Source organism: Balaenoptera ricei, chromosome 5 (assembly GCF_028023285.1).
Source record: "Balaenoptera ricei isolate mBalRic1 chromosome 5, mBalRic1.hap2, whole genome shotgun sequence".
Classification (NCBI taxonomy): Eukaryota; Metazoa; Chordata; class Mammalia; order Artiodactyla; family Balaenopteridae; genus Balaenoptera; species Balaenoptera ricei.
In genome coordinates, this window is record NC_082643.1 from 68,631,094 (window position 1) to 69,784,526 (window position 1,153,433).

General features: G+C 41.4%; 6 protein-coding genes, 3 long non-coding RNA genes and 2 other non-coding genes across 51 annotated transcripts; 5 read left to right on the forward strand and 6 right to left on the reverse strand.

Annotated features, from left to right (window-relative positions):
- Window positions 1-79,556: 79,556 nt before the first annotated feature.
- On the reverse strand, window positions 79,557-80,075 carry LOC132366242 (SCAN domain-containing protein 3-like). Its single transcript, XM_059923835.1, has one exon. The coding sequence runs from the start codon at window positions 80,004-80,006 to the stop codon at window positions 79,557-79,559; it is 450 nt and encodes a 149-aa protein (XP_059779818.1). The 5' UTR covers window positions 80,007-80,075.
- A 161,950-nt stretch (window positions 80,076-242,025) lies between these two features.
- LNX1 (ligand of numb-protein X 1) lies at window positions 242,026-462,717 on the forward strand. Of its 5 annotated transcripts, XM_059922988.1 has the most exons (12): window positions 242,026-242,208; window positions 298,070-298,155; window positions 328,970-329,462; window positions 413,652-413,890; window positions 414,393-414,545; window positions 420,589-420,791; window positions 423,444-423,815; window positions 444,392-444,526; window positions 451,008-451,185; window positions 453,076-453,307; window positions 460,728-460,886; window positions 461,297-461,882. In XM_059922988.1, the coding sequence occupies exons 3-12, from the start codon at window positions 329,071-329,073 to the stop codon at window positions 461,430-461,432; spliced, it is 2,199 nt and encodes a 732-aa protein (XP_059778971.1). In that variant the 5' UTR covers window positions 242,026-242,208; window positions 298,070-298,155; window positions 328,970-329,070; the 3' UTR covers window positions 461,433-461,882. The 5 variants fall into 5 exon arrangements, with proteins under 5 accessions (XP_059778971.1, XP_059778970.1, XP_059778972.1 ...); XM_059922987.1 differs by lacking the exons at window positions 242,026-242,208; window positions 298,070-298,155 and adding an exon at window positions 311,895-312,169; XM_059922989.1 differs by lacking the exons at window positions 242,026-242,208; window positions 298,070-298,155; window positions 461,297-461,882 and adding exons at window positions 312,179-312,651; window positions 462,101-462,717.
- On the reverse strand, window positions 459,741-528,116 carry FIP1L1 (factor interacting with PAPOLA and CPSF1). 30 transcript variants are annotated; one of them, XM_059922991.1, is made up of 19 exons: window positions 527,766-528,115; window positions 526,530-526,574; window positions 526,387-526,426; window positions 522,529-522,586; window positions 521,314-521,417; window positions 516,638-516,702; window positions 515,984-516,094; window positions 515,155-515,285; window positions 514,795-514,863; window positions 507,475-507,584; window positions 500,444-500,551; window positions 493,095-493,188; window positions 490,867-491,023; window positions 482,119-482,145; window positions 480,027-480,081; window positions 478,573-478,628; window positions 471,288-471,501; window positions 463,815-463,952; window positions 459,741-463,053 (listed from the first exon to the last, which is right to left on the reverse strand). In XM_059922991.1, the coding sequence occupies exons 1-19, from the start codon at window positions 527,848-527,850 to the stop codon at window positions 462,906-462,908; spliced, it is 1,815 nt and encodes a 604-aa protein (XP_059778974.1). In that variant the 5' UTR covers window positions 527,851-528,115; the 3' UTR covers window positions 459,741-462,905. The 30 variants fall into 30 exon arrangements, with proteins under 30 accessions (XP_059778974.1, XP_059778975.1, XP_059779001.1 ...); XM_059922992.1 differs by having other exon boundaries at window positions 515,984-516,091; window positions 527,766-528,114; XM_059923018.1 differs by lacking the exon at window positions 471,288-471,501 and having other exon boundaries at window positions 515,984-516,091; window positions 527,766-528,116.
- A 7,909-nt stretch (window positions 528,117-536,025) lies between these two features.
- On the forward strand, window positions 536,026-929,703 carry SCFD2 (sec1 family domain containing 2). The gene is made up of 9 exons (XM_059923024.1): window positions 536,026-536,984; window positions 551,551-551,719; window positions 582,470-582,597; window positions 600,941-601,116; window positions 698,116-698,365; window positions 889,746-889,891; window positions 903,194-903,328; window positions 917,520-917,639; window positions 927,981-929,703. The coding sequence occupies exons 1-9, from the start codon at window positions 536,147-536,149 to the stop codon at window positions 928,071-928,073; spliced, it is 2,055 nt and encodes a 684-aa protein (XP_059779007.1). The 5' UTR covers window positions 536,026-536,146; the 3' UTR covers window positions 928,074-929,703.
- A 6,370-nt stretch (window positions 929,704-936,073) lies between these two features.
- Window positions 936,074-940,906, reverse strand: RASL11B (RAS like family 11 member B). Its single transcript, XM_059923025.1, has 4 exons — window positions 940,562-940,906; window positions 939,894-939,950; window positions 938,324-938,400; window positions 936,074-937,538 (listed from the first exon to the last, which is right to left on the reverse strand). Exons 1-4 carry the CDS (start codon window positions 940,701-940,703, stop codon window positions 937,068-937,070), a joined length of 747 nt encoding a protein of 248 aa, XP_059779008.1. The 5' UTR covers window positions 940,704-940,906; the 3' UTR covers window positions 936,074-937,067.
- Window positions 940,907-942,007: 1,101 nt separating this feature from the next.
- On the reverse strand, window positions 942,008-972,199 carry LOC132366508 (uncharacterized). 2 transcript variants are annotated; one of them, XR_009503448.1, is made up of 3 exons: window positions 972,092-972,199; window positions 943,259-943,481; window positions 942,008-942,066 (listed from the first exon to the last, which is right to left on the reverse strand). It is a non-coding gene; the product is annotated as an uncharacterized LOC132366508 (long non-coding RNA). The 2 variants fall into 2 exon arrangements; XR_009503449.1 differs by lacking the exons at window positions 942,008-942,066; window positions 943,259-943,481 and adding exons at window positions 966,848-967,107; window positions 971,290-971,468.
- Window positions 972,200-1,022,593: 50,394 nt separating this feature from the next.
- Window positions 1,022,594-1,041,096, forward strand: LOC132365946 (uncharacterized). 6 transcript variants are annotated; one of them, XR_009503314.1, is made up of 4 exons: window positions 1,031,312-1,031,838; window positions 1,032,134-1,032,271; window positions 1,034,798-1,037,509; window positions 1,040,234-1,041,096. It is a non-coding gene; the product is annotated as an uncharacterized LOC132365946 (long non-coding RNA). The 6 variants fall into 6 exon arrangements; XR_009503316.1 differs by lacking the exon at window positions 1,040,234-1,041,096 and having other exon boundaries at window positions 1,034,798-1,037,343; window positions 1,037,453-1,040,227; XR_009503313.1 differs by lacking the exon at window positions 1,040,234-1,041,096 and having other exon boundaries at window positions 1,031,316-1,031,838; window positions 1,034,798-1,036,050; window positions 1,036,743-1,040,227.
- LOC132366801 (small nucleolar RNA SNORA26) lies at window positions 1,032,539-1,032,660 on the forward strand. The gene has a single exon (XR_009503527.1). It is a non-coding gene; the product is annotated as a small nucleolar RNA SNORA26 (small nucleolar RNA).
- A 16,146-nt stretch (window positions 1,041,097-1,057,242) lies between the features above and the next one.
- LOC132365947 (uncharacterized) lies at window positions 1,057,243-1,062,173 on the reverse strand. Its single transcript, XR_009503317.1, has 3 exons — window positions 1,062,111-1,062,173; window positions 1,061,709-1,061,809; window positions 1,057,243-1,060,985 (listed from the first exon to the last, which is right to left on the reverse strand). It is a non-coding gene; the product is annotated as an uncharacterized LOC132365947 (long non-coding RNA).
- LOC132366799 (small nucleolar RNA SNORA26) lies at window positions 1,061,319-1,061,440 on the reverse strand. Its single transcript, XR_009503526.1, has one exon. It is a non-coding gene; the product is annotated as a small nucleolar RNA SNORA26 (small nucleolar RNA).
- A 21,507-nt stretch (window positions 1,062,174-1,083,680) lies between the features above and the next one.
- USP46 (ubiquitin specific peptidase 46) lies at window positions 1,083,681-1,147,003 on the forward strand. Of its 2 annotated transcripts, XM_059923027.1 has the most exons (9): window positions 1,083,681-1,083,933; window positions 1,110,291-1,110,371; window positions 1,112,856-1,113,069; window positions 1,114,495-1,114,724; window positions 1,129,082-1,129,158; window positions 1,136,802-1,136,885; window positions 1,138,980-1,139,177; window positions 1,142,421-1,142,499; window positions 1,143,347-1,147,003. In XM_059923027.1, exons 1-9 carry the CDS (start codon window positions 1,083,898-1,083,900, stop codon window positions 1,143,446-1,143,448), a joined length of 1,101 nt encoding a protein of 366 aa, XP_059779010.1. In that variant the 5' UTR covers window positions 1,083,681-1,083,897; the 3' UTR covers window positions 1,143,449-1,147,003. The 2 variants fall into 2 exon arrangements, with proteins under 2 accessions (XP_059779010.1, XP_059779011.1); XM_059923028.1 differs by lacking the exon at window positions 1,142,421-1,142,499 and having other exon boundaries at window positions 1,143,347-1,143,433.
- The last annotated feature ends 6,430 nt before the right edge of the window (window positions 1,147,004-1,153,433 follow it).

A 1,153,433-nucleotide genomic window follows, 5' to 3' on the forward strand; every position in this document is an offset into this window, starting at 1 on the left:
TCTTAATCGCCCTCCACACCCTGTTGCAATGGTAACGAAATTCCACCTGGGCAACAGGACCTGTCCCAAATAAGGAAAGGCATATGCCCTGTCCCACTCCCACCCTATAGAAGGAAGGTATATGTGCCCCGACCAATCAGTAAACGAAATTTTCGCCTTGGACCATTCTTTTGTTTTCTGGCTATAAAAAATGGATCAATAGCACATGTTCAGGCTTGGCTCTCCCAGACTACTAGGAAGTCGGGCCTGCTGTTCTGGCAGCGACCCTTTCCTCTAACAAATTCTATCTTCTTTACATTCTGCCTTGTGTCTGGAAATTCTTTTCCAATCCGTGTTCGGACCATGACAGAAGGTACGATTGTAAGTGCTTTGCATGTAGTAGCTCATTTAATCCTTGCAAGAACTCTGAAGCAGGTATTACTATCATCATTTTACCAGTGAGGCAGATGCGGCTGATGGGGTTTTGTGACCTGCCCATAGTAACTTAACCTGGGATTCTAACCCAGGACTCCACATCTACAGCATGGAAGAAAAATGTTTAGGCCTGTCCTAGACCTAGCTCACTCCCTGGCGGCAACATCACAAGGGTTCCCAGAGCCTGGTTTGAGGTCTGGTCCCTGTGACACCCTTCCCAGGGTCTTCAAGTGTGGGATGGATATGGAAGTGATCCCTGTCGCCATCTTGGTACCACTGGAACCATTACTCTGGGCCTGGAAGGCAGAACTGTGCCTTGAATCATTTCCTGGGATGGCCTGTCTAATGGCCTCAAGCCTATTTGTGTTTCCTTTTTGGGGTGGCCACTTAAAAAAGCTTCCCAGTGGATTTCTGGGAGCAGCTAAGCCCAATGGATGAGGTGCAGGATAGAACTGCTCCATGCCTTTCTCAGAAAAAGGAAAGCTGTGTCTCTGAAGCCCTTGGTTTCCTTCTAGTGACATGACCTTTGTGGTCAGACAGGGGCTTCTCTGTAGATTTGAACAGCGGTGGCACTTTCCGGAGAGGTGAAGGTCTTCTGAGAGGTCAAGGGGCAGGCAGCGCTCAACTGGACTTAACGATTTCTGAGAGTTTGTTGAAATAAAAATCTCTTCTCCTCCCAATACATTGTTACGTATAGACTATAGTTAACCTGAGGGCAAGGATGGAGTCTGGCTCCAACACCCCACACTGCCTGGGTGGACGCAGAGTCACAGCAAAGATCTGGCATTGAACCGTCTCGAATTCCCTTTGGTTGGCTGTCTTTTCACTTTATGCCATTAGACGTTCGTTTTAACTTTAAACTTTTCTTCATTGGGTGTTTTTGCAAAATCTCTTAAACACTTTAAGTGAATTGCCCAATAGTGCTGAACTATTTGTGTGCAAGTTTACAAAGTTAAGAGACTTTACAAGGTTCCAGGGGAAGCCACTGTGGTGGTCTCCCCATAATCATTTGTTGACAAAATGGATGAATGGATGTTTTCATCAATTAATGTAACCATCACGAAGGTTGAGATATGAGTCGAATATCATGGAATTAATTCTTTTCCTAATAGTGATGGCTAAAATTTATGAGAAAAAGGGACGAATCAAGGCAAACTCTTAGGTTTGGGGTCCGAGCAGCTTGTGAGTGATGGCGCCTTTTACAGAGAGAAGAATGGATTTGGGCCACAGAAAGCAAGAGTTCTGTTTTCAGGGTTTCTCAGCCTTGGCATGGTTTGAATCGCATAGCTCTTGGTTGTGAAGGCTGTCCTGTGCACTGAAGGATACCTAACAGCCTCCCTGGCCCCTGCCCCCTCGGTGCCAGTAGCATATCTCCTCCCTCAGTTGTGACTCCCAAAATATCTCCAGATGTGGCACAATGTCCCTGGGGCAGAGGCAAAACTCCCCTGCTGGAGAAGCATTGGGTTAGGTGAACACCCTATGAAATCACCACAGTCGGCGGGGAGAGGGGTGTCAAATAGGCAGGGAGAGGTGATGGAGAGATGTACATTATAGCAGATGAGATTTAAAATAGGTCTTGAGAAGAACTTTCTGACACATGATAAGATCCTGAAATGGATTGCTTTTGGTCTCAGAAATTATAGGGAAAAGGACCAAGAGCTGACTGGAACACCCCAGGAATGCTGAGTCTGGAGCCAGATGGGTCTGGCTGGAACCAGATTCAGGCACGTGGCGATGCTTAGCAACTCTGGGCCCATTTCCTCGTCTGTTAAATAGGGCTAATAGCATCTGCCTCCTGGAGCTGACAAGATTAGAGGCATGTGTAGAAGATACCTAGCGCAGTGGCATGAATTAGGGCCCTCAAAAAGAGTAGAAATCGCTGTTACTGTTACTACTCGGGTTTTATGTGGGCTCCTTCCTGCTGGGGCTCGGGAACTAATAGCGGGCCACCGAAAGCCTTTTTGAGTCTATCATCTTCATTGAAATCTGTGCAGACCTTCCTGTGGCAGTTCTGGGGACAGAAAATGCAGTTGTCTAGAAAGCAATTACCACTTAAATGGTCACAGAAGAGGTTAGAACCACACGGTGGATATTTTGATATTCCAGTCCAAGTGTATCTGAAGCGGTTACCTCTTCCTGGCAGGTAGCACTCAATATGTACTTAACAGCTGACAGGACCCACTGAGGTAGGTACTTTAGGTTTTTCTAGGGGAAAACCTCCTTTCTGTCTAGAAATGTTTTATTTGTTATTTTTTATATCTTGCAAACAATGGAAATGTCATGTACCCTGTGTTGGCTGGGTACCCCACCCACTGAGGAGACAGTTAAAACACAGCGAGGTCAGGTATTTACCCAGTCACACAGCTCAAAAGTGGCAGAGTAAGAATTTGAAACTAGACATTCTGCCTGCAAAGCCTGAACTTTTAACCACTACACTGCATAGTTCAGTTGAAGGTTGAAGGGAAAACTTCTGGAGACATTAACAACATCTAGAGGACTGTTTCCTCATTTATTATCTACTTGTCCGCGTTCCCCATTTTATTTTCTTACACACACACATCTGTTGGCGTTCCATTTCATTTCAATTCTTTTCATCTTTTTTTTCCCCCCAAGAACTATTTTATTCTCATATTTTATTACTATATTTAAAACACCCGGCACAAGAGGACCCTTCAAAAGAAAAAGCACAGAGGCTGTCGGGAGCAAATACCTCTGCAGTGGTCTTTATCTCATACAGCTGAATGTAATTTCCCCCCCAGATGTGACTTTAGTAACTTATTAAATTAATCCTTAGTGTTTCAAAACCAATAGTAACTCCACCACGATCTGAGCTAGCCAAGGGGACCTGCAAACCTGGGCAACTGATGAATTTGTAAACATTCCCTTGGGCCTGTTTGATCTTCATGCACAACCTCTTAGTTAAGCTGATTGAGGATAAGACAATTGGAGTCTTTGCATATTCAAACCTTCCAACCTCCTCTTCCTTGGTGTGAATGAGTGGGACAGTGGGAGTGATCCAACTGTCTCAGCCAGAAATATTGGGTGGGTCCTTTCCTGGGGCAAACACGTCGTCACCACTGTTCGCAGGGCTCTTGACTGAGTGTCCATCCCTGCTGTGCTGGAGCCCAAATGCAAGTCCATACGGTTGGGGCACGTAGCTGCCTGGGGCTGGTTGGTGTGTCAATGGAGACACTTTGCTTCCTGTAAGGCCCTTTAGCAATTTTGTGGACCGGAGCTTCCTGATTTTCCGAAAGGAAAAGCCACTCCCCAGGAAGGCTCCCAGGAGAAGAATCTGCTAGTCCGATAGAGGGACGGATTGAGTCCCTGCTGATCTCTGATAGGACCTTGGCCCTTCTGAATTCACAAGTCACCACGACTCGTTTCTGTCCTACACGTCGGTCTTTTGCTTTTTTAAGGGGTTGCCGAGGAAATTATAATCGAGGACTTTGGTTATGGCATCGAGAAAACGTCGACAAGAAAAAAAAAAAAAGAGGGTTTACAGGGATCTTCTTCTACCTTCTCTGCCCTGCTCACCCCCACTGCTATAAACAGACTCACAAATTGTCCAGAGCCCGAGCCCTGGCTGGGGTTCGGCCCCCTGGAGCCTGGACTCATCACTCTCCTAAGGTGGCCGAAGTCCCCCCAATGGGAGGTGCTAACAAGCTTTGAAGAGGAACCAAACAGAAGCAGCTCAAAAGCGCAGAAACTGTCAAAGGGGCTATTTTGGGAGGCTTCTGCTGGAGCTTGTCTCTCGTGTTCACTAAGAGCTGTTCAACTTTTAAATGTTGAAATCATTAGCCCTATTATTGTGTCATTCTGCCGCATTTACTTCCATCCTTCCTTCTCTCCCCACCCACCAGCCACCCCTGCTCCCCCCACAAGCTGAATAACACCCTATTCAAATCTTCTGAGACAGAACTCCCTAAAATATGCTCTTCTTTCAAAATATGTTGATATTCGAGTCACTCAGGGGCTCTGTCGCTGAGTCAAGGACTTAAAGACGTTTTAAGGAAGAGGAGAGAGATGGGAACTAGGGCCTTTGGTTCAGTGTCTGTGTAGTCCTCTGATTCCTCATTCGACCCCTGCCCATCCCTCCATCCCACCCCTTAGTCATGGCTCTTGGCTGTTCCCTGACGCAGGGAGCTCAGAGGAACACAGAGAGAAGCTGGGGTGCACAGTCAGACCAGAGGGCAGAATTAGCAGGAGCCAAAAGGTTCAAGACGCTGAGTTTTGCTGGTGTTAGTCGGGACCCTAGAGAGACCCCGGAGCCCTTCTGCTTGGACCCTGCCTCAGCGCAGTGCTTCTCTCCTCTGGCAACCCTCCCCCCCGCCCAGCCCAGCCAGCCCTCTGTTCTCCCAGGGTCCACGCCCTGACTCTGAGCCAAGGCTTTGGAGTCATCTAGCCCCTGGCTTCAGGTCTGACATCTGTGTGACCTTGACCAGGTCCCTTACCCTCTCTAGGCTCAGGTTTCTCACGGGAATAACAGCATTAGTACCTAATTTGTAGGGTTTTTGTAAAGACGACATGAACAAATGTAGGCATGTGATTTTTACCAAAAAATTGAGTTGAAATTCACACAGGATAAAATTAACCATTTTAAAGCGAACAACTCAGTGGCATTTAGGACACTCACAATGTCATGTAACCACCACCTCTACTTCGAAAGCACTCTCCCCGCCCCAGATCAAGCGCATACTCATTAAGCAGTCAGGCCTTCCAGCATCTGGCAACCACCAATTTGCTTTCTGTCTCTATGGATTTAGGGGCATTTCCTATCAGTGGAATCATACAGTATGAGACCTTTTGTGTCTGGCTCCTTTCACTCAGCATAATGTTTTTGAAGTTCATCCATGTTGTAGCAGTTATCACAACTTCATTCTGCTTTACGGCTGAATGATATTCAATTGTGTTTATGCACCACAATTTATTTATCCATTCATCTGTTGATGGACATTTGGGTGGTTTCTACCTTTTGGCTATTATTAATAGTGCTGCTATGAATATTTGTGTGTATGTGCTATTTTTTTTTTTTTTAAAGAAAGCAGTAAGCTCTTTTTTTTTTCACCTCTCTCTCATTTTATTACAATGAAGTTTAACAGTATAGGTAAGTCACATGACCTTGGTGGGAAGAAAGTAGTAAGCTCTTAATAAATGTCAAAGAAGCAAACCAAAGCCCAGGGTCCTGTACTGATGACTAGAAGATTCCTTGTCTCCTCAGCATCCCACACAGAGGTTACTCACAGTGTTAATTTTCATGAATGCCAGCGCTTTTCAAATCTGTGCTCATATAAGATCTAATCTCCCCTCACTGCCGCATTATAAGTGGGTGTGAGTGTGAAAAAAACATGCTGAGTCCTGCTCAGGTACACTTGTTTGGCTGAATGACTTAACCAGGCCAGTGCATGGCTAGTACTTCTAAGGAATTAGAAAAATTAGAATCTCACCAAGCCTCAGTTTTCCCACTGTAAAATGGGGTGATAGTAGAAATGACCAATTGTTCTCGTTTACATGGGAAACTAGCCATCAACTCAGGATAGGACTTGAACACAGATTTCCTCTTCCTTACCTCCTACTAAAAACAAATATATATTAAAATAATAATTCCCTAAGAGAGAAAGATAACATAATACACTTTAATTGACACAGCAAATATTCTTTGAACCCCTGCTATGTGCCAGGCACCGTTCTACCCTCTGGGGATACAGCAGTGAACAAACCAGAGAAAATCCCTGTCCTCATGAAGTGTATATTCAAGTGGGAGGGGATGGACAGTATATAAATAAGTTAGAAAGATGGTCGTTTATTAGAAGGTGGTAAGTACTTTGGAGAAAAATAAATCTGGTGGGAGAGGGACGGGGTATGTTGGCCAGAGGGTAAGAGTGGAGCTTTGCAATTTTCCAAAGAGTGGTGTGGCCAGGATTGATTTCCTTGAGAAAGTGACATTTGGAGAATGATTTGAAAGAGGTGAAGGGGAGAGGTAGGTGAGTGTCTGGGGGACAAGCAGATCATGCTGAGAGAGGCAGGGACATGGGCCCTGAGGCAGGAGCAGGGCTGGAAGCGTCGAGAAAGGGCAAGACGGCCACCAGTGAGCAAGGAGGCGCCCCGCTGGGGGAGGTCAGAGAGGTGATGGGAGCCGGATGTTGTAGGTCACGCAGTCAGGACTTTGGTTGTTGGGTGGAGAGAGCTGGCAGGGCTGGGGCGAGGAGTGGCAAAGTCTGCCAGAGGCTCTCCAGCTCATTTGGACGAAAGCCAAAGTCTTTGCGATGGCTGCCAATAACTTCCATTACGTAGAAATCAGAACTCATGATCCAATCCCCAGCCCAAACGTGTCCCTCCTTTCCCATCTTCTTCATCCCAGCCGCTCAAACCAAATGTTTCAGAGTTGTGTTTTGATTATTCTCATTCTCACACACCTCCGTCCATTCTAGCAGCAAGTTCTGCCAACCCTACTTCCCAAACAGATGCCAAATCTGCCCGCTTCACCTTCCCACGGCTGCCAGCCTCATCCGAGTCACCAGCTCTCTGACCCGGCGTGCTGCTGTGGCCTCCCCATACTGTCCCCACAGAGCGGCCAGAAGGATCATTTAAAACATGAATCAGTCGTGCCAGTCTCACTTCTTAAAGAGGCTGCAGAGGCTTCCAACCTCAGGGAAAAGTTCAATCCCCTTACTGTGGCTGACGAGGCACCTGTCTGGCCAGGCTGCCCCCCTGATTTTGTCTGCCTGCCCACTCAGTCACTCCAGCCACACGGACCCTCATCCCACCACAGGGCCTTTGCATCTGCACTCGCCTTTGCCCTCTGCCCCAAATGCTCTTCTCCCAGTTTCTGTGTCACTCTGGTCCCAGCTTGAATGTCACTGGGGTTTCCAAGACCACCCAGTCTAAAGTAAGCACCCCTCCTCAACAAACCTGTTACGCTCTATTAAATATCCCGTTTTATGGTCTCTACAGCACTTAACCCTCTTAGACATTATCTTATTTATTAGATATAAAAAGGGTTTGTTTATAAGGCATATAAACTACTTGAGAGCTGGGACCTCGTCTGCCTGTCCACTCTTGTGCTCCCCAAATCTAGAGCCGTGCCTAGCCCATAATAGGTGTTCAATAAACACTTGAATAAATGAAAATATAGTGAGTTGTAGAGCTTACAAAGCATCCTCTGGAGTCCCATAGCACCCTGTCTTTCCCTCATTAGAGCTCGTACTACCTTATGTTGTGATGACTTGTATATGCCATGTCTGCCCCTCTGGTTCTCTAAGGAAAGGAACTATTTTTTGCATCTGTCTCAGCACCTAATATTTCTGGCACGTGATAGGTACTCAATAAATGCTCTTTGTACCAATGGATGAATGAGGATATGCCCCAAATAAGTGGCTTAAAAAATGTTATTTCCCTCTCATACACAACTCTAAACTGGTACACTGGCTTTGCTATGTAAGTGTTTAAGAGCTCACTTTGTGCCTTCCTCTGAATGGCCTGAGATGGCTCATTACCTTCTCTGCTTCCAGTGCTCAGGAAAGGGAAAGGGGAGAAGGGCACATCCCTCTCTCTAAGGGTAAGACCTTGAAATTGCCCTATCACTTCAGCTCACATCCCATTGGCCAGAATTAAGTCACATGGCCCCTTCTAGCTGCAAGGGAGGCTGGGAAGTGTAGTCTTTTACTGGAAGGAAGGGTGTGCCCAGCTCACAATTGTTTTTGTTGTTGTTGTTGTTGTTTTTTTTTAATAAATTTATTTATGTTTTATTTATTTTTTGGCTGCGTTGGGTCTTCGTTGCTGCGTGCGGGCTTTCTCTAGTTGCAGGGAGGGAGGGCTACTCTTTGTTGCTGTGCGTGGGCTTCTCATTGCGGTGGCTTCTCTTGTAGCGGAGCACGGGCTCTAGGCGCACGGGCTTCAGTAGTTGTGGCGCACGGGCTCAGTAATTGTGGCTCACAGGCTCCAGAGCGCAGGCTCAGTAGTTGCAGCACACGGGCTTAGTTGCTCCGTGGCATGTGGGATCTTCCTGGAGCAGGGCTCGAACCCGTGTCCCCTGCATTGGCAGGTGGATTCTTAACCACTGTGCCACCAGGAAAGCCCTCACAATTGTATTAGAGTGGAAGAAGGGAAGATTGGCTACTGAGGGAGGACTCAGCATCTCTGTTGCACATATCCATTACTTCACTGGATCCTCACAACTGTCTTATTATAGCAGCAGTGTATGCATTATGACCTCCATTATACTGTTGAGAGAATTGACACTTAGGTTAAGTGACTAAGTTTATTATAATATAATATTACAATATATAATATGTAAATGGTTATGTAAATATAACCAAGCTCATAAATACAGAACAGATTGGCGGTTGCCAGACACCAGGTGTGGGGCGATGAGAGAAATGGATGAAGGGGGTCAAAAGGTAAAAAAAAGATAGTTGCCTCAGCTCCCCACTTTGCCTGTGTAGACACAGACTCCACATTCTATCCACGTGAAGATGTTTAAATCTGGAACTCGGTTTGGCAGGAGGCAATGGCTAGGTGGGGAGTGGAGAAAGAAGACAAAGAGGGAAAACGTAGTAAAATATCAACGAGAAGGCAAATAAAGAGCAAAGCCCTAAAAAACAAACTGAGTGAAATACACTGAAAACAACAAAATTCCATTCAAGCAATGTGATTCTTGTAGAAGCAGTGAGTGAAGACTTGGGTAGACATAATCAAGTCTGGCATGTGCTGGGAGTTGAGTACATTTGCAAATGTGGATTCCCAGTGAGTTAGAAAGCTGAGGGATAAGGCAGAAAGTTCAATAAATAAGATGAATCCATCCCGTGGTCTGAAAATATGTACGTGCATGGCTGAGTTAGATGTATTAAAAAATAAATAAACATAAAAAGATACCTAATCACACTATTACTCCTAGACATGCAAACTAAAACCATGATAAGCTGTTAGTTCACACCCACCAGACTGGCAAAAATTTGATAATAAAACTATAAATCATTACCTAATAACACTGAATATGCACATATTGTCTATCTTGACAATTTAGCTCCTACAAGTCTATACCCTTGACAAATTGAGGGTGTCTAGCAGGCAGCTCTGTTCATAATATCAAAAACTTCAAAAAATAGTAAATAAATAAGTAAATTGTGAATATAAAAATATTACACATATGTGGAAATGAATAAACTACAAGTTCTCACAGTAATGTGGTTGCATCATAAAAGGGCAAAAAAAAGCACTAGACAGGAGGGGCCCAGGATGCAAGCAGGGAGACAAGGTAGAGGCTGTTGTAAAGGGTGGTGGCTTGGCCACTTGATGACATTAGTGTCTGGGTGCCAGGCTGGAGGCAGACAGGCTGGCCCACCACTTAGCAGCCACAGACCTGGCTCCGGCTTTCCTGGAACCCTGTTGGAGCAGACTGCAGCCCCCTTGAGAAGCACAGTCTAAGAAGCCTCGGCCCGTGTAGGCACGCGCCTCCCCCACCCATGGAGGACAGTATGCCTTTGCCCTGTGATAACACTGTAAGTCACCATCCACTGAGCATGTACTGTGTGTCAAGCCCTCCAGTAAGCCTTCTGCATACCCATCTCTTTATGCCTCACGTGAGGAATCTCAGAAGGAAGCTGTGACTGAGAGAGCTCAGTAACTTGCCCAAGACTGCACTGGGGCAAGTGGCAGAGCTGGGAAGCAAAGCGCGTTCATCTCACTGGGGCCTGGGCTCTTCACCACCGTGTTATGCCGTGTCTTCCTAGAAGGCACCCTAGGGAAGGAGGAGGGGACGGCTGAGCTCTGCTCCGAGCTGTTAGTCAAATTGCAAAGAACAAGCCTCCCCCAGCTTGATATGAATCTCTTCCAGGCCTTTGCTTTCTTGTCTTCCAGATAAGTTAGCCAGACAGGCCGCTGATTAAGAAACCGTCCTATTTTTAAAGAGGAGAACGTTCCATAATTTCCTCTGGTAACTCAGTTGCTTCTGGTAAACAATGACTCTACTAAATGTCACCCAGTGGGTTGGAGCCATATCTTTTCATCTAGTGCCTAACAGGATGCTGACTCAATTAGTATTTGCCAAACAGATAATTGGAAATAATGGGGTTATCAGAGAATTCGACTGAAGATGAGTGAGCCCCGCAGAATGGACTGGCTCAGAGGTGAGAGCGCGGTAAATCTGAGACTGATCCCAATACACAACTTTCCTGCAAAACCCGACCTTTAACCTTTTGGGGGGGGGCAAGAAGGGAAGGAGGGGGATGAGCGGGACAGAGGTAGCTCCAGCAGGGAAATTCTCAATGAAAGAGAGGGAACAGAAAGCCCTTTATTTTGCTTTCTCTTGATCAAATTATGTGTGGTTGTATTTTTCAAGAGTTCTGGGTTTAAGCTCCAGCTTTGTCATTGAAGGCGTGTAATATCGAGCTGGTGCTTAGCCGTTTTGAGCCTCGGTTTTCTCCCCGGGAGAGTGTGGGTAACAGTGCACTTTTAGAGTGTGTACTTGCTGTGTCGCAGGCCCTGACCTAGAAGCTTTCACAGTCATGTTCCTTAAGCTCTGTGATAACTGATGCGCGGGCGATACTTCCATTAGCTCCGCTTTACAGAGGCAACACTGAGGCACAGAGAGAGCAAGTGACTGCCCGGGGCCACATGGCTAATGAGCAGGGGAGCAGGGATGTGATCCCCGCAGGCTGTGCCTTGTTAGTTTCTCACAGCCTTGTCATGGGGTTCAAAGAAAATATTGCTCCTGAAAGCACATGCAATCTAGGATCCAGAATAGTGCCATGCAGACTGTTAACGCTTAGTATTAAGTCAAGATTTTGAGGATGGTCTGACTCTTTCCTGGAGGCCAAGAGAATAAGGAGCGAGGAAGGGCCCCCTCATCTGGTCCCGGAGTATGGGGAGAAGGGTCTGGCGCCATTTGGAGTTCTGAGCTCCTAGAGGTAACGCCTCTGGTTCAGGTCTGAAGTGCTTGTCCTCTAGTTAAGGGCAGGACCTGCATTCCATGTTATTGATTTAAAAAACCCCAAACCCCAAAACCGAAAATACTTACAAGAGCGCAAAGCTCTGAAGAAGAATCATGGCCTGGGGGAGATGGTGTGTCCCATGTCACTCCGCAAAGATGGGAAGGAGACAGAGGGGACGCACTCATTTTGGTACAAGAGAGGTTTCCAACTGGACTACACAAGGAGGCCTCAGGTCTTTATTAAGCAGCCCCTCTGCGCCAGGAACTGTGCAAAGCACTTTCACATGAATTGCCTTGGGTAATGCTCGCTTTGGGCAGAACATTCTATTTTCTTATGTTTGTGCTCACAAAGCTAGTAAGGGGCAAAGCCAGGTCTAAACCTGATTCCAGATCTTTCCGTTGTACCATAGTGCCTCCTAATGTCCCATCTTCATTTCCAATACCATTGTTTCAATTTGCCCCAGGAATGAAGCAGCAAGGCTGTGTGAATCACTAGAATATACCTTGCTTTCAAACGAAGGTTTGCCTAGAAGGCTGTGTTTAAATTGATTATATACGGGCCAGATTATATTTTTAAAATGCCTTCAAAGCCCTTTAATGGGATTCAATGATAAAGCATTTTCTATCTGAATAATCCTTTTGTAAAGAAAATAAGAATTTCCTTCCCTTTTTCCAGGACTAATTTGCATTTCACATTAATCCTTTTATAAACTGGGCTTCCTTAGGATGCTGTATACCAATATCAAGACAAGTAGAAACCAAAAGAGATGCAAGAACGCAACATTCCCAAATCAACAGCACCTTGAGAGAGGTCTGCAAACTGCCTTAGACCACGGTTTGGGGTATCAAGAGGGTGGAACCTTCTAGAATGGCAATCTTCAGACATCACCTTGGTTTACTTCAACCTGGAATGTGCTGTTCTTTTGACCTGTCTCTGAGAACCCGTCCTGGTTTTCAGCCATCCCTTGGACATCTCGATATTGATATTTTGTAGGAGTCTCGTAGTCAACACACCCAGGCCCAAGCCATGATCACCTTCCCCCAGACCAGCTTCTCCACCTTCCCTTTGTGCCTCTACTAATGACACTTTCACTGCGAACTCACTCTGGCCCCCTGCCTCTTGCCCTGCCTTCCCCGCTCAGTAGGTACGTTGCTGCCAAACCTTTAAGGCCACTGTCCCCTTCTTTCCTTTTGCACTGGCTACCACAGCATTTCATCCCAAGTGTTTCTGCAGTAATAGTGCCTTAACTGGTCTCCTCGCTTCCTGCTACCCTCCTTGAATCCCCTCTCCTTCTCCATATCAGACTAATTTTCCTAAAATTAACTCTAATCCTGGTCCTGCTCGCCTCAAACCTCCTAATGGTTTCCTATTATTGCCTTTTGGAATCAAGTCCACTGGCCTAATGCTGAAGCTCTCCACGGTGTGGCTTTAGCTAGCATTTCCAGCCTCTTCTTTTACCTCTTCTTTCTACAAGCATTAGCAACGGGCTGTTGGCTGCTCGGGACTGGCCGCATCCCTCTCTGCCAACCTGCCTTTGCTCAGTCCTGGGTTTCTCTTCTCTGACCATCCATTCATCTGCCTTGGGAAACCTACCTATTCTTCAGGGTCCCATGTAAAGGCTCTTTCTTTTATGAGGTTTCCCTTCAGCCTTCCGCTCCAGATGAATACAACCTCTCCTTTTGCTATTTGTTTGTATTTTTCTTCTACGTGAACTCCATTCTGCCTTGTTTCATGGTTATTTATGGCCTCATCTGATTATTCTAACCTGATTTTAGCCTTTAGTCTCTTAAAGGCTAGAACAGTGTCCTTTTCACCTTTGTGTGTCCAACACAGAGGCTTACACACGTCAGGAGTTCAAAAATGTGCGTAGAAAGGAGTGAATTAATCTGGGATTAAAGAGTACTTTCTTATCAAAAGAGAAGACAGTAGGTATACATATAGTTAAAAAATAGGTGGATATGTTGGTAAAATGTGCATTTTTGAATGCTCAGGTTGTAATCCTTTATTAGGTAAAATAGTATGTCCATGGAAACTCTTTCTCCAAAATGTAAATCTAGTCCAACCCAATAAGGTGCCATCCCGGGCAGGAGACAGGATTCCCTTGTTAGGTCCTAGTTTCTTTACGCCCAGGGCATACAGGAGTCTTATTTTGAAGTGACTGAAATTCCTCTAAGTACCTCCGGGAGGAAAATCCGACTCCCTTTCCCCACATGCTGATAATAAAATCTGAACACAAAGAGAAGCAAATGATAAATGTCCAGACCTGGTCCTCGTCTTCAGAAGGAAGGGTTGGAACTCAATGAGCCTTTATGAGATGTTACAGTTTGAAAAAGACGACCTCTTCCTTTATTTTCTTTGAGAGGTTTAGTCCATCTGAATAAAAAACAAGACCAAAAAGCTCTCCCTGGGTCAGAGGGGGAAAAAAAGGGATTTTTACAAACGCACTGCTCATTCTGCGGTGACTGCAGAGTCCAATATCTAATCTACTTCCCCACTTCCTGTGTTATGAAATGCTGGGCATAGTTTTCTCTTGGCTCAGTTGCATTTCCGTACAGAGCAAAGAGCCAGAATGAAAGACACAGCGAGCACTGCCCTCTTTTGTCCACCCGGGGTCTCTGCCGATTCTTCTGGATGAGGGTGTATCAGGCAGACAAGAGTTAAAGTCAGGCTGAGTAAACCTTGGAGCTGAATTTCGTTTTAGTTGTTCCCTGCGTGCCTCTGAGGTTTTAGCAGCGTGGAACCTCTTTATTTTGGTGTCACAAACATTTTAGCTTACCCAAGGCCGCTGCTTTGCACCAAAAACCATTTAATAATGGTTGTTCTGTGCTGACCCAAAAAAGTGGGTGTAAAGCAGAAAAGAGGCTCTTTTGTTTGAGGTTTCCTCACTCCGTTTGGATTACTAGGGAGCTAAAGATAAAACCCAGGCAGAAAGAGATGTGTCAGCAGGAATGGAAGCAAGATTCCCTCTCTCATTGGGTAACCCCTCGCTTGGAAGAGACGGCTTTGTCTGAGTGGCCTGAGAAATTCTTCTCAGATAATTTGGTTATGATGTTCTTGTAAGTGTGTCGTGGGAGATAGGAAGGAAGGGACTTCGTGAGCTGAATATATTGCCAGAGAGCTTGAACCGATTGAAGCAGTACGGGCAAGGAAGAGCATTTCTGTTTGTGGAACAACTTATACATTTTTCGGAGGCATATGTAGAAATTAAAAATTTATATGACCTCCTTTCTTGGTTGAATCACACTTGACAGTCACTTCTTTCTTGTGAGAGTGCATATGTATTTGGAGGGGCTGCTGAGAGCACCAGGGATAAAGAAGAAGGGCCAGGCGCACTGTTTAGGAAGATGGTTTAGAGTCCTCTTGGCTCGGTGCCCAAATGCAAATCACTTCCTTTGGTCTGAAAGCTTTAAAAGTCATATTGCAGAGGTCTCAGTGCATCAATTAATCATCTACTGTGTCTGTACATCTGTTGTGTATGCAACCAGGCATCAAGGTGCATAGGAAAGATGTGTTCTGATGGCAAAGGGAAGATTTAATTGCGGATTCGAATTCAAGGAAATCGAGTTTGCAGTCCGCACCCCATCTCTTTGTTCTTAAATTTTAGCCCGAGTTCCAGCAACTTTGGGTCCTTCATTTCCCAAGAGAGTTCTGGGGACAGATATTCAGCTCCATTGTGCTCCTAAGGGAACTTGTGCTTTTGATGGGTCATTTGGAAAACATGGTGAGATAAAGTCATTATCAGCGCAAATGGAGCAGTCGGGGAATGGGTCCCAGGGAACTTTTTCCATTCCTGTTGCTCTTTGAAAAGCCCTGCAAAGATGCTATTGCCAATTCCGGTCTCATCAAGCCAGGATGTTACCTTTACAAAAGCAATGTTAGGACACTTCTCATCCATGATATCCTCTCAGCAATGGTAGATCTCTAAATTATCAGGGGTAAAGTATATTTAAGAGTAAGAATATATTCATCGAAGAACAAAGTCAGGAAACATCTATTTAGTTGTTTTCCTTCTGCTAAAGGTCTTTGAGGAAGCACTTACATTGGCTTATGCCCAGGTGTCTAGAATCAGCCAGACACAAGTGGGGAATTTTCAGCCGGGTGGTGGTCAGAATGCTTCATCTATATGAGAGCTTCCATTCGGATACACGGAGCTGGAATCTCGAACTCAGATCTTTAGTAACTTAATTGTATAGAGCTCCACAGTAGCCTGGTCAGGAATGGTTAATGTGTTGAAATATTTTGAAAATACTGACACCAAAAGATTTTATTCTGAAAAATTATTATCCAATGAGGAAAAAGAAAAGGGACAAATTACAGAAAATTCTAGAGTCCCTGCGGATCGACTATAGAGCACATCATTTAAATGAATGCTACTTAAGAGAAAAGCAGTACTGGCTTTACATGCTTTCTTTAGGAAATACGAATTCTTAGTCCTTGTGTCCAACACAGGCAGATTAGAGGGAAGGAAATGTTTATTAACAAGAAAATGTACATTTGCTTCAAAAGCGAAGGGGATGTTTCTTTTATAATATCCTTGTAAGTTTCTCTATTGGCAATGTGAATGAAATACTGAATACTGATTTTTTGCATTTATATAGCACTCTGCTTGTCGGAGATCTTTCTCAAGGATGGGATCATTTGGTAATAGAGATGAGCCGTGGGGGTAAGATTAGGAGACAAGCCAGTTTACAGTGTTAGCTCATGAAGCAAACTGGAAACAGAAACGAAAGAATGTTATTTTCCCTCATTTGAGTAACAGACTGGCGTTTGGCAACCTGTCCCAGGAGATATTCAAGAGAAGAGCAAGCATCCTCATTAAAGACTTCTCTCGCCTCTTTTCCTCCCCACACCTCTTCTCTGACCACAGTTTGAACACATTTCAATCATCAGCAGCCCCAGCTGGGCGAGGCTGCCACGTGCTCGCTAATAGTGTCCCAAAGGCGGCACCCCAGGGGCTCTTCCCGGAAGTGCCGCTGTAGACCGGCGAGTTACCGTATTTCCCCTGCAACTGCCGCCTCCAACACTGAAACAGCAGGGCTGGTCTGCCAGCCGCTGCTCTGCGAGGGCGCTGGATGTACCACACTTCCAGGCCCAGCCTGGTAGTCCAAAATAATAAAGGGCAAGCAGGCACCTATAAAGTGTAACGACTGTTTAGCTGGAATGGGCTGATTTAGAGCTGGTCTGGGAATCCCCCCGTCCCTCAGGTCCCAGTGTTCAAGGGCTTTTCCCGCAGACTGGCTTAAGCCATTGCAGCATTAAATAAATAAATGAAAGCACAGTGCTGCTAACTTCTCGGGAAGACGGCAGATTCTTCTGGGCATGGGGGAACATAGTGAGCTGTGCGTGGAGCCTCCCTGAACCATTCGCTGCCAGCTTCCCATCTGACAAAACAGATTTGCTAGCCTGACTTTGAACTTAAGTCAACAAAGACAGAAAAAGGGTGGGAAATGCAGTCATTTAAAAGGAGGGCCCAGTAACTATTTTGCGAACTAAGGAAGGCTCTTTACAAAGGTATTAGTAGTTTATTTTTCAGAGACTTCCAAAAGACAATACATATGAAAGTATTCTGTAAACCGTGGAGTCTTTCAGAAATGGCAGCTACTCTGCTGAGACATTTCTAAACTCATCAGAGTGAAAGTACGAAGAATATCAGACAAGAGTGGACAGAAGCGCAAAAGAGACATTGACAAGTCCTTTCTAGGCACACAAGACAGCATGTTCATTTTTAGAGGTCTTATTAAAGAGAGTGAAGAGACTAGAACAATTTAGAATACAACCTCTACCCTCGTAGAAGCTGATGCAAAATTATAGAAGACAAAGGAGGAGACCTTAATGTTTTAGCCATTCTTCCATACGGTTCCCGTTACTCTATAAATCCTCTCTTCCCTTTGTCAGATCAACAGTTCTTTAAAATGGGGGAAAAAAGCCTTACTCAGCCAAGAAGAACCTGGCGGATCCCCTTGGATTACTGTCCAGGCTTACCCGATATTCTCCAATTTGCTCACTTGGGATCGTGAAGCCGGCCAAGGAAGGGTGACCCATCCCAGTTTGGGGGAGAGCTAAGCTGTGGGATCCATGGCTGTCTCCTCCACTCATCAGCCATTAAGCTTGTCACCAGCTGCTGACATCTAAAGCTGAAAAGAGGGATGTTATGGCACAATAAAATGGACAAGACCATAAACCCCTCCTTGGCGATTGGTCATGCTCTTCAGCATCCTGCCTGGCCTTTGGCCATTTTTATCACTGGGTACATGGCAGTCCTCCACTCAGAGCTTGTCCACAACAAAGGCGCATTCGTTCCAGACGGAAGCATTGCCCCTATAGCAGCCCCTACTTTCTCTTAAGCAAGAAGACCAAGGAAAAAGCAACAATAACAGCAATAATAACAACAGAACAATTTAAGACTGCATGCTCACTAGCAACCCCTTTGTCTGGGGAGACCTCGTCTGGGGTGAGCTTGGTGCTGGTTCCTATGAAGGAGTGTTTTGCATTGGCATCACTGTTGCTGGAGATGAGGGTTCTCTGGGGTGCCCATGCCATGTTTGTTTATCTTTGGAGACTCAAGCCCCATGTGGAGGGAGTGCAAGACTTGGAAGGAGCAATTCACAGACAGACTAGCCAGGCCCTAAGCCTTCTGTGGAATGGTCCACATTCGTGGCTCAGGGAGATGCTGCCCAGAGCTGAGTCTTCACTGCCAGGAAAGGAGAGATCTCTATGCGGTCATATCAGCTATTGTGGCACGTTATAATGGTTCATAGAGAACTTCTACCTAGTCCTCAAAACCTCTCAAGATGGCTGTTTCCCTTCTCAGCTGCAAATGTGACTCTCAATCATAAAGCCTTTGTTCTTGTGCCAACCCTGCCACTTTATAGATATGTGCAACCCTGAGCAAAACACAGGTGAGAAAACCAAGGCTCAAGAGAGTTAAGTGACTTGTTTCTTCCTGGCAGAAGAGAGAGCACGTGCAAAGGTCCTGAGGTAGGAACAAGCATGGTCTATTGGTCCCTATTCTCAGAATGAACTGGTGTTGGTGCCTGACCAGATCTCACACCTGCTTTCTTCTCTTCATTTAAGTCTCCTTAGTGAAGAGTTCTCTGGTACTCCATTACATCTCTATCCCATTCTCCTTCCTGATGGAGTTTTTCCAGAACACCTATCTCCTTCAGAAATGATCTTGTTTGCTTCTGTGTTATTGCCTGGTTAGCTGGAAAGCAAACTCCATGACAGCAAGGACCTTGATTTTATTCCACCCACCATTGTATTCTCAGCCCCTACAACAATGCCTTATACACATCCAAACAGATACACATCCCAAACCCCTTATCTGAAACCCGTGGGGTCCAAGTGTTTTGGGAATTCAGAATTTTCACATTTTAGAAAGGTCACGGGGTCCAATCCACTAAGTTATGTAACACCCCCAAGGGCCTGGGGTGGCATCCTATGATCAAACACATTTGCAGATCTGCAGTGAAAGGTGCAGAATATACGAATATTCACATTAAGGGAGATCAATAAAGACTTTGAATAGCTTCATGTCTATTTAGGTCAGGAGTCCCTACCAATGAAGCTTGCCATCCTTTTCAGGGCTTTTTGGAGTTTGGAATTGCAAATAGCGGACTGTTGATCTGCATTCAATTGATATGTATCAGATGCATAAATTAACAAATACGCTTGCATGGCTCCTGTGTGTCCAGGCACTGTGGCAAAGCTGGCTCTACAGCAATTAAATAAAACAGATTTGATCCCTTCCAGCTCAGACCTGCAGAGAAAACAGGCAGTTGAACAATGAATTTCCACACCACTTCAAATAAGATGCCTTTTCTAAGGAGAGCAAACCTGTAGTTTTCACAGGCATCAGAGAAAGTAGTTTACTAATGATTTCTCTCCCCACACACATTGATCCTATCTTGGATCCAAGCAAAGGCAGCCACAGGCTTTTAGAGTCTGATCTTAAAATGTATTCCTTAGTATGACAATATAACCAGGGGTGGGAGAGGGAATTTTCACCCCAGATTCCAGTGTTTCTCCGTCCCTTCCCTCCCCATTCTCTCCCCAGCAGGTCACAGTGTCAAGCCATTCAGGGTTTGAACCTCCTTTAGGGATTACTAATGCCAGGTAGAAATGCTGATATGCCTACAGGTGTGGTAGAATGCTCCTCTGTCAGGAAAAGGCATTGGAGATGCCAGCAGCATTTGTCACAGAGGCAGGAAGCTGATTCTCTGATTCCACATTGCCAAGGTCATCCATCTCATAAGGCAAAGGACTGTTGGCCTTTTTTTCCTTGATGGTCCTCTGAGAAGCCCTCCCTCCCTTCGTCCCTCCCACCCATCCACCCACCCACCCACCAAACCAACGAGTATTCATCGAACACCTGCTCTGTGCCTGGTCCTGTCCTGGATATAATGGCAATCTGGCCAAAATTAGAGCACGTAGATTATAGGAACAAAACACCATTGATTTCACTGCCCCTCCTAAAAGGGAAAACTTTTGCTGAGTGACTTTGTATTATGGAAATTTGGGAGACTGGAAGGTGCAACAGTTAGGGGACTTTGCAGACCTGGATTCAAACACTAGCTCTGCTGCTTACTAGCAAGTTTTTAAACTTGAAGTTACTAAGCCTCAGTTATTTCATCTGTAAAATGTGGATTACAATCCAACTACATGGGACTGTTGGGATGATGAGATGGGAAAGATCACGAGTAGGAAAACAATGAGCGTAGCGTCAGGCACATGATCAATACACAGTCATCTGCTCGTTGAGTGTCCACTCTTGTGTCAGGCTCTACGCTGGATGCTGAGGACACAGAAATGAGTAAGACAAGACCCCCATCTTCCAGAATCCTTAAGAGCCTACACTAATTAGATTTCCTAAGTATTTAAAGTGGAGTTTGAATTCAGGTAGGCAGATTTTTTTTGTTGTTGTTTTGTTTTGTTTTGTTTTCTTTTAAAAGAATAAACATTGTTACGATTATGATAAACGAAATCCATGCTCATTAAAGGAAAATTGGAAGGAAAATAGAAGTAGAAATGCACAATGGTTATTCACTCATGTTCAATGCACTCAACAAATTTAAACATCAAGCACCTACTATGCACCAGCACTGTTTCAGGCACTGGGGACGTGGCAGTGAAAAGCCAGAGAAAACCTCTGTGCTCAATATTTTGGTGGGAAGAGAGGTGATAAGCAAATAAATAATTCCTGATAGTGATAAGTGCCACAGAGAAAGAAAGTGATATGTTTAAGAGGAGGGCATGGGGTTGAGTGTCAGGGAAAGAGACTCCGAGGTGGTGACAATGGAGCTGAGACCAGAATGGCAAGGAATCGGCTGAGTGAAGGTTTGGGAAAAGTGTTGTTAACCAACTCGAGTTTTTCCAGTGGTTTTTCTATCCAAACATCCAGCTGTTCCTCATCTACTCCCAGAGGAAAATGACATAGAAAAAACTGTGTTGCCAAAGATTTATAATTTAACCTTTCTGGCTCTAGAGCCAGTTTTTCCAGCAGCAAAGAAATGCTCTTAACTCTTTAGTGCCTTCTGCTATTCAGAATTTGAAAATCCCTCTGAGAGGGGATCAGATGGGGTTGGGCTCTCGACCGACATGGAGACAGTGATTTATGTTTATAGGAACATGACACACAAGCCTCAGGATCCTTCTCTAGACTTGGCATCCTCCAGGCTCTTTTCCAAAGTTTTATGTTCTCGGCTGGTCTCTGGAGGGATTGGGCCGTAGCCAGCAGAATGTGGCCACTCCATTTAAAACAAAGTTGAATGGTATCCTCAGATATATGAAGATTTATGAAAAGGGTAACACTGTGTGCTTCCACTGAGACGAGAGGGTGAGCGCTCCAGGGAGGATTTGCCCAGACAGATGGTCAGTCTTTATCTTGGCTGTCCAACACAGCTCTGATTTTATGAAAATTAATTCTTTTCAATAAATGGCATTTATTTATTAAAAGCATAAATAAGTGTGATTTAACTTTTATGCCTTTTTGCAAGAGTTTTCAAAAATCCTTTGTCATAAAAAGTGTTTCCATGTTAGATTCTAAATAGATGGTCACTGTAGTCAAAGGAAAGCAGTCTACTGTGGATTAAACTTTGGAAATACAACACTTAAGGCAGTTATTTGATGGCAGTTATAAAAAAATAGGGTTGGTAGACATACCCCTTTGCCTTCATGGAGGAGATGTAGTTCTGCCTTCGGGTAAGGAGACTTAGAGATGAACTCACTCTCCCCATCCCCAACAGTACGGCAAAAGCAACATTAAAAGAAAGTTCCAGGGACTTCCCTGGTGGTCCAGTGGTTAATATTCCGTGCTTCCAGTGCAAGGGGTGCAGGTTCAATCCCTGGTTGGGGAACTAGGGTTAAAAAAAAAAAAAAAATCCCATCATCTGAGCAAAGCAATGTTTCATGCGTCCATATTATCTTCTATCACATTTATCTTTTTTTTTAATGTCAATTAACTGAATTATACAGGAAGCCATTATTTTAATGTATTTATTTTATTCATTTATGGCTGTGTTGGGTCTTCATTTCTGTGTGAGGGCTTTCCCTAGTTGTGGCAAGCGGGGGCCACTCTTCATCGCGGTGCGCGGGCTTCTCACTATCGCAGCCTCTCTTGTTGCAGAGCACAGGCTCCAGACGCACAGGCTCAGTAGTTGTGGCTCACGGGCCTAGTTGCTCCGGGGTATGTGGGATCCTCCCAGACCAGGGCTCGAACCCGTGTCCCCTGCATTAGCAGGCGGATTCTCAACCACTGCGCCACCAGGGAAGCCCTAGATAGAATTTTAAAATAACAAAAACACTCATTTACTACTAGTATGTGCCAGGCTCTGTCCTAAGCTCTTTAAATACATTAATTCATTTGATTGTTAGAATAACTCTCTGAGACACGTACTGTTACTGTATCACTTTACACACGGGGAATTAAGGGAGTATTTTCTATTATCTAGTCTACATTTGGCTTTAGATTATAGTATTTTTCTCAAATTTTCATTTTACCTAGTCTTTTCCCCCTCTATCTTCCTCTCCCTCCCTCCCTCCTCAGACTATATCTATTTTTCCCCATCCTGTTTTTCTCACCTAATAAATGCATTGTAGACATTTCTTTAGATAAATAGATGTGGATCTCACTCTTTCTTTTTACATTGCTGCTTAATACCACATAGTACAAATGTTACACGTATATCCTTATATACTGGGTAGATTTATTTCTAACAGATAGATTTCCAGAAGTGGAAATGCTGGATGAAAGAAAATGTATGTTTTTAATTTTAAAAGATACTACCAGATTCATTTCCAAAATTGTGCAACAATTCAAGTTCCTGCCAACAAACTATGAACATGTGTGTCCTTGTATCTTTGTCAGTTTCAGTGTTTTGATATTCAAATGGGTGAAATGGTATCAAGATGACAATTTAAATTTCCTCCAGCTTTGAAATATTATAGTTTCAAAATTTTTTTTTTATTATAGAGGTCAATTTAAATGAGTTTGTCACCATATGATAGAATCATCAAGAAAACAAAAATGTGAAGAGTAATTGTAAGGAGTTTTCATGACAGGTCTTAGTCTGGCACACTGAAGGGACAGTGAGATCCACTGATATTTGACCTGAATGCTCAGGGCAGACGAAGGAAGATTTTCTGAGGGGATAGAGTTCTGGTTCTCAGTGATCATTCATTCCCCGGCTGGCTTGGGCCTTTTCTCTTACTGAGGAATCACTTGCTGTCTGAGACAACTGCCCAAGTCCCATGTAACTTTGCTTTTTCACTTCAATAAGGTGAACCATGGGATCTCTTACTCTCATTTCTCTTTAAGTTGTTATCTTCCTGGTGATGCTTTGCACTCAAGACAAAAAAATTGTTTTTTAATGGAGTGGATAGACAAATGGAATTTTTTAAAAGAAAATTCAGTAAGGAGGAGACAGGATTTGGAGATGGCATGGTAGTACATTGCTTATGCCTTCAACCTGAATAAGCTACTGAAACAGTCACACGCAACGACATCCTGTGCGTGGCCTTCTACCCATACTAGGTTTTGGAAAGATAGGTGGATATCAGTGAACCATTAACGTGTTGCCTGTAAAGCACTTAATTTAATGATGGTTTGAGAAAATATTTTCACCACTCACTCAGTGGGTCATATCTTTGCTTGCGTGACTATATGATACTAGCTGTAGAGTATCTCTTAAGAGCATAGGTTCAAGAATCAGACCTGGGTTCAAATCCTTGCTCTGCCTTTTCCTGTATGATTTTGATGTCTATGCACCTCAGTTTTCTCATCTGTGAATGGGGATAATAGTCAGATTTCACATGATTGTTATGATGATTAAATGAGTTAATTTGTATAAAGTGCCTAAAAATTAATACATGCTTATGGTACTGTAGGTAACATTTTTGATATGGATTTAATTTTTTCCCAATAATAAAGAGTAATCATGTACAACATGTAGTATATTCAGACAGAAATAATCTTATGACTAAATTCTGTAGAGAGTTACAGATTTAAAAAATTCCTTATAACAAAGTTGGGTGGTTAAAATCTGGGCATTGGGGGGTCACAGAGATTGGATTCAAGTTCTAGTTTTCTCACTTATTAGCTGAGTAACTTTGGGCAAATTACTTAATCTTTGAAAGCCTCTGTTTGTCTGTAAAATAGGATTTATAATGTTTCCTACCTCATTCAATTGTTTTGGCAATAAAATAAAAAATATTTGTAAAGGGCTTGACACAAATTAAAAATAGTTGGTAGCTCTTATTCGATTTGGTTTTGTTCACGTTGGCATCAGAATTTAGACAATGATTGGCAGGTAGAGTGCCCCTAAGCACAGCAACCATAACTATTTTCGAGGGGGTTCTTTAAGTCAAGAACTTTATGAAGTTGACAACAGTTTGGTTGAAAATCATTGACGTTTAGCGGATGTACCAGCTCTATTTGCTCCTCCCTAGGGAAAAACAGATCCTCCAAAAAAACTAGTCTGGGCCAGCCTGGATTAAGCTAGTTTTAGTTTTAGTCTGTTTTGGGGACACACATGTAGATGGCATTTTGCGTCAGGCCATATAGTACCATTAGGAGGCCTTCATCTAATATCAGGGTTTTAAATGCTCATTGTAGAAAGTTCTTCGACTTTACATTTCTTGAGAATACAGTCTTCAAGTACTAAGTTTTTAGCAAGTGTTTTCTTTGGAAGGCATGGTTTGCCTCACCATGCTATGCTAAAGGCTATCTTTTTGCCTTAGCAGCTGAGTAGAAATGGCTGTGTTGCTTCAGCTGTCTCTCTGCCTCGGCTGACTCATTCTGTAACTTTGCATTCTTAGGTCTCTCACCTCTGCCAAGATAATTTTAAAATAGCATTTTTGGTGTGTTCTGGTAATGGGGAGGGTATTTTAATCTCTTTTGAGTGGAAAAATCCACTTTTTGTGGGAGTCAGAGGCCAAATTATTGCCACCCTGGGGTGGGCTCTTACACTTCTCAGAAACATCAATATCCACTCTAACCTTTTCCTCACTCCTGTAGTCCTGTAGTTCATTTCTTTTTTTAATTTATCTATTATTTTTAAAATTTATTTTTGGCCGCATTGGGTCTTCATTGCTGCCCACGGGCTTTCTCTAGTTGCAGTGAGCAGGGGCTGCTCTTCCTTGCGGTGCTCAGGCTACTCATTGCTGTGGCTTCTCTTGCTGCAGAGCATGGGCTCTAGGCGCACGGGCTCAGTAGTTGTGGCACGCGGACTCAGTAGTTGTGGCTAGTGGGCTCTAGAGCGCAGGCTCAGTAGTTGTGGCTCACGGGCTTAGTTGCTCTGCGGCATGTGGGATCTTCCCAGACCAGGGCTCGAACCCATGTCCCCTGCATTGGCAGGTGGATTCTTAACCACTGCACCACCAGGGATGCCCCCTGTAGTTCATTTCTGCTTAATCACTTACTGTTTAATTTCTAACACCATGTAAGCAATTCATGCTTATTGTAGAAAACTTGAAAAAAAGGCATGAAAATGGAGATAAAAAATTACTCTCCAAAGACAACATCTGTCACATTTTAGCATATTACCTTCCAGTCCTTCAGGGTTTGATTTTTTTCCCCCTTTTTATTATTGTTTTAATATATGAAGTAGAGAGCATACTGCTTACATAATTTCCTTACTGATTCTTTTTGCTGGACATTACAATAAGCGTTCCTTTGTGATTTGTGACATTCTTTGCAGAGATAGCTAAACTGATCGTTACTGGGTCTTTACTTATTCTAAGAGTAAAACATGTTTTTTATTAAATTTGAAAACAGATAAACTCAAATTAGAATTCCATTAAAACCAGGCACAATCCCACCACTCAGAGACACCTTCTGCTAATATTTTGGTGTATTTCCTTCTGTATTTAGATTATCTATATTTTAGATCTACATAGAGAACATATTCTACATTCCATTTTAAACATGTGTTAGTCACTTAAAAATACCTGGGCTCATCTTTTTAATAAAACCTTACAATTGTTGTGGAGGAAGGAGGTGGGCAAAATGGGTGAAGGAGGCCAAAAGGTACAAACTTAGAGGTATAAAATAAAGGAGTCCTGGGGATGTAATGTACAGCATGGTGACTATAGTTAATAAACTGTATCGTATATACAGCTGCTAAGAGAGTAGATAGATCTTAAAAGTTCTCACCACAAGAAAAAAATGTGTAACTGTGTGTGGTGATGCATGTTAACTAGACTTACTGTGGTGATCATTTTGCAATATGTACAAGTATTGAATTATTACGTTAGACACCTGAAACCAATATAATGTTATATGTCAATTATGCCTCAATTTTAAAGAAAGACCTACAATTCTACCAATGTTTGTATAGAAGTCTATTTTATGGGATTATTTTTTATTCGAAGAGTTTCTATTGTTGGACTTAGTTTGAAATTATTGCCTGATGGCCCAGTGTATCCTGTGGGTACCTGCGGTCTCTTCCATGTCTCTTCTATGAGCCTCGGGTGCCTGGAGGTCAGAAAGAATTCCTGAGTCATCTTAGCAACATGCTGCCCAGCACCCAGCACCCAGCACATGGTCCACACGATAAATGTTGGCTGGATGAATGAACTCTTACTATGCTCAGATGGCCTGGGAGACAGCGCAGTACAGAGTTTATGAAGTTCAGAACAGAACAGGTTGCTGGTCTTGGGGGAGCTGCCGTCCTGGGACTGAGACTATCTTCCTCCTCTACCCCCATTTGAATTTCCTCCATTACCATGCAGTTTACACACGTTTATTCTTTAATTATGTGCCACTGGGTGCTATCTGCCTCTTTCTAAAGAAGAGAACCATAGTGAATTCTCATTATTTGGAGAAAGCATTTTGGAAGACGATGGAAGGCCCCATAGTAGAAAGAACTCTGATTTTGGAGTACAAAGACCTAGGTTCAATTCCTTGCTCACCACTCAGTTTTGCAATCTCAGGAGTCTCACCCAACCTTCCAGGCTTTAGTGTCCTTCTTTATCAAGTGGAAAACTATGAATACACACTCTTCCTCTGCATAAAGGCTTATTGAGAAGAGCAACCATCCTGTAGATGTGAGCTGGGCTGAGTGGGTAGACGAATGGGGTGGGGAGGGGAGCCAAGGAAGCCCTTTGGCCTCACATTCACAAATTGTCTCAAATTTATATTTTTGAAAATTATACACACACATGTATGTATATACACTATCAATGAGATGCAGTTGTGTTGCATTGAACGGCATTTGTGTATGCACATTAAAAGTAATAGTTGCCCAGTATGAATGTTTTAACAGTTCCATAATTTTTTACAACTTTCTTTTGGTCTTTTTCCCCTTCATTTTGAGTATGCTGGCAGCCTCAGTCAAAGGAAGTGGCTTTGGTCTCCTAACTTGTGGGAAACCCTGTTTGCCAAAGCACCTCATAAACTATACACCACTCTGACAACGCTGGAAACAAAATAGGGGAGGGATGAGTAGGGTTGTTCTTTGATGGGAGAGGCGTGATGATGGAGAGAAAGTTGGAGAATGAATAGGAGATTGTGGACAACTGGCTCCCCTAGGGTTGTCTACCTCAGGCTACTCCAACTGGAAGCAGAGTTGGTAAAGTGATAGCAGCGAAGAATTCATTTTGAACGTTGCCTTTCTTTCCCCAGAAAGACTGTTACTTTTCAGTTAGCGGGAACAGGGATTTTTCAGAGTAAAAATTGTGGCATTAAAAAAAAAAGAGAGAGAGAAAATAGAAAACACCCAAAGGCCGTTAACTGCTACTCCCAGGGAGTCACTTAGGACCCCTTGAAGGTACTAACTGTAATGGTAACAATGTTACTGTGGATGAACTCCGTGTTCCAGGCAGCAATCGGCAGTGGATCCAAGGTCAACAGTTTTCCTTATGCCATTTTACCCACAGCTCATTTTATGCCACCATTTATTACAGGGGACAGTTTGTATCACAAATCTCATAAATTTGCTGCAATTCCAAGTTTAATCATGCAATCAGAAAGGAAGTTACCTCACAATTTAATAAGGAAAAAACAAACATTTTTACCATTATCATGTGTTTTATATTTGGCTCGAGTGAACAGTTCTCCCCTTTCATTTATGGAAGGTGGGCCTCGGCTGTCTCACATTTCGAATTTTCCAGAGCAGTCCTGCTTTTGAATCCTCTGTACTGGTGGTCATTGGGCATGGACAATGGTTTATGTTGGGCCTTCACATCCTGGTCTGGTTCTGGAGCGATGGCTGTGCCCCTTTTTGTGTGGGAAGCGGAGACCAGTTCTTCCCTCAGGCAAATGTCTATCTCCCACTAAGTCACTGTTCCCAGGATCTCAAACTTGTTCCAAAGGAGGAGGGGGGCCCAGAATCCATGATCCTCTTTTGCAGAACATTCATCTTAAGGTGCTGCTCTATTTTATACCATAGTTGGAATTAGAAATGCTTTTAATGGGGATAAACATGGCCTTCCTATGAAGGTTTTTTTTTAAAATCTAAAATAATAATAGCATATGCATGGTTTTCATAATATATTAATACAAATTGTTAGAAACTATTGACTAACTTTGCAGGGTCACCTGTGACCTCCTCACTGGCCAGATCTCTGAGCTAAGTTTCCTGAAATCAGGTGATGAGCAGCAGTAGACACAGTTGCCAATCTTTCCCTGAAGCGTTCTCTCATCATAGCTCCCGGGACACCTACTCCACCTTGGTCCCACCTGGCTTCACTGGCTGCCCCAGGTTGGGCAGGACGTGTCTGTCTCCATGGTGGACATGGGAAGGAAGCAGTTGTCCCCTTTCCTGAAAGCACATCTTGCTCTTCCTCTTGTCCCTCCCCCACCTCCCCAGACCTCTACAAGTGAGATCGGAGATGGTCCAAGCGACTCTTCTCCAGCTTTGTAGGTGGGGCAGGTACAGGCTTGTCTGGTTCCCTCACTTGGCTGCACAGACGCTCAGCCTCTTCACTTCTAAGATGGGAATATCAGTCGTTCCAGCCTCACCTGTTCATTGTGAATATTAAATGCTCTAAGCCAGTGGTTCTCAATGGGGGATGATTTTGCCCCCCAGCAGATATTTGGCAACATCAGGAGACATTTTTGAGAGCACATCACAAGTGGGGTGGGGTGAACTGGTCGCCACTGGCAGCTAGCCGGGAGAAGCCAGGGAAGCTGCTACACATCCTACAGGGCACGGGATGGCCCCACAATGAGGAAGGATCTGGCCCCAATGTCAATCGTGCCAAGGTTGGGAAATTCTGCTGTGCGACTTGAAGGGTGCTTAGTTCAATGCCTAAGAAAAGTCATTATCGGTGGTGGGGAGTCAAGATGGCATACTAGGAGGACGCAGAATTCGTGTGTCCGCACAACTAGGGCACCTACCAGGCACCAGTGGGGGACCACAGATACCTAAGGGAATGGGAGGAACCCGCAGCGACTGGCTTGCAGGATCTTGGTTCCCAGGCCAGATGTTGGCCAGAGCTCCTGTGGTGGGAGCTCCGAGTCCAAACCACTGGACTAACAGGGAACCTCAGACCCCAGGGAATATTAATCAGAGTGAGACTTCCCAGAGGTCCTCATCTCAGCACAAAGAACTGGTTCTATCCAACTGCCTGCAAACTCCAGGGTTAGAGGTCTCAGGCCAAACAACCAGTAAGACAGGAATACAGCATCACCCATCAAAAGAAAAAAAAAAATGAAATGACAAAAAAATATGTTACAGATGAAGGAGCAAGGTAGAAACCTACAAGACCAAATAAATGAAGACGAACTAGGCAACCTACGTGAAAAAGAATTCAAAGTAATGATAGTAAAGATGATCCAGAATCTCAGAAACAGAATGGAGAAAATACAAGAAACATTTAACAAGGATCTAGAAGAACTAAGGAGCAAACAAACAGTGATGAACAATACAATTACTGAAATTAAAAATACTCTAGAAGGAATCAATAGCAGAATAACTGAGGCAGAAAAACAGATAAGTGACCTGGAAGATAAAATGGTGGAAATAACTGCTAAGGAGCAGAAAAAGGAAAAAGAATGAAAAGAATTGAGGACAGTCTCAGAGACCTCTGGAACATTAAACGCACTAACATTCGAATTATAGGGGTCCCAGAAGAAGAAGAGAAAAAGAAATGGTCTGAGAAAATATTTGAAGAGATTATAGTCGAAAACTTCCCTAACATGGGAAATGAAATAGTCAGTCAAGTCCAGGAAGCACAGAGAGTACCATACAGGATAAACCCAAAGAGAAACATGCCAAGACACATATTAATCAAACTATCATAAATTAAATACAAAGAAAAAGCATTAAAAGCAGCAAGGGAAAAGCAACAAATAACATACAAGGGAATCCCCATGAGGTTAACAGCTGATCTTTCAGCAGAAACTCTACAGACCAGAAGGGAGTGGCAGGACATATTTAAAGTGATGAAAGGGAAAAACCAACAACCAAGATTACTTTATCCAGCAAGGATCTCATTCAGATTTGATGGAGAAATTAAAACCTTTATGGATAAACAAAAGTTAAGAGAATTCAGCACCACCAAACCAACTTTATAACAAATGCTAAAGGAACTTCTCTAGGCAGGAAACACAAGAGAAGGAAAAGACCTACAAAAACAAATGCAAAACAATTAAGAAAATGGTAATAGGAACATACTTATCGATAATTACCTTAAATATAAATGGATTAAATGCTCCAACCAAAAGACATAGACTGGCTGAAAGGCTACAAAAACAAGACCCATATATATGCTGTCTACAAGAGACACACTTCAGACCTAGGGACACATACAGACTGAAAGTGAGGGGATGGAAAAAGATAGTCCATGCAAATGGAAATCAAAAGAAAGCTGGAGTAGCAATTCTCATATCAGACAAAATAGACTTTAAAATAAAGACTATTACAAGAGACAAAGAAGGACACTACATAATGATCAAGGGATCAATCCAAGAAGAAGATATAACAATTGTAAATATTTATGCACCCAACATAGGAGCACCTCAATACATAAGGCAAATACTAACAGCCATAAGAGGGGAAATCAACAGTAACACAATCATAGTAGGGGACTTTAACATCCCACTTTCACCAATGGACAGATCATCCAAAATGAAAATAAATAAGGAAACACAAGCTTTAAATGATACATTAAACAAGATGGACTTAACTGATATTTATAGGACATTCCATCCAAAAACAACAGAATACACTTTCTTCTCAAGTGCTCGTGGAACATTCTCCAGGATAAATCATATCTTGGGTCACAAATCAAGCCTTGGTAAATTTAAGAAAATTGAAATCATATCAAGTATCTTTTCTGACAACAACACTATGAGACTAGGTATCAATTACAGGAAAAAACTGTAAAACATACAAACACATGGCGGCTAAACAATATACTACTAAATAACCAAGAAATCACTGAAGAAATCAAAGAGGAAATCAAAAAATCCCTAGAAAAAAATGACAATGAAAACACAATGACCCAAAACCTGTGGGATGCAGCAAAAACAGTTCTAAGAGGGAAGTTTGTAGCAATACAATCCTATCTCAAGAAACAAGAAACATCTCAAATAAAAAACCTAACCTTACACCTAAAGCAATTAGAGAAAGAAGAACAACCCCCCCCCCCCGCAAAGTTAGCAGAAAGAAAGAAATCATAAAGATCAGATCAGAAATAAATGAAAAAGAAATGAAGGAAATGATAGCAAAGATCAATAAAACTAAAAGCTGGTTCTTTGAGATGATAAACAAAATTGATAAACCATTAGCCAGACTCATCAAGAAAAAAAGGGAGAAGACTTAAATCAACAGAATTAGAAATGAAAAAGAAGTAACAAATGACACTGCAGAAATACAAAGGATCATGAGAGATTACTACAAGCAACTACATGCCAATAAATCGGACAACCTGGAAGAAATGGACAAATTCTTAGAAAAGCACAACCTTCCGAGACTGAACCAGGAAGAAATAGAAAATATAAAAAGACCAATCACAAGCACTGAAATTGAAACTGTGATTAAAAATCTTCCAACAAATAAAAGCCCAGGACCAGATGGCTTCACAGGTGAATTCTATCAAACATTTAGAGAAGAGCTAACACATATCCTTCTCTAAATCTTCCAAAATATAGCAGAGGGAGGAACACTCCCAAACTCATTCTATGAGGCCACCATCACCCTGATACAAAAACCAGAAAAAGATGTCACAAAAAAAGGAAACTACAGGCCAATATCTCTGATGAACATAGATGCAAAAATTCTCAACAGAATACTAGCAAATAGAATCCAACAACACATTAAAAGGATCATACACCATGATCAAGTGGGGTTTATCCGAGGAATGCAAGGATTCTTCAATATATGCAAATCAATCAATGTGATACATCATATTAACAAATTGAAGAATAAAAACCATATGATAATCTCAATAGATGCAGAAAAAGCATTCAACAAAATTCAACACCCATTTATGATAAAAACTCTCCAGAAAGTAGGCGTAGAGGGAACTTTACTCAACATAATAAAGGCCATATATGACAAACCCACAGCCAACATCGTTTTCAATGGTGAAAAACTGAAAACATTTCCTCTAAGATCAGGAACAAGACAAGGATGCCCACTCACCACTTTTATTCAACATAGTTTTGGAAGTTTTAGCCACAGCAATCAGAGAAGAAAAAGAAATAAAAGGAATACAAATCGGAAAAGAAGAAGTAAAACTGTCACTGTTTGCTGATGACATGATACTATACGTAGAGAACCCTAAAGATGCTACCAGAAAACTACTACAGCTAATCAATGAATTTGGTAAAGTAGCAGGATACTGAAATTAATGCTCAGAAATCTCTTGTATTCCTGTACACTAATTATGAAAAATCTGAAAGAGAAATTAAGGAAACACTCCCATTTACCATTGCAACAAAAAGAATAAAATATCTAGGAATAAACCTGCCTAAGGAGACAAAAGACCTGTATGCAGAAAACTATAAGATACTGATGAAAGAAATTAAAGGTGATACCAACAGATGGAGAGATATACCATGTTCTTGGATTGGAAGAATCAACAATGTGAAAATGACTATACTACCCAAAGCAATCTACAGATTCAATGCAATCCCTATCAAACTACCAATGACATTTTTCACAGAACTAGAACAAAAAAATTCACAATTTGTATGGAAACACAAAAGACCCCGAATAGCCAGAGCAATCTTGAGACAGAAAAGCGGAGCTGGAGGAATCAGGCTCCCTCACTTTAGACCATACTACAAAGCTACAGTAATAAGACAGTATAGTACTGGCACAAAAACAGAAATATAGATCAATGAAACAGGATAGAAAGTCCAGAGATAAACCCATGCACATATGGTTACCTTATCTTTGATAAAGGAGGCAAGAGTGTACAATGGAGAAAAGACAGCCTCTTCAATAAGTGGTGCTGGGAAAACCAGACAGCTACATGTAAAAGAATGAAATTAGAACACTCCCTAACACCAAACACAAAAATAAACTCAAAATGGATTAAAGACCTAAATGTAAGGCCAGACACGATAAAACTCTTAGAGGAAAACATAGGAAGAACACTCTTTGATATAAATCACAGCAAGATCCTTTTTGACCCACCTCCTAGAGAAATGGAAATAAAAACAAAAATAAACAAATGGGCCCTAATGAAACTTAAAAGCCTTTGCACAGCAAAGGAAACCATAAACAAGATGAAAAGACAACCCTCAGAATGGGTGAAAATATTTGCAAATGAAGCAACTGACAAAGGATTAATCTTCAAACTATACAAGCAGCTCATGCAGCTCAATATCAGAAGAACAATTAACCCAATCCAAAAATGGGCAGAAGACCTAAATAGACATCTCTCCAAAGAAGATATACAGATTGCCAACAAACACATGAAAAGATGCTCAACATCACTAATCATTAGAGAAATGCAAATCAAAGCTACAATGAGGTATCACCTCACACTGGTCAGAATGGCCATCATCAAAAAATCTACAAACAATAAATGCTGGAGAGGGTGTGGAGAAAAGGGAACCCTTTTGCACTGTTGGTGAGAATGTAAATTGATACAGCCACTATGGAGAACAGTATGGAGGTTCCCTAAAAAACTAAAAATAGAACTACCATATGACCCAGCAATCCCACTACTGGACATATACCCTGAGAAAACCATAATTCAAAAAGAGTCATGTACCACAATGTTCATTGCAGCACTATTTACAGTAGTCAGGACATGGAAGCAACCTAAGTGTCCATTGACAGATGAATAGATAAAGAAGATGTGGCACATATATACAATGGAATATTACTTAGCCATAGAAAGGAACAAAATTGAATTATTTGTAGTGAGGTTGGTGGACCTAGAGTCTGTCATACAGAGTGAAGGAAGTCAGAAAGAGAAAAACAAATCCCATAATGCTAACGCATATATATGGAATCTAAGTAAAAAAATGGTTCTGATGAACCTAGGGGCAGGACAGGAACAAAGACACAGACATAGAGAATGGACTTGAGGACATGGGGAGGGGGAACCGTAAGCTGAGATGAAGTGAGAGAGTGGCATGGACATATATATACTACCAAATGTAAAATAGGTAGCTAGTGGGAAGCAGTTGCATAGCACAGGGAGATCCGCCTGGTGCTTTGTGACCACCTAGAGGGGTGGGATAGGGAGGGTGGGAGGGAGATGCAAGAGGGAGGGGATATACACACGCATATAGCTGATCCACTTTGTTATACAGCAGAAACTAACACAACATTGTAAAGCAATTATACTCCAATAAAGATGTTAAAAAAGAAGAAAAGGCATTGTCATTGTTGTGGCCATTATTCTTTTATGCAGCTGCTCTCTGTCAGAGCAATAGCTGTGCCTTCTATTAGTTTTAGGAAGAAAATTTATTTTAGTCTTTTGATCTGTGATGCAAGAATGCTACTCTATAGTACAAACATTTGTGGAAAGACTGTGCATGTGCATTGAACAACATGGCTAGGTGAAACAAGAAGAAAGCAAATGGTCTGTATGCCTCAATTAAACACTAACCAGGGAAAATTATAGATTATAAAAATAACTATACTTTTTACATATTACCACTAATCCTCCCTGCAAATTAGGCGTGTTATACTCCCATTAGAGAAGAGAAAGCCTCTACTCACAGAAGTTATGTGATTTGTTCCAATGATAAAGGCTGGTGACTGATGAAGCCAGGCTATGAACACAGGTATTTTGACTTGATGAGTTTTCTACCTGACTGCTCTTCCCCTGCCCCCCAAACCACCAACTCCTGCACCCAGGCTTGACTGTGTTCTGGAATCAGATCAGATAGAGCATATCCAGGCAATATGTTTCACAGTGTGAAAAGGACACGAGGACAGAAAAAGAGTCACTACCTTAATGTGGTGAGTTGATTAGTGCTTACTTGAAAATTTTTATTTTTATAAAAGCCCATAGTTGATCTAATCATAACAAACTTAAGAAAGAGAGTCATACATAGACCCACGTCCCATTGACTTCCAATCCTGGTGCCCATGCAAAACTCTTAAAGTCAAGATTAGATTAAACCCAACGTGATTATGATTTAATCAAGCAGCTAGACTGGTGATTCCTTGTTTTGTGAAAATGCTGCCAAAATATGATTCTAATCTCCCTGCCTACTCTCTGCCTACCACAACCCCAAACACGCGTGTGTGCATGCGCGCACACACACACACACACACACACACACACACAGGGATGTCTTCACAATCTTTCATTCTTTCTGAGTCCATTTACCCACTCAGTTATCTCTCTCTCTTCCCTCCCCTCTGAAACAGGTTAGCATCTTAATGGAGGGTAAGTGGTTCCAGCAATTCCATTAGGAGAGAGCCTTTTGGCTGGGCAAGGTAAGTGAGGAGAAAGTTTAGCAAGGAGAAATGCCACCGTTCTGAAATGAACGAGTGTTTTACATCAAAAACAGTCCTCTTTTTTTTTTTTTTTGGAAAGAGAACAGCCAAGTGGTGGGTTACAGAAAAGTGTCCCAGAGGCTGGGTCCTCCGCAGTGTTTCTCTGAACGAAGACAGTCACATAAGCAGTAACATCTGGATGGGGGGGAAGTCCACTTTGAAATCCAAATATAGACGAACAGTGCTTATTTAAACATCGCTTGTGTTTGAATAATGGCAAGAGTAGAGTCCATGAGGGACTTTGTTTTTCAGGTTTTTGGAAAGAGGCAGAGAGAACTTCTGGCAGTTTGAGGTGATCTGCAGTTGAGGTTGGGGGTTCTGTGAGGACATGGGACAATGGCGAATTTGGGCAACTTGTTCACAGTCATTTTGGGTTGTGTTTAAATTTCTCTTTTCTTCTGCATTCAGCAGCATTAAAGCATAAATCCCCAAGAAAAGAGGCAGACCAATCGGCGGGAGGTGGGAGCTTAGGTGAGGCTTTGTGGCTCTGCTTCAGCAGTTGAGGGGTTGGCAGATCCGGCGACAAGCTCTGTGTGTCCTGTGAGCTGAGGCCGGCACTGACCGTGGGAGCTGCTGCTGTCCTGTTCATGAGATGGGGCTTTCCGGAACACGGGCGTCTGCCCGGCTCATAGAGAAGACTGCACACTCACCTTTGTTTTCCTGGAGGGGTTTCGTGCACTGAAAGAAGGAGCGTGATCACAGCAGACCCTCTGCCTGCCCCTCCTCCCCCCACAGTGCACCAATCTCTGTCAGTGCCGCACACAGGGCCACCCCAAATGTCCTTGCTGGGCACCCCCAGGCCTCCTTCCCGCATGTGCCTGTACCCAGTTGGCCACTTGCCTTTGCATTTCTCCTACCAGGTTGTATGCTTTTGAAGGGAGGCCACAGAAGGTGATAGGCAAGAACCAAAATTCTGGAGTCAGGCTGGGCTTCCCTGCTCATAAGCTCTGTGACCCTGGGCGAGTCTCTTAACTTCCCTGGTGCTATGGACTGAATGTTCCTGTCCCCTTAGAATTCCTATGTTGAAATCTTAACCTCAAACTTGATGCTATTAGGAGGTGGGGTCTTTGGGAGGGGATTAGATCATGAGGGTGGAGTCCTCATGATGGGATTAGTGCCCTTATAACAGAGACTCCACAGAGTCTCCCTCACCCCTTCCATCATGTCAGGACACAGCAAGAAGACCGCCATCTATGTCTATGGAGCAGGAAGTGAGCCTTCACTAGACACCAAACATTCCAGCGCCTTGATCTTGGACTTCCCAGCCTCTAGAACTGTGAGAAAGAAATTTCTGCTATTTATAATACCACTGGTCTGTGGTATTTTGTTATAGCAACCTGAACTGACTTCAGTTTCATATCTGGGTCAGGTATATGGTTGACAGATGCTTAATAACTATTTGCTGAATGAATTCCTATCTTTTAGAATCATTGGGATAATTACATAAAATAATGTAAAACACAAGCTCAGTGCCTGACACATGGTCACGGTTCCATAGTTGCTAGTATTATATATATAATAATAATATACAATGTATAATAACATACCATATAATAAATATTTTATAAAAGGATATTTGCTTATATAATAATATCTAATATGTATACATAATGCTTACTCTATACCAGGTATTATTCTAAGTGCTTTATATATATGAAGTAATTTATTCCTATATGAAGTAGCTGTATTATTATCCCCATTTTACAAATGAGAAAACTGAGGCATGAAAAGATAAGTCATTTGTTCAAGGTTTCACTGCTAATCAGTGGCACAGCTGTAATTTGAATGAGGTAACCTGGCCCAGAGTCCTTGCTCTTAAATGAAGCAATAAGTGTGCTTGAGAACCGAGAGATGTCTTTCAAATAGTGCTAACCATCAAGGGCCATGAGGTCCATCCCACACATCTCATGGGCTTGTATGTGAGTTGGGCAGATAAGACACAGAAAGACAACTTACCAGGTCATGGAGCAGTTTTGAAATCTCCCTGGGTGATTCCAAATTTTAGCCACGTATGAGATCCAGTGCACCAGAAGAGTGCTTCTCAAACATTAATGTGCATTCATATTATATGAGGATCTTGTTAAAATATAGATAGTAATGCAGGGAGTCTGAGTTGGGGCCATAATTCACCTACCATAAAATTCACCACTTAAAGTGTAGCATTCAGTGATTTTTAATATATTCACACAGTTTGTGACCATCACTACTGTCTAATTCCAGAACATCTTCATCACCCCAAAGAGAAACCTTGTACCCATTGGTAGTCACTTCCTGCTTCCCCTCCCTCCAGTCTCTGACTAACTCTAAACTACTTTCTTTCTCTGGATCTTTGCCTATTCTGGATATTTCATATAAATTGAATGGTCCAATGCACTGCCTTTTGTGTCAGGCTTCCTTCACTAAGCATAATGTTTCCAAGGTTCATGCATATTGTATCATGTATCAGTACTTCATTCCTTTTGATGGCTGACTCCATTGTATGGATATTCTACATTTTGTTTATCTATCCATTAATTGATGAACAAATGGATTGTTTCCACTTTTTGGCTATTATAAATAATGCTAATATGAATCTCTGTATACAAGTTGCTGTGTGTACATATGTTTTCAATTCTGGTGGCTATATACCTAGGAGTGGAATTGCTGGGCCATATGGTAACTCTATGTTTACCTTTCTGAGGAACTCCCAAGCTAGTTTATAAAGTGGCTGCGCCATTTTACATCCCCACCAGCAATGTGTGAGAGTTCCACTTTCTCCACATCCTTGTTAACTCTCGTTACTGTCTGATTATTTTTGTGTGTGTGATAACCATTCCAGTGGGTGCGAAATGGCATTTCACTGTGGTTTTGATTTGCATTTCCCTAATGACTAATGATGTTGAGCATATTTTCATGTGCTTATTTGGCCATTTATATATCTTCTTTAGAGAAATATCCATTTAAATCCTTTGCACATTTAAAAAATTCGTTGTCTTTTTACTGTTTTTGTTTTTGTTTTTTTGATTGCACTGTGTGGCTTGCAGGATCTCAGTTCTCCCACCAGGGATCAAATCTGGGCCACGGCAATGAAATCCCAGAATCCTAACCACTAGGCCACCAGGGAACTTCCCTGTATTTTCATTGTTGAGTTGTAAGTGTTCTTTATATATTCTGGATATTAGATCCTTATCAGATATATGATTTGCAAATATTTTCTCTCATTTTGGAGGTTATCTTTTCATTTTCTTGATAGTGTCCTTTGAAGCATAAATTTGATGATATTTCCTTTATCCACTTTTCCTTTTGTAGCTTGTGCTCTTGGTGTTATATCTAAGCAACCATTGCCTAATCTAAGGTCACAAAGACTTTCATTTCTAAAAATTCTCAGCTGATGCTGATGCTGCTGGTTCAAGATCTACAGTTTGGGTAGCAAGGGGATAAGGCATTTTTTTTTTCTCTTCAGTGATCTAATGGAGTAGGAACTGCTGCTCTGTTTGGATGGCTTAGTAATTGACTCCGATCCAGCCTGAATCAAACTGGAGTTTTTCTTAGTCTGTCAGGGCTCTCCCACAGGGTTGCAGGTGGGAATGAAGGATAATGGTAGGTTGTCTTTTCTTTCTGTTGGAAGCTCTGAACTTAAGAGCTTGGATGGGTTCAAACTCAGTACTATAAACTCTAGGTAAAGAATGCTTTCACCATACTGGAATTTACTTGTTGAAAGTGTAACTTAAATGAATGAACCTTTGTCTGTAGTTCTGATTGTAGACAAGTTTCTTGTTCCAGCAGCGCTTGCTCTAATGAGATTTGAGATGCAGTGGCAGGCAGCACTGTGTCCAAAACAAATCACAGGGCATACGAACAATACAATTCTGTGATTCTCTCAGACAAGGCCCCATTTCAGAGCATAATACTCCCTTAAATTATAAGATCATTAGCAGAAAGGTTAGCTTGGATTCCTCTGCTTTATTTTGTTTTATTTTTTTCTTTAAATTTGGTTGGTGCTTTAATGAAACCTCCACTTTCAGATTCAAAGCTCCAGAAAGAATCCTGGGGTGTTGATGACTCTCTGGATGATGGTCTTTCTTCTTCTGGACCATTTTCTTTCACAGACTAAGTAAAGGTGCCCCCCTGCTTGCCGGACTCCACAGAGCCCTCCTCGTGGAGCCTTTGCTGGCTTGGTCAGCCTGGCCGCCAAATGGGAAACACTTGACTGTGGACTCTCCAGAGGGGAAGTGGGAGTTCGTGGGTGGCACTTTCCTGGCAAAGTCAGAATGCATCCAGCTCTAGGGGCTGCAGAGAGGAAGGGACCACAGCAGGTGGGGCTGTCAGAGGTTCACTCCTCTGCCTGCAGGCTGGACCTCCACCAGCCTGCCTTCCATCCACACCGCTGCCAGTGCTGTCTCCCAAAGTCCTTTCCACTTCCGCCTTCCCTGAGCCGCTTCTCCTTGGAATGTTTGCGGTCTTCACTCAGTTTAGTAAGAAAGTGTGGATGGAATTCAACTCTTCATCATTCATTCATTTGCTCCTTGTCACATATTTATTGAGCCCCTACTATGTGCAGAGTGCTGTGCTTGTCGTGGAGGGATTTCAAAGATTGTCTTTGCCCTCACAAAGTTTACAGTCTGATGGAGATACCCATTCTAAGTTGTTCGTTCAGCAAATATTTACTGAAGGCATACTACATGCCAGGTGCTGTTCTAGGGGTTGTAGCTAAATCTATGACAAGAATAGGCCAGGTTTTTGCCCTCATGACACTTACAAGGGCAGCTAATAGCTAGCTGTAACACAGGGCAGTTCAGTTAAAATGGTATTGACTATAAGTCTGTGATCTTCATTCATTCACTCACTCATTCATTTCAGAAGTAGTTAACTAGCTCTTACCAGGTACCCTGTTAAAGTCTGATGAGCAAATAAGGACCAGATCCTCTCTTTCTCGGTACATACAGTCTAGTGGGAATTCAGGCATGAATCAAGCAATTGTACTAGTGAATCAGTAATAACAAACAGACTAATTGTTTGAGGAGCAATTAAAGCAGAGCTGAAGTAATACATACTTTTCTGCTTTTAAAAGCAGAATAGTTGAGTGTAATTTAATCTTATCTTGATGAGTAGGCTAATATTTATAGAGCTGACTTCACCCCATATTTTGGCATCTATCTTTCCTCCTTACCTGAATCCATTATTAAACTGGGAGTAGAAAAATAGTGATTTTCTTATTTCATCATTCTTTCTATGTTTGTTGGCTGACATTCTTTTGTAAAGAAGAGCCCCCATCACATTTGCTTCCTCCTACTTCTCTTTTTCTCTCTTTCTCTCTTTTTTGGTGTCACTATGAACTCATGGATAATTTTTTTTTTATTCTATCCCATGCCATTACTATTTCTTTTCCTGCACAGATTGTCCTAAATTTGGACAGTGGAAGCCCACTTTAAGTCACTGCTTGGGTTTTTTTTTTTTTTTTTGACAGCTTTATTGAGATATAATTGAAATACAGTAAACTCCACGTATTTAAAGTATACAATTTGGTAAGTTTGGGCATATGTATACACCTCTAAAACCGTCATTACAATCAAAATAGCACATTCATTGCCTCCCCACCAAGGTTTCCTTGTGCTCCTTTGCAATTCCTCTCTCCTATTTCTCCTTCCTCCTCCAGATCCCTCCTATCCTCAGGCCCTCAAGGAAACATAGATCTGTTTTCTTTTACGGTAGTTTGAATATTCATGAATATGATATAAATGAAATCATACAGTATGTATTCTTATTTTGTCTGGTTTCTTTCACCCAGCGTAATTATTTTACAATCCATTCAAGTTGCAGAGTGTATCTATAGTTCATTCCTTTTTAATGCTGAGTAGTATTTCATTGTATAGCTAACCACAGGTTGTTTATTCACTTGTTGATGGACATTGGGTGGTTTCCAGTTTGGGGCCGTTACAAATGAAACTCCTTTGAACATTCATGTATAAATCTTTGTGGGATATATGTACTCATTCATTTCTTTTGAGTAATTACTTAGGAGTAGAATGGCTAGATCATATGGTAGATATATGGTTAACTTTTTAAGAAACTGCCAAACTGTTTTGCAAAGTGGTTGTGCCATTTTACATCCCCACCAGCAGTGTAAGAGAGTTCCTATTCTTCTGCATCCTCACCAACACTTGATATAGTCAGTTTAAAAAAATTTTAGCCATTCTAATAGGTGTGTAGTGGCATCTCATTGTGATTTTAGTTTGCAATTCCCTAATAACTAATGATGCTGGGCACATTTTTATCTGCCTTTTTGCCATTTGTATAGATTGATAGATTAGAGAAGTGTCTGCTCAATTGTTCAATGTTTTTCTCTTTTTAAAATTGGATGGTTTTCTTTGAGTTTTGTGAGTTCTTTAGTACACAGAAGACTCTTGCCTTCAAAGTGGGAAATAATTAGTTGTAAAATGAGCAATCTCTGCCCCTAGCTAAAAAATCTTAAAGCAAGAACCCAAAAGATCAAACTCTTTCCATCTGACTTAACTGTGCCCCCAAACAAGCTCAAGATATTTATAGGAGTATAAAAATATTCAGCACCCAACAGGGTAAAATTTGCAATGACTGTCATCTAAACAAAAATTATCAGCCATGTAAAAAAGCATAAAAATATGACCCATAATGGGGAGAGAGAAATCAGTCAATTGCAATTGACCCAGGACTGACAAAAATGTTAGAATGAACAGTCAAGGATATTAAGATAGTAATTATAACACAGAACATATGTTCAAAAGTTAAAGACATGGATGGTATAAGAGACTCAGATAGAACATTTAGAGATGAAAATTACAATAAATGCTAAAAGTACACTGGGATTAATAGCAGATTAGATGTTGCATAAGAAAACATTTGTGAACCTGAAGACATAGCAATAGAAACTATCCACAATAAAACACTGAAAGATAAAATAATTTTTAAAAATGAAATAATCATCAGAGATCTGTGGGAAAACTTCAAGAAGCCTAATATATGTGTAAATGGAGTCCCCAAAAGAAAGAGGGGGAAAAGAAAACGTATTTCAGTAAACAGTGGCTGAAAAATTCTCAAATTTGACAAAAACTATTAACCCACAGATCCAAGAAGACCAGTTAACCCAAGAAACATGAAGAAAACTAGACCAAGTAACATCATAATCAAATTATTCAAAACCAGTGTTAAAGAAAAAACATTTTAAAAAGCCAGAGAAAAAAGAGACATTATGTACTGAGGAGCATAGGTAAGAATGACAGCAGATATTCTTTCTAAGAATTACAAAACTGAAGGAATTTATGAGCAGCTGTCCTGGCACTACAAGAAATGTTAAAGGAAGCCCTTCAGGCAGAAGGAAAATGGTACCAAGTGGAAAAAGGATATACACAAAAGAATGAAGAGCACCAGTAATGGCAACTACGTAAGTAAATATTAATATACAGGGATTTTTTTCTTGTTTAAATCTCTTTAAGAAACAATTGGAAACTTCCCTGGTGCTCCAGTGGTTAAGACTCCATGCTCCCAATGCAGAGGGCCTGGGTTCAATCCCTGATCAGGGAACTAGATCCTGCATGCTGCAACTAAAAGATCCTGCGTGCCACAACAAAGATCCCATGTGCCATAACTAAGACTCAGTGCAGCCAAATAAGTAACTAACTAACTAAATAAATAAATATTTAAAAGAAGGGAAACAATTGATTGTTTAAAAAATAACAATGCATTAACATGGGGATTAACATAAGTAAAAGCATAATGTCTGACAACAATAGTATAAAAGTTGGGAGGGGAGAAATGGAAGTATTCTACTGCAAGGTTTTTATACTATATGTGAAGTAGAATAATATCACTTGAAGGTAGAATATGATAAGTTGAAGATATATAATATAACCTCTAATGAGCAATTACAATAACACAACAAAGAGTTATAGCTAAAAAGATGAAATCCAAAAGAAGTAAAAAAAAAAAAAAAAAAAAAAAAGAGCAAAAATGAAACAAAGATCAGATAGGATGATAGATTTAAATCTAACCATATCAATTATCACATTAAATGTGAATGGTTTAAATATCCCAGCTAGAAGGCAGAGGGGAAAAAAAGACCCAACTATAAACTTCCTACAAAAAATGTAGTTTAAATATGAAGAAAAAAAAGATGAAAAATAAAAAAGATGGAAAAACGTATACCATGTTAACACAAATCAAAAGAAAGCTGGAATCATTATATTAATAGTCAGTAAATTTCAGAGCAAAGAATATTTCCAGTGATAAAGAAAGTCACTTTATAATGATAAGGGACTCAATTCATCAAGAGGACATAACAATTTTAAATGTTTATTCACCTGATAACATACTTTGAAATACACAAAGCAGGAAGCTGGAGGGAAATTTTGAAATCATTTATCTAGTCCAACTGCTTTCTTTCTTCTTCTTTTCTTCCTTCCTATTTCCTTCCCTCCCTCTCTCATTTCCTTTCTTCTCTCCTTCCCTCCTCCCTTTTTATTTCATCCTCCTCTTTCTTCTTCTCCTTCTCCTCCTCCTTCTTTCACTAATGAAGAAACTGAGGCCAGAGGTGAAGTACACATCCAGTCAGAAGCAGAGGGGTGTCTAAGACCCAGGCCCGGCCCTCCAAATTCTTATCTAGGACCCTTCCCTCCTCACTGCACTTTACTGAGCTTGAACAAACATTGTCTTGATACATTAACAACTCTTAAAGTGAAGGTATTAATGATGCATAAATAAACAGGTGGAAAACAGAAGTGTGACCTAGGCATTATTTCTCATTTGTTGACAGTTGATTGGCATCAGCTAGCACAGAAGCCAAACAAAAGGTCGAAAAGAAAACTGGGGAAACTCCTGTCCTATTACTTGGGAATTGCTCATTGAATTTCTGCTTTCAGGAGAAGTCTGGGAACCTTGGGATATGAATCCTTAGTAAGCATTTTACCTTCCTGGCACTGGGTGGGCAATGTCCCCTTAAGTACAGGTCTTTATTTGAAGTCAATATGCCAGTGACCTGCTCTAAAATGGTGGATGCCCTAGGCTGCCTCCTGCCTGTGCTGTCAATGTGCCCAATGGCCCAGTTCTGCCAACTGGCCCATGAATTCACATAAAAATCAATTACCAGCTGAGCAAGAGCTATGGGAATCTCTGAGTGCTGACCCGTGCACTGGGATGAAGGCAATCAAACACAGGGTCACCTGGGGTCAAGCCCATGGCTTTGGATAGCCATTTGTCACTTGGAATTGGGCAGAGAACCGTAAACACAAGAGACAGTGAATGAAGTTAACTAATTATACACAATTGTGGCCACAGCTTGGCCTGATCAGACAGGGCAAGACAGACAGTTAAAATGCAAAAGTATATTTAAAAACATAGCCTTCCCCAGCCAGAAATGGTGCAGGCAGTGTTGGAAAGACACGAGTAGGAGTTAGAGTGGCCCAGTCTTCAATTTGGAGGCCGTGAGACATGATCTTGGAGAGGAGTGGGGGGTAATTTTAAGGCTCCCTGACAATTAAACCAATGAAAGCTGCATTACGTCAGCCTCCGGTAACCACCATGACAGTTGGAGTCAAAAACAGAAGGCTCCGAAAAATGCTTCTCCACCAACTACTAACTCTGGGGTAATGTAATCCACAATTCCATGGAAGAGAGGTTGGCTGCTGGACAGTCAATTCAGATTGGCTTAGCCATCTGGTTTATTTTTATAAATAGGGTGAAAAAAAGAAACATATCCAACAGTAGTATGAAGACTTTGGAGTTAAGCAGATATGGGTTCAAATCTCATCTCAACCGCTAGAAACTACGTGACTAGGATCAAATTAATCAATCGTTCTTAGCCTGAGTTTACTCAACCATACGAGGAGGATGATTACATCTACCTCATAGGATTGTTATGAAGGTTAGGAATCATATATGCATGTACACGTAGCAGGAGTGGGTAAAAGTGTCCTCCTCCTCCTTCTCTTCATCATCGTCATCATCATCATCATCACTTGGATGTCTTTGGGCAAGCCACCTCCTTTCTTTGCCTTTAGCTTTTTTTTGTCTCAGCATAGAAAAACTATGAGCATAATCCTGGTCATCAGACCAAGCTGTGCCACATTAGGTGCTAAGCCAGAGCTATGAGCTGGGAATGAAGACCAGAATCCTCTCTCCTCTGTGGGTCATATAACACTGCCTTCCTCTCCACCCAGGTGGTAAAGGGTGCTCTGACACCTGCTATTTCTGGGATTAAGTGTGACGTTGCCAAGTCCAGGCCTCTGTATTATACACACACACAGAGCTAGTTTCTCCTGCCCTAAGCTATGTATCTGTCCTCTGTTTGACTAGAAGTACTGAAAGTAGCCACAATTAAATATATTTATTTAAATATCTATCAAAAAGCAATAATATGTCAGCTAGTCAGTTGCAACTCAACTCATCTATTACATAATTATTTTACATACATTATATTTGATTTTGATGATGGATTTTGGAAGCAGTTAAGGATGTCTGCAAAGGAATCCTGCCCAACAAGGATAGTTTGCCCTGCCTGTAATTTCCAGTAGTATCCTATCCTCCTCACATAAACATAAACACAATAAATCTCAAAATAAGCCCCAAACCCCAAGTGAGAGATATGATTACCACTTCCCCTAGCCCTTGCTGCCTTGTTTTTTCACACTTCTATTGGATTAGGTAGAAACTATTATTCTAATTCTGCCAGCTAAAATTTGGGCTGGGCATCTCTCTCTTTTTTTTTTTTACATAAAATAATAATACCATGATTAATGCCTCATTTTTTTTTTTTTCCTGAGAGGAGAAAGGAGTTGCAGTTGGAAACCTTGCCCTCCAGATACTGCTTCCTGACATATGGTGTTTGCAGAAGTCCTATAGCAGAATGTGTTATGAGGAGAGACTGAAGGCTTGGGGTATCGTATTAGTCAGAATTCTTCAGAGAAGCGAACCTATAATAAAGAGATTTATTATAAGGAATTGGCTCATGCAATTATGGAGGCTGGCAAATCCCAAGAGCAGTAGTTGGTAAGCCAGGGACCCAAGTGAGCGGATATGCAGTTTTAGTCCAAGTTTGAAGTCCTGAGAACTAGCAGGGCCAATGGTGTAAGTTCCCATCTGAAAGACAGCAGGCTCCAGACTCAAGAGCCAATATTTCAGTTCAAATCCAAAGGCAGAAACAAAAAAGTCCTAACTTGAAGGTAGTTAGGCAAGAGGAATTCCCTCTTATTCAGGGGAGGGTCAGCCTTTTAAATTCTATCTAGGTCTTCATCTGACTGGATGAAGCCCGCCTACATTAGGGAAGGCAATCTGCTTTACTCAGTCTATCAATTTACATGTTAATCTCATCCAAAAACACTCCCACAGACATATTCTGAATAATATTCCATCAAATATCTGGGCACTTCATGGCCCCATCAAATTGACACACAACATTAACCATCACAGGCACATATGGGCCTACCTTGTCTGATGATTTTAGTACAAGAAAGTACCAGACAGCATGGTGAAGCAGAAAACGTGTGCTGTGAAGTCGGTTGGACCAAGGGTCAAATTCACCTGTGCCTCTCATTATTCCATCAGCCCTAGTTGTCTCATTAGTAAAATGTAGATAATATTTATTGCGTAAGGTTATAAGTTTAACTGAGATGATATATACAAAACCTCTAGTAAGCAGTAAATACTTATAAGGGGTAGTTGTTATGATTGATAATAATCTATGATGATGATAATAAAATCAGATGTGTAATCTTTACCTCATTAGTTATATTCTCTTCCATATACAGTTTTCCTTACCCTAAGATGAGCAAAATCCCACGGTAAGTGCAAATTTACCATTTCTAAATGTGCAGTAAGTCCCCTACATACAAGAGTTCTGTTCTGAGAGTGCATTCATAAGTCCAATTTGTTTGTAAGTCCAACAAAGTTAGCCTAGGTACCCAACTAACACAATCGTCTATATAGTACTGTACTGTAATAGGTTTATAATACTTTTCACACAAATAATACGTAAAAAACAAATAAACACAAAAAATAAAGAAAACATTTTTAATCTAACAGTACAGTACCTTGGAAAGTACAGTAGTGCAGTACAACAGCTGGCATACAGGGGCTGGCATCGTGTGAAGAGGCAAGAACAGTTACTGACTGGAGGAGGGAGAGGAGGTGGGAGATGGTAGAGCTGAAGGATCATCAGCAATAGGAGACAGAGGGCAAGCTGCAACTTCACTCATGCCTGACGCTGATTGGCACAGGTTCTGGTCCTTTGCTGGATTCAATTCTATCTACCTTCTTGAAAAAACGATCTAGGGGTGTCTGGGTCATAACTCTTTCTTTCTCATCATAGATGAAGAGATTGCATTCTGAACAGTGACACTGGTTTGCGTTCTGAACGGCTGCTGCAACCTTCGTGTACCGTTCTGCATTCGGGTCCTGTGCCTCAAAAACGAACAGGGCCTCCTCAGATAAAGAAAATCCCCTTGCCATTTCCTGCGTCATGAATTTCTTCAGTTCTTCAGTTACTTCTTCTTCCTCTTGTCTCTCTTCGTCCTTTCTCTGGGCATATTCGCATCTTTGAAATTTCACAACTTGAAGGTTCGTATGTAGGGGACTTATGCACTGCTTAGCTTCCCGAACTATAGGAGATTGGTTGGCTTTCTAGCCACTGCCTTTGGTTGAAGAACAGGGCCATTTAATCTACTACAGGCACAATATCTAGGGCCTATGAGATTTTCATAGGACAGGAAAAGTGTTTTCCTTTTGAAAAAAATTCTGGTTCCAAAATATAAAAAGAAAGCTGCGAAATTGCAATTAAAATGTTTAATTAAATATCTATAAAAATTAATCATATGTCAGTCATATGCAACTCAATTCATCTGTCATTAAATGGAAATTATATTCAGTGATGGAAGTGGATGCAGTTTAGGATGTCTGCTTTGATGTGGGGTGAAGCCTCCAGAAGTAAGAATGCTTAGGGTCTCTGAAGGTCTTAAAATAACCCTAACAAAGGCTGGGAAATGTGTATTGGCCAGCAATGCAGAGCAAATGGAAGATATTTGGAGAGAGGAATATGGGGGAATTTGAGACTGACCGGGTGTGCAGGCCATGGCCAGTGAGGCTCATGAGTGCCAGGAAATGGGATGGTTCTGGAGACCCAGTGGGAACAAAGGGGGAGTAAAGGAAGCCCTCTGATGGTCCTACCACCAGCAGATCCCCCACTTCAGCATCTAAGTCAGTGGAGAGAAAGATTCTCTGCCCAAGCATCTTTCAGCAAGTAGGTCAGGGAAAACCATCAGATGGAGAAGGAAGAAGTAACTGCTGACAGGCCAAACCACAAATACTTCTAGCTAAATAGGAACAATCAAGCGGGAGCTGATGCCAAGAGCAATTCTAGTTCTAGTAATTCACTTGTCCTTTCTCATATCACCATTGACATTCCCCCTTTTTGTTCCCTTTCTCTAGCCTTCGTGCTACAATCCATCTTCATTGAGCAGAAGGCTAGAATATGCCAACAAAAACCAGAGAGACTGAGCTGGCAGGGACTTTCCATCCTTGAGTGATGGCTGGAGCACGGGCTCCTTGGAAAAGGAGGCATTAACCATGAGCCAGGGAGATTCCCCTGCAGCGGGGCGGCTGGGCTGCAGTTGCCCACATTGCCACCTGTGTGCCCATCACCAAGGGAAAAGGACATCCCATTATCAGGGGAGGCAGGAAGTGAGTGGCTGAGATGGTAAAAAGAGAGAAGGATGGAGCCCATAAGTATGCCTGACTACCAAGCAACACAAAAAAATGACCAACACACGGAGTCCCCAAATCTGAGGGGGTGGGGCTGTCCCCTCTGTCTGTGTTTTAAGATAGCTTGTCATTGCGTGGACCAATGGGCCAAAGCCTCATTACCCTTGGGGGAGGCTTATCCTCCTCTTCTCAAACAAAATAAATAAGGGTCAATTGATAGAATTGACCCCAAACAACCATGATACAAAGGCCCTGTGGGCTGATTTCCTTTGATCCTCTTCTCAGTGTCAAATGGCATGTGGTTAGCTCGGCAAAGTTCATATTTGCTATTGAGAGGTTTTCTTGTCTTTTTTGAAAGACTTCCTCTCCAGGCTAAATAAACCACCTCAGGTTCCCAACTTTGACTTAGGGGAAACATTGATTATTTATTTTAACAAACCCTTATACGGCCCTTGCTATGTGCCACACACGATTCTAGGTACATTACAAATACCAAAATATTTTATTCTCGTAACAGCTCCATGAGATAGGCATATGTGTTATTATCATTTCCATTTTAGAGAGGGGGTAAAAATGGAACAGAGAGGTTAAGTAACTTTTCCAAGGTCACACTGCTCCTGAGAGGCAGAACAAGGCTTTGGGCCCTGGCAGTCCCTTAGCCACACTCCATGCTGCCTCACTTCTCTCACTGTGGCTTTCCTCAGATTGTCTTAAGGTCGGGGAGTGTAAAGTTAGTCATGATGTGCTAATGACGATTTGGCCTGCACTAGTTATGAGGGAGCGGCACTGCTTAGCCCCATCTCTGTTCTTAGATTCTGGTAGCAGCTTGGCTTTAAGCCTGGATTCACCTTATGCCCTTGTCTTTCCACAACTCCCTGTTCAGGGGCCCAACAATTTTCTCAGATTGTGTCAGAAAACTCACAGAAGCAAGCAGGGTAGGCCAGGGAGGGGAGGTCAACATCACCAAGAGCAACAAGGGTGCAAGACACCTGTCCCCTTCTATGTAACTAGACCTTAGGTAGATGCCTGGATCGTTTGCATTTGCCTGTTTACTTATAAGCAGCAGAAATGAACTTTGGTTAACTTTTGTTTGTTTGTTTGTTTAATAAATTTATTTATTTTTAGCTGCGTTGGGTCTTAGTTGCTGCACATGGGCTTTCTCTAGTTGTAGTGAGCGGGGCCTACTCTTCGTTGTGGTGCGCGGGCTTCTCATTGCGGTGGCTTCTCTTGTTGTGGAGCACGGGCTCTAGGTCCGCGGGCTTCAGTAGTTGTGGCACATGGGCTCAGTAGTTGTGGCTCACAGGCTCTAGAGCGCAGGCTCAGTAGCTGTGGCACACGGGCTTAGTTGCTCCGCGGCATGTGGGATCTTCCCGGACCAGGGATCAAACCCGTGTCCCCTGCATTGGCAGGCGGATTCTTAACCACTGCGCCACCAGGGAAGTCCTGAACTCTGGTTAACTTAAGAAAAAAAAAAGAAGAAAAGAAAATAGAAAAAGTAAAAGAGAAAATATTGGAAGGATTCTGGGTGGTTCATAGACTCAAGGGAAGGTTGATTTATCAGAGCAATTAGGCCTCCGAAAGGACTGAAAACAAGGCAGCCTTGGAGATTTCGGTAGCAGGACTCAGGAATGGTCTTTCAGGGTGCTCTCTAGAAATATATTCACCCCAAATATTCCCCATCCTTGTGTCATTCCAGTAAAGATTTCTACTCCCGGCAAATGGAATGTGATTGGACTAGGTCCGGCCACAGGGAAAGCGCTTGGTTAGGCTGTGGGCATGGCGCACGCAACAAGGGAGCGGCGAGCTCCTCCGGAGGAAAGCCGGGAAGGAGGACTGGGGGCTGGGCAGGCACAACAGCAGCTGTCGGTTCCATGCCCTGGGCCCTCCGCGGCTGACCCCCCGCATCTCTGTGTCCTGGTCCTGTTGAAGGCCTGGACTCCCCGCCAGCCCCACATCTGTGTGTCTCTGATCCAGCCCGTTGATCTGGTCCTGATTCCTCTCTGTTTCCTCCCTTGATGGTTTGGTGTTGGTGCTCCGCCCCGCTACCCACGGCTTCCGATGGGTTCATAGTGTCTTTGTAGGAGGGCCTGGCACAGATTTCATTTCTCTTCCTGTATTTGTGCCTATGGATCATTACCAAGTTTTATTCTGTAATTATTAATGTTTGAATGACATTTTCACTTCTGTCATCTCATTTAATTGTCTCAAAACCCCTATGAAGTCGGCAGAGCGGATATTATTTCCCCCGTCTTGTCGATGCGCGATCTAGGGTTTAGACAGACTGGCTACCTCAGTCACGAAGTAATTATGAAGCAAGCAATTGCACTAAAATTTAGGACTTCCAGTTTTGCAATTCTGAGTTGCTGTCCATTTCTCCAAGTGTTATGGTTTCCAGGTTGCTATGCACTTCCCCCAAATAGTGTCTTTGATTAATTTAATAAACATCTCTTCTTTTTGAAAAAGGAAACAATGAGCAAGAAAATGGTAGAAGGAGAGAGGCAGTTTCCTCTGCTGACCAAGCTCTCATGGTCAAACAAGAACGATGTGTGTTCATGTCTGGCTGTTCAGAGTACCCAGTGCTTTGTTCACAAGGCATTCCTGTTTTTAATCCCTTGAAAAGTAACAGTCACAACTGACTCAGTAGGCGAGCAGGACCCAGCTCTCATGGTGGCCGTTCTTCAGCTAACACCCGCAGCTCCGTCGTATCTCCCTCGGCTGTTGTAGGAGAGCCCCTTGCCATCTAGACCTCCATCAACGCCAGTGAAAAGCCAAGCGCAAATGACAAATAGGTTGTGATTATAAGCGCTGTCAAACCTCAATCCCCACTGAGTCAGTTCACATGTGCTGTATTTTAGCAGATACAGCAAGCTGTCTGGGTAGCCAGGGGCCTGGCTGCAATGGGTGTTCAAGGATCCTTAGTGCTACCTGGAGATGATCTCGGGGATTCCTCTAGTGCCAAGTTCCTGGGGTTGTGACCACCTCTAGGCTACCTCTTAAGTTACTTAGGGAAACATCTGTGAATTCATTTATTCATTCAAAAGGTATTCATTAAGGGCCAACTGTGTGCCAGGTGCTGTCCTGGGGGCTGGAGGGAACAATTTAAATTCCCTGCCGTCACTTAATAATCAGATACCTATAAATGAGCGTGCGTGAGTGTGTGTACACATGTGCCCGTGGAAAGGGTCTTCGATATCTTAAAGTGAGAGGCACAGACCCAAGTGCTTTCATAATGCAGGTGTTAAGGTAAGTGAGTGAGGCCCAGGGTGGGTGTGCTATCAGTTAACGTAACAAAGCACCTCATCTAGTGGCTTAAGGCAATAGTGATTTAATAATAGAACTTGGTTTGGGCTCAGCTTGGTGTCTCTCCCTCTGGTCTCCCCCGGGCTCATCCATGCGACTGTGGTCAGTGTTGGCTCGGCTGGGGCTGGATGGTCTAGCTTGGCCTTCCGGTCTGGGGTAACCCTGAGTTACCAGCCAGAGTGCTCGGTTTGCCTGCTCACGGCCCCTCCTGCAGGCTAGCTTGGTTTGTTCACACGGTGGCCTCAGGGTTCTCAGAAGCCAGGGACACAAGCCACCACGTGCAAGCACTGTTCAAGCATCCGCTTGTGCTTACATTTGCTCTGGTCCCACTGAGTGAGTCACACGGGCAAGCCCGGAGTCATAGGAGTGTGAAGATGATAATGAAAGGGCACGGTGCCAAAAGGCACGGACACCTTGGCCATGACCGCAGCAGTCTACCCAGATATCATGCTGCAGGCGGAGGGGAGCACGTCACAGCGTGCCTCTCCAGCACGGGGCCGCCACCACCCAGCTCCACGTTCCAGAGGGAGTGGAGACCCGGTGTAGCCAGATCCCTGGAATTGTAAAGAGAGGCCAGAAATCCAGATTTGTACATAAATTCTCCTATTGGAAATATTGTCAGTTAACGTAGAATGTTAAAATCCACTGTGACCAAACCGAAATACCTCTGTATTTGGGCTGAATTTGACTCAGGAGCCCCCAGTTTGCAGCCTCTGTCATTGGGGGTGGGGCACCGTGGTGCAAAGTGCCTTGGTTCTTAAACATTTGGAGTTTTCAAATAGTAAAACTGTAAAAGGGAGGACTATCAGTTCTTATTTTTGCCAAGGATTTTTTGAAAAAGCAACCATCATCTCTTACCTTCTAAGTTTATAAAAGAAAGAGTTAAACACGCAAAACTAGGAATGACATGAGCTGAGAATAAGTGCACAATTCTTATGTTATGACAGAATCTCACCAACTCTGTGTTGAACGTGCCCTTTCCCCACTCTTTGCTTATGCCCTGTTTGTCGGAGCTCTGGAGGAGAAAGTGACACTTGGTGGCACCAAGCCCAGGTGTACTGTACTCAGGGGTGTACTTAGCTGTATGGCTCTTGGTTCAGCTCGGTATTAAAGGGTCCTACCCTCTTCTTTCTGTTGGCAACCTCCTTCCCCAGTCCTGCGTTGTTCCAGGGGTGCCATCCTTACCTTGGCTGGTCTTGACCCCTGGGGTTCCTGGTCTTCACCTGACAACTGGACTGACTTTCATGGGTTCCTATCTGTGGTCCGAAACACTTCACCTGATTTAGCTCCTTTATGTCCCTGATTTTACTTCCTGTTTTCCTTGTGGAAAGAAAGCAGTGAGGTAGAAAAGGATGGAGAGTTCAGGGTTTGACAGACTTGGGTTCCACTGCTGTTTACTAGCCCTGCGATGTTGCGTAAGTTAGCTTTTCTGGGCCTCAGTTTCCTCGTCTGTAAAATGAGCATGACAACACCTGCCACTCAGCACTGTCGTGAGGATTAAATGTGATGTCATATGATGTCATCATCATGGAAGGAGCCCAGCATGATGCTGGGGGCAGAGTAGGCACTTAGCTTCTGAGCAACAAGCATCTATTCAGCTTTTGCTCTGTACCAGGGGGCATTTCAACAGTGGGAGGAGACGCAGAGCAACGCATATAACTTCCTGCTCAAACCAAACTTACTTTCTAGAGGGGAGAAGCAGACACAGACAAGGAAACAAATAAAGGAATAAAAGGCGAGATAGTAAAGTGCTCTGAAGAGAATATATGAGGGCAAGGGGATGGGGAGAGATTGGGGAAGAAGATCAGCCACAGCCTCGCAGAGGAGGAGATGGCTGAGCTAAGACCCAGTTGACGAGAAGGAGCCAGACATGGGAGGATCTGAAAGAGGCACTTTCTGAGCAGAGGAATTGGCAGATGCAAAGTCCCCATGGGCCAGTGGAGCCCGGGTGAGTGTGGGAGAGAGAGCAGCGTGGCAGCAGCAAGAATGGGAGGTGGAAGACCCCAGGGGAGGAAGGCAGTGCTTTGGAGGCCAGTGTGGTATTGTGTCTCTTTCTGCCCTTCCTCCCAAATCTGACTTCAGGCTGGTACCTTGTTATCTCCTCTGCCTGACAGTTCAGCTTGGGAATCTCAGCCCAGGACCAAATCTTGACCCTGTTCCCAGTGGCTCAGTGTTAAGGACTTAAGGCTCTTCCCTCCCACCCCCCCCCCCCCGAATCCCCCAGATACAACCAGATGCACAATTTATCCGCAGCTGCTAAGACTCATCTTCTTGAGACACCTGTCCTTCCTCACTGTCGCTTGCCCTGATCACGGCTTTATGTCCTGTATTTCCAGGTTTGCATGTAGGTTTTTGCATATTCATAATTTCTTCTGAACTCTTACATACTTCTCTCACCTCTCCAGCTACACATAAGGTCCTTCAAACAGAATCATCACTCCTCTTTCTTTGGTAACCCCCCGGGCCTCCTACCTTGTTTAGCTGCTGAGTGAATGAAAGCTCCCCTCTTTCCACTCAAACTAAAACTGCCATCACTGTTGACACCACCTTCCTGTTTTATGTTCTTTATAGCTTTATTGCTACTTGAGTTTATCTGGTCCGTTCACTGGCTGCCTGCCCCAATGAGAATGTCAATGCCAGGAGAGCAGGGACCTCACCTGTGTTTTCACTGTGCCTGCCCCCAGGAGAGGCTCAGCGAATGGACCAATTTGCACCAGAGACTGGGCCTCTAGTGGGTGCATTGTTCAAGTTAGCACCATTGGTCAGGTGATCCTGACTTCCTTGTGCAATGGAGAAACTGTCCTGGAAAGGCATTTTATGCCTTTCCCCTGGGTCTACTTCTTGGAACTCAGACTCTGGGGCTCTGCCAAAGGTACTCTGCTTTGGGTCAGTGGCAAAATCGTTAATGTCCTGTTATGTCCCTGTGGCCTCTCCCTTGGTACTTGATCTAGAGGTGGGGAGTTTTGGAGGGTTGGAAGCAGCTGCTCTGGGGTATACACGTTCCCTGAAACGGTGACTTCATTTATTTAATTCATTTCAACCATCTCCTTTTTAATTGACCATTTACAATCCGCTAAGACTATAGCGATGGCCTGTAGGGTTAAGAGAAAATAATGGTGTGTCAATGACGGAGGCTGCTCTCTGCCCTCTAACACCCCCCTCTGCCTCCCCCATTGGCTCAGGGAAGATGTGGTTTATATTAGTGACCTGGAGAAAGTTCGTGCCCTCTGGGAAAAGTATGTCCATGAAATGGCAGAGTGATTAATGGTTTATTTGCAGCTCTGACATCCATGCTGTCAGGACCCTTCAGTGGCCTTTGATGTAAAACACACCGAGAGGCCTTGGGTCGTCCTTATCTCCTCAGAGGAGAGAAATCAGAAATGAAGAATGGTGGGCTGAGGCTCTGGACGTGAGGCTTCAGGGGTCCGAATGGTGAAAACAGACAGGGGCCAGGGATGGGGGGTGGGCAGCACTCAGCAGGGTGCCCTGGTGTCTTTCTCTGGGCGCTCATTTTTCCTTTTTTTCCTTGTATCTTCTTCTTCCTTGGGCACCCCTACGTCAACCCAGATCCCTCAAGTCACACAGGGTAATGATTTCACAAATTACGCATGGACGTTCCCAGGAGTAATGTCATGGATCTTTGTATTTCTAAGGGCAGGTGGGTGGGCAGGTAATGGCTATGCCTCGGTATTGAACCATTAATGATAATTTAAAACTCTCTGGCCTCTGATTGAAGGAGCCATGTTTCCTTAAGAGAACAAAAGAACCCCAAATGATCCCCAGTTGCCCAGGACAGAGGACAGAGTTTGCAAACAGCCTACAAGCTGAATCCAGCCCACAGCTGTATTTTGTTTGGCTACAGAGAGCTGAAAAACTTTTTAATAGCTGCCAACATTTAACAATAAGATTTCAATTTCACATAAAAATTTGGATTTCTGCTTTCTCTTGAAAGACTGGAGATTTAGAAAAACTGGGCCTGGGCACCCTCACAGCAAAAGGGGCTGAAGTTGAAGAGAGGTTGCTCCCCTTAATTGGGGCAAGGTCTCCTTTCATTTGGGGGGCCCAAATGGTGCTGTGTTCATTGCCATTTATCACTGTGTTTGAACTGTTGTTTCAAACTGTTGTTTCATTTATTCCTAGGTCACTTTATGCATGTCTTGTGTGAGTTATGTAATGCAAATTCTTTGAATCTCAGTGTTTTCATCAGTAAAATGGGAATAGCAGAACCACCCTGGAAGGGTCATTGTGATGTTTACAAGAGATAGAGCAAGTAAAGAGCTTAGCACGGTGCCTGGTATATAAAAAATGTTTAACAGATGGTAGTGATTATCTTATTGTAGACATGAATTTAGGCCTTCCACTCAGTAAAATCCCTCTGGTAGTCCCTTGTTGGTTTTGAAGCTAAATTATTCAAATCAACGCTTTAGAAAAAGGTTCTGCCGTACTTTATCTATAAAGAATCCCCCGAGGTCAGTAATATTCCAAAGCAGCCTGGATTCTGGAGTTTTAAAGAATTCTTTGGAGACACTGATTGCAAACATTCCACCTTCTGAGGTGAGAATTTAGGAAGCACCAAGTGCCTTATCACTTCAGGGTAAATTGGTATTGAGCTAACCAGAAATGCATCTGGCCAAGAACGAATTCCAGATACAAGAGAAGAAACAAATAGCCCATAAAAAAAATATTAGGATATTCTCCAGCAGCTTTCCTGCTTCTATTTCTCTGTCCTCCTGTGGAAAAAAAAATGAGGCAAGGGAGAACAGCAGTTGGTCTAATGAGTCATGACCCATAACGAGACACATGTGGCCTCAAACACTTGACTTCCAGCAGACCTTCTGTTTGCCTTCCTTATTTTCTAATTCCTCCTGTGGTTCTTCCCAGGCTATTACCTACAGCATGGGAATCTGGAGGCGATGGTGTTTAGTACAATTTGATGTATGGTTACAAGTAATCCTGTTTATAGCCATGAAACCTCACTTAGATGCAAGGGATAGGTTTGTTCATTTGGAATGAGGTCCACACTAAGGAGATCACCAAGTCTTTTCTTTTTTTTTGACCATGCTGTGCAGCTTGTGGGATCTCAGTTCCCCAACCAGGGATTGAACCTGGGCCATGACAGTGAAAGCCCAGAATCCTAACCATTAGGCCACAAGGGAACTCCTTTGGAGATCACCAACTCTTGATTATTTTTTCCACATTATTTCCTAACTAGAATGAGCTATGTACTTCTGGATGTGTGCCTCCAAGATGTTATTTTCCATCATGGTTGCTGTGGTGTGCTTAAATTTGCATGAATTAGAATGTTTTTGGCTGCAAGTAACAAACAGATAAAGATATTTTGTTATTTCACTCATCAAGAAGTCTAGCGTGGGTTTAGTTCTTTCCTACCAACAGGGCTCAAGTTTTTTTTTTTTTTTTCTCTCTCTTTTAAAAATTTTTTAATTTTTTTTTTATTGGAGTAAAATTGCTTTACAATGTTGTGTTAGTTTCTGCTGTACAATGAAGTGAATCAGCCATATGTATACCTATATACCCTCCCTCTTGGACCTCCCTCCCCCCTCCATCCCACCCATCTAGGTCATCACAGAGTACTGAGCTGAGTACCCCAATGTTCATTGCAGCACTACTTACTATAGCCAGGACAGGGAAACAACCTAAATGTCCAATGATAGATGAATGGATAAAGAAGAGAGGGCTCAAGTTTTTGCAGATAGTTGAGATACGTTTCCCATGGCACCCATGGGAGAAACTTAGAATAAAATTCCAGGAATAGAAAAAAAATACTCTAGTACTAAAGCTCTGTTCTATGTCACAGATAAAATCTTACATTGAGAAACAGTTGATAGTTCATGGATGAACTGCACTGGGGCCTCATTTAAAGATTTTTTTCCTGCCACATGTGGGAGAAGAAAAGCCATGTTGAGAGTTTGTTGACATCCATCAGTCAAAGGAGAGATTATCCATGAGCTTGTGTAATGTGGCAGACATCATCTGAGATTTCTGGCTGCAGTGGTAGTGGGATGGCAACTGGATGAGCAAGGAATGCAGTAACATGCTCTGTGTTGGGTGGTTCAGGGCTCTGGTATCTGGAGCAGTAGCTGGCACATGGTGAGGAGGCCTCTTGGGGGTGGTGTTAGAAGGTGCCCTGACAGCCAGAACAGCATCTGAATTCACAGCAGTAATTGCAGAAGGTACAAAGTAAATTCCCAGATAGAGATGGTACCATGAGGGAATAATAGGCAAGTATCTGGGTCAGTATTTCTCAACAAGTAATCCCTAGTCTAGCTGCATCAAATCATCTGGCAGATTTCTTGACCTTGCTCATCAGCCTTACATTTTAAGAATCTTTTGGGAGCATGGCCTGAGAACCTGCATTTTAATCAAGATCTCCTAAAGGATTTGAAGGCATAGAGAACTGATGAGGCAAAGAGAACTGTAGGACTCCAGAGAGGGGTGGCTTCAGAGAAGGGAACTGACTTCTGCATCAGATTTAACCCTAGGAGTATTTGACATTTCTGGCCTCAACCTGAAGGCTAAGAATCTCAGGTTTATACCTGAAGAGGGTTGCATCTTTTGGAAGAGAATTGAAGGCCTCAAGCATATGATCAGCTTTTGGCTCAGGACTTTTGCATAATTTGGGGGCTGTACTGGGTGGGAGGTCACAGACATAGGTCAAGAAACTTTGAGAATCAGAGCAGAATTTTGGCAATCTTTTTTTTTTCAAAGGATGTAGTCTTTTATTTTTTTATTTTATTATTTTTTTAAGATTTAATTTTATTTATTTTTGGCTGTGTTGGGTCTTCGTTGCTGCTCACAGGCTTTCTCTAGTCAAGCAGGGGCTTCTCTTGTTGCGGAGCACAGGCTCTAGATGTGCAGGCTCAGTAGTTGTGATGCACGGTCTTAGTTTCTCCACGGCATGTGGGATCTTCTGGGACCAGGGATCGAACCCATGTCCCCTGCACTGGCAGGCGGATTCCTATCCCCTGTGCCACCAGGGAAGTCCCAGAATTTTGGCAATCTTGCAAAGCAAAGGTTGGTGTTCAAGACCTGCCAGGAAGAGGGATTGTGTAGAATATACCAGGGTCTCAGTTGAAAATCCAATAGGTCAGGGGAAAACAAGAAATATATTAAATTACAAGAGCCACAACAGAGTTTGATATAACACAACATTTATAGACCTAGTGGAACGTAGGGTTTTGAAACCCTCTTTGAAAGAAGTTGCCATCATCTGAAGCCCCGACACCCTTTAATATGCAATATCCTTCATTCATTCAGAAAAATTATTAACCATGGCAAAAGAGAGGATGACAAGAATAAAAACCAAGAAATAAAACAGATCATAGAAATAGTCATTCATTGAAGTTAGCTAACAAGAACTTTTTTTTGGCCGCACCACGCGGCATGTGGGATATTAGTTCCCTGACTAGGGATCGAATCCATGCCCCCCTCATTGGAAGCATGGAGTCCCAACCACTGGACCACCAGGGAAGTCTCAACAAGGACTTTAAAATAACTGTGACCACTATGTTTTAAAAAATAGAGGAAAAGGTAGAGAAAAATATATGATAAAAGAATTTCACCAGAGAATTGGAATCTGTAAGAAAGAATAAAATCAAATTCTAGAAGCAAAGAACAATATCTGGAATTAAGAGCCCATTAGATAGACTTAACAGCAGATTAGATAAAGCAAAATATGGGAACAGAGTAATTGAAAATAACCAAACAGAAGCACAGAGAGAAGAAAAGATTGGGACTGCAGGAAAGATTATTGAGATATGTGGGGCATATGTGTCATTGGAGTCCCAGGAAAAGAGGAGAGAGAAATAATGGGTCAGAGAGAGAATAGGACAAAAGAATATTTGAAGACATAATGTTTAAGAATACTTCCCAAACTGATGAAAGATATTCACCCACAGATTCAGGATATTTTTGCAAACCCCAAGCAGAATAAATACAAAGAAAACCACATATAGATACATCATAGTAAGACAGTTGAAAATTAAAGGCAAAGAGAAAAGTCTCAAAAAGAGCTAGGAAAACACACACATTACCCTCAAAAGAACAAAAATTAATCTGATAATTTACTACAAGACAATGAAAAGATATCTTTAAAGTGCTGAAAGAAAAATCTATCAACCCAGAATTCTATACCCAGTGAAAATATTCTTCAGAAATCAAGGGAAAAAAGGATATTTTCAGAAAAGAAAAATGAGAGAATTCATTGCCAACAAACCTCAATTAAGAGAAATTCTAAAGAGAATTCTCAAGACAGAAAGAAAATGATCGCAGAGGAAACCCCAGAATTGCAAGAAACAAAGAGCAACAGAAATGTTGTTATACACCTATGGGTAGGTATAAATGAATATTGACTAAATATTAATCATATATTTATATATGATTATATATAATATTTATATATAATATTAATCATTATATATATTCCCTCTATGTGTGTATATATATAGAATTAAAACACAGGACAACATTAATGCAAAAGTTGAGAAGGTTATAAATGCAGTTAAAATTTTCTAAAGTTTTGGCATTGTATGGGAATTAATAAAAATAGTAATTTAGATCATAGTAAGTTAAGGAAATATTTTTTAACATGTAAGTGAGCACTAAACGAGATGTAAAATGTGCATAAGAGAAAAATGGAATAATAAAAGATATTAATCAAAAAAGGCAGGAAAAGAGACAAAAAGAAATATGGGTTACATATAAAATAAATGGTAAGATGCTAAATAAAAACACCAATATATCATTAACTACACTAATTATAAGTGGACTAAATACTCTAATTAAATCAAGTGACAGTGTTTTAGTAGTCAGATGGCAGGCAGTGATATTGGAGGTTGGAAGACAGTGATCCAAGTTTTGCAGTGACAAACACATTTGTTAAAATTGTGCCTGAGCTCATGTGTCAGGAAGATCAAGTAGCTATCAATTCTTTAACTTCAAGGAAAAGGTTTGGAAGATAGAATGTTAATAGTGTGTGTTGGTTGTGACTGGATGTATTATTAGAAGAAAGAGATGAGTTCAGACAAGGATGAATCTAAGGAGTTCAGATATTTGGGTACTGAAAGATTTAAAAAGCCATCTGCTTCTAGACTCCAAGCAGTAGGAAATAAGATGGAGAAACCCTTTGAAAAACAATGGCTTATTAAGATGCAGATTTATAGTAAAGGTCAGATTATACAGCTTTTCTATCCAGGCTGGATGGCCTGAAGTTGGTTGCCATTAAGTTAAGAGAGAGTCATGAGGGCAAGAGAACAAAGAAATGTATCAGGCTTTAGAATCATATCTAAGAACTGACATTTGCAACTGACTGGAGGCAGATAGATGGGAAACACACTACATTTTTGAGGAAATTTTATTACCAAAGAAATATGAATAAAGAACCATGAAACTGGACTAAAAACCGACATTCCCTACTAGTCATCTCCTACATTCTTTGACACCCTTTAATTTGTATTACACACCAATGGTACAGAGAGCCAAGAATGAACTTTGATAGCTGGGTAGCCAATAGTACATAAAGAAGTAGATTGTCTTGCTGGATTTGGACATCCTAGAGAATTGAAAAGGATAAAGCATATGGTCATGGATCCAACCATTGGGTGGAGTGTCATTTTACAATCTCATTTCTGAGCCACCCTCCACGGTCTTAAAACTCTTTTCACAATTCCAGTCATTGAAGTGGTGGCAGGGATTGTGGAGAGAGCCTCCTCTTAATACCATTGAAAGTTTTATTCTGCAGTGGGTATGCTTACAACATGTGCCTCTTAGAGCAGTTTTCTGCAATGGGGTCAACATATTTTTCCACAGAGCGAAATCCTGGAAATGTCTGACTAACTCTAGCATCATGCCTTAAGGGGGTAAAATAGTTTTGCTATCTGACCCCAGGAATGTAGGCCTCCTAATTTCAAGTAATTCATCTCATAGAGGTGTTTTTGTGTGTTTGCATGTTTTTCTTGGTCATGCAAACTGTATAGTTGGTCAACTATACAGTCATCTCATTCTGCAGCCAGAAGCAATTTTTTTCTCTGAAACCATCCAGCTTACACATTTTGCTTTCCAACCAGGAAGGGCGTTGTGGGGAACAGTCCTGTCTGACACAGACTGATTCATGGTTACGTTAGAGAAATAGTTACGTGTCATCCTATTAGAATATGAACTTGGCAGCTGGATAAGGCTTCAGTTCAGTTTGCACAAGAACAGGGAAGAACAAGGGTGTTATTGAGCTCACGTGTGACTCTGTGTGTCTGTCTTTTATTATGCAATGAGACAAATAAAAATAAGCGGATTCTTAGAGCCCTAGAGCATGCATGATTTGTCATGAGAACAGGAAGCAGGTTTTCTGGGAAGGCTGAGTATAGGCCCAGTTCAACAGTTTTGAATCTGATGATTTATTTAGGAAGTCTGATGGGAGGAAGCATGACCCTAACTGGCTGAGTCCAGCATAGGAGAGCTGAAAACAGGAGGTTGTACTTGATTTTGTCAATAAGAGGAGTCCTCACTCCTTGCCTCACACCTTCTGAGAGTCTGAGGAAGTAACTTCAGAGAGACTGTGTCTTGGATTGTATTATGCCATTCATCTGAGAGATTCAGGAGTGAGAATTTGAGATTTGGGGATCTGGTGATAGAATCTTGCCCTTACACTTGGCAACAAGGCTGAGGTTGATCCACTGACTGATCCTTTCCTTCACTATGTATTTATTGAACAGCTGCCATGGTCGAGGTTCTGAGCCAGGCCCTGGGGGTACGGTGGGGAGTGATGCAGAATTCCTGTCCCTGTGGAGTTGACAGCCAATGAGGGAGACAGATCAATACAGAGACTCACAGTGAGGCGTAGGGAATGCTGTGAAATGGGTAGTATAGCTGCTAAGGGAGGCCAGAGAAGGGTCAGCCAAGCCAGCTTTGTGCAAGTGTCAGGGAAGGCTTCTTGGAAGAAATGATGTCTAGACCATGACGTAAGAGATGAGGGGGAAGCAGCTAGGCATAGGGCTGGGGGCAGGGAAATTGGGTGAGGGAAGGGAACAGGCTAGAGCAGGGGTCCCCAACCTTTTTGGCACTGGGGGCCAGTTTCGTGGAAGACAATTTTTTCCACAGGACGGGGGTGGGGGGATGGGGGGGATGGTTCAGGCGGTAATGCGAGCGATGCGGAGCGGCAGATGAAGCTTCCCTCTCTCGTCCGCCGCTCACCTCCTGCTGTGCGGCCCGGTTCCTAACAGGCCATGGACCGCTACCCATCCGCGGCCTGCGGGTTGGGGACCCCTGGGCTAGAGAGTTTTGAGAGAGGGAGTCACAGAGACTGTATTGTGGGAACTGGGAGCAAGTGGCAATTGACTAGATACTAACATGTGAGGCAGGAAAAGTTGAAATCTGAGTGAAGGCAGGAGTCAGATCTTTTTTTTTTTTTTAATTTGTCTTATTTATTTATTTATTCATTTATTTATTCATTTATTTATTCATTTATTTATGGCTGTGTTGGGTCTTCGTTTCTGTGCGAGGGCTTTCTCTAGTTGTGGCAAGCGGGGGCCACTCTTCATCGCGGTGCGCAGGCCTTTCACTATCGCAGCCTCTCTTGTTGCGGAGCACAGGCTCCAGACGCGCAGGCCCAGTAGTTGTGGCTCACGGGCCTAGTTGCTCCGCGGCATGTGGGATCTTCCCAGACCAGGGCTCGAACCCGTGTCCCCTGCATTGGCAGGCAGACTCTCAACCACTGCGCCACCAGGGAAGCCCCAGGAGTCGGATCTTGCTGAGCCATGTGGAATAAAGAGGCTGGCCTTTATTTTAAGAGAGATGGGAGCTATTGAACAAGATCGATCTATCTATCTATAATTCTTTTCCATTATAGGTTATTATAAGATATTGAATATAGTTCCCTGTACTATACAGTAGGTCCTTGTTGTGTATCTATTTTAAATATAGTGGTGTGTATCTCTTAATCCCAAACTCCTAATTTCATGTGTGCATTTTTGATGTAAAAGAGTATTTTCCAGGGTACGTTCCATGCAACTCCAAGTTCTTCGATTTTCATGAGATAATATTGAAAAATGGGGTTCCAGGTTAAACAATTCCGGGTAGCCTGAGGTGAAGTTGAATTTCTTTATTAAGAAATTGAATATGCTAATGTGCATTGTGACTCTGAGAAGGGAACACGATTTGCAACATACTTTAAAATGTTTTCCTAAGATTCTCCTAGCCTGCCTGACCACAGAAACCTTTTAATTTTTTGGTGGAGCAACGTCAAGCACAGGGCTGATTGTAAGCTGTTTGGAGAAAAGACATCGTGTCTCTGTGGCTGAGAGCTGCCTCTGGGGTTGGGGGATTCCAGCCGTCCCCCCTCCGCAGCTTGTGATTTGCATGTGTATCTGTGACAGCAGCACAGGGTGGCAAACACACTAAGGGCTACTGGATTCTTCTCTCCAGGAGAGACAGTTTGTCGGTTTGCTGAATTCTCCAGGGAAACATTCAGAGAATGAAGGAACGGGACTTGGGGAACGGCCATTCCTTTGTCAAAACAAACACAGGCGCCCCTGCGTCAGCAAACCCCATGGAGAGTAACTTGCTCAATATTTGAAATAGATTTTAAAGGAGGATTTGGGATCTTAAACTTGACATTGGGGAGAAGAAAAATCTTTGTTAAGAAAGAACATACGTGAGACAAATGTTGGGCAGCTGAAAATCCTGGGTAACTTTGACACATCTTAATTTTTAATCGAAAATAAGATATAGAAAACTCTCTCTTAAAAAGCTCACCTTTCAAAAAAAAAAAATCCTGTTGAAAAAGGCAAGCTGCACTGGGTGACATCTGCCTAAGGACGTGAAGTTTTGAAGACAACCAAAATGTGAGAGAATTCCTAGGACACATTTGTTGAAAGATCTTAAAGAGCCACAACCGCGATCCGGAGTAGTTTCCTGAAATGTACTTTCTCAAAATATTCTTATCAATCCATATAATTTTCACCAGCTCTTTGGATCTTACCGATATCATCGGAAGGGGGTGATTCAGATTAAATGAACAGATAGACACATGATTTAATAAAAATATTAATAGTAACAATACTCAAGGAATAGAAAGATTCAACTGTTTACATCAGAAAATCACCCCCAAATCTACTATGAATCCTTGATCAGGCTTTTGAAAATTGTAAGAAAATCAGTTAAATGCAGGCCGGCTAAAGCAAAAAGATAAAGGCTGAATCTTACCAGGAAGAGAATATTTTTTCCACCACCAGACTATCTGCCAAGTACTTTCCACAATAACTTTTATTAATTTCATAACCCTAAGAGGTTCGTATCATCCCCAACTTGCTAATGAATAAATTGAGTTCAGAAAACTTAAGAAACTCTCTCAAGCCCTTACAGTTGAGTGTTGAATTCATATTTTAACCCAGATTCTTCATGTAATGAATGCATGATCTCTGTTCAATGTTTCTGCTTCCAAAGGCAAAGTTGTCCCCACCTGAATAAATTTAATTTGAAAGACAAAGATAAAAGATCTCAGACAAGCAAGAAAACTTCTAGTACTGTTTTTAAATGAAACAGAATCCCTGGATGAAAAGAGGTGGCACCAGAAATGAAATCGTTTCTGCAAATCTCTTCATTTTATTCAGCATACATTGATGTAAGAGTGACCAGGCATAGGTTTAAGCACTTTGCAAATGAGGGTCCTCCTACCATCTCTATGAAGTAGGTACAATTAACATCACCCTTTTACAGAAAAATAAACAGAGAGGTTAAGTAATTTGCCCAGGGTTCCCCAGCTCAGAAGTGGCAGCGCAGGGTCCAGATCCAGGCAGGCAGGCTCCCAAGTCCTTGTTTTTAATCTCTCTGTTAGGTCGCATCTTTGATGCAGCACTCCGGGTCTAAGGACATGCCACATTAGGGTGCCCGGTAAGATGTTCAGCTTTACAGGGTGTCTCCTTGCCTAACGTCAGATGCACTTTAGGCCAAAGCAGATTTTCAAAGCTTTCCTGACTCCTGCCATGTCAAGGAGCATGAGGTCTGCATGTCTATATCTGGTGAGGATCTCGTGACCCCGCACAACCTGTCTGTGCTTTTCTCAGGGGTGGTCCAATTTCCATGGCCACGGCGAATCAAAACCCCACCGGCTTCCCATTTGGGTGGACAGTGGGTAGGGGGTTTGTGTCGCCCGTGACATCGAGACCATCTTATTGGCACAGGGTAATGAAGAGGATCACTTTGTGCTCTCCATGTTCCAGAAAAACCCAGATTAAGAGTAACCCTTGCCACTACTAACACACACACACACACACACACACACACACACACACACACCCACAGCTGAGTCAGGATCCATATGAACAAACATCTGTGCAGAGGCCTAATAGAGCGGTATTGTGCTTGGGATAAGGGCTGAGAGCCCTCCCAGAAATGGTTTTAGCAGAGTCAAGCCTGCAACTGGCCCTATAAATAATTATGACATTGAAAAATAAGGGGAGGGTGGGTAATAATACAGCACTTTTGAAAAGCAGTTTATTGACTGACAAAGTACTTCATGATGTTAAAATCTTCCCACTGAAGTCCCTTCCCTCTGTCTAGGTCAAGGCATAAATAAACAACGTTTTTTCCCTCTGCTGAAAGACAAATTATGCAAGCTATGAAGCAAAAGATAGGACAAGGTATAAGTACAATTCTCTTTAAACTGTGAAGTAGACACTTCTATTTGCTTCAGCTGACCATTTTCTTTTATGTAAAATAATGATAAAAACTTCCTTTAAGTTACTTCTATTTTCCATTGGTCTTCTAAATTTACCAAAAGTCCATTTGTTTCTTTTTCATAATTTTCCCTTAGGCAGGTCTAAGGCACAAGATTTAAATTGTCAAGTTTAATCGATTCTTAAAAGACATGCAAAGTCTTGGAAGAAAACATTTTTTCAAATGGTCTATTTAATCTAGGGAGTATTATTTAAAAATATGTCTCCTGCCTCCTGTGACCAGAACCTAACAGGTAGCAGATCTACACAGGTCTGGATTTTTCCAGCCGAAAACATTGGAAAATTTCACCTTGTGGCCTGAACCTGTAAACCCATCCCTTTTTCAGTGAGTTGGTTGCTGGAACGCCCAGGGCGTCTGGAAAGAAGAACGCTTGACTGCGAGGTATGTTGAAGTTTTGCTGAAGAAGAAAATGACCACAATGCTAAGAATCATAACTGACCCTCAGCATTTCCAGATGTGGAACCAAGTGTCAGCATAAATTTCCCCAGATTTGTTTGGAGTCCAGGCTTGGCTCTCAGTGCTGCCCGGAACACACAGGCAGAAAGCGCCAAGGTAGGCCTGTGCTGCCCTGTTTCCACCCAGCATATATCTTATGTGGAAGCCAGCTCCGCAGAGAAAAGCAGAGCTGTAGTATTGGCTGCTTTGGAAGGCACTAGCTACCTCCAATACCAGAATAAGAAATTCCAAGAAACTGAGGAGCATAGAGACCCAAGAGAGAGGAATCCATCCCTCCCCCATGCATCTTAAGCTTTGTTTCCAGACAAAAATATTCAACTTTCTTCCCCAGACTTCTGTTCCTGCACATATCCGTGTGTATAGATCGTTATATAATCTTTTCAATCATAATTTATATTATTGATAATATTCCTTTGGGTAGCTATCTTGTAACTTAATTCATCATTTTCCTGCTCTTGGAAATCGGGCTTCTTCTAATGGTTTAACGTAATAAATAATCTGTAATTAGTATTTCCATGGATATGGTTACCTTCAAACCATTTTGTGACGTTTCCTAGTTTTCAGAGTCTCTCTTTCAATGGCACTTACAGGGATCATTGGTGTATGTAGCCCTTTAGCTCTTTAGTCACACCATCACTTGGAAATCCATTAACAGGAAGCCAAAAAAAAAAAAAATCTGAAAAAAATGTCCATTTAATGAAATATAAATGTAAATCTGTTGTGAGATCTACACAAGCCTTTAAAAATCAAAATGATTTTTTAAAATGCAAAAATGGAAAAAATAGTCAAAAGTTCCCACAATCTTAACCATCCTGATGTAATATTTCCACAACCACATACACCAGAATGATACTGTTGTGTTATTTTTGTCCAGCACTTTTGCATTTGCAGAGATAAAACAGCACAGCAAACACTTACATAAAGTGCTTACTCTGTGCCAAGTAGTTTAGTATAAGAGTTTTATGTGATAGTAACTCATTTAACCCTTAGAAAAAAACCTGTGAGGAAGCTATTATTACTTTTCCTACTCTACAAATGAGGAAATCGAGCATCAGAGAAGTTAAGTAAGCTACCCAAGGTCACAGCAGGTAGGTGGCAGGGCTGGGACATGAACCTAGCCAGTTTAGCCATGGAATCTATGCTCTTAACCACTATACTTACTGCCTTTCTAGAATGCACATCTAAGTCTGTATTTGGCTCTCTTCAGTAACGTTACATCATATACATACTTTTGTATATATATGTGGCTGGATAGATTTTATAACAATCATTTTAATTATTGCATAGTACTACCATAAAGTTTTCCATAATAATTCAATGAGCCATTCCCCCACTGTTGGAAACTGAGTTTCTCTAATTGTTTAAGGTTTTCAATAAATTATTCCATGAACATGATTGTTCAAATCATTTTGCAGAATTTTCTTGGCATACATTCCCATAAATCGTATTTCCAAGTTGAAGAGTAAACATTTTATGACTCTTGATACATATTTCAAGAATGATTTCCAAAAAGTCATTCCAATTTACATCACCAACATTACTATATGAGAATACTAGATTATTTGAAACCTAGCCAGAGTTGGATATTATCAGTTATATTTGTAAAATTCATCATTTTCAGATGTATTGTTTTTGGCAAATGTTTATAATCATGTACCCCCCTCATCTCAATCAAGATATAAAATATTCTTCACCACCCCCAAAAGTTCTCTTTGTAGACAATCTTCTCCTTAGATCTCCAGCCCTTGGCATCCTCTAATCTGTTGTCTGTTCCTATAGTTTTTCTTTTTCCAGAATGTCACATACATGGAATCATAAAGTACGTGTGGTTCTTTTGTGTCTGGCTTCTGTCACAGCATAATGATTTTGAGACTTCGTGTTGTTCCATATATCAGCGGTTGTTCCTTTTTCTAGCAGTATGATATTCTATTGTACGAATGTGTCACAATTCGTTTATCCATTAGCCAGTTGGGTTGTTTCCTCTTTGGACAACTATGAATAAAGTGGCTATAAATATTTGCAAACAAGTTTTTTAAATCTTCTTTTGGGAATTTTTGTCCAAGTAATTTTCTTTACCAGTGTCTTAGGGGTTTTGTTATCTATTTTTATCAGCTCAGGATTGAAAATTTTTTAACTCTTTCTCAAACATACTTTCAACATCTGTTTATCTTAGCCTTTACAATTATTTTTTATCTTTAGTTCTAAATTCTGAAATGTAGTGAAACCAATTAATCTCTTCCCTTCCCTTATTATTTCTTCTATTACTTCTATTTTTTTATATAATTTTTTTCTTTTTGGCCACACCGTGTGGCTTGTGGGATCTTAGTTCCCCAACCAGGTATTGAACCCATGCCCTCGGCAGTGAAAGCACAGAGTCCTAACCACTGGACCGCCAGGGAGTTCCCTCTTCTATTACTTCTATGTTTAGAATTTTGTCTTTTGTCTTCTATGCTTAAAAAATTACTTAGAATTACTTAGAATTTTGAAAAATATTACATTTTCTTCATTAGTTGGTGGCTGGGATTTTTATATTAAATTTCTATTCACTTGGAATTGATTTTGATTCATGGGATAACATCTTTAACGTTTAACTACTCTATGATACTATTTGTAAATATCATCCTATCACAGAAATCCATAAAGGGCAGTAAGTAAAGTAAGTCTGTGCAAGAGTTGTGTGTTCTTCCAGGCTTCAAAGAGATGGAATTAGTAAAGGATACAGTTTCCGCTCTTGAGTAGCTTTTAGAGGAGTTAAAGATCAGATGGTGAATTAGTCAGGGTTCTCCAGAGAAAGAACCAATAGAAGATATGTATATGTGTGTGCACACACACACACATATGTGAGATTTATTTTAAGGAATTGGTTCACCCAGCTATGGGGGCTGTGAAGTCTTACGATCTGTTGTCTGCAAGTTGGAGACCCAGGAAAAGTGGTGCCATAGTTCCAGTCTGGGTCCAAAGGCCTGAGAACCAGGTGTAAGTCCCAATCCCAGAGCAGGAGAAGACCAATGCCTCAGCTCAAGGAGTCAGGCAGAGAGCAAATCCTCCCTTCCTCCACCTTTTTGTACTATTCAGGCTCTCAAAGGATTGGATGGTGCCTACCCACATTGGGGAGGGCCATTTACTTTACCCAGTCTGCTGATTCAAATACCTTTTAAAAATATTATTTATTTATTTTGGCTGCACTGGGTCTTAGTTGCGGCACATGGGATCTTTAGCTGCAGCATGTGAACTGTTAGTTGTGGCATGTGGGATCTAGTTTCCCAACCAGGGATCCAACCCAGGCCCCCTGCACTGGGAGCATGGAGTCTTACGCACTGGACCACCAGGGAAGTCCCTGTTGATTCAAGTATTAATCTCATCTGGAAAGCTCTCACAGACACACCCAGAAATGATGTTTAACCAAATATCCGGGTTCCCCCATGACCTAGTCAAGTTGACACATAAAATTAACCGTCACAGATGGGTAGTTAAGGTAGAAGGATAATTTAGGTGAGATATTTCCGTTTGTGTCAGTAGTTATAGTCTCTGTAGTCCCAGAATGTACAGCACAACTAGGAGGGCTAGAATGTTGATTTGGAATTTTAGACCTTGTCAAAATTGTGTGCTAATTGGACTGATTGCCTATCAGCCTGTATCAGAAATAACCAGGCCAAATCTGCAACTGATGGACTTTGCCTGATCTTCTAAATGTGATAACAGTCGACCAAAAAGGCACTTTAGGAAAGTTCACTGTCTCAGCTAACATCTTCAGCCACTCACATCCTCTCTGCTCTCTGTCCAGACTCATAGAGGAAGGAAGTTGAAGGAGCAGAGTAGGTACTAGCTTGACTTGTACACTTAACTGCTTGAAGAGAAAAGGCAGGAGCAGGAGAGAGTGGAAAATGGTGCACCAACCATGCCTACTAGTCACAGTGACCTAACAGGTGCCTTGGTCTCTCCCCATTCATGTTAGCAGAATATCCTTCTTTGTTTGGAAGGAGGGTGGGAGGGAAGTGAATAGGGAGGTGGGGAGAAGGGAAGGAAGATCCTCTCTCCTTTTTGTGTGGTTGGCACTTGGGTTTTCTGAACGTAATATCCCTGAGTCTTCATTGTGGCTCTGGAGTCAGATACAGGTTCAAATCTTAGCTCTACCACTTTGTAGATTGCAACTGTGTAAATATATTTCTCTCTGTGTGTATATACACACACACACACGTTCACAGGAAAAAACCCCACTGTAAATCACTAAAGGAGGGAGAATTACCACTCTCTTGGGAATTACTGTGGAGGTGGCATCAGTAACAGTGATCAAACCCTAAGCAGAAGATGACCCTGTCCTAATAACACCAGTTGACATCCAGTGACTGCTTGCCTTGAGCTGACACTGCATGCATACTTCACATGCCCTAGTTCGTGAAGACGTTATTAACTGATTTTACTAATGATGAAGTTGAGGCTCAAGGGACTTAGATAATTTCCCTCATAACCCTACATAGTGCTGAAGTGGAGCTGGGATTGGAATCTAAATATGTCAGATTCCAGAACATGAATTCTAACCTTGACACTGTACTTAGTGGCACTAGTGGGTCATTTCGCCTTCCCCTCTTGGGGCTTTTGCTTCCAGTGTTAGACTTTAGAGGGTCTGTGTTTTGTTTTAATAAGGGCGGTGATTCCTCTAAAGGCTCCCAAATCCCCATGAGTATGGAGTCTCTCTGTACGGGTCCAGAAACACTTAGTTTCCTCTCATTTCCTCAATCATATGATGTTTCATTATTTTCATTTACTCTTTATAAAAGAAATCAGCCTAAGGGTATGGAGGCTTTCTCAGGACTAATTCTTATATGGTTGCAAGACAGGCCTCATGGGTGGTTCCAAGGCTCCTGCTATTATAGTTGATATCTCTTCTAGTGACATTGGATCCCATGCTCAAGAAACTTTCCTGAACCTGTTTAGTGGCTGGACAAATTGAAAGGCAGATCCTCTCTCTATGGAATCCCAGGGCTGGCCTGACCACGAGAGAGGTGTTTAAGTGGAGGGCTACAAAAGTAACTTGGGGAGAAAGGAATGGAAGGTATTTGACATCTTTGATCTGTTGTCAGATTGGGGCAATGAGAAGTGAGATAGGTCAGCTGTCAGAGTGGAGAGACCTAAATGTGAGTGGGTGGAGGAGACTAGGAGGCTTGCAGAGAGGTGGTGGGTTACTTGCGGGGGAGAGATTGAACTTCTCAGGTGTCATTTGGTAATTTAATGTTGGCCGTGGAATCCATTGACCATCGGTCTTGATGAGCTGCCCTGGCCAAAGAGGTCACGTTTAAGCTTCCCAACCAGAGCTCTTCATGTGCTCTCTGTGCAGGAAACCAGGCAGTCTGTTGGGCTCATTGTTCTTTGTTGTTCCTGCTCCCGCCTGCCCATCCACTCCCTCTTGCTTACGGTAGAAGATTCTAAGGCAGGCAGGGGTCTGGGGCTGCTGGTTTATATCAGCATCTGATGTCTGAGTTGAGTAATCCATGGCTGTCAGACTCCCACAAGAACTATGATAATAGATTTAGGAATATGTGGGAATATGTTCAACTTTACATCTTTGTAAAGATGGTTGCCTCACTTTAAAGGGCAGAGAATTTGAGCCAAAAGATATCCAGACGTGGAATGTGTAGACTTGCTATTTACTCGCTGTGTGACTTGGGTATGTTGCTTAACCTCTCTGAGTCTTGGTTTTCACTAAGGTTAAAAAAGGAACTCAGGTCTCTAGGAACCAGTTCTGTAAAGTTCTGTCCAGGCCCTTGGGAGCAGTAGCTGTGAGTCTGTTACTGATTTACTCAAATTTACAGACTCAGAATAGGTGTGTCCATCACCCTTAGGTAAATTGATTCATTTTCTAAAGAAAGAGAGGAATTCACCACTTAAATGAATCTTCTGGTAACTCCTCTGGTTAATCCAATGGCTATAATAATATATATATTGATGTTTAGCCAGTGGTCTTATTTCAACTGAGAAGTTATGTTGGTCGGCTAGGCAATTCTCTTCCTACCCTGAGTATTCTCGAAGGATGCACCACTAGACATGAGCGTCCCCCAGTGGGTCTCCCACATTTATCACCTTTGGGATAACTTCCTTGGCCATCTCCTGGGAAAACAGGAAAGGTGCCTCCAAAAGTCAGGTTTGTGCTTTACCTTTAGCCCCCTTCAAAGCTATTGCCATGACAACCAGCCTCATCCTGGGTATCCGGTCAAGAGTAAACTGACATCTAATCCAGTGTGAGAGAGCTTAGGACCACGGCCTCCATATTTAGTGCTGAGTGAGACTCAGTGACAGGATGAACCTCTGGACAACCTGGGCAGGAGAGTGAGGGGCCAGAAAGGAGTACCACTGTGGCCTAGGTGTGTTGACTGTAGCTGGCAGATTTGTGAGCCTGCGTGAAGACACCTTTGAAGACTCCCCCAGTAAGCTGAGGAGACTTTGAAGTGGGTGAGGACTGTTGTCTTGAAAACGAGCAAGTGGGGACTCTAATTTGGCTTTAATCTTAGTGTGACGACTCGGGAGTTCACCAGTTGCAGAAGCCCGTAATAATACGATGGACTCTTCCCAATTTCCTCCCAACCAGCAGGCTCCAGCTCCGACCCTGGAGTCCGGGAGCTCTTAGGTCCCTCACATGTCATCACTCTACTTCCACCCTCTGGGCCAGAGTCAGCTTTTTCTCTCAGCATTTTAGGTCCCTTGAGAAAAATATTTCCTCAACCCGGGCTCCACGCCAGCAACTGATCAAAACTGCCCTCCTCACAGCATTTAATCCAACAATCTAGTTCGTGTCCCCTGGTGTCTATCCCTGGAGGCATTTTAATTTTTAATGTAGTTTTAAAAATCAAGGTTATACCGCACAGCATTTAAAGAATCAAGTGCATCTACAAAGCTTTCAGAAAACACAGCAGCCTCTCCCCATCCATTTACCACTCCTCCAAAGCCCCTGCTTTCAACCCCTTTGGCCTTTCTTGTGGTCTTTATCCTTAACATGGTTCAACTGCAATTCTTGATTTTTCAGTGTTAAACATCATCTATTGACTTCCAACTATGGAAGATGAGGATTTATCCTTCTTTCCCATCCGCCACCCAAGTCTGCTACGCATAGACTTTTTTTTGTCCCTTGTCTTTTATAATTTTGGTTAGATTGATATGTAGTACTTGATGACTTTGTAAACTCCATACCTGAGTCATGTATGATTACCTTCCCAGCACAAACATTTGTTGTCCTAAAGTTAATAATGGCTTTGTTTTTACATGTGCTTAGTTTTCTGTGCAACTGTCATTACCATATTCCTTAACTGTCCCCCAACTGTGTATCTCTTTCCGCATCTTCACATACGTTAGAGAGTCTATTAATTTCATATGCTCTGAAGAGGTCCCTCCTGAAGCCTGCCCTATAGGCCTGTTCACAGCTGTCATCTTGGGATCTTCCTTCATCATTTTCCTGGACTTTCTCTTCGCCTCCCCTTTTCGTTGGGTCTTCTATTTCCTGCATTCTATGTCTGCCTCTTCCTGGGTTTACTTCCTTGTTTTGGTGAAGTATGTCTGAGAAAGAATGAAAATGAGATAGACTTTTGGAGATCTTTGAGTCTGAAAATCCAAAATCCTTTGATTTCCTCTTTCCCTTCATTATCTTGGGTACTCAACATCCAATCCTATATTGGAAATCATTTTCCTTCAGAATTTTTAAGGAATTGCTCCCTTGTCTTTCAGCTTCCAGTGCTGAGAAAGCCGATGCCATTCTGATTTTTGAGATTTTGTATAATGCCTGCTTTTGACTCTGGAAGCTTTTAGAATCCTCTTTGTCTTCTATCACCTTAGGTTGGGTTTCCTAGAAACTGCGATTGAGACAGGATTTTGAGCGCATGTGACTAATTGAGGGATTAATCTCAGGAGAAGGTAAATGAGGGAAGGAGGATGGTTCTGGGGAAAGAGCTAAGGACGTGGTTTGGCTGGAAGCTAGTTTGGCCTGATACCCTGCTCTGCTCTGGAGCACAGATTGTACCAGAGTTGGTTCCCCTTTTGGGACAAGACTCTAGACATTTCCCATCAGTCATTGGTGTGAGCTCTCCTGTGCAGGAGCTGGAGTGGTGGGTGGAACCTCCCAGGAGACACAGCTGCCCTTTGGCTGAGGGCAGTTCCCCAGAGAAGGGGGCTGTGAGCCCAGAGTGGTCAACAGTTGGATGTGCTGGCCCCATACAGGGAATCTGGACAAGGTACCAGTGATGTCTTCTAGACACGTGTTCTGAAGGTCACAATGATTGTTTTTCACTCTGGAAACATATACTAGAGTTCTGGGAAATTTTCTTTGATAGTTTTGTTGATAACATCGTCTTCTCTGGAACTCTTTTTATTCAGATTTGGAGATGCTGGAATGGTTTTCTGTCATCTCCTTATCTGTCCTTTCCTATTTTCCTTCTCTTTTTCTTTTTGTTTTTTTGAATTTAATTTTATTTATTTTTTTTATACAGCAGGTTCTTATTAGTCATCCATTTTATACATATTAGTGTATACATGTCAATCCCAATCTCCCAATTCATCACACCACCACCACCACCCCCCCCCGGCTTTCCCCCCTTGGTGTCCATACGTTTGTTCTCTACATCTGTATCTCTATTTCTGCCCTGCAAACTGGTTCTCTTTTTCATTTTGTTCTTTATCTTTCTTCTGAGTTTTTACATTTCTGCTATCTTGTTTTTAATTTCTGAGACCTCTTCTTTGTTCTGAGTATTCTTCATTTATTTATTTTTTTATTATTTTTTAATTAATTAATTTATTTATTTTTGGCTGTGTTGGGTCATCACTGCTACGTGCAGGCTTTCTCTCTAGTTGTGGCGAGCGGGGTCTATTCTTCCTTGCGGTGCATGGGCTTCTCATTGTGGTGGCTTCTCTTGTTGCGGAGCACGGGCTCTAGGCACGCGGGCTTCAGTAGTTGTGGCATGCAGGCTCTAGAGCACAGGCTCAGTAGTTGTGGCGCATGGGCTTAGTTGCTCTGCGGCATGTGGGATCTTCCCGGACCAGTGTTCGAACCCATGTCCCCTACATTGGCAGGCGGATTCTTAACCGCTGTGCCACCAGGGCACAGTGAGTATTCACAGTGAATACACTGTGAGTATTCTTCATTTAAATAGTCTCCTGCTTCTCTTTTATGGCTGCAATATCTTTTTTTTTTTTTTTTAGAAATTCACGTTCTTTTATTTATTTATTTATTTATTTTTGGCTCTGTTGGGTCTTCATTTCTGTGCGAGGGCTTTCTCTAGTTGTGGCAAGCGGGGGCCACTCTTCATCGCGGTGCGCGGGCCTCTCACCATCGCGGCCTCTCTTGTTGCGGAGCACAGGCTCCAGAGGCGCAGGCTCAGTAATTGTGGCTCACAGGCCCAGTTGCTCCGTGGCATGTGGGATCTTCCCAGACCAGGGCTCGAACCCGTGTGCCCTGCATTGGCAGGCAGATTCTCAACCACTGCGCCACCAGGGAAGCCCTGCAATATCTTTTTTCCCAAAGATATTATAGGGTTTTTTTTTCAGTTTTTCTCTGCCTCCAAGTTATTTTCCTCTGTGTATTGGTTTTGTTCCTAATCTTTATAATTGAGATTTTCCCCTAATATGTCTGGCTTGGCTAGATGCTCATATTTAAAAGCAGGATGCTCAAAGGCTGATTGGAAACTCTGAGTCAGTGGGGTTATCGACTGTGAGCTTCATGGTAGGGTGAGCTGGACAAGCCATTTTCTGCAGAACCCTAAGATCTTTAGATCTTTTCCTGTAAGCTGATCAGATTCCAGTAAGAAGGCTCTGTTAATTTTCTGTGTGGAGGATATAAACTTGATTTCCAGTGTTTTGCGAGCCAAGTAGAGGGAGAAGAATGTCTGAGTTTCAACATTCAGTAAGTATTCATTTAATCCTCCTATTTTTATTACATCATCTCCACCCTCAGCTGTGGCTGGTGTCCTCCAGTCCAGAGACTATGATTTATCTTTTCCAAAGACCAACCCTCTTTCTTCTTCTAGGGTGGCGGGGGAGTCTGTCACCTGGCTCCATGGGAGAGAAGGGATATGAAGGGTCTCAGTGCTTCTTAAACAGACTTTTACTCAATACCACCTCTTGTAAGCTTACCTCTCCCCCAGCTTCTACAAGTACCCCCAATTCCTAAGACTTTTGTGGGTTCTTCACTATAAATTGTGTCTCCACTTCCCTCAGTTAAGATTTATCTTTGTTGAGATAATCAGTAACTATGCAGGCATCTGCCTTCCAACTTCCAAAATTTCATTGCTATTGTATCCTCTCTGGAATTCTTTGTTTTTATATGTTTATGCCTTTTTGTTTTTTAATCCTTTTACTGTTATTTTAGTGGAATTTCAGGAGGGACTAGACATTAAGACATGCGTTCAATCCAACATCTTTAGTTGAAATCCCCAACAGGATCTTGTAATCTTTCTGCCAGGAGAAAGAAATTTTCACTGAAATTTCTCTCTGCTCCTTACTATTCATTTTAACTGTGTTGAGCCTGCCTTCTTCACTGGTAAGGTCTGTCCTCATAACTGAAACCTTTCCTAGAATGTACTCCATAACAGGTACATAATAATAATAAATTTTTTGTTAAATATTTATACAACATTGTATACTCAACATTGTACTAGATCCTCAAAGAGCTTATCTAGTTGGGGAAACACACACACACACAGTACAACAAAGGGTTGTTCTAATATGTTAAAGAAACAATAATCCATTCAGAGATTCTGCAGCAACAGATTTTTATTTTTTTTTATTTTTTTTATTTTTTTTATGAGCCGGCACAATTTCAGCATTATATTGACTTATTTCCCTATTTACCAATCTCATATGAAAGATTTTGCATTCCAGAGAAACATATTTTAACAGATCAGACTGTATACATACAACGTTCATATTCAAAAAGAGTTCAGATAAATGTATAGATAGTAACATTATAGAAATGTAACAGTGTTTGGCAATATCCATAATGTTCTAAAATTACAGTCATAGAAAGCAAGTATATTCTCTTAAAAATAACCTCTAGTGTAATGGTAAAAGACAGAATACTGGCTCACATACCAACAACTGCAAGTACTGAAAAGTATCTTGAAAATGATGCAATTAATCTCTTCACTGTACAGATGAAGTCATCAAAGTCCAGAGAAGGTGTGTGCCCAAGATTATACAGCTAATTAGTGACAGAGCCTATCATAGGACCCAGATCTTATGATTCACCATTTCCTGATATTTCCATTAAATTAGACTACTTTTCTATTTGTCTCTCCTAGAAGGTATTCCTTATATTCCTGCACTGATTTGCTTTCATATATGGTAAAAGTAGCGGGGATCGTAAGAAGAGATAGCTACTTTAATCTCAGTCACTAAATAAGAGATATTTTTCATTTGCAAGCAATAGACCAAGGTTTCCCATTTGGTTAAACCATCTCCTTATTAGGATCAGCTATCACTGACATGAAAATTGTTATCCCAGAAGCATGAATCTATTCATCTACACCAGTGATCAAATAATAATGCCCAGAACCAGAATCTGCAGCCGTCAGTGTGAAGTTAACCCCACTTACTCCACCTTGGACCCACGCACTCAAACTCTTCACAGAAGATGGCCCCTCCAGTTTCTCACCTGCTGTCTAGGTTCATCAAGCTCCCTCTCCAAATCTTCCAGCACAGTCACCACCTCCTCTCCACTCTCAGGATGATGCTCCCGCACCCAAGCCTGGAGCTCCTCAGGCAGGATGGTCAGGAGCTGCTCCAGCACCAACAATTCCAGGATCTGCTCCTTAGTGTGTATCTCTGGGCTCAACCACTGACGGCAAAGTTCCCTGAGTTGGCTCAGAGCTTCCCTGGGTCCGGGAGTCTCCTGATAGCAGAACTGCCGGAAGCGTTGACGAGAGAGTTCCCTGGTATGAGACAAATCCTTCTGTAGACAAGATTCCTGATCCCAAATAGGGTCTTCTTCTTTAACCTTTACTTTGATAATCTCCCCTTGTTCCTCTGAAGCCTGGCCAACCAAGGCTGGGAGGGCCCCCGGGGCTGCCGCCATCCTTAGCTTAGCTTGGAGAAAGGCTCGCTCCAACAAGGGTCTAGGCAGATTTTCCTTGAAGGCCCCACTCAATTCTTGGTCAGGAAAGTTTTCGATATAAGAAAACCCTGGTCTGTGGATCTCCCATTCTTTAAGGAAGCTGAAGGAATCTCCGTGGATATTAACAAGGACTCCCTCCTTGACCAAACTTGTGTCAAGCTCCTCTGAGCCCTCTTACAAACCATCTTTTCAGCAACAGATTTTTAAAACAGCATATTCAAAAATCCACATTAAGATTTCACTAATTCACATGCATAATCCAATTTATCTCGATCCACAAACACTTACAACAGATGGAGTTTTCATCATGTGCTTCTAAGTTATGCTCCAATGTCAAGGAGGTGACTAGAGCTGTAGCATCAGGAACAGATGTGGTCGTGGAATACAAAGCTATTTCCACCTTTCACCTTCCCCTCTTCACTCTTGAAGGTCATGAAAAAGACCAGTGCCTAGAATCAGAGAAAGAAATTTCAAAAGTTGAGAACCACGAAGACAATAATCTAGCACACACCACTTGCCATTTGCCTTGGCATTCGCCTCTACACACCCAAGGCTGCTTGCTGTGAACATTGACAACTCTGTTCCTGAAGACTTTCTACCTGATTGCAGGATCAAGCTCCAGTTGTACACAGGGGAGCTTGTGTACAATCTGATATTAATACCAGAGTTTAATTAATACCGGATTCCCTTAGGAATCACCCTTGAATCAGTGGCAGATTGGGGATGTTATTGGTGGGTAAATTCCCCAGCTTCCTAATCCTTCAGTTGGGATAACTCTGAGACATGTTCTACACTATCTCCCAGAGCACCCCAGCAGGACTGAATTCCAGTTGCCCACCCTGCTAACTGGCTCTGAAATGTACCCTTCATTGGCTTCCTTCCATTTCCTGTCCCACTTCTTCAGTTCCTTACCAGTGCTTCCCATGGTCACCCCCTAAATAAACAACTTGCACTCAAATTTTTGCCTGTAGTGAAACCCAGACCTAGACCAAGATCTTCCCTAAAGAATAATGTATCTCAGAGAGGTCACACTCTTACTCTGAACTTTAGAAAAGTAGAATGAACCCAAAAGATATACCAGGAGACTGTTACTCCAGATGCACAGAACAGTAGAGTAACTCAACAGCCAACCAATGCTTACACAGTTAAATTTTGGAGCCGGAAAGGGTTCAAATGGTAATTCAGTACAACTCCCACTCAAAGCTAGAGCCTCTCTTCTAAAGATCCCTGACCAGTGATCATCTCAAGTCTCTATTCGAATATTGCAAAACACAACAGAAAACCCAAAGAAACTCAGCCCTTCATATTTAAGTTCCCACTTTGGGTTGACCTTGGTAGACCCTAGAAAAGAAGGAAGATAACAAAAGATGTCCAAAATACATGGGTGGTTTTTGAGTGAGAACAATTTAGACTGTCATCTACAAGAATACCAGTTAAAAATGGACTTTATACACAGTCCCAAGCCATTAAACCAAGCGTTAAATTAAGTTGTTTCTTTGGCAATGAATTTCCAAAAGATTTCCTTCTCTAGTTTCTAACCCATCCTTATTTTCCCTGGATAGAACATTTCTTCCTCTCTCTCTCTCTTTTTCTGTCCTTCTCTGTTTGAACAAGCATCTCTTGGCAACCACACAGTGGACCCTGTTGACACTCAGTAGATGGTAAATAGTTTTAGCAGCAATGTCCACTCCTAGTCACATAAACCTCATTAGAGACTGCTTATCACAAAGTCTCACCCCCTGAGGGAACAAAGAAAGGCTAAGTAGTAGAGTGAATACACAAATTATTGACCAAAACAGGAGCTGCTTACAAAGCGCAGTGGCAAACCCAGCCTTCCATAGAGGATGCTAGAACACTGGGCTGTTCGCCATAATTCTCCTCCTCTCCCCCAACACAGAAACACTCTCAGAACCACTGAACGTTTTCAAGAAATATTAACATGAAAGTTTCTAAACAGAAAGCAACCAACCAATCTAGGATGTATTAGAAGCCAGTCACAAAAGTTTAGGAGCTGAGAGCAATTGACTATAGCAGCTAGATGGATGCGAATGTGTAGGGCAGTGTGGTGGAAAGAGAATGTATTTTGGAGTTTGTTAAGATTTATATTTCAATCACCAATTATGTTAGCCGAGGCATGAACTTAGGCTCTCTTAACTTCATTTGCTTCAGCAAAGTGGGAATGATACTGATATTTAAAAGATTCTTTTGGGGAGTAAACAAACATTAAAATATGTTTGGTAAAATATCAGATTATAAGGCAAGGTACCCAGATTAGTTATTATTACCTTTCCTTGCTGCTATACTGCTTTTGGTGGCAACAATGCCCTATTGCCATTTGAACGATCCAATCTGAATCAGGTAGCCTTAGTTAATCCAAAGCAATTATCAATTTTAATTAAAATAATCATTAACATTGTTAAGACTATGACTTACAGACCACTTACTGCATGTAAGGTACTGTTAAGCGCTTTTCATTATCATCTCACAGAATTCTTAAAATAGACCTATGAGATGAGATACTTTTCCTGTTTTACAGCTGAGGAAACTACACTTCAGGGAAGTTGAATTACTTTTATGAGGACTCCAACGAACAAGTGGTAGAGCCAGGGTTAAAACTCAAGTCTGTTTGACTATAAAACCTGTGTTCTGAACTATCAGTAGATACAAGGTAACCCATGGTGATTGGAGTTGGTGAGAGTGAGAGCCAGGGCACCCCCAAAGGAGAGGAAGCGGAGAGGGGGGGACACAGAGGAAGGCATTGGCCAGGGGCAGCCTGGAGGACCAAATTTTACATTCTGTTGGAGCTAAGTGAAGAGTTTGGCCAAGGAATTAGGTGGGTGGCCTAATGGTCACGTTGTTAGATGTGTTCCGTGAAGGGGAAAAGCTCTTTTTTTTTTTTTTTTTTTTTTTAAGGGCTTGGGTGCTCTTATAGCTACTTTATTTATTTATTTTTGACTGTGTTGGGTCTTCGGTTCGTGCGAGGGCTTTCTCTAGTTGCGGCAAGCGGGGGCCACTCCTCATCGCGGTGCGGGGACCGCCCTTCATCGCGGTGCGCGGGCCTTTCACTATCGCGGCCCCTCCCGTTGCGGGGCACAGGCTCCAGACACGCAGGCTCAGTAGTTGTGGCTCACGGGCCCAGCCGCTCCGCGGCATGTGGGATCTTCCCGGACCAGGGCTCGAACCCGTGTCCCCTGCATTAGCAGGCAGATTCTCAACCACTGCGCCACCAGGGAAGTCCCGGGAAAAGCTCTTAACATGAAACATCTAGCTGCAAGGAACCGAAGACTCAACTACCAGTGGCCTAAGCAGAATGGACTTTATATCTCACCACGTCCAGAGGAAGAGTGGTTCCAGGGTCAATCTGGCCATTTGACTGTGTCATCAAGGATCCAGGTCATTTACATCCCGCTGTTCCGCCATTCCCACAATGTCTACAACCCTCTCCCCATCTCCTGCCGAGCTGCATGATACTTGTGGTAGTTCCTGATATGTCACACAGAAAATCCACACCCAGCAAAGAAGGGGGTGTTTCTTTCCATGTGTCTGCCTCTTCTTATTATGGAGAAAAATCTTTCCAGAAGTCCTGAAAGGGCCACCCCTCAGGCTCCATTTGTCAGACTTGTGTTACGTGGTCGTGCCCAACCAGTTCATGGCAACAGGGGAGAAATTACTATAATTAGCTTAAACTAACCAATGTTCATCTTCTGGGGTGAGGTGTTCCTTTCCCTGACAACTTGGGGGTGGGGCACCTAGACAGAACCAAGAAGAAGTGTGTGTTTGTGTGTATGCACACTTGCATGCGTGTGCAAGTGTGAGCTCTAGGAGAGGCAAACAACAGGGTCGGCCACAAGCAGGCTGCTTGCAATGTCTCCTGAAAGCGATGAGAAGGGAGAAAACGTCCCTGGAATTACTCCAGTAAAAATTAGTCTGCACCGAACTCTCCAAGCCAGAGGTCTCTCTTTTCTCCCTGAGCATTTTCCTTTTATTGTTCGTTGACCCCTTTTGCCTGGAGCTCACCTCCTTTCTGCCTGGTCTGCATCAGGCCTGCCTTGGACATCGCATTTCCATGACTGCTGTAACCTTTACTGCTTCCTATGGTTGGTCCTAGAGCCCTTGTTCTCCAGATCTTTATTTCCCCAACTTTTTTCTACATTTTTAAAAAGAAATATCTATTGACACCATGGATCCCTGTTTAGGAAATGCTAAGCCAACAATGAATTCAGCAGTAAATTATTATTTAAGGGAAAAATAGAACCATAGAGACTGTTTTGGGGAAAGAACATCCCTCTTAAATATTCCTGTATTTTTTAGTTCCCAAAAAGCTGCTCTCTGTCTTCCATTAGATACCAGAGAAACAAATCCCTCCTCGCCACTCCCAAGGGTACATCCCTGTGGCAATCTCCAGTCACTTTGCTTCCTTGGCAGGCGCTGAACACGATGGGCCCATCCTTCCTCATTCAGATGGCGGCCGGGGTGGGAGGATTGGCCTAATATTAAACAGACCTCCATCTAGCCCTGCAGTGAGCAGTGGCCAGGAGCCCAGCGTTAAAGACATAAATAAGCTGCAGGTTTGCAGAAACCTGCCAGCAACTCTCTGAAACAGGAAGAGGATACTTAGAGCTGTCTTGCTAACTCTCAACCGTGGGCCTGCTGCTCAGGTCTGAGGCTCCCTGGCTGCCGAAACCACCAGCCTTGGAGTTGACTCCAAGGGCACCAGTCTGAGAGGCCGCCTGAGATGGCAGGGACCGCTGATCGGGGAAAGAGCTAGATAACCCCTCCATTTGCAGCAGCAGAAGGGGGTTATAAATGTCATTCCTCTTCTGGGAGACGTGGTATCTGACTCCATTAGACTTCCAGGAGAGCCCAAAACAAACAAACAGAAAAGGAAAGGGCTTAGGATAATGGAATAGGATCAGGGCTGTCGTTGGGGAGCTGCTCCCAGGCACCCTGCGTTCCGGGCCCCCGGCTTGACTGCCATTGAGAACTATGCTGCTGACGTGGAGATGGGGCTGGAACAAGGCTTTGAAACTCTGATGCAATCAAACTAGGCTTTTCTGGGGGTCAGTTTTCTCAAGTCTGAGAGCCATTAGTTTTGTATGAAAAGCCATTATGGATGAATCCAGTCAATACAATTAAAACAGATTCCTTGTATGACAACAAATGATAAGCAATCAGAATGTAGCTGATGGCCTACTTAGTCAAGTAATAATTGATACCGTAAAATTTCTATCCAGTGGAAGACTGGAGATCATTCCTTAGAGTTCATGGCAATTAGAGTCAAGCCTAGGAGGTAGAACTCTAAATGTCATTATTCAATAAGGAAATATTTATCAAGCACTATGTGTTCATAGACACAAAAGATGTGTCTCCTTCAAAAGCATCACAGACACATATGAAGTTAAACGATGATTTAAATAATAGAACGAGAGCACGTGAGGTGTCACAGGCACTATTTGAGAAATTAGAGTGTGTATAGGTTAAGACGCTCATAGGTGGGTTCAACTATGATGAGGTGGAGTGGGCTGAGAAGGCCTCTGAGAGAAGGTAGGACTTAAGCTGGGGCTTAAAGATGAAGGATATGGATAGATGAAGGGGAAGGAAAAGGAGGGGTATTAAGAAAATTGCAAGGAATAAACACGTGTGAACAGTGTTGTTTATACTGGAGCTTTCATGTACGGGTATACCCGTCCACTTATAATCACCTGCCTGAAAATCATTATTATGGTCTTTTTGTTGCTGTTCTCCAAGTGAATTATTTTCCTTTTTAACTGCTTTATTGAGATGCAACTGAAATGCAATACACTGTACACATTGAAAGTATATAATTTGATATGTTTTGACATATGTATACAACTCCACAATCAACACAGTGAACCTATTCATCACCCCTACTGAAAAGCTGTAATCTCCTTTTCAATTTGGAAAGCCAGATATATGGCTTCAAGACACGCATTCTACGCAGATTCTAAAAGCCAAGTCTTCTCCCTTCTTTGACATGAGGGCCCCTTTCTCTTCAACCCAGAACATAGGTTTCTCCTTTTAGTAATAATCAAAGGAACCACACTTCGTTGAGGGCATTTGGCAGCCTGGAATCGGCTTATTTCTTTATTATTCCTAAGCACAATCCCAGTGAGGAAGGTATTAACTTTCTTCCCATTTCAGAGGCAGAGAAAGCAAAGCTTAGGGGGTCAGTCACTTGCCCAGGTCTGATAGGTTGATAGTCTGCTATCAGTAGATGGCAAAGCCACTGTTGGATCTCAAGGCTGCCTGTTTTTCAGGCATACACTCACATGTATGTACTCTGAGACCCTTATAAACCTTTTCCAAGACAAAGGATCCTGCTAGCCTGGCACACAGGTAAGGAGGATATTGAGGATAAAGTTCTAATCACTGAATCCTGACCATGGATAGGACAGTGAACTCAGGTTAGCTCATTCAGCTTTCAAAAGTATCAATTTACATTCCCTCCAAGAGTGCATGAGGGTTCCCTTTTTTCCATATCCTTTCCAACACTTGTTATCTTTTGTCTTTCCGATTACAGCCATCCTAGCAGATGTGAGATGATATCTCACTGTGGTTTTACTGGCATTTCCCTGATAATTAATCTACGCTCCCATGTTCAAATCAACATTATTCACAATAGCCAAGATGTGGAAACATGGAAACAAACTAAATGTCAATGGATGAGTGGATAAATATATCATATATATATATATATATATATATATATATATAAACATTTTCTTGATATAGATATATATAAAGGAATGTTACTCAGCTTAAAGAAAAGGGAATCCTGCCATTTGCAACGAGGTGGATGAACCTGGAGGACATTATGCTACATGAAATAAGCCAGACACAGAAAGGCAAATACTGCATGATTCCACTTACATGTGAAATCCAAAATAGTCAAACTCATAGAAGCAGAGAGTGGAATGGTGGTTACTAGGGGCTGGGGATTGTCAATTATACCTAAATAAAGCTGGAAAAGAAGTTAGACTGTGACTTCCCTTCTGTTTCCTATAAAAGAGCTTTGGTGGTCCTGAGTGGGAGTGGGTAAAGTTTCCTCCATCTGCCGCTGTCCCTGCAATCCCACCCAGTCACTCATCCTTCCCAGAACTCAACCAGGCTCTCTTGTAACGGACAGAAGAAGCCCATCTCAGAAAGAAGAGAAAAGATGGGCGTCTTGCTCTCAGAATCTCCCCTGCTGACCTCTGGCACACCGGGGAAGGAGTGTTCTGCTCCGACTGCTGCTGTGTAAATGTCCTGTCAGGCTGTCTATACTCACAGTGCATTTTCTTGGCTTCCCCAGATCTGTTAATTGCCACCAGTTCAGGAACCTTTGAAGGGAAGAAAGCCAGATTGCAGAGACATACCAGTGTTTATCATGAGCGACTTTCCAGGGATTCCTGTAACAGCAAGGGGCAGGTCCTTTTCTTCAGAAGACAAGGCTTTGCTGCCTCAAGTCTGAGCCTGACTTTCGCTCCTGAGGGTGCTTCTGATGCATAGGAGATGGTCGATTCCTCTTCACGGGCTCTCACTCAGAAACTTGTATAGAGTTGCGGCTCATGACGTGGAACGGCTGTGCTGGGTAAATGGTTTTTTGATCATGTGTTTCTGCATCACAATATCCCATCCTCCAAGCCCTTCCAGATAAGGGGCTACCATATGACCCAACAGTTCCACTCCTGGGTATTTATCCAAAAAACACAAAAACACTAATTGAGAAAGATACATGCACCCCATGTAGTGTACATGTTCACTACAGCACTATTTACAACAGCCAAGATATGGAAGCAACCTAAGTGTCCATCGACATAGAAATGGATAAAGAAGATGTGGCACATATATACAATGGAATTTAACTCAGCCTCTGAGTACTGATCTCATCCTCTCTCTTTCTTCCCAGCAATGTTCGCTCCTGGGCTTAGGTACTTCTTTGCTGCATTTATAAATACTCAAGGGGGGTGTTTAAGAGCATATAGTTGCAAAGTACTGTGTCAGAAGGACCCTTCTTTTTCTTCCCTTTCTTTCATTTATTTTTATTTTTTAAATGATGTATAGTTGATATACCATATTATATAAGTTACAGGTGTACTATATAGTGTTTCGCAATTTTTAAAGGCTATACTCCATTCACAGTAATTATAAAATATTGGCTATATTCCCCATGCTATACCATATATCCTTGTAGCTTATTTTATACCTAATAGTTTATACCTCTTAATCCCCATACCCCTATATTGCCCTTCCCCCCTTCCCTCTCCCCACTGGTAACCACTAGTTTGTTCTCTATATCTGTGAGTTGCTTCTCTTTTGTTATATTCACTAGTTTGTTGTATTTTTTAGATTCAACATATAAGTGATAATATACAGTATCTTTCTTTTTCTGACTTACTTAGCTTAGCATAATGCCCTCCAAGTCCATCCATGTTGCTGCAAATGGCAAAATTTCATTCGTTTTTATGGTTGTGTAGTATTCCATTGTGTATATATACCACATATTCTTTATCCATTCATCTGTTGATGGACACTCAGGTTGCTTCCATATCTTGGCTGTTGTAAATAATGCTGCAGTGAACATTGGGGTACATGTATCTTTTCGAATTAGTGATTTTGTTTTTTTTGGATATATACCCAGGAGTGGAATTGTAGGGTCATATGGTAGTTCTGTTTATACTTTTTTGAGAAACCTCTATACAGTTTTCCACACTGGCTGCACCAATTTACATTCTTACCAACAGTGTACGAGGGTTCCCTTTTCTCCACATCCTGGCCAACATTTGTTATTTGTGTTCTTTTTGATGATAGCCATTCTGACAGGTATGAGGTGGTATCTCATTGTGGTTTTGATTTGCATTTCCCAGATGATTAGCTATGTTGAGAAGATCCCTTCTGTTAAGGAAAGTACTATATATATAACGACAACTAGAATATAAGAGAAAGTGTGACAAGTTCTTAAGAAAGACTTAATGTAATATGGGTCTTCAAAGGAGGAAGAGAAAGTACCCAACTGGGGTGCAGTAGCAGAGGTGTGTTAATTAAGCATATTTCAGAAATTGTATTCCTTCATCTTCACAGTAATCCCATTAGATAAGAAAACTCAGGCTTAGAGATATGAAGTAACTTAATCAAGGTTCCACAGTGAGCAAGCAGTAGAATAGAGATTTGAACTCTGGAAGCCTGGCTCTTCTGCCACACTGCAGAAGTGGAACTGGAGCTGGCCCGTGGAAGATGAATCAGATTATGATTGGTAGGGTTGGAAGAGGGCATTCCCAGTTTGGAGAACAGGAGGAGAAGATTAAAAGATATGTAGTAAGAATATTGTTAAAAGCATCCCTAGGGAAATTTATTCACTCATCCATCCATCCATCCAGTCATTCATTCAATAAATATTTGTTGAGAACCTGTTTTGTACCAGGCACTGTACAGGCTCATAGGAACTATCAGGGTACAAACAAAGACCCCTGCCCTCATGGAGCTGATTCTAGAATGGAAAGACAGATGATAGAAATAAAGTATGTTAGAGGTTGTAGAAATAGAGAAATACAGCTCGGTGAGGGAAAGTTGGGAGTACGGGAGGGGGGGCTGTGTGGAGTCAGTAACAGTTTACAGTAAGGTGGCAGGGGGTAAACCTGTCCCTCTCTGCTCCCTCTAACTCCACCTTCTCCTCCTCTCATCCATCTGTTTATCCACCTATCACACCAGACTCAGAAACCGTGAAATTGTTGAGGTGGCATCTTAGGACAAATTCTTCCTGCGGCATTGACAGCCCCAAGCTGCTGGAACGATCTTGGAACCGGCCTGGGAGGTATTGCAAACTCAGAAGCTTGTGATCCGGGCCCAGGGCTGAGCGTGGTCCCTGATGTTTCCTGCTCTCCAGGCCAAGTAGGGCTTGCTGCCTTCCTGTTTACTATATCCCACTTTGCTTTCTTCCACACAAGAGGGTCAGCTGCTAGGATAAGGTTGGGTACAAGCCCTCCAGGGGCTGTGCAACCAATAGCTTTGCTGCCCAGTGACCCTTCAGCTCAGAGGAGGCACCGAAGGAATGCAGAGTGTGACTCAGGAAGGGGCGTGCAGAATTCCACTAAAGAAATACAACCCATCCGCAGCACCCTGGCCTGAATTCGGCAGTAAAAATTTCAGACGGAGAGTAACATGTTGAGAGGATGTGTGGAGAGAGACGCTGTCTCAGAGCAGAGACTGCTTCTTAGAGAGCCATTAGGGAACTCAAAAGGAACCCGAGCGGCTTTGAAGAATGTGTGGGTGAGCTCAGAGTGGGGGGTCTTTCTAACGACTCAGTAACAAGGATGCGGAGTAACTCGGTTTTGGTCTAGACCAGCAGCATGTGAGCGCACAGAAGGTTAAGGCAAGAGAAGATGACTTCTTTAGTCCTTTGTCTCCCCGCCCCCCCCCCCCTCCGCCAACTAAAACATCTCCTTTTCTGACCTCCAACTAAGTAATGAATCGGATCACAGACATGTAGATACAGTACCCTCCCTGGCACTATTCTTTCCGAGTGGGCTCTGTTGACTCCACCTCAGTGTTTTCCAGCAAGACTTCATTATTTTTTCAGGGAGGAAGTAGAGGAGAGGGTTGAGGCTGTCATGGGCTGGTTGAGACAATGTTAAGGTTGGGTGTTGAAAACTCACAAAAAACAAAGGGCCTTTTGTAGTCAGATATTGTTTAATTTCAAAGACCTGAAGATCCCTCAAACTGGTTTAAGTAAAAGAAAAGGGTTGGGGGAGGTGAGGACATATTTTTGGAATGGTACGGAGGCATCTCCCACGCTTGGGTTGGGGGCAGAGCCAGGCTTCGGCAGTGCCTGGTCAGGAAGGCTTGAGCTGAGCCACTCTGAAGGCTTGTCTCTGCACATCTGCCTCTTCCTTCCTTCTCTCTCTGCAACTGGCTTTCTCGATTTCCCATGTACATGCAGACCCTGTCCTAGCTTCACAGGATGCCCGCTTCTGCAGGGCACCGACCAGGGTCTCTGGATCTCGATTCTAAATGCCTGCGGGACAGAGTTGGCCCATTAGTTCAGCTATTTAAACTTTCTTCAATTAGATGAAGCCAGGGAGGACTGAAGTTATTTATTACAAAAGTGGTCACAGAAGTTCCCAGAAAGGAGAGGTGGGGCAGAGGTGGAGAAAGGGAAATTTTCCAAGAAAAGGATTTAGTTGGGCAATTATTCCAGAAAATGGCTACTGCAGGGTCTTCATTAATTGGAATAATGTTTCCTAGAATGAAACAAATACTATCAATTAGAATACAGGTGTGGCTACTCTAATGTACACCCTGCCTTAAAGAAGATGAGCGTTTATTTAACCTCCCCTAATGGTTGTAGCATAAACAGACCAGCAAGGAGAGGGCAACTCCATGGTGTCAGGACCCATGGCAGGCAGCCTCTAAAATGGCTCCTGGTGACCCTCTCCTCCTGGTCTTCATGCCCTGGTGTAATCACTTCCTCTTGAATGGAGGCTGGATCCTGTGATTCCCTTCTAACAAACAGTGCATGGCAGCGGTGATGGGGTGTCGCTTCTGACACTGGGGTACGAAAGGACTGCCTTCCATTTTGCTGGCTCTCTCTCAGTCTCTTGCTTACTCTGGGGGAAGCCATCTGCCTCGTTGTGAGCTGCCCCATGGAGAGGCCCACAGAGCGAGAAACTGACGTCAGAGGTCAACAGTCAGCTGGGACCTGACGGCTGCCAACAACCACGTAAGTGAGCTTGGACATGAATCCCACCTCAGTTGAGCTCTGAGATACAGCAGCCCTGGCCAACACCTTGGCTGCACCCTTGGGAGAGACCCTGAGTCAGAGGATCTTGCAAAACCGTACCCAGATTCCTGACCCAGAGGAACTGTGAGATCATAAATGTTTGTTACTTAAGCCACTATGTTTTAGGGTGGATTATTATAGAGAAATAATACAACAAGTACAGGGTACCAGGCTTCTTCCATCTTGTTTCTCTGCTATCCTTCCCATCCACATGGTACAAGATGACTCACCACCTTGCTTGCATCCCAGCCAGCAGGAAGAGGGAAAAAGGAACGGGAGGGCATGGCTTCTTATTTTTCAGGGCATAATTCAGAAGTTGCATACATCACTTCCACTCACATCCCACTGGCCAGAACTTTGTTGCTACCAAGGAGGATGGAAGGGGCGGCCTTGTGCCCAAGTGAAAATCAAGGATACTATACAATGAAAGAACAGGAGAATAGATACCGAAGAACAATTAGCAGTCTCTGCCACAAACACCCATGCCCATGTTTGTTTGCTTTGTGTGTGTGATGAGATTACAGCCATATCTCTCTGGTCCAGAGAGGCCTGGATACCTAGAGCATCAGAAAGACTACAAGAAGATGAGAGATGGAAGCCAGCTCCACAGAGCTAGCACAGGGCCTGCATGGCAGGTGACAAATGCCCATTTGCTGGAGGAATTCATGCACCAGAAACCTTGGTGCAGGAGGCACTCTTGTGCAATATTCCTTCAGAGATGACCCACCACCAGCTCCCTTCCTCAGGGTCCACACTTGGCCCAGGAAACGTGAATGCATCCTCACCCTCCCCATCCCAAACCCGGCAAGCACTGACCTTTCTTAGGCAAGCTGCTACTCCACTCCACACTGGCTTTTAGACATTTTACGTGAGAATACCAGTCTCCCCAAATTTCTTTCTTTTTTTAAAAATAGTTTTATTTTATTAATTAATTAATTAATTTATTTATTTATTTTTGGTTGCGTTGGGTCTCCGTTGCTGCGCGTGGGCTTTCTCTAGTTGTGGCGAGCGGGGGCTACTCTTCCTTGTGGTGCGTGGGCTTCTCATTGTGGTGGCTTCTCTCGTTGTGGAGCACAGGCTCTAGGCGTATGGGCTTCAGTAGTTGTGGCGCGTAGGCTCAGTAGTTGTGGTGTGCAGGCTTAGTTGCTCCGCGGCATGTGGGATCTTCCCGGACCAGGGCTCGAACCCGTGTCCCCTGCATTGGCAGACCGATTCTTAACCACTGCGCCACCAGGGAAGTCCCAGTCTCCCCACATTTCAGGGAACATAGGTTGTGGGTTGCTTGAAGTACCCTACCATGGAGTCCCTGCAAGTCTTTTTACTTTGTGCTGAACAAGAGAAGGACTAGGTGCACGTGCTCTCCGCAGAAATCCTGCTGAGGGCTGGTCCTCTGGTTCATTTCTGACCTGGCCTCTCTCTGCAGAGGTCCCCATAACCCAGCAAGGTCCCCAAGGGCCATTGCCCTAAAGCCCTTCTTGCTTGTGGAGGGTGTCAGGCAGGATGTTGGCAGCAGCCTTGTGCCCAGCTGCGTGGGCTCAGGGGCAGGGGCTGGATGTGAGTAGGAGAGGCCTCCCAGCCACCCACTGGACTGGGCCAGCCGTTAGCAAAACCACCAGCAAACAAGCAGCGTGCCAGGCCCCGGGAGTTCCGTGTGGTCCGACCAGCCTCACACAGAGCTGCGGCTCCAGCCCTGGGATGGTACAAACACAGTCCAGTGAGGAGGCCCCAGTAAGCCACCAGGGCCTTTTCTGATTTACGGCCCACTAGACTCCCACCAAATTGAACACATGTGTCATAAATGCTTGGTGATTCAACCACCATTTATTTTTTGTTTTTTGTTTTTTAACCTAAGCACCTTGATTATTTCATCTATTGATAATAACATCTTCTCTGAGTTGTGGCTGAGAGTCAAGCTGGGTGAACTTCTGTGGCTCCTTTTAGATCTGCTTTCTGTTGGTGGCTGATGTAGGGGTCAGGGGGACTCGGGGTACACTTCTCTCTGCAGCCAAACTCCATTTCAGATCCCATTAAAGAGGAGGTAGTGTTGTGGTTAAGGGCCCCAGACTCTGGAGCCAGACTGCCTGAGCTTGATTTCTGGTACCATCAGTCACCAGCCGTGTAACCTGGAGCAAACAAGACACGCATTAACCGATATACATTCCCATTTCCTCTTCTGTTCAGTTAGGATAACAATCCGTGATGTGTTCAGAACAGGGCCTGGCACACAGCAAGTTCTCAATCAATGTCAGCTGTCAGCATAAGCAGAGGATGCTTGCATACTTCAGTTATGGCGTATTTTCCATCGTGTCACACTGTACTGTGGTTCTGTATCGGCTTGCTTGGTCAAAGATGCCCAGAGCCCAGCATAGTTGCTGTGTGTGGTGCGTGTCAATCTGATACAGATGCTGATCTTCAACACACTATCCCCAACTGCATCCCATAAAGACCTGGCAGCATTATTTTAGGGATCTCCAATTGTTTCAGCGCAGCCTGCTGTAACAAAACACCAAAACTGTGTGGCTTATAACGGTAATCATGCATGTAAAAGCACTTAGCACAGTACCTGGCAAACAGAAATGTTGAATAAATGTTGGCTATTAGCATTGTGATCATCCTTAAAATGCTTATTGTTGAAAATGAGTGGTGCGATGGTTTTAGGCAATGAGGGTCACCCTGAGAATCACCTGGAGGGCTTACTAAACTATTACTGGTTCCTGCCTTCCAGGTTTCTGAGTTCGTAGATCTGGGGTGGGGCCTGCAATTTGCATTTCTAACCGGTTACCAGGTTACTGATACTGCTGTTCTGGGGACCACACTTTGAGAACCACTGATTTAGACTCTCTCCACGCGTAACTACATCATCCCCTTTCTTATTTCTTTCAAGGGAAATCAGGAGCACACAGAGTGGGCACTTTCACCTTGGCCTTAAGCTTTGTGCTGAGTCTTTTAATGACGATGAGGAGTAGATTAGCCTTTGAGCTCTGTGTGGACGACAGAAGCTCTCACTCTGTAGGAAAAGAAGCGGCAGCTCCTAAACTTTGGGGGAGGAGAGATGGGGCCTCCACGCTACCCTTCCTCCCACTGACAGCCACATGTTCCAGGCAGGAAAGTTTGCCCAGTTTTGCCTGGACTTCAAAGGAGGGTCTGTTGGCCAAATGTCTGCACGTGCTGAGCAGTTGCTCTGTGTTGGGAGCCCCTGGACTTGCTGCAGCATCAGGGCCTCGTCTTACCTTGGCGGAGTCTGGCTTGAGCATTTCCAGGCTGTCCTGAAATGCTGTCCACGTGCAGCAGTGGAGACGCTGTGCTCCTCTTGTGCAACTTTTGCGATACACCTGCGATCGCTCAAACTCACAAGCAAGTCGGAATTTTATCTGAAGTACTTTGGGGGCTCACGGACAAATATTTTCAGAATGATTGCTGGGAAGGGCCCAGCTGGTGGGGGGATACTGGGATTGCGGAAAGGTTCCCGGTCACTGCTGTGTCTGCCCTTGTCCCTCAGCCCCCGGGCTAGGCTGGGCAGGAGAAGGCAGCTGATTTCTCCTTGGGGTTGGCCCTCACTTGATTTAACTACTTTGCCTGATGGGCGGTTTGGAGATGGTTGGTCCCATGAATGTTGAATGAATGTCTGGGGATCATCTTCTGATTCCACCCAGGATTGGACCCTTGGCTGGTGCTTCCTTTAACACCGGTAGACATTGACGATGGGAACTACCCTCCAGGTGGCAGCGGGGCCGGCTTCCTGTGTGTGACACCCGAACAGTCACAACGGGTCCCACACTCAGAAGAGTCCACACCAGGTTTAATATTCTATGGTTACTGTCTTGAAATTCTGAGTAAATTTTGAATGGGCCCTGAATTTTCATTTTGCACTGACCCCTGCAAATTATATAGAGGTCCTGGGTGGCAGTCTGAACCATAATGTAAGAATAGAGACATCAGGAAGGAAATGGATTTCAATTAGAGCTACTGCATCAAGTGAGCTTTCAGCTTTGCCCTCCTCAAACCCTGCGAGCCACTAGTGAAGAAGGACTGCTCAAGGTCACTAACTCCAAGTCAATCCACTCAGCTCTGGGGGCTTGGAAACTTCTGTGACGAAGGGTTGTTGGGTGTAAATACTAGGGTGGTGGGTAGAATCAGGAAGAATCTTTTCACTTTAAAGTTCTTATTTCTCAATCAGTGTGCCCTGAAAGAAATCTAGCCAGTCTGAGTCAATTCAGATGGAATTGCATTCAGACAGCTTCTCCCCTGATGGAGCAAAGAGGAGACCGCAGTCCAGGCTACAACCTGTCTGCTGAGCATCCTTAGTGAAAGGAGCTTATCTCTTTCCTAATAATATCAATGAAAGTCTAGGAATTGAGTTTTATTGGTCTAGCTTGGGTCACGTGCACATCCTTGAACTAATCACTGTAGCCAAGGAGAGTGAAATGCTCTGATTGGCTAGGTCTTACTCCTATATCTATATAGTGTCAGGGGGTGGTCTCAGCCCCTCCATCCCAGGTTTGGTCTTGCAGTGGGATCATAGCTTTTCTAGAGCTCTGGTCCTACTATACACCTCTCAGAGTTTCCCCCAGCACTGGGTGTACAGTAGGTGCCCTCAACATTTGCTGTTTACGATAATGGTACTTAAAATGAACACAAGTTTCACCTTCACCTCTCTGGATTCCCATGAAGCTAGGGCCACCTGTCACCCAGAAAGATCCCTCCTACTGAAATTGCCACTGCTTATTCTCCAAATTGCTTTCCTCAATTCAGGTAGGAGTCAACCCCAAACAAACCAAACCAATCCCCCAAAGATATTTATAGCCCCTGACTGTATTGGTTAGCTCTGTTACTACACAATGCTGCTTAAGAAACCACCCCAAACTCAGTGACTTAAAACAGCAATTGCTTCTTCTCTTGAGTCTATCAGTGAGCTTGGCTGATCTAAGTTTGGTGTGTCTGGGAGGCTCTGCTTCAAGCTGTGGGTCCCGCCAGACTTCTCTGGGGAGCTCTGCTCCAAATGTGTTCACTTTGGGCCTGGAATGAAAGGTGGCAACTACTCAGGGAAACTCCTCTCAGTGCTTTGGCAAAAATGTGCGAGGGCAATTGGAGATACAGAAGGTCTCTTAAGGCCCAGATTGAGAACTGGGTACTGTTGCGTCTGTCCACATTCCATTGGCCAAAGTAAGATATATGGGCAAACTCGAAGTCAAGGCGTGGGGAAGTATTCTCTGCCAATATGAGGTTAAGGCAAGGATGTGTCTCTGGAGATGAAGAATTGGAGCTAATTCAATTTACTCCACTAATTCTATTATTTAAAACACTCCATCTGTACTCTAGTCATGACCTGGGGCCATTGTTTCTTGTGCATGTGGTGTCAACAAGATGTCAACTAACCAGGTGCTGAGCAGATAGCAAATGGAATTAAATGGAAACCTTCACCCCATGGTGTAAAATCCCCAGATTTTACCATGTAAGCCAGTTTATTAAACATTTCTTGGAGAGTATGTGAAAATGCTGATATCCTATTCCCAGATGGCATGATAAGGAGGTCTCTGCCCCAGGATTCTGCACTTTTATAAGCACCTCAGGTGAAACAGGGCCCGTGTTTGGGATAAACTGTCTTAATCGTTAACTATGCCGTTAGGTTAATCAATACTGGGCTGCTAGCAAATTTGAGCAGATCTGGTGAAATTCTTAGTGATGGGCATTTAGTAAACTTCTACACAAATGAACTATTTTCTTTTTTTATCTCCCCCATCCTCTTAATTTCTCGGCATGTCACTGACTACCAGTTTTGCAGGTAGCTTCTGGTCTCTAGATACTTGTTCAGCACGTATATCTTTGTGTCATCTTTAGAATCTGAAAATGAGCTTCTTGTGATTGTGCATAACTGTGAAAGGTATCCATCATTTTTACTCATTCAGTAAAGTCCAGCTTTTGCTACTTCACTCAGATTTTTTTCCAGGAGCCACACCTTTTCCTCTTTCAATCTATGGGGTCACATCACAGCTGACCCCACTCCCATAAGCGACCCCTGTTTCCAAAGGAAGGCACATGAAGTCACAATGATGGTTGTGAATAGCCACATATCCCAGTCTGAACTAAATCTCTGTCCATAGTTTTGCTGGTAGAAAAAAAATTTCTGGAGCTTCTGGGGCTCATCTTGGCCACCACAAAACTAAAACCTGCCTGAGAGTGAAGTCAATACAAAGGAAAGCAGAGCAAAGGATTTTAGCAACGACTCTGAGCACCCGAATCCAGCTGTGCCTGAAGGTGTTCTCCTGGACCTTTCCATTATGTAAGCAAATGCATGGCCTGTGTAGTTTAAGCTAGTTGAGTTTGGTTTCTTTCATGAGCAACTGAAAGAGTCCTGAATGATATATCATAGTCTGATATTGAGCCCAATAGGACCACAAGCAAATGAGACTGGTCAGAGCTTAGCAAAGTCCAGAATTCACTCAGCTAGTCACACACACACACAGAGCTTATTCTGATAATCAGACCAGACTTGGGACCAAATCTTATCAGTAGTTATTGAGGTATTTTAAAGCAAAATAGATTGAAAAATGAATACAACTAGTAAATATATATGTGTATTTTTAACAAGGTCTAATTGCATTTTAAAAAACTATTTCCTTGGGCTTCCCTGGTGGTGCAGTGGTTGAGAATCTGCCTGCCAATGCAGGGGACACGGGTTCAAGTCCTAGTTTGGGATGATCCCACATGCCGCGGAGCAACTAGGCCCATGAGCCATAACTACTGAGCCTGCGCATCTGGAGCCTGTGCTCTGCAACAAGAGAAGCCGCGATAGTGAGAGGCCCGTGCACCGCAATTAAGAGTGGCCCCCGCCTGCCGCAACTAGAGAAAGCGCTCGCACAGAAACAAAGACCCAACACAGCCAAAAATAAATAAACAAATAAATAAAATTAAAAACAAACAAACAAAAACTATTCCCTTTTAGGACTTCCCTGATGCAGTGGTTAAGAATCCGCCTGCCAATGCAGGGGACACGGGTTCGAGCCCTGATGGGGGAAGATCCCACATGCCACGGAGCAACTAAGCCTGTGCTCCACAATTACTGAGTCTGTGCTCTAGAGCCTGGGAGCGACACCTACTGAAGCCCGCGTGCCTAGAGCCCGTGCTCCGTAACAAGAGAAGCCACCGCAATGAGAAGCCCGCGCACCACAACAAAGAGTAGCCCCTGCTCGCCGCAACTAGAGAAAGCCCGCGCGCAGCAACGAATACCCAATGCAACCCAAAATAAATAAATAAAACTATTCCCTTTTAAAGGCATAACTCATTTTATTAGCACTTTGCTTTATTGCGCTTCTCACATACTGTGTTTTTTTGTTTGCTTTGTTTTTACAAATTGAAGGTTTGTGACAACCCTGTGTTGTTAGATGATGGTTAGCATTTTTTAGCAATAAAGTACCTTTTAATTAAGGTATATATATCATTTTTTTAGACATAATGCTATTGCACCCTTAGTATAGTGTAAGCACACCTTTTATATGCACTGGGAAATGAAAAAAAATCGTGTGCATGCTTTATTGGGATAGTCTTTTTATTGTGGTGATCTGGAACCAAACCCTCAATATCTCTGAGGTATGCCTGTGTTTGCATCTGCTACAACAGTTACATTTTCTCTCTCCCAACTCCCACTAGTAACATTTTCAGTGGCTTCCTCCCAGGTATTGCATAGAAGGATCTCTCTGAAATCATTTCTTTTTTTCTGCTTGGCTGTGGTAGAAAGACAGAAGCCTCACTCTGGACAGCAGGAAATAATGCATCACTTTGAACAAGTTGTCTTTTTATTATAAATATGATGATATGGCTAGGTGGGATGGTTTCAAAGAGACAGGATGTTACCTTAAACATTTACAATGCTGTGGTTAAAACAGTCTCCTTAAATTACCTTTTCAACCCATGGAGCTTACATAAATATTTGGCTGTTGGTGACAAGCCTAATAAATCTGTTTAGGATGTTGCAGCAATATTTACTTACAAAGTAAAAGCATAAGCCCACTTTGGCCAATAATTTTAAGAGGGAGAGATGCTACTTTTTAGCACCTTGCATAAATATTTGCAAGACCCATAAATCCAAGATAACCTTGCCTCTTCCCTAAAGCTATTTACTACTTCCTATCATGTTCCACCAAAATGCCACTTTTAAATGTCTTTCGATTCACTTGGCAAAGCTTGACATTTACTTGAGATGTATTGGAAGACATCAACTGATTCTGGGCTGTAATGGAGGAATTCTTAGATTTCCTAATGGCCTAAAGTTCTTTCTTTTTAATTAATTTTTATTGGAGTATAGTTGATTTACAATGTTGTATTAGCTTCTGCTGTACAGCAGAGTGAATCAGTTATACATATACATATATCCACTCTTTTTTAGATTCTATTCCCATATAGGTCATTACAGAGTATTAAGTAGAGTTCCCTGTGCCATACAGTAGGTTCTTATTAGTTATCTATTTTATATATAGTAGCATGTATATGTCAATCCCAATCTCCCAGTTTATCCACCCCCCCACCCCTTGGTAACCATAAGTTTGTTTTCTACATCTGTGACTCTATTTGTGTCATATTTTAGATTCCACATATAAGTGATATCACATGATATTTGTCTTTCTCTGTCTGACTTACTTCACTCAGTATGACAATCTTTAGGTCCATCCATGTCACTGCAAATGGCATTATTTCATTCTTTTTCATGGCTTAGTAATATTCCATTGTATATATGTGCCACATCTTCTTTATCCATTCCTCCGTTGATGGACATTTCGGTTGCTTACATGTTCTGGCTATCATAAATAGTGCTGCAATGAAATAGTGCTGCTGAAAAGATACATGGGATACATGTATCTTTTCAAATTATGGTTTTCTCTGGATATAAGCCCAGGAGTGGGATTGCTGGATCATATTGTAGCTCTATTTTTAGTTATTTAAGGAATCTCCATACTGTTCTCCATAGTGGTTGTACCAATTTACATTCCCACCAACAGTGTAGGAGTGTTGCCTTTTCTCCACACCCACTCCAGCATTTATACTTTGTAGATTTTTTGATGATGGTCATTATGACTGGTGTGAGGTGATACCTCATTGTAGTTTTGATTTGCATTTCTCTAATAATTAGTGATGTTAGCATGTCTTCATGTGCCTCTTGTCCATCTGTATGTCTTCTTTGGAGAAATGTCTATTTAGGTCTTATGTCCTCTAATGGCCTAAAGTTCTGCATGATACTTTCAGGCTAGGGGAAGAGCTGAACTTCCTTTGCCTCTAAAGCTTGCAAATCAGAACATGAACATTTGGGGAATACATCTCATCATGTCTGACCAGGAACTGAAGGTCGCTCTCTTTATTTGACCTCCCACATCAGAGGGAGTATAGAAAGTACTTGAAACAAAAGTAGACAGGATGGTGGCTTTTTGGGCAACTGTTTCTCTTGGAGAAACTAAGATGTGACCTCAGTGTTTTGGGCAAGGCTGTTGCACAAACTGGAAAGGATTCTGGTCTTTCTGAAATAGAAATGAGATGCCATCTGACTTCTCTCCAACCTGTTCAAGAGATGAGTTTCTTCTTGATTTCAAGAGATGATTCCCCAGGGGAAAGATACCAACAGTGACAAACATCTCTATATGGAGGTCAAACAACAAAATAACCTCTTGATTGTCCAACACATCCCTATACTGTTGTTTTTTCATGGTTGAGTTTTTCAAAAACTTTAAGAGCTATTTCCGTTTACTACATGGTTGAGAAACAGGCTATGGAAAACTCATCCCAAGCACAAATACCAGAGAATTCCAAAGTGCCCGTCATTTGCATATTACAGTTATGTTATCAGATTTAATTTCCGGTGAGTGTTAACTAAGCAACTGGTAATCATTCTGTTTTCTTATAAACTGCTCACAGTTTACAAGAAAACAGAATGATTGACTTAGAAAAATAATATTTCCAGGTATCATGAGAAATTGCTTTTTTTCCAAACTTATGTTGAGGCCTCCTGGTCTGAACATTTCTGAGGAAGGAGAACAAAAGAGGTTTGCTTTGGCATTTACATTATCTAGGGGTGGAAGAAAAGACTACGACCAAGACTTTGATGTTTCTGAGGAGGACGAGATGATTTTGTATTTATCCCTTTTTAGTATGTGAATTTATACCAGATGGTCCATTTAAAATAGACTCCATTCTAAACCACTTTTGAATTAAGTGGGGCCATCCAGAAAGCTCTCATTTCCTCTCTGACAGTAGCTGGTGTGAGGTCAGCCTCCTAGTAGTGGCAGGGCTGCTACACTTGCTTCTGCTGCCAGCCTGCAGGAGCTCACCTGCACTGCCATCCACTAGTAACAGATGGCCAAAAGTAACTGCAGTGAGAGAAGTCCTAGCCAGTGCCTGCCAAATGGGTCACAGCATTTTCTCCTGTCTCTGGGAATGGTGGAGGCTAACGGTACTTTCTTGTTGTGTTTCATTTATTCCTGGGAGAATTGGGAAAGGTGTCACAGAAGGTTCAAGGAGTAGATTAGTCAGGTTGCGCTAGGTGCTGTAACAAGCATCCCCAAGACATGGCACTAGGCTCTGGGGACACAAAGTAAGCAGAACAAAGTCCTTGCTCTCACAGAGCTTCCATCTGAGTGTAGCTTTCAGGGTTACACTGAGTGTCTAAAGTGAATAATCCTTTCCATCAAATATTGGCTCTGGACTTTTCCATATCATGGTCACTCTCTGTAAGGGGTGGACCTGGATGAATGGATGCTATTTACATACAGAAAAAAGGGAAGGAGAAGCAAAGAACTCAAGCAGCTCTGTTTCCTGCCCCCTAGAAGAAATACCTTCCAGTTCCTCTCACTTGATCCTCCTTCAAACATCTTAGCCTCTTCTGTGGTTTCTGGTCCTGGCTGCACATTAAAATCACTGGGGAGCTTTAAAAAATATGGGAGATTTTGACTTAGTTCGTCTAGGAGTGGGTACTGGAAATGAGGTGGTTTGTTTTTGTTTTTTAAACTTTCCAGGTAATTCTGATGGGCAGCTATGGTTGATAATCATGGAGTCAGCATCCTTCTTAGGCTGGTGGCAGTAGAGAGACCAGTTTTTATTATCGTGGATGCAAAGCATTAAGCTAAAATGAGCTCAGATGTTAGGGAGCTGGAAAAATAATTTGAACATTTTGCCCTGTAGGCCTCTGTCTCTATGCACAAACCAGCACTGAGCATCTTCCATGTGCCATATATGTGATGAAAGGCAATGGAGAAATCAAAATAAATAAGCTGTAATCTCATCCCTAACCTCTAGCTACTCACGGTTTATTTGGAAGGGATAATACAATTAAGCCTACAATTACTGTCCAATGAGAGAGATGAAACATGAAGACAGGAATAATTTTCTCTGATTTGTTCACCGATGTGTCCACAGTACCTAGATATTGCCTGACACAAAGTGGTGCTCAATAAATGTTTGTCGAATGAATAAATTTGAACAGTTAGGGATGACATGACAAAGGATTGACACCTTTATTAAGTATGTAAACACAAGCAAGAAATGAATCAATAGTTAAAAATAGACAACTCTATAAAGACTCAAACAGAAAATTAACCAAATTGAAAACAGGAGTAAATAATAATACAGAGAAAAGTTTAACTCAATTAGTAATAAGTAAATTAAAATACAAATAAGTTCAATCTTTCTTTAATTAAATTAAAGATAGTATAAATAATCTATGGGAGGATGCAGGAAGGTGAACATTGTACACTTTGCTCTTGGCACCGTACATTAGTACAACAATTTCTAGAAAGCAATTTAGAAAAAAATACAATCATCCCTTAGTATCCATGGGGGAATTGGTTGCAAGACCCCCACAGATACCCAAACTCAGGGATGCTCAAGTCCCTTATAAAAAATGGTGTAGTATTCACATACAACCTATGCACAGTCTCCTGTATAATTTAAGTCATCCCTAGATTACTTAATACAAATGTAAAGGCTGTGTAAATAGATGCCAGAGTGCAACAAATTCAAGTTTTGCTTTTTGGAAGTTTCTGGATTTTTTTTCCAAATATTTTAGATCTGCAGTTGGTTGAATCCTTGGATGCAGAATCCATGGATGGGAAGTCCTACCATGTTAAGCCAATAAAAATATTCGCACCAGTAAACTCATTCCTGAGAGTCTATCCTAGGAAAATGGACCAAAATATGAAAAGCTATATTTTGAGGATATTCACCATATTTTTATCTATAATAAAACTAAAAACAGTCAAATGCCCCAAAACAGAGCAATAATGAAGTAAATTACAGCCAACCCATTTAATGCAATATTATACACTCATTAAAGGTGATGGTTCTGAGGAATCTCTCAATGTAGAAAAATGCTTATGCCGTTATATGAAGAGAAAATGTGAGATACAAAATTATATATATCTCTACCTTATAATAATTTTTGGAGTGAAACAGAAATAAAGATTACATTTTAGAAATATGCTGTGTGTGAGATTGTTTCAAGATGGTGGAGTAGAAGGATGTGCCTCACTCCTTCTTGCGAGAGCACTGGAATCACAACTAACTGCTGAATGATCAACAAAAAGACACTGGAACTCAACAAAAAAGATACCCCACATCCAAAGATAAAGGAGAAGCTGCAATGAGACGGTATGAGAGGCGCAATTACAATAAAATCAAATCCCATAACTGCTGGTTGGGTGAGTTACAAACTGGAGAACACTTATACCACAGAAATCCACCCACTGGAGTGAAGGTTCTGAGCCACATGTCAGGCTTCCCAACTTGGGAGTCCGGTAATGGGAGCAGGAATTTCTAGAGAATCAGACTTTGAAGGCTAGTGGGATTTGATTGCAGGACTTTGACAGGACTGGGGGAAACAGAGACTCCACTCTTGAAGGACACACACAAAGTACTGTGTGCACTGGGACCCAGGGGAAGGAGCAGTGACCCCATAGGAGACTGAACCAGACCTACCTGCTAGTGTTGGAGGGTCTCCTGCAGAGGTGGGGGGTGGCTGTGGCTCACCGTGGGGACAAGGACACTGGCAGCAGAAGTTCTGGGAAGTAATCCTTGGCATGAGCTCTCCCAGAGTCTGTCATTAGCCCCACCAAAGAGCTGGGTAGGCTCCATTGCTGGGTTGCCTCAGGCCAAACAACCAATAGGGAGGGAACCCAGCCCCACCCAGCAACAGACAAGTTGATTAAAGTTTTACTGAGCTCTGCCCACCAGAGCAACACCCAGCTCTACCCATCACCAGTCCCTCCCATCAGGAAGCTAGCACAAGCCTCTTAGATAGCCTCATCCACTAGAGGGCAGACAGCAGAAGCAAGAAGAACTACAATCCTGCAGCCTGTGGAACAAAAACCACATTCACAGAAGGACAGACAAAATGAAAAGGCAGAGGACTATGTACCAGATGAAGGAACAAGATAAAACCCCCCCAAAACAACTAAATGAAGTGGAGGTAGGCAACCTTCCAGAAAAAGAATTCAGAATAATGATAGTGAAGATGATCCAGGACCTCAGAAAAAGCATGGAGGTAAACATCGAGAAGATGCAAGAAATGTTTAACAAAGACCTAGAAGAATCAAAGAAAAAACACTTATAAGAATTAAAGAACAAAAAAACAGAGATGAACAATACAATAACTGAAGTAAAAAATACACTAGAAGGAATCAATAGCAGAATAACTGAGGCAGAAGAATGGATAAGTGACCTGGAAGACAGAATGGTGGAATTCACTGCTGCAGAACAGAAAAAATAAAAAAGAATGAAAAGAAATGAAGACAGCCTAAGAGACCTCTGGGACAACATTAAATGCACCAAAATTTGCATTTTAGGGGTCCCAGAAGGAGGAGAGAGAGAGAAAGGACCTGAGAGAATATGTGAAGAGATTATAGTCGAAAACTTCCCTAACATGGGAAAGGAAATAACCACCCAAGTCCAGGATATGCAGAGAGTCCCAGGCAGGAAACACCGAAGGAGAAACACACCAAGACACATAGTAATCAAATTGACAAAAATTAAAACAAAGAAAAATTATTAAAAGCAACAAGGGAAAAATGACAAATAATATACAAGGGAACTCCCATAAGGTTAGCTGATTTCTCAGCAGAAACTCTACAAGCCAGAAGGGAGTGGCATGATATATTTAAAGTGATGAAAGGGAAGAACCTACAACCAAGGTTACTCTAGCTGGCAAGGATCTCATTCAGATTCGAGGGAGAAATCAAAAGCTTTACAGACAAGCAAAAGCTAAGAGAATTCAGCACCACCAAACCAGCTCTACAACAAATGCTAAAGGAACTTCTCTAAGTGGGAAACACAAGAGAAGGGAAAGACCTACAATAACAAACCCAAAACAATTAAGAAAATGGTAATGGGAACATGCATATCGATCATTACCTTAAATGTGAATGGATTAAATGCTCCAACCAAAAGACACAGTCTTGCTGAATGGATACAAAAACAAGACCCATATATATGTTGTCTACAAGAGACCCACTTCAGACCTAGGGACATATACAGACTGAAAGTGAGGGGATGGAAAAAGATATTCCATGCAAATGGAAATCAAAAAAAAGCTGGAGTAGCGATACTCATATCAGGTAAAATAGACTTTAAAATAAAGAATGTTAAAAGAGACAAGGAAGGACAAAACATAATGATCAAGAGATCAATCCAAGAAGAAGATATAACAATTGTAAATATTTATGCACCCAACATAGGAGCACCTCAATACATAAGGCAAATGTTAACATCTATAAAAGAGGAAATTGACAGTAACACAATAATAGTGGGGGAATTTAACACCTCACTTACACCAATGGACAGATCATCTGGACAGAAAATTAATAAGGAAACACAAGCTTTAAATGACACAATAGACCAGATAGATTTCATTGATATTTACAGGACATTCCATCCAAAAACGGCAGATTACACTTTTTTCTCAAGTGCGCACAGAACATTCTCCAGTATAGATAACATCTTGGGTCATGAATCAAGCCTCGGTAAATTTAAGAAAATTGAAATCATATCAAGCATCTTTTCCGACCACAATGCTATGAGATTAGAAATCAATTACAGGGGAAAAAAACGTAAAAAACAGAAACACATGGAGGCTAAACAATACATTACTAAATAACCAAGAGATCACTGAAGAAATCTAAGAGGAAATCAAAAAATACCTAGAGACAAATGACAACAAAAACACAATGATCCAAAACCTATGTGATGCAGCAAAAGCAGTTCTAAGAGGGAAGTTTATAGCAATACAAGCCTACCTCAGGAAACAAGAAAAATCTCAAATAAACAATCTAACCTGACACCTAAAGGAACTAGAGAAAGAAGAACAAACAAAACCCGAAGTTAGTGGAAGGAAAGAAATCATAAAGATCAGAGCAGAAATAAATGAAATAGAAACAAAGAAAACAAAGCAAAGATCAATAAAACTAAAAGCTGTCTCTTTGAGAAGATAAACAAAACTGATAAACCTTTAGCCAGAGTCATCAAGAAAAAGAGGGAGAGGACTCAAATCAATGAAATTAGAAATGACAAAGGAGAAGTTACAATGGACAACACAGAAATACAAAGCATCCTAAGAGACTACTACAAGCAACTCTATGCCAATAAAATGGACAACCTGGAAGAAATGGACAAATTCTTAGAAAGGTATAGCTTCCAAGACTGAATCAGGAAGAAATAGAAAATATAAACAGACTAATCACAAGTAATGAAATTGAAACTGTGATTAAAAATCTTCCAACAAAGAAAAGTCCAGGTCCAGATGGCTTCACAGGTGAATTCTCTCAAACATTTAGAGAAGAGTTAACACCCCTCCTTCTCAAGCTCTTCCCCAAAATTGCAGAGGAAGGAACACTCCCAAACTCATTCTATGAGACCACCATCACCCTGATACCAAAACCAGACAGAGATACTACAAAAAAGAAAATTACAGAACAATATCACTGATGAATATAGATGCAAAAATCCTCAACAAAATACTAGCAAACAGAATACAATAACACATTAAAAGGATCATACACCGTGATCAAGTGAGATTTATCCCAGGGATGCAAGGATTCTTCAATATATGCAAATCAATCAATGTGATACACCATATTAACAAAGTGAAGAATAAAAACCATATAATCATCTCAATAGATGCAGAAAAAGATTTGACAAAGCTCTACACTCATTTATGATAAAAACTCTGCAGAAAGTGGGCATAGAGGGAACCTACCTCTACATAATAAAGGCCATATACGACAAACCCACAGCAAACATCATTCTCAATGGTGAAAAACTGAAAGCATTTCCTCTGAGATAGGGAAAAAGACAAGGATGTCCACTCTCACCACTATTACTCAACATAGTTTTGGAAGTCCTAGCCATGGCAATCAGAGAAGGAAAATAAATAAAGGGAACACAAATTGGAAAAGAAGAAGTAAAACTGTCACTGTTTGCAGATGACATGATACTATACATAGAGAATCCTAAAGATGCCACCAGAAAACTACTAGAGCTAATCAATGAATTTGGTAAAGTTGCAGCATACAAAATTAATGCACAGAAATCTCTTGCATTCCTATACACTAACAGTGAAAGATCAGAAAGAGAAAATAAGGAAACAGTTCCATTCTCTACTGCAACAAAAAGAATAAAATACCTAGGAATAAACTTACCTAAGGAGGTGAAAGACCTGTACTCAGAAAACTATAAGACACTAATGAAAGAAATCAAAGATGACACAAACAGTTGGAGAGATGCACCATGTTCTTGGATTGGAAGAATCAATATTGTGAAACTGACTATACTACCCAAAGCAATCTACAGATTTAGTGCAATACCTAGCAAATTACCAGTGGCATTTTTTTTACAGAACTAGAACAAAAAAACCTTAAAATTTGTATGGAGACACAAAAGACCCCAAATACCTAAAGCAATCCTGAGGGAAAAAAACGGAGCTGGGGGAATCAGACTCTCTGACTTCAGACTATACTACAAAGCTACAGTAATCAAGACAATATGGTACTGGCACAAAAACAGAAATACAGATCAATGGAACATGATAGAAAGCCCAGTGATAAACCCACACACCTATGGTCAACTAATCTATGACAAAGGAGGCAAGGATATATAATGGAGAAAAGACAGTCTCTTCAATAAGTGGTGCTGGGAAAACTGGGAAAAATTTCATAAAAGAATGACATTAGATCACTCCCTAACACCATACACAAAAATAAACTCCAAATGGATTAAATACCTAAATATAAGAGCAGACACTATAAAACTCTTAGAGGAAAACATAAGAAGAATAGTTTGACGTAAATCACAGCAAGATCTTTTTTGACCCACCTCCTAGAGTAATGAAAATAAAAACAAAAATAAACAATGAGACCTAATGAAACTTAAAAGCTTTTGCACAGCAAAGGAAACTATAAACAAGACAAAAAGACAACCCTCAGAATGGGAGAAAATATTTGAAAATGGATCAACAGACAAAGGATTAATCTCCAAAATATATAAGCAGCTCATGCAGCTCAATATTTAAAAAAACAAACAATGCAATCAAAAAATGGGCAGAAGACCTAAATAGACATTTCTCCAAAGAAGATGTACAGATGGCCAAAAAGCACATGAACAGCTGCTCAACATCATTAATCATTAGAGAAATGCAAATCAAAACTGCAGTGAGGTATCACCTCACACCAGTTAGAATGGACATCATAAGAAAATCTACAAACAACAAATGCTGGAGAGGGTGTGGAGAAAAGGGAACCCTCTTGCACTGTTGGTGGGAATGTAAATTGATACAGCCACTATGGAGAACAGTATGGAGGTTCCTTAAAAAACTAACAATAGAATTACCATATGACCCAGCAATCCCACTACTGGGCATATACCCAGAGCAAACCATAATTCAAAAAGACACATGCACCCCAGTATTCATTGCAGCGCTATTTACAATAGCCAGGTCAAGGAAGCAACCTAAATGCCCATCGACAGATGAATGGATAAAGAAGAGGTGGTACATATATACAATGGAATATTACTCAGCCATAAAAAGGAACGAAATTGGGTCATTTGTAGAGACGTGGATGGACCTAGAGACTGTCAAACAGAGTAAAGTAAGTCAGAAAGAGGAAAACAAATATCGTATATTAACACGTATATGTGGAATCTAGAAAAATGGTACAGATGAACCGGTTTGCAAGGCAGAAATAGAGACAAAGATGTAGAGAACGAATGTACGGACACCAAGGGGGGAATGTGGCGGGGGTGGGGTGGTGGTGGGATGAACTGGGAGATTGGGATTGACATGTATACACTAATATGTATAAAATAGATACATAATGAGAACGTGTTGTATAAAACATATAATAAAATAAAATTCAAAAGAAAAGAAATATGTGTGAAAAATATGTGTGTACTAAAGACAGAAAGGAATTATACAAAAATTATAAAAGTTATTGCTAAAGTGATGGGTTTATGAGTAATTTTTAAAAACTGTTTTCCAAGCAGTCTATGATATTATTCTATTAATCCTATCATTAAAAATAACATTAAAGTTTTTGTTAAGAAGACAACACCAACAAAGGCTTATGAAAATACCTAGAAAGGAGTGTTAAGGGCAACTCATCAAAACTGATGGAAATTGATACTTAGCTGCTGTTCAAGAATGAATATATTAGTCAGGATAAGATAATGTTGTAACAAACAGTCCCATCTCAGTGACTAACACAACACAACACAATATTTTTTTCTCACTTCTAATTGAGTATTGGGTATGTGGGCTTCCATATGGTGATTCTGGGACTCTGGATCTTTCATCCCACAGTCCTATGGGATCTTGAAGTCTTCCACATCCAGCCATCAGATGATGGGAGAGACAGAGCATGCAGAATCCCACAGGACATTTTAGAAGCCAGATCAGGAAGTGACCCACATCACATCCACAAGGATACCATTGGCCAGAACTAGACATATGACGCCATCTAGATACAGTGGAACTGGAAAAATGTAGTCTTCCAATGTGTCCAGGAAGAAATTGAAATAGTTTGGTATTCATAAATTATTGTCTCTGCTACAATTAATGATACAATAGAGGGAGGAGAAATGGTGTGCTGCAGGTGAAGAGGCTAGCATGTTGGGGGTTATTGAGTACCCCAGTTTGGCTCAAGTTGAAGACTGAAAGAACATGATGCCCTTGAGGCATGCAGCATTTGAGGGTGGAAAGATGACAGATTAACCTACAAGGAAGTTTGAAGCCAGATTGTGAAGTCCTTTCCATGTTTTGTCCCTTAAGTGGCTTTCAACTCTGGCCTTTATACAATGGAGAGCCAATGAAAATATTTAAGAATCATTACATTTACGTATTAGAAAAGTAAGTCTGGCTATAGTACAGAGTATATATGGGAAAGGGAAAGGCTGGGAAAAGGAGGATTTATTAGAATTTATATTTCTAAGAGCATTGTTGGCCTCTTTAATTCATGGAGGTCATGTGGACTTTCTGTTTTATGGTCAGATGGTACATGAAACATGAAATCAAGGTGTCCGGAGGACCACACTTCCCCTGGAGGCTCTAGGGACTGTCTTTTCTTTGCCTCTTCCAGCTTCTGGTGGCTGTAGGTTTTCCTTGATTGTGGTCACATCATCCCAATCACTGCCTCTCTGGTCACATCACCTCCTCCTCTTCTGTCCGTCTTCTCTTCTGTGTGTCTCTCAATTGGACACTTATCACTGGATTTAGCACCCATCCAGATAATCCAGGATGATCTCCTCATTTTAAGAGCCTTAACTTAATTGCATCTGCAAGATCCTTTTCCCAAGTGAGGTAACATTCACATGTTCTAAGGATTAGGATATGGACATATCTTTTGGGGGCCATCATTCAACCAAGCGCAGAGGCAATACATTCATTTAGACATAAGTTCATCAACTCCTCCATGTGAAGGGGTACATGCAGCCATTTTTACTCTTTCCTGCTTGGGGACCCACACTGTGTCCCTACTGGACTGAGGAGGCTGAGGGGAGGGAGAGACACTGAAAGTGGTGGAAGATGTAAAGACAACTGCAGTTGCTTTACAGTGTAAATCCAAATATTAGGGAAATAGGTACTGACTTTCACCTTTTCTTATTCTCTCTTTCTCTGTTGTTATAGGTGTGCTTCATTATTTAGCTTTTTTTTAACTTCCACTTTGCCATTGTAGAGTTTCTCTCTTAGCACAAATTACATGCTGTCATGTTTCTCAGTGAGTTTACATGTTGCCCTTCCCTTTCATACCATGAAATAAGGACAGAAACACCTATTCCTCTCCGCATCCTCCGCTATAGCATGCAGAACAATCCTCTATGGAGTACAGAATCCCGCAAATGGTGGTGAAGCTTTGTGCGTATGATGGGAGTCAGAAAGGGTGGCTGTCAGGTTTGTTTCAAAAAATAATCATTTTCTGGTTCTGCTGCACCTAGGGGCAGGGCAGGAATAAAGACACAGACGCAGAGAATGGACGTAAGGATGCGGGCTGGGGGAAGGGTAAGATGGAATGAAGTGAGAGAGTGGTATGGACTTATATACACTACCAAATGTAAAATAGATAGCTAGTGGGAAGCAGCCGCATAGCACAGGGAGATCAGCTCGGTGATTTGTGACCACCTAGAGGGGTGGGATAGGGAGGGTGGGAAGGAGACACAAGACGGAGGGGATATGGGGATATATGTGTATGTATGGCTGATTCACTTTGTTATACAGCAGAAACTAACACACCATTGTAAAGCAATTATACTCCAATAAAGATGTTAAAAATAAATAAACGCAAAAAACAATAATCATTTTCATTTACCCAACCGAGTTGAAAACTTGTCTACACAAAGGCCTGAATGCAGATTTTTATAGCAGCATCAGTCATAATTGCCAACACTTTGAAGCAAACAACACATCCTTTAGTAGGTGAATGGATAAATAAACAGTACTACAACCAGACAATGAAATACTACTCAATGCTAAAAAGAAATAAGCTATCAAAGAACGTAAAGACACGGAGGAACTCTAAATGTGTATTAGTAAGTGAAAGAAGCCACTAAAAGGCTACATACTATATGATTTGAAATGTATGACATTCTGGAAAATGCAAAACTATGGAGACAACAAAAAGATCAGTGGTTGCCAGGGGTTGGGGGAGAGAGGGGTGAGTAGGTGGAGTGCAGAGAATTTGGGGGGCAGTAAAACCACTCTGTCTGATACTATAATGGCAGATGCATATCATTATACATTTGTCAAAACCCACAGAATGTGCATCACCAAGAGCGAACCCTAATTTAAACTATGAACTTGGAGTGATTATGATGTGTCATGTAGGTTCATCAATTGTAACAAATGTACCACTCTGGTCGGGGAAGTTGATAATGGGGGCATATGCGGGGGGATAGGAGTATACAGTAACTGTATTTTCCACTAAACTTTGCTATGAGCCTAAAACTGCTCTAAAAAATAAGATCTGTGTATTTTCAAAAAGCCAATCATTTTTTTTTCCTCCCAGAAAATGTCAGTGTTTCATAATTACAAGATCCAACTCGGAGACTGCCTCTTGAGCAAGTTTTGCCGTCTTCTCTTTTCCCCTTGAGGATAAAAACCAAGGTTGATATTCAGACCACTAGATAAATAATATTTCTGGATTAAAATGTAACACTAAGAAGTCATTGAACTAGCATTTCTTCTGAAATGTTAGTCCCGGGCAACTGAGAACACTGCCCTTTTGATGGTGTTCATTGGAAAGGAGAGGATAATTTCCCAGCCCATCTCTTAAGGACAGCCCACCGAGGGAACAAAACTGCCTGGGCCTGAGTGTTACAAAGAAGGCCGTTTTCCCCTACAGGGCATCATTCCCCTGGCTGCTGGACAGAGTCCGACAGACGTATTCTATGGTGAAAAACTTAAGTGTTTGGCATCCAAAAGTGATGTCATACCCACCTAACTTTTGGTAAATGTGGGTTTAGTTAGATTGGTTGCATTTCAAGACTAAGAGGAAAACTGGAGGATGAAGTTGGTTCCTTTTGATCACACCCTGGTGCACACAGACAGAAATCAAATAGAAAAACCAGCTGTCATCAAGTGGTGAAAATATTGGGATAAAAAATAGACTGTGAGGCATCACAAAGAAATTCTGCAAGGCTGAGTTAGCTGCAGTCAGCCATGGGGGTCTGTTAAATGCCTGCCAGCATTTCCCTCTTCTGCCCTCTTCTGAGTATTCCAGTACTCAGTGAGGTTGACCCAGGGCTAAAGGATCTTTGAAACCACCTGATGCGAGAGCAGCCTGCCCTCTCATGGCCTGAGTGGCCCCCCAAGGCCCCCAAACAGTCAGGCACTGATGTGCTTGCCAACTCAAGGCCGCCCTACCCTGAGAGTCCTGACAACCACACACACATACACGATAGATTTCCTCACCTTGTTCTTTAAGGTTTAAAAGCTTTAAACTTTTCATAGGTGTTTCAGAGATAGAATCTTCATAATATAGGGACAGGTAGCAAGTAATTTAATAATAAACCCCTTAATAATTTATTAATAATAAATAATAAATGAATAATATCATTCATTTAATAATAAGCCTCATCAGTGCCAGCCACAGTGTTTGGTGTTGGGAGAAATCAGAGATGTCGTAGACACAGGTAATACATCCAGAGACTCCAGGCCCAGGCAGGTAATGTGACGTACTCCCAAGTAGCAATAAGGCAAGGCAGACGAGATGGTAAACGCCATGAAAGAGTTTTACCTGACAAACGGCACGGGCATGAAGGATTACTCCAGCTGGGGGAATGGAGGAGGTAATGCTAGTGATATTAGAAGTCAGTCTGGGAGGGCAGGATTGGGTCTGCAGGCAGAGAGATGACAGGACAGAAAGCATCCTAGGTGCCATTTTATCACAAGCTCCAGGGGAGGAGATGGCCTGCGTTTGTAAGCGTGATAGGAGGCGGGGCCGGGAGACGGAGGAAAGTCAGCATTAGCCCCACGAGGTGCTGCACCCTAAGTGGACACCTCAGACACAGAGCCAACAGGGGTGGGCCTCGCCTCTGGGGGGACATGTGGGGACATAGGAAGGAAGTGGGAGGAGTGGTGAATAGGTAGACTCTGGTCGGGAGAAGGATTTTTTTTAAAAAAACTCTTTTCTTTCTTCCTTGTAAGTTAGAAGAGTTCAGAGTTCTGGCCACGTGTGTAGGCTGAGGTGAAGAAACAGGGGAAAGGAAGGGATTGGAAACTCGAGGAGAGAATTGACGAGGAAGGGCGTAAGGAACAAGCAAAGACTTGGACCAGAATGTTCACAGTAGCTGTATTTGGAATAGCCCCAAACTGGAAACTCAAATGTCCATCAAAGGGGGAATGGTTAAAGAAACTGCAGCGTATTCATTCATATGGAAAGGAAAGCTAGAATACTGGTATTTTATGAACAACCTGGATGAATCTCACAGACTCAATGCTGAGTGAGAGAAGCACAAAGTTGAAATAAAACAGACACAAAAGAATTCCTATTGTATGACTGCATTTATATGAAGCTCAAAAATAGGCATAACTAGTCTATGGTGATAGAGGTCAGAATAGTGGTTGCCCTTGAGGGGGGTGCTAGCTGGGAAGGGCCACGAAGGAGTCAGCTTGGGGGGCTGGAAATGTTCCGTATCTTGACTGGGCGGGGATAGAACAGGTGTGCACCTATGTACAAATTTATGGCACTCTACAGGTAAGACTTGTGCACTTGATATAGGTTATTCTGAGAGAGAGAGAGAGAGAAGAAATTGGGCAAAGCAAAGAGGTGGATGAGATAAAGATAGGAGGAGAAGGGAGGGTGTAAGGACAGGGATTTTAAGGTAGAGTGAAGACAAATTGCACTGTTGCCTCCAGCTTCTTCATCCATCCAGGTGCGAGCAGATAAATGCCTCACCTGGAGGGGTGGGGATGACGGGCCTGGGAAGACAGGGATGGGTTCTGCAAAGGAATAGTCTGCAAGACGTGGTAACTTAGTATGGGACTTGACTGGCATCTGAAGAAGAGGAGGGGATCTCAGGTGCTCCCGAGGCCCGGAATCTAGATGTGTGGCCTACATCGTTGTGTCCAGTAAATGGTCGTTGACTTACCTACTAGGCGCTTATCCCATTTATGGAACGTGACTACACATCTATTTCGTAGGCTGAGTTGCCAGGAGCGTTCAGAGGATAAAGAAATATCTCAGGGAATACTTCAGTATAACATCAGCTCTCTGTCTTATCCTTGATAAGACTGAATGGGGTGGAATTTGGAGTTTTCCCCAAAATCTGTTAAATGCAGTCACTCACAATGGAGCTGATGTCACTGTGAATTGACGGGGTGCAGTCACTCGCAATGGAGCTGATGTCACTGTGAATTAAGGGGGTGCAGTCACTCGCAATGGAGCTGATGTCACTGTGAATTGAGGGGGCCTATGTATGGGTTCACAATGTACACACAGCAGACACCTGCTCTTCCTGATACCGATTGGTGAAGCCAGTTCAGAAGCCCTGGGCAGAAAGCAAAGGTAAGGAGAGGCAGCGAACCCACTGTGGGCATAAGGCTTCACCTCCCTGGGCATCATCAGAAAAGCCAGGGTGGTACAGTGGGGTTGGCCCTGCCCTGCCATCAGCCTCATGTCCTTCCTAAGGCACCTGGAGTTCCACTTGGATGGAGTTGTTATTCTAGGTGACAGTGAGACTCAGAAAGTCAAGAAATTGGGCCATCAGGGATACTGAGAGCTGGGGCAGAGATGTTGTCCAGCTGGCATCTTCTGGGCACTGACCCTGAATTCTGATCCCAGCTGAGGATATGGTCTCATTGGTGCTGAGTCCAGGTCAGATCCAGGAGAGCTTACTGCTTATAAACAGTCCCACAGACGCAAGTACATGGGTTGTTAGTGTAAGTTCTTCCTGGGGTGGGGTGAGCCACCCCAGGGTGGACTAAAACGACAGTGGCCGAGCAAGCCTGGGTTGTTTTGTCAACTCTGGCAGAGCCCCATCTGCAGAGTGCTGCCGGCAGCTGTGTGTTGCAAGGGGACCCAGCAGCAAAGGAAAAACCCCACCAAGAAACACGTTGCATCTGCTCCTGCCTTGTGTGACCACTTCCCTTCCCTTTCTCTCTGTATCTTGGCTACATAAACAGGATTGTCACACAAACATGTGCATGCAACACGCGAGAGTGCGTAAGAGCTCTTCAGTGAGCGTGTAACTCGCTGAAGCAGTGCTCTAAGGCATTGTGACCGCATCACAGGCTTCGGAGAGAGGTGGGCATGAAGGGCTGGGGTGTGGAGGACTCAGGGGACATGAAAAGCATGAGATGCACCACCGGCCTTTGGAAAACATACGGCTTAAAATATGTGCCACCCCATGTGGGCCCAAAAGACAACTCCAGGCCAAGCGAGTGGTACGAAAAAGAGGTGTTGAGAATGGACAGGGGTCGAGAGAGAGAAAGGACAGGGGAGGGGAGGGGACAGGAGAGGAGAGAGCTGTCAGCAAGGGCAGTTGGAGAAGGAAGACATCGTGATAAAAGGACACTTGATCTGGGGTCTTAGAGGAAGCAGCTTACATTTACAGTGAGAGAGAGAGAGAGAAAGGAGAGCATTCCAAAAAAGGAGCTGGTAGGTACAAAGTCCTGGAGGTAGGAAAGTGGACAGAATGTTCAGGCAGAGAAGGAGCAGAGACTTCGTGCCCTGGGAGTTAGCTCTGTCGGGCAGAGTCCGACTTTGCAGAATCAGCAAAGTGTAACTCAAATATTTTATATACATGTGCATCTCTCTTTATATAATATAATTCATATATAATCCTATATATGAATATAGGAGGCTATGGGGTAAGTAGAAAGTGGGAAGATTAAGAAATTTTTTTTTATTGGGGTAGAGTTGTTTTACAATGTTGTGTTAGTTTCTACTGTACGGCGAAGTGGAGTTCCCTGTGCTATACAGCAGGTTCTTATTAGTTATCTATTTTATACGTATTAGTGTATATATGTTAATCCCAATCTCCCAGTTCATCCCACCCTCCCCCTTCCCCCCCTTGGTGTCCATATGTTTGTTCTCTACATCTGTGCCTTGCAAACAGGTTCATCTGTACCATTAAGAAAAATATTTTTAAAGGAATAGTGACATATAACACCGATCGTCGCCAAGTCAGTATTGCACGCCTAGTTAATGCAGCAAAAAGAAAGGCAAGGGACTTCCCTGGTGGTCCAGTGGTTAAGACTCCACGCTTCCAATGCAGGGGCGCGGGTTTGATCCCTGGTGGGGGGAACTAAGATCCCACATGCTGTGCAGTGCAGCCGAAAAAAAATAAGAAAGATGAGGCAGCTCTGCGGCCGTGCTCCCTCAGTTACTATCCCACGGGGGTGACCTAAGCCCTCCCCTCCAGCCTCCCCAAGGTCTCAGAGCATCCCAGCCTGGTGGGGCAGCCATCGTGGAACCGGGGCTATGCGACAGGCACATCTGGTTCAATCCTGGCTCTGCCACTTTCCAGTCATGTGATCCTTGGCAAATTACTTGCTCTAACTGAGCCTCAGTTTTCTCATCTGTAAATGGGAACAGTGCAATAGGACCAATCTCAGAGGGTTGTTGTAAAGTTTAATGAACCTGGGAGGAACAAAGCCCAGTGCTGGGGACCCCTCAGCAAATGTTAGCTACTTTTATTATTATTACAAGTTAGAGGCGGTGACAGTGTTCTCTGCTTCTGCCTCTGTTCTCTGCTCTCTGCCTCTGCCGCATGAGTGCTAAGACTTGTGTGCTTACAAGGACCCCATGGTATGAAGCTCTGGTTGCCCACCCAGTAGCCAGTCTCTCCTTCTTCCTTAGTGATTGACCCTTCATTTTATTCAACATAGCAGTGTGCCTAGATTAAACACACACACACACACATACATACACACAGACATCTATTTTCCTTGCTTCCTTCGCAGCTATGGCCCATCCTGTTCTGACCAATGAGAGGTAAGCACTAGGTGTATCCTCTATGAAGCTCTTTAAGTGAGCTGAGTCACAAAGCATATACCACTTTGCCCTTCCTAATCTTCCTCCCTCTTCCTGCCTAAAATGTAGATGTGATGGCTGAAGCTTCAGCAGCCTGGCTGAACCATGTGGTCATCTAAGGATGGAAGCCTTGAACTAAGGCTGGATGGGGAGACAAGGAGCAGAAGGGTCCCAGATGATGATAGAGCAGCATAATAGTCTTAGGATGTCTATCTCTTAGCTCTCATTACATGATAAACATAAACACCTACACTGTTTGAATACTGTGTCTATGATACTCACCACTAATTGCAAACTGGAAATGATACATTTCCCCATGACTAAAAAATGGGATTAGAGGCTGGAGCTGGCTGAATCGATGCTGGGATCCTAGGGTAGGCAACTGGTTTCTTCCGTGCCCTCGCCTCTCTCTTTTCCTCTCTCTCACGCTAGTACACACCTGCAGTGGACTGAATGGTGGACCCAAAAAACTTATGTCCATGTCCTAATCTCCAGCACCTGTGAATGTTACCTTCTTTGGATGAGGAGATCATCCTGGATTATCTGTATAGGTCCTCAGTCCAGTGACAAGTGTCCTCATAAGAGACACACAGAAGAGAAGACAGAAGAGGAAGTGATTGTGACCATAGAGGCAGAGATTGGAGTGATGCAGCCATGAATCAAGGAAGCCATCAGCCACAGAAGCTGGAAGAGGCAAAGAACAGACTGTGTTCCCTAGAGCCTCCAGAGGGAGTGTGGCCCTGCTGACACCTTGATTTTGGGTTTCTGTGTTTCTCTCCAGAACCATAAGAGAATATACTTCTGTTGTTTTAACCAATCCAGTTCATGTTAATTTGTTACAGCAGCCACGGGAAACTAATACATACCCACTGGCACACTGCACCCAAGCTTGCATCATGCAGGGTGGGAGCCTTGAACCCTTTGCAACTCTTCAATAAATTCTTCTTGAAACAAACGGGCATGTTCTCACATCAGAAACTTGCAGGCCAGGCTGCTCTCCCTTCCTCAGGGATAAAGAAGCCAGCCCACAACTCTGACATTCCCCGCATACTCCCCTGCACAGACTCTGTAAACAGCTGTGTTCCAGTGGCAGCTGCATCCCTATCGTACACAGAAGAGTAAAACCATTTGTAACCATCTGGAGGACACAGCCTGATCCTCTTTCCTCTGAAATGTCTCCGAGTTTAGAAATCTAAACACATATTCTAGTTTGTCAAACTTCCTGAAGGACTGGGATCTATTACACGGTTGCATAATACAGTTAAATGACCGCCCTGCCTGCGCCTCTCTCCACCCCCGCGCCAGGACCAAGTTTAGGAGAGGAAGTAGGCTGGAGAAGATGGGCCGGAGGATGGGAAACACAAGGGCAGAGAAACATGGGCAAGCATGTTCAAGAATCAAGAGCCTTCCAACGGACTGTGGAAGGAAAACCTGCCGCACTACGTTGGTCAGAACCGGAAAGCAACATAGGGTGGTGGCATGTAAGGTGACAGTCATGAATCTGAGCCTGGGTTGTTCCTCTAACCTGCTATGTATCCTGGACCAATTTGATATGTATGATTTCTCTGACTTATCCACAAACCGGGGTTAGTAACTACATCTTCCTCATGGCGTTGCTGTGGAGATTAAGTGGGATAAATGTGTGAAAAGTGCTCTGGGCAGTACCTGGTAAGTATACGCACTTACCTGGTAAGTATGTATAATTAACAGAAACCCCTAGTGTTTCCTTTTCAATAGAATCCATGGTAATCAAGACACTAGGCTTCTCCCAGTCACAGAAGTCTATCAACAGTGCATCCATTTCCTGTGGACAAGTTGCTCAACTGCAATCTTTCAAGGACTTCTCTTTGCATCTTTATTTTTGTTTTTAAACAAAGCTGGCCCAAGCCTCATACCACAAAATTCCTCCACCCCTCACTCATGCCTGTAATTCCCATTGCTAAAGGCTTTACTCCTCTAGAATCCAGAGGGGTCAGCAAACTTTTAAGGGCCAGAGAGTAAATAAGCTAGGTTTTGTAGGCTACCTGTGGTCTCTGGATTTGGCCCAAGCGCCATGGTTTGCCGACTCCTGCTAGAGGAAGGTTTAAAGAGACTCACAGTTTTCTGATTAGATTAGCCATCTGCATAAAGGAGGCTCTGGGAGGTATCTAAGAGAGAAAGGAGTTTTCTGTCTTCTCTCCCTCTATCAGGAGAGGAAGAGATGGCAATGGTGGCCCCCAAGGGAAAGGACTCATTGAAGGGATTAACTGGCTATAGGACGTAAAGCAGACCTGGAAGACAGAGTCAGATCCTGACACTGCCTGATTCTGCCTGAACCCAGCCTGTTTCAGAGTTTGCCGCCATTAGTGAAGAACAGGTGAGAACCAGACTAACATCTGTGCTTCAATATGGCTCTCTTCTCACTACTCAAAAGTGCTGTCATTTTCCAGCAATCCAACCCAGTATGATGCTCAGAAATTAAAATGCCAAAACCTGATTTCATAAATAATTCACTCATGTTGATAGGTTCTCCTCATCCCATAACCTTTCATTCCAAGCAGCAGAAGACAGGGCTACAATTTTAACTCTGACAACAGCAAAGGATCCCCATGGATGATAGAATGAGATCATAGATACAATCCCCAGGGCCAGGAGACTCCCATCTACAGTTGGTAGAAAACTGGCTCGTGAAAATACTGGCCACCGGGCCAGGTTCTAACAGATCCGACATCACAGAGAGGAAAAGAAGAAGGCTGAAGATTAATTAAATTGATCCTGGAAGGAATGTAGACTACTTTGTGATCAAAAGAGAAAGTGGAATAAATCAAGTTTTTCTTTATCCAAGAATCACACACACAAAAAAATAAACATGCTTAACAAAATCTGTAATGAAAATCCTTAATGGTTTCCCCTGAGGTATATATATCAAGGGTCTCTGTTTCCCACTAAGAGTTTATTCTTGGGACTTCCCTGGTGGTCCAGTGGTTAAGAATCCGTCTTGCAATGCAAGAGATGCCGGTTTGATCACTGGTCGGGGAAAAAAGATCCCACATGCTGCGGGGCAACTAAGCCTGTGTGCCGCAACTACTGAGCCCACACGCCACAACTAGAGAGAAGCCCGCATACCGCAATGAAGATTCCCGCATGCTGCAACTAAGACCTGACACATGCAAAAAATAAATATATTTTTTAAAAGTTTATTCCTTCCCTGAGCTTCTATATACACAATATATTAGTCATGGTTCTCTGGAGAAACAGAACCAATAGGATACATGGTTCTGTTTCATATATATATGTGAGAAATTGATTGATTTTAAGGAATTAGCTCCTATAATTATGGGGGCTGGCAAGTCTGAAATCTATAAGGCAGGCCACAGGGTAGAAATCCAGGGAAGAGTTCATGTTGCATCTCAAGTCCAAAGGCAGTCTACAGGCAGAATTCTCTCTTCCTTGGGGAACTTCAGTATTTCTCTCTTAAGGTCTTCAACTGATTGGATGAGACCCATCCACATTATGGAGGATAATCTGCTTTACACAAAGTCTACTGGTTTAAATGTTAATTTCATCTGAAAAATACATTCACAGCAACATCTAGATTGGTATTTGACCAAATAGCTGGATACCATGGCCTAGTCAAGTTGAACACATAAAATTAACCACCATACCCATTAATCTACTGTTTTTTCTTTGGACTCCCCATATCAGTCACTGGTATTGGATCATCTAATTGTGACTGTGCCATCCTTATCTGGGATGATAAAAGGGAACAATAGTAGACTATTCCTGAATGGCAGATTCTATCCATTAGAAGTGGATTTGACTGCAAGTGATATAAAATTGAAAGAACAATAGCTTAAAAGGAAGAATTAACTTTCCTCCTGTAACAAGAAATCCAGTGACGCCATGAGACCCATATTCTTTCTATCCTTTGCTTTGCTATCTTACACATGTTGGGTTTTTTTCCCCCCTCATGCTTATGGCTTCCCTCACGCTCATAGTTTCACGTTAGCTGCAGTAGCTCTGGATGTCACATCAACATTCAAGGCACAGAAAAAATAGGGTGGGAAGAAAGAGTAGTATGGGCTATGCCTTTTCCCTTTTATTAGGAGAGCAAAGCTTTTCCAGAAACCTCCCTGGCAGTCTTCACTTGTTTCACTGGATAGACCTGTCACATGGCCACCTTGAGCTGCAAGAGAGGCTGGAAACATTGCTGCTCCAAACAGAACTAGGGTTCTGTTAGCAAGAAAAAAGGAGATGTGATTATTGAGTGGGTAACTTATAGTGTCTGCCACAAGGACAGTATACAATTATTTTTATCTGGATTTGAAAAGTGTTTCTTTAGTTCTGCATTCTGTCATTCATTTAATAAACACTTACTTCTATATGATAGGTCTGTGACACCACATTTAATACAACAATGTACTTGCTCTTAAGAAAATTAAGTCTATACTGGTTTCCAAGAATAAACCGCTTATTTTGAGAGAGAGGTGATAGAAGAGGGATACACAATTCATTCTTCAGGAAGAAGTGGGTGGAAAACTGGGACAGTTTCAAAGAGGAGGTGATGGTAGAACAAAGTCTTTTTTTTTTTTTTTTTTTTCCAGACAAGGCTTTACTGGGGCCCCTGCTACAGCAGGGGGGAGCGAAAATAAGTAACAGGCTCCCTTGCTCGCTCCCCAAGGAGGGACGAGCTCATTCCTGTATGGGGTGAGAGTAGGGGTGTGTCCAGGGGTCTGGCTGGAGGGATGGCTTAGGTGCTTTGCCCACCCCTTTGGTGGTGTAGAGTACAGGGGGCATGCACAGTACCCTGCTTTTGCTCCCAACATCTTGTTTTTGCTCCTGGCTCTTCAGAAGTAGAAGTGGGATTTGGTCCTTCTGTATCTGAACAAAGTCTTAAAGGATGACTAAGAGTAGGCCTTGGGGATGAAGAGGCACAGGTAGAGAATAAGCAAAGGCCTGTGGTGGGAAGGCAGGTTATGTGAATCAGTCAGGTTTCTGCAGGAAAACAGACACCTCCTCAAGTATTTACAACAAAGGGAATTTAAAGCAGGGGATTGGCTGTATGGTGGAGAGAGATTCTGAGAGTTAAACATGGGATAATGAGTCCATGCAGGAAAAGGCATCAGCAAGAAGCCGCTACAGTAAGTCCCCTACATGTGAACGAGTTCCGTTCCGAGAGCGCGTTCGTTAAGTCCAATTTGTTCATAAATCCAACAAAGTTGGCCTAGGTACCCAACTAACACAATCGTCTATATAGTACTGTACTGTAATAGGTTTATAATACTTTTCACACAAATAATACATAAAGACAAAAAAGAAAACATTTTTAATCTTACAGTACAGTACCTTGAAAAGTACAGTAGAACAGTACAACAGCTGGCATAGAGGGGCTGTCATTGAGTGAACAGGCAAGAAGAGTTACTGACTGGAGGAGGGAGAGGAGGCGGAAGATGGTAGAGCTGAAGGATTGTCAGCAATAGGAGACGGAGGGGAAGCTGCAATTTCACTCATGCCTGATGCTGATGGCACAGGTTCTGGTCCCTTGCTGGATTCAATTCTATCTACCCTCATGAAAAAATGATCTAGGGATGTCTGGGTAGTAGCTCTTTTTTTCTCCTCATAGATGACACAGTAGCACTGGATTGCATTCTGAACGGCTGCTGCAACCTTCGCGTACCATTCGGGTCCTGTGTCTGAAAAACTAACAGTGCCTCCTCAAATAAAGAAAATCCCCTTGCCATTTCCTGTGTTGTGAATCTCTTTGGTTCTTCAGTTACTTCTTCTTCCTCTTATCTCTCTTCATCCTTTCTCTGGGCCTCCAATTCCATCAGGTCTTCATTAATAAGCTCCTCGTGTTGCACAGCAACAGTATTGTACAGTAAAGTACACAAAAGCACAACCACTTGTAGAGGATGCATGCACGTGACAATGTACGCCAGACACGTGAATTAACTTATGTGACTGGACATATGAATGCACGTTTGCATCTTTGAAAGTTCACAACTTGAATGTTCGCGTGTAGGGGACTTACAGTATCACCTCTCCTAGAGGGAAAAAGAAGGGACAAGAAGCTGAAACCACAGTGCGCCTCTTTGGTAAGAGCTGGAGCTATAGAAGAGACATAATTACTGCTGCAGAAGCCACCAAGACAGCAAGGGGAGCAATATCCTATTCTTCCCATCCTCTGTTATTTCACCAGTGCCTCTCACTGGCCTAACCTAACCAGCTGGCCATCTGAAACAATGCAGCCTGCAAGCGTCAGCCGTGGTGGATAATAACAAAGCAAGGGGAGGGTGAGGTTGGACTCAGGGCAAACAGGCCCAGGACCAGTGATACATCTTCGGGGAACTACGAGTTTCAGTAATGTGCAATAGTGAGAGCCAACGTTTATAAGCACTTATTAAATGCCAGGAAGTATGCTAAGTGTTTTATATGCATTCACCTATTTACTTAGTGTAGGTTAGGTACGTAAAGAGGAATGGCAAGAGATGATGCCGCAATATGGAATTAAAAGCAAGGCTCACACAACTAAGGGCTTATAAACCGTATCAGTGTTTTTGAACTTAGTCCTGAAGGCACTTGGGAATCAATGAAAGCTTTGAAGCAGAGGAATGATATGATTCGATTTGTATTTCTGAAAGATCATTCCATGATTGTGTCTGAAGTCCTGAGCATTGATAATTCATCAAGGTAAGTAATGGATATATGACTAAGGAGACTTGGGAGTGTGACCAGCTTGTCTTCCTGTTTTCTCTGTTCATCTACTTGGAGCAGAAAGCATCACTTCTGAACACTTGTGTCATCTGTTGACATACTAGGATCTTTGTTTACTTTAGCTCAGCAGAACTGGAGCAGTAGACCTTTTAAAAGCAAAATATTTATTACCAATCTATACAATAGTTACAATAGTTAATGTATTAGTATATTACTCACTTCATTAACATAGTTCTGGAGAAATCTACATCCTAGTAACGTTTTAGAGATGGTCTTGCTCTATCTGCTAGTCCCTTAAAGCATATGTAGTCCTTATGATTTGGTTTTTAACTTTTAAAATAAATCAGTGTCATTTGTCATTGGGTATGGAGGTGGCAGTTGGAGACAGAATCTCAGATTAACTTGAAGTGTTGACACAATGTTATCACAGAGCCGAGACTTACAGCCCTCGAAGAGATATTTAGAGTTTCTTTCTTCCAACAACCTCTTTTAGATGAGAAAAGTGAGCCCATGCAGATAAAGCCACTCGCCCAAGGATTTGAAAGTAATTAGTGGTGGTAGCGCTACAATCCAGACTCTCAGATCAACTCCTTTTCAACTTGCCTTTATTGCCAAGGTGTCTAGAGCTAATACGAAGTTGCTATTTTCAGAAATATTGCTCAGGTGATGAAACTCTCACCTCAATGGACTTGAGTTAAAAAGAGGGTTTACTGGCTCAGGAAACAGTTTAGGGAGATTCCAATTTTAGGCTTGGGTCAGTCTAGGGGCTTACTGCAGTAGTCAGGACTCAGCCACCTTCCATTTCTGCTTTCCTCTGAGCAGGTGTCATTTAGACAGGCCCCTCCCATGATTGGGCAAGGAGGAGACCAAAGTCCAGGCTCACAACCTATCTTCTCAGCATCCCTAGTGAAAAGAACTTGTCTCTTTCCTAATAATATCAATGAAAGTCTAAGAATTGAATTTTATTGGTCTAGCTTGGGTCATGTGCCCATTCTTGAACCAATCACTGTAGCCAAGGGGAATGAAACGCTCTGATTGTCTAGGTCTGACTGGTATGTCTATATAGTGTCAGGGGCTGGTCTCAGCACCTCCATCCTCAAATTACATATTTGGAGAATGAGGGCAGTAAGATTCTTCAAAGAAGATCAAAGTTCCATCAACCCAAGAAGAGAGAATAGGTGCTGGGCAGGCACAAAACTGAGATGTACTCTAGACGCTGAGACTTGTGTCAGATAACAGAGTGGATTTCTAGATAATATATTGGTGAGGTTTTCCTGTTGGCTATTACCCTGCTGTAGGAAATAATCCCCTTTAGGTAAAATGAATTTCTCATGTGCAAAGCACATGTACACCCACGGAATTCCGAGAAGTCAGTTGTTTCTGAGGCTTTGAGTCTTTGGAAAGATGGTGATGCTGAGTAGGGGACTTCACCCCCCTACCCCTCTCCTACCCCCATGGATTGATCGCTTTTGAGGCCTAAGCAAGTCTCTGGGAAACTCTCCCTTAACAAAGAGCTCTTGCCTTGGCCCTGCTTTAGAGGCAGTACTCCAACAAGTTTAACAAACTGAGCATTTAACACATTAGGTGCTCAGGGGTGAGAAAGGAGTTCGAGGTAAGGTGAGTGTGCCTGCTCAGAACTACCCCCAAAGAAAGAGGGTTCCAAATGAATCTGAGCATTCAAATGAAGAAGCAGCATTCCTTTGGGCATTATTCTCTCTTGCGGGGCTCTGCTGAATTTTCATGCTCTGTGTAAATAAGCAAAAGCAAGCCAACTCTTGTAAGCAAAAATATATGGAATTTTATTCCACTGTAATTTAAATTCACTGCCCCTCTGTTCTTTTTGTTTAAAAATGCATAAAGGATAGCCATGGAGGTTTGATGAGGCATTGTCTAAAAGCCTCCATCTTCCCTCCGAGAGCAGAGATAAATGGAGAACTTTGTAAGCATGATTCCAAGGCAGAAACCTTTTTATTAAAATCTGAAAAAACTTTTAAGTATATGGCAAGCACTATTAAAAAGCTAAAGGGCAAATGACAAACTTTAAAGAAATGTGTAACTTGTATTAAAAGCTGATGACGAATATCTTTTACATATAAAGGGTTCTTATGAAGAAAAAGAGGAATACTGTACCACAATAGAAAAATGCACTAAGGGCATGAATAGCAAGTTAATGAAAGAAAAACAAGTGGATAATACACATATGAAAAAAATTCATTTTACTAGTAATTAAAGAAATGCAAATTGAAACAACGAGACACCACTTTTACACGATCAGATTAGCAGAAGAGAAAAGTGACGCTACCCAGAGTTAGCCACGGGTAGAATAGATAGGAGTGAGGATTGATAAAACTTGGAGTGGAAGGTGGGTGAGTGGAAGGTTGCAATTTGGAAACAACCATTCTAGGAAGCCTCACAATATGCACAGTTTTGACCTGACACCTAGGAATTTATCCTAAGGAAATAAGGAATTTGCACAAAGATTTAAGGCTACGGGTTGTTTATAAGAATAAAATACTGGAAACAACCAGACTGTCTAATACAGGGGAATTAATTAAACATACTATGACATGTTCATTGTAGTGGGAGAAACAAGTAAATTATTAAAAAAAAGAAGTTTAGTGTTATCTGTCATTTGGTTTTCTGTGGAAAGCTTTGGAAGAATATTTAAGAAAGTGTTAACAGTGGTTTTCTTCTTTTTGGCCCATTTGTACTTTCTCATTTATCTTAAATGAACACAAATGAAGATTGTAACATTAAAAAAGAAAGAAAAGACTGAGGAATGGTAAACTGCCTAGTTGAACAGGGACCTTTCAGGGACCTTAGGCATCCCCTCCCAGCTGGGAGAGAGACGGATACTTCTGCCTCCTTTCTGGGGTGTCCCTACAAATCTCTTGGGAAGACAGAACTGAAACACCCATCTGCCCTGCTCAGGGCAGCTTCTAATTTCATGGTGCGTGTCTGTGCCCGGTTCTACTGCATTGGGGGAGTCCCTGAAGCAGGGATAAGCGAGCCTGGCCAACACCAGGGGATTTTGATCTTTATGCCTTGACAAGCGATTCCAAGGCTTAACGAAGCCTTGCTCACTATGCCAACGTGAAGGAGAAGGGGCTTTTCACATACTCCAGGGCCAGTTTTTCTTTTACTTTAGAAATATAATGTTTCTTGAATTCTCTACTGTCATTGCACGCAGACGTTTATCAGCTTTTACAAGAGAAAAAGAAAAATGGAAGGAAAGACAAAGGGAATTCAAGTCAGCTCAATTTGTCCTCAGATCCTACCTTGTGTATGTTTTAAGTCTGCTTGTTCGTATCTCCTTCTGGATTCTAAAACCCCTTGATAAGATTCCCTTTTGGTATCTCTATGCTTGTCAGGGAAAGAGGCTCAGAGCTGGTCAGACCCTTTCATCTCTAACTGATAAAGCTGTGTGTTTATTTAGATTCGGTCATATTGAATGAATCTCAACAATTACACATTACACCCCCATCCCCTGAACAATAGATGTTCCCTTTGCCCCTCCCCTTAGGCCTGGACTTCCAAGGAATTTGAGAGATGTGAATCAGAGCTCTGAGAGGGAATAATAGAAATATTTCTGAGGTCCAGGAGTATTCAGAACTGACATGTTTTCCAAGGCGTCTATCCTTCCCAATCCCTCACTCTAACCTCAACTCATCTCCTTTGATTTCATTTGGTTTTGTTTCACTTTTCAACGTAGACCCTTCGTGGCTCTGATCATGCCTCATCTGGATAGAATTGCGGGATTATCCTCTCCCACCTGATGGATAATTTCCTGCACTGAACGTTGCAAGACAATCTGGTGAACACTCCTTCCCACCCAGCCAAAACGTTTCATAATTCTTCAACCCTTCACTAGGGGATCCAGCTCAGAAGCTGCAGTGAATCAGAAGAGGATGAATGTTTCCTTCAGTCTTATTTTTTTTTTTTTCTTTTAGGTTAGTTTCTAAGTGTATGTCTTGAGCTTTATCTAGGCCTGTTGGATCCTGTGGGTTGAATTCGGCTTCAGAAATCAAGGGACTACATCTCCATGACCATCCCCTTCACTGCTGTCTTTCTAAGTGACTCTAAAAAGGTCACAGAGAGTCGATATACTTTCTTTCCCATCTGTTTATAATAAGGCCTCAGACAGCCCCATCGGGTTGGATGAGCCTAGTTTATGGAGTGTTTAGAAATCCCTGAAGGACACTCGTGCCCCAAAAGCCTTTTTCATAGTTAGCAGACCTGCAGCTAGGAAAGCAGAGAGTCTCCATAATGGGGTAATTAGTTCCTCTTACAGCTCTTACAGTCAGCTTTGTAATGGAGTTTTCATCCCATTCCCAGCTCCTCTGCCCAGGTTCCCCATATGTATTAAAAATCTTTGCTTCTAATGATAAATAAATAGTGTTTTTGTTTACCCTAGAAAAATTGCACATATTCTAGAGGAAGGGGAAAGAGACATACAAACTCCAGGAATTTCTGGCGGTGACTTATATCTTCTTTTTTGTGATTGTGATGATGGTTTCACAGGTGTATACATATGTCACATCTTATCCAGATTGACACTTCAAATGCGTACAGTTTATTATATGTCAATTATACCTCAATAAAGCTGTTGAAACAAGAAAAAACAAAACCCTGTATCCAACATTCCCCATTTCCAATGCCAAGAGTCCTCTGTACTGCCCTGCATTGTTACTAATAAATAGGTGTTTAAGTTAAAAAACCAAAAAACTCCACAAAGAAATAATGTTGGCCCAGGCAAAACTTTCTAAAGTGTTACATTTTATCCAACTATTATTTTGCCTACTTTCAGAATCTAAGAGAACTTAAAACAAGATTCTGTTTCTGGGGAAAGAGATTTAAGAGTAACTTGCCATCAGAAAGAAAGCAAAGTGATAAAGTTCCACCAGAAATTATGGAAGACCAAGCTGGCATAGGACCAGCTCCTGGTATACACAGGAGACAACTGGGAATCCACTCTCAAACAACCTTTAACATTTTCAGCCTTTGCTCAGGCACCACCTTAATTGTTATCATAGTGTTAACTTCTCCCCAGTTCTCGTGGCCTATGATTTAGGCAGTATTTATTGGTCATTTTTAAGGCTAAAATTTCCAACAAGACTCTATGGATCGGAACAGGAAGCATGAAGCAGGAAAAGAGAAGAGTCAACGATCATTTAAATGGTGAGAAATTGCCTTTTCTCTTTCACTATCAAATGTATACTAGTGTTGCTAATTTACTTAGATCAAATGTTAAAACTGTTTGTAGTCGGGGAACGATAAAGGGGTTCTTAAAGTAACTGAATATTCAAAAGTAACACGGGATTACACTCACTGGAGAGGGGTAAACAGCAGGGCTCTGTCTCCCATTGGGTCTTGGTTCTCTCTCCATGGTGAGGGTGCAGGAACGGGGCCAGGAGTTGTAAAGCAAGGACATTTCCCACCTGATGATGGCCAGCCTTGTTGGTTTGCAATATACTGTGCTCTGTATGTGTTGTTTTTACCTATACCTCACACTTTAAAATAGGTGTAGCACTCCCATTTTATGGAGAGGCAATCTGAAGCACAGAGATGTGAGGCAACTCACCGAAGGTCACATAATACTAATACTAATATTAATAGTAGTACTAAAAAAACCAAGCAACTAGATAGCATTTACTGTGAGCCAGGCAGGGAGTACACCAATTGCTTTACATATATGAACACATTTATGTTCCTATGAGGTATGTTCCTAATATCGTTATTCCCACTAAACACTAGGACATAAGAAGGGGGCAGTAGCTCATCCAGTCACACATTTGATAATCGATAGAGTCTGTTCTTCACTAAACACAACATTGTGTGTCTTTCTAGTATATTGTAGGCACTCAGTCAGTAGGTGTTTGTGTATGTGACTTTTTTGTGTGTATCATTGGGAGAGTAGGTTCTGGACCATAATAAAGTAATTTTCCTATTTCTAGCCCAAATCCCCTATTTAGCTCAAATGATTAAGGCTAGATTGGAGTTGACCTTCACTGCAGTTTATGCTCTGCCAGGGCCACAGAATGGCCCATATGACACTGACCAATTTCTATTTACATGTTCTGACACCCCCTGGGGCACTGCACCCACCCCCTCTCCCAGAGGATCTAGAAAGGCAGTTAATCACAGCACTCACATCTTGACCATGGAAGTGAGCATGTGTTGGATACTCGGCCAGTCTCAAGCCTCTCCATGGCCACAGGAACTGGCCCAGCATTTAGCATTTGATCAAACAAGAACCAGTTAGGGTACTTTGTTGGATTGCATATTTAAATGCTCAGAGAGAAAACCTCTCTGTTTCCTCTGGAAATTTTCATTAGGAGTGATTATGCTCAAAGCTGTAAGAGACCATGTTCCTCTTCATGGCAGAGGTTCAATCATCATGGGAGGAACTGAGGCCCGAATACCAAGAAAAGCAAAGACCGGCAGTGGGGACAGAGAGGGAGAGAGAGCAAATGACATCATTTGAGTCTTAAAGGATCCTCAGGCCCTCTTGATTTCTAAATTTCCTAGTTATATGAACCCATTTACTTCATTATTTAAGGTGGTTTTATTTGAGTCTCTTTCATTTGTTACCTTAAAAGTACTGACAAATACAGGAAATATTCTTTTTCCTTTTTCTTAAATATTAAAATTATACCCACTCCAAAGTTACTTTTGATAATAATAAGCATTATACCTACCATATTATGAGGGAAAGTAATTGCAATTCTTTAAATACTCATTGTGAGAATCTTATTCTATTTATTTTTAGCTAAGTCCTTCTATGGACTGTAGTATCATTAGGGAGGAAAATAGGATCAAAAGATCAATATCATCCTCTCTATCATAATTAGAACAGAATCAAAAGAGTGGAGACATGATTTGGATACCAGTAGTGAAATCCTCTGGGCCTGAGAATTAAAATAGACTCTGTATTGAAAATGATTCCCTTGGGCAACATGAAAGATTAACCGGGATCAGTAAAAATTGGGGCAACAATCGAGAATTTCCCTTTAAACCAGAATGTATTTGAGAGTTTTCCTGCAAAATCTATTCCACTTGAATAGATTTCAAAGACTAGGGACTACCAGAGATAAGAGTCCTTTTTAGCCCCATATGCTTCCTTTGGTCCCCAACTACCTGAGGGTCCTCCTTTAGGAAGTCATCCTTTTGATTACCATTCCCTCTTTCTCTAGTTTTCCTTGAGAAAATTTCTTTGCAGGGTAATATTACATCACTTTCGTCTTAAGACAGTAACTTTATAGTATTTAAGTGCATGGATTTAAGCCAGACAGCTTGGGGTCTCATCCTAGCTGCACCATTTACTAACTATGTGACTTTCCCTTTACTTTACCACCCCACACCATACCTTATTTTACACCTCTGTAAAATAGGGATAATAATAATAATAGCTACCCAGAGGGTTACGGTGGGATTAAAGAAGATAACACACGTAAGGCTCTCAGCATGGTGCCTGGCACATAATACCTGTTTGATAAATGTCAGCTATTCTCCTGAGAGTGAAACATCCTGGCTGTGTGCAAAGGGCACTGAGAAACCAGCCAGGAGCACTGATGCTAAGCCTGCATCTCCAAATACTGTCGACGTGACCTTGACCAAGCTCACCTTGGTTTTTCTCACCTGATAAAAGGCAATACTAATGGCCCTCATGCCAAGTTACCAGGGATGGCAAACCCGAGACCGGTGTTTGGAGGACACAATGAAGTAACAGAAATGAAAGAGGTTTGGAAAGAGTAAATGGATTTTACAAATAATCAGTACTATCAGGGGGATAGTTTATTCATAGTTTATAGTTTATTCATTCAACTAATATTTAAAAAGTGTCTACCAGGTGCAAGGACCAAAAACAGTTTTATTTTCAAGGAGGTGGCAAATCTTGCTCTATGATGAAAGAAAGTCAGACAAGAGACTAAAATCCAGATAAAATTAGGGAAAATATAAGAAATGGGAGATGAGGGAAAGACCAACCTCGCCTTCTCCACACTTTTGCAACAGGCTAACTCCACAAGGTTTTCCTGAACCTTCCTCAGTGTGGCCAGTCCAGAGCCACTTTAATGTCATCTGTTCTTCAAGCCAGTCCAAGGCAAAGTTAAGTTGGACACGTATTTCTAAACAGCTTGGAAGGGAAGCTACTTCCACACATCATGCCCTTGGCTCTGAATTAATGCAAGTTGCTCTCCAAGGAGCAGAATATATATACACACACACACACACACACACACACACACACACACATACACACACACACACATACACACACACACACACTATATATAAATGTATATAAGTATGTATTTATAACTTATATAATATAATTATATATAAATATATATGTATATAGATATATTTAATTGTAGTAAAATGCACATAAAATTTACCATCTTAACCATTTTTAGTGTACAGTTCAGTGGTATTAAAGACTTTCATAATGTTGTCCAACCATCACCACCTTCCATTTCCAGAATTCTTTTTATTTCGTAAAACTGAAACTCTGGGAATTCCCTGGCGGTCCAATGGTTAGGACTCGGCACTTTCAGTGCTGAGGGCCGCAGGTTCGATCTCTGGTCGGGGAACTAAGATCCCGCAAGACGCATGGTGCGGCCAAAGTTTTAAAAATAGAAAAAATGTTTAAAAACTCTACCTATTAAACAACATTCCCCATCTCCTCTATACTCCCAGCCCCTGGCAACCCCCATTCAACTTTCTGTGTCTATGATTTTGACTGTTCTCTGTACCTCATATAAGTAGAGTCATGCAGTATTTGTCTTTTAGTGATTGGCTTATTTCACACAGAGCTTTTTTGGAAAAGGTCTGAGATCATTGTCCCTGGAAGTTTGGGATGTGGCCACATTCCTTTCCTTTATTTGTGGGCCCACCAGTTTATGAGAAGTTCTCTCTCTAGGTTTCAACGACAGCCAGGCTTCAGTAAAAGCGGGAAAGGGGATGTATGGCTTTTAATCCAAGCGGCAGTGTCTGGTTCCTTGAATTTCACCTTTTTTGGCTGCTCTCCGTTTTCCTTCACTTTCCACGTAAACAAGGACTTGGGGGCTGGGGTGGCTGGTTTGTGAGCTGAGGCCCCTCGAACACTTTTGTCCAAGGAGTTTAATGGAGGCTTCTGAAGTCTGTAAAGCACAGTGAGAAACAACAGCTGCTTGTTCGCCCCGAGCCCCCATTAATAATGAGATGTGCCTTTGTCATAAAGGTAAACACACTGAAACGGGAACGTTACCAAGAGGCCCTGCGAGAGGCTTATCAGCAGGGGGAGAGGCCAAAGGTAAAGGTCACCAGGGATCCAGAGCCATCAGACAGAGGTCTGATGCCACTGTTGCCTTGGGAACAGGGCTCCGCACCCAAAACCTGGAAAGAACACGGGGTCTGTGTGTCCTCATCTGCTACATCTGGGCTCCCAAGACATGATCTCAGCTAAGCAGAGCCCACCTCCTTCGTACAGCTGACTTTTTTAAAAAACATGCATTCCAGAATTTATGCTTCCACATGGAGATTGCCCTCAAAATCACCACGCCATGGGAACGTCATATTGTCCACCAGGGCCACCTGGAATGCTGTTTTGCACAGGCCTACAAGCAAAGACAAAGTCCTGTGAGCTTTCTCAGTGGTGGCAAGTCAAACTTTGGCTTGGATTTTGAGACAGATGGTGAAATCTGATAGGGGAAGCATGTGATCAACACAGTCATTTTATATGGGGCGGAAAATAAGGCATGAGGGCTTCCCTGGTGGCGCAGTGGCTGGGAATCCGCCTGCTAACGCAGGGGACACGGGTTCGAGTCCTGGTCCAGGAAGATCCCACATGCCATGGGGCAACTGGGCCCATGCGCCACAACTACTGAAGCCCGCACACCTAGAGCCCGTGCTCCGAAACGAGAGAGGCCACCACAGTGTGAAGCCTGCGCACCGCAACGAAGAGTAACCCCCCTCACTGCAGCTAGAGAAGGCCCGCGTGCAGCAACACAGACCCAATGCAGCCAAAAATAAATAAATTAAATAAATAATTTTTTTAAAAAAAAGAGCTTATGGTTTCTTTGTGAAAAAAAGAAAAAAGGAAAAACAAGGCATGTGTTCATATAAAACAATAGCTGATGTTAATTGAGGCAGGCCAGGTACTAGTCTAAGTGTTCTGGATAGAATGTCCTATTTAATTCTCACCATAACCCCATGGGCTGAATAGCATCATCGCAATTTTACAGAGTAGGAAGCTGAGATACAGAGAAGTTAAGTAATGTGCCCAAGTTTACGCAGCCACCGAGTGGTAGAGCCAGAGTCCAGGCCCAGGCTCTTAACCATTCACTATGCCAACTCCATGATTTACTTGAGTCACTTCTTTTTTTTTTTTTAATTATTTATTTATTTATTTATGGCTGTGTTGGGTCTTCGTTTCTGTGCGAGGGCTTTCTCTAGTTGTGGCAAGCGGGGGCCACTCTTCATCGCGGTGCGCGGGCCTCTCACTATCGCGGCCTCTCTTGTTGCGGAGCACAGGCTCCAGACGCGCAGGCTCAGTAATTGTGGCTCACGGGCCCAGTTGCTCCGCGGCATGTGGGATCTTCCCAGACCAGGGCTCGAACCCGTGTCCCCTACATTGGCAGGCAGACTCTCAACCACTGCGCCACCAGGGAAGCCCTTGAGTCACTTCTTTACTAGAATTGCTGAATTAGAGGTTACCAAAGGGACTTGTGACTCAATCTCTTACTCTTCCCCACGTCCACAAGGCCTGGAGTCTCTCTATTAGAGTTATTCCTCAGGCATTTTGTTTTGACCACGGCTCCTGTTAAAATGCATGTGCTTTGCTCTGGAGAGCATTTATTCAGATGTGTCTAAAAAATTAAAAAGACTCAGAGAGCAAGGAGATATAAACATGGAAAACAAGGCAATGCATTTTGATGGGACAGGAAGTAGTGAGAGATCCTAATCTTAGAGTTCCAGGGGATGATAATAGTCTGGGTACCCCATCCATCCATCCATATATCCATCTCTTCATCCCTCCCTCCCTCCATCCATTCATTTAACAGATATTTATTGAAGTCCTGTGATGTTCTAGGAATCATGCCAAAAGCTGGGATACAATGTTGAGCAAAAACAGACTGAGCCACTCTGAGAGTTTAGAGTCTGGAAGGGGAGAAGTAAAATTTGAATTGTGATAACATCTGGGAAAGAGAAATACAAGGTGCTATGAAAACAGATAACAGGGGGCTGGAATAGCATGATCTGAGGGCACTGGGTGTTTGGGAGGAGACAGAAAGAGATGTCAGATGAGAGGCAGGGAGGGGCTCAGCATGGTAGGTGGTGATGAATGCTCGACACAATTCAGCTAGATCCCCAAGTTAACTCTGCTTCAATGTTTGGTGATGGACAGGTACACATATGTGCACACTGCCTTAGCCCCGTGAAGGAAGTTATGGTCATACAGTGTGCTATTTATAGAGGAAGAATTAATGACTTTGAACATGCACTCAGCCTTGACTCTTTTCCTCCCTAACTTTACAGCTATGTCACTTTGACATCCTCCACTGTAGTTACCTCGTGGATAAAATGAAAAGGTCAGACAGACATTGTCTCTAAGCTCCCTTGAGGGTCTGCGTGTGGCTGTGATAGGAGCCCAGAGGGCAGCCACCACTGTCTGTCTTTGGTTGTCCTGGTGTCTCTGTGGAAACTGAAAGACATGAGGGGCATCCAAGGCAGCATGGAGGTCAAGGCATTTGGTGCCAGGGAGTCTGAGATGGGGAGTGGGGGGAGAGCAGAGATGACTTTCTTCCCTTTGTTCTTGGAAGGGGGAGAATCAGGTGAAAAAGTCTTGACACTTAATATGCTATAATCTGAAAGCTGGGCTCATTTAACAGGGGCCAAACCAATTCATTTTGGAAACATCCCAGAAGACACGGTTTGTGTGGCAAATTCATAATATATGGAAGAGTGCAATCCAAACTCTTGCTAAGAGTCCATGTTTCAAGCACTCATTTATTTATTAATAATGTTAATAATAGTAATAATGTTCATTGATTGTTTACTATGGGCTAATTCCTTCACATTCATTTTCTCATTTCTTTCTCACATTAACTATAAGAAATAGATACTGTGTTGTTATTATCCTCATTTTACAGATGAGGACACAGAGGTCTAGAGATGTCATGTGACTTGCCCAAGATCTTACTGATGTTAGTGGTACAACCAAGGTTGGAATTGAAGTCTGACTGATTGTGAAGTCCAGGCTCTCAAACACTACTCACTACTGACTCTGTGGCAAAAAAGATGATTGATATCCAGATGTTTACCAACCTGTTACTTGTTCATTAAGAAAAGGAGGTCTCTAAAGACGCTGAGGCCAACATTGCTAGATTTTACAGATGAGTAAAATTCTAAAACTATTTGGGAGTCAGACAAAGGGGTGTCAAATTTTTGCTTTGCTAAATGAACAAGTTCTTTATTTTTTTTTAAAGCCTATTACATCATCATTTCTTGAAAGAAAAAATAATTTAAAAATCAAAACATAATCCTGCAGCCTGTGGAACAAAAGCCACATTCACAGAAAGATAGACAAGATGAAAAGACAGAGGGCTATGTACCAGATGAAAGAACAAGATAAAACCCCAGAAAAACAACTAAATGAAGTGGAGATAGGCAACCTTCCAGAAAAAGAATTCAGAATAATGATAGTGAAGATGATCCAGGACCTGAAAAAAGAATGGAGGCAAAGATCGAGAAGATGCAAGAAATCTTTAACAAAGACCTAGAAGAATTAAAGAACAAACAAACAGAGATGAACAATACAATAACTGAAATGAAAAGTACACTAGAAAGAATCAATAGCAGAATAACTGAGGCAGAAGAAAGGATAAGTGACCTGGAAGACAGAATGGTGGAATTCACTGCTGTGGAACAGAATAAAGAAAAAAGAATGAAAAGATATGAAGACAGTCTAAGAGACCTCTGAGACAACATTAAATGCAACAACATTCACATCATATGGGTCCCAGAAGGAGGAGAGAGAGGGAAAGGACCCGAGAAAGTATTTGAAGAGATTATAGTTGAAAACTTCCCTAACATGGGAAAGGAAATAGCCACTCAAGTCCAGGAAGCACAGAGAGTCCCATACAAGATAAACCCAAGGAGAAACATGCCGAGACACATAGTAATCAAATTGGCAAAAATTAAAGACAAAGAAAAATTATCGAAAGCAGCAAGGGAAAAATGACAAATAACATACAAGGAAACTCCCATAAGGTTAACAGCTGATTTCTCAGCAGAAACTCTACAAGCCAGAAGGGAGTGGCATGACATATTTAAAGTGATGAAAGGGAAGAACCTACAACCAAGATTACTCTACCTGGCAAGGATCTCATTCAGATTCAATGGAGAAATCAAAAGCTTTACAGACAAGCAAAAGCCAAGAGAATTGGGCACCGCCAAACCAGCTCTACAACAAATGCTAAAGGAACTTCTCTAAGTGGGAAACACAAGAGAAGAAAAGGACCTACAAAAACAAACCCAAAACAATTAAGAAAAGGGTAATAGGAGCATACATATTGATCATTACCTTAAACATGAATGGATTAAATGCTCCAACCAAAAGACAGAGCCTTGCTGAATGGATACAAAAACAGGACACATATATATGCTGTCTACAAGAGACACACTTCAGACCTAGGGACACATACAGACTGAAAGTGAGGGGATGGAAAAAGATATTCCATGCAAATGGAAATCAAAAGAAAGCTGGAGTAGCAATACTCATATCAGATAAAATAGACCTTAAAATAAAGAATGTTACAAGAGACAAGGAAGGACACTACAGAATGATCAAGGGATCAATCCAAGAAGAAGATATAACAATTATAAATATATATGCACCCAACATAGGAGCACCTCAATACATAAGGCAACCGCTAACAGCTATAAAAGAGGAAATCGACAGTAACACAATAATAGTGGGGGATTTTGACACCCCACTTTCACCAATGGACAGATCATCCAAACAGAAAATTAATAAGGAAACACAAGCTTTAAATGACACAACAGACCAGAGAGATTTCATTGATATTTATAGGACATTCCATCCAAAAACAGCAGATTACACTTTCTTCTCAAGTGCGCACAGAACATTCTCCAGGATAGATCACATCTTGGGTCACAAATCAAGCCTCGGTAAATTTAAGAAAATTGAAATCATATCAAGCATCTTTTCCGACCACAGTGCTATGAGATTAGAAATCAATTACAGGGAAAAAAATGTAAAAAACAGAAACACATGGAGGCTAAACAATACATTACTAAATAACCAAGGGATCACTGAAAAAATCTAAGAAGAAATCAAAAAATACCTAGAGACAAATGATAGTGAAAACACGATGATCCAAGACCTATGGGATGCAGCAAAAGCAATTCTAAGAGGGACGTTAATAGCAATACAATCCTCCCTCAAGAAACAAGAAAAATCTCAAATAAACAATCTAACCTTACACCTAAAGGAACTAGAGAAAGAAGAACAAACAAAACCCAAAGTTAGCAGAAGGAAAGAAATCATAAAGACCAGAGCAGAAATAAATGAAATAGAAACAAGGAAAACAATAGCAAAGATGAATAAAACTAAAAGCTGGTTCTTTGAGAAGATAAACAAAATTGATAAACCATTAGCCAGACTCATCAAGAAAAAGAGGGAGAGGACTCAAATCAATAAAATTAGAAATGAAAAAGGAGAAGTTACAACAGACCCTGCAGAAATACAAAGCATCCTAAGAGACTACTACAAGCAACTCTATGCCAATAAAATGGACAACGTGGAAGAAATGGACAAACTCTTAGAAAAGTATAAACTTCCAAGGCTGAATCAGGAAGAAATAGAAAATATGAACAGCCCAATCACAAGTAATGAAATTGAAACTGTGATTAAAAATCTTCCAACAAACAAAAGTCCAGGACCAGATGGCTTCACAGGTGAATTCTCTCAAATATTTAGAGAAGAGATCACCCATCCTTCTCAAACTCTTCCAAAAAATTGCAGAGGAAGGAAAGCGCCCAAACTCATCCTATGAGGCCACCATCACCCTGATACCAACAACCAGACAAAGATACTACAAAAAGAGAAAATTATAGACCAATATCAGTGATAAATTTAGATGCAAAAATCCTCAACAAAATACTAGCAAACAGAATCCAACAACACATTAAAAGGATCATACACCATGATCAATTGAGATTTGTTCCAGGGATTCTTCAATAAATCCAAACCAATCAATGTGATACACCATATTAACAAAGTGAAGAATAAAAACCATATGATCGTCTCAATAGATGCAGAAAAAGCTTTTGGCAAAATTCAACACCAATTTATGATAAAACCTCTCCAGAAAGTGGGCATAGAGGGAACCTACCTCAACATAATAAAGCCCATATAAGACAAACACACAGCAAACATCATTCTCAATGGCGAAAAACTGAAAGCATTTCCTCTAAGATCAGGAATAAGACAAGGATGTCCACTCTCGCCACTATTAGTTAGCATAGTTTTGGAAGTCCTAGCCACAGCAATCAGAGAAGAAAAAGAAATAAAAGGAATACAAATTGGAAAAGAAGAAGTAAAACTGTCACTGTTTGCAGGTGACATGATACTATACCTAGAGAATCCTAAAGATGCCACCAGAGAACTACTAGAACTAATCAATGAATTTGGTAAAGTAGCAGGATACAAAATTAATGCACAGAAATCTCTTGCATTCCTATACAGTAATGATGAAAAATCTGAAAGAGAAATTAAGGAAACACTCCCATTTACCATTGCAACAAAAAGAATAAAATACCTAGGAATAAACCTACCTAGGGAGACAAAAGACCTGTATGCAGAAAACTATAAGACACTGATGAAAGAAATTAAAGATGACACCAACAGATGGGGAGATATACCATGTTCTTCGATTGGAAGAATCAACATTGTGAAAATGACTATACTACCCAAAGCAATCTACAGATTCAATGCAATCCCTATCAAATTACCAATGGCATTTTTTACAGAACTAGAGCAAAAAATCTTAAAATTTGTGTGGAGACACAAAATACCCCGAATAACCAATGCTGTCTTGAGGGAAAAAACGGAGCTGGAGGAATAAGACTTCCTGACTTCAGACTATACTACAAAGCTACAGTAATCAAGACAATATGGTACTGGCACAAAAACAGAAATACAGATCAATAGAACAGGATAGAAAGCCCAGAGATAAACCCACGCACCTATGGTCAACTAATCTATGACAAAGGAGGCAAGGATATACAATGGAGAAAAGACAGTCTCTTCAATTAATGGTGCTGGGAAGACTGGACAGCTACATGTAAAAGAATGAAATTAGAACACTTCCTAATACCATACACAAAAATAAACTCAAAATGGATTAGAGACCTAAATGTAAGAGCAGACACTATAAAACTCTTAGAGGAAAACATAGGAAGAACACTCTTTGACATAAATCACAGCAAGATCTCTTTTGACCCACCTCCTACAGTAATGGAAGTGAAAACAAAAATAAGCAAATGGGGCCTAATGGAACTTAAAAACTTTTACAAAGCAAAGGAAACTACAAACAAGTTGGAAAGACAACCCTCAGAATGGGAGAAAATATTTGCAAACAAATCAACGGACAAAGGATTAATCTCCAAAATAAACAGCTCATGCAGCTCAATATTAAAAAAACAAACAACCCAATCCAAAAATGGGCAGAAGACCTAAATAGACATTTCTCCAAAGAAGACATACAGATGGCCAGGAAGCACATGAAAAGATGCTCAACATCACTAATTATTAGAGAAATGTAAATCAAAACTATAATGAGGTATCACCTCACACCAGTTAGAATGGGCATCATCAGACAATGTACAAACAACAAATGCTGGAGAGGGTGTGGAGAAGAGAGAACCCTCTTGCACTGTTGGTGGGAATGTAAATTGATACAGCCACTATGGAGAACAGTATGGAGGTTCCTTAAAAAGCTCAAAATAGAATTACCATATGACCCAGCAATCCCACTACTGGGCATATACCCAGAGAAAACCATAATTCAAAAATAGTCATGTACCACAGTGTTCATTTAGCACTATTTACAATAGCCAGGTCATGGAAGCAACCTAAATGCCCATCGACAGACGAATGGATGAAGAAGATGTGGTACAGATATACAATGGAATATTACTCAGCCATAAAAAGGAACGAAATTGGGTCATTTATAGAGACGTGGATGAATCTAGAGACTGTCATACAGAGTAAAGTAAGTCAGAAAGAGAAAAACAAATATCATATATTAACGCGTACGTGTAGAACCTAGAAAAATGGTACAGATGAACTGGTTTGCAGGGCAGAAATTGAGATGCAGATGTAGAGAACAAACGTATGGACACCAAGGGGGGAAAGTGGCGGGGGTGGTGGTGGTGATGGTGGGATTAATTGGGAGATTGGGATTGACATGTATACACTGATGTCTATAAAGTGGATAATTAATAAGAAACTGCTGTATAAAAAATTAAATTAAATTAAATTAAATTAAAATTAAAACACTAAGAATTAAATAATCTCAGAATTTGAAAGCTGAATAAATTTAAACCCATGAACAAATCACTGCACAATTCTTGCTTTTCTTTTTGCTTCAAACCAGTGAAAACAGGGCCCTAAGCCACTGACTGGCACCAGTGAAGGAACTAATATTGGGAGTATCTATCCATTGGCCTCTTATTAACAACACTTTGATTTTGAATCTAGCTTAGAAAAAAATAAGATGGTATTTCTTAAAATCTTTTACAACTCAGACTTTCTACTAACTTCATCTGGTTTCTGTCCTCCCCCACCATATAATTAGTCTGAATATTTGAGGTTTTCCTATTGTCTCCAGTAAGGTTCTTGGAGACGAGGTCAAATTAAGGGCAAGTCTCACAGGTCAGAGTATTGTTTTGAGCCATATAAATGTGTCTCTTAATAATTTTTAAAAAATAAAATCACTGAGTTACTGAAGTTATTGAGTGTTCAAACCAAATGGGCGAGTGGGTTTGGGGCCAAAACCAAAGACCATATTTTAAAGATGACCAATGATTTAAAAATGATATTCCATCACAACTCAAATAGGCAAAGAGAATTCACTTCAGCCATGAAGTAGACATGGGTCTGATCGACGTTCGGGTGAGTCTGATTTGTTTGGGGCCAGTGACCTTTCCCTGCTCTGGTATTTTTTCAGGCCTTTTTTGACCATTCAGCATTACACAGTTCTTAGTTTATGAGTCACAGGTTATCTTGAGTGCAGCATCTCCTTTTCTGGGGGTGTACATGAAATTTCAACCCTGTAAGCTGTGTGCCATCATCTTACTTCATTATTCGTTTCTTTGACACTTTGGGAACAATCTGTCGAAAGTGTGTGAAACATCTGAACATCTTCCTTTTAAAATAAAGCAAAGCAGATGAGGAAATACTATCTCAGTGAAACTTTTTAACATTAAAAATAAAATGCTGCACTTGATATAAGAGAATCACTAATCTTAAACCCAAGTCTTCATATCTTCAAGTCACCCAGATAATTTGAATGGTGCAGACATCATACTTCAGGATTTTAACCTTTCATTTCCCCCTTCAGTTTTCAGAGTGATTCAGAAGACAAATAAGAGTAAAGATAAGGGCTTTGAGATTTTTAGTAAAAAAATTTCCCATCAGTATAGCCTAGGGCTATGGACTTCTGGAAATAGACATATATGAATTCCCATGTGAGTTCTACCACTTACTTTTATTTGACCGTGGGCAACTTAAGCTCTTAAGTCTCAGTTTCCACATTTATTATAAAAGAATGAAGCAAGACACTATATGTAAAGTTCTTAGCCCTATAGCTAGTACATAATGAAAGTTCAAAAAATGTGACAGAGACCCTCATAGCTCAGCAAACATTCTAAATGCTCCCCTACATTTCCCAACTACCCTTGATGTTAGTTGGAACAAATGGGTTATGAGCATGTTGTCACATTGGGTTTAGGCAGTTAAAAGCTGGGTTGTATGCTCTTTCTCTCCCCCTGCCATGGTGATCTTGAAAGGCTCGTTTTTAAAAATCTATATATTTTTTTACTGAAGTATAGTTGCTGTACAATATTATATAAGTTACAGGTGTATAATATAGTGATTCACAATTTTTAAAGGTTATACTCCATTTATAGTCATAAAATATCAGCTCTTTCCCCCGTGTTGTACAATATATCCTTGTAGCTTATTTTATACCTAATAGTTTGTACCTCTTAATCCTCTCCCCCTACACCACCCCTCCCTGCTTCCCTCTCCCCACTGGTCACCACTATGTTGTTCTCTATATCTGAGTCTGCTTTTTTATGTTATATTCACTAATTTGTTGTATTTTCTGGATTCCACATATAAGTGATATCATACAGTATTTGTCTTGAAAGCCCCGTGCTGACATGGCGGCATCACAGGATGGGGGGATCCTGGATCCTTGAATCGAGGAGAACTCCTGCTGAGACACATCTTTTTTTTTTTTTTTTGACTGCTTTGGGTCTTCGTTGCTGCATGTGGGCTTTCTCTAGTTGCGGCGAGCAGGGGCTACTCTTTGTTGGGTGCACAGGCTTCTCATTGTGGTGGTTTCTCTTATTGCGGAGCATGGGCTCTAGTCGCGTGGACTTCAGTAATTGTGGCACGTGGGCTCAGTAGTTGTGGCTTGCAGGCTCTAGAGTGCAGGCTCAGTAGTTGTGGCGCACGGGCTTAGTTGCTCCACGACATGTGAGATCTTCCTGGTCCAGGGATTGAACCCGTGTCCCCTGCGTTGGCAGGCAGATTCTTAACCACTGAGCCACCAGGGAAGTCTCCACATCAGTTTTTATTGTAAAGACACATCAAACTTTTTCATATAAAGACTCTAAAGTTTTGAAGTAGCTTATGTTAATTATCTTAATTCACCTAGTGATTGAGATACATATATACTTTCATTCAAATCTTCAGACCACATTTCTTGTACCAGGAGGCATGTGCATGGGGCTATGTCAGCTCCCCTGGGTAAGAAACTCAGAGAAGCCTCTCCAGCTCATGCATAATCTGTCCCTTCCTCACCTGTAACAGGAGAAGCTCATTTTAAGAGTATGACTTCCAACTGGTCAGTTACCAAGTCCCTGGCAAGAATCTGCCTACGTGATGGCTATGAGTTTGCCAAGATTTCCAAATTCTCTTCACAGGTGATTTCTACTCACTACAAGCATATGTCACTTTTACAGTCCAGTGTATTATTTTTTTTTAGCTTAAATAGTAAACTTAAGACCTGAATGAAAGTTGAGTGTATTAGTTTCCTACAGCTGCCATAACAAAGTACCCCAGACTGAGTGGCTTAAACAACAGAAATTTATGTTCTCACAGTTCTGGAGGCTGGAAGTCCAAGATCAAGGTGTCAGAAGGATTATTTTCTTCTGAGGCCTCTCTCCTTCCCTTATAGATGGCCATCTTCTCCCTGTGTCTTCACACGGTCTTTCTCTGTACATGTCTGTGTCCAATTTTCCTCTTTTAATAAGGATGCCAGTCATATTGGATTGGGGTCCACCCTAACAACCTCAGTTTAACTTAATTACCTCTTTTAAGACCCTATCTTCAAATACAATCACATTCTAAAGTACTGGGGGTTGCTTCGGTGTATGAATTTCAGGGGAACACAATTCAGCCCATCACATGGGGCAACCAGGATTTCAGTGAGAGGTGAAGCCCAAACATTGGTGCTCTTGGTCTTTCAGCCTCCCATGTGTGAATCTGAGATGAAGGACTCATAAAAAGAGTAAATGCACATGTTGTGGCCCAACAGTGAGATTCTTGGACCCAGTTACCAGGCAGTAGCAGCTGGTCAATCTGTACAATTTTTACTTGAGCTAATTTGGATAATCTCAAGATTGATCATTGATCTATCCAGAGCCAGTTAGAAGAATATACAATTTAAAAACTCATTTAAGGTAGAAATACGAGTGGACTTTTCACTAGTTTCTCTGCCTCAAGTTAGTAAACAATAGCAGAAAACGTAAAAGCAAAAGAACAGTCGGTTCCCACTTTGCCCTTTAGCGTTCATGCTTTTGTTTAGTTTGTGTTTATCAGTCAGCTGGAACAGGAAAACTGGATCAGCCTATTTACTGACTTAGTCTGAGTGGCTGGTAGTGTGCCTTCCTCGGGGGCATACTTCCAATTCTGCCGAGGAAAGACTGTATCTGAATAAATAAAACTTGGTCATAATCTTTCCCAGTGAGAGGAAAATATTTTCTTTTAAATTGATTTTACTCCACTTTTTGAACATGCAAAAACCCAATTTGAGATTTCATATATGCTTTAGGGTCGTTTCACCGTTTCAAACTCGTGCATAGGAGTGAAAAAATAAAAGGAAGTTAAACTGAGACTCTTGGAGCAGGGAGATGTGATTAATTGCGGGCCTTTTTAAGACAAGTCACTACACAAAGCAGAGTAATAAATTAATAATGCCTCATATCATGAGTTAATAAAGACGGCTTTGCCTAAGGGGCAGGTGATAATTTGTAAAGGCCTGTGCAGGCAAAATGTCTCAGACAGCCCTTGGGAGGTAAAACAATTGGGAGGAACATCCACCCTGACAGCCTTCTCTTTTGCTGTAAGAAATGCAACAAATGAATCTCAGATCCCAGAGCTAACTCAGTTTAGATTAGAAAGAAAACTGTTTCTTTTGACCTGCACGGACTTAGGGCAGGGATGGGGGGCTGATTGGCGGCGGTATTGGAGGGTCTCCAACAAAAGCCTCAGTGATCTGAGCCAACACACCAAGTATTTGCTGATGGCCCAGATGTCTGCAAGTGGGCACTGTGGAAAATAAAGGTGGTCAGTCTGTCAGGCCAGCGGGGTGGGTGATGCTGCAGGGGTCTGCGGCCCAGTTTCTAGCGGGGAGTGGGCTCGGCTGCAGTCTGCCGGTGCTCAGTGACACCCGCCGTCACCCAGTCCGGCTTCTTACTGGACTTATTTGAGGAAAACAAGCCGAGAGCACTGTGGGAAGAGCCCTGTGCTCAGGGTCGGGGTACTGGATTTGAGTCCTAACTCTCATCCATGGATCCAGTGTGTGCTGGCAAGTCCCATCACTGCCAGGGGCCTCTGTTTCTTCATTGGTAAAATGAGAGCTGAGGGGTTGCTTTCTAATGTTTTTAGCTGTCTGGCTTGTTCCTCAAACCAAAGCTTAAGTGGAAGCCCAAGGAGCTGAGCCTCTGGTTGTAGCAGGAACGAAGGTGACCCCCTCCCCAGGCCCACGCCACCCCAGGGACGTGCTCAGAGACCACGGCTTAAAAGCCTCAGTCCAAAGCAGTGCTTCTGAAATTTGAACGTGCAGTAACATCAAACACAGATTCTGATTCGTCAGTTTGGGGGTGGGGCGGGGTAGTGGGGTAGGAGCTGAAATTGTGCATTTCAATCAGGCTCCCCTCTCCCCCGACCCAGGGTAAGCTGGTACTGCTGGTGCACGAACTCTTCTTTGACAAATGAGATCATTTCTGTTTAGCTCCAAAAGGCTACGAATTCTTCTGACCCCTGACCCAGTGCCCATCATTACCCCTCCAGTGATGGAGAGGTACCAGGAGCAGGTTCGCTCTCTGTCTCTTTCTCTCTCTCTCTCTTTTTTTTTAAAGACAATCAGATGTTTTTATTTATTTATTTTTGGCTGTGTTGGGTCTTCGTTTCTGTGCGAGGGCTTTCTCTAGTTGTGGCAAGCGGGGGCCACTCTTCATCGCGGTGCGCGGGCCTCTCACTATCGCGGCCTCTCTTGTTGCGGAGCACAGGCTCCAGACGCGCAGGCTCAGTAATTGTGGCTCATGGGCCCAGTTGCTCCGCGGCATGTGGGATCTTCCCAGACCAGGGCTCGAACCCGTGTCCCCTGCATTTGGCAGGCAGACTCTCAACCACTGCACCACCAGGGAAGCCCCTCTTTCTCTCTTAATAGAAATGTGGTGGGGACACTTGTGGGCTCCACAGCCTTTAGGGGTGTTATTGGCATTTAGTAGATTGAAGCTCAGGAAGGGCTAGATGCTCTGCAAAGCATACAGCTGCCTCACATGGCAAAGAATTATCCCCCATACTGCATAACTTTGCTTTCTTTAAGCTCTGCAGCCAACAAAAAGCTTTCCCCCTTCTTCAGCTTTTTTTTTTTTTTTTTTTAAGAAAGCTGCGTTTCATAACTACTTTATTTATTTATTTATTTATTTATTTATTTATTTATTTTTGGCTGTGTTGGGTCTTCGGTTCGTGCGAGGGCTTTCTCCAGTTGCGGCAAGCGGGGGCCACTCTTCATCGCGGTGCGGGGACCGCTCTTCATCGCGGTGCGCGGGCCTTTCACTATCGCGGCCCCTCCCGTTGCGGGGCACAGGCTCCAGACGCGCAGGCTCAGCAGTTGTGGCTCACGGGCCCAGCCACTCCGTGGCATGTGGGATCTTCCCAGACCAGGGCTCGAACCCGTGTCCCCTGCATTAGCAGGCAGATTCTCAACCACTGCGCCACCAGGGAAGCCCCCTTCTTCAGCTTTTTATTTTGGAAAATACATTTGTCTCTCAGTATCCATGGAGCATTGGTTCCAGGACCCCTGTGGATACCAAAACCCACGGATGCTCAAGTCCCTTATATAAAATGATGTAGTATTTGCATATAACCTAGCCACATCCTCCTGTATCCTTTATCTCTAGATCGCTTATAATACCTAATACAATGTAAATGCTACAGTTACCGGTATAAGGCAAATTCAAGTTTTACTTTTTGGAAATTTCTGGAATTTTTTCCCAAATATTTTTGATCCATGGTTGGTTGAATCTGCAGATGTGGAACCCACAGATACTGAGGGCTGACTCTATTCACACCTACAGAAAATATGCAAGAATATTCCAAAGAACACCTGGGTACCTTTCATTTATATTCTCCAACTGGTAATATTTTGGCACTTTTGCTTTATTATTTTCTCTGTGTATATATAAGAAAATCTCTTTCTCTCTCCTTGGCTGAATCATGTGAGATTTAATTACAGACATCCTAATACTTTACCCCTAAATATTTCACCTTAACTTTTCTAATAACAAGGACATTCTCTTACATAACTGCAGATTATATACTCAGGAAATCTAACACTGATACAATTCTCTTTTACATTAATAATTTGCAGTCCATATTTATAAATTTCCCAAGTTGTACCAATAATGTCCTTTTTAGATTTTTTTTTTAATGCAGAATATAATCAAAGATCTTGCCCACATGGCTTTCTAACACCCACTGGACATTCAGGTGCATAAAAAATTAAATAAATCTCTTTGCATCTGAGCCTAGGATCTAACTTTATATGTAAGTACAAAGCAATTTTTCCATAGTTTTAATAAATATTAAATGTTACACAAATGCATTTCCTAGGTAACAAAATAAAGAACACGCTTTGATTTCTCTGGAAATTTAGGTAAAGTTGTTCACCATTTTGGTAAGTCACATCACTGAGGGCAGTGTCGCTTATGGGGTTTGGGTTGCCAAATGACACACCTGCATTGATCTGCGTTTGTCATTGGAGCCCTCACAGTGACTCCACATGCATGTGTGAGCATTTGACTACTTAATTATGGCTTCTAGTTTATGCCCACCTATTTACATACCGAAACACACAATATTTTATTAGAAAAATTTTTTTTTAAATTTCTCTTTCACTTTACAGTTAGGGCATTGTGTTGACATTTTTGTAATTACTCATTATGGGTAGGTATAATAACAAATTTTATTTCTGGATAATACAGGGGGTGTTGCAAAGTATTTATTATAGAAAGAGTTGTTGACCTCTATGAGAATGTGTAACATTAGAAAGATTATCAAGTATTGGTGAAGATGTGGAGCAACTGGCATGCTGAGACACCATTGGCAGGAACCGCTGTGGAAAACAGTATGACAGTTTCTTAAAAGAGTCAGGGGCTTCCCTGGTGGCGCAGTGGTTAAGAATCTGCCTGCCAATGCAGGGCACATGGGTTCGAGCCCTGGTCTGGGAAGATCCCACATGCCGCGGAGCAACTAAGCCCGTGAGCCACAACTACTGAGCCTGCACTCTAGAGCCCGTGCTCCACAACAGGGGAGGCCGCGACAGTGAGAGGCCCGCACACCGCGATGAAGAGTGGCCCCCGCTTGCCGCAACTAGAGAAAGCCCTCGCACAGAAACGAAGACCCAACACAGCCAAAAATAAATAAATAAATTTAAATTTAAAAAAAAAAGTTAAACATATACCTACCACATGATCTGGTTGTTATCTTCCTAGAAATTTATTCAAGAGAAATAAAAGCCTCTACACAAAGATTCATGGCAGTTTTACTTGTAATAGCCCAAACTGGAAACAACCCAAATGTCCATTAACAGATGAATGGGTAAACAAATTGCAGTTTATCCATACAGTGGAATACCACTAAGCAATAAAAAGGAATGAACACGTGATACACACAAATCATAGGTGAATTTCAAAATAATTTTGCTGATTGAAAGCAGCCAGAAAAAAAAAAGAGTACACTTTGCATGATTATTGACAATTATAGAAAATTCTAAAATTCTAGAAAATATGAACTAATCTATAGGGATGGAAAGTCAATTAGTGGTTGCCTAGGGGCAAAGAGTGGGTAGGAAGGGGCCTGAGGGGGGGTTGCAAAAGAACAGGAGAAAACTTTTAGGGGTACTGGTTATGTTCATTATATTGATTGTGGTGATCTTTCACAAGTGCATACATGTGTCAAATCATATCAAATTGTTTACAAGTATGTGAAAATTTAAATATATCAATTATACCAAAATAAAACTGTTAGAGAAAAAACGGGGCTGCTGTAAACACCTGCCCTATAAATGCAGTTTATACAGCATCCTCTGCAATCTGGGCCCTTATTGTCTTTGTTTAGGTAACTACTGTTCTCTTGGGTGGTGGATCCCTAATGCACTAAGTTAATTATGGGTTTTTTTAAATCCCTTTTTCCCCTAATTATGGTGTATTTTTTCCTTTTTTGGATTAGGTGTGGGGATGAATAGCCATTCTGGACAATGAAATATGAGGGAAAGTGTGTAGGTCAGGCTTCTGTGAAGGATTTACTTCCTTCAAAGAAAGACAGAAAGAGAAGGACCCTTACCTTCTTCTTGACATGTGTATGTCCAGATGTGATGTCTGGAATTTCTGCAGCCATTTTATGACCATGAGGGATGGTGGTTTGGAAACACAGCTAACATGTTGAGGTGGGAAAAAGAGAGACATGGAAAGAATCTGGGTCCTTGACAGTCTCTAGACTCTATATTATGTAGTATAATAAGTTCCCCCATCTTATGAGACAGTTGAGTTTAGATCTTTTGTTACATGCAGCCAAAGGCATACTACTTGATATATTCCTTATCTTTTAAGACTCAACTCAAGCACTACCTCCTCCAGGAAGTCTTCCCTGATACCTGCTCCCTTCTGGGCCTGGACTGTGTTATATACCTCTACTTTGTGTTCTCGGGATATCCTTTTAATGGCCCTTTTTTACACTGCATGTATTATCTAATTACAATTCTCCTCCTGCATTGATTGAACTAGGAACTTCTCAGGGCAGGGCTGGGTTTCATTTGTTTCTACTGCACCAGAACCTAGAGAGTAATTAGCAAATAGTAGGCATGTAATAAATACCAGATCAGCTGAATTGAAACTCTCCTTTTCATGTACTAGCAAATGAGTCTCAATGTCCTCCAGTCATTACCAACCTAATTAGATTTCTCACACCTGAGAATTCCTTTCTTCTGTTCCTCAGTCTTTTGTGGTTGCTCTTCCCTGAGTATCTTTAGAAACTGGAGTTATCTTTGAAGTCTCCCTGCAACTACAAAAGGCCACCTTCCAGGTGTGCCCTTGCAGGCTGCAAAGGAAGGAGGAAAGGGGTTCCCTTTCTCCACTTTTGGGGCACTACCTCTCCAATTTCTCCCTACTGTGGCCTTGGCTCTTTGGGGAGTGTTGGCTTTCCTGTCACAGAAGGACAGTTGACCTAAAGACCTGTGCCTTCCCTGCCTCTCCCCTGTCTCCTCTCCCGAGTGTGATTTGGATTATTTTTCTATAGCTGTCTTGGCCCAAGTGGGCCAGGATTTCTGAATTCTCTCTATTAGAACATTTCGTGCATCCTTTGGGGCCCTTCCCTATAGCACCAGCTCCAATGACACTGACAGGTAATGTTTTTCTGTTTCCCAGATCATTACCAGTGAAAAAGATGTAAACCCAGAGCTGGCCAACCCCCTGCCCCTGGGGGCTCCTGCTGAACATTTTTCTTCCCTTCCTTGGAGCCTCAGGCTGGAGGCAACATTATTCATCATTTCTTTGGCTGCAAATTGTGCAAGAAGATGGATTCCATTTTTAGAAAATGGAATAAATATAAAATGGTATCTTCTCTCTCCTCTCTCCTCCCCTCCTCTGTCTTCCCCTCTCCCCTGCCCTCTCCCCTCTCCCTCTCTTAGCATTTCTTCCATATCTTCCCAAATTAGTGCTTAAGCACACAGACTCTGGACTAGACAACCTGGTTGTGGATCCTTGTTCCATCACTTAATAGCTATATAGTCTTGATGGAGAAACTTAACGCTTCTGTACCGTGATGTCCTCATCTCAAAAGCAGTGATAATTATGCTTAATTGGGTCATTTTAAGTATTAAAATGCAGTATGTACAAGGTTCACAAACATACCTAGTAAAGATAAATTCAATACAGGTGTTAAGTATAATTGCTACTACCACCTCCACTGATACTACTACTGGCCAGCATTATTGAGCACAGACTATTTATTATGTGCTTGGTGTTTACTATACTAAACTTTAATAACATAGTCCCTTTTAAGCCTCATGACAGCCCCAAGAGATGGTTCCCAAAAAACCCACAGTTTTTGAATGCTCTGTGACAGACTCCTTTCTAAGCTCTGTACACTTATTTGATTATTTAACTTTCATAACAATCCTATCAGGTAGCTACGGTCAAGGTCCAGCTGACACATGGGAAAACTGCAGCTGGGCTTAAAAATCTTGCCAAAGTCACACCGATTTTAAGTGGAGAAGCAGGGACTTGATTTCAGGTCTGTGTAAACTTGTGACTCTCAAACATTAATACGCATCAAATCATCTGGGGTTTGTTAAAACACACGTTGCTGGGGTCTCTGATTTAGTAAGTCTGGGGTGGGGTCTGAGAATTTGCATTTCTAATAAGTTCCCAAGTGATGTTGACACTGATGGTCTGGGGACATATTTTAAGATCCATTGTATTAGTGGTAGGCACTGATTTATCCTTAGTATAGGCGTAATCCTTTATTTGGTGTCTTGAATTTTGCTATGGAATCTTAACCGAGAGATATAGTTCTCATCATAGGAACAGAGGGGAACATTTCATGTTCATCATCCCACTCATGACGTTCCAGGGACATTATGACTTCAGCTCAGAATCTTATTTACAGGCTGGTGGTTTCATGTTAGTAGTGCTCAAGGAAACAGACTCTCATCTGCATCCCGTGCTCTGGTTAGGCTGGTCTCCTTGTTTAGATTTATATTCTTTTATTCTGTCTTTTCCCACAAAGAGGTCATCAATTCTGGAAGTTTTCCTTGCAAACGAACCATAAACCTGAGCACCAAGAGATGCTGATGTTGTAGATTTCAAATGCCAATATGTGGAGAAAATCAAGCACCAGATTGAAGGGGTGTGATGGTTAATTTTATATGTCATCTTGACTGGGCAGTGGGTGCCCAGATTAAACAGTATTTCTGGATGTGTCTGTGAAGGTGTTTCTGGATGAGATTAGCATTTGAATGGTTGGATTTAGTGAGGTGGATTGCCCTCCCCAAAGTGAGTGGCCATCATCCAACCCATTGAGGACCTGAATATAACAAAAGGTGGAGGAAGAAGGAATCTGTTCCTTTTTCCCCTGCCTCACTGCTGTCCTGGGACTCCAGCTTGCAGGCAGTCAGGGAACTTCTTAGCCTCCATAATCCCATGAGCCAATTCCCCATAATTAATCTTTCTCTCTCTTTCTCTCTCTATATGAGCTTGAGTGCAGTGATCAGCTCCTTGCCAAGGGGAAATGGATCCTAATAATTCATGGCATTTGGTGGCTTCATAATTAATCAAACTAGGTGGCTGTGATGACATACAAATGGAAGCAAGGACTGTGGTGCTGGATGGATTCTCCTGAGGGCACCGGAGCATCTACAAACAGCTAAGGTTCTTTCAATCTCAGCTCAAGTCATGATCTGAGAGCCAGGAAGTTTCCATGGCAGCCCTAAAAGAATCTTTTATTTATTATAGCCACAGGCTCATATTGCTAAAAATCAAATAAAATGTAACTGGGAGGGTTGCAGAATTGCAATGTCAGTTGAATTCACAGCCTTACCAAGTTTCTCATGTAAAAGTCAGGGAATTGATTGGAAAAGAATGAGACACTGAGACCTGGAAGGGGGACGTTATGTTGGAACAGATACTCTAGCACCCCCACGTCACTCTGAGCCCCCCTTGCCTGTACAAGTAGCTCATCCTCCTGTGTCGGAGGGGACGAGCCTTCCTGTGATTGAAAGCCCTGTGGTGACCTCACCCAGGACAGAAGGCTTGCAAGGGGAGGCTCATTCTCCTCAAGACCCACCACAGATACCCCTTGTTGTCACTAAAACAGTAACTAGGGTCAAATCTCAGTGTGCCCAGCGGTCCGGAACATATAATGACCTAGGAGGAAAAAGCATATATACATTGTAAGATTTTGCTGACCTAAAACCTGAAGGATATGTATGATAATGGGCTTTGTAAAATATAATACTATGTCTTTTCTTTGGAGCATAACCAAGTGTCCTTTAAAAACAAAAAAACACAAAAAACCTTCATTTTATGAAAGAGTTATGGAGAGAGTAGCCTTCATAGAAACTAAAGATGTATTATAAATCTACAGTATTTGAAATAGAATGCTGCTAGTACATAGGTGAACAGAATAATCAGTGGAATGAAATAGAGCTCAGGGAAATACCCAAGTATGAAAAGTAATTTGATTCATGGAAACAGTAGCATTTTATATAAGTGGTCAAAGAACAAATCAGTCAATCAATCAATAGTGTTGATACAATAGGCTAGTGATCTGGGGAAAAAAAGAAAGAGAGAAAAAAGAGAGAAAGAAAGAGAGAGAGAGAAAGGGAGAAAGAGAAGGCTGAGGCCCTGCATCGCACCTAAAATAAATTCCATTTTGGTCTGTTATTTGCAATATGTAGAAAATCCATAAAAACTTTAGAGTAAAGGTAGAATTTTATCCTCTGAAGCGGTGAAGCTCTTTCAAACAAGACATAAGACCCAAAAGGTATAAAGAATAGATTTGACCACACAAACGTTTTAAACAGAAAAACAAACACAGAAAGCCAAGAGACGAAAAACAAATGGGAACATATAACTGCCACTTATATCTCAAAGATTCATTTATTTAATTTACAAAAAAACCTGCTATCATCCAACAAGAAAAGGTTGAAAACCAAACAGAAATGTGGGGAAAAAAAGATTAAAACAAGCATCTTACACAAAAATAATTACAAAGAGCTATTCACAATATAAATGGATGCTTGACTCTACTCAGAGTCAAGAATATGCATGAAAACAGCACAAGGAAAAGAGCAGAAAGATGGATGCTATCCAGTGCTGATGAGGGTGTAGAAAAAGGGGAACTGGCCTACACTCTTGATGGAAATACAAATTGATTCAGTCTTTGAAAGTTAGGCAAATCTATCAAAATTTAAAATGTGTATGCTCTTTGACCTAATTTAAAATATTTATGAGAGATATGCTCATACAGGTGGATAGGGGTATTTGAACAAGATGCTCATTGCTGGCTTGTTTGTATTAGTGAGAAAAATGCTGGAAGCAATCTGAATGCCCATCATTAGGGAACTCGTTAAGTAAATCACTTTTCACCGATGTGATGACACTGTAGGGCCACTTAAAACATTGAGGTAGATCTAGAAGCATCGACACGGAAAGATGAATAGAATATATTATTAAATCAAAAAAGTAAATTGCTGAATGATATTTATTGTATAATCTCATCTGTGATCAACCAAAAAAATATACATATAAATGTATAGAAAAACTCTGAGTTTTTACCTCGGGGGAGCAGGATGAGGGAGGCTGTACTTGACAAGTGGCGTGAGATTTTTACTTTTTATTTTATACAATGCTCATTTTTGTAAGCATATATCAATTTTATATTTAAAAATGCATTCCTTTCTCTTCTTCTTGCTCTCCTGCCTTTTTTTAAAAAGAAGCTTCCTTCTCTTTCTTCTTTGGCAGTTCCCTGCTTCACAGGGCCTTCCCTCTGCTCCATTCTGGATTCTGCCAGAATAATCACTCTCAAGCTCCAACAAGGTCGGATGACCCCAGGAAACAAGGAGAAGGCACTGACAGGTTGAGAGGCAGGAGACCCGAGTTCTCCTTCTTAGTTTTGTCTCCATCTAAGGAAAAGATCTTGGGTAATTCATTCAACCTCTGTGAGCCTCAGTTTCTTTGGGTGATGCGACAGTCGGAAGGTTTCTTCCAGGGTCTATGTCATATTGATGACCTGAGCAAAGACCTGTTCCAGTTCATCAGTTTTCCAGACCCCGCCCTTGTCTCCTGGAGAGCCATCTTCTGCCTTATATGGGAAGCTCCCAGCACCTTTCACACGGAGGTGCCACTGACACTGATGGGCAACAGAGGGCTTTTATTCCACCTCAGACCTGCTCTATTTCTGGGCTGCTATCAGCTGTTTCCCATCTCAGACTTGCCTCTGTTATCTAAATGGCCTATTGGGGGCTGGGAAACAGATGCTTCAGCCATCAAGGAGAGCCGTCTTTGTCTAGGTTTGAAGTGGGTTTCTCTGAACAATCCTGTCACTCAAATGCCCGGGTGGCTCCTGAGTTGAGTCTAGAGACATTGCAGGTTGGGTCACCTGTATATGGAAAGACTGTAGCCCCAGGCTTTATGACCAACTCTCTAAATGTGACATAAACAACGCCATAAAAATGACACTGGGGGCTTGTGTGTGTGTGTGTGTTGAGTGACTACCTTGTCCTAAGCACTCCCTCCGTGCCTGCCAGCATGCTTGGTGCTTTACATAGGACCATACCCTAGAATCTATGTGTTATTAATCCCATTTCACAGATAAAGAAAACTGATTCTCAGAGGGAGAAAATAACTTGTAAGCACATCTATAAGAGACACTTTGGTTTTAAGAAGCTGAATCAAAGGGTATGCACAAACACTTTCTTCACCTCTATCAAGCCTGCCCCTTTGTTTTGCTTTTGGCAAGGATGTAAAAGGTCCCCAGACACCCTAGTGACTATCGGAGGAGAATGAAATGCATTGCTGATCTTTTCTCAACTCTTCCCCCACTGCCACCTCCACCCCCCAAACACCACCAAAATTTGCTTATTTCCATTTTCTTTCTTCACCAGATATTTGTTTACATAAATAAAAACCTTATGGTTAGCACTATCGGCCAAGTTGTGACGTGGCAGCTGGGTGGGGGAGAAGAGGACCAGAGCTGAGGAGACAGGGTACAAAGCAAATGTTTATGTGTCATTTAAAATATGGCCTGTGCCTGTGTCAGACGTTTGCACAAAGCTCTGAATCAATTTTGTTGATTCAGGCACTTTTGGAAGGATAACCAACATATCTTGAAATATGAAGCCAGGAAATATGAGCTCCAACTTCACTGGAGCTCATTTTCCAGTGACAAGTTCCACCTTATCTCAAGTGCCTCCATTCCTAAAATTATAAGCGTATGTCCTACCGCCATTGAAAATTAATTTGTTGAGACAACAAGCTGGCATGGAGGGAGACAGCGTGCAAAACAGGAAACCACGGCAAGTGCTTCCATACTTCTCCAGCAGACACATTACTTTGCAATTTTCACTCGAAACAACTATAGAAGTTAGTATTTTATTTCCTGGACCTATAAAAGCCTAATTGGTGCCCATATGTCAGACTAATATTTCTTCCAGCCCTTTAAACTCTGCAGTAAGATTAGGATAGGAGAAAAAAAGAATAATTGAGTTCTCCTTGGAATGAGATGACATCACCTGAAAATGCCCAGACTCCACCTATAAACTGTTGGGGGTATTTCCTTTACTTTCTCATGTCTCCTCTCTTTGTTCACAAGGAAAATTCCACCTAGCCTTTGCACGCTCCCTCTCTGTGATTTAAAAGCCCCAATTGCGTCTTTGTGGACCTAAAGATTATTCTAGAGCCCCTGGTGAGTTTGGTAGTATTCCCAGAAGAAGATACACGTAAGCGTTTTAAGAGAACACAAGAAACTGCTTCCTCATTCTTGAATGCGAGGACCTTCTGGGAGAGCAGAGATTTTTGTCTGCCTTCTTCAGTCTGCATGCCCATTGCCTAAGATAAGATCAGGCACATTCTTGGTGCTTCAGTAAATATTTGTTAAATAAGGAATAAATTATAGTAGACATCTGCAGCTGTTGCCTGCCTGTATTCATTCCCCTCTTTCTGGGAAGAGCACCTGGAGCTTTTTGGGAAACCTCACCTTTCCCAATCTCAGTGCACCTGGCTCAGGTAGAGGTGAACTATCCCCAGCTCCAGGGGTGGGCACATGTCCCAGGCCTGAATCACTGGCCACAGTGATTGGTTCAGAGATGGGCACATGATCTAATGAGTGTCCAATGAGAGTGAACCTTGAGGATTTTATGGGAACTCTGGGGATAAGAGTATGTTTGTTTGCTTGTTTGTTCCCCACTGAAACTGCTCTCTCTAAGAATACAGTGAGCCAGGAACTTCAGCCTTCACATCATAGAGAAGTCCTGCTTGGGAATCAACTCAATATAGAGAAAAGATGGGCCAAGAGATAGAGAGAGGGATTGAGTTCTACAGACATTGTTTAATCCTTAGATCTAACTATACCTAGGGCCCCAAATCCCCTGGAATTTTTAATCATATGATCCAATAAATTCCCTCAAACCAGTTTCTAGAAATCTAATATTTTAAAAAATAAAATAAAGAACTGAATTAAGGAAATGTCAATGATTTTACCACCCCGGTAACTTTGGTTTCTATTAGAATGTGTCCATACTTGACTCAACTAGTCAAGAATCAGGCTGCTATTTCTACACAAAATGCAGCAACTGAAACAATATAGACTTTTTTTATTCCCCCATGCAGAAGTCTGGGAGGCAGTCCAGGCTGTAATAGTGGCTTAACTAGGATTCTATCTTGTTACTTTGTCATCCTCAAAATGTAGCCTCTCCTTCATGCTCTCATGGCCCAAGATGGCTGTTTGAGCTCCTGCCATCATGTATCTTACCACCAGTAGGAAGAGAAAAAGGAGAAAGCGGAAGACCATGTTCATCCCAAGGCACCATCAACTTGGAGAAAGGTACAGGTGGGTGGATCAGAAGTGAAGCTGAAAATAATTCCTCCCTCCCTCCTTCCTCCTTTGCTTCTTTCTTCCTTCCTCTCTCCGACCCTCCCTCCCTCCTTCCTCCTTTGCTTCTTTCTTCCTTCCTCTCTCCGACCCTCCCTCCCTCCTGCTTCTTTCTTTCCTTCCCTTCCTCCCTCCCTTCCTCCCTTCCTACCTTCCTTCCTTCCTTCTTTCCTTCTTTTCCTTCCTTTCCTTTCTTTCCTCCTTCAAGCATTCATTGAGCACCCATTATGTACCAGGTACTGTGATGAGTGCTAGAGAGACAACAATGAATAAGGTAGATTATTAAAAATACCACAGGTCCAATTTTAGGAGGTAACAGCTCTCAGAGAGAGATCTGGGACTTCGTTTTTACAAGATTGAGAAAGCCCAGCAACCCCCAACTTCCAAAAGCCTGGGGACTTCCAATCTAGCCCATACCTACCAAACCAGGAAAACAGCTCTTACCTGCATTTACCATTTGAGTAACATTACTCATGTGTACATATTAATTTTCTCCATCACATGCATGTTATAAACTTTTGATGTTTAATCATGTTATTAAAGACTTTGTCTCTTTTCAAAGGAAATTCAGGCAATCACAGAAAGATGAAAAAGATATTTCTTTCTCTATAAAATGGAGACAATAATGTTACCTGCTTTGTAGATGTGTTGTGAAAATTAAATGAGATAATTCATATAAAATGCTTAGCATAATAAAGATGTTAACAGTTTTTAAAATCATTTTTATTATATTTTCTGATCAGAGAACATTCTTTCTTTCTCCCTAATTCTATTTGGGGCACTTGGTAGTGAAAGTGTCTGGATTTTTTTCTAAATGAATATATATGGCTTTTATGTTTAATAATTTAATATCCAAGAAGAATGACTATTCTGTGTTTGTAAAAATGAAACATGCTCATTATGAAGTATTTAAGCAATGGAGAAATGTACATGTTTATAATAACCCCAAAGAATTATCATTCGATGAATGATATTTCACATCTTTCTAAGCAGATGTATTAATTACAATGTTTTCCGTTCCAAAAAATATATAAAATCTGATTCAAATTGGTTTAACTCATATGGAAATGTGTTGACTGCCCTAATTGATGTTCAGAGACCGGGTAGTCTGACCCAGCTTCATTTTTCTGTGACTCTACCCTCTGTCTGTGGAGGTGTAAGCCTCAGGCTGGCTTCACTTGTGGTAAAAATGGCTGTAGCTGTTCTAGGTTTTGCACCTTCCCACACCAAGTCCACAGGGAGAGAAGGAACCTCCCATGGTGAACGTGGTGGGTGTACTATAAAAACTAGGGTACCTTTTTCCCCAGAAGTCCCCAGAAAACCTTCCCTAAAGCTACGTTGGCCTTACTTAGCTGGGTCACAGCCCATTCCAGATTCTGCGGCAGGACTATGCCACGTTCTGGCTGCCTTCGCCCTGAGCTCCCTGGGATAAGGAGAAATGGGATTATCCTGGTAATTATCCACCCCAGAGCTGGAGCTGGGTTCAGAGTCCCCTGAAGGACATACATTTTCTGGTGGAGAGATGGATATCTAAATGAAAATCAGGGTACTATTTGGAAGGGAGAAGAGAGGAGAGGGGAAGGTATGCTAAAAAGAGACTGGAAGACACAGACCTAGAGAGGAAGAAATATTTTTACAGAAATATGAGCATTTTACACATGCTATTTTAAATAAAATAATAGATTTAATATTACTTGAATTAAACATTAGAAAAGTAAAACTAAAGTAAAACTGGAGGAATTGCTGCCCTTTCGTTAAATGTATCTTTACCACAAAGGTTATTATTTCCTTAAAATAGCCTCTTGGGGAAGTAAGGTTAAGAAAAGAAATTATGAAAAATGTTAAGATGTTGTAATCATTATTATTATTATTATTTTTTAGTGATGATGAAAGCTTGATGGTATTCACATTGCTTAATTTGTGTCATGCTTTACTTATTTATTTATTTATTTTTGGCTGTGTTGGGTCTTGGTTTCTGTGCGAGGGCTTTCTCTAATTGTGGCAAGCGGGGGCCACTCTTCATCGCGGTGCGCGGGCCTCTCACTATCGTGGCCTCTCTTGTTGCGGAGCACAGGCTCCAGACGCGCAGGCTCAGTAATTGTGGCTCACGGGCCCAGTTGCTCCGCAGCATGTGGGATCTTCCCAGACCAGGGCTCGAACCCGTGTCGCCTGCATTAGCAGGCGGATTCTCAACCACTGCGCCACCAGGGAAACCCCGTAATCATTATTTTTTTAAGAACAGTTTTCAATTTTAAACAGTATGGAATGACTTGTGTATATGAAAGATGCACTTCCTCCCATCTCACCACCCCTCACCTCCCAGGGCTGACCCTGCTACTGGTTTTACAGTATCATAATTTGCAACATTCACATTCTGTTGTGGAAACATTACTCCCATAATTGTGTCATATCATCAGTTCGGTATTTAAGTGAATTATATGTTCATGATACGTCCGTTTTACCCCAGCTTGTCTCTTCCCAAATGCTTTATTTTGCCTCATCTTTAAATTGACTGAGTCTCATCACTGAATAGTTGTTTCAAGAAAGACCCATGGGTGTGTCTTCTCTTCTCCTTTTCTATGCCAGAATATTTGTCTCTGGCTTTTATACTAGAACTCCTCTTGGATGGGTGAAATATTATCGAGTCACAATTTCCCTCAGAATTTCTAGATGGTGCTTCATTATATTCTGGCATTGAATATTGATTATCAAAGTTAGAGGCCAACCCAATTGACTTCCCTTACTTTTAATGTCAGTATGCCAAAGGACTTATTTATTTATTTATTTATTTATTTATTTATTTATTTATTTTTGGCTGCGTTGGGTCTTCGTTTCTGTGCGAGGGCTTTCTCTAGTTGCGGCAAGCGGGCGCCACTCTTCATCGCGGTGCGCGGGGCTCTCACTATCGCGGCCTCTCTTGTTGCGGAGCACAAGCTCCAGACGCGCAGGCTCAGTAGTTGTGGCTCACGGGCCCAGCCGCTCCGCGGCATGTGGGATCCTCCCAAACCAGGGCCCGAACCCATGTCCCCTGCATTGGCAGGCAGATTCTCAACCACTGCGCCACCAGGGAAGCCCCAAAGGACTTTTTTTTTCCCCTTTAAGTCCTTGATGTTCAATAAGTTAAAGAGGCTGTGTCTCTGTTATTCAGTATCTCCTTTCCTGGGTCCTGCTGTGCCCTTTCAGTCTGCAGATTCATTTCTTCATGTGTCAGAGAAATTTTCTTATTTTATATCTTTGCATATTTAGTCGGTCCTATTTGTGGATTCTCTACTTTAGGAATAACAAACAGGCTCAAATTGCTTTGTGCTTTTCACATACATTCACTATGTTTATCTCAAGCATTTTTTTCTGTCTGTAATTTTATTTTGAGCTGCGTTTATTCAGCTTTTTGCTATTTTTATTTATTTATTAGTTCCATAAGAATGCTTTTTTGGTCTTTGATTTGTTTCTATGGAATCGAAATGTCCATTTTTTCCAGATCTTTGTCTTGTTTTATCATTTTCCCCTTGGTCCCCAGTACGTTGAATTCATATTCTTATTAACCTGTTCTATAACCCAATATAGCCAGCTAGTTTGCTTCTTACCAGATTTGGAGGTTTTAATGAAAATGCTCAAGATTTTTGATAATTCAAGGTTTCCAGGGTGAGCACAGGGTTAGAGCCTCTACTCCTCTAAAAGCTCCCCTTTCTTTCCTTGTCCTCTCCTTGTTGAAATGCATGACATCACTTCCTTATTTGTACCCATTTCCTTATTTGCTTTCTACTGCTAATTTCCTTTTCTTGTTGGTTTTCATTATTTTGGTTCATATACTAGATATCAAGGGAGGAGAATCTCTACTTTGCCTTCATTCAGCCATCTTTCTTCAGAAGTCTATATTATTTACACTCACTTACACTTATAAAGTCAGAAAGAAGTGATCTCCATTACTTAAGAAAAAAATCAGTGAGATCGTGTGAGGTTTATCAAACACTTTGAAGTCCTATGCAAATATTATTTTTAAAAGATGAGATCATAGAATCTTAAGGTTGGAATAGACCTAGGATCTTATGTTTTAATCCCACATCCAACTAAGAAATCCTCCTACAGCATTCCTGATAATGGCTTCTCCTGCTCTCTGTGATGGGAACTCACTGCTGGGCAAAGCCAAGTGGATTTAAGCAATGGACAGCTCTCAGTGTTGGTAGTTATCTCTGTGTATTAAGGCAAAATGTGCTTTCCTGAACTTCAGCCTAGAGATTCTAGTTCTGCCCTGCTCACCAGGTGGCAAAACGGGCATCATTTGAAGTTGTCACAATGTGGAGACATCAGCATACTGAAAAGAAACAAATAATAAGGAAAAGATTTAATGGGGGACTTCCCTGGTGGCGCAGTGGTTAAGAATCCACCTGCCAATGCAGGGGACGCGGGTTCGAGTCCTGGTCCGAGAAGATCCCACATGCCACGGAGCAACTAAGCCCGTGCGCCACAACTACTGAAGCCCACGTGCCACAGTTACTGAAGCCCACGCGCCTAGAGCCCGTGCTCCGCAACAAGAGAAGCCACCGCAATGAGAAGCCCACGCACCGCGACCAAGAGTAGTCCCCGCTCGCCGCAACTAGAGAAAAGCCCGTGTGCAGCAACAAAGACCCAATGCAGCCAAAAATAAATAAATAAAATAAATAAACTTAAAAAAAAAATTTAATGGGCTGTATAGGAACAACACAGATCACAATAATTTGTGTGAACTGTTTTCTACTTGTGCCCCTGAAACATACAGCAGGAAAAAAAAAAAAAGTATTTTAACTGTAAAAATCACGGATTAACTTTGTAGCAAGGTAATCTGAATTTAACTGAATCCTACAAAATTTTGTTAAAGGCTCATAGGTAGGTACTCTTACAAATGTTGGCAACCTTAAAAAAAAATTAGAAAGATTGCTCCTGATATGTGGCCATTATCACCTCTCTCCGCCTCTCAGGCTGCTGAATAAGCACTTGTTGAGTGAGAAACACATTTCCCAGTGGGTCAAACCACTTCTCAGGAGGAAACAGCCTGAGGACCACTTCCTAATCTGCACACTCCTGCCAGGTAGTGCCAAATGACCCATTTGGAAATATTTTTTGGACAAATCACTGCTCTTGTAGCCAAATGTTTTGAAAGTACTTCAAAAAAAAATCTTTTCAACAATGTTGATTCTAATCTGTAACAGAAATGTATTTATATTTTACAGATTTTTGTTTTTTTTTGCATTTTGCATCAGCTCAAATCTCCCTTGAAAATGCTTAGGAGCTTCTGATGGTCTTTTGTTCTCCTTTTGAGAGTAAATGTGTCTAAGGAATTTGCGTGGTACTTCAATACTGACACTTGGGCGTTAGATAAGAGGCAGATGGAGGGTGGTGTAGAGATCCAAAGTGGTAGAGGTTAAGAGACCCCTGACTCCCCGCAGTCCCACCCCAGCCTGCTGGAAGGCCCATGTGCTTTGCTGATTCTCCCCACAACCTCCTAAATGAGGCTGACATCCCTGTGCTTGAGAACTGTGGAGTTTCATTTTTCTTTTTCTTTTTAAATTTTTTATTGAAGTATAGTTGATTTACAATGCTGTGTTAGTTTCTGGTGTATAGCAAAGTGATCCAGCTATATATATATATATATATATATATATATATATATATATATATATATATATATTTCTTTTCACATTCTTTTCCATTATGGTTTATTACAGTGGAGTTTCATTTTTAGATGATTGCACACAAACTTTAGGTAATCCTCGCCCAATTCTACATTTTCAAAGGGACTTTTTTTTTTAACATCTTTATTGGGGTATAATTGCTTTACAACGGTGTGTTAGTTTCTGCTTTGTAACAAAGTGAATCAGCTATACATATACATATGTTCCCATATCTCCTCCCTCTCAAAGGGACTTCTTTAGAATGTTATTTGTTTATTTATCTTTCCTGAGGACTGGGTCAAAATCTCTTCAGTTACAAAGGTGATGACCTCAGGGTTTTTTTTTTTTCATCCTCCTTCTCGTTTTTACTTCTGGGAAGGGGCAGGACAACCCTGATGGGTTATCCCTCCATCGCTGGTCTGGTGTGTGAGAGCTTAGAGAAGAGCCTCCCCAGCGCAGGGCCTTTCCCTTAGACTAACAAAGGCTCAGAGAAAGAGGTACTTGTGGAGAGATACTGTGTGCCGGGCCCTTTGTGTACAGTGCTTCATCTAATGCTCTCGGCACCTCCCTGGAGCGAGTTCTACTCTTATTCCTGCTTCACATGTTGGGAAAGAAGGTGCAGAGAGGTTAAGTGGCTTGCCCAAGGTTACCCATCTTGGCAGCAGAAGAACTCGAACTTGAATCTAGTCAATCTGAATCTAGAGCTGATTCTAGTGCTCAGAAAACTCCCCCCACCCCACCACGGTGCTTCTTCCCTACATATGAGGGTATCGAGTACCTACACGGAAAACACTTTATCAGCAGCCTCTGCTGTGCTCTCCTGGTAACTCACTCAAATGATCATCTCCAGCGAACCTCTTGTGAGGACCTCACGGGGTGCTATTCTAGGGGATAAAACAGTAGCAGAGGAAGATGTCTGCAGGTGGCACATGATGCTGCCAGAGTCTTACACAGGGTATCGGGGGCCTAACGGGCTTGCTATTTCCGGCAACATGGTGGATTGCATTACAGAAAGCCCTCCTGCTATGAGACACCTGGAAAGGCGATATAAAATAGAGCTAGCATCCTTTTAAACGTCAAAATGGGCTCAAAAGAGAGAAAAGGAAATTCCAGGGACCAAACATGAAATGGAAACTGAAAACCAGCGTGCAATCTGCAAACTGAAGCTGGGGCTAGCTGGGGGGATTTGATGACCTCAGAGACTGAGGAGTTGGGGATTTAGAGGTGACTCTGGGACAGCAGGAAACCTCAAACTCCCATGTAAAGTTCTGACTCCTAGTGAAAGGGTAAGGAGAAAAGAAGGCCCCCAAAAGACCAAGGAAAATGACAGGCAAGCTCACGTTTCTCGGAGTGAGCGCTCAGCGGGGGGAAAATTTGAAACCCCAGTCCTGCCCTCACTAGCTTTGGGCTTCAACGGTGAACTCCCTATATGGCTCCTGGATATTAAATTAGCTTAGAGACAGCTCTTAGGTGCTCCCAAAGTTCCTGGCAAAAGCAGAGGAGAAGCCTTACTAGAGAGACATCCTCAAACCTAGAGCCCCAGGGTTCCTGTGGATAAAACACTAGATGAAATGAATTCACAATCCCAGATGTTTAAAAACACCAAATGCATGAGCCAATGCCAGCAGGCAGAGCCCAAGAAGTATCAGTCTTTCCAAAACCAGATCTCAGATAGAGACTATAAAATAAGAGCATATAAAGTGATTAAAGGTGAGAAAGAAGTAATGAGAAAAAAGAAACCATCAGTTTTACATTTGGTAGTGTATGTATGTCCATGCCACTTTGTTATAAAGCAGAAACTAACACACCATTGTAAAGCAATTATACTCCAATAAAGATGTTAAAAATAAATAAATAAATAGAAAGAAACTGTCAAAAAAGACTAAGCAGATTGTGCTAAATAGAACTTTGAGAAAGGAGCAAGGTTACAAACTTAAGGGCAGCTGAAGGGAGAACCAGGGAAGCACTTGATTCGATTCTGGCTGACATCTGAGACAGATGGAAAAATTTCCAGAACGCTGTACAGGGAAACAAGTGGTCCCAGGAAGGCAGTCTTGGGCCTTTTACTGGAAACAATGGACAAGAATAGCTCTTTTTTGTACTGGAACTGCCCTGTCGTTGGCAAACCCTTTTTGTAAAGGTCCAGATAATAATTATTTTCAGCTTTGCCAGCCATGGTTTCTGACTGTCACATAGTCTTCTTTGCATTTTTTACAACTCTTGAAAATGCAAACATTCTCCTTAGCTCACAGGCCTCAGGTGGGTTTTGACTCAAGGGCTATCGTTTGTGGACCCCTCTACTGAGCTAATAGTCTGTGGCTCTCCTGGACATCTGCCACTGCGTGGGAAGAGCCTGCCTGAGAATGAAACCACTCAAAGGAAGGCCTTGCCAGGAAGGGGACGAAGAGAACACAGATTCCTGATGGCAGGGTTTGAGTGTCTGGACCCACCATATACAAAGATCCAACCAGGAATTTTTAGTTATGTGAACCAATAAATATTCTTTTTTAGAAAGCCACTTTTCCTTGGTTTTATGCCACTTATAAACAAAAGAGCAACGTGCAAATTTAGCAATGCCCTTGAAGCTCATTTTAAGAGAATCTCTAAATCCTTTGTGTGTGATAGTCTGCTTGCCTTAATATTATCTAAACAGCAATCGATTTTGTTCAGGAATTACTGAAAACCAGATGACTGCATCATTATTTTACAATCAATTGCTATGTGGACAGAAAAAGAGAAGAGAGGAAAATAGTATTTTTGTGTGTGTCCAGCACCGTACTGAGTGTTTCACCTGTGGGCTCATTGAAGCGTGACAACAGTTTGGTGAAATATACACTAACCCTATTTTATAAATGAGAAAACTAGCCTTAGAGGTGAAGTAACTAGTCTAAGGCCACACTTAGAAAGTGACAGGCCCACTGCTTGGATCAGGACTGTTTGACTTCAAAATCTGTTCTTTTCTTAAACCCCACATTGCAAATATCTTAGATAGGGGTCAGCAAACTTTTTCTGTAAAGGGCCAGACAGTAAATATTTTTGGCTTTGTGGAAACGACTCAACTCTGCCATGCAGAGCAAAAGCAGGGTTGCAGAAAGATCTAATACATGATTCTAAGTTGTTTGCTCTATTGTATGCAATGTCACCCCTCCCTGTGATCACTTGGTCTTTAGGAAAATGCCTTGTTCTCATGGTTGCTTTCGGGGTGGGGAGAGTCAGAGAAGAAGTTGTATGTTATATAGGGGCTGATGCCAGAGCAGAATTGAAGAACTAGCTACAAGACATAGAGCAGAGCGAATTTTGATGAAGTCAGGACATGAGAACTGAATTAATCAGAAGTCTATAAGAACTTCTCCCCAAATTTGGAGAACCCTTGGGAAGTGCTTTAGGTTTCCTTAATCTGTGCAATTGGAATTGGATCCACCTTATCTAGAGTTTAAAGGCCCAGGTGACCCTAGCTGATAGCTGAGTTAGACACTTACTCAACAAGTATTGAATAAGGCACTCTCCTTGCTTCTGGGAGCTCACACTCTGTGGGAAACAGATTTAGGAACAAATGTGTAATAAGGGCTCTGACAGAAAGATGCTGTGAATGCCTGAAGGCAAAATGATCCATTTTCCCTGGGGTGTCAGGGAGGGCTTCCTGTAGGAAGTGACCTTTGAAAGGTAGGCCTTGAAGGATGAGAAAGAGTTAATTGCTCAGAGAGGCGAAGGGAGGATCTTCCAGCCAGAGGGAACAGGGGGTGCCCAAATGGGAGTCAGGAAGTTTCCTGTGAGAGAAAATGAGGAGGACTGAGCATGCAAAGGTGGGTCAGGGCCAGGTAATTTTGTGTACTTCTTTTTGTCCTCTGTAATGCTTATTATATGAGGAAGGTGCTCTCAGGTGGGTTAACATCTATTATTTAATAAGAATTTGGATTTGATGAGGTGTCCCTTTCCTTTCTTGTTGCTCTCTGGAGTGTTAAATATTTGGTGGCCTTAGTGACATCATATGGTATTTGTCTTTGTCTGGCTCACTTCACTTAGTATGACAATCTCTAGGTCCATGCATGTGCAAATGGCATTATTTCATTCTTTTTTTATGGCTGAGTAATATTCCATTATATATATATATCTCAATCTCACATCTTCTTTATCCATTCATCTGTTGATGGACACTTAAGCTGCTTCCATGTCTTGGCTATTGTAAATAGTGCTGCAATGAACATTGGGGTGCATGTATCTTTTTGAATTATGGTTTTCTCCAGGTATATGTCCAGAAGTGGGATTGCTGGGTCACATGGTAGTTCTATTTTTAGATTCTTAAGGAATCTCCATACTGTTCTCCATAGTGTGTGTACCAATTTACACTCCTACCAACAGTGTAGGAGGGTTCCTTTTTCTCCACACTCTCTCTAGCATTTATTGTTTGTAGATTTTTTGATGATGGCTATTCTGACCAGTGTGAGGTGATACCTCATTGTAATTTTGATTTGCATTTCTCTAATAATTAGCAATGTTGAGCATCTTTTAATATTTTATTTATTTATTTATTTATTTTTGGCTGGGTTGGGTCTTTGTTGCTGCACACAGACTTTCTCTAGTTGCGGCGAGCATGGGCTACTCATCGTTGAGGAGCGCGGGCTTCTCGTTGCGGTGGCTTCTCTTGTTGTGGAGCATGAGCTGTAGGTGCACGGGCTGCAGTAGTTGTGGCTCGTGGGCTTAGTTGCTCCACGGCATGTGGGATCTTCGCGGACCAGGGCTTGAACCTGTGTCCCCTGCATTGGCAGGCAGATTCTTAACCACTGCACCACTAGGGAAGTCCTGTTGAGCATCTTTTCATGTGTCTTTTGACCATCTGTATGTCTTCTTTGGAGAAGTGTCTATAATTGATTATTTATGCTGTCAAAGGTTGTGTGTTAAAAAAAAGCACAGGCTTGAGTTTAAAACGTGACCTTGATGCTTCTTAGTGAAGCACAATTTATTTAATCACTCAGTTTCCCCCTCCATAGAGACAGGATAATGTTATCTATGTGGCAGAATTATGGTGATGAGCAAATGATGTGACGTAAGTAAAATTGTCAACCCAGTGGCCATCACATAGTTGGTACTCCATAAACATTCCCTATTTTCCAGCTAGATGGGTTTTCTTTGTACATGATTCTTTTTTTTTTTTTTAAGTATTTGTTTATTTATTTATTTATGGCTGTGTTGGGTCTTCGTTTCTGTGCGAGGGCTTTCTCTAGTTGCGGCGAGCGAGCGGGGGCCACTCCTCATCGCGGTGCGCGGGCCTCTCACTGTCGTGGCCCCTCTTGTTGCGGAGCACAGGCTCCAGACCTGCAGGCTCAGTAATTGTGGCTCACGGGCCCAGCTGCTCCGTGGCACGTGGGATCTTCCCAGACCAGAGCTCGAACCCGTGTCCCCTGCATTGGCAGGCAGATTCTCAACCACTGCGCCACCAGGGAAGCCCTGTACATGATTCTTTAATGATTGTTAGAGGTTTGGCATTTTCCAGTAGGGTAGCCCTAGCCACATGTGGCTACTGAGCACTTGAAATGTGGCTCGTGAGAACTGGATGTGCTGTAAGACTTAGTGTGAACTTAAGAACTGAAAATATCCCATTAGTATACTTGCATATTGATTATACATTTAAATGATACTGTTTTGGATATATTAGGATAAATAAAATTCTTAAAATAATCTCACCTGTTTCTTTTAAATTTTTTAACATAGGCTAATAGAAAATTAAAAATTACATTCACGGCTCACCTTATATTGCTGTGGGACAGTTACAAGTCCAGAGGAGTGATGGAATTAAATTGCAGGGCTTCTCTAAAGCTCAGATGATCAATTAAATTTTTCAATGTTTTTCATCTTTTGCTGTAAATATCTAGTTGCCTAAAATTCAGTGGAGTTTTGAAAATTGGGTTAGGTACTTAGCCATTAGAGTACAGGTTAAATGACTGATGAAAAAAAAATTCAGTTGTTAAACCTTTTCTGTTTTTTCATTTTCACCACCATCTGTGTCATCTGAATACCCTGTCCTCTAATGCAAGTGTGAAGTTTCAAGCACTGTCTCTCTGTCTCCGATGGAATCCCAGAGCCCAGCTGCGTGCTCTACTCTCTGTCCCTCCTGCATTGCACACAGAATTCATTTTCTCTTTATGTGTGACAGTGCCTTCACTTTTTGAACTCCTCATCTTTCTTAGAAACCACACAGGGATGTCCCTGGACTATGGGGGAGAGTTTTTTGAACTCTAAATCAGCAGTAGGTCTCAGGTTTGACATTAAAATCATTTAAACACACACACAAATGAGGAAACCCAATATAGGAGGTATGGTTTATATCAAAAAAAAAAATCCAATGCACTAACTGTCTTTGGGCTACAGAGAAAGGCTGAAGGATTTCTTCATACACTGTATGTCCTCTTCCTTGCCACCATCTGTCCATTCTTTTGCTGGGGGAGGCAGACGAGTTAATGAGGCTCCCATTAAGCACTTATGCAGGTGGAGGTGGAGAGACAAAGCAGAGGGAAGTCAGTTTTCACTATGAGGCCACATCGACTTCACAGTCTCCATTTCCTTCTCTTCCCATCCTCAACTCCCCTAACCTCTCTTCCAACCCTAATACCCTTCCACGGTGGCTGCCTCTTCCTAAGGACACCCAGGATCTCCATATCACTGAATCCCATAGATGCTTTCAGCCATATCCAGGGATAACCTTAATGCCCACATCACTTATCCAGCATTGTCCTAGGGTACCACAGCTGTGCTCACTGTCTGCCTTTCCTCATCTCCCAACCAACACTCTCCAGTAGGCTTTCTCCTTCCAGGCCCAGCAGTCTTCTAAATGGCTCCTTCAGAGGTCACCCATGACACACACAATGCTACATCAACGGTCTCTTTCAGTTCCCCTCTTTCTTAACCTCTCACCAACATATCACTCCTTCCACCTTGAGACACTCTCTTCCTTGGCTTTCCAATACAATCCTTACCTGCTTTGCTCTTGGGTCTTTGGACACTCCCTCTCTATCTGCTTTGCAGGCTCAATTTCTTCCTGGCTATTAAGTGTCGGCTTCCCAAGACTCGGCCACGAGCCCTGCTGTCTTTGTCTATTCCATACTATCTCCCTCAGCATCCAGCAACCATAACCATTTCCAGGGTTTAAACAACTAAAAATTCTGATAATTTTCAAGTTTATATCCTCAGCCCAGAAAGGTTTATCCAAACCCATATACCTAACCTCTCACTTGACATCTCAAGTTGAATGTCTCAAGGATATTCAAAATCAACAAGGCCAAAACAAACCCCCAAAGCCAGGTTCCCCCTACCTATTTCCTCTTTCAGGGAATGATAGTGCTATTTATATCTTGCATGAGCCAGCAGTCAAGTCATCACTTTTGAAACCCTCCCTTTCCTTTACCTTTACTGTTTTTTCCATTATATCATCCAGTCCCAACACTCTTATGTGCTAAAAGTCTCTCAGATCCATTCACTTCTTTCCACCCTCCCTGCCAACCCCCGGGCCACAGTTACCATCATTTCTTGCTTTGGATTGCTTCAGTAGCCTCCAATCTTCTTCTCACTCCTCCCCAAACACAGTCACCGGACTCATCTGGCATATTGAGTCTCAGTCCTGTTGAGTCTTCCCCAACTTGGTGTCTTTCCAGAGTATAGAAGCCCTGGGGACTTTGGGATATGGCCTGGGAGCTCCATGACTCCTAAAAGCACGAGGGTTTACCAGGAGTTCAGAGAAGGAGAAAGTTACTTCCAGCAAGTGGGTCAGTGGAGGCTTCACAGAGGATGGGTTTGACTCTGAAGGATGGTTAAGTCCCAATCATGTGGATACAAGAGAAGGTCACTTTAGATCTAGAGTGGAAATATGAACATAAACAGGGAAGTGGCAAAACACCAGTATTGATTCATTGCTTCATTGAACAATGAATTATTGAGCATTCTTTATGAGCTAGGCACTGCTAGAGGGGCTGGCAATAATTTGATGAACAAAATAGACATGGCCTCTGGCCTCGTGAAACTTACAGTCAAGAGGTGCTGTGTGGGGAGTGTTTGGGGCACAGGGCACACAGTGGGGATAGTGGGAAGTTATGCCAGAAGAAAGGGCGAAGGCCAGATTGCAGGAGGGCCTTGAGGAGCAGACAAGGAGTTTTAGACTTTAGACTTTCAGTCAAGACCCATAACCTCAAATGCTGCCAGGGGATGCTCAGGCAATGTAAATCAGGGAAGTGGTCTGGGTGTGAGGCAAGAGGAAGAGTAGGTAGGGATTGGGGCAAACTGGAAATCCCAAACTCTATCCAAAGCCATAAGTGATTACTCAACCACAGCTAATTATTGCTCTTCAGGGGTGTGGGCCCAGAGCCTCTACTATTGAAAGAAATAAACATAGGATTTTAGAGAGATTTTTGGCTTGTTAAATTTTGATAAGTAATTCAATTCACTTATTTTTCAAAATACCACGAAGGTCAATCAAACTGTGTCGGCTGGATGCAGTTTGTGAGATACTTGTTTGTGGCTCTGCTTGATGCAGATGGGAACCACTTAACATCCAGAAGACTGCTCATGGGTAAAGTGGGTTGAAGACAGGAACCTTTAGGCAGAGAGCCCACAGGAAGTGGCGCAGGAGACAAAGAATGAGAGTCTGGGTTAGAATCTGGACAGCGAGAAAGAAGATGGACCTATCCCGGCAGGATTTGGTCTTAGCAATCGAACCCCATGCAGTGTGCCAGCCTCCCTTCTAGCTGGGGCTGGGTGGCCATGTGAATCATTCTGGCCGATGTAATGACAGCAGGTTATTGGATAGGGCTTCAGGAACAGTTTTCAAAGGAGTACACCTTTTTGTCCTTTCTCCCTTCCACCTTTCATCTTTCTGGGATGTGGACGTGATGATGGCTGAAACTCCAGCAACTATCTGAAGCCAGAGTCAAAGACGATAGAGAAGACAGATGGGAAGACCAGGGTCCCTAATATCCACAGAGCAATCACCTCAGCCCTGGCCTGCCCACTTCAGGATTTCTACTTGAAAGGAAAATAAGTTTCCTCTGTTTAACACCTGCTATATATTTTCTGTTATATACAGTCTGACCGAATCCTAACTGAGAAAGCAACTAACTGAATGTAGAGAGAGGGATTGGGGGGGGGGGCAGTGGTGGGGTGACAGGAGTCTGGATGTGGGTATAAGATATTGGAAAGACAGGAGTGGCAGGAAGCTGGACACACATTAGGAAAGGCAGGTATGAAGGCGTAAAGGACCAGTGAGTACTCACAATGTTTCAGATGTTGCTTGACACACATTAACTCATTAAAATCTGACAACCACTCTATAAAGATACATTCTATAACCATTTTACAGATGGGAAAACTAAGGCACAGAGAGACTAAGTAACTTACGCAAGATCTCCCGGCTAGTAAGTAGTAGAACCATGGGTGTCCAAGTGGCCCATTCCAGAGCCCACACTTATAACCTCCATGCTGCGCCACCTACACTGGGCATGTGGTCTGTTCCTACCATCACTCCCAAAGCAACACCTCCTCCCTCCCTCTTAAGTGCTGCTCTCCAGCTACACTGCTTCCTCTTGTCCTTGGAAATGCCAAGTCCTTCTTGCCTCAACTCAAAGCCTTTGTCCTAGCTGAACTCTCTGCCTACAAGGCTCTTCCCTCTGATATCATTGTGTGACTGGCTCCTTCTCCTAATTCTCGTCTCAGCTCAAAGAGCCCCTCCTCAAAGAGGCCTCTGTATCAGTTGTTGGAGTACCCTTGCAATGCATGTTTCTTGTGCAGAATTATAAGCTGTATCCACATTCTCAGACATCTACAGTTATGTTTCTGCTTTTAAGCTAAAGAGAGTGATCTATTTAAAGAAAAAGCCAAAACAAAAAAAGAAACTTGGGACTTGAGTGCCAGACAGTCATCCATGCCCTCAAGGAATTCTCGGCCTAATGACGAGGCACACAAGAAAATCCACATGTCTGGTGCATTATCAGTGCTCCGAGGGACGTGCGGGTGAGATGCACACCAAGGGCAGAAAGACCAGCTTCTGCAGAGGCTGCTGCAAATAATTGAGAATGAAAGTATCAGAGTTTGCTACTTGTCCCCAGTTTTTTGTTGGATATATGACCACCAAAAACAGTGACTGCATTTCCCAATCTGTTTTGCAGCAAATGTAGCCATGTGACAAAGTTACGTGGAAACTAAATGGAGTTTCCTAAGTGGAACTTCTTAGACGGGACCATCAGGGGAAGAGTAAGACTTTCTTTGGTTCCTCCTCCTTCCTGTGAGCTAAAATGTGCATCTGAGAGCTGGATCTCAAGAGAGATCATCATCATCTTGGCTGATAATGTGGAAGCCATGTGATGAAGAAAATGGAACAGTGATAGAGGAAGAGCTTGAGTTTTAGAGACTTGGAAAAACATATCTGTCATATGAGAAGAAGGAAAATCAACTTTTTATAGTTTACACCACTGTTAGTTTTAGTTTTCTATCACCTGTGACCAAATCTAATCTTGAGTCAGGGAGTATTAGATAGTAAATGAACCTGGAAAGATAAAGCCAAAACAATAAAGTCATTTGAAGGAATATCAAGAAACTTGAAATTTATCCTGAAGCAATGAAAAGAGAATGAATGTTTTCTAGCAGTAGATGAACAAGATAGGATTCAGATTTTTTGAAAAATGACTCTTGGGAGTGAAAACATCTTTGGGAAGCATGGATGGGAGGGGGCAAGCCTGGAGTCAGAGAGGACAGGTAGGAGGCTGTTGTAAGTAATGCAACGAAATGGTGAACTTCTGAACAATAGTAACAGACATTGAGTAGGAGAAGATGGGTTGCAAGGAAATGAAAGGGGTAGAACCTCTAGAACTCGATCTATTGGTGTTCTGGCTGAGGAGAAGGGAGCACCTTTACTAACTTCCAGGCTTCTGACTTGAGCAATTCCATCACTCACGAGTGGAAGACATTAGAAGGAGCAGTTCACCAGGCTGTAAAAGGGAGACCATCGCTAAGGACATGGAAACAAGTGGTGGCAGATTCTGGAAACAGAGTGTTATTAACCCAGTTTCAAGATTGCAAGTCTGCAGAGTCAAAAGCATGAACCAAATGGATTGGGTTCAAATTTTGGACAAACTACGCCCATGTTGCTTGACCTTAGACCCATTTATTTAAGCTCCCAGATCTTCTCAGCTATAAACTGGACAGGATCACAAAGACCTCACTGGGTTTTGTGAAGAATAAATGAAATTCCTAGCAGAGTGTCCAGGCATACTAAATGGTATGTCCATACTAAATGGTCAATACATGGTAGGTGTTGTTATTTGCTGCTTGTTAAATAGTCAGGTCATCCTCGTGGGAGTATTTTTCCTTCCCCATGCTGTGGATTGAATATTCGTGTCCCCCCAAAAGTCATATGTTGAAGACTTAATCCCCAATGCGATGGTATTTGGAGGTGGAGCCTTTGCGAGGTGATTAGGTTTGATATGGTCATGAGGGTAGAGCCCCCATGTTGGGATTAGTGCCCTTGTAAGAAGAGGAAGAGACTTGAAACCTCTGTCGGTGTCTCTCTCTCTCTCTCTCTCTGTGTCATGTGAGGATATAATAAGAAGACAATAACCTGCAAACTAGGAAGAAGGTTCTCATCAGGAACATAATTGGCTGGCACCTTGAACTTACCCTTTCCAGCCTCCAGAATTGCGGAAAATACATTTCTGTTGTTTAAGCCACCCAGTCTCTGGTTATTTTACTATAGCATCTTGAGCTAAGATACCTTACGTAGTCTCTTAAAGGTTGTTAGTACATGGCAAAGCAAGCAGGACCTTCAGTCTCAACTCTGAATATACAGTACATTCTCAATAAAAACAAAGGGAATAAAAGAGCGAGTGTGTCCTTGCTAGTCCAAGGAGGTAGTAATAGGTAAACCTATTCAGGTTTACCTTCACTTTGATTCTCTTCCTGCCCTGAGATCTCTCTCATCTTCTCCCACTGGCTGTATACACTCCGCCTAGAAGTTCCAGCAAAGAGTTTTTTAAATTAAATGTTCCTGATAAAGATTTTGGTAAATTTCTTGATATCTTAATGTGGTATACAAATGATTCCTTCTCTTTTATAAACCATTTTTTTCTTTGAACGAATCTCAGTTGACATTATAGGACCAAAAAAAAAAAAAAAGAATCAGCATGGCGTATATAATATTAACCAGCTATGAGTCTGGAAGAAATTCAAAAACCAGACAGAAGTCTTTGATTTTTAAAGCATATTTAATCATGTTTTAAAGCAAAATGAAAGACCACAAATCTATTCAGACATTCCAAACAGTGAAGGAATAATTTTTATCAAAATCTGTAACCTTACTCCCGCTGAAAGAAATTGTCCCTAAGCAGTGCTGAAAACCCTGTCTGAGACGTGAATCTGAAAACACTGTGTATTTTTTCAATTATATTTTGGAAGCATTGAATGTGCTCAATGAAATTCCAGAATTAATCCACGCTAGTTTCACAATAGGCACTGACTCATCCAAAACTCTTCCCCTCTTTCCTTTTGGCAAAGTCACCCTTCTTCCTCACCCCCCTTCAACACACACACACACACACACAAATTCAGTTAGAACCAACGGCTATGATACATCAAAATATTCACAGTTAATCCAATAGACTTTCATTTCTGTTTCCTGCCTCTGTTTTCCCCTCCCAGATGGAGGGAAAACATCTCATTTACCACCTGGACCATCTCCCAGATGAGTCGAGATGCAGGGCACCTCCCCATCTAAGGGGGTAGGTTGGCTCTTCCTGCCCATGAATTCAGGCTGCTCAGCAGTCTTTCATGGAACGCCAAGAGAGCTATGTGCTACTGATTCCCACAAAAGCTGAGACTGCAATGGGTTGACATTTATTGTGCCATGATCAGAGAACAAATGATTCACCTAGAAAGAGACACAGTCTTCCAAAGAGATGGATCATTTTAATTCCAGTGCTGAAGAGGTAGAGAGTCCATGAAACAAATTAGCTTCAAAATCCACGGTTTTAGCTCATAAAAGATAGTTCTTTTAAAAAAAAATTTTTTTTTGAGATATAATTACATATATAAAATTTATCCTTTTAAAGTGTACAATTCAGTGGGTTTTAGTATATTCACCAATTTCTACAACCACCACTGTTATCTATTTCCAGAACATTTTTGTTATCCCCCCAAAAGAAATACCATATCCAGTAGCACTCAATCCCAATCCCTCCAACCCTCCAACCCTAGGCCATCACTCATTTACTTTCTGTCTCTATAGATTTTCCTATTCTTGACATACATTTTGTATAAGTGGCTGCATGTGGCCTCTTTTCTGGCTTCTTTCACCTAGTGTTTTTAGGATTCTGGATGAGAGGTTTTGATGATATGCTGAACTTCTAACAGTCTTCCAATATCGAGTGCCTCTCCATCTTTAAGTGCTGTATATGCATAATCTCACTTCATCCTCACAACAGTGGGATGAGGCATATACAACTATATCCATTTTACAGATAAGGAATTGGGGCTTAGAGAGAAGTCAGGTAACTTGTCCAGGGTCAGACAGCTAATAAGCAATAGAGCAGGATTTCAATCCAGATCCATTTGACTCTAAAGCTGGAAATCTTAACCTCCAGCCTCCAGGATTTTTAGAGACGAGTTCTGATTTTGCTGCCCTTTCCAGTCTCTTCTTTTAAACACAAAAATGTAGATTGCAAAGATGCTTGAGAGTTAAGGCAGTTCCCTAGGGCCTGGGCTGGGTGGGATGAGTCTGTGAAACGCAGCACAGCCAGTCAGCGAGCTGAGTATCAGCGAATGGTGGCTGGAAATCTAAGGGCCCAGGAATCCCAGAAACTATAAGGAGAATGACCCCAGGGCTTCCAGCATACCAGCCGGGCAAACAGCTTGGGGTGTCTGGTTGAAGCTTGGAATGCTGCTAACGTCTCTGTTTGGGTCTCCAATTGGTGGACTAATAAATCAGATTATTCACCAACAGAAACTGATCTTCTTGTTGAATCTTGGAGAAACATAAGAGTCCTCTTGCCCATCCCATGGCTATGATCCACAGCAAGGCTCAACCTAAGAATCTGGGGATGAGATTCAACTTATTTTTTTTTTAATATTTATTTTATTTTATTTTTTAATTGAGGTATAGTTGATTTACAATCAACTTATTTCTGAAGACTCTCCAAAGAGTAACAAAACATCCAAGCAGAAATCTGTCAAAGGCTGTCAATTTTCTTGTCTCTCAGGGAAGAAATGACATAAATTATAACTGAAACCCACAGCTCAGTCTTTAACCTCCTTTCAAGTCTTTGTTCCAACTCCTCCTTTGAAATTTCAAGAACCAAATGGTCAGGAATTATCAGCCTCACTTCTCCTTGTTTCCACCTCCCGACTTTGAGAGACCCTGACATCCACAAACTGTGACATGGCTCAGAATGGGCTGCATTTGAGCAAATTAGAGGGTCTAAGTAATTCTTCCTTAAAACACTGGACCCTGGATATGTTTTGAATGCAGGTGCAGAGGAAATGGTCTTCAAATGATGATAGATTATTAGCCACATGGTTAAACGAAGCCAACCAAACTCAAATGTTCAGCTCTTCATCCTGGTGCAACTTTAGGCTTGAGTTGAATCCTTTTTTTTCTTTCTTTCTTTTTGTTTTTTTTAATTGAAGAATAGTTGATTCACAATTTTGCATCAGTTTCAGGTGTAGAGCACAGTGATTCACTATTTTTGCAGATTATACTCCATTACAGCTTATTACAAAATAATGGCTATAATTTCCTGTGCTATACAGGAGATCTTTGTTGCTTATCTATTTGATGTATAGTAGTTTGTGTCTGTTAAGCCCGCACTCCTAATTTCTCACTCCCTGTTTCCCTCCTTTAAAGGGGAGAGAGAACATCGCTCTCCCCTCACTCCAAAGGGAGGGACAGTCCTGCTGCCTGGTCCCCGCTGTCCTTCTGCTATTTCTGGCCACAGGAGCTTTTGCCTCAGGCTGAACCCGAGTCCCCTGACATCACACCTAGTTCTGTGGTCAGAGAAGAGCGCCTCTGACATCCTAGTCTGCGCATTCCTAGGTGCAAGGCAAATTCCTTAACCTCTCTAAGCCTGTGTTTCCTCCCTTATTCAATGAGACTATTAATACCCACCTCTTAAGGGTGTTAGGAGGATTAAATGGAATAAAATATGTGAAGCCCTCAGCAGAGCGTTTGACGTGTAGTAAGTCCCTATAAATTCCTCTTGGATATTTGGAAGCACATCCCAGTGAGATACTTATACTGTCTTTATTTTAGCCTGCAGGACACACATATGATTTAGAGAGGCCGGGAGGGAATAAAAACGTGAGCTAGCTCTCACAGGTGCTTGCGGGTATGAGCACTGAATCTCGAAGGGAAAAGCTTTCGGAAGGCTTGGAAATGGAATTGTTTTTGTCATCTGCCCTCCTCCTCTTGGTGGAAGAAGGAATTAAGGCGGAATTAAGGAGGAGCCTAAACAATGGAAGATTCTGAGGCTAGAGGTGAAGGCCTCACTTCAGAGTGCGGGAGAGAGGAGAGGAGGGAAGCAGGCCGTGAGGGTAGGGCCCGGGGGACAGCCTTGGCCACTGCCAGCCCTGGGCTCCAGGGAGCCAGTTAGGGACAGGCACCCCTCCTCCCAGGACCCATGATTTGGTGAGGGGAGCACAAGATGATTTCAGTCCCCCACCATTTCCCTCACATCTCCGCAGATAAGTCCTTGACCAGGACCCAGACTTCACAGCCTCAAGCAGTGGCCTTGGGCTGGGGGTAGGTGTCTGAGTTTGCATTTGGACCAAGAGTCCAGAACCAGGAAGATAAGAGCAAGTAGGCTGATATCTGTGGAGGGCAGGAGAGGAAGAAGGGAGGGTCTTAGCAAAGTGTTTCTCTATATGGAACTGAGAAGGACCCTATCAGGCCTTCCCAGGACAGACACCACCCCCACCCCATGTCCTCTGCCTGCCTCTTGTCCATAGAAAAACTTTAGCCTCCTAGGCATTCCCTGAGTTCCAAATAATAAATTTAATCAGAGAAGTGAGAAAATGCAGAAATAAAGGAAGCAAGACAAAAATAATAATAGTTGAGCCATTAAACAAAGTCAAGGACCTTTAGTTCCTCCTCAAGGGCTATAGACAGTATTCTGAGCCATGTCCTGTGAGCTGTTTTGCAGATACTAAGATCCCCACCAGGTGGGAGGAGTTAACTATATACTGACCATGAGCACGTAGACCCCAGACCAGTTGAAACCAGGAGGTTAATGATGTTGATTCCTAATTACCTCACCACCAACCAATCCGAAGATTGCTGATCATGCACCCCACAACCCCCGTCTTTAAAAGCCTTTCCCTGAAAGCCATTAGGGAGTTCAGGTCTTTTAAGTACTAGCTGCCTGGACCCCTAGCTTGGTACCCTGAAATAAATGCTGCACTTTCCTTCACCATAACGCAGTGTCAGTAGGTTGGCTTTACTGTGCTTGGGCAAGTGGACCCAAGTTTGGTTAGGGAATGCATACTTTGCCGAATTTGTGAACCACCTTAGCAGGTTGGGTTCTTCAGAAATTGAAGCTGAGATGAAGACCGGGATATAAGACATTCCCTAGGTATCAACACCTGTGAAGCACAGGGGAAGAAGTAGGATTGGACCTAGAGGAGCTGCCAGCTGAAGACTCTTGACCATAGTCCCTGAACCTGGGCAGCAAGGCCTTCCTTAAACGGTGATCTGGGTGACGCCTTTCCGAGTGGGCCACAACTACCAGTCAACTAGCACTGAATTAGCAAGTAGTGAAACTTTGCTCCTGGGGAAACGCAGGGGTTAGGTTCCTATGAGCCTCTGATCACAACATTGTCACCAACAGATCAATACGTGACCTGGTTTGATGTGTGTTTCTTTTTAAAGACACCTTTTAAACTATATGCTATTGATTCATAGACGTTGAATTCAAAGTCAACAGGACTACAAATCAGGCCTGAGCAAAACTTATCTAACACACATGTTTTCTGCATAAAGCTCATCACAGCGTTCTAGCACTCAGGAACACTAGACCCGCTTCAGAACTGCACCTGGGGGCCATTTTATTTTATTTTTTTTGTGTGTTAATGTTCTCTTTTAATCTTTTTTTTTTAACATCTTTATTGGAGTATAATTGCTTTACAATGTTGTGTTAGTTTCTGCTGTATAACCAAGTGTATATACATATACATATATCCCCATATCTCCTCCCACTTGCGTCTCCCTCCCACCCTCCTTATCCCACCCCTCTAGGTGGTCACAAAGCACGGAGCTGATCTCCCTGTGCTATGCGGCTGCTTCCCACTAGCTATCTATTTTACGTTTGGTAGTGTATATATGTCAGTGCTACTCTCTCTCTTCATCCCATTTTAAACAGCAAAGTCATCAACAAGAAGCACAAAAAAGTGGCACTAAATAGACCTCGAAAAGGACACGTTTACAGTGTGGGAGCTGAAAAAAGAAGGCAGCGAGTCACCTGTCCAATCTCAGCTGAGAATTTGAGGGTTGGGCAACCCAATTTTTTGTCCCTCTGCACATCTGCAAATGACCGTGGAAGCATTGTAAGTATTGGCTTTGGGGTCACAGATAAATTTTAGCAAGTAGGTGAATTCACAAATTCAGAATCCATGAATAATGAGGATCAATTGTGCTTACTGTTTATTAATTGCCTCCCTAATAATTTAAAATGTTAGTCTACTCTCATTCTAGGTAACATTATTGCTGAAATCATGGTTTAATTTTGCAGGATATATTTTTTCTAACATATATTAAATGGAATACATTAATGTTACAATTGTTCATCTTTACACCTCCTAAAATCATCTCACACCTCCCCCCCAGAGTGGTGCACAGACCTCAGGGGTCCGCGATTTTTGAGGCTGCATTTTTGTGGGCAAGGATTTGATATGTACATGGTTTGGTCTGACACAATCTCAGGAAATCCTTCTCTCTTCGGGGTTTCTGATAGAATCATTCTTTTGTTCCAGGATCTCTGGGCTAAGAGGGAATTCTCTTCCATATTCCACTCAGCATAAGTTATGTTTATCCTTTACTTGCTCATAAAACAACAGCTTGTGTTTAATGTGGATTGATTCAAATAAGAGAATTCAGCAAATTTCCAAATCCACCAACTTCTTCCTGTGTGGTTAAACGTTCCTATATTTGGTGAAAATGGAGAAAGGAAATGACAAAGGATTTGGATATTATCCTGAAAGCTATTTGTTTGCTTTAAAAATCATTTCTCCAATTTATTTTTCATAACTTCGTGGGAAGCAAAAATAATTTCTGTGAAAGAGCTGGTTTTTAGGCAAAAATGCCATTTAATCTCCAAGTACACTGTAAATTACTTTTAAGTGTTACCTGGCATTTGTAATCTAAGATGTCCAGAGTCAATAACATTGCAAAGATTCTCTGATAATCACGGGAATGCAAGTTTATTTCCTTCACTGGAGAGTCCATTAAAAACATATGAGCTTTTTAATCAGCCTCCAGCCTCTCTGCCGTGATGTGATCTACCTACATTTTTCCATAATTTGTAAGCATCAACTGAGGCTTTATTAATAGATGAAGCTAAATATTTGTTAATTGAAAGTGGAGGTGATTTAAACCAAACCAAAGATAGCATGTATAAGTTTTTTTTTAACATTGAACCTATGTTCAATGTTCAGGAACCTATGTTCTGTTTTCTTCTCCTTCATTGTGCTTTTCTTTTCTTTCTTTTTTTTTTAAATTTCAGCTTTATTAAGGTATAATTGACAAATAAAATTGTAAGGTATTTAAGTGTACATTGTGATGACTTGATATATGTTGTGAAGGGATTCTCCCAATCTAGTTAACTAACATATCCATCACCTTACATATTTTTATCCTTTCTTTTTTTGTGTTTTGAGAACACTTAAGTACTACTCTCAGCAAAATTCAGTCATACAGTACTGTGTTCTCAACTATAGTCACCATGTTTTACATTAGATCCTCAAACCTTATTCATCTTACAGCTGAAATTTGGTACCCTTTTACCAACCTCTCCCTATTTCCCCAAGCCCCCAGCCTCTGGCAACCACTGTTCTACTCTCTGTGTCTATGAGCTTGACTGTTGTTTTTTTTTAGATTCCACATATAAGTGATACCATGGAGTATTTGTCTTTGTCTGTCTGGCTTATTTCACTTAGTATAATGCCCTTAAGATCCATTCGCAAATAGCATGATTTCTTTCTTTCTCACAGCTGAATAATATTCCATTTTGTGTGTGTGTGTGTGTATATATATATGTGTATATATATATATATATATATATGTGTGTGTGTGTGTGTATATATATATATATATATATAATGTATATATATATGCCACATCTTCTTTATCCATTCATCTGTCAGTGGACATTTAGGTTGCTCCCATGTCTTGGCTACTGTAAATAGTGCTGCTATGAACATGGGATGTAGATATTTCTTTGATATCCTGTTTTCATTCCCTTTAAATATATACTCACGATTGGAATTGCTGGATCATATGGTAATTATATTTTTAATTTTTTTGAGGAACCTCCATATTGTTTTCCATAGTGACTGCAGCATTTTACATTCCCATCAGCAGTCACAAGGGTTCCCTTTTCTCCACACCCTTTCCAACTCTACTATCTCTTGTCTTTCTGGTGATAGCCATTCTAACATGTGTGAGGTAATAACTCATTGTGGTTTTGATTTGCATTTCCCTGATTAGTGATGTTGAGCACATTTTCATGTATCCAGTGGCCATCTGTTTGTCTTCTTTAGAAAAATGTCTATTCAGGGAATTCCCTGACAGTCCAGTGGTTAGGGCTCCGTGCTTCCACTGCAGGGGGCATGGGTTCAATCCCTGGTCAGGGAACTAAGATCCCACATGCCGCACAGTAGTATGGCCAAAAAATTTAAAAATTCAAAAAAAAGAAAAAGAAAACTGTCCATTCAGTTCCTCTGGCCATTTTCAAATTGGATTGTTCTTATGCTATCGAGTTGTATGAGTTCTGTACATATTTTGGATATTAACCCCTTATCAGATAGATGATTTATAAACATTTTCTCCCATTCAATAGTTGCCTTTTCATTTTGTGGATGGTTTCCTTTGCTGTGCAGAAGCTTTTTGTTTGATATAGTCCCATTTGTTTATTTTTGCTTTTGTTGCTTTTGCTTTTGGTGTCACATCCAAAAAATCACTGCCAAGACCAACGTCAAGGAGTTACCTCCTATGGTCTTTTCTAGGAGTTTTACAGTTTCAGGTCTTACATTCAAGTCTTTAATCCTTTTTTTTTTGTAGTTATAAACTGTTATTTATTTATTTATTTATTTTAACATCTTTATTGGCATATAATTGCTTTACAATGGTGTGTTATTTTCTGCTTTATAACAAAGTGAATCAGTTATACATATACATATGTTCCCATATCTCTTCCCTCTTGTGTCTCCCTCCCTCCCACCCTCCCTATCCCACCCCTCTAGGTGATCACAAAGCACCGAGCTGATCTCCCTGTGCTATGCGGCTCCTTCCCACTAGCTATCTATTTTACGTTTGGTAGTGTATATATGTCCATGCCACTCTCTCACTTTCTCACAGCTTACCCTTCCCCCTCCCCATATCCTCAAGTCCATTCTCTAGTAGGTCTGTGTCTTTATTCCCATCTTGCCCCTAGGTTCTTCATGACCTTTTTTTTTCCCTTAGATTCCATATATATGTGTTAGCATACGGTATTTGTTTTTCTCTTTCTGACTTACTTCACTCTGTATGACAGACTCTAGGTCCATCCACCTCACTACAAATAACTCACTTTCATTTCTTTTTATGGCTGAGTAATATTCCATTGTATATATGTGCCACATCTTCTTTATCCATTCATCCGATGATGGACACTTAGGTTGCTTCCATGTCCTGGCTATTGTAAATAGAGCTGCAATGAACATTTTGGCACATGACTCTTTTTGAATTATGGTTTTCTCAGGGTATATGCGCAGTAGTGGGATTGCTGGGTCATATGGTAGTTCTATTTTTAGTTTTTTAGGGAACCTCCATACTGTTCTCCATAGTGGCTGTATCCATTTACATTCCTACCAACAGTGCAAGAGGGTTCCATTTTCTCCACACCCTCTCCAGCATTTATTGTTTGTAGATTTTTTGATGATGGCCATTCTGACTGGTGTGAGATGATATCTCATTGTAGTTTTGATTTGCATTTCTCTAATGATTAATGATGTTGAGCATCCTTTCATGTGTTTGTTGACAGTCTGTATATCTTCTTTGGAGAAATGTCTATTTAGGTCTTCTGCCCATTTTTGGATTGAGTTTTTTGTTTTTTTGATATTGAGGTGCATGAGCTGCTTGTAAATTTTGGAGATTAATCCTTTGTCAGTTACTTCATTTGCAAATATTTTCTCCCATTCTGAGGGTTGTCTTTTCGACTTGTTTATGGTTTCCTTTGCTGTGCAAAAGCTTTTAAGTTTCGTTAGGGCCCATTTGTTTATTTTTGGTTTTATTTCCATTTCTCTAGGAGGTGGGTCAAGAAGGATCTTGTTGTGATTTATGTCATAGAGTGTTCTGCCTATGTTTTCCTCTAAGGGTTTGATAGTGTCTGGCCTTCCATTTAAGTCTTTAATCCATTTTGAGTTGATTTTTGTGTATGGTGTCAGATAGGAGTCCAGTTTCATTCTTTTGCATGTGGCTGTCCTGTTTTCCCAACACCATTTATTGAGGAGACTGTCCTTTCCCCATTGTATATTCTTGGCTCCTTTGTCATAAATTAATTCACCGTATATGTGTGGGTTTATTTCTAGGCTATTCTGTTCTGTTGTCCTTCATTGTATTTCCTGTTGGGTATGAATGTCCATGTCTGGGTTTCTTTTGTAATTCTCCCCCAGTTTATTACTTTACAATGGTCAGGTGGCCCCCTGGAGTGGTTAGAGCCTCTTGAACTCTCACCTCTGGCCTTGAATAGCCTCATCTGTAGTCTCATACACAGTACACGAATGATCATTTTCTACATGTGCCAGGACATGAATAAGGTTGGGAAGCTCCTCTCAAGATCAAGGTTCATCTTGGCTTTGGGAATCTTGAAGGGTCCCTTACTGCCTCTATCCTCAGTATGTTTGCTGGACTCTCTCTCTAGTACCTGGTCACCAGTCCCCAGAACAACTGGCCCATCTTTAGACTTGAGACTGGCTTGCTTCACTCCTATGGCAGAGACTGACTTGGTGGTCACCCAACCTGCTTCCTCTCCTGGGCTTAGATACAAACTACGTCTCCCAGGCCCTTTCATCCAGGTGGGAGTGTGAGACTAGCTCTTGCTGATGGAGTGGAAGTGAAAGCGATGTGTCACTTCTGAGTCAAGGCCGCTAAGAGTTGTGTGCCTTCTCCACGTTTTGCACCTAACTTCTTCATCCAAAGTGTCCCTTGCATGTTGAAGATGGTTGCTAGGTCCCTAAATGACTGCCCTTTGTCCAGCTACCCCACAGCCTCTAACTGAATGAAACAGACTTTGATGTGGATGAAAATAATTTTCTTATGGTGGTAAGCCCTAAGACTTCAGGATTTGTCTGTTATAACAACTAGCATTACTTACAGTAATCAGTGCAATTTCCTTGTCATAGACATTCATGGTGTTAGGAGCTGAACTGTGTCCCCTGTAATATTCATACATTGATACCCCTGGTATCTCAGAATGTCATTGTAAGTTCTTTAAAGAGACAATTAGTTTAAATGAGGGCATTAGAGTGGGTCCTAATCCGACATGACTGGTGTCCTTATAGGGAGAGAAATAGACCAGGGGTGCTAGTGCACAGAGGGACAACCGTGAGAAGAGGCAGCAAGAGGGTGGCCTCCTGCAAGCCAAGGAGAGAGGCCTCGGAGGAAACCAAGCCTGCCAGCTCTTTGATTTTAGGCTTCCAGCCTCCAGAACTGTAGGCAATTAATTTCTGTTTTTAAAACCGCCCAGTCTGTGGGATTTTGTTACGTCAGCCCTAGCAAACTAATAGACACAGTCAAGCCTCCCCATGTACCATCTTGTTTCCTTCTTATTTCCCAACAGGTTTGCTCATTAAAAATACTGTGAGCAACTGTGGGTCCTCAAAGATGCTAGTCTTCCCAGCTTTCCTGTCTCTGCCATTATTATCTCTTATGACCTGCGATCAATTTTGGTAATTCCTGTTCTTACATAAATCCAAACACACACACCACACATATTGCTTTTGCTTGATATTTTCTAATTTCATAATGGTCTTGGTACCCGAGGTTTATTCAATACAAGTCTTTACCGAGGGCCACCCAGGATTTGAATTTAGCCCAGTCTGACACCCCACAAGGAGCTAATGGGTTAGATGAACACCAGTTCCAAACATTTCTGTAAGATTCTCCTATTACTGTCTCTCCTCCCCAGCCACTGCCTCCAAAGCCAGTCGCCAACAAACCTCCTAAGTGATAGGTTTCTCTGGCGCAGGATCTGTCTCTGGAGACCGTGAACATGAGCACCCCTGCCCGGTGTATGAGTGCAAAGTCAGCGGAATCACCCATCTCCCTCACTACACTGGAGCCAGGCCCTGCCTCTGGAATCTACAAACTTGTCGAATTGTGGCAACTGTCATGTTAAGCCAAAACCAAGTTTTGCTGATGGAAGCAAGATGCACAATCCAGGGCAGCCCACAAACCCCAAGACACCGCCTTGCAAAAGCTTTGCTCTGGCTCAGAGCTTTTGTCTAGGTAACCACCTATTGATAAATGAAGCTTCCAAAATGTCCACAGGGGCCACCTGCTTGGCTAACTGCAAGTATTTTACATTCAACTTAGGGAAATTGTTTAACACAGCTCCCTCTACTGGGCTATTAGTCACTCTGAAGTTTTTGGTGTCATAAAACCTGGGAGAAAGGAACCAGCCCAGTTTCCAATTGAGGAACCAGCTGATAGAAACAATGAGGAAAGGGCATTGTCTGATGTGAGAATACTAGGGTGTGTATAAGTGGGATCCTCTGGGTTTTTGCCAATGCTTTTTGGGTGGTCTGCCACATTGGGTCCCTCTGCATCTCAGTAACTTGTCATCTGAGAAAAAAGGGGGCAGTAATCCTGACAGGCCTTCCAAAAGGTACAGGTTAATACGATTACAGCATTTTCTTCTAGGAACAAATATGTTTCCAAGTTTAGCTCCACAGGAAGTCAACAAGCATGAGAAACAACAGGGCAAAGGTGTTCCAGAAAAACAAGCCAAAACACATTCACAAAAGGGACCCTTTCAAAATAAAGGCAGACTGAAAGGAAGGCAGGCAGTTCTTCCAAGAGTCTGATCTGGGACATCAGTGGGAGTTCCAGTCTTGGACCAAAGGCCATTCATGACCTTTGTCCAAGTGCTACAGACTCTTAAACAAGGACAGTCCTGATCTGCCTCTTTCATCCTGTAACAGGAAGCTCTAAAGCAGGGGATGAGGCAAAGAAAGTCACTGAAAATGTGTCTCCTCTCTCTACAGAGCTCAGGGTCATCCTGGTCTCATTTGGCACATGGAGTGAAGATTACTCTCAGCCCAGCCCGAGTGGAGTGTCCAGCCCCCTACACACATCTACATGTCTGCCCAGACTCCAAGTAAGCATTGCCTGTGTTGGGGTTTGAGAGAGTCCAATAAGGCAAATGGAGATCAAAATGACAGTGCTGATAAAAGCTGGGTTGGTGAGCGTGGCTTTAAATATATGAACCAAGTGGCTTTCTGATCACCCCCTCTGTGCTGAACTTACTTCCTAGGCGTTTGCTGGGAAGGTTACAATGAGTAAGTTCCTGGCAAAAGCCTGACTCTGTAAAGTTTACTGCACAGGAGGGCAGAAGGAACAGTCCCCGCCAAAGAATGACTGAGTCACTCTGTCCCAGTTCCCTCTCCTGAACTCAGTGATCAGATAAGTCATCCCTCTCCCCTACCCAGGGAGATGAATAAAGGGGTGGTAAGAAGCCAGGAGCAGTGCTCTAGCGAAGGTGTCCACGTGGAAGGAAGCATCAAGACAAGGAAGTAAGTGTCCCCAACAATCTCCTCTGGAAGCCCCCATATATACTCACCCTCCCTCCCTGTGTGAGGGCACAGGCGGGCACAAACACACACACACACACACACACACACACACACACACACCACTAGCACCTCCCAAGAAGACTGAGTCTGGACTCCTCCCCATGCTTTCATAGCCTGTGATGATATCTATCACTGCCCTTAATATTCTGCGTCACCACTATTTTTCTTTTCTACTTCCTCCATTAGAGCTTGAACTCCTGGAAGTCAAGATTGTATTGCATTGCTTTTTTTTTTTGTTCCACTTTTATTGAGAAATAATTGGCGTACATAATTGCGTAAGTTTAAGGTGTAAAGCATGATGGTTTGATTTCCATACACTGTGAAATGATTGCCGTGACAGGTTTCGATAACTTTAACCATCTCATAAAGATACAATAAAAAGAAAAAGAATTTCTTCGTGGGAGAAGATTCATCTGGATTTTTTCACTAATCATGATTTTAAGATTCTTCCATATTGTTGTATATATTAATATTTCATTCCTTTTGCTTGCTGAGTAATATTCCATTGTATGGACATACCAGACTTTGTTCTTGGGTTCAGCAGGTGATGAATATTTTGTTTCTTTTTTCTTTTTTTTCTTCTAGTTTAACTGAGATATAATTGAGATACAGGACTGTGTAAGGTTGAGGTGTACAGAATAATGATTTGACTTACATATGTCATGAAATGATGACTACAATAGTGTAGTGAACACCCATCATCTCATATAGATACAAAAAAAAAAAAGAAAAAAAATTTTCCTTGTGATGAGAACTCTTAGGATCTACTCTCTTAACCACTTTCAGGTATAACGTACAGCAGCGTTCATTCTATTGATCATGTTGTACGCATTACTGATCTCTGTCTCCCTGGTACTAGCACATAGTAGATGCTCAAGAAATGTTTCTGGAAGGGAGGGAGGAAGGAAGGGAGGGAGGGAAGGATGGATGAATAACATGAATAAAGAATAAAACTGTGGGAACCCAGAGAGGAAGGGCTTTTTTCTAGATACAAACTAAGGCTTTGACTTGGTCTAAGGGCACAGCTGCCTCAGTCCTGTGGTTATCCTAGAGCAACCCTGGAACCAGCCAGCCTCACAGAGGCTGCCAGAGTAGAGAGGATCTGAATCTGAACTAAAGTCCTCCGAATGCCCGGGTTTCCCGGGTTACATCAGCCCCCTGATGGATCTCCATGTCCTGGCACTGGTCCCTCGGCCTGAGTGTGGACCTTTCCTGTGGATCTGGTGAGGTCCCTCCCACCTCCCCATATGCTTCCCACCCTCCCTCCTCCAGGCTGACGGACCTGCTAGTTCCTGGCTGGAGACCTGGTTTGAGTATCTCCGACTTGGGAAATGCAAGACCCTCTCACAACTGAAGTACAACAGTTAATAAAATATGAGCCAAATATTCACATACTATACATCATACTTTTTTCTTTTTTTGGCCTGTGTAGACTCAAATACCATCTTGCCTAGAGAACATAACATACTGAATAAGTATTGGTTGGATAATTAATTGATCAATGTAATTACACTGATAACAACTACACTGATAGCAATTACAGTGTAATTAAACATTGATCAATTACACTGATAACAGGTACAGTAGCTTAGACTTTGAACAAGGAAGACTGTGGAAAAGAGGTGCCATAAACCCCTACTGACTTTTCTGGGAAATGTGAGGCAGTGGTTAAGACACGAAAACTACCCCAACAGGCTTGTGTATGCGTTCCACCTCTGCCGCATCTTTGGCATGTCCTATAATATTTCTAAATTACAGTTTGCTCTTCTGTAGTCTGGAGATGATCATTGTACCGACCTCATAGGACTATTCAATGAGAAATAAAATATAACAGCATAAAATGCTTAGTATTTTATCTGGCACATAGTATAATATTTAACAAAATGTTTTTAAAAATTGTAGGTGTTTTGTTATTTTTATGACTTAGGATTCTGGGGCAATGCAGGGGGCCAGGATGAAAGATCATCATGAGTTCAGGGGCCTGTGTCAAGGTGGTAAAGCCCAGGGTGACCCCATGCTGTGTCACAGCTCTGTGAATCTCCAGATGTGCACAGATGGAACAGTTTTCTGCAAAATGAAGCGTAAATGGAGTCACGGGCGCTTACAGGAGCTCAGAGAAAAAGTTAGGAACAGAGGGTTCAATCACTATAGCAAGCTCGAAAAGAAACCCTGACGAGGAAACATCGTGCTCTTACCTGGAGACTTTGCTCTTGGGCTCTCAGTCAAACTCCATCCTGTGAAGGGGAGTGGGGAAAGAGACAGAGACAGAGAGAGACCAAGAGAGACCAAGCCAGCCCCTCTCATGCCTGCTGCCGGCCAACCCAGCTGTCTCTCAGAACCTGCTTCCCGCCTTGCTGGTGAGGAGAGATGTGTCCCTTGGCCCAGTAGCCATCAAAGGTCTTAGGGCGTGGAGGGATGCCTGCCAGGGAAAACAAAAGGACCCCGCCTTTTGCTGCCCGGGGAAATCTCTTGGGGATGCTGTAGAGTGATGTCCGCCCATGTGGTCATGGAGGGAAGAAGCTCACCCACGCTGGGGACCTTGAGGGATGGTGAACTGCAGAGTTGGGGGAAAGCCTGTGGGCTATTTTAGGCCAGGTCCAGACTGGAGTCAATGGAGGTTTTGTTTATGTAACATCTGCAGAAGGGCCTTTGGAGAAAATGACCCCGGTCTCTGGGCCAGGGCTGCAGCGAGCAGGGGTGTGGTGGAAGCTTCCTGTTGTTCTTGGGCAGGCTGACCAGCTGGTTTTGCAGCTCCTCTCCTGGAGCCATGGCTCCTCACTGCCTACTCCTTCCAGTCAGCCTCGCTTCAGCTACCTTCCTATGGGGTAGCACAGGCAGGGTGTCCCACAGAGGGGGAAACTCAGGCTCTGTGCCCCACAGAGCTGCCCTCCTAACCTCAGGCCTCCCTGCCTACTCTGCGGCCTTGGATGCTTCAGGGTGTCCTTCCTGCACATTCCCTTGGCTGAATGGGTTTACTATCAGATGCAGTGGTTAGGGAAAGGGGCAGGACCTGAATCCAGCTCGACCATTTGGTACTTGCTCAATCTAGGACAAGTTGTATAATCCCCTGTGTTATTTATTACAGGCAAATATGTATATAAATACACCAGACATAAATAATATATGTCAATTTCCTTCCTACCAGCCTTGCTCAAAGGCATTAGGACTATATTGGTATCTTTTTGAAACGCAGATTCCCTTGGTACTAACGTCTGAATGTCGTGTCCCTCCAAAATTTGTATGTTGAATTCCTAACTCCCAAAGTGATAGGAGTAGGAGGTGGGGTCTTTGGGAGGTGATTAGGTCATGAAGGTGGAGCCCTCATGAATGAGATTAGTGCCCTTATGAAAGAGCCTCCAGAGAGATCCCTGGTCCCTTTGCCATGTGAGGATACCACAAGAAGTCTGCAACCCAGAAGAGAGCCCACAACATTTATATTGGCACTCTGATCTCAGACTTCCAGCCTCCAGAACTGTGAGAAATCCACTTTTATTGTTTATAAGCCACCCAGTCTATGGTGTTTCGTTATAGCAGCCTTAACTGACTAAGAATTAGGAAGGACTTTTTGAAGTTTAAGTAAACTTTACATACATAAAAATGTACAAACCTGAAACAGTTTTGTAAATCTGTTTACCTATGTATCTACCCATGTAACTACTAGTCAGATCAAGATACAGACGGTTTCCTTCACCCTTGTGTGAAAAGTTCCTTTGTGTCCCTGTCTAGTCAGTGACTTGCTCACAACCAATCTACCCTTCTTAGTCTGCTCAGGCTGCCATAACAAAATAGCCCAGACTGTACGGTGTAAACAACAGAGACCCATTTCTCACAGTTCTGGAGCCTGGAAGTCTGAGATCAGGGTTCCAGCATGGTTGAGTTCTGGTGAGGGCTGTTTTCCTGGCTTGCAGATGGCCATCTTCTCATTGTGTGTTCACACGACCTCTTCTTTGTGCACCAAGAGAGAGATCTTGAGAGAGAGAGCTCTCTGTTGTCTCTTCTTACAAGCACACTAATCCTATCAGATCAGGGCCCCACCTTTATGAGCTCATTTAACCTTAATTACTTCTATAAAGGCTCTGTCTCCAAATACAGTCACTTTGGAGGCTAGAGCTTTAACATATGAATTTTAGGGGAACAGAGTTCAGTCCTTAGCACAAACACCACCCCCCTCCTCCCCCAGTCCCTGGCTGTAGCCAATACTTCACTTATAATACTTCAAATCTGAAAGCAACCCAATGTCCATCACCACAAAAATGGATAAGTAAACATTGTACAAGTAAAGTCACACAGTGGAGTATTCTGCTGCAATAAAAAAAGCATGGCTACTGGTACATAGGATCCATTCTGGGTATTTGCCTGATCAAGGCCTTTGGTACTTACATTCTGATCTCTGCCTCCACTGCTCCAAAGGCTGGTTTGTTCAAACCAAGTTTAATTATTCCCTCACATTCGAAAGCAAAATTTCAAGTCTTTCAGGACCTTGGCTAACCACTCACAATCCTCCCACCATGGGGTAATGATGGAGACCCCTGCTCATAGCATGAGTGGTTTTCAGTAGAGCCTTGTTAATATGAAACATAGCTCTCTTACGGGAGAAATTGACTTTTAATTTGGAATTTCTGTTGTTTTTATTAAAGAACAATAGGGTACCCACTTGACCAAGGAAAAAGCAGTTGTTTCAAATTAGGTATACTTTTGAATTAAGCCAATATTGGCTTAATGGGTTTTACCCAAGATGTTCTTCTATACATTGGAGGTCTTATTAAGTCTGAGAAAGATTGTGGTAGATTTCCACATGCATTGTTATTTGGCCTTACGCATTGTAAAGTATCAAAGTCAGTTTATTTTTAACAGTTGTGTTTTAACGGATTGAGCTAAAACTGTCGAAGAGGAGAAAAGATTTTTATAATAATCATCCCTTTTGAGGTGGGGAGTTTTAATGCACCAATATAATTTATTTTAAAGTGAAGGCAGCTAGAAGTTGAGATCTGAGATAACAAGCCAACCTGCTTGCAACTCTGCAATTCACACCCATTTCCGAGACTGGGTTTTCTATTCCTGGAGGTTTCATTCTGGTTTCTGTGAGTCTGGTTTTTTATCCAGGGATCTTGCTTGCCTGCTGTCCCAATTTGCCTTTGGTTTTTTGCACTAAAAGGATATTAAAATGGCCAGCAGCAGAGAAGCCAGTGAAGTATAGAGGAAGGGTCTGTGTGTTAACACCAGGGAGACCCATGTTTTGGGTCCTATATCTTCCCCCTGCCTGGCTATGTGATCTTGAGCAATTATTCCAAGTCTCAGTTTCATTATCCATAAAATGGGGATGTTGATGCCTACCTCTGATTTGATAAGAATTTGGAAATAATATCTGTGGTGTGCCTGGCACATGGTGGTTTATTCATTCAAAAAATATTTATTGAGTACCTAACACGTGTCAGACTCATTAACAGTGGGGACAGAGCAATGAACAAAATGATCTCTGCTCCCATGGAGCTCATGGTTATTCAATAAATAGCCACTATTCCAATTGGTACATGAAAAGATGCTCAACATCATTAATCATCAGAGAAATGCACATCAAAATCATGAGATATTGCCTCACACCTATTAGCATGGCTATTATATTTTTGAAAACTTAAGTGTTGGCAAGAATGTGGAGAAATTGGAATTCTTGTTGGTGGGAATGTAAAATGGTGCAGCCACTATGGAAGACAGTATGGAGATTCATCAAAGAATTAAAAATAGAACCACCAAATGATTCAGCAATCTCACTTCTGGGTATTCATCCAAAAGAATTGAAATCAGGATCTCAAAGAGCTACTAGCATTCCCATGTTCTTTGCAGCATTATTGACAATAGCCAAAATGTGGAAACAACCTAAATGTCCATTGATGGATGAATGGATAAGGAAAATGTGGCATATACATACAATGGAATACTATTCAGACTCAAAAAAGAAAGCAATCCTACAACATGCAACAACATGGCTGAACCTGGAAGATATGCTAAGTGAAGTAAGCCAGTCACAGAAGGACAAAGCCTGCGTGATTCCACTCATAGAAACGGAGAGTGGTTGTCAGGGGCTGAGGAGAGGTGGAAATGGGAAATTGCTATTCAATGAGTATAAAGTTTTAGTTCTACAAGATGAATATGTTCTAGAGATCTGCTGTGTAACAGTACCTGGAGCTCACAGGACTGTGCAGCACATATGAAAACTGTTGAGGGTAGTTCTCATGTGAAGTGTTCCTACACAATAAAAAAAGAAAAAGAAAAAGAAAAAGAAATGTTCTAAATCTGGATTATGGTAATGTTTGCATAACTGTAGATTTACTTAAATTCATTGAATTTTATGGTATGTAAACAATACCTCAGCAAAGCTGTTTTAAAAAAAAGTCGATGGAATATTATTCAGTGCTAAAAAGAAGTGAGCTACCAAGCCGTGAAAAGACATGAAGCAACCTTAAATGCATATTACTAAGTGAAAGAAGCCAATCTGAAAAGGCTGCATCCTCTATGATTCCAACTATAAGATACTCTAGAAAAGGCAACGTTATGGAGACAGTAAAGAAGATCAGTCGTTGCCAGGGGTGGGATGGAGAGGAAGGGTGAATAGATGGACCACAGAGGATTTTTAGGATGGTGAAACTACCCTTTATGATATTATAATGATAAATACATGTCATTATATATTTGTCCAAGCCTACAGAATGACAACACCAAGAGTGAACCCTAAGGTAAACAGTGGACTTTGAGTGATTATGGTGTATCAATGCTGGTTCATCCTGGGACAAAGGTACCACTCTGGTGAATGATGTTGATAATGGGGGAGGCTACATGTGTAGGGGGGCAGGGGGCATATGGGAAATCTCTGGACCTTTCTCTCAATTTTATCATAAACCTAAAAGAGCTATAAAAAAATAGTGTTATAAAAACTTAACAGCCCTATCTCCTTAAAGACTGTTCAGTGTCACCACTCCGCCCAAAACTTCTTTGCCTGCTCCGCTTTTGTTTCTCATAATCACCTAATATACTATATAATTTATCTACTATAGGTAATCAATTCTGAGTTGCACAATTTTTTATACATTCTAACATACATGAAATCAGGATTTTTAAAAATAATTGACAGCGAGTGTTAGCGTTCTGTCTTTTTTTCATGGCACACAGAATAATGGTACATCTTATATCATTGCCATCTTAGAGATGATAAACTATGGTGTTATGTTATTGTTTCTTGGTCTTTTCTGCCCTCTAGAATATCAGCTCCACAAAGGTAGGGGTCTTTATTTCCCTGCTGTATTCCAAATCCCTAGAACAGTGCCTGGTACATAGTAGATCCTCAGTGAACACTTGTTGCGTGAATGAATGAATGATTGGATGTCGTGCCTGTTGTTAATAAACTGATAATAAAACAAAGGAACTGAAATGAAAAGACAAGATGAGTTATTAGTAGAACAATCTATTTCCATTATTTCTTCACTATTCTATCCCCCAGATACCAGGAAAAGAGCCTAGTTAGGAAGAATGTTAACGAGTCACCAAGACTTATCCTCCAGGGCAATAAGAGACTTCCAGAGACCTTTGGGAGGGTTGAAAAGAAGGTTACTGTGGTTAGTTAGCTCCGTGCCGGAAGCTTCTGTCCATACTGTCTCCCTCTGAAGCACTTATTCATGACATTCCCTAGAGATGCTGGGAGGAGTCCAGTCCTGCAGGAAAGTGGCTAGAGGGTCCCCCTCGGTGGGCAGTTCATCTCTTCTGACACCCCCCAGGGGTCCAGGAATCACCTATCCCCCAGAGAAGGCTCAGCCTTTTGGTTTTGTTTGCCAGTCACGGCAGCTGGCTCTCAGGAGCTGTGACATGAGGCCCCTGAGGTTGGGTTGCGGGTGGGTGGCTTCCTGGGCGTCTGGAGGGGCTGCGGGCATTCATTCCTGATGCCCAAGGGCAGAACTTACACCAAGGCCTGGGTATGCGAGCCTGGGAAGAGTTCATTCCTTGTTAGATGAGCCTTTGCTCTGGTTCACATTAGCTAACACTTACCGACCCCATTACAGGCTGCCTCTTTATTTTTCCTTTAGTTTCAAGGGAGAGAGCTGATATTGTCCCTCCCCACGCCAGCCCTCTAGAGCGGATGAGGGGGCTGGGAGTGGGGAAAACCCATTTAGGGGACGGGACGAGTACAACTTCCCATGGAATCAAGACCCCCTTCCTCATGCAGCTTCAAGCTGCTTTCCCTTTTCTCTCTTTCTCTCAGCCACTCACCCATTAGGCCCAGCAGCTGAGGCCCACGATGCTCTTAGGGCCCACAAAAGTGTTTTCATTTCTTTTATAATCAAAAGGAAAAACAAATGAAATTTCAGGGGTAAAAAATGTTTTTGTTTTATCTCACAGCAGCAAAAAATGGAAATTTTAGGATTTCTAAAAATCGATGACATTTTGCCTGAAAGAAAAAATAAATAAAATGTTGCAGTATTCAAAGCTCTATCAAAAATTTTCATTTTGATATTGTCATGAGGAAGGAGCTCATGAAGGTCATATGGTGGCCCTGCTTGTTATGAAATCAGAAAAGTGATGTTGTCATTTCTGGGAGGCCAGGTGGCTTGAGAACATTTGAGGCTGCAGCAAATAGTGGGGACATTTAAGGGAAAAGGCAGGGTGGGACAAACATTTCTTGAGTGCCACTCTGTGGTAAGCCTGATGCACGGTATTTTAGGTACATTATATCATTGAAGCCTTACAACTCTGGGAGGACATCTAACCACCCACTTTTTTTTTTTTTTAACATCTTCATTGGAGTATAACTGCTTTACAATGGTGTGTTAGTTTGTGCTTTATAACAAAGTGAATCAGCTATACATATACATATATTCCCATATCCCCTCCCTCTTGCGTCTCCCTCCCACCCTCCCTATCCCATCCCTCTAGGTGGTCACAAAGCACCGAGCTGATCTCCCTGTGCTATGTGGCTGCTTCCCGCATATGTCCATGCCACTCTCTCATTTTGTCCCAGCTTACCCTTCCCCCTCCCCGTGTCCTCACGTCCATTCTCTACGTCTGCGTCTTTATTCCTGTCCTGCCCCTAGGTTCTTCAGAACCATTTTTTTCTTTTTTTTTTAGATTCCATATATATGTGTTAGCATACGGTATTTGTTTTTCTCTTTCTGAATTACTTCACTCTGTATGACAGACTCTAGATCCATCCACCTCACTACAGATAACTCAATTTTGTTTCTTTTTATGGCTGAGTAGTATTCCATTGTATATATGTGCCACATCTTCTTTATCCATTCATCTGTCGATGGACACTTAGTAACCACCCACTTTTATAGTGAATTTAATGAACTACCCAGTTCCCCTGACACCTCCCTGTGTATTTCCCCTTTCTTAAAAAAAATTAGTTCACAGGTTCATGAAGCCTTCTCAATGATCTTATCCAAATACTGTTTTGGAATCTTTTGAAAAATGCCTTTTCCTTTTTGATCCTTAAATTAGAACCAGCAAGATGGGTTTTGACAGTCCGAGGTCTGCCTTAAGTTCCAAACAAGTTTTGACTGTATTCTAAGATGCACCTGGCATCTTGCGGGGGCGGGGGGGGCTTGATTACTTAAGGCAGCCTGCCTTGGAGAAATGTGTGATTTTTACTGATCTTTTTAAAAAGCATATTTCAAATGTCCAAAGGTAATTTTAAAAACAATTTCACAATCAGATTTTGGTGGTGTTGGCCCCCATGCAAACACCCATACTGTCCACAGAATGTGGCCTACGGGCCACTCAGTTAGGATAAGCAGAAAACAAAGCCTACCCACTGGAAACGAAATCCTGTAAAATTTGGCCCTAGAAAAACAAACAGTGCTAACTCCAGGAGCTCTGGTCTCTTGATCGGACAACTCATTTCATCTGTATACAGAAACCAGGAAGGCTGACTCAAAGAGGTGACTTTGCACTTAATCTCAAAGGATAAGTAGTAAGTAGCTAGGTGAAGAAAAGGGGAAAGGTACTCAAGTACAGGGAACAGTGTAAGCAAAAGAACATGCCTGTTTGGGACCTACAGGTAGTTAGGGTACAATAGGAGAAACGGATGCATGAAATGAGGTTGGAAATGTGGACCAACTCCAGCTCATGTCCAGCTAAGGAGTTTTGACTTCCTTCTTTGGGTGATGGGGAGCTATTGAAGCCTATTAAGCAGAAGAGAGACATGATGGGATTTATGTTTTAAAAAGACCTCTCTGGAAGTCCTATGGGGAAAGAAGTGGGTTGTCGGGGAGCTAGGAAGACCAGCTTCAGAGGTTGCTCAGTAGAACTGTTGAAAGATGACAAAGATCTATAGAGTGACTCTGGGTGTGACAAAGAGGAGGGATTTAAGAGACATTGGAGTAGCAGATTCTAAAGACTTGATGACCCGTGGCGGAGGGTGGAGAGGGGACTGACTTGAGCAGAAAAAGATGAACATGACTCTCCCAAGTGTCTTTTGGGTAATTAAAGTAAATATATAAATTCATCCAAAGACTATTTATTGAGAACCTCCTATGTACCAGGCACTAATCTAGGCACTGGGAATATGGCTTTGAACAAAATAGGAAAAGCCCAAGTGGAAGAGGCTCTAAATAAGTAAACAAAGAGATAGTAGAATTTCAGATTGTGTTAAGCCTTACGACAAAAAATAAAGCATGGTAAAAAGACGGAGCATGATGTTTATTTTATGCAGGAGACAAGGACTGATTCTCCAAGAATCATTAGGGCACAGGAAAGCCACGTGAAGATCTGGAGGGAAAGACATTCAAGCAGAGGGAAGAGTGGGCATAAAGATCCTGTGACTGAAACAAGGGGGGGCTTGTTTGACAAACAGTGAGAAGGTCAGTGTGGCTGGAGCTCAGTAAGTTAAGTCACAGGATAAAGGAGGGTAGCAGGGGTTAGATTCTCACAGCTTTGCCCACCGTGACCGTGAGCGTGGATTTCATACGAAATGTGATGGGAAGCTATTAGATGGGTTTGGGTAAGGGAGAGACATAATTTGACTTATGTTCTTCTTGTTGATGTTGTTGTTAAATTATTCTGGTTGTGAAGTATAGAATGAATTTTAGAGATGCATGAATGGAAGCAGTAGTCAAGTCAAAAGAAAGCGGCAGCTGAGACTTGGGTTGTAGCAGTGAGAGTGTTGAGAAGTAGCTAGCCTTTTTGTTTTTTTGAGGGTGGAAAAATCAGGACTTGCTGATGGATTGAAAACAGAATCAAGAATCACTCCTAGGTTCTTCACCTGGAAAAACAATTGAATGTTGGTACTCTTTACTGAGGTTGAGAAGAGTTGGGAAGCAATAGGTTTTAAGGCAATGAAGGAGGGAATCAAAGGTTTTGTTTCAGACATACTTCACTTGGAAAGCCTATTAAACATCCAGGAGGAAATATGGGAAGACAGCTAGACACACAGGTCTGGAGTTCTTGGGGAAGGTTTGGGTGCAGATAAAAATTTGAAGGTGTTTGATGTCATGAGATTGAATGAGGTCACAAGGGAACTGAATACAGATTGGAAAGAGAAGGTGGTCCAGGATTGATTCTTGTTCACTCAGGATGATAATAGTTGAGTGGAGAAGAAGCAGCCAGTAAAGGAGGTTGAGAAGGAGATGACAATGCCGATAAAAGAAACTTCAAGGGTGGTGTCCCAAAGGCCAAGTGAAGAAATTCGTTTCCAGAAGGAAGGAGTGAGTTTCTATGCCAGATGCTGCTGAGAGGTCCAGTAAAATGAGACCTGAGAATTGACCACTGGACGTGGCAAGATGGAGATGATTGGCAACCTTGACAGAAGCTGTTTTGGCAAAGTGGTGGTGACGAAACACAAGGAGACTGGGAGGTGAGAAAGTGGAGAGAAGGTCCATCGACGATGTTTTAAAATGATTTTCTTTAAAAGAGTACAGAGAGATGAAGTGAGAGCCGGATGGGGGCAAGAGGTCAAGGGGATTTGATCTTGTTTTGTTTTCACAGCATATTTACGTACAGATGGGAATTATCCAATAGAGAAGAGAAAGCTAATGATACAGGAGAAAGCAGAGGAAATTGCAGGAGTCAAACCCTTGACTAAGCAGGAGGATGGGATGCAGTGCACAGTGGAGGGGTTGGACTTAGGAACAAGTATGATCCCACCTGTTGTAAGAGGAGGAACGGCAGAATGTGGAGGAACAGGTGCCTGGTCCTACCAGGAAGAGTCCTCTCGGGTTGGTTTTACTTTCTCAGGAAAATAAAGCAAAGTATAGTAAAACAAAGGAAAGGAAAGGAAAATAAAGCTGAGAGTAAAGAAGTAGAAGGGATGTTGGAATTTTGAGAGGCCGGAGATGGGTAGGGGGAGTATAAAGAGTAGCCACGATATTTTTTTAAATTCATTTATATTTATTTATTTATTTATTTTTGGCTGCGTTGGGTCTTCGTTGCTGCGCGCGGGCTTTCTCTAGTTGCGGCGAGCGGGGGCTACTCTTCATTGCGGTGCGTCGGCTTCTCATTGCGGTGGCTTCTCTTGTTGCGGAGCACTGGCTCTAGGCGCGCAGGTTTCAGTAGTTGTGGCACTCAGGCTCAGTAGTTGTGGCTCGCAGGCTCTCGAGCACAAGCTCAGTAGTTGTGGTGCACGGGCTTAGCTGCTCCGTGGCATGTGGGATCTCCCCGGGCCAGGGCTCGAACCCGTGTCCCCTGCATTGGCAAGCGGATTCTTAACCACTGCGCCACCAGGGAAGTCCCTAGCTGTTATACTGAGAGAGCAAGTTGGGTGGCAGTTGTATTAGGATTGCCAGGCAGTTTCAAGTGCTCACCTAAGAGATATACGGTCCTTAATTGTTTTCTACCTTTTTTGAAATTTAACTGACATATGACATTTTATAGTTTAAGGTGTAGGACATGTTGATTTGATACACTTATATATCGTGAAATGATTACCACAGTAACCTTAGTTAACACCTTCATCATGGCACGTGTTTCCCATCTCTTTTTTTGTGGTGAGAGCGTTTAAGAGCTACTCTCTTAGCAACTTTCAGGTATATACTACAGAGTTGTTAACTGTAATCACCACGCTGATCCCCAGAACTTGTTCATCTTAGAACTGGAAGTTTGTACCCTTTGACCAACATCTCGCCGTGTTCCCCATCCCCACCCCGTCCCCCAGCCACTGGCAGCCACCATTCTACTCTCTCTCTCTCTCTCTTATTTTTTTAAATGAAAGATTTTATGATGTGACTTGCAAACTGGACAGTTCCAAATTACTTCAAAAAACTTTTATTGCCAGCATTGACAATAAATTAAGTGGATAATGCAACAAGACAACTATGGGGAAGGACAGCTTAAAATGGATACATTCTAGTTTCCTTTAAAAAAAAAAAAGGTTGTTATTCTTTTTTTTTTTTTTAAACATCTTATTTATTTATTTATTTTTGGCTGCATTGGCTCTTTTTTTGTTGTGCACGGGCTTTCTCTAGTTGCGACGAGCAGGGGCTACTCTTCCTTGTGGTGGGCGGGCTTCTCATTGCAGTGGCTTCTCTTGTTGCGGAGCACAGGCTCTAGGCATGTGGGCTTCAGTAGTTGTGTCAAGCAGGCTCAGTAGTTGTGGCACACGGGCTTAGTTGCTCCGTGGCATGTGGGATCTTCCCAGACCAGGGCTCAAACCCGTGTCCCCTGCATTAGCAGGCGGATTCTTAACCACTGCGCCACCAGGGAAGCCCCAAAAAGGTTGTTATTCTATATTCACATAGCTCTGTGTATCTTCCTATTTTTTTCCATTCCTGATCACCTCCTGCACGTTGCCGAGAGCGCAAAGTTAGGAGCCAGGAGGTACTCACAGGTTTTAATATTCTTGCTGCCCGCAGCTCTCCGGAGCTCTACTCTGTTTCTAGGAGTCTGGCTTTTTTAGATTCCACGTAGGAGATCATACAGTATTTGTCCTTCTCTGACTTATTTCACTTAGCATAATGCCTGCAGGACCCACCCATGTTCTTGCAAATGGCAGTATTTCCTTCTTCCTCGTGGCTGAATAATACGGTCTCAGGTGAGTTTAGTCAGGCTGGTTAACTCCAGCCAGTTTAGCCACATGGGTGCAGGTGTAATGTAGGAAGAGAAAAAAAAGAGATGACACTTCGGTGGAGGGAGACATTATGTGGTAGGAAGACAGAACTCAGCTTGGCCTGTGTTGGCTTTAAAGTATCTAGGGAGATACAGGTAAAGCTGTCTGGTAGACAGTTGGAAATGAGGAGTTTATGTTATAAATAAAGGTTTGGGAATCACTCACTGATTCAGCAAACATGTAGTGAGTGTGTCTGGTGTGCCAAATACTGTTCTAAACCATGGGATATAGCAGCAAACAGACAGAATCTTTGCCCGCATACAGAGCTCGCACACTGGTGAGGAAAATCATCCTGTGTAGTTCAGAGGTTTCCCAAGAGAGAGACGTGGAGTCCAGGGATGGGTGACATGGTCCTTTGGTATGTGGCTAGAAAATATTTGAACTTCCACTTCTATATTTCTTATCTCCTTAAACATCTAGCTTTATATGTGTCTTATTTTATAATATGTTAACACAGTAGTACATCTATTATTACATAATAAATATGGGTATGTTGGGAGATGCATGCTCAAAAATTCTTTACTGACAGAGGTGCTTGATCAAAAAGACTTGGAAAACACTAGCCATATGTGAGATAGTAGAGGAAGAAGGATCGTAGTTAAGTTCCTTCCAAACTGACACTATTGAGGATGTATATAAGGAATTAGATTCACTTTCTACTGGGCCAGGTCCCCGAATATCCCACCATGTGTGGGGAATTAACATTCCTAAGTGATGAGACTTCCAGAAATGACACAGGATAAAAATATCAAAAAGAACTTGATTATGATTGTGCTGTTGAGAAACAGGACAAGCTGCCGTGTGACACGGTGGACACCATTCGGTGGAGGCAAGATGATCATTGGTGAGGCTGGCTGTGGATGAATGTGGGCCTTGCGGGACCCCGTAGATTTGACAGAGAAGATTTGACCATGCAACCCTCAAGTGCCTTGTAACTCTAAGCGTCAATGGGTATATGAACAATGAGCTGTGACCTCGGAATTATAATAATCTCTTTATGCAAAGAGTTGGATAGAAGAAGGGTGAATCATAGCCTTACATCTACAAACAGAGGGGAGAGGCTCTGCCCAGACGGCAGCCAAGGGAGAACTGAAGAACACGTTAGCATTTCCAGCTGACTTCACGAGAGAGGGTACCTGAGGAGCAAATGTGAACATTTTGGTTTCTGTGGTTGTTATTTTCCTATAGTGGAGAAGGGTGACTCATGGTGTCCCCACGGCCTGATGAAAATCACCCTGGAGAGGCAGCTCAAAGTAGTGGAAAGTTACTCCAGGTTTACAAATAGGAGACTGAAGCTCAGAGAGGCTAAGTCACTAGCCCAGAGTCACGCAGCTGATAAGTGGCAGAGCTAGAATTAAAGCTGGGGCTATCCAACTTAAAATCCCACGTTTTCTCTGCTATGTGGTAAATTGAGGACATGTCCTAGGAAAAACACCAAGGGCTGCAGGAGGAAGAAGCAAGAATGCATTCATCGGGCTTCCCTGGTGGCACAGTGGTTGAGAATCTGCCTGCCAACACAGGGGACACGGGTTCGAGCCCTGGTCTGGGAAGATCCCACATGCCGCGGAGCGACTAAGCCCGTGAGCCACAATTACTGAGCCTGCGCGTCTGGAGCCTGTGCTCCGCAATAAGAGAGGCCGCGATAGTGAGAGGCCCGCGCACCGCGATGAAGAGTGGCCCCCGCTCGCTGCAACTGGAGAAAGCCCTCACACAGAAACGAAGACCCAACACAGCTAAATATAATAAATAAATAATAAATAAATAAATAAATAAATAAATAAATAAATAAATAAAGAATGCATTCATCTAGAAAAGGTGGGCTGCTATAATGAAGAGAACCAAGAATTACGAAAACCAAACAGTGGTTTAAACGAGATGGCAACACTTCTCTCTCACACATAAACGTCCAAATGTAGGCAACCCTGGACTCATATGCCAGCTCCATTGTGTTGGGGACCAGGCTCCTTTTAATTCTTGGCTCTGCCATCACTTGTGGTGTTGCCTTCAGCTGCATGGTTGAAGATGGCATTGTGCCCACTGTATCCACTGGGTCAGCATTTCATGCCATAGGAGGAGAGAGAAGGGAGTCCCTGTGTCCTCTCAGTTGTGACCATCACTGCACACTTTGCTTCCACTCCCAGACCCTTGGCCAGAACGAATCACATCGCCACACCGAGTCATGCGAGAAGCGAGGAAACATCTTCCTTCCAGGGACCTATGTGCCTAGTTAAAGCTCAGAGCCTCTCTTTCTAAAAGAAGAAGGAGAATGGATATTGATAGACAACCAGCAGCCTCAGACCCAGAAAGCTACATCTGTTAGAAGAACAAGAAAAAGAACACAGAGGAAGGATTTAGACTATTCTAACACAAAGTGAGGGAGGGAAGTCCAGGCCTGGGAAAGAGCCTGGGCAAGGGCAGAAGAGACAGGCCTCTTACAGAGAAGGGCTTGTAGCCAAGTTGGATGAAGACTTTAGTAGTGCACACAGGGAACGTTCAGAAACAAGGCTGAAAATTTTTGTCACGGGCCTTCAATAGATCAGGTGAGGAATTTGTACCACCTCTTTGTAGGCAAGATATTGCAGGAGTATAATCAGAAAAAGTTATGATTAAGGTTGCACCTGTCAGAGATTTGTTCTAGCAGTTGTGTGCAGAGTGTAGATAGAGCAAAGGCAAGATAGGAAGCAGGGCGGGACCGTGGAAAAACGCTGGACCGCGTTCAGGAGGCCTGGCCGCAAAGCCCAGCTCTGCCACTAAGCAACTACTGTACCATGGTTATGCATCCAGCTCTGGAGTTAGGTCCCTGTGTTCCATCTCAGCTCCACCGCATACTGGACACGCAGAGAAACCAGATGTCTACTGAGTGTGCTTAGCACACGCTGGGCACGTGGTGAGTGTTAGCTTGGCTGTGACCTTGAGTAAACCTCTCTCCTTAGTGAAACACAGATTCCTTAATTAAATGTTTAGTTGATTTCTAAAGCTACTTTTTGGTGTAAAATTCCCTGATTCTAAAAAATAAAATGAAATAAAATAGCAATCAAATAGAATTCCCTGATTATATGAGTGTAATACAACTATTTAACACTGGCTGAAGATATCTGAAAATAATATTTTAGAGCAGTTTTCTTTCCCTTGGGTAACATGTTAGTATTGATAAATTGACCTTCCCCCCAACCCCAAACTGAATTATAATGATCTGTTGATTAGAGGAAGAGAATTCTATTCGAATCATATTTTACTCAATGCAAAATAATGCTGCTAGTCCGGGACATTGAGGCAATAGTGCCACCCAGCTTTGTGCCTCTGTCTCCTATCTTAGAAGAGGAACGAGAATTCCATATAACCCATTAGTTTCCTGAATCAAATTGGGAGGTATGTTCTTTATCACATTCTTTTGAGGAAGCTACTAAAGAGATCGCTAGGTCCAAATGCACCTTCTAGATAGATTTTCTGCTTCCCAGGATTGGGAGAGCAGGGTGTGCAAAGGAGCGACACCGCTGTAGCTAAAAGGGGTGGATGGATAAAAGGGAAACACAGGCAGCCAGTCTGATATTGTTTAGTCCATGGTAAGGGTTAAATTGTGTCCCCCAAATTCATATGTTTCAGTCCTAACCCCCAGTACCTCAGAATGTTCCCTGAGTTGGAGATAGGGTCTTTACAGAGGTAATCAAGGTGAAATGAAGCCATCAGAGTGGACTCTAATCTAATACAAATGGTGTCCTTATAAAAAGGGGAAATTTGGAGACAGGCGTGCACATAGGGATAATGTCTGTGAAGACGAGGGCAGAGGTCAGGATAGTGTTTATAAGCCAGAAAACACCAAAGATCACCAGAAAACCACCAGAAACCAGGTGAGAGGGACAGAACAGATTCTCTCACAGCCCTCAGAAGGAGCCAATCCTGCCAACACCCTGATTTCGGACTTCTAGCCTCCTGAACTGGGAGACAATACATTTCTGTCATTTAAGCCACCCAGTCTGTGGTACTCTGTTACAGCAGCCCTAGGAAAAGAATACAGTCCTCATCACAGAGAAGGGGAAACGACCAGCACTTGCAAAAGTGCCTGGCACATATGAAGTGTTCAATAAATACTTGTTGGATGGATAAATTCATGAGGAAAGTTTTGAACGAACCGATGACCTGCTCTCTCTTCAGGAATCCTCCTTCTGTTGTAAATTGCACACCCGGCACCCTTTCTGGAGAACGAGAGAGGGGAACGGGGGTCATGAGAGCAGGAAGAAGAAGAGGCGATAACCTCCATTTTTTAGCAATTCTTCCCAGGCTGTGGGACTCTGGGCTTGGCCAGTCATGCTCAGTCCAGGGAAATTGCCTAGGAGGGTTGACAAGCTACCATTTATTATTTACTATCAGAGTTCAGAAAGTAGTCATCTCTATAAATCCCCTTAGTTATGAAAATCAGCAAAACAGCTTAAAAAACATTTGGAAGGTTTGCAGACTGAGGGTAACCTCCGGTGTGTATTTTCAGAGCAGTTTTCCACTTCACTGTGAAAGACATCTGAGGTTCTGAGAAAATATAATCCATATGTTTCTGGCCCATTTATCCTGAAAACCTCAGGAAGTCTTGCTTTCTAAGCACCATGCAAGAGAAATGCTGGAGACCTTTCAACCCGTTCTCTGCGAATGAGTTCTATTTCCTGTCGCCATCTTCACTGGCAAAATCTTCTGATTCAGTCCTAACCTGTTTCCAAATCTACTCTCAGAGCTCACCTGTGAATTTTCTAGTTGTTCCTTTTTCAGAGCACAGACCCATCTCCCAAAGGGTCTGCCTTGAATGAACTTCACACACAGGTGATACAGTTCCAGCCCTAGGGCATGCTGTCATTTCCTAAATAGCAGAGATTTGCTTCATTTCTCTGACCACCTCTCCTCCGTGTATCACTTTACGGAAGGTGGTAGATGATTTCTTTTAGGCTTTTGGATATTAAAAAAATAATGCAAAATAGTAACACACCAAAAAGTTGGACAGGGTAAGAACTTGCTCAGTGTTATTAGAAACAAAACGTTTGTCCCATGCAGGTCAGAAGAGGAGAATTTCATAATAAATTCTTATGTCTCCTGTTCAGAGACACGTGAAGCTCTATTCCAGGAAAACTCCAGATTATATGAACCACATGGGACTGAGCGCTTTCTGTTTAATGCCTCTTACAACTGGCCTCTTTGGGATTTGTTATATTCGGTTGTTCATTGTTTTGCGTAGGTAGGTAACTTCAAAACTCTCAAAAACCCCATCATTGTTTGTAAGCAGCAAAAAAGAAATTTAAATGAGAATTGTGTCTTTGAATTGAAAACATTTTATTTGTAAGAGATATAAGAGGGAGAGAAACAGTGAATGCTAAGGGCAGAAAACATGGGTCTTGGGACAAGCTACAAAATGTGAGTAAACCAATTGCAGAGCCGGCTGACTCAGCTGCATGCTCACCGTGCCGTCATTCCCTTATAGACAAGGGGTATCACACCCCTGAACAAGGCACAGAGCCTCGCAGTCTAAGGTCTTCTCAGGCTTAACTCCTGTATCGCTTGCCCACCCTGAACTGCACGTTCCCCACTTGTGGAGTGAAATCACAGTAAACACTCTCTGTTCTGATTTGTGACAGTGAAGAGCAATTTGAGTTAGCAAAATAGCTGAAGTGCATTATTTTTTTAACCTCCCATGCCTAGTGTGGAATTAATTCACATTCCTCATTTCATGATGTATTATTGTAAGTTGTTCTTCGGCAGTCTCTTCCATTCTTTTTCCTTCCTTCCATTTTCCTTTCTTCCTTACTTCTTACCTTTTATCTCCCTTCCATATCACCATCCATTCTAACATGTTATATGTGTTTTTGTATGTACGTGTGTTTGCAAAATGAATAATGTGCTTTTGTACATACGCATTTTAGTTTTGCACGTTGTATTGTGTTATAGATCTTATGATACGCGACATCAGCATTTAGTCATCTGCTGTCCCAGGGATGGATATGCAGACTGCCTTCAACAATTCAACCCACAAATAAGCCTGCTATGAATTCATTTATTCAACAAATATTTATATGAGTCTCTACTATGTTTCAAGTGTGGTTCTAGGTACTTAGGATATATCCCAAAAAAAAGGCAGATTAAAAATTCCTCTACTTTTAGAGTTTATAATCTAGCAGAGAGAGAAAATAAATTAAAAGATAATAAATAAGTAAATTACATAATATGTTAGAAAGTGATAAATGTGACATAGAAAGAGAAAAGGTAGATCAGGGTAGGCAGGATTAGTGCTGTGGGGAAGGGGCGGGCAGCAATTTAAATAGTCTGTCAGGGTAGTCATTTGAGCACAGAGATGAAGGAGATGGGGGAGGAAATCATGCAGAGACCTGGGGGAAGGGAGATTCAGGGAGCCGGCACAGCCATTGCAAAGCCTTCAAAATTAGAACATGTTCAGGGTACAGCAGGAAGGCAAAGTGACTGGAGCAGAGTGAGCAAGGTAGAGAGCAGTAGGAAATGAGGACAGACCATGTAAGGCCTTGGAGGGCACTTTTGATTTTGATCTTAGGTGAGGAAACTTTGGAGTGTATTGAGCAAGAAAGTGTCACGATCTGATTTGTATTTTAAAAGGATTGCTCTGGCTGACATGTTCAGAAAAGACTGCATGAAAAACAAGGGTGAAAGCAGAGATTCTGGTTAGAAGGCTTTTGTAATAATATGAGCACAGGATGATGATAGATGAGATCAGAATGGAAGCAGTAAAGATGGCAAGAGGTGGCTAGATTTATTTTTAAACATCTTTATTGGAGTAAAATTGCTTTACAGTGTTGTGTTAGTTTCTGCTATATAACAAAGTGAATCAGCTATACGTATACATATATCCCCATATCCCTTCCCTCTTGCTTCTCCCTCCCACCCTCCCTGTCTCACCCCTCTAGGTGGTCACAAAGCACCGAGCTGATCTCCCTGTGCTATGTGGCTGCGTTCAACCAGCTATCTATCTTACATTTGGTAGTGTATATATGTCCATGCCACTCTCTCACTTTGTCCCAGCTTACCCTTCCCCCTCCCCATATCCTCAAGTCCATTCTCTAGTAGGTCTGTGTCTTTATTCCCGTCTTGCCCCTAGGTTCTTCATGACCGTTTTTTTGTTTTTTTTTTAGATTCCACATATATGTGTTAGCATACAGTATTTGTTTTTCTCTTTCTGACTTACTTCACCCTGTATGACAGACTCTAGGTCCATCCACCTCACTACAAATAACTCAATTTCGTTTCTTTTTAATGGCTGAGTAATATTCCGTTGTGTGCCACATCTTCTTTATCCATTCATCTGCCAGTGGACACTTAGGTTGCTTCCATGTCCTGGCTATTGTAAATAGAGCTGCAATGAACATTTTGGTACATGACTCTTTTTGAATTATGGTTTTCTCAGGGTATATGCCCAGTAGTGGGATTGCTGGGTCGTATGGTAGTTCTATTTTTAGTTTTTTAAGGACCCTCCATACTGTTCTCCATAGTGGCTGTATCAATTTACATTCCCACCAACAGTGCAAGAGGGTTCCCTTTTCTCCACACTCTCTCCAGCATTTATTGTTTGTAGATTTTTTGATGATGGCCATTCTGACCAGTGTGAGATGATATCTCATTGTAGTTTTGATTTGCATTTCTCTAATGATTAATGATGTTGAGCATTCTATCATGTGTTTGTTGGCAATCTGTATATCTTCTTCAGAGAAATGTCTATTTAGGTCTTCTGCCCATTTTTGGATTGGGTTGTTTGTTTTTTTTGTTATTGAGCTGCGTGAGCTGCTTGTAAATTTTGGAGGTTAATCCTTTGTCAGTTGCTTCATTTGCAAATATTTTCTCCCATTCTGAGGGTTGTCTTTTGGCCTTGTTTATGGTTTCCTTTGCTGTGCAAAAGCTTTTAAGTTTCATTAGGTCCCATTTGTTTATTTGTGTTTTTATTTCCATTTCTCTAGGAGCTGGGTCAAGAAGGTTCTTGCTGTGATTTATGTCATAGAGTGTTCTGCCTATGTTTTCCTCTAAGAGTTTGATAGTGTCTGGCCTTACATTTAGGTCTTTAATCCATTTTGAGTTTATTTTTGTGTGTGGTGTTAGGAAGTGTTCTAATTTCATTCTTTTACATGTAGCTGTCCAGTTTTCCCAACACCATTTATTGAAGAGGCTGTCTTTTCTCCATTGTATATTCTTGCCTCCTTTATCAAAGATAAGGTGACCATATGTGCATGGGTTTATCTCTGGGCTTCCTATCCTGCTCCACTGATCTATATTTCTGTTTTTGTGCCAGTACCATACTGTCTTGATTACTGTAGCTTTGTAGTATAGTCTGAAGTCAGGGAACCTGATTCCTACAACTCCGTTTTTCTTTCTCAAGATTGCTCTGGCTATTCAGGGTCTTTTGTGTTTCCATACAAATTGTGAAATTTTTTGTGCTAGTTCTGTAAAAAATGCCATTGGTAGTTTGATAGAGATTGCATTGAATCTGTAGATTGCTTTGCGTGGTATAGTCATTTTCACAATGTTGATTCTTCCAATCCAAAAACATCGTATATCTCTCCATCTGTTTGTATCATCTTTAATTTCTTTCATCAGTGTCTTATAGTTTTCTGCATACAGGTCTTTTGTCTCCTTAGGCAGGTTTATTCCTAGGTATTTTATTCTTTTTGTTGCAATGGTAAATGGGAGTGTTTCCTTAATTTCTCTTTCAGATTTTTCATCATTAGTGTATAGGAATGCAAGAGATTTCTGTGCATTAACTTTGTATCCTGCCACTTTACCAAATTCATTGATTAGCTCTAGTAGTTTTCTGGTAACATCTTTAGGATTCTCTATGTATAGTATCATGTTATCTGCAAACAGTGACAGTTTTACTTCTTTTCTGATTTGGATTCCTTTTATTTCTTTTTCTTCTGTGATTGTTGTGGCTAAAACTTCTAAAACTGTGTTGAATAATAGTGGTGAGAGTGGCCATCCTTGTATTGTTCCTGATTTTAGAGGAAATGGTTTCAGTTTTTCACCACTGAGAACCATGTTGCCTGTGGGTTTGTCATATATGGCCTTTATTATGTTGAGGTAAGTTCCCTGTATGCCTACTTTCTGGCAAGTTTTTATCATAAATGGGTGTTGAATTATGTCAGAAGCTTTTTCTGCATCTGTTGAGATGATCATATGGTTTTTATGCTTCAGTTTGTTAATATGGTGTATCACATTGATTGATTTGTGTATACTGAAGAATCCTTGCATTCCTGTGATAAACCCCACTTGATCATTGTGTATGATCCTTTTAATGTGCTGCTGGATTCTGTATGCTAGTATTTTGTTGAGGATTTGTGCATCTATGTTCATCCGTGTTATTGGTCTATAGTTTTCTTTTTTTGTGACATCTTTGTCTGGTTTTGGTATCAGAGTGATGGTGGCCTCATAGAATGAGTTTAGGAGTGTTCCTCGCTCTGCTGTATTTTGGAAGAGTTTGAGAAGGATGGGTATTAGCTCTTCTCTAAATGTTTGATAGAATTCACCTGTGAAGCCATCTGGTCCTGGGCTTTTGTTTGTTGGAAGATTTTTAGTCACAGTTTCAATTTCAGTGCTTGTGATCGGTCTATTTATATTATCTATTTCTTCCTGGTTCAGTCTCAGAAGGTTGTGCTTTTCTAAGAATTTGTCCATTTCTTCCAGGTTGTCCATTTTATAGGCATATAGTTGCTTGTAGTAATTTCTCATGATCCTTTGTATTTCTGCAGGGTCAGTTGTTACTTCTTTTTCATTTCTAATTCTATTGATTTGAGTCTTCTCCCTTTTTTTCTTGATGACTCTGGCTAGTGGTTTATCAATTTTGTTTATCTTCTCAAAGAACCAGCTTTTAGTTTTACTGATCTTTGCTATTGTTTCTTTCATTTCTTTTTCATTTATTTCTGTCTGATCTTTATGATTTCTTTCTTTCTGCTAACTTTGGAGGTTTTTTGCTCTTCTTTCTCTAATTGCTTTAGGTTTAATGTTAGGTTGTTTATTTGAGGTGTTTCTTGTTTCTTGAGGTACGATTGTATTGCTATAAACTTCCCTCTTAGAACTGCTTTTGCTGCATCCCATAGGTTTTGGGTATTCGTGTTTTCATTGTCATTTGTTTCTAGGTAGTTTTTGATTTCCTCTTTGATTTCTTCAGTGATCTCTTCGTTATTTAGTAGTGTATCATTTAGCCTCCATGTGTTTGTATCTTTTACAGTTTTTTTTCCCTATAATTGATATCTAGTCTCATTGCGTTATGGTCGGAGAAGATACTTGATACGATTTCAATTTTGTTAAATTTACCAAGGCTTGATTTGTGACCCAAGATATGATCTATCCTGGAAATGTTCCATGAGCACTTGAGAAGAAAGTGTATTCTGTTGTTTTTGGATGGAATGTCCTATAAATATCAATTAAGTCCATCTTGTTTAATGTATCATTTAAAGCTTGTGTTTCCTTATTTATTTTCATTTTGGATGATCTGTCCATTAGTGAAAGTGGGGTGTTAAAGTCCCCTACTATTATTGTGTTACTGTCGATTTCCCCTTTTATGGCTGTTAGCATTTGTCTTATGTATTGAGGTGCTCTTATGTTGGGTGCATAAATATCCTCAATTTTTGTATCTTCCTCTTAGATTGATCCCTTGATCATTATGTAGTGTCCTTCTTTGTCTCTTACAGTAGTCTTTTTTTTTTTAAGTCTATTTTGTCTGATATGAGAATTGCTACTCCAGCTCTCTTCTGATTTCCATTTGCATGGAATATTTTTCTTCCTTCCCCTCACTTTCAGTCTGTATGTGTCCCTAGGTCAGAAGTGGGTCTCTTGTAGACAGCATATATATGGGTCTTGTTTTTGTATCCATTCAGCCAGTCTATTTCTTTTGGTTGGAGCATTTAATCCATTTACATTTAAGGTAATTGTTTTTTTTTCCAAGTAGTATCATTTATTCATATGTGTACTTTTTGTTTATGTCTAATTCCTGAATTTCTGGAGGGACTGTACATTACTGTTGTTAATAAAAATAAAACAAAAAATATCTCTCATGAATCATGAAAACTCTCTGATGACTTCTAGAATAGAAGGTTATATAGCAGAAAATTAACTATAAAAATAAATTTACTGGCAGAGTCAAAGTTACACAGAGTTCTGCCAAAATCACAGCTCACAGTGGATGTTCCTTTCACATAATTACTTATTTCAACTCTTGCTAGAAATGTTCTTGATGTATAAAGAGCTTGGGTCCTAAAGTCAGAGACTCGTATTCAAGTCCCAACTCTGCCACATGCTGCAAGACCCTGAGCAAGTTATCTAGCCACTCCGAGCCTCAGTCTCCTTAACCATGAAGTATGTGAAACAGACCCCACCTCTTAAGAGTTATGGGGATTAAAGTGAAATAAAGGTGTACAGAACACATAGAAGTAAGCTTGGCACATGGAAAGCAGTAACAAATGACTGCAGTTGTTACTATTATTATTGTTGCTATCACATATTAATCAAGAAACAAAATCATGAGCACTTTAAGGGCAGTGAACATGTCTTATTTTTGTTCAGCCCTGGATCCCCGGCACCTAGTAGTGGCCTTAAATGTTTGCTGATTAAGTATACACTTAATTAATTACCTCCTTGCACCTCAATCTCCTTCTAAGGTAATTATTGATATGTGTGTTCTTATTACCATTTTCTTAATTGTTTTGGGTTTGTTTTTGTAGGTCTTTTCCTTCTCTTGTGTTTCCTGCCTAGAGAAGTTCCTTTAGCATTTGTTATAAAGCTGGTTTGGTGGTGCTGAATTCTCTTAGCTTTTGCTTGTCTGTAAATGTTTTAATTTCTCCGTCAAATCTGAATGAGATCCTTGCTGGGTAGAGTAATCTTGGTTGTAGTTTTTTCCCTTTCATCACTTTAAGTATGTCCTGCCACTCCCTTCTGGCTTACAGAATTTCTGCTGAAAGATCAGCTGTTAACCTTATGGGGTGTCCCTTGTATGTTATTTGTTGTTTTTCCCTTGCTGCTTTTAATATTTTTTCTTTGTATTTAATTTTTGATAGTTTGATTAATATGTGTCTTGACGTGTTTCTCCTTGGATTTATCCTGTATGGGACTCTCTGCACTTCCTGGACTTGATTGACTATTTCTTTTCCCATATTAGGGAAGTTTTCAACTATAATCTCTTCAAATATTTTCTCAGTCTCTTTCTATTTCTCCTCTTTTTCTGGGACCCCTATAATTCAAATGTTGGTGTGTTTAATGTTGCCCCAGAGGTCTCTGAGACTGTCCTCAATTCTTTTCATTCTTTTTTCTTTATTCTGCTCTGCGGTACTTATTTCCACTATTTGTCTTCCAGGTTACTTATCCGTTTTTCTGCCTCAGTTATTCTGCTATTGGTTCCTTCTAGAGAATTTTGAATTTCATTTATTGTGTTGTTCATCATTTTTTGTTTGCTCTTTAGTCCTTCTAGGTCCTTGTTAAACGTTTCTTGTATTTTCTCCATTCTATTTCCAAGATTTTGGATCATCTTTACTGTCATTACGCTGAGCTCTCTTTCAGGTAGCCTGCCTATTTCCTCTTCATTTGTTTGGTCTGGTGGGTTTTTACCTTGTTCCTTCATCTGCTGCATATTTCTCTGTCTTCCCATTTTGCTTAACTTACTGTGTTTGGGGTCTCCTTTTCGCAGGCTGCAGGATCATAGTTCCTGTTGTTTTTGGTGTCTGCCCCCAGTGGATAAGGTTGGTTCAGTGGGTTTTGTAGGCTTCCTGGTAAAGGGGACTGGTGCCTGTATTTTGGTGGGTGGGGCTGGACCTTGTCTTTCTGGTGGGTGGGACTGCATCTGGTGGTGTGTTTTGGGGTGTCTGTGAACTTATGATTTTAGGCAGCCTCTCTGCTAATGGTTGGGGCTGTATTCTTATCTTGCTAGTTGTTTGGCATGGGGCATCCAGCACTGGAACTTGCTGGCAGTTGGGTGGAGCTGTGTCTTAATGTTGAGACGGAGGTCTCTGGGAGAGCTCTCACTGATTGATATTACATGGGGCTGGGAGGTCTTTGGTGGTCCAATGTCCTGAACTTCTCTCTCCCACCTCAGAGGCTCAGACCTGATACCAGGACAGAGCACCAAGACCCTGTCAGCCACTTGGCTCAGAAGAAAAGGGAGAAAAAAAGAAAGAAAAAAATAATAATAATAAAATAATTTTTAAAAAATGTTTTTAGTTATTAAAATTTTTAAAAAGTAATAGAGAAAAAAAAGAAGAGAGCAACTAAACCAGTAAACATATCCACCAATGATAACAAGCACTAAAATCTATACTAAGATAAACATAAAAATTAGAAACAAGTCAGTCACAGACAGCAAACCCCAAGTCTACAGTTGCTCCCAAAGTCCACTGCCTCAATTTGGGGTTGATTCGTTGTCTATTCAGGTATTCCACAGATGCAGTGTACCTCAGGTTGGTTGTGGAGATTTAATCCGCTGCTCCTGAGGCTGCTGGGAGAGATTTCCCTTTCTCTTCTTTGTTCGTACAGTTCCCGGGGTTCAGCTTTGGATTTGGACCCACCTCTGCGTGTAGATCGTCTGAGGGCGTCTGTTCTTCGCTCACACAGGACGGGCTTAAAGGAGCAGCTGCTTCAGGGGCTCTGGCTCACTCAGGCCGGGGGGAGGGAGGGGTACGGAGGCGGGGCGAGCCTGTGGTGGCAGAGGCCGGCGTGACGTTGCAGCAGCCTGAGGCGCGCCTTGCGTTCTCCCCGGGAAGTTGTCCCTGGATCACGGGACCCTGGCAGTGGCGGGCTGCACAGGCTCCCGGGAGGGGCGGTGTGGAGAGTGACCTGTGCTCACACACAGGCTTCTTGGTGGCTGCAGTAGCAGCCTTAGCATCTCATGCCCGTCTCTGGGGTCCATGCTGGTAGCCGCGGCGCGCGCCCATCTCTGGAGCTCATTTAAGCGGCGCTCTTAATCCCCTCTCCTCGCGCACCACGAAACAAAGAGGCAAGAAAAAGTCTCTTGCCTGTTCAGCAGCTCCAGACCTTTTCCTGGACTCCCTCCCGGCTAGCTGTGGCGCACTAGCCCCTTCAGGCTGTGTTCACGCCGCCAGCCCCAGTCCTCTCCCTGCGATCCGACCGAAGCCCGAGCCTCAGCTCCCAGCCCCGCCCGACCCGGCGGGTGAGCATACAAGCCTCTCGGGCTGGTGAGTGCTGCTAGGCGCCGAGCCTCTGTGCGGGAATCTCTCTGCTGTGCCCTCCGCACCCCTGTGGCTGTGCTCTCCTCCGTGGCTCCGAAGCTTACCCCCTCCACCACCCGCAGTCTCCGCCCGCGAAGGGGCTTCCTAGTGTGTGGAAACCTTTCCTCCTTCACGGCTCCCTCCCACTGGTGCAGGTCCCATCCCTATTCTTTTGTCTCTGTTTTTTCTTTTTTCTTTTGCCCTACCCAGGTACGTGGGGGAGTTTCTTGCCTTTTGGGAAGTCTGAGGTCTCCTGCCAGCGTTCAGTAGGTGTTCTGTAGGAGTTGTTCCACATGTAGATGTATTTTAGATGTATTTGTGGGGAGAAAGGTGATCTCCACGTCTTACTCCTCGGCCATCTTGAAGGTCCCCCTCAGGTGGTCAGATTTGAGACAAATTTTAAATCTAAAACTGATAAATTTCTCAAAGTTCCATTTCTACTTAGGTTGTAGAAAACCACAAGAGTACATTGCTCCCGTAGTAACAATGAGAAAAATCTGGAACATCTATAAAATCATAACTTTTCTTAAGTCCATCAGAGAACTGACATCTCAAGGCAACCAAAGAAGTGGAATTCAAAAAAGTGACAAGATTATCCTAGGAGAAACAAGATATACAGACTGTTCCCCTTTTGGCAAGACTCAGGGAGAAGAGGTGGCTGCCATAGAAGAGAGTTGAAAGAAACAAGCTAAAATTTTACCAAATTCCTAAAGGCTTAACGAGGCTGTTGTACCAGTATAGTATAACTGGGAGCTATAGACACAAGGTGAGTTTTCACTCAAGCTCTTCTCCATGAGCCTCTAACAGGTATTCACAGGAGTTGAGGGCAGGGCAGGGGACCAGAGAGAGCACCCCTCAGTAACCCAGGTGTGTAGGAAATAATTAGATGCCATTGTAAACAGGTAAAAACCACTGCATGCTTCCCCAACCTTTCTGTCATTCAAAGCAAAAGCCTTATGCTGCTGGGGGAAATACAGCAAAAAAATCTCACCTCCAGAGCTCCTTGGGGAGGGGTAGAGGGAAAACCCATCTGCCTTTGGGGGAGGTATATAAAAGCCTCCTTCCTGCCCCCCAGGAACCAGGCAGAGATCCACTGCTTCTAGGGGAAGGGTAGAAGCAAAACCCATCTTCCCTGGAGAAGGGGCAAGAAAATCTCTTGGTGCCTGGATCTTGTATCAATACAAAGCAGAGGTCTACTACTGCTGGGGAAGGGACAGAAAAATATCTCCTGTCCAACAGTACACACCAATATGAGACAGAGTGTTGCTGCCTTGGGGGGCGGGGAGGGGAATAGCAGGAATGGTGAGAGGCCCTCCCTGCAAGGCCAAGTGCACAGTCCCTGCCTAAGATTGAGGCTGGACCAGGAGAGTTGAGAATCCCCTCCTGCCCCAGATCAGAAGCTTAGCACCAAGCAACAGACACCACTGCAACAAGTCCACTGCAGGAGGAGGAGCAGGAAGAGGGAAGGAGAACCCTTTTATCGTGACTGCATACAGGGACTGCTGAAATCTGAGGGTGCAGCAGACATTCAGAAAAAGTTACTCTGGTGCCCGAGCCCTCTCACCAAGCAGAAGGTAAGACAGGGTACCACTGGAAGAATGTGAAGTGTATGATGCACTGAAGGTAACGACAGCAACAGTAAACCCCAATCCAGCTCAACTACCAAATAGATTGACTCACTTCCCCCCCAATAATGGCCTGACAGAAGAAGAGGTATGCCCACTTCTGGGATTGAATGCTACTTATCTCTCCTGTTCTTCAAACACAATGCCTGGCAGTCAATGAAAAATAATGAGATACAAAAAAGCAAGGGAAAAAAAAAGCCATTGTTTTTTGGTTTTGGTTTTGTTTTCCCTAGTTTTATTGAGATACAAATGACATATAACATTGTATAAGTGGTGGGTGGAGGTGGATCTTGTCCCTCTGGTGGGCAGGGCTGTACTCGGTAAAACTTTAATCTGCTTGTCCACTGATGGGTGGGGCTGTGTTCCCACCCTGTTGGTTGTTTGGCCTGAGGTGACCCAGCACTGGAGCCTACAGGTTGTTTGGTGGGACTAACGGTGGCCTCGGAGAGGGCTCACACCAATGCGTACTTCCCAGAACTGCTGCTGTCAGTGTCCTTATCCCCACAGTGAGCCCCAGCTGCCCCCTGCCTCCGCAGGAGACCCTTCAGTACTACCAGCTAGGTCTGGCCCATCACTTATGGGGTCACCGCTTTTCTCCCTGGGTCCTGGTGTGCACAAGACTTTGTGTGAGCCCTCCAAGAGTGGAGTCTCTGTTCCCCCGAGTCCTGTGGAACTCCTGCGACCAAACTAGCCTTCAAAGTTAGATTCTCTGGGGACTCCTCCTCTCGTTGCTGGACCTCCAGGCTGGGAAGCCTGACATGGGGCTCAGAACTTTCACTCCTGTGGGATAACTTCTGTGGTATAATTGTTTTCTAGTCTGTGGGTCGCCCACCTGGTGGGTATGGGATTGAGTTTATCACGATTGCGCCCCTCCTACCATCTCGCTGTGGCCTCCTCTTTGTCTTTGGATGTAGGATATCCTTTTTTGGTAGGTGCCAGCGTTCTTTTGTCGATGGTTGTTCAGCAGTTAGTTGTGATTTTGGTGTTTTCGTAGGAAGGGGGTGAGCTTGTGTCCATCTACTCCGCCATCTTGAGCTAATCTCCCACCATCACTATACTTGTATTTACATTCATTAGCCGGCTGGTCACAAGGTCACCTCTAGCAGCAAGGGAAAGTGGGAAAGCAAGTCCATTTCCTCAGCAAACAAAATCTAGGTTCTGTAAACAAGGAAGAAGGGAATATGTGATATTGGATAGACAATATCAACAGAATCTGCTCTGTGAGTATTCACTGTGACAGTGTATGCAAAAGAAGCTAATATGACATCTGGCACATAATGGATGCTCAGTAACTGTATGTTTTTAAAAAGCTGAAGAGATGGAACTTACTTGAGATGGAATGATAGGAGACGGCCTCTATATCAGAGTGAGTCAGGTTCTCACACTTCAAGAATGACAAATTAAAAGTTTGTACTTGATTTTGTGAATCCTTAAAAATACTCAGCAAAAATAGTGCCATACACTCGAAGAGCAGAATTAAGAGTTGGAGAGAGGTTGCTGTCTATATATCCTTAACGGGTGGGATGGTTATTGTAAACCTAAAGGAAAGATACTGGGCCAGATGCAGAGAAATAGCAAATGTCACAGGAAATAAGCAAATGCAGAGGTAGCTTCGGTTCTGAAGAGGACTTTTGAGAGGTGGAAGACAAATAACGTACGGAGTCTGTAAGTGTATTGTATATACACACATGTGCACTCTATAAAGATTTCACAGGCCGCCAAGCCATTCTTCAGAATCATGATATAGGAGAGGCTTCCCTACACGAAAACAAATTATCTCAACATATCCCTTCTATCAACTCTGCAAAGTTATTACAAGACGATTAACTTTGTTGCTTTTAAGAAAGTTTAAGGCATAACTTTTAGAGTCTGTGTCTACATAGTCTAAGCAAAGAGAGGAACTGACTTAAACTCTGAGTTTTTTTTAACATGATAACCAACCAGTATAATGAATTTAAGCTTACCACAAAATCCTTTCCATAATAATAAATTCTTTTTGTGACATTTCTGACGATAACAATTATAGATCATAATTTTCATCTCTGCTTAATTTCTTGAGGGTGCATGAGTCTACAAGTCAGAAGTATCACAGACACCATGGGTACCTAGCCCTTTTCTAGAGACCATTCTGAATCCCCAATGCCATTTCCTTTTCTATCTAATGGAAAATGGCGGAGCAGGGTAACTACAAAGATATACCAGAACATCCCTGTAGGGATAGCAGTTAGGAGAACATATATTTAGTTGATATCATCTTGTTTCAAATAGTTGTTTTCAGTCAATATCCAGTTAGGGATCTTTTTTTTCTTTTTTTTTTTCCAGTTAGGGATCTTAATCAGGTTGTAAGACAAAAAAGATATGTTTGAAATGATATCTTCACTATGGATGAATTATTAACTGACATTACCATACAGTTAAACATTATAACAAATTACAAACATACAACATAGGAATGTTTCACTTTGACCACCAATCCTTCTTTACCTAAGAGGGTTACTGTATTAGTTTGGATACAAGCTTTGATGCCTTAATAAAGATCCCCAAACAACAGTGATTTCACAGAAGTTTGTGCTTTCTCATATAGAAAATCAGGAAGGTGATCCAGGGCTGGTATAACAGTTTCACAACCACCATGAACCCAGGCTCCTCCTAATCTTATTGTCCTGTCGTCCTCAACATATGACTTTTATCTCATGGCCTGTATTAGTCTGATAGGGCTGCCATAACAAAATACCACATACTGGGGGGCACAAACAACAGAAATTAATTTTCTCACAGTTCTGGAGGCTGGAAGTTCAAGATCAAGGTTCCAACATTATTTGCTGGTAACTGCCTTTTTTCTGTGTCCTCACATGAACTTTTTTCTGTGTGTGTGCATATCCCTGGAGTCTCTTCCTCTTCTTATAAGGGAACCAGCCCTATTGGATTAGGACCTTACCCTTATGACCTCATTTAACCTCAGTTACCTCCTTAAAGGCTGTCTCCAAATACAGTCACGTTGGGAGTTAGGGCTTCAACATATGAATTTTTGGAGGAAACAGTTCATCCATAACATGGCCCAACATAGCCGTTCTAGCTCCCACCACAATATCCACATCTCAGCCAGAAGGCAGAGAAGGACAAAAGGGAAGGGCACAAGTCCTCTCTTTAAGGGCATAGTGAGAAATTTAAACACATCACTTCCACTCAAGTCCCATTGGCCAGATACTAATCACATGGTCAAACCTAACTGCAAAGCATGCTGGGAAATAGATGCTTTAGTGAAACTTCCATGTGCCTGGCTTAAATTTCTATTCAGAAGGGAAGAATAGATGTTAGGAGACGACCAGCAGTCTCAGCCACAATTGGAAAGGTTCTGTTGTCCGGTATAATCATATCAGCATCTCCATTTGTCCCTTCTGTCTCCATTTCCCTTTTGTACCCCTCTGGTTCCCCCCAGAGTGTTGGTTCCACTCAGTGCAACATGGGAGAAGCCTGGTACATCCTTAGAACTGAAGGCTTCTTTATGGCATCCATAGAAGACATGGAAGCATCATTAAACCAAAAGTTGTCTTTCCCTTTGGGTGTGAGGAGATAAAATATAGAAGGGGATGATGCAACCAGCAATGTAAGGGTAATTAGGGCAGAAGGCAGGGTCAAGGAAGAGAACTGAGGTTGGAAATATTAGAGCACTGTGTCTGCTGGTGGGAGTGATAACCCTTTGTCCTATTTTTAAATCTCTCCAACAAGAACAGACCATTTGTGGGGGAGAAGACATTTAGAGCCAGTTGACTTTCTATACTGTTTCACTCTGAGCAAGAACTGCCTCTTGTCTCCTGCTTCCTGTTTCTTGAAAGTGGAATGTCTCCTTTCGTTAACATTTTTAATCTGGTTACTCCAAAAATTGTGCAATTTCCTGCTATTTCTTCTGTGGTAATCTAGCCAAGTTCTGCTTTGGAGGACTCTCCCCTCTTGCTTTAAGGTTTCCCAAAAGCCCTCCATTTAGCCTTTTACTCTTCCATGCCTTTGTGGGAACACTTTGTTCTGGCACTCATGCAACAGCTAAAAGTGCATCTTGTTACCTTGGCCCCGTTTCAGTCAGCAAGTATTTATTGAGCGCTATCTTTGCTCCAATGCTGTTCTAGATCCTGTCGAATATAGACATAAAAGAGTCTGAGGTCTGGAAAGCACCTTAGAGATAGCTGCTCATTTTCCAAATGAGGAAACTGAGGTCCAAGAATAAACAACTTGCCCCAGGGTCATGAGGCTGTTTAGAAAAATAACCTGCTGAGTTTTCCCATTTCCTATTCTCATTAGGATTTATCCTTTGACTGGGAAGATGAAAGAAAGTGTGTGGAACATTATGGCACCTTTTCTAAGCCAAGCTTCATGTTTTCAGTATGTTATGTAAATTGCATCATCTCCCAAAGAACTTAGTAAGATTACTCTGTGAGAATTCAACTAAAAAAAAAAAACCCCATAAAGTAATTAAATTATGCACAATAGCTTGTCCTACCCCATGGCCCTATCTAGATGAACTAATAATACAAATTCTGGACATGCAAAGCTAAGGACCAGATCCTAGATCCACCAGGTGCTGATACTTTGTAGGGACTCTTGGAGAACAATGAGCCAGGAATCTAGGGGTCTGCCTTACTCTTGGCCTTATGTAAATTGCTACATGTATCTCATTCTACCTTCCAAACAGCCCTGTGAAGTGAATATCACTATCCCCATTTTATAGATGAAAACATCCAGGCTTAAAAGGGGAATTCCCGGGCGGGAGTCTGGCCTGACTGCCAAAAGATTGCAATGGAATTCAGGTTTTATTGATGTGTCTTCTTATCCTTAAGTGCTAGAATAAGTCACATCCCCCTCTTCTTTGTACAGCTTTCCAGCACAGAATGGTGCAAGAGCGTGAGACAGAAGCACTTAGGTGGACAGAGGTTTGGCCGTCAACATGAACTTGATGGTGAGTGCTGGCCCTCAAAGCTGATCTTTCCTTGCAGCTCTGAGGCTCATGCCCTTCCCTGCACAGGAAGAAGAGCTCTTTCAGGATGAGGCAGGATAAGACCCTAACCCTCCAGAGTGGATCTGAGCCCTCTGGAAACAAGCAGGGGCTAGAAAAGACTGTGGGAATTGTGTGGGGATGGGGAGAAGAGGGAAGTAGACCAGAGAAGATGCTTGGGCCAGGTTCCCGCCTGAGATGGCTCTGTTTGCCTGAAATGCGATTCCAGGGGAAAGGCAACATTTTGAACCATCTTCTGGACCCATATGATTGCTCTCTTTATGGAACTGAGTTCTGCCTTCGTAACCTTCCAGACATTGCAAGCCTAAGAAAGGAGTTATATATTTGTGTGTACATACAGAAAAAAATGTCTAAAATAATATTCATAAAAAATATGCATGATTAGCTGTGATTAGAGTGGAAGGGTTTGGTGCTTTTTAATTTCTTCTTTCTACTTTCTGTGCTTTTAAAAATAATAAGCCAGAATTATTTTTTAATCGGAAAAAATGAGGTATTTTTTTCATTTTTCATTGTTATTTGGGAAACAGAAACCACCACATGTATCCACTAGCTTCAAATGTGATTGCTGCCTCAGGGATGCTTGGAAGTTTCAAAACGACTTTGTGTGTAAAGTAATATCCTCTGGCCACAAAAACAATTTGAGAAGAAATAGAAGAAAAGAAGATAGAAACCCGGTTTTGAATTTGAGAGTGTGTCTAGGTTATACCAGTCACACATCATACCCTTTCTGGTTCCAAGAACAGGCTGTCTGGTATTTTATGTCCCCACGCAGCATCACCTTCAAACTTTCCCACTATTTGCTCACTGAGCAGTTTACAGCTAATTGTGATTAGCCAGGATCTAGTATAAGAAGCTCACAAAACAAATAGGGAAAATGAGTGAGGTTTTCCCAAATCGGAATCCAAGAAGAGAGATGATGATTACTCCACAGGGAGGACCAGGAAGTAGACAAGAATCAAAACAGGTAAGAATCAAAATGCCCCTGAGTACTTTAGAGTGAGGCCAATTCAATTTGGCCTGGAGAACGAAGGCAGGCTGGGGATTTCCTTCTTTGCAGGCCTCTTAGCAGTAAACATGTGAACATCTAACAGGATTTATTTATGTGGTTGTCCTAATAAAGGCACAGAAATGGACTTCATCAATTTCCCAATGTGTGGTTACAGACAGTTCATATTTTACTTTATCTCAAGAGGAAAACAGCACTGGGGACCAACCCCATCCTCCCTCTCTACTTTGACTTCCAATGAGTGTGGCTTTTTAAAAAATTCATCACCTATATCTAAAGGTTGTAGTTTTCAGAGTCCAAATTATGTAATGGATCAGGGCTGGATCACTTGAAAAAGAGACCAGGTAGAGGGAGCTGGGGGACCTGGATCAGATTCCTTCCATTTTTGACGAATTGGGTCTTCGTTGGAGAAAGATCACTTTCTTAGGTCTGTGTTGTCCCACAAGTAACCGCCAGCCACATGTGACTATGTAAATTTATGTTCATTAAATTAGGTATAGGAGTCTCTGGAGGCACACAGACAAAGACAGGAAGTTCCTGAGCTTGGACCTTCTCCTGTTTTCATCTTTCTGAGATGTTCGAGAGTGGTAACAAAAAGTATTGGTTACCTCAAAAAAATGGGCAATGAATTTTTCTCTTAAAAGAGTCTACTTTCTTTTCGTGTGCACAGGAAAAAGTTTAGAAGGAGACACACTCAATGACTAACAGTGGGACTCAGAGTGGGACTATCCCTCTACAAGAGGGATGGGACGGCCACGGGGCAGAAGGAGAATGGGGGTTGGGGAAGGAGACACTGAGGGACTTTCATTTGTTCCCTTATCTACCTCTAGGTTGTTGAGTTTTTTTTGTTTTTTTTTTTGGCTGTGTTGGGTCTTTGTTGCTGCGCGGGGGCTTTCTCTAGTTGTGGTGAGCAGGGCTACTCATTGTGGTGGCTTCTCTTGTTGCAGGGCACGGGCTCTAGGCATGCAGGCTTCAGTAGTTGTGGTCCACGGGCTCAGTAGTTATGGCTAGCGGGCTCTCGAACACAGGCTCAGTAGTTGTGGCACATGGGCTTAGTTGCTCTGCGGCATGTGGGGTCTTCCCGGACCAGGGCTCGAACCCGTGTTCCCTGCATTGGCAGGTGGATTCTTAACCACTGTGCCACCAGGGGAACCCTGGCTGCTGAGATTTTTTCTTTCATGGGGATGCTATTAATTTTTAATGGGAGAAAACTAATAAAGAGACCTAAAAATAAATAAGCAAGCAAACAAACACATGGATCCAAAATTCTAACCAATCTCATTTTTCTTCTCTAAGAACAAAGATTGTAAAGAATAATAAACAAATGTTTAGGAGGAAATCTTGTTTGTTTTCACCCTCCATATGTTTGGCCTGGTCCAAAGCAGCTGGCGTGGCGTTGTTTACCCACGATGTGTGCGTGACTTTGGTTGGCTTCATGTCCTGGGCTCTGCAATTCTAAAATTAATACAAGGCTAGCTGGAAACTTCCCCTCTTTCAATGCTGTAGAGGCAGAGATTCGAGTTCTTTGATTTGTTTGATTAGTCCTTCCTTGCATTTAATTTAAGAGATAACTCTTTGTCTTATTTAGGGGTCAAATTCACTGAGATGCTGAGTTTGCTCTTTATCAATATGGTAAATAGAAACAGAAATGTCCCACCCTGTAAGGTTTAGCTGGCCCATTCTCCTGCCTCCAAGTACTTAACACTAACTTCTACCAATAATATGCCAATATGTGTTACCATTCCCTTGGTCAAGCTGTCGATTTTCTTATTTAAAGGAAATTCGTGAAGTCATTAAGCTCAGAAAATGATACTCTGAGATGTTTTCCCAACTCTTTGCCAACTGCCATTTGTATTTGGCTTTTGATGAATTATGATGTTCCATATACACTAGCTGGGAAGCTTTTAAACTTATTTAACAGTAAAAAGACTTGGATGGTTGAAAATTAGATAGATAGATAGATAGATAGATAGGAAGAATATATCTCTATGATATATACCTATGTATGTCTATATGATATATATATAGTCTATGAAGAATAAAGTAGGAAGTTGCTGAAGAAGGTGGAGAGACCCTTAGACAGCACAAGTAAAGTGTAAAACCTGTGAAAGAAGAGCTACATGGAAGGAGGATTGAGTAGGAAGAGCTTCAGCCTACAGTGAGGTCCAGAGAAAGTCTCTGCCAGGCTGATGAGGAGGCTTGAGCAATGGCAGCCCATTAGAGGATCCCACGTTGGGCAGGAAAGCCCAGTTCCAGTGCCCCCCACTGCTCAGTCATTGGCAGGGAGTGGCCCGGGCAGCGTGGCCTTGGTGTGAACGCTGCCATGGATCTGATGGTGGGAGCAGGGGGTTGTTGGTACACAGCGCTCCCCATGGCAGGTTCTCTTGAGGGAGATCTGAACAGTGCAATGTATGGGTCTGCTAGGGCTGCTATAACAAATACCACAGGCTGGGGGGCTGGTACAACTGAAATTTATTTCCTCCTAGTTCTGGAGGCTAGAAGTCAGAGATCAAGGTGTCAGCAGGGTTGGTTTCTTCTGAGGGCCACGAGGGAAGGATGTGTGGCAGGCCTCTCTCGTCGGCTTGTAATGGCATCTTCTCCCTGTGTCCCCACGTTGTCTTTCTCTGTGTGTTTCTGTGATCACAGTTCCCCTTTTAGTGAGGACTCTAGTCACTGGATTAGGGCCCATATTGGATGATGACTTCATTTTAACTCAGTTACCTCTGCAAAGACGCTGTCTCTAAGTATGGTCACATTCTGAGATACTGAGGATTAGGACTTCAACACTTGAATGGTGGAGGGGGGAACACAATGCAACCACAACGTGCACCTCCATGCGACCACGATCCACCCCTTACACCACAAAGCTCTGCTTCTCCACACTGGTTCAGGAAGCAGCTCCTCCACATTTCCCACTGGCCTCTCTTCCTGAGGGAAAACTGAGAAGAGGGAGGTTAGCAGGACAAACCACGGCTCCTTTGGCTGCAGTGGTCTCAGGGCAGCAACAGTTACTCCGCCTCTCCCTCCACCACTATCCATCCTAAACTAACCCCCTCCCAGCAATCACCTCAGCCATTATTGGCGGCTCACCAGATGGTGTGAAGTTTGCCATGCTAATCCCCTACTAATTTACCTGCAGTGAGATTACCATTGAGGGCAGTACAATCTGAAGCAAACATTTTTTTGTTTGCCATCAAAACTGCTTTCAAGATTTCATTCCCTTAAATAATATCCTTTCTCAGAACATCAGAGAATAAGGATCCTGTTTTCCAGTGGAGACTAGCAGAAATTGGAGCCATTTTGAATTTTTAAACTTTCCAAATATAGATGACCATTTCTTGATGAATAATTATATAAAAATTTGAAAACTGGTCATGGTAAAAGGACAGGGCAGAATATAAGTTTCCTGGTCCATAGTAGGGACACTTCCAATTAATATTTCTGATTCCCTCTTATTTCAACAATAAGTACTTGGCCTTTGCACAGCCAGTTACGTTGGAGAGCACTTTTTAAAACCAGGATTTTCCATCACTTAAAAAATGAATTAGCTTTTTCCCTTTGTACTTGTCGCTAATGAGTCATTTTAAAATGTTGAAACTTGTCATTAATAACCTTTCCTGTGTTTGTAGCAAAAAGAGTAGAATCAAGCAGGAGTTCCATGATTATTTACGGAAGCTGTGCTCTGGATTCTTCTTTCAAGATTTCTTAGTTCTGTTTAAAATACAATTTTAAAGTACCTGGGTTACAATTATTAAATTTTCTGGGAGGCAGCATAACGGAGTAATGTTTTAGTTCAGTTGCTTTCAGCTGCAAGTAACAGAATACCTCCACTGAGGGTGGTTTTAAACAGAAAGGAATTTAGTAATCTCACAAAACAAGAATTTGAGAGGTAGACGGGCAAGGACAGGGTTGGATCAGCAGATCAGCAGCATCCTTAAGGATGGAAGCTGTTTTCCTCTCTCCACTCTGACATCTTCAAGGTCGGCAGCATAGGTGCAAAAAGGCTGCCACATTCTAGGCAACACATTTATACCCCACAATATCTGGAAGAGAGAGACAATGAAAAAGAGAGAGAAACAGAGATTTCTTTCCAGGCATCTTCTTTTATTAGGAGGGAAAGCCTTCCCCAGAAGTTCCCTCAGCTGACATCTCCTAAGGTCCCATTCGTCAATACTGGATCACACGTTCTAGCTGCAAGGGAGGCAGGAAGGGACCACATCTCCAGCCTCTTCCAGGAAGGAAGGATGGCAGCCAACAGGTTGACCATGCCGAAGTTGATGTGATCGGAACCTCTGGGAGAATGCCGGTTCTTCCACTTAATACCACTATAAACTTGAACAAGTTATTGATACTTAGTTACTCAGTGCCTTAGTTCCTTCCTCTGCTGTGTGAAGTAAATTCAATGATACATGTAAAGCCCTTTGAGAAAAACAAATATCGTATCTTAATGCATATATGTGGAATCTAGAAAACTGGTACAGATGAACCAATTTGTAGGTCAGGAATAGAGACATAGACATAGAGAACGGACATGTGGACACAGGGGTGGGGGTGGCAAGGGGAGGGTGGGACGAATTGGGAGATTAGGTTTGACATAAATACACTACCATGTGTAAAATAGCTAGCTAGTGGGAACCTGCTGTATAGCACAGGGAGCTTAGCTCCGTGCTCTGTGACGACCTAGATGGGTAGGATGGGGGGTGAGGGGTGGGAGGGAGGTCCAAGAGGGAGGGGATATAGGTATACATATAGCTGACTCACTTCATTGTATAGCAGAAACTAACACAATATTGTAAAGCAATTTTACTCCAATAATAATAATTTAAAAAGCCCTTTATAGTATCTGCCATATGCTGCCTATTAGGCATCATGGCTATTTGCTAGAATCACAGAGGGTCTCCTGGGGCCTGGGGTTCATCCAGATGCTCTGCCTGAAAATTTGACAGACATGTCGGATTTAAGCTGCTGTAATGTTAAATTTTTATAGGACCCTAACCACGATGGCTGTCTTTAATTCTTCAGACTTAATGCTTAATATTGTCATATATTTTTAAAAGCTTTTAGTTGGCAGCCTTGTCTATTAAACTTATTTCCAAAAAAAGCCCTCAGAGACGGAAAAAGTGTCTTTGGGTCCTATGGGAGGTGCCAACCTCCTCCAAGATTCCGTCTACTCCTCTCTCACGTTGCTCCTGCGTCTGACTCCTTGGTCTGTTCTCACTACAGCTTAAAGCAAGTACTAGTTTCACACAGTCCTATACCTCATCTCAGCTCTGTTTCCCAATCTCCTGGCTTCAAACTAGGGCAAATTCAGGAAGAGGACGGAAAGTAGCTATTAGGATTTTCCTTTAAAATTTGATACACTGTTAAGTGGGATGGAAATTGGCATTCTGAAGTGCAATTTGACACGTGAAATATTTAAATACATAATTCTCTTGACCCAGCAATTCCACTTCTGTGAACGTAAGCAAGAAATAAAGTTCATAAAGCATTGCTTGCCTTAGCTAAAAATTTTTAACAGCCTAAATGTCCATTAATAGTAAATATGTTAAATAACTGTGGCATTTCCATACTATGAAATTTCTATATTGGAACATTTTTTAAAACATGAGGGAGATCTTTATGTACTGACATGAAAGGATGCTTACCGTATATTGTTGAGTTTAAAAACAACAGAATACGGACTGTTGTTTATCATATTGTATCAGTTTTCTACTGCTGTTTAACAAACCATCCCAAAAGCTATAGTGCCTTAAAGCAACAATATTTATTCATGATTCTGTGATTTGGCAATTTGAGTTGGGCTCAGCTAGGACAGCTTGTCTCTGCCGTATGTGGTGTTGGCTGTTCTCACTCATATATCTGAGGCCTAAGCAGAGGTGACGGGGACAGGGCCCTCCACCTGGCCCCTCTCTCCTCCTGTTCTCTCATCCCCAAGGAGGCTAGTCCGGGCTGTTCACATAGCAGCAGCACTCCAAGAGGGTGAGAGCAGAAAAAGGAAATCTGGTAGCTTGCCTCAGGACCCTGACAATGTTATTTCCCCCAGTTTCTATTGGTCAAAGCAAGTTGCAAAGCTAGACCAGAATAAAGGAGTGGAGAAATAGACTTCACCTCTTAATGGGAGTTGCTGTCTCAAAGCTGTCATCCTGAATGCCCCCTGGTCATCCTCACTTCCTGAGATCCATGCCTCTGTATAGTCCCTCCCTTATTGAACCTGGACCAGCTGTGTGATAACAGAGCTTCTGAGGCTAGATCATACCACACCTTGCACCTTCCACCTTGCTCTCTTGGACCTCTCCCTATAGAGGAAGTCAGATGCTATTTCATGAGGAAATTCAAGCAGCCCGTGAAGAGGCCCACATGAAGAGGAAATGAGGCCTCCTGCCAACAGCCGGCACCAATATGTCAGCTGTGGGAGTGAGCCATGGTGGAAGCGAATCTTCCAGCCCCAGTCAGATCTTCAAACAACTGCAGCCCCAGCCAACACGTGACTACAACCTCACGAGAACCCCCAACCCCCCCGGAACCTGGAATCACTTGGTCAAACCTCTCCCTAATTCCTGGTCCATAGAAGCTGAGAGATAGTAAATGGTTAGTGTTCTTTTAAGCCACAAAATATTAGAGTGATTTGTTACACAGCGTTAGATAATAAGAGATGCAAATAATTTATGACCTCTGTGTGTGTGTGTGGGTGTGGGTGTGTACACACACATAAATATACACATATACAACACAAAGATAAATATTATCTCTCTATCTATCTATCTAATGATTATCCCTAGAGACTGGGAATAAGGGTGTGTGTGTGTGTACACACATAAATATACACATATACATACACAAAGATAAATATTGTCTGTCTATCTATCTATCTATCTATCTATCTATCTATCTAATGATTATCCCTAGAGGCTGGGAACAAGTGAGTGTGTGTTTGTGTGTGTTGTTGATGTCAGGCACTAAGAGGCAGAAAGACATATTTTTTAGTTGAGGCCCTTTTTTCTTCAGACTTGTTTTGAGTTTTTTCCCTAAGAATGTTTTACTTCTATAATTTTTTAAACAAAAATAATTTCTCTTGATATTCAAAGCATTTGTATGTACACATGAATATGAGTAACTGGGCTGGGGAAAGAGGTACAAATCCATTTAAGAGTCTTCAGCGGCCCTCTGGCACGATTGTTCTGGACATTTCAGTTCTAATAACTGTGCCGCATGCCCCCAGAACATCAGCACAGGCTTGGTGTACCGAGATGAAGGCTCTCTGACCAAGGATAGCATCGAGACTACAGTAATAAGGCAACAACAATGAGATTTAAGCATTCGTTTTCTTTTTAAATGAGGTTTTCCCGAAAAGACAACATCCAACCTAGTCACTGAAATGCAATTAGTACATACAGCTGGATCAAGTTTAGAACACTAAGAATCTGTTTGAAAAAACAAACACAAAATGGGGTCCAGCTGTCTGAACCAGTTTAGAGAACGTCACATTTGAAGACAGAATGCGTTTATATGTTTTCCAATCGCTTTTTCATTGCAATGTGGTTTTAAAAATCAACCGACCCAATCACTTCATCAGTGCAGTTGACCAGGCCTTTTCAAAATAAGGAATCTAAAGCCTTTTGTCCCCTGAAAATAGAGATAAGTGTCATAGGATCTTGGGATTTTTTTTTCCTAAAGTCTGAGATAACTCCACAAATTCCTTTCTGGATTGTAAGAAATCTGAGTTCCCCTTACATTATTATCTTCATTCATAATAGTTATTATTGTGATATTTATTTATTATTTATTAAGTATTTACAGTATCCTCAGGGCTGGAAACAAAATTCTAGAGGAGACTATAGTCTTTGCCTAATAGATTACAGTTTGGTCCTCTTCTCTATGACTGTCCCAGAATGTACAATATTTAGTCTCATGGCATATCACACAGTCCTGAAAGAGGCAGTTTCACCTCAAAGGGAAATATCCTTAACTTTAAAAAAAAAAAAAAAAAAAAAAGCATCTAATAAGAAACTAACAGAACACTGTAAATCAACTATACTTCAATAAAAAAATTAAAAATTTAAAGCTTAAAGAAATATATATGTAAAGACATCTTTCATGGAGCTCATAAGCGGACTGCTCAGAATTTCTAATATTTGTGACTTAGTGGAAGAGTTCAAATCTATGTGTTCTTCCTACTCTGATTAAAAACTTACAGACATTGCAAAGAAAACTGGATTTTTTTTTGGTGTAACAACTCGTTTTATTTTTCTTTATTGCCCAACCTCTGCCCCCAAATCCCCTTCAAGACAGTAATCTGGGGCACCTAATGTGTATAAATATGAAAAAGACAGCCTTTCCCCAGAGATTGCAAACAGTTTTCCCAGGAACCTGTTAGGAGAAACTGCAGCCCCTGAGAATTAATTTGGGGTTCCTGGCATGCAGGTTTGAGAGCTGGATATCTGATTTGTGTGCCCAGCACCAAGACTCACTGTGGTTTTGAGCAATCCCCTACATCCTTCTAGGCCTTTTCCCTTCAATGACATGATACCGATTTGTGAGCAAAGCATTGTAAACCTATTATTACATGGATGACGAAAGTGTAGAACAGAAATCCTAGGTATGGAGATGGGACGCATGGCTGTGTGCATTTGTTTGGGTTGACTCAAGGGCAAAGCCGCTTTTTTTTTTTTTTTTTTCCTCTTTTTTGGCTGTGTTGGGTCTTCGTTGCTGCGCGCGGGCTTTCTCTAGTTGCCGGGAGCAGGACTACTCTTTTTTGAGGTGCACGGGCTTCTCACTGAGGTGGCTTCTCTTGTTGCAGAGCAAGGGCTCTAGGCGCTCGGGCTTCAGTAGTTGTGGCACACGGGCTTCAGTAGTTGTGGCTTGTGGGCTCTAGAGCGCAGGCTCAGTAGTTGTGGTGCACGGGCTTAATTGCTCCGCGGCATGTGGGATCTTCCCGGACCAGGGCTCGAACCCATGTCCCCTGCATTGGCAGGCGGATTCTTAACCACTGCGCCACCAGGGAAGTCCCCAAAGCCGCTTAATATAAAATTCCTCAGGGAGTTTTCCTGGGTTTTGTTGAAAAATCTAGGCTACAGAAAGACTTCATTTTACCTCTGGTATCGGAGACAAGGCAAACACCTGATTTACACACTTTCTAACTCCAGTGTGAGATTTATTTTCGTGTGCATTTTATACATAGGTATAGAAAAGATGTTTATGAAAGAAACAAGTTAAAATACAAACACAAATTACCGACGTTGGGGGGAAGCGGATGTCTCCTTCTGGTTGAGGACAGAAATCTAGAGCAAGGGGGACTCTTAATACAGCATCTGCGTTCTAAGGAGCTGGACGGAGACCAATGCAGAGCTTCCTGCCACCTTTCCTGAACTATAAGACCCACGAGAGTCTGACTCCTCTAACCAGTGAGGGGGAAGAAAATTGAAGCAAGAAAGCAGAGGCTGGTGTCCTCAGGCCTGGCGTCCCCACATGGCCTGCCTATAACGGGGAGACAAGGGCCACACAGGCACGCCCTCCCTTCATCCGAGACTCACCAGACAAAAGCCAAGAGGCAAAGGGAAAGGGGCCCTTGCTTTTCAGTGCAGCAACCCAGTACCTCGCATAGGGGGCCCAGGGAAGGACCTGCTCACCCTGTTTCACCAATCAGATTGGTCATTACTTCTCCTCTTGGGAGCAGCAAGATGGGAGCTAGGGAGGTGGCTGGAAGTGACGTCCCAGATTGCTCCTTCCTGGGGAATGAGCAGGAAGTTCCTTCAGAAATATGGACAGGAAAATAAATGTTTCCGGGCTGTGCCTCAACCCAAATAAACACAACGCCTGTGTGAGTAAATTATCTCATGGGCCTCCCCAATGCCATCCAACACATGCTCACTAGGAACCAAATTAAGATGAGCAGTCAGGGAGGACGTAGCTGGTGATGAGTCACCATATATTTGACGATTCATATGAAACACAAAACGGGCCGCTCCCGCTTAGAAAGAATTTTTGTTCTGAGAGGTCTGGTTTTTCATTTTGGGGGGTTTTTTGGTATGTTGGCTGTTAGAATTTGGAACGCATTTTCCCCTATAAACTGATGTTCTAAATCTAAATGGTGTTTGGTTTCCCAAAGCTCGTCCCCCAAAGTTTTTATAGCAGTACAGTCTCTGCTCTGCCTTAACTGTTTTCGTGGGGAACGAATTACAAAATCCAACACGGAAAGTCAGAAATACATCAGTCCTGGGTCCATAGCAGTCCGTCCCCCTCTCCTCCCCCCACGTTTCCCTGGGCTGCGGGGTGGAACTCCCAGAAGCAATAGCAAGTGGTTCCTTGGAAGGGAGACCTTGGTTAGATTCTCTAAGACCACAGTTATTTGCTAATTCTCTACATCTACACAGGGAAAACTATATCTGCCTATGAATAAGGACAAGTAAGTACCTCTCGACAACTATTTAAGAAACTCTTCCTTAAGTGATCTGAATTGAGAGAAAAACAATTTTTTTTCAATTACTCATTCCTTCATTCAACTTAAAAAAAAACCAGGAACCTGGTAGGTACCAGGCCCTGGACACGTAGCTGCGAACAAAATAGACACAGTTCCTGCTTTCATGGAAGGAAACCTAGCTGTAGGTGGAGGGGTGGGTGTGGGAGGGTAAATTATATAAGTTCTATATTAAGCAAATAGGCAAATAAATAATATACTTACAGATCACATCAAGTACTACAAAGGAAATGGGTGTGGGGGGAATATGTCTCTAGGAAATGACATTTGAGCTGAGACCTGAAAGATGAGAAAGAGGCAGGAAGAGAGTGAGTTTGTATGCTTTTGGCAGGGGAGCTAAGGATGGGGGGTGGAGATCAGTACAAGCCAGCCCAGGAATAGCAAAGCTGTGAGATGGAGAAAAGCTGGGAGTGTTCAAGAAACTGAAGCCAAGCTAGTGTCACCGAGGTAACATTGGCGAGGTGAGCGGGGATCAAATTATGCCAAGGCTAGCAGGCCAAGTCGGGGATTTTATATTTCCTCCTTATTGCACTAGAAAGCCTTGAGGCTTTTAGATAGGCTAATGGCATCATCTGAATTGCTTTTGAAAAAGTCTGCTCTGGCTGGAATGTGGAGTACAGATTTGGTAGACAGCTCAGTAATCCAGGTGAGAGTTGAAGGTGGGTCGGCAATTGTGGTAGTGGAAATAGAAGCAGTGGTTGCAGTTGATGTCAGTTTTGGAGGTGGAATTGTCAGAACGGACTCATGGATTGGCTGTGCCACTGGAGGGAGAGGCTGCAGCGTTGCTTCTATTTCCACTACAATTGCCGACCCACCTTCAGCTCTCACCTGGATTACTGAGTTGTCTCCTAGCTGGTGTTTGAAAGGACCATTGGCTGACATGGAAACAAGAAGAGATGAAGCGTTGCTTTCGAATGGGTGGAGTTGGAGATGGTAGTGAGACTCTGAGAACACGGTCGGAAACTCAGAAAAGAGGTCTGAGCCAGAGATACAAATATGGGAGTTGTTGGCATGGGAGATGGGATTTAAAGCCTCTGGGTGGAGCTTCGGACTCCTCACTGCCTCTCCCATTTGTGGGCACGGGTGGGCAAACTATCAGTTATGTGCTTAGACGAGGAAAAGAAAAGCAATCCATAATGGTTTAAGGAAACCATTTTCTACCTCCTATTTTGATAAATCCATGTTCACCCTAAGCATCTTATAAGAGTAAAAACAAGCCTGAGAGAAAGCTTGCTCAGGTTCTGATTTCTTGATCACAGAATACTGAAATATGGGGGGGGGGGGGAGCGATAAATTAGGAATTTGGGAGTAACATATACACACTACTATGTATAAAATAAACAACAAGGGCCTATTGTATAGCACAGGAACTATACTTAATATTTTGTAATAACCTATATGGGAAAAGTATCTGAAAAAGTATATATATATATATGAATATATATATATATATAACTGAATCACTTTGCTGTAAAACTATCACCTGAAACTAAAACAACTATACTTCAATAAAAAATGAAATAAAAATAATACTGAAATAGCTCCTCTAGCATTTTACATAACTCAGATTTAATATCCCTCCTTCAAAATGCACCCAAAATGAGGACATTTTCTCTGCATATAACTGGGCATGTTACTTTTGTGGGACACTCTAAAAACGGGCAATTTTTCCTTGCATGGCAAAGTTGCATTTGCTTTCCCATGATGATTAAAATACATGAGGATTTAAATTTCATCTAGAGGTTTCTGCTGAGTTGGAGCCTGTCATTCATCTGGAACATCCCACACCACATGGAAAGGACATTCTAAAGCCATGGAGTTTGAGTAGACCCAGGTCCCCATGCTGTGAGCTGCCAGGGAGTGAGTAATTCTGGCTTTGGAAAGGGCATATTTGTAAAGCTAAATTAATACGTCCTGTTTTTCATCTGTGACTTCTCTCTGTTTCCAATAGTCAGCTGTCTTGGTTACATGACCATGCAAAAAAAGTTTTTTGGAGGTTTGTGTGTTTATTGTTTATCCCAGAATGGACTCAAATCTTGGAACCAGTTCAATCAGTACTGATCTAGATGCTCAAAGGAGAGGAAGGAGAAATAAAATCCATCTACCTTACTTACCTTTCTTAACGGAGACCCCCAAAGTGTCTGACCGTTCCCAAATCTACTGTCTTTATCCCCTGCTGGTGAAAAGCTGTGAAGCAGATGAGGAACATGAAAGCCTTCATTACATCAGGTCCTTTCCAATATTTTGGTTTTCATTTCATGCGATAAGGTTGAAAGGCCCATTTGACTGTTATAAATTGCCTCTTCTCATCAAAGAACTCCAAGACCAGATTCTATAAACATATCTGGACACTGTGTTTAGTTGTAAACCACTGGGGAAGAAAAATGAAATGACATCTAAACTAAATGCCCGGCCCCTTTCCAGTCTTCTTTTTTTTATTGCCATAAATCCAGTAAATAAGTCTTTAGTTTCTGTTGAGAATGAAAAGCTGACCAGCCTCAAGTTTAAAGGCGTATGTGGACCCAGAGCAAAGTACCCCCAAGCTCCACCAAACCAAATGCAAACGTCCCAAGGGCAAGCAGCTGCCCTGATGTTGCAAGTCATGTATTTACAAAAATGGACAATTTGGACTTTGCTGGGAGGCATCTCCCTGTCTCCTAATAAAAGGTTTTACTTTCATTTGACCAGCGGCCAGCTGCCCCGGGTAACTGCACAGGAGAGCTACATGCTAACAGTTGGAAGTAAAGATGAGGCGAAAAAAAAAAAAAAAGTTGCAGTAGGACCTGAGGACTGAAAATACACATGCTGATTTCTTCTCATCAAGCAGAAGTTTCCAGGCTGGAACTTAGAATCGTTCTTCCCCTGGATTATTGATTAAAAGAAGCCTGTAACTGTTAGGCTGCTAAAGTCAAAAAGACAAATTTGTGATCAGGCCATAACTGAAGCGCACACAGAGGCCAAGAGATTTACAGAGCACTTCCTGTGGGTAAATCAGAATCACAGTGGAGAGCCGGGTGACAGCAGTCAGCAGTAGCCCCTTGTATTAAAGAGAAGAGAAGGCTCTGGGCTAGGTGTGTCCTATGTACAAGTTACATAAAGGTAGCACCAATTCATAACTCCAGGGAAAGACCACTTAACTAAACAATGAGCCATGTTTCTGTTTAGAATTCTATTCCCAGACCTAAGAGTTTATTTAAGCAACTCTTTGGCCATCACTGGAGCTGTCAGTCCACAGAAGTGCTTAAGCTGACTGTTGGGAAAAGCAAGGCTCAGAAGAGCATCCTTCCAGAAAGGCAATTTCTACATTTTTAACTAGCCGGGTCGCTTTGCAGGAGTGACTTAATCTCTCTAATCTTCATTTTCTTCATCTACAAAATGGGAATGAGAATGACAGTATTATGTCAAGAATTATATGAACTAACACAGGTGAGGTCATTAGCCCAGGACCTGGTGGACAGTAAGTTCTCAATAAATGCTAGGGACGATGATGCTGCCGATGATGACCGTGACATTGAAGAGTAAGTAGAAGAAATCTTTATGTAAACAATAATCCTGCATCTTTAGAGGATACCTTTATTTCTTTTTAACATCTTTATTGGAGTATAATTGCTTTACAATGGTGTGTTAGTTTCTGCTTTATAACAAAGTGAATCAGTTATACATATACATATGTTCCCATATCTCTTCCCTCTTGCATCTCCCTCCCTCCCACCCTCCCTATCCCACCCCTCTAGGTGGTCACAAAGCACCGAGCTGATCTCCCTGTGCTATGCGGCTGCTTCCCACTAGCTAGCTATTTTACATTTGGTAGTGTATATATGTCCATGTCACTCTCTCACTTTGTCACAGCTTACCCTTTCCCCACCCTATGACCTCAAGTCCATTCTCTAGTAGGTCTATGTCTTTATTCCCGTCTTACCCCTAGGTTCTTCATGAGCTTTTTTTTTTTTCTTAGATTCCATATATATGTGTTAGCATACTGTATTTGTTTTTCTCTTTCTGACTTACTTCACTCTGTATGACAGACTCTAAGTCCATCCACCTCACTACAAATATCTCAATTTCGTTTCTTTTTATGGCTGAGTAATATTCCATTGTATATATGTACCACATCTTCTTTATCCATTCATCCGATGATGGACACTTAGGTTGCTTCCATGTCCTGGCTATTGTAAATAGAGCTGCAATGAACATTTTGGTACATGACTTTTTTTGAATTATGGTTTTCTCAGGGTATATGCCCAGTAGTGGGATGGCTGGGTCGTATGGTAGTTCTATTTTTAGTTTTTTAAGGAATAGGGGATATCTTTAAAAGTCTTATCTGTATCTTTAAAAGTCTTAGCTAGCGTCAGCCGTAAACTTGCTCCTTCTTTTCCTTTGTCTACAAATGTTTGCCAGTGTTCGGTTACGAGAGAGGCTGCCTATGGAAAACCTTTGAAAGATTTGGCAAGACATTGGAGCGGTCAGGATTGCTTGATTTGTCCGATACAGATCTCACACTTCTGATATAAATGCACACTTCTTTACATATATAAAAATTAAAAGATGTCTGGGACTCTGAGGTCCATCCCGGCAGCAGCCAGCTCCTGCCTCTTTAGGAAGTGGTCCCAGCACGATGATGTCCCAGTCTGGTGAGGACATGGAGGGGCAGTGACCCTGTGTTTATTTCCTTGTTAATTTCCCTTCCCTGGCTCCAAGCTCATTTTCCCATTGCCTGCAGGAAAACAACATCCAGGGGTGCGGTAGGCCTGACTTGGCAGCCCTAAAGGTGAACAAAAGGATCCCGGCTTTGGCGAGAGCGAAAGGAAGTTGGAGGGAGCCCCGGCCCCATCCAAACCAGAGCAGACTTGTCGTCGATGCTCCTGAGTGGCTGCCCTGTGGGGGCCGCTCTCCCTGGAAGCTCCCCAGAGGCTGCTCTCAGGTTTATGCATCAGCTCTGTGCACAGCCTGCAGCAGGGCCACAGGACCAGCTGATTAACTCCAGGGCAGAGTGGTTCTCGTGCATGTCTGGAAGACGGGGCACAGGAAAGAGAAGGGAAATTTTCCTGGGCTACTGCTGAGTCAGAAAAACGCAGCTCCCAAATGGACTTTACCTGGAGGCCTCACGCGGCTGGAAACTGATCCGCAATGCGGCAAAGGTAAGAGGCCTGCCTCCTCCCGAGGGTGGTATCTCAGGCAACTGGGGAGAAGTTTGCCCCTGACTACCGCAGCCCAGCCTCCACCCAGCCCACTACACACACACACACACTCACACACACACACACACACACACACGCACACCCCAGCTTGTTGAGAAGAACCTAGGAATATCTAGTTCTGTCTTTTTCAAAGCACTCTAGAAAGGCCTCAGGACATTTGCTCTCTTTATGTTCGATTTTTTTCTGCATTCTTCATGGACACCTCTTCCTTTACTTTCAAAAATAAAAACTACGTTTTTATTTCATTTTTTACTGGCCAAAACAGGTCAGTAAAAGCGTAAGCAATCCCACTAACGGTGACTGGGTTTATATAACTTTATTCTTCATCAGTATTGAAAACACATTCACAGGTTTTGTCCCATTTCTACCGGAGAAATGGGCATTGCCGCTGCAATTTTACCCTCGGAGACACTTAGGTCCAGAGAAATCGTGCTTTGCCCAGCAGCACGTAGGGAGGTGAGTGACAGACCTCTCACCTCGTCTCCACTCCTGCCTCTTTTCAGTAGAATGGTGACTCTGCTTTCTAAACCAAATACCAGACTACACTCTCTGCCACATATTCTGGCAAACGATCTGATGAGAGGATGGGATTTTAGCAACTGGAACTCTCCTAGATAATCCAGATGTGGAGAGTCACAGTATCCAGGACTACGCCACCATGTTACGTATCCCTGTTTACTTCCATCCCTGGGCATGGATGCCAGTTCAACAAATGTCGCTAAGTGATGGCCCCAATGCCCAGCTCTGGGTCACATGTCAGGGCGTGGTGCAGACCGTATGCCCAGGAGGTGCTGAAGGAGTACAGAGCGGGGCCTGAGAGGGGAGGTAGTGTGTGAGAAGGCTCTCCACAGGAGGGGAGCTTCACACTTGGGCTTAGCATGAAGTACGGACTTGTACTGAAGGAGAGCTTTTCAGATCAACACGGCCCCCCCAGGTAGGGAGGGAGTGGGCATTTACAGCAAGACTGTGACAGCAGGGCAGGGGTTGCAGAGCACGGACCGGGGAATTAGACCACCTGGACATGAATCCTGGTTCCACCACCTACTAGCTCTATGTCCTGGGGTAACTCAGTTAACCCCTCTGACCTCAGTTTTTTGATATGTAAAATGGGAATAATGGCAGTACCTACCTCAAGGAGTTGTCTTCAGGTTTAAATGAGATAATGCATGTAAAATCTTTGCTGGCACGTAAGTGCTCAGTACATACTAACTACTTAAATACCATGTGCCTGACTCCGTGGGACATGCCGGGGATGCAGATGAAGGGAGCCCTACTCTCAATTTGATCACAGTATTGTGAGTTAGTTGTGTGCCACTAACTCTATGCAGTGTGGTAAGGGCTGTGGGACGGCAGAGGAGGGATCTGCTCAGTCGGTGAGATTTTGGATGGTTGTTCTGGGCGGCCTGTTGGAGGAGGTGGGAAGAATTTTCACAGCAGAGGCCCTGTGTGTAGGAAGGTGACATAGAACAGAGCTACACGGATTTGATTTTGAATACCAGCTTCATCTCCACCAGATGCCTAGCATAACCATGCCAGTCTGCTCAGGCTGCCATAACAAAATACCACAGCCTGCATGGCTTAAACAGCAGAAACGTATTTTGTCATAGTTCTGGAGCCTAGAAGTCCAACATCAGGGTTAGGCCACTCTCCTTGGCTTGCAGACAGCCACCTTTTTGCTGTGTCCTTGCATGGTCGTTCCTCTGTGCACCTGTACCCTCGGTGTCCCTCTGCATGTCCAAATTTTTTTTTTTCTTCTAAGGACACCAATCAGTTGGATTAGGGTCCACTCTAAGGACCTCTTTTTAACTTAATCACCTCTTTCAGGGCCCTATCTCCAAATCCAGCCACATTCTGAGATACAGGGCTTCAGCACATGCATCTGGGGGAATACAATTCAACCCATAACAATGAGCCTGTTACTAAGCCTTTCCAAGCTTGATTTCCTCATCTATAAGATGGGGACAATACTTTAAAAGGAGAACCATTGTGATGATTATAAAAAGAACACATGAGCCACCTATCCCAGTTTCTGACCCTTAGAAGGTGCCCAATAGGCAGTGGTGTTTATTATCAGCATTTTAGGCCAAGCCTCAAATGAACATGGGATCCCCTGCACAATCCACATTCCAGATAGACACTAAAGAACTGGGCCTTAGTTATCCCACAGACTTCCCCAGAGGACAGACAGGCCCTCAATGTTTCTACTTCCTTGGTTCTGGCAGGGAGCCCATCATCAGATAAGTCAAGTGGCCGGCGTGATCAGCCCTATAGATACTGTGTTCTCTCTCTCTAGTCATTCAGGAATCTGTCCATTCTTTACTAAATGAGTGGGGTGAGAATGCCCATCTCCTTCACCTCAGCAGAGAACCAACATGTAGTAGACACACCCTGATTCTACTCTCGGGGCAGCCACTCCAAGCTTTGTCCTCCCAAAGCAGCCTCTGGGTACCTGTGTCCTGGCAAGTCTGAAAAACATTATAATTCCAACCTAAGGTATCCATTACATGTAGATGTAGCCATAGGTATAGATATAGGTATAGATTATTTTGAAAAATCTCAAACTTACAGAAAAGTTTCACGTATACTACAAAGAATTTTATACTATATTTTTCCTGAACCCTTTGAGAATAAGCTGCCAAAATGATGCCTCATCTTCCCCAAATACTTTAGTGTGCATTTCCCATAAACAAGGACATTCTCCTACACAACCACAGAATCAGGAACTTAACGTTGATACATTACTATTATCTAATCCTCAGACCCCAGTAAGTTTTCATTGTCATTGGATCCTCAGATCAGTTCAAGTTTTTGTCAGTTGTCCCAATAATAGCCTTGATAGCAAAAAGAGTACTTTCGAATCAAGCACTGCATTTAGTTGTCACATCTCCTTAGTCTGCTCCAATATGCAACCTTTCCTCGGTATTTCTTTCACTTTCATGACCTTGACACTTTTAAAAACTACAGGCTAGTTATTCTGTAGAATGTTCCTCCCTTGGGGTTTGTCTGAATTTCCTCACGTTTAGATTCAAGTTCTACAACTTTGGCAAGAATATCACAGAAGTGATGTTGTGTTCTTCCCATTGCATCCTATCAGGCGGCAGATGATTTTAAATTTCACTGAGATCACTTGATTAAAGTGGTGTCTGCTAGGGTACTCCACTGGAAAGTTACTCTTCTTCCTTTTTTAAAATTAATAAGTGTTCTTAGAAAAGGACCTTGAAATTATGTAAATATCTCATTCCCAAGCTGTCAGTGTGCCCTTTTGACATGTTCCCATCATCATTTGAACACTTCTTTACTTCCTGTTACAATAACATGTTCCAGCTTTTTTTTTTTTTTTTTTTTAATTTATTTATTTAGTTAGTTTTGGCTGTGTTGGGTCTTCGTTTCTGTGCGAGGGCTTTCTCTAGTTGTGGCAAGCGGGGGCCACTCTTCATCGCGGTGCGCGGGCCTCTCACTATTGCGGCCTCTCTCGTTGCGGAGCACAGGCTCCAGACGCGCAGGCTCAGTAGTTGTGGCTCACGGGCCTAGTTGCTCCGCGGCATGTGGGATCTTCCCAGACCAGGGCTCGAACCCGTGTCCCCTGCATTAGCAGGCAGATTCTCAACCACTGCGCCACCAGGGAAGCCCTGTTCCAGCTTTAAAATTAGCTATTTCTCCAAGGAGCTCTGGTTCCATTATGTGTGGGATTATTTAGAATGCCAATTCTGACTGCCCGGTGTGCTCACTGCTAATTTAGGTATTGCTGTTCCCTGAGTCTTTCAGTGGACAGAGCTAGTGTGTGTATATATACATCTATATTATTTCTGTAGATGATCCCTATATACTGGAAACCATAAATTCACTCTGGTACTTCCAATTCCAATCCAGCACCACAGGGCTCATCCTAGCTTTCTCCCTTTCCATATTGTAAGTTCCTTCTCTAACACTTATGGAGCCTGATTTCCATTATCCTTAATACACTTGCTTATTTGATCAGTCCCCTGAATGTAACCAGCTGCTATCATGACCCCTGCCCCCTTCCCCACACACGTGCCCTCCTCATCCCGCTTGGATTCTGACGCTGCCCATCCAGGCTCCGGCCCTTGTGTGGGTCAGCCCTTCTCTGTGGCTGATCTCCTTACCCTGTCTGGGCCACCATATCTCCTCCACCCCCACACAAGGGTGACTGCCTTACTCAGCCCACATAATAGCTTTTTTTTTTTTTTTTTTTAAAACATCTTTATTGGAGTATAATTGCTTTACAATGGTGTGTTAGTTTCTGCTTTATAACAAAGTGAATCAGTTATACATATACATATGTTCCCATATCTCTTCCCTCTTGTGTCTCCCTCCCTCTCACCCTCCCGATCCCACCCCTCTAGGTGGTCACAAAGCACCAAGCTGATCTCCCTGTGCTATGCGGCTGCTTCCCACTAGCTATCTACTCTGTATGACAGACTCTAACTCCATCCACCTCATTACAAATACCTCCATTTCATTTCTTTTTATGGCTGAGTAATATTCCATTGTATATATGTGCCACATCTTCTTTGTCCATTCATCCGATGATGGACACTTAGGTTGCTTCCATGTCCTGGCTATTGTAAATAGAGCTGCAATGAACATTTTGGTACATGACTCTTTTTGAATTATGGTTTTCTCAGGGTATATGCCCAGTAGTGGGATTGCTGGGTCCTATGGTAGTTCTATTTTTAGTTTTTTAAGGAACCTCCATACTGTTCTCCATAGTGGCTGTATCAATTTACACTCCCACCAACAGTGCAAGAGTGTTCCCTTTTCTCCACACCCTCTCCAGCATTTATTGTTTCTAGATTTTTTGATGATGGCCATTCTGACCGGTGTGAGATGATACCTCGTTGTAGTTTTGATTTGCATTTCTCTAATGATTAATGATGTTGAGCATTCTTTCATGTGTCTGTTGGCCATCTGTATATCTTCTTTGGAGAAATGTCTATTTAGGTCTTCTGCCCATTTTTGGATTGGGCTGTTTGTTTTTTTGTTATTGAGCTGCATGAGCTGCTTGTAAATCTTGGAGATTAATCCTTTGTCAGTTGCTTCATTTGCAAATATTTTCTCCCATACTGAGGGTTGTCTTTAGGTCTTGTTTATGGTTTCCTTTGCTGTGCAAAAGCTTTTAAGTTTCATTAGGTCCCATTTGTTTATTTTTGTTTTTATTTCCATTTCTCTAGGAGGTGGGTCAAAAGGATCTTGCTGTGATTTATGTCATGGAGTGTTCTGCCTATGTTTTCCTCTAAGAGTTTGATAGTGTCTGGCCTTACACTTAGGTCTTTAATCCATTTTGAGTTTACTTTTATGTATGGTGTCAGGGAGTGTTCTAATTTCATACTTTTACATGTACCTGTCCAATTTTCCCAGCACCACTTATTGAAGAGGCTGTCTTTTCTCCACTGTATATGCTTGCCTCCTTTATCAAAGATAAGGTGACCATATGTGTGTGGGTTTATCTCTGGGCTTTCTTATCCTGTTCCATTGATCTATATTTCTGTTTTTGTGCCAGTACCAAACTATCTTGATTACTGTAGCTTTCTAATATAGTCTGAAGTCAGGGAGCCTGATTCCTCCAGCTCCATTTTTCGTTCTCAAGATTGTTTTGGCTATTCGGGGACTTTTGTGTTTCCATACAAATTGTGAAATTTTTTGTTCTAGTTCTGTGAAAAATGCCAGTGGTAGTTTGATAGGGATTGCATTGAATCTGTAGATTGCTTTGGGTAGTAGAGTCATTTTCACAATGTTGATTCTTCCAATCCAAGAACATGGTATATCTCTCCATCTATTTGTATCATCTTTAATTTCTTTCATCAGTGTCCTATAATTTTCTGCATACAGGTCTTTTGTCTCCTTAGGTAGGTTTATTCCTAGGTATTTTATTCTTTTTGTTGCAATGGTAAACGGGAGTGTTTTCTTAATTTCACTTTCAGATTTTTCATCATTGGTGTATAGGAATGCAAGAGATTTCTGTGCATTAATTTTGTATCCTGCTACTTTACCAAATTCATTGATTAGCTCTAGTAGTTTTCTGGTAGCATCTTTAGGATTCTCTATGAATAGTATCATGTCATCTGCAAACAGTGACAGCTTTACTTCTTCTTTTCCGATTTGGATTCCTTTTATTTCTTTTTCTTCTCTGATTGCTGTGGCTAACACTTCCAAAACTATGTTGAATAATAGTGGTGAGAGTGGGCAACCTTGTCTTGTTCCTGATCTTAGTGGAAATGGTTTCAGTTTTTCACCATTGAGGACAATGTTGGCTGTGGGTTTGTCATAGATGGCCTTTATTATGTTGAGGAAAGTTCCCTCTATGCCTACTTTCTGCAGGGCTTTTATCATAAATGGGTGTTGAATTTTGTCGAAAGCTTTCTCTGCATCTATTGAGATGATCATATGGTTTTTCTCCTTCAATTTGTTACTATGATGTATCACGTTGATTGATTTGCATATATTGAAGAATCCTTGCATTCCTGGAATAAACCCCACTTGATCATGATGTATGATCCTTTTAATGTGCTGTTGGATTCTGTTTGCTAATATTTTGTTGAGGATTTTTGCATCTATGTTCATCAGTGATATTGGCCTGTGGTTTTCTTTCTTTGTGACATCTTTGTCTGGTTTTGGTATCAGGGTGATGGTGGCCTCGTAGAATGAGTCGGGGAGTGTTCCTCCCTCTGCAATATTTTGGAAGAGTCTGAGGAGTATATGTGTTAGCTCTTCTCTAAATGTTTGATAGAATTCGCCTGTGAAGCCATCTGGTCCTGGACTTTTGTTTGTTGGAAGATTTTTAATCACAGTTTCAATTTCAGTGCTTGTGATTGGTCTGTTCATATTTTCTATTTCTTCCTGGTTCAGTCTTGGCAGGTTGTGCATTTCTAAGAATCTGTCCATTTCTTCCAGGTTGTCCATTTTATTGGCATAGAGTTGCTTGTAGTAATCTCTCATGATCATTTGTATATCTGCAGTGTCAGTGGTTACTTCTCCTTTTTCATTTCTAATTCTATTGATCTGAGTCTTCTCCCTTTTTCTCTTGATGAGTCTGGCTAATGGTTTATCAATTGTGTTTATCTTCTCAAAGAACCAGCTTTTAGTTTCATTGATTTTTGCTGTTGTTTCCTTCATTTCTTTTTCATTTATTTCTGATCTGATCTTTATGATTTCTTTCCTTCTGCTAGCTTTGGGGGTTTTTTTGTTCTTCTTTCTCTAATTGCTTTAGGTGCAAGGTTAGGTTGTTTATTCGAGATGTTTCCTGTTTATTAAGGTAGGATTGTATTGCTATAAACTTCCCTCTTAGCACTGCTTTCGCTGCATCCCATAGTTTTTGGGTCATCGTGTCTCCATTGTCATTTGTTTCTAGGTATTTTTTGATTTCCCCTTTGATATCTTCAGTGATCACTTCGTTATTAAGTAGTGTATTGTGTAGCCTCCAGGTGTTTGTATTTTTTACAGATCTTTTCCTGTAATTGATATCTAGTCTCATAGCGTTGTGGTCGGAAAAGATACTTGATACGATTTCAATTTTCTTAAATTTACCAAGGCTTGATTTGTGACCCAAGATATGCTCTATCCTGGAGAATGTTCCATGAGCACTTGAGAAAAATGTGTATTCTGTTGTTTTTGGGTGGAATGTCCTATAAATATCAATTAAGTCCATCTTGTTTAATGTATCATTTAAAGCTTGTGTTTCCTGATTTATTTTCATTTTGGGTGATCTGTCCATTGGTGAAAGTGGGGTGTTAAAGTCCCCTACTATGATTGTGTTGCTGTCAATTTCCCCTTTTATGGCTGTTAGTATTTGCCTTATGTATTGAGGTGCTCCTATGTTGGGTGCATAAATATTTACAATTGTTATACCTTCCTCTCTGATCGATCCCTTGATCATTATATAGTGTCCTTCTTTGTCTCTTGTAATACTCTTTATTTTAAAGTCTATTTTGTCTGATATGAGTATTGCTACTCCAGCTCTCTTTTGATTTCCATTTCCATGGAATATCTTTTTCCATCCCCTCACTTTCAGTCTGTATGTGTTTCTAGGTCTGAAGTGGGTCTCTTGTAGACAGCATATATATGGGTCTTGTTTTTGTATCCATTCAGCCAGTCTGTGTCTTTTGGTGGGAGCATTTAATCCATTTACATTTAAGGTAATTATTGATATGTATGTTCCTATTCCCATTTTCTTAAATGTTTTGGGTTTGTTATTGTAGGTGTTTTCCTTCTCTTGTGTTTCCTGCCTAGAGAAGTTCCTTTAGCATTTGTTGTAAAGCTGGTTTGGTGGTGCTGAACTCTCTCAGCTTTTGCTTGTCTGTAAAGGTTTTAATGTCTCCATCAAATCTGAATGAGATCCTTGCTGGGTAGAGTAATCTTGGCTGTAGGTTTTTCTCCTTCATCACTTTAAGTATATCCTGCCACTCCCTTCTGGCTTGCAGAGTTTCTGCTGAAAGATCAGCTGTTAACCTTATGGGGATTCCCTTGTGTGTTATTTGTTGTTTTTCCCTTGCTGCTTTTAATATGTTTTCTTTATATTTAATTTTTGATAGTTTGATTAATATGTGTCTTAGCGTGTTTCTCCTTGGATTTATCCTGTATGGGACTCTCTGTGCTTCCAGGACTTGATTAACTATTTCCTTTCCCATATTAGGGAAGTTTTCATCTATAATCTCTTCAAATATTTTCTCAGTCCCTTTCTTTTTCTCTTCTTCTTCTGGGACCCCTATAATTCGACTGTTGGTGTGTTTAATGTTGTCCCAGAGGTCTCTGAGACTGTCCTCAGTTCTTTTCATTCTTTTTTCTTTATTCTGCTCTGCAGTAGTTATTTCCACCATTTTATCTTCCAGGTCACTTATCCATTCTTCTGCCTCAGTTATTCTGCTATTGATCCCATCTAGAGTATTTTTAATTTCATTTATTTTGTTTTTCATCGTTGCTTGGTTCCTCTTTAGTTCTTCTACGTCCTTGTTAAATGTTTCTTGCATTTTGTCTCTTCTATTTCCAAGATTTTGGATCATCCTTACTATCATTATTCTGAATTCTTTTTCAGGTAGACTACCTATTTCCTCTTCAGTTGTAAGGTCTGGTGTATTTTGACCCTGCTCCTTCATCTGCTGTGTGTTTTTTTGTCTTCTCATTTTGCTTCTCTTACTGTGTTTGGGGTCTCCTTCTCACAGGCTGCAGGTTCGTAGTTCCCGTTGTTTCTGGTATCTGTCCCCAGTGGCTAAGGTTGGTTCAGTGGGTTGTGTAGGCTTCCTGGTGGAGGGAACTAGTGCCTGTGGTCTGGTGGATGAGGCTGGATCTTGTCTTTCTGGTGGGCACGTCCACGTTTGGTGGTGTGTTTTGGGGTGTCTGTGGCCTTATTATGATTTTAGGCAGCCTCTCTGCTAATGGATGGGGTTGTGTTCCTGTCTTGCTAGTTGTTTGGCATAGGGTGTCCAGCACTGTAGCTTGCTGGTCATTGAGTGAAGCTGGGTCTTGATGTTGAGATGGAGATCTCTGAAAGATTTTCGCCGTTTGGTATTACATGGAGCTGGGAGGTCTCTTATGGACCAGTGTCCTGAAGTTGGCTCTCCCACCTCAGAGGCACAGCCCTGATGCCTGGCTGGAGCACCAAGAGCCTTTCATCCACACGGCTCAGAGTAAAAGGGAGAAAAAATAGAAAGAAAGAAAGAGGATGAAATAAAATAAAGCTATTATAAAGCAAAGCTATACAGACAAAATCTCACCCAGAAGCATACACATATACACTCACAAAAAAAGGAAAAGGGGAAAAATTAATATAGCCTACTCCCAAAGTCCACCTCCTGAATTTGGGATGATTCGTTGTCTATTCAGGTATTCAACAGATGCAGGCACATCAAGTTGTTTGTGGAGCTTTAATCCGCTGCTTCTGAGGCTGCTGGGAGAGATTTCCCTTTCTCTTCTTTGTTCATACAGCTCCCAGGGTTCAGCTTTGGATTTGGACCCGCCTCTGCATGTAGGTCGCCTGAGGGCGTCTGTTTTTCCCTCACACAGGACGGGGTTAAAGTAGCAGCTGATTCGGGGGCTCTGGCTCACTCAGGCCAGGGGGAGGTAAGGGTACGGAGGCAGGGCGAGCCTGTGGGGTCAGAGGCCGGCATGACGTTGCACCAGCCCGAGGCGCGCCGTGCGTTCTCCCGGGGAAGTTGTCCCTGGATCACGGGAGCCTGGCCGTGGTGGGCTGCACCGGCTCCCAGGAGGGGCGGTGTGGACAGTGACCTGTGCTCGCACACAGGTTTCTTGGTGGCGGCAGCAGCAGCCTTAGCGTCTCATGCCTGTCTCTGGGGTCCGCGCTGATAGCCGCGGCTCGCGCCCGTCTCTGGAGCTCGTTTAGGCGGCACTCTGAATCCCCTCTCCTCGCGCACCAGGAAACAAAGAGGGAAGAAAAAGTCTCTTGCCTCTTCGGCAGCTGCAGACTTTTTCCTGGACTCCCTCCCGGCTAGCTGTGGCGCACTTGCCCCTTCAGGCTGTGTTCACGCCGCCAACCCCAGTCCTCTCCCTGCGATCCGACCGAAGCCCGAGCCTCAGCTCCCAGCCCCGCCCGACCCGGTGGGTGAGCAGACAAGCCTCTCGGCCTGGTGAGTGCTGCTCGGCGCCGAGCCTCTGTGCGGGGATCTCTCCGCTTTGCCCTCCGCACCCCTGTGGCTGCACTCTCCTCCGTGGCTCCGAAGCTTCCCCCCTCTGCCACCCTCAGGCTCCACCCACGAAGGGGCTTCCTAGTGTGTGGAAACCTTTCCTCCTTCACAGTTCCCTCCCACTGGTGCAGGTGTCGTCCCTATTCTTTTGTCTCTGTTATTTCTTTTTTCTTTTGCCCTACCCAAGTAGATGGGGAGTTTCTTGCCTTTTGGGAGGTCTGACGTCTTCTGCTAGCGATCAATGGGTGTGCTGTAGGAGCAGTTCCACGTGTAGATGTATTTCTAATTTATCTGTGGGAAGGAAGGTGATCTCCGCGTCTTACTCTTCCGCCATCTTGCCCTATCTCTCCACATAATAGCTTTAAGGACTGAATTATTTAGGAAGAGAAGGGAAGGTAAAGAAGATATTCATTCACTTTTAACATTTTTGAAAAACTCAAAAAAAGTCATTCTGTGACCCATGGTCAGCATTTGTGTATGTGTTGTCACTGTCTTTGCTTTGTGGGGAGCAGTCTCTTCCGTACGAATTGGGCATATGTCCCCAGTACCAGGACTGAAGGCATGAGGTTCACACTACTGATTCTATTCCATTCAACACTGTTCCAGTCTATATGGACATGGGCTGCTCACTGTCTACTCAGGGTACCAACAATATTTCCAGGTTGAAAACTACTATTTGGGCAATCACTGCTCCTTTTTCTATTCTGAGTCCTAGTCTGGGCTCTGCCTTATTTATTTATTTAAAACTAGATAGTAAGCACTTACTCGAAACGAGGTACTTGGCTAGGTTGGAACATAAAGATTTAAAGCCTTGGTCTCAGCCCTCAGGGAACTCTCAGTCCACCGTGAGATGCAGACAAGAGTCAGACAGTTATAAATCTGTGCAGCAAAGTGCAATGTGAGCTGTCTGAACAGCCTGCACCTATCCTAGAGGGCACCTAACCTAGATGGGGTGGGCAGAGAGAAGATGCCCGAGGGGAAACCTGAATGGGCAGGGATTAACAAGGTAAGGCAGGGCAGGAGAGGAAGCATAGGGAAAAGTGTGTGGAAGGGCCAGAGGCAAGGGGAGGGGCTGAAAAGGCAGGTGCAGGTTGGTGGATGTGTGTCACACTTGCCAGGTTAACATGGTTGGATTTTTTTTTTAACCATCTTTATTGGAGTAAAATTGCTTTACATTGTTGTGTTAGTTCCTGCTGTATAACAAAGTGAATCAGCTATATGTATACATATATCCCCATATCCCCTCCCTCTTGCGTCTCCCTCCCACCCTCCCTATCCTACCCCTCTAGGTGGACACAAACCACTGAGCTGATCTCCCTGTGCTATGCGGCTGTTTCCCACTAGCTATCTATTTTACATCTGGAAGTGTATATATGTCAGTGCCACTCTCTAACTTCTTCCCAGCTCACCCTTCCCCCTCCCCATGTCCTCAAGTCCATTCTTTACATCTGTGTCTTTATTACCATGGTTGGATTTTAGACTTTAGGACATGAAGCTCTGGAGCCCAACTTTCTCGGTTCAAATCCTGACTCTGCCACTTACTAGCTGTGTGATCTTAGGCAAGTGACTGTTTTGTGCCTCAGTTTCTTTCACTGTAAAACTGGAGATTATAATCGTACTTACATCATGGGATTGACATAATGATTAAATTAGTGATTTTACATAGTGCACAGAAAAATACATAGCATATAAAAAACATATAACAGAGAGGGCAGACAGCAGAAGCAAGAAGAACTACAATCCTGCAGCCTGTGGAAAGAAAACCCCATTCACAGAAAGACAGACAAAATGAAAAGGCAGAGGACTATGTACCAGATGAAAGAACAAGATAAAACCCCAGAAAAGCAGTTAAATGAAGTGGAAATAGGCAACCGTCCAGCAAAAGACTTCAGAATAATGATAGTGAAGTTGATCCAGGACCTTCGGAAAAAGAATGGAGCACAAATCAGAAGATGCAAGAAATGTTTAACAAAGACCTAGAAGAATTAAAGAACAAACAAACAGAGATGAACAACACAATAACTGAAATGAAAAATACACTAGAAGGAATCAATAACAGAATAACTGAGGCAGAAGAACAGATAAGTGACCTGGAAGACACAATGGTGGAATTCACTGCCACAGAACAGAATAAAGAAAAAAGAATGGAAAGAAATGAAGACATCCTGAGATCTCTGGGACAATATTAAATGCAACATTATGGGGGTCCCAGAAGGAGAAGAGAGAGAGAAAGGACCCGAGAACATATTTGAAGAGATTATAGTCGAAAACTTCCCTAACGTGGGAAAGGAAATAACCACCCAAGTCCAGGAAGCACAGAGAGTCCCAGGCAGGATAAACCCAAGGAGAAACATGCCAAGACACACAGTAATCAAATTGACAAAATTGAAGACAAAGAAAAATCATTGAAAACAACAAGGGAAAAACAACAAATAACATATAAAGGAACTCCTATAAGTTTAGCTGATTTCTCAGCAGAAACTCTACAAGCCAGAAGGGAGTGGCATGATATATTTAAAGTGATGAAAGAGAACAACCTAAAACTAAGATTCTACCCGGCAAGGATCTCATTCAGATTTGACAGAGAAATTAAAACCTTTACAGACAAGCCAAAGCTAAGAGAATTCAGCACCACCAAACCAGCTCTAAACAAATGCTAAAGGAACTTCTCTAAGTGGGAAACACAAGAGAAGAAAAGAACCTACAAAAACAACCCAAAACAATTCAGAAAACAGTAATAGGAACATACATATCTTTAATTACCTTAAATGTGAATGGATTAAATACTCCAACCGAAAGACACAGGCTCGCTGAATGGATACAAAAACAAGACCCATATATATGCTGTCTACAAGAGACCCACTTTAGACCTAGGGACACATACAGACTGAAAGTGAGGGGATGGAAAAAGATATTCCATGCAAATGGAAATCAAAAGAAAGCTGTAGTAGCAATACTCATATCAGATAAAATAGACTTTAAAATAAAGAATGTTACAAGAGACAAGGAAGGGTACTACATGATGATCAAGGGATCAATCCAAGAAGAAGATATAACAATTATAAATACATATGCACCCAACATAGGAGCACCTCCATACATAAGGCAAATGCTAAGAGCTATAAAAGAGGAAATTGACAGTAACACAATAATAGTGGGGCACTGTAACACCTCACTTACACCAATGGATAGATCATGCAGACAGAAAATTAATAAGGAAACAGAAGCTTTAAATGACACAATAGACCAGAGAGATTTCACTGATATTTATAGGACATTCCATCCAAAAACAGCAGATTACACTTTCTTCACAAGTGCACACAGAACATTCTCCAGGATAGATCACATCTTGGGTCACAAATCAAACCTTGGTAAATTTAAGAAAATTGAAATCATATCAAGCATCTTTTCTGACCACAATGCTATGAGATTAGAAACAAATTACAGGGAAAAAAAGCCATTAGAAACACAAACACATAGAGGCCAAACAATACATTACTAAATAACCAAGAGATCACTGAAGAAATCAAGGAGGAAATCAAAAAATACCTACAGGCAAATGACAATGAAAACGCAACAATCCAAAACCTATGGGATGCAGCAAAAGCAGTTCTAAGAGGGAAGTTTATAGCTATACAAGCCTACCTCAAGAAACAAGAAAAATCTCAAATAAACAATCTAACCTTTCACCTAAAGGAACTAAGAAAGAAGAACAAACAAACCCAAAGTTAGTAGAAGGAAAGAAATCATAAAGATCAGAGCAGAAATAAATGAAATAGAAACAAAGAAAACAATAGCAAAGTCAATAAAACTAATAGCGGTTCTTTGAGAAGATAAAAAAAATTGACAAATTTTAGTCAGACTCATCAAGAAAAAGAGGGAGAGGACTCAAATCAATAATATTAGAAATGAAAAAGGAGAAGTTACAATGGACACCGCAGAAATACAAAGCATCATAAGAGACTACTACAAGCAACTCTATGCCAATAAAATAGACAACCTGGAAGAAATGGACAAATTCTTAGAAAGGTATAACCTTCCAAGACTGAACCAGGAAGAAATAGAAAATATGAACAGACAAATCATAAGTAATGAAATTGAAACTGTGATTAAAAATCTTCCAACAAACAAAAATCCAGGACCAGATGGCTTCACAGGTGAATTCTATCAAACATTTAGAGAAGAGCTAACACCCATCTTTCTCAAACTCTTCCAAAAAATTGCAGAGGAAGGAACACTCCCAAACTCATTTTGTGAGGCCACCATCACCCTGACACCAAAACCAGACAAAGGTACTACAAAAAAAGAAAATTACAGACCAAGATCACTGATGAATATAGATGCAAAAATCCTCAACAAAATACTAGCAAACAGAATCCAACAGCACATTAAAATGATCATACACCATGATCAAGTGGGATTTATCCCAGGCATGCAAGGATTCTTCAGTATATGCAAATCAATCAATGTGATACACCATATTAACAAATTGAAGAATACAAACCTTTTGATCATCTCAATAGATGCAGAAAAGGCTTTTGACAAAATTCAACACCCATTTATGATAAAACCTCTCCAGAAAGTGGGCATAGAGAGAACCTACCTCAACATAATAAAGTCCGTATACGACAAACCCACAAGAAACATCATTCTCAATGGTGAAAAACTGAAAGCATTTCCTCTAAGATCAGGAATAAGACAAGGCTGTCCACTCTTGCCACTATTATTCAACATAGTTTTGGAAGTGTTAGCCACAGCAATCAGAGAAGAAAAAGAAATAAAAGGAAAACAAATTGGAAAAGAAGAAGTAAAACTGTCACTGTTTGCAGATGACATGATACTATACATAGAGAATCCTAAAGATGCCACCAGAAAACTACTAGAGCTAATCAATGAATTTGGTAAAGTAGCAGGATACAAAATTAATGCACAGAAATCTCTTGCATTCCTATACACTAACAACAAAAGATCAGGAAGAGAAATTAAGTAAACAATCCCATTCACCATTGCAACAAAAAGAATAAAATACCTAGGAATAAACCTACCTAGGAGGTAAAAGACCTGTATTCAGAAAACTATAAGACCGTGATGAAAGAAATCAAAGACGGCACAGACAGATGGAGAGATACACCATGTTCTTGGATTGGAAGAATCAATATTGTGAAAATGACTATACTACCCAAAGCAATCTACAGATTCAATGCAATCCCTATCAAATTACCAATGGCATGTTTTTGCAGAGCTAGAACAAAAGAATCTTTAAATTTGTATGGAAACACAAAAGACCCCAAATAGCCAAAGGAATCTTGAAGGAAAAAAACGGAACTGGTGGAATCAGACTCCCTGACTTCAGACTATATTACAAAGCTACAGTAATCAAGACAATATGGTACTGGCACAAACAGAAATATAGATCAATGGAACAGGTTAGAAAGCTCTGAGATAAACCCATGCACCTATGGTCAACTAATCTATGACAAATGAGGCAAGGATATACAATGGAGAAAAGACAGCCTTTTCAATAAGTAGTGCTGGGAAAACTGGACAGCTACATGTAAAAGAATGAAATTAAAACACTCCCTAACACCATACACAAAAATAAACTCAAAATGGATTAGAGACCTAAATGTAAGACCAGACACTATAAAACTCTTAGAGGAAAACATAGGAAGAACACTCTTTGACATAAATCACAGCAGGAACTTTTTTCACCCACCTCCTAGAGTAATGGAAATAAAAACAAAAATAAACAAATGAGACCTAATGAAACTTAGAAGCTTTTGCACAGCAAAGGAAACTATAAATAAGATGAAAAGACAACCCTCAGAATGGGAGAAAATATTTGCAAATGAATCAATGGACGAAGGGTTAATCTCCAAATATATAAACAGTTCATGCAGTTCAAAAAAACAAACAACCCAGTCAAAAAAATGGGCAGAAGACCTAAATAGACATTTCTCCAAAGAAGACATACATATGGCCAAGAGACACATGAAAAGCTGCCCAACATCATTAATTATTAGAGAAATGCAAATCAAAACTACAATGAGGTATCACCTCACACCAGTTAGAATGGGCATCATCAGAAAATCTAGAAACAATAAATGCTGGAGAGGGTGTGGAGAAAAGGGAACCCTCTTGCACTGTTGGTGGGAATGTAAATTGATACAGCCACTACGGAGAACAGTATAGAGGTTCCTTAAAAAACTAAAAATAGAATTACCATATGACCCAGCAATCCCACTACTGGGCATATACCCAGAGAAAACCATAATTCAAAAAAACACATGCACCCCAATGTTCATTGCAGCAGTATTTACAATAGCCAGGTCATGGAAGCAACCTAAATGCCCATTGACAGAGGAATGGATGAAGAAGATGTGGTACATTTATACAATGGAATATTGCTCAGCCATAAAAAGGAACTAAATCGCATCATTTGTAGAGATGTGTATGGACCTAGAGACTGTCATACAGAGTGAATAAGTCAGAGAAAAACAAATACCATATATTAACGCATATATGTGGAATCTAGAAAAATGGTACAGATGAACCGGTTTGCAAGGCAGAAATAGAGACACAGACATAGGGAACAAAAGTATGGACACCAAGGGGGGAAAGCAGAGGCGGGGGCTGGTGGTGGTGGTGGTAGGATGAATTGGGAGATTGGGATTGACATATATACACTAATATGCATAAAATAGATAACTAATAAGAATCTGCTGTATAAAAAAAAGCGTATAATAAATATTAGCTGCTATTATTATTTCCCAATAGGTGGATCAAAAACAGATTAGGTCACTGGCAGAGCAGAGGCAGCAAACATACCACTAATTAAAAGAAAGAGAAATTTAAAAGAATAGATTTGGGCATTTCAAAAGAAACTCTGAAATTGTTATTTTGAGAAAAATCAGAACTTTATTGCCCTACTGTAAGCTCATTTTATGGCTTACTGTTGTTTTACTTTTCATATATTTGGAGGAATGGGAGGCCATCACAATCTTTTCATTGTTTTGGCCTCTAAAGGTCCTAGCGTTACAGAGGAGACAGACTATGGAGACCTCGTCTCTTCTATTGGTTTATTCACCAAGACCTGTTAGGACTGGCTGTTATACACACCCATTGAGGCCCAGGCCAATAACCATGTCACATTGTTCTGACAAACCCAGCACCAACCAAGGCCACCCCGAAGCTGAAGGGGGACCATCTTGAAATTCAATTATTGTTAAAATAGTTCTACACCCTGAATGTGTGTTGGGGGTGGAAGGGTGGAGAATGAAGAGATTCTTGAAACTGTCCTGAAAGTCTGTTTGAAAAGGAGTTGGCAGCATTTCAGCAGTGGCCTTCTAGCCTTCTGATGATGGAGCTGTGAGGCCGTCCTCATTTCCCTACAATTCACATCCGCTGAGATCCGGTGGAACCAAAAGTGGAAGCTCAGAAATGTCAGTAGTGCATCATACTTTAAAACTTCTAAGCATCAAAAGACACAATCAACAGAGTGACAAGGCAACCCATGGCATGGGAAAAATATTTGCAAACCATATACTTGATAAGGAGTTAATATGAAGACTATATAAAGAACTTCTACAACTCAACAATAAAAACAACCCAATTTTTAAAAGGGCAAAACAGACGTTTCTCCGAAGAAGATATACAAATTGCAAATAAGCACATGAAAAGATGCTCAGTGTCACTAATTATTAGGAGATGCAAATCAAAACCACAAGGAAAAGGAAATACCACCTCACAACTATTAGAATGTCTGCTATCAAAAAAAAAAAAAAAATTCAAAAAAAAAAAAATTCCGCAAAATAACAAGTGTCAGCGAGGATGAGGAAAAATTGGAACCCTTGTGCACTGTTGGTAGGAATGCACAATGGGGCAACCACTGTGGAAAATGGGAAATTGGTATGGTGATTCCTCAAAAACTTAAAATAGTACTACAGTATGAACCAGCACTTCCATTTCTGGGTATATACCCAGAATAATTGAAAACAGGAACCCAAACAGATATGTGTATACCCTTGTTCATAGAAGCATTATTCACAATTGCCAAGGGATGGAAGAAACCCAGATGTCCATGGACAGATGAATGAATAAACAAAGTGGGGTATAAACATACAATGGAATACTATTCAAACTTTAAAAGGAAGGGAATTCTGACACATACCACAGATGGATGAACGCTGAGGACATCATATATTAAGTGAAATAAACCAATCACAATGGGACAAATACTGTATGATTCCACTCATATGAGGTACATAGAGTAGTCAAATTCATAGAGACAGAAAGTGGAATAGTGGTTGCCAAGGGGGAGGAGGGAATGGGAAGTTTTTGTTTAATTGGTACAGAGTTTCAGGTTGGGGAGAGAAAAAGAGACCTAGAGATGGATGGTGCTGATCGTTGCCCAATAATGTGAGTGTACTAAATACCCCTGAGCCGTATGTACCCTTAGAAATGGTGAAAATGGTCAATTTTATATTATGTATATTTTACCACAATTTAAAAGAATAATTAAGAAATGCCAGTAAAGCCTGGCTTTTTTTCCTTAACAAAGGGATTCTGGAAAAAATGGTTAGGCGAACTTGTAGAAGGAAAAAAATCCTATAATTTATAGAGAATTTTCCACATCTCAGAGTTTCCTAAAAATGTTAGAGACCTAAATTTCAATACTGGACTTTTATTTTAAAGCTTTTCTCTGAGAAGGTAAATACATAAGAAAATAAGTCTTGGTCAGAACTTGGGCATGCTCTCAAAAACGAGGTATTGTCTGCTAGATCACAAAGAACCTACAACTCTACCAATGATATAAGGAGATTGTCTCCTAAAACAAATAAGATCAACATCATATTGAAGATACAGAAATGAAAGAGGCACTGCAAGGTGTGTTTGGTTATTCAATTGTGTGTGTGTGTGTGTGTGCACACTCGCACACGCTCCTAAAACATTTTAAGCTTATAGTTCTTGACTGGAGGCAGGGGAGCCAGGTATGTGAAAGGAGTTTAAGAAACATCTACACTGATGGTCCCTTCTGCCCTGAAAGGCAGAGAAACAGACCCAGCATGAGGCTGACTCTGAATTCGAGGTCACAGCCTGTGTCGGGAGAAGCATCTACCTAACCCCTGGTTCTAGGACAGGAAGAAAAGAGGAACTGACACAAGAAGGGGCTCTTCCTCCTTCGTTCCTGAATATCTGACCAGGAGGCCAGCTCTGACCCCGGAGGAGCCCTGCCTTTCAAAGTCTCCTCCACCTCTAAGCTCACCGGTTCACTTTATCCCCTCAGGGACTTTAATTTCCTCATATGTAAAATTAGAACAATAATGAAATACTAGAGGGCAATGGTGCTTCATTAGCCATAAAATAGATGCGGGTTTTTATTTATTTGTGTTCTACTTCATTCCACAGAGAAACTGGTGGCTACAGCTGGCACATACAAAGTAGAACAGTGGCTCATGCTAACATGGCCCGTTTCTGGCCAGCAGAGGGTTTTTAATTTTTTATACTTGCCACCAACATCTAAAAATCAGGAGATTTCATATAAAATCCAAATTTCAAATTCTGTTAAAATGTAGTAAAAACCTAGCCACACTGGTCCCATTTTCATGCCTTGATTCACCCACCTAGCAGATGTGGATTGGGTGACAGTTCTGTGCCAGGCACTGTTCTGGGTGCTAGGGATATAGCAGTGGTAAGAGAGAGTAAACAGATAAATCAGATAATTGCAGAAAATGATAAATGCTATGAATAAGCACGGTTAGGGGCTAGAGATTGACAATGGGGGACGGGGACAATGCTATTTGAGTAGAATGGCCAGGAAGGACCTCTCTCTGTTTGCCACAGTCCACTCCATGCCCTATTACCCCACTTACTTCAGTCATTTACTGCTACCTGCCTGGCAATTAGAGGCATCTGAGGCTAAGAACTCTGCAATACAATGACGGGAAATATAATCAAGAATTTAAATTAGGAACAGGGGAAATGTAAATAAGATTAGGATAACAAGAGCAGAGGAAATAAGAATCAAGTGTGCATGCCACAAGAGCCTTCATCATTGGTAGAGCTGGGCATCAGATTTAAACCTGAACTTCCTGGCAACTAGAGCAAAAGGGAGATATGTTCAACGACATCATCCTCATTTTCAGAAAGGAAGAAAGAAAGCCATTCCTTTATAGGTACAAAGCTTTCCTCACCTAAACTTGGAGTAGAAATTGACCACATCAGACTTTAGAAAGGGAACTGTGAGTGATATAGTGATCAATATCCTCACCAACACATGCACAGAAGTATGGTATTTCCCACTGATCAGTCATGCATTCAAAACCCTTTTGTCGAGACACTAACATAAGCACTGGCCATGCAAAAATGCCTGTTGTTTTCCCTTTTTTCCCTGGTGTCCATATATAAGAGATGAGGGCGTCTCTTATGAGAACATTGTTATATGAAAGGTCAAGATAATGCCATGCAGACCTCTTGCTCCTGCTGATTTCAATTCACAGAGTATCAGAAGAATGGACAGAGTGCCTGTCACTCAAACTCCCTTCCTTCCATAAATCTATCTTCTTTCAGCTGGCTGGACAGAAGGAAAGTAAAGAGTAGAATTAACAGTTCTTTGTGACATTCCTCAGTGACAGCCACTCCTATTACTAAAAGACAATTTCTGTGGTCCTTGAACCTCTTGACTTAAGTAAGTAAATCTCTTTCTTTTTATGGACTAGCCCAGCGGGGAAATGCTAATGTTACACATTCTGACCGCTTAGTACTGAGACCAGCCCACGTGAGGAAAGGAAGTTCCTACATCTATTCATTCACGCCCTGCACAAGAAGCCTCTGCCACACTCCTAGGCTGGTGACCAAACACTGGGAAATCTAGCCTGTCTTCTAGAATGTTCCTAGGCAGTTCTTTCATCGCTTCAGTGTCCAAAGCTTCCTAAGGGTTCCCTTGCCAAAGGAGCCCAAAGGATTCTTGCTTTGTGTTAGCTCCATTGTGTATGCCCCAAGTGCAGAGCATACCTATGTTTTTAAATGTGTCAACCCCCCCGCGAGAAAACACACAGGCAGAAATATAGTTAAACCAAGTTTTCTGCCCTTATTTTTTGGCCCGGGGGCTGCCTGGCTGAGTCCTTGTCGCCGGGATTGTCTCCTGGCTCACTGGCGATTTTGTGGGCTCACTCTCCTGCAGTTGGCAAGAATCGAGGCATTGTCTGAGGGCCAGGGCCAGGCATTACTTCTCCCTCACTCTTTTGAAAGCTGAGAAGAGCCTTTTGACTGGGCTGGTTATAATCCTTACCCAGACTTCCTCCACTCCATTACCATACCTCTCTGTTACTCTGACTAAATATCCCCTTTGAGCCAACCTCACAGAACTGGTTCTCTGGGTTTGCAACAATGACCTTCCAGAAACACCCTGAGCTCAGTCTGGCTCGAGCCTCACAGTCTCTGCTTGGCCATCTGGCAAAGAGGCCCTTCTGGTGCCAAAGTAACTGACCCCACGTGAGATGTTATCCAAGTCACTTGACATGGAATCCTGCTCCGTCCTGGAAGGGGACAGCCCAAGAGTTCCCAAGGATTTGCTCCAAGAGTCCCAGCTAGTGCTGTGCTTCTGACAAACTTCATTGTGTAAATTTCTTTCCATGGACCGTAAACAAATATTTAGGCTTGCATCTACACACATGCATAAATACCTCAATGTAGACTACATTGTTTTTTTTAATTTAATTTTTATTTTATATTGGGGTATAGTTGATTTACAATGTTGTGTTAATTTCAGGTGTACAGCAAAGTGGTTCAGTTATACATATACGTATATCCATTCTTTTTCAGATTCTTTTCTCTTATAGGTTATTACAGAATATTGAGTAGAGTTCCCAGTGCTATACAGTAGGTCCTTGTTGATTATCTATTTTATATATACTAGTATGTATATGTTAATCCCAACCTCCTAATTTATCCCTCCCCCTACCACATATCCCCTTTGGTAACCATAAGTTTGTTTTCTATGTCTGTGAGTCTGATTCTGTTTTATAAATAAGTTCATTTGTGTCATATTTTAGATTCCTCATATAAGTGATATCACATGATATTTGTCTTTCTCTGTCTGACTTACTTCACTTAGTATGACAATCTCTAGGTCCATCTATGTTGCTGCAAATGGCATTATTTCGTTCTTTTTTTATGGCTGAGTAATGTTCCATTGCATATATGTACCACATCTTCTTTATCCATTCCTCTGTCAATGGACATTTTGGTTGCTTCCATGTCTTGACTATTGTAAATAGTGCTAAGACTACATTGTTTTAACTTAAATCATTTTTCATTCATTTCTTTTACCACTAAAGTGAAGTTGAAAATACAGTGCATCCAACACACCCATCGGGCTTTGTTTCTGAAGGCTAAGTGTTATCGTTACTAAGACTTTTAGAGTAAATGCTTTGTAGACTAACGAAAACTTGTCACCAACGTGCACTGAGTGTCCGGGAAACACCTGGAAAAGGTGCGTTGAGTTCAGCAGGTGCTCAACTTGTGAAATAATAATAATCGGTGACTTACTGAGTTCTTCTCATGTGCCAGACGCCATCAAACTCTTTACATGGCTTGGCTTATCTTGTTTAATTCACATGATTGTGAAAGGTACTATGATCATTTCCATTTTTCAGGTAGAAAAACTGAGGTTTAAAGAGGTTAAGTAATTTGCCCAAAGTCACCACGCAGCAGGACTGGGTTTGAAACCAGGTCTGTTATACTTCAAAGCTCTTAACAGGAGGTAGAAGGGAAGGCAGAGGAAGGTGGTGAGAGGGTGAGAAGTCTTGGGTAGCCCACCCTTCATGACCCCTCAAGCTTCCTGATCAACTCTCTACGTCCATACTGTGGTGCTTGTCTACTTAATGGACAAAGAACCGCTTTTTCAGAATCTACATCAGTCATTTTCTCTGTTCGTTCTGATTGACACCTGATTAAATCATCAAGATTGAGGTTTCCCAACCTCGCCAACACTGGCATTTCGGGCTGGATATTTCCTGGAGGTGGAGAGCTGTCTTGTAACATATTTAGTAGCATCTCTGGCTTCTGCTTACTAGATGCCAGTAACATCTCCCCAGTTTTGACAATCAACAATGTCTCCAGAAGTTGCCAAATGTCCCCTGGAGGGCAAAACCACCCGATGCGGAGAACCACCACCGCACTTGATACAACGAGAGGTGAAAGGAGATTAAAGTTCCAGAGGTGATGGTGACATTCCCCAGAGGGCAGGAGTTTCTGTGGGTCTGGCTGGGAGGCCTCTGGGAATTCTTTAGGCGAAGCAACCCCACTCCTAGTCACCTTGCCATTCTGACCTCAAGCTAAGTGGAAAAGGCCAAAACTAATCACCCAAAGGAAGCCTAGGGCCCCATAGGCTAGCAGGCGGGTGGAGCAAGGGGGGGTCCCTCCAAAAGGCCCTGATGGCCATGATTAACCTTCCCAGTGTCACCATTCTGGCAGGAAATTTGTGTCTAGCTGGGAAATGGTCCTTTCTTCCATAGCCACTTCTGTGGCATTCATTTAATCCCAAGCATAAATGACCAAAGAGTGATCATGCCAGATATGACTTTAGGGTATACAGGGTATGCGGGAAGTGCCCAGGCTGGTGCTGGTGTCTCATGGCTTATCACAAGGTGGCCAGTGGGACACCAGAGTCCTTTGTCTGAGGCCCCACATTGGGCCTCAAATTTAAAATTTTGACATCCTCTCCCATGTTATATACATGCTGAATTTTTGCACGTGGTCAAAAGCACTAATTTGTTCAATATATACATTTAAAATATATCACGCTTTTCACATGTCTATTTTGGAATTTCTTTTATTTTAAATATCCCAAGAGCCTCAAAAAGTGGGCATGGCCCAGGCCTGTCTTAACTTCTGACATAGCCTGCTTTCATCATTATAAGGCAGAGCAAGGCACATAGGGAGAGTGATCTCCAGGGGCTAGAAGGCCTTGGGCCCCCAAATTGTTCCACATGTGCTCTTAAGTGCTGAAAATTCCATGAAAACTGTCTACGCGATGTCTTACATTCCAGGATAATTCTTTAAATAAAAAATATCCCTGGGAGAATGTATAATGACCTCTCAAAACTAAATCATGAGAAAACAGACAAGCCAATTTAAGAAATGGTCAAAAGATTTGGACAGTCACTTTGCCAAAAGAAGATTTACAGATAACAAGTAAACACATGGAAAAGATGCACAACATTATTAGTCATTAGGGGAAAGCAAATTAAAACCAGATTGAGACACCATTACATACATTTTAGAATAGCTAAACCTAGAAAGGATGACCATACCAAATGTTGGAAAGCATATAGGAGCTGCAACTACTGGTGGGAAAAAAAATGGTACAACCACTTTGGACAACAGTTTGGCAGTTTCTTAAAAAGTTGAACATATACCTGCCGTACGATCCAGCCGTTGCACGCCTCAGAATTTACCAAGAAATGAAGGCTTATATCCACACAAAGTCTTGTACACATATATTCACAGCAGCTTTATTTGTAATCACCCCAAGCTAGGAACAACCCAAATGCCCATCAACAGGTGAATGAATGGACAGACCACCATGGAAAACTACTCAGCAGTAAAAAGGAACAAACTTTTCGTACATACAATATGAATGAATCTCAAAAGTATTTTGCTGAGTGGAAAAAGCCAGACAAAAGAACATTCTGTCTGATTCCATTTATATAGGATTCTAGAAAATGCAAATAATCTATAGTTATAGGAAGCACATTTATGGTTGCCTGGGGATGTGGAGTGGAGAGACGAGCGAGAGGAGGGATTATAAAGGAGCATAAGGGAACTTTGGGAGGTGATGGACATGTTTGTTATCTCAACTGTGGTGTGGACGAAGAGTGTCACCTGCCATATCAGTAAACAAAGGATGTTGCGACCATCCAGCGAGCAGCCACTGCAGCCCCCCCAAACTGTGCACCCTGAGGGCATTCAGGATGGAGAAAAGCAAGATCCAGGCCCTAGATAGTTAAGGTGCGTATCAAAGGAATGATTTCAATGAGCCCAGAATCTTGCATCTTCTCATACATAGAAAAGTGCTAAATTTATTAACTTGAGATGTCAGGTTTTCTTTAATTAATAGCAACCTTTTGATGTTCCGACTACCCAGTTTTTGTTGCAAAGCTTCTATATGTTCTGGCCCCTCCCTTACCTCTGCGGAGCAGTCCCTCAGAGGTACCTGAGAGGTTATCTTCTGGGCTTAAGTCCTCAGTTTTGTCCACCAAGTAAAACATAATTCCCAACTTTTAGGTTGTGCACTTTTTTCAGTCAACGGTGGTGATGATTTCGTGGGCATATCTGGATGCCAAAATTGATCAGATTGTACACATTAAATATGTGCATTAGGATGGAGCTCAGGCACTAGGGTGCTTGAGGGTGACAGAGGCACAGTCATTAATTAAATCCTCCTGGGCAGTTTCTCCGTCTCCCTCTCCTCGGGCTGAGCACAGAGGCTGTAGCCATGGTTCTTGAGCGCTGCCTGAATTGTGTTACTAGAGTCAAGTGTGAGAAACTCATAAAAAATGCAGCAGCTTCTGGGTGGGTGAAAGCCCGGCTGTGACACCCTCTCATACTACCTGAAGGGCACCTTTTATCGGGGTAAGTTCTCTTGGGGCCAGAAGAGATTAGATCAGAATACACTGGATACACTTGCAGGGCTGAAAATCCCTCCTTCTTAGACAGGAGAGAAAAGAGGGTCCCTCCCAACCAGAGTGGAGAAAGTGGCTTGGATCCTCTCCAGCCTATTTAGGCCAAAAAACCGTGCAGTGTCCCAGTGTTCATTGAGAAAATCAAACGCGCACGCACACACACACACACACACACACACGCACGCACACACGCACGCACGCGCGCACACACACCCACACACAGCGGCACCAGAGCCCAGCCGCCTCCGAGGCTGCGGTCTGCAGGTGCAAACTCCAATTAGAGCAGCCGGCCTTCCAATACCTTTTCATCCCGAACAAGGACTGGGTCTCAGCCCCCGCCAGGGATTGAGGAAGGTCCCGGAAGGACTGCCGACCAGACGGGAGGAAACAAAGACTGTCCAAAGAAAAGCAGCTCATGTGAGTCCAACCTGAAACCCTCCCTTCATTCTAAATACTCTTGTGAGAATTAGCCAATGCACATTTGGTGAAAATCTGTCACTGGCCGCAAGGAAACAAACCGCCTTCCAAGGCCCTCCACTTCCTCTGCTAAGTTGGGGAGTTTTCTTTTGCAAACCAGCGAGGCGCAGTATTTCTATAATGGCACAGTCTCCTTGCTTGTTTCCACCATTGACAACAGTTCCCCCTAAGCTGATGTGTTTTTCAGAGTTACAGATGCAGGGTGGTCCCTCTGTAACTGGTGGCTCTTTATCCTCAATTTCACCTCAAGGCTTAAAAGGCTTGTGCCCCTCATTGTTAGCAAGTAAGCGTGTGCTTGATATGCTAGCCAGTGCTCTATTCTCAGCAGAAAAGCACTAAGACCACAGACCCATTTTCTCTACTCCTCCTCTTCTCCCTCCTCATGTTTCTTTTACTGACTTTTTAAAGAGAAGGCTGAAAGGTCAAGAAGCTGATACGGAGCCCTGTGCCTCCTCTATAACCAAGTCAGCTTGTTCCGCAGCCAAGGAAGCACTCCAGAGGGAGAAGGACATCTCGGCAGGGGAGTTAATTCCTGCTGAGCTCTCCGTGCTGCTCTGCCGCTGCCCCAGCCACCACCCTCTGTCAGGGGCTGTTTCCTCCCCTTCCCGACCATCTGGCTTGTTTTCTAATGTCTAAATCTCCAAAGGAGTACCAACAATTAGAAATGTTAACAAAAGAATGTTACAAACATTCTCGACCTTTCTAGACTTCTCTTTAAAACTTCAAACATTGGTTTCAGGTCAGAAGGTCTGAGTTTGAGTGCTGCTTCAGGCTTCAGTCTCCATCAGCAGCCTGACCTTGAACAAGGCATACATTTCCTCCTCTGTAAAAGGGGAAGTCCAGTGTTCATCAGTCCTGAGACACTCATTCTTTAGCATCTTAACATATCTGAAACTGCATGGTCTTTTTGTTTTGTTTTGTTTTACAGTTGATTGTGTGTCATCATTTAACAGGCAACATACTGTTTTCTTTCTGGGTGGTACATAAAATAAACGTGCATATTCCACCCTTTGGCATCTTAGAAGTGATGAAATACAAGAATAATGATACTTACCTCATGTTATCTTGAGGACTGGGCAATGCTACAGCTTCACAGGGTTGATGTGAAAAAGTAAATAGAGTGTGAAAAGATATGAACAGTGCAAAGCACTTGCAAATTAGGGGATTATTATCAGGACTGGGAGTATTTTCTTGCTCCTGGAATAGATCAATCTTTTACTTTTGAAATTACTCAGGAAATTTCATGAAAGTTGCACCCACGATCTTCTACGACTATATTTTTCATGCAATGGTTGGTACAAACAGATTAGTTTAGTGGATCATGAAATGTTTTTGTCATTGGAAATGGATTCCAAAAAGAGTTTGAGAACTACTGCTTTGGGAAAAGCAAAACACAAGTTCTTGGGAGGCCAGAGCATTCCTTTCTCCATGTCTATGATGTTGCAAATGTGAGGTTACATGTGACTTGATTATTGGGATTCTCCCATTTGCATTATGAGATTCTTTGCCAGTGGAAATTGGATTTCCGCTCATAAAACTTCTTTTGCATATGTTCTGTTGTCTCAGTGGTAAAAGGGATGTGAAAAAATTGAGGCAATAATTCAGTCCTAAGTTATTAATACAACCCAAGATTCTTCCATGTAGGTCATCCAGATTATTACCTAAATTGCTTTTTTTTTTTTGGAAGGGGTGGATGGGAGAAGGGTTACCTAGATCCTGTGTATAAGAGAAAGCTTACAACACCTTCACTCCAAACAGGAGTTTTAAACAACAGATCTTGGCCTTGTTTCTTTATGCATGTTGGTTCGTTCCTTGATATAAAGGAACAATAGAAATCCAAGACATTTCTCTGGAGTCTAAATATAGGCTATGATGGGATCCGCTGGTTGTGTGTGTAGGACTGAATGTCTGCTGAGCATTTGCTCCCTGAGAACAAAATATAGAGATCTGCTGTCCTATTACCAAATGCTATCAAAGTAAATGAATAAATGGAAGTGGGTAGAAAACCAGGGCTGCTTCTAATTGCCATTTCGTTAGGTGCTTGTGTATAACTGTTTCAACACACCTAAATATGAGCATTATTTCCATGTTTCTAGTATCAAAACCTGGCACTCGAAGGTGAGACGATTTCTGTTAAAGTCACAAGAGTGAGGAACAGAATCACCTTAACACCCAAATCCTGTCTCAAAGCCCTGCTATTCCATTCTAAGGGGCAAGAAGGACCAACCAGTGTCCCTGAGATGTGATGACAATCGCCCTGCCATCCACTTTTCCTACCACCTTCTCTGAGGGGAATTGCAAAACTGGCTACTTTATTCACATGGTTGTCTTCTTACCACACAGGGACATGCAGAAGCAGATGCTCGCTAATTTTTTTGAGACAATGAAGTTTTGTCTTTCGCAAGCCTGTCAAGGATACATCCCTTTCGCCCCACCACTCCTCCTCCCTTAAAGAGAGAAAAAGTAATAGAAGTGCGGTCCCAATGAGATACCTCTTCAATTTCTGTTCTGAATAGCAGGTATTGTCCTCAGAGGTTATTGCTTCTGGAGAGCTGGCCAATAAAGATTAGCATCTTCTTTGCTTAAATGCAGTGCAAGAACACAGTTTTTAATTGGCCTGCCCAAGGTCACACAGGAATGAGCAGTGGAGCCGGAAGTGGGGCCCCAGTGCTGTAATTCTCCTTCATTGGCCGTAGCAGCCCACACTGCTGTTTTATATACACTTAGTAAATATTTACAGCCTTAAATATCTTCCCCATCACAGTTAGGACAAGAAGTACTTTCACATACATGCATGTGCATGCGAAACAGATGTGAGAAATATAAACTTGAATTAAATGGACACAGCACCCCTGATAGTAAAAGTACTAGACTAAAACCCGGGAGACCCAAGATTCAAGACGACTGCTTTGCCCTTTCCCATCTCTTGGTTGTTCTTTAATATTCTGAGCAGAGAGTACACCTTTGACCAAGAGACCTAAAATCTGTGCCCACCTAGAAGTGCACTGATGAAAAAGGATGAGCAAAGTCTTCTTTGTGTTGCAGCCTTCCCAGGCTCATGATGCCCTAAAACACCCTATGTTGGAAAAAGTAGTAAAAGCCCATTATAAGATGTCTGGGTTTTGTGTTGGAAAGAATATTGATCAAATTATGCCCCTACCTCCCAAGAGACTTTTTTTTACATTAAATCATATATAACTTACACCAAGATATTGATTCTACTTCTCTTTATAATAATATTGAAATACAGTTGACCCTTGAATAATCTGGGGGTTAGGGGCATCAACCTTAACCAAAGTTGAAAATCCATATATAACTTATAGTCAGCCCTCGGTATCCACGTTTCCCCGTATACACGATCCACATCCTCAGATTCAACCAATGTTCAATCGTGTAGCACTGTATTTACTATTGAAAAAGATTGCATATAAGTGGAACCACACTGTTCAAACCCATGTTATTCAAGGGTCAATTGTAATTGCAATATATTAACACTGAATGGACCCATTCTATTCTAATCACATATATTCTTTAATATAAGATACTTGAGGAAGGAGAACATCTATCTGAATGGAAGTTTATACTTTTAAAATTAGATTTTTTAACTTTGTAGTGAGTTATGTAACATCACCTCAGTTCAAACCAACTAAAGAAAAAGAGAGATTTCATTGGCTCACCTAATTGGGAAGTCCAGAGGGGGGATCCGGTTCAAAGAATGTCCGTGTTCTCTTCTCTCTCCACATTTGGCCTCTGCACATCTCTCGTGCTTCCGCGTGTGTTGGTAGCATTCTGTCTACCCCCACCCCATGTGACAGGAAAGATGGATGACAGCCCTCATCCTAACAGCTTGTTTTCAAAAAGGTGGCGGATGCTGTCCTTCTGCCTCTTACTCCAAAATGCTGGAGAAGGATTCCGATTGACTTGATGAACCATCTACCCCTTGGACCAAGGCCTGTGACCAGAGAAAGTGGATTGTGCTCAGCAGAGGCTGGGTCCTGTGCCCACCCGTCCTGCAAGGGGGCCGGGGTGAGCCAGTGGGGCAATGAGACGCCCTGATCACAGCCCCACTAGGACCAAGGGGTGGAGACGGAGATCCCAAGGGGAAAGGGAGTGCTGATGCCAGAAGGAGAGGAAAATGTAGTTGGGCAGACACAGAATATTGCTCAGCTCAGACTGTTCCATTAGACTTATGATAATAATTATTATTATAAAAACCCACTTGAGCAGCTGGTATTGGGCGCTCCAGGCTAACGTGTGACTTTCAGATTTCCCACCCTCTTCATTGGAGAGTGTCATCATGACAGACATGATTTACCATATACTCCATGCCCTGGAGAGATGAGTTGCAATGGTTTCATAATGTTATTAGCAAGAATATTTGTAACAAAATATATTGTTCTCAATCAGTTTCTGCACAGGGTTCCAGTGCTTCCCCAAAAAAACATTTTATGAATTCCAGGAGGTCCCTTGTGAAGTAGCTGGCACGTATTTTGCTATAGAGCTTTCCTGGTGATGGAGAAACTAGGCCCTAAGGAGGTTATGCAATCTCCCCAAAGTCCCACAACTAGTTTGTGGCTGAGCCAGTAAACTCTTGTCTCAAGTCCTGACTGTGGGGATCAGCTCCCTCTGCTCCACTGTTGGGTCCAGAAATTGAAGACTGAAGTTGATGAGGGTTCTTTATGGCAAGCACTAGTGTAATTGGCTTTTAATGGCCTTATTTTCATCTTACAAGGAAAATAGCATATCCTTTCCTGGCTAAACACTGTCTCAGAAAAAGCTACAAACCAGCCTCCTGAGTCCTGTTGATAAAACTGAACGCAGCCTAATTCTGCTGAGCTGGCAAAAACGGATAACTTCACTGCAGCTTCCCTGGCCATGGCCCACAGAACAAGGATCTGTATTTCTGGATATTACTGTATATCTTTCTTAGTCTATCATGGCTGGAGGAAGTGGAAAACACTACAAAAAATGAGGTGAGAAACCTGGGAAAGGGAGATAGTAAAAGGAATGTGTAGAAGGAAAGAAAGAGAAAGAGAATGGAGAGACTAAGAAAATCATCATGCATGGGGACCAAAGAGAACAGTGGAGAACCAAGTTTAGAGGGAGATGGCAGGAAGGTTCCAGGAGGCAAGAAAACTTGACATTACTGGATCCCTACTATGTGCCATGGACATTCACATCCATTCTCTTGTTGCATGTAATGTCATCCTCACAACATCCTTGCAAGGGATGTGTGGCCATCCCACATTGTAAAGAGAAGAAACAGAGGATCATAGCTTCCAGGTAACTTGATAGATTCTTGCAGCTGAGAAGTAATAACATTGGTGCTGAACCCAGACATATCTGACTCCCAAGTTCATATTCTTTCTGCCCCAACCTCCCCATCACCCACATACTATCTAATCACTATTGTCATAAGACAGGTTATCTAGAGGCAGACCCTGAGACAAGGATTCTTGTACAAAGAATTTCTTGAGGTAGGGCTCTCAGGAGAAGGGGAGTTAGGGAAGCAGGATAGGGCAGTGAAATTGTAAGCAAAGATAGAGCCACAGTTACTCTAGCTTTAGCCTGATCTGACAGAGAATATGGATTACCCTTCAGAATTCATCCCACCTTGAGGCAAGGGAGTCAGACTCCGACACCCCTACTAGTCAGTCATTGTCTGTGGGCCGTCTCTCCTGGCCAGGGTAGAGAGGGGTATGGGGGGCATAACATCTCAGGGGAGCAGCTGTGTAAGAGAAGGGGGCCCTGAAGAGAAGAAACCACTGCCCCAGTGGTCACTGGAGACCCATGCTGAGTGCCAATGTCAGTTCCAAAGGCCTGGCCAACTGCAGCAGCCAAACTGAAGGTAGTAGACCTCACACTGGGGCAGCTCCTGGATAATATGGCCCTAGATCTGCCCCTCCCAACCCCCCTTGGTCCCCTCAATGGCCCACTTGCCTCCCCTCACAGGTGAAGATTCAATAGATTAGAAGAATCAGAGGACCAGGATCTTTGAAGGTACCCAATGCCTGGCTTCACTTTCACTATATTCATATATTTATCACATTCAAATATTTCACCACATTCATATTTATCACCAGCACTTTCTGCACTCTCTCTTCCTCGCTTTTCTCTAGCAGATTTTATTTCAAACATGTGGTAACTATGGCATCTCACTAAGCCAGGGATTCTCAAGGACTTTAAAAAAATATATACCAGTGCCCAGGCTTTCTCTACCTGCAAGGGGGTTCTGAATCAATTCACCTGAGATTTATTTTTGAGATTTATTTTAAGTCCCAGAGTGATTCTAATTGCAGGCAGGATTGAGAATCACTGTACCAGGCATACCTCAGTCACTTGGGGCCAATATATTAGAATCATGTGGGCACTAAAAAAAATACCCATGCTCAGGTCCCATCCCCCAGAAATTCTGATCTGGTCTTAAGTGGGGGTCTGACATCAGGGTTTTTTAAAGCTCCCCAGATGCTTCAAATGTGCAGCCAATGTGGAAAGTTGGGGGATTTTTTTGAATCGTGCCATGGGGAAGCATAGGGTGGTTTGGAACTGTGCTGGGATCAGAGTCCTGATGAAAAGAAAAGAGGCCTCCGTGGACAGTAGCAACAGAAGTGAAAGAAGAAACTCACCCTTTTAATTTGACAGCCAACAGCCAGTTTGATTAGATTTCCTATCAAATATAAAGTAAAACTAGATTTTTCAGGAATCTTTTTGTGTCTTCAGGTCTTCCTGTTGGAAAGCTTTCTGTTAGAAGTTTTCTGTTGGAGGTCCACAGGAAGATCATCCCAAAAATGGTGCGAGGAGAAGGGGATTATTGTACCTGAGATCAGGCCCAGAATTAATTTATCCAATCAAGATTGTTCAGGCGCCTATATTATCCCACCTGGCTCCTGATCGTTCACCCCCACTGGATATACAGACCCCATGAAAACCAGCCACTGGGTACTGAAATTGTTTCCAAGTGGCTGCATCCCTCACATTCACGGGCCTCTGCCCCCTCCCCCAATTCTCCATATTGACCCAGTCCATAGTACTGCACTTCTAGCCCAGTGGGCCTCACTGCAAAGTTCTCACCTAGTTCCCCTCACTGGCTTACCTGGACTGGCCTGCTCGAACTGGCCTCTGCATCCAGGTAGGCCCTGACCCACCCAGGTGGGCTCATGTCCTATCCTGATTTGCACCTCCAACTTCTAAAAGTGATACAGTTGATTCTCCATATTCCCAGTAGCTATATTCCATAAAGTCACTGCAAATACTGTATCAGCAAATACTGAACATTGTTCCCAGGAGAAATATAGGGTTAGCTCCCTGCAAGCTTCTGGACACGTTCTCAGCAATCAATCAAGATATAACCTTGTTTTATACGTGTTTCTGTTTATAGACTCCTTACTTAATGTATAGTATTGATTCATTAACATTGAACTCATGACCAATAGCACCGTAACTCGAGCCTGAATGAAGCTTATCTAACACACCTATGTTCTCTGCAAGGCACATCACTGCCTGTTATACTTAGGAACACTAGACAGCACTTCAGCACTATGCTTGGGGGCCATTTTAAACAGTGAAATCAACAATGGAAAGCACAAAAATGCAAAAAAAAAAAAATGTGGCATTAAACAGACCATGAAAAGGACACGTTTACAGTATGAGAGCTGATAAAAGAAGGCAAATGTGTCTGAGCGTGTCCATGGATGACTGAAAGTGCCACAGCATTGAATTTGGGGCTACAAATACATTTTAGTAACTAGAGGAATCCACAAGTATGGGATCCACAAATAATGAGGATCGATTGTGTAAGCATCCTGTTCTGAGTGACAGGATGTTTTAATGCCTCGCTATTAATTTAAAAGCTTATGTTCTAAGCAAGAGCTCCTGAAATATTATCGAGCTCAGGTCCAGAGAAAACTCACACAGTGCTGTTACCCTTCTTCTTTTTCTATTTTTTTTTTTTAAGCAAGAAATTATTTCTGTGAAAAAATACTCATATTTGCAAAGATGATTGAAGGTTTTTTCCCCCTAACCAACGAAACATAATAGAAAAAATCAGTATCGGTACATTGTGTAGATTTTGGCTTTTCGCTAGAAGAGTGTTTTGCTGTAATGGGAAAAATAGATATATTTGTGGTCTTTATTGTGGATTCATAGACAGGATCTTTTTTTTTTTCCTTTGTTCAAAATGGTATCATTCATTTAAAAAAATCAAACCGTGGTGTCTCTGTCATGTAAAACAAAACAAAAGACTCCATCCAAGCCAGGGGTGTTGGCCTCAGTGTTGTCCAGCTGAGATCTGTTGGGAAGGGGCACAGACTAACCACCACCACCCTGATCACCCCAAAGATTGAGCAGAAAAGGGAAGTGGGTGTCTTTTTCCTCCCCTCCCAGGTCTGAGCCTGCCTCTGACCTCTGGTTCCGTTCTGTTGCAAAAGGCTTTGCTCCTGGTTCAGAGCACCCTTGGGCTGGGCTGCAGCCTGTGTGCAGATGGGCCACTTGGAAGGCACACTGCATCTTTTACAACACTCTTTCTTTCCAGGTCTGGGAGAGAAGCCACGCTTTGGCACTGCCTTGGACATATTTGAAAGGATGGGCCAACACAGAGCAGAAAGAGCCAGAGCAAGCTCTTAGCACTGAAACTCTGTCCCTTTGCTAGAGGTGGTGTGAGCTTGGTCTGTTTCTTGGTGGCCATTATTCTAGTTTCCAAGGGCAGCATCTAGTCCTGTTTCATTTGTGGATGCACCGAGGGATGGCTGGAGGCAGGGAGGAGGGGGCTTCCCCACCCCTCCCATCTCAGGTAGCCCCCTAGCCAGCCCAAACAAACATTCTAAACCTGCGCCCTTGCCCCGTGCACTCAGCTTCAAGAAGTCTGTACTTGCGCCATCCTTCCAACCAAATGGCTGCCTCCAGGCTTTGCCTAATGGAAATCCTGGAGATGATTCTGTTCCCAGTGAATTTAATTTTCACTCCCACTTGAAAACGTGAAGGGGCGCTAAAGCAAAATGCCCTCAGGTTGGAGCACTGTGAACTTGACACCCACAATCTTCTCTTTTCGTGGCTTCCTAAATGCAGTTTCCCTCAAAGGCTTGTGAAGTTGGAATTATGTAAATCCTGGGTCCACTTGACCCAGGGGAGCTGAGCACTCCCATTGAACACCCACCTGGAATCCTCCCGTGGGAAGTGCGGAAGGAGGACTGGCTAATTAGGAGGGCGCAGGCTCCTTAAAAACCACTTCCGGACCCTTCAGCAGGGCAGCAATGGCAGTGGAGGCTTTGACAGGTTCTGGGTCAACTCAGAGCATTACATTTTTTGAAAATTTTAGTTTTTTTATTTTTAAAATTTTGTACATTGTTTCATTTTTACACAATTCTAAACGTTATTTTCCATTTACAGTTCTTACAAAATATTGGCTATATTCCCTGTGCTGTACACTGCATCCTTAAGCCTACCTTACACCCAATCGTTTGTACCTCCCACTTCCCCACCCCTATACTGCCCACCCCCGGCCCCACCGGTAACCACTAGTTTGTTCTCTGTATCTGTGAGTCTGCCTCTTTTTTGTTATACTCACTAGTTTGTCGTACTTTTTAGATTCCACATATAAGTAAGATCGTACAGTATTTGTCTTTCCCTGTCTGACTTATTTCACTTAACATACTGCCCTCCAAGCCCATCCATGTTGCTCAGAGCATGACATTTGAGCAGATTATGGCATCCATCTTCAGAGGGGTGCTAACTCAAGACCGACTTACCCATTGGCACATTTTAGAAAGAGAAATAAATTACTTTGCTTCCATACAGCCAACAGTTATTTGATTCCTTTAATGTTTGAATTTGCTTTAGGTTGGGAGCATTTATTTGGGGATTATATCATTTTATTGGAGTCAAAGGAAAAAATCAATTCAAAGCAAAAAAAAAAAAAATCTCATTTTTTTGATGGAGTTGTTTGTAACTGAGTTCTTTTCAACGTAAGAGCTCACCATCCGTAGGAATTCTTATGGAAGTAATGTGAGAGTCAACCAAGCTATTTGGAAGCAAATTAAACTTTCAACAAGATGGCTCAGCTCTGTTAGAATCAGTTTAACAAAACTTGATTGGGCTTTTCTTACAAATGTTAATGAGCAGTTCACGGTGGGAAAGATGATGAATACAGCCTGAGGACCACTCTGTACCTTCAAGGACAGTGAGAAGAGAGTTAATAGGTAATCAATAACTCCAAACCCGGTCCCCTTCACACCATCTAGGGGAGTCTTTTTTTTTTTTTAATTTTATTTATTTTTGGCTGCATTGGGTCTTTGTTGCTGAGCGCAGGCTTTCTCTAGTTGCAGCGAGCGGCAGCTACTCTTCGTTGCGGTGCGCGGGCTTCTCACTGCGGCGGCTTCTCTTGTTGCGGAGCACGGGCTCTAGGCGCGGGGGCTTCAATAGTTGTGGCACGTGGGCTCAGTAGTTGTGGCTCGCGGGCTCTAGAGCGCAGGCTCAGTAGTTGTGGCGCACGAGCTTAGTTGCTCCGCGGCATGTGGGGTCTTCCCGGACCAGGAATCGAACCCGTGTTCCCTGCATTGGCAGGCGGATTCTTAACCACTGCGCCACCAGGGAAGTCCATAGGGGAGTCTTGTTACACTAGGTAAGCTTTCCTTCTCCCTGAAGACACCACTGGCCTAAGAGACAAAGTCTGGGTACGAACTGTCCCGTGCCACACAGCCCCATTAAAACCTATGAATGTACCTGGGGCGAATGCGGTTGAGGGAACAAGAAGGAGCCATGTTGGAGCAGGTGGTGTTTTCACATGCCATTCTTGTCCAACCAAGCTGGCCTCGGCTCCTTGGCCACTCATTATATACAGTGTTTTTTGTCAACGATGTGTGAGGAATGAAGGTCCAGTCCTCCAGACCACTTGCCGCTCTCCTAGCTTCACTTTTCACTTCAGGCTCTTGGCAAAGATGGGCATATGGTGTGTTTTTTATTCGATTTCAAAAGTAAAATTAATATTCAAGTCTGGTTTTTATGATTATAAAGCTCAGTTCTGAAGCCCCTCAGACACCATGGAGCTTTCTTTGGAGCACAAAAGAGCTGAAGAAGAGCTTGTTCTCCTTCCTTGGTATGTCTACTTATGGTAAAAAGAATGTAAAGAAATGATTTTCGACTGAGAAGCAATGTGATTCTCTGTATTGGCTAACCCCCAATATTGTCACCTGTCCATATGGCTCTTGGTGCCCTTCCAATCTCTTCACCGTGAATCTTTTTCCAAATGCTGTTAGGCCCAGTACCTAACGCAATCCCTTGCTCAAGGGATGTTCCACAAATACTTGGTAAATGAATGAATGAGGAAATGAACACTAGCTTGCAGGTAGCTAATCCCTACTTATTTTTTCTTCTAAAAAAGCTTTACTGAGTTATAATTCACATACTACAAAATTCATCCCCTTAAAGTGTACAATTCATTTACAAGGTTGTGCAACCACCAACACTATCAAATTTCAGAACATCTTTGTCACCCCAAAATGAAACCCAGACCCAGTCACGTCCCTCCCCATTCCCCGCTCTGCTCAGCCCCTGAAAACTTCTAATCTATTTTCTATCTCTATGGACTTGACTATTCTGGACATTTCTTTAAAATGGAATCATATGATATGGGGCCTTTTGTGTCTAGCTTCTTTCACTTAGCATAATGTTTTCAAGATTCATCCATGTTGTAGCATGTACTTCATTCCTTTTTATTGGTGAGTAATATTCCATTATATGGATATACCAAATTTTGTTTATCCATTCATCAGTTCATGGAAATTTGAGCTGTTTCCATTTTTTGGCTATTATGAAGAATGTTGCTATGAACATTTTTTTTTTTTGGCCATGGTATTCTATTTATTTATTTATTTATTTATTTATTTATTTATTTATTTATGGCTGTGTTGGGTCTTCGTTTCTGTGCGAGGGCTTTCTCTAGTTGTGGCAAGCAGGGGCCACTCTTCATCGCGGTGCGCGGGCCTCTCACTATCGTGGCCTCTCTTGTTGCGGAGCACAGGCTCCAGTCGCGCAGGCTCAGTAGTTGTGGCTCACGGGCCTAGTTGCTCCGCGGCATGTGGGATCTTCCCAGACCAGGGCTCGAACCCGTGTCCCCTGCATTGGCTGGCAGATTCTCAACCACTGCACCACCAGGGAAGCCCCGCTATGAACATTTGTGTACATATTTTATATGGACATATATTTTTAATTTTTTAGGGATATATATTATCTAGGAGTGGAATTGCTGGGTAATATGGCATCTCTGTTTAACATTTTGAGAAACTACCAAACTCAGAAGTGATTGTACCTTTTAACTAACTAATCTACTTATTTTATTTTTGGCTGCATTGGGTCTTCGTTGCTGCACACAGGCTTTCTCTAGTTGTGGTGAGTGGGGGCTACTCTTCCTCGCAGTGTGGGGGCTTCTCATTGCAGTAGCTTCTCTTGTTGCAGAGCACAGGCTCTAGGCGCTCGGGCTCAGTAGTTGTGGCATGCGGGCTCAGTAGTTGTGGCTCACGGGCTCTAAAGCACAGGCTCAGTAGTTGTGGTGCACGGGCTTAGTTGCTTTGCAGCATGTGGGATCTTCCTGGACCAGGGCTCAAACCTGTGTCCTCTGCATTGGCAGGCGGATTCTTAACCACTGCGCCACAAGGGAAGTCCCGAGTGTACCATTTTAAAAACTCAGCAATGTATGAGGTTTCCAGTTTCTCCATATCCTTGCCAATATTTGTTTTTTGTTTGCATCCTTGCCAACATTTGTTTTTTTGTTTGCTTGGTTAGTTTTGTTTTGTTTTTGCCATATTTAAGTAGTTCAGTGGCATTAAGAACATTCACTTGCTGTATAACCATCACCACCATCCATCTCCAGAACTTTTTCATCTACCCAACATGAAAATCTGTACCCGTTAAACAATAACTTTCCATTCCTCTCTCCCTAAGCCCTTCACAACCACCATTCTACTTTCTGTCTCTATGAATTTGACTAATTTAGGTACTTCATATAAGTGGAATCACACAGTATTTGTCCTTTTGTGACTGGCCTATTTCACTTCGCCTTATGTCTTCGAGGTTTATCTATGTCATAGCATGTGTCAGAATTTCCTTCATTTTTAAGGCTAATATTCCATTGTATGTATACACCACATTTTGTTTATCCATTCATCCATTGATGGACACTTGAGTTGCTTTAACCTTTTGGCTATGCTGTATAATGTTGCTCTAAACATGGTGTACAAATATCTGTTTGAGTCCCTGCTTTCAATTCTTTTTGATACATACCCAGAAGTGGGATTGCTGGATCATGTGGTAATTCAATGTTTAATTTTTTTTGAGGAAATACCATACTGTTTTCCACAGTAGCTGCACAATTTTACATTCTCATCAGCAATGCACAAGGGTTCTAATTTCTCCTCATCCTGGCATGACTTATTTTCTGTTTTGCTTTTTTTAAATAATAACCATCCTAATGGGTGTGAAGTGATATCTCATTGTGGGCCAACATTTGTCTGTCTTTTTTATTTCAGCTATCCTACTGGGTGTGAAGTGGTATCTCATGATTTTGATTTTTATTTCCCTAATAAGTTGTGACGCTGAACATCTTTTCATGTACTTATTGACCATTTGTATATCTTCCTTGGAGAAATGTCTATTCAAATCATTTGCCCTGTTTTCAACTGGCTTGCTTGTCTTTTTGTTGTTGCGTTGTAATAGTTCTTTATATATTCTTTTTAAAATTATTTCCACTTTATTGCTCAAGCACAGAAATTGAGGCGAACCTGGAGAGTTCTTTATATATTCTGAAGATAAGTTCCTTATCTGATATATGCTTTGCAAATATTTTCTCTTGTTCTGTGGGTTCTCTTTTCATCTTCTTGATGGTGTCCTTTGGAGCACAGACGTTTTTAATTTTGATGAAGACCAATTTATCCTTTTGTTGTTTTTTCTTATGTGTTATATCTAAGAAATCATTGCCTAATTCAATCTTCAATTCATGAAGATTGACTCATGTTTTATTCTAAGAGTTTTAGCTTTTGCTCTTGCATTTAAGTCAATGATCCGTCTTTTAAAATTGAAGTATAATTGACATATAACATTGTATTCGTTTTAGGTATACAACATAATGATTTGATATATGTGTATATTGCAAAATCACTACCATTAAGTTTAGGTAATATCCATCACTACATATAGTTAGAAATTTTTCTTTTTTATAAATTTATTTATTTATTTTTGGCTGCATTGGGTCTTCGTTGCTGCACATGGGTTTTCTCCAGTTGCAGCGAGCAGTGGCCACTCTTCGTTGCAGTGTATGGGTTTCTCATTGCGGTGGCTTCTCTTGTTGCACAGCATGGGCTCTAGGCGTGTGGGCTTTAGGAGTTGTGGCATGCGGGCTCCACAGTTGTGGCACACGGGCTTAGTTGCTCTGTGGCATGTGGGATCCTCCTGGACCAGGGCTCGAACCTGTGTCCCCTGCATTGGCAGGCAGATTCTTAACCACTGTGCCACCAGGGAAGTCCATTACAAAATTTTCTTAATGTGGTAAGAACTTTTTTTTTTTAAAGAAATAGTCACAAACTTTATTATGTTAAAGGGGCAGATTAGAAAACAGTATTATGGTATTATCTAATTTTTAAAATGTTTATGAATATATTGCTTTTATAAATAGCTCGAATAGACATACACTAAAACATTACCATTAAATCCAAGGAAGAAGGGATATATGTATACGAGTGGCTGATTCACCGTGCCATACAGCAGAAACCAACACAACATCGCAAAGCAACCACACTTCGATCAAAAAATTTTTTTTAATTAAAAAAAGTTGTGGTAAGAACTTTTAATATCCACTCTCTTAGCAACTTTCAAATATATAATACAGTATTGTTAACTGCAGTCACCATGCCAATGATCCATTTTGAGTTAATTTTTATATGTTATATACCTATCATTTTTAAAATATTAATCAAATATATATAAATCTTTTAAAATACTATTGAATTTATTCCTTACTCTGCAAAAGAGGGCTGTTGTTGAAATGTTGGGCAGTTTCCTTAACTAGAATCATTTTCTTATGAATTCTTTAAAAATGTAGAAGGATGTTTACATGTAAAATTTTTTTTCTTGTTTTTAATCATATATACATTGTATTTAAGAATTTAGAAAATCTTTGAGTATATTTTTAACCAATCATTTATTAAATTTTTGTGTGTCCAACGTGCACAAGCAGCTCTCCAAGTGTTGGATGATCTGCAGGACCAAATGCTGCAGAAAGGTCAAGGTGAAGGACAACAAGGAAAGGCCTTTGGGTTTGGTGGTTAGAGATCACAAGTGCCCGTGAGGATGCAACTGCAGCAGGGTCAGGGGTGGGCAGTGAGGGCCGGAAAGTCTCAGCAAAAGAGACCACTTGTTGAGGAAAGGAGAGAAATAGAGTAATTATTAGAAGGTACAAAAGAGTCAAGTAAAGAATTATTCAAGACAAGGGAAACTGGAGCATGAGTGTATTGAGAGGAGACAGTCAGTAAGAAGGTGAGCCTGAAGATCCTCAAGAAAAGGAGAAACTGAGAGTCTACTTCTCAGAGGCAAGCAGAAAGGATAGCGTTAAAAGCATAGGTTACAAAAGGAACTTGGAAATCAGAAAAACCTATATTCCTTTAAGGAGTAACTACCTATAAATGTAATCGATTTTTCAGTGCAAGGTTGTCATTTAAACTAAAAGAAGTTCAAAGCGTAGAACTTGAGCTCCAGGTGCAAACAGACCTGGGTTTACATTCTGGCTTTGCTACTCATTAGCCGAGCAGCTGTGGGCAAGCTATTGAACTCTTCTATAAAATGGGATCAATAATAGACCTACCTCATAGGGCTGTCTGTGTGAGGATTCTAGGAGGACTACATATAAATTTCTAGATAGTTACACATTCTCTGTAGCTCTAGCAGAAATGAAACACATCCATGTTACTTCAGTTGAGAATTCAGTTGGTTGAAATGATATTTTATTCTATCCTAACCCTCTTCCTACCATTTAGTCACAGTACTCTTGACGAATGCCTGAGAGGCACGTACGGTGTGTGTAAGAATGGCTCTTGACTCATTTTCATTCATGTTCTATGGAGTCAAACCTCTGTCCCCTTCCATCCCCTGGAGTAAAGGAGATGAAGTTAGCTCTCATTTTAGTCAAGCAATCCACAGTGGCGGACTTGGATGTATTCTAGCCGTACTGCGTGCTCAGTCTAGGATGATGGGTCCTGAGTGACAACATCAGCACTAGATTTCACTGTTTTGAAATCTCTTCCAGCCCGAGCTAGGATAAGTTATTAAAGCTCTTTATGACTACATACTGCCGCATACCATTTTCCTTAATCTCTGGTTAATGAAAAGACAAGCTCTTTCCACCTTTCTTGTACAACCATATTCATTTCTGGGCAAAACTCATGAAAACTTCCCCCTCAAAGAGTAATAGTTTACTTCTAAGAGAAATGGAATTGTGAAAGAAAATGCCATTGACTTCCAGTTACTGAAGTTAGATTTTAAAGTCCTGGGACATAGACGAAGGTGAGCGATCTTTCTGGCAACATATGTATCAGCCCCACTCATTCTCTCATCTCTCCAGAGATGCTGTTTTTCCCCAGCAAGTACAAGTAACTGCGCTGCGTTAGGGGTATTTGGTTTTCTCAGAAATTTTTCGTTTTCTCAAAAATGTTTTGTTTATACTTTTAAATCTTTTCCCTCTCATGAGCATCGTTCTTTGTTTTCTTTACTGTATCCTGTTGTAATAAGAGGATTTTGTTTTTATACCGATTTGGAAAACTTCCTTCCTGGCATTCAGATTCTCTCTTCCGATGTCAGAATGAGAGATAATGGTCCTTTGCCAGCCCTTGGGTGGGGGAGTGATAGAGAAACAAGGGGAGCCCTAGTCTCCCCAGGCCGGCCAGGTTGACAGTCTCCGTGTGTGAGAGCTGCCCAGTGTGTGCCAACAGGGCTTCACTGTTCCCTCCCGCGACACCAGGGCCTTAACATGCAAGGCTAGTGTTGTGAAAATTGTCAGTATTTTCTAATCGATGCACTCTTTGAGGCATCAATGGGGTTTCTAAAGTACTGAATCACTGAGAACAAAGTTGGGTTTATTGCAAATGCCAACTTTCTTGATCAAAATCCACTCTTCCTGGCTTATGACACGCCTACATCTTTCTGAAGCAGGTTCTATTCAATAGTTTCCTTCTCATGAAAAACTTAAAATACAATATACCATTTTTTTTTAAATGTCTACGGAATTAAGGGAGGCATATAGCTTAGTGTTACTTGCCTATGAAAGAGATTTTGAAAGCTGATTATCCTCCAGAGGCCTGTTCAAATAAAACCTTAATTTCCCAAAGTTGCCTACATTAGCTTACAGTAATATCTAACAAATATTAGAACTTTAGTGTTTAAAGCGATCTATGATGGGGTGGGGGGAAACCTAAGGGACTGCTTAGTCCAACTCCCTCACCTGTTAATGAGGAGACAGAGCCCAAGGAGGTGAAATGAAAGGACCAAAGTGACTCTCCCCGGATCAGCGCCGTGTTCAGAACCCAGCTCTCGACCCCACGCTCACTTCCTGTCACGTCCCGGTCTCTGTCTTTTGAGGTGGGATCTGGTAAATCAAAATATAATGAGAAATCATAAAGCAATCTTTTCAAAAGGAGAAACTAGATTTTCTCTTTTAACCCCTGGCCACTTCCCAGTCCCCAGTTGCCCTAAGTTTCTGTCTGGTTCTCTCCGATGCTTATGAACCAGAAAACCGACCAGAATTATGTGACTGAGACAGAGGGGAGTATAAGTCCCGAGGTGAAATTCACCCAAGACGTGGTGTCTGCATTGAGTACTTGTCACATCTCATTCATCCACACGTTGTTTCATCAAAGGAACATTGACTGAGCACCCATTATGTGCAACGCGGCAAGTAAGTCCCGAGTCCCTGCAAATTACAGAGGAAAACAAAATGATCTCCCTGACCTTGAGATGCTCTCAGTCTAGTACTGAAGACAGGTAAATAAACAACCTGCAGTCCGGGTGCTGTCATGAAAGGATGTCCAACTTCTCTGGGGGTCAGAGGAGCCAAAGGAGGGAAGGGCATTCTGGACAGAGGGTGCTGCACAGAGGTTATAATTGGGCAGTTTTGGAGAATGGCTCGGTCCTTCCCAGTAGCTAGAGCTGTACTTCTGAAACTTCAATATGCATGCAGATCACCTGGGGTTCTTGTTCAAATGCAGATTCTGATTCTGTAGGTCAGGAGTGAGCTCTGAAATTCTGCATTGCTAACGAGTTCCCAGGTGATGTCAGCGTGCTGTGGCCCTCCCCACCCTCTTTGAGTAGCAAGGAGCTACAGAGCAGATGAAGTAGGGAAAGAAGTAGGAGCCAGTTAGTAAAGTATTTTGAAGGTCATGCTCTAGAATTTGGATTCTCTCCGGAAAGTCACAGGAGTAACAAATAGACTTGAATAACCTGCAACTGATGTCGGCTTTCTAAGTTTATTGGAAGCTCAATAAGGCATTTCCTCCGGGAAGTTTTCTCACCCGTCCCTGGGCGGAGCGTCACGTGCATACCTTAATTTAGAGCCAATCACACTAAAAGGTAATTCTGAGCCACCCATCTATCAAATTCACTTGACTCTAAGCACTGAAAGGACAGTAATGTCCTTTTCAGTGTTGAAGCCTCAAGACTGAATGCATCTAACACCTGCCACTGTATCTGACTCATAGGGGTTTGTCCATAAACTGTGATCCTATGATATTCTTGCTCTAGATCAGTGGTTTTCAAATGTTCACATACATAAAAATGACGGAAGGCTTGTTAAGACAGAAATTGCTGGATCCCACTCTCAGAGTTTGTGATGCAGTAATTCTGGGCTGGAGCCCTAGAGTTTGTGCTTTAACATGTTCACAGGTGATGCAGATGCAGCTGTGATTACTTCCTACCAAGCAGTGTTAACAAATGAGATAAAGTAAGTTAATGGCTTAAAAGCATGGACCCTAAGCTGTGGAATCTTGGGGAATTAGTTAACCTCGCCAGGCCTCAGAATGCTCACCATAAAATGAAGGTGGTAATTATAACACCTATCCCCTAGGGCCAATGTGAGGATTCAACGAGCTAATATATATAAAACACCGGGGAATTGCTGATAAGCATTAATTGTTGTTGCTAAAAAACTCACCTCAATGGCTGATGGCACAGAGAGAATAAAACAGCTTCCTAACAAAGCTGCAATGTGTTTCTTTACAGGTAAACTTGGCAAATGTGAGCCTAATCGTTAATTTCTGAAATCTGTAGGAATATCATAGCCCCTGTTGCATTTTTGTAAGCACCGTTTTAATATTTTTTAATCTGTGAAACACTAGCTGACTCCACATTTGTTAAAAAGTGGCTATAATAAAAAAGATAGACAATAACAAACAGTGGTGAAATTGGAACCTTCATACACTGCTGGTGGGAACGTAAAATGGTGCAAACACTTTGGAAAACAGTTTAACGGTTTAATAAGTTTTTCCTTAAAAAGTTTAACACAGTGTTACCATTTGACCCAGCAATTCCATTCCTAGGTATATACTCAGTAGGATTGAAAACATATGTTCTCTCAAAAACTTTTACATGAATGTTCATAACAGCATTGTTCATAGTAGCCAAAATGTGGAAAGAACCCAAAGTCCCATCAACTGATGAACAGTTAAAATGTGGTATATATCCATACAAGGGAATAGCATTCAACCTTAAAAAGAAGTGATGTACTGATACGTGCTACAACATGGATAAAACTTGAAAATATTATGCTAAGTAAAAGAAGTCTGATACAGAAGGCCACATATAAATGAGTCCATTTATATAAAATGTCCAAAAGGGGCAAATCCATAGAGACAGAATGTAGGTTCGTAGCTGCTGGGCCTAGGGAAAGAAGAGAACTGGGAGTGACTGATAATGGCATGGAATTTCTTTGGGGGATGATGAAAATGTTTTGGAATTAGACTGCGGTGATAGAGAGTGGTGATAAACAGTCTTGTGATGATACTAAAGACCACTGAATTGTACCCTTAAAAAGATGAATTTCATTGTGTGACTTATATCTCAATGTAAAAAAATTACTTAAGACCCTGTAATCCTACTTGGTGAGAATAACATTTTCATCTTAGAGTTGCACTGTCCAGTAAGGCAGCCACTAGCCACGTGTGGCTCTTGAACTCTTGAAATGTGGCTAGTCCAAAGTGAGCTGTGCTGTAAGTGTAAAAAAATATACACTGCAATTCAAAGACTGTTTTTAAAAAAAGAATGTACATTATCTAAATACCTTTCTAATACTGAAGTGATACTATTTTGGATATATTTAGTTAAATAAAATGTAGTGGTAAAATTTACTTATCTGTTTATTTTTACTTAAAATGTGGCCACTAGAAAATCTAAAATTCTGTATGTGGCTCACATGATCCTTCTATTGGCCTGATCTGCCTCCAGGTCCTCCTTAGTAGGTTTGAGTCTTTGTAGAGACACATGAAAGTGTTTGCATCTGGGGTTAGTGAATCTGAAGCTGGTCATTTTCCTTTACATAAAGGGCTTTGTACCCAGCGCTTGATTAGCTCTCTTCCATTAGCATGACTCAACACATGTAAACAGGGCAATTCAATGGATGCTTCCAGTTTTTGTTCTTTGAGCAGAAGGCCACCTGCAAAAACAGAGCCTTGTTATCTCAAAGAGCAAGGTTCTGGACCATTATTTTAGAAAGTACTTCTTGTGTCTCTTGCTAATGAACTACACAGCAAGTCATCTGAAAAAAAAAATTTAAGGCGTAATTTCTTTCCTCCTCACAGTAATTTTTTTCCAAGGCTCAAGTCTGTGTCAAAGTTTTCTTAGCCTTGGCATAAATTTCTAGGTATCAGTGAAAATTGATCATAAAAATTCTTCTGGAAGGGAAAATTTGTTTTTTCCACATCTTTATTGGAGTATAAATTCTTTACAATGTTGTGTTAGTTTCTACTGTACAACAAAGTGAATCAGCTCTACGTGTACATATATCCCCATATCCCCTCCCTCTTGCGTCTCCCTCCCACCCTCCCTATCCCACCCCTCTAGGTGGTCACAAAGCACCGAGCTGATCTCCCTGTGCTAAGCAGCTGCTTCCTACTAGCTATCTATTTTACATTTGGTAGTGTATATATGTCCATGCCACTCTCTCACTTCGTCCCAGCTTACCCCTCCCCCTTCCCGTGTCCTCAAGTACCTTCTCGACGTCTGCGTCTTTATTCCTACCCTGCCACTGGGTTCATCAGTACCGTTTTCTTAAATTCCACGTATATGCGTTAGCGTACAGTATTTGTTTTTCTCTTTCTGACTTACTTCACTCTGTATGACAGATTCTAGGTCCATCCACCTGGGAAAATTGTTTTTAAATAAACTGAAGACAAGGATTTATTTGGTAGACAAAGTAGTTAAGGGCAAATTATTTGAATACTGTAGAAATGTCTATCAGTAAGGAAATTAAGTAGGTTGATTGCTTTTAAAAAATCAATATCTTTTTGTTATAAAAACAATATATGCTATTTTGAGAAATTTCAAAAACAATGAAAAGCAAAGAGAAGTAAATAACCAACAATTCCTAATCATACTACCAGAAATAATCATTGTTAATATATAGAGGCCTATCCTTCCAGGGACAGAAAGGTCAAAATAATCCTATATAGAGAAAATTGGCCCCAATTCTATTAACTGTTGGTCAGAAAATAGAACAGTTATTTTTCACCTAACAAAAATAATTCTACCGGCACTAAATTTTGAGAAGATAAATCAGATTTTTACAAGTTTGTTTATAATATCCCTATGTTACAATTTACTAGGTGGACTTAACGTAATCCTTTAGCCTTTACTTCAATAAAACAAGAAAGATATTTACATTACACACATCAAAGATGTGGGTGGGCACGTCTCTCTACATTTTTCTCTTCTCTTCACCAACAAGGTTGTATAAAAATATTAACTGCTTCCCCATAGGCTCATGTATGTTGTGTAGTATCCACGTCATGAGGCAGAAGGATGGATTTTTCACTGGAGTTTTTATGGACCCACATTCAAGTGTTTCCCCAGCTGTGTTTTCAGCTTTGGGTTGCTAAGCTTCTTGAAAAGTAATCAGTTTTGATCATCTTAAATCCCAAAGTAAATTTTCTTTTCTGGAGATTACTCTAGTTGCTAACACAGGTTAGTCTGGGCTATTGAACCATCTTTTAGTGCCGTGACATCCAAACATGAAAGCTGTGGTTTTGCTTCGAGGTGAAAGGGAGATTTGAAATATGACTCTGATTCTTCCCTGCAAGAGGTGAGGTCTCAGAACTACTTTGCTCTTTTTTCAGTTGTATCTTGTCTTATTCTTTGGCCATTTCATCGTATAAGTCTGCTCTCTTCAAAATAGTGTAAATGCCTTTAAAGCCAAGATTCTTATATGATGTTATTTTTTGTATTTGTTTATATGTTTTATAACTTTCTGTGTACACACACAGACACATACTCTCAGTAATACTTGTTTCTTGACTAATGAGAAATACAGTGATATTTAAAAGTTTTGGAGATTGTCATTTATAGGTGATTTCTTGTTAGATAACTTTTATAAATGACTATGTTTAATAGTCCGTAGTTTAAACCTTTCAGCTGTAACCATACAATTAGCCACGAAGAGTCAGAGTGTTTGCTAAGCACTAAGGCTCTGCCATGTAACCGTGCTAGCTTGGGCAGATAAATTAGCCCATCTGTGCCTCAGTTGCCTTATGGAAATGATAGATTACTAATTAACTGAATTAGTTAATTCATGTAAAGTGAATAGCGTGATGACTGGCATATTGATAAGGTGTCAATAAACATTAGCTGCCGCTTCTGCCACTAGTAGTACTATAATCAGTACACTCTTGACCAGTGAGATCAGTTCCTCCACAAGTGGAGAGAGGCTCTCTTCTTCCGTGCTGGAATCTTTGAGAGCTTTCTATGTGGAAAAGTGAGGCAACAAGGGAACATCTGCAGAGCTGGCCAGCTAAACCAAATCAACAACAAGTCGCTATGCGTTTTGTGACACATGCAGATATTAAGAAAATGAGATGAGGGCTTCCCTGGTGGCACAGTGGTTGAGAATCTGCCTGCCAATGCAGGGGACACGGGTTCGAGCCCTGGTCTGGGAAGATCCCACATGCCGCGGAGCAACTGGGCCCGTGAGCCACAACTACTGAGCCTGCGCGTCTGGAGCCTGTGCTCCGCAACAAGAGAGGCCGCGATAGTGAGAGGCCCGCGCACTGCGATGAAGAGTGGCCCCCGCTCGCTGCAACTAGAGAAAGCCCTCGCACAGAAACAAAGACCCAACACAGCGAAAAATAAATAAATAAATTTAAAAAAAAAAAAAAAAGAAAATGAGATGAAAGCAGCAACAGGTGTCCCAGGAGACACTTAATTTGGTCAACATATGCTAACCTCCCACCAGCCATACGGTGCTATCCTGGGTATGGGATACTGAAGAGTAGATATAAGATGTAGTGCCTGCCTTTGCAATCTTCTATCTCCCAGGAGCTATTAAATACAAGATATTTAGGAGTTAGTTGTGTCCATGCAGAGAATGTGTTTTCCCAGATTTCTAGGAAAAAAATTAAAAAGGAGCCCTGTTATACATGAAACACTAGAATAGAGAAAGAAAAGACAGATACTCAATTAAAACATCCAAGCCACTCTATTAATCAGCTATTGCTGTATGATAAACCACTTCAAAACTCAGTGACTAAACCAACAACCGTTTATTATTTCTCATAATTCTGGGGGTTGGTTGAGCTACTTCTCTGTAGATTTTGCCTGGGATCACTCGTGAGGCTGCCTTCAGCTGGAAGGTCCAAGATGGCCTCACTCCCATGTCTGGGAGTCGGTGCTGGCCATTCCTGAGAGCCTCCATTCTCTTCCAAAGGTCTCTCATTCACCAGTAGACTTGCCTGAGCTTCTTTACAGCATGGCCATCTCAGGGTTCCAGGAGGGCAAGAGTGGAAGCTGTAAAGTCCCTCAATGCCTAGGCCCTGAAACTCCCACGGCATGCCAAGGCCAGTGCAGGCAGAATCACAGGGGTGGAGAAATGGTCCCTAATTCTTATTGGGAGAAGCATATCATATGGCAAAGGGGTTGGACACAGCATCAGTTAACTAATTCTGCATTAACAAACCATCCCAAAAGTTATGGCTTAAAACTAATCTCCCACAGCCTATTCGCCTTCCTTTAACATGTGTCATTTTCTCTTTAGTGACATGTGTCATTATCCCTCCTGTTTCTGCGGTTAATCAGTTTGAAATGGCATGACAAAGCTAGGGTCAGTGACTTGAGGAAAAAAGAAAACTACATTTCTTTCTCACTCTCAGAGTTCAAAAGCAGATGAATGAATTGAGGAATAGCTCCAAAAGTCAACTTGGGATAAGATGAAGAGAGGACATGTTTCATTAAGAAGAGGAGCCAGATTCTGAGGGGGGGCCACACCCCTTGGGTCCTCCCTGCACCTGGAGCTTCCTTTGAAGTGAAGGAAATTGCTCCACCACAAGGAGGCGGAGGGAAGCAGGTGGATGTGAGCACGGACTGTGAAACTAGTAAACATTCTGTAAACACCGAGGGGGCGGTCAGCAGCGTGGGCTGACCAATGGTATCTCGAGTTCGTTTTCTTGTCTTCTTATATTTTACCTCATATTTGATCCTGAAGAAGTTCACAACTTAGACAACTTTAAAGTTCTTGGACTTATGACCTAAAGAGCAACAGGTCATTATCCAGGTACCTTCACCTTCTGGCTTCTCTGTTGCTGGGAGAGAAGAACCATGACCCGACCCCCCTAGAGAAGCTGCTCCAAATGGTGTGATTTGCTTTACTTACAAAGGTTAACCTGGGAGTCATTTCACAGAAGGAAGTATGGACAAGAAGGGACAGAGGTAGAAAGGCCAAAAGATATTCATTTCTAGAAAGAAGTTGGAGCCTTTCTGAGCGCTGTTTCTGAGATGAAACACTATGCCATGGGAAAGTAGGTCTTAGAATTAAGAATGGGAATCCCAGAATCAGAAATTCTTACCTGGGGAATGTTTTGGTACAGGGGTACAAATGGAATCGCAAATGTTCCTAGAAAGGAAGAAGTTATCTGGGAGGCAGAGCCCTTTGAACTGGCCGGGTGAGCTCTTTATGTCTGAACAATACACATTCATACATTTTCACAAATGCATGTATGTGATGGATTTAAACATAGGTACATGTGTGTGGTCATGTGTGGGTGGTCTTTTTGTTTGTTTTCCTTTTTTTTAGGCTTGGTGCCTACTCTTCTCTTACAAGCATATCAATTCCCAACCCACCACCTACCCAGATAACCCTTATTAATAATCTAATAAGTATCTTTCCTATTTTTACTGATGGCTATATAATCATATAAAGATGCACACATACACACACAGGTGCTTTCTGATCATTGTTTGTTTTACAAAACAGAAAAATATTACCCTTTTTTTTCTGCACTGTGCTTTACTCAGTCAACAATACCTTCTGAAATTCCTCCTGTCAATTAGCAGAACTCTATGTCATTCTTCTTGATGGCTGTGTTGTTCTATCATAGGCTATGCCATAGTTTATTCAGCCATTCCCTATTGCTTGAAACATTGTAGCTTTCACAGACAATTTGAAAAAAATAAAATAAAACAACTCCCTCCTTCCAAAAAAACACTTTATATGAACCCTTATATTCTAGTGACTTTATTTCTATTGGAGAGTTTCCCAGGAAAAAGATTTCTGGCCTAAAAAGTATATGTATTTTAAATTTGAAGTAGATATCGCCATACTGCTTCCCCAAGAGGCTGTAGCATTTTTCATTCTGACCATGAAAGTGATCCCTTTCCTACAACCCAGCCAGCAAGAGGTGTTTCATATCTTTTAAATTTTAGACAATTTGGTAGGTATAAAATGATATCTCATTGTTAATTTGCATTCCCCTCACTTTGGGTAAATTTGAGGATCTCTCCTTGTTTCTCAGACATTTGGATTTGCTTTTCTGTGAATTGCCCATTCACAGACTTTGTCCATTTTCCTACTGGTTTGTTCTTTTTTTTTTTTTTTTTTTAATATTTGTTTATTTATTTGGCTGCACCGAGTCTTAATTGCTGCATGAGGGATCTTCGGGATGTTCGTTGCGGCATTCAGGATCTTTTAGTTGCGGTATGCAGGATCTAGTTCCCTGACCAGGGATCCAACCTGGGCCCCCTGCATTGGGAGCATGGAGTCTTAACCACTGGACCACCAGGGAAGTCCCCTGGTTTGTTCTTGTTTCTCTTGTCAAATTATAATAAATATTTGTATATTATAAAAATTAAATATACTATGCACGATATGTATTTCTGCAAACCTACTATGGTCAATGATATTTTTATGATATCTTTGCTTTAAAAGTTATAATTTTAGAGTCAAATATGCCTATCTTTTCTCTTGTAGCTTTTGACTTCTCAGTTTTGATCAGGAAAGTTTTCCTGCACAATATAGTACATATAATCTACTAGATTTTCTCGCAAGAGCTTTGCTTTATCTTTATATTTTTACTCATATATTTGTACTATATCCTTGGATGTGCAATCAAACTGGGATCAAATAAGGTACTTATTTGAATACAGTGGCTTTCTACAGAGTTCTAATAACTGGTGAGGAAGTCTCTGCCCCATTTTTACTTTTCTAAAGTTACTTAGATTTTCTTTAGTGTTTAATTTTTTTCTAGAAACTTTAAGATCACTTTATCCAATTGCCAAAAACAAACAACCAAAATACCCACCTTATTGTGAGTTTTCATGAAATCCATACACAATTTGAGGGAACATTTTTATGGCATTGAGTTTTCTCATCCAAGAATATGGCATGTCTTTCCATTTCTCCGTTTACATATTTTAGTATGATTTTGTTATTTCCTTTTTTTGTTATATCCAAATATTCCATAGGGGTTGATTTTAAATGATTTTTTTCCATTCCTATTTTATTGCTAGAGTAGAGAAAAGCTAATGATTTTTTTTTTTTTTTTTGGCATATTTTTGGATCCATCTACTTTACAAAATTCTCTGCTTAATTCTAGGGGATTTTTACTAGATGCCTTTGGGTTTTCTAGGTTTACAATCATATCATCTGCAAAAATAGATCATTTTTCCTCTTCCTTTCCAATGTTTTTTCCAGTTTTCAAATTTGTTGCCATAAAGTTTCAAATTATATTTTCTTTTAATATGTTTAGTCATTTTAATATCTGTTCTTTCTATTTCCTGATCTTTTATAGTTTTGCTTTTTCTTCTTTTAAAAAATTAGGTTGTTTATCAAATGTATAGATTTTTAATACAACAAGATTTTAAATTTATTTATGTATTCAACTACTTTTTTCCTTTCTATTATATTATTTTAAGATTTTACCTTTATTATATTATATTATATTATATTATATTATATTATATTAATTTAAGATTTTACCTTTATAATCACTCTTTATTGTTCTTTTTCTCATTTCTTAGAATGTGGATTTAGTTTCTTTACTTCTCATATTTATTCTTTCACAAGGAAGGGCTTTTGGCTGTAAAATTTTTCTAGTATAATTTCATAGAGTCTTAGAGTATTTTACAAAGGTTGCCTTTTCATAGCTTTCAAGATGGTTGGTTATTTCCCTCTTGATTCTTCTTTAAGCCAAGTATTTTCTAAGTATTTCCTAATTTTCAAGTAGACAGTTTTTGGTCATCTTTTCATAATTTTTTTTCTTATTCATTGAATTAGGATCAGATAATATAACCTATAAAATCTTTATTTTTTGAATTTCAGAAGTTTTCTTTGTAGTCAGCTACATGATCAGTCTTTATAAATGTTCTGCAGGCATATAAAAAGTAATGAAAATTATCTTTATTTGAAATGTAGGGTTTTGTTCAATTATTGTATTGGGAAGCAGTATGGCACAGAGATTAAAAGCAAAGACTTTAGGGAAAATATGTTTATTTTCAATCTTGAACTTACCATGTGACCTTGACCACATCTGTAAGATGTAAATAATAGTATCTGCCTCATAGGGTCTTTGTGAGGATTAAATTATTTAATATTCATAAAGTACTTAGAACAGAAATAAGCACATACCAAATGCTATATAATTAATTGTTTGTAAACAAAAAGAATTAGTCAGTTCATATGTCCTTATTTCCTTCTTTCTCCAGAATTGTCCAATACAGTCAAAGAGATATATTGGGTTAGTATAAGTTTTTTGGTGTTTTTGAGGATGGCTCGTGTGTCAGAACATTATTCTGGTACTATTTTCTTTTAATATAAGTTTTAAATTATTAAAGTGATAGATTTTTAAATGTAATCCTTTTTTTCTTTAGATTTTCAATGCTCATTTTACTTCCTTGAATTTTTCTTATCTCCATTACTTTTTTTTTTTTAACATTTGACCACACAAATTAGAATTTCTTTGCCCTTTAATAAACTTAATCCCAATCTCATTCTTCCTTAACTAAGTTGCCTTTTCCCCCAAATAGTACATAAATAACCATTCTCATTATACTTTAGAATGCTGAATTTCCTTCAGAGCAGTTCAGGCAAATTAAGTAGCCTGTATAATCACAATGGATTACAGATGTGCTCCCAAAATGATGTTAAATGTACTGAGTTCCACAGTCCATTCATTCTTACAATTTCCAGTGCCATTCATTTTTTGTGTTAATCCAAGTTTCTGTCTCAAATCATGTTCCTTCTCCCTAAAGAAATCCCTTTAAGATTTCTTGTAGTTCATGTCTATTAGTAATAAACGATCTAGGTCTTTGTTTATCTGAAAAAGTCTGAGTTTCACTTCATATTTGCAAGGCTCTTTCACTGGGTGTAGAATTTGGGGTTGACAGTTTTTCCCTTCCAGCATTTTAAAGATGTTCCCCCATTGCCTTAGGCTTTATTCCTTTCTGACCAGAAGTCTGATCTTTCTTATCTTCCTTCCACAGGCCTGATCCATGAGGAAGCATTTCTCCCACCTTCTACCCTGCACCAGTCTTTCTCAGGAGGTCTGTGGAGAAGAGCCTCTGATTAGGTATGACTCCTCTTTTTACCTGCGACTCCCAGGGTGTCTATACTCTCATGATAGCCCAAACTTGACTTTAGAAATTTACTACAGATTTTAGCTGAATTTTTCTTACTTGCTTTCATGGCAGATCTGCCTTCTTCCCATGCTCTGCTTCAGATTAGCTAGTACTCATATTTTTTCCTTGGAAGTGCCTATCTTCTCTTAGATTTCAGGCTAGCTGGTTGCCCTACAACTTCAGATCACTAATGGGCCCCAGAAGAGTTATGATTTTGTAGATTATTCTACTTTTTCTTAGGGTGTGAGTGATGTTCTTTCCAGTTTTTTATTTTCTAAGAAGAATCCACCTACTTAGATTTTAAGTGTAATTTTAAAACATTATTATATAATTTATAAATCTAGCGAAAAAAATATATATATATATACACACACACATATATATAATCCCTTCTTAGGGTACTTTTATAACTTAACTTATTAAATTTTTTAACATGTTCAACTGCATGGTAAATTATAAAGATAATATATTAAAATTTCTTTTTAAATATTCCAATTATCTGTTGTAGTAGATTGTATTTTCCAAAATGGCTACCACACCACAATTCCCATCCCATATGCTCTTCAATGTGACCTTGACACTTCCCATCATGATATAGAAAGTATTTTTTCATCCCTTTGAATCTGGGTGGCCTTGTGACTCTTTCTACCATTAGAATATGGGAGAAGTTATGCTATACAAGTTCTGGTCATAGACCATAACTGACCTGTCAGCTTCCACTTCACTAGGCTAATGGAGACTCCAAGTCTTGCAGTGATCTTGTGATCCAGGTTCCTTGGATTCTCCCTTAATTCTCTGATGAGTATGTGAGGAGAGAGAAGTTGTTTTAGCACTTGTTTACAGCCTGTTCATCTTTTTGTTACTTGATTCTATTCTCAAGTATTTTTAGATCCTTTCAACAACTCTTATAGATCATTACCTCACGTTATTTTTGTGCATCTCTTCTGTCTTGTCTGATTTTGTGTTCACAATTCCAAGGTCATTCTAATGGCATCCTAAAGTTATCCACCAGAACTGTGTTTCTTAAAAATCAAGTTGTTGTTATATTTCTAAAAGTGTTTGGTTTATAGTTAGATGTTTAACGTCTGATGCATACTTTGGTGTTTGATGCAAATGGGATTATGACTGTTATACCTTCTTTATAAAAAGTATCTTTTATCATAATGGAATATCTTTTTTTTGTCCTGTTTAGTGATTTTAAACTTAAATTTTACCTTTGCTGATGTTAATACGCTTCTTCAGGTCTTTTCATCTTTTCATTTGCCTCCTTTCCTGCCCTCGTTTCATCACGTTAACAGCATTTAGTTAAACTTTGTGTTTGAAAGCCTCTGAAATTTACTTATTCCGCAAATATTTATTGAGCACCTACTATGTCTTAGACTATATCTGGGCATTGGTGTAAAAAACAAAGATCCCTTATCTTAAGAAATATTATGGGAGGAGACAGACAATAAACAATACACTAAATAAATAAGCAATTAACATAACGTGTTAGAAGTGATAATGATGTGGAAAAAAGTAAAAGTAGAGCAGGGTATGTAAGATTGGGAGTACAAGGGGGAGGAGTTTGTAATTATAAATAGTGGTCATGATAGACCCCACTGAGATGGTGAAATTTGAGTCCGAATTAAAGGAGGGAGGAAGCAGTCCATGTGGACACCTGGAACCTGGAAGTGTTCCAAGCAGGAAGAACAGCCAATACCAAGTTGTAAGGAGGAGGTATGCTTGCTGTGTACGAGGAAAAGCCAGGAAGCCAGTGTGGCTGGAGTAGAGTGAAAGGGAAAAGTCGTAGATGAGGACTGAGAATCGGCATGGATCTGGCAACAGGACGTCATTGGTACCTTGGCTGAGGGTGTGCGGTTTTGATGGAGTGACGGGGAAATGCCATGTTCTTCATGATGGTGGATATGCTTAATTCTACTTCTCTCCAATTCGTTTATGATTGGTTTGATTTTATTTTATAAGCTTTTTCTTTTTCCTAATTTCCACAAGTTTGATCAATATCTGAGGTGGGATATCTCCAGTCTAAATTCCTTGAGTTTTCCGCTGCCCAGCCGTAAACTCATTTCTGTCTTCACCTGCCACAAGAAGAGGCAGGGATTTTTAGCTATTCTTTCCTGCAGACCTTTGGTACAGAGGAAAGAAGAGGGCTGTGTGTGACTTTGGGCCACTGTATCAATCTGGGTGGCAAACAGGTGCTGTAGTCAAATCCAGTCATTGAAAACAGCTTATGAAAAGGGGCCATTTCCAAAGGTGAGGAGAGGGACAGTGCAGACTCAGGGCTACTGACAGTGTGTGTTTTGGTGGGTGGGTGAAGGCATTACCACGCAGGAGAAGCAGTGGCTAGAACTCTGAGAGAAAGAGAGCTTGTGCCCTGTGTCAGAAAATGAAAGCACTCTATTACTCTGGAAGGGGAGTTTAAATGCACGTAAGAAAGCATGTCACTTCCCTCAGAATTCTATACCTCCAAAGCGTCATCTTTTCCAGTTTCCTGCTCCTGCATTGCTCTTTTCTTGGTGACCTGTGACCTGCTATTCCCACCCAAGCGGTTCAGCCCCATCCCAGACATGGGCACAGATTTTCAGTCTTGGAGAATTATATGAAAGCCAAATTAGTCTGTCTCTGACTTTGGACTGATACTCATAATTCATTTCTGGTTACAAGAAACAACAAATCCAGCTAGCCTAAGTACACCCCAGATACCAGGTGTACCCCCTTATCTACTCTTTGGAGCTCTAGTTCAACTTGGCCTAAACTCCAATACCACCGCCCATGAGAGTTCAGAGTCCTTGGTACAATCTCCGGGGGCTCCTGGGTTCCCTTCTCTTGCTCCTCCCTGTCTCCAACTCCCACATCCTCATGGGATCTGTCACTTCTGCTTCTTGTCAACCTGGCTTTTAAGTCTAGACATTTCATCAGTTTGCCCCCCAGGTATTCCCATTACTTCAGCATGTTGTGAGTATAAAAACTTTAATAACAGGTCACATTTCATTTGGTCTCAGTTTATTTTTTCTTCAAATACTCTCCAGTTTAAGGAGGCCGTCCTGTGCTTATGATAAGAGAACAAAGAAGTCCACAGCATTGGTTGCTGGTATATTTTTACTGGGGCGGGGTGGGGGGGGAAGTAATATAAATTCTTTCCTAGGGAGAGTAGAGCAAAAATCAGCAGCTCCTCAGAAACTTGGAATGGACATAGCCTCAATTTGATAAATTGCCCTCCATCAGATTCACAGAACAACAAATGGATTTGGGTGGCTCCCCTGATTATGGCACCACCACCATCTGTGAGAATTGTTAGTATGTGTGGTGGCCCCATGTTTCAGTGGAATGGCCATCAGAAATAAGTAACTTTCCGTTTGTGAAAACATCGCCAAATATTCTAGGCGATATGACAGTCCATGTAACTAGGGATGATTTTCAAAATATTTAACAATCAGTACAGCACGGGCATCAACCAGTCTGAATAGACCTGAACAATCAGAAGAGATGTCAGGAGTAAACACCCAGTACAGCCACAGCTGAATATCTACCCTGCCTATGACTTAATATCAACTCTGCTAATTCACATCATTTTGTACCCAGATGCTTCCTTTCTCCTTCCCTTTCCAAACTATACTTTGCCCATTCATTCATACATCCATCCATCCATCCATCCATCCACCCATTCATTCAACAAACACATGATTAAGCTTTTCCACGTGCTTTCCCAACCTTTCTCAGCTCCTGTCCTGTTGTCGCTCACACAGGTATCTTCCCTAATTAAGTCCTTGCGTGCTTAACCTCATCCGGGCATCTGTTTCTCACAGGACCCAGACTAACTCCTAATGGTGGTGTCAAGATCATAGACAGCAGAGCTCGCTTGTTACATTTGGGTCAATCCATCCTTGGATCATTACAGAGGGTAACTTCACTTCCGTTACTTTGGGCAGGCGCATTGACAGACCCTGATTACTCTTTCTCACTATGTTCCTCTTTCCATTTAAGCAGGGATGAAGAGGGTAGGTAGTATACAGTTTCTATAGAACAAGGAGATTTGTAGGAGGGGGGATGGGGACAGGGAGGAATAATGGCAATCAGTTTAGAACATTTGGCTTTGAGATGACTAGCACTTGGGACTGACCTGCTGGTGACCTGTGGCATGTGGTTCCTGGTTCCTTTATTCTGGAGACGATGCTACCTTCAGATTGGTAGAGGGTAGATCAGAAGACTCACAGGTCTTCTTCCACCTTCAAGTTCAAAGGAGTTGGTGTGTGCAGCGTCCCCCTGGGGCAGAGATGAGGAGGGGACATGCCCAGCATGACTGCTGTCCCCTCTGCCAAAACTGCACAGCTATATGACATGAAGAACAAGCATCCAAAGTGGGAGAAAGGACTGAAGGCCAGCCTCTCCCCTGCCACGTGGATCATGCCACTTCAGGGGGACAGGCTGAGCTGAAAAGACCAGCCTCGCCGCCCTAGGCTGATGGCCGGTACTGACATTGACAAAGCCTCAATTAAGGCAGTACAAACAGAGAACTTGGAGATCTGGGGCCTCTATTACCCAGGCCGGTTTATAACACTGTTCCTAGCTCTTAACTCTCTGCAAATGTTCATCGAACTGAGCTGAATGGATTTGAAAATAAAATGCAGGCATCTTTCAGACAGTCTCATACCCCAGGGAGAATGAGCTTCTGCTGTCTGCGCTTTGGCGCCTTGGTTGCAGTTGAGGTCAACATTTCCAATGCAGGATTAGCTGAGCCACCCAGTAATGGGGGACTCCAGGAAAGGTTCATGATGGCAACAACCCCACATTCTCATAATTGGCGAGGGAGAGTAGGAGGGGAAAGTATTCATTACTCTGGGATAATCTAAACTTCGACTGGAAGTGCAGCTTCCACGCTGAACTTGGGAGGAGCTGGCAGCTCCTGGAGCCACAGTGACCAGAACTGGCCATGGAGATGCCTTCGTCCACATCACCGGAATCCATGTTCACTGCTTGCTGTGGCTTCAAGACCACCGGGAAGCGTCCTTGTTTACTCCAGGCACCTCATCATGGAGTAGTGGCAGGTGCCCAGGGAAATTCAGCTCTAAGAAGGGCTGAAAAGAGAGGCAACCATCCAGGTTCATTGTCCGAGCTGAGAGGAGCATCTTCACCTGCTCATGACCTGAGAACAGACAAACGAACTTCCCTTTGCTGAGACTCTGTTAGTCAGAGTCAGACCAAGAGCTGTCTCCACATTAATGGTGAGTGGTTTTCCTGATATCCCTTCTTATACTCTTTGACTTAGGAGAACTGAAGGACAGGATTCTTGGCAATGATCCCCGTTTTTGAGAACCTGCCCTCTCTTGGATGGAAGCAGAAGTTCAGTGGGAAGGAAAACACTTCCCTACCTAGAAAGTTAGCTTCTTCTGTGCTTATCACACACGAAGGAACCAGCAACGTTGATTCCTCTCTTGCTTTTGCCTTTTCCACTCCATCCCTTATTGGGCCGTTTTGTGTGTGTATCTGTGAGTCATTGTACGTTACTAGTTATTATGAACTTTCAACTTTCTCAGGAAAAAGTTTGAAGAAGTTGGGCTCTTAGGCCTAGACAGAACACTCCATTAGACAACATAAAAGACAGCAAGTATATGGAGGGTTTGTGAAGAGAATGGTCATATGGTCTTCTTCACTGAGGACTGAGTATACAAAACATAGAATTAAGTGGGATTTAAATTATACAACACTGAAAAAGCTTATGAAGTTTGAGGTGAGGATTTTAACTAAGGTTTACCAAAGTCGTCAACTCCTCTTTAAAGGAATTTCAATTCATCTAAATATCTACAGATGTTACTGTCACCTGAGAGCACAGGTCTTTTTCAAGTTCTTCTCAAGGTGCCAGCCAATGCTGACTGTGGGCATGAAACTCTGAGACCACATTTGAGAAGTTGCTAGTTTTTCTACCCACTCAGAGAACCCACCTCTACATTCGTGAAAATTGTTAAGGCGTAAGAAGCCTCAGGTTCTCTGGAGTGACACACACAGAATCTAGAAGCAGGACAAGACCCTGTTCCCATGAGCCCCCTTCTTGGCTAAGGGCCAAGGCGAGGCTATGTGGAGCCTGGGAAAGCTACAGGCTCTAAAGTAAGCAGATCTGCACCCCAGTGTCAGTGCCGTCATTTACTAGCTGGGTGAACTTGGGCAGAACTCTTTAACAACTTAAAGCCTTTACATGAGAAGAAACAAGCTGACTTTCCTCTTTCCTGCAACTGCACAAGCACCCGGTAATTTCCACTTGTGCTTTAATCCTTTGTCTTTAACTCTGCTTCTCCATTGATTATGGGTTCCTGGAAACAGAGATTCTTCTCAGCCTTAACAGTGTTTAACAATTTTTTTTGAATAAGTGAATGAATGAAGAATGAATGTCTAGAATGTAGTATTACTGTGAAAATTAAATGTAATAAAGTTAGTTCCCTTCCCAAAGTCTACAAGCCCAGACTCCTGGGAAAAGGAAAGAGGGATAGTTCCAAATTTAACCTAACAATGGGCATTCCCTCCCTTCCCTCATTCCTTCCCTTGTTTTATAGTCATCTTTAGTTCTTTTAACTAATATTTATTGAAGGCACTGGGCTGTGTTCCTTCCAGGCACTGGGCTACGTCCTGAAGGTCTAGGAAAAGTCGTGTTCACTAGCTGACTGTCTAGAGAGCAGACTGTCTGTAAAAAATTACAATCAGAACAATAACTGCTGGACTAGGGCGTGAGGAGAGCACAGCGCAGGCGCGGATGTCGGCTTGGGAAAGCCAGGGGAGATTCTATACAGGAGGTGGCATCTGTGCTGAGACATGAAGAGGGAGAAGGAGTTACCCAAGCTGAAGGAGGAGAAATACCTGAGTGTCAGGTTTGCCTGTAACCTGCTGGGCATGTTGGACAAGTTACTATACCACTCAGAGACTCAACTTCTTCATCTGCTAAGTAGAGGTAGCTCATGGGGTTTCTGCCAGGATTCTGTAAGAGAACATATACAAGTGCATAACATCAATCCAGGCGATGGTAAATGAGCAAGAACTGTCAGGATGGTGCTGCATGGGTAAGAGCCTAGCAGTGAGAGGCACTGTGCTGTTATGGGAACCACACTCATGTTTGTTGGGATATCCAAGGGGACCCCAACAAACAGTGACTCTCCTAAGTTTGGAATAATTGGAGAAAAATTCCAAAGAGTAATCATGGAGGCCAAAATATCGCCTTTCAAATGGTAATAGCTAAATTGGAGAACGAGGCCTGGAACAAGGAAAAACAGAGCTTGAAGGCACCCGGCCTGAGCAGATCTGGGCACGGCAGCTTCTCAAACAGAAGCCTGCCTGGGGAAGCCTCAGCACGTGCAGCAGCAGAGGAAAGCTCGGGCTCACTCCCAAGACAGAAAGGGGAGGAGAGAAGCCAAGCTCGCCTGTGGTTTTTTTCCATTTTTCCAGTGATGGACTTGCAGGGGCAGAATGAGTGAAGGGCGAAGCATGGTCGGAGTTTGCTTTGGAAACCACTCTCCTGTGGAAATGGGGGTGTGGGGGGGCAGTCCCTCTAACACAGTGTTACCAGGGCATGGGGGCTGGGGCGTGGGTGGTATTCTGTGGGTGGAAGGGATGTGGAGGTGTTGATGAGGTATGATTGGCAGGCAGGGGCCAGGTCATGAAAAGCCCAGCGTGCCAGGCAAGGCAAATGAACTGAAGGTGGGATGTCTGCAGAGAAGAGTCTCAGACCAGGACTGCCGAGGAGACTTGACTAGCGCGGCTGGCATTGCAGAGTGTACAGATATGGTGGCACCAACCATTGTGCTTATAGGAAGAAAGAAGGCTGGCACCCTGGTTCTGCCAGGCCATTAGGAAGCTGAGGATGCAGGCGAGGAAGTGGGATCTGGACCAGACAGGCTTGAAGTGAAAACAGTAGGGAACAGTATTCTTGGGCAGCCTCTAGGAGTCAAGAACCAGGGATCACAATCAATTCAAAGAGGAAGGTAAAATTTGGGTAGGGGAGTGGAAAATCTGAATGGCTAAAAGAATATAGGCGAGAGCAGCATTCTCAGATTTTTTTCTTGAAATTGAAGATTTTTGCATGATAAGAAGATCCAAGCGGTGGCCCCGAAAATGGGCAGCTTAAGAGGAGTAGTGATAAATGTCCTTAGAGTTGACAAGGTCAAGGATGTAGAGGGGTTGTCTACAAAGACATGGAAGCCCCCAGGATGAGGCCAAAGTTCAAAAGGAGAGGAGACATTTTACACCTTTGGCACATGGTATTGGGTCAGTTATAGTAGCTATATATGATGGAACCAAGAAAGAAAGATACGAAAACCTTCAAAATAGCAACAACCATCAGCAAAAAAATTGAATAACCCACCTGGTTTATGCAAGGATGGAGTCATAAAAACATAGATATTCACATTTGTGGAATATAGGCCTTGTAACATTTACAGAGAGAGCAATAATGATGTCTTTTTTTGTTTTTCTACTAAAGAGGAGTGTGCCGTGCTGGCCGCAGGTCTGTGTAGGAAACGGTCACAAAATGTGTGCCACCTCCAGTGACCAATGTACTCCCTCTCCCGCCAAAAGCACACAACCCAGAGAGTGCTCCCAAACTGTACATCCATCAAGTATCCTAGAAGCTCATCTGCAAGCCAGATAACACATGGGCTGTGAGTTTGTGAGAGAAATGCAATCTCTTCCGCATACACAGAACCAGACGGCATCTATCCCATCAGCTGATATCTGTGATTATCACTATTATTTTCCATAATTGGCCTTCTGGGTTCTGCTTACTTGTAACTTGCTAAGTACTTGTAATTATCCAATAAAAGATTTGGAGCTAAGCTAGTTCAAAAAAGAAACTGAGGCCAACATGATGCAATATGTACAGCAATTCCATCTCATAATGCTAAATACTTTCAGCTAAAGAGATGCCTTTTATTACAATCAGATGGAATATGTTCACTTTTGCTGTGGCATTCAGTCATCTTAGACAACTCTACAAATATGCTGTGGGGGAAGAAAAAGGAAGCAAAGAGGGGCTAAAGTAGTTCTGACAAATCTTGAGGTACGGTCTTAGCAATAGTTCATTGCCGGGAAGAATCCTTGAGAATGCCAACCTTCATTGTAGTGATCTAGAAGGAAAGAGCTTTGAAAACAGACCTCCTTTCCCCCCATAGATTTCCCTGTCAAGATACATAAAAGAATTCAGACTAATCAAAAAGCCCAAGTGAGCTGGCTGGCTAACTAGGACAGGCGCAACCTTGAGTTCAGAGAGCTCTCTAATGTATTCCACCTGTCTCTCCAAAGAACAAAGTTTACAGGATATGTTGATGGCAAAGGAGGCTTGCTTCTAAAGAGTGAGATGATCATATGGTAGCCGAAATGGCATATCGTAGAAGCTCAGCACCAAAAATACTGTCGCTCTTAATAAATGACCCATGCCCTAGATGCTGAATTTCTTTCTCTTTCTTCTTCCCTTCCTTCCTTCCCTCCCTCTCTTCTTTTCCTTTCTTCCTTCCTGTCTTTCTTTCTCCCTCTTTCTGTCTTTCTTTCTTCCTTTCGCTGTTTAATCGTCATGAGAGAAGTAGCCAGCAGTAATGCGAAGACGTGAAGGGTCAGCTCTTGAGGCTGTTTATCATCTGGCCCACCTTACCCATCCAAACCAAGCATAGGATGGCTCCTCTTTACCCCAGCAAGGTGCACTTTTCATTTTCTTGTCCTTTCCCTCATCCCCCTCTCATACCTTCCTCCCCAACACACACAAGTTGGGATCATCCCTGCCTCCACCTGCTGTCCTGCCTGGATTTGTGTGCCCTTCTCAGCTATCTCTCCAAATCCTAAAAGGTTTGATTCATGTTCCATTCTCCATGAAATCTTGCCTAATGACACCAGCCAACACCAATCTTTTCCTTTCCTGATTATCCCTCCCATTTACTCTCAAACCAAGGATAGAAATGGCTGCTGTGCTTGGACTTGGGTCTTGAAGATTCCAAGGTTACCTCTGAGCTCAAGGGCACCACGGCCTTCTAGCAATGACAGTGAGAATGATATGGGAGGAGGGAACGGAGCGGTGTGTGTCTAGTATTTGCCAAGCTTGGTCTAAACCATCTAACTTGGTAGTGGTTATATTGGAACTTAATATTATGTTGTCCATATAATCCAGTTGTATGCAGTCCTATGCTCTTATGACCCTTCTGATAACATTTGCAGATTTTAAAGGGATAGACTGTTGAAGTTTTAGAGAGAAATAACCATAAATGATGTCATAGAGAGTTACAACTGATCATTCTTTTTTTTTTTTTTTTTTAAAGGTAGAATAAGAGGCTCTTTTCTTTTTTTTTTTAAATTTATTTATTTGTTTATTTATGGCTGTGTTGGGTCTTTGTTTCTGTGCGCGGGCTTTCTCTAGTTGTGGCAAGCGGGGGCCACTCTTCATCGCGGTGCGCGGGCCTCTCACTATCGCAGTCTCTCTTGTTGCGGAGCACAGGCTCCAGACGCGCAGGCTCAGTAGTTGTGGTTCACGGGCCCAGTTCCTCCGCGGCATGTGGGATCTTCCCAGACCAGGGCTCGAACCCGTGTGCCCTGCATTGGCGGGCAGATTCTCAACCACTGCGCCACCAGGGAAGCCCCATTCTTGAGGGGCCCCTCAAGTTGGCCTTCCCTTCTTGGGGTTGGTTTGACAGACCCCAAAAAGATGATTTTGAGGATGCACCCAGGGATGATGGATTTCCTGGCGTGTTTTCTTATAAATATATGTATAAATGTATCCATATGTATATATATTCTATATTTACATACTCAGTGTATAAACCAGATTAGTAATTCATTTGCAATTGGAGACAGTCCTTCCCAGAAACTACACTTCCCAGGGCTACTTCTACAAGACACTTCCCTCTGAATAGAGGATGGGTAAGAACTTTGATTAGTGTCCAGGAAGTTGTCCAGGGAGCATGAAATCAGAACCTTTCCCCATTTTTTCCCAGTGGGTTAAACTGCTCTGGCCCTGCCATTTGCTGGCTGTGCTGGCTTTCAGCGAGTGTTCAGCGTCTCTGTGCCTCGGTTTTCCAGCGTCTATGCAAATAGTAATAGTGCCTAACTTATAGGATTGTGGTACAAAGTGCTTACAACACTTAAGTAGCACCAGCTAAGCACTTATTCAGTGTTTGTTTCTTATGATTATTGTGTATATCTTTTCACCAGTACTTTAGAAATAGCATTTCCATAAATAATGCAACGGCCCTAATGGAATAATGAAGCCCATATTGATTTTTTTAGTCTTTAAAGATTATTCTAAATCCAGGAGTACCAAGTCGAGGGGCTTACTGTGTGAGATACATCTACTTTTTCCTTTCCTTTTATACACCGTTTCTGGGAGTAAGCTCCACTCATGGTTCAACTTCTGTTCTCAATTTTTATTCATCAAACCCCAGAAGCAGAAGGCCGTGTATCTGAATACAGCAAGTGAAGCCCCATAGCCTCGACGGCTTTAGAAAACGCTTTCTGCGCTGTCACTTCCTGCAAATTCTTTTACCCAGAAACCGTGTTCCCCGTCTACCCTCCCTAAGTCTGTGATTTTCTCCCCCTCCCCGGTGGGGCCTGGCGCCCTTCAAAGATGATTGACACACACGGAAGGCAACTGTAGGCAGGCCTTCTGGATGATTCACCAGGCTGGAGGCTGGGCTGGCCCTCCTCCTGCTGGCGGGCCGGTACTTATTCCGGAAACACCGGCAAGTAGAAGGTTTTGCTGCTTTAGTCTTATTTTGTTGTCGTTGTTAATAATAAAGTAGTAGCCACACCTACCATAGTTTCTATTGGATAAAAACGTGAATGGGTTTTTGTCTGTTTGGTTTTTTTTTTAAGCTTCAGCTCTCTACTAAGTGCACCCTTTCCCAGGTGGGGCAGGTAGTCTAGAGCACTCTGGGACGGCTGGGGAGAGAAGCCAGCTCTTTTGCAAGTGAAGTATCCAGAGCCCGCCCTGCACCCCAGCCCTTGACTAGAATTTCTCCTCCTTCCCTCCTTGGTTGTTTTACAAGGTATCGAATGACTGGCGGCACCCAGTCAATGTGGAGGCCAAGAGAATGGAATCAACACCTTCCTCCCCTCCCCCTCTCCATCCCTCCCTCCCCCTCCCCTCCCCTCCCCCTCCCCTCCTCCTCCCCTCCCCACCCATCCCCCTCCCCTCCCCTCCCCCCTCCCACTTATCCTTCTTCCTCCACCCCTCCCCCAGCCAAAACACCAACCAACCAATCCAAAAACCTCTGAAGAAGGACAGTGTTAGAACTATGGAACCAAAGCATTTCCAGTATCAAGAGACAAGGGAGCTAGAGTAGAGGGGAAAAGCCGGAATTTCAACTTTTTTTCTTCTTCAAGGGAAAAAAATAGAATATATCTCTGGGCAAGCAGGCCAGCCTCCCGGGAGGGAGAGCCCACGATTTCCCCAGGTAGTACATTCCAGAGAGTGAATAAATTGTCCATAGATACTGGACGGGGGCAGGGGGGCCATAGAAATACACGACATTTAAATACAATGATGGAAGCTGTTTACAGTCCTCTGAAAGATGCCAAAGGGTTTAACAGTCAGTCGCAATAGCTCACAGCAGCCGCTGTGACACCAGAAGAGTTGTAGCGTTCCAGTCTTTTCCTACTGGAAAAGCTGAAGCAACACAATGACTTGCCCAGGGTCACGCACCATGCTTGGGACAGAAATAATCCTGACTGCTCCTTCCGGGCTCTACCCAGCTGACAAAGCCACCTTATTACTGTACTATCGTTCGAATCGGAATCATTTAAATTGCTCCTAATTGCAGGCCAGCGGTGAACTTTAACCTCCGTGTGACTCTGCCAGGCCAGGGCGGTAGGAATGACGGAAGTTTCCCAAACTCCTGAATATGGGATGAAATGCTGGGGGGGGAGGGGGTGGGGAAAAAGTGTTTGAAAACTTGACTCTGAAACTACTAACAAGCATCATATTTAGATTTTTTTTTTTTTTAATGAATTTGAAATGTCACCTCTCGCACTTGGGATCCAAATGGATGCCATTAAGAAAGGCGATTTGGGGGTAAATCTCAGATATATTCCAAGCAGTCAATCTTCACACACTTCCTTCTTATGCTCATTAAATGACTGTCTGTTTTGTGTTTAAAGATCCTATGTTATCACTTATATGTGGAATCTAAAAGATAAAACAGTCTGTTTCTGTATATACGAAACAGAAACAGACTCATAGAGAACAAACTAGTGGCTACTGGTGGGGAGAGGGAAGTGGGGAGAGGCAAGATAGGGGTAGGGGATTAAGAGGTACAAACTAATACTATGTATAAAATAAATAAGCAAAATAGATATATTGTACAGCACAGGGAAGTATAGCCATTATTTTGTAATAACTTTAAATGGAATATAATCTATAAAAATATTGAATCACTACACCTGATTCAATATTCAGGTTGTACACCTGAAACTAATATAATATTGTAAATCAACTATACTTCAATTTTAAAAGATAAAGTTTTTAAAATGAAGAAAAGTAAATAAACTTTCTTTTTAACTCTTTTGTAGGCAACTATTAGGAGGGGGTGGGAGGAGGGGACTGAGGAAGCAACCAGGCGTATAAATTCAGATCTGCCCACGGGGCTGGGCACGCGCTGTGCTCAGGAAAGAAAGTAAATTCCATAGGGCTAATTGCTCTGATTCATTTGTCCAAGCAGAGACACCACCTACCTGCTCCCAGGTATTCAGGTAAATGACAGGTGGGCGGGACCTACTGACTGTTTCAATAGCTAAGGTCCCAGCAATGTTTTATCTGTCGAGGCTCCCGTGATGTCACACATTTCCTGGTCTCCACCGACCAGTGCCTTCCTCCTTCCTCAAGGCACCTGTACGACCGGTGGAGGCCGGTCCTGCTCAGGTGGCCCAAGGAGCTGCTGGATTAACCCACAAGGCAAGAGAGCTGCAGAGTTGCTGCTGCTTTGAGAGCCCCAGGCAGCACTCGAAAAGGTGAGCTGAAACCCTCCATTTTTCTCTCTGGGCATTTAGACCACTGGCCCCGGAAGGATCTGAAGGAAGAATTTGAATGAAAAACATAAGCTGAATGGTTTAGCCCTGGGTGTTTGACCCAGAGGGAGAAGCCCTTTTTGAAAGGAAAAGAGATGCCGTTGTCATTCTGGTGGCACAGGAACTTTCTCCCAGTCCAGATATTTAATCCTTTTTGTTTCTCTTAATCATTAATCCTGCCTCTGCTTGTCTGGGAAGTTGAACTAATTATTATTTTTTAAACCCTGAAGTGGAGTGGGGACTTTTTTTGAAACTTAACTCAAAGATGCAGACCTGTTCAGCCCGTGTTGGGAGGTGGCTGAATTCAGAGTTGCCGTAGTTGCCTTATTTTGTCTTACCTTCTGCGTTCACCAGAGGCAATTTCCATCTAAACCTGTGAGATGACTTCAATTTTTTTTTCTCCTGCAAGTCTGTTCCTCCAACAGGTAAGCTCTGTTGCCCTTACTCAGCAGCCCTGCGCTCCAGCGTTCCTCCCTCTTTCTACTCTAAAAAAGTCTACTATTTTCTTTGTTCTTTGTTCTTTTTAAAACCACTTTGCAGTCTGGATTAAAATTGTTTACATTCAGACTCTGAGTGCCTGCCTGCTGACCTTTGGTTAAAGTAAAGATTATTTCCTCAGTGTTTACAAGAATATAAATTCAGGTCTGATTTGTAATTTTTTGGAACTCTTCCATTTTCTTCTCTCTTTCTTTTCTTAGCAAATATACCAAGGAGATTGTTCTGCCAGGACCTTTCTTTTTTAAGTAATTTTACCTCTAGGATCCATTTTTGCTTTCCTAATCCTGACCACACAGCCTGTTGCTACTTCTGTTCTTGACAGCCCAATAGCCACACTGCACTCAGTTCTGTTGTTAGGGGAAAAGAAGCCATCTCCAAACCCAGGTCCCTGCTGGGAAGAGCTGGAAAAATGGGGGAGAAAACTCAACCTGGGAGAGAGGCATTTCATTCTGGATTCCTTCATGGGCTATTTTTCTGAGATTTCAGTTAGCAAGGGAATAATATGTTAGGAATATTCATATTCCTATGAATACTCATATTCCTCCACCCAGAAATTCAAAGCGCATGGCAGTTCTCCAAAAGTATAAATTGAAACAAGCTGAGAACACTTTGGTCTCAGACAGTTGCTTCTCCCCCGAGACTCTGCTCCGCACTTGTTGCCAGTTTCTCTTACTCCTCAGAGGCTTATATTGCTCTTCAAGTGACCTTCGAGTCTGTCCTTTTCCCCTGAGCCCTGTGCTTGGGTGGTGACGGCTGCTTGTCCCTCACCAGTGTGCTCACTTGATTCCGAGTTTTGTCAGCAGAAGAGAGAAAAAAATCTCTTAGATCCTGAATCTTCCGGATAAAATTGTGTCTTTAAAGTCACAAACCTCTCGACAAGATTGCCTTTCCTCTGTTGGCCATGGTTTGTTAGTTCTTTGCATAGTAGTTCATGTATGGTTAAAGCAATCATTTCATCACTATATGTCAGAGCCCCTGGCTATTAAAGGAAAAAAGCCAAGGACACTACACCCACAGATATAAATTTATTTATTTATTTATTTATTTTTGGCTGTGTTGGGTCTTCGTTGCTGCGTGCGGGCTTTCTCTAGTTGCAGCGAGCGGGGGCTACTCTTCCTTGCGATGCGTGGGCTTTTCATTGCGGTGGCCTCTCTTGTTGCAGAGCACGGGTTCTAGGTGCGCTGGCTTCAGTAATTGTGGCACGTGGGCTCAATAGTTGTGGCACACGGGTTCAGTAGTTGTGGTACATGGGCTCAGTAGTTGTGACACACAGGCTCAGTAGTTGTGGCACACAGGCTTAGTTGCTCCACGGCATGTGGGATCCTCCCGGGCCAGGGCTCGAACCCGTGTCCCCTGCATTGGCAGGCGGATTCCTAACCACTGCACCACCAGGGAAGTCCCTACACCCCCAGATATAAGAAAGGGAAAAAATTACAGAGACTGGAATTCACAGTGATCCAGAATGCAGTTGGTGTCTTGGATAATGTATACATGAGTTTTGTCCAAAGGGATGAAAAGATCCACAGTGGTTCCCTTCCTGTAGTAACTCCATCCCTTGGTTAAGTGGCAAAAAGGCTTGATTGAAAAATGTACAGTCTCTTTCATTTACATCTTCCTTATATTACTTCTCTGAGCCTCAGTTTCTTCATCAGTAAAACAAGAACTAATAATCCCTGCAATATAAAGTGGTCCTGAGAAGTACATGAGGTAACATATATAGAGCATCTATATACATCCTTCTTTAAGGCATTTATCTGGGTTGCTTGGAAGAGATAGTCTGACCTTACCGAGATTAAAGGTCTAATGTGATTGCAATTGTTAGGGGCCCTGATAGTTCTTGTTACTGTTATTAATTGTAAGTAATTAACACCAATGTTCACAGTGCAGAGAAAGGAAACAGGCAGGAGGCAGGAAAATGCTTAAACTGTGTCATTAAACAGGCCAGGCAGATTGGTCTCCACCGACCTCCGAGGCAGGGTTTAGGAGCTGTCCGCCGCTTGTTACTCCTGCCTTTTCCCTCCTCAAGGCTCTCATCCCACAACAGTCCCACAAAATGTGGTCCTTCGCAGGCCTTTGGGGGAAATGTCCTGCTGTCATTTGCTGTAATCTGACTTGGCAGGCAGCCCTCTCTGCCTTCAGTTGTGCTATCTGCAGGGCAGATTGGTGCTTGGTCTCCTCCAGGCTTGCAGATAAACACCCTTGGCCACAGCCTGGTGAGCTGCAGGGCCAAGTCGCTGGGAGGAGGAGCCTTGGACTGAAGAAGGGGGACTTGTAGGTCTTTTGGATATGATAATTCCCTCAAGGGACTATCGTGTGTCCTTTGATGACCTTGAGCCGTTGCATGAGGGCAGGCATGTTCCCAGGGCCCTGGGACCTTCTCCAGGTTTCACCCCATCCTGAAAAGATAAGGGAACTGTTCGCCATTCAAGAGCAAGGTAACAGCTTAGTGGGTTGAGACCAGGGGTTCAAAACCTTGATCCGACTGCTAGCTTGGGGAAACACCTCAACCTCCCTTTCCATCAGTTTCCTTGTTTACCTTTTCCCGCAAAAGGGACGCTAACGTGGTGTGCTTCACACGCCCCTGGGCCCCATAACAGAAGCTGGATGGGCTGCACACCTAGGTGGGTAGGTCAGGTTGACTGCAGGGGAGTGGGCAACGCCTGCCTAGGAAATATTAGTCTTATTTATTGAATTCTAGGTGGAATGGTGCTACTGCTTTAGAGGAGTGGCCCGGTCTCAGCCACCAGACTCCCTTGGTTCAAAACCCAGCTCCACCTCCTACTAGCCTTGTGACCTGGGATGGGTTATTTAACCTCACTTTACCTCAGCTGTAAAATAGGCTTATTGTGAAGTTGAAATGAGTTGAAAGGTACAAAGTGCTTAGAATAGTCCCTGGCACAATGTCAGCTAATACTATTACTAGTATTATTTTCTTGAAAGGAAGGCACCCTGGGTAAAATCAGTCAGATCTGGGTTAGAGAGCCAGTCCCGCCATATAATTACTAAACTAAAGAAGCAATTTAATATCTCTTCGTGTGAGTTTCATCATCTGGAAAACAGAATACTTACCAAACCCAGTGCTGTCACGAGGAATAACTGAAATGGTTTTATATAAAGTGCCTGGTATATAGTAAGCACTCAATAAATGTTAAATTGTATATTATTATAGGAAACAATTGTTATATTGGATACAGCTAGACTTCTAAGGCCATGCTACAGTTTGGATATGATAATGATGGAAACAGTAGTAACTTGAGAACCAAAGATTCTCTGAGCAAAACAGACTTCCCAAAAGGCCCCCAAAGGCTTAAAAGGAGAACCTGATTAACAAAGATTATCTTGTTTATCTTGGACTTCCAGGGAAGAGGAACTGCCAGTTGAAATGCCTGAACCTTTGCAGAATAGTGGGCAGTAGGATTCTGCGATGTAAATAAACAGTGGGTTTTCCTGGAGCAGTGATTCCTGGCTTCCTGGCTTGCAGTGTCTCCTTTTTAGATTTGAATTCCTCACTGAAAGTGGAGAAATAGGGTCTGCTAGGATTCTGACTACTTAAAAGGCCATTTTGTAAGATGCTACCAAGAGGGGACGTATGAGGGATGCTCTAAAATGTGTCCTCTTCATTGTCTCAGTATCCGTGGACTCCCCGGTGGTACATAACTATTCTTGATATTTCTGTGCTGGCATCACATAGACTCACTTTCATGTGGGTGGCAAATTTATTGTCCTCTGACAGGGCCTCCAAAGTATCAAGGGCTTTTCAAAACCATTTGGAAGGAAGACTACATCACTCTTTCTGGGTTAATAGGATTTAACCATCTGTTATCTCCAAAGAATAAAGGTTTACATGAAAGCCATACAAATTGCAAAGCACAAAAACTGCACTGAGCTGAAATCAAAAACAGAAAATGTTGGTTGTCCCCTATAAACTTTTTACACTCATCTTTTCCTCTTACTTTGTTCTAAGGGACATGAGGACACCACAGTGACCTGTTGCTTAGTTACCCACAGATATATTTCAGATCAGTATAAGGAAGAACTTTCTAAAAATTAGAGTTGTCCAAAAATCCAGTAGTTTGCCTTTAGGTCACTAAGCAACAGTGACCTGTTGCTTAGTTACCCACAGATATATTTCAGATCAATACAAGGAAGAACTTTCTAAAAATTAGAGTTGTCCCAAAATCCAGTAGTTTGCCTTTTAGGGCACTGAGTTCCCTGTCACTGAAGGTGATTGTTTTTTGGTATATTTAGTACCTGGTACATGTTTGCTGAATGAATGAGTGACAAAGAAGATTTGTGTTTCTCTAGCAGCATATGCCGCTCATCTGTAAAATAAAGACTATAATCACTGATCTCATAGGATCATTCTAAAGATTAAATGAGAAAATACATGGAAAGTACCCAGCATAGTATCTTGCACTTAGTGAACTGCTCATTAAATAGTAATAATCATTATGTTTTATTTTATATTATATTCTAAAAGGAGAGAAGGGGTTCCTGGGATTCAGGTAGAGGGTAGACAAGATGACCTCCAAATTTGAGATTTGCAGTTTCTGTGCTTATCTCTCTATTCCTGTTCTCTTCACCCCTGCCCTTCTGTGTCTGCCTTTCTAGAAGAACTTCTCCCCCCTGTTCCAGGGGGCCATGCTCCTTGACATGGTAGATTGACAATACACTCCTAATAGTGGTTAGGTTCTGTCCCAGTTAACCAGAGACTTTCTTTTTTTAGTATCACTAATATGTGACTTGAAATGTGTGGACTTAAATTCCACCATTATTTTCCAATGACTCTTAGTCGCTTCTTGTGTTTGATGCATTTGTCACAAGGACATAAAAGACTTCACCAACAGCAGAGTGGAAACTCTCCAAGAATTTTCTTTAATGGCCTCTTGGTGCAGAGCATGACAACAGCGCACATATGATGGTGAGGACTAAATATGTCATTGCTATTTGTTGAGATGATTTACATAACTTGCTTATGACTACTTCTGTCAGTCGCATGGCCTGTTTGAACAGTACGCTGTGTGTTTAGGCTTCTGCATACTCATGTTAATACATGAGTCATCCGGTGTTTTCAAACTCCTCATTAATTATTATCATTATGCTTGTATTATGTCTTCCACAGCACACATACAAACTCAGCTATTCTACCTGTAGTCTTTTTTCCCCTTTGGGACCCTAGCAAATTTGGTTTAACAGTCATCTCTGAAGACTTCTGTGTTCTAACTTAGCAATGGATTAAATGAAAATTATTAGGTTTTTATACCAGGGCAGAACTGCTATCCCTAAGTATGTAGCTATCTAAGTGGCTGCCACTCAACATATTGTCCCTAAACCCTGAACCGTGCAGACAAGCGTCGGAGAGGATCCTGGGGAATGTGTACCCCATTCCTGGGGAATACCCCTGCAAATACAGAGACCCTGTATTCACTTCATATTGCTGCTGTAACGAATTAAACTTGGCATCTTAAAACAGCACAGACTTATTTTCTCACAGTTCTGGAGGCCAGGAGTTTGAAATCAAGGTGTTGGCAGAGCCTTGCTTCCTCTGGAAGCTCCAGGAAAGAATCCTTCTTTGCCTCTTCCAGCTTCTGGTGCCTCCAGGTGTTCCAGGCTTGTGGCTGCATCCCTCCGGTCTCTGTCTCTGTCTTCACATCACCCTCTCCTCTGTATCTGTGTCTTTTCTTCTGTCTCCTAAAAAGACACTTGTCATTGGATTTAGGATAAATCAGATAATCCAGGATGATCTCATTTCAAGATCTTTAACTTAATTACATCATCAAAGATTTTTTCTAATAAAGTCACATTCACAAGTTCTGGGGGTTAGGATATGGGTATATCTTTTGGGGGGACATTCCTACACATAGGCCCCTCCCACTACTAATAGAGAAATTCCTTGTCCACTTAGAGGCTGAAATATTGTGCAGAATCCAGCAAGGAGAGTTAGAATTGGCAGACTTCACCACTACCATTATTTATTCCTATCTTCAAAGTACAGTAGTTAAATGTTTTATATTCTAAAGACCTACTGAATTTTTTTAGTCAATAGTGTAATTTATCTACAAAAGCAAATCAGTAAAGGTCATTTTAGGTTGCTTTGATAGACAAGTGGTATCCTGGTTAAGGAAGTGATTATTCCACTGAACCCTGAGCCCAAACCACAAGTTTTCACTTCCAGGAACCATGTTTTCAAAGGGACCTTAACAAACTAGAGGGCATCCTGGGTGGACCCTTTACCACTACCTGGACTACCCAGGAAGACAACTGGAAGAACCAGAAACAAAAAGACAAGAGAGAAACCACAATGCTGTCTTTAATTTGGGGGACTGTCATGTTTTGAGGGAATGAATGTGATCTATGTTACACTGAATGGCGGAACAAGAGCCAAAGGTCATACTAACAAGAGGGAAGCATTCATTCAGCTGTTGGCAAACTGATGAGCTCCCCATCACTGGAGGTGTTTCAAACAGAAGCTGATAGGTCATCTGTCTGGGATGTTGTAAAGAGGATTCTTGCACTTGGTGAGAATCTAAGATCATTACCCAACTCAAAATCCTGTGACTTCTAAATAATTTTAAAATCTCAAATACAGATCATTATGTGGGAACATCAGACACCAGCGGGTGGATTCCTCTTCCTCTTCCTTGATTGAGGAATTTGCTCAGGTTCTTCCTCCCACCTGGATTTCTTCCCACTTGCCCAAATCCCATTTATCTTTCATGATCCTCTCTGAGGACCATCTGTTCCATGAACTTTCCTTGACTGTTCTGGGCCAGACTACACTGCTCTCTTACTCCTTTCCCTCCATGCTTGTGTCCCTGGCTCCTGTTTTGGAGGACCATACTCATTGTGGATTCTCTTGCAGTGTTTTAACTTTTTTTTTTTTCTATATGTAAGCTCCATTTTCATAATAGACTTAAACTCATTGAGGATGAAATTGAATTGCTATGGGAACTCCCACAGAAATGCAGACAAATGTCAGGCAGGTAATAGATGATACGTGAACACCTGTAGAATTGAAACAGTAGAAAAATGTTGAGAATTCAAATACCTTCCTCCACCTTGTCCTTCCTTCCTTAAAACTTGGTTGTCTGTTAAAAAAGAACGATAAGCGTTTCCTGAGTATGTTTTTCAGCCTTGAGTGGAAGAAGGCCAGCCTGCTTCTTTACCATGCTTCTCCTCTGACATCAGCACTGCCCAGGACCCTATGGCAACTAGCTGCATGAACAGAGCCCTTGGTCAATGCAAAACACTCTACTTTCATTTTTGTTATTGGCAGGGGGTCTGTTCCATTTCAGCGTGTTGGTAGACCAGAAACTGGAAGGATATCTCTTCTGGGCCAGAGTTCTCAAAAACAAACCCAAGTTTTAAAGGTGTGCCATGACACCCCAGGGGAAAGACAGTAAAATCTGTCAAGAGAGGCAAAGCTCCTCGGGCTTGTGAAAGTCCATCACTGACTTCTAAAACTTGCATCTATTTGGCTTACCACCCGGGGCTCTTCTCACTTAACACTTCCCTTGTTTTTCCCACTTTCGGAACATCTATGTTCTCAGTTATTGACTCCAGATATATTACATTGTCTCCCTTTAGTTCAGTTCTTTCATTTCCTGACCATATTTCAACTTCTTTAAAGACCATTTATATATTTTTTTTCTGTCTTTTCTAGTGTTGGCAACACTATGCAGACTTGTGTCATTCACAGACTGCGTTAATGAATTGCTTACTTTCTCGGAGACCATTGATTTAGATATTAAGTAGCAGCAGAGCTAACCTAGACCTTTGCAGCAGCCCATACGCACCTGCCCTCCCTCTGTTCCCTCTGTCTGTCCTCTGCAATGCAAATGGCGCCCCTGCCTTCCCAGCCTCCACTTCCAACCTAGGCTCTTGGTTCAAAGACAGTTTTTATCCCATGTTTGACTACTTTTATTCAGGTCACTAAAGCACTAATTTCTCCCTGTTATATATGTGTCTATAAGCTAAGGAATAGCCCACAGAGCATTTCTTCATCCTCTTATACACCTTAGTTCACAGTTGGTATTTATAAAATAATTGATGGCACTTTGATACCTCCAAGTCTCACATAATTTATCTATAATTTAACTGTAAATTTACTTTGTTTAATAGAGGAAGATAGAGTTTGCCCTAACTTTGGCAATTACTTTCCCCCAATAATCTAATTTAGGAGTTGAAGCCAGAGCTATAGCAGTGGTTAGACGAACATGCCTGCTAGATAATCATTTTAGAAAGAGAAACGAGGCCGCTGGTGTGAAGAATTTATTGGCACTAGTCCACCCTATTCCCCTGTGGGTGTATTTCTTTTTTTTTTTTTATTTAAATTTTATTTATTTATTTTTGGCTGTGTTGGGTCTTCGTTTCTGCGCGAGGGCTTTCTCTAGTTGCAGCAAGCGGGGGCCACTCCTCATCGCGGTGCGCGGGCCTCTCACTGTCGCGGCCTCTCTTGTTGCGGAGCACAGGCTCCAGACGCGCAGGCTCAGTAGTTGTGGCTCACGGGCCCAGTTCCTCCGCGGCATGTGGGATCTTCCCAGACCAGGGCTCGAACCCGTGTCCCCTGCACTGGCAGGCAGATTCTCAGCCACTGCGCCACCAGGGAAGCCCTGTGGGTGTATTTCTGGTCTTCGTGGTTCCAGATGGTGTTCCTGACTGTAACTGTGACCTCTGCACTGAGGTGTGGCCTTAGTGACCAGTTTGAAACCAACTCTGCAGCCTTTCTGCCCTGCGGAGCTTCATCCAAATTTTAAAGTATCATCAACAACAGGAAACCCTTAAGCTCAGTTTTGTTTTAATGGCTAATTCATCTTGGATTTAAAAAAATTTTTTTAATTGAAGTATAGTTGATTTACAATATCGTGTTAGTTTCAGGTGTACAGCACAGCGATTCAGTAATATATATATTCTTCTTCAGATTCTCTTCCCTTATAGGTTATTAGAAAATATTAAATATAGTTCCCTGTGCTATACAGTAGATCCTTGTTGGTTATCTATTTTATATATAGTAGTGTGTATATGTTAATCCCAACCTCCTAGTTTATCCCTCCCCCCAACCCCACAAGCTTAGTTTCTTGAAGGGAAAGACTAAGGGATTCTTAGTCTTTATGTGTTTGAGACACACTGTAAAACATTAAGGTTGGTTGAAGGGATTCAAAGATTTTGAACATTAAATAAGTCAGCAAAAATTATGAAGCACACTTAGTACAGTAGGGCAGAGTCTCATGCTGCTTGTATGGCCACAGTCCACAGCGTGTCCTTGCTCTAGAGAGCGGTTTCTATCACTTGACTGGGCTCTCTTATACACTCACAGAACAAAGCTCTTTCAGGATCCAATAGTTCTGTGATCATTTTGGAGACCTGGCTGTAGGTTACACTTTCTTCCTCTCATTTGAAGCCGGTTCTTCCTCTTGCCTCATGAGCCCTTCAGCAAACGGCTCACCTGGTGCCTCTATCAAGTATAACAATCAGTTAGAGCAGTCAATTTAGACCTTGGTTAAAATTTAGTGGCACACCTGTGACAAGGTTGTAATTCTCCACTTTTGCCATTGCACCTGGCTGGGAACCAGGGTGGGTGCAAGGAAAAGATTGAGGCCCACAGGAGGTGTTGGAAGCAGATCTGGGTCCTAACCACAGCCTCAACACCCTACTCTCTCTACCTGAGTCTCTAAAAATAACAGTGACAGGGCCATGAGTAGGTGAGGCAAATGGGGCACTCACCTTAGGGTGCAAATTTTAAGGGGGCACCAAAAAAAACACTTAGTAATCACTGTAAGTAGTATTTTAATGTATTATTTTTTAAAACCAAAATTAATGCAAAATAAATCCATGGTGATCAAAATTTAAATAAAGACAAGGATTGGTAGCTCAAGTTATCTAAAAGTTATTTAAGATTATCACTTAGTCAAAAGAAATTGTCAAACATGGCAATTTCCTCAACTGAAAATCAGACAGGTAAAGAGGTAGATTTTGAAAATAGTATTGATGGGCTTGCTTCCTTTAAAGCCAGGGAAATGAAACTATGGGAAACAAATTTTGGTTTTAGTATAAGTAAAATATTTAAACTTAAAATAATGTTGTACATTTAATGTACATATTTTTCATGTTTCCCACATTTTTTCAACTGTCTTAATGATCTGGGGAAAAATTAACCATTAAAAAAATACACAAAAACATGTATATCAGTACTCATGTTTCCTTTTGCCTTAGGCTGCAACACGGACCACATAGTGCGGATAGGATAAAAGTATCTGTTATTTAGGAATGTCTTCAGTGGATTTTTTCTGACACTGTTTGTCATAGGCTAAATAGGAATTTTCCAGAAGGCTTTCTGACAGATAAGGGGAGAACGCTAATGGTCCAAGGTGCCTGACTAATAAGGCTCCTCACACACTTTCCTTCTCAAAGAGCATCTGGAGCTTCAGGATTTCTAGTTTATCCCATCGCCCACCCCTCCGTCAGCGGCCCTTGGCCTGCCACTATTTTAATTTTTTCATTTATTAGTGAATTTCAGTGAAAGCTCATCAGTGTTTATCCTCTGGATAGGAAAAATTATCTCTGATTTACCATTTGTTTAAATGATTTCCATTTCTTTTGTGTTACATATGTCAGGATATTTTAGAACAACAAGAGTTGTCAAAATAAAGGAATGCTTACAAACAAATGGGAGAGCCCCAAATTCCCCAAATACCATCCGTTCTTCAGATCAGATTATACGTTGAGAATTCTAATACTGGAACTGTTTAGCCATTAAGAACTTTATTCTGTTTATATAAATCTAACTAATGCCACTAAATATCTTTGCATTTTCTAAACTGTTCCTAGCCCTTACTTTTGCTTTTAAAAGTATCTACTTCTCTACTTTATTACCCTTAATTTTTTTTTTCCCTCTGTGGCCAAGAATTGCTAATAGATTCGTTCAGGCCTCAGGGCAGTGTCCTGTACTCAGCCCCGGCAGGACTGCAGTAACAGCCAAGGCGTGTATTGCCACCAAGAAAGCAGATGCAGTCTTTGGCTGTGGGAGCAGTTGGTTATTCCCGCTTCATTCTGTCCTGGATGCTATCCATATATTGTAGGAAGGACACTGTTAAGTTGGGAGCTTGCAGAAGAGTGTGGTCAGCCTCTTGGAGTCTGAAGGAAACCTGAAGGAATGTCAGATGCACCTAAGGCTACTGAACCTTAGGGGGAGGACTTGGGGGCTGTCTTCATATAATTGAGGGATTTAAGGAATTAGACATATTCTAAATGGCACCCATGAGGGGGTGGGTGAGTTCCAGGGAGGCAAATTTTTGGTCAATATATGGACTTCCCCTCCCTAGGAGATTAGAGCTATCCAAAGGCAGAATGATCTATTTTATAAAGTAATTAAGGCCTATTTCATCTAAGGACCATCTCTCAAGGCTCCCTTTCAACCCAAAAAGTTTCTGGCTACCATGATTCATGTTTGTCAAGGGTAAAGTACCAATGCAGGACACACTGCCATTTGACTACAAGGATACATTCTTCTTAATATTATGAGGTCCCATTACTATTGTTTGAATAGTGCATGGGACTCATGCAACTATTCAAGACATGCTTTAGAGTCATGTCTTGACCTTTCAGTACAAGGAAAATGTGAAATTGTCAGTGTAGCATGCCAGATGACATGATTATCCAGCACCTTTCCAAAGTGGAGTATATGGATTATTCTGACTATATCAGATAACCATTTTCTATAAAGCCAGCATGCATTTAAAGGAAACTTAGTGGGACAATAGCCACCAGGGACCCCATTGTTCTGGTAGGTTATCTCATACAAAATTTTTTCTACTTCCAAATGGGCTATATCCCAAAGGCTGTTCTTTTGTGTGTGTGCTTTTTTATCGTCCAGTTTTATTGAGATATAATTGACATACAGTACCGTATAAAGTATACAGCATTATAATTTGACATACATGCATCATGAAATGATCACCACAGTAAGTTTACTGAGCATCCATCATCTCATATAGATATAAAATAAAGGAAAAAATTGTTTTCCTTGTGATGAGAATTCTTAGGATTTACTCTCTTTAATATATAACGTATGGCAGTGTTGACTTTATTAATCATGTTGTACATTACATCCCTAGTGCTTATTTATCCTATAACTGGAAATTTGTATCTTTTGACCACCTTGACCCATCCCCCCTTCCCCCCACTCTGGTAACCACAAATCTGATCTCTTTTTCTCTGAGTTTGTTTGTTTGTTGAAGTATGATTGACCTACAGCACCATGTTAGTTCCTGGTACATTGCATAGTGACTTGATATTTCTAGACATTACAAGATGATCACCACGATAATCTAGTTATGATACGTCACCATATGAAGATACTACCCATTATTATTGACTGTATTATTTCACCCCCTGACTCCTTCATTTTGTAGCTGGAAGTTTATACCTCTTAATCTCCCTCCTAAAGCCTGTTCTTAAGGATATTAAGTCTTCAGTCTATTGAATTTTCCAGTGCAGGCGACAGTGTACCTATGACCTCTAACGACCCTCTTGGCTGCGGATGGTGCTGGTTCACGTTTGCTATGAAATGTATCTTTGTTGACAAGCCACAGACGTTTAGAATTTGAAAGTTAGGTAGAAAAAGTTCTGGACAGATTTCAGGCAAGATAAACCAGCGGGAAAGGAAGCAGGGATTAAGGACAAACAGAAATGGAGATTTTGTTATTTTTCCTGGCACTTCCTGGCGTGACATTGGTGGACTACACATCTCTATAAAAGTCCCCTCAGGTGTCTCTTCCACCCCACATAAGAGGAGAAGGAGGAAAAATGGTTCCCAAGTCACAAGAGCATTGTATCAAGGCAGAATAAGAGTTCCATCCCAAACCACACACCCAAGGAGGCAATCTACTTCCTGCTCTTTCTCACTCCAAACTGCAAAAAAGCCACCCTGCAGCTCTCTTGCCTTACCCCAGCCAGGATCAGAGTGCTGACAGCTGACACATTGACTGATGTGGGTGGATAGGCCATCTCACTTTTAGGGGAGAAAATAGTTTACCTTTTAAGCCTTAATCATTTTTGATAATTTCTTCTCAATTCATCAGCAAGGCACATATATGTCTAAAAACATGATACATCATACATGCTTATAAGATGTAAACTGGAAATAAGAAACGTCAGGTAAATGATATGAATCATATTTTTTTTAAAGTCTACCTAGTTCTTTCTTTAGAGCCCAAACTGTTTTGTCAGCCAGTTCTCTTTTAATCTGTGTCTATTCGTATAGGCTTTATTTAGTCTAAAGCGAAGTTGAAAAATATATACAGCAGTGTTTACATTAATATTATGTGAAGAATCTGATTTTCTCATAGGGACAATTGCCAGGGAATTCAAATTGGTCTCAGAGAAAAAAGAAAGAAAACAAAAACAAATTAGCGTTGGAGCTAAAACCTGCCGTTTTTGCTTGCCCCAACTCACTCATCCTGTGTCAGGCATTTTAACACTCAGTAAAGTCAAAGAATCTCTTTATTCAGAGATCTTGGGAAAACCCATCTGCAATGTGGCCTAAAGAGATTTTTAACTTTCTAATTTCCTGGGGCTCTTTTATTTAGTTAGTTACATTTTGGGATTCTGACTGGTCATAATCAAAAAAGATGCTGGGAGAAAAGTGGCAAAATGGTGAAGAGCAGTAAGGAGTCAGTGCAACTCACAAGTTACTTACCTACTGCACCTCAGTTTCCTCATCTGTTAAATTAAAAACAAAACAAAATCCCTGGGGATTTGTAAGGATTAAATAACATAATATATATAAGGCCCAGGCATAGCGCCTGGCACATGGTGCCTGGCATACTCAAAAAGCTGTTATAAAGAAAAAAAAAAAAAAGATTTTCCCAAAAGCCAACCACCCCAAAATAAAACACCTCCACTTTATCAGCACAGATACATAGAACTCTATTTCTGAAAGGGATTTCACAGTATCTAGTCTGATGGTTTGCTTTTTTTTTTTTTTTTTTTTTACTTAAGCCACGGTCCTTTGAACCAAATATTATGAGGACTCTAACGTGTGAAATAAAAGTGGAGCTGGGTCTGGGTGGAGTGGAAAAGTGGACACAGCCCACCATCCCCCCTTTCCTTCCCTTCCCTGGAAGACCCTGAGGCAACTGACACACCTTTCAGAGCAGCGTGAAAACCAAAAATCTGGTCCAACTCCACCTTTTCACCAACAAGGGAATGGCCTAGAAATGTGGCGTTGTTTTTCCACTGGTCCAACCAGAGCTATCACCTGCATTCCTATCAGTCTCCCGTAGCGCACAACAAGAAAGAACACGTGGGAGTATTTGACCCAACTCTTACAGGTCTAAAGATCTAGAGCTTTAGTTCAAAATATGTGAACTTCTTTTCCTATAGCAGATGATAACCTTTGGGTGGCCCATTTCCATTTTCATGTTTATTTTTCAACTGTTTTTCATGCCACTTAAAACATTTCCTGTGGGGTTCCAGTACCTTCTATCAGCCTTGAGGACAAAGAGAAGCTGTGTAGCTTTCCATGAAATTTGACTAGAAACAACTTCACCCCCTCCTGCACCCTCTACCTTAGCTGCCTGTGGTCTCTCTTAATGCTAAATAAAATGCTATGATTTCTAAATGTTTCACATTCAGGGTACTTTACTTCCACCTCTTGACCAGAGCGTTCTTCAAGCCATATTACTGCAGTACAGAAATGTAAACACGAAGCTGACTCAGTGAAAGTTTGAAGTCAATGTATTTTCTTTTTGAGATAAAGGCTATGTTTGTACCAACAACCTCGGACTTGATTTGGAAAAGAAAAAACTTCAAGGCAGTTTATGACAGCTGTGCTGTTTCCAAACGTGGCTAGTTTCCTGTTAGGTTATTCATGTGTCCTTCTGTTCCTGTGGAAAGCTTCAAGTTATTTTATTTACTTTCAGAAAAGAAGAAAGTTGAGTTGGGGGCTGGGGTATTGCAGGATTCTTTGTTGTCATGAGCGTTGACCCAGAGTCCCCTAGCGCTGACCTCTGTGTGCACTGCTTACCCAGGCTTCTCATTACTGTGTTCATGTCCACCTCCTCCGGACTGGGGACTCCATGAGGGCAGGCATGTCCTTTAAAGCTCTCTTGAAAGTCTCCCCCATAGCCAACTCATTACCTAGCTCAAGGTTGGCGCTCAAAAAATGTTTTTTGAAAACAGAGATGTTTATGATTATCATTGTTACTCATCTCACATTACTGCAGCTCATTAATAAAAATGACTGAAGGCCAAAAAATAGGTTTATTGACTGATCGGGAGACTTCCTAGATGTTAATCAGGCATGTTGAAAACTCCATTTTAAACTCTGATACTAAAGGAAAATACATAGTGTGATAGTATTCTGCTAGTTTGAAAATATATATATATAATTGAATGAAAGAGAACTATGAGAACAAAGCAAAAAGACCCCTTAGAGGAACTCTAGCTTTCAGTTTCCAGGCCAATTGAGCTAGACTGGAGACAGAAGGACTTCAGTAACAAATACATGTAAGAATAGTTAATATTTATTGGGCACCTACTATATTCCAGGCATAATTCTAAGAGCTTTATGCCTCATATCTCATTTAATCCTCACAACAACCCTCTGAGGTAGGCTGTTATTATCCCCGCTTTACAGACATGGAAACAGAGGCTTAAATCATTGGCGCACAGTGGTGGTGGGATTGGCCCAGGCGGTGTGGCTCCAGAACCCACTTTACCACTACATGACTGAGTAAATGAAACGCATACAGAAGAAAACAATGCTTTCGTCATCGTAAAAATACAACTGCCCCAGGAGCTCTCATTTCTTCTCAGATGATTTAGCTGAAGACCCTGAGGTCCTATATTTTCTGAGTTTTGGAGAACGGTAGGGAAGACAGATACGAGAAAGCCATCAGAGCGTTAACTGTTTTTCTTCTCGTCCTGCTCTGACACAGAATTTTATAAATCACTGGGCTATTTTATTAACAAATTACATTTCAGAGGGTGTATTTCTGGGCATTTCCCAGATCTTACCCCAGTAATTTTCACTACACCAACATGAGGACGTTAAAGGGAAATATTATTCCTGCTGGGATAGGTGGTTAAACTGAGGCATAAGGAGGCAAGGCTGCTGGCCCCAGGTCATGTCAGTCACCTGAGTGGGCACTCAGCCCTGGCCCTCTGAGTCACGGCCCGGTTCTGTCCACTGGCAGCGCCGCCTCGCACCCCATAACCAAGCTGAGCAGTCTTGTTTTCTTTTAGGCTTGTGGATGGCTCCTAGAAGATCTTGATTCTCTCCGGAGGATACATCGTTTATCTGGGTCGGTTTCCTGTCACACTGCCCTGTCCCCACCCAGTCAACCATGAACCAGCTGGACCCTGCTGAGGACCCAGGTGCCAGCCCTGCCCCGCTGTGTGTGGTGTGCGGCCAAGCCCACGCCCCTGAGGAAAACCACTTCTACACCTACACGGAAGAAGTGGACGATGACCTCATTTGCCACATCTGCCTGCAAGCTCTGCTGGACCCTCTGGACACTCCGTGCGGACACACCTACTGCACACTCTGCCTCACCAACTTCCTGGTGGAGAAGGACTTCTGCCCTGTGGATCGCAAGCCTGTGATCCTGCAGCACTGCAAGAAATCAAGCATCCTGGTCAACAAGCTCCTCAACAAGCTGCTGGTGACCTGCCCGTTCACAGAGCACTGCGCGCAGGTGCTGCAGCGCTGCGACCTTGACCATCACTTTCAAATGAGGTAGGGAGGGGCTTCTCCCCGGCCAATCCTGTGAAGCCCCGCCCTCAGGGCGGCCGCTGGAAGGGTGGGGTGTTCCAGGGCCCGGCTGCTTCCCGAGATGCCTATTTCTCTGGCTTCTGCTTTGCAACCAATGGAAGGAGTCATTCAAAATAAGAAAGGTCTTAGGTATTAATGGCTGTGGTTCAGGGTGAGGAAACAGTATGTGGTAGAGTTGTGGGGTGTGAGTTGCGTGTGTGTGTTTATAGGACTGGGGTTTTTTGTTAAAATATACGTCACATAAAATTTACCATTTTCAGTCTACAGTTCAGTGGCATTAAGTACATTCATATAGTTGTGCATCCACCACTACCATCCATCCATCTCCAGAACTTTTTTCATCTTCTAGAACTAAAACTTCATACCCATTAAAAAAAAAACAAACACACACACACACACACAAAAACTCCCATTCCCTCCTCTCCAGCCGCTAGCAATCGCCATTCTACAATAGTTTCTGTCTCCATGAATTTCACTGCTCTAGGAACCTCATATAAGAAGCATCATTCAATGCTTGTACTTTTGTGACTGGCTTAGTTCATCTGTGTCCATTTGAAATGTGAAAGATACTGGAAAATCTGATGAGCAGCTTTCTCTGAGGCTCCTGGTCCCCAAAAAGATTTCCTGGAGGGCATTGCTTATCTTTTTTGTTGTTATTAAATTTATTTATATTATTTATTTATTTATTTATTTATTTTTGGCTGTGCTGGGTCTTCACTGCTGTGTGCGGGCTTTCTCTAGTTGTGGTGAGCAGGGGCTACTCTTTTTTTTTTTTTGAATTTTCTTTTATTTATTTTTTTATACAGCAGGTTCTTATAAGTCATCCATTTTATACACATCAGGGTACACATGTCAATCCCAATCTCCCAATTCATCCCACCACCACCACCACCCCTGCTGCTTTCCCCCCCTTCGTGTCCATACATTTGTTCTCTACATCTGTGTCTCAATTTCTGCCCTGCAAACGGGTTCATCTGTACCATTTTTCTAGGTTCCACATATATGCGTTAATATGCGATATTTGTTTTTCTCTTTCTGACTTACTTCACTCTGTATAGACAGTCTCTAGATTCATCCACGTCTCTACAAATGACCCAATTTCGTTCCTTTTAATGGCTGAGTAGTATTCCATTGTATATACGTACCACTTCTTCTTTATCCATTCGTCTGTCGATGGGCATTTAGGTTGCTTCCATGACCTGGCTATTGTAAATAGTGCTTCAATGAACATTGGGGTGCATGTGTCTTTTTGAAATACGGTTTTCTCTGGGTATATGCCCAGTAGTGGGATTGCTGGGTCCTATGGTAATTCTATTTTTAGTTTTTTAAGGAACCTCCATACTGTTCTCCATAGTGGCTGTATCAATTTACATTCCCACCAACAGTGCAAGAGGGTTCCCTTTTCTCCACACCCTCTCCAGCATTTGTTGTTTGTAGATTTTCTGATGATGCCCATTCTAACTGGTATGAGGTGATACCTCATTATAGCTTTGATTTGCATTTCTCCAATAACTAGTGACGTTGAGCAGCTTTTCATGTGCTTCTTGACTATCTGTATGTCTTCTTTGGAAAAGTGTCTATTTAGGTCTTCTGTCCATTTTGTGATTGGGTTGTTTGTTTCTTTAATATTGAGCTGAATGAGCTGTTTATATATTTTGGAGATTAATCCTTTGTCCATTGATTCATTTGCAAATATTTTCTCCCATTCTGAGGGTTGTCTTTTGGTCTCATTTATGGTTTCCTTTGCTGTGCAAAAGCTTTTAAGTTTCATTGGGTCCCATTTGTTTATTTTTGTTTTTATTTCCATTACTGTAGGAGGTGGGTCAAAAAAGATCTTGCTGTGATTTATGTCAAAGAGTGTTCTTCCTATGTTTTCCTCTAAGAGTTTTATAGTATCTGGTCTTACATTTAAGTCTTTAATCCATTTTGAGTTTATTTTTGTGTATGGTGGTAGGAAGTGTTCTAATTTCAGTCTTTTACATGTATCTGTCCAGTTTTCCCAGCACCACTTATTGAAGAGACTGTCTTTTCTCCATTGTATATCCTTGCCTCCTTTGTCATAGATTAGTTGACCATATGTGTGTGGGTTTATCTCTAGGCGTTCTATCCTGTTCCATTGATCTATATTTCTGTTTTTGTGCCAGTACCATATTGTCTTGATTACTCTGGCTTTGTAGTATAGTCTGAAGTCAGGGAGTCTGATTCCTCCTGCTCCTTTTTTTTCCCTCAAGACTGCTTTGGCTATTTGGGGTCTTTTGTGTCTCCATACAAATTTAAAGATTTTTTGTTCTAGTTCTGTAAAAAATGGCATTGGTAATTTGATAGGGATTGCATTGAATCTGTAGATTGCTTTGGGTAGTATAGTCATTTTCACAATATTGATTCTTCCAATCCAAGAGCATGCTATATCTTTCCATCTGCTGGTATCATCTTTAATTTCTTTCAACAGTGTCTTATAGTTTTCTGCATACAGGTCTTTTGTCTCCCTAGGAAGGTTTATTCCTAGGTATTTTATTCTTTTTGCTGCAATGGTAAATGGGAGTGTTTCCTTAATTTCTCTTTCAGATTTTTCATCATTAGTGTATAGGAATGCAAGAGATTTCTGTGCATTAATTTTGTATCCTGCAACTTTACCAAATTCATTGATTAGCTCTAGTAGTTTTCTGGTGGCATCTTTAGGATTCTCTATGTATAGTATCATGTCATCTGCAAACAGTTACAGTTTTACTTCTTCTTTTCCAATTTGTATTCCTTTTATTTCTCTTTCTTCTCTGATTGCCATGGCTAGGACTTCCAAAACTATGTTGAATAATAGTGGCGAGAGTGGACATCCTTGTCTTGTTCCTGATCTTAGAGGAAATGCTTTCAGGTTGTCACCATTGAGAATGATGTTTGCTGTGGGTTTGTCATATATGGCCTTTATTATGTTGAGGTATGTTCCCTCTATGCCCACCTTCTGGAGAGTTTTTATCATAAATTGGTGTTGAATTTTGTCAAAAGCTTTTTCTGCATCTATTGAGTTGAACATATGGTTTTTATTCTTCAATTTGTTACTATGGTGTATCACATTGATTGATTTGTGTATATTGAAGAATCCTTGCATCCCTGGGATAAATCCCACTTGATCGTGGTGTATGACCATTTTAATGCGTTGTTGGATTCTGTTTGCTAGTATTTTGTTGAGGATTTTTGCATCTATGTTCATCAGTGATATTGGTCTGTAATTTTCTTTTTTTGTAGTATCTTCGTCTGATTTTGGTATCAGGCTGATGGTGGCCTCATAGGATGAGTTTGGGAGTGTTCCTTCCTCTGCATTTTTTTGGAAGAGTTTGAGAAGGATATGTGTTAGCTCTTCTCTAAATGTTTGACAGAATTCGCCTGTGAAGCCATCTCGTCCTGGACTTTTGTTTGTTGGAAGATTTTTAATCACAGTTTCAATTTCATTACTTGTGATTGGTCTGTTCATATTTTCTATTTCTTCCTGGTTCAGTCTTGGAAGGTTATACCCTTCGAAGAATTTGTCCATTTCTTCCAGGTTGTCCATTTTATAGGCATAGAGTTGCTTCTAGTAGTCTCTTAGGATGCTTTGTATTTCTGCTGTGTCTATTGCAACTTCTCCTTTTTCATTTCTAATTTTATTGATTTGAGTCCTCTCCCTCTTTTTCTTGATGAGTTTAGCTAATGGTTTATCAATTTTGTTTATCTTCTCAAAGAACCAGCTTTTAGTTTTATTGATCTTTGCTATTGTTTTCTTTGTTTCTATTTCATTTATTTCTGCTCTGATCCTTATGATTTCTTTGCTTCTGCTAACTTTGGGTTTTGTTTGTTCTTCTTTCTCTAGTTCCTTTAGGTGTAAGGTTAGATTGTTTATTTGAGATTTTTCTTGTTTCTTGAGGTAGGCTTGTATAGCTATAAAGTTCCCTCTTAGAAATGCTTTTGCTGCATCCCATAGATTTTGGATCGTCGTCTTTTCATTATCATTTGTCTCTAGGTATTTTTTGATTTCCTCTTTGATTTCTTCAGTGATCTCTTGGTTATTTAGTAATGTATTGTTTAGCCTCCATGTGTTTGTGTTTTTTACGTTTTTTCCCTGTAATTGATTTCTAATCTTATAGCGTTGTGGTCAGAAAAGATGCTTGACATGATTTCAGTTTTCTTAAGTTTACTGAGGCTTGATTTGTGACCCAAGATGTGATCTATCCTGGAGAATGTTCCGTGCACACTTGAGAAGAAAGTGTAATCTGCTGTTTTTGGATGGAATGTCCTATAAATATCAATGAAATCTCTCTGGTCTGTTGTGTCATTTAAAGCTTCTGTTTCCTTATTTATTTTCATTTTGGATGATCTGTCCATTGGTGTAAGTGAGGTGTTAAATTCCCCACTATTATTGTGTTACTGTCGATTTCCTCTTTTAAAACTGTTAGCAGTTGCCTTATATATTGAGGTGCTCCTATGTTGGGTGCATATATATTTATAATTGTTATATCTTCTTCTTGGATTGATCCCTTGATCATTATGTAGTACCCTTCCTTGTCTCTTGTAACATTCTTTATTTTAAAGTCCATTTTATCTGATATGAGTATAGCTACTCCATCTTTCTTTTGATTTCCATTTGCATGGAATATCTTTTTCCATCCCCTCACTTTCAGTCTGTATGTGTCCCTAGGTCTGAAGTGGGTCTCTTGTAGACAGCATATATATGTGTCCTGTTTTTGTATCCATTCAGCAAGCCTGTGTCTTTTGGTTGGAGCATTTAATCCATTCACCTTTAAGGTAATTATCAATATGTATGTTCCTATGGCCATTTTCTTAATTGTTTTGGGTTTGTTTTTGTAGGTCCTTTTCTTCTCTTGTGTTTCCCACTTAGAGAAGTTCCTTTAGCATTTGTTGTAGAGCTGGTTTGCCTGTGCTGAATTCTCTTAGCGTTTGCTTGCCTGTAAAGCTTTTGATTTCTCCATCGAATTTGAATGAGATCCTTGACAGGTAGAGTAATCTTGGTTGTAGGTTCTTTCCTTTCATCACTTTAAGTGTATCATGCCACTCCCTTCTGGCTTGTAGAGTTTCTGCTGAGAAATCAGCTGTTAACCTTATGGGAGTTCCCTTGTATGTTATTTGTCGTTTTTCCCTTGCTGCTTTCAATAATTTTTCTCTGTCTTTAATTTTTGCCAGTTTGATTACTATGTGTCTCGGCGTGTTTCTCCTTGGGTTTATCCTGTATGGGACTCTCTGCACTTCCTGGACTTGGGTGGCTATTTCCTTTCCCATGTTAGGGAAGTTTTCGACTATAATCTCTTCAAATATTTTCTCGGGTCCTTTCTCTCTCTCTTCTTCTTCTGGGACCCCTATAATGCAAATATTGTTGGGTTTCATGTTGTCCCAGAGGTCTCTTAGGTTGTCTTCATTTCTTTTCATTCTTTTTTCTTTATTCTGTCTGCAGCAGTGAATTCCACCATTCTGTCTTCCTGGTCAGTTATCCTTTCTTCTGCCTCAGTTATTCTCCTATTGATTCCTTCTAGTGTATTTTTCATTTCAGTTATTGTGTTGTTCATCTCTGTTTGTTCTTTAATTCTTCTAGATCTTTGTTAAATATTTCTTGCATCTTCTCGATCTTTACCTCCATTATTTTTCCGAAGTCCTGGATCATCTTCACTATCATTATTCTGAATTCTTTTTCTGGAAGGTTTCCTATCTCCACTTCATTTAGTTGTTTATCTGGGGTTTTATCTTGTTCCTTCATCTGGTACATAGCCCTCTGCCTTTTCATCTTGTCTGTCTTTCTGTGAATGTGATTTTGTGCCACAGGCTGCAGGATTGTAGTTCTTCTTGCTTCTGCTGTCTCTCCCCGAGTGGGGGCTACTCTTCATTGCAGTGTGCGGGCTTCTTATTGAAGTGGCTTCTCTTGCTGCAGAACACGGGCTGTAGGCATGCAGCCTTCAGTAGTTGTGGCACGTGTGCTCTAGACCGCAGGCTCAGTAGTTGTGGTGCATGGGCATAGTTGCTCCGCGGCATGTGGGATCTTCCTGGACCAGGGCTCGAACCCGTGTCACCTGCATTGGCAGGCGGATTCTTAACCACTGCACCACCAGGGAAGTCTGCTTATTTTTTATGTAAGGAAAAAATGTCTCCCACTTTGGCCCATGATTATTAGAGTTTTCTCTGTATGAGAATTGGCAACATCCAACTCTCCTTTGAGGAGATGTGAGGTATTTTCAACTAAGTTTTTAAGAGGAGAAATTTAGAAACCTTTTGTCCTTCAAGTGATTTGTTCTGCAAATTTTTCAGCCAAGGTACACACACTGGTGGTAGAACACTGGTCTGACCGCTCCTGCTGGTGGCAAACATCACCCACTCTACCTGTCCGCCTCTTACTTCGTCCACTCAAATTGTCATGGTCCTGAATGTTCCTCGTGTGGATGGCCCAGGGGCACCCCTGGGTCTTGGGCATAGGAGTCACTCTCTTAGAGCATTTAAGGTGCTTAATAAAGCGTGAACAGTAATACCACAGTTATTTTGTAAGAGGAAATTTGGAAGCTGGTATTTATCTTGGTTCCTGTTGTAACAAGGGCAAGAGGCAGGTGCAGGTGTTTTTTCTAAAGGTCACATTCCTTAAGTCATGAATCTGAGTCTTTGTCTTTGGGGACACGCAGAATCTCTAACATGGAAGTTTGAGTCCAAAGCAATGGCCTGGGTGTAATGCTTCACACATGTTTTCCGTATAATTATGTCAGTGAACTCACTTTTCTCCCCTAGATGTTGCACCAAATGCATCTATCTCAGGTTTCTGGGCTGCCTCTGACCCTCTGTGATTGTTGGTGTGTAAACTAGGATGTGGCTCTTCTCTGATTGCCCGGAAGGAAGTGTGGCCAGAGGAGAAGGGGTAAGGGAGTCTATGTGTGACCTTTGCTGCAAGTTTTACCCAGGTAAGAGAGGCATTGTCTGGAGGGGGAGTTGGTCTGGGGTCAGAGGCTAGATGCAGACAGATGCTGATGGGGGGCCAGGACCAAGACTGAGGTCACACTGGGTAGGGGAGGTGAGGAGCATGAGCAGGAGAAAAGGCTCTGGTAGACCTCCTTCCCACATTCCTGTGTTCCCGACGCTTGCCGTCTATATATTTGTTTTGGGAGGTGTATTCGTTTCCTATTGCTGTTCTAACAAATGATCACAAACTTAGTGGCTTAAAACAATGCAACTGTGTTATCTTACAGTTCTGAGGATTCGACGTCCAACATGGGTCTCCCTAACATCAAGGTGTTGGGAGGTTAGTTCCTTTTGGCTCTAGAGGAGAATCCCTTTCCTTATGGCCTCCAGCTTCCAGAGGCCACCTGCGTTCCTTGGCCTGTGGCCTCTTTCTCCATCTTCAAAGCCAACAGCGTCACATCTCTCTCTCTCTTCTCCCATCTTTCTCTTCTTTCTCTGTGTCTCTCCCTTCTCCTTCCATCACCACATCTCTTTCTATGACTCTAATCCTCCTGCCTTTCTTGTATAAGGACACTGGGATCCACTCAGTGAATCCACCTGGATAATTCAGGCTCCTTTCCTCATCTCAAGATTTAACTTAGTCACATCTGCAAATCCCTTTTGCCATGTGAGGTAACATATTCACATGTTCTGAGGATGAGTAGGTGGACGTCTTTGGGGGTGATGGTGGTCATTATTCTGCCCACCGCTGGAGTTTTGCAGGGGGAAGGGTAGAGAGGAGAGAGACAAGGAAAGAAATAGGAGCACTCTCTGGAGAGAAAGTGGAAACACAGCAGTCCTTCCTCAGCCCCTGATCAAGAACTGATTTGGGGCCAAGAATATCCCTAAAAATGGGGATAAGATAGCACCTGGATCTGAGAGCAAGGCCGGAGCAGAAGTGGTGCAGGGGAAGGGCTGGGAAGAGGCAGTGGGGGGGGCCTCTGGGGTGCAGAAGAGAGATGACACAAGTGCACCTCAGCTGCCCAGAGTGGGAATATCGTTCCCCTGCCCACGCAGGCCATGTGACCCACACACCTCAAGGAAGCCTGGGAAAAAGACCTCCTGAACCCTCAGCTGATAACGAGATGCACATGTGAAAGACAACAGGAAAGAACCCAAAGCTAGTTGAAATCATCTCTCTGAGCTGCGGCCTCAGAGTCCTTCACAGGCCCCATCAGCACCCTCGGTGAGGAGGAAACTCTCATGGAAGGGAGATGTTGGGCCCCATGCTTGCTGTGAGTCTCTCCACGCTTCGGCTTCCTAAGTAGGTTGAGACCAACATTTCCAAAAATATGTTATATTTGTTAGTCATCAAATGCTTAATATACACTTCCTTCCCTCAAGCTTCCTGAGCATTAGCCAGGATTCAGAATTTGGAGCTAATCCAGAGCCTGACTCTAGAGCCCTCTTGGGCCTTGTGCCTGTGACTGGGCCGGTAGACTACCTCCTCCTCCCCTTAGAAGAGAGGTTAGATTAAGTAGTTGCTACCTCTGGAGTCCCTTAAACTAGGAAAACTCAGAGGTTACCAGGAGGCAAGTGTTCTCCTTACATTCCTATATGACGCCCTCAGGTTGGTGGCTGTTTGTGTGTGAGTGTGGTCATATGTTTGTACTAGAAGACAGATTTATTTATCATTTTTGCATTCTTGGTTTCAGTATTTAAAATGGAATGAGTTAAAAACAATATTCTTTCGGACTTCCCTGGTGGTCCGGTGGTTAAGACTCTGGGCTTCCACTGAAGGGGGCATGGGTTTGATCCCTGGTCAGAGAATTAAGATCCCGCATGCAAGGCGGTGCAGCTAAAAAAAAAAAAAAATTCTTTGGCTGATGGCGCTTTGATGAATATAAACTAGGCAGGCTGAGAGTCGACCTAGAATGGAGAACTTCACTGTAATTCTGGTTGAGAACCACCGGGAGACTGATGTGGACCCACACATGCCCTTCCAGGGGGTCCTAGAGAGCTAACAGTTCAGGGCTTCATGAGAAACTCCACATGTAGGTTTCTCCACCTGTACAATGGGAATTTATTTCAGCTGGCTCCTTGAATACTAAGCTCTTGCAGAAATGAATCACATTTAGAATGTTTCCATTGTCCCTTTAGAAAAGAACATGTGTTCGAGAACTGTTTTCCCAAGGTCTCTGTTCGTGGCCTGTCCATAGGATCACGCTAATAATAACAGTAGACTTGAGCCAGGGATGCTGGCTGTTTTTCTGCAGAATCCATGTCATTTGTAAACATTGTTATCTTACTACTTCAGACACTGGGTTGAATGTAAATCCTGAAGTAAAACGTGTAGGACCAACTGTGAGTGTGCATGCCTGGCTGGACCAGCAATGACTTGGACAACTATTTCTGACTTCAGACTAGAGAGTTCTTCTGTGGAAGTAGATCTGAGCGTGTGAGCTAATGTTTGGAATTTTCTGGATAATTCTGTTGACTTCTGCCCTCTTAGATGCTAGCAGACTCCTGTCACATGGGTCTACTCTAAACAATGCCCACAAGGGCGATGGGCTTGTTGAGTCAAATGGCAGCCTCCCCAACCAAGGGACATTGGCAATGGACATGGTGAGGGCACAGTAGAGGGTCAATTCAGTGCATCTCTCTTGACCCAGACCAGCAGTGAGAGGGCATGTGGAGGCGAAGCTTTTCCTTCCTTGATCCTGAGTGGGAGTTATCTTAGTCTCAAGGCTACAGCTTTATGCAATATCATCATCTGCGTATATAATATTTATCAAGGATCCACAACAGGCCAGGCCCAGAATGAAAGAAAAATCTATATAAGCCATGATTTCTGCCTCTGAGAAAATGACCTTTGAAAGGTAAAAGAGAGAATTTGAAAACACGTACACACTGAATTGTTTCATGGGACAAGTCACGTTGCTCTTGAGTTTCTCTCTCATGGAAGATAATAAAAATGGGAGATAGTGAAGTTGACCCTCCTTCAGCATTTACTGGCACGAATAAAGAGCTCATTGTTCAGTGTTTTGAAAACAGCCCTGAATGAAAACGTGATGGCATTAGCACACCTGACTGAAGGTTCTCTAGGGTTATTTTCTTGATTAACTTTAAGCCCAATGTCCTGGAAGTTTCTTCCCCAAAGACCTACCCTGGAAACTCTCCTGACCTTTTCTTTTCTCAGGGGCCCTTTTCTGTAGTGTGTTCCAGAAACACAGGCTCAGCTAGCTGCCTACAGGGCAGGGAAGATTTTACTGCCAGAGTGAAGGTCTGGGGAGTATTACCCTATGGAAAGGTGGGCAGGTGACAAGTCTTGTTGGCCATTTCAGCCTGGGTCAACATCTCCACCCTAACTGTGTTTGACATACATCCTTCATGTGACTTTCCAACCCTGAACTCAACTTTCTCCTGGCCCTACCTGGCTGAGGGCTGCTCTTTTAGCTCTCCTGGGCACGAAAGAGATGAGGCAATGTCTTTGCGTTACTTTCTGAGAGAACCATTGAGTGTCCATCGATTATGTTCCAAGCAATTCTTTAAAGAAACCACAGTCTCCTGGGCACTTATTTCCAGAAATCTTCCTTACCTTTTTCCTTTCTTCCTGGACATTTTATTATCCATCCATATACATGCTCAATCTCTGCCATCACTCTCATAAAGTTTGAAGTCCTTTTTTGCTAATTTGCCTCTGATCAAGAAAGATTGGTCCAAAAAATGGTCTCTTTAACTGAGTTGAACTCTCTTTCATTCAACAAATATTTATTGAGCATCTACTGTGTTCTAGGCACTGTGGTAAGGATACAATAGAGAACAGGACCAGTAGAACTCCTGCCCTCAACGAGTTCCCTGTCTAGTGAAGAGAAAAGAGACAAGAAAACAGGAGGTGATTGGTGATGGGTGATGTCTGAGCTGACATTTAAGGATAAATAGGACTCAGACAGGCAGAGCCTGGGCGCAAGGATTAAGGGTTAGGACTGTTTACTAGCAAGGAAGCTACACAGCAATCCATGAGCATTTGTAAGTAGGATTTTATTTCCAAAAGATTGTATTAGGTAGGATTACATCTGATGGCAGGTAATAAAAAATTCAGGTTATATTGTTCTAACTACGTAAAAGTTTTCTTGTTCTCATTTAACACAAAGTCAGGGGCTAGGAAGCCCACAACTAGTATGATGTTGCCATGATACCATCAGGAATCCAGGCTCCTGATTTTCGATTAGCATTCATGCTCAAGTTTGTCACCTCATGGCTGCAAGATGGCTGTTCAAAATCCATCATCACATCCAAGTTCCATGCAGAAAGAACCAGGCAGGAAGGGCAAAATGCAAGGTACAAAGTGAGACTCCCTCCTTTAAAGAGCTTTCTGGGATGCCTCACCCAGTCATTTCTTCTTATACCTCATTGGCTAGTATCATGTTACATGGCTGCCTATCTATAGGAGAGGCAAAGAGCATCACCACCATGAACAAAACTTGGGTGCTGTTAAAAGGAAGAAGAGGAAATTAGATATTGGATAAGAAACCAGCAGTTTCTGCAAGAGCGACAGAAGCAACAACAAAAAAACAATACCTTCATTTTTATATTGTATCATATCCATTTATGCATCTTATCCTATGGAAATACAAGGAGGTGAAAGGCAGACATCCTTCTTTTTTCACAGAGACTTGGAGAAGCAATCTGACCTGCCCAAGGTTATCAGAAATACAATCCAGTACACTCTGAAGCCTGCAGCATATGTCATATATGATGTTGCTTATGAGTTATGCTCTATACAGTAGATCTTGGACATTCAAGAAGAGTATGTCCCAGGACTCTGAAACTCTATATTCAGGAAAAGACTGTAACATGTCACATCCCTAATAGAGCAGGAGGAAAGAAAGGTCAGGACCAGGATAGCAAAGCCTCTTGGAAATAGATGCTGAGCGAGCTGCCAGCTAGTCTCATCCACTATTACTAGTGACTATTAATAACAGCATTTATAACAATAGCTAACACTCATTGAGTCCTTTGTTCTTACAGGCATTATTTCATTCCACCTTCATAACAACACTGTGAGTTAAGCATACTATCATTGTCTTTCCTCTACAGAGGAGGATATGGAAATTCAGAGAGGTTAAGCAACTTGCCCAGTGTCACACAGCTCATTCGTGGCAGAGCTAGGGTTCAGACTCAAGCCTGTTTGACTACAGCATCTAAACTCCAAACCTAATTTCCGTTTTACGGCTCTTCGCCAGATCTGACTCACTCTTGCATACCAGACAAAGAGAATGGAATTCAAATTAGGACCTCAAAAAAATTATAAATTAATAGATGCCATGCTTTCTCAAGGTTGCTTATCTCAGATCTAAAGTGTAGGAGTTAAATCTGTACATTCTCAGGGTCTACCGTAGTTAACTCTTTCAGCCCTGCCTTGGGTGAATGCAGACCTCTGATGCCAAATTCCCTCTGACTACACTGTTTATTGCACTTGGTCTCATCCTGGAGATTTTTGTCTGGTCTTCTTCCTGTGAAGTGGAGTTTGGTATAATTGCTTGGTTGTCATTAATGTAACTATCCCTTTGAGCCATTTCTATTAAGGTTTAGGCCTTCAGTTAGCAAAATGGATTTTAATGTTTGTAAATATAATATGAGCTAGAAGGAGAGGAGTCTGGGGCTTCTGTGACATTCCAGAACTTAGGCATGCAAAGTAGCCCTAGTGTTAAGATAGACAGTACAGTCTAGAATCACAGCTCTCGTCGCCGGAAGAGACGATATGGCCCAGCCTCTACAGAACCAGGTTGGTAAGGCATTATTAGCTCCATTTCAAAGGTGAGATGACTGAAGCTTAGAGCTTCAATGAAATGCCCAGAATCCGACAGTTAGTATCAGAGCCTAATTCAATTATTCAGGGGAGCGGGAGGAATGGAGTGACTTTTGTTCTTACAGATCAGGAGCCTATGTACACTGTTTGGACAGAACTTTATGTCTGTCTGTCAAGGCTCTTTACTAGTCTCAGAGAGAATGACACAGCCTATTCTGACATTGGGACAGTTTGCAGCTTCACAAGGAAACCATCACTTCTCTTGCCTCTGTCAGTGTAGTCAGGACAGCGACAGGTAAAATACCTGAAATGCATATTCTAAATATACATGTATAGGTGGAGTTGGTTCACTTTAACATTCCTGTGTCACAATATCCAAAGATTCACTTTGAGCTCAGGGCTCCAAGCTGTGTTCCAAAAATGCTGATTTCATCCAGTGTCTTCCTCCAACAAGCTGGAGGACAGCTTCTGAGTATTTGCTTATTCACACGGTGGGCTCTGAATATGCCACGTTCATGCCCTCTTCCAACACAGATTAGCTTGCAGCCCATCTGCTCCCAGCCAGTGATGTAAATGTACCAGCTGCTTCCCAAGAACCAGTCGGCATCCTGTAGGAGGGGCAGGTCCCTGTCCCAGGTCCGTTTCCCTGCTGTCTGCTCTCAGCCTAAGCCCTCTCACCAACCATGGTGGGTCCCTCCGTTCTCACATCTCCCCATCTGAGAATCAGAGCACACAATCCTCTTATGAGCCCATGATTTATCAGCACAGCTCCAGCTCAGGGCTCTAAGTCTGATTCTCTATGATCTACTGATTGTGGGAACATGGCAAGGGTTGTTTAAAGGGACTGGGCTGGGCTGGACCCCTGCAGCTGACAGACAGAAGGTGGCTGGGGAAAAAGCTGCCCTCTAATCGGAAAATGAAGGCGCTTCTGTTGCTGGTCCTGCCTTGGCTCAGCCCTGCCAACTACACTGACAATGTGGGCAACCTACACTTCCTGTACTCAGAACTGTGAGTCCCCCCTCTCACCGTGCCTGCCTGTGTTTGTGTATTGGGTATGGTCGGGGGTGGGACCTGAGTCCGTTCCTTGGCTGGTATGTCGGTTTAGAGGAATAAATTCCACATGCACTAGATGCACTTGGACAAAACACACTGCCGGCAGTTTCAAGCAGCGCGCTTAGCTGTCTGTGACTTAACAAAAAAACACCATCTTACTGATGCAATGCTTTCCCAACAAGGCATTTTCTTCCCTTCTTCTGTGCCAACACTGCTTTCTCTTTTTTGGTACTCTGCTTTTTCTCAATAGATGTGTCTTCTCTTCCTTCCATAAATAGAACCAAAGAACAGTTAAGAACAGAGGCTGCATGCACAGATGTGCAGTCTCTATCAGGCATTTCTAGTTACGAGCAGATATCATCCTTTTTTGAGACAGTCAGTCTCCATACCTGCAAACACAAAGAGTTATCAGTACAGAGGCAAGATAGCCCTATAGGTAAAAAAAAACTACATCCATTTTGTTTTTATTTTTCATAATTTTTATACATGGGAAAGCAGAAAGAACGCTGCAGTGAACACCCATATTGATGTCACCTAGATTTAATGATTAACATTTTGTCACTTTTGCCTCATTTGTTTTATTTTTTTACGGAAGTGGTTTGGAGTAGATTGCAGTCATCATAACGTTTTACCTCTAAATATTTCATTATGCCTCTCTAAAAAAGAAGGACATTTTCCTCCATGACCTATGCCCATTTTGTAAGAGGAAATGACTCGTGTCTCCAACCTTTACAGTGATATTTTTCTGGCTCTTTTTTGTTAATAAGCTTAGAAAGAGGATTACAGACTGATGTGAACAGCTTCTAGCAATCAGGTGAAAGGTGCTGCTGTGTGTGCCTCAGTGTTTGCAGAATTTACAGAAATGTAGTTCTCCTTACTCACCAGACAGGTGAAAATAGCAAGAGTTGGCTTATGTATAAATTAGAGTCAGTGGGCAAATGAAGAGCGACTCTAGAAACAGAGTCCGAAGAGCCCAGACTAGAAAAGCTTGACTGGTCAGATTTAGATAGAGATCCCCACGTGTTTAGATATAACCAGAGCCTCTGTTATAGTTAGACAGACTAACCAATTTGCCCAGCACAGTAGATGCTCAATAAATGCTCCATAAGTAGAGAAAAGAATGAATGACCTGGGTCTTTGGAGGCACGTCATTCATTTTGAGGACTCTTCATTTCAGGATTTCCTGGTCCTACATTATTGGAATGTTAACCCCAGTCCACCTTGGATAAGAAGGTTCAAAGAGAAAGTAACTAGCTTAAGCCTGAATAGTGAGCATCTCCGGGGTGATAATGACATTGTGGAAGCTTTTCTAGACAAATATACGATGGCAGAATTAATTGGGATGGTGAAAAGGCCCTTTCCTCTCTCTTGATGGATGCCGAAGGTATCTGTGAAATCTACTGCCAAAAAGCATTCCTCCCCACCCTTGTCACCGGCGCCCCTCCACCTCCACCCCCAGCCCCCATCTGCTATCCTTGTTAGTTGCTGTATTAGATTCCTAGGGTTGCTGTAACAAATTACATACACAAAACAACACAAATTTATTCTCTCACAGTTCTGGAGGCTAGAAGTTTGAAATCAAGGTGTCAACAGGGCCACACCCTGTGAAGGCTGTAGGGGAGAATCCTTCCTTGCCTCTTCCAGCTTCTGGTAGCTCCAGGCATTCCTTGGCTTGTGGCTGCATCCCTCAAGTCTCTGCCTCTGTCTTCTCATGGCCTTCCACTGTGTGTGCTCTCTAATTCTACATCTTCTTCTCTTCTTATAAGGACACTTGTCACTGGATTTAGGGCCCACCTGGATAATCCAGGATGATCTCATCTTGAGAGCCTTAATTGCATCTGTAAGACTCTTTATCCAAATAGGGTCACATTCACAGTTTCTGGGTGGCATATCTTTTGGGGGCCACCATTCAACTCATGACAGGTGCTAATGAGGAGGCTTTCCATTGAGTTATTCTGTTTTATAGCCTAATTAAAGGAAGGCTCTTCATACTGGCTTACAGTTTTCTTTTCTGCAAATACATGAATCAAAGGCAACTTTTCTGTTGAATAACTGAGTGAACGCAAGCTGGCCATTCTTTCTGAAATGTGAAGCAATCCAGGAAGCGTGATGCCAGGAAATTGCAAAGACCATGTTCCCATACTGATTTGACAGAACTTTCTTGGAAGCTTCCAGTTGCTAGGGATGCTTTATAAGAGAATTCTGTGCAGCTGTTACCTGATGCTGCTGGTGATAATGAACTAATCGGTGAATTAACGACACATTGCAGGTACTGTGGCAGGTGCTGGAAGGAATACGGGCAGTAAAAAATTAGTCACACTACCCACCCTCTAGGAGTTGCCAATCTAATTGAGAAGATAACATTTATGCAGATAAGAAATATGAACAATGATCCAAGGCATAAGAGGGTAAGTCTTTAAACAGTAGGGCAGGTAAGCGGTTGAGAGGAGGTGGAGATTGTGCATTTCAGTGAAATTGATCAGGGAAAGCTTGGGGAGAAGTTGGGGGTTTGAGTGGGATCTTGAAGTAATTAGGGAGGAATTAGGCAGAGTCGGAGATGGAGGGAGACAGCGTTTCAGGCAGGGTCAGTTGCACTGGTAAAAAGGGTTAGGAGGTTGCTAACCCTTTGGTTGTCAGCAAAGGTTTGGAAAACAACTGAGAGCCGTGAGTGGTACCGCTGGGTGTGCTCAACATTCTCAGAGCAGGGGCCGTGGGGTGACGAGGCGCTACCGTAGGCCGCCGGGATCTCGAAGGTGGAGGGGACTCACTGGGAAGCGTGGGAAGCCAGGATTCCCCCTGCCACCCTCGTCTGAGCTTTGGCATCCGGGCCTTCGGTGAGGCTTGCCCTGGGTCCCGAGCTTGCAGCCGCAGAGCTCCTCCTGGATTTTCCTTTCTCTCTGACACCAAGGCTCTCTCTCAGGCTGAGTCCTGTTCCCTCGGGGCCCTGCTGGAAAACTGGAGCTAATCCAGTACACGGATTCAAACTTAAGAGGTGGCACCTGGAGGTCTCAAACTCAAATGCCTACAGGAACCAGGGCAGGAGTTATCTGAACATGTGACTCGTTCGGGTATAAGACCACAGGAAGAGGTGAGGCCTCTGAACAACTGCTGAGAAAATACGTATATATATATATAATGTCTAAAGGCATTTAAACCCAAAATAAAACAAAAACACCATGTGCAATCCAGCAGATCGCTTCTGCCTGGTTTGGCCTTGAGGGCCAAGAGTTTATGACCCTGGGCAGCTGCTTCTTTAAACATTTCCATTGACACCTGTTGCCATGACCCAGAGGAGAGTGAATTCCACGGAAGAAGCCTAAAACCAGAGTATTTGGTGTAAAGGAGTCCCAGTCAGAGGTTAGGGGACAGGGAGTCAAGGACTGCTCTTGGGGTCTACAAAAAGCATGCCCTAAGGATCAAGGGCAATGCTTTCTTCTACAAGCCCTCACCCCCACCCCGGACTCCCACAAACTCTTTTTGAACTTCCTAGACCCCCAAGCAAATTTATGAAATAGACTTTGAGTCTCGCGGACCTGAGCTTGGATCCAGCCTTCTCATCGTTCTGGGGTCTATTTACAGCCTCACGCGTGACAAGACTTACAGGTGAATGAAGTCCTTGGAACAGCGTGGGTTCTGAGGACCCCCCCCCCCCACAACAGAAGTACCAAGGGCCCGGTTTGTCTTTTAAAATGCAGATGTTTGGGATCTAAATCAATTCACTAAAACAAAAATCTTGGCAGGGGAGGGTGCCTCCATTTTCCTGCTTAAGCTCCCCAGGTGGTTCTTATGGAACCCATCCTATTTTCATGCTTAACAAGCTCCCCAGGTGATCCTTATGGGCACTATAATTTAAGAACCTTTAGATCCAGCTCAGAGGTCGACTCACTCTGACTTCCCCGCCATGGAAGATCATCTCTCTCCTCCTCTGCGTCTCCTCTGCTGTGTATCATCTGCAGCGTTCCTGTCTGTCTCCTCTGCCTGGTGAGTCCTTAGAAGGAGAGCTTTTTGAGAGATGTTCACCTCTGTACACCCAGCTTCTGCGCAGTATAAGCTTAAGTTGAACTAAATGAAATGGATTTGCCTCATGTCTTGGCTAATTCCTCGGCAAGCTGGCCTTATCTCAGGTTTTGCAGGAAGCAGCACCGGGCATGAATAACTGAGATGGCTGCTTCTCTGGTTAGTGATCTCCCATGGCTTTTGTAACATTTGTTTAAATATGTTGTTTAGCAAAAATCCCAGGGAAAATCCTTAGAGTTTGGTGGGGTGGTGAGATGCATTTTCTGGTCCAGCCCCTACTCTCAAGAGCCATTTACAGAAAATTGAAAGTTTCGTCATCTTTCCCTAGCCTTTCACATTTCTAGCTCCTACAGCCCCTGAAAAGACTTCTTACTTTGTGTCCTATTTTGGTAGATGGTGTGTTCATGCCCATGGTGTAAAGTCTGAGTGAGTTTTGAGTAGGCGTACAGTAAGTTGGAGCCCTGTTTTTCAAAGTAGGTAACTGTCCATTGTTTTAGAGATGAAGGTATCGATAAGACAGCTAGGCGTGGTCGCTGGGGGATGAGAGGTCCCTGAAACTGGTGCTACTACTGTAGCTCTGTGGCTTCTCAGAAAGCCAGGGCATGCTGGCTGTCTTTCTAGCTTACAGTCAAATATTCCTGGTTGGGAACCGGCGTCACTATAAACAGTACCCATGCCCGTATCTGGAGACAAAAATTACACTCTCTCCCCTGACTCCTGTAGAGATAGTAGCTCTAAGGAGGGAAGGTTTATTCCCCCTAGAGTTTTGTGCTCGGGAAATTAAAATGAACAACTCCAGTTTTGCAACTTGAATCATTTAAGGTTGTGGAAAAATGTCTCCTGGAGAAACTGCCAAAAGCAGCAGGAGTTATGAGGCAGCCCTGTGTGTGTCCTTCCTGGGACACATGTCTCGGGTCCAAGGAGCCCAACCACCCATAACCTCCCTGGCAGAACTTCCCTGAACCAACCTGTACAACACCCGTCGGACAAATTCCACTGTCTTTGTTGGGGCTCACGGGCCAAAAAGAGCCTTAAATCACACCCAGCTGGGCATTCCGGGCTTTCAAATGAGGAGATGGTTTGCCCTGGTCCAACTTCTCCGTTTCCCCTTCTCTGGGTAAAGGTCATGCAGCAGCGCCAGTCTCCTCCCTGCTGGCTTCAGCCAGACTTGGCCATGAACTACACAGCCTGGGGAGGCATCTTTTTTTAAGGGCACAGGGCACATCTAGATTGTTGCTGTTGGATTCTTTCTTGTGTGAATGAGGAGGAAGAGGGTTGAGGGAGAGGAGTGCAGTGGGATGACCTCAGCGTCCTTTTCCTCCTCACTTCATTTGCACTGTGTTAACGACTCCCAACACTTTCCAAGTTTAAACCAATAGGGCGAACTCTATGGGTTTGCCAGGAAAAGCTTTCCAAGTTGAGTCTCAAAGAAATTGTTTCTTTTTTATCAAAATTGAAAAGGGGAAAAAAAAAAAAAAAACCCTGCTGATCTCTGGATTTCTCTCGTCCTATGTTTTGAGAATCTGAAGTTGAGTTTAGATTAGGATTTAGAAAGAAGGAGAGAGAGTTTACAGAGGAAATGGAGTGAGGTGGAGAAATCCTACTCCAATGGAGAGGAGCAAAGCCAGGGCCCATCTGGGTTCAGTGACTCTCAATGTCTTTCAAAGAGTGGCAGCTCCACACACGTCTAATAGGGCATTTTTTCTTAAATCTACAACTTGTGTATTTGGAAGGAAATTGAAGCCGCATGTTCCTGATTTATTTACACTTCACTCATCAAAATGGTGCTTTGTAATGATTCTTTGTCCAAAGAGGATAGTGATTCTGTTTAATGGTCTTATTTTTTTTCTCCTTGAGAATTAGCAAGTTCTCTTTTGCCAGCAGAAAAGCAACACCAGTCCCAAACCATTTGCTTTCTGGTCTAAAAGGCAAAACCCGAGGGCTTCCAGGTACCACTTCAGTGCTTGGCAAATTGTGTCTTTCTTGGTGTCACCTGACTATGTCAGGTGGATGAAAGACAAAGCGGAGTTGTTTGTTGTTTTTTTTTTTTAATATCAGGCCTCACTGATTGCTTCATGTTTGGTGATTTTTTAATTTTATTTTTATGATAAATCTCAACGCAAAAGTAGAGTATAAGGAATCCCCATGTACCCTAATACCCACCTCCAATAATTAACAATTCATGGATATCTGTTTTCCTCTGTATCCTCCTTTGAAGCAAATCTCAAGCATCATATTTCATCTGCAAACGTTTTAGTATTTACCTCTAAAGGATAAAGATTCTTAAGAAATGTAACCATAACACTAATATCACACCAAAAACAACCATAATTCCTTAACATCAAATATGCAGTCAGTTCAGATTTTCCCTTTTGCCTCATAACTTTTTATAGTTTGTTTGAATCGTGAGCTAAATAAAGTTTACACATTACAACTGGTTGCCATATCCCAAGTCCTCCTCCCTTCTCCCTCCAGACTCCATGGAAGCAAAGGTGTTCTTGAGGTAAATTCTGAGGAATATAACTTTGGAAAACTCCCAGTACTGGGTTAGTAGCTGAAAAAGAAAAATACAGCAATTATTTTAATTTCCTATCAAATTGAGGGAAATGTAAGGAAGACAAGATCCAAAGCACTGAACAATCTTGTGAATTTAACCAAGATGGGTGTTTCTGATGATCTTGTCACCCAGAAGCTTTAAGAGAGGGAACTTAAAGAGGATGGGGAAATATCTTCTCCCTAAGGTGATAATCTCCCAATTTTTTTTTTTAAAACTAAGTCTCAATTGTCTTATGTCATTGCTGTATTCTTAGTTTTTTGTTTTTTGTTTTTTGTTTTTTAATTTTTATTTATTTATTTATTTATTTTTGGCTGTGTTGGGTCTTCGTTTCTGTGCGAGGGCTTTCTCTAGTTGTGGCAAGTGGGTGCCGCTCTTCATCGCAGTGCACGGGCCTCTCACTATCGCGGCCTCTCTTGTTGCGGAGCACAGGCTCCAGACGCGCAGGCTCAGTAGTTGTGGCTCACGGGCCCAGTTGCTCTGCGGCATGTGGGATCTTCCCAGACCAGGGCTTGAACCCGTGTCCCCTGCATTAGCAGGCAGATTCTCAACCACTGCGCCACCAGGGAAGCCCCCAATTTTTTTCATCACAGACCTGTATCAATAAATTTGTTCATATGCCTGTCATACATATGCTTTATAAATTATGCACATGTATTACTGTATTATATCCATTGTAAGACATACAAAAATATTGTTAAAGGATCAGGAAATTCTACATAAGAGTTCTGTTACAGTCTCCGCACATTCCTCATGGGTGTCATCACTTTGGAGACCACCGGCGGAGGAGCAGTCTCTCAGGACTGGCTGGCATCAGAACACAACCCCTTCATTAAAGTAAACGGGAAATTTCTACTGCCAGGCTGTGGGATTGGCCTTGGAAGGGCAGGAAATGGCCCTTTTCTGCAAGCCAACGAAAACTTGCAGGCGAGAGAATGACATCTTTTCTCCTAGTTATTTTCCCCCTTTTTGACCATCCCTTCTTTTGCCTGGCCCATGTGGACCCCACTCTCTCCCAGCTTCCTCTACCCCGAACTGCACCTGCTTTCATAAACCCCAAGAGTGGGGCCAGGGGAGGGTCCAGGGTTATGAAAACTGAAGCATTTATTTATTTTTTTTAATTTAATTTTATTTATTTTTTTATACAGCAGGTTCTTATTAGTTATCTATTTTATACATATTAGTGTATATATGTCAGTCCCAATCTCCCGATTCATCCCACCACCACTCCCACCCCACTTTCCCCCCTTGGTGTTCATACAGAAAACTGAAGCATTTAGAGGAGTCCTCTTCAAACAAACAAACAGAATCATGAATTCATACTGGCTAGGTCCCCGGTCAGGTTCTTGGAAGGGCTCATGCATGCCTTGAGGTATAATCATAGGTCTTACAGTAACCCCCCTTCCTGTGAGAGCACTGAAATACCAACTGTGTGTCTGTGTCCCTCCCCCCTCCTCATTTCTCTTTCTCTTTTAGTTCCCTATAGAACCAGCTCTGGGAACTCTGGTGCCCCTCTAAGCCCACTGCTCCTGTGTTTAACTCCTGCCTATCCAGAGCTTTCTTGATGATCAGTGGGCCAAGGGAGTACCTGTGGCCCCTTCCTCACCCTCTTCCTTCATTGGCAGTTCTACCCAGAAGAATAGGAGAGAGAGAGAGAGAGACCAGGGCCCCAAGACCATGAGGGAAGTCCCTTTGTCACCCTGAAATCCGTAATCAAGTGGCCCACCATTGGAAGGTTGGAGGTGAGATAACTTGGTGATTAAAGGCACATGCTCAGGGGTCAGGCTGACTCAGCTTTCTATTCAGTCTCTGCCAGCTGAGCAACCTTGGGCAAGTTATTTAGCCTCTCTGAGCTTTTCCTCATCTATAAATGAGGGTAGTAACACCTGTCTCACAGATTGTATTGAATGCAGTTAAATAAAGCATTTAGTACAGTTCCTGGTACATAGCAAACCCTTAAATTATGGGTTTTATTATTAGTAATCGCAGTAGTTATTAGAACAACTGATCAATTCTAAGGATACTTCTTAGTATGAGAGTAGGCTGCATCTTGTTAGTGGCACTGTACAAAGGTAATGGGCAGTGCTGCTTTTTTCTATTTCTGTAAAATAATGGTGCACCTACAATAGATGGAGTCTTCGATTTAATGACATTCGATAATAACTAAACTTCATCCACTGTGAGCAGGGATGGGCTAAGGTCAAGGAAATGGAGTTGCTGCAACCGTACATTCCCTCCCTCCTTCCCTCCCTCACTGAAGAGGTAGGTAAGTGCCTCACCTGAGCTGAGAAAGGGGTGACTAGCATTCCTGGGTGAAGCCTGGGGAGGCACCCGAGCCATCTGTCAGTGGATGAGGGCCCCGCCTCCTACACAGCTCTGCTTCCGTGGTGGGTCCTTCTCTCTGGACCATCTTCCACGCTTCCTCAGTGCAGTCATTCCTCACCACTTAGCTCCTTGTCTTGTTACCTTGACATTGCAGCTCCTACTTCTCTTTTCCTCTTTCCTACCCATCTTCCCCCTTCCCCAGTTTGCACAGGAACGCTGGATCCAGCATGTCTCTTGGCTGGTGGAATCCGTGGCCCAGAGCCATGGTTTTTTTTGAGCCAAAGGGGGCTGTGGAGATGATCCAGCCCAGTCTGCCCATTTTGTAGAAGAAACTGAGGTATAGTAATTCACCCAAATAACTCAGTCCTACCAGTAACAAGCTGGGTGACCTCAAACAAGTCATGACATTTTTGGGGAAACAGTGCTAACGCATTCATTATTCTAATGTTTCCTCAGGAAACAATAAAACGAGTTAGTTGTTAAAACTTTAACAGCTTTGGGCAAAGCAATGGCATAGATGTGATATAACGATGCATGTGACCACACACATTGCCTTTAAGGAAGTGAGTGTCCTCTGAGGGTATATGACCACCTGGGCATGCTCAGAGAGGCCTATAGTGGGACTTCCTTGATCAATTTTGTACAAATGCAACCTGAGGCCATTTGACAATAATAAAGCTTCATACTGGAATGTGGCAATCCGAGGATTTTCATATAATTCCAAGGATTTCATATACAAATGGTGGCAGCAGAGAGGCAGGGCGGAGCCCAATCATGAAACAGTTACAAGCTTCAGCTTGTAGTGATTAAAACCGTGGCTTCAGAAGTCACTCAGATCTGAGTTCAAGTTCTGGCGTATCACCAGCTGTGTAACTTTGGATAGATTAATTACTTAACTTAAGCTGGGCCCCAAGTTTCTCATCCTTAAATCAGTTTTTAACGATGGTACCTACCCTATGGGGTAAAAATTAAATATACACATGAAACACTTAGTAGATGCTTGGAGCATTGCAAGGACACTATAAACATTAGCCATGGTGATGATAAACTACCTCATCTGAACCTCATAGCAAATGTAGTGAACCCCCATCTTATTGATGAGACAACTAAACATCATTGAGGTTAAGGAAGCTCCGCAAGATGATCCAGCCAGCCTGGAATGAAGGCATCCTGATTCTAGGACCAGGGCTGCTTTTCCTCTGCATCTCCCTTTGCTGCCATGGAGATGGCGTTGCTGGGGGGTGTCTCAGGTTGTTCCAGGCCTTTATAATTCACTAGAGCCAGGTCGGGGGACTGAGACGGATTCTGAACCCGAAAAGTAAACTGCTTTATAGATGAAACTTTTCTGGGTGAAATATTTAGGTAGTTTCTCTGGCCAGTTGAAATTATGCTGAAGACTTTCTAGCATGTACAACTATTTTTTCCACTGGAGTAGGCATAAGGGGGCAGACTACAAGTGGTCCCCAAGATGTTCTTTAAAGTGGTCAGCCAAAAATGTTTTTTGGCCTCATGAGCTAATTGACAATAGATTAAAGAGGATCAAAGGGATTCTGTTGCAAATGCATTTGGAATAACCCTTCCCTCCAAGATGCTGCTGCAGTTTTTATAGAAAAACATCTGGGCACCATCAAAAGTAGACGCTCCCTCCACCCTCACTCCCCCCCCCCCCCATGTGACAAACCCTGTGAAGGTCGGAAGTGTCATCAGGGATGTGCAAGTCATGTAGCATTATGGTCAAGAGTGTGGACTCCAGAGAGCCAGCCAGACCCTGGACCTGTCACTTGCTAAGTGTGTGTCTTAGCTGCCCTAACCTCCGAGATCAGCCTTATGGAGGACTAAGTGAGATCACGTGCAGCTCCAGTACCATGCCTGCCACGTGAGCATTAATGGCCAATGTGAGCTCTTCTTACGCTTCCATCTTTTCTACTCTATAAGCCAACTTCCCTTCTTTGCTCCCTGCATATTTTTCTATTTTAAAAAGATACCCATGTGGTGGTATTGGGTGGTGGTGTCAGTGTCTGAGTTCTAAAGTCTTCTCCCTGAGGAGGTTCCCCTCTTTTGATCTCCTTGGGTTCTACTCAGGATGGCAGCCCAACTCCATCAGGGAATTATAATTCCTTTTAACATCACAAAAAAAAACGATTCAACCCCTGAGAGGTACTGATTCTCCATGAAAAGGCCCCAAATACTGATAGTCAGCTTCAGAGAATTTAAAAGTCCAAATAGCAACTAGACAGGAATGGTGTCTAGGACTCAAATACAGGACGGGGGGAGGGTAAAGGAGACTATGAAAAAGTGTTCTTTGTAACTCAGGCATTGTTTCTTTAGTTACAAAAGAACCAGACAATTTAGGTTATTCTGTGGGAAATGTGGTCAATTTGTTTGTTTGTTTGTTTTTTAATCCCCCATTCAGTTGCTTGGCATCAGTAAAGAAAGCATCAGGTCAATGAATTGATTTTCTCACCGTTCACTCAGTTTCTCTGCACATAGGTCCATCTCCTCTTAGTTCCTTGGTTTGGTTGACAGAGTTAGATCAAGGCATGTGGACCTCCAAGGAATCCAATGATTTGGTTCGCCTTCAGATTCTTTATTTAACAAAAGCAGGGAATTTCTATTCATGAAAACAGTACCTTACAGAAACAGACTGACTGCTTGGTACAGTAGACATAAATTAATATTCTGGAAAAATCCAGCAAGACATTTCCCACTTCTTAGAAGTTGTTATTCTCTGTTCAGCGTTTTGTTTTATAAGTGTGTGGGGTTTTTTTCTTTTTTTTTAAAATTTTCCAAACTAGGCGACCAGTGGTAGATGAATTAGTGTGCATTTAGGTAAGGAAAAGAAAGCATTCATTTCTGGGAAGCGTATAATTTAATAACAAATCTTTATTGAGTACCTATGAAATAGGCATGTTCGAGACTGAGGATTGTGCAATAAACATATATTCCAGTGAGAGGCAGTAAGCAAGAAAATAAATAGCATATCAAATAGAAATAAGTGTTGTGAAATAAAACAGCATCTCTTTGCCGTGGTTTATTGATATAAGGAAGACTCTCTTACATAAAGGAAGAGACACTTGAGCAGAAACCAGAAGGCAGTGAGGGAGGGAGCTGTGAGGGCATCTGATGTTGGGATGAGCGTGGGATTTGGAGTCAGGCTGTGCTGTTTGCAAACCCTAGATCTGACACTTTCTAGTTCTACGTCTCCTTATGTGGCCTTAACCTCTTTGGCCTCGCTTGTCTCATCTGTGAAATGGGAATGGTGAATCCTACAGCACAGGATTCCTGTGAGTAGCCAGTGATACCCACGGAAAAAGAGCTGGCATCTGGGCAGGCTGGGTGATGTAACTTCCTGCTGCTTCTGCTTTCATCTTTCTTTGCTGGATTATTCCTGAACGAGGGTGGGGGAGGAATTTGTACCTAGTTAAACCTTACTCTGGGTCTCATGCTCTGAATATAGTTTTCATTGGAATGTCAAATACCAATGACCTCCCTCTCCACACACCCCCATTCTTGCTCGGTGTGAATTCATGGTTAATTTTCTCATCCCTAAATTGTGTTGTTTTCTCTATTTCTCCAGCTTGTTCGTATCATTGTTTTCAGTGGATTCTCTCCAGTTGCAGATGAGTCTGTGTCTAACCTAGTTTATTTCTTTTTCTTCCACCTGTCTCCCATCTTCTGTGGCTCTCTCCACCTGGGTGTCATCCATAAATTTTGTGACACCCCATCTCGGGTTGTCCATCAGGGTAATGATTGAGACTGATGTGATGGCGGATTGTTAAGACACCTTCTGAAACACGTCCTTATGACTGGGCTTAATACCTTCTTTGTTTGAAATTTCTGTCCATTTTCAGCCCCCCTTCTGAATCTTTAGACTAATAGTGGAAATAAAATCTTTCCCAAGACACCGCATGTTCACCTTAATGCCCCCCTCCCCATCCCTTTACATTCTTAACTACAACAAGAACTGTATTAAAGTCTTCAGCATAATCTCAGACCACTCATCTGCAGTCCTCTAAATGCAGATAGTTTTGTTTATTCATCCCTTGTTCTGAACCTTTTAAATTTTGCCTCCTTAATGTTTATTCCACAGCTTTTAAACCAGCAATTGCATATATCATACACTAATTTTTCACTGCCCTTTCCTTCTGTTTTCTTTCTACATCACTATCACATGTTGTTGGTCTTTTTCCAATGTTCTGACATCCCCCTGTGTGCAAGGTAATTTTTCAGAAATAATTATTCATCTTTACTGCACCATTGTTCAGTAAGCATATTAGTCAAATTCTTTTATTCCCCGGGGGTATATGTCATCTGGAGCAGCTGATTTATGTGTGTGTGTATTTGCCAAATATTCCTGTACCTAATTTTTTCTTGTCAAAACTTCTCTGTGTTAGTTTAATTCTTCAAATTTTTATTTATACTTATTTATACTTATAAAGATATTTTTTAAGGAGTTTAGCATTTCATGTGTTCACATTTTCATTTCAGTGCTTGTGTGTTTTAAAAACATAGATCTGTGTTCTTTCAAGCTTCTTGGCCTAATTTTTTTTATGACTCGGTGAGCTTACAGATTTTAAAGCTATTGCTAAGTGTTAAATCCTCCTGTTTCAACTTATGTGTATTCTTCTCTGTTGAGCTTAATAATGTCCATTGTCTGAGCATCTTACTGTTCTTAAGTATTCAGAACTGTTTGGTGATCCTAAGAGCTTCTGACGCACGTCTGAATAGATGTCCTCTTTTTCCACTTGATATAAATAGAGACTGGAATTAAAGAATTATGAACTATAAATTTCTTTCAGAAAAAAAAGCAATGGAATATGCTGATCAGCCTTTTAGAAACCAAGTCTCATCTTCCCGAAGTGTAGAACTTTCCACCATGCAAATAGTTTGGCACTGATTTTTCACTCTTTTCCTCTGAGAAATCATTGTATTCAACCCAGCCTTTCTTTTTTTTTTTAACATGACCTTGCCAAGTTAAATGATTTTAGAGAGCATTTTGCTGAAGTTTATTCTGTGTCCTGACTTGGTCGATACCTCCACCCAGCCACTGGAGAAGCCTCAAGTCATAGAACACATTCCTGCCAGTTATTTTTAGAATCTGTTCCAACGCCTTTATTTTACTAAAGACAAATGTTTGACCCCAATAAGCAAGGACACTTAAATCTGTAACAACTCTTTGCCAATGATGACTCCAACAGAAAGCTCTGTTCCTGATGCAATAATCCTTCTTTTTCTTTAAATTAATTAATTAATTAATTTATTTATTTTTGGCTGTGTTGGGTCTTCATTGCTGCCCTCAAGCTTTCTCTAGTTGCGGCGAGCAGGGGCTGCTCTTCGTTGCGGTGCGTGTGCTTTTCATTGCGGTGGCTTATTTTGTTGCGGAGCACGGGCTCTAGGTGAGCGGGCTTCAGTAGTTGTGGCTCACGGGCTCTAGAGCGCAGGCTCAGTAGTTGTGGCGCTTGGGTTTAGTTGCTCCACGGCATGTGGAATCTTCCCGGACCAGGGCTCGAACCCGTGTCCCCTGAATTGGCAGGCGGATTCTAAACCACTGTGCCACCAGGGAAGTCCCAATCCTTCTTCTTAATGAGCTTTGCAAGCTGGTGTAGCACTTGACTTGGAGGTTGGTGTCGGAGTACATTTAAGTGAAGCTGTTGGCAAGAACAGTGTAGTTGCTGTGCCATTTTATTTTATTTAAATGCATTGGATTTGGTATTGATTAGTAGCCTGAGCAAACAGAACTGGAACAACTCAAAATAGTAAACTTCCAGTTTTAACTGTGGCCAAGTCAACCTTTATCATGGATGATCCAGCGAGGACGGCAGAACTTAACACTAACTACCGCTAATAGCAAAAGAGGGAGCAACCTCGCAGCGGTGGATCCCCCTGCAGCTTACATGAAGCTGTTGTCACTGTCCTCTGAAAGCAAACTTTTACTCTTAAAACATGCAGTAAACAATGTCTTTGATAGTATCAGTTTTAGATAACAGAAGTCCTGGTATTTGGAGACTTCTGTATACATACACTCTAAAGGGATCAGAGCAGTGGTTAAAGCAAACAGGTGAGAGCTGAATCAGTTTCTGCAAATGAAAGAATGTTTGTATAATCTTGTTCCTGCTACTAGAAGAAAAATGTCAAAGTTCTAAAATATTACTTACTGAGCCCCAAACTAACCACGCCTCCACCTCAGGGCCACTTTCACCTGAGACAGTCTGCATTCTGCCTGCAGAATTTGTCTCTCTCTAAATAAACTTGCTTTCACCTTTAAAAAAAAAAATAAAAATAAAATATTACTTACAGAAGTTCTAAAATCTTATACTGAAACGAGTCATTTTTAAAAGAAGAACTAAGGAACATGTGAACATTTGTCAGCCCAGACGTAACTCGTGGGTAAATATCTATGTACATCTTAATGGACAGGAGGTAAAATAATGTTCCCACTTCTTGAGACTCTGCATGATTAGAGGGCCAGAAGGGTAGGAAATATTGCTGGGGATCTTCTGGGAAGGGAACAGCGGACATCTCTCTAGCTCAGGTCTAGCCTTGGGCAGCTTCACCTGACAGAGGGTCCTTGTGGCCCCATTCGTGCCAGAGGGAGCCCTTAACCCGTGTGGGCTCCTTAGATGAAGCAAGATGGTTACACGGCTGATCCGATTTTAGTCAGGAAATCTACCTTATTTAAAGCAGAAAAAAGAATTGAAACAGATTAAGCCCTTGGAACTGACCCCGCTTTCAGTGGGATCAAGTTGATTTCATCCTCTTTCTGGAGCCCCTTCAGCCAGTCGGCTCTCCGGGAGTCGGGCAGGTGAAAGTGCACGAATGTCAGTCGGCTGTTTGGCTTACTCCCTCTGATTGCTTCCAGAAGGTGTAGAACATGTTGTCCCTATTGAGGGTCTTCAGTTACCTTTTTTTCCTCCCCTCACCCCCCTCTCTCCCTGCCCCCGCAAAACAGCCCTTGTTCCGGTGTGTTCATGTTTGGCCTTTCCTGGCCATGTGAAAATCATGAGACTAGACGCTAATGACACCTGCATTTTGAATCTTGTGTCATGTCCCCAGTGAGCTGTACACCTGCGAATTTGAAGTATCTTTCAATCACAGCTTTTGAATTGCAGATGAATCGGCAAGACTTGGGCTACATGGGGAAGAGCTTTTATCCAAACACATGCCATGATAGTGGGCTTAAGCCATCTGGCAGAGCAAGCGGATTGATGGCTTTTCTAAAATGTAAGACTTAACTCAGATTAATTGGACCAAATTTGTAATTTAGTGGTTTTCCAGAGATGAACCCTAATCCATTCAGCAAAGAGGCATAGGGGTTCTGATCTCCTACCCCACCTCCAGTTATGTGTGTGTCTCTTTCCTGCATTTCACCTGGAGTTAGGAGCCCCAAATGCAGTAGAACTGTAAGGAAAAGCTGTTCTAAACAGCAAAAGACGGTGCTGCCAAAGGTGTTTTTCTGTCAATGCTGATCCTGGCTCTTAGGCTTGAACGTGAGGTCTCACTCAACATAGTGGGTTTGTGGCCAGGGTAGTAGAAAGGGGTGCACATAAAGCCCAGACACCATAGTGTCCCAGCCCCAGGAGCCATCCAGGCACCCGCCCTGAGGGCCCTGTATATCACTCACTTTCGATTCCTCTCTGTTCTGGGTAATGGGCTTGGGAGTGGGTTTTTTTGTGATTGTTTGTGGGTTGTTTTTCGTTTTTTATGAGACATTTATATTTAGCCAGTGGCTGATTGAAACCAATTGCTATGCAAATTTCATTACATACTTTGGGTCCCCTAATATTTCACATTCTGAATGAGAAGAGAGAAGCAGTTACTGACAGTGGCCGAGCTCCACCCAGCCTTAGGATACTGTCTCAGATCGGCCCCTGAAAAGAAGGAACTGGATGGACCAGAGTGTGTATTTTTATGAGGAAGGAGTGCTACTCATGGAAAGCTCTTTCCATTTTCAATGACAAAGACCTTCTCTGCCTTGGCTGTGTGATAGGATGTGTTTTGGTGGGACTCCTGTCAGACGGGGAGGCAATGCAAAGGAAGGTGCCAGGGCTGCCCACTGCTGAGGGGCTTGGGCATCACTGAGTCTCATGAGGCTGACGGCAGAGCCTGGTGGCTGGGTGCAAAGTTGGGTTAGAGAAAGTGGAGAGAGTGAGAAGATACTAATGGAGCCTGAAAAGTGGCCACATCCCAATCCTTTGTAACTTCTCACAGTGTGTGTGCATGTGCGCATGAGCACGTGCCCTCCTATAAAAGGAATAAAACTAATCAGTGCTTTCCAAAGAACCAGCATCTGGCTACCGATTGATAGAAACACCACAGCCTCCCTCCCTCCCTTCTCCACCCAGGAGCGGGACTGGACATAGGATGAGAAATTGGACCTCAGACAAAAGATTCATTCAATTAAGAAAGGATGAACCTAAGGCTATTGTACACGTAGAACTTCAAGGGTGTTGTTTACCATTTCGAAGCATGTATAGGCGTTCTCACAATTCTTCTATGATTTGCTGGGTGTTTGCGTAAAAAGTGCCAGGTGTTCATGCAGGTGGCTGCCTTTAAATATATATCTTTTTCACACAGTTTAAGGCAAATCACTTTTCACAGGAAAATCAATGTACCTTCCCCACTGCCACCCTAAAATGCAAAGGGAACAGACCTAGAGGTGAGTCTTTTCACTAGTGGCGTGCTAATGACCAGCTTAGGCTAGAAATAAAGTAATAAACAAAAGGGTAAATTTTCCTAAGTAACCAGGAAGTGATCGCTGCTGAAACCATGTTAGCGATACTTAGAATCTGCTACCAGCAGAGAAAGTAATGCTCCTGGGGCTGGAGCAGAAATTCCTCCCTGATGCTAATATTTGCATCATAGTGTAATAAATGCAGTCTCCCACATCTTTTGTGTTGTTGTTCGCCCAAGTCAATGCATCATTAGGTGGGGAATCAAGAAGAGGAAGAGAGCTGGCTAATTATAGAAAAACAAAGGAGAAATTTCTCGTGAACACTTTGTGCTTCCTCAGTGCAATCAAAGTCTCTTGAGAGGCATTTAGAGCATTCATCCAAGGAAGCTGTGTCACTTCAGTGTCTAAAACTCTTTGTAAATAAGTGACGTGAGAACAGAAGCACTAGACTAGGAATGCCGTGGCCTGAGATCTAATCCGGAGTTAGTACATTAACACTGCTAAGCAAGTTTTGATAGAGCACAATTATAGAACACACTGAGTTCTAGGACAAAGGTGGAGGAGAAGGGGGAAATCTTTTTAGGTCAGGAGTTGCTTGTGGTCTAGGCACCCTTCCATTCAGGGACATTTCTAGATACTTTGCTATGACCATTTTGTGCTTGTCTGCCAAAGTAACAGTTCCTCGGGGGCAACCTCAGGGGCCCTACCATTTGTGTTAGGGTTGTCTTCCAAAGGAGGGGTGCAGTGAGAATCTCTTCATCTTCTCTGGGTGATGAGTGACTTCAGTTAACGGAGGAAATCTTGTTAGGCATTTCCCATGAGATTCTCACGAGAGTCTGTTTGATTTGAACTTGAGACTAGAGGAGGTATATTCACAGAGGGCATCGCATTTATGTAGAAATGGCCTTAGTTATTCTCTACCTATTTCCTCGTGGTCAAATAAGGAAAACCATGTTATGTGGAATAACTAACTAAACAATGGTAAGACAGTTACTTATTAAAAGCAGGTGGAAAGAATTCAGGTCAGGGTCAAGTGATTAACCCACAAGGCTTATACTGGTGCAGTCCCTGAAAACCTCTCAGAAGTACTGGCCTTGACTAAGTCTAATACTCCAGTATTTGAGGTTACCCTTTTGCAAAATGGGGGTGCTGGTGCCTTTATCAAGTTATTAGATGCTCTACCAAACATAGGAGTAAAGATAGTCCCAACCCTGTGTGCTCATGATCTGAGCCAATAGATGAATGAGAAATAACAGGGGAAATGAGATTGATGTAGCAGGAAGGGGAGACTGGGAAGTATTTATTTACTTGGCGTCCATGCAGTGCTGGGGCGGGGGAGCTGATTCAGGGACGTGCGGCTGACCATTGAACCAACTCACATTTCCCTGGCTTTTGTCGTCCCTCATTTCATTCCAATCTATATCAAGGGAGTAACATGTTTTTTTATAATAATGTTTACCTTTGAGAACGTTAACGTGGTGTTTTAAAATAGTCACTAATAGAATAGAATGGTAAAACTGATAATAAAAATAATGTTCAGTTTCATTACAATGTAGTGAGCCAATGTGTTTTATTGAATTGATTTCTCATGTGCCCTTGTAGGTAAACAGAGTAAAATAGTTTGCTATTCTGGATGGAGGGGAGATATTTCATTTCTGGCCATATCAGGATGCAGGTTTTATGTCATGGAAATAATATTTCAGGAGGAAGACAACAATTGTAGTAGAATTTGCAAAAAGGAGAAAGAATCATGCCTTAAGCAACCAAAACAACAAAGCCTGGTCTCAGTTGTTTTTGGGATCTACAGAGCCTAATTAAACAGGCTTAGCTTGTAATGGAAATATTGGTGGGTCTCATATGACTTTGATTATATTCTTTGTGTTCCTTAAAAAAAAAAAAGTCTAAACCTTCAAATTATGATGCAGAAAGAAAAGTCTGCTTCTATTTCTCTTCGGATTCTTTACAGCTATGAGGAATCATAATTATTCCAAGAAAATGATAAACACCTTCATCAACTCAACTCCATGACTTAATAGAAAAACATTTCCACTTACAACAGGTTACCGCTACTGGTTTCTTTCCTTCCACCTACAAGCACAATCACTTCTTTCCATTTTAATTTTTTTTTTTGGTCCCTCCACACGGCTTGTGGGATTTTAGTTCCGCAACCAGGGACTGAACCTGGGGCCATGGCAGTGAAAGCACTGAGTCCTAAACACTGGACCACCAAGGAAGCCCTCATTTTAATTTTTTAAGAGGTCCTTTCTCAGACCTTCTCTCAGTGATCCTTACAGCAGTTCAGTGAGTTAGACAGGCCAAGCATTATCTTGGACAAGGACACCAAGGCCCCCCAGAGATAGCAGCTTGGCCCAAGTGTATGGCTGCTGAGGAGAGAGAGAAAGTAGAGCAGAAACCATTTGACTCTCAATATGGTACTCTTGAGCACTAGAAGATAGTTGAGAGGTTTCTCCTGAACTTTTTCACATCTTCCCTTCGCCTTCTGTGGCGCGACAAATAACCAAAATACAAGCCCTAGATGTAACTCCTGTTCTCCCCATGATCCACTTATGACACTTAAGGTTGAAGATACGGCCCTACCCAGAAGCATAGCACACTGCCAAAGAGGACTTGCGAACTCTTGAAGAATCAGTTAAGCCAGCAAAGCTATAATGATGGGAAAATTGGCAGAGGCTGCTGTTTCAGAGGCACAGCTGCTCAGCGTTCCCTTGCCTTTCTGCTTGGGGTAACTGGACCCTCTGTTTACTCATGCCCACGGTTCCATTGTAAGTCCTGTTAAAGTCTCCCATGGGTCTTACGTGGAATAAATTTGTAAAGTATGTTGTGACTGTCTTTAGTGCTACTGATTTGAGTGTATTCCATGTCTACCTCAACCCACCCTCACTGCCCTGACGACCTGATGTTGTCAGCTAGTTGACAACACATGGGTAGAAGTTCTCAAACCTCAGAGTACATTGGAATCACCTGCAGAGTTTATTTAAAAACACAGGTACTTGGCACTCCTCTAACCCACAGAGCGAGGTTTCTCAGCCTTGGAGTATTGATGTTTAGGCTGGATGATTTGCTGTTGGGTGCTGTCCTGTGCATTGTAGGATATTTAGCAGCAATCCCGGCCCCAACCCATTAGATGCCACTAGCACCCTCCCCAGCTGTGACAACCAAAACTGTCTTTAGACATTTTCAAATGTCTCTTGGGGGGCAAGAGACTCCCTGGCTGAGAACTACTGTCTTTGGAATTCTAATTCCTAATGGAAGACTGGAGCCCAGGATTCTCTTTTTAACATGCTTCTCAGGCAAATCGAGTTGCTGCGTGTGACTTATTGGGCCTCTTCTTCTCTTCAACACCCCGTGTCCTTCAGCCCCTGCTTCCATGGTCGCCTAGAGGCTTACTGCAGTCTTAATAAAAGGTAAAGCTCGGTTCTCCCCTTCCCAGGCCAGGCCAGCTGTGCTGCCCAGAGGCAATTAACTAAATAAACAAAATCCTGCTCTGTGCTGCTGAGTGGCCCTCTCTGCATCCAGGAAGCATATGTGCTTAATACCAGAGCCCTTGCCGGGGGAATGTCCCTGCTGCTGTTGTATAAGCCAGGAAAACAATAAATAGGCTCCCCTGATGGGATCTTTGGACCCAAAGGGAGAAAAGAGCATCGGTGTAGCTGGCTTCTGGAGTGGGAAATATCTAGAGCAGATGATTCTTGGTCGCAACTCCTGGGGCAACCTGGAGCCTTCCCTGACGGAAGGCTGGACCTGAATTCATGGGCAGGTGAGGTAGCCTCAGCAGAGACCCATCAGCCTGCAGCCCAGCACAAGCTGGGCACCAGCAAAGCCGAATCTGACGCCTTTGTTCTAGCGTGAATGACTTGGATGCTTTCAGGAATTCAGCTGTTTAGTCTGTCTCTTGTGGTTGGAACTTCCTCTCCAAACAGTCATATTGGGGATGTTATTTTACAACTGGCACGAGGAGAATTTCCTATGGTGACTATAAGTGCTGTGCTCTGGCCGAGCTGGTCCATTCAAGGCGGGAAGGCCTTCTGTGGGGCTCTTTACCCAAAGCGAACATTTTGCTTAAGCCTGGTTGCAGTTGGCAACACAAGGGTTTCTGGTCTGTGGGTTTCCTTGAGGCTTTAGCTCTTGTAGCTGGTGGCCTTGTGTCAACAGGTGCTTTCTCGAAGAGGACACTGACTATATTGATGGCATTGGTGTCCTTGGTCCACCTTTTCTTTTTTTTTTTAATATAAATTTATTTATTTATTTTTGGCTGCATTGGGTCTTTGTTGCTGCACGCGGGCTTTCTCTATTGCGGCGAGCAGGGGCTACTCTTCGATGCGGTGCATGGGCTTCTCATTGCGGTGGCTTCTCTTTGTTGAGGAGCACGGGCTTTAGATGCGTGGGCTTCAGTAGTTGTGGCTCACAGGCTCTAGAGCACAGGCTCAGTAGTTGTGGTGCACGGGACCAGTTGCTCCGCGGCATGTGGGATCCTCCGGGACCAGGGCTCGAACCGGTGTCCCCTGCATTGGCAGGCAGATTCTCAACCACTGCGCCACCCAGGAAGTCCCAGTCCACCTTTTCTGAAGAACTTAAGCCATTGCAGTTATATTTAGAAATAATGTGCCCTTTATTTGTTTCTCATTGGAAGGCTGGAATAGATGCTTGGGTGTCCGCCCATGACTCGGATATTTCTTATAACACCAGAGGCCTTTAACTCCTTTCCAGAAAAAAGAACAACTGAGGCAGAAGGTGGTTTCTAATCCTCAAAGAGGCCACACTGTGTCTCCTAAGCAACCCTGAAGAGACAGAAGTAAATACATCACCAGGATGGTGATGTGATAGGACAAGTCCTAAGTTCCCTCTTAGAACTCCAAGCGTTGTGGTCCCATGTCAAGAAAAATGAAGTGCAGAAATCGTGGTTTACCAGCAGCGTGGTTCAAACGTATCACAAACGTGAGGCATTTCAGTCTCACGTTTAATGCTCATTCACAGTTTACACAATGATCGCGAGTTCATTCACCTCCCTTTACATTCTCCCCAAGCTTATATGTTTACATAGCGGGGAAGCATCTGAGCAGGCAAAAGCAAACAACCAGCTTCAAGCTAAAATAATTTATACTAAAAACATTTTGAAAGCTAAATATTGTCCTAACCACTGTCTGTTTCTCTGTGCCTCATCCAGGAAGCTGTGGGTGTAGAATAGGAGACAGACTCGTGTCTGAGCCAGGCTGAGCTGTGGAATGTTAAGATTATTCGGGGCAAGAGAAATGATCGAATTCAAGCCTTCACTTTACAGATGAGAAGACTGAGTCCCTGGAAAATTAAGTGGTTTGCTTTAGAGAACACAGCAAGCTGGTGCAGAAAAAGGACAGGTGGCATATCTTAATTTCTGACCCAGTTTTCTGCAAATCACAGAATTCTGTTGCCCATAAAGTGTTCTTTCCCTGCCTCATGTCCACAGCACTTCCTCGCTAGACAAAAGTAGAGAAAAATTCTCAACCAATGCCAAATGAACTTAGCTTACTAGAGGAAAGAGAAGCCTAAAGTTGCATGTAGTGTGTATTAGTTTGCTTGGGCTGCCATAACAAAGTATCACAGGCTGGGGAGCTGAAACAACAGAAATGTAGTTTCTCGCAGTTCTTGGGGTAGGAATCTATGATTAGGGTGTCAGCAGGGTTGTTTTCTTCTGAGGGCCATGAGGGAATGATCTGTTCTAGGCCTCTCTCCTTGGCTTGTAGATGGCCATCTCCTCCCTGTGGCTTCATATGGTCCTCCCTTTCCACCCTCTGTGTCCTAATTTTCCTTAAGGACACCAGTCAGATTAGAGCCTACTCTAATGACCTCATTTAACCTCAATTACGTATTTAAAGACCCCCATCTCCAAATAGTGTCATATTGAGGTACTGGGGGTTAGGACTTTAACATAAAACTGGAGGGAAAAAACTCAGTCCATACAGCATAGGTACATGCATGTTTTTGTACAAAAGAGAAAATGAAAGAGAGTAACAGAGAAAGAGAGAGAGAAGAACATGAACAAGGTCCCTTGGAGGCCTGTCAGAGAGGCATAATCATTTCATGCCAGGACCTTGGCGGGAGAAAGAAGAAGAAATAAGAAAGGAAGGGAAGCTGGGCTTCTACCTGGTCAAGTACATGGGCCCTGAGGACTCCTTATCATTGTCTGACAGGGCCGGTGTACTTGAGCTTGGTGTGTCAGTCTTCTAAGAGAACAGGCTAGGGGTTAGAGCATAATTGTTCATCATTGTGCAATTAGACTACCCAGGAGTCCAGTACGAAGGGAGAGAGGCTTAAAAGGGCTAGTTCTGTACTGCCGTTATGATAGCCACGAGCCTCGTGTGGCTATTGGACACTGGAAATGTAGCACTTCCAAGTCCAGATAAGCTGTAGACGTAGAAGAGTCAATTTCAGGGATTTAGTATGAAAAAAAATGTAAATTATCTCATAATTTTTCTATTGATGTTGAAATGGTAATATTATATACTATGTTAAAATATGTTAAAATTTCACTTGTTTTTAAAAATCTTACATTATAAAATATGGTGACTAGAAAATTTTAAATTACCTATGTGGCTTTCATTGATTTTTTCTTTTGGACAGCTCTATGCTCTAAACTATGCATGGAAAAAAAGACTTGAATGAAATTAAAGTTATACTGTATATTTTAAAATATATATTCATATAGTTTCTAACCTTTTAAAATATATATATTAGTATATATTTTATATATTTATATATATATTTAAATATAAAATATTAAAATGTATTTTAAAAGGTTAGAAACTATATGAATATATAAGCAGTTTTCTATCTTGCACTTCTTATTTAATATTGTACTTCCTAATGTTTAATATTCGTGATTGAGTCATGTTTCCATTTTATTTGCTATTCTTTAAAGCTATGATTTTAAGTTTGTAAGGTAGAGTTTTTCAAACATATGCAGAAGTAGAGAGAATAGTTTAATGAACTCTTATGTGTACATCTCCCAGTTTTAACAATTATCAACATTTTGCAATTTTATTTCATCCCTGCCCCCCCCCTTTTTTTTTGCTGGAATACTTTTAAACAAATTCCAGACATTATGTAATTTTACCCAGAAATAAATAATTTTACCCAGAAATACCTCAACAAAATGTTTTTCACTGGCTACCTAGCATTCTGTCTTTTGGCATGTCGTAATTGATTGAACTCTTCTCTAGACATAGGGACATTTACTTAGCCATATATTTAAATTTTCAAATTTTAACTCTCCTAAGTAATCTGTGATGAGCATCCTTTAATATAAATCCCTGTTTTTTTAGACTGAAGTCTTAGAAGTAGAATTACTTATTCAAAGTAGGAGATTTTAAAAGTGTGATACATACGCTAAGTTGCTTTCTAAAAATTTAAGTTCCTGCTGTAAGCTTTTATCAAAGTGCTTCACTTTAAACACTTTGACCAGTACTTTGGATATTATCAATGCCAATTTGATACATGAAAATACTATCTCATGTTGTTTCTTTAATTATAATGTTATACTTTAACTACAAGTGAGATTGAACAATTTTTTTCTTCTGTTTCACTGGCTAGGTACACGTCGCCCCTTCTCCCTTTGACCTTTGTTCTCTTGTTTCCTGGGAATCTCAGTCTCCACATGAATGTAGAAATATGTGAATGTGATTCTAGTAGATTGGTTGCCTCAAAAACCAGCACCTGTACTATCCTCTTTTTCAGCTGGAATAACGTCTCTCGGTCTCTGTCTCTGGACCAGGGAGAAGACAGAGGCATGGAAAAATTCTCTCTTCCTCCCCAACCCTGGGCCGATTCTGTTCTGTTTCATGAATCAGTGCATATGGGGCAAAGTAGCTGTTGGGTTTCTCAATCCAACTCCAGCACCCCTATCTCCTAGACTGTGTCAGTTCATTGCCTAAGTTTTGGTGTTTTAAGTTTTTTCATTCTCTCTCCCCACCCACCTCTCATGCCTTAATTGTGTTGTGTTGACCTCTGTTTTCATATATGTGTGTGTGTGTGTGTGTGTGTGTGTGTGTGTGTTGGTCAGGACTCTTTAGCTGTAGATGTCAAACAAGCAAAAATAGGATGGCTCGTACTGAAGACATCAGGCATCACTGGATCTTGGGTCTCCATGCCTTCATCAGTAAGGTTCTCTCTCACCGTCTCGTGCTCTGCTTTCCCCTGGTATGGCTTCTTTCACAGGCAGCCTCTTCCTACCAATTGAAATGCAGAGTCCCAACTTGGATTGATCTGATGGGAGTCACATCTCCATCTTGGACCCAATCCGTTTAGCTATGGGTACCCTGATTGGTAAGTTAGATCACACGCCTTGCCCTTCCCTCCTCCAAGAAAGGTGGTGCCAGGGTAGATATGGTCCACCAGTCTATATAGGCTGGCTTCAGTTAATATTGGTCAATGATCTATTCTCACTGGTTGCTATGTAGGCTGTTCTTGCTTTTTATTTATTTTTTAAAATTAAGATATAATTGACATATAACTAGACTTATTGTGGCAATCATTTTTCAGTGTTTACAAACATCGAATCATATGCTGTATACCTGAAGCTAATATAATGTTAACATCTAACTCCATGCATAGTTATCAAACTTTGTTCTTGTGATGAGAACTTTTAAGGTTTATTCTGTTAGCAACTTTCAAATATACAGTATTAACTATAGTCACTGTGCTGTACATTACATCCCCATGACTTATTTATTTTATAACTGGAATTCTGTACCTTTTGACAGACCCCTTCACTCATTTTGCCCACATGTGCTATCCCACCCACGCCTGCCTCTGGCAACTGTCAATCTGTTCTCTGAGCTTGGTTTTCTTTTTTAATTACACATATGAGATCATATGATATTTGTCTTTCACTGTAACTTATTTCACTTAGCATAATGCCTGCAAGGTCTATCCATTTGTTGCAAATGGCAAGATTTCATTCTTTCTCATGACTGAATAATATTCCATTGTATATATATCACATTTTCTTAATTCATTCATCTATTGATGGACACATAGGTTGTGTTCACACCTTGGCTATTGTAAATAATGCTGCAGTGAACACGGGGGTGCATATATCTTTTCAAGTTAGTTTTTGTTCAGATACACACCCAGAATTAGAGTTTGATTATATGGTAGTTCTAATTTTAATTCTTTGAGGATCCTCCATATTGTTTTTCATAGTGGCTGCACCAATTTATATTCCCACCAGCAATGTGCAAGTGTTTCCCGTTCTCCACATCCTTGCTAACACTTATCTCTTGTCTTTTTTGATAATCGCTAATTTTTTTTTTAATTTATTTTATTTATTTATTTTGGCTGCGTTGGGTGTTCGTTGCTGCTCCCGGGCTTTCTCTACCTGTGGTGAGCGGGGGCTACTCTTTGTTGTGGTGCACTGGCTTCTCATTGCAGTGGCTTCTCTTGTTGCTGTGGCGAGCAGGGGCTACTCTTTGTTGCGGTGCACTGGCTTCTCATTGCAGTGGCTTCTCTTGTTGCAGAGCACGGGCTCTAGAGCGCAGGCTCAGTAGTTGCGGCACACGGGCTTAGTTGCTCCACGGCATGTGGGATCTTCCTGGACTAGGGCTTGAACCCATGTCCCCTGCATTGGCAGGCAGATTCTTAACCACTGCACCACTAGGGAAGCCTGATAATAGCTATTCTAACAGGTGTGAGGTGATATCTTGTTGTGGTTTTGATTTGCATTTACCTGACAACTTAGAGCATGATGTTGAGCATCTTTTCATGTATATATTGGCCATCTGTGTATCTTCTTTGGAAAAATGTGTTTTCAGATCTTCTGCCTATTTTCACGTTGTTTGTTTTTTTGCTATTGAGTTATATGTTATTTATATATTTTGGATATTAACCCTTTATCAGATATACGATTTGCAAATATTTTCTCCCATTCAGTAGGATATTTTGTTAACGGTTTCCTTTGTTGTGCAGAAGTTTTTTAGCTTGATGTAGTCCCACTTGTTTAATTTCACTTTTGCTGCTTTTGCTTTTGGTGTCAGATTCAAAAAATCATCACCAAAACCAGTGTCAAGGAACTTGTTCCCTATGTTTTCTTCTACGAGTTTTATGGTTTCAAGTCTTTAATCCATTTTGAGTTATTTTTTGTGTATGGTGTAATATGGTGTCTCAGTTTCATTCTTTTGCATGTGGCTGTCCAGTTTTCCCAACGCCATTTATTGAAGAGATTGTCCTTTCCCCATGGTATAGTCTTGGCTCCTTTGTCATAAATTAATTGATCACATACGTGTGGGTTTATTTCTGGACTTTATTCTGTTCCATTGACCTATGTGTCTGATTTTATGCCAGTAGCATACTGTTTTGATTACTATGGCTTTATAATATAGTTTGAAATCAGGGTGCATGATGCTTTCAGCTTTTTTCTTCCTCAAGATTATTTTGGCTATTCAGGGTCTTTGTGGTGCTATACAAATTTTAGGATTCTTTCTGTGAAAAATGCCATTGGAATAGGGTTTGCATTGACTATGTAGATTGCTTTGGGTAGTATGGACATTTTAACAATATTCTTCCAATCCATGAGCATGGAATATTTTTCCATTTATTTGTGTTGTCTTCAATTTCTTTCATCAATCTCATATAGTTTTCAGTGTACAGATCTTTCACTTCACTGGTTAAATTTATTCCTAGGTGTTCTTTTTCATGTAAATGTAAATGGGATTTTTTTTTAACAAACTGTCTGAAAAAGAAATTATTAGTATATAGAAATGCAACAGATTTTTGTATATTGATTTTGTATTCTGCATCTTTACTTCATTTGTTTATTCTAACAAAGTTTATTTGGTGGAGCCTTTAGGATTTTATATAGATATATGTATATATATAACATCGATGTTATATATATCCTCTGCAAATAGTCACAGTTTTACTTCTTCCCTTCCAGTTTAGATGTCTTACTTCTTTTTCTTGTCTACTTGATCTGGTTAGGGCTTCCAATACTGTTCTGAATGAAAGTGGTGAGAGTGGGCATCCTTTTGTTGTTTCTGATCTTAGAGGAAAAGTTTTCAGCTTTTCACCATTGAGTAAGAAGTTAGCTGTGGGCTTGTCATATATGCCCTTTTATTATGTTGAGGTACATTCCTTCTATAACACTTTGAGTTTTTTTTAAATCATAAATGGATGTTGAACTTTGTCAAATGCCTTTTCTGCATCTATTAAGATGATCATATGATTTTTGTCCTTCATTTTGTCAATACGACGTGTCACATTGATTTTGCAGATGTTGAACCATCCTTGCATCCCTGGAATAAATCCTTCTCGATCATGGTGAATGATCCTTTTAATGTATTGTCAAATTTGGTTTGCTAATATTTTGAGGATATTTGCATCTATGTTCATTAGGGATATTGGCCTGTAACTTTCTTTCCTTGTGTCTTCCTTGCCTTGTCTGGTTTTGGTTTCAGAGTAATGCTGGCCTTGTAAAATGAGTTTTGAAGTATTCCCTCCTCTTCTATTTTTGGGAAGAATTTGAGAAGGATTGCTATTAATTCTTTGAATGTTTGGTAGAATTCACTAGTGAAGCTATCTGGTCCTGGACTTCAGTTTTTTGGGAGACTTTTGATTAGTGATTTAATCTCCTTACTATTGGTCTATTTTTTTCATCTTTTCAAAGAACTGGCTCTTAGTTTCATCTTTTCTATTGTCTTTTTAGTTACTATTTTATTTATTTCCACTATGGTCTTTGTTATTTCCTTCCTTCTACTAACTTCGGGCTTCATTTGTTCTTAATTTTTCTAGTTTCTTGAGGTGTAAAGTTAAGTTATTTATTTGAGATTTTATGTTTGTCTGTTATTTGAGGCTAGGCATTTATTGCTGTGAACTTCCCTCATAGAACTACTTTTGCTGCATTACGTAAGTTTTGGTATGTTGTACTTCCATTTTCATTTGTCTCAAGATATTTTTAAAATTTCTCTTTTGATTTTTTCTTTGACCCAGTGGTTGTTCAGTAGCATTTGTTTAATCTCCACATATTTGTGAATTTTCCAGTTTTCTTCTCATAATTGATTTCTAGTTTCGTACCATTGTGGTCAGAAAAGGTACTTAATATGATTCCAATCTTAAATTTACTAAGACTTGTTTTGTTGCCTAACATATGATTTATCCTGGAGAATGTTCCATGTGCACTTGAGAAGAATGTTGCTTTTGGATGGAGCATTCTGTATATGTCTAAGCCCATCTGGTCTAATGTGTCATTTAAGACCAGTGTTTCCTTATTAATTTTCTGTCTGAATGAGTTATCCATTGATGTAAGTGCAGTACTAAAGCCCCCTACTATATATTGCATTGCTGTCTATTTCTCCCTTTAGGTTTGTTAATATTTGCTTTATATATTCAGGTGCTCCTATTTTGGATGCCTAGATATTTACAAATGTTATATCCTGTTGTTGGATTGACCCCTTTATCATTGTTTAGTACCATTTTTTGTCACTTTTTACAGTCTTTGTTTTAAAGTGTGTTTTTTCTGATATAAATATAGCTACCCCAGCTTTCCATTGGTTTCCATTTGCATGGAATATTTTTTTCCACACCTTATTTTTTTCCATACCTTCACTTTCAGTCTCTGTGTGTCCTTACATTTGAAGTGGATCTCTTGCAAGAAGCATGTAGATGGGTCTTGTTTTTTTATCCATTCAACCACTGTCTTTTGATTGGAACATTTAATCCCTTTACATTTAGAGTAATTATTGATAGGTATGTACTAATTGCCATTTTGTTAATTGTTTTGCAATTACTTTTCTTCTATTACTCTCTTCCTTTGTGGTTTGATCACTTTCTTTAATGTTATGCTTAGATTCCTTTCTCATTATCTTTTGAGTATCTACCATAGGATCTTGCTTTGTGGTTACTGTGAGACTTACATATAAAAACTTATATTTATAACAGTCTATTTTAAGTTGATAAAGCTTAAGTTTGAACACATTCTAGAGCTCTACATCTTACTCTTCCCCTCCCTTCACATTTTATGTTTTTGATGTCACATTTCACATCTTTTTTATCTTGCATATTCCTTAACTAATAATTATAGTTATTATTTTTCCTACTTTTTTGTGTTAACCTTCATATTAGCTTTACAAGTGATTAACCCACTACCTATACTATATATTTACCTTTACTAGTAAGATTTATACTTTCATATATTTCTTGTGACTAATTAGCACATTTTCTTTTCAACTTAAAGAAGTCCATTTAACACTTTCTGCAAGGCCAGTGTAGTAGTGATGAACTCCTTTAGCTTTTGCTTGTTTAGAAAACACATCATTTTCAATTCTGAATGATAACTTTGCTGGGTAGAGTATTCTTGGCATTTTTTTCTTTTAGCATTTTGACTATATTGTGCCACTACCTTCTGGCCAGCAAAGTTTCTGCTGAAAAGTCTCCTGATAAGTCTTATGAGGGTTTCCTTGTAGGTAACAGTCGTTTTTCTCTTGCTGATTTTAAGATTCTATCCTTGTCTTTTTTTTTTTTTTTTTTTTTTTGGCTGCATTGGGTCTTCGTTGCTGCACAGGGGCTTTCTCTAGTTGTGGCGAGTAGGGGTTCCTCTTCACTGCAGTGCATGGGCTTCTCACTGCGGTGGCCTCTCTCGTTGCAGAGCATGGGCTCTATGTGCACAGGCTTCAATGGTTGCAGCACACAGGCTCAGTAGTTGCAGCACACAGGCCATAGAGTGCATGGGCTTCAGTAGTTGAGGCGCATGGGCTCAGTAGTTGCAGCGCATGGGCTCTAGGGCACGCAGGCTTCAGTAGTTGTGGCACGTGGGCTCAGTAGTTGTGGCTCATGGGCTTAGTTGCTCCATGGCATGTGGAATCTTACCAGACCAGGGATCAAACCCATGTCCCCTGCATTGGCAGGTGGATTCTTAACCACTGCACCACCAGGGAAGTCCCTCTCTCCTCATCTTTAAATTTTGACATTTTAATTATAAGAAGCCATGGTGTGGGTCTCTGTGGTTCTTCTTATTTGGAACTCTCTGGGCTTCCTGGATCTAGATGTCTGCTTCATTCCCCAGGTTAGGGAAGTTTTCAGCCATTATGCCTTTAAATAAATTTCTACCCCTTTCTCTCTGTCTTCTCCTTCTGAGACCCCTATAATGAAAATGTTAGTCTGCTTGATGTTATCCCCTAAGTCACTAAGCTATCTTCACTTTTTCTCATTCTTTTTTCTTGTTGTTGCTCTGATTAGGTTGGTTTCACTGCCCTGTCTTTGGGTTCACTGATCTTTTCTTTCGTTTCATCTAGTCTAATGTTGAACCCCTCTAGTGGGTTTTTTGTTGTTATTGTTTAGTTATTATATTCTTCACCTCCATGACTTCTATTTGGTCCTTTCTTATATTTTCTATCTCTTTGTTGAAATTCTCACTGTGTTCATCTATTCATCTCCCAATTTCAGTGAACATCTTTATGACCATTACTTTGAACTCCATTTCATTAAGGTTTCTTCTGAGGTTTTTTTTTTTTTTTTTTTTAAATGAAAGCTTCTTTCTTTCTTTCTTTTTGGCTGTGTTGGGTCTTCATTTCTGTGCAAGGGCTCTCTCCAGCTGCGGCGAGCAGGGGCCACTCTTCATTGCGGTGCGCGGGCCTCTCACTGTCGCGGACTCTCCCGTTGCAGAGCACAAGGTCCAGACGTGAAGGCTCAGTAGTTGTGGCTCACGGGCCCAGTTGCTCCGTGGCATTTGGGATCCTCCCAGACCAGGGCTCGAACCCGTGTCCCCTGCATTAGCAGGCAGATTCTCAACCACTGCGCCACCAGGGAAGCCCTTTTCTGAGGTTTTATCTTGCTCTTTCATTTGGAACATATTCCTCTGTTTCTTCCTTTTGCTTGACTCTCTGTGTTGGTTTCTAAGACTTGATGAAACGGCCACCTGTCCCAGTCTTGAAGGAGTGGGCTCGTGTAGGAGATAAACCTCATCATTCAACACTGCCTGAGCTCTTGGTTGTCTCTCAAACCTTTCTGATTGTCCAACAGACTATTTTATTTTTAATAGCTCCCCGTAGTTGAGGGTATGCCAAGACCTGTCAGTGTTTCAACGAGGAGGATCTTAGTCAGCATCTAGATTCAGGTTGATTGGAAGCCAGAGCCTCAGGCAGAAGCTGTTAAAGTATACAAATATATACAGTCCTGCAGGCCACCAGAGCCACGTGATCTGGAGGTGTCTCCTGAGTGCAGCTGCAAAAAGTGAGGCTCCAGATGTGTGTATAAGCTGCTTTCTGTAAGATACCAGTGAGTTATGGCGAGGCAGAGGGAGAGCACAAAGATGGTGTCCCCCAGCCTCTATTCCCCCTGAGAGCACCTCTGTAGGCTCCTAGGTGTGTGCCGAATCTGAAGCTGGCCCCTCAGGCCAAAGCTCCAGGACTAGCAAACATTCCTCTTTCATAGAAAGGCTGGGGGTGTGTTTCAGTCTGCTGTCTGTGCAGTGCCCTGGGGGTGGCAGCCTGCCAAGAGCTATCTCTGGTTGTTACTGTCCCGTGGGACCCAGCGCTGTAAGGCCTTCTGGCTACTAGAGCCAGACGATCAATGGATATTCCCTGGGTGGCAGTTGCAAAAAATCAGGGCACCAGATGTAGAAATTGAGGTACCAGGCCTGTAAGAACTCCCCTCCGAGTGATACTGGTGCTCTGGAGAGCATGAAGACGGCGCCCATCCTCCCAGGTCTCTGGAAAGGATTACAGTCAGCCCTCAGATGTGTTTTTAATTCAATGCCCGCCCCTTAGGCTGCAGCTAAGATGATAAGCTAATGGGCCTCTTTCAGGAGAATGAGCCCCTGGGTCTGTTGCCGTGCTCCGAGGGTGGTAGCAGTTTAAGAACTTTTTCTCCATTGGTTACCATCCTGTGGGACCCACAAGAATCAGCCTTGCAGGCCACCAGACCCAGGCGATGTAGAGGTGTCCCGCTGGCCCCAGCCAAAAAAATCGGGGTGCCAGACCAGAGTATAAGCCTATCTCTAGAAGATGTTGGTGAGCTGGAGGCAGGCAGGTGGAGGGTGCAAAGATTGCATCCCCGGCCTCCATTCCCTGAGTGCACCTCCGTAGCTCCTAGAAGTTTGCCAGACCAGAGGCTGCACTGAGCCGAGCTCTTGGGCAAGCAATAGGCGCCTTTCTCAGAAAGACTGGAGGTGTGTTTCCGTCTGGTCTGGGCAGTGCCTTGGGGTGACCTGCCAAGATCTCTCTCTCCAGTCGTTGCAATCCCATGGGACACAGGGAGGCAAGCTCCCCTGGCCTCAGAGCCAGCCAGTCAAGGGGCGTCCCCTGGGCAGCAGCTGCGAAAACGCAGCACCCGATGCGTATATAGAAGCTACCCTCCCGCTGATACTGGCAGTCTGGAGTGTGGCACCCACCAGGAAAGAATGGCACCCGCAGGCTTTAGCAAGGCAGAGGGAGAGCGTGTGGCTGGTATCCACCAGCCTCTGTTCTTGGAGAGTATCCCAGCAAGCCGCTGCCCCTCCGGCGGACACTGCTTTTACATTAGCAAATGAACGTCTTTCCCATAAAGTCTGGGTGCTTTTCAAAGAGCTGCTTCTGTCTTGTGCCCTGGGGCGGGTGATTCCAGTCTTGAGAGCCCTTTTAGAGTCATTTCTCAGTTTGTTACATCCTCATGGGTCTCATGCACATGCACCCCGCTGGTTTTCAAAGCCAGGTGTTTGGAGGGACTCATCTTTCAGGTGCAGGTCTTAAAAGACTGGGTGCCTGATGTGGGGTTTTCAGGGAGAAGCTCCGGATTTGAGCTCCCTCCTGGTTGTGGGACGCTGTGCCAGGGATGGGGCTTATGGCGAGCTTGTGTCTCAGCCTCTGTCTCCTGCTTCCGTGCGGTTTCCATCTCATCTGCTCCCAGTGCAGGAGTCACCCAGCTAGTTCTTCATCTTTTTTCCATAGAGATCGTTCCAAACTGTAGCTATAGATTCAGTGTGTCTCTAGGAGGAAGTGAACTCAGGACCTGCCAGCACCTCACGCTAGCTTTTTAAGTCTTTTCCATATCATCCCCGGGTTAGCCTACATGACTGATTGCTTGAAGTCCCTTCAAATGGAGGAGCCATTCTCAGAGGGAAAACAGACACAAAGGGTTAGGCAACAACGTTAGGCAAGATTCTAAGGTAACTCAGAAGACAAATTAGAAAGACAATTAATTGAACATGGGCACTTAAGTTTAGGTAAACTTAGAAAACTTAAAACTTTATTCCCAGAAACTGGAACGTAGTAGGCTCAAAATTAATATTTTGTGGGTTGAATGAATGAATGAAAGAAGTAGACTGTATCAGACCACAATCATCATCATCATCATCTAACTGCCGGAGGCATTTTGCCCGTGTAATGGGATTAGAATCCCTCTGCTTGCTCTTTGATTTTGGGGGAAGATCTGAATCGCTCAGTGAGGGGGTAGCTTTCACAAGGTCTTTGTCTTCAGAGTCCACTAGCTGTCAGCCCCAGCACTGCCTTTCCCTGCTGCGACCCCCTGCTGCACTCTCCTCCTTCTGCTGTTGGATCTGTGGGCATGGGTTTTTACCAATCCAGTGAGGAGCCAGAATTCAGGCTTGGCTGAGTGATGGGGACAGTGCCGAAGAAGGTAAAGGCACAGGAAGTGTCCAGAAGCATCAAAGCATTTCCTGGGCATAATGACGAGTTTGAAAAGGGACTGGGCTGTGCCTGCAAGATGAGCCAGGGATGCCCTGGGGCTGAAGACCTTTGTAACAACAGAGCCGAACCAGGCGTGTGTGTGTGTGTGTGTGTGTGTGTGTGTGTGTGTGTGTGTGTGTGTGTGTGTGTGTGTGTGTGTGTGTGTGGTGATTCTGGGTGCGGGGAATCAGACCCCTTCTCAAGGATTTTGAAGCCATCAGAGTGAGTACCACACCAAATTAGGAAAACATTTAAATGGATAAATTCCTAAAATAGAAGAAAGTTAGTTACAATGGATAATTAAACAACCCTTGACTTAAGCTTTTTTTTTTTTTTTTTGTACCGTGAACCTGGAAGTCAGCTAGTTCATTGAATATGTAGAAGTAGTTTCAGTGAATGGATATAGTTGTATCTCAGTTTATAAAGATGCAATGAAGAAGTTGACCTGGTGCTGAGAATATAGAACTGAATTTCTATAAATTCCTAGTGATATATTTTAGTTGCAACTAAGGTCTATAAACACAAGCTTGGGTTTTTTTGTTTTCTTTTTCCCCCCTTGGGTTTTTTGGGGGGTTTTTTTGGTGGGGGGAGGGGAGGGATGGTCGGGGAGTCTGAAACTTTATTTGACCCAGCATGTATTTGATCTCTAATTCATACATTCCCTACCCCTCATTTAGGCTTCATTTGCTATTACTTCATATTCTATTACTTTACTTTCTACTACTCTCTGATGAGTGTATACCTTACAAAGAGGACTTTGCTCTACGTTTGAATTCATTCTACAAACATTGTGAGCCTTCCATGGAGCTAGCTGCTGAGGATATAAAGGTTTTAAGACCCTCTATCATTAAGATACTCACAGTTTAACTGGAGAGACTGAGGAATTCACAACCAATAAATGCCCAAGGTTACAAAGTTTCAAAAGAAAAGGGAATAATTTTACCCTCAGAAGCCTAGTAGAGGCTAAGCAAGCAGAGACTAGAGCAGATAGAAAGGCACTGAGGTGGTGGCCATTTGGCTACTGGAGGGAGAGCCTCTCATGGCTGTGACAGCGAAGGGGTGTAGATTGTTCTGTACCTTTACTAGATGCTTGGCCAACAGTTTTCGTTGGACTTCAAGATTTCTTCTAGAAATTGCCATTCTAATATGAAGTTACACTTATTGATTTCCCCAGTGGGTGCCAGGCATGGGTGGATTGACTCACTGGTAATTCAGACATGAGAATTCAGGGTAATGGAAAAAGTTCAGAAGTTGTGTGTCACTTACACAGTAACCAGTCCTCATCATCTTACATCGACATGTATAAATTTCTCAAATTGAATTTCTAACGTAAACATAGGAATGGACACTTAGGAATGTGTCCAGTGATTAAGTTTTTTTGTTTGTTTATATCATCATTGATTAGAAGAGGTTTCTTGTTGAATGTGACTTAAATTATCCTGGAATCTTTATTATATTTTTTCTTTCTAAAAAGTTCCAAAACATGCTATAATTTTCTTTTAGGCAGCTTCTAAACAAATAGCCTGTATTTTTAAAAAATTGAATACCCATAACCAAGTGATTATTTTGGTTAAACAGTGATTAGATAGACGATGGCAATTTGCAAAGTCCAATTTGCAAATTACCCCTTTTTTATTAAATGACAGGGTACATGCTAGCACTGATCAGGTGGTATTTCCTAAAAATGTGATTGAGCTAACAAAGAACCTCATTATTTTAACAATCAGCCCAGCTTGCCAGTGCCTTCCCCCAGGGACACCCCGTTCCCACCCTTCCGAGTCCTCTCCCTGAAAGGAAGGCGCTATTTCAGCCACAGGATAATAGCATTCACTCCCACGTTTTTGTTTGTTTGTTTGTTTGTTTAATTTTACTGAAGTATAGTTGATTTACAGTGTTGTATTAATTTCTGCTGTAGAGCAAAGTGACTCAGTTATACATACATTCTTTTTCATATTCTTTTCCATTGAATATAGTTCCCTGTGCTACACAGTAAGACCTTGTTGTTTATCTAATCTATATGTAATAGTTTGTGTTGCTAATCCCAAACTCCCAATCCTTCCGTCCTCCACCCTCCTACCCGCCTTGGCAACCACAAGTCTGTTATCTATGTCTGTGAGTCTGTTTCTGTTTCGTAGATATGTTCGTTCATGTCGTATTTTAGATTCTACATACAAGTGATATCATATGGTATTTGTCTTTCTCTTTCTGACTTACTTCACTTAGTATGATAATCTCTAGGTCCATCCATGTTGCTGAAATTTGTTTCATTCTTTTTTATGTCTGAGTGGTATTCCATTGTATATATGTACCACATCTTTATCCATTCATCTGTTGATGGACATTTAGGTGGTTTCCATGTCTTGGCTATTGTAGATAGCGCTGCTATGAACATAGGGGTGCATGTATCATTTCGAATTATAGTTTTGTCTGGGTATATGCCCATGAGTGGAATTGCTGGATCATATGGCAATTCTATTTTTAGTTTGTTGAGGAACCTCCATGCTGTTTTCCATAATGGCTGCACCAACACTACCACATTTTTGATTCAAGAACCTTCTGTGACTGAGTCTCTACCTTTAAGAAATCTTAAACTTGAGCTATTTCTAGTCACCAGCCTGACTGACAGTTCTTTCCTTATGGTGGTGATGGCCAGTCAACTTTGTAGACTAAGGGACAGACATATTTCTGAGATTTGCTGAGATCAAAATAGAGCTGAAATTGCAGACAAGAAACCAGACATCTTCATGTGTGGTTAGCTAGATAAGCTAGGCTGAAAGCATAGAACTGAAAAACTAGAAGAAAGGAGGTGGGAAAAGACATGTTTAAATCCTCCTGGTTTACCAGCTCTATGACTTTGGGCAAATGGCAGAGCCTTTCATTCATTTTTTAAAATCCGTAACAGGGAGGACCCATAGCCCACATCGAGTGGCTCTGGGAGCTCTAAATGAGAGTGAAAGAGAAGCATGAGAGCATGTGAAGTATGTGAAGGCCCTGCGGCTGCAGAGGCTACAAAATATAGATGACTACTGTCTGTGCTACACACAAGAGCTTTCTGGAAGCTTCCAAATCAAGCAGAAATTCCCACCTGTGCACTCTAAGTTCCCCTCCACACTAAACCTCCTTTAGATCATGTGCAAATTAGAATAAAGCACCCCCTTCGCAAGTGGACAGAGACTTTTAAATTTTTTTTTTTTTTTTTTTTTTTTTTTACAAAACGGGCCCCTACCTCTTGGCAGATGAATCCTCTGCTGGCACTTGGCTTGGGAGGCAAAGCACTAGCTTGGACCCCTCAAGCCCTTGCTTGGGCACTTTTGTGCAGGATCTAAACTGCCCAACTGTGTGTGTTTCCCCTAAACCTTAGGAAATGCAGTGAACTTCCCAGGTATTGGATTAGTTCTGTAGGTAATGTTGACCGATAATAAGATATGGGCTTGAAGTGATATGGACCCATTTTTCATTTCTTGATCTGCCATTTACCAGTTGTTAGAATTGAATGACTTCCAGGAAAATCATCTTGGTCTTCTTGTGTGATCTTGGGTGAGTGACTTAGTGTCTCTGAATCTGTTTCCTCATCTATAAAATGGAGACCCAACAATACGTAGGCTGCCCAGTAAATGTGAAAGGTACCACGTATGAAAGAGTAGTACAGGGCTCAACAAATGTCCGCCCAGCTGAGTCCTGCTTCAAAGCTGGCTCATTGGTTATTCCCGGGACAGGAAACCTCACTTTCCATCACTAGCTCTGCAGATCACCATAAAATTTCAACAAGATAATGACCATAGTGCTACCAAGGTCCAATGAAAGCCTTGTTGACTATAATATTAAAACGGGGACAGTGGGGGAAAGCCCACTTTAGTTTAAACATTGGAGTGTTTCTTATCAAACCATATCTTCCAAAACACATCGATGCTATTAACATAAGAGAGCAGATGTTAGTGAGCCAAATCTCCTGGTTTTCTGGGAGAACAAAGACTTATCCGAAATGTCAGTTTTATGTAATCCGATTGATGGTCAATTTAAGAATAGGCCGACCAGTCAGATGACAAGTTAATAGAAAAAGTTTTCTTTTGAAAATCAGTTCTAAGTATTATAATTAATGAAATCCTTTAATTACCCAAATCCTCTGTCACTGACAGGCAAGCAGGAAGATGGGGGAACAGTGTAAATGGAGCCCTCAGTGGGTATTTTAGGACAATTAGAAAAGAGTGTGTGAAACTATCTGAATCCAGAGTGATTTCTGCAATGTATCTGGCCTGTCTTCATTTGAAGAGGACAAAACTATACTTCCAAGTTCACCTATGAATCAGAAAATCCATGGTTTCCCTCTAGTAGACCACTGTCTAATTTTACATGAGATATGCATATTCATACTTGAAAGCTCATTATACATCTTGAGATACTCATTTTCTTTTTTTTTTTTAACATCTTTATTGGAGTATAATTGCTTTACAATGATGTGTTAGTTTCTGCTTTATAACAAAGTGAATCAGTTATACATATACATATGTTCCCATATCTCTTCCCTCTTGCATCTCCCTCCCTCCCATCCTCCGTATTCCACCCCTCTAGGTGGTCACAAACCACTGAGCGGATCTCCCTGTGCTATGCGGCTGCTTCCCACTAGCTAGCTATTTTACGTTTACGTTTGGTAGGGTATATATGTCCATGTCACTCTCTCACTTTCTCACAGCTTACCCTTGCCCCTCCCCATATCCTCAAGTCCATTCTCTAGTAGGTCTGTGTCTTTATTCCCATCTTACCCCTAGGTTCTTCATGACCTTTTTTTTTTTTTCTCTTATATTCCATATATATGTGTTAGCATACGGTATTTGTTTTTCTCTTTCTGACTTACTTCACTCTGTATGAGAAACTCTAGGTCCATCCACCTCACTACAAATAACTCAATTTCGTTTCTTTTTTGGCTGAGTAATATTCCATTGTATATATGTGCCACATCTTCTTTATCCATTCATCTGTTGATGGACCCTTAGGTTGCTTCCATGTCCTGGCTATTGTAAATAGAACTGCAGTGAACATTTTGGTACATGACTATTTTGAATTATGGTTTTCTCAGGGTATATGCCCAGTAGTGGGATTGCTGGGTCATATGGTAGTTCTATTTTTAGTTTTTTAAGGAACCTCCATACTGTTCTCCATAGTGGCTGTATCCATTTACATTCCCACCAACAGTGCAAGAGGGTTCCCTTTTCTCCACACCCTCTCCAGAATTTATTGTTGCTAGATTTTTTGATGATGGCCATTCTGACCCGTGTGAGATGATATCTCATTGTAGTTTTGATTTGCATTTCTCTAATGATTAATGATGTTGAGCATTCTTTCATGTGTCTGTTGGCAATCTGTATATCTTCTTTGGAGAAATGTCTATTTAGGTCTTCTGCCCATTTTTGGATTGGGCTGTTTGTTTTTTTGTTATTGAGCTGCATGAGCTGCTTGTACATTTTGGAGATTAATCCTTTGTCAGTTGCTTCATTTGCAAATATTTTCTCCCATTCTGAGGGTTGTCTTTTGGTCTTGTTTATGGTTTCCTTTGCTGTGCAAAAGCTTTTAAGTTTCATTAGGTCCCATTTGTTTATTTTTGTTTTTATTTCCATTTCTGTAGGAGGTGGGTCAAAAAGGATCTTGCTGTGATTTATGTCATAGAGTGTTCTGCCTATGTTTTCCTCTAAGAGTTTGATAGTGTCTGGCCTTACATTTAGGTCTTTAATCCATTTTGAGTTTATTTTTGTGTATGGTGTTAGGGAGTGTTCTAATTTCATACTTTTACATGTACCTGTCCAATTTTCCCAGTACCACTTATTGAAGACACTGTTTTTTCTCCATTTTATATCCTTGCCTCCTTTATCAAAAATAAGGTGACCATATGTGTGTGGGTTTATCTTTGGGCTTTCTATCTTTTTCCATTGATCTATGTTTCTGTTTTTGTGCCAGTACCATACTGCCTTGATTACTGTAGCTTTGTAGTATAGTCTGAAGTCAGCCTGATTCCTCCAGCTCCATTTTTCCTTCTCAAGATTGCTTTGGCTATTCGGGGTCTTTTGTGTTTCCATACAAATTGTGAAATTTTTTGTTCTAGTTCTGTGAAAAATGCCAGTGGTAGTTTGATAGGGATTGCATTGAATCTGTAGATTGCTTTGGGTAGGAGAGTCATTTTCACAATGTTGATTCTTCCAATCCAAGAACATGGTATATCTCTCCATCTCTTTGTATCATCTTTAATTTCTTTCATCAGTGTCTTATAATTTTCTGCATACAGGTCTTTTGTCTCCTTAGGTAGGTTTATTCCTAGATATTTTATTCTTTTTGTTGCAATGGTAAACGGGAGTGTTTTCTTAATTTCACTTTCAGATTTTTCGTCATTAGTGTATAGAAATGCAAGAGATTTCTGTGCATTAATTTTGTATCTTGCTACTTTACCAAATTCATTGATTAGCTCTAGCAGTTTTCGGGTAACATCTTTAGGATTCTCTATGTACAGTATCATGTCATCTGCAAACAGTGACAGCTTTACTTCTTCTTTTCTGATTTGGATTTCTTTTATTTCTTTTTCTTCTCTGATTGCTGTGGCTAACACTTCCAAAACTATGTTGAATAATAGTGGTGAGAGTGGGCAACCTTGTCTTGTTCCTGATCTTAGTGGAAATGGTTTCAGTTTTTCACCATTGAGGACGATGTTGTCTGTGGGTTTCTCATATATGGCCCTTATTATGTTGAGGTAGGTTCCCTCTATGCCTACTTTCTGGAGGGTTTTTTATCATAAATGGGTGTTGAATTTTGTCAAAAGCTTTCTCTGCATCTATTGAGATGATCATATGGTTTTTCTCCTTCAATTTGTTAATATGGTGTATCACGTTGATTGATTTGCATATATTGAAGAATCCTTGCATTCCTGGAATAAACCCCATTTGATCATGGTGTATGATCCTTTTAATATGCTGTTGGATTCTGTTTGCTAGTATTTTGTTGAGGATTTTTGCATCTATGTTCATCAGTGATATTGGCCTGTAGTTTTCTTTGTGACATCTTTGTCTGGTTTTGGTATCAGGGTGATGGTGGCCTCGTAGAATGAGTTTGGGAGTGTTCCTCCCTCTGCAATATTTTGGAAGAGTTTGAGAAGGATAGGTGTTAGCTCCTCTCTAAATGTTTGATAGAATTCGCCTGTGAAGCCATCTGGTCCTGGGCTTTTGTTTGTTGGAAGATTTTTAATCACAGTTTCAATTTCAGTGCTTGTGATTGGTCTGTTCATATTTTCTATTTCTTCCTGGTTCAGTCTCGGCAGGCTGTGCATTTCTAAGAATTTGTCCATTTCTTCCAGATTGTCCAGTTTATTGGCATAGAGTTGCTTGTAGTAATCTCTCATTATCCTTTCTATTTCTGCAGTATCAGTTGTTACTTCTCCTTTTTCATTTCTAATTCTATTGATTTGTCTTCTCCCTTTTTTTCTTGATGAGTCTGGCTAATGGTTTATCAGTTTTGTTTATTTTAAAGAACGAGCTTTTAGTTTTATTGATCTTTGCTGTTGTTTCCTTCATTTCTCTTTCATTTATTTCTGATCTGATCTTTATGATTTCCTTCCTTCTGCTAACTTTGGGGGTTTTTTGTTCTTCTTTCTCTAATTGCTTTCGGTGCAAGGTTAGGTTGTTTATTTGAGATGTTTCCTGTTTCTTAAGGTAGGATTGTATTGCTATAAACTTCCCTCTTAGAACTGCTCTTGCTGCATCCCATAGGTTTTGGGTCATCGTGTTTTCATTGTCATTTGTTTCTAGGTATTTTTTGATCTCCTCTCTGATTTCTTCAGTGATCTCTTGGTTATTAAGTAGTGTATTTTTTAGCCTCCATGTGTTTGTATTATTTACAGATCTTTTCCTGTAATTGATATCTAGTCTCATAGCGTTGTGGTCGGAAAAGATACTTGATACAATTTCAATTTTGTTAAATTTACCAAGGCTTGATTTGTGACCCAAGATATGCTCTATCCTGGAGAATGTTCCATGAGCACTTGAGAAAAATGTGTATTCTGTTGTTTTTGGATGGAATGTCCTATAAATATCAATTAAGTCCATCTTGTTTAATGTATCATTTAAAGCTTGTGTTTCCTTATTTATTTTCATTTTGGGTGATCTGTCCATTGGTGTAAGTGGGGTGTTAAAGTTCCCTACTATGATTGTGTTACTGTTGATTTCCCCTTTTATGGCTGTTAGTACTTGCCTTATGTACTGAGGTGCTCCTGTGTTGGGTGCATAAATATTTACAATTGTTATATCTTCTTCTTGGATCGATCCCTTGATCATTATGTAGTGTCCTTCTTTGTCTCTTGTAATAGTCTTTATTTTAAAGTCTATTTTATCTGATATGAGAATTGCTACTCCAGCTTTCTTTTGATTTCCATTTGCATGGAATATCTTTTTCCATCCCCTCACTTTCAGTCTGTAAGTGTCTCTAGCTCTGAACTGGGTCTCTTGTAGACAGCATATATATGTGTCTTGTTTTTGTATCCATTCAGCCAGTCTGTGTCTTTTGGTGGGAGCATTTAATCCATTTACATTTAAGGTAATTATCGATATGTATGTTCCTATTCCCATTTTCTTAATTTTTTGGGGTTTGCTTTTGTAGGTCTTTTCCTTCTCTTGTGTTTCCTGCCCAGAGAAGTTCCTTTAGCATTTGTTGTAAAGCTGGTTTGGTGGTGCTGAACTCTCTCAGCTTTTGCTTGTCTGTAAAGGTTTTAATTTCTCCATCAAATCTGAATGAGTTCCTTGCTGGGTAGAGTAATCTTGGTTGTAAGTTTTTCTCCTTCATCACTTTAAATATGTCCTGCCTCTCCCTTCTGGCTTGCAGAGTTTCTGCTGAAAGATCAGCTCTTAACGTTATGGGGATTCCCTTGTGTGTTATTTGTTTTTTTTTCCCTTGCTGCTTTTAATATTTTTTCTTTTTTTTTTTCACACACACACACACACACACACACTGTATTTTATTTTTCAAGAGATAAATAGACTGACACCAAGCATTGTAGATGGATGACCACACCAAAAGCAACAATGATTGCAATTACCAAAGACAAAACACACTCATGCTATGTCATAATATTGACATTCAGTCCAGTAATCCTCCACTGTAACAGCTCCTTTATTTTGCAGTGAAAATTGATTTGTATATTCTTTGCTTCTGAGTCCTTGTGGGATTTTTTTTTAATTCAAGCAAAGTCACAAAAATTATAATCATCCTCATCACTTCACTCAGTCCCATGTAATTAATTTTTTTTTTCATCTTGATCTTTTGTTAGCACTTTTATGAGTTCATCAGTTTTTCATTAAAGTTCTGAAAATGCTTATTCATTCAGTTCAGCAGTACAATCAGTTACCAGAAACTGTACTTGTCAGAGTCTTTTCCATGAATTCCTTGAAGATGAAACCCTTTTATAGTAACATATTTGCGAAAGCATCACAGTACACCCAGAACTGTCTGTAAATGACAAAAGACTTAAAAATGACCATGGTTAAAGATTTGATGAAAGTTCATAATAATGCAATTGACAAGGAAATTTAGTTATTTCTGAGATATACATTTTAAAGTAATAACTAGAATTATGACTTATAACATTATACCAGAACATATAAGATTTTTAGAAATTTCATGTAATGTCTGAAACATTTATATTAACATATTTCCATACAAATATCCCAATGAAAGTTTAGTATTAGTTGTTTTGTTTGTTTGTTTTTATACTGCAGGTTCTTATTAGTCATCAGTTTTATACACATCAGTGTATACATGTCAATCCCAATCGCCCAATTCAGCACACCACCATCCCCACCCCACTGCAGTTTTCCCCCCTTGGTGTCCATATGTCTGTTCTCTACATCTGTGTCTCAACTTCTGCCCTGCAAACCAGCTCATCTGTATCATTTTTCTAGGTTCCACATACATGCATTAATATACGATATTTGTTTTTCTCTTTCTGACTTACTTCACTCTGTATGACACTCTCTAGATCTATCCATGTCTCAGCAAATGACTCAATTTCGTTCCTTTTTATTGCTGAGTAATATTCCATTGTATATATGTACCACATCTTCTTTATACATTAGTCTGTCGATGGGCATTTAGGTTGCTTCCATGACCTAGCTACTGTAAATAGTGCTGCAATGAACATTGGGGTGCATGTGTCTTTTTGAATTATGGTTTGCTCTGGGTATATGCCCAGTAGTGGGATTGCTGGATCATATGGTAGTTCTATTTTTAGTTTTTTAAGGAACCTCCATACTGTTCTCCATAGTGGCTGTATCAATTTACATTCCCACCAACAGTGCAAGAGGGTTCCCTTTTCTCCACACCCTCTCCAGCATTTGTTGCTTGTAGATTTTCTGATGATGCCCATTCTAACTGGTGTGAGGTGATACCTCATTGTAGTTTTGATTTGCATTTCTCTAATAATTAGTGATGTTGAGCAGCTTTTCATGTGCTTCTTGGCCATCTGTATGTCTTCTTTGGAGAAATGTCTATTTAGGTCTTCTGCCCATTTTTGGATTGGGTTGTTTGTTTCTTTAATATTGAGCTGCATGAGCTGTTTATATATTTTGGAGATTAATCCTTTGTCCATTGATTCGTTTGCAAATATTTTCTCCCATTCTGAGGGTTGTCTTTTCATCTTGTTTATGGTTTCCTTTGCTGTGCAAAAGCTTTGAAGTTTCATTAGGTCCCATTTGTTTATTTTTGTTTTTATTTCCATTACTCTAGGAGGTGGATCAAAAAGGATCTTGCTGTGATTTATGTCAAAGAGCGTTCTTCCTATATTTTCCTCTAAGAGTTTTTTTAGTGTCTGGTCTTACATTTAGGTCTCTAATACATTTTGAGTTTATTTTTGTGTATGGTGTTAAGGAGTGTTCTAATTTCATTCTTTTACATGTAGCTGTCCAGTTTTCCCAGCACCACTTATTGAAGACACTGTTTTTTCTCCATTGTATATCCTTGCCTCCTTTGTCATAGATTAGTTGACCATAGGTGCATAGGTTTATCTCTGGGCTTTCTATCTTGTTCCATTGATCTATGTTTCTGCTTTTTTTGTGCCAGTACCATATTGTCTTGATTACTGTAGCTTTGTAGTATAGTCTGAAGTCAGGGAGTCTGATTCCTCCAGCTCTGCTTTTTTCCCTCAAGACTGCTTTGGCTATTCAGGGTCTTTTGTGTCTCCATACAAATTTTAAGATGATTTGTTCTAGTTCCGTAAAAAATGCCATTGGTAATTTGATAGGGATTGCATTGAATCTGTAGTTTGCTTTGGGTAGTATAGTCATTTTCACAATATTGATTCTTCCTATCCAAGAACATGGTATATCTCTCCACCTGTTGGTATCATCTTTAATCTCTTTCATCAGTGTCTTATACTTTTCTGCATACAGGCCTTTTGTCTCCCTAGGTAGGTTTATTCCTAGGTATTTTATTCTTTTTGTTGCAATGGTAAATGGGAGTGTTTCCATAATTTCTCTTTCAGATTTTTCATCATTAGTGTATAGGAATGCAAGAGATTTCTGTGCATTAATTTTGTATCCTGCAACTTTACCAAATTCATTGATTAGCTCTAGTAGTTTTCTGGTGGCATTTTTAGGATTCTCTATGTATAGTATCATGTCATCCGCAAACAGTGACAGTTTTACTTCTTCTTTTCCAATTTGTATTCCTTTTATTTCTTTTTCTTCTCTGATTGCCGTGGCTAGGAGTTCCAAAACTATCTTGAATAATAGTGGTGAGAGTGGACATCCTTGTCTCGTTCCTGATCTTAGAGGAAATGCTTCCAGTTTTTCACCATTGAGAATGATGTTTGCTGTGGGTTTGTCATTTATCGCCTTTATTATGTTGAGGTAGGTTCCCTCTATGCCCACTTTCTGGAGAGTTTTTATCATAAATGGGTGTTGAATTTTGTCAAAAGCTTTTTCTGCATCTATTGAGATGATCATATGGTTTTTATTCTTCAATTTGTTAATATGGTGTGTCACATTGATTGATTTGCGTATATTGAAGAATCCTTGCAGCCCTGGGATAAATCCCACTTGATCATGGTGTATGATCCTTTTAATGTGTTGTTGGATTCTGTTTGCTAGTATTTTGTTGAGGATTTTTGCACCTATATTCATCAGTGACATTGTTCTGTAATTTTCTTTTTTCTGTAGTATCTTTGTCTGGTTTTGGTATCAGGGTGATGGTGGCCTCGTAGAATGAGTTTGGGAGTGTTCCTTCCTCTGCAATGTTTTGGAAGAGTTTGAGAAGGATAGGTGTTAGCTCTTCTCTAAATGTTTGATAGAATTCGCCTGTGAAACCATCTGGTCCTGGACTTTTGTTTGTTGGAAGATTTTTAATCACAGTTTCAATTTCATTACTTGTGATTGGTCTGTTCATATTTTCTGTTTCTTCCTGGTTCATTCTTGGAAGGTTATACCTTTCTAAGAATTTGTCCATTTCTTCTACGTTGTCCATTTTATTGGCATAGAGTTGCTTCTAGTAGTCTCTTAGGATGTTTTGTATTTCTGCGGTGTCTGTTGTAACTTCTCCTTTTTCATTTCTAATTTCATTGATTTGAGACCTCTCCCTCTTTTTCTTGATGAATCTGGCTAATGGCTTATCAATTTTGTTTATCTTCTCAAAGAACCAGCTTTTAGTTTTATTGATCTTTGCTATTGTTTTGTTTCTATTTCATTTATTTCTGCTCTGATCTTTATGATTTCTTTTCTTCTGCTAACTTTGGGTTTTGTTTGTTCTTCTTTCTCTAGTTCCTTTAGGTGTAAGGTTAGATTGTTTACTTGATATTTTTCTTGTTTCTTGAGGTAAGGTTGTATAGCTATAAAGTTCCCTCTTAGAACTGCTTTTGCTGCATCCCATAGGTTTTGGATCGTTGTGTTATCATTGTCATTTGTCTCTAGGTATTTTTTGATTTTCTCTTTGATTTCTTCAGTGATCTCTTGGTTATTTAGTAACGTGTTGTTTAGCCTCCATGTGTTTCTGTTTTTTATGTTTTTTTCCCTGTAATTGATTTCTAATTTTATAGCATTGTGGTCAGAAAAGATGCTTGATATGATTTCAATTTTCTTAAATTTACTGAGACTTCAATTGTGACCCAAGATGTGATCTATCCTGGAGAATGTTCCATGCACACTTGAGAAGAAAGTGTAATCTGCTCTTTTTGGATGGAATGTCCTATAAATATCAATGAAATCTCTCTGGTCTGTTGTGTCATTTAAAGCTTCTGTTTCCTTATTTATTTTCATTTTGGATGATCTGTCCATTGGTGTAAGTGAGGTGTTAAATTCCCCACTATTATTGTGTTACTGTCGATTTCCTCTTTTAAAACTGTTAGCAGTTGCCTTATATATTGAGGTGCATCCTATGTTGGGTGCATATATATTTATAATTGTTATATCTTCTTCTTGGATTGATCCCTTGATCATTATGTAGTACCCTTCCTTGTCTCTTGTAACATTCTTTATTTTAAAGTCCATTTTATCTGATATGAGTATAGCTACTCCATCTTTCTTTCGATTTCCATTTGCATGGAATATCTTTTTCCATCCCCTCACTTTCAGTCTGTATGTGTCCCTAGGTCTGAAGTGGGTCTCTTGTAGACAGCATATATATGTGTCCTGTTTTTGTATCCATTCAGCAAGCCTGTGTCTTTTGGTTGGAGCATTTAATCCATTCACCTTTAAGGTAATTATCAATATGTATGTTCCTATGGCCATTTTCTTAATTGTTTTGGGTTTGTTTTTGTAGGTCCTTTTCTTCTCTTGTGTTTCCCACTTAGAGAAGTTCCTTTAGCATTTGTTGTAGAGCTGGTTTGGTGGTGCTGAATTCTCTTAGCTTTTGCTTGTCTGTAAAGCTTTTGATTTCTCCATCGAATCTGAATGAGATCCTTGCCAGGTAGAGTAATCTTGGTTGTAGGTTCTTCCCTTTCATCACTTTAAGTATAACATGCCACTCCCTTCTGGCTTGTAGAGCTTCTGCTGAGAAATCAGCTGTTAACCTTATGGGAGTTCCCTTGTATGTTATTTATCGTTTTTCCCTTGCTGCTTTCAATAATTTTTCTTTCTCTTTAATTTTTGCCAATTTGATTACTATGTGTCTTGACGTGTTTCTCCTTGGGTTTATCCTGTATGGGACTCGCTGAGCTTCCTGGACTTGGGTGGCTATTTCCTTTCCCATGTTAGGGAAGTTTTCGATTATAATCTCTTCACATATTTTCTCTGGTCCTTTCTGTGTCTCTTCTCATTCTGGGACCCCTATAATGCGAATGTTGTTGAGTTTAATGTTGTCCCAGAGGTCTCTTAGGCTAACTTCATTTCTTTTCATTCTTTTGTTCTTTAGTCTGTTCCACAGCAGTGAATTCCACCATTCTGTCTTCCAGGTCACTTATCCGTTCTTCTGCCTCAGTTATTCTGCTATTGATTCCTTCTAGTGTAGTTTTCATTTCAGTTATTGTGTTGTTCATCTCTGTTTGTTCTTTAATTCTTCTAGGTGTTTGTTAAACATTTCTTGCATCTTCTCGATCTTTGCCTCCATTCTTATTCCGAGGTCCTGGATCATCTTCACTATCATTATTCTGAGTTCTTTTTCTGGAAGATTGCCTATCTCCACTTAATTTAGTTGTTTTTCTGGGGTTTTATCTTGTTCCTTCATCTGGTATATAGCCTTCTGCCTTTTCATCTTGTCTATCTTTCTGTGAATGTGGTTTTTGTTCCACAGGCTGCAGGATTAGTTTTTCTTGCTTCTGCTCAAGCTTTTTCTTTAGTAGACCTGCTAGTGTTGGAGGGTCTCCTGAAGAGGTGGGGGCTGGCTCTGTCTCACTGTGAGGACAAAGACACTGGCAGCAGAACTTCTGGGAAGTACTCCTTGGCGTGAGGCCTCCCAGAGTCCGCCATTAGCCCGATGAAAAGCTAATATTTTTCCTTTGTATTTAATTTTTGATAGTTTGATTAGTATATGTCTTGGCATGTTTCTCCTTGGATTTATCCTGTATGGGACTCTTTGTGCTTCCTGGACTTGATTAACTATTTCCTTTCCCATATTAGGGAAGTTTTCAACTATAATCTCTTCAAATATTTTCTCAGTCCCTTTCTTTTTCTCTTCTTCTTGGGACCCCTATAATTCGAATGTTGGTGCGTTTACTGTTGTCCCAGAGGTCTCTGAGACTGTCCTCAGTTCTTTTCATTCTTTTTTCTTTATTCTGCTCTGCAGTAGTTATTTCCACTCTTTTATTTTCCAGGTCACTTATCCGTTCTTCTGCCTCAGTTATTCTGCTATTGATCCCTTCTAGAGTATTTTAAATTTCATTTATCGTGTTGTTCATCATTGCTTGTTTCCTCTTTAGTTCTTCTGGGTCCTTGTTAAATGTTTCTTGCATTTCCTCTATTCTATTTCCAAGATTTTGGATCATGTTTACTATCATTATTCTGAATTCTTTTTCTGGTAGACTGCCTATTTCCTCTTCATTTGTTAAGTCTGGTGGGTTTTTACCTTGCTCCTTCATCTGCTGTGTGTATTTCTTTTTTCTCATTTTGCTTATCTTATTTTGTTTGGGGTCTCCTTTTCTCAGGCTGCAGGTTCGTAGTTCCCATTGTTTTTGGTGTCTGTCCCCAGTGGCTAAGGTTGGTTCAGTGGGTTGTGTAGGCTTCCTGGTGGAGGGGACTAGTGCCTGTGTTCTGGTGGATGAGGCTGGATCTTGTCTTTCTGGTGGGCAGGTCCACATCTGGTGGTGTGTTTTGGGTGTCTGTGGCCTTATTATGATTTTAGGCAGCCTCTCTGCTAATGGATGGGGCTGTGTTCCTGTCTTGCTAGTTGTTTGGCATAGGGTGTCCAGCAGTATAGCTTGCTGGTCGTTGAGTGAAGCTGGGTCTTGGTGTTGAGATGGAGATCTCTGGGAGATTTTCGTCGTTTGGTATTACTTGGAGCTGGGAGGTCTCTTGTGGACCAGTGTCCTGAAGTTGGCTCTCCCTCCTCAGTGGCACAGCCCTGATGCCTGGCTGGAGCACCAAGAGCCTTTCATCCACACGGCTCAGAATAAAAGGGAGAAAAAATAGAAAAAAAGAAAGAAAGAGGATAAAATAAAATAAAGTAAGATAAAATAAAATAAAGTTAATAATTATTTTTTATTTTTTTATTTTAATAAGAAAAAAACTTTTTAAGTAAAAGAAAAAAAACGGACAGACAGAACCCTAGGACAAATGGTGAAAGCAAAGCTATACAGACAAAATCTCACACAGACGCATACACATACACACTCACAAAAAGAGGAAAAGGGGAAAGAATAATATATCTTGCTCCCAAAGTCCACCTCCTCAATTTGGGATGATTCATTGTCTATTCAGGTATTCCACAGATGCAGGGTACATCAGGTTGATTGTGGAGATATAATCCGCTGCTCCTGAGGCTGCTGGGAGAGATTTCCCTTTCTCTTCTTTGTTCGTACAGCTCCCAGGGTTCAGCTTTGGATTTGGCCCCGCCTCTGTGTGTAGGTCGCCTGAGGGCGTCTATTCTTCGCTCACACAGGACAGGGTTAAAGTAGCAGCTGCTTCGGGGGCTCTGGCTCACTCAGGCCGGGGGTGGGGGGGGTGGGGGGGGAGGGGCACGGAGGCGGGGCAAGCCTGTGGAGGCAGAGGCTGGCGTGACGTTGCACCAGCCTGAGGCACGCCGTGCGCGTTCTCCCAGGGAAGTTGTCCCCGGATCACGGGACCCTGGCAGTGGCGGGCTGCACAGGCTCCCGGGAGGGGCGGTGTGGAGAGTGACCTGTGCTTGCACACAGGCTTCTTGGTGGCGGCAGCAGCAGCCTTAGCGTTTCATGCCCGTCTCTGGGGTCCGCGCTGATAGCCGCGGCTCGCGCCCGTCTCTGGAGCTCGTTTAGGCAGCGCTCTGAATCCCCTCTCCTCACGTGCCACGAAACAAAGAGGCAAGAGAAAGTCTCTTGCCTTTTCGGCAGCTGCAGACTTTTTCCCGGACTCCCTCCCGGCTAGCTGTGGCGCGCTAGCCCCTTCAGGCTGTGTTCACGCAGCCAACCCCAGTCCTCTCCCTGCGATCCGACCAAAGCCCGAGCTTCAGCTCCCAGCCCCCGCCCACCCCAGCGGGTGAGCAGACAAGCCTCTCGGGCTGGTGAGTGCTGGTCAGCACCGAGCCTCTGTGCGGGAGTCTCTCCGCTTTGCCCTCCGCACCCCTGTTGCTGCGCTCTCCTCTGTGGTTCCGAAGCTCCCCACCTCTGCCACTCGCAGTCTCCGCCCGCAAAGGGGCTTCGTAATGTGTGGAAACCTTTCCTCCTTCACAGCTCCCTCCCACTGGTGCAGGTCCCATCCCTATTCTTTTGTCTCTGTTTTTTCTTTTTTCTTTTGCCCTACGCAGGTACGTGGGGAGTTTCTTGCCTTTTGGGAGGTTTGAGGTCTTCCGCCAGCATTCAGTAGGTGTTCTGTAGGAGTTGTTCCACACGTAGATGTATTTCTGATGTATCTGTGGGGAGGAAGGTGATCTCCGCGTCTTACTTTTCCACCATCTTCCTGGCTCTTTATTCGAGATACTCATTTTCAGTGACCAAAATATAATATTCTTTGTCTATAACAATCCTTTACTTATCCTTAGTCAGGAACATAAACCCATGCCTAGGTTGATCTTTCCTTGGAAGATTTCTGGAGGGTCCTGTTACTTAATCTACTTGGAGGTCTGTGCAATTTTTATATGATAATAAACAACTCATAACAGATGAAATGCCTAACATCTTAATAAAAGTTTAAAATATCTAGTTCAGATCCAAAGGATGTTGGCACCAAATTCCATCCTATAAAGACATGAGTCCCTGTGGTTTTATATAATACTCTGTGACTTTACTTCCCTATTTCCAGCTCCCAGTGTTGGCAGATGGGTAAAAGCTGGATTGAACAACTTGGAAGTCCACGTTGTCCTAATAAATCTGGGAACTCTGTTTACTCCCTGTGGAATAATTGGACAGATTAAACTGTTTGACCCCCATTGATTTCAGTGCAGTTCTCCGATGATAGATTTTAGTCGTGAACAGGTTGAGTGATAAATTAGATGGTTGGCAAGCGGCCAAAATTTAGGTTTCCCTTATGTTCTTTTTCTTTTCTCTTTCTTTGCTATCCCTTCCCTAGGGATTGTTGAATTCCTAGAGAAATAAAACGAAAATGAATGAAATGGATTGAAACCAAAAAGGCAACTTCTGAGCTCACAAGTGATAGAAAGTCAGGGCTATTGCTACGTTTAGGATTCAGTCAGGGTAATAATGGTCGAAACCAAATACTGAAGTGTTGAAGGGTCATGGTACAGACAGAATGTTTAACAGGATGCAAACCCTAAACTCTGCTTATTGGAAATCATTAAGAACACATGGTTGGTAAATTGTACCTTGAGACATTTACCCACTTCAAGGATCTTATAAGCTGTGTGTGTGTGTGTATGTGTGTGTGTGTGTGTGTGTGTATGAAAGAGAAAGTGAAGAGAGTGGGAGAGGGGGTGTGGAAAGAACCCTACTATCAGTGTATTAACATGCCTCTTCCCCTATCCAGTGGCTGTTAACCTTGGGTGAACCGTAGAATCACCTGGGAAGATTTTTAAAAGAGTGTGTGGAAATAAATGGGATGATGGAAAATTTAGGAGTATTGTTAAAGTTATTTCAATTTTAAATGAGGCTATCAAACCAGGAACAGAGTGACATTTTTACATAGGTTGTTGGAATCAGGAATCTAATTATTAAAATATTCCTGCATCATCACTTAACAAGTGTTCACTGAGAGCCTACCATATATCAAGCACTCAGCATAGCTCCCAATAAGGATTTATTATTTTAGGCTTATAGAAGTTAGAGCTGAAAGAGAACCCAATATGTTCTATTAAAAGGTTTTAACCTTTTAACCTGATAGGGAAAACTTTAACGTGGCTTATTTTAAGCCATAAAAATCCATCACTGTGTTTATTGAGGTGGACTTTCGATTTACCCTTTGAGCTATATGTAAGTTTTGGGAATATGCTGTGATTATGCTGGCCATCTCTTGATGGGTTGTTTGCCTGATTATATCTTAACTATATCATGCAAAGAAAACTGTAAGAATTCAACTAGTTGCATTTTAGATGAAACACTGGTTTGTGCAGCACGTTGTAACCACCACCCTCTACCCACTCCCATGCCCCCCGCCCAGCCCGTGCACTGTGGAAGGTGAGGGTTAAGTAGATGCTCTCCAGTGGAGTAAATGGCAGTGAGACATAATCCTTCCCTTTTGCAAGTCCAGATGATGCCATAGCAGGGAAAGAAGCCCTATTCCCCCCCACCTCTTTCCCTGAGGGAGCTGCACACCCACTTCCCACTACCCCAGACATTATCTCCTCAGATGGTTCCCAGCACAGCCTTCTGGGAGGAGTGAGGGAAATAACTCAGTAGTACCCTAGAAGCCGGGACACCTGGTCACTCAGACATCAACAGTGAGAAATGTAGGCTACACATTGACATCAGCTGGGGACCTTTACAAAACACTGACGTATGGTAGACCCACGCAGAGATTCTCATTTAATTCGTCTAAAGTACCTGATAGGCTGGATTTTTAAAAAGTCTTCCCAGGTGATTCTTTTCATAAGGTTAAGAACCACTGGATAGGGGAACAAGCGTGTCCATACACTGATAATAGATTTATTTACTAATATCAAATGCCTTAAGAATGTGCATTTCACTTGGTCCAGTTATGGAAGAAACACAAGCATAAACATGTATATGTGTGTCTATGTATTAAAAAGAGATTGGAAGAATAAATACTAACAGACTAGCAAGAATTTTCTTTGGGGGTAGAATTATGGGTTTTTTCTTTTCTATATTTTCAAAAATTTCTTCTCTGAAACTCTATTGCTTTTGAAATTTAAAAAAGGGACTATTTCTATTTGATTCTAATAAAACTAAGAAGTATTTCATGAATATCTATCATGCCCTCAACTGTGTATGCATGGTGGAGGATACAGGAGACATGGTCTCAGGGGGTTTGCAATCTAGTCAAAGAGATGTAACCAGTGTCCGTCAACATGTAATGAAACACTGAGTCCTGGGGTTAAGCAGGTGTGGTTCAGACCATGTGTGTTCACCTGCCTGTCTTGTTTCTGTGCTAGATCACTAACTACTAGAGGACAGAGTCTTAGGAGCCACCTAGCCTTGGGGCTTACGTTTGGAAGCCACTCGGGTATTTGTGGAAGGAAGGAATGAGTTCAGAGAACAGAGAGATTACTATGAAGCGTCAACGGAGAAATTAGATGTGAGATTAGATTTATCATTGGATAAAATGAGTTGGAGTGGCCCACGTTCAAACAGATGCAGGTGAGAGGCCCGTGGTGGAGGTCATTGCGTATGAGGAGGGACAGTTTGCAGATGTGCTCCACTGCAGAAGCCTTGTCGAGTGCAGTGACTGTGCCACACCAAAGAAATCGGGCAGAGCCGTAGCAGAAAAGTAGGCCTGGCAAGACAGAGGGAGAAAGAGGTGTTCTATTATCCAATAAGTCAATAAGAGAGTCAGGATTTCCTGCCTCTGCTCCCTCCGCCATTTGCATAACACAATTTTGGGGAAATGAAATATGCTTCACAGAAGTCAGGTTGTTTCCTTTCAGTATACCGCAAGGGAGAAGCAGCTCATTTAGCAAATAGAAGCTAGCTGGAAAAATAGGAGTTTTGTTTCATGCAAAAAGATTTGGCACAAAAGAGCCCAATATCTTCACATGACGTATTCTCAAACACAGAGTGAGGAGGAACCCACTTTCTCAGTACCTGAGAGTCGTGTAAAATGCACCCAGGAGGGTTCCGGACACCCAGCCCAAAAAGCGCTTGGAAAAACTGGAGCGTTTCGTAGTTATCCTAAGGGCTGGAATGGAGGGCGCTTTGAGGAAAGAAGGAAACGCTTTAAAATGTCATCTGGAAATGATTTCCACTCGAATGCCCTGCTACCTTCTCCCACCCCTCCCCCATCCCCAGGCCAAGCTGTCACCTTTGAACAGCCCCCAGGGTTGTGCAGACTTCACAGAAATTTGAGGCCCTCAAAGACTCATCCCAGGCGGCTGGAAACCTAGGCTGCTTTCAGAGTTGGTCGGAAAACCTCACTGGGCGGTCAGTTCCGATATTTAGAAACCCTCACCACCGTGAAATCCACCCTTTCCCATTCCCCGAAAAACATTTCCTACTCAATCCTGAAATAGAAAACACAATTGATCCTTAGCCCAGTTTCCCAAAAACGAGAAGCTGGACTTTGGTCATTTCTAAGTGTTTTAAAAGTAAAGATGATAATTCTGAATGGAACCAAGAATTGCATGAACCGAAATGTTAGTGGAAAAGAAGACAACCTCCCCCCGCCCCACCGTGCCCCTCACTCTCACTCTCACTCTCACACTCTCTCTCTCTCCCTCTCTCTCTCTCTCTCTCTCTCTCTCTCTCTCTCTCTCTCTCTCTCTCTCTCTCTCTCTCTCTCTCTCATCCATGGACAGTTGACGGAAAACTCCAATCATCTATGGTATGGGAATTGTCTGCTATCCCTCCCCCAAAACGTCCAGGAAAACAACTCCGTGACCCCAAAGATGCTGGAGACTCACAGAGTGGGTAACTATTGTGACGTCTCTGTGAGGAACTGACCTGGCAAGCGGACTGTGCCTGACCCCTCGGCCATCCCTCATTAACCACTGTCAACTTCGCATCTGGTTTGGGCTCTGGAATTCTTAGGCATCACCCCAGGGAGGAGCACTGGTATTTATCAGGCACTCCTGCCTATCAGCATGGGTCTTCCTAATTAAACAGTGGAGTCGATTCTTCTAGTTGCTGGAAAGCCCTGGAATTGTGAGTGTTTGGCCTGCCAGGTCTGCTGTGAGGCTGAGCTGAAGCAGTGGTTTGGGGGGTGGCCTTTTGGAGGCCCTGCTAAGAGGGTGTCATCTGAGCACACACCGGGAGGCACCTGAAACCACAGAAGCTCCCACCTCACTCATTTGTTTCTATTAAAACTTTGGGCCAAATAAAAGGGAAAAAATGTCACAGAGTACATGGTGAAGAGCATGTGCCTTGGAGTCATGACTCTGACTTTGAACTCTGTTTCTGCCCCTTATAAGGTGGCCAGCTCATCCTGGTTTGCCTGGGACTGGCCTGGGTTTAAAACTGAAAGTCCTACATCTCAGGAACCCAGTCAAAGGCAAGCTGGGGCGGCCAATCACCCTAGGTGCTGTGTGACCCTGGGCAAGTGAACCCTTGTATTACGTTTCCACATCTGCAAAGTGGGCATGATAATTACGTCTACCTCATTAGGTGGTTGTAAGGGTTGAATGAACAGAGGGGAAAGTGCTTAAAACCGCCTGACCCATGTTAAGGACCAAGATAACTTGATAGTTACACACGGTTTAAATCAGCAACAAAATCCCAGACAGAGCTATGTTTAATTTTCAGCTCCTTTGCCTTAGTGCTGTGTCATCTTGGATAAATTACTTAACCTCTCTGAGCCTCGTTTCCCCCCCTCTGTAAAATGGGGATAATATAAGCCAGCTGGGGCAGTGTTTCATAGCATAAGCCCAGCTACTATGCCTGGTGATAAAGACCAAACATGGAATAAGTAACAGCTCAGGTGATTACTATTATGACTTGTTATTAATAGGACAGGAGGTGATGCACTCCTAGCTGGCATGGGACAGATACGTCGGCCTCTTTTCCCCTGATAAATTGTTTTCCACCACAAGTGCTGTGTATTTGAGTATCTGAATGCCTGGACTAAAGAGCTCCCTCTAGAGGAGGAATAAGTAAATCACAAGAAGTTAGGCACCCACCGGGTGGAGATCGTTTTAAGCAGCTGCCTCTTAGGATGCTTGGAGCCGCACCTCTTCTCAGGTAATTAGGTTGTGCTTGGAGAGGAAGAACGGCAGGGAGACAGCAGACCCCAGGGCACGTGGGGACCGTGCAGCTGCCTCCCTCCACCACCGGCCCACCAAGCGTGCTCTGCTGACAAATGGCCCTGTTGACAGGGCAGAAGCAAAGGCACAAGCAGCTCAAAGCTCACGGCTCATGCCTGTCAGCTGCAGGCCTGAAGATGCCGACTTGATTAGAACAGGCCACACTTGCCAGCTCATGCTGTTTGTATTTCGCATAGCAGCCACTCAGTAGCTGGCAGTGAACGATAGCTGTAGTGAAGAGTATGTGGTTATAAAGAACCTTCTCATGTTCCTTGCCTTTTTTCCTGCCTGCTACATTGCAGTCGCTTCCAGATCGTCAGCCACCAGGGTACAGTCCCGAGGTACACACCTCAACCAAAAGCCTGTCTGCTTTGGCTTCAAATCCCAGCCCCTCCACTTACCAGCTGTGTGACCTTGGGAAAGTTACTTAACCTCTCTGTGCCTTAATTGCTTATGAGCAAAGTGGCGATAGGGATCGTCCTCATTGGGATGATGTGAGGACTGAATGAATTAATATGCATAAAGCACATAGAATAGTGCCTGGTCCATAGTAAGTGTACAGAAAGTGCTGGCTGTAATTATAAGTTGTTATTAATATGTGAGTTGAGATTTGAAGGATAAAAAGATGAAGCCATGGGTTGTCTGACAGACCTACCTCTGCAAACTAACAGAAGAAAATAAAGGAGAGCTGCTAACATTAGGTAAAAGAGTATCCGCTTTTCCCTGCCTCTCCCAAAATAAAAATAGACACTGTGCAGAGACAGGCCAGCTGTTTCTCATGCCTGTACAGCACCGGGTCATCAATCCCACAGGAACACATCGGCATGTTTGGTAAACTGAGTCACATGTGCTGGCTTAGTTGTCATCGGACCATTTGTTTGTGGAGCTGATTCCACCGTAAGAGCACCCCGCCCCTCACCCCATCTCACCAGGCCCAAAGGACTGGGGTTCCAGCTGCCCAAATCTTGGCCTGCATTTCCACGTCGCTTTCCAGTTTGTTTTAAATTTCCCTTTCTGGGATTCATTAACAAGTGAGGCAGGGGCGGTTGGAATTTCTGGGGATGTTTTCCCCATGGTTTGGAGGCAGAAGAAAGGGGCTAATGAGAGGAAGGAGAGCACAGTTGGTGGTGATGTAAGAAGTCCCTCAGTTCTGCAGGGTGAGGGCCTTTCACTCAAGTTCATACTCAGGGTTTAAGCTGACTCCCGGATGGTGGCCTTGCCCAGCTGATGACCCTTTTACTTCCTAACCGATGTTTGCTTCACCCATGAGTACACAAAAGTGCTAATGACTTTTTTTTAATGTATGGCTTCTGGTAACTTCATGAGTGGCCATGTATAATTCGATCCCAGGGTACATGAATTTTAATCTAGAGGAGAAAAAGTAATCCAAACAAGGAAGAATTACTTTACTTAATATCCTTAGAACTAAAGAGAGATTAGTTAAGAAGCTGCAGGTATAGTGAGTGAAATATAGAATGGAATTATCCAATCTGAACTCAAAATTCCCCAAAGAGTTCTGGTACTTAGGACCTGGCTGCCTGAAAACCAGGGCGGTCGTATTATTAGAAGTTGTGTTAGTGTTGAGTCTTTTCCAAGTAAAGTGATCAGGACTTAATTAGCAAGGGTGGGTCCTGCTGGAGTGTGGGCTTGGAGAACTCAAATGCATCTGTTTTGGAAGAAGATGACTGGTGCGTTTATTTTTATCTTAAACATAATAAAGATTTCTAGTGTTTTGCATTTAAAAAGTCATGAAATATTATCACGTATTTAAAAAACATAGCCTGTCTTCCTCCAAAAAAAAGAATCAAGACAGCCTGCAACAATGAAAACATATCTGTGTCGGCATGATTAAAAGTATAAACAGAAAGCATCTAATAAAAGGAGCTAGAAAAAACATAGCGTAGGGCATTATGCTAAGTAAAATAAGTCAGAGAAAGACAAGTACTGTATGATCTCTCTTATATGTGGAATCTTAAAAAAAAAAAAAAATCACAGATACAGAGAATAGATTGGTTACCAGAGGCAGGGGTGAAGGGGGCCCAAAGGTACAAACTTCCAGTTACACAGTAAGTCATGGGGATGTATTATACAGCATGGAGACTACAGTTAATAATCTGCACAGCATATTTGAAAGTTGCTAAGAGAGTAGATCTTAAAAGTTTTCTTCACAAGGGAAAAAAATTTAACCGTGAATGTTAACTAGACTTAACTGTGGCGATTATTTTACAATACATAAAAATATCGAATCATTATGTTGTACACCTCAAACTAATATAATGTTACAGGTCAATTATACCTCAATAAAATCTATCAAAGGGAATAAAACGTATCTAGGCGAGCACAATTAAAAGCATAAACAGAAAGCATCTAATAAAGGGAGCAAGAAAGAAACACAAAAAAAAAACCACACACACAAAAAAAAAAAAAAAAGAAAGAAACACAGCTGTTCCCAGAATCTCTCAGGCTGCTCTGACACACGGCTGACCCCGTGCCTGTGAGCGCTGTGTGCAGTGTCGAGGATATAGTGGTGAGCAAGACACGTTGGACTTTTACTTTTGGGGGGAGACAGTGATTTAAAAGAGAAGTAAGTAAACACACAGAATCATTTCCAAAGACGTTAAGTGCTGGGAAGTGAAAGTGGGCGCTGGAGGGAGAGACAATCCATGTTAAACGACAGTCACGGAGCCTCCTTGAGGAGGTGACTTTGAGCTTTCTGTTGTCCCCTTCGTCCCTCCTGCTCTCCCCTACTCTCTCCCATGTTGGCATCCGACTTCTCAATGCCCACTTGTCTCCTGTGCCCACGGGCATGGCTTTAGCCCTGCTGAACCCCAGAAGCGGCAACAGACGGGTAGTCAGGCGGCCTCCAGCACCACCCCCAGCATCTGTCCTCCTCTTTGGTCTCACTTCAGCTCTGTACTTTCTCCATCAATGTCCCTTGGGATAAAGTCTGCATCGAATTCAATAATCCTGGCATCTACCGTGCACTTGCATCCTTCGGGTCTTTAAATGTGGCATTCACACCTAGTCTGTCAGACCAATGTCACTCATTTTCCTAGACGCAGCTCAGATGTCACCTCTTCTGGGAAGCCTTCCTTGGTTACCCCAAGCAGAGTGAGTGGCCGCTTTCTCTGAGCTCTCCCAACACTTGGCTCATACCTCCATCTCTCTCTGATAATGTGGCATGGCAGTTTTCTGTTTTCATGTCAGTCTCCTCGCATGCATACACTGTATAGTATGTTTCTTTGCATCCATAGTGTCTAACATTATGCTTGATATACAATAATTATGTTGATTACTGCTTATTGAGTTGCTACTATATTCCAGGTACTGTTAGGGACTTGGCGTGAATCTTTAAATCTCACTGTAAATAAACATTGTGCCCATTTTACATCTGGGAAATGAGGCTCAGAGGAATCATGAAATTTGTCCAAAGCCGCCAACTGGTAGTGGCAGACCTAGGATTCACACCCAGATGTTTTAAACTTGAAAGCCTGAGCTTGTTCCACATCACTGTGCCCTCTTTCTCAGGAGGTCCTCCTTATGTGCTCATTGAATGAAAAAAAAAGTATTTCGAAATCACCCATCCTGTTGTAGCAGCATAATCCATCAAAAGAAGGTATATGGCAACTATTTATTCCTCCTATATACATAATAGTTTTACAACCCAGACCCAATAAAATCCTATTAAAGTCATCAGGGAAGTATGTGAAAAAGAAGAATTGAAAAAAAGTCTCACTTTTCCCTCTTTCCTCTCACTTTTCTCATCTCAAGTCGGAGTGCAGGGAAATCACGAGCTTGCTGAGGGAAAAAGGGAGCCTGGCATGGGTATCACAACCAACCACAATTATGTGTTAGCAGGACTGTGTGGGTGAATCATCAATTCCCAGTTTGGTACTTTCAATAGACAGAACACCCAAAAGGGGACTTCAGCTCAATTCAATAAATGTTTGCTGAGTGCCTGCCCTAGGAAATCCATATGGTATGTGGACCCTCTGAAAGGCACCAGGTGAGCAAGACTTTGTCCCTTCCCTCCAGCCCCCTCCAGCCCCGCGGAGCAAGACGTGCCCAGAGTTGACTGGGCAGCTGAGGCAGGGCTGGTGTGTCTTGACCGTCAGCCAGGAGGGACATGGGAATCCATGAGCTTGCTCTTTCCCAAGCACCAATATGATGAAGCCCTCTTGGTCCTAAAGGGATAAAGTTTTCAAAGTTTGGTTCTATTGGCTTAATTATGGAACTAGACTCCCCCCACCCGTGCCCCATTTGGAGTTTGTACTCTATAGAGAAAAAATGAGCAGGGAGGAGGAGCAAGGAAAAATAAGTAGGGTTAAGACGTGCCAGGGAAAAAGCTGCTGTTTTAAAAAGGGTACTCAGGGAAGGTAGACTTTAATCACGGACCTGATGGAGATGAGAGAGCAGACCAGACAGGAATCTGGAGCAAGTGTTGCAGAGAGGGGTGGAGGGGGCCGTGGAGAGACAGCAGAATGCAAGGCCCCTGAAGCAGGAGCGTGCTGGGCAAGTGTGAGGACCAGCAGGAGGCCAGATGAGCGGGGGATGGAGATGAGGGGACAAGTAACAGGGACAGAGAATACAGGGCCTTGTGGGCCATTGTGAGGACATTGTGTTTTAGTAACATGGAGAGCCATTTTAAAAGGATCACACCGCTGCTGTGTTGAGAATAGATGGGGCAGGGCAGAGAGTGTAGAAGCAGGAAGACCTCTCAGGAGGCCATTGCAATAACCCAGGCTTTGATGATGGTGGCTTGGACTAGGGCCGTGGCGGTGGAAGTGATGAGAAGGAGTTAGATTCTGGATAGATCTTGCTTGACTATCGTTGGAGTGTCGAGAAAAAGAAAGGAATCGGGGCTGACTCCGGGGTTTTTGGTTTGAACAACAAGAAGGATGTAAGGTAAAACAGGGAAGAGGTGGGACGAGCTGGTTTGGCAGGGAAGGTTGGGGTGTTTGGATGTGTGAGGTTTGAGATGCCTATTGGACATGGGAGTGAAGATGTGGCATGAGCAGTTTGATGCAGGGGTCTGGAGTGCAGGGGGTGCTCTGGGCTGGAGGCCAGGCCATGGGAGGGGAGAAAGCATGGCCTCACAGCCTGGATTCAAATCCCAGCTCCACTCTGATAGGTAGAAGGGAAGAAAGCCTTATCCAAGTTTCCACACCCTCATCTGCAAAGCGGAGGTGGTTTAATTGACTTGACAGCTGGGACCACTGGGAGGGTTTAAGAAGACCACGTATGGGGCTTCCCTGGTGGCGCAGTGGTTGAGAATCTGCCTGCTAATGCAGGGGACACGGGTTCGAGCCCTGGTCTGGGAAGATCCCACATGCCACGGAGCAGCTGGGCCTGTGAGCCACAACTACTGAGCCTGCGCGTCTGGAGCCTGTGCCCCGCAACGGGAGGGGCCGCGATAGTGAAAGGCCCGCGCACCACGATGAAGAGCGGTCCCCGCACCGCGATGAAGAGTGGCCCCCGCTTGCCGCAACTAGAGAAAGCCCTCGCACGAACCGAAGACCCAACACAGCCAAAATAAATAAATAAATAAAAAAGAAAGAAAGAAAGAAAAAAAAAAAAAAGAAGACCACGTATGTGAAGTATAACGCACAGTACACAGTAGACCAATAGATGTTAGCTCTTCCCAGCCCCCTTCTGTGTTGCCAGACCCTGTGGTGAGGCCATGATCAATACGGCTCAGGGATGGCCTGGGCTGTCAGCCTGGGGAGTTGGGACTTGACCCGGTAAGCACTGGGAAATATTTCCATGGGAAGTTTTTGAGCAAAAAGAAATTGTGTTGGTATGTTTGTGGTTAGGATGGATTGGATGGTGGGGAGGAGGGGAAAGATTGGGAGCAGGGAGATGGGCTAGGGTGTGTTGCAAAGCCCTGGAGGCATGGTGTCAGGAGGGCCAGGGTGGAGGCCCTGGAGATGGAGTTGGGAGCCAGGCACACATGACTGAGGCCCACGCTCAGCCCCCAGGGTCACCAGCACCCTGACACAGACTTTCTCTGAGCCAGAGCACTGGGGTTCCTTGAGGGTCCCGATGGCCCGTCTCCCAGGTGCCTTGTCTGAGGACACGAAGGAGAGCCTGCAGCTCTCTGACAGTGATCACCTCTTCCTGCAGCGGGTGATGCAGGACCTTTAAGGTCCATCCATGTTGTTGCAAGTGGCAAGGTTTCATTCTTTTTCATGGCTGAGTAATATTCTGTGGTATATATATATATATATATATATATATATATATATATATGTGTGTGTGTGTGTGTGTGTATATATATATATATATATATATATATATATATATATATATATATATACACCACGTTTTCATTATTTAGCCATCAGAGGACACTTAGGTTGTTTCCATGCCTTGACTATTGTAAGTAATACTGCAGTGAACATGGGGGTGCATATATCTTTTCCAGTTAGCATTTTCAGTTTCTTCAGATAAATACCAAGTGAAAATGATGGATCATATGGCAGTTCTATTTTTAATTTTTTGAGGAACTTCCATATCATTTTCCATAGTGGCTGCACCAGTTTATGTTCCTACCAGCAGTAGGAATATCCTCACCTTTTCTCCACATCCTCACCAACACTTGTAACCTCTTGTCTCTTTGATAATAGCCATTCTAACAGGTGTGAGGTGATATCTCATTGTGGTTTTGATTTGCGTTTCCCTGATTAGACAGTGATGTTGAGCATCTTTTCGTGTACCTATTGGCCATCTGTGTGTCTTCTGTGGAAAAATGTCGATTCAGATATTCCCTTTTTTTTAATCGTATTATTTTTTTGCTATTGAGCTGTGTGGGTTCTTTATATATTTTGGATATTAACTTATTATTAGATATGATTTGCACATATTTTTTCCCATTCAGTAGTTGCCTTTTCGTTTTGTTGATGGTTTCTTTGCGGTTGATGGTTTCTTTGCGGTGCAGAAGCTTTTTAGTTTGTTTATTTTTGCTTTTTTTGCTTTTGGTGTCAGATTCAAAAAATCATCTCTAAGACCAATATCAAGGAGCTTACCATCTGTTTTTCTTTTAGGAATTTTATGGTTTCAGGTCATACATTGAAGTCTTTAATCTATTTGAGTTAACTTTTGTGTCTGGTATAAGATAGGGGTCCAGTTTCATTCTTTTGCATGTGGCTGTCCAGTTTTCCCAACACCATTTACTGAAGAGACTGTCCTTTCCCCATTGTATATTCTTGACTCCTTTGTCATAAACTAATTAACCATATATGTGTGGGTGTATTTCTGGACTCTGTTCCATCTATCTACATCTGGCTTTTTGCCAGTACCATACTATTTTGATTACTATAGTTTTGTAATATAGATTTAAATCAAGGAGTGTGATGCATCCAGCTTTGTTCTTCTTTCTTAAGATTGCTTTGTCTATTTGGGGTCTTTTGTGGTTCCCTACAAATGTTAGGATTGTTTGTTCTATTTCTATGAAAAACGCCGTTGGAATTTTGATAGGGTTTGCATTGAATCTGCAGATTGCTTTGGGTAGTATGGACATTTTAACAATATTTTCCAGTCCATGAGCACACAATATTTTCCCATTTATTTGTGTCATCTTCAGTTTCTTTCATCAATGTCTTATAGTTTTCAGTGTACAGATCTTTCACTTCCTTGGTCAAATGTATCCCTAGGTATTTTTCATGCAGTTGTACATGGGATTATTTTCTCAATTTCTCTTTCTGACAGTTCTTTGTTAGTGTATCGAAATGCAACAAATATTCATGTATTGATTTTGTATCCTGCAACTTTACTGAATTCATTTATTCTAACAGTTTTTTTGGTGGGGTCTTTGAAGGTTTCTATATATAATATCATGTCATTGCAAAGAGTGACAGTTTCACTTTTCCTTTCCAATCTGGATAACTTTCATTTCTTGATTAATGGCTCTTGGGCTGGTCTTCTTGAGGCAACACTCAGTGAAGGTCTGTAGAGGTTGCTGCACCCTTGAAATGGAACAGCACTGCTCACCACAGTACCCCACCTGGCCTGATTAGCGTATGAATTTGCAAGCCCTGGTTTCAAGTAAGAGCAGACTGGGCAATTAATGATCTCTGTATGAGAGCAGACTCAATGTTTACCTAATTCAGAAGTGAACTGAGAAAGAAAGAATGCAAAGGAAGTTAGAAGGCTCAAGGGAAGGTTGTGTAGTTTCCCAGACTGTTATAATGAGTATACTGAGGCTCAATTTGTTGTGGAACACTTTTATTCTTCTGTCATCAGAAAGGAGCCCTCCCCGGGACTTCCATGGTGGTCCAGTGGTTAAGACTTCGCCTTCCAATGCAGGGGGTGTGGGTTCGATCCCTGGTCCGGGAGCTAAGATCCCACATGCCTTGGCGCCAAAGAACCAAAACATAAAACAGAAGCAATATTGTAACAAATTCAATAGACTTAAAAAAAAAAAAAAAAAAGGTCCACATCAAAATATCTTTAAAAAAAAAAAAAAAGAAAAGAAACGAAAGGAGCCCTCCCCTGCAAACTAGCTTGTGCCACCCAGTTGGCTGAGCTCTGAGCCCCTTAGAGCCTCTGTGAAGTATGCCGGGGGTCCATCCTGCTTCAGGTCAACCCCCATTAGTAGTGAACTCATAGACTCAGGAATTTTTGCAAGGAGGGTCATTTTCTCTTCTTACTTCCCCCCCTCCCCCCCTCTACCTACCCTTGCAAAAAAGGCAAAAATTCCATGGCACACCCACCCAGTGTCAGCATTCTTATATTAAGACAGATTTGCCTCTACTCACTTTGATATAGGAGCTCAGGATCTCAACTCTGTTATTAACAAAACTGGTCGTCAGAGTTGCTTTGAACAGTTGGCATATCCAAAGTGGTTGAAAAATGGTTTTCCATGTTCCTTGTGTGCATCCTTCAAGTTCATGGCCGTCACCCATCACCACCTGAGAGTACTTAGTGCTCAGGGATAACTAAAGGGGGAATAAATCCTGCTTGCTTTGAACACAGCCCAGGGTTCAGCATATGCTCCTGTACTGGCCAAGGCTAATCAGCTCTTTCCCCCTCCTCCCCTCACTTGTGCCTGTAAATCAAGAGGCCCCAGGATTAGTCAACACAAAAGAGATAATTAGTAAGTACAAGCTGCTACCTTCATAGATCACCCTGTGCCTCAGATTCAAGCTAAGCCAAGAAGCTGAAACAAGCAACATTGCACAAGTATGAGCCTCTTTAGCAGAACCATTTTTATACAAGGTTTATGAGTCTGAATGTTTAAATCTACCATCCCCAGATACTGTAAGGATGTCTGGGGTACGAGGCCAGAGGGGAGGCTTCTAAGTCATTTTATGAGGTTTTCCTTTCCTGGACTAAACTGTGTCTTTGGAACCCCAAGGATTTGAAACAGAAATGGCTTCTTAATGGCATAGTCTTGGGATTCAGAGATGTTTAAATACCTTAACCCTTCTCACAGATGTGGCAGCAGAATAAGATGCTACTTTTTTTCCACTGGGATATGCTATGTCCCCTCAGAAAGCCCTGGCTTGTGCCTTTGCCAGCCATTTGTCCAATTGGAAAATTCATTTCCTGCTCTGGCAGGGCACATGGTCAGGGGCATTGCTGCCCCAAGAAAAGAAATACTGTTTCCAGTCCAACGAAATAGCCTAGGAACTTCCTAACCAGGCGTTGTTAACCCGATACTGCTGGCTTACAGAGAAGTGTTCCACTCGTATGTTTATGACTTTGGAGCTGCTCAAATGCACGCTGGCTCTTATTTTTTCCATCACACAATGTTTCTTCCAATTTCTGAGTTTCTCATATCAACCACTTTGCTATTTTTAAGCAGAACAATTCAAAGCCAAAGTAGCTAATCAGAACAGTAAAACCTCACCAATTCAAGCAGGGAGCTTGTACTCTTTCAGTGAGGGAAAAACTAGCATTAGAAACCGGGGGCCTGTTTCATCTTCTATAAGATAAGGATGTAGGGTTGTATAATCAGAGTCCTTTTCTACTAATATTAAAACCACATTTCATCAAATCATCATCATGGATTATAAGAAGCATCATATTTTATGTACCAACAAGAAAAAAGGTTTTTATTTCTTTTTTTTTTTTAACTTATTTGTTTGGTCGCGCCGGGTCTCAATTGTGGCTCGCGGGCTCCTTAGTTGTGGCTCCAGGGCTCCTTAGTTGTGACATGCAAACTCTTAGTTGCTGCATGCATGTAGGATCTAGTTCCCTGACCAGGGATCGAACCCGGGCCCCCTGCATTGGGAGCATGGAGTCTTACCCACTGTACCACCAGGGAAGTCCCCTAACAAGAAAATTTTAAAACTGCCACTGGTTAAATCATTCCAAAACACCTTTAAAGATATCCCTGCAATGCATGGGTTGGTCAGATCAGACTTTGAAATCCATTCAGACAAATATGGTGACCTTTCCTGCCCTCTAGTTGTACTGTTTGGCATGAACTAGGCCTGTCCTTTTGGGTGATCTCAGTAACAAAGTGTGACATCACTTTTCATCTCCTTGGGGGTATCTTTCTTGCTAAGCAAATAAAGCATTTGCTTGTCTCTTTGCAAGAAAATCAGAAATTGCTGCCCTCCTTCTAACGACAAATATTTACCACCAATATCAAATTTACATGCCACTGCTCCGTTTTTGAGACTTTCCATATATACAGTAACTTTTCATTGCAATGCTTAATCATAATGTAATCTTTTCTAAGACATTGAAGAGCAATTAAACTCAATGGCATAGTACCAAGAGTGGAGGCAACTCAATGGAAGGGACGAGATGGACACCTGTGACCATGTTTCCTTGGACAGTGGCATTTGTGTCATGACTGCAGCTTGGCAACTGGAGCTGTGGGACCCCATCAATCACCCACGCATCCTAATCTCAGAGAAGTTAAAATGTGACAAAACAGGCATCTTAGAATGGTTGAATTATGGAAGTAGCTACAATCTGTTGAGAATTTCCTATATATCTGGCAAGATATATAGAACTAAACTCTTGACAAGACTTAATGTCAACCAGACCTTACAGCAACCCAAGATGTATGTGCAGATTAGAAAATTTAACCAGGTTAACAAAATTGTCCCAGATCACCCAGCTATGTAAATTGCAGAGCAAGGATTCCCATCCAGACAAAAACCATAGATCTGGTTCTGTAGGCCATATAAATCATGTGCATATCAACTGCAGACTGCTGTTTGATTCCATTCATAAGCATCACTCCAAATAGGCTCTCAAAGCATTATTTAAAATAGCTCAACCATATAAGGTTTTCTGTAATGAGTTGGTAAAAATAATTTATAAATTAACATCCATTATACGCAAATGGCCACTTCTTAAAGGGACTCGCCCATTTGATTTTTGCCTTCATAACCACTGGGGAGCTGGTTTGGCTGTCTGCGGCACTTCCTCACCACAGTGAATGAGAGAGTTAAATCCTCACCATTTGCTGATCAAAACCTGACCTAAGAGCTGAGGCGACTTGCCCAGTGACAATGGAAGTGCATCCATAGCAAAATACGGACCTAGATCGGCTCAAACCTCGGTGTCCTGGCCCTTAGGCTTGCTGTTTAACATGCATGGGGAATGGATATAGACCTGTTTTTTAAAGACCATGAATGTTGTTTTACCTTCCCAGCGTTAAAAGACGTGAAAACTTTTAGCACATGGGAGCCCCCAGCCCCTGGTCCCGGCCACTCTGAGACCAGTCCAGAGGTGGAGACTGGAAACCAGCAAGCCTGCCTCTAGAGAATGTGAAGCTGAACCAACTCCTGTGGCTTTGTAGTGAGGGCATTTCTGTTTCCATGGACAGTTAAATTTGGAATCTGGGAGGACCTTTGCATTTATGGTCAGTGGTTTGGGAACTAAACCCGAAAGAAGGGACTGAGAGGGTGACTAAGGACTTTCATGGTCAAAATAAACACCAGCAAGAAGGAACTACCACATCCAAATAGTTGAAGACTGCCAGCCTCAAGCCCTAATCTTGTAGACCCCATGACAGCTCTCGTAATTTGCATTCCAGGGGCCAGTGTAGAGAGTGCTTTAACAAAATGCTGTAGACATCTTTTAAAAATTGTTCTTTCAAGTCATTCATTCATTTGGTTGGCAAGTGTATATTGACTTACGTCCATGTGAAAAGGAAGAGGAACCAGGGGTGAGCAAGTCAATTTCCAAGGGTAGTAAGCACGTGTACTCGAAGAGGCCTGGTTGAACAATGCGCAAAGCCGTCTCTGACCTCCTGCTGGTTTTGTTGCAGCTGCAAAGGTGCCTCCCACTACGGCCTCACCAAAGACAGGAAGAGGCACTCTCAGGATGGCTGTCCAGACGGCTGTGCCAGCCTCACAGCAACAGCACTCTCCCCAGAGGTTTCTGCAGCTGCCGCCATCTCCTTAATGACAGACGAGCCTGGCCTAGACAACCCTGCCTACGTGTCCACAGCAGAGGACGGTCAGCCAAACAGCCCCCTGGACTCTGGCCGGAGCAACCGAACAAGGGGTGAGTCAAAGGGGTGGTTGTCCGGGAATGGGTTCCTTGGCCTTGGGATTGCCCTCTGTGGAAAGTTATAGAAACATTTTTTCAAGAGAAAAACGTTCTGGTAGTTTTGGCAGCAACCCAACATCCAGTTCTCCAGAGTGAAATGAAACCGCGAGGACCTGAGATCATTAGAAATGTGTGTAATCTGACCTGGTGAAAGGGGTTGAAGTTAGACCTAGTGATTCATCACTCCCTCGGTGTCCCTACCTTCCCATCCAGGTGGCTCGAGAAAAGTGCTGTTATATTCCATCCAGCCCAGGAAAAAAACCAAGCAGATTTTAAATAAACCATCCATATTGCATTGTAGAAAACTGAGAATATACAGATAAGCAAATTCTATCATCCCACGACCTAGAAGTAATCACCGTTCACATTGTGTTGTGCGTGTCTTACCAGCCATGTCCATAAAAGAGGACTTCTATGAATGTGTAGCTACTCTCCCTCCCTTCTCTCTTGTCCTCAGCACGGCCCTTTGAGCGATCCACCATCAGAAGCAGATCTTTTAAAAAAATAAACCGAGCCTTGAGTGTTCTTCGAAGGACAAAGAGTGGAAGTACAGTTGTCAACCAAGCTGAGCAGGGCAGAGAGAATTCTGAAAACACCACTGCCCCTGACGGTAAGTGGCCTCCCAGTAAGCCTGGGCTTCCAGAATGACGACTCCAGGCGTGATGACAACCAGACCCACCCCCCCACTTTCTATGACACCTCTCTTCCCAAGGGCATAAATATTTCTTACCTTGATTAGCCTACTTCTTGCATAAGCAACCAAAGGCAGAAATTATTGTTCTCTTTTTACATAGATTGAGGGAAAAGGTTTTGGAACCCTTACCTTCAGGTGCTAGCTTAGTGCAAATAAAGAATAATATAGTTTGTTTTTTTTAAAACAGAATTATGCCTCTATTTATTTATTTATTTATTTATTTATTTATTTATTTATTTATTTATTTCCGCGTTGCATCTTCGTTGCTACGCGTGGGATTTCTCTAGTTGTGGCGAGCAAGGGCTACTCATCGTTGTGGTACACAGGCTCTAGGTGCACGGGCTTCAGTAGTTGTGGCGTGCAGGCTCAGTAGTTGTGGCTCGTGGGCTCTAGAGCACAGGCTCAGTAGTTGTGGTTCACAGGCTTAGTTGCTCCGCGGCATGTGGGATCTGCCCAGACCAGGGATTGAACCTGTGTCCCCTGCACTGGCAGGCAGATTCTTAACCACTGTGCCACCACGGAAGTCCCAAGAATAATACAATTAAGTGAAGAACATTTAGAACGGTGCCTGGCACATAGTAAATGCTATGTAGGTATTTATTCTTATTACCACTTTGTGTGACGTGTGGTTCTGAGTGTTTTCCATGCATTAACTCATTTGATCCTCAACAACTCTTTGAAGCAGCTACTATTATTATCCGTGTTTTACAGATGAGGAAACTGAGACACCAGGAGGTTACTTAGCTTGCCCCAAATTGCCCTTCTAAACTTGGAATCCAGGTTAATGTGGTTCTAGAATCTATGCAAAGGAAGTTTCTGGATCTTAGATCCTATGTGTTTTCCCCAATATAAATGGAGCTGAGAAAATACTGTCCTGTCCTTTCTTTTCATCTAATATTAGACCTTTACAGCAGTAATAATAGTAGCTTAAAATTTTTTTTGAGCTTTCCTGGGTGCCAGGTAGTGCTCTAAGTCATTTAAAGGTCACAGTGCTAAGGATAGTGATCGTGATTCTCATTTTACAGAAGAAACTTAGACTCCGAGAGATTGGGTAACTAGTCCAAAGTCACCCAGCTGGAAAATGGCAGACCTAGGATTTTAACTTGGGTCCTCTGGCTACAGAGCCCCACTCGTTTACCCACTGGATTAAGCACCCTCCACTCCTTCGAGATTGGGAGGTAAATCTGAAACCACCGTCTTTATCATGTTCTCAGAGAACTTGGAAGCAGTCGTATAAGGCCCCTGCTTATCCCTCTCACCCTGTACACGCGCTAAATGCTCTGACTACTCTGAACTTATTGCCGTCCTGTAAATACTGTGTCTCTCTCACTTCCATGTTGTTGTCCGTCCTGTACTCTCACACCCCTTCAGCTGGCATCCTAATTCCTCTTTCCAGGCTCAGCATAGGCTTTGCCTCCTCCTGGGAGCCCTCCTTGACTCCCTCAGTCCTCTCTCCTTTGTGTTCTCAAAGCACCTGTATCTCTGTTATAGAAATGTCACCTTTCATCATAACTGTACCAATGGGGGCAGGGGCTCTTTATCTAAGTCTTTGTGTTCTCAAGGCCAAGCACAATATCTGGCACATAATAGTTTTTGCTGAATGTTTCTGCAATGAATAAAAGGATTATAAATTCCTTTCTGCCAGTCTTCCTCCCTTATTAAAGGCTCCTTAATTCCATTCCATGTAAAGTTTTCTCCTACCTGAATAGCATTGATTTGCATGTTTATTGCAGAAACTTTTAAAGTAAGAGATTACTATGTGTAAGACATTGGCCTAGGCTCTGTGCTTTTTTTTTTACTGAAGTATAGTTGATATACAATATTATGTTAGTTTCAGATGTACCACATAGTGATTCAATATTTTTATAGATTATACTTCATTTATAGTTATTATAAAATATTGACTATATCCCCTGTGCTGTGCAATATATCTTTGTAGCTTATTTATTTTATACATAGTTGTTTGTACCTCTTAATCTCCTACCCCATTTTGCTCCTCTCCTCTTCCCTCTCCTCACTGGTAACCACTAGTTTGATCTCTATATCTGTGAATCTGTTTCTGTTTTGTTTATTTGTTTTTATTTTCTAGATTCCACATGTAAGTGATAACATACAATATTTGTCTTTTTCTGTCTGACTTATTTCACTTAACATAATACCCTCCAGGTCCATCTACATTGTTGCAAACAGCAGAATTTCATTCTTTTTTATGGCTGAGTAGTATTCCATTGTATACATACCACATCTTCTTTATCTATTCATCTGTTGATGGACACTTAGCCAAGCTACGGAAGCAACCTATCTTGGTAAATAATGTGGCTTTGAACACTGAGGTGCATGTATCTTTTCAGATTAATGCTTTTGTTTTCTTTGGATATATACCCAGGAATGGAATTACTGGATGATATGGTAGTTCTATTTTTAGTTATTTGAAAAACCTCCATACTGTTTTCTATAGTGGCTGTATCAATTTACATTCCTACCAATGGTATACTAGGGTTCCCTTTTCTCCACATCCTCGCCATCATTTGTTATTTGAAGACTTTTTGATGATGGCCATTCTGACAGGTGTGAGGTGATTAGCGATGTTGAGCATCTTTTCATGTGCCTGTTGGCCATATCTGTACATCTTCTTTGGAAAAATGCCTTTTCGTGACTTCTGCCCATTTTTTAATCAGGTTGTTTGTTTTTTTGATATTGAGTTGTATGAGTTGTTTATATAGTTAAGCTCTGTATTTTATATAAAGATTATAAAATCCAGCTCCTGGCTCCAAGAAGTTCATTCCAGACTGAAAAAATAAAATACCATAAAGGGTGAGATATAGGGCTTCCCTGTTGGCACAGTGGTTGAGAATCTGCCTGCCTGTGCAGGGGACACGGGTTCGAGCCCTGGTCTGGGAGGATCCCACATGCCACGGAGCAACTGGGCCCGTGAGCCACAACTACTGAGCCTGCGCGTCTGGAGCCTGTGCTCCGCAACAAGAGGCCGCGATAGTGAGAGGCCCGCGCACCGCGATGAGGAGTGGCCCCCACTTGCCGCAACTAGAGAAAGCCCTCGCACAGAAACGAAGACCCAACACAGCTAAAAAATAAATAATAAATAAATAATAAATTAAAAAAAAAAAAGAGTGAGATATAAATAAACGAAAATGGCAGCTGTCGGGAGAGGAGCACCACTTCCCAGTGGGACAGTGTAATCCGTGTTTAAGGAGTGGTTATGACCTGGATGGGCATGGGGATCTTGACTGTGTGTTGGAAAGTAGTGGGAGATGAGGTTAAGGCTGGATTCGAAGGGTCCTGGATGCCATTTAGGAGTCTTGACTTGGGGCAGTGAACACACCTGAAAGCTTTTGCGTAGAGTTACAGCAGGATGGAAGCTGTGTTTCGGGAAGATGAAGATGGCAGCTGTGTTATGTGTGCAGGGGCTTCAAGTAGGAGAGAATGGATTTCTTCAGGTGCTCCAGGAAGCTATTACTCCACAATGGGGTGAGGTACTAAGACTCAGTGAGGCTGGTACAGGATTTGTGAGCTTTGTAACAAAGCTTTTAAAAATGGCATTAGGACCTCATTGCTTAAGTAAGTCACCCGCGGTTAGTGTGGTGAACGCCCATGGTTTATCCATCCTTTTCATATCAGTAAAGAGACTGGCTTCACTACTTATCAGCTGCATGACCTGGCCAGGTTACTTGACTTCTCTAAGCTTTAGTATTTCATCATCCAAAAAAAACAGGGATGATAATAATCTAATTCAAAGGGTTGCTGTGAGGACTAAACAAACAACAAAATATCATGCAAATTGCTTAGCTCAATGGCCAGCATATAATAAACACTTGGTAAATGATACTATATCCCTTAGTCCTTAAGTAAGGACACAATATTGAACAACTGTTTCTTTTCAGACCAGCACTAGTTTGACAGTTTAAAAATTAACTCTCGAAGGTCACTAGGGTCTCATTATCATAGCTCTACTTAACATTTCCAAGTGTGACTGGGTATGTCCTTTCAGACTATCAAACATCCTTGATTGGTTAGATTTGGGAGCATGGTTTTTTTTTGTTTTTTTTTTGGAGCGTGGTTTTTGTAAATCTGCTGGGAAAAAGAGTAGAAAGGGAGGGGGAGGAGAGAGAGAAAACCAGCAGCTTTGATGATAATTTCCAAATCTTTCTTTGCTCAAAATGATATTTTTTTTAAGAACTTCCATTTCCTTGTCACCAGACCTGTTCCAACAAATACTTGTGGATAGAGCCTACTTAAGGTAATCAAGATAGTTTAAACATTAATTGAACTCGATCACCCAAGCCCTGTTAGCACCAGGAGCTGACAGATGAAGGCTGCTGCCCACAGCCTCACAGCAAAGCCCAATTGCTTACATTAAATTAACTCCCAGTGGGGGGTAAAGACCCACATTTACAACGTCTCCAGCTTCCTCTGGCCGCTAAATTGCTTTGTTTATCATGTTCTGCAATACTTAGAAATAATTTTAATTCCTTCTGTATTGTTCCTAGAGAGTTGAGTACTCATTCATGAACTCGTAGTTCATTAGGGAAAATGCATTAAGGTCATGGGTTTTGAAAATAGAAAGAGTGTTTTATGTAGAACCAGGCCTGCAGTTTTGATCTTTCCCGATGACATAATTAAGGGCGAATCATAGGGCAGACGCAGCTGTCAGCAGCTACAGGAGACAAAAGCATTAGCGCTCTCAGCATCCTAACTCGAGCCTCAAGCAACTGGGGAGGAGCTGCAGCTCCCGTCAGACTAGGTGCTGCGGGGCCGGCATTTCCTGGTGTCCCCCCCATAGGCTTCTATTCCAACCGAGGCAGAGAACAGCGCCAGTCGTTGCTGCTGGCTATGGGTCTGTAGACCAAGTCCCCTGTGGACCCGTTGCCGGCTGTGGACCCCTGGTTTCAGGGGACTCTGAGGAAGGTGACAGGAGAGAGCGTCATCAGGAGCCCCGGGTTCTGACCTGGCTCTGAGAACCACCACCTAACTGCCACCTCCAGCCAGTCGTGTCACTTCTCTCCGAGCTCACGCATCCTCCCTTGTGAAACAAAGGTCTGACCGTCACTGTCAAACTACACAGCCTGAGAAGCTCTTCTGTGTGTGGGCCCAGCAGGGCGGGGGCAGGGGGACCGGTGAAAGATTTCAAGGGGAAAGAGTCCTCAATGAAAAGGTAAAGTTTGGAAACACCAGCCTGGGTCTCTGAATCTCCTTTTGGCTCCGAATCCAGCCATACAAGCAGATCGGGGACGAACCTCTTGACGCCACCAGCTAGGCCTGGGCCTCTTTCCTTGATCATGAATTAGGCCATTTGACTTCCCTTTACTGACAACAGGGTCGGGTAGAGAGGACTGATTCACTAAGCCTGAAAAGCAGGGCCTCCCAGGAGGAAATCTTCAAAATGATCAAAAAGAGCAGAACAGGCTTGTTCTGTTTTGCCCCTTGATTAGTAAGTGATCAAACTGCAGTCCATTCCATAATGACTATTCGTTCATTCCTCTTCATTCAATAAACATAGGCTGAAGTCTCCTGTGTACAGAGGTCTGTGCACAGAACTACAAAACAGCCAGAAATTATGTCCTCAAGGATCTTAGAGTCCAATGGTGGGTATAAGAAATGGGCATGAATAATAATAAATAATAATAGAAGGCTCGGTGCCATGAGAAATAAAGCTTTATGGGAAATGGGAAGTTTAGAGAGAGCAGGGGAAAAGGGATCAGGGTAGAGTTTAATTAGAGGGGATCATTTCATGCAGGCCTTGAAGGAAAAATTGGGTTTAAGCCTAGAATGGAAAACATTCCAGGCAGAGAAACTTATGCTGGCACAGAGGCAGGAAGATGGAAAACATGTACAAGGAATAATGAATAGTTTAGTTTGGCTGGAACCAAAGTTTGGCAAGAAAAGGAGTGGTTGGAAATGTCCATTGGGGGGGTGTCTTAAATACTGTCTCTGTCCATTTTAGTCTTTCCAAGGTTGTATCACCTGATTCCATATGGTGAAATTACCAGAGTCAAGATCAATCGAACGGATCCCAATGAAAGCCTCTCCATTAGGCTTGTGGGAGGCAATGAAACCCCGCTGGTCCATATCATCATCCAGCACATTTATCGTGATGGGGTGATTGCCAGAGACGGCCGGCTACTGCCAGGAGACATCATCCTAAAGGTAGAGACCACGGCTGTGGAGCCATGAAGAGGGTCTTAGCAAAAGTCACTTCAGAGCAAATCATTGGGTGGGTGGGTGGGTGGATGGATGGATGGATGGACGGACGGACGGACGCATGGGTAAAGCACCAGCATAAATGTGGAGCCGTCACTTTCCATAGTTCTTATGTTGATATGACTCTTCATACAAGATTTGTAATCTGAGATAGGTCCCTAACCCTTCTGTCTTTCTTGTTCTTTTTTTTTTGGCCATGCCACACAGCATGCGGGATCTTAGTTCCCTGACCAGGTGCCCCCTGCAGTGGAAGTGCGGAGTCCTAACCACCGGACCACCAGGGAATTCCCTTTCTTGTTCTTTTGATCTCTCTCTCTCTCTCTCTCTCTGTATAAATACTGTCTCTGTATCATTTTGTCTCTGTGTTCGCCTCCTTCCTCTTCTGCTGTCTTCCCCCTCCCTTTTCTCTACCTCTGCATTCTTCTCTCTTCCTTCTCTTCCTCCCTCCTCTCTCTTCCTCTCTCACCCTTTCCTCCCACTTTAAGTAGCAATAACATAAAACAATATAAAACTGCAGCCTATATCTTCTTAAATTGTTTTTAGAGCAGATTAATGGAACATTTTATATTTTATCTAATCACTTACATTCACACACCCCTCTAAAGTAAATTTCCTATAGCTTAATGGCCCTTCACACACACACACACACACACACACACACACACACACACACACACACACACACACACACACACACACACACAAATCCCTAAGCTATCCTGCCAACCCACAGACATTCCAGGGGAGACAGGTGGTGGAAGAGAACACGTTGGGCATTACTGTCCTCTGAGGGTTGACCAAGGGGAAGGGTGCTAGGGAGGAATTTTCAGAAGAAGAGAAAGGATAAAGGAAGAGTTGTTTATCAGACAGAAGTCCAACATGTGCCAAAAGTGATAAGAAAAAATCCCTGCCTTGGTCATATATTTCCAGTCTGATACTCAGATGACAGTTTCATCCCATCCCTTCTGGGTTGCTGAGGGGCCAGCTCCTAATACATCATGAGCTGTTTCTCTGGCACAGAAACTCTTATTGTTTGGGATAAGAGGAGAAGGAACTTAAAGCAGTTTTTGTAGAAACACTGATATTCTCACTGGCCTCCGAGGTGGAGTATGAGGCAGGGCCCGTCAACCTCAAGGGACAGTCAGCCGTGCAACCAGCGACACTCTGCATGGCTTTCTCCCAGTTCTGTGGAAACTATGCTGCCTGGGAGGGTTGCATAAGGAAAACCTTTTCGATTCTTGTGGCCTTCAACTGGCACTTGCAAGCAAAAGAGCTGCCAGGAGTATTTAGCAGGCGACCCTGACTTTCTTTTGGCCTGGGTGTGATGGGGAAAACCAGACACGGGATAAGGTGTCAGAGCAGAGCCAGGTCTTTGAGCTCACCTGTGCTTGGACAGAGGTGATGAGCCTTGTCCGAGCACGAGGGAGCCTCCATCCATCCCTGGAGATGCAACAGAGGACGAGCGATTGCACGGTGCAGGCAGGCCCGTGAAATCTCATTCCAAGATTCTTCTAACAGTTGGCTGCAAGTACAGGAAATCTTACCAAACCATAGAAATTCAAGAAGGTTGTTTCTCTTCTGTGAGGCCTCCTTCCTTAAGCACAGAGTGTAGTGCTGCTGTGAAATTATTTTCTTCCCAGGCAGTGACCACCACTGGGAGCTGCAGCCTCCAGGCTGGGCCTGCCTAGAGTAATTAAAACCAGAAAGCCCCATGCAGCATCAGCCCTGAAGATCATTAGTGAGGCACAAATGAGTGGGCCAAGCTGGAGGACATTTAAGCAGCCTAATAACGTGATCCCGCCTTTCAATAAAAGAGCCTAGAAGCTTCCATTCACATCAGTTTGTTTGAAACTGTAGAGATTTTTTTTCTCCCTTTGGCTGAGAACATGGGCAAAAGACCTTGTAGGTGACCACCTGGACACTTGACACACACACACACACAGACACACACAAACACACACATTCACACACTTGCCAACACAGAAACATTTTCATGTACACACACATTCTCTCCCTCCCTCTCTTTCTCTCTCTCTCTGTCTCTCTCTCTCACACACACACACGCACACGCACACACACACACACACACACTCACGGTAGTGGGTCCTGGAAGTTCCAGTACAGGTGATCCAGGGAGAAAAATTCATCTGGAGATGTTTGGAAAGAAAATGCCAACTCAGTTTGATTTAAACAGCAGTTTAATGTAATCATTAATCAGAAATTTTCTTTTCTTCTTTTGCCTTTTCCCACTTTTTCTTCCTTTTCCTCCCCCCTTCAGCTGAAAAATAAGTTTAGCAAGCAACAGAAAGGAGGGTTAGGACTATATAAATAAATTCAAGGGCCTGTGTAAGGACAAGACTGAAGAAAGATGGTGTCTGCTGAGAGAGAGTTGAAAAGGTGTGCAGGTAATACTCAAGGAAACCGGGTTACAAGTCCTCTTGGAAGATGGGGGTATTTGGACAGAGAAGAAGGTGACAGAGCAGAGTGGTCCTTCAGGAAGGGCCCCAGTGAGCCTGTGGGCTGGGCCTTTTGGTCAGGCTTGTGGCCGGTGGGGCGGACGGCTCGGTCACTGCAGATTCTGAGGTCCCCTTGCCCTAGGTCAACGGGATGGATATCAGCAACGTACGGCACAACTATGCCCTGCACCTCCTGCGGCAGCCCTGCCAGGTGCTGTGGCTGATGGTGCTGCGGGAGCAGAAAGTCCAGAGCAGGACTGATGGGCAGCCCCTGGACACCTACGAACCCCAGGATGACCATTTCCACGTGATCCTCAACAAAAGCAGCCCGGAGGAGCAGCTTGGAATAAAACTGGTGCGCAAGGTGGATGAGCCTGGGGTGTTTATTTCCAACGTTCTGGATGGTGGCGTGGCGGACCGACACGGTCAGCTGGAGGAGAACGATCGTGTGTTGGCCATCAATGGACATGACCTTCGGTACGGCAGCCCGGAAAGTGCAGCTCATCTGATTCAGGTGGGTCACGGGCCATTACAAGATCCCAATCAGAAATTGCCAGAGTGATCAGGAACACTCATCACCCTGACCCACCTACCCTGTTACTACCCTGTGTGACATACAGTGCCTCCCTTTCAAGGAGCTGAGGGTGGAGGGCCAGGGAGGAATATTACTCCAGCAAATGGTGTGTCTTGGGGTCATGGCCATTCCATTGGTGTTGCCAGCCATCCAGTCTGACTGCAGGTAAACACGTTGGGCGAGGTGTTGCAACCTCACCAGGTTAAGATCGCTCAAGGTCAGCGGGGTTGTGTCATCCCTGTACCTAGTATGATAGTCATAGACCCAGGGCTCACTCAGATGTGTTCTGGACACTTCCAAGACATCGGGTTGTACCACTCCTGTAAGAAGCTGTGCCATGTGCCCTCCAGGGATCCTGTGGACGAGAAACCACTGTAGGACTGGCTAAGGCTGAGCCCTGTCTCCATGGCTAAGTCCAGCCCCCTTCGAAAGCCCAAGGGAACTCAAGTATGAACCTAAGGAAGTCCCCCTATACGAGAGGCATACAAATTATCATTACTCAGGCAAATAGAGCTCATGATAGCCTGACATTAGTTCAAACTAATTCACTCTCCTGACAGGCGCGATGTTACCAAGCCCCAGCATGCATCCTGTTGACTTTGGCTGGGTCACCATGAGTTTTTCTTTTTGTTGTCGTTGGTTTTTGGGTTTTTTTTCATTGAACTATAGTTGATTTACAACGTTGTGTTAGTTTCAGGTACGCAACAAAGTGATTCAGTTTTACATATATATGTATAATTGATCCTTTTTCAGATTCTTTTTCCTTATAGGTTATTACAAAATATTGAGTGTAGTTCCCTGTGCTATACAGTAGGTCCTTGTTGGTTATGTATTTTATATATAGTAGTATGTATATGTTAATCCCAAACTCCTAGTTTATCCCTCCCCCACCTTCCCCTTTGGTAACCATAAGTTTCTTTTCTCTGTCTGTGGATCTATTTCTGTTTTGTAAATAAGTTTATTTGTATCTTTTTTTTTAGATTTCACATATAAGCGATATCATGATATTTGTCTTTCTCTGTCTGACTTACTGCACTTAGTATGATAATCTCTAGATCCATCCACGTTGCTGCAAATGGCATTTTTTCATTTTTTTATGGCTGAGTAATATTCCATTGTATATATGTACCACCTCTTCTTTATCCATCCCTGTGTCGATGGATATTTAGGTTGCTTCTGTGTCTTGGCTATTGTAAACAGTGCTGCAATGAATATTGGGGTGCATGTATCTTTTTGAATTATAGTTCTCTCCAGATATATGCCCAGGAGTGGGATTGTAGGATCATATGGTAACTCTGTGTTTAGTTTAAGAAACCTCCATACTCTTCTCCATAGTGGCTTTACCAACTTTCATTTCCACCAGCCGTATATATAGGAGGGTTCCCTTTTCTCCACACCCTCTCCAGCATTTATTATTTGTAGACTTTTTGATGACGGCCATTCTGACTGATGTGAGGTGATACCTCATTGTAGTTTTGATTTGCATTTCTCTAATAATTAGTGAGGCTGAACATGTTTTCATGTTCCTGTTGGCCATCTGTATGTCTTCTTTGAAGAAATGTCTATTTAGATCTTATGCCCATTTTTTGATTGGGTTGTTTGTTTTTCATCATGAGTTTTTCTAATGTTCTCTGAGCTTCCAGCTTTATTCCTAGAGAGACAGGCTTTGTTCCGGGCTCTTGTATTCTAACCCTTTAATCCACTTCATTTAGCCAAAATGTATTAAGTTTTTGCTGCTTGCCTAGCCCTAGATTAGGTAAAGAGAACAGGGAGATGATGACCTCTTAGGCTGGTCTCCCGAAGGAGTCCACAGTCTAGTAGAGGAGGTGGACTTTTTCTAAATGACTGCCATGTGGTGTGACAGTGTGTAATGGGGAAATTAAGTATAGTGCTGGTGTAGACAAAGGAGAGATTTTTTTTTTTTTTTCCTGAGATGGGGTCTAGAAATTCTTCACAGAGGAGGAAAATCTTGAACTGGGGTTTTGATGGATCAGCAGAGGTTCTCTAGGTGCATGAGGCAGGGAGGGTCATTCTAAGAAGACACAACACAAAAGAATGTTTCCCCAAAAGCCAGTTAGGGAAATGGTTAACACCTGGAGAGTGGTATACATTTTTAAAAGCAGCAATAGATAAGGCAGGAGTGGTAGGCAAGGGCCAGATTATGTAGAGTTTTACAGGCCATGATAAGGAGCTCAGACCTTACCCCCAAGGCCATGAGGTGTCATTGGAAGGGTTTAAGAAAGGAAGTGACATGATTTTCTAGCAAGATCTCTCTAGAGGCAGTGGAGAGCTGATAGGAGAGGGTCAAGAACAGAGGCCTTGTCTTAAGATGCGTTTGCAGTTATCCGGCACATCATGTCAGCTTCCACTTCGTGACTGAAGTATTAATTCTTCAAGTATAGACAGAGAGTCAGCAGCAGTAGCTGACTGGTCCTTGTACAAAGTTCCATAGAGGATGACATTCAGAAGACAGAGCCTACTCTCAAGGGCTTGATCATCTCAGTACAAACAAATCTCCCTATCCTTGGGTTCCAGTCATGGAGTTCTTCCAGGTGTGGGCAACTCTTTTCACTGTCGTATGTGTGGCATCTTATCCCTCTTTTTTGAGGAGAACCAAGTAGTGGATGAAACTATTGTCATTTTAAAGGTGGAAAGCCTGAGGCAGAGGGTGCAAGGGGACTTACCTGCTTCCTCCGTCCACCAGGACAGGAAGTACATGTGGTGCTTTGGTCCCCGAGCTGGGACTTTTGATGGTGCCCCAGTTCCAAGGTGATTCTTAACCTGATGGACGTCCATCTGCCCTATGGGGCCTGAGGTCATGCCCTGTGGAGCAGGTGGAGAACAAAACCAGAGTTACAAGAGACATTTCCCTTCTGGAGTTTATGCCATCTATTCCCAAGTTCACATGCCCAGCTCCAACTTCTCTGAACACCACACTTACATAGACAGCTGCCTACTTGGTATCTCCATGTGGCTGTCTAAAAGGCATCTCAAATTTAATGTCCAAAAGTGAACCCTTGACTTCTTCCTCCTCCACCCCTTGCCAAACCTGCTCTTCCCCTCAGTCTTTCCTCATGTCTAGAAATGACACCACCATTTACTCAGTTACTTGGACCAGAAAGAATCGTTACTCTTCCACATCCCCTGCCTGCAATTCATCTCTCACCAACTCCATGGCTTGGATCAGCCAGGCCACCATCATCTCTGGTCTAGGCCACTGCAAGAACCTCTTAACTGGTCTCCTTGCTTCCATATTCCATGATCCTCACCTCTCTCTCTACTCAGCAGCTAGAATGACCACTTTACAGAGTCAATTCCACCATGTCGCTTTCTTGCCCTCAGCTCTCTGATGCTTCCCAAGGCACTCGGATTAAAATTCCAAATCCTTACAGTGGCCTGCAGAGCCATGCTCATCTGGTCTTCAGTTGTCTCTGCAACCTCATCTTAAGCAAAGGGGAGAATTTCTGGTATTCTCCCCCTTGTTCAACCATGCTCAGTCACACTGCCTTCTTGCTATTCCTCAAACATTTTTAAGAACTTTCTCAACTCAAGGCTGATGTTCTTGCTGTCCCTCTGATCAAAAGACTCTTACAAATGTCTATATAACTCCTACACTTCACTCAGGTCTCTCCTCAAATGTCACCTCCTCAGAGACAACTTCGCTGACAATCCCACTTAAAGTAGCATCTCCCACCCTCAATTCTCAATTCTGTATCCTCTAATCTTCTTGATCTTCTTTTTTTTGGCCATGCCACGTGGCTTGTGAGATCTTAGTTCCCCAATCAGGGATCGAACCGATGCCTGCTGCATTGGAAGCGCTAAGTCTTAACCACTGGACCACCAGGGAAGTCCCTAATCTTCTTTATCTTCTACCAACAAATTATTGTATTATTACCTGCCAATCTAGCATAGTATAGTACAGTAGAGTATTATATCTCAAGCCCTTAGAGATATGCCTGGCAGTAATAGGCACTCAATAAATATTTGAATGAATAAGTTTAGTCAAATTATAAAAATGTATAATTATATATAATTCACATATTAATTCCATCTCATAGGGATATTTTTTGTCAATCCATTTACTGAAGAACAAGCACCAAATCCACTTTTACATTATTTGTCCCCAAGGTAGAACTCTACTTTTTGTCGCCTTGAATCTGCTCAGTTATTATTGGTTGAGCACCTTCTAAGTGCCAAGAGGTGTGTAGTACAACGGTGAACAAGACTGACACAGTCCTGGCCTCTTGGAGCTTGGAATACATTCCCACCTCTCCTCAAATACAGTTAAGTCAGAACTGAGCAGGTGGTCCAGCCTGTATGTGCTAATGGGTGAGAACAGGATATAGACAATGTTTATGAAAATATTAATCCATGGAAATGGAAGAGCCCTTGGTTTTTTTCTTTGTGAAGAAACTGCACTCTGAGCATGATTGTTTTCTCCTTAAAAAGCAGACTCTTGGGTGATCATCAATATTTTTTTCCCTGTTACACTTGTCAACTCCCTCTGCAGGTCAGTCAGTTCAGCTCACATTCTGAAGATCATCTGCCAACTATCCTTCCCAATAGGTGAAAGAAAAACTTCCTTACTCATGTCACTTGGAAAACTCTTGATTACATATGACATTCTACTTTTGTAGATTAGTAACAGAAGAGGAAAATATTTTTTCCCTGAGAAAGTTAATTTATGAAATAAAATCTTGCCTAACAGTGGAATTTCCTAAAAGATTCTTCTGCTTACCAAACAAAGCCAGTGTGCTTTATAGGCAGTGGAAGAGGAGGGAGAAAAAAAAAAAAGCTTGGCCAAAACTAGTTGGAAAAGAAATGGAAAAAGTAGAATGCTGGGCAAACTCAGTTAAGCGATCTCAAGCATGAATTTTATTTATGAGATACTCGTAACACGCACCAGGCTGAGGCGATTAAACTAAATGCCCTTCAAAAGCTGAGACTCAAATTTCCAACCAATCCTTGGCTGCATTGGCCTTGTGTGTCCACTGCATGAATCATATTTGCCTTACAAAGAAATTCCCAAGCAACATGTCCTTTTGGTCATGTTTTCTCCCACAGTCCCACACATTCTGCCTTTTTCTACATTATTTCAGGGAAAAGTTATGACAGAGAAGCCACAACTGTTTTAAATTTGACCAGCTTTACATATGTGGAGCCCTAACCTTGGCTTACTCAGCAGCAGCCCTAAGGGCCGGACTCCAGAGTTAGACAGATGGAGAGTCGTACTCCTCTCAGAGACAAACCCAATGGAGACAGAAGCTTCAATTATGGGGCAATTGCCTTATTTAGCAACTTAGTACAACTTTATATTTCTCCCTTGTCAATTTAAGCTTTTTGAGCACCATGACTAGAATCTCTCTACGAGAGTTGTTGAACTGTCTGATGTCATACCTAAAATAATAGAACAAAGATATATGGGCCAAAGGTTTGAGACCCTAGGGGGGGAAAAGACATTTCAACATCCCAAACCTGGGAGGTTCCACGTATATCTACCCAATATTCAATACGAGAATGATTTCTGCTGAGAGTTATGCCTGTTTTGAGATGCTTTCATCTACCCGCAGTTACGGATCAGTGAATTCATATTTAGGAGTTCAAATATATACAGTTAATAAATGAAGAAAGCAATGATGGATTTCAAATTTGAGTATCTCTTTTTTGTGCCTTTTTTTCTTAGCCAGCTTCCCAGACTTGATGCAGAAGTTGAAATAATTCAAAGCCATTTGCAGAGGTTGTGCTACAATGGGTTTTCGTTAATACTGGCCCGTGTGATTTTTTTTCCCCTCACATGAATTAATATTTAAATGAGAAGTTACTTCACCAAAGAACAATTGACAAGAAGCTTCTTCAGACTTTTTAAAAGAATGTGATAGGCCTTTAGACAGAGCCAGAAATTAAATAATGGACTACTCCATTGCCTACATTTGTTCTAAATACGTGATTCCAGCTCATGAGTTCTGGGGCAGAACTTTTGTCCCCTGGAGCCAGTAAGAATTGCCAAGAAATAAGACCTGACAGTTCTGTGTGTGTGTGTGTGTGTGTTTTATAGACTAGCACAGCTAATATAAAATCAAATCCCTATCTAAACAAATTTTCTTAATGCAGAATGGTAGTAAATTTAATGCACATAAGACTAAACAGTTTTTTTTCATTTTAAAAACATTCTCTTGAGCTGAATTCTTAGAGTCCAAATGATTTTTATACAGGGCTCCAAATTCCATGCATTCATGATTAAAGTATGACTTGCAAAACTGTTCAGCCTTTCAACTCAGAATTTTATGAGTGAATCTCCTGCCCAGCTACACTCCAAATATTAGGGGATCTTGAAACTTCACTACACTTCTCCAACTCTCATATTCCCCGACAAGATTTTGTTTTGTTTTTTTACCATGGAACAGAATCAGAGTAACTTCCAGATACCATAAAAGAAATGGTGTTTGAGGACTTAGGTCATTCTGCTTACTCAGGAATTAATTTCTTATTTTGAGCTTGTCACTGACATCTGTATGACCCTGTATAAGTCCGACTGTCATCGTTAATTTCTTCGCACTTAAAAGATATGCTTCTGGGAACATAAAGATGTACCTGGAGCTAAAGTCTAGTGGGAAAAATAGATCAAATTGCTGTCTCAAATCTTCTTTTCTACCCTTGTCAAATCCTAAGGTCCTATTCAGCACTTTTCCTCAAAGCCTCCTTAATTTCCGTTTTCCTTGGCCAGACTCTGGTCACCCTTAAGTCACTAAAGTAGCTGCTGCCTCTCCAGAGAAGATACTCACAATTCTTTTCAGAATGTACCAGGCTCTATGTATGCCAGGTGCTAAAGTCTCAGTGGTGAACAAATCAACACACACCAGATCTGCTTTCACCAAGCTCATTTTATAGGGACTAGAAACAAACAGTGCACCATTAGCTCATCCTAGAGTTGTAATTCTGGAGCCCTAACTTATTGCTTAGTGAGACGTATTTTTTTTTTTTTTATTTTTTTTTTATTTTATTATTTATTTTTGGCTGTGTTGGGTCTTCGGTTCGTGCGAGGGCTTTCTCTAGTTGCGGCAAGCGGGGGCCACTCTTCATCGCGGTGCGGGGACCACTCTTCATCGCGGTGCGCGGGCCTCTCACTATCGCGGCCCCTCCCGCTGCGGGGCACAGGCTCCAGACGCGCAGGCTCAGTAGTTGTGGCTCACGGGCCCAGCTGCTCCGTGGCATGTGGGATCTTCCCAGACCAGGGCTCGAACCCGTGTCCCCTGCATTAGCAGGCAGATTCTCAACCACTGCGCCACCAGGGAAGCCCAGAGACGTATTTTTTTTTTAACTTTTTTTATTCAAGTATAGTTGATTTACAATGCTGTATTAATTTCTGCTGTACAGCAAAGTGATTTAGTTATACATATATATATTCTTTTTCATATTCTCTTCCATTATGGTTTATCACAAGATAATAAATATAGTTCCCTGTGCTATACAGTAGAACCTTGCTGTTTATCCATTCTATATATAATAGTTTCCATCTGCTAATCCCAAACTCCCCCATACCCCCTCCCCCTTGGCAGCCACAAGTCTGTTCTCTGTGTCTGTGAGTCTGTTTCTGTTTTGTAGATAAGTTTATTTGTGTCATATTTTTGATTCCACGTATAAGTGATATCATGTGATAGTTGTCTTTCTCTGTCTGACTTCACTTAGTATGATAGTCTCTAGGTCCATCCATGTTGCTGCAAATGACATTATTTCATTCTTTTTTATTGCTGAATAATATTCCATTGTATATATGTACCACATCTTGTTTATCCATTCATCTGTTGATGGACCCTTAGGTTGCTTCCATGTCTTGGCTATTGTGAATAGTGCTGCTATGAACATAGGGGTGCATGTATCTTTCTGAATTACAGATTTGTCTGGATATATGCCCAGGAGTGGGATTACTGGATCATATGGTAATTCTATTTTTAGTTTTTTGTGGAACCTCCATACTGTTTTCCACAGTGGCTGCACCAACGTACATTCCCACCAACAGTGTAGGAGGATTTCCTTTTAGTGAGAGAGATTTCTATTTCTGAAATGTTCTCTTGCTCACTGGCAGGACCGTTAGGCAAGGATTTTGTTTCTGTACCTCATTGTGCAGTATGTTGCCATGTCAACAGGAATGGCTGACAGCTTTGTTATTTTTCTAGCATATCAGTGGGTAACCTTGTTCAGATGCCTCCTGTTGTCTGTATTGCCAGGTAGGGTCCGTGTGCCACATGTGATCTCAGAGCCAGGTTGCACTGCTGTGATGTGTTTCACAGCAGCGTCTTGGGAACTTCCCTGTCATCTTTCAGTTATGCAGTAATAATGAAGACAGACATCTATGGAGTTCTTGGCTCCATAGAACACAGAGACAATCCCTATGCACACGTGAAATGGCAAAATGGGAACTCCATCAGTGAGGTCCCAGGTGCAGCTGGTCCATCCAAAAAAAGTCCCTGCTCTGCTGGTCAGACCAGGATTTGTCTTCTAGGTCCAAATCTCATATGCACACCCACCTCAGCTTTATTACAGCAAGTCATCAAGAGTTCATAAAGTTTTTGAGGTGACTTGAAAACATGTTAAATAGTGAAGAAACTAGGAATACTTGACCTGGAAAGGAAAAGAGGTCAGGGAGGGCAATGAGAGCTATTTTCAAATAGGCTTGTCACATGGAAATTGATTTGGGGTTGCCCAAGAGGGTATGACTAGAACCAATGGGCAAGCAAGGGAAAGACAAATTTAAACTCAACCTAAGGACAAACTTGCTAATTAGTGCTGTCTAAAAAACTTGCTAATTAGTGCCTCACTGCCTTGGGACACAGTGAGTTCCTTGTCATTGGAGGCACTGAAGCATGAGCTGAGTGACAACACGGCAAGGAGTTTGGAGTGGAATTAAAGCACAAACTACAGAGGAAATGTTGGATTAGATGATGTCTGCCATCTCTTCTGTAGCTGTGGCTTCCTGGCTGTGTGCAACCAGTGCTCTACAGTTCCCCGGGGCTTTGTGAGCACAAGATAGATGAACTGAAAATGATACTTGAGCCCTAGCTGGAAGGGGAGCTAAAGTGGGGCAGCCCCCAAAGGTGCAGGAAGAACCATCCCCACAGTTAAAGCTAGGCTGCCTCACTCTGGGATCCTTGGAAAAGAAACCAGTGGAGAATGCAGAGGCAGGATGAATTTTTTTAAAGAAATGGTCATTAAGACCTCTGATGCTAAGGCCTGAACCAAGATGGCGGAGTAGATGGACGTGCTCTCACTCCCTCTTGCGAGAACACCAGAATCACAACTAGCTGCTGGACAATCATCAACAGGAAGACACTGGAACTCACCAAAAAAGATACCCCACATCCAAAGACAAAGGAGAAGCCACAATGAGATGGTAGGAGGGGTGATTTTGCAAGCACAGCAAAATCAAATCCCATAACTGCTGGGTGGGTGACTCACAGACTGGAGAACACTTATACCACAGAAGTCCACCCACTGGAGTGAAGATTCTGAGCCCAACGTCAGGCTTCCCAACCTGGGGGTCCAGCAACGGGAGGAGGAATTCCTAGAGAATCAGACTTTGAAGGCTAGTGGGATTTGATTGCAGGACTTTGACAGGACTGGGGGAAACAAAGACCCCACTCTTGGAGGGCACACACGAAGTAGTGTGCACATCGGGACCCAGGGGAAGGAGCAGTGAACCCAGGGGAGACTGAACCAGACCTACCTGCTAGTGTTGGAGGGTCTCCTGCAGAGGCGGGGGGTGGCTGTGGCTCACCGTGGGGACAAGGACACTGGCAGCAGAAGTTCTGGGAAGTACTCCTTGGCGTGAGCCCTCCCAGAGTCTACCATTAGCCCCACCAAAGAGCCCAGGTAGGCTCCAGTGTTGGGTTGCCTCAGGCCAAACAACCGACAGGGAGGGAACCCAGCCCTACCCATCAGCAGTCAAGTGGATTAAAGTTTTACAGAGCTCTGCCCACTAGAGAAACACCCAGCTCTACCCACCACCAGTCCCTCCCATCAGGAAACGTGCACAAGCGTCTTAGATAGCCTCATCCAACAGAGGGCAGACAGCAGAAGCAAGAAGAACTACAATCCTGCAGCCTGTAGAACAAAAACCACATTCACAGAAAGATAGACAAGATGAAAAGGCAGAGGGCTATGTACCAGATGAAGGAACAAGCTAAAACCCGAAAAAACAACTAAATGAAGTGGAGATAGGCAACCTTCCTGAAAAAGTATTCAGAATAATGATAGTGAAGATGATCCAGGACCTCGGAAAAATAATGGAGGCAAAGATCGAGAAGATGCAAGAAATCTTTAACAAAGACCTAGAAGAATTAAAGAACAAACAAACAGAGATGAACAATACAATAACTGAAATGAAAACTACACTAGAAGGAATCAATAGCAGAATAACTGAGGCAGAAGAACGGATAAGTGACCTGGAGGACAGAATGGTGGAATTCACTGCTGCGGAACAGACTAAAGAAAAAAGAATGAAAAGAAATGAAGACAGCCTAAGAGACCTCTGGGACAACATTAAACACACCAACATTCGCATTATAGGCGTCCCAGGAGGAGAAGAGAGAGAGAAAGGACCCGAGAAAATATTTGAAGAGATTATAGTCGAAAACTTCCCTAACATAGGAAAGGAAATAGCCACCCAAGTCCAGGAAGCTCAGCGAGTCCCATACAGGATAAACCCAAGGAGAAACATGCCAAGACACATAGTAATCAAATTGGCAAAAATTAAAGGCAAAAATTATTGAAAACAGCAAGGGAAAAATGACAACATACAAGGGAACTCCCATAAGGTTAACAGCTGATTTCTCAGCAGAAACTCTACAAGCTGGAAGGGAGTGGCATGATATACTTAAAGTGGTGAAAGAGAAGAACCTACAACCAAGATTACTCTACTTGGCAAGGATCTCATTCAGATTCGATGGAGAAATCAAAAGCTTTACAGACAAGCAAAAGCTAAGAGAATTCAGCACCACCAAACCAGCTCTACAACAAATGCTAAAGGAACTTCTCTAAGTGGGAAACACAAGAGAAGAAAAGGACCTACAAAAACAAACCCAAAACAATTAAGAAAATGGTCATAGGAACATACATATCGACAATTACCTTAAACGTGAATGGATTAAATGCTCCAAACAAAAGAGACAGGCTTGCTGAATGGATACAAAAACAAGACCCATATATATGCTGTCTACAAGAGACCCACTTCAGACCTAGGGACACATACAGATAGAAAGTGAAGGGATGGAAAAAGATATTCCATGCAAATGGAAATCAAAAGAAAGCTGGAGTAGCAATACTCATATCAGATAAAATAAACTTTAAAATAAAGAATGTTACAAGAGACAAGGAAGGACACTACATAATGATCAAGGGATCAATCCAAGTAGAAGATATAACAATTATAAGGATATATGCACCCAACATAGGAGACCCTCAGAACATAAGGCAACTGCTAACAGCTGTAAAAGAGTAAATCGACAGTGACACAATAATAGTGGGGGACTTTAACACCTCACTTACACCAACGGACAGATCATCCAAAATGAAAATAAATAAGGAAACAGAATCTTTAAATGACACAATAGACCAGATAGATTTAATTGATATTTATAGGACATTCCATCCAAAAACAACAGATTACACTTTCTTCTCAAGTGTGCACGGACCATTCTCCAGGATAGATCACATCTTGGGTCACAAATGAAGCCCCAGTAAATTTAAGAAAATTGAAATCATATCAGGCAACTTTTCTGACCACAATGCTATAAGATTAGAAATGAATTACAGGGGCTTCCCTGGTGGTGCAGTGGTTGAGAATCTGCCTGCCAATGCAGGGGACATGGGTTTGAGCCCTGGTCTGGGAGGATCCCACATGCCGTGGAGCAACTAGGCCCGTGAGGCACAGCTACTGAGCTTGCACGTCTGGAGCCTGTGCTCTGCAACAAGAGAGGCCGCGACAGTGAGAGGCCCGCGCACCGCGATGAAAGTGGCCCCCGCTCGCCGCAACTGGAGAAAGCCCTCGCACAGAAACGAAGACACAACACAGCCAAAAATAAAAAATAAATAAACTATTTAAAAAAAAAAAAAAAGAAATGAATTACAGGGGAAAAAATGTAAAAAACACAAACACGTGGAGGCTAAACACTACATTACTAAATAACCAAGAGATCACTGAAGAAATCTAAGAGGAAATCAAAACATACCTAGAGACAAATGACAATGAAAACACAACAATCCAAAACCTATGGGATGCAGCAAAAGCAGTTCTAAGAGGGAAGTTTATAGCTATACAAGCCTACCTCAAGAAACAAGAAAAATCTCAAATAAATAATCTAACTTTACACCTAAAGGAACTAGAGAAAGAAGAACAAACAAAACCCAAAGTTAGCAGAAGGAAAGAAATCATAAAGATAGAGCAGAAATAAATGAAATAGAAACAAAGAAAACAATAGCAAAGATGAATAAAACTAAAAGCTGGTTCTTTGAGAAGATAAACAAAATTGATAAACCATTAGCCAGCCTCATCAAGAAAAAGAGGGAGAGGACCCAAATCAATAATATTAGAAATGAAAAAGGAGAAGTTACAACAGACACAGCAGAAATACAAAGCATCCTAAGAGACTACTACAAGCAACTCTATGCCAATAAAATGGAAAACGTAGAAGAAATGGACAAATTCTTCGAAGGGTATAACCTTCCAAGACTGAGCCAGGAAGAAACAGAAAATATGAACAGACCAATCACAAGTAATGAAATTGAAACTGTGATTAAAAATCTTCCAACAAACAAAAGTCCAGGACCAGATGGTTTCACAGGCGAATTCTATCAAACATTTAGAGAAGAGCTAACACCTATCCTTCTCAAACTCTTCCAAAAAATTGCAGAGGAAGGAACACTCCCAAACTCATTCTATGAGGCCACCATCAGCTTGATAGCAAAACCAGACAAAAATACTAGAAAAAGAAAATTAGAGACCAATATCACTGATGAATATAGATGAAAAATCCTCAACAAAATACTAGCAAACAGAATCCAACAACACATTAAAAGGATCATACAACATGATTGAGTGGGATTTATACCAGGGATGCAAGTATTCTTCAATATACGCAAATCAATCAATGTGATACACCATATTAACAAATTGAAGAGTAAAGACCATATGATCATCTCAATAGATGCAGAAAAAACTTTTGACAAAATTCAACACCCATTTATGATAAAAACTCTCCAGAAAGTGGGCATAAAGGGAACCTACCTCAACATAATAAAGGCCATATATGACAAACCCACAGCAAACATCATTCTCAATGGTGACAACCTGAAAGCATTTCCTCTAAGATCAGGAACAAGACAAGGATGTCCACTCTCACTGGTATTATTCAACATGGTTTTGCAAGTCCTAGCCATGGCAATCAGAGAAAAAGAAAGAAAAGGAACACAGATGGGAAAAGAAGAAGTAAAACTCACTGTTTGCAGATGACATGATACTATACATAGAGAATCCTAAAGATGCCACCAGAAAACTACTAGAGCTAATCAATGAATTTGGTAAAGTTGCAGGATACAAAATTAATGCACAGAAATCTGTTGAATTCCTATACACTAATGATGAACAATCTGAAAGAGAAATTAAGGAAACACTCCCATTTACCACTGCAACAAAAAGAGAAAAATACCTAGGATTAAACCTACCTAAGGAGACAAAAGACCTTTATGCAGAAAACTATAAGACACTGATGAAAGAAATTAAAGATGATACCAACAGATGGAGAGATATACCATGTTCTCAGATGGGAAGAATCAATATTGTGAAAATGCCTATACTACCCAAAGCAATCTACAGATTCAGTGCAATCCCTATCAAATTACCAATGGCATTTTTTACGGAACCAGAACAAATCATCTTAAAATTTGTATGGAGACACGAAAGACCCCGAATAACCAAAGCAGTCTTGAGGGAAAAAAATGGAGCTGGAGGAATCAGACTCCCTGACTTCAGACTATACTACAAAGCTACAGTAATCAAGACAATATGGTACTGGCACAAAAACAGAAACATAGATCAATGGAACAAGATAGAAAGCCCAGAGGTAAACCCACACACCTATGGTCAACTAATCTATGACAAAGGAGGCAAGGATATACAATGGAGAAAAGACAGTGTCTTCAATAAGTGGTGCTGGGAAAACTAGACAGCTACATGTAAAAGAAAGAAATTAGAACACTTCCTAACACCATACACAAAAATAAACTCAAAATGGATTAGAGACCTAAATGTAAGACCAGACACCATAAAACTCTTAGAGGAAAACATAGGAAGAACACTCCTTGACATAAATCACAGCAAGATCTTTTTTGATCCACCTCCTAGAGTAATGGAAATAAAAACAAAAATAAACAAATGGGACCTAATGAAACTTCAAAGCTTTTGCACAGCAAAGGAAACCATAAACAAGATGAAAAGACAACCCTCAGAATGGGAGAAAATATTTGCAAACGAATCAACGGACAAAGGATTAATCTCCAAAATATATAAACAGCTTATGCAGCTCAATATTAAAAAAAACAAACCACCCAATCCAAAAATGGGCAGAAGACCTAAATAGACATTTCTCCAAAGAAGACATACAGATGGCCAAGAAGCACATGAAAAGCTGCTCAACATCACTAATTATTAGAGAAATGCAAATCAAAACTACAATGAGGTATCACCTCACACCAGTTAGAATGGGCATCATCAGAAAATCTACAAACAGCAAATGTTGGAGAGGGTGTGGAGAAAAGGGAACTCTTTTGCACTGTTGGAGGGAATGTAAATTGATACAGCCACTATGGAGAACAGTATGGAGGTTCCTTAAAAAACTAAAAATAGAACTACCATATGACCCAGCAATCCCACTACTGGGCATATACCCAGAGAAAACCATAATTCAAAAAGACACATGCACCCCAATGTTCATTGCAGCACTATTTACAATAGCCAGGTCATGGAAGCAACCTAAATGCCCATCGACAGACAAATGTATAAAGAAGATGTGGTACATATATGCAATTGAATATTACTCAGCCATAAAAAGGAATGAAATTGGGTCATTTGTTGAGATGTGGATGGATCTAGAGATGGTTATACAGAGTGAAGTAAGTGAGAAAGAGAAAAACAAATATCATATATTAACGCATATATGTGGAACCTAGAAAAATGGTACAGATGAGCCGGTTTGCAGGGCAGAAATTGAGACACAGATGTAGAGAACAAACGTATGGACACCAAGGGGGAAAGCAGCGGGGGGGTGGGGGGGGGTGGGGATGGTGGTGGTGGGATGAACTGGGAGATTGGGATTGACATGTATACACTGATGTGTATAAAATGGATGACTAATAAGAACCTGCTGTATAAAAAAAAAAGAGAAAACCTATTTATTAGGTTTATAGACATGTGCAGTTTAAAACAAAAAAAACACTACTGTTACCTTGAAAAAAAAAAAAAGATGATAAGAGAATTGCTGATTGTTAGTGTGTTGGTGTTTTATTCAGTAAAATTACCAAACTCTTACTGCTTTTCATAGTTTAACAGTTAATTCTCTTGGCTTATAGCTGCTATTGAAAAATCACAATCCCTCTCTCAGATTCCAGACCTGAGCCAGTCTTAGACCCAGAGTCTATCAAATACAGTGGAGTCTATGACCTCTTGAGGATAGAAACTATAATGCCATGGGAAGAGTTATATAGCAGCAATTTCTTTCAATCTTCCCACAGAGTGACCTATGGCTGGGAAATTCCTTCGAAGGGATAGGCAGAGTTATTGCATCTTGCACCTGACATGTAACATTCTATTATATACTACAATGTCTTTGGAAACAAAAAATAAAACTATAATTATTTGTAAAAAAAGAAAAAAAAAAAAAGACCTCTGATGCTAATGGATGGAGCACTAAGTGGAGACGAACTCTGTAAATAGCTTATTATTATAAATCCAACTACAGCTCTTATCTCTGTAAGAAGAGGGACCTCCAGTCAAGCGTGTCTGTACTATGTCATAAAGGGGGCTGTGTACATGGTCTGTCTGCTGTGGGCAGCACAATCTCAATGCCCAACAGTCAGTTTGGGGTCCTCTGTTTTATGTGTTTGTGTAGAACTATACCCTGTGGCATTGAGGGGGCACGAGTGTGGTAGCTCTTAACTTGATAGTTTATGAAGCTAATATATCAATGCAGTGACCAAACCCACATGAATTACAGTTTACCAAATGTTTTTTTTAAGCATATGCATATGTATATATATGGTTAAAAAGCAGCAAATGCTAGAGTACATTTGGTTTAACTCCAATCTTCCTTCGCAAATGAATAGGTAGAGCCTTTGGCTAGGTCACACCTTGAAGTACAGGTACTCTACCAACTCTTGCTCTGTCCTAGTTATTACTGGCTAAGCAGCCACCGCATGGACCCATGCAACACTGGGTCAGTACAAAGTCTCACTCGGCTCCAAAGCACAGCTCAGCAAAATGCTTCTCCTGGCCCCTTGTGCAGTGGCATCTTTGATTTACATCTCTCTGTGAAGCTTCTGGTCCGTGTTGCATCCTGACAATATGAGCAGTTCTTATCAACCATAGTGGATTTTGTAGAGAAAACAGCCATTTCCAAGCTGAACACGATGGAAGATGCTTGCCCTGTGAGGCATTAGTGTAGCGCTCTCAAACTCTTCCTTCCAGCTGTAAGAGATAAGATCGTATTATTTTGAAATGGGCTAAATATAAATGAGGCTGCCGGCCTATGGCTGCCTTCTGTGACCTCTGCTTACTCCCATCGTATAAACATTATAGGCAGTTTTGAGTCAAATCTCAAAAGAGCAGAGAGAAAGTCATTAAACAAAACAAAGACAAGCCTTTCCATGAGAAATGCTACTTGGTTTTAGCCCTCTGGTTTTCTCTGAATATGAGATTTGTCCTGTTTTTTTCAGCTGGAAGCAATTGGTCCCACCTCAGGAGACTCCTTTGTGTGCTACCCATATCTCTTTCCTGGCACCTGCTTCTGACTCTCCCTGAAGTAGGACAAGCTCCCTGAGGGCAGGAGCCATGTTCCCAAGGCTCTTAGTGCAGTGGCTGGTCCAGAGCAGGCACCTGTCAGCCACAGGGACAGAATGTTTGTAGAAGAGACCTGCTGACAAGCGGAGGTCCACAGGGGAGAACATGGAGGCCATCAGAATCCCTTCCCCCTAGCCAAGGAAAGGAGAAGAGGGAGTTAATGGTTGGGCTCTTAGAGTAGAAAGAAAACGATCCAGCAGCCAGGCTGTGCAACTGGTAACCACTGTGTCCAGAATTTGTCTAGATCAAAATCTAGAATGTTTAAGGGAGAGAAGAGAAGAGAGGAGAGGAAAAAGTAAAAAGGATTTACCTCTAGCCTGGTCTGCCACTTGAAGGAGTCACAATTGTTAAACAGTCCTTTTGCCCAAATTACAGCATCCCAAGAAATGCAAGAAAGATGCTGTGCTCCCTCTTCCTTTGAGTGTTTGTTTTTTTTTTTTAATTTATTTTTGTTTGTTTATTTATTTTTTGGCTGCATCGGTCTTAGTTGCGCCATGCGGGATCTTCACTGAGGCATGCAGAATCTTTCATTGCAGCGCCCGGGCTTCTCTCTAGTTGTGGCGTGTGGGTTTTCTCTTCTCTAGTTGTGGTGTGTGGGCTCTAGGGCACGTGGACTCTAGTTGTGGCGCACAGGCTCCAGAGTGCGTGGGCTCTGCAGTTCGCAGCACGCAGTCTCTCTAGTTGAGGCGCATGAGCTCAGTAGTAGTGGCCTGCGGGCTTAGGTGCCCCGTGGCGTGTGGGATCTTAGTTCCCCGACCAGAGATAGAACCCACATCCTCTGCACTGGGAGGCGTATTCTTTACCGCTGGACCATCAGGGAAGTCCCGAGGTTTGTTATTTAAATGACAGGCCTGCTGCCCCCATCTTCCTGGCACAGATTATGTGAGTATGAAATAAGCTCCTGCCATTCTCTCCTTCATTCAGTCTTTCTGTGACTCTCCTCTTCTCACACTCAGCCCACACTCACACCAGTGGAAAGAAAGGCTATCTGGTGCTAAGGGCCATTTCTCGACACTGAATCCAGCTGGTCCTGAGAGTTAGAGCCAGGATAAACACATTAGCCCATTTTCCACCTTCAACTTCAAATGCTCGGAAAGAAAGAGCATCAAATAGAATCTCTCTGAGAGCAATTTATAAGGTGGCTGGTAAGAGCTAGGGATCCAGCCTTGCAGGGAATTTATTTCCAAGTAAGTTGATACCAGGGCTATTTATTGGGGTGTATTCCTGCCAAAGTCGGCATTTGAAAATCCAGTGAGAAATTCGTGCTGGAAAATGTGAATTAAATAGTTCTTAGGCTACATCTTGGCATTTGGGATTTTGCCTAGTAAGTTGATTCAGTATGTAAAAGTCTCAGATTTTCCCAATTATCACGAGGTGGTTAGGCCTGCCGCCGCTGCTGGTCCAAAATGCACATGGTACAACATGTGGGCCTGGACACAAACACACCACCACCACCGAGATCCTTCAAAACGTCGGAGTTTCCCTGAAGATAAGGAACACATCTGGGCTCAGCAGTTGAAGTTTTGACTTGAATGTTTGCCACTTCTTATCTTTTAGTAATTTTTCCTTCAGAAAGTTCCAAATGAGATAACCTCATTTGGACAAGTGAGGCCTATGGTATAAAGAAAGAGACAGTTATTACAAAATACTCTTCCAAGAACTGAGTTTAGTTGGCTAATACCATAGTTCTTCATGTCAGCTTACTTCATTATTGTTTCCTGGGCTTGTTATTTTTATCCTGTTCCGACACAGGCTTTATATATGATGAGAGACGCCAGGGAATTCAAGATAGGCAAATGAGCGGAGGAAGGGTATGTAAGCGATGACTGGGCAGGGCAGCGGAGGTGATGGTCAGGCTTGATGTGAAGGAGACTGAGTGAAGGACTTAAACTTTCTTTGTAGGGTTTCCTACATTTATGTGAAATGAGTCAACTCTCCTGGCCCACCGTCCACCATGATGTTTACAATAGACACTGCACTTTCGCAGGTGTTTTTAAGCATTCATCTAACGTATAGCCACCCAACTGATGACCCCTAAGCTTCTTCAAGAGATCGCCGAGAAGAGACATTAATATAAGAATGTAAAGTCATGAAGGTTTGGGCTGGACCACTGTGGGGATTTGATTTATTGGTGGGTTCTTATTGCTTAAGGTTTTAAGACAAGGTCCCTGTTCCGGAGAGTGGGAGTGAGTTATGGGTCATGCGAAGGAAGCTGCAGAGAGGCAGGAAGCGAATATCTCCACTCGCATTGTCTGAGCCCATGGAGAAGAGCGTGGACTTTCCGTGGCCTCCTTTCACGACCTGACTTGTCCATGGTATGACAACCGTGCCTGTGAAGGAAGAGGGCAGGCGGGCCGCTGTCCATCTGTGCTGTGATGCTGAGCCTGTCTGGGGATGAGATGTAGAGGAGAACGCCTAGAACTTATTCCTCTCTTCTCTGCCTTCCTTGTCCTCAATCCTAGCCTTTCCTGGTTTCTAATCAAACCTAATCATGCCTTAGCCACGGTCAGGTTTTACTCAAGTGACGAGGAGGTCAGCAGACTACTTCATCTTGGACCATCAGGGAACCTTGTTATGGATGTTTCACAGGTCCAAGTTCTAGTCTATCTGGCCTGCAGATCTGGAACCTCAATAGTCAGCAGTTCTGGAATAATGACCCACACTCTCAGACATAAGTGAAACTCATCTGTGGCAGAGAGCCAATAGGTAAATTTACGGTGTGCAATGAACCTTCCTAATAATCAGTGCATTTGCTATTTGCAGTGCTCTGTCCAAGTGTCAGGGTACATAGCAGAGAGGACTAGTCATCACAATTAGTGGCTGTCACATAAAAAAGGATCAAGGCAAAGGCCTTTAATCAGGCTGCATTATAACCTGCCGTCATCCTCAGATTTCTGAAACGCTCATCCTTTCCAATGCCCAAATGTTTGAAACTGTCAGACACAGGATTCCTCTTCCTGCAGTGGCAGTGTTGCTGCCACCAACTCCATTTCTTTCTCTTTATTGTTTACCTGTGGTCTTAGACCTTTGATCTGGGATTTGGGCTGGGCTACCACTTTACGCTGTACATTCTGTTCTAGCTGGAAAGTCCTACAGACATGGCTTGTGCACAGTGGAGCCCATTCATTAAAAATAAATTAGCAATGTCCAACAGTGTCTTTTCAAAGACTGTTGAATGAGTCAAACCTTCCCTAGTTTTTCCCTTGAAGCGATGTTCATTACCCGATTTAGGGATAAAGGAAATAACTCAAGTTCTTGCCAAATTACAAAGCGGGCATGGCCATGGAAAATACTAGAAATAATTTTTTTTCATAAAAAAAGGTAAAACCAAACTCATATCTTGGTAAGCCACTGGTGCTGGGTGCTTTGAATGGAAGCTCAGAGTGGCTAACACCTGTGTCTTATCACACAGGCCAGTGAAAGGCGCGTTCACCTCGTCGTGTCCCGCCAGCTTCGGCAGCAGAGTCCTGACATCTTTCAGGAAGCTGGCTGGAACAGCAGCGGCAGCCGGTCCCCAGGGCCAGGGGACAGGAGCAACCCTCCCAAGGTGAGGCCCAGCCAGGGTATGTCCACAGCTCCTGCAGGGAGCTCTTTCTTGGGAAGGCTGCATACTTGAACATTTTTAAGTGTCACCTCTGGACTTCATCACTTAAACACTATTTGACTTGTCTTGTGAAATGGAAAGCCCCAAATCCCATCTTCGAGAACTGGTGAGATAACAGGTGTCTTTCATCCAAGCAGGAGAGAGGAAGGTGCGTGAGAGTTTTGAAACCTGATCTTGAAAACCAGACCTCATATGGGGACCTAATTTCTAGCCTAAGCCAGATGGATGTCGTGTTTTTCCAACAGGCATTTTGTTTGAGGACTGCTCCCATTCACTTTGAAATGAAACAAGAGGTTTGCTTGGTTTCTAGTTTTTGAAGTTCCCAGTCTGCCTGAAAATTAATGATTCCCCTTTAGTAAGTTTGTTTTTGCAAGAAGGACCCAGGAAGATAATAAAAACACTTGAAGTTCATGTAACATTAGGGAGTGGTGGGATTGGGACAAACCAGAGAGCATATGTCCTTACGGCGTTAAATTCCAGAAAAATTTTAAAACACTGTGGATGAAGCGGAATGCATCTCTAGGCAGAATGCCTCCTTCAAGGCAGCAAAATGTAGCCTATCTTTAAGTGAGGTGACTGACTCAGCACGATATGTCCTTCTGTCATGGCTTTTATTAGAGGCAATACTGTAACCTCTCCATTTGGATGGATATCTAAGCAACACAAACCTTGTTTAGTGCAAATTCAGAGTCTTATAGCCTTGGCTCGGCATCCTGTTGTGATGGCAATGAGTTTCTACCCATCATTCCTCCTGGGACCTGGTTTCATTAAATCACTTGTCACTAAAATCTTATAGGTAGCCCATTCTTCTTGCAGCAGAGATTAAGGAATACCTACATTCTACATAAGGCTGTGTTTCAGTTTGGAATAACTCATGAGTTCGAGTTTTTGAGCAGTGGATACAGAAACAGTACTCAAATTTTTGATTTTGGAATACCTCTGCTTTATATACTGTTAATTGCACAGCCTACAAAGCTACACCACCTCTCCTTTCTCCAGCCAGCCAGACAGCCATGCCCCATAAATCCATAAATTTCAGGTTTATTTACAATAAACAATCTAGAAAAACCAAGTACCTCCTGCTAAAACCTTTTATGGATAAGGACTCCCTGGTGTCTTTTTGCTAATAAATACCATTAGTGTTTAAATTAAACCAATGGTATTTTTTATTATTATTATTTTTTAAAATTTCTTATGTGTTTCTTACACAGGCATTTTTTTTTTTAATTTTATTTATTTATTTATTTATTTATTTATTTATTTATTTATTTATTTATGGCTGTGTTGGGTCTTCGTTTCTGTACGAGGGCTTTCTCTAGTTGTGGCAAGCGGGGGCCACTCTTCATCACGGTGCGCGGGCCTCTCTTGTTGCGGGGCACAGGCTGCAGACGTGCAGGCTCAGTAACTGTGGCTCACGGGCCCATTTGCTCCGCGGCATGTGGGATCTTCCCGGACCAGGGCTCGAACCCGCGTCCCCTGCATTGGCAGGCAGGTTCTCAACCACTGCGCCACCAGGGAAGCCCCAATGGTATTTATTAATGGAAAACTAGCTTATTAGCTCAATTAATTAAAGTTTTAATCTAATTATAGTTGAGTTAACTAGACCATATTATATTCTGGTTCATTACACCACTAAGAATGCAGCTTCCACCAGCACTGTGGGCTTCAAAATCCCTTCTGCCTAACCATCATGAATGATGGAAACAGCCGGGGTAATCTGATAAAATTTTTGCTGCAACCTCCTGTCATGTGTCCAGTTCCTGGAAAACATATATAACAGACTGGCCTAGTGGGAAATTGTAATTATTTTCATTTTAATTCATAGTTCTATCTGCCTTCTGAAATGTACACACACTCACACACACACACACACACACACACACACACTGGCATATTTAAAATTAAACTAAGACATATAGACATTTGATGATTTAGTTTTTTATGATCCTACTAAAGTTTTGTTTTATTTAGGAAGCAACATGGCTTTTTGAAAGTAGGAGCTTAAATGATTCAAAGAAATACCAAAGAAGGCAAACCAAGATTTGTGAGACAGAGAAGTTTTTAGCCAATTGAAAAGTTAAAGAATGATAGGCACCAAATTTAGGAGTGTGGTTACCTCTGTGGGAGAAGAAAGGGAACGTGACCAGAGGAAAATCACAGAGGGACTTGAGCTGCACACAGAACCCGTATTTCTGATGCTGCATTGCAGAGTACACGGGTAGGTCATTATGTTCATCTTTATACTTTTATTATACGTCTGAAATGTTTTCTTTTAAAAATCCCAAGCGAACATTCCGTAACGTATTTTAAGAGCTGAATGATGAGTATACAGGTGCCCATGATACTTTTTAATCAGTTTGAACTGTGTCATAAAAAATTATATTTTTGAACATTAGGGAATAATCTGAGGTCTCCACAGTAGGGAAGGGGGTGGGGACAGAACACGGGTGGAAAAGAAGATCTCTGTCGTATGTAGCTCTTCTTCTCCCAACCAAAGTTAGGCAACTCTGGGTGTGAAGGGTTCGGGGTGTCGGGGGATGATGACTTGGGTTTTTCTGTCCCTAACGTGGATCTCTCTCTGGCGGGGAACCCAGTGGCTGTCAGAGGCACAGGACACCTTGATTTGGGGGTAACCCAGACATTCGTGCTGAGCACAGCTGTACCAGCTTGACAAAGCATGCCTGTGCTCAGTGCAGCGAGACTGCTTGGTGAGCACTGAGGAGGTGTGATGGAAAGACTTTGTCTCCAGGGACTTGTATCTGAAAGCACAGACAGCACACCTCTGCAGCCAGGAGGACATAGCTTTCAGCATTCAAATCTTACATGTCATGTATTTTATTTGACAGCATCAAATTTGGTTTGAGTTCTCTATTCAGTGAGACAAATTCTTTCTGGAATAATTGGGTAATTAATTCTTTCATGTGTGTTTTTCCACCGTCACCTGAAACTTGATAGATTAATTTATATCACGTGTTTAAATGGTACCTCTAAAAGCAGAGCGGTGTACAGGGGAGAGCAAGGATTTAGGGTAAGACATCCTAGATTTCAGCACTCAATCTTTCTCCTGCCAGTTGCGATTCACTGATCAAATTTTTTTTTAATGGTGAGCCTCGGTTTGCCTGGCCTGACACACGGAAGTAAACAACAAATAATTTTTTCTTTTCCTAAAGGAGTATCTGGCCAGTCTGTACATTATTCAGGCAATATTTATTCATGACAAAATAATTAAAGCCTCAGTAATACTCCCTATTAACTGGAGTGGCAGGAGAGAAGCCAATGGAACTTCTGGAATATTTCATAGGATATGTAATTTTGCTGCTTTTACATGAATTTAGTAACACATTTTTTAACCAAAGTATTCTCAGATAAAAGCCATATCTTCCATTTAACTGCATTTCTTTTAGCCACAAGTTTGCAGCATGTGGGCATTCTGACCCATTTTATAGATGAAGTCAGAGGAACCTGGAGTGATTACAGTGTTATAAAATCTCTCGCTTATTACTGTTAGAACCCAAATAGCAACAAACGATGTTCAGACTTCCTACTAGAAAGGCAATTAAATTATCGGAATTTTTTTCACCTGGGTAAACATTATAAATACTGTATTGCTAAAACCCAGTACTGGATGAATTGTGGGAAATTAGCATTTTCACAGCATATTGTTGAGATTATAAATGATAGAGCTATTTCAAAGGTAATTTATCAATATCCATCAAAATGTTAAACGCTCAGGCTCTTTGATTTAGCAGTTATACTTCTAGGACATTAGCCTGAAGAAATATTTACACAAGTGCACAAGATATGTGTGTCTAAGGATATTCACAGTGACACTGTTTAATTTTGTGAAAGACTGTAAAAAACCCAAAAGGTCATTGATGGTGGATATGGCATATTCACACGATGAAATACTAGGCAGCTGTTCAAGAAGAGATAAAGTGTGTGTGTGTGTGTGTGTGTGTGTATTTACATGAAAAAGATGTCCTTATTTTCCAGAGCATTCCATATGTGTATAAGGCATCACCTTGAGAGATTGACTAACTACCCCTACAATACCCCAGGCCCCCTGGAAATAATGGAGTTAAGCCCTTCTTTGAGAGCACAGGGAGTAAATGCCTTATGAATATCCCCAGAAACAAGCTGAAGCAGCAGGGCAGCCTGTTGGAGTCTCTGGGTTTAGAGCTTTGCCCTGAGTTGGGGGCATTTCAGAACTGCCTGCATCTCCAAGCTGGGATCTTTTGAGAGCTATTTGTGGTTAAAGGAAGAGACATCCTGAATCTAATTGCTTTTTAAAAAGGAAAAGTCATGTACTAAGGACAGATCTTGAGATCCCCTCCAAGTCTACTCCTTTGCCTCAGCTGGAATGCTAGGACCACTATGTTCATACTGTTACTTGCTTGTCTTGTCTTGAAACTTTTCTCTGAAGAAAGCCCCATTTCAGTTTTACAGCCCTCATCTGACAACCAGTCTCTACAGGGCACTTCAAAGTTCTAAGGTTTATATAAACACAACCCAGACCTTACAAGTACTAACTGTAACATATACCTTGCTATAATCTTAATTTCCAATTTATTATTCTATTACTATCAAAAACAATGTGGCAATTTGCAATTCATCCATCCATTTATTCGACAAACATGTACTTACCATCATCAATGTGTTAAACACAATGTTCAGGGCTAGGGATACAGTCACAGGGCATTACCGTATACAATAAGGCCATTAAAACAGACGTGGGTTATTTAAAACCATAGGAAATCATCAGATAATAAATGCACAAAAATCCTAGGCTTGCTTCATAATGAAGCATTAAAAATTGATTCTGTACATGCAAGCATTAGTTCTATATGATGTCAACCATCAAATTTACAGAAGTTTAATTGTAATTCATTTGATTTGTTGCATAGATAATATATTCACAGGGTTCAAAAAATGGAAAGTATATATTAAGTTTCTCACCCTTCCCTGATCTGCCCAGTTTCCTCCTCCACCCCCATGAAACCACTTTTTCTTCCAGAATTTCTTTATGAAAATGCAAATATCAGTACAAATTCTTATTTCCCTCCTTTTTTTTTTTTTTAAATGAAAGGTAGTGTACTTATATTTTGTTCTGCAGCTTGGTTATTTTTGTCAGATGTGTTTTTAAATTTTCTTTCTTTAGATAGAACTATAAGCTATGTTTTGAACCATAGACTTCTTTGAGGTTTGATCAAGGGTTATAAGTATTTATTTGCAGTGCAAATGCCCACCTAGTCTCCTAGGTCACTGCCCAAGCAGGAAGGAGAATAACTTTTTAGAAAAATATATATTGATACATATTCATTGATAAAGCAGTACCCTTGACCTACTCCTATTGCTTCAAGATAACGTTGAATGTGGCTTCAATGTTTTTAATCTAGTGTTGTTGAATCAAATCACAATTAATTTGCTTTTGAAAAGTTGGTCTACAATGTGTATTATATAATGTATATGTTTTATGTAATAAAATTAAAGGCTATAACTGCACATTATTTAGGACTGCTAAAGTAAGAGTAAAGTTGTCAGCTGGGGCAAACCTAGATATCGGTGAGTTTTTAGAGTATAATATCTAGGAAATTCATTATTTTTCTTTGAGGATTTCTGTAATTCATTACCTGCATAAATTAAACTGGGATTATTTAATTTAAATATGGTTACATTTTAACTTAGAAAAACTTCCTGATATTCATGCATGACAAGAGTTTTACGAAATGTTGACTCACTGTATCAGGAATAAATGGGTCACCTGAAAAATTTTGGGTGCAGTTCACTTTGTATACTTAATATTTCTCCAGTGGTCTCCAACCTATTCCTCTTCCCATTTTTTACTTCTCCCATTTGGAATATAAATTTTCTCTGAGTCAGCCTATGGAATTTGGGGTAATGTAACTCTGTTGAGTGAGGACCAAGTGAGGAGTTCTCTGCATCTGTCTCCCTCTCTCTCCCTCCTTCTATGTACGACCAAGAACCACCATCATATATTTATGCAATCGTGGTAGTTTTTTGTATGTAAGAAATGCAGGGGCTTCCCTGGTGGCGCAGTGGTTGAGAATCTGCCTGCCAATGCAGGGGACACGGGTTCGAGCCCTGGTCTGGGAAGATCCCACATGCCGCGGAGCGGCTGGGCCCATGAGCCACAATTACTGAGCCTGCGCGTCTGGAGCCTGTGCTCCGCAACAAGAGAGGCCGCGATAGTGAGAGGCCCGCGCACCACGATGAAGAGTGGCCCCCACTTGCCGCAACTAGAGAAAGTCCTCGCACAGAAACGAAGACCCAACACAGCCATAAATAAATAAATAAAGAATCCTGGTCAAAAAAGGTGATGATTTACTTTCTAAAAAAAAAAAAAGAAATGCAAACCCACTTGTGAACAAATGTGCTATATTTGTTTTTCTGTCTGCACCTTCAGCCCCTCCACCCTGCGGTCACTTGTCATGAGAAGGTGGTAAGTGTCCAAAAAGACCCCAGTGAATCACTCGGCATGACCGTTGCAGGGGGAGCATCACATAGGGAGTGGAATTTGCCAATCTACGTCATCAGTGTTGAGCCCGGAGGAGTCATAAGCAGAGATGGAAGAATAAAAACAGGTAAAAAGTAAAGAGACTTAAGGTACTGGGGCAGCAGAGTGTTAAAAGGAATTAGCAGCTTACTGGGTTAGGTAACTGTTTCCAGAATTAACAAGAGAATGTGAGGGTGATCTGGCCAGGGCATCTGTTACCCATTGACCATGATTGGTTTGAGTATAGTTCCTGGACTGGGTTTCACCCCTCTTGGTTCATGTGGGTTGATGTGGGCCACCTTGCTTGCTGGTAAAGTGAGTATCTGCAAACAATGCCAAGAATTAATAGGGAAGAGCTACAGTTATGAGCAAGTTGCCTTGATTAACTGGCATAATTTGGTTCCATTCATTCTAAGTAATTCTTCGGTGGATTGATCCAGTGATGAAACTGTTCATGAATCGTTCCATTTTATGGGTTGGATAGGAGAAATAATTTGATGGATTTTGATTCAGTGAATATTTATTAAGTGAAAATACCAAGCCAGGTACTTTCCCATTGATGAAAAGTGTTTCACTACTTTAATCTTATGTGACTTGGGCTCCTTAGAGTGAAGGAAGGAGATGTCCAATTTGTATCTTTGATAGTAATGTCAGTTCCCATGGATGGGTAGCTGATGGTTGAGCCGATATGCCCTTCCAGGGTGTTCAGATTCAAGAAATAAAATGTGGAGTTTTTGAAGTACAGTTGCTCAGCCTGAGGGGCCACAGGGGGGTGGCATGTGTGAAGGGGTTCAGTCAGCCAACCTAACGGTGCTTCCCTGGGGTTCAGGATGCACTCAAGGCCTTTCCCATCTTTCTCCTCCTGTCCTTTTACTCTTGCTACGGTTATTCTGTGTGAGAAAGCTGATATTCAAAGGAGGCAGAAAAACAGGAGGGAGATAAAAAGATAGGAAATGGAGGGTAGGGGAGGTATGTACTTTAGTTTCTCTTTTCTTTTTCACCCAAGCACCCAGGTGGGGAACGATGTGGTCAACCACGAAGTGACTTATTAGTGAGAGAACGTGAGCAGAGGGTTATATGATAGGATGGCCCGCACACAGTAGGGGCTTAACCAGTGGTAGCTGTCAGCACCTTTGCACTGGATAGAAACGGAACCTCTTCTTCCCACCTCTTTAGGAACACAGTTCCAGGCCCATTGTTCTTAACTGCCGCAGACTCATCTGTCAGACTCTCTCATGGGAAGCTTATTATTTATTCATTCAACCCTTATTTATTGGGTGCCTACTACATGCCTGGCTCCGTGTGGGTGCTGGGCGCTTTTGCCACATGCTCCGCCTTTGTGCTAAAAATGGGAAGAAAAGAAAAAAAAAAAGGAGGTTTTCTTTGATTAAATAGTGAACGTGGCTATTTTATCTCCCTTCCTTCCTCCCTTCCTCCCTTCCTCCCTTCCTTCCTCGCTTCCTCCCTCTTCTTTCCTTCCTTCCTTCCTCCCTCCCTCACTTCTTTCCTTCCTTCCTTCCTCCCTCCCTCCCTTCCTTCCTCCCTCCCTCCCTCTCTTCTTTCCTTCCTTCCTCCCTCCCTCTCTTCTTTCCTTCCTTCCTTCCTTCGTCCCTCCCTCCCTCTCTTCCTTCCTTCCTTCTTTCCTTCCTTCCTCCCTCCCTCTCTTCTTTCCTTCCTTCCTCCCTCCCTCTCTTCCTTCCTTCCTTTCTTCTTTCCTCCCTCCCTCTCCCCCTTTTTAAGGCAAGAGCCAAATACCAATAGGTGTGCTTTAGAATCCCCCCCCCACGTGATTTACCAGCGCCTTGGCACATGCGCACTGCTCGCGACTTGATGTGTGAAAACCCAGCCGCATGTCTACGTGAGGCTAAGGAAGTGCCCCTTGCCCTCCCCACGTACCCGCATCCCAGTCAGTCCCTGCCCCTTTGCCTTTCCAGTTTGCACTCTCACTAAGAATGGCTTCTGCTTCTCCGGTCACTAGGTGACGTTTTGTTGAATGTGAACGGGATCGAACTAACAGAGATCAGCCGGAGCGAGGCGGTTGCTTTATTGAAAAGCACATCCTCCTCGGTGGTACTTAAAGCTTTGGAAGTCAGAGAACGTGAGCCCCAGGAAGAAGGCAGCAGCCCAGCAGCGCTGGACTCCAACCACAGAGTCACGGCCCCACCTGGCAACCGGTCCCCCTCCTGGGTCATGTGGCTGGAATTACCACGGTGAGTCCCAGCGTGACCTCCTTGCGGAGGTGTGGGAGGAAACGATGATAGTTCTTAGATCACTGTTTCACTCTCTTGGGCTGATTCAGGGCACTGACATGTTAATGAGGTCCAGGCTTGGTTGCGGGTCTATTTGAAAGAATTTGTGTTCCCTTTTGTAACTGAAACTGCAGTAATTCTTGGGCAGGGACGAAAGCCTGGGTGTGGAAACACTGTTCGGCCTTCGAGGAGCTCGTAGGGCTGCCACGTTCGACTGTGTGGGTTGTTTGTGAGTCAGCAAGCTCAGTCGACAGAGAGAGGGTGCTGTTTTCACACACTCTGGAGCAGGGCAAGGTCACCTTTTCCCAATTGGCTAGTGGCGGGCCTGGGAACTTGCAATGAGGTAAAACCCGTCTGTGGCTTCACCTCTCCAGCTCTCCGGTGGCCCCAGCTAAACCCAGAGCAACGCAGCAGCACATTTTGCCTTTGCCCAGATGTTGGGTCCTGTGTTGATTGAGGGCCTGTCTCAGATCACCTCTCCCTTGCTCCTGCTCTTGAAAAGTCCTCGTGTAAACCTTCAGGAAGCAGCTAGTTTGTCATCTCAGTGAGATGTAACTAGAGCCTTAGAGGGGAGCCAGATAAATGTTTCGGAAAGTTCAGGAAAGAGTTTGAGGGCAGCCTTGCTAAATGGCTAGATACAGAAATCAAATATTCGAAGGACAGATAAGTTGGGGTTTGCTCACCTGCATCAGAGCGTAAGCTCTTGGCCTTCAAAGGATTGCCTTAATAATTCCGAATGCACGACTTAAATGTTAAACATTAGAGTCACTGATGATGATATGCTAGCAGAGGATTAAATGAATGAAAGTAGGATGTTTGGTTTTAGTACATTTTTCTCAAGGGTGGAGATAGGTTGGTCTCTCTTTCTCTCTCTCTTTTAATTTTAAATGAGGTTTTAAAAAACATCCCTACCTCAAATACACACTGAGATTCCCTTTTTAGCCTTCACTAGTTGATAAAATATTTTTTAAATGAGTACATTTTAAGTTAAAAACTGAGCATTGAGTTTAAAATTTTTTTTAAGTTTTTTAAAAAATGTTCTTCCTGGGTGGAAGAAGAGAATGTTACTTTAACTAAAATCATATGAAAAAAAAATTTTCTAAAACTTCAATCTATTAAAATGGATCATTTAAATAAAAGTTTTGTGCTTGAAAGCTACTTGTCTTATAAAACAGAGTTCCTTGCCGTTCATTCATGTAAAGACAGAACAAATGTGAGATGTGTTTTACTTCACATACAACCAAGTGAATGGCTTTCTCTCCCTCTCCCTTTGCCCTTGACTTTGGGCACAGCACTTCCCTGCTCTTATCAGAAGTCCAATCTGGATTTTGCTCATTTCCTTTAAAAGAATAGAAAGTATGAAGCCAGCAAAGACAACACTGGTTTGCAGTCACCCTGGCAATTCTTAGTTTCCTTCATCCCCTCTTCTCCTCGTAGTAATAAGCACAGTGAACATTCAGAGGGCACCAAAGGGGAGAGAGAGAGTGAAAGTGAGTCTTCCACCCTTGGCGCCTCAGATCTGCTCAACAGAGGTCGCAGTTACCAATGACTTGTGTAATTTTCCAGAGAGTGTCTATGTCAGAGGTTGGTAAACTTTTTCTGAAAAGGGCCAGAGAGTGCAGATTTGGAGGGTCGTGCTGTCTCTGTTGCCACTATTCATTTCTGCTGTTGTGGTGTGAAAGCAGCCATAGACAGTCAATACATAGATGAATGGGCATGCCTGTTTATTTATAAAATTGGGTGTTGGGCTGGGCTGTAGTTTGCTGACCCCTAGTCTAGGTATATATGTACACACACACGTACAATGGTAACATACCCACTATGATGTACCGTAATTTTTTTTTAATCTAAGAATATACTTTGGGTATCATTTCACATCAGTACACATCAAGCTGCCTCGTTCTTTTCTATGGCCGATAGTATTCTCTTGTATAGAAGTACCATATTGATTCATCCAGTCCTGTTGGTAGTGGACACTTAGGCTGTTTTCATCTTTCATAAGCAATGTTGCAAAAAGAATTCATAAGGAAGGTACAGTGATTCTCATTGCACTGTTGTCGTGTCCACTACCAATAGGAACTGGATAAAGAAATCATGCTATATCTGTACAACCCTGTGATAGGTTACCTGGTTATAAAACTATCTGATCACCTCTTTTTGGATTTCGTAGGCATTGCATCACTGACTCGCACTGAGTGGTGATGTGGAGAAGTGAGGCCTGCCTCATTTCTTTCCTTCTCTGTGTGGCTTGGTCTTTCTACCTAACATTCAAGATAAATTGTTCTGTTATTTGGCGTCTTCTTTTCAGGGAGTCCAGATATGTATTTGTTACCTCTTTTTGTTTTATATCTTTCATTTTCTCTTGAATCCTTTTCAATTCTGTTTCATTCTGCTTTCTTTGCTTGTTTTGATCTGTCCTTCATAACCCTTACTGTGTTTTCAGTAGTACATCTTTGCCTTTGTAGTCACTTTCATTTCTGTGTTCTTATTTTTCCCTTCCACGTCTTTCTTCTCGGCCCATTTCTTCTCCTCTTGTCTTATATCTCCCCTTGAAATCTTATATCTCTGCCTTGATCTCTTTTACAGAGCCATTGTTTCAGAAGTATTTTAAATTCACAGTAACAGGGTTGGTTATAAATTTCCTTTTCTCTAGCAGCATTTCATTTCTGTGGCAGCATTCTTCTGGTGAGTGGTTTTTGTCTGTTACTGTTTTTACTGTTACTCTCCGCCTTTTCTTTTATAATGTGTCTCTGGTTCATTTTTTAACCTTTGAGCTAAATTTTTCCTGGAGTGGCTGTTTGCTGGAGGTTTATAATAAAAGGAAGGAACCAGGGCCATCTTGCAGGTTGGCATTTCTGATCTTGACTGCATAGAGCCCCAAAGGTGCCAGGTTCTCCCTCACTGATGCAATACCATGGGCATAAATGTCTCTAGTCATTTGGCATTAGTGATGTCCTAAGAGTTTCAGGCCTTAGCAAAAGTTACTTGCCTGCCGGAACCACTAGAGATTTAGGCTGCAAACCTTTTTTTTTTTTTTAATTCACAAAGAAGACATTTCCCTCCAAGTTATACATTTACCCAGTCAAACCTTTTCCCCTTTTGCTTAACAGATTTTGAGGGAAAACTATTTGCCCTAAAGTATGATCCAGCCACTTACCTAAGATTCCCTACCAGTGAAGAAAAGTGATATGTCAGCAGGTCTAGAAACAAACAATCTCTTTTCTAGGACATTGTGATCATGTCCTCAAGTGCAGTCCAACACATAGAATGAATGTATATGAAGAGGGTACCATTAGTATGCTGAACCAGTGGGTGTCAGATATAATAAACAGTAGCAGAGAGTAAAAGTAGTTTATTAAGGACAATGCAAATATGTCTCACCCTTATCAGGGGTGCCTTTTGTGCACCCCTGGGCAGTAGCTCCAGACATGGGCTCTAAGCTATACAAATTATCAGATGCCATTCAATTGGAGGGGATTCAGAAAACACTGAAGACCTTCTGCTTTATTCACTGTTGGCTCTCAGGGCCCACACTCCACATCTGGAAGTCTTTGAAAACATGCTCTCATCCGGACTAGTATGATAGTAATACACATTAACTCATTTCTTCTCTTGCCTAAGAATTTAACCTTTCACTTTCCTGAACTTCATAAAGCATTTTGATGAGGATTGTCTGTATTGAAGAGGAGGGAGGCAAATATCATGGGTGGTTTTTTTTTTAAGTCAAAAACTTTTACATTTTAACTATAGGACAGGGACACTGTCAAGTACATCCAAACCCGGGATAGAAATAACAACTGCAACAGTAGCTCCTACTGATATAACCTTTTCTGTGTGCCAGGCACTCTGCTAAGAGCTTTACATGTTCTTTGCATTTTTCACTCATTTAAAACTCACCTCAGTCCTACGATCTAGGTACTAATATTATCCCCACTTTAAAGATAGGAGACTGAAGCACAGAGTGGTTAAGTAACTTGCCCAAGGTAACATGCTAGTTAATATTGCAGAACTGGGATTTGAACCAGGCTGCCTGGTTGGGATCTTAACCACTATGCAATGTTTGGTGAGCATCCTTTAAGAGGATGTGAAGCCTATATTTAGCTTTTATAATTTGGGTCTTACCGTTTCTCTCTCTACCATAAACAAGTTCTGCAGGAGTGTAAATGCCTCAGATTTCTGTCATTCAGTGGATGTTTCATGCACCCAGCAGCACAGTATGTATTTTTCTTCATTGCTTAGCCTCTTAGGCCTCAAATTTCTTGCCATTCTCCTCCCCACCTCCCACCATTACCTTCCCTGTGTGATGTTTGCTAATAAGTCACAGTCAATCAGGAAGCAAATGAGTAGCTCCTGGCTAAGTCATTTAAGGAGCAAAATTAGTCTTTTATAATTGCCCCAAACTCACCTATATTTATGGTGGGATATGAATGCACTTTAATGTGTTTTGTTGTAATAGTGGGTGGAGCCTCCACAGGAATCCCTAGTGTCTCTGTAGGTCTTTAGATGGCTCTGCTTAGCAGGCATTTGTTGAATGAAATAATCAATAGAGTAAGTTCTAGGAATAGCCCTCATGGACTTCATAATATAGTAAGCAACAACATGTCATAGTAAATTATTAAAAATTATGAATTAAAGAAGTTATAATTAAAATATTATGTAGGCACAGGGTGCTTTGGGAACCTAGAAAATACACTGGAGTGAATGGTGGTTATGTTTCATCTAGCTGGAGGATATAACCAAACTAGGAGAGTTAAGAATATCAGTTACTTTTCACAGTCATGCTACGTAACAAACTAGCCACAAAACCTCAGTAGCAGAAAGTGAAAGTCAAAGAGGGAAGATGGAAGTGAGGCTGCCCACATCTGGAGCGTGCAGGCCAAGCCTGCAGAGCCCTGGGCCCACAGTGAGCGGCCCCTCTGATGTGCAGAATGCCCGTTCCACAGGGAACGTCAGACACAGATCAGCTTCAGCTGATCCAGGCCAGGCGTGATTGATCTTGGCTGGCTCCCTCATGCATTTGCAGCCCTTTCTGGGTCGTTTAGGTGGCTCTGCTAATCTTGGCTGGCCATGCTCCTGGGTCTAGATTTGGCTGGCTCTGGCCAACATCCCACTGATGATCTTACGGCTGAATCCAGAATTGGAGGAGGGCACCACAAAATTATACAATAAGTGGCACGGATGATACCAGGGAAGGGTGATGACTTGGGGCCATTAATGTAATTATTTTACACAGTAAGGAAGAATGAGGAGATATTGGTTGTTTTGGACATGTTGAGGTTGAGATACCAGTGGAACATCAAGTTTGATAAACATATCTACAGCAGCAATTCCCAAAGTTTTTGTTTCAAGACCCCTACACTTATTTAGAGTATTGATGATCCCCAAGAGCTTTTGCTTATATAGGTTATACCTACTAATATTTTACCTTATGATAAATTAATCTGAAGAATTTTATTAAATCATTTAAAATAATCCATTATATATTAACATAAATAACATCTTTTATAAGAAGCAGTATTTTTAAAAATTACAAGAGTGGCAGTGTATGTTTTTTTGCAAACCTCTTTAATGTTTGGCTTAATAGAAGATAACTCTGGACTCTCATATCTACTTCTGCATTCCGTGTCCTGCCAGATCACCTATCACATGTCCTCTGGAAAATGGCACCATATGCTTGTAAGAAAATGAGAATGACTCATTAATGTTATGTTGAAATTTTTGTATTGGTAACATAAACATTTTAGATGATTATTTTTATAGTTTGTCCACATGGAATAAAATATTAAGAGTCAAGGTCCAAAGTGATAATTAATGAAAAACCCAATGGTCAAAAGGGTGAGAAATACTTAGTTTCGAGTATTGCTCCATGTACCCATTTATATGTTTTAAAGAACGTTAAGACATATTTAATCATAACCTTGGGTAAGAAGCACCCACCAGCTCTCCTCCAAACATTGGGCATAGGTGGGAACATAATGCTCTAGTGTCTGGGGAACAATTACCTGCTTTGAACATGAGCAGTCAGTGAGCCACTGTGTAAATGTGGCGTCAAACACACCACAACTCCTACAGGATGAATTTACTAACATCAAGTATTACTGTGAAATACAGCAAATGAATATTTTATAATAAAAATATGGTTATGTTTCATTTAACGAAATTCATATTTTTCAGCAATTTCAGCGAAAGAAATTATTGTAAATGATATATATGTATGACAACAGATACAAAACAAAATTGAGTTGAATTTTAGCACTACATTTTAAAGTTACCCACCAGACAAACCCAAAGCTTGTTTTACTTCAAATGGGAGTCGAAATGCCATGAAAAATTCATGTTACATTGATTAGCAAGGTCAGTAACAAATGTAATGACCAACTTCATCACCAGAACATTTCTCAAGAGACTTTTTATTGGTTTTTCAAAAAAATTAGTATTTCAAGGTACAGTTTATAAACAAAATCACCAAATCTTGACTTTTACCAACATGAAAATGCTAATTCTCTTTCAAACCAGTTCCTGGACTGGGGGATTTTGGAGTCAAATCCAGCTGCTGACATACCTCTGTCATAACTGTAACACAGTTTTGTACTTAGCCTGCACCTATGTTAACACTGATCCAACTGCCACCGAATAATAAAAGGAAGAGCTTCCTCAATCTAATTTTCTATTTTAGCTGAGGGTTCTACCCATTGACAAAAGACCTGTGGTCTTTCTCCCATTCCTGTTATAACTTGCTATTCAGTTTACCGCCGGTTTTTTCTCCTTCAGTATGAATCATTCTTACAACCTTTAAATGCACCTCAATCTCCATTCACTATATTACGCTGCCTGCATGCAACCTATCAAACATGTAGAACTATGTATAAACTGGTATCTTTCAAGTCAGAACTTCAGCCAATGAATTAATTAGGGTTACATTTAAATTTTTTTCACTGAGATATTAACCATTTATTCAAAGAATTTTTCCTTCATTAAAAATTATTTACATCCATAAGGAAATAAAAATACGGTATCTGTAAGTATGCTTGAATGTGGTTCATCAGTAAAGATTTAGGCATAACTAACTTTTTAATGTAAGTTGAGAAATTAAATCTTCTTTAAGCCAGAAATGATTCTTTCCCAGTAGACATATAAACAGAACATAATAGATGGTGTCACTTTTAAAAGGGTGGTTAGCTCTGGAAAAGAGAAGTTCAGTTAGAAAAAGCCAGCTAAAAGCACAAAGGTCACTGGGCTATGACACAATTTTGAGTGAGACCCATCCAGTGCTATTAAGCCTAAAAAAAATAACGCCAATAAAGGGAATGGGAGATGAATCACAGTAATTACTATGAGTTCAAATTAACTGTGCATTTACATTGATTTCGTTCTATTTCAGGTACCTGTACAACTGTAAAGATGTTATACTGCGAAGAAACACAGCTGGAAGTCTGGGCTTCTGCATTGTAGGAGGTTATGAAGAATACAATGGGAACAAACCTTTTTTTATCAAATCCATTGTTGAAGGAACACCAGCATACAACGATGGAAGAATCAGGTAATAATAATGACTACTTAACAAAAAACTTATATTCAAAGATTGTGTTTTATACGTGCAAAAAGCCTGGCCCCATTTGAAATAAGGCACCTATTTATTGTATCTTTTTTTATTGGTAAGAAATTTAAAACATTTATGCAGCATTCCATTTCTAAGAAATCCAAAATGATTTGTTAACTCTTGGTCCCATACAGCAACTTCCTATACTTTTAGCATTCTTTCTAAAACAAGCTGAACGATAGAATTTGAAGAATTTAAGTGAGGGGTGTAGGGAGAACCTTAATTAGAAGTATTGATAATATGACTAAAACTGACAGATGAAGCAAAAACTAGGACCACCACAAAAACTTGCATTAACTTCAGCCGTGGCTCAAAATGTTAATCATGTGCCTTATTTATTTTTTTTTTAGATGTGGTGATATTCTTCTTGCTGTCAATGGCAGAAGTACATCAGGAATGATACATGCTTGCTTGGCAAGGATGCTAAAAGAACTTAAAGGAAAAATTACTCTCACCATTGCTTCTTGGCCTGGCACTTTTTTATAGAATCAGTGATGGGTCATAGAAAAACAGGAAATCACAAATAAGCTAAGTTGAAACAATCGATTTATCTTGTCAATTTTTGCATTTGAAGGCTACAACGTAAAAATATAAACTTTAATGTCAGAAAAAGGATCTAATGAAAAGCCAATTACACCTCAGAAAATATAATTCTCAAAATATAAACATTACTAATAGTTTTTATTCAGTGTGGAGCATTTCTCATTACTCTGAACTTTATATTTTTCTATTCAATAAAAAGCTCTTAAACAGCTGACATGGTTTGTATGCCCCCACTGAATTCAAATCATACAGTTAAATTAAAATCTGGTATATGCTGAGGTCTGCAAAGGGTACATTATGGGCATTTTAAAAACAATTTCCAGGCAGAGGATTTTAAAAGTGCATTGCTGAAAAATGTTCATCAAATGAGAAATAAATATTTTTCAAAAATTATATAGCTGTCTTTTAGTATGTGATACTAAGTTCATTTCTATTATCACTATTTAAAAGTTCCTAGTAATTCATTCTTTCAAAACCATGTTGCTACCATCACTGACAAATACCTTCTAAGGGCTATCCCTAAAAATGTGCACAGAATTATATAAACTTGTACTTTCTTAAATGTAATGGGAAATGACTAATCTAAGGCTCTTATTTATTTTTATTCACAGTATAGCTAGTAACTGTATACAAACTCTACGTGCTGCTCAACCAATGAGCCTTGGAAGAAGCATCAAGAAAGGCCAAACCAGCTTGACCTAGCTCATAAAAGATGGCGTTGAGGCAATTCAAATTTGTGTCACAGTGACGAGTATTTGTCCATGTGCCTGCCAGAAACTACATTTAGGGCAAGTTATTTCACAGGCCACCCAAATACCGTTAGATTTTATTACTTTGGATAGAAAAGTTCCCCTTTAGTTTCACCATGAACCCAAATTTTAGAACACTGAAAACCTGCTATCAAAAAGTTGCAGTATCAAAACTGTATGAGGAGTTCTTTAAGATGCAAAGCAACAGTGCCACAGCAGTGATGATAAAAGAAAGACTAGTTTTAATCTCAAGACAACTCAGAGGTGCATTCTGATGCATTTTGCAGTGCAACTTCTTAAGAGACTGGTATTTGATTAACTAACTAACTCAAGGAAACTGGCCAAGAGGGAACCTTGACCTTTATCAATCAGATATTATGTACACAGCTAAACATAGCTCTTTAAATTCCCTGCTGAGTGACTCATTCACATTACTTTCTTCGATACAAAGTCATTACTGTCTTTTTATTTTTTAAATATTACAAGACAAAGATTTTTAACTTAACATGAAAAATTCACTCTTTTATTTTAGAAGAAAAAAGTTAAATTTTCATACTAACAAACAGAACAAGATTAAAGGCAAATTTCTTAAACATCATCCAGAAAAACAAGAAGATGTATAGCATCTACTTCCAGCACTACTGCACACAAAAGGCCATGACCACGCCTATTCTGCAGGTGCAGCTTCGGTGCTCTCCTGTTCAGGGGCAGGCTCGCTGCCGGCTTCTTTTCCTTCTTTGCTTCTTTTAGATTTTTTGTGCTTGTGTCTCCTATGACTGTCTCCTTCTTCACTTTCATGGCGACGTCTACTATTACTAAAGAAAAAAGGTGTATTCTTAAAAATGTTTAAGTAGTGACAGATCAACCTACTTTAGGTAAATTCTCGGTATAACAGTGGGTTTTAAATAATCTAATACTTTCTTTTTCTCAAACACATTTTGGGGAGTAATCATTTTTTATGTGACTTTTATGCTGAGATTATATTTACATTTAATGCTCACCTTCACTGATATTCTCCTAGAACCCTAAGAACCATATACGTTAGATTATGAGACTGACACACTGCCCACTATGCCAAGAGGGCCGCTAGGGCCCATATACTTTATTCTAAAAGACTAACTACAAATTAGAAACTGAAGCACTAGATCAGAACAGGAAATACTTCCTAGAGTTGATTTTAGGCAAACAATAGGCATTAAAATTTAATGCTGATTTTTTTTGGGGTTGGGGGGGGGGACTACAAGGCCCTGAATTTTCTTTGATTAAACTGAACATCAGTTTGTTTAATAACGTTTACTACTAAAAACTGATTCAAATGACAAATTCCTCTCCCCCACCCAAGATAATGTAGTAAGTCTAATTCTCATATTTTTTATTCCATGCTAATTTTGACTTATGGGAATTATAATCTGGTTAGATTTCAATATCTTTGTTGAAACCTATAAGGAACCAACTATAGTCTTCCAATTAGGAACACATATATGCTCTAGTGGTTACTTAGAAATGTTTGCTTTTACTTCCTGAAGTCAAATCAATTTCTCTTGGCTTCAAAATGATTCACTATTAAAGAGCAAACCTTCGAGAGGACTTGTGTCTGGTTTCCTCTTTCTCTCTGTGTCGTCTTTCTCTGTGTCGTTCTTCTTTCTCCCGACTTGCTCTGTGGCGCTCATAGCCTCTTTCCGCATACTCCCTGTATCTGTATCGTTCTTCATCACTGAAATCAGAATAGAAACAAGTTTTCTTGACAACTGGATTGTTGATTCTGAATGACTTCAAGCTACAAAAGATGTGACCCGAGTCCAAACCGGAAGCCCCAATGTTAGCATCTTACACAGAATAGGCGCAAAGTATATATTTGTTGAACTGAGAGGAAAACAATGCTGTTCCCAAATTAGTACTAGATCTAATACAAGAATACAAAATATATAATAATTACACATTATGTTAAAGGGCCAAGTCTGTTCTGTGCTTTCACAGTTATAGGGTAGAAATTTTATATAAATGCTGTTTTTCTTCAAAAATTGGGAGCTGTAACTGATTTAAATTTTAATCAGCAGCTTCGTTTTACTTTTTAGATAAAAGCATGTTCGTATATCTCAGATTTCCAACCAAAATTCTTATGATATTTATAAAATCTTAGGCACACAGTTAAGATTCTAAAAATATATTAAAAATATTTGGTTTATGACGACATAGTGGAAAGTAGATAAAGGTTCTTAAGTTTTTGAATCACATAAAGTATATATTCATCTAATGAAGTGGTATAAACATTAAGAACAGAGTGACATCAAAGCAACTTCCATTTTCCAGTGAAAATTAGAAAGGCAATTGTAAACTGTCATATTGGCATTCTTAGTAGATGTGCAAATTTATGAATACAGGCATACCTCAATGATATGAACCGTACGTTCAGTTTCAGACCAATAAAGTAAATATCACAATAAAGCAAGTCCACGAATTTTTGATTTCGCAATGCATATAAGTTGTTTACACTATACTGTAGTCTGTTAAGTGTGCAATAACATTATGTCTAAAAAATCAATGTACATGCCTTAATTAAGAATACTTTATTGCTAAAACATGCTAACCATCACCTGAGTCTTCAGCAAGTCATAACGTTTTGCTGGTGGAGGGTTTGAAATATTGTGAGAATTACCAAAATGTGACAAAGAAACACGAAGTGAGCAAATCCTGTTAGAAAAGTGGCGCTGATCATAAAGTGTTATGAAAAAGACTGGAAAAAAAAAAAACAACTTCCACAATATCCACACAAAATGCAGGCAGAAAATTGCCTGTGGACATACTTGAATTCTGACATCCCAATAACTTAACACTGTCTGTGTGATGAGGAAGGCGGGGCAGGGGGTGGAGGGGGGAGGAGGAAGCTGGAGGGAGGGGACCATGGGAACAACTTCAAATCCATATTAAGCTCTGCCTCCATTTTCTGATTCTGGAGAGAATGGACCTAGTGAAACTGGGACTGATGGTAGTCATCTTTACCTTCTTAGACCTGTCTCTCTTGTCGTGTCCTTTCGTGAAAATGCAGACATACTTCTATTTTTCTCTTAATCCTTCAAGTCTAGTTTTTCTTTTTGTTCAGCATAGAAGTCAACATTTTCTACATCCTAATGTCAGTAAACTCTCTTAGAATGAATAAAAATATCTTTTAGAACACTGTGTGCTAAAGAGCTTTGGTTTCTAGAAATATATGTTTAATACAAATTATTAAATTAGAATTTGTACATAGCGTCAAGATGTTAAGGAATCTGAGAGAGAATAACAGGAGACAGAATCAGGTGAAAGTATAAGCCATATAAAAACAAATCAGCCTAACTGTGGTCTCTTAGCAAAAGTGGTAATTCAGGAGTGTGACACCTAAAGCCAAGTCATATTGCTGACCAAGTTATTATTGCCTGTGATAATTTTTAATGTTATTTTAAAAAGTATTCATATATGCATATATATATGGATTATATATACACACACACACACACACACACACATATGGACACATATATACATACACAAACACGATTTTTTTTTCTAATCATAAATGTGTACTTGGCACTGGGAAGGTGGCAGCGTGTCATCAGAAAGGCAATGCACCATGACAGGCAGCGTGGAGTAGCAGGAAGAGCCCGTGCAGAGCAGGCCCAGGAACATGTCCTGACTCTGTTATTTACTAAGTGTATGACCCAGGGTAAGTTACTTAACCTCTGTGAACACTCAGTTTTCTCATCTGTGAAACTGGCAACAGTCTTTTTCAGGGCTGTTGCAGAACTGGCAATAAATAACAAAGTGTTTGGAACAAGAGCAGGCCCTCAAATGGCCGCTAACAGGCAGGCTCACCATCTTCATTAAATTTAATGTTAAAATTTTCAGAAGCAGAACGCTTTTTGTAAAGGTGACTGTTTCTAATAAAGTTTCTAAAGGAGAATAAACTCACACCTACCATAACAAATATTAGCATTAATATTATCCTCTTTAAAAATGAGGTTCTTTGTAATGATTCCAACTGGATTTACCTAAAAATAACTAAGGTCAATTATCTCATAATTTGTCCTTTGTAACCCTCTTTTCTCCCTCTCACCCTAACACCAATTTTTGTTAGCTTTGAGGCCTTTAAGATTCTGAAGGTAGCCATCTGATGGGACCCTTCCTACAGATGGTGGAAAATTTGGTCTCGTACACAAAATATAAAGACCCCTTCTCTGATAAGCAGCTGCAGCACAAAGGTTTCTCTGAGCCTGGAAATCATTAGAGCTCACTTCAAACACCCTAGAATGACCAGCCTTCTCTCTGGCCCACAGTTAAGCGGCCTAAAAAACAGATGTTGAAACTGGTCTGTAATTTTCAAAACAATGACTGTAATTTGTAACACAACACATATTACATGCCATATTGCTGAAATCTCAGTCTTGAGAAAAAAATGGCCTTTACTTATACTTCATTTGGATTTTCCAGAGAACACTTTATTCCTGGGATAATTCAGAACAACACAAAATTCTTCCACCTTTTTTTCCCTCTCTGGCCTTGAACTTTTAGTCAGATTTAAGTAAACATTACTCCTGATGCCCTACAGCTAGCAACATGAAAATCAAATATGGTTTAACCATTAACACTTTTAGCTTCAATAAAAATTAAGTAGCATTTGTGCATGAGTGTGTTTGAAATGGACAAAGAATTTTATAAACACTATTATTTATGCAAAGAAAAGTTACGAGCTCTAGCAGAGCAATTCATTTCAGACTTCTTTCCTATGAAGTTTTGCATTAAGCTCCTTACCGTGTGAACATGTACATTCTAGAGATAACAGTACTATCTCAAATATATTAATTTTAACTACATTAGAAACAATTCAACTTCCCAGAAAGTAATGCCCTTGAACTTAACAGAATTCATGCACTTATGTGACTGAAGTTATTAACAGCACGTCCCACCACACAAACTCAAAACATATACTTCAACATACACACACATACACACAAACATGTATGTATGTACCATACCTTTACTTATTTAGTCAATAAAATGTTACCAGGTGCCTACAATGTATATGCCATATTATTAGGAGCTACAGGAAGGAAAAAGATTAATAAATCCTATGGAGTTTCTTCTTGCACTTTTTTTACATAAAGTTTAAACTTCTAACCAGTCCTAGCTATCGTGACAATATTATATGGTTAAATCTATAACGACAGTGTATGAGTAATTCTGTATCCTCAGCACACAACTCTGTGCCTGGTACATAACAGGGACTCAAAAAATGTCAGTTACGTGAGAGAGTGGCATGGACATATATACACTACCAAGTGTAAAACAGCTACCTAGTGGGAAGCAGCCACATGACCCAGGGAGATCAGCTCGGTGCTTTGTGTCCACCTAGAGTGGTGGGACAGGGAGGGTGGGAGGGAGACACATAAGAGGGAGGAGATATGCGGATATATATGTATAGCTGATTCACTTTGTTATACAGCAGAAACTAACACACCATTGTAAAGCAATTATACTCCAATAAAGATGTTAAAAAAAATGTCAGTTACATGAATGAAAGAATGAATCTGGTTCCCCACCACTCCGGAAAGAAGAAAAAAAAAAAAAATCAAGTAGAGAAAGAGTAATAAAAACAAATGAAAAGTAATAGAATATTTAAACTACCTAATTTCAAGACTAGAAAGGATTTTAAGTAATATCTCAACGATATTTCCAGTAGATAGTATGGCTCTACTGTTGCTTTAATTTCTCTATGTTTCCATTTCCTCATCTGACAAATCAAAATTTAGATTGGATAACCCTTAAGGACCTTTCTGGATTAAGAAGTATATGATTACATGATCACATCTAACAAAACAAATGCTGTCCGAATCAAGCACATGCTCACATCTTGAACTGATATATTACTTCATCTCATCCAGCAAAATCAGAAAACTGTGTACCTTACATTTATCTTATCCATAAAAATAGCTGATAACAAAAAAAAGTTATCTTTAACTTATTTCATTCTACATTGTGAAGGTACCTAAATGGATATGTTAATTAGAAAGATGCCCAAATTAATGCTTTGATATAAAGGTTGATTTTTATCCATTTCAAAACCTATCTAGCTAACACAGTTTCACCGACAGTTTTCAAGACTGTTTTTTCTCTATTGTATTCACCCTCCTCCCTGACACGTGTAAGTCATTTTATTCACTGACACATTATGTTCCAGGCATTACTGTACAAAGTGCTGAGGATACAGAGATGAAAAATGATAGTCAACACCCTGAAAGAGAAAGACATGCTTTAAAGAAAATACATAAAATGCTTAGGGAGCATGTGAAGGAATAATTAATTCTTTCTTTCAGGTTCAGAGTTGCTCACAGAAGACATATAAATATGAGTTGAAACTTGAAGAATCAGTAAAAGTTTGTGAGGCAGAGAGGATAGGAATAACATGAAGAAGGGAAGTGTTAAACTATGAGGCTTTCCAGAAGAGCAAGTAGTTCAGTGTAGCTAGAGCATGCAGTATACTGCCTTGGGAGAGAACCGGGGTTAAAATATAGAAAGGTGCACTGAATTTGTGACTTATGGATCATAAAAAGAATTCTGACTTTATTCTTCATGCTAGCAATAAATGAATTCTTTCCAATGGCACAGAAAATTTTAGGGAATCAATTTCTAGATCCCCAACTTCCATATTTATTCTTTCCTAAACATGAACTGCCTAATGATACACCTGCAGGTAACACACATGCCACTTCTCTGGCTAACCTCTCCTCCATCAAGTTCCTGGCCTTTTACAAAAGAAAGGCACTCTTTTCACCAATTTTACTATAGTACATTATTGGCTCAGGGTATAAAAACCATCATGCCATCAACAAGATCTAATTTAAAATATTAGTGTCAGTAAGACCTATTTTATTCAAAGAACCATAAACCTTCTATGCGGCTTTAGGCCTTTCTTATACATCTGTCTGCTACAAAGTATGAAGTAAGAAATGGAATATTTTGGCCTGTGTCCTGGGATGTTCTAACGTCAGATATCGTGTAGAGTAGTGTGGTGGAGTCATAAGAATTTTCCCTGAACTAGTAAAAAAAAAAGAAAACCAAAAATTCCTTCTGAAGGAAAGCAAAACAAAGTGCTGGGGAGGCAGCACCTTATTTTGAGTTCTGTGACTATTTTATCTTAGACTTAGATAGGAAATATGGATTAACTCATTTAACTGAACAGAAAAATGAAGTCAGACTTTTCTCCCATAGAAATTGGGTGTGATGTGGCTGGCTGGCTTGACAATAGGAGCTGTCTTTTACCAATTAAGTTATTTGGTAGCTATTTTCCATAAATAGAATGGGGGAAATTTGCAGCTCCAGGTTTGCATGAAAATAAATATCAAATACACATAAAGGTGTTTCATTTCTTAAAGACATTTTGGAAAAGATATATTTCCATTTTCCTAACCCTTTCTAAGCACATTAAGATGAACAGGGTACCTCTAAAATAAAGAGTATTAAGTATAATTGGTAGTCTTCTGATAAGTCTTGGTAAAGCCCTTTTGGTGTTCTTCCAAGAAACTGAGAAAACTAAAGACTTTGGAAACAGGGTCTTTGCAGATGTAATCATCAAGGCAAGATGAGGTCAGACTGGATTTGGTTGCACCCCAATCCAAAGACTGTTATCCTTATAAAAATAGGGAAATCTGTACACAGACACAGAGAGGAGAATGCTGTGTGAAGACAGAGACACAGATTGGAGTGAAGCATCATCTACAATCCAAGGGATACCAAGGATTGCTAACAACCACCAGAAGTTACAATAGAGGCGGGGCACAAACTCTCTCAAAGCCTACAAAAAGGAACTAAACTTGCTGCCACCTTGATATCAGACCTCTAGCCTCCAGACCTGTGAGAGTAAATTTCTGTTGTTCTAGGCTAACCAGTTTATGGTACGTTTATTGCAGCAGTCTTAGAAAGCAATTACACCGAGTAACAATCAGTTGGTTTCCAATTATCTGCTTTTAAGAAAACTGAGCCATGAGCTAACAGATTCTTAAAAATAACTTTTGATGACAGGTTAGCTGTGTAATTTTGACATATCACTAAATCTTAAAGTGCTCAAATAATTGAGTGACAGAGCCGCAACAGAATTCCATCAATTCTTATTTACATATTTTATGTGAACAAGGTTTCTCAATGCTTACATCTATATATTAAAAAAAAAAAAAAAAGAAAGAAAGAAATATAATTAATGGCAAAGCCTTTTTTCCCCTAACAGTAGTAACATTCATTCATGGATACAAATATTATTTAGGGATGGGAAGAAGCTCTTTCACCACATTAAAGAATGTAGTTCTGTTAAATTATTTTCATAATTTATATTATATTTATATATAAAAATAACTAAAATCAAAAATTTTTTAAATACTTAATCTTATGGTCATTAATTTTTTAATACATTTTAACTTACATAGGTATGTTGCAGGCAAGACTGACAGGATGGATCAATTAAAAAAACTTTTTCAAGAAAAAAAATATTTTGCATTAGAATAAAATTCTTTGGGGGTCGTGGCTCAGAAGTAAGAATTCAAGCACAAAAAGAAGCAGAGAATTTCCAACTGTTACAGAGCTTGTTTATACATTTTTAAAAAATGGATAATGATGTTTAGCAAATCACTATAGTATTCTTAATCCACTGGATATATTTAATAGAGTAATGATAACTTTATTTTAAAATTGTGAGATTTATAACAGACTGGAAATTATATCTATATAGCCAACTATCTATACTTAAGGTGAAAAATTTTTGATGGCAAGATAAAAATATGTGAGGAGGTACGATGTTTTCAAAATTGTTTTAAGGAAGAAATGAACAAACAAATTTGAAGACTGCTGCTTTAGACAGTGGGAAGTCCTTATGAATAAACAGCCTTGATGCTTTTAAAATGGCTATCCTAACTACTCTTCAAGCAATCCTTTCCCAATTGTAGTGGATTTTCCATCCTGGCACTGAATATAAATTCTAAAGTGCATATAAAATACAGGTGTACAAATTCCTGCACGCTGAACATACCTGTTGAAAACACTCGGCGTGGGACTATGATCACGCTCCCTCTCTCTCTCTCTGGTGCGTTCTCTTTCTCTGTCTCGATCACGATCTCGTTCTCGGTCTCTGTCTCTATCTCTATCTCGGTCTTTCTCTCTTCTTGAGTAATAGTCCCATTGTTTGCTGGTGTCCACAAGACTAGGCCATGAAGGAGCAGAACCAGGAAGGTGGGGAAAGGCAACTACAGAGAAAAAATAATAATAGTTAAAAACAAAAGTTATGGTACTTAAAAAACAAAAAAGACCAAAAAAAGTAAATATCCCACAAAAATCCTTCACTAGATTAAAAAGAAAATTATTTTATATATAGAATATAGAAATAACATATGGTGAATACCCACAGTCTGGGTAAATACCCAGAAACAAACCTTAAAGATCTAACATATAAAGACTCTTCATTTTGCAAGGTGAACAGCAAATGAGAATTAGATACACCACGAACTTCCCAATACATCAAAAATGTAAACCAGAGGGGGGCTTCCCTGGTGGCGCAGTGATTGAGAATCTGCCTGCTAACGCAGGGGACACGGGTTCGAGCCCTGGTCTGGGAAGATCCCACATGCCGCAGAGCAACTAGGCCCGTGAGCCACAGCTACTGAGCCTGCGCGTCTGGAGCCTGTGCTCCACAACGAGAGGCCGCGATAGTGAGAGGCCCGTGCACCGCGATGAAGAGTGGCCCCCGCTTGCCACAACTAGAGAAAGCCCTCGTACAGAAACGAAGACCCAACACAGCCAAAAAATAAATAAATAAACAAATGTGGGTTTTAAAAAAAAAAAAAAAAATGTAAACCAGAATACATAAGGACATCTTCAAAGTGCTGAAAGAAACAATCAACCTAGAAATATGTACTCAAAATTATATTTCAAGAATAAGACTAAAACAAAGGCATTCATAAACAAAAATAAGCGAAAGTTATAAACAACAGAGTTCACCAAAAAAAAAACTTCTACCAGATATATGCATATTACATTTCAAGAGTAACCACTAAAAAACAGAAATAAGTATATTATTTCAAAACAATGTAGGGAAAAATAGAATTTTTAAAAAATCACCTGAAAAATTCAGTCAATTCAAAACAGAATTAGAAAGAATGCGGGTATGGGAGACAAGTGTAAATAGCTCAAAAATCAGAATACAAAAGGCATTGAATTAATTAATCAGTTAAGTGACAGAGATTATTGATTTGTACTTTTAAAAATTCTACCTAAATGCTGAAGAGACATAAAAAACACACAAAATGGTTGAAAGTAAAAGAATGGGAGGAAAAAAAGGAAAATACTAATAAAATAAAATAAAATACTAATAAAATAGTAATAAAATAAAATACTAATACTAATATCCCCCAATTTCCATATGAGTAGCTGTATTAAAGCAGACTCATACAAAAAGGATTACTCGGGGAAGAAAGGATGACTACTTGAAGGTGGAGGATGCAACTGACCAAGAAGACAGAACAAATTAAACTTCCAAATATCTAACACCATTGCCTTACTTTTTAAACAGTAAAAACTAATAGAAATAATGCAGGTAGAAATAGAAAAATCCACCATGATCATGGGAGATTAACATACTTTTTCAATTACTGACACTTTAAGCAAACAAAAAAATTACTATAGATACATGAGGACCGAGCAAAATACCGCTAACAAAGTTGACTGAATGGACATAACATAGAATACTGCCCAGGGCAGGTAAAGAATACTCATTCTTCTCACCCATATGAAACATCTATAAAATTATACTATGTACTTTCAAAGGATAAGTATAATAGACACCATGTTCTCCGACCACCATACAATTTAAATTAGAAGTAAAAATTTAAAATTATGGGAAAATAATCTCCATATATATCAAATTTAAAACACACTTCTGATAACTCAGGGGTCAAAAAAGTCATAAATTTAAAATAATTTAAAAACCGAACATAAATAAAAACACAATATATCAAAAGTCTAGAGATGAAAACTGTTCTGGAGGGAAATTAATCTTAAAAAACACTACATTAGAAAAGATGGAAAGTGAATGAATTAAGCTTTCAACTTATGAACCTAGGAAAAAATAGAATAATCTAACAGAAGGGAGATAATAAAGATAAAAGTAGAAATCAAGTAAATAGAAAACTACCATACAATAAACAAAGCTAAAAGTTGGTTTTTAAAGACTAGACCAATAAAACATGATAATCTTCTGACAAGATTAAGAAAAAAAGAGACCTCATAAAAATTATCAGAACCAATAAGGGACTACAACTACAGACGCTGCAGAGATTAAACAACACAGAGAATATTATATACTTTAGACCAACACATTAAGTAACGCAAGAATGAAAAGACATCTTGACTAGTCCCATAATTATTAAAGACATTAAATGCGTAATTTAAAACCTTCCCACAAGACCAGATGGCTTTTACAGGTGACTTTTACTACAGATCACTCTAATAATATACAAACTTCCAGAGAATAGGAAAAAAAGATTATTGCCTAACTTATCCCATGTGGCTTGTATAACCTTAACACTAAAACCAGTTAAGGACAGTACAAATAAAGGAGAATCACAGAACAATTTTACATATGAACTTAGTTGTCAAAATCCTAAATAAGTCAGTGTTTATTTTTAAAAAATAAAAAGGTAATCAATCATGACCAAGTTAGGTTTACCTCAGCAAACAAAAGGTGGCTCAATATTAGAAAAATTTAGAAATCTGCCACATTAACAGAGAAGGAAAACAATATGATCAACTCAGAAAGCATCTGATAAAGCTCAATATCCGTTCACAGTTTAAAAGCCCTTGGAAAACAAGAAGAGATTTTCCTTATACTGACATAGGGTTTTATCAAAAACCTAAGAGTAAAAATCTAGTAGTATAAATATAAAAGCATTTCCTTTAAAAAAAAGGGGGGGGTGTCCCCAGACAAGAACTCCACTTTCAGTACTTCAATATTATACGGAGATCCTAGCCAGAACAATAAGACCGAAAAAAGGGGGTTGGGGGCAGGGGGAGGTGAGGAATAAGAGTCTGAAACGGAAGGAATTGCAGATGATACTGCCTGAAGAAAATTCACAGACAAGCTATATAGTGAGAGTTCAACAGGTAACAGGTTACAAGATCAACATATATATTGATCAATATATATACATATAAATTAAAAAAAAAACCAATTATATTTCTAAATACAAGCAAATACAAACAGTACATGGAGCTTAAATGAATACACCATTTATAAGAACAAAAAAAAATATTAGGTACCTGTGACTAAATCTAACCAAAGATGTGCAAGAAGTGTATGGAGACAATTATAGCACTCAGCGGAAACACATTAAAGAACACCTCCTTAAGTGGAGAGTACTTGTTCATACATTAACTCAATGTTGTAAGGTATGAATTCCTACAAACTGTTCTAGAGCATCAGTGTAACAATAACATGGTATAGTAAGAGAAAGGACTCTGGAGCGAGGCTACAAAGTTTCAAATCCTGCCTCTGCCACTTATTGTGTGACATTAGGAAAATGGCCTTAATCTGGCTGTTCTTAAATTCCCTAGTCCATAAAATGAGGGTCGTAACAGTATGCCTGCTTTATAAGACTGTCAGGGTTACATGAATTAACAGTGTTTGTCATACTGTACACATAATATAAGAGTTAATTATTAATAAAAATCAACAGAGTTTTTCATGGAACTTGCAAAGTTGATTCTAAAATAGATATGTAAGAGCAATGGCCCCAAAATACTTCTGAAGCAGAATAAGGTAGATAGATTTTGCTGGACCAAATATCAGATTTACTATACAACTCAAAAGTAAGGTAGTGTGGCATTATTAGCACAGGGACAGTTAAATTAACCAAATGAATAGTCTAGAAAGGTAAGAAATAGATCCATGCATGCAGGGAAACTTGATACACGAATGGAGAGATGACACTGTAGGTCCCTCAGGAAGGATAAACAAGTAACACTGGGACAATTACATCTTTACTTTATAACATAGGCAAAAATTAATTCCAGATGGCTTAAGAACTTACACAGGAAAAAGAAATTTGAAAACTTTTTTTGGGGAAAAATGTATTAAAGAATATCTTTGTATACTTGAGGTAGAGAAACTCATGGTTCAAATATGAACCCAATTAAAATGTGGTATGACTTTGCACAGTTGATGAAGTGTTAAAAAAAAATGATACTTTTAATGTATTTGCCATAGAAAATTTCTTCTTTGAGGGGCTTGAGTATAATTATCGCTACAGTACAGAATATTTACACAGTCATAATAATGCGACTATGGTTTATTGTTTAGCTTTTAGAATAAAATATTTCTCAGGGCACAGATAATTTCGGTTACAAGACAGAATATTAGAAGTATATAGCTGATCAAAGCAGGGAGGCAGAGATGGAAAAAGAGGTGAAGGCTTGGAAAGACACACAGTAGTAGAGACTGATGGTACATGAAACAGAGGGTAGGTATATAAATAAAAAGAGGAAGAAAGAGAGTAATATAATTTCACTTCAGGAGAATAGGAGAGGTGTAATGATGGTAACTGAGTAAAATACACATCTATCACACTAGGAAGATAACAGATGGTATCTAAAGTTATATAATCAAGAAATAGGGTGATAAGCCTATGTAGAAATGCCATGCAGACCATCAAAAGAACTAAAACCATTAAAAATGTTTGTCTCTGCAGTTCTTCAATATTCCTGCAAAGATTACTTTTTAACTAGGTATTACTTTTATAAGCACAATCTTAATACGCACATCAAGAAAAATCACTGTTTCCATCTACAGTTACTTAGTAGTGTTTGAGGATGAACTACAAAATTCTAAAATAAACAAAGGTAAAACAGAATTACCAATAAAGGGGCTTCCCTGGTGGTGCAGTGGTTGAGAATCTGCCTGCCAATGCAGGGGACACGGGTTCGAGCCCTGGTCTGGGAAGATCCCACATGACGCGGAGCAACTGGGCCCGTGAGCCACAACTACTGAACCTGCGCGTCTGGACCTTGTGCTCCACAATGGGAGAGGCCGCGACAGTGAGAGGCCTGCGCACCGCGATGAACAGTGGCCCCCGCTTGCCGCAACTGGAGAAAGCCCTCGCACAGAAACGAAGACCCAACACAGCCATAAATAAATAAATAAATAAATAAATAAAAATTAAAAAAAAAAAAAAAAGCAACAGTCTTTAAAGATTATTAAAAAAAAAAAAAGAATTACCAATAAAGAGGAAGTAGTATTTATCATCTTCATTCCAAGGCTTTGTTTGACTGGGATAAAGAAACCTAACTTTCCTCTATTTAATTCTTGTGCTATGCTTTATCATTGTTAGTACTAAAGACATCCTCATTAAAGGGGGGAAAAAAGCTCATCTCTAAGGGGGTGGTAAAGAGTGAGCAGAAAACTCTTGCTTTTTTATTAAAAATATGCATATATTACTTTGAGAAAAAGTTTAATGCTTAGCCAGTTTTTTTAAAATCAAATCTTCCACAAGGAAACTGCACAGGTAATCTCAAGAATAAAGTCTTATTCTTTCTGATATGGGCTATTCCTCAAGTTCATCTGTACTGAAACAAATACACAGGAATTTAATGACAAAGCAGAAAATGTTAAGTGCCATAAAAAAGGTAAAAATAAATTTTAATTAATTTTATAAGTAATGCTTATCGAGTATGTACATATTATAGGCACTGTGCTGAGTCCTTTATATTCAATTAACAGATGTGAAAAATAACCACCTCCAAGTGCAGAAAAGGGAAGGAACTTGGAGCTTGTTGGAGATGGGGATAATCAGAAAATTAACAGCTAATATTTGAGTGTTTATTAAATGGCAGGACTAACGTGCTTCAGTGTATTCTCTCTGATCTTATGAGGAAGAATTTTGCTCTCCATTTAATGGTTAAAGATCTATAAAAGTCACATAAATAATGAGAGGGGGAAGCAAGATTCCAACCCAAAGAGTATGACTTCCTGGGAGCCCAGGGGAAAAAATGTGATATAACCACTGAAACAAATAACAGAAAGACCACCTTTTGATGTGAATGAATGGAATATGTGGCTTTGAACAAGGTGGGTCTGAAGGACAGTACAAAACCCTGACACAGATACCTAGAAGGTTAACTGAAAGTATATGACTGATACTATGATCTGATCTCTCACCAAGACTTACAAATTCTACTCCATAAATGCCTTTGGAACCACTAATTTTCTCCATCCCCCATGGTATCAGCTGAATTCAGGACTATAAATTTCTTCCCCTAGATTACTCTAACAGCTTCTTGTTCTCCCCATCAAGCAGGCATCTCTGCCCTTCCCACCTTTCTCCCACCCTACAAATCCCCAATTTCCTCACAGTAAGTAGCCAGAATGGACGCTTTTCAAATGTAAACCTAACAATTATGCAAATCAGCATAAAACTAAATGGCTCCTCACAGCCCTCTGACTGAGGTCTAAACTCTACAGCATGGCTGTAACGCCCCACACCATTTCTTATCTCATCTCTAGATGTTCATCGTATTCTCCACACTCCGACCACACCACACTTCATTCAGTTCATAAAGCCTACCACACTCTCTCACACCCCCATGTTTCTGAACATGATTTGAACCCCAAATCATCTATACCCCACTCCAGTGGAGTGGGAGACCCCTCCATCATGCTCCTATGATACCCTCTTCTGTCACCTGGTTGTTTCCTCACTAGCTTATAATTTGTTGAAGGCAAGCAAACCTATGTCTAGTTTACTGCATCCTTAAAACCTAGTACAATGCACAGCTCTTTTAAAATAAATGAATGGATCAAGAAATCTAAGCAGAAAGTGGTATCAGAAGGCCTTAGAAGGGATAAAGTTGTCAAGAGTGAACATGAAAGAGAGCCTGCCAAATGATCTAGAAGAAAAGATAAACCAGTGAGGGGGAAGATGAGAAAGAGGTTAGTCAGATGCCGTGAGTTAAACAAAAAAGATTATGGACAATGAAGATCGACAATTTGGTGACAAATCCTAAATCCTTTTAGGAAAAGGCAAGGGACAAATATCCCCGTTGTGTCACCATTTGTTAATTTTTAGAAGTATAGTTGATAAAGAAATGAAAAGTATTCTGTTAAGCAACCTGGAATATATGTAGGACCAAGTTCTTCCTGTAGTAAATATTTTTTAATTGCTCTGTAAGATAGTACTTTAAACCATGGAAGTATGTTTCTATTGTTTTAAAAGTACTTAAGTACTTTACTGATTCAAACTGAATCTGGGCAATTAAAAAATAACACTTACCATTGCCATATGGAAAAGCACGCGCAGAACGACTATCATAACCAGAGGAATGTCCACTGTCGAAGAAAAATATATTTTTATGTGTTGCAAGGAAGTTCTGAATTTTAATAATTTGGTGCAAATGCAAAACGTAAGGCAGAATTACGGCTTTTATTTAACCACCATATAATGGTAGCTGTAATTCTGTAACTTTATTTTTTAATACTTTAAAACACAGGCTAAATTTAACCTCAAAACCTAACACCTACTTGTAAAGAAAATATAGCTTGTTAGTACTAACATGAGTAATCCAATCAATTCAGCCTGACTCACAGTAAGTAACAGAAACTTTGAGGTTAACAAAGTATTTCAGACTTTAGTTAAAATTTTGCCTTAAAAAACTGACTTTAATGATTAAAAATCAGAAATTCAGCCCTACTGATAGAATCAACAAATACTACTTTTTAACATTTTGATCGTGAAAACAAATATATGTTTAACAAGAACTTAAAATTAAATCCTATGGTCTCACAAGTCACACTTCACTGAGTTTTATCATTTCGTTTGAAAAACATATGCATGGTTTGATGTTATTGATGTAAAGTACTCACAATTTTTCTTTTTATATAGTTTAAATCACTTTTTCAGAAATACAGTATTTTTTATAGAATTTATTTGCCACTTAGGAGGAAATAATAATAGCTACCATTTATTAGTTATTTCTATCTGCAAAGAATGGTGCTGATGCTTTATATTCACTAGCTGTTTTTATCTTCACAACTCTATCAACCCCCCATTTGGTAAAAGAAGAATCTGAGTCTCAATGAATAGCTTTGAACCTTGCCTAAGAACACAAAGCTGGGAAATTCTGAAGCCAAATTTGAACCAGGTTAGTGTGATTCCAAAACCTGTGGGGTTAAACATGGTATTGCCATCCATGAGGTAAATGTTCTTTACCACAGCATTCCAAATAACATAAACCATAAACGCAGGGTATGAAAAATAAGGCTATTGCCACGCAGAAGGGATCCAATCTTCCTTTGTGGAAGCTGAGTTGCACTGGGTAGCGAGGAATAAGGCAGCTTTGCTCTGTGGTCCCTGAAAATAGTTATCCTTACTTAATCCTAAAACAGACATGCATTATTCATGATTACTAGTCATCTGTTTGTACATCCCACAAAACTTGACTACAGCCAAATTTTTACAACCTAGGGGTTTCTTTAATAAGAGTATCGTAAATCAAAGCAAGATATTTCAAAATACTATCATTTAGTTTTCTTTGTCCTGTTTTGTTATTAGGCTATAGTTCCAACATCTTATATAAAAGTAACTAATATAGATCTAGACTTATGAATTAAAAGGCAGGTACTATTGTTTATAAAATTAAACCTCTGAAAATATTACCAAGATACATATGATTCTTCTGTCAGAAGCCTATCAATGATAAAAAAGTTTACAGTATCCATACTGATTACCTTTCTATTGTTGGTATAAGAGATGGAGGTGGAGCGCCTGGTGGAGGAGGAAAACCTGAAACATTCAATCATAAGATAAAAAAAGTTAATAGAACATACACTTAATGCCAAGAGTTAAAGTTGCTGTGTGTCACTAAATTTCTCTGGGGATATAACGTGCTTCTCTATGTTATAATGGACAGAAAAAAAATGGAGCTTAAATTTATCAACAGATTTTTGGAGGAATATAACTTTAAGTGAACAGTCTGGTCTAATACACAGAGCACAAACTGGGAGTCAGGACACCCGGTCTTATTTTCAGCACCACACACAGCCCATTTTGTGAGTGTGAGAAAGTTAATCTCAATGCCTTACCTTTTCCATATATAAAACAGTAGTAGTGTTGCCACCAGATATATTTTAAGTATTTTAGAAAAGCAAATAAAATAGCATTTACCTCTTTCAAAAAATATTTCGAGAGTTTAGATGTATAGAAATTTCCTTAAAATGTATAATTTATAAATAAAATCTTACCAGTAAATATATAAATGCTTAAGGCTGAGAACATCCATCATAAAATACATTTTAAATAGCACAACCCTAAAGAACTAATTTATAAAGAAAAGCACATAATACAGTTTTTTAATTAGTTTAGAAAGGAAATAATTTGCACCTTTATATCATGAGGTCTGCATTCTGAATAATTCACAAAACCTAAATGAAATACCACAGAGTATGGCTACAAGGGACCTTAACAGTTAATCTACTCTGCACTTTCAAATTCAGATAGGCAATAAAATATCCCAACAAGACTTGAAGATTCTACAACTTATGATACCAATTCCTTATGACACCAATTCCTGCCAAGCTTTAATAACCCTGACTATTAGGAAGCACATTAAATTATATAATTTGAATCTCTCTCACTACAAATCATATGCTGATCTGCATGAGGACAAAAAGCAATCCATCGAAATACATGTTTGAAAACACTTCCACTAAGCTTCCTTTTCAGTATTCTAGGTAAAAATGAATCCCAGTTCTCCTAATCCTTCTCAAAAGTCCATTTAAATCCATTTTTAGCCCTGCTTCAAGCTGTTTCAAATTCACCATGCTCATCTTCACTGTGTCCAGTATTAGGTTCTCCTCTATTAAACATCCTAGCAGTGTAAAATTAAGCAATTACTACATTAGTCCTAGAGTCACAATCCTACTTTATATAGCCTTAAAATCACACTTCTTTTTAACCTATAAAGACACACCAATGATTCCTTTATGACTTTTCTTAATAAGTCTTTTTCAGACATATTCATACATAATCAGTGACTCTCTATCCCACATCTAAATATGTATACTATCCCATCCCATGCTATCTAAACTCCACTATTTTCTGTTTATCAAGGTCATTTTGAATTTAGACCCACCCTTCCAAGCATTGTCACCTCTCATTCTCTTTATACTTGACTTTTAAAACTGAACTCAGTAAACACACTTGCTATCATATTTGTATCACACTACCAAAAAATAAAAAAATTAAAAAAGAACTGAAAAAAAATGTAAAAAACACTGGGCCACATATAAACTCCTATTGATCATATCTTTACAACAATGAACAATTTAATCACTGCTCTATGAACAACCATCTGCCCAGCTGTCAACCTATCTGTATGGTTCAGAACATACTTTCTCACAACATTGAGTTATGCCAGCAGGGTAAAAAAAAAAAAAAAATCAGAAACCATGATAAAGTCAAGATAAATGATCTTTCTCTTCTCTTGCAGTCACTTCATCATATATAAAAAATTCATTGGTCTGAAAAAACAATTTTTAATAAAAGTTTATTTTTAATCCTATACTGTTTTCTTTAATAAATTGATAAGGTAAGAATTTTCTCAGAATCTCTATTTCTACAGAAATGGGTAAGACAAGTATAAGAAAACTAAATATCTTAATCAAAACTCGAATGAAGCAAAGGCAGAGCTGAAAATAGGACCTTGAAATCCCAATAGCCTATTCCACATTCTAACCACATCAACACTGTCCCTCCTGTAACTGTAAGCTTGAAATTTCATGTTTATTAACAATGATGGAGAAAACATGAAAAAAGTTTTACCTGGAGGTGGTACAGTTATTGGAATACCTAAAAAACAAGTGATGAAATTTAATATAGTAATTGGATTTCATAACCTGTTATGTATTTATGCCATCACCAAAGAAAACCTTGAAATAAAACCCCTCGCCTCATTGTCCTGGCTTATTCAGCCAAAAGCAGCATTCTGTTTTCTTGCAGAGGACCAACAATTCAAATGTAACGTCAGACTTCCTGATGAAATCCCAGTCTAACAACTTCATAACAAGGTTTCCCCCACTAGTTGTAATCACAAAGGAAGTGAGACATCAGTTAAAAAAGCACACCTGTGCATACACAAATATCAAACTCCATGAAATTAACACTAAGTTTGATAATCAACATCTGATCTTGTTATTTTAACAGTTTAATAGGGAAAGTGATCAATGGGTTCTTAAATACTGCAGGTAGTGCAAGGTAACTTGGAAGATGATGGATATTCACTTTAGTAAAGCTACGAGGGAGGTTCAAGTGTTAGTGTGAATTGTTTTACTGTTGTTGACAGGAGTGTGGAAAGGTTATTACTTCCCTTGACTTGTGGGAGCAGAGATAGGGGGTATAGCCAATTCATATATATAAACCCCTAGGGCACACTAAGTCTACTTCTATAGAAGTCAGTAAATACTAATTTGAGTGACTCTCACTCATTAGCACACATTATAAACTTTAAGAAATAAGCTATGTATAAACATTCTCAATTTACATTGGTCGAATGTGCCCATAAATCCTAATTTAAAATTTATGTGTCATGCAAATTACAACACTTTGTTTGAAGAAAAATGACATTTCTAAGTAGAAAGATTTAAAAAATAAAAAACTTTTTCAAGGAAAATTTTATACCATAACTTCAACAAAGTCAGAATGGTTTACTAAATCCAATCTTAAAAACTGCATCAAAACTATTCCCAAAGAGGAAAAAGTAATCTAATTCATTAACTAAATGCATAGGAAAAAACAGTGAAAAAAACTGCTTTCAAGTGTTTGCTTGTCAATGAAACATCTGTCAATAATTTATTTTAACTTTTTCTGTGCATGTTTTACCAGAATAAGAGGTTTATACAGAAAGATCTTAAAGCAGCAAGTGGCCTTAAAATGGAGAATGAAGCACCTTATTTAACCACCCATGCAATAAAAGGATATGCTAAACTTACAAAACCAAGAAGATTGAAAAAGATATATAAGGCAGCCATCATGTTTCAAAAATCATTAGGCATCCACAAGTCTACTAAAATGAGCTACACTTCATGGTAATTCTCATCCATCCTGAGGTACCTTGCTGCTTCCTATATTACTAAGCTAAAAGAATCCAGCAAACAATACAAACTAGCAGAGTCCCAGACACCAAACTAAATGGGAAATTAAGGAAGGTAGAGCATATTAAATGTTCTTAATGTCTACTATTACTTGATTTTCTTTAGAACAGTACAGATTTTTTTAGAGCACTACTGGACTTCACTATGTGACCTAGTTTTCACATTTAAATACATGACTATTTAAATGAATGACTATTGTCCTAGGTGTGTAAGATAAAAAACCATACCAAATTCAGCAACCCACTCTGTAATCCTAATAACTTTACCTAAGTAAATACACGAGCAACATGCATCACTTCAGCTAACTACAATGTGAATTCATGTGAAGTAAGAAAATACTAGTCAGCCCTCTCAAAATTTAGTCCTCAAAAACATTTATCAAACTTTCACAAAACATAAAAATAAAAGAATATAACCAAACTATTAAGTATGCTACGAAGGTAGTTAAAATTACAAACATTTTGCTTTAAATTTTAATTATACTACAGTAGTATCATAGGACAGATTTTTAAAAAATCAACTGAAAAGAATTAAGAACACAAAAATTATGCAACATAGACAGATATAGATGTCTTTCCAAACAGTATCTACACATCAGAAAGCTGGCATGAGAACTTATAAAGGGTCCTTCTTGTGAGACCTATATTTCATCTAAGATAATTCAATGCAAATCTTTATTGGTTAGGTGTTCACTGAAACAGAACTTAAAAGTTGATGAAACACTATACAACCCATTCTTTGACAATTAGCAGATGTATTTTCAAAATGCTACTAAGAAAATTTAATATGTGATATAATGTTAAACCAACACAATTTTCATCTAAAATAATCACCGTTCGGTATTTGACTTTTGTTAACAAAAGAAACAATGTAATGAAAAAGAAAATGCATCTCTAAATTACCGGTCCTGTCTCCCTCAACAATCCTACCTTTCCTGGCCAACATACATGCTGCCCAGCCAACAGGCTTGAAATACACAAAGCACGCACTGTGTTTCTTTTTTGTATCCTTTATCTGTAAAATGAGTAGGGAAAAAATGTTTGTTTTCCTGGAAAGTTTTGTATACAATAGTAAAAGCCAGATTTCTATTACAGGCCAAAAGTTTTTGGAAAAGTAATATTCAAGTTCTAAAGGGAATGATGAATAGATTAGTGGTTTTGAAACTTCAGGGGCCATCAGAATCACCTCAAGAATTTGTTAAAACACAGACTGCTGGGCCCCTCCCCTAGAATTTCTGATTCAGTAGGTCTGGAGTGAGGCAGAGAATCTGCATCCCAAACAAGGAGATGATGATGTCGCTGACCAGAGACCATACTTTGCGAATCACTGGATTACATTCAAACTTCTCTACTAATTGCACTGCTGAGCACCTCAATATTCAAAACATATAAAATAAATTCCATTTCAAATTTTTATGAAACAAACAAAGCATGTGACATTCTGAAGTAAAACAATACAGCTGTATGACAGCCTATACTATCTGGCATCTTCAAAAGAAAGAGAATAGGATTTAACTAATTCCAGTATGTAATAAGTACTTGTAAATGTAAAGAAGCATACGGGTGGGGGGGACCTAAAATCCTATTTAGGGACTGAAGGAATTGATGCAAAGAAACAGAAAGGCAGCAGACCAGCAAAACATATCAAGAGGAACCCATCTAAATTTCAAAAATTCTCACAAAGTTAATAGAGGCTCTGTACTCAAAAGATAAATGAATAAAAATTATCTATGAACTCATTCTCAATGTATCCCATCATTATTTTATATAGCTATGGCAAAAAAGAGTTATGTGATAGGCAATCTCTGACATGGCTTCCAGAGATCCCTGCCTCCTGGTATTCATGTTTTTTTATACCTCTGGTATTTATATCCTCCCCTTGAGTGTGGGCTAGATGTAATGACTTATTTCTAACAAGCGAAATACAGCAAAAATGATGGGATGTCACTTCCGTGACTAGGTTACAAAAGAGAGTGACTTCTATTTTGCTGGTTTCCTCTACTGTGTTCTCAGCATTCACGCTTTGATGAAGCAAGCTACCGTGTTGGAAAGGAAGTGAATCTTTTCAACAAAGAGGTCAGTGAACTTGAACAGAAATCTTTTCTTAGTCAAGCCTTTGAGATGACCATCTCAAAGCCTGTGAGAGGACTTGAAGCAGAGGACCAGCTAAGCTGTCCCCACATTCCTAACCCACAAACACTGTTCAATAATAAATGTATGTTGTTTTAAGCCACTATGTTCTACAGTAATTTGTTATGGAGCAAGAGCTAACTAATACATATAGTTACTACCTATCATTTCTCTATTCAGTTCAAATGAAAGAAAAAAGCACAGCAGAAGAACTATGTGAACTATGCTTCCTATTTCTCACTTGGAAATTACAAATTTCATCAAAACTAAGTATGTTACAAATAGATAGGCTGATCACTTTCCTTATGTCTCACCAATTTCTACTTTCAAGTCATCAAGGTCGTAAGTAAATTCTGCACAAAAAAACTGAGTATAAAAAGTTTTATAAAAATCTTTAAATCTTACCTTCCACCACATGCTTTTCTAGGTATCAATATTTTAAATACTGTATATACACATACATCATCTACCACGTACCCTTTAAAAAAAAACAGGATGTAGACTACTATAAAATTATTTCTTAATAAAGTAAAATAATCACAAAGGTGCAAAAAGGAATGGAAGCAATTTTTAAAGAAAAAATATGTTAAAAGGTGCTATGGTCACTAAACTTAAAGCAACAAAAATAGTTATCAGCATACTCCACACCTAAAAAGTAAAAAAAGATAATTTTACATTAACTATAAAATGGGTGAACTATTTTATCTTTATTAAGATCTCTTAATCCTCCCATTATAAAGTAATCTAAAAGCCTATGGAAAACAAAAATTCTATGTTAGACAAATAAAAACGTCTCTGATAGAAATATCAATATTTTTACAAATAACTTGTAAAGGAATTAATCTCTACAAGCTCACATCTAATGGCAAAGTGACTGGAAGAGTAGCACAAACAAAAGGCAAATATTAAACCATAATTAAATTCTACAAAATACAGCATCCTATGGTGTATTAAAAATATAACTATTATAAAGGGAGCGTCCATGGGGAAAAAAGACATTTAAAAAAATCAACATCCTGAAGGAGCTTTTAATTTCTATTAAAACTTAAATTTAAATTAACTTTAATTGTGCCAAAAAATACTATTTGTTACAGATAATTAGCATTATACCCTACTCTGAGATTACTGAAAACACTGACAGACTTGGTTTTTTAAAAAAAATACAGAAAAACACAACAAAATAGAAAACGAGTACTGTTCTCAAAAACTTCAAGAAATTATTTTTCAAAAGGTATTTCTAGAAACTACATTTTTAAAATGCTTACATTTTTGGCAAACAGCATCAGTTAATATGCAGATTTGCTGTGTAAGACCAAAAATCTTCATGGAACTATAAAATCAGCTTAATAAATGTTATATTCACAAAATAGCTTCTCAAATAAAGGGACAAAATTGTACTTCCTCAAGGATGCAGAAAATATTCATCGAATACAGGCCAAGCTTCTGCCAAAGCAGCAGTTCTCAAAGTGTTATCTGGAGCTTCCTGGGCGTCCCAAAGGCCCTTCTAGGAATCTGCAAGGTCAAAACTCCTTTCATAAACACTAGGATGTTATTTGCCATTTTCATGCTCATTCTCCTACAAGTGTACAATGAAGTTTTCCAGAGGCTACATGACATGTGAAATCACAACAGATTTAATGTGGAAGCAAATAGGAGACTCCAGTTTTTTTCTATTAAGCCACATAGTAAAGAGATTTGCAAAAGTGTAAAACAAGGCCACTGTTTGCACTAAATGTTTTTTGTCATTCTGGAAAAATAATTTTTCATAAAAATGTTATCTTAATATGTAATGGGATTATTACGTATACTCTCAAAATAATATTTTAAATATAATATTTTAATTTCTCAGGTTTAATTTCTAATAAAAAATAGGTATAACACACATAAATAAAAGCTCTCTGGGGTCTATAGTAATTTTTAAGAGTATAAAGGGGTCTGTAACCAAAAAGTTTGATAGCCGCTGTGCTAGAAACCATACTGCTACCAGGAAAATAATCTAATTTTAGATTATCTAATAATCTAGTTTTCTGGTTCACTAGAAAATGAAAATAATAGACTTTCTGAAAATTAAGGAAGATCTTGAATAACCAGTGTTTGTTTTCAAGCTACTGTTAGTATGGTGGCAAGGAACCATATTAAATACTTTTTCATTTAAAAAAGCTAATCCAGAACTCACAACATTCATTTAGGACCTTACACGTTTGTTGTACTCTCCAAAACAAAACCTCCTCTAGTCTCCGTACAAATCCATTGTGGCCAGAAATACGACTGTGGCCTCTCTGTCACTTTCATGTATGTTCTAGATGTATGTGTATTTGAGGGGGAGAGGAAGCAACACACCTCTTCTTTTCTGTTAACTATCTGACAGTAAAAGTTCCTTGAATGAAGCTGTCTCTATCAATTCATCGTTGCTAAGGAGTAACTGTCCACTCATGCAAGAAGCCACATCTGTAATCTTCCAAGAGCTGACCATAAATTTAATCCTCCACACCAGGGCGTTTCTGAGAGTGAATAGTAATAATTAAGCTGGGACAAAAGGTATAATAGGACTATTCCAAGCAAAACTGGATAACACCCCAAATTAAGGGCATTATACATCATTACTATATTTGTTCCATCATATACAGAACTACAGTCTTAAACACTTAAGCATTTGAAAGCTAATGTTAACAAATGCAACATTAAAATGTTCAAATTAATTCTCCAAAGATTTTTTTTCATTTTTCCTTTTATTATTTCTCAAGGAAGCAAAAAGAAAACCCAAGGTTTCTCAAAGACAAATGGAGTACTTTTTAAGGCAGTACTTACAAAAAGACTCCTGAACCACAGCTTTCTTTCATTAGTTGCTTATGCTTCTTAAGGTGATCTAAATTACAGTAAACTCTACAGAATATACTGTAAGCATGTGACTCTGTGGTAAATGGTAACTGAAAATGTGGCTTTAATCAAGGCCTACATTCATCTGGTATATGTATATATATCTATGCAGCCATACTGTAGTTTAAAGCCAGTGCTCGTTCTGATTAATAAGTGCCTGTACCAACTGTCAATGTGAAAATCCCTTTGGTGTTATGGATACATAAATATCCTGTTAACTCAATTAGCTAACATATTAAGGGAATGTCAAGTATACACAAGACCTCTGTGATTAGCACTGCGGGGAAACATAAATGGAAATACACAGCCTATGCTCTCTCCAACAGCTCACAATCTAGTAAAATAAGGAGTAATCCAGATAGTCTCAATTTACAAATATTTGGTTTTAATATGAATTGGTATCTTTCCCTCACTACCACCCCCAGCAAATATACCACAGATAGGTACTGCTTAACCAGCATTAGAATTCATCTGAATTTGTATTCCTTAAGTGCTGACAGGATGACATGGAAATGTTCTCTAAGGATAAGCATCAAAGGAAATCTGGACAGGTGTTTAAAATATGGAAAGCATGTAGCTGAAAATTAATATCAAATAGACAGCTTAAGCAATAATCACTGGTACTCTACAGTATAATGCCATAGATAATCTAAACATAATTAAAAGATTTGTCATCCTTATAAACAGAGGTTATATGGCAAAGAAATGGAATGATTTTGCCATTTTGAAAAAGAACGCGCATCCAGATAATGCCATTGCCTATCAATATCCTACAGGGCTTCTAAATATTCTTACACCAGGGAAGTATTTATTTTTTTATCATTAGTTCATACCACCTCTCTCTCACTTACTTTAATAAACAGCAAGTGTTGAAATATATGTTAGCCATCTGGGAAAATACTATATTAGCTAGTAAATAAGAAAATTCTTTTAAATCACCTTTAGTAGCTAGTAGAGCTTAAATAAGATTACAAAGCAATGTAAAGACTATTAACACATACATTGATCACCTTTTAGTCTCATTAAATCAAATACGTTCAAAATTAACTATTTCTACATTTTATCTTTTTCATAGGACAAAGGACTCATTTATGGATCACTAAATCCTCATTATTTTCTCTTTTCATTTAGTTAATTCTCACCACATTAAAGATTCAAGAGTCACAGATCCAGGCACAACTTCTGAATGGGTTCAGATTCAGAACAAGCAATTTATTGTTGGAACAAGAAATTCACTGAACTTTAGAAATAATGTTATCTGGAGTAACCTCTCCAGTCTTCTCTTTCCTCTATTTTTGAGACAACAGGTTCCCTAAAGCTGTAGTCAGGTTTCATAATTATCCTTTTTGAAAGCAGAAGTAATCTCAGAAGAAAATCAAAGGCGTTGTGCTTGTGGGGCTAATGTAAGTGAATTTCCGAGGCCAAGGATGAGTATTACAGGGAAGATTAGTCACACTCTTTAAGTGCTTCTGTACTCTAATTACAATCACCACCGCTTAAAACAAAGACAACTCTCTTGCAAATGCAAAGTGAGTGGACAAGCCTCTCTAATATAAACTGATTATATTAATAGAAAGCAAATTTTAACATATGTAGCGCATGTAGTTCTGGTAAGGACCAGGGGCTAATTTTTAACATTTACTACTGGCGTTCTCCCTAGGAAGCAAGTAATTATTATCTCAATCAATCCTGTTAGTTTCATTAAAAATTGATTAAGGGATATAAATATTGAAAGCCTGTCGTGAATAAAATAACAAAGGTCTTCAGACAAAAGGATGAAAGTATAAAATTTGGTAATTATTTGTGAATTTTTTTCTACTGTCACTGATCTAGTTTTTAATAAATAACCAAAAGTGACTAAGAATATGATAAAAATTGACATTAATTTTCTCTCTTGTTTAATAGAAGTAAATATCAGATACCTGGCACCCAGAAAGAGTCTCCTAAAAGGAAACCAGCATACAAAGAAAGATGACCAGACAGACTGAGATTTTCATTTCAATCCCTTCACAGGATATAATTTTTTTGACCTACGCCATTCTGAAAGTAACTTTAAATTTTTTTTCGAAACAAGTTAATACGATTCAATGTGAATTTATACATACACAACTAGCAACTTTAATTTGGGGATCACTATCATATTTTTGGATAACAATTTTAGTGTCTGTCCATTCTTCCCTATTTTAGTACATTGCTTCTTTGCTTTACTGAAATAGTAAGACATGTATACATCTGTTTCAGTGTGAATCTACTGAAGATTTTACATAATCAATTTCATATTCTATTACTTTTAATGTAGTGCAATCAATGAAGATGCTATTTTCAAATACATACTTTAATTGCTAAATTCAAAATTTTAAATACACTCATAGATTATTTTTCTTTCAAAATCAAATGTCTTATTTACTATTTACCTGGTGGTGGAATCAGAGGTGGAGCAGTGCTGACAGTTGGAGGAGGTGGAAGAAATGGAGGAGGTGGAAGGTGAGTGGGAGGAGCTCCTGGAGGGAAAAATGGCGGTGGTTTGCTAAAATTGTTGTCTACTTCAGTAGCAGATCTTTCAGAAAGGACCTAAAATTAGAGCATAGTTAATTAAAAAGATGAATAAATGTTCTTATCTAAGATTAAACTCAGTAAGTGAATCTCATTTAATCTAAGAAATAAGTTTTATTCACTTCCACATATTCTGGGGGAGCAGGAGTAATTTTTCTGTGTGTGTGATATGTGTGTATATTATACAGATATTATACAGATGTGAGTATTCACTCTCAAACACACTTTTTTAAATGTTCATATTCAAAGCCTAGACGAAACTGAATCATTACAAATAAAATTCTTAAGGAATAATTGTTTTAAAAATATTCTAAACAAGAGATAATTAAGTACTTCATAAATAAAATGTAATGAGTATTATCTTTGTTACCCAACCAAAGTTAAAGTATTCAAATTAAGGCGATATAATCATTAGTCATAGATACTAGCATTAAGAAATTAACACAGCAATAGAACCCGATATTCACTGTACCAAGGCCTGTCATTATCAGGTTGCAAAGTAAGAGAGTGTAAGGCATGCATCAATAGGGTGCAACTAACAGGCAGCCAGATACATAAAAAACTTCTTCATGTGAGCCTTGTACCTTTAAGAACAAGGGTTTATACTTAAAAAGTAAAAGTATTTACAAAATACTGATCTATGTGAACAGGTAAGGGACAGAAACCAAACCTACAGGAGAGTGGCACCTAGAAGTCTGAATTTTTGACAAGCTCCCCAAGGGATTCTGATGTGCAAACATGTTTGAGAAAACTAGAAAAAACAGGCAACATGATGTTATATATTTAATTTATACTTCCCAAACCCTTGCTGGCTAAAGCATATCATTTAAACATATAATCTCCTTTCATTAACTTTTCCTACATTTAAGTACAGTAATTTTTGTAAGGCTTATGCTGATAAGCTAGTTTTTAAAGTAGAAAGCAGTATTATTTTAAGAAAGCATGGCATTTTAATGGTGGGGGTAAAAAAGAGGATTATCTTCCATTTTAGAAATAATTTACCTTTAAAGGTGTTAAAAAGAACATTTACATAATTTATTAAAGGTAATAAAGAATCAAAACACTGGACATCTTTTAAAGTACTCAGAGAAAGAAAATAAATAATGAAAAAAAGTGTGGTCAAGCTAATAGCTGAAAGTCTCAATTACTCAAAGTTCAAACTTGAATTATACAAGCTACTAATAACTCATCTTCTTTCATTCTTTCACTTGAAAAACAAGAGATGTACTTCACCCAGAAATGTCACATTAAATAAATTATGGTATAGTCATACAATAAATCTATCATGAGGAGGTGTTAAATATTTTTAAGAATATGGGAAAATGCAAATGATAATTTTATATGGAAAAAAAAAAAGGATACACAAAAATATAACCATAGTAGTATCTATCCCAATCTTGCTTAGTGACGAGGAAGAGATGTACCAAAATGTTAAGAGTGGTTATCTTTAAGAATTTTTTTGTGTGTGTGATTTTTTTTTTTTTAATTTATTTATTTATGGCTGTGTTGGGTCTTTGTTTCTGTGCAAGGGCTTTCTCTAGTTGTGGCAAGCGGGGGCCACTCTTCATCGCGGTGCACGGGCCTCTCACTTATCGCGGCCTCTCCTGTTGCGGAGCACAGGCTCCAGACGCGCAGGCTCAGTAATTATGGCTCACGGGCCCAGTTGCTCCGTGGCATGTGGGATCTTCCCAGACCAGGGCTCGAACCCGTGTCCCCTGCATTGGCAGGCAGACTCTCAACCACTGCGCCACCAGGAAAGCCCAAGAGTGGTTATCTTTAGATGGCAGAACTATCGACGGTTTTATTTTCTTCTTTAAACTTTTCCTATTTTCCTTTTTTAGTCCAATGAGCCTATATATCACATTTATAGCAAGGAAAAAAAAATATCTTACTGAAAAAGATCCAAAGGTTATAAATTTTAAATGGAACAGCTTTTGTAATAACATGGTGATTGATTCCACATTTTAAATCCCCTTTGTAGCACCTAAATCACCTTACACATAGCATAGTGCTATGAATGAATAAATTAAATTAGAACACAGATATAATCCTTCATTTAAAAAAAAAAAAAACTTTTAAAATACTAAACCTGTATGTTGCTGTTTTCATTTGCCCGTCGCCTTCCTTCTACTCGGCTGATAGTTATAGTCTGACCAATAACATCAATTGCCCCAGGTAATCTCCTGTAACATAAAAATTAAATCATTTCAGTTTCACCTAATTAGATGTTTGGACAATAACACAAATATTAGGTGAGAAATAAAGCCTAAAACCCTTTGCAATGTAATTTAAAATAAAATCAGATCACAACACACATTGAAAAAACATCACTTAGATCTCACTACTTTGCATAGTCATAAAAACTAAGTTTCATTAATAAGCTAAGACCAACACACCCAACAATGATCATAATGCTAAATTTTAAGTATTTTTGTAGGTTTTCTTCAAAATTTACTATTTTTTAATAGTCTCCAAGTGAATTTATCTTTGTGGAACTGAATCAGTAGCAAATGCTAAACAAATGGAAATAAAAATTTTTGGCCACTATAATTGTAACACATATCAAAGTTCTATTACAGAAATCTTAAAAATTCCTCAAAAGGGCTTGAAAAGAAATGATGCTCATTTTGATACATAAAGGTTATCTTCCTTAGTGATTTATTCTGAGAATTAGAAAAAATAAATAGGGAACCACTTTTTCATTCTTGATAACTTGCCTTTAGATAGAAAAATTCAAATATTTAAATGCCAGCCCCACCTCCAATTGTATTTACAACCATTAAAGTTTGTGAGTAGATGGAAAAACAGTCTATCACAAAATAATGCTGCAAATTTAATAGGAAAATCTAACAATAAAAGAAAATAAAATAACATTAAAAGCCATTTTTACATGTAGCTAAGAAAATTATAAAAATATATATGCTTAACAAGATACAGAAGTCACTTGTAGGAATTGGCAATGAAAAGTGGATGCAAATTAGATGAATTTCTCTTCATCTATCTTTCAGTTCTGAACAATTCTGTTTTTAAAATTTTATAGAAGTAAAACAATCAAAGTACAATAGATCCTTCAGGTCACCACAGTTATTAGGTTCTTAAAATGACTAATAACAGCAGCTACCAATTATTGAATGACTACATTCTATACCTAAACCTCACAATAACCCTTAACTTAAAAAATTAATATATACTTGTTAGAGATGATAAAGCTAGAGCCAGAGTGATGTCACTGACCTCAGTAATAATTACATGGCAAAACTAACTTTCACACCTGAGTCTTCCTGATTCCAAAGCCTCAGACCCCTTCCCTTGAGCCATGCTGCCTTCTAGCAAGATAAGCAGCCTTTGAAAATCTTAAGACTTTTGGAAATCAAGAACTAGTGAAACTATGTTTCAAGTAAACCTTGAAAAGCCCCATAAATAATTTTATGCTCACAAAAACGAGAGCCCTATAAAAAGTCTATAATGGCATTTGAAATGTCTTCAACTACATAGTTAATTCCTGCTTACCATCCTGCCACTTAAGATTTCTGTTAATACATTTAAAAAATGTTCAAGCCTTTCTGACTTTATGCCTAGGTCATTGACCCCCTAGGTTCCCTCATGATCTCAAAGATCAAAAGTGATTTTACTTAACTTGTACACTTCAGTGCAGCTGGGAAACTATCCTAACAGTCACACATTATAAAAATTGAAATACTTCTGACAAAACAAATATTGCTCTAATTTTTTCCTAAAACTTAAAATACTTACAAAGCTATGACCACTATAATTTCATATCAAAGCACATGCCATCAGCTCTCCCATATATAAACACATCTCAGATCCAACAGCCCAAAAGATAAAGATGTATATTCTGAAACCAGGATTGCCCTCACCATTTATTACTACCTAAACTTCATTGTAAAAAAATCCTTATTTCTACCCTACTATTTTCTTTTCCATTCTCTTCTATTCTCAATTGCTGGATTCTCCCCTCTCCATCTTCTTAAATTTATTCCCATCAAGAACAAATTCTCACAAATTTGTTTGGATTTGCAACTTGGATTATAAGTTCTCTGAACTGTTAAAAGTAGCAAAAGGGGAAAGATTCTATAACTTTTGACCATGGATTTCTAAGGACTTCTGCTACCAAAAATTCTGGGACACATGGGAGTACTCATTTACTAAAGTTTATCTTCAATATGTTCAGAGATGTCTGATTACCTTTTTCAGCTTTAAATGGATTGCTCTATCACTAAAGATTCAAAATGGTAAATACTATGTTTCTAAAACATACAGGACTTCCCTGGTGGTGCAGTGGTTAAGAATCTGCCTGCCAATGCGGGGGACACGGGTTGGAGCCCTGGCCCAGGAGGATCCCACATGCCACGGAGCAACTGGGCCCGTGTGCCACAACTGCTGAGCCTGAGGTCTGGAGCCCACAAGCCACAACTGCTGAGCCCACGTGCCACAACTGCTGAGGCCTGCATGCCTGGAGCCCGTGCTTCGCAACGAGAGGCCACGACAATGAGAGGCCCACGCACCGCAGCGAGGAGTGGCACCCCGCTCACCGCCAACTGGAGAAAGCCTGCACATAGCAACGAAGACCCAACACAGCCATAAATAAATAAATATTTTTTTAAATAAATAAATAAAATAAAATAAAAACATACAAATGAGAAATTAGCCTTAATAAATGTATATCACTAGAGGGAGTCTAGAAAATTGCAATTCCTTGTATGTCCATAATAGTAACAGCTCCTTGCCCAAGCATTTTTACCACACAAATTGATTTACCTTAATCAGAAATTTTGTTAGAAATATTTTACAACAGACACATATGTACCAAAGTAACAAAAATCACTTAATATTTAACACAGGTGAATAATTAAACATCAATTCTGATGTCACATTATGGAAGACAATATTGAACCACATTATTATTAAAGTTTCTGATGTACCACTTTCTATTTCAATGAATAAAAAAATTTAGTAGAGCTTCACCATGAGGATCTACTGTAACTTGGATTTCTACATAGCACAGGTTTGACTGGGTTTACAAATTTGTTCAATAAGGCAGACAGCTAATGCAGTTATCAAGATTCTCTTCTCTATATTGGACTCAATCATATAGTAAAAAGCTGAAAGAGAGAGCAACTAACCACAGTGGACAGCTACAGTTTCATTAATCTACAGTTTAATACTGGCAGTGAATATTCACAAGAACCTCTACCTGTCCTCCTAGCACAGATGAATATGAAAACATCTCTGAAATTTTAGTGGAATTAAATTAAAATGACATATTTTGATGATTCTGATGTTCCAGAGAGGGTATGAGAGCTACTTACATAGACACAATAGAAATCCTAAGAGTAACAAAATCAGAACCAAGGGAAAACAGACAAAAGGTTAGTTATTAGTCTTTGGCCACAAATTTATCTCTGAGCTTATTTTTTACCAGCCAAAATAAAGAACAGTCTTCATAACAAAAGTCTTTAATGTGCATTAAGAGAAAAACAAAGCACTAGCTCTGAAGATTACTGTTCTTGGTAATAACAATTGCTAGTATTTATTGAACACCTACTATGGTGCTAGGAAAGCACTGTTTTAAGCACTTTATATAGATTTACTCCTCATAATAATCCTATGAGGTAGCAACTATTATTATTCCCATTTTAAAGATGAAAGTAAAAAGAAAAAAGTTTCTCCTCTGAGTCCATCTTAAGTGAAAGTATGATAGAGTACACTAGTTTTTAAACTTTTTAAACCACAAAACAGTTATTTAGGAAATACATTTTACACAGCAATCCAGTATATACATTATATTAAAAAACCCAAATATTTCATAAAACAGTACTTACTTACACTTACTATAAAGGAAAAAGAATAACATTAATATCAAATATGATTTTATTAATATTTACAAATAACACAGGAAAAAAAACAAAATAAAACCAAGAAATATTTGGTGGCTGAGACCAGCAAATTGATTTCACACCCCACTAATGGATTAGGGGTTCTCAACTTTGCCTGCACATCAGAATCATCTAGAGAGTGTTTAAGATCCCCAATGCCCAGAGTGCACACCAAATACTTAAATCTGAGTCTCTCAGGCCTAAGCATCAATATTTTTTGTAGCTCTCCACGTAACTCCGATACAGTGCTAAAGTCGAGGACTACAACTAATGGCATGCCCAAAGAAGAGACTTATATTTTGTCTTCTTCTAGAAAGAACTTAAAGCAGTTAATAAAAATTAATGTTTTTATTACTCAATAAATTTAAAGTCATATCTAAAAAGGTTTAACAATTATGGTAAGGATTTCATTCCATACATACTTTCATATTGATCTTTTGAGTTCTGTGGACTGACAGTACTGCTTCTATACTTACATCCCATTTTTCAAGTGGAGACTTCTTAATAAAAAAGAATTCTGTCTAGAAAAGTGATACACGTCCAAAAAAAAAAAATCACAGAATTTAAAAACTGTCTTCAGGACATTAATTTCCTATCACACCATATTTAAAGAGACTGGTAAAGCCTATGATGGGAGCAGAGATCCAAAGGGAACTAACACTTTAGTGGGTGCCCTGCAAGAGCGTTTTCACAGGCTTAAAAATTATTTCCTCCGTAAGTACATTGAAAGTAAGGTGTAAGTCCAATCAGTTTCATTTTCACAGATGTGGAAAGAGGCTCTTTTGTGAAGTACCGCGCCAACGTCAATATTCAGGCTTGGGTATGACCAACTCCAAACCCCCTCCTACCCACAGAATGTTTTCCATGCTAATTTTCTGGGTCCTGAATTTTTAAAATGTCATATTACTTGTTAAGCTATATTAAAAACAAACAAAAAACCTTGAATACTTAAAAGGTGAAATATGCTAAAATTTGACTCACTGGAGGACATAAATTGTGTTTATTAGGGCAGCCAAGTTTACTTACTTTTGTGCAGAGCTTGGAATAAAGCTTTACCAGCCATATTTATGCTTAGTTGCATTTTTTAAATGTATCACTGATAGGAAAAGATATGTTTCTACAGGTAATTTTAAAAAAAAAGGCCTTCATATGTCCAATCACATAAAATCTTACAAGCTACACGTATAACAACATGCATTCAGAGTGCTCAAATGCTATGAAGTACAGGTACGTTTTTTCAGTAAACGACTTCATCAAGACATAATAGTAAGCAGCAAGAACAAATGAGGGAGTCAATCTTAGATTTAATGTTCATTTAACATCCACTTTTAAGTTTTGTTTGTCTATTATAAAACATGCAAGCAGGTTTAAATATTTTAGTGATTCTACATTGTAAAGCAATTTTTACTATTCCTCCTTCAAGAGTCTGGGTTAGTTTAAAAGTATTCTGATATTGGAAAACAAGCTTAATAAAACAACCTAGAATTTGCAACTAATTACCTAAAAGGAGCATAGTTTAAGACTGTAAAATGGAAACAAAATACAGAAATAAATTGGACATTGGCATAAGGTTATAGCAATCATCCATATTGCCTATTCCAATTTTCTGTGTTCATTAAAACTACTTCATTCTTCTCACTAATTCGCTTTACAAGAGTTACAAATCTGTACGAAACAAACTTGCACCAATAAAATGTTATTGTTATATACTATAGTTAGCTTACAGATTTAAAAAACACTATAATATATAAATTAAGAGTAACAGGGTGAGAAAAGTCTGGGTCTCCAAATACAGTAATTTATGAAAAGGATCTCAACCATCATTTAATCGTTCTTTACAAAGAGACTTAAGGAATGCTTTAAAAAAAACTCCCCATTTCTCAGTTACATTAATTACAAGAGCTGGAATCTCATTTTTTATCTTATGCTATAAGAAAGTGTATGTAGCTTTCATCTACAGTTGTTTTTTCTTTTTAATTTTCAAAAGCACAAAATACACACTGAAAATACAGTGTCAAATTTCCTACTACCTATACTCCCTGAGACTAATCACAAAATCAGAATAGGGAGTTTTCTGAGTCACCAAACCATCTTTTGGGGTACGGGGGGGCAGGGGGTGGGTAGCGAGGGGGAAGTTATATAGTCTAAGCACTGAAATGTATCACTTTCAGATTTAAAAACTAATATTTTCCTTATAAAATGGCCAATTTATTTCAAGAAATAAACTGTTATATCAAAAGCATAACTATTTTAAGATAAAAATTATAAGTCAAATGGTTTATATAAAAGAAATTTCAGATGTTAAAGTAATAGTAGCATGGGACTTCCCTGGTGGTGCAGTGGTTAAGCATCTGCCTGCCAATGCAGGGGACACGGGTTCGAGCCCTGGTCCGGGAAGATCCCACATGCCATGGAGCAACTAAGCCTGTGCACCACAACTACCGAGCCGAGCCTGCACTCTAGAGCCCGCGAGCCACAACTACTGAAGCCAGCACGCCTAGAGCCCGAGCTCCGCAACAAGAGAAGCCACCACAATGAGAAGCCTGCGCACCGCAACGAAGAGTAGCCCGTGCTCACCACAACCAGAGAAAGCCCACGTAGCAACGAAGACCCAGCGCAGCCAAAAATAAAATAAAATAAATACATAAAAAACAAAACAAAACACACATTAATACAGCATCAAGCTGCCCAGGAAGAAAGCTTTAAATTCTTCACCAAAAAAAACAAACAAAATACACTCCCATATACTATTACCTTATTTAAAACTTCAAACGATAAATTAAGAAGGTATCTTAGTCTGTATTTCTAGTCAAGCAAAGTATAACTGCTTAGATTGTACAGTCAAGCAAAGTATAACTGCTCATTGTTGGCAATGCATTTTCATACCCTAACACACTTGCTTCTCATTACATCACTTAGGATAGAAATTATTATTCCCATTTTCACAGGCTCAGAGAGTTTACAATATCCATCCAAGGTTTTGTATGCTTTGTAAATTTAAGATTTAGAACACAAACCAAAATTCTATGGAGGGTGGATTATGAAGAAAAAGCATAGCAACAATAAGGGAGACAGTACTTCCTAGACCCACTTAATAGAATGGCAGGTTTATGCACTGTAGTTGGGAAATAAAGATTGGAAAGATTCAATGGCGTCCAATTTTATAGGTCCTAAAGACCGGCTCAGAGGGCTCAATTTTATTCCAGGTAGTGAAAAGCACCCAGGGGTTTTTGAATAGGGTATGATACAAGATAGGAAAATTGAACCTGCAGCAAGGGGAAGGAAAACATTTATTGAGCACCCATTAGCATGGTTCCAGGCAATTTATGTTATAAAAAGCTAGAGAGACGAGGGGCGAGACATGAGGTGATAAGGGCTGATTCATAAGGTAAGTGTAAAAACCCTCAATTCTATACTGAAACAGTGTAATTCAGGGGGGAAAATGGTACAGCCTAGTCAAAATTTATTATCTTTCTAATAAGATAAAATAACACTGATGACCTAAACATCAGGAGTATCCAATGTTTAAAAATAGCCTTACCTTAGATCAGGTGATTCGGCCCTCCCATATTGATCCTGCCACTTCCCAACGCTTGAATTGGCTTTTTTGGAGGCAGTACTTGTCTGAGACTGAGAAGAGGTGCTGTTTCTGGTGAGATAAATTTTCTATGTTTTTTCTTACATACTGTTGTCTCTGACCCCCCTTGTTCTGTTTCTTTTTTCCTTGACATGCTTTTTCTAAAGTCCTTTAGCATGTTCCGATAGTATCATTCTCTTCAAGTTATATGAAATACTTGTTGTGGAACTAAGACTGCTAGTGGTATTCAAATATAGATGTCTTTGTTATCAACATTTTATTAATTCTAGAATATTTTTAGAAATACTTCTCAAAATAGACAGTATGATGTCAAAATGCAGAAATGAGAAAAGAACCAAAGGCTTACTTCAGGTTATATATATTATCCAGAAATAAATTTCAGTGCTTTTACAAATTAATAACATTAATTTCTGCAGTTTCATAAAACCTTATTTGAAATGTTGGTATTTCTTTCCCTAATTCTTCAATAATAGAAATAAATATTGTTAGTGTAACCAGTTAACAGCAACACTGTTTCATAAAAGCCTATATTAAACATATATTTCATTAAAATTCCATTTCAGAATTAAAGTCTTTCAAAGTAAAATTCTAATAAAAGTTAATTTTATCCCTGGTGTTCACCTATTTACACTCTTGCCAATCCTTTAAAGGAGTAATAAGACACTCTTTCAAAGTAATAGGAAAAACATGTTTATGTAGCTGCTTATTTATGTAAAAAAAAAAACAACACAGGAAGACTAAGCCAGTAACTAGATGAAACGGTTTATTGACAGGAGTGAAAAAAATTGCAAAAAGAGTGACTAATCTGAGTATACTTTTGGATAGTCTTGCCTTTGGAACTAAGTTAAATGTTCTAGATATGTAGAAAGTAAGTCAATAAGCATGGAGGAAAAGAAATGCTAATACTGAACAGAAACAGAAACAATGGATCAAATTATCTTTTAAGTGATTAATGTATATAACCACTCTGAAGGAAATTTCTGAACACAATATTTTGACTATATACCCTCAATCTAAGAAAAAGAAAAATTGAAAGAAATATTGAATTCTATTTAATAGGTTTGTTTTTTGTAATGGTAGGTGCACAGTTCTAATCTATTTTGTCTGTATTTCAGTATTAAGCAAATGAGTGTATATATTGAACTTGTTGGAACTAGGTTCTCACTGTGGGAAAAAGGAAGATGCAATACAAAATAGGGAAAGAGGAGTAGAACCTGTGGTGTCAAACTAGAAGTAAAAGAAACATGACTATATGATTAAAATTTTATAAAAATAACATACATATGGCAATTTCACATTGAAATTGCTTGCTTTTTCCTAGCTCTGAGTGTTGAAAAGACCTAGAAATAGTGACACCCCAATAGCAATGAGCATAACTATTGCCAAGACTGTGGTTTCTAATTACCATTTCCCACTAAAAAGCATCAGGATTCCTTCAAGAAATGGCTGCTTCTAGGGAAGGGGCAGGGAAAGTACAACGTAAGACTGAAACATCAGAAAATAAAGAAATCCTCAAAAAAAGATGATGGGGACATGTCAAAAGGTCAGAGGAGCCAGTTTGAAGAGGCTCCCACGGACCAAATCTGGAACAATTTGAGCATCAATATGAATTACAGTATATATATATATGTGTGTGTATACGTATATATATGTGTGTGTGTATGTGTATATATATAGTTTATATACCCCATTTATAAGCCTCACACACACTCACACATAAAATAAAAATTAATGAGTCTAATAATAAATAAGTAGGTGAGGGAGGTGGAAAAGCTCATTTTTAAAGTAGAATGCCAACTAATAAACGTAACAGGAATAACAGAGTTAGACAATGACTATTTTCAGTCATTACAGTAATAATAGATTAAATCAAAAATCATAAACGGACATTAAAATTCATGGAAAGTTCAAAGACAAATGGAATATTTATGCAGTCCCCTCACAGATTACTTATTTATACAATAACTTTGCAGAAACGCAAAGGACACCACCACGACTAAGTAATTAAAGTTATCACCACTAATAATGGGACAAACTGACATCATGTACCTACAGGCTGATTCACTGAGAACACCACATTACTTATGTAGTATTCCTGCCCCAAAAGCAAAGCCTGAATCTAATAACGTGGGAACATCAAGCAAACCCAGACTGAAGGATGATTTACAAAATAACCAGATTGTACTCTTCAAGTCAATGTCAACAAATACAAAGAATGTTCAAGAAGCTGTCCCAGATCAAAAAAGAATAAAGAGATAAAAGAGTTAATTGTAATGAATAATCCTGGACTGAATCCTAAATCAAGGAGGAAAGAAAAGAACTGCCATGAAAGATATTATTGAAATAATCAGCAAAATTTATGGCTTGTATATTAAAGTACTGATTCATTATGAGATGTTCTGACATTGATTAACTGTTTCCTATAATTACGGAACACAATGTCTTTGTTCTTAGGAAATATATGCTGAAGTATTCAGGGGTAAAAGGGCACAATGTCTACAATTAGCATTCAAATGGTTCAGGAAAAAAATATTTTTGAGAAATTATAAAGCAAATATGGCAAAATGTTAATAACTGGTGAATCTGAGTGAACAGTGTATAGACTTTAATACTTTTCTTGCAACTCTTTATAAGTTTGAATTTTTTTCAAAATAAAACATTAAAAAAATGAAAACAATAAATGAAGGGGGCACAACAGGGGCTGCTGGTAGTAATGGTAACATTCTGCTTATTGATCTATATGAAAACTTTTAAAGATTAAACAAAACATTCTGATATATCAAATATTAACAATTTGCTGGGCAGTACAGAAAGTTAGAAATCCAACATTCCTACTGATAAAGTACAAAGAACCATTAAAAAAAAATTTTTCTGTGTAAACATACCATTAGCCATTTATATATTAATATGGCAATCTAAGATTTTAAACAACAGAAATACAGTGATTAGGTCAGTAGTACACTTCATTACTGCTAAATATTTGCTGTACAGTCTCTATTATGACTTACATGACATTATTGTCTTCTCCCTAAAGTCAATAAAATTTTACTTTCAAAAACATCTAATTTCCATAAATACAGAGAATAAAATGGAAATACTTTATAAATATAAAGAATAAAACACAGATATTTAGGGAAATACTTCACAGTGGCTGAGAAGTATCCTTTCCATCAAGCGAAGATGAATCTAGAAGACAAACTTTTCTAATGAGCAATGAGTACTGTTCTCTGCATCCAAAAGTGACAGTATTGACATGTTGCGTCTGTTTCTACAAACTGTGGTGGTAATTATCCATTCTTTTCAGCATAAGTGATGAATCTGCTAATTTTTGACATTTTTTTTTTTTACTTCCTTCTTACTGTGCCTTATCCACCAGTGTCCTCCCATCACTCCTTATCCATCTCTCCTTCATCTCTCCTTAGATCCATGATCCATCATTATAATCACTCTCTCAAGTACACTCTCACCTTCCTTGCCCCTCTCTCCCTTGGGCATATTTGCCTGGTATAACTTCAACCCCTGCTAAATCCAACTCTAGCTACTCTTCATGAACACGTGAATACCTGACAAGGGAAAGACAAACACACCCAAACAAACTGACTTGTTTCATTTTCAACCTATGGCCATTAACCTCAAGAAAAGTTGGAAATGTACAGTCTCTCCCCATGTCATAAATTTTTCACTCTGCTCATTCCCATCAGCATATAAAAATGCTGTGATTTCTCCCACCTGGAAAAAAAAGCCATCTCTTCACCCCACGTTTCCCTCCAGGTAACTGCCTAGCAATCCTGCTCCTTTCCCCCGGGTTTATTCACACACCTCTAAATAACTATTTCAGGCCTCCTCTCCTCTCAAACATTCAACACCCTCTTCCACTATTCTCATTTTCACCAGATAAGTCTGCATTCTATGCTGCTGGAAAAAACTGAAGCAATCAGAAAGAGAACTTTCAGTTGTTTCCATCACCATTAACCACCCACCTACCTTCACCTGCCCTTCCTCCTATTACAATGAGCGAATTGTCCATGCTTCTCTTTAAGGCTAAATCCTCCACTTGCATGTTACATCCCACCCCCTCTGACCTTCTTAAGGACACTGCTCTAACAACTGTCCCTTCTCAATTCTCGCATCATCAATTTTCCCCTCTAGTAACTCATTCTCATAAATATAAAAACATGCTGTAATTTCTTTCATTTTGGCAAAAAACCCTCCTCCTGACCCCACAATTCCCTCCAGATACTGTCCCATTTCTCTGTCCCCTCAAAAGAGAAAAAAGAAAAAAACTCAAAAAATTGTTCATTCTAATTCCTTTCCTCCTATTCTCTCTTGAATCCATTCCACAAAGTCTTTTTTTAAATCTTCACCTTATACCACTGAAAATGTCCTGGTCAGAATCACCACAACCTTTGCATTTTAAAATCCAACAGTCATTCCCAGCCCTCTTCTACTTGGCCAATCAATATTTATTTGATAGTTAAAACATTCCTCCTATTTTGAAACACACCCTTTTCAAGACATACACTGGGTTTTCCTCCTATTTGATTAGTCATTCTTCTCTACTTGTCTCCTCTTACTGTTCCATCCTTATTTTTCTGACCTGCATTGGAGTGCCTCAAGGCTCTGTCTTCTTACTACTTCTCTATTAATACTTACCTCATTTACAATCTAATTCAATTTCACAGATTCATTTAAGTACTATTTAAACACTGATCACTCCCAGATTTGTACCTCCAGTCCATACCTTTCCCCTTACTCCAGATCTACTTATCCACTTCCCATGCAAATATTCCACTTGTATAACTAGTAGGCACCTCAATTTTATCAGATTCTAAACTGAACTTTTGGTCTCCTCCCTCCAAAAAGCATTCCTCCTATAGTCTTTTCCGCCTCAGATATAAAAGATCTTTTATGTCTTTTGAAATGTATCCAGTATCTGACTGTGTCTCACCATCTGCACCACTACCACCGTGGTCTAAGTTACCATTATTTCTTGTCTAGATAACTGTTACAGCCTCCTAACTGGCCTCCCCATTACTGCCCTTAATTCCTCTGTAGTCTGAGCTTAATAAAGCAGTTAAATTTAATTTAACTTTAAAGACTTTAAAAACCTAAATCAGATTATTTCATTCCTCTGCTCAAAATCTGATGGTGACTCCCCATATATTTCACTTACAGGGAAAGCCAAAACCCTTATAATGGCACAATGTCCTATATAATCTGGCCCAAATTTTTAAAAAAGAGGGGAGGGGGGTGGAAGTGGGCAAAACACAGAAAAACTGCTATTGATTTTTAAAAGTTCAATTAGTTTAATTATGATAATAACAAACATCCATAGAATATTTATTATGTATGTACCACTGTGCTAAACACCTTACATAAATTAATCCATTTAATATACATAACTATTCAGTGAGAGTATTATGTAGTATTATTACTGTATTTTATAGATCAAGAAATGAAAGAACAAGAAGATTGGGCGATGTGCCCAATACACACTAGCTAGTAATACACAGCTAGTGTAATTCACAGCTAGTAAGTAATAGAGCCAGAATTTGAGCCAGAAGTCTGGCTCTAGAGTCCAAGCTCTTAATATCATTCTACAATGCAGAACACCATAAACTCAATGAATGAAGGTTGGCCTCTTTTAAAATATGAAGAAGAAAAAAAAAAAAAAGAATACTACATATTAAAAGAATCAATATTCCTCAGCTATCATAACTTCTTAGACAAACACTTTTATGAGACTGCATTTGGTTTAAAAAACCTTATTTGGAAAAGTCCATGACTAGTAATTGTTTTTTTGTTTTTTGTTTTTGTGATTTAGTCATTTTTCCCCTTATGTTTTTTTTTTAATATCTTTATTGGAGTATAATTGCTTTACAATGTTGTATTATAGTTTCTGCTGTATAACAAAGTGAATCAGCTATATGTATTCATATATCCCCATATCCCCTCCCTCTTACGTCTCCCTTCCACCCTCCCTATCCCATCCCTCTAGGTGGTCACAATGCACCGAGCTGATCTCCCTGTGCTATGCAGCTGCTTTCCGCTCGCTATCTATTTTACATTTGGTAGTGTATATATGCATGACTAGAAATTGTTAGGAAGAGACAGTCAAAATCTGAGATGGCTTTATGATATTGAATTTTGGCTGAAAGTTTCAAAACTCTTTATTTTAGGGCTAAATTACAAGTTTTCTTTCTGCATTCATATAGTATGAAATATCAGAATGACAAAACCAGGAAACTACATAAAATAAATTTAAGTAAGTAACACAAAAGGTAAATGATCTGGCTGAGAACTAGTAATAGTTGAGTTACTGACTTGTTTCAGGCTCACAGAAATAACTGGTTTAAGTCATCTTTAACCCAAGATTAAACTGCTGACATAAAACTTCCCTAGTCTTGGCTTATCCTTTACCATTTTCCTGGTAATGGGCTAATCACTTGTGATGTTTAAGTTAAAAGGACATTTGCCAACATCTTTGCCTCTTACAGTTGGTACCGTGTAGAACTCAAAGTTAGGTATTATCACAACAAACCAAAGAAAGAAAAGAAAATGATTTTAATTTGAAAAATTTCTCAGGCTGAAATTTCTACAACCTTTTACTAAAATCAGTGAAACATCTTTAGGCCAGTATATCTTGACTTAGGAAGTTCAATTATTCTTTATGTAAGAATAATAAGCACAGAAAACAGCGCGACCATTGTTGTCACCACCTGTCCTGAATGTGAGATTGTTGTTTCTTTACATATACATGTAACTATATTCCATTATTCATTTCTTGCTTACCTAGATTTTTTTAGATGAAATAGCACCCAAAAGAGTTTTTCACAAAGAATCCATTTTGTACTAAAACCAAGTAGAATGTTCCAGTTTTTTGGTATATCATTCAGAGTTTTTATACTTCATATAGCACTAAAGGTGAAGATACCAATGCCTTCAATAAACTGAATCATCAATATCTCACTAACCTGCTTGGTGGGAGTCCAGTCTTGAACAAAGAAGGAGGAGAAGTAAACTCAGCTTTTGTAGATGGAAGCACTGTTTCCTTCTCTGAATTTCCAGTTCTTCCCTGCTGTACCTTAAAAAAAAGGGTTATTAGCTTGTTTAATTCAACGGAACACTCAAACCTAATACAGTAAAGATGTTAAAATAAATTCATAACATTTGATTTGAAATTAAATATGAAGAATGCTTCGTTGCCCAGTATATAATAAAATTAAACTTATTTTAGAACAGCATTAGGTGAAAGGCACCAAAGATGGATTATGGGACCAAAATGTTCCCAACTAGTAAAAAGTTCAAATTAATGTCACTTAAAAGTCCAATAAACTATAACTCTTAAGGACTTTCATAAATTCTCTCAGACCACTATAAATAAGTCCAAGATACTCAGTTAAGACTCCATGTTTCAGAGTTCAAGAAAGGCCTTGAAGAATTCAGTATACCCAGAAGCCTGAAGTCAGTCATCTGTCTCCTTAATCCCTCTTCTCACTCTTTATGTTCACTTTCAAGCCAGTTATCCACTTACTTCATAATTTCTCCCATATTTGCCCATCCTTTGTGCTCCTGCCAGATCCTTTGAAGTATGGTCCAGTCATATTCCTTTAGACTGGTGAAAATCTTCTTTATGCTCTTTTGCTTTTATACTCACCTTCCTATCTTAAAAATCGTCATTAATTTATTAAATTTAAATAAAGTTCAAGTTGCCCTATACTTAAATAACATCACTAAATCTTAGGCCCTATTTAAATTCTACTGCCCCTGTTCAGTCTAAATTCAGCATCACTCTCCTTCCTTATGAGGCAAAGGCCAAGAGAATTCAGACACCTTGACTCTGATACATTCAAACCACTGATTCAATTCCAGAAACCATCTACCTCTCAAATAAACATTATGTGGAACTCATTTTCAAATAAAATATTAATGTTAATACTAATTATATGAGAGATGATGAGGATCAGCACTAAGACAATGAGGATAGAAAGAAAGAAATAGATTTGTTAGACATTTGACAGGTAAAACTGACCGAATGTGGTGACGGGAAATAAACATGATTTATTCATCAAACATTTACTGAATATCTATTATGTACTGGAAACTGAGACCACAGAGAGAAATACAACAAAATTCCAGACTGTGGGAAAAGACAGACACAAACCACCAAAGCAACACAACAACTGTTATGAAAAAAATATCCCTGGGATAAAACATACTATGAGAACACAGAAGAAGAAATGCACTATTCTTCCTGGGGATGTAAGGAATACTCAGAGTTGACACTATGGTCTCAACTGTTCCCCTGAGCTCCAATAATTTATACCCAGCTTCTCACATGTCTTCTAAGCATCTCAAACTTACATGGCCAAAATAAAGCTACTGACTTCCCGCTATCCCCCAATCTGATCCTCTCCAAGTCTTCTTCCTATGAGTAAATGGCACCAAGTTGCTCAAGAAAATAAAAACAAAAACAAAAAACACCTAGCAATGATCCAATACATATGAACAACCAATGTCAACTTTACCTTGACAATATATACCAAATTCAACCACTTATCATTCTGTCCACTCCTAAAACTCAGGTCAAACCCACCACCACAACTCATCTGTTCTACTATACTGTCTCTCTGCTTTGATCTTACCTCTCTAAAATCCATCCTCTGTACACAGCCAAAGCAATCTTATTAAAAATGTAAATCAGCTCACGTCTCTCCCCTGCTCAAAATTCTCCAATAGCTTTCCGATGCAAACAGAATAAAACCTAAACTTATCATGGCCTACAAGGATTTATGGTATAGGCCCTGCCTACCTCTCCAACTTTGTTTTCCTCTATTCCTCCCCAACTTACCTTAACTATGTCCAGTCACAATAGCCTTTCCTCTTGTTCTTTTTAACAGGTAAGTTCCTCCTTTATGAGGGCTTTTGCACTAGATGTTCATTCTGCTTTAAAAGATCATCATGGCTCAAGTATTGTTCAAATGTCTCCTTGAAGTGGCCAATCCCAATCTCTATCATATCATTTTGCATTTTCTTCATAGAATTTCTCACATTACCTTAAGTCCTCTTACTTATTTTATGTTTATTGTCTGCCTGCTGCCACTATAACATAGGATCTCTGAAGACATGGATGGCGTCCAGTTCAAATCTGTATCCTAAGTGCCTAAATACATTGCCTGGCATGTAATGAGTGCTCAAATATATTTGCTATTTGATTGGCTTTGGGATTTAGCTTTAAATGTCACTTCTTTAAAGTCTTTCATAGAACATGGAGTTTATATAATTTTTGGCATGATTATCTAATTACTACCTATCTTTCCCATTAAGTCAGATAAACTCTTAAGACCACCAAGTCTATGTCTATAATGCTTACCTCCCCTCTCCACCCAAACCTAAGACACTTCCTGGCATAGACAATGCTCAATTAAAAGTTGGGATCTGGAGAGCAACTGGAACCCTAATACTGAAGCAGAGCAGCAAATCTGGTCTCACAGAAAGGGAGCTCTACTGGGCACCAGAAGGCCTGGATTCTAGTCTCTGCTCTTGAGGCTTTGAGAAAGTCTTTAATCCTTCTATCCCTATTATCAAATACCAGTAACAACTACTCAGTCTATTTCACCAAGCTCTTCTGATGATCAGGGGAGATAATGGGAAACCACTTTATAAACATGGGGTATTAATGTTATTCTGCCAAAAACTACATAAACATTAATATCTCTGGAAAGGCAATTTAAAGAAAGTAATAAAGATAAAATAATATGTTAAATCTTAAAAAAAACACGTAAGTAAACAAATAAATAATAAAAATTGGGAAGAAGGAAGGGAGAAGGGTTGGAAAGAAGTAGAAAGAGGGGCAAGAGATTATAAATTAAAGAGTATTTACAATAGGGGAAAAAGTGAGAAAAGGTATCAGGAAGACACGGTACATTTTCAAACATGTAAAAATTGCTTGTGTTTCCTAACTTAGTTTTCTTTTCTTGTTAATTTCTTCATAATATACTCATTGTAGTAAACAATTCTGAAAGTCTTCACCATTTTAGCAACCCTCCTAATCAACCTGCATTATCATTATCACTTTGTCTTCAGATGTTGCACTCAGCATTACATAGACTCAAAATTTGTTTAATCACAACATAATGAGATTATTTTTTCCACATGATCTGATATTTTAAGAAATGACTGTAAGACATTATGACTGATTTTATAAAAACAAATTATCAGATTTTTACTCAAATTATGTTGAAACTTAATTATTTTGTAAAATTTCCTTCAACTGCCCTTCATAGCATTATTTATAAAAGTTTAATACTACAAAATAATATCTAAAAAGAAATTATTGTGAAACACCCAAATAATGGATTATGCAACTATTTATAAAGTGTTATTTATCAAAAAACTTTAATAACCTAGGAAAACATTTACATGTTAAGATGAAAAAAGAAAAAATAGAAAATCACATAAATTATTTATTACAATTTTGTTTCAACCCACAAGAACAAAAAGACTGGGAAGGCAACAAAAGTTAGGACTTTGAAAGCAGATGAAAAAATAGTAACTGAGCAGACCAAAGAATCTGAATCCTAAGTCAGCAATGAGAAAGCAAAGACATATTGATTTTCACAGCAAGACCCGCAAAGATTCAGGAATTGACAACTCTAGCTCCCAAAACATTTCAAGCAGCCAAGTATAAATATAAACCCTCTAGGCAGGATACTAGAATGTCTTCTCTGAAAACTCAGATTATCACAAAAAGAAAAAACAAAAAGATAAAAAACAAAGATAAAGATACTGACATCAGAGACTGTGAGAAAAACTTAGCCCTACAGTAAAGCCTACAATCAACAAGTTCTACCCACATGCACAGAGCTTCCAATCACCTTTTCAGTGGCCCCTTCTCTCGTGAGTTAATAATGGGCAAGGATCAACAAATACTTGAGAAAAGTCAAAGTCAGAAGCCAAAAACAACAAACTTAAAAGATGAACTTGTAGAAAACAGACCATGCACAAAAAGAAAACTTAACAGAAACAATCTATCATTAACATTAAGATCTTTTGAAAGATAGAGGGAGGAAAAAATACTGCATCACTGCATGCATGAATACAAATAGGCTTAAGTTAAATACTGAAAGAAAATCTTCTTGGATATTCAAAAATACAATAGCAGAAATGAAAAAGTGAACAGAAGCATTCTAAGGCTGAAGAAATCTCCCAGGTAATGGAAAACAAAGAGAAAGGAAAAGAGAAAAACTAAGAAAATTAAAGGAACCAGCATAAGGAGGTCCAATTTTTGAATAAGAGGTCCAAAAGGCAGATGAAAGCAGAGAAAAAGTAAAAAAAATAATAATAACATAAGAAAATATCCCAGAAGTGAAGGATATGTACTTCCAGATTAAGAAGGTACAAATGAAAGCTTGGTACAATGGCTGATAACAGACCAAGACACATGCTTATGAAGTTCACAACACTGGTGACAAAACTCATACATGCTTCCACAGAGGAAAAAAACACATCTATGCAGGTGTGCACCCATTCTCACTAGTCACTCCTCTCTTGCCCTCACCCCAAATTGTGTAATTATACAACTGCTTTTGTACCCAACTGAGTGATTTTATTTTTATACTTATTAAATTTCATCTTTCATTTTGCTAAAAAATATATAAAAAATCTTTTATATTGAAGTATATAAAAAGACTTTAAGAATGTTAAAATGTTGATAAATCACTTGAGACACTGCCATAATAAACACATGGCAGTTCACTTGTACTGTTCTATCTACTTGTTAGAATGTTTGAAAATTTACTTAATAAAAAGTAAAAATAAAAAAATTATTTTAAAGATGCTGATGAGTTGCCTGTCTCTCACTTGACTAAGGATGAAAAAATATCTTTGTAGTAGATATGAAAATAACTTAAATTTTGATTCTTAAATTTGTTCCTTTGTCCATCCACCAGTATCAGTCTGGGTCTTTCTTCATTTCGTACCTATAGTACTCCAGCAGCTCCCTATCTAGTCTCTGTCTCCCTTTTTCCCTCTTACATTCTATAGCTTACCCTGGTACCAGTTCTCTTCTCAAAACCAGATTTGCTCATACTATTATCCTACCCAAGAACTTTGAGATGGCTTCCTACTGCCCATATATATGTCTGCAAGCTAGTTTTAGATTAAGATCTTTCTCATCATTTCTACCATTTCCAGGCTTCTCTCCTCTGTCATCTACCCCAACTCTCCTTGAATGCTATCTGGTTTTGTTCACATTGCTCTCTCTGCCTACAATGTTCTATACTCCCCTGTCGCCTACTAATGAAAACTCACTCATTTTTCACTTATCACATCCCATTTGAATCCTTCTAGACTCTGCAATGCAGGATAACCCACTCTCTCCTCTGAACTCCCTACTGCATTTCGTCAATACACCAACATAACACTTGTCACAATGCATCATTGTTATCAGTTCACATGTACACATCACTCAGATCATGAGCTCCTTGAATACAAAGACCCTCTTTTACTGTAGCATCTAGCACAGTGCTGGGCACACTGAAGGTACTCAGATACATCAAGAAAGCTGGACAAGCTTTTTTCCTTCTATCTCTTTCTCACCAATCCTACTGATTATAGTTCAAATGGTAGATAAGTGGACAAGAGCTTGGACTTTATCCAACCATACCATACACTGCTGCCAGAATACTGTTACTACAAGTCACTCTCCTGATCACTAACAGGCAGTAATTCCTCCAATTCATCTTTCTGGTTTCTAGGCTTTCTAAAATTAAACCACACTCTACAAAGCCATGTCGTCTGTTCTTCTCCAGAAAGAACTCTCTGATCCAATAAAGCTGATTTCTTAAATAATTTGACTATACCTGTCAAATTCAAGTCCTTATTCATTCAGAATTAAATAAATCAGAATGGAACAATGACCTCCTGTCACATGATAAAAAGAAGCTTCAAAATAATTTTTCAGTAGACTGTATGTATATAACTTATAAACAATGGCTACCTTCAATAAGAGACCAGACTCTAGGAGTTTCTTTTTATCCTTTAGTTTTAGAAGTTTACTGCAAAAAGACAAAGTATAGAGGAGCTGGCAGTTTAAAAAGGCAGTTCTCATTTCTGTTGGAAGAAAATTAAAAGCACCATTGCAAACAAACTATTTCCTCATCAAGATAACTTTTCTAATTATTCATTGTAATCATGAAAAACAATATATTCCATGTCTCAATAAGTAGATACCACCAAAAAGAACTTGATGACCATTTAAAATAAGATAGACATCATCACACACTTTCAAAATATTTACAGCAGAACAAGAACCAAATACTTACCCAAAGTAGGATGTAAATTAAAATTAAATTCTCTATACAGAACTGTGTCCAGCAGAGCGGCTACATCTGCGGATATAGCACATGCATTGCATAAGGCAGTATTTTGGTGGACAGGGCTGTAGCCCCAAACGGGACACAGAGAAGTTCCTGCCCACAAAAGTTCCCTGGGTGTATAACCCAATCTAAAAGTCACTCCCAGTCTTCATCCCAGTGTCACTCAACACAAGAATCAAGAATTAAGAATTAAGGTAAAGGAAGAAGAGTTTACAATCAGATTTTGAAAAAAGTTTGTAGGTTGCTGTGTATCACACAAGTATGAAAATATACTATTATTCTTGGGACTGATCCTATGGAATGGAGAAGCCAGAAGTCAGACTTGATACCCAAGTGGTATCAACCTGCAAGTCCCTCATTAAACCTACTCCTTTTAATATTAATTTAAAAAAATCAATGACTTTATCCTAATTTTGTTGAGTCTTTCTTGGCGACTGTCAAAGAACACCTAAGATTCTTGAGACATCTTAAACTGCAGAAGACATTACACCAAAGATTTCAGTCTCATACAGATAATAAGAAGTATGTCATCTACCTTACCATTTTTTCACAGAAAATTAGGACAAATAAGTCTCCAATTCTGATAAAGATTATAGCGGAATCTACAATGAGTGCTTAGCCTGTTGGCATGAACTTTTATATCCTACAAGCAAACACACACTTGACTCAAAATAAAATCACAACATATAGCAAGAATAGTTTTACTTTGCATTTGTTAGTATAATAGGCTATAATTCACATGCTTGCAAAAGTGGAGATAAAACAACAATCAGCAAATTTGTAAGTCACCAGGAAGCTGAAGGTTTGGAAAAAAGGTAGCTATTTCCACTTTAATCTTGTCCCTCGAGTAGTGGTATGGGAGCAGACTCAAGAACAAAAAATGAGAGCAACCAAGGATAATTTACTAAAATTCACCTTAAAAAGATTGAATCTGCCATCTTGGATCTCTGCACCTGGTGTAACTTCCATAGTACAGTCTTCGGCCTAAGTTAAATAACATATTCCCCATTAAGATACCACATAATTTTTAATTGATAGGCCACATAAAGACAAACCAGCTGTGGCTAGACTGTGAATTGAAACTAAAAACATCAGATAATCATTAATATGAAACTCTGAAAGGGAAGGAAGGGAAAAAAAACAAACACGGTAAAATGGAATTTTTAAACTATCATATAGCATTTAACCACCTTTATAGGGAAAAACTGATGTATTTAGGGAGCAAAACTGGGATGGTAGAAAAGGCTGGGGTATTTTGGAATATCTACTAATTACCGTAATTTTATTTGTAGTAGAGGTAACTGGTATAACTTCCAGTCCCATTCGTATCCTCTTTTGTTTTTCACAGTAAGCTTTCCAGGTATCTTCATTAAACCCATAATTAAAATAATCAGAAAGATCAGCACCTAAAGATAAAACACACTTTTAGCGTACAAATATTTCAATTCTATTTTTATGCAGCACATAAAATATAATAAACTGTAAAAATAAATTTAGAGTTTTATTAGTCTCATCTTCTAATTTTACCAATTCTCCCAATTACTACCATAAAGCAACAGGACTATACAAATTTTTGATCAAAATTACTCTCTTTAGAAATGGCATTATAGGGTAAGCTGGGACAAAGTGAGAAAGTGGCACAGACACATATACACTACCAAATGTAACATAGCTAGCTAGTGGGAAGCAGCCGCATAGCACAGGGAGATCAGCTCATGCTCTGTGACCACCTAGAGGGGTGGGATAGGGAGGGTGAGAGGGAGGGAGATGCAAGAGGGAAGAGATAAGGGGACATATGTATATGTATAACTGATTCACTTTCTTATAAAGCAGAAACACACCATTGCAAAGCAATTATACTCCAATAAAGATGTTAAAAAAAAAAGAATTGGCATTATAATAAAACAATATGCAAGTCTACTTTTATACAATGCTAGGCCACCTGTAAGATTGAATAATACAGGTTCATTATTACTCATGTGCTTAAGATAATGAAAATTACATTTAAAAAATAATATTCTAAATTGATGCTGAAAAAAAACTTTTCTAATAATTGTTTAGACTAAAAATCTTCTGAAACTGATAAAATCCACAATAATCTTACCAGGTTTACGCCATGGTTTATCTTCAAAAGAATCCAAATCTACCTCTAAAAGTGGCACTCCATTAATGCTTCCAGGTGCATCAAGATCTACTCCTTTGACTTTCGTTCCTACTTTAGAAAATTACAAAATGGTGAAGGAACTATATTAATAAGAAGCTGAGAGATACCACAGACAAACAGAAAACAATGACACCTTTTTACTACTATCAGCACTAAATATGGCCAAGATTCCAAACAGAGTAGTAATGGTTACCACAAATAAAAAGTGAGGTCAAAGTTTATGGTGTAGCTATAAGATAAAACAGAGAGATTAGAGACTTTTTGTTTATAATAAGGGATTCCTGTACCAAGAAGTTAACTTCCATGTTTTACATCATTGTCTCTGTACAGTCTGTGAGCTGTAAGAAAGGGTTGTAGAACCAAAAAACAACGGCAACAACAAAAAAAAACCCACACACACATGACAGGAACCATGTGACCCACACAGCCTAAACTATTCATTATCTAGCCATTTACAGAAAAGTGCCCATTCTATGATATATGGTCAAAAACTGCTCTTTTTAATTGAGCTGTAATAGCTATTAAAATCTATTCATGACCTATTCAGATATATGCCCTATTTTCTATTGATGTAACTGCAAATACAAATTTTACCTGTAGTTCCATAAACTCTTCCTCCTGTCTTGATGTTAAGATTTACAGGTGCTGTACCATAACTCCTAAAAGCAAAATTAAAAAAATTATCCTGAGATGCTTAAACAAAAGCAGCAATATATTCAATATGTACACATAAATTATATACCCACATATTAACTAGATAGACTGACACTAACTCAAACATTTTAGAAAATGTTTTAAACTAATTTAAAAAGTCTGTCACTTGCTTAATAAAAGATAAAAACAAATATTTTTTAAAAGTCTGACTAATTTTCCATCTCAAAAACGTACCTGCGATTAACTCAATATCCCATGCTAACAAACTTTCGAGAAATTTGGCTGGGAAGGGAAGAATAGTTTATATGCCTTGTTTTCACTTCCTTGCCTCCCAGTCATCTAACTGGACTTGTGAAAACTCACAGCTTCTGGTCTGCCTAACAATTTCCATCTTTTGTCTCCAATGTATTAAATTTATGAGACCTAGGTTATTCTGCTTAAAAAAATAAGGACATATTCAATAAAATATTCAAATAATTGTATAAAGATCCACTACTATAAATGCAAGAAGTATGAAGGAGCCTAAAATAAATTGGTATTGTCAAGTTGTACTATCATTACCAACTTGAAAGGTTTAATCATCTCATTGACTAATTCTCTAATAAATGCTTAAGCTCCAACAATACATCACATATAGTTCTAAGCCAAGGAGAGAAAATGAGGAGCTGGACAAATATGGTTCCTGCCCCATGATGCTTACATTTCAACAAGCTAAATTCAGCACAGCCAAAGCACTCTGAGATATCTATATATGATGTACAAAAGTCCTAGCTGTTTGAAAGTCAAAATACAAAAACCAAGGACTATCTCCAAATGGTCCTCTTACAGAACTGCTAAAGGATAAACCAAAACAGTATTTATAAAAGGTTTACCATAGTTCATTAAATGAACTTCTTTGCTTCCCACCCAGCTACTTTCCTTCCTTCCCCATTCTGCCCTTTAAAACATTACTTTTCTTTTTTAATGCCTCCAAGCCTTCACATTCATTGTGTGTAAAGAACCTTAGCTGTCTGGAAAATTGCACTTAAGTAAATCTGATACCGTTCAATAGCACCCACCATGAGGTCTCAGGATTCTCTAGGGGCTAGATCCTATATACTTGGATGTCTACAAAAACTTAAAAATAAATGTATCAAAAAATTTTATCTTAACCTGCTCCTCCCACCTGACCCATATATGGTAATACACTGCTATATACACACTGAACTACTCTAGAAAGCTCCAAGTCACTGAATCCTTTGTCTCCTTTTCCATCTACAACCAACCCATTACCCATGTTATTTCCATTTATTACTCACTCAGATATATCGAATTCTTCCATCTATCCCTATATTACTGCTGCTGGTTTAGTTTGGACTACCATCCCATCTGGATGATTACTTCAAATCTATTAACTAAGTTCTATCTAGTCCATCTCAACTACTACTGCTAGAGTTATATTTTCAAACAGTGTGCCCTGCCTAAAAACCTTTAAGGGCTCCATGATGACACAGCAAAAACATCCTAACTCCCCTCTTCTGTGGTTTCAAGCGTCCTCTCTCATCTACCTTATCCTCCAGTCTTGTGGTTCGTCTAAGTCATGCTTCCACTACATCTAAGTAGTTTCCTCTGCCAAAATCATCAGTCCTCTTCCTTCTGTCTCGAGAATTATTCAAGCAAATTCATATATTACCTCCTCTAGGATCTTCTCTTCAACACATGCAGACTTTTAGCAACTGTCCTCTCAAAGCTTTCAAATCACCCTGTACATGTTTCTATTCAAGCACTTACACTGCAAGGAAAGTATCTGCTCACATGTCTATCTTCCTCACTACTTTTGATAAATAAGGACAGTTGATATTCCCATCATCAATTATTAGAGTGCCAAACAAACTGCCTTTAAAAAGTGTTAATGAATGAGCGGCTGAATTTCAAAGATACAGCTAAGAAACCACTCCTCTATGCAAGGTAAATTATTCCTACCCTAAGATTTGATTTTCCTCATACCTTACTTACAGATACAATAAGCTCTGTAACAAAAGTATGTCACCTAAAAAAAATTCTATTCTTTAACTTCTAACACCTTATAATAAACCAATTTAGTATTGTTCCTTGAAAACAATTTGCTCTTTAAATTTGCCTCTGAAATGCTGTGCACAAAGTAAATATTCATCAAATTTTATTTTCTCCCTGGCTTTCTTTCAGTTTTCAGTGGATATATCTTGAGATATTAAGGTTAAACAAGCTTTATACGCTTCAGAAAGATCTGTAACTTACTTTGAAATGCATAAAAAATACAAAATAAGGGGACTTCTCTGGTGGCACAGTGGTTAAGACTCTGCGCTCCCAACGCAGGGGACCCTGGTTCGATCCCTGGTCAGGGAACTAGATCCCACGTGCAAGCCGCAACTAAGTCTTCGCATCCCACAACTAAGGAGCCCATGTGCCGCAACTAAGAAGCCGGCAAGCCGCAACTAAGACCCAGCACAACTAACTAAATAAATAAATAAAAAATTTAAAAAATACGAAATAAAAAAGATGGATTGATGAGTGGGTGGAGGCATGGAGATAGATAGGTAGGTAGGTAGGTAGGTAGGTAGATAGATAGGTGATTAAGCAAACACAGCAAAATGTAAATTGTATAATCCAGGTGATGAGTAAATAAATGGGTGTTCACATCAATTCCTTAAACTTCGAGTGTTTGAAAATTTTCATAATCAAATGTTGAGAAAAAAAAGTTCAAAGACAATTGTGTTAACACGCAGTCAATTAAGTGAATAAACACTTACTAAATACTTACTATATTTAAGACAATGTAAGGAATAGGAAAATTCATAAACCACTCAAAGAATTTAGAATCTAAAGGTAATAAACACGTGCAAACATAATTCAATCCATGAAACTGGAAATTGTTATAAGAAATAAAAGTTCAGATAAAGTACTATGGGAGCCTATATGTATTTAATATTTGCATGCAAGTCCCACCCCAAAATTGGTCATATTAATAAAAAGTAATCACCATTTGCTTTAATTGTTCTGTACTTCAAAATACAAATAATTTTATATTAAATATAAGTATTTACTAAATATGCAATTGATTATTATAGTATTATGTTAAAGTGTTCCTTCTGCATAATGCAGGCGGATAAAGGCCTATTAGCATAAAGGCTTAATAATATCATAGCTCAACACTAATTATTTACTGTAAGTGGGGATGAGGAGAACATCAAGAGTTATCCTAACTTGAATAATTTAGTCTCTTCTCAAACCTGCTCCCTAAAAAAGTTGCTAGGGTCTTAAAATTACATCAGCAGTCATTATTATAATGCAAAACTGATTATGACAATTGAATTACCTTTAAGCTTCTTGAAATAACTTTTGAAAAAATTTCTCTACTTTAGAAATAAAATATTCAAAAGGATTTATGTATATATTGGTTCATTTCAGATAAGGCTGCTTAATGAACTATAGTGCAATTAAGGAAAAATTTACTTTATATTCCCAACGCACTAGTACCACATCATACATCCAATCTGAAAAGAATAGAGAAAACATCAACTCATATTCTACCACCATAACAAAATCACCATCTGTACTTTATTCCCTCCCAATCTTTCTGTAAGATTCTTTATGTGCTCAATGAGTCAATGACAGTCCATTCACTTGATCCAGCTGTACAGACTATAAACTTTGAGACAATCTATTGGCATAAATAGCATACAGGATAATTAACCACTTGAAAAATACACTATGAAAAGCAAAAAGAAATACTTTTGATATTGTTTTTATCGGACAAAAAAATTAAAAACCTAAACTGAACTCTGGATAAGTAATAAAATGTAAGAACAATATAGATGTAAACAGCAATTTAAGGTTTTCTAATTCTAATTAAAGAATCTGGGGACTTCCCTGGTGGTCCAGCGGTTAAGAATCCGCCTTCCAATGCAAGGGATGCAGGTTGGATCCCTGGTAGGGGAACTAAGATCCCACATGCCACAGGGCAACTAAGCCCCGTGCACCGCTACTGAGCCCGCACGCTGCAACTAGAGAAGCCCTTGCTCCAAAACTAGAGAAGCCCGTGCGCTGCAAAGAAGAGCCCATGCGCCACAATGAAAAGATCCCGCGTGCCGCAACTAAGACCTAACGCAGCCAAATAAACAAATAAATTTTTTAAAAAAAATAATCTGTATCACTCAATTCATTTGTAAAAACATTTCAATATCAGGAATCAAAAACTGCTGCTGCTTCCACGTAACTTTACCTAATTAACTTTATGTTTAAGAAAAAAATATTTTCATGGTGAAATTCCTTTTAGTCATGAGATATATTGATACTTGACATATAACACTGTATTAATTTTAGGTAAACAACATAATGATTAGATATATATATAAACTGCCAAAATGATTACAATAAGTTTAGTTAACATCCATCACCAAAGATAGTTACAAATATATTTTTTCGTGTCAACAGATTTTACCTACGTCTTAGCAACTCATCACGTGAAATTTTAACGAGTTCTTTCATATCATGGTAAGATGAAAAAATGTAAAAACACTGGAATCAACCACTAATTGTTTGATATAGACACAGTACCTTTGATTTAAGCACACAGTTGTTACTTGAAAATAACTTACCCATACTGTGGTGCGCCCGTTTTAATGTCTCCTATAGTGACATGAACGTCATCCTCATCATCATCACTGTCGCTATCACTATCGTCTTCAGTCTCTGTCACTTTCTATATCAACATAAACAACCACAAAATACACTCAATAATCCATTTCAACGTCTGATATGAGTAACTGAAAAGGTAACCATTTTGCATTTTTTGAGCTAATTCTAGAGGAAAAAGTTATAGTGCTACAACCTACTTCAACTCATTTACAGCTTTGATGTTTTGCATGATAAAAAGGGATAAGAATGTGAAGTAAAACCTTTTTTCAACATTGTCTTTTTGTAAATAACACCACATGTATTTTTTCCTACTATTTATAACTGCTCCTCTTGCAAAAAGGATCTAAGGCAATGTACTAAAATACCTAGAAAATAAATTTTTTAAAAATATTTGAGGAATTCTTAGCAAAAAGAACATGAAGAGGAAAACAACTAATTTTAAGGGTCACAGTGTCATCGTTAAAAGCACCAAATAGTTAAAAAGTAGCTCACTTATTCTTGACATTCATGTACACATAGAAAAGGCCCTGCATGCAAATGATTGAGGGAATACTTTGTTTCTATGAGTAAAAGTAGGGACATTTATGAAGGCTTTATTTTGGCGCTAAAAGGCTGTTCTGTGCTTAGTCACATAATAGTAAATTTAAAAAGTAGATCACCAAGGCTAAGTACTTTTTGTATACAAGTTCAAGCTTGCAGAATAACAATTTCCTTCTTTTTACAGGATTAAAATGTTAAAATTCTCATGGGACCAATGATTTGTTCACCCCCCCCCAAAACATCACTTTTAACAGGCATGAGGTCAGACTGTCACTTATATAAAAAGTAATTTTTGCTAAAAAACTTGACAAACTTGGGTTGAAAGACTCAATGTTTGCTTTGAAAACCAGGTTCACTATGATCTATCTAACTGACCTATGACCACTGGGTTCCTTGGTAGCAATAAACATCAAGCCTTTGCACATGCCCCATTTCATCTGAACTCTCCTCCCACTATTTCTTCTCATGGTTACACTTTTTTGACGGCACCAGATGACACAGGAGATATAAAAGGGGCCCGATCATGCAAAATACTGGCAGTCATGTTAAATTTTGGTTTTCTTCCTAAGTGAACGGGAAGCTATTGATAAAGATTTTAAACAGATAAGTAACCAGATCTCAAAGCCTTATGTTACCGGTTTAGGTACGCCATTTTCAGGAGTTTCATCTTCAATTCCCGATGGAGGATTAGCACTACAAACAACAAAAATAAGTACACAACTGGTATTACTTTACTGAAGTACAGACGGAGCATACTAGTATTTTTAATCTATCTGATTAATCTGATAGTTTCCTGAAATTACTGTCTCCACCAGAGACGAAAAAAGATGGTAAAAACTGCCTGTCCTATTCTGCTATTCCTAATGCCCAACATAAAACGTGTACACTCAACACTGGAAGTAGAATGGAATTGCCTCCACAATTTGTTAATGATGCCAAATTTGCAATTTGACGGTGGGATATAATTTGAGTTTTTACATTTTTAAAATATGCATCATACTTAATCAATTTTATTTATCCTAAAACTACACTGAACTTCAAAGTATTCTAGGAATTGCCAAGGGCTATGTAACACACACAGTTTCCTCTTTCCCCTGGTGCCCAAGGAACTCAGATGCGCGGTATGATGACGTTAACCCAGTACTGAGTTAACACACACCTTTCCTCCTAGTTTTCTGTTTTATCAGTCTTATTGGATATATGTCCTTTGTTATATAAAAAACAAATTTAAAAATTTTAAAAAAAGTTTATTTTCATGTAAGACTGCCTTCCAATTTGACACTAAGGAGCTCCAGACCTAATTTTGATGCATTAAAAAATAATTACTTTTTTAAAGCCAGTTAGTACTTGAATTTGCCCTGTTACAACAAAATTGACATATAACAATAAACACTTATTTTCAAGAGACTCAAGCGTATGGCCATTAACCATGAAATAAAACTTCTAGTACCATGGTGCAATTGGTTCCTTATATTTTTAATAATTATGAGTTTGAAAGTGGGAATTAACCATTAACCTCATTTTATAGATAAAGAAATTGAAATACAAGGCAACTGACAATTACTTAGTAGCATTTCTAGGAAAACCGTCCAGATGTTGATATAGTTCAAAGCTCTTTTCACTGGGTTTCTGCTAATCTCTTCTAAACCTCACTTTTTGTCAAGCAGTTTCTATATAAACCAATTTAATCTCTATAGTGGTATTCTGTAACACAATCTCCAGACAAAACAAAATGAAGGACAAAACCTGAAAACTTATCTGTTAAATTTTCATAGTTCTACTGCTTGACCCAAAAAAAAAATTGCAATTATAATTATTCAGTACATTTCTCAGATATAAGTTGAGCTTGTTCTTTATGTCACAAAACAGTATGTTTAGCCACAACTTGGATATAAAACAAGACAGAGACAGCACAGTGCAGTGGTTAAGAGTTTTAACGATGGGCCAATCACAAAGAAGCTGGGGAAAACTCTAATGGCAAAGACTCGGCTCAGTTAGGGCAACGAAGTAGGTACTGCACTGGATAGTAAAACACAAGTTTGGCAGAGCTCTCTTCCCCAACAGACTTTTAAAAGTTTTAATTCTCTATCACCATTAAAACACTAGAAACATGATAAAATTATAAGCTTTATCTACAAAAATAACATTTTAAGGGTAGATCTTTTCCTTTGGATGAAATAAACTTAATAGCTTTCCAAATAAAGTGTTAATAAGGAATATGAAGACATTCTGACAGTGATAGGGAACGGAGAAGGGTTCCTCTCCAATCAATTTAATCAAGCTGTGTATTGAGGAATATTTAATCAGAAAATAAGCTTCAAGAATTGCAGCCAAGGGCTTCCCTGGTGGCGCAGTAGTTGAGAATCCGCCTGCCAATGCAGGGGACACGGGTTCGAGCCCTGGTCTGGGAGGATCCCACATGCCGTGGAGCAACTACGCCCGTGAGCCACAACTACTGAGCCTGTGCGTCTGGAGCCTGTGCTCCGTAACAGGAGAGGCCACGACAGTGAAAGGCCTGCGCACTGCGATGAGGAGTGGCCCCCGCTTGCCGCAACTACAGAAAGCCCTCGCACAGAAACGAAGACCCAACACAGCCAAAAATAAATAAATAAATAAATAAATAAATAAATTTAAAAAAAAAAAAAAAAAAGAATTGCAGCCAAGAACTAATATTAACAAAGTAAAATAAAAATTAGTTCACAAAAATGTGTATCTGATTGTTATCATTAATTTCTTGATCAACTGAAAAACAGGGTATGAAGAAATATTACTTTCGTAACTGTTAAACTACACAAATCCCAACTCTGTGGTTAACTGAGAGCAGGGTTAGGAACTGGGTTGGATATATCCATTTCAAAACTAAGTGACAAGGGCTTCCCTAGTGGTCCAGTGGTTAAGACGCCAAGCTTCCACTGCAGAGGGTGGGGGTTCGATCCCAGGGGGATGTTCCGCATGCCACCAGAGGCGGACAAAAACAAAAAACAAAAAAACAAACAAAAAACCCTAAATGAAAGATTTCAGATGATATAGCAATGAATAAAAGAAAAAACAAAACAAAAAAATAAATAAAAAAAAAAATCTTCCAACATAGGGGTATTTGTAAGCGAGGGACAATAATCTCAGCACTCCCTGAGCTGTTTCCACTTCTCACTTCTTCCCTCCATTAACTTTAAAAAATCACAGCTTTGAGATACAATTCATATACCACACAATCCACTCATTTGAAGTGTACAACTGAAAGGTTTTTAAGTACGTTTACAGAATAGCGTATGTATGTATCTATCTATCTAATTCCAGAACATTTTCATCACCTCAAAAAGAAACGTTATATATTTGTAGTCGCTCTCCATTTTCCCCTGTCCTTGTAACTACTACTTTCTGTCACTTTGGATGTACCTACTGTGTACATCTAATATAATAAGAAATACAATATGTAGTTCTTTGTGACCGGCTTCTTTCATTTAGCATGTTTTCAAGGTTCATCCATGTTCTAACACATATCAGTACTTCATTTCTCTTTACTGCCAAATAATATTTCACTGTATGGATATACCACTTTTCTAAATCTATCCATTTGATGGACACTTGGGTTATTTCCATTTTTTGGCTATTATGAATAATGCTGCTATATATGGTAGCTCTACGTTTAACCTTTAGAGGAACTATCAGACTGTTTTCCATAATAGTTGCACCATTTTACAATCCTACCATCAGTGTATAAGGGTTCCAATTTCTCTGTATCTTCACAAGCACCTGTTAACTATCTGTCTCTTTGATTACAGCCATCCTAGTGGGTGTGAAGTCATATTTCCTCCTCTTTTAAACCCAAATATTCTTTAAAAGTCCTTTTTGTAATCACGCCTCCCCCATTATAAGACACTAAGGCATGTGCTCAGTGATGTCAGAATATCCATGTACTTGTATCCATGAGCTATTCTGAAATTTAGAATAAGTTTCTGGCTCCCTGATATGTTCTGTAAATGATACTCAGACCTTTCTAGTAATCTAACAAAGGCAATCAATCTTATAACAAATTCATTAATTCCACTTCGAATTTTAAATAAATACGAAACACTGAAATTATAACCACAATGCATTACACCATCAAAAATATTAAGTTGTAGAAGTAGTTACCCAAGGAATTCTTTATTTTTAAAAAATTTTTAAGTTAAAACTTTTTTTCTTAGTAGTCTGATGGTTATACTGTATACTCCACTACTGAGCTCATTTAAGAGTACAAAGTTACTTAATAGTGAAAAATATCCAAACCCTTACTTCAAGAACATTTTGTCCCCTGGGCTACTAGCAAATAAATAGAATTGGTATAAGATTACGTCCTGAAATAGTAATAAAACGATAAAGGACTCAGTGTCTTGCTATCTTTGTCAAAATGTAATCAAGCCAATGATGATAACAAAATAATTCTGACAATCTGTTGACAGGACCACTGTACCGCACAATCTGCATAAGCATCGACAAGAAATTTCACTAACCTGGCATTTTCTTCTTCTGGCCTTTCAACTTCATTTTCATCTACCAAAAAAAATACATAAATAAATAAATAAAATTAACAAACAAACCACTCTTAAAGAAACCAGTATTATGAAAATCTGAAGTGATCATCACAAGCACTAACCTAGGTCCTTTGCCAAATCACTGTGCACATGCACGTCCCATGGGCCTATAAGCACATCCAAAGTTAGATCACCTTATAATGACTTAACAAGATATGTCTTTTATGAAAAATAAAGAAATAAAAAAAATCAGACTTTACTTCTATAAAAATAAACTTAAGAAGTATTAAAGATTTCTAGACCTTTGTAAAAGAAACCCTACACATTTACATTTCAAACAGTACTACGAATGCTAAATCTTGCCGCCAAAGATAACGTACTTTACAAGTTTATCAAAATCAAAGTTTGTCGAAGTCACATCATCAAGGAGCTGCGTGGTGCCCAAACGTGCACTTCTACTAAACTATCTTAAAGACAATCAAGAATACGCATTTTAGGCAAGGAACAAACATTAACTTTCAAATCTAGTACCGGCAACAGACAAGAAGGGGCTGTGACTTCATGGAAGTTAAAAGCCAGATGTCAAACAACTCCCTTTCAAGGGGGAAGTAAAAGATGCAGTAAATTTATTTTATGAAAAAGATATACACGAGGTGATACTGAAAACCATAAGCCTAAGGGACATGAGGTACTTCTACGTGGGTTAAAACGCAGTCTCTTAAAAAAGAAAAACTTCACCTTAATACAGGAGACATTCGGGGTTTTCTTTATGGGCCATAATGTATTCCATCTCTTTCTTTCTCTCTCTCTCTCTCTTTAATTAATTATTTTTAAAGCACGACTTTCACACAAGGAGGTACCCTTGCAGGTGCATTCCATACAAACTGACCATCAAGAAACAAGACGTTAGTTTTACAGCATCAACTTTATTTAGCTATTATTACAGAATGACTGTTCCTGGGACAGGAAGGGCATCCCACAGTCAAGGGGCAAGAAGAGACACACCAACACAGCTTAGAATCGATATAAGAAAACAAGAGGAATGAGCACAGAGGCGAGGCGGCCGAGAAGCCCGGGAGGAGTGGACGGCGACGCTGGGGGCCCGGCCCCTGGTCCCCTGCCCAGCGGGGTCCCAGCCGCCACCGGGTGGGTGCGTGTTGGGGGCGTGGGCTGGGCAGGAGGAGGCAAGGGGGGCGGGGGACGCACACGCCGCGCTCGGCCTAAGTCAGGCCGCATGAGACTCCATGCAAGAGGCCCCAGGCGGCGGCGTGAGGGCCCCAGGACGCCGGCCGTTTGCGGGCCGGGAAGGGAGGCCTGAGAGAACCCGGGAGAGAGAGAAGGGACAGGAAGTTCCGTACCGCCATAGAGCCACTCTTCCTCCTCATCCCCTCCGGTCCCGCCGCTCAGCTCCGACACTAGGCGCTCGACCTCGCCGGCCGACATGGCCGCCCCGAGCACAACTTAAAGGCGGCGATCAACAGCCCCCTCCAACCCCTTCCCCAGCCTCGCTGCCCGGGGTCTCGAGAGGGGCGCGAACCCCCGGCGAGCGAACGAAGAAGGCGCGAGACTCAAATCCCGGGTAGATGGCCCGGCGGCGGAGGCGGCAAAGAACACGACTCCGGCACCGCGCCGCCCGCGCCCGCGCACGCGCAGCAGCACCCAAGCAGCACGGAGTCTCTAGGTGGCTTCGCTTCCGCGGCGGCAGCCACCTGAGCCTGGTTGCGCCTGCGCACCGCAGTTGGCCCCGCCCCCACGGGATCTCGCTTGCTTTTTAGCGTGGCTTTCTCCCGTGACGTCCTACGTAGGCTACGATTCCCCTCCCCCAACGTTCCTTCTGATAACCTGTATTGCTTTTGCTGGAGAGTGCGCCGTTGTTACTTTATGCATGCGATGCTTGCTTTCTCGTTTTGTTTTGCTTTTTTTAAATCTTCCGGAAGGCCTTGTTTCATTCTTTACTTGTTGTATCAGACTTGATACAGAATCGTTGCCTTATCAGTCCCTGTTTCTCATTAGAGAAGAAATCATAATTCATACCCACTTTCCTGAAAAATTAATCTTAACAGCAAACAAAAGCCAAACTAAAAAATGAATAATGCATTCTCTTTGTCAAAAAGTCAAAGACCTTCTCATCCACTACCCTCCTTTCCAGAAGTAGCCCTTGTTTTTCTGTTTCATGTGCAGCATTATGAAATTTTATACATATTTGCTACACGTGTGTTGTTTTGGTGAAAGAACCTGAGATTAATGAGTCTTAAAGGGTACAATATTGTATGTATCATTGTGTAGATTTTTTTATTTGATTGGTTGGTTTGGTTTTTTTTTTTTTTTTCCTCAGCTGTGTCTTGGAGGTCCTTTCCACATTTGTGTATGTCAAACTATGTTCATTTTTTAAGGGCTTCATCGTATTTTTTCGTTTATTTATTTAACAATTATTGAATATCTGCTGTTTAAGAACTAGGGAAATAAAAGTATGAGTAAAACACAGCCCCTGCCCTTGGAGAGCTCTCAATTTATTGAGAAAGGCAGAAGGGTGGTAAACAATTAACTCTCCTACAAGGGAAAAGCAGGTCTTAATAGAAGCACAAAGTGTTTTTATACCAATGCCACACCATCTCATGCGATTTAAACAAATCATGTGGTTTTAATCTCCCTAACCTTTGAACATTCCTCTATTGCTATTCTCAGTCTCCCTTATCTGAAGAGGATAATCCCTTTCGTATTTCTAAAGTCTGTTGAGATATAGTCAACTTTTGAAATCTTTCCTGAACCCCATTTCTTTATTTATTCTATAAATACTTATGGAGGGCCTACCAAGTGCCAAGGACTCTTCTAAACTATGTAGATTCAGCAATGAGTAAAACAAAGTCCTTCCTCTCGTGAAGCTTTCATTCTAATGAAAGGGAGACAGACAATAAACATATAAATGTACAGTATGTCAGATAGTGATAAGGATTATAAAGTAGGGTAAGCAGGAAAGGGGGACCCCGAGCAAAGTGATGAAGAGGGATAGGATGCAATTTTTTATCAAGTGGTCGGGGAAAGCCACTCTAATGAGGTGGTACAAAAGTAGAGACCTGAATGGAGAGAAGTAAACCGTTGTGAATTTCTGGGAGAAGCCCTATCAGATGGAGAAAATAGGAAGTGCAAAGACCCTGAGGCAGAAGCATACTTGGAGCATTCAAAGAACCCCAAATGTAGCTGGAGTGGAGTGAAGGAGAGAGAGGATATATAGATGAGATTAGAGTTATTCTGGAGTGGGTAGTGCAGAGCTAATCATTCCTTTCCTCACACTATGCTGATTCCGTGGCATGTGTCTATCACATCATATAGTAATTATTTGACTACATATCTGTTTTCCTAAGACTCTTCACCAAATCCTCCCTCAAACAGGGCATCTTCTTATATGTCGTTCTAATTCCTGCTGTGGTGCCTAGCACTTAGGAGATCTTCTTGGCCTCTACTGACAGTAACGAAGTGAAGATTTTACATTCTGCTCGAGAGTATCATAAGGCAATCACTCACAGTCCTGTCTGTTTATGTTTCTATTTATCATTCTATGAGTCTGTAATGACCTTTGGTGGTTTCATGGGAGAACCAACTGCCTTTTGCTGAGGAGCCTCTTTCTCCTTTCAGCTGCCTGAAATGAGCTTGTCTTTCAAGGCATTACTTAAACTGAACTGAAGAACTGATGAATAATAATTGATGCATCAGAATCGCCTTCATGGTGGAGGTAGCATTTGAGCTAAGCTTTGAAAATGAAGATTTTCACAAGCAGAGAAGCCCATAAATCACTAATAACCACTCTTAAAGAACCTCTTCCTTCCTTGCTTCCAAACTGAGTTCTTTGCCTGGATGGACTTCCTTAGTTAAAGGTATCTTTATCTCCCACCAGGAGAGACTTCAAAGATAGGTAGCTTGAAGATATTATATAAAATTATGACCTTATCAAACTACGATACTCCATATATTCTGATGATATTTGTTTTCCATTGTGTGTGTGTGTATGTTTGTCTGTGTTGGTGTGTGTGTGAGAGAGATCTGCTGGTTCTTCGCAAAAAAAAAAGCCAAAAACAGGGCTTCCCTGGTGGCGCAGTGGTTGAGAATCTGCCTGCCAATGCAGGGGACACGGGTTCAAGCCCTGGTCTGGGAAGATCCCACATGCCACGGAGCAACTGGGCCCGTGAGCCACAATTACTGAGCCTGCGCGTCTGGAGCCTGTGCTCCACAACAAGAAAGTCCGCGATGGTGAGAGGCCCGCGCACCGCGATGAAGAGTGGCCCCCGCCTGCCACAACTAGAGAAAGCCCTCGCACAGAAACGAAGACCCAATACAGCCATAAATAAAAATAATAAATAAATAAATTTTAAAAAAGTAGCCAAAAACAACAAAGCATCAGTTTTAATGTATCTATCTCTGAGAAGTACTGAAAGGGAATGTTCAGTAGATGATGATTAAAATGATGACAGGAGGTAAAGATCAAATAAGCGTGAGAGAGTGTCATGGACATATATACACTACCAAATGTAAAATAGATAGCTAGTGGGAAGCAGCCGCATAGCACAGGGAGATCAGCTCTGTGCTTTGTGACCACCTAGAGGCGTGGGATAGGGAGGGTGGGAGGGACAGAGATGCAAGAGGGAAGAGATATGGGGACATATGTATATGTATAACTGATTCACTTTGTTATAAAGCAGAAACTAACACACCATTGTAAAGCAATTATACTTCAATAAAGATGTTTTAAAAAAAAAAAGATCAAATAAAAGTGCCTTGCTCAGTATCTAGTAGATAGTAAGTACTAATAGATGTGTTTTGAATAGATATGGCATTTAGGCTCGACTATACTATTCATTGCCAACTTTAGTTATGTCATTTCAATGTTCCTCACTTTCCTTATCAGTAAATTGATATATTAAAATAGCATTTTATACCCACTTCTTGGAAGGATAACAGAGGTAAAATGAAGTTTCAAATGTGAAAGCATTTGACAAGTTAGAGGTGACTGGTAAAAGAAGTTTTCATATATTGGGGTATGGGGAAGTCATTCTGGCTTATCCGTGAGTTAACTTGAATTTTATGCTAACTAGCCTGTTTGTGGCCTATGAAACATACTTTGTACCTCTTCTTTAATTATTAAAGAAAAGGGCACGTTGACCAGAAGTAAAGAATGTCCATGTTAAAAATAAAGATTAGGGACTTCCCTGGTGGTCCAGGGGTTAAGACTTTGTGCTTTCACTGCCAGGGGCGTGGGTTTGATCCCTGGTCAGGGAACTAAGATCCCTCATGCCGCGCAGCCAAAAAGTAATAAACAAATAAATATTAAATGCCTCCCTTCCTGGGTCACCAGTGCTGGTACTCCTTCAATGATAAGACTAACTTTCCAGGTGCCAAGGCCATACTATTCGCCGTGTACTTGCTGACCTTTTTTCTTTTTTTTGAAACCACGTAAGAATGCACCCCTGACTTGTTTGATGTTCTTTCTTCTGATAAGACATAAAATTGTGCTGAAGACTATGCTTCTCCGGAGCGGTTCCTCAGAGTTATCTGAGAGGCTGTCTTCCAGGCTATAGTCCTCAGTTTGGCAAATAAAACTCTTTTCTATCCTATTATAAATCGTTTATTGATTATTTTCTTCAACATATGTTATGGTTTAGGCCTTTTGTCCCTTGAACATCCTGAGAAACTGCACATGTATAGAGTTTTCCTTCGTCTCTAGATACCACAACAAGGAATTAAGCCACAATTATCCATCTTCCTCTGCATTCTGATATATTTTAACACTAAATTCTATGTTGCTAGTTGTTTCTGGCAATTGTGTCATCTATTCACAGCTACACTGCTATGTAAACTTCACATTCTTTAAGGGTGAAAACAAAATTTTTTTGTTCACCAGATTCTCTTTTACAATATCAAGCAAATGAAAAGTGCTTAGTAAATCCTTAAGTGTTGATCATGAATAGAGAGGACTTAGAAATGAGATGGAGATATGCTTGATTTTATGAGAATAGAAAATAATTGCTAGCTATTTTGAGCAGAAAAGTACAAATCACATTTAAATAAGGTAAATCTGATGATCTTAAGCATGCAATTTTAGCAAGAATTCATCTAACTCTGCCATGATGTCTGAGATCAAGAAATCAATTTTTTCCTGGGTTTTCTTCTCTTTTCTGTCTACCCTGTCCCCCAAGGTTATTTCATCCAACCCCATGACTTTTAATACTATGTCATATATATCTATGACTCCCAATTTTCTGTCTGCATTCTTAATTTATCGTTAAGCTCAGGACAAGCTGCTCACTCAGATGCTTCACCTGATGCCTCTCTTGGGTATTTAATAGGCATCTCAAACTTATGCCCAAAACAGAACTTGTGAATTCCCTTCCCTAACCTGTCCTGTCCCACTTCCATTCTCTCCCAAGCTTCTCCATCATATTATCAATAACCACCGTCCAACCAGTTGTTCAGCCAAAACCTAAGGAATCATCCTTGATTCCCCTCTTTCCCTCTTGAGTCCCTCTCACGCCTATAAAAATCCATTAGCAAAACCTGTTACTATATCCCAAATCTGTCTACTTCTCTCCATCTCCACTGCCCCACTGCAATTCAAGTAACACAAACCCTTCAATAGTTTCCTGTTACACATAAAATAAAATCCAGACTTCCTACCACATGACCTATAAGCCCCTTCATGATCTGGCAGCCCTTTGGGTGGCGTGTGGCTGTACAGGTTGTGTATTGCCCAACTTTATGCAGTTCTCCACATTTCCTCATTCTGAGTTACTTTTTGTTAACTCTTTAAGTGTCATTCCCTTACATACTCTGTGCTTATTCTCTCCCAGTTTCTTCAGGCCTGAATTCCAACTCTGTATCTAACTCTCAGTCCCTAACTTTGTTCCATTATATATACATGTCCCACATTCTCAGTATTTTAGCAGAGATGTCTCTACTCATTCACTGAAACTGAAATCTAACTTCCCTCCAAGGACAGCACATCTCCTCGTCTTTCTCTACTGGAGACCCACCATTTTTCTTCACCCAGTTGTACTATGGAGCCTGGAGATAGTATTGCCATTTCCCTTGCTCTGGTGGGCCACTACCAGACTGTTATGGTGCCACTTTCTTTTGAAAATCCTCCTCCTTGCCAGTGCATACCTCCTTATTAACCACCTCTGCCTCTCTCTCTTCATTTCCCCTTATTCACAGATGATGTTGGGGTCTGGTACACAGTCTTCCGTTCCTTTACCACTTGGCATCATAACAAGTAACTTGCACATTCTGCTCGTCTGTTTTTTGATCTCCTAGAATCTAACTATTCAACAATCTTCATTCATCCACGTCAGCAGTCTGCATTTAGGGCCACACTATGGATCTCATTATATCCTAGAACTGTTCCCTCCTTGAACTTTAGGGGCCAAGCTACTTTCTTTGAACCTAATTTCATATTCTGCCAACTTTTTTTTTTTCAGATTCCATCTCACTTTTCCCTTTTCTGTCACTCACTACTGTTGACCACTCTATTCTTTTTGAAACTTGTTCCCTTCTTTTCTAGTTCCTAGCTCCTATTTCTCCATGGGCCTATCTTCAAACAGTACATTCAAACTATACTAAACCATTTGTAGCTCCAGAGAACATGTTGTAAGGTTTCATACTTCTATACCTTTGTTCATGCTGCACTCTTTGCTTGGCTGCAGGAATGCTCCTCCCCATCCTGTACACCTGGTGAACACCTGGTTTTCTTTGAAGGCAACTCAAAACTTATGTCCTATATGAAACTTCTTCTGACCACTTCCCTTTTTGCTTCACTTAGTCAGAGTTTATTTTTCCCACTTTATAACTCGAACATTTTTTTTTTTTAAAACATTGCTCTGGGGCTTCCCTGGTGGCGCAGTGGTTGAGAGCCTGCCTGCCAGTGCGGGGGACGCAGGTTCGAGCCCTGGTCTGGGAGGATCCCACATGCCGTGGAGCAACTGGGCCCATGGGCCACAACTGCTGAGCCTGCACGTCTGGAGCCTGTGCTCCGCAACGGGAGAGGCTGCGACGGTGGGAGGCCCATGCACCGCGATGAAGAGTGGCCCCCACCTGCCGCAGCTGGAGGAAGCCCTCGCACAGGGGCGAAGACCCAACACAGCCAAAAATAAATAAATAAATAAATAAATAATTTTAAAAAAATTATAAAAAAAAACATTGCTCTGGGACTTCACTGGAGGTCCAGGGGTTAAGACTCTGTGCTCCCAATGTAGGGGGCTCTGGTCCAGGAGTTCGACTCCTGGTTGGGGAACTAAGATCCTGCATGCTGCATGGTGTGGCAAAACAAACAAACAAACAAACAATTAAAAACATTGCTTCTGTAATGTTTTATTGCATTTGCTTGCTTTACATGTGTGGGTTCTTTTATTTCAGATTCTTTTGAAGGCAAGACTGTGGATTACTTCTATCTATATCCTCAGTGTCCAGCACAGTGTCTGGAATATTGTACATGTCCATTAAAAGTTGGTTGAATATATTATTTATTATACTGATATGAACTGAGCATTTATTCAACAAACATTTATTGAATACCTGTTATTTTCTAGTGTTGGGGATACCAAGCTTCTAGCGCACCATCTAGCAGAACAGATATGTTAAGGAAAACAGGTATGTTAAAACTTACCCCAGATATGGCAAGTACTTAGCAGAGGTGTTAATTTTTCATGGATCAGGTAATATATCTTATTAACCACTGTATTTTGGAGCCTAGCTCAGTGATTACACTTAATAAGTGCTTTATAAATACTGATTGAATGAACTGAACCTATAAGACATTCTGGGCTCAATCTGTTGACTTCATTGTGCAGCTGTTTAATGTTCTAAGCTGGGACAGCTGGAGAGAAATTGAGAAATCATGAAGGTTTTTGGTGCCATTATAACGCATCTGGCTGTATTCTGTAGGCAACTGGGCCAGGAGAGGATTTTAAGCAGAAAAATGGTTGAACAAGCTTAGCTTACTAGGAAGCAAACTGAATGGAAGGTAGAATAGATGGAAAACTGGGAAATGATGGGGGGGAAGGGTCACTGCTATTGTTCAGTTGACCGAAGACGGTGGATTAAGGCAGTGAGAGGAAGGATGGATGAGGAGAAAGGGCTGGATTCTAGATTTCTTAAGTGGATGAAGAGTTAGTGCCAATGAGATGAGGGAAGGAAGATGGAGAAAGCGAAACCGTTATGTCTGTTAGAGGTTTGTGTCCAATAATGTATGTGATAGTAATGTATAAACTATGAAACATCACACAGCAGTTGGTTGTTTTTATCTTCTCTGGCTGCTCTTAGTTTTGCTGGCAACACACCACTTTTAAAGAGATGCGTTCAGATCCAAGGAAAATATCATATTTAGAATTATGTTTTATCATTCCTGAGATTTCTCAAGGAGCAGCGAAGATAATCCGAGCAGAGAGGGAGACGAAAAGAAAATCCCTCAGCTCTTTCTTAGGCAGCTCCTTCCCACTTCCCCGAACTTTCGAGGCACCCGGGAGCCTCGGAGCCCCGCCCGTTTATTCCCAGCCCTCACCATTCTTCCGCGACGTCTCCCCGCTAGCCAATCACGCTCCGTGACGTCATTACCATGCGCCTACACTGGATGAATCGGAGGCCATCCCACGTGTACAGTGTTGACTGTCAAGGTCTCCCGGAGCCCAATTCCCGGAAGCTGTGAGTTCTGAGAGAAGTTCCTGAGCTCGGTGCCCTGAGTCTGCGAATCCCCACCATGAGCACCCCAGGCGTGCTGTCCTTCACCCAGCAAGCCTGGGAGCAGGTTCTGGCCAAAGTGAAACGGGCCGTGGTCTACCTGGACGCCGCCTGCGCCGAGAGCCTGCACTGGGGCTGCGGGTCCTCACGGCTGCTGGAGGCGGTGGGGAACTCTGCGTGTTACCTGCGGGAGTTCGAGCCCGCCGCAGTTGGTGGCGGAGCCGAGCATCCCAAAGCGGTGTTTGTGTTGAGTTGCCTGCTGAAAGGCCGGACCGTGGAGACCCTACGGGACATCATCTGCCGCAGTCACTTCCAGTATTGTGTGGTGGTCACGGCTGTGAATCACGCAGTCCACCTCACGGCTAATCACGTGCCGCCGGCGGCGGCGGCTGAGCTGGAAGGGCAGCAGCCAGTGTTCGAGCAACTGGAGGAGAAGCTGTGTGAGTGGATGGGCAACATGAACTACACGGCTGAGGTGCTGCACGTCCCGTTGTTACTCGCATCTGCTGCTCCCCACCTTGCCTTGACTCCAGCTTTTGCTTCCCTTTTCCCACTATTACCCCAGGATGTGCATATCCTCAACCGTGCCCGACCGGACAAGAGGAGGCTGGGAAACCTGGCTGAGGTGGATGCCACTACCCTAACCCCTGAGCTGCTGCTGACGATTAGGTGCCTGGTGTCCGGCCTCAGTTCCCTGTGTGAGCATTTAGGGGTACGGGAGGAGTGTTTTGCTGTAGGTTCCCTCAGTCGGATCATCGCTGCAGATCTGGCCAATTTTGCTCCCGCCAAGAACAGGAGGAAGACCGCCCCAGGCAGGGCATCAGTGGTCTTTGTGGACAGAACTCTGGATCTCACAGGTAAGTGGCGTTTGCTGTGGAAGGCTTCATAACCGCTTTCCAAAGTGCTGGGACTTTCATTGATTCAACATATATTTTATTGACCTCTTACTATGTGTCAAGTTGAGGAGTCAAAGAAGAGCTAGATGGACACAGTCCCTGATCCCACAGTTTATCGTCTAGAGGGGGGGATACAGACAAGCAAATCAGCAATTAAAATCAATTTGTTAAATGCTGTCTTGGGTAAATACATCCTCAACGTGCACTGCCCTTTTAAACAAGAACAACTGCATCTAGCCCAGAGATTGGAAAACCAGACTTATGCTAACATGGAGGAGAGCTGTCCTCCACCTGGGAACCTTTTAGAAATGTGCAGATATCAGTATTCACAACAATCCTTCATAAGAAAGCTTTAAGTTGTTGGAGAAGTATTAACAGGTGAACAAGTGGAGGTAACCTGTACCACAAAACACGAAAATATTACAGACAGTTGGCTTTCAAGTTTCTTTACATGAGTGTTAACAAATGAGGCTGAACTTAAATTTCACCAGAAAATGAGGCTAAACAGAATTGTAGAAAATATCTACAATTGTATTTAGCCTCATTTTCTGGTGAAAATATTTTCAAACGTTTATTTATTCTTAGCTCTCATTCTATTGACGATTGGGTAATCCCAAATTGTAATAATATTTATACACATAAGTAACAAATGTTACCCTTAAAATAGGTGAAGAGAAAACATTTTCTGATATTTGACATGTGCATTTATTTTCAAAGGTCAACTTTATTGTTCTCTAATTAGGTAGATGTAATGCTGCTGGTAGTGTAGGCTGGCCACACCCAAGTTCAGGGAGAATAATAAGGAAACTGACATTGGTAAGCATTCCCTTCAGTAGGTTAAAAAACATGTGGAATGAAGTTAAAAAACCACAACAGGTGCATTTGAATTTTTGACCTTATAAGATTCATTTTCAGGTCATAAAATAGAAAGTAAGCTAAGTGGTAATACTGAGATGTAAGCTTAATTATGTGGCTGGAGTAACCAGGTGCTCAGCCTGTCAGTGTGATTTAAATAAAAGTAATCATTGTAACTAACACCCCTGAACTCTTAGAGGATTAAAAACACCTGATGAGTGAGTATATGCTTGTTGAGTTTTTGAGTGCGTGGTATATACTGCTTATGCTTCTATTTCTTTTTGCCCAAAATGTGACATATTGTTTCATAATTAATCAAGGTCACATATTTTTGTGTTCCCCCCCCCCAAAGACTCCAGTTAGGCAAACTTTAATGTCCTGGCCATCCAGCATCATAGCAACTACTCCTTTACATATTATGCATCTCTTCCTTGTATATGACTCTTCTAAATACAGAAAAAACAAGGTAAGTGTAGCTTCTTGTCCTCTAAAAGCTTACAATATGAAGTAGTCAAGAATGATTTAGAAAATAAGGGCACTAGGAAGACAAAGTTGCCATTCAACACAATTATTTTATACTTTCTCTCTCTTCAAGCCTCCAGATTTCCCTCCCCATGTTCACCCCCTCAGCTTTCTTGCTTTTATACAAGCCATCAGGAAACTTCTGTATCTTCTTATCACTAAGTCTACCAACCTTTTTACCTCTGTACCCCACATATTTTTCTTTCCTTCCTTTATATTAAAAGGAGATGTACTGTCCCTGCTACTATCTAGTGCCAACTTTTCCTCCTTTGCAGACTAGATCTTTTCCTTTTTCACTTCTCTCATAGGTTTACTTCTTTCAAATACCCTCCCCTTTCCTAGATCATCATTTTTATGAAAAGTCTTTTCTACTAGATTTTCCCCATCAATATAAACACAGAATGGAACATCTCCTTTCTTGACCCCTCAGGCTCCTCCAACTTCAGTTTCCTTTTTGCTCCATTTTTAGCAAAGTTAGAAATTTGTCTGTACTTGCTATCTCTACAATCATCTGCTTCAGTTTTCCCTTGATCTCAATTAGGCTGTTTGCCCCTCAGTACTCCTCAGAAACTTCCTTTGTCAAGATCACTGGTGGCCTCCATGTCACCAAATCCAATATTCAATTATCAGAATCCATTTTACTCAGTCTCAAAGCAGCATTTGTCACAACAGAGTAGAGGATGCAAATAGTTTAAAAAAATACAAATATTAAAGAAGTACAGAAGACATACAGATCATGCAGTTTCTTGTGTAATCCCATCAAAACATAAAATTGACGACATGTTATTTGCTTGCTCACAACCCTCCCATCACACCCACTATCAAATCTAAGTTCCTTCACACGGTTGGCAAGGCCATACATCATCTGCCTGTGTGTACCTATCCCACCTCATCCCTTACTGATCTCCCCTCACACACTGCTCTCCTGGCATGCTGGTCACCTTGCCATTTCTCAACATGCCAAGTATGTCCCAGCCTCAGGCCCTTTGATGTTCTTGTGCAGCTCTTCCTTCAGGTGTCTACATGGTTTTGTCGCTCACTTCCTTCGAATCTCCACTCACATGTCTCCTCCTCAGACAAGCCTTCCCTGACCACTTTCTTTAGACACTCTCTAACCCCTTACCCTACTTTATTTGTTATAGTCTTTACCACTACCTAACATGTGAATTGATTGTCAGTTGCCTGTCTCCTCCCATTTGAATGGAAGCTCCTGAAGGGAGGGGCTCTATTTTGTTTACTGTTTATTTTTTTAATTTTTTTATTTTTAAAGTTACTTGCCTTTCTTTTATTTATTTATTTATTTATTTATTTATTTATTTATTTATTTATTTATTTATGGCTGTGTTGGGTCTTTGTTTCTGAGCGAGGGCTTTCTCTAGTTGTGGCAAGTGGGGGCCAGTCTTCATCGCGGTGCGCGGGCCTCTCACTATCGTGGCCTCTCTTGTTGCGGAGCACAGGCTCCAGACGCGCAGGCTCAGTAATTGTGGCTCACGGGCCCAGTTGCTCCGTGGCATGTGGGATCTTCCCAGACCAGGGCTTGAACCCGTGTCCCCTGCATTGGCAGGCAGATTCTCAACCACTGCGCCACCAGGGAAGCCCCGTTTACTGTTTATTAACTAGCACTCAGAAGAGTGCCTTGAAAATAGTGGGTATTCAGTAAATATTTATTGAATGAATGGATGAATGAACAGGTGAATTAAAGGTTGCTGCCAACTAGACTTTCATTGAGGTTAATATACTTACTTTTTCTGATTGAAAATACTTCTGAGATTCCTAAGTTGCATCACTAGTCATTCACAAATGCAGCTGGGCACACATTTTCTGAATATTCTAAAATTTGATAATTTGGGCCCACAGTAGTATTTGAGAAAGGAAATAATAATATTAACTAATCATATTTATGTGATTATTTAATGGATTAAAATCACTTCCACATTACCTTATTTGTTCTTCTCAACAAATTAGGTGAGTTAAGTATTATTTATCATTTCAAGAATAAAAAATTGAGGCTCTGAAGTTGTTCTTTACTGGAAAAAAGAAAAGCAGAAACATTAAGTCATAGGCCAGATGTGACAGGATTGCTCCAGTATTTCTATTAGTGTCCGAGGTCAGCATCTTTTGTTTTCTGAATTGTCAGAGTTAAGTGCTCACTTTCTTTGTATTTGTTTAGGATCCTTCTGCCAGTAGGTGGGCTTCCAGGGTGTGCTTTAAATTGGTGAAGGTACTCATTAAGCAAACTGGTGTGGGAGAAGACATTTTAGGTAGATGAGACCATGTAAAAGAATATTTAATGTTAAAAGGGGCATTGTTCAAAGGGAGCAAATGGGAGGTTTCTCTGGGTAGATTCAAGGCAACAGGTAAAGAGAAGGAAAAATTCATTTACTTTGTCCAGGGCTTAGGAGGAACCATGAAAGTATTGTTTTCAATAGAATGCCAAGATAACTATGCAAGCTGATGATAAAGCAATGAGAGTGAACCTCCCAGAAGTTCCTTGAGGTATTTCCCAAGTACATTTAAAGTTATAAGGACTCTGCTTCCTTCCTACTTTCCTGAATAATTCAGTGGAAAAGCATCTAGGTGGGGCTAAGCAAGAAAGGTGTCCATGCAGGGAGGAGAGCACTACCAGGCCTGGGTGAGGGAGCTCAAGTTGGGTGAGATCTCCTGAGTGGGGAGAGGTGCCTGCACAGGGTGGTGGGTGGCAGCAGCAGTGGCCTGGTGGGATAGGAGATAAAGGGAAGCCAGAGTGGGTGGCATAAAGGGGTGTCCCTGGGGCCCAACATATTTACCTCTCTACTGGTGCATGGAACAAGTTTGATTTGTGGTCCCCTCTGAAACCAGTCAGCTTTGGCATAGTGTAGCCAAGAAAAGGTCCATGGTCTACTTCCCATTTTTAAATTATGACATTCTCTCCTTCAGAAGGGATCAAAATTCTATCTGGCTGGTGGAGGGTAGATTTTGGAGGATAGATACTAATTGGAACAAGTTTGTTACTATGTCCTAATAACTTATAAATTGAAGTTTTTTTAATGGATACCTTTTGGATAACCCTCCAAACTATCTTCCAGATGCTCAGTTTAATGGTTCATTTATTTCAAAAATGTTTCAACATAGTGTTATTATTCCATATTGGTAATCCTCAGGGCTGGTTTTCAGTTGGTACATAGCTGTATTGTCAAACCTGTTTTTTAAATGCTAAAGTACTTCTGCACTAGCCAGTAAAGGGAAATTCTCTACTTGTTGAGAGTTACCTGTTACTGTTGCCTGGTGGAGGCGAGTGATAGGGCTTAGAAGCATTCTGGTGTGGATGCAGCTGACCCCCAGGGGTGCTGAGGGTGTGAGGCAGCAGAGGGAACTCATGCTGGTAGTGATGGTTGTAGAGATGCAGCACTTCTCCTCTGCTCCAGAGTGGCCCAAAATTGGATGGGGTGGTAGGGTAGGTGGTGTTGGTGGCATTATTTTTGGCACGGGTGCTTTCCAACCTTGATCCAGGCTCTGGCGTCCAGGAACATACCCGATCACCATGCTCAATTTTTTTTACTGATCTTTCCTGGATCCAACAAGCATAAGGAGCTGGGGAGCTCATGACTTGTTGTTACAAGAATTTGGCGTGGTTTCTTTTCTTTTTTTTTTTTTTTTTTTAATTTTTAGTGGAGTACAGTTGATTTAAAATGCTATGCTAGTTTCTGCTGTACAGCAAAGTGAATCAGCTATACATATACCAGTGTGGTTTCTTGCATCAGATTGTGGTTTAGACAGAATGTGGGGCATTGTTTAGCCAGGGATAGCTGTAGCATATAGATGATTACACCAACAGTTTCTAAAAATCAAAAGGTATTTGGAAATTATCGGAATGACTTGAATGGTTTGAATTTCAATTTAAATTATGTGACAGCAGTTTTAATATAGCAACCAAAGGGAAATACATTTTTAGTTTTTTATTTAGATGTTAATTTATATACGTAGTATATTAATTTGTTATTTGTTGTTAAATGTTTTAGATGCCATTTTTGATAATTTACCATTAGAAAATTTATATGCTTATGTATATAATTCTTCTTGGATGTAAAACTGACACTACCAAAAATAACCTCCAATAGTTCATAAATATTCAGCAGTGTTAACATCATGCTTACAATTTTGAGAAATTTCTCTTTTTGTCATCATCTTTGCTGAAAGTAATATCACTTTGTCTAATAGTTGGGTTTTTTTTTTCAGTAAACATTTATTGAGTGCCTACTATGTGCCAAGCGTTGTTCCAGGTCTAGGGAAACAGTGGTGAACAAGACAGACAAGCTCCTTGCTCCCTTGAAGCAGTTGATAAGCTCTCAGGGCTGAAAAATAGAGAAAGTTTGTTGCAATTGTTTGAGAAGTAAATGGCCACCAGTGTCTGTTGCTATGATTTTGGCATACTTCTACCATGTCTAGACCACACAGAAACTTGTGTCTCTGCAGAGTGCTTCAGGCATGTTTGCATAGGGGATTTAAATACAGCATTCTACCGACTGTTCTGTTCTAATTTGTTTCAAGGGACAATTAAAAAGGTAGACGTGATTTATGAATCTCGAAAAGTTCGAGTCTGGTTTTCTTTCCATTCTTTTCTGGCTCTTGAGATCGACTAGAGAGCTTTGTTGATAGTCTACAAGTTCAAGATCAAAAGTTAGGAGGTGGCGGTAACTCTGGGAATTAAATTTCCTTTCTTGGTTCAATTCTTCTGAATTTTAGTTTCATGTAAACTTTTAAATTAAATTTAGTCAGTTAAAGGTTAACTCCCAATCCAATGGGTGGTTCTTAATCCTGGGATTATGGTATACTTGTGCATTTATATTTGCTTTAAGGTGTGATTGTATATTATTTTGTTAAAGTCTTGAAATTTGAGACTATTAATAGTGGCTAACATTTGAGAGCATACTACTTTTCTCAGCACTCTACATATATAAACTCCTTTAATTTTCATAATAATTCTTTTATAATTATCCCTATTTCACAGATGAGGAAACGGAGACATATAGGAGTTAACTAACTTACCCAAGATCACACAGCTAGTAAATGAGAGTCAGGGTTTGAACCTTGGCAGCTTGCTCTAGAGCCTGTGCTCATAATCTCTCTCATATGTGAGCCTATCATCGTCCTGGTTAGTAGAGATGATGCTGATATGGCCTCTAGAAGCTAGCAACTTCCGAGACTAAACACAGTTGTTGGACGCTGGTGCTGCCTTAGTATTCAAAAAAGTGACTTATTCTTTCCTCCCCCATCTCCTCCAATCTGATTTTCCACAAAATGCAAAATAACCAACTAATATCTTTATTTTAGGGTTCAGAGGATACTGTTTAAAATAAGCATAGGTATGAGGAACAATTGAGAAGCCATTTAAGGCTCAGACTAGATTGCAGGTGTTAGATCCAGACCAGTATAATAACTTCAAGTCTTAGCTTAGTGACTTACTTGCTGTTTGATTCTCATTGAGCCTTTTGAGGGTTTTCTCATTTGTAAACGGGGGAAAAGAGTGACCTTAAAGTGCTGTTGGAAACATATGAAATCATCCATCCATCCATCCATCCATCCATTATATAACTAAAACAGTAGATAGTAGATTAAAAAGTGATAGGGTTTCCATTTTATTTAATTATTTTTTAAGCTTTTAAAAAATTTATTTTATTTTATTTATTTTTGGCTGTGTTGGGTCTTCGTTGCTGTGCGTGGGCTTTCTCTAGTTGCGTCGAGCTGGGGCTACTCTTCGTTGCGGTGTGCAGGCTTCTCATTGCAGTGGCTTCTCTTGTTGCAGAGCACGGGCACTAGGCATGCAGGCATCAGTAGTTGTGGCTCGTGGGCTCAGTAGTTGTGGCTCACAGGCTCTAGAGCTCAGGCTCAGTAGTTGTGACGCACAGGCTTAGTTGCTCCACGGCGTGTGGAATCTTCCTGGACCAGGGCTCGAACCTGTGTCCCCTGCGTTGGCAGGCAGATTCTTAACCAGTGCGCCACCAGGGAAGCACGGGTTTCCATTTTAGATAGCATAGCTAGGGAAGACCTCTCTGAGGATGTGACATTTGAGCAGAGATTGACAAGAGAGAGGAAGCAGGCCATGTGACAGCCTTGGTATTGAACATATAAGACCCAGGGAATGGCAAGTGCAAAGGACCTGAGGTGGGAATATGGTTGACATGTTTGAGGAGGCTTGTGTGGCTTCCTTCGGCTTGCCCTGCAAGCAAGGAGGGCAGTGATAGGAGGTAATGTTGGAGAGATAGGCAGAAGGAATTCATTGTAGGGCAAAGTAAAGACTTAGAGTAAAAACCAAATTATGATGGGAAAGTTGGAGAGTTTTGAGCTGTGATGTGACATGCTCAGATTTACATTATACAGGATGATATATGCAAGGAGTAAGGGGATTGCAATAGATCCTCAATATATGGTAACTGCTACCACTATCTAGGTTGTGTAATAGGCATGAGTGGCTAGTTACAGTAGCCTTAGCTCTGCCCCTCCCTAGTCGTAAGTCAGTTTCCTGATCTGTGAAATGAAGATAATAGTACCCACCAGAAGACTGAGAGGGTAAAATAAGTTAACATGTCTAGCTCCTAGAACACTGCCTGGTACATAATGGGGAATATGTTTATTAATACTTTTATTAATTAATGATATGCCTTTAAAATGATTTAATGTTTTATTCTTTTAAATGTATGTTTTCCCCCTAATTATAAGACTAAGGACATAAGTACAAGAGTAATTTGCCATACATGTAACCCAGAAGAATTTTACTACCTGACCTGTTATCTGCCACTAAAGTAAGTGAGAGTTGGTTAGAATTAACCATTTGTCAAGAACTGTATTCTGTCATACCTAGAGAAAAAAAAAAAATGAAGTGCAGTAAGTGAAAGAGTCTTTCTGTATGGTCCTGCAAGATCACTACAATTTTGGTTACTTAGGGGAGTGTAAAGAATGACATGGATGATTTTGATTCATTTCATAAATGTTTATTGAGCAACTTTTATATGCAGGCTCTGTGCTAGGTGATAGTGACATAAAGTCTCCCTATTCAGTGTGTCCTGGAGACTGGCAGCCTCAAGCCCAACTGGAAGCGAATTAACAGTGCAGAATCCCAGGCTTCACCCCAGGCTTAAGCATCAGAATTTTAACAAGATCCTCAGGTGATCTGAATGTGCTGTAAAGTTTGAGAAGTGCAGACATAAAGATCAAACAGTCAAGACTCTTGTCTACGAGGAACTCATAGTCTATGAGGAAGCACAAAGCTTAGCAAATTCACGTATGAATGATACATGCCTTCATAGGGTTTAGGTACAAATATTCTCTTAAGGGGTGGCCATTTCTAGACCAGTGGTTCTCACATTCGAACCATCCCAGAAAGTCCGATTTTTCAAAGTGGTCTGGACAGAGGCTGGAACCAGTATTCTTTTAAAAGCTCCCTACGTGTGCAAACATGTAAGAAGGAGCATAGGTTGTTCTGGGAATTCTTTTTAGGTAATTTTTTAGTAGGACTTAAGGTTGGGATGAATGACTGAGGGAGAGGTAAGCGATCAGGAGGGAAGGGTGATAAAGATGATGAGGAAGGAGACTGGGGCCATGTTCCAAAGGCTTTAAATTTCATGCTTGGTGAGGAGCCATAATAAGTTTTTAGGCAGGCAAAGTGCATGTACAGATTTTCTGTTGAATGTGTTCTCTGGTGGATGATGTGATGGATGGATTTATTGATTCCAAAGTGGGAACTGAGGGGGGATGGGTAGGTTTTTTGTTGTAGTTTTGCTTGCTTTTTTTATAGTCAAGTTTATTAAAGTATAATTTACATATAGTAACATTCATGCTGTATAGTGTGTAGTTTTGTCAAACAACATATAGTCATGCAACCACCCACCACAATCAAGATATAAGAGGAGTGCCATCACTCCAAAAGATGCCCTTTGTGCCCCTTGTAGGCAGTCTCTCCTCTTACTCTCATATCTGGCAGCCATGGAACCATTTCCTGTCCCTAGAGTTTTATCTTTTCAAGAATGTCATATAAATGCAGTCATATAGTATATAGCCTTTTGAGTGGCCTCTTTCACTTAGCATAATACGGTTTAGATTCATCCATGTTGTAGCTTCTATCAGTAGTTCACTCCTTTTTATTAATGAGTAATATTCAGGTGTATGGATGTAGCACAGTTTGTTAATTTGTTCATCAGTTGGGCTGTATCCTTAAAGTATGTAGAGAGGAGTAACATTGATAGCTGTCGGCTCAACTAACTCATACTGTGTGGTGTGCAGTGATTCTTTTTTTTTTTTTTTTTTTCCAGTGATTCTTAACTGTTTTGAAATTAAGGAACTTTTTTTTTTGAGCAGCTGGTCAAAGTTATGGATTGTCTAGAGAAAAGCATAGACTTAAAATATTTCTCATAAAATTCAACCCTCGCATGCATCCATAGAGGAGCCCAGCCTAGGAGCAATGGCCTCCTTGAGGTAAAAGCAAGAGATACTAGAGGCTAGGAGACTATTGCTCAGGAGACTATTAAAATATCTAGGTAAGAAATGATGTGAATTGATACCAAGTCAGTAATAGGAAGGATGAAGAAAGGAGTGGTTGAGTATTTAAGTGAGAGAATTAATAGAGTGGTGACTGATATAATGGTAGAAGATCAAGAAGAATTTGAAGACATGCCAAGTATTCTAGCCTGGGCAATTTCAGAATCCATTCACAGAAAGAGGGAGTGTAGGAGAAGATTTGTTAGGGGCAATATAATGAATGCTATGTGACTCTCTTATCTAAAATTACTGTGTGGTGAAAACTACTTACTGAATAAACTTGTATAAGTACTGCCTTATTATTCTCCTGCCTCCATCCCCCCAGAGTCCTACCTGGTATATGGCAAACTGAAACAGCCTTTTGACTAGTATGTATTATCTACTTTAATACATCCCCTTTGTACTAGATTTGACTGATATGAGCCGACCATAGGTAGTGTTAGAAATGGTAGTATTAGATAGTAACTAATAACTAACACTCCTTTAACCATCCAGATTCTAAACTGAATATGAAATAAAGAGTTGGCAGGCAGAGGCAAAAATACCAGTTTTATGGTGGATACAGTGAACATTAAAGAATGTGGCTTACATCTATGGGCAAGTGAGATTCCTAACACCAAATTCTTGGGTTGGAAGGTTTACCCACTCAGCATCAGGAGTGGACCAGAGCAAGTCTTTTTCCCTCTTTCCAAGGGCAGAACCTATCCTAGGCAGAGTGAGTAGAACCTGACAACCCAGGGGAAAAGTGATTGAAGGAGGTGAGGCAAGTTCAGAAATGTTATGCTAATTGTTGTCCTTCTACACAGAAGGAAACATCAGGAGCAATAATGAAATATTCTGTTCTTAGAAGACAGAAATGTCATCAAATACTGAAACATCTCAAAATAATGAAAGACGGTCATTAATATTCTTAAGAAGGAGTCATGGGGAATCAGAAAGGAGGTGAGGTGTTGTTTTTTTTTTTAATTAAGATTTGTGTATTGTGTAGTTTTTTTAAAATTAATTAATTTTTATTTTTGGCTGCGTTGGGTCTTTGTTGCTGCACGTGGGCTTTCTCTAGTTGTAGCAAGCAGGGGCTACTCTTTGTTGCGGTTTGCGAGCTTCTCATTGGGGTGGCTTCTCTTGTTGTGGAGCACAGTCTCTAGAGTGCAGGCTCAGTAGTTGTGGTGCATGGGCTTAGTTGCTCCGCGGCATGTGGTATCTTCCTGGACCAGTGCTCGAACCCGTGTCCCCTGCACTGGCAGGCGGATTCTTAACCACTTCGCCACCAGGGAAGTCCCAGGAGGTGAGTTTTTGAATATACTAATTCCAAGAATCCAGTAACCCTATCTCAACACAAAGGGACACTGTGCACAACCCCAAAATATCCTGTTTGTGAAATGTAGAGAAGGCTCTGTGTTTTTATCTTTAAGCCCTACTACAGTATGACTGAGCTCTTGTGAAGATGCCTCAATTCTTGCTTCTCACTTTATTCCTTATAAGTAGAGGCAAGTGAAGATGTTATATGCCTTATAATGATGATACTGGCACATACATTCACATATGATCCACAGGGTCATACAGGACTGCTAGTTTTCCGGTGCTGTTAACTATAAAAGTTTAGCCTTTGAAACAATTGGCTGAATTTAGGATCTCAAATACTGAGCTTCAAAGATATTTGGGTGTTGGTTGGACCAACTCTGAGTTTTTAGCTTGGTAAAATAGCACCACATTTTTGGAAGTTGCCTCAGATCACACAAGGAACTAATGGAGGATGGGACCACTAGAGCCCATGTCTCCAATTTCTTGTTCCTATACCCTCTTTAGAAAAGAAGGCATTGGGAAATAAACCATTCTCTGGCCAGACTAGACCCCATTGCTCTTGGCTAGATTAGCAGTTGGACAGGGAAAAATAACTGGGTTCAGGTTGACTTCCGCTCTTGAGCGTCTTAAATAATATTTTAAAATTTCTATAATAACGGAAAAATTAAGCTCTCTGAAAATTTAAGTGTGATACAAATCTTGGCATTTTATTCATTTCATAGAGGAAGAATCTGAAGTTACTGTGACATTGAGAGGCCCCAAATGCTTAGTCTATGTTTGAGTCATGTAACTGGCACTAATTAAATTTTTAAAATGTATATTGAACCCTCTAAAGCTGGACATGCAACAGACTGTATTCAGAGAAGAGCAGGACATGAGTTGAAAGCCTATGCCTGCTTTATCCTTCATTATCACACATGTTAAATACACATTCCTTTTGACTAAACCTAAAAAGTTGAGTAATCCTGCTCATGTAAATTTGGCATTTTGTTAATTCTCACATATAATATTTTAAACAGTTTCTGAAAGAGTGTGAATTATTTTTCTAATTAATTTAGGTCAGTCTCATGTGCTCCTTGCAGAAAGCACGGGGGAAAAAATTAACTTTAGGTAGAGTTTACATCAACCAAAGTCCTACCATTCGAAGATAACCCTTGGTAAAATTTTGGGATATTTATATGGGTGTATAGCATGTTTTTTCATTTCATTACAGCAGGAATATATGTTCACCATAGAAAGTTTAGAATCTATAAATAAATAGAAGAAAATAAAAATCACAATTTGAGAACTGCTTCAGTAAATATGCCATAATTTAAAAAAACTACTCCTCTACTTCTGAACATTTAGGGTGTTAGTATATAATATCTTAAGGAGGTAAATGATACATTGGTTCTGTAAAAATAACTATTAGCTATTAAACCTTAAGGAAAAATAAGTATGTCATGTCTTGACTTCTCATACTTGGAGAGTTTCAGGAGGACTGGATTAGTCAACAGTTTTTATTTGCCAAAGGTTTAATGAACTGAGACTTGCCAAAGACCCCTGCATTTAGCATAGGGAGGAGGAGTGAGTAGCAGCTAGATTGTAGGGGCTAAAGAAGTTAGGAAAGAAAGGCAGAACATATAGACTACTTGTTTGTACAATGTGTCTGTGAATGGCAGATAAAAATAAGAATAGCTTGGGGGCAGGGCTCAGAATTTGGGCACCAGGTTCAAAGAAGAGTTATTATAGTGATGAGTGGAAGTGAGGAGGTTACTAGTGGAGAGAGAAATGATGCGATGGGGTAATCGTCGTATCTCCATTCATTCCAGGCTTAAAGATATTATTCACTTAGAGACTTCTGACTGCCCTGTGGATCTCAGGGCCACTTATAGTCACTAGGCATTCATTCAGCAAGTATTTAACGCGTAGCTTGTAGTGTGAGTGCTGGGGAGACAACCGTAAACTATAGACAACATAAATAAGACATGGTTCCTTCCAGGCCTGATAAGTGAATATTTTACTGGTAGAATTAGAACTCTTTTCTTTAACATCGGAAGCCACATTAGAAGCACTCATGCTGGTTCTGTCTTAAGTCATTTTTATGGGCCTGATTTTTTTTTTTTTTTAAATGGCGTGGTTTTTGGATTTCTGCCTCCCGAGTTTGAATTCTTGCTCTGTAATTTGCAACATATATAATTGTGAGCAAGTTACTTAAACTGAATCTTCTACTCTGTCAATGAGCATAATAATACCTACCTATTAGAGTTGTTCTAAGAATTAAGTGGATAATAAATGTACAGTATGGAAGTTAATACCTGGTACGTCATAAGCTGTCAATAAATATTAGCTATTGTGACGAAGAAGATGATGGTGCTGACAATGATTCCTTGGATTTCTGGTTTAGTCTTTTCTACCTAGTTCTTCTGTGCAATTAATATGACATGGCAAAAACAATAGAGATAGACATGAGGAAGTAAAATATTAATTGATTTGAAGTGGGTGGGATCAAAACAAGTTGATTTGGCCAGTCCCACCCATTGTTGGAATCATGTCTTCCAAGCATTGATGGCTTTTGGAAAGATAACCTGGTCTCATGGAAAAAGCATTAAACTTTGTCATTGGTCTTGAATTTTAATTTGAGCTTATTAATTCATTTGTTATTAAAAGAATTAATATATGTAAAGCACCTAGAGCAGTGCCTGGTACACAGAAAGCACTGTATAAATGCTTTTATCACTGCAAACTGTTACTATTCATTCATTTGTTCTTTCCTTCATCTAACAAATAATTAGTGAGCCTACTAGCTGCCAGGTTGCCTGCTAGACATGGTGGGTAGAGGGTGAACTAGATAAATGGTGGCCATGATGAAGCTAAACTTCTAGCAAAGGGGAGATCTGCTATTCTTGGTCAGGTCTCTAAGCCTTTCTGGGTCTTAAGGTCTTATCAGTAAAATAAAGAAAATCCTTTTGGCTCTAAAATTTCAGGATAGTGTCGTCCTATCACGCCATTTACCTGACCTTCCAAATGTTTATTATTTATTTATCTGCTAAATACCTATTGATGCCTACCATGTGTAGGCACTATGCTAGGTGCTGGGAATCACAGCAGTAACCAAAGCAGACACAGTGCCTGCTCTCAGGGACCATTAAGTCCAACACACAAGACATACATTTTGTAGGTAATTGTGAGATTGATTAGTGTTACTAAGGGCAGAATGTTAGGTTTATGTTATTGATTTGTGTAACAGAAGCTAAAAATGGATACTGTTTTTGATAGAAGGGGTATTATAGAACATTAATTTAGCTGCTTTTTCCTCCCATTTTGTGAGTTCATATTTTCTTGTCTGCTTAAACAGGGGCGGTTGGACATCATGGAGACAACTTGGTGGAGAAGATCCTTTCAGTGCTTCCCCAGCTTCCGGGCCACACCAATGATGTGATGGTTAACATGGTGGAACTCACTGCACTCCAGGCCGAGGAGGAGAATCAGAATATGGTTGCACCCGGCTGTCTCGCACAATCCAAGTAAGATGTGCAGTTTTTTCTCTCATCCTTTTCTTCCTCTTCCCTTTTCTTTCTCTTGTAGATTGTTCCTGTAGAAAGGAAACAATGAAGAATCAGTCTGGTTGAAAAATTCATAGTGGATAGCATTTAGAAAAAAGAATTTTTTCTTAACTTTGAAATAACCATATTCATTAGACAACATAAGCCAAAAAGTATGGAATTTTATAGAGGTGTCATTTGGATATAATATAAACTTGTTCCCAGGGTCAGCTAAGTGAGTCAATTTATGCACCCACAGACAGCTTCACATGGAGTTGAGGCTAGGCTTACTCAATATCTCTTTCCCAGTTGACTTTCCCACATGACTAAAATACTGCCCACATAACTCTGAAACAGTGCCATCTCTCTATATGTAAATGATATACTCTTGGGCATCAGTGGGAAATGTTTTTATTTCTACGTATACTTTTTCACATGGTTAGAGAAACCAGAGAAAGAAGATGGGGTACTATATGTTATGCAGAGTTCCAAAAATAGAAGAATATTTCTCCAGAAACATGACAATAAAAAGATACAATAGTTACCTTTTCTACTTTGTCCTTCATCAACAGTTCTTGAGGAAAAAAAAAATATATTAGAAGAGAAAAAATGTGTGAGTATCCGTTTCCCTTATCTCCAAGTTTTAAAGTTTTAAACAAAACAGGACCTTTCAGCCTTATAGTTTCCAATCTTAACAGTAACAGATACATTTGGAATTTCCTATCATATTTGGAATGAATTTTCAGCTCCTGAGGTTTTCAGCTTTTTTGTAGTTAGTTAATGACATTTACTGGATGCCCAGTGTGTATGGGCCAGTGTGGGAAGAAAATAGAAAGTTCTGTACCCGGTCTTTTTTGTATGCTTATGCACACAATAAAAGCAGAGGCCCTGTGTTCACTTTGGCAACATGTATACTAAAACATAGGCCTGAGGGCTTGAAGCTATGCAAACCCAGAAGTAATTATGGTTGGAAATATTTTTAGCTGCTCAGAGGGCCATTCAAAAGTTAATTATTAAGGACTTACTATGAGCCTTACTCTGGAGTAAGTAATATGAAGGACATAGAATAATATAAAATGTCATTCTTGCCTTCAAGGAACACTTTTCTTATTCTAGTCATGATTTAGACACAGGTGCAATTAAAAAACAGTAGAATGATATGAAATCAAGACTCATGTGTCTACTACAGATTATAATTCCTGTAAGTGAAGTAACAGGTTAATGTGGTCTTTGTAGATCAGTGTGGGCTTTGTGGAAATGGCGGTGCTTGATTCAATTATGTCTTGAAGGATTTAGAAAAGGAAAGAGGGCTAGAATGAGCATAGGTGTGGAAACAAGAATGGTCAGGGCCTAATGTGATGGGTTGTGAGGAAGAAGGACATCTCACTGGACACCACTGCCATCAGCTCTATAACATTTTTCAGGACTTACTGTGTGCCAAGCACACTTCCAGGCATTTTACATTTGGGAAGTCATTTAAGTTTTAAAATAACCCAATGAGATAGGTGTCTTTATTCCATTTTACAGATAAGGAAGCTGAGGCAGAAAGACATTAAGTAACATAGCTAGCAGGGCGTGGAGTTAGAATTTGAGCCCAGAATGTTTGATTTCCGAGCCACTGTCTTAACTTATATGCTGTGTATGCAGGGACCAGAGAAGCTAGGTTCATGAATAGCTGTAAAGAGACATGAGAGAGAAAAATAAGGTTACTTCATGATTTAATTTGGGGAGGCCTATTTGTTCAACATAATGGTTACACAAACAACAGAAATCAGTTTTGGCTAATTTCAGCAAAAAGGGAATTTATTAAAGGGGATTGGAAAGCTAATAGAATCAAAGGAAGAACTGTTAATCAAATTTTGTAAAGGACTATACCGTTCCAGGGGCCTAGGGGGCAAGAACTCAGGAAAAGCTCTTAAAGGCACTGACACCAGAGAGACTGAACTTTAACTGCTTTCTGTCTGGAGTCATTCTGCTTATGAGTCAGATTCCAGGGGAAAAGGCAAGATTGGCCTACCTTGGGCCTTGTGGCCACCCTTTGACCAGTGGGGGTCGGGAGCAGTTCATACTGACTGAGAGTTGTGTCAGGATCGGATGGCATGGCAGAGGGGTTGTTCTTCAAAGGGAAACTGGAACATCTATCAGAAGAAAGGGAAAGGGATACTGGGGCAGGCAGAAACAGTAGATGCCCCTTAATAATAACAGCACACACTTAAAGAGGACTTACTGTGTAACAGGCATGGTTCTGAGCACTTTATGTAGAGTAACTTATTTAATGCTCACAACATCTCTGTGAGGTGAGTTCTACTATCATCCCCTTTTATAGATGAGGAACGAGGTTAAGTAACATGACACACACAAGTGATGGGGGCCCATATTTGAACCCCGGCAATTTGGCTCTAAAGCCAGTGCTTACTGTTACCCTATGCCACCTCCACAGAAGTCTAAGATAGTTACAAAAGGAACATGTGAGCTCCCCAGAGAAGGTGGCAAAAGAGAGAAGAGTTGAATCCATCATTTTAATGAGCAGGAAAAGCAAGTGAGTTCTGAGAAGTATAATAGGACAAATGTAAGAATCAAGACATCTCTTAGATCTACAAGTAATATATATATATGTATTTTTTAATTAATTAATTTTATTTTTGTCTGTGTTGGGTCTTAGTTGCTGCGCGTGGGCTTTCTCTAGTTGTGGTGAGCGGGCACTACTCTTCCTTGCGGTGCGCGGGCTTCTCTTTGTGGTGGCTTCTCTTGTTGCGGAGCACAGGCTCTAGGTGCACGGGCTTCAGTAGTTGTGGCACGCAGGCTCAGTAGTTGTAGCGTGTGGGCTCTAGAGCACAGGCTCAGTAGTTGTGGCACACGGGCTTAGTTGCTCCATGGCATGTGGGATCTTCCCAGACGAGGGCTCAAACCCGTGTCCCCTGCATTGGCAGGCGGATTCTTAACCACTGCGCCACCAGGGAACTCCTACAAGTAATATTTTGATTATGGCCAATTTATTTAACCTTGACTCCTCAGCATTCTTTTTACCCCAAGCTTAGTCCAAGGCTTAAACCAAACCAGTCCTGGAATCCCATTTTCCTTGCCAGTGGTTGCTTTAGAAACGGGGAGGCAAAAGAAAAGTCTTCTTAGGGTTTCTTGGTCAAGTTTCTTTGCTTTTGAGAAGAGATTCAAGGAAGAGACACACTTTCTCTTTCCTCTTACACTTCTCCCCCAACTCCCAGAACTCTGATGTATATCCTGAAACTGTGACAGACCTTGTTGCTCACAACCGGAAGTTGAAGGTAACACACTGAAGGTGGTGTGGCCAAGGGTGCTACGGGCAAGAGCAGCAGTGGGTTACAGTGAGGTGTCTGGACCTCATATTATGTAGGAGAGTATGTTTCCTTATTAAGTCAAATTGACTTGCTCTTGTCTACTACTTGCAACCGAAGTCATCCTAACTGACATACTTTCTGTACTTCAGCTATAAGATGAGGGCATTGGCTTAAATGACTTCTAAGGCTTTTCAGTTTAAAATAAAAATTCTTCTCAACTGAGTACCTGCTGTGACTCAGCTCTGCTTCTGAGCACTTGAAACTAAGCTCATTCATATGTATTTTCCACTCCTGGTCTTTGTTTTTAGTGGGTGCCTTTTTCTCATTAGACTATGAGTGAATGTTGCCATGGAATATGAGTTTTCGGTGCCATTCAAGTATGAGAGTGTGGTCATAAATGTCAGAGGAAGTGATGAGTTCTAGAAGGATCTGAAGAAAGCTTTAAGGAGAGCAAGTTTGGTGAAATAGTGAGACCAGAAGTCAGGTTGCCGACGATAAAGAGATAGGTAGTGAGAAAACTGTAACCAAATAAAAGTATACAGCAATAGTAGGGAGAAAAAAAAAGGTACTTTCTTTACAGTTGCTTTGAAGACTGAGGGAATTGTGCTGATTAATTTCTTTGCAAAGAGATATTGAAATAAATTACAGCTGTCCTAGTGTATACTGTTCTTTTGTCAAAATAATAATAATCACTATTATCACCACCCCCCAGAAAGTTCTTGGTGAAATGACTGTGAGGCTAAAAAAGCTAGTACTAAAATGCAAAACAGATGGGTGCTTGTCTGCAATGGAATAATCTTTAGAAAGCAAATCTCTGACTAGGATTTAAATCTTGACAATCAAAATTTATTGCTAAAATAATTTTTATAAAAGATTGTTTATAATTATAGCAATTAAAGTTACTGCCGATGCAGATGAAAAATTGATAACTTAAGTGCATTATAACATGGCTTTCCAGTTCCTGTCCATTGGTCCCTGGATTATGTGGAATATTTTGTCCAAGAGGAGGCAGAATCTTTTCTGTTCTTATGTTTTCCTTCTGCTGAACTGGGTTTCTATTCTCTGCCCCAGCTCCAGTCTCCTAACCTATTACTTTTTCAATTCCTGAAGCACCCTTACCCTGATGCCTCAGGGAAGTCCCTAAAAAAGCAATATTTTAAGTCCAGTTTTCTTGTTAACTTTTATGTTGGAGGTGGGAATGTTTTTTTCTTAGACTATAGAGCAATGGAATAAATAGAGTAGATCTTAGAGTAAGAGACAAATGCAGCAGTGGTTTTACCCTAAATCCTGATGAGCCAATTTTTTGTTAACTTTCACAATGTTGAGTAACCTGATAATGGTGTATATTAAATCACTAACTCAAAGTCAAAAATCATTAAATTACCGGGGGCTTCCCTGGTGGCGCAGTGGTTAAGAATCCACCTGCCAATGCAGGCGACACGGGTTCGAGCCCTGGTCCGGGAAGATCCCACATGCTGCAGAGCAACTAAGCCCATGCGCCACAACTACTGAGCCTGCGCTCTAGAGCCCGTGAGCCACAACTACTGAGCCCATGCGCCACAACTACTGAGCCTGCTCTCTAGAGCCCACAAGCCACAACTACTGGAGACTGTGCTCCACAACAAGAGAAGCCACTGCAATGAGAAGCCCGCGCACCGCAACGAAGAGTAACCCCTGTTCGCTGCAACTAGAGAAAGCCCGCGTGCAGCAACGAAGACCCAATGCAGCCAAAAATAAAGAAATAAAAATAAATAAATTTATTTAAAAAATCATTAAATTACCCCTAAATAGTGGTAATTTTTTTTTCTTCTTTCCGTGGTTTCCAAATACCAATTAAATATTACTGTTAAAGACACTAACATTTTTCAGAGGGAAGAAAGGTAATTTTTATTAGAGCAGAATCAGAGATACTACTTTGATTTTAAATTTACCTGCAGATAGAATTACTGAACTCAGATGGAAACATTAAGTAACTGTATATTCAGTGTTGACTTTGAGGTGAAAAGCCAGCACACAAGAGGGTGTGTCATCACATAGCAGTGTTATGAACGACCTTACTGTTGGTACAGACTGTGGGCATCTTCTCTTCCCCACTTGGACCTCCCTGCAAAAATGACATTTTATTTTATGTTTTTACTTTTTAAGTAAACATTGCAAATTGAATAGGAGAAAGGCTTACCTCTTCTCAGCATACAGCTTGCTATATTTAACTTTTTTCAAGGAATTCTAAAAATCATCTAGTCTCAGTTACAGGTTTAGAAAGCAGAATTGATGAGTAATTTGTGGATGGTGGGGTGAAATAAAGCAGGGTTCTTTTCTGCAAATGAAGGGATAAGAGTGTCCACTAAGAAATAGTTAAATAATTTAGTATGCCAGAGACATTTAAGTTATATTTCTTGATAAAGAATTGTTTAATAGCATTTTTCAGAATTTTAAAAAAATGCATGTTAAGAAAAGAAGGTTTGAAGGTAGAAATTCTTGTTCTACAATTGCTCACATACATGGTATTTGTTAGTTAAGGAATGTGCAGGCAATCCCCAGAATCTTGTTCATATTGAAAAATTTTAAATGATTTGTGGTCTCCATGTTGTGAGAAGACTGAACTCTGGGTCACTGTGGCTTCGGGATCCATAATCTAAATGGAAACTATGACTCCTTTAAATAAGGCCAAGAACGCTCTGAAGTTAGCTAAAATGGAAAAGGAGGAATGGAAAGACTCATTACATTTGAATGACAAGTTCTTAATTAGGTTGATGTTCACTGCCAAGCAAAAATCCACAACTTTAAAAATCTAACTCCTGGTAAGTTAGCCAACCACAGCCTTTATTGGGGTGGTTCTAAGTCTTATGTTATAGTATAGACCAGGGTGTATTCAACGGTGTGCCAGGATTGTCCCATAGCTCTGGCTATAGCTTCTCTCCTCTAACACCTGCTGGTATTCTTGTCCGAGGGCCCTTTTCCTTTCTTTCTTCACTCTGCATTGTATTAACAGTGTCACACTGGTGATAGGGGTGGGGGGCTGGGATCAACAAGGTGGGGGTAGGCATCCTTCTAACAAAGCTGGAAGGAGGATAAAGTAAGAACTAAGAACAAGGCAATGGTTTTAGCATTGAAAGAAGGCATTTTGGGGGCTGCAGGCAGATGAGGTCTGAAATCCAGGAAGTTTATTTTAATAAAACATCATGGGTGGAACTATGAAAGCAAATCCTCTGAGCATGTAAATGTATGTTGTAGTTTTTTTTTTTGGCTGCATTGGGTCTTTGTTGCCGCGCGTGGGCTTTCTCTAGTTGTGAGCGGGGGCTACTCTTCGTTGTGGTGCGCGGGCTTCTCATTGTCGCGGCTTCTCTTGTTGCGGAGCACAGGCTCTAGGCGCGCAGCATTCAGTAGTTGCAGCAGGTGGGCTCAGTAGTTGTGGCTCACAGGCTCTAGAGCGCAGGCTCAGTAGTTGTGGTGCACGGGCTTAGTTGCTCCGCGGCATGTGGGATCTTCCCGGACCAGGGCTCGAACCCATGTCGCCTGCATTGGCAGGTGGATTCTTAACCTCTGCGCCACCAGGGAAGTCCCTGTATACGTGTTTTTGTTAGATGTATACATTAAGTATTTCATTTTTTGAGTGATTATAAATGATATTGTAATTTTATTAGTGTCCACGTGTTCATTGATAGTGTCTAAAAATATAGTTGATTTTTTAATGTTTATCTTATATCCTACAACCTTGCTGAATTCACTTATTAGTTCTAGGAGTTTATCTGTTAGCTTCCCTGGAATTTTCTGTGTAGATAATCATGTTATATGCAAATAAGATCAGTTTTATCTATTCCTTTATGGCCTGCATGCTTTTTCCTTTTAGCCTTATTGCCCTGGCTAGAACTTGCAGCATTATGTTGAATAAGAATGGTGAGAACAGATATCCTAACCTTATTCCCAGTCTTAGGAGAAAGGCCTCAGTCTTTCATCTTTAAATATAATGCTAGCTGTAGGTGTTTTAAAAGATGTTTTTTATCCATTAAAGAGGTGTGCATCTAGTTCTATTTCATTGAGAGGTTTTTTTTTAATCATGAATGGGTGTTGAATTTTGTCACAGTCTTAAAGATTTTTGCATTCATATTTATGAGAGATATTTGTAATTTTTTTTTTGTACTGTCTTTTTTTAAAATAGGGTAATACTAGCTTCATGAAATGAATTGAGAAGTATTCCTTCCTCTTTTATTTTCTGGAAGAGATTGTGTAGAAATAGTATTAATTCTTAAATCTTTGGTAGAATTCCCTAGTGAAACCATCTGGGACTGGAATCTTCTATTTTGGAGTTTTTAAATTACAAATTTAACTTGCTCAGTAGTTATAAGACTATTCAAATTATCTATTTCGTATTGGATGAATTGTGATGGTATATTTTGAGGAACCGATGTATTTCATCTAAGTTGTCAAATTTATATACACTCAGTCCTCTGTGTCTGTGAGTTCTGCATCTGTAGATTCAACCAACCATGGATTGAAAATATTGGAAAAAAAATTCCAGAGAGTCCCAAAAAAGCAAAACTTGAATTTGTCGTATGCTTTCTGTCTTTAATTGGTGTATTTAGATCATTTAAATTTAATGGAATTATTGAAGTGTTAGGACTTGAGTATGCCATTTTAATTTTTGCATTCTGTTTGTTATCTCTTTCTTTCATTTCTGTTTCTTTAATCTAACCCTCCTGTCAGTTACTTGAACATTCTTTAAGAATTCCATTTGATTTATCTGTAGTGTATCTCTTTGTATAGTTTTTTCAGTGGTTGCAGCAGTTGTTACATTTTTTATATACATAACTTATCACAATCTATTGGTATTGTTATTTTACCTGTTTAAGTGAAATGTAGAAAGCTTACCATGCATTATTTCCCTTTACTGTCCCACACTTATAATCATCTTAATATTTCCTCTACATACATTTAGAACTGCATCGGTATTAAAATTTTTGCTTCTCTTAGTTTAGAAAACTCAGAAGAAGGAATGCTTATTGTATTTATCTATATTTTTGCTTATTGTTTTCTTTCTTCATTGTGTTTCAAGATTTCCTCTTTTTTCTTTCCTTTTTAGAGAATTTCCTTTAGCCATTCTTTTAGAATAAGTTTGCTGATGACAGAAGCTCTTAGTTTTCATTAGTCTGAGAATATTTTTATTTCCCCTCATCTTTTTTTTTTAAGAAATTATTATTATTATTAATTTATTTTGTTTATTTTTGGTTGCATCGGGTCTTAGTTGTGGTACGTGGGATCTTCGTTCTGGCATGCGTGATGCGGCATGCAGGCTCTTCATTGTAGCGTGTGGGCTTCTATCTAGTTGTGGTATGTGGATTTTCTCTCTCTAGTTGTGGCGGGCAGCCTCCGGGGTGCGTGGGCTCTGTATTTTTCGGTACGCGGGCTCTCTAGTTGAGGTGCACAGGCTTAGTTGCCCCATGGCATGTGCGATCTTAGTTCCCTGGCCAGGGATCGAACCCACATCCTCTGCATTGTAAGGCAGATTCTCTACCACTGGACCACCAGGGAAGTCCCTCCCCTCATCTTTGAATGATATTTTCACTGCATATATTATTCTGGGTTAACAGTTTTTTTCTTTCAACACTTGAAAAATGTTGTGCCCCTTCCTTCTGGCCTCCATGGTTTCTAATGGGAATCCACTGTCATTTGAATTGTTTTTCCTCTATAGATAAGGTATCATTTCTCTTAATACTTTCATGAGTTTTCCTTTGTCTTTAGTTTTGCGAAGTTTAATTATGATGTGTCTTGGTGTCAATTTCTTCGAGTTTATCCTGTTTGTTTTTTGTTCACTTAGCTTATTGTATCTGTAGGTTTATGTCTTTTGCAAATTTGGGAAGTTTTCAACCATTATCTCTTCTAGTACCTTTTCAGCTCCACCTACTTTCTTCTTCTGGGATGCCAGTGATAGGTATATTAATTTCCTATTGCTGCTGTAGCAAATTACCACAAATTTAGTGGCTTAAAATAACACAAATTTATTCTCTTGGAGTTCTGGAGTTCAGAAGTCTAGAATCAGTCTTGTAACCCTAAAATCAAGGTGTTGGCAAGGCTGGTTTACTCTGAAGACTACAGGGTAGGTTCTGTTCCTTGCCTTTTCCAGCTTCTAGAGACTGCCTTGGCATTCCCTGACTGGTAGCCACATCATTCTAATCTGAACTTCCATTTTCACATTGCCTTTTCCTCTGCCTCTGCCTCCTCTTTTATCCTTCTTATAGGGACTATTATGATTACATTGGGCCCACCTGGGTGGACTTTTTAATTGAAGCATTATTTATAAAATTGTGAAATGTACAAATGAAATCATGTGCTATGTACTCTTTTGTGTCAGGCTTTTTTCACTAAGCATAATATTTTGAGATTCACCACATTGTTTTTATCTCTTTTTAATGCTTTGTAGTACTATTCCATAGCATGAATATACCACAGTTTGTTTAGCTGTCTTAAACCTCGTCTGTTTCTGGTTTTCTACTATTATGAATACAGTTACTGTGAACATTCTTGAAGAAGTGTTTTGGGGGAGATACACTGTCATTTCTCTTACATTTTAGTGGAAATGTTGGGTTATACTTTCATTTCAGTGGAATTGCTGCATTACAGGGTTAGTATTTGTTTAGTTTTAAAAGAAACCACCAGATGTTTTTCTAAAGTGTTTGTACTATTTTACACACTTAGCAGCAACACGTATGGGTGCTGGTTGATCCACATTCTTGACAAGATTTGGTATTGTTCATTGTTTTGGAATGAATTATGTCTCCCTAAAATTTATATGTTGAGTCTCTAAACCCTAGTACCTCAGAGTGTGACTGTATTTGGATATAAGGCCTGTAAAGAGGTAATAAGTTAAAATGAGCCCCTTAAGGTTGCCCTTAATCAAATACGATTGGTGTTCTTATAAAAATAAGACCTACATAGAGACATCAGACACAGAGAAAGGCATTATGAAGATGTAATGAAAAAGGTGGTCTTCTGCAAGGCAAGGAGAAAGGGCTCAGGAGAAATCAGACCTGGTGTCACATTGATCTTAGATTTCTAGCCTCCAGAACTGTGAGAAAATAAATTTCTGTTGTTTAAGCCATCAATCTGTGGTATTTTGTTGTAACAGCCTGGGCAGACTAATACATCTATCATTTTAATTTTAGTCATTCTTGGGGGCGTGACATGGTATCCCATTGTGGTTTGAATTTGCATTTCCCTTAGGACTAATGATACTGAGCACTTTCTCATGTACTTATTATGTGGCGAAATTGGAACCCTCATACCTTGATGTTAGGAATATAAAATGGTGCAGCAGGGGCTTCCCTGGTGGTGCAGTGGTTGAGAATCTGCCTGCCAATGCAGGGGACACGGGTTCGAGCCCTGGTCTGAGAGGATCCCACATGCTGTGGAGCACCTGGGCCCGTGAGCCACAACTACTGAGCCTGCGCGTCTGGAGCCTGTGCTCCGCAACAAGAGAGGCCGCGATAGTGAGAGACCCGCGCACCGCGATGAAGAATGGCCCCCACTTGCCGCAACTGGAGAGAGCCCTCGCACAGAAATGAAGACCGAACACAGACATAAATAAATAAATAAAATTTTAAAAAAAATGGTGCATCAGTTATGAAAAAAAGTTTGGGAGTCCTTCAAAAATTAAACCTAGAGTTAATGTATGACTCAGCAATTCCATTCCTAGGTATATACACAAAAGAATTGAAAACAGGTATTCAAAGAAAAACTTATACATGAATATTCATAGCAGCACTATTTCCAATAGCCAAAAGTTACAAAAAACCAAATGTTCATCAAAGGATAAATGGATAAACGAAAGTGGTATATCTATAAAATAGAATATTATTCAGCCATGAAAAAGAATGAAGTACTGATATATGCTACAGTGTGAATGAACCTCAAAAATATTATTCTAAGTGAAAGAAGCCAGTCACAAAAGGTCACATATTATGTGATTCCATTTATATGAAATACCCAGAGTAGATTAATCCATAGAGATAGGAAATAGATTAGTGGTTGTCAGAAGTGTGTGGAAAGTGACAGATGAGAAGACTGCTAAATGAGTATGAGGTTTCCTTTAATACTGAAAATGTTTTGGAACTAGATGGAGGTAATGGCTGTACAACATTGTGAGTGCAGTAAATGCCACTGACTTGTGTACTTCATAATGGTTAATGTTATGTATATTTCACATCATTAATAAAAGTAATTGAATAATGTAAGCCATGGTGAGAGATCCTTAACTAATCTCACATTCGGTTCTTTAATACACATTTAGGTTTGGTAGATTATATACTTATTTTCTAAATATTTCAATTTCCCTCCTTTCCCTCTGGTTACTCTCCTGCTGCCCCCAAGCAAGGCCCCCCAAGCAAGGCCTGGCCTTATTGTTTGTTTGGGCCTTTGGTGTATAGGCTGAAGCCATGCTTTAAGAGGTAACACGTGGTTGACATCTCTTTTTCTTTGTCTCAACAACTCGTAATGTTCAGCCTGAATCCTGGAGTGAAGATGAGACAGAGCAGAGCTCAGCCAACTCTTAGTAAACCTAAAACAAGAGTGGAAATATACCTTTGTTGTTGTAAGCCTCTGAGATTTTTGGAGTCATTTATTATCACAATATTACCTAGACTCTCTTGATTGAAACATCAGGTAATAAAATACCAGGGTGGTAGAATTTCAGGTGACTTTTATCTCCTTTTATATTTATGTATTGTTTGAATTCTTTTAAACATATCATTTATATATTCAGAAAAAAAACAATAAAATTGTATTTATTGTGGAAAAATATTTAAAAGTTGAAAAATAATTAGGAGCAATATTTTTGCTAGTTATCTTCCATATGTTGTTAATAATTATTCTTACCAATAAACTATAAACTCACAGAAGTTACTAATTTCATTTTACGGAGTGAATGCAGTACCCTCAGCACTTTGGAATTTTTAATAAATTATGGTTATTTGCATTTATAATTCCAAATATTTTCCCAAAGTGATATCAGTTTAGAATATTCAGTGTCTGCTTAATGACTCAGTTTAATCAAGTATTTTCTAAGGATATACCCTGGGCAAGACCTTCCTCTTATCTAACATTTTGCCCATTTTCATAACTGACAATTAAATTATTCTCTTTGGCAAAAGCACTGACCCCAGAGTTTAGATTTCTCTATATTTTTTCACAACCTAGAGATTTTGGTCTTCTGGAGAGAAAACAGTATCTCATAAGGGTTTAGTGTGCATCAGAGATTAGCTGTTTTACTTAAGTACTTAATTCAGTCATCCAGACAGTCCTTAGAGTATCATTTTTATTTTTGAAAGAAAAAAAATCTTCACAGAAGTTACTAACTTGTTAAAGCTTACAGAGCTGGCAAAGCTGTGCCCTGGCTTTTGAGCCCAAGTTCTAATTACAGAACTCTTCTTTTTTCTTTTACAAAAAGCAGCCTCTATATTTGTACTTTGTTTACAGAAGGCTGTTACTTTATATGTGGAATAATATCACTTTATTTTCCTGTCAGGATTATCCTTACTTTTTTTTTTCCCTCTTTTTCTGGGATTTTATCACTGAGTATACATTGCATAACTATACAATTATGGCTTTTCCAATGTTATAATTCAATTTTGATAATTGCTTTATGGACAGTATTAACAGTGGAGTGAGAAAAGGGATTTTCAGGATATAGCCCCTAACTGTTATTGCCCAACACTAGTCTGTGACTAAATTTCTCCTTTTCTGTGAGGAGCACAATATAAGAGTTTCTGAGGGCTTTACACAATTTAGAGTTTGGCTTTATTGTAATTTAGGATTTTCTTTGCTTCAAGGATGCCCATGCTTTAAAAAAATGTCAAGGTCCACAAGGAAGAAGCCACAGGTCTTCAGAGCCTATGTTTTGTACAGAGAGATTATTCTGAGCATTTTGAATCTAAATTGTTTCAGAAGCATGAAGCATAATTTTTTCTTTTTTTAAAAATTGAGGTATAGTTGAGGGGCTTCCCTGGTGGCGCAGTGGTTAAGAATCCGCCTGCCAATGCAGGGGACTCGGGTTCGAGCCCTGGTCCGGGAAGATCCCACATGCCGCAGAGCAACGAAGCCCGTGCACCACAACTACTGAGCCTGCGGTCTAGGACCCGCAAGCCACAACTACTGAGCCCATGTGCCACAACTACTGAAGCCTGCACGCCTAGAGCCTGTGCTCCACAATAAGAGAAGCCACCATAATGAGAAGCCAGCGCACTGCAGCGAAGAGTAGCCCTCACTCACCACAACTAGAGAAAGCCTGCACACAGCAATGAAGACCCAACGCAGCCAAAAATAAATTTAAAAAAAAAGTATAGTTGATTTACAATATTATATATTAGTTTTATGTGTACAATGTAGTGATACAAAATTTTATAAATTATAACTCCCCTTAAAGTTATTATGAAATATTGGCTATATTCCCTGTGCTGTACAATATATCCTTGTATCTTATTTATTTTATACATAGTAGTTTGTACCTCTTAATCCACTAACTCTATCTTTGCCCTGACCCCCAAAGTGGTAACCACTAATTTGTTCTCTATATCTGTGAGTCTGTTTCTGTTTTGTTATATTCATTCGTTTGCTTTACTTTTTAGATTCCACATATAAGTGGTAGTGACATACAGTATTTCTCTTTCTCTGTCTTATTTCACTAAACATAATACCTTCCAGGTCTATCCATGTTGTTGTAAATGGCAGTATTTCATTCTTTTTATTATGGCTGAGTAGTGTTCAATTGTATATACTACATCCTCTTTATCCATTCATCTGTTGGCTATTTTAAATAATGCTGTTATAAACATTGGGGTGCATGTATCTTTTCGAATTAATGTTTTCATTTTCTTTGCTGTATACCCAGGAGTGGAATTGCTGGATCATATGGTAGTTCTGGTAGTTCTATTTTTAGTTTTTTAAGGAACCTCCATGGTGATTTCTATGGTGGCTGTACCAATTTACGTTCCCACCAACAGCATACTAGGGTTCCCTTTTCTGTACATCCTCATCAGCGTTAGTTATGTTGAATAAAAGTGGCAAGAGTGGACATCCTTGTTTTGTTCCTGATCTTAGAGGAGATGCTTTCAGCTTTTCACCATTGAGAATGATGTTTGCTGTGGGTTTGTCATATATGGCCTTTATTATGTTGAGGTATGTTCCCTCTATGCCCATTTTCTGGAGAGTTTTTATCATAAATGGGTGTTGAATTTTGTCAGAAGCTTTTCCTGCATCTGTTGAGATGATCATCTGGTTTTTATTCTTCAATTTGTTGATGTGGTATATCACACTGATTGATTTGCATATATTGAAGAATCCTTGCATCCCTGGGATAAAGCCCACTTGATCATGGTGTATGATCTTTTTAATGTATTGTTGGATTTGGATTGCAGGTATTTTTTTTTTTCTTTTTTCTGTTCAGCATCAGTGATTTCCACTACTCTGTCTTCCAGCCCACTGATCTGTCCTCTGTATCATTTAGTCTACAGTTGACTCCTTCCAGTGTATTTTTCATTTCAGTTATTGTATTCTTCATTTCTGTTTGGTTGTTTTTATATGTTTTCTAACTCTTTATTAAAAACTTCTAACTTTTTACTCTGTGCATCCATTTTTCTCCTGAGTTCTTTGGTCATTTCTACCATCATTACCTTGAACTCTTTCTCAGGTAGATTGCCTATCTCCACCTCATTTTGTTCTTTCTTCTTATGGGGTTTATCTTGTTCCTTCATTTGGAATGTGTTCCTCTATCTCCTCATTTTGCCTAACTTGCTGTTTTTATTTCTGTGTATCTGGTATGTTGGTTACGTTTCCTGACCGTGGAGAAATGGCCTTTTGTAGGAGATGCCCTGTGTGTCCCAGCAGCACACTCCCCTCTCATTGCTAGAGCTATAAGCTCTAGTGGTGCCCCCTATGTTGGCTCCATGGGTCCTTCTGTTCTAGTGGACTGACTGCTGTTGGTGGTCTGGTAGGCATAGCTGGCCCTGGTCCTGTTGGTTGCCAGGCTCTGCCTTGTGCAGAGGCTACTGGCCACTGGTTATTGGGGCCGGGTCATGGACAGCTGGCTGTGGAAATCTGGGGAGTCCCTGGGATGGTGCTGGCCTGCAGATGGATGGGCCACGTTCTGCCGTGGCAGAGTCCTGGGGCTGGTGTCTGCCCATTAGTGTGTGACGTTGGTCTCAGGGCTAGTTCTTGTCCTATGGTGGGTGGGGCGGAAGCTCAGGGGTCCTGGGGCTAGTGCCATCTCACTGGTGGGTGGAGCCATGTCTTGGCCCACTGGTGGGCGGGGCTGGGGCCCAGGGGATCCTGGGGTTGGTGTGCCTGCCCACTGGTGGATGAGGCTGGTCCTGAGGCTAGAGCAGGCTCTCTGGTGGGTGGGACCAGGCCCTGGTGCTAATAAGCTAGAGGGAGAATTTGAAAATGTTGCTTGTCAGCACCAGATCGTTCCACCTGGGAGAACGATCTCCCCAAAATGGCTGTCTCTAGCATCCATATTCCCAGAGTGAGCTCCAGTTGTCTCCTGTCTCTCTGGGAGACTCCCCAGGATCAGCAGAATGTTCTGACCCTGGCTCCTTTCAAATTACTGCTGCTTCTCTGGGTCCCAGAGAGTGCGAGATTTTGTGTGCCTCCTTTAAGTGTGGAGTCTCTATTTCCCACATCCTTCTGGGTCTCTCTAAAGCAAGCCTCACTAACCTTCAAAACCAAGTGTTCTGAGGGCTTGTCTTGGTGATGCTGGACCCCTAGGCAGTGGAGTCCGATGTGGGGAGCCCGTTGTGTGGAGCAAGGAGCCCGTTGCTTCTTGGGGAGAACCTCTGCAATTGTAATTATCCTCCCCCTTGTGGGTTGCCCACCCAGGGGCGTGGGTCTTGGCTATACCATGCCTCCACCCCTCCTACCTTTCTCATTGTGGTTCCTTCTTTATATCTTCAGTTGTAGAAGATCTTTTCTACTAGATTCTGGTCTTTCTCATCAATAATTGCTCTGTAAACAGTTGTAATTTTGGTGTGCCCATGAGAGGAGGTTAGCTCAGGGTCTTCCCACTTCACCACCTTGGCCAAGCTCCCAGTGTAATTTTTAACTTGGGAAGTGTTGTTAGCATTTAGGTGCTTGGTATTACTGAGATTTTTTCCTTGCGTTTATTTAGAACAGTGTTTCCAAACTTTGTTAATTGAAGAGTACCTTATTCATATACTGACCTTTCAAAGCTACTTGATATTTTTCTTTGAATTGATTGATGCCTTAAAATTTTTTTTGCAAATTTTTTTTAACGTACAAAAGAGTGGCAAGAATAGTACAAGAAACTACTCATTTTCCCCCTTGAACCATTCGAGAATAATTTGCCTGTGCCCATCACTGTCAAATACTTTAGTGTGTATTTCTCTCAAAGGGATATTCTCCACTGTAATCTCAATCATGAAATTAACACTGTTGTACTACTACCATCTAACCCACAAATTTTGCCACTTATCTCAGTAATATCCTTTATCAAAGCAAAAGGATATTGGTCAGAATCACACAATGCATTTAGTTGTCACGTCTCCTTAGTGTCCTTCATAACAGTTCATAAGTCTTTCCTTGATGTTCACGACCTTGACACTTTTGAAGAGTACAGGCCAGTTATTTTGTAGAATGTCCCTCAGTTTAGGTTTGTCTCATGTTTCCTCATAATTAGATTCAGATTATGCATTTTTGGCCATAGCATGCAAGAGATGCTGGGTTCTTTTCATTGCATTCTGTCAGGTGGCACACAATTTAACTTTGACCATTCATAGTGATAACTTTGATCACTTGATTAAAGGAGACATTTTGAGATTATGTAAATATCCTTTTCCTCATCAAACTTTAACCCACCGCTTTAGCATTTATTAGTATTTCTTGGCTGAATTATTTCCGTGATGGGTGTTTTTAATCGGGGATGTTTCAGACTTGTGTCCTTATAATCCCTTCATTTTGAGTTTTTACTCTGAATTCCTATCTCTTTTACTAACAGTGTAATTTTGGCTACAAAAATCTAGAAGAAAACCTGAAGATTCCTTTTTACTCTGTTCCTTAGGAATGGATCTTTGTGAAGTGGTTCTCAGATTTTTGGATTTCAAGGAGCAGAGAAATTCAACAACATAAAGCTCCATACTTTTATTAGTCATGTGAAGTCCTCTAGTTTTTCCATACAACACACACACAGAAGATTATTTATCTTACAGTACTGAAAACACTTTAATTCAAATAATTTAGCTTTATGAGAAACTCTACCTCATCCTCATTATAAGCAAACATAGTATGCTTGCTGTGCAAATGCAACTTCAAAATAGTTTCTCTTTTCTAGCCCCTAAACAGATGGTGACCCCTAAACCACCCTTATAGAAAGAACTATTATATATTCTTCTCTCCTCAGATTTACATCCTTATTAACACTTTAGCAAGGTTTTGTATTTCTAAGGTGCCAAGGGACATGGTACAAAATGCCTTAACAAAATATGTGGGAGTTAAGATGGTAAATAATAGGAGCAACATAAATTCATATTCCACCTGAACCAACAAGACTATAATAATTTCAACAAATCAAGTTTTCTCGACTTAGTGTCTTTGAAACCTCACACTTATATGTGTAAGGTACAGTGGTGTCGCCCGGGGTGAATAGAGTAATAGATTCTGGAATCACTGTATGATAATAGAATAATAGGGTGTGCTGATTTTGAAATTATCCTTCCTCATGGAGTGGAGTGATACAAAGGGTAAAGTGAACAGATTGAGTTTGTTTCTAAGAGCCTCTATAAAACTGTCACTAACTCTTTATCTTAGAGTTTCTTTACACGTGAACTAATCCGCAACTTTCCAAGTCTTGAGTTCAAGCCAAAACACACAGATGTAATCCAGCCTAGAGTAGAGTTCCCCAGTGGAGCAAGCGCTGGCCTTCGGAATGGGTCATGGAACTCAAAATATAGCCTTCAGAGTCAGAAAAATGTTCATGGAAGGCATGTGTATTTGGTTTTTTAAGTAATCTAATTGTGTTAGTAATTTAAAGTCTTCATATTGAGTTAATCTGTTTATGCATTAGGAATCCATGTGTAAAACAGTCTTTATTTTATTGTTTGGTATGAGGAAATTATGAATAAGTTCGTATCGATTATGGTTATTATCACTAATGAACTGGTAGAGAGTAGGAATAAAATATGTTTATCTGTACTGAGATGAAGTTCAGTTTCCCATATTATTTTATATGATTGTCAAATAGTTTATGTGTTATGTTCCTGTGCATTTTTTAAGAGGTTTTGTAGGCCTATTGCTGTGCTGAGTGAAGGCATCATATTGAAGGAAGAAATGATGAGTATTCTTTGGAAAGAGAGGAAACTTTGATTGTATATCATGTGGAGATTGTTCCTTTATTACTATGAACATTATAAAGCTTGTGTGCAATTGTTTATCCTGGATTTAAACAGTATTTTATCCTGCACTGTGTTTAGTTTCTTAACACATGGTTATGATCTCTGCAGTGTAAAGTCATTCTAGTGCATTTATGATGTGAAACCAGTCACACCAGTAGATTTCTATTAGCTATAGCTTGATAGAGAAGGCACACACATTTTTTAGGACATTTAAAATTTTTGAATACCAAACTAAAAGTATGTAGTTCACAAGATTATTATGCTAATTGAAAGTTGATAACAGATAATACATTTATTCATGCTTTTAAAATGACAGGAACTTCCCTGTTGGCGCAGTGGTTAAGAATCCGCCTGCGAATGCAGGGGACACGGGTTCGAGCCCTGGTCCGGGAAGATCCCACATGCTGTGGAGCAACTAAGCCTGTGCTCCACAACTACTGAGCCTGTGCTCTAGAGCCCGCAAGCCACAGCTACTGAGCCCACGCGCCTAGAGCCTGCACTCTGCAACAGGAGAAGCCACCACAATGAGAAGCCCGTGCACTGCAACAAAGAGTAGCCCCTGCTCGCCACAACTAGAGAAAGCCTGTGTGCAGCAACGAAGACCCAGCGCAGCCATAAACAAACAAATAAACAAATAAATAAATAAAATGCCAGCTCTTTCCTCAGGTAGAACAGTACAAGGTAAATTTGCATGGTACTTTATTCTTAAGTGAATATCCTGAGCAAATAATGAAAATCACTTTCCTAAGAGATATATAGGATCGATGAGACTTGGGGAGTAGATATAAGTGACTTGATCATATATTGGAGCTGCATCAGGGTTCCTGCTTTTTCCATTCTACTCTGCTCCTTCCCTGAAATGTACTTCAAAGCAATATTGAATTTAACATTTTGAAGGGATCTTATCTTTTTCAGCAATGTATTTGATAGTTATGGGAACATTCTTTAACAAATGGGACAGTGGCTACAATACCTCCTTAAAACAATCTCTTCCTTTCAGTTGAACCAGAAAGGCCGATTGTGTTGATGTGGGTTTTTGGGGGTCCTAGAACAGCTTCTGTGCAATTTTTGTTTTCTACTCATTATTGTAGTATAGTGGCTTTTCCACCAAAACTTTGTGACCTTGAACAAGGTACTTAATTTCTCACTGTCACAGTTTTCTTTTCTGTAAAAGAGAAAGTACAGTGGATGATTTCTAAGGAACCTTTGATTTGAATTCCTTTTATTTTATGATCTTCATGTGCTGTGTTTGGAAAATAAACTTCAGAACATGAATTACTTGAGGGGAGTGGTTTTATGTCTGTTTTGTTCACTAATGTATCCCCAGTCCCAAGAATAGGGCCTGGTGCAAAGTAAGCACTCATATTTGTTGAAAAAAAATGAACAAAACCCAACAGAAGAAACTTCAATAGGAAGAAATAAATGGATTATATTTAAAAATTAAATTTTATCTGCATACTTTGAAAGGATTATAGTTTTAATGTCCATCTTGTCCGTCTTATTTTTGTAAGACTGGCTATTTATACATACATTTAACTGCAAGTAATAGTAAATCTGATTCTAACCCTGTCCTGGTAAAATCCTTTGGTGGCTTTCCGTTGCCCTTTGAGTAAAGAGTAAAACTTTAACTCGTTTTAGAAAGCTTTCTTAGATCTGCACCTTGCTTATTTTTTCAGCCTTTACCTTCCCCATCTTTTCCTGCCACCTCCTCCCCTTCCCTCCTATGTGCTCACATTCTTGGCTGCAGCTACACTGAACTTCTTTAGGTCCTCAATGTCCTGCTTTTCCACCTTTTGGCCATCCCACGTGTTACTCTTTTCCTCTCCTCATCTTTTATTTCCTATAACAGCTCTTAGTGCATTAGCTTATAACTAGTGGTTTAGTGTCTATTCTCCCCAGCTGGACTTTGGAGGCTTTCTGAGAGAAGGTTTGTGCCTGACTTGTTCACCCTTGTGCACTGTTACACCTTCAGTGACTGGCACAGCCCATGGCCCATGGGGCGTTGATGGTCCGAGTGCACTGCCACCCATAGGCACAGGATGCTGACATTCTGATAAAGCCAGAATATTTCTGTCCTTAATGCCCTGCGACCAATTTCCTCCCAGTTCATTAAAATAAATTCTATTTAACAATACCTAATTTGAGCTAGTGACGAATGTTTAAAACAGGGCAAGTGGGATTTGGAATAGGAAGTGCCACGTTAGTCAGAGTGGTCAAGGAGGGAAGCCTTGAGCTGTTCTGACAATAGAACTGACATTGGTAGGTGCTCAATAAATATTTGTTAAATGAATGAGACCTAATCAATGAACATCTAGAGGAAGACGGTTCTAGGCAAAGGGAATAGCCAATAAAAAGGCCCTGAGGTGGGAACCTACTATGACCCATTCAAGGGGCTGAAATCTGGCCAGTGAGGCTGAGGCCTAATGGATGAAGCTGAGAAGGTGAGAAGCTGAGAGATGAAGATGTAGATATAGAAATGCACCAAAGTATATAGGCTTGGTGGCCAAAATAAGGAACTTAGATTTCAGTGTAATAGTAGTAGGAAACATGGAAGGGTTTTGAGCAGGGGAATGATATGATGTGATAGCTTTAGGAATTCACCCTAGTCCAAGCCATCAATTCTTGCCTTCACTGTGCAATAGCCTCTTGCCCAGTCCTTAGATCCATTCTCTAAAATGGGGCCAGAGTGATTTTTTAATAATGCAAATCTGATTAGGTCAGTCTGTTGCTGAAGACCCTTCAGTTGCCCTTGAAAAAATGTTTACCATCCCTAATGTGGGTTACCAGGCCTTGGATAATTTGACGTATGCTGAGGGCAGTGTCAGTCTAGATGTTCATGTTCCATTCATACTTTTTTTCATTTCCTTGAAAAGGTCTCAAGTTCTCTTCTCAGAACCCCTGCCCATGATGCTACTCTTACCTAGACTGATCTTACTCCATTCTTTAACTGGCTAATTCCTGCTCATTTTTCAGGCCTCACTGTCACATCCTCAGCTACCCTCTGACCTCCACTCTCACACCCAGACCAGGTTCGGTGTTCTGCTCTCTCCCTGGGCTTCCTTTCTCTGCTTTTGTCACCCGGTCTCCAGGCACATGCTCAGTTCCAGCCTCCCTGCCGGATTGCTAGCTCCGAGAGGACAGGGCACTGGAGGCTGCTCACAGCTGTGGCGGCATCCAGCCTCCCTGCCGGATTGCCAGCTCCGAGAGGACAGGGCACTGGAGGCTGCTCACAGCTGTGGCGGCATCCAGCCTCCCTGCCGGATTGCCAGCTCCGAGAGGACAGGGCACTGGAGGCTGCTCACAGCTGTGGCGGCATCCAGCCTCCCTGCCGGATTGCCAGCTCCGAGAGGACAGGGCACTGGAGGCTGCTCACAGCTGTGGCGGCATCCAGCCTCCCTGCCGGATTGCCAGCTCCGAGAGGACAGGGCACAGTGCTCATGTTGTGGGAGAAAGAATCAACAAAGAACTGCTTTCCAGTGCCAAGGGTCTACTTCAGTATCCTCTGTGTTTAGCTGTTTTCTGTTGAGATGAAGGCTAACGGATAATTTTGTTTACTATGAGGTAATTGTTTTAAAAAGTAGTCAAGAGGAGAGATGACTGTTGAAACCTCTGTGAATAATTTAATTAACAAACCTGCCTTCACAGCTCATTAAGCTCACCACTGATGGAAGCCTTTATAACCTGCTGTGAAAAACTATGACTCAGACGGCTCTCTGTTTAAAATTAGTTGAAAATGGTTATTTGGTTGTTTTTGTTGTTGTTGTATCACTGTATTTCTGTTGGTATACTGTGACTGTTATTGCAAATTGTGTGAGTAAGCTTAGCTTCCTGTGCATGCCATGGAGAAACCATTTCTCTGAGTTTAGTCATAAGATAATGGTGTGTCTTCACATTTTACCCTCAGTCTCTTAATTGCATGCCTTCCATTTGATTGAAGTAGCACCATGATTCAACATTTAGCCACCTTTAAAAAATTAATACTGTCTTTTTTATATTTTATTTGATGATGAATATTTCCTGTTAGTTTCTAGCAGACTGCATCTGACATTTCATACATACCAAACCAAGACAGCTTCTAAGATTTCATTCATAGTTGAGTAATTCTGGTGAATGAAAAGTCAGGAATTAACTGAAAGGACCATATCTTCCTGTGCAGAAGTCTTCTGAGATTTAACAAAGCTAATTCTAGCAGGTTATTATTATGTGTATATTGCTGGCCTGTAGTCTTCTTCAAACATGACAATTTGTCATAATAGTTTGACTTTTAAGGATATAAGATAATCAGTTTATTAAAAAAGGACATAAATTCAGTATGTATTTGACATCTTATGTAGTTACTGACAATATAGAAACTAACCACATTTCATAGTAATAAAATGGATTTTTTTCATAGGATGAATATTCTACTTTTATATTATATCTTTCAAGGGATCTATTGAAACAAAGTTGTATTCCAGTAGCTACAGTGAAATAAAGTTTATCTCGTTGGAAAACTTAACTTTAAAAACAGAGAAAAGGGTAGAAAATTGTTTAAAATATTCCGTAAGCTGTTGGGATTATTCTTTTGTTAACTCTCTTTCTTACTACCACTGGACTTGTGAAAAAGAAAAAGGGTTGTAATAAAAGAAGTAACAGCATAGGATATTCCCCTATCTTTCACTGAGTGTTACAAAATTAATCATATTCATACACGTGAACTTGGAGTACCATGCATAAGGGAAACCATATGAATATAGCTTGTTAAGGACCCAAGGAATCTCAGGAGTTGTTAGCATTCTAGTTTGAGCCTTTGTTTACAGAATAGTGTAGAATCATGGTTAATAGTTGGATTTTGGAGTTCACAGGGACCTGGGTTCAAATCCTTATCTACTGGCTATGTGATTTGGGTAAATTATTTTATCTCTTTAAGACTCAGCTTTCTCACCTTTGAATGGGGCAATGATTCTTATCCTGGAGGGTTATTGATCAATGAGATAATATAGTCATATTGCCTATGACATAGTGAGTTCTCAATAAATAAAAATAATATCATTAATAATATTTATAAGGAGATGTAAAGCCCCAGAAAGTAAACTGAATTACCCAAGGTCACAGAAACAGCCCCTGGCACTTTGAGTGTTAGTTCCTATCTCTAAATCTTCCTTCCTTTATTGTTAACAATAGGCTATGTTAGGCAAGTGGCTTCATTTTGTCTCAGTTTTATCAGTGGTAGAGTAGCTAGTGGCTATTTCTCCTTCTTTCTTTCCCAAGGAGATAATGAACATCAAATAAGAGCTAATAATACCTCAGGACAATTTAGACTTTAGTTTTTTGTCAGTTCAGTTATATAAATGATATATATGGAGAATGATTTAAAATTCAGCGAAGTCTTCTTAGAAACATTTAAAGAAGAAAGTTGACTAAAAGTGGGACATGATTGGCCTTGTGTCACAAGTGACTGTCAATGGCTAATGGTGACCCACAAGGAGAGTAGTATGATATTGTTTAAAACAAAAAATGTGTAAAATCTCGAGAGCAAGCTTGACCTGCTTATGAGTTAATGTGAATCTACTTTACTCTTCACTCTGTCCCATTCTATCAGTCATGGGCCAACATGTGACTTTAAAGGGAGAATAGAGGATGTATTGAAAATTGGGAAAGAAAGCCAACATGAAAAGCTTACAATAGCTGATATTATAAATAATGGATTCTCCCTGATGACTTGCATAATACAAACATGGCATGGTATAGTAGAAAGATTACTGTCTCAGAGCCAGTTATTTGGGAATGAGTCCTGGTTTTGTCATTTATAGGTTGAGTGTAGTTACATAAGTCAGTTGGCTTCTCTGAGGCTCCTTATTTTATTTATTTATTTATTTATATATTTATTTGGCTGCATTGGGTCTTCGTTGCTGTGTGCAGGCTTTCTCTATTTGTGGCGAGCGGGAGATACTCTTCGTTGCGGTATGCAGGCTTCTCATTGCAATAGCTTCTTTTGTTGCAGAGCGGGCTTCAGTAATTGTGGCACGTGGGCTTAGTAGTTGTGGCTCGCGGGCTCTAGAGCGCAGGCTCAGTAGTTGTGGCTCACGGGCTTAGTTGCTCTGCTGCATGTGAGATCTTCCCGGACCAGGGCTCGAACCCACGTCCCCTGCATTGGCAGGCAGATTCTTAACCACTTCGCCACCAGGGAAGTCCCCCTGAGGCTCTTTAAATTGGGGCAGTGGTACTGGCTTAGCTCATGAGGTGAGGATCACGTGAGACCTAAGAACTTGTTTTGTTAATTCTGAAATGCTTCTAAAATGGAATGTAGTGATGGTATTTAACAGTATTTTTTAATATTATATTTTATTTACCTTTGAAAACTCTTCCTTAAGTAAGCCATGAAAAAAAGAAATTGTTTTTGGGTGGGCCGAATTATTAAAAAGATGTTGTCCAGCTGTTCCTGAATTTAAGAGAAAAGACTAAAAGACTAAGCAAGATGAAGTAGGTTTACAGTAGAGCACAGAGTTTAGATTAGGTATAAATAGTATCTAATAGCAATTTGATTTGTTTGAAGCTGTAGTGTTTTTCTCAGGCATATTATAAAATTTTTTTTAGATGCCTTCAAAAACTAGAAATAGATTTACATCTGTTTGTGTTGGGTTAGGTAGCATCCTGCTGAAGATGTAAAGATGATTAACGTTACTTCTGTTGTTCAATTCTACCCCAAAAGTTGTACATCCACTTTATAAGTCAGTCTGGAAATATTTATAGAACCTGAACTCCTCATAAAAGTAACAATTGTAGTTTTAAAATGTCTTGTAGTGTGCAGTTTACGGAATTTCGATATTAAATTGATGAGGTAAGAAGCTGGCACCAAAGTCATTGCTTAAAAATCTTTGTACAAAAAACTCTAACTCCCTGTAGCTTTGATTCTCTAAGTAATCTGTAGTAAAGTTTCTTATTTTATTCCTGAAAATCAGAATTCTTCACATCAAACTGTCTTATGTAGGGCAATTGCTTGAGTCGGACTTACTATGTTTCATTATGAATTCTGCATTATATATTGTTGACCTTTTCATATTAGAAAATGAACCTACTGACAGTGGTTATCCATATGTGTATGTAAGTATGTGGAAGAGACTAATGTACTTCTAAAACAGGCTTCCTTCTATATATCTTATGAAAAGATCCTGACCACTGATTTTTTAAAAAATTTAATTGAAGTATAGTTGATTTACAATGTTGTTAATTTCTGCTGTATAGCAAAGGGACTCAGTTATATATCTATATATACATTCTTTTTCATTATGGTTTATTATAGGATATTGAGTATAGTTCCCTGTGCTACACAGTAGGACTGTGCTATACAGTGTTGTTTATCCATTATATATAACAGTTTGCATCTGCTAATCCCAAACTCCCAGTCCATCCCTTCCCCATCCCCCTCCCCCTTGGGAACCACAAGTCTGTTCTCTGTGTCTGTTTGTTATTTTTTCCTAGAAATCTTAGTGATTTATTTTATTTAAAATTTTTTTTATTGGGGTATAGTTGCTTTACAATGTTGTGTTACTTTCTGCTGTCTGTTGACCATGGATCTTTTTATTACTACTACTGCTGCTGCTGCTGCTGTGTTTATTGGGCACTTATTATGTGCCAGGCATTGTCCTAGGTCTTTAGTTATACTAGCATATTCATTTCTCATAACAACCCACTGAATAAGTACTATTACCGTCCCCTGACAACAGAGGAAGAAACATGTATAGAGAGGTTAATTAACTCTGCCAGGGTCAGAGAGCCAGCAAGTGGGAGAGCCAGAACCCTTCGTGGTTGGGTTCCAGAACCCATGCTTCTACCAGTCTACAGTGCTGCTACCACTAGTGCACTACACTGACCCTTTTGTGATAGTCCTCTGTGTATTGCTTATTCCCTCATTAGGAAACTAGTTTGGAGAGGATAGAGAATTATATAAAATATACTGTCGTAATTATAGTGTGAATTTCAATGAACTTTCCCTGACTTATAAAATTGGACCTCATGTGTCCAAGTTTCACATGATTTCATGTGAAACTTCAGTAGTGTGAAATGTTTATTGGATCAACTTTTATGAGGATATTAGAGAAAGGCAGTGATTAACTCCTGCACTCAACTCAGATGCAGATATAGGAGTACATGTGTAAGCCACCAAGCAGCAGTAAGAATGACTTAGTGAAGAAGTGGGCGCAGGACACAGCAGAGCTGCCGGTAAGTATGACTTTGATCTTCTTCAGTGCTGATTATTCAGAGAACCAGAGTTAGTCCATGAATGTTAGCTTGGTAAACTTTAAATGACCATGTGTAATGCGGGGGTATATGTTCAGAAAACTGTTTTGGAGAGAAAGTAGACATTAGCAACTGTCGTATCTAGACAGTCAGAATTGTTTATATCGACTAAGCAATTTTCATGACCGGGCTCCACATTGGTGTCAGAGACCATGTAAACTATATGTTTCTTCTTAATGTTTTAATAGAAAAGAACCTGAGAGTACAAGCCCCAGGTGACTTCAGTATACATGAACAAATCGAGATTGTATGAAAAACATACTCAATATAATTAAGTGGATTCATTTAATATATTACAAACCCTTGAGCATATTGAATTTTAAGACAGTATCTTTCACAGCAATAGTAATAATAGTAACAACCACCAGCACCACACAACTCCTTACATTTACTGTGAATCAGGAGAGTGCTTTATGTGCATTATCTTATTTAACCTTCAACCACCCTGTGAGGTAGTCACTGTGTTACTTCCATCTCACAGATGAGAAAACAGAGGAAAAGAGAGGATTAGTTACATGCATGGGGTTATGCAACTAGCAAGCATTGTTTGTTCATTCAGTATTTGTTGAGTGTACCTATGATGGGCCTGGCACTATTCTAGGTAGTGGGGAATTAGCAATGAGTATAAAAAAATCTCTGCTTTCATAGAAGGACTTTACCTTCCATAAGGGAGCTAGACAAGAGACAGAGAAACATGGAAACAGAATGAATCAGATGGTAATACGAATTATGCAGGACAGTAAAACCGTGTGAGGGGGAAAGGTGTGCTGGAATAAGTTGCTGGGGTGGGCTGTCGTCACTCTTACACGGGTGGTGAGGGTGACATCTCAGCAGACACCTGAAGAGAGAGAGGGATGTTGGCAGGAAGAGCATTCCTGGCAAAGGAGGGAAAGAGGTCCCTGTGCTTGGAGTGCCTGCGGAGGCTCAAAGGGGCCATGGAGCTGCTGTGGGTGAAGGGAGAACGGTGGGATTTGAACTCAGATTTATCTGACCCCAGAGCCCATATTTTAACCATTACAGTGGTCTGATGGGGCAACCACAGCATTAGCTGACCTACTGTGATCTTGGAGACACTGTATTATTCTCATGGAAAAGAGGGCGGCAGTAAAGTTCTACTCTAGAGGTTCTGTATGTAGAGTTGAGAGCATAGAAGAAATCCCTGTGGCTTGGGGTGCTTTGGAGAATAAAAGTAGGGAATGATTGTAGACCATAAATTTGGGAAACTGGGAGGAGTGTACCTCCCCTGCTCAAAATTCCTCAGTGGTTCTCCATTGCCTTCAGAGCTTTAGAGAAATTAAGTAACTCTCCCAAAGCCCCATAGCAAATAGACCTAGCTTTAAAAAGAATTTTTTTTTCTTATCGCAGTATAGTTGATTTACAATATTGTGTTAGTTTCAGATGTACAGCAAAGTAATTCAGTTATATATATATATATATATTTTTCAGATTATTTTCCATTATAAATTATTACAATTTGTTGAATGTTGTTCCCTGTGCTATACGTAAATCCTTGTTGCTTATCTATTTTATATATAGTGGTGTGTATCTGTTAATCCCATAGTCCTATTTTATCTCTCCCCCTCTTCCCTTTCCCCTTTGGTAACCGTAAGTTTGTTTTCTATGTTGGTGAGTCTGTTTCTGTTTTGTAAATAGACTCATTTGTATTATTTTTTAGATTCCACTTATAAGTATAGACCTAGTTTTGAGTGATGATGAAGACTTTGCTCGTGACTGCTGAACTATGCTACCCTTCTCAGAAAGTGAAATCAATCTCATGTTCCTTGCCTACTCATCACTTACAGACTGAAGTCAACAAGCCTTGGCAAGAAAGGCAGGGCCCTCCTAGAGCAGCTCCCACCGTCTCCTTTACACTTACTTCTACTGCCCCTCCCCTTCCACCTTAGCGTGGAGCAACTTTGCTTACATGTCTGCCTCTTCTTTCAGACAATAAATCATTGGAAGCTTTTGCCCTGTTTTGTTCTATATTCCAACCACGGAGAATAGGGCTTGGCATGCAGTTACCTGCTCATTTAAATTAAACTTAGAGGGGCTTCCCTGGTGGTGCAGTGGTTGAGAATTTGCCTGCCAATGCAGGGGACATGGGTTCGAGCCCTGGTCTGGGAAGATCCCACATGCCGCGGAGCAACTAGGCCCGTGAGCCACAACTACTGAGCCTGTGCGTCTGGGGCCTGTGCTCCGCAACAAGAGAGGCCTTTTATTATTTATAAAAATAAATAAATAATAAATAAATTAAAAAAAATTAAACTTAGAATATTAATTTTAATATTAATGATGACAGTTTTGGTCAGATCAAAACAAGTGGAATATGTTGAGCAGTGATGTTAGTTCACGCAGAAAAAATAGATGATAATAACCTTTCATTAAATAGTAGTTGTTTTTATTATGTGTCAGACATTAAACTCAGTGTGAAATACATTATTCCATCATTCCAAATCAAATTCAAACGTGAAAGATAAACCTTATTAGGTATAATTTTAGAACTAAATATCTTATTAGATACAACTTTTAAGATAAAACTTTAAAAAATGTATTAATTTTCAAACTATTGCTAACTGGATAGTAGGAGGTGTTTCTGGAGCTTTAAGTGGAGGAAAATGTCCTTAGAAAGGGAAAGAAGTCATCTTTGTTTCTTTTTTTTTTTTTTTTAAACTTTGGGTTTATTTATTTATTTATTTATGGCTGTGTTGGGTCTTCGTTTCTGTGCGAGGGCTTTCTCTAGTTGCGGCAAGCGGGGGCCACTCTTCATCGCGGTGCACGGGCCTCTCACTATTGTGGCCTCTCTTGTTGCGGAGCACAGGCTCCAGACGCGCAGGCTCAGTAGTTGTGGCTCATGGGCCTAGTTGCTCCGCGGCATGTGGGATCCTCCCTGGCCAGGGCTCAAACCCGTGTCCCCTGCGTTGGCAGGCGGATTCGGAACCACTGCGCCACCAGAAGCCCCCTGTACTCAGTTTTTAAAACATTACTACAAATGTGTATACTTGGCTACGTGCAGAGGTCTTCCGGAAAGAACACTGTACTCATTTATAATGGGGATGTGGCACGTTGGGTGAGACAGAGGGCTGTTGGAGAAGTGAGCCCAGATGAGACCCTGCATAATGCCCTGCTTTGGGCTCTTATCAACGGTTAATTGTAAGGGCTTTGTCAGTGCCGTCCTTCCAACCCAAGGCCCAAAGTGGGCTACTTAAGGCCATCGTTTCATAGCCTAATTCCTGATTGTCATTCACTAGGAAATCTACTTGTTAGGAATTCTATTGAGTAATTTTTGAATAGGAATTCTCATTGCTGATTGTCTTCTGTTTCTCAGACAAGTATATTACCTGAAATTTATATGCTTGTAATCACTGATACATCATTTTTGGACATGTGTTTAATTTTGCTTTACATAACATTTATATGTTACTCTAGCAATGTTCAGTTATACTCTGAAATACTTTTAAGTGCAAATTCTCAAAAAAAAATGTCGTACAGTTTTCCCATACTTCTCATAGCACAGTATGCCCCCCCCCTTTTGGGTGGCTTGATTTTATTGTTTCCTTAATTTCTCAATATTTTGTGCTGATTAGAATGGGTTAGATGTTCTTTATTTCATCCTAATACTTAGAACTGTCAGTGGGAAGGACTACAGTAGTACTCAAAAAAGATGCTTAAGAAATTATTTTGCTGGCCGCCCTTTCCATTATCCAGTAGAAATTTACCCTAAAGCTCTTTCTGTGGTTTTATTGCAGTGACCCAGCAGCCAGAGCCCTGTGGGAAGCATTATTGAACACCAAGCACAAAGAGGCAGTGATGGAAGTCCGGAGACATCTAGTGGAAGCAGCAAGCAGAGAAAACCTGCCAATCAAGATGAGTATGGGTAAGTTATCCACTTACCCACAGGCGGTGACTGCCGGCTCTGAGGAAGTTCATTTAAGTCTGCTCTGATCTGTGGGCCAACCTAGCCAGCATGGCATCTAGGTAAAAGTATTGAAGACATTTGCAAACTGATGAAAGAGTAGGGAAGGAATTTGTACACATGCCCTCGGGGCTCAACCGTGAGCTCTTTTCTTAGACTCAGCTTTGGGAAGTCCAGCAGAGTCCTTGCTTACAAGGCATCATGCTGTTAGTTATTTGATCTAGAACTCTCAAAATTGGTCTGAACTTCCTCCCCTTCATTCTGTCCCACTCCTACTCCCCTACCCCCACCTCCGCACTTACTGTGGAGAAGTGGTCTCTTATTAGTTTAGACTTGACGAATGAATGACTGCTGACAAATCAGTTGAGGAGATGGACACGTTCTGTCCTGGCCTCTCACCCTTAGAGTGGTCTGCCAATTGTCTGGTCACATCAGTGTTACCCCTTCTTCACCACAGTATGAAATGCCCAATTTTTCTCATTTCTCATTTTTTTTTCACATGGAGCTTTGTCCTTAGTATTAGAAAAATGGGGCTGTAATGGAATTTACATTTTAAATGGCTTTTTTCTTTGGATTAAAAAGTCAGAGAACTAATGTTTTTATTTGAGAAAAGGAATCTGGGGTTTTACCCTTTTTAAATTAACTAATTTTATTAGTATGGAAATATTTAAATATGGATATTGAATCTGGTTTTAATAGGTAGAATTTATTTCTGGAAACTTGTAAAAGTTTATTTCTCTATTTAAAAAATAAGGTTTCTCTTATAATCTGCTCTTAGGTATCCAATAAATATTAGTACATTTTACTAGATGGGTAAATTTTTCTTGCTGAGATTTCTCACCCAAGTTCTTGATTACTAATGAGTACAAAAAAAACCAAACTGTCAAGTTGAAATAGAAGAACAAAATTTTGGAAGTAAAAGAATGTGGATGAACCTAGAAGTAAAAAAATTAGAGGGTCATAATATGAACAAAAATCATAACTTTCAGTGTCTTAGGTGATTATATATGAGGGCTTTAAGGAACATGAAGGATGATAAGAAAAGTGAAAATAACTAACATTTATTGAGCACGTATGATGTGCCAGGTTTTCTTCTAACTCTTTACATGTGTTATTTAATCTTCACTGTAATTCTGAGACGGGTACTATGAGTACCCCATTTTTCAGATAAAGAAGCTGGAATAGAGAAATATTAAGTTGCCCAAGCCCATACATCTGATAAGGAGTAGGACTGGATCCAAATCTAGACATTCTAATGTGAGAGAATATGCTTTTTATTTATAAAATTATCCTAACTTCATACAACCAATGCCAGAGTCCTACATGTTGTTTTGAAGTAGAAATAAAGTTGTTTCTTTGAGATCATCCTGGCATTTGACTATAATTCTTGTATCTTTCTCTCCTTCCTCCCTCGCTCCCCTCTTTCTTTCTTTCTTCCTTTCTTCCTTTCCTTTCCTTTTTTCTTTCCTTTTCTCTTCTTTTCACAGTTATAGGTACACATTAATAACATATGTTTACCTAAAATATTTCCTTATCTGTGAGTATGTTGAAATAAGAACTAATTCACATCACGAATAGAGAAAAGTAGGAATGCGCAAAGGGTCTGGGTGATAAGGTTAATTTATATTGCATTTCAGTGATAAAACCTTATGATGCTATCACAGAGCATAAATCAGTTTTTATTGCTCAATCAATGCAGGACTCTTGAAAGATCAAAACACTTTGCATTTCTAAAGCTCTGTATCTTTTAAAAATAATCAGAGCCAGGAAAAAAAAAAAAAAAAAGCGGGTAGCCCCATAAGGAATTCAATTTAAATATTTGAGTTTTCTGTCAACCAAAAAAATTTTAGATAAGATGGTTTGATTTATCCCCAAGCTCCAGACATGGGGGAGGGTGAGGAGAGGAAAAAAAAAAAAGAAGGAAAGAATCAGACAATTGTTAGCCAACTTTGTTGTAAGAAGGACCAAAAAGATTGGCCCAAATCTTATTCTATCTGTGTGCCAACTATAATTTAGTAAAAGATAACACACTGTGGCTATGCATTTCTGCTTCATATCACTGGTCAGAATTTCTGGTGTGTCTCATTTCCATATATCAACAGATACATAACTATGAACAGTAAGGAAAAGGGCTGGAATTTAAACATAATAAAACATTGATATTTGAAATCTGCTTATCATTAAAAAAAGAAAAATCATGCTCTGATATCCTAGATGGCTGGAATGCTTTTTCTAGCAGCATTTAAAGCTATGAAATGTCCTTTAAACTATGCACTGCTCTCTGAACCCCTGCTGTAAATTCTACTGAAGTACACATTTTTCTGACTGTGATAGAGGCTTCTGGTATTTTTGAGACATTAAACAGATATTTTAATTCTAGATTGAAGACTTTTCTTATATTTAAATTCACTGGGAGGGATCCCATTATTGAAGCCTCAGCTCTTAAATATAAAATTTCTCAGCAAAAGGTAAGTTAATATTAAAACATCATGAGCACCAAGAGAAATAAACATCATTCTCTTAGGGGAAAAAAGTTGAATTGCCAAAAGAAAGAAAACAGTTCATTTTATCATTTCACATATAAACATATGCCTTCTTTCCAAGAGATTGTTATGAAATTGTCAGTTAACTAAACATATATGTTCCAGAAAAGTGATTTTTTAAAACATTGTAAACTGAATTGTATTTTTCCCACTGGCTTTTCATCATGGAAAATGTATTCTGAAAGTAAAAAACAAATGGACTCTAAGAAACCCATTTGTTTGGACCCAAATGTTCACTCACAGAGGAAGATGCCCATCTCATTCTCTCCATTTACAGAGAATCTGTTCCTCTGGCCTGACACTGTGGTTGGGGGATCTTCACCAGTTTTCCCATAGCTTTCTGCAGAGCGGCTATATTTAATGGCTGGCAGAAAGAGCCTATTAGGGCTAAAGTGAAACAGATCTCTTTATGACACTGTTCTTTGTTCTGCAGCCAGATTTCTTGAAAAAGTATTCTATGCTCAGCGCCTGTTTCTTTATTATTTTCTTGCTTATTAATCTAGTGTAGTCTGGCTTCTGGTACTTTTTTGCTGAGAAGTCCTCTGGGCTACTAAGTATAAGGGCATTTTTCTCAGCCCTCATTCTTCTTCATTTCTTTGCGATATTCACTACCAGATTGTTGCCACTTTCTTGTACATCTCTCTCTGTTTTCTGGGACTTCCAGCTCTCCTGATTGTGATGGAGTGCAAAGTCAGTTACACATGGAGGTGAATCACAGTTCTGCTGCTTATTAGCCAAATTTCAATTTATTTATCCATAAAAATGGGGAAACTATTTCCTGGAATTTTGAAGGAGAAAGAAAGCTCTGAGCAGAGTGAAGATTATGATTATCAAGCAAACTGGAATTGATGTGCTGCAGTTATATTCTATCTGTGGGGAAATCTATGTGGGAAACTATATTATAAGAGGGTTGTTTGATGAGAGTAAAATCAAAACAAACAAATCAAAGTAGATGATTTCCCCCTTTCTTTCTTGGAAATGTACCAATTCATTCTTTCCACTTAAGTTGTCTTTTTCTAGTCTTTATGCTGAATATTTCCCTTTTGATAACACATTCTTTCTTTAAGCAGAATTCTAAATAGTTTTTCCATTTTCAGCTTAGTTATTACCTCTTCCCTGACTCTGTTCACCCCCCAAATCACCTTCTGTATTTGGGATTCCCAAGCCTCTGTGGTCACACTTTTACAGGAAAATCTCTTGAGCTACGTTTCCAGATGATAATCTGATCCATTGTGTTGTGAAGCTTCTGAATTTACTCTCCTTGTTTTGTGGCACTGGAGTGATAGCTCCATATAATCACCATCAGTTTCTCCCTTCCAAATTAAATGTGATGAGTTTTTTCAACCATTTGTGAAAAGACTAGCCTTTAACCAACACATTTTCTAGTTCTGAGCCACTGACAAAGTTCTAGTTTGTTAATGTCCGTCCTAAAATGTGATGTCCAGAGCTGAGTAAAGATGTGTTGTTCTTTGCCTCTTTTTGGACACCATATTTCTCTTAATGAAGTCCCAGATGAAATTAGTGCTTTTGCTTCCCACCAATGCCACACCCACTATCATTTCCTACTTTTAGAGTTTAGCAGTACTGGCTTTGAAAAATAGCAATAAATCCAAACACTAAAATTTTATTCGACGTATACTTTTTTCAACATTATTGAGAGTACTCTGCTTCCTACTATTGGTATTGAGTTCATCCAGTTCTGTGTTTTGATCACATTTATATCTTTTGCCTTCATTATGGAGAATTTTGTTTGGGATTAAGGGGAACATGCATGCATACACATCCATGTGTGCGTGCGTGTGTGAACTGGGTGTGGAGATTGTGAAACGTTGCAAAATGGATAGGTTAAAACCTAATAAGACTAACGTAGGATTTGATATATGGTAATTGATAAGAGATAAGAAAATCTGGATGCCTCATAGGGAACGTACACTGTTGAACTCTCACATATCCTTGTCTTCATGTATTAGCTCTTGCCACAGTTTGGGGAATGAGGAAGGGAATTGACTTTTATTGGATAGCTACTTTGTTTCAGGCATTATAACAAGTTTACATAGTTTGTTTCATTTAATCCTCCCAGTAGTCTTGTCAATTTGGTACTCTTCCCCCCTCCCACCCGCCCCAGATCTCAACCCACCCTTCTGCTCTGTGGTGCTGGGGCTGGCACTGTGCAGACCACATTCTGCTCTTCAGCTGGCTTCCTGGTGGGCTACACTGATAAGGGGTGCCAGAGGGAAACTGCAAGGCTGGAAGGGGAAGAAGCAACTTGCCTCTTTCTGCCTGCTGCCTGTGCATTTTGCTTCTGCTTGTCAGTGTCATGCCAGCAGCACTTCTTCACCCCAGCAGTGGCAGGTCCTTCCTGTGGGAGCAACTGAATCCAGTTTGCAGTTCTTCCAATACTTGCAGAACCAGCTTCATGGCACCCCCCCCCCCTTAGAGGTACCAGCCTAGCCAAGTAGCACTCCGTTTTCAAGAGGTATAATTCCAGCCTCTGTGTTTCTTCCATCCTACTGGTGGTAGCTGCTTCCAACAGTTGCTGCCTGCATGATACCTTGGAGTTCTCTTTTTACCTTTCATTTACCCAGTTAACAATTCTCTATGTTAAATTTTCTCTGCTCAAATAACTGGTGTATTTTCTACCTTCTACCTGGGCCCTGACTGATAGTCTTATAGCAAGTAAGCCAGGATACAACCCGGGTCTGTCTGACTTCTGTATCAGGAATCAAACTACTGGGGGTGGGAGGAGTGGCTACAGAGCCACAAACACAGATATGGTTGTGCCATTCCTCTGTCTAAAACCCCTTGATGGTTCCCCACTGCCTGAAGATAGTGTCCCAACTCCTTAGCATGCTATTTTAGAAATCTTTCTGACTTCTAGCCTCATGCTTCACCCATCCACTCAAATTGCTTTTCTTCCCTACTCCCCATTCCTCAGCAGGAACTTCTGTAGATCCAGGTCTTTGTTGTTTTCGCCTGAAATATTCTCGTTTGATTGTCCCTCCAGATCCCCTCCACCCTTCTCTGCCTGTGCTTCTGGAGGCTAACCGTTATGGACTGCCTCAGTACGCTTTTCTGCGCTTGGCGTCTCAGTTCGGTTTGGCCAATGGGAGGCATGGGCAGGAGATTTAGAGGGTGGGGGGGAGGGTATGGTTAGGGTACTGTTTGCCTGGCTTCATCCCTGCCAGGATGCAATTGGTTGCTTCCCTCTACCCTTCCCTTGTTGGTTTTCCTTAACACTCCTGATTTCCCTTAGCCTAACTTCTTAGAAATTCCTGTTGTTATGTTTGCCTTATTTTTCCTGTTAGAGTGCCATCTTTTTCCTGCTGGGACCTTGACTAATATAACCACTCACTTTACACTACGTGCTTGTGCACACATGCATGCACACACACACAAACACTTTCCTGTCAAACCCACCTTATTTTTCATGATCTAACACAAATGTCACTTTCTCTGTGGAACCATATCTAATTCCCCTTTAACCTTCTTCCTACACCCTCCTCAGCAAGCTGCATTGATTGCTCTCGCTTCTGAGGACCCACAGCTCTTTCTCTTATTTCTCTTAGTGCTCTGTCTTAGCAGTTACCACAGTGCAAAGTAGTTAAATGTGTGTGGATCCAAAACTTTGCTAGACAGTGTCCATTTCATATTCTCCATTGGCTGTTTGGCTTGGTATGTAGTGTGTGGCTTAGTACTTGCTGCTTGAATGAATGGATTGCCTGATGCATGTGAAGGAGTAGTAGAGGGACAATGTGTATTTCTACTTTCAGTTATATGCATTAATATTTCTATTTACAACTTTCCTTTATGATATTTCTTGTTCCTCCTGATGTGTTGTAGCATCTGATCATGTCTTCTTTCTTGATGCTTTTCCCTTGGTCTTCATGTCACTCTGCTCTTCTGGTTATCTTCCTCTTTCTGATAATTGTTTTATGCTTTTTTCCCTTAATTCTAGTTTCCTGGAAGACTGTAGATATTTTTGTATCCCCTGTTGTGCCTTGCACATAGATACTTGGTTAATAATTGCTACTGATCTTAAAGCCTTACCCTACTTCTCTCCTCCCTCCAAAAAAAGAATGCTCATTTCATTCTCCAGGCTTTTAAAATTCTCCCCCAACATTTTCTCCATCATATCTCGCATCCCCAGTCATTCTTTCTAAAAGATGACATCTTCTATCCCTATCGGTACTGTTTTTGTTCATACTTCTATTATAGCAGTCACCACCAGACCCTGAGTAGTTGGGGCTGAGAATTCTTATCTGTGCTTCTTAGTATTGTCCACACCTAACACAAGACCTTGAAGTTACTATATACTCAGTAAGTGTTTATGGAATGAATAAATAAATTCTTGAATTAATACTGTCAGTTGGTATTTGTTATGTATTTATTTAATGGATTGCTTTTTCTATCTCCCTCCTATGGAATCCAAGAGTGACACTGATTTCGACCGTCAGTTCTCAAACTTTTTGGTCTCAGAACCCCTTTACATTGTTAAAAGCTATTGAGGGGAATTCCCTGGTGGTCCAGTGGTTAGGAGTCAGCACTTTCACTGCTGGGGGCCCAGGTTCAATCCCTGGTCAGGGAACTAAGATCCTGCAAGGCATGTGGTGCGACCAAAAAAAAAAAAAAACTATTGGGGTTCACAACAACCTATGAACAACAAAAAAAGAAACTATGTGGACACCAAGAGCTTTTGTTTATGTGGAGTATATCTATTGATACACGTGAGATAGATAGAAAGAAAATATCACGTCAGGAATTCAAGCAGGGAAAATTTTAAAAATATTAATTAATATAAAAATATAATAAACCTATTATATGTTAATGTAACATATTTTTGTGAAAAATGACTATATTTTCTCAAATAAAATAATGTAGGGAAAGAGTGGTACCACTTTACATTTTTGCACATCTCTAACGTCTGGTTTAATAGAAGACAGCTGTACTCTCATATCTGCTTCTTCATTCAATCTGTTGTGATATATTATTTTGGATAAAGTATATAAAGAAAAGCTGGCCTTACAAAGATACGTAGTTGAAAAAGGGAGGAGTATTTTAATAACTTTCCAGAAAATTGCAGATATTCTTTGATACTGCACCAGGTTTACAAGAGGTAATTTCTTACAGGTTAATTGCAGTGTGGAATATGAAACCATATTGCTGAATTTTCCATACTCTGGTACATTAAAACCCATTGGTGTCTCTTGCGCTTTGAGTGGCTCTTTTATGCACATATTATTTTATAGCATTGTACATTAGTCACTTGGACAATATTGGTTCTTTAAATTATGCAGATTTTCGAAATGTTGACATATGTTATACAATATAACAAAGCCACATTTGTCAATATCACCACTGATATCATTAGAACATCTTTAAGTATTAGGAATGTAAAGATATAGGGGCAGATACAAGTTTTCCAAAATTATAATTTCACATGAAAACTTGAGTTTCGATATTGACAATACAAACTGTTAATTGTTTTCCTTGAAGTGACAGACTCACTTCATTTACTTGTTGGAAAAAGTGTGTGAAGAGCCATACTTTTTCAGTTGTCTTTTCAGTACAAATTTTATGCCATTAAAACAGTGTGAACAGCAGTTCACAACTCAAGTAATCACATCAGTGCTTTTCCTTGATTGAGGTAATGGTTGCACTGATACTTTGGTTTGCCCCAGAAGTGCTTTTTGTGTATTTCCCATTTCTTTACACAGAATATTGATGTTTTCTTAAGGGTTGAGATTTGATAAAATTAGTAACATTTGCTTTTTTACCATGGCCATTCTGAAAGTGAAACTGACTACTCGTATAATTTGGTACCACTTCCTTGATTGGTGCTAAGGCACTGGCACTTTTACCCACCACTGTTTTTGTACCATCAATACAAACACAGGATAGTAACAAAATCAGGTAGCATCTTTGTATTATTATGAAAATAGTTCTGACTTTTCTGACTGCCTGAAAGTGCCTCAAGGACCCAGGGGTCCATGGAACACCTCCGAGAACCATTATTTAAAAGAGTATCATATTTTCCGGGGTCCAAGATTAGCACAGTTTTCTAGAGATCACTGGAATCAGTAGAAGGGGGAAAACTCATTGAAATTTTTTCTATACATTATCCAGATTTAGCCATAATGGACAATTATTTTCATTCATTTAAAAGGTATTTATTATGTGTTCATAGTATATAATTAGGTCCTTGTAGGGGATAGGAAACGTGAAAAAATACTGTCTTATTTGCAAATGAACAAGTTAATTAACTTTTCTGAATCTGTTTTCCTGTCTTCAAAGTGGGGATTCTATTGTCTGCTAACCCGACAATTAGATGAGATGATTTATTATGTAACATATAAATGTTTGTGAAATTCAACGTGTTCTGTAAAAGGAGGATATAGCATGATAAAATTATTTACTGTCTCCTGGGCAGATAAAAGACATTATGAAAATAATGACCAATGGTCATACAATTGCATATGAAGAGTGTTCTACCAGATTTAGGGGTGGAATTACATTGCCTGTATGATTGCTTCCCGATCATCTTAGTTGGAAAACATGTGACTAGAGTAATGATTTCCAGAAGTGAAAGTGGAGATTGGGGATTTAGTTACCTAGTGATTATGTTGGAGCCTAAGTAGTGAATTTCTAAAGGAAATATAACATAAGGGTGATCATCCAGGAAAAGAAAGTAGAATGAGTGAGAGGAGGGTTGAAGGCAGAGTCGTAAGGAACACATCCATTTAGGGGCGTGAAGAAGAAGAGAATCTAGAGGAAGAGACAGAAAGAGTTTTTATTGAATTAATAATTCATAGTGCCCGAAAGCCTTAAGGTCACTAAGCAAATATTTCCTTCTTACACTTCATCACCTAAAACAGAACCTGAATTGCCTCTGTTTCTCTGTTTCCTCATCCACAAAATGGGAATCTGAATTTCTAATATCCCATCTTCAAGCATCTCCCCTCTGGCTCTATATTTTTAACTTTAATTGGTGCATCTTTTTCTTCTTTTTTTCTCCTCCTCCTCTTCTTATTAATCTTTATATTTTCTCAACAGAAGGGATCCTCAACATATGAGAATATGGGCTAGGAGTTTAAAAACCCCAAGGGAAGATCCATGGCTGTGGGGTGGGAGTTGCTTTACTTGGAGGCTATTCTTTCCAAGTCAGGGTAGACCCACCAAGGAAAGGCTCCTTACCTGGCAGGCTGGTAATCTGCCCCTTAGATAACAGGGGTAATCTATCTGTTCCTTTCTGTGCTCTCTGCTGAGTTTATAAACACTGATGCAGTGTTTAACTTAGCCTCAGGAAGGCTGCATTTCTAAAGAAAGCCAAACCGTAAATGTTTCTGGTGGTTTTATATTTCACTGTTTTTGTATAAATTTCAGGGAGAGCTGTTTATTTTCTATTTGTGACCTGTGGTCTTGCAGCAGTTATACTTCATTCTGTACTATCCTGAAAACGTATCTTGCAATAGATTTCTCAATTTTGGGTCCATTTGATTGAATTGATTCATATAATTAAAATGATCTTTTCACATTACTTTCTTATTCTGTCTTTGTAATACTATAGAGCTCAAAAATTTGTGTAACAAGAAACATATACTGTTTAAAGCATATCCCAGGAAATCCTTCTTCAGTATTTATAGTGTTACAAAAATGGACATCGATTCCCAGCTGGGTTTTATCCAACTTTCGCTATACAGTTGGCTGTATATACTGCCCTTCAAATCCCTACGGGAGAAGATTTATAATGTCTTCCCTCTTCCCCGCTTTAATAACTTGTTTCAATGCCTAATAGTCATCACGATCGTGGAATTTTTTTCTCATGTCTGACTTAAATCTCTCCACCTGCATGTTAACCATATTTCTTTGTCCTTTGACCTCAGTAGAGGTGGGAAACTGACACCGTATTACTCTTATATTTCTTTTTCTGTTGAAAGCCAATGCTTCATCCATTGTACAAATCATCCATTGTACAAATCAGTGATAGTAATAGACTCAGATTTCCCAGAGAAAAATACTGGTCTGTTGATTCCACATGAAACAGACATTATTTTATATCAGAACCGAGAGACTATTTAAAAAGTAAAATAGTCTTTAAAATTCATATCATAACATTAGTAAAATAAAAAGTAATTGTCTATCCCCCCTCCCTATCATCTTACTCTTCAATGTAACCTTTGCTCCGAAATCAGTATCTTGCCTTCCAGGCCTTTTCTATGTAATTAGGTAAGAAAGTAAGTAAATAAGCAAGTAAACAAACAATGAGAAAAATAAAATAAAGGTGCATACTAAGAATATGGCAATGTGGTTTCCATTGTGACTTTTTTTTTTTTCTCTCTCTCTCTCTTATTAGAGTTTTGGCTACCCAGTGTAAAATACCATGAAGGAAACTTAATTATACAGTTGTGCCAGGTTTTAAACATTGTATGTATACTTTTAAAATTATGTTAAGTTTGATCATATTTAAAATGTGTGGTTATATTGATACAACCATGGAAAACTGTTTGGCAGTATCAACTTTAGATACGTGTACACTGATCCAGTGGTCTCACACCTGGGCATGTATCCAATGGAAATGAGTCTAGCAAAAGGTATGTAGTAGAATGTTCATAGCATCATTATTTATAATGGCCCTGAACTATAAAACCTAAATATCCTTCAAAGTAGAATGGATAGAGAAACTATTATAGTCATATAGAACAATAAAACACAGTGAAAAAGAAGACTGAGATTTTGGATGATGTTGAGTTAAAAAAGCTAGATACAAAATAGTATATCTGTATACTTCTGTTTATATGACGTTCAAAAGCAGACAAAAAAGTGAGTTGTGTTGAGAGAGTTAAAAGTAATGGTTTGCTGTTGTGAGCTTATTGACTAGGTAGGCATTGACAGAATCTTCTAGAGTTCTGGACATATTCCATACCTTGATCTGGGTGGTGGTTACGTGGATAGATGTGTGTGTAACAGTGAACAGAACTACATACTTAAGATGTGTAAGCTTTACTTTATGTTATACCCCTCACTTTTCACCTCCATTATACCTGAGGCTTCTGAGTCTGAAATTGGTTGTATCTTCTGGGCAGATGGCCCTTCTTTGCTGCAGTGCCTTGTCACATATTCTAGGCAAAGCCTTTGGTTGGGGGGGGAGGGGAGGAAGCTTATTTTTACTGTTTGTTTTGCTGCATGATTTAGTACTCTTCTATTCCTCTGTTACTTCAATTAAAAAAATTTTTTTAGTGCATGACCATAGTATTATTACATATAAAAAAGCCAGAATTCTATTATAGCTATAATTACCTGAATGTTCTCATTTCTGCTATTTCTCAGTTTACTGGTATAACTAAGTACAGTTATATCTCCCAACTGAAAATTTTATTCAGGCTATATTCTAATATGTATAGATTGATAGCTGTATATCTTTTTCATAACTGGGGAAATTTGAGTATAGGCTCTCTTCTTGAGATGATGAAAATGTTCTCAAATTATATAGTGGTGATGATTGCATAACTCTGTGAATATAGTAAAAATCAGTGAATTGTACATTTTAAGGGTGAATTTTATGGTATGTGAGTTAAAGCTCATAAAGCTCTTGTTAAAAAAGAAGCTCTTAGAAATAAGGATATTATTGTAAAAATAAAATTCAGCCAAAGTTTAAAGATAAATCAAGAAAATTTCCTAAAATATAGAAAGAACAGGACATTGAAAATATGATACCAAAGATAAAAGATATAGAGAACCAAGTCAGGAGGCCCAAGAACTATTAGAAGTTTCAGAAAGAGAGAGAAAGCAGAGGACAGGAAACTAGCAAAGAAAGAATGTAAGAGTTTCCCAGATGTGAAGAAAGACATATCAAGTATATAGAATAGGCTTAACTGAAAAGCAAGTGGAAAGAATAAAAACCCTCTAAACTAGACACAATCACTGTGACGCCTCAGAGTTACAAGAGAATGAAAGGATCCTATGGACCTCAAGATGGAAAAAAGAAGCTTATCTACAAAGAAACAAGAATGAGACTAGCACACATTTCTTATGAGCAACCCTGAGCCAGAAGATAATGAAGCAATGCATTATTTTCAACCTTGAATTGTAGATCCAGATAAACTGTTATTAAACTTCGAGGGCAAGAAAAAGCCTTTTCAGAGGTAAGAGAACTTTGCTTTCCACACATCTTTTCCGAGGAAGTTACTTGAGGGTGTCCAGCAAAACAAGGCAGTATAGCAGGAAAGAAAAATCAGGGATTTAGCGAAGCGGTGTTCCAATAGAGGAGAGCAATAAAAGGCGTTCCAGGCTGCTGACTGTGCAAAAAGGCCTAAAGAACAATCTGCCCATGATGGAACTGGGGAATGAAGGAGTTTGCTAGTAAAGTATTCAGGGAGGGGGAATAAAAAAGAACAAAAAACCCCACAAATCAACTATACCTCAATTTTAAAAAAACAAACAAACAACACAACACGGACTTCAAAGATAAGACAGTGTATTTGAAATTAGGAGACTTTACAACTTTGATTAAAGCAGGGAATGCTCTTTCCCCACCCCCTCAGAAAAACCCCATATGCATTCTAGGATCCAAGTGTATTATATGCATAAGGAAATGTAATCATAGCTTGTACATTGGGTCTGTCATTAATAGTTATATAGTTTATAATGATACAGACACTATTGACTAATTTTGAAGTTTTCGAATCATGCTATAGAAAAAGCACATTAGACTAAATTATGGTTACAAAACAAAATATAAATGCTATCAATCTTGACCGGATGAAAATAAAAGTACAGATGATTTGGAAGATGAAAGGGGGAAATATGAAGTAGAGGGAAGGGTAAGGGGAACTAATATCCTCTGCTTAGAAGACGAAAAGCCATAGCATGCCATCTGTAGTTGACAGAACAAAGAAGAAAGTTTAAGTATGTAATGTAAGTTACAAAGATAACCAACAGATGGGGAGGAAAAGTGCTTGAAGTCTTGTCTGCTTATGGACTATCTCACGATCTCTTTGTTGTGTGTTCCTTTCCCTTTTTAATTCCTTTTTGTCTTTCTGGTGAAATGAGAAGAGGATGTAAACCGATGTGTTCATGCTACCCTCTGAACCTTTCGTACATTATTTACAAAACTCCGAAACCATCTTTTGTACACAAGATTCTGGCTCTCTCATGACAGCTGTTGAATTAACATTTGAAATTTTCCCTGACAGTCCTGCCCACCAACCAACAGTTTAATTTTAGTAGAGTTGCCGCCTTTGTCTACATATTAGTATAAGTGCTTTTGCTATAATTTACACGCATTCCTGGAAAACTTGATTTGCAAAATCACATACTAGTTATCAGGGCTCGTGATAAAAAAAATATCATTAGCAGAAGCCCATTCAAAAATCGATACAAATTTATAATTAGAGCACTAACGTAAACGATAAAAATACTAGCACAGTTAAAAAGATTGGCCAAATTTCTATAGATAAAGACTATAGATAAAGAAACGTTACCGCATATATGGGACTTTATGTGAACAGAAGAGTTGAAGGTAGCTCACTGGAAGGTAATGTAAAGAGGAGCTGAGGCTGTTTGGTTATAGAGGCAAAGGCAAAATGCACTGAAGGTCAGGGAGAACCAAACAGGAAGCACTCCCAAGACAGTGCACGGGGCCAAGCAGAGCCAAGAAGAACTAGGAATGTAATCAGTGCTCAGCTCCTCTTGTGGCTTGCAGAGTTCAGCTATGTTTGTTTACTTTATGTTCAGCTGCTCTTATTTGGCGGCACAAAATGTTACAATGAGTAAAAATGACAAATGAAGAGATATTTTTGTGTAATATTAAAATTATTCATGTTTGCCAGTTATGTGTGAGTTAATAAACCAGAGTTTTAACAGAACATGTTATATTTAAATATTTTAATATACTTTGCCTTTATTACATTAGAAAAATGATTAAAAAGGAGAAAAACATCTTTGTACAGGTTTTTAACTCTGAAGGCTTTATTCACAATTTCTTTCTTTCTTTTTTTGGAAAATGTTGGTGGACTTTGATTTGTGAATCTTTTTCAATTTATTTTTATTTATTTTTTAAATTAATTTTTATTGAAGTATAGCTGCTTTACAATGTTGTGTTAGCTTCTACTGCACAGCAAAATGAATCTGCCATACATATACATATATCCCCTCCCTTTTATTTCTCTCCCATTTAGGACACCACAGTGCATTAAGTAGAGTTCCCTGTGCTATACAGTATGTTCCCCTTGGTTGTCTATTTTATACATGGTATCAATAGTGTATATGTGTCAATCCCAATCTCCCAATTTCTTTCACCCCACCCCTTTCCCTCTTGGTATCCATACATTTGTACTCTATGTCTGTGTCTCTATTTCTGCTTTGCAAATAAGGTCATCGATACCATTTTTCTAGATTCCACATATATGCTTTAATATGCGATATTTGTTTTTCTCTTTCTGATTTACTTCACTCTGTATGACACTTCCTAGGTCCATCCACGTCTCTACAGATGACCCAATTTCATTCCTTTTTATGGCTGAGTAGTATTCCATTGTATGTATGTACGACATCTTCTTTATCCATTCCTCTGTTTATGGGCATTTCGGTTGCTTCCATGTCCTGGCTATTGTAAATAGTGCTGCTATGAACATTGGGGTGCATGTGTCTTTTTGAATTATGGTTTTCTCTGGGTATATGCCCAGTAGTGGGATTGCTGGGTCATATGGTAGTTCTATTTTTAGTTTTTTAAGGAACCTCCATACTGTTTTGCATAGTGGCTGTATCAATTTACATTCCCACCAACAGTGTAAGAAGGTTCCCTTTTCTCCACACCCTCTCCAGCATTTATTGTTTGTAGATTTTTTGATGATGGCCATTCTGACCAGTGTGAGGTGATACCTCATTGTAATTTTGATTTGTACAGGATAGAAAGCCCAGAGATAAACCCATGCACCTATGGCCACCTAATCTATGACAAGGGAGGCAAAAATATACAATGGAGAAAAGACAGCCTCTTCAATAACTGGTGCTGGGAAAACTGGACAGCTACATGTAAAAGAATGAAATTAGAACACTCCCTAACACCATACACAAGAATAAATTCATAATGGATTAAAGACCTAAATGTAAGGCCAGACACTATAAAACTCTTAGAGGAAAACATAGGAAGAACACTCTTTGACATAAATTGCAACAAGATCTTTTTTGATCCACCTCCTAGAGTAATGAAAATAAAAACAAAAATAAACAAATGGGACCTAATGAAACTTAAAGCTTTTGCACAGCAAAGGAAACCATAAACAAGACGAAAAGACAACCCTCAGAATGGAAGAAAATATTTGCAAACGAAGCAACTGACAAAGGATTAATCTCCAAAATATACAAGCAGCTCATGCAGTTCAATATCAAAAAAACAAACAGCCCAATCAAAAAATGGGTGGAAGACCTAAATAGACATTTCTCCAAAGAAGACATACAGATGGCCAACAAACACATGAAAAGATGCTCAGCATCACTAATTATCATAATTTCTAAAAATTGGAAAAAACTCAAATGATCATTAACCGGTGAATGGATAAATGGCTAAACAAACCATGGCGCATTCATACAATGGATTACTACTTAGCAAGAAAATGGAGCAAACTACCTATATAAGCAACAACATGAATGAACATCAAATACCTTATGCTAAAGTGAAAGAAGCCAGACTCAAAAGGCTACATACTATATGATTCCACTTATAGAACATTCTGTAAAGGCAAAACTATGGGACAGAAGCCAGATAAATGCAGATAAGTGTTCACCAAGGGCTGGGGGTGGGAAAAGAGAATTGACTACAAAGGGGGAACTTTTTGGAGTAATGGAAATATTCTATATTTTGATTGTGACAGTGCTTACCCAACTACATGCATTTGTCAAAATTCATAGAACTGATTTGAGAACAGCCTGAACCAGAAAAGGATGAATTTTACTGTATGTAAATTATACCTTAATCAACCTGACTCAAAACCAAGCAGAGAAAGGGTTAATGAGGCTCTTCTCTATTAGTACTTAAGCAAGCAAATCATTAGCTTGCTGCTTGAGAATCAGGAATGAACTATGCTTCGCCAAGGGACCAAAGAAACTAGTGAGACTCAGCTCCGTGCTCATCATTCCCACTGTTTTTATTCTTTACATGCTCACCCTGATAAACAGGTAATAAGGCACTTCAAAATCCTTAATCTCTTCAAAATATGTAATGAAAAGATAGAATATGTTGCAGGCTTATAAGTTTCTTGAAACAAGGTCTTTATTTTTTGTGTATTATAGTCTGTAGCAAAACCATTAATTGACAAATGCCATTTAGCACCGTGTAAGACACTGAACTCTCACTTATTTGCTACTCCATAGACTTGCTGTGAAAATCAGAAGAGGACATACTTGCACTGTATAAACGATAAAGTGCTAAATAAATACAGGTGGTCCCATTGCCAAATATTAACAAACGTAGACATAACAAACAAACTGGGATTTCAGGCATCAGAGAGTAAACCACAAACAGGGTGTAGGTAAGATGTAAAGGAAAGAATTACTTGACTTGCATCTATGTTTGGCCCCATTGCCATCTTCTTGCCCAATGAGGAGAATCTGTGGTTCAGGAGTTCAGTCCATAGCATTGATGAATGGCAGGAGTGAAATTTGACATATTAGAGTGGGAAGCGACTAAATGGAAGGACTGCTATAGGCAAAAGTTGGACTTAGAAGCTCTGAAAGAGTGAATCTTCAACAGGTGGTTTTTTGTTTGTTTTTGTTTGTTTGTTTTTGGTACTCCAGTCTTTTATGAAGTGGGGGTCTCGTTCTAGATAGAGGTGACCATTGTAGTAAATGTGCTGTGTCACCCATACCAAACCATTTCTTCTGATACCTCATCTTCCAGGGTTATTGCCACTCTAGTTCTCCATACATTTTTGTTCCATAAACAGCCAGCTTTTATGCTCATGAATATTGTCATGAACCCACGGATATCAGTGATAAAGTTTTAGCTATAGTCATAACAGATTTCTCCTTTATATACATACGCACACAATTAGAAACCTTACTTTTTTGCCTCTTAGATTGCTATATCATTTGTCTTGGAGAGGTACTCCATGTTGAGCTCAAGAAATATTTATTCATATGACTTTATTTGATAACTTATTTATGGGGTACTTCAGAATTATGAAATGAATTCTACTAGCAATATGGCCTTGGCAAGATCACTTAACGTGTGTTTTCTTGCTTGCAAAACGCAGTTAATAGTTTCAACTTTGCTGTTGGCACCATGTTGTTTTAAGAGTCACAATAGCTTCGGCAAGCTTGCAGTTTACTCTGAAGTTTTGTGCTGATGTAAGGCAGTAGTATTTTTTTATTTTATTTTATATTATTTATTTATTTATTTTGGCTGCATTGGGTCTTCGTTGCTGTGCGCAAGCTTTCTCTAGTTGTGGTGAGCGGGGCTTCTCTTGTTGCGGAGCATGGGCTCTAGGCACGCGGGCTTCAGTAGTTGTGGCATGCGGGCTTCAGTAGTTGTGGCTCGCGGGCTCTAGAGCACAGGCTCGGTAGTTGTGGTGCACGGGCTCAGTTGCTCTGCGGCATGTGGGATCTTCCCAGACCAGGGATCGAACCCATGTCCCCTGCATTGGCAGGTGGATTCTTAACCACTGTGCCACCAGGGAAGCCCTGCAGTAGTATTATTAATGGCATTCTCTTCATTATTTTTTCCACTCCCAGAAGAGGGTACACTGATAAATTGTATGTTTTTCCAGGGAGAGTCACTCCGGGACAGCTCATGTCCTATATTCATCTCTTCAAGAACAACCTCAAAGCTCTAGGGAATCACTGTGGGCTCCTACAGCTTGGGCTGGCCACTGTTCAAACTCTGAAACACCCGCAGACTGCCAAGTGGGACAACTTTCTGGCTTTTGAAAGGCTCCTTCTCCAGGTATGTTGCTCTGGGAGCTTCTTGGGATATTAATAATTAAAGATTTTAATTCCAGGGAAAAACTTTGATATTTATTATAATCTTAGTAATAAATCATATTGTTGACATATGCCCTATATCATATTCTCTAAGTGCCCCCAATTTAAAATTCAAGTAGCAGTTTGTTTCTATATCTACTTTCTTTTTTTTTTTGACAGTAACGTCTTTGGCTTCTCACTCAATACTTAGAATGTTTTTTGAGTATTTGACTAAACTTTGAAGATCTCTTTTCAGTTTTATGCAGTTTGGACCTTTCTTGATCTTCATGGCATCTTTATTTAATCCTTGCTACTTTTCCTGTAGAATATTGCTACTGTTTACATTTCTTCTGACACTACTTTCTTTTTTTTTGTTTCTTTTTTTTTAAATGTTTACAATAAGTGGTCTTTTTTTTTTTAAAGTTTCATTTTATTTATTTTATTTATGGCTGTGTTGGGTCTTTGTTTCTGTGCGAGGGCTTTCTCTAGTTCTGGCAAGCGGGGGCCACTCTTCATCGCAGTGTGCGGGCCTCTCACTATCGCGGCCTTTCTTGTTGCACAGCACAGGCTCCAGACGCGCAGGCTCAGTAGTTGTGGCTCATGGGCCTAGTTGCTCCACGGCATGTGGGATCTTCCCAGACCAGGGCTCGAACCCGTGTCCCCTGCATTGGCAGGCAGATTCTCAACCACTGCGCCACCAGGGAAGCCCCTGACACTACTTTCTAATCCTTAAACAACATATAGCATGTGGCTTAAAAATGATGCTTATAATAGACGAAAGGGAGGCAAACTCCATTTGTAATTTTCTTTTTTGTTTTAAAGTATTAGCTTATTTATTTATTTATTTGGATGCTCCGGGACTTAGTTGTGGCACATGGGATCTTCCTTGCCACATGCGGGATCTTTAGTTGTGGCATGTGGGATCTTTTTTTAGTTGCAGCATGTGGGATCTTAGTTGCGGCGTGTGGGATCGAACCGGGGCCCCCTGCGTTGGGAGAGTGGAGTCTTAACCCCTAGACCACCAGGGAAGTCCTCATTTGTAATTTTCATGAAGAGAGATGTATGTGGAGTAGGACCTTTTCACTATTGATAAAATACTTTCATAGGAAACTTTTAAGAAGATGTATTTTTAAAAATTATAAAGTATTTCAAACACATAAAATAATATGACAAATATTTATGTACCTTACACATAGATTCAATATAATTTACTAGTTTTTATGTTTACTTTATATCCTTTTTCATTAAAGAAATAAAATGACATAAAGTTGAAGCGTCTCTGATACTATACCCTTTTCCTGCTCTGATTCTCCTTTTTCCTTTCCCAGGGGTAATCACAAGCTTGATTCCTTGTTTCTATATGTTTATTAAATATTTATTTTTCCATGAATAATACAGAGTATTATGCTATGGGTTTTACTTTTTATGTAAGTGATATCACATTATAAGTATCCCTAAACAACCTGCTTTTCCCTCTCAGCATTCTGTTTTAAGATAATCCAAATTGACATGTATAGATTTAATTGTATAAATATTCAATTTATGGAATCCATATTGATGTATAATTAGACTGTTCCATATTTGTGTGTGTGTGTGTGTGTGGTTAGAAAGAATGAGATGAGTATCCTGGAACTTGTCTTCTGGCCCACATGTGAGAGAGTGTCTCTAGGGCATATACCTTGGAGAGGATTGTTACTTTGTTGACCATGCATATTGTTGAGTTTACTAAATATCACCAAACTGATTATCAAAGATGTTGAACTAGTTGACCCTTCTGCTAGGACTGGATGACAGTTTGTTTCCCAGCATAGTGTCCAGCACTCAGTATTATCAAATTTAAACATTTTTTTATAATGGGTCAATACTATCTTTGTATAAATTTGCATTTCTCTGGCTACTGATGAGGCTGAGCACCTTCTGGAGTATTTATTAGCTATTCAGTTTTCCTCTTCTATCAATTGCTCATTTTTATACTTATTTATCTATTAGGTAACAGAAAAAACTGTTTTATGTCATGCAAATACTTCTCCCAGACTGTGGTTTGGCTTTTAAATTTAATTCCTATATGTTTTATTGTACAAAATTTTTGCATTTGATGTACTCTAGTTAATGACTATTATCTTTTATGGTTTATTCTTATTTATGTTTTATATTAGAAATCTTTTTGTACCCCTAATTTCTAAATATACTGTTCAGTATTTTCCACTAAAAATTAATTTTTGTTTTCGACATTTGAATTTTTGTTTATTTTTAAAACATCTTTATTGGAGTATAATTGCTTTACAGTAGTGTGTTTGTTTCTGCTTTATAATAAAGTGAATCAGCCATACATATACATATATCCCCATATCTCGTCCCTCTTTCATCTCCCTCCCACCCTCCCTGACATTTGAATTTTTAATCCACCTGGAATTTATCTTTGTTTATGATATTATTGGGATCTCATTTTCTTTTCCTCCATATGGATAGCCTATTCTCCCCACACCATTTATGAAATATTCCATTGTGCTGTAGATTACTTACCTAACAGTCATTTCCCTCTTTCTCATGTTGGCAGAACACCAGTTTTGTTCCAGTGTCCACTCTTTTCCCACATGATTCAGGCAAATCCTGATTGGTCTCAGACTATATTCATATTCTCATCTCCCCACCTAATGATTGGTTTAGCAGTTCTAGCCTAAGAGAGGCAAAGCGAAGCTTGCTGGAGGTGCTTCTAAGAAAGATCTTCTTTTGCCCTTGTAGAAAAATATATAATGAAGAAACAAGCTCCTTTTTCTTGATATATGTTTGTGACACTTTGAGTATTTTGTAATAATGAAGGGAGCTCGCTGAGATCCTGAAAAAGATAAACAGAACCTAAATCCTTAAAGATGACTTTGAGTCTTACCTCAAAATATCTTGTTTTGTGAGATGATGATTCTTCTCATTGTTTAAGCCATTTTAGTTGGTTTTCTGTTATTTGGAACCAAAAGATATTCATCCTTTTCTCAATGATACATGATATACTAAGATCTCATATAAAAATAGGTTTGTATCTCACTTTCTAGTCTGTTTCAGTGGTCAGTTTATCCATCACAGAATTAATACCACAGTGTTAAAATTAACATGCCCAGTTTTATGCCTTTCTCTATAAAAGAAACTTACTAGATTTTTTATGGGTATTTTAATGATTTTAATACCAGTTGTAAATTGAATTTTCTAATTGCTCATTGCTGGTGTATTGGAATACTCTTGGCTTGACTTTTGACTGGTGATCACGTGTCCAACAACCTTGCATTTTGTATTAATATTTGTTTTCCTATTTCTTGCTGTGATTCATTGGTTGTCCTGTATTTCCTCTGCAGGCAATAATATTATCTGCGAATAATGGCAGTTTTGTTACTTCCTTTCCACACTTCATACCACTTTCTTTTTTAGCGCACTGACCAGGCATACTAGGACCCTACTCAACAGAGGCAATGAAAATAGGTGTTTTCATCTTATTCCTGACTTTAAAGACAGTTCTAAAATTCTACCATTAAATATTATGTTTAGTTTTGTTTTTAATCAGGCTAGGGAAGTTCCTTCTTAATCTTATTTTGCTGAATTGTTGTTGTTGTTATTGCTGTTTTTATCCTGCCTGAGTGTTGAATTTCACTTAATATAGATTCTGAAATTTTTTAGGTGAATATATGTATATGGTTTTTCTCCCATAATCTGTTAATGTGGTGAATTGTATTTATAGTTTTTAAAATAATCATTACTGCATTCCTGGGATAAGTTTAACTTGATCCTACACACACACACACACACACACACTGCTAGATTTAGTTTACTAATATTTTATTTACACGTTTGCATTTATGCTTGTAGGTGAGATTACCTTATAATTTTTCTTCATTGTGTTGATGTCCAGTTTCGTAACAAAGCTTACAGTAGTTAGGTAAAATAAGAGTGAGTTTCATTTTTTGTATTTGGAGCTATTTGTATAGGAAAGGAATTTTCAGTTGCTTAAAAGTGAAATATGCCTAAATTTAGAATCATGTGGACCTGTTGTGTTGTTGTTAGACTTAGATTTTTACTTCCAATTTGATTACTTAAGTGTTTATAGATCTATTTAATTCTCTGTTTTTTCTTGAGATTATTTTGGTAGTTTATATTCGTTTAAATCCATTCATCTATATTGTCAAATTGGCATAAATTTATTTATAGAATTCTCTTAAAATTTTTAAATCTCCTTTGAATATATAGTTGTAATTCCTTTTTTCAATACCTGGTATTTTTATTGCAAAATTAACTCTCCTTTTGATTTTGGTTCATATTAGCAGAATTTTATTAGTCATTCTAAAGAATCAGCTTTAGTTTTTTTATTTTGATATACTCATTTGTGCTCTGTTTTATTTTTCATTAATTTCTGTTTTTATCTTATTTCCTTTCTTCTGTATTCTTTGGTTTTACTCTGTTGTTCTTTTTTTAACTTCCTATTTTCAAATAATGTATTTAAGATTATGAATTTCCCTCTAAATACTGCTGTAGCTTAGTCCAAAAGTTTGACTGTCTTTGTTGTTATTCAGTTCTAAATATTTCACAACTTCTATTGTGATTTTCCCTTTGATTTATTTATTATTTAGATTGCATGATATTTTTTAAGCTTATAAATATATGAGGTCTTTTAAAAAACTTATTTTTACTTGATTATTAGATTGTGGTCAGAGAATGTGTTTTGAATGATATAATCTCCTTATTTATGTGACTTCCTTTGTATGTGATTCATTTCTCTAAATGGTCCACATATACTCAAAAAGAATGTTTATTCTCTAATTGTTTTATGTAGGGTTCCATAAATGTCCCTTAGCTTATAGTAATCATATATAATATATATTAAAATATATATTATTATAATATAAATAAGTCAAATAAATATAAATGATTCAAAGATACATTTTAAAAAAATTCTTTATCTCCTTACTTACTAGCTTCTGACAGAAGTGTTTTCAAATTTCCCACTATGATTGTGGATTTATCAATTATTCCTTATATTTTTTCTGTAACTGTATCTATCTATATCACCCATATCTGTATCTACTTATTAAAAACCAGGTCACAATTCTAATGTAATACCACAGGGTTCATTCTAGTTTTCTCCCTTTCCTTATCTGTAAATCCCTTCTGTAGGTAACCAGTCTTCCATTAGCACTGCTGCCCCTCTCACAGGTGCCTTCCTCACCTCACCTGGGCTTGTCTTCCTGCTCCAGGCTATGGCCAGGCCCACAGGGATGTTCTCTTTTACTTCACACAAAGGTGCCCCTATTGAAACCTCTCCACACGAATGCCCTTCCCACCTCACTCAGACTCTGACCTCTAGCGCTGTGCTGCCTGGCCTCCACCTCTTGCATGGGTGCCCTCCTCACCCCTCTCAGGCTCCAGGACCCCACACCAAGCCCCGCTGCTGCTCCCATGGCACAGATGCCCTCTTCCCTCTGTAGGCTCGGACATCCCGTGCCAGAATATTGCCGTTGCCACTCCCCTGTTTGCATGTTCTCACCTCCCTGCTCAGGCTCTGACACTCTATCTTGGGAGATTGCTGTCCCCCAACCTCCCCATGGATGCCTGTCTCACCTCCTTTGGTTCTGACAACCTGTGTAGGGCCGCTGCTTCATTCCCCTCCCTTCTCTGCCCACCCCACTCCCTCACAGAGATTCCCTCCTCACCTCACAGGGGCCTTGGTCGCCATTTAGACACACCCCTCATCTTGCTCAGGTTCTGAAACCCTGCACTGGGTCTTCAGTGCCGCCAGCCTCTGTGAGGTTCTTTTCTGCCACTTTGGGTTCCAACAACCCCTGCTTAGCTCTGCCACCCACTGTGCGAAGATGCCCTCCTCACCCTCTTTTGATGCTGACACCCTGCACTGGGACGCCCTTGCTTCCCGCCATGCACTGCCCTGGGCTCTGGCAACCTGCTCTAGGCCACTGCTACAGCCTCCTTCCCTCCTCCCGTCCTGCCACCAGGACAGCTCCTCACCCCTGCCCACCACTGATACCCTGTGAGGTGAATCTCTAGCACCAAAATCCAACAGGAGTGTTTCCAAACAAGGCACAGCAGTTTTCTCCCAAGAATGATAATCCTTCAACTCACCAGAGATTTCTGAAGAAACATGATACAGTATTAATTCTATGGCGTCTTATATTTATAATTAATTTTTGGAATCCTTTTCCATGTTAGACTGCCTCAGATGTGACCACGGTACTTGGTGTGCTTCTCTCAGCAAGTGGAGAAGGAATAAAAAGACAGGGAAAAAGAAGTAACATTTAAAATGCTAAAACCCCACTTTTATCATAATTGCCATTACCCTGACCAGCACTGAGAACACTCAGTCATTTCTGGGTCCTTATAAGTTAGTGTTTTCGCACAGGTGAACTTATACACCAGCCATAGCAATTGCCCTTTGTTTATGAACAGGCTTATTTTATCTAGTATACACTCATCCATTATTGTAATGAGTCATAATTTATGCTGAGCTGCCCTATTTACGGACTTCGGTATGAAAGTAGAGCATCTGAGTTTATTTCGAGCGTGAGGACAATGTCTAGCTTTTTCCTAAGGGCTTGAGAGCCACCTAATGCAAATCTCAGCCAGCACTGAGAGCTGTTTATTTCTTTGGAGACTCATTTCCACCACTCTCTCCCCAGCCTCCGTCACTGAACCTCAGTGTTGACTTCATGGCCTAAGTAACCCTGTAGACAACCTTGGTAAAGAAAAAGAAATTGGTCTTGGAAATGTATAATTAAACACAGGTTACTGCATTCCTTACTCACTGCCATCTCTTGGCTCAGTGGTTCTGGCGATTTAATGACTAGTCAGCAAGAGATCTGGGTACTATTCATAAGACTTATGTTTGACTCAGGCCCTGAAATATGACAGAAAGATAATACTGTGTGCTCAAAAGAGAAACTTTTTTGATTATTATTGGGAAAAATCTAATAATTATTTGCAGTGAATGTTTTTAAAAACCAAAGGGGATAAAGCATCTTCTCAATTCCTTTTTCTCTCCATTTTCATTAAGGTCCAATATCACAGTCTGTGTTTTAGGCATTCAGTACATATGTGCTAATTAACAAGTAGTTCTGTTTCTATTTCAAGTTAAAAAATGTAGAAACGAAGTTGAACCTGAACATGGCTGCATCTATGATTCTATTAATGAATGCATTCACTTTTAAAAGTAGCTTTGCTTTTCTTTTAATCAAAGTACGGATTTACTTAATTTTTTGGTAGCCTTTGAAGAATTCTTTTTTTATTACTATAAAAAAAAATAAAGTTTGATTTAGCTTCCTCATCTAAATGGGAATAAAGTGCCTACATCATAGTGTTATTGTCAGGATTGGATGAGATTACATATGTATATCACTAAGTACAGTGCTTGACATATAGTAAATGCTCAATAAATAGTAGTCATTATTTATTCTTTTAGCTGAGCCAAAAATATTGCAAATGCCAATTTACTTTATGCAAGTAATAGTTTTAATATACTCTCACCTAGATTTTGTTTTTCTAAACTAAAATTTACTGAGGAAGAATGAGACTGTTACATAGAAAACTGTTACTGTCTTTTTACTTACTATTTGATGATGTTTAACAGTATTTTTCTTAAATCCAGATTTAAATCTCATTGTTTCTACATTGTATATCTGATGTTTTTATGCTAATTGTTTCAAAGAAAAACTTTTATTGACCATAATTTTTTTTTTTAATTTTATTTATTTATTTCTTCATTTATTTATTTCTTGGCTGTGTTGGGTCTTGGTTTCTGTGCGAGGGCTTTCTCTAGTTGTGGCAAGCGGGGGCCACTCACCATCGCGGCCTCTCACCATCGCGGCCTCTCCTGTTGCGGAGCACAGGTTCCAGACGCGCAGGCTCAGTAGTTGTGGCTCACGGGCCTAGTTGCTCCGCGGCATGTGGGATCTTCCCAGACCAGGGCTTGAACCCGTGTCCCCTGCATTGGCAGGCAGACTCTCAACCACTGCGCCACCAGGGAAGCCCCCTATTGACCATAATTTATTGGTGGTTATAAAATGATAGCAAACTTGTAGTAGAGGAAGCAGCTGTGTTTATACTTTCTAAAAAACATACTTTATAAATATATATGTAGTATCTATCTCCAGTTATTTTTTTAGGTAGAATTTACATTTCTAAATAAAAAAATCCAACTTGGAAAATGACTTTAAATTTTTAAAAAAAATTTTTTGGCTGCATTGGGTCTTTGTTGCTGCGAGCAGGCTTTCTCTGGTTGTGGCGAGCAGGGGCTCCTCGTCATTGCGGTGCGCGGTCGTCTCATTGCGGTGGCTTTGCTTGTTGCAGAGCACAGGCTCTAGCCATGTGGATTTCAGTAGTTGCAGCATGCGGGCTCAGTAGTTGCGGCACACGGGCCCTAGAGCGCGCAGGCTTCAGTAGTTGTGGCTAGCGGGCTCTAGAGCGCAGGCTCAGTAGTTGCGGCGCACAGGCTTAGTTGCTCCGCGGCATGTGGGATCTTCCTGGACCAGGGGTCGAACCCGTGTCCCCTGCATTGGCAGGCGGATTCTTAACCACTGAGCCACCAGGGAAGTCTGGAAAATGACATTTAAATAAAATATAAATGATTTATAGAGCCACTCACGATTTTCCAGGTAAACGTTGCTTTAGTTTTAAATGTTATCTGTCTTTGCAATGAAAAGTCGGCACAGCATTTTATCAGTTGCCAAAGCAGTTTTTAATAGGTAGAATTAGTTTTATTTATGAGATACTAAATTTCAGAGAATCTCTTCTGTACAGATCAAGTTTAACTAAACTAAATGACAGTATGTCTGCTTGTCCTATAGCAAATTGGTGGGTTTTACCTTCTCAGTCCTCTAGAGCTTCTATTAGGTCCCAAGCCAGACGGCTAGGCTTGGAAATGTAATGGCTCATTTTAGGTCTGTTCCTGACTTCACCAACACTCTGGGAGGTCCTGATTTGTCACTTGCAAAAGTGCTGGTGATATTATTTGGATGAAGAGTGAGGGAAGAGGCAAAAAAAGGTGATCCCTAAAGTCAGACCTGAGTGTTGTTTACTGTTACGGAGATTTTTCATAGGATTTTTGCTGAGAAGGAAAATTGTGGAGCATGTTAAAAGAAAATCTCTTGTTTCTTTACGCTCTACTCTTAACACTTCCGACACCAAATATGTAGGGGTTTTTCCAAGACCAAGCAATCCTCCAACCCACTACTGGGTGTCACACCCACTGGGTATCCTGTAATTCAATTATGACTAAATGGAGTTAGCACAGACCCTGCAGGTTATGGGCTAAGTCCCACAAGACTGCCCCCCACTTTAGACATCAGTTGCAAGTCTGGGCCTCTCATACTTCTGACCAACCTGCTATCAATCAGGGTTCCCACGACCCCCTCTTTGGGTTCCATAATTTGCCATAATGGCTCACAAAACTCAGGGAAACATTTATATTTTTATTTATTTATTTTTCAACACTTTATTTTTTAATTTGTTATTTTTTTAACATCTTTATTGGAGTATAATTGCTTTATAATGGTGTGTTAGTTTATGCTGTAAAACAAAGTGAATCAGCTGTACATATACATATATCCCCATATCCCCTCCCTCTTGCGTCTCCCTCCCACCCTCCCTATCCCACCCCTCTAGGTGGTCACAGAGCACCGAGCTGATCTCCCTGTGCTATGCGGCTGCTTCCCACTAGCTATCTATTTTACATTTGGTAGTGTATATATGTCCATGCCACTCTCTCACTTCGTCCCAGCTTACCCTTCCCGAAACATTTATTTAAGTTTCATCTTATTAGAACTCGGGTGAGGTCTGAAAGTGTCCTAAGAGCAGGAGCTTCTGTTCCCGTGGAGTTGGGGTGTCCCACCCTCCCAGCACATGGATGTGTTTACCAGCCCCAAAGCTCTCTAAACTCTATACTGTAGGGATTTTTATGGAGGCTTCATCTCGTAGACATGATTAATTATTAACTCAGTCTCTAGCCCTTCTCCCATTCTCGGAGGATGGGGCGGGGAGGGGGGGGGTGAAACTGAAAGTCCAAGCTTCTATTCTTGGCTTGGTCTTTCTGGTGACCAGCCCGTATCCAGGAGCTACCCAGGAACCCACCAAGAATCACCTCATTAGAACAAAAGATGCTCCTATCATCCAGGAAATTCCAAGGGATTTCGGAGTTGTGTGTACCAGGAATCAGGGCCCAAGACCAAATACTAGAACACAAGATGCTCCTAGCACCCCTGTTGCTCGGGAAAATACAAGGGTTTTCGGAGCCGTGTGCCAGGAACTGGGGACAGAGGCCAAGTATATGTTTCTTACTATGTCACAGTGGTTTTCACAGTGTTGCATCAAACTTACTGCAAAGGCCATTTATCAGAGGAGAACATCCCCCAGCCCACCACCGATTTCCACGAAGAGGGGTTTTCCTAGGCACGCTCTTGGTCTGTCACTGACCCTTTATTCTCTCCTCTCTTACGGAGAGGGGTGTTTTATCCGGTTGGCAAGTTCGGGACAAATGAATGGGCTCAACTCTGTCTTTTCTCCTCTTGGGAGGGGCCCTGCGTGTGGAGAGCACTGTGGGGCTCAGCGCTTACAGAATCAGAATCTGCCCTCATCGGCTGGCAGCCTGTTCTTTCTCCACCCTTCTTATTCTTCATAGCAAGCTGGCAGCAGCTTGTTTTGAATGAAATGTCTTAAATATTTTTGGAAAAAGGTTAAATGGGGATTTATCAGTTGCCTCTTTGGACATTTGTATTAAACAGTTGTATACAAAGAGAGGTAGGAATGAACCTAATACAGAAGAAAACTTCTTTTTGATTGAGCTGAAAATAGTTAAAGTCATTTTCCATTCTGAAAAGAAAAGGGGCAGCTTTGGCTTGAAGAATACTACCATTTCTTATGGATTCTAAAATATCCATTTTTTCACATTTTCACATTTCTGAAATTGGGGTGCATCTTGGAATCAATGGCATTTCTCACTCTAAGTGCAGTATTTTTTTCTCTTGCTGGGGTACATAAAAAAATGCTGTGTGTTATAATCAGTTGTGTCTTCCAGTCAATGAAATGGGGTTTTGAAAGTAGGAAGTGGATGAAAATTTTCCCAGATCTTGGGTCTGACTTAGTATTTTCCTGACTGTTCTGTTGCCATTGTGTTAAAATAGTGGCATTTGAGTGGCAGATTGCCTTCACCAGCCATGAGTATGATAAAAGATTTGTCACTTGGGATATTCATCTCACTGGAGCACCTTTCATAAGTGAAGAAGGTGGTCTTTCTTTTAGGCAATTTTGTGACTATTAGACTATGCTGTGAATACATCATGATAATTTAAGTAATACTGAATTTTCCCCTAAACTGCCCTGGGACCAAGGAATACATGCTTTGGGGATGATCTGTTAGGCTGGCGCTATTAAGTCTTAGGTTAAGATTTTTATGAGTGGATTCTCGGTAGCTTAAGAATGTGTTGACTTAACTTGGGTCCCTATAGTGAAATATAAGTTGAGTAATATTTAAAATATAATACTGATTTACGATACTAATGTACAAATATTTAATTATTAAATTTACTTATTTTTTTTAACCTGTTTTGTATATAACTCATATTGATTAAAAACGTATAAGGCATTTTATTTACAACTGCTGATTTCTCATTTGGAACTAAAATTTAGTTAGAACAATATACCTGAAATTAGTTAACTTTATTTAAGAAATATATACACCCAGAAGCACTATTTAGAACAAGTGAAAAAAAAAATAATTTTTGAATACAAAGGCTATACTTGCCTCTCAACTTCTCTAACCATTTGCTTTGTTTATCTTCTTTTCTCTATCGATGGTCCTAGGCCCTCTTTCTTCCTGGTTTTGGAGTGTTCCACATTATTCCTAGCTGTTAAGTATTAATAATTCCAGTAGTAGTGTTATAGATCTCCCCTTCCTGAGGTTGAACACACACACACACACACACACACACACACACACACACACACATTCTTTCTTCCTCTCCCATGTGTAGCAGGCCTAAATAAAGAAAACTAGAGCTAAAGCAACTTGATTCTGACAAATAGGGAAACTTGGGGCTTTAACAATTGTTAATCCCTCTTATTAGAATGTTCTTTTCCAGTTCTTCTCATGGCTGGTCAGATCAAAACTGAAATGCCATCTCCTCAGGGAAGCCTTCCCTGAATAGCTTTCCTCATCACTTTGTTTTATATTTGCTTTTCATTTGCTGCCGTTATTTTGTTTACATAGTCATTGTCTCCCTCTGCTAGATTATAAGACAGTTGAAACTGGGGACCTTGTTGACCTGATTCACGAGTATGTCCCAGAATACAGAATCTTCATTTTCACACTTACAGTAGCAGGCTTTACTGCCTGCCTGTGGGAATTTGAGAGGTTTGTTATAAACATGGAGTTTACTTCCCATTGATTGGCTTGCAATACATGGATAAAGATTTGAGTGGTTTACCTGATTCTAAAGGGGTGTCTTGTTTATGGCCTTTAGGGCAGAGGCTTAATGTTCTCACCACCTGGTGTCACCTTTTTACATAGTACATGGTCACCCAAAAGGACAGTGATTTCGCAGTTAGCCTTGCAGCTCGATGTGACCAGGTTCTGGTGAGTGAGACATGAGTAGGACTGATGTGGGCCACCTTCAGGCTGTGCACTGAAAGGAGAGGTATGTGCCTTTCATCTTCCCCTTTCTGTGTGTTGAAATGCAGCCAGAATGGCAAGAATGGGAGTGGCTGACTTGAATTGTGAGAGGAAGCTATGTGTTGAAGATGTTTGAATGGAAGGATGGAAGAACCATAGTTGGTTTGCTGGACCACTGACCTGGTCTTTATGTGAGTGAGAAATATATTCCTATTTTGTTTAAGCCACTATAATTTTGAGCCTCTGTGATAGCAGCCAAACATTCCAATTAACATGGCCATCTTTTACTGCAGTTTTCATCACAGAAATTTGTACTGTAAGTCTTGTAATTCTGATAATTTATGATCTCATGGGGAAGTTATCAAAATAATGGATTGTCTTGATGTTTGCGCTCTTAAACATCACTAGATTCTGGGATATTTGGTAATAGTGTAGGAGATATAACTTACTTTAATGCAACACTAAATTATCAGAGTTTAAAAAATTTTTCCACAGATATTTATGGGAAAAAGTTCCAGATGAAGGACATTTGGAATTAAAGAGATCTGAGTAGCCTAATATGTTGGTTCTTCAGGGGCTCATGTGATTATACCCTTTTGAGGTATTAGCTCTACCCCTTTTTCCCCCACAGTTCAGAACACCTGGGGAGACACTGTCTTCATCTGTAGATAGAATAAACTTTACTAGTCCTCAGAAATATAAATCATCTCTTCATCACTTTCTCTCTCCTCTAGGGAAGCCTCTGTCCTCTAGTTTCTTGCCAAGAGAGGTGTCACTTCCAAATGGTGGAGGGAAAAAGTTAAAATGCCTTTTCCAAAAGAAAATATTCTGTTCCATTCCATATAATAACGATCTGTTGAACGCATGCTGCCTGTCAGATAATGAAGTTATAAAACCAAAACATATATGGTTTCTTGGATGTGCATATAGTTTATTTTGTAATGTGGATTAGATATCAGTACGTTAGTACCATTTGTGCTAATTTTGGGGACACAGAACCAAGTAGGATTTCCTGGGCTGGTCGGAGTACCTGAGTACTGCATTTATAGTATTTTATAAATAAATTTCTTGAGCTGCTGATTTAGCCTTGAGGACTGTATAGCAGAGGTTGGACAAGTTATGAACTTGACCATGGTCCTACCACTAGTAAGTGTCAGGTTAAAACCCACATGTGTCTGGTTAAAACCCGCATGTCTGATACTGAAGCCATGCCCTTTACTGCTGTGTGTTGCTAGACTGTTTGTCCTGGGGCAAGGCATCAGATGACTGTTGGCCACTTTCTTCTCATACTCCACTTAATGCTTGTTCTCAGGCATGAGGATAAAAAAGTTTTCAAAACACAATAGGGTCTACATAACCCATTAATGTAGATTTCAATTTATATGCACTTAAGCTGACAACTTTCTCTGTGAATACTGAGGTCACTTTAATGTTTTCCACTAATTTGTTTGTTACTGATATATCTATAAATTTGACCTCCAGGTTAGAATTTCATCTTGAGTTTTGCTCCTCAGCAAGCCTTTTTTTTTTTTTAATTTTTATTTATTTATTTATTTATTTATGGCTGTATTGGGTCCTCGCCTCTGTGCGAGGGCTCTCTCCAGTTGCAGCAAGCGGGGGCCACTCTTCATCGCGGCGCGCGGGCCTCTCACTATCGCGGCCTCTCTTGTTGCGGAGCACAGGCTCCAGACGCGCAGGCTCAGCAGTTGTGGCTCACGGGCTTAGTTGCTCCGCGGCATGTGGGATCCTCCCAGACCAGGGCTCGAACCCGTGTCCCCTGCATTGGCAGGCAGACTCCCAACCACTGCGCCACCAGGGAAGCCCCTCAGCAAGCCTTTTATTGAAACCTTATGCGACTTACACATTTCTCCATAAGGATATAGCACCTCGATTTCACTTTTCTCCAGCAGAATATTTTATTTTAATGTTGTTTTTCTCTCCTATCACATTAAGGTATTGTGTTTTTTAATAATAAAAGAGAAAGACAAATGGAAAATAGAAAAAAAACACCCATGAACTTCTTGTTCCTTTGCCCAGGGAGGGCACATTGCCAGGTTTTGGAGTTACATGAATTTCTGCCAAGCATCTGATTAGAAAGTGAGAGTTGAATATATAGGCTAAGTAAACTATTGCTTTTAAACTGGGTTTGCCTCAGAAGCAATGATATCATGTGTTATTCCAGCTGGAAGCTAGAGCTAGTAATCAAGCAAAGTAAGTTCAAGGCTAACAATTTTGGTTCTAGCGTTTTGTGGGTCTACCAAAAAAGTTTCAAATCCAGACTTTATGCCAGTGGCCAGAGGCACATCTGGGTGGGTCTTTGTTTTGTGAAAAACAAGAAGGGTACAACCATTCTGGTTTGCTTGACCAAAAGGGAAATAATAATGGTTTGTGCTTCCCTGCACTGACTGAATCTTCTATACTAGCCACTCCCTCTAGCTGTTTGTTCTATGCTGGCCACCCCAATGGTTTTTGGGACTCTTTTTTCCTTTTTTAAACATCTGGGTTTTTAAGAATGGAAGGCAATAACACGATCTAATTGATGTTTTTATAATGTTAGTTAGTCTTGGAGAAACCAAGTCTTGCTTATGCCAATTCACAGGATGTCTTGGGTGCAATGGAATGGCAGGTCTCTCTGAAGGAAGGCTATGCCTAAGGCCAGCTGAATATCTCGAGGACCCCACAGCTTCACTTGTGACTTAGGATTCTGAAGGTGCTAGAGGCTCGCTTAATGTTAGTGAGCACGTGAGACTAGACAGTAGGCTTGGGCCTGAGTGTGGAGAAATCTAAAAAATTTTCTATTTTTTACCACTCTCGAAGAGCTACATAGAATGAATTATTATTTTTTTAAAGATTTTTTTTTTTTGATGTGGACTGTTTTTAAAGACTTTATTGAATTTGTTACAATATTGCTTCTGTTTTGTGTTTTGGTTTTTTTGGCTGCAGGGCATGTGGGATCTTAGCTCCCCGACCAGGGATCAAACCCGCACCCCCTGCATTGGAAGGTGAAGTCTTAACCATTGGACCACCAGGGAAGTCCCTAGAATGAGTTATTTATTGAGGGTTTTTTTTTTTTTTTTTTTTTTTGGTGTGGGGAGAAGGTAGCACTGCCAGTTCTCAAAAGTAGGAGAAATATTTGTTCAGGATCTCAAGTTTCTTTCTGGCGAGGGACACTGTGAGGATTGGCCACGCCTGGTTTACCTGAGCACCTTGACTGAATGTCTTCACCTTGGTACTCCCTCTGTTGCTCCCATCTTTGCTTCTAAGGGGAGGGACTGAAAGCAGAAGTGAAAGAGTACTGAATGGAAGCTGACCAGTCTGTCCCTTTTTCTCCAGAATGTGTTGGTCCTTGCAGTGATGAATGTCGCATGATCTGAATATCCTAAAGCATACATCCTTCATGAGGGGTACTGTACAGGGCAGTCCTCTATACCCTCTTTCCTCGGTGTTAGTCAGTAGGGGCAGTGCTAGCTTATAACTTGCAGGATACTGTTGCAGGGTCACTTTACAAACATTATGGAAATACTTCTTCTAGAGTAATTGATGTAATTTCATATCTATGCAGAAAAAAAATCCACAGCTGGGTGATTACATATTGGTTGTACTGTATGTTTTTAACAGGAATTTTCCCTAACACAGTATGCAGGAACACTATTCTTACTTTTTTTAAAATCTCCTGATCTTGAGCTCTTAAAAAAAGTAACAAATATGCAAAACAATTGCCAAAAACCCTATTCCTAGGGGCAAAATATGTTAAAAATTGATAGATTACCACTCTACCACATGGAGATATTTCTGTTATTATCCAGTCATGTGATTTTTTTAAAAAAATCTATTGTGGTTTGACAAAAGACAAAAGATTCCTTTTTGTACTTAGTCCATGTAGAGTTGATATGGTCTTTTTTTTTTTTAAGTGGGTTGTTTTGTGTTGCTGTTTTGTTTGATATATTAGTGTTTGAAGTTTGTTTTCCTTGAAACATTTTGGATTCATACTTTTTAAAAAAATGAGGAAATGAAATTGGAATAATTTGGGATTGGTATTCCTGGTTATTAACTCTCACTGAAAAATATAGAATTTTTCTTGTATCTTGTTGAATACTTGATACCCATACTTTTTAACTTTAAATTTAAAGTATTGGTAGAAAAACATAAAATATTAAAACATTATAACATTTATACAAGTAGAGTACATCATGGTATTTGGGGAGTAGAAGCAAGATAATTACATGAAACTTTAATATATGTAACATTTTTAGTTAACTTTTTTTTAAGGTAACTTTTGTTTGGTGGATTTTTTTCTTTTGCTCCTATAGAATTTTTTTTTTCATAATTGTAGTCTAAATGAGAAAAAAAGAGAAAAAGATACATTACCAGTAATCCCATAAATATAACTCTTAAGAAGAAAGCTGCCTATTTAAATATGGTAAAATACAATAACCAAGGCATAAGTCATCAGGACTCAACTGACCAGAATAGTTTCTAATTGCACCCACCTGATTTAAATTCTCTTTATGAATAATGCATATACTGATTGTGAAAAGGACTAATTCAGTGTACTCCTGCTTAACATGACAAAAGAATAGAGAAAGAAAAGGAAAATATAGATCAAATTTTAAAAACAAAGGTATTTTGCTTTTGTAGGGGTGAAATTACCTCCAAATGGAGTTTTTTCTTTTTTTTTTTCTGAATTCTTGAATTTTATTTTATTTATTTTTTATACAGCAGGTTCTTATTAGTTATCCATTTTATACATATTATATATGTGTATATATGTCAATCCCAATCTCCCAGTTCATCACACCACCACCCCCATGCCCCCCACCAGTTTCCCCCCTTGGTGTCCATACATTCTCTGCATCTGTGTCTCTATTTCTGCCCTGCAAACCGGTTCATCTGTACCATTTTTCTAGGTTCCACGTATATGCGTTAATATATGATATTTGTTTTTCTCTTTCTGACTTACTTCACTCTGTATGACAGTCTCTAGATCCATCCACGTCTCTACAAATGACCCAATTTCGTTCCTTTTTCTGGCTGAGTAATATTCCATTGTATATATGTACCACATCTTCTTTATCCATTCATCTGTCGATGGGCATTTATCAGGGTATCAGGGTGATGGTGGCCTCATAGAATAGTTTGGGAGTTTTCCTTTCTCTGCAATTTTTTGGAAGAGTTTGAGAAGGATGGGTGTTAGCTCTTCTCTAAATGTTTGATAGAATTCACCTGTGAAGCCATCTGGTCCTGGGCTTTTGTTTGTTGGAAGATTTTTAATCACAGTTTCAATTTCATTATTTGTGATTGGTCTGTTCATGTTTTCTATTTCTTCCTGGTTTAGTCTTGGAAGGTTATACCTTTCTAAGAATTTGTCCATTTCTTCCAGGTTGTCCATTTTATTGGCATAGAGTTGCTTGTAGTAGTCTCTTATGATGCTTTGTATTTCTGTGGTGTCTGTTGTAACTTCTCGTTTTTCATTTCTAATTTTATTGATTTGAGTCCTCTCCCTCTTTTTCTTGATGAGTCTGACTAAAGGTTTATCAATTTTGTTTATCTTCTCGAAGAACCAGCTTTTAGTTTTACTGACCTTTACTATTGTTTTCTTTGTTTCTATTTCATTTATTTCTGCTCTGATCTTTATGATTTCTTTCCTTCTACTAACTTTGGGTCTTGTTTGTTCTTCTTTCTCTAGTTCCTTTAGATGTAAGGTTAGATTGTTTATTTGACATGTTTCTTGTTTCTTGAGGTAAGCTTGTATTGCTATAAACTTCCCTCTTAGAACAGCTTTTGCTGCATCCCATAGGTTTTGGGTCGTTGTGTTTTCGTTGTAATTTGTCTCTAGGTATTTTTTGATTTCCTCTGATTTCTTCAGTGATCTCTTGGTTATTTAGTAACATACTGTTTAGCCTCCATGTGTTTGTGTTTTTTACATTTTTTTTCCCTGTAATTGATTTCTAATCTCATAGTGTTGTGGTCAGAAAAGATGCTTGATATGATTCCAATTTTCTTAAATTTACCTAGGCTTGATTTGTGACCCTGATGTGATCTATCCTGGAGAATGTTCCGTGTGCACTTGAGAAGAAAGTGTAATCTGCTGTTTTTAGATGGAATGTCCTATTAATATCAAATCTATCTGGTCTATTGTGTCATTTAAAGCTTGTGTTTCCTTATTAATTTTCTGTCTGGATGATCTGTCCATTGGTGTAAGTGAGGTGTTAATGTCCCCCAGTATTATTGTGTTACTGTCGATTTCCTCTTTTATAGCTGTTAGCAGTTGCCTTATGCATTGAGGTGCTCCTGTGTTGGGTGCATATATATTTATAATTGTTATATCTTCTTGGATTGATCCCTTGATCATTATGTAGTGTCCTTCCTTGTCTCTTGTAGCAGTCTTTATTTTAAAGTCTATTTTATCTGATATGAGTATTGCTACTCCAGCTTTCTTTTGATTTCCATTTGCATGGAATATCTTTTTCCATCCCCTCACTGTCAGTCTGTATGTGTCCCTAGGTCTGAAGTAGGTCTGTTGTAGACAGCATATATATGGGTCTTGTTTTTGTATCCATTCAGCGAGCCTGTGTCTTTTGGTTGGAGGTTTTAATCCATTCACGTTTAAGGTAATTATCGATATGTATGTTCCTATGACCATTTTCTTAATTGTTACTGGTTTGTTTTTGTAGGTCCTTTTCTTCTCTTGTGTTTCCCACTTAGAGAAGTTCCTTTAGCATTTGTTGTAGAGCTGGTTTGGTGGTGCTGAATTCTCTTAGCTTTTGCTTGTCTGTAAAACTTTTTATTTCTCTGTCAAATCTGAATGAGGTCCTTGCCAGGTAGAGTAATCTTGTTGTAGGTTCTTCCATTTCATCACTTTAAATATATTGTGCCACTGCCTTCTGGCTCGTAGAATTTCTGCTGAGAAATCAGCTGTGAACCTTATGGGAGTTCCCTTGTATGTTATTTATAGTTTTTCCCTTGCTGCTTTCAATAATTTTTCTTTGTATTTAATTTTTGTCAGTTTGATTACTGTGTGTCTTAGCATGTTTGTCCTTGGGTTTATCCTGCCTGGGACTCTCTGCACTTCCTGGACTTGGGCAGCTATTTCCTTTCCCATGTTAGGGAACTTTTTGACTATAATCTCTTCAAATATTTTCTTGGGTCCTTTGTCTCTCTCTCTTCTCCTTCTGAGACCCCTATAATGTGAATGTTGTTGTGTTTAATGTTGTCCCAGAGGTCTCTTAGGCTGTCTTCATTTCTTTTCATTCTTTTTTCTTTATTCTGTTCTGTGGCAGTGAATTTCACCATTCTGTCTTCCAGGTCACTTATCCGTTCTTCTGCCTCAGTTATTCTGCTGTTGATTCCTTCTAGTGTGTTTTTCATTTCAGTTATTGTATTGTTCATCTCTGTTTGTTTGTTCTTTAATTCTTCTAGGTGTTTGTTCTTTAATTCTTCTAGGTCTTTGCTAAATATTTCTTGCATCTTCTCGATCTTTGCTTCCATTCTTTTTCTGAGGCCCTGGATCATCTTCACTATCATTATTCTGAATTCTTTTTCTGGAAGGCTGCATATCTCCACTTCATTTAGTTGTTTTTCTGGGGTTTTATCTTGTTCCTTCATCTGGTACATAGTCCTCTGCCTTCTCATTTTGTCTGTGTTTCTGTGAATGTGATTTTCCTCCCACAGGCGGCAGAATTGTAGTTCTTCTTGCTTCTGCTGTCTGCTCTCTGGTGGATGAGGCTATCTAAGAGGCTTGTGCAAGCTTCCTAATGGGAGGGACTGGTGGTGGGTAGAGCTGGGTGTTGCTCTGGTGGGCAGAGTTCAGTAAACTTTAATCCGCTTGACTGCTGGTGGGTGGGGCTGGGTTCCCTCCCTGTTGGTTGTTTGGCCTGAGGCAACCCAACACTGGAGCCTACCTGGGCTCTTTGGTGGGGCTAATGGCAGACTCTGGGAGGGCTCACGCCAAAGAGTACTTCCCAGAACTTCTGCTGCCAGTATCCTTGTCCCCACGGTGAGCCACAGCCACCCCCTGCCTCTGCAGGAGACCCTCCAACACTATCAGGTAGGTCTGGTTCAGGCTGCTATGGGGTCACTGCTCCTTCCCCTGGGTCCCGATGCACACACTACTTTGTGTGTGCCCTCCAAGCATGGGGTCTCTGTTTCCCCCAGTCCTGTTGAAGTCCTGCAATCCAATCCCGCTAGTCTTCAAAGTCTGATTCTCTAGGAATTCCTCCTCCCATTGCCAGACCCCCAGGTTGGGAAGCCTGACGTGGGGCTCAGAACTTTCACTCCAGTGGGTGGACTTCTGTGGTATAAGTGTTCTCCAGTTTGTGAATCACCCAACCAGCGGTTATGGGATGTGATTTTATTGTGATTGTGCCCCTCCTACCACCTCACTGTGGCTTCTCCTTTGTCTTTGGATGTGGGGTATCTTTTTGGTGAGTTCCAGTGTCTTCCTGTCACCAATTGTTCAGCAGTTAGTTATGATTCTGGTGTTCTTGCAAGAGGGACTGAGCGCATGTCCTTCTACTCCACCATCTTGAACCAATCTCCTGGAGATTATTTCTTATTTAACCAGAATATAAAATCCATCTGCTCAACCAACAAATATTTATTGAGCAACTACTAGACACCAGACACCATTCTTTGGCACTGAGGCTGCATCAGTAAACAAGTAAAACAAGGTCTCTGCTGTTGTGGAGATTACATTATATAATGAGTAAAGTCAAGCAGTAAACAGTTAAATAATAAGGACTGCAGTCACCACAAAATTTGAGCATCTGTTGGGTATGAAACATTGTATTAGATGTTAAGAAGGGTTTTTAAAAGGTAGTTTTCAATTGATAAAAGATATATGTCTTAACACATGAATGGTTTCTTTTTTAGTATGCCATAAGCCCCTTTCACATGCATCCATAATATGCATATTTGTTATAACATGAGTGATAGTTACCTACATCCATCTCCCTCTGCCATAGCCACACCAATACTGACAGACCAGCATCCTAGGACTTATTTACCCATGCTTCCCCTTCACTCTCAGTTTACCTACATGATATATTAGAGGCTCACAGTGCATATTGGTTCAGTGAATGTAGTTCTTCACAGTTAGTGAGACATTTTCATCTTATTTTTATCTCAAATTGATTTTCACCAAACCCGTATAAGTGAGGTAATTTTATGGTTGAAGCAACAGAACATGAAAGAATTTGTGACTACTTATGGTCACATGGAAAATATATATGTTTTTATGCACATATGAAAGAATCATGGATCATAGGCAAGCCAACTTTAAGAACACTACTTTGGACCTAAATTTCCCTTTTTTTGTTGTGAAATGTCACAGAGGAGGGTATAGCTGATCATGTCTAATATAAGTTGGTCTAATTTTGTCCAATATACGAATCTCACCAAAAGCTCACAGTCTTTCTTTTGCCAAACCACTCCCATTTTCACCTTTCACTCTGTGAAATCATTCTGAAGTTTGTACAAGATGTTTGTACTGAAGTTATAAGATAATCGATCCTCACTACCACAACCATTGAGCTCTTGCTAAGTGCCAAGAACCACGCTTAAGTGCTTTACATGCATTGTTTTATTGAAGGCTTACAATTCTAGCAACTATTTGACAGATGAAGAACCAGAAGCTTAGAGCAGTGTCAGCCTAAGGTTACATGTAGGTGGGTGAGACTAGATTCTATCCTGACTCTGCCCAGCCCCAAAGACTGTGCTCAGCAATCATAGTACACTACTTCAAAAGGCTTATTTGAAAATATAAGCTAAATAAATGTTGTTGTCAAGCTACATATCTAGTGTAGGACATTAAGGTCTGCCTATTTGTGAGACAATCATCTGTACATCAATTTACCAGAAGATATAAATTCAGGCTCACTGATTTTTGATTTTTTGCAGAAATCAGCCTTTGTCTTTCCTTAATGAATAAACGATATACCCTGTATTTTTTTCAAGAAGCAAGCCCCTTCAGTATATCAAATTCATTTTATTTGCCAGTTTTCGTCCATACGTCATGAATGACGAGTAATGCATATAGGAGTAGAGGGTTTAGGCTCCATAGTGCGAACTCTGAAACCTGGATGTTCAAGTATAGTGAGGTTTAATCCAAACAACAAACACAGTTTTTGAGTGCTTGCAAAAACTTTGTATTATCTTCATTTACTTCAGAAATCTCAGCCATATTTGATTGTATCATCCATAGATTCTCATTCCTGGGAAGTACTTTAGCAGTCATCTATATAAGAACCCCTGTAGGGCAAATCCTCACTATAGACAGCTTGTGTGAGTCTATTTAAGACCTAGATTTTCTTTCTAAATATTGCACACACAGACAAATTTTATTGTTAGTTTTGAGGGGTAATGTAATTGAGGCAATGGACTATTTGCCTTTTTTTTTTTTTTTTTAAAAAAGCTCTTTATTTAAAATTTTATGTTGGTGTCTCTCACATACAATGCTCTTTTCTCAAACTGTACTTAATTTTGTCCTCTTTCTGTGCCTGAAATTATGTTTGGTGCTCTTTTATACAAAATTATTGAATGTTGATAGGAAGGATCTTTATTATTGAAGGACAGAGGGTGCTCAAACTCAACAGAGAGGCCAGAAGAGAGGCTCGCAGTGGCCACCCATACTAACCACCTTTCCATTCTGGCAGCTGCGTGCTCCATCTTCTCCCTTAGCAAGACAAAATGGTAAAAAGACATGAGAAGATCCAGGACATCCTTAACAGCTAGGAGATCTCCCAAATGTCCCTCAGCGGGGGCTTCCGTTTTTCACCTGGGGGCAAATAACGCACAGCAAATGTAGTTACCTGACAACTGTAGAAGGAGTGTTAAAAATAATTTTGTTGGTAATAGAGGGGTTTTTGTAGGTTGGTTGGTTTCTGGTGTTAGAGGTGTTTTAATGAGATACTTAGCCACAGTGATCTTAATATGCACATCTAATTATTTCATTGTCCTCTGTGTCTTCGCACATGCTGTTTTCTTTTACTAGATCATTTTCTCTACTTATCTGGACTACCTTCCCTCATCCTTCAAGTCCAAATTAGCTGCCTTTCCACAGGTGCTTGCCATCATCTTATATGGATCACCCTGTCTTCTTATTGCCTAGTTTATTTGTATCGCCTCAGCTCTTTGAAGATAGGGATCCTGTATGTTTTGTTTACTGCTGTTTTTCCACCTGGTGCATAGTAGGTGTTCAATAAAAATTTCCTCTCAACTTATGAATTTAATGCAGTGTCATTTAGAATTCCAGTGAATGATTTTTTTAAAGAATTTGATTAAGTTATTCTTAAAAATAGCCAATAAAAACATGGAAAACAGTAGTGTTGGTTGAAAGACTTGTCCATTTAGCCCACATTATGATACTTATCAATATATAATATCAATTATATATCAATAATGCTTGTTAATATTTTCTAGTATTTTTTGTTTTTGTTTTTCTATTTACCCTTTTAATTCAATAATAATCACTACCTTTCCCATAACAATAATTACTAATAATTTGTACTGCTACAAAATAGTTTAGAAATAGATGCTGTAGTATTTTAGTATATTAATAAATTTAGTGTATCTAATAAAGGCAGTACCACAAGCCAGTGGGAAAAGAAGGAATATTTAAATGGACAAAAGCAATTGGTGGGGGGTGGTTATTGCTGTATAAAAAGGGTAAATTAAAAACCAAAACCAAAAGAAATCTACTATAAAATATTGGAAAGCATATGTTTTATCTGGGGATAAGGAAGAACATTCCAAACATAAAAGTCATGAAACTAATCACAAAGGGGGAAAATCACCAGATATAGAAACTATAGCTTAGTGGTTAAGAGAAAGGACTTTATTATTTTTTAAAATTTATTTATTTATTTATTTATTTATTTATTTATTTATTTATAGCTGCTTTTGGTCTTCGTTGCTGCATGCAGGCTTTCTCTAGTTGCGGCGAGCGGGGGCTACACTTTGTTGTGGTGCGTGGGCTTCTCATTGTGGTGGCTTCTCTTGTTGTGGTGTGCAGGCTCTAGGCACACGGGCTTCATTAGTTGTGGCACGCGGGCTCAGTAGTTGTGGCTCACAGGCTCTAGAGTGCAGGTTCAGTAGTTGTGGCTCATGGGCTTAGTTGCTCCACGGCATGTGGGATCCTCCCAGACTAGGGCTCAAACCCGTGTCCCCCTGCATTGGCAGGTAGATTCTCAACCACTGTGCCACCAGGGAAGCCCCAAGAGAAAAGACTTTAAAATCAGATGGTCCAATCTGAATTTTGCCTTTGACCCCTACCAAGTGATCTTATGGGAAATTATTTACCTCATTAAGCCTCAGTTTCCTCATCTATAAATTGGAGGGGTTAATAATAATAGCAACCTCATTAAGCCTTTAGAATACAAAAATTTATGTAAACTACCTGCCCTTTGCCAATCACATGAAAAATGCAAGAAATTTTAGTCATTATTATTACCTTTAAAATTTTATATAGGATGTTAGTAAATGAAAACCCCCTATAAAGGGCAAACGAAATAGGAAAAGTATTGCCATAAAGACAAAGATTGATATACATGACATGTAAAGAATTCATTCATGGATAAGAAAAACATAATCGTTCAACAGGAAAAAAAATGGTAAAAGAAAATGTGGCCAGCCATTATACAGATGAAGAAAGAACTATGGCTAATGAGCATATGACAAAATATTTACTTTTCCTAGTAATAAAAAAAGTAAACTCAAGCTACACGGAAAAGCAATTTACCACTTCAAACAAGCAAAGATTAACAATTGATAATTTAGTGTTGGGCAGAGCTCAATGGCATGGTCATCAAGAAACATTACTCTTGGGAGAGTGAATTTTGTCAAAGCACTCTGGCAATGTATGCCGAGACTCTTAAGATTTATAACTTTCCTGGTAATTTCACTTCTGGTAATTAGTCTTAAGGACACAATCAGAGATGCTGTTATGATTTACTTTGAAAGGTTTTCGTTGCAGTTTTATTTATAATAATGAAGAATTAGGAGCAACCTAAATATTCCACAGTAGAATGTTAGAATGCAGTATGTAGTCATTAAAAATCAAGTTATTGAAGAATATTTTTTAATGAGGTGAGGAAATGTTAATCATGTAATGCTAATAGAAAAAGCATTTATTCATATGGATATGAAAATCAAAACTGCGTATACAGTATGAATCCAGCTCTGTTAAATAACAACAACAACAACAACAAAAGGATGAAGAAAGTAAGGGAAGTTAGGTACATAGGCAAAATTAGAAGAAATAATGGAAAAAACACATGAAAATGATTATCGTAGTTTTCAGTGAGTAGCAGGCTTTCTGTTTATCTATCGCTGCAACAGCAAATTACCCCAAAATTTAGTGGCTTTAAAGCAAGCATTTTATTATAGCTCATAATTTTGTGTGGCAGGAATTCAAGCAGAGCTCAGCTGGGCAGTTCTTCAGCTCTACATGGCAGCTAGTGAGGTGACTTGGTGGTATTCAGCTGGGAAGGGGGCTGAAATAGAGGGTCCTAGATGGCGACAGTTACATGTCTGGGCCTGACGGGAGCAGCTGGGAGGATGGGCTCAACTGCAGTGCCTACACACGACCCTTTCACATGGCAGTCTCAGGGTGCTCAGACTTCTTACCGGGAGGCTTGGGTCTCCCTGGGAAAGTGTTCCAGGGGAACTGGTAAAAGGTGCAACTGGATTGAGGGGATAAAACTGGATTTCAAAAGAGGAGGAGAAGGAAAGAATTTGTGACCATCTTTAATCTACCTCAATCGGATTGAATGATTTTTATTTTCTTGTTTCTGTGAAGCCTGTAATACAAATGTATTTATTTTTTTGTACATTTGTAAGAGTTCTTTATATATTATGTTTATAACCTTGAATGAGATAGTTCCCATAAAGTACTTAACAGTGTGTCTGGCATAAATAATAGTCCTCTGTAAGTGCCAGCTGCCATCAGTGTTATCTTTATCCCTTTCTCATTAGAATAGAAATGTATTGGTGGGTTTATTCACAGTGGCTCATTGAAAAAGGCATTTAAAAAGACATAATTTTGCCTGGGCAAGCCAAACAAGATTTCATGAACAGTTGATTCTTAAATTATGCTTTGAAGGATAAAAGGGAACTTACCAGTTAGGGAAGGGTGGGAAAGGCACTCAGAGTAGTAGGAGCTGTATATTCCAAGTCACAGAGTTCTGATCGTGCGTGGGTGCTGCAGGATCTTTTAGTGTGGCAGGGTTCAAATATAAGATGCACATTTGTGGAGAAAGGGCTGAGGCTTGGGAGGAAGGATTAAATTCAAGAGATAATCCAGAAACAGAACATACAGGTCTTAGTGACTGATTAGCTGTAACAGTTCCTTGAGAGTTATAGAAAACAAAATTTATCTGTTCACTAGTTAAAGCAGCCATTACTATCTGTTCCTGGTTCAGTTTTCTTTCTTTTAATTTCAACATGAATTGCGTGTGAAAAGGACAGAATTCAGAGCAAGTAATATACTACACATGGATAAATTTCATTTCAAACCAAAAAAATAAAGAGTTGGAGAAAATGACTGGCTAAGCTGTATTTCTTGGTTTAAAAATAAAGTGATTTATATATATGTGTAATATATACATATATATATATGTGTGTGTGTGTGTGTGTATATATATATATATTTATTTATTTATTTATTTATTTATTTATTTTTTCCCCCAGAAAGTCAACAGAACTGAACATTTGTCCATCATCTCAGAGTGGTTGCTTCTGCCTGTTGGGCTTATTAGCTCCATTCTTTTGTCCCAGGACTCTCATGCTCATGTGCCATATGGCTTCCGCATCTGGTGATCAGTCCATGCTCTTTTGGGGGTGAAAAACAAAATTTCCTTTGAGGTACTACATAAATACATTTCTGTAGAATCTGCTACTGCCCATGTCTACAAATATCTGGGTCCCAAATTAAATGCATAAAGCTGAAATTATGTTACTTTTCAAAGATAACAGTAATTAAATAAGACACGATACAAATCAGGGCTCTAAACTTTTTGGCACCAGTTCTTTTCTTCCAGCTTATTACTTGCGATGATAGCCCTTTGATGTTTTGACATATCTCTGAAATCATGATTAAATATGTAACCAAAGCTAGTTCTGACTTACTGTACTGGGCAAGTCATTCGGAATCAATATTGTAGATAAAAAAATGCTATTTGGAAAAGTTCTTCTAAATTTAATGAATTTAATTTGTGTCCTTTTTTTTCCTCCTTAACTGTCACTAAAGTAGTTCTCTCAGTAAGTTATTAAACCAAATAAAAACTTCAAATAAAAAAGTAAGTTCAAGATCTTATTAGCAAAGTTTATCACTTAATATTTTTTAAATTTATCATAGATAGCCACTGTCCCATAGATAAAACTGACAATTAAGCTTTTTGGCAACCACTTATGTTGGTATGCTTTGCAGCCATTTAGAAATAATTTCTTCGATCAAAGCTGTGAGAAGAATGTTGGAGCAAACACACGTGCAATACTGTGCTGGTAACACAATCGGGGTTCTGTGTTTCAACACCAGGGTTTTTATTCTCTTCTTAACTCATTGAGTCACTGTTGCTTCTCTCACTGTTTCAGAACATGATTAAAATTTGTACCATTTTTCCTGTGTTAAAGAAACAAAGTGAGGAAAAGGGGGAAAGACATAATCCAGATAAAATGGAGATGGTTGTATAGAAACAGATATTTCCAAAGTGTTAACTGATGTTGTGAAAAGCTGTTTTAGTAATAAGCCTAATGGGAAAACAATGTGGTCAGGAAACTCGGTGATACTGAAATTTGACTCTTTCACAGTAATGTCAGGTACCAGGAACAAGGGGACACGATGAACACAATCAGTCCCATGTGTTGCTAAACATAGGTTTTTGTTGTTTTGTTCCTCTGCTGCCTCTTCTTGTAGCCTCCCATGGTGTTGATGGGGGTCAAGGACTGGAAATGTAGCTCCGGTAGAACTGCTGGGTTCTCCCTATTCCTTAGCTCCTCATCACCATCTTCCAGCATTGTTACTCTTGTTCTGCCTTCCTCTAACTTGTCTCCTGGTGACGCTGTTTTAATCTTAACTTATTTTTCTTTCTAGTACAATAGCCTTGATTTGAAGTTCATATAAGTAATAAGTAAAAAGTAAGCAAACAGTCAAGATAATCACGTTCTAAAAATTGTATGCAAAATCTGGAAAATATCTATTAGTTGGGAATTCATATCATAAAACACCACTGAAGAAGGAGTTAGAGATGGGGAGGCATAAACATTCCAAACTATTATAATATTCTTAAGAATAGATGACTACTAGCAAGGCCTTTTAATTTATAAGATTTGGATTGAGTAGGGTTTTAATTTAATTCTACAATTTTTGTTGCGAGGCATGGTCTTGACAAATTTAAGAATGTGTGGGGTATTTTTTTAGTCTCAATAGACAAAGACTGCTGTGAATGGGAGTCAGGAGACCTGATTTTCAGTCTTTAAATCCTTTGCTTCTTAGTTTCTTCATCAATCAAACAGGGACATTATTTTTTTAACCTCCTTTCCTTGAGGAAATGGCTCTAATGATCAATATTACCTTACTTTCAAGTCTCCAAGGAGAGTTACTTGGTCTTTCTGAACCTGCTTTTCCTCAGCTGTATGATTGAGGCGGCTTTTGGGTGGCTCTGGGCATTAGGAATAATGTGTACACTGCATTAGGCACAGTGCCTGCTAGGTCACGGGTCCTCAAAAGAGAGATGTGACCACTGCAGTCGCTGCTGCTGCCCCTGCTACTACTCTGGTGCTGTTACTAGTACTACCGTCGCCTCCTTATTTGCCAGGACTTTATCAATACTGGTTCTTTTCCATGATTAAAATAAGCATCATGATATGGCTGAGATTCATTTGTACTACTTCCTGTATGGGAAGTTTTGTTTGCTTTATTGAGAGGAAAGAGAAGATAGCATTTCAAATACCCCCTAAATCTAATAATTTAGATTAGCTTTTCAAATTTTTAATTTCAGTATGCCATATTATTTTCTTAGAGACATCCCCCTTCCCCTAGACACTCAGCAGTAGAATGGGTCAGAACTGGCTAAGTCTTTGGGACTCTTGTTCTGTATGTGAAGCCTTGCAATTGACGTCTGAATCATCAAAGATATTGACTTATGGTTAGTAAGGTGTTATTATTAACTGCTTTATTGTATCTAATGCTATAAAATTTTGCATGTGTGTACATATATATGATCTTTGAATAACTCAATATCCAACTATATTTCTTTTTTTTCAACTTTATTTCATATAAGAATATTCTTCACCTTTCTGATAATTTGTTAGAAGATATTAATACATAGACACACAGAAAGTACTCAGTTACTCATTTCAACAAATACTTATTGAGCGCCTACTATGTGACTAATAGTCGTGTTCCATATAGTAGGACTAGAGCAGTGAATATTACAGGGTCCCTTCTCTGATAGAACACACATTCTAGTTAAGGAAACAGACAGTAAACGAACAAACACATATATAAAGCATTTATGATAATGAGCTTATAAACTGATCAGGTTGTCTATAGCTCTCTTCCATTGATTGGTTCCCTTGTTCTACTGGCTTTAACTAATTTGAGTGTCACTATTAGTGATAAGTGCTCTGATGAAAAATGAGTCTGGGTCATGGGAATAATAAGTAGTGTGGGTTTGGAAAGATATCATATACCATCTGGTGAAAGTTGGACGTCTCTGAAGGAGTGACCTTTGAGTGGAGAGCTGAATGAAGAGAGGGAGTGAGCCATGAGGCCATCTAGGGAAAGAGTGTTCTAGGCAGAGGCAGCAGGAAGTGCCAAAACTCTGAGGCCGATTGGGGGTCACTGCTGAGGAGTGAGTGTCAGGTAGTGGGGGATGAGCTCACAGAGGTGTGGTGAGGAAGGTGGCAGGCAGATTTTGAGGCCTTGTAGGCACTGGTGGTAGTGGTGGTGGTAGTAACCATTATTATCATTTGGTATTTTGATCTTAGTATGTCTTAAATTATGTTAAACATGGGGGAAAAAAACACATGGCATTATTAATTGGATGAATGAAAAAATTTTAAGAACTCTTTGAAGCAGAATTCCACTGGTACTCCTATATGCTGCATTATTTGCTTGTACATCTTAATTCTTAAATTGTCTTTTAGCTTGAACTAGCATGAAGTTTTTGTGTATGGACTCTTAAGAGTTGTGACAAAAAGACCTTTTTACAGGGCCTAAGTGAAGGCAGCTAGACTTTGCAGGTCCCACTCACTCTGGTTTGAATTTCACCCCGCTCTTTGTAACAAAAGTCAGGTCCCTTAAGAGAAGTGAATTAAGTCAGAGGTGTTTTTTCTTCTTATTCTCTTCCAAAGAAGGTTTTAGAGTTTTTGTTTTGGCACTGTGCATCTCCAAGAGAAATTTTTTTCCTATACACCTGCAACAATAAAACATAAAAGGACTGTGAACTTGAGTTCTATCGTTACTCATCATCTCTTTATGTTTATGCTAGAGACAATTATATCTAAAATCTTATATGCAGTTAGGTTGTTTTTAGACAGTAAACTTTGTAGAAAGGTAGTGCTTTTTATTCTAAACCTAGTAAATAATTCTAGTATAATCGCCACTGTTAGAAACTATTGATGTGTACCATATGTGTTTACACATACTTCATTTATCATTACTACAGAAGTGTTTCAATATTTGAACAATTGGAACAGCCATACTGAATGCATTCAGGCTGAATATTTTTCTTGGCCCACTGTCTACCCGCACCTAGTTATGTGTAGATTTTTTTTTTTTTTAATCAACTATATTTGCTAACAAGATAGAAAAAGTCAAAAGTGCTGGTTAAAAAATTCATTGATGTAATCACTGCAAATGAGTTAAGGTTCACTTGTAAAGCAGAATTTGAATGGTTCAATTGGTTTCCTTTTAAAAACTGCCATCATTTCAAAAGAACAAATGATCCCACATAGCAATTGTATAAAAATATCTCCTCTAAAACTCCGTGTCTAATATGAACTGTTTTCTTTGTATCTTAATGAATATTAGTCATTTGTCCATAATTCCTTATCTCTTTCCCCTCCATCCCAACACACACACACACACACACACACACACACACACACAATCTTCTTAATACTTTATTTTGCTGTTCTCTGTTCATATGCAAACAGCTTTTGCTTTCTTTTCATTTGGATGCTCTCTCCAGCCTGTGCTGGGCTGTGTTGTTGCTTTGGGAAGTGAAATGGGCAAATTCTTACTGACAAGCTAATTGCTTTCATCATGGTTGTGTCAACTTGGGTGCACTGAAAATACCAACCTAAACATACTTCTCACATTTTGTATTCTTTTGACTCTTTCAAGTTCTGGTCCTTTTAAAGCTATGATACGTGGTTAACTTTACCAATTTCAGGGAAGGAAAGGAGCATTTGGTTTTGAGGGCAGGAGAATGTTTTCCCACCAGTGAATTCTACTAAGTGCTGGAATTTTTTTTTCCCAGCAGAAGGAACAGAGGTGCCATGCCTGAGTAATTTAAAATTCAGCTGGAGGAAGTTTAGCTTGGGCATATACCACCCATCCGATATTTTAAGACAACTGAAGAAGGGAAGGAAAAGTGAAGGTGAAGTAGTAACATAGAAAGTAGAAATTAGCCTCGTTAAGCCTAAAATTCAAACTCCTTAGTTGACATTATTGACCTTTCAGTTTATAGTTTAAACCAGTGGATCTCAAACGTTTTGGTCATAGGACTCCTTTACATTTTTGAACATTATTATGGACCCCAAAGAGCTTTTGTTTATATGGGTTATATCTATCGATTATCAAACATCTTAGAAATTTTTAAAAAATGATTCATTAAAAACAGTAATAAATACGTTGCACGTTAATATAAATAATACATTTTTCATGAAAAATAACTGTTTTTCAAAACAGAAACGTTTAGTGAGAATAGTGGTGGTGTTTTACATTTTGCAAATCTCTTTAAAATGTCTGGCCTTAATAGAAGACAGCTGGGTTCTCCTATCTGCTTCTGCATTCAATCTGTTGTCATATCACACGTTACATAGCTTCTGGAAAACTTCACCATATGCTCCTGAGAGAATGAGAGTGGAAAAAAGGCAAATAATGTCTTAGTATTATTATGAAAATAATTTTGACCTTGTGGACCCCCTGAAAAGGTTCCCCAGGGTCCCCTAACCACAGTTTGAGAACTATTGGCCTAAACAAATCTTTCCAGTCGCACTCTTGTGTCAATTCCCCATGCAGCCTCTTAGTATCAACACTTCAGCCTGTTCCTCTCCCCACTCCCACCCACCTGCTCCCCTAGCTGCCCACAGTTTGGAGACCAGAATCTTAAGCATTAGAGTCAAATAGTGTCTACCCAGTACAGATGTCGGTCATGGAGGGGTTCACCTCAAGATATTATGAAAATAACAAAAGAGTGAACTGAGAATGAGTGAACCCACTTTCTGAAGTTAAAACTATAGTTGAAGTCTTATCCATGGTGATCAGGGCTAGAAGATGACTCTTTAATTTAAAAAGCAGTTCAAAAGAGAGAAACATAAAAAAGTTGCATCCACACATCAGCATTTAAAAACTTATATAAAGTATATCCATTCATTTACCAATCTTTTCATATAGTGCCAGGTCTCTTCTTTGAGTAAGGATTTCCTGATTGGAGTTCCCCATCCTCCTGTTTGCATAAACTACACTCAAAATGCATCATCTACTGTTTCCAGTTTTGTAATTTTAGAATGTGGAGTAAGATCTTAAAGTCACTTGCCAAACAGTCTAAGGGCTCTACAAACACTGATCTGTCACTTCTCTGTAGTGTGGTTTCTTGAGGACAGAGATTGTATCTTGTCATCTTGTTCCTAGTCTTAACGCAGTGCCCAACAAGCATAGATAATCCCTGAAAGCTTATTAACTGAGTCCATAGTGAGGACATACATCTGTGAATGAATGAAGCAGAGGCTATGTAATGAAATTACGTTCATTATAAATTATTTCCCACTCCACTATTAGCACTGGTTTAACACTGAGCGTACTAAGTCTGGAGATCTCCCTCAGACCCCGGCAAACAGAGAGGTTTGGTCACACTAACCACCCTAAATCTGTGCACAGGAGCAGTGAATTCAAATTAGGGTTTGTTAGGAATTCAAATACTGGATCCATTACCATGGCCAATTTGAATTGCCTCCATAGAACACATTCTAGGAACCTCTTTTTAAGAGCCCTTTAGTTGCCTAAGGCAGGCAGTCTCTCAAAGGGCCTAGCTTCTGGGGTTAGTCTGTTCCGTTGGAATCTTCTTCTTTTTTTTTTTTTTTTTTTTTTTGCCAAAAATCACAGAAACATTACCCACTCAATTCATCATTTAACTCAAGATACACTTTTATATGTATATAAAAGTGTATGTATGTATACATACGTAGATGTATGTATATATGTATATAAAGTATACTCATACTTTACTAAAATTTAAAACTTTTGATTTTGAGAATAGATTTATATGTCTCTGATATTTAATTTATAAGACTTTTCCAGTTCTTCCTGTGCTTCATTCTGAAAATGTGTACCCTTCTGTTTCTTTGGAATTCTGTCAAGTAGATATGACTTTGATTGGGAGGAGAGGCCGCTGCCCTTGCCCTGCTAGCCATGGTGCAGCATGGAACACGTGGCTGGGAGTCAGAAGCCTGGGTTTGCACACTGGCTCTGCCACAAATCCAGGTTTGGGGACCTTGCACAGGTGACCTAACTTCTCTGGGCCATGCTTTCCTTTTCTATAAAATGGGGGCAATTATAATAGCAATGTCACAGATTGTTCTGATTATTAAGAGAAATAACTTGCAGGAAAGTATATGACATATAATGAATTACTCAATAAACGTTTGTAGAGCCATTGCTGATAATATCCACAGTACCCAGCTGTTACTTCACGGATAAACTAGCTTATTGTTTCCAATGTCAAGTTTTAATTTTAGAACATAATAGATGTAAAAAGTGATTATTTCCTGATATAACTACTTACCGCTTTCTATTATTGACTTTTCAAACTACTCAGCCACATTTTTGTTGGTCCATGACCCAGGTACTTACATTATTTAAGTTTAGCCTTTTTGGAAATTAAGGATTATTAGTTTTGTCAACACAGCAATTTGAAAAATGTGAAATATGAACACTTTTTTTTTTTAATCCTTCCCACCTCCCTTCATACTTTTTTATTTTCTTTTTTAGCAAAAAATGTATTATTAAGTTCCAAGTTTTGCCAGGTTCAGGGCTAGGCACTAGATACACATGGGTTAACACTGGTTCCTGCCTTTTTGGAACTTCCAAACATTTATGTCCTTTATTTTATCTATTAGAAGTTTTCTGGTTATTTTCAGCTAGTTTCAAAAACTGAAAGGATTGCAAAGAGAACAGATTAAGAACCAATGAATTAAAGGTATTTAAAGGCAAAAGATGTGGAAAGAGCAAGTCTTAGAATCCTAGAACCTGGATTCATGTACTTTTCACCACTTTCTAGCTATGTGATTCTGGACAAGTTGCTTTAACTTCCCTGAAACTGTTAATAAATAACTGTTTTTAACTTGTTTGATTTGTACCAATTACTAACTTTCTGTACATGTTCCAATAGCCTTTTTTTTTGGTCCTATAATTATCCATAAGATTAATCACATCAGAGTCAGGGTTTCAAGTTTTTGTTTGTTTGTTTTTTGTTTTAAACCTCCATTCTCAAGAGTTCTTTGTGAGTGTGTTTGTATGTGTGCATGTGTGTACTCTATATATTATAATTATTTTTTAAATATCATTTTTTTCTTGTTTTATGGATACAATATCTTCTCTCTGCATGCCTTTTCCACATTGCCTTTTTTTCCCCTAAGTTGTTTTTTCCTCCATCTTCTATGTTAAAAGCTTTCCTTGGATGTTGGATAATCCCTAGTAGTAAAGATTAAGAATAGATGTCTAAACAGCTTATTGGACATGCTGAACCTATGGTAGGCTTGCAAATTTGAGGTTTACTATAGGTGATCAAGTGAGTTGTTTGTTGATAAACCATCAGAATCAGTATTAGGTCTTTTCTCTTGTGTTAGAAGTATTCCCCCAAAGGGTACCCTTCCAATTTCCTGCATGGAGTGGAAAAGGTCTAGATATATCTTCTGAGAGTCACATAGAAGAAAGGGTGGTGTCTTAGTCCATTCAGGCTGCTATAACAAAATGCCACAGACTGGGTAGCTCATAAACAACAGAAATTTATTTTTCACAGTTTTGGAGGCTGAGAAAGTCTAAGATCAGGGTGCCAGCATGGTTACCTTTTGGTGAAGGCTGTGTTCTTGGTTTATAACCAGCATCTTTTTGCTATGTCTTCATGTGGTGGAAGGGACTAGGGATCTCTCTGGAGCACCAATCCCATTCATGAGGGCTGCACCCTCATGACTTAAACACCTCCCAAAGGTCCCACCTCCTAATACCATCATCTTTGGAGGTTAGGATTTCAACATATGAATTATGGGGAACACAGACATTCAGATCATAGCAGGTGGATAGTGTCAGCATCCACCTTTTGGTGTACAATCAATTAATTCCCAAGTCTTTGCCAGCCAATCCCTAGACCAAAACCCTCTGTTTTACTCTCTCCAGAGAATAACCCTCCTGTCTGCTACCAGGGTAAGAGAGAGGTGGTTGCCAAGTGATGTGGAGTGTTGGAGTGGGCTCAAACAGTTTCATCCCACCTATTATTAATGTATCCCACTTCCCTCCCAACTTCTGAAGAACCTCTTGCTGCCATTTGCCGAGCCTTTTGTGGATTCTGCAGTGTAAGTAGGTTTGCTTCTTAGCTTTTCCACCAGTTAGGGCCTGGCTTTCTTGGTTCTCCTAAATCCTTTAACACTTATGCATTGACTTTCAAGCTTCCAAAATTTTGTTGCTGTTATTTCATCTCTAGTTTTCTTTGTATATGTGGGTTTTTGCATTAAAAAAAAAACTTTTTTTTTCTGTTATCTTTCTTGGGTAATTTTAGGGCTTTGGGAGGTAGCATATTTAGATATATGTTTAATCTGCCATCTTAACCCTGAATTCCTTTGATCTTTCTAAAGTTGAAAATCTTGCTTACAGATCTTCAGTTATGCTCCCTGATCTCACTAGAGTCAAACTAAAGGGAATGTTTGACCATACTTTTCTCTTTTTAAGATCTGTGTTCCTGTTATTTGTAAATGATGATATCAGCTATATTTTCTAGCAAATGCTCATACTTTACTAAAATTTAAAACTTTGGATTTTAAGAATAGATTTATATGTCTCTGATGAATTATCAGAGGAAATTTAAATATGTTCAGAGATGAATAACTGAGGCGAATTCATTGAGAGAGAGTGTGTGTGAGAGAGAGAAAGAGTGTGTGTGTGTTTTGAGATTTAGTCTGTTAGAAGCTACACATGCCCTAATACAGATTAAATGTATGCCCTTAAGACAGAATATATTTTTATCTACATTTATCCTTCAACAGTAAATATGTAGTCAGGATTTGATGTGAACACATTTTGCTGCATCCAGAGACTCTGTACTTCATGGAGCAAAACTTCTTCCAGTTATTAGAAGAGTGCTTATCCCAGCTCCTGGTTTTCCAAACTGGAGACCCCAATCTTTTTTCCAGAAACAGATTTTTTGCTTTCACCTTAAGCAGAGAAAAAACTCTGTTATTAGTCACAGAGACAGTGCTTGTATTTACTTTCAAATCTGATTATACCAGGACACTGTAGTAATTTTTTCATTTGCAATCCACTTTAAATAACAGTTCAAAGTTTTCAGAGATTCACATTTGTAATACTACTTACATCCTCAGTGAGGTTTTGTTGAGGGTGAGTTTGCAGGTAGAGGGGTGGAAAGAGGATCAGGAGTAGTTGCTAGGTAGGAATTGAGGTGAGCCTCTATTATAATGACTCTAGGGTTGACTCTAGTTTTGTATATCCTAGTTTAAAGAGTTCAAGTGCAGAATAGTCACCTACCCATAGAAAGAAATATTATATGACTACAAGCTTTATTTCTGATTTTGGCCAACAGTCTCAGTGCAATGGACTGAATTGTGTCCCCCTCAAAATTCATATGTTGAAGCCCCTTAATGCCCAATGTGATGGTATTTGGAGATGCAGCCTTTGGAAGGTAATTAGGTTTAGATGAGGTCATGAGGGTGGGACCCTCAGGATGGAATTAGTGCCCTTACAAGAAGAGACACCAGAGAGCTTGCTGTCCTTCTATCTGCCATGTGAGGACAGAAAAGACCGTGTCTACAATTCAGAAAGTGAGCCCTCACCAAAACCCAACCATACTGACACTCTGATCTTTTTGACTTCTAGCCTTGCTTAAGCAATCCAGTCTATGGTATTTTGTATGGCAGCCTAAGCTGATAATACACTTGGAAACTCATTGGTCAAATGGGAGACAGCCTGATTTCAACCCATCCGCACTCTGGAAATATAACTGAGGGTATTTTCTCATACCAACTGATTCTCCAGTTCTCCACACACCAACTGGGTGTACAATAACTCAATGCAATTTTGGTACTATCTACCTGGAGTTAGCATCAGATCCCCCAAGTTAAAGGGGCTCAGTCCCACAAGACTGCCCCTACCTCAGATTCCAGTTGTAAGTTCCAGGCCACTCATATTTCTGACTGACTAGCTATAAATGGTATAAAAGGTATAAACCATCTCAATTTCAATAATTTGCTAGAATGGCTTATAGAACTCAGGAAAACACTAACTTTTTTGCATTTACCAGTTTATTACAAAGGATACAACTCAGGAATAGCCAAGTGGAAGAGATGAATGGGGCAGAGTATGAGGGGTGGAGGGGATATGGAGCTTCCATACCTTCTTCATTGCACCACCCTCCCAGCAAGTTACTTAACGTGTTCACCAATCCAGAAGCCCATCAAATATCTTTGTTCAAGAGTTTTTAGGGAGCTCAATCTCTAGCCCCCTCCCTATGGGAATGTGGGTGGGGCAGAAAGTTCTAAGCAGTAATCACTTGGTCTTTCTAGTAACCAGCTCCATCCTGAAGCTCTCTAGGGGCCCTACCCCAAGTCACTGCATTAGTGTAAGCTCGGGTGTGATCATCAAAGGGGCTTGTCGTGAATAACAAAAGACACTCTTGTCACTCAGGGTTTTAGGAACTCTGTGCCAGGAACCTGAGACAAAGATGATATATATATACACACATATATACACACACATATATAATACAAAGACTATACATATATATACTTTTATTTATTTTTTGAGGCTATTAAGTGTTGCTTTATTTATTTTTATTGAGGTGTAGTTGATGTATGATGTTATACAAGTTTCACTATGTACAACATAGTGATTCACAGTTTTTAAACCAAATATGTTTTTTGTTATACTACAACCCAAAGCCCATACCCTGTTTGTTTGTGGGTCAGCTCCTCAATCATTCATCAGGTTTGTAAAGAAGGAAGAAAGCAAGAAAGTAAGTAAACATTTCTGTGGTTTGTCTGGGTGCTTTTTGACTAGGTAAGAGAGAAATGTCTTAAATAATATGGAAAATATATTATTGTTAGAAAATGCCACCACCTTCTCTGTCACAAATGCCAACATTTGGAGATGAAATGGTTCTTGCCTTTGGAGAACTGAGTGTTTATATCAGCTTTGCTACAGAACAGAAGAACCTTGCCCCTGTATCCTACTTAAAACAACTTTGGCAGTGATATTTTGGCTGGTGAGAAACTAATTAGAAGATGAGACAATTTTACATACTCTTTAAATGACCCAGAGTTTCAAACAGATGTTTCAGGGAAATGCAAACCTGGTGCTCTTCCATTAGCCAATTACCTTGTTGCAACTGTCACAGGCTCTTTTGTACAATAATTATGAAGAATTATGTCCCAGCTGGCAACAGAAGTGTACATTGTTTAGCTCAATTTGAAGGAAGTTTGGTGGTAATTAGAGACCCAGTTTTTCTGTTAAGCCTTGAAAAAGGAAACTATCACAATTGAGAAGACCTTGATGAAAGGCAAAGGGGCAGACCACATTCTCCAAGAAGCATACACAGTAGAGTCTTGTAGGATCATGTACAAACACACAACACACACACACAATCAGAAAATCTCTAACTCCAAAACAACTTAAACAGAAGTGGAGAAGTAGAGAAAAGAGTAAGGAATAAACTATAACATAACGTGAAGCACTGAAATTTAAATTTCATAGCATTTAAACATAATTGCATGAATTCTTGCTGGCTTCTCTTGATGTCTCAACAACTTTTTTAGGATCTTTTTTTGTACCTTTGAAAATATTAGCTTATATATCTATAAAGGAATAGTTTTAATATTGAATTTTTCAGTAGAATTATTAGATTGGGGGGAAAAAATCCTTGTTTGAATCTATAATACCTCACTCTCTTAAAACAAGCAAGCAAACAAACCTTTGAGTTGAAATTAAAGACAAAGATAAGCATAAACACTTGTTAAGACTGTATAAGGCTTGATTCTTTTAAGGTCAAATAATTAGTTATTTTTTTGCTTAGTGACTTTAAGACTTTTGCATATTAAATAAAATTTCCAGTCACTCAAATATGCAGAAAGCCATATGGATTATCATTATGTGTGATAAAAAAAAATTCCATTATGTATCTATAGGTTTTATTCTTGGGACCTGGCAAAGAATTTGCTTTTTTCCTCTACAAACTCCCAAAGCATAGTAAGTCATTGGAAGCCAAGCATTCAGTACAAACAGTTTCAGTTTCCATATTTCCTAGCAGGCCAGCCAAAAGCTATCCTAGGAAAATGCAAAGAAAAAGTTTATTTCTGGAAAATACAAATATGTTCTTGTACTTGTAAATATTTTCCTACCCCATATTTTTGAAATTAACATCAATTAGCATGGGTCACATTGACTTGTGTTTATAAACCAGCTCTGCATTTCATTTTAGACAAAGATGAAATATTCATTCTATTTTTTTTTTTTACCATCTCCCAATGTGATAATATATTTACAATAAAGAACATCTGGATATTTGCAATTGGAGAAGTCTTCATGCTTTTGAAATATAACATTTAATAAATAGTTCTCCTTCCACTGCTAAGTAACAATCAGCATGTCTCAGATACTTGGGTGGTTTTTTTTGTAAAAAGCATTTGCTTTTTTGTATTATTTAAGACATCTTAATATTGTAGGTAGGTGGTGAAAAAGAAAGTTGGACATCAGGAGAAAAAAAAATCTAAAATTTTGTAATAAATTAGGATAATGATGGCAACATGGTTACATCTTAATGAAGAATAATGGTTCTTTTTCCTCCCTTGGTCAGGCCAAGCGTTGCAAGTATATGCGTGATGTTACAATACTGCCCCCTACTGTAAGACTTTACTGGGCCCTTTCAAAGGAACATCAAGAAAAAAATAGGAGAAACTAACTGATGACTGGGGCAAGTAGATCTTATTACATTTGGCATTTTAAAAGCATATTCTGATGAATGGTTCAGGCCCCTTAAATGCAGAAATCTAGAATAATAGTACAATATATACTTTTGTTTCTCAGTTTGTTTTCTTTTGAATTAATGTCTTTGCTGCTCTGTTCCTTTGAGGTAAACAGAGGAAACTTTCCTCCCCTGACATACTTCTAGATGATGGATCTTACTAGGGGTTTTGTGAATGTGTTTTTGTTTTAATTAGTGTTGGTTTCAAGGAATTTTGCATCTTTGAAAAAAGCACACAGGGTATCTTTGAGGCTGGATAAAGAATGATGCTTTTGTCTATCTTCAGTGTGGCTTTGGTATTTTTAATAACAGGAATGAGTCTTGGGGTAAAGTATATCAACTCAACCAATCATATCTTGGAGTTTATCCAGTCTTAAATCTAACTGTCTGTAAACAACTTTGTATTTTTTTACATTGAGTAAAGCTACAAATTCATGTGAACAAGCCTTTGGCATGAATACGATTTAGGCTGCCTTTTTTGTTTTGTTTTTCCGAAAAGTTGAAAAATTTTTCTTTTTTTATGGGTACTGCTTTACAAAAATGATTCTGATGACATTTCTTTTGCCAATGCACATTTTCTGACATTAAAAAACAAATCAAAAGCCACTTATCATATGAATCATTGTTAAAGTCAGCAGTAATCCACTGTGTAAAATCTCTCTGTAAAAGGCGCAGAGGCTGGGGGCTTAAACCTGGAGCACATTAAATTAGTTCCAGTCTCTCGCGAACGGGCTTCGCCTGGCTTGCTTAGGCAGGCAAAACGGAAACAGGCAGTTTATAACGTGAAGTCTGCTTTAAAAACCATGGGGTTCATTGGAGGAAGATTTATATCCCCCACTTATATAAACATTACAAATATGGACTGCAAGTAGGAGGGAAACCTTTATCGAAATCTCTTGAAGAGCTTTTTCATTGTGAGTAAAATGGACAGCTTGCACTGTTGTTTGAAGATATGCCAGCAGTTCGACAATCATCTTTTTCACTGCTTCGCCTGATTAAAATGTAGCATTGTGAAGACTAACCAGACCACCTACTTTTAATTTATTTTCTTGATGAGACTATGTTGGCATCAAAAGTGGAGCCAAAAAACTCTGTGCCAAAGGAGAAAATTGTCATTTAAAGATTAAAAAAAAAAAAAAAAAAAGACAATATAATTATATAAAGACTTGGGGAAAGGGGAATCTGGATGTCAGTTTATATCACCTCCTAATTTAAAATGATTTTTATATATAAACACTATCCTAGATTTCATGTTGTCTTTAGGGTTGTAATAGAACACAGATGAGGCTTGAAATATTTGATCCAATAAAATGAGAAAGGCTGCAAGGAAAGATTACCAGTTGAGATTAGAGTGGCTATTTATTTCACTTTTCACATATGGTGATTTTAAGTCCATGAGCTAAATTTCTGATTTCTTCTCATTTGTTTTTATCTTATTTTTAATATCTTGAAAATTTCCATAGAAATGTACTTTCCTCTGCCCCAAACATGTCTAATAGGGCCCTAAGACAAAATTATCTTTTTTTCTTTAGGCTTGTTAGCAGTAGCTACTATTTGGTGGACTTCAGCCACAATCCAGGTAGTACTGTATCAGTTTTTCTTAGGATTTCTTCATTCTGTCTGAAAGATAGCACATCTGGTTTTAGCATTGTTAGCTGATTCCAAATGTAAGGTTATTCTTACACCTTAAAAATCTTAAAAGCTTAAACCTAAAATCTAAACCTAAAATGTGAAACCATAAACCTAAAAACCTTAAAAATCAGGGCTGACTGTAAGAAGCAACATGGTGAAAGCATTTGAAGGACATAACATGAAACCAGAACCTGCAGGAGTGTGGGGTTAACATCTCAGGAGCTCAACCCAGAAGGGCCAGCTTGGCTATTTGCCCACCAGGTCTGTAGGCTGTGACTGCCATTGGAAGTAAAGGCAGATTTCTGAAAGGGAAGGACAGTCATTTGACTTCCAGGTGTGCAGAAGTGGGAGATGTAATTAGATTCAATGTGAAAAAAAAAAAAGAAAAAGGTACCATCAAGGCTCTTTGGCTAATAACATAATAATAGTGATAATAGTAATCATTTTAGTGAGTCTCATTTGTTAAGCTCTGATTATATGCCATGTACCGTGCTAAATACTTTACATATATCATTATTTTTCATCTTTGCAACAACTCAGTTTCTTAAGTGAGGAACCCAGGGTACAGAGGCTTAGGTCACACCATTGGTAGTGGCAGAGCTGGTCACTGCAACCAGAAATTCTGACTCCAGAGCCACGCTTCTAGCTTGCTTAACCACTACATGATACACGTTGATTTTTCCTGTTTCGGCAGACACGTGGGGTTTCCATATCACATCACTAACTTGTAATCCTGTTAATGCCAAACACTGCCCAGACTTTTTATCGGTAGCTCTATCTGTCCCTACAGCCATGATACTCAGGCGAGTGGCCCTGAGTGTGATAATGAACTGTTTTGTGTTGTGAGCTGGAATGGAGGCAGGAGGAATACAGGATGACTGTGCCAGAGGTTGTCAGGTAGTGATGAAAAGAATTCTCTGTTACTCTGTACAGAAGGACTAAGATAAAGGATGATGCTTTTTAATCTGCAGCTAGTCTGTGATCTGTCCTTCCAAACAATTAAGTTATCCTAAATCCGTAATATCTACCAGTGAGGGTTAGAATTTTACTAGAGGAAGACCTCTAGTTTCAAAGATAAGTTGACCTAATCTTTAAGGCAGCAGAATTATTAATCATTGTTCTTTGAGGAATTTGATTTATATTCACCTGTAACATGAAGAACAGAATGTGTATACTATTAAAATGGATTTTCATAATGAATAGCAGTCAGTCTTCAAAAGTAAGGCACAAATACATCACCAGCAATAACATATGATTTTAGGCTCTAAAGAGGTTGTGATAGATAATAGTGAATTTCTTCTTTATGTAATTGGACAAGCCCCCTGCCCCCCCCCCAAAAAAGGAAATCCCAAAGGTTAGAAGGTAACAGAGTGGTAGTAGTGGTGAGAGGAGGATGAGGAAGAAAAGAAGAAAACCCTACTCTCGTTAGCATGTGGACCTGTGAGATGAGGTGTATGGTCTAGAGTGGGTAGAAGAAGAAACAAAGGTGTAGCTATGGTATTTATAGTATTTAAAATGAAGGAAGTAGTCAGTAGAGAATCCAGAGTTGTGATAGAAATGGATGATATCTATATGTGTGTGGTTATATGTTGGGGAATGGGGTAGGGATGCAAGTGAGCTAAATTCTAGTCTCTCACAGTAGGAAGTCAATACTAACATAAGAAAAAAGTGATTTGTAAAAAAATTGGTGCAGCCATTATGTAAAACAGTATGGAGGTTTCTAAAAAAAATAAAAATAGAGTCGCCATATGACCCACCAATCCCACTCCTGGGCATATATCCGGAGAAAACTATAATTTGAAAAGATACATGCACCCTAATGTTCATTGCAGCACTGTTTACAATAGTCAAGACGTGGAAGCAACCTAAATGTCCATCGACAGATGAATGGATAAAAAAGATGTGGTACATATATACAGTGGAATATTACTCAGCTATAAAAAAGAACAAAACAATGCCATTTGCAGCAACATGGATGGACTTAGAGATTATCATACTAAGTGAAGTTAAGTCAGGAGAAAGACAAACACCATATGATGTCACTTATATGCAGAATCTAAACTATGACACAAATGAACTTATCTACGAAACAGAAACAGACTTACAGACATAGAGAACAGACTTGTGGTTGTCAAGGGGGAAGGGGATGGGGGAGGGATGGATTGGGAGTTTGGGATTAGCAGATGCAAACTATTATATATGTATAACTGAATCACTTTGCTGTACACCAGAAAGAACACAACATTGTAAATCAACTATACTTCAATAAAATCAATTTACAAAAAATAAAATAAAATGAAGGAGGTAATCAGTAGAGAAGCCAGAGTTGTGATAGAAATGGATGATATCTATATGTGTGTGGTTATATTTTGGGGAATGGGGTAGGGATGCAGGTGAGCTAAATTCTAGTCTCTCACAGTAGGAAATCAATAGTAATGTAAGAAAAAGGTGATTTATAAAAGAAGTAGTATAATTAGAACACATTATTTAATGACTTGATGGTGATCTCTAGAGAAACCAAAACCAAAAATCAACCAAAAGTGGTTTTCTCTGAGACGTAGGAGTGGGCTTGGGAAGAGGTGAACAGGAGGCTGTTGCTGTCCAATACGACCCCTTTAACTATTAGAATCAAATCTTATGAACCATATTCATGTTTTACTTTGATAAGAATAATTTTTTAAAAAGAACTTTGATTAAAAACAAAAGAACACTCAAGGTTCTATTTTAAAAAAAGAGAGAGAACAAAATATCCCCTCATGCACTCCATTATACTTTCCTTTTCTCCCTTAAGCAGGGATCTGAAAAATTAAGTAACTACTCTTAGTTTTGTTTAGTCTCAGAAGTTCCCTTTGTTGGTAAGGTGAAGTTTCCAGAAAAGACAATTTTTCATAATCTGGTTAATTAGGCCAACATTTTTGATGACTAAATAAACCTGACCAATGACCTGTGGACCATTTTGATTAATTTTCAATTCCAAATTACTGAGACCCATAGATTTAAGTGATGGATGTAGTGACAAGATGCCTCAAGGACTTTCTTAGATTATCTTTGCCTTTTCGTTACTGTTACCAGAATATACTCGTACTCTGGAGGTCTGCTTCTCTGTAACAGATAATCACAGCAACCTTGACTGTCTGAAATCTTAAAGCTGGTTAACCACTTATGAAATCCTGTTATGCTCTCTTTGGAGGTGGTTGATAATCCTGGCTCATTACATACCTTGTAATACCAGTATTTGTCTTAGTTTTCTGCACAGACCATTTTTGCTCATTTCTTACATCGTCATTCTTAGATAGACTTTTTTGGTCATTTTATATTGTTCCTAAAAACCTTTTTTGGCTGAACCGATTTGACCTTAGACTTATCTTTTAGTTCTCAGGAAATTTAGTCGTTTCCCAGTTTAGCAATCTGACAAGTTAGATGTTATTTATGCTTATAGGGTTTTTTAAAAGGAGATGGTTTTCAGTATATGTAAATATATATTTGCATTTCCTGAGTATGTAGTCTTAGGCTTACTAATTTCTTTTGTGCCATTAACTGTGAATAGAAAATCAAGCTTTCTGCATTTATCAACCTCAAAAATTCATGTAAGATGCTGTTGTTTTATAATATTTTTTAAATGTGCTATCCTAATGAAAGATTCACGTTTGCTATGTGGCAACACCACTTCTCTGTAGAGCACTTTTACATCCCTTATCCCATTTAGTCATCACAACAACCCTGTGAGGAAGGCAGGGGAGGAGTCATCATCCCCATTTCATAGACAAGGATGAGTGATTTGCAAGCAGTCACACAGTTAGTGGTCTAGTGGTCAGAAGAACAACTCAGTGCTCTGACCTTGACTTCACGGTTCTCTGCAGTAGGATTTAAATCTAGGGTTTTTGCTTAAAAGTAGTAAGGGAGTGTGATCCGCCCTCGCTCTGGACCTCATTTTCTCCTTCACAGCTGCTTCTTGCTTTTCTTTCCATTTGACTTGTTATAAGCCTGAGGGAGAGCCAACAAGACTTATTGTATCTTGGGGGATGGAGAAATCACTCACTTTATTTTGGAAATTTTGATTAAAAATAATTTTTTATAATCTCTGAAAAAAAAATAAGGGAGTGTGTTGGATTCAGCGTCCAGGTAGGTGATGTAAACAAGGTGGAAGACAATAGGGAGCTGTGGGAACCGTAGTGACCCTAAGAGGAGATGCCCAGCCTCAAGGGGATGGTGACTCTTTAGATTCTCCTTTTATTCAGCAGTTGAGCCTCAGTGTTGCTTGAACTTGCAGATTTTTAAGAGAAGTTGGAAGTTTGAATATTTTATGGGAAATTTCCTAATTTTCAAATACCCTTTTTGCTATAAAAAACATTTGATTCCGAGGGCCTGCAGCTTGGGACCCCTGACATAAATATTACTGTTCCTCTGTATAAGCACTTAGGAGCAGCCAGGGCTGAGGCAACCCCTGGGGCTGAGCTCATCTTTCCCTGTTCCAGGGGTGGTCTCTACTGGAAAGAGACCATGAAAAGGGTGCTCTTAGGACGGGAAAGGTTACAGACGGTGGATGGGGAACCTTGTGGCATCTAGGAAACCCTTTTCTAATTTATGTTTTTTGATTTTCCTATAGAAAACCCTTTCTGGGGTTACAAAGTGTTGTCTCTGTTGCTTTCTATGATACTGCCTTACCTATTTCTGTTGAGAAGCCAAGTAAGTAATCATGGTCATGTTTGACGTATGTAGGAAAAAATAATTTATGAATATTTTCAAACTTGATTTTTCTGCAAGCAAATATTGCTCAACTTTTACATTTAATATTGTTCTAGATCTAAAGCAAAGTAAATGCAAACCTTATATTTTTTGGTTATCAGTATAGTTTTTTGTGATAACATATTTTGGTTCTTAAATAATTTTATATATCTTAATTTCTGTAATGTCAGGAACCTTTTTATAGCAATTCTGGTTTTAAAAATACTTACAGCAACTCTCTGGTTTCAACTTCTGGAAGAGTTCACAGATATAACCTACAATAGTTTATTGGATTGGAAACTATTCATATTTAATTTAATTTGAATCAGAGCATTTAATAATCCAGATGTGGTTTTACTGTTTCATATTCTTTTTCTTAATTTTTATTTAATATTGGAGTATAGTTGATTAACACTGTTATGTTAGTTTCAGGTGTACAGCAAAGTGATTCAGTTATGCATATACATGTATCTATTCTTCTTCAAATTCTTTTCCCATTTAGGTTATTATAGAATAATTCTTTTATTCATTTATCCAGCATTGATTATTTCCCTGGCATTGGGGGTTCAACAGAGAACAAAAACCATATGGAAATCTTTGCTTTCATGGAGTTTATCTTCTGGTGTGGAGAGATATAGATGATAAAGAAAATAAGTAAATTATGTAGTATATTAAAAGGCAATGAATGCTATGGAATAGGAAGTATTAGTGGTGGAGAAGTTTGTAATTTTGTAAATAGAATGGTCAAGAAGGCCTCACTGAGAAGGTGACATTTGGGCAAAGACCTAAAGAGAGGTAAGGCAGTAAGTCATATAGATCATTTGCAGGCAGAGGTTATAGCAAAAGCAAAGGTCCTCAGGTGAAAGGTGCCAGGTGTTTTCAAAGAAGACCTAGGAGGCCTGTGTGGCTGGAGCAAAGCAGGCATGGGAAGGAGATGAGGTCAGAAAGACCCTGTGGGACTTCATAGGCTATGATAAGGACACATACACAACACACTCACACACACGCACACACACAAGCATCTATCTCCACTAAAATTTCAGAACTGTTCCCCAGTTAGTAAAATAGAAGAGGCCACTGAATGGGGATTATTTTCCATTATTAAAGTATTTTGTGCCAGTTGAATGTTGGGCTAAAGAGAAGATGAAGAATAGGTTGACTATATCAGAAGGGAATTCAGATGAATTAAGTGTTGAAATGTAACGTCAGAATCTCTAGTTTTGAAAACGCTTACAAGATGGCAGAGGAGTAAGATGTGGAGATCACCTTTCTCCCCGTCAAAAATACATTTACATGTCGAACAACTCCTACAGAACACCTACTGAATGCTGGGAGAAGACCTCAGACTTCCAGAAAGGCAAGAAACTCCCCACGTACCTGGGTAGGGCAAAAGAAAAAAGAAAAAACAGAGACAAAAGAGTAGGGATGGGACCTGCACCTCTGGGAGGGAGCTGTGAAGGAGGAAAAGTTTCCACACACTAGGGAACCCCTTCACTGGCAGAGACGGGGGGGGTGGTGCTGGTGGGGAAGCATCGGAACCATGGAGGAGAGCGCAGCAACAGGGGTGCAGAGGGCAAGGCGGAGAGATTCCCGCACAGAGGATCGGTGCTGACCAGCACTCACCAACCCGAGAGGCTTGTCTGCTCACCCGCCGGGGCGGGCGGGGGCTGGGAGCTGAGGCTCGGGCTTTGGAGGTCAGATCACAGGGAGAGGACTGGGGTTGGCGGCGTGAACACAGCCTGAAGGGGCTAGTGTGCCACAGCTAGCCGGGAGGGAGTCCGGGAAAAAGTCTGGACCTGCCGAAGAGGCAAGAGACCAATGTTTCCGGGTGTGCAAGGAGAGGGGACTCAGAGCGCCGCCTAAACGAGCTCCAGAGATGGGTGCGAGCCGCGGCTATCAGTGCGGACCTCAGAGACGGGCATGAAACGCTAAGGCTGCTGCTGCCGCCACCAAGAAGCCTGTGTGGCAAGCACAGGTCACTATCCACACCTCCCCTCCCGGGAGCCTGTGCAGCCCGCCACTGCCAGGGTCCCGTGATCCAGGGACAACTTCCCTGGGAGAACACACGGTGCACCTCAGGCTGTTGCAGCGTCACGCTGGCCTCTGCTGCTGCAGGCTCGCCCCGCATCCGTACCCCTCCCTCCCCCTGGCCTGAGTGAGCCAGAGCCCCCAAAGCAGCTGCTTCTTTAACCCCGTCCTGTCTGAGCGAAGAACAGATGCCCTCAGGCGACCTACACGCAGAGGCGGGTCCAGATCCAAAGCTGAACCCTGGGAGCTGTGCAAACAAAGAAGATAAAGGGAAGTCTCTCCCAGCAGCCTCAGGAGCAGCGGATTAAATCTCCACAGTCAACTTGATGTACCCTGCATCTGTGGAATACCTGAGTGGACAATGAATCATCCCATAATTGAGGCAGTGGACTTGGGGAGCAACTGTAGACTTGGGGTTTGCTGTATGCGACTGACTAGTTTCTGATCTTTATGTTTATCATAGTTTAGTTTTTAGCGCTTGTTATCATTGGTGGATTTGTTTATTGGTTGGGTTGCTCTCTTCTCTTTTTCTATTACTTTTTTAATTTTAATAACTTTTTCCAATTTTTTATTTTAATAACATTATTTTATTTATTTATTTATTTTGTTTTTTCTTTCTTTCTTTTTTTTCTCCCTTTTCTTCTGAGCTGTGTGGCTGACAGGGTTGTGGTGCTCTGGCTGGGTGTCAGGCCTGAGCCTCTGAGGTGGGAGGGCTGAGTTCAGGACATTGGACCACAGGAGACCTACCAGCTCCATGTAATATCAATCGGCGAGAGCTCTCCCAGAGAGCTCCGTATGAACGCGAAGACCCAGCTCCACTCAACGACCAGCAAGCTCCAGTGCTGGACACCCCATGCCAAACAACTAGCAAGACAGGAACACAACCCCACCCATTAGCAGAGAGGCTGCCTAAAATCATAATAAGTTCACAGACACCCCAAAACACACCACCGGATGCGGTCCTGCCCACTAGAAAGAAAAGATCTAGTCTCATCCACCAGAACACAGGCACCAGTCCTCCACCGGGAAGCCTCCACAACTCACTGAACCAACCCTACCAACCTTTGGAGGCAGACACCAAAAACAGCAGGAACTATGAACCTGCAGCCTGCAAAAAGGAGACCCCAAACACAGTAAGTTAAACAAAATGAGAAGACAGAAATATGCAACACATGAAAGAGCAAGGTAAAAACGCACCAGACCAAACAAATGAAGCGGAAATAGGCAGTCTACCTGAAAAAGAATTCTGAGTAATGATAGTAAAGATGATCCAAAATCTCAGAAATAGAATGGAGAAAATGCAAGAAACGTTTAACAAGGACCTAGAAGAACTAAAGAGGAAACAAACAATGAAAAACACAATAAATGAAATTAAAAATTCTCTAGAAAGAATCAATAGCAGAATAACTGAGGCAGAAGAACGGATAAGTGACCTGGAAGATAAAATAATGGAAATAACTACCACAGAGCAGAATAAAGAAAAAAGAATGAAAAGAATGAAGACAGTCTCAGAGACCTCTGGGACAACATTAAACGCACCAACATTCGAATTATAGGAGTCCCAGAAGAAGAGAAAAAAAAAAGGGACTGAGAAAATATTTGAAGAGATTATAGTTGAAAACTTCCCTAATATGGGAAGGAAATAATCAAGTCCAGAAGCGCAGAGAGTCCCATACAGGATGAATCCAAGGAGAAACACTCCAAGACACATATTAATCAAACCATCAAAAATTAAGTACAAAGGAAAAAACAACAGCAAGGGAAAAGCAACAAATAACATACAAGGTAATCCCCATAAGGTTAAAAGGTGATCTTTCATCAGAAACTCTGCAAGCCAGAGGGAGTGGCAGGACATATTTAAAGTGATGAAACGGAAAAACCTACGACCAAGATTACCCAACAAGGATCTCATTCAGATTTGATGGAGAAATTAAAACCTTTACAGACGAGCAAAAGCTAAGAGAATTCAGCACCACCAAACCAACTTTACAACAAATGCTAAAGGAACTTCTCTAGGCAGGAAACACAAGAGAAGGAAAAGACCTACAATAACAAACCCAAAACAATTAAGAAAATGGTAATAGGAACATACATATCAATAATTACCTTAAATGTAAATGGATTAAATGCTCCAACCAAAAGACATAGACTGGCTGAATGGATACAAAAACAAGACCGTATATATGCTGTCTACAAGAGACCCACTTCAGACCTAGGGACACATACAGACTGAAAGTGAGGGGATGGGAAAAGATATTCCATGCAAATGGAAATCAAAAGAAAGCTGGAGTAGCAATACTCATATCAGATAAAATAGACTTTAAAATAAAGAATGTTACAAGAGACAAAGGAGGACACTACATAATGATCAAGGGATCAGTCCAAGAAGAAGATATAACAATTGTAAATATTTATGCCCCCAACATAAGAGCACCTCAATACATAAGGCAAATGCTAACGGCCATAAAAGGGGAAGTTGACAGTAACACGATAATAGTAGGGGACTTTAACACTCCACTTTCACCAATGGACAGATCAACCAAAATGAAAATAACTAAGGAAACAAGCTTTAAATGACACATTAAACAAGATGAACTTAATTGATATTTATAGGACATTCCATCCAAAAACAACAGAATAGACTTTCTTCTCGAGTGCTCATGGAACATTTTCTAGGATAGATCATATCTTGGGTCACAAATCAAGCCTTGGTAAATTTAAGAAAATTGAAATCATATCAAGTATCTTTTCTGACCACATGCTATGAGACTTGATATCAATTACAGGAAAACAACTGTAAAAAATACAAACACATGGAGGCTAAACAATACGCTACTAAATAACGAAGAGATCACTGAAGAAATCAAAGAGGAAATCAAAAAATACCTAGAAACAAATGACAATGAAAACACGACGAGCCAAAACCTATGGGATGCAGCAAAAGCAGTTCTAAGAGGGAAGTTTATAGCATTACAAGCCTACCTCAAGAAACAAGAAACATCTCAAATAAACAACCTAACCTTACACCTAAAGCAATTAGAAAAAGAAGAACAAAAAAGCCCCAAAGTCAGCAGAAGGAAAGAAATCATAAAGATCAGATCAGAAATAAATGAAAAAGAAGTGAGGGAAACGATAGCAACGATCAATAAAACTGAAAGCTGGTTCTTTGAGAAGATAAACAAAATTGATAAACCATTAGCCAGGCTCATCAAGAAAAGAAGGGAGAAGACTCAAATCAACAGAATTAGAAATGAAAAAGGAGAAGTAACAGCTGACACTGCAGAAATACAAAGGATCATGAGAAATTACTATAAGCAACTATATGCCAATAAAATGGACAACGTGGAAGAAATGGACAAATTCTTAGAAAAGCACAACCTTCCGAGACTGAACCAGGAAGAAATAGAAAATATAAACAGACCAATCACAAGCACTGAAATTGAAACTGTGATTAAAAATCTTCCAACAAACAAAAGCCCAGGACCAGATGGCTTCACAGGTGAATTCTATCAAACATTTAGAGAAGAGCTAACACCTTTCTTTCTCAAACTCTTCCAAAATAGAGCAAAGGGAGGAACACTCCCAGCCTTATCCTACGAGGCCACCATCACCCTGATACCAAAACCAGACTAAGATGTCACAAAAACAGAAAACTACAGGCCAATATCACTGATGAACATAAATGCAAAAATCCTCAACAAAATACTAGCAAACAGAATCCAACAGCACATTAAATGGATCATACACCATGATCAAGCTGGGTTTATCCCAGAAATGCAAGGAATCTTCAATATACGCAAAGCAACCAATGTGATACATCATGTTAACAAATTGAAGGAGAAAAACCATATGATTATCTCAATAGATGCAGAGAAAGCTTTCGACAAAATTCAACACCCATTTATGATAAAAACTCTCTAGAAAGTAGACATAGAGGGAACTTACCTCAACATAATAAAGGCCATATATGACAAAACCACAGCCAACATCTTTCTCAATGGTGAAAAACAAACCATTTCCACCAAGATCAGGAACAAGACTAGGTTGCCCACTCTCACCACTATTGTTCAACATAGTTTTGGAAGTTTTAGCCACAGCAATCAGAGAAGAAAAAGAAATAAAAGGAATCCAAATCAGGAAAGAAGAAATAAAACTGTCACTGTTTGCAGATGACATGATGCTATACATAGAGAATCCTAAAGATGCTACCAGAAAACTACTAGAGCTAATCAATGAATTTGGTAAAGTAGCAGGATATAAAATTAATGCACAGAAATCTCTTGCATTCCTATACACTAATGAAAAATCTGAAAGAGAAATTAAGGAAACACTCCCATTTACCACTGCAACAAAAAGAATAAAATACCTAGGAATAAACCTACCTGAGGAGACAGAAGACTTGTATGCAGAAAACTATAAGACACTGATGAAAGAAATTAAAGACAATACAAACAGATGGAGAGATACACCGTGTTCTTGGATTGGAAGAATCAACATTATGAAAATGACTGTACTACCCAAAGTAATCTACAGATTCAGTGCAATCCCTATCAAGCTACCAATGGCATTTTTCACTGAACTAGAAGAAAAAAATTTCACAATTTGTACGGAAACACAAAAGACCTGGAATAAACAAAGCAATCTTGAGAAAGAAAAACAGAGCTGGAGGAATCAGGCTCCCTGACTTCAGACTATACTACAAAGCTACAGTAATCAAGACAGTATGGTACTGGCACAAAAACAGAAATATACATCAATGGAACAGGATAGAAAGCCCAGAGATAAACCCATGCACATATGGTCACCTTATCTTTGATGAAGGAGGCAGGAGTATCCAGTGGAGAAAAGACAGCCTCTTCAGTAAGTGGTGCTGGGAAAACTGGCCCAGCTACATGTAAAAGAATGAAATTAGAACACTCCGTAACACCATACACAAAAATAAACTCAAAATGGATTAAAGATCTAAAGGTAAGGCCAGACACTTTAAAACTCTTAGAGCAAAACATAGGCAGAACACTATGACATAAATCACAGCAAGATCCTTTTTGACCCACCTCCTAGAGTAATGGAAATAAAAACAAAAGTAAACAAATGGGACCTAATGAAACTTAAAAGCTTTTGCACAGCAAAGGAAACCATAGACAAGATGAAGAGACAACCCTCAGAGTGGGAGAAAATATTTGCAATCAAAGCAACTGTCAAAGGATTAATCTCCAAAATATACAAGCAACTCATACAATTCAATATCAAAAAAACAACCCAATTAAAAAATGGGCAGAAGACCTAAATAGACATTTCTCCAATGAAGATATACAGATTGCCAAGAAACACATGAAAGAATGCTCAACATCACTAATTATTAGAGAAATGCAAATCGAAACTACAATGAGGTATCACCTCACACCGGTCAGAATGGCCATCATCAAAAAATCTAGAAACAATAAATGCTGGAGAGGGTGTGGAGAAAAGGGAACCCTCTTGCACTGTTGGTGGGAATGTAAATTGATACAGCCACTATGGAGAACAGTATGGAGGTTCCTTAAAAAACTAAAAATAGAACTACCATACGACCCAGCAATCCCACTAGTGGGCATATCCCTTGAGAAAACCATAATTCAAAAAAAGTCATGTACCACAATGTTCATTGCAGCTCTATTTCCAATAGCCAGGACATGGAAGCAACCTAAGTGTCCATTGACAGATGAATGGGTAAAGAAGATGTGGCACATATATGCAATGGAATATTACTCAGCCATAAAAAGAAGGGAAATTGAGTTATTTGTAGTGAGGTGGATGGACCTAGAGTCTGTCATACAGAGTGAAGTAAGTCAGAAAGAGAAAAACAAATATCGTGTGCTAACACATATATATGGAATCTCAGAAAAAAAAAAAGGTTCTGAAAACGTAGGGGCAGGACAGGAATAAAGACACAGACGTAGAGAATGGACTTGAGGACATGGGGAGGGGGGAGGGTAAGCTGGGACGAAGTGAGAGAGTGGCATGGACATATATACACTACCAAATGTAAAATAGATAGCTAGTGGGAAGCAGCCGCATAGCACAAGGGGACCAGCTCAGTGCTTTGTGACCTCCTAGAGGGGTGGGAGGGAAACGCAAGAGGGAGGGGATATGGGGATATATGTATACGTATAGCTGATGCACTTTGTTATACAGCAGAAACTAACACAACAATGTAAAGTGATTATAATCCAATAAAGATGTTTAAAAATAAATAAATAAATAATACAGATCAAACGTCTGTAATGAAAATTTAGCATCTGAATTGGAATGTAGTATAAGCATAAAACATGGACTTGATTTTAAAGATTTAGTTTGAAATAAAGAAAATAAAATGTCAAAAAAAAAGAGAATCTCTAGTTTCCTGTATGTTGTTATACCCCTCCTGTTTATGTTTATATCACGTTATTCATTTTTCAGCAGATATTTTTGAGTGATGTTATGTGCCAGACACTGGACTAGGCTTTGGAGTAAGCAGTGTTATGCATAAAGGATATAGCCAACGTTCTAATGATGGATTCTAGTACAATGAAGGGTTACACAGATGTGCTTGGAAGTGGCATAGTATAAACTCCTCCAGTCTATTTTTGTGTGTGTCTAAGGGCAGTTTAGGTAGTATTATGAACTAAATATTTGTGTCCTCTCACAATTCATTTGTTGAAGCCCTAACCCTCAGTATGATAGTATTTGGAGATGGGGCCTTTTGGAGGTGATTAGGTTTAGATGAGGCCATGAGGGTGAGATCCTCGCCATGGGATTAGTGCTCTTGCTAGGAGAGACCGAGAGCTTGCTCTCTCTTTACCATCTGAGGACACAGCAAGAAGACAGCAAATTCTGCAAGCCAGGAAGAGGATCCTTACCAGAGCCTGACCATGCTGGCACCCTTATCTCAGACATCCAGCCTTCAGAACTATGGGAAATAAATGTCTTTTCTTTAATCCATCCAGTCTGTGGTATTTTGTTAAAGCAGCCCCAGCTGACTAAGACAGGTAGATCAGTTGGGGAGGGAGGAGAAAACCGTCTAGCCTCCCTTTCCCCGTATTTATTGTCTCCTTTTAGTTTCGTGTGACAGAAATCCAAATCAAATGATGATGAATGGCTTCAGGCATGGTTTGACCCAACTTTAAAAAAAAATAGTTTAATAGGAGTCTGTTTCTCTGTTTCTTGGTTCTACTCCCTTCTTTATTAGTTTCATTTTTAGGTAGACTCTTTCCAAGTGATGGCAAAGATGCCCCCAGCAGCAATAGGTTTATATTCTCTAAGCATGGAGCTAGGGAAGAAAAAATATGCTTCTTTCCCAAGAGCTTAAAGAAGTTTCAAGTCTCATAATTCTTGCCCCAGATGGTCCTGGCCTGGGCCATGTGGCTGCTGAATACTCATTCTGTCTAGGGGAATGAATATATTGCATGACCATTCCTGGGTTACTCATTAGTTCCTGAAGTTAGGAATGAGGTCATCCCCATCATATGAGCCAAAATGTGAGCAGTAGTCCCCCAAAGGAAACCTGGGTGCTCTTAACCAGAGAAGGGGCAGTCAATGCTGGGCAGAAAAAAACAAGTGACCACCCTACGTGGGTAGACAATGGATAGCAATTTAAGCAGTTATTTACTTGGTCTCTCTCTCTCTTTTTTTTTTTTTTTAGCCTTTTGTGTTCAACATTTACTTTACTAGGTGAAATTAAGAATCTTCAATTGGATCTGTTCTTTCATTAGTTTTAAAAGGCACAAGTCAATACCATAGGTCTACTCTGAACTCTTGAGACCTTTGTTCAGTAATAGTCGTAAGAACGAATCAGTGTACAATCTAGTGATACAGTGCTGTGCCTGCTACCTCCCTTCCAAGCCGGGAGGAGGGGGTTAAATGTATTTGTATTCAGACTGGCTTCATTCTGAAGTTGGGCCTTTCTTAGATTTATTATGAAGTTGGAAAGGCACACTAAACACACACACACACACACACACACACACACACACACACCCCATTTTTGAAGCATGAGGACCTTCTCCTTTTGCCTGTTTCCAAAAGTGATTGAACTGATTTTTTCCCCTTAACTGTGACCAAGCATTTGAACTGTCAGCCAAGAGGTCCCTTTAAATTTGCAGAAAGCAATGAGTTATAGCATAGATAAACACACACTGAAGTGTTTCTAGAATTATAACCATACAGATCACTAAATCTTTCATAATTAATGTTTGTTTTTGTTTTTTTCTTTTTGCTGCTGAGTAAGCATGAGATTAAGCTTTTAACTTTATCCAGTATTGCTTAGTTGTAGGTTTCGGGTTTTTTTCCCTAATGCCACTTAACCATTAAGCATGTGATGTTCCCTTGAGTTGGTTTGGTATTTAATTGAATTTTTCCATTGAACTACTTGAACTGCTTGTATACCCATAGAACCTGTAGGCTGATTCTCATTCTTGTACGCCCCTTCCAAGGAGCACAGTGCAGCCACCATTGATTGGTGGTGATGAACACCGTCTAACATCAGGGGTCTCCGAATGATAGGGCAGGACTATCTCCTAATGGTTAATTTTTTTTCTTTTGAAAAAGACAATTTTTATTATTTTCTTCGTTACAAAAATATATTTATCAAAAAAATTTAGAATATGTTATAGCTTTCCAAAGGCACCTATAATTTCATTATCTAGAGACAATCGATGGTAGCCTTTTGGTATGTTTCCTTTCAGATCTTTTTTATGTGTCTGTATACACACAGACACATATTCTGTTATTGTTGTTTTTTAATGAAAATAAAATTATGTAGTAGTGCTGTTTTAACATTTGTTTTTTTCATTAATGACATTAAATATCTTCCATGAGATTACAGTATTCAGTGTTAAGGCATTGTAATTTACTAACTATTCTCATCCAGTTTTTCACTCTTATAAACAAGGGTTCATTTTATATATTTGATTATTGCTTTGTTATAAATAACTAGGTTTCCTTGGTCAAAAAGTATGTACATTTTAAGGCTTTTGATGCTCATTGGCAAAATGTCCTATAGAAATGTGCAAATTTAAACTCTTCACAAAGCTCTGTAAGCCTGCCATTGTTTCATGCCATCATCAGTATTGCTGACTTAATAAGCAATATTTATATCTCATTTTAACTAACACCCTTCAATTGCTTAATTAAGGTGGATATTTTTTCATGTTTGGTCATTTGATTGTATATATTCATTTTTTGTGAAATGCTCAATTCTGCTTTCCTATTTTTTTTCTATTAGGGTTTTAATCTTCTTGTTAATTTGTAAAAGCTCTTCATATATTTAGGGTATCCATCTTTTTTCATCCTGTTTGTTATTTGATATATATTTATTTATAGATACTTTTTTTTAGAATACAAAGGCATTTTTATGCAGTCACATCTGTCTTTCCTCTGTTGGTTTGCTTTTAAACATTTATGGAAGACATTGTGTCAGGCATTGTGGTAAGAACTTTTATCTCATTCATTCCACCCTGTGAAATGTATGAGGCAGGTATTATTATTATCACCCCCATTTTACAGTGAAGAAGTTGACTCACAAATGGCATCTTGGGAACTGAATTCGTGCAGCCTGACTCAGAGCTGGCAATCTTGACCATTTATTTCATTCCTCTTTTGCTTGCTTTTGCTTTTGGTGTCATGTTTAGAAATGCCTTCCACCTCTCAAGATTATATAAACATTCCCCTGTTTTCTTTCAGTATAATTATGGTTATATGTTTACCTATTATTTAATTAAATGTTTTATCCCATTATCTCTGGATCTCTTCGGTTCTCTCATCTGCAGACACAGAGAATAATTGCTAGTTGCTTTTTATACATGATTCTTTGTTTTAAAGCTGCTGCCAAATTCTTTTCTTCTTTCTTCTCCTATTAACGCTAGTGTTAGTTCCACTAACATTTGCTGGGCATCTACTTTGTGCAAGAATCTCTGTTAGTCAGTGTAGGCATACAGCAATGAATGAGATCGAGTCTACCTCTCCAACAATTTGTGATGTAATGGCAAGAAAGAGAAACATACATAAAGAACTTTAAGGTGAACTGTGGTAAGTCCTATAAAAGATAGGCAAATAAAATAGTGGAAAGGGGGAGGTAGGCGTAATTAAAGAAGGACTTGTGAGGAAGTAAAATTTAAACCAGACCTTGAAGGATGGGAAAGACTCAGACTATAAAATGAGGGTGATAATAGAACCATCTCATAGGTCTGTTGTAAAAATCAAATGAGTTAACCTGCAGAGTGTGTGGGACAGTACCTGGCATGCTGTTAAGAGTTGGGTCAATGTTAAGCATTGCCTTCTTGATCACAGCTTGAGCAAAATCTTGAAAAATGCTGATTCTAGAATAAGTCCTACCTGTAGATTTTTGTTTATACATTAGAGTATCCCTCTTGATTTTTTTGTTAGTAGCTACTGATTTGTATATTTTGTGATTTTCTGCCTTGCTTTTACAAGGCTATTCATGTTGTATTCGGAGGGGGGCAACTAAATTTGAAGGAAAATAAATTTAATTAATGTGGAGCCAGTTTTATTAACTTTTACGTATCATGCTTTTATTTTGAAAAAGGTTCATTTGTTACAAATTAACCTTAGACTTCTGTTTAATTAAGAGTGTCTGATGGTCTCACTCATAGATTGTAATCACAGTTAAATTTAAGTATTTTCAGTTATGTGCATGTGTGGATGCACGCACGCTTTAAATTACCCTTAGTAACTAGTAGCTTGAATGTATTGGAATAATTCAGTTAGACAATGAATAGAGTTAAAAAACCATGTTTGATACCTTTGCTTTTGGGCGACTTGAGTGCTTGGAGGACTTTCTCAGTTGGAGGTAGGCCCCTGCCAGGGAACAGTAATCAGAAACCAGGAAGCAGGAAACTTGAAACCCAGAATGGGAACTTGGGAACAGCACTGTATAGCAGTCTGAAACCTGGGGCTAGGACTAGGTCAAATAGATGATGACTGGTAGACCTTGCTATCATACCTTGAGACTAGAAGCCAGTTCCAAGCTTTGAGGGCAGGCTACAGGCACAAGATCAGTGTAGGTGGACCGAAGGCTGGGCTCAGCTGTTGATAATCTTTAACATTCATGGAACACTTGGGTGGGACACAGTGAGAAACCAGACCATCTGCCTTACTCTTGTCTTCTCTCCATCTATACTTATCAGAACTATCACTTCCTTCCCCACTAGGACCAGTTGTCATTGTACATGTCTGGAGATGGAGGGAAAAATAGAACTACCACTAGTCTAGATGATATCTTAATAGGAATAAGAAAAGGTCCTCTTTCCTCAATTCACTCCACTGCTTCTGCTGGAAAATTTTCATAATCAATACACAAATCTATGATGCCTATAATTTTAATTGTGTCCCCTAAATGTCCAGTATACAGCCATATCGTACAGCCCTGGGGAGTAAAACTGCACATTGGGAGAGAAGAGAGAAAAATTATAAAGACAATTTTGAAGACACTTTCACCCTTGTCTTTTATCCCACCGCATAACTTCACCTACCCTCTCCTCCAGGAGAGATGCAATTGGCACTTTGGACTTTTTTGTGCAAGTCTGTCATGGGCACTGAAGGATATGTAGTGCCCCTGGCCCCCCTTTCCACCTTCACACTAAAGCCTATAGTGCTCCTCAGTTATTCCGTCAATCCCCCTCACCCCCCTGCTCACATTTCTAGATACCCCCGAGAGAGACAGTATCATTCAGGTTGAGAACCTCTACTCTGGTTTCACAGTACTAATCCTTAATTCTGAAAGATTTCGAGGGTGCCATGCATAAAGGCTCATCCTTCATGTCACTTCCTCTGTGAATATTTCTGGTCTTCTCTCTGGATAGAATCAATCCCTCCTCTGTGCCCCGCATGGCACCTTTTGTTGACAGCTGTTAGGGCACATACCACAGTGCATGTGCTTGGGTTTGAGGGCCTGTCTCTGCCCAACCCGCCCCTACCCTGCCTCCCTCATTAGACTTTGAACTGTTTGAGGTCGCGGATAATGTTGTCTTACTGGGATCCACAGAGTCTAGCACAGTCCCTGCATCTTCCTGGGAGGTTTTTCTCTCCCTTCTCTAGTAGGTCAGCTAAAATTTTAAAATTTTAATTTGTGAAAGCACTTTGCATAATGAAGAGCTACTTGAAATCAAACAAATAAGGATATTGTGTATTATAATTCAAAGTATATTGAAAATTGGAAATTGCTTCTGTAATCTATCTAAAATACTAGTTTCCTGTTCAGACCAATATTTTTAAGGATATCAGTCTGTTGGTTTGCTAGTGCAAAATATTATTCTAGGTCAAAATTGCCGTGGTTCTACTACTTAAGGGAGTAGGATAAGATGTTTTTGTGATATGGTTCTTATATACATTCTTGTCTTGAACTTAGTATTGCAAAGGATTATTTCCAGAGAATTCATTACTATCCATACTTCCCTTTGTATTGTGAGTCCCACTGAGTCAGCCCCTGTGGCCTGAAGTAATAGACTCGTAATGTGTAGGAGTTGATTAGCAATTGATAATGTTCACTGGCTTCTGTTTGGGGAGGCCATTTTTGTATTGCATTTAATTTGTTTTAAAAGTTTTTTTTCCCCTGAGCAAGAGATGAGTCAAAATCATCACAATAAAACAACCTACAAAGAGAATGCTTGCTCATCAGGACAGCTAATCTCTTGTAACTGCTAGAAGGACTGTTTCATGGGAGGCCTGGGTATATTAGAGCAAATAAAAAGTTTCCAAGCTTCTGCAAGGACTCATGATAACAAATGAAGTTTGTTCTTTCTGCTTAACACTATTGCCATTTGACATGAAGCAAATAATAAGTACAAAAATGAGGTGTTGATGAGTTGAGTTCCTTGTTGCCAAATATTTGCTTCGGGGCAGTGCACCAACCATCTGGAAAGGCCTTTGGACTCACAAGGCAGATAATGGTTCAGTTCATTAGGATACGTATTAGGCTGCTATAATAAAGAGACTCTAAAATACAGTAGACAGAAGCAAGATAGAAATATCACTCTCTCTTATGTAAGAATCTCCATCAGTGGTCTATGACTAATAAGGCAGCTTCTTGGTGCTGAGGGCCCAGGCATCCTCAGTTTGGTTGTTTTTGCTGTATATACTTCCATTTTATGATCCCAAATAGCTGCTCTAACTTTCACAAGCATTTCCTTATCCCACAGATTAAAAAAATAGGGACAGAAAGGTAGTGGTGGGTACAGCATGTTCCCTTTAAGATCATGACCCAGGGCTTCCCTGGTGGCGCAGTGGTTGAGAATCTGCCTGCCAATGCAGGGGACACGGGTTCGAGCCCTGGTCTGGGAAGATCCCACATGCCACGGAGCAACTGGGCCTGTGAGCCACAATTGCTGAGCCTGCGCGTCTGGAGCCTGTGCTCCGCAACAAGAGAGGCCGCGATGGTGAGAGGCCCGTGCACCGCGATGAAGAGTGGTCCCCACTTGCCGCAACTAGAGAAAGCCCTCGCACAGAAACGAAGACTCAACACAGTCATAAATAAATAAATAAATAAATAAATAAAAGACCGTGAATTTCTTAAAAAAAGATCATGACCCAGAAGTTACACCTATCACCACAGCTCACCATCCCGCTGGTCACCCCTTAGTTACATGGCCATACCTAGTTGCAAGGGAGGCTGGAAAATGTAGTCTTTTTCTGGGTGGCCATGTGCCAAGCTAAAGGGGTGGTTTTATTACTACGTGAAGTAAGGACATAGAATACTGGGGCATAGGAAACAAGCTCTACTAAAATGGCTATTACTATTAGTTACAGTACTGAAGTCAGTGAAATGAATTACTTATTTCTATGGGACATTTCTTTGGAGTAGATTACATTTCCTAGTTAATTTAGTAATCTTTGAAAGGCATTTGTTATCTCAGAAAATGCTGATGGAATTGGCTTCGTCATTGTCCTTGCTTGGATTAACTGTTGTACTTGCTCGGATTAACTGTTCTGTGTGTCAGTGTCATGCAGTTATGAAGCCAAGAGCAGACAGCCTATTGTTCTCTCAGGCCACCTGTGGATGTAGAAATGGAATGTAGCTCCATCATCCAAATAGCCAGAATGTAAGGGAGATGGAAGTTTTCATAAGAGCCCCAGAGTTTGGGTATGTTCTTATTATAATCCTGTTAAATGGTAATTTTCGTTTCTTAGGATTTTTTCCCTTGATTTATGTTGACTTCCAAAAAAATTCCTTAATCCTCTTTCCCCTCTCCTAGTCTACTCTCTGACCATCTTTCCTCCAGATTTTTCATGGTCTTTACTTCCTCCAGGAAACTTTACCTGATTTCCCAGTTCTGGATTGGGTGCCTCAAATGTACTGTACCATAACATCAGGAATTCTATTCACTAGCTTCAGACCAACCCTCTGTATTGTAATTGGCTGTTCATATGTCACTCCCCCCACTAGACAATGAGCTGTGTAAGGGGGCATGTCCCTTCTGTCTACCACCTAGTGCCTGGATACACATTTGTTAAATAAATGTAAGAATGAATGGATGAAGAGAAAGGAGAAGAGGGGGATAAAGCTAATAGAAAGGGAAAATGAAGTAGAGGAGGGGGAAGCACATTTGATTTCATTTATGTCGACATGTTTGATAAGTGCTTCTGTCTGACCCACCTGGCTGGCAGCCTGCTCACGGAAGAGTCAGGACAGTGGTCTAGAAGGCTTGTCCTCAGATGCCCACTTGCTGAGCCTGGCAGTTGCTCCTTTTTCCCTATTCGGGTCCTTCCTCTAGGCTTATGGGAGTAGAGGTGATTTCGGTGTGGTGGAAGTGAGAGCATTTGTGTGTTGGCTCAGTGATCTGCTGGCCAAGATAATAGTCCCATTTCCTCCCCAAGGTATCGCATTGGTTCACTCCCAAAAAGCCCCAAGGAGAGCTTGAAGGAGTGTTTGAACAATGTATTTCAACTATGTACTATATTCCATCAATTCACAAAAATGAATCTCCTTTCGTTGTTATCTGTATTTTCAGATACAGATTATCTGTATCTGTATTTAAAAGTCTATCTAATATTTTTCAGCTTAGCAAAGTGTATTCTACTTATGCGTTAAGTTGCAGACTTTCGGAAGAAGTTTTTGGAGATAGGCATGTTTTTAGTTTGTGTTATTTAATTTAAATCTAAATATTCAATGATACATTTTTATTATGGTGCATTCCATTATTATCTTCAACACTGAGAGGTCTTTCCCAATTTAATGTACCTGTTCTGTAAAATAAAGTGAAGAAATATCATTTGAATAGATAGAAATAATTGAAAATGGGCCATTATGTGGATGGTAGAGAGATATAAAGAATGGAATTGGCAACAAACCATCACTCTGGTTATGATTTCACAGCCTTGGTGATGGATTCTTTTTTTTTTTTTTTTTTTTAAATAAATTTATTTATTTATTTTTATTTTTGGCTACGTTGGGTCTTTGTTGCTACTCAGGGGCTTTCTCTAGTTGTGGCGAGCGGGGTCTACTCTTCATTGTGGTGCGCGGGCTTCTCATTGCAGTGTCTTCACTTGTTGCAGAGCACGGGCTCTAGGCGCGTGGGCTTCAGTAGTTGTGGCACACGGGCTCAGCAGTTGTGGCTTGCGGGCTCCAGAGTGCAGGCTCAGTAGTGGAGGTGCACGGGCTTTGTTGCTCCATGGCATGTGGGATCTTCCCAGACCAGGGCTTGAACCCGTGTCTCCGACCTTTGCAGGAGGATTCTTAACCACTGCGCCACCAGGGAAGCCCTGGTGATGGATTCTTAATGAATTATTAAGGAAGCCAGGAACTTGGAGGTATAAAGATTCCATAAGTATCATGAGATTGTAAAGCTGGAACCAGGAACCTTTGAAATTCACTTGTGCAGTGCTCTAGTTTTAATAGATAAGGACGGTGCCTAAGTGGCATATCCGAAGTCACTGGAAGGGACAGTTGTTTTACGTGATAGAAACGTGCTTTTCAATTTCTAAAACTGTCATGGCCTGTAGTCTGATAAAATATTCCATGGAGGCAAATTTAAAGATACCACAGTGTTTCTAAATTAGTCATTGCTCTTTTTTCACTGTCTTTTTTTTTTTCCTCTTGAAAAAAAAAAAAAAAGACAAGGCATAAATAAACTAACTGCAAATATAAATATGATTCATGGTAATATTTCACTTAACTCAGGAGTTAATTTTGGTCTACAATAAATGCTAAAGAAAATGGAAAGATTTCAGAAAAACATGATTATCATATGAACTCAATGAATTACTTGCAGATTAAACCAGTTATTTAGTCTCACGCCATTTGCAAATGAAATTTTAAATTTAGTTGGATTTTGGGGCATTTATATTTGGATAATTTGGAAAATACTACAGTTTTTGTCTCAAGTGAATTGTACATCCTATTTCCTAGTCTCCAAAAACAGGAAATTCAAACGAAGCTACAATATATCAGCTTACATGGCTTTGTTTTAAGAAATAAATTTTATTTCTCTACTAATAGTATTTGCTTTTTACTTGATAGAAAAATTATTAACTCTAAAAGTGATTTGAAGTTTTTGCTATTTGTTAGGTACCTTATGCATTCCTGAATTTCAATTCAAATTCCTGTGGAATTCTATGGGGATGGCTAAATATATGCAGCCATTGTTGGGGAAAAAAGTTTGGTGTGCAGTCAGCAGAATCTGAAACCCCAAAGTAAACTGAAATTGGAGCTGAGTCAGACTTTCTCTAGACAGTGTGGTACAATGGTCTGTCACAAACATGCAAAACGGCCATCTGTGCTGCACAGTACAGGCAGCAACATTTGTGTGGATGATATGAATCTTTATTATAAGCAAAAACATTCCATGCCAACTGTACTGAATAAAAGGCATTTCTCTTGACTGAGAACAAGAGTGAGATGTAGGGTACAGGGACTAACTGTTTCATATTAGCAGATGTTTTTCACTTTGTGGTGAATTTATTGTTGCCTTCTCCCGCCCCAAGACTCTAAAAAAATGAGGAAATAAGCCAATTTCAGATTTCATTACTGAGTCTCGGTTTATTCTTCCTAGCGGCTAATTTAATCACTTAATTGGTATAGAGATGAAGAATAAGTTGATTTCTTCAAGCAGTGTTTTCTGAGAAGTTTAGGGTGTGATTGGCAATAGAATAGGAGCTAACTGCACAAAGATGACTAGTACTCAGGACTTCGACAATATTATTTATCCTTCTATATCCAGTCTCTATTGCTGCTATTGAGACATCTGTAGTCACTATAATGTCAATTCCTTTAAGTGTAATCCATTTTTCTTTGATTTCTTTTCAGATTTGTGTTTGTGTGTGTCTGTTTATATTGTTATTATTATTATTTTACAATTTCATTATACTGTTACAGTGTCTAATTGTGGATTTCTTTCCATTTGCCCTGCTTGGTATACATTGTATTTCTTGTGTCTGTGGATTTATGCTTTTCTTCAATTCTAAAAAATTCTCATGTATTATATCTGCTAGTATTATGTCTCTTCTCTATTTTTTTCACTCTGGGACTCCAATTAGACCTGTTTTAGACCTTCTTATTTAATCATCTTTTCATATTTTTGTCTTTTGTTTCTTTGCCATATTTATGGTATTATCTTCAGATTTATCTTCTATTTCATTATTTTTCTCTTCAGTATTTGGAGTCAACATTTGAATTTGAATTTCAAATACTATGTTTTTCTCTTTTAAAAACTCTGCTTTATTCTTTTTTTTAAAAAAAAAACTTCAGGTTATTTTTGATAGTCTATTATTCCCACCTTTAAAAAAAATTTCGCCTTTTACTTGTTTGAACATTTTGTATATAATCAGTTTATATTCTTTAGTTGATAATTTCAGTCCTGAAGTCACTGGGTCTGAATCTGCTTAATGGTATGTCTGCTGACTCATCCATGGCTTGCTTCCTTGTGTGTTTTATACTTTTTGGTTGTGAGCTCATTTCTGGTAGAATAACATTTGGTAATTCTGCAGGCCTGAATGAGGAGTGTGTTCCTTCAGAGATGATTTGGTTAGGCTTCTCCCTTGGAGCTAACGGTTCTAGGGACACTACCAATATGCCACGACTGCTGTAGTCCACTTCAGTGTCCTGAATTAACGTAGCAAATACAGATTCAGCTCTCTCACCTTGAAGGGTGCTCAAGGCCAAATTTCTGGATTCCTATGCAAAAGCCACTAGTTTCCCCAAGGCAACACCAGCTTTCTGTTGGCTCATTATCCAAAGTCTGGTTTCAGCTCACTGGTTGCCAGCTCACTGTGTTTTAGTTTGTTTGCCTGAGCAGATTTTCTTTACTTTCTTACAAGCCAGCAATGAATTAAAAAGTAAGTTTATTATCATTTATAAATGATTGTATTGTGTGTGTGCATTATTTTAGCAAGAGAGCTTATCATAGTAACTAGCACAGTAATACTCTAGAACGCTGTGGTCCCCCTTTACTCATAAATAGCCCACCAATAATCTGTGCTGTTAAGAAAATAAAACATATGACATTATTAATCTTGAGAATTTTAAATAATGAAGTGCTTTCTTGGGGTAAACATTTCAAGTTACAGAGATTAGTCCCATATAAAGAAAAAACTCTTCCTTTCTCCTCCTGGTTTTGATGGACAGTTTAATTAATGCAAAATCTTAGCATCTGGCACTGTCTTTATCCTAGGTTACCAGGTAATTTTTACAAGATTTTTCAACAAAATTAAAACCCAAATCAAGTGTCTTGGTTCACTTGCCAGATTACAAGTAGCATCTGGAAATGCCTAGGAGCAACTGGCCAGTTGGATATCTTGAAATGTGACACTGTTTTAGGGTTGGAATTTTTTGACCTGTTATTTATACTTTGGCCATATCAGTGTTGCTGCAAAATATTCAGTTGATTCTTCATAAGTTAGTTTTGCTTCCCCTGTCATTGTTCAAGTCCAGCTGGATCAGTTACTAGGAGATGGTAACCTACAAATAAATGAAACATGTGCCTTGGACATGGTAGCCAAATGGGAAAGTCATTGTCACAAATAATTATAGTACAATGGGCTAAGTTCTAGAAGAGGATACAAAATATTATGGGGATGCCTAGGAGGGAACATCAATATCTGTGATGCTGAAGATCTCGCCAGTCTGAGAAGACTTCTCAGAGGAGGGGGACATATAAATTGCATATTATAGAATAAGTAGGAATTACCAGGTAGAAAAGGAGGATGAGGAATTCTAAGCAAAGGGGTTATTATTAGATGGAGCAGGTTAGAAAGGTTTTCCAGAGGAAGAGCTGATTAATAGTATAACACATTCATTTTTTTATAAGGGGTAAAAGCCATGAAGTTAGTGTTTTACAGAATCACAACTCTTCTATTATATTTCTTCCATTCACCCCCACATACCCCTTTTCCCAAATACCACTAAATGTTTAATCTTATTATGTGGACCTAGATTACAAAGAGTCCAGTATGTGGAGAGTCTTTCTTTGTCAGCATCTTCGATATTACAGCAACTTCTGATCCTCAGGATATGATCTTTGGTCCTTCTAGTACCTTCAAGCAAAGTCTTGATTGCTGGCTGCCTTGGTGGTGAATGGGCTCCACCTTGCTTCCTGTGTTCACATATCACCATTTGTGTGAGGAGTAGGGAAAGCACTTTATTTGACTTCAGGTTGCCATAATCCTTTTTCCTCATTTTCAGAAACGTTGCCTTTTTTAAGCTAGGGAATTACCTTATATTTGTCTCAATTTTTTTTCTTGTAAGTTCAAATCTTCTTTCTGTTATGTCTTCCAAACTTCGTATCTCTCTGTGGACCTTTTCATACAATAGACATATTTCACAAGCATGAAGGAAAAATATATTAGGCATTACCAATGCAGAATTAATGTTTTCTATTCTTCAAGCAGCTAATTTGCTTCACAGATTTTTTTTCTTTTTGCCACTAAGGCAAAGAAAGGACATTGGCATATTGACCAATGATATCCATGACCTCTAAGGCCTCATTCTGTTTTTACTTTCTATGAAAAGTACATTTGATACACCCCTGTTCATAACAGCATTATTCACAATATCCAAAATGTGGAAACAACCCAAATGTCTATCGATAGATAGATTAAAAAATGTATATACACACAATGGAATATTATTCAGCTTCAAAAAGGAAGGAAATTCCGACACATGCTACAACATGGATGAACATTGAAGACGTTATGTTAACTGAAATAAGCCAGACACAAAAAGATACATATTTTAAGATTTTACTTAAATGAGATATATAGAGTAGTCAAATTCATAGATAGAAAGTAGGGTTGTGGTTTCTGGGGCCTGGGGGAGGGGGCTTTGGGGAGTTAGTTTTTAACGGGCATAGAGTTTCACTTTGGGAAGATGAAAAAGTTCTGGAGATGGATGGTGGTGATGGTTGCACAATAAGGTGAGTGTACTTAACGCCACTGAACTGTACACTTAAAAATGGCAAATTTTGTGCTATGTGTTTTGTTTGTTTGTTTGTTTTTACCACCACAACAAAAAAAGTGCACCTGAGGAAAGATGACTTAGAAAAAACTGTATTGTGCCTAGGGTCATTATTTCAGAGACTTTATTTATTCAGTCATCCATTCATTCAACAAATATTGGGGCTTCCCTGGTGGCGCAGTGGTTGAGAATCTGCCTGCCAATGCAGGGGACACGGGTTCGAGCCCTGGTCTGGGTGGATCCCATATGCCGCGGAGCAACTAGGCCCGTGAGCCACAACTACTGAGCCTGCGTGACTGGAGCCTGTGCTTCGCAACAAGAGAGGCCGCGATAGTGAGAGGCCCGTGCACCGCGATGAAGAGTGGCCCCCGCTTGCCGCAACTAGAGAAAGCCCTCGCACAGAAACGAAGACCCAACACAGCCAAAAATAAATAAATAAAAATTAAAAAAAACAAACAAACAAATATTGAGTTCCTACTACGTATCATACACATTTTAGACACTAGGGATATAGCAATGAGCAAAACAGACAACAATCCTAGCCTCACTGAGCATTTTAGTAAGGTGAGACAGACAGTAAACAAATAAACAAAATATGTAGGAAATAGCTGGTGAAAATTCTATGGAGAAATATAAAGCAGAGAAGGGAGATGGAGTAAATCGGGATTAGGGGAGGACTGTTGTAATTTGTCAGGTTACTCCCTGAGAAGTGGCACTTAAGTAAGACCTGAGGAGGTGAGGGGCAGCCACACAGATGTCTGAGGGGAGGGGCTCCAGGAAGAGAGAGTAGCAAGGGTAAAGGCCTGGAGACTGACTGATAGTAATAATAATAGATTTCACCTGCTAAGCACTGGCTTTATATACTGTATTATTTTTATCTTTCCCCCCCCCCAGTTTTATTGAGATATAATTGACATACAGCACTGTGTGAGTTTAAGGTGTACAGCCTAATGATGAATTAACATATATTGTGAAATGATTAACATATATTGTGAAATGATTAACATACTCCGTTTAATTAACATCTGTCATCTCATATATATATATATATATATATATATATATATATATATATATATATATATATATATATACTTTATTATTAATCTCCAGAATAATTCTGCGAGCAGCTCTTCTTTTCTGGATGTGGCTATTGAAGCTCTTCGAAGTCGCCATAGCTTGTCCAAGGTCACTTAGCCTGTTGCAAAGCAGGGATTTGTAGCTATGTCTGTCTGACGAAACGTCTCTGTTCTTCTGCTTTTCCATGTGGCCTTCTATGGCACAAGGGTAACAATATTAATTGGGTATCCCAAAGAATGAGTTGCTCAGCATTTAAAAGCATTCCCTTAGAATGTCATGGGAGCCCTTTTAAATGATATGGTTTGTGATCAGGGTAATAAAAATCACATAAACAGACTGCTGGTTTCTAGTTTCACAACTTGGAAATTTCCACTCCAGCCTAACAAACAAGAAGCTAAACAGAATAAAAAATCAACAACCCTCCTTAGATTGCAAGAGAGGGGAGGGCAAACTTCTGCCCTTGAGATTGGAGAGACAGACAGACAAACACAGGGAGCTGCAGCTCCTCAGAGCAGAGACTCACAAGTGGAAACTGCCACAAGGACCAGTGCTGGGTAGGGAAACGGGAACTGTAATTGACGAATTGCTGGAGGCTCAATGTGAAGAGCTAACTCAGAGAGTTGAAAACTCCAGGGAAATCCAGTCATAGGACAGCCCCTACAGTGTTAGGATATTTACCTCCAGGAACTTGACCATACTTATACAATAAATATAAGAGAAAAATTCCCCTTGGGCTTTTGAAAGGGAAAAGGAACCATTTTAAAGTATGCCAGAGCACTCTGTGCTTCTCAACAAGGCCTACCCTCAGGGGAAAGTAGTTAAACAGAGCCTAACCTGCTGGGGTATTATCAGAGCCTAACTGACCTAGGAAAGGGAAATACCCAAGTCCAGCTCACTCCAGCCATCCTGTTCCACCTAAGGGAGGAGAAAAAGACTGAGAAACACTTCTGAAGTTCACAGTCCAGAGACATTTGCTTATTAAAACTCTGAGATCTCATTATAGGACAACAGAATTCTTCTCCAAACCCTACACCTCACTACCACATTACTAAAGGTCTGTATATAGCACTTCCTTTTACCTGGTGCATCATATCCAGCTATCACAAAAAAATTACAAGGGTTACCAAAAGGTAAAAAACACAATTTGAAGAGACAGAGTAACATCAGAACTAGATATGGCAGGGATGTTGGAATTATCAGATTGGGACCTTCAAACAACTATGGTTAATATGCTAAGGGCTGCAATGGATAAAGTAGACAGAATGCGAGAACAGGTGGGCAATGTAAGCAGAGGGATGGAAATCCAAGGAGAGAATCAAAAAAGAAACACTAGAGATAAAAAACACTGCAACAGAAATGAAGAATGCCTTTGATGTTCTTATTAGTAAACTGGATATGGCTGAGGAAAGAATCTCTGAGCTAGTGAATATATCAGTAGAATCCTCAGAAACTGAAAAGCAAAGAGGAAAAAGAATAAAACAAAAACAGAACAGAATATCCAAGGATTGTGGGACAGCTACAAAATGTGTAACATAAAGTGTAATGGGAATATCAGAAGGAGAAGAAAGGAACAGAAGAAATATTTGAATCAATAATGACTGATAATTTCCCCAGATTAATGTCAGACACACAGTCACAGATCTAGGAAGCTCAGAGAACACCAAGCGTATCTGATAAATGCCAAAAATTAACACCTAGGTGTATTATTTTCAAATTACAGAAAAATCAAAGATAAAGAGAAAAATTCTGGAAGAAGCCAGAGAGATATCTTATCTTATGTATAGAAAATATCTAAATATCTTATTTATAGAAAAACAAATATAAGAATTACATCCAGCTTCTTCTCAGAAACTATGCAAGCAAGAAGAGAATGGAGTGAAATATTTAAAGTGTTGAAAGAAAAAACTCACCAACCTGGAATTCTGTATCCTGAAAAATAATCCTTCAAAAGTGAAGGGGAAATAAAGACTTTTTCAGACAAACAAAAGGGAATTTGTTACCAGTAGACCTGCCTTGCAAGAAATGATAAAAGAAGTTCTTTAGAGAGGGGGAAAATAGTATAGGTCAGAAACTAAGATCTTCGTAAAGAAAAGAAGAACATCAAAGAAGAAATGTCAAGGTAAAATAAAAACTTTATATTTTTCTTATTCTTAATTGATCTAATAGAGAACAGTTTGTTCAAGACAATAATAGCAACATTATAATACATTTGTATGCTTATCTATATATCATATTTATGCTTATGATATATATATGTATACTTACATATATGTGAAATGAATGACAGCAATGATACAAGGAATGGGAGAAAAAGGAATTAGGATTATTTTATTATTATAAGGGACTCACACTGCCTGTGAAGTTTCATAATGTTATTTGAAAGTAGATCTGGAACAGTTGCAAGTGTATATCGCAAACTCTAGGGCCACCACTTAAAAAAAAAAAAGGCCATGAAACTGGTATGTTAGGAAAGAAGAGAAAATTGAATCATAAAAAATGTTCCGTTAAAAGCACAAAAGCAAAAAGAGATTGGAAGACAAAAATAAGAACAAAGATAAAAGGCAACAAAGAGAAAACAGTTATGAATATGGTAGATACTAATCCAACTATATCAATAATCACTTTCAATGTCAATGGTCTAAATGTACCAATTAAAAGAGATTAACAGAGTGGATCAAAAAAAATATGACCCAACTATATGTTGTTTATAAGAAACCCACTTTAAATGTAAAGACCCAGATAGATTAAAAGTAAATGGATAGGACTTCCCTCGTGGCGCAGTGGGACATGGGTTCGATCCCTGGTCCGGGAAGATCCCACATGCCGCAGAGCAACTAAGCCCATGTACCACAGCTACTGAGCCTGCGCTGTGGAGCCCACGAGCCACAACTACTGAGGCCACGTGCCGCACCTACCGAAGTCTGCACGCTCTAGGGCCCGTGTGCTGCAACTACTGAGCCCACATGCTGCAACTACTGAAGCCCATGTGCCTAGACCCCATGCTTCACAACCAGAGAAGCCACCGCAATGAGGAGCCTGCGCACCGCAACGAAGAGTAGCCCCCGCTCACCGCAACTAGAGAAAGCCTGCATGCATCCACAAACACCCAACACAGCCAAAAAAAAAAAAAAAAAAGTAAATGGATAGAGAAAAATATATTATGCTAACACTAATCAAAAGAAAGTAGGGGTAGCTGTATTAATTTCAGACAGATCAGAGTTCAGAGCTAGGAAAGTTATCAGGGATAAAAGTCATTATATAATAATAAAGGGGTCAATTCTCCAAGAAAACATAATAATTCTTAATGTGTATACCTAGAAACAGAGCATTAAACTACATGAGGCAAAAACTGCAAGGAGAAATTGATGAATTTCTATCATAGTTGGAGACTTCAACACCATTCTCTCAGAAATGGACAGATCCATCAGGCAGGAAGTCAGGAAGGACATAGTTGAACTCTACAATACCATCATCAGTCAACTGCATATAGTGGACATGTGTAGACTACTTCATCCAGCAATAGCAGAATACAGATTTTTCTCAGGCTTACATGGAAAATTCACACATGTGAATATTGGACCACAACTGGGTCATAAAACAAATCTCAACTAATTTAAAAGAATAGAGATAACATAATAGCTGCTCTCAAACCACAATGGAATGAAAGTAGAAATTAATAACAGAAAGATAACTGTAAAATTCCAAAATACATGGAGAGTAAACAAACTTCTAAATAACACATGGTTTAAGAAGAAATCTCAGGAGAAATTTTAAACTATTTTGAAGTGACTAAAAATGAAGACAACTTATCAAAATTTGTAGGATGCAGCAAAAACAGTGCTTAGAGGGAATTTACAGCATTGATGGCTTATATTAGAAAAGAAGGAAGATCTAAAATGAATAATCTAAGTTTCTATCTTAGGGAACTAGAAAAAGAAGAGCAAATTAAACCCAAGTAAGCAGAAGAAAAGAAATAGGAATTAAAGCAGATATCAGTGAAACTGAAAATAGGAAATCAGTAGAGAAAATCAATAAAATCAAAAGCTGATTCTTTGAAAAGATCAATAAAATTGACAAGGTGCTAGCCAGGCTAACTAAGAAAAAAAAAGAGGACACAAATTACTAATATCAGAAATGAAAGACTGGGGACATCACTACAAATCCCATGGAAATTAAAAAGATAACAAAAGAATGCTATGAACAATTCTTTGCCTACAAATTTGATAACTTAGGTGAAATGGCCCAATTCCTTGAAAGACACAATCTGCCAAAATTCACGCAAGAAGAAATAGATGATCTGAATAGTCCTACTGTTAAAAGAAATTGAATCAGTAATAACCTTTCAAAACAGAAAACACCATGCCCAGATTAGTTCACTGGTGAATTCTACCAAATATTTAAGGAAGAAATTATACCAATTCTTTACAATTTCTTTTAGAGGATAGAAGTGGAGGGAATACTTCTAGCTCATTCTATGGGGCTAGCATTACTGTAATACCAAAACCACACAAAAACATTATAAGAAAACTGAAACCAATGTCTCTCATGAACAGAGATGCAAAACTCCTCAACAAAATATTAACAAATCAAATCCAAAAGAGTATTAAATGAATTACATACCATGACCAAGTGGGATTTATCCCAGGTGTGCAAGACTGGTTCAACATTCAAAAATCAATTAATGTAATCCCTCATGTCAACAGACTAAAAAAAGCATAAACATTATATGATCACATCAGTAGACGCAGAAAAAGCATTTGACAAAATCCAACACCCATTCATGATTTAAAAAAAAAAAAATCTCCCAGTAAAACTCCCAGTAGGAATAGAAGGGAACTATCTATGAAAAAAAACTTCGGAAGCTTTTCCACTAATGTTGAGAAACTCGAAGCTTTCCCACTAAGATCAGGTATAAGGCAAGGATGTCCCCTCGCTACTCCTTTCAACATTGTACTGAAAGTCCTTGCTAAAACAAAAAGGGAAGAAAAGGAAATAAAAAGTATTCAGATTGAGAAAGAAGACATAAAACTGTCTTTACAGATGACATGATCACCTATATAGAAAATCAGAAAGAATAGACAAAAAAACTACTGCAACTAATAAGTGACTATAGCAAGGTTGCAGGATAGAAGGTTAATATCAATAGTCAGTTGCCTTCCTACATTGCAAAGATGAAAAGTGGAGTTTGAAATTAAAAACACAATACCATTTATGTTAACACACCCCCAAAATCAAATATTTAGGTATAAATCTAACAAAATATATACAAAATCTATATACGGAAAACTACAAAACTCTGATGAAGGAACTCAAAGAACCAAATAAATGGAGAGATAGTCCTTGTTCATAGATAAGAAGACTCAGTATTGTCAAGATGTCAGTTTTCCCAAATTGATCTATAGATTCAATGCAATTGAATGAAAATCCCAGGAAGTTATTTTATGGATATCAACAAACTAATTCTAAAGTCTATATGGAGAAGCAGAAGACCCAGAATAGCCAACACAATATTGAAGGAGAGAAATGAAGTTGGAGGACTGATGCTACCTGACTTCAAGTATTACTATAAAGCTCCATTAATCAAGACAGTGTGGTATTGGTAAAAGAATAGACAAATAGATCAATGGAACAGAATAGAGAGCCCAGAAAATAGACCCCCATAAATATAGTTAAGTGATCTTTGATAAAGGAGCAATAGCAATGCAATGGAGCAATGGAGTCTCTTCAAAAAATGGTGCTGGAAAAAAAAAATTGCTGGAACAATTGGACATCCACAAACAAAAAATGAATCTAGACAGAGACTTTATACCTCCACAAGAATTAACACAAAATAGATCATAGGTCTAAATGTAAACTGCAAAATGATAAAACTCCTAGAAGATAAAATGGGAGAAAACCTAGATGACCTTGGGTTTGGTGATGCTTTTTTAGCTACAATATCAAAGACACAATCCATGGAAGAAATAATTGATAAGCTGGATTTCATTAAAATATAAAAACATCTGTTCTGTAAAGACGGTATCAAGAGAATTAGAAGACAAGCCACTGGGAGAAAATATTTGCAAAGGATGCATCTGATAAAAGACTGTTATCCAAAATACACAAAGAACTCTTAAAATTCAACAGTATAAAAACAAACAACACAATTAAAAAATGGGCCAAAGACCTTAATAGACACCTCACCAAAGAAGATATACAGATGGTTAATAAGCATATGAAAAGATATTCTACATCATATGTCATCAGGGACAACAATGAGATAGCAGTACACACCTATTAGAATGGCCAGAATCTGGGACACTGACAACACCAAATGCTGACAATCATGTGGAGCAACAAGAATTCTCATTAACTGCTGCTGGGAATGAAAAATAGTACAGCTACTTTGAAAGACTGTTTAGCAGCTTCTTATAAAACTAAAACTACTCTTAGCATACCATCCAGCAATGACACTCCTAGGTATTTACCCAAAGGAGTTGAAAACTTAGGTCCATAGAAAAACCTGCACATGGATGTTTATTAAAAACTGCCAAAATTTGGAAGCAACCAAGATGTCCTTCAGTAGGTGAATGGATAAATAAGCTGTGGTACATCCAGACAGTGGAGTATTATTCCATGCTAAAAATAATGAAAAGACATGGAGAAATTTAAATGCCTATCACTATGTGAAAGGAGCCAGTCCAAAAAGGTTGCATACCGTATGATTCCAATTATACGACATTGCGGGAAAGGCAAAACTATGGAGACAATAAAAAGATCAGTGGTTGCCAGGGGTTAGGAGCAGAGGGAGCAATGAATAGGCAGAGCACAGAGGATTTTTAGGGCAGTGAAAATACTCTGGATGATTCTACAGTGATGGATATATGACATTACATGTGTTTATCCAAGCCCATAGAATGTACAACACCTAGAGTGAACCCTAAGGTAAACTATGAACTTTGGGCTATTATGATGTGTCAATGTAGGTTCATTCTTGGTTTAAAAAAAACGTACCACTTTGGTAAGTGGTGTTGAAAATGAGGGAAGCTATACATGTGTCAGGGCTGGGGGTGTATGGGAAATCTCTGTACCTTCCTCTCAATTTTGTTGTAAACCTAAAACAGCTCTAAAAAATTAAGTCTTTTTAAAAAAATCACATGAACATGCTTTACATTTTATTGTTAAAATAGGCTCATTTCATTTGAGGATGAATTTATATCCTAAAATCATAATTGTCACTATTTCTACTATTTCCTGACTACTAGCCCTGGACCATGACTGCAATCCAGAATGCTCACCAGCTTCCAGAGCTTCCCTGACTCTGCATTAGTAATGGTCTTCTGTATTAGTTTTCCTACTGCTGCTATAGCAAATGAGCACACAGTTAGTGGCTTAAAACAGCACAAATTGGGAACATATGTATATGTATAACTGATTCACTTTGTTTATAAAGCAGAAACTAACACACCATTGTAAAGCAATTATACTCCAATAAAGATGTTTAAAAAAAAAAGGCAGCACAAATTTATTATCTTACGGTTCTGGAGGTCAGAAGTTGAAATGGGTATTGCAGAGCTAAAATCAAGCTGTTGACAGAACTGTGTTCTTTCTGAAGATGCCAGGAAAGAAGACATTTCCCTGCCTTTTCCAGCTTCTAGAGGCTGCCTGCATTCCTTGGCTCATGATCCCTTTCTGCATCTTCAAAATACATTACTCCTATCTATGCCTCTGTTGTCACATATTGTCTTCGCTAACTTTGACCCTTTTGCCTTCTTCTTATAAGAACCCTTGTGATTACATTGGACCTATATGAATAATCCAGGATAATCTCCCCATCTCAAGATCCTTTTGCCAAGTAAGGTAACATAGTCATAGGTTCTGGGAATCAGGACCTGGGCATCTTTGGGAGTCCATCATTCTGTGGTCTAATAGTCTTGTGTGCTTGATTTTCTACTCTGGGCAATTTACTCAATCGCTAAACCTTAGCTTCCTTGCCAGTAAAATAAAGATAATAAGATCTCACTTTTAGGGATTAAAATTAAATGTGAAGATATATATTATATCTAACTCAATAAATGTTGAATACCTGGTGCTAGTTTTGAACTTCGAGGTTTGGTGAAAGTAGTAGACTCTAGAGCAGCACTGTCCAGTAGAAATATAATGTGAGCTACGATGTCAGCCACATATGTAATTTCAAATTTGTAATAGCTACATTAAAAGATAAAAGGAAAGCGGTGAAATGATGTTAACAATATACTTTATTTAACCAAATATAACCAAAAAATTATCATCTCAATATGATAAAATAAATTATTAATGAGATATGTTACTTTTTGTACTAAGTCTTCAAAATATAGTATATATTTTACATTTACAATTCAGGTCAATTTGGACTAGCCACATTATAAACATTCACCAGCTACATGTGGTTAACAGCTACTGTATTGGATAGTGCAGGTCCAAAATAATCACTGTTACTTCCTTGGGTAACATGTACTTCATAGCAGTTGTCTAACATTGAGTTTTCTACTCAGATTGTTCACAGATCTGACTCTTGAACTGAATGGTGGTGACCAGCGTGGCCAGAACAGACTGAAGGAAGGGGGTGGGAAGAGGAGTGGTACTAGGTAAAGGTGGGGAGGGAGGCAAGCCTGATCCTGGAGGGCCTTACACGTCAGTGCAAGGAGTGTAGACTTTGTTGCACTCCAAAGCTCCCCGGGACTAAAATGCCATCAGTCTTAAAGTAACAATTAGATCCTTTTTTTTCATCACACTGGTTAATGTTTATTTTTCATTGATTACAGAAGCACAGACAGAGATTTCCCCTTTCCTCAAGGACTTTCTCCTCCAAAAATTTTAAAAATATACACTTGTGGCCACATCTTTCTCTCTCTCTCTCTCTCTCTCTCTCTAACACTTATCAAGTGTTAGATATGTACTTAGGCAATATCAAGTACTTATAAGTACTTAGGCAATATCAAGACCCTCTATTGCCTAATTCATCTTTGCGGCCTCTCTAATTATCTTTGTCTTGTTTTCCTAGGAAACAGAGTCTGAGGCAAAAGTTATAGGAAAATGCTTTAAAAGGGGAAGAAGGTGGAATTGCAGAGCAGCAATACTGAGGAGAAAAGGAAAATGAGTCAAGGAAGGAAGTAAAGCAGATACAAGAGGGTGCATTACTGAGCTGGCCGTTGCCTCCCAAGAAACACAGCTGGTTGTAGCTGTATGTAGCGCTCTTGCTGCTAGTACTTGTTTGCAGGGGAGGAGCTAGGTTAAGACTTCATGCCACTTCTGTCCAGTCCCCCTGCCTTTCATTGGTCTTAAAGTTTATTATAAGGAGTGTTAACTGCCCTTTCTTTCAGGTGGTGTTCTCAGGGTGACCAAGAGGGAGGCCAGAGCCTCCACGGGGCTAGTTGGGTTGGATGTGGGCATGTTGCTGGTGTGGCCTCCACTAGGTAGCGATGAAGGAGCCATCAAGTTGGGAGCCTGAGAGCGTTGACAGCGTGGAGATGAGGTAGTGTAGCAGTGGCGTAAGCACACCGCTCAACAAGTGGCCAAGTCCAGGTGGTGGAGGGCAGTGCGCAGCTGAATCTTCGGAGGTGCATAAGTGCATCTGGGACCCCAGGCCTCTGTCTGAATAGAAATATGGCTTTGGTGAAGAACGTGGTAAAGTAGTAATAAATGTAGTAGTAAAGCAAGTACAAACTGCTTTATACTTTATAAAGTGCTCATCTCACTGATATTCCATGAAAGTCTGAGTCTGAGCTAAAAGTCTGTGGTGAGGGATGTGGTATTATCCTCCTTTTTACCGAGACCTTGAAGCCTAGAGATGTTAAATGCCTTTTAAATGGTAGAGTGGGACTTAAATCACACCCTTTCATACTGTCTCTTTAAGGAAATGAGATACTTACCTTCTGAATCTATACTAGGGCATTTAGCTAATTTCTGTAAAATGTGATTTGAGGAGCTCTAGAAAGACTTTCTATGACAGGTGGTTGCTGCCCAGCTACCACTGAACCAGAAATTTAATCATTAAAGAGTCATCTCTTGGGCTTCCCTGGTGGCGCAGTGGTTGAGAATCTGCCTGCTAATGCAGGGGACACGGGTTCGAGCCCTGGTCTGGGAAGATCCCACATGCCGCGGAGCAACTGGGCCCGTGAGCCACAACTACTGAGCCTGCGCGTCTGGAGCTTGTGCTCCGCAACGAGAGGCTGCGACAATGAGAGGCCCGCGCACCGCGATGAAGAGTGGCCCCCGCTTGCCCCAACTAGAGAAAGCTCTCGCACAGAAACGAAGACCCAACACAGCCAAAATTAAATAGATAAATAAACTAAAAAAAAAAAAAAAGAGTCATCTCACTTCCTCTTAGATTCTGTCTTTCTTCTCCTCTTTTAAAATGCAGAATTCTCCTGGAAGAGTTCGGCCATCCAGTCATTCATTTCTTAGAGGAGGAATGGCTCATTCACTGGTGCTAGGAAGAAGCCAGTGAGTTCTGAGTACTTGGTGGAGAAAGGGAGGGGCAAAGTCAGAGAAAGGAAAGGAGAGAGCACTCAAGTCAAGTTGGCTGCCTTCACGATTGTGCCTCTGTGTCTCCAATCTGGCACTTAGGCGTCTTCTGGAGTTTGTCCAAACTTCCCTTCTGGAGCAGAGAGTGTTCCAGAATTGCTTCTGAATAAGATGGCCCAGCCTGCTGAAATTATGGTCGGGGTGCTTCTGGGAGAAGAAGCTGTGAGTTCTTGTCCCAGCGCCACCCAGCTCACGGGTTTCTGCAGGCAGGTCGTGGATGTGAGGAATGGTGCTTTGTTACTGAGTAGAATTTTTGTGTTGCTGGTCACTTTCCTAAAGGGGCTTGAGGCCTTGGACAGTGCAGCGCCCTTTCCTTCTTACTTCCTGTCAAGTGATACAAAATGTTTTGAAATAATACTTAAGATAATTGTTGTGGTTTTCACAGGCAACCTCTAAGCTGGCCTCTTTTACCCTTGACTGCACTGCACTTTTTTTTTTTTAAACATCTTTATTGGAGTATAATTGCTTTACAATGGCGTGTTAGTTGCTGCTGTATAACAAAGGGAATCAGCTATACATGTACATATATCCCCATATCCCCTCCCTCTTGCGTCTCCCTCCCACCCTGCCCTACATTTTTCTCTCTCCTCCCCATTCAGTAGTCTTTGCTTTGCTCTGTGGATCCTGGAATTCAAATTCTCTCACAGGCTTTGAAGTGCAGTATCACATTCTCCATTAAGATAGCTAAAATTTATATTTTCATCTTCTCATATATCCCCTAATTTGCCAAAATGGCACTCCTTTGCTGGAGTCAACAAAATGACATCATTTTCAGTTGCCTGTTAAGAGCTGTGAAATTGTTGCTTAGCCAGATTAAAAAGCAAGCAAGCAAGGAAGAAAAAAAATGGATTTTTAGATAACGTATACATTCTATGGGATATTTTGTTAGTAAGAACAGGATTTATCGAGAGCTCAAGCAAAGAGTGGACATGTTGACTTGGCGCTGATTGGAGGAGTGTGAATATTCTTATACAGGCTTCAGAAAGCCCAGCATTGACCTGTTTTTATTATTTTTATTGGCTCCCTTGATGATAGACAAACTGGCCTAACCTGGGGCCAACAGAATCAGCAGGAAATTTAGGTCACGGATAGTTGCATTTTAAAAACTCTGGTTTTTTTAGATACTGCTCAATCATTGTAATTGATTGACGATAACATGGCAGAGAGGGCTCTTAAATCATTAAAGGTGGCCAGATAAAGACAAATGGCTGGAGATTTTGTTGGATGCATGGTCCCCAACTCCCTGTGGTGTTCTGTTCTGCTCTCTGAAGAAGTAGCTTGTCCCTCGTTTCATGCAACTTAAGGCCCAGCTGGCCTGTGTACAGAAAAGGGCCTCTTAAACTTGGCAGTTCTGTTTGAAGCACAGCGTAACATCATTTCCCAAGAGATGGGGAAAAAACATTACAAAAAAAGTTTCTATCCCCCCTAAAACATATGTGTGTTTTAAAATGAACAGCCTTTAAAAGTTGTTCTTTCCATCTTTCTCTGAAATCAAGGCCGTAGCCTTTACCCGTAGCTGAAGGTAAGTGCAGTCAAATTAGATAATTTGATAACTCCTGTAAGCTTTTTATATTTTCCTGCTCTTGCTTTGGGTAAATGCTAATTTGTAATAAGAACTCTAAATAGATAGCTCTGTTCTTCCCAGGATGCAGGAAATGTGGCCCGGTATAATGGCATTTTAAGAAGTTTTTATTGAAGTAAAATATAATACTGTAGAAAAGTACAACTCAATGAATTTTTCCTTACGGAAAACATCTGTGTCATCAGCACCCAGTCAAGAGATACAGTATGACCAGCAACCCTGAAAGCCCTGCTTTTTCTTCCTCCCTGTTACTCCCTCCTTTCAAGGGGTAGGAACTTCTAAAAACATAGATAGTTTTCCCTGGCTTTTGTATTTTACATAAATGGAATTGTATAATACGTTCTTTGTTATGGATTCTTTCATTCAACATTTTATTTGTGAGATTCATCCATATTGTTGTTTTATGAAATTGGAGGTCATTCTCATTGCTGTGTACTATTTCACTGTGTGATTCTACTACAGGTTTTCTCTCATGGGCATTTTCTGTGGGAGAGAAAGTTTGTAGAATCTGTCTTCACTTACGCTGAGGATTTCACCATTTCCCAGTGCCAGGGAATCGTTTGCTCCACAGACACAGAGTGCCAGCAAGTTCCAAGTGCCCCTTAGAGGGATAAATTTTAGGAAACACTTTCAAACTTCGAGATCAGCCTCATTGTGCTACCTTACGCCTGCTTATTCTATTGTCTTCTGATACATTCTTCCAACTTTCTTGTCTATGACATTATTTTGCTCTCTCCAGAATCCTGCCATTCATTTTGGTCCCTTTCTGCCTGTCCTGAGCTCATACATCCATCCCCCTTTGTGAAATATTTGTATCTGTCCTATTCATACATTTCACTCCAATTCTGCCTCCTCTGTTATCTCCTTTGAACCACCTCTTCCTACTCAGAACCTCTTCAAAAACCTTGAAATAATTCTAGACTCTTCTGTTTCTCTCATACTTCATATTCAATCCATCAGTAAACTGTGCAGGCTTTAGCTTCAAAATATTTCCACATTCAACCAATTCATACCACCTCCAATGTGCCTATCTCAGTCCAAGCCCCATTTTTTTTTGCTTGGATTATTGAGATTGTTTTCACCTGTCTCTGCTTTCCTTGCCTCTCTAAAGTCTGTTGTTCTCTTCACCACAGCCTGAGTGATAGCCTTTCAAAACATAGATCATGCCATTCCTCTGTTCAAAACCCCTTTCATCTCAGAAGAAAAACAAAGGTTCTAACAATGGGCTATGTGGCCCTGAATGATCTTTGCCCTTCTCTGTCTTGTGTCTTACCCTCTTCCCACTTCTCTTGCTAAGGGAACTGAGCCTGCTCAACTTCCACACCGTTGATCTACCACCCTATTCCTGCTGCTTCTCATCTGAAGCCCATGCCATGGTCCCAGTCTACCATCTTTAAATTAGCTGCTCCTGGAGACCATTTCCACCCTCTTTGATGACTTCAGGATTTGATTCCTTTTTGTGCATATCTCTTCAGCATGTCCCATCCTTTTTTTACATAGTTGTAGGTATACATAGAAAATTATGCTGTTTGTAAAGGACACACTGGGTTGACAGCTACACAGGACTGGAAGCCACTGGCCCAGTGGCACTGGCTGCCCTGAGCCCCAGCCAGCTGTCCCTTAGGCTTAGGGGGGTACAGGGTAAACATGGCATGGAGACACCCTGAATGAGAAATTCTGCCTTAACATTTGTGACTGGAAGTACATAACTCTCCACCAGAGATTTTTAACCTTGAATGAGGTTCTGGGGCCAGTCATCTACCTTACGTGGGGACTCTAAAGAGTTGTAAGTCAGTAGATCGCCTCTGACGTGCTAAGTTGGTCTACTGCTGCTCTTGCTCTGTCTGACTTGTCTTATTTGCTGAGTTCCCTTGGTGATTTCTCCCAGTCAGAATCCTAGCATCATAGCCTGCCTCAAGGCTCTGGATTCCTCTTCCCCACAAACTCTGATTTCCCTCTGACTGGGAAGCACTGGAGAGGAAATGTGTAGTGGATCAGATGTAGGTTTTGGAGGAAGACAGTCTTAAGTTGGATCCCAGCTCAGCTATTCATCAGCTGACACCCTTGACAAGTCACCTTTCTCAACCTCAGTTTCTTCCTGTGAAATAATAATGCCCAATGTTACAGGGTAATCAGGAGGATTAAATGAAATAATCATTAATTATATCCTTGTAAATGTTCATTTCTCTTTTTCTGATGTCAACTACTTCATTGTAGAGATGAGTATACTTTTGAACTATGTTCAAAGGACTGAGCTGGAGATAACCATTAGGAGTAAGATGGGGTTCTTGCCATCAAGAATTTTTCAGTCTTAGAAGGGGGCTAGACATGAATAAACAATTAAATTCAGGGTGATAAGAGCCATGGTAGAGGGAAGTAGAGTCTTTTCAGGGATCACAAAGTAGGCACACTTAACACACAGGGAAAGTCGGGGGAGATAATGTTTTAGTTGAATTGTGAGACCAGGTGGAAAGGAGGGAAAAACATTCTGGGCAGGGATATAAGCATGTACAAAAGCACAGAGGCAAATGCAAGTAGTTCAGCAAAACTGAAATGTAGCCTGTAAGGAAAGGATTCATGATGGATGAGGCTGAACGGTTAATTAGGGTCACAAAGCTAAAAGAAATGCATGTGTCCTGTAAAAGCTTTACCTTGAAGGCAGTGGAAACCATGAAATAACTTTAAGGAGATCAAATTTTTGGTTCAGAATGAGATAAATCATGGCTAGAGATAATAGTAGTTGCAACCTAGGCGGTAGAGGAAGGCATATATAAAATCATCAGGACTTGGTGGCTGATTTGATGTGGCAGGGATGAGGGAAAGCTGTGATAGACTCCAAGTTTCTGTCTTGTTCAACTGGAAGAATGATGGTACCACACAACAGTATGGTATACAGACTGCAGAACAGAGAGTGAGGTAGAAATCTTCATATCAGTTTTAGACATGTTGAATTATATTTGCAGATGAGATATATTCAATACAAGTGGAGATGTCCAATAGTCAGTTGACTGTATGGGCAGCAAGCAAAGGAGAGAAATTTGGCTGGAGATGTAGATTTATGAGTTATATTAGTTAATATTCAGATTAAGGTGAGAATCCACAAATACAGTGACTCAAACAGGATGGTTTGTTTCCCATACACACTGCAGTCTAGAAATTGTTGAGTGATCCAGTCCAGATGCTACTCAGAATGTGGTCCACTGGCCAGCAGCATTGGTATCACCTGACAACTTATTAGGCATACAGAATATTCAAGCCCTATCCCCAAACCTAGTCAGTTAGCATCTGCATTTAACAAGAGCCCCAGGTAATCCACATGCACATTAAATTTTGAGAAGCTCTGATTTAAAGGACCTATGTTGCATGAGAAGGGGAAATTCCTTTAAAAATAATAACAAGCCTGTTACAAGCTAGCATAAATAATATATTTTATGAAAAAAGAACTGTATTTCCAAAACAAACAAACAGAAAAGTGAGAATGGCATTGGTTTATATTTTTGCAAATCTCTTTAATGTCTCCCTGAAGAGAAAACAGCTGGGTTCTTGTGTTTGCCTCCTCATTCAATATGCTGCCGTATGTTGTTTTGGTTGAAGTAATATTTGAAGAAAATCCAGCCTCATGCAGATACGTAGTTGGAAAAGGGAGGAATATTTTGATCGCCTTTTCATGTTTGCAGATATTGTGTTTTATACCATACCTTGACTCTACAAGTAGTAATTTCTTAAAGGTAATTTGTAATGTGGAATTGGAAAGCGTATCAGTGAGCTTTCTGTACTCTTTTACATTAAAATCCACTTGTCTATCCTGCATTTTGCATGCATCTTTTGCCTATGCCTGATTTCCTTACATCATGCATGGGTCATTTGAACAACATTGGCTCACTGAGGTATGCAGATCTTCCAAACGTTGACACATTTCATTGTGCAATTCAAAGAAAAAAAAATCACATTTTTAACGTCGCCGTAGATGTCGTCAGAAATGTCTTTAAGTATAGAAAATCTGGCAGTGGCAGATACAAGTTTTCCAAAAATTGAATTTTAATTTAAAAGCCAGAATTTTATCATTGGCAATAAATATGTCAGTTGTTTTCCTGGAAGAAACAGGCTCACTTTGTTCATTTTTGAGAAAATGTTTGCCAAATACCCAAGTTTTAATTATAATTTTTCTATCTGAAATTTTTTCAAGTAACAATGATATTGCATGAGAGGAACAATTCAGTTTATGACTCAAATACTTGCACGAGTTCTTTTCCTCAAAATAACCACTGTACTTTAGTATATAGCACAAGCGCTTTATGCATAGTTCCTATTTTGTTACACAGAATATTAAAGAGACATTTATTTAAGCTTTGAGATTTTGTAAGATTAATAATTTTCACTGCTTCATCGAGATCACTCTTAAGTGAAACTGGCTTTTTAAAAAATTCCAACTGTAAGTACATAGCACAGTGCTCAAGAATGCAATGTTATCACAGTTTGGAGCCTCTCTCCTTGATCTGTGTTAAGGTACCAGTACTTTTACCCACCATTATTTTTGTACTATTAGTGCAACTGTCAACAAGGCAAAGAATACCTTAGTATTTTTTGTTCTTTTTCTTTTCTTTCTTTCTTTTTTTTTTTTTGAGCAGAGGAAGGTTTATTGCAGGGCCAAGCAAGGAGGATGGGTGGCTTGTGCTCAAAAACCCTGAACTCCCTGATGGTTTTGGGGGAAAAGGTTTTATAGGCCAAGTTGGGGATGAGGGCTGCAGGGTGTGTGACTTTCTTCTGATTTGTTGGTGGGGAGGTATCAGGGTGATGCTCCAGGAATCTTGTGCTCAGCCTGAAGTTACCATCCTCCACCTGGGCAGAGGCCTTAGTTCTGCAGAAGAGTTCAAAGATATTGTTATGTATATTCCTTGAGGAGGAACCAGGACCCTTACCCAAGGCTGCACTATTGTTTCTTGACTGCTTCTCCCTTGTTTCTGTATTCCCTCCCTTCCCTGATTAGTAATTCTTTGAACCTGCCCCTTGGAACTCAGGGAAGGTCAAGGAGGCTGAATGAAGCCTATTTCCTACAAACAAGAAACAGGGGATGTGGAAAGAATTTGTACCCGAGGGACCTCCTGCTCAGTTGCGATCCCCCCTTTTCTTTGATAGTCCTCAATCTTGAGGAGAACAGGTGTTGGAAGCCTTAATATTTTTATAAAAATAGTTTTGACCTTGTGGACCTCTTGAAAAGGTCTCTGGGATCTCAGGTCTGTGGCTCACACTTTGAAACTCACTGTCCTATATGATTATCCTGGGCCTGATAAATATTGGCTTATGCAGTTGCATGATTTTGGACTAATTCTAGGCAAATTTAAATAGCCAATTAGGGAGCAAATTATTAAGTAGCAAATTTTAAATTTGGTGTGTCTCTGTGCCTTCCTTTTCTCTGACAACCCTGAAGGCACTCACTGGTCCCCTAGTGGCACGGATGGAATACTTACCACCCAGGAACCAATTCATGCTTGCTCTTGCTTGTTTGTTTAGTCATTGGGCAGGTATTTATGGAGCCCTACTTTTTACCAGGTTCTCTGACTGGGCTATGGGCCTGATGCAGAGCTTCACATGCCCTATCTCACATAAACCACTTCCATCAATTTTCTATTGCTGCTGTAACAAATCACCACAAACTTAGTGGCTTAGAACAACAGAAATTTACTACATTATAATTGTGTAGCTCAGAAGTCCAACACTGGTCTCACTGGACTAAAATCAAGGTGACGGCAGCACTGCATTCCTTTCTGGAGGCTCTAAGGGGACATCTGTTTCCTTGCCTTTTCCAGCTTCTAGAGGCCCCCTGCATTCCTTGGGTCATGGCTCCCTTCCTCCATCTTTAAAACACGCACTGTGCTTCTCTCTGACCTTTCATCATTGCGTCTTTCTCTGACCACAGCCAGGAAAGGTTCTCTACTTTAAGGACCCATGTGACTAGATTGGGCCCACCCAGATAATGCAGGATAATCTCCCCATCTCAAGTTCTGTAACCTTAATCACATCTGCAAAGTCCCTTTGGTCATATAACATATTTATGGTTCTGGGGACAAGAGTGTAGGTCTCTTTGAGGGGGTGTTATTCTGCCTACCACACACTTAGTAAGTGTGCATTAAATAGTTGTTGAAGGAAGGAACGAAGGATCCTATCCCACCACTCATTTCTCAGAGCTTTGCTCCTCCCTGATATTAGATGTTGATTGTTTAAGAGTCAGTTGAGGTACCACCTCTTTGAGGATTTAGGTGTTGCTCTGCTCTATTTCCAAAGTAAATGAATACCTCTACTAAAGCACTTATTTACTGCATCATCATGACTGTTTGCTCCTATCCCCACTCTCATGTAAGTTCCTTGAATCTTGTGTCTGGCACATAGTATGTGCACAATAAATATTTGTTGATGAATGCATGAGAGCAGCAATTAATTATCCTTATACACACCAAGTTACATTTTTGCATTTTCCCTGAGGCATGTAAGCCCCATTCCCCAAAGAAGCAGAGTGGCTTTAGTTTTGGGAATTTAAGGCCTTGTGGCAAGTATTAATGCAAGAATGGCAAAGGCCATTAACACAAGTGATATTTGGGGCAGAAGGGCCTTAGGCACTCCCTGGCAGCACCCCTTGAGCCCGCACCCACCCGCTAACTGAGCGGAAGCTTGGAGGAATTGTAGAGATGGGTTCTCTGCAGAGCAGCACTTTCGAGTGGCTTAGAGTTCCCCTACGTGTCTGCAGGCTCCGCATTCCAGAGGAACAGGTGTGGAGCCACCGGCCTGCTCTGCAGCCGCATTACATGTGGCCCATTTGCACCTCATGCCTGCAGAGGTCACCAGCACAGAGACTGACTCTGACTTTGCAGAGGTGTCTTAATTCAGCCCCAAAGTTGGCTTTTCTAAAGACAACATGCATTTTACAGAGGGCCTTTTGTATGGAGTTACTGGGGATTCATTCAAAAATAACAGAAGCCCCAGTCTGCAGAATTAAAAAAAAAAAAAAAAAAGTTTTTGTCATTCCAGACACAGCTCCAGTCTTCCACCTCCTACTAGTAAGCCCATTTATGTCAAAATGAATGAGAAATTTAATCCCTGGTACTTTATAAAGAAGCCATTTTTTTTCCTTTGGTTGTGGTTTACTCTGTGTGCTTTTTTAATGGCAGTGTTTAATAATGTTTATATTGCCTTTAACCTTTGACTAACTTTGCAGTTAAGTTCCAAGATGTGATTACACATCCAGTATTTGTAGGCTGCTCCTACCTCCTTTGAGACTGCTAACTTCTTATTCCTGGAAGGTATTTCATTCTCTTACCAAGCATCTTAATCACTTCTGCTGGGTAAGAAGGGAGTCAGTAGGGTAGTAGGCAATAGTAGTAGTAGCAGTTGTGTAGTATTGGGTTGGTCAAAAAGTGCCTTCGGTTTTTAAGTAAAAATAAAAGACACATTTTTCATTTTCACCAAGAACTTTATTGAACAACGTATTCACCCTTTTGTTCCACAGCCTTCTGCCATTTTTCAGGCAACTTCATAATTCCATCTTCCCAAAACTTTTTATCTTTTTGAGCAAAGAACTGTTCCAGGTGCCTTTTACAGCCTCCCAGGTAATTGAAATTTTTTCCATTAAGAGAATTTGTAAAGACCTAAATAAATGGAAATCCAAAGATTCAATGTCTGGTGGATACGGTGGATGAATCAGAACTTCCCAGACAAGCTGTAACAGTTTTTGCCTGGTCATCAAAGAAACATGAGGTCTTGTGTTATCCTGACGGAAGATTATGAGTTTTCTCTTGACTAATTCTGGACGCTTTTCACCAAGTGCTGCTTTCAGTTGGTCTAATTGGGAGCAGTACTTGTTGGAATTAATCGTTTGGTTTTCGGGAAGGAGCTCATAATAGAGGACTCCCTTCTAATCCCACCATATACACAACATCACCTTCTTTGGATGAAGACTGGCCTTTGGTGTGGTTGCTGGTGGTTCATTTCGCTTGCCCCACAATCTCTTCCATTCCGCGTTATTGTACAGTATCCACTTTTCATCGCCCGTCACAATTTGTTTTAAAAGTGGAACGTTTTTGTTATGTTTAAGTAGAGAATTGCATGCGGAAATAGGGTCAAGGTTTCCTGCGCTGAACTTACGTGGAACCCAAACATCAAGGCGATTAACATAACCAAGCTGGTGCAAATGATTTTCAACGCTTGATTTGGATATTTAGAGTATGTCGGCTATCTCCCGCGTGGTATAATGTTGATTGTTCTCAATGAATGTCTCGATTTGATTGCTATCAACTTCAACTGGTCTACCCGACCATGGAGCATTGTCCACCGAGAAATCTCCAGCACAAAACTTCGCAAACCACTTTTGACACTTTCCATCAGTCACAGCACCTTCTCCATATGCTGCACAAATCTTTTTTTGTATTTCAGTTGTGTTTTTACCTTTACTGAAATAATAAAGCGTAATGTGCCGAAAATGTTGCTTTTTTCTTCCATCTTCAATATCAAAATGGCTACACAAAAATTCACCAAATTTGATAAGTCTTTTTTAAATGTGTGCTGATATGACAGCTGTCACATACAATCTAACAAAATTGTTTCGAATGAAGTTAAAGACAACTAAGTGCTACTAGAGCCATCTTGTGGAAAAAACCGAACGAACCTTTTGGCCAACCCAATAGTAATAGTAGTTATCAGGGACTATGTGCCAGGCACTGTGCTTTGTGACTCCTATTATTAAATCTTTAGAATAACCTTATGAAACAAAAACTATTATTGTGTATCCTCAAATGTAAGGGAAAGTGCTTTCCTTAGAATTAGCCCTCAGAAAAGAGGGCCTCCCCTTACTTTTGAGTCCTTACAAAGACTGTCCCTTTGTGGGGTTACTCTATTTTAAACCACAAAGTAGTTTAAGCAATCATCCCAGTATTATGAAAATGCCTGTGGCTTGGGACTGCTTGATATTCAGGCCTTTGTGATACTCTTTCCATTTTATATAGATGAGAAAACTGAGACATACCCAAGGTCATACAGCTAGTAAGTGGTACAGCCAGAATTCAAACCCAGGCATAAAATCTTACTCCCATCGCCTCATTTTTAATCCACCTCAGATTCTTTCTTTTACCTTTAAAAAAGTTTCAGTCTAGGAAGTTTCATCTAGGATGTTTTCTTTCCTTCTTGTTGAGGTTTCATTCTAAGAACAGAGAAGATCAGAGGATGGGTATGCATCCAGTCTGGAGTCATGCTTTTATGGATAGCACTAGGAAGGTCTAGTTCACCTTCTAAGCCAAGGTGGCATGGGATTCTCTCTGCTTCATCCTTGCCAGATCACCCTGCTTCCCTTTGCTTTGATGGGAAGTTCATTGCTTCCTGAGTCAGTCTCTTACCTTGGCTCTGGTTGTAGGAGTTCTTCCTCATACTGAGCTGAAATCATTTGTCTTGGAATTTTCAGTCTGACAGAAAGGAGATCAAAATGTACGTGGCTTTGTCTCTTACTATCTTCCCTTCCTCCCCTCCCCTTCTTCTTCCCTTTCCAATAAATGTTTTATTTTAGAATAGCTTTAGATTTATAGAAAACTTGCCAAGATAATACAGAGAATTTCTGTATACCCCTCACCCTACTGTTAAAATCTTACACTATTGTGTATCCTCAATCATTTGTCAAAACTAAGAAACCAACATGGTACATTACTATTAATTATAAACTCCAGACTTCAGTCTGATTTCACTAGTTTTTCTCTAATGTCCTTTGTTCCAGGATCCCATCCAGGATATCACATTACATTTAGTCATTATGTTTCCTTAGTCTCATCTGGTGTGTGATAGTTTTTCATTTTTTCTTTATTTTTCATGACCTTGACGGTTTTGAGGGAGTACTGGTCAGGCATTTTGTAGAATGACCCTCAATTAAGATTTATCTGATGTTTTTGTCATGGGGTTATGGGCTTGGGAGAAGAATACTGCAAAAGTAAAGTGCGATTCTCATCACATCATATTTGGGACACGTGATATCAATGTGACTTATCACTGGTGATGTTAACCTTGATCCTCTGACTACGGTAAAGCCACTCCTCCTTCCCCTTTCCATACACAGTTTTTTAGAAGCAAGTCACTATGTTCAGCTCACACTTAAGAGGTGGGGCGATTAAGTTCTGTCTCCAGGAGGAGAAGTATCTTATGTAGATAAGTTATTTGGAATTCTTCTGTTAAGGAAGATTTGTCTCTTCTCCTACATTAATTAATGCAACCACTTATTCATACCAATGTGGAGTGATGCATATTTATTTTATACTTTGGGTTATAATCCATTACTACTACTACTTTAGTTATTCTCTTGTGCAAATCGTTCCAGCTTTGACCACTGGGAGATCTCCCAGTTGTCTCTTGTGTCGTTTTGACATGCCCCCATTTGTTTGTTTTCTAAGGACTTCCTTACTTTCTAGCACTACAAGATATTCCAGGTTCTTCTTGTATTTTCCCTGCCCCATCCCTAGAATCAGCCATTTCTCCAAGGATCTCTGGTTCCTATTATTGGAGAATGATATTAGAAACTAAGATCTGACCACTGGAGTGCTCATTGCTACTGGAATGTAACTACTTCTAGATCTTCTCAGTGGACAGAGTTTGGAAATACGTGAACATATATCAGCCCATGTTACACACATATCTACAATATTTCTGCATCTACATTTCTTTCTATAGTTAGGCTTTTCTTTTTCAAGTATTTATTGATATATTTTGCTGTGTAGCGAACAGCGAGATTCACTGCCTTCTACCACCAATGGTAATTTTTTAAGGTAGGGGGAGAAGAAAGTAAAAATGGAGATCTTAGCGTAACTATGACTTAAGAACTCAGTCACCCTCTAGTCCGATCATGTAATTTTAGAGATGAAGACATCCTAAGAAGTTTACTGAGATCGAAAGAGGTTAAAATACTAGCTAGTGGAACAGTCAAGATTGGAATCTGGCTTTTTGAAACGGAATCTCTTTATTTCCACAATATCTAATGCCTCTTTAAGACTAATCAGTAGGGCTTCCCTGGTGGCGCAGTGGTTGAGAATCTGCCTGCCAATGCAGGGGACACGGGTTCGAGCCCTGGTCTGGGAAGATCCCACATGCCGCGGAGCAACTGGGCCCGTGAGCCACAACTACTGAGCCTGCGCGTCTGGAGCCTGTGCTCCGCAGCAAGAGAGGCCGCGATAGTGAGAGGCCCGCGCGCCGCGATGAGGAGTGGCCCCCACTTGCCGCAGCTGGAGGAAACCCTCGCACAGAAACGAAGACCCAACACAGCCAAAAATAAAAAAATAATAAATAAATAATAAATTTAAAAAAAAAAAAAAAAAAAAAAAGACTAATCAGTATTCTTGGCTTTGTATTCAGCTCAGTTATTAACTTCTTCGGATGCATTAAGCAGATTAAAGTGTAATTTTAGAAATTGGTGTGCAGAGGTACGAGCTAGCCAATGGAAGTCTGCTGCAGTAACACTGAGGAGGGATTTTGCTCTCCAGTGACAGATCAATAACTTGAAAATGATGCTCTGATGGCCAGATGTTAGTGAGTGAATCTTCTTAAATGACTATGATGATTACCCTGCCCTGTTTTACTTTTTATAACTATCGCAAAAAAAAAATCTTTTTGCTCTGGGGAGAGAATCAGAGGATTCCTATAGGACAGATACTTGATGTATACACCTGCTTTTTAGAAATGGGATATAAAGCAATGAAAGAATCTGTTTAATGTCATCCAAGGAGTTGGTGATAGGGTAAAAAATAAAAAGCGAAAGCTGCCGCCCCCATGGCCCTTCTTTTAACAGGCCAGCCACACAGCTCCTTTCTTTTAAATTGCTTTCCGGCAGCTTTTAAAGTAAAGAACAAACACTTGAAAGTTCCTCCCAAGAGACTCCTGAGGCTATAGGACAGTCCTAGGATGCCTTCAAACCTTTCAGCCATTTCCTTTGAGAAGTGGGTATGTTTATACTTGATAAACCATGTCTTGTCACCGCATAACAGTAAAATCTCCATTCTGTTCTTTTCCATTTGTACTTTAGTCATTCCATTTTATTTTTGTTTGGTACATTGTGAACATCCAAGATTTTTAGTGGAAATAAATGGTAACAGCTGTTTCTCGTGTACCAAAAAATATAATTATGAAACTTAACCTTGAGACGATATGTCCAGATTTTCCCAGGTGTGGAAATGACTTGAAAAGCTCATTTTGGGGAGTCGTCCCAATACAGAACCACATTCAGCTGCTTGCCATCAACTTCATTCAGAGAGAGAGAGTTTCTATAGGTCTTTCTTTATTCCAGTACTCCCTTCTTAACACGGCTTTTCCTCTTTAAAATAGTGCAGGGACTTCCCTGGTGACGCAATGGTTAAGAATCCGCCTGCCAATGCAGGGGACACGGGTTCGATCCCTGGTCCGGGAAGATCCCACATGCCGCAGAGCAACGAAGCCCGTGTGCCATGACTACTTAGCCTGTGTTCTAGAGCCCGCGAGCCACAACTACTGAGCCCATGTGCTGCAACTACTGAAGCCCATGCACCTAGAGCCTGTGCTCCGCAGCAAGAGACGCCACCGCAATGAGAAACCTGCGCACCGCAAGGAAGAGTAACACCCGCTCACCACAACTAGAGAAAGCCCGTGCGCAGCAACAAAGACCCAACGCAGCCAAAAATAAATAAATAGATAAATAAATAAATAAAAGACTATGGTCTAAAAAAATTAAAAAATAAAATAGTGCATATTTACTGACATAAACACACCCTTAAGTCCCATCTTTCATTCCTGCTTTTTCTCCGTAGCTCTTACCACCATTTAAAATACTGTATATTTTACTTCCTTAGCTTTAAATTGTCTGTTTTCCCCCATTAGAATTTAAGCTCTATGATAGCAGGGGATTTGTTTCGTTCACTGCTGTCTTCCCCAGACCCAGAGTAGTACCTGGAATATAGTAGATGCTCAGTGAATGCTTCTGAATGAATAACGTGAAAGTTGTAACTCGTGATCATTTGGCCCCTGATTTTAATATAAATACAAATAGTTGAGTTTTATTTTACAGGGTTATTTTAGATTATAAGTAGAATTAAATCACATTGTTTAAAATGGGGATTTATCTATTCACCAAAAACCTCAGAATTTGTACTAGAAATGTGCATAGTGCATTGGAAGTTATGCAGCTAACTCAGTAATGCAATGCTGTTATCACATGAAAGGAATTTTGAAATTCTCTGCTAAATATCACTCAGGAAACTGGTGGAATATCTAAAAGCACATTTTTTTTTAAAGTTTAAAGGTGAATTATCTTCAGACTAACGCAAAGATATCCTGACGTGTCATTACCCAGTTTGACCAGATTTAGCAGAAAATAACTTTTCATTGTTATAAAAAAAAAATCTATTCTGACTAATATTTGCCACCTTAAAGAATATTAAAAGAATATGCTATAAAATCCAAAGTAATTCCTCTGAAGGAATGTCAGCATATAGGTGCTGGCATGTTTTTATTTTTAATCATATTATGTTACAAATATATTATTTTTATTTAAAATTTCTAGCATCTGAAGTACTTACACTTTTATTTTTAAAACACATGGGCTCTTATTTCTTTAAGCAATATGTAAGATAATCGAAAAGGGTATGCAACTTGACTAGCCATTTTATGAACTAGATCTTTCAAAACAACAGCTCTAATGCCAAATTTCCTGCAGTATTCTCTCCAGGACAAGAAACAAACAAATAAAAAGCAATCCAGTCAGTGAACATCACAGACTTGTTTGCAAGCTATCTTTGGGCTGATGTAGTGCATAAATTACATCTTTGTACAAGACTGACATATGTGCCTATTCCCCCCTTTTATTTCAGAGCATTGGGGAGTCAACAATGTCTGTTGTGTTAAATCAGCTGCTTCCCATGATTAAGCCTTCAAACCAGAGGACTAATGATGACTACAGCCCCGAAGAGCTGCTGGTCCTCCTGATATATATTTATTCTGTCAGTGGAGAGTGCTCAGTGGACAAAGACCTGGGTGAAGGTGAAGAAAAAGTGAAGAAAGCGTTGGCTCAAGTCTTTTGTGAGGAGTCTCATTTGTCACCTTTGCTGCAGAAAATCACAGGTGAGTGTTTAACACAAATAGAGGACATAAACATCACCGACACAGAAAACAGATTTAAAAATAAAGGCATTTGGAAATAGAATGTAACCATCTTCATTAGAGTTGTTCAGAATTTCATAAGGCCTGATGAATGCTAGCCAGCCTTTAGGATTAGAGGTTTTTGTTGTAGGTTTTGGTTTTTTTTTTTTCAGTTGTGGTAGTGAAGTGGCCTTCTAGTTGCTTGTCAGTATTCATATTCTTAGAGCCTAAGCCTTGTTAAAATAGCAAAATACTCACAGGGTGTAATATCTTTAAGGAAAAATAAAATGATGTGCATCCATCCTATTCAAAGGATTTCTGTTGACATATTCTCTTTGAGATTGTCATTTCAAACTTAAACAACAAAAACAAAAAACCTGTTTCCCTAAGATGTTGTACAATGTTATAGGATGAAAATTGCCATTTTCAAGAATAGTTTCATATTTTGACTTCTCATATTTCATCTTGAATCTGAATTAATTGGTAGTATCCAAAATAATCCCCAAACATCCCAGTAAAGTAGGCTGTTGATTTGGGGGAAATACATAATTAAATATCCTAAAATCTAACCATTTTCACTTCTAGTAAGAACTGTGATATAACTTACGGAGATATTCATTTGTGTTGTTTCATATCAAATTCAATATTCTTTATATTTTGTGTAAAGCTTATTGCTAGTAGTGTGGATTGAGCCTGGGCCTGTTTGAGAGTGAGAAGTTATTAAAACTTACATGTAAAATGTAAATACTTTAAAAACATACCAGGTTGCCATTCATTCATGGATATGTGTGTGGGGGGCATGTAGACCTCTCCACTGGGGAAGGCTCAACTGAGGGAGGTTACATATCATCTGACTTTTCCTCCTGTCCCCTGTCCCGCCTCCCTGGGGGGAGCACCCAGCTTTCTCAGAAGCAGGCTGTGTCTCTGTCCACCTGAGCATCCCGTGCATGTGTGCTTTCCTTTGTGCCCACTGCTGACCTTTCCTGTGCCTGGTCATGGAAAATGAAACCCTGACAAGATGGAAACCGAATGAACTTCCCACAGAAATGAAACGTTTCCTTGCCCAGTACAGAACCTGCTTGCCAACTTAAAATCTACCTAAGGAAAACTTGTGGGAGTTGTTCCCATTTCATTAAGGTACAGCACTGAGTGTGATTCCATGTGTGTGTTTGGCTATCAATGAATATTGACTTAGAAAGGCTTAATATGGTTTATATAGAGCTTAGAACAGTGATTTGATTCAAAGTCAATTTGAACGCTAGGAGAGTATAATTGGAAGTTATTCTTAACACACATAATTCCAGAAACAGACAACAAAGATGGTGTGTTTTAACGAGGGTGTTTGGATAGCTTTCTGCAGCGTTAGTGTGTTACTGTATTATTTTGAGAATTGAGGTCAGGCAGTCAGTGTTCATTCGATATTCGCTCAAGGTGTTTATTGACCCAGAATTTCATTCTTTATTGGTTTCTCTATTTTATGATTGCTCAGGATAGTGCATTTTCTTGCTTTTAAATGTGATTTCATGTTTAAAAACACTTCTGTACATTCGTGTTTATATTAGGAAAATTTGTAAAGTTAGCAGTTGAAGGTAAAAAAAAATAAGAATTTGTGAAAATTTTAGTGTATCTTTAAATTTTGGAGACATCTTATTTTATAATACGAAGTATACATTCCTACCTAGATTAGCTTTGTTTTTTTTTAAATTTATTCTTTATACATCTTTACTGGAGTATAATTGCTTCACAATGCTGTGTTAGTTTCTGTTGTACAGCAAAGTGAATCAGCCATATGCATACATATATCCCCGTATCCCCTCCCTCTTGAGCCTCACTTCCACCTCCCTTTCCCACCCCTCTAGGTTGTCGCAGAGCACTGAGCTGATCTCCCTGTTGTATGCTGCTGCTTCCCACTAGCTATCTATTTTACATTTGGTAGTATATATATGTCGATGCTACTCTCACTTCGCCCCAGCTTCCCACCCCACCTCTCGTGTCCTCAAGTCCATTCTCTGTGTCTGTATCTTTATTCCTGCCCTGACAGTAGGTTCATCAGTACCATTTTTTTTAACTCCATATATATGCATTAGTATACAGTATTTTTTTTTCTCTTTCTGACTTCACTCTGTATGACAGACTCTAGGTCCATCCACCTCACTACAAATAACTCAATTTCCTTTCTTTTTATGGCTGAGTAATATTCCATTGTATATATATGCCACATCTTCTTTATCCATTCATCTGTCGATGGACATTTAGGTTGCTTCCATGTCCTGGCTATTGTAAATAGTGCTACTGTGAACATTGTGGTACATGTCTCTTTTTGAATTATGGTTTTCTCAGGGTATATACCCAATGGTGGGATTGCTGGGTCATATGGTAGTTCTATTTTTAGTTTTTTAAGGAACCTCCATACTGTTCTCCATAGTGGTTGTATCAATTTACATTCCCATCAACAGTGCAGGAGGGTTCCCTTTTCACCACACTCTCTTCAGCATTTATTGTTTCTAGATTTTTTGATAATGGCCATTCTGACCAGTTTGAGGTGATACCTCATTGTAGTTTTGATTTGCATTTATCTAATAATTAGTGATGTTGAACATCTTTTCACATGCCTCTTGGCCATCTGCATGTCTTCTTTGGTGAAATGTCTATTTAGGTCTTCTGCCCAGTTTTTAATTGGGTTGTTTGTTTTTTTGATATTGAGCTCCATGAGTTGTTTTTATATTTTGGAGATTAATCCTTTGTCAGTTGCTTCGTTTGCAAATATTTTCTCCCACTCTGAGGGTTGTCTTTTCATCTTGTTTATGGTTTCTTTTGCTGTGCAAAAGCTCTTAAGTTTCATTAGGTCCCATTTGTTTATTTTTTGTTTTTATTTTCATTACTCTAGGAGGTGGGTCAAAAAAGATCTTGCTGTGGTTTATGTCAAAGAGTGTTTTTCCTATGTTTTCCTCTCAAAGTTTTATAGTGTCCGGTCTTACATTTAGGTCTTTAATCCGTTTGGAGCTTATTTTTGTGTATGGTGTTAGGGAGTGTTCTGATTTCATTTTTTACATGTAGCTGTCTAGTTTTCCCAGCACCACTTATTGAAGAGGCTGTCTTTTCTCCATTGTATGTTCTTGCCTCCTTTGCCATAAATTAGGTGACCATATGTGTGTGGGTTTGTCTCTGGGCTTTCTATCCTGTACCATTGATGTATATTTCGGTTTTTGTGCCAGTACCACACTGTCTTGATTACTGTAGCTTTGTAGTATAGTCTGAAGTCCAGGAGCTTGATTCCTCCAGCTCTGTTTTTCTTTCTCAAGATTGCTTTGGCTATTTGGGGTCTTTTGTGTTTCCATACAAATTGTAAAATTTTTTGTTCTAATTCTGTGAAGAATTCCCTAGATTAGCTTTGGATGTACAGTTCAAACAGGGTGGATAAGATGTACTACTTAGACTTGACATAAGTCAACTTGCCAGTGGAACACACATGCATTGATCAAACCTTGTGGACACCAAAAGGACTTGATTTCTGAAGGTAGATTTTTACTTGGCCAGTATAGACATGCCCCTTATTAAGTATGTTGAAAAGTCATGTGTCCTGAGAAGTAGGGTTTATGTTTACAGTTAGCTGCTGAAGAGAATGTTTAATCTACATCTCAGGATAAGGAGTAATAGGATAGTGTTGAGGCAGTGGTGACTCGGTCTTGTAGAATAGGATGGAATACGCAGTATGTACTGGAAGAATTGAATTGTCTTCCAAATGTGCTTAGCCTTTCATGGAACTAGGTGAGTTTGGCTTTTACCATGAACTTGCCCACAGTGTTGCATTTATGTTATTCCAGTTTATAATCTCAGCTTATTTGCTACTGGGTGGCAGAAATTACTCTATGTCTTGTGGACATTTTGTGGTTGATGAGATTTAGTTTAAAAGTACTATTGAAAACAAGCAATCAAGATAAGAATTCTACTTTTTATATAATGCTGTAATTTTACTAATCTTAACTGTTGATAGAATCAAGAAATCAATACTTCTTCTGTACTAAAAATTAAGCATGTTATCATCACTCAACTGCTAAGTGATAGAACCAGGATTTGAACCTAGGTGTTCTGGATCTGGAGCCCATGTCTTTAAACATGAAATTCTAAACCTGCCACAGGCTCACTTCCATAACCACTGCATATTGTATTCTGTAACTTTTGCTTGCTTAAACTTATTGTTTTATGCCATGCATGCTCACTTTCTGAATAGTGAATTAATATTTGGTTAATATTATAGATATTACTTGTGCTTTTGAATCTGTCTATAATAGCTCCTTATAGGAGTTTCCTCATACCTTCCTGTTTTGGTGCATGTATCCTCTTTGTTTCTCCATTGCTATAAAGAAATTAAAATATTATATCTAGTCACTGAAATCTATTGGTTGTCTAGCTTTCTAAAACAGTAGTAGCAAACTTAAATTCCTTTTATTTCAATAATACCTCTCGACAATAATTACCCTATATTTAAAATTCATATTTCCTTTTATATGTTAAAAGTGTAATTTACTTTTGATAGTTTCTTTCATTTCTCTCTATTCTTCCCTTTTATGGAAAGGGCAATGAGAAATTGTGTTCGGCAAAACAAAGCAAAACTTAAGCATGGTCAACGGCAGCGTATTATTTTCTTTTTAATAGGTACTCTTGGGGAGAGTGGTGGGCAAAAACTCTCTTTTCTACTCACACAAAATAACAAGGGTTGGCTCTCAGGGTGTCAGGGATGGGAGTTGTAAAAAGAAAATTGGTATGGCCTAAGTGTGTCATTTAGTGTTGTGCTTTCTCAGTCTTGCTAAGTTCAAAGAGAGTATCAGTTTCCATATATGTTAGTATTTGCATGGCAGTCACAAGAGAAAACAAAGGAAAACCATTTGAACTTTCTTCAGAGTATGAAATCAAAACACTCATTTCAAAGATCTGTGCAAATGTGGACTGTCATCATACAGGGAGCTATGTCAGAAAGAGCAGAGGCTTAGAGCAGAAATCCTTGATTCAAAAGTCCTGGCTCTGTCATTTCCTAGCAGTGTGTGTTAGTGGGCGCATTACCATCTCTGAACCTTGATAATAAATATAAGCGCCCTATTGACCACTCATGACTTTGCTGAGAATAAAATGATGTGATGTGTGTGAGCTAATTTTTGATCCATGCAGCATTGTAATAGGTAATTTTTTTTTCCATTGCTGTTATTATTTTGATGGCATCTAGCTGTCATGTAGGGCAGTGCTTCCCAGCCTTTTTCACACGGTTTTGCACACAGGCAGTAAGAATGTTTGCAGAGTCTACCGAGGTAAGTGGACAGGCTGGTGTGGTCGGGGGCCAGCAGCAGCAGGGACTTGATCACTCCAGGCCCTACCCGCCAGACCTGTGAACCGAAGCAGCAGCTTGGCACACTGGTAAACTATTAAGGGCAAATCAGTGCTCTAAGGTATGTTGGTCAGAAGGCTCTGGAATCAGGAAGCAAAGAAAAACAAAACTTGCATATGGTTTTTGACACCCAAAACTCTTGGAAAACAATTTTTTTGGTAAACAGTTTTTATATTACTCATTAATTTATGTCCCTGAATTTTTATAGTGTCTTTAAAGATCAGGTCAATAAGAGCTAGATCTATTTAGTTAGGTTCAGTGTAATGCTAGGGAATGAAAGATTCAAAATATTTAATAGCTCTATGGTTCAAGAGAGAGGCATGATAATACCACAGAAACTGTAATTTATATTTATTAGATTCTTATTTTACTTCCTGTTGATAATTTGGGATTATCAATTTCTGTATTATTATATTAGGATTGTACCTGGATATATGTAATGGAAAATTTACAAGATTAGCTTAAATAATAAATAAAAATAAATAAGGATTTATTTTTTTCTCAGCAGGAAGTTCAGAGACTAGCAGCAGAACTCACACTCCTTTTGGCTTCCTTCTTTCCTCCCTTTCTTCCTTTTTTTTCCTGTCGGTATATTTCATCATCATGGTCATGAGGTGGACACTCCTCTTCCATGTATTGTGTCCCTGCTTTAGGCAAGGAGGGAGGAAGGATGAAAGTAAAAGGAATATACTAGTGGTGTCTGCCCTTTTTTATATTAGGGGAACCATAGCTTTCTGGAAGTCCTACCCAGAAGACTTGTAATCGTTGCCTAGAACTGGGTTTCATGACCACCTCTGGCTACCAGAGAATCTGATGAATATTTTTAACTGGGCACATATTTGTCATGAACAAAGTCAGGGTTCTGTTAAAAGAAAGAAGGTGAGAATGGGCATTACGTAAGAAACTTGAATTTGCTGCAGTTATTATTATAGGCTTCCCTGACAGAGGAAATTCTAAGGCAATATAATATACCGTGAGATGGAATGATGCCCCGGGTGCATTTATAGTATTAGTTTTCTTTTACAATATATACTGAAAAAACACACTATTGTGTGCTAGTATCATGGACTTACAGCCCAAATATTTTAAACTTATCAGTATTCATTGAACATGTCTATGTATCTGGCATTATTGTCTCTAAGCATGGAAACTCTGGGGGGCGGCAGTGGTGGAGTAAAGGCTCTGAGCACAGGATTTGGAGTCAGGTGGGACTATCAGGTAATAACAGCATTATAATATCTGATAATCCTAGATAATACTATAGTGTTCAAAGTGCTTTTGTAAACAGTGTCGCCTTTGATCTGAAAAGAATATGTACGTTTGAGCCCATAAACTTATATGCCTAAAAAATTATACCCCAAATATCTGAGCTCAAATGAAATATATCTATAATGCTGAGTTGTCTTTAAGACAGTTTACTCATAAATATACTGCTAGTTTTTCAAACATGGTTTGGAATGGAGAATATAAAATTATATATAAACTTGGAAATAGTAGAGTTGCAGTTTTCCCTGTGTTTCCATTTTTTCCATGGCAGTTCCCTCCCTAATAAACCTTTTGTCTTTAGGTAAAACCCAGGTACACTTTGGGGAGGTCCCAGTTGCCTGGGTTTTTGTAATAGGTATAAAGACTCATAAGGCATATATTATTATGTTTTATGAATGGAAAGGTTCTCAACAATTATCCAGTTTATTCATTTTGCACAAGAGAAAATCAGTGCCCCAAAAGGTTGACTAATTTGCCTCAGATCACCAACCAATAGCCTATCCAGTGCAAGGATGGAACTAGAGACTGTGTTTCCTGATTCCCAGTCCAGAATTCTTTTTACTAGACCAGTGATTCCCAACCTTTGTCTCATGGATCCCTGGGAAAATCTAGGAGTTAGAACAAAAGGTTCACTCCTCTGTGTGTGCTTTGTGCTTCATGCATATACTCAGTATTACTCTTCACATATAAATATACAAATATTTGTAGATATAATTGTAATTTATAAAATACAAATTCATTGAAAGATATTGCTGAAGCTATAGAATTTTTCCTTTGTATCTTTTAGGTAACAGATACCAAAAACATAATTATAAGATATCCCCATAGTTTAAAAATGTTTGAAATCATGAGTTGCAATAGGAGTCTCAAACTCAAATGCTTACAGGGACCAGCAACTAATATAAATAAGTAAAGTAGGTTAGGTTTTGGAAAAACAACAGTGAAAGTACAGTGATAATTAGCAAAAGATAGTTGGTCTTAATAAAGGGGGCAATAGGGAGTGGTGATGACTGTGTCAAACTGGAGATCCTCTAATTGTTTCTAGGAGAGCGTGAGTCTAATATTGTCAATCTCTCAAGAAATCAGGAATCTGAGGGTTTTTTTTAATATTCTTAATTAACCAAATTTAAAAAGTTGGCTCATTTTCTAAAACACTGCGTGAGTCAAAGAGATCTTGTTGAAGGGCAGAATTCAGCTTGTAGGCTTCCAGGTTGCCATCTTTATACTAGAGTTTAGTATCTAGTATACAACCCAGCATACAGGTTGCAATCTTTATACTAGGTACTGCCTCAGGTATTGATTACAGAGAAAAGCGTTTAAATCTCTAACTAATACTTACTAGAAATCTGAAAGATCTCTAGGCAGATGAAATTAGACACTACAGGTCAGTCAGAAAGCAAAGGAAAGGACCTAGTGACCTCCTTTTTTGACTTCTTTTAACTAAAAGAAAAAAAAAAAATCACATTTGTTTACATTTTAACCTGGCATGAGTTTACCAGTGAAGTAGCATAGGTTTTCCTTCCAAATAGATTCTGTAAAGATACCATCTAAGTGGAAGTAGACTTCCCACAGAACTCTGTCTATTGGATGGAAAATGCTGGGAAGCAATTTTGGGTTTAATATTAGGAAGACAACTCAGGAAAATAAAGCCAGCCAGCAAGTCTGACTCACCCCCATGAGAAGAGCTTCCCAGCACAGGGAACTGACACTGAGACTTGTGTCAGTAGGAATTTTACTAAGACATTTTAGGACTTTAAAATATTACGGTGTGAAAAGTCAGTTCTGTGGAAGGGATGGTGCATAAGTTCTCCTCAAATTCTGGGAAGATGGTATTTTTCTAGCTAGATCCATAGTTCTGCTTCCTTTGCTATGTAATTCCCAAAACTTGGGCATAAAATAATGGGAGGATTCCTGTTATTCTAACTGGAATAATCTGAACTTCACATTGATTGGGATAAAATGTATAAATTACCTTCATGATGCACCATGATTTTTAAAATCATCTTCAACTTTTTTAAAGTTTTGATTTTAAGGGATCTTGTTTCCTGAGTTTTTTCTTCTCTATTCCTTCCCACTTTTCTTTTGCCCTGTTTAAGATCAACCATGGATAATAAATGAGGAAAGGCAGGTCCAGTTTGGAAAGCACTGTTCTTAGGGACACTGAAGGTAAGAATAGTCTAGTGAGCTCTCAACCAATATCCACTTGCATTCCTGTGAAAATCTAACAGAGGACTTCGATGAGAAGGAGCTGAGAATTCGTTTTCAATGGCTTGTGGAAGGTAGCTTATGGTACTTTCAGGTCTACTTTCCAGTGGAAAGCATATATATCTACTCTTATCTCCTTAGTAAGACAAAGCCACATTCTACAACCAAGAGTACAAATCTATTTGCAATGATTTATTTTTGACAGCTTTCCTCTTTTGAAAAAGTTCAGGTAAACATAGACCATATAAAATTATTATTGCTATTTATGGCTGCCACTTTATTATGAAAACTTTCATCTCCATCAACACAAGGCATAGACGTTTTGTTTATTACGTTAGTAGAGGTATGTCTTTCAAACAAAGCATTTTTCATCATTGGTCAAGTACTTTCCCAGCCTTGTAGAAAGTCAGTCTTCTTTGTAAAATATAAAGTACTTCCCAACAGAGAATTGTAAAAGATGAGGAGCTAATGAGAATTTCTCCTCCTGTGCTTCCTTTACTCTGTCACCTCTGCATTCTTTCCTCCTCTCACAGCTTTCCCTCAGTAATTCATCAAATATGCATTTCTGCAGATTTCTGCTCCTACGGGCACTATTTCAATTGAAAAATAGTTCTCAAGATTTCAGAAATCTTTCCCTTGAAAAGTTGTTCCTTGGACCTTGAGGACTGCCAATGACAAAGGCTGTTGCTGTGGTAACTAGAAGGGTGATCCTAAAAGTTCATTGCCACCCTTCATGTTACCCACACTTGAATGAAAACTTCAGTTCATTACAGTAGGTGACAGTGTACAAAACCATGACTGCAGAATCCACTCACTCAGCTGAAAGAGGACTTCAGGATGCAGGGGAAAATTCATTTCAGAAAAGATTCTGCCTCACCTCTTGGTTCTAGTTTATGGATTCTCAGTTATTGTGGCATTCCAGTATTAGACTTTTCATTAAGGTATATACCTTCATTTCTAGTGTTTCAGATTTCTTGTTTCAGGGCTGCCAAAACAAAACAAAACAAAAGCTTTAAAGACTGTTGTTTTCTATTATGGTTTGTAACACTGTTTGGTATAATAGGGTCTATTTTTCCTCTTGATTTCTAAGATTTCTGCTGGAAAGTCTTAATGAAAAACATATGTCTGCCCTAAATCACTCCCATGAGAAATGTTGGAACTGTTACATTTAGTTTTACTGTCCAACATATTAAAATAGTTAACCACAGCACATATTACAAAACGGCTATATCAAGTGAAGATTACAATGTTTAGTTCATATTTAAAATATATCACAAGCTGTGTATAAAAATATTTAGAGCTGCCTATCAAGGTAGCTAGCCAGTTATGCAATTTTGCAAAAATATTAAGAGATCACTACGAATTACTTTCTCAAGTACTTAATTTTTCCATACCAGCTCATAAAAACAGTCATTCTTAACTAAGACACTGGAACGTATCTTCTTGCAGTGGTATTTATAGATGCACAAATGCACGAGACAGACTGTCCATATCGTTAATTTTTATGTCTGCACATGATGCCAATAGTAATAATTGTGTGTGTGACAGAGAGATTAATACTTGCTGATTCTTATTAACTGCACATTAGACTATAAATTTCTCAGTCATGAAAGAGAACAAATGGAATGCATGGAATACAGGGTAATTTTCTTAAACACATAGCTCTGGCTCAGATAGGAGTGATTGGGTGGTATGGTTGAAAAGAGCACAGAGGGGAAGGGGCCTGATGTTTATTCCTAAATACGCCCGTAGGTGTGTAACCTGAAAGTAAGTCACTTAGCTTCCTTTGGACTCAGGATCCTCATCGTAAAATGAGAGTTTTATTAGGTGAATCTAAGGTCTCTTCTTTCACTACCATTCTATGGTTCTAGCTTCTTTTGCTTTTTATTTTTATTGGAATCAATGTACTCCCTTCCCTACCTCTAAATCAGCTCCTCCTCAATACCATTCTATCTTTTTCATGCTATCACTGTCATCTCAGAAGGGAAGCAGTGGAGTCATTGACTCAACCTCAGCTCCTAGAGAGCAGCCCAGCTCTGTTTCCTTTGAGATGCTGTTTACAGCTCTCCAAAAATGCTCCGTGTTCTCCCATGGCCTTCCCTCTAAAATCCCTGACTCCACGCCTGCCCACCCATTTATCCTGCCTGCTGATACCAGGATAACATTCTTAAATTTAATTTTATATTTTAATATCTTTAAGGTTTTTCCTCTACTATTACAGTCATACGTTCTCCTTGTAGAAAATTTGGAAATGTCACGAACAGTGTAGAAGAAGCCACATACAATTTTATTGAATATTGATGAAAAGCAGATACTTGCCATTTGTTTTCATCTTTTGTGAATTGCCTGCTCGTGGTCTTTTCCTTTTTTTCCTACTGATTATTAATTTTATTCTTAATGATTTTAAATCAGAGCATTTGTATTATTAAGTTTATTGATACTTAGTCATATATTTTGCTAGCATGTCTTCCTAGTTGGTATTTGCCATTCATATTTGCTTATATGGCAAGTCTGGAGACAGAGCTATATTTAGGAATTTTCGGGCAGGGGCTCCAACAGTGTGATTGGGACTCTGCATCTTTTAAGCTTTTCATCCTTCTAAGTATTGACCTCATTCTTTTCTATCACAGCTGCCTCTGTGTGACCTCTCTCCCTCCCAGACATTCCTGGCTTATGTCATTCCAGAATAGGAACTCAGGAAAAGAGAGAGCTTTTTTTCTTCCAGGGGTTGTAGATCAATCCTAGGAAACGAAGCTGACTGTCACTGTTACTGTTCCACTCACTGTTGCCAGGGGAATGGGGCTCCCTTTGGCCAAGCTGAGTGCTGTGTTCATAGCTGTGTTGGGAGTGAGCAGGAGGGAGGTCGGGGCAGGGATTTGGAGAAATGGGCGGTGGGCTGTGATCGACAGTCCAGCACTGCCACTTAACATAGGGTCTGGAGTAATTCCACAGAGGAAGGGATACTGACGTACAAAAGCTAGGTACGTCCACCATGAGAACATTCACTAACAAACCAGTTTTATTTCTTTATATTTAAAAAATACATCTTATCTTCTCCCTCTTGGGTTTTGTATTTTGCCTGTAAATGGATAAAGATGTCATTGGCACCAGAATAATTGCTTCAAGAGTAGGTATTTGTATGCCTAAAAATAATTGTCTGGAATTTTCACTAATGTTTTAAAAAACAGCATCAGAACAACTGTGGACTAAGGGAATTCTTAGAGCTCAAGCTGCTTTCACCATGCAATTGCCCCTCAACACTCGAGTAGCAGTAATTGTGCCTGTCATGCATGGCTGTGTAATTATATATAATTCTTTGCATATAAGAATTAGAAGGGCAGAGATTGTCATCTGGATGAATTTTAGAGCTCCATTCATATTTATGTGTTCCTTAAAATATTTATAATCGGACTTTCTTCCCTGATGACAGCCATATACTTGTTCACTGTAGGATCGTTGGAAGATCTTTTGCTCTTTAATAGACACAGAATAAAATTTAAAATTACCTATGAACCCACTACCCAGAGAAATCTACTGTTAGTATTTTGATATGTATTTGGTGATCTATTTATTGGTAAGTGGAAATTCAGATCCCATATATGCGTCCCAAGTGAACATAGCAGGTGAGATTTTGTTTTAAATGTGTTTTGTAGTTTATCTGTTAAGGTCAGAGTGCCTAGAATAAAGAGGGCCCCAGGTATAATGTCACATACGGTTTCTGAAACTAACATTGGAAAGATGGTTGTTGAGAATGTTGGTTCTGAATCCATGTCCCAAGTTCTAAGAGACATTATCCCTCAAAAATCAGATTACCCTTAATCAGAACATAAAGGAGAATACTCTAAGCCAAAAAAGAGGACCATTAGGACCTTGGGTAGGAGGAAAAACACTTAGGTACAAGTAGTTCAGCCTAGAATTGTGGCAGAAGAAAATTAAAGAGAGACACAACAGGCTCTAGGCTCTGACTTATAATTTTATTATGTGAGAAGAGAAGATTAATATTTTAAAAACCAGGAGGAGAACATATGTGTACAACCATGGTGATACTCATTTGTATTTTGAAATTTAGTTGTAAATGTAACCAAGAATGTAATTCCCATAGAAGCCTGACTTTTTTCTGCCTTCGTGTGTTGCCTGTTTCTTCTGTCCTTAGCACCTGGACTGAATTGGTCCCAAAAGGAATGGTAATTTTCCCTGAAGTGTTTATGAAATGAAGCCCCCTTCTGCTTTTTTTTCTTTCATTTTAAACACAAGACATATGCCTGCACCTCTTCGTCAGGCTCTTGAGTTGTTGCCAACCTGACAGAGAGCCATCTGGAACAGGAAACTGTTGGGGTGCAATGTTCATTAACAATTGACATTTTCCAACATGTAAAATGCTTTAGGGTTTTAATTCTAGATGCTGTGGTTTTGTCCAAACTATACTCTAAAATAATTGGACTCTTTATTTCCTTATTTTTGTTGTGGTGGTTAAGAACAACAGTTAAATCTGATCTGTCTTTTTCATAGTCTGAGGTAGGATTGGGGGTTTCTTTTCTGTAGAAATCACCACCTTGCAAAGAATTTAATCTTTGGCTAAAAAAGGTTTCTTCATAGTTAAAATGTGGTTGGATACTTCCTCACTGGCAATGCACACCCTTTCTGTCAAAGTGTAGAAACAATGCACCATGTAAACAATAACACTTCAGTTATAATTTACGGTATTCAGGGTATCTCTTTGATGTACAAGAAGTGAAGCACATGTTTTCATCTATCAGAAAAGCAGAATGCTTTACATTTCGTTCCCAGAAACAGATATCAAGACACCGATTTTTTTCTGTGATTGTATCTTTGTTATTATTTTTATACTTTAATCTCTTGTTTCCCATCCCCCTTCTCCCTTCCTTCTTCCTAATCTCACACTTCTGTGAGAGAAATCATAAAACTGTTCACCTTGGGAGTTTGCACACTGTATTCTTGATTATTTCAAATTGTTCTTGAGAATGCAGAAGCCCAGACAAAATGACATCATCCAAGATGAGTACAGCCTTTTATTTTGGAAATGGGTATTTAATGGCTTTTGATTATAGAGTGATTGTAGCATTTCAGAGCAACAGCCCTTCCAGATATTCGGCTGGAAGTGTTGACGCTGTTATATGTCAGGGCCGCTATACCCAGAGTTTAGAATAGAACAAAACCACCAGGGTATATTTGTTGGAACTTCTTGGTAGGGTATGTGCAAATTACAATCAAAATATCAGATCTCTAATTACTTCCTTATTGTTTTTATCTTTGCAGTTCTCTCTTGAGCCAATTTTTGCCTTATCATTTTTTAAAATACAGATTCAACATGTGAAAGATCTGGGGACAAGTTCTGGGAACATAGATATGTTGGCTTTTTGTTGGGCCTTTTTAAGGACATAGCTCTTGTTTTCCAATTTGGCAGTGAAAAATGATCAGTGTTTTGCTTAAAATAATGGAAGAGCAAAAATGAACATGATCAGGCTGAAAAAAAATCTGGGTCATTACTCTCCAGGGTAGGGAGGAGCTAGAAATGGTTACCAAATACTGTGCTACACCCGCAGTGTCCTCTGTGTCTGGACCAAAGGCACACACCCTCTGCACTGGACTTTTCAGAGCAGTAGAATGTCATTTTTCCATGATCACCTTCTCACTCTGGAGGCTTTTTATTCTTTTGTACCCTTTGTTCCAGCCACAGGCTTTTCAGTTCCTTAAATACATTACATTCCCTCCAACTAACTCCCCACCCTAGTCTAATTAACCCATTCAGAGCTCAGCTCAGGCCACATGTCCTAGGCTCAGCCTCCTCTGCCCCTCCTCGCTAGCTCAGCGCCCTCCACCCTCATCATGTGTCTAGTGAACAGTTCATTATATATTTGTGTGATAATTTGATTAGTGTCTGCCTCCCGCCCCCCCTCCCCCCCTCCCCCCCCACCCCCCTCACCCCCCTCACCCCCCCCACCCCCTGGCCCCAGAGCATAAACTCCATCAGTTTTGTTCACCATTGTATCTCAAGTACGGACTATGCTTGGGGGCACATGGAAGGCCCTTCGTAAGTACAGTATTTATTGAATGAAGGAGGGAATAAGAAAGCAGCTCTGGCTCAGCTCCAGCGTTTCATCTGACACTGCAATGCTGCAAATATGTTGCAGCTTTACCAGAGGAACTCTGCTTTGGGGAACAGAAAGGTTGGTTGAAGAAGAGAATGGAATATCAAAAGGAAGCCATGCCCTATCAATGAGAGTTTGGAAATCCCATTGTTTGCAATATAGTGAAGAAAATATTTCATGCAGTGAAAACAAATGGTGTCAGCCATTAATGGAACTGTTATTTTGTGCTTTAATATTTTTATCCTACCAGATTTTAAATTCTGGAGGTTTTTGGTTAAATTCACTGTTTCCCCATTTCTCCTTATTTTTTTTCATCTTTATTACTTTGTCCTTCTTCTCTTTCATCCCCTCGTCTTGTTTCCTTGCCAGCTAGTGAGCCTGCCGTTCAGCCATACCTGGAGTGCAAAACATTTTTTAACTTAACTTTTAGATCCTCTGACAATTCTTTTCCAACCTGAATATAACAAGGAAGAAACCAGCCCCAGAATGTCTGGGGCAGTTCTTTGGCCTGTGGACAGAACCACAGGGGCAGGAGAGCTTCCTCTCAAGATGGTGATTCTTGGGAATCCGGCTGTCTTGGGAATCACGCAGCTCACAACTGTAGTTAGGTGGGCTGATCGTTTGTCTCGCACTGTAAGGGGCTTCAATGGACCAATTCCGTGAAGGAAAGTAAATGTCACGTATAAACCATCATTTGAAAACCAGTGTCATATAATCGAATACAATCAGACTTTTTATTTTTTAAATCCGCGGTTCTTTCTCCTTCCTCCCCTCCTTACTTCTTTCTTTTCAGCCAGTTTTTATGAAGGAACAGCATGCCTCTAAGGCGGTGCTAAGTATAAGAGGTGCAATCATAAACAGGGTGGGCAAGGTGTGTGTTGTCAGGGGGTGACTTTTAAGGGGAGAGGGTCTTCAGTGCCACAGATGTCCCTGAGTTCTAGCTTAGTCTCTCCAGTTTTCCCTCAACCCCCTCAGCACGATTCCCTTCCCTTTATCCTTAACGCCTGTCAGTAGTATCCAGCTATAGCCTCCTAACCAATGTTTCTTAGCAAATCTCTCCTCAGCCAGCTTCTGTAGTCCTTTCCGGCTGCTCTCCCAAACCTTCCCCCCTCCCAGACTGGACAGAACCATTTCTCCAGAAATGTTTTCTAAAGTAACTTTTTTTTTTTTTGCACCACATCTGCCGCTCCCGCCCTTCTACCGCCCACCTCCACACCTAATAATCAGGCCCTAAACCATGGGAGTTCAGTCATGAAATTAGCATTCCTAAATTACAGCATTCTATTCTGTATTCATTGATTAAAAAAAAGGCTTAGAGTATATAATGTTTAATATAAAGTGGAGGAGGGTTTTTGCTCCCAGCCCCATGTATCTGTTGCCTGCTTATGTGTAACCTGAGGCCCCATCGTCAGGCACGTGTGCCCATTCATAGAAACAGGAGCATGCGTCCTGGCTTCAGAGTTTTGCTTCTCAAGGCAGGAGCTGACTAGCCTGAGCACGTGTTGCTTTTCATACATATAGAAGAATATGTGATAATTTTTTGTTGCTACGGTGAATAGGAAAATTGCAAAATGCTAGTGAAGGAGAATGAGAAAAACTTTAGATCCAGGTATATAGTATGTTTAAGAACCCCTAAGTTTTCTCTCCTCAGGATTTAAATAATTTTATTTTCATCTCTACAGTAAAGTATTTTCTAAATTGTGCTATATTTTAATACCATTTCCTATGCATAAAATACATTCCCTGCCTCCCATTCTTACCTGTAAAATTCCTACCTATTCTTTAGATGCAGCTCAAATATCATTGCCTTTCTTATTCCTTCTCTAATCATCCCAGCCCAAAGTGACCCCATGCCTCAGTATTAATTTGTGACAGTCCTAGGGCACTTACATTTATGTTGCCTCATGTGCTTGATATTTGTACATGTGTGTTCTTCCTACCTGGTGATCTTGGACAAGTTACTTATTCTCTCTTTACCTCCACTAGTCCATCTTTAAAATGGACGTATAATAATAGTACCTATCACATTGGATTGCTGTATATAACACTTAGCAGTATACCGCTACTATTGTTGTTTGTTTTCTCTTCTATTACCTTAAGCTCCTTGAGGGCAGCGACTGTTTATTATTCACCTTTGTATTCTCAGCTCCCATTTTTAAATTGTGGTGCTGCATGAAGGAAGAGGTAAAGACCGGGTTATAACATTTTCATAATGCTCTTCACTTTTCTCTATTCCTAGACTTGGTTCAAATGGAATGGAGGCTAGACTGGCCTTTGGGGTCTAGAACTGGTTCTGAGATGTTATGCTGTGAGAGGAATATTTGATAATGAGTGCTATTTTCTGTAAAATATTGCTTCATAAAACTCTGTTTGCTGTATTGCAGAAACCTTTTTCTTCTATTCCTGTTAAACCAAACACTGTAAACAGCATATCATTTTCTTGGGGGTAAATCTAGATATTCTTCTCCTCCAAAGTTACTTTGCTCATCTAGGAATTGGCTCTCACATTTTTCTTTCACACATACATATTTGGAACTTAAAAATTGTCTTTTAACTTTATAAGAAAAGGAAATTTAACCCATGCGTAGTTGAGATGAACTTTCTTCTTATACTTCCTTTCTCTGAAGAAAATCTTATACGTTGGGGTATAATCACCCGAACCTCAGCTTTCATTGGTCCAACTATGTGGATTTGGGTTACCAGACACCAGTGCATTTACCTGTATGAGAAGAAGGGCACTGATAGAGTTGGTCTTTCTCTTTCTCAAATGCTTGGTTCCATGTGCCTAGCGTGCCAGTCAGCACTAATAGGAATTAATATTTATTGTACACCAGAAATGTCTAGACATGGCACCGGAACCATCTTGTGGGGTGATCTGGCTCACTGAACTCATAGTCTGAATGATACAGTAAGATGTCGGCCCTCTAGTAGGACAGAGCCCTACCCCAGCAGTACTCTACTCCAACAGGCTTATCACCGGAACACACAGAGCCTTTGTTCTCTGGCTCCCTGGGATGGGAATTCTTAGACGGTTGTTACCACAGATGTGCCTGTGAAGATCCATTTGGATTCTTCTCTAGAGTGGTTTCCAAGTACTGTTCTGCAAACCAGCTATATCAGCATCACTGGAGAGAGTTGTTCACCATACAGCTTTATAGGTCCTATCCGAGCCCTACTCTATCAGAAAGTTGAGGGGCCAGGTCTGGGGATCTGTCTGGAGCTGGAGCAGTGTGTCCTATCTGGAGCCCCCTGGATCAGGCATGGGAAAGGGCTTTCCCTTGAGACATCAGCCCCCTGGAGGTATCTGGGACCTCACCCTCTCTTCCAGGGCACTTAAACAAGGTCCCAGGTTACTGAACGGGGTGGGCGCTGTCAACTTGGAGTAGGTCAGCTGGCAGAGTCTCAGGTATCAGCGAGCATCTTGCAGGCACTCAACTGGTGACTTGCTGGCCATGTCTGTCAGTGCCCATCACACAGCTAATAAGTGAAGGAGCTAGAATTCAAACCTAGTCCTGTCTGGGGCCAGTACCAGAGTTCTTTGTCTCTGTGCCATGTTGCCTACTAATTCCAGACTGAGTGGCTCCAGTCACTCCTTCCTACCTATTTACTCTGTTTATTTCTCCTTGTTTATTGTGACACAGCTGTTCCATTTGGTGGCTGAAGTTCTTGCCAGGACAGTGTTTATGCTTGGACTCTTCCCTTCCTTTTGTGGTGAGTGAGCTGGAGCTTGTCAGCAGGTCAGGGTTCAGAAGTCAGGGTCCAGGAGTTTTTTTCCCTTTAGGTTTTTTTTACTTGGCACCAAAGTAAGTGAGTCTTGGGAAGTTATTCCTTAGGTGATCCCATTACTTCAGAAGCTGGTTTAAATGGATAATAGGAGGTGATGATGGCAGCTGAAATATTTAAAGCAACAACACATTTTGGAAAAGAAGACAAGAAAAATGAGAGCAATCCTGGTAGCTGCTTATATTAGTATTCTTGATTAATGTCTGCTTTTTAAAAAATCAGATTGCTAATGCATCTCCAGTCACTGCACCAGTCATAACCAGTTAGTTGTGTTTATGTAATATTAAACAATACACAGGCAGGGCTGGCTGAAATGTCACTTTCGTCCACGGAGGGAGTCAAGATTACGTACCTTGCTGCTTCTCCAGACCTTGTCTCTGCAGAGTATGCTTCTGAGTGTGACCGGGTCACAGCACAGCACGGAGGCAGCTCTGCTGGTGATTCAGAGTCGGTTCTTTTGTGGACTTGGAAGGGCCCCCGAGGAACTGCCCATGACAGCCTTCTCCCAAGCCAGCCTGCCTCTTTCCTTCTGCACCTCAGAAGCAAATTGGATTGCAGGCTCGTACCCAGCAAGCCTCAGCTGTTCTGTGGCCCTGTTGTGTTTGGCCTCCTCAGTGTTTGGGAAACCTTCAGTTGGAAGCCAAACTAGAATAGAGCAGCTTCAGATAAATAGCTGGGGGTTTTGGGTTTTGTTTTGTTTTTCTTTTCTGGTTTCTCTTTGAAAAATGTAAAGAATGGCAGGAATTGGTTGGGGCTGAGTCGTGGCTGCTTCTTAGAAGGGCCTGTGCTCTCCAGCCGGCCATCTGTCCTTTGCTTCCTTCTCTTGTCGTAGCTGCGGGTCCCCAGCTGCAGGGCAGTTTGTGGCTTTGCTTTCCCATCACTGCCGTGTTCTCCCTCCACCTGCCTGTTAGCGGAATGGAAGAGAAGGACAAGCGGCCATCCTGACTAGTTTGGAAATAGTTTACTTATCATTGTGTCATGTTTTTATAAACAGGAACTTGAGATCCACACATTTATAAGTGTTTTTAGAGGAATGTATCAAGCACAAGCTGTGGCACGTAGTAGCCACTTGGCAAACATCTGCTAAATGATTGAATCTGCAACTAGAGGTCCAGGTGTTTGGGGACCCAGGGTCATGTGTTTGGCTGGAAGAAGAGACATCATGGGGCAGTTTGGGAATATTAATGGCACTCTGTAAATACACGCAGAGCTTGGAAGACAGCCAGCAATTTTTTACTTTCCATGAAATACGGGGCTTTACTTTTATTTTGTGATGGGATACCTTGACCACTTTATATTGAAGCCCTTTTGGAGACTTTAAACTTTAGTGACCTTATAAAATGTCAACAAATTTTCTTTCTTCTCATCCAGGCAAAAAGTCCTCTTGGGTTCAGTTGGGTCTGACCATCTCTCTAACCTGATACTGTCTATTTCTCTCCGTGTGGGCTGTGAAACAGGGACTACATCCCATGTCTCTGCCACGTCTGGACTTCTGTGCCCCAGAGACCTTTGGTGTTAACCGTGAACCCTCATTTTGTTACTAGCACCTTGGCTCTGCCCTACCAGACCCAAAACAAGTTATTAATGGCCCTATCACAGTGGTTTAGGACTAGAGTTCCACAGATTGCCTGGGTCGAAATCCTTATTCATCATGTGGCTCTACAAGTTATGTATCATTTCTGTGTCTTCATTTTCTCATCTGCAAAATGGGTATCCTAGTAGCACCTACATCATAGCATTGTTAGAACTGTGCTGGGCACGTTGTGAGTGCTCAGTAAATGACAACTGCTGTCTTGGTGGTGGTAGTGACAGCAGCAGTCATATCTGTCTTAAGTTATGAGGATGTAGCCACTAAGAACTTTTTTGTGATTTAGTTTTGTCTTACATGCATTGAATACTTGGATAATAGCAAAGTCCTTTTGTCACCAGATTGTAAAAGTATTGGATACTTTTTTCCCCCCTTAATGTATGGTCAAGATTTTTTTTTTTAATTTCCCATTGATAACTTTAATTCAGATCTACCAAAATAACCAAATAACCATGTTTAATTTGAAAGTTTTAATCAAAGAAGTGATGAGATTTGATTTATCTTTTGGGATGATTTCACTGAACAACTGTTATGGTCAACTTTGATTTGATAGAAAAGACACTGTCAGCGACACACACAAGGGTCCAATTGCTTTCCTGGTTATGAAAGGCAGATGAGGCCTTTGTGAGGGAAGGTCATTATCTTCCCATAGTAATTACTATTCTATGAAAGCCAACACGCTCTCACACCTGATTACTGAGGGAAAACAAGACGCTGGTTTCTGTGTAAGCGCCTTGTGGTAAAGGCCAACTTTGGAATTTGGTCTGATGTCACTGCTGATTGGCCCCAGGGGTCTGGGTTTCATCTGTGTTATTGGAATACCTCAATTTATCTGTTTTCCACAGGAGATCACAGCACTCTTTAGGAGTTTGGAAAGTTCTGAAATGAAAGCACACTTCAGGACTAAAACATGCCTCTCCCAAACACTGGCAGTCCTCACAAGGCTAACAGTGTCTGTTGACCTTAAGAAACGATTTTTTTTTCTTAGCCATCAAACCACAGGATTTTTACACTGGCTTTACGACCATCTCTCCCCCTAGTCCACCCTCTTACTTACTTTGGACAGAAACTCAATTTCAGGGGCAACGTTGTAAAGTAAATGTTCGTGTTGGGCCTTTTCTTTCCAGTTTCTTAAAGATTCCTTTCAGGTCTACAAGAGAAAGCAAATTCTATCAGTTATATTTGGTTCCCAAAGTGGCTTTTGAACCCCAAGTGGTATGGATACTACTGAAACAAAAGCCTTCCATTAAAAAAAAAAAGTAGATGCCTTGCCAATTATAAGAGGAAGTAAATGTGTGTGGTGGATGAAAGAGAGGGGAGGGAGGTGTGGAAGGAAGTCTTTGAGAGTCAGAATTGAAAGTGTCCCTGCCAATTAGGCCCGTGACCTTGGCTGTTAGCTTTCAGTTTCTTCCTCTGTGAAGCTGGGAATCACGAGTACCACCCTCACACAGTGGGGGAGGACCAATGCTTGGGCTGCCCTTAGTGAGTACTCAGTAAATCGTATGTTACCATGATTACCGTTATTATTATTGTGCCTTGCTCTAGACTGAACTCCACGTATTCAGTTATGAGATCTTATGTCATCAAAACATTTTCTGAACACTTTTTTTTCTGATAGAAATATTTGAATGAGCTCTCTTTGTGATCATATCTCATTTCAGATTTTAGGTTTCACCAAACCTCTTGATCTAACACCATCTACTTATAGATGGAGATATGCAGTCACTGATATGACTGATATCATGTACTTTTAACTCCTGGTAGACTGTGATGGACTCAAGCCCATCATTTCACCAGTCACCATGTGTTTACTGAGTGCCTACTATGTGCCAGGCAGGAGTGGGTTCTGGGGATACAGTGGAGAACAAGAGAAAGCCCCTGCCCTGAAACAGCTTGTACAATATTTTAATGGCAGCATTACTTCTTACTCGTATTTATATCCCATTCGTTCTACCTAGTACCTGGCATACAGGAAATACTCAATAAATGTGGGGAGATTTTTTGGTGAATTGAGTGCAGCTTACTGAAATGGAAGTCCAGTGTGCTCTTTCTGGAAATTTTTCTTTAAGGAAAAAAAAAAAATCTAAGATTGTCCGTGAAAGGCCCCCTTGTCTTTATGTTTTATTTGTTAACAGTCTCTATCCATCTGGTTGGATAGAAAAATAGGTCTTGCTGATTACTATCTTCTTGCTGTTTGAAGAAACCCTTCGTTGATTTTCCATATATATAGATAATTACCTGTGCTGCTTGTATGTGTAAAGAAATGTGTAAAAGGAGAAATGAACAGAAATACAAACCAAGGTTGGTGGACTTGTTTTTGGACGTGACCAGTTTTTGCAAATCTCGTCAAGAGCCCTTTCTCTAATGGACACAGAACTCCTAGTCTGCCTGCACACCAGCAGCCTCCCCTTCTACACCTGCAAATCAAGGAGAAAGAGAGCAGGTGGTAGGGTGGGAAGGAAGTAGCAGGGGAAGGCCTGTTAGTGCTTGGCCTGTATAGAACGCTTCACCTTTTTAAAATCACCTATTACCTCTGAGGTAGATGCTATTCACCACTGCACCCCACCCCCATCCTCAATACAGATGAGGAATCTGAGGACCAGAGGTTAAGAAGCTCCCAAGGGCACCCAGTTGGGAGGTAGCAGAGGCAGGATTTGAGCCCAGGCTTGCCTACCCAAAGGCTCTGTCTCTGAAGACAAGGCTGCACCCCTTCTCTACCTGATTAATAGTCTCAAGTAGGCCTTGCAGGAGTCAAGACTCTCCTCCTCAAAGCTGCTCTGGGGCTGGTGAGACAGATCCTGGAAGTGGTAAGTTGAAGTGTGCTCTTGTGTTCAGCTCTCCTTAGGCTGGGACACAGAGACTCGAGAGGAGCCAGCATGGCCTGGGATTCTGGGCAGGTTTTGAGTTACACTGAGTGTAGAAAAAAAAAAATCCCTCTCCTTGGTCTTTTTTTTTTTTTTTTTTTTAGAGTCTGTTAAGATGCAGAAATTTTGTGTAGGTGCAGTTAGAATTAATGCACCTTTGGCCTTCTGTCTCCAATAGTGCTTTCAACTTTTATCCCATACAGAATCCAAGATATGTGACAAGATGGTAGCACCTAGAGGCTCTGTGATTGCTTAAAAACCTGTTGGTGTTTCAAGGATATGTTAACATCTGTCCTCCTTCTACCATCTTCCTCACAATCTAGAAGTACTGTTCTGGCTCTGGTGTTTGTTGAGAAGCATGTGGCTCAGGATTCTTTCAGTTGTCAGACATGGAAGAAAACCCAACTGAATTAAGGAAAAAACAGAGTTTATTGTTTCACGTAAACTAAGAGTCCAAGGCCATCCAGCTTCAGGTACAGCTGGATCCAGAAACTCAAACTGTGTTATCAGGACTACTTCACCTCTGCCTGTGTTCTTCTCTACACGCCTAGTGATTCCAGGTTTATAGCCTGTATAACTGTTAGTTGTTCATCAAATATTTCCAGCTTTCTTCCTTCTGGGTACATGGTAAGATTATGCTCCTTTGTCTCCTGAAGTTAGGTATGGTGATATGATTTACTTTGACCAATAAAATATGTACGTAAGAGGCATGTGTCACTTCTTGTCAGAAGCTTTTATGATCCAGTGCATTATTCACTATGTCCCCTTCTCCCCACCATGGTGATCATTGAAACTTGTCAAGATGGAGTCTCCATCAGCTTAGGTCCCTGAATGACTTCAGTGAGTAGGGTTCCTTTGCTAATCCATGATAGACATGTAGTATGAGGGAGAACTTTTGTTACATTAAGTCACTGAGCTTTTGGCATTTTACTATAACATAATCTAGTCTATCCTGACTACTGTACATCCTCCAGGTTCATATACAAAGAAAAACAAGAGGTATTTCTATCCTGGTTTCTCAAATGAGAGTCCTATTATTTTCTCTAAATAGCTATAGTTAGATGATGTGCCCATTTCTGAATCAATCCTGTGGCCTAGGAATTCAGTGCTCTGATTGGTTAGGTGAAGGTCTCATCTTTATCCTTGAACTGGAGGAGAAATTAGCCCATCCAGTGCTCATGGACAGAATGAAAGAGATAAGGATATCAGAAGAAAGGATGAATGCTGGGCAGATTAAAACTAAACATGTCCTCTGAAGCATTTTATTTTTATTTAGGAGCAAGCAGCCCATTGTCAGAACTTTTTAGAAGGCCAGTGTCTGTAGAAACCTGCTGAAGAGAGTTTTATGGTCTTCTTTATTCCCATGCTATAAATAGACATGTTAGGGAAAGAAATGTAGATTAGCAAGTCCAAAGTGGAAAGAATCTGTCAGCTACATATCCAGGTTTGGTAATAAAGGATTAAATTATTGATGTAACTGCCTTTCTTTAAGTTCCTCCCACAGTATCCCCCAATTTCAATATTTGTCCAGCTCTAGTGAAGATATTACCAATGAGAGAATGTGTCTGCTCTCTCTTTGGCTTCTTACAGTGATTGATAACCTTTCTACCTCTGATTGATGCTTATTAATTCGGCCTTCTGGGAATCAGGATGAAAGCAAATCTTATACTACTTTTATGTGTGTGGAAGTTTCTAGCATGAATCTGGCATAGGGTAACAAACAGGTTCTCACTGTACATTTTTTAAAATAATTTAAAGATACATGTCTCAATCTTTTCTTCTTTGGGTTGATCTTATTTTTTTCATTTTTTTTTTTCTTGAATGACATGCTTCTAAGTCTCCTAACTATATTGACTATTTTCTTCATCTTGTGCTCCAATTTGTCTATAAACCTGTTTTCCTTTTATTTTTTAATCCTTTCTATAATCTATATCTTTTAATTTGGTGTGTTTAGACCATTTACATTTATTGTAATTATTGAAATGTTTGGATTTAGGTCTACCATTTTATTATTTGTTTTCTGTTTGTTTCTTGTATTTCTCATTCTTCTGTTTTCCCTTTCCTTCCTTCTTTTGGGTGGTTTGAGCACTTTTTAGTATTGCATTTTAATTTATATATTTTGTGTTTGACTCTATTTTTTTGTATAGTGTTTTTAGAGGTTGCTCTAGGGATTACAATATACATACTTAATATATCAACTTAATATTTTAGTACTTCAAATGGAACATAGAAACATTATTCACGTATATTAAAAACAGGTCTAGTGAAAATGAATTCTCTTAATTTTCTTTCATCTGAAAATATTGATTTCACCTGCAGTCCTAAGGAATATTTTCACTGAATATAGTTCTTTTCTCTTAGCACTTAAAAAATGTTGTTTCACTTTCTTCTGGACTCCAGTGGTTTCTGATGAGAAATCTACAATCATTCTAATTTCTGGGTTTGGGGATGTTTTGAGCTCAGTCTGGGGGAAACAAGAGATGGAAATGGTATACTTCCCACCAGTTTGATGGGATTTCAAAGTCTGGTCTCTTGCATTCTGGTTTCATGCACTCTGTACAGGTTTTGTAATGGGAGATAAAATGATGGAGTGTGCTTACTTCATCTAACCCAGAGCCTCTCTATGCATCTGTTTTGGGGAGGAGTGGATATGTAGTTCAACAGAAGCTACTAAACTCTGTTACATATTAATAAAGTATGTGTGGTATGTATGTATATATGTATATATCTAATAAACATATATTACTTACATATATGTGCCAAGCATAATTTTAGGTCTGTTGCAAATTAATTAGTTTAACACTTATGACAGTTCTATGAGGCATGTACAATTACTGTCCCATATTTTACAGATGAGGAAACTCAGGGACAGAAACTTTAAGTTGCCCAAGTCACATAGCTAGCAAGTGGGGAGTCAGGATTCAGGTCCCTGGGGAGTCTGGTTTAGAGTCCAACTCTTAATCATTACACTAAACTGTTGCTAATTAAATTGTTATATAGTTATATAAAAAACAAGAAGAAAAAAAGAAAAAATAATAGCTCATCATTATTGAGCACTTTCTAGATCTTTATTCTATACTAATAACTTTATACACATCATCTCATTGAATTAATTTGTTCATTCATGCAGTTTTTATTGAGAATCATGTTAGGTACCGTGTGAAGTGCTTGGGCCTAGAAGCGAGCAAGAGAACAGTTCCCTGCCCTGATGGAGGTTGTATTCTAGCAGAAGGGTTATTAAACGAATGACTCCCATGTAATTATGTGATTGCAGTGTGAAAAGTGTTACAGAGGAGACTATTAATGGGGAGAGCATTCTAGTGGGGTTTCTAATTTAAAATCTACCAGTCATGATAGGATAGATTATTTTGAAATAAAAAACAACCTCAAATTTTCAGTGGCTTAAAACAATGAAATTTATTTCTCGTTTTTACTGCATGTCCGTCAAAGAGTGGGCTGAAGGCTTTGTTCTGTGTTAGTATTTTTGTCTTCCTCAGTCAGGGACACAGGTTGACAGAGCAGCCACCAACAAGCACATGGCCATTCTCAGAAGAGGAAAAAGCATGGTAGACAGGACTGACTATTGAACCTTTTACTAAGAAGTAACCGTAGCTTCTGCTCACATTTCATTGACCAGAGTAAGGATACGATCAGTCCTAACTTACAGGGGATAGGAGAAGTAGGTCTACTGTGTGCCTAGAAGGAAACCCAGAAATATTTGGGGAGCAGCACTAAGATCACCAGATTTTTCTTGAGGTCAAGGAAGGCTTCTTGAAGAGACATTGTTTGGGTTGAATTCTTAAGCAAAAGGCAAAGGGATTGAGGTTGGGAAATAGATGGAAAGGCAAATGTGACTAAAGTAATGGGAGTAAACAGAATTATACAAGGTCTTGTAAGTTAAAGGGGTTTGGGTTTTATTCTAAGAGCTATGGGAAGCCAGCAAGAGGTTTTGAGTGGAGGTAATGAGATTTGCACTTTAAATGGGATCCTATGGTTGGTGTGGAGAGTGGATGGGATGGGAGTGAGAATGAGTAAGGATAGGTCAGAGAGAACACTGTTGTCCTAGTAGTATAGGCTAGAGAATATGGTAACTTGATTTAGGCAGTAGCAATTGACAGAAATGGGTGGATTAGAGAAACAGCGTTTGGAGATGGATGGAATAATCCTCCGTGATCCCAAGGAATCTACTAGTCTCCATTTTCTCCATGAGGAAACTAAAGCTTGGGGAAATAACAAAGCTTTGCTAGTGAGTGGCAAACCAGGAATTCAAACCTGACCTGATTCCCAAACTTGTACCCTTAACTGCCATATCACACTACTTTGGTAGAACATACTGAGAATAGTTTATGTCCCTGGAATGGAGAAGAGGTTGGAGAGCTTACATTGCAAATGGTCAGGGCTCCCACTTGGCTCAGGTGGTGCTTGCAGACCCTTTTATGGCAGATGCCAGGACTCTTACTGTTTTCTACTCACCTATATGGGCCTGGGGTCCTGAGCCCTACTGGCTGCACAGTAAATCCCAGTCAGGCTTATAGTGAGATGATGTTAAAGTCAAAGTTGAGAATCTTATCTAAATGCTTCCATTTAAATTAATTTATGCATTAAGGCTAGAAGCTTGATGTTGTAGGGTTAAAGTACTTTAGAAATTTTAGTGCATCCTGATTCCTTCCTTCCTCTCTCCCTCCTTTCTTCCATTCTATGTTCCCTTCTTCTTTCTTTCATCCATTCACTTGGTCATTAATCATTTTTTGAGTGACGTTTATTGCAGGGCAGTATAGCAAAATGATTCATAAAGTAGAACTCCAAAGTCCTTCCATAAACCCTTTTCCATACCTCCTACTGACATCAGAGTTCCAGGCCTAGCTCAATATCCACCAGTCCATGAAGCCTTCTCCACTTCTGCCGAGGAGTTCTGAATGACTTTCACTGTGGTTATTTTTAAGTGCAATTTATCTTAGACTAACCTCCTACTTCTCTCTGTAGCTTGTTCTTGAGAATAGGGAGCTCATACTTTTTACTTCTTTCACTTTCCGTAATGTACTCATCATGATACTAAGTATGCAGTTACTTCCTAATACACTCAAGAATAGAACAATAAATGTTTTATCTTAATCTTTATATGACATTGATTTTTGAACATGATAAACTATGAAATACAAGTGGTCTTGAAATATAATCGTTCATAAAATCCATGTAACAAATCAGAAACCCAAATTAATTATTCAAATATGGAAATTTTTTTAAACAATATTATTTTTTAAATTAATTTATTTTTGGCTGCACTGGGTCTTCGTTGTTACACGCGGGCTTTTCTCTAGTTGCAGCGAGCGGGAGCTACTCTTCATTGCGGTGTGTGGGCTTCTCATTGCAGTGGCTTCTCTTGTTGCAGAGCACAGGCTCTAGGCGTGGGGGCTCCAGCAGTTGTGGCTCGCGGGCCCTAGAGCGCAGGCTTAGTAGTTGTGGCACACTGGCTTAGTTGCTCTGCGGCATGTGGAATCTTCCCGGACCAGGGCTCGAACCTGTGTCCCCTGCACTGGCAGGCGTATTCTTAACCACTGTGCCACCAGGCAAGTCCTGGAAATTTTTAAATAGTAAAATTAGCAATGTTGCCTAATATTCTTTTTCTGTTCCAGGATCCCTCCAGGATTCCATATTACATTTAGTCATCATATCTCCTTAGGTTTCTCCTGGCTATGACAATTTCTCAGACTTTCGGTATTTTTGATGACCTAGATATTCTTAAGGAGTACTGTGCAGGTATTTTGTAGGATGTTCCTCAACTGAGATTCTTCTGAAGTTTTTCTCATGATTAGCCTGTAGTTACATTTACATTTCCTGCCTCAGTCCTAGAATCAGCTATTTCTTCAAGGAGCCCTGGTTCCTTTCACTGGAGAATGGTATTAGAAATCAAGATCTGGTGCTTAGTATGCTCATTGCTGTTGGGATGTTATTCTTTTAGACCCTCTCAGCTAACAAAGCAAGGAAATATATGTATGTATGTAAACCCACGTAAATATACACATTTATAAATATTTCCATTATAAAACCATCTGTATTCAGATTAAGCTAAACATTAGTTTATATTGATGTCTCCAACTCTAATTCATTACCATGTGGCTCATTCTAACCTCATTCCCCTTGTTTTTCTGTATACTTCCACACCAACAGTTAGAAACCTGGCTTCCACCATCCTCCATCCATTTATTCAATGGGTTAGATTCAGGTTATGCACCGTTCCCCTCCATTAGGATACTACATAAGTGAAGTTGTAGATTTCTCAGGGTACCATATACAGAACCATCCCTCTTCAGCTGTGATGTTAATCACCTGGTCAAGGTTTTGTCGGGTTTCTTCCTGTAATATAGTTACTGTGTTCTCCCTTGCAACTAATAAAGCAATTTATGGTCATTTGCTTTGAAACAATGCACATATCTTGCTCCACATAAAACTATCACCCATTGATTCTTGCTCATACCGTTCTTACAGTGATGGTTACTAAAAAAATGGTGTTTAACTCTACCATATCTCTACTCATTAGTTGACATTCTACGAGAAGGAAAAGCTCTCTTCTCCGCTAGCTGTCTATGTATATATTTATCTATTTATTATCAGTGTGGATTCCGATTTAATTAATGTATTATAATTCACTAATTTTGGTACCAGTTGTCTCAGATCTGGCAGATGTTAGCCTCTTCAAGCTGGCTCCCATATGCATTTGACATGCCTCATTATTTTGGGACATTTCCTTACTTTCTGGCACAGCAAGATATTCCAGGCTCATCTTATGCCTTTCTTGCTTCATCCCTGGAATCAGCCATTTTTTTTTTTTAAATTCCCTGGTTCCTTTCAGTGGGGAGTGGTATGCAGAAATCAAAATCTAAGCACTAGGTATACTCATTGTTTACGATGTGTCATAGCCTCTAGGCCCTTCAGCAGACAAAATTAGGAAAAAAATAAAATTTTTTTAACATACATACAAATAAATAAAAATGCACATACATACAAATTCATATTAGAAGCATATATACATTAGAAAATGAGTGTTATATCTATATATAGTTATATCATTAGTTATATAGTTATATAACTATATATTTGTCTAGTAGATGAATATATGTACCTGCCATTCTACTCCAACCCCCAGGGTTCCTCCTTGCCTTTGCCCCATTCCATATTTGCATTTCACTTTTTCACAGCAAGAGCCCTGGCTCTCAGCAACCTCAACACATTTACTCCATTTGCTTAATCCTACAGGGCACAAACAAAAAGAAAAAAGCAGTTTCAGAATTGCTATACTCATAGCACTATGAAAAAGAAGCCTACGAAACATAGTTCAAGGTTTGCTTGCAGTTCTTTTTCTTCCCGGACTGAAGGTAGTTATCAAAGCATTGTGTTCTCAAGTTACTTGCATCACTTCTTCCCTTACCTGCCCACCCGCGCCACAACATGGTTCTATTTTTCAGTTGGGATCATATGTTTATTTGTTTGCATTCAGTTTCAGGGTTCTCTCCGAAGCTTATTGATTTAATTGTACTTTTGAATATGTGCAACATTAACGTTCTTCCACATTTAAAATTATACAGAAGATGTGTTCAGAAATGTTACTCACTCCTCCATCGCTTTCAACTTGTATTCCACCCACCTCATTCATTCCTTTGTCGGTAACCAATTTTACTGGTTTCTGATTTATTCTTCCTGTGTTTCCTTTTGCAAAAATAAGCAGGGAAATGTATGGTTTCTTACTTCCCCCTTTTTCTTACACAAAGGCAGCATACTGTATGTACTGTTTTGTACTGTGCTGTTTTAACTTAATATATCCTGGAAATTATTCCATATCAGTTCATAGAGACCTTTCTTGTTCTTTACTACATTCGCCTAGTGTTTCATGGTGCGAATGCACCATTCTTTGTTTAACCACATCCTGTGGTTGGATATTTAGGTAATTTCTAATATTTTGTGATTACAAATGATGGTGCAATGGGTAACCCTATGTATACGTGTTGGAAATATATGATCAGGATAAACTGTAGTCATGGTATTGCTGGGTCAAGGATAAGTGATTTAGTTTTGTTAGATATTGCCAAATTCCCCATCCATATGGGTTGTACCCTTTTACCTTCCCACCAGCCATGTATGAGAAGGCCTGTTTCCCTTTAGCCTCACAACAGACTGTATTGTAAAGCTTTTGATTTTTTGCCAATCTGATGGGTGAGGTATTTCAATATTGTTTTAATATGATTTCTCTTTTAAGTGAAGTTGAACATCTTATCATATTTTAATGTCATTTATATCTTTCATGGGAATTTTTATTCATGTCTTTTGTACATCTTTCTGTAATATTTTTGGTCTGTTTTTGATCAGTTTTTAAAAGTTCTTTATAAATTAGGGATATTAGTCCTTTATCTAGGATGTACTTGCAAATATTTTCTTCTAATGTGTTGTCTTCTGGCTTCGCATACAGTGGTTTTTGCCATGCATTTTTTTTAAGATAATCGAATATATCAGTCTTTTTAAATTGCATCTGGATTTTGAGTCACAGTTAGAAAGCCTTTTTAACTTTCAGGTTATAGAAGAATTATTTAAGAATTCACTCATTTAAAAAAATTAATTGCATAATATTATTTTTAAAATATCTTATTAATTTAGAGTTTGTGCTTATGGACAACATGAAGAATGGATCAAAATTTATCATTTTTCAAATGACTATCCAGTTGTCCAAATACCATATATTAAAAAGCCATCTTTATTCCCACATTTTGGGATGCACCTTATCATATACTAATTTCCATCTGTCAGTTCTCCTTCTGGACTTGCTCTTCTGTTTCATAGGTCTACTTGTGCTCCAAGACCACACCATTTTAGTTATAGAGACTTTGTAGTAGGTTTTAATATTTCTTTTAGCTATTCCCTCACAACTCTTTCTTTACATTGTTTTCCTTAGATAATCTTGTGCAATCATTTTTTCATATGAACTTTAGTATTTAGTAAAGTCAATTTGTTTATTTCCAGAAAAAAATGGCTCCTTGGTGTTTTTATTGGGATTTCACAAAATTTATAAATTGACTTAGAGATCACAGGTATATTTTGATAATGTTGAGATGGAGATGTCCTAACCAAGAACCAGGGTTATCTTTCCATTCGTTCAAATCTGCAATTGTGTTTTAGAGGAGTGTTTTAAAACAGTGTTTTTCACATAAATTTTAAGCTTTTCAAGTTTATTTAAGTTCTTTTTAAGTTTACCTTTTTCTTTTTTTTTTTTAATGGCTTAAAACACAAACATTTATTTTCTTATTATGTCCATGCTTAAAAAAGCAGGAGCAGCTTAGCTGGATGGTTCTGTTTTAGGATCTCTCATGACACTGCAGTGAAGGTGTTGGCTGGGGTTGCAGTCATCTCAAGACCTTACCACCACTGGAAAATCTGCTTCCAAGATCACTCACAAGGATGTTGTCAGGTGGCCTCTGTTCCTAACAGGCTGTTACCTGGAGATCTCAGTTTCCCACTACATGGTCCTCTCCATAGGGCTGTTTGAGTGTCCTCATGATATGGCAGCTGGCTCTCTGTGCTCCAGAAACTTTCTAACAAGGAGAAAACTTTCCAACAAGGAGAAAACTTTCCAACAATGAAGAAAGAAATCTTCCAGCAAGAAGCCTGGATAGGAAATTGACATCCCTTTTGCCTTGGGTACCAAAATCTGGGGGCAGGTGCACTCTGAGTTTCCCTTAAGAAGAAACTTCTTATGGTTTTTTTGTGTGTTTGTTTTTTTTTTTTTTAATGTGGCCTTGGCACGAACCCTCGGTGCCTGCTGCATCTCCTCTGTCCTCCCTTAAGTTTACCTTTTTCATTGTTACTGTAAATGGAGTTTTCTCTACCATTATATCTTTTAACTTCAGCCAGTGTTTTTAACATTTCTATTTACAAGCAATGCTTAACACATTTGTTTTTTCATTTCAAACAACTATCTCAGCACAGCCAGACTGTGTGCAATGCATCAAAGATAGTTCTTCCATGAGTAACTTTCTCTGTGTCAGCAGATATGGTTAAAACTTTACACATGTACTGTGGACTAGAATCCACTAGAACCTTCGCCATCTGGAATTCAGAAGATCAGCTATTATTAAAGGGAGAATATCATTCTGGAAGCTCTGTGAGTTGCTCTTTGGATTAGTGCAACAGGAATGGTATAACCACGGTCAGAGAAAGGAACAGGACCAGAGATCACACCAGATCACACAGCCGCATTTGAATGTGCAGCTCGTCAAGCTGGGTTTCTGTACAACATGGGAGTGACTCATGTAGCCCCATAAAGTCACTCAAACTGAGTTTCTGCAAGCCAGTCCTTTTAACAATGCATGAGGGGTGAAGTGTGTTAAGTAGTTTACCATACAGAACGCACTGGTAGTTTCTTCCCTGTCCCTGGGAGCTGCAGTGTAAACTTTGTGTTTGACATTTCTGTGTCTCTGATGAGGCATTTGAAGTTGTGCCAGAAGTGGAGATCTGTCCTTTCTGTACTTAATCTCACAGCTGTGGGTTTGCGTGGTTCATTCGGCAACACAGTTTGGGGTAGTGATGATTATTTATGCTAAAACTCTGAGCATTTGTATAGTCATGAGATTTCAGTGGCAACTTACAAGCTGTTTTTTACACATTACTTCCAACATTAGTAAACTTTACACTCACTAGAAAAGAGAGATACTAGAAAATACTAAACAAGAAAGGGAATTTTCAGGACCCAGAATAAGGCTGAAATAAAACCAGAAGTTCAATTTGTACAATCTCTTGATACTTGCTGGGTTTGGCTGAGGTCATATGAGATTCCGTAGGGAACTTTGTGTGTTTGTTCATCTCCAGCTATGCGTCCCTCATCCAAGTCTTATTCTCATGCGTATTTTGTCAGAATACCTTTTAAAGCATCTTTTTGATAATAGGAATTTGTAATGTAGTCCTAATAACCTTTCAACACCTCATTTAATGAAGGCAATTAAATTTTGCTAACTAGCCTGGATAGAAAAATTTTCTTATGACTAACTGAATAATCAGATTAAGAAACCATTTCTCTATATACATGCATGCATGTGCACAGATTTCTTTATTTATATAATTTATTTAGTCTCTTACAGCTGTGATGGTATTTCTGATTCTTTTTTTTTTTTTAAACATCTTTACTGGAGTATAATTGCTTTACAATGGTGTGCTACTTTCTGCTTTATAACAAAGTGAATCAGCTATACATATACATATATCCCCATATCTCCTCCCTCTTGCATCTCCCTCCCACCCTCCCTACCCCACCTCTCTAGGTGGTCACAAAGCACCAAGCTGATCTCCCTGTGCTATGCGGCTGCTTCCTACTAGCTATCTATTTTACATTTGGTAGTATATATTAGTCCATGCTACTCTCTCACTTCGTCCCAGCTTACCCTTCCCCCTCCCTGTGTCCTCAAGTCCATTCTCTACATCTGTGTCTTTATTCCTGTCCTGCCCCTAGGTTCTTCAGAACCATTTCTTTTTTTTTTTAGATTCTATATATATGTGTTAGCATACAGTATTTGTTTTTCTCTCTCTGACTTACTTTACTCTGTATGACAGACTCTAGGTCCATCCACCTCACTACAAGTAACTCAATTTCGTTTCTTTTTATGGCTGCGTAATATTCCATTATATATATATGTGCCACATCTTCTTTATCCATTCATCTGTCAATGGACACTTAGGTTGCTTCCATGTCCTGGCTATTGTAAATAGAGCTGCAATGCACATTGTCTTACATGACTCCTTTTGAATTATGGTCTTCTCAGGGTATATGCCCAGTAGTGGGATTGCTGGGTCCTATGGTAGTTCTATTTTTAGTTTTTTAAGGAACCTCCATAGTGGCTGTATCAATTTACATTCCCACCAACAGTGCAAGAGGGTTCCCTTTTCTCCACACCCTCTCCAGCATTTATTATTTGTAGATTTTTTGATGATGGCCATTCTGACTGGTGTGAGGTGATGCCTCATTGTAGTTTTGATTTGCATTTCTCTAATGATTAGTGATGTTGAGCATTGTTTCATGTGTTTGTTGGCAATCTGTATATCTTCTTTGGAGAAATGTCTATTTAGGTCTTCTGCCCATTTTTGGATTGGGTTGTTTGTTTTTTTGATATTGAGCTGCATGAGCTGCTTGTACATTTTGGAGATTAATCCTTTGTCAGTTGCTTCATTTGCAAATATTTTCTCCCACTCTGAGGGTTGTCTTTTCATCTTGTTTATGGTTTCCTTTGCTGTGCAAAAGCTTTTAAGTTTTGTTAGGTCCCATTTGTTTATTTTTGTTTTTATTTCCATTTCTGTAGGAGGTGGGTCAAAAAGGATCTTGCTGTGATTTATGTCATAGAGTGTTCTGCCTCTGTTTTCCTCTAAGAGTTTTAAAGTGTCTTACCTTTAGGTCTTTAATCCATTTTGAGTTTATTTTTGTGTATGGTGTTAGGGAGTGTTCTAATTTCATTCTTTTACATGGAGCTGTCCAGTTTTCCCAGCACCACTTATTGAAGAGGCTGTCTTTTCTCCATTATATATTCTTGCCTCCTTTATCAAAAATAAGGTGACCATATGTGTGTGGGTTTATCTCTGGGCTTTCTATCCTGTTCCATTGAGCTATATTTCTGTTTTTGTGTCAGTACCATACTGTCTTGATTACCATAGCTTTGTAGTATAGTCTGATGTCTGGGAGCCTGATTCCGCCGCCTCTGTTTTTCTTTCTCAAGATTGCTTTGGCTATTCGGGGTCTTTTGTGTTTCCATACAAATTGCGAAATTTTTTCTTCTAGTTCTGTGAAAAATGCCATCAGTAGTTTGACAGGGATTGCATTGAATCTGTAGATTGCTTTGGGTAGTATAGTCATTTTCACAATGTTGATTCTTCCAATCCAAGAACATGGTATATCTCTTCATCTCTTTGTATCATCTTTATTTCTGATTCTTAATAACCCCAGGGCCATCATTGGGAATGCTGATACTTTTAGAATGTAGTAAATAATAATAATAGATAATATTTATTGTACACATCTGTGCCAGGCACTATTCCAAATGATGTATTTATTCTTCATAGGAGCCCTATTAACTGGTTTCTATTATTATCTTGCATTGAACAAATGAGGAAACTGAGGCAAGTTAAATAACTTACCCAAGCTCACTCAGGTAATAAGTATTGGTAATTTAATCCCTGGATTCTTAACTACCACAGAAGTAACCACTTAGCAAAAGTGAGGCTAAAAATTCTGGTTACTAACTAACATGACAGATAAGAGTCCTCTTACTTTCATTTTCTCCACCAGTTCCCTGATAACCACTTTGACTTCCTTTTAATTTACTTGTACCATCATTTATTGGTATTTCTGGTGTTTCTACACTAGTTTTTCCTTTATACGTCCATTTTCACAGAACTGGGATGAGGTTCAATTCAGTGTCATGCCCAGGGTTTTATAAACGTTCACATACTGCTTATCCGTAAATACTTTGTTTTATTAAGGAACCAAACCCTCCAATACATTAACACCCACTAGGGGGCATTTAATGAGGGAAATGGCTAATAATTATGTGTGCAGTAGGCACAAAGTAGGAGGAATGTTATGATAGTTTATGCTTTTCTATTTCAACTCTCAGCTTTGTGAAATTTTGTGATCCCATGTGGAAAAAATAGATTGCTGAAACAGTCCTATGAGTGACATTAGTGATTTGGAAAACTGGGGAAGACTTGTAATTGTTTACTGCTTTTGTATTTCTAACATTAATGGTCATGGTAGAAATGGTGGAAGCGATATCCTGGTACACCTTTTATCCTTCTGGAGACAATTGAAATAAGCACAACAGATATATTGGGTTTTCTTGCAGATATATATATATATATATATATATATATATATATATATACACACACACACACACACACACACACATATGTGTGTGTATGTATATATACATATATACATACACATATATATGTGTGTATGTATGTATATATACATACACATATATATGTGTGTATGTATATATACATACATACACACATATATATGTGTATGTATATATACACATATATACATAAACTCATATATATTTTCTTCTCCATTCCCCCCTTTTTATACAGATGTTAGCATTGGACTCTGCCTTGCTTTTTTCACTTAATAAATTAATTAATATTACATAGTGTATTATCATGTTATATTAATATTAATTAATATTACATGGTATATTATTATGCATTTTATCAGACAAATTGTAATGTAAATTCATCACAGGCTGAGAATGTGCCATTATGTCTCTGTCTACATACTTGCAGCACAAAGCCTGTTATACTATACTATGTAAATATTTGTTCAGTGAAATGAAGCACACATCTGGGCTGCAATTTGCACATCATGTGGCAATTTCTAATTTAGCTCTGATTCACTGGGATTATTTTACATGTATAGCATTCTGTTGTCATTTTGATGTCTCCTTTTTTGCCACACTTACCTAAAAACCTTCAGTGATGTTGATTTTGACCTTGGAAGATTTGTATTTCTTTAATTACTAAATCTCTGCATCTTTTGAGAGTTTTGATGTCCCAGAAGAATGAAAACTAAAAGAATTACTTTTAAGAGAAAAGCTATAAATTATTATAATTAGAAAAAAAGGCATGACCAACTGTGTCTTAATAGTGAAGATGTGATATTGCTAAAACAGATTAAAAAGTACCAGACTCCATAGCTATATACTTCAGAGCGTATCTTTTCTCCCAGAAATACTCAGTCTGCCTGTGTTCTGTCACAGGCCACCTAAGCAGTTTTTATGAAAGTTGTAGCCACAAGACTCAAGAGGGATTTTGGGTGTTCTAAATTTTTGAACTGAAGGTTGAAATAAACTGACATTTGATAGAACAATAACGCATAATTAACTTTTATGTAACAATCAGATTTATGTAGATATTCTTGGAGGATTATGAAAATATAAGGTATTTTCCAGGGTCTGAATTACTGAAAGACCAACAGAGATAATGTATACTCTAGTGTTTTTTAGTTTTTTTTTTGCATTCTCAATCTCCCATTAATAGTCACTTTGGGATTTACACACCTCCCTAGCACAGAGTTTGCCAGATTTCTTCTTTTACCTATTTTCTTCTTTTCTTTAGGTGACAAGAGTCAAGTCTTTATTTCCGTTGGGAGATAGCACTTTTCCATCTTAGAAAAACTCATAGCATTGTTTCTTCCCATATGAATATCTCTTTTAACTTTGTATCTCCTAACTCTCTCCTCTCTCCTTTCAACAACAGACAGACACACAGTTTCCTTTTTGGAGTCCATGGCTTTAAACTTTACAAATCTTGAGGCTTTCTCTCTCATCTGTTAATGACTATACTGGCATAATATAGGACAAGATGATATAACACTCATTTGTATAATTTCCATCCAAAATTAAACAGCATGACAGCAGCTATAAGATTGTGGTCTTAGAGTCACATAATGAATCTCTGATGGAGTGTGCAGCTGTGAAGATTAGAGGTTCAGTGGCTAGGCAGACCTTTGTTTGGGTCACTGGTTCCTGGACCTAGGCAAGTCCCTAAACCTAAACCTCAGTTGTCTCACCTGTGAGGTGAGAATAATAGCAGCTTATCCCGTAGGGGTGGCATGAAGCTCAAAGGAAAGATCACATATGAAGCTCTGAATACAATGCCTGGCACAGATCAGTGCTCCATAAATATTAGCATTTAATTGTAAGCTCCATGAGGGCAGGGATTTGATTCATTTTGTTTATAGTTGTATCCCTGGCATGTAAGACCGTACCCATGGTAAGTTCTCCACAAGTATTGCTGAATGAGTGAATGAACGGCTTATTAAAGACCTCATGCTAGAATAGCACTTCCACAGTCACTGTTCTTTCCCCATCCCAAATCACATACTGTAGGTATTTTCAGTCAAGCTCATTTATTTCCTATCTGGATCATATGATCCTTTCCTATACCGTCTCCTAACATATTTAGCCATACCTGAGGTTCGAGGAGGACAGAGTGAAGAAGACTTGGTCTCTGCCCTCAAGGAACTTCTGTCTTATGAGGAAACACAACTAAACAGACAAGTTGCTTCCTGAAGAGGGGTCCCTTCCTGGTTTCATTCTTCATTCTATCTCTCTTGGCATTTTCAGTGAGTTTAGCTTGTACATTTTCTAAAAATTGCTGCCATGTATGATTTGAATCCAACAGAAAATCTGTTTGTGGGGAGATGTTTGTTTCGGGTTTCTTATTTTTTATTTTGTTGCCAAAATAGTTTTCACTTGTTATCCTCTTTTTGACTGGCTTCCAGTAGAACTGCAGATACAAAGCAACAGATGGCTGGGAAGAGGGTTTTGCAATGTCCCTTGGGCCCAGTGAAATCCCACTTGCCACCCAGACGTTGCAGTTTCTGACAAACCTTCAAAGCTTCTCCGGTTTGTTTTCCATTTAAAAACTAAACAGTGCTTGGAAGTCACCATAGCATATTTTATTATTACCAAAGTGAGGTTCTGGCTGTTGTAGCTCTCTGTAGAAGAAACAAATACACATATTGGCACAGATGTCTTTTAAATTAATTTTCTTTTAATGGTTGAGCATGTTTTGAGATGTCACAGGGGAAATATGTTTGTATAACTCTACATTCCTTAGAAATGATGCCAAGCAAAGATGTTCTGTGAATTAATAATATTAGCATTTAGTCAAGATACAGATTCTAAAATATTTAAAAATATGAAAATTCTATAAGCAGATAGGCCATCTAGAGATGGTCCTAACTTTTATCCACTGTCAAAGAAATTGCTCAGATTTACTTTGATGTCTTGTTAAGCAGTTTTGCCCTAACTTGTATAGAAGAACAATTCTTTTATTATAAATGTCTCATGACAAAATTAATTGGATGTCTTCTGACTATGCATGCTGTAATTTTTCTATTTCGTAGATGTTGTCTCTTTTGTAACTATAGAATTAAACAGAGAAATCATTTAAACCAGAAACCTGGTTGTTGACATATCTCTAATTGCATAAAGTAGCGTAATTGGACTTGATCAAAATTTAAAAATTTTTGCTTCAAAGGATACTATCAAGAAAGTGAAAAGACAATTCATAGAATTGGAGAAAATATTTGCAAATCTATATTTGATAGTAGTCTAGTATTCAGAATATATGAGGAAGTCTTACAACTCAACAATTAAAAGACAACCCAACTGAAAAATGGGCAAAGGATTGTAATAGATGTTTATGCAAAGAAGATGACCAATAAGCGTGTGAAAAGATGCTCAGCTTCATTAGCCATGAGGGAAATGCAAATCAAAACCACAGTGAGAAAACACTTCACACCCATGAGAATGACTATATTTTTCAAAAAGTGTAATAATAAATGTTGGTGAGGATGTAGAAAAATTGGAAGCTTCATACATTGCTGATGAGAATGTAAAATGGTGCAGCCACTTTCAAAAATACGTAGCAGTTCCTCAGAAAGTTAAACATAAAGCTACCCTATGACCCAGAAATTCCACTCCTATACCCAAGAGAATTGAGGATGTATGTTTACACAGAAACTTGTATGTGAATGGTCACAGTAATATTATTCACAAAAGCCCCAAAGGAGAAACAACCCAAATCTTCATCAGCTGATGAATGGTTTGACAAAATGTGGTATATCTATACAATGGAATATTATTCAGTCATAAAAATAAATGAGGTACCGACATATGCTACAACCTGGATAAACCTCAAAAACATGGTAAGTGAAAGAAGGCAGACACAAAAGGGTTAGGGTCAGTGTTAGGGTTATATGATTCCATTTATGTGAAATATTTGGAATAGGCAAGGCTATAGAGACCAAAAGTAAATTAATGGTTGCCAGCGGCTTGCATGGTGGGGAAGAGGGAGGTGGGAAAAGGATAGGGAATGACTGCTAATGGGTCTGGGCTTCTCTGTGGGGTGATGAAAATGTTCTGGAATTAGATAGTGATGATGGTTGCACACTAAAATCCACTAAATTGCATGCTTTAAAATGGTGAATTTTATGGTATGTGAACTGTGTCTTAACTTTAAAAAATCAACATAGAAAATCTATTTAAAAAATTAATTAACGAATTAAGAATCATCTTGATATGAAAATATAACCGTCATTCAGTTGTGTTTTCTCCTTGAGGGCTTAATAAAAAGTTGTTTATGACAACAAATATCCCTCCCAGAATGTAAAGGATTGATTATACAGAAACCATCTAGACTTAGTTACCCGACACACTAAGATAATTGCCTGAAATTCTGTGTGGTCAAGTATAGATTTAACCATATGTTTCATTTACCGGGCTTCAGGAGGTAGATTGTAGTTTGCAATTCTGATTGAAATAATGTAGTGGATAACCCCCAAAGCTGGAATTATCACATACTTACTGTATTTCATCTACTCTAAGATGCACATTTTTTTCAAAATTTTAACATCTTTGGGACATATCTTACAATTGTTGGTATCTTGGCTTGGATGAAATATGGCAGTTTTGGACTGTGTGTATTTGCTTTTAATGCTTTTCTAGAGTGGTTAGCCATACAAAATTAACTTTGCTATTCCCTAAAAGGCCATTTATATTAAAATATCATTGCTAGTGCACCCCCAGTGGTATGTTTATTTTGAGGCTTTGAAACCCGGTTGTTGACCTATCTCCTAATTGCATAAAAAATAGTTCTCAGAGGTTAAAGGAAGGCTTCCCACATTTCCCGTCCAGTTCTTTATGGACTGAAGGGAGAAAGGCCTCTCAAGTCGTCCTACCTTCTTATTCCCTTCTGTCACATTGGGCCATTTGAAGGACTAACTGGAAACTTGAATTAAAAGTTCAAGTTAAAAAAAATCCTGTCTCTATATGTGATATTTTGATTTGAAACTTTGAGAATGAAGTCTTGAAAGTTTTTATGGTAGACCATAATTTAATAGTTTTAAAAAAAATTGCTATAGCCTATTTTAAACATACCATGAAATCCTGTAATACAATAGAATTAAAATTTTTTCCAGGTATCTTCTCTAAGACCTTTGGAAGCAGAAGGTTTTGGATTTCTGAGTGGAGATTGGGGAGGATATTGTTAATCCATGGTTTACAAAATGTTTGTTTTACCCCTAAACACAGAGAGAACCTGGTCATTACAAATGGCAATACTTCTTAAAAATATAAACATAAAATTAAAACTCAGAGCATACATAGGCTAAGAAGCAGCTGTCAAGGAAAGTAGAGAGGGAGGGAGTATTTTCACTATTAGAACACTTGGTTCTGTATGATAGTATCCTTTTACAAAGGCAAAGCATTGCTGGCATTGCCTTTAAACAAATATATAACCCAGGCCATCTGTTCATATGTGTTATACAACTGGAATACCTAACTATTACAATAGCGAAGAAAGGAATTTCTTCACGTATATTATTAAAATGAGTATTTATACATAATATATCTTCTTATATATGTTTTCTGTATAGCACAGATATGTATCTGTATATGCCATATGGCCGTCAAACTATTCCCTAAGGTCTTGGCTCAATGGTGATTTGTAATGGAGAAAGTGACTTTCTCATGCTCTTAGTTGAAGACTTAATATTGGATAGTAAGTCCAAGTTATGAAGCACATTGTGAGGGAAGTGGAAGCATTTAGTAAGAGCCTAATAATTGCTGTGCCAGGAAACATATAATGGTAATTATTGGGTGCTGTGAATACTCTTTCCAATTTGGATTCTTGTTAAAAAATACTTCGGGTGCTTGGATGAGCACATGCAATGGACAATCTCTCCTCTCCCACTTTCTTTCCAGCACTGTTCAGACTCCTCCTGGTGAAAGGGGAGTAGCTCTTAGAGGGCAGGGACAACCACAAGAGGTCAATAAATTCTCAGTGCTATGTCTGCCTAGCTAGGCATTATAGCCAGTGATGGCACACATGGCCTTGATGCAGGATATCTGATGAAAAACTCATTTCAGACCCAAGATGATACGGTGAGGTGTAAGTCTTACTTGACCTACACCTCATTCTATATTACATCTTAACTCAGTGAGTGTGAGTAAAAGAACTGATTATAGCCATTGACAGGTTGATTGTTTTATTATATTAGCCAATACAGTATTGTGGATAAGACCATGGATAGTGGAATCAGATTATGTGGGTTCATATTCTGATTCCACTGTTTATTAGCTGTGTGACTTCGGGCAGGTTGTTTAACCTCTCTGTGCCTTAGGATTCTTATTTGTAATGTAGGGCTAGCAATAGCATGTGCCATATAGCAGTATCATCATAATGAAGTGAACCTCTTAGAACATTACCAGCACATAGAGTAATTGCCCAAGGATGCTTCTTGATTTGCTGTAGAAACCAAGTTATCAGGACAAACCATCTTTGGAACTGGGGAAGGGCCTGAGCTGGGAAAGTAGCCTTGGACAGTGAAAGCCATCATGTGAACTTTGACCTGGAATCCTAGTCCCTTAAAAGGAAAGAAAGAGAGAGAGAGAGAGAGAGAGAGAGAGAGAAAGGAAGGAAGGAAGGAAGGAAGAGAGGGAGGGAGGGAGGAAGAAGGGAGAGAGAGGAAGGAAGGGAGGGAGGGAGGGAGGGAGAAAGAGAGAAAGAGGACTTCTAGTTTGGACCGTATTGTTTAGAGAAGCACGCAATGCACAGAATGAAAATTGAAACCTTGGGAGTATTTTCTCACCCAAATAAAAAAAATTTAAATAGCCTTTAAAATTATGGACTGTCTTTTTGTCAAAACGGCACCTTTAATATCAGGCTTTGCTACAAATTATTCATTAATTCCTTAATATGACTACTCTCTTTCCATTTCTGGGACTAAAATAGATTTCTGACCTATGAGTACTTTGATAATTTGAATTATTTGCTATTAAAAAATAAAGGGTAAATTGAGATTAAAGGCAATTTAGTGTAGTAGAAAGAATATAAGCTTGGTGATATAATGACCTGGCTGTAAAATTCTGTTCTGCCACTTACGGCTTTGTGATCCCAGGCAAGAACTTAACTTCTGTGAGCCTCAGTTCCTTGTTTGTAAAATGAAGCTAATTAAGGCATCATAGTTCAACGCAAATGGCCGTGCTCAGAAAATGGTTCCTATAATTTAGCCAATAAATAGTTGCTGTTAACCATGCAGAGGGTTCAGACAAACCAACCATTTTATCTGGTAGTTTCAGTGGTGGTGGTGCTCCTCAACACGCGGGAGCTTAACAGCGATCGCAGTGCCCCCGGCTGAACCTGACGCACGCAAGCTCTCAGGTAGAATTTTGGCCTGAAAAGGAAACTTAAAAATTTAAAGTATATCATGGGATTTCTCTGGCGGTCCAATGGTTAAGACTCTGCGCTTCCACTACAGAGGACATGGGTTCGATCCCTGGTCAGGGAACTGAGATCCCATGTGCCACGCGACACGGAAAAAAAAAAAAAAAAACTTAAAGTATATCACAAAGAAAACTAGTATATATTTTAGATGTAAAATCCAGGAAACTAATAACGACAGCTAATTATGTGATCTTGTGCAAGTTAACTGTTCTATGCCTCGTTTTTGATATAGGATGATTGGACTAGATGACCTTTGAGAAATAAATATTCATGAGTTCAGGAAAGATAGAATAAGCTTTTAATACCATGGAGACGATTCAGCATTTGTGAAACAAGGATATAAGTATTGCTGGAGTTTGCCGTGATTTGTTCAGAAAACTTGTGGATTTGAGAAAGGGAGGGGTGAAAATTAGATCTTAAAGCTGCAATATAATCTGTTAAACAGTCAAGCACTTAAGGAAATCATCTTAATAAAGTTTTGAAAGCACTCATCTAATATTGAATTAACTACATGTGGAAAACTTCTATTTTTATGTTATTTTTACTGTGGGATCTTAAAGTTAAAAGTGATCACACTTAGGCTGATTACCTGCATATGTATCCCCCATGCTAGATTTTCTCAGAACAAAGGAAGGTTCTTCCTAATGGGAAGAAAATACAGTGTAAGCTCCATGATGATGCTATTGGATGCTACAACAATATACTTTTGATAGCTGAATTGCATTTTTTAACATCTTTATTGGAGTATGATTGCTTTACAATGGTGTGTTAGTTTCTGCTTTATAACAGTGAATCAGCTATACATATACATATATCCCCATATCTCCTCCCTCTTGCGTCTCCCTCCCACCCTCCCTATCCCACCCCTCTAGGTGGTCACAAAGCACCGAGCTGATCTCCCTGTGCTATGCAGCTGCTTCCCACTAGCTATCTATTTTACATTTGGTAGTGTATATATGTCCATGCCACTCTCTCACTTCGTCCCAGCTTACCCTTCCCCCTCCCTGTGTCCTCAAGTCCATTCTCTGCGTCTGCGTCTTTACTGAATTGCATTCTTAAGACCTTTTCTTGGCAAAGTTTGAACAATATACAAAATCTCTTCCAGTGCATTTAAATTAGGGTAATTACCAGGCCTGTTTGTCTCCAGATTCTCCTCTGCTGCTGAATGAAGAAATAATTTGTCCTTAAAAAAGTAATGCCAGTAGGGAAAAGAAACCCCACTGGATAAACCCAAGTGTGCTAGCAGCCGACTCTGGGCCAGTGTAAAGAAATGCTGCCGAGGAGCCCCTGTTTGCTACCATTTAAAGGCTCATCAAATTTGATGGAGAATTATATTGAAATGCTTAGAGTTGGCAGTTCCTTTTTTCCTCACAGCTTTTTAAATGACTTATTTTGCCACTGACTGGTCCACCCACCTCATTTTGCTCTTAATATTTCACTAGCACCTCTGCTCCTGACAGCTATGAGGACTCAACGCCAGCCAGGTATCAGCGGGCCCCCTCCGCCCAGCGGCAGCTTAGGAAGGAGGCTGACCAGAGCTGGGGAGCAGAGGCTTTTCATAAATAATGGTGTGTTCTTGTCAGTGGTTTTGGCCCTTGAAGGATGGTAACATGTTTCTATAGCAGATGGGTCAGCTCTTGCCTGCCATTCTGTCTTTTGAACTTCCTGTGCAAGAGTATGGTTTTCATCAACCTTGATGCTGTAGAGAACACCTACTTTATAAGATTGAATTTTTTTTTTTAGCCAAAAGAAAATAACTGAATGTTTTTGTGTATAAAAGGTTTCTTTGGAAAAGATTAAAAGGGGGTGGAGTAGCCAGACCAGATGTCCAAGTGAAAAATTGTAACTATGATAGAAGCTTTTTCGTGTAACGCATGAAAATTAAGACTGAGGAGAACAACCCTTTCTAGGTTCAGATTTCATTAAATGCCATTAAGAAATTATACCTTTTGCTATAAAACTGCTTTCCCTTATTTTTTTGGTAAATAATCCCTGCACATAGATGTCAGTTTGCCCTCTTATGTCTACAGATCTTTTGGCAGGAAAACTACTGTCTCCTACCTTTTCTTTTTGGCATCTTGATCACATTTGCAGAAGGACAATCCAAATGCAGTGCTCACAGGGTGAGCAGGGTTTGGAATGCTGAGTGTGCTGGCCTCATTCCAATAGTATTTACTGCTGGGAGCTAAACATGGCTCAGGTAAATTATAGGGACCCCATCAACCCTATTGGACCCATAAAATTAGCTTTATCCAAGCAGTAGAAAGTGAACGTTTCAAAGCTTTGTACATTTCCAGAGGGAAAAACAACACATATATTACTGTCATGTCTATGTAGTGGAAACACAAGTGTGTCCTACTTCAAGGAGCTCTAATATATAAAAATAGAAACATTAAAAGCACATAAACTAGGTGGTGATTAGATACCTTCCTACATTTACATTCAGATTATGATTACTTGACGATGAGAGTAAGTGGCAAACTGTTAGCGTCTATAGAGATAATTCTATCTACAGAGTTTAAGAAATGACTGCACGATACAGTGAGAATGCATAACGCAACCAGAAAGAAATGTCTGATGTTATTGTGGTTTTTGTCAGCAAAAGTCTCTGAGATTTGAAGACCAAATAAATCTGAGGGAAAATATAGCCCCATTAATTAAAATATGATTCACGTGTAATTTCTTTTTTTTTTTTAAATGACAAGAGTCAGATCATTCGGTCTAGAATTGTGGATTTTTTTTTTTTAAGATTGATTGATTGATTGCTATGTTGGGTCTTCGTTTCTGTGTTAGGGCTTTCTCTAGTTGCGGCAAGCGGGGGCCACTCTTCATCGCGGTGCGCGGGCCTCTCACTATCGTGGCCTCTCTTGTTGCGGAGCACAGGCTCCAGACCCGCAGGCTCAGTAGTTGTGGCGCATGGGCCTAGTCGCTCCGCAGCATGTGGGATCTTCCCAGACCAGGGCTCGAACCCGTGTCCCCTGCACTGGCAGGCAGACTCTCAACCACTGCGCCACTAGGGAAGCCCCACGTGTAATTTCTGAAACAAAGTATCCCTCTTTACAGTGGTCACCAGTGGTGCTCTGATGACTCCCTAGAAAATTCAGCCTGATCTGCTCTGCCTGACTGATTTGCCTGAAGGGGACCCCATGGTACATGAAACCATTAAGGAAGCCAGTGGTAGTCACCTCAGAGGTGAATTTTGGTTGCACTTGTGTCTGAATGTTTAGCAGAAGGGATGAGAAGCCTAAGTCCTGAGTAGGCATTCATTGGGCATGTCCTGTGTTAGAAACACTGGGCGAGGTGTACTAGGGTACAAAACAGTGATAGAGAGTAGCTGTGGTAGAAATACTACTAATACGAGGAGAAGAACGAGTTGGTAGAAAGAAGCAGAAACCCGTCTGAACTAGACCAAGTGGAAAGGGGACTGATTATAAGGAAAAATGGGAAATTTTATGGAATCCAGTCATAGGAAGTACAGCCAAGTTTAAGAGGAGCTAAAACATCTTTGAGTGTTCAGTCTCATTCAGAAGGTCTCAATCTCAAGACTGTCTCTTGTCTAGATTATCTGTGTACATCTGCCTGCCCTCTTCCTAGAAAACCAGCATCTTCTGTTTCTCCCTTGGTTTCTGCTTCTCCAATAAGCTTGGTCAACAGAGAGCTTTGATGTGCCATGTAGAACCCCCTGGCTGTGTTCTGTATAGCCTTATACTTCACTTCCTCACAGCTAACTAGCTCAATCTTTGCATCCCAATTTCAAATTCCCAAGAAAGTGAACCTTACTAACTGAGCCAAGCCCATTGATTAGTTGTCTTTGGATCCCCCTAATACAAAAAATCACTGTGTACTAAATAGTTTCTCTGTGCCAGGTCCTGGGTTAAACACTCTATATGTACTATCTCATGTAATTCTCATTCGACCTGCAACATCTTATTTAGTTCTTCAAAAATATTATGTACTTCAAGTGGTTCTTGAGGGGATAAAATGAGATAATGTATGACCAAACAGTACATTTCACAGAATCTAGCCTTCATTAATAAGGGCTTCATTAACATTAACTCATAATCAAAGTGTTTTGAATGAATGAAGACTTGCTGGATTAAAGCTCTGAGGACCTGGGTTCCTACTGTGGTTTTTGCCAGCAACAAGTCTCTAACCTTCATTGGTTTCTACTTCATCAGATTATAAGAAATTATTGTTAATTTTTTTAAAATAAATGTATTTATTTATTTATTTTTGGCTGCCTTGGGTCTTCCCTGTGCACAGGCTTTCTCTAGTTGCAGCGAGCGGGGGCTACTCTTCGTTGCGGTGTGCGGGCTTCTCATTGAGGTGGCTTCTCTTGTTGCAGAGCACGGGCTCTAGGCGTGCAGGCTTCAGTAGTTGTGGCACGCGGGCTCAGTAGTTGTGCACGGGCTTAGTTGCTCTGTGGCCTGTGGGATCTTCCCGGACCAGGGCTCGAACCTATGTCCCCTGCATTGGCAGGCAGATTTTCAACCACTGCACCACCAGGGAAGCCCTGTTAATTTTTTTAGGTATGATAACGCTATTATGGTTGTGTTTTTAAAAGTCCTTATCTTTAAGGATGTGTACTGAAATATTTGTGGCTAAAATTATATGATATCTGGGATTGACTTCAAAATAATTTGAGAGGGGGTAGATGGAGATAAAAAAAAGATTGGCCATGAGTTATAATTGTTGAAGTTGTGTCAGGGATTTTATTATAGTACTATTCTTTCTACTTTTGTATAGGTTTCAAATTTCCCATAATAAAAAAAAAAGTTAAAAAAAATTGGAATAAGATCACAGAAGTCTTTACAACTCTAATTTTTTAAAATTCTGCTATTTGGAACAAAATAAGTCTTAGCCAGTGTTTACTCTGAATATTTAGCTTATATAACTAGTCTTTGAGTTTTATACAATTGGTATTTTTTTAATTACAAAAGTAATGTGAGAATGTTAGAATATTGGCCTCCACCATCCCCTTTCCCATATTTCTGTTGCTCCTGCAGTAATCAGGGTATCTTTCCACACTTTTTTTCTGCAGTCATATGAACATTTTTATATATACATGTACAGGCTTTGATGTTTTTTGTTTTCTTTTATTTTCTTTACAAAATGTGGGCTAGTTATTTATCACTTAATTACCTTATACATCAAGGACATCCCCCAGTAGGTAGACATGGGTCTAACTCATTCTTAAAAATAGCAGCAAAGTATTCCATTATCTATATATTAATAGGGATATAAGTTTGATTTCTCTAAGAGTGGCTTATCATAGAAACTTCTCTTTCAAGTAACAGGCAAGAGCACTCAGGGTTAGATGGCTGCTCCAGTGTCTTGGGGCCCCAGGCTCCTTCTGATTCATTGCGCCACCATTCCTAGGGTGTTCCTTTCATCCTCATAGTCCAGGATGGCTCACCACCACTTCACATTGTGGCCCGTTAGAAGGGGGACAAGGGTAGGGAAAGGTATGACCCTTCCCTTCAATGGCCACAGCCAGAAGTTACAAACATTGCCTTTATTCCCCCATGTGCCAGAATTTAGTCACATGGCCACAGTCTTCCCTTACTGACAGATACTCAAGTTATTCCCACTTGTTTTTTGCCATTACACACAATGCTGTATTAACATTCTTGTATATAGAGCCTATGTACTTTCACTGTTATTTCTATAGGATAGTTCCCCAAAAGTGGAACTGCTATAAAACTGCATTTTTATACATTATGAACTAAAACGCTTAAAGGAAATTCTGTAGTTGGGCTTACAATTTAATTGATAAAGATCTCTAACTCTTGATGGCATGGTCTCATACTGAGCAACCCAGTTTTGACAATGTTGCCATATTTGTTCAGCCATGTTTTGACAATTATTTGGCTATTTTATTGTATCTCATTCTTATCCATAAAAATTAATGAGCAATGGAACAATGAAAGTTTTGCTGTTAGTGAGATTTCTACTAGAATTTAATAGAATATAAAATCCTTAAGAACTGGGGATTTGGGCTCTTTTCTTCCCTGCTTTATTCCAGGCACCTAAAAGAATATGACACTTAATAGGCTCTCAATACATACTTGTTGAATGGTTGTAAGAAATCAACAAATGAATTTTCATTGATGCAAATTGGAAATGATTAGGAGCATTAAAAATAGTGAGTCTTTAGGCTCAATTGGACACTATCCTTAAACTGATCACCTGAATGTTTATTGTTAAAAAAGAAAAAAAATCTAAATAAGATATACAAGATGCCATTGAAGATGTAGTGATACAGTGATTGAGAGGGCTCTAAAAGTATGAATTGAAAGTATCCCTCTAGTTTTTCAAATGCTAAAGAAGTTCACAGAATGTTGATAGGGATATGGTCCACTCTGGAATTCTCTGCCAAGAAAAGAAGGTGGTCACCATTTTCGTGACAGAATTTTTGAGGTTAAGATCATCAGAGCTAGGACTGCAGCATTCCTGTCAGCAAATCCCAGTTCTCAAGATTAAAATCACTCTTTTGCTAGTTACTTAGTTTGTGCCTATTTCGTCCTTGAAACCTTTCCTCTCCCAAAGTTCAGGCACCATGTCTGTTTGTCTTACCATAGTATCCCCAGAGTTTAACCCTGTACCCCGCAATTAGTGAGTGCCTAAAAAATAAATGTTGAAAGAGTGCAGGGATGAACACTCAGGAATTTAATTTACAGTATTACGCTTAATGTTTATATTTGTCAGTATTCTTTAGGTGGCAAGTAACAGAAGCCCAGCTCAGACCACCTTCACACAGCAGATGGTTTTACTAGGAGGAGACTCAGTCCAGTCACAGAGAGGAAGCCAGGGCAGCCTGGACATCTCAGGGGCTAAAACTAGCAGGACGCTCTCTCTCTCTCCATCTTTGTCTCTTGTCTCACCCTCTTCTTATATGTGTATGATGATCTTTTATTGCACATGAGGTTTTCTTTAAGTATCTGAGTCCCAGGGCTCATATCCTAATAATCATTCACCAGAGAAGAAATTTTGTCCCACCAGCTCCATTTAGAAAATTGTTATGGGAGCACTTGAATTGTCCTGTCTTGGGTTACACACTGCTGTGGAAAAGATCTGTCACCAGAGGAAAGGTAGGGGTGATGTTGTTAGTGAAGCATTGCATATTAAAGTTTCTGCTTTTGTTTTTTTTTTGTTTGTTTGTTTTTTTGCTTTTTTTTTTTTTAACATCTTTATTGGAGTGTAACTGCTTTACAGTGGTGTGTTAGTTTCGTTTCTGCTGTATAACAAAGTGAATCAGCTATACATATACATATATCCCCATATCTCCTCCCTCTTGCGTCTCCCTCCCACCCTCCCTATCCTACCCCTCTAGGTGGTCACAAAGCACCGAGCTGATCTCCCTGTGCTATGTGGTTGCTTCCCACTAGCTATCTATTTTACATTTGGTAGTATATATTAGTTCATGCCACTATCTCACTTTGTCCCAGCTTACCCTTCCCCCTCCCCATGTCCTCAAATCCATTCTCTACATCTGTGTCTTTAGTCCTGTCCTGCCCCTAGGTTCTTCAGAACCATTTTTTTTAGATTCCATATAGATATGTTAGCATACGGTATTTGTTTTTCTCTTTGTGACTTACTTCACTCTGTACGACAGACTCTAGGTCCACCCACCTCACTACAAGTAACTCAGTTTTGTTTCTTCTTATGGCTGAGTAATATTCCATTGTATATATGTGCCACATCTTTATCCATTCATCTGTTGATGGACACTTAGGTTGCTTCCATGTCCTGGCTATTGTAAATAGTGCTGCAATGAACATTGTGGTACATGACTCTTTTTGAATTATGGTTTTCTCAGGGTATATGCCCAGTAGTGGGATTGCTGTGTCCTATGGTAGTTCTATTTTTAGTTTTTTAAGGACCTCCATACTGTTCTCCATAGTGGCTGTATCAATTTACATTCCCACCAACAGTGCAAGAGGGTTCCCTTTTCTCCACACCCTCTCCAGCATTTATTATTTGTAGATTTTTTGATGATGGCCATTCTGACTGGTGTGAAGTAATACCTCATTGTAGTTTTGATTTGCATTTCTCTAATGATTAGTGATGTTGAGCATCCTTTCATGTGTTTGTTGGCTATGTGTATATCTTCTTTGGAGAAATTTCTATTTAGGTCTTCTACCCACTTTTGGATTGGGTTGTTTGTTTTTTTGATATTGAGCTGCATAAGCTGCTTGTACATTTTGGAGATTAATCCTTTGTCAGTTGCTTCATTTGCAAATATTTTCTCCCATTCTGAGGGTTGTCTTTTCGTCTTGTTTATGGTTTCCTTTTCTGTGCAAAAGCTTTTAAGTTTTGTTAGGTCCCATTTGCTTATTTTTGTTTTTATTTCCATTTCTGTAGGAGGTGGGTCAAAAAGGATCTTGCTGTGATTTATGTCATAGAGTGTTCTGCCTCTGTTTTCCTCTAAGAGTTTAATAGTGTCTGGCCTTACCTTTAGGTCTTTAATCCATTTTGAGTTTATTTTTGTGTATGGTGTTAGGGAGTGTTCTAATTTCATTCTTTTACATGGAGCTGTCCAGTTTTCCCAGCACCACTTATTGAAGAGGCTGTCTTTTCTCCATTATATATTCTTGCCTCCTTTATCAAAAATAAGGTGACCATATGTGTGTGGGTTTATCTCTGGGCTTTCTATCCTGTTCCATTGATCTATATTTCTGTTTTTGTGCCAGTACCATACTGTCTTGATTACTGTAGCTTTGTAGTATAGTCTGAATTCAGGGAGCCTGATTCCTCTGCCTCTGTTTTTCTTTCTCAAGATTGCTTTGGCTATTCAGGGTCTTTTATGTTTCCATACAAATTGTGAAATTTTTTGTTCTAGTTCTGTGAAAAATGCCACTGGTAGTTTGTTAGGGATTTTTTTTTTTGCTTTTTATATTTTAAATAATCATATGCAAATTGTTATTACTATCTGGTGCTAAAAAAACTAGAAACAATTTTAATATAATGAAGAACTTTATAATGTCTAAAATTTTATTTAGTTATATGGGAATAGAATTCCCCTGTTAGAACATAACTCTTACTCTCAAGTTATATATATCTAACTTGCTTAGATGTTTTTAAGAATGATTTTTTATGAAAGTTAGGAATACCTATACATGTACTACAGTCATTGGAACAGTGATAAGAGCGTGGGGTTTGGAGTCATTCCCCTTGGTTACAGTTTTCATTCTATTATTAACTGAGCAAGAGATATACCCTGAGCCTCAGTTTTGTGTTTGTTTTTGCTTTTAAATCAATTTTGTGGGGTTTTTTGTTTGTTTGTTTCTTAATCTGTAAACTGATGGGATTAAAAACAATATTTACTTCACAGACTGTGAAGATCAAGAGAGACAATGGATGTGAAAAAATTTGTTAATTACAGAGTACAAACATTAAGTAGTTATCATTGTATCCTATTTCTAAAGTGATATTCTTAATTTGGGTTCCATGAACATCCCTCCCCCTGCCCCAAAATTGTATTGCAAACTTGAATGTGTTTATACCTGTATTACTTAATATTAGCTTCAGCTGTGAATGACGGAACACCAAGTAACTGTGGACTAACAAAATGTAAGTCCACTTCCCTCTCAAATTATACAAACTCCAGAGATAAGCCATCCAGGACAAGTATGGCAGTTCCACAATCATCAGCGGCCCAAGCTCCTTCCCTGTTGTTGTTTTGCTTTACTAAGCCTGTGGTTTTCTCCTCATAGTCCAAAATGACAGCTTAAACACTCAAGCCAGCAATAAAGATGAAAGTGGGGAGGAAGTGGAAGAAGGCCATGATCCCTGCCTTTAAGAACACTTCCTGGAAGTTGAACATGACACTTAAGCTTGTATCTCATTGAATTTAGTCACATGGCCACACCTTGCTTAAAGAGCAGCTAAGAAATGTAGTCTTTTTTTCTAGGGCATCCATTACTAAGCAAGAAGGGAGAGTACTTAAAGAAAGAATCTTCTGTGTCTGCAATAAAATGGATATATATTTCAAATACAGCTTTCATCAGAATCTTAAAGAGATCTATTATAATTTATAAACGTTAAAAAAACACACTGTTTCAAAGCAGAATCAGCCGTTTGCTATGTAAACATATAGATTAGGGGTATCTTTCTAGATCATCATCAGTCTGTGCTGTGAGCAGGAGCGTAGGAAATAATCAGTAAGCATAGGTTTGGTGCTGTCGTATATACAGCATCAAAACCATTTGATAATGTTGGTTTCTTATTTTAATTTACCCTCTTAAATCAATCACTTTACATATCATAAGTCAATGACTTCTTTTTCATGCACTCTACTGATGATGTATTACTTAAAAGATTCTTAAGCAATTTAAAATTTTATCTGTACACTCTTCTTCTTTCATCATTTTGGATACTAATCACGATTCTTTTTGAGAATTAATTGACTTTTACTTTTCATAATTAATTTAATTTCAAATTAATAAAGTCTAGTGAGTATCTTTCTTAGTTTAATTGAATTTTTCTTTTAATGCTTTTGCTTTGTACAGATCATCTGATCTTATTTTTTATACCTCATTTTAAGTAACGCATGTTAAGCAACACATAAAATGTCTAAAATTCTAATTTAATTCATTTCAGAAGTAAACAACTGATAAAACCAACTCAAAAAAAGTAAACAGTTATTAGACATTTTAATGGTTTTGTTTTTGTTTTTATTGTGCATAGTCTTTGCTTATGTAGAAATTTATAACTATAAATGGTTAGGTTATTTATTTTAATTAATTTCTACTAAGAATTTTCTCTCTTTAGAAACAAGTCAGATGTCAACATTAAACACATGACCAAAAAAAAGAAAAAAAAAGTCTTACTAATTTAATTGTCAAAGTAAAAATATGTCAGGATTTTTTTAAGTATTAAAAATAGTTAATTATGCAGCCATTTAAACTTGATTGATAAAGAAAGATGTATATGCATATTGTTAAAGTAGAAAGGAACGTTACAAAGCTAGTATGTCTAATATATTTTTAAAAATATTTAAGTGTCGGGGGAAAACAATCTCTAACAATATACACCAGCTATCCAACCATTTAATAGCATCTATCTGTGGATGATGGGATTAAAGGTGATTTTTTACTTTCTAGAGTATTCCTTTCCATATTGTATGGATTTATATAGTATCATGTTGCATTGCTTTTATTACCAGGCCAAAAAAAAAAAAACCAAACTAGCAAGCTTTCCCCTTTTTGAAGAAAAGTTAGTTATAATAAAATGAATAAACAAAGGTAGCATTTGGGTTTTTTTTTCCCACTGCAGAACTCTATCTTTAAAAATAAAAAAGTCATAGTGCTTGCTTCGGCAGCACATGTACTAAAATAATAATAATAAAATTTTTTTTTAAAAGTCACTTTGAAGGTAAAATTATATACCCATAACTGACTACTGCAGTTTTAAAGCATAGCCATTTGGGAAATTTCACAGCAAACTTGATATATTGCTGCTTTTGTTGAAGAAACATCTTTGCCTTGTCTGTGCTGGGCTGATAGCTACACTGAATTGCAATGAGATATGAAGTAGAGTAAATCATTGTGAATTAGAAATTCAGTCTCCTGGATCTCCTTCCCTTTAGAGTCACTGACTCAATGTTAATGAGGATGTGTGTGTGTTACTTATCTCAAGGTGTGAGATTAGCAAATGACTGCAGGGCAAGTCAGTAAAGCTTTTGTGCTCTGTGAAAGCAAGAATAAACCAGCTATTTTAACCCAAGCCCAGGCATTCCCTTCTCTGGATTCCCTAGCGGATCCTTCAGCTGAATCCGAGCCTTATAATAAAGCCACTTTCTGTGCTTCTCTGTGCATATTGAGAATCCTGCCAAAGCCTTCTATGAGGTATCTGTGAATTTCTCCTGGGAGAACACCACACAGTGTCCTTGGCTTCCTGCTCTAAATGATCCACTCCAATGACACACTGTAATCCTACTTAAGGTAGGGAGAATGAACTGCCAAAACCTATTTATCACTTTGCTGGCCTTGAACCGTTCACATCTGTCTAAAGTTAAACAAGGGTCATAGGAAGAGCTTTTCTTTTTTCCCCCCCTCGCCTTGCCAACACTAGTATCTTGTATAAAGATTAAAATAAATTGTCTAGTGTTTCACTGCATTGGTCTTCCCACCCTACAAAGTGCCATTCTTTAAAGATGTATAAAAGAGTGAATTTGGGAAAATAGATGTTTGCAGTTTCACAAATAAATATTCAATATCCAGAGCTAGGAGGCATTGGTTAAATAGATGATGGTTATCCATTAAAATGGAATATTATGCTACCATTAAAAATAATGTTGAAGAATATTTAATGAAGTGCACAAATGGCTATTGAATGGATAACTATCACCTGTTTAACCAAAATAATACGTAGAATATTATCCCAGTTTTGTTTTTTAAAATTATATACACAGGGAAAAGTATGGAAAGATATGTACCAATAAACTTTTTGTAGTTACTTTTGAGTGGAAGAATTATGTTTGAATTTTCCCTTCTCTTTTCTTTCTCTTTTTCTTTCTTTTTTCTTTCTTTCATCAATATTTATTAACTTTTCTACTTTTGAAACAAACTACAAAGTCATTTAAAATAGGTTTATTAGTGTTGATCCTTATCTAAAATAGAAAATTTGCCAATTAATATGAAACAAAGGGGACAGATTTTAGAGCATTTTATTTCTGGCAATTAAATTTATATTTTTTAAAAGACACTTTAGAAACTGTGGAGAGGGAGCAGAGCATAATACAGGAACTCCCTGTACTTCCCGCTCAATTTTCCTCTAAACCTAAAACTTCTCTAAAAATAAAATCTATTAATAAAAATTTTAAAAGCCCCTTTACACTTGTTCTACTTGGCCTTCTTTTATTTTCTCACCATCACAGGTTATGTTGGTAAGCACAAGTTACATTAATACTTGAGTTTTAACAAGCCATAGGGCAGTGTTTATGAGCAAGATGGTTCTGACTGTAGTCTGGAGAACAGTAAGGGCTCGCTGAATACTCTGTAGACTGTTAGGATCTGATATTCTGGATTTCTTGGCCTCTTAAACCTCAAACACTATCAGCCCCCTTCCCCTCCTAGCCATAGAACAAAGCAGATTCTGTACCCCCTGGATTCCCATAGGCATTAGTGATGACCCTTATCCTCAGAGATCTGTCATCAGTGGCCCTGCTGTGAAATCAATTCAGTGCACATACCTGCTCTGAAAGTTTGCCACCGTGCTGTTACAGCCACTCTTTTGGTTAAGACCCATTTCCAGAAAGCCCTTATTGAAGTGTAAGTGTGAATGAATACTGACCATATTGACCAAAAGGAAGGTGTGAGGTCCAGGATGAGTAAAGCATGTAAAGATGACTGAGGGAGCTAGAAGGCCATGATATATGGTATTGACTTGCTCCATGTTCTCAGTAGCGTGAGCTGCAGAGAGAAGGAAGAGGGAAGAAGGTAGAAGGGAACCAAGTAAGACAGAGTGAGGGGGATACCACTATCCTTTGCTTGCCTTGGGGTAGAATTCTAGTCATCATTTTTACCTAACCAACCAACCAACTGCCTTACCAACCAACTATAATTACTTCTTCCCTTCCCTTTCATCATTCCATAAACATGCATTAGACATCTACTCTGTGCCCAACTCTCTGCTAGGTTCTGGGGTTGTAAGGTGAGAACAAGCATCCATGTCCCCTTTCCCTCGTGAGGCATATAGTCTAATGGAAGGGAACTGATCAAATAACCACACATAAAAATGTAAAGTAGCAGCTGCGATAAGTGTTATGGAGGAGAGGTACACTGTTGTAGGAGGGTTGAATCTGGGAAGTCAGGCTAGACATCCTCAAGGAAGTGACACTTCAGCTGAGCGCTGAAGGATAAGTCAAGTGAATGCAGGCAGCATGAAGGGTTTTCCAGACAGAAGGAACAGCATGTGCTAAAGCTTTATCTAATCTTGTTTGGAAGGGGGCTACTAGAGCACTGAGGAAAGCCTTCAGTTTTTAATGTTCTGACTCTCAAACACCCCAAAGGACTCATCCAGGTGCAAGCAAATGTTCCGGTGAACCCGGGATATTCATTTTTTGTGTTTTGCTTCAGCTATAAAATTTGTTTTTACAGCTGCACTTTCTGGTACAGAATTTGAACAGGTATCATAAAACGAAAGACTACAAATATTGATTGTTCTGATTTTCATTGCTAAACGGCCGATGTCACCCAGCAGTTACTTCATCACCTTGATAATGTAAAATAAGCACCAAAGGTCAGGCTCTCAAATTTAGGTTGTCTTCATAACATGATTCTCATACACTTTTTAATTTGCTTAACGTTGCAGCTTTGATTTTAGATACAAGCCAAATTAGATTGAGCTTTGCCCGCAAGTTGTTTTCTTTGTAATATTTTGATAAGGTAAAGAGTTTTGTCAAGCGCTGTTTTCAATGCTCGAATTTAAAGAACTTCAAAGACAATTAGTCCTGGTCAGACCATTCATCTGTGTTTATTTTCATGGTGGAATGGTAGTATTAAATCTCCTGATGTTAAGGGAATAATTTTACTTCAAAGCATAGTTCCAGAATATTCTGTCTGGTCTTGCCACAAGTTCATGTTCCTTAAGGTTTTATTCTTGTAAGAGCTGTTCAATGAATACAGTAGCAAGAAAATGGATGAAAAACATATGGTGTTCTTATTCAAGGGTTCAGTTGATCATTTTCATTTTTAAACCTTCAGTCATCCACCTTATTTATTTCTCCAGTGTATAGGGTTGTGTTGTGCATGTATTCAAACTGTTGAAAAATGACAAAACATATAGTATGGTAGTGGAATGCAACAGGAATCATTATGTGTGTTTAATTTTTTTAAGTTAGAAAGAAACCAAACTCTATTTTGATAAGATACAGTAACAGAAACCAAATGGGAAGAGAAAATTATTATTAAATTATTTTTCTAAGACAAAAAATTTTGAAATAGAGTGTCAGTGTTTTTGAATAATGTTGACCTAAAAGATACTATGACGTACTTTGAAGTGTGATATTATTAGTATAAAAGCAGAATAACAGTTAATGTCTTTAAATATGACTAAGTATAGTTTAAGAAAAATAATAAAATCTATTAGATGAACCAGAGTATTATTGATGGTTTGCTAGGATAGTTTCTCAGCAGGATTGCAGAGATTTTCCATGCTTTCTCCTAATCTGACAGCTGACTTATTATTTGTATCATAAGTGTTCTTCAGTAGAAGTATTCATTTTCTTTCCAGATCTCCCTTTTATATTTAGACCAAAGTTTATCTCTGTTATCTTTTTCCCTCGGTTACTTCACTGGTCTATATCCTTGAATTAATTTATATATGGTATATATAGTCCTAACTTGTAAGAGCTGTATTCAATTTACTGTGCTAACTGGTATAAGCAATCTATGACCACTGCTAATTACATGATTGTCATTTGTGTAATAATTATTCTACTGAAATCATCTTCTACTGAAAGTTTCCCTGCCACTCTCAAGGTATCTGCTGCCATGACTAGAGTTCTTTCCCCTCCCTTTCTCTATATTTTTCTGACTGCTCTCCCCCTGCTTTTTTTGGCCATCTGTAACTATTGGAAAACCTAATTGACTCTTTTCTAAAAAGAAACATGCTTATATAAGTAAGCTTCTAGAAGCACTCATCCTAGTGGAAAATTAGAGATGGCCCAAATAAAATATTAATAATATTTTAATTATAAATAATAATTTATTGAGCATATGTTTAATGTTTTTATTTTTTTATTTTTTATTTTTTTTGATTTTGAGCATCTTTTCATGTGCCTGTTGGCTATCTGCATATCTTTTTTTTTTTAACATCTTTATTGGAGTATAATTGCTTTACAATGGTGTGTTAGTTTCTGCTTTATAACAAAGTGAATCAGTTATACATATACATATGTCCCCATATCTCTTCCCTCTTGCATCTCCCTGCCTCCCACCCACCCTATCCCACCCCTCTAGGTGGTCACAAAGCACTGAGCTGATCTCCCTGTGCTATGCTGTTGCTTCCCACTAGCTATCTATTTTACGTTTGGTAGTGTATATATGTCCATGCCACTCTCTCACTTTGTCCCAGCTTACCCTTCCCCCTTCCCATATCCTCAAGTCCATTCTCTAGTAGGTCTGCGTCTTTATTCCTGTCTTGCCCCTAGGTTCTTCATGACCTTTATTTTTTTTAGATTCCGTATATATGTGTTAGCATACGGTATTTGTTTTTCTCTTTCTGACTTACTTCACTCTGTATGGATGGACTCTAGGTCCATCCACCTCACTACAAATAACTCAATTTCGTTTCTTTTTATGGCTGAGAAATATTCCATTGTATATATTGAGCATTTTTTATGTGCCAGGCACTAAACTAACTCCTCTACGTGGATTATCTCATTGAACCCTATGAAATCTGTGCCTTTTTAATGCCTCGTTTTCAAATGAGGAAATTGAAGCTCAAGGAAATCAAGAAACTTATCCAAGGTCTTTTAAATAGTAAGTGGTGGGGCTAGAATTGAAACTTCATAGGGACATATTTTAAGACAGTGGTGGTTTTTGTTTTTTTTTTTCGTCCCCATGTAGATAATGTCACCCTTCATCGTGTTAGGGCATCTTCTGAAAGTGAGCTTGTTCAATAATGGAATCTTCTACACCTTACTGTCTCATGTCTGTTTTCAAAGACCTTCAGTGATATAGTTTGATATAGAAAGTTAATAATGTTGCTTCTAATTTTGAAAATGAGGCATAAGTGAGCTCAATTATGTCTTCAGGACATCTGCCCAAGTAATAAATCCCTCCCTCCATTTACAATTTCCGTAAGGTCATTTGCATTACCAGGACATTGATAGACGTTTCTTTAACAGCACCTTTCCCACTGCTTCAAGTGTTTGATCAAAAATGGATGTGTTGGGAGCTATTGCCGAAATGGTGAAGGTAAACTTGAAATAACACTGATTTTTTTTTTTTTTTTTTTTTTATGGCTGTGTTGGGTCTTCGTTTCTGTGCGAGGGCTTTCTCTAGTTGCAGCAAGCGGGGGCCACTCTTCATCGCAGTGCGCGGGCCTCTTACTATCGCAGCCTCTCTTGTTGCGGAGCACAGGCTCCAGACGCGCAGGCTCAGTAATTGCGGCTCACGGGCCCAGTCGCTCCGCGGCATGTGGGATCCTCCCAGACCAGAGCTCGAACCCGTGTCCCCTGCACTGGCAGGCAGACCCTCAACCACTGCGCCACCAGGGAAGCCCACTGATATTTTATATAAAGAACAAACTTGTTAAGAAAGGAAAAGGGAGTGTGAAACTGCAGTTTGCCTTGAAATTAGCCACAAATGATAGGAAATCCAGAATAGACAGCTAATGCCTAGAGTTGAGCTGGAAAAAAATTCTGATAAGCAGAGAATTTGCCACAGGAGCCCTTTTCCAAGAGCTGGTTATATTCATCTGGGCCTAGAAGGTTAATTTAATCAAGTAAATCTAATTTTAGTCATTAAGAAAGTCAGTTGGGATGAAGAGACCTTGAACAGATTCTGGGCACCTTCATCAAATAACAGTGAATCTTATTCAAGTTATGTAGTTGTCTTTCACTTTTCTCAGTTAATGATAAGCAGTATTTCCCTAGAGCCAGACAGATTTCAGTTTGACTCCTAACTTCCCTGTTTATCAGGTTGGAGACTTTGGGTGAATTTCACCTCTCTGAGCTTCACTTTTCCTTGTCTGTTAAAGGGGAAAACAGTATTTGCTCCCAAGGATCATTCGATAAATTTGTGAAAGTGAAATCAGACCCCTCTCTTTCCTTCCCTTTTTATCTCTTTTTAAAATGGGAATTATTATTTTTAATGTATGGTACCATTTCTTTAAGGAACTCTACCCCTCTTATTAGCTTTGGAGAATTGTTACATTGGGGGATAAATTGCATACAGAATAATTGCTCTGGGTTTTTTTTATTAGGACTTCTAACATAAAGATTGATTATTGAGTTTTGTGCATTTACGTTGAAAGTCATAATACCAGTATTCACAAATAAATTATGAATAAAGTCAAACAAAAACATTATTCCAAATATTATTTCCAATGGTGAAGAAAATGAAATTGCTAAATTAATCCTCACCATGTTAAGCTCCTATTATTATTATATTGCAGGACTTGGTCTTAACATATCTTAAGTATGAGCATATATTTTTATAAATAAAGATTCCATTTTGTCATCTCAACGTGAAAGGAATTCAGGAAATTGCTAGATGAATGATTTTTTTTTTTTGGTAGGCCCAGGTTATTGCACATTTTTAATAGTGGTTTCATATCACTGTGTACCTATTAAATTATATGGGTTCCGTGTAATGATAGCAGTCTTGTTACTCAAGAGACTAAATCCCTGGAGGATACTCAAAAAGCAAATTTTCTTGTGTCTAATCACACGTGTGGTATTGCATCTCCTCTCACTTGAAGTGAAAATACTTTCTTTTTCTGTGTGTCACGGTTGAATCGTAATTTTTCCCTGCTATTACATTTATATCATGGCAGGATAAAAGTTGTAAAATTTGAGTAAATTTTAGAAAGCACAGGTAGGAAGAGCTCCTGATTTTGGTTATTAGTCGGAATACCACTCTCCCCACTCCTGAGTTGCCCGACTGATTAGAAATAATATTGTGTGTGAAGATGCTTAAGCAAAGAATACCTATAATTCTTTGCTTGGTTCTCTGATAACTAGGATTAGAGTGAGCAGAAATGCAGGGGAAAACCTCCAAATCGGCGGTTGTCTCTACAGGAGTAAGGTGCCTGACACTCTTCCATGAGAGACTAGTGCTACTAGTGGTGATGGTGATGGTACATATTGTATTTTATAACTGCAATAATGATAATGTATATTTTAAAATCACCTAGTAGCATACCTCCCCAGACTAAAGGCTGTGCCACATCTGGATGTAATAACATCAGGCCAGCTGGCTCTCTCACCCCTCTGTCCAAATGTGGGTTTGGGAAAAGTGATTGTTTCTCTTGTATCATTGTCTACTAGTATCACGTTTCCTTTTAAAGTGCTGAAGAAGGACTGAGTAAGGCAATCAGATTTGCATCATGGAAATAGGTGGACATATTGCCTTTATGAGAATTTCTTGTGTCACACCTCCCCAGGGAAAAAGTCCTTAAAACTACCATCTGATCTCCCAGCCCTGAAGCATTTCACACATAGGGTGTTATTTTCCAAATGAATAAATAACACAACTGGAGTAAGCACAACTCTGCCCTAAAGGAACCCACAATGTAAAGGCAACAGAAGGCAGATCCATGGACTTTCGTCCACATTCTGTCACATACTTAAGAGCCTTTCTGATTTGTATTTCCCATTTCCTCATTTGCACTCAAAATGCCTTCTACTCTGGCAAGAAGGAGAGGAACGGAACGTTCCTCAAACAGGAGTGGACTGGATAAGTCGCAGTGGTCCACGCAGTAGTTTAGAGCAGAGGCTCTGGAGACAGTTCCGAATTCTGGCTCTCCCACTTACCGGAAGACGACCTTGAACAAGCCATCCTCTAGTACTGTTGTGAGGACTCAATGAGAGGACAAGTGGAAAACACTTAGAAACAGGCCTGGCACAGAGTAAGTGCTCAATAAATACTTGCCGTGAGTGATGGCAGTGCCAAAACCCGAGTTCAATTTCATGTTTTCTTCACTAATGGATGTTCAAAACTCAAGAAAGGCCAAATATTTTTAAGCTCTTAGCACATTTAAAATAGAGAAATGTCAAAACTAGCTTACAAAAATGATATGTTTTAAATATTGATATATTCATTATTGACATTTCTAGTGTATGCTATTTATATAAAAGCACTTGGTTAATGTGTTTAACTGAAAATACAATGCAGTTTATTTTTGCTACTCACAAAATAATTACAGGATAACTTCTGAATTCATAGCTCGCTCTAGGTGTTATGACCCAGTAAAGCAGCAGTTCTTGAACTTTATGCTCTTCAGGACGTTTTTACATTCTTATAAATAATTCACAAACCCCAGAGAGCTTTTGTTTATATGTATTATCTGTTACTGTTTATGTATTAGAAATTAAGCCTGATGATAATAAACTCATTACATGTTAACATAGTAACATATGAAGCTGTGTAACATAGAAAGTAAATGTATCTTCATAAAAAATAACTATATTTTCAAAAACAAAAAAATACATATGTAGTGACTGTCATTGTTTTAAATTTTTGCAAGTTTCCTTAATGTCTTTGTCAATGAAAGACAGGTGGATTCTCCTACCTCCTTTTGCATTTAGTCTGTTGTGATATCACATGACAGGTAGCCACTGTGTACTCATGAGAGAATGAGAATGAAAAAAGACAACATTTCATGCCACATGAAACGTTGAGGCTCTTCATAAATCAGAGCCTGAAAATGGCCCTTCCTGGTAGCCCTATGATGGCTTTGGAATAATAAAGAGCACAATATCTTTTTCATAGAGGAAGTGCATGGAAAGGAAGTGGAATTAACTAGGCCTCTAGTTCCTTAGCCCTCTGACCTAATTCTACATTTAATTTCTTTTTTTAAACCCATGTGTGTTCTTCATTAGTTCCATATCCGATGAGTAGGGCATATTGTCTTGGTCTAAGTATTATGGAAAAAAAATTTTGGCTCATTTGAAGGAATCATTTTTCTGGACCTCAGTGTCCCCATTTGTAAACAAATGAGAAAATTGGACCAAATGAGTCCAAGAATCCTTTCGTTATGAGATTCTATTCTTCCCACTTGAAGTGGATAGATTGTCATTAAAAAAGAAGAAGAATTTGCTTTATGTATCTAGTCACTATAGATCTGGGGACTTCTTAATGCATAAAATTTCAAGTTGCACAATTGCAAGGAGCAAAAAATTTGTTCTGAGAATAACTGAAGTCATCTCAGCCAACCTCCTGCCATATCACAGAGTCTCGAGTTGAGTTACACTGCTCTGAATTAGTTTTTGAAACTTGGCTATATGGAAGAGGAGGCCTGCAGATTACCCCTTCCCAACCACAGTCAGGAAAAAGAAAAGATTTTACCAGAAGGTATTTGTGAAATGGATATTAGTCAATCAGGCTCTGCTTATTTTATAAGTTAGTGTTTAAGTGATCAGGCAGGCTCTGAAGTCAGGCACTACCAGGATCCACACCCCAACTCTGCAACTTGGTACTTACAGAACCTCGGGATAGTTCATATCTCTGAACCTCAGTTTCCTTCTCTCTGAAATGTCTACTTCATAGGGTTGCTTTGAAGATTGGATGAAACAAGATGTTGTCATTGCCAGGTCAATGGTAGTTCCAAATGGTGGCTCTGTCCTTTACTAGGTTTCTTCACCTGTAAAATGGGGCTAATGACACCTCCCTTTCACAGTTGTGGGAAGATTTAACCAGCACAAGTCCTAGCATATAGTATGAGTTCAACTGATGATAATAAAAATTACTAATATTTGTACTCTTACTTACACAGGTATTCTGAAACATCTATTATACCATTGTGTACCATACAAAAGACATTTTATCCACAGCTTTGTTTGTTTGTTTGCATATTTGTTTGTTTGTTTGGGGAGGCAAATCCCAAAACTGGTGGTAGGTAAGATTCCAGATGAGGGGTAAAAGAAGATGGAGTGATAGGCCACAACCATAAGATTCAGTTGAAGGCAGTGTGTTAGGGGCAATCTGGCTCTCCTTTTTGGCAATAGTTTTGAACTTTGAATGCAAATTGGAATCACTTGAGGTTTTAAAGCTCTTGGCACCTGATTTCACCTGCAGAGATTCTGAAGTCATTGGCCTGGAGCGTGGCCTGGGAATAACAATTTTTAAAGTTCTCCAGGTGACTCCAATGTGTAGCCAGTCCACTGAAATTCTGCATATATTTAAAACAGCCATTTTCCCTGGAACATTATGTGCATTTGAACTGAAGACACAGTCAACTATCTATGTGGTTGTCTGACTGACTTGTATATTAAAAACATATTATTTTTGTTTTACTAAATATAACATTAATTTAGATCTTTTCTTAAAATAATGAATCTCCTGCTCTATGCCACACAATTACATGGAAACATTCCAGTGAAATATTACTTATAAATGAAATAGAACTCTCATTTAAGTAATCTATTTAATAGCATGGAATACTAAAATTGCCCTCTCTGCCTTAGCATTGTTACTTAAAGTAGACTGTTAAAATTCATCACATTTGTAATTAGATTTATAATGAGCTGAGTCCATAATAAATTCAGCCCTGTTGAATGGTCAGATTTTATCTGATAGCCTCAGATACACTGGGAAATGAGGTGCTGAGTATGAGGGGGAGACACCTTTTCCTTGAATTCTGGAGATGGCTTGTGCTGAGAATGCTGAGTGCTTTTCTACCCTCTAAGCTGTCTCCCTTCTGTAGGGGTCAAGTTCCTGCTAGTTTTTGATTGCCCTTTAGCTGCTCAACAGTAGTGTTGATAACTTTACTTTTTGGCTGCTAACACAGCACAAGGTATGTATGACTTTATTTTTAGGCTCAACCACATTGGAAAACTAATGAGAGGCCCTTCGTTACCCTCCCTCCCAGCCTTGATGGCACATACTTTCTCCCCGTGTTGATGAGCAAGTGCTCCATCCCTGATATTTTTGTCTTTATCAGCTGCACTCAACTTTCCTCGTTTTCCCAACATCTCCTTCTACGTCCTCATTATTTCTCTTTCTTCTCCATCCTTTAGTCTCGCCACTCAACACCCTTATTCTTCTTCCCTCCCATCACTGTGTTCCAAAATATACAAGAATCTAAAACCGAAGGACATGGAAGAAAGTATAGCAACAAATTATTAGTGGATAAAAGTGGTTCATTACTAGAGAAGCTAACGATTAGAAAGAGACAATATATTAATTATGGAAAATCCTGTCTCTAGGAGGGAGTCGAGATAGTTCTCCTTGCTATTATTCAAATTGTAGTTCATGTACAGTTCTGCAATTTAATTGAATAATATTTAGAAAAAAATTAGACGTAAGTCTCTTTGCTGTGACTAAAACAGAATCAGCACTTTCCTATAAAATCAACTATTTTTCCTTTCCTTAAGTCCAGGAGCTGCTGTCATTTCTTTGGGGCCAGAACATACATTACACAGTAACATTTTAGAGACGTTGATGGGGCTCAATGACTGTGGCCGAGGCTGCATGGTTGAGATTTGCTGTAACAATGGACATCCCCTGGGTCCTCACCTGAGGTCATTAAATTGATTTAGTTTGGGTCCACTGGCGATATTTTAATGCAGCTTAGCTGTACAAATACAAGGCCCCATTGTGTAATACAGGCAGTGCATTGTTATTTTTCTAGGCCTGTCAATGTAAAAAATGTGTCTGTTTGCCTTCCCCTATGACCTGAAAAAAATTTTTTTTTTACTTATATTACAGAGTAGCAGGACACCCTAGAAATGTTGGTTTTGGAAGGTACTTTGAGGAATAACATAGAAAGATCTGGCAACATAATTTGGTAAAGATGCCAGGGATACACATGTTCATCTGGGGGCACTCTACTACCCTTCCTTTTCAGTTAAGTACCGGGCCTTCATGAACCACATGAAGAGTCTCTAAGAGGCTGGTGGTTCTTCTGATGGTGGTCTGCTGTGGCCAGAGAGGTCATTTTCACTGCAGACAGTCGGGAGAGAGGCCAAGTAAATGGGCACACACGCTCCAATACCCAGCACCCTAGGAAGCCACACTAAATACACTGTGTCCAAGATTTGCCCACAATAAACCAGATGGCATTCAGCTTGCCAGGACATTTAGTACAATGTGTGTTGTGGGTTGTTGCAGGACCCATGTGTCTGTCATAAGATTCTGTTGAATCCAGGTGTTTTCTTTTCTCTCTCTCTTTTTTTTTTTTTTCCTTTTGGCATGTGGCTGTTGGTAACCATTTCTTCAGATATGTCTTCTTGTAGGTTCCTCTAGGGTGGTTCTCTTTTGTTCTAGCAGGTACTGGATTGAGTACCTTACAGGAAATTGCCACACAGCTTCATATGTGGTTTTGTAATGGGCCTATTTTTAGGCTATTTTCCATACCTCTGGGACTCCTGGGAGTTCCTTCCCAAGGGTAAGTCTCCAGCTGTGGACATTTAAATACTACAAGTAAACACAGGAGAGTGGCTGTGTAACTTTTCTGCCTATTACTGCACCATAATATGAGCTTCTGAGATGCTCATTTGAGAGTGTCATCGATAAAAGTCTCACTGCCACAGACTCTGGAGCCTCATAGGCCTGGGTTAGAATCTGAACTCTGACACATCCTGTCAATGTGGCCTCCAGCAAGCTCCTTACTCTCCTGGAGCATCAGCTACCTAATATGTAAAGTGGAGATTAATAGCAGACCTTCAGGGGGTTGCTTTGAAGATTAAATCATATAATGAATGCAAATTGCCTAGTAGATAGTAAGCATTCAATAAGTGTTAGATACTGCAATTAGGTATTATTACAGCTATTACTGTGAATATCCTGACCTAATTCATGCCCTACACCCACAAACACAAACCCCTAAATTACTGTCATGACTGCTTCTCTCCTCTTAATCTGTTAAGTGTAATATTTTCAACTTGGACTAAAAAAAAAAACCCTCATTTTGTTTTTTTGTTTTTTTTAAGACCTCATATTTGAAGACTAAGCTATTCATTTTGATTCTTTTTTAAAAATATTTATTATTTATTTATTTATTTATTTATTTTCGGCTGCATCAGTTCTTAGTTGTGGCACGCGGGATCTTTGTTGTGGTGTGCGAGCTTCTCTTTAGTTGCGGCCACAGGCTCCAGAGCGCACGGGCTCAGTAGTTGCAGCACGTGGGCTTAGTTGCCCCGTGGCATGTGGGATCTTAGTTCCCTGACCAGGGATCGAACTCGCATTCCCTGCATTGGAAGGTGGATTCTTAACCTCTGAACCACCAGGGAAGTCCCTCATTTCGATTCTTTACCTCACTCATCTCTGCCTTGTTATGCTCTGAAAGGTTTTAGTTTCTTTAAACTAACATTGGTCAAAATGTCCTTATTCTTTGCTACCAGATATGTGCCTTACTGTGCATTATCCAGTTCAAGTTCAGCAAATGTTTATCAGGCACCTTCTGTCTGATAGGTACCATGCCAGCAGGTAAGGATACAGAGCTGATCAATACATGATTCTTGCCCTTGAGGAGCCTTATATTTAGTGGGGAAACAGACATGTAAAATGTCAACTAAAATATAGAATAATAACTGTCATAAATTATAGGAGGGATGAAAATACACAGGGGGGCGGCTAAGGAGAAGATGCTCCTGCCTCAGCCCCAGGGAGGCCGGGGAGTCTTCACCGAGGGGGCAGAGCAAAGCTATTCCCTGAGGAACAGGAGGGCGTCAGGTGCACAGCAGGTGTTCCTCAGTAGGCAGAGGGAACGGCAGATGCAGAAGCATGGAGGTGAGCAATGAAATGGCCCGTCTAGAGAATTCAGGGGGAACCATGTGTCTGGAGTGTATTGTGCACCTGTGGGGCGCTGGATGTTGAGATGAGAGCGTCTGGAGGGGCTAGATTACAAAGAGCTTTGTATGCCTTCCTGAGGAATTTAGACTTTATCCTATAGACTGTGATAGGGCCATTGCAAGGGTTTCAGCAGTGGAGTCCCTGTTTTCTTTTTCATTAAAGTACCACTTACATACAGGAAAGTGCACAAATCATAAGTCCACAGCCTAATGAATTTTTCATGTGTACACACCTATGTGTATGGACAGTATTTCCAGCAGCTCACTTGTACCTCCTCCCGTCAGTCTCCCCAGAGGTAACCACTGTTCTGACTTCCTTCACCCTACATTAGTTTTGCCAGTTTTCGGCTTTGTATAACTGGGTTCATACAGGATGTGCTCTTCTGTGTCTGGCTTCTTTTATTCAACATTTTGTCTGTGAGAGCCATGCATGTTGTTGTATGTGCCGTAGCCTGTTCCTTTTTGAATGCTGTGTAGCCTGCAGTGTATGAAAATACTTCCGCAGTCACTTGTGACTGCTGTTTCTTTTCAATTGCTGACCTAAAATTGCCTAAAAGTGGACCAAGAATGGACTCCTTCTCCACTTCCATTTTCACCTTCTTTACAAAATGCACACTGTATAAGTCGTGATTTCCATTTGGGCTTTAAGTTGGACTGGCCCCACTTGTCCCATCTGAAGGACCAAGGATCTGTCCACTAACTAGAACATTTAAGATCCTGCCACCTCAAGGGAAGACTGGCTCAAGGGTGTTCCAGCTCATAAAGTAAGGTCTTTATTTTCTTGTTATTCTTTACTGTCTCCCATGACCTTCCACCTCATCAATTAACAAATGGTTATAGAGAACTGACAAGGTGCCAGACACTGGGACTTGTGACAAGAAGTTTGTAATAAGCAGTCAATCAAGAGTCCACCCTAATCTGGAGGGTTGAGGAACGCTTTCTTAAAGGAGTAACAGTTGATCTGTGAACTGAAGGATGAGCAGGAGTGAGCTAGAAGGGAGGGGGACAGCAGCCGCAAAGCGGAGAGAGTGGCAGAGTTGGAGCTGGAGACAGAGACAGTGACCCAAGCATGTGAGGGCTCGTGGCCCCTTAAGGATCTTGAATTTTATTATAAGGGCAATGTAAAACCTTTGAACAGAAGGAGAGTGATGTGATCTGTTTTGCATCTTTTAAATAATTAGATTCCCTGCTGCACTTTTATTAAAAGGAAGGGTCCTACTGCTGAATATCTGACCTATAGGTTTGGGCCGTGTAGGAAATTTAGCTCTAATTGAGGAACCAGTCATTATTCTTTGATGGCCTCATCTCATTTTTAATATGTTCAGGTCTTTTCTGTATGTTTTCTCTTCCTTGCATCCTAGACTTTCAGAACTTCCTTCCCTTTGACTAGAATGTCAGGGGAAGTCTCACATTAGTGTATGCAGAACTAATTTAAAATCCTGGCTTTATTCTTTAATTGAAGTCTTCTTTTAATGATGGTAAACCTCAGGATTTTAACTTCAGGTGGGTTAACACCTTGATACACCACTAGTCTACTTCAGTGTCACTAGCTTTACCCTGTATCCAGACTGAGAAACAATTTAATGACATAACGATTGTATTAATTAGCTGTAGCCACTGTACTTTTAAAAAAAAAAAAAAGTCAAAATGGCTTAATCTGAAGTTTCATTTTCTTACTCCAGCCCACTATGATTGATGTGGCCCTCCTCCAAGAGGTAACTCAGGGCCCTGGGCCCCCTCCCGCAGGTGCTTGCATCATCTCAGAGTCTTTAGCTTCTAACCACACTGCCGGGGAAAGAGTGGCCCAGAAGATTGTGTAGGGTGTTCTACTGCTAGTCCTGGAAGGGGTGACCATCACTTCTGCACACATTCTGTTGGCCAGAGTATAGTCTCACGCTCCCAGAACCCAGCTGGAAGGAAGGCAGGCTGACAAGGGACCTCCTGAGTGCTGGGAAGAAGATTTAAGGAGTCAGCATCTAGCCAGTCTGCCATAGGGATATAAAATGTGCTCAAACTTTTGTTGCTTTTTACAAATTACACTTACTCATTCTTTTATTCACTAAGGGTCCTGAGTACCTGCACTCAGTACCAGGTGCTAGGAACACAGTGGGAAGCAAGACAGACATGGTCTCTGCAGTTTAGCAGAGAGAGGAACAGAAATAAAACAATCACACCAACGGCCGCTTAATTATAGCATTGTAATAAGGGCTGTGAAGGAAACTAGCATGATGTTAGGAGAGAGCACCTGACCGGTCAAGAAGTGTTCAGGGAGAGCGTCTCTGAGGAAGAAGCAGTTAAGCTGCCTCCTGACAGATGACAGGGAGTGGAGAGACAAAAGAAGTGGGCAGCTTTCCGAGGGAGCAAGAAGGGGCACTGGCAGTTTAAGGAACTGAAGGAAGCGTGGCTGAAGCCCACAGAGAATGGGAGACAAGAGCCAGATGACCCAGGGCATGGGGGGCCATGGGAAGCAAACAGTGGGGGACATAAAGCAGTGGGAAGCCACTGAAGGAGGGTCAGCCTGGGAGTACATGATCATAAATGTGTTTTATAAACATTGGCCTTGACGTGGAGGATGGCTTGGTATGGGGCCAGAGATGGTGTCAGCATCCAGGTACATTATCTCTATGGCTTCCTTCTGGTTTCTCTTCTTCCTTCATAGCCTCCCACCACTGTACATAAAACCGTTAGGCTCCAATGGAAGTGCTGTGATTTTCAGTTCCAGACATGGAGATGTTATCTGTATTATTGAAGTAGAATAATCGAATCCAATTCTGAGCTCTTTGTCATCTTGAAATATTCCTCATGGCCTCTACTGTCTGTCTTGACTCAGTCAATCACGTCAGCTGTTTAGTCAGACTCTTGCCGGCGAGGTTTGCCGCCGCTTAATCTGGAGCTGGTAGAAAGCAGTGCCCATGACTGCCCCATCTGCCATTTTGAAAAAGTCTAATCGACACCTCATTCGTCCAGCATTACTGGGGGATAAGCTGTTGCCTATAAGATCTTGTTTCTCTTAAGTACTCAGAGGTGTTTTTAAGACTTTTAAAATTTTCTGATTTCAAAAGTGGACATAGAAACAATATTAAAGATAGAGTTTTAAAGGAAAAAAAGTCATTAACTCTATTGGACAACAATTTTTACTTTTGCATATCACACTAGAATATTTGTAGACTTGTGTATGTATATCAAAATATCTTCCATTGTTTTTTCTTTTTTTTTAACTTCAATATAGTATCTTGTCTATAGCAGAAATAAATAAATATCTGTTGGATGAGTCAATGAACGTATGAATGAATATACGTTAATCAAAGAAATTTTTTAAATGTTGAAAAGCCAAAAGAAGAAAATTTACATGACCTAAAATAATTTTAACAAAAAAAGGACCTATAATTGCTCCAGTGAAAAACAAATTTTACCTGTGCATTTTTACATAGTTTTAATAGAGCATTCCGTGTCCTGCTTTTCTAAAAAGAAAACATTTTTATGACCTTTTATCTAAAATATTGCATATAATTTTCTGATGTGAGGTAGTCAGAGCAGATACCATTATCAGAAATTTTTCTACAAAAATAGACTCAGATTAGATGGCTGGGTGCAGGGAGCAGGGCCAGGAAAGGTCCCATGCTTCCAACTGACAGATTTCTTTCATTCACCATGCACTGCTGCCCCTCTGCTCACTCTTATTTGTCATCCTGTCATTTGGGAACAAAATGAGGAGGAGGGAGTAGCTAATGGCAGTGACACATGTGGTTCAGACTATGAGGAAGCCAGGCTGCCTGGGTTTGAATCTCAGTTCCTCTGTGTGAGTTTGCTAAAGTTACTTAACCTCTGTAGGTACATACCACATGTGTGTATCATTGATGTGTGTGTGTGACTGTGTACAGGTGAGGGGATATGATGGGGAGCAGATAGTTAAGGGGTCAAGAGGAAACATAACCTATAAAGAAAATGCTTGGAGGAGAATTGTGTTTTTACTCTTTTGAGGAGAGCAGAGGAGAGGTGTAATGATACATTCATATTGGGTAGATCTTATGTTGCAAAAAGCACTTCCATGGGAGGAGGAAATTTATCTTTTTTTTCATCCGCTCTCCTTAAGTCCTAGGACAGTTTTTGAAATAGACTAAGCATTCAATAAACATTTGTTGAATATAAAAAATGAAAACAAAACTTGGGGAAATAATTACCATACACATCATTGCAAGAACACATAGCACTGTTAAAATGGGAATATCAGGTACCATTAAAACTAGAACTTTCTGGTTCCTTTTGAAACATTGTTTTCCAAGACTTGTTCCTATTTTATGATCTCCTAGTTATCACAGAAAATGTGTATGCTCTTTCAAAAAATGTATGCTCTTTTAAAAATGATGTTATGAGTCATTTATGCCACTACTGACTCTACAATTATAGGCACTGAAGATTTGTTCTGAAAAGATTTTTCAATATGGCTTTTTAAACCTCATAGTAGAGTAGAAACAAAAATTTCATTGAAAAACTAGAGAGCTGGATTCTGGTCCCACTTCTGCCCTTTAGTAGCTGTGTGACCTTGAATAATAGTTGAGTGACCTCTCTGCTCTTTAGTTTCCTCATCTTTAAAATGGGGTGGTCAGGACTTCCCTGGTGGTGCAGTGGTTGGGGGTCTGCCTGCCAACGCAGGAGACATGGGTTCAAGCCCTGGTCCGGGAAGATCCCACATGCCGTGGAGCAGCTAAGCCCTGGCGCCACAACTACTGAGACTGCGCTCTAGAGCCCATGAGCCACAACTACTGAGCCCACGTGCCACGACTACTTGGGCCCGTGCACCTGGAGCCCATGCTCTGCAGCAGGAGAAGCCACCGTAATGAGAGGCCCGCACACCGCAATGAAGAGTAGCCCCCACTCCCCGCAACTAGGGAAAGCTTGTGTGCAGCAACGAAAACCAAACACAGCCAATAAATAAATAAATAAATAAATAAATAAATAAATAAAAAAATGGGGTCGTCAGCTAAGTGATCTCTGGGAGACTTTCCAGCTCTTCAATGCTATGATTTTTTTATTCCATGGACATTTAGTAAACCTTCATATGTTAAGAAGTTAGATTATAACTATGAGGGAATTTGTTTATAAAGAGCATTTCAAGGCATTTTAAAGGTTTTCCTAGTTAATAGGAATGTACATTGAGATAGTCATAGGCTTTTTTTATTCTCCAAAATATGTAAATAATTAGTAGATAAATTCATTCACTCATTAAATAAGTGTTTTTCATTCAATAAGTGTACCTGCTATACATGCACCAGGTATTGTGTGTTAATCCCACAAAGAAAAATACCTTATTTGGAGAATATAAGATATATAGATATATAAGAGTCAATCTAATTTTATAAGAAAATTTTGGGGAAAATAAAATTTTAAATATGTTCTATTATACAGAGAGTGAAAAACGATATTATATATGTGTGTATGTAAGTGTGTATGTGTGTATATATATATATATATATGTATATATTTGTAGAGTGTATGAAATCACAAGCTCTGGATATATGGTAATATATTACTAACCCTCAAAATTACATTTTTAGAGCTAAATTACATATCTAATAAGAAATGCATGGGCCATGGAATACTAGTGCATAGCAGGCCAACAAAACACAAATTGCATTGATAAACAAAGTGACTACACTGTACTTATGGGGTCAGAAAAACAAATACCAGTACTAAATGTCATTGAACACTAATAAATAAAAAGCCACATTATAAAACAAATATGAATTCCAGTAGAAGGCATGCAGTCAAAGCAACAATATTAGTAAAATCTAGTACAAGGCAAAAAGTACAATGCTATAAATGTGCTTGAATTCTTCTCCAGGTAACCCAAGTGTTTGTGAGTCTCACCCCTTTGCTGTGTTGTGGTGGGACACACACTTTGCCACCAGGAAACAGCATGCTATTGTCTTGTTACTGGCCATGGAATACAAAAGGCAGACTCTTTAGTTGAATTTTCCATTGCAGTAGCTTTGTTTCTTTTTAGTAGCATAGTTCTGAACTAAGTGGACTGTACGTCCATACAGCTCAGTCCAGCCCCAAGGCAGGCTTTCTTTTGGGGGGAGTAGAGGTAGGAGTTGGGGTGGGGAGATAGGTGGATACACTTAGGTGCTGGCAAAAAGAAAAAAAAAAATGACAGTGAAGAGAAATACTCTTGCCTCCTATTGGACTCACTGTCTAAGATGGGGACAAAACTGTAAGCATATAATGTGATAACTAGTCGTTCTAAACCTGGCTGCACTCAATCACTGAGGGAGCTTTGTAAAGTTAAAAAGAAGAAGGAGGAGGAGGGAGAAGAGGAATGAACTCTAAGACCTACTAAATCACAGTCTCTGTGGTTAGAATATTGTGAACAACCTTTTTTTTTTTTTCTTCTGGGCCACACTGAGCGGCCTGAGGGATCTTAGGTCCCTAACCAGGGATCGAACCCGTGCCCCCTGCAGTGGAAGTGCAGAGTCCTAACCACTGGACCGCCAGGGAAGTCCCTGAACAACTTTTCTACTAAGGCTGGATGATAGGCTACAAGAGAGCAAATAGTGAGTGCCCCATCTGAATGACCAGGCAAGGCTACTTCGTGAAGGGCCTTGTGTGACCTGCTATCCAGAATAGTTTTATTCCTTAAGGAGTGAGGAGTCATGGAAGCTGAGGACCACTGTGTTCATATTTGGGTCTTGGAACAATCACTGTTCTGAGGAGGAGAACTGGAGTCAAGGACCCCCATTATGACGTTACTGTGCTAGTCCAGGCCAGTGATAGTTGAGCCATCACAGTGGTGGAGAGGGGATGATGGCTTCCAAAGGTCCTGAAGGAGGAGACTCAACAGGGTCTGGTGGGAGATGTAAAAGAAGGTTTCTAAACTGGGCAACTAGGGGTCAAGTAGTGCTCTTTTTGAAGATGGGAAGAAGAGGTAAAAGATACACATCTGGGGAGGACACAGTGGATTCCAATAGTTTTGGAATGACTGTGGAACATTTGTCTAACAGGCATAATTATATTATCTCCAAACTGGTCTCCCTGCTCCTGCCTTTTCTCCTCTGTAATCTTATCACAGCAGCCAAAATCGGCCTTTAAAAATATAATTCAGACCATGTCATTCCTCTGCTCCGAAAATCCTTCAGTAGCTTCTCACCTCACTCAGTAAAAGCTGAAGTCTCCTCAGTGGCCTACAAGCCCCACCTGCCATCCCTCTGACCTTGCCTCCTACTGTTCTTACCTAGGTCACTTCACTTCAGCTACATAGGCCTCCACTTGTCCCTCAAACAGGCCAGGACTGCTCCTGCCTCGGGGCCTTTGGACTTGCTATTGTCTCTGCCTCCGGTAGGGGTTGTTGTTGCTTCTGTTGTTGCTGTTGCTGTTTTGGACTGTGTTCAAGCCAAGCCCAGGGCCCAGGACCTTAGTAAGTGAAAGAGTGGCTCCTTCCCCCACTTGCTTCAGGTGCTTGCTGGAATGTCTCCTGCTCTATTAAAATGACAAATGCCCCCTTCCCTTTCCTATGCCCTTTTCAAAGTCCTCGCATTTAAATCTTCAGCCCAAATAGCTTTCTGAAAGACAGCTCCATATTTAGAATTACTATTCATTCATTCATTCAATCAACAAATACTTATTAAGTACCTACCAAGTGCAGGGTACTGTCCTAAGCACTATAGACACAACAGTGGACAGAAGAGACAAATATCCATCCCTTCATGGAGCTGCATTCTAGCTGGGGGAGACGATAAACAAGTAAGTACAATATATACTATTATTGCATGATACTTTTTATGCTACTTGCTCAGAAAACCTGATGTAGGACAGGAGGATAGAAGGGGCTTAACTTGAGTTCAGGTTTAGCAGGAGAAAGGAGTGACAGGGTTGAGGGTACTTGGATGACGAGGTGTGGGCTGGAGAAGGGAAGAAAGCAAAATTCCAGAAACTACAGACAAGTTTAAATCATATTTCTTTTGCCCGCAAGATTAAATAGTTTCATTTACTTCTAAAGTCTCAAAAATATCCTTAAAATTCATAATTACTTATTAATTTATTCAATTCAGAAAATATTCCTTGGGCCCATATTATGTGCCAGACACTGTCATAGTCTCTGGAAAAACAGTGTTAGGCACGTTATTGAATTATTGAGTTGGTAGAGACCTTAGAAATAAATTAGGCTAAAATCCCCACATTTTATAAATCACAAAACCAAGCCCCAGGAAAGTGATGTGGCTTGCCCGCTGATGCATAACCCGTTAACGGCAAAGCTGGAATTTGTAACTGGGTCTCCAGACTCAAAATCAGGGCTTAATCCAAGCTACATTTCTTGGGATCAAACCTTTAGAGGTCTAAACTTGTCATTTTATGATGGAAATCACTGGGAAAATGGTATTTTCTTTATGGATACTTTCTTTTCAGCTTGCCTTTCAGGAATCTCCATAAAATAAAGGCCAGTGCATGCGTATACTAGAAGTGAGAGACACAGTCATTGAATATATTAGCTGAGAACTGTGGTTACAAGTGAGAGAAGTTGAATTGAGGTAGCATGCACATCACAAAGGGGAAACTGGGATAAGCAACGACGTCCTCCTGTACAGCACAGGGAACTATATTCAATATCCTGTGATAGACCATAATGGAAAAGAATATGAAAAAAGAACATATATACATGTATAACTGAGTCACTTTGCTGTACAGCAGTAATTAACACTGCAAATCAAATATACATCAATAAAAAAATTTTTTTTAAAGTGGGGGAAACGGAAGAATTTATCGGTTACAGTAGTAATTGGTGTAGGTGTGGTGGTGGTGGGATGAACTGGGAGATTGGGATTGACATATACACACTAATATGTATAACATAGATAACTAATATTGAACATGGGGAAAAACATAAAGAAAGAGATGATTAAAAAAATAGTAATTGGTGTAGCTTGGATTATGTGTCTGCTCTCTCCACAGCCAATACTCTCAGGACAAAGCCAAATGAGAAAAACGAGGCTGGGCAAGGGATTATGGGGTGAGGGTGGAGAGAGGAGTTCTCAGAAAAAAGAGTTCTTGTAAAGTGTATAAAGTCCCCAAAAGATGTCTTTGTTGGTTGGGTCCTCCAAGAAGCAGGTGCTGAGACAGGGTTATGGGGTAGCTGGTAATAGCTTTGAAAGATAAAAGGGGAGGGAGCAGGAGGGAGCAGGAAAACCTTTGGCTAAAGTATGTATCAGACAGCTGTGAAAGGAAGGAAGGGGGAAGCAGGACCAGGGAGGGAGAGCCTCAGATCTGGATGCAGATCTGACAAAGACGTAACCAACCCAAGGGGGATTTGGGAGCAGAGATTATCTGTTCCCAAACAGATTGGGAAGGGGAGATTTCTAGGAGGGTGGCGGGGCTCTCGAGGATCATGCCTTCACCATCCTTAGTCATTGGCTGGTCCAGCCGGGAGGAGTGTGGCCTTGGCCTTGGCTCAGAAGCAGAGGAGGATGCCAGTGGGTGACAGCTGAAGGCTGTCCACTAATTACACTCCATCCAGCTCAAAGGCAAGTGCTTTCTTGAAGGGAGATCACATCCAGGGCTGCCATAATGTCTAGCATGAACTGTGAATGTTTTACTGACAAAATGCAGGAAACATCATCAGCATATCAATGCCAAAAAATAAGAGGTTCTATATTTTTAAAATATATTTTGGGAAATTTGCTATTTTTAAAAGTTTTTATTTAAAAAGGATGTTTTTTTTGAAGAGTTTTTCTTTTTTTTTAATTTAAATAGTACAGAAGAGCACAAATGTTCTCTCAGTTACCACTTCAAAAATCTGGTGTGTGTCCTAACAAAGCATTTTCTCTGCCATATATATTTATATATTTTGTATATAGAAAAGTAGAACAATATAAAAAGTAATACTACTTTACAAATTGCTTTTTTTATTCAGCAAGATAGATAACCTCTAGCATACATTAACATCTTTCCCCATTCTAACCCCCCATGTTTTGTTATAATTATCTAGAAATTTTCTTCCAGATAATTATTACTTTTGCACTTTATATTTATTCAATTTAATCTTTATTTACAAATGCATGGAACTTCACAGCAATGTGGTCAATGATTATTGAGAGTTAAGCATGACTGAGTTCTTTTCTTAACACTGTTTCTTATATGTCAAGTCTCCCCAATTTGTTTATATTTGTTAGCTGACAGCCACCTAAGATCTCCAGCCTAATCAGATGCTTTAATTTTGCTGCCATCTGTTTCCAGCCTCCTTTTGGCTCGAAGCCTTCACTTTTACTTCACTCTTCCCTGACGTGGGCTTCGTCTGCCTCCCCACAGTACCTTTCCTGGTTCCATCCAATCTGCTGTTGCCGTCCGCGTTTTGAAGCAGAGCTTGACAGAGATGTTTTCCTAGCCTCCTCTCTCACTCCTGTTTTCTTCCATTGAAAGTCAATTAATTTATAATAAAATTGGGTTTTGGTCGATAGCTAAACCCATTGCCATGGTCAGGAATGGTGAGGTGCTATTTATTTTTAGAAATAGTGCCTATGGCTCCACTATTGCTCTAACATATAAAGTCTAGGTGCTTTCTGGTTTCCAGGTTCCAAAAGACAGAATAAGCCCTAATACCTCAAGCTGTGAAGATTCAGCCCAGCTTTGCTCCAAGACATAGCATTTGGATGGCAATCTTGTCATCCCAAGAAGAGACTGTAAGAGGCACCTCCAAGAAAGGCGGTCAGCTCAGAGTGATGCTGGGGCTCCATTATGACATTTTCATAAATGGAGGAAATTAGGATAAAATGTTGAGCTGGAAAAAAAAAAATTGGTTGGGAAAAAATAAAGAGGAAACTAATAAGTGGGTTTTTTTTCCCAGAGAATATTTTATCTTATACTAGAATTTTCCATATATGTTTTCCTGGATACATCGTTTATTTACTTGTTGTGATATTTTAATTTATTTATTTATTTTTGGCCGCGTTGGTTGCCACACACAGGCTTTCTCTAGGTGTGGTGAGCGGGGGCTACTCTTCGTTGTGGTGTGCGGGCCTCTCATTGCAGTGGCCTCTCCCATTATAGAGCACGGGCTCTAGGTGCACGGGCTTCAGTAGTTGTGGCTCACGGGCTCTAGAGCGCAGGCTCAGTAGTTGTGGCGCACGGGCTCAGTTGCTCCACGGCATGTGGGATTTCCCTGGACCAGGGCTCCAGCCCGTGTCCCCTGCATTGGCAGGCGGATTCTTAACCACTGTGCCACCGGGGAAGCCCTGTTGTTGTGATATTTAGATCCTGCTTTAAAGTTCAAATTTCTAAGAAGTCCAGTACGTACTTCCTTTTTTTTTCTTTTGGATTGAGAAAGGCAAACTACACGATATGTTGAACTAAGCTGAGAAGTTTCTTTGTTTAATTGGTTATCAGTACATGAGAAGATTAATAACAGACTTGCTATGTCAACAAGACATTTCTGGTTCCTTTTAACTGCATACTTTCCAGGGGAGAGTCCATTGTTTGGAGGCCAGCATGTCCCTTTGTGAATATACAGGTCTTCATGAAAATTCTCCAGTGTTTTCCCCCAAATATGACATTTTTGAAAAGCGTGATTAAGGTAAATATATTTGGAGAGACATTTCACTCCCAACTGGTAAACACAGCTTGAACAGGTGTCTGCTTTACATGTTTAATTATGGATGAGACATTCCTCTTTGAAGAGTACTGTGTGGTAGCCAGCCTTCAAGGTGGCACCTGATGATTCTGACTTCTTGGTATTCACATGCTTGTGTAGTCCCCTCCCACGTTGGAAAGGGTAAGCGCTTGTGCCAGTAGGATATTGCAGACATGACAGAGTGACAGAGTATGTCTTCCGAGGCTAGGTCATAAAAGATATCGTGGCTTCCACCTTGCTCTCTCTCTTGGATCACCCCCTGTTGAGGAAGCCAGCCATCACATCATGAGGACACTCAGTCGTGAGAGATATCTTCATGGAGAAGGTCCATGTGGTGAGGAACTGAAGCCCCTGCCACACTTAGCGCCAACTTGCTCTCAGTGTGAATGGGCTATTTTGGAAGCACAGCCTGCAGAGCCAGAACCCTGCACTAAGCCACTCTTGAATTCATGATCCACAGAAACTGAGATAATAAATATTTATTATTATTTAGGCCTTTAATTTTTGAGGTAATATATTACTCAGAAATAGGTAACTAATACAGATAAGTATCACAATCCTGACGTGGAATTGAGACATGGAAGTGTGGTCACATGTTTTAGTTCCACATGTTTATTGGGAGTTCTATTATTAACAGCTTCACATCCCTTTTCTGAAAACTAAATTAAAAAATAACAGGGTTAATTCATTCTTTTAGGATTTCCTACAGCTCTTGGTAATTCTTCCTGTCTGTTACACCTAGCAGAATGTGAAATCAATGGATAGCATGAATTTCGTAGATATGGTTTCTACCTCTTGTGTTGCTTCAAGGCTGTGGTTGTGCTTTTGTTGTATAGAGGGAAGTACTGAACTTATTGTTGTTGAATCTTATTATTTTATGAAACCTTTGATATCATCTAGTCTAGTGATTTTCCAACACTTTAGAAGTGGAATCCTTTTTATTCCACATAAATTTTGCATGGAGCCCTGATATCTGAAACAGAGTATATAAGTGTTTTATTAGTATAAATACCTTTTATAAGTTAGAATATATTACAAAAACAATAAGTAACAACAGCGAGGTCTTTAAAAATTTGTAAGTTTAATATAAGCTTAATGATGCTTGTAATAAAGCAAGGCATTTTGATAAATATAAAAATTTGAAATTATGGATTATAGATGACAGTTGCAATCTTATATCAGCTTTGGCAGCCAATTTATCTATCTTGACTGATTGTTATATTACAAGCCAAGTAACACTGTGATAGCAAATAAATCCTGAAATTGCAGTGTCTTAATATAACAGAAGTCTATTTCTCACTCACATCAAAATCTGACATGCGTCAGGCAACTCCCCTCTAATTAGTGGCTTAGGGACCCAAGTGCTTCCATCCTGAGGCTCTGCTGACTTACACTTGAAGCAGGCAAATGAGGTAGAGGGGGTGGGGAGGAGGGGAGAGAGGGAGGAAGGGAGAGAAGGAGCACGTGCACCAGCCTGGAGATTACACAAGCAGTGTTCACTTACACTGAGCAGAATTAGTCATGTAGCCAACCTAAGGCAAGAGACACTGGGAAATAGATATTGTTGAGCAGCAACAGTTGCAAAATATTGCCAAAATACTAATACATGCAGGTAAACAAATGGTGGTGGTGGTGGTGGTGGTTGTTATTATTATTTTAAATGTCTTGCCTTGAATATCGGAATACTCTGTAACTAAATACTAGGACTAACTCCCTTATCTATGTGGCACATATCAGTGCTTTGGTAAACTCCAACTGATAAGTAACACATATAAATACGCATCTGGGTTTTTCTGGGCTTTAGTATTGTTTTAATGATGCAAATCAGACATGTATAGACTCCTTGGAAACTAAGGCCTAGAAATGAGATGTAAGGAACCAAGACAAGATCTCGGTTCTTTTACCAAACTTAGTGCTTTTTCATCTGTTCTGTCCCCATCAGCTCTCAAACACACTTATGCCTTCAATGGTGTCCTAAAATTCATCATATACCTTGGTAAAATCCAGGTTTGGTTTGATTTATACAAATATGGAAAACATAAGAGTATTAAAGGCCTTGTGCAATTTATCTTACTCTAAATTCTACAGAGATAGCAAACTCACATGCTTGCAAGGACCAGATAGGTAATGGAAATATGATCAGGGGACCTGAGTTATACCATAGGGATTGGGCTCAGCTCGGCTCTAGCTGACTATGGCCATGTGGGACTCAGAGCCCAGGGTTCTCAGATCTTTGGTTTTTGTTGTTGTTGTTTATTTGTTTTAGGAGAAGCCATCTACTACCTGCATAGAAATAAATGTCTGTAATGTCAGGTCATTGAAACCAGAGCAGTGATTTTATACTCTTCCAGATTTGGGTTGGGGAATTGATGGCAATTCCACCGCCATGGCATGTAGAGAATGAGAGAAAATTGTGTAACAGTCCAACCAAGACCAGCTTTGTAAACCACATCAGGATTATCAATTACCAAAGGGCCCAGAAGTCACTGGAAGCACTATCCAGCTCTGCCTTAATGAGACCCATGAGACCAGGTCTTGGCTCTAAGTATATTTGAGACGTGTTTTATCTTTTTCACACAGCCTGTTTGTCCCTCAGCTTATCTTAACAAAGAAGAGTGGTTTTTGCTCCATGCTGTTACATTGAAAAGAGGGCAGATACAGAAATAAGGAAACTTCTGGGGGCAGGAGATGATGGAAGTGAAGAGCTGGGTAAGGCCTAGGAAACAGAGCTGTGCTGAGGAGTACTTGACAAAAACAAAACTTATTCTGACACTACCAGTTCCAAGTAATTTTATTACCATTGAAATAATGAAGCACAGTTTTTTAAAGGAATAATTTGTGCGTTTCTCAAGAGCTCCATCAAACCAACCATAAACCATACGTACAAAGGGACTGCGTCCATGTTCAAGGCCAGAGACACTGAGGCTCCTTCTCTTTGTTCCTCTCATCTTCACCCAACACTTACTCTTGCAAAACTAAATTCGTACGCTTCCCAAAGTGCCAGACCGGGTGCACAAGTTACTCACTTACTCACTCACACAGGACATCTCATCTCCTGATTTGAATGCTCTTTTACTATGCACAAGTGTTGTAAATAGGTCAATGTAATGTGATGTTGATATACTCTGCATAGAACTGTCATTAGGGCAACTTGGCTCCGTAGAAACTCTCTACGTCTACCAAGTTAATAGGCCGTGATTGTAAATCCCTATTAAGTGTAAAGCATACCTATGAATCCACCAGGTTCACTAACACCTTTGTTCCCATCATCTTCAGAGAGAATGTTTCAGGCATCCATAAAACTAGTAGAGACCACGTAAGATGCAGCAGCACTGAGGGTTCTAGAAACAAGCCTCTGCTATTGGGGATCCCACAGACGGTTGCATAAACACTTTTAGTTAGCATATTACTGACCCAGTAATAGCTTCTTCTCAGAGATGTGTTTTCTATTCCAGTCCACCCAGCTGGCATGAATATTGCTGCTTAAAGACCACATAATAAAAGCCTATAAAAATACTCACAGATCGTCCGGTAGCAGATATATAGACTAAGTAGTCCCTGTGGTTTTCTCTCTCTCTCTCTCCACCAAATAAGGGAAATGAATAAACATCCAAAACCTGAATAATTATTTAGGTTCAGCAAGGCTTTTATCTTGTTCACAAAAGACTTTATATCAACAAACATAAAACCTTTTAACCTCCATTTTCAAAATTAGTTATCATTTTCATTCTTAGTTAAGATCCTTTACAAATTCATCAGTAAGGCATGAGTCACTGGAAAAGCACAATGCTTGTTGACGACGCTGGACGTTCCACAGTGAACCTGCTCTAAGAGGCAATGAGTAAGAAGTGTCCACTGGAAGAACTTAATGTGGCTTGGTTTGCAAAAAAGATAGAGGTATTTATCATTGCACAATTTAGAACATTGAAAAGAAGTTTTCAGCCAAAGTAGTCAGAGCAAAGTAGCTGTGTTAAACATAGCTGTACGCTTTCCAACTTTCATGCTAGCCAGCTTCCATAAGAAAACATTATAGAATCTCAAATTGTTTCATTTTTATTACATTGTAGGAAATTAAATTTTGGTTTGAATGAATCCTGCCTTATGAAATTGAGGTATGCTTAGAGAAAAAATATGAAATTCCAATGTGGATTATTTATAAAGATCCTTCTTCAGATGATTTCCTTAACCCCATTCATTCAATATTTCATTCATGCTAGACAACTGATATTACAGTCAAGCTAACCTCCCTCTTCACATCGTTTATGAGTCACACCCTCTGCTAGTTACATGGGCTAAAGGTATAAAGATATACTCTTCATTTGATAACGTTAACTCCACAAAAAGTGACAGTGCTATTAACAGAAATAGGAAGCCAGGGGGAGAACCCAGTTCAAAAAGGAACATATATGTAGGATTTCAGGCCACACTCACCCGCTGCATCCTTGCTACGTCCATAGCACCGTGCTAGAGGCTGCTGGAGGTGGTTTCTTGGTAGTGTAAAGTCACTGCCATCTAACAGCCACACTGGGAAGGTATAAGCACAAGTGAACCGTGTAATTAGCCGTTCAAAACAGAATGAGATTAAGTGTCAAATAAGTGATTTCAAAGGTAAATCTGGACAAGGTTCAGAGCAGAAGATAGATGAAGGCAGCACAGACCCAGGAAAAGAGCAGTGGCTCTAGAGTTAGATCATCTTAGGAGAAAATCTCGTTTTCAGCCTTCTATAACAGCAACATGGTCTTAAGTCAATGTCACTAGCTCCAATTTCCTTATCTGTAAAACAGGGATCAAAATGCCTTCTTTACAAATTGTTACCATGATGAAATGAGATACCATAAGGGAAGTGCACGATGTGCAGGAGGCACTAATTATTTGGCAGCTGTTACTATGGCAATTGTGATCTAGCAGAGCAAGGGTAGGGCAGCCAGTCCTCATGCAAAAGATATGCTTGAAATTGAGGACAATGAAATTTTTGCTTGGGGCTTGCCATCTAAAGACAGGAATCCGTGAGAAAACTGGCCCACTAGAAATTTGTCTTAAAAATGTGCTAGAGAATCTTAAAGTAACTGGAGTCAGATTACAGAGAGCCCTGAATGCCAGGAAGATAAGTTCAGCCTACATTCTGTGGGCAGTTGGGAGCCACTGGAAAATCTTGAGCAAGGAAGTTATCTGATGAAATTGGTATTTTAAGGGTCTTGTTTTGATGCATCTGATAATCAGGTGTGCAACCTGGATTGGAAATGAGACTGTCAAGAGCAAAGAGGGAGAAAGAAAGGGAGAACGAACATTGATTGGACACCTGTGGTATATGTTTTAGATCATGGCCAGAGAGCCAACCTCTGATTCCAAAAGGGGTTCCCTGTAAGGAAGCATCAGTTTTCCTCTTTAATGGAATGGAAAGTGAAAGTACAGAAGAGCTTTTCAGAATTCTGAAGGGTGTAGACGAGAGCATGCAGACTACCACTGATGGTAGAATGAGGAAATCTATGGTGCTGGTAGAAGGAAATCTCAGAATGCAAATTCTTTTTGAAGGAATATTTTTGTCAATATTAAAATACTATAAACATATATTCTTTTTCTGTTAGGTGTTTTCTTTCCTATGTTCTTTTCTTCACCCTTTTGTACTTAGAGTAAAACTCATAATGGAGAAGACTTAGAGGCTTCAGACATAAGCCATGATTGCTACATGAAACTCTTCATTCAAGCCCATTTTCATTAAAACCAGACTGTTTTAAAATGAAAGCTATTTAAAACAAGCTCTTCTGGAAACATTTGAACATCTGTAAGGAAATATACAGGAACCCGATTATCGATCTGAAAAGTTGTATCCGAAAAAATGCAGTTTCCTTTACAGTTGAGGATGGGCCAAGGAAAGGGGACTTCATTTCGGCAGACTCGCTGGTCTGTGGAACCGTCTTCAGACTCATGAAAAGATTTGCCAACCCCAGGGGTTCACAACTTCATCTACAGAGTTCTCTTACTGGACTCCAGTGAATGCCAGTAAAGAGCCCAGTAAATCAGAAAATAGAAATGTTTCTAGACTTGTATTCGTTTTTCTTTTCAGAAGTATCTCTTCAACATGCTGTTCTCCTTAAGGAAAATCTTGGGAACGATGTGACTCTTGAGGAGTCAATATGTGTTTCCAATTAATTTTTCTTTTTAATGTTACACTCAAAGCCTAACATTGACCAACACTTCTGTAGAATCTATAGCATCGCCGTTTTATTTTCACTGAATGCAATCTTAATAAAAACTTCTGTATTCTGGCTTACATGGAAGAAGGTTCCAAGAAAATATTCAAGATCTACATTTCCCAGGGTTTCATTGAACTGTGATATTATGTTCATTGTTGGATTGTTGTCATGTTTATCATAGATTTTCTTGCCTTGCTTGGCCAAGAGGAGTTCTCTGGCCTATAATGGATATACGTGGTTTTAAAGAGATTAGACATTTTACTGTGAAAAAACAACTTCAGATTCGAGAGAACATAAGTGTTTAAAAAGCACTTATAGGGTTTGGAAGCTGTAAAAAAACCTCACTTTTCGTGCACCTTTGCTTGTAGGTCATTGTCTCATGTTGGTTTGCCTTTTTCATTGGTTACTAAAATGTTCTTTTAAACCTGGTAGCACTTGCTAATGGGTGGCACAAATGCTGGCTCAAGGGGCAACTGCCAGCCTTACCTTCAGATCTGACTCTAGACTCTGAATCAAGCTTCCATTTCAAATTATTGCTAAAACTTATTCTTAACTGCCTGTCAGGAAATCACTTAAATTCTATGCTCTTATGGGGAAATACATGGATATCTTCAGCTCAAGACATAAGATTTTATATCTTTATGATTTTGTATTATGAAAAAAATCTGTTTAAAAACTTCATACATTACTATAATATGTATATTATAGAAAATGAAAGTCCTTTATCATCCAACTTCTCAGAAAATACCTGTCTTACTATTTGGGTGACTATTTCTCCTTAGTTTTTTTTTCCCATAGAGTTACTAACATACACATGCATAGGTTCATTAAAATGGAATCACCATATGCCTACACTTCTGCAACTTGCTTTTTCTCTCTTAGACATATGTTCTGGCTATTGCATTTAAACCTAGCTTATTCTTTTTTGAAAGGAATATTTTATCCCTTTGTGAAGTGGCCCATAATTTATTTGGACAGTCCTCTGTTAGACATTTATATGAGATATTGATTGTTTTTTCACTTTTTTGTTTACATATAGAAAAATTTACTATTTTTGTTGTAAAGTTTTATGAGTTTTGATGAACAAATACAGTCATGTAACTACCACCACAATTAAGATACAGAACTGTTCCATCACTCTGAAAGTTTCCCTATACTGTACTGTCCCTTTGTAGTCAACCCTTTTCTCCACCACCAGCCCCAGCAATCTATTTTCTCTTCCTATGATCTTGCTGTTTCCAGAATATCATAAAATGGAATTAGGCAGGATGTGGCTTCTTTCACTGAGCATAATATGTCTGAGATCCACCAGTGTTATTGTGTACATCAGTAGTTTCATTTATTTTTACTGTTGGGTAATCCACTGTGTGGAGGTGCCGGTTTGTTTATGCATTTGCCGATCAAAGGACATTTAGATTGCTTCCAGTTTTTGAAATTATGAATTAAGCCCCTATAAATGTTCATGTGTAGGGTTTTATGTTAATGTAAGCTTGAATTTCCTTTGGGTAAATGCCCAGGGGTGAGATTACTGGGCCACATGATAAGTGTATGTTTAACTTTATAAGAAAATGCCAGGAGGCAGAGTCAAGATGGTGGTGTGGGAAGCCGCGGAGTTAGCGTCTACCCACAGCTAGCGTGCCTGCCGGCCGCTGGTGGGGGACTCTGACACTTAAGGAGATGGGAGGAACCCCAAAGTGAACCAGTAGGATGTAGGGGGACTGAGGGGGGAGGAGAAGTGGAGGCCAGACAGGATCGGTGCCCCTGAGGCGGGGGAGATCAGGAGAGGCAGGCGGGAGGGACTCTCTGGGAAGAGCGGGAGAGGAGCACAGGGTGATCACCTGGCCCACTGGGGCCACAGAGCTTGCTGAGCTCCCAAGCCGGTTTTCCCCCTCCAAAGCCCCCTCCAGACTGCGTGGGCCCTGGGGGCATAGGAGGGAGGCCAGACAGATCAGGAGAGGCAGGCGGGCGGGGCCATCCAGGAGGAGTGGGAGAGGAGCGGCTGGCGTTTGCCCTGCCCGCTCAGGCACGGGGAGACTGCTGAGCTCCCAGGCGGATCCCCTCCCCTCCAAAGCCCCCTCCAGGCCACGTGGATCCTTGCGGGCATAGGAGGGAGGCCGGGGGGTGGGGGGGATCAGGAGAGGCAGGCGGGAAGGGTCCTCCCAGACCCCTGACCGGAGGAGCAGAAGAGGAGAGGAGGGCATTTGCCCCGCCCACTCGCACCCAGGAAGGCTGCTGGGCTCCCAGGTGAGGTCCCCTGCCCTCTGAGACCAGGGGTAGGGGGCACGCCTGGGCCTCTTCTCTTCCTTGAGCCGAAGCCCCACCCCCACAGCCCCCAGGGCCTTTTCCAGCCCTGTGGTTCCTGAGTATAGGCCCCACCCACCACCCAAACCTCGCCCTTGCTTAGGCCCCGCCCTCCACAGCCAAGGGCTTCCCCCCCCTTTTTTTTCTTTTCCCTCTTCCTCTTTTTTACTATTGTGGTATTGATGTACCTTCCAGTTGTTGATTCATCTATATTTTAATTTTTATATTCTTTCTAACATATCTGTTAGTTTCCTAGTCTAATTTTATTTTTACTTTGTTATTGTTCTTTTTTTTTTTTGCCACCCCACACGTCTTGTGGAATCTTGGTTCACAAGCCGAGGGTCAGGCCAAAGCTCCTGCAGTGGGAGCTCCAAGTCCAAACCCCTGGACTAACAGAGAACCTCAGATCCCAGGGAATATTCGTCAGAGTGAGTTCTCACCGAATTCCTCATCTCAGCACCAAGACCCAGCTCTACCAAATAGCCTACAAACTCCAGTGTTGGAAGCCTCAGGCCAAACAACCAGTAAGACAGGAACACAATACCACTCATAAGAAAAAAAAAAGTGAGACGGCAAAAAAATATGTCGCAGATGAAGGAGCAAGGCAAATACCTACAAGACCAAATAAATGAAGAGGAAATAGGCAATCTACCTGAAAAAGAATTCAGAGTAATGATAATAAAGATGATCCAGAATCTCAAAAATAGAATGGAGACCCAGATTGAGAAAATACAAGAAATGTTTAACAAAGATCTAGAAGAGCTAAAGAACAAACAAACAGAGATGAACAACACAATAACTAAATGAAAAATATACTAGAAGGAATCAATAACAGAATACTGAGGCAGAAGAACGAATAAGTGAGCTGGAAGATAAAATGGTGGAAATAACTGCCAAGGAGCAGAATAAAGAAAAAAGAATGAAAAGAATTGAAGACAATCTCAGAGACCTCTAGGACAACACTAAAAGCACCAACATTTGAATTATGGGGATCCCAGAAGAAGAAGAGAAAAAGAAAGGGTCTGAGGAAATATTTGAAGAGATTATAGTCAAAAACTTCCCTAACATGGGAAAGGAAATAGTCACCCAAGTCCAGGAAGCACAGAGAGTCCCATACAGGATAAACCGTAGGAAAAACACACCAAGACACATATTAATCAAACTAACAAAAATTAAATTCAAAGAAAAAATATTAAAAGCAGCAAGGGAAAAACAAAAATACATACAAAGGAATCCCCATAAGGTTATCAGCTGATTTTTCAGTGGATACTCTGCAGGCCAGAAAGGAGTGGCAGGATATACTTAAAGTGATGAAAGAGAAAAACCTATAACCAAAATTACTATACCCAGCAAGGATCTCATTCAGATTCGATGGAGAAGTCAAAAGCTTTTCAGACAAGCAAAAGCTAAGGGAATTCAGCACCACCAAACCAGCTTTACAACAAATGCTAAAGAAACTTCTCTAGGTGGGAAACACAAGAGAAGAAAAAGACCCACAAAAACAAACCAAAAGCAATTAAGAAAATGGTAATAGAAACATATATATCGATAACAACCTTGAATGTAAATAGATTAAATGCCGAAACCAAAAGACACAGACTGGCTGAATGGATACACAAACAAGACCCATATACATGCTGTCTACAAGAGACCCACTTCAGACCTAGGGACACATACAGACTGAAAGTGAAGGGATGGAAAAAGATATTCCATGCAAATGGAAATCAAAAGAGAGCTGGAGTAGCAATACTCGTATCAGATAAAATAGACTTTAAAATAAAGACTGTTATAAGAGATAAGGAGGGACACTACATAATGATCAAAGGATCAATCCAAGAAGAAGATATATAATTTATAACAATTATAAATGTTTATGCACCCAACATAGGAATGCCTCAATACATAAGGCAAATGCTAACAACCATGAAAGGAGAAGTTGACAGTAATACAATAATAGTAGGGGACTTTAACCACCCCACTTACACCAATGGACGGATCATCCAAACAGAAAATAAATAAGGAAACACAAGCTTTAAATGACACAATAGATTGGATAGATCTAATTGATATTTATAGAACATTCCACCCAAAAGTGTCAGAATACACTTTCTTCTCAAGTGCACACGGAACATTCTCCAGGATAGCTCACACCTTGGGTCACAAATCAAGCCTCGGAAAATTTAAGAAAATTGAAATTGTATCAAGTATCTTTTCTGACCACAACGCTATGAGATTGGAAATCAATTACAGGAAAAAAAACTGTAAAAAACACAAATACATGGAGGCTAAGCAGTGTGCTATTAAATAACCAAGAGATCACTGAAGAAGTCAAAGAAGAAATAAAAAAACACATAGAAACAAATGACAATGAAAACACAATGATCCAAAACCTATGGGACACAGCAAAAGCAGTTCTAAGAGGGAGGGAAGTTTATAGCAATTCAATCTCACCTCAAGAAACAAGAAAAATCTTAAATAAACAATCTAACCCTACACTTAAAACAACTAGAGAAAGAAGGACAAAGAAAACCCAAAGTTAGCAGAAGGAAAGAAATCATAAAGATCAGAGCAGACTTTAATGAAATAGAAACAAAGAAAATAATAGCAAAGATCAATAAAACTAAAAGCTGGTTCTTTGAGAAGATAAACAAAATTGATAAACCCTTAGCCAGACTCATCAAGAAAAAAAAGGGAGAGGACACAAATCAATAAAATTAGAAATGAAAAAGGAGAAATCACAACTGACACTGCAGAAATACAAAGGATTATAAGAGACTACTACAAACAACTATATGCCAAAAAAAAAAAAAGGACAATCACAAAGAAATGGACAAATTCTTGGAAAGGTACAATTTTCTAAGACAGAACCAGGAAGAATTAGAAAATATAAACAGACCAATCACAAGCGTTGAAATTGAAACTGTGATTAAAAATCTTCCAACAAACAAAAGCCCAGGACCAGATGGCTTCACAGGCGAATTCTATCAAACATTTAGAGAAGAGCTAACACATATACTCCTCAGACTCTTCCAAAATATTGCAGAGGGAGGAACACTCCCAAACTCATTCTACGAGGCCACCATCACCCTGATACCAAAACCAGACAAAGATGTCACAAAGAAAGAAAACTACAGGCCAATATCACTGATGAACATAGATGCAAAAATCCTCAACAGAATACTAGCAAACAGAATCCAACAGCACATTAAAAGGATCATACACCATGATCAAGTGGGGTTTATTCTAGGAATGCAAGGATTCTTCAGTATATGCAAATCAATCATCGTGATACACCATATTAACAAATTGAAGGAGAAAAACCATATGATCATCTCAATAGATGCAGAGAAAGCTTTCGACAAAATTCAACACCCATTTATGATAAAAGCCCTGCAGAAAGTAGGCATAGAGGGAACTTTCCTCAACATAATAAAGGCCATCTATGACAAACCTACAGCCAACATCATCCTCAATGGTGAAAAACTGAAACCATTTCCACTAAGATCAGGAAAAAGACAAGGTTGCCCACTCTCACCACTATTATTCAACATGGTTTTGGAAGTTTTAGCCACAGCAATCAGAAGAAAAAGAAATAAAAGGAATACAAATTGGAAAAAAAGAAGTAAAACTGTCACTGTTTGCAGATGACATGATACTATACATAGACAATCCTAAAAATGCCGCCAGGAAACTACTAGAGCTAATCAGTGAATTTGGTAAGGTTGCAGGATGCAAAATTAATGCACAGAAATCTCTGGCATTCCTATACACCAACAATGAAAAATCAGAAAGAGAAATTAAGGAAACACTCCCATTTACCACTGCAACAAAAAGGATAAAATAGCTAGGAATAAACCTGCCTAAGGAGGCGAAAGACTTGTACTCAGAAAACTATAAAACTCTGATGAAAGAAATCAAAGATGACATAAACAGATGGAGAAATATACCATGTTCTTGGATTAGAAGAATCAATATTGTGAAAATGACTGTACTACCCAAAGCAATCTACAGATTCAATGCAATCCCTATCAAACTACCAATGGCATTCTTCACAGAATTAGAACAAAAAATTTTACAATTCGTATGGAAACAGAAAAGACCCCAAATAGCCAAAGCAATCTTGAGAAAGAAAAACAGAGTTGGAGGAATCAGGCTCCCAGACTTCAGACTATACTACAAAGCTACAGTAATCAAGACAGTATGGTACTTGCACAAAACCAGAAATACAGATCAATGGAGCAGGATAGAATGCCCAGAGATAAACCCTCACATATATGGGCACCAAATTTATGACAAAGGAGGCAAGAACATACAATGGAGAAAAGACAGCGTCTTCAATAAGTGGTGCTGGGAAAACTGGAGAGATACATGTAAAAGAATGAAATTAGAACGCTCCCTAACACCATACACAAAAATAAACTCCAAATCGATTAAAAACTTAAATGTAAGAGCAGACACTATAAAACTCTTAGAGGAAAACATAGGAAAAACACTCTTTGACATAAACCACATCAAGATCTTTTTTTGACCCACCTCCTAGAGTAATGGAAATAAAAACAGAAATAAACAAATGGGACTTAATGAAACTTAAAAGCTTTTGCACAGCAAAGGAAACCATAAACAAGACAAAAAGACAACCCTCAGAGTGGGAGAAAATATTTGCAAATGAAACAACAGGCAAAGGATTAATCTCCAAAATATACAAACAGCTCATGGAGCTCAATATCAAAAAAACAAACAATCCAGTTAAAAAATGGGTGGAAGACCTAAATAGACATTTCACCAAGGAAGACATACAGATGGCCAAGAGGCACATGAAAAGATGCTCAACATCACTAAATATCAGAGAAATGCAAATCAAAACTACAATGAGGTATCACCTCACACTGGTCAGAATGGCCATTATCAAAAAATCTAGAAACAATAAATGCTGGAAAGGGTGTGGTGAAAAGGGAACCCTCCTGCACTGTTGGTGGGAATGTACATTGATACAACCACTATGGAAAACAGTATGGAGGTTCCTTAAAAAACTAAAAATAGAACTACCATATGACCCAGCAATCCCACTACTGGGTATATCCCCTGAGGAAACCATAATTCAAAGAGAGACATGCACCCCAATGTTCATTGCAACAATATTTACAATAGCCAGGTCATGGAAGCAACGTAAATGTCCATCAACAGATGAATGGATAAAGAAGATGTGGCACATATATGCAATAGAATATTACTCAGCCATAAAAAGGAATGAAATTGGGTCATTTGTAGAGACATGGATAGACCTAGAGACTATCATACAGAGTGAAGTAAGTCAGAAAGAGAAAAACAGATACCCTATGCTAATGCATATATATGAATCTAAAAAATAAAAAAATGGTACTGATGAACCTAGTTTCAGGGCAGGAATAAAGAGGTAGACATAGAGAATGGAATTGAGGACATGGGGTGGGAGGGGGAAGCTGGGGCAAAGTGAGAGTAACACCGACATATATACACTACCAAATGTAAAATAGTTGGCTGGTGGGAAGCAGCAGCATAGCACAGGGAGATGGGCTCAGTGCTTTGCAATGACCTAGAGGGGTGGGATAGGGAGGATGGGAGGGAGGAGATATGGGGACATGTGTATGCATATGGCTGATTTGCTTTGTCGTGCGACAGAAACTAACACAGTATTGTGAAGCAATTATACTCCAATAAAGATCTATTAAAAAAAAAAGAAAATGCCAGATTGTTTCCCAAGTGCGTATGCAATTTTGCATTCCCACTAGCAATATGTGAGGATTCCAGTTTTGTGTATTTTCACCAGCACTTAGTATTGTCAGTTTCTTGTTTTTTGAACCATTTTGATACCTGTGTAGTGGTATCTCATTGTGGTTTTAATTTGCATTTCCCTAGTGACTAATGACGTTGGGTATTTTTTCACATGCTTACTTGCTATTCATATACCGTCTTAGGTAAAGTGTTCAGATCTCTTCCCATTTTTTTTTTACTGGGTTGTTTTCTTTCTTTCCTTCCTTCCTTCCTTCCTTCCTCCCTCCCTCCCTCCCTCCCTTCCTTCCTGTGTTGGGTCTTTGTTGCTGCATGCGGGCTTTCTCTAGTTGCGGAGAGCGGGGGCTACTCTTCATTGCGGTGCGCGGGCTTCTCATTGTGGTGGCTTCTCTTGTTGTGGAGCACAGGCTCTAGGCGCATGGGCTTCAGTAGTTGTGGCACCTGGGCTCAGTAGTTGTGGCTCGTGGGCTCTAGAACACAGGCTCAGTAGTTCTGGCGCACGGGCTTAGTTGCTCTGCGGCATGTGGGATCTTCCCGGACCAGGGCTCTAACCCGTGTCCCTTGCATTGGCAGGCGGATTCTTAACCGTTGCGCCACCTGGGAAGTCCCTGGGTTGTTTTCTTATTAGTGAGTTTTGAGAGTTCTTTGTGTTTCCTGGATACACATTCTTTACCAGTTGATATTCTACAGATATTTCGCCCAGATTGTGTTTGTCTTTTCAGACTGTCTTTTACAGATCAGAAGCTTTACATTTTGATGATGTCCAATTTATCATTTTTAAATGGATTATGATTTTGGTGTCATATTTAAATCTTTGCCTAACCTGAGACTTTAACGATTTTCTCCTGTGTTTTCTTCTAGAAGTTTTATAGTTTTAGTTCTTACATTCAGACCTATGATCCGTTTAGAGTTAGTTTTCATGTGAGATGGAAGGTATTGGTTAAGGTTCATGTTTTTGTTTATGAATGTCCAGTAGTTTCAGCGCCATTCACTAAAAGGATTATCCTTTGTCCATTGAATTGCCTTTGCACATTTATCAAAATCAGTTAATCATGTGTATGTGGATATATTTCTAGACAATTTGTTCTCTTCCAGAGTTATGCATTTTAAATGTCTACCATACTGCTGCTGAATTTATCCCAAGAAATGAGGCTACCAAATCCCATTTAGATCATGCACTTGTTTAAAGCTTAATGAAGTCAAAGTGAATGCATTTTTTAGTTAAGCCCAGGTCATAAAAACTTGCATTGTTTAAGGCAGAATTCGTCAGGGAGAAGAACAAAGTTAATGGAAAACAATGTGTGCGCCCTTTGGTTTAAATATTTTTGGTAGAATTTTTTCAAAGTTGAATATTGGTGTTAACTTTTTCCAGATTCTTCCTAATAGTGAAAGTGTGAAATTACAGAATGATTCCCCTTACACTCAAATACACATGCACGCGTGCACACACACACCACACATCAGAAGGAAATTTTTATAGCTCAGAAACATTTGATATTTGTTGAAGCCCCAAATAATATACTCTTTTTATTACTAAAAGCGTGTCTTTCCTCTTGTATTAGAACAGCGTATTAGAAACTGCCATTTTTAAAGGGAGGTTTCAACCAATAGCATCCCAGAGCAAGATATAAAATATCTGGAGCACGCATTTATCAAGGAAATGGTTCAGAAAATAACCCCCCTCCTACCTGTCTCACATTTTCAGGTTGCTAACTTACTATACACTGGCCTGCCTATCCCTCAAAAGCCCTGAGGATGTTTCATCAAGTAAGTAATCAAATTTGTGGTAGAGCAATTCAGAAAAAAAATTACTTCAGCAAACATGAAAACGGCCCGACAGATGCTCCCCCTTTATACTTAACCCATAAAATGCTTGACCAGGAGAAACCTAGAAACCTAGGGAAGATCTTTCTTCCTTCTACTTCTTTCTTCCTTCCTCTTTTCCTCCCTTCCTTCTTCTCTTCCATCCATATTGAATAGGTAGCACTGAGTCATGTTATGAAGCAATGTGACACAGCCCCTCACTGATAATTTAATTGGACAGAGAATACATATCTGCAGAACATATAAGTAATACTGTGGTATGATTCACAAGGAATTCTACAAAAACCAAGTTTTACCAAGTTGCACTGATATCTTTTTTCCAAGAAAATAAAATACTGGCAGTCTTTTGTCTAATTTGAGTACTCCCCCCCCCAAAAAAAGAAATTACTATATAAAATTTTAAGCATTTTTGTCTCATATGATTTTCTTAAAACTTTAGTATTTGCTACCACTAATCTATCCTAGAAAAAAATAATAGAATCTGAATTAGCACAAAATTTTACGTATTTTTCATTAACTATATGCATATTAATTGTTCCTACTATTCTACAAACCATCCACAGATTTCCAGGTGAAGAATTTAAAGAACTGCCAAAGTGACACATGCAAAGAGTACATGAAATTATAGACACTGGGGGCTGAGAGGGGCCTCTCTGATGGGCTTATCTAAGCCCATCAGGAAACCAGTGCTGGGCAGATGCGCCCATTTTACTAGGTGACTGCCCCTCAGCCCGGAAGACTGGGGAGAATTGGGTCGGCTGAGGGGAGGTGTTTGCAGAGCTCTTGAGTTTAGAGCACTCCAGTCCACAGTTCTGGATGAGGCTGGCTCATCTTTCACTGCTACTATAGTCAGTAGGACCTTAAGAGGATCTATTATGTTGTTGTATATTAACTCTCTCAGGTCATCAGGGTGACAGTTACTACATTGCTGTTTCATAAGACTAAAGCATGCACATCTCATTTAGTCAGAGAAGTTTTAACTTCACACTTTTACTAGTAGGGAAAATCTAGAAGAGTTTAGTAACCATTTTCAACTTTGGAATTTGTCATTCTCCATTCCTTGCTTTTTCCTTTTTAAAAAAAATTTTTATTTTGTTTTAAATAGTTCAAGTTTGAAGGTTTGCATTTCATTAAGTTCCTTCTAGTGCCCTGGACCTCACCTTATTCCAGTGACCTTGAAGAAGCAGTTGCTACTACTCTGGTTGCGTGGAAGGTATGGAGGGCTTCAGACATCCAGAAGGATCTGGCTCCTGGAGTGACTCCCTAAAAAATAGAGGTTAGGAAATAGAAGTACGATGGTAAGCCAGCATGCACCTGTAGGATTCTCTTTGTAATGTCATCCTGGTATCCACAACTGGCAAGAGATTAATTCAGCCCTGGAGAAGCCCATCTCTAAGCACGGGCTCTGACATCCTTATTTCCCATTTAGTGTATCACTGCAAAACCGATCTTATGGCTTGGCCATAGTGCCATAGTAAGACTGGACAGGAAACTCAGAGACAGCATTTTTAGCTCCTGTTAAGTCATCTGTTTATCCAACAAATATCTACTGAATGTCTGCTGTGTACCAGGCATTGTGCTAGATAGGCATTGAAAACACAACGTTAGTTCCTGCCCTTGTGGAGCTTCAGTTTTGCCTCTAATTAGCAGTGGCGGCCGGGCAAGTTTTCCTTTTCTGTAAAGGAAGGACCTGGACTGAATGTTCTTGGAAGGTCCTTTCCAGCTAGAATATTCTATTCCTAAAAGCAGAGAGTTCCAGTGTGTCTGAGGGGAACAGAGGGTTAACTTAAGCAGTATGGAAAAAAAACTCCTAACAACAGTTTAACACAGGAATTTGGGGATTTTTGTTGTTGTTTTGGTGGTGATAGCTTGCTTTTTTGGAAGAACTTTTGGAATTTTCCTAAGAAGGGGAGAGAAGAAAATGAAAAACTTGAGTCATTTATATCATCCATACTAACTCAAGTAGGTTTTAAGAACATAATTCAGTCTAAGTTAAAAGATTTCTTGAAACTTTTAATATATGAAAGTGTCCTTGTGCAGATCAAGTTAGTTTTACACGTGTATTTAACAAAGGTTGGATTTTGACAAACTTTTCTTTAAAAATTAAATCCATGAACTCAATAATATGACTCCAATTAATAAATTTTGTTATCTTCTGTGGGGCACAGCAGCAGGCCACGTGGGCTGTCTTCAAGGAACAGGTGAATAAAATGACTTTGCTTGTCTTCAAGGAACTCACAGTGTGGTAGTTTCTCCCGCATGAACTGAGTAGCTTTTTAAAATTCTTTTCTAAATACTTGAGTCTTTAGCATTTACAATGGAGATACGATGGCAATGGAAATGGATAACTGGGGAGGAGGTGGGAGGTATGATACCATAGTAGAACACACTGAGAAGGCTTTCCAAGTGACAGCTTGTGCTTGGAGAGGAGCGGTCTTCCTCCTGTAGGGTTGATCTGGAAATTGTACTTACTGGGCATTCTCTATTAGCACAAGAATATTTGGTTTTCTTTGATGTATTTCTTGGTTTGGAAATATCAGTGCTGTTTGGCATCAATTAAACTTAAAAATGTTTTTGTGGATTAACAGAAATGTTTGCTTTAGTGTTGATTTTCTAATTTTGTTGTAAAAAATGGATATCCCCATCTGTGCTTCATCCAGGACAGCTTGGAAATAAAGATATTTTTAAGTGTGATTTGAGAATTTGAAAAACTTAGCATGGCATTTATAGGAGCAAATATAGATTTCTATTTAAGAGGTGGCCACCCAGAAGGACTAAGCCACCTTCCCCTCCATCCCACCCCGTTCTCCTTTTCATTCCATTCCTTGTATTCCTAACTACCAGAATAGAGGCTTTCAGCAGAGTAGTGCAGCGGGGCTGTGGAGATGCTCACAGGTGGATCAGTCATAACCCCGTTCGGCCATGAATAGGTAAGGTACAGTGCAACCAGTGGGCCAGGGGTACCAGGTACAGTCCACGCTGACATTCTGGCGGTGAGGAGGACTCACAACTTTAGAAGAAGTTTTAGTGCCTCCAGGTTACCAGGGACTGCCTTCTTCCAAGTGCTCACGCTCATGGGGTAATCTGGGCCAATGTGTGGTTATTGAAGTAGTGACAAGACAGAAGCAAAGGGACACTTGAACCCTTTTGCAGTAACATCATTCCATGGGTCAGCTAAGAACCTTCCTTGGAGTAGCTGAAGGCAAAGGAAATGGCTGTAGGCATTAAAAATAACCTTTAAATAAAAATACTATCAGTCATTGCAGGGGGGAAAATGGAATTTTTTTATTTTGCTATTTTTATTTTTTTTAATTTTGGATAAAGAACTGGTAGTGTCCTAGCCTACCATTTATTCATTCCACCCTTTATTCAGCAAATACTTACTAACTGGCTACTTTATATCTTTTTTCCTCAACCTTCCTCCCCTCCCCCATCTTTTCCATCTTTTTCATCAATGTATTCCTCCAAGTCAATCGTGCCATTTTTAAACAGGGCTTTGAATTCTGTTAACTCATTACCTGGGACTGGCTGATTAAAAAGCCTTTGGTTCTAGCCTGTTTGAGTTGAATAGAAAAGCGTTGAGCCAGCTATCACCTCTTTAGAGGACTTTTCTGGAGCCAAAATTTAGCCCAGAACCCTTCATATTGGTGAGGTAAATGAATCTTCAAGTCTTCAGGTTTCCTTGTGATGACCAGGACTTGCCATTAGGCTTTTAGAAACACAGCCACAAATACTTAATGAAAGCAAACATCTTGAAAACAGCAGGTTTCCATTGGCTAGTTGTTTCCAGATGCCCGAGAACAGAGCTGCTGCTGACTGTGGAGTTTAGGTGCCAAGTCAGAGCAGATTCATTTGAATGACAGTGTCTCTAGAACACTCTGACTTGTCACCAGCAGGGCTTCCCCCCACCACCTGTGATCTCCCACCCAAACAGAGACATGTTCTCAGTGTTGGGGATGAACTTTTCTCTTGGACGATTAACTTCACACGGTGAGACCCTGCCCCAGCCAGTGGGGTCAGAGCTCACACGTGACAGGTTTCACACTCATCTTCAGGTTTCACTAGGGAAACCTCCCAGACTGGCACTTGGAGTCGCATTTACTAATATTATGCCAAAAGATATCCAAAGTGGTTTCCAGAGAAACATACTATAAAAACTGTGATAATGCCAGAGCAAAAAGAGAATGAAAGTAGAAAATAAAATGAAGCTAATGGTAAGATAAAGAAAATCACTGATGTAATTATAAAACATAAAATAAAAGCCGTAGGGTCCTATATAGTTGAGATTGGTCTAGATTCAGCGCTGAGATACTTAGCAGCCAAGGAAAAGAGAGAACGAAGATTATTTAGGATTTGGGACGGGGGACTATGTCACAGCATTCTGCCCATGCAGACTCCACCTTCTAAGTATGGGCTAAGTCTCCTGGATTCCTGGAACCTTCTGTAGCCACACCAGTATTTTTAGGGCCAGGTTCACGTGGGTGGGTCTGCAATTCCTTTTTCCCAAAGTATGCCTTGGGAAGCTGGTGTCCCAGTTTTCCCAAGTGCGCTATTGGAGTCGAGAATTCATTGAATTAGAGACACAGATGCAAATTTCAACTCATCTCAGCAATACTCATCTTTGGGGGAGCAAATTCAAATCAGAAGGAAGGCATGAGAAGTGAACTAAGAGTCTAAAATTAGATGTAGTATCATAGGAAAGGATTTTCCTCCCTGGAGTCTAGTTCTGCATTGAGACCCATGTACCCATGAGTCTAAATATTTATTGGGCCCTCTATGCACTAAGTTCTCAAGAAGACATAACTACCCGTGTGCACCATAAATTAAGTCAGTTGCCTATGATGCGCTAAAAGGTTTAATGTGCCTTTCTTTAACCTTTTGGATAGTTTTCAAAAAGTCTATAGAAGCACTGCTTAATCTGTAGATTTACCTGGCCCCATTCATTCATTTATATAATAGATAATTCTCACCCTCCAACTTTGTGCCAGGTTCTGTGGGGATAAAGCAATGAATAAAAATGTCAAAATCTCTGTACACATACAGCTTATAATTATTATTTTGCTGTCATTACTTAACGTTAAGAAGAAAAATTCAACCCTTCCTGCATTTTTTTCTATCTGACCAATCAGTCTCTGAAGTATTATCTCATGTCTATTCTGATCTCTAAATTACCCTGTGAGGTAGTTTGGCAGGAATTAATCCCTTCTTTAGAGATCAGGAAAAAGTGTAATTTTGCCAAGGTCACACAGAGCTGGGATTCAAAACCTGATCTCTTAACTCTAAGACCTAACCTTTCTCTGTGATACCATTTTCCCAATTAGGTGCTTTTACTTTATTTTCTGACCTCCAGTGTGCTAGATGGACGAAGATAAGCAGTTCTTTATGATACTGTAGATTCAGACATACAAATTTCTCAGAAAACCAAACAGCGAGGAATCAGAATGCAAGTTTTTTTTAGACCTGCTGCCTGATTTAATGTCAGCCTCCAATGGCCTCAGAGTCCCTGGGCATGTTGGTTCCAGCATATTTCCAGGGCTACCTATGGGTAGAGAGGACAGAAAGGTACTGTGTTCTTATTCCTTGTCACTGTCAATTTAAAAACTCCAGGCCCCCAGTAAGGAAAATAACATCCTTCAATGTTTGTTCCTCTTTGCATGCACCTCTTAATAGTTAACCTGCATTCGACATCCTTTTGTAGTTCAACCTCATTTCCTAACCCACCAGAAACAATATTTTTCCTACCCCCAAAGCTTAAAGAATAAGAAACTATGGCGGGAGAAGGGTTTCCGACAACACCACAAATCACTTGACAGCATCCCCAGTGGCATTAACCATCATGCTCTATGATACATGGACCTGTGGCCCCTCCTCATTTTTCAAACAGGGATGCTGGCATCCAGTCATTGGAGTAGAATTGGCCCCGTAATGTTTTCCATCTGCTGGCTTGGCACCAGTCGTCAGAGTGTCACCTGGGTTCTGTCTTCTGGTCTTCAGGGCCAAGGCTAGAGACACTATAGAAGAACAATTACCTTATTCATCTGTCAGCACTGTTTACTTTATGTGAACAAAGCAAGATTTTGCTGAAGTATATAAAAGAAATTTACTGGGAAAAAAAAAAGTCTAGGCACCATCTCTCTTCTTTTTCTCTCCTCCACATTTTCAAATTCTGACAGATCTCAAATGTCACCTTCTCTAAGGAGCTTTTCCCAACACCCTCACCCTCCATGTGCCCCTGGAGAACTTACTTCGTATTGCGTTGTGTCGTGATTATTTATTTGTATCTCTCTCTCTCCCACTAGACTGTAAACTCTTCAAAGGAAAACATGCACTGTGTCTTTTAAAGTTCATACCATTCAGTATGTTTTTCTGTTTAGGGAATGATTTGCAAGTTTAGAAAAAAATGGTAATTCCTGTTAGTTTTAAACTAAATCTACAGGAATAAACTATGTTGAAATTTGCCATTCTAAAAAATGAATTTGTTAATACCTTTTTCCCTTTTATAAAAAGTTAGCAATAGGAAGTTCAATGTTGGGGTTTTAGGATATCCTTTTAAAAACAATTTTTAAAACAACTGAACTTTTTATTGTCGAAAACCAACAGGATATTTGAAACTAGTCAGTATCATTTAAAATTGACCTCAGACATTTGACAGCACTGTCATTAATTAAACGGCCCAGTAAGTTCATGCTTGTGGTTCTAAAATGGGTTTCTGCTTTAATGGAAATGTTCACATTATTAGTATTTCATCGTAAGTGAAGTATATTCTTAGAAGTTATTTCTAAAAGATTATAAGATTTTTTTAAATATAAGATTTTTTTCACATTGATGCTGGCTTAGACAATTCAGGGAGAGATGATGAGGTGGCTACAGGAGCAATTCTGGAAGGAGGAATGTCTGGGACAAAAATTTAACTCAAAAAACAAAAAAAGAGCCAAACCATCTACCCTGGCATTAAGACCCACCACACAACTTTTCATCAGAGGGCAGAGACTGGTAGTCATGATAGGCTCTCATCTGAGCAGTAACCTCGACCCCCAGGCTCCATCTCCTTCAATGCCTGGTTACTGTGACCACATTGGGGAGGTCCCAGTGGGCCAGGCGTGGTGGTGGCACACAGCATCACTTGTACCCACAGTCAGTCACATGGCCCTTCCTACCTGCAGGTAAGGCTGGGAAACACGGGCTAGCTGTGTGCCCAGGAGCAAGAGGAAAGCACTATGGGGAGAGAACAGCATTTAGTCCCTGAGATCTGAGCTCATCTCTTGGGAAACCTAGTTCCAAGAACAGAATAGTGTCTGTGGACTGGAAGATATGAACACCAGAGCTATTCAGATGGGAATCATCAGGATTTAGTGACTGACTGGATGGGGAAGTAGAAACACAAGAAGAGTATTTATTGACAGTTTTCTAACTTCTCCCTGTGTCTGTCCTTTTTAGGATCTCTGAAAATTATTTCTAAAAAGCAACTGGACAAGCCTCTGAAAAGTCTGTCTATCACAAAGTTGTTCTGAAACAGTGACCCGTTAACTCATAAGCTGTGTATAAACTGGCTTTTCACATCCACTCTAGACCAGATGAATTTTTAGAGGGACCACAGTCTGATTTGAAAGGGAATATCATCTAATTAATGTGAATTAACATTAGCAAGTACAGTTCTGTTACAAGTACATTAACGGCCGTGAAGAAAAGTCATGAAATGGCATGCTAATTTAGTGTGTGGGCACCGGAAGAACTATTCTCTACTCAAAAATAGTTGTCAAAGAAAAGAATCAACCAAGAAGAGCTGGTTGCTAATAGTTTTGGTGTGGGAGGAAAAACCGATTTGCAGCTCTTGGCTCTGAGGTGGGGTCAGGAAGGTCAGCAACCCAGTGTTGACCTTTGTGTTTGGAATCTTTCATATTGACTCACCAGACTCTTGTAATTTGGTGAGCAGACGAGCAGAAGTGTAGACGGCGGTCTCTGTGCCTGAACTTTAAACTCCTGAGACGCTTGTCTTTTACGATAATAATTAGCACTGCTTGGGATCCAAAGCAGGGTAGCCACCTAAGACCTACCATATTAATCTAAATTAAATCAATGAGTGACCACCAGAGAACCCGCTGGGAAGCTGGGGGTGGGCAGCTGAGTAGCACCGCTGCGTAACTTTGTACACCATTTGTTTAGAAGTCTGTCTGGAGGTGATTTTTACAAGAGTGATTAGTCTGATAGGATGAGAGAATTTCAGCAGTACTGCTATGATCACATGCTCATCTAGTGTTGAGATTCTCCAATCCCTTTAAATCCAAATTGGACTTTTACTCCTTATTTCCTCTCCTAATGATGAAAGAATAAATGTCATTTTATAATCAGGTCAATGATATTTTCCAAAATTAAGTAATATGTGTTTATGGTAGAAAACTATGAAACTAAAGATTTTAAATCAACTTTAATCCCATCACCTAGAGATAACTACTATAAATATTTTGGTAAGTTTCTTTCAATTCATAGGCATGCGTATGTATAAATATACATATACCTATATAAATAAGGCTTAAGTATAGATTAATCTTGATATCAGGAGTACTACCCAAGTTAGTTTTCTTTTAATTTACCTTTAATAGTTGCATGATGTTCTAAGATCTACTGTTATTTACTTAAGCATTTCCTATTTTTGGACTTTTCAGTTGTTTCTAGATTTTGAACATCCTTGTACATAAATCTTTGTACTTATCTTTGACTACTTCCTTAGGATAAAGTCATAGAAATGGAATTACTAGGTCAAGGGCTGCAACCTTTTTTAAGACTCCTAGTGAATACGAGTCACATTGTATATACCCTAGGAAATGTGCTGCCATTCACTCCTGTTATCTGGGTATGAGAGAGCCTGACTGACCAAAAATCTTTTCAGCATTGAGTATTATTCTTTACTCATCAAGTGGGAATTGGAACATTTAACTGAGCTATCACTTCTGTAGCTTTACAGGCTGCTCTGCTTCATAACTAGCCATCTTGAGTACATTCTGTGAAAAGCTATTACAACAAACCTCATTACAGCTGCCCTTAGTCTAAAGACTAGTAAGACAGACACAGGCAATCTAAGATATGTCCAGCATGAGTACATGCATTACGTAGTTCTTAATGAGCAAAGTCAGGCTGGTATGAGTTTTGTTACTGTTATATGTCCTAAGCATCCTTTGGGAGGGTTGTGTTTGGTCTCCAGAGTTGATCTGCTGGGTCCAGTCCCCTGAAATGTCTGTCTAGCAATAAGGGAAACTCCAAGCGTGAAAACTGCATATCATGAGCCCAGTGAAGTTTTCCTGCTGACAGGGAATTGATTGACTGAATGTAAATCACTCTGACTTGAGTGATTCTGTCCACTCAGGATGAATTGGAGAGAAATCACCAGAAGGGAATTGGCCTCTGAAGTGTGAGAACATTGGATTATTGCCGTCAGGAGCAATGCTTGTCAGGAGCATGGCATTTTTGCCTTATTTTGGCTCTCATGTTATTTGGAGCCGTGTTGGAGTGCTGTAAGATTTAGATCTACCTTCCTCTGGGTGTAATGTTCAAAGTATTTTCTTTGCCATTTTAGTAATCTAGGAACAATGGATTATAGTACTTTATTATAGTTTATAATGCTTGGTTCATTCTGTAACAATATCAGAATTCCACCAACTTTTTCTTAAATGCTTAACTGTCACAGAAATCAATTAAATCGTTCAATGAGTGTGAGTATCTGGCCCTATCACATGCCCCGGGAGTAGAACTGTGAGTAAATCCAGTGAACCTCTGCCATCACAGAGCTTACATTCTGGCGTGGGAAGACAGTAAACAAACATGTAGCATGTCACATGCTGATAATAGCTTTGGAGAAAAACAGAGCAGGAGAAGGGGGCAGGGAGGGTACAGGGGCAGAGGGGATATGGGTGTGTTATTTTATATGGGATGGTCAGGAGAGGCCTCCCTGGAAAGGAGACATTTGAACAGGCCCGAAGAGAGCAAGGCAGTGAGCCTTTTCGATATTTGGGGGAATGACATGCCAGGTAGAGGAAAGAGCACGTGCAAAGGCCCCAAAGCAATGGCTAGCTTGGTCTGTTCCAGAACAGCAGCCACGAGGGTGGACTGAATGGGTCGGGGCGGGAGGAGAGGTGGCAGAGTGCAGAACAGGTAGGACCTAGTCGGCCTTCGTAGAGACTTTGGCTCTGTGTGAGAAGGGGGTCACAGAGTTTTTTGAGCAGAGAAGTGACATGATTTGACTTCAGTTTTCATTGGCAGCAGAGGTAGTTTATCCACTGAAACAGGAGGAAAGTCAGAGTCCCACGGACACAGGTGTAGAGCTTAGAAGATGGGCGGTGGGAATGCGTGGAAGGCCTGATTGATGCCTTCTGCTTCTTGGTGAAGGAGGAAGCCAGGCTGCCAGCCGGCAGTGAGGTTGGGGGAGGAGGCATTGGAAGGTCAAGGAGGAGAGATGGTTTGTAGTAATGGTCTGGGAGGGTGGGAAACTGATTGGAGAAGTGCAGGAGGAATAAGAATTGATACGGACACCAGTGCCAGGATCATCAGTAACTTGAGTAAAGGACCAATTGGATACAATGTTTTTTTGAAATCCTTTTCAAATTTTCCTTTGGCCAGCTGCGTCTTCAGCCTCCAACCAGTAGCCCTTGGCTGATTTTCTTTGACAATCTTGGTACATTATGACTCTAAGAGTTTGTTTATAAGGACCAAAATCCTTATATATAAGGACTGATAGAGCTAGAAAGGGCTCAGAAATCATGTGGTCCAACCCCTTCCATTTTACAGATAAAACCCACCAGTGAGCTAGTGAGACCTGCCTGGGGCACGGAACTCATGGGTTGTAGAGCTGACCCTAACTCCTGTCTCCTGATCCCCGACCCAGGACTCTTTATACTACAACAAATTATTCTTTATTTTTCCCAAAAATTAATTTAAAAAATCTTAATCTTGGATATTTTAAAATCCCTATCCTGATGTAATCTAGCTGGTTTAACTTTAGAAGATAAAAGAAAATTGGGGAAAATACTTTGTAACAACATTGTTGAGGTTTGTAAAACCCATACAACACTTATTTTTCATCTTTCATGTTAAATATAGACACAAAACAGCATTAACAGCAGCAGCAGAAATTTGGGCAAGTTACTTCACTATTTCATATGTTTTTATTTCAGCATGTTTTTTATGGAACTAGTTTTTATTCATCTTTTCTCTCCTTGTTTTTTTATATGTGACTGAAATGTTTTCCACGTTTATTTCCAGTGGGTGAAGTGTGGTCCATGTGGTACATTGCATAACAACCCCTACCCCTGGATAATTGCCCTCCTTATTTTTATGAAGCAGAAAATATACAATTGTGTTATAATTAGTCAATGGTGCCCACCCAAACATGAGTATTATGCAACAACTTTTGCTTCTTCTCTCTTTTAGGGAAGGGAATGGGGATGGAAACAGGAGGGAGGATAAGATTTTGATCATTTCTGAATGTCCTGAAATACCAGCTCGGGAAAGATTCATGTTTTTTCAGGTTCCCTAAGAGACTTAAAAAAAAAAATCCATACAAACCTAATTTAAAGTTAATGTTCCTCAAAGTGACAAGTATACATTTTCTTTCACCTATCTTCTAATTAGAGCCTCTTACTCATCTCTAACTTGATTCATTCATTTTGTCTCATACAAAGAATATTTAGAATACTCACTGATGGCTAAAGAAGAACTCAGGTGTTTTAGCTAGATAAAAATTTTGTACATTAATAAAAAGAACAATAAAATAAAAAATAAAATGAGAAACTCAGCAGTAGCTTATTTTATAAGCCCTATAAACAACAGATACTTAAAAAAGCTTTTTTTTGCCCTTTATTTAAAAATCTACATAAATATTTTGAAGGCTTTTTAAAGATTCATATTATAACAATATACATTCTAAATAGGTTCTTAATTTGTTTGACCCCTAACAAATGAAAACGTTAACACAGGGCAGATATGATTTTCTTGCTTTCTGCTCCTATATGATCCAGGACGATAACCAAAAATAATTTTGTGACATCAGATTTATTTCCATGGCAACTGACTGTAATGTTACAAACATTGGATTATTGACTGGTTCAGGATGAAGGTTAAGGAAGATTCATTCCTATTCGAGCAAGATCATCCAAAACCAGCACCGAGGGGAATACTGTCAGAGCTGCTTCCAGCAGTGAGTCCTTTTCAAAAATGTTCTCATTATTCTGAGAGTTTTGTTTTATTTTGTGAGGGTTTTTGTTGTTTGTTGTTGTTATTATTTAATGTTTTAATTTTGTTTGTTTGCTTCACTTATTTATCCCGTCCTCCCCCAGAGGTGATCGGGTGGAAAAATAGTTATTTTTAGTAATACAAGCCCCCTCTCTTAAGATGCGGTCTCCACCTTCATGTAATTCTTCCTGCATAAATAAGATTTATTTTGGAACTTCAGTCAAAAACATCTGTACTTTGTGCTGAACAAAACAGCTGCTTTCCTACAAGAGCTGCTGGCCTTCCTGATGTTAGATAAACCCATTTTGGTATCTGAAAGCCCCTGGTAGAGCAGAGAAAGAATGTAGAGTGGGAAAGAGAAGCCTGCTCATTCTTTAATCTAGAGCGCCTCTGTGTGGCCTGAGCAAGTTAATACAGGAGGAGGGTGAGAGTATCCAAGCTGTTTGCCAGTTTGCTCTCCATTCCCCACCCCCAAACTTCATATGTTTTTAAAGGCAAAATATATTTTCATAAACATATTATTTGAGGACGTAGTATGAATACAAAGCTCCTGAGAGCCCATAAAGCTATTTGACCATCTTGGAAGATAAGCTAGTGTTAACGGGCATTCTACTTGAGATATTTTTCTAATAGTGATGGGAGACATGCGGAGATCGGTTTCTAAAGTCTTATCTGAACCACCCAATGATTGACAACATGCCTTTGAGAGATTCTGTTTCTCTTGGGAAGCTTGCCCTCACTGTCATGCTGCTTCCTCCAAAGGTTAGATTAGTTGTATTTTTTTTAAACTTACTTTTCTGTATCCCTTAGTAGGTTATAAATTCCTTCAAGCCAGAGCTGTTGTGTTCCTCACCTCTATATTCCCAGAAACAGCACAGTGCCTGGCACATAGTAGGTCCTCAAAAAATGCTGATGAGTGATAGGTGTTTAAGGACCAACAGTGGTGGATCAGAGACATAAAATCCATAATCTTGACCTGTGTCCTGACCATCCAGGTGTATGGTTAGTCTTTATTACTGTGTTTTTCTGTACTTAACTCTTTGGAAATTGTCTTAAATACAGTGAGCTTTACTTAATGAGAAACTGAGGTAGTAAATAGTAAACGCTATAATAAAGCTGAGCATTTTGACTAAGTTCCTCTTCTCCCTCCTGACTTGCTGGCTTTTGGTTTGTTTTGCTAAATCATTAGTTTGTAATGTCTACTTTTTATTAAAAACATCTGCCACCCAGTACTACACCAGTAAAATCTTCTAGCGAGTACTATAACCTCAGAGAAAAAGTAGTCACGTTGCCCTAATAGCAGGGAGTGCTGAGTTACGCTGCTTTTCAGAGAACAGGGACGCCCCCGCAAACCATTTTTTTTTTTTACTGTCCATTTCCCATCTGCACTGAAACATGCTATGTAGGAAACACTGTTTTTTAAGGTATGTTTAACTATGTTCTGAGAATTGAGCTGTGTCCCACCAAACACATGGATCATTCAACAAACATTTATTGATCCCCTCTATGTGGTCGGCATTGTGCTAGGATTACAGAAGTGGGTGAGACAGTCCTCCCTGGACCTCATGGGAAGGCTGAGGGAGCCCTAATGCAGGTGATCTGTACACACAGGGCTGAGATAGTAGAGAGAGTAGTGCCTCTGAGGTGCTTGATAAATGCTGTAGGAATTGAATTCAAGGACTTTTTAAGGTAAGTGGAAGCACCTTTGAGTATTGCAAAGCCAAACTGAGATCAGTGTCTTGGCTTACAGGGGAGAATAGTCGGGCAAATAATGTTCCATACCACACTTAAAACGTTTAATTTAGGCAAGGCAAGTAAGGAACATGTGGATTTTAGGTGTGGCCAGTTAAAATCAGAGACTCTGACTATAATTCCTTTCTTATGTTCGGCCCCCCGCCTCCCGGTGGGGACCAGTGACGCTGACTTATCAAAAGCTCCGAAAGTTTCTCTTTCAGACTTTAATAAAAGTTGTTACTTCTGCCTGGAACAGTCACGGCCACTCCGTCTCCAGACTAATTCCTCCCTTCATCCTGGAGGGGCCTCCTCTCTCTCTCTCTCTCTCTCTCTCTCTCTCTCTGTCTCTGTCTCTCTCTCTCTCTCTCTGTCTCTGTCTCTCTCTCTCTCTGCATCTCTCTCTCTCTCTCTCTCTCTCTCTCTCTGTCTCTCATAGGGCTCCCTACACAGCTGGGAGCTGCATGGCAAAGGGTGTGTGACTCTTTCCTCCAGGGCCCAGCACTTGCTTGGCACCTTGAGGCTTAATAAAGATGTGTTGATCAAATTAGCTAATTAATTAATTAACAATAGCTCTCTGGTGTTGTGTCTCTGTATGTGACTTCAGAAAACCAGATTCTTTTAGTTGCCCCTTTTTAGTTTATGCTGAAAGAAGAGACAGGCCCTTCTCATATAAATGAGGGGAATATAAACCTCTCACTGCATAGAATCCGAGCAATGTCCTTTCCTTCTGTGGTAAAACATGGGAAGTCTCTGGGAGTATAGGAAAGTTTTTTTTTTTTTTTAATAAAAAGGAAGATATACAGTCTAGGATATGCCCTTGAGCCTGTTTACTCCTCTATAAACGAGGGGATGGGCCTGATTATCTCAAAGGACCTTCCAGCAAAAGTTGTTCTAGGAAGCCACACCGTAAATACTATATAAAACCATCTTATTACTGCCAAAATTCCACACAATGTTTGCTACGGTTTTGTAAAGTACTCATGAGTAGTTTAGAAGAAAAAGTGAAGAGACTGTCTCCCCAAGAGCCTCCAGCACACAAAACCTAAATGATTTTGTTGACTAAATGAATGTGAAAAAAACAAGTGGGGGAAAAACCTAGTGGTTAAGTAAGAAATATACGTACCATTGATGGGATTTTCAAGAAGGAAAGGGAGACTTGTCTGCAAGGGCAGAAGCAGACATTTATTGTGAAAACGTGTTACTTAAACAGTTGCATTATTTATTTACATGGGAAATGGCCCATGAATCTATAGTAAAAAGCCTTTATAATGAGAGAATTAGGTCAAGAAACTAGTATAGCTGCACTTACAAGCCAGTACTTGATAAATGCCATGAACTAATGATTTGACCAAGTGTCCTTTGGAAATTTAGTAACAAGGAGTCCCAGGAAAGTACAGGGAAGTGTTAGGAAGAACAGCCCATTCTAAAAAGGTTTCTTTCCTTGTCTCTATTAGATGGCTGTCTTGAGGGAGGGGGGCTTCTAAGTTTTCAAGCACAGACTGCAAATGCGTTTGTTGTCATTGAGGCCGCCATTTGGAACTGGTGCAGGAGCTCTGTCGCTTCTTTTCTGTGTAACAGCCTAAGTGTGGTGGCGTTCAGTCTAGCTGAGGCCCCTTCCTGTCATAAATAAGATTACTTTCATTTCACTTGTGGAGTGTGCTATTCCTCAGAGTAATGGATTTCCTCTGTGCCTCTGAGCACATAAACATGGTTTTCATTAGCTTTCTCTCTTTCAAAAAAAAAAAAAAAAAAAAGCCAGGGACAGGGAGGTGGAAGGAGGAGAGAGAATCTGAGCAAAATTAATAGACGTCAATTAACTCCATAAATACAGATGGATTTTTTTTGCCAACTGGCTGGAACAGGCTTGTGAGAAGCTCCAGAAAGGCGTTAGTTAGTTCATCTCTTCTGAAACGCTACAGAAATTCAGTGAGGCAGAAAGGGGTACCAATTTTATCCTACATGAACACAGAAGCAAAGAGAAAGAGAAGGGGAGGGAGAGAGAGTATTCTTTTTTTTAACCTTGTTTTAAGAACCGTATCAAAAAGTACATCTGAATGGTCCCCAGGCCAGACAGCTAGCCCTGGGTTCCTCTGGAATTACGGAGCCCATCACAGAGGACAACCTACATGACCAGGATCATAGTGCTGCATCCACCTCCCCTGCCTTTGCTGCCGTGTGTGTGTGTGTGTGTGTGTGTGTGATTTTATGCTAATAAGATATCCCAGCCTTTCTCAATTTCAAACTTACCCTGTTGAGATTTGTAAGTCATACAGTTCATAGTACTAACTATGTAGTTGTTCAATTTTATATTCTACAGTCTCTTGTCAAGGAGTGACTCATTATAACATGGCTGGACTTTTCTCGTTGATGTTGCATACTTGAGCCTGAAAGCTATTTAGGAGCCATTGACCCTTTGACTTCTGCCAGGATCGTTTTTGCTGTTGTTTTTGGAAATTTGGGGGCAGAGAGTTGAGGCATGGGGTGTTCTCAAATCATCCCAGTGAAGGAGTTAAGCCATTTTTTAAAAGTCTAAAACTGGTTTTCAAAATTACTTATCCTCCCTGGAAAATCCCCAGATTTGTCTTTTCAGAATCATTCTCTCTCCCCCCAAATCAAGGTCTGTTGCAGCCCCCAATTAATAGTATATTGTGTGTTTATTTCTACCTCCTGAGAGGAAGAAATGATAATGCTCTGAAAGCATCAAGGAATTGAATTCCGGGTCGCAGGTTGTCATTGACAATTCACCGAAAGCTTTAACCCAGATAAGGAAGCTTGATGCGTTTCCCAGTGAGGTGCCTTTTGCCCGGTTTTGACCTCCTGGATAGGTACTCTCGTTACAGTTTAAAAGTACAGCTGGTTTCCATTTGAAATGAGAAGGATGGGGCTGTTAAGGAGCCAGCGCTTCTCCAAGGTGAAGGCTGCTTTGCTGGAATGTGCACAACACACAGCAAGGAACCTTAGAAATGAGTTTCCATTTCACTTAGCTGAAGCACAGGAAATTATTTCTGGCTTGTTGTTGTTGTGAACAAAGAGAGCATTGCATATTAAAAATTGCCTGTAGTTGTTTAATATTTACTGGGTAGTGTGCGAGTCCCTAATCAAGGCTTTCTCCTCAGTAAATCATGTCAACTCTGTCACTGTTTTGATTGGAAGCATGAATTGTAACATTGAAAATCTCCCAGGACGGTAAACCTCTGCAGCTGTGGAAGGCTGCAGCTATTTACTGGGGTTATTAAAGGAACCTGTGCGACTTCTTGGGGTGGCGGAAGGCTAAGATGGAGTGAAATTCATAAGGTGTACAGGGATTTAAAATGAAGGTTCTATTATGAGCACAGCCCCATAACAATATCCTCATAGAAATAGATACAGTATAATAACTATTGTTCCATGAATTGGCAAACATAATATTCTGCTGTCTTTTTGCTTTTTTAGAGGGAAAAATAGAGTCCAAATGTGAATACTAAAGTAGACATTTTTAGTGCTTTAGAACAGTGTTTGAACTGAATGGTTTTTCAGGGTACTCTGTAGAAACAAATGTCACCTTTATTTCCTAAAGGCATTTTGAAGAGTTTGCCATTAATGTTTTTACAACCTTAATTCTCCTAAGAACAAAAGAAGTGGAGAAATTCTATACTTTCATTACCTGAAGACATGGCTAACTAGCCTGCCTCCTGATGTTTGGTGCCCTGAGGAATGTCCTCAGAGTACAAAGGATGTGTTGGAGGGGCTAGATCCCAAGGAGTGGAAAATGGAACAAAGGGAACTGAAAACCCATGCTTGGGAGCTGAGACCAACCCCACGCCTAAGATATATCTTTTCCAGAGTGTTTCTTTGTTCACGTGTTCATTCCTTTATTCAATCACTTATTCCTTTAAGAAATGTTTATTGAGCATCTACTCTGAGCCCAGAACCTTGCCAGGTACTGGGAGGTCTAATTTAAAGGCAACTTGCCCCCAAGGACAGGGCTTCCTGCCAAGAATGTTCTGTCCTCATTACTGCAGTGTAAGGAGCAGCTGGACCCCCCAGTTCAGCCTTGACATTCAGCAGAACTCAGTGTGTCTGCATCTAAAAGCACAAACCTGTTTCCTTGGCTGTTGTTCTTTTAATTGCCAGCATTTTTGCTATTGTGTAAAAGCCATTATTCATTTTAAAGGCAATCTTCTAATTGGATAGAAATCTCTATTGTATCTAGAAGAAGCAGTACAAGGCCCTAAGAAACAGTTTATAGAAAATATTTTTGAATCATTTAAAGAAAGGGGGCTTCCCTGGTGGCGCAGTGGTTGAGAATCTGCCTGCTAATGCAGGGGACACGGGTTCGAGCCCTGGTCTGGGAAGATCCCACATGCCGCGGAGCAACTGGGCCCGTGAGCCACAGCTACTGAGCCTGCGCGTCTGGAGCCTGTGCTCCGCAACAAGAGAGGCCGCGATGGTGAGAGGCCCCCGCTTGCCACAACTAGAGAAAACCCTCGCACAGAAACGAAGACCCAACACAGCCATAAATAAATAAATAAATTTAAAGAAAGGAACTGCAAATTTGACATAATTCCAAAGTTGACTGTCAAAGGTAAACAAACATCAAGAAGATCCTGCAAAGCTATAGAAATGCAGTCCATGTAGTTTTTGGGGGGGCAAGAGCAGGATAATTTGGAATGAAACTTCTAAAATATTCTACAAAGCAAATGTAGAACTTTTGGGGACTCAGTACTCATGTGGGAGACTGGACGCTGTGGGAGAATATGACAAAGGATAGATGGTCTCCAGCCTAATCTAGGGCAGGAAATGAAACTTAAGCCTTTGACTTAGAAGACGATGTGCTCCAAGCTATCAGTGCAGCCCCAGAAAGTACAGTGAGCGCTGGCTCTTCTAGGCCGGAGGGCCAATAAAATGTTGGGGCCTTGGGAAAGTTACAAGAAACCAAACTGAAAACATGTCCAGAGCTATCCTGTGTTCCTACCTGGAATGTATATGCTGTTTCTGGCCTTGTTCCTTAAGAAAAATAGTTCAGAATTGGGCAAAATTCAGAGAGATGCAATTAAAATGATAAAGGGGAGCAAAGGTTGATGGTGAGAGACGACACATGCCACATTAGGAAAAAACAAAAAGGTTGAGATTCTTCAGTCTGTAGAAATGGAGCTTGAGACTAGTTGTGTCTATGAAAGAAGGTTACATACAAGGTCAGTGCTAAATCTCAGTATTACTAGAAGCAGGAGAGAGCCATATCAGTTGGGAAGCCTTGAGCAAGGCATTTCCTTTCTTGGGGCCCAAGTTTCTTATTTTGTAACCCACATCCCAAAGTGTCCTCAGCAGCACACCTGTCCTGCAAGGTGCTTGCTGGGAAAAAGGTATTCTTTAGCCAAGTAAATTTGAGAATCTCTCCACACCGTAACTTCTTCCAGGAGCTTCACCATTTGCATTTGATATTAAAAGCTCTCAGAAGTTCATCCTTAAGGAAAATCTATTTAACTTTTGTGAATCTCAGTCAATATTTCCCAAACTCATTTGACCACGTGGAATCTTTAGTTCACGTAGCGCCTATGAGGGCTTTTGAAAATGCTTTTGCGAAGAATGGACTCCAAGATATTTCAGGTCCCTGGAAGGCAGTTAGTCCCAGACAGAGGAAGTGCTTCCTGACAATGTGAAACTTGTTACTTCTAGAGCTGATACAGGAAAAAAAAAAAACATAGTTTACAAGGAGTAGGAGTTCATAGCCAGTTATGGACGATGGCAGGTTTATCAAAGGTAATGGGGAGGTGAGGTTCACAAATGTGAAGGAAAATCATTAGCGTCCACACACTGCTTTGGGGAGCTACTCTTGAGACCCAGGCCTCTGCATCAGGATTTAGATTGTTGTCATCAGGACATAATAGACACCATCAAAAGAGAAAGTACATAGAGGCAGCTCATTTAAATTTTGGCTGAATCAAGTAAGACAGGTCTGCATCATAATGAAATTATAGACAATTGGAAAACACTTCTCTTGGATCTTTTGCCCTGTCACATTCCGTTATTCAAGGTTTGAGTTCAGGTCCATTAAGACCATATCAATTGTTTTCTATAGCTTGTCTCCAAGAACCTGGCTAAGGATTCAGGTTCAACAGTTTTGTAGACGTGTGTGCTTGTGTTGTTTTTCCCTAGAAACCTTTTGCTATTTTGAAAAAGTGTTTTATGCATGCAGGTCTCCACCCGCTGAGTCACTGGCCGACTTTTCCTCCTTTCTCTCACTTCCCCACCTCACTGAGCACGTGTGTATAGCCACGGTGTCCTTCCAACATCGTAAAATGTTTTCCTGTTATTTATTGGACTTTAGGGAGAGCAAATGAATATGGTAGATTGAAAGACTAAGGCTGAGAAGAGCTTTCTTGCTTTCTAACACGTTTTAACCTCTGTTCCTTTTGCTTCCTTCATCCCATGGTGCTGGACATTCTCCACCACCCACTCTTCTTCACTCTGCTTCGTGTGGGCATGGGGAGGGAAAGGCTGTCCTGTATGGACTGTGCCAATGGGCTCCCTTGCCCTGTGGCTTTCTGTTGGGTTCGGCTAATGGAGAGGCAGCAGCTGGAGATTGTAGGAGGAGAATGAGGTTCGGGTGTCCACCCCAACCTCCTGTCAGGCCACCCTCTCCACAGAGATCCTTTCTCATGTTCTGAACACAGCTTCCTTCCCTCGCCTCTTCAGACCTGCACGTGGCCTCTGTCATTTCTAGCCCTGGAGCACTGTACCTCCACTTGTTAGTTTCCTTAAGCCCTGCCCACATCTTTGTAAATAGCCCTTTTATTAAACTCTCCCCAAATTACCCAGTTGGACTGTATCATCTCTTTCCTGCAGAGACTCTTACATACCTCCTTGTAACCGTCTCTGTCTTTTTTGTTGTCTAGCCAATAGCAGCATTCAGTAGAGCCCAGCACAGTTTCTCCTTCTTCAAGAAGTGTCTCCATTCCCCATGAATCTCTTCTTGAGATCCCCCAGCCCTTACACTCTGCCCCACTCATCAGCACCTAAGAATGCTGTCTTGTATACCGACTTAACTGCACTAAGACTGATCCTCTGCATGTGTAGGTCTGACGTCCCATGGGTATACAAGATGCATGGCTAATGGGTAGAGGTTGTCAATTGGCAACCTGACTGACTGCTGTTGGCCAGTTATCAAACTTCTATAGAGTGCTTCCAGGCACTGTTAAGCAGATTATAGAGTTAACAGGAGATACAATTAATTATCTTCATTTTACAAATACAGATGCTGACACAGAGAAGTTAGGTAGCTTGTCCTGGGACACACCAATAGTAAATTCTGGAGCTAGGATTTGAACCTAGGCAGTCTAGCTCCAGATTCCGTGCTCTTAACACTACACTAAGCTACCTCTCACAGTGTTGTTTTGTTTTTTTTTTTAGTTTTTGAATTACCAGTTATCACTTAAAATTCAGATTTCACTTTACAATCTGCACTTCTAGTGTCTCTTGAAAAAATGGACCATCTGGCTGTTGGGACCCACAGGCCATGGCAGCGGTTGGCTAGAGGTCAGTAGGAGCTGCCGCGTTCAGGTGGCGGTATGCTCTCCAGCTTGTGAGGGTCTCTGCTCAGCTTGGTCCTACATTCACGCTCTTTCCCGTCCTCTGGAGCATTGAGTCTGGGACCCCTGAATGAGAGTGATTTTTATGTGTGGCCTTTTAGAAACCATTCACATGCCTTTGGTCATTTCCTACATGAACTCCTGTTTCCCCAGCTAGATAAGGCTTGAGGGGGGTAGAGTCCATACTTTAAACTTCTCTCAACACCTAGCACAGGGTAGGTTGTACTTGATAAAAACCTGTGGGTTGGAAGAAAACAACTTGCTCAAGTTCACAAAGTTAACTAAGTCGGGTAACTTGGGTAACTCAGCCAGGACATGGGGGGCATCCTTGCACTTTGGGTTGGGTTTCATCCCTTAGAACAGTTTGCCTGGAAAGCCTACCAAGTAAAGTCTGTTCATATCCCTAAAACATAGCTGTTGTGGGCAGTATTGCGACTGCTCCCAACTGAAGGAGAATCTACATCCCCTCCAGGCCCAGTGCTGTGAAATTTGTAGGAGAGAAAACAGTCACTGCTTGAGAGGGTGGTGAGTGAGGGGAGAGCCTACTCCTGGGTGGAGCCAGAAGGTGAAGGGATGTTTCAGAGCAGAAGTTGAGACTATGGAGGATCTTCCTGCCGAGGGACGTGGGTTCCAGAAGGCACAGGAATCTGGAAGTTGGGCAGGGGGAAATGGAAGCAGAGTAGGGATGTGCGGAGCCATATTGGGAACAGGAGTGATGAGGGATAACTGGGAACCTCGGTGACAGATACAAAAAGGGGGTGCGGGATATGTTGGGGTTAGTCCTGATGGTCTCCAAGGCAGTTGTGATAGTGGGACCGTGAGTGCTGAAGGAGAGGCAGTGATGGGAAGGTTTTGCCAGGGGTACGCAGAGCTCTGGGCCCCCTCTTCTTCTTTTCTCCCGAAGTGTGCGGGGGAGGGCATGGCGTACAGGAACGCTTACTCAAAGGCAGGTACACAACGGAATACGTTGTTGGGGATGATGCCTTTCACGTTTTGAATGCACATAAAATGTGGGCAATTTCAGTAGAATCTGGATGTCATCATAAAGCACAGCTAAGAAGCTTGCTTCAGTCATGTTAAGAGCACATAAGTCTTATTTTTTTCAATGTGATACTCTTTGCATCTCTTTGATTGCAGGTTTTATTATTCCATCGTATTATAGGTTGACTCCTCTTTATGGGACGAAAGGACTTCAAGAAATAGATGCCAATTTAAGAAAATTAATCGTCTTTCCTTAGACGGGGGCTGGTGTATTTGTAATGCTGTAATGGGCATACCTATCAATACAGGACTATGAAGAGCCTTTGGTGCCTGCAGCTGTCTTCAGTTTAATGTACAAGGACAGGGGGCCCTCACGAACTCCTTCTCGTGAACTGGAAAAACTGTCAGTGGTTGGGGGTGCAGCATTGGCCAAGACTTGGGGCTCTTGGTCCTGGCTGAGCAGGGTCAGATGCCTGACCTCCATCAGGCAAGTCAGGGGCTTTCCCACCAGCAGAGATCAGCTGTGATGGGTCACTCTTATTCACGCCCCTTGGCACTTCATGGAAAAGTACAGAATTTGCAGATCTCATCAGTATCTATTGCGTTGGCCTCCATGGATTCAGGGAGTGCAGTCATGACCAAAGTTGAGTAGAAATCCCCATCTCTCCTGAGAACACTGAGCCTTTAGGGGGCAAAAAAGGGATGCATTAGATTTCAAAATGCCCCCTGGCGGTAAGCAGTTTCCCTTACTCTCTACCCTCCCGGTGATGCATCACCTGTCTTGGGGATTCAGGCAAGGGAATCACCCTGGAAAGTTTCTAGGATGCCCCCAACAGTATAAGCAAGGGTTGAGCCCTCCCACCATTGTGCCTTCTTTGACCTGTCTGTCCCCAACCACACTTGGCATATGATCACTACTTTCAAATACCAGCTCTACCACTTGCCAATTAGTTGTGTGACCTTGGGCAAGTCACTTCATCTCTCTGTGCCTTAGTTCCTTCATCTGTCAAAAAGAATCATAATGGTACCCATCTTGCAGTGTTGCTGTAGGAACTAAATGAATTAAACGCTGTCTGGCACATAGTGAGAGCTAAATAATTGTTAGTTATAGGACGTATTTTGATGACAGTGACAGTGGGTGTCTGGCCAGCCACCAGGTCACCTTTATACAAGACACAGCCAGGTTGTCTTCATGCTTCTCTGGTAAGCAGACGTTGGTAACTGAAGTCAACCAGACCTGGCCTCTGCATGACGCTTGTTTATGTCTTCTTTCCATGCTCTCCAACCTTCTGGTTCTTATGTAGCTAAGACACCCACTGGATCAGACGGCTCTAGACGAGAGCGATTCTGAATCAGACCCCAGAGGTCTCCATCACTGACCACATGTCGTGTGTATGTTGTTATTCAGTTTCCTTTGTGGCTAAGGAATGGACACCTAAGTACTGCTTCTTTTTATGGAAGGCTTTGACTAGCATATTTTCTGATTAAAAGGGAGGCCTCATAGAGCATTCATTTTGAAGAGCATAGTGATACTTAAAAACCAGCACTGTTCCAGGCATTTACTGCAAACTGTTTATTTCCTAAAATAAGGAGGGCATGCTTTTCGTTTACTTCCTCCTAATGAGAACTCCTCAGGAGTCTGAAAGCTGTTATTGTGGCCTTTTGCTCTTCTCCCATGTCACAGCCTACCCTGTCTGAGGGGCAGCTAACCAGTGCTACCATTAAAGTGGCAATTTAACTTGGAAAGGAATCCTCTTCCACTCTCCCCTTAGAATTGTAGCAAGCTGCCTTTGTCGACCAAATGTATATAAAAACTTTTAGTATATTTCAGACCCTATCACCAATTCCTCTCTCCTCTGGGAAGTATTCCCTGACCTCCATCTATTATGTAAAATATTTCATCCTCTGCTATTTCTGTGCTGGAGCATACCTTTATTGTTGTACTTAACATTTAGCAACTGTTTAATGGTGCCTACTATGTGCCTGGCACAGTGCTGGACTCTAAAGTTCTAATCACAAACGAGACTCCAGCACAGAGCTGTCTAGTGGAACTGTGGGTGACCAGACACTAGCCGCCTGTGGCTGTGGAGCACTTGAAGTGTGCCTAGTGCAATTGAGGGGCTAACTGTGTAATTTTACTAATTTCAATGTATATTTAAGTAGTTACATGTGGCTGATGACTACTGTATTGAACAACTCTAGAATGTATGCCTCAGAAGGACAGAGATCTTTCTCTTTTGTTTACCGCTGTACTCCCAGCACCAAGAGCAATGCCTGGCAGGTGACGTGAAGGAGTGAATGAAGTAGTGGGTGAGGGAAGGAGGGAGGGAGGGACAAGGTCTCTGTGCCTGTAGAGCTTAAGATATCGGTGGGACCTATTATTTATGTATTTGTTTACGGATGTTTAAGTCCAGAGGCAGGGATTGTCTCTCCTTCGTCTGTACTCTTAGACTCGTTGCCTAGAACCATACCAAGGCCTTAGGAGATGCTCAAGAAACGTAAGTTGGATTGAATCAGTTGCTGATGAAGGGGTAGGCACTAGGAAAGCTGAAATAGCTCTTTTGAAATTAATATTCCCTTTCATTTTCATGAATATGGGAATAAGCATTTGAGAATGAATAAGGGGGATTCAGTCTCTTATCATGAGCCACCTTCAAAAGCTATGAATGGCACCAACAGGAACAACTCCGAGTGGGCTCAGAGGGATACAGTCCTAAATGTAACATATCCAGCGCTGTAGCATGGAGGGGTCCTCGGTTTTGGGGGAAGAGGGTCATGGTCCCCTGCACCAAACCTAGTCTGTAATGGACCTGAAGTCACGCCTGCCCCTGAAGCAAGATAAAGGTTAAACATCTGAAATGTTCCTGGTGACGCTGCTATTCTGAGTTTCTTAGATGTGCAGACGCAACCAGGTACTTGATCTGGGTTTTGAAAAATGATCTGATTGTGCCTCCAGTGAGTGGCTTTTAAGTAGAAGCCCCGGAATGCAGCCTTATCTTCTTCTTCTCTCGGGCTGATCCTTTGTCCTGGCTGCTGACCTTTCTCCTTCCTCAGACAAGGAGGTCTGCTTGATTGGGAAGAGTAACAGATGCAGACAGCCTAATCTGTTCTTGGCAGGCACCACAATCTGCATTGCTGTGGGGGTCAGGAGGTTCATAAATAATTCACAGGGTTCTGGTTCTCTGGGATGAGATGGACCAAATTAGTCATAATTTCATTGTGTTCTCCCTCTTCTCACCCCAAACCCCATACACCCCTATAGCCGCTCATCCCCTAAGCCAGCATCTTCCCTTTGATGCCTTAGAAGGAGAGGGGAGGGCGGGCTCTCCCCAAATGAACATGAAACACATTGAGTTGGTATGTGAAGATGCTGTGATGCAGAAATTAGGACATCTTGAAAGCTGAAACATAAAACAGCGTTTTTAAAAGGGAAAATAAGTCCAATGTGTTTCCAATATGCTCCACACAGGAAACGGGACGGAGGCTCCAGTGATGCCGAGGGGCGTCACCTCCAGCTGGAGGGCTTTTATCATTGCTCTGTTATCATCTGCGCATCAGATCCCTAAGATCTTTTTACTCCAGCTCCAGGAGACAGTGGGTACTAAAGGCTAGAGAGCTTGGAATGTCAGCGTGACCTTGCGGGCCCCTCTGTCTCCTTCAGCATTTAAAAATTCAAATAATAAGCCTGGTCCCTGTCTGACTCGGAGTTGTGAATGTGTGAGGGCGAGCGCCTCAGCAATCCAAAGTGACCTTCTGTTTGAGACTTACTCTCTTTTAACCAAAGATGGGGGAAGAAAGCAACTCAAAAGGCAGGACCAAGACTTCAGGCATCTGTTTAACGTTGTTTAGACACAGAGCAGAGGCTAAATGCGACCAGAGTGCCACTCTGGCTAGATGTGGGGTGGAGAGAGACCCCAGCTCAATGTCTTTACTGCCATCACAGGACCAGTCCTCCTCTCTGCCACCACCAGGGCCTCACAGCCAGCTTCTGAGCCCCCTGCCTTGCTGGGTTCTAGAGCAGGGGCACGGGGCAGCCTCCAATGGAGACAGCCCCGCAGTGGAATGTGCAGGGAAGACCACGGTGACCCACTTACATCCACCCTCCCTACTGAAGACTTAGAGTTCGTCAGACCCCTCCCCTACTCTCCTCCCTCTGGCACACTCGCTCTCTTTGCCCCTCTCCTTGCATGTGGAATCAAGAGAGCTGTTAGCTCCTCAAAGCAGGTGGTACTTAGCAGTTTTCAACAAAGGTTTGTTGGAAAAAGTGTGAAGGAGATTAAAGGGTTTTGGGTTATCTACAAACTGTATTTCTCTTTCTGTTTTACAGAGACCAGGCATGATGCTAATTAAATAAGTGCTGCTCAAACAGCAATCACCCGGTCCTTGCCTTTAAGAAGCTGAATCTAGAAAAGGAAACATAAGTAAACACAATAGTTACTTATGGTATCAGTTTGCTTCCTTTCTTACAATGGATATTATTAGAGGTCAAGTAATTTCACCAGCAACAGATGGTGATGGTATCACTAACACAGTAGATATTAGGAAAGTTTTCTATTTATGTTAATGATGATGGTAAATATGCTTTATGATATTATGCAGGAACTCTCACTCCTCCCTTAGTGTTAATGAGTGAGTTCCTTAGTGTTGTCAACAGTTGGGGGGCAGAAACGATGTCAGTCTACGTAGTTCTGTGGAATCTCACGGGCAGACAGGACTTCATCTGCGACAGCGTGGTGTGGGTGTAGAGTGGGGAGGATGGGGGAGAGCTCTGGAGACAGTGCAGGACCCACCACCTGACATTCCAGGGGAGCACGAGGTGGTGTGATGCTTCAGCTTCCTCACCCCTCGGGTCCCTGTGTCGAATGGGCCAGGCGATCTCCAAGCTCCTCACTGAACACTGGGTCTTGCATCCATCCTCTACCTTTGACAGATAAGGACACTGATGCCAGAGAGTTGAATTAACCCGCCCGAGGTCAGTAGTAGCAGAGCCAGAAGTAGAATCCAGTTCTCTGGCTCCAAGTCCCCTGTCCTTTCCACATCCCCTGTCATAATTTCAGGGTGGTCAGAGGCAGTGTAAGATATTAGTGAAATGTTAGAGCTTTGCAGAAAAGTAAAGTAACAAAGCAGCGTGAAGAAAAAAATCGGGACCCTCAAAGTTTGGTCATGGTTCATCCAAAAATGTGTCCAGAATACCTGGGCTTCCTCAGGTACACTCGACTGGGATCCACAGCCCTGAGGGTGTTTGTCCTCCCTCCACCAGCCATTCAGGGCGGCCACTGGCCTGAGGGTGCCCCTCTGACCAGGAGTGGCCTCCAGTGCCGCCTGCTGCAAACCCAGAGCAGGGCCAGCCTCAGGACAAGGAGGCCAGACGGGGGCAGAAGGCTTATCTGCACCCTCGGGCCCTCACCACGGTGCTGGCAGCAGACCCACAGTTCGGGCCGCCGGTCATCTTTTCACAGCCCCGAGGGTCTCCCGCTCTTCCTCCTGTCTCCAGCTCTACTCTTGAGGGTGTCTGCTGTCAAGCGCAAAGCTCTCTAAGTAATTTCAGTGTCAAAGGAAAAGTACCTGTCCCAGAGAGTTTAAATGAGTGCAGTTAATTTTATGGCCATTTTTATCGTTGCAGTTTGGAAACTTGGGGTGGCAATCCAGCAATATTGCCCACTTTTCCCCAGGCTGTGCAGCATGGCATTTTGTTTTGACCCAAAAACCCATGTGTGCCAGCCCCTTGCCACTGTCATTGTGTCTTCAATTTTCTTGAAGCAGTCATTTTGAGGAGAGAAACAGCATATGTAAAAAATTACATGGAGCCTATAAACACAGTTGAGGCCAAAACACAGAGCTGCTTTTAGACATGCATCGTAATGAGTATTTTGATGATTTAGTTGCAGCACGTCAATAAAAGATCCAATTAAAGGAAAAAAACATACTTACGGAAAATACAAGTGCACTTTTTAAGGCTGCTTGGGGAAATGGTATCCACTGTACAGACATGTACATTTTTAAAGTTCATACCCTGCCTCATTCCAAAAGGATTTGAGATAGTTTCGGGACAAATATTGGCAGATAGAACCATCTGAACTCAATATTTTAATGCCAGAATGACTTCCTGCCAGCACAGGGCTACACAGCTACAACTGTACCCCAGTTTCCAGAAAGAGAGAGAACTAAAGGCACTTCCCCGACTTGGTAGTTGGGTGGAGCAAAGCCAAATGACCTTGAAGCTGGTTCTGCTCAGGTGTGCAGATGTAATAACCAGGCTCTTAATCTGTTTCTGGTGATCCACTCCTCTCCTCTGACCTTAACCAAAGTTTTATCTCTGGGTGCCAGTCTTGTTCCCCAAGGCTGAGGTCATCCTCAAAAACCTGTGTGATTTTCCTGATCCTCCAGGCTCAGGAAGCTTCCATCCTAGTCCCTAGTCTTCTTTGTGGTAGGAGCTCTCCCCTTGAACCCTGATCCCAGGGGGTCCCCCCTCGAACCCCAGTCTCTCCTCCTAAGGTGAAGGGAAAGAATATAGACTTTGAAATCACAGCTCTGGGAATGAATCCAGAGTCTGTCTGCTTTTCACTGTCCTTAAAACCTTAATAACTTGCTTAGCTTCAATTTCTTCATCTTGAAATGGGAGGAAGAGTAGTACCAATCCCAGAGGTTCTGGTGAGGATGAAATAACACCTACAACACGCGGGTCCTGACACATGAGTATTTAATGCGTGGTCACCATTGTTATTAAACTTGCCTCTCCCTAAGCATACCCGACAGCAGCCATGTATCTCCTGAGTCTTCCCGTATTGCCTATAAACAAGCTTTCCTGCGGGCCAGATCTACTCAGCCCCCAGGATGCCCTCCAGTACCCCTTGCTGGACCTCCCTCCCTCCTCCAGCCCACTCTCCACCCCCCATCAGCATGATGTCCTGATTCTGCACACCAGGGGCCTGCCTTGCATGGTTCCCCTGCGGCCACGTCTGTTCCACGTTCAAGTGTGTGTGTCTAGACTCTCCCACACTCTCCTCCCACCACCTCAGCCCTGTTCTGATGTAAAGATAGAACTAATGCTTAATAGTTAAAAGAGTGGGCATTTTCTTCAAGATCACTGTATGTCTCTTTTGTTGGGAAAAAAACAACCCTTTTGGTGTTTCATGACTTTTACCCTTCATTTTTTCATCCAATCCAAAAATAGTAGCTACAAGGATGACCAAGATGGACCCAGTGCCTGCCCTAAATTTGCTTACTGTTTAGTAAGGGACTAGTGTACAGGGTGATAGATTATATATTTGTCAAAACATATTAAAGGCCCTGTTTTAACTTTGTAGTTTACGTGGTTCTTCCACTGGGGCAAGTTACTTAACCCATCTGTGCCTCATCTTCTTCATCTGAAAAATGGAATAATGATCACTTCTACCTGCAGTTCAACAGGCAGCCTCAGCTCCCCCCTCTTCTGGACTCCTCAGTGCAGTACACAAACTACGCAACTGTATGAAGAGCTCTGAATGTGATAATTCACTTTCAGTAATTAAAACAAGGCTGGTGCATTGTAAGTGCACAATGATAAGTTATTATTAATTGTAGTGATAAAACACATTGGGCATGCAGAGATTCTCTCATTCAGGGCCTTATATATTTTTGCAGCAGCTCGTCTCTTTAGAAACATTTGCAGTCCTCCTTGGATGTAAGAAGACAGCTTTCTTATTAACTATCGTGCGTTCCCCCTTCAGGAGCTGCTGAATGAGGTAGGATGTCTCTTTCAGTTCTGACCCCTGCTTCAGCACTCCTTCTGAGAGGGGAATAAATGAGCATGGTGAGTTTTCCTGTTGCAGTTAACTGCTTTCTGTGAGATGCGTCAGGAGATTATCTGAGAGTGTTTGGATAAATGATAGATCACTTGGAGGCTATTTATAAGTGTAGCAATAATGAGGAAAAGTTGAAGGAGGCATGAAGGATGAGAGGGAGGGAAGTGATGCCAGAATGTTAACTGTGAAGACAGAGGAGGAGAGTCAGGGAAGGGAAACATAAAGGGAGGCAAGCGGCTGAGCTGGAAGCATTGGAGCAGAGAGGGCAGGAAGGGGGCATCAGAGGGTGAGGGGAAAGAGGGTGCAGAGAGAGAGCGGTCCTTGTCCACCAACGAAAAGGCTGAATATTGGATAAACAAAATGCATCAGGCAGACTGGGAAGAAAGTGGAACAAAAGAAATGGAAAAAGAAAGTTGGAATGAATATAATTTGATGCAGCAATGGAGAACACATATTAGATTATGGCTATTTTATATAAAACAAAGGAGCAAATGTTTTGCCTGATAGAGATTACTGAGCTCCTCTGAAGTCACTACCATAAGCATTCCATGACAGTTTCATCCTTTTTTTTTTTTTTTTTGCATTATATTTGAAATAGACACACTAGGGAAACTTAAAGAGTATCTTTATCATAAGTTGAACTCCTAAGTTATAGCATTTCAAATGCTGAAATAATAATATAATATAATGTAATACAATATAATACTATAAAGGAAATTATAATATGGGTAAAGAAAAACTGAAGTTATACTGCTAATAAGACTGTTTATATCACCTCTCCTTCGTGTGCTTTATCAGCAGTGGTATATCTGTCTCATAACATCCCTTTAAGATAAACAGATGGGTGTAGCATGGTTTTTACTTCACCTAAAGAGATTAAAAGAAGAGTCAAATAATCCATAAGTCATTGGAGAGCTAGGAACATCGTCAGGTTTCCTGTTCCATTCTTACAATGACGCCCACTCTATTCATCCTCCAGAAACAAATGAACCTGGGGATTGGACATACTCGGGTGAGAGTCCAGGCACCCTGATGTATTAACTTTATAAACTGGAACAGCTAACTTGGCCTCTCTGAAATTTCATTTCCTCCTTCTGTAAAATGGGGATACTGCTACTTTTCCCCCAGGATCATTATAACTATTAGAGATAAAAATATATAAGGGATTTGGAACAAGTATATGGTCAATAAATTTTACCTATTATTATTTTCATGCAACAGAACCCAGTAATATACATCTTTTAGTCAAGAAAAAGCATCATCGCATCAGCAAAGAAAGGGGGGAATAGGGTGGCAAGATTAAATCAAGGAAGAGAAGGAAAATAATCACGTGAAAAAGCATGCTGGAGTCAATGTATTATAGAGTAAAAGGAAATGTATTTCTTTATTGCTCTGAGTCAGTGTACCTAAATGGAAATGAGTACAGAAATGGAGTAAATTCAGCCACAGATGTCAGAAATGCTATTCAAATGGAGGTTTGCCATCCCTCAGAAGATGTCTTAATCTGTACCTTAAGGTTAAGGTAAAGAGATAAGTGGAAACGAAACTATAAAAACAAGTGTTACCTAGGTTGAAGCTTGATTTTTTGATGTTGAAAAACCTGAATATTAGCAGCAGCCATTTCCTCTTGGACTTGATCATCCACACTTAAATCCTCGCTAGAGCCCCAGGTCGTATAGGCCTTCTAAATCATGTAACTAGTACGTTGAAGAAGCATGGCTCAGGAGGTCAGATCATAAAGCAATCTTATTTTGTTTCTCAGTGTTACTTTCAGTTATTCAATGGGGTCTAGTTCTTTCCCTATTTTTGGATGAACATTGGGCAAGTCCATAACTTTTCTGGTCACACTTAGAAAATACAGACGTCTTAATTTAGTAATTTATATGTCTAATCCCATGTAATAGTCAAAACTTCAAGCTTGGGGCTTCCCTGGCAGTCCAGTGGTTAAGACTCCGTGCTTCCACTGCAGGGGGCGAGGGTTTGATCCCTGGTGGCAGAACTAAGATCCTGCATGCCATGAGGCACAGCCAAAAAAAAAAAGAAAAAAAAAACTTCAAGCCTGATTTAAAGTTGAGGCATTCTCTCTCTGCCAGCTTCTGCCTGTTTCTGCTCCCTTGAAGAAGGGAGGTGTGGCCAGCTGCCTCTCTCTTCCCTCCCGTAAGGTTTCTCCTCCTCTTCCCATAGCTGATAAATTGCAGTTCCCAACCCCTGCAAGGTTCCAGAGATAGGAAAGCTGTTACCTTCCTGACACGTGTGATGAGCGGGCCTGACACTGTCTGGTCTCAACCTGCTTTTTCTCTTACATGCACTTTGGTGGGGGCTTTTGAGACACCCATATCCCTGGAGATCACCTGCAGTTCCTTTGATGTGAGGGGTAGGAAAAGGAGAGCAGGATCTTCCAGTGCTGTCTTGAGGAGGAAGGCTTGTGAAGAAAGGGATGGCCATTTGAAAATGAGTTTGCTCATCTCTGTTTTAGAAAAACAAATCATGAAGCAATGAAGGGAGAAAGGGAGTGATACATAATCATTCATTTTAAAATCCTTTCAAACTATTGAGTTTGCAACCAAGTTACAAAGCACTATGTATCAAGCTCTAAATTCTCACAAAGTATTGGGTTGAGCCATGGGAAATTCTGACTTTGTTAGACTAGAAAAATGTTCAAATGTTGGCAATTTCATTTGGTTCAGACATTTTTTTACCCCCTCTCATCACTAATACTGAATTCTGCCTTGTAGTTTAGAAATTTTAAAACTTAAATTTTACTTTTATCATCCCACGACTAGATCCTAAGCTTCCTGAGATGAGGAATGGCAACTGCTTACCTTTGCATTCCCTGAAGTACCCATCGCACAGTGGTTGCTGAGAGAAACTTATTAGCTCATACCACGAACTCAGAGAGTCATGCTGGAACTCATTATTAGCCACAGTATTGCAGAGCTCGATTCCAATCATCAAACTTTCCCTTGATACAGAAAGTAGTAAGTACAAGAAGTTGAAAAACCTTACATGTGGTCGGCAACTTTAAGAAAACTTTGTACTATTCCTTCGTAAATTGCCCAGGGGAGGGAAAGGGAGAGGGAAAGATAGAACCTCCTCCAGGATACAAAGAGGGGCAGCTGTGGAGGGAGGAGACAGCTCCAGTCTGGAGGTCCAGCCTCCAGCCTCAGACACCCTCCAAATCCGAGGGAGGCGGTTAGACCGAGCCCGCTTTCCTATGCTCCTCCCTGATGTCAGGCAGGGACAAGAGCAAAAGCAGGGTACTGAGAGGAATTGTACGCCCCTTCTGCCCGCTCATTGTCTAATGAGAAATTATTTCTTGGCGATCGTTTGAAAAAAAGCCAGTCCCAACCCGCTCTCTCTGGTGTTTGTCTGATCTGATTGGAAATTCCCGAGTGTGTTTAGGGCTTTGTTCTAGAATGCGTGAACATAGCTGAAATTGCAGAGTGTCATCTGTTACATATTTGGAGAAACTTTTTAAAACCTAACTTGACACTAACCTGCCAGCTCTGACCCAGAATTCCAGACAGATACGTGGGTCTTCTAAAATCATAAACATTTGATGTTTGTGATCCTGAACTGGTTTTTTTTAATGCAAAAATATTTGCGTCTGGCGTTTTGAAATCTTCTAAAGGAAGTTTTCCAGACACCTTTGGGGGTGTGATTTTTTTAATTGAATAAAACTGCCAGAGTTTTGTAAAATTCTGCTAGGATTTTCACTAGACACCGCTTCAAAACACCCTCAGATTTATCAGTGCCAAAATCCCCAGTCACAAAGATGATATGAGCATTTTATTGTAAATGCATTTGGGATCCTCAGTAACTTGAAAGGCTTCTATTAGGATGAAACATAAGGCTAATTAATAAAATACGGAGCTAAGCACTGTGCCAAATGAAATAAATATTTATTGGAAATAACCAAAATGACTTTGCTGCAGTAGAAAGATCCTAAAACTGTACTCTGTGGAATAATGCTGAACATGTTCATATGTTTTCACAAACACATGCTGAATATCATGCCCAGTTCGCTAGAGCTGGGTAGGAGTAGGGTGAGAATTACCTCTACTGCCTGGGAGCAGTCACACAGTCGAACAATATTAAAGAAGTATTTATCATCAATACTCTTTAAAACCTCAAGAGAAATTTTAAAACTTAACTTGTCTGAGGCTTAGCTGTATGGCTCCCAATTAAATGAGTGAATTGTGTCTTTAAATACCCATGCCCTACTGAAAATTCCCCATAGCTTTTTTTAAAAGCTATAAATGTGTTACTGGCGACAGATTCCAGCTTAATAAATTTCAGAAGGTTTTGATAGTTCCTTCACACTTTAGCTCATAAAAGGTGTAGGCAAATAAGCAGCATCATTTTCCCACCTTCCACATGATTGGGAAGGATACGAAATCCAGTTGCATTTCACTAGAGCGATTCTGGGGAGTCTAAGATGGCTCATGAGGAAAAGAGGACTCCAGATAAGTCCTTGGTACCTAAGGTTACACGTTGCGCACGGCTCTGAGTGCCCCTCTCCTGCTGTATCAGGATCACAGACAGTCTCAGGCCTCTGCTGACCTAAGGTTCGTCACTGATGACTCAAACAGAAGACCTACTTAGACCTGTTGAGGATTCACAGCTCACAAGCAATTCTTTCTATCATATAATGATCACTCTTGGGTCACAGATGCCCCCAAAGGACCCTGGCTTCAGAACAACTTAATCCTTCGTAAGTTGCAGACCCTCCTATGAGTCTAGTCCCGTTGGAAAGCGTTCGATTCCAGTGTTCAATCAGCTTTCGGCTCTTTTGTTTCCCTGATAAGAATTAAAAGTGGGTTGGATCCTTACAGCGCTGTTTGCAGGACACCCTGGACAGTGGTCGCTTTGTGACTCAGCGTTGAGGTCATTATTTTATAGAGCAGCACAGAAAGGTGCTCTTAGAAGCCAACACTAAAAACTCTCCAACTTATGTCAGTGATTTTCACATTATACATGTTCCTCCCTTTCCTTTCGATATGAATACATCCAACACAGCGCCTGCCTCTCCCAAAGTTAGAGTTTTACAAAAAGTACCTTTGGCATAACTCACCAACTGGTGTCATAATTACAACTTGTTTCACTGACTTCCTGTTTGGGAACCCGGCAAAGGCAACGGTGAGTGGGCCTGAGACATGCTTTTTGGAAGGTCCATGATTCCACCGATGCCGTCCTTCATGACACAAGTCACTCCTGCTGCTCTGCAGAGGAGTGGCGAACTGATAACCCTATGTACTCAGTCAAAAAGCTATGTGGGGTCATTATTTGGAGTGAGCTTTCTCTTAGGAAAATAGATGTCCCACAAAACAGCCTAAATTTAAATTCTTCAGGGTAGATGAGATCAGATAGAGCATCAGTCTTAACGAGCACCTGTTTACTGCCAAGCTAGGATGTGAGGTTTATCCCCAAGCAAATGTGAACGTTTCTTTTTCCATGTTCCAGGTAATGGAACCAAACCGGAGAAGAGGAGAGGTTCCTCTTGATTTTCCCAGCAGAGGTCACCATTTTCATGATCTGGATGGGTTTTGTGCATTAGAATCCACACATTGAAAGGACCGTAGTAACTGAGGCCTCAGTTCCTGGAACTGAGAACAGATCCTCTACAGGACACTTTATTCTGTGGATAAAGAAAAATAGCAATTGTCTGGAAAACGTAGGTTGTTCAAGCAACCTATGTTTAAATTGGATCTTGAAATTTGAGATGTCTCCACTAAGCTAAAGTAAATACATCTCCTTTGAATATTTTCACGCACATATACCCATGCAACTATTGTTTATAAATTATTTTGGCTGCTTTAAAATATGGCCTTTTTCCCCCTTTAGAACAATTTAATCCAGAAGAAGAGTCATAAATATTACTTATTGCAAATCCCTGGGGCACTGCGGCATTAGTCGTATCTACCTTTAAAACCAATTCTATAGGCATGGAAAATGACAAATGTATATATTGAACATTTGAATTTGGTTTTATAGGATTTAGTGTCCTTAAGTGGCTAGGCAGAGTTATCATGCCCTTTTGTTCCTTTACTTGTGAACTTTTGTAGACTCTTGTCTAGCAGTCATCCAGGTCTTATGCTAAAGGCATTGAACAATACCTTGCGTAGGATGAACCATTACATTGTCAAAAGCCTTTCTAATAAAGCAAGGGATCAAGTAGTTCACACTAGAACTCAATAAAAATACCTTCTCTAAGAGAGAGTAGGGAATAATGATCATAAACAGTACCCAATGGAACTCTTTGAAAATGGATTTTCTGAAAAATATTTGTTGTCCCTCATGAATCATTATTTTGAATATTTCTGTCATGTAAATCTCCCTAAAATAAATTAGGATGAAATGCAGAGAATAAAGTTACTTCTTCCCCAGTAGATTGCTATGTGTGCAAGCTTAGCTGGTTGCTGAATAATTTTGAACAGTAGAGAGCAGTAGAAGAGTATCAGAGAATATAGCTGGCCAAAAATCAAGATGCTGGAAAACAGAATAAGGGCATGTTCTCCTAAAATGATGTTCGGTTTCTACCGACAGGGAAAGACACTTTTGAACTATATGATAAATGTGTCCATTTTTAGAGAATGGCTAAATAACATCCAAACAATAAGCTATCAAACAGGAATGTGAGTATTTTTTAAATGTTTTTTTTTTATTGTGGTAAAAGTCACATAATATAAAACATACTATTTTAACCATATTTAAGTGTACAGTTCAGTGGCATAAGTACATTCACATTGTTGTGCAGCTCCCACCATCATCCATCTCCCGAATTTTTCACCTTCCTAAGCTGAAACTCTGTCCCCTTTAAATACTAACTCCCCATTTCCCCTCCCAAGCCCCCCATCCCCCGGCCCCTGGCATCTACCAATGTACTTTCTGACTCTCTGAACTTGACTATTCTAGGTACCTCGTATAAGTGGAATCAAACAGTATTTGTCTGCACCTAATGTATATTGGAATTGGAATACCAGTATATATACTGATCAGCTGTTTATTAGAGTTAAAGCTGTTTACTTTGGAGGAGTGGAAATATTCAGTAACAAATTCTGTACAAGCTCCATCATCATTAATAGCTATAATCTAAAGCAGGCCTCAGACTAAGCATGTAGGAGAGTCATCAGAATCAGTGTCATTTCGGTGAATGCCAATTTATATGGAACATTCAAGACATTTCCATCAATTTACCAATAAATGTGTTTGCCACTCACTATGTAGTCAAACTAGCCTTTGTAGAAACTACACCGTAATTCTGATATTTCCCTTTGGCCTTGGTAACCCCACGGGGGTGGCAGTGAATGCAGCAGTGGTAAAAACAAACAAACAAACAAACAAACAAAAACCAACATCACTGCCACCACGCTTACTCTTGCCAGACACAGAGCAGCCCACATCTATTGTGCTGTTTCCATTTCAAGCCTCACTTGAGCACACGTCCACCACTGAATTCTTGGTTCCTTGCCCGTGTTTCTTCCCATCTCGTAAATGGTCCCTGCGTCCACCCAAGCCAGAAACATAAGAATCATCCTTGACCCTCCCTCTTCCTTACCTCCTGCAACAGCACGTCCTCTGGATTCTAATTCTAAGATATACCTCAAATCCATTCCCTTCTTTCCACTCCACTGTCACATCCCCACCTGGGCCGCCATCACCTCACACCTGCACCACTGCCAGAGCCTCCAGCTGCCCTTTCTCCTCCCAGCAGCAATGTGGTCTTTATATTTGAAAACATGGATCGGATCCTGGCATTCTCCTGAGTGAAGCCCTTCGCCTTCTGCCCACTGAGCTGGGAATGCAAAGCAAACCCCTGACAGTTGCCCACCAAGCCCTGACCAGCTCTCCGGGCTTACCCTGCCCCCACTCCAAGCTCTTTCTGACTCAGGACCTTCGCACATGATGCTGTCTCTCCTCAAAGGCTATGTGATTTGGGGAAGCCACTCAATCTTCTGGGCCCTGGTTTTCTCCTCTGAAAAGAGGGAGCTTGGTTGTTTTCCAGCAGTGATCTTCCGATTTCCTTTGATAAGACAAGTTCTCTTGAATTTATCTTTTAATAACCTTCTACCAAGCACTGATCCTGAGGTATAGGAGAGATTAGCCACATGTCCATCGTAACATATTTTCCAAGGATAGTACAGGAATACAAAATGCTTTGAAATTGAGATGTAAATGTTAACCAGCACTGTTTTCAATTAATAGAGGGATGTTTATACCATATGAGAAGCCTGAAAGTCTAAACTTACAGCAGGGCAGGAGACTTAATCCTTAGAAAGTAAATTTACTGCTCTCTCCCTAGGCTCTATCTGAATGCACCAGTCACATGTGGGTGCCTAGCTAAATTGGCATTGTAACCATCCTGTATTAAAAGTGTATTTTCAAGGTTTATCCTGTTCTCATCAGTAGGACGGTGTTGTCAGGTTTCCAATTTCAGATTGTCAGACACCCAAACCAGAATTCTGAGCCAAATTTCCTTTCTTCCATCGCCTATAGCAGACGTTCCTAAACCAGTCTACCACAGAAAATGAAGATGAATTCTTGAAATATGTTTGTTTATTAACTGAGCCAACCCCACGCCAATTCAATCCAGTTCTGCAAACTTTGTTGAGTACCTCCTAGATGCCAGGCACCTACCAAGTACCAGGCTGCAATAAGTAGGTCCTGGGCCCAGCACTCAAAGGGTTCACAGTCCAGCAGGCAGACCCAGATGCACATAAATGATGTCAGAGATCCGGTGAAAAAATAAAGGAAGGTGCTGTGGCCTCTGGGGTAACAGTGCTTATCTCAGCGTGGAGGGATGAGGCAAAGTGTGATGGACGAATAGTATTTACCTGTCAAAGGAGAAAACAGCATTGCAGGAAAGGGAGTCGGGTATGCAAACCAACAGGAGTGCAATACCTGTGTCCTTTGGGGGAATGGCTGGGGTTCCAGAGGGTCTGTGGCCAGAGATAAAGCTGGAAAGAGAGGCAGGCACCATGTTGTGAAGGGCCTGGTATGACCCGTATGCTCTCCGTAAAGTTTGACTGTATCCTGAAATACTAATCACTAACTGCCACTTTCCATGAAATAACTCATGTAATCCTACAGAGCTAAGATTCCAGCCCACGTCCGCCATCTCTTCAGCCCTGCTATGAACCACTGTTACTCTGCCTCCAAGATAAAAGGATAAAACTCTCTGACCCTGGCAAGTTACCCAACACCTCTGAACCTCCCTCCATCCTCTGTAAAGTGGGAATAACTGTACAATGGGAATAATTGGGTTGCTGTGAGAACTAAGGTTAGAACATGTGAAATATTTAACATGGTGCCGTGTACGTGGTATGTACCTGCCATTATTATCATCTTCAACATCATCATTATAATTAATTTTTAAGATTTTAAGAAATGAAACAGCATAACCATATTTGCATGTTAAAAGGTGTCTAAGAGGGCAGGGTGAAGGGAGGCTGGGGTGTTGCCAACCCCGGGGGGCACCATTCACTTTGTAGTCGGTGTGTAAGTGCCCCTTGGACCCAGGCTGCACAACAGCTCTCAGAGGAACGAGACAGGAAGTCATCCAGAAATGATGAAAACGTAAATGGGAGGAGCAGAGAAGAAGGGGCTGCGATAGATGCTTAGGAACTAGGGACTGAGTGGGTCAGGACGGTAAAGCAGTGGCAGCAGACTTGATCAACTGCCAGGTTTCTGGCCTGAGTAGGTGAGCTGAGTGGAGACGTGGGATAAGCAAATCAACTTGGATGACTGTATGTTTCTGAATATGTGTCTCTAACTTCTTTCCAAACAGAAAGTAAACACGGTTTTAGATTAGTGATCTTTTTTTTTTTTTTTCTTTTTTTTAATTTAGTGTGTCTTTTCCTCTTAGGAGTGTCAATAACTGTGATTGACTGTGTTCTTAATAACATACCCCACTGAGGGTCAGTGCCAGGACGAACGGCAGAATCCTGTTTTGATTTTCATTATAGCCATTTTCGGTCTGGCAAGACTGACCCTGTTATTTCTGAATTAATGATCTCAATCACCCAAGGCGTCTTGTAAGTGAAATGTGGTGCATACAAATGAAGTCTCCTAGTAGTCGTGGGAAAGTTTTTCATCTTGTTAGTGTATGTTTAAAGTACCTCATCACAGGGCAAGAGAATATAAAGTTTTAACGACAGAGGAGAAAAAAATTCTGTATGTGTATCCTTTTGTAAAGACAACCTCAGAATATCCTGAAAATAGAAAAGACAGAAAAATGTTGTGTCAGTCCCTCAGCCCCTGGCAAGTCTGCAACCCTGGTATTTCATTCACACCCATTGGTTTGGGATTTTCGGAGACATCTGCATCTCCAGGAGCGGGCAGGTGGAGGGCTGCAGGGTGACTTCCTCAGCCCCTTTTGAGTCCCAGAATATCTTTCATATTTTACCTTATATTTTACCTTACTTGTGAGTTAGTTTAATAGCTCGCATTGGCTGAAACACTTTCAGGGGGAAGGGGGATTGTATTCTTGCCCCTGCTTTATCCTAAGTGTGATGCTTAACAAATAGGCCATATTTGAAGTGTAGCTTCACTCCTAAGGGACCAGAACCAGAGTTGTCGATGCCTTGATCACATTCCAGGGTCCATTCTGTAAAGCACACACTTTACCTGAGATTGATGTCACCCTGCTTATCCTTTATCCACTGCGCCTTCCTTTGTTTGTTTGTTTTAAAGCAAAATAAACCCTTTTAATTTTCAAAACAACTAATCGTAAAACAACAAGGTCCTACTGTATAGCACAGAGAAATATAATCAATATCCTGTGACAAATCATAATGGAAAAGAATATGAAAAAGAATATATATGTATAACTGAACCACTTTGCTGTACAGCAGAAATTAACACAACATTGTAAATCAGCTATACTTCCATAAAATTTTTTAAAAAAACAAAAAAACCCCAACTAATCATAATAAACATCCAATAATTAGGAAATAAATCTAAAAACAGACTTTAAAGAAATAAACCATCTGTACAATTTGATACAGTAATAATAACAACGACGACTAGCATTTGTTGAGCCCTAATCACATATAAGTGCTGTGCTACATCATTTACGCATATTACTGTATCTAATCCTCCCAACTACAATGAAAGATCCATTACTTCCATTTTATACGTGAGAAGGTTGGGCTCAGATATCCAGACGCTGATTAGAGTGTTTGTTAGAAATGCCTACAGGCCATCTGCGAGCAGGAACGGGTGCCAGGCAGGGGGGTGGCCGGGCGCCCAGTGGGCTTCTGTGCGGGCCGTGAGTCCACTCCCCCGCTCGGGGGGGTGACTTTCAGTGGTGCTCAGCCCCGACTCTTCGCAACTTCTAGAGTAAACTTCCGTGTTGGTGCTGTTGGCGTCGGGGCTCGTGATCCAGTTCTTCCTCAGGTATGATGACCACTTGCTCTCCCCTGCTGCCCTCTCCACAACACTCCTGTCGTTCCTCCGTTCTCTCTACAAGTCATTATTGAGCACTTTCCACGTGCCGAGCCTGCTCTAAGGACTGGAGATGTAGCAGTGAACAAAACCGGCTATTCTGTGTCCATCCCTGTTCAGTGGAGCTTAATTCTGTTGGGCGTGGCAGAAAATAAAGAAGTAAAGAAACCACCCTGAATCTTTTAAATCAAACCCCCTTTCCATCTCATACCTGAATCCAGGTTTCACATCACAAAACCTTGCAAGGGCCTTTTCTGCCAGACCTGCCATAGACGGTCTGTTTCTCCTTCTTAGGCTATGAGAATTCATTGAAGGGATCGTGCTGGCCTCGGTGTTTCTCACTCACAAGCCTAAATACTGAGCACGGTTGTACAGGTCTACCAGCTCTTCTATATCAATTTCCCTCTTTATTATATGTTCATTCTCCCAGTAGCTAAAACACGAGAGAAACTAGCCAGTCATATAGTCTTTATTCCTGAACAAAGTGCCTGCCTCAGATCCTTCCATCTTTAACAGCATGGAATAATCTAGAAGAGAACAAATGCCCCCTCTGCTAGTCCTTCCTTGCCAGATGCCTGTATCTTTCTTCTGGCCTGTGGTCTGGCTCCTTGAGCTCAGTAGATCCAAAGGCACCAGCCCCACCCCCAGACACTGCTCCAGTCATTATCTGACAATACTCTATTGACGGTCTCCCTCAGCCTCGTGAAGGGGGAAAGGGTGTGACTGCCGACCTTCTACCTTAGGGAAGAATATGGTAGACCCCTCCTTAATGTTCTTAGGAACTAGTCCTAAGCCCTTAGCCAATGTTCAGGTTCATAAATGATGCTGTAGTAGCACACAGTTTCTCCCATAAAGTGCAGTCAAGGGTAAGTGGTCCCTTAGAAACTTAATGATGCTGTAAATATTGAACCCATATATTTGAATTTCTTCTAAGAATTGGCAGTTATGCACAACCCTTATGCTTCTCTCCGCTCCCAGCATCAGTGCAAGGAGGTAACTCTCCTGTGGGGCTATGGTTGGAAGTAAGAGCTGCCGCCACAAGGGAGTTACAGTGACTTGAGTAAGAGTGATTACAGCAGTGACTGACACGGTGCTCACTGTGTGTGAGGCTCTAAGCTGAGAGCTGTACGTATATGACTCAGTCCTCCAGCAACCTTCAAGGTAGGCACTATTATTATTCCCCCCCCCCTTTTTTTTAACATCTTTATTGGAGTATAATTGCTTTACAATGGTGTGTTAAGTTCTGCTTTATAACATAGTGAATCAGCTATACGCATACATATATCCCCATATCTCCTCCCTCTTGCATCTCCCTCCCACCCTCCCTATCCCACCCCTCTAGGTGGTCACAAAGCATCAAGCTGATCTCCCTGTGCTATGCGGCTGCTTCCCACTAGCTATCGATTTTACATTTGGTAGTGTATATATGTCCATGCCACTCTCTCACTTTGTCCCAGCTTACCTTTCCCTCTCCCCATATCCTCAAGTCCATTCTCTAGTAGGTCTGCGTCTTTATTCCTGTGCTGCCCCTAGGTTCTTCATGACCATTTTTTTTTTTTGATTCCATATATATGTGTTAGCATACGGTATTTGTTTTTCTCTTTCTGACTTACTTCACTCTGTATGACAGACTCTAGGTCCATCCACCTCACTACAAATAACTGTTTCGTTTCTTTTATCCCCCTTTTTAAGAAGAGAAAACTGAAGTACAGAGAGGTTAAGTAACTCACCCAAGGTGACCCAGCTAGTAAGAAGTGGGATGAGGACTCAGATCCAGGCTGCCTGTCCCCAGAGTGAATGCCAGAACCTCTGCTCCAATCTTTCTCAGTGCTGTAGCAAACGATGGGTGCAAATGATACAGCTGTGACGAGCGGTAGGTGCTGGGGGTTAGCTGGGCTCCCTCACTGTGAGTGGAGCTCCCACACCTGCCATTGGCCCAAGTCACGCCAATCCACGCCTCGGGGGAGGGGCAGGTTGTCACACGTCACAGGTGTTTGGCTCCCTAGGATGTGAGCTCCTTTGATGCCAGGGTCTGTGAGCGGTCCAACTTTACTGGACCCACTCTCTCTATCGTTCCTCAAGCTTTGCACTTTGTCCTGCAGCCACCCTTCCCCTCCACCAGACTCTTCAGTGTTTCAGGAGGAGGTGAAGCCCTGGGAGAGAGATCTTTATTTGGAGATTATACTTCTGATTACAGAGCAAGCCACGGGGAGGGGAGCAACAATTTCCTGTGACTTTGAAGGAGGAAATAATTTTCTACTTGACTCTAGAAGAAAAGCGAAATGCAATGGGCAATTGTTTGTTAAAGCTGCTGAGTATGCATTGCTTCATTTAAATACAGTAGCACCCTTTGGCAGAAGAGCTGAAATTTATTCCCAGCGCTTTCTTTTATAAAGCCTTCTACTCTAAATCCAAATTTATACAAGAATAGAATCTTAGAATCAACCAGTTGTTTTTTTATATTCTTTGAGCTTTCTATCCTTCTAAAACATTTTCATAAGTGAAAAAAAAAATGTAACCATATTAAAGAAGCCTGCCCTTTTTAGAAAAACTAACAATGGTTTTCATTTTTGCACGTTGTCTTCCAGCCCAGGCTCAAACTATTAATGTTTTCCATGATGTACTTGCAGCTCATATAAGTCAATATGGTAACTCCAATAACACCCGCCCCCACCCCCAAGATCTCAGGAGTTTAACACAACTCAAATTCACATCCCACTCACTCTGCATCTCTGACTCAAGCCAGCAAGCAGGCTGTACTGGTCACAGTCACAGAGGCGCAGACCCGAGGGATTGGGGCCCATCGTGGTGCGCACTTCCAAGATCACTGAGGCAGGGGAAGGAGAAACAGGACATCACAAACAGGCTCTTAAAACTCTGCCTGGAAGTAACACCCATTACCTCAGCTCCTTTCCGCCAGCCAAAGTGACACACAGCCAAGCCAACTTCAGGGGACGTGGGCTTGTACATTTACTGTGTACCTACCTGGAAGGACGAAAGATGGGATATTTGAAAACAGCCCTTAACCGTTCCACAACTGCGTTATAGTCTACCACGAACTGTAATTTACTAAACTGTTTTCCTACTGGTGAATACTCATGCCGAAAGCAATGAGTTTATATAGGATTTTAGAGCACATATTTGAATGTGTTTTATGGAACCATCACCAAGCAACGTTTGGCTGCCCCTGTATGAGATCTCTCTCTCTCTCTCTCTCTCTCTCTCTCTCTCTCTCTCTCTCTCTGTCTCACTCACTCACTCACATACGTGCACTTCTGATCACCTGTGTGCCCTGTGGCCGCAGGCTGGAAGGTCAGACGCTAACAGAGCCCGGCTCAGCAGTATGAGCCAGAGCGCCAGCGCGTTCTGATTTGCTCCGTTTCAATGCTACTTCTGTCCTAAGCACCGCTCCTCCCTGCTGCAGCAGCCTGGACGCTCGGCCCGAGCGCAGCACCTAGCACAGTGGTCGTGTCCAAATGAGACAGAAGTGACTTTAGAAATGAAGTGAGGATACACTAAACGTTGTGCTGTCTCTGTGAAGGCAGTGGCATTGCCCAGTGATAAAACTGCCTCTATTAATCCAGGTCAGAGAACCACTGTGGCTTTTGAATTGAATTATGTTGTATGGCCAGTCTTCCAGATTACAAAGTAAAATGTTAATGGGGCACCTGAGCCACCGGGCCTGTAGTGGAATAATTACATTTAACTGAAAAATTAATGAGTGAGAGGATCTGCCTGAAGTTATATTGGAACTGGGAAGCAACTCAGCACCCATGGGGGTGAGATAGGCAAGGTGAAGGGACAGAATCTAGTTGTAAAATTAGAATCGTACAGAGCAGGGCACGAGGCGTAGGCTCCAGAGCCCAGGTGGTCCACAGAGTTGGGAGCAAAGGGGCCTCGTAAGCTCAGACCAGGCTCAGGAAAACACGTACCACCAGGCCCAAACTGGCAAATAGGGCAATGGAGAGGGAGTCCAAGAGGAATCAGCAACATCTGTAGTTTAATGAGAAAATGTGTCCATTTGTGGACATATAAGAAGCACAGAGAACTGAACTGCCTCCCCCATGAAAGGAAAGCCAGGACTTACAGAAACTAGGAGACATTTCAGTATATATAGGGCTGCCTAGCTTCTAGTTCTAGGGCTACCACTTGTTAACAGTATTCCTTTGGCATGTTACTTAATCCTCCTATGCTTGACTTTCCTAATCTGTAAAATGGGATTAATAATATTACTTACGTCACAGGGGTGTTGTGAAGTTTAAACAAGATACTATGTGTTTCTTGTTATTATATATATTATACATGTGTGTTATATGTATATAATATTATACATATTATATAATGTGTGTATATTGTTAGAACAAGGAGCCACATAGCAAGTGCTTTTAAAATGTTAGTTCCTGTGACGGGTTCTTGGATCCCAGATGCTAAATGGGATTTAGGATAGGTCCCAGAAATAGAGGCAAGCTAGGGCTCACTAGGGCCAACTCGAGAGTGGAGAATCAGTTAGAAAGTAAAGTGAAGCCATGGTAGAAAGATTCAGAATATGCAAGAACGCACCTTTTTGAAGTTGGTTAAAGATGCCGAAGATGGACAACATAGATAAACCTTGAAGACATTATGCTAAGTGAAGTAAAGCAGTCACAAGAGGAGAAATACTGGATGATTCCACTTATTTGGCATACCTAGTCCAGTCAAATTCATAGAGACAGAAAGTACAAAGGTGGTTGCCAGGGGCTGGGAGTAGGAGAGAATGGTGATTTATTGTCTCATGGGCACAGAGTTTCAGTTCTGCAAGACGAAAGAGTTCTGGAGATGGATGGTGGTGATGGTTGTACAATAATGTGAATGCACTGAATGCCACTAAATGGTACACTTAAAAATGGTTAAAATGGTCAATGTTATGTATATTTTACCACAATTTGTTTAAAAACTAAGGAAATTTGTATAAAGTATGACTTTAGTTATAATAATGTATCAATTTTGGTTCATTGATAGTAACAAATGTATCATACTAGTATAAGATGTCAATAATAGGAGAAACTAGGTTCAGGGGTATTTGAGAAATATCTGTACTATAGTCACAATTTTTTTGTAAATCTAAAACCATTCTACAAAATAAAGTTTATTTTTTTTTAAATAGCTCTAGAAAATGGGAAAAACCAGATGAAAAGCTGCTTTGGCTAGAGTGAGGGATAGTTGAGAGAGCTGGAGAAATCATTAGGAGTCTGAAAACAGAGATTGTACATATGGCTTAGGAAGTAACATGTAAGGAGGAAAGGGACTTAAGGAATCAGAAGGTTGGTCTCAGCAGCAGGGGAACAGATGACCATTGACACTGACTGGGAAAGGATTCAGGTCCTCAAAGTGGCTTCATGCTCACTCCAGGCCCACCTTACATGTATATAGGAGAAAATCATAAAAACACACATACAGTCAGTCAAGGGCATTTCAAATTCCAAAGAGGGAAGATTACTAACCCTGAATCCTTGGACATTTCCTTAAAGCAAAACAGAAAGCCAACAATTAGGAATGGACAGAATGGTATAGAGCGGGGCGGGAGGCCCTGGCCCCAGAGTCCCCGTAGTCTGGTGGGTCCAAGTAGATCTGAGCACTGAAGCAAGTCAGGGCTGAACTGTAAAGTGTTGATACTGTAAATCAGATGTCATTTTACAGTAAGATTTACCATTTTAAGTCATTGTCCCTAAAAGTCCCTAGAAAGTCTTTATGAGTCAGATCTAAGTTCAACACATATTTAGCACCTATGAAGTTCTATATTTGTCATGTCTGCCCATGTCATTTTAATTCTCATAATAGCTAGTAGTAGTAGTACCATAGAGTATTATATGAAGAAACTAGACTCAAATCATTTGAGTAACAAGTGATAGAGGAAGGAATCAGACTATGATCTTCTGACCACATGAACGAATTGTGAGTTTCTAAGCTCCTTCCATAACAACTGTTAAACCAAATGAAATCAAATCATATACAGCAGTGAGGAGTTTGCCTAAAGGGCTGATCAAGCCAGACATCCTGGCTGCAGAGGAGGTCCTGGAGGAGGTGTTGGAGAGCAGATGTGGGCACAGCACAGCCCTTTTTACAGAATGTATGCCCTGCTCCTCCCCCGCTAGGTGCCAAAATGTCAGTAGGATGGGCATCGTTTTGAATATCTGCACAGTGCTGTAAAAATTGGGCACGCACAGATTCTGACCAGTCCGCACGGGAAGAGGGTGAGGAAGCTGTGAGGGATGCAGGAGCACATGTCACGGTGTGGGCAGAGTGAGGGGGAAGGGATGTGGGCCTACTGTGACAGGGGTGGAACAAGGGGAACATGCCCTCAGCAGCTGCAGGAAAGTGGACATTAGGGTGGGGCTGCAAGAGGGACCAAGGGCCCTGGGCTGAGGCAGGAGATCAGCAAATACAGTCTATGCCATAAGTGAAGAAATGTTTCAAAATCAGTTAATATGCTATGAGAAACGTCAATACTAGACTCCTCATATTTTTGAGTTTTCATAGTCCACTTCATTTATTGGGATACTTTCAATGCAGCTCCCAGAAAAGGAAAGACATGCACCAGAATGCAAAAATGGTCTGGAAAGGTTAGCATGAAACTTAATATTCACCAGCTCAGCCTCCACTGGCCATGATGGTGTTGCACATAGTAGGTGGTCAAGAAATGCTTTTTGAATGAATGGTTACAACATGGAATAAGCATCAGCGTGTGTATGTGTGTTTGTGTGTGTGTGAGTGTGTGTATCTGTGTGCAGTTTGGGTTACTATGGGAAGTTTTTCGTTTTGTTTTATTTTTTTAATGTATCTATTAATATCTTCCACCATATACTCTGCCTTTGAGGTCAAGAATCATGTAGTTAATGTCGTCTTTGTAACTATTCGCAGCTTCTGTGAGGCTTTTTCCATTGTGGGGTGGGATCTAAACTGATAACAGTTTTCTAAATTCCAGACTAAGTTAACATGGTGGTATTTTATTTAAAATGCTTATCTTAGCCTATCCTATTTCATGCTGGCCCATAATTAGAAGCATTCAGGTAAAGGCTGGACAAACGACTACATTGGATGGGAATGGGATTAAAAAATTCAAGGATCCCTTCTGACTCTGAGTCCATTTTTCTGTGACCCACCCCCCAAATCCCCCGAGGTCAATATTCTCTTTATAATCATACTGCAAATCCACTCAAAGGTGGATTGTAGTACTTGAGTATATTGTCTCCACACTGCAAACCAATATTGTTTAGCCATCCATTTAATGAAATGAAAACTCCAGCCACTCACTTGCAACTCTTATAGAATGTGCCTGGGAACATGGATGGAGATAACCAGGAAGCTTCAGGGGACACTGGTAAAGACACTGGTTTTAGGAAAGGGTGAGGCTCCTCTTAGTATAGTAAAATGTCTCTCTTTAATATTTTGAAAAATTTGGGCCTGTTGGCTAAAGCAATTAGTAGTCAGTACTAATGACTTAATGCTGGATCAGATCTGATCTGGTGATATGGACAACTTTACCCTTCTGCTAACGGCTTATGCCTTCAACCAGTCCAGAACTTAAACAACTAACAATAGGAAGAAAAAACTTCTTGACCTATTTTTTGAATCTTCACATGATGCAGAGATAAAAATAATTTCTCTGCACTAATTAACTGAAAAGTCTTGGAACATTACAGCCTGGAAGCTTTCCATTTCTAAAATTGGTGCCCAGAACATTGCTAAGTGGTTTGCTTTAGGGAAAGATGTGCTGGTTTTCATTAATCCATCGTTGAGCTTTTCAATGGGAATAATTCAATAAAACCTTTGTATTACTTTTTCTCCCAGTTAATAACAAGAACATAATGTACTTTGGGAAGGACAAATGTATGACTAATCCTTCACTCCCATGTGTGATTTTTCGTATGCATCTTTTGAGTTCCATGTATTTGATTAACCATTCAGATAACTACACAAAACGCAACTTTATTTTTTTGTTTTGTTTTGTTTTGTTTGTTTCCCAGGGAACATATGTATTTTATTTAAAGAGCTGGCAAAACAAGAGAAATTCACAGGAATTGCTTCTTATGCAGTAAGCAATTACAGAAATCATATACTCATGCATTTTTAAACAACTGGGGTGAGAGAAGCACCTCTGATTTTTCAAATTTGATTTCAAACATTTACACAGCTAACCTACCTTATAACTTCCACACATAACTTAAATGAGCTCTAACATAAAATCAAAGTAGTTGAGGTGAGTCAGTCAAGGTCTTAAACATGGAACTTTACAATTCCATAGTTATTGCTTCTTGTCTTGTCCAATTTATGAAATCAGAGAGCAACATTTTCTCCTCCCACCACCTCTGTTCTTATCAATCGCACGTCTTGTGGAGAGTGGAACTAAGGCTGACGGAGAAACACACTCTGCTGCCCATCAGGTTTACGGAAGCAAGTCCTGTCTCGGAGGACTTCTTTTCCCCTCTTCCTGAGAAAACCAAATAGATAATCGTGGCTAGAAGAGAGAGAATTTGAATTCTTTCGATGGAGACACTTTTGAACACAGTTGAGTTGATAACTCTACCTTTGAAACTTATGTCTGAAGTAGTTCCATTTACGGTCAAGAATGTTGGGGGAGGGAATCACAAAAACAAAATGTCAAGTCAAGGTCATGGGTGCTCTCAGGAAGATAGGGTGCCTTTTAGAACCTGGCTCCAAGAAATGTGGAAGAGACGGCAGTTCAAGGACCTTCCAGCAAATTCTTAGTGCAGAAGAATCAAGTACATGTAAACATTTTTAAAGCGGTAGGGCAAGTGACCCCAAATATTCCTTCTGTTCCTCTGACCTCGTGTTGCATCAGAAGAAAACAACAACACCAAAAATAATGATGATAAAGTAAAATAGTTTCTTTTTTCAATCAGAAAGGTGATGAACCCATATGATCCCAATAGTAATCTGACTTGTAATTTTTGTTCTTGATTAGTGACTAGGGCATTTCTGATAATAATCTGCAAACTTAGGAAAATACATTTGTTCTTTTTTTTTTTTTTTTTTGTCTGTGTTGGGTCTTCGTTCCTGTGCAAGGGCTTTCTCTAGTTGCGGCAAGCGGGGGCCACTCTTCATCGCGGTGCGCGGGCCTCTCACTGTCGCGGCCTCTCTTGTTGCGGAGCACAGGCTCCAGACGCGCAGGCTCAGTAGCTGTGGCTCACGGGCCTAGTTGCTCCACGGCATGTGGGATCCTCCCAGACCAGGGCTCGAACCCGTGTACCCTACACCGGCAGGCAGATTCTCAACCACTGCACCACCAGGGAAGCCCCATTTGTTCTTTTTAATAGAGGGTAATTAAAATGCTTTAGTAGCCAATGGATTACTTGTGAAGATTTAAACTTGGTCAAACCCATGTTTGTTTAAGCAAAGCCAATATGTGTGTGTGTCGTTCTGGAGGAGGAGAAAGAAGGAAATCAATGAGCTTGTATATAAACAACTCACTTTTATGTGAACTTGAGGCCTTGGCCCTTCTCCTAGTCTCTCTCCTTTTAGGATCTCATCCAAGCTCAGAATTTTAAGCTGTGTCATCTGTGGAGATAATTAATTTGGGAAAGAAAGATTCACACTGACCATGAGAGTAAAATATTGGATAGGCTTTTCTGGGTAAAAAGGATTAGACTTTGTTTCAGAGACAGCCAAATTCCATCATCATCTGGGAAGCCAGCCTGGGGATGAGGCAGGTTTCCTACCACTGATTAAAGAGTGGGGAGGGTGAGGCAAGAATATACAACTGTCATCTGCTTTTGTACTCCAGCTCATGGTCATTCTGTTTCCCCTGAACTGTTTACATCACAGTCTTAACACAACTTTCATTATAACATATTACTTTAAAAACAGATGAGAGGACATCCACTTTTGAAGAGTGTGGCCAAGGAAAATTACCTCTGCCATACCACTGTCCCGCCCAGCTATGCTCTTCTTAACTGTGTCATCTTCAGGAGGAAATAGTACAACCTGTGGATTGAATTTAGAGGGAAGTCCATTTAGCTCAATGAAAGGAATCGTTTATGTTAAAGCTACCTGGTGGCAAACTCTTGATGGCCTTAAGAGTTTATAAGGTGCCAGGAGTAAAAATTGTTCGGGTTGAATGGCCATCTGTTATTGTTTCTGGAAAGGAGATTCCTGCTTTGGGTTGGAGCTTATGCTACGGCCCCTCTGAGGCCACTGAGAACTGTGAATTTCCCTCACTACCAAATCTGCATTTGCAGCCCTGTCCTCCCTCCTGGGATCAGGGAGCTATAGACTTGGCCGTGACCTCAGAGGCCATCTTGTCCAGCCCTATACAGAGAGGTTAAGGGACCGCCATGGTCCCTTGAGCTCCCGTCCCACTCCTTCCAACGCTTCCCCTTAAGTCTCAGGGGGGAGAAGTACTCCCCCCTTTCAAACCAGCTCCACCTCTGCTTTCCATCAGTGGAAGCACCATCCTCCCGACTCAGAGGAGCAGACACTCACTACCCCCTGCCTTCTCCTTCCTTTGCCTCCCACAGCTAGTCATCAACGTGACTAGTACTGTTCCAGTGTCATTCTACGCCTCCCCTCCTCATCCCCACCACTGCCACTGTGGTATCACCTCCAGCCTGTCAGTAACTGCCTGTGAATGTCACTGATTCCAGTCCTACCCCTCGGAGCCATGATGCAGACTATCACCAGCTACTACCATCTACCGCACAGTCTCAAGGTTGGAAGAAACCAGAGAATTCATCTTGTTCCACCTCCTACCCCATGCCTGACCCCCTACCTAAAACATTTCCTCTTTTATCGGTATTCCCTTTCTCAGAGGTCATCGTGGCTCCTCCTGTCTATAGGACATAAAGTTCTTACTCCCTAGCTGTGCAATCATGCCTTCCCTCTCATCTCCTGCCAAGTCTGGCCCCAGTTTATCCTTCCAGCTGTCCTTTCACCAACATCAACCAGTGAGGCTCGTCTTCCCACTCTTCCATGAACACTCTTAGACATTTATGCCTACAGTGACAAAAGCTGATCAGCCAAACTAGCTTTAAAAAGCAAAAACAGAGCCAACTCACATGAAGTAAATGGTCCAAGGCTAGAGCTGGTTTCCTCAACCTTTGTCCTCAGGACAAAGATCTCCGTCTTGGTTCTTCCTCCCTCTGTGTTGGTCAGCCCCCTCCATGTAGTAGTAAAATGGTCACCAGTAGCTCCAGGATTATGTCCTCTGAGCAGGACAGCTTCTCTCTACCCATGGTTCCTGCAAAGGTCTCAGGATCCAGTCTCATTGGACTGGTCTGGATCAGGTACACATTCTGAACCCTCGCAGTGGCCAGGTGGTTCGGGTGCTTTGGGGAGCAAGGTCAGGTTCAGGCCCACCTGAATCACAGAGCTAAGGGTGAGTTTAAGGAAAATCAGGGAACTGTTATCAAAAGATGTGGAATGGGAAACTGCAGACATCCCCTCTACCCCACATGCTCTGCCAGCTCTCCTCGGCTTCTCCAAAACCCAATCCAGGTCTCACTTCCCCCAGGAGGCTGTTTTGTAAGCAGCCTACTCACTATGACCCCTGAACTCCTACCGTACTTGCTTTCTGGAGCATTCAGTGTCTCTACAACTAGGTGCTAAGGTCCTTGAAGGGGGAGACCACTAAAGATCTAATGCATCTTTACTTCTTGATTTTTCTCATTGCACCTAGGACTGTGCTTTGCACAATTGACACATAATAAATTTTTGTTGCGGTGGAGATGTTGGCTAATATTAGCATGCATGTGTGTGTGTCAGAAAGAGGGATGAGGTGTATGGAGAAAGCAGATGTGAGTCTCCATGGAAACGTAGCAGTGGGCAGCTGATGAGCCTGATGGCCGCATGATTGATGCAGACATTTGGCCATCTTGGTAGCCGGGGTTGAGGCCTCGGCTAAGAGGATTTTGCATCCTTCCATGACAGGCAGTAAGGTGATGACATTACAAGGTGCACTGAGTGCAGACTATTTTATCACTCTGACCTTGGTTTCAGCAGGGAAGGACAAAAATAAATAGACCAAAAGGCAAATTAGAGAAAAGAATGAAGACAAAAAGTAAGAGGGACATTTTTAGGGGAAATAAGGAAATAAATTAGGAGGAAAACTCAAGACCATGGCCAATGGTGACAAGAGCTACTTGTTCTCAGTGAAAAGAAGGCCTATTTGCTCTCACACTCTTCCCTTACAGCCTAATTTTACCTGTTTTCTTCTATGTGTATGATCTGAGTGTGTGTGTGTTTTGTTTTAGAAATACCTCCTCCCTCTCTCTCCTTCCCTCCTTCCTTCTCTCTCTCTCTCTCTCTCATTGTCAATATTCTCTGATCCAGTGGCCCTTTTCTCAGTAACTAGTTTCATATGTTTGTTGACTTCTACTTGTAAAATAACGTTAAGAAAATTCTTTTGGCTAAGGTCATGTCATCTTGTTTTTGCATTCCTTCTAAATGCGAGGGATTTGTTTCGTATGGTTTAAACATTTTAAAGGATAAAGAACTTGCCTGTGTCCTACAAATGAAACAAGGTCTTGTGTTGTATACAGCTGATCTAAAGAAGATGTGCAGGATATTTGGGGGTTAACTTTGGGTCTGATGAAAGAGGAAAGGTTGCATTCTTGAAGAGTCTCTAAGAAAAGGAAACCACAGGCCATCATAATAGAGCTGGGTGAGATTTGGGAATCATATACCTTGGTTTCTCAGACTTTAATATGCTTAAGAATCACCTGGGGTTCTTGTTAAACAGATAGGTTCCTGGACTTCACCCCAGGGATTCCAATCTGGTAGATCTGGGGTGATCCGGGAGTCTGCATTTCAACAAGCATCCCTGGTGACTGGGGAGAATGGGTCACAGACCACACTTTGGGAAATACTGACCCAGGCCAACCTCCTGCTTTTAGGCAGGAAGACACTTCATCCACTAGTTTTGAAGTGACCCGTTGGGCATCACACTGCCAAAATAGGCTTTACCTCTATAAACCTCAATTCCTTATTCCTTAAAGCAGGAGTAATAGTGTTCTCTATTTGCAAGGGTTATTGGGAGGATTACATATGATAGTATACGTAAAGCCCTTTGCACTTTGCATGCCTAACACATAATAGGTTCCAGTTAATGCTTGAGTATTATTATCATCTTATTGTTATTATTTTTGGCAAATTACTTCCCTGATTGAACTCTGTTTGCCTGTAGAGCTTGCCAAAAGGTACCAGGGCCATTCGGGATGGACTGGCAAGGTGTCCCTGGAGAGGAAGAAAAGGTCTCCAGAGCTGGGCACAGACCCCCTTCCTCAGTTTCGGCAGTGGGTGACTGACATGGGACTCCACTGTCCCCAAGTTAAGGCCACCCATATGGGAGCTTTTCCTTTGTCCTGTGGTAGCCGTGAGCAAGGCAGTCTGTCGTAGACATGGAGATGTTGGATCAGATGGTAAGCAGACAAAAGTCGGTTGTTGAGGGTGGGAGTGGAACGCTAAGAAATGTCAGTAATGAGAACCTCTCTAGCACATGAAAAAAAGTCACCACCTTATAGAAGGTTAGTGCTAAAAGACACCGTAGCAAACCCCTTGTCCAGCGCCTTCCCTCCCTCAATCAATAAGTGAGAAAAGTACCTGGTCCCAGACAGAGCTGGGATAAGAGCCCAGTTAATTCCCTTCCTGAACAGAAATAAACAAACTCGTAGTACCTTCCTCATAGTATCAACAAGGGCCTCACAGCCCAGGCAGATTTTAATATGTGAGCACAAGTTCATAACCTTGCAATGCAGACTGGGATCAAATGCTTATGCAGGGGCGTATTTTCTCACTGCACTCAGAGTGTCATTGTTTTTCCTTCCTACCTTGGGGAGCAGAATAGCCCCTTTCAGTCTAAAGGAACACTCTTGATGCAGTAGGAGAAAATGAACCTTTTTTCCTTTGTGTCTGACTCTATTTCTCATGTACAAAGAACTTGTGTTCCAAGGAGAGCCTGGAGATGGCAACTGGGATCCTAACAATCACGTTTACTGTTCAACTACACAAGGGGGCCGTCTGTCGGGTTTAATGGTCCTCTTTTAAAAACAGGGACGACCAGCCAGTTAATAAAAAACAGCCCTGGCTGAGTCCTGCTCGGGCTGCTTAACTTAGATTTATATTAACACATGAAAATATAAGCATCACCTTGGTCTGATGTGAGCACATCCCTCTCCCGGGTTTGGGGTTTCATCTAAACCAGCACTCAGGGACTTCCCTGGTGGTCCGGTGGTTAGGACTCCACGCTTCCACTGCAGGGGGCCCAGGTTTGATCCCTGGTGGGGGAACTAAGATCCCACAAGCCACGTGCTCGGCCAAACAAAAAAAGAAAGAAAGAAAAGAAGAAAAAAAAAACCCAGCACTAAGTGCAAGTCTCATCTCTGTGGATAAAATCAGATGATGAGCGGGTCAAAGGAGTCAGGCACAAGGAGAATGCTTCTGCTGAGGTCTCCGCAAGCCACCTCTCTCTTTCTTGTTGTGGGACCTGGTGCGCGCCTGCCATTGTGAGGCTACGGAAGAGATGGGAACAAAAGCTCATAAATGTGCTTGGTGAGCGATGCCCATTGGAGCCGCTTGGTATGTGGACCCCAGCCTTTGTGAGGGGTCAGCTGGGATTTGTGAGAGCCCGTAACCTGCCACGTCAGGAAGATCACTGCTGTTTTCAGCAACGGAGAGCTGGCGGCAGCTGCCAACATTTTTTTTTTTTTAAACTCAGACCCCATACTGCTCCTATCCTGCTGATTCTTTCAGTGTTCCTCTCCGAGTGGCAGATGGTTACAGTTCTCCAGATGTTGCAGCTTTCGTGTTCATCTGATGTGTACATGGTGCGCCAGGGTTATTTATGTCAGCAGACTCACACACCCAGCGCACACGGACCCAGGTGTGTGCTTCCCAGGCTGGCTTGTCGTAGTGGCCTCTGCACCGCCCAGGTGGAGGTGTTCAGCCCAGACTGGGTCCCTCCCATTTTCCAGCCCTCCTGGCATATGATGGTTGCATCCCACTCCTCTGGAAGGGCAACATTTGCATTTGAAGCGCAGAATGGTTTCTGGAATTATGGAGTACCTCTAATCTACTTGCCCTCCTCCCTTATGTGACTTTAGTCTCCCAGGCTGTGTGAGTTCCCCAGAACATCGAAGACCTGGGTTATGGAAAGAAGTATTTCATGTTGACCTCCGATCCAATTTTGCTAGGATTTCAGCAACTCTGTCCCCTTTGTCGTTTCCCCCTTGGACACCCTGGGGCAGCTGCCGTCAGTACTGCAGAGGCCTGACGGCCCAAGACTACAAAATTCTTTGGTGGCCATCTGTGGTTTTGCCTACCCCTCACCGGTCTTCCATCTGGGAGTCTTATGTGAAGAACTGCTCTTCCTCATCCTCTGTTTGATTTTATTGGGGGTTGTCTATCACAGTACCTCTCCTTATTGGCCACAGAACTGGGCCAGTTGGATTTCTTGCCTAGGACTTTACTAAATGAAATGAAGAGTTTCCCTTCCTAGCCGTGAAGCTGGGGAGATGGGCTCATGACAGCTGCTGGCAGTCACATCTCACGCTTCATGGAAGGTGCCAGTCTGCAGGAGAGTTCAGCTGATCATCAGAGAGGAGAAGAGACAAAAGACAGAAAGGGCGGTGTGAGCCCTGGTTTCACTGTCCCAGGACCCAGCTGGCCACCTGCCTTCCTTCGGCTTAGTTACTTGAGCCAATAAACTCCCCTCTTTGCCTTTAGATAATTTAAGTTGGATTTCTGTTACTTGTGATCAAGAGTCCTAGCTAATGCAGTCGCCTTGACCTCCGTTATGAAGTCTCTCCACCCTCCTCTGGCCCCTCAACAGCGTCTCCCCTGCCACTCTCCAAGGGCAAGGAGGTTTTCCTTCCAATGTGACGGGTGATTCTGCATGCTGTTGGGGAGACAGCCACTGTTTCCAGGGATGACAGTTCTTTGAGCTCCTAAAGATGGTCTTGGGCTTCTCCCAAACTTAGAGCTCTGGCTGTGGAGAAGTTCATACCAAGGCCCCTCTTATGATACTTCAGAGACTCCGAAGCCAGGGGCAAAATTGGGAGCCCTTATAGCCTTCCTTGACCAACAGATCTAAGGTTCCCAGAGAGTTGCTGACCACAGCAGTACGTATCTCAGCCTATTGTGGGATGCCCGCTTAATACGGTCGGCCATCTTCTCTCCTCGGGAAGTGTTCCCTCAGCCAAGTAGCTGCCTTTTCTTGAATACAGCATTCGATTTCAGGCAATACAAGGGCTATTCTTCTCAGTCCCAAATCATCGTGGTTGCCCACTGCCTTTGTCCTGGAGTACCATCACAGAAAAGCATATGTTTTTCTACTTCCGTGTATGTAAGTATATTATGTTCTCCGTTCCCAATCCTGAGGCAGAATCTGCCGCCAGAACCTTTTGATGAATGTCCTGTAAGGTTACAGCAAAAGGAGATGGTTTCTTGGTGGTATTTAGAGTTAGGCTAAGAACAGGGGCTGTGGAGTCCAGCTGCCTGCTTGGACTCTCAGCTTTATCACCTACCAGTGGTGGCCCCTGAAGCCAATCCCTTAACCCTTCTGTGTCTCAGTTCCCACATATGAAAAATGGAGATAACCACAGCACCTGTTTTGCAGGACCATAGTGAGGACTGAATGTTCTAAAAGACATAAAGGCCTTAGCGTAGGTTCTATCACGTTAGCAATCATTTAGTAAATGTTACCAACAATAGGAACAGTTGTTTCACACGGAGCCTGTGGGATATTGTTGCTTACATTATGGTCAGATATTTTGTTTCTGGGAAATGGGACTTGGCAAATTTGGCAGAAAGAAGGCCAGTGGGGTGCAGGAAGAGACAGATGCTGGCATGACCTCTTGCTTGGGCTAAAACCCACCGCCCTAAGCCCTCCTCTCCAGTACAGGGGCAAAGGGAGAACCCTTGAACACCAGCTGCCACCTGGTGTTGGGAAGCCTGGCCACGTACCTGCTCTCTGCTTACCCCCAAACAGGCTGTCTTGGTGGGAGAGAGGGGATGGGAGGTGAAACTTGAAGGGTGGGAGAAAAGTCGCCGACAGATGGAGTGAGGAAGTCTCGAGAAGAGGATACAGCGTGGGAGAAGGCTTGACGTCAGGAGCAGGAGGGGTGGGTGAAGAGGGCAGGTTGAGATTCTCCTTTGTGGATCAAAAGGAGCAGAGAAGAAAAGCAGCCGATGAAAGACTTGAGTGTGCGGCCATGCAGATAGGCATGGGCTCCTTGGCTCCCTTCCGTGTCTCTTTCATGGCCTTAAAAAAAAAAAAAAAAGCCTCCTCTTCCCACTTCTTACTCAGACATGTACATCTGCAAACCCACCAGCCCCTTGAGCTAATGTTTGTGCTTAAAAGGCATGATTAAATCCTGGACTTAATTTATGCATTTCTTTGATACTGATGCAGCTGTGTAAGCCATGGTTATTTTATTTACATTTCATCTGACTCTCCTTTTCTGATTTTTGCTAGACTGCTTGTTCCCTTTTTTTTTTTCCCCTGCTTTTCTGAGCTTTGGATCTGTTTGCCCATGTATGTTAGGTTGAAGAATATGAAATTGCTGATTTTACCCCACTTTTGACCTACCAAAACAGCCATTTCATAGGGTTCAAGTGAATTTTTTCAAGTTTAGGTTATAACCGTAAGTTTCCAGAGGAGTGGGGCAAAGCCACGTGCTCTGAGGACCCACCACTGGGGTGTAGCCTGATGGCGACAGAAAGCTGGTTAACTGTCCAGAGCAGAGAAGGGACATGAGAAGAGCACAGCTCACGCCTGGCCAGCAGCGTTCTGTGCCAGCCACCGCTCCTGTGTTCTTGCTCGTAATCCTCACACCAACCCCCAAACATGGGTACTTGGGGTGTCCCCCTCTGTGATGAGGGGACAGAGGCACAGAGAGGTCAGGGAGCTCGCCCACAGTTACACAGCCAGCAGGTGGCAGAACTGGGATTCGAACCCGGACAGCCTCGCTCAGGAGTCAGTGGCTTAACCACTACACTATAAAACGTTTGTCCAAACATATATACAATGGATATATTGTATGTATGTATGCAATATATTGTATTACTCAGCCATAAAAAGAGTGAAATAATGCCATTTGCAGCAACATGGATGGACCTAGAGATTATCATACTAAGTGAAGTAAGTCAGACAGAGAAAGACAAGTATCATATGATATCAGTTATATGTGGGATCTAGAAAAATGATACAAATGAATTTATTTACAAAACAGAAGTAGACTCACAGACATAGAAAACAAACTCATGGTTACCAGACGGGAAAGAGGGGGAGAGGGAAGGATAAATTAGGAGTTTGGCATTAGCAGATACACACTATTGTATATAAAATAGATAAGCAACAGGACCTACTGTATGGCACAGGGGACTATATTCAATATCTTGTAATAACCTATATTGGAAAAGAATATAAAAAAGAATATATATATCTGAATTACTATGCTGTACACCTGAAACTAACACAACATTGTAAACCAACTATACTTCAATTTTTTAAAAAAAGAATATAAATTTAAATAAAAACAAATGCAAATGAGACAGAGAAAAAAAATAAAGGTTGAGCAAACCATGGAGTAGTCGGCAGTGTTCATGGGTCCATTGCTGCAGACTGCACTGTTATCATTCATCAAATACTCCTGCCCAGCCTTGTCAGCTATTGTTGGCTTGGATGAAGTTGCTTTTCTGGATAAGCTTTAATATAAGTCCATTAATAATTACCTACTTGAGGATTTTATTTGTGTTTGGCATTTTACCACCACCTCCCTCTCCTCCTTTCATCTCACGCGTGTGTAGCATCTGAGACTTCCAAAGCCTTTCACCTTCATCTTCTCACTCATCCCTCACAATCTCCTGGACGAGAGAACTGGCGCAATGAGAATGGAAAGGACTTTCCTAAGTCACACACGTGACACCCGTCAGGCAGACACTGGCCGTCACTCCACGGGAGGTTCTCCCCAGGACTCGCTTGGTACATCAAAGACATGAGTGACCCCGCTCCACGCTGAGGGCTGCGTGACCTTGGTGAGGCGATCTGCCCTCCCCCAGCTTCTGTTTCTTTATTTTTAGTTGGAGGTATTCATACCTACAGGATTGGTGTTTGTCACTGTCTGTGAACTTCTTTACATAGTAGACACACCAGAGGGCTAGTCCTTCCTTTCCGCTCTACTCGAGGCTGGCTGTGCTGGGATACTGAGTCACAGCCATTGGCACACACTGACACCAGGTCTATAGGGTATGAAACAAACTAAGCTGAACGCACGTTCTTCACCACTCTCTCATTGTAACCTAATGTAGTGAAATGACTGCTTTCAGAGTCTTCGTCTGCCAGGTAGGGACAGTAATAATAATACTGACTCCCTAGAGGGCTCTGTATGAGGATTGAAGGAGGTGATGGGTGGAGCTCAGGGCCTGGTGCTTTACAAGATCTCAGGTGACGTAGCTGTTGCTGTAGTTGTTGCTGTTGTTTGTGGTGGTGTTACTTGTCCAACAGGCCTTCATATTCAACCTGACCAGCAGGGGAAGTTTCCAGTCCTATGGGACATTATAAACCTGGAAACATTTTTCTGCTATTCTATGGCTACTAAAAAAATATACTTTTACTAGATTTCAGGACGCCAGCTGTCATTTTATCATCCATTCCCTGCTATTTAGTGACTTTCCCAAGGAATAGTTAGGTCACGTGAAGATTTTCTATTTTTATCTGGGAAAAAGCGGGGGAGAATTTGAATAACATTTGGGGGAACGAAAGGATTATCATTTTTCCAGTGGACCTGTTTCCACCATGTGTCCCCTTGTCACTAGCAGATTGTAAAGCTATAAACCCTCCTGTTCCACACTAAATCATGAGTCACATATCAGGAAAGAAAAATACCTTCTGCAATCTGGCCAGCAGCTCCCTGACACTTGCTTCACCTAGATGTGGCCCATATGTGGTTACTATTTATTTCAAATGATATTTTAAAGTTAACTGCTGCAGTAGTAATGAAAATATTTTAAAGTCTATGTTTAGTATGGCAGGGGTTGGGGGGAGAAACCGTATTCCAGAGTGAAATTAAACTGGCCTTGTTTAGCTTATTTGCTTTGTTTCTCTCACCGGAGTTATCACCCTTTCAAAGGTGTCAGCTCTTAAGCTATTCATTCCCTTGCAGTAGACTTCAGGGGGCTGCAGAGAGAGGAGGAACTACCCTTAGACTGCCCCCTAGAGAGATCCCTGATGGTGGTGCTTTACTGTCTGGACCCCCCCATGGGACCATCTGGGGTCGAGGGGTGCGAGAGGGTAGGTAGCGAGTGGCTTTTGACCATTACGTAGACAGACAGAGAACGCAGAAGTGTGGCTTTCCTGCTTTCCTCTTATCTTCTGCCCCTTCTTGTCTTCTGTTCAGGCTTCTCTTTACCAACTTGTCATCAGAACCCACGTCCAGGTACCAGCTCTAAGTACAGGTATCACACTACTGCCTGTCACGTTCATCTCTTTCAGGAGATTGTTCTTAAAATACTGGTCACCTGGGGGCAGAGCCCCTTTTCCTCTGAACAGTATTGGAGTGCATTTTAATAACCCACCTCCCCCTTTTAATCTATCATCTCACCATTGGTCAGGATATTCTAAGTTTTACCGTAGTAACAAAATAACCCTAGAAGTTAAGGGACTTAATTCAGTTAAGAACTTATTTCTCGCTCATATTACATGTTGACTGTGGCTCAGTGGAGTCTCTTTTCCACACATTTTCCCAAAGATTCAGGACGATGGAGGCTCAGACATCTTGAAGCTACACCATCTGGAATAAGAGGCCTCCACAGGTACCATGGAAGGGAAAGAGGAGAGCTGAGCTGGAGGGTCACAGAAACTCCCGGAGTCCCCCTTCTTGTAGCCTAGCGGCAAGAACTAGTCACATGGCCTCTCCTAACTGCAAGCAGGGCTGGAAAATGAGGTAGATCCCACGGATATTCGGTGTACAGATGATGTCTCTGCCGCAGCCCGTTCCCACATTTTCCATGTGATTGAGTGGATGACAGCTTTCTGATCCTAAGGTCGTTTTCCTAAGGGTACTGTTTGGATAGATGGGAGTTGTCAGTTTTCACAGACTCCCAAGTCTTAGACTAGCAAGCTCTCCTCTGTGCTCCTAGACCGCTTCGTGTGCACTTTCTTCACAGTCCTTACCAGAGTGCGTTAGATTTAGTTGTCAGTGTCTCCATTTCTGCACCCCGCTGCCTCTCCCCCTATTACTACATCTTGAGGGCGGAAAACAGGTGTTTGAGGTCAGTTTTTAAAAAGCTTTGCTAGTCCTCAGCAGAGTATCTGGCTGTTTGGTAGGTCAGGGAGGAAGAGAGGGAGGGAATGAATGAATGAATCAATCAATCAATCAATCAATCAGTCAGTCAAATAAACAAGCAAAACCACCTCTTGGAGTGGGTTAGTCATAAATTAGACTCATCTATTATGGGTTGATTTCTACCGGTGTACTAGGCACCAGTAATGTTTAGGTATCTAACAAATGCAATCTTAAAATTTTGTTTCTCTAACTCTCTTAATTTATACATTTCCCCTGGGAAATGGGAAATTTACTGTCTGGCAATTCCCCGTCCTCCCACCTTTTCCCCAGGGCCATATCTAAGGCTCTGAGGAGCTGGTACCTGTGCTGCACACGCCATCTGTCCCTGAAGGTGCCCCAGTAGCATCCTCGTTCCACAGGATCTCTGCTGTCGGTCCACAAGGCCCTGATGGGGAGCTGTTTGCAAGGCCTCTTTGGGCCCAGCTCTCTGTCTCTCTGAGTCTCTTAGAACTCCATTAGGCCAAGAGAAGCTTTCTGCTGCTCTTAAGCAAGGGCCCAGGGAGCTCTGTGAGTCTCTTCAGAGCTCCATCTATGGCCAGGCCACTCCAGGCCGCATGCAGTATGGGGCCATGGAAGACTCTGTGACCTCATCTGACGTATGACACAGCCATTACTGCGCTGGGGCTTCTGCTTCCCTGGGCTCCATTCGAGAGGTGAAGCGTAGACACCCTTTGTTCTATAAACCTACAGACATATCCAAGGGTTCTCTCCTTGTCCCTTGGATGCCCCCAACCCAGGGACCTTTCTCTAGTCTTGGGGACTAAGCCTACCTCTGCCTCTGTCAAGCCCCTGGGGATGGGTTGTAGGGTCAAAAGAAATGTGCTTCTGTGCGTGTATATGAAATTCGTTAACGCTTTAAATTATTATCCCGCCTCAGTAGTACCACTCTCAGGGTTACCTACTTCTTCTTTTGTCCCCAGATGTAGTCTAGGGACATCTTCATCATGTTTCACACCCTGTGCCTTAGCGTCTGCTGTCCTGCTGGGTGCACAGGTGTGTGTGTTGAGGCCGTCAGTTCACCAGCTCTGCCCAGGGCGGAGGCGTGGTCAGCTTCGCCCGGCACACTCGAGATGCTTGCTGCCATGCCAGGTGCCACCTGCCCAGCAGGAGGCTCCCCCAGAAGCTGGACTTCCCTCTGCTCTCCTGGATTCTGCACCAAGGTTCAAAGACATCTTGCCCATTCTGGCATTTTGGTGGTACAGGCCCGGTGCATTTAGGCCCTAAATCAAAGGATGAAAGATTTGTACTTTCATTGTTTCCATGGAGCATTTAGGTCTAGGCCTTGTGGTTCAGCTGTGTATCCCCTGCATCTTCCAAGAAATGGGAAAGATCGAGACTTCAAGGTGGTCACAGCAGACTGTAGTGGCAATAGTGGAGCCAGTGGACCAGGGGAAATTTATTTCTCCATGCTTCTCAGTCATCTTGTAGGAAAACTCTGTCTACCCCGAACCCCAAGGGAAGACAGCCTATAAAGAAAAGAGTCTGAGAACACCTGTTGGCTCGGTCAAAAATGAAAGTAATGGGCCTCACAGACATCAAAAGGGAAGGCACAGCTTTCAGAAACAGCTGAAGCCACATGTGGTTGTTGGAGGCGAGTGCTAACCTCCTATGAAGAGCAGCCCTGTGCAGTCCCTGGGTTCCTTGGCTCTGAATCCTGAACAAGATTTTTATAATGTACTTATTGGAAAAGATCCTACTCTTAAAATATAAACACATAAGTATAAGTGTTAAAAGTAAAAAATAAACCTGTCTGTATATATAGTAAACTAGTGTTCTGAGGGTATGTTAATGTCCTCTAAGGACTTACGACGAGAACATGGAGCCCCAAAGAGGTCACGTGGCTTTGCCTGGGTCCCTCAGAGAGTTGATGACTCAGCAACATCTATCAAAGTCAGTCTCTCTGGCTGTTCTTCCTGTGTCTCCTCCAGAAGCCTTTATGCTCAGAATTCTAGCTCAGCCTGATGATGCAAAAGAGTCTTTTAAAGCCGTATCTTAAGATGCCTGCATTTAATTAATTGGTATTAAAAGTGCTTGTGTAGAGAGAAGAAGATAGAAGGCAGGATGTGGGAGAAAGAGAATATGCATTACAACCCTGGAAATAGACACATAGAAGGAACCAACCCGCCCATTGTTTTAAATCTAGCCTGTCCACCCCCATGAAGGTTACACACTGACAGGAGAAGGAATGGATCCAGCACTTACTCCTATTGGTTGCTTATGCTGGTCATAAGCATCATCCAGGGTCATCACTTCATACATATAAGTAGGAGTTGGAAAGAATGGTATTTCCACATGTGAACCATTGGTGACAGTGAAGACACTTGGCATGTGACCACTAGCAGTGGCATATCAGCCCCAATGTACATCTGTGCGGTCGGTACAGTTTAAGTTGTACTTTCGCTAGCTGGTTGGCATCTTCAAGGTCACATTGAGGTCATTGTAGTTCTCTCTCTTTGTAGAAGAGGAAAGTGAAATGCTGAGTTAAAGCATCTGTCCAAAGGTCCACAGCAAGTCCAGATCCTCTGACTCAGAATCCCTTGTTTCTTCTTCGACAATGCAGCTGCCTCTGCGGTGACTTTCCAGTCTTTTAGGGGCACCGGGCCTTGTGAGAGTGCTAGGAAAGCTGCAGCTCTGCCAATTCAGAACCATGCTCCAGTGAGTTATAAGAGAGAAGAGAGCGCATCTGTGGAGCACATGCTGCGTTCCGAGCGCTCAGCCTTCATCTCTGTCTTACTTACAGCCCTGCCCTCTCTCACCTGAGGCTCCCTGCCTCTGCTGTATCCCTGACTACCCAGGGACCTGGGTAGTATCAGACTTCATATCTGTGTCATTCTCATTTCCCTGACTGTTGTGTAAAGCTGCATATACGGGCATGTTTTTCACCATTCACAAGATTTCTTCTCTGATTTGCCTCTTCATGTTCTTTGCCTGTTTTTCTACTTGGTTGTCTTTTTTCTATTGACTTTCTTACTGATGTCTTCTTTTGTCTATCTAATCCTTTGTTGATTTTATGTGTTACAAATATCTTACAGTAGTTTAAGGCTTGTCTTTTCACTTTGTGTATGGCATCTTTCATTTTTTTCTAAAAATTTTAAATTTTTGTTTTTTCACATTTGGGTCTTTAATTAATCTCTGGATTTTTTCCCACATAATAAATGATATAGGGATCAAATTTTATATTGATTATGTCCACACACCACTTGTTGAATAGTTCATCCTCTCCACACTGAATTTCGGCATCATCTTGGTTGTATATAAAGTTTCCATGTATGTGTGACTGTTCATGGGCTCTCTGTTTTCATTTCATTCTTTGGTCTTTCCCTTTGGCAGTACCACATGGTCTTCATTACTATATCTGTATAATGAGCCTTGTTCAGCTTCAACTTTTTCTTGCTTACTCCTTTCTTTCTTTCTTTCCTTCTTTCTTTCTTTCTTTCTTTCTTTCTTTCTTTCTTTCTTTCTTTCCTTCTTTCCTTCCTTCCTTCCTTCCTTCCTTCCTTCCTTCCTTCCATTTCTTTCTTTTTCTTTCTGCGTTGGGTCTTCGTTGCTGTGCGCAGGCTTTCTCTAGTTGCGGCAAGCGGAGGCTACTCTTAATTGCGGTGCGCGGGCTTCTCGTTGCGGTGGCTTCTCTGGTTGTGGAGCATGGGCTCTAGGCACGCGGGCTTCAGTAGTTGTGGTACGTGGGCTCAGTAGTTGTGGCTCGCGGGCTCCAGAGCGCAGGCTCAGTAGGTGTGGTGCACGGGCTTAGGTGCTCCGCAGCATGTGGGATCTTCCTGGACCAGGGCTTGAACCCGTGTCCCCGGCATTGGCAGGCAGATTCTTAACCACTGTGCCACCAGGAAAGTCCCTTCTTGCTTATTCTTAACCCTCTGCTCTCCCATAGAAGTTTTAGAATCAAATTGTTAAATTTCACACACACACACACACACACACACACACACACATACACACACACCCTTCACTTTCTTGATTTGCATTGAAGGTGTACTGAGTTAATAAATTAATTTGGAGAGAACTGATATATTTACAGTCCTAATCCCTAATGGAACTTGAGTTTGATCAGCCACAGGTTCATGAAGGCCAGAGCTTGCTCTGAATGATGAAGGGACACCTGACTTCTGTCTGACAGTTTCCCTGTAAATGGAGAGCTCTTTCCAAATGGCCATCCTTGACTAAACTTTGGATGCATTACAACAGATATTTTTCTCCACGGTGAGCCAAGGTGGAAAATGATTATTGTAGTGCAATTTGCCAAGATTTTTTTCTATCTGAGTGATCAAATATATGTAAATAGGGAGAAAAGAGCATGTAAGAACAGTGCAAAGGCCAGCTCAGCTCTGACAGCTGGATTCCCGTGATGGCCTGCATGAGAACGCTCATACACATCAGGGCACAGTGAGCAGTCTTTGCAGGCTGGAAACTCTGCCAGCAGGATAAGAGATTCAAAATAGAATAATAGGAAAACAAGAGGAGTGTCTTTAAGCCTGCTGAGCTTGACATGTCCCAGCCAATTTCATTCCAAAGATTATTACCCTTCTCCTCTGATGAGTACTTTCCTGTTCCTCCCAGCTTTCCTACCATAAATACCTAAGAGTCAAAGAAAAAACGATCCCTGCATTCTGAAAAGTGATAATACTAATCCTTTACTCTGGAAGGCTCCGATACTGTTAAATGAGGATTTTTAAAGAATGAGAGCCTATTTCTTTTAACTCTTAAGATTTTCAAGAAAATAAAATAAGCATCTGTATGATGTTAAACTATAGAAACACATGTAATATTTTTGAGCGGGGGAATAAAAACTGTAGTGATTGCTCATGACTTTAATCATAGTCACTCTCATGGTAAGTCATTTGTAGCTCCAATTATCATGAGAATTGTAATACTCCTTTCTCTTTGTTCAAGAAGGAATAATGAATTTGAGGTTTATACATCAAACGTTTTTTAGGGGACAGATATTCCCAACCTTTTTAGAGTTGAAATACTCTAGTCTTCGGTAATTTTGAAACACAGCATTCCCTAACCTTGTAAAAGTACTCAATGGAATATATTTATTTTTTAAATGAAAAAATTTTTAATATTTTGCTATGAGATTTTGAGGATATTTTTGCACTTCTTCCGAGGTAAACCTATGATATTCATGGGTGATAATCACTTATTTGAAGATGAATTTTACACCAAGAAGGAAAACATACCTGGCTCTGACCATCAGAGCCAACTATGGCACGAAAACCACAGATCCCTAGGTCCCACTCCAAGAGATTCTGTGTTACCCGCCTATGAGAATTTTCTATGCTTTTGAAGCAAGCAAGCATCTTATTCTCAGCTTCTTACGAGTAACCTATTCCATTTTTCCACTATAATTAATCATTCTAAATGCATAGGCTTTTGTTTTCTCCTTAAACTATAAGATCTAGAAGATGATTTAGAAAGGATGCAGCATTTGGGGCACGGGGGCCATCTTGGGCGTTCCCCTGCCAAATTTTTAAAAAAAAAAAGGATGCAGCATTTGCTTTTAAAATCCAGTTAATATAAGAATAAGACCAAAAAAAATTTGATGTATAAATCCCAAACTCATTATTCCTTCTTGAAAAAAGAGAAAAGACCAATTCTCATGGGTCTTTCTGTAAGTGGAAGGTTGGAGAAAGAAAAAGAGAGTTAAATTTAAAGTCAGCAAAAGAATCATTCCATTTGAAACTTGTGTCCTTTTACATTTCTTGGAAACTATGCCCAGAAATATCTGATAACTGAAGCCTGTGAGAAAGTCATGTCCTAGTGGGAGCTGTAACGTTGTGTCAATAAGGAATTCTGTCCCCTTGGTTTTGTTTATTAGTGGTGGTGTTTTTTGGATTTGAGTTTTTTTGCCCTTAACTTTAGCAGAAACACAACTCATTTTCCCATGGATTAACACTAAGAACTAATGAAAAAAGAAACATTTATGAAAAGATCAGTGTTACATCCTCATACTTATTTTCATGATAAGGATATGGTCTGATTTTGCCTAAGTTCCAAATGTATGTGTTGGGGGAAGAGGATTTGAGAGAAGAAAATCTTAAGCAGAGGCTCAAGCTATAGAAATAAGGAGGCAGCCAGATTTGGGGCTAGGTCTTGAGTTCCCTAAAGAAAGGTAAGTTAAATGTAAAATTAAATTCAATTTATAACACTTGTAATATATGAATATAGTCTCATTGAACAAAATTTAACCAATACAGGTAAAAACACGAGTTCCTCTTGATGTCTCCCTTTTTTTAATTCCACTCCTCTTTCCATAAGTAACCCCAGTCATCAGTTTGGATATAATCTTCCACTTTCTCTTCTAAGTATTCACATTCAAATGTATATGCAAAGGTACACCTAGAAGTATAAGGGCTTTTTAAAGTAGATATGATATCATAGTCTACATATTTTTCTGCAACTTGGTTTTTCCCACTTTATATGTCTTAGAGTTTTTTCCAGGTGACCACATATGGATCTACCCATTCTATTTTTAACAGCTGCATAATATTCTGTGTTATTAATTTAATCATATGCATTGATGCACATATTAAATAATTGTTTCTAATTATTCTCAACTGTAATCCAGGCATAGCGACCACCTCTTTTTTTTTTTAAGATTTTAATATTTGTTTGTTTGTTTGTTTATTTATTTACTTCGGCTGCGCTGGGTCTTAGGTGTGGCACGCGGGATCTTCATTGCGGCATGTGGGATCTTAGTTGCGGCATGTGGGATCTTTAGTTGTGACATGTGAACTCTTAGTCGCGGAGTGCATGCGGATCTAGTTCTCTGACCAGGGATCGAACCCGGGCCCCTTGCATTGGGAGTGTGGAGCCTTAACCACTGGACCACCAGGGAAGTCCCACAACCACCTTTCTATATGCTTCTTTGTACCCAAGTAAGACTATTTCTAGGGTAGATTCCTAAAAGCTGAGTTGCTGGGTCAAAAGGCCTGTATATTTATAATTTTAGTAGGTGCCATTCTTTTGCCCTCCAAAATGACTTTACACATCTACATTTCCACCAGCCCTGTACATTACCATCATGCTTGATATGAGCAAGCTTTAAAATGCTTGCAGTTAATGGTGAAGGAAAAAATATATACTTTGATTTAATTAGACTTAATATTTAATGCCTTTTGAGAATGATCATATTAACAAATTCACACACACATGCACAGAGGAACCCTTTGTCTGCCCATATGCTCATGTTTAGCTTCACTGTAAATATGCCTTGTTCTAGCTTCAAGTCAGTACTTCCTCCAGAGCCCAATCTGAAGACAGACTAGGTGGGTACTCTGGCACCCGGATTATGCTAGATTCTGGGGGAAAAGGGATGACTGTTACATGAGGAGAGGTGAGGTAGACAGTGGCTTCTGGAAGATATCCTTCCTACTGGTGTAAATTGATGCCTGGACATTTCTTTCAGAAAACAAGTCCCTTTAGATTAAGCACTCACCCTTTGCAAGGAGACCTTCACTCACAGAAAGGAGTTGGTCTGTAACGTGAGAGCACTATGGCCTCCATAGGCCCTTTCAGCTCGAATGTTCCATGACTCCTCTATGAAATTAGCTAGTTGACAGGAAAAACAAGGCCTTGGGGGAATGGAGTTCAGGAGGGAGGAGGCAGTCGAGAAATCTCTGCAGCTAGGGCAGACGCAAGGTTTGATTAGCTTTGTTCAAAGACATTGACTGCGGGAGGGACATGGTTAGGAGGACGCCATCCACGTCCACCAGTTGACCTGCCCGTCACCTCATCTGCCTATAGCTCTGCTCAGAGGGATGTTTCTGTTCAAGCATTAGGCGACAGCACCCAGCTAATCAACTGAAATGCATTTAAAACCAGATTAAAAGTTGAAATAGCTCATCTGTGATGTCATGTAAGACACATGAGAAGAGAGGCCAGCCAATTATGTCACTGAGAGCAAAGTTTGGATGATAAATGTATCATTAGAACAACGGATACAGGCAATTTGATTTTCTTTTATAGAAGAGTCATAACATCTATTTCTTTATAGGGTTGCATGGTTCTCTGGCATGGATTCTGAAGGATTAGAATAATATAGTTGATATTCTTTTTTGCCTGATAGTCTCTTCCTTTATTGCTTAACCCTGTTTGTCAAGGTTCTACTCTTAAATCCCAGACATTTGGGGCATGAGAGGGAGCTTAACATTTCCAAGACACGGTTGTTATGAAGCAATATCATTTCCAGTGTCTCTCCAGACACTGACCTTTTGGGTGATGAGTTCTATAACATTGTTGCAGCATGGAAATCTTTTTTAAAATGAGATAATATGTCATTCGGATGAATAAAGAAATAAAAGAATTCTCGGTCTTAGTCTCAATTGACGTTAAGTATTGAGAGGTCTTATGCTTAATTATATTAATCCAGACACAACTAAAAAAGACAGAATGTGTTTAAAATTGCAAGTGTTATCTGTCCCTCAATAAAGTTCACTGAGAATATTTTTAGTGCATATCATCCTTGTCAATTTCTAAAGACTTAACTGCTGAATAATTGTCTACACCACTGACATTTCAACATCCTGGAACTTTTATGTTTAGGCTCTCATTCCATTACATTGTTTGGTAAAGAAAATGTTCTCAGTGGGCTAAAAATAAAGGCATACCATGTGTCTGAATTCACCCCTTCTTTGTGGTTCTTTTTTAGACATCCTGAAGGGTTGGGAAAGAACAGGGGAGTTGAGATGGATCATACAGAGCCATTGCAATGTGAGTCAGGGTCTCTCTTCATGTTAGCCCTGTTATGCTAGGTTTTCGTTTACATAATGGATAAACCCAATGCCTATCTTCTGCAGGGATTTTTTAAGTGACTAGCACTTTAAAATGAGATTTGAGAGTGCCATAGGACTACTGTGGTCATGAAGGCCAGCAAGGCTGGAGTCTGACACTTGCCTTCTTGGGTTAGTCACACCATCTTGAATCATTGGCTTATTCTCACACCTTTGTTTTGTTTTAATTATTTTTTATCATTTCAGAAGATTTTCTTTAGCAGCAGCAGGGTAATGTCCTATTTAAATAATGCCAAATTCCCTTCTGCTTAGTGCTTTTTAAAATTTCTTTTTTCTTTTCTCTTCCATGGTAGATTTATATAGGTCATATCCCTAGCTATCTTAAGCTATGTTATATGGGCAAGTCCTATTTTTTTTTAAATTTTATTTTATTTATTTTTTTTATACAGCAGGTTCTTATTAGTCATCAATTTTATACACATCAGTGTATACATGTCAATCCCAATCTCCCAATTCATCCCACCACCACCGCCACCCCCCGCCACTTTCCCCTCTTGATGTCCGTACATTTGTTCTCTACATCTGTGTCTCTATTTCTGCCCTGCAAACCGGTTCATCTGTACCATTTCTCTAGGTTCCACGTATATGCGTTAATATACGATATTTGTTTTTCTCTTTCTGACTTACTTCACTCTTTATGACAGTCTCTAGATCCATCCACGTCTCTACAAATGACCCAATTTCGTTCCTTTTTATGGCTGAGTATATATGTATTCCATTGTATATATGTACCACATCTTCTTTATCCATTTGTCTGTCAGTGGGCATTTAGGTTGCTTCCATGACCTGGCTATTGTAAATAGGGCTGCATTGAACATTGGGGTGCATGTGTCTTTTTGAATTATGGTTTTCTCTGGGTATATGCCCAGTAGTGGGATTGCTGGGTCATATGGTAATTCTATTTTTAGTTTTTTAAGGAACCTCCGTACTGTTCTCCATAGTGGCTGTATCAATTTACATTCCCACCAACAGTGCAAGAGGGTTCCCTTTTCTTCACACCCTCTCCAGCATTTGTTGTTTGTAGATTTTCTGATGATGCCCATTCTAACTGGTGTGAGGTGATACCTCACTGTAGTTTTGATTTGCATTTGTCTAATAATTACTGATGTTGAGCAGCTTTTCATGTGCTTCTTGGCCATCTGTATGTCTTCTTTGGAGAAATGTCTATTTAGGTCTTCTGCCCATTTTTGGATTGGGTTGTTTGTTTCTTTAATATTGAGCTGCATGAGCTATTTATATATTTTGGAGATTAATCCTTTGTCTTCTGATTCGTTTGCAAATATTTTCTCCCATTTTGAGGGTTGTCTTTTCGTCTTGTTTATGGTTTCCTTTGCTGTGCAAAGGCTTTGAAGTTTCATTAGGTCCCATTTGTTTATTTTTGTTTTTATTTCCATTACTTTAGGAGGTGGATCAAAAAAGATCTTGCTGTGATTTATGTCAAAGAGTGTTCTTCCTATGTTTTCCTCTAAGAGTTTTATAGTGTCTGGTCTTATATTTAGGTCTCTAATCCATTTTGAGTTTATTTTTGTGTATGGTGTTAGGGAGTGTTCTAATTTCATTCTTTTACATGTAGCTGTCCAGTTTTCCCAGCACCACTTATTGAAGAGACTGTCTTTTCTCCATTGCATATCCTGGGCAAGTCCTATTTTGATGAGGAATATTCTCATATCAAAATGCTCAGAATAGCTAAAATATTTCCAAGGCCAAGCCAGTGGCCCACTTGTTTTGAGAGGTATTCATTAGAGTAAAATGCTTTCTCCTTGGACCTCAGCCCCTCTCCCTCTAGTGTTAAATTGCCCAAAGACACAGACTATACCATTAACTTCCAAAGTAGAATTTTTTTCTCACCCCAACCCCATGAGCCTAGATGTGGCCTAGCGGCCCCTAACCTGAGACATTCCACCCAGGAGAGCCATGTATTTCTTCATTTCTAAATGGGAGGGATCTCCTTCTGAAGCTCAGAATTCAGACCTGCATTGCTGAGTATAATCAGAAGAAGCCTGAGCCGTTCTGGGGTCTATTCCTGGTCGTCACAGCCCTCAGACCAGTTGGTGCTCAACAGCCCCCAAGCTTCCTTAGGCGCCTTTCTACCTCCGCAGCTTCTGTTCATTCCCTACAGATCATCAGTCAACAGTGGCTGAGTGACTGTTTCATGTCAGGCCCTGTATAAGGTCTGATGAGTGTGGCAAAGAGTCATAGATGAGCAGGGGAGACCAGCAAGCAAACTGCCCTCAGTCCTCTTGACTTGGGGTACCAGCCACCAGGGCACGCGTGCTCTCTGCTTGGGTTTGAATTCCCGAGCCAGCTGTGGAGGGAGCGAGGGCTGCAGTTTCCAGCAGGGTGGAGCTGCCTCTCTCGGCTTCTGCTGGTGCCTTGATGTCATCAGCCAGTGGCAGCATGCCACCACAGTTGTGTGTGTCGGGGTGAAGCATATGGCACACTCTTACCAAATGTGTGCAGATCTGAGCAGGAAGAGCGTTACGTTAGTGGCATGTCTTTATTTGGCCCTCATCTCTCATTTGCTTTCCTAGATTTCCTTTCTCTGCTGTGTGTGGGGATTTTTTGTTTTTTTGTTTTTTCCTTCCATGACTTGGAGTATACTCTCAAGCCCCACCCCATCCTTGCCCTAGCCAAATAACTCATACACCACACTGAAATTGCTGCTTTCCTCGTCTGTAGCCGGCACTGGACTGTCCGCTCCTCAGGGCAGGGACCATAGCCACCTTCTTCACTCCAAGAATCCTGCTACGGTGCCTGACACATAGTAAGCATGCTGTATGTGTTTGGTGAGTGACTGGATGACTGAATGCCTTTCCCACCTAGTGGTCCTGTGTTTGGCCTTTAGAGGAATCTAGTTGCATATGCTTTTGCTGACAGCATTGTATAATCACAAAATTCAGACAAACTTGAATTTGAAACTCACCTCTGTCACTTACTAGCTATATATCCTTGGCTGAGTCCCCTTCCCTCTCTGAACTTCAGTTTCTATGTCTGTAAAATGGAGGTCATACCTACTTCTCAGTGTTGCCAAGAAGATTAGGTATGATAACATGTAAATACCTAAAATATAGTAATGGTCAATGTTCGTTTTCCTTTCCCTTCTAATTGGCTTTATAGATTCTTTATTCATTCCTCTTTGCACCCAGAATTTGGAGGGTAGGTGTTTGTAATAGTTACAATGGGCTAAACACAAACGACCCCAGAATCTCAGTGGTTTAAAGCAACAGTGGTAGTTTCTTCTCTGTGCTCTGTGTCCACCTCTGGTGTGCAGGGGCTCTGCCAGACGGCCAGAGACCTGCTCTCGATGTGGCCTCGTGATCACTGAGGCAGGGGGAAGGGGAGGTGGTAACCTGCACACAGGCTTTTAAAGGCTTCCCCTCAGAAGTGGCACATGTCACTGCCACTCATATTTGACAGCCCAAAGTAAACCCCACGGCCCCACCTCACTCAGGGACACGTGTAATCCTACCACACACCAGAAAGAGGAGACCAGGGTGTCGTTGATTGAACACCAGTGACCACCCAGTAATATTTAAGATGAGTTAACTGTAAAAGTACCATGAAATATTAAGTTACTTTGACCTCGATTGAGAGTGAGGACTGTTGAGCAAATCTTAATCAGTACGGTTGTCATGACGACTGGATAGCCTTATCAAGGGAACAGATCATTTTAAGGATATTAAGTGTTAGTTATTAGCTATGGGCGCTCGAGTTGCAGTCCCGGCTTTAATATTCATCACAACAGGCAGCAGAGCCCTCTGCTTGTTAGATTACTGACCACTAGATTAGCCCTAGTCTCACTATGCGCTTGCAGGTAGTAAAAATACATTTCTTTCCAAATAACCTAGGATTTAAACTTGTCATAATGTAAACTGACGCTTCTAGCTCTTTGCTTAAATTTGGGCTATTTTACTGTGTTTATGCTGTACTTTTTATCATAATCATTTAGTTGTTTATTGATTGTCTGCTGTGGTAAAAGAGTCTGGACTCTGGGTCCTGACTGCCTGGGTTCAAATTATGGTTCTGCCATTAATTGGCTGTGTGGCCTTGGGCAAGTTACTCAACCTCTCTGTGCCTCATTTTTCTCAGCTGTGAAATGGGGGTGATGATAGCATCTACCTATAGGATAGTACTGAGGATTAAATGAGTTAATACATATAAAATACTTAGAATAGTACTTGACACATAAGTAAGTGCTCGATAAATGTTAACTATTATCATCATTTTTAGACAAAGTGGTGGAAATACAAAGGAAATCTGATGCAGGAAGAAGTTTTTACATTTTATTTGCTGTTGCTTAGAACAGAGCCACACGTCAGGCACTCAATAGATATTTGTTGAGTGAATCAAAGAATGGGCTCTGCCCTGGTGAAATTTAAATCCAGCCTAACCCTCGATCCCTTCCTTGGAATAATACGAGAACTTCCTTCTCTCAAAGGTACTGTAGCCAACCTTGAATTTTCAGGTCAGCACCAGCTCTTGACCTCCCTGACCAGGGGTTTTCATTTTCCCTTCACTTGCCAACTCACTCTCCAACAAATCCTGCCAGCCATTCCAATCCCGAGCTTCACGGGCTGCCCTTCTCTTCGCACCCTCCGTGGGTGACCCTGGCGTGACAACACTGAGTTCTCACAACAGAGGCTGGTGGCCGTGAAGCAGCTCTAACATGCCAGCTTCCTCCTATCGCAGTTTGGATGGTTGTCGTGTTATTTGATGTGGCTTTTTGCCCCACTGAGTTTCATTGTGTTCTTACCGTCAGGAAGGGGTGGGGAGACACTGAAAATGTTCAGGCATGTGAAGTCAAAGCTGGTGTGCTCTCTACCGCCAGCCGGCAGCCCCTGCCAGATGGCCTGCTTCTCTCCCAGGCCCACACGCTCCACTAAAACCCACTCATCAGCACAAGAAGGTATCCAGCCTTATGGGTGTCCCTTCCTTTCCCATCTTCTTCATCCGTGTGTGTGCTCTGTCTTCCCTCATCTGCTGTGGACTCCATACAAGGCCCCCCACGATCTGCCTCTGCCTGTCTCTCTGACCTTTCCTTTCTCTGACTTGCTTTGCCTCCTTTCTCCCCTTGCAGCTCACTTCAACCGCTCTGTCTCCTTGCTCTCCTGAAAACCCCCTCAGCCCCTTTTGCCTCGGCGGGCCTTTGCACATGCTGCCCTTATGCCTAGAAAACTCTTTCCTCGGTGTCTGCATTGCTTGCCTACTCACTTCTGAAAGGTCTCTGCTAAAATGCCACCTCCTCCAAGAAGCCCTACTTTACCATGTCTAAAATAGCTCCTGCCTCTATTTTTCTTCTGAGCACTCACGTCTAAGGCCACATAATGACTGGTTTACTTGCGTGTTTATTTACATCTTGTCTGCTTCTCCCCGCTGAGGTGTAGGCGGCGTGAGAGCACACACTACCTACAGTGCCTAGGAAGCAGCTAGCACTCAATAAACGTGTAATGACAAGACGGAAGGAAGGAAGGAAGGGAGGGAGGGAGGGAGGGAGAAAAAACAAAAAAGGAAACACATTTGTATGTACTTATAAATGTTGATACAGTGCTTTAAGAGAGACAACCTAATTGTGATGGGGTGATCAGAAAAGGCCTCTTTGAGGCAATGACCTAAGCTGAGACCTAATATATGGTAATGACCAGGACAGGTAGAGGGAAGAAAAGTGCAGAGACCCTGGCCTTGCGATCTGCTGGGGAACAAGAGAAGGCCAGAGTGGCTGGAACCCCACGGGCAAGTAGGAAGGGGCAGCGAGGCCTGATCACAGCTGCGTAGCAAGGCGACAGCCCTCATGAAGCTAGTCCGGAGCAAAGTAGGTCTGAATGGAGGCAGATTCCGGGTTTGCGTGGTCATGAAGAAGGCCCGGGTGAGCAGAACTGTACTGCAAGAGAGGCACCTGCTTCCCTGGACTCCTGACGCTGCAAGGCTGTTTCCCTTTTAAAGGAGCTGGTTATTCATTAAACCAGCCTTCCATGAGCCATCGCAGCTTCCGTGCGGTCATCTGAAGAATGAACAGAACGGCACCTACTCCACAGGGCTGTCACCACGCAGTTCCCAGCACCTAGGAGCTGTCCCCTTAAAGTTGTCTGACTCTCAGTTTCGCACGTGCAGCTCAGTACCGGCGCCGTGGTGGGAATGGGGGGAGAGAGGACCCTGCCTCTGAGTAGCGGACGGGCTTCTTATGAAAAGACACGTGGTCCTGGCATTGCATAAGAAGAGCATCAATTGCACACCCATGAGTGCACACCAGTCTAAAGGGTGGTCTGCGAGGGGAGTTCGGGGGGGAGGGGTGCCGGTGAATATTTTCTATTTTTCAATTACGTTCTCTTCTGATGCACGTTAAAATAAGTAAATATTAGCACATCAGATCAGTTTACATAGGACTAATAAATGAGTTGATTTCAAGTTAACTTACAGGAACAGACTGAGTAAATCATGCAACAGGCAGTATATAGGAGTGAAGGTGGTAAGGGAACAGCTGAGGTTCGGGAAGCAGGAACCTGGCAGACACAGCATCTGCGAGCTGAAGGAGGCAGAGTGGGCTGGTCTTAAGTTTCTAGAGTCAGACTGTGAAGAGGAACAGGTAGGACGTGAGCTGGCGGGGCGGCCAGCCGGCGGAAGCCAGGCAGTGGCATTCACCAAGGCTGTGGAGGGAGCTGAGTGGGTGCTGGCAGGACTCAGAGGAGCAGACAGACGGGGCGGCGCCAGGGGGAGTGAAGAGGTATCTTCGGGCCTTGTTCTAAGACACGCGTTGCCTTTGAGAGGTTGTGTAAATCAGGACCCTGGCTGACCCTGTAAATAACAGAGAAGAGTGTGCCTGACCCCACATTTAATAGCAGGGACAGTCTTTTCCGTCAGGTTTTCTTCCTCACTAGAAATATAGACTCTGCTGCTGACCTCCTTTAGAGAAGTGGAAACCCTGAAGGCCTTGTTAAGGGGAGAAAATGAAATTGAGTGTATGATTTCCGCCATGAATCAGGAACAAGGGGGCAAGGTGAGGCAGGTGGAACTGTGGCACCCAGCAATGTTCATTTGGGGAAGATTGGTCCAGGTAGCCGGGAATAAATACACCGCGCTACCCAGGGGCCAGCCTTCCCCACCAGCCAGAGGGAGCAGTACTTTGGGCAGCTAAGAAAAAGAAAAGGATGAGGTTGGTGTGCATTGTACTTCCGAATTGGAATATCTTTATTGTTTGGCTAATTTAAAACGTATATGCTTATTAAAAGAATCAAAATGACACAGAAGTACATAAGGTAGAAAGTAGAAGTCTCCCATAATTCCATAGACAACAACCTTTAACAGGTGGTTGTTTATTTCATTCGACAACTATTTATTGAGTGCCTACCATGTGCCAGGCACAAACACTGTTTTAGGAGGTTCAAATACATCTGTACTTAAAACAAAAGTCTGCCTTCACTGGGCTTACATGCTAGAGCTGTGCTGTCCAATACAGTAGCCACTAGCCACATGTGGCAATTAAAATTAAATGCAATTTAAAACTGAGATCCCCCAGTCACACTAGCCACATTTCAAGTGCTCAATATCCATCTGTAGCCAGTGGCTGCCATATTGGACAACACAGATGTAGGACATTTCCATCATTGCAGACAGTTCTGTTGGGCAATGATGTTCTAGAGGAATAATGACTGTTAACAGTTTGTAATGTGTTATTCTGGACTTGTATACACAAATACATAGATGTCTATGTGTGTGTGGTTGTATGTGTGTGTATATGCTATATATACTTGTGTGTGGATAGGTATGCGTGTGAGTGTATATATATATATATATAGGTATATATACACACACACACACATATATATATGGCACATGTACTATACCTACTGTTCAGCAACCTACTCTCATCACTTAACAATCTAGCACAGACGTCTTTGATAAATAAATGGTAGATCAAACACATCAATTTTTTATTATCAGTTTTTATTGATGGATGTTGAATTCCAGTTTTTCACTGCTATAAACAATATAACTATGAGCACCTTGGGAACTTCTATCCTTATACGTTTCTCCAGCCCTTTCTTAACATGAATCCTGCGAGGTAGACTGAGTCAACACATGCAAGTTGCCGAGCACACAGCAAGAGCTCAGTACCCACAGCAAGAGCCACTGGAGTGGCTGTGTGGGCTTTGCAGAAGCTCCTGGAGTGGCCATGGCAGGATGAGGCTGCTTCTAGAGGTTTCCTGCCTCGAATGGGCCCTGAGGCTTTTCACAGCCAGTAACCAGACTGCCATGGCCACAGCCAACAGTTCTCCGTAGAGGTTCGGTTTGGTCTGGTTTCCTTTTGGTTTCTTTTTTGGTTTTTGGTTTTATCTTTCTTCCGGAAGAGTTACACGTTTGTGATCTAGCTGCACGTTCCATTTACTGACCAAATCCTGGGTGCCTGGCTCTGCATGAGGCACCAAACCCACTGCAGTTCTGAGAACTGTCTCATTTTACCAGCTGACAATGAAACCTTTGTGGGACATGACTGTTCCGTAAACCTGGTCCTGAGCTATCATCACACAGTTGCTTCACCTGCAGGGAGGCAAGCACTGGGGGCAGAAATGAAGGCAGCTGTGGGCTGGTATGTGAGGAGAGAGTTCAGATGTTACCAACCTGGACGATTTCCCCAGTGGAGGCCTCAAAGAAATCCTAGCCATTTGGAGTTTTTATTTCTAAACTCCCTGTCGACTCCCTTGCCCTTCAGGGAAACAAGAAGCTGAGACCTTGTTTGCTATTCAGTGTATATTCCACTTTCAGGTCCCAGAGCTGGCTGGAGCTCAGCGGTTCTTCCACCCTCCCCTTACCCATCCTTCAGGGGAAAGAGCTCTGAGCCAGGCCCCTCACTCACCCTCCATGACACATGGTGGACACAGAGTAACTGTGAAAACAGCTGTGGGCTTCAGAATGTTCCTGCCCAGAAGCAAGTGAAAACCTAGAACCCCTGAGCCTCTGTGATAATTCATTTTTGTCGGCAGAGTTTAAATCGCCCCGTAGACGTGTGATTCATCTGAGCCATCTCCATCAGAGGTTGGAGGAGATGGGTGAGAGCCCACCTGAGAGTGGACTGGGACTGGCACAGGTAGAAGCGCCTAGAAGCCTGCAGACAGCAGCCCGCTCCACCCGTCAGGAAGCCTGGCTCTGTCCTCAGGGTCGCCCCTTCCAGACCCCAGCTCCCCCTTTCACTGGGACCTGAGCTCAGAGTTGCAGAAGGCAGGCCTCTGCCTATCAGCTTTCCTGGGTTCCCTGCTTTTGCTTCTGGGGTCCGCCCTCAAGGCTCCTTCTGCCCCAAAAAGAGACGAGGGCAATGGTGGTATTTCTCCCCTTCCCCTCCATGCCAGGGGCCACTGGCAAGCCTCTCTGGACTGTGTCCCATCTCCAAATCAGGCACGGCTGACCTCCACGCTAAACTGTGCTGCCTCCAAAAGAAAATACAGAAAAGTGATAGATAAGAGGCCTCATTTAGTGGGAGCTTAAATTTCAGGCGTAGCAATGCTGGCTCAGCTCAATGGCGATTTACAACGACAGGTGCACGGGAGCCTTAGATTGAGGCTGAGAGTGATTTTTGTGTGTCTTGGGGGAGGGGCGAGGCGGGGGTCTCATTTGATCTGGCTGTTACCAGAAGAAAAATAAACTCCATTTGCCCTTCCATTCTTTTAAGAAACAAAAGGGATGAAAGAAACTTTAGGCCTATAAGCTTCCCTTTTCATTCTTCTCTTTTTCTCAGATAGATCAGAAAATGATTCCTTATTATTAACCACCTAGCCTTCCCCAAAAATATAAATAAAGAGACACTACTGTCGCTCCATACTTACAAACCTCATGATAACGAGCTCAGTGAGGCTGGAGCTCAAGAAATATAATGGAAAAGAAAAAACTTAGATGTTTTCTTTTTTTTTAAGGCTCCTCTAAATGACAGTGAGAATAAGAGGCAAGGGAGGGCCAGACAGTCATTTGAAAGGCTTTTAAATGTGCCATGATTTGGACTTCTGATTTCATCCTTTTCTACAAACAAACGATTAGCTGTAGCACAGGTTTGTGTAATTAGCAGACAGGCCAAACCCTGAGTGATTTATTCACTGTAACTTGGACAAGAAAGCATTGACCAGGGATTTCCCTGGCAGCCCAGTTGTTCGGACTCCGCGCCTCCACTGGAGAGACATGGGTTCAATCCCTGGTAGTGGAACTAAGATCCCGCGTGCCACGCAGCACAGCCAAAAAAAAAAAAAAAAAAAAAAAAAAAAGCATTGCCCAGTGGCACATCACAGCTAAAAACAACACCGTATTATTCCCACACTCGCAATTTTATTGGCGTTTCTAGAATAAGGTACAACCTTACCTCTTAAGAATCCTTCGCAGGCAATGGACCTTTGGTACTGTTTGTAAAACTGGCAACAAGACTGGGCCTGGGCTAAGTAAGATTCAGAAAGAAGCAGAAAGAGTGTACCTTGATGTGGTCCTTCACAGCTTCCTTCTTGGCCTGCTCCTCCAGGAAGCCTTCCAGGCCATCTTCTCGGGGGAGCCCTAGGCTTCTGCTGCAGCTGCGTCAGGCAGAATCACCCCTACCCCCAACACACACACATCTCTGCACTGGAGAATAGGGAGGGACAGAGTGTGCAGGGTAACGAAGTGCAGGGCTGGTCGCAGGTGGTGGTACATGAGGCACACTTCCTGGAGGCAGGTGGGATTGGCCTCAGCAGGTCTTGGAAGGAGCATCTGGGCTTCCATTTCCCTCTCTCTGAAATGCCGAACTAGCTCATTGGTTCTGAAACTGTGCCCTGGGGGAATACTATTCCCTGCTAAAATCAAATGATGGCAGTCTTTACTCAATTTAAAGAAAAATAAAGCAGATCAGATTTACCCCACTGTAAGTTTATATCTATTCTATGTTTTCTTACCTTTGTTGCTGCTTCAGCTTTTGTAGCACCCCAAAAAGAACAGACAAGAAGCAAGCAAATATTAACAGACAAGAAGCAAGCAAATATTAACAGAAGAGCTGCCAGCTGTGCTCAACTCATGGCCGTGCTCTGGTGCCGCCTTTACGTGCATGTAGCATAGCCTTGTTTTCTCCTAGTCTGGAAAACGGGATCAGCAGTAGTCATTGTCACAGTGGTCTCTGAGGCTCCCAGGTGCTATGTCACCTGACAGCTTGTGAAAACAACCAGATGCAGGTAATCTCTCAAGTCAGCTTTGAGAGGCCAGCACTCCATGTCGAGCTATTCAGAACCACCAGAAATGTCAGCACACTTTGAAAGGGGACTTATGGTATCAATGGCAAGTTAGTAAATCAATAGAATTAATTCAACAGAATAAAAACAATCAACCTATTAGGAAGCACTCGGAGTGAGATATGGGTTTGAGATGGCGTCTGTGATTACTGTTAAGGAGCTGCCCTCCTTGGGACTGGGAAGGTTCATGACCATGAGCTTAAGTGGTTATGTGGGCATTTCCCCCACTTGTGGCAGGTTTCATTCCTGGAGAAGGGTCCCAAAGTCGAAATGATATGAGGGAAATCTGATTTTTCCTATGGTGATAGCTCCGATAATGGGAGATTGTGTAACTGATCAAAAATCAACACCTACCTCTTTTAAAGAAATAGCCTCAGGACTTCCCTGATGGTCCAGTGGTTAAGACTCCACGCTTCCACTGCAGGGGGCACAGGTTCGAGCTGGTCATGGAGCTAGGATTCCACATGCTGCGTGGCGCAGCCAAAAGAAAAGAAAAGAAAAGAAATAGCCTCAAACCTGGTATTTCGCTTACTCTGAAGGCTGAACTTCACAATCCCTTTGTCTAAGGTGACTTGGACTGATTTAATAGGATAACATAATAACCGACATGAAATTGTACTACTTAACATGATGCGGCATCACAGCAGTTTTTATACTTAATTAACCCTTCCTTAATTAACCACATAAAATCTTAAGATAAACTGTGTTGGTATAGTTAGGGTAGTCAAAAAAGCTGCTTTGGAGAGATTTTTCAGAAGCATCTTGGAGGAAATGCTTTGCAATTGTTGGGGCCGTTTCCTTATTTCTGCAGCGACCCAGGGTTATTGGTCTTGCTGCCTCCTTGGCTCTTGCTGAAGCAGCACAGACGTTCAGGATCAAGAGGCTGCTTGTCCCGCCGCCTCCATCCTGCCTTCTGGGCCTCACTGGTAACTTGACTTTGTTCCCTGCCTTAATGAAAGATGCAAGTTCCAAAGCGTATTCCTGACAATGTTCCTTCCTTCAGGTTTCCCCCACCGCTTGTTTTGTCACAAAAAGCCTCAGACCTTGGGCTAGAATTCTGGGCAGTCATATTCCCTCGTGGCTGTACAAGACTTTCCACGTCCACCACACCTCCCAAAACTGCCTAACAATAATAGATTTCAGCTGTCATTTCTTCCCTTTTTCCAACTGTTATAAAAAGCTGAAATTGCTGGAGGCTTAAAAAAGTAGTGTGACTGGTTTTTTGTTCTGTTGTATTTTTTAAGATGATAGCCGATACATTTAAAAGATTATACAATATATATATATATATATATTATACAGCATAATTACATAATAAACACCCATGAACTCGTCACCCTATCCCAAAGGGTCGCTTACCCGCCCACCTCCTCCCCCAGCGGTAACCACTTTCTGAAGCTTGTATTTATCATTGTCTTTCTTTTTAAAACAGTTTTATCTCATATGCACGTATACCCAAACCACGTAGAGTTTAGTTTTGCTTATTAAACAGACGAGCCAAATGTATGCAGCCACTTGAGGTTGCTCTTCACAGTAGCCTTTATGAGAGGTGATCCACTTACACGTGCAGGCTGCACTTGCTCAGACCCATCTGGGAGCCCTTTGTTTGAAATTTCCTGCAGAGATCGTTTATCAGCTCCTCAAGAATCACACTTTATGGTGTGTTTGGTCTGATTCAGCGCTTTTTCCCATTATCTCTCTGTTTTCCCCATTCATTTATATAAGAAATATTTCGTGGGTGCTTCTAGGAACCAGGCGCTATGCTAGAGACCAGCGGAGAAGCAGGGAGAGCCCCCGCTTCCCTGGAGCATGTCGCCACCCCTCCCCTCCTTTCCTGCTCTGTCATTGGAGCGATAACTAGAGGCCATAGGCTAGGAGATTCCAGGACAGGATCCAGTGAACCAAGGGGGCACGGGATCGACGTGGCCTGAGAGCCTGAGGGGAGACCTGTGGAGGGACTTCCGGGGGTGGTCCAGTCTCCACGAGCCCTGCCTTGGGCCCTCTGTGGCCTCACCTGGACACTGCTGACCCTGAGTTTCTTTGTTAGGCCAGGCTCACTAACACTACCATCCAAGCACATTTACATCATTATCTCCGCACCCGCTGAGGAGCCCCTGCCGTGTAGTGTAGATCAAGGATCCTACAAGGAAAGAGGAAGTCAGCCCTGTAAGACCTGAAGGCTGATTTAAAAAAAAAAAAAACAGATTATGGTTTTTTTTATGTTAGAAGAACTTAGAAGTCACACTAGGTCATTAAATATTAGATTGATGACACAGATACATTGCCTTGTAGTATAAATATGAGACCTCAGAAATATGTGTGTATAATATTTTTCATTTATATACAATATAATGTATAATATAAATACAATGAATATAAATAGTACATATATCTAGTTCATGTGTTCTCAACCAGCCTCCACACGACCCATTCACCAAAATAACTTACATCCTGCGATCCCGCAGTAAAATAGAACAACTCACACCGAAACTCTGACCCCCTCAGAGCTCTAAGGCGACCTCCGCTTGCCTGGGCACATCTGCGCATTCTGGTAGAGCCGTGTGATTCCCAGGAGCCAGTTTGGTTTGTTCCCAAACCTGCTTATGCCAGTTGTATTTGTCATTAAATAAATTAAATTAAATGTTTAATTAAATGTTCTCTGAGGAAATATGAATTCAAAAAAATAATTGTTTCAGAGAAAACCAAACTGAATGCTTTGAAAGACTCAGTAAAGATGAATCATTTTAAACATGCTTTTGGGGACTTCCCTGGTGGTGCAGTGGATAGGACTCCGCCCTCCTAATGCAGGGGGCCCGGGTTCGATCCCTAGTCGGGGAACTAGATCCCACATGTATGCCGCAACTAAGAGTTTGCATACCACAACTAAGAAGCCCGTGTGCTGCAACTAAGGAGCTGGCAAGCCACAACGAAGGAGCCCTGGAGCCACAACTAAGGAGCCTGCCTGCTGCAACTAAGGAGCCCATGAGCCGCAACTAAGGCACCGGACTGCCACAACTAAGACCCCATACAACCAAATAAATAAATAAATAAATATTAAAAAAAAAAAACATGCTTTGAATTAGGTATGAACAAGATGATTGTGAAAGATTGAATGGAAAAAAACCCATTAAAATCTAGAAGAATTCTGCTCTCAGATTGTGCTACAGGTGTCTAACTTCTTATTCCACTTTAAATGGACTAAAATTGGAAATTATACACAGTACATGATTTTTTTAAAAAAAGAACTCTAATCAGCAGATAATAAACAAAAGACTTTTCTCAAAAGAGTAGTGAATAAACAGATGTTTGTGTTTTAATTTTAAACAAAGTTATACACACACACAAATACACATATATGTGTATGTATATGTGTGGGAGAGAGATCAATTTTTCATGATCCCCCTCTTTAAATGACTTCTAATCACCTATTGGTCCCAATCACATTTGAAAAAGAGGACTTCTATTATAAATATTACCAGGACTTCCCTACTCAAGAGTGGTTTTACACAGTCAGCCTCCCTAAAAGACTTCAGATGTGACACCACTTGCTAAGGTTTATTTAGTTTTTTATTTTGTTTGGTTTTGTTTTCATTTGCCAACCTTTTATAGAGAGCCATGAAAAGGGACTCCATCTTTAAAACAATTGTTTGAAAAGAGAGAAAAGGCAATGTGGGACAGCCGGATGGATGAGGGAGGTCATGACTTCCCAGCGCTCTGCCCTTTCTGCTTTCTGGCCACGTTGCCCTCCCAAGCCAACCTTTTCTCTAACTGCCTCAGGAACCCACAGAGATGGGTCCCCTGCTGCCAGGGGTTTGCTGAGAGACAGGAGGGTGGGATGCAAATTGGAAAATGAACCTGATGTTCTCAGTCTCTGGGCCAGAAGAAGGATGAGGAGGCCATCCTTGGGTAACTTGGGTCCAGATAAGAAAAGAACCCCTTGAACAGGCTCAACTGATATTCTTTGACCCTAGCTCTTCTCAGTCAGATGTAAGGGACTTTTACAACTGTGAGGAGAATAATATCACTCAATAGGGAGACATTTAAAATCCAATTCCAGCCACGTCCCCCAGCTTATCCAGCCATACAGGTTCGACCGACGTGTGTGTGTGTGTGTGTGTGTGTGTGTGTGTGTGTGTGAAGGTGCTTCATCTCTAATCCAGACTGAAGCTTTGGATAAGGCAGCCTCCTGATACAAGATGCTTTATTTTCCTGAATACCTAAGAAATAAAGCCAAACTTCTGGAAGCCAGGCTCTTTTGAAAAAGTTCCCCACGCACCAGAAAGGTTCAAGGCTGCTCCGTGAGAGAACCAAACAGAAGGGCTAGGCAGTCGGGAGTGAGGAGTCCAGCTTTATTTCAGCCCTCCCAGGAGGATCTGAAACAGGAGGGAAGGGGGCAGGGCACAACCTTTGAAAGAATGACATAGCCTGAGGACATGACATAAACTGATTAGAACCAAAAGGGTCCAAGATGGTGGACAAGTCGACGTCCACTAGACCTTGAGCCTCAGTATGCGCTCACTGTACTACACTAGCATGCTAAATGACACACCCACGGGCGCCATGACAGTTCCAAGACTGACCATAAAGATCAAAAAGTGGGCGGTGGCCCAATTCCTGGAAATCCCCACCCCTTCCCAAAATAGCTGGAATACTCCTCCCACTTATTAGCCTATGAAATTACCCACCCCTCTAGAAACTGACACCCCCATACCCTGGTGCCTTTCTCACCTTCTGAGATGGCCCACACTCTGTGCAGTGTGTTTCTCTCTAAATAAATCCACTTCTTACCCATCACTTTGTCTCTCACTAAATTCTTTCTACGATGAGACATCAAGAAGCTGAGCTTCATTAAGTCCTGAAACCAGGTGTGTGATCTCAGTTGGAAGACCGTGGGTTTGGTCTGGGTTCGAGTCCAAATCTGAGTTTTGGCCGGGTTTGAGTCCCGGCTGCGTGGGTTCAAGTCCCAGTCTGAGGTGCCCGGTTTCAGATCCCTGAGCTCATCAGCCTTCTCTCCGTTTTACCTTTGTTATTGCTGGAAATGTGGGTCCCTGCAATGCACAGAGCCATGGAAACCGCTGTCCTCCCTCTGCTGAAGTAAAGCAACTCCAGTAAGTGGAGACGGGTGCGAGGGGGATGAGGGAGGGCAGATGTGGACACAGGAGCCCTGTTTTGTTGCTCCGAGGAGTAACTGGACCCCTGCCCAAGAGATCCCCACGCCCTCCAAAGAAAGAAATTGCAGGGGCATGAGTCATCACCTATTTTAGGCGAACACAGGGGTGCCCTGCGGGACTGGGGGCCTCCCTTATCAAGGAGTAGGCAACTGAAGTACACAGATTGTGCTTGGCCAAAGGCTAGGATCAGCTTCTGGTTTATTATCTATTTAACTAAGTGGATTAAATGAGAATTGACTGGAACTGTACACTTAAGGGTCCCTTACAAAACACCGTTATCTCATAAGCTGGCTTAATGGAACAGGCTGTCCGGGGCTTATTAGAAGTAACTGAATACAGCGCCTTACAGGGCAGAGATCCAATGGAGGGTGTGCAGCAGGCCCGGGAGATCCCACACCTTGTGTGGCCACAAAAGATGGGCCTGGGGTGTAACTGCAAACCATACTATTAGCATCTACCCCCAGGGACAGGCCCAGATCTTCCCAGGAAGAAAGGCATCTGCCATTCACTCCATTGTAAAAGCACTTCTTCGATATTAAGGGTGAACTAAGTGCTTTACTGATCTTTTATGTATGTGGACTCCAGCACATATGAAAGACAGCAGAGTAGAGTGGTTAACACGACCATCTTGGGCGTTAGACTGCAAGAGTTTGCATCTTAGCTTTACCACTTACTTGAGTGGCCGTGTGTTACTTAACTTCTCTATGGCTCAGTTTCCCCATCTGCAAAATGGGGGTGATAATAGTACCTACCTCATTGGGTTTCTGAGGAGATTAAGTGAGCTAATATGTATAAACTTCTTAGAATAGTATCTGGCATAAGTGATCCTATAAGTGAGCTTTCAGTGATTATAGCTTTTACACCAAAAAAGAATTCATCCCATTTCATAGCTTTTGCACCCACATCTCCTTTAGCTATTAATTGCAGCATGATATGGAATGAGCTGCACTCACAGAGGAGATATTCTGAATGGTGGGAGGCAGTGTACGTGGAGGAGGTCAGGGCTGTGATCAGAGGGACATTTTGCTGGAGATAGTGATGTGATCTTACACGTCATTTATCTTCTCTTATCCCCATTTCTCTGTGTGTGTGTGTGTGTGTGTGTGTGTGTGTGTGACTTTCATTATAGGGTTTAGGTAAGTGAATGTAAATCCTGCTTTTGGTGAAGATTGATATAATTATGAAGATGCTCAGAGATGAGACCCCTTTGGCCTGGTGTCCCAGAAACATGTACATTTTAGAGGACTTGCTTTGAGGATAACAGACACATCGGAAAGGATCGCTGGACAGACCCACTGGACAGAAGTTGCCCTTGTGCAGTTGGTTTGAACAATGGAGATAATTGACTGTTTTTCAGAAAGGTGTTAGTTTATTTGTAAATTTTGCACTTTTTTTTCTTCCAGCAATTTCTTTGACAGTGTTATTTTTCTGTTGGGTTCCTTTGAGTTCAGTTTACCTGTAATCTGTAAACATTTCTTCTATCAACAACCTGCTCCACAATTGACCTAACTCTTCAGAATTACACAGCCTTTGCTTAAACTACTTCCAATGTATAATCTACAATTTCCATGTATAATTTATAATTTTCAGTACTCTGTAATCCAGGAGATGATTCTATTCCACTCAGCCTAATGGATGAACATTACAGTCCTCACTTTTCAAAAAGTTGAAGGAGACCATATGAAAATTTGTATAAACCTTTCTGTTCTATAGAATTACTTTAAATTTAAGAAGTTTAGCCTATTAGCTGAATTGTGTTTTAGAAGAATTGAAACACTGTGCATGGTGTTAGAACTAGTAATGCTTCCTTCTTGTTTTCATGCCATTTTTAATTTAAAGGAGTAGTAGTACATAGTATACAACACTTAGATATAATTGATGTAATTTCCCATATTTTAAATGGCTCAGGCTGGGAGTTTAAGGAAAGAAGCCACATGAATCAGTGAGAAGCCATAATCTTCCAGGGTTTCTTCTGGCTGATTATTGACTAATGCACAAATTGATGTATCTCAGCTGAGCTGCAATGCCAAGGGCAAGCATGGTATGATATCGATAGATGCTCTGGACCTGTGGATCTCACCTTTTCTTGGTTATGAACCTCTTTAAGAATCAGGAGGAAGTTGTGGACATGCTTCTCAGAAAATGACACAAAGCTTGGCGTAGAATTCTGGAGAGTGTACACGAACTCCCTGAATTTTCTGTCGAATCCCTGCTTCCGCACTGGAGTTCACTGAACACGGGGAGGCTTCCTCTCACTAGGCTTAACCACCCTTTTGATTTTTTTAATGACAGTGAGTTGGACATTTCTGGAGACCAGGAAATAAAGACTGGTCAGAGGATTTTTATGATACAATAAGAAATATGCATATTGGTCTTTGTCCGCAGTTCCTAGCACACAGCTCTTAAAACCCTTGGAATTTCCAGAATGATGAGGGTGTCTTGTATGCTAATGGGATGATTGGTGGTTGGGGGAATAATAGCTTCAGGATGGGAGCTGGTTGCCAGAAACACCAAGGCATGTTTAGAGTAGTGGAAGTTTCAGCCCTACCCCGCAACTTCCAGAGGGAAGAGAGGGGCTGAGAGATGCATTAATCACCAGTGGTCAATAATTTAATCAATTGTGCCTATGTAATGAAACCTCCATAAAGTCTCCTAAACAGTAGTGTTTGAAGAGCCTCTTGGTTGGTGAACACATCAAGGTACTGGGCAGGTGGAGCACCTGGAGAAGGCATCGAAGTCCTGCGCTCCTTCCCCCATACCTGGCCCTCTGCATCTCTTCCATTTGACTGTTCCTGAGTTGCATCCCTTGTAATAAACTGGTCCCAGTAAGTAAAGCACTTTCCTGAGTTCTGTGAGCTGTTCTAGCAAATCATTGAACCTGAGGAAGGGGTCATGGGAACCCTTGATTGATAGGTCAGGAGTTCAACTGGCAACCTGGGATTTAAACTTGACATCTGAAGTGGGGGCAGTCTGGGTGGGGTCTGCACTAACTCTACATAGCTAGTGGCAGAATTGATTTGAATTGTAGGACACTCAGTTGATGTGTGGAGAGTTAGAGAATTGGTTGGTATGGAGGGAAAAGCCCACACATTTGGTGTCAGAAGTGTGAGTAAAAACAGTTCAGAATTTTGCCCTCCCTTTAAGAGTTATATACAGTGTTCCACAGTTATTGAAAGTACGGGCTCAACTATCTACACACTGTGTCTGCTGCCATTGGGTTCCTTTGGATGTTCCTATGTACTTTAGATACACTCCATTTTAGTTGAAGCTTGTTTGGATCTACCTCTACTCGCTAAAAACTTCTCTCTTTAACAAAATTAACAAGTATCTCCTCACTTCACATCCACTAGGAGAGCTACAATCAAGAAGATAGTTGATAACAAGCATTTTTGAGGATGCAGAGAAAACCCTCTTACACTGCGAGTGAGAATGTAAAATGGTGCTGTCACTTTGAAAAACAGCCTAGCAATTCCTCAAAAGGTTAAATACAGAGTTGCCACATGACCCAGAAATTCTATTCCTAAATATGTACCCAAGAGAAACGAAAATGTATGTCCACACAAAAACTTGTACATGTAAAACTAGAAGCATTATTCACAATAGCCAAAATGTGGAAACACCCAAATGTTCATCAACCAATGAATGGATATTTAAAATGTGGTATATCTATACAATGACTATTAGTCAGCAATAAAAAGAAACTAAGTGCTGATGCATACTACAACTTGGATGAGCCCTGAAAACATTGTGCTAAGTGAAAGAAGCCAGTCACAAAAGACCATATATTCTATGATTCCATTTATATGAAATGTCCAGAGTAGGGAAATCCATAGAGACAGAAAGCAGATCAGTGGTGCCAGGGTCTGGGGGTAGGGGGAAAGGGGGAGTGACAGTTAACAGGTATGGAGTTTCTTGTTGAGGTGATAAAAATGTTCTAAAGTTGATTGTAGGAATGATGATTGTACAACTATGTGAATATACTAAAAGCTACTGAACTGTACACTTGAAATGGGTTAACTGTGTGGTATATGAACTGAATCTCAATAAATCTGTTCTGAAAAAAAGAATATAGACTCTGGACCCAAGCTGCCTGTGTTAAAATCACCCTGGCAGCTCTGGTGTCCTGAGACAAGGATTTGGGTGCAAGTACTGTATTTGAGAAGATGTCCTAGGCAGTGTGGTCAGGACGTAGGGAAGTGAGACAGGAGAGGAAGGAAAGCCAGTAGAGGAGGCATTCAGGAGTGAGTTACTGTTGGGGGCAACTGGGGCTCAGTCCTACTGCCCCCTCCATAAGGCTATGGAGACCACAATTCAGAATGGTACCCCCCAAGCGATGAGAAAGCTATGTTGTTTCTGAGTGCTGACATCCATGGTTCTAACCAGAGAAAGCCCCCAGACAGGAGGAGAGATACACAGAGACAGAGACAGACAGACACAGAGACAGACATGCAGGTACTTGAGGTAGGAAGCAGAGGGCACAAGAACTGTTCCCCAAACCTACAGGTGAACCAGTCCAGAATGACTGAGCGAACATGGGCTGAACATCGACAGTGTGCTGATGGGAGTGTTCCTTAATCTCTCTGGCCCTCAGCTCCCTCATCCTTCAAATGGGGGAAAGAGTAGCTCCTGTCTCATAAGGGTGATATGGGGATTGATGAGTTCATGTATCTGCAATATTTCAACAGTCAAAAGTACTCATCTTGAATCTTTCTCTATTTTTTGAACTTCTGACTTACCATGATCATTCCTCTTCTGCATGAGCTTCTAACAAGACAGAGAAGAAATCCATCTATTATAAGTTTCAAAGAGAAATAGAACCACTTCCGAGAACGGTCTTCTTATTAGGCCCCCTTTGTGTTTGATCAGCTTTGAATGGCTGCCTTTTGAAATACGCCATATGCTTTGTTAGCGCATTAGATGCCCATCCCAGCAAGTTCTGTTATTGGAGCAACTCTAGGATCTTTTCATTCTTGCTGTTCTATTTTATGGAAACTGTTGGTGGGATTCAAGTGAGAGCGGTTCATCACCGCTCTCTGTTGTGTTTTCCTTTGTGTCTCCTTTGTGTTGTCCTTTCCTTTGTGTCGCCTATTTTCCCAAAGCTGTGTTCTGAGGACACTAGACCCTGGGGAGCTTTCTTTTTGTGAAACTTCTGCAGTCTAGGGGTTGAAGCCAGTGGCTGCAATCCCAGGCAATTCTGAGTTCTACTTCTGTCAAAGGCATTTACACTCAATGTGTTTCATTGCTCAGGGATGATTGAAACAGCCCAGTTGGTGAACAGCCAGGGGGAAATAGGGTTAAAAAACAACAACAACAACTATGTTACATGAGCTCAACCTGTCATGATTAAAACTCAATGTAAAGATTTGTTCACCGAAGCAAATATCTCTCTCTGGATTGTTTCAGGCTGTGACTCTTCAGTTAACCTGACATTTCACAAGTCCAGAAGTGCCGTGGATGAACTCTTTACTTCGCTTCGGGATATTGCTGGAGCTCGGAATCTCATGAAACAGTTTAAGTCTGTATATGTTCCTGGAAATCACACCCACCAGGCAAGTACATATGTTTTAAAGTAACCGTCTAATCTGTGTTGTGTTTTTAGGATTCAGAGACTGAAAGAAGAGTTTCCATTTTAACCTCTCTAAAATGAAGGATTTGTTCAAGATGAAAGCCAAGGCCCTTGTAGTCCAGAGTTCTGGGTTCCCCTGAATCTGAAAGCTTCCCAGTTTATTTGTATTTCAGGCTTGATGCAGTGAGATGAGCACTGGATTACGGGTCAGCGCTGCTTTACAACTGCCCCAGAGCTGTTCTGTCACCTTAAGCAAGTCCCTAAGCGCTAGATGTGGGGTGGCCTTAATGCCCAAGTTTCTGGATCTAAGAGTAGCAAAATTACCTAATAATGTTATGGCAAGGAAAAAAGAAGTTGATGCCAGCAAAAACGTTTGTTATTTAAAATGCCCCCACCACTTTATTAGGAGAGTAGGAGAACCTTTAAAGGATGTTTCGACCAGGGAATAGGAAGATGGTATGAGAATCCAAGATTGAAGGGGTAATTGCTCTACCAAAACTCAGTGGGGCGAGGTGCGGGGGAGGCACGGGGAGGCACAGAAAGACCCAAAGGGAAGATGAAGGGGTGAAGAAAAGCTGGAGCCATCGAGGCTGGGCAGTCTCTGTTGGACAAGGAAGAGACAACCCTCAGGTTCCTGGTGGCCAGAGGTGAGCTTTCAAGGAAGAACAGATGTTTCTGACAGAAAAGATCATTAGGTTTTGCTGTGGAGTGTGTGAAGGAATCTTCTCTTCCATCTCCCCATGAAATAGTAAAATTCGCTCCATTTGCTAAGGCTTTTTGGAGAGTTGAATGAGCTGTTAGTGGGGACTATGACATAGTGAGGGGTTCAACTTGAGGGTGCTGACTCTCTAAGGTGGGCGTGTAGACAACAGCTAAGGTTACCTGCTACAGCCTAGCAAAATCCAGATTCTTCCTCCCATATATTTGTATAGTAGCTGGTACTTGAAGAGTCCCTACATTTGGTTTTCCCTTTGATCCTCACGACAAGTAGGCCAGAGAGGTATTCTCATCCCGAGACCCAGGAAGCAGGCACACAGGTGGGCCAGGGCCTGACGCCAGGTCTTTGCTGCCAACCCAAAACCTCCTCGCTTGCTGCACCGCGGTTCTCCTGGAGGGTCTAGAAATAATGACCAATAGTGCTGATCTCAGATACTGAAATCACCCACCAAGACACAAAAGACCTTAGAAATTGGCACTCAGCTTAGAAATAGAAATTCCCATCTTTTGTTCAGTGATCTGAGAACATCACTACCACGAAATACAGATAAAATTACTCAGATAATTAATCAGTTGTAGTTTTGTCATTAAAAAATTACCAATCTTAAATATGGCAGTATGGACTGGTCCTAGAAGACGTGATAGAACTGTTGATATATGATGAAATTTAGACCAGAGGATATCAAGAAGCAAGTGGCTGCTATCATTGGCAAAGGGAAGATAAACCACTAAATTAATGAAGGTCTTTTCAGTTTTATGATCATCATGGTGACTAATTTGGCCAACTTCACATAAACATGTATTAGCTGTAAATCTTGGGCATAATAAGGACAGTGATAAGTTTCCTAGTCTTTATCTCCCTGCTACCAACACAGTTTCTCCAGACCTCAGAACCCTGTCTGAGCAGCCATCGCCTTTGGAAAATGAACTTTCCCTTGTTGCATACACTTCCCTAACAGTGAGTCAATAACATCAACTCATTCACCAAAAATCCTGAACGTCAGTGAGTGGAAGTGGGGACAAGGCAGGGAGTATATGTGTATCTTGAGGGGATTAAATAATAATTATACAGACACTTAGTGGAATGCTGTGCAACCAATAAAATGAGTGAGATCCAAATATACTTGGCAGGGACTGTATTTGGATCCTTGTCCTGGGCTCTGCTTGGAGAGTTCAGAATAAAACGGGTTCATGTTCTATTGGGTGTAGATGTACATCTATTGGGTGTAAATGTAGATCATTCTGTAAAGCATTATTCTATTTTTCTTTAAAAATAAAAAGTACATGGGTGTATATATTTAATAAGTCTTTAACATTTTAGGAAAATTTTATAATGGTTATGTGCGGGGAACAGAAAGGGTTAGATGAACAAGGAGGAACTCTGGCTTCTTGCTTTATATTTACATATGTAGAGGAAGAATTTTTGATGGGATTATGGATTATTTTTACCTCTTTGGGTTTTTCAACGCTTTTTGAACTTAAAGAAGTTTTCAGGACTTCCCTGGTAGCGCAGTGGTTAAGAATCCGCCTGCCAATGCAGGGGACACAGGTTTGAACCCTGGTCCGGGAAGATCCCACATGCCGCGGAGCAACTGAGCCCACAAGCCACAACTACTGAGCCTGCACTCTAGAGCCCACGTGCCGCAACTACTGAGCCCATGTGCCACAACTACTGAAGTCCGCGTGCCACAACTACTGAAGTCCGCATGCCTAGAGCCCGTGCTCCGCAACGAGAAGCCACCTCAATGAGATGCCTGCGCACTGCAACGAAGAGTAGCCCCCGCTTGCTGCAGCTAGAGAAAGCCCACACACAACAACGAAGACCCAATGCAGCCAAATAAATAAATACATACATACATACATACATACATAAATAGATTTATTAAAAAAAAAAAAAAGAAGAAGTTTTCAATCACAGATGGAAGCCCCTTGAGGACAGGGATTTTGATCTGGTTTGTCCACTGCCATATTTTCAGTGCCTAGAGTGGTATCTTGCACATAGTGGATACTTGATAAATATTTGTTGGGTACATCTTAAATGTGCTATATGTATTTTTATCATATGTTGGAGGATTTGTTGGGACAAAAATGTGTATAGGTAGAAAACAACAAATGTCCAGAGTAGAAACAGAGTCCAGCTGTGTTTAGCTTTGAAGATGGACCTTGGCTGGGCAACTTTCTGTCCATCCCTTCTCCCAATTTGGTCCTCAGCTCCAGGAAGAAATTGTGCTTTCTATCTAGCTTCATGCTGTTCCTACACAGAATCTAGCTGGGATGTCCCGGGCTCCCTGGGACACCCAGAAAAGCACTAGACCAGGTCTGCCTGGGGACTTCTGCCCCTGCTCTGACCAGTGCTGTGTATCGGACTCTCTCCCCTGGATCTCAGGGCCCCTACCAGCCCCAGCCTCCCTCCCAGGGTACCCCTCTCCTGCTCCGATGCAAATGAGTTGACTCTTAGAGCCACTCCTGTTTCCCCTCCTAGCTTGAGGCACTTCTTATTTAACCTTCATCCTTTAGCCCTTTAGGAAAATGTGTCCGTCACAGCTCAGATGCAGAAAGCAGACACCACTCTCGTCATTTTAAGGAGAACATGATTCCATACAAGAAATAAAGCACATATAAAATCTTGAAAGAGCTAGAGGAGTGGAATCTAGACTAGGTCTCCAGAAGTGAGCCCAGAACATCACCACACACGTGGCCCTGCAGGGGAACTAGTACCTCTGCCACAGCCAGGGGAGTGAGCATGATGGGGGTCATGAGGCTGCCACTGAAGCTCTTTATTTGAAGAACACACCGCCAAAGCTGGAAACAGCTTCTGCGTTTGCTCACCACGGTAAATGCAGAGCCCAGCGCAATGCTTGCCACCTGGCGGGGGGTGGATAGGTGGATGGATGGGTGGATCCTGGACTGTGGGTCTTATCCAGAAAGGCATTTCTTATGTTCTTAACTCTTAGTGAGGGGGAGGTTAGCATGTACGTTAACAGCAACATTTGGGTTCATAGCCCAGCTCTGCTCCCTACTAACTGTGCAACCTTAGGCAAATTACTTCACCTCTCTGTGCCTAGTTCCTCTTATGTAAGCAGGAGCTAACAGTAGTAGCTCCTTCATAAAAGTGCTCTGAATAATATATATAAAGCTCTCAGGATAGGAGCTGACACATAGACAGCGCTGTGTAAGCATTGTCTCTAACAGTTGTAGTAAAGGACAAAATAGACCTTCTCTTTGTCCTCTTTCGTAGCATTTCGTCATTTCCTTTATTAGGAGATGTGCTACACAGAAAGGGAGTCATTCTCAAGCTGGCTCTCCTGTTAGCTGTGGCATATGGTCAGAGTCTACTGCTGACACCCGTTTGTTTGGAAAAGTCATGTTTGTCCGTAGACTCTGTTGACCGGAAACATAAGCCCCAATTTTGCCTGTGCAGCAAGTCTTCTTATGCTTTCATTTCTTACTACAAATGTTCCAGTTTAATGGGAGGCTTAACCTCCTTCCTAAATGTCAGTGTTTGATGTGCTGCTGTTTCTCAGATGACTCAGGGCAAGGAGCTTATGAGCCCTTTCAGACAAAATATTGCATGGCTCTTGCATGACGGGTTTTGGCAGAAGTCTCAAAGTGCTGGGCTTCCCTGGAGGAAACTTCCCACAGATGCACACTGTCCTCTGTGCCTCCGGCACGTTGAACCAGAGCCTTTAGAACCAGCAGGGCCCAAGGAGGCCTGATTCATCTTGTGCCCGGTGAAATATGCACTCTGAACAGTCTGTAGGCCCAGTCTCTTCATCAACATCAACAATCCCCAGCTCTGGCCACCAGCTGGTCTTTTCCAAGCACTAAGCTCTGTTCTTCCTTCTGATTCTATCTACCTAACCCTAGACCTGCTAGCATCCTTTTTGAAAGGCTCTGCGTGAGATAGGGCTATGCTGGGGGCCAGGAAACTTGGCTCTGTCCTGTAGTCTAACTTCTAACTGCCTGTGTGAATTCAAACAAGTTAATTAATAGCTTTGGGCTTTGATTTCCTCATATTGAAGTTGAAGGGACTTTAATCAAAAAAATTTTTAAGTAATCTGCTTCTGGTTTGAAGGATGGATGGATGGATGAACAGATAGACAAATGAACCACTTTTTAATCTGCAGCGCAAACCATTTTCCTTAAGAAGATGAAAGGGGGGAAAAAATCAGTCATACTGCAGCAAAAACTAAAAATAAATAAGCCATGGAGTAGTCAAAGCCAAGACCAGTTTTGAACAAATGTTTTTCTGTACAATCTTGGATTGAAACAAAATAAATACTCTCAGTACAAATCTAGTTCTCCTGAGAACTTGGTTGTTCAGAGTTGGTTTTGCAAAAAAGAGAGAAGCATCTGCAGTAGCAGGACCAAGATCGGTCCTGGCTGCACCAACACCAACCAGCAAAGCCAAGGTCAGCAGCACGACTGTTGGGGATGTGATTGTGGCAACAACTCCAGTTTTCTTGGAAACGGATATCCTAGGCCAGGGGTCCCCAAACTATTTGGCACCAGGGACCAGTTACATGAAAGACAATTTTTCCACTGCGAGTGGGGCTGTGGATGGCTCAGGCGGTACCGCGAGCGATGGGGAGCGGCAGATGACGCGTCGCTCGCCTGCCGCTAACCTCCTGCTGTGCGACCCGGCTCCTAACAGACCTAGGACTGGTACCGGTACGCGTCCCGGGTGTTGGGGACCCCTGTCCTAGGCCATCTTTAAGGTGCGCCAAATTCAAGAAGCTGTTGGAGTTAGACTAGTTTCTCAAACTTGTCTCTGACTTATGTGTAATGTCATCAACTGTTGCTATGCTCAACACCTTTCTTCAAGAGTTGGAATCAGGTCAATAAGAACCTTCTAGATCTAATCATATACCACAAAAGAGTAACCAGAGACATAGAAACAAGTATTTTATTTTTCATATTTTGATTAACTCTGGTATATTAAAAGCCCAGTTTGTTCTGGAACAGATATTGGTCATTTAAAGAAAAAAAGAGAGTTTCTGATTTTTTTTGAAACTTCATCTATTTCATGTGTAACACCCATGGGGGTCTCATTAGGCTCTACCAAACCTTCAAGCTAGCCTCGTGAGACTGTCATACAGGGCCACATTGTGTTTTTCATTGCCCTAAGCACTTTTGCCTTCATGGCCCTCTTCCTGTATTAAAATCTATATATATATATATTTATGTGAAGAAATATTTATTAAATATTATACATAATAAAAATTATATATAAATATATTTATTTGAATACATTTATTGAATATATTCATATTCTAATATTTACACATACGTATTTATATATAATTATATTATAGTTTCATTGGTATAGAGACAAATATATTAATATTATGTATCAAAACATTATCTTTGGGCTTCCCTGGTGGCGCAGTGGTTGAGAGTCTGCCTGCCAATGCAGGAGACATGGGTTCGAGCCCTGGTCTGGGAAGATCCCACATGCCACGGAGCAACTGGGCCCGTGAGCCACAGCTACTGAGCCTGCGCGTCTGGAGCCTGTGCTCCGCAACAAGAGAGGCCGCGATAGTGAGAGACCCACGCACTGCGATGAAGAGGGGCCCCCGCTTGCCGCAACTAGAGAAAGCCCTCGCACAAAAACGAAGACCCAACACAGCCAAAAATAAATAAATAAATAAAATTTAGGGCTTCCCTGGTGGCGCAGTGGTTGAGAATCTGCCTGCCAATGCAGGGGACACGGGTTCGAGCCCCGGTCTGGGAAGATCCCACATGCCGCGGGGCAACTAGGCCCATGAGCCACAACTGCTGAGCCTGCGCGTCTGGAGCCTGTGCTCCGCAACAAGAGAGGCCGCAATAGTGAGAGGCCCGCGCACCGCGATGAAGAGTGGTCCCCGCTCGCCGCAACTGGAGAAAGCCCTCGCACAGAAACGAAGACCCAACACAGCCAAAAATAAATAAATAAATAAATAAATTAAAAAAAAAAAAATAATAAAAAAATAAAATAAAATAAAATTTAAAAACAAAACAAAACAAAACATTATCTTTGACCGAAAAGTTCATTTTTTTTCTTCTCATTTTAAAAGAAATTAATGCATTTTCATGGGTCGCTAACAGTCCTGTGGGCCCTCGGCATCGTGCATTCTGTGCGTAGTAGATAAGTCATCTCTGCGGTCATAGCCCCGCATTTGCACCCGTCTGCCCAGGACAGGAACATAGCTCGCGGTAGGGAGCAGCGGGCATGTTTCTCCTCTCGAGTTGTCCTTGTGACCATCATGAAGCAGTCCATGCAGCTACCCAGGAGCTGTTCAGTTTGGTCCTGAAGTGACAGCTGAGCAGTAAGGGAACTAGACTCACTGGAGGGAAGGGTAGGGGCAGGTGTCCTCTGGCTTAAAACCCTCATATCCTGTAGGAGCCAATTTCTCTGCAACAACTCCACTGACATGACTTCCAGCATTCCTCCAAGGGCCATGGCCAATTACACAAGAGTCATCATACTCAGAGAAGCCCAAAGCCCTGGCTTTCTGTCCAGTATTTATAGTTCTCCCAGTCTAATGCAATTTACTAAGCAGGGGTCATTTTTATCATAAGCAATCTTGCCTGGCTAGAGTTTGACATTCTTCCCTTATCAGGTTTCCAGGGAAACAGAGCTAGAAAGTTAACCAAAGGTCAGATTCTTATGTAGAAGGGAAGAGAGGTTTAATAATCCTTTGCCTACAACAAGCAACCTGCCAGTTATTAAGGAAATAGTTATATTAATGTTTCAATCCAGACTTTACGGTGTGTCTGTGGCAGAGACGATGTTATACATGTTCCCCAAACTCCATTTCCTTTTCCTTCTGGCATAGTTAGACCACATTTTCCAAATTCCCTTGCAGGTAAATGTAGGTTTGTGACTAATTCTGGCCAATGAACAATGGGCAGAAGTAATACAGATCACTTTCAGGCTGAGCCCATAAAATCTCTCTGGAAATCCTCCATACTCTCTCTCTTTCATCCTCTGCTGATGAGATGCAAGGGCTTCAGTGTGGGATTCCAGTGCTCTAGAGACTGGTGGGGCTACTCAATAGCAGGAACCTGGGTGTCTGAATGATTGTGTAGGCCCTACGCTGTAGGGCACAGACCCCTTACTGCCAGCACACACTGGATGTGGTATAAGCGAGAAATAAGGATGAATTTGTCTGTGTTTTTAATTCCTCTCCTTCCCCCCTGAAAGATGAACTGACAGTGAATGTTTGATTAGAAAAATTAAATTACTCTGGTTAACACTCTTATGTAGACAAACTACACGACTAATCTCCCCTCTGGTCCTTTTTAACATGTGAGGAAAACTTTGAGCAGGGCACTGGGGCAAGACATCTGTCTCCCCATCACCACCTTCTATGGTCCTTTGCTGAGAAGTGGGTGGCTTCTGGCTGAATAGAAAATTCCATGACAGTTAGAGGATCCTCATCTAAGAAGCTACTGCCAAAAGCTATTCATTTCAATCAGATTTCAGTGACATGATTTGAGGCAGAAAAAAATCCAGACTAAGTGAGGAAGGAGCCAAAAGTTCTCATGATTAAAACCCTAATTGGGAAAACTAAGAAATGTGTTTGCTAAGAAGTCACGAGACTAGTACTGCTTTGTACCTAAGGAAGTCTTTTCCCAAATCGTGCTCTTTAAATGGACAATGTTATTTAGTTGTTCTGTGCTTAGTCGTTTTAAAGAAGAATTTAGAGGTCTTTTTCCATATCATATTTAAGTGGCAAAACCTATCAACGTCTCCTTTTTTTTTTGGCTGTACCACGCGGCTTGCAGGATCTTAGTTCCCCAACCAGGCATTGAACCCAGGCCCCAGCAGTGAAAGTGCCAAGTCCTAACCACTGGACTGCCAGGGAATTCCCTTCTTTTTTATTTTTTTATTTTTATTTTTTAATTGAAGTAGAGTTGATTTACAATATTGTGTTAGTTTCAAGTATACAGCAGTGATTCAGTTATATGTATATATATTCTTTTTCCAATTATTTTCCCTTATAGGTTATTACAAAATATTGAGTATAGTGCCCTGCACTATACAGTTAAGTCCTTGTTGGTTATCTATTTTATATATAGTAGTGTGTATATGTTAATCCCAAACTCCTAATTTTTCCTTCCCTGCCCCTTTCCCCTTTGGTAGCCGTAAGTTTGTTTTCTATGTCTGTGGGTCTACTTCCGTTTTGTAAATAAGTTCATTTGTATCATTTTTTTAGATTCCACATAGAAGTGATATCCTATGATATTTGTCTTTCTCTGGCTGGCTTACTTCACTTAGTATGATAATCTCTAGGTCCATCCATGTTGCTGCAAATGGCATTATTTCACTCTTTTTTGTGGCTGAGTAATATTCCATTGTATATATGTAGCACATCTTCTTTATCCATTCATCTGTCATTGGACATTTAGGTTGCTTCCATGTCCTGGGTATTGTAAATAGTGCTGCAGTGAACACTGGGGTTCATGTATCTTTAAATTGACAATACTTATATCATTTAATGGGCCTTTGGTTACAAGTGAAAATAGAAAAAAGAAAAAAGCTGAAACCGCTTAAACAAGAAAGGTAATGTAATGGAGCCTATGACTTAAAAGTCCAGAGCTCCAAGTGGTGAGGGGCCATTGCTGGGGTAATGCTGCCAGGAACAGCAAATAAACAAAGAGAAGCAGGTTCCTCTTGCTCTTCCTGCCTTCCCATCTCCTTCCCCGGCCCGCTGTTGGCAGAGTCAAACAGATCTAGATGGCAAAGCATGAGTATGGTTGGCAGGCCAGCATCCCGGAACTGAGTACAGAAGGGAGGGGTTTGGGGTTGAGAGACAACAGCTGAATAACCATCACATATCTCAGTATAGAAAATAGTATTTCAAAATTGTTGTCACATGAGAAGACAATCATATGAGAATGTCATGTGAATGTCATAGGAGAGAGTGCAGCCAAGAAATCGAAGAAATGAGTATTATAGAGGTATGTCAAGCAGTTCATTAATAAAAGCACTTTTGTTATTTTTCTGGATTATGTGATGTGTTTGTCATTTGTTACTTTTCCATACTTAAATTTTGGCTTCTTTTCTCATTCTAAATAAACATTACCTACATACCTTAAAAAAGAATAAAAAGGATTTACAGCCTTGCCCAGTAACATACAGTGATCACCAAGTCCCAAGAATGAAGGTGTTAAAGGAATAGCACTTCCAAATTTCTGCTCGCCCCCAAGGGGAACCCTGACTCAGGGGGCATTTTCTCCCCAGAGCTGCATTCCCCAGGGCTTAGCTGAAATTGGAGCAAGGGAGAGAGCAGGGTCCCCAACCCTGTACGCTTCCTTCTTTGCCTGTCTCACGGTCTACATGGGGGCTTCTGGAGCCCTGAGAGCAATCCTGTCACCCTGGTACACTGTACTTTGCACAGAGGAGGCCCTAGGCCTAGTGTTTTAGCTGGACAACAGGACCAACTTTTTCCTACACCTGAGCTCTTCTCAGGATCACTGCTCTTCCTTCTTACAGAAGGTGCATCCTACGGGGAGCAACAGCCTCTTTTGTTTTCTGTAGGTTGGGGGTATACTCTCTCCTCTCTTAAATGTGACAGCGTATGTGTACTTCTCTGTGGTTCTGCTTAATGTTATTCTGTATAACTATATGTAGACTAATAAAACAAATAACTGTAAACTCCTGGAAAGAAGAAATGGCCTTTTTATTTCTTTATCTTCCCTTTGTGCTTTGTATCAGTTAGAATTTCATTCAGTTGCAAGTAACAAGATCTGAAACGTAAGGCTTATTTAAACATGCAAGGTTTTGTCTTGTCACATAAGTAGGTCCTGATTCAGTACATCTGTGTTATGTTTATAGTGGCTCCACCAGTCTCCACTGACCTGGGTTTCTTCCAGCCCTCTGCTCCAGTATCTCTAAGGAATGGCCCTGTCTTACACAGTGGCTGCTGGAGCTCCAGTCATCACTTCCATGTTCCAGGCAGCAAACAGAGAAAGGGGAGGAAAGCATACCCTTCCCCTTTAAAAATAGAAGACTTCTGAAAGTCCCACTCCCCTTCTACTTACATCTCATTGCCCAGAACTTGCAGACCCAACAGCAAAGAAGGCTGGAGAATGGAGTCTTTCAGCCAGTTGATCATGTGCCTGTCCAAAAATTGGATTCTATTTCTAAAGAAGCGGTCGATGAATATTTGATGATAATGATGATAAGGTAGCAGAGTATTGGCCAAAGGACTTCTCCATGGAGAGCAGTTTAAAGAGATTAAAGTTTAAGAGATTAAGTATCCAGAAAGGCTGAGATGGTAGAAAAGTTTTCAAGACAATTTACTCAGGGAAGAGGATTTGTAGAATTCAGTTGCCATTCCATGAACTTTTTTTTTTTAACATTGAAAATATTTATTGGATTGTTTTATGATTCCAGAAGTATACCTGTCAATTTCTAAAATTTAGAAAAAAAAGAAAATAATGTCCCCTACTCCCAGAACCTAGAGTTAGCCCTCGTTTACATTTTGGTGTGCTTTACTCGAATCTCTTCCATGCATAAATAATTTATTAATTTTGAACAGGTGAGGGAAAAAAAGGCCATTCGTGCCATGTGTGTGTGTGTGTGTGTGTGTGTGTGTGTAGTGATGTTTTAACTGTGCTTTTTAAAAAAGGAATATAGTGAAAAGGCTTCCTCCCACCTGTGTCCCTTGTCCGGTCCCCCACTCCATGATCACTGCTCATGGTGATTCTGTATATCACACCAGAGTTTATTTTTTGCATGTTTCAGCAAATGCAAACTTTCATATTCCCTTTGGCACGTTTTACACAAACGCCCATCATACACATTGTTCCTCACCTTGCTTCTTCCACTCACGATTTATTCTGCACCTTGCTTTTTACCATCAGCACAGAGCTTCCCTCTTCGCTTCCATAGCATTCCTTCATGTGGATGTATCCCATTTATGAAACGGCTGCCTACTGATGGGCACATGAGTTTCTCATCTTTTGCTATTATAAACAATAAACAGCCATTTGCATATACTAGCATAATTTTAGGATAAATTCCTAGATGTGGAATTGCTAGGTCAGATGCATTTGTAACTTTGATAGATATTGCCAGATTACCCTCTACACCAATTGTGACAATTTACACTCCCACCAGCAGTATATGAGCATGTCTGTCTCCCCACGGCGTCATCAAAAAAGTGTATTTTCAAACCTCTGTATTTTTGCCTGTATGATAAATTTTTTAAATCTCTGTTGGTATTAGGAAGGTTGACTCACAGTTTTTGGTTTTTTCAATTTCTGTGTTATCGGTGTCTCTGCCCAGTGCTTTCCCTTCGTGAGCATTTGCCTATGAGATCTCTGGGCATGCAATGGTCTGTTTGACTACTAAGCAGAGGAGAGCTGCACCCTCAACTCAACAGCTGCTATTTCTCCCTGCATCTTATCCTTGATAAATGCACCAGTTACCTTCTAGCTAAATGACTGTTTATGATTTTGATGGTTTATACCCTGCTTTATTTCTAAGGTATTTCAAGTAAGAAAGTTGGAATAAGGGGGAAATAAGAGTAAAAAATGACTACGAAAAGCAAGATGAAGCCAGAGGTGAAGTTAACATACCAAATATCCTCAACGCTGGCTAGAGGCCGGTTACAGATTTGGCCAGTGCAAAGAGAGAAGCAGTTCATGACATCTCTACAGTGCTGTCATAGCCTGGCTTTCCTGAGCCTGTAATAGATATAGCAGAGTGCTTTGAGGGAAGACATTCCTCTTCGTTCACTCTTCATGCTCAAACTGGGCTGCCGAACATAACTGGAGCAGCAGAGGTAGCAACAGGTCTGGGAGGAAGGTGGTGCGGCCGATGGGGAGGGAAGGAGAGAGGAAAAGCTTGGTAGGAAGGAGACCCAAGGAAAGAGGTGGGGGAACATGCTAACAATATACATTGGTCAGAGGCGGCTGCCTCCAAATACTACCTAAGGGTGGATAGATTTAGCACCATTTACCAAACTGTAGTTGCTGTAAATTCACATCAGCTTAATTCTACTGAAATTCTCATAGTCCACGTGGCTTGCTTTCTCTAAGCCCTGACCTTGGTCAGATTTCTTTTGGCATCTTGTTGCTTTTTCTGGCCAGTTTGTACTTGGAGTTGACCTCTCTAAAAGATGGAGGGATTGCTTTGGACTTGGATAGTGACAATACATTGTAAGAAAACATTCGGGATCCTAGCAGAAGGGAGCATAATTCTAAGAATGTTGAGGAGATTGTCTTCCTGTCTATATCAGCTGACAGTACTTTGCTTTTCAGTACACTTCATGCAAAAAATTGTCCCTTTAAATCTAGGTTGAAAAATTAGCCATACTAGGATTATAGCTCTGGTAAGAGGCATTTGCTTGTGGAAGGGAGTGTGAGGAACAAAAAATAGTGCTAGTGTAGTGGGATAAAAATTTCCCCCCAAAATCAATGTTGTTATATTGTCTTTTCACACACAGAGAATCATAGCCATTGCTCAGTATCAAAATAAACTGGTTTTGCTTCGTTTGGTGCAGAGAAAGCTACCCTCTCTCCAGGCAAATCAAACAAACCCATTTACTTACAGCACAATGTTTTTTCTTTCCAGGCATCCTATAAGCCGTTGTTGAAGCAGGTTGTGGAGGAAATATTTAATCCCGAGAGGCCAGATCCTGTTGACATTGAACACATGTCTTCAGGCCTCACTGATCTCCTTAAAACTGGATTTAGCATGTTCATGAAGGTAAAGTAACCATGACGAGGTAATCCTGAGTGTAATGCTATCTTTGCTGGGCTTGAAAATGCTGGCACCCCCTTAACCCTGGCGAGTACCACAAAGGAGAACGTCCAGTGTTTGGCCCTTCTGAAATCGGGTGCAATCTTCATTTAACTTTCGGTTATAAGCAGCCTGACCTTCCAGCCTCATACAGCTTCTCTTGACCTAAGCATTATGATCTTTTCTGATCAATAGGTAAGGACACAAGCCCTCCAGAGTAACACTATTGAAAACTTCCCTCATGGCCTACATTTTCACTTAACAGGAGTCCACATACCATTCACAGATCTTAGTGGTAGCCCGGTGCACTTAATTCTAGAACTTATTATGTGGGACAAGGAGTAACTCTGCTCAGTTGTATAACTAGGATCACCCCAAAATCCACTTGAAAATGACTTTTATTTTGGCTTAGCGCTCCTGGGTGACAAGCATGAGAATTTCCCTGGCTAGTATTGAGGGTAGGTCAAAATTACTGAACAGCCTTTGCAGTGGAGATGAAAGGAGGAAAAGTACACAAATGTGATCTATTTTTAACCCACTATAAAGTTTCTAAATTTAAAAAGATCTAAATAAGATTACAGGCTGACCTCCTCGTCTATGCCAGGATTTCAGTTGTAATAACTCTTGGAAATAACAGAATGTTTTGCCAGCTTCAAAGCATCTTTGAAATCATGAATTAATCTGCATAGAAGATCTGGCCTTTCAGAGTTCAATAAATGCATATGCCAGGAAAACTGGTCCACTCCAAAAGCCAGAGGACGGAAGCCAATCAGGCTCTAAACCAAGCAGTAAATGTCTGAAATGGACACCCAGTCTCCTTCCCAATGCTCCCAATTATCATCAGCTTCTGATGCAATGCGCGGCTGGTGCATTTTCCCTCTGTTTTTTTTTTTTTTTTTTTAAATAATGCAGCACAGTTCAGCTTCTCAAAAGTGTTCGTGGACTCCCATGTTAAATGTAAGCCCAGGGTTGTCCAGCAGCCCTTCATGGTGGCTAGTTTGTACAGAAGCTTCCAGGCTAGAGGTGGTCTCTGACCTTCTCCACCCTAGCACCCTATTCCTTCATTCATAAGCTTGGACTTAACCTTGGAGAGAGACTAAAGTTAACAGGAGTGGACTTTCCTGCCCTGATCCGTCAAGTCTGAGGATGGCCCATTTTGTCCTTTCCCAGTCAGGCTGCTGCGTCCATGGTCAGGCCAAGGGCACACATGGAGGCCCGAACCTGTCTGCACTCTGCTTACTGCAGGAGTTTCTAATTTGCAAGGAGGCACAGTGTCAGTGAGAGGAGGCCTTAACTCCCTCTTAGGCCAGTGATGTTCTGCGGAAAGAACTGTGTCCTGGCAAAAGGGTTCTGTGACCAAATATGTTTGGGAACCCCTGGGATAAACAGAAAATTAACCTGAAATTCTTTGCTGTCAGATTTCACAGTACCTTTAATGTGCTAACGGACTTTGCAACTCTCTGGAGGCCAATATAGACCGTCTGTTGTAGGAGGACTGTCCACTTGCATTTTCCATCACTGTTTCATGAACCGTGAGACATCACATTTTTAAATTACCCTTTTAAACTATACGGAGTGTTTTCTGCAGCTCTTCTTGCGGTCGGAAGCTTCGCTGTCCTAAGGGGAGCTTTGCCTGAGAGGACGTTTAGAAGCGTCCTGGGCCAGCACTGGCCTGCTGTGTTTCTCTCCATTCAAATCCCTGGAGTTAGAGCTCATGAAGAGATGCCTCCGCCCCTGGAGACTGATCTCAAAGAGAGGTTTCCATGTAATGGATTTAAGAAAAAGGAATGTGTGTTCTTCCAGCAGCTGTCAGGATCCACTCCTCGGCCCGCAGCTGCCGGGCCTCTGCTCTTGGTAGCCAGGGGCTCTCATCTGTCTGAAGGGGGTGGGAGAGTCTTGGTGGGCTGGCCCAGTAGCCCTCCTCACCCCAGCAGCCCAAGGGAGAATCATTTTGTTCCATTTCTACATGGGCCTCCGTGGCCGGCTCTTCCCATCATTCCACAGAACTTGGGAAGGAAAATTACCTCTGGCCCATGTGTTCAAAGTTTAAACAAAATTGGGATAAATGTGAAAAGGAACGGTAGGGCTTTGAGGACCTAACAGTGACTTCTCAAAGAGCTCCGTCTTTGAGGTGGGGGCGACGCCGTCAGGAGAGGGTGTCTTCTACGTTGGTTTAAGGCCAGTGGAAAGAAGAGGATGTGGATCGAAGAGATGGAGCCTCTCATGGCCACGGCCATTCACCAGTCTCCCTGGTCCTGTTCTCTGATGCTTTTCACTACCAAAGTCAAACAGCTAACCTGTGGTCAGCTGTACCAGGGAATCAGCCATTCTCATATTCAAACCTCACAACAACCCTTTCATTATCCCTGCTTTACCCGTGGGGAAACTGAGGCTCAGAAAGCTTAAGCAGTAGATGTGAACTTCCAGAAGGCCAAAATTGGGTCATGCTCCCCTCCGTTCTCGGGTGTTTTCCAAACAGCACACAGGAAATGGGACAACAGGATTTGTTCGCAGGTCAGTCTTATTCCAAAGCCCGCGCTCTTAACCACAACATTTCTTGGCACCAGGATGCTGCCAGGTATTTTCTTGGAAGTTAAATATTCATGTGTCATTAATTCTTTTCTTCCTGATGACTCATTAGCACAGATGCTTTCCCTCTCCAGTATCTATGCAGCTCCTCAGTCAACTCCACGCCCGGACTGGTCATCAAGACCCAGCCCATGTGAGGGAGCTCTCCCGGGGTCATCTGCTGTTACCCTGTCTGCTTCTCTGGGACTTGGTCCCGGGACTCTCTGGCAGCACAGCCTCAGGAGAAGAAACTTACGCAGTGGTGGGAGCTGCTTCCACACACTGCATCTTCATTCTGTATCAGCAGCCAACAGCCATCGCTTTCCTGCCGCTTGCTGCCCTGCTCTTTGCCTCTGGGACCTGCTTCCCCCTCTTCTCACTCAAGACCCACTGATACTGTGCGTGAAAGGAACAGACAGAGCCTGATGAAATAAAGGTGTCCACGTGGGCTCCTTCTGTGCTTGGGGTACTGTCGTCCAAATGGGAGAGCTGTAGGGCTGGAAAGGGAGCTGAGCTGCTCGTCTGTCCCCGTCCTGTCTGTGGACTCACAGACGGTTTCACAGATGACTTTGGCTCAGAGTCACCAGAGGCAGTATCTGCGCGGGGGGTGAGAAGCCAGCAGGAAATGTTCTGGGAAAGAGACCAGCAGACATTCCCGCACAGTATACTGCGGGTCCCCATGACGGTGATAGGAAAAACATAGGAGAGGGTTTTCCAGGCCCCAGTGTCTCGTCAGGGCTCTGTACCTTTTGTGCGCACTTCTGTGACTGCACTTATTCCTTGCTTTATCATTATACATGTTAGGTATCTTTCTCCAGACTAGCGTGTTCTAACTGAACGGCTTGATCCACTGCACATCAGTGGATCAAGATCTCAGTTCAATGGGTTGTAATCAGCACTTCTTAACGGAGAAAAATAGAACAGGCTAGCAACGTGAAACCAAATAACCGAGTCACACATACATACGCACTTGTGATGTAAATGAATTTCTCGCTGTCGGCCACAATCAGAAGGAAGTGAAAGCTATGGCTGTGAGAAAGGAGGGCTGATCTGGGTCTCATTCTTTCCTGCATCCTCAGCACGGGGCACCTGCATGGGCCTTACGCACAGCAGGCGCCCGCTGAAGGTTGGGAGTGGCCCTGTGCGGGCGCCCATTCAGAGAGCAGCAGCCTTCAGTCAGTGGTTCCTCTTTCCAGCTTACTGCCCGTAAGCCGAGGCTACGTTTCAACAACTTCACGAGGGAGAGAAGGCAGCAGCCGGACCAGTCAACTCCAGTGACCCTCAGAGTATTCCCTGACCCTCCTTTGCAGCAGCTACTAAGCAAGGCGAAGCCAGTCACTGTTCTGTCATTATGTCACCCCAGAGAAGCAGCGACCCACGGGCTCCCACTCACCGCCCAGCACTGCCCTGCCCGGGGAGACGGAAGCCCGCCTCGCCTCTGTCAAAGAAACCTGGTGGGCTCGTCTTCTGTCCACAGACAGCATGGAAATCTGTTTCTTCCACCTTCTTTGTCTCTCTGGAGAACAGAACAGAAGCAAAGAGGCTGGTTTTGTAGTGTGAGGACTCAAAGGAACCAGCAGGAGAAATGTCCTAGCAGTGTCAGGTAGGAGGGTGAGTGTTGTCAAGGGAGGTTTTGGGGATCGCTTTTCTATTTCACATCTCTCACTTTTCTGTTTGCTTTTGTAAATAATAGGAGGCCATCTAGTATATGCTCTATTAACACCACTCACCTCCTTCTACTGCCCATGTTTGTTTACAAGAGGCAATAGGGAGTGGTGGTAACATCCGGAGTCAGATGGTCTGGGTTAGAACTCGAGCTCCCGCACTTACCAGCTGTGTGACCATGGGTATGTCGCTTAAGCCCTCTGTGCCTAAGCTGCCTCATCGGTAAAATGCAGGTGATAATAGTACCTACTTTACAGGACTGTGGTGAGGATTAAGTGAGTTCACACATACAGAGGATTCACAACAGTCGCTGGCCTATAGGCAGTGCTAAGTATGTACTTGCTATTTTTATTTTCACAAGTTCGTGATCCTGGCCAGACTGTGGCTCTTGAGAAAAGAGCCACCTTGAGTGTCTTTGTATTGCTGTACAGAGCCCGTGTGTGGGCATTTGGTGCATACAGGTTAACTGCTGAGTGAACAAATGAATCACACAGAAGAGAACTGACACCTTCCCCCAAAGTCACAAGCATCTCCTCTGTCACTGCCGACTTGCTCTTGCTAAGAGACATGGACTTTCTCTGCCTGTGGGCAGCCATGTTTATACGGCTGTGTGGTGTCTTTCCAGACCCCCTTTCTCTTCTATCCTGTGAGTCCAGCCTTGATGTCCTCGGTCTCAGGGGACACAGACCCTCCCTCCTGGAGCAAGGTGTGGGAGCCGGTGAAATTCTGTGCCCGTGCCGTGACAAAATGGCTCAAGGGAAGAGAGGCCAGCTGGGCTAGACCCTGGCCACCTGGCATGGAGGCAGAAGCCCAAAACAACTCGGACCCCAGACTCCACCAGGAGCACTTCAGAAGCTCCGCCTCTGCCCCGCAAGCACTCCTCAGTCAGCCCCAGTGCTGTAGGGAGGCCTCGGAAGTGGCTCACAGAAATCAATCTTATTGATGTAAATGTCCGCAGACAGTGAAAGTTAGGAAGAATGCCTGTGTGTCCAAGATTCTCTGCCTCAAATAAACCCTCTGTGAGAGGGAAGTCAAGGCAGCTGTATTTTGCCCTTACTAAAGTCGGAACCTCATTTGCGTCAGGCTGCAACTTGTTAAAGTCACTTTCTTTTCATTGCTTTAGCTTACTTTCCTGTATAAATCAGACTCTCCACAGAAGTCTCTCATCCCCCGCCCAACCCGTTCTGGTTATCAATCGGTACGTAAGAAGCCATGTCAAAACACTGGCGTAAAATATTATCAGTCATTTATTTGGTTCATGTATCTGCTCTCTGGTCAGAGCTCAGCAGAGAAGAATTCGCCTCCAAGATGGTCCACTCCCGTGGTCAGCAGGTTGATGCTGATCGTCAGCTGGTAGCTCAACCCGGCCTGTGAGCCACAGGACCCAGTTCCTCTCCACACAGGCCTCTCCACGTGGCCTGAGCTTCCTCACGGCATCCCGAGGACAAGCATCCTAAGAGAGATTGCCAGGTGGGAAACCTCAGAAGCCACAGGGGATCACTCCTCAGTGTCCTGCTGGTTGAGGCAGTCACAAATGCCCACTTGGATTCAAGGGGAGGGATATACAGTCTTCCTATTAAAAAGGGGACCAGGGCATGAGGGGCAGAAAATATCGCCGAGGCCACTTTAGGAAAACGCAGTCCGCACCTGACCTAAATGTAGGAATGGCTGTCCGGCCTATCAAGCGCAGTGTTTGGCTGATTCTAGGAGTTTTCCCTTCAATCTAGAGGACAGAAAATGTACTCGTGCTTCTGATCTGGTTTCAAAATAAGTGAGCCCAGAAAGGCTTTGATAATGAAAGGCATGCCTGCTGTTTGCCCACAATCACTTTAAAGAATATAATCTAAGGAAAAAAAAAAAAAACCTTTCTGAGTGACGAGCTGTAGGACTTTGCTCTCCCAAGTTCGCCCCGTCAGGCCCTGTCAAGGGAAGCAGGCAGGCTGGGGAGCAGAGCTGGGTGCCCACGAGATCATTCTTCCTGCAGTCCTGAGCAAGTGTTTGGAGTCGGCTCAGCGCACGCCTCCACCAGAGGCTAGACTTGTCGTCGGCCACATGGAGCTGTCGGCTTCAAAGGGCGGTGCCCTGGGGGGAGGGGGACTCTCAAACTCGAGAGAAACAGCTTTGACAGAACCTCGCATTTTCTAAACAGTCAAGTCTTCTCTCCAAATGCCTGTGCATGGAGCACCTTGATCCCTGTAGAGAAAAGCTTGATAGCGATCTAATAAATAAATCGAACCATACCTTACCACTCTCACAATTTAATTTAAAACGAGCATGTCTAATAGGCAGCCCTTTGAAAATGCGTTTCTGGAATTTGTGGTTTGGATTTCAGTCTCCTGAAAATAATATATTTTATATCTACTCCATGTGTTTGGACTCCAACTTGTTTTGACTAAGGGACTTGATTTGTCAAGATGTTTTCTCTGCTGGAACTGCTGTGAGGGGGGTGGGTTGTATCTAATGAACTTACGCGAGGCCCTTTTACCTCCTTTTAAGAGCATTGTTAAACTTTGTGTTGTTGTTGTTCCATTTCTTATATGGCCGTGCTTAATAGGAAAAAAGAAAAGATTTATGAAAAACACTCAAAGAAGACCCAGTGCTTGCCTCTGGGCCCTTAGTATGAGTTCCTGTGAGAGCTCCATGGCCTTAGGCAGTGATAGAAAAAGGCCCACAGGGAGAGAGGGAACAACTGCTCAGGGTAGCCCTAAAAAGCTGGAGGTGGTGAGGGGGTAAGAGTTGAAACACTTCAGGGGCAATTAAGCTACCACCAGGTTGCGTGAACTTCATCAAAGAAAGTCCTCATTATGAGGACCGAGGCGGCCTCTCCAGGAACCTAAGGGCGGCAATGGGGTGAGTCTCAGGAAGGATTGGGCCCGAGAGCTAGAAAGCCATCAGGAAACCAGACAGTTCTTGAAGGCTTGCCGTGGCCTGCAGAAGATGCCGAGAACAGCCCTAGGATTGTGTACATACTCAATAAATACGAGTTGAGTGAATGGCTGGAGAGCTGTGCCACAGCTTTTGGTGCTTCTTAAGAGCTCAGCTTTGACTGGGCCTCGTCTGTCTTAGGTCAAGTCTTGATTCCCAGGGAAGGGTCTCGAGTTGGCCCAGCCTGGGTCGGGGCCCATTCCTGAACCGTTCAGTTGAAGTTGGGGGGCACGATCACACCGTAATTACATGGCTGCCAGGAGCCCACCCCATGGCCATGGGGATGGAGGAGACTATTCATGTGTGGGCGGGACAGATACCTACAGATGCATCTACAGCAGGGGTGAAGGATGCTGTAAGGATAAGGGGCAAAAACGATGAGCCTCAGGTGCAATTTGATGTCAGATCCTTGGACTGTGAAAGCTGGACGTGCCTGGAGGTCATCTAGTCCAGCTCCTCATTGTTTGCACGAGAAAAATGAGACTCAGAGATGAACTGTTGGCTTAGGTCCATTATACTTTATGGCATTTCTGACAAGAGGAAAACATCATCTCAGCATTTCGTGTTTGTTGATTAAATCAGCACAAGTCTTGGAATCTGTTTGCAATACTATTTATAACCATTGTTTATATTTTCTTCTTCTTAATTATGCTACATACTGTGGTTTGATTTTTGTCTAACATTCGCTAAATATGATCCATAAGTTCTAGTGAGATGGATTTTGGTAGGAATCATTAAACAAAAACTTGGTTTTGGCAGGCTACGAACTTTGTTTGCCTGTGAGCAATTATCAAGAGCCTCTTGTGTGCTAGTCACTGTTGTGGGTAAGGAAGATACAGAGACAAACTAGCCATCCTACCTTCCATGACATAGCTTACATTGGAGACCTTACAGTTTGTTAGGGAGATGGACCAGAACGTTGAGGGTTGAGGGGACGAGAGATAAGTGGCATCTGGGTGGGGTGTGAGGACACAGAGAAGGGGGAGCTCAGTGGGAGTCAGAGGAGCTCAATGTGTCCAGCCAGTAGGTGAGGAACAAAGTGATGAAATGCCGGGCTACGTGAAAGGAATTCCAGGTAGCTCCAAATGGCTGGGTCTAAGAGCAGCCTGTAAAGAGTGGAAGAAGGTAAGCTAGAGAAATAAGCAGAAGGCAGATCACGAAGGGCTGGAGGCTTGACATTTGACCAAAAACAATGAGGTTCCATGGAATGTTTTTTAGGAATATATAACCAGTGTATATGTTATAAAGATCACCTGGAAGCACTGAGGGGGGGTGGGCGGGGAACATGGCCAGACTAGCATCACGTTGGGGAGAGAAGGTGAGAAGATGAGAGTTGGCGTGAGGTAGGGGCCGAGGGAAGGAGGGCAGTGATGCAGCGCCGGTGGGTCCCACAGGACCGGGCATTGATGGGATGTGGAAGTAAATGAGAGAACATTGTCCAGGGTCAGTCACCCAGTCAGGGATGGCTGGATGGCAGGTGTTAACATTCTCTCTGACTTGGAAGCAGGAATGGAGAAGAAAATAACTTGCATTTTAGAGTTTAGGTGCCTGTGAGACAGCTTTGCAGCTCAGCAGAGCCTGGGGCCACTGGCCCATGTGAGGCCCAGACCATAGACAGGATAGGGCCACCCAGGGACGGTGTTTGGGAGAAGAGGTCCAAGCAGTCGGGAACACAGTACATGATGGGGCAGGTCAAGCAAGAGGTGAATCCATGAGGAAGGAGAGAAACTGAGAGGGCTTAGAAAGCAGAGAGGGTTGGGGAGGAAGTTTCTGGAAAGGGGAAGCCATCCACTGCAGCAAATGCAACAGGAAGGCTGAGCTAATGGCAGAGTGACTCTGGCAGATGGCAGCCTTTGCGATGAGATTAAATAAAGACCCACGAGGAAACTGGTAATTGGCTGATGTTGCTGAAGAACTAAAAGTACAGAGTTTTAAGAGATGAAAGTTAGTAAAAATGCTTTCAGTTTGAAGAATCTGTTTATAAATGAGAGCATGTGGAATGTATCCCACTCTGGTATGAGACAGACCTGGATTTCTGTCTCAACCCTACAGCTTATGAATTGGAAAACTTGGGACAAGTCACTTCACCTCTGTAAGCCTCACTGTCTCTATCTGTAAAATGGAGCTTCTACCTACTTCATAGAGTCTAAGACTGTGCAGAGTAATGCTTGCCCCACCTCCTGCTTTATTTTCCTCCACAACACTTATCACCTTCTTCACTTACCAATTTACTTTTGTATTTTGTCACTCTCCCCAACGAAAATATAAACTCTGCGCAGCAGGGAGTCTTCTCGGGTTCGTTCTCTGCGGAGTTCCCAGTGCCTAGAGCAGTGTCTGGCCCATAGTAGTTGCTCAATAAATATTTGTGGACTGGATGAATAAATGAGTAAAAAGTTGTGCTAGACGTGAAGTGTTCGGTGGCGGTGGCAGTGCGGCAGTGCTGTTACTACCTCCTGTTGGGAGAAAAGCCATTACCAAGCCACCTTCAAAGTCAGCACGGCGGCTCTCAGGGCCCAGTGCCCTTTGGGCCAACGCTCCCATTACGCTGTCTCCCTCCTACGGGGCCCGGCCCATCATTAGAGGGTGGGAGACCTGACCCTTGCCTGTGCTGGGGACAAGTAAGTCACACATGTAGAGAAACAGATTGGAGGACAATCAGCAGCCGGGTTCCTGGAACGCCTGGAGAACTCCAGAGAAACGGGGAGCAGAGGAAACCCTTCTCATAGAAACCAATCAGGACATCAAAGAGCGCTCTCGGGGCCACAGCTGCAGAAAAGGTGTCGGCAGCCCCTGCTTCAAAGGCTGGATGGATGGTGGGGAGAAACTATCTTCTCTGACCAGAACCCGATGTCTTAAAATCCCAGCCGGCGAAGGTTTAGAAAATCAAAGAAAGAGCAGTGAGTCTGACTTGCTTTATTAATCTGTGTGTTTGTGACGGCAGTAATGATGCTTAAATCTTTCATCATCAAAGTGCCTTACACCGTGAACCCACATACAAATGGGACTCAGCCGAATGTGGCTGATTATAAGGAATGTGTTATTCTGATGGAAAAGACTGGAAAGACTCCACTTCCCAATAGCCTGCCGATTTGACATGTTCTAAAAGGAAATCTGGTATCAAAACATAAATCTAAACAGAAACCAAAATAGCAAACAGCAACATGCATTAATGGGGCCCGTTAATTTGTACCACAATCAACATTCCCTCAATTCGTTGGCCAAAGGGTATTGTTCTTTGTTGTTGCTGTTCATTTCTTTTTTCCTTTTCATCTTTCAATACATCCTTCTAAGATTCTCACAGTGTACTTCAGAGTCCAGACTCTCTTATGGAAAGCATATGTCTTTGGGAACATACTGTACCACTTGAAGTTCTGGAGCCAGTTGTATTTCTGTCCCAGCATTAAGTGAGAAACAATTGTTTGTAGGGTTGGAAGGAACCTCGGTTAGTTACTCAGCCAGGAAGAACCACACATAAAGCAAAGAGAGAATGTCTAGAAGATCTCAAAGAAAAGAAGAATATCTCCAGTTAACCTGTGGACCTCATTCATTCATTCATTCATTCATTCATTTTATTCATACAACATTTGTTGAAACTTTACCATGAGCTAGCTCTATGCTCAGACCCCAGAATACCAAGATAAATATGATCAATCCCTACCCTCCAGTAGCTTACAGTCTAGGAGAGGAGATAGGCAGGTCTATCAAGGTCTCAGTCCAGTGTGACAAGGCCAAGGCAGAGGTATCTGTCAGATTGGGGTCATGGGGCAGGAGTTGAGAGGTGGTTAGGGAGAACTTTTTAGAGGCAAGGGTGCCTTTTAAAGAGAGTAAAAAGGAAGGAGGTAAAGAAGGGGAGGCAGGGGTACTTTACACAGAGGAAACTGTCCATTCCACATAAAACAAGATGGTGCAGTTGGTGCTCTAACTGTTTAATAACTGGAATGTCATGGGCACAGACAGGCCAGAACCCACTGGTGTGGTCCCAACCAATGTCTGTGGGCCGAAGATCTTTCCTACTAATATGGACAAATCCCCAGGGTATATCATTGAGCAAAACTAAATCTGATATCGAGTGGCTAGAAGTCAAGATGGCAGTTACCCCTTGGTGAGGTAGTGACACGAAGCGGGCCTGAGTGGGGATCCAGAGTGCTGGCTTTCTGTTTCCTGATCTGGGTACCGGTCACAAAGATTTGTTTAGTTTGTGAAAATAAATTGAACTGAACACTTGTGATAAATGCTCTTTTCAGTGCAAATGTTCAGTAAAGTGTTGTATGTTTAACAAAAAGTTTTTTTAAAAAGACCTTGCATTCATGGATGGCTCAAGTCCTCGTGAGTGACTCCAGCAAATAGTGTATATGGAGGAGATGAAAATAGAGGCATACAGCAAAGCCATGTGAGAAGAGCCTTACATACTGAATTGAGGAGTCTGAACTTTATCATCAGAGTTAGGAGACTCCCCGGAAAGAATGTGAACATGTGATGGAGCTGAGGGGTGTTTAAGAGTGTGGCCTCTGCAGTTTGGCCCCTGGCTCCAAGGTTTAGTCACGACGTGTAAACTTCAGTCTCTCCATCTGTAAAATACGCCAATGATTGTATTTGCCTCCTAAGGATTTTTGACAATCGGATAAGATAATGCACAAAAATTCAATAATAAGTATTTGTACTTTCGAAAGCTTACTTAGGCAGGAATGAGGAGACTGGATTGGGGTGGGGGGCGGGGTGGGGGGCCAGACCAGGGACAGGGAGACAAATTAGAAGACTCTAACAATAATCTAGTAAAGAAGGAATGAGAGCCGACCAGAGCAGGGATAGTGGAAATCAAGGAGAGGTCAGTGAATTGGAGGGGGAAGAATGAACAGGACTTGATCTGGGAGATGAAAAAGACAGCACAGTCCAAGGTGACTCTCAAGGGTCTGGCTCAGGTGACTGTGAAGGAGGTGATGCTCTTAGAAAGTCAACAGAAGGAACAGACTTGGGGAAAGATCATGCATCAAATTTGAAATCTGTTGAGTTTAGGGATCCCAGGAGGTATCCAGGTGGAGATGGCCACAGGAACTCAATAGTGATGCTAAAGACATAGATTTGGGAAGCATATAAAAGATGATTGAAGGCATATGAGTAGATGAGGTCCTCAAGTGAGAGGAGCAAGGGGCCAAAGATGGAGCCCTAAGGAGAATCGACACTTAAAGGGCAGACCAAGAAAAGGAACCTATGAAGAAAGTTGAGAAGAAATCAGTGGAAAGGTGAAAGAAATAACCAAGAGAGAGTGCTATTGTGGAAGCCAAGAAGGGTGTTATCAACTGTGACAAATGCCACAGAAATGTCCAGTTAAATGAAGACAAAGAACTGTCTATCGACTCCTACATATGATGGCCATTGGTGACTGCAGTGAGAGCGGTTCCAGGGGAACAGTGGAACAAAAGCAGGATGGCCGTGGGTGTGTGGTATGCAGACTGGGAGACAGCAGTCAAGGGGATGGAGCTACCGTGCAGAAGGTTGGGGGGTGGGGTGAGGAGTCAGGAGTCTTTTTTCTAAAGATCAAAGAGTTTTGTAACTTTTTCAGTGTTCACCAGCACCCATTTTGAAAAAGTTTAGACCTACTTTTCCTTCTTCCTTTCTTTCTGCCTTTCATTTCTCTCCCTCCATGCCCCTATTTCTCTACCTCCCTCCCTCCCTCTCCACTCTGAGTTTCCTCTCCAGAAGCCAAGGAGCAACTTATATAACTGGAAATACTTAATGTATTACCTTTTTAAGTGTTTTTAAAACAAGACATTGAAAAGTGGGTATATTTAGGCAGGGGAGTCAAAAGAACCAAATTGAGAAAGGAGTTGGAGCTGGGGTAAGAGCAGGGGCTTCCTCTCTTCCTGTCGGCCTGATGTCCCCACTCCGCTGCTCCGGGGGACCGTCCCTTGGCCCAAAGATGGCTTGTGTGTTAGTGGGTGTGAATGAGTACCGACATTTACCGCCTTTGTCTACCCTCTCCTGGCTGGAGTCAAGCCTGTCTCTCCCACCTCTGGCTTCAGTGGCCACGCAGGCAGCTGACAGCATCCTTCCCATAATGACTCCATGCTGCTGTCCCGGCTGGGCCTCTGGCCTGCTCCCCCGACCTGGTGACCGCTTGCCTGCAGCGCTCGGCTCACACCACTCCTGCCCACTCCTCACCGAACCATCCCGGGCTTCCAGGTAGGGCTCAAACACACTGTCTTCAGGAGCCCTCTCTCATCCCCTTCAGTTAGTCACTATGTCTACATGTTGGCCTTGCACATTTCCTGAGAGGTTACTGGGAGACATTCTCATTTTAGCTGTTTTATAATACTTTGCCTCACTGGTGCAATCATGAGGCACCAGGAGGAATTCTCCACGACCTCCAGTGCAGTGTTGCACGCAGAGCAGGTCCTCAGCTCTGGCTGAGGCCAACCTCAGCTGAGGCTGGTTTGCAGAAGGTAAGGGCGTGAAGTGTGCACTCGAGGGCGGGTGCAGGGCTCTTGCATCTTTGTCCACCCTCCACCGCCCCCTCCTTGGGCTCTAACCATCCGTCAGTTCCACAGACATTTACTGAGCACCTGCTCTGAGCCAGAAACTGCACTCGGCACGCTGGGCATTTAGCAGTGAGCCAGGCAGACAAGATCACCGCCTCGTGGAGTTTGTGTTCCATTAGAGGAGACAGCCGTCAGGGGAGACCCCAGGCTGTGGCACGTGCTTGGAAGGAGATGCACAGAGCTCTGTAAGGCAGGAGCACGTTTATGCTGAGACCTGCAGACCGAATAGGAGGGGAAGTTGCCCTCAGACTTCTCTGCTTATTTAATAGTGCCCACTCCTTTAACTTTGCTTGCAGTAAAATATTTATTGAAAGGGCTGTAGGAAGGTGACATGCTGTGCGTGTTCCTGGTCAGTGAGCTCACAGACCGCTAACACATCTGACCCCTAACAGATCATACCCTCTCTAAGGGTTGTTCATCTCACCTGAAGATGCCTCTGACGCCGGGGGTGGTTTGTTTTGCAGGTGAGCCGGCCTCATCCCAGCGACCACCCTCTCCTGATCCTCTTCGTGGTGGGCGGGGTCACAGTCTCGGAAGCCAAAATGATCAAAGACCTTGTGCCATCCCTGAAGCCAGGAACCCAGGTACGAGTGAGTCCTCAGTGATCTGATCTGAACGGGAGGCCTGAGGCAGGAGTGGGGAGGGCGGGCCGGGGCCTGCATTAGGCTCCCCAGCATTCCCTATCTCCAGCCCCCCGCCTTCTTTCCCCCTGCTCCTTCTGCCTGTTCCAGAGCCAGGACCTGGCGTGGGTGGAGGGAAGGGGGAGACCTTTCCTACCTCTGGGTGGCAAGTGCTGAAGCGCTATTCCCGATTCCTAAAGGGCTTGTATTCTCTGGCGTCCAATCAGTGCTTAGTTACTCAAGAGTTTTGGCTGCTTTCCAGGCTCCAGATAATTGAGGGTGACTCCCAGGGACCATCTCCGCCCTGTGGCAGGGAGAGGACGGGGCTGGAGGAGTTTGGGAAGGCCCATTGTCGTGACAATGACAAGTGTAGTATCTTTCTCCTCTGTAGCCTCCTGCCAGGTCCCGTCTCCCTCCCCACGCACATGCCCGGTGGTTAAGACACAGCTCTCTAGGTTTTCCAGGCCCGAGTCTGCATCCTCCCTCCGCCTTTTACTAGCCAGGTGATTGGAGTGAGAAAAGCCCTCAGTTTTCTCCTTTAGGCAACGGGGCGGGGTGGTTGGGAAAAGAGTGCCTTGCCTGGCTGCTTACTGCTATGGGCAACCGGGGCTCTGTCCTCTGGGGGCTGAGGAGCCTCAGAACTGTCCTGCTGGGGGACCGGGAGCCTGGGACACCTTCCCATTGACCCTCGCCGCCCCCCACACCCCGCCCAGTTGAGACTTGCTTTTGGGGCCTGTCTTCAGCTTTGCCATGTCTGCATGCAGCCAGCGGCTTTCTGTGGTTTAGAGAAAGCAGAACAGAGATGCCAGCGCAGTGCTTCAGGTAGGACCCTGGCTTACGTGGGGAACTGTCCACCACAGGCGCACGGAACCCAGGGGCTATTCCAGCCACGCCTGGCTGCTGGTCTGGGTGGGGGGCAGTGTACAGGTGCCCTTGTCTGCCACCTCCGCCCACTCTGTGTATACGCACTCAGCCAGCCAAGGAGCCCCCATCTCTGCTGGCATCCGTAGTCTGTACTCTGTAGCGCAGCACTGACTGCCTCCCGTCGCTGACCGAGCCTCCTCAAGCAAACACGAATTCCTGGAGGACAAAGGCTGGGCCTTCCCAGGCCTGAGCACAGGGCAGGAGCTCCGGAAGCCTTGTGGCCTGACGGCTTGATGTGAGGCAGGAGAACTGGCTTGGTGTTGTCAGGGTGGCCAGGACACCTGACGACGTAGAGAAGGCCTGGTTTCTGAGGGTCTCCAGACACCCTACTTAGGAAGGTGACCTGTATCTAGGGAGCCATGGTATGTTCTTGAGCGAGGGAGTGACCAGTCATTGGCTGTGACCATTTCTACCGTTACTCACAGCTGTCATGGTCACAGCTGGTGGAATTTCTGATAAACTGGTAAATTCTGCCTCGTCTCACACCCTCTCGATCCACAGTGTTCAGGATCTGTTGGTGAGCAATTGCCTTTTTGAGCAAGACATTCTTTGTTATCAGAAAGCACACTTCTCACTGCCCCCTAACATGGTGAACCAAATTCTTAGCTCTTCCGAACAGCGATGCATTGTTAACAGCCTGACAGACGTGTTAATCCCCACTCTAAAAGGCTAAAATGCAGATGTCTTCAAAGCCGTGTGACCTGAGTTTGACAGCAGAGACCTGAAATCTGTAGTGGCTCAGCGGCTCGGCTGCAATCTGACCGACCTTGTGCTCAATCATCTGCAGAGAGAGTGGCTCAGAGAACCTGGGGCTTAAGGAGCGGCCTTGCCTGCTGCCTGTCTTTTGTGCACAGAGTTGCCCCTGAAGAGTTACCAGGGCCTAGGAAGATTCCAGAGCGGAGGTACTTACTGTAGTACCTTCCTCTCCAAGTCTGTGAATGGAAGTGGACTGCCTGCCTGTTTGCTGGCGTGACACCTGTGGAGGAAGAGCTCCCGTTATTAGACCGCCACAGACTGGCAGCTGAGTCAGCCCAGAGCTGAGGCAGGGCCAGCTCCACAACCTTCAGAGGAGCAGCGGGAATGAGGCCTGGCCGCTCTAGCTGTACATGAACAGGCAGGCGTCCCAGATCTGTTGCCTGCTTAGACTTCTGTCGGAGTAGCCCTGGGAGCTAACTGAAGGGGCGGGTCCCTCTGAACCTGCGCACCAGCACACCCCCAAAGACACGTCGGCAACGGAGAGTGACTCTGACTTGCCCTCCATGTAATCAGCCATAATGTACGTATTGATACTTCTGTCTTTAAACTCCAGCCTCCACTTAAAGGTCCCCAGGGATGAGGATTTGCCCCTCCCCCTGCGGCCTACCTGAGTCCTGGAGGCCTTGGCTGTTAGGACTCTTTCCTCCTGCCGAATCCAAATCTGCCCCATCTGGGTCCTCGCTCACCACTGCTGCCTCTAACTCCTGGGCCACACAGAATCTACGAGCAGATCAGGCTCTTCTCTCCTCCACAGGTCCTCCCCCAGGGCCACTCTTCTCCAAACCGAGTATCTTCAGTTCTTCCAGCCTCCCCACCCTAGCCCGTGCCGTGGAGCTGAGTGCCTCAGCTCCCTGGCGGCTCTCCTGGGCCCCCAGGTCTCTCCCTCTCATGCTCACTTACAGCTGAGCGCCCTTGCCACGGGCTGATCAGTGCAGAGGCACTGGGGCCACCTCCTCCTCCTACCACGGCCCCTCCCTGCCGCTGGGCCTTCTTTTCCTACCACCCTTCTGCTGGCCTGCTCCCCTCCAGCCTCAGGACTTTGCACTTACTTTAATCCCTCAAACAGGATCTGGCACCAGCTGTCATGATTATTCATTGCATATTGAATATTAGAAACTGTACTTGCATTATTGAAGCATAAGATAAAAGCAGCTTTTCTGGAGACACACCAACCTGTTATTGATTCTGGGATTATGGACAACTAAAACCACTCTGTCTTTTGTGTCAATTGCTATGATCCATACCTACTGTATATCAACATGGGTGCTTTTTGGACCCAGGTACAGGAACTTACAGTCTCTTAAACTGGATTAGTTGATTATCCAGTAAACATTTATTGAGCATCTACTCTGTGCCAAGCACTGTTCTTTGTGCTGAGGATAGAGCGGTGACCAAGCCAGACTCATTCCTGCTTTCATGGAACTTACATTCTAATAGTAAGTGATTGACTGACATTAAACACGGAAGCTCCAGCTAGACATGAGTGTTCCGGGAACATAGGCAGGTGCTGTGATGGGAATACCTGGGGCTTGGAGGCAAGAGGTTCCTTCAGATGGCACCAGCTTCCCCTGGAGGAGAAGGCTGGTGAGCTGAGATTTGCAAGGTATTCGGGGATCTGCTCTTCAAAGGAAACTGCTGATAGAAGTCACTTAAGGCACATCCAGAAATGAACTCTGTTTTACAAAAAATGGTAAGGATAGCATGAAACAGTGGAGTCCAGAAACCACATTGATACCTGCTAGTCCTAGAGGATGGTTGTTATACTCTAAAATGGGGTGTTTTCTCCACTCTCCATCTGTGGTTCTTGGTAAACATGCTGAGAGAAAGTGGGCAGCTGGAGAAGGCCCTCTTTCCTGACTACAAAAAAAAAAGGATCAAAGAGGCAACCTCTCAACCCCACTGCCAACAGCCACAGCCATGAGCAGGAGACTTTGCAGGCTTGCCCTGGTCTGGGGTGCGTGTATTCAGCACCGACCTCTCTCATTCCAGACAGCTCTGCAGGCTGAACCCTGTAGCTGGGTCATGGCCAAGAGGCCAGCAGAAGCCTGCAATTGTGGGAGGAAAGTAACAGGGAGGGACCCTTCCATAAAATACAGGGAAAGGCCAGCTCAGGAAACAGAGGAAGACCAAGTGACCAAGCCGACCCTGCCATCACAGCTCTTCATGGGCTAGTGCACGTTGCCCAGCCACACTTTCATGTGCGTCTACATTTCTGGAGCTGAACATTTAGTGAGAATGTAAAAGAAAAAAAAAATTAGACCCAGAAATATGCTCATACGCATACAATTTTGCACAACTGTGGAGGTTCAAGGATACCTAAATCCTGGCTGTAAACCGTGGCTCCAGGTTATTCTAAAATTTGAAGCCCCAAAGAGAAGTGTCAAGCGACTTCCTTTTTTTTTTTTTGGTCTACATTTAATTTGTTCTGAAGTTTCTTACTCTAAGGAAAATGTCAGTGAGATTCACAATTTTTCTTTTTACCTGAGTTAGCTTAGGGCCTTATAATTTGAAATATTAGATGGCATTACACATGTTCATATTGTTCCTCTTAACATTACCCTTCATTCCTACACACTTCCTGTGTCTTTGATATTTGTAGCAATCCTCATAAAAACGCTGAAGTCATTTGCAATGGAAGGTTTTTGTTCTTGTTGTTGTTTTCCCTCAAGGGACTTCTTTTTTTTTTTATTTTAACATCTTTATTGGAGTATAATTGCTTTACAATGGTGTGTTAGTTTCTGCTGTATAACAAAGCGACTTCTTTTTAAACAACCATCAGGAGGGACAAAAGTGAGGAGGCATCCGAAATCTCATCGGGTTCCTTAGGAGAGCCTAAGCACACCACACTCACCCCTCAGGCAATGAGAAGGCAGTGAGTTTTCCAGAAAACTCGTCATGTCTGTTTAATTAATCCACTGTCCCACTGGTTTAACGATACAAACATTTTATGTTTAACACACGTGTGTACGTGCGTGTATACGTGCAGCACCTGTGCTAATGGGGGTGCGTGGTGCCTTGAATCTGACATGTGCTCCAAAACCAGTTCATCAGCTGGATGAATATGCGTGTTGGTATCTGTGCGTATTAGTCGCTTTTACTGGGAAGCATCTCCCAAGGTCAAAAGAAAAATAGAGAAAAACTATTTTTACCCCCCCTCTCCTTTCACTTCACAATGTTAGAAACCAGAGGGATATGGAGTCTAAATCCTGGGTTGCCGGCTTCCCCCTGTTCAGCAGAAATGGAACAGGACGATGCTGGCACCTACAAGTTATGGCCCGGAGAAGCGGAAGGTGGAGAGAAAGCTAACAGGCTGGGTCACTCTTGCAGGAGCCAGGGTGGGCTGAGCACAGAGACAAGATGCCCCTCCTTCAGCTGGAGTAGAGAGCCTGTGTGGAGCCCCAGAGGCAGCTTTTTAGGGGCTTGGTTCAGAGGCACCCTGGTGTCCTTCGCCCTTGCCTCCCCGATGGAAATTTTCATCAGTGCCCTTGGTTGCCTGGGAAAAAGCCAATCCTCCGAAAGGAACTCTAGTGCTTAATTTGCCTCATATCACACATTTGATGACTATGTTTATAAAATTTAAATTTCATATCCGACAGGCCAATTTCAGATTGCTTTAAGCATTTTCTTTTTCATTTTTGAGTGCCGTTTCCCCCCGTTTAGCTAACTTTTTATAATTTTAAGGACTATTTCAGTCAAATAAGGCAGAAATGCTTTTAGTTGAATAGGCTCAAAAACAGGAAATGCTCAAAAGCGTTCTGAAGAACAAAAGACGCCTAAGATGTGAAAATGCTTAAGGACCATCAGCTATTATACTATAAGGGAAATGTTAGTGGTGTGATCCTGCTTGTTCTTCAAAATCAGAATTTTAGACAAGTGGGTTTTCAGCTGAATTGATTTGAAACAAATTTACGCAGAGCTATTTGAGATACCAGAGCCCCCTGGTGTGAAAAACTTCCTGCTGGCTAAACTCACTGCCTCCTTCCTAGTCTTGTTTTTGTTCATTCATTGAATCAGTCACTGGCTAACTCACTATATCGAGGACCTGCTAGGTATCAGGCACTGTGCCAGCACACAACAAAGAAACAAGGAATACAATGTGATACCAACAGCCATGGGAACATCCTCAGTCTTCAGAGAGGGGTGGTCTGGGAAGGCTTCTGGGAGGTGGTGATGCCTGAGTGGATTATTGATGGGTGATTAAGAGGACTTCAGGCAAAGAGTTGGGAACTCTCGTTCCAGATGAAGAAGCATCCCCAAAGTGCCATTTGTGAAACTGCAAATCATTTAGGGTGGCTGGAATGTGGAACCAGTGGTGAGGGGTGTGTGGTGGCCAGGGGGTGGGGTGTGGAATGCTGAGCAGCCATCAGTCTCTAAAGTTCTAGAATGCTCCCTAAGACGGTTGGACTTACAGATTTTTGGTTTGCGGTTACCATGAGGTTTTGCTATAGCAGTCTATATACATACAAGATTGTTTTAAGTTGCTGGTCTCTTCATTTCAAATGCATTTCCAGTATCCTGCATTTTGATATCATTTTTGTGTCTGGATGACTTCCTACCTTTACTGTATGTTTGCCTTTACTCGTGAGCTTTCCCATTCGTAATTTTCCTTTTTCTAGTTGTGGCCTTTTCTTTTCCTTCTAGAGAAGTTCCTCTAGCATTTGTTACAAAGCTGGTCTGATAGTGCTGATTTCTCTTAGCTTTTGCTTGTCTGTAAAGCTTTTGATTTCCCCATCCAGTCTGAATGAGAGCCTTGCTGCGTAGAGTATTCTTGGTTGTACGTTCTTCCCTTTTATCACTTTAAATATATACTGCCACTCCCTTCTAGCCTGCAGAGTTTCTGCTGAAAAATCAGCTGATAATCTTATGGGGATTCCCTTGTATGTTATTTGTTGCTTTTCCCTTGTTGCTTTTAATATTTTCTCTTTGTCTTTAATTTTTGTCAGTTTGATTAATATGTGTCTTGGTGTGTGCCTCCTTGGATTTATCCTGTATGGGACTCTCTGTGCTTCCTGGACTTGAGAATGTTTCCTTTCCCAAGTTAGGGAAGTTTTCGGCTATTATCTCTTCAAATATTTTCTCAGGCCCTTTCTCTCTTTTCCTTCTGAGGCCCCTATAATATGAATGTTGGTACATTTTATGTTGTCCCAGAGGTCTCTTAGGCTGTCCTTATTTCTTTCATTCTTCTTTCTTTATTCTATTCCACAGCAGTGGGTCAGGCTTATAAATGGTGGAGAGAAGGCAGTCAGGATTTTAAACCTATGAGTAAATACAATCAGATTTACACCTGGGGAAGATGGCTCTGGCGCGTTTATCTCCTCTGAATCCACCCCAATGACTGCTGTGAGCTGAATAGAGGGAATGCAGCAGAGGATGAGAATAGTGAAGATGGTGATGATAATGAAGACGATGATAGCAGGTACCATTTAAAGCCCCTCCAGAGCCTGTCATTGTGCTAAGTATTTTATATATATGTTCACACTTGATCCTCATGATAATCGTGTGAGGTGGATATCATTATTCCCACTTTATAGATGAGGACTTGAGGCTCAGAGTGATTAAGCAAGTTCTCCAGGGTCCATCGTCTGGCAGGTGGCCAGCTGGGGCCCAGCTCAAATTGGACACTCCTAAGGCTGTGCTCTTAATGACTGTACTATCTAGCGAGCGTCCTTGGTCTCAGCTTCCTCCTTTCCTCCCCTCCTCAAAGACCCCCCTCAGTTACTTCACAGGCTGCCTTTGTTTTCCATCTGCTTCTTTTTAGCCCTCCACAGGGCATGCCCCAGACACCCTCTGGTTTAGCCCTGATGCTGTCTAAATACCCATTTGTCTAGATGTGAGGGTCCTGGTCCTTGGTTCCAGCTCAGTGGAGGTGACTGAACCCATAGTCACTGTCAACCATGACTGAAAACCCAGCACACGGCCTGAGAGTGACAGATTCTTTTAGCTTAGTTATCACTGCTCTAGAAATGTCCACATCAACCGAGTCTACAGCCTTTCCCCTCCAAGTTCCTCAACCCTGTTAATAAGTCTTAACCATCCTGTGGGACTCACTCTAGCCATTACACTTGCCCTCACCTCAGCCAGAGAGGAATTCAGCGTCTTGGCATTGGCACTAAGGACCCCAGGGGCTGGCAGTGGTGGTGGAGCCTGGCGAGCAGGAGGGCAGGGGAGGGGCTGTGGCCATTAGCTTCCCTGGCCTCTCCTACCTCTCAAGAGTCTATTCTTGTGCAAAGGGTTTTTGTCTTTATGTGTGCATTTTTAAAAATATCTGAATAAGGGTTTCTTAACTTGTGGTCTATGAATCCTAGTTATCCGCCTAAACCTCCCCTAAAACTATATTCAGAATCTTGTGTGTACACATATGCATATTTTTCTAGAGAGTTCTTAGCTTTCATACGATTCAAAAGGAGGCCTATGACCCAATCACAAAACACAATAAAATAGCAGCTCAGAATTGCTGAGCACCTCACGTGCTCTACGCACGTGGCCTTATGTAATCCTTGCCACGATGCCACAAGCTCGGGGCTGTTGTTTTTCTTCTGGGAAGGATAGAGTGAGGCCGCAGGTGAAGTGACCTTCCCCAGGGCATGTAGCCCATCAGCGGTGGAGCTGGGCTCTACTAGCATCTGGTGAGCGTGCTGGTCTGGGCACTGCCATTCTCAACCATCTGTTGGACTTGGCCCAGAAGACCCCGAGGAGTGAGTAGAGACCCTCTCCTCTCTCTCCAGAGCCACATATTCGCATGGTATCTACACCGTGTGATAAGGGGATGCTAATATTCACTATCTCTCCTCAAACTCTCATCACATGGCTTTCTAGGAAAAATGTGAGCACAGATTGCAGTGTATTTTTTTCTGCCAAAAATAAGACTTGGCTGACATTAGCCATATATTTTCAAGGATAATTCTCTTTCAAAAAATAGTAACATCACTGCTTTCAAAGATTAATTTTTGTTTTAAACAGAAAACTTTTTAATAACCTCATTTCTTTAACAACAACAAGCACAAGGAAATTATAAAATGCTTCCTTCTCTCCTCCCCTCCCTCTGCTTTTCCTCCACATTGGAGCGTAGGCTCTGGTTTTGGCCAGTGAGTTGGTTAATTCTTTGGTTTGGTTCCACCTGGGATAGCTTTGCGGGGTGGGAGGGGTAGAGAGTGAGGTGTGAGTGCCAACTTGCTTCCCCGCAAGAGGCCTGGCCAGGCGGTGTGGCCCCTTGAAGCCAGGCCTGCTGCCGACCTGTGACCCCCACCCCGCTCAGGGGCTGGGCTCTGGCATCTGGCTCATACCTCCTTCCCACTTCCCATAGTCACCTCCTTATCTACTGGGTGTACAACCCCTGCCTGGGCAAAACCTCACCAGCCTGACAGAGCGCATCACTGCCCCGGCCCAGCCCTGGGGAACGAGCTCTCCCAGTGCTGCAGAGGGAAATCTGCCCCAGAAGAACGGCCCAGTCTCAGGGAAGCGGGAAGGGACATCACGATGACAGGCCAAAGAGGCCCAAAGGTCCGTGTGGACTAGGGGAGTCAGCGGCCTTCCCAGAGCCCCTGACGCCAGAGGAGTGACCACACAGACACCTGGACGCTGAAGCCAGCCTGCCTGGGTTGGAACCCTGACTCAACTGCTCCTGCTTCCTGTGTGTCCTTGGACAAGTTGCTTAACCTTTCTGAACTTTATTTTCCTTATCTGCAAAATAGGAATAATATATGTACCTACGTCATAGGGTTGTTATGAAGATTAAATGGATATTAAATGAGATCATCCTCAGTGCCTGGCCCACCGTGAGAACTAATAAATATTAGCAAATATCATCATTATTATCATCATTGTTATGGGTCGAATTGTGTCCCTCCCAAAAGATGTTAAAGTCTGAACCCCTAGTACCTGTGAATGTGGCCTTATTTGGAAATAGGTTTTGCAGATGATCAAATTAAGATGAGGTCATTAGGGTGAGCTCTAATCCTATATGACTGTGTCCTTATCAAAGGGGAAATGTGGACACAGAGACAGACACACGTAGAGGGAAGACAACGTGAAGACATAAGGGAGCTTAAGAGGGAAGATTCTCCCTCACAACCCTTAGAAGCAACCAACCCTGCCAACACCTTGCTCTTGGACTTCTGGCCTCCAGAAGTGCAAGACAATAACTTTCTGTTATTGAAGTTTTGGGTACGAAGAAATTAATACAGCCATCATCATTATCACCCACAGCAACAGCCAGCTCTTGAGTGTGCCTCCTCTCTTTCCCTGAAGGAGCAAAGGCTCCGTAGAAGAGGAAGAGACCTCTCTGTTGAGGTCACATTACTGGATCACAAAGCAACGGTCTGGTCAAGTTCAATTCAGCAGCAAGGTGATGGCTGGGCTCAGCCCTGCTCAGTGCGCACTGGTTAAAGGCTCAGCAGACGCAGCCCACCGTCCCGCCGGCCATCCTTCCCAGCCTGAGCGCCCTTCCTTACACCCAGGACGCTAGCATCCGGTGGCATTCAAGCTGCCGCCTTCTGCCTTTTTCTCCACAGTACCTACTCCATGCCTTCCCCCAAAGAAATGTGTTGCATTTTATTTCTCATGATCTAATAAGCTGGGATTGGCTCTCCTAATTGTCTGCGGTGTGTTTGCCCCTCCCGTTGTTAGGTAATCGTGCTGTCCACGCGACTCCTGAAGCCAACTAACATCCCTGAACTGTTATTCACAACTGACCGGCTGCATCCAGACCTTGGCTTCTGAGCATCTGCTGAGAAGAGGAGACCTACCCGAGCTGGAAATCCCAATACTATTATCTGTCCCCATCCAAGATATGCCTCCCAAAGCAGCGTCACTGTTACTAATCGTGGGTATGACTGAATCATGCCCAAAGGATCTTTTTTTTTTTTTAACATCTTTATTGGAGTATAATTGCTTTACAATGGTGTGTTAGTTTCTGCTGTATCACAAAGTGAATCAGCTATATGTAGGCATATATCCCCATATCCCCTCCCTCTTGCGTCTCCCTCCCACCCTCACTATCCCACCGCTCTAGGTGGTCACAAAGCACTGAGCTGGTCCCCCTGTGCTATGCGGCTGCTTCCCCCTAGCTATCTATTTTACATTTGGTAGTGTATATATGTCCATGCCACTCTCTCACTTCGTCCCAGCTTCCCCTTCCCCCTCCCCGTGTCCTCAAGTCCATTCTCTACGTCTGCATCTTTATTCCTGTCCTGCCCCTAGGTTCTTTAGAACCATTTTTTTTTTTTTTTTAGATTCCATATATATGTGTTAGCATACGGTATTTGTTTTTCTCTTTCTGACTTACTTCATTCTGTATGACAGACTCTAGGTCTATCCACCTCACTACAAATAACTCAATTTCGTTTCTTTTCATGGCTGAGTAATATTCCATTGTATATATGTGGCACATCTTCTTTATCCATTCATCTGTCGATGGACACTTAGGTTGCTTTGCCCAAAGGATCTTGATGCCCACACGGTGAAGTACTTTGTTGGCATTGCTGAGATTCTTAAAAAAAAAAAAAAAAAAAATTTCATTTTTTCTAAAGGCATCAAACTGCCTTTCAGCTGGCCTAATTCACGATAATTCCCCTTTATCCTTAACTCTTTCTCTGTGAACTTTCTGATTCCACCTGCAAGTTCATTCATTCTAAATGAGTGTCTGTTGGTGAGTATCGGTAGATTACAAGACGTCTGATCTGCAGTTGCTCAAGGAGAGGTTACCCATGCTTTAGAATCATGAGTGTGAGGAAAGTTTGGTTTTTAAGATTATATAGCTGAGGAGGGAATGCTGCAAATAGGATCTGAGGCTTTGTTTCTCTCTTGATCTGAGACATTTCTGAAAAGGCCAGAAGGGAGGGGTAGCGGCTAGGGCAGTGCTGATTGTCTGCCTGCGTTGTAAATCGCCTGCCTGTACAAAGGGCTGCATTGTTCCAGTTTGCTTACTGGTCAGGGCTGCCAGCCTGCTTGGAACAGGAGTGGGAGAGAGGTTGATTGGAGGGCTGTGCCTGCCTGTAAAAGGTTTCCTCTCCTCCCCAAGGAAGGCCCCAATAAAGATATCTAGTCCAGGGAGTCTAGGTTGGAACCTCACCCCCTGTGACTTTTGTGATTTCACATTTCTATAGAAGTATAAAGCTTTCTTTTCTGTGAGTCTAACTCTTCCTTCTAGCCATAACAGAAAAACCTAGACTGACAGAGGGAAATTATATAAGAACTCCAGCAAAAATGAACTGCTTGGAACCCACACATTTGTAGGTGTATAGTTCATGGAAATTTCTAACATCTCTAAAAGAAGTTTGTAATAAAGAGATAAAGCTGCAAAATAGTGGCTAGTGTGGATTAAACAGAGGAAATAAAATGTAAACCAAAACACTCACGTGCCTCTGCTTTTAGTTCTCTACAAAACAGTGTTATGAGAAAACTGTGAAGTTGGAAATCATTTTGAGATGTCATTGAAGCAGGTTTTCTAGACACCAACGTTCTTTATTTTGTCCAAGTACGTTTTCCACCTAACACCAGTTCGTTCACGGTGCTGAAATACTGGAGACCTCGGATGCTTCTTCCATTCCACTCACTTAAAAGTTTGAATTTGAATAAGGAAGAAAATGGCAAATAGCCCCAAAGAGATGATCATTAAAGCAAAGATCACTCTTTTCTAAAAATAAAGAAGTAACCTGGGGGCTTCCCTGGTGGCATAGTGGTTGAGAATCCGCCTGCCAATGCAGGGGACACGGGTTCGAGCCCTGGTCCAGGAAGATCCCACATGCCGTGGAGCAACTAAGCCTGTGCGCCACAACTATTGAGCCTGCGCTCTAGAACCCGCGAGCCACAACTACTGAGCCCATGTGCTACAATTACTGAATCAGGCCCGCGCGCCCAGAGCCCGTGCTCCGCAACAAGAGAAGCCACTGCAATGAGAAGCCCGCACACCGCAACGAAGAGTAGCCCCCGCTCGCCGCAACTAGAGAAAGCCCGTGCACAGCAACGAAGACCCAATACAGCCAAAAATAAAATAAATAAATTTAAAAAAAAAAGAAGTAACCTGTTGTGTGTCTCCAATCTGCATTCATTCATTCGTTCAATCATTCCTTCATTCCCCACTATCCAGCGGTATGTGCCAGGCACTCCGAGAGGTTCTGGCCATGATATGGGGAAGGAGAGAGGCGCATCCCGGACTCCATGGCTCTCACAGAACGAGCAGCTGGTGCTTCTCCTGACATTCAGGCCCTGTGTGAGGATCTGCTCAAGGATCAGTGTTTTGTTTTTTTGGTGTTTGTTTTTTGGCCTTGCCCCATGGCTTGCAGGATCTTAGATCCCCAACCAGGGACGGAACCCGGGCCCTCAGCAGTGGAAGCCCAGAGTCCTAACCACCGGACCGCCAGGTAATTCCCGAGGTTAAGTTTTAAACCATATGTCTATATGCAAAGGAAACTTGCGGGAAGTACGAAAACCAAACTGCCAACAAGTGGTTCCCTCTGGGAAGCAGCATATTATAGGAGGACTAAGAAAAGGGAACATCTCGCTCTCAGTATATTTGTGTCATTTGAATATGTTTCACAGTAGACATGTATTTGTGTTTTACTTCTGTGCCTTGAATGTATTTTTACAAGTTAATTTTCTCTTTTATAAAAGAATATTCAAAAGCTTCTCATCTGAAATGATAAACAGAGGAAGTTTCTGATTGTAAATATTATCATTCAGCAGTTACTGTGTCCTGAAAATGCTCTCAGTACTAGATTAAATATGGTCCAAAGCAGTCTCTGAGTGATGGGGGGAACATCAAAAGTTTAGTTTATAATCGTCTTTTTCCATCTCTGTGGTCGCTGGTTGGAGGAATTGAGTTAGGCAGACGATCAGGTAGTGGAAGGCTTTGGAGGAAATGTGAGCTGAAAGAAGATGGTGGGGATCAGAGTTTGGTTTGAATAAGAAGGTAGGAGGCACGACTTGGTGTAAATCCTGCAAAGAGCCTTCACCAGGTAAGAAAAGAGAGGGGACTCTGGAAGTAGCACATCGGGCCCCTGGGCGGAGCTTCCCGAAACCTCTCTGGCATTGCCTTCTTCTTGGGCTCACTGCCCGGGAGAGGAGGGGGTGAGGGAGAAACGATCGTGCTCTTGGTGTCCTACGAAGGAGCAGTGGTTAGAACAGAGCTCCATAGTTTTGTCTGGGTTTAAGTCTCAGCTCTGCCACTCCCAGCAGTGTGTACCTCTCCAAGCCCTAGTGCCTCCATCTGTAAATCCTGATAATAATGAGTGGTACCTACCTCATGAGAGGGCTGCTGTAGGGGGACGCCATCCCTAACACAGCCTGCACGGGACACCAAGGAATGTGGGTTTTCACTGCTGAGGACACCAAGGAACTCACCCCACAAAATGATAAAGTCTCAAAAGGTGGATAATGTCAAATGAAGAGAAAATCTGGAAGCATTCCCGGGGTCCACAAGGAGATGAGAAAACAGAGGAGGAATAATACCCTGGTCCCACCTACTTCCAGGATGATACAGCCCAGAGGCCAGGAGCAGCGCCTGGAGCCCCATCCCATGGCATTGGGTTCCAATCCCGCCTCCTCCGCACAATGGTTCACTTCTCCTGGTCTCAGGTGACTATGAATTGGACAATGATAGGACACACCACGTTGAGTTGTTGTGAGAATTAAAAGAGTTAATACGTGGAAAGCATTTAGAACATGGCACGTGGCAAGCTGGCTAAGAGCACAGAAGAATCACCATTACTGGCAGTTAATGTCTAATGATGGCCCACGCGGAGCCCTGTCCCTGATGGAACTTTCTCCATCCCTAAGGTTGGCCACAGAGTGGTTATGTGGACTCTGAGACTGACACCCCGACTGAACCACTTCAGCCTCATCCAGATGCGCCAGTTCTAAAGGGAGTGCCCCCCCCCCCGCCAGATGTCAGCCACCTGAAGGTGGCTTAAAAGGCCGAGCTGGGTGTTTATTGTGGTTCCTCCTCTCTCCACCTGGGTCTGGGTGTTCACCACCTAAACCCTGGCTGGCCAGAGCCAAAACAAGCACAGACAGATGCAAGCCTTCTGCCAAGGATCTCATCAGCCACTCTTCACAGACACAATTATAGAGGTGTAGATACTCCTTAGCGATTGACTTCCACTTTTGTAAACCCTCCTTCTGGAGTCTGCTTCCCAGCAAACAGCGCGCGCACGGCAGGTGTTTGGAGGTGCGGCAGCCAAGGGTTGTCCCCAGAGGGCTGGGACCTATGGATATGGCTCCGTCGACCCCAGACCCCTCCATTACAGCGTTACCCAACGACAAAGACTTCCATCAGGCTCACCCCAAGACTACTATTATTTATTAACCCCCGGTTACCAGAAACAGAATCCCAGCAACAAATAAGCCAGGATTACAAATATCGTCTGCCATTGCTGCCCAAGAAACATTAAGAGAAACTCCATCTCTATTTTAAAAGACAAAACCAGACGACGGCGGGTATTTGAGAGCGGAGGCGTGGGGGATGCTTGTCGGGGTCTTTGCCACAATCGGCGATAACCCTGATCCTGTTCTCTTCTCACCGAATTAGGAGAGTAATGAGGACAATAAGAACTTTCTGGAAGTTTCTCCGTTTAGACTCCGAAGGGAGTGCAGAAAACACCAGTTCTCCTGGGTTATTTATGGTGACAAATAAAGCCCTGTCATTCCCCGGGGCCACTTCCGAGCGCCCTGTCTTGATTTACCGGCCCAGGCTTGGTGGGGCAGCCCGTCCCCCGCTGGTGCAGACCTGGAGTTCCCCAACTGCTCGCTCCTGAGGGATTTGCCCACAGGCTTGTGCGTTTGTCCGGAAAGCACATCTGCTTTCTCCCTCGCAGGGTGTAACATGAATGTCGGAATCCCGCTCTTCACCAGAGCGAGGGGCTCACTGTAGGCAGGGCCGCAGCTCTCGAACCTGGGGCTCAGGGCAGCACGGTGGCCGGGCACTGACAGGGAGCCGTCGTGGTCCCCGGCGCAGCGCCAGGCCCGCTGCAGAGTGTTCGGATGGTTTTGATTTGCGGCCGGGAGGAAGCTCGAAAGCCAGACATCTCGACAGACAGGGATCCGGTGCTGAGGCAGACGGGCTGTGGGCTGTGCTGGCCCCCGCCCCAGCCTGGACGTCTTTATTACTGAGCTGGGACTGGAGGCCAGCGAGCGGCAGGCTGATAGCAAGAGCAGATGTGGCCACGGCAGCTAGGCGGGGCCACGAGCCCGGGCTAGCAACAGGGAGGTGGAGGGAAGCCCGACAGGGACCACGGGCCGGGGCAGGGAGGGCCCGCGTCTGCAAGCAGAGGAGAGGAGCGCTCCGTGCGCTGGGGGCTTTGCTGAGAGGAGCCGGGGCTGGGAAGCGGAGGGCCGGCCACCCGGCGTCTAGGCCGTGGCATCAGGCAGACGTGGTGGAGTCCTGGGTCTGAAGCTGCCACTTAGGAGCTCATTCTTCTGAACCTCCCTTCTCCGCATCTGTAGCAGGGACTGAAAATGGATTGTGGGGTTGGTGTGGAGAATGGGAGTTATTTCAAGTACCCGCTACAGTGCCTGGCGCAGAGGTTTTCAGTCACTAGAAACAGTGAGTGTTACTGCCTGTGTGACCCCAGCTTTCATCTCTCTGAGCCTCCGTTTCCTCATCTTTAAACTGGAGGTGGAATTATTACCTTCCTTGCAGGATTCTTCAGAAGATTAAAGGAAATGGATTATAATCTGGACACACTGTAAATGCTCGGTAAATTCTGATTCCTTTCTCCATTCCCCTGCGCACACACACCCCGCCCTTCCCCTACCCAGGTGGCACAGGAAGCCATCCCCTACCCAGGTGGGAGAAGGCCATTTCTCAGTGCCACATGATTATAGATCAGAAGTTAAAACCAAAGAGGGATTCAGAGTATAATGAAAGGGTTGAACAAAGGTAATGAAATATGAAGCTAAATTCATGAGAAGAAAACATGGTGTATTCTAGAACTATAAATAGTCAAGTCAGCCTGAGACAGTGGACAGAACTGGGACTTGGGTGGTTTCCAGCCGGGAGTCAATCTCTCTCTCCCAGAGTGGCCTCCAACAAACCACTTTATCCCCAGGGTAGACTGGAGCCCTGAGACCCTTTCAACCCGAATTTCTAAAATGAAATGTAAGAGACCAAGTCCAGTGCTGTGGGGATGTGAGGGGCAACGGGGAAGTGCCAGGAAGTCAAGAAGGGCAGCTCACAAAGGAGGAAGAGAGGCCTGCTGTAAGGTCTGCAGACTCTTGGAGCAGGTGGAAAGGAGAGGGAGGAAGCAGGGCGCCTCTCATAAACAGAGGACGTCCGGTGCCGCTCACAAAGGAGGAAGAGAGGCCTGCTGTAAGGTCTGCAGACTCTTGGAGCAGGTGGAAAGGAGAGGGAGGAAGCAGGGCGCCTCTCATAAACAGAGGACGTCCGGTGCCGCTCAGGACCTTTGCAAAATAAAGCCCCCGGGAAAATTCATCTTCTTTAATTCCAGAACATGGGTAGAAGACCATTGGTAAGTATATAAAGATGAACCTCTCACTCACTGGACATTACTAATATAGCCACATAGAATGAATAAAAACAAACGTGAGCAGATCCTAGTCAGAGATCCTTGTCTCACTGCCTTTGAAATGAGACGTTTTTAGAATCTCATGTGAGCGCTGTTCCCTCCCTGCCCCTAACACCTTCTCAGAGGTTCGGTTAGGCCTGAAGTGTAGAGAATTGCTCTCCATTTAAGGAAGGTTTGGGACATCACCAGAAGCCCCGTCAAGAGCAGGCAGGACATTTACCCTGTGGGAAAACCGATTTGAAAATCTGGTACCGTTCCGTAGTAGGCCCTCAACTATTCATTATGGCTGCTTCTCTTGGTCCCAAGGCCCCCTATATGTGGCAGTGGCCCATATATGAAATATTATAAAGGACTAAGAACATTGAATATAGTTAGAAGACATTGATTCATGCCCTTTGTGTGAACTTGAGGACATCACTTGAAACTCAGAGCCTGTTTTTCTCATCTGTAAAATGGTCGTATTACCTCCCCTGCCCTCCCAACTGGTTTATCCTGAGGGTTAAATGAGATCAGGTATGTGAAAGCACTACACAGACAAATATCAGGTGTGACTATTTGCCCATAAAGGTGGTGACTCACTTAGCTTGTACGAAAGGTCTCCCAGGCTCGGATGGAAGATGAGAGGCCTGGCAGTTTTAGCACATCACCTGGGGCAGGTGCTACATGGGAGGGGTTCCTGAACAGCCCCGGATCAACTGCTATGAGCTTCTACAAAAGGAGAACAAAGTGCACTTTCTGAAAGCAGCATACCCAAGGAAGGTTTGCCGAATAGAGCACGTATGGAGAAACAGTGGTCTTGTGTAGAAGCATGATCTTCACGGCTTAGCCAAGCGATCTCTTATCAACATAAAACATAGGGCCAGACATTTGTCTTAGGTTTACCTGGAGGATCAGGAAGGAAATGAATAGGAGATGTGCTATACTCTTGACTAGAAAGCAGCAAATTACAATTTACAACTCTCGCAGGCCGGGGCCTTTGACAAGTTATTTAACTTGTTTTCAAGCCTGTTTCCTCATCTGTAAAATGGGGATAAGAGTAGAATGCACTTCAGTGGTTTGTTGTGAGACTTAAGTGCTCACCCTAGGAAGGTATCATGCCCGACTCGACGTGCCCAAGAAGTACAAGGTGCTGAGTAATACTTTGTCTGAAGGACAGAAGGTGAACGTTTCACAATTAAGACCAAGTCAGACGTCTGCTCTTTTAAAATGAGCTTTATTGTACATAAAATAAATTAATTACAGTTTAAGCCAAAGCATGAGTGGCTTTTTAAAGTGCATCTGTGTAGGAGATTTGGCGGTCACCCCTGCATCTGTTCATTCGCTGTAAGATAGTGTTTCCGTAGTTAAGCCACAACTCGGCCAGGTCTAGAAACAACCCAGCATCATTGCTGTGTTAACACAAATCAGACCAAAATAAATGGACACACTTTGTTTTTCTGTACCTGATGCAACGATTAAAAAAAAAAAAAAATTATACAGTCTCACAATTACTCCAAGTCTGGGGCTGAAGAGTTTGTGTTCTCAACCAATCAACACGTACCCAACTCAGCACACTCACCCCATGTCAGGAGGATGCAGGCCCATAACCTTACACATGTCTGTATATATAACATTCGGCCCATGAACTCCACCCTTTTTAGTGGGGTGGGGGTAGTATTTTCTCCTTGTTCTTTAAAAAAAAAGAAATCTAGGTATCCTTCAGGTTAGAAGGGCATTCTATAAGGAAGCGTATTCCAGAGACACATATACTCGTGTAAGAAAAGCAATTCTTCCTCTTGGGAGGAGGAAAAGAAAGAAAGAAGAAAAAAAAAAGAGGAAAGCCTGTGAATGCTTAATCCATTCTTTCATTCCCAATGTAAATCACATCAATATATTGGCTGAAATTACAACTGACTGTCATTTACAAGGTAGTTAACAAAATCCCCAGCGATCGTGCCCTGTCCCCACTCCAGAGGAAAAGACATGGAGGACATTTCACATATTCGGAGGGTGGCAGTGGGCTCGTCCAAGCTGCATCAGTTCTGTCCCCCTGCTCAGGACAACGCTTCCTCGTCTGCAGCAGTCCCATGGGCCCTCCTGGCCCCTCCGCTCCAGCCCTTCCTGGAACCGTGAATAACTGCCAGCATCCAACGCTCCTGCAGAACCTCGGGCCTCTTCCCGGGAAGACCAAACCCCCTTGAGCAGCTCGGCTTCAGACAGAGGTGACAGTCCTGACTTTGGCAGAGAGGGCTTGCTTGAACCTCCTCTTCAGGTCCTGCATGTTGGGGGACTTGGGCCTGGGGATGAGGGAGGTCCGTCGCTTCTCCGGCGTGCCACTGGGCTGCTGTTTGTGACTCACTTCCTTGCACAGCACGTGGAAAGCGTTGTAGACGTCGTTGTCGTTCTCGCTGACGGACACCTCGTAGAAGGAGCAGCCCAGCATGCTGGCCAGCTGCAGTCCGAGCTGAGGGTCCACCTGCTTGATGTGCAGCAGGTCGGCCTTGTTGGCCACGACGACCACGGGCAGCCGAGTGCCCGGGTGCAGCTGCTGCACGTGCTGGTGGAGCGGGCCGGTGAGTTCGTAGCTCTTGTAGTCGGTGATAGAGAAGACGATCACCACGGCGTCTGCCCAGCGGATGCATCTATTCAGCTGCTCGGTGCAGCTCAGGCCGTTCTCGTGGACCTGAAAGAGAGGGATGACGGCAAGGTAAAGGGTGAGGGCCGGAGAGAGAATTCAGAAAGCCCTTAGCGGGAACACCAGGTTGCAGGCCGTAAACAAGTTCTACCCCCCCACACTTCAGCTTTCTCGACAATATGTTGATCCAGCTGCACGGAGCTGGAATAAATAACAGAGCGGCTCACCACACTCGAGTGGAAAATTGACCTGCAGAGAACTCCATGCAGAGAGACTTTGTAGTTGCATAAAATGGGAAATTAACTGGCTAGACAGTAAGTCTGGGGAAGTAAAGATAGGAGCTGGAAGCATTTAAACCTGGATAACTGCCCAGTTCAAGAGGGAAAAAAAAAAAACTACACACACACACACACACACACGCATGGCTCTTTGTCTATAGCGTAACTTTCCACCATATAAAAATGATTCCAAGTGTTTGGAGACTATACCTAGATGTTTGATTTCTAATGCCAAAAACACAAATGTAAAAACTGACCTTTTTAACCATAGCAAGGGCATTTTGCCAAATCCAAGTGCGTTTGGTTTGATCTTTCCTGCTGGGTAGAATCCTCCTAAGAGAAGATTTCTGCCCCTTAGCCAAGTCTCCCAAATTAAGCCAGGCTAAGACTGACCAACAGCCAGATACAACTGAAGTGTCAAACAACATATAAAAGCCTAGACTTGACTCCCCAAGTCTCTCTCCTCCTTCAGCATGAGGTACTTTGAAAGCAATCGAACAATTCCACGGCCAAGCATACTCCCCTTTGATCTAGTCACATATCTCAGATACTCACCTGAATACCTGGAGTGTCTTGAACCTGAATAGCCAGGGTTTCACCTTCTATTTGGACTTGTCTGGTATAGAGATTACCTATAAAGGCAAAATTAAAAAAAAAAAAGATTATGTCCTTCCTTCTTGAACAACTTTTAAAACATTGTGGGATATTTTTTTAACTTAGGAATTATAACCTGAACCAATGCACAAAAATATGCTGTAGTTTATTCTGTTTAATGGGCTTATTTCAGATTTTTTTTTTTAAACAACTGCAATTTTAACCCCGTATTAGCAGGTTTATTAAAACTAGGACAAAGCTTGTACATCTTTGGAAACTTAGTTGTCGAATTTTAAACAAAAATTCCATGTTTAGAGAATTTCCTTGAAAAAAATTTTTCTTGTTCAGCATGTGTGGAATTTGTTTTATTTTAGTACTTATCGCTCTTTGGCATAAATTTATATTCTAACTATTATTGTATTATTCTTTTTTTTTAAATTAATTAATTTATTTATTTATGGCTGTGTTGGGTCTTCATTTCTGTGCAAGGGCTTTCTCTAATTGTGGCAAGCGGGGGCCACTCTTCATCGCGGCGCGCGGGCCTCTCACTGTCGCGGCCTCTCTTGTTGCGGAGCACAGGCTCCAGACGCGCAGGCTCAGTAGTTGTGGCTCATGAGCCTAGTTGCTCCGCGGCATGTGGGATCTTCCCAGACCAGGGCTCGAACCTGTGTTCCCTGCATTAGCAGGCAGATTCTCAACCACTGCGCCACCAGGGAAGCCCTATATTCTAACTATTAGATATAATGGTTTGGTGGGCAAATATTGTTAGTAAATTCACAGCCAACATTATCAGTTGGAATATAAGTGTAACATAACATAGCCGGCTCTACATCAAAGCACAAGGCTGCCATGCCTTATCTTGGGATGGTTTATATAGTGTGTTTCAAATAATCCCCAGTAGGTACTTCATATGGTCTAAGGAATTAAGCAATTTGCTAACAGAGCATAGGTAGAAAGCCCTTAAGCCTCCCCAGTGGATATTCTTAATCATAGGGATTGAAAAAGTGTTCTATCATTTATTCAGGAACTCTCCTCCTAAAATTTTACCATTTAGTTATTTTTCTTTGTTAAGAAAAGAGAACTTAAGGTTTACAACTGCTCTCCTTTGGCCTTTGCTTTAAAAGGTCACCTCTGAAAGGCAGCCAGCAGAGAGGGTGAGGGGTAGGGGGTGGAGCTGGCCATCTTTTTTTTTTTTTTTATGACTTTTGCAGGAGTGTTTTGAAGGGAGAGGCTCTTGAGTACAAAGGGTGCTTCCAACTGGGGTCCCTATAGTTAAAACATACCAAGGGGAATACTTTCAGGCACTTGATAAAATGATGAATGGGCTTGGAATGGAATGAGGCCAGATGGCAGTTATGGGAAGGGGGGGGGGGCACGGGACGGGGGCAAGGAAAGTTGGAAGTGGCAGGATCCCAGTGCTCAGACTGTCACTCTGAAGGAACCTGCCTGGTAGACACCGAAAAAAAAAAAAAAAAAGGGAACAGCAGTACTGGTGCAAGCTGACAGCATTTTCCTCAAATACATTCCTCACCTGCATTTCTTTCATAGTCACCGATGAATCGTTTGGTGAGGAACCGGACCACCAGAGCTGCAGGTCAGAAAAGAGAAGGGAAAGAGAGTTAACCTTGGCACAATAAGTTAGGTTGGTCTCCACCCCTCCCCCAACCTAAAAAGCAACTCTCAGAGAAAGCCAGCCGACCACCACGTGAAATTCCTACCCTGCAGCGACGGGGAGGGGGCTGGAAGGCGTCGTGAATTATGGCTCTGTCCAGCTGGATGGGTCATTTGGTCCACCACCATCCTCGGAGCCCGGCTGAGCCACACCTAAGCCTTCCCGCAGACAAATGTCTTTCCTAACCTTAAAGATCTCCAGGAGAGGTTACGTTCACTAACTCCCCTTTCTGTGCCAGGGACTGCCAGAGGCTCAAGAACCCCAAAATTCGAATCGCAGTTGTGTCGGTGGTGTAGAGGGTCGTCTGGCCATCAGCAGTTTGTTTCCCTCATCTGATGAAGGAGGCGGGTGGAAACGAAGATGGCTGAGGTCCCTCCCGAGGGGCAGCGGATCAGTAGGAGAGGGTGGGCGATCCGGCTGCAGCTCCCACCTCTCCCCCACGCCTCGTTTAACCGCAACTCTCAGTGGGGGCCGCCCAACTCCAGCCCCGGAGGTAAGCGGGTTCTCGCCGGAGCGCTAAGACTCACCTGTCTTGCCCACGCCACTGGCGCCCACCACTGCGATCTTGACCAGGCGGCGGCCTGCCGCCCCCAGGCAGCAATCGGCGGCGGCTACGCTGCCCGGGGCGGGGTACTCGGCGATAGTGCACATGTTCTGAATGAGGCGCATCACCGCTTCGGCAGGGGCTTCACCGAGCGGGACGGGACCTGCGAGACAGAAAGAGGCTCGCGCTGCGCAGGAGCGGGCTCGGGGACCGGGCAGGGGGCTCCGCGGTATTAAAAAAAAGAAAGAAAGAAGGAAAGAAAAAGAAAAAAAGCCCCGGAGCGGGCGCGGCGGGAGACTCCGGCTGGCTCGGGTTCCAGGCTGGGACTGCAGCAGGGCTGCGCGCGCGCTGTTTTCTCCGGGGCCGGCCCCACCCCTTGCTTCCCGCGGCCAATCCCTGGGCGCCCTGCGCGAGGCCCCGCCCCCGGCGCCGCTCCGCGCCCGCCACGCCCCTGGGGTCGCCCGGAGCCAGTGCGGGGCCCCGTGAGGCTCGGAGAAAATGGGGCAGCCGGCAACAGGAGGCAACGGGTGGGCCGGAGCCGACGGCGCAGCCAATGGGGGCCGCCCGGGAGGGCGGCGCCGGGGAGGGCGGCGCTGGGCACGGGCCGGGGTCCCGCTGCGCCGGGACGGGGCACATGCTGTGCTGCGGGGTTGGGGGCGCCTCGGTTCCGGGAAGCGGGGCTCGGTCTGGGGGCGGCTGTGGGGGATGCCTCTTGGCCTGTCTGCCTGCCGTCCCCGAAGAGCGCGGCCTCGGCCCCCCATTAGCATTCCCAGGCATCTGCACCCGTCCGCCTACTCCCCGCAGCCAACTGACCGGTCGGCCCAGCTCCACCCACCCTCAGGGAACCTGCGCCCGGGAGGCCGGGGCCTCGAGGGTGTGAGCTCTCGGGTCGCCCGTCCGGCTGCCCGGTTTCGTGCCTGTCTCCTTAATTTGGGGCGTGATTGCACTGACTCGGGTGCATCCGGAGTGGCATCCCGGATCATAGATTTGGCTACGGTGGCAATCAGTAACAAAGACCCCCGTACCCACTCCCCTGAAATGTGACTTTAACTTTGGGGAAAAATAAAGTCACCCATTTTGCTCTAGCTCTCGTTGGCAGGGTGGCGGATCACTCAACCTCTGACAAGCTCACGTGAACACACATACGGTCGGGTGCATGTACAGCAAACCCAGAGGCAAATCTAGAAGTAATTATAGAACAAGCTTTCTAGCGCCTCACACGCACTCACTCCTCCTCCAAGAGCTGTGAAAAGGAAAGAAACAGTTACCCCAGCTGTCTCTGGATACTGACTAGTATCAGAGGCGGGTATCAGAAAGGGTCTGCACTTAGTCTCTGGTTATGAGGAATGACATGTTTAGTTAAGTGACTTGATGCCAATTTGCGCTCATAAAATCCCAAGCTCCAGCCCCTTACTTTCTCACCGCGGAAAGGCATCTTCAATGGTAGGCTGAATTCCCCATCCAAGCAACATTCTGTGGCTGGAACTGCTGTAAAATGTCACCAGACACTCAAGCTGACCACCTCCCCATCCCCTCCATCTCACCCCCTCTCCTTCCCACCCTCCTAACCTGGTGGGCCCCCAAATGTTCCAGAGGCTTTTATCCTAAAGGCAAATGACAGCAAACACTGTGGCACTGGGTCCACACCCACATTAAAGGTTGAAACGTAAAAGTAAACCAATTCCCTTATCTACACATGTCACGCATCTAGTTTGACTCCCCCTTGCAACCTTGACTTAATTGACCATGTATTTGACAGAATTTATGATGCAGACCCACTTCAGACGTTGAGATGAACCCTCGGGCCTATCACAGTTTAGATGTTTGCAGGAATTCAAGGACGAAATAGGAGAGTAATCTCAAATGGCTCGGCAGCAAGTCTTCTAGGATGGGCAACATAATTAGCAAGATGCACAACCTTAACAAAAAACGCAAGAAAAGGCTGACTTCTGGGGAGATCACAGGAATGAAAGAAATTCAGCCATTTGAGTCAGAAGGGAAAAGCGTATATCCAAAATGCACTATGTTTTTCTGCATGGTTTAAATCAAACTTGAATTTTGCTCTTCATAAAAATTGCAAAAATGCACCATGTTTTTTGCCATAAAATCAAACTTAGCAAGACTATAATTACAGGTAACCATGTACTTTTCAACGCCCCTCCCCCAGGAAAAAAAGCCTGTAATTCTGTCATGCTTATGTGGTAAAATAATTATGTAGTCTAAAGTTTTTGTTTAACTGCTTTTTACACACACACACCACACACAGAGACATGACGAAAGTTGTCAAGGGGAATTTTGCTTTGAATCATTTTAGCTTCTGGGGCTTGATTTTCAGTACCATGAGCCTGTACCAAGCCTGTGATTCTTCTGTCTGAAACACAAAGGCTGAATTTGGTATTCTTATTTTAGGTCTAAGAGATCTGGCTGTGCTTTAAAGAACACAGAAAAGAAAGAAAGAAGAGAAAGATGGAGAAAAGCTCTTCAAATTCCAAACATCTAGCAAATAGCCCGCCTCCATGCCACTCTGCCTCAGTGGATGACACTGAGAGTTACCCCTTCTCAGAAATTCATAGAATTAATAAAAAGGAAGGGGAAGGGGCAGGAGAACTGATATACATTGAAGGCTTGTTTTATTTCAGGCTGTGGGCTAGGGATTTAGCAAACAAAAATCTCCTTTTACCTTTTACCTCTTCCTAAGAGGTGGATGTCATCATTACTTCCTGTTGCAGTTTTCTGTTGCTGCTTTGGATGTCCAAGATGCCTTCTTCAGTGACATGTCTGCATTTCAGCTGGAATGGCTGGAACAGCTGGGACTGGCCAGCATCTCTCTCTGCCTGCCTCCCACTTTGGTTAGCTCAGGTCCCCTCACAGCATGGCAGGTGGCTTCCCTTAGAAGGAGTATTCTAAGAAAGGAAGTGGAAGCTGTCAATCTCTTAAGGCCAGAGCATGGAAACTGGCACAGCATCACTTCAGCTATATTCTGATGGTCAGTCCCAGAGCCCACCCAGATTAAAGGGCAAGGGGCATAGATCCCATCTTTAGAGGGGAGTAATGTCAAAGAATTTGTGGCCATCTGTAATTCACCACCCTTCCATTTTATAAATGAGGAAACAAAGTCTTGCTTAAAAACTCCTTCAAGGTCATATATCCTATAAAAGACAGAGCCAAAATCTGAAAAGGATAAGTAACACAGAAAATATCCAGGATGTTCACAACGAGATGGTCTCCTGTGATGCCATGCTATAGTGGTTAAACTGTTCTCTCTCTCTCTCAGCACCCACCTCTGGTTAACCTAAAACACTAGAAATGGAAAGGAAGGTGAGTGTGAACCCACCATTTCCTCCACACTTTTCCAGCATCCCAAAGAACATAGGGGCCCAAAAAAGGAGAGTTTGGGCCCTACCTTACATTTAATTTTCAATTATAAAAGAGTATAATGAGATTCTTTTTCAACTGATTGCTTTGAGACCACTGTTCAAGACCACTGTTTTCGTTGCTTTTATGTACTCTGTATTGACACCCCTCTCTGCTTTTTTTGAACTGTTTTACTACAGTCTGGCACAGGGAGTATTTACTGATGTCGCTTGCTCAGATCCTTTTCCATTCTTTAGTGAGAGCACCTCAATTTTCCTTTGGAAACCTCCCCTGCTCCATTCTCATGTTGCTCTGATGATGGCAATGGGGAGATACCAATCCCTAACTGCAAGAGTAGATACCAATAAGCCTCAGGGATTCATTCAGGGCTGGGCGAGTGAAATATCTCCCTGAGAGTTTTGCTGGGGGACGGGGTGCTTCATTTGCACTGATGTTAATCAGCTGGTAGAAAGTGAGCCTGGAGCTCCAGGTAAACATCCTGCCACCATGTGGGGAAGTCTGCCTCAGAATGAAGCCAACCCACAGGAAAGCAAAGTTGACAGGCAGAGAGGCAGAACCCTGATGGCATCTTTTCTGGCTCTGCATTCAGCCATGCCTGAAAATGCAGACTCACTCCTTGAAATTCCCAGTTACAGGGGTCAACACAGCTGCTTTCGAGATTAGGCTAGTTTGAGTGGGATCTCTGTCACCTGCACTGAACACGGCTTCACACACCCTGTCTGTGTGGAGTTGTGGTCTCTGCACAAGCATCAGTAACATCCCTCATTCAGAAATCCGAGCTCAGCCATATCCTGCAATCTATAGAAATAAGCACACAACTGAAAGGATATTAGTACATCCAGACAATGGAATATTCAGCACTAGATAGAAATGAGCTATCAAGCCACGAAAAGCCATTGAGGAAGCTTAAGTGCATATGACTAAGTAAAAGAAGCCAATCTGAAAAGGCTACATGCTGTATAATCCCAACTTTATGACATCCTCGAAAAGGCAAAACTAAGAAGAGAGCAAAAAGATCAGTGGTTGCCCATGGGGAGCAGGGATGGAGGGATGAACAGGTGAAGCACAGAGGATTTTTAGGGCAGTGAAACTACTCTGTATGACACTACAGTGGTGGTTACATGTCTTTATACCGTTGTCCAAACCCATAGAATGTACAACACCAAGAACGAACCCTAATGTAAATTATGGGCTTTGGGTGATGGTGATGTGTCACTGTAAGTTCATCAGTTGAAACAAATGTACCACTCTGGTGAGGGATGTTGATAACCGGGGGAGGCTGTGTGTCTGGGGGGCGGGGCACGGGCTACCTATGGGAAGTCTGTACCTTCTGTTCAATGTTGCTGTGAATCTAAAACTGCTCGAAAAATAATCTATTAAAAAAAAAAAATATATATATATATATATATATATGAAAGGGCATCTAGTCCAACTTTCTCCTGCAATATCCCTGCTAAGAGATTGTCCAACCTAATCTAGAATTCTTGCAGTGATGAGGACTCCTCACCGTCCACAGCAGCACATTTATACTGAGCTGTTATCTTTCCTCCTAGAGCCTCCTTCCTGAAAGGCAGACGTTGGCATCCTCACCAGCTTTCCAAACACCTGATCCGTTGCTCCTTTGCCTTCCATAGTAGTTTGGAAAGGACTAAAGGACTGATAAGGGAAAAGGGAAGGTGCTTGCCTATGCATGGACGTGTAAAGGAACAGGGAACACCGGAGATGCGTCGCCTGCATCTTCACTGAGGATGACTTGTAATAGAGTTTTTATCATTCAGTTTTAAAAATTAAAAAGAACCATGGCTCAGAAGCAGCATCTGGATGAAAGAGGGGAGAGAATTCATCTTGAGCTGCTCGTTTTCTAAGAGCTCTGTAAGTGTGGAAATAGAAACAGATAGAAGTAAGCATACTAGAAGGTTTTCACCCAATGGCTCTGTGCACCACGTGTTGGATGTCTTGAAGTTCTGTGCATTCCGCTACAGAGAGCTATGCCTGCTACACAGTGGGGATGCGATGATTTTTTTTAAATTGTCAACCTTCTTTTTAGTAGAGGCTGGGATGAAAGATAGAATCACTAAGTTCAAAAGGCAAAGGAGGGAAGGCAGATTGGAACTCAAATAAAAAGAACACAAACACACACACACACACACACTCCTCTTGCCATTAGAAAGATCACCTACTGACCAGAACACTTTAACTTTGAAAAAAGTAAGATCTTTAAGTTCCTCGAATGGGCCTTCCCTCCCCTCCACATACCTTGGTCGGTTTCTATGGTAGCAAATGGCCCACACTCCCCCCTCCCTTTCCACACTCAGGGAGAAAGAAGGACTAGTGTTCTACAGTTATATTCCCTTGCTACTCTATCAGGTTTTATCTTTCTTATTCTGGAAGGTTTCCTCCACCCTCTTTCTCTATTTCAATGTAATATATATAAACTGAAGGTAAAAGAAAAAGTGGAAAGAATTCTCCTTTTCATTCAGGGCAAAATCTGAGATTTTCTCCTCCTCTCAATGATTTAAGTCTTAATAGCCTAAGTCGTTTTTCTGGCAACAGAGAAGACCTATTTGATAAGTAATCTGGTGGCAATAACTCAGAATATATTCAAGTTTTAAACATTACTTGGAACAGCTAGTGAATTTTCACTGTGTTTTCATGGAGAGTAGGAAAACTCACAGGGCCCGTTTTCCCAAAGCCTTTTAAAACGTTGAGCGTTAGGAACTGACAGGACTGCATTATTGATAAAGCCATGGTTAGGCGTTCTCGTCATTAAATGAAAGGTCTTAAAATATTGGAGCTAGACAGTGCTGATTTTCTCTGAGATAATTTTCTTCTTCTTTTCTCCTGTGGAAAGAACCCTGCAAGCATACAAAGATCCTGCCCCTTCTCTCTCCAACCCATCATTTGTACAGAAGACTAAGGAACCGAGAGGAATAAGTATCGGTCCCCCAGAAATGATTGCTCTTGGGACACTTGACAGGATACTGGGATCAGGTGATACGCACAAGCAGAAATGGTTCAGAAAGATTCAGACAACTGAGCCAATTGTTTAGCAGAATCTTTGGTTCCAAATTCCTACGTAGATTGGACACATCTAATATTTGCCCTCCGACTTTCCCTTGGGGTGCTTGAAAGTTCACCTAAGAACACTTCAGGCCTCCTTATTTGTCTTTGAAGAGAAGACAAAGCCTCTCCTCACAGCCTCAACTCCTTAGCATAATGTTTGAAGCTAAAAGGAAATCAAAACTTCATAAATATCCACCTATGTTATGAGAGAACAAGCTTCACTTCCCTCATTCCCCGAATCACCTGGATGGTGGAATGAATGAAGAGGAACGAAACCTTGTTTGGGGCCAAAGCCACTGATTCTCGTTGCTTTATCTGGCTCTCAAAATCACAGGAACCATCAAATTCTTTCTAAGCCCTAATCAGCATCCCTGGCTCAGGCTATTCAGGAGTATCTAAAATATCATGGGTCATAGTGTGAATTATAGAAATGGGGCCCCAAGGTAGCAGAGATATGTAAGTTACTTGGTTTGTGAACATGGAAATGGTGATGTGATCATTTCTTTAACAAGCATGAAATTCAGTCACTGCCAAAAAACATTTTCATTCTAACAGTATTCTATGAGAGTTTAGGATTTTCACCAAGACATCTGCATTGTTAATGCATCTCCCTTCTGATTGAAAAAGAAAATGGATAGCAGATGAGAAAAATCTGATGCGATCGTTTTTAGGAAATGCACAAATGACTCATGTACTCACTTGATTTGACAGGAGTACTGGTTTCTATATAAAGAAGCAACCTAGTCCCAAAATAGAGCTGCACGTAGCAGAAAGTAGCTTGTAGAAGAATTACACATTCCAAGCCTGCGGAACATGAAGATTGGTATGCTGGGGCATCTCTGCTGGGAATGTTCTGTGAGGTCCATTATTAATTCATTTGGAATGTAAAGTTAGCTGCTCCAGGACCTTAAATGTTTTTCAAGATAGGAAAACTCCAGTGTAGTTTGAGACAATTCTTAACTGGCTCTAAAAGCAAACAACAACAACTTAACTTTTTTACAAAGAATGTGTACCCCCATTCTAACTGAAAAAATATATTTAGCTCAATGGTAAATAAATTATAACAGATTTTGTGCCATACATACGTTGAATGTCCATTGAGATTAGGCACATGAAAGTACCTGGTAAATTGTAAAAGTTTAATCCTTTTATATCTTCGTTATGAAAATGAAGCGGAGTTCTTTTTCCAGCCTGGATTGTCCCATGATCAACTGTTGGGAAGTAGTCTATTAACAGCTCAGTCAAATCCTCTCCCAAATCCCTCCTTACCTGGACCTGGATGAGGAGATAGGCTGAAAAGAGCCAGGCTGAAGCCTTTCTTGTGTTTATTTGCCAAAACAGCCAGTAGAGCCAAGAGCCAAGGCATTCCTCTCTCCCTATCTGCAGGCAAGAGATGGAACCATGTCTTTTGGATGAGCTAGTGCCCTGCTTATCAACCAGCCCCGCTGCGATTCTAGGGCAGAATGTGGCAGGCTCCCTGAGGCAACAGCACACACCCAGCCCAAGAACACTGCGGAGAACAGTTTCCAGACAGCTGTGCTGTACAGCAGCCGGCTCAAGAAATTCCTCAAATTGGCCAAGCAGCATCTTAAGGGAGCCCTTCACAACTTCTCCCTCGTCATTATGAAACAGCCTGACCCACAGGGGCCCTTCTATGGCATGACCTGTCCCCCTGTCCCTCCATCCCTCCTCCCCAGTTCAGCCCCAGGTCCAGGGCCACCGGGATGTGCTTCAACTCGCTGTATCCTTCACCCTTCACGCTACACTATTTGCTTGTTTATTGTCCAGCTCTCTACACTGGAGTGTAAGCTCCACAGGAGCAGAGATGTTGTGTTCTTCGTTGCTCTGTCTCCAGAACCTAGAAGCATAAATGTAGCACATACTAGCACTTCTAGGTGTTGTGAAAAAGTGAACACATGAAAGAATCTGTGCATTTTCTAAGCACTGAGAAAGGAGGCAGTGGAGAGAGCCTGAGGAAGCTAGAACTGTGGACGGGGATGGCGGGGGAGTCAGGACCGGAGAGGGCACAGGGAGTGTGGGCATGAGAACACAGATGGCGAAGGGCTCTGGACGTGAGGCAGGCCCCCAGGCTGCTCCACGCACTGGCTCAGTCTTGGCTCACTCTTTTCACTGATGCCAGGAGACCAACGAAGAGGATGGCTTTGCAGTCGGAGGCCACTGCCAGGGGCAGAAGATGGAGAGGGCACTGTGGCTGGCCGGCTGGTGTCTTGGGAAGCAGAATTGAGGCCAACGGCCCAGACTGGGGGATAAGACGAGGAAACGACAGGGCGATGGTGAGGACGGCGCAAGGAGAACAGAACAGGCAGGTCACATCCACTGAAAATGCTTCGAGAACCAAAGGACCAGCTAGAATGAGATGGGAATAGGGAGGGTGTGGCTCAGGGAAGCAGAAACAGAGGAAGGGGTGTGGCGTCTCAGGGAGCCAAGGGGGTGAGTTTATCTGGGATTTGGATGGGTGGCTCATTCCGGAATCTACGTGGGAAGGGTGTCGACGAGGAGGGAGAGTAACGGTGAGGGACTCCTGGACCTTCCTGGGGGCTGGCCCCCATGCTGCACAGCCAGCGCCCAGTCCGTGCAGGTACAGACAGGCTGGCCCGTAAGCTCGCAAGGGCAGGGGCTGTATTCTCTGTGCCTGGCACGTACCAGGTCTCACTAAATAGTTGCCAAATAAAATTAATGAATAGAGCAGATTTTGTGCAGGAACAGGTCAGACTGTTTCCTGTTGTTCACTGTCTCGTGTAGGTCTTATCCTGGTCCTGTGGGGACTCACGTGCCTTCCCTGACAATGATAATACCGATTAGGCACATACCACGTCCCAGGCACTATTCCAAGTGCTCCATATGTATTGACTCAGTTAACTGTCACCACAAACACACAAGACAAAGCTAATACTGTTGTCCCGCTATTTACAGACAGACCCAGAAAAGCTCAATGGTTTGTCCAAGATGATACAGGTAGGAAGTGGGAAAGGCAATGTTTGAACCCAGACAGTCTGGCTCCAGAGCCCTACCACCCACAGCCTGCCGCCTGCCTCTCAGGATGCTCTACTGTCCCGCCTCCCCAGGGCCAAGTCCCCTCTGTCCTCAGCCTTCATCTTGCTTTTTCATCTTCTATGCAACTTGCAGGTGGAGGGGCTTTGTGTTTGGAAAGGAATGTGTGAAATGCAAGGATGAAGAAGGCAGCAGGTTAGGGAAAGACTGGAGTCCCAAGCTGTGAGTGTGTGTGTGTGTGTGTGTGTGTGTGTGTGCGTGTGTGGTGTGTGGTAGGAGCTACAGTTGTTAAAAATGACTTCTCATATATATTTTTAAAAATTGCTTCTCATATAACCCACCAGGGTAAGAGCATTTCCCCGACCACAGCTACAGGGCTGGGATTTGATCAGGATGTTAGTGTGTCAATTTAGGGTCAGAGCAGAGAAAGTTGAGGACTGGCTAATCGGAAAAGCAAGAACAAAATGAAGACTTTCAGCTTATTCCCAGGGTGGGAAGAGGAAAGACTATCACTTCTTGAACTTAACTTAAGCATTCAGTTCAACCACCTCTTCATTTTGCCCAGAAGTCTCAAGGCCTGAAAAAGAAACTACAGTCAGCCCTCCATACCTATGGATGCAAAACCCACAGAAAAGGAAGCCAGACTGTATACAATATTTTATATAAGGGACTTGAGCATCTGCAGATTTTGGCAACTGAGGGGCCTCCCGGGTACCGAGGGACTGTGTACTTAGAACTGGGTCGGTGGAGTGAAATTCAATTTAACTCTAACGATAAGCCAGGTACTCTGCAAGGTGCTTTAAAAGAGGAAAAGTGGCATTCATCTATTTCTTGGTGTTTTGCTTTTTCCACCTTCTGTCCTTCTATTACATAATGTCAGCCCCATTCAGAGCAGAGATAATGCTTTACAATAGTCCCAGTGCTTAGTGACCAGAAGCACATTTGCTGAACACTGGTGGCTGTTGACAAATGCCACAGCCCCACTTGAGCATTAAATCATCCGCAGAACCTTGATTGCTTCGTATGTTCTTCCCATGTGACCATTATGTGTAGGTAACAGGCTCCAGCAGGGGTTTAGAGGAGAGTATTCTAGTTTGTTCTGCAGCCCTGGCAAACATATGTTCAATTGTCCTCATCAACGTGATGCTGAAATGTTGAAAAAGCCAGTGCTTTTTCAACGGTTAAAAAAGAAGGGGACTTCCACGTTGGCGCAGTGGTTAAGAATCCGCCTGCCGGGGGCTTCCCTGGTGGCGCAGTGGTTGAGAATCTGCCTGCTAATGCAGGAGACACGGGTTCGAGCCCTGGTCTGGGAAGATCCCACATGCCACGGAGCAACTGGGCCCGTGAGCCACAACTACTGAGCCTGCGCGTCTGGAGCCTGTGCTCCACAACAAGAGAGGCCGCGATAGTGAGAGGCCCACGCACTGCGATGAAGAGTGGCCCCCACTCGCCGGAACTAGAGAAAGCCCTCGCACAGAAACGAAGACCCAACACAGCAAAAATAAATAAAAATAAATTAAAAAAAAAAAAAAAAAAGAATCCGCCTGCCAATGCAGGGGACACGGGTTCGAGCCGTGGTCCAGGAAGATCCCACATGCTGTGGAGCAACTAAGCCCGTGTGCCACAACTACTGAGCCTGTGCTCTAGAGCCCACAAGCCACAACTACTGAGCCCACATGCCACAACTACTGAAGCCTGCACACCTAGAGCCCATGCTCTGCAACAAGAGAAGCCACTGCAATGAGGAGCCCACGCACCACAACGAAGAGTAGCCCCTGCTCGCCGCAACTAGAGAAAGCCTGTGTGCAGCAACGAAGACCCAACACAGCCAAAAATAAAAGATAAATAAATTTATAAAAAATAAAAGAAGATACACCAGAAATATTAGGTATTTAACCATGAAGTAGGATTAGTCAAGTTTATTTGCTTAAATTATCATGTGTGTGAGGCCATGTGAAGGTCAATGAAATCATCTGGCATGATCCCTGCTCCCAGGGAATGTATAGACTAGTTAGGAAGGCAAGATTTACAGAGGAAAGAATGGATGATATATTGTGATGCACACAAAGCATGTCAAGTTGTACTTAAGGAGAAAGAGGAAGATCAATAGGGCTGGAGCGGCCATAGGAGACTTCTTAAAAGAGCTGGAAGTTGAGCTGGATTTTGAGGGATGAGTGAGATTTGGATGAGAGGGTACATTTGAAGGAGGAATGAATGTGGCATCTTGGAGAGGGGTGGAAAAGGCTGCACTGACAGAAGGAATTGTGCCAGGATTGAGTGGGAACTTGGGTTGGATGAGTAAGATGTTGCCAGATGATGGAAGGATTTGGAAGCTGGAAGCCAGGGCATTTAGACTTGTTTTGGTACTTGCTAGTGCCCAAACCCAGTGGGGAACCTCAAGGTTCCAATAGGCACGAGGTGCTCTCACAGTAGGGTTTGAAGAACCAAAGGAAATAAGAGAAGAAACATTGCGACCATAGCTAATGTCAGAAATGGACCACAATTTAATGACTGACTTGAATGATTGTCCATTTCTGACATTTGTTTTTCTACAAGAAACAAAAGCTAAAACCACTGACCCTGGTGCCTTGACATTCTAGGAGCAAAAGTCCACATGCAGGATCAAGCAGGAGTAAAAGAGAGATAGGGGAGAGGGGGTAAAGGGAACCACAAATCTGGAGGAGGATAGTGAGGGCCCAGAACCCTAAATAATTGGCTGCTGGAGCAGAACGTGTCCAGAAGCTAAAGTAAGCAATCAAATTGCTTAAATGGAAAGCAGATTGGCATGGGAACAGGATTCATCTAGAGGCTGATGCCATCCAGTCAAGATTTGTGAATAGAATTTAAAGGCAAGGTAGTGGAAAAGAGAAACTTCGATGTTCAAGGAGAGAAGCCAAAGCGTGACCAACGAGGATTGCATTCATTCATTCATTCGTCTATTCAGCAGCAAAATATTGGGTTGGCCAAAAAGTACATTCGGACAACGAACAAACTTTTTGGCCAACCCAATATATTGCGTGCAGTTGTTGAGTTGCTCAGTTCCAGGGACCCCCATTCACATTGTTTCCTATATAAATGGCACCGCTGGAGCACCATGTAGAATAAATCTGAATGGGGCCTTTGGAGCTGTGCATCAACTTAGCCTGGATTGTGTGGCTTTTATGTGTCAGGCACTGCTGTAGGTGCAGAAGTATTAGGTTCAGGGTCAAGTCCAAGAATAGGAACCAGCCAAGGTTGGAGGTTGGAAGAGCATAGAAAAAAGAACAAGATATGCATGTACACAGCCCCAAAGCAAATCCTGCCAGACCCCAGGGACTGGGCCAGTTCTTATTTGTGCCCACTCATTCCTGTCCTCCCAGTAGAATAGATATGAAGAAAGCTGCAGGTGGAGAGGTGCCAAAGAAGGAGAGGTGAAAATTAAAGCACATTTATAGACAGAGGCTATATTTACAAACTAGCCTCTACAAAGCCCCCAGGGGGTTGCCTTCCTTCCATGATGAAAGGTCAGCATGAGTACAAACAGATTCAGCCCCTCTGGAGACAGACCAGACACCTGAAATGGTTTGATTCTCCAGCCTGTGCTGTGGAATAAATGGCTTTACTCCCTCTAGAAGGCCAGTGGCGGAGAATAATTCCAAACCTGTGATGATACCTTTCTCTTTACCTCATTAAACACTTACTTGAGTGAGAAAAGTGAAGTCAGTAAAAATTTATGGACTGCTCTGCCCTAGTTTCTGCAAAACTTCAACTTTTCCTTCTCATCGGCTGTGTGATTTACTGAACATGAGCTAACGGTCACAAGCCTGGTACCCGGTGAGTGCAGGGAATAAATGAATGAAACCCTGGCTTTGGGGAAGTGGATACTACTGTCATGTTGATGGCTTATATAGTAGGAAGCTGGCTTAATGTCACAGCTGATGTCTAATTGCTTAAAACGATGAAGAGAGATTTCCATAGAAAGCCTGAGTCAGCAAAGCAATAGAAAGGCTGAGTCTTTTCCATAGAAAGCCTCTGCTCACAGCTGTCTCCCATTCCAACTGAAATCCCTCAGTCCTGAGGTCATTGTTGGAGATGGGGTCATCACAGTGTCAGCCTGTGATGCTGAAGAATAATCCATGATGCCTTTAGCTGAGAGAACAGGACTGGCCTCAGCTAAGGAGGAGAGGAAGAACAAGACTGGTGGAGTGGTTTTCATCTTATCTAGGGAAGATAGGAAAAGAGTCTCTCTTTTCAAAGCATTCAGGATACTTCCTACAGAAAAAAATGACAGAAACTCAATTCAAACTGTCTTAAGGATCACAGTGGAATTTCTGGGCTTGTGTAACTGGAAAATCCACAGGTAGACTTGGTGGGTTCAGGTATGGCTGGGTTCGTAGGCTCCAATAGCATCCATAGGTCCATAGGTCCACAGGTCCCAGGCCAGCCTCTCCTCTCTTGCCCGTCTTCATTCTCAGGCAGGCTCCTGCCAGGTGGTTGTCCTTGGAAGCTCCAGGCTTACCTCAGCCACATAGCTCGCAACTCTCAGCTCAAAGGGAGAACCTCTTTCCCAGTATCTCCAGTAAAAGTTCCAGGATTGAGTCTCATTGGCCTGGCTTGGGTTACATTCCCAACCCAAAGGCAATCATCTTGGCCAAGAGGATAGAAAATGCTGACTGGGGGCTTCCCTGGTGGCGCAGTGGTTGAGAATCTGCCTGCCAATGCAGGGCACACGGGTTCGAGCCCTGGTCTGGGAAGATCCCACATGCCACGGAGCAACTGGGCCCGTGAACCACAATTACTGAGCCTGCGCGTCTGGAGGCTGTGCTCCGCAACAAGAGAGGCCGCGATAGTGAGAGGTCCGTGCACCGCGATGAAGAGTGGCCCCCGCTTGCCATAACTAGAGAAAGCCCTCGCACAGAAACGAAGACCCAACACAGCCATAAATAAATAAATAAATAAATAAATAATTAAAAAGAATTAAATCTTAAAAAAAAAAAATGCTGACTTCCATCTTGAAAAAAAAAAAAAAAAGAAAATGCTGATTGGCCAGGTGTAGATTATGTGCCCAGCCCTGGAGCAGAGTGGGTGAGATCAGCCCCACTAGATCACTGGGACCAGGAGTGAAAACAGGTTGCTTACAGTTAGGAAATGAATGCCAGGGAGGTCAAAGAGCAGATCTCCAACTCATGCTCCCCCCCATGTGTAAATGAACAATCTCTTCTGGGGTCTTATTTGGCTCATATGGGTCCTGCTCATAACATTAAAATAGAACAGGGCCTGCCTGGGCCAGGGTACACTGCCCTAGAGTCCTTGGGAGCTTTCTACTTCTCTTGCTTGCATTTTGTGTGTCTCTCTGGAAGACAGAAAAATGGAATTTAGATGACATTTTTCAAAGGGCTTTCATGTCCAATGACTGGCCCACATGCACTGGACAATCAAAGCATCATGGGGTGGCGTGGGGTGGGCAGAGGGTAGAGATGTTTGTGTCTCCAGGTCTAAGTTCCACATCTACCACCTGCTTCCCATGTGATCTTAGGTTAATCGAAGGAATTACTGTATACTCCCTACTTCAAAGACTGGTGAGGATGTGAATACTTGAAATTATACTTGAAATTATGAGAAAGTACTTGATGGATTATTGTTAGTAATGATAAGAGGTATGTATCAGACAGTACATACATTATTTTATGGTTATTATTATTTTAGGTTAACAGCTGATCTTTCAGCAGAAACTCTGCAAGCCAGAAGGGAGTGGCAGGACATATTTAAAGTGATGAAAGGGAAAAACCTACAACCAAGATTACTCTACCCAGCAAGGATCTCATTTAGATTTGATGGAGAAATCAAAAGCTTTACAGACAAGCAAAAGCTATGAGAATTCAGCAACACCAAACCAGCTTTACAACGAATGCAAAAGGAACTTCTCTAAGTGGGAAACACAAGAGAAGAAAAAGACCTACAAAAACAAACCCAAATCAATTAAGAAAATGGTAATAGGAAAATATATATTGATAATCACCTTGAATGTAAATGGATTAAATTCTCCAACCAAAAGACACAGACTGGCTGAATGGATACAAAAACAAGACCCTTATATGTGCTGTCTACAAGAAACCCACTTCAGACCTAGGGACACATACAGACTGAAAGTGAGGGGATGGAAAAAGATATTCCATGCAAATGGAAATCACAAGAAAGCTGGAGTAGCAATTCTCATATCAGATAAAATAGACTTTAAAATAAAGACTGCTACAACAGATAAGGAAGGACACTACACAATGATCAAGGGATCAGTCCAAGAAGAAAACATAACAATTATAAATATTTATGCATCCAGCATAGGAGCAGCTCAATACATAAGGCAAATGCTAACAGCCATAAAAGGAGAAATCGACAGTAACACAATAATAGTGGGGGACTTTAACACCCCACTTACGCCAATAGACAGATCACCCAGACAGAAAATAAATAAGGAAACAAAAGCTTTAAATGACACAATAGACCAGATACACTTAATTGATATTTTTAGTACATTTCACCCGAAAGTGGAAGAATACACTTTCTTCTCAAGTGCACATGGAATGTTCTCCAGAATAGATCACATTTTGGGTCACAAATCAAACCTTAGAAAATTTAAGAAAATTGAAATCGTATCAAGCATCTTTTCTGACCACACCGCTAGGAGATTAGAAATCAGTTACAGGAAAAAAAACAGTAAAAACCACAAATATATGGATGCTAAACAGTGCACTGCTAAATAACCAAGAGATGACTGAAGAAATCAAAGAGGAAATCAAAAAACACCTAGAAACAAATGACAACAAAAACACGACTATCCAAAACCTATGGGATGCAGCAAAAGCAGTTCTAAGAGGGAAGTTCATAGCAATTCAAGCTCACCTCAAGAAACAAGAAAAATCTCAAATAAACAATCTAACCTTACACCTAAAGCAACTAGAAAAAGAAGAACAAAGAAAACCCAAAATTAGTAGAAGGAAAAAAATCATAAAGATCAGAGCAGAAATAAATAAAATAGAAACAAAGAAAACAGTAGCAGAGTTCAATAAAACTAAAAGCTGGTTCTTTGAGAAGATAAACAAAATTGATAAACCTTTAGCCAAACTCATCAAGAAAAAAAGGGAGAGGACTCAAATCAATAAAATTAGAAATGAAAAAGGAGAGATTACAACTGACACCGCAGAAATACAAAAGATCATAAGAGACTTCTACAAGCAACTATATGCCAATAAAATGGACACCCTGGAAGAAATGGACAAATTCTTGGAAAAGTACAACCTTCCAAGATTGAACCAGGAAGAAATCAAAGACAGATGGACAGATGGAGAGATATACCATGCTCCTGGATTGGAAGTATCAATATTGTGAAAATGCCTATACTACCCAAAGCAATCTACAGGTTCAATGCAATCCCTATCAAATTACCAATGGCATTTTTCACAGAACTAGAACAAGAAATTTTACAATTTGTATGGAAACACAAAGGACCCCGAATAGCCAAAGCAATCTTGAGAAAGAAAAACGGAGCTGGAGGAATCAGGGTCCCTGACTTCAGACTATACTAAAAAGCTACAGTAGTCAAGACAGTATGGTACTGGCACAAAAACAGAAGTATAGATTAATGGAACGAGATAGAAAGCCCAGAGATAAACCCACACACTATCAAACTCTTAGAGGAAAACATAGGCAGAACACTCTATGACATAAATCATAGCAAGATCCTTTTTGACCCGCCTCCTACAGAAATGGAAATAAAAACAAAAATAAACAAATGGGACCTAATGAAACTTAAAAGCTTTTGCACAGCAAAGGAAACCATACACAAGAAGAAAAGACAACCCTCAGAATGGGAGAAAATATTTGCAAACGAAGCAACTGACAAAGGATTAATCTCCAAAATATACAAGCAGCTCGTGCAGCTCAATATCACAAAAACAAACAACCCAATCCAAAACTGGGCAGAAGACCTGAATAGACATTTCTCCAAAGAAGACATACAGATGGCCAACAAATGCATGAAAAGATGCTCAACATCATTAATAATTAAAGAAATGCAAATCAAGACCACAGTGAGGCCATTGTGGTCATCATCAAAAAATCTACAAACAATAAATGCTGGAGAAGGTGTGGAGAAAAGGGAACCCCCTTGCACTGTTGGTGAGAATGTAAATTGATACAGCCACTATGGAGAACAGTATGGAGGTTCCTTAAAAAACTAAAAATAGAATACCATATGACCCAGCAATCCCACTACTGAGCATATACCCTGAGAAAACCATAATTCAAAAAGATACATGTACGACAATGTTCATTGCAGCACTATTTACAGTAGCCAGGACATGGAAGCAACCTAAATATCCATCAACAGATGATTGGATAAAGAAGATGTGACACATATATACAACGGAATATTACTCAGCCATAAGAAGGAATGAAATTGAATTATTTGTAGTAAGGTGGATGGACCTAGAATCTGTCATACAGAGTGAAATAAGTCAGAAACAGAAAAACAAATACCGTATGCTAACGCATATATATGGAATTTTAAAAAGCGGTACTGATGAACCTAGTTGCAGGGCAGGACTAAAGACGCAGACGTAGAGAATGGACTTGAGGGCGTGGGGGACAAGGAAGGGGAAGCTGGGACAAAGTGAGAGAGTAGCATTGACATATATACACTACCAAATGTAAAATAGATAGCTAGTGGGAAGCAGCCGCACAGCACAGGGAGATCAGCTCAGTGCTCTGTGACCACCTAGAGGGGTGGGATAGGGAGGGTGGGAGGGAGACGCAACAGGGAGGGGATATGGGGACTTATGTATATGTATAGCTGATTCACTTTGTTATAAAGCAGAAACTAAGGAAACATTGTAAAGCATTTATACTCCTATAAAGATGTGGGGGAAAAAAAAAGAACAAAATTCAACTGAGTAAAATCTAAAGATCTAAAATCAATCAATCAATCAATAAATAATAAACTGGTCCAGCCAGTTTTTATTTGAACCCAAAGAGTAATCCTCTCTGTACTTCAGTTTTCCCTTCTGTAAAATAAGCTTGTTGGGTTAGAACATTTCTAAGGTCTCCTCAGGACTCTGAGGTTCCCTGATTCTGTGGCTACCTCTGAACCAGGGTATCTGGGGACCTTATAAGACATTGAGTCCAAGTAAAGAAAAGGCCCCAAAGGAGGAGCACTTGGGGTTATTTCAGAGGCCTTGGCCTAAAGGCTTGAGGCCTTGGCCTAAAGCCTACTGTAAAATTTGGCTTAGAGGGCTAAGTACTGCTTGGCTGAATTCACAAAACTGCTTTACTGAGGCATGACACTGGAAATATTCATCAGTCTTATGGCACAAAACCTGAGCAATAAGAACGGCCCGTCAGCAGGGACCCGGGGTGCCACACGGTGCACGTAGGATGGCCGTCAGCCCTGACTGAAGTGCAGCCGCCCTGTCACTTTTCCCGCTTGCCACCCCTGCCAAGGCTTATCTCCCAGCCGTGATATCTGTCCCCACCCCAGCTCCTGCCACAGCCTGGAGACACCAGAGCCACCTGGGGCTTGTGGTTTGCCAGAAGAGTGACCTCTACCACCATAAGAGCCAGGGTTTCTGCCTCCAACATTTTGGTTCTTTCCTGAAACAAAATTTGAAGATTAATTGTAATTGCCTAAGGGCATTGTAGCTTCTGCCACCTCCCTCATTCCCACATCATTCACCTTCTCTGCCACGGCTGCCACCATAACCACTGAAGTTTTTGCCCATCAAGAAAGTGGATTCCGTCAAAATCAACTCTTAGGCACCAGCAAAGAGTCCGCCTTGGACTGGATGAAAAGTTGGCCAACCCTCAGTCATGCAGTGCTTGCCTCACTTCACAGCCGTGGGACTTCCGTGGTCATCCACAGTGTGGTCTTTCTGGGTAATAACTGGATGCACAGAACCATGGTCACTGAAGGTTACCAAAACCGTGCCTCTCTCTCGTGACCTTATTTACTGTTTACTGTTCAAATAACCTCTTTTTTTTTTTTTTTAATTTTATGTATTTTTGGCTGTGTTGGGTCCTTGCTGCTGCGCGCGGGCTTTCTCTAGTTGTGGCAAGCAGGGGCCACTCTTTGCTGCTGTGCATGGGCTTCTCACTGCGGCGGCCTCTCCTGTTGCAGAGCACGGGCTCCAGGCACACAGGCCCCAGTAGTTGTGGCATACAGGCTCAGTAGTTGTGGCTCGTGGGCTCTAGAGCGCAGGCTCAGTAGTTGCGGTGCACGGGCTTAGTTGCTCCAAGTCATGTGGGATCTTCCCGGACCAGGGCTCGAACCCGTGTCCCCTGCATTGGCAGGCGGATTCCCAACCACTGCACCACCAGGGAAGTCCCCAACTAACCTCCTGAGAGGAGTTCTGCAGTGTCTTCCTTAACCAGGTCAGCGGGCCTTCTAGAGTCTTCTCTTGAAAAAGGCCTGTTTGGCTCACCCCGAGGGTTTCTTATCCATCCACCTTATGTGGTCTTGTATGCATGGCTGCTTCTACTTCTTCCACGGTGGCCTTGTGACAAATGCAGTGTCCCTGGAGTGACTGGTGTTTGCCTCTTCCAACACCTCCCAGCTGGTGAACATTCCCCATTGTCCTCAGGCTCCTATTGGTCACCTCCAAGTTCAAGTCCCCAGTGAGGGGCCTCTGCAGCTGTGACACTTCAGCATGGTGGCTGTTAGAGCACACGCTGCCACCACCCTTCCTCAGGGGCGTCCACGGCAAAAAGGAGATGACCCAGACCCAGATCTCAAAACTTGCTTCTTTTATGAACCAAGTCAATGGGCTGGTGAGACACATTTTCACTCTTGTTTTTCCCGCAGTTTTATTGAGCTATAATTAACATACAGAACTCTATGAGTTTAAGGTGCACAGCATAATGATTTGACTTACACACCTTATGAAATGATGACCACAGTAAGTGTAGTAAGCACCTGTCATCTCACATAGATACAATATTACGGAAATTTTTAAATGTTTTTCCTTGTGATGGGAACTCTTAAGGTTTACTCTCTTAACAACTTTCGTATAGAACGTACAGCAGTTAAATCATATTTAACACGTGGTACATGACATCCCTAGTATTTATTTATCTTATAACTGGAAGTTTGTCCCTTTTGACCGTCTTCATCCAATCCCCTCTCTCCCCACCCCTGACACCCTTTCACTCTTTCGTGGCTACCACACACTATTTTGTCTCCTAAGAAGCTCAGACCTGAGATTCGCACTTAACTGGATGCATTTTCCTCATTCTGAACACCCTGGTGTAACTATTCCACAACTTCATTGCTAAGCCTTCATTGTTTTAATCGGTTTAGAGTTTCATTGTATCTTGGTCTTTTTTTTTAATAAAGCAAGCTCAATTCCCAGCATAAATAAGTGGTTGAGGGAATATGAAGAAATGGCTACCAATCCCTAAGAAAGAAGCATAAACAAAACAGAACCCCCCGTGCTCAAGTTTAGGTTGTAGGGATTGCGTCCCATAGATTGAATAAGGTAGTCGTTAGGGTGTTGATTAAGGCTGAGGGGGAAATAGGAAGTCAGAAGGCCTGGAAGAGCTCTCCCCTTCCTCTTCGCCTGGCTGGGGACCCTCCTCCACCTGGGACGACAGTGTCCATGAGCTGCGCCCCACTTTGAGAAGGGAGGGACCCTCTGGGAGAACATCGTATAATACAGGAAACCGCTTCGCTGCCATGAATGAGTCTCAGGGAATGAGACTGTATTTGTGGCAGACACTGCAACAGCCAATCGCAACCCCCTGGCCCTCGCTTCTTTTGCTACAGAAGCAGAAAAGGGCAACCTCCACTTTCTCAGTCTCCTTCGCAGCAAGGAGGGTGCAACATGGTTCTGGCCAGTGAAATTAAAGGAAGTGGAGGTTTGTTGAGTTTCAGGAAAATCTTTGGCTTTGATGCAGCTGGCACTGGCCTCTCTCCTAACTGGCGGAAGTCGGGATATGGGAGCAAAGCAGGTGGGGCGGGGGCAGGGGGAGGGGGGCATGTGGGAGTCTCTTCCCATCACTCTGTTCCCATTCTAGCAGTGAAACAGAAAGCAAGGCCATCAACTGTGAGTGAGGACATGGAAGGAGAGGTCGGGACACATACAAGGATCAGTGAACAGACTCAGGACTGACCTGAGGTTCGTGGTCAAAGAGGTAAAGTGAGACCGGCCAGCATGGGAGGTGATTTCCTCTAGCCTTGTTCATTGGCCTGCATGCCGACGTGCACTAGGATTTAAGTAGGGTTCATGTTTTGCCAGGAAACTACAACAAAAAGAGAGAGGGAAAGGGGTTGAGGGTTCTTGCAAGGAAGTGACTATAGACGTGGACCATGGGCACTAAATGGGGGATAGAGGCAACTGAGGAAGGGATGTGGGGTAGGGGGTACAATGCCTGTAGACTTAAGGGAGTCTCTGCCCACCAAGGCCAGAGAATGGTGTGAGACAAGCCGCGGGGAAAGGGAGCTGGAAAAGTGGGAGGTGGTGGTCAGAGGGGGATGCTTGCAACTGAGCTGAAGGAGGAGGTGCAGTTGTTGGTCACGACCAGCTGGTGATGAAGATGCAGCGTCCAGAGTGGAAAATGCAGGCAGAAGAGATTATGCTCCCTCCTCCCTTGAAGTTAGGTACCCAGACCTAAGGCCTGAAACCTCAAAATACTAGCCTTCCAGGGACTTCCCTCGTGGTCCAGTGGTTAAGAATCTTTCAATGCAGGGGACACGGGTTCGATCCCTGGTCGGGGATCTAAGATCCCACATGCCGCGGAGCAACTAAGCCTGTGAGCTAGAGAGAAGCCCGCACACCGCAACAAAAGATCCTGTGTGCCGCAACTAAGACCCAAGGCAGCCAAAATAAATAATAAATTAAAAAAAAAAAAAGAACTGAAAAAGTAAGAGAAATCTTAAAAAAAAAAAAAAAAAAGTACTAGCCTTCCATTTCCCACCAAACTGACCCCTTAGAGCCAGTAATCGGAAGCTTTTCTCCAGAGCTTCACAGACTCTCTCCTTCCCTCCGTATCCCTATTAGCAAACTCCCAGCAGGAGCCCAGTTCAGGGGGCCCACCAGCACCAGACAGGCAGCAGGATGTGTAAGGAGGACCCTGGCGGGCAGGGGCGGGTCATGGTAGAAATGGCAGCTTCGTCTCAGAACAAGGTGGGGACTCTCAGGAATTAGAAGAGGTTGCAAGATCAGGTGGAGTCATGCTCCCCGGGGCCGAGGGGGAGGGAAGCCAGGGCTGGCTCCAGGGCTGGGAAGCCCTCTCCTCCCTTAGCCAGGGGAAGGCCCCCAGTCTGAGGTGGAGGGGAAAGCAGAGGAATGGGTAAAGCTCTGCATGGCTCTAAAGGTTAGAAGGTGAAGGGCTGAGAGCCGAGCTGGACATTGTGTTCATAGTCAGGATTCCAGAATGGGAAGGAATCTTGCAGGCATTAAGGTTAGATGCACTGCACATAACGGAAGTCTTAGGGTGGACATTTCGGGTGGTCCACGGTACATGGTAATGGTCACTCCTCAATTGTCAGGGTCCTGGGTTCACTTTTTGCCCACCACCCTACCTGTGGCCTCCATTCTAGTGATGGTATTTTGGCCAAGTTGCTTTATTTTTCTGAGCCTCAGTTTGTTCAGCTGAAGAATGGGACTAATTACAGTCTCCACTTCATGAGGCTAAGGAGCAGACTAGTTAAGATAACATATGAAAAGCGCTTTGCACCCATGCCAACACAATAAAGTTTCACCGTTACTTGTTTTGTTCAGCTCTAGTGCAGTGCCGGGTATATAGTTGGAGCTCAATAAATATGGAGCTTAACACATATTGCTTGAATTATTATTATTATCGTTATCATTGATGAGGCTTCACACAGTACTCACAAGCTATATCCAGAACCCACTCCATTACCCAGCACCTAGGAAGGGCCTAATTTCCTTGACCCATCTTTATTTCTGGATGACCAGTTGCCGGAATTGGAACTGACCCAAGGAGCAATTGTCACAGAGCAGCTGATGGAGGGTCCAGCCCACGTCAGCCCAGCAGAGCCCAAGGACCTCCTCGGCCAGACCAGACGCTGCTCATGGCTTTTGTTCGCCTGTCAAATTCCCCCACCCGTCCTCCTCTGGGAAGAAAGAGCAGACACAGCTGAGTCCTTGAGAGGCCAACGCAGGCCAGAGGCTGGGAGCCTGGGAAGGAGAGCCAGGGGAGAGTCGCTGCAAGGGACCATTCTGGGGTGTTCGGCACAGGCCTGGGAGGTGTTTCCCTTCCTTGTGCCATCGGCTGCATGTGTGTGTGCAGCCCTCACTGGAGATGGCCTCACTCCCTCTCTCCCAGAGTCACAGAGGGATTGTGGTGAGAAAGCTCAGGAAAGTCAAAACAAGCCTGGTGATGTGAAAACCATATGAGAACTTTTTGGGGCCCCAGGTCAGCCTAATGGGCCTCCCAGCTGTCACCGAGCCCGCAGACACTGGCCCTGTGTGAGGTGGGGGGCCCTGGCCCCCTCGCTCAAATTCAACAGAGACAAAATTTAAAAGGAAAGAGAGACGAGGAAGGCTGCTTGTCGGTCTCTCTGCTATCATCTCTGTGCTTCCAAGGGCTCAGCAATACAGTGATGCCAGGCCCTTTAAGTGATGCATAGTTATTGGGCGCTTGCTACCTGCCAGGCTCATCCACGGTGGGCCTCATTTCCCCTCTCATTCCTTTCACTCATCTCACAGTTTACCGGATTCCCGCGTCAAAGCTCAGGTCTCTGAGGTTTATGGAGGTCAAGTCACCAAGGTGACACGGCTAATAAGTGGTGGAACAGCCCGCGGGGGTTCGAATGCAGGCCCATCTGGCTGAAAACCTTGACCTTTGATTATCAGAGCTGCCTCCCTGGTGACCTTTTGGTTATTTCAAACAAATTTACCAACGTTCAAAATTTTGCGTCAAGGCTTAGCTTTCGGAATGTTCCCCATCCTAGAGAGAAATGGAGACATATTTTTTCCTTCCGGTCATATTATCTAATCTTTGGACAATACTCTAACATACCAATTGTTATTTATACCTGAAGTTACTGCACAGGAAAGCCTGTCAGGGTGGGAGGGAGACTATTTTCCAGAGCTCTCATTATTGTGACGTTAAAATTAAATGTTCTCTTAGAGCAACTAAAAAAAAAAAACAAAAAAAAAAAACCTAATTCAGAAAATGAGGTAAATGGCTGTGCAAGTATAATGGCTTGTTTTTCGGGTTCCCAAAGACCAGAAAAACGAGCTTGATGTACAAATACATGTGCAGACTTTCACCTGTCTGTGATCTGCTATTATTTATACATCCAACATCTATCTTCTTGGGATGGTTTCTTGAAAATCATTCAAATCCATTTTAAAACTCAGCAAACTTTTGGAAGGCTGACCAGACCCAAGTGTTCTGAATTTTTTTTAATTGAAGTATAGTTGATTTACAATGTCATGTTAGTTTCAGGTATACAGTATAGTGATTCAGTATTCTTTTTCAGATTCTTTTCCATAGGTTATTGCAAGATATTGAATATAGCTCCCTGTGCTATACAGTAGGTCCTTGTTGTTTATATTTTATACATAGTAGTGTGCATATGTGAACCCCAGACTCCTAATTTATCCCTCCCACCTCCTTTCCCCTTTGGTAACCAGAAGTTTGTTTTCAATGTCTGTGAATTTCTTCCTCGTGGACTTTAGGGCTGGCAACCTGGAAATGTAGTTGCTTCCAGAAGCTTCCTGGCTCACCTCTGGAGTCAGCTTGAGGCCTGATTATTTCAGGAGAAGCGAGGGTCTGCTTCAACTTCCGCACGAAAAGACTCAGGAAGAGTTCTCCCACTTAACTAACATGAGGGAAGGGAAGGAGCATCAGGGTAGGAGCCAAAGCAACCCAGGCAGAGGAGGTGAAACAACCTAAATGCCATAAGGCTGGTTAAAGGTGTCCCTACACATCCAGACAGAGGGGCCTAGGCAGCTGTTGAGAATGAGCTGGATCTGTAGGGATTAATAAGGAACAATCTTTTGATTGTTTTCTGATTTGCAACAAACCTTTTTCTTGTCCTTTTTTTTTTGAAGTGCAAACCAGTATATAATATCTGCTTTTTTCTTTTAATTGGGAGTTATCTGTATCTATAGCTTTCTCTCTCTCCATTGTGTGTATACCTATATAAATAACTATATCTGTGCATGAATATGCTTTGAATAGCTCTTGACAGATAACTAGTAAACTGGTAACAGGGATTGTTTCTGGAGACGAAAACTAGGAGGCTTCAGATCAAGTTCAAAAGAACATTTACTTTTCACTATATACCCATTTATAATGTTTGAATTTTAAAACTTTTTAAAAAGTATTGTTACCATTGCTAACATGGATTTGACACATATTACATACCAGGTACTGTTGTAGCACTTCACATGTTTAAACACATTTAATCCTCACCATACCCTAAGATGTAGGAACTCTTATTATGACCATTTTACAGATGAGAAAACTGAGGTACAGAGAGTGTATACCTCTAGTACGTGACAGAGCAGGCATTTGATTGCAAATAGAGAGGCTCCAAATATCCTATGTATGTTCTGTTTTCAAAAATAATAAAGATGCTGGGTTTTTTTTTATGTCAAGTGGAGTTGCTACAGCCGTCTCAGACCTTGAGGGTGACACCACCTCTGGGTCCAGTTCTCAAAGAATAAGGGGTGGGTTGGGTGGGGTTTGGAGGGAGGTGGTGGTGGGGAGGACTGTGAGCCCAGTGCCCAGGTCCCCCAGCTTCTTTTTTTTTTTGTTTTTAATGTCTCTCTGGCATGAGGATATATATATATATTTTTTTTTTTTTTTTTTTTCTTTGTTGTTGCACACGGGCTTTCTCTAGTTGCAGCAAGCAGGGGCTACTCTTTGTTGTGGTGCACAGCCTTCTCACTGTGGTGGCTTCTCTTGTTGCAGAGTATGGGCTCTAGGCACATGGGCTTCAGTAGTTGTGGCATGCGGGCTTCAGTAGTTGTGGCACGTGGGCTCTAGAGCGCAGGCTCAGTAGTTGTGGCACACAGGCTTAGCTGCTCCGCGGCATGTGGGATCTTCCCGGACTAGGGCTCGAACCCGTGTCCCCTGCATTGATAGGTGGATTCTTAACCACTGCGCCACCAGGGAAGTCCCCCGCCCCAGCTTCTTATTTGAGAAGCTGGGGTTGATTCTCTAGCAGGCCTTGATCCCTACTATCCTATTGCTAATTTTAAAATACATAAATAGATCTTGCTTTCAGCCTTCATTATGTGAGCATACCGAGGGGGAGAAATTAACTGAGAGCCTCTCCTGGTCTCCAGTGGATGGATGGAAATTGAAACCCCTCTCCCCCGTTTTCCTCACCGCATTAAAGAAGCACATTGTGTTCTCTGAACCCGTCAGGGCTGCAGTGAGAATGGCACCCTCTCCAGAGTCACCGTAACCCTGAATCAAGTTGATTCACAGGCCGTCTGGCCGTGAACCCCACAGTACTCTACTTATACTCAAAGAGTACTAATTGCCTTGTTAACAGACCTCCTCTCAAGAGAATGAAACTTAAGCAGAGGAATATCAGAGCGTGATTTCCAGAGAAGAGAGCTGATCCAGAAACTAATAGCATTTCCAGCGACCAAGTCGCCGAAGGCCCGCAGAGCAAATAAAAGAGCATTTTAATGGTATTGTCAAGAGGGTACGACTTGTCAAGGCAGATTTGCAAACCGGAAAGGGGGCAGAGACCGCTCTTGTCTAGACATCTGATTAGCGAGAAACTGTAGGATTATGAGGAGTGTGGATTTTTCTGGCTGCCGTGTCTGAGGCGGTCAGGCTTTCTGCACACAGGGCTGGATGAGAGAAACATTTGTCTCCAGTGGAAAACGCTGGCTGGTCTGCATCCTCCCTTGGGCTCTAGCAGCCAGTTCGGGACCAAGAGACTGTACAGTAAGTCCCCTACATACGAACCTTCAGGTTGTGAACTTTCAAAGATGCGAACGTGTGTTCACATGTCCAATCACATAAATTAGTTCACGTGTCTGGTGTACATTGTCACGTGCATGCATCCTCTACAAGTGGTTGTGCTTTTGTGTACTTTACTGTACAGTACTGTGTAGAGTACTATTATTTGTGTGAAAAGTATTATACACCAATTACAGTACAGTACCGTATAGCTGATTGCGTTAGCTGGGTACCTAGGCTAACTTTGTTGGACTTAGGAACAAATTGGATTTGCGAACACACTCTCGGATCGGAACTCGTTCACATGTAGGGGATTTACTTTGTTAGTTGATTTTAACCTGCTGCTACCTGGGGCACTGGGCACTTGCCTGGGAGGGTCTGGGGTTCGGAGACAAGAGAATCACTGCTGGGCACGTCGCCTCTTCCTGCCCTTCCACCGGCAGTCCCAGCTTGCTGTCTGATCACGCTGCAGACTGATCCCCTGGACTTGGGACCTCTGTTCTGCTTAAATAACTGTCCAGCCCCCTCACCCCAGGACACCATGGAAACCACAGCACTTCCGGGTGGGAATTATGGGTTGTGGGCTCAGACAAATAATCCTCGCTTGGATAGTAATGAAGTCAGGTGAATCGGGGGGTGCGTGTGCAAGGATTGCAGGTTCTTGGATAATGGGTGGGACCCTGGAGGTGACAGGTGGGTTCCTAAAGGAAAGGGGCTGGGAATCAGGAAGCGTGAGGTTCTAAACAGGTTCCTCACCTCTAAAGTGAGGAAATTAACATCAATAGCACGATCCCTGGCCCCGTCCCACCCGAGTGCTTTCTGCACAGTGCAGTCGGCCATCCCTGCCCGCAGCCCAGGGCTGCATGCTTGTTCATGGAAAAGTCACAGCCCAGCCCCGCATCTGCAGCAGGCACTACAGCACGGGCGATAGACGGGGTTGAAAATACAGAGAGTCGTTCCATCAGTCTGAGTCCAACTAGGCAAAGAAAAACCACCGTGGATTTCAAACGGGGAGTGCATGCCGAGGAACTCGTTACAGGGGTGAGACAGTCCTGAAATTGGCAACAGCAGGAAGCAGCTACCACCTGAAGGCTGGGGAGGTGTGGGGTGGAGGGAGATGGGAGAACCAGAGCCGAGGCAGGAGCCCCCAGACAGGAGCCAAAACCAAAGCAGGCCTGTCTGGTGGGAGTTAGGATCATGGAGCAGCTACCGCCCAGGCGGGGAGGGAAAGGGGACAAGAGTATCGTAGATTTTCTCCCTGTGCCCTACCCTCCAACCTTCTCCTGGCGGACGGTCTTCAGAGGTCAGCCCCTGGCAGGGAGAGCGGAACAAGGTAACGCAAGTTGGGGCAGATGAATCGGGTCAGATATTCTGTGAAACAGTCTCCTTACCTCCTGTGCTCTGCCCCCTGCAACCACCAGAGTTAAACCACAGAATTAAAGATTTGCGTAATTATTAGTTTAATATCTTTTTCACCTCCTCCACACCACCAGCACTGCAAACCCTGAGCTGCATGAAGGCAGGGACGGAGTCGGCCTTATTCACTGTTGTAACACAGCACCCAGCATGATAAGTGATTCCTAGCTGATTCTTTAGTGCATTTGTTAAGAATAATTGAATGAATGAATTGTTGTGTACTGCCCATCGTGCAAGCAATGGATTCTCAGAGTAGAGCATGCAGGATTTAAAATCTAAAAACAGTAGCACTTAAACTCACCACACACTCCATAAAGTCTAGGAGATCACCCAGCCCCTAGGGTTGACCTTCTAAGAGCTCAACTTCATGCAACTTCTGTGGGATTTTAGAATTTAAACAGATCTTACTATGTTACCAGGACGGAATTTTGCCCCTTGGTGAACATGAAATTATTTTGTAAACCACAAAATAATGCATTTATCTTAGAGAGTATAGTAACATTCATTACATTTTACACGAGTAACCCCGCTTCTGCATCTACTGAGAGCGCCACGGAAGGATTCTAGGGTTCCTCCTTTCTAAGACCAATTAACATCTAGCACAGATAGAAATTCCAGGGGATAACTTTCACCAGTTACTCACAGGGAGAAATGATTAAGGGGAAGATGAGAAATTGGGTAGATAGAAGAATTCAAAGAGAGAAAAGGAAAGATAGCCTGAGTCGCTCACACATTCTCAGGAAAGAGGAGGTGACGTGGACCAGGTGACAGGAGGGCAGCAGGACAGTTGCCATGGTTGCCGTGGGGGCTGAGGGCCGAGGGGCCAGAAGTCAATGAGAAGTGAAGGTAGCAGATGCCAATTAGGGCAAAAGCACAGCTGAAACTTGACAGGGTGGATTCAATCAGGGCAGAGAGGGACTAGCAAATTGATAACTATAACAAACAACTACAACAACTAACATCTGTTTATTGCTTTCAGTGTGCCAAGCAACCAGCTCAGCAGTAATTCTCAGGACAACCCTGCAAGGTAGATACTAGTATTTCCCCATTTTACTGGTAGGATACCAGTAGATATCTGGTGTGTGTGTGTGTGTGTTGCTCTATTTGGGGTTTGCAGCATCTAATCCCCCTTCCTAACCACACACTGGTTTCCTTGCAAGGAACATGGCAACTGGTCTCCCAGATGGTCCCAATGAGCCTCCCCTTCTGGTATTCACACCCTTTAGGGTCCCCCCACCCCCATATTAAATAAGGCTGACTAATTCTGAGTGCTGCTGTATATTAACTTATTAATTCCTCCCAGTAATCCTATAAGGTAGGTACTAGTATGTCCGGTTACACACATTCTTACAGAGGAGGAAATAGAGGTACAGAGAGCTTAAGCAACTTGCCCAAGATTGTGGAACTAGCTAGTGGTGGAACTGGGATTTGAATCCAGTTTTCTCACTCCAGAGTTTGTGCTTAACTGAAGCAAAAGTAAATGTGTTGAAGGATACTAGGTTTACACAGAACTGATGGAAAGCCAGGCTGCAGTGGTTTCTGAACTCCCAGAAGGAAGGCATAGTCTTGCTGGATGCCCAGGTGCCCTGTGGTTTGCCCCCTCCCTCCCCATTCCATCGCAGACCTCCTCTCCTGCTCCCACCCCAGCGCTGCTCTGCTCCAGCCTCCTTCCTCTGCCTGTAGCGCCGGGACCACATCAGAGCCCTGGCACTGACGCTGCCTCCTGGAACTGCCCCCCACGCCCTCCCCACCTTGTCCACCACCAGCTCCCTCACCTCCTTCAGGTACTTTCTCAGTGAGCTCTCCCTGACCAGCCTATCTAGGATTTTACCTTCTGCTGGCACTTTATTCCCCCTTCCCCCGCCAAGGTAGACACTGTTGTCACCGCACCCAGATTGTTTCCTGGGCCAGTGCACTCACCCCAAGCTGCTGTGAGTGTGGCCGCCAATGGATCCGAGATGCCCTGCTTCTCTGGGGAATTGTCCTCGACCAACAGGCTCTGCCTTGGCTGAGAAGTTACAGCCCCTTCCTCACCCACCCCAGGGCAGCCCACAGCCAATGACTGAAAGATAAGGGGATCCAAGGTGCTGGCTTTCATGCTGCAAGGTGGAGACAACTGTGTAAGAGTTATATGAATACTCCAGAGTCTCTCGTGGATCAGACCTAAGCCCACATTCTTCTTGACTTTTTTCCATTCACTGTCTTCTTCCTTCACTCCCTTTCATCTAAGAACTCTCCCTCAAAACAAACAAACAAAGAAACAAAAAAAACCCACCTGCACCAAATCCCTGCCTCAGGCTCTGCTTCTAGGGAACCCAACCTAAGACCTTCCTGTTGTTTTTTTTCTTCTTAGTGCTCACTTAACATAACATATATTTAACTTTGTCCATCTCTCTCTCACTAAAATGTCCATCCAGGAGGGAAGTCACTCTGTCTGCTTTGTCCCCTGCTGCATCCTCAGTAGATAAAACAGCAGCTGGTATATAGTAGGTGCTCAGCAAATGTATGTTGAAGGAATAAATGAGTCCTCACGCTTCTATGCGTCCCAGGACTTGCACAAATCCTGACCTTGGTGGTCAAGCCAGGAGTCTTGAACTGCTAATGCTGTTGCCCACAAACTCATTCCACTTCTCATCTAATTCCTCTAGCCGTGAAAGCTGGCTTCTGGTCCCAGTGCTCTATTCCTCCCTATCTTGGATGATTTGCCAGTAACCCAGCTTACTTGCTTGTTTGTCCAAAGGCATCTGTCAGCTCCTCTTGGGACTACTGGCCTCCCACAGTCTGCCCACTCAGGTCTCAGTCAAACGATAAGGTAAACAAGGGAAGTCTATTCATCTGCCTCCAGATGTGATCTGAAAACTAGGTGCATGAAGAAAGGTACTCGGTAGAAGGCACTCAGGTGAAGCTGTGCTTCCTCATTGGGGTGAGTGATAAGAATGCGTGACAGAGATAGGAATGGCCACGGGCAAGGGGGAAAGCTCCTTTTTTCCTGAGCTGGAGCCCTGCCAAAGCCAGCTGAGGGCCATTGCCTAACTCATTCTAGAGGTTAATTCTGGCACAGTTCACAGGGGTGTCTTAGGGCTGTGTTCCAGCAAGGCTGCACTGCTACCAGCCAGGAGTGACTAAGGGGCTGGAGATGTGGAATCAGTCAGGTGGGGCTCAGATCTTGAAGGTTCTGCACTATTGACTTGTCAGCGACCTAGTTACCTCCCTGGGCTTGGTTTCTGGGCAGTATATGTTCTTTGGTTTCAGTAATAGCAAACAATACTGTTTTCCGTGAGGGCATTTCCTGGCTGTGGGCTGCCCTGGGGTGAGTGAGGAAGGGGCTGTAACTTCTCAGCCAAGGCAGAGCCTGTTGGTCGAGGACGATTCCCCAGAGAAGCAGGGCATCTCGGAGCCATTGGCGGCCACACTCACAGCAGCTTGGGGTGAGTGCACTGGCCCAGGAAACAATCTGGGTGCGGTGACAACAGTGTCTACCTTGGCGGGGGAAGGGGGAATAAAGTGCCAGCAGAAGGTAAAATCCTAGATAGGCTGGTCAGGGAGAGCTCACTGAGAAAGTACCTGAAGGAGGTGAGGGAGCTGGTGGTGGACAAGGTGGGGAGGGCGTGGGGGGCAGTTCCAGGAGGCAGCGTCAGTGCCAGGGCTCTGATGTGGTCCCGGCGCTACAGGCAGAGGAAGGAGGCTGGAGCAGAGCAGCGCTGGGGTGGGAGCAGGAGAGGAGGTCTGCGACGGAATGGGGAGGGAGGGGGCAAACCACAGGGCACCTGGGCATCCAGCAAGACTACGCCTTCCTTCTGGGAGTTAAGAAACCACTGGAAGCTTCTGAGCAGAGGACTGACATGATCTCACTTTCGTTTTAACAGGTTTGTTCTGGCCACCATGTTGAGAGTAGACGAAGAGGCCAAGAGTGGAAGCTGGGAGGCCAATCAGGAGGCCACTGCAATAATCCAAGTGAGAGAAGAGAGTAGCTTGGACCAGGGTGGTAGCAGGGAGGGTAGTGAGAGTGGGCAGATTCTGGAAATATTTTGAAAATCGAACCAGTGGGATTTTCTGAGAATCTGAATATCAGGTTTGAGAGAGAGAGAAAGTCAAGGTTGGCTCCAAGGCTTTTGGCCTGAAATCTTGAAAGATGGTTGCTATTAACTGACATGGGGAAGCTGTGGGTGAGGCATTTTCATTTTCATGTCCAATGGGAGCTCCGTTTGGACATGTTGGTGTGTAATGTCCACTGGACATCCAAGTGGAAGTGTTGAGTGACTTGGATATAATTTTTGGGAGTCATGGGTGAAAAGATGTCACTCAAGCTATGAGATCATACAGGGAGTGAGTCGAGATGCAAAAGAGAAGGGGTTCAGTAATATTTGTCAAACAAAGCACGCTGAGCATGGGCCTCCCCACTGGACGTAGGGCTGTCTCCCTAATGGCCTGGGCCAGATCCACTTTTACGTCCCCCAAGCACTCACCTGTTGCAGGGAATGTCACTAATCTCCAGAAGCCCCCCACCCTTGGAGATTATGTTTCAGAATCATAAATACAGAGATACTCAAATTTAAACAATCACATCAAAAACCTACATTTTTCAAGAGAGATAAAGTAGGGGGTGATAGCTGATAATAGGTCGTGTGAATGAGTCCCCACAGACCTGCTATCAGTCAAGCTTCACACACAGCCCTCTCGGGCATTTCAAACAGGATCCTGTCTGTAAAAATAAGGCACCAGCTTTTATCAGTGCACCTGTGGTTCAAAGGGTCACCGGTCCCCAAGTGCAGATATGCAAAGGTCACCTGCTCACACCACCCCGTGGGAATGTTACCTGCCAAGCTGCCCATCCAGGCGCTCTGTGCCCCGGAAGAGGATGAGGGCAGAGCAGGGAGGGAGGAAGCAAAGTTTTCTCTGCTTCTGGGCCCTGTCCCCCAACACCACGTGTGAGTCCAGCCTGTCACTGGAGTCTCTCTTTCCCAGTCCCATGCCGACGGAGGCATGCCGTCACAGGAAAACACTAAAAGAGTTTGCCTTTTCAGAAATTACTCTAGTGTGGAGGCCTTTTTTAAAGCACTTGTGCTGTGGTAGAAGGAACACTGGAGTGAGAGGCCCTCCGTCCTGGTTCTGCCATGAACCAGCAGGTTGGCTTTGGGAGCATGTTTTACCTCCTTGTGCCTCAGTCTCCTCATCTGTGAAATGGGCATCTGAGTGCCCCATGAGGTCATTCTGAGGATTAAAGGAGTTGAAATGGGTAAAGTACACAGAATAATGTCTGTCACAAATTAAGGTATATTTTATTTCACGTTGTGTTTGCAATAATATAGCTCTTGGTTGCTGTTATTATTGTTGTTGTTGAATTGACCCTGCCAATTAGCTTTGTGATCTTGGGCAAGTCGCCCCACTTCTCAAAGCCCTCAGGCTCCTGTCCTCGGAGGTGCTCTCACAGTAGTCCGTGAACAGCCCTCCCTTCCAGGCTCTGAGAGTGGGGAAAACTCCACAGCCGCACATTTGAGAGGCCCGGTGACTGCTGAGGCCCTTACAGGAAGTGTGATGGCACCGTCAGAAGGGGGGTGTGTCCGCACAGGAGATGAAGGGGCTGGGAAGTGGCAAGGCTGCCTTTGCTCCCCTTACTCTGTTTCCCTTTCCCACTGGAACACGGGTATCTTCTCCAGTCCCCCCACTTCTCCTTTACACCCTGAGTCCCTGCAGGAGCTGTACAGAGTGCTCTGAACAGCCTATCCTGGTGGTGTTCTTTGTCTACAATTTCAAGAAAACAATCACATGTTATCTGTTTATTCCAGGAAACAGGTTCCGTAGTAACAAGAAGCCCCAAACTTCTGAGAAAGAGTTTCTTTGTTTACGACATTTGTAGAGTCTTGCTTATGTTTGCATTTCCCCTACTAGTAACAGTTTTGGCACTCCGTCTCCTGCTGCACGCAAGTGCACTACCTGAGCCCGGGTGCACCTTGCCAAGTTGGGAGGGAATTGCTTATAGGCAGCCCACAGGAATCGTTGGGTTCCTGGGGCTGTGCCAGCACGGGAAGAGGGAAGTAAAGGAAGAAAAAGTAAGAGAGTCCTGGGCTGAGGATCAGGAGCACACCCAACTGAGGCATATAGCACCCCAGGCAAGCTAACCGTTTGGCTCCTGACTCAATTAGAAATAGCGCTTAATTGTTCATCTTAGCGACCTGATTGTGGTACCTTCAAGAAGAGGTTTATTCCTCTCTTACATAAAAGAAGTCTAGGGGGCTTCTGTAGTAGCTCCACAAACTCTTTAGCTCTCTGCTCCACCATCCTAGTTCATTGCTTTCATCCTTCAAGTTTGCTCCACGATCCAACATGGCTGCTAGGAGCTCCAGCCATTACATCCACATGCCAGGCAACAGGAACGAGGAACCAAGGAAGGGCAAAAAGAGTATTCACATGCTCTACCTTTTACAGAGCCTTCCCAGAAGTCCCATACAACAACTCTGCTTACATCTCAATACCAGAGCTCAGCCACACAGCTGTTCCTGACTGCGGAGGACGCTGTGTTACATACGGAGACACTGAGAGTGGTTTGAGGGAAAGGGGAGAATGAGGGCTGTTAGTAGCAGCACAGACTCCAGTTTTCTGTCCAGAGCAATTCTGCTCTGGCCCCAAACTTGCACACCCACCTAGCAAAAAAAACCACTTCATAAAGCACCGTATTTACTTGTTGCTCAAATATTCCCCCAGAGAATGTTAAGATTTCTCCCATCTATGTTATACTGTACTCTCCCACAGAGGAATTCTAGTAAATAGAGTTTGTTCCATGTCAGAACACGTCTAAGGATGCTTTAGCTTAACAGCCATGTTTAAACTCCCCTCAACTCTTGGTCTGAGAAGTTACCTAGCTCTGACAAGAGACTTAGGTCCTAGTCTTTGCAAAGACACCATCAGTCTGGATCCTTTATTCATTCAACAAATATTTGTTTAACATCTAACCTGCCCAAGACATTGTGCTAGGTATTGTGGACCCGGGAACCAACACATGCAATGTCAGTGCCCTCACGGTGCTCACAGTGTAGGAAATTCACAGGCACTGGTAATGCATGATGGAGAGGTGCTGGGGGCCAAGTGTGTGAGGCTCCCTGGCAGTTCCTGGGCAGGTCTTTGACCCTATCCAGGAGTGTCAGGAAGGCTTCCACAGGGGTGACCTCCAAGTTGAGAGCTGAAGTTCAAGCAGGGGTTATTCAGACTGTAAATAACAAAGAAGTCACCAAATCAAAGGGTGAAAGATCCTTGTGGCCACAGTGCAGAGGAGGAATTGGAGAGGGGCAAGTGTGGGGGCAGGGAAACCGGCGACAAGCCTGTTGCTCCATCCAGGAGAGCAGGACAGGCAGAGGCAGCTTGGATGGCGAGAAGGGAGGCATACGAGAGCCATCCTGGAGGTGGCATCCAGAGAACGTGGTGACTGGTTGGTGAGGAGGATCTGTTTGGAACGGGAGGAGGGATCCAGACCTGATGCAGGTTTCTGGCTCAGAGTTCCTGGCTTCAGAAACTGGCTGGTGGTGTGTCCTAGGGCTGGGTAACACAGCGGAACAGGCCAGGGCCTGTGGCTGAAGCCTGCCCCTTCCCCCGCATCATGAGGAGTCAGGCATGTGGACACTCCGGCCGGCGCAGCCCCCGCACACCCCCTGTCACACGAACCTCTCCTGAAGCAGAAAGCATCCTCTGGGGGACTGACCTGGCCCAGAGGCCTTCCCAGACTCTGGGAGAAGCTTGAAGCTGTTTGGGCGGGGAATTCTGGGGCCTGGGAACATAAGGTGGTTCGGGGGTCGGCGTGGGCTCAGGGTGGGCATGTCCCAGTGGGAAGGGGCACAGCCAAAAGTCAGCAGGAGAGGGGGCCCTCCGAGTGCCCTGGGGCAGAGGTCCCAGGACCCCGGGTGTAAGGGCAGTACCGGCCGGAGAAAGTAGGGTGCGAGGAGATACTGACTTTGGTGCTGGGCAGCTTGTGTTTGAAGGGCCTGTGAGCTAATCAGGAAGCAGTCAGAGCTGTCATTCGGGGGCACAGAAAGGAGATTTTGAAGTCATACCTCTGTCTTCTCACATTGGCTACCCTCAGCATCATGTGTAAAACAGGGCTGTGCTGGGCTGTGGGACCTGGTCCCGGAGCGTCCTTCCTCCTCCGAGCACATCTGGGCCATAAACCAGCCTCCCCACTCCACTGCCCTGCCCCGGGGCTGGCGGGCCTCGTTGGGGCAAAGCCTGAGGAAGCCTGTCCGAGGGGCCCAGCCTCGCCCGATTCACCAGATTCCTGTAATCAGTTTAGTTACACAACAAAATTCAGATCAGAGTGAGGATTAGCAGAGGGAATTCGTGTACGGCGCTTTGAACTTCACAGATGAAAGCCGCCTCCCCCATTCGCACAAAGAAAGCCCGAGGTACGAAACGGGACGGGACGTGAACACATCGCCCCTACCCTCACCGGCCTCGCTGCCGCCCGCTGCAGCCGGCCGGGCGAGCCACTGGCGTCCCAAACGGCCTTCCCCCCATGGCATTCCACCCAGGTCTCCCGGACGGGGGGAGGATGGATTCTTTCCCCAGCCCGCTGCTCCTGGAATTGCAGGCATTCGGTGAGCCGCGGCCCCCAGCCCTGCCTTCCCCAGGACTCCCGCGTGCAGCCGGTCCCGCAGAGTAACGGGGACGTTCGCGTCCTCACCACCTCCCCGTCCCACCCGGGGTCCACAGCCCACGGCTGCGCAGGGGGGGGAAGGAAGAGGGCCTGGTGGGGGGAGGGGGCGAGCAGCCAGGGCAGCCCTCCCCGCGGATCGGCCTGCCGCTGGCGGGTTATTGTTCCCAGATGGAGACTGTTAAACCCTGTCAGCCTCAGATACACACTGAGCGCTACGTCCGCATTCCTGGGATGTGTGACTGCCCGGCCTCACCTTCTGCGGCCCTCGATTCAATAACATGTCAAGTTCCTTCAGTCTCACCCAGAGCTAAAACCCTTTCACCCACTCCCAGCCTCTGCCTTTGGAACACATATTCGCCGTGGCTGTCTAAATATTTAAGCCGGGCTAAGGGGAGACATACGTAATTGGATTGATTACACTGAGTTGTCCGAGCTGGGTGGGTCTCACCTGTTAGTGCTGGCTTCACGATGAGCTTTGGAAGCCTAGAGTCGTGGACTGATGATCATGGACGCCGTCCCGGCCTTAGCAGCCCTGGGTACCTGAGGGAGGAGCATGGCAATTCTGCTGATGATTCTTCAGTTGAGGACCTGGCTGCTGGAGGGATCCTGTGCCCTTGATTCCCCACTCGGAGTACCCGATCTGCCATGCTAGGAAGTGCCTTCCACAGCCCTCTCCACCCTGTCTTGGCATTGCCTCTCAGGGCCATGGTGCTGCTCCCACCCTGGCAGACCCTTTCCACAGCGAGTCCTTTCTCTTTTACCAATCTGCAGTAAATTAGGCTTTTATTCATACTGCGTTGAATCTGCAGGCAGCAAGGCTACCTGTGGCATCTGGGGGCCAGAGATGGTAAGTGACTTGCTCGGGATCACACAGCAATTGGCGATGAAGCTGGATCTATAATCCCAGACCTTTGACTTTCTATCTGTTATGGGTTGAATTGTAGCCCCCAAAAGAAATGTTGAGGTCCTAACCTCCGGTGCCTGTGAATGTGACTTTATTGGGAAATAGAATCTCGGCAGATGGAATCAAGTGGAGATGCGGTCATTACGGGGGACCCTGATCCAATATGATGGTGTCCTATAAGAGGAGGGAAATGTAGATAGAGGCCCACACATAGAGGAAAGTCAGCCACTTGAAGATGAGGCAGGCATTAGAATTACACAGCCACAACCCAAGGAACAGCCGGAAGAAGCCACTAAAACTGGAAGAGGCAAGGAAGTGTCCTCCTGTAGGAGCTTGGAGGGAACATGGCCCTGCCAACACCTGGATTTCAAACTTCTAACCTCCAGAACTGTGAGAGAATACACTTCTGTTGTTTTAAGTCACCCAGCTTATGGTATTTTGTTACAGCAGCCCTGGGAAACTAATACATCATCCAATCGCGTTTCTGATGCGAGAGGTGAGTGAAATTCTGGGTGAAAACGCAGCTCCTTGGAAGTGATGAGAGATGGCTCATTATGCGTCTGGACTCCTGATCACCTACCAGATCATGTTTAGTGTGCAAGTCGCCTTTGAGTCGGGCCTGGCACTCTGTACCTCCTCCTATCCGGAGAAGTGCCCTCCAGAGACGCCCTGGGTTCCTTATCAATTTCTGAACTTTGATTTACGAATTGATGTAATATTGGAGGACTTTTCCTCTTAATCCTTCTTTAGGCTGCCCAACATAATTCTGATCATTTGCATTTAAGTGGCCTTCCCCTCTGAGGGATTTCAAGGCACTTACCAAATTCTGTGACCCATGGGAGTGGCCTCTGGGGTTAGGAATTCCTGGTTTACATCTACCCTCTGACCTCACCCTGTCCCAATGACTTCATTAAACTGAGGCCTTTCATTTAGTGGAGTTAGTAAAGAAGATAAGAGCTGGCATAAAAATACTGTGGCTCAGGCTTGGCCTGACTGTGGGCTGGGGGTTTGGGCAAATGGATGCTTTGCAATTAACCTTAATGTTTATCTTAATGCTCAAGCGCTGGCAATTTCCCAAGAATCCATGGGCCAGCTCCCGAGTCTGTGGTGTTTCTTACAGTCAGTTGGTGGTTTGCATCCAGGGGTGGCTGTGTTCATGCCCTAACACCCACAATACTGGTCCATGAGAACCCCTGAGCCCACTGCCTTCTGTCAGCCTCACACATTGGCTGAGCTTAGTTGCCCAAACCCCAAATCTCCTGGTTGCGTAACTTTGGGAGTAACTGTTCTGATAGACGTGTTCTATTTTCTTGCCTCACTGCTCTTTACCGAAGCTTCTTGTTTACTGTGGAATTGCTAGGAATCTAAACACATCAAGGGACAATGCTCCCTTCCCCACAGGCATGAGTTGAACTAAATGGAACCATACCTTTGCTTTCTTCCCAAACCAATGGGTGGAACCAATTTAAAACGTCATGATCATTCAGTGTGTGTGCAGAGACTCCTCTGTGTGTTTTAATGTGCCTCCGGAGAAGGACATAATGTTCTTGCCTGTGTTTTATCTACCAAAGGCAGGCACTGCACTGCAAAGGCAATAGGTCTAAACAACTGGCTGCTGCTTAAACCAATCATGGTACAGCCGCACAGTGTACCCCTACGCAGCCACAGAACGTCATGCTTTGGAAGCAAATTTAATGACATGAGAAAATGTTTGTGGTCTTCTATTAAGTGAAAAAAGCTGCTTACAAAACAGAATGTACAGTATGAAAACAATTATGCAAAAATTAGGTATATATCCATTGAAAATCTGGAAGGCTATACTCCAAAATGTAGACATCGATGAAATACTCAGGGCCACGAACACACAATGGCCAGTTTGTGCACCGTGCAAGAGCATCTACTTGGGAGAACAGCAGTGGCTGACACCCTGGCACAGGGCTGGCCCTGCTGGGAAGGGCCATCTTTTTCTAATCATACACGGCACCATAGAGACTGGCATTAGCTCTGGGATTGTGAGTCTAAATTGTTTTCTATGTGCTTTTTCATGCTTTCCCGAAGTTCTTCAACGAGTATGTGCTACTTCTGTGTCAGCTAAAAACCATGATATAGAATATAATCAATCTTAAAAAGATAATCGGTGGAAATTTGAACACTGACAGAATATTTGATGGTATTAAGGAACTATCTTTAAGTGTACTAATGATATTGTGGTTATATTTTTTAAAGACTCATTAGCTTTTAGAGATGCGTACTGACATGTATATAGATGAAATGATATGTGTGGGATTTGCTTCAAAAGAATACGGGAGGGGAATTCCCTGGCGGTCCAGCGGTTAGGACTCGGCGCTCGCTGCCAGGAGCCCCGGTTCAGTCCCTGGTCGGGGAACTAAGATCCCATAAGCCTCGAGGCATGGCCAAAATTTTAATTAAAAAAAAAGAAGAATATGGGAAATAGTTAAGTGGGGAGGTGTATAGTATAAAAAAGAAAGGTCATGAATTAATAATTGTTGAAGCTGAATGCTAGGTACGTGAGGGTGTGTAATACTTTTCTATTTTTGTATACATTTCAAATTGCCATAACTTAAAGTTAAAATAAAAATAGAAAACTATTTTAGGTTTTCTAAATGGTTTAGGCCATTGTGGCTGAGATTAACCTGAGTTTTCCCTTACCTTTGCTTCTGGAGAATTGTGCAGACCTTCTGCGTGCCTTCCTGAGTGTGCCTACTTGTATGGGGATGTAGTGGCCAGTGAGGGCATGATGCCATCCTGCTTGGTGAAGCCAAGATGAAAGGCAGCAGGACACACGCCACCTAACCACTTCTACCAAAACCACCAGGAGTTTTGCATAGTAGTGACATTATCACCACCACAGCTGAAGATAGACAAATAGGTCCCATAAACTGGATTGTAACTAAAGTTTAACCCTTGACAAGAGCCATATACATATCTAACAGGTTTAACAATGCAAAGATGGATTACCAGCAAGTCCTTGTCTCCGCTGAGACAAAATAAGAGGAAAAGGATTAATTTACAAGTGTGAGAAATTGGTTTTAGCTACATGGAAAAAAATTAGAACTGGTAATGGAATGTTAAATACCCACAGGATTATTGTATCAGCTAGGAATGCTTTCAGCTGCAAGTACTAAAAAAAATCTTACAGTGGTTTAAGCCGTAAGTATCAATACATTTGTCAGTTAACAAGGAGTGAACAGGTAGAAAATCTCAGGGTTGTTTAGCAACTATTGGTGATACCAAGATATGGAGAAGCCAGGTGATTTCCATCCTTCTGTTCTTTTTTTTTTTCTTAAGCAGACCTTTTTTAATCTATAGACTTATTGCCTCATGGTTACAAGATGGGTACAGGAGCTCCAAACATCCCAATCTTAAGTAACCACATCCGAAGCCAGGAAGCAGAGGGAAGAGAGCAAGAGAAAGTTCTCCTGTGTAGCTCTTTTTTTCTTTTCTATTTTTCCAGAAAGGAAAACTCTTGCTCAAAAGCCCTTCAGCAGTCTTGCCTTTGTATCTTATTGGATAATACTTGGTTGCCTGGTCACCTCAAGCTGCAAGGGAGACTAGGAAAGTGAGGACCTGTCTCTTTAAGGCCTTACAGGAAGGAAGAAAAGGATTGGGAGAGGCTGCCATAATTATGGAAGAGAGCTATGGCATGTCTGTCCTCATTATTGAAGCAATTTTTGCTAATTCTAGAAAAATTGAAAAATGCAGGCAATTACCTATAACCACATCATCCAGAGAAATCCACTGATAATATTTTGGTGTCAGAGCAGTAGCTTTTAACGAAGTTAGATCTCCTTTATTGGGTACATGAAGATAAGTGGGGACAGAGCAGGTCAACCCAGGCCTTCGAGGTCTTTTGCAGATTTGTGAGTCAAAGTAAAAGGCTCAATCTTGACTTCTTCCATTCCTCAGGAATAGAAAGAGGGAATTCAGATAGAGTTTATCAGTTATGTGTTGCTGTATAACAAACCACCCAAAACGTAATGGTTTAAAACAGCAACCATTTATTATTGTTCATGTTTCTGTGGGTAAGGAATTTGGGCAGGGCTCTGGGTGAAGACTCTACTTCATGTGGCATTGGCTCCTTCACTCCACCAGCTGCATTCAGCTGACAGGTCAGCTGGGCTGGAAGATCCGAGATGGCTTCATCCATCTGTCTGGGATGTTCCGTGCTTCTCCCTGTGGCCTCTCTGGATCATTCTGTCTGGTCCTCCAAGGCCTCTCTCTCCAGGCGTCCTCTCTCTTTAGCAGAATAGCCTCGAGTTCTCTCCATGGTGGCTGCTTTTCCTAGGTGAAAGCAGAAGCTAAAAGCAACTTAAGGCATGCCTTGGAAGTTCCAGAATGTCATTTCCACCATTTTCTAATTAGCTGGAGCAAGTCACAAAGGGCAGCCCAGATCCAAGGGAAGGGAAATAGACTCTATCTCTTTTTTTTTCTTTGTAGAAAGGTTTTTAATTACGAATTCAAATCATTTAATAGATATAGAGCTATTCCAGTTCTATACTTCTTCTTAAATTTGGTCGTTTGTATCTTTCAAGGAATTTGTCCCTTTCATCGAAGATTTTGAATTTATGGACATAAGATTTCTTATAACATTTCCTTATGATTCTTTTGACGTCTGTTTAATTTTTAGTGATGGTCCCTCTTTTATTTTTTTTTTAATGAAGTATAGTTGATTTACAGTGTTGTGTTAGTTTCTGATGTACAGCAAAGTGATTCAGTTATACATACATATGTATATATATGTATTTTATATATATATATATTCTTTTCATATTCTTTTCCTTGGAGGAGAGGCAAAGGGCTTGCCAGATGGGAGATATTGTCATAACCATCTTGGAAATAATCTGCTCCATATGGCAACAGATCTGCTCAGGGTTAGAGAAGTTAAAACACACACACGTGCAAATGCAGTAAAATTCAAAACTGAAAACTGTTTCACCTTTGGCAGCTCTATGCCTTGTGTGTATGTATATATGCACCAACTGTGACACTCTGTAATTCTTTGCAAATAGGAGCTTTCAGGTTTGTTGAGGAATCTCTGTCAACCACTGATGAGAATGTAGGACTTTATAGCCTTAACCTCAGAGCCAGAATGTCCGGATTCAAATCCAGCAACACCTCTTTTTTGGACGAGATTAGCATTTGAATCAGTAGAGTGAGCAAAGCAGATGACCCTCCCCAACAGGAGCGTGCATCACCCACCAAGCTGTCAAGAATCCAAAGAGAACAAAAAGGTGGAGGCAATTATACTCCAATAAAGATGTTAAAAAAAAAAAAAAAAAAAAGGCGGAGGAAGGGCAAATATGCTTTCTCTCTCCTTGAGCTAAGACATCCATCATCTCCTGCCCTCGGACATTAGCGCTCCTGGTTCTTGGGCTTTCAGACTCAGATCAGTCTTACAACATCAGCCCCTTGATTCTCAGGCCTTCAGACTCAGACTGAATTATACCATTGGCTCTCCTAGCTCCCCAGCTTGCAGACAGCCGATCATGGAACTTCTTAGCCTCCATAACTGTGTAAGCTAATTCCTATAATAAATCTCTTCTTATCTACAACTCCTATCTCCATCTCCATCTATATACCTATATCTATTTCTATTTCTATCCTGTTGGTTCTGTTTCTCTAGAGAACTCTAATGCAAGACCCTTAGTTGAATTACATCTGCAAAGACCCTTTTCCCAGATATAGTTGGTCACTTTCACAGGTTCCAGGGGTTAGGATTCAGACATTTCTTTCAGACATTATTCAACCCACTACACCACCCTATTTAATAACTGCAAAACTATAAACTCTCGTGCACACACACACACACACACACCAGGTCCTCCTGATACCCCTTATCCGGTTACTATTTCCTTATCTTCCACAGTACTTGCCACCTTCTAATGTACTATTTCATTGGCTTATGTGTAAGGTTTATAGTTATTCTCCCCTCCCACTGGAATGTAAGCTCACCAGGGCAGGGATTTATGTCTGTTTTGTTCATTGATGTAACACAAGAATCTAGACGTAGAGCAATGCTTGACACAGAATAGGTGCTGACTAACTTCTTACAGAATGAGTGAATGAATGAATAAATGAATGCCACGTGTTACGGGGAGCCCAAATAGCTCCAGGCATACAAGCTAGAGTCAATAAATGTCTGTTGAATAAAATGAGATTAAACAGTCTTGAACTTGCCCTTAGGAGAATCCTGGGAGATCCTATTGAAAAGACAGTTATTCCCTTCCCAAGCTAACTTTTCCAAGTGTTTTGTTGTTGTTGCTTTTGGGTTTTCTTGCTCATCAGGTTTAGCTGCCCACTTCAGGAGCAGTGATTCTCCATTGGTGATTCAGTGTTCACGTGGTTCCTGAGCTGGCTCAGCTGAAAATTACTCCCTCCAAATTAGAAAAGGTTACATTTCTAGAGAATATATGTTCGTCTCTTAATAAGGTATAATTAATCACACCAGGGAGCATCATGACGAAAATCGTTTCCAAAGGGCAACTTAAAGCTGGATAATTATAAATCAGGGAGCTTGAGGACTCCAGGGTGATGCTAGATGAGGCACTGATGGCCCAAGCTGAGCAAACCGAATATTCCATGGCAGAATAAAGACGGGGGCATGCTCTGTACCTGGTTTCCAGACTGCCGCCTCCCCCTTTGCACCCCGCTCTGATGCTCACTCTTGTTTGTCCTTTATAAGCCATGTTGGGATATGTTTATTTCTTTATTTCCTGAAATAATGGCCTTTAAGACTAAAAAAAAAATTGGCTGCTGAGAATGAAGTTTTGGAGCCTGAGTTTTGTTTGGCTGTTTTGTCTTATCTCAATTTGGTTTGGTTGTTTTCACCTTCTGCAAAGTTCAGAGCACAAATGAAGTCTTTAAATACAAATATATTTCTTATTTTTAGTAAAACAGTAAGACCTGTTTTGAAGGGTATTTAGGAAATGCAGATGAGCAAAAGGAAGAAGTATCTGAAACAGCCTACAACTCCACTGCCCAGAGACAGCCGTGGCCATCATTCACGCTGAGTCTCACCACCACCTTTTGGCATCTCAGGAACTTCCTCACTTCCCGCCCATCTCACTCCTTGTTCAGATATTTTAGGTGTGTTTAGGGCGGTTTAAAGATGGCATGTGCCGCAGGAGGCAAGGAGGCCAGTGACGACCAGCTGACACCCCCAGTGTTTTCTCCCATGTGTGTCCTCAACTCTTGGACCCACTCCTGCAGAGAAATCATCTTCTTGCATTACTCTCGCAAGGATCAAATCACAGGCCTCCAGGAAGGGTGTGGCCCAGAGCCAGAGCTCCACCCTAGAAGACACACCGGTTCTAGGTCTGTCTCAGCATTACTGTGGACCTTTAGCTTCCAGCAATCAAAGAATGAAAAGAACAAATCTATCCATCATTCATTTGACAAATATTTACCAGTTGCCTACTCTGTGGCTGGATTCACATTATCTATCGCTGCTTAACAAACCATCCCGAAACAAAATGGCTTTACACAACTATTTATTATTACTTCTTATAAATTTGTCCTTTGGCTGGGCTCAGCTCAGGGGTCCTTGCTTTGGGTCTCACGTGGTTGCCATCAGGTCGTGGCTGGGGCTAGAGTTATCCAAAGGCTCATCTGGGCTGGACGACCAGGGCGGCGCCCTCGCACAGCAGGTGCCCCATGGACTTTCCCTCTCCCCTCACGTGGTATTTCACCCTCCAGGCCTTCTCCACTTGGCGTGAGCTTCGCACAGCATGGTGGTTTCAGGGTCCTTGCACTTCTTACATGGCAACTGGCTTCCAAAGGTGGAAGCTGCCAGCCCAGTTAAGGCCACACCTAGAACAGGTACAGTGTCACTTCTGCCATAGCCTATGAGTGAAAGCTGTCACAGGGCCTACCCAGATTGAAGGAGGGGAGAAATAGTTTCTACTCCTTGATGGGAGAGTGGAAAATCACACTGCAGAAGCGTATGTGGGATGGGAAATATTGTTACCAGCATCGTTGGAAACTACGATCTGCCACAGGTGGGCATTGTGTACAGCCAGGGTATACAGCGTTGGGTCCCTTAGTCCTTAGAGCTAATATCTAGTAGTCAAGACAGACATTAAACAATTAACCATGCAATAAAATATATATTTCCACATTGGAAAGCTAGGTGCCAGAAAGGAAAAGAACAATGGGAAAAGAAAAGCATAAAAGAAGCTTGGTCAAAGAATGCCTCTCTGAATATGGGGCACATAGACTGAGACCCCAGTGATGAGCAGGAGTTATCCAGGTGAATAGCATTCCACACAGAAGAAACAGCATGTGAGAAAAAAGGAGAGTGGGGTTAAAATGTAGGGATGAGAGAGGGATGCAAGACGAAACTGAAAAAGTAAGCCAGGGCTGGGTCATGCAGGGCATGGCAGCCCTCATTGAGTATCTAAGATTTTTTTCTTAGTGCAGTAGAAACCACTTGTTTTGTTTAGGTTAGGTTCGGCTGCAAGTGACAGCAGAAACCCCAAATAACAATCTATTAAACAAGGCAGAAATATATCACTTCCCCACATGAACTAAGGTTTGCATAATCCCTCAGAGGCTAGGATGCCTGTCCACGGTATCAGGGACTTGCACCTTCAATCTTTCATCTGCCATCCTCAGGACAGAGTTTACCCCTACCTCATGGTTCAAAATGGCTGCTTGAGTGCCAGCTATCATGTCTACATGGCAGTCAGCAGAAAGGACGAGGGAGGATATGTTTTCTCCCTTTTGGGATACACATCATTTCCACTTACTCTCATTGCCAGAACTTAATCACGTAGCCACATCTATCTGCGAGGGAAGCTGGGGAATAGAGTCTTTCTCCCGTTGCCCATGTGCCTGGTTAAAAATTGGATGCATTATTACTAAGGAAGCAGGGGAGAATGGATATAGCAGTCTCTGCTATAGTACTGAAAGGTTTTAAGGAAGGGAATATTTCTAACATTGCCATAACATGTTATAAAATAAGACATTGGTTTCTTTGTCCAGAGTCCTGAGTTCTACAGTGCCCCTCCCCTCCACTACTGTTCTCAAGGTGACCTTGAGAATTCCCTTAACTTCTCTGGGCCTTTGATTTCTCATCCACGGAAGGGAGGCTAGCCTGCCCATCGCATAAAATTGTTATGTGAGCTGGTGAGGTAATAATTAAAGGGCTTAGCAGGGGGTAGGGGTGAGTAATGGAGGATGTTAATTTTGAGAAATTCCCAATCTGTGACGTATTTAGAGATTTGGAATCACCAAGGAAGCAAACACTCCATCTGTCTGATGTTCATCCTACAACCCAGCACCCAGCAAGAAGTCCTTAAGTGCACAGAAGTGGGATAATGTCCACTGTCCTTAAGTGAACAGAATTAGGCTGATATCATCTGCTTCCTTGGAAATGCCAAAGTTAAACTGACTTGCTCCCTGAGCAGTGAGCAGTCACGAGCCTTGGTCACAGAGCTCAGATTGCTGATAAGTGACTAGAATGTCGTTTCCAGGAAAGCTGGAGCTGTTCACACGCCACACAGAGAGAAACAGGATTTAGGTTGAGGCGGTCTCTAAAACCTGGTTAGAGGCAAAGTAGGGACAGAACTAGAGTTCATTGGTTCTTGTTCTGAAAATTTCCCTCCACCTCACAATACAGGAAGATTAGCTGTTATTTATGGACTGCCTACTAAGCTAAATGGCAGACTCTGGGCTAAGCTCTTGAAATAATTACCTCATTCAACACTCAATAGTCCAAAGAAGCAGGTGCCAATCATGCCCCCATGTTAAAGATGAGGCAATTAAGGTCTAAGAGTCCACAGTTCCTACAGGCTAAGAGCATTATTTGTTCCAAGAAGTCCGGCTCCAGAGCAATTGAATATAAACCACTAATTACCCTGCATCCAGCTACCTAAAGTCTAAAGATGCCTCGCTTCCAAGCACACAGGTCTTGAAGGCCTAGTGTGTGCCAGGTCCTGGACTAGGTGTTGTACCGTGAAGACAAAAAAACAAAAACCCAAACCAGCGCTGGTCCTCAGGAAGTTTACAGCTGGAGAAGTACACCAGGTAAAGGCGCTGCTGGGTATGCTGAGTGGTTGCTGCGTACAGGGGAGGAAGGCCTAATCCACCCTGGAGACTGTGCTGGAGGCAGTCAGGGAAGGCTTCCCGGAGGAGGCAATGCATGAGCCACGTCTGAGGTCCCTGATCCAAACACACTTGAACGTATCTGAAATAGTAGGCTTCACACTCACACACGTGTACATAGATATTACAGCTTTACACTACACCCTTCTGATCCATTAGTCCTATTTTCCTAACTTATTTATAAACAGAGCTCCAGGCACCGTTGGTAAGGACAGCTGGGTGGGCTTTCCTGAAACTCAGCCCCCAGGAAAGACTCAGCCCTCAGGAAAGGCTCAGCCTTTCCTGGGTCAGCCCATTTATTTTATGGGTCAGCCCATTTATTTTATCATGTTTCTTCTTAGGTTCCAGAAGATTTTGGAGCAAAAGGCAGCCTCACATAAGCATCCAGAGGAGAACAGAGGCAGGCCCACACCTGGGCCCGGCCCGCCCCCTCTGGGCCTCCCTGCCCGGCCAGGCCCGCACCCCACTCCTCGCCCGTCTGAAGAGCCTGGGCCCCAGGTGTGAACATAACAAGCTTGTTATGACCTTCACTCCCATATTTTATCCCAATAGTTGTTTCCATGGAGAACATTTTCTTCTGTTGGAAAACACAAGGCTTGAAATGGAAAAAAATTAAATCATGTGTTCAATTTTCAGTTGCTTTCTGGGGGAGTCCTGCATGGAAGGGTCCATGTCCTGCAGCCACCCATCTGAACATTCTTTCTCTTTTTGTTTCTCAACAGGGGTAAGAAAAATGAGAAGCCTGGGATTTTAGCCCGTTGCAAGCAAGAAAGATCCAGAAAGGGCACAGCAGGAATAGTGCAGGCAGCCTGGGTGATGTGCCTTGCTTCCTGAGAGGCACAGTATTCCGGATACTCTGAAAGCATGTAATAGGTGCACAGAAATGTGGGCCTGGCACAGAACTTCTACAAACATGGGGTTGGCCAGCCAGGCTGATAGAGGGTGTACGGGGAGGGGACGGGCTCTGAGGCCATACCTTACATACGATGCAGAAAACTTCAGTTGTCCATATCAGAGATGGAAGCCTGGGTATTAAGGGGTGTGGGCTAAAGCTGCCCCTTCAGATTAGAAAAAAGAAAAGATAAAGGGAGAGGGAAGACTAGAAGGAGGGAGAGGATGAAAGGACAGAAGGGGGGAAAGAAAAAAACACAACCAGAATTTCTAAAACCAGCTTCTGTCAGAAATTCTTGCCACCATTTGTGAAGGATTTACCATTAGGACTAGAACTCTGATGTGGCATCATGGGGTGATTAAAAGCACCTGAGTTTTAGAGGAAAGCAAAACTTATTTTTTTTTAAATTTTATTTATTTATTTATTTATTTAGGCTGTGTTGGGTCTCCGTTGCTGTGCGCGGGCTTTCTGTAGTTGCGGCGAGTGGGAGCTGCTCTTTGTTGGGGTGTGTGGGCTTCTCATTGCAGTGGCTTCTCTTGTTGCGGAGCACAGGCTCTAGGCACACGGACCCCAGTAGTTGTGGCTCGCAGGCCTCAGTAGTTGTGGCTCACGGGCTCTAGAGCGCAGGCTCAGTAGTTGTGGCACACGGGCTTAGTTGCTCCGCAGCATGTGGGACCTTCCCAGACCAGGGCTCGAACCCGTGTCCCCTGCATTGGCAGGTGGATTCTCAACCACTGCGCCACCAGGGAAACCCCAGAACTCATTTTAAGTCCTGACGTTGCTGCTTGTCAGCTGAGGGAGCTAGGATAGGCCTCGTTTCCTAGAGAGTAAAAACAGGTGTGATAGTACCTGGTGGGCAGGCTGTGTGCCCGACAGCGTGGGCTGTTCCGAGAGGACGCAGGTGGGCCTTTCCTCCCCTTGCGGGATTAGGAAGCCTGCTGGCCTGGCCCGGTGCTCCCTACTCCTCCCCGGGGAGAGGGGTCTCCTAGGAAGGCGTTTCCACCACTGCTGGAGGGTCGGAAGGGGGCCTGAGGTGAGAAGGGCAGTGGCCCTGACGGCACCCAAAAAGGTAAGACTGTGCTGAGGGCGTGTGAGTGAAAACAGAGCTGCGGGAGGTGGGCGGCCATTAGGCTCCAGCCCTGACCAGGCGTTCGCTGAAAACCACTGGACCACTAGGTTCTCCCAAGCGAATTAGTTTTCTTCTCTTATCCCTGTTTATAGCCGTGTGATATGCTGGCAGTCACCTCTCCATTCATTTATAGCTTCTATTCCAGCCGTGGCATTCAGGCCGAAGCCCCTGTCTTCCGTTTCAAGGTTGATGGTGCATCTGTTCTCTCTTCAGTAGCTGTCCCCTTCTCTTGGGCTAAGTTGACGTGTGCTGAACACACTTTCGAGCAGGCGTTTGGTTCATATTCAGGTCTCAGAAGTGAGGCCAGTTTGCTGGGGGCCCGTGTGCACAGTTGGGTGTGTGCATTCGTACACGTGTGTGTGTGCCTCTGTGTGTCCTTCTGCAGTGTGGCCCCTCCTGTCAGCCCCTCCACTCTCTTCGCAGCCTCTCTTTTAAGAAATTCATCCCAATCCTTTGAAACATTTTATCTTTAAACCCACAAGAATGTTAAGATTCTATCTGGGCTTCAGGAATTATCTGTTTTAAAAGTCACTTCCAATTGCATGACCATTAATGTAGGAACATTAACCTTTTTTAATCTTTCCAGTTGTTCAGCAGGCAAACCTAAACGTGTCCTTTTCCTTCTCTGTTTAGTAAGTTAACTAATCATTCGGGCATTGTCCTCATTTTCGACGTTAAGAAACCCCACAGTATCCTTCACACTATATCGGTTTCTGAAAGCTTTTAAAATGGTTTGTGATCAGAAAAAATAAAAAAAACAAAAAACCCACAAGTGACATTTTCCAAGATGGGCTTTAAAGATTATTCTCCAGGAATGGAGTTAAAAGAGAAAAGTTATATGTAAGTAATTGCTTAGGAATGTGCCTTAATACAGCGATTTCTTAATGTGATGACACAGTCTAAATGTTCTGTTTGCAATTTCTTGAAACAACTTGAGGTACTTTTGTGCTGTGGAATGAGATACTTCTCTCCAATTAAGAGATCCTAGTATTCCAAAGAGAAAAAGAATATAACGCCTATTTGGGGGGTATCTCCAAAAGAAAGGAAAAGAAAAACTAAACCTTATTAAAACTTTGAAAATCTAGTGGGCTTAAATGAAATGTTTGAGTACAGTTTACCTAGATAAGAATATTGCAGTACAATGAAACTATTTTAGTCTTGGCTATATGAAATACAGTTGTAACAATCTAGCTTCTTAGAACCCTTGGGTATTTCACAGGGATCTAGTATTTCATTTCACCTATTCAGGTATGCTGAATTTTCTTCATAACATTTATTAATGTAGCATATAAATAGAAAGGCATATTTTAATGTTGAGGCAGAGATTCCTTTTAAAAATAATGTTTTCTTATTATAAAAAGATACACAGAAATTTACAGAGAAAATAAAAATCACCCATAATCAGACCATTAGGAAGAACTATTATTAACATTTTGGTATATTCCTTCATTTTTCTGTGTGTGTGCATAAATAATGTAATTTTTCAAAATTGGGGAATGATGATGTGTATACAATTTTGTATCTTGCTTTGTTGTCTTTGTTGTTTATATTTAACATATGCTGGGAAGGTTTTTCCGTTTCATTATTCATTCTTCTGTACCATCATTAGTGCTGACTATGTAGTTTTCCGTTGTGTGAATGTGCCGTGATTTCTTAAAAAATCAGTTCCCTGCTATGCATCACTTGGGTTCGTTCCTGGTTTTTTGTTTGCTTCTTTGCCATTACAAACCATGGTGTTGATAGGCCTTTGTGCATCTCTGTGATTAGTTTTATAAAATAAAGGGTATGAACACTTGTAAAGCTGTTTATCCATAGGCAGAATTACCCTCCAGAAGAGCTGCACCAATTAATACACCAGGAATGGATAAGGATAGTGGGGGAGTCGAACGTGCAGACTGGGCTTGAACCTTGGCTCTGCCACCCTCCAATCATGCGATCTTGGGCAAATGATAGAAATTTTCTGTGCTTCAGACTTCTTATCTGAAAAATGGGGGAAATGCATACATTTATGTCCTGTGGCTATTTTGAGGATTAAATGAGAGAAAGTGCTTGGGCCTGTGATGATGGTTCTTCCACTCAATCGATTCAATTCACTTAACAAATCCTTAGTGAGTACCCACCATGTGCCAGGCTCTGTTCTCGGCACTCGGGGTACATCAGTGAGCAAAACAGACCAAGATCCTGGCCTGAATGGGAACTCACATCCTAGTGGCAGGGAGGAGGAGACAGACAATAAATAATAGAGCTGAAAGAGAAATAACTGTACAGTACTTTAGAAGATAATGAGTGTGCTATGGAAAAAGACAAGGCAGGGCAGCGGAAGGATTTTCAGGAATTTGGGGGCTCAAGTTGGAATTTTAAGAAGGGTAATCAGAAGAGGCGCCAGTGAGAAAGTGACAGTTGAGCAAAGACTTGAATGGGGTGAGAGAGCAGACAAGCAGATAACGGGAGAAAGGCTCAGAGCGGGAGTGTGCTGGAGCCTGGGAGGCTGGCAAGGGGCAGCGTTGGTGGGGACAAAGGCGCGAGGGGGGAGAGCAGGAGGAGGTGACAGAAGAGAGGTGGGGGGCAGATCACGTGGAGCCTTATAGGGCCTCTTCCTCTGCATGGAGTGAGGGGCTCCTGCGGGCTTCTGAGCAGGGGAGCAACGTGGTGGCTTCCATGTTGTAAGAATCACTGGCTGCCGTGTTGAATAGACTATAACGGTCAAGGGTAGAAACAGGAAGTCTGTTAAGGGGCCTCTACAGTGAGAATATAGTGACTCTGATTATGTGGAAGTAGTGAAGGTGGCCCAACGTGGGCAGATTCTGGACCTGTTGTGAAGGTAACACCAGCAGAATTTCCCAAGGGTGTGAATTGGTTGTGGGGTGTGAGAGGAATAAGAGTCAAGGATTTATTCCGTGGCTTTTGACCTGAGCACCTAGAAGAACGGAGTTGCCTTTCATTGAGATAGAAGATCAGGCGTGGAGTTTGGAAAGTGCTAAGTTTGAGGAGGCAGTCAGACATCCAAGTGGAGATATGGAGAGGGCAGTTAGAAAGGTGAACATCCGGAGTTTGGGAGACAGGGCTAGGGTGAAGATGTAACTTCAGGAGTCATAGGTATAATTTTAAAACTACAAGATTAAGTAAAATCGCCAAGAAAACGCATTTGCCTAGAAAAGAGGAAAGGGTCAATGACCGAACTCTGACGATAACCCACCTTTAAAAGATTGGAGAAAGGGGAAAAAACAGCAAAGGAGAGTGAGAAGAGCCAGCATCAAGGTAGGGAGAAAACTAGAGGGTCTGAAGTCCTGGAATCCAAGTGAAGAGAAAGGCTCAAGGAAGAAGGAGTGATCCAGTGGGTCAAAGGCTACAAAGAGGTCAAGTTAAGATGAGGACAGAGAGCTGATGGGTTCATATGGATTCTGCAGCCTCGCCGGATGACAGCAGCTTTGATGGAGTGGGCAGAACAAAAAGCCTGATGAGAGTAGGTTAAGAATCTTGAGTAGGCAAGAGTGAATGGGCTCTAGTGCAAAGTGGAAGAATTGGCTTTAGACGGGCGCATAGGAAATTCCCCTATATTAAGATGTGGCTTCAGATGCCGTCAGTGGGCAGATGTGGTAAAAGGAGGCTGTGAACCTTCTCTTCTGATTGCCACATTCTCTCATGGACTTATTGAGCGTCTACTGCATGTCCAGCACTTGGCTGCCCATCAGGTCATTTTGTCAGGTTCCCCACAGCTTTGACATGCTTTCCCCTTTCTGGAATAACTCAGGAATGTTTAGAGGACTTATTAGGTTCCAAGTGACAGGGGTAGTGGTACCCAAAGAAGCCTGGAGGGATGGGCACATTTCCAAATGCCTCCCTGAATACCTGGGCTTTTCCTGGGGTCAAGAATTTGAAGCAGTTACCCTATCATCCATTACTAAACATTGATAGAAGCTTGTGCTAAAAATAGCTGTGCTAAAAATAAAAAGTCCCAGCACTTATCTGAATTTTGTCAACTAAACTGTCAACATTAGCATCTACGTATTTGGAAACATCTGTACAAACGCTTGGATCTTTGGAAACATCAGAAACCTTGGCATCATTTGGCATTTTTAAAGCTTTATACTCCTTATCTAGATATTCTGGTTTCATGTAGACATAGGCAGGCAGTGTGAAGGATCCATTTAAAATCAAGTCTCTGTCAACAAAGGTCTGTTTCCATCCCCGTACAGATACTAAGGTAGAGAACACAGTAATCACGGAACTATGAGAAACCAAATGTCATTGCCATTTTACCTTGATACTGTCCATGAAAATAAATGTTCTCTTATATTTAGAGCTAAACCCTCTCACAAAATTTTCATTTCGTGCGTTAATTCTCATTCTAAACAGTTAAACTAGTTTGATGTCTTCTGTTACCTCAAGCAATTCCAAACCTTTCCTTCATCTTCTTTGTAATGTTTCATGAAATCTTAAACCTATTAAAATGCTTCCAATGTGTACTCTTCATGGTTCTTATCAAACCTCATGGTTAAGTCAGCTTTGTTTGTAATTGCCTTTGGATTATGTTACTGCAATTCATATGAGTTGTTGGATAAGAGGCTGCAGCATAACTGACTGGAAATTAAATCCAAGGCACTGCCCAACTTTTCAAAAGCCTGTGATTCTTTGCAGTCAATTAGGTATTAAACTCAGCTTCCTTTATTTATACAAGGTATAATGATAAAGGATAGGCAAATCTTTTATCCATTCTTCTTTATGACTTAAGAGCACTTTGCAAACTGTTGTCCCATGTTTATACATACTTATTGTGTATAAAGTGCCACTCAATGCAACGAAAAACAAATTTTTGGTAGTTGATTCAGAATCTTTGACACCTCTTTGTCCCTTTGGTGTAGTAATAACTCAAGGATGTTTAAATGACTTTCTATATATGGTCTGATTCTATGTAAATGGAAAGAGGCAGCTAGTCATCCTGCAGGCTTTTTACTCCTTCTTCTATGGATCTCTCCAATATATTTTAGATGATGTGAGTTTTGAGAGTTAAAAACCAGTGAGGATTCTCATTGCTATAACTAGAGGATTGAAGCCCGTAAATGTTACTGTTATTTTTTTAAATCACACATTTATAAAAAGAAGAAAATAAAGATTATAATTATTGATCAGTCTGTATAACTTGTATTAGATAGGGTAGCACAATTACTTGTATTAGGTAGGGTGCCATAACAAACCCCACATTTCCACAAGACAGCACAACAGAAGCTTGTTTCTTGCTCATGTAACAGTAGATGTTCTTGCCCAGCCAGTGACTGGGATCTGGGGATCTGGGCACCTTCCAAGTTGTGGGTCAAATAGCCCCAGTTTCCTTGGAGTCCTCTACACCTGGCTGACAGATGGCAGAGGGGAGCAGAAACAAGGCACAGCCCATTACTTAAAACCCAACCCAGAAGAGACACAGCACTTCTGTTCACATCCCATTGGTGAGAATTAGCCGTATGTCCTGATCTGGATGCAAAGGAGGCTGGGATATGTAATCCTTCATTGGGCAGCTGTGTCTAAGTAATAACTCTGAGCTAAGGAAGGGTTAGCCAGCCATCTATGCCACACTGTGTAATATAATTACATTTTAAAAATATATTCTGCAATGCCTCCTACTGTTAACATTTGGAATATAGCTAACAAATTGGATCATACTATATACACTTACTATTTTATGACCTGGATCTTTCTTTGTTAACAATAAATCAAATCACACATCTGTCACACGTATTGTAGATGTACATCACTGGTGTGAACAGAGCATGGTTGCAAGTAGCAGCCAGGCGTTTTTCTGGTGTGTCTATTTGGTAGCCAGTATCACAAAGACAGAGAACACCATGAGACTATATAGCATAATGGAGCGAGTTCAAACTTTGGGGTCAAGCATATCTGGGCTCAAGTCCCAGCCCTTGCATTTGCTAACTTGTAATGATAAGGAAGCCCTTTCCTTAACCTGTAAAATGGAAATAGGAGACTTCTTTTACTAGGTTTCTGTGAGGGTTAGTGAAATAATTTATGCAAAGAACTCAAATACCAAGATGGGTGATAACCTTATTTTTTTAAACCTTATAAGTGACTTTAAAGATTTATAAGTTTTTTAAGAAAACTTCTATATTGTTGGCATTTTGTGGCCTGGTGACATGGAGAAACATGTAAAGCAAGTTATAGACTGCATATGAGTCACCTGGGGATCTTGATGCTGATTCAGTAGGGCATAGGTTGGGCCCATGAAACTGAATTTTTAGCAGTTCCCCAAGGTGATTCTGATGCATGTTGTCCTTGGGACCAAAACTGAGAAACACGGATATAAAGTCTCTGTCTAGGCAGTCAAAGGGAGACCAGTGGATGGCAAAGAATAGGAAAGCAGAAATCAAGAAAAAGGAATAAATGACCCAGAGTCAGAAGAGAAGTAAGAGATAAGAGGAATATCTAGCACAGTATCTCAAGAGGCATTTTGGGTGAGACAAATTTTCATTGTTTTGGATCATCCCAAGCATTGTAGATATTTGGCATCCCTGTCCCCTGCCCGATCAATGTCAGCAGTGTCTCCACATTTATTGTGATAATGAAAAATGCCCCACATTTCCCCAAATATCTCATGGGAGCAGAGCTACCCATGGTTGAGGACCACTGATCTAGTCCAAAAGCCTCACCTTTTCAGAGGAGGAAGTTGAGTTTCAGAGAGGTGAAGTGACTTGCTTATGGTCACACAGCAAATTGGTGGCAAGGCTGGGAATAGAACCAAGTATTCTCCTCCAGCTGAGGGTTTATTTCCACCATGTGGCCGTATTACTTTAAAATGCTTTTTGCACAGCAAAGGAAACCATAAACTAGATGACAAGACAACCCTCAGAATGGGAGAAAATATTTGCAAATGAAACAACTGACAAAGGATTAATTTCCAAGATATACAAACAGCTCATGCAGCTCAATATCAAAAAAAAAAACAACAAAAAGCCCAATCAGAAAATGGGCAGAAGACCTAAATAGACATTTCTCCAAAGAAGACATACAGATGGCCTACAAGCACATGAAAAGATGCTCAACATCACTAATTATTAGAGAAATGCAAGTCAAAACTACAATGAGGTATCACCTTATACCGGTAAGAATGGCCATCATCAGAAAATCTACAAACAATAAATACTGGAGAGGGTGTGGAGAAAAGAGAACCCTCTTGCACTGTTGGTGGGAATGTAAACTGACATAGCCACTATGGAGAACAGTATGGAGGTTCCTTAAAAAACTAAAAATAGAACTAACATATGACCCAGCAATCCCACTACTGGGCATATAAGCAGAGAAAACCATAATTCAAAAAGACACATGCACCCCAATGTTCATTGCAGCACTATTTACAATAGCCAGGACATGGAAGCAACCTAAATGTCCATCAACAGAGGAATGGATAAAGAAGATGTAGTACATATGTACAATAATATTACTCAGCCATAAAAAGGAACGAAATTGGGTCATTTGTAGAGACAAATGAATGGACTAGAGACTGTCATATACCGTGAAGTAAGTCAGAAAGAGAAAAATATCATATATTAACGCAGATATGTGGAATCTGAAAAATGGTACAGATGAACTGGTTTGCAGGGCAGAAATAGAGACACAGATGTAGAGAACAAATGTATGGATACCAAGGGGGGAAAGTGGTGGGTGGGATGAAGTGGGAGATTGGGATTGACATATGTACACTATTGATACTATGTATAAAATAGATAACTAATGAGAACCTACTGTATAGCTCAGGGAACTCTACTCCATGCTTTGTGGTGACCTAAATGGAAGGAAATCCAAAAAAAAGGGGATATATGTATATGTATGGCTGATTCACTTTGCTGTACAATAGAAACTAACACAACATTGTAAAGCAACTATACTCCAATAAAAATTAATTTAAAAAAAAAGGTTAAAAAAACATTTACAATTAAAAAACAACAACAACAAAAATGCTTTTAACTGCAAGTCATAGAAAACCCAGTTTTATCTTCACTCAGTAACAGGGAAGTTGATTGGCTCCCTTCACTGGAAGGCCAGAGATAGAACCCACTTTGGGATGATCCAAATCCAATGGCTGTGATTCCATAGGCCTGTGACTTAACTGGCTTTGTCTTCCTCTGTGTCTGCTTCATCTTCAAGCTGATAGTTAGATGAGTACAGTAGTGCCAGGCCTTGCATCTCATCAGCAGCAGCCAGGGAAAGTGAGAGATGGTAGCTTTCAGAAACTCCCCGAGAAAATGAATAATAACTTACCCAGAAGCTCCTGGAACTGCTTCTCGTATCCCAGTGGCCCAACTTAGGTCATAGAGGCCCTCCTAAACCAAATTCTGAGCAGAGATGTGGGATAACACTTAGTTCACTAGACCTTCCCTAGAGTGGGGGTGAGGTTTGCTTATCCCAGGTTGTGTTGAACAGGAGTGAGTAGGTATCTGAACAAAATTAAGTTTCTGTTAGAAGAATGGACTCTCTGGGGCTTCCCTGGTGGTGCAGTGGTTAAGAATCCGCCTGCCAATGCAGGGGACATGGGTTCGAGCCCTGGTCCAGGAAGATCCCACATGCCACAGAGCAACTAAGCCCATATGCCACAACTACTGAGCCTGCGCTCTAGAGCCCACGAGCAACAACTACTAGAGCCCGCGCACCACAACTACTGAAGCGTCTAGAGCCCGTGCTCCACAACAAGAAAAGCCACCGCAATGAGAAGCCCGCACACTGCAAACGAAGAGTAGCCCCTGCTCGCCGCAACTGGAGAAAGCCCACGCGCAGCAACGAAGACCCAACACAACCAAATATAAAAAATAAAAATAAATTAAAAAAAAAAAAAGAAGAAGAATGGACTCTCCTGCTGGTTAGACCACCATCAGTGTTAATGATAATAACCTTGGCTCCTTTGCAGCTTATACTCTTAAGTAGCTATCTACTCTATAACTATGATGCCATGTTTTTTGGGGTTCCCAGCGATTAAAGAATGTGCATTAAAAACAAAATTAGAGAGTAATTTTTGGACACATCAAACAATATATGGTTACATATCTGGTACATGTATCATTTCAGATTAGCTTTGGCTGTGTGTGACAAAAGACCCAGATAACAGTAGCTTAAAAGACAGAAAGGTATTTCTCTTTTTTTTTTTTTTTTTAATTTTTTTTTTAATTAATTTATTTATTTATTTATGGCTGCGTGGGGTCTTCTCATTGCGGCGGCTTCTCTTGTTGTGGAGCATAGGCTCTAGGCACATGGCCTTCAGTAGCTGTGGCTCGAAGGCTCTAGAGCGCAGGCTCGGTAGTTGTGGCGCACGGGCCTAGCCGCTCCGCGGCATGTGGGATCTTCCCAGACCAGGGCTCGAACCCGTGTCTCCTGCATTGGCAAGGGGATTCTTAACCACTGCGCCACCAGGGAAGCCCGGTATTTCTCTTTTGACGCATGTATGCAGCCCATAGTGCGGCAGGCCAGCCTGATAGGGTGGCTCCACAATCATCAAGGATCCAGATGTCTATCTCATTTATCCACCATCCTAAGTGGGAGGCTCTGTGCGTCACGGTCCAAGTCAGCTGTTTGGCTCCGATCACTGTGCCACACTTCAACCTGCAGAAAGACGGGAAGGCCTGAAGAAGGCTGTGCTCTCCTTTTAAAGACATTTCCTAGAAGGACAATATAAACTTCCCCTCAAATTCCTTTGCCACACCTAGCTGCAAGGGAGGCTGGGCAATGTGGTCCTTATTCTGGAGAGCTAAAACATCGGGAATTTTATTATTAAGGCAAAAGGGGAAAAGGATACTGGGGATAATTAGGAATTAATGCTACATATACATAAATTAAAAAACAATGAAATATAAATTCTGAACATTCCCATGACACTGATAAAATACATTTCAAGAATTACTCAACAATAGTCAACTACAGTAGTTAGAATTCTTGAGCCTCACTGGAAAGTTCAGCCAAATAAAAATTTAAAAGTGCCAACCAAGTAAGGAGGAGCCAGTCTACTCTCAGCTCCTTACAGGTGCTTCCCGACCTCCTAATACTGGGCAGCTCCCCCCTGGGTGAGAAGAATAAACTTAACTAGTCAGAGATAAGAGTCAATGGACCCGAACAAATAAAGGGGGTGGTTATCCAGTTGTAACCTGGATGTAAGCTGGGGCTCATATTGCTAAATTAAACATTAAGCACATTCAAAGGAAAAAGTCTGAAAACCAGAAATAGTTAAAAAGTAACTCTAGTCATTGATTGTATTTTCAAAGATCAATAACGGAGTCTGAGTCATATCCCACAGCAACACTTCCTTGTCATTAAGGGATTTTGTTTGCTCACATTCTGACACTGCTTCAGGATCTTGATGCTCTCCTCTTTCTTGGAAGCTTTATTCTCTTTTGTCTTTCCTCCCTCCTCTCCTGCCCCGTCACCCATACCCACTCTCTCCATGTAGAATCCCAAAGACCCAGAAAATCAAGACACGACTCTCCTCAATGTGGGGCAGGGGAGAAGTTGAGGCAACAAAGCTAGACCAGGGCAGGAGAAGGGAACACAGAGGGTGGGGACACTCCCACTGTATTAATCCTCTGCGTGACCACCACTCTTGAATCATACAGTCATGAGGGCAGTCCTCCACTGGACACCCTCGTCTCCTCCCAGAGTGGAATAATTTTCTAGAAAAATATGAATACTAAAATTTATTCAATGTGAAAAAGAAGATCTGAAGAGAATACTTTGTTAGTCATGGTTCCTACGTTCAAGCAACAGAAAATAATTTTGCTTTGTTAAAAAAAAAAAAATGAAAAAAGGATAGTGCAAGAAAAGTTACCAGCCAATATCTCTTATGAACATACCTACAAATAGCCAAAATAAAATATTAGTTCACTGAATGCAGCAATGAATTTTTTTTAAAAAGGATCCAAAGGTAAATCATGCCATAATTGGAAAGGACACCATGATACCACTAGGCCCTGTTGTTCCTGAACATTCGATGCTATTTCTCATACCATTGCCACATGCAAACAAACAAACAAACAAACAAAAACCTCTCTAGAATGTCCTTGATTCTCTGCGCATTGGCTCCAGACTTAAAATCCTGGGCACGATGGTCCCACGAGCTGAGCCAAAAACATATTCCCAGGTCCTAGATGCTAGAGGGCAGAGGAAAGTGTATATCTGATTGTTTCAACTCTTACAATGGAATACAGGTCCTGCCTTTAGCCAAGATTCAAACAATAGGGAATTCCCCAAAAGGAAGGTATTTCAGATGCTGGATAGCAAAAAAAAAAAAAAAAAAAAAAATTAAATCCACCAGAGCCAATAAATATTAAAGAAATTTTAAAAATTTCTTCCTCTCCCCAAAAGACAGCATGTTCAAATGGTTTTTATGGGCAACTTTTGCCAAATCATCAATTATAAAATTGTTCCAAATATTTCAATTCTCCCACATTAAGCTATACATTCACTGCAATCCCAATCCAATTTCCTGTTAGATTTTCTGGGGAATTTGAAAAACTGATTCTAATATTTATATGGAACAATAAATGTTTGAGAAGAGCCAAGATAACTCTGAGATAGATGGGAGAATCACTCTTCAAGACATGAAGATGTATTTTAAACCTATAATAGTATTAGACAAAATATCTATGGAAAAAGAAGGAAGCTCCTAAAGAGACCAATGCTTTTGTAGGAACTTGGAATATGATAGGGAGGCTCTGTCTTCCCCTAATTACTCTGCGAAGCCTCCCTGAAGATGAGAGAGGGAAGATTTCAGGAGGCATTTGGTAGTTATGGGGAATTAAAAGTAATGAGGAAATTGGACACATTTTCTACAATTTCCAGTTCAAAAATCACCATGAGGATTTCCCTAAACTTTTATGGCAAATTCTTTCCTTAGTAGATAGATAGATACATAGATAGATAGATAGATCCATAGATAGATAGATAGATAGATAATTTAAAAGAATAACTCTTTTGACCCACTTCCCATTAAATAGCTAGAGTTTTATGCTGTGCTAGAGACTGAAAAATAATGAATGTATTTAAATAGGCTCTACCACATTGAAAAATGAAAAGTACCCAAGCAAAATGAATAGTGACCAAATGAAATCCTTGGTATAAGTCATAGATACTTCATTGATTTATTATCTCACCAGAAAAACACACTAAGTACTTGGGGGCATTTTTTTTTTCTTATCATTTTAGAGTAAAGAGAATTAACTGCTACAGATACAACAAGGAAACCAAAGGGAATATGAGTGCCAACTTCTTAAAACACAGAAAAGAAACACAGTATGTAGATCAGAGCTCTGATATTATCAGGAACACATCTAGTGACTGCATGGGAAAACGCTATTAAAGGAAGGATTGTCTTTGACTTTGGAAGCTATTGGGTAAATGATAGTTATTGTTTCTCGGAGAGAGTGGAACCAAGCTTACCACACCACAACAAAAGGCATTTCTTAGCTTTGACGTTCACGTATTTTACCTTGATAGGTACAACAGCAAAAATCTTTCCATTTTCATGTTAGCCCAATCTGATTACAGAGGTCAGTTATCCCTTCTTACACCTTATTATTTTGTTTGTGTCTAAAGTAATATTTTACTAAATCATGCATTGCAAAAAAAAACTAACATAGTCAATAAAGATGAGTATATCCAAAATTATCAAACAAACATTGATATTCTGAAGATAGCTGGGGATATTAAACCTATGTAATCTTATTCCCAAAAGTCCTTAGTTCTTAGCTTCCCACAGCTCCGCCCACCACCCTCCATTAAACCAACAGTATTCATTGGCTCCTGGAAAAGGCAAAACCCAACCTAGAACAGAAGAGACATTCTCAGCTTTTTTCTTCAAATTAGATTTTAAAAATTTAACACTTGGATAATAATTTTCCAAGGGCTTGACATAACATATCTAAGGGTGGTACTTCTGATAACATATTAATAATAAAAATGTATTAATTGATACTTATGTCCCATACCCTGTTCCAAGTGCTTTACACATTTAATCTTTACCATAACTTTCTTATTTTTGTCTCCCATTTTAAAGGTGAGGAAACAGAGACCCAGAGGGGTGCAGTAACTTGCCCTGGGTCATGCAGCTACGATCTAGTGGAGCTAGGATTAGAGCCCAGGCAATCTGACTCCTAAGCTAATGCAGACCCCACTCCAAAATACAAAGACATAGATATGGTGGATAAACATAGAAAGAGCACTTAAAAATGGCCATCCTCAAAAGAAAGAAAGTTCCAAAAACAGAGGGAGCTTGGAGCTAGAACAGTGACCAGAGCTTTGCCTGTCACGTCAGCCATGCATTTAATTGACTTCGCACAACCCATCAGGAGCCTTTTTTTCCCCTCTGCCACCAGAACTAACAATGTTCTAAATCAGTCTACTGACCAGCCCTGTCTGCATATTCTTTGTTACCAGTAGAGAAATTGAATAAGCGCTTAGAAACTTTATAGCAATTTGACGTTGCTGCTACATCTAGGTATGTGACTTGTGGATGGATCTCAGCATGGTCTAGACCTGTCAGGAGGTGTCAGATTTCCGCCACATGTGAGGGAGCCGAGTATTAGGCATGCGCAGTAGAACCATATGACAGTATGTGACATTTTGACGCTAGTTTGTCAAGGGTAACACAAATGTGTATAAAAATCTGATAAAATGTAAGCATTTACTTACTTTTATAATTCATTATTTTTATAATCATTTTAATTTTTAATCAAGGTTGTTTTTTAACTTATTTGTTATTAACTAAATTAGGGAATTAAAATCTGTATTTTAAAAAATGTTAACCATTATTGATAAATGATGAAACAAGCTTTTCTGGACTTTTTTTGTCAAGAAATGACACTGCTGTTCCGAATCCAGTGGTAGTGGGCAGCCAAATGATGATGATGGAAATGATTCTGAAGAAATGAACACCATAAGATGTAACCAATGAGGGAAATCTAGTAAAAGGTACAAAAGACCTCTCTGTACTATCTGTGCAACTTCCTGTGAATCTATAATCATTTCAAATTAAAAATTTGTCTTTTTTTGTGTGTGTGGCTGCATTGGGTCTTCGTTGCTGTGCACGGGCTTTCTCTAATTGCAGCAAGCAGGGGCTACTGTTCATTGTGGTGCGCGGGCTTCTCATTGCAGTGGCTTCTTTTGTTGCGGAGCACAGGCCCTAGAGTGCACGTGCTTCAGTAGTTGTGGCTTGCGGACTCAGTAGTTGTGGCACATGGGCTTAGTTGCTCTGCGGCATGTGGGATCTTCCCGGACCAAGGACTGAACCTTGGTCCCTGATTGTTCCCTGCGTTGGCAGATGGATTCTTAACCATTGTGCCACCAGGGAAGTCCCCTATAATTTTTTTTTAAAAACGAGCTTGAGTCCAGACAAGAGACTAGACTTTCTGTCTCTCCCTCTCTCCACATATATATAAAGTACACTAATCATCATCGAACAACTTGCTAAAATTTTAACATATGTATGTATCCTTGTGAACATCATCCAGACCACAATATAGAACATTTCGATCACTAGAAAAAATCTTCATGTCCCTTCCCAGTCCATAGCCCTTTTCAAAGGGTATTCCAAGAACACTCTGTCCCAACTTCCATCACCATAAATCACTTTTCTCTATTTTGAACCTCGTATAGGTAGAATCATACAGTATGTTCTCTTTGTTGTTTGGCTTCTTTCACTCGGCATTTGTCTGCTAGATTTATCCATGTTGCTGAGGATATTAGTAATTCTTTTTGTTGCTAAGTAGCATCTCGTTCTATGAATAAAATATACATTATTTGCCCTTCCTACTATTGATGGATGCTTGAGCTATTTTCAGTTTGAGGCTATCACAAATAAAGCTGCTATAAGCATTCTCATTTAAAAAAAAAGGAGAAGGAAAAGGAAAAGGAAAAGGAAATGAACACCAAAGAAATAAGGTTTATTTCAGCTTTGGGGGCATATATTGGTCAGGGAAGCAAAGCCACTGTAGGTGTTATGGAATAGGGGATTTATTATAGGATTTAGATCTTAATGATTGGGGAGAGAGTCTAAAAGGTGGAGTTAGTGGATTAGAGAAAAAGTCACAAGCAGTTGCTCTGTGCACTGGTGTAAGTAGACAAGTCTGTAATTCTTGAGAAGCTAAACATGGCCAGCTATTGCAATGGGATCATAAGGAAGGAGCTTGTGGACAGGTCTGTGGGAAGCTGCTGTCTTTATGTAGCTATCCCTGCTGTGAGCCCGCCACCAAGCATTTGCGGTGGGTCTGGGGGCTACTGCCAGCTAGCAGGACTAGCTCTTAAGAGCTAGAGGCATACAGATGAACTTACTTACAAAACAGTAATAGAGTCACAGACACAGAAAACAAACTTATGGTTACCAAAGAGGATAGTGGGGGATAAATTAGGACTTTGGGATTAAACAGATACACACTGCTATATGTAAAATAGGTAAAAAACAAGGACCTACTATATAGCACAGGGAACCATACTCAATATCTTGTAATAACCTATAATGGAAAAGTATCTGAAAAGGAAAGAATGGATAGATAGATAGATAGATTTAGGTATATATGTGAATCACTTTGCTGTACACTCTAAACTAACATGACATTGTAAATTAACTATACTTCAATTAAAAAAAAAAACAGCTATAAGCAGAGCAAAGGAGAGCAAGGGCCTGCTGGAATCTGTGGGCGACCTCTGAGTCTGTCTGTCACTGTATCTGACTGTGAAGATCAACATGAATGTCCATAGCAGCTTTATTTACAATGGGTGAAAAACTGGAAAAAACCCAAATATCCATTGGCAGGTGAGTGGATAAACAAATGATGCTATATACATACAATGAAATGCAACTCAGAAACTGAAAGAAATGAACACTAGGGGCTTCCCTGGTGGCGCAGTGGTTAAGAATCCGCCTGCCAATGCAGGAGACATGGGTTCGAGCCCTGGTCCGGGAAGATCCCACATGCCGCGGAGCAACTAAGCCTGTGCGCCACAGCTGCTGAGCCTGCGCTCTAGAACCCACGAGCCACAGCTACTGAGCCCACGTGCCACAACTACTGAAGCCCGCGCGCCTAGAGCCCGTGCTCTGCAACAAGAGAAGCCACGCAATGAGAAGCCCACGCACCGCAACGGAAGAGTAGCCGCCGCTCGCCACAACTAGAGAAAGCCCGAGTGCTGCAATGAAGACCCAATGCAGCCAAAAATAAATAAATAAATAAATAAATTCATTAAAAAAAAAAAAAAAAAGAAATGAACACTAAGAGGTGAGGATACTGGAAGTATTGCCTGCATGGATACTGACATGCCATGAATTAAGATAGGAGTAGTGTTGGAGAGAGTATCAAGGAAGCAGGAGCTAAAATAATTTTTAAAGGAAGGGGGAAAACCTATGAATCAGTAGAAGATACCAGCCGCAAACGGTAGCAGGGTGGTAAAATCTGGGGAAGAGGGAGAAAGAGTGGCAGTGAGGAGCAAAACTGATACTCAGACCCATCAGAGAGGTATGGGAGAAACAGCTGCCAACTCTGGGGAAGGCTGTCAGGCAGTGTCTTAGGGAAGATACCAATTTCATTAGATAAAGAAGGAGAAGGAAAACTTCAGAGAGGAGGGGTGTAATTTCAATGGTTATATGTATACATATATATATATTTTTTAATTTCTGGAAGTTCTATTTGATTCTTCCTCAAAGTTTAATTTTTAAAATTTTCTCTTCCTTTCTCAATTTTCACTTCATTTTTACCTTTAAATGTTTATGCATCATGTATATTCTGTAGCTAATAATGCCAATATCTTAAATTCTGGGAAGTCTATTTTTTTGTGAGCATTTTTGCTGCCTCTCATTCTGATGAGTCATTTTTTTGTGCTGGGTAATGTTTTATTGTGAGCCTCTATTTGATTGCACTTGATCTGGGGGAAACCCTGAGCCCAGTGGGAGGTGCTTTCCTCTACAGAGGCTTGGCCACATGCCTGGAGGCATTTGCAAACTGTGAGCAGCATAACATCAGTTCTGAGCTTGGGGTTCCCCCTGACTGCACTAGTAATACAAATTTACATCCCACAGCCGCGTGTTGTGGGGCTGTCAGTTTTCACGTGAAATAATTTTTTTATTTTTTCTACCCAGAATAATGATAGAAACAAATGGTTCTCCTCATAACCTCAAGTGACGGCTGCAGCAGGCAGATCAGTCCTCGTTCTCCCTGAATGACAGCCTATCAAGCTCCCAGCTTTACCACAGGTTTTACTCTTGGAAAATTTGGGAGAAACAGGTTAGGGACTTGAGAAACTTAGCCATCAGGAAAAAGGAGCTTTAAAAAATGTATAATAAGGGAAATTTTATTATGGTAAGTTACTTGCCTCACCAAGTAGGATATAGTCATAATAATCACATTATAACTCAGCATGTAATTAGGCATATAAATAGGTAATTATAATAAAATAAACACTGACTATTCATTTAAACAAAAATTGTGATAGAACTTTACTGGGAGAGGACGTGAGAGCATGGGGATAGAAAAGTATTTGATGGTATCCCATCATCCATCATAGGATATCAATAGATAACGCCTAAAATGTATACCCTGGAAATAGTAATGGAAGCACACTGTTTAAAGGTATGGATGTAAGCCAGAAAGAGTTTCAGAAGAGGAATTCAGGAGTGGGCAGTGGTGTGCTAGAGCTGACTTAATTCTGGCTTGAGAAGCCAGCTGGGCACATCTCTTCCTAATTCCCTATTCAGTGGTATCACAGTGGGACCTTGAAATCAGTCATGGTGGGGGTATTTATATCACTGGAACAGAAAACACTATACATCAAAGCTTTTTTTTCTTTTTCCAGACAGTCAGTTGCTAAACATTCACAAGCATACCACTAAGGGCCAAAGAGAGACTCCTTTTTTAGTTACAAGCTTTTTGGTACTATTTGGTTTTTCCAACTGTATACATGTATCATGATATTTTTCAAGGAGTAACCCATGGGGGTGGGGGAAGAAAGAAGAACAGAGTGGGGATTTGCCTTATCAAACATCAAAACATACCATAAAACCAGTATAATCTAATCAGTGTTGTATAGACATAGTAATAAACAGAAGAGAAGAACAGACTAGAGAATCCATAAATTGACCCCTTTATATATATATAAAGTTATACATGATACAATGGTATTTCAGTTCAATGAGGGAAAGCTGATTAAGTAATAAGTAATGTTGATACAATTGTCTATCCACCTATACTAGTTTGCTAAGGCTTCCATAACAAAATACCAAGTGGCTTAAACAACAGAAGTTTATCTTTTCACAGTTCTGGGGGCTGGAATTCCAAGATCCAGGTGGCGGCAGCTTTGATTTCTCTTAAGGCCTCTCCTTGGCTTGCAGATGGCCATCTTCCTGTGTCCTCACATGGCCTTTTCTCTGTATACACAAATCTCTGGTATTTTTTCCTCTTCTTATAAGGACACCAGTTATATTGGATTAGGACCCACATTGTGACCTGATTTAATCTTAACTACCTCCTTAAAGGCCCTATTTCTAAATGCAGTCACATGTGGGGCTTAGGGCTTCAACATATGCCTTTGAGGTGGACACAGTTGAGTCCATAACACCACCTTAAAAAGTAAAACTCAACCCTTATCTTATAGAATAAGATAGAAAAACTTAATTATAAAAATTAAATCATAAAAATCTTAAATGATAATCCAGGAGACTCCACATAATCTAGGGTCATGGATGTCTGTTAACCAAGTCAGGAATCTCATAAACTTTCATAAAATAAAAGTAGTAGGCATATTGACTATATAAAAAATTTAAACTTCTCAAGGTAAAAGATATCTTAAAGTGTATTAGTCAGGAAACAGTGCAGGAAACACAACAACCTTAGGGTATTTCAAGAAGAGAGGCATTTAATATAGGGAGTTAGTTGTTTACAAAAGTATTGAGAGGGCCAGGAGAACCAGTGAGCGTAAGGTGGCTGCCACCGTATGACTGATTTCAAGGGCACATTAACAGAGTTACAATCCAGATGTCAGAAATTTGTTGCTGCTACCACTACTGCCTCCTCAACTCTCATGATCAGGAAGCTGGTGATCAGACAACAGAATGCAAAGTAAGGCCACAAATATTCATGTCTCTCCAACTTGCTTTCCAGCAAAAATAGCACTTCTATCTTCCAGACTTTGCATGAGTACGTCTCATTGGTGCAACCTAATTTACATCACATTCCTAGCTGCAAGGGAGTCTGTGAAATGTGTTTTTCTCTTTCCAGCCCCTGTGATCAGGAAGTATTTAGAAAGGGTTAGGAATTATTACTGTACATCAAATGACCTGACTATATCTAGGAAACAAAGTCAATTTAAAAAGCAATACTGGGGCTTCCCTGGTGGCGCAGTGGTTAGGAATCTGCCTGCCAATGCAAGGGACACGGGTTCAAGCCCTGGCCGGGGAAGATTCCACATGCCGCGGAGCAACTAAGCCCATGTGCCACAACTACTGAGCCTGAGCTCTAGAGCCTGCAAGCCACAACTACTGAGCCCATGTGCCACAACTACTGAAGCCTGTGTGCCTGGAGCCCATGCTCTACAACAAGAGAAGCCACGACAATGAGAAGCCCACGCACCGCAATGAAGAGTGGCCCCTGCTCGCCGCAGCTAGAGAGAGCCCGCGCACAGCAATGAAGACCCAACACAGCCAAAAATAAATAAATAAATAAATTTATTTAAATTATTATAAATAATTTATATTATTATAAATAATAATAATAATACAAAATAATAAAAAGCAATACATTGAGAGTGGAAATTACTGTTGATAAAGACAAAGACTTAGAATTTAATATATTATTAAGAGCTCTTCAAGATGGATAAGAAAAAGTTAACCCAAAAGAAAAATGGCAAAGGATATGAATAGGCAATTCACACAAATGGCAAAGATAAAGAAAGAAAAAACTGCTTAGACTCATATCCAAAATTAAGCAATACCAAGATATCACTAATACCCATCATACTGGCAAGAATTTTAAAGAGCAGTGACATATTAATCATGGGATTTGGCGGGAGAGTATTTGAATAAGGCCAGGATTCATGTGAAGAAAAGAGGCACCACTCTAGCTGCTTTAATTAGAAAGGAACTTAATACCAGAAGTTATTACTGAAAGAGCTAGGACAGTTGGCTCTAAGCTGGACCTCCAGTAATGATTCCCAGAAAACCCTGCTGAACTCACCATCAGAGGCACTGCTTTCTTTTTTCTTTCTTTTATGTGGAAGTGAATATAATGAGATAGCATTTCTGTAAAATAACAAGATTGTGTGTGCACATGTGCGCGTGCATGTGTCTGCATACATGTGTACCTGATTACGTAAGCTTGATGAAAAACATGGAAGGATGGGTTACCAGCATAGGTGGAGGCATGGAAATGGGGTAGAGGGTTTGAAATGATATGAGTAAGAAGAGTAAGAAAGGGAATGAGGAAGGTGAGCTGTAAGGAATGGAAAAAAAAAGAAAGAAAGAAAAAAGAGAGAGAGAGAAAAACACCAAAAACGTCCATTGTTTTCAGCATGGTTCATTCAAAGTCACCCTCTCAAAACCTATAATTTAAAAAGCTTGTGTCCAAACATTGACCTGTAAGAAGACACCATCATTCAGCCAAATATGGCATTGTGATTGATATGCATGACAGCAAACACTGAGCTAAATGATTTTTAAATTTTCCAGATGTTCTAGAATGGAATCTTTTCTATTCTGGAAAGCTATTTGGCAAAAGCCATAAAACTTTCATATCCATTGACCCAGAAATTACACTTCTAGCGATCTAAGGGGAAATCCTAAGGAGACTTGGGTACAATTTTTGGTTTAAAGATGTTATTTTAGTATTAATTAAAAGCAAAAAAAAAAAAAAAGGAAAAAAGAACAATCTAAATGTTTAGCAAAAATTAATTTAATAGATCTATAGAATGGAACATCAAGCAACTACTAAAAGTCATATTTTTAAGTTTTAATAGCACAGGAAATTGCTCATGATATAATGTTAAACGAATAATAAAACAAGACGTAAAATTATGTACTGCATTATTTCACTATTGTTACACACACACAAACACAGAAGACCTTAAGGAGATACACCAAAATGTTAATGGAAATACACCAAAATGTTAATGGTTAACTAATTCCCTATATTAAATGCCTCTCTTCTCGAAATAGCCTATGGTTGTTGTGTTTCCTGCACTGTTTCTCAATGGCTGCTGCTGTAGCCTTCCAAGATTCTTGAACCATGATTAGCTCTAGGAAATAAAGATGATCATCACTTTCTATTTGTATATTTTCTAAATTTTCTAGAATAAACGATTATTTGGGATGAAATGTTCTTCTTTTGCTCTGATATGAGGGCAAACTGGCTAGCAGATCAGCCACCCCAGTGATTCATAGATTGAAAACTCTATGAGGGTAGTTGTCTGCTTAACACTGTGTCCCCACTTCTTAAAACATGGTAGTGGATGGATGGATGCACGCACGCATGGATGAAAGCATGGATGGATGCACGGATGAAGTTGGTTGTTCTGACGGGCCAGGCGGTGCTTTCCTTCTTCAATACCCTATTTTTTTCTCCTGAAGCTTTAAGGCACAGTAGGACAATCAGAGATTGGAGGAGCATTCTGCTGATTAAATTGTCACCTGGTGGACGTTCACTGTAAAATAGCTTCAACCGAGGAGGTCAACGGAAGGTCCGGACCAGCAATCTCGGTTCACAATAGTAAGCAAAGAATTGCAAACTACTATGTTAAGCTTAAGCACAAAGCAAAGTTAAGCTTAAGCACAAAGCAAAGTTTATTTAAGCATAGGTACACTCTCGGAGAGAGGGAGAGGGAGAGAGAGAGAGAGAGAGAGAGGGAGGGAGGGAGGGAGGGAGAGAGAGAGGGAGGGGGGGAGGGAGGGAGAGGGGGGGGGGGAGAGAGAGAGAGAGAGAGCTGTTTCTGAGAGCAGCTGCGCATGCTCTCACCCGTGAATCGGCAAAAAACGCCCACGGTGGGGGGCGGGAAAACACATGTAGATTTTATTATGATTATGGTATAATGAGTTTGGGTTTACTATAGGTTATACACCTGTCTGGTCTGGGCATGCGCAGCCCAGGGAACTCCCCTTGTGTTACTGTGCCCCTCTTTATCAGGATAAGCTGCCCACCATACGACCATAGTTTCATCCGTTCTGGGTGGGATCAAGGGAGAGTCCCCAGATGGCTGGGTGTGTGACCCGATTTCTTCTTGTCTTTCTCGCTACTGTCACCTCCTTGCTGCTAATGTCCGGGAGGGTCCCCAGATGGTTGGGTGTGTGACTAGATTTCTTCTCCTTGTTTTTCTCACCACTGTCACCTCCTTGATGCTATTGTCTGGGAGGGCCCCCAGATGGTTGGGTGTGTGACTCGATTTCTTCTCCTTGTTTTTCTCACCACTGTCATCCCCTTGCTGCTAATGTCTGACTAACTACCTAACATTCCCATCTCAAGAGTATGGGACCCAATTCTTTGGGACATGGGCAACAACCACTCTGGCTGTTTCCTGCTGGTAAGGGACAGAGTTTTGATTGGGTCCCTCCTCTTGCTCTCTTTCAGCAAGGAGGTGGTCTGGAGTGATGACCATCAAAGGGTCCCATGTAGATCTGGGTCTCAGGGCCAGGCTGAACCGGCTGGTAGCCACATCATAGAACCATTTGGAATCGAATAGCTTGTAGGCATTCTGAAATAAGTCAAACAAGTAGGTTAATGATACAAGGGCCTAACAACAAAACAAAGGCTCTCAGGACTAATGGTCCCAACAATGGCAAAAGCCATGCCCATATCTGGGTTTCCATAAAGGAGAGGAGGGAGGAAAGCCAGCTAGGGCCTTGTCCTGCTCTCTCTTTCAGATCCTCTATTAGTTCGATGTTTCTTTTTAAAACCCGAAGGTTTTCTTCAACTTGGCCAGAGGTATTAATATAGAAGCAGCATGTTTCATTTAGCAGGGCAGAGACACCTCTGGCCTTGGCTGTCATAATATCAAGGGCCCTCATATTTTGTAAAACCACCTCAGCCAGAGAATCTAGGGCTGATTGTTGTTTCTCAATGGCTGCTGCTGTAGCCTTCCAAGATTCTTGAACCATGATGGTAAGATTGAGAATGCTCTTCTCTCAATACCTCTCAAGAGGGGTATACTTGCAAACCAAAAAACTCCTCTAAAGACACCATGGATCACTCAGGCCGATCAAGAATTGGGTTATCTGGAAGCAACCTAAGTGTCCATCAACAGATGAATGGATAAAGAAGATGTGGCACATATATACAATGGAATATTACTCAGCCATAAAAAGGAACGAAATTGAGTTATTTGTAGTGAGGTGGATGGACCTAGAGACTGTCATACAGAGTGAAGTCAGAAAGAGAAAAACAAATACCGTATCCTAACACATATATATGGAATCTTAAAAAAAAAAAAGAAAAGAAAATGGTCAGAAGAACCTAGGAGCAAGACGGGAATAAAGATGCAGACCTACTAGAGAATGGACTTGAGGATATGGGGAGGGGGAAGGGTAAGCTGGGACAAAGAGAGAGTGGCATGGACATATATACGCTACCAAATGTAAAATAGATAGCTAGTGGGAAGCAGCCGCATAGCACAGGGAGATCAGCTTGGTGCTTTGTGACCACCTAGAGGGGTGGGATAGGGAGGGTGGGAGGGAGATACAAGAGGGAAGAGATATGGGGACATATGTACATGTATAACTGATTCACTTTGTTATAAAGCAGAAACTGACACACCATTGTAAAGCAATTATACTCTAATAAAGATGTTTAAAAAAAAAAAAAGGTTATCATGAGTATGTCCTCCCCAATCAGTAGTTCATTTTTGTCTCTTTTGGACAGGTTTTAAGGCTTCTTTGAGGAATGACCCAAGGTTGGGAACGTCTCTTGAGGAAGCTAAATCCTTTGTAGCCACAATGGTTGCCTCTGGGACAGCAGCAATGATTGTGCAGGTGCCCCTCCAAAGTGTGGGAAGATCTAGATATACCCCAGTACCACATAGGAATGAAAATCTGTTGCCCCTCAAGGATATCCCTGTCATGGTCCCCAGAGCCAGGCCTTGACCTGTTGGGAGTTTTCCTCTGGAAAAAGGCTGGGGTCCCATGGCCTAGGATTATATCCAGAAGCTGAAACCCCAAGGAAGTAATCATCTATACACAGAGGGGAGAATCTGGGTTCTGACTGATTATGAGTGTGATGGGGGGATTGATATAACAAATTTCTGAATATTAATTGGATTACATTATATTTTGGAGGAGGATTTTGTAGGACGGTTAAGTTAAGTAGGTGTCTGGTGGTCATGCCAATCCCTACATAATTCATTCCCAGGGCTGAGCTGTTTACGGGGATATGGTCCTCACTAATATATTTCTTCGTTGCATTTTTCCTTGAGTTTCCCCAATACAAAGTGAAATTACCTTCGTATACTTTGTATTCATCTTCTTCTGACCAGGAATCCCACCCCAGGCTAGTCTGATTAAAGTTGAGGGTATAGTTACAAAAGGAGTCATTTAACCAGCCCAAGATGTGTCCCCATTCCTCCAAGTTCTGGAAACAAAGTTGTGTCTTTCCTAGAAGCTTGGAGGCTGTACCTACGTGGACAACTAGGCCTAAGGCAAAAGAGTCAGGGTCTACTTGCCTTTGGCCCCCATATAAAAGGTAATCCATCCCATAATATTGACAAAGTAAGTTATACAGCTGTTCGATGGAGGTAGGGAGGGCCAATAGGTAGAGTTCCTCTAGGTTTTGGGTTCCCTTGGGGCATATCCAACAGTCAGTTTTATTGGTTAATTGTGCAACTTGATTTACAGTGGGTGTCAGTGGATGGTGAGAATATGAAGAAATAAAGGGAAAGGAGCAAAGTCCAGTAACTTCAAGGAGAGATGTCATATTAGGGAAATAAGAGGCAGCATGTGAATTCATTTTGTGATGATATGCAAAATAGAATGAGAGCGTGCACAATGAGAAAAGTCAGGAGATACAGTAGGCCTATTACTTCTGCCAGCTGTGGGAATGGTGGGTTTATGAATTTAGAATGTACTTATCTTGCGGTTTTCATTTGAACAGGAGTTGGAGGTCCTCCAAAGGCTCACAGGTGTACTTAGCTGGAGAGATGTCCTTGGACTCGGTGGCTGTCCAGGGCTTTACCCGGGAATGGTGAATCCAACTGGCGATCCCTGGTACCTTAACATCTGTAGGAGGAGAGCAAGACTGGATAGGTTCCCTTCCAGGTCGGCTGAAGTTGAGAATCAGGGGAGCCATCATTCCAAGTTTTGATGAGTACTTGTGTTCCTGGAGAGTAAAGGCAAGGAGCAGACTCTGGGGAAGGAAGCCTTTTTATCCTGTAGTCCTGGAGGGCTTGTTGGAATTGTCCAAGCGAGGTGACATAAGATGTAATGGCAGAAGTGTCAGAGTCCATAAGTAGGTCCCCTCGTAAGAAAGGCCTACCATACAGCATTTCATAAGGGCTAAGGTTAAGTAAGGACTTTGAGGCTGTTCTGATCCTTAAAAGAGCAATAGGGAGGGCTTCCTTCCAACTGAGGGAGGTCTCTTGGGTTATTTTTCTTAAAGTTTTTTTTTTTTTTTTTTGACCACGCCACGTGGCATGTGGGATCTTAGTTCCTCGACCAGGGATCAAACTCTTGCCCCCTGCAGTGGAAGCGCAGAGTCTTAACCACTGGACTGCCAGTAGTTTTAAATGTTGGTTGGTTCTTTCTACTTTCCTGAGGATTGGGGTCTCCAGGAAGAATGAAGGTGGTACTCAATATCTAGAGCCTTGGATATCTGCTGAGTAATTTGGGAAACAAAGGCAGGTCCGTTATCACTCTGAAGAGACGACGGAAGGCCAGACCTAGGGATGATTTCAGTTAAAAGCTACTGGACTACCTCCGAAGTTTTTTCTGTCCTGGTAGGGAAAGCTTCCACCCAGCCGGTAAAGGTGTCCACGAACACCAAAATGTACTTATATCCTTGGTAGGGAGGAACCATTGTAAAGTCCATTTGCCAGTCTTCCCCTGGATATGTTCCGTGTCTCTGAGCGGGAAGGGACAACGATGGTGGCTTACTTCCCTGAGGATTGGTAGTCAGACAAGTAGGGCATGATGAGGTTACCTTATTAAATACATAGTAAAGTCCCTTCCCAGAGAAGATAGAAAAAACAATCTGGTATAAGGCATCTCTCCCTAGGTGACAAGCCTCATGCAAAGATTTAATAATTTTCCATTGTATCGATTGGGGCAGGTGAGTTAAGTTTCTCTCCGGTACCATCCATCTGGGTCAAGGTGGTACCCATGATTTATGGCCCATTTGATCTCTTCAGGCAGGTAAGACAGGGAAGGGAGAGAACTAAGGGAAGGAACTAAGGCGCCCTCTATCACAAAGGGCTGAAGGGCTGCCTGTCGATTTCCTTTTGTTATTTCATTGTCACCCTTCTGGTGACTTCTGCAATGAATTACTGCTACCTGGGAAGGCTTGAGGACTGCCTTCAAGAGGGAGAGAATCTGAGGTCCATACTTAATCGGGCTGCTTCAGGCCGTCAGGTAGCCACGTTCCTTCCAGATAGCAGCATGAGCATGCAGAACCAAAAAAGCATATTTAGAGTCAGTATATACATTAAGGGCCTTATTTTCAGCTAGGGTTAAGGCTCGAGTTAAAGCAATTATTTCTGCTAATTGGGCTGAGGTCCCTGGGGGAAGAGTCCGAGCCTCGATAACCTGTGTCAAGGAGACCACCGCATACCCTGCCCTTCTACATCCTTCGGAAACAAAATTACTTCCATCAGTGAACCAAACTTCCTCAGGGTTTTGTAGTGGAGTATTGGTTAGATCGGGTCGGGGCAACAAGGAATGAAATATTATATCTTCACATTGATGAACTGGTACACCTTCCCCAGGGAAGAGGAGCAGTGTAGCTGGAGTTAAAGAGGAGCAGACCGTGACACGTAGGTCTGGATTCTGCAACAGTAATGCCTGACGTTTGAGGATCCTGCTATCTGTGAGCCAGAAGTGGCCTTTCCCTTCCAAGAGAGCGGTAACCTGATGGGAGGTATATACTGTCAGGGGTTGCCCCAACATAAGCTTGGAGGCTTCTTCCTCCAATAAGCCCAAAGCAGCAACTACCCTAAGACAGCTGGGCCATCCAGTGACCACTGGGTCCAGTCTCTTTGACAGATATCCTACAGGTCTCCGGACAGGGAGAAGTTCCTGAGTCAAGACTCCTAAAGCCAGCCCTTGTTTTCCTGCCACAAACAGTTGAAAAGGTCTATCAGTTCTTGGGATTTCCAAGGCTGGGGCCTGAGATAGTAACGTCTTTAGCTGCTGGAAAGCTCGGGTTTGGTTAGGGCCCCAGAGCAGAGGTTCAGAATCACATTTTACTTTCGAGGCCTCATAAAGAGGTTGTGCTTTTAGTCCATAATTAGGAATCCATAATCTGCAATACCCGTGAGGCCTAAAAAGGCTCGGAGCTGTTTTTGGGTAGTTGGCTCTGGCAGATCTAAGATCCCTTGTATTCTCTCAGGGGAGATCCTGCGTTCCCCTGGGGAGGGGGTTACTCCCAGATGTTTGACTTCCTGCTGTGCCAACTGGACCTTGGACTTAGAGACTTTATAGCCTCATTTGGCCAAAAAATTAAGGGTCTGGGTAGCATGAGTTAAGGCTCTCTCGTGGTCTGGGGAGCAAATAAGAAGGTCATCCACATACTGGCTGATAGTCCCTCCTTCCAGGTGTAGATCTTGGAGGTCCTAGGCCAGGGCCTGGCCAAAATGGTGAGGGCTGTCTCGGAACCCTTGGGGTAGGACTGTCCAGGTGAGTTGTTGTCCTCTATTCCCTTCCCCATGTCACTCAAAAGCAAAGCAGTAGTAGGACCGTGGGTCCAGAGGTATGGAAAAGAAGGCATCCTTTAGGTCTAACACAGTGAACCAGGACGCTGTGCCTGGGATGGTCTCCAACAAGTTGTACAGGTTGGGGACTACGGGATGGAGTGGGACAGCTGCCTCACTGATAGCTCTTAAGTCTTGGACCAGTCTGTATTCTCTGTTTGGCTTCTTAACAGGTAAGATAGGGGTGTTACAGGGAGAAATGTAAGGAATAAGTAGCCCATGTTGTAAAAATTTGGATATGAGATGCTGCAGTCCCCTTGGGGCTTCTGGGCGAATTGGATATTGTTTCTGATTGGGGAAGGAGTTTGGGTCCTTTAAGGTGATAAGCACTGGGGAGGCGGTTATAGCTCTCCCTGGCATTCCATCGGCCCAGACCTGGGGGTCTACTGGCAACTCAGCTAAGGCTGGTGTGCCAGTCCTCAGAGGGGGCTGTGTCTCTAAGACTAAGAACTGGAGGGGTGTTACTGGGGTGCTTCCCCCAAGTACCAGTCTGGTTCCCAGCTTGTTCATGACGCCCCTGCCTAACAGTGGGAGGGGGCATTCAGGTATGACCAGGAAGGAGAGAATGTATATCCTTCCCAGTAACAATACAAAGGGAGAGTGAAAGGCCTAGTAGTAAGTTTACCTGAGGCTCCTGTAACCTGACAGGAGTCGGAGGAGAAGGTTCCAGAGAAGGAAACTAGGACAGAGTAGGCAGCCCCCGTATCCAATAAGAAAGATATGGTCCTACCTGCCACATCCAGGTTTGCCCTTGGCTCCAGTCCAGTAATACTGACATTAAACAGAGGGGCCACCTGGAGTGGAGGGCCCCCGTCAATCTAGGGCCATCCAAGGGGCCGCCCCTGGCTCCTCGGCCTTTCAGCCCAGGGGCAGTTGGCTCCCCAATGGCCACTTCTTTGGCATTTTGGACAGGGTATCTTAGGAGGCTTGTCCTTGTTGGGGCACTCCCTCGCCCAGTTGCCAGGCTTTTTGCAGACCTGGCACCGGTCTTGGCTTCCGTTGGGACGGGTCTGGGCTTCTCCGGATGAGGTTTGACCCTGTAGGGCTGCCAATAATTGGGCCTGCCTATTTTTTTTTTCTCTTTCCCCTCTCCTGAGCCTTGACCTCCTCCTCCTGGTCCCAGTTATAAAAGGTAGTGGTGGCTGTAGCTAGAAGTTCATCTAGATTAACATTGGGCTCCTGCGTAAGCTTTCGGAGCTTCCTCCTGATGTCCGGTGCAGACTGGGTAAGGAACCTATCCTTTAAAATGGTTTTTCCTTCAAGGGAGTCCAGGTCTAGGTTGCTATATTTAATTATTGCCTCCTTGAGCCTTTCCAGGAAGGCTGTAGGGTTTTCATTGGGTTCCTGGCTGACGGCAGAAAACTTTGAGGAATTAATGGGTTTCCTTCTGCTTGTTTGGAGTCCAGATTTTATACAGATTATAAAATGTTCCTTTTCCCATTGTCCATTGGGGTTATTGTAATCCCAGTGAGGGTCCTTATGGGGAATGGTAGTTTCCCCCACAGGATATTTTGAGCTGCATAAATGGAGGCTGTCCACAAAGTTGCAGGCCTCCTTTAGGACCTTTTCTTTCTCAGTATCTGATAGAGTTTGCTCTGAGATTATCATGACATCCTTCCAGGCTAAGTCAAAGGGCGAAGTTGTCAATGTAGTGGTCAGGATCATCAGAAAATTTACCTAGTTTCTGTCTGATGTGCTTTAACTCTAGAAGAGTAAAAGTCTTCTGAATGAGTTGGGGTCCAAATTCACCCGTTGTCTCCACCAAAGGGCAAATTCTAGGGGGAGGCCTTGTGGGAGTCAGATCTCCCAGGTAAGGCGTTAAGGGGGCTGTCGGTGGCAAAGGGGGATATAGATGGAGAATGGGGTGGGTTTAGTGCTATCCCCAGGTTTAAAGATTTTCTCCCTTCGGCTCTTATCTGGCTCAGATTCCCTTTTAGCATGGCCCCGCTCAGATGGATCCTCTCGAGGAGATGATGGGGGCTGTCTCATCAGGACCAGCACAGCAGAGTCAATTTTACAAGTCTTGCAGAGTTCTTCCTTATCTCTAAGAGCGAGAAAGGCTTGAACATAGGGAATCTCGCTCCATTTTCCTTGCCGTTTGCAGAATAGCTCTAGTTGAAGGATGGTATTAAAGTTAATGCTATCATTTAAGGGCCACTCTTCTTGGCTCCCCAGCTCATACTGGGGCCAAGCAGTGTTGCAGAAAAAGACCATTCTCTTTTTGTTTAGGGTGTCAGGGTCAAAGGCCGACCAGTTCTTGAGGATGCAGCCTAAGGGAGGCTCAGGTGGCAGGAGGCCAGAGGTTTGGTTACCCATCTGGAAAGAAAGCGAATACACAACACTGAGGTCAGGGGAGTCTCAGCGTCCTGGTATCCCTGACCGCCTGCAGGAGAGGCCGTCCCCTCCTCCTGGTATCAGTGGAGGGCCCTGGCCATAGCCCTCCAGGACTACTGTCTGCCCCCTCTGGCCCAAAGGCAGTGTCACCAACAGAGATCCCCCTGCCTTACTGGGGAGTAAGTACTGGGGAGTAAGTAAGTACTGTTACTTACACGCAACATTCAGGGAGAGGAACAGACCGTGTGCCAATGGCTGTGTCACCTACAGAGATTCTCTCACCTGGATGAGCAATTGGTTTTTAAGTAGAGGGAATATACATTAAGGCTGTGTCACCAATAGAGATTCCCTCTCCTTAACGAGCCGTTTGTTTGTACTCTCTGGCTCCTCAATCGCATAATAGCGTGGCTATTCCTTCTTTCCCATTGCCAGTGGGCCAAGGCTCCTATGCAGGTGATCAGGACCGTAAAGGCAAGTCCCTGGAGATTCCTGACAGGCTGGCAATCGGCAAGGTCTGGTAAGTGATGGAAACTGTTCTGGGTGGCTGAGCGGAGGAAGAGTTGGTTTTCCTTAGGGACCATGTAAAACAGATGTTCGAGACGACAAGGAAAAGAATGAGGGGATCCCAAATTAGAGTGGTCTGGCCAAAAAGTGGTGTATGGAACTGCTGGAAGTCCACACAAATATAACAGATTGGGTGTTTGGGGCGGCCATCAGCCTGACCTATCCACAGAAGAAAGCTCCTTCGAGTCTCAAAAGAGGAAAGAAGGGCCCCGAAATGAAAGTGGGAAAAAGACCTCCCAGAGTCCCACTGTTGATCTTGGTTCCAGTCAGTGACAGAAAAAATGATTAGGAGGTCTAGTAAGCTGAGCCGGAGAGAGGTGTGAAGCCTTCTCTATAGCCGTAATTCAAGGAAGCTGATCAGGGAGGACGGTTTGACAGGAGAGGTGTAAACACTTAACAGAGTCAGAAGGTGGCAATTCGTCCACCGTTGCTGCCGGCAGTTGTGAAGGACGCAAGCGAGAGGCCGGGAAGGAGAGCTGTGAGTAGAAAAATAAAACAGCAATAGGGCCATTTCACGTTAGCAGCGACAGAGTAGTCCCCTCTCAGGTGAATGAGGCAAGGAGCAGAGGCATGTAAGACAGGCGGGGCAACTGTCATGCAAATGGACGAAAACCTGGGAAGGTACAAGGGAGCCGGCGGGCGCAATGCTACGTTTAGCGAATGCGGAAGCGGGGAAGCCGTAAAGCAGGCTGAGGGAAGCTGCAAAGCAGGCGCGGGGAAGCCGCAAAGTAGGCGTCGCAAACGTACCTCTGATCAGAAAGCCGGGGGAGCGACTAGGCAGTGGCCGAAACGTACCGTTGCGGATTCGACTCACGGTAAGAGCAGTGTCACCGTGGGGACGTATGTTATAACAAAATAGCTTGAACCGAGGAGGTCAACGGAAGGCCCGGACCAGCAATCTCGGTTCACGATAGTAAGCAAAGAATTGCAAACTACCCCGTTAAGCTTAAGCACAAAGTTTAAGTATAGGTACACTCTGGGTGGGGGTGGAGGGGGAGAAGGAGGGAGGACGAGGAGGGGGAGGGAGAGAGAGAGTGAGTAGGCTGTTTCTTTATTTTTAAACCGAAGAGTGGGATTTTAGTTCGTCCCAGATCTTGGCCATTTTCTACTTTGGAGTGAAGGAACTTTTTTTTTTTTTTAATTTTATTTTATTTTTAGTTTTGGCTGTGTTGGGTCTTCGTTTCTGTGCGAGGGCTTTCTCTAGTTGTGGCAAGCGGGGGCCACTCTTCATCGCGGTGCGCGGGCCTCTCACTATCGCGGCCTCTCTCGTTGCGGAGCACAGGCTCCAGACGCGCAGGCTCAGCAGTTGTGGCTCACGGGCCTAGTTGCTCCGCGGCATGTGGGATCCTCCCGGACCAGGGCTCGAACCCGTGTCCCCTGCATTGGCAGGCAGATTCTCAACCACTGCGCCACCAGGGAAGACCCGAGTGGGCTGTTTTTGAGAGCGGGCTGTTTCAGCGAAGTGAAGCAAGGCCAAAGCAAATTTTATCGACCCAAAGGTACACTCTACACTCTCGGAGAGAGAGCGGGCTGTTTCTGCGAATGGGAAGCAGCTATACACGCTTAAGGGTGCTTTTAAGGAGCATTTTGCAGGGAGGCGGGGGTGAGTGACAGGGGATCATTATTTGATTGACAGTCCCGAGCTATGTAACAAGATTACTGCTGCGCATGCTCTCACCCTTGAATCGCTAAGAAACGCCCACGGGGGCGGGGCGGCAAAAACCACATGTAAATTTTTTTATAATTATGGTATAATGAGTTTGGGTTTACTATAGGTTATACGCTTGTCTGGTCTGGGCATGCGCAGCCGGGGGACCTCCCCTTGTGTTACTGTGCCCCTCTATTATCAGGATAAGCTGCCCACCACACGACCATAGTTTTACCCGTCTGGGTAGTGTCAAGGGAGAGTCCCCAGATGGCTGGGTGTGTGACTTGGTTTCATCTTGGTTTTCTCACCACTGTCACCTCCTTGCTGCTAATGTCTAACTACCTAACAAATGTACTACTTCCACCTAGGTATATCAGGTTATAAATTAAGCAGAGGATAATATTTGTAAGAGAGAGCCAGATATAACCAGAACTCATCGATGCTTGTGTTAATACAACATATGGAATAATTGTAGTTATGTGTGTGAATAAATTGGTCCTCAGGTTCTCTACCAGGTTTCATCCATATCCTTTGATGAATCCTCTCTGGCATCTTCAGCATCCATGGCAACAATGAAACACATAAGCCAATATCATACCATGAAGAGCTGGCAAGGTAGGGCATTGGGGCATTTAGTACACTTAAAATTCATACCATATCCTTTAAGACATCAGTTAAAATTTTGTGAAATGACTGTTTTGCTCAAGATCAACATATCTACCATTTTGAGCATGTACTTATATATTAGGCACCTTAACTATGTAATTACAGTTAATCCTAACAGCAATATTATTATCTCCATTTTATTTATGAGGAAGCCGAGAAGATGTAATTTGCTTGAAGGCACACAGCTAGTAAATAACAGAGCCAGGATTCAAAGCAGCCTGTCCGGCTCCAAAACTCAGTCAGACTCACATCCTTATACACTCCCACTCCAACTGTACTAAAGCAAGTGTCCCCCTGATCCCCCCCACCAACCTTTTTTTTTTTTTTCTTTGCCATTTTGATACATTCATTTGCAGTCTGTTAAACTGGCTTTTCACGTAGACCTTGTTTGTTAATGGATGTTAATACTTCTGTTCTAGAACTAGCTTTCCCTCCAGGGGGCCCAGGAACATTTCAAAGCCACATTGAGCAGTAACAAATATTTTCCTTAACAAATTTCTCACCTAGTCATAAAGTGATTGTGGATGTTGCCAGTGTATATTTGTGTTTACATCCTGACTGTGAGCATTAGTGCAGGAAAACATCAAAGTTTTGTGGGTGACAAAGAATCACCTCTGATCTTTACTTCAAAGACAACCAAACAAAAAAAGCCCTTCCCATCAACACCTTTGGGATTAATGTCAATTAAGCTTTCTCCTCAACTTGTCTATACAAGTATGCACGTTATAATGAATTAAGCTTGTTAAGAAACCATAAACCTCCTCTAAAATGGCAGTAAAATACCTACAGCACACACATTTTTCCTGATGTATTATAAGAATTTTAGTAAATGGACCCTTTTTATGCCTTAGCCCTGATTCTCTAACCCCAGTTTTAAAAAAGTGTCAGTAAGGCCCCATCAGAAAGAGGGATGAGTGCTGTTTGTAAGCCCCCAAATCTAAACTGACATTTTCTGTTATGTCTGCAGAACTTTCCTTTCCTTCCTCTGCTGAGCCCACATCTAATATTCCTCTTCGTCTGAGCACAAACTCAGCTTCACAAAGCCTTTTGTTCTGGATCTGGGACTTGTTCAAAATTCTCAAGTCTCAAGTCAGAATGGCCATCATCAAAAAATCTACAAACAATAAATGCTGGAGAGGGTGTGGAGAAAAGGGAACCCTCCTACACTATTGGTAGGAATGTAAATTGGTATAGCCACTATGGAGAACAGTATGGAGGCTCCTTAAAAAACTAAAAATAGAGCTACCATATAATCCAGCAATACCACTCCTGGGCATATATCCAGAGAAAACCATGGTTCAAAAGGATACATGCACCCCAGTGTTCATTGCAGCACTGTTTACAATAGCCAAGACATGGAAGCAACCTAAATGTCCATTGACAGAGGAATGGATAAAGAAGATGTGGTACATATAAACAATGGAATACTACTCAGCCATTAAAAAGAATGAAATAATGCCATTTGCAGCAACATAGATGGACCTGGAGATTATCATACTAAATGAGGCAAGTCAGAGAAAGACAAAGATCATATGATATCGCTTATATGTGGAATCTAAAAAAAAAAATTATACAAATGAACTTATTTACAAAATAGAAGCAGACTTAGAGAACCAACTTATGGTTACTTATGGTTACCAGGGTAGGGGGAGGAATAGTGGGGGGGAGGGATAGTTAGGGAGCTTGGAACTGACAAGTACACACTGCTATGTTTAAAATAGATAACCAACAAAGACCTACTGTAAAAAAAAAATAGAAATTTAAAGATTAAAAAAAAAATTCTCAAGTCTACCTCCACCTCCATCTCTTCTGGGACATGGCAACCTGAGGAAGGAGGCCCTGTTCCTGGAACTCTTCTGGGGCTGGTTTTGTGTCTCATTTCTGTCTCCACAATGCCCGGTGCTACCTCGACCACATCACGTACTGTCCAACCATCATCCATGAACTCTTGGAGAACCAGGACTATGTTTGGATCATCTTTGTATCCCAGGCACGTAGCCCGGTGCTCAACACAGCTGCTGCTCAGTTAGTGCCTGTTGCCCAATTAAGTGCATGAATGGAAGTGAGACCACCCTTCACCCATGAGGCTGAAAATGAGAGTCCCCAGGAGTCTGGTGAAGGAGAGGGAGAACCCCTAAGGGTATATGTCGTCTGGAGCAAGGACAGGCAGTTGGAGGATGTGATGTAGAAAGGTCAGAGGGAGGCAGAGGAAGTACACTTGGTAAGTAGAAAGGGGCTCATCAGGCACAGGCTAAGATGAGGTAGATGATGAATGACAGCCGTTACTGGGCACAGGCTAGAGCTTCAAGCCCCAGAGGGCTGATATCATTTTCCTTGTAATCAGTGTCCATGATAGATGCTATCCTTTTTAACTCTTCCCATCCAGAAGTGTTTGGCTGGGATTCTGTATTTCTGTATTATATATTTATGTGAGGTCTATGGTAATGTGGTATTTCCCTCCTTTGTGTGATAAATGCTTAAAAGCTTCCTCAGTTGTGTACACCCATGACCTTCGTGATGGGTCTGCCCAAAAAGGAGCTTGGTAAGACCCCCAGGCTGGATCAGATTACTTGTAAGTAATCTATTATTGAATTTGATTAAGGGCATTATGAAATACCTTAAAATGGTTTTTAAACATTTTCAATTAAAATGCCCTGAATTTAATAATTCATTCAGTCAACAAGTATGTGTTGAGCTTCAGATGTGTGTTAGCTACTATGTTAGATCTAAGGAGATGGCCTGGTACAGCCCACAGTCTTAGTTAAAATTAAAGTAGGAAAAGTATATGTAAAAACGTTGCACTTTTCCCATTCCCTCTATACTTCTACAGCCACTGCCATGAAGAATATGGAAGAATGTGAACACAAGCAAAAGACAGAATATCCATTATTTTACATTTCGTCTGGATTCTGGCATCTATAAAACGGGTGATTTCTCCTCTGAGTTTCTGAAATAAGACAAGACTTGATGTGGGAGAATTTTATGAATATGGATTATTTTCTTCATTATGTAAAATTCATCCCAGAGTCCAGATAACAAACATTAATAATAGCATGGCCAGAAGCACAAAGCAAATACGTTACATGGACTCAGTTGCAGTGAACAGAATTCACATCGGCAATGCAGCTCAGCTGGTCTCAGAGCCCCGGAGGTCGGGAGAGGCTGCCCCTTCCTGCTCTGCTCCTTCTTCAAACTCATCCAGGAGAGAAGCCCTTCCTTCCCTGGGGAAGAGGAAGGAAGGGAGCAGAGACAGACAAGCATGTTATTCTACTAGAAATACCTCCACCTGGAACCTATAGGCATAGGGAATTAAGCACTTCCCACTAACCGGCTACATATTTTGAAATAGTTGATTTCGTTCCTTATGATTCTGACCTAGATTCTGTCTTTCAAAAACAAGTAAATCATAATGTGTATCCGACCTAATTGCTGAAATAAGGACTGCGTTCTCCTACAGTGATGTAGACCAGTAACCATTGCCTAGGATGGAAAAGATATTCTCTGACTAGTCAGAGCTCTGCAAAAGCACCACGTTTAAGAATTTTCTTCCTTCATGTACCATCAATCCCAGGCCTGCGGCATCAGTATTGGGATTGATGGAAAGATGTCAGAGTGATCAACAATCATTCTAAAGCACATTATCACAAACTTCTCAACTGGCTTGACATGTAAACATGTGGATACCATATCCTGACACGCCAACTTACTTTTGGCATGTTTTTTCCAGCAAGCTAGCCTCATTCAACATGGCTTTAATAATGTATTTCAGTCTTACTAATCTTAGTGAAAATAACAGTTTTGAAAAAACAAATAGACCTCAATTTATAAGGCAACCCTTTCACTTCCTGTTTTGATTATCACTTGAAAGATTATCTTATTCTCCTTTTGTTTAAATTTGGATACTGGAATTTTAAAGAGCAGCTGATAAAGTACATATTCCAGACTTTAAAGTTTTAGCCTAATATTAACTCGTCAGAAAAAAAAAATCTAGCAGATTTTCATTTTTCATGAAAATACAGCAATAAAAAGGCATTTGCAGTTACAAAACAGGTCAAGGTCATTTGTGGCTCTCATTAATCCTGCCCCTCCTGTGAAAAAGGCTAAAAGCATTGCCTACATTTTGCAGATGGAAAAAAAGTAGCAGGTTCCATCTTGCTCTGGGTATAGTAGCAAAGCCTGTGGTAGAGCCAGAAATAGAAGCTGGAGGGATTTGTGTTCCTTTTCTGATGTAGAACAGGACTCATCTGAAGCAGTCTCATTAAATTGTGCTACTGAAGAAGCAGGTCTAGCTCTTCACTCCATTTTCTTTAATAGAATTAAATAGTCCATTTTTTGCTGTACTTTCAATTGGATACCTTATGCTAATTAGTTTAACTGGCCAAATATAATTTATATACTACTTTCGTAGAGTACATTGGATGCTAAGCATAATGGATGTTGACTAAAAATATATATTCACAACCTAAAAGTTGAGAGTTATGTATTATTTGGTGGAAATTTTTAGGACTTCAAGCCCGGGAGGCAGCATCTCAAGTAACCCTGAGAGAACTGCTCCGAGGAGGCGAGGTAAGGGCCAGGACATATAGGAGTTTTGCAACAAAGGGCAGGTAGTCTGAATGTCAAAAGATTATTGTAAATTAAAGAAAACCAGATATCTCAAGTTAAGGAATTTAGCGCTTTTCTATGCATGGGAAGATGCAAGAATCTGGGCTCACTGAAATCATTCCTTTGATATGCACCTCAGCTCTCCAGGCCAGTATCCAGTGTTTTCACATCGGTGTTTCCTCAGGACTCAACATAGGGCGTGGCTGCAGTCTGATGGCTGCTAGATGGCAGGTATTCTTTTCCTTCCTGAGTTCCCTCGGGGCTCACCAAGTTACCTTCGGCTGAGGCTGCAATCGCTGATGACTGTGACATCCTTTGTTTACTGACATGGCAGACAATAGTCCATTTCTCATGGATAACATGTAATTATTTTAAAGAGTGCTTTTTTTTTTTTTTAAGAAAAAGCAATATTTAAAATCCAATATAATCAAATACTATAGGACAGCAAGTGCCATTGTTCAGGTTCAGCTGGTCAACATGCAACTTCTAACATGGCTATCAACATAATTCTAGATTTTCTCAGAGTTCTAATTGAAATTCCACAATCACTTTTAGGGAAAAGCACCTTCAGAGTTACAGAAATTGAGAATTCCATGCTGCCATCCTGTGTCCACCATCTGGCCATTGCAGCTATGATTTCTGTTTCCTTCCCTAAGGTTATGTTTGTGTACACGTGTTGGGGAGGAACCTGACCCACTGTTTGGATGTGCTCACAATTCCTAATATGTTTACCAGCCACCTAAACTATTAGAGTGGCAGGAGAAGAGCTCTCACAAAATATTAGCAATATGTGGGTCCTCTGGTACAAAATGAGAAATTGTGTACCCAGTAGGTGGCTGAAAGGAGTAAATAAGCTAATCTGTGTAGAGCAGTTAAAGGAGTTCAGAGCATGTAGTAAGTGGGCAATAAAGGTTAGCTCTTATTGTCTTCAACCTGCTGGCCTGAACACATGCCAGCCTTGCAAACATCAACTTTTACTGACATGCATGTATACAACATATTATTAATGAGCATTATATATGGGCAATTTTATGGTCTACAAGTTCTGGCAGCCACCAGCATCTCCAGATAACCCTGCCCTCCACACTCCAGTCCCCTACCCCCAAGCCCAGTTTATATCATGCCTATCCTGCATCTCTCTCCATCCCCATCCCTTGGCTTTTTGTGCAGAACTCACAGCAGCCTTCCTACATTTCCACGAATGCACTGAGCTCCTTCCTGGAGCCCACACTCTGCACATGCTCTTCCCTCTACGTGGAACTAAACCCCAGGCTCCTCCGCTTTGCCTCATAAACTCATCTTCAATTTTCTGCTTAATCACCCCTTCCTCAACCTCACAGCTGAGTCTCTGACCTCCATCTTAGCTCTTAACTGGTAATTTCACGTTTTAAAAATGTGATTCTTGTATTAATATGTTTTACCCACTAGACTAAAAGTTCCACATGGGCAAGGTCCATGATTTGTTCTGTTTTTTTTTTCTTTTTCTTACTATCTATGTACCTCTAGGTCTACCACAGGGCTTGGCATATGGTAGTTCTCAATACATATGAGTTCTATAAATAAATAAACACATCCCAACAGGAGACAATTCCTTCCAAGGACTGAGCATTTCTCTCTTTCCACTTTATTTCACAATCACTGTTCCCCTCACCCCTGGCTTTACTCAACTATACTATGAAAACACACATGTTTTAGAAGGTAAAAATAGCTTGGAGAAAATAAAATGTAATTTAATTTAAAAGGGAGAGGGAGGAAAACAGACATCAATGAAATAAACAGAGTTATAAATGGGGCAGTGAATCAGCATAAGCAAAGGGCAGTGTGAATAGTGGTTACACCCATTTCTTGAGCCAGACTGAAGAGCAAAAGAGAGAAATTTGAAGAGGCAGGAGATAAATAAATAGCCTGGGAGGGCTGAGGAAGCCAATAGGACTGGAGCCCAGACCAGAGCCGTGGGATTGGTGCTGCTCTGGGGGAAGGGTTCCCCCCAGCTGCAGAACACTGGGAAGGATAAAGCAGGCTGCAGGCCTATTCAGGGCTGGGAGAGGAGACCTGGGAATCTGAAGGGTTTGAAGACCACTATCCCACCCCCGTGACAGCTAGCTTCCTTCCCGAGCATCCTCTCACTAGTGAATGCCACCAGGACTGTGGACCATGAGTCCCGCAGCCCGGGGCCATTGTCCTTGTCCATCTTGGTCCCCTCTGCAATATGGATCCAAATAGGACCCTACTCGGGATCTCTGGCAAAGAGCCTTCCATCACATTTAGTCATTTCTACAGTGAAGTATATTCCAAAGCAGCACAGTAACACCAGTCATGGTAAGTTTTGCTTCTTTATTTCTTAGTGTCATAAGGGGCATTTGTTCACAGCAAAGACTACTGTCTATCTTTAGTTTTCCAAGTTGTAATAAATACTTAGGTTTTTCTCCTTATCACTTATTACCCTACGACATTTTATTTTTACATCTTGCTTTTGTTTTTGTTCTCCACTAGAATGTCAAAGTCCTTTGTTTCGCCTTTTTAAAGATTAGAAGGGTGCATGGCACATAGGCACTCAAAATAAATTAAACTGTGGCATAGGAACGAGCAGCTCAGCATTCTAGGGGGTTGTGTGACCGGGAGCCCTGGACCAGGCGCTAACCTGAGGAGAGGATACAGGAGAAGGCCTCGCTAGGAGAGCTCTTGTGGAAGGAACGTTGGCCTGGGAGAACCAGATGCACGAGGGCTAAGGCCTGGGGAGGCGCCAGATAAATCCGGTTTCCGCGCGCGGACTCCCTGAGGCTCCAAAAACCACGTTCCGCGCACAGTCAGCTAGTTCTCCCGCCATAGCCAAAGTCGAAATGCCGGGGACCCCCCCCCACCCCTCTCCGCCCCGCTCCCTCTCCTCCCCTCTCGGCCCGGAACTTCCCTGGGATTGGTTGCCTACCCCACGGCCCTCCTCCCGTCCCGCCCCCTCCCCAATCGTCCCGGGGATTGGCTGCCCGCTCCGCAGCCCTCCAGGTCCCGCCCCACCTGCTGTGTCTCCGCGGTCGTGGGTCTCTTTGTCCTACGGAGTTGGGCGGTGAGTGTGGTCTCTTGGCCTCTTGCGGCGGGGAGGGTTCCCGGCCGGTCCGCCGGCCCGGGTGGGGCTGGGTTCGCCTCGCGTCCCCTCGAGCTTTGCCCGCCCGGAGCTCCGCTGCTCCCGGCGGCCAGAACGCAGTAGAGCAGCTCTCGGCGGCCCGGGGCGGGGTAGGAGGGAGGGGACGGCAGTGCCTGTCCCGGGGCCGCGCTAGGCACACACACTGCGCCCAGCCTCCCGGGGGCTTCCCGGCCTGCTGGCCCGCGCGTGGTAACAAGTTTGCGCTTTGGTTCCCCAGGGCGCAGCCGCGGCTACTTTGCAGCGGGTTCGGGCCAGGCCCAGCCTGCGGCGGCAACAGCGGGTCTCGGACCGACCGTGAGCCTGGGGACTTTGTCTCCAACGACTGCGGGTGCAGCGGCCTGAGTTCTAAGCGCAGGTATGTTTCTGTCTTTGAGTGAAATGAAATGACCCGGACTCGAGCACGTGTCAGTGACAACCGGAGGGTTCCCAGGCACGTGTTTGGTGCAAAGGCCCGAATCCGGCTCTCCTTTAACAAAGGAAACGGACGTTCACAAGCAGAACAGCTGCTTCTAGTGGGTTTTCAGACTTGGTTAAAGAAACTGCTGAGGTCCACGGACACTGACGAGAGAGGAACACAGGAAATCGTAGAGAACCCTGTGAAAAACCCAAATCGCCCTTTCCTGTGCCCTTTCAAGGTTGACGCAGTGCCTTAAGAGGCTAACACAGAAGGGTAAAGAAAGTCTCCATAAAACCCAGAGAAGAGATTGTAGAACTCCTCTTTGGATCCTGTCTGGAGTCACAGCTGAACCAGAAGAAAATTTCCTTTCATTGTGAGCACCTTTGTGATATTTTTACACAGCTCAGAGCAGAAGTGATGGATTCAAACTTAAACTTAGCATTGATAGTACAAGTGTTGGTATTTGTCATTGAAGGCAGGGACAACCCACTAGAATGATATAAAGACTATAAATTGAGAAGAACATCTAAATGCACCAGCTGACAAAGGGCATAAAACCTCCAGAGTCACACTTCACTGGGTCGAAACAATAGTTACCTCCTCCTGTCATGAAATATCTCAGGGTATGCAAAAACTCACCCCAAATGCTTTGACTCAATTTTGTCCATCCCTCTTCCAAAGATGAACAATTACGCAAATCTTTATGGGCAGCTGGCTCTTGCCACCAATGGATTACCAACTTTGCTGTCCCTGCCAAACATTTGTATGCCTTCCTGCCAGATACGCCACAGAATCCTTTACTGAAGCATTGAAATTCACATTGTGCATCTCCTAGCCCTCATATTACTCAGTTTTGACAAACCTTTCCACCTATACTGCCATGAAAAGAGTGGGATAGATGCAGGTATTCCAGGACAACCTTTTCCCTTTCAGATACACCCCATAGAATATTTCTCATGTCAGTTGGACCCTATGGCATCAGACATGTCCTTGTGCCTAAGTACATTAACTTGGCTGCCACCCTGATTGGCCAGTAGCCTTACACAAGCTTCCCCTTTTCACCTTTTTGTTCCCATGCTGTATCAGTTCTTACAAGTCCATAAAACACAACACCTCTCTACTCAATGAAAGACCACCTATGAACAGGCCCGTTAACTACCCCTCCATCATCTTGCACCTCTAATACTCTTAAACCCCTTATGATAAAGAACCATTCCACATGGTTACCTTACAACCATCGAGATGATTTATAAACCACAAGAAGACCTCTTGGACATGTCCTTTAGCAAGCCAGACATGCTCTTCTGTGTGATGGCTCTTGTAAACAGAATTTTCAGGGAAGCTGACTATCCCACAGCAGACACCTGCTGCATGCTGCCCACTAGAAAATCAGCCCAAGCTACAAAACTCATAGCTCTTCCTAGGGCTGATACATTGGCAAAAGGGAAAGCTACAAACATTTACACCGACTAGATAAGCCTTTAGAGTCTGTCAGGCTGTTAGCACACTTTGGCAGTTCCACAGATTCTTGACCTCTGCAGGTACTGGTACTTCCTACAAATTATTTCCCAGTGTATAAATCTTACCAAGTTTCTGGAGGTAACCAGTGTAGCTCAGGGAGTCCTCCAAGACCTACACTGTCCTTTATGGCACTCCAGGTGGACTTTATAGACTCACCTCCAGCCCTAGGCTCTTTTCACTGTTTAGTTATTGTCTGCATGTTTAGTGGATGGTCTGTGCTAGCCAGCTAGACATACTGATGCCACAACAGTTGTAACAAACTAATAACTTAGATTATTCCTTGTTTTGGCATTTCTTTATGAACTGAATCTGACGAAGGAACTTTTTTTTTTTTTAATTTTTATATTTTTCATACAATTTTTAAAGGTTACACTCCATTTACAGTTGTTGCAAAATATTGGCTGTGTTCCCTGTGTTGTGCAGTACATCCTTGTAGCCTACAAACCCAATAGTTTGTACCCTCCAGTCCTCCACCCCTATATTGCCTCCCCCCCGCCTCCACTGGTAACCATTAGTTTGTCCAAGGAACTCACTTTACAGCAGAAACAAGTCACTTGCTCACAAAGACTCTGAGAGGATATTCGTTAACATTTCATACTCCCTACCATCCCTTATCCTCAGGGAAGGAAGACCTTAAAATGTAGACATAAAAAAGAATGCCAGGGGAAAAAAAAAATCTATCTAGAAACTAGACTTATATGGCTAGAAGCATTATCCCTGGCCCTTGTACAGATCCAGGATACTCCAAATGGACCCCTTTTGAAATAGTTTTTCGTCACCCCAGTGCCAGCTGGCATCTCTAAACCTTCCATTCCTGGGTTGGGCGAGCAACATGGAGACTTGAGTGAACAGTTCAGTTCTCTGACTAGTTATATACAAGAACTTCTATACTTGGTGCATCTCATCAACAGGTGAAAAAAAGCATGGTCCTCACTGACAGGCCTTGCCATCCCTTTCTTCTAGGAGATGAGTATACATCAACATTTTTAGAAGAAAACGTACATTGTCACCTTGCTGGGAGAGGCCTTAGGAAGTACTGCTAACCATCTACCCTGTCATCAGAATAGAAGTCCTCCTGGATTCACGTGAGATACCAAGCTAGATCCATATCATCACCCCCCCGCCCCAGGACAATTAGAAGGCCATCCCTATGCGTGACCTCAAATTGAGGATTTCAAGAGCTTACTCAGGCTCCAGAAGCAGACGACACCACGAAGTAGACAGCTTTACCCAAGATCTCCGATCAAGAATTTTGTCTCCATTTATCTTCCCTTGCAACCTCTGCCTGACCTGCAAAATTCTCTGACCTAGAAATTTAAACAAAACCCTTCCTCTTTCAGTTACAGAAGGACTGACTGGAGGTTGCTTGTCTAAACCTATCCTCCCTCTGTTCCCCCACTACGGGCTCCCTTTCAGACTATGTCTTGCTTCAGCGAATTCTTACTGCTTTTTCAGCAGTTTTAGCATGGCCACAACACCTACTCACACCAGTCTTTCAAACCCTGGCCACCTTAACTAATCAGTCTAATTGCTGGTTATGTCAGCGTCTAAATAACGCACCAGAATCTGAACTAGGTTTCGTCCCTGCCAGTGCAAGCACCTGGTGGACCCATTCTGGACAATGGATGTATGGAAGGCTCTCTGCTTCCTCCTACGGCAGAGTGACTTGGCATTGGGGAACCCCCATGGAGGCTCGAGGTCTGTCCTTCATTCAGGTGAGGGTATTGGAGGGAAAATTTTCTCTTTGCATTGAAAATAAAAACGGCACTGGACCCTTCCTAGGTAACATACCAAAACAATACTGTAATCAAACATTGTGGTTTGATTCCACAGATGACACCTTCAGATCCTCCAAAGATGTTATAAATGAGTTCCAGACTGATTATTATAATGATACAAATGTTTGCCTAGTCACTGGACAGTATTCCTGGTCTGCAGGCCACAAAAATAGGACCTGGAACCGCCCAGCTGTTCCCCTGGTTGGTCTGCCCGATACCCCAGGCCACAAATGGGTCGACCAGAATTCTGGAATGACCTGGTCAGGTAATGACACCTTTCTCGATAGCTGCCAAAACCAGACTGAAGGTCTCCTCTTACCAGATATTTCGCAGCCTGTTTTGCTCTTACAGCCTGACAGAGGCACATGGGAAATGGAGATATACAGTTGCCAACATAACTAACGACAAAGACCACCATGGACACCGAACTCCAACCTGGTGGGTCACAGGTTCCACTCTGACCTTGTTTGTGAACACCTCTGGTCTGTTTATTTTATGTGGCAATAAGAATAAGATATATAAAGGGTTCCCACCTAAGTGGTCAGGGCGATGTGGACTTGGCCACCTGGCACCTTCCCTCCCTAGTTATCCCCCTTCACATGCTAGCCGGGTTACAGACCTGGGCTCCTTCAGGCATAAAGTAGCACCGCGTAGACGCATCCAGCCAGACAGTGTCGGCAAGCCACTCATGTATCGCAGTACTGATTCAGTAAGGACCCTTTTTCCAAGCTTGAAAACTTCTGATCTAGAAGAAGCAATTCTGAACATTTCCAAAGGCAAGGAACAAGGATTCACTGGCACCCCGCAGACCTTGAAAGCACGTCCGTCAGGGGTTAGCAGTTTCGCCTCTGTGCTCTGAAATCGCCGTCTCCTGCCTACACAGGCTGCCCAGCAGGGAGCACAGTGTGCCGTCATTGGCCGATGGTGCTGCTTGTGTGTAAATAAATGAAGTACAGGATAGTTTGAACCGTATAAAAGAACGGTCGACATCCTACGTAAAATGAGTGAAGCACCGTTGATTAATTGGACTGACCTCGAGAATAAGAGACTGGTTCAGTGAAAGATGGGGCTATGTGTTGGGATTTGCTCTTTTATGCGTATTCATCCTCGTTATCTGTTTTTGTTTGCAGATCTCTTACCTCCCGACTTCTAATCCACGTCTCCCCACAGCAATCTCCCCAGCTCCTTGCCTATGAAACTTCATGACAGGTTATAACAGGGAAATGAAGGGACTAACCTCACCAAAATGGCATAATGACTATTGAAACTGAGACCATCTGAACAAACAGCAGCTGCTGGAAAAAAAAAAAAGAAAAACACCAAAAAAACAACAAATTTTCTCTGAACTTCCCTTTGATAAGTAAAGCAGGTCTTTCTAAGTATTCAGCTGCCATAAGCCCTCTCTGGCATCAGGACCTGCCAAGGAACTGTGTAAATACATCCTGTGAGAACCTTCCATACTTTCCCACTGAGGCCTTAATACCTTTCCCCACCCCCATCCTATTAAGCTGGTATATAAATCCTTACTCCTTACAGCATGCTCTTGCCTACATGTATAATAATCTTTGCTCCTATTAATCTGTCTGTTAATTCACAGGCCCCCAAGTACTTCAACCTAAGTTGGTAAAGAAAAAGTTTTCGTCCCAGTAACACTTTTTAGACTTTTCTGGATACACCGGAGAATGTGTTCAAATACATAAGGGAATTTGGAAACCTTGATTTTGTTGGAAGGTGAAAGAATCCAGTGTACATGTACACGGGCTCTGTGGAAATCCTTTTAAATTTGTCTCAAACAGTGTGTTTAATAACTGACTGAAAACTTTCTCTTTATTTCCCTTAGGGAGAAAGCTGTTGACCACTTAATCTGGGATGATCTGCTGTACTCTCCTGATTTCCCGTGAGCATTTAATCTATGGTCTAAAGGGTCGTTTGTCTGGTATGAGTTGTAGCTGTCTTATGATTATGGGCAGCAGCAGCGAGGGGGGCTGTAGGGACCAAGTGGAGGTAGCATTTATCGTATTGCACGTGTCACTCCATTGCTCCTGTCCTTACATTATTCCGTTTAATTCTCACACAGTGTTCTTCCCGTTTTACAGATGAATAAATTGGAAGGGTAGATAACTTGCTAAAGATTATACCATTACTGGGACTTCCTGGTGGTCCAGTGGTTAAGACTCTGCACTCCCAATGCAGGGGGCATGGGTTCAATCCCTGGTTAGGGAACTAAGATCCCATGTGCCGTGCAGCGCAGCCAAAAAAAAAAAAAAAAAGACTATACCATTACTGAAAATAAGAGCAAGATGCAGAACTGGTAGCTAGTGTGCAACCTTTCATAGAGCAGAGGAAAGAGGAAAAAATACACAGCCATTCCTCGGAGATATTGTGGGTTTGGTTCCAGACCACTGCAGTAAAGGGAGTCGCACAAATTTTTTGGTTTCTCTGTGCAAATAAAAGTTATGTTTACACTATACTGTAGTTTATTAAGTATGCAGTAGCAACATGTCTAAAAAACAATGCACATCCCTTTATTAAAAATAGTTTCTTGCTAGAAAATGCTAACCATCACCTGAGCCTTCATCAAGTCAATCTTTTTTGCAATAGTGACTTCACAGATCACCATAAGAAATATAATAATAATAATGAAAAAGTTTGAAATATTGCGAGAGTTGCCAAAATGTGACACAGATGCAAAGTGAGCAAATGCTGTTGGAAAAATGGAACCAACAGACTTGCTCCACACAGGGTTGCCACAAACTGTCAATTTGTAAAATATGCAGTATCTGCAAAGTGCAATAAAGTGAAGCAATAAAACGAGGTATGCCTGTATGTATACATACATATAGTTACTCAGCTTTGCAAAAAGACAACTGAAAGTTGAATATAAACGAACTAATGAACATTATAGCAAATTGACAACTTCACATAGAGAAAATTATTTCAAAAGTTATTTCAAGCTATGCCAAAAAATGAACAGTATTCTGGGTACATCCTTAGAGGTGGGTTTATTGTTCATAGTGATATTGGTATCAAAAGAAGATAAAATATGAAAACTGTTCCAGTGGTACAGGGCATAGTAAGAGGGGAACTCATGAGCAGAAGTCCTCTATCTGTTCCTTTCCTGTGTGTGTTAAGCAAACAGTAGTTAAACTCTTGCACTGAAACTAGAGAAACCATTAAAAGATGAGCATTCAGCTTTCAGTATTGGGTATTTTGTGGTACCTGGATAGATGAGGGTCATGGGATGCTGAAATAGAGTGGCAGGAGTGTTCTAAGCAATTGGGGGAAGTGATAGGAAAAGAAATCTAGATTCTTGACACAATCTCAATTTTCTTCTGTAAAATGGAGAAAAACAGTAAAGGGTAGGTAGGCCACCACTGCTTTCTCGGTGGCCTTTTTGACAAAAACAATGATATAAAGTTTATTGTTAACGAATTTCCTTTCAGGAGACGTTTGATAGCTACTGACCCTTGGAATTCAGTGCTCAAGGGTCACTTTTAAAGAGGTTTGAGACAGACTAGATTATAAACTTATTTGTATACCTATTGTCTGTTCCCTGGTAGAATGTAAGCTTCACAAGGACAGGCATATTTGTTGAATCACAATGAAGAGGGTTGTGGTGAGGATTGAGTAATGCATGTAAAGCTGACCTTGGGCATTGCTTAACTAAATGTAAGATAGAGTTCACTTAGAGCCAATATGAGTAGCAGGTTTGAATTTTGGCATTGGTTGTTGTCAGATGTAAATTTCCAAAAACTTATGAATAAAGTTGATTATATGCCATTTTGGAGTTCTGATCATGGCTTACTTTGTTTCCCTTTTCAAGTATTCGGGTACATTAGAAACCTTATGCATATATGCAAATCTACTTATTCAGCCCTTATTTCACACCATTGAGTTCTAACAAAGTTAGGAGGAAAAGTTGTGAAATGAGAGTGTAGTAATTGGAATGTTAGAAAATGTCTATTGGAAGGATAAGGTCTTATTCTGTCAACTGGCATGAGTGATTTGGAGGTGTGTTTAGCCACACAATATTGGGTTAAAGGATATGCACCTTTTCTGCTTCCTTATGTAAAGTTTGTAGGGCATGAAAAGTTATAGAAAATAGTTTCAAAATTATTAATGGACACATTTTTGATACTTGGATCTTAAGTTATTTTGTAGGACAGATACTCTCTTTCCATCATTTTGTAAGAGATAGAGCACAAGGTACATGGGTTGGCAAGAGTTTATTAGCCAACTGAAAAGCCTCAGATGTTTTTAACACTTCTTTGAATTATTTATCAACATTTACCAAGACTCAATGAAAGATGCCAGAAAGCAGGGGCCATTGTAATCAATTCTGTTAGAATTAGGAGTAATCCTTTGAATGATATTTGTTACGATGATAAATGATTTGAACACCTTAATCTACAAGTAGAATTAATATGGGAGACAGCTTCAAGAAGCACTTGAATTGTGTTCCACCAGACTACCAAATAGGGGAGACTTATCAAGGCAAAAACTGCAAGGTTACAGTTGTTACATAACTTGTTTATGAAGAATTATAATGGGAGCTGGCAGGAAGTAAGGGTGCTTGTTAAATAAGGATTGATTGGGGTCTGAAATGGTTGCTTGGTTACAGGAGGGAACAACCTTGAGATAAGGTTGCAGCTAGCAGATGGTTTAAAATGGCTGGTGGGAAAGAAGATATACAGATTGCCAACAAACACATGGAAGGATGCTCAACATCACTAATCATTACAGAAATGCAAATAAAAACTACAACGAGGTATCACCTCACACCAATCAGAATGGCCATCATCAAAAAATCTACAAACAATAAATGCTGGAGAGGGTGTGGAGAAAAGGGAACCCTCTTGCACTGTTGGTGGGAATGTAAATTGATACAGCCACTATGGAGAACAGTATGGAGGTTCCTTAAAAAACTAAAAATAGAACTACCATACGACCCAGCAATCCCACTATTGGGCATATGCCCTGAGAAAACCATAATTCAAAAAGAGTCATGTACCACAATGTTCATTGCAGCTCTATTTACAATAGCCAGGACGTGGAAGCAACCTAAGTGTCCATCGACAGATGAATGGATAAAGAAGATGTGGCACATATATACAATGGAATATTACTCTGCCATAAAAAGAAATGAAATTGAGTTATTTGTAGTGAGGTAGATGCACCTAGAGTCTGTCATACAGAGTGAAGTAAGTCAGAAAGAGAAAAACAAATACCGTATGCTAACACATATATATGGAATCTAAAAAAAAAAAGATCATGAAGAACCTAGGGGCAAGATGGGAATAAAGGCACAGACCTACTAGAGAATGGACTTGAGGATATGGGGAGGGGGAAGGGTAAGCTGGGACAAAGTGAGAGTGGCGTGGACATATATACACTACCAAATGTAAAATAGATAGCTAGTGGGAAGCAGTGGCATAGCACAGGGAGATCAGCTCGGGGTTTGTGACCACCTAGAGGGGTGGGATAGTGAGGGTGGGAGGGAGGGAGACGCAAGAGGGAAGAGGTATGGGGATATATGTATACGTATAACTGATTCACTTTGTTATAAAGCAGAAACTAACACATTGTAAAGCAATTATACTCCAATAAAGTTGTTAAAAAAAAAAGAATAAAAGTGACACTTTGGTTCTCCTGGTCTTTTTTTTTTTTTCTTATCAAGTTGATTTGTTAATTATTCCCTTATGTACTCATCCATTTGTTCAACACGCAGGAAACATTAGTTGAGTATTTCCCATGTGCCTGCCATTGTTCTAGGAGCTGAACATACCCCAGTGAACAAGGCAGACATAGGTTTACATTCTGTCAAGAGGAGACAGAATGTAATGTAATGTATTTGTTTGTTTGTTTGTTTTTATAGTTTGCATGAAAACACATCTTCTGTAGGCAGGGTTTATTACCTTCTCACTGGCTAAAAGCATGAAGTTTCATAGTTTTCATAGACTTTTTACTTCCCCGTTGAGATATTTCTGAGAAAAGAATTTACAGAAAGGTACAGAAGTTTCTCTTCAGAGGTTTGATGAAAAACAGCACATTTAGTGTTAGTGGCAGAGAGCGTCTGGAGCCCACACAAAATCACACTTTGGAAAGTGCTGTAGTGATGTGATTGTGAGAAGCTGGTACTACTGCTCTGGTAAGCTACTTTCTTGCAGTATATTGGGATTTACATACCTTTGCTGGGATTCAGTTTCCTTCCTGTAAAATGGGAATGATAATAATAGAATCTGTCTCATTGGGTTCTTGTGAGAGTGCTGAATTTTGCATGTAAAGTGTCAAGGTGCCTGACATACAGAAAAACACTTCCCAAATGTTAGTTTTTTATTATTACCTTAAACTGGGGACTCAGATAAAGTTTCTTGGAGGAAGACATATTTAAGCTGAGACCTAAAGGACAAGAAGGACCCAGCCTCGTGAAGATGGGCTGGGGAGAGCGATCTAGGCAGAAGTAACAGCTGGTACAAGACTCAGGTGGGGCCGTTCAAGGGCAGAGACTGGGGGGAGGTGAGTGATCACGTGTGGCCATGTGAGCCTGACGAGGGATTTAAATTTTAAGAGCCACAGAAAAGCAAGGGAGAGTGTTAAGTGTGAGAGTTGACCAGGTCTTATTAAGATCTTTAAAAAGGATCACTCAGCTTGTCATGCAGAGAATGGATTTTTTAGGAAGGCAAGGGTGGAACCAAAGAGACCAGTTAGAGGAGAGGCTATTTCAGAGGTCAAGGTAAGAGAGACTCTGAGCCAGGATCGCAGAAGTGAAGACTGGGAGAGGTGATGGATTAACTCTGTGTCATACTTGATTTTTAAACTTCCTATTCTGTTATTGTGCTTTTGTTTTCCATTTTACAGATATTTAAAATTCAGATGTCTTTTTTCTATTGAGTTCTTCAAAGAAGAGAGAAATTGACTTTTCTTCCACTGATGTGTTTCAAAAAATCGTTCTCCATAATTTAAGCTTTTATGTTTAAATTCTTATTAACTTCTTCAAATTTCTATCCAGTTATCAAAATGTATTCATGAGTTTCCTTTATCCCTTTGATTTTGAAAACTCTTACACAGCCAGGTTTTCTGATTTTTTCTTCTTTAAATTTCTTGGGGTTGTGCCTGTTTCTGAATTCTTCTAAATTGAAGTAGAATTCTACTATACCACTACTAGTCTGTAATTGCTGCATAATAGGCTATAAAAGCTGGTAATAGCCCTTTTCTTTCACATATATTATGTATAATGTATATTATATATTATATTTGAATCCATTTATTTTTCCATTTAAATAATTTTATATTTAGTATTCTCTATAATTAGAATTGCATTAAAATCTAAATGCTATAATTTACACATTTATGCAATTATAAATAGGGTAAACAGACATATAAATACTTAGTCTCAAGTTTCAGATTTCATTCTTATGCACCCAATGATTCATTATTTTCTGTCTTCCTCCATCCTTTATGCTTGTAAACTCACGCTGTTCAAGAATATGCTGTAGTTCTCCATCTGTCCAATTCCTTTTTTAAAACACTGCCAGTAATAAAGTTAAAAGCTAGCACAGAAATGGTACTTACTATGTAGCAGGGACTGTTTAAGCACTTTACGTTTTCAACTCGTGTAACCTGTCCAACTCTATGAGGTAGATACTGTTATCATCTCCATGGGCACCAAGCAGCCTGCTCTACACAGGCTGTTCTCTGTAGCACTACCCGGTATAGTTGATGACTAAACAAATAAATATATACTATATCTTTTGTTGTTTTAAGTATTATATATTTTTGTGACTGTTTTAAATTGGATCTCTTATTTTTCAGCTGGCTATGACTGGTTATACAAGGATCCTATTGACTTTTTTTTTCTCACCATTAACCTATTTTTATACCTCCAGGATTTTTTTATTTTAACCTAATTCCTTTGGATTTTCTAGGATTATCAGTTGCATCACCAGCAAATAATGGTGCTTTTCTCTTTTTATGTATAATTATATTAGCCTGGGATTTCCAAAGCAATATTAAATAACTGTGTAAGTGGGAGCTAATTTTTGGGCCTGAAATGAAAGAAAATGTGTCTAGTTTTATTATTAGATTTAATTGCATAAAAGTTTATTTTTGTATTCTTGAATGTATTCATTTTGTCTCTGATAGGAGCACACATTTCTGTTCTAATGGTAGGTACATCTGAGATTTCCCCCTGCCCACCCCCCTGCCAAACTTAAATTATAAGTGTAAGTGCTCTGGCTGGAAGACCTTAAAAGACCCTAAAAATATAAAGATGAATTTAATTCAGCTAAATTGGATTTGAAAGTATGGGAAATCTAAGTGTGATTTAGATATTGCAGGGAAAGGAAAAATACTTTAGATGAAACAGTGTTTACTAGCTCACTGTTTAGGGCACTAGTTCTCCAACTGGGCTGCACATTGGGATCAACTAGTAAGATTTACAAAAAATACTGATGCTTGTGTCCCACTCCCAGGTAATCTGATGTAATTGGTCTGGGCTGCAGCATGGGCACTGGAAAGTTTTTAAAACACCCCAGGTGATTCTAATGTATGGCCAAATTTTATAACCACTAATCAGGGAAGACTTTAAACCTGTTTCTCACCCTGCACAAATTCTGGTTAAATAGGTTTGCATAGCCTAGTAGTAAAATATGCCGCTGTTGTATACCAACGTTCATAGCAGTGTTAGTCACAAGAGCCAAAAGATGGAAACAATCCAATACCCACAGATGGATGTGAATGGATAAACAAAGTGTGGTATATACATACAATGGAGTATTATTCTGCCTTAAAAATGAATGGAATTCTGATAGATGCTGCAACATGCATGGACCCTGAAAACATCATGCTGAGTTAAATAAGCCAGCTCTTGCATGATTCCACTTATATGAAGTTCCTAGAAGAGTCAAATTCATAGAGACAGAGAATGGAATAGAGGTTACCAGGGGCTGGGAGAAGGGTGCCTGGGGAGTTATTGTTTAAGGGGTATAGAGTTTCAGTTTGGGGATGATGAAAAATTTCTGGAAATGGATAGTGGTGATGATTGCACAACGTTGTGAATGTTCTTAATGCCACTGAATTGTACACTTAAAAATGGTTAAAATGGTAAATTTTTTTTTTACTGTGTGTTTTTTGTTTTGTTTTATACAAATTTATTTATTTATTTTTGGCTGCCTTGGGTCTTTGTTGCTGCACGTGGGCTTTCTTTAGATGCAGTGAGCGGGTGTTACTCTTCGTTGTGGTGCGCGGGCTTCTCATTGCGGTGGCTTCTCGTTGTGGAGCAGGGGCTCTAGGTACGCGGGCTTCAGTAGTTGTGGCACATGGGCTCAGTAGTTGAGGCTCGCGGGCTCTAGAGCGCAGGCTCAGTAGTTGTGGCACACTGGCTTAGTTGCTCCGCGGCATGTGGGATGTTTCCAGACCAGGGCTCGAACCCGTGTCCCCTGCATTGACAGGCGGATTCCTAACCACTGTGCCACCAGGGAAGCCCTAAAATGGTAAATTTTATGTTATGTATATTTTAGAACAATAAAAAAATTTTAAACAAAAAAGTTGCCAGTGGTGGGCTATGAGCCACCTTTTCCAGCTGGTTTTAGAGTGTTGATTACCAGGAATGTGATACAGAGTGATTTAGTCTTGGCCTTAATAGAGTTTGTTTGGTGGTGGTTTTCTCTCCACACCATTTTTGAAGAAGGTAGCTCTTTTACTTTCCTAACAATTGTTAACTGTTATAAAACCTCCGCACATGTGCAGACAGGTAGAGGCAGTAAAACTGTAATCTGCAATGCAATGCTCTGAAGACTCTTGTGTGAGGATCCTTCTGAAGCAAAGATCAGAAGAGTCTCTTTCACCCTCACACCTTTGGTGTACTCCTGCCTGGACTGCACGTGTACACAGCAAACAAAAAGACATCGAGATCACTGTTTTTATTATGTGAGGCATTTAGCAAGAGAAGTATAATTTGTATTGGACTTGACAATGTTTCTGGTGTTCCAAAGAGAAAGATGAATTGAAGTGAAATAAGTCTCTTTGGTATCAACTTTCATGACAAAAATGAGGCCATTTATAAACTGTCTTGACTGTTTGAAAGAGATGGATCACAATGTCAAAGAAAGGCCTTGACTTACTAGTCCTGATAATCTGCTTGAGCAGAAGACAGGTGAGCTTTCTTAGCTTGGTTTTCCTATGCAAAGTAATTGTATCATAAATTCATCTTGGGTGCCAGGAGCATATTAATATTCAGAGTTTCTAAATTCTGAAAGATGTATTGTCCAGGAGATATGCTTCCTCACCAGGCAGAGGATTCTAGAACTGCACTGTCTAGAAGTGTGCTCTTGAAATTAGGCTAGTGCTACTGAGTATATTAATTTCCTATGGCTGCTGTAACAAATTCACAAACTTGTTGGCTTAAAGCACACATTTACTATCTTACATTTCTGGAGGTCAGAGTTGGAAATCAGTTTCACTGGGCCAACATCAAGGTGTCTGCAGGGCCACGCTCCTCTGGAAGGCTCTAGGGGACAGTCTGTTTCTGTGCCTTTCCCAGCTTCTAGAGCTCCATTCCGTGCATATGTTGGCTCAAGGCCCCTTCCTCCATCTTCAAAGCCAGCAGCATAGCATCTTGCCTCCGCTGTCACATTGTCTTTTTCTTCTGTTCTGCAGTCAAATCTCTCTCTGTCCCCTTCTTATAAGGACACCTGTAATTACATTTAGGGTCCACGTGAATAATCCAGGATAATTTCTCCATCTCAAGATCTTTAGTTTAATCGCATCTGCAAAGTCCATTTTGTTATATAATGTATAACTAATAGGTGCTGGAAACTAGGATTTGGATCTATTTGGAGGCCATTATTCAACCTACCATACTGAGGACTGAATTTTTAATTTAGTTAAATTTAAATTTAAATATCCATGTGGCTAGTGGCCACCATATTGTATATGAAACATGACATATGAAACATAGAACATTTCATCCTCACAGGAAGTTCTGTATACAGCACTGCTTTAGAAGACATCTAGCAGCCAATTCTAGATGCTTCATTTCATAGCTACAGGCCATCTTTTTTAAAAAATAAATTTATTTATTTATTTTGGCTGCGTTGGGTCTTCGTTGCTGTGTGCGGGCTTTCTCTAGTTATGGTAAGCAGGGGGCTACTCTTCGTTGCGGTGTGCGGGCTTCTCATTGCAGTGGCTTCTCGTTGCTTAGCACGGGCTCTAGGCATGTGGACTTCAGTAGTTGTGGCACACGGGCTCAGTAGTTGTGGCTCGTGGGCTCTAGAGCGCAGGTCAGGGTTGAGTTGCTCTGCAGCATGTGGGATCTTCCTGGACCAGGGCTCGAACCCGTGTCCCCTGAATTGGCAGGTGGATTCTCAACCACTGCTCTACCAGGGAAGTCCTACAGGCCATCTTAAGTTAATTGTTGGGCTGCTCTTCAAAAAACATACAAAATCTATGTAAATCTTTTTTTAAATTTTTTAGAAATTCAGAACACATCTTCCCATAGATGGGCCAGGGAAAATCCCTGGTGATGCTTCCTCATTGAGAAAAGCTGTGATGAGCATTTATGATGGGTCAGGCACTGAACTCTGAAGGTAGTTCATAATCTACAACATAATTTTTTTTTTATTCACGTTCTTTTATTTATTTATTTATTTATTTATTTATTTATTTATTTATGGCTGTGTTGGGTCTTCGTTTCTGTGCGAGGGCTTTCTCTAGTTGCGGCAAGCGGGGGCCACTCTTCATCGCGGTGCGCTGGCCTCTCACCATCGCGGCCTCTCTTGTTGCGGAGCACAGGCTCCAGACGCGCAGGCTCAGTAGTTGTGGCTCACGGGCCCAGTTGCTCCTCGGCATGTGGGATCTTCCCAGACCAGGGCTCGAACCCGTGTCCCCTGCATCGGCAGGCAGACTCTCAACCACTGCGCCACCAGGGAAGCCCTACAACATAATTAATAAGCATTGCGATAGCAGGACGCACTGGGAGCATGGGATCAGAAACCAATCCCGGTGAGGTCAGGGAAGGATTCTGGAGAATGCAAAAACCTAAGTTAAGACGTTGCCAGGCCAAGAAGGGCGAGAAAGAACACAGGCCGAGTATAAGAAAGATGTTATGGGCAGAGGGAGAAGCATGCACAGAGGAAGGAGCTTAAGAGAGGGCTTTGGGAGCTAAGTAGTGCCATGTGACTGAGTATGTGGGCTCTAAGGGGGAAGGCAGAACAGAAGGCAGGGGACACGTCTTACTGGGCCTAGTATGTCATCGTAAGGAGTTTGACCTTTATCCTTAGTATCAGGATTGGTTTTAATGCAAATAACAGAGGCCCAGTAATAGTGCCTGAGGTTCTGATCACCGATTAAGATGTGTGGGGATTTCCCACACACATCCAAGTAATGCTTGGCTACCAGCTGGCTGTCCTGCAGTTCAGCTCTATTCTGACACTGTCTGCCTGGAGGTAGCATCAGATCCCACAGCTGGAGGACTCAGTCCCTCAAGACTGCCCCCACCCCCGCCCCCCATCCAATGCCAACTGTGAGTCTAGGCTGTTACCTGTGCTTTTGACCAGCTGGCTTAAATCAGATGTTCTCACGATCCTAGCCTGGGGTTTGACTGATTAAAGTGGCTCACAGACCTCAGAGAAACATTTTACTTACTAGATTACCAGTTTATTATAAAAGGATATAACTCAGGAACAGCCAGATGGAAGAGATGCAGAGGGCAAGATATTAAGAAGGGGGTGGAGTCTCCACGGCCTCTTTGAGGCATTCTCCCAGAATCTCAATGCACTCACCAACCCAGAGCTCTCTGAACCCCGTCCTTTTGGGTTTTTATGGAGGCTTCGTTACTTAGGCATGATGGATTAAATCAGTGGCCATTAGTGATTGAGTCGATGGCCGGCCCCCTTTCCTTCCCTGGTGTGTGTGTCGGGGCGGGGGAGGGACTAAAAGTTCCTACCCTCTAACCACAGGGTTGGGTCCTCTGGCAACCAGCCCCCATCCTTAGGTGCTTTCCAAAAGTCACCTCATTAACATAACAAAAGACACTTTTTATTGATCTCACACTTAAGAAATCCCAAGGGTTTTAGGAGCTCTGTGCCAGAAACAGGGACAAAGACCCGATGTATATGTCTTATTATAAATCACAGTATCACAGGGCCTCGAACAAGGCAGATGCTTATCAGGACCCAGGCTGATGCGGAAGTTGTGCTCCATACGGTTCTCAGGGGCTCAGATTCCTTCTACCTCATTTCTCTACCGTCTTTAGTGTATTAGTTTCCTAGAGCTGCTGTAACAAAGTACCACAAACTGGGTGGCTTAAAGAACAGAAAAGTATTGTCTCCCAGTTCTGGGGGCTGGAAGTCTGGGATGAAGGAGCCGACATGGTCGGTTCTTTCTGGGGGCTGGAAGAATGAATCTGGTCCAGGCTTCTCCCCTAGTTTCTGGTGGTTTTCTGGCAACCTTGGGCATTCCTTGGCTTGTAGAATATCTCTTCCTTCATCTTCATATTCATATAGTGTTCTCTGGGTGTGTGTCTCTTTGCCCACATTTCCCCTTTTCATAAGGACACCGGTCATATTGGATTAGGGGTTCCCTCTACTTCAGTATGACCTTCTTACCTAATTACATCTGCAATGACCTTATAACATCACATTCCAAATAAGGCCACGTTCTGAGGGGGTTAGGACTTGGACATGTGAATTTAGGGGAGACACAATCCAACCCATAACATCGAGGGTATGGTCAAAGATAGCAGCTAGAGATCCAGCCATCACATTTACATTCAGGGTCTTCTTAAAGGGCCCATCCTTGCAGGTCCTTTTGCACATTAATTTGAATATTTGCTCTGGAGGGTGTCTCAAAGCAGCCTAGCACAAACAGATTCTGGTTCTGAGGTGGTCATTGGAGAGTTGTTCTCCTAAAGAGGACACTGGCCACTTGTTAGCAATGCCTCCACTTCAGAAGTGGGGTCAGAGAAAAGCCTCGCTGAGGATTGAGGAGAGGGAGAGGGAAGCTTGTTGCTTCTCCTCAGATCATTCCAGAAGGACTTCATGGAGGAGAAAGGATTCCAGGAGGCATTTACAAGACCAAGTTGCTAGGGCCATCTGGCTCATTTCCCACAGGTTAGTTTCAACTATGACATCCTACAGACCTGCCAGCAGGATTCATTGCCACCTTTCATTTCTTCTGTGCTTTCACCCCCTCTCCCTTTTGTAGTATCTGTTCTGCTGGGGGTTGTGGTTATTGTGGGCTTGCCTCCTCTATTAGACAATATGTTCCTCAAGAGGAAACAAAGCGCCTTTGAAGTCTGATAGCTCTCATAGAGGTGGTGGTGGTGGGATTCATAGCTTTAATCTCAGCTCCAGCACTTAGTAGCCATAGGAATCTGTCCCCCCAGAACCTTAGTTTTATCATCTGAAAAGTGTGGTAACAGTATTTACCTTACAGTGTCATTATGATCATTAAAAATAACAAATGCAAGTGCTTGGGCTAGAGCAGATGTTCAGTGGTAACTATTGGGTTGGCCCAAAAGTTCATTCGGGTTTTCCTGTTACAGCTTATGGAAAAACCCGAATGCACTTTTTGGCCAACCCAATATTATTTGATGTCAGAGTTTATCTCCAGGGCCCAGCACAGGGCATCTTGCAGAGTAAGCACTCAATAAATATTTGTTGCCCCAGTGGAAATTTAGATCATGACTATAGCCCTGTGCTATCCTCAGATCTGGAAACTATAATTAAAATAGCCAACACAGTAACTATAAAACACAAGACATTGGAAAAGAAAGGTATCAAATGTGGGGAGAAATAAATACATTTAATGTAAAAAGAAACACCTGAAGGACATAATAAGTACATATGTATCATTTACAAGTCAAAAGACTCCAATGTCACTGATGGAATAAACAGGACAATATGGTTTGAGGAATCCCTTACACACAGGAGCCAGATCTGACTCAGACCTCTGATTGCAGGTCTGAGGGCAAACCCTCAAACACAGCTAGTGACAGCCCAGGAAAGCCCTCTGAAAGAGAATTGTTAAGTGTGACCTTGGATGACAGCAGATAATAAACTACAGGTAATTGTACTAGAGTAAGAATCTTTCCCTGTGATTTGGGGCTACAAATTTTATGGTGTCTGATCACAGGAAATGTCTCCCAAAGCATTAAGCTCTCCCACACTTGAAATAATATTTTCATTGCTAAAAGCGCAAGGTCAAAAGAGCTGGACGTCTTACCTATCTTTGGGAAGATGCACTTTGAATTTCTTTTAAAAAGATATTACACAGATATTTTTGAGGAGCAGCCCAGCCATAACTCAAGATGACCTGTGGCTATGAAATGAACTATCTGGTATTGGCCTCTAGCTGTCTTCTAAAGCAGTGCTGTCAACAGAACTTCCTATGTTCTATATCTGCTCTGTCCAATATGGTAGCCACTAGCCACATAGCTATTTAAATTTAAATTAAAAATTCAGTTCACTGGTACACTTTCAAGAATAATTATAAAGCTGTAGTAATGAAGACCATGTGGTATTGGTGCAAAGATAGACAAAACCAACCTATCAAACAGAATAGAGTGGGAAATAGGTCTACATGTATGTGGTCACCTGATTTATGATAACTGCAAATGGAGGGAAGTGATCTTTTAAATAACCACGCTGGATTCATTGGATAGCCACATAGAAAAAAAGATGTGTGGACTCAGCTTTATATCCCATCACTCACAACAATCAGTTCAAAATGGATTATAATTCTAAATGGGCAAACTAAAGCTTTTGGAGGAAAACAGAGAAGGAATATTCATAACCTGGAGTAGGCAGAGATTTCTTAAACAAAACCAGTCACCATCAAAAGTTGATACATTGGAGTATTAAAACTAAGAACTTTTGGGGGGCTCCCCTGGTGGCACAGTGGTTAAGAAACCACCTGCCAATGCAGGGGACACGGGTTCGAGCCCTGGTCCAGGAAGATCCCACATGCCGCGGAGCAACTAAGCCCGTGCGCCACAACTACTGAGCCTGTGCTCTAGAGCCGCGAGCCACAACTACTGAGCCCACGTGCCACAACTACTGAAGCCTATGCGCCTAGACCCCATGCTCCGCAACAAGAGAAGCCACCACAATGAGAAGCCTGCGCACTGCAACGAAGAGTAGCCCCCGCTCGCAGCAACTAGAGAAAAGCCTGCGTGCAGCAACAAAGATCCAACGCAGCCAAAAATAAATAAATAAAATAAAATTTTAAAAAACTAAGAACTTTTCCCCTCAAAGGACATCCTTAAAAGAATGAAGAGGAACTCAGAATTGGAGGAGATATTTGCAACACATACACTTGATAAAGGATGCATATAAAAAAAGTCCTCTTATAATGGATAAACTGTGGTATACTTATCCAATGGAGTACTACTCAGCAATGAAAAGAAATGAATTACACATGCAACAACATGGAGGAGTACAGTATGCTGAGTGAAAGAAGTCACAAAAGAGCACATACTGTATGATTCTAGTTATATGAAATTCTGAAACAGGGTAAAGCTAATCTACAGCAGGGAAGAAATAAATCAGAACTGTCATTGCCCCCAGGAAAGTGGAAATGTAGAATGACTGGGAGGTGGCATTGAAAAACTCCTTTGCTCAAAACTCAGCAAATCTACACTGAAGATTTGTGCATTTAATGTAAGTTTTACATTACACTAATTTGATGTAAGTTTTACATCAAAACAAACCTTAAATACTGAATTCTAATTAATTACATAGATGCTGAAGTATTTAGAGGACATGTATTGCTATCTGCAATTAACTTTGAAATGCAACAACATGAAGATGGATAAAGGGAAGGATAGAAATGTAATAAAGCAGGTTCTGTAGAATATTAATGGTAGAATCTGCGTGGTAGGTTTACTTGTGTTTACTGTAAAATTCCTTAAACTTTGCTAAATATTTGAAATTCTTTATAATCAAATGTTAGGGAAAATCAAATAAAAAACAACTCAGAAAAATGGGCAAAGAATTGAACAGAAATTTCATAAAGGTATTTCTAAATAACCAGTAAACATATGACTAGGTGCTCAAATTCATTAATCAGGGACATGCAAATTAAAATCACAGGAGACATAATTAAGTGTAAATCGGTGCGAACACTTTGGAAAACTGCTTTAAAATATCTACTAGGGGCTTCCCTGGTGGCGCAGTGGTTGAGAATCTGCCTGCCAATGCAGGGGACACGGGTTCGAGCCTTGGTCTGGGAAGATCCCACATGCCGCAGAGCATCTGGGCCCGTGAGCCACAACTACTGAGCCTGCGCGTCTGGAGCCTGTGCTCTGCAACAAGAGAGGCCACAATAGTGAGAGGCCAGCGCACCGCGATGAAGAGTGGCCCCCGCTTGCCGCAACTGGACAAAGCCCTCGCACAGAAACGAAGACCCAACACAGCCATAAATAAATAAATAAATAAATATTAAAAAAAAAAAATCTACTAAATTTGGACATGGCACAACTATGATCCAACAATTCCACTTATGGGTATATACCCAACATGGCTTGTGTACTTATCTGTAGGTGTGAATATTTCAATAAATAGCACTGTCTGCCAGAGAGTGGCAATAAGGAGCCACAGAAGAATTTGACATTTCAGAGACTTCAGAAGGATTTGAGAGACATGATCAGATTTGCATTAGGAAGATTAATCCTTGGCTTTGTAGAGGATGGCAAGGAGAGGAGTTAAGGGACTGTTTGTAGAAGTAATCCAGCAATTACGAAGTCCTGAAATAAAGTAAGGGAGATAGGGATGAAGAGGACAGAGTATAGTTCCTATTTGGAGAGCAAACACAGAACTTGGGCAGGTCACTAAATTCCCCTGTGCTTCTGGTTTCTTTACTTGAAAAATATTAACAGTACCTACTTCATTGATGATTATTTTGATGATTTAATGAGTTAAGGCACAGGAGGATTAGCGATTGTTTAAAAAAAAAGCAATTTTAATTTAATTCTCACTGCATACTATGCAGAGCAAGACGTAGGTATGGAGATGAGAAAGCATGTAGAGAAATATTTTAATTTGGCAAAGTCCATGGAAGCCTGCTTTCTCCCAAGCACAGGTAAAATCAGCTCTCTGCCCAGGACTGGGTCAGTTTGGGGACACAGGGTAGAATGCTGAGCTTAGGAATGAGACAGGTCATGTCAGAATCTGGGCGTGAAATGGTCCTAAAATGCCACGGGTGAAGAGCTGGGATTCTACTCAGGTAGCCCGAGCTCCTGCACTAGGACCGGGTGGGGGGAAGTGGGGGAAGCGTAAGCATTTCCCCTCCTACTCCCCACCTTCTCCTGTGAGATATGGGGCAGCTAAATGGGGCGGGGATTCAGGCTGAGGAGGTGAAGTTGGGGCCGGAAAAGATGCCAACGGGACGCGAGCTTTCCCGTGTTTAGCCAATTGGGTGCGCCCAGGACCGCCTCCATCTGGTGATTGGCAGACCGCGTCCCCCAGGGCTCTCGCGGCCTGTGGGGGCTTGTCAGAACTCTCGCGAGGGTGCAGGTCTTCCTCCGGTCCTTGGGCACTTGGTTTCGCTGCTGAGGGGGTGTTTGCCCACCTCCGGTACCTCGGACCCCTGGTAGCCTCCGTCCGCTCCCAACGTGGGCCGAGGGGCGTCGAGGGACAGTGGGCGCGGCCTGGGCGTTTGACTAGCCGCAGGCAGGTAGCTGCCTGTCTCGAACCCCGGACCCGCGGTGCCCAAGGCGGATGTGAGGCGGGTCCCGTGCCGTGGGGTCTCTTAGCCCACCGAGCTCGGGCTTTTCCTCGCGTTCACCTGCCTTCTCCTCCGCCGGGCGGAGATTCGCGGTCCGCGCGGCTCTGCTGCCGCTTGGCAGGAGGAACCCAAGCTGGTAAAGCGCGATCTGATTGGGCCTTGCCGGGTACTGACGCTCGCTCCATCTGTGTTGAACGGTTTGCAACCTTGGAAGGGACATTTGAATTAAAAATAGTGGGCGAGTTTGTGGTTCTATGGTTAACGCACTTTTGAGTGCACGCAGTACAGTGAGATACAATGCTCAGAGAAATGAACCGCCTTGCATAAGTGGTCGGTTCTTGTCCCAGCCTGTTTCTAGCTCGTGCTTACTCGGCTACTGTACAGATAGTTAAGGCAGCGTAAGGTCACATCTACATTTTTAAGTTCATTTCTAATGCAGACACTTAAGAGCAGCCCTATTCACCTCCTAAAAAGGTAATGCAGATTCCTCCAGTAAAGGAGCGTGTATGTATTGAATTCTTGCGCATGGCAAACAACAAAAAGTTATCTTAGTTTATACTTAATACTAACTAAAAGTCTTGAGCCTGAGTCTGTATTTTCACTGAAGAAAAAGCACTGCCAAGAAGGGGGGGGGAAAGGCAGACGGGGATAGCGAAGAAAATACTTAGACTTGTAGATACCTGAATTTTCACGTACCACTGTGAAACTTGGTAGAAAATAAAAAGTGTTGGCGAGGAGCAGGAGAAACTGAAACCCTTGTGCGTTGCTGGTGGATGTAAAATGGTGTAGCTGCGTGGAACAGTTTGCTCCTCAAAAAAGGAGTTACCATATGATCCGGCAACTCTGCTTCTTGGTATATAACCAAAATTGAAAGCAGACTGGAGACAACAGCATCCAGTCTCTTGTTATATATTTGGAAGTAAACTATTTTGGTATCTTGCATTTGGCCTATCAATCAATCAACAGAAAAAAGATCATTTTGAACTAGCTCATTCTAAATATACAGCCAAGACAAGTGGCAGCTTCCATAATGTCATTAGGATGTATTTTTATCTTAGGTTCTTTGGGGGGGGGGGGAGGGTAGGGGTAAATGCTCCCTGCACGTAGTTAATGTATTTCAAAGATTATTTGCACTCTTCTGTTTTAATTTTGACTAACTTTTCATGTGTGGCTTTTGAAATCAGAGTGATTGTTGCACGGATATTATAACACGTTTCAGCTGGCCACAACAGTGCTTTCAAGGTTGCCAGCTATCTTTATGAGTAGATATGACAGTGTTTTTAACCATAAAAATGAGTGACCGTAATTTAGAGCAAATAATGCACATTAAACTTTGTGTAAAGTTAAGTAAATCTGCAAGCGAGACACTTGAAATGTTATATGTAGTTTATGGTGAAGTAATGTCAAGAGCAAGAGTCTTTGGCATAAAAGGTTCAAAGAAGGCAGAGATGATACCCACGATGATGCAGGAAGTGGCTGGCCAGTCACCACAGGACACATGAAAATTTGAGAGGGTTGGAATTTGGTTTGCTTAAATAACCAACTGACTAAGGAAAAAACGGGTAAAAATTTAGACAAACTCATTCTGAAAGAAAACTTGCACCTGAAGAAATTTTCTGGCAAGATGATCTCTCCTGCTGTTGTGGTCAATGATCCTGTAGAGGCCAAACCAAAATAGAGCTGCACAGGAACCTGCCACTTGGGTGCATATTCAGGGCAGTTCTACAATTTTGTTTCATTGGTCTTGGAGAAACTAAAATGAGCTGAGCTTCTTCAGACATTTTTCATTGGCTCTGTAGATTTAAGCCACTTACAGTGATTTAAGCAGAGTGAAACCTGTAGAGTTGAGTGTGCAAGTAGATAGCATGGAGCTAGAAGTCTATTAGGAGGAACCGAGCAAACCATTAGCTCGGAATGAGGAACTCAACATGGGAGCATTTCTATCTTATTTCAAGTTGAGTTCATCTGAATAATCAGGTTACCTGCAGGCTGGGAGTTAAACCTTAAACAGGGAGCTAGAGATCAATGTAACTGTGTGGAAACATCTTAAAAAATAGTGGCCACTTTTAGGCAGAAATATTCAGACTTGTAATAATGAAACTTTTTTGTTGGGGGAGACGTTGGAAACAGGTATTCAAGTCTGTTAGCAAGAAGGAAATAGAAGAGGCTGCAAGGAATGGTGGGCAGTTTATGACACTTTCCTCTTCTACCCCCCCTCCCCCAAGCCCCCGATCAGGACCTGGTTTTGGTCAAAAGTTAATGAAACCTTCTATTCGTTATGTAAATTCCAATTTTAAATAAATTTTCAGATATAAACTGTTCAGGTCTGCAATTTGGTATGAAAGGTAGACAAATAGGGCTCAGTTTTAATCCTAACTTCTTTCATCAGAATGAGATTCCATAGGTTGAGAAGAGTTTCAAAAGGCAATACTATAAATAGCAACATGTAAACAACACACAATCTTTTCAACAAGGACTGAGATTTGACCTTCAGGTTTTCCATGTTTTATTTGACTGAGTGTGATGGTCCCAAAAGAATACTGAGTTCAACAAGTGTGAATTTCTTATTCAGAAACTTGGGTCTTTGCCCTAGTTTCCTTAACAGTCTCTAGCATGAAGCTGCCATTATTCAGTATCAGTATTGTCATAACCTAGATATTCAGTACATCAAAATTCCAATGTATGGATGACAAGTCAGAGCCCTGTGGTAGTGACCCTGAGAAAACTAGTTCTATTAGTTATACTGTTTTTTTTAAACCTCCCAGAAATTCAGTTTTACATTCTGTGGAAACATGAGCCAAGTCTTTGTTACCTCTGGGACTCTGCTAGCCAAAGCTGTATGGCCTACAAGGCAAAAATTATATAACCAACATAATTTTTTCCTATTGTTTTAGTTTCCGTTACCAAATTTTTACAACTTGGATGGTGTTTTGTACTGTGTAATGAAATTTATTAAAAGTATACATAAATGACAGTCCAATAAATCATACATTGATTTCTTATATTTGTTTTGATAATCTGTATTTTATTATGAAGTATTTGCTAATCCTCCATATTTTAGCCACATGCTGATATCTCTTGTGATTCAAATCTAAATAAATTTTAACTTAATTACCATACCTCTGAAAATTTTTAAATTGACTAATAGTTAAGATCTACCCTCACCTACCCACCAGTAAGGTATTAGTGAAAACACAGTGTAGGAGGTGGTGTGGTGAGGTTCCAGCTCTGGCTGTATTTGTGATCTTAAGCTTTCCATCAGTATTGGATACCTAAGGCTCCTGTAACAGATTACTGCAAACTTGGTAGCTTACTGAAACAACAGAAATTTATTCTCTCACAGTTCTGTAGGCCAGAAGTCAGAAGTAAACTCCACTGGATCAAATCAAGCGTATGCTCCCCCGGGAGGCTCTGGGGGGCTGGGAATCAGCATGTTCCTCACACCTCCCAGCGTCTGGTGGCTGCCAACGTCCCTCAGCTAGAAGCTGCATCACTCCAATCTCAAGGCCAACATTAAATCTGCTTCTTCACATGGCCTCCTCCTCTGTTCACGGAATCTCCTGCCTGCCTCTTATAAAGGCACTTGTGATTGGATTTAGGGCCCACAGAGGTGATCCAGGATAGTTTCCCCATCTCAAGACCCTTAACCTAATCACATCTGCAGTGACCCTCTTTCAAATACGGTAACATTTACAGGTTCGAGAACCTGATCTCTTTGGGGCCATTAGCCTACTACACCATCTCTCTAGGTTTTCCTTCTGTCTTCACCATATCACCTCTAGAACAGTACTGCCAATAAACTTTCTGCAGCAATGGAAATGTCCTGTATCTGCTGTCCAGTACAGTAGCCCCTAGCCACAGGTGGGGCTACTGAGCACTTGAAACGGCGCTAATGCAACTGGGGGCCTGATTTTTTAATTTTAGTTTTGACTTAAATAGCCACGTGTGACTAAGAGCTGTCCTACTGGGCAGTGCAGTTCTAGTGTTTCTATAGTTCTAAACTCTGGACTCCGAAGCAACTAAAAAGTTGTTCTGTCTTTCCTCCAAAGTTTTACCCCCTGGCTATAAAACTGCTCACATCTTTCACCTGCTATTGTTTAGTCTAGTGGACTTCAAGCTTTTTAGCCAAAATCCTTGTTACTTTAAAAAAAAAAAAAAAAAATTTTGGGAAACCAAAGTATGAACAAGACTGTAACTGGCTGAAGTTGGTTAGTGGGAGAGAGAGGATCTGTGGCAGACCCAGGGTCTCCACCTGTCTACCCAGCCCAAGTAACTCCTCAAGGGGCAAAGAACCAACACCAGGACTCAGTGGAGTGGAGCCATTTGTGAAACCAGTGGTTATCCTTGGGATCTTTGCTAGAGCCTTCAGACTTTTGTAGTTAGCATTTGAAGTCACCTCATCTAGGCTTTTAGCCTACCGAATACCCTCTCCGCCAGCACACTGCTAACTAGTCACAGCACTCAATTAAGAAAGCATCACAAGCCTTTACACTGGAGGCCTCCCGTCAATGGACCAGTCGCAATCACATCCACTGGTCTGCTTTGTTCATGCGTGTGTTCACCTAGAATAGTACCTGGCCCTAGTAGGTACTCTTATCATTTTTTATGAACATTAAAGCCAGCATTTTAGTACCATATAAATATCAAATATCAGTATTTTCATTTTCATTCAATATTACAATGATCATACGGTATTGTCAAAATGGCCCTATAGCACTATTAAGTGCTTACTACTCACCAGGGTTTTTTTTTAGTAACTGTCATTATTATCAACTTACAGATAAAGAAACTGAAGAAGTAACTGGTCTAAGATCATATAGGGTGGGGATCTGAATCTAGGCTGTTATTGTGCCACTCCTAAGTAAGCCACCCACTTGAATGCAATTTATAATTCATTCCAACACAATTAATGATAGTACTAAATTTAATTATAAATGATACTGCTCCTTGTACTATAATCATGGGTTATGGGCTCAAGTTAAATATCTGAGAACCTATAGTATGCCAGGCACTTGGTTAGACCCCAGGAATATAGTGGGAACCAAGAGGGACTTTATGGGCAGGGGCAATTAGGCAAGCTCACAAGCAACTACAAAACGTGCTTCCAAGTATGCTAAGGCCATTACAGGGTGCTACAGAAATCCATAACAAGAGCACTTGGGAGGAAAGATAGTGTTTATAGAAACGTGGGAAAGTGTATGGGTGCATTCTAGGTTAAGTTACAGCATTCAGAGGCCTGAGAGGCCAGAAAGCAAGCTGCCATCTTAGAATGGTCTAAAATATCCACCTTAGCCCTGCACACAAACTGTTGTCAAATCCTCCCATACGGTCACTTCTCTGCATCTTCACCTTACTTTCCCCCCAAACCTTTAAACACATCCCTCCCCAGGGCCTTTGCACCTACTTTTCCTCTGCCTGAAATGCTCTTCACCCAAATATATACAGTTGACCTTTGCACAACGCAAGGGTTAATCTGAATAATTTATAGATGGCCCTCCATGGACCATGTAGTACTGTAGTACTTACTATTGAAAAATATCTGTGTATGAGTGGACCCATGAAGTTCAAACCCATGTTGCTCAAGGATCAACTATATATAACCATGTTATCTCCCGCAGCTCTTTCAGGTCTTCTGTTAAGTCATTCTCCGACCAGCTCTATCTGAAATTATCATGTCCTCCACTCACAGTGCATATATACGCCCTTCCTGTTTCCCTTACCTTGTTTTCCCTCTAGCAATTACGCTAACATTTGTTCCATAAATTTCCTATATTAGGAAGCTAGATTTTACAGAATAATATGGAATATAACAAGAAATGAAGTTTAAACAGAGGCTAATACAATATTTTGAAATAAGCATTAAAAATGAACCCAAAGTGAATACGTTTAAGACTTCTGGAAAATGAGGTATTTGTAAACATTCAGAGCTGATCAACAGGAAGAACTCCTAGCACACACTGGGCTGTTAACCTTGCTACACTGACACATTTCTTCTCATATGAAAACTTTCCCATCACCTCCAATACTTTCAAATTCTAACTATCTAGCATCATTGCGTCCTTTAAATTCCTTTTTACAGCTCATTATGCTACATTCATCAGAAGCATTTAACATGCTGATGGATGCTCCTTTTGTGCCAAATTTTGACTTCTTTTAGGTTCAATGTAATTATATACTATAAAGAGCTTATATTCCCAACAATAAGTCTCTGGTCCTTAACACTCCCCCACCCCCTCCAACTGACCTAATCCTCATCTGAATACTTCTACCGTTTAACCAGGACACTAAATCTCAAAAGAGAGAAGTGACTTTTCATAGTTTACATAGCCAAAAAGGTACATATGAGGCTCCTTGTTCAGGGCTATGCATATGTGATGGTACCTCAATTCACTACCCGAACTACTGCTTCATCTGTAATTTTACAGTATCCACTTCACAGAGTTGTGAGAATTAAACCACCAGCACTATCCCACTGCCCTAAACTCCTAAGCCAGTGCAGATACGTGGTTGCTACAAGTTATGTGAGAATAGTTGACCTCACTAGAGGCACTTGTGTGTTGTAAACTGCAGAGTGATAGTTGGTGTAAGTCAGTTAAAATACCAGTGTCAGGGCATTCCAGCTTCATTGGCTTGTACCTGTAGTCTTCAACCTATAAAGAAAAGTTTTAAAATTACCTTTCTGAACAAATAGAGAAAAACAAACAAAAAAAACCTTTGAGGTCCATTCTTTTCTGTTTGTCTCAAAGGATATCCAGAAAAAGCCTTTTGTACACCTGTTCCATCATCTAGATTTTTTTCCACCTTCAGAGATGACCACAATATCCAAATTCCCTTCTCTATTTGAAAACACTAGATGGTATCCCCAGAGGAGTCTAAAAAGCAGGCCTGCAGGTACCGTCAAACCTAAGGTTAAGTTTATCACTTTGCTATTAACTATACAAATATCACTAAGGTGCTAAAACTGAAAGAAAATCTTCTGGTTCAGCTGTGACTCCAGACAGGATCCAAAGAGGAGTTCTACAATCTCTTCTCTGGGTTTTATGGAGACTTTCTTTACCCTTCTGTGTTAGCCTCTTAAGGCACTGCGTCAACCTTAAAAGGGCACAGGAAAGGGCGATTTGGGTTTTTCACAGGGTTCTCTACGATTTCCTGTGTTCCTCTCTCGTCAGTGTCCGTGGACCTCAGCAGTTTCTTTAACCGAGTCTGAAAACCCACTAGAAGCAGCTGTTCTGCTTGTGAACGTCCGTTTCCTTTGTTAAAGGAGAGCCGGATTCGGGCCTTTGCACCAAACACGTGCTTGGGAACCCTCCGGTCGCCATTGGCCACGTGCTCGGGCCCGGGTCATTTCATTTCACTCAAAGACGGGGACATACCTGCGTTTAGAACTCAGGCCGCTGCACCCGCAGTCGTTGGAGACAAAGTCCCCAGGCTCACGGTCGGTCCGAGAGCCGCTGTTGCCGCCGCAGGCTGGGCCCTGGGGAAGCAAAGGGCAAACTTGTTACCGCGCCCGGGCCTGGCCGCCGGGAAGCCTCGGGGCGGCTCGGCGCGGCGTATGTGCCTAGCGCGGCCCCGGGACGGGCACGGTCGCCCGCCCCCCCCGGGCCGCCGAGGGCTGCTCTACCCCTGCGTTCTGGCCGCCGGGAACAGTGGAGCTCCGGGCGGGCAAAGCTCGAGGGGACAAGGGTCAAGCCCAGAACCACCCGGGCCCGCGGACCGGCCGAGTGCCACCCCCCCACCCCCACCCCACTGCCCCCACTGCGCTGACCCACACTCACCGCTCAATTCAGCAAGACTGAGGCCGGTACGGGCGTGCGGCGCCGAGACACTGCAGTAGGGGCCGGGCGGGGCGGGAGGAGGAGAAAGAGAGGGTAGGGGCGGGGCGGGAGGAGGAGAAGGAAGGGGTAGGGGCGGAGCGGGCAGCCAATCCCCGGGAAGTCTCCGGAAGAGGGTGGTGCGGGTCCGGCCATTGGTCCCCGCGGTCCCTGGCCGGTCGGGGTCTTTCTGGTCTTTCCGTGGCGGGAGCATGAGCTAAGCCTACGCGGAGCAAGCTTCTCGGAAGCTCCAGGAGTCTTGACGCCTCCCCAGGCTTTGGCGCTCGTGGATCTGGTTCTCTGAGGCCAACGTGCCTTCCTCTGGCCTCTCCTTAGGAGGCTCTAGCCGTTACCCCAGGGCTGAGCCAGGACCCAAGAGATTCCCCTTCTTACGACTACTCAAGTTCAGTATGTGTTTAGAACCTGTCCTGCTAAACTAAGCTTAAAGAGAGGCTCGGACCACGTCTTCCTGAACGTTCACCCCATGGTCCCTCCTAAACCTGGGAGGACCAGCCTCCTTTCTTCATGCTCTCTGTTCATTCATTCGCAGGGTTCAATAAGTAGATTGGGGGGGGGGGGAGTGGCGCGGGGGGGCTATGTTGGGGGTGAGGTGGGAGGTAGGGAGGGAGGCACTATAATCCTTCCCGAGGTGACGGACTCAAACTTGGCAAACGATTAAGTGGGTTTAAATTGGAGTATGTGCTAAAGTGAGAACTTCTATTCCTGTTCTAAGAGTTTACCTTCTGTTAACAAATTTAATCCTCAAAATATTTTTAATCATTCCCAGATTATAGGTGGGGAAGCTGAGACATGTCGAGTAACTTTCCAAAGTCACAGAGAAGCTAACAAGTGGTGGATTTGGGATTTGAACCCAAACAGTTTGAAGGCAGAGCCCCTCAAAACGCTGTACTACATTGCTCTCCTCAGGTGGGTGGAGTCGGGAGCGAAGGGAAACAAGTGGCCTGCGTTTGATTGGCTGATCAAGGTAGGCATCTCCAGTGGAGTTGGGGGTCTACAGGCACAAAGAACAGCTTATGGTGGAGCCCGGAGGTAGAATGGAAAGCGCTTGACCTGTTAAGGAACCCAGAGTGTAAATGGAACTTAAGGATGTAGGAGCAGAGTGGCCTGATAAGAGATTGGGGCTAGACCATGCAGGAGGCCCTGGTGGAGTTTGTGTTTTATGCTGAGAACAATGGAAAGCTGTTCAAGCATTTTATTTTATTTATTTTTTATTAATTTTTTATTGGAGTATAGTTAGTTTACAATGTTGTGTTAGTTTCTGTTGTACAGCAAAGTGAATTAGTTATACATATACATATATCCACTCCTTTTTAGATTCTTTTCCTGTATAGGTCATTACAGAGTATTGCATGGAGTTCCCTGTGCTATACAGTAGGTCCTTATTAGTTATCTATTTTATATATAGTAGTGTGTAGATGTTCAAGCATTTTAAAATGGAGGATGATAGGACCTGATGCAAGCTGTGGTTTAAAGATGTGATTAAGATGATTTGAGGAAAAGAAATGTAATAAAATTTATCAATAAATCCTAGCAGCCAGTCACTACCTTGCAGATATTCATAAGATCATAGTAAAATGGGTTAAGGTGGCAGAGGGAACACCCGTTCACTGTCCCTTCATCTTTCTTCTCTCAGAGTCTTCCAAACAGAGACTCTGTAGCAGGGAGCAGGGTCTGGATTGCCAAGCTGAGATTCAACAACATGACCCTGGCTGGAGGAAGAACTTGGTTAAGAGCAGGCGGGGCTATAAGTGACCTGATAGATCACTAGGAGATGGATCCAGTTACCAGAAGTGGGCAGAAGGTCTCAGCCAAATTTGGAAGATGAGGTGGAGAAGCTTGGTTCTGATGCTCAGCAATCTCCCCTACATAAAATGAAGATAGTTTTAGTTACTTAGAAATGATGGGTCAACCCACAGAAAGGCTGCCTGAGATCCACGGACTCAAACATAAAAATGGCCAACTGCCTGCACTCTGTATGCAGCCACCAAGCCCTCTGGACAAAAAGCTGCTGGGAAGTGACCTGGGAACAGTTTAACACTGCTTTTCTCTACCCTCTTTGGGATGGAATATATATCACATGTAGGAATCTTCATGTATCTCCTAGTATCTTCCTCAGACCTTTTTTTAAAAAAAAATTTTCTGGGTGCGCCGCGTGGCATGTGAGATCCTAGTTCCCTGACCAGGGATTGAACCCGCGCCCCCTGCAATGGAAGCGTGGAGTCTTAACCACTGGACTGCCTGGGAAGTCCCCTTCCTCAGACCTTTTTTAATCCACTTTTTTTTTTTCCAATGTAGAAAAGTCCTAATAATAAACCTGAAGCTCTCTTAGTCCCATTTTTGTGGTAAAGCCCAGCTCGTTCATAGTTGATAAATGTCAGAAGAGAGGCCGACATCCATGTATAAAGAAGTGGTACATGTTAAAAGTGAGATGGATTTAACCAGCAACATGAAAATGACTTGTAATGTATGTTTGTAATATTTTTGTATTTGTTTTGATATTTGTAATTTTTTAATAATTTATTGTTGTTCATTCATTTATTCATTGTTTATCTCCCATTTTAGTCCAAAAAGAATATGAATGTAGTTTATAAGACTATATTACAATGATATTTTAAAAACAGTGAGGAAATTGGATTGCAGGAAAAATAAGATAAAGTCTGGGGCTAGTACACAAAATATAACCTGTGACGCGCTGTACACTTGCTGAAAGAAGCCCAAAAATTTTGCTCTGAGCTGCTTAGCAGTCAATGTGAAAATCAGAAAATGGAAACAAATCAGACACTCAAGAGAAGCACAAAGATTCCTGAAGGAAATTTTCTCCACGGATCTTCATAAAGAGGGCACTGCAACCAACTTCCTCAATATCAATAACCTAAAAAAATGTTTGTAATTCACATGTCCGAGATTTCTGACACCCAGGCAGAGGATTTCCTAGTCAAGGTGATGTCACATACTTAAACTCACTTAAAGCAATTTTTCCCCAAGTCCTGATTATCATGTGGCAAGATGGTTATCAGTCAGGCCAGGTGACATTTGAGAAGGAAATTGCATCTGATTATGAAGCAGATAGGCCACACTCTATAAAAATACTGTAATCAGTGATCGAAAACAAGTAGGATGCTCCCATAAGAAAGATGTGGCAATTTGGGTTAATTCCCTGGTCAAAGATTCGGCATTAAGTTGTGTGTGTGTGTGTGTGTGTGTGTGTGTGTGTGTGTACAGTATTAGATTTTTAAGACAACTAAATCTCTAACAAGATTATAAAATTAGGAAGTTCTCAACAATAAAATCCTAAGCCCAGCACAGCACATCAAAGTACAAATTTGTTTTGATGTGAAGTTAATTCATTGCTTAGAGTAAATATCAACTGAACATTCAGTTAACAAGAATTTTATCCTCTTAGAACTTAAAGTGGCCTTTTAAAAATTTTTTTATTCATTTATTGGCTGCATTGGGTCTTCGTTGCTGCGTGCAGGCTTTCTCTAGTTGCGGCGAGCGGGGGCTACTCTTCATTGCGGTGCAGGGGCTTCTCATTGCGGTGGCTTCTCTTGTTGCGGAGCACAGGCTCTAGGTGCATGGGCTCCAGTAGTTGTGTCACACGGGCTCAGTAGTTGTGGCGCGTGGGCTTACCTGCTCCGCGGCATGTGGGATCTTCCCAGACCAGGGCTCGAACCCGTGTCCCTTGAATTGGCAGGTGGATTCTTAACCAGTGCACCACCAGGGAAGTCCCGCTTTTCTCTTTTTTAAAAATGACCAAGGAACTTTGAGCTCAGTGCCTTTCTAGTCTGTCCATTAATTTCTCTGCGTTTATGGAATTATTCTCAATTCTCCCTCTGACCTTTTCCTGTTGAAAAGCTAAAAAGTAAGAACCTGCCTCTAATATTTGCCCTTCAATCTCACCCTAACACTGCAGGTACAACTGAAATTTTTGTAATCAAAACACATTAAAATAATCAAGAAGCCCTGAGTTCCTTCATTCTTAAATTTTTATCATGAAAATTCCCAAATATGCCCAATGATAAAATTCAACAAGTCCCTGTGTATTTATCTTCCAGTCAACAGCTATCAACCAAAACCAGCATTTATTTTGCATACTTGTTCCATCTATCTACCTTTTTCCTTGAAGTATTTTAAAGAAAACCCCCAGATATCATGTTATTTCACCCCTCAATATTTCAGTATTAATCTCAAAAGAAAAGACATAATCGTACCTGACAACAATGCCAGCATGATTGTTAAGAAAGTAAACAATAATTCCAAATTCATATTCGACTTCCCCCATTGTCTAAAAATGTCTGTTTTACAGTTTGTTTGAATCAAGATTCAAACAAGGTTTACTTATTGTATTTAGTTATGTCTTCAAAGCTTAAGCCTCTTATGGTGTAGAAAAAAATGTCCTCCTTTTTTCTTTTCTTTTTTTTTTTTATTCCAACACCTTTAACTTTTTAAATAACAGTTTTGGAGATATAATTCAGATACCATAAAATTCACCCTTTTAAAGTGTGCAATTCAGTATTTTTTAGTATGTTCATAGAGTTGTACAATCATCACCATTATCTAATTTCAGAACATTTTCATCGCTCCAAAAAGAAACTGTCACCCACTAGCAGCCACTCCCTACCTCTCTCCTCCCCACATCCTCTGGCAACCACTAATTTACTTCCTGTCTCTTTGGATTTGCCTGTTCTGGACATTTCACATAAATGGGATTGTATAATACAAGATGTGGTCTTTTGTTTCTGGCTTCTTTTACTTAGCATAATGTTTCCAAGGCTAAACAAACAAGAGTAGTGCTATGCAGTGCTGGACTTTATTCCTTTTTATGGCAGAATAATATTCCATTGATTGGACATACTAAATTTTGTTTACCTGTTTATCAGCTGGTGGACAGGTCAGTTGTGCTGTGGTGTGTTCCACATGCTGGCTGATTGCTTCCTCCTGCTGCTGTTTAATTTGTGTCTTTATCCTCTGTTGTTCTCAGAGACTTGAGAGAAACCTCACATTCTTGAAAGCTTGGTTGTCAGACTTTAGTGTGTGAAAGAACTACCTGCCACACTTGCTAAAGGTGCAGAATTCCAGGCTCATCAGCAGAGAGTCTGATGTAGTCTGATTGGAGAGGGGACCCAGGAATCTGCAATTTTAACCCACCAGTTGATGCAGGTATTCCCAGAATACACTTTGAGAAATTCTGCTAGGTGTCCCTAAACCTTGATTTTAATAGCACTTGACATTTCACAGAAAAGCCATAATAGCAACCTGGTAGATTATTGACTAAGACTTTTAAAAAACAAAGTTGGAAATATTACCATAGAATTACTATAATAAAAAGGGCCTAAGTTAATACCCTGGCTGATGTCTTCTGGGTTGGAGATAGACGTTTGCAGGAATGATGGCCAGGAGAATTGTGTTGTGGTTGGTAATTAGCCACCCTGGAGTGAGTGAAGTAGCCAAATTGAGTTTTAAAGGCAATGAAAGCCAAATAGCCTCTAAGAATTAAATTACTGCACCAATCTTTACAGTATTGACCTCAACATTTACAAATGTGCTCAGATCGATTAATTAGAATACTTCTTGGTTCAGGAAATTTTAGTTCTTAATCTGAAGCCATTTTCTGTTAGGTAACCAAGAACAAAGTAGGTTGTAAATATTCTAAGAGGGCTCCTCTTTTCCTCTAGAAATAGGCTACAACAAAGTACAGCCATGTTTGCTTCAACACTTTTTCACTATCTAAATAGTGCATTTTAAACACCCCAAACTCCTGAGTATGAAGAGTGGTTTTCCCTTAATTTAATGACAAGGGTTTTCTTCCTTCCTTCCTTTCTCCCTCCCTCCCTTTTTTTTTTTTTAAATTTCTTTTGATGTTGACCATTTTTAAAGTCTTCATTGAATTTGTTACAATATTGCTTGTTTTTATGCTTTGGATTTTTGGCTGCATGGCATGTGGGATCTTAGCTCTCAGACCAGGGATCGAACCTTCATCCCTTGCATTGGAAGGCGAAGTCTTAACTACTGGACTGCCAGGGAAGTCTCAAGGATTTTCTTTCACTTAATAGATGAGTGATGATTTAAAGGTCTTTTAATGGTTCTTGAGCAGCCAAAGTAGCAATAGCAAATGGAGTTCCATTTACTCTGTGCATCTCATTAAGCTATTACAGAAGAGAGTAGTGTGGGAAAAAAACCACCAGTGCTTTTTTGGGCTGTGAGAGAAAAAAATGGATTTCAAGATATGAAAATTTAGTTCTGGGCATTTATAGGAGAGTTGCCAGTAGAAGGGAATGCTTAATTCCTGAGTAATAATAACCTCAACTTCTTGACTCATTAGCCTGACTTGTAATGGGTGAGTGCCTACAGCAAAAGTATATTTTAAAAAACTTTTTATTATGAAAAATTTCAAGCATACCCCCAAATAAGGAGAAGCTTCACATACTCAGCACCAGTCTTCAGCAATTAGCAATATTTTGCCACTCTCATTTCATCTGCCCACCCACCTTTATTTTTACTCAGTCATTTTCAAGGCAATTCCAGACATTATGTCATTTCACCAGTAAAAATTTTAGTATGCATTTCTAGATTGATAAAAACATTTTAAACCATAACTATTTGCCATTATTACACCTAATAATTTTTTTTATTATCCTCTAATACCAGGTCCATGTTCAGATTTTCCCGCTTGTCTCAAAACTCTTTTACAGTTGGTTTTTTCCAATCAGAATCCAAACAAGATCCACACATAGCATTTGACTATGTGTGTGTTTTTTTTTTTTTTAGAGTATTAGTCATTTTATTTTTATTTATTTATTTATTTATTTATTTATGGCTGTGTTGGGTCTTCGTTTCTGTGTGAGGGCTTTCTCTAGTTGCGGCAAGTGGGGGCCACTCTTCATCGCGGTGCGCGGGCCTCTCACTATCGTGGCCTCTCTTGTTGCGGAGCCCAGGATCCAGACGCGCAGGCTCAGTAGTTGTGGCGCATGGGCCCAGTTGCTCCGCGGCATGTGGGATCTTCCCAGACCAGGGCTCGAACCCGTGTCCCCTGCATTGGCAGGCAGATTCTCAACCACTGCGCCACCAGGGAAGCCCTGGCTATGTCTTTAAGTCTCTTTTATTTGATAATGGTCCTCCTCCTTTACCTGATCACTGATTTGTTGTAGAATTTGGGTAATTTCTCCTGTAAAATGACCCACATTCTGGATTTGTCCGTTTCCCCTTACTGGCATTTAGTGTGTTTCTTTATCTTCATTTAACTTGTTTCTTTTTCTTTTTTTAACTTGTTTATTTTCTATAAACTGGAGATTCAAGTTGAATTTTGGGTCGAGAAAACCTTCCATACTTCTGGTGCATCACGTTGCAAGGCCCGTAATGGCACATTTGTCCCATTTTTCTAGGCTTTATTAGTGGGTTGAGGTGGTGTCCCCCACTACCAAGTTAGCCATTACCCTTTCACTGAATGGCTTTAGCTTCCACTTATGCTCATTCCTTAAACTCTTGTTTCATAGCTGTAAAATAAATTACAAATTTTAAAAAATCACTCCTTCTGCATTTATTAGCTGGACTTCTATAACCAACAACTTTCTCTCAAACACTATTTGATTACCCCCAAAAAACAGGTCATATGGGAAGGGCAGGATAAACTCTTTGCCTACACCCCCCCCAATTTCAGTTATACAACCTCAATAATTACAGGAGGGTTTCATATTATCATGAATTCAGGATTTTTATATTCAGGTTTTATATTCATCAAAAGTATGTTTTTAAAATTGATGTTGGAGATTGAACCATGAAGTGTTGGCATCAGCCTTATGAGACAGCGTTTCTCAGAGTATGGCCACAGACCATATATATCAGAATCCCCTGGGGCATTGGTTAATATGTAAGTTCCTGGTCCCCATCAAGACCTACTGGGTCAGAGTCTTTGGGTGTAGAGCCCTGGAATCTACATGGAATCTGCATTTCTAACAAACTTCTCTAGGGATTTCTAAAATAGCTATGGAATGGATAGCCTTTTGGGACTACCTCATCAGAGCTTGGGGACAAAACACCAAGTGGGTACACACCTGAGCAGTTACTTCAAAATAAGGTCACAAGATCAATGACCACTGATAATTCAAGAAAAGAGAGGTGGATATATTAACTCCTTCAAGAAGGGCCCAACAGACAAGAGTAGTCCTATGCAGTCCTGGACCCTGTACAGTGCTCTACCCTGGTTGAGACAATCTAGGTTCTGACTACCCGTTGTTACCAGAACTCTGGGAAACTTTCACAACAGTAACTCCTGTACAGCGTGGCTCTACATGACATTGAACTAATCTCTCCTGTGGATTCCCATGGACCACTGTTGTTCACATCTGTAGCCTCAGATCCTGCACAGCTGCTGTCCACTGGGCCCCAGAGACTCCCACTGCATGATATGCGTCATCGCATCAGGTAACATGGTTCTGTATCCATTAGGGCATGGGGTGCCATTTGTATTTGAAGGATCACTTAGTACTGTTCTCATACGTCCTAGTTTTGAATTGCTTATCTCCTCTAGGGAACATACTTTCAATATTTTATTAAAGTCCCCGAATGCTTGACATTTTGAGCGAAAGATTTGTTTAGTTGGTTTTTTATATGTGATGATCTGTTTTTTAAATTTTATTTGCCTTTATTTACTGAATTTTAAATAGCATTGTTGAATGCACTGACTCACCGGGGTTGGGGGGTGGGGAATACAGATGCTTAGAAGAGCCAAGCTTGCAGACCTTGCCAATTGAATTTTCTACAGATTAGAGAAAGCTAAACTACATCTCTCAGCATGTTTCTACCCATGTACTTGGGAAGAGAAAATGGGAATCAGGCTCCTGGGGCATAACAGAAGTCCCAGATCTCCCTGAATGAACGCAGCCCCATTGTCTGTCAGTGAAGCTCTGTATTATGCCAATATCCAGCCCATGGAAAGAGCATGGCAAAGGACAGCATTGGGCAATCCAGCAGGGCCCTGCAGGGGACCGGAATTACACACACAGCCTGTTTTGAGATTCTTCAAGTTGCTGCCAAAGCCCTGGCATGGAGCTCCAGGCAGAAACCTGGCCTTGATACTATTTGATAAGGGCAGGAGTCATAAATTCAAATGCCTATGGGGGCCAGGAAGGCAGCATAAAGGAGTGAAGAGGCCTGGACAGGAGACTGGTGGATTAGGGAAATATGTCCCCACTGAAGGAAGCCACCCGTCAGCTTCTGGCTGTTACCAGGAGCAAGGTCCCTGAATGGCTAGAGCTTTTGATATTTCAAGAAAGGCTGATAATCTGAATTTTTATGTGGATTCTCTAGATTTCAAATGTTGGCATTAATTCAAATAGATTTTAAACACTGCAATGGTTAAACTAAATATGTCTGTGCATCATTGTTTTGGGGCTTTTGATTTAAGGGAATACAGTACCTTAAATTAATACCGCAGTGAAATAGAGGAGAGCTTGTATTTCCCAGATGGTCCCATCCAGACCAAGATGGTAAAAGTTAGAGTCTAGGGGCTTCCCTGGTGGCGCAGTGGTTGAGAATCTGCCTGCCAATGCAGGGGACACGGGTTCGAGCCCTGGTCTGGGAAGATCCCACATGCCGCAGAGCAACTAGGCCCGTGCGCCACAACTACTGAGCCTGCGCGTCTGGAGCCTGTGCTCCGCAACAAGAGGCCGCGATAGTGAGAGGCCCGCGCACCGCGATGAAGAGTGACCCCTGCTTGCCGCAACTAGAGAAAGCCCTCGCACAGAAACAAAGACCCAACACAGCCAAAAATAATTAAAAAAAAAAAAAAAAAGTTAGAGTCTATAGATGGTTTGCTGATGCTGTTAGCAGAGACTCAAACCATGAACTTTTCTTTTAAAGAAGACAAGAATGTCTTCTTTTCTTTCTTTTTTAAAATAAATTTATTTATTTTATTTATTTTAATTTTGGCTGTGTTGGGTCTTCGTTGCTGCGCATGGGCTTTCTCTAGTTGTGGTGAGCGGGGGCTACTCTTCGTTGTGGTGCGTGGGCTTCTTGTTGCGGAGCACGGGCTCTGGGCACGCGGGCTTCAGTAGTTGCAGCACACGGGCTCAGTAGTTGTGGCTTGTGTGCTGTACAGCGCAGGCTCAGTAGTTGTGGCGCACGGGCTTAGTTGCTCTGCTGCATGTGGGATCTTCCCGGACTAGGGCTCCAACCCATGTCCCCTGCACTGGCAGGCGGATTCTTAACCACTGTGCCACCAGGGAAGCCCTCAAACCATGAACTTTATAGGGATAAATTAGCTATATTTTGGTCAGTAGCCAGAGGCTAGACATTTGTAATTGTGTGCCATTTGTCATCTAGAAGCTCTGGATGAATGTATATAGATCATTGCAGAACCATAATTCAAAGTCCATGGTCTATTGATTGTGGGTCAATGGTGACATCTTCCTACAAGAAAGCCATCACATTATAGAGCTAGCCCCCTGACCCCCTTGAGTCCTTAGAGGAAGACAGAGCAGAGTATTTACATGGATTGCTTTATAAAACTCTAAGCCTTGACTTGCTGGCAAAGAAAGTAGTGAGAATTTAGGCAGACTGCTTTGCCTTTCTGAAGAGTGATAGCCAGATAGCATGTTCTGTTGAGATTGGATTTCAGTGTTGAGTTGTCTTCTAATTAGTTAGAGAGAGAAAGCATGGCTATATAATTACAACATGTGGACAGAGTGTTCTTTCATGGTTAACTAAGTGCACTTACAAAATTAATCTGGACTCTGGGAAATTAAATTGAGTTTAAAGAGAAATTTTAGACTTAAGAAAGCACATTGGCGGCTTCCGTGGTGGCACAGTGGTTGAGAGTCTGCCTGCCAATGCAGGGGACACAGGTTCGAGCCCTGGTCTGGGAAGATCCCACATGCCACGGAGCAACTGGGCCCGTGAGCCACAGCTACTGAGCCTGCGCGTCTGGAGCCTGTGCTCCGCAAGAAGAGAGGCCGCGACAGTGAGAGGCCCGCGCACTGCGATGAAGAGTGGCCCTCGCTCGCCACAACTAGAGGAAGCCCTCGCATAGAAAACGAAAACCCAACACAGCCAAAAATACATAAATAAATAAATAAAAAGTTTTTTTTTAAAAAAAAAGAAAGCACATTGAATACAATTTTGGGTATCCTATAAAAGACCAGGAGTGTATGGACTAGAATTCTAGTTCTACCTCTGTCTGCAACCGACATGGGTCTTAATCATTTAACCTCTCCTGGTTCCAAGTTGGTTGAATTAGATGAATCTAACTGTAATATTCAATTATTCTACAACTTCATTTTTTTTTAAAGCTGGTTGTTTTCTGTTACTGCTTATAGTCGTTGACTATTCATTTTTCTATCTTGTTTCATTTTGAGGAGATATTAGATGAATCCTTCTGTTTGCTAGATGGTTCAGATGGACCTGTCACATATCTATGTTATTATTTTTATACTAGTTGGGACATGGACTGCTCATTGAGATGGGCTTAAAAGGAAATAGGATGATGTGGACTCAGTACCAAAAATATTTTGATGAGCATTATTAAGTTGTATATGGTTCCCTCTGTTCTGCTATAAAAGGAAACACAATCGTTTATTAAAATACAGTATTTTAATACCACAATGAAATACACACACACAAACACACACACTCACCAAAATGGCTAAAGTTAAAAAGTCTGATAGGTCTCCGGCCTCGCTCCCGGGATACCCATCTCGGCTCGCGGGTCGCACTGCCGGGGGCGCGCGCGGGTCGGCGCGGCGGCCTTGGGGCCTGGGCCCGGTCACCGCCTCCTCCTCCGCCGCGGTCTCCGAGGGGCCGCGAGATGCAGCCGCGGGGCCCTCCCCCGGCGTAGTCCCCCACGAACGGGGACTTCACCTCTGTCTCCTCAGCAGACGCGGAAGACCAGCAGCATTGGCATTACTGGGCTCTAGTAATGCAGAATCTGCCTTAATCATAATTTACATTTTGACAAGATCATCCTTCAGTGATTCATATGCACATTAAAGCTTGAGAGGCGCTGATTGAGAATATTATGAAAGATCAACAAAAAGAGGAAAATTTTTTATAGCTAAAAGATCAGGGGCAGTTTAATATTGGTAATATTTTGCCACATTTTGAAAGATAGGTAATGTTTTGTATATGTAGGACGGAGGGAGTATGTCCATATGCAAGGGGCTGCATATGAGGAAGTCCCTAACACCAAGAAATGGCTTAATAAGAATGGGATTTTAAAAAATTCATCATACATAATAAATGCTATGAAAAGGAGGTTCCGGGACTTCCCTGGTGGCGCAGTGGTTAAGAATCCGCCTGCCAATGCAGGAGACACGGGTTCGAGTCCTGGTCTGGGAAGATCCCACATGCTGCGGAGCAACTAAGCCCGTGAGCCACAACTACTGAGCCTGCGCTCTAGAGCCCACGAGCCACAACTACTGAGCCCGTGTGCCACAACTACTAAAGCCCACGCACCTTAGAGCCCGTGCTCCGCAACAAAGGAAGCCACCGCAATAAGAAGCCCACGCACCGCAACGAAGACCCAATGCAGCCAAAAGTAAATAAATAAAATACTTAATTAAAAAAAAAAAGAGGTTCAAAGGTGGAAGTGGTTAACTGCAGGAAGGGATCAAGGAAGGCTTCAGAGACAGATGAGGTACATTTTGAAGGAAAAGGAGGAGTTCTTCAGGTTGAAAAGAGGGAAGAGCATTCACTTAAAAATTATGCAAATGCAATAATTGGTCGAGGCAGTCCCTGTATTTTATACTTCTCAATCTTCACAGACCTAAAACAATGCTGATTTAGACCATGGGAAAAAAAAGTCTGATAATACTAAGTATAGGTAGGATGTGAAGCAACAGGAACTCTGACACTCTGCTAGTGCAAGTATTAGTATGACCACTTTAAAAACCGGTTTGGCATTATCACCCCATTTGAACACATGCTTACCCTATGGCCCAGCAACTTACACCTAAACGTATATCCAACAGAAATGTGTGCCCCATGTTCACCAAAGGACACATATAAGAACGTTCACAGAAGCATTTTTGGTAATAGCCTCAAGCTGGAAACAAACCAAATATCTGATGGTGTTGAATTTACATATAAATTGTGACATCTTCGTACAACACAATACTATACAGCAACAAAAACTAACAAACTACAGCTTTTCTGAGCAACATGCCTGAATCTCATAATACTGAGCGGAAGAAGCCAGGCAACAAAGAGTTAAACACTGCGTGATTTTATTTATAGAAACACAAACAGAAAACTCAGGCAAAACTAAGCTATGGATTTGGAAGTCAGTGTAGGTTTACCTTCGGAGGAGACAGGATAGTGATTGAGAGGAGTATGGGCGAGGACTTCAGGATGCTGGTTATGTTCTATTTCTTTACCTGGGTGGTGGTGCACAGGTGTGCCTCTTTTGTGACAATTCACTTAAGATTTATGCATGTATTTATGTTTTAATTAAAAATTAAATTTCCTGAATGTATGTTTTAATTTAAAATATTAAAAACATAGGAAAGTTTCATGCTTTGTGCTTAGACGTGATATCAACAGCTCTTTTAAAAAGTTGTAATAACCTGTAGGGATCAATAATAGCTGTTGCTGAAACATTATAATAGTGACTTCAACTAAATGGCTCATAATTACCCCCCCCCAAAAGAAGATAAGTAAGCTATCTTGAATTGTCCTTTTTATTCAAAAATAAAGTCTAAATAGCAATGAGTATAGTGTGCTTCAAATGGAAACATCGACAGGATCATTGTTTCAAAGGTTCCAGTTGAACCAGAATTCCATCAAAAACAGCATAAATCACTTGTAATCATTTGAATCAATTAGTACTCTTGAAACTTTTGAATCTATTTACCTAGTTCATGCAGAGCTTGAAAGGCTTGAGTATGTATAGCATTCAGAGCTGTCAGCTCCTCAGAGCCTATCTCTTTTTGGTCACTGGTGACAGCGAGTGATGACTGGCATGTGTATAGTGCTTTTCAAGGTACATAGCACCACAGCCACCAGTAGGAGGATCTGCTTATGTGGCCTTATCAGTGTCACCCTTAATTTGGCTGTCTGACCCTATTTTCTGAGAAGAAATGCAAGAGTAGAACCCTAAACCTTCACTGGGGACAAAGTTGTACAGTGAGAGAGTTCAGGACAGTCTTATCTTGTTTTCAATGAACCACATGGTTGCCAGCTTTCTAGAAGGGCATGATCACAAAAGGAGAATTACAGGTGCTGCTGCCTGAGGGAAGTCTCATTCCAGGTGCCACTTGTGAATCCCTGCCCTTCCACCAGGTGGCAGTGGTGGTCGGGAGGCTGTTAAAACTATGGAAGTGATCACATATGGGCTGGGAGCACACTAGGGTATAATCTGGTGAGAAGGCATACATCTTTCCTTTACTGTAAATAGTGTTTATGGACATGGACAGAATGTAAATGCCCCCAAAGAAAGCCTGTTCTAAATCTGATTAGGCTATTAGAACAACTATTCTCTTACCCTAGAGAGTCTTCTTCTAATCTTATCCTTTCAATCGCCCATTCAACAAATATTTTTTTTTTTTTTTTTTTTTTTAGAACTATAACTATGGGAATTAAGTAAGGGAGCCCTTGCTTTTTTTTTTTTTTTAATTTATTTATGGCTGTGTTGGGTCTAAATTTCTGTGCGAGGGCTTTCTGTAGTTGTGGCAAGTGGGGGCCACTCTTCATCGCGGTGCGCAGGCCTTTCACTGTCGTGGCCTCTCGTTGCGGAGCACAGGCTCCAGATGCGCAGGCTCAGTAGTTGTGGCTCACGGGCCTAGTTGCTCCTCGGCATGTGGGATCCTCCCAGACCAGGGCTCGAACCCGTGTCCCCTGCATTAGCAGGCAGATTCTCAACCACTGCGCCACCAGGGAAGCCCTCAACAAATATTTTATTGAGTGCCTTCTATTTGCCTTACTATTCTAAGGGGTATGGCAGTAAACAAAGCAGTCAAAACCTCTAGGGGGCGATGGAGCGTCCATTCCTGTCTACTAAGAAGATGGAGGCCATCTCATGTTAATTTCCTCAATCTAATGGATGTACTTCCTCCTTTCCAAAGCTCTTGGGCCCTTGACATGACCCCTACCCTTCCCATAAGGGCACCCCATCAAGCCTTACTTGTAGATTCACTAGCTCCTCACATTTTGATGACGAATGTACTAATAATTATGGTAAAAGGGATAAATAAGATGACCAAACCCTTCCATTGATTCCCTTGCCTCCCTTAAGGTGCTGAGATCTCTCCTTATTTTATGACCAAATCTCTCTAGAAGTCTTATTTCTAAATGAGGGAAGCTCATTTGCTTCAACTTCCTCACCACACACTTACCTTCTAAACCCTGCCCTCCTCATACCCATGAGGGCTGTAAATTCTATATAATTCAGATCAGAACTTAGAGGAAAGAGAAAACCACCAGGAAAGCAGGGTGGTGAGTAAAATGGCTCTGATTAAGTGAGCCAAGTGTTGTAGGTAAAGAATTAATTACCTGTCAATTATCTGAGAGCCTCCTGTGTGCACCTAGCATTGTGCCAGGCATTTCAGGTTTCTAAAGAAGCGTCAAGGGACTTCCCTGGCCGTCCAGTGAGTGAGACTTTGCCTTCCAATGCGGGGGCGCTGGGAGGGTGTGTGGGTTTGATCCCTGACCAAGGAGCCGGGATCCCACATGCCTTGCAGCCAGGAAGCCAAGGCATGGAACAGAAGCAATGTTGTAACGAATTCAATAAGGACTTTAAAAATGGTCCACATCAAAAAAAAAAAAAAAAAAAAAAAAAAAAACTTAAAGGAACGTCAAAAGTGACCTCTGATAAAAACCTATCAAGAAAGGTGAAACTGGGAAGTCTTCCTCTGGAAGTGAGCTTTGAACGGAGTTTTGAGGAGTGAGTGGACTTGAAATAGAAGGAAGAATAATCATCGGAGGGTGAGGCTGCAGGCCTGGAAGCATGGAGAGTGATGTAAATATTTGATTTAAAGGAGGTGCTTGCAAACCAGGCAGAGACCCATTCCATGAAAGTAATTTTGAGCTCTTCAATTGTCTAGTTCCCTATCTCTTCTTCCCTTGAAAGCCGAACACCTTTAGTCTGTTTTCTCACCTCCCTCTTATTTATTAATCCATTCCAATATGGATTATCTAATATCCAATATCCTAACTGTTCCATGCAAACTGCCTTTGATAGAATTCAAAGAACTTTTGAGTAATAGGTTCTGGTGAAATAATGCTTAAATGAATCTGGGCAAGTTACTTAAACTCTCTGAGCTTCAGTTTTCTCTCTAAAATGAGGATTATATATATGCCTTCCTCATAGGGCTGTCAGAAGGATTAAATGCATGTTAAAGTTCTGTTCAAGAATTGAACATTGTTACTATTATTAATCATCTTCTTTGATCTCTTAGCTGTATTTGATACTTTTGACTACCCCCTCCCATCTTAAAATACTCTGGAGTTTGCGATGTTGCATGTTTGTTTGCTTTCCTTCTACCATGTTAGCAGCACTGTGTTAGTTTTCTTTGGCTCCTCTTCCTCCGTCTGATCTTGCATAGTGGAGCTCTTTCTGACTATCCCTTCATCTATTCTCAGTCAAAACTCCTTGGCAGGGCTTCCCTGGTGGCGCAGTGGTTGAGAATCCGCCTGCCAATGCAAGGGACACGGGTTTGAGCCCTGATCTGGGAAGATCCCACCTGCCGTGTAGCAACTAAGCCTGCATGCCACAACTACTGAGCCTGTGCTCTAGAGCCCGCGCGCAGCGACAAAGACCCAATGCAGCCAAAAATAAATAAATAAAATGAATAAATTCATAAAAAAAGAAAACCTCCTTGGCAAAACTCTTCCTAGGCAATTTCATCCATAACCACATGTCCTCTGTTATCTTCTATATATTAATTACCTTTAGGTTTATCTCCAGTCCAGACATCTCTTCTGAGCCCCAGTGGTACCTGATATAACTTTTCAGGTGTTTCATGGTTATCTCCAACTCAACACCTCTGAAACCAAGTTCACTTCTTCTCAACCACCTACACCTGCACCTTCTCCTCCAGCATTCTCTATTATAAAAAATGACAGTCCTTTTCATTCTAGTCAGAAACTTGGGTCTCATCTTTGACTTATCCTTGTCCCTCATCCCAGTAAATCACCAAATTCAGCTAACTACCTCCAAAAAAATGTCTTCGATCTATCTGCTTCTCCCCTTTCCATTGCTATTCCTTACCTAAACCCAGGCTCCCAGCAGCTCTGGGACTCCCTCTCCACAGATTTCTAACTGGCCTCCCCTAGAGCCCTTTTGCTCTCCTTCAACCCTCTTTCCCCACACAGTAGCCAGCTACAGTCATCTCTTCTTTCAGTTAATCAAAATGTATTAACAAATAGAAATCTAATCATGTTCCAACCTAGCTTAAGAGTCCTTCAATGGCATTTCAATCGGCACTTCAAAATAAGCCAATTGTTTCAAAGACTTAGGGAATCTTAACCACGCATAAATACACGCATGATTTTAGATGCAGTTTCCCCGTTGTAGGAACTCACTCCAAAGTTAGCTTATCCTTATTTTATACTAAGTGCATGCAAAAAGTAGTGAAGACGTTCATAAACAACAATTTCACATTAGAAATTGAGCAGTACGAGTGCTGTGACTGCCTTCTCTTATCCTTGGACCACCGGCGCCTCACACAGCATCTGGCCCAAAGCATGTCTTCAGAATTTGTTTGATACATGATGAAAAAGGGAAAAGGCTGTTATAAAGTTCCTCACAGAATTGAAATATAATCCTCAGAAACCAGTTTGGTTTTAAAGTACAGTCAGGAAAATGTTTTCCCCTGAGACAGCCAAATGTTTACTAGCACTTGCATCTCATATGAGCTGCAATAACCTATTTGGCAATGAGGAAAAAAAGGAAAGGAACGAATGTGCCAGGCACAGTGCCTGAGACTGGATGAGATTTTTTTAAATGCACAAGACAAGGTTCCTTCCCTCCAGTAGCTTCCAGGCCACTTGGAGAGAGGCAACTGTCCAAATATTTAATATCTGATTTCTTGGCTGCTCTTATGGACAAGGCACTGTGTCCTTCTTAGGTGTAAAATGGTGAGCAAAAACAGACCTCTCTCTCACTTCACATCTGAGGGTTGGGAAACACACATTAATCAATCAATCACATGCACAATAATAATAGCAGTGTCACTTATGTAGTGGTTAGTGCATGCCAGGCATATTTTTTGTACTCTACATAAACTAACACAATAACACTCTATGAAGGGGCCTCTTCTTTTTATGGATACAGAAATCTCCGCATAGAGAAGTTAAGACACTTGCCCAAGATCATACACCTAGTCCAGAGAGTCTGGATCCAGGATTCATTTTTTAACCACCCATTCTACTGCCTCCATGCTGTGTGCTAGATGGCATAAGCATATTCACAAATATAAGGTCCATGAAGGGAAGAATGATGGCGCTGTAAGAACATATGACAAAGGCATCCCATCTTGTCTCAAGTCATCTGAAGGCTGAGTGGTGTTAACTACGCAAAGAGGGGAAGCAGGAGGGGGCACTGACACAAAACTGGTAACGACAGAAGGGTGAGCATGGAAACACCTGGATATAGTTCATTGGTGGTGGTGGGAAGCAATCTTGGATGGCATCACGGAGGAGGCAGATCTAGAGGAGGAAGACCTGGAAAAATCCATGGAGTGGTTAGAGAAGAGAGGAAAAGGAAACACCATGAATTCAGAATGAACCTAATGAATTTTGGACATAGGGAGACAATGCTGTATTAGAATTGTTTCAGTTGTGAGCAGCAGACACTCAATTTGAACTACCAAAGAAAACAAGGACTTTACCACCTTGAGGTGCTGAAGAGTCCAGGATACAGATCTGGCAGCCACAGGATAAATGATGTCGTTGGGATCTCTTTTACATTTCTCAGCTTTATTTTTCTTCATTCTCAGGAAGTGGAAAGATGGCAGCTCTAGATTTTATCATATCAGCTCAGCAAACTCAGGAAGGGGAGCACTTCTTTCCCCAAAGACCCAGGGCCAACTCTCATTGGCTCAGTTTATATTACATCCTCCTAGCTGAACCAATCATTGTGGCTGGGCCATGAGGTGCTCTCATTGGCCAGGCCTGGATCATGTGCCTTCATCTGTTTAGTGCTAGCCTATGTTCCGTCTCTCCATTTGCCCACTTTTCCCAGTTTTAACTCTATACGTTTATACCAGCTGGCCCCTATATGTGGAACACTTTTCCTCAAAGTTCTCTCATTAGCTTGTCAACATTTTCATCATTTTACCTCTTACCACCTCCAAGTAATGTTTCCTCCCTGAACAAGGCTGAGGTTACAATTATTCTTCTTCAACTGATGCCTTTTCCAATTTAGATCTGTGAACACCAACCTTGTAGTAGTGTAAAAATGTATTTAATTATTCATGAGTCTGACAAGATCTGCTGTGCTCAATTGATTTGCTGTGTTTGTAATTCACTGCCTGAGTTTCAATCTGGATGTTTGTCTATATTGAACACTTCAGTTTTAGGCTTTAGGCTGTTAAAAGGCATGCAAAGGATGCCTTGCTAACGTAGCACTCAGTAATCGAGTGATGTTCAATTTTCATTATGTCAATGGCATTTTCAATCCTGTGGACTTTGCCATCCATTATGCCAATGTTGGCAGAAATACTGAACTCTGTTATGGTATAAAATTTCCATATCATTTAAGGTTTTGGATTAATGCCTTCGTAGTGGAATGTCTGTGAAATTGAGTCCCAAGGCCTGAGTTTTAGCCTTGAGGTTGCTCCTGAACTTGTTTTATGACTTTCCTCAAGTATTTAAACCTTTCCAGGTGTCAGTTACCCAACTGGCCATAGGTGGGGTGTTTTGCTGCCTTCTCCTCTCTTTAAGGTGCTCAGCCAGATTAGCACACCAACTTCAGTTGTAACATTTGGGGAACATGATTGAGGTAGGATACTTGATACCCTAAGCCTTATTTTACTGATCTACAAAAGGTGATTATAATAGCATCTATTACCTGATGATTATGTTGGTGCCTATAGATTATGAATGTAAAGGGCATCATGACTGACAATGGTAAAAAATCAAAGCGAGCTATCATCATCCTCAGGATCTGTTTGGAAATAAGATGTAGGCAGAATGACTTAACATAAGCAGGAATTTTTTCCTTAAATCCATTAAATATACAGAGCCAAGATGACCCCAAGGAAACTTTAGTCGCTGTTGTTTGTCTTATTTCCATCCCAGGTCCTAGGGATGTTAGCAATCGATGGTTCTCAAATCTTACAATGCCTAACACTACATAGATAATGGAGGACAGGAAGCGTGCTATTTTCCCAGTATGTTCCTCTTGGTTAGATATAAGCTATCTTCAATTATATTAACTGCTCCTCTAATTCGATTTGTCATTAAATATACTGGTTTAAGAATTACCCCACGTTGCGCTTGTACAACTTCTCTGTTGAAGGCACTGAATTGCAACCTTGTATGAGAATTGTTTCACACCTTCGGAAATGGGCTCCTCCACTTCACAGGAACATATCTGCTAAATGGTGTGGATTCGCCCTTTGAGTCAAAACCCACGACCTTTTATGCAGGAAATGTGTATAAGCCGATACAATGACCCTTCTCAAAACCTAAAGAGGTTGGGTGTCCCCAAGAGAGGTAGGTATTTCTAGAAGACGCGGAAAAGTTTGGTTTTCGTTCTTTCTAGATTCAAATCGCTCCTTGGACCGTCCCTAGTCCTTGTCCAGAACCGAGACTTTCCCTTTGTACCTGCTAATGTCACAAACTGCCCGAGCGCGCCGTGCCTGGCCTCCCCTCAGAGCCAGATTCCTGTCCCCTCCCGGCGCCCTCGATCAGGCAGCCGGCCCGCGGCTGGCTAGGGCTCTGGACATTACCGTGTACTGACCCCATTTACTTCTTGGGTCCCTGCGGGTGCCATTTGGCTGGAGCCCCGGGGAGAAACGAAAAGTTGGATGTAGTCACCCCTACCCCTTGCCTCCTCCACTCGCCCAAACATAAAAACCCGGGGCTGCTGGGGGCCGCGCGGCAGGAAAGAAGAACAAATGAAGACCGAAAACGGCCCCCTGTCCCCGGCGACGTGCCTCGCTTCCCCGGCCCGAGGGCAGCCCCTTCCGCCGGCCGACACCCCACGCGGGCGCGGTCCCTGCTTCCCGGGCGGTGCCGCGGGCCGGAGGAGGCCGCCGACGCGTCGGGGTCCGCGCGGGGGACCTGCGGCAGCCGCGCGAGCGAGGGCCTGGCCGCGCATTCCAACCCGTTCAGAGTGAAGCAGGACATCAGAAGAGAAAAAGAAAAAGGCCGAGCCGGGGTGGCCGGGGGCGCGGGCGGGCGGAGGAGGGAGGAGGAGCCGCGTGGACCCGGGCCGGGGCTGGGGCCGGGGCCGGGTCGGGGCCGGGCGCGCGGCGGGAGCGCTCGGGGCGCGGGCTGCACGCGGCGCGCGGGCCGCCCCTCCTCCCGGCGCCGCCGGCCGCGGCCCAGGCTCCCTCGCTCCGCCACTCCCCGCCCCTCCGCTCTCCCTCCCGCCTCCCGCCTTCCCCGCCCTCCCCTCCTCCTCTCCTCCCTCCCGGCCTCCCTCTCCCAGCCAAATTGAAAGCCGGACCCCAGGCCGCCTCCCCGCCGCCGCCGCCGCCGCCGCGCCCGGCCTCCCCGCGAGCGCTCCACCATGGCCGGTCCTGTTTTCACCTTATAAAGATGGCGGTGCGGGATCGCTGTAACCTTTAGACTAATGACTGTCCGAAACATCGCCTCCATCTGTAATATGGTGAGTGGCCGCCGCCGCCGCCGCCTCGGGGGTCGCGCCCCAGGCGCGGCGAGGCGAAGAAAGGGAAACCCGAGCCGCACGCCCGCCCGGCGGCCGGTGGGGGTGGGGGCGGCGGGGGCGGCGCGGCGCCGCCAGAAGTTCCCGGCCACCGGGCTGGGCGGGCCGGTCGCGGCCCCGAGCCCCCCGCCCCCTTCTCGGCCCCGGGACCGGGGACCCCGCTTGCCGGTCCCCGGGCCGAGCCGCTGCGCCTCCGCCCTCGGGTTGCGGTGGTAAGCGTCTTGCGGGGGAGGCAGAACCCGGACGTCCCGGGGGACCGGGTTGGAGGAGAAGCTGGTGGGAGGGGGGGCACCCATCCTGTCCTTGCCACAGAAAAAGCCCTGCCAGACTCCCTGACCGCCCTCATCTCATTTTTGAGTTAACTCCTTAAACTGTATTTAAGATTCACTTTGCAGAGGCAATAGGTGTATCTGGTGAGATCTGAAATGTGATAGAGCTGTAAAAAAGTGCAAAATTGTGGTTAGGGAAGTGAAGTTCTACCTGGTTTAGGAAAGCACGGCATTTGCTTTGGATGCCTCAGTTTTCCCATCTGTGAAAGGGGGACAAGGTTATAAGGTAGTAACAATTAGAGGCCCTAAGGGTGGGGCCGGCTGGGGGCGTGTAGGAGGTCTCCAGGATTATCCTGCCTGATCCACTGTAGACCCAAGCGCGGACTGGTGGGCGTGGACACAGCAAGGGGACCTTGCTGGGCTCCGATTTGGACTGGGTCCATGACGTGGTGATCACTTTAACTTGGGTTTCTCCCATTGCTTTCCCTTCGTTTTCATTTTCTGCAGGAACAGCCTCCAGCCCTTGAGTCCCCAGGGTGCATCCTGCTGGTACCTCTACTTGTCAGAGCCTTGGAGAGCACAGCTCGCCCCCTGGAGTAAGGCATTGCCTTCCTGTGCAGGATGAGAGAGTGTGTGCTTTGCCTTGGCTCTCCAGGGTTCCCCCGCCCCCCATCAAGTCTCCCCTCCCCCCGGCTGAATGGAACACATGCTCTTTTAATGACAGTTTGGGGGAACCTCCCTTGAAGCTAATAATACAGGCCACTAAAGGGAATCTGAGGAGGCTTGATTGAGAAGCCTGGGAGTAAGGTGATCTGGCTGCCCTTCCCCCATCACCAAGCTTTATAAATCTTCTGTCCCACATTCTCTTGCAAGATTAACACATGGGAAAGGAGCATTAAGGAGCCATGTGTTAGCTCAGGGGTGGAATCAGAACCCACTGGTGCTGGCTTCAGTTTTCAGCACCGTTGGACACGGCTACCGCTGTGGTCGGCAGAGCAGATGCTGGGCCTTCCCAGAGTGATAGCTGCAAAGGTATTGGTGCAGGACCAGATGTGGTGAGTGGCTCCTGGCACGTTTCCATTTCCTCTCTGCCTTCCTTCTCCACACAGAGACAGGTCTCCTGCTCCTTCCTGTCGAGTGGCATTAACGTTGCTTGGTGTAGTGAAAAGATGATGCCTTTCTTCTCCGTCTCTCTGTCTGCTAAGACCAGCTCCTGAGGGGAACTCTGAAACCAGAGCATCTCCAATACTCTCTTTTGTGCCTGCTGGGGTGGCCTCGGGCTTACAGGGCAGTGAAGCTCTTGGTGGTGTTCCTGTCCTGCTTGTGTGTGGCGACACCTCTCTGTATTGAAGCAGGCTGGAAACTTGAGAGCTAGCATGTCCCAAGATGAAGTCAGTCCCCTGCTTTTTTTTTTTTTTTTTTTTTTTTGACCCTCAGTGCAGTTGGGGCTTCTTGGCACACCTGAGTAGAATGTCACAACCTGTTTCCAGTAAAACTTGGCCAGGGAGGCAAGCTGTAGGGAGGACGTGAGAGGAGCGGGCTAGCACTGTGTCTGGGAAAGTTGGCGCCTCTTATGGAGTCCCTAAAAAGGCACCAAATTTAGGGTCATCACCCAGGTGAGGTGAGGAACCAATAATTCATAACTAGGGGGTCTTACGTTTCTGTATGGACACTGTGCCTGGAGTAAGTGATATGAAGAGCTTGGGCTCTAAAGTCAGACTTCCTGGTTCAGTGACCTGCTTCTAACATATACTAGCTTTTTGTCCTTGAACAAGTTGCTCTCTCTGCTACTTTCCTTATCTATAAGAAGGGGATGATAATGGTTCCTACCTCATGGGACTCTTGTATTAAATGAGTTACTGAGCCTAGTATGTAGCAAGTACTCACTGAGTGTCAGTTGTTATCAACATCATCTTTCTCATTATTATGTCATCTTCAGTGGTTTAAAGGACAATGGGTTTGATGTCTTCTTGTACCTGATGGAAGCAGCCACTAAGATAACCCACATGTTCATTTATGCAAACCAAGCTGACTGCAGTATAGGCAGGCTGGGATGGGAATCCTTAACTCCGCCCCTTATAAAAGGCTGCTCGGGTCATCCTGGCCCCTCCCAGTCTTGCTTCCCACAGAGGAGGCTCTGTGATGAGGAGACTGCTGTCTTTTCACTTGATCAAACATACATTTTCATTGGACCTCTCTTTAGATTCTTCACTTGATGATGAATTGTTTCCAGGTAGGTTTTCTATGGGTCTCTCCTCACTGTTTCTTTCATTTCTCTCTGGGGCTCTTACTGATCCTTCCCACTCCCAACTCCATTTGGTCCCAGCTGGTCTGAGTCATAGTAAGAATGAGTGGCAGTTTTTTTTTTTTTTTTAAACAGGTCATTTGGCATATTTTAAACAGGCTGATGTGTGTCCAGAAAGAGTGTTAAAAGATATCATCCTTCTAGGTAAGACTTGTACAAACCAAGACCTAGCATTGAGAAGTGGATTTGTTTCATCCAGCCGGCAAGAAAGGACCCAGCAGAGCAGGAAAAACCTTGTCGCAAATCCTTTGTGTGATGGAAAAATAAACACCTTCTCTTTTCCCCACACTTCTTGTGCCAGTTTTAGATACAGGGGTTGTGGAAAATATTCACATCCCTCCACTTGTCCCCTGCCCCCCTGAAGTTTTATAGTCCACTCGCAGTTTAATGCGAGTTCCCATTTGTTTTAATTTCACTTCGTGTGAATTCCTGCCGTAGTGATTCTTGATCAACCTGCTTAGGGCTTGTCAGCTTAGCCACACAGCATGTCTGGTTCAGAGATAGTAAAGCTTGTTTGGCTGGTGTGTTGTAATTTTTTAAATGTACTAGCTGCTACCAAGCATAAGGAAATGTTCCTTGTTGATAATCCTCTGATTTTTGTCCAGACCAATGGATTTAACTTCCTACATATTTTTATGGCCCTACAAATGGAAGCTTTTTGGGGGGTAGATTTTCTGTTTGAAGAGCCTGAGGAATTTTCTAAAGAGGAAGCATTTGTTAGGAGAAACCAAATGTGCCCTCTAGAAATGTGACTTGTACTGATGCAAATTGGCCTAAATCATCAAATCTTAATTTCACATGTTAATAGCGCTGTAAGATGTGCCATGGAAGAAATGCTGTGTGTCAAATAGATTACATTTTGTTCCTGAAAGTGGCCATCTGTTGAGGACCTTTATATTAGTGTTGGCACATATTATGTGCAGGTACTTAATTGAATGAGGTGAGCCCCTGTCCCCAAGGAGCTCAGTGGTTTCTTATCTTGTGGGTAAAACATTGGTAAAGATGAAACAATTTCAATACAGTGTGGTATCCGCAGGGATAAAGGTTGAACAAAATCTCAGAAGCGTTTCAGTGGACTGATGAACACAGCAGGATGTTTCTGTAATATAATTTGCATTTGACTCAAGTTTGACTATTTTTTTTATTTTATATGAGGACATGATTACAGTCAGCGTAACTTAGAACTGGAATCTGTGCCATTGAGTGTCTCTCCAGCTAAACCTGAGTCTAATGGTGCCTCTGGACAAATTGTTGTTATTTCTTGGGACCTTAGTTTTTTTCCTCAGCTTGTAAAACTGATATATATATTTTTGGTTGTCAAAAACTTCTTAGTGAGTAGTAGTTTCTGGAGTCTTTACTTGAGTGGCTAACTACTTTGTTTAAAACTGTGTGTTGAATTTACCAGATATTACCATTTCAGCATTCATTGAACAACCCCAGGATATTATTGGACACCACTATGAGTGCCAGATTTGAGTTCTTGTAAATAGATGAAGTCACCTTGATATGAAGGGGAAGTAAAATTAGTAAACATTTGTAACAAAGCTAGAGGATTTTTATAGAGATCACTTTATGTTGGTAAGTCAGTTACTTATTTGAGGCAAGTGTTTTGAGAATAGTTGAAAAAATTTTTTTAAGTTATTTAAAAATATGTAAATCTCAAAATTTGGAAGAGATAACTTGCTTCTTCCTCTGTTACTGTTACTCCTTCCCGTTGTCAAAGATAATTGGACATCGTAAGTTGAGTTTAATATATCAGCTCGGAGAGGTTAAGGTCATGTGTGAGCGTCTCCACTGATACTTGTCAGATTTAGAAATTGCAGCCTGAGGTGGCATGGGTTAATGTTTAAAGAAAAATTCTGTTCTTCTGGCCTCTCAGATCTAATATGGAGGTTTGTGTTGGGTTAGGACCTGACAATTAGGTCTACAGATTCTTCTTTGTTTTTCTTGGAATCGTAAGGGAAAACAAAGCTGAATGACAATATTTAGTTAGAATTAATGTGATAACCATTTTCTGGATATCAACTATGTGTGTTCCAGTTCACCCAAACAATAAAACCTGTTTATTTATTTTTCATTAATGTGGAATTTTGGTGTGTTTGGGTTGTAACTGAAAGTAATTTTCAGTTTTGATTCTCTTGAGCAATTAAGAGAAAATTGTCTAGTTCACGTCTTCCCCCTCCCCCTGCCCCCTGCCCCCTGCCCCAGTCTGTCTAGTTAGTTTGAATGAGTTGAGGTTTTATGATGGTATTTAATTCTGTGGTATCATCAGAAAGGTATCTCTTGGTGGTTTTATCTCTGGCCTACCCGCAGAGCCAGCCCAAAGCAAATCGATTGGGAGAGATGTAAAAAAATAGTGTCGTTTAGTCTAGTTAACTTTTCTGGCCTAAATATTTTAATGTAACTTCTTACAATAAACCTTCAGTTGTGGTGGAACCAAATGCTAGTCTAAGGGTTTGAAAGGCCTTGCTGATCTTTTAAGAGAATAGGCCACCCCAAAATGAACCAGCAAAAACGTTTCTTGAGGCAAATAAATTCTGTGTCAGCAACCAGCCCCGGCACTAAAGGCTTTTTGGAATATTTCTGTTCTGGGATTGTGGCTTCGAATTTTGGGGACGTCGTAAGTCCTCTCCATGGAATTTTACCACAATTCTGAGCATGATTATTTGCCATGGATAGTTTGAAGAGTGAGAGGGGAACCCTGTTGGTTCTCTAAGCTTTCCATTTGTAGGTTCAACCTTCCTCCTGCCCATCAAGTTCCTTTTTTAAAAAAAAAATATTTAGGGCTTCCCTGGTGGCGCAGTGGTTAAGAATCTGCCTGCCAATGCAGGGGACACGGGTTCGAACCCTGGTCTGGGAAGATCCCACATGCCGCAGAGCAACTGGGCCCGTGAGCCACAATTACTGAGCCCGCGCGTCTGGAGCCTGTGCTCCGCAACGAGAGAGGCCACAATAGTGAGAGGCCTGCGCACCGCGATGAGGAGTGGCCCCCGCTTGCCACAACTAGAGAAAGCCCTCGCACAGAAACGAAGACCCAACACAGCCATAAATAAATAAATTAATTAAATAAATAAAGTAGCTATTAACTAAAAAAAAAAATTTTATTTATTTGGCTGCGCCTGGTCTTGGTTGCGGCATGCGGGATCTAGTTCCCTGATCAGGGATCGAAGCCAGGCCCCCTGCGTTGGGAGTGTGGAGTCTCAGACACCGGACCACCAGGGAAGTCCCCATCAAGTTCTGATTCCACTGTCAGAACCCCCCAAATGCTTTCAAGTAGCTCAGACTTGGGACCCTTTTTCTAGGTGGTGATAAATTTCAGGCATACAGAAAAATATGGAGACTGATAAGAGTGAACACCCAGTATCTTCCATCCTGTGAAGAAATAAAATACTACAAATACAAGTGAACCTTTCCCCATCTCATTCCCTTCCCACCAGACAATGACCACTATTCTGAATTTGGTGTTTATCACATGTTTTTATACCTTTACTAGATATGTAGGTATTCATAAACCAGATTCGAGTATTGCTTCCTCATGTTTGTAATGCTGAACAGTTCCTTCTCAGTTTGCTTTTGTTTAAATAATTTTGAGGTTTATCCATGCAAACACATGTAATTCTAGGTTATTTTAACTGCTGTATAATATTCCATCACATGAATGTGCTACAATATATTTATTCATTTTATTGTTGGATTTAGAATTTTGTGTGTGTGCCGTGACAGTTCTAAACATGTCTCCCTGTGCATCTGTTTAGAGTTTATCTGTGGTGCATACCTAGAAGGGAAATGGCTGGGTCAAAGGAAATGGGCATCTTTGACTCTAATATATTGCCTTATTTCCCTCCAATTTGCATTCCAGCCAGCAGGTTTGGGAGTTTCAGTTGCTCCACATGCTTGCAGATGCTCAATATTGTTAGATTTAATGTTTTGCCGGTCTGATGGGTGTGAAATGATATCTTTGTGGTTTAAAATTTGCAATTTCTTGTTCTCTAGTGAGGCTGAACATCTTTTCATGTGTTTATTGTGCTGGGTTGTTTTTTTTTTTCTTTTATTATTAATTTTTTTTAACATCTTTATTGGAGTATAATTGCTTTACAATGGTGTGTTAGTTTCTGCTTTCTAACAAAGTGAATCAGCTATACATATACCTGTATCCCCATATCCCCTCCCTCTTGCGTCTCCCTCCCACCCTCCCTATCCCACCCCTCTAGGTGGTCACAAAGCACCGAGCTGATCTCCCTGTGCTATGCGGCTGCTTCCCACTAGCTATCTGTTTTACATTTGGTAGTGTATGTATGTCCATGCCACTCTCTCCCTTCGTCCCTGCTGGGTGGTTTTTATTTTTTAATTTTATTAAAAAAAACCTTTTTATTGAGATATAGTTGATTTACAATGTTGTGTCAGTTTCAGGTGTACAGCAAAATGATTCAGTTATACACACATATATATATATTGTTTTTTAGATTCTTTTCCATTATAGGTTGTTACAAGATATTGAGTAGAGTTCCCTGTGCTACACAGTAGGTCCTTCTTGGTGATCTATTTTATATACAGTAGTGTGTATATGTAATCCCAAACTCCTAATTTATTCCCCCCTCCACCACCCTTTGTGCTGTTTTTTTTTTTTTCTTCTCTTTTTTCTTTTCTTTTTTCTTTTTCAGCTGCACCGCACGGCTTGTGGGATCTTAGTTCCCTGACCAGGGATTGAACCCAGGCTCCTGGCGGTGGGAACGCCGAGTCCTAACCAGTGGACCTCGAGAGAAGTCCCTGTGCTGGGTTGTTTTATTATTTTTTTTTTTTAAATTTTATTTATTTATTTATTTATTATTGGCTGTGTTGGGTCTTTGTTGCTACACGCGGGCTTTCTCTAGTTGCCAAGAGCGGGGGCTACTCTTCATTGCGGTGCACAGGCTTCTCATTGCGGTGGTTTCTCTTGTTGCGGAGCACGGGCTCTAGGTGTGCAGGCTTCAGTAGTTGTGGTGCTCGGGCTCAGTAGTTGTGGCACACGGGCTTAGTTGCTCCACAGCATGTGGGATCTTCCCCAACCAGGGCTCAAACCCCTGCACTGGCAGGCGGATTCTTAACCTCTGCGCCACCAGGGAAGCCCTGGGTTGTTTTAAATCCAGGGGCTCCAGAGCAGTTTTCCAGGGCTTGAAAGTCAGGATTGCGGTGTTGGTTTTGTCTGCACGTAGGGAAAAGGAAAATGAAGGGGAGCATCAGGGAGACCAAAGAAAAAGTCAAGCAAGATAAGGATGGAATGGAAGATAGAGGCTGAGGACATGATAACAAGGTGGGGAAAATGTAGCAAAAGGATTATAGACTAGAATGGAGAAGATAGTCTTGAGTGTTGAGAGGAAATTTGGGATCTTTTACTGTGCTAGCCAGGCCTCAGTTCAAGTTACATCGTTCATGCCTTGTTTAATCGAATTTGGCTTTGGTGAAAATCGAGTCTGGGGCCTCTGCCGGTGAGAATAGCAGCAAGGCTGGACCTGTGGAGCTTTGTTTACCCAGTTGCTTTTTGAAGTTCTTTTAGAAAGGCAACGTGAAGTTATGTTCTTCTTCCTGAAATACATTTCTTTGTCCTTCAGGTTAGATACACTGTGCAGGAAACCAGTTTTTATCAGGATCTGCTTGAATGTCCTTGTGGAATTATGATCTCAAGTATTTAGAAAACATTCCCTGTGCTTTATTTTAATTTTCAGAGTATGATGAATGTCACCTTATTGAACGCAGACACGTATGGTTTTAAAAATATGAGTAACATTAACTTAAAAAATATACTTGAGTGGTTCTTTGGTGTACGAAAAAATTGTGCCCACAGGTGCATTCTTTTATTAAAAATTCAGCCTCTGGGTTTCTGCCCTCAGAGGTTTTGATTAAGTAGGTCTAAGGCAGGAAACCTGGAATCTGCATTTTAATAAATATTCCCTCCTCTTCTCACTCCCTCTTCCTTCTGTTGCAGGTGAGCTAAGGATCACAGTTTGAGAAATGTTGCTTTCCTTGGGTAATAACATTGGCCTCCTAAAAAAAATATATAGCTTATAGAAATTATCTGCCATGTGAAAGGTTTTTTTAAATCTATATAAAATTATTTAAGGTAGTAATTTAACTTCAAGAGCTATAGATCACTGCCATTCTGTAGATATATTTCCTGATATTAAATAGTAGAGTTTTATTGCTTTATGTTCCTATAACAGGGATTCCCAACCCTGGCTATATATCACACCCCCTGTGAAGCTTTTGAAAGAAATTTTAAAGAAGTTAAATCACAAAACATTAGCACCCAAAAAAGTATGGAAAAAAAGAATGTAATTTAATATATGTTATATACCCAAATGCCAACCCTTCAGATTTAACAGACTTATACTTTAATCGTATTTGGTTAAGATCATTTTTTAGATATGCTACTTTAAAAAAATCGCTAACCACCCCTATCTCTTTCCTATCCCCTTCTCCTAGAACTGACGATTTTCCTGAAGATGGTATGTGTTTACCATGCATGTCTTTATACTTCTATTTATGAATCCATAAGCAGTATATCAGTGTGTGTAAAACTGTATAGCCTTTGTGACTATCTTTTTTCACTCAACAATTATATTCGAGAATATGTTGACACATGTACATCTATTTATTTTCTATTTATTCATTCTAAGGGCTCTTTAACAGTATTTTTTGACTTCACCATGGTTTACTTATTCATTCCCTTATTTAGGGACAGTTGGATAGTTTCCAGAATATTCTGTCTGGAAACAGTGCTGCAGTGAATGTTCTTGTTCCTGTCTTCTTTGCACACATGCCTCCATTTCTCCAGGATATAGTCCTGGAAGTGGAAATGCTGCTTTTAGGATACGCTCACCCGCAGCTTCCCTAGATATTGTCAAATTGTTCTCCAAGGTAGTTGCATGAATTGGAGCTTGTCTGATAGGCAGCACCTAGGGCTTCAATCTCAGTTTCTGACTGTATGGAGGTGTAGGTAGGTCTGGAGTGGGTTTTAGGCACTTGCATTTTTTCCTTAAGTGCCACCCTTGATTCTGATCAGCACCCAAGGTTGAAAAAACCACTGTGTTACACTGGCAACCCCACGAGGGCAGGAGCTATGTTTATCTTATTCACTGGGAATTTCCCAGCATTCAACACAGTGTGGTAGATTCACAGTAAATAATTATTGGATAAATGAATGAAGAGATGCAGCATGGGAGAATGGAAGGATTGCCTTGCAGTAAAGCAGTGCTCCTCAAATTGTCTTTTTTTTTTTTTTTTTCCCCCTGTCATGCCGTGCAGCATGTGGGATCTTAGTTCCCTGGCCAGGGATCAAACCCGTGCCCCCTGCAGTGGAAGCTCGGAGTCATAACTATTGGACCGCCAGGGAAATCCCTCCTCAAATTGTCTTGTCTGCAGGAGTTACCTGGGGGTCTTGTTAAAATGCAGATTCTGATTCAGTAGGTCAGGAGTGGGGCTGAGATTTTGCTTTTCTAGCATCCCCTCTCGTGACCAGATGCTCCTGGTTTGGGGAGCACACTTAAGACCCTAGGGAGAGGGACTTCCCTGGTGGCGCAGTGGTTAAGAATCCGCCTGCCAATGCAGGGGACACGGGTTCAAGCCCTGGTCCGGGAAGATCTCACATGCCATGGAGCAACTAAGCCCGTGCGCCACAACTACTGAGCCTGCGCTCTAGAGCCCGCGAGCCACAACTACTGAGCCCGCGTGCCTAGAGCCCGTGCTCTGCAACAAAGACAAGCCACCCCAATGAGAAGCCCGCGCACCACAACGAAGAGTAGCCCCTCCTCGCCCCAACTAGAGAAAGCCTGTGTTCAGCAACGAGGACCCAATGCAGCCAAAAATAAATAAATAAATAAATAAATTTAAAAAAAAAAAAAAAGACCCTAGGGAGAAAAGGAAAACAATTTCTTTTTTCCATACAGCTCTAAAGTGGAGCAGTTTGGGGTTTTAAATCCTGCTTGGTAATTCTCAAGGCCTGTTTCCCCATCTCTTTCCAACACAAAATGGCATGATGAAATACCCTCCTCACAGCTTTTTTTTTGGAGACTCAAAGGATATCTTGCCTGCGGAAGCGTTTTGTGAGCTGTGATGCCCTCACACGTATTACTTTTTCATAATTCTCTTTTAGCGAATGAACATTTTCCTTCAGTTTGTTCAAAGCACGGAGCTGTTGGTATTGCAGGAGCCCATGGGATCCTTTCATTTCGACCTGCCATCTACATTTAGTGGGCATTTTGGGAAACATAGGATTGGGGAAGGAGGTTGAGGAAGAGCAGAGGCAAAATTCATCAGATGGTGCGATTCTGACTGCGGGTGCTGGGGAAGTGGGGGTCCCTTCTCACTGTTTCTTGAGTGTGAAGGGCTAGAAAGAGGTCATTATCTCTCCCAGTCAGCTCTCCAATTTCTTCCCCAGGTCAGACACTTAAAGTGAGAGGGGGCACGCTCAAACTAATTATTCGATACTAATTGATCTATAGGTGTAATCAGAGCTCTTCAAGGCAAACTAGGCCTGTGGTCAACCCAAGGTTAAGCCACCACAGGACACTGTCATTTAGATACAAGTTTTCAGGATGCTTTGCTAACTGGGGTCCTGCCTCATCCATCTGAGAGAGGCCAGGTGGTGTGGAGAGTAGAGGGCGGATGAAAATAAAATAAATACAAATAAAGTGACATTTAGAACTCTTGTGTATTGTGTGCTGGGGTATTCCCAAGCTTCTCTTCCTCTAGAGAAAAGCCACGGACTGGATCCACTCCCTTAGACCAGTGATTCTCAAGCGTCAGTTTGTTGCCCTTCACGTTTTCATTGTTATCTCAGAACCACCTGAACTTATTTATTTAGTAGCTGTCCTTAAATCTGTTCAGCTTCTTTTAATTTGGCCTCATTCTGTGCTATGACATCTGGGAAGGAACGGGTTTGATGCGCTGGTTATGTGCTTTTTTAATACATATCAAAAGCGTAGCTGCTAAAGTTAAAAATGTTCATATTCGTGCCACCTAAGATTGTCTCCCCTCCCTTGGGCATTCATGCTCTGTAGTTCAGGAGACGTCGGCTCAGATAAGAGGTTCTTTATGGTGGTTCACCTAACTGGCTCTTGGAGGAGCCCTGTTAAACTGGTTTGCGGACGGCAGGCTGGCGAGCTTCCTCCCTAGGCAGGTCAGCGTGTGGATGGGATCTGGCTGGTCGGGCGTGAGAGCTCACCATCATCCACCCTGTCGGAGACTCTGCTTCTCATCCGTGGCATGTGGGTGATGAGAGAACTTCCCTCCCTGGGGCATTGTGGGGCGTAAGTGGCATCATTTGTGTCTAGCGCTTTGCCCCGTGCTTGGCCATTTTATTGCAGTTTTCTTGTAGAGCCCCCTCCTTCCCACGAGCAAAGGAGTCCAGAGGCTGTAGTGGAAAGAGCCCTGATCTCGGGATCCGAGGTCCTGGATTCCAATCCTGATCCTGACACTTTGTCGCTTTTGTGGCATCGGGCAGGTGAGTTAGGTCTCTGGGTCTGTATGAGAGCCATTCCTCCTGGTGAGCAGTGCCGAGAAGATGAACTTAGCATGTTGTAAGCTCACTGTGGCTTTCAATCTGAGACAGGCCTGGGGAGGGGAAGTGCGTGGAGCAGACAAAAGGAGGAAGGAGCTGTGATTTCCGACTGAGGTGCTGTTGGAAGACGCAGGACTGAGGGTGTGTGGCAAAGCTTCTGTAATCATCAGTCAGGATACTGTGTTTTTCCTTTCCTGGTAACGAGGGCACATCATGTAGTAAACGGTTTTCAGTCATCCGATAAGCATAAACATACCCTCTTGTGTTATCTGGTGTACAATTAGGTATTCCTAACAAAAACACGTGAGGCGGCTAAGCTCAGTTTCTTCCTTTTTAAAAAGAATTTTTAAAGAAAGTTTTTGAAAAGGTGAATATGAGTTACATGGTAGAAATTTTAGATTGTACAAAAGGATGTATGTTGCAGTTATACCCGACATCCAATTCTTGTCTCTGGCATCCAGCAGTATTTGCTGTTTCTTCCACTTCTATTCAGAGGTATCTTATGCATACCCAAGCAAGAATGTTTATATTTCTCTCCTAGTTTTTTTTTTTTTTTTTTTAATTTTATTTATTTATTTTTGGCTGTGTTGGGTCTTCATTTCTGTGCGAGGGCTTTCTCTAGTTGCGGCAAGCGGGGGCCACTCTTCATCGCGGTGCGCGGGCCTTTCACTGTCGCGACCTCTCTTGTTGCGGGGCACAGGCTCCAGACGCACAGGCTCAGTAGTTGTAGCTCACTGGCCTAGTTGCTCCGTGGCATGTGGGATCTTCCCAGACCAGGGCTCGAACCCGTGTCCCCTGCATTGGCAGGCAGATTCTCAACCACTGCGCCACCAGGGAAGCCCTCTCCTAGTTTTTAAAAATGCAAATAGTGCTTGTAGCATATACTGAACAGTCTTGATCTGCCCTTTGCTTTTTGTATCTTGGAGTTGGGTCTGTGCTAGTATATAAAGAGCATCCTCATTCTTTTTTTATGGCTGCAGAGTATTCAGTTGCCTGAACATATTGAATTCACTTAACTAGCCCCCAACTGATGGGCTTGAAGGTAGTGTTCCAGTCTTTGTTTTTTTACAAACAAGGTTGCAGGGAACAACTTTGTCCCTACGTCATTTTGCATACTTTGGGGTGTATCTTGTCAGCTGACTTCCTAGAAATGGATCTGCATTTGTAACTTTTGATGCATTTGTAACTGCCAAATTGCCCTCCACTATCAAAATGTGTGACTCTCGTAGCCCACAGCCTTGCCAAAGTCGGGTGCTATCCAAAAGCTTTTTTATCTTTGCCAGTGGGGGAAAAAATGGTGTCTTGGTATATTTTTAGTTTGCATTTCTCATATTAGGAGTGAGCTTGAGCAGCTATTCACACATTTCAGAAAACAAGCTCAATTTCATTTAACTGTTTTGCTGTTGGCAATTATTTTCAAAGTCTGTAGGGAAGGATCAGTTTTATTTTTATTTTCAATCTGTCACAGACTGATACTTTTGTAAAATACAATAAAACATTAATTGCAAAGTGGAATAGAAACCTCAAAGATGCTTCAAACACCAAGTCCAGTTGTTTTATTACTAAACTCGACAGGTGCAAACTTACCCGGTACGTTCATTGTACACGTTTTCAGTTTCTGAACTTTGCTCCTGGGCAGAGCAATAACGCTTTGAGCAGTACCGCTGTGAAGACCTCCTGCTCCCTTTCTTTTCTCCCCTTGCCATCCTGTCTGGGGAGGGGAGAAGAGAGCACAGAATTTTATATTTTATATTTCATAATCAATACATTACAGGGTGGTTTCAGTACATTAGACTAAAATATCTCTGATGGTGCAGTACCGATGCAAGGGCAGGGATTCCACACTGTGAGGTGGGGATACTGCTGTCCTGGTTTTTCACTGATGAAGACCTTGAGCTCGAACTAGAGAGGGGGATGAGGGAAGTACTTGAAATCACCCTATTAGTTAAATTTGAGGACTTGGCCTCTTTGACCTGGGGCTTTGCCAGGACCCTGCGACACCAATGCTGCCTTTCAGGGGAACGATGAGAAGGGTCCCTTTGGGTAAAGTAGGAGCTTAAGAGACCTCATCGTCGAGGAGGCAGCTTGGTGCCTTTGCAGAACACTGGGTTGGGAGTGAGGTTCTTGGTTCCAGGTCACTGAATCCAGGGACTGGGGAAATACTTCCTCCTCCGCCTTCCGCTAGAAGACAGACCCAGCTCTTCGTTCTCCTTTCGAGTTGAAATGTCATCTCTGCCTGAGGACTTTGTTATGCTGCGTCTAGCCACAAAGAGAGTTGTTTTACAAGCCAGAGGCTCTAGCTGCTGTTTACTGTCCTTCCTATGATGACTTGGGATCATTATGTGTCCCAGGGTCATCTTTCTTCAGTTGCAGGCATTTTTGCTTCTGCGTTACATCATCAAGTGAAGTCACGTTGAGGGTTTTTCCAGAGTTGTTTCTCTCTCCCCAGTATCGTATAAGGCATGGAAATGACGTGCTATCCTGGTGCAGAATGAAAATGCCCTTTAACTGCCTTCCTGTGGAAGCCTGCAGGGAGGCAGAGGAGCACTGTTGAGCCAGGAGTTGGAGTCGTGATGGTATTAAGATTGCGGGTTCACAGCTGACCTCTGCCTCATGCTAACACTTGACCTTGGCCAGTTACTTAACCTCCATTAACTTCATTTCCCTCCCTTATGAAATGGGGATAGTGAGTGTGAGTGTGTGACTTACCTGGAGGGAGGGTGTCAGTGTTGCTCGATGGGACCAGGTGATGTGCGCTCTCTGAGCAGGACGGGTGGCATTCGTAGCCCCTCTGGGTATTGCCCGCCCGTGGTTAGGTGGTGTGTGATGGCCAGCAGCCGAAGAGGACACTCTCAGAAGCAGCGGCCCTCTGCCCTGTCTCTACGCCTGCAGCTAAGGAATTACTAAAATTTTGTATGAATGAGAAGACCATCTTCTCTGACTTGTGGTCAGGAGCTCAGGCTCTGGACCAGAGTGGCCTGGGGTTGAGTCCTGGCGCTGCCTTTACGGGCTGAGTGAGCCCGAGCAGGTTCCCTCTGTTCTTGCATGAGTGGCATGGGGACAGTAAGTGGGACTGTCTTGGTTGGCAGACAGTGGAGTCGATGAATACAGAGACGTGAGGTTCTCTGAACAGCGAGCGGCACATACTGCTTACCCTGTTTACCAAGTTTATTTAGTCAGCAAATTTAGTAAGTGCTTTTGTATGCCAGATGTTCTGCATGGTCCTAGGAGACCAGTCAGTCATAACCCTGTCCTCATAGAGTTTATGGTCTAGTGTAGGGGTTGACAAGCTTGTTGGTAAAGGGCTCAATGGTAAATATTTTAGGCTTTGTGGGCCATGATATCTCTGTCGCAGCTATTCAACTCTGCTGTTGTACTGTGAAAGTAGCTACCATAAGTAAATGAGTGATCGCAGCTGTGTTCCAATAAAACTTTATTTACAAAAACAGTTGGTGGGCCACATTTGGCCCATGGACTGTCATTTGCCAACCTGTGGTCCAGTGGGAAGACAGGTGTTAAATAGTCACAAATAACTAAGTTATTACAAATTGTGATTAGTTGTATGAAGAGACACACAGGATTCTGAGAGAGGGAAGGGTCAGGGAAGGTAGTTTTGAAGAAGTGACATTGAAGGCAAATGCTGAGTAGGAGATGCGGGGAAAGAGGGGACGGCTCTGAGGGGCCAGAGAACTGGCCATACTAGTTCTGAGCCAGGAGGCTCAGAATTGCAATCTGCATTTCTGTCTCTGTAGAGGCACAACAGATGCTTTGCCAGTTTCTTTGGATAAGAAAATAATGGCAGTTTTTTCCCTGATATATAATTCATACTACTTCTCCCCACTCACCCTTCCCAAATAATCCCAGCACTGAGAGATGAACTGTATTAACACATTTTGTTCTGCATACTTCTGGTGGGTCCTTTCTCTTTCTGTTCCTTTTTTTTTTTTTTTCCTTCTATTGTCAGTATGTATACAAAAATTTAGAAGTTAGGGAAGTGAGAGAGCACATTTTTCTAGTATTAGGTGTAAAATGGTTTACTTCTTAGAACTCATTTCTGCTTTTTGATCTTGTTTTCGCTTTCTCCTATTTTAAACAATATTATTTTCTTTTCCTATTTGGCTAGATAAAAATCCACAGCCTGAAACCATTTTGAAAAAAAAAATCTATTTCCTCTTGACTACATCTCGAGTTTCTCCTGATTTTCAACCTCAATTTTATATTCTCTTTAAACAGGTTGCAGTGTTCTGTGGTGATTTTACAGAGAAGGACACCTGTGCTCCTCATTCTAGAATATTTTGAATGGTGCCTCAGAGGTAGGGGTTTACCTGTATAACTCTGTGACCCCTTCTATTTCCTCGGTTTTTCATTCCTGCAATTCTGGGGCTCTGAGGGGACCCTGCCACCTTGAGAGTCAATATTGTGTAGTGCTTGGGAGCATACACTCTGGAGTCAGATGGTGTGAGTTCAAACCTAGTTCCAGTACTTATTAGCTGTGTGAACTTGGATAAAGTTACTTACCCTCTCTGTGCCTCAGTTTTCCTATCTTTAAAATGGAGACAATAATGACATCCACCTCACAACATTATTGTGAGGATTAAAATGAGGAAAATATACATCAAACCCTCAGAGCAGTGACTGGACACAGTAAGTGTTATTTTTGTGATGTCTATTGTTATTACTAATTATGGCTGGAAGCCAGTGACTATAATTCCTCCTTAACCATCCTTGAATTCTGGCAAGTGGCTCCTGACTCATCCTGAAATCTTGAGCTGCATTACTTCATTTTTGCTTCACTTTCTCCTTAAGGCTCTAGGAATGACCTTTTGTCATCAGCAGTCTGGGAATACTAGTGCTTTTGAGAATTAGTCCTCTATGTACTTTTGCACTTTGAAAACGTACTTGATAAGTAAAATAGCCTTTTTTGAATATAGACTTAAAATGTAGTTTTAGCAACAATATTCACCTCCCCTGTCATATATTTTAATTCATGGTTTATAATCAGTGACTTTTTCTCTGTGTACTTAGAAATCCTGACATGTTATTTCGGGCCTTTCTCCACTTTGTACAAACTTGAAAGAGATCCTGCCTGCCTTAGGATGCAGAATTGGGGGAGGAGGTTTATGTTTCTGGGCCTTGGTTTTTTTCATCTGTGGAATGGAGCTGATCTCCAAGACCCCTTCCTGGTCTCTGTTTTTGGTTTAGGCTCCTGCATATAATACAGTGTTCTCGTTGGTTTTCTTTTTTTTAACATCTTTATTGGCGTATAACTGCTTTACAATGTTGTGTTCATTTCTGCTGTATAACAAAGTGAATCAACTATATGTAGGCATATATCCCCATATCTCCTCCCTCTTGCGTCTCCCTCCCACCCTCCCTATCCCACCCCTCTAGGTGGTCACAAAGCACCGAGCTGATCTCCCTGTGCGATGCAGCTGCTTCCCACTAGCTATCTATTTTACATTTGGTAGTGTATATATGTCCATGCCACTCTCTCACTTCGTCCTAGCTTACCCTTCCCCCTCCCCGTGTCCTCAGGTCCATTCTTTACATCTGCGTCTTTATTCCTGTACTGACCCTAGGTTCATCAGAACCATTTTTTTTTTTTAGATTCCATATATATGTGTTAGCATACGGTATTTGTTTTTCTCTTTCTGACTTCCTTCACTCTATATGACAGACTCTAGGTCCATCCACCTCACTACAAATAACTCAATTTCATTTCTTATTATGGTTGAGTAACATTCCATTGTATATATGTGCCACATCTTCTTTATCCATTCATCTGTCAATAGACACTTAGGTTGCTTCCATTTTTGGAAATAAATAGTGCTATTGTAAATAGTGCTGCAATGAACATTGTGGTACATGACTCTTTTTTTGAATTATGGTTTTCTCAGGGTATATGCCCAGTAGTGGGATTGCTGGGTCATATGGTAGTTCTATTTTTAGTTTTTTAAGGAACCTCCATACTGTTCTCCATAGTGGCTGTATCAATTTACATTCCCACCAACAGTGCAAGAGTGTTCCCTTTTCCCCACACCCTCTCCAGCATTTATTGTTTGTAGATTTTTTGATGATGGCCATTCTGACCGGTGTGAGGTGATACTCTCATTGGTTTTTATAGACCTAGCAGTGCCATCATTCTGATTATATCCTCCTGGGCAAGAATCTGTCTTCTTCCCCCCCTCCCCCGAAGGAAGACATTCTAACATGTTTTCCTATAAACTGCTTTTAAAATTGCTTTAAAAGAAATGCCTTTCTATACCCGTCTTATACATTTATGATTCATCCTCCCCAAGTTGTTGTTATTGTTGGTTTTGTGTTTTTGTAGCACCCCTTGGCAGTCACACAGTTGCTTTCAGAAGTGCTGTGAAGAGCTAGCATTACAGTCTTGTTGTTGGAACTTGTCCCAGCCCAGATTCTATTTTTAATAAAGTGCGGTGCATTGTTTTCAAAGGTTACCAAATTTTTTACTGACGAAAATGAGAAATGTGTTTCTTACACCTCCAGACCCTGTGATTTACTGCTATAGATTACTTTTTTGTTCAGCATCTGGTCAGTTATTCTCAGCGCCTCCCGTTTGCCTTATGTGTCACTGTGCTTGGTGCCCGCAGTAGAACTGCAGGCTCTTGGGTTTGCAGCACACCTTGCAGTTTACATAGTGCTGATAATGTTCCCCGTTTTGTTTGATTCTCTCTGCCACCTGAGCCATAGGCAGGCTGAATATCCCACCTCTCAGCCAGGAAGCTAAGGCCAAGAGAGGGGAAAGCAAATTCATACTGGGGGGAAAAATGGCCAAATAAAGCTCTGAGTTGTGTGCTGTGGGCCTTAGATAACTGGTCTGCAGGATATTAGTTTGCTAACTTTCTTTTACATTTTTTATGACAAAAATAATACATGCTCATGGTAAAAAATTTGAACAGTTGAGAAAACAAAAAGCCCCCAGTAGCCTTGTCATCTGCCAGCCCCACTCCTAGACACTGGTGACAAGTGTTAATAATTTCTCAAGTATTCGTTGTAGAACTTCCATTAGAATGTAGGTGTTGAAGGCAGGCCCGAGCCGCTCTGTCCCTTTGTGTCCCTCAGAAGTAGAGTCGTGCTGGACACGAAGAGGGCTCAGCGTCTGCTGCTTGAAAGGAGGACATTTCCAGTAATTGTCCTGTGCACACACTTACTCTCTCACACGTTTTTATTGATACTTATCGCTGTATCTTGGACAAATTTTCATAGCCATACCTATAGAGTAGCTTTATTTTTTAAGTAGCTACTTGGTATTCCATCCTATTTATTACTGTAATTATTTAACCAGTTATTTCCAACTTTTTCCTCTTGCAAACCTTGTCGGGGAGGACCATCTGAGATGTTGCCTGCTGATAGTTCCTTCAGTATCCTTTTTCCATCTCTAATTTTGGCTGGTTATAGAGCCCATTTGCCAGGCTCCCCTGGCAGCTAGGTGTGGCCGTGTGGCTGGGTGAGATTCTGGCCATCAGGATCATGGGCAAAGATGATGCATGCGACTTCCAGGAACATTCTTAGAAGGGAAGGCGCAGTCTCTCCCTGTCTTGTCTGCTTCCCCCTGGCGGAGATTGTTTGATGATAGGGGCTGGAGTGACCATGTTGGTCCCCAAGATACATTCTTGAGGATGACAGAGCAACAAGATAAAAGGAGCCTGAGTCCCCGGCCCTGCAGAGCTGCCGTATCAGGCCTGTGCTGCTTCCTCTTGAACTAAACTTCCGTCTTGTTTAAGCCAGGCCTGGATTATTTTGGTCCTTGCTGTAGTCTCTGTATCTTTTCTACCTGTGTGAGTATAGATGTGGAACAAATTGCTTCAAGAAGAATTGCAGGATTGAAGGATGTGCTCGTTTAAAATTTCGATTTATACTGTCTAGTTGATCTTTAAGCTCCCACCATCATCCTCTCATGAAACATTCCCCATCACGTGTGTGTCCTTTTATCATACAGAGATTTACATTTAACGTAGAGAACTCCAAAATCTGTTAAAGATGCACAAAAATTCATGTTACCAATGGAAAATGCTAGCATGTGAAGCAAGAGTTTGGTTCCAAATGTCAGTATCAGTGACATTCTGTATCCATGGGAAGGAATTCCTAGGGTGTATATTTATAAAGGGGAAGGGAGAATGGGGAAATGGAAGAGGGCACCATGTAGGCCTCACTGAACAGTAGATCGGGAGAGCTCACACACCTGTGTCCAAATGATCATGGACATGGAAGCAACTCGCACAGCCCTAACCATCCCCATCTATGCATGCATCCATCCAACCAACCATCCACTCATTCGTCCATCCATCCATCCACCCACCCACCCAGCAGGCCTGGGCCTAATCTGTGCTAGCCTCTGAGAGTGCAGTATTAAGCAGGTCAGACATAAGTCTTTGCTCCTGTGAGACATGTAGTTGAGGGGATAGGACAGATATTAATAATTACATAAATAAGAATTGGAGTAAACACTGTAAGGGAGACAGTATGCTATGAGTGGAGAGTGGAGGTTGTTGGGGGAGGGGTGTGTTAGTTTCCTGTTGCTGCTGTAAAATAGGACCACAGACTTAGCAGCTTAAAATGACAGGAGTTTATTCTCTTCGGGCTCTGGAGGTCAGAAGTTCTAAAATCAAGGTGTCGGCAGGGCTGCACAGCTTCTGGAGGCTCTAGGGGAGTCTTTTCCATTTTCTAGGGCCTGCCTGCACTCCTTGGCTCTGGGCCCCTTCCATCATCAAGGCCGGCAGTGTAGCATCTTCCGGTCTCTCTCTGAACTGTGCTTCTATCGTCACATCTCCTCGCTGACTCTGATACTCCTGCCTCCTTCTCATGAGGACCCTTGATGACACTGGGCCCATTGAGGGCATCCAGGATAACTGCCCCCCACCCCCATCTCAAGATTGTTAAATCAATCATACCTGTAGAGTCCCTTTTGCCACATAAGTTAACATATTCACAGGTTCCAGGGATTAGGGTGTGGACATCTTTGAGGGGCCATTATTCTATCCATTACAGAGACTACCTGAATCTAGGGGTGGCCGGTAAAGAATTCCCTGAGAAGGATGATAGGGTACAGCCAGGTGAAGAAGCAGGGGAAGAGCATTCAGGTGATGGATGGGAGGGAACTTGAGGTATTTGAGGACCAGAACAAAGGCCATCCTAGTAGGCCAAGTGTATGAGAGAATGGGTGGCAGGAGGTGACATTGGAGACAGCAGTGGAAGTCACTGGAGCATTTTAAAGCAGATTTGTATTGAGAAAGAGCAGTTTTGCTGCCATGTTGATGGTGGGGTTAGAGGTGAGCAAGGCGGGTGTCGGAGGCCATTTAGGAGGCTGTTGTAATTCAGATGAGAGATGCTGGTGGCCTGGTCTCACTGGTGGCAGGAGGTTCAAGAGAAGCAAAGGGATTTGAGAGATTTAAGGAGAGTGAATCGGTCAGTAGTATGCTGTGGTGGATGGGTGTCGAGTGTGGAGGAGGACGTAAGGCGTAGCCCTCCGGTTTGGGGTAGAGTGATTTTGAGGGCCTGTGAGACAAGCAAGTGGAAATGGGTCTTCACCCCTCCTGAATGAGCTCAGAAGTGAGCTTTTTTCTGGGATGAAGGTGAAGCATTGGAAATGGTTGGCACGTAGCTGCTGATTGAAGCCTGGTTATTGCCTGGACTCTACAGAAAGAGGCATGGAGGGAGGGAAGAGGGCCTTAGATAGCACCTGGAGAAAGCCAACAGCTAAATGTGTCTTCCTGAGTTGACCATGTGTGGAGCTCATCTGGGGTAGAATCCAGAAGGGGTTATTTTGAGGAGAGTTGGGGAGGTGAGGAAATAGAGACAGGTCTTAGCGAGTATTATGGAAAACTTCAGATGTATCGTATTAGTTTCTATTGCTGCTGTAACAAGTTACCGTGAACTTAGCGGCTTAGACAGCACAAGTATATTACCTGATAGCCTGGAGGTCACAAGTCTGAATTAGGCCCGCCCGGGCTAAAATGAAGGCAGTGTGCGGCTGTGTTCTTCCTGGAGGCTCTAGCGGAAACTGTTTTTTTTTTTTTGCCTTTTAAGCTTCTAGAGGCTGCCTGGTTCCTTGGCTCCTGGCCCCTTCCTCTGCCTACAGAGGCAGCGAAGGCAAGTTGAGTCCTTCACACATCATAGCGGTCCGGTCTGTTGTTCTGCTCTGTCTCCCACTTTTAAGGATGCTTGTGATTACGTTGGGCCCAACTGGATAATCCAGGGCAGTCCCTCTATTTTAAGGTCAAATTAAGTCCTGATTAGCAAATTAAGTCCTTCTACAATCTAAATTTACCTTTGCCATGTAAGGTGACATCATCACAAGTTCTGGGGATGAAGACCTGGGCATCTTTGGGAGACCATTACTCTGCGTGTAAACATATATGTAAAAGTATAAATGGAATAGTATAATAAGCCCCACACACCCACCTCCCACTTCTCCCCACTGGATCATTTGAAATAAATCTTAGAAATCATCTGATTCATTTGTAAATGTGTCAGAATAGACAATTGTTTAAAGAAGTTTAGCTATGAAGGGGAGGTGAGAAAGAGGGTGGGGACTGGAGAGGTGGGAAGAAGACGTGTATGTGTATTTTTAACATGAGAGACACGGAGGCATGTTAAATTCCGCCGGGCAGGATCTAATAGTGCGGGAGCAATTGACCTGCACGAGAGCGAGGTCTCCGTCATTGAGAGAGGTAGGCGCATAGGTTTGAAGGTTTGAGAGTGTGAAATTAGGAGAGTTCCTCTCTGCTGGCTTAACGTGTTTCTTTTTCTTCTTTTTCCTGTTGAGTGGGAAGCCAGTGAGAGGGGCAGAGAGGTATAGAGTTTTGAGGCGCTTGGGGAAGTTTGGAAATGGTCGCTGTGGAGTGGAGAATGAGTGCATCAGAGAGAAAGGCTCTTGGAATGTGGGGACGTGGGCCGCTTGAATTTGGTGAGTTCGAGCGAACGCAGTCAGCCTGAGGTGCGACTTCTCCCCCCTAGCACTGCACATCTGTCTGGGCGTATGTTCAGAGAAGGTGAATAATTTGGTTCCCATTGAGTGGGTTTTTTTGCCAGGTGGTGTGAGCAAAGGATAAGGTAAGGGTTGTTTATAAGAGCCACTGATATCATGATCCATGGGCTCTAAGCTGAATGAGAAAGGAGCGGAGCGACGGGTCCTGGCGGGTGTACGTGTGGCTGTGATGGGATGAGCCGGCAGACAGAGAGTCCAGCCTGGCTGGGTTTTGGGGTGGCGACCAGATCCGGGGTGCGTCTTTGGGAGTGGGTAGCTGGAGTGGAGTGAAATAAAAGACAGCTAGAAAAGAGGACATGAGTTGCTGAGAGAGCAGGGTATGGGAAGGCGCCGCCACGTGGATCCTGAAGCCACCCAGCACGATGGCAGGAGGTAGGGTGTAAAGGTAGGTCGTCGGGGCCTGGAGGGGTCAGGCGAGACGAGGAGAAAGGAAGGGGTTTGTACGGTGCTGGGAGGCACGGGCTGCAGAGGGTGGATGTTTTGACGAGATGGGTGACAGTGCAGGGGTGTGGAAGCGACTCTGGGGATCAGAGCCCGGTTGACCTCCCCTCCTGACCCTTCCAGACCTTGTGTGTGCGGGGGCTGTGAGAGGGGATGAGCAGACCTGACCGGAGGGAGGGCCAGGTTTCACTGAAGACACGGCCAGCTCACTTTCTTCTCCCCCGAGCTGTGCTGGGGGTGCTCCTGCCCTACTACCTCCATGGTATTATCATATTATTATAATAATAATTATTATTATCTTATTCCTCCCACTCAGGGTATTATTCCTCTTAAGCACAGCCCCTGGGTCACTGTACTTAGCCTGAGTCACAGCAAGCCACCCCCCCACCAGCTCCCTCTCCAGTGGGAAAATATTAAGATAGAAAAAAGCACCCCATCCAAGAATTCCCAGATAACAGAAGTCATGGATTGAATCTTTAGATTTAATGAGATCTGTCTCCATGTGCTATACTTTTATATCTGACATTCCTCCTGGGCTCTAAGCCATATATTCTGATGTTGTTTCAAAAATGGCTGTGGGTATATTTAATACACATTATTTACATCGATTTATGATTGAGATGTAGCTTTTTTTGGGGGGGGGTTATTTATTTTTATTTATTTACTTATTTTTGGCTGTGTTGGGTCTTCATTTCTGTGCGAGGGCTTTCTCTAGTTGTGGCAAGCGGGGGCCACTCTTCATCGCGGTGCGCGGGCCTCTCACTGTCGCGGCCCCTCCCGTTGCGGAGCACAGGCTCCAGACACGCAGGCTCAGTAGCTGTGGCTCACGGGCCTAGTTGCTCCGCAGCATGTGGTATCTTCCCAGACCAGGGCTCGAACCCGTGTCCCCTGCATTGGCAGGCAGACTCTCAACCACTGCGCCACCAGGGAAGCCCCGAGATGTAGCTTTATTGAAAACTTTTAGTGATTTTTGTCTATACCATAAAATCCTGGCTTTAATATAAGTACTATTTTAAAAATTCAGCCTGTATATGGAGTCACATTGTTGTGAAGGCAATGAAACCCTGTCTCCCCCGCCCGCCGCCATGAAAAGATAGTGAAACTGTTGTGCACAAAGATGACCGCTAAACTCAAGGTCTCCGATGACGGGTAAAGGAATTTAGACTGGTGGAACAGTATAGTGGACCTAGAAAACAAGTGGAAACAAAGGATATTATGATAAGGGGATGGAATGTACTATTTCTGCTGAGATTGTGTTTGCTTAGAATTGAGTTATTCTGCATTTCATGTTTGCTTGTTGACACGTGACCATTTTAACTGGTTCTCAGCCCACCTTTTGGCCATTTCTTTCTGTGATGGGAGATTCTAGTTATATGAACCCAGACTAAGTAGCAGCAGCAGATTTAGTTTTTACAAAACATAACAGTCTCTTTTTAAAATACCTGTCTCCCAAATCTCTGAGATTCTGTGAGCTGTGAGTCTTCCGTGATAGCCTGAGGACGTGAGAAGCTGTAGAATGATGTTAGAGCCACGGGTATACATGGGGCCTGTGGTCCTACCCACCCCCAAACTACTCACCTGATTGGACTGAACTTTGTTCGCTTTTCCTAATCCCAGCAGACTCCTCCAGGCCTTCCGGGGGGGCAGTGATAATCAGTGTGCTTTTGCCAATGACCCCTTGGCCCTTAACGGGGCTCAGTAAATGGTTTTGTCATAGGATTGCTCTGCATAGCATTTGGTTAAGACCGTGGGCTCCCAAGTCTGACTCCTGGCTTCAAGTCCTAGCTCTGCCACTTACTGAGTGTGATCTTCGGGCAGGTTCTTAACCATTCGAAGTCTTAAGTTCCTGTCTGTTAAATGGGGATTACGATAGTAAGTACTTAACCTAATGGGATGTTGTGAGAATAAATAGTGCAGTTCCTGGCATATAGTGGGAGTACCCAGGAACTTATTATCATCATGTTGGAGTGTTGAACTTGAGTACCCATGGCTTACCAATTTGATGCATTTGGGGACTGTTAGGTTTTAAATTGTATTTCTCCATTATTTACAATATTCCTTGGACATTTCACTTTCTCAGTAAGGCCCCCCCGAGCACCCTATTTAAAGCTGCAATGATCTACCCTCCACTCCTTCCCCCTCCATGCCTCCCCTTCACCCCCTACTCCCTGGAGTCCCCACCCTCATTTCCTGCCTTGTTTTTCTTCACTGCACTTGTCACCTTCTGATGTACTGTCCAGTGTGTACTTGCTTTTTCTTTCAGCCTGTCTTTGTCCACTGTTCTGTTGTCAGAGCCTAGAATAGTACCTGGCACATAGTGGGTGCACGGTAGATAAATCTTTATCAGGATGATGCTATTGACTTTGAAAGTGGTGGTACGATTCTATACACCAGTAGTATGAAAGCTGCTGCAGCTGGCTGAGCTTAGAATGTTTTATTCGGAAGTTCTGAGTGATGATCTGCTGATTTGCCTGTCCCAAACCTCCTTTCCTAATAGAAGATAATGAAGCCGGGTAGAACAGGTTTGAGGGGATGATGAGGTTGGATGAGGAGAGGAGTAGGCTGATGTCATTACCTCAGCTACGGTTTACTTCTGACACCTGTTCTTTCAGCGTGACCGTCACCAAACTCCAGGCCACCCGGGGAGATGCTGGTCTCAATAGTGGCCTCTCTCAAGTATCATTTTGCTTTCTTGTCTATTTTACACACAACAGAACTTTTGTTATTTTCCTCTTTTAGGGCACCAATGCCTCTGCTCTGGAAAAAGACATTGGTCCAGAGCAGTTTCCAATCAATGAACACTACTTCGGATTGGTCAATGTAAGTATTTTAAAATGTACTATCTTAATCAGATGTTTTAGAGTTCTTGAAGCAACTCCATTCCCATTTTCGTTATTATCAAGCTTTAAATAACCGTTCATACTCCTTGGTTACCATATGTGGCAAATATTGGGGTGGGGGAAATTTAGTCCAGTTTTTGAAAGTATGAGTTGCCCCAGAAGGAAGTATTTAATTAGTGCATTATCGGGTCAGATTCTCATTTTTTCCCCTGTGCTTTAAAAGATTTCTTTTGCACACATACATTTCACAGTGATATTATTAGCCTTCGTAGCAATATCTGCTTTTGTATGTTCTCCCTTCACCATCTGGGTGGGCTCCTTGGTAGCTTTGTTTCAGTATGCATCAGTTCAACCAGAGCATCGAAAGAGTTTCCAGCTCATCACCAGTAGCTACTTAACAGCACAACTTGGTATTTGAAGCATGGGTGGGGAGTCAGGGGAAAACTGGGGCCAGTTTATCTCAAAATCCCTTGGCCTCATTTTGCTTGTGTTCAGCAATGGTCTCCTTGTAGATGGCCATACTTGCCAGGGCCTGTGTCCTAGACAAGTTGATTATGACCAAGTAGTAAGGCAGTATTGCCCACCACCCTCATAAGCTTTCTTCCCCACCTGATCCTTTCTCTCTGGGGTGGAGGATTTAAGTGACATCCGGTGTCAACTCATAAGCACCTGGTTTTCTGGAACAACTGCTCTGAGTGTGGTCTGTCAGTTCAGGTGTGATAGGTGGTAATTTCCACTGGGACTATTCTCTGAGTGAATGCCGCCTGTGGGATAATGGAGTGGACGTTGGCTTTGCGGTAGTACAGACCTAAGTCTGAATTCTGCCTATGCCGTTCACTAGCTGTGCGATCTTGGGCAAGTCACTTGACCTCTCTGTGTCTCCATTTCCCCCTCTGTAAAATGGAGATCATAATGGTTTCTCCCTCTTGGCCTATAATGAAGGATCCATGAGAGCTCCTATTGAAGGTACTGACATGAGGCTGAGGCACATTGTGGACACTCGGTAAATGTTAGTTCCTTTTCTTTCCCAGACATTGTACACTGGCCCAGGGCCAAGTGTTACTAAAGGGTGTCCGGGTGAAGGTGAGGTACTGAGTAACAGAGAAAAGAATGGTAGGAGGAGGCCACAGTACTGGAATATAGGACATTGTGTTGATGAAATACTGACTCCTAATTTTAATGCAGTTTTTTTAGGCATAGTGCAAAGGCCTCTTGCTTAAGCTCTGTGAGGATAGTTATGCAAGTTGCTGGAATTCTACCTTGTGCAGGGAAAAGACAAGTGCAGACTATGGAGGAAAAAAGAACTAAGGCCATCTCCTAGTCTGTGGAAGCATTGTGAGACCTAAACTTATTAATAGTTTCATTTATGTTTATTTCGAATGGTAATTCATGAAAGTTACAGCTTCTCTTTAAAAAGAGGTTTGCCTAATTACGTAATTGTGTCAAAGTAGATTAAAATATATAAAAATAGGAAGTGTTCTATCTTAACATACGTAGAAATGTCACGTTAAGGATGGTGGTGCAACTGCCTTGCTCTTGGGCAGATGACACACAAGCCAACAACCAATCTTGAGATGTTCATATTCTATTTTAATCTTACACAGCAGTTAGTAATCTGTTATTAATCTTCTGATTTCCTTAGATCGTTTTCCTTTGCATTTTAATGTGCATGAAAAATTCTAAAGTGAATGTCTCAGCTACATGTTCACCCACAGAGTTGGTTACATAGTCAGTTGAAAACCAGGGAGATGATGACTTTTTCCCTCGTTAATCATAATCTTGAGTATCCGTGGCTTTTGAGAGGTCAGAATATTACTCTGTGGGCCCTAATCAGATTGCAGGAGACCAGGAACTAGGTGGTACTATTGTATTGAGACAATTGCTACTTTGGCAGAAATAAGGTTGCTTTGGAGAAAGTGAGGAAATGTGGTCTGAAGCCAATGGCAGGCGTGCTGGAATCTTGAAAGAGAGAAACTAAAACAAGTTCCCATTCAGTGAAGACTGTTTTAGCTGAGCAAGTGGTTCCTAGTTCCTGGATTTCTTTCTGATTGGGATTTTTATTTTCCCTGTCATAGGAGTTTTGATGTGTTGCCTGTGACATCTTTTGTGTAGCCAGCTGCTTTTCTGCGTCTCCACATCATGTCGATTTTTTTCTTCTTCAGTGTCTCTCTCTTTTTTAAGCACCAGAAAGTTTCATTAGATTTTGTAAAATCAAGGCCGAGTGCGTCTCATCATTTTAGAGACTTTTATGGGCTAGAGAGCTACCAGGCTTGCATATACTAGCATTCATTTCCCTGGTGGTGTTCAGAGTGGCATACTGGCCTTCTACCACCGTGAGCAGGGCTGTGACACGCGGAATCTGGGCTGGTTCACACGGAGGGTGGCCCTCTCCCTCGCCCCACCTGGTTCGGAGGTGGTGCAGCCCCGGACCCTGATTTGAACCATCCCTGTTGTCCTTTGGCAGTTCGGAAACACATGCTACTGTAACTCCGTGCTTCAGGCCTTGTACTTCTGCCGGCCCTTCCGGGAGAATGTGCTGGCATACAAGGCCCAGCAAAAAAAGAAGGAAAACTTGTTGACGTGCCTGGCAGACCTTTTCCACAGCATCGCCACGCAGAAGAAGAAGGTTGGCGTGATCCCACCAAAGAAGTTCATTTCGAGGCTGAGAAAAGAAAATGGTGAGTAGCATGGAGACGCATGGGTTTCAGGCTCTGAAATAAGGAGAACTGACAGTTCTGTATATCCTCAAAACGAAACCTTTTTTTTTTTTTTTTAAATGGGAAAATTGTATGGCCAACTACTCAAATATCATTTGAAAAGATATTTCTCCTTTACCACCCAGTATATAAAACAAAACTGGATTAAAAATATACTTAAAAATTCAAATTTATCATTCCATTTTGGAATGACCTTTTCTTTTTGCTCCACATTGGAAGGAGTTTTTTCTGGGTAGGATCATTGTAAGAGGAGAAATTGCCCAAGGCGGGACACTGATTGGAATACATAGGTTGATGCAATAATTGAATAAAATAGTACTATCTTATAAACTTGTCATAAGTGATTAAACTAAACGCAGATTGTCTAATCAGAGCCTCTGCTGTTTTAAAAATAATACCTTTGATTTTTACTTGTCTAACTAAGTTGAAGGATATCAAACTGATATTTTTCTGTGATAAAAAATGTCCTGCTGTCACCTGATTTTCTTCTTTTTTTTCTATATTCTTCTTTTTGTGTGTGAGAAGTGGTGGTAGAGATGAGGTTATTCCAGAAGTCTTGCATGGGTAATTTTTATGACTATAGAAATATTTGATATGGCAACTTGTGTTTAGCCTATATTTCAGCCTTACTGCAACAGACTTGCACAGTTAATCAGATGTTTGTTTTATAAAGTCTCATTTAATTTGATTGCCATCTTTTGAAGTTGTTGTAGTTTATACACACCAGAATAGAAATAATCTGAGAAGGAAGCAGAGCCCTCCCAAGTCTCCTTGTGAACATAATTAATAATGAAGTTTCACAGCTGCATTCATCTCTTGATTGTTTGTCCTTATGGCAGGGAACAGTACAGGCTGCTGGAATCTTTTGTATTTGGTTTCAGAACACTATCAGATAGGTACATTCTCATATATACCCCTCATCTCCCTTATGTGTTTCACTTAAGCTGCTTCCAGGTTGGTCCAGGGTTTAATATGATCTTTGGGAAGGGACCCTGTTGCTCTGGCTAAATTACGAAGTGAATAATTGATCATTGGTGGTCACATCATATTAAATACTGATTGATATTTTATCAGGGAGTTTATCAAGTAATTCCTGTTCTTTTTCTTTTTCTCTTTTTTTTGTAGAACAAATAAAAATGTTGGTAGCTTTTTATATATATGATGACTTCAGGAAGATATGGGAAATTTAGTTCTCAGTGGGTGGTAAAAAGTGGAAGTGAACAAAAATTTTTTAAAAACTTATCCATTGAAGTTGCAAAACAGAGGTGAATATATTCCATACCTGTCCACTCTTTCAATATAAAAATTGAAGTGTGGTTTGCAAAATTAGCATTTTCTTTGCTTTTCAAGAGCTGGAGATTGAAATACCGACCCTCTCCTTTCCAGATCTCTTTGATAACTACATGCAGCAGGATGCTCACGAATTTTTAAATTATTTGCTAAACACTATTGCGGACATCCTGCAGGAGGAGAAGAAACAGGAGAAACAAAACGGAAAATTAAAAAATGGCAACATGAACGAACCTGCGGAGAATAATAAACCGGAACTCACCTGGGTCCATGAGATTTTTCAGGGAACGCTCACCAATGAAACTCGATGCTTGAACTGTGAAACTGTAAGCATCAGGAGGGCTTTCATGTAATCTGCTTGTGTATAGTTGTACTAACTATCCTTTGCGTGAGTGTAATCTGCTTGTGTATAGTTGTACTACCTATCCTGTGCGTGAGCGTGGTGTGGTATCATAGCACCTAGCAGTTGTCTTCAGTATATGCAGACTGTTCTGTTTATGTGTATGAACCTCAGATGCAAACTTTTGGAAGCATGTCTGCATCTAAGACGTCTCAGCTGGCTGAAGCAGAGTGACGAGGGAAAATCTCAAAGACTAGATTGCTATGCATCATGGGCTAATTTTAGGGTCTACCAATTGGAAGTATTGAACTGGACCTCCACTGGTTATCTTGAAATGAGTTTGGCCACGGGGAGGTCATGAGTGACTTAGAACAGACCACCGCCCCAACATAAAGGGAATCAGCTGTGTATGGTGAACTTGAAATCAGAAGACAGGCTTGACTTTTTTTTTTTTTTGGCTGCTTTGGGTGTTCGTTGCTGTGCACGGGCTTTCTCTAGTTGCGGCGAGCGGGGACTACTCTTCCTTGTGGTGCATGGGCTTCTCATTGCGGTGGCTTCTCTTGTTGTGGAGCAGCACTAGGCACGGGCTCAGTAGTTGCAGCACACAGGCCCTAGAGCGCACGGGCTTCAGTAGTTGCGGCATGTGGGCTCAGTAGTTGTGGCGCACAGGCTCAGTAGTTGTGGCACATGGGCTTAGTTGCTTCGCGGCATGTGGCATCTTCCCAGACCAGGGCTCGAACCCGTGTCCCCTGCATTGGCAGGTGGATTCTTAACCACTGCGCCACCAGGGAAGCCCCCAGGCTTGACTTCTGATTTTCCAGCAGTTAGCTGGGTGTATGGGACAAGTCCCTGACAGCACTGTTGCCAGGGCTGGGTTAGCTTATGTGTCTGGGTGAGTCTGGCACATGGTAGGTAGGCACTTAGTGTTAGTTGAATTTGAAGACATTTTCCAGGGCGTGATTCAGGATGTTGCCTTGGCTTTGTGTATTTGACTTAACTCTATGAATGGCCTCTTAATGTGGTAGTTAAAAGCCCAGCTTTAACTAAAAAAAAAAAAGCTTTTTAAAGGCTTTAGGGCCAGGCTGCCAAGTTTGTATGCTGGCTCTGCCAGTCAGCAGCTGTGGGACCTTGTGCAAATTATTCACCCTCTCTGACCTCACTCTCCTCATCTGTAAATTGGGGATGATGAGAGTGCCTGTCTTGTAGGGTTGCTAGGAGGATTAAATGAGTTAGCTTTTGGAAAGCACTTAGAACCATGCTTGGCACATACCAACTGTGCAATAAAAGCCAACTATTACTATTTATTATGACTACTAATAACATAGAAAGTATGGGTTCATCTGGGGTCTCAGAGTTTCTTAATAACGTCATATGAAAAATTCTGTAGGACTGTGCATCTTTCTGGGGAGAGAGACAGTAGTTTCATCAGATTCTGAAAAGGAACTGGCACCCAGAAATGGTTAAGAAATGTGGATTTAAGTGGGAGGCTCTTTGTTTTTTGGCAGTCTTCTATCCTTCTAAACAATTTTTGAAGCATTCTGGTTTGTTCATTGTAGAAACAATTAGAAAACATAGCTAAGCAAAAAGAGACTAAAAGTTACCAGTAACTGCCCACCCAGAAATGATAAATTTGTAACATTTTCTAAAAATTGTGATCACGTTAGCCCAGAGATAACCATTTAAACATTTTGAAATATATCCTGCCAAAACATTTTCTACACATACTTATCTATCTAGAAATCTCTCCTCCTTCCCTTTCTCCTTCTGTTCTTTTATATTTTATATTCCAGTAAAATTCAAATGCATACAGAAATAGAATAGTATAATACATCCCATATGTGTATTACTGAGGATCAATGATTGTTAACACACTGGCCCATCTCAATCATCTTTCCTTTCACGCCCTCTCCCACTTCACTGAACTGGTCTATTTTTAAGCAAGTCCCAGGTAACATCATTTCATTTGTAATTTCTTCATTACTTTGTTATATATCTCCAAAAGGTAAGAAATCTTTTTTTAAAAAACATTGGTACAATGCCATTTTCACACCTAAGAAGAATTCCTTTAAATCATTGTTCACTCAGTGTTCGTTTCTCTGATTATGTCACTTTTTTTTTTAAAGCAGCTGGTTATTTCAAATCAGTATCCAAACATGGTCCACACATCGCATTTGGTCAGTATGTATCTTAATCTATGAGTTACCACCCCTCCTTTTTTTTCCTTGTAGTTTAGTTGTTGAAGAAATCAGGTTGTTTGTCTGAAAGAATTTCCCACATTCTGGAAACATCCTGTGGTGTTTAACTTGTATTGTGAAATGGCAGTATGTTTCTACCATCCTATTCTTTGTTTCTATTTAACCCACCTATTTTATATTCTTTTTTTTTTCCTCTTGCCTTTCTTTGTATCAATGAAACATCTGTCTTCCTTCCTTTCTATTTTTTTTTGTTGTTGTTGTTAGTTTTAAATTCTTTTAGAGGTTACTCTAGAGACTACAATACACATCCTTAACTTGGTTTGTTTTTCTTTCCACTTTCCCAGCAATGCTAGAACCTTTGGAACCCTTCATCTCCTTTTCCTTCTTTTGCATTATAGTTTTGTGATGAACTCATGAGTTTTAACATTTTATGTGTTTTAATCCATTGCAGTTTTTTTATTCTTTTTGATACTAAATCTATTTTTAGAGTAAGTTCATGTCCTTTTTTAAACATCAAAATTAGGGCTATATTGTACATAGTATAATCTGCAGACTTGCAGTCTTTTTGCTTTCTTCCCTTCTTTTAATAAGGGAGTACTCCTTGGTACCATCCTTACCTTACCTCTTGTATCTATTCTGTCACCAAGTCCTGTCTTGTTGTGTCTCTCTTTAATCCTCTGCTTCTCTTTATCCCTCCTGCTCCCACACTGGCTCAGGCCACCCATTGCCACTTTCTCCTGTTAATGTCTCATGCCAATTTACTTTTTTAGAGCAGCCAGAAGAACCTAGAAGGGTAGAGGAACCCATCAGCTCTTGACTGGCAGTCTCAACTAAACTACAGCAGTAACTTCCTACTGGGTTTTCTTGCTTTTCTCTTGCCCTTTTCCATGTTACTCTCCTGCCCAAAGTAGATTAGTGGCCTCCAGTTTCTTTATCTTCTTTGAGAGAGTATGTATACATTTTGATTTATCTGTTCTTTGAATGTTTGGTAGAACTCGAAACTTACCTGTGCATCCCTAAAATAAATAGTTCAGTTTGGCTTTTTTTTTTTGCTCTTTATATGAATGGAATCATGCAGTGTGTATTCTTTAGTGTCCTGTTTTTGTTTTTGTTTTTTTCCTCACTATCCCATGTGAGATTTATGTGTGCTGTTGCATGATGCTTTAGTTCATTCATTTTCATTGTCATATAGTATTCCATTGCCTGAATATACCACAATTCATGAATCCATTTTACTGTTGGTGGATATTTGGTTGTATCCAACTTGGGGCAACTATGAACAATGCTGCTGTGAACATTCTAATACATATATAATCTAGTGCACATAAATCTAGTTTCTCTAGGATATATACACAGAAGTAGATTTGTTAGGTCATAAGATGGGCTTATCATTAAACTCATTAGAAAATATCAAATTCCCCAAGTGGTTGTACCATTTTATACACCCAGTGCATGAGCATTCTTATTCTCTGCATTCTTGTCTATACCCACTATTCTCAGATGTCTCTTCACTTTGGTAGTATAGTGGCTGTTGTATAGACGAGTATTCTTTTTTTTATTATTATTATTTTTTTATTTTTTTTATTTTTATTTTTTTTGATGAGTATTCTTTTATTCAATAAATACTTTTTTTTTTTCTTCCCACATCTGCTAAGTAAAGGTATAGACACTGAGGATGCAGTGAGAGCCTGGCCTTTCTGAAACTTTGAGCGTGGAAGGCAGACATTAATAACAAAGTGAATAATTCATTTTGTGGTTACAATTGCAAAGTTCCGTGAAGGAGTACAGAGTATTCTGTGAGCTTAGATACAGGAACCAGAACAATGGGGCGTCACATCTCTACATTTAGCCAGGAAACCTGCCCCAGACTGTACAGCTGGTCTAATCCTTTTGGTTGTCTTTGAAATTAACAGTTAACTACATCCGTCTTGTGATTCTCTGTGTGGATTTTCAGAAAGGCTCAGTCACATTTGTAGTTTCTTTTTTTGTCTAAGGACAGGTCAGCTGATCCCAACAAATGCAAATATTGCACCCGCAGATAATTGTATTGCAGAAGCTGTTACGGAGCCTGTTTTCTCGTGGAGGGTTACCATGGATTGGAAGCCTGTGCCCAAAGATTCCTCCACAACTTTAGGATCATACCATAGAGTTTGTTTTAGTGGGATTCCAACCATTTATACTTCGTTTGTGGAAGAGGATGAGAGTGTGTGGGTGTGTCTTTGTGGAGGATGGTGCACTCTGAGAAACCTACATTTATTATCCCCTGAAATGATTAGATTTGAGGCAGGAGTGCTTCCCACCTTCCCCGCTCTGGAGTTACTTGGATAATCACCTCCGTTTTCTTAGATCCTTTAACTGGACGGGATCCTACGAGTCACCTAATCCTTCCCCTCCCAGTGCCCGAGTCCCTTCTGTGACGTCCTGGCCAGTTGGTCACCAGCATCTGCTGGATCCTCTCCAGAGATAGGGAACTCAATCTTCCCAGGCGATGCCTTCCATTTTTAGAAAGCTCTAATTGTTAGAAAGCCCTCTACTTTCTAAGAAAATGCATAGTCTGCAGGCTTTTTAGTTGTTGTTACTGTACAATGTTGAGAACTTAGTGTAAAAGAAGACCTAAAGTTAAAGTTTTCCTTCACAGGATGAGAAATATGGGGCCCCGTTTAAGTAACATCCTCTGCCCAGGGCAAGCAGCCTTTACAGAGCGCTTCCAGCAGAATTGCCAAGACCATTAGTGAACACTCACAGTGGGATTGAACTGCACTAGATCCGGAGCAGCAAATTAGCCCCTGGGGGAGCCTTGCTGTAGGGGCGGCCTCAGCTGGTAGTTCCTCCAATTGTGCAAAACCCTTTGTGCCAGTCTTCATGCTTTCAGACAATAATTTTTTTCTTTTTCTGGGTCTCACCCTTTGTAAATGTTGCCTGTGATTGCAGTGCAGATGTCAACTGAGGGGTTTATGGAGACAAACGGTTTCACTCTGCAGTAGACTTGGAGAGACAGTTTTAAGGGGGTCATTCAGTGCTGACTGTCCCAGATAACCTTAACCAAGGCACTCCAGAACCGAGGCGTGGGGATTTTCCAGTCTAGCCTCAGTGTTCCCTTGGTTGTCCTCTGCTTGGATCACACGATTTGCTGGGCCAGTTGGAGCTTAATTTTGTTGTTGTTGTTAATTTCCACCTTTTCTCTTTCAACTGAGTTTTTGCTTTGCAGATCTGTGGTTTTCAGTGCTTCTCAGTGGCTTTAAGACTGAGAAGCCGAAAGGTTGTCTAAAGAGCTGCTTTATTAAGTACCAACTGTATGCCCCTTCTTGCTTTGTTTGCAGAGGTTAAAATTGACTCAGTAGAGCTTCTGAGCCCTTCACAGAAGAGGAGTGGGGATGGACGCTGTGGTCAGGTGGAGTCACTCGCTGAGGGGTGGTTCTGAGTTCCCTGGACTCAGGTGGGCTGTGCTTGCCACTCTTCCTGAGCCCAACAATTTGGCACCGACTCTGAGCCACCACATTTTCAGTCCCTGGCTGAACAGTGCGGAGCTGCCACCTGGTCACCTTTTCTGCTAAGCCCAGCAAAGGCTGGGTGGCTGGGGATTTAGAAGCACATTTGAATAGGATTTTAATTACTCAGGAGCTTAGCAAAGCTCATGATTTTTTTTTTTTTTTTTAATTACTCAGGAACTTAGCAAAGCCTTGTATATTAATTTGTTCTATTAATTGATTTGTAATGAATTAAAAACAAGAGCAAGTAGGGCCTCTTGCACCCTTTTAAAACTAGTTTTGGGGGAACTCCATGCCCAAAATCGGGGGAGAAGAAAGGAGAATAAGATGTACCCTGTACCTGCTGAGAGTATCAGAGTCTTAGTGATACATATGTTTCCTTGGAGACAAGCTGTGTTTTCACTTAGACCAGAATGAGATCCTTGTGTGTGGGAAGAAAATGGTTTTACTTTCTGGCAGCTTTCTGGGAAGAGAGAAAAGGGAAAAAAAAAAAAAAAATTGCTTGATCACTCCTTGCTTTTGACTATGTCAGTCTGAGACAGGGGGAGAGAGAAAAGTCCAAATGGAAGGGTTTAGTGCCATGTTTTGATGTCCCGGGTGGGGCGATCCACCTGAGCAGTGCTTCTCACTCTTAATTCTGGAAGCAGTTTGCACTGGGAATTGAGAAAGTTACAGTAACTTTATCCAGTTCTTTAATTAGATTTGCACCTTTCTTCCCTCTCCCTGAAACAAGTAGAGGAAAAGATTTGCATCTAAAGGGAGACAGTGTTTCTTTGTTTTCATCCCCCTTCAAGTACAAGACCTTTAGTAGAACTATCTAAATTATGTATGACTTCAGTTGGCTATAATCATTTTATTATCTCTCAGAGAAGGGCCATTTAGGTTTAAAAAAAGTTTTACTAATTAAAAAATATAATACCTGTGAATTATTTTTTAAAAACCAGGCACAGGAATGTATAAAAAGAAAATCATTCATAATTCTGCCATCCAGATGCCATTATTGGCGTTTAGATATCTTTTCATTTGTTCAGTCTTTTGTTCAGTTATATAGTCATTTATTTAGTAAATATTTATTGGGTACCTATTAAATACTGGAAATTATTTTATGTACTAGAGATATAGCAGTTAAAACAAACAGAAAAGCTAGTCCCTGCTCTTTTATTTACTAATATACACATTTAAAGCTATACATTTTCCTTTTAGCACTGTTTTAGCTGCATCTCTCAAATTTTGATATGTTTTCTTTGTCATTAGTTCAAATTATTTTCTAATTTCTCTTGTGACTTTTTTTCTTTGACCCATGTATTACTTAGAAGTATGTTGTTTAATTTTCAAATAATTGGTCTTTTCCTAGGTGTCTTAATGTTTTCCAATTTCATTCTGTTTTGGTTAGGGAATATATTCTGTATGATTTCAGTCTTTTACAATTTATCGTGACATGTTCTGTATCCTAACACACGGTCTGTTTTGGTAAATGTACTTGAAAACAGGGTCTCTCAACCTTAGAACTATTAACCTTTCAGATCAGATCATTCTTTTTTGTGGGGTGCTGTGCTGTGCATGTTTAGCAACATCTCTGGCTTCTACCTACTAGATTCCAGTAACATCCCCCAAGATATGACAACAAAAATGTCTCTAGACATTGCCAAATATCCCCTGAAAGGCAAAGTTTCCCTTGTTAAGAACCACCGAGTTGAAAATAATTTATATTTTGTAGTTGTTGGGTATAGTATTCTATAGTTATCAGTAAGTCATGATGGTTGGTAGAGTTATTCAGATTTTCTATGTTTTTCTTGATTTTTTCCCCCATAGTTTTATATTATTTGCTGAGAAAGTAGCATTAAAATATCTAACTATAGTTGTGGGATTTGTCTTATTTCTCCCTCTAATTCTGTCAGTTTTTGCTTCATGAATTTTTTTACTTTTTAAAAACAACTTTGTTGAGGTGCAATTTAAATACCATGAAATTCATCCATTCAGTGATTTTTTTTTTTTTTTTTTTAGGTGATTTGCTGACTTGTGTAACTATGACCAAAATCCAGGTGTTTTTTTGGGGAGGGATTCTTACAGCCATTTATTGCTTTTTTTTTTTTTTTTAACATCTTTATTGGAGTATAATTGCTTTACAATGTTGTGTTAGTTTCTGCTGTATAACAATGAATCAGCTATATGTATACATAAATCCCCATATCCCCTCCCTCTTGCACCTCCCTCCCACCTTCCCTGTCCCACCTCTCTAGGTGGTCACAAAGAACCAAGCTGATCTCCCTGTGCTATGCAGCTGCTTCCCACTAGCTATCTATTTTACATTTGGTAGTGTATATATGTTAATGCTACTCTCTCACTTCGTCCCAGCTTACCCTTCCCTCTCCCTGTGTCCTCAAGTACATTCTCTATGTCTGTGTCTTTATTCCTGTCCTGCCCTTAGGTTCATCAGAACCAATTTTTTTTTTAGATTCCATGTATATGTGTTAGCATACGGTATTTGTTTCTCTTTCTGACTTCCTTCACTCTATATGACAGACTCTAGATCCATCCACGTCACTACAAATAACTCAATTTCATTTCTTTTTATGGCTGAGTAATATTCCACTGTATATATGTGCCACATCTTCTTTATCCATTCATCTGTCGATGGACACTTCGGTTGCTTCCATGTCCTGGCTATTGTAAATAGAGCTGCAATGAACATTTTGGGACATGACTCTTTTTGAATTATGCTTTTCTCAGGGCATATGCCCAGTAGTGGGATTGCTGGGTCATATGCTAGTTCTATTTTTAGTTTTTTAAGGAACCTCCATACTGTTCTCCATAGTGGTTGTATCAATTTACATTCCCACCAACAGTGCAAGAGGGTTCCTTTTTCTCCACACCCTCTCCAGCACTTACTGTTTGTAGATTTTTGATGATGGCCATTCTGACTGGTGTGAGGTGATACCTCATTGTAGTTTTGATTTGCATTTCTCTAATGATTAGTGACGTTGAGCATCCTTTCATTTGTTTGTTGGCAATCTGTATATCTTCTTTGGAGAAATGTCTATTTAGGTCTTCTGCCCATTTTTCAATTGGGTTGTTTGTTTTTTTTGATATTGAGCTGCATGAGCTGCTTGTATATTTTGGAGATTAATCCTTCGTCAGTTGCTTCGTTTGCAAATATTTTCTCCCATTCTGAGGGTTGTCTTTTCGTCTTGTTTATGGTTTCCTTTTCTGTGCAAAAGCTTTTAAGTTTCATTAGGTCCCATTTGTTTATTTTTGTTTTTATTTCCATTTCTCTAGGAGGTGGATCAAAAAGGATCTTGCTGTGATTTATGTCAAAGAGTGTTCTTCTTATGTTTTCCTCTAAGCGTTTTATAGTGTCTGGCCTTACATTTAGGTCTTTAATCCATTGAGTTTATTTTTGTGTATGGTGTTAGGAAGTGTTCTAATTTCATTCTTTTACATGTAGCTGTCCAGTTTTCCCAGCACCACTTATTGAAGAGGCTGTCTTTTCTCCATTGTATATTCTTGCCTCCTTTATCAAAGATAAGGTGACCATATATGCGTGGGTTTATCTCTGGCCTTTCTAGGCTGCTCCATTGATTTGTATTTCTGTTTTTGTGCCCATAATCCAGTTTCAAAACATTTCCATCACACCAATAAGATCCTTTGTATTGGGCAGTTAATCTCTGTTGCAAGCCTTAGGCCACCGCTAAGCTACTTTCTGTCTTTAGATATTTGCCTTTTTTGGACATTTCATATAGATGGAATCAAACAAGATGTGGTCTTTTGTGTCTGATTTCTTTCACTTACATAACATTTTTGAGATTCATTTGTGTTGTAGCATGTGGTTCATTCCATTTTGTTGGTGAATACTGCTCCAGCTTCATATATTTTTGAGGCTCTGTTATGAGGTACTTCCATATTTTTGATTATGTTTTTCTAGTAAATTGACCCAAGTATTAGGAAATACCTTTTTTATTTCTCATAATTTTGTCTAAAATCTATTTTCTTATATTAAATAGCCCACTATATATGTATATTAACTCTTTACATCGTATATTTTTTTCCATCCATTTTTTTTCAGCTTATCTGTTTCTTTATATTTAAAGTATAGCTCTTGTGGACAGTATGTAGCTGGTCTTGCTTTTTAACAAAAATTCAGCTCAATTTCTGACTTTTACTTGAGAAGTTTATTACATTAGTGTTTAATATAATTATTGATATGGTTGGATTTGAGGCTCCCATTTTGTTATTTGTTTTCTATTTATTCCCCCAGAGCTTTTTGTTTCTCTATTCCTCCTTCTCTGCTTTTTAAATGTTTTTCCCTTTTTTTGGGTTATTTGTGTGTGTGTATATTACATTTAACAATTCCATTTTAATTTTCCTCTTAGTATATCTTTGTACATTGTTTTTTAGTGGTTGCTCTGGAGAGTACAGTATATTCTTCACTCTTCACAGTCCCCTTACGATTAATAATGTTCCATTTTGCATAAAACATAGTTAACTGATAACTGTGTAGGTGCATATTCCTTCCACCCCTGACCTACCTTGTCCTTTATGCTATAGTTGCTACATGTATTACATTTATGTATATTATAACCCCCACAGGACAATGTCATAATTCCCATTTTTGATGCTCTTCACTTTTTCTTGAGGATCTGGATTTCCATCTGGTAGCTTTTCCCTTTGGTTTAAAGAATTTCCTTTAACCTTTCTTGTAGTGCACGTCTGTTAATAATGAATTCTGTTCACTTTTATCTTCATTCTTGAAGGATATATTTATGGGATACAGGAATTCTGTTTTGATAGCTTTTTCTTTTAGCATACCAAAGACGTTCAGTGTCTTCTGGCCTCTGTAATTTTTTTTTTTTTTTTTTTTTTTTTATTTTTGGCTGTGTTGGGTCTTCGTTTCTGTGTGGGGGCTCTCTCCAGTTGTGGCGAGTGGGGGCCACTCTTCATCACGGTGCGCGGGCCTCTCACTGTCGCGGCCTCTCCCGTTGCGGAGCACAGGCTCCAGACGCGCAGGCTCAGTAGTTGTGGCACACGGGCTTAGTTGCTCCGCAGCATGTGGGATCTTCCCAGACCAGGGCTCGAACCCGTGTCCCCCGCACTGGCAGGCGGACTCTCAACCACTGCGCCACCAGGGAAGCTCTGGCCTCTGTAATTTTTGATGAGAGGCCAGCTTCCAACAGAATCATTCTCTTGTAATGTGTCATTTTTTTAAAAAAATGTTTATTTATTTATTTTTTAGCCATGCCATGCAGCTCGTGGGATCTCAGTTCCCTGACCAGGGATTGAACCCAGGCCACAGCAGTGAAAGCCTGGAATTCCAAACACTAGGACACCAGGAAGCTCGCCGTAATGTGTCATTTTTCTCTAGATGTTTTTAAGATTTGCTTTTTTACCTTTGGCTTTCAACAGTTTGACCTTGGCTGGCCTTCTTTGTATTTATCCTGCTTGGTGTTTGTTGAGTATCTTCAATTTATAAATGTATGTCTTTCACCAAATTTTGGGAATATTCAGCCATTATTTTTCAAATCGTTTTTCTGCCCTATTCTCTCTCCTCCCCGTCTGGGACTCCAATTATGTGTATGATATCTAACAGGTTTATTGAGTATCTGTTAATTTTTATTTCAATCTTTCTTTTTTCCCCTTTATTCTTCTCCTTGGATAATTTCCATTGTTCTGTCTTCAAGTCCACTGGCGTCTCCTCTGTCATCTCCAGTTCTCTGTGAAGTCCATCCAGTGTATTAATTTTTTAGTTCAGGAATTTCCATTTGATTCTTTTTTTGTTTGTTTCTATTTCTCTGCTGAGATGTCTTATTTTTTGGTTCACTGTGAATATATTTCACTTTATTGAAGATATTTATAAAAACTTCTTTAAAATCATTGTTTGTTACTTCCAACATCTGGGTCATCCCAGGATTGGTCTCAGTTGCCTCCTTTTATTTTAAGAATATCTTCCATTTTCCTGGTTCTTCACATGTTGTAAGTTTGGATCCTATCTAGGACATTGAGAATGTTCAGTTTGAGAGACTCTGGGTTCTGCTGTTTTTCTTCAATTAGTTTTGAGTTTCTTTAGTTTTAGCAGGTAGTTATCTTGGTTGGACTCATACTACAAACTGTTTCCTAGGCAGCAGTTTGACTCTTGGGTCATCCCTTTTGTCACCAGCCAAGTTGCTGTGAGTGTACTCTGTGCATGTGTGTGGCTCAGGGGTCAGCCAGAGATGTGGGTAGACAGAGTTGGGGATACCTTCTCAGATTCCTTCCCTTCTTCTCAGTGGACATGGTTTCCCAGATTGGTTTTTCTGGCTCCTAGACCAGAAAGACTGCATTTTCCCCCAGGGATCCTGCTAAAGGCTGTGAGACCATGAACTCATTATTTGCAGCTCTTTTCCTCCACGTGTGGACTCCCCATCTGCCTCCATTGCCTTCAGGTAGTTGCTGTTAGTTTATAGTTATTTGAGTTTATACTTTTCTGGAGGAGTGTTGGAAGGGCAGGATCTTAGTCATTACAGAAGCCAGCCTTTTGAACTTTCACTTTAGTAAGGGGGAAATAGACAATAAATGAATAAAAATAAAATATACATACAGACGTACCTTGGAGATATTGTGGGTTTGGTTCCAGATCACTGCAATAAAGTGACTATCACAATGAAGCGAGTCACACAAATTTTTTGGTTTCCCAATACATATAAAAGTTATTTTTACACTATATTGTAGTTTATTAAGTGTGCAATAGTATTATGTCTAAAAAATGTGCATACCTTAATTGAAAAATACTTAAGGCTAAAAAATGATAACCATCATTCAAACCTTCAGTGAGTCATAGTAGTAACATCAAAGATCACTGATTACAGATCACCATAAAGCACAATAATAATGAAGAAGGTTTTAAATATTGTGAAAATTACTGAAATGTGACACAGAAACACGAAGTGAGCAAATGCTCTTGCCAGTAGACTTGCTCGACACAGGGTTGCCGCAAAACTTCAAATCGTAAGAAACACACTATCTGCCAAGTTCAGTAAAAGGAGGATTGCCTGTCATGTTAAGTAGTTGTATTGGTTATTTGTTGCTTTGTTACAAACTTCCCTAAAACTCTGAGACTTAAATCCACTCTGATTTTTTTACTATAGTTCATGCAACCATGGGTTGGCGGGGGGTCGCCTGATCCAACTGGCCTTGGCTGAGCCCGTACGTCTGCATTTCAGCTGTCTCACGTATGTGTCTGAGGCCGGTGGGGATGGTGCTCCTGTCTGGGCTTGGCTGGGGCACCTTAGTGAGAACAGCTCTCCTCTGTGGGTCTCTCATCTTTTTCTGGGAAGCAGTGGGCTAGCCTGGGTTGCCCTTCTCATGGTGACGGTGGAAGTGCAGGAGAGCAGTCTCATGTTTCATTTAATATGATACTCACATGTAGTAAACCATTCCCAACTTTTTGACCATTTTAGGCCATTTTAAATGTTTTTTCCATCCTTGATTTGTTGAGTGCTTACTTCTTAAAGCACTTTACATGTGTTATCTTATTTCATCCTTACAACAACCTTATGAAATAGATACTCTTACTGCTCCCACTTTACAGATGAGGAAACTGAGGTACAGAGAGGCTAAGTACCTTGCCTAGTGTCATCCACTTTATAAGTGGCAGAGACAGGATATGGAGTTGGGCAGTCTGCCAATACCCATTCTTGGGTGTGCTAATAAAAGTATAAAGGACTGTGTCCACATCTCTGACTATTGGAGTATTGGGTCATAGGATAGTTGTCTCACTTACAGGAGTATTATTTTTGTTTTGCTGCCAATTGACTGGGCACCTCAAAGTTTCTGCTGGGCTAGTTTGTCCCTCCCACTCCAAGACAGTGAAATGCCAGGCTAGCTGGTGAGCTGCTGGAAGGCAAGCACCAGTCGGTGAGCTTTGATAAGTACAGACCCAGAATTGGTGTGGTGTCAGCTGTGCAGGCCAAGAAACAGCCAGGGCTGGTGATGGGTGTGGCTGAAAGCAGTCCAGTCTGCTGGGCCCGCGTGAGCCCAGGCTCCCGGCCAGCTCTAGGTCTGGGTGGTGCCACAGACAGCATGGGCGTGTTCTACAAAGGACAACACTTCCTGGGCCAGAGGACAGCTCTGTGTGTGTGTGTGTGTGTGTGTGAGAGAGAGAGAGGGAGAGAGAGACCCTCCAGCCCATAGCACATTCGGCCCCCGGGCCCCCCACACAGTTTGAATGACGAGGCACAGGAGGAAGGGAGTGATTTCAGGGCACTGGCAAGAATTGCAGACAGCTGAATGGAGGGCGGTCATCTGAGCAGTAGGTTTTTTAAGGCTCTTGTCCTTTTTCCATTTCCATTGTTATCATTCTGCCAGGCCGAGCTATATGGATACCTGTTTGATATTTCCTTCTTTGAAACAGTGGGGGAAATGAGTGGACAGGAAGAGAAATCTGGTTGAGTTTTAATTATGAAAAACCTGAATCAAAGCTGGACACAGATAAGGTTAAATGGAGAATTTAGGATTTTCTCTTGTTTTGGATTGTTTTCAAGGTAACTGGTAGCTAGAGAGTATACAAAGCCATACCTGACTTTTACTGCAGTTATGGTTTTTGGTTACCTGTAGGTGTTCAAAGTTTTATCTACTTGTCTATTATGTATTTTGTGCCTAATAACTTTTTTTTCTTTTTTTTGCTCCAGGTTAGTAGCAAAGATGAAGATTTTCTTGACCTTTCTGTTGATGTGGAGCAGAATACATCTATTACCCACTGTCTAAGGTAACCTCATGAATTCTGACAGTGGTCTGAGCTTTTGATCAGGCTAGTAAGTACATGGGGGGAAGAATCTTGTGTTTCTTCAGGACATAATCTTCCTTTCTGTTAAACCAATATAATCCTATTATTTTCTATTTCTTCTTTCCTAAGAGAGATTAAAAATAAGTGTATGTGTTCTGGAGAAGAGTCCTGCTGAGGAGAGAGAGGATCAAGTGGAAGTCATTAGTCATTAAGTTTAAAAATAAGGTTTTAATCATCAATACAGATGTGTGCTTTGGGCTCTCATCAGCCTCTCTCCCTCTCACACACAGAGACACACACAGTCACAGAGTCACACAATTAAGTTAAAAAATGCTACAGATGCCTACCATTACTTTCTTTTTCTAAGCTAATCTATTCTATTATTTAAAACATTATGGGAATTCCCTGGCGATCCAGTGGTTAGGATTCGGAGTTTTCACTGCTGCGGCCGGGGTTCAGTGCCTCGTCAGGGAACTAAGAATCCCGCAAGCTGTGCAGCGTGGCCAAAAAAATATTTATGCACTTTTGAGCTGAGAACCAATGAGGGCATTACCTTTTCCTCCATCTTTCAGCATTGTATGGAGCTCATTTATGGAAAAAAACTTCCTCTTAATAAGGGTTGAGGAAAGGCAAGGAGCCCAGAGTATAAGAGCAACACATGCCCAGGATTACTGTAGCTATTGTGCGTTGACTTGTGTGTTGAAAATGTGCTCAAAGTTGACATAGAGACACAGTTCCCTTCTCCTGTCCTCACTGTCTTCTCCTCCTTTCATGAGCGCTTATAATTCGCCCAGCTCTGTTCTGGACACTGGAGGTCGGGGGTGAGCGGCAGGTATGCATCTCATGGCGCTTACAGTCTAGTGGGAATCCACGGACAGGGATCAGTGCTTTGAAGGACATTAAACACGTCTAGAGAGTGCCTGGTATTGGGGGTGCCAGTGTAGACCAGGTGGTCAGGTGGGCCTTCCCATTGCTTATGATACCTCAGCTCAGAGACGTTTTATAGTGTCACTACAAGACACTACTGATTTTTATTTTTTTGTTTATTTTTAAAAATTTATTTTATTCAAGTATAGTTGATTTACAGTGTTGTGTTAATTTCTGCTGTACAGCAAGGTGATTCAGTTATACATATATATACATTCTTTTCCATTATGGTTTATCACAGGATATTGAATATAGTTCCCTGTGCTATACAGTAAGACCTTGTGGTTTATCCAGTCTCTATACAATAGTTTGCATCTGCTCATCCCAAACCCCCAGTCCATCCCTCCCCACCTCCCCTCCCTCTTGGCAACCACAGGTCTGTTCTCTATGTCATTTGTGTCACATTTTAGATTCCACATATAAGTGATACCACATGGTATTTGTCTTTCAAGCCACTGTTGATCTTTATCAGTGGGAATTGTGTAACAGAATTGTTCTGTCAGGAGTTCAGGTTACTTAGAACTCTTTAAACTAGATTAAAGAGACTTGCTGTGGCCATTTGGCTGTTGGAAAGTCGTTTTTCAGGGCAAAGGCACCAACTCCAACCTGGAAGAGCATCTTGGTCCATCTGAGCGTCATGTATTGTGTGAGCTGGGGGCTGATTACTCTCCAATTCCCAGGATTCTGAGCCTACCCTCACCCCCTAGAGTTACTGCAACACCTCCTGTTGGTCTGACGTTTCATCCCTTGCCTCCAAATGCCTTGGGTCCAGGTGTCTAGGATACATTTGTTACCTCTTTGCAAAGCATTTTGTGGGCCTGGATGGCCTTTTTTTCTTCTGAATGGTTCAGTTTATGGCATGGGCTCCTAATATTCCTGTGAAAAACAGCCAGTTTTGATTTCCTCAGGGTTTTGTGTTCACAGGGAGTCGAAAAAGTTAAGGTTGTGCCAGCGCTGGTCGTAGGTGAGGGGGTGGGAGGAAAGGTATTACTTGCCCATTTCTGCTTCTTTGAGAAGGGGAGTTAGTTTGGGAGGCTATTCCCCTCCCCTCTAAGAAATTTCTGGGCTGTTCAAAAGGGCAGATGGCAGTGACTATAGCTTTGAGACCAACCAGGTAAAGGGCTAACTTTAGTTAGTTATAATTCCAAACTTTGGGAAACCTTGTTAGAAACAAATGTAACCCAGAATTATGTTTCCCCCCCCCCCCCCCCCCGCTTTTTTTTTTCCTTGGAGAAACGTATATATTGGCAATGCATACCTGATGAAGGCAGGCTAGAGGCATATGGAGGCGTTAAAGCAGGGTGGGTGGGTACAGAATAGCCTCAGAATACCTTTTAAACAACATCAGATTCTCATCTGACTGTCCAGGCTGATATTCCTGAAGTGCCTGCCCCACCCCATCTTACATCATCCTTAAAATAGACCTTGACTGACTTACCTAGACCTGCCCTCATATATGCCTAAGGTCTCACCTCCCCAGCATAAAGAGAGGCCTGCCAGGTGTTGCCATTCACCGCTGAGAGTTCTGTGATGGGGGTGGCAACTTTCCAGCCTTTCCTAAAAGAACAAAGTGCAGGAGAAAGTTCCAGGGAATAAATGATGCCAGCTGATCCATTAGCTTTCTCTATTTGAGACCAAAGAGAAAGAATGATTATGATCTTTTTTGGCCCCTTTCATGGTTTAATTTGCTTTGCATTCTTGAGGGTTTGTTTTTCAAACTAGAATTATGAGTTTTCTTCTTTAACATCATGCCTGCATAGCTCTTCCGATGTGATATTTTATCATTTGTTTTGATTTTGGAAAAAGTTAAAAATCAAGCTAACATTGTAGGATTTAAATGTAAGATCTCTGCCACCTCCTTCCTGAAGGGCTTTAGATGATCAATTACAGTGTGTTTTCAGTGAACTTTTGTCCCAGAGAAATGATGGTATAAATGGTGGTTAATTCAGGCTACAGGTCTAGAGAAGGCACTAAAGCCATATTGTAGCTGAGCTATGACTCTAATATTTCACATCTTAGCACTGTGTCTTAGGCAGAGTGAGCCATCTGTATCATAGGAGGATACTGAGAAAGTTTTTTTTTCTTTTAAAAAGTTCAGAGATGGCCTCAGGCGAAACCTTAAAATACGCGAAGTTTATCTTAATTATACCCCCCCCATGTCCTTTTTGGTACTTTTTGTCTTTCGCTTCAGGGCCTTAGTCCCTCCCTGTGGTTCCTGCACAGAAATGTACCTTTCTCCTCAAAGTGCTCCATGTTCTGAAACCACTCTCCTCTTCCTGTGTCCTCCTGTCATTAAAAATTCCCATTCTCCCAGGGCCAGGGAGGTCAGCCTTTTAGTTCTCCCAAAGCTCTATTTTTAAAATTACTCTCTTTTTAAAGAAATGTCTTTTCTATTCACTTTGGAAACTTCCTCTGTGTGCTAAGTTCACACGCATCCCCATCACACATCCATCGCCATGTGCTTGTCTATTAGTTTCTCTGTTTCCCTCGCTTATGTCTTGGTTTTGGTTATTATTTATATATATGGTGTTTGCTAATATCTGACATGTCTTTCTTTTGGATTTCTTTTTTTGACCTTCTTTAATACTCTAGTCAGTTCTCAAACTTTGGTGCATATCAGAATCACCTGGGGAAGTTAGTAAAAATTGAGGCCCAGGCCATATTCGACTTTTGTGAGCCTGGGCATCTATTTTTAATTAATTTTTCTGGGTGGTTTTGATACCACCAAAGTTTGAGAACCCCTGCTCTAGATCTGTGCTACTCAAACAGGAGTCTGTGGCCTAGTGCCGTTGACATCACCTGGGATCTCGTTAGTACGGCAGCATCTCAGGTCTCCTCCAAGAGTGAGTGCATGACTCAGAGCCTGCGTCTTGACAGGATTTCCCGGTGACTCCAGTGCATGTTAATATTTGCTAAGCATTGGGGATAATGGCTCTCAGCCCAGGCAATGTACTGGAACCACCTAGGGAGCTTTAAGAACAATAGTGCCTGGGTTCTACCTGGAGAGATTCTGTTGTAATTAGGCTTGGGGGAGGGGGAGGGGGGATTGAGATTGTTTTTAAAGCTCGCCAGGTGATTCTGATGAGCAGCTGGGGGAACCACTGCTGCAGATTCTAGAACAAAGCTTCCCAGCTGGTGTGCCCCAGAAGATGGGTTACAGGTGCGTGTAGATCCCCTCAGCTTCTGGGAGGCTGGGCAGAGCCTGGAGCCGCCAGAGAAGCAGCCGTGTCGGTGTACCCCAGCTCATTTCTGTGTAGCACCATTATTTTATGTGGGTCATGACATGAAAATTATTGGGAAGCCTAGCTTGAGAATTCTTTTAAATTCAATTTTTTAGCTGTTTATGTTGAGTGAAAAGTTAAGATTTTAATTAGAAATGTATCAAACATAGACATTAAACATGGACATGGTAGCTGTCTCTACAACCTATAGCCATCTTACCCAGGAACATAGTCTTTCTCCATTTTTTTCAAGTTTTCTTGTATACATTTCCATTAGGTTTCATAGTTTCCATATGAAGGTATGTGTTTCATAGTAGATTTGTTCCCAAAGTGTATTTTTAAAAAGTGTTTCATTACCACTTTGACTCTTTTTTTTTTTAAATCTAAATACTCTTGATCCCATTTACTTTTTTTTTTTTTTTTTAATTAATTTATTTATTTTTGGCTGTGTTGGGTCTTTGTTTCTGTGCGAGGGCTTTCTCTAATTGCAGCAAGCGGGGCCCACTCTTCATCGCGGTGCGCGGGCCTCTCACTATCGCGGCCTCTCTTGTTGCGGGCACAGGCTCCAGACACGCAGGCTCAGCAATTGTGGCTCACGGGCTTAGTTGCTCCGCGGCATGTGGGATCTTCCTGGACCAGGGCTCGCACCTGTGTCCCCTGCATTGGCAGGCAGATTCTCAACCACTGCACCACCAGGGAAGCCCCACACTTTGACTCTTTTAAAGAAATACAAAGAGTTTTGTGCTTTCCCAGTAACCTCTCCTCTGTGCTTTGTTGTAATTTATCCCAAGTGTCAAAAAGACCTCTCTACTCTCTCCTCTTTGATTTTCTCATTGAAAAGTTTCCTCCACCTTTGTTGCCTGCTTTTGTTCCCACAACTGTATAGCATCACCTGACAGATCTGCTCTGCCTCAGTTTCTTGCCGGGGCCACTCTGTTTTCCTAACTTAGGCGCATTTTCCAATTCTCAACTCACAGATGCTCCAAAAGCATCACGCTGTCTCTCCTGTGTCACTGAGCTTCCAGCCAGCTAGGGCTGGGCAGGATGGTGGTTATTTGTGAATCAGGTCTTTACATTAGGTACCAACTTCTGCTATATTTCTACATAGTGCGTCTACAAAAACTTCTGTTTTTTTGGCGGGGGGGCGGAATAAGAGAGAGTAGAAAGTGTTTAATTCCTTATTTGTTGTTGTGCTTGCCTTAGTTATTCTGATTCTTTAGTTGGATAAAGAGATTTGTCTGTGGTAGACATTCCAAAAATGTGAATCTCCACCGTCACCCAGGCTCATCCCCCGCTTCTCCTTGGTTGTTCCGTTCCACCCCAATAAACCGTGTGTGGGCCAAGAAGAGATTTCACATCAGTTACTCCATGAAGAGCTGGCTAGTATGCATTCAGCTAAGTTTGAGTCTGTATTAGGCACCAAGCACTTGAAATCTGAGGGTTGAGTGTTAATTGCATTCTAGATTGTTTCCTTGTTTTTCGATCCCCTCCAGTCCTTCCCCCAGAGCGCTGCCAGAAGTGATCCAAAAAGCACTGTCTGATGCTGTCGCCCCTGCAGAGACCAGTTAGAGAGCCACACGGTCCACACAGCTTCTAAGAAGCGTGCTCTATACCTTGCATTCATGCCTTTGGGCCGCAGCCTTCACTCTGTCTGGGACCCTGGACTCTCATTCCCCTGGCTCACTTTCCCTTTTTGCGAACCTGACTCAGATATCACCCCTTGGGGAAACGTCCTGAATAATCCCAGTTCATTTCTCTGTCCTCTGTGCTTTCCCCTGGACTTTATACACACGATTCTCTCTTTGTTCCTTTGTTCAGCCAACACACATTATTGAGCGCCGTTATGAGTTGGGCCTGTTCTCAGTGCTGGGGTTCTAGCAGTGACTGAGACAGACAGGGTCACTGCCCACACAGAGGGGAGGCGGGTGACCCAACGAATGGGAGGATGCTTCAGATAGTGATGAGTGCTCAGAAGAAAACAAGACAGCAATAGAGTAGGGGCTGGATGGGTTTGGAGAGAGTGGCTGGGGAAGTCCTCTCCAAAGAGGTGACATTTAGGCTGAGCTCTGAGCAGTGAGCAGGGCCAGCCATGGAAGCATCTGGAAAGAAGCTGTCAGTGCAGGGGAAATAGCAGCAGCAAATGCCCCGAGGCAGGGAGAGCGTGGCACTCTGGAGCCACACAGAAGGCCAGCCGGCGGGGCTGGAGCAGAGTGAAGGAGATGGGGTGGGGCGGGAGGTGGGTCAGAAGAGCAGTCGGGGCTCTGAGGACAGACGGTCTGTTGGCCACGGTAAGAAATTTGGATTTTATTCCTGATTGCACCAAGAAACTGTTGGAGGATTTTAGGCAGGGGAGTCAATCGTGTGAAATGATTTATGTCTAGCCTGCAGTGAACACTAAGTGTTGTAAGTGGCTTCCTGCACGTGTCTCTGGTAGACTGTGAGCTGTGTGAGGGCAGGTATTCTCTGCGGATTCCCCAGCACCTAGCCCAGGGTACTGTCAGTAGCCACTGGGGAAGTTAATGAACGAACAACCTATGTTTTCTCTTGATAAGCTCTGTTTAAGTGGTTGAGTCATTAACACCATGTAAATAACATTTTCTATTTAATAAATCTGATCATTCTGGCGCTAGGGCACTCCCTATGAATAAGGAAATGTCATGGACTTTATCAAGATTCTGGGGTATTATGATATTCTGAATGTTCTATTCAGCCTTTGAAGCAGTACCACAGGAATGTTAAGTAGAATCTCAGTGACCAGAGAAGAATGAAAAGCCATGACATTTAAAAAATGAAAACTATAGGTAGTACAGTAAAACCTCGTGATAAGGTGAATACAGATATAACATCCCAGTGGCATTTGTTCTCAGGAGGCAGGCTGAAGTTAACCTTCCAGCGTGTGGGGAGGTGGGGAGCAGGGGGTTGGTAGACATCTCCTGATTATTTGGGACTTTCTTAGTTCAATATAAGGGCCATTGAATATGGTTTAAATTTTATTATCTTTACTTTTGTGCTCTTTGAAAATATAGAGCACTTGAGACAGACCGTTTTTCATTAACCACATAATAATGACACCTTGCATTTTGTGTGATGGACATTTTTGGACTCGACTTTCACTGAAATGGTTGGCTTTTACTAGAGTTAGTATTTTTCCATTGTAATTTTATTTCCAATTTACAGGTACTCTCTGTTAAACCCTGAGTTTTTTTCCTGAATCAGTTGGATGGAAATCCTAATTTAGATCTATCTGTGTCCCATTAAATAAAGCTGTACTTGAAAATCTCTTGTGGTGAAATCATAACCCAGCCCAGTGGACATGCTCTAATGCATCATAGCACCTGCTTCTAAGAAGGATCTTTTCTCATTACTTCTTTCCCCACATTCACTTAAAAATTACCCTACAGGTAATAGGGGGGTTAAAACATGGTAAACTGAGTGCATTTTGGACTTCTTTTAAGTTGAAAATATTTTTCTCTGCAGAGACTTCAGCAACACAGAAACACTGTGTAGTGAACAGAAGTATTATTGTGAAACGTGTTGCAGCAAACAGGAAGCCCAGAAAAGGTACGTGAAGGGTTTAGCTCAGGGGGTGGCTTTGTGTCGTCAGAAGGAACCAGACTGTGGAGCCTGACAGATCTGATTTTTGAATCCCAGTTCCATGGGCTCGTAGCCAAGTAGCTTTGGAGAATTCAATTACCTTCCTCACTGGTAAAATAGGATAAGAACGCCTACCTGGGGAAGTCGCCCTTTCGTCTGATTGTTTGTTTATCTGTTCATTCATTCATTCAATGTGCCAGATACTCGTGCTGGGTAAGCAAGTGGTGAGCAAGTATAAGCACTCTCCTCTTAGGATTAAAGGCAAATTATAAAACGGATTTAGCATAGTACATAACACATAGTGGTCACCTGATAATATTGTTAGTATTGCCTAAACATTGGAACTTCTTATTTAGAAGACAGAGAGGCAAAAAAAAAAGAAAAAAATCATTTAATAAGGAATCATGAGGAAATCAATGACATCAGTTTGTGGATAGGTGATAAGAAAGTTATCATATTCTGAGTTGATACAGGACCCAGGGTTGCCCATCTTTTTACCAGCACCTGCCAGTTCCAGCTCTTGGACAATGTGAAATAGCCAGTTCATCCCTGTGTTCTGTCCCCAGAAGCCAAGAAACTTGACATTTTAATTATCCTGTGAAGCCTTACTGTGAGTTAAGTTTACCCTGCCTATGGTTGTGGTATATTCAGGGTAACTCACAGACGCCCATTCCTGCCACCTAAAACCCTCAGGGGTCTAGAGCTGAGGTCGAAATAGTTTCTCTGCCCAGTCTCCCGGCCCTCCATCCTCAGACATGCACATCTTTTCTTGGTGCATCAAAACTTAAGAAAGGTTAGTCACCGTGGTGGCAGGCAGGAGTTAACACTTGCTAGTGGTCGAGGAACTCACCTCTGCTCCCACCCATGTAATCTAGGTCTTCCTATGGGGCATGAAGGTGTTTTCTGTTTAGCCCTGGAGGTTTATACATTAAAATGTTGTGTTCCTGGAAAATATAGGGTTCACTATAAATCTTATGTTTCTGCTGATGTTGTTATTTTGCTTATTTTTATGAACAGGGTTTTTACTCCATAGATTTCTGAGTAATATTCTCTTAAAATTTGTCCTTTACAAATAATATGCATTGAAAATGTGCACAAGTTGAACAGCATTTACACTGATTCAGGACCTTCATAGAGGGGGTCCTGGAAGGTAACCAGAAAATCCTCTATTCTAAGAGAGTTATCGACATAAACTGTGGTCTTTGTGACTTCCTACCGAGGAATATTAATGGTCATCTAGTGCAAAAAGCTTTCCGTGTTTATGTAAGTTGGCGAAATGCTGCATCAAACACAAAAGAAAATCCTTTTCTGCAGGATTTCTCAAATCCCTCAGTATGCTGATGTGCGAGGAGGAACTTCAGAATAGAAGGGAGCATTGTGCAGACTTGGCCCCAGAAACCCCACATCCGTTAGCATCTCCAGGGCTCGCATGAGCCTGTTTGGATAAATGTAGCCCGAAGCCAACCATTGCGTTTACAAGCGAGGAACGTGAGAGCCAGAGAAGGGAAGTCACTCGCCCAGAAGCACAGGAGTAGGGAGGGAGAGTGGGCCCAGCATGCCGGCTTATCTGACGGCCCGCAGTGGGCAGTATCTGAGGCATCCCTGCTGGTCGGTCCTCAGAACCTGTGCGTCCAGACTGCACCTTTCCGCTTGTCCTCTCCCCAACCTCCTTCTCTCAGAGACTGTCCCCCTCGTCTCCATTATCTCAGGGTGGGGGGGGTTTGTCCAAATACTGTTCTCCCTGGGAGGCAGAGGGCAGTGATGCAGAGCAATTGCACGTATTTTCATTGGTGCGAAAGTTCCGGGATGTCTCCTTTGACCAAATAGAGACCAACCCCCGCCCCGTTGCGCTTTTCTCTGCTGGCTAAGCTCCAGCTAGCCGAGCCTGTAGAAGCCAGCTCTACATAAGCGAGCATCCTTTTATTCTTGCGAGTGGTTTGGCCGTTTGCTGGTTTGAAGTTTGTTGGACCCCTCCTGCTCTCCATTTGTGCAGGCGGCGGTGTATTCTCTTCCTCCCATGGGGGTTGGCTACCACTGATTTTCTACGTCATGGTCTCTTAGGATGAGAGTCAAAAAGCTGCCCATGATTTTGGCCCTGCACCTCAAGCGATTCAAGTACATGGAGCAGCTCCACAGGTACACCAAGCTGTCTTACCGGGTGGTCTTCCCCCTGGAACTGCGGCTGTTCAACACCTCCAGCGACGCGGTGAACCTGGACCGCATGTACGACCTGGTGGCGGTGGTGGTTCACTGCGGCAGGTGAGGGCAGGTGGGGAGTGCGGCGTGGGGGAAGCGGGAGGGCTGTCCCCGGGCCAGGTAGACCCCGCTGCACCCTTCCCGGGCGGTGAGACTCAGCGGTAATGGTGCTTTGGGGAGTCTCCTCCAAGCTCTGGTTTATCTGTCACCTCAAAGTGAACCTAAACGTACATACGTAAAATAAGATAATAAAAAATAAATTAAAAAAGTAAAAAATAAAACAATTGCGTTATAATAAAAATAATCTAAATGTTCTCTCATAAGGGAAATACTAAGTCTCCATTGGATATAAATGACGCTTATGGAGTCTGAAATCACATGAAGAAAGAAATGTTTATGCTATGATTTTAATTAAGAAACCAGGTTGCATGTATAGTATGATCTCAAAAGTGGTTTAAGATGTGTGAATGAAGACTGGAAGCAGTAGATGGAATTTAAAAATTTTTTGGCATTTTGAATGATTAAAATGTACTCTTAACAAATATTCTTTATGCAGTTTTTAGTCTTTCCCCAATATTCTATAATAAGTACCTAATCAGAAAAAAGGAGGGAGTAAGAGAGAAGGCCCCTCGATGTAGAGAAGCAAAGTGTATTTGCTGGAAGTCTTTTGAGGAAGTATTTTTTGTTCCATAATTTGGTGTAAGCCTGGAAAAGTCTGCCGAAAATTCACCTGTTTGCTATCCTTTGCTCGGCTGGGACGGGTTTGTGTCCCCTCCCTGGGATCGGCATGCCGTCACCCGTATAGGTTTCAGATTAGGGCCTGTCACAGAGCAGGTGTCTTTTCCTCTCCATTCTCCTGGATTGGGTTGTGGTGCACGGACCATTACCAAGAGGATGCGTGGTTCCCTGTGGAGGGATGGATGGATTGATTTCTTGCCCTGTACTGAGTGGATGGTATCAGAAACTGTGACTTCACATCTGAAGCACCTCATGTTTTGTCCCACGCAGAGTAACTTTAAGTCACAGGTTATTGCCTTACGTTCTCAGAAAGTTGTCTTTGTTGGTCAGTTATAAGCCATCTTTCTGTTTCCCCTGAAGAATACTTCTAACAGTTAATTCTTTTAAAGAACATAGGGGTTCAGTGATCTGGAAACTAGCCATGAACACTGGGTTGGGCGGAGGTCTTGGGGGCAGGCAGAGCCTAGTACCTGGAGGGTCTCTGGTGGCCGAGGTGGGCAGTGTGGACGGGAGGTGGAGAAGCAAAAGCAGTCAGGTGTGTGGGGTGCGCAGGGGTTTTCAGTGTGGATCTCTGTGGGTGCTGACTCCAGTCCCTGGGAATGCTGGTGAGGGCAAGGCAGAGACCCACTTATGAGAACTGGGGGACAAGTAGGAGGTTGGGTTCTAGAATAGTCAGTCTCTGTAACTGGGGCACAAGGTCAGAGCAACCCTGGCAGCAAGGCTGAGCTGGTGCCAAGTCACGCATGCTACTAAGGAGGATTCTTTAAATTCCTCCCCACTAGCGGTGGAATTGTTCTCATACACGGAGCAGGTGGCTTCTGGCCGTGGGCTCTGGAAAGCTCTGAGGTTAGGGAGCTCAGCCCTTCCTTCTTGTGCCAGGACCCCCTGGCCCACAGTTGCCCCAGGTGCACAGCCTCATTCATTGATTTCTCCTGCACGCATTTTTAAACCCTTGTTTCCTGGGTTCCGTAGCAAGATCTGAAGTTATAGCAGTGAACAAGACACACAGGGGCCCTACCCTCATGAAGCTGAGCATCTAGTGGGAAAGATAGATAGTTGATAAGTAAACGCACCAGGCTGCTACCACCAAAACCAAACCACTGCAAAATCACTTTATGATTTTGATTAGTGCTATGAGGAACGATCGGGGAAATGACAGAGAGCAGCGGAGGCACCTCTTTAGGGAAGGTGGTCGGCAAAGATTTATCTACCGAGGTGACATTTGAGCTGAGGCCTAAGGAATAAAAAGAGCCAAGGAGGCAAACACGGGTGAAGACCATTTCAGGCAAGCTCCAGCGGGCACAGAACCAAGATGGGAACGGTGATGTGTATGAAAACAGAGGAGGCCTGTGGGCTGGAGCTTGGAGGGAGGGGAGAGAGTGGCCTGACAAAGGTGGGAACAGACCCTTTGGGGCATGTTGTATTTAAAGAAAGCAAACTAAGGCAAATTCAGCTTTCCAGTTTTGATGGTGCATTGAAAAAACAAAACAAAACTCTAGATTTAGAGTTAAAAATTCCCTCAGTTGTGCAGATCCAACTACATAGTAGCAGCTGTTTGGTTGTTCTCTCTGCTTTGTGTAATGTATCTTTTTGTTTTCGTGCTTGTTATTATACATTTTAGTGTCACATCTTTCTAAAACTTGAGCCAGATCACGTCATTCCTCAAAATTCCCCAGTGTCTTCCTGGCTCACTCACAGCAGAGTCCAGAATCTTAGCCACGATAGCCCATTCCCGTCCCTCCTTCACCCCGGGCTCCCTGGGCTCTGGCTGCGTTGCTGTTGGGTGAACACGCCAAGAACTATTCCCACCCCTACGCCTCCCCCAGACCTGTGCACTTGCTCTTTCCCATTCCCGACACTTCCATCACGTGGTCACATGGCTTCTCTCTTTCTCTGTCTCTCTCACACACACACAGACACACACAGACACACACACACACACAGACACACACACACACACACACACACACACACACACGCCCCTTCCCTTTCCTTCAGGGAATTTCCTTCTGCTCAAATCTCCTGTCATCAGAGAGGCCTTCTTTCACCACGTTATATCAAGTAGCGCCTTCCCTCTATCGCTCACCATCCCGTTGCTCTGCTATATTCTTCACGGCACTTACCACCAATTGAAATATATTTGTATTTTAGTTTATTACCTCTCCAACCCTCATCTCAAGAAAGTGGGGGACTTTGTTTCGTTCACTGCTTTTTTGCCCGGCAGCCAGAATGGGTCTGGCACATAGTGGGTATACCATAATTATTTGTTGAACTTGTTAATATTTGTTGAACTTGAATGTCTGTTTTCCCCAGTAGATTGCGAGTCCTGAGAAGACTCAGATGAGGTTTTTCTCATTTTTCTCTTATGCCCAGCACAGCTCCGGCCCCTGGGTGTCCCTCCGTGAGTTGTGGCCAAAGGAATGTGGAAATAGACATATATACCAAGTTCTCTGTCCTGAAGATAGAGGGTTTTATTTCCTAGTAAATCACTGCATGTAGAGAGCTACATAGAGTTTTATGGAGAAATAAATGTTAACTTGGTGACTTTCTTTGTCTGTTCTTTTCCAGTGGTCCTAATCGTGGGCATTATATTACTATTGTGAAAAGTCATGGCTTCTGGCTTTTGTTTGATGATGACATTGTAGAGGTTGGTATGCAGATGATTGTATCAGAGAGGAGTGGGGCAGAGACGGTGTTTTGGGATGTGTGTGTGTGGACATTTTCTAAAGTAGGCCTGTTTTCCCATAATCTGACTTGAAAGCAGCTTACCTTTCTCTCAAAACTAAATTCTGCTGCTCCGCATTCTCTCTGGAAGGGGAGAAGGGGTGTGATCACGGACTCATCAATACTGTGTTCTTGTTAATTGATTAGCCGTACACATGGGATCTCTTTGCCGCCCATGTGTTAAGTCCTGTTTCCTACAGTGACTAAAGCCCTCTCTGGGACCTAATAATAAACTTCAAAGTTCTATTAAAATTCTTTTATTATACCAAATTTTTCTTGTATTGATTATTATTTTAAAATATATATTTTTTCAATCTGTTAAATCTGGAAATCTTTATACGATACCAAAGTATTCCACATATTCATTTTGTTGTAAAGGAATACTAGCTGGAGAGAATTCCACACTCAAAGACGTGGTCTATTTTGGCCCACTTAAGGTAGCACTAAAGGGAATAAACTCTGATGGCCTGGAAGAATTAAGGTTATTCCCAAGAGCTCCCCTAGTTGACCATTTGAAAGACAGAAGTCCTGGCTTCTTCAAAGGGCACCCATCTATGGTTGCTAATAGATTAAAGCGTGGCTTTCTTCCCCAACGATATGCAATGTATGTAATCATGTTCCTCTGTCAGGTCTGTGGAGCTATCCATTTGCTATTGAAAGTTCCCAATTTTATGACAGTGTTTCTTACATTTTCTTGTGCATTCCATTAGTGTTTCTTTCCTTCTCCCAGGAATCATGTTAAACCATTGTATTTTCTCTTTTGCTTGCAGAAAATAGATGCCCAAGCTATTGAAGAATTCTATGGCCTGACATCAGATATATCAAAAAATTCAGAATCTGGATATATTTTATTCTATCAGTCAAGAGAATAACTTAAAGGACTGTGGGACTAATTCGAGTGGGGAAATGTTCAAAGCACTCTTACCTGGTTTCTCTGCAGACGTCCCTCTTCCCCAGCGGCCCACCAGCGGCGTGGCTCCAATTTCAGGGGTCTGGCTGTGTGACTCTCCCCCTTCGTTTTTCTACATGCAGCACTACTCGTGGTTTTATGTTAGTCTGAGGTAGAGTTAACTGCAATCAGATTGTAGTAAGTTTTAGATGAATAACATTTGCTAATTTTAGGATCAGGTACATGCCATGCCACTGGCTGTGTCTGGCTGAATTAGAATGACATTTCCTATGAACGTCGACAGTCTTTTTGGGGTCTTTGCTCATCTTCCTAAATGGCTTCCGGGGTCTCCTTTCAATGCATTCCTTTAACTTGTCCCTGGAAACACCGCTTCCCGTTTTTAGCTTCTCTGCCTCTTTTCTGACAGAAGGACAGAAGAATGGGGTAGATACTCACCTTTTAGAGCTGCAACTATAGCTTTAAGTTTTGCCAGTGAAAATGTTTAAAAGTGAGTAACCTCGAAACTGAATTCATCCTCCGGGTGGAACAGGGTGAACAGAAGCCGTTCGCGGTTGCTAGCGGCTGCCCCGGGCTGAGCTCACCCAGCCATGAGAATTCCAGAGGCTGAGGAGGTGTGGAGCTCAGGGCAGGCAAAGCCAAGAGGAGGAAGCTTTCGTGCACAGTGGAAAGTTGCTTTTCTTATCTTTCTACCAAAACCAAGTTTCAGGAAAATAGCTCTATGCTCTTTGTTTTTAGTGATGCTTTTCTTCTGTCCTCTGAGTTGTATCTCCTTTATCCGGCGCTGCTAAGCTTCCCAAGGTATCTTTCCGATCCTACTGGTGTTTCGCAGTCAGTGGTGGCAGGGCTGAGACACCACGGGGACTGCCCTTCCGCCCAGCTCTCCTTAGCTAGGCAGCACCAACACCGTCCTTTCCCAGGAAGAACGAAGGCTCTGCACCTTCCCTCCCATCAGCCACATTGTACAGCTGTTCACGTTTTAGCATTTCAGTCCGTGTACTGAGGCCCTGGCCAGTCCCAGGGCTAACATGGAACCTTCCCTACAGGAGATACTGGAGTTAGCTGGGGATGCAAGTGGGTCAAAGGAAGTGTCAGTGGGCGGGTGGAGGGATGAACAAAATGGTGGCGTTTCTTTGGCTCAGTCTCCCAGGAGGCTTGACAGTGGGAGTTTTTTGGAAGAACCTCATCTCACCGTAGTTACTTTTTGTTACATATGTATTTATTAAATCTTTTGCGTATTGGCACCTTTTATTAAAAGGGTCGATACAGTGTGTTGCTGTTGAGCTGGTTTTTGGTTTCCTACAAATGTTATGAGTTGTAGATCTTGGCTTCCTTTGGGAAGACAGTTGACTTCCATACACTATAATATACTGTGAACCTGTTATTTTGTTACCTAATAAATCAGCGAAGGAACATGCAAACTTGTGGCATAATGTGAACTCAAATTGAAATTGAAAATGTTACTGGCCATTTTGCAACAATTAAGAGCATAGCACTTTATCTAGATGAAAACTGGATTTCTTATCTTCGAAGTATCTTGAACTGTTTGTCGCTCACAACTTACATAAGCATGCCAACACTTCATCTGTTCATGCTTGAAGTGAAATGTTTTACTTTTCACTGGAGAAGACAAAAACAGGGTGATCTTCACGTTATTGTTTTATAAAAGTGATGAAAATATACCTTGCCTTGTTTAGAGGTGAATTCATATTTATAAATATTTTGTCTTTTTTTCTTCCACAAAACTTATGCATTAATGGTGTACCTGGAAGGTGTGTTTTTATTCTTTTTTAAGGAGAGACACTTTCCAGTTGAAGGTGACTGATACAGGGAGCTCTTTGTACTATACATAAACCATATATTTGACTGCAGGTTGCAAAGTTTAAAAAAACGCTGATTGATCCCTCATTTATTTGGAACTGATACATGAGAAAAACTATTAAAATTATCTTTGAAATGACTCTTGAAGCTAACTTATTAGAAAAAAAAGTTTCAATTGGAAGCCTATGGAAGTAATATCTGAATGCTAAGTCATAGATTCAGTACTTTTTTTTTTTTTGATGTGTAAAAAGTTCTTCCCAGTGACTTAACTGAAATAATGCCTTTTAGTAGAAAAGGTTAGTTAAAATTCAGTATTCACAGATAAATTTTTGGAATAAAAAAAAATAAGTATCGAAGATAATACAAAGACACTAAAATGGTTGTGTGTTGCAGGAAAAGAAGATTGAAAAAAAGACCAAAACACACTTCTCCGCCAACACTCCATCAGTTTTTTTAAACTTTAGAGCTCTCTGGGAACTTCTTCCCCCTTCCTCTTTAATGAACGAAAGAAAACACGAGGCAGCTACATTTCCCCCTCAGTCATTTCACTTTGTGTGAAGACTAGAGCACATAAACACTTCTTTATTTTCCATCCCTCATTCGTTGTGTGAAGCAGAGATGGTGTGGGATGTGTGAGACCACTCTGAGGTCAACAATAGCACAAAGGCTCAGCAATATTCCCTCAAATGGCCAGGGTTTTTGTGTGTCATTTTCTGGCAGGAGTGAGCAGGCCTGCTGTATTTCTTTTAACTGCTGGGTGTTTTAAAATAAGTGGCAGTGTTTTCCACTTTTAAAAGAGAAGGAATATTTGCTTTATTGGTTACTTCTTGTTTAACATCTAGATTATGTTACAGTGTGATAAAACTTTCATTTGTTTGAAAGTCGATGTTGGTAGAATGCTGACACCCAGTCCTGTTATTCTGAGGCATTTTCTGTTCCGAGGCAACACGAAGTGGGCTGGTTTGAAGAGAGCCAAGGAGCGGCACAAGAGGGTGGTGCTTTGACTAGGAAACCAGTCATATTGGTTTTATAGCCTGGTATATTTTGGATTTCAGATGAAATGGGGAAAAAAATGACGGAAATGGTCCCTATGCATTTATTTTCATGGATACCCTAAATTTTCATGGGCATGCCTAACAATGAAACTATGTTCTAACTGGAGCTTAGGGCTTATTTTAGATATTGGAGTGTAGCTTTATTACAGATGGATTTTATCTTTAAACATTGCATTTTGATCAACTTTGTATATTCATGTGTATTAAAATATTGTGCACTAAATGTTTTGCCCTCGTTTGCTATTATATGGTCAAGGCATTTATCAACACTAGTGTGATTAACTCATGTAAGTGGCATGGGTCAGGGAAAATGATTTCCTATGTTTCTGCCTAATTAAATTTGTTTTTCGGTATTGCATTAATTTATTTTTGGCTTCCATTTCTGTATAACCAAAATAGTTAACTGTATTTGTGTGGCATTCATTTATTTGACTTTGTTGCTAAAAAAATTTTTTTTAGTTTTTATTTAAAATAACCTGTACCTTTTTTTTTTTTAATGTAACCAACTCAAGCACTTTAAGCAATAATGTCAATCTTGTGAAACTTCAATCAGTTGAACACCCTGCCTCTAAAATTGTTGGCAAAAAATAAATAAATAAAAGAGGAATTCTCTTCCTAGAGAATTCTATCTTGGTAGCATTATACACATGGACTTAAAATCCTTTTTATAAAATGTGAGTCATTGGCAAGCCTCCTGTCCAGGTAATCATTCCAAACCCAATTTTGAAGCATTGTAAAGAATATTCTGGTCATTGTAATAATGGACGTGTAATAATAACGTACTGTCCACGTTCATAAAGTTAGTGTTCTGGAGATATCTCACCACTTTTTTGATTGAGAAAGATCAACACAATTAATCCAGAAACCTGTGTCTGGGGAAGAGAGCACATTGAGACTATCAGTGAGAAAAAGAATTAGGGTAGGTATATTAGGCATCACAGTGAATTGCTTAGCAACGATTTTGCATAGAAAATGCCCTTTACCAGTTACGAAATAAAAGATCCATTCCCAAAATAAGGAAGTGGCTTCCAGCTCTTTGATCCCATCAGCATTTGGTTTTCAGGAAAGAGTAGGAGTGTGGCCCGGGCCCTGGTGTACTGCCAGCAGCCCCAGGCTTCTGGGCGGGGTCTGAGCTGCAGTGACCCCAGCGGGGTGCACACCGCTCCCTCCATTGGCCTGCCAGAAGCGGGGCAGTGCAGGCCCATGTGCTATGGTCTCAGAGTGTGGCCCTCCCAGGGCTGAGACTCAAGCTTGCCGTTAAAATGCGGAAGGCTCTTTTTCCCCCCAACCAGTCACTTCAAGGGGTCCGTGTGTGGACAGGAGATTGTCATTTGAATACATTTTCCTGGGCCCAGTGATGGGAATAAAATCCCACGGACCAAGAGCAAGGCAATGTGCCTTGAAGTCCCCCGGTTTCCATCCATCTTCTCTCAGGGCAGCTCAGTTGGACCTGGCTGAGCTGGGACAGGCTTGCTGGAGAAGCGCCTGCATCCGCCATGACAGCCGTGGGAATGGAAGACGTCAGGAAAAAGGGTTTTTCTTTTCTCGGCCTCCTGTTGTCCATCTGTCCTATAGGGATTACAGGATAGGCCCGTCACCACCAGCACGACACAGTTTCTGGGGAATGAGAAGAGTTGCCCATTTCTCCAAATTTCCCTCCCTCTGTTCATTGAGACTTAAAACCCCTTGAACAGAGAAAGAAGTCTTCCATTTCCATGCCTTGTATCCCCATGAAGATAAAAAAGCTTGCTAAGTCATTCCCCACCCCCCATCCCCGAGGGAAGACTTTGATCGTGGGGATGGTACTCAAACCTCTTAGACTTGTCCTAGAGATGTCACAGGTGGAGAGATTTTTAATTAAGCCATTATTTAGCACCTGTTGTATGCTAGGCATCGGCACAGGAGTTGGGGGATAAAAAGGTGAAGCAGATAGGATCCCTCTTGTAGTTTCCTCCCTCAGAGAAAAAAAGGTTTGCGGGAAGGAAATTTAAATTGTGGAGATAACATGTGGGCGGCGAAATTCATCACAATCTGGCTCATTTTGGTATTCAGCCTGGGTCTTCCTGAGCGGATGGACACTGCTCCAGCTGGTGCTGTGGGTAAAGCAGCCCGCTTCCTTCTTGACATTGGGTCCCCTTCTTGGTGTCCCACTTTCCTCCTTGCCTGCCCTCCATGTTGCCTTAGCCTGCCTTTAGCTTCTTGTAGTAGGGACGACACAATTTTTTAAAACAATGCTTAAATCCATTATGTTACAGTGATGGACTTGAGCATTTTGCCTCTTAATTCTCATGTTAAAAGAGCCAGTCTTAACAGAGGATTTTATGAATAAATTATCTAAACGATCTCTTTCCATGATTACCAAATAATTAGAGCCTATCCAAACTTAACCAAAATCAATCCAGCATGAGCTTTTAAGCTATGTGACTAATGATTTTATTGGCTTATCCAACCTATGTTCCCTTTTTGGGTTCCCTTATGTTTTAATAGTGCTTTGAATAAAGCACATTAGGAGCTTACAAACAAAGGAAAAATAGCTTCGTTTTGGTTCTAAGACACCAGAGTCAGAAACACATTAGATTTTGTAAAAAGGATTCCTAATTTTCTACTCATTTCCCACGTGATGATTCATAATAAAGTATTTATTAACAACCTTGGGGTATCATATTCATGTTGTAAGTTACATGGTCGCATCTTTCACTTTTTTCCCCTCCCTCGAGTGAGCATACAGGTTGTATCAAGGTGGTGTGGAATTCCACAGAAACTCTGCACAGGGAGGTTGGGCATTTGTGTTGTCGGTGGAAATCCTGTTTTGTTCTTACCTCGTCCTGGTAGTTACAGATCTTGGAGAAGAAAACTGAGATGTAGATTTGACTTGGCAGGAAGCAAAATAATTTAATAGTTGAAACCACTATTTCTATATATTTAACCAAGTCCTCTTTCTATGATCCAACTCAACTGTATTTGTATTTCAGAGTATCTCTTTTTTTTTTTTTAAGAGTATCTCTTAATTGACCTTGCCTGAGAGAACATTCTGTGCTGAGATAACTGAAAATAAACACAAGAAAAATTTGAGAGTGAGTCTTCTGCAGAAAGCTAGGTCCCTTCACTGTAGAGCCCGTCTTGGGTTGAGAATTGCCTGTTTCCCAAGCTGAGGGGTAGAAAAATGTTTTTCAGTGGGTTATAAAACCTGTGTAAAGGAGAAACTCATTCTCTTGCCACCCCCCAACCCCATAGAATAGTTTGAAAACCCTGAAAAGAAATTGTTTCTGCATATTTTCCCATCTTTGTTACCCCAAAGCCCAGAGAACCAGAAATAAGTATAAATTAGCCTAAATATGTTGTCTTTTTCAACTTTGACTTATGAGCCTCCAGCAGAAGTAGGGGTGAAGGCTGCAGAATGGAGAGGGCCCCTCCTCCTGGACGTCCATTGATTGACCTGATCTTTGTGTCATTTGAGGAGTCTGCAAAGATCATGAAGAACAAACGCGCTGCAGAATCTGCCCTCAGATGGGAATTGGTAGAGAATGTGGAAGAATGAGGAGGTGCGGTGTGAATCTCAGGGGGTAAGAGGAGGGGAATAAGGTTGAGACCCTTCTAATGTGACTGCATAGCTTCTGGCCTCAGGTCTCACTGCAATGTCTGTCCCAATCTGTGCCTTTGCCCTGCAGAGTCAGGTGGGATTGCAGCAAGCCCCACAAGTGCCCCTATCTGATAGAAAACCTACGGACTCTGCCCTTTCTGTCGTTGCCCTGACCTTGATCTCTAATAGGAGAATTTCAGACTCAAGTCAATAGTCTTGTGAGAAAGCCCTACTGGACTTGGAATTGCAAGTCCAGGTTCTAGCGTGGGCTGTCACTAGCTGGTGCCATCGTCATAGCATGTGCGGAAAGCAAAGGGTCAGGAAGCAGAAGGTCTGAGTTCAAGTCCTGTGGCTTCCTGGTTGGATGATGTTAGAGGTTTGTCACCTAAGTCAGATGTTGGCCATAATGTTGGGTTTGGGATGATAATGAGAGGTATTTGTCAGAAGGGCCCTTCTCAGGTCCTCAGGGAGGTAGAGACACAATTGCCAAAACAACAGAGCATGAGAGAGTTACTTAAATAGGAAGTTGTGGGGTATTGTGCTGTACTATTTCATTTAATCTAACCCCCATGACATCTTCCAGGCATAAAAGACAAGACTAAAGAGAGCTGAGGGGGAAAAAAAAAGCAGCCCTTGATAGCCAGGAAATAGCCAGCGATAGCTACACCTGGCATGTTGTCTGGAGCTGGCCCAGCAACTCCAGCTGGACCATGGTGTTTCCTGGTAGGACATAAACAATCTCACAGGACACCAACCTCAGACAAGGTCATGGTATGACCATGATGAAGTGAAACAATAAACAAGACCACTTTGTAATTTCACCTAAGCATGGACAAAAACAAGATCACTACAAATTGCAAAATACCAAACACCCCTCTCCCGCCAAGTCCCAGTCACTGCTGCTGCTGCACCAGTGACGGCTTTAGCACTGCTCCCATCTGTCCTAGATGAGATTTATTAAGGTACACGATCAAAGGATTAATCCCCCTTTCCTGACAGCACCCAGTCCAGAGTGAAACTCTGTTCCTTGAACCCTCCCGCAAGTCACCAAACCAAAGCCCCAATCCTGTAAGTTCTAACAGCCTCTTACTGAAATGCCCCACGCTTCCCCACGGTGTGTGGTCTCTTTGAGCTTTAAACACAATTTTGTTAAACACAGTTGTATTCCTGGAGGTCTGGCTGGAGAGCATGGACAGAGGACTGTGCTGGACTGAGAGATCAGACGCTTCCTGGGGTCGGCCTGGGTCTGCTGATCTCATGGTTGCAAAGGAGAAAGGGCCACACATGCAAGGTTGTCATCAGTGTCCTGAGACCTAATTCATCTTCAGTGACTCCTGCCCAGAGGGGATGCTGGTGGTGGGCTGGATGCCAAGTAACTTTGGATGGATCTGGACCTCAGTTTTTCCTAACCTGTAAAATAAAGTTAGAGAGAACAGGGTTGTGGTGTGTAGAAACTGCTAGAAAGCGCGAGAGGTATATAATGTGACTATGAGCAGGATATGGTAAGACTGACAAGCTTTGTTCTTTGTTTATCTATTCCTGGCACCTCCACACCTACCCTTAGAATCCCTCAGGCTCAGCTGTGTCTGTCTCTAGAGCCCTTGAATTCGCTGCAGTGTCAGAACCCCTATTTGAGGCAGGGTCTGAAGCCAATAAGATGAGGCCTGAGCTCCATCGGTAGGAGGGGTATAACATCTATTTCAGGAATTCCAACTTCCTACAACAGACAAGGTCCCAGTTCTGTACGGACCTTGTTGTGTATGTGGAAGAGGTTTTTAGAATCATACAGCTGGGGTGGGATAAGGGGCAGTGAGGGGTGAAGGCAGGTGGCAGAAGAGGTGACTGAGGACTTGTACTGGGTCTAGTGCTCTCTAGTGGGAATGGCCTAAAATACCTCCTGATTTTTCTCAAAAGAACTGCTAGACACGTCTCGCTTTTATTTTATATACATTATTTGTCCATGGGTTTTTGTTAGAAACAAACAAACCCAAAGCCTGACAACAATTACCTTGACTCCATGCCAAGGCTTAAGTTAAACAGGCCCTCACCTTTCAGCAAGATGGGGCACTGGAACACAGGAACCCAGGGTCAAAGGAGAGAAGAAAGTGACCTCTTTGAAGACAGTGTCCTGTTCACCTCTGAAGCTTCATGGCCAGAGAAGGGCATTGAGTGAAAAGAAGAGCATGAGATCAGGCAGGGGCTGGCGCGGAGGAACTAAGTCAGGAGGGTAGAGGACAATTGATTTCTGGTCCTACTTAGCTTGTTAATGTCACAAAGCCGGAAGGGAAGAAAGGATAAGGAAGGAAAGAAAAATGGCAGCTTTGAGAAATTGAGGTAAGGGTTTAAATCAAAGGTCTAAGAGCTTCTGTCTTATTTGGGGAAGTGTCAGGTGAGCTACCCACAGCAAGCCAGCTAAGGTGACAAGGCATCGTTTTACTCCCTACAGCCCAACCCAAGGGCAAATATACTGTTTTATTTTCTATGCACATTTTGGCTAAAATTCTTTATAAGCTATTGATTTTTGTGATAAAGATTGTGAGGCCTCACAGGGACTCAGTGGTTTTAGAATTTCTGGAAAATTCGTTTGCATTTTGGAGCAGTCTTACATTGTTTTTGTATTGACCTTTGTTTGTAATCACATCTGCTGACCCCGAACTTTAGGATATGTAATAGAACTTGAATTACATCAGGCTCAGGATTTTTCTCTTCTCTGTTTGGATGTATAGGGAAGCGAAGTATTGGACAGAAAGTCTCTAGTGACGTCTGAAGAGTGTGAATAAGTGAATGTTAGAAGTGTGAGAACATTCAATAAAGAAAAATTGCAAAGCAGGGCCAAAGGAAACAGAGAGAAAGAACGTGTTATTCTTTGTAGGCGAGGCTGGTTAGTGTGTGACTTCTGTCACAGGAAGAGTTAGATGAAGCTGGCTGATAGAATCTATTTTAAAATAGATCTCAAGGAAGGCAGATACATTTTATTTTTAAAAACTTCATTATGGGAAATTTTAAACATGTACAAAGTAGGATACAGAATAGAATACATTTCTGAACCTCCATGAACCCACAATTCAGCTTCACCAGTTAACTTTGGCTATTCCTGTTTCAGACAGATAGAATTCTCATATCGTACTGGAAAGTCACCAAACTAACAAGCTTCCAACTTTTCAGAATCTCTAAGCCTGTAGAGGATAACTATGAGAGGTGTAGTTCAATTCAGATTAACAACCACCTCTAAGGGATTATCTACTTAGTCATTCCTCTGACTTGAAATAATGTGTCATTCCTCTAACTTGAAATGTTTTGGCATAAATGCAGAATGCAGAAACTTTTTTTGGTGTGTGTGTGATATAGAGATGTTATGGTTGAAATAGACTTACTTTGTATAGTGGCTAAATAATATGAAATATAGTGGAACTGAAGCTGCAGTGTTTGAACGTGACCACATTTACTTGGAAAATTATAACAAAAATAATGGCACTTTACTATAGAATATGGTC

Coding starts and splice junctions, on each gene's coding strand:
- RASL11B (XM_059923025.1), bottom strand. CDS start 940,703: ATGCGCCTCATTCAGAACATGTGCACTATCGCCGAGTACCCCGCCCCG. Junction 939,951..940,561: donor CAGTGGCGTGGGCAAGACAG/GTGAGTCTTAGC, acceptor TCTGACCTGCAG/CTCTGGTGGTCCGGTTCCTC. Junction 937,539..938,323: donor AAGACACTCCAGGTATTCAG/GTGAGTATCTGA, acceptor CCTCTCTTTCAG/GTCCACGAGAACGGCCTGAG.
- LOC132366242 (XM_059923835.1), bottom strand. CDS start 80,006: ATGGCGGCAGCCCCGGGGGCCCTCCCAGCCTTGGTTGGCCAGGCTTCA.
- SCFD2 (XM_059923024.1), top strand. CDS start 536,147: ATGAGCACCCCAGGCGTGCTGTCCTTCACCCAGCAAGCCTGGGAGCAG. Junction 536,985..551,550: donor CAGAACTCTGGATCTCACAG/GTAAGTGGCGTT, acceptor CTGCTTAAACAG/GGGCGGTTGGACATCATGGA. Junction 889,892..903,193: donor CTGGAAATCACACCCACCAG/GCAAGTACATAT, acceptor TTTTCTTTCCAG/GCATCCTATAAGCCGTTGTT.
- FIP1L1 (XM_059922991.1), bottom strand. CDS start 527,850: ATGTCGGCCGGCGAGGTCGAGCGCCTAGTGTCGGAGCTGAGCGGCGGG. Junction 471,502..478,572: donor TGCTTTTCCATATGGCAATG/GTAAGTGTTATT, acceptor TTTTCTCTGTAG/TTGCCTTTCCCCACCTTCCT. Junction 463,953..471,287: donor ACGCCGAGTGTTTTCAACAG/GTATGTTCAGCG, acceptor TTCTGATTTCAG/TGATGAAGAACGATACAGAT.
- USP46 (XM_059923027.1), top strand. CDS start 1,083,898: ATGACTGTCCGAAACATCGCCTCCATCTGTAATATG. Junction 1,129,159..1,136,801: donor TCTATTACCCACTGTCTAAG/GTAACCTCATGA, acceptor TTTTCTCTGCAG/AGACTTCAGCAACACAGAAA. Junction 1,142,500..1,143,346: donor TTGATGATGACATTGTAGAG/GTTGGTATGCAG, acceptor TTTTGCTTGCAG/AAAATAGATGCCCAAGCTAT.
- LNX1 (XM_059922988.1), top strand. CDS start 329,071: ATGAACCAGCTGGACCCTGCTGAGGACCCAGGTGCCAGCCCTGCCCCG. Junction 413,891..414,392: donor CCGGAGCAACCGAACAAGGG/GTGAGTCAAAGG, acceptor TCTTGTCCTCAG/CACGGCCCTTTGAGCGATCC. Junction 453,308..460,727: donor ATGTGGCTGGAATTACCACG/GTGAGTCCCAGC, acceptor GTTCTATTTCAG/GTACCTGTACAACTGTAAAG.